Here is a 1,017,954-nt window from a genome sequence, read left to right as displayed (position 1 = left end):
TGGGATCAGACACTTGGCCTACGTTATCTCATTAAACCCTTAAAACTGCCATGTTAGGTGGTTAGTTAGGTGAAGAAACAGGTTCAAATAGGTGGAGGAAGTTAAACTAAACCAAATAGAAAAACCGCATTCTACTCATGCCTTTAAAACTCCAAAGCCATGCCTTATCCCACTGTAAGCCAGTTGATAAATATTTGCTGAGCTCTTATGGCAAAAAGAAAAGAAGAACTAAAGAGCCTCTTGATGAAAGAAAGAGGAGAGTGAAAAAGTTGGCTTAAAGCTCAATATTCAGAAAACTAAGATCATGGCAGCTAGTCCCACCACTTCGTGGCAAATAGATGGGGAAACAGTGGACAGACTATTTTTGGGGGCTCCAAAGTCACTGCAGATGGTGACTGCAGCCATGAAATTAGAAGACGCTTGCTCCTTGGAAGAAAAGCTATGACCAACCTAATCAGCATATTAAAAAGCAGAGACATTACTTTGCCAACAAAGGTCCATCTAGTCAAGGCTATGGTTTTTCCAGTAGTCATGTATGGATGTGAGATTTGGACTATAAAGAAAGTTGAGCACTGAAGAATTGATGCTTTCGAACTGTGGTGTTGGAGAAGATTCTTGAGAGTCCCTTGGACTGCAAGGAGATCCAACCAGTCCATCCTAAAGGAAATCAGCCCTGAATGTTCATTGGAAGGACTGATGTTGAAGCTGACACTCCAATACTTTGGCCATTTGATGCAAAGAACTGACTCATCTGAAAAGACCCTGGTGCTGGGAAAGATTAAAGGCAGGTGGAGAAGGGGATGACTGAGGATGAGATGGTTGGATGGCATCACTGAATCAAGGACATAGGTTTGGGTAAACTCCGGGAGTTTGTGATGGACAGGGAGGCCTGGCGTGCTGCGGTTGATGGGGTCGCAAAGAGTCAGACATGACTGAGCAACTGAACTGAACTATGTATACAGGCATTGTTCTCAGTGCTGGGGATACAACAGTAAAGAAAACAGACAAAAATTCTTGCCCTTGTGAGGTTTACATTAGGGAAACACAATAAGACGAGTAACTAATCAATATTGTTGTTGTTCAGTCACTTAGTCGTGTCTGACTCTTTGTGACCCCATGGACTGCAGCACAGCAAGCTTCCTGTCCTTCACCTGAAGCTTGCTCAAATTCATGTCCTCTGTCGTCCCCTTCCCCTCCTGCCTTCAGTCTTTCCCAGCTTCAGGGTATTTTCCAGTGAGTGAGCGCTTCACATCAGGTGACTAAAGTATTGGAGCTTCAGCTTCAGCATCAGTCCTTCCATTGAATATTCAGGGTTGATTTCCTTTAGGATTGACTGGTGATCTCCTTGCATTCAAGGGACTCTCAAGAGTCTTCTCCAGCACCACAATTTGAAAGTGTCAATTCTTTGGTGCTCAGCCTTCTTTTTGAGCACCCACATTCATACATGACTACTGGAAAAACCATAGGCTTTGACTATATGGACCTTTGTCAGCAAAATGATGTCTCTGGTTTTTAATATGCTATCTAGGTTTGTTATAATTTTCCTTCCAAAGAGGAAGCGTCTTTTAATTTCATGGCTGCAGTCACTATCTGCAGTAATTTTGGAGCCCAAGAAAATAAAATCTGTCACTGTTTCCATTGTTTCCCCATCTATTTGCCATGAAGTGATGGGACCAGATGCCATGATCTTAGTTTTCTGAATGTTGAGTTTTAAGCCAGCTTATTTCACTCTTTTATCTCACCTTCATCAAGAGGCTCTTTAGTTCCTCTTTGTTTTCTGCCATAAGGGTGGTGTCATCTATCTATCTGAGATTATTGATATTTCTCCCAGCAATTTTGATTCCAGCTTATGCTTCATCCAGCCCAGCATTTCGCATGATGTACTCTGCATAGAAGTTAAATAAGCAGGATGATAATATACAGCCTTGATGTTCTCCTTTCCCAGTTTTGAACCAGTCCTCCCCTTTCCCAGTTTTGAACCAGTCCATTGTTCCATGTCTGGTTCTGTTGCTTCTTGACCTGAATACAGGTTTCTTAGGAGGCAAATAAGGTGGTCTGGTATTCCCATCTCTTTAAGAATTTTCCACAGTTTGTTATGATCCACACAGTCAAAGACTTTACCACAGTCAATGAAGCAGAAGTAGATGTTTTTCTGGAATTCTCTTGCTTTTTCTATGATCCAACGGATGTTGGCAATTTGATCTCTGGTTCCTCTGCCTTTTCTAAATCCAGCTTGTACATCCGAAAACTGGTAAGAAAAATAAAATGGGGAAAGGGAATATAAAGTGGAGGGAAAATGTGAAATTTAGAAAGAGCGGCCAGGGAAGGCCTTAATGAGAGGGTGACTGAAGAGGAAGTGAGGGGAGAGCCTCGGAGATTGCTATGGAAGAAGAGTGAGGCCAAGGGAACGACAGTAAGTGCTAAGGCCTAAGGCCAGTGTGCCTGGCATGTTCTTTATTAGTGAATAAAAGGAACTGTTTTTCTCCTGCATTACTCAGGAAAAAATAAATAAAGAAAATTGCCTCAAGTCCCTGTTTGTCTGTGGAAAGTCAGTCTGAAGACTCCAAGAAGGAAAGCGTAGAAATCATCATTTAACTTGCTAAAACAAGGCAGCAGCGTTCACGAACAAATGAAAGTTGTCGGAATATTTCAGATTTAGATAAGGATTGCTCAGCTTCACTTAACTGTGAAAGCAGCATAATCTGTTTCTGCTTCCAACCGGAATCAAAATTAGGTATATGCTTTAATTATGCTAATAAACAGCTCACCAGAACTCCCAACTAAGTGCTCTAAGAAAGGGGTCCCCAAGCTTTTGGCATCAGGGGCCGGTTTCACGGAAGACGACATTTTCCCACGGAGTGGGGAGGGACGGTTTCTGGATGGTTTTCGTAAAGAGCGCGCCGCTCGGAGCCCTCGCACGCGCACTTGGCAGTAGGGTTCGCGCTCGTGTGAGACTCTGATGCTGCCACTGACCTGACGGGAATGCGAGCCGTGGGGAGCGGCTGTAAACGCAGAGGGAGCTTGGCTCCCGCACCCGCCGCTCGCCGCCCGCCGTGCCGTCCGGTTCCTAACAGGCCCAGGCCTGTATCATGTTGGGACCCCCGCTCTAAGAGAAAGGGCAGTGAAAGCCTCAGTTCGGAACCCAGTTCCTTTGGATAACGAAAGGGCATTTCTTGTCACTGAATACATACACTGCCATTTTTTACAGATAGAAAACTATTTTTAAGAGGGAGGGGATACATGTATACCTATGACTGATTCATGTGGATATTTGACAGAAAATTCTGTAAACCAATTAAACAATGTAAAAACAAAATTCTGTAAAGCAATTATCCTTCAATTAAAAAATAAATCAATTAAAAAAATTTTTTTTATTTTGTCCTTGCCATGCTAGTTGCTGCTATTAACTGAAACTACAGGCTTGTATTACTCTTTTTCTCAATTTTATATTTATTTGAAAAATAATTCTAATTAACAACTGTTAAACTTTCTTACCAGAAAGAGTTTGGGACAAAAAGAAAGCTCCGCTCAAATATATTATGTAACTTTTTTATTTGCAAGGAAGTGTTCCAAGAGGCAGCTTTACAAAGCATTTTCACAAGATCTGTTTTCTCTTTTCTAATTTAATGTTATAGTTAGTCTGGAACTAGCATGTTGCTTTTAAATTCAACCACTACCCTTTTTTATCATAGCAATCAAACTTTTATTTCATTATTTCACTTATTCCCCAATATTTTATCCATACTTGTCATATCAAATGTCTAGTGTCTGTTAACTATAAGCAACAACTCAAAATGACTTTTAAAACAAGGAGCCTAGAGATGGTGTTCCTAGGTTTGAGTAATTCTTTGATTTCCTTCTGTTTCCTGCCCTACGACGCACTGCAGGGTCTTCCTCAGGCCATCTCCTCCCCTCCCTCAAATAATGGCCACAGTAGTTCAGGCATCACATGGAGACTTGACAGTGTCCATCAACAGAAAGTTATTTCTTTCTGAATACCACTTTTAAGATGGTGGAAAAGTCTATCCTAAAAACCCTCCTGCAGGTTCTTCTTCATATCCTGTTAGCCAGAAGTATGCCACAGAACTATTTGTAAGAAATAAAATGGTGTCACAAAAACCTGTGTAGGGACTTTCCTGGTGGTCCAGTGGCTAAGGCACCACACTCCTAATGCAGAGGGCCCAGGTTCAATCCCTGTTCAAGGAACTAGATCCCACATGCTGCAGTTAAGACACAGTGTAGCCAAATAGATAAATACCTGTGTAGACCAATTGCAACTCACCCCATGGGGGTGGGCTTGGAGCTGAGTTTGGGACCAGCCTTCCCAGAAGCTTATGTCAAGGAGGAGCATGAAAGAACAAAATTGAGACTCTATGTTAACAAAGGACGGAGGAATCTGCTAATGATAAGTACCTAGAATGTGACAGTCACTGAATAAATGTTTGCTGAGTCGATGAATAGACTTCTACACAAAGAAAACATCAAGAATACTAGGAGATATAATTTATAAACTACATGTTAAGTGAAAGTGAGTGTGCCATTTATCATTTTATTTCCTCTGAGTTCCAAATTTATCCTTCATTGCCTGCTCTGCCTTTAAATATTTTTCTCTATCAGTGCATGCATGCTAAATCACTTCAGTCGTGTCTGACTCTTTGCAACCCTATGGACCATAGCCCGCCAGGCTCCTCTGTCCAAGGGATTCTCCAGCCAAGAATACTGGGGTGGGTTGCCGTGTCTCCTGCATTGGTAGAAAGGTTCTTTACCACTAGCACCACCTGGGAAGCCCTTTTCTTTATCAAGTAGTAAGACAAATCAAGCTTTGTCACTGGAGGACCATGGGGAGACATTACTAAAGAAGAGTTTTCCTTTCTGGTTGGTGTGTGTTCCGCTCCAGCATCAGAGTGGAGGAGGCACAGCTCCCCTGGGCCCCGCAGGACATGTCGTGTTTCCAACACTTGATTCCTGTTACTACATGGAGGCAACAGCACTAGGTACCCAAAAGTTTTCTCTCCATCGTAACTGCTCCCTCCCTGAAGTACTTCTGCAGAGTGCCACCAGCAAGACACCTCACTATGGCTTGTTTCTCCAGCAGCCTAAGATTTTCAGAAAATTCCAGAGGACAGATTTTCAGCAAGTTCCACTAGCATGGCACCAAAACAACTTCTCTGCCATTCTGTGAGGCACAGCTGTGCTCTCTCCAACAAGGTCTGCCTCTCAACCTGGGGGGCCTCTTCTTCATCGGGGGCTCCATCTCAGCCCCCAAAGTACTGCTCCTGATTACTGCTATTCCTACACTCTTCAGAGCTCTCTTTACTTCTTACTAGCCAATCCCTTGTTACTCCAATCCCCTCTTATAGTTAATAATTCTTTATATTACATGTTCTCTATTCAAATAACTGTGTGCTCTCTGTATAAGAGTTTCTGTATTGGGGTTTCTGTATAAGGTTGGGCCTTGACAGATACAGAGAATAATAGCAAAGATTCTCAGTCCCCACTGTAAACTCAGAAAAAAAAGATAAATAAGACTGATTCCATTTTCAGTCTAGCACATAATTCTCTATACAAGCAGTTCTCAGATTTTTTGGTCTCAGGCTCATTTTGTTCTCCACTCTTAAAAACTGTGGAGAACCTTAAACAGCCTTTGTTTATTGGCGTTACATCTATTGATATTAAGAACTTAAAACTGAGACATTTTTAAAACACATGGGTACACAAGTACACTTTCCATTAGCCATCAGAGCAATGACATCATCACATGTCATGTAGCATTCGAAAACTTCCACCACACACTCACAAGGGAATGAGAGTGAAAAAAGGCAAATAATATTTTTGTATTGTTTTTAAAATAGTTTGACTTTACTGACCCACTGAAAGTCTCTCAGCTACCCTCAAAGTTACCGAGATTACACTTTGAGACCTATCTATCTACAGTAACTTTATGTAAACACAATAAGTAGGACCTATAGAGGGGAAATAAGGAAGATACAGCCCTTGCTCTCCAAGAATATGGTTTGGTTGAAAATATAGAATATATAGTCATATGAGTAAAATAATGGCTCAACTGAGTGTATAATAAACTATCTAGTTTCTATCATTCAGAAAGGTGTGTAGTTCCAATTAATAAGGGCTGGAGCTCAGCAAAACAAAAATGCCTTCCATTTTACAAAACCCACCCTCCTTATACATCCACTATAAGGCGAAAATCAGCTTCTGTTATAACAAATATAAATTCCACAAGCTAAAGATCTCTCAAAAACACAGCAATGATGGAATAAGACACTACACATGGGGACAGAGTGAAGGAAAAGAAAGAGATCAACACAACCTGGTAAACTCCACAAATTAAACCCTTTCCATAGTCGACCTTTAGTTACATTAATATAAGGAACCTATTCTCAATGAACTAAGTCAGTGCTATGCTTTCACAATTTCTCTTTTTTTATTTTTGCTTTTTTAAATTTCTTTTTATTCCGGCCTATGGTTTCCAAATAATTTCTAATTTGCCTTGATCAAATGAAGGAAAAAGAAAACTTGTTTACTGACTTGTAGGCCAGGAAAGCTAGAAGACTCCTCCTACACAGATATGGAGCCGTGACAGCAGTAAACACTGCTGGGAAACCGGACGACGAGGCTCACACAGAATCTGTGATGAAACTGGGCCGCCCTGAAGCCAACCTTAGCCTGTGATACATTCCAAATCAAACTCAAATCTAGCTTCACAAAGTTGGAACGATGTCGGTTTTCAGGGACAGTCTCATGGATACGCCGAGGAAGGAATCACATGGCATATTAACAAAGCACAGCTTCCTAAAAACCTTTACCTGACTTTCTCCCTAAAGTTTCATGTTGTTGTTTAGTCCTGAAGTCATGTCTGACTCTTTAAAGGCCCCGTGGACTGTAGCCCACCAGGCTACTCTGTCCATGGGATTTTCCAGGCAACAGTGCAGGAGTGGATTGCTGTTTCCTACTCCAGGGGTTCTTCCTGACCCCGGGGTCAAAGCCACGTGTCTTGCATTGGAAGGCTGATTCTTTTCTATTGAGCCACCAGGGAAGCCCTAAGTCTGTTACACTCATTCACCCTTCCTCTCCTTCCTTTTGCTGTTACTCCAAGCTCTACCCTGCAGAGAATAATTTGACCCCTTTTCTTGATTCCATAGCTCTTCTAGTCAGCACACATAGTTCTGGGAGACAAAAAATGAAGGACCCTTCCCTTAAGGGGGCCAGGGAAGCAGGAGAGATAAAAACTGTGAACACTCAGACTTCAATATTTTTGTCCCTATCAAACATTCTTTCAATCAACATTTACTTATTAAGTCGCCGGGCACAGACAATGAGGTATGGCCCCCACCCATTTTCCCATTAAAAGTTTTACCTTGTTCCTTCTTTTGAATTTCTTTCCAAAGGGAATGATTCTCTTACAAGAGGTAATTTTTTGCTTAATGAAGTAATCATTTTACAATAATTACCCATGGAATACTTTTACATGGCTAATTTCCCTCAAGCGTTTAAACATGATTGCAATTTCAGTGTTCACTGAGAAAGAGGTTAAGATGACCATGGTTTTTATAATCTCATTTGGAATAAAGGTATTAGGAAATATTTTCCTAAGGGTACCTGGCTAATAAATCACTGCTGACAACAGTGGATTATCTCTTTATATTTAGCCACAAATGAAGTAGAGAAGAGTAAGAGAGAATCTTCTGAATACCACAGGTTTATACTTGGTAAACTGAAAATATCTTTTAAAATGTCATTCAGCAGTAAGAGCACTGAGGGACTCCTCTGGTGGTCCAGTGGTTAAAACTCTGCACTCCCAATGCAGGGGTCCTGGGTTTAATCCCTGGTCAGAGAACCCACATACCACAACCAAGATCGAGAGCAGCACAATTAATTAAAAAGAAAAAAGAATGAGAGCATTGAAAACATAGATAAACCAAACTTAAAAATTTCTGACTGTATTAGTTACCTATTGCTGCATAACAAATTACCCCATTATTATTTCATAGATTCTATATGAAAGGAATCCAGGGGCAGCTTAGCAGGACCCACCACCCTTCTGCCCAGGGTCTCTCAAAAGACTGTGATCAAGGTGTTGGCCAGGGTCACAGTCACCTCCAGATTTAATGTGTAAATTTAAAACAATCCCAGTGTTTTTTATGGGCTTCCCCAGTGGCTCAGTAGTAAAGAATCCATCTGCAATATGGAGGCACAAGAGACTTTGCTTCCACCCCTGGGTTCGAAGATCCCCTGGAGGAGGAAATGGCAACCTACTCCAGTATTCTTGCTTGGAAAATTCCATGGACAGAGAAGCCTGGAGGGCTGCTGTCCGTAGGGTTGCAAAGAGACGGACACGACTGACCCACTGAACACACAGCTTTTTTTAATCTTGAGATTTTTTTGATTGAATGAACTAACTCTGAAGTTCAAAGAGAAGAGAAAATACATGAAAAGAGCTCATAAACTTAGGGGGAGTGTGGGGAGAAGAACAATGAAGAAAGGTTTGCCCATGTAGATGGCAAAACATAGAATAAAGTTGTAGTAATTACAACAGCATGGTATTAATTCAGAAACAGCTAAATTAATATATGCGATGAATACTGAGCTTAGAACCATTTTTATATGGAAACGTTTATGATAAAGTGACATTTCACATCACAGAGGGAAGAATGAACTACTCAATAAATTGTATGAGCACAACTGACAATCTATTTGGAAAAATAAATAAATAAGGTTAAATCTCTATTGCTATACCCCTGTATCAGGCTTCTTTATATTGCAAGCATTTGAAGACCTAGCCGAAACTGCCTTATACAACAAAGGGTTCATTTAACTGGAAGACCCAGAAATAGAGCAGACTGTAGGGTTGCTTTGATTTAGTGGCTCAGTGACATGAAAGACACTGGGAGGTTTTGTTTAATTTGTTTTTCATCTTCTTTTTCCATCTCTGGGTTTTAACTTCTGCAATGTCAGCTTCATTCTAAGGCTAAATGACCGCCCAAGGTTCAAACTTCAAATCTGCGTACCAGACTGCCGTTTTTGGAAAAAGGAATGCCCTTTTTTGGAAGCTCTCTAAAAAGGAGAAACTTCCTTTTCCAAAGTGCTTCCACAACCTCCCTTCCTGTCTCGTTGGCTCAAGCTGTTAGCCTGGCCTATTTCCTAACGTGCAATGATTTGACTTATGCCTGAACAAATGATTGGCTTATCTGAATAAATCAGTGTGAGAAGATGGATGGGAACTCTCTGGTCTAAAATAGCAGAACTCTGTTTTAGAGCTATATGTGTTAGTCTCTCACTCATGTCCAACTCTTTGCAACCCCATAGACCGTAGCCCACCAGGCTCTTCTGTCCATGGAATTCTCCAGGCAAGAATACTGGAGTGGATTGCCATTTAGAGCTACAGATGGTGTCAATTTCCACTATGACCACCCTAAATGCAAGAAATGCCTATTACACAAAAGAGGAAAGAAAGACTCAGTATCCATTAGGATAGTGTATCAGAATAAATTTCAAATTCACCAAAGATCCAACTGGTTAAAAAAAGACAAACAGGATGCTCTACACCCCAGGAAGTAGGGCAGAACTCCTCACACTATAAGTACAAGCTGCACATAGCGGTTTGCCTCCGAAGACTACAGTGTTAAAGGGAAAAAAAGTAACTTCTCAGTAGGGGAACACAATCTCAGCCAGGTGGTCAAGGTTATCAACAGTGATCAGTCACATTGGTTGTATGTACTGTTGATATGACATGATGAGAAGGGCACATTACCTCTGTGGTCTTCCTCCCCGAAACACAAAATCCAAGTCGCATTGTAAGAAAAACATCAGACAAATCCCACCTGAGGTCCATTCTACAAAGCATCGGACCATTACTCCTCAAAACTGTCAAGACCATCATCAAAAACAAGTCTGAAAAATTGTCACAGACCAGACTAGGCTAAGGAGACATAAGGGCCAAATGTAATGAGATATGGGCATGCCAACCCACTCCAGTATTCTTGCCCGGAGAATCCCCATGGACAGAGAAGCCTGGTGGGCTACCGTCCATGCAGTCACAAAGAGTTGGACATGACTGAGCGACAAAGCACAAACAGCATCGCAAATACACTGGGAGTTCTGGAACAGAAAAAGAACATTAGGTAAACACTCGAAGACATTTCAGTGACGTATAGGCTTCAGTTAATAATGATATCACTATTGGCTCAATAATTGTGACAAATGTACCATGCTAACATGTTAATAGAAGGGGAGACTGGGTTTGGACTATATGAAAACTCCTTGTACTACCTTCACAACTTTTTTTGTAGATCTAAAACTATTCTAAAGTTAGAAGTTTTGGGACTTCCCTGGTGGTCCAGTGGTTAAGACTCCACACTTTCACTGCAGGAGGTATGGGTTCAATCTTTGGTTGGGGAACTACGACCCTGCATGCCCTAAGGCACAGCCAAATAAAATAACATAAGAAAATTGCTTTTAAAATAAATAAATAAAATTTGAGGTTTATTTTTAAATGTTTTAAACACATTAAAAACCTCTAAGATATGTTTTAGAAAAGAATATAAGAGAATATTTTAATAATCATGAGACAGAAAAAGATCTCACAAGCAAAATGCAAAATTCACAAAGCAGAAAGGAAAAACTGAATAGACATGACTATATAAGAACTAAAAACTTGCATAAGAAGAAAGACAATAACCAAAGTTAATAGATACCCAACAATGAAATGAAAGTATCTGCAACATATATATTAGATAAAGGACTGATATCTAGAATACAAAGAGAGAAAGAAACTTAATTAGAAAAAGATAGTCTAAGTAGACATATGGGTGAGGCATCTCAAGTGACAAAATCACAGAAGAAATTCAAAGGATAAGTAAACATGAAAGGATGCTCAACCTCGCCAATAATCAGAAAAATGCAAATAAAGCAACAGCAATGTTTTTAAGTCCTGGGGGAGGAAAGAAGAGGGGGGTTGGGGAAGGGAAGACAGCAGTAGGAAGAGTATATGATTGATACTCAGAGAAACTTGTGTTTATCACCTTTAGAAGTGTGAGGTTAAAAAAAATACATAGCTGCCCAAGTAGGAAGAAGATATGATTGATACTCAGAGAAACTTGTGTTTATCACCTTTACAAGTGTGAGGTTAAAAAAATACATAGTTGCTCAAGTAGGAAGAGTATATGATTGATATCAGAGAAACTTGTGTTTATCACCTTTTGAAGTGTGAGGTTAAAAAAATACATAGTTGCTCAAGACTTCCAGAAGCCCACAATAGACAAGCTGCAAACTGCAAAGCTGAGTACAAAACTTAGGGAGGTAGAATGAAAATAATCGCTACCTTTGTTTAGGAAAATATTTTGATAAACTTCTTTGGGCTGGGAAGGTGGCACCCAAAGGCTTGCTCTAAAATAAGGCAATATACAAAAAAAAGCTAGAATCAGAATTGGAAATACATGTAAATTCCAAATGTCTTTGGACTCTAGGAAGAGATTTAATAAAGCACTAAACAGAAACAGAATTAGATTTGACTGCCATATCACTGAAGGGTGTTCAGGAAGATACTAAATGGCCTCAAGGTTAGACATATTTTAAAATTTGCGTTAAATTTCATCTTTCCTTAAAAATAAGTGTTTGTATCAAGTGGCTAGTTAATATTCATTCTAAGCTTGAGGAATGGTTGTTTTTACAGAAAAAAAATACAGCTGTATACAGAAAATTTTAGGCTATAAGCCTTAGTTGTCCACAGCTGGAGAAATCCTAACTTTTGGCACACAGCCATGTCCAGGCTCCACCACTTACCTCAGGGCACCAAATTCTAGCATGGTGCCTAGGAGGAAATAAATAGCCTCATATGCTTTAACTTATATAAAGTCATGGCAAGCATCAAATATGGATAGGGCAATTAAACTTACTTAACAAATACAAAAATATTAGCTGGAAAGGGTGCCCCTTCAAGCTTTAAGAGGTAATGTTACTAAAAGAAAGTGCTAATGTTTTATAATAGGGACTCTAACAGGAATTCACGAATTCATGCAACCATACAAGTTGAAAATGCAAACAGATTTGAGAAGGATATTATAATCTTTATACTTATCTCTAATATTATCACAGACTATGGATCCATTATAAGCCTTTTTTTTTTAAGGAAAAGGAAATTCCAGGCATACTCCAAATATTTTTCAAGTGTCATAGTGAAGAATAATCACTTTTTTACCACAAAGCCCCATTTTACTCTTAAAGACTTCCTCTCCGTGATCATTACCATCATCCTTAACATCATCAACACTTACTGAAAATTCACTCGGTGCTAAGAGTTTTACATTAATTTGCTTTTTTAAGTGTGAGATCTTTTAAAAACGCAAGTAACTCTGGATGCTATTACCAATTTACACAGCAGCAGCAACTTTAAAGCAAGAGCCTTTGGGAATACAACACAGAATATAAACCCTGAGAATTGAAGGGAAGGTGGCATGAAAGATGAAAAACAAAAAACAAACTTTCTGTCCTTCATGATTTTGCTTAAAAAATAAGAACTGTATGTATGGAGAATAAATCAACCCTGAATATTCATTGGAAAGACATTTGGCCACCTGATGAGAGAAGCCAACTCATTGGAAAAGATTCTGATGCTGGGACAGATTGAAGGCAAAAGGAGAAGGGGGTGGCTGAGGATGAGATGGTTACGTAGCATCAGCGACTCAGCGGACCTGACTTTGAGCAAACCCCGGGAGACAGTGGAGGACAGAGAAGCCTGGTGCCCTGCAGTCCATGGGGGTCACGGAATCAGACTCAACAACAACAACGTATGGATAATGCTGTAATGACAGCAACAACAATGTACGGATAATGCAATAATGAAACCAAGATGTTTGCTATATTGTATTTTTAACTGACTCCTTTTTATAAAATGCTTCAAGGATAGTCAGCAGAGAACTGATTGACTACTTGGAAAGTGCAAAACACTTCCCTAAGTGCTATGATTAAAATTTTTAATTAAAAAGAGAACAGTCTTCAATCAAGAAAATGTGGGAAATACAAAAAGTAGAAAACTAAGTAATAGAAAGTAGTATCAACAAGTATGCCTCCAAAGCATAATTGTCTTGAATGTTTTGATTAAACTTTTAATTAGAACTTGTGATTTTCAAGTAACATTATATCATAAGCATTTTCCACATTACCAGAGTCTTTGTAATCATCATTGCAATTGCTGCAAGGAGATTTATAGTAACTTACTTGTGCCATTAAAAAAAAAATTTAGGTTTATCCAGCTTTTCACTATTATATCCACTGTTACAATGCATATATTTCCATAGAATTTGTGTTTTAGAATTATTTTCTAGGATAATGTCCATAAACAAAATTAATGGGAAAAGAAGTACGAGCAGCTCAAAGCTTTCAACATATTACTATCAAAATCTGTTTTCCAAAAGATATTAGAAATACAAAATATTGGATATACTCATTTGGAGCTATAAATTATTAAAGACTTTTTGGAGGACAATTTTATATACATATACATTCTAAACAAGCAATCCCACTTCTAGGAATGTTTTCAACGAAAATAGTTATACATATATTCAAATATGGATGTATAAGGTTTTGTTTTAACACTGTTTGAACTAGGAAGAAAACTAGAAATAGCGTGACTAAAGGAAAATAAATTGTATTTTGGTCATATCATGGGAAACATAAAGCTGTTAAGAAGAATTAATTGCCTCTATAATTTTGACATGAAAATTTCTCTTAGTTTAGTGGAGCAAGAGCTAATAGATGAATAATTAAATCAAAAGATTTCATTTATTAAAAAAAATAAGTAATTATATGTTTGAAGTGAAAGTCACTCAGTTGTGTCTGACTCTGCAACCCCATGGACTATACAGTCCATGGAATTCTCCAGGCCAGAATACTGGAGGGGGTAGCCTTTCCCTTCTCCAGGGGATCTTTCCAACCCAGGGATCAAACTGGGGTCTCCTGCATTGCAGGTAGATTCTTTAATACCTGAGCTATCAGAGAAGCCTAATATGTTTGAAGACACATCCAAAAATCAACCATCAATATTTTGATGCTTGCAAAAGATTATGAATGCATTTAATACCACTGAACTGTACACTTAAAAATCGTTAAGATGGTAAACTTTCAGTTCAGTTCAGTTCAGTTCAGTCGCTCAGTCGTGTCCGACTCTGCGACCCCATGAATCGCAGCACGCCAGGCCTCCCTGTCCATCACCAACTCCCAGAGTTTACTCAAACTCATGTCCATCGAGTCGGTGATGCCATTCAGCCATCTCGTCCTCTGTTGTCCCCTTCTCCTCCTGCCCACAATCCCTCCCAGCATCAGGGTCTTTTCCAATGAGTCAACTCTTTGCATGAGGTGGCCTAAGTATTGGAGTTTCAGCTTCAGCATCAGTCCTTCCAATGAACACCCAGGACTGATCCCCTTTAGGATGGAATGATTGGATCTCTTTGCAGTCCAAGGGACTCTCAAGAGTCTTCTCCAACACCACAGTTAAAAAGCATCCAGTTTTTCGGCACTCAGCTTTCTTCACAGTCCAACTCTCACATCCATACATGACCACTGGAAAAACCATAGCCTTGACTAGACGGACCTTTGTTGGCAATGTAATGTCTCTGCTTTTTAATATGCTATCTAGGTTAGTCATAACTTTCCTTCCAAGGAGTAAGCATCTTTTAATTTCATGGCTGCAGTCACCATCTGCAGTGATTTTGGAGCCCCCCAAAATAAAGTCTGACACTGTTTCCACTGTTTCCCCATCTATTTCCCATGAAGTGATGGGACCGGATGCCATGATCTTAGTTTTCTGAATGTTGAGCTTTAAGCCAAGTTTTTCACTCTCCTCTTTCACTTTCATCAAGAGGCTTTTTAGTTCCTCAGTTAGGTCATGTATTTTATCACACTTTTAAAAACAATTGATAGGGATGACACACCTGTAACTGAGACTGTTAGTTGTCCTGCCAAGTAATCCTCCGCATCTTTTATAGGAATAAAATACCAAATTTAGCTGGGCATATTTCCCAGCCTCTCTTGCAGTTAAAATTGGCCATGGACTAAAATTCTGGCCGATAATATAAGCAGAAGTGTTTGTGGCACCTCCTGAGATCTTCCTTAAGAAATAACTAAAATGTTTCATTGTCTAATTTTAGGTAACTTACAACAGCAATTACTGATTCTCATGCACCAGAAGGGCAGCTGTGCTCTGCATTCATTCACTGCATTCATTCACTCTGGGGCCCAGGATGAAGGGGCAACAAGTCAGGAGAAACTCTTTTCTTAGAGGTGGCAGGGGTGCCTGAGGGCAAGCAGAGGCCTAGGATTGGAACTGAAACATTGTTAGCCTACATGCTACTAACCAAACCAAGTCAGGGGTCCAAGCCCAAAGCCAAGAGGCAAGGAAGTATATTCTGTTCCGGATGAGGCCACGACAGGATGTGAATACGAAGGGGAGGTGAGGAAGGAGGACAATTAGGGTCTATGATACTTGCTTTACAAGAAATTAAGTTAATTGTCTGAGATTACATATACAGGGTGGATGACATAACCCTTATGGCAGGAAGCAAAGAACTAAAGAGCCTCTTGATGAAAGTGAAAGAGGAGAGTGAAAAACTTGGCTTAAAGCTCAACATCCAGAAAACTAAGATCATGGCATCCGGTCCTATCACTTCATGGCAAATAGATGGGGAAACAATGGAAACAGTGAGAGACTTTATTTTGGGGGGCTTCAAAATCACTGCAGATGGTGACTGCAGCCATGAAATTAGAAGACGCTTGCTCCTTGGAAGAAAAGCTATGACCAACCTAATCAGCATATTAAAAAGTAGAGATGTTACTTTGCCAACAAAGGTCCATCTAGTCAAAGCTATGGTTTTTCCAGTAGTCATGTATGGATGTGAGTTGGACTATAAAGAAAGCTGAGCACCAAAGAATTGATGCTTTTGAACTGTGGTGTTGGAGAAGACTCCTGAGAGTCCTTTGGACAGCAAGGAGATCCAACCAGTTCATCCTAAAGGAAATCAGTCCTGAATACTCATTGGAAGGACTGATGCTGAAGCTGAAACTCCAATACTTTGGCCACCTGATGCGAAGAACTGACTCATTTTAAAAGACCCTGGTGCTGGGAAAGATTGAAGGCGAGAGGAGAAGGGGATGGCAGAGTATGAGATGATTGGATGGCATCACCGACTCAATGGATGTGAGTTTGAGCAAACTCCGGGAGTTGGTGATGGACAGGGAAGCCTCACAAAGAGTTGGACATGACTGAGTGACTGAACTGAACTAACATATGTAGACTGTGTCAGAGTCAGGAATTCAAACCTAAGTTTACCGGATGCAAAGTCCATGTTCTTTTCTTGTCACCACTATGCATTTTTAAAAATTTTTATTCTGTTTTAATTTGGATAGGATAAATTTTTCCTCATTATTCAACTTTTTCATCTTCTTCTTTTCTGTTAAAGTGTTTATTATTCCAAATGAACTTTAGAATAATTTTGTCAAATCCTAGAAATCAAGTAAATAACAAACAGTTAAAAAATGGGCAGAAGATCAAAATAGACATTTTCCCAAAGAAGATATGTAGATATGAGGCCAAGGGATAAATGAAAAGGTGCTCAACATCATAGATCATCAGGGAAATGCAAATTGAAACCACAATGAGATAAGACATCACATCGATGAGAATGCCTGTTATCAAAAGGATAGTGAATAACAAGTATTGGGGAGGATGGAGAGAAAAGGGAACCCTTGTATGCCACTAGTGGGAAATGTAAATTGGTGCAACCACTATGAAAAACAGTATGGAAGATTCTCGAAAAATTAAAAACAGAACTACCCTGTGATCCAGCCATTCCACTTCTGGGCATTTACCTAAAGAAAATGAAAACACTAACTCAAAAAGATAAATGCAAACTCATGTTCATTGCAGCATTATTTACAATAGCCAAGACATGTAAGCAACCTAAGTGTCCATCAAGGCATGAATGGATAAAGAAGATGTAAGATATAGATACAAATAGAGATATAGATATGTGATGAAAGTTAGCTAGACTTATATGTTGTCATTTCACAACATATACATATATTCAATCATGAATATAGAATTATTATGTTGACATCTGAAACTGGCATAATACTGTCTGCCCTCCCCAACCCTTGGGCCATGGACCAGTACAGGCTTGTGGCCTGTTAGGAGTTGGGCCCCCACAGCAGGAGGTGAGTGGCGGATGAACAAGTAAAGCTTCATCCATATTTATAGCTGCTCCCCATCACTTTCATTACCACCTGAGCTCCGCCTCCTGTCAGATCAGCAGCAGCATTAGATTCTCATTGGAGCTCGAACCTACCATGAATCACACATGTGAGGGATTTAGGTTGCACACTCTTTGTAAGAATCATCTAAAGTGGAGCTGAGACAGCAATGCTAGCATCTGCAAATATAGATTACCATTAGCAGAGAGGCTTGACTGCACAGAGATCATAATAAATCAGTTGCCACAGACTCATATCAAAACCCTATCAGTGAGTGGCAAGTAACAATTAAGCTGCATCAGGCTTTGTAGTGGCAAGTGAGTGGATGTCCTTCAATTATATAGTTGCATCTGGTGGCAGGCTTTAAGTCAGGATGTGACACTTATTTTAGTCTGCGCATGGACCACCCATTATTTTATTTACCACTTCCGTCCATACTTCTTTCCTGCATTGCATGCTTGTCTCAGTCACGGTTTTGGTAAGCCAACCCTAACCAAAATGAGTGAAAAACAGAAGTTGCTGGAGAGCTTCTTTGAAAAGGGAAAAAGATCCAATGATGAGACAGCAGGAGACTAAAACTACCAACAAAAAGAGAACAGCATTTAAAAGAAAATACCTGCGAGAGTAGCACTGACATATATACGCCAGCATGTCTACAGTAGGTAACTAGTGGGAAGCTGCCGTGTAACACAGGGAGCCCAGCCCGGTGCGTTCTGACTACCTAGAGGGGTGGGGCTGGGGAGGGGTGGAGACACCAGAGGGAGGGGTATGCACATACTTAGGGCTGATTCTGAGTTGTTGTACAGCAGAAACCAACACAACTTTGTAAATCAATTATCCTTCAATTTTAAAAAATAAATAAATAAAAGAAAATACCAAGAGTCCTACTTAATTTAGGGGTTCGTTGCAACAGGTGATTCACATTCTCAGAGCCACTTCGTATAATATGTGGTGACAGGCTATCCAACAAAGCCACAAAAACCTTGAAAACTGCTTCAGCACATGGAAACCAAGTACTCTGCATGAAAAGACAAGCCTTTGGAGTTTTTCGAAAGATAAAAAAAAAAAAAAAAAAACACCAACACGGAGAATAGAAGCAATTATTGAAGGTCACCACTTCATCAAATGTGTCCTCATTAAGCATCATTCTTAGTGGCTAACTGCATTGCTAAAGCTAAGAAGCCCTTTACTATTGATAAAGAGTTGATCCTGCCTGCCTTAAGGACACTTGTCAATAACTCTTAGGAGACGCTGCAGTTCAAAAGGTGGCATGTGTTCCTCTTTCAGCTAGCATCATAACTAGACAAGTTGATGAAGTAGCAGAGGATATTGAGGCATGATTGTTAGAATTAATGAGTCACCATCCAGGTTGACAAGTCTACCAGTGTTGACAATGTTTGCTTTTTGTGCAATGTATTTTTCAGGAGGATGTGCACGGGGATATGTTAGTGCACTTTTGTTGCCGACCAACACCACAGCCGCACAACTATTCAAGTCTTTGAATGACTACATATCAGGAAAACTGAATTAGTCATTTTGTGTCAGAATATACACAGAGTGGCTGCTGTGACTGGACAGCTTTCTGGTTTCACTACTCAGGTCAAAGAGATCAGTTCTGAATGGGAGTCTACACACTGTATCATCCATAGAGAAATGCTGGCTGGTTGAAATATGTCACCTGAACTTAATGTCTTGCAGAGTGTGATTAAAATCATCACTCATATTAAAGTACACACCCTTAACTCACGTCTGCTTGGGCAGCTCTGTGAGGAGATGCACGCTGAGCACACAATCTCTTACACATAGAAGTGGGATGGCTTTCTAAAGGTAGACCACTGGCCAGGATTTTTGAGTTATGAGAGCTGCTCCCAAGATGTCTTTTAAAAAACAGTCACCACTGGCAGCACATTTCAGTGACACAGAATAGGTCGCAAAACTTGCTTACCTGTGTGATATATTCAACCTCCTCAACGAACTCAATCTGTCATTGCAGGAGAGAAGAACTGTGTTTAAGTCAGCAGATAAGGTGACTGCTTTCAAAGCCAAACTGGAATTATGGGGGTGATGAGTGAACACTGGGATTTTTGACATGTTTCCAATATTAGCAGAAATTTTGAGAGACTGAATCAGCAGGGCCTTCTTTATCCTAGTTACTGCATGATCACCTATCTCAGTTTTCAAAAGAGGTTGGGTAAAAGACTCCCCCCCGAACTGGGAAGGAATGGATCCGTGACCCATTTGTGAATAAGCCAGGTGAATTGAGTTTGTCCATGCTAGAAGAGGATCAACTAACTGCTCGAGATCACAAATGAGAGTGGCCTTAAAAGTATATTCTGAGACAACTTCAAATCTCCATACGTTCTGGATTAAAGTCCAGGCGGAATATCCTGAGATTGCCAAAAAAGCAATGAAAAGCCTGCTTCCGTTTTCAACATCCTATCTTTGGGAAGTGGGATTTTCTGCAGTGACAGTGACCAAAATGAGATGACTGAGTAGATGGGACATAAGTAACACACTTCAGGTGTCACTGAGTCCCATCACCTCCAGACAGGACTGTCTAGTTGCAGGAAAACACGCTCAGGACTCCCACTGATTCTGCAATGTGGGGAGTTGTATAATTGTTTTTTCTATGTCACAATGTAATAATGATAGAAATAAAGTGCACAATAAACGTAATATGCTTGAATCATCCAGAAACCATCCCCCAGCACCTGCTCCGGTCTGTGGAAAAATTGTTTTCCATGAAGCACTTTTGGTGTCAAAAAGGTCAGAGATCACTGTTGTATGCCAATTAGTCTCAATTAAAAAAAAAACACTAATAACAAATAACAAAATAAATTGGGAATAAACCTATAAATTAATTTGGGAAGTGTATGGTTAGTTTTGTCTAAAAGGAATATGATATGTCGATTTTATTCATGTAGGTCTATCCTGTTAATGTTATTCACAATCATATTGGACCTAGCTGTTGAATGACTTTATCTATAGTATTTATAATATTGTCACTTTCTATCATTTACAATTCTTATTTCTGTTTTCTACCTTCTTGTGTTGGATAAAATTTCCAGAAAAAAGTTATTGGGGATTTTCTCACCAGAAAATATGATGATAAGAGTTAAAAATATTTCTTTCAAATCATGGTAAAGAAGTGTTTTTCTTCTACTATATGTTTTGAATAGGTTTTTTCCTTAAAGAAATTAGTATTTAATTTTCAGATATCATTTAATAGTCATTAAGTGATCAAGTGATTTTTTTCCTTAAAATATTCTAATAACCTCCATAACATTGAAACTCTCTTAGATTCCTGAGACAAATACTACTTGTCAGTGTGGATTATTATTTTCGTGTGTAGTTACAATTGATCTACTAACATTGATTTAGAATTTTCAAATATAGGCTTTAAAATCTAGAAAAGATTTTTTCAGATGCCCATCACACGGCATGTGGGAGTAAACCCTTCCTTACAGCTTTAACAAATTCCCAGGGAGGTTTATCTTCCCGTGGACCCCTGAAACTTCAAGTTCCTGTTTTTGCTCAATTGGATCAGCTGATGGATGGACTTGGATGCTGTTTCTTGCCTCTCTGTTCTGGGCAGTTAACCTGAATGTGGAATTCAATGCTTTTCTTAGATTTTCACCAAAACACACTCATGTGTACATGTAGCATGCATGCATATGCGCTCAGTTGCTTCAGTCATGTCCGACTCCTTGCAACCCCATGGACCGCAGCCCGCAAGTCTCCTCTGTCCATGGGATTCTCCCAGCAAGAATACTGGAGTGGGTTGCCATGCCCTCCTCCAGGGCTCTTCCTGACCCAGGCATCAAACCTGCATCTCCTGCACTGCAGGCGGATTCTTTTACTACTGAGTCACATGTAGTATATTTAACTAAAACAGAAACAATATAAAATTCTTTGTTAGAGGCACCTGACCTAAAAGCTCTTTAACAATTCTTGGATTGCCATCATTTAGCTTCATTGTTTAGATGTCCACTTTCTCCATTTAATTTCCCTCGGCAATCCTTCCTCTACCAAATCAAAAAGCTTTCCCACTCTCTTATATAAGGAAGTTTAGATCCAAAACATCTAGCCAAACCCATCTAGGTGCTTGCCCCTCAAAAAAATGTATTTCATGTACATTAGTCAGATTTGCTACAATAACAAACTTGAAATCTTTATAGCTCCTCTTCCAAAACCAAACATTTATTTACTATTCATGGTATCTATCAGTGACTGCAACTCTATTCTATGGATCTTCTTATTCTGGGGACCAGGCTAAAGAAGTACCTTTTCCCATGGTATCAGGAAAAGCAAAGTAACATATGGTCACTTCCTCTCATCTGACATTGATCCAAGTCATCTGACAGACTCAGAAAATGGGCTGGGAAAGTAAACTTTATTTGCTCTGTTATAGAGAAGAGAATAGCTGGAAACATTAACACAATTTATCACAAGGTAAGCAGAGTCACCCTCCTTACAATTAACTGTAAGGACTTTCCAAGTGGTGCAGTGGCTAAGACTCTAAGCTCCCAAAGCAGGGTGCCCAGGTTTGATCCCTGGTCAGGGGACTAGATTCCACATGCTGCAACTAAGACCTGGTGCAACCAAATAAAGAAATATCAAAAAATTAAAAATAAAAGTAACTGTAGCTTTATCCCTCCCTTTATACTATAATCATGGTTAAGATGGGGGTTTGTAGTGGTTCTAGAGGTTATCAATTGTGAGTGTGGGAGGGTGCCTATCAGAAAATCTAAAGAGCTTTTTCTTTTTTTGGTCCCATATATAGTTATTTATGTGGCTGTGTCGGGTCTCAGCTGTGGCATGGGGATCTTATATTTGCACACACGGGCTTCTTTCTTGTTGTGGCATGCAGGCTTTGTTGTCCCATGGCCTGTGGGATCTTAACCCCTGATCAGGGATTGAACCCATGTCTCCTACATTGGAAGGCAAATTCTTGGCCACTGGACCTTTAGGGAAGTCCCTAAAGAGTTTTCTTAACAGGCGTGACCTCCCTCTTTCAACCTCAACTACCATCCTGACTTGTCCTCGGGGGTAAGGGCAAGTACATACATTTTGCAAAGAATCCTCAAGTGATTTTGATACTTCCTACCCCCAACCCTTTTGAGAATCACTGGAAAATGGTTTTAGGGGGAATGCTTTTGGCAGATTTCATCCACGACATTCCTGTCACTCTAAGTATGAGTCCTCCAATTCTCCATGTTGCAGTGAACACATAACAAACACGAAGAGGCAAAAACATCTGCCTCAGATATCTGGCCAGGACTCTCCTGCCAAGGCAAGGTTGTTGTTGTTGTTGTTTAATATTGAAAGGCTTACAGTGATTTGCTACTTTAAAGATACTATTGGTGAAATTTCTGCGAGAATATATTTTGAAAGCATTCAACCAAGAAGAGTAAAACATCATTTTAGATTGGGCTGAACTGGTCAATGTGGATGTACTTACCAGAAGTGCCACATGCAAAGGGCTGGCTCAAGCACTGGGTGTCTAACTGGGTCAAATAAGACAAATCAGGCTCCAACACTGGCCCTCATTAAAGAGAGCGAAGGTGCCAAAAACCGCTTGACATAAATACAGGAGGGAAATGAAAGACTGCTTGAGATAGGAATGCAGGTTTAGATCTATTGTGAGTGTTCTGCTTGTGTACCCCACAACTGTTGCCCCAAGAAGGACTGGAATTACTACTCCCTTCCTCAAGACCTTGAGATCTGCTCTGTTAAAAGAAATTTCAACATTTTTTTTTTTAATGCTTCACTCTGTTCTGAATGTTGGAAATTGCTGGTGGGAAATGTTGCAATTAAAATGTGTTCCATTGTTTCAACCAGGAAAGGAGAATCTTGGAATTGTAGACATGAGACAGCCTCCCTCAACAATCAGAGCCAAATTGTGCATGACCATTTGTGGGGGCTCCAAAATCACTGCAGATGGTGACTGCAGCCATGAAATTAAAAGATGCTTACTCCTTGAAAGGAAAGTTATGACCAACCTAGATAGCATATTAAAAAGCAGAGACATTACTTTGCCAACAAAGGTCCGTCTAGTCAAAGCTATGGTTTTTCCAGTGGTCATGTATGGATGTGAGAGTTGAACTGTGAAGAAAGCTGAGGGCTAAAGAATTGATGCTTTTCAACTGTGGTGTTCGAGAGGACTCTTGAGAGTCCCTTGGACTGCAAGGAGATCCAACCAGTCCATCCTAAAGGAGATCAGTCCTGGGCGTTCATTGGAAGGACTGATGCTGAAGCTGAAACTCCAGTACTTTGACCACCTCATGCGAAGAGTTGACTCATTGGAAAAGACCCTGATGCTGGGAGGGATTGTGGGCAGGAGAAGGGGACAACAGAGGACGAGATGGCTGAATGGCATCACCGACTCGATGGACATGAGTTTGAGTAAACTCTGGGAGTTGGTGATGGACAGGGAGGCCTGGCGTGCTGAGATTCATGGGGTTGCAAAGAGTCAGACACGACTGAGCAACTGAACTGAACTGATAACGTGCTGGAACATCAGCTTGGTAATCGACCATGCCTATGTGAGCAAGGCATCTCCACTAAAGTCTTACTTGATTTGTGCAATGAGAATACTGGAGATGTGTTGAATAATTGCCTGACCTGAGCTAATACAATAGAATCATGGCCTCAGCCAATTTCCAGAGCTGAATCCACAAATCTACAACATCTTGCTTAATGGGGAAACTAGGTACCATATGATGATAGCTAAAGTTCATTCTTTGACTATTCCTCCTGGATATTCTTAATGGCCATTTAGTAGGATAACTGTGTCTGGAATGAGAGAAATAATTAAAGTCTTTTGGGAAACATTTAGATACTTGCTTGAGCTAACAGTAATTTCTGGCACACAGAAATCCATTGAAACCTACCTGTCAGAATGGACATACCTGTGTCAGGAAAAAAATGAAATTTGATCCAGTCAGACTCTAAACCCTGTGGATTTTCGCACAGTTCTTGTGTTGAATAGAATATTCTCAACAACTGGTAAAAATTCCCAGACTTTTCCCCCTGACTATTATGATTAGAAGAACCAAATGGAAGACACTGGTTTCCCTCTCCTTTTTAAAATAAAAAATCAAAAGCAATGCTATAGCCCTGGGGGAATTTCAGATGTTAAGGCCACTGTTTGTGGCCTACCCAACAGCTGTTTTCACTCACTCAACACAATGTCTTTTTTATTTTAAAGTTGTAAGACAACTGTGTGTCTCAAGGAGACTGAACCCCTCCTAGGTACACGAGGGTGAATCTTAATTAGACGAAGTAAGTCCAAATTTAATTCCATTCTCCTTGAATTAATTGACTTAGGAATGGTAATATGATGCCATTCTGGCCAATGATATGTGAGGGAAAGCCTACTGGGGGGGAAGGCTGAAAGTTTCCCAAAACATTCTTGAAGAATGACAATAGACTACAGCTAGCATGATCACGTGGATTCTAGTTCCAAGTGCTATCAACATAGGTATGGGGCAAGATACTACCGCATAAAGTGCTAGTATATAGCTCTGGAGCTAGGAAATAGTCTTTTCTATTGATAGATTCTAATTAGGAAATAAACCAGAAGCACTCTGCTTTCATCTGACAAAAACCAGTACTGGTTGTAACAGGGCATCCTAGTGGCAATGGCTTGAGATTGTCAATTAGTTCCTTCTGGATCTCTGGACCTGCCTGAGTTCCTATCATTTCAGATGCTAGATTCTTAAGTTTCTGTTTGGATTCTGCGGCTACCCCCATAGCCCTCTGACAAATTCCTTTCTTTGCTTAGAGTTCATTTATGTTGCTTGCAAAGAGCCCTAACCGTTATGTGTATGTATGTGTTAGTCACTCAGTCGTGTCCAGCTCTTTGCGACCCCATGGACTGTAGTACGCCAGGCTCCTCTGTCCATGGGATTCTACAGGCAAGAATACTGGAGTGGGTTGCCATTCCCTTCTCCACCCAGCAGATACACGTTCCTATAAAAATAAAAAACATATTTCTTTCACAATTGCTTTTGTTTTGCAGTCAGTTCTATATTTATGAATGCTATCTTGTATGTTTATTTAGTTTGTTGTATGACAGCAGTTTTTTTCTGCTACTAATTCCCAATCTTTTAATGCTTTAGTTTCGATGAATTTCTCAATAAGATAGAGCCCATCTTTAATAAATTTTTCAGACAAGACATATAGATGGTCTAATTCTGAGATCTTTATACCTGAGAATGCCATTCTTTTGACATTACACATAAATGACAGCATTCCCACCCTCAAGTTTCTAGGGATATTGTTTTATTGTTCTATGGTATTTAGTACTGCATAGAGGTCTGGGGCCAATTTGATATTTTTCCACTGAAAATACCATATTTATATGCTTAAATACTTGTAAGTTTTCTCACGGTATAATTATTTCTGTATCTTTGTTGTTTTTATCATCTGAATTTCTACAAAGTCATCTAAATTCTTGAAGTTGCTTTGACAGGAAATCAATTTAAATTAGTTATATGGGTCAGAGTTCAGTTGTAGACAACTGAATTCACTCTAGCTGGTAAAAGCAGAGAGAGATTTCCCAAGCAGCCTTAGTTTACTACAAGGTGATTGAAAGACTTGTAGTAACAAGATGGACCTGAAACTACAACTGAAATCTCCCGCAGCAAAGGTTCTGCTGCAGCTACTGCACCACCTCTAACAAATAAAGACACGCTGGGACTAACCCTGGTGGTCTAGTGGTTTAAAATCTGCCTTCCAATGCAGGGGGAATGGGTTTGATCCCTAGTAGGGGAACTGAGATCTCACATGCCCCAGGGCCACTGAGCCCATGTGCCACAACTAGAGAAGCCCATGCACCACAATGAAGACCCAATACAGCCAAAAAAAAAAAAAAAGACCATGCTGCCTCTGCCATGGTCACTGGAGCAACCAGACCAGTGAGTTCCTGCCATCAACAATGACTGACTAGACATCAGGGCTTCTGCTGAAGCTGCTGCAAAAGCACCAAAATAGCTCTGCCGCTGTGCTGCTGGAATAGCCTCTCCATAGAGCTCATAACCGCCTTCCAGGTCTTGTTCAGATGCATCTACCTGGTGGATGCTACATCATATGCAGAAATCCTCACTGCAAAGGCACCTGGGTAATGCAGACTTTAGTTTTCCAGCCTCTGGTACACAGTCATGTTAATATGGGGCTGAACTTTTACCAACTGAGCCAATTTGCAATCATCTACCACACTAATGAACAGAATGGGGCTTCCCTGGTGGCTCAGTGGTAAAGAATCCATCTGTAATGCAGCAGAGATGAGAGACAGGGCTTTGATCCCTGGGTCAGGGTGATCCCCTGGAGGAGGAAATGGCAACCACTCCAGTTCTATTGCCTGGGAAATCCCATGGGTGATGAAGCCTGGTGGGCTACTCACAAAGAGTTGGACACGGCTGAGCAACTCTACACGCACTCACACAATGAACAGAATAAAGGGAATATATTGACTAATGTACTTGGGAAGTTGAGAGGTAGAGTTGACTCTAGACACGACAGGAACGAGGAGCTCAAACCATATCATCAGCCACTTCCCTCCCTCTCCCCCTATTCTTCAGTTCTGATTTTATTCATTCAACATTTATTGAGCACCTACTACGTGCCGGACACTGTTAACAGTGCTGGGGGCACCACAGTTAACAAAACACACACAGACCTTTGTCTTCTTTGGGGCTTACTTTCCTCTCTGTTAACTTTGTCCTCTGGCAAGTTCCCTGATAATGGCATCAAAAATGATCCCCAGAAGCTGCAATTTTATAGGCTTCTTGAGATTATGCAAGGAGAAAGGATTTTATCCACCCCAAAACCCAAATAAATTTCACCAAAAAAAATGATTCTAATTGGCTTTAATACATGACACACCTCAGACCAATCAGAGTGTGGAGGGACATATATCATATGCCCACCAGATGTCGGTCAGGCTGTTCCCAAACTGAAAAGGTATGTTCCATCCCTAAGCTACCCAGCATACTACACACATACACACACACACACAGACATACATACTCAATTTTATTTCTGTACATTCACTTTAAGGAGATCCTTCCTGTGACAATACAGATTCCTCTTCCACAAATGAAATACACATATCCTTCCCCCCACCAGAAGAGATGCCCAAACTCATGTAGTTACCACTTCATGCTTTAAAGTACAGGGTTTCAGGTCCAGATATGACTCATTATCTAGCAATCTATGGATAAATTATTAAAAGAAATACAACTACCTCCAACATACTCAAAATTTCAACACCTGCGGGGAAACAGAAAGCTACAACAAGAATTCTTCTTTGAAAAGCCTGTGGTCTAGAGCCCGGGAGCCACAACTCTTGAGCCCATGTGCACCAACTACGAAGCCCGCGGGCCCTAGAGTCTGTGCTCCACGAAGACAGAAGCCACTGCAATGAGAAGCCCTGTGCATTGCAAAGAAAAGCAGCCCCGCTTCGCTGCAGTTAGGGGACGCCTGCACAGCAACGGAGACCCAGCACAGTCAAAAGTACATACATTAATAAAAAATTTAAAAAAAAAAAGGAAATAGGAAACCAGTCTCTGACCAGGATAGGTTCCAGCAGGTACCTATCCTGCTGGAAGAAAAGCAAACTCTCAGCCCTGACAGCAGATTCGTCCACATCATCAGCTCTGTGGACGAGTAACCAAAGCCAGACACCTGGCAGGAAGGGCCTCTCTGCAAATCTATATGCTCTTCCCCTCCACTTGCTGCTTAGGCTAGAGGCTGTATTTTTCAACAACTTTATTGAGGTATTTCCATGCCATATTATTCACCCATTTAAAGTGTACAGATTAGTAGCTTTTAGTATCCTCAAACAGTTGTACATATATCACCATGATACATTTTAGAACATTTTTATTACCCACAAAAAGAAACCCCACTCCCTCACCTCCCAGGCTTCCCATCCCTCCAAGCTCCTGGAAACTACCAACCTACTTTCTGCCTCTATAGATTTCCTTTTTCTGGACATTTCATATACAAATGGAATCATACACTATGTGGTGTTTGTGACTGCCTTCTTTCACTTAGCATAATGTTTCCACAGTTCATCCATATTTGTAGCATGTATTAGTATTTAATTAATTCATTTTAGTGCTGAGTACTACTTCACTGTGGCACATACCACACTTTGTTTATCCATTCATCAGTTGATGAACTTTGGGGTTGTTTCCACCTCTTGGCTATTAAGAATAATGTTGCTATAAACATTCTTGTCCAATTTTTATGTGAACATATGTTTTCATTTCTTTTAGAGTATCTAGGAATGGAATTTTTGGAGCATATGCTAACTCTGTTTAACTGTTTGATGAAGCCTGTTTTTCTTGACATTATTAAAAACATCAAAGAGTCATTAACTCACTCCAATATCTTGACATTTTCAACAAGCCACTAAAGCACTCGTCGCAGGAGACATGTAGTCAGATTTCCAAAATACAAACAGGTGACAGTCTAATTTGTGTCTACCCTATAACCCAGATGTTCAGTGGGCAGGTGGGAACAGAATTCTTGTTACCACTTACCATAACTCACTTGAACAATTCTATATTTTAAGGCCTTGACACTTGTTATATTCCACCTCCAATAATTATCTTATGATTACAAGTGAACAAAAATTAGGTCTCACCTAATTGGGAGTTTGATTGTGAGATCTAACTTCAGACACAGCTGGATGCAATGGTTCAAAACTGTAAATCAGGGACTTCCCTGGTAGTCCAGTGGCTAAGACGCCACACTCCCAGTGCAGGGGGCCTGGGTTCGATCCCTGGTTGGGGAACTAGACCCCATGTGCTACAACTAAAGCTCCATCATGCCATAACTAAGACCTGGCACAGCCAAATAAATAAAGAAATAATTTTGCAAAAAACTAAATCAGGTGCCGTTTCTTTACTTTTCAGCAATCCTCTTCTACTTTAGCTTTATTCTCAGTATTAATTCTCTTAATACTCCACTTGATAGCAGAAGTGCTCCCAGAAGGTCAGGATTCAAGGTTCCAAAAGGGATCAGTCCCTTCATAAGAATGCTAATTGGCCTGGCCTGGTGAGAGACTGGAAGGGTGAGTTTTATTCTCGGTTCAGCTTCCAGATCCAAGGTTTATGGGTGGTTAGCCTGGATTACCTGTCCATTCCTATGGCAGGGATGATGGAATCAAATTATTGATATCCACACTAGGGGTGGGAAGAGATGTTTCCAGAAGAAAAAAGTTTACCCTGGAAGGCAGAAAAGAAACAGCTGTCCAGTATACCTTCTATATCTATTATGCTCAACTTCCTCATTTTCATTTTTATCTATCAATTTTCTCCACGTTCCATGAAATATTTTTCAAATTTGTACCATATGTAATTTATTTAGCTTTCTGAAAGGTTGTAATTAGCCTCCCACACTTTTTAGATGATCATTTATTTATTTTAAAAATATTTATTAGGATCGATGACGACACCCTCTCATGCATTCCTTGGAAAATCTGAACAAAATGAGTGAGAACTCACTAACGTCTCCTCATCGAAACTGAGGTCCAGCACGTTGAAAAAAAAAAAAAAAAGTTTATTCATGTATTTTATTTATTTGGCTGTGTGAGGTCCTAGTTGCAGCATGCAGGATCTTTAGTTGCAGTATGTGCAATCTAGGGCCCTAACCAGGAATCGAACCCAGGCCCCCAGCATTGGGAGAATGGAGTCTTAGCCACTGTACCACCAGGGAAGTTCCTATAATAACATCTATTTTAAAAAAATATTTACTATTGGTATAATCTACCCCAGATACCATGATCAGGTAAGGACCCTGTCTTCAAAAAGATACTGCCTAGTAGAGAAAGACACAAATAAACAGAAAATTATAATAAGTGATACTGTAAAATTGTAATAAGTGATGTGGTTAAGGTAATCACAGGCATCCAATCCAGCCCAGGGGGATTCAGAAATTTCCTAAAGGAGATGTTGACCTCTAAAGAAATGAGTGCTCAGAGGACAGGGGAATGGGGACCCAAAAAGGAAGGGAATTTCGGGTCAAGGCACAGTGTGTGGAAAGGCATGAAGATGTGAAAGGACACAAGAGGAGAGAGGAACCCTGATGAGTTCAGTGTGACCGGTACGGGTAGCGCAAGGTGAGCGGCAAGAATGTGACTGATGAGGCTCACAGGGGCCAGCTCAGAAATAAAGCTGCCGCTGTGTGCCGGGGAGTTGGACTTCATCCTGGGGGAAAGGTTCACCCAGGAGAGCGTCCTGATCAGGGTTACATTTTAGAAGATCAGTTCCAACAGTAATGTGGAGAGGGCCCTTCAAAACACCAGATTGTTCAAGAGGTGACTGCAGTCACAAGAGTGAAAGATGGTGAGGGTCACAATTAGGGACGAGTGGCAGGTGTGTGACCTTCACATGTTCATCTCCTTCTTGTGATTAAGACCAAAACTTAGCAGGTACCTGCACAGAGATTTTCTCAACCCTCCTGGGCAGTGATCTTCATATGCTTGAGTCCTCCCCATCTTTCTCAAAAAGGCTTTCACTGGCCGCCTTATCTAAGGAAGTTTTACCCCCAAACACAACACACATACCTACTCACATGTAACTTCCAAGAGGACCTCATCCGTCTTATTGATAGATTGCCCCATACCTAGTAGAAAGGTAAGGATGAGTATTGGGTAGATGACATGGAAATGACAAAAGCCATACTCATACCCAGGCAATGTGCAGAACGCCCTCAGGCTCAGGCCAGTGGGGAGAAAGGCTCTTGTTCTGAGGTCCTGGTGACAGGACAGAAGTCAGAGTCAGAGGGATCTTCAAGGACGACCTTTTTCTGGGCCCTTTATCTTGCCTTCTATCTTACTACTGCTCTACTGGCCTCAATTATATTCATTCATTGTTTCATTTAACCAACAATTAGCTCTGAAAGACACGAAAAGTTATCTTTAAAAGTATTTGTGTATTTTATTTTTGGCTGCACAGGGTCTTAGTTGCAGCATACAGGGTCTTTCACTGAGGCACAGTGGTCTACTTGTGGCGCCTGGGGTTACAGAGTGCATGGGGTTCAGTAGTTGAGGTATGTGGGCTCTAGAGCACGTGAGCTCTGTAGGATCTTAGTTCCTTCACCAGGTATTGAACCCCTGACCTTGGAATGAACCTACATTGGAAGGCAGATTCTTAACAGGACTACCAGCGAAATCCCTGAAAAGCTATTTTTATCAGAGACTCTCTTCCCCAGCCACACAAGAGAATCCATCTGCAGAATGAAGCAACATGAGGGGAAAGAAGAAGAGGAGGAAGGGGAAGAAAGAGAGGAAGAAGAAAAAGGCAAAGGCAAGAGATGGAAAGAGCAAGAGAGTAACAGGTAGCATCCAACAAAATCTCATCAGTCAGACTTTGCAGTTTTGTGAGCCTACAAGCCACCTTTGGTGCTAAGCTCATTTGTGTTGTTTTTATTGGAATTTCATCTCAAAGAATCCAACTGGCTGAATTCAACTGGCTCAGTTAATAATAAATCTAATTTCTCTGTCTCTATGTTTGCGTGCGTGCTAAGTCATTTCAGTCATGTCTGATTCTTTTCTGCCCTATGAATGGTAGCCTGCCAGGCTCCTCTGTCCACGGGATTGTCCAGGCAAGAATACTGGAGTGGGTGGCCATGCCATCCTCCAGGGGATCTTCCTGAACCATGGATTGAATCCGTGTCTCTTACTCTATGTTGTTGCTCAGTCACTCAGTTGTATCTGACTCTGCCTCTATACCTACCTATTAATATGCTCCTTGCTGTAAGGAAACAGTCCACAGATTCATTTATCCAATTATTTTTTTTTCTTTTTCCAGTATCCTTGGATTTCTCATGCTTTCCTACAGATTTTAAAAGAGCCAGAGGGTGGAAAAAACTCTGTAGGGGTGATTCTCACAGTTTATTTTTGCTGTGTTTCTCTCAAATCTCCATACATGTTTATGTTAGATGCTACTGTGGGTCTCATGTTATCTACAGAATCTTAAAAGGGATTATTAGCATAGTTGTGGCTTTCTCCCTTTAAAATAAACCCCATCTGACTTGGAATTTGTATTCCTCAAGGGAGCTTCTTTTTCCAGATACACAATACTAAATATTTTAATCAAATATGTGATCAAAAATATTTTCCATTTTACTTCTTTTATTTGTTTAATGGATTCATGTTACCCAAGCTTTTTGGAAGAGAATTAATTTGGAATAAAGGCTCAGCTTTTATATTCCAAAATATGTGAAAATAATTTCATGTCTCTGGGACATATAAAATGTCAGTCTAATTGTGCATTGTTTGGTATAGTCACGGGTAGTTCAAGAATGGATTTTAAATCATATACACTAATACTAAATTAAATTAATTGTTCTCTTTGGGAAATAACTGTCACAGTTAAGGGGTTGGGTATTAGGGAATGTCTTGAAAGGTTAAATGAATCCTTTTACAATTCTCTCACTATTTCAGTTTTCTTCTTTCATTCTCCAGTTTGGTGAGACAGTCCCATGTGTCTGAATCATTGAATCCCAAGGCACAAAGCTTACAGAGTGGTTTCTTCCTTCACCACAAGTACAGAAAAGCTCCTGGGTTGAAGCAGAAGTGACTTCATTACCAGGCATTCGGTTCTCTTCTCACTGCTGATCTTTGATCTTTCTGCCTGATCAGCTGCCAGTGCTTAGGGAGATAATCAAGTGGGGAAGCTCAGGCAGAGAATCGGGAACCAGAAAAAAAACACAAACTACCAAAACTAACTCAAGAAGAAGTAGGATGTTGGAATAGAACTATAACAAGTAAGGAATTTGAGTCAGCAATCAAATATAATGTCTATATATGTATATGTGCGTGGGCTAAGTCCCTTTGGTCATCTCCAATTCTCCGTGACCCTGTGGACCGTAGCATGCCAGGCTCCTCTGTCCGTTGGATTCTACAGATAAGAATACAGGAGTGGGTTGCCATGCCTTCCTACAGGGGATCTTCTCAACCCAGGAATTGAACCTGAATCTCCTGCATTTGAGGCAGATTCTTTACCATTAGCGTCACCTGGGAAGCCTATATATGTATATATGCTGCTGCTGCTGCTATGTCGCCTCAATCGTGTCCGACTCTGTGCGACCCCACAGATGGCAGCCCACCAGGCTCCCCGTCCCTGGGATTCTCCAGGCAAGAACACTGGAGTGGGTGGCCATTTCCTTCTCCAATTCATGAAAGTGAAAAGTGAAAGTGAAGTCACTCGGTCATGTCCGACTCTCAGCGACCGCACGGACTGCAGTCTACCAGCATCCTCCGTCCATGGGATTTTCCAGGCAAGAGTACTGGAGTGGGGTGCCATTGCCTTCTCCTATATATATATATACATATACATATATGCACACACACACACATATATACATATATATACACATATATACATATATATACATATACATACGTATATATCCACAAAGAAGAAACCAGGCCCAGATGACCTCCCCAAAGAATTCTACCAAACATCCAATGAAGACTAAATATCAATTCTTCACAAGCTCTCCCCAAAAAACAGAAGAGGTGAAAACACTTCCCAAATTATTCTATGAAGATAATTTTACCCAGATATAAAAATCAAATGACACATTACAGGAAAATCACAGAACAATATTTCTTATGAATATGGATAAAACTAGGCAACAAGAAGAAATAAAAAACATCCAGATTGGAAAGAAAAAAATAAAACTATATTCACAGATGACACAATCTTACACATAGAAAATCCTAAGGAATTCTCTTAAAAAACTGCTAGAATCAATAAATAAGTTCATTGAGGTTGCAGTGCACAGATCAATATATAAAAATCAATTATATTTCTATACTTGCAATGATCAATCCAAAAATGAAACTTAAAAAGCAATCAAATTATGATAACATCAAAAAGAATACTTAGAAATAAATTTAACAAAAGAAGTTTAAAACTAATACTCTGAGAACTATAAGTATTCTTGAAAGAAAGTGAAGAAGATCTAAATAAATAGAAAAACATTCCCACATTCATGGATCAGAAAACTTAGCACTGTTAAGATGTCAACAATCCCCAAACTGATCTATACATTTGATGTAGTTCCTTTCAGAATTCCAGATTACTTCTTTATACAAACTGACAAGCTGATTCTAAAATTCATATGGAATTTCAAGGGATTCGGGATAGCCAAAACAATCCCGAAAAGAAAAATTAAAGTAGGAGGACTCACATTCTCAATTTCCAAACTTATTAATACTACAAAGCAACATCCACACTCTGATGCCACATTGGGTGGTATGGGCTCAAATATAAGTAAATTTGAGAATCTGGAAGTCAATGTATATATCTACGGTCAACTGATTTTTGACAAGGATGTCAAGACCATTCAATGCGGAGAGAATAGTCTTTTCAACAAATAGTGCTGGGACAACTGGACAGCCACACGCAAAAGAGTAAAGCTGGACCCTTCACACCATACACAAAAATTAACTCAGGATGGATCAAAGACACAAATGTAAGAGCGAAAATTATGAACTCTTGAAAGAAATTTATGGGCATATCTTTATGGCCTCAAATTTGGACATAGTTTCTCAGATATGAAGCTGAAAAGCAAGAGTAACAACAAAAAATTGATAAGTTGCATGTTATCAAAATTAAAACTTTTATGCTAAGGGACTTGTATCTAGAACATATAAAGAACCCTTTAGTCAGTTCAGTCACTCAGTCGTGTCCAGCTCTTTATGACCCCATGGACTGCAGCACACCAGGCTTCCCTATCCATCACCAACTCCTGGAGCTTGCTCAAACTCATATCTATCAAGTCAGTGATGCCATTCAACCATCTCATCCTCTGTTGTCCCCTTCTCCTCCTACCTTCAATCTTTCCCAGCATCAGAACCCTTACATCTCAAAGATAAAAAATAAATTAAAATTGGGGAGAAGATCTGAGTATACAGTTATACAAAGAAGAGATACAAATGGCCAATAAGCACATGAACAGATACTTGAGAGTATTAGTTGTCAGGGGAGAACAGATTAAAACCACAAGGAGATACCACTTCACACCCACTAGGATGGCTACAATCAAAAAGTCAAATAATAAAAACTTTTGGCGAGGACATGGAAAACTTACACACTGCCAGAGGGAATATAAAATGATGCAGCCACTGAGCAATAATTCAACTCCTAAGTATGTGCCCAAGAGAAATGAAAACATATGGCAGAACAGAAACATGTACACAAATGTTTATAGCAGCATTACTCATAATAGGCAAAAGGTGGAGACAACCCAAATGCCCATGAACTGATGAGTGGATAACCTGTTGTTCAGTCGCTAAGTGGTGTTTGACTCCCACCTCATGGCCTGCAGCACGCCAGGCTTCCCTGTCCTTCACCATCTCCGAGTTTGCTCAAATTCGCAGAGTCACCATTCAACCATCTCACCTTCTGTTGCCCGCTTTTCCTCCTGCTCTCAGTCTTTCCCAGCATCAGGGACTTTTCCAATGAGTCGGCTCTTAATTCAAAAGCACCAATTCTTTGGCACTCAGCCTTCTTTACAGTCCAACTCTCACATCCATATATGACTACTGGAAAAACACATAGCTTTGATTAGATGGACCTTTGTCAACAAAGTAATGTCTCTGCTTTTTAATTTGCTATCTAGGTTTGTCATAGCTTTTCTTCCAAGGACCAAGTGTCTTTGGATTTCATGGTTGCAGTCACTGTTCACAGTGATTTTGGAGCCCAAGAAAATAGTCTGTCACTGTTTGCATTTTTTCCCCATTTATTTGCCATGAAGTGATGGGACCAGATGCTATGATCTTAATTTTTTGAGTGTTGAGTTTTAAGCCAGCCTTTTCACTCTCCTCTTTCACCCTCATCAAGAGGTTCTTTAGTGCCTCTTCATTGTCTGCCATTGGGCTAAGTTGCTTTAGTCTTTTCTGATTCTTTGCGACGCTGTAGACTGTAGCCCTCCAGGCTTCTCTGTCCATGGGATTAAAAAAGGCAAGAATACTGGAATGGGTTGCCATGCCCTTCTCCAGAGGATCTTCTGGACCCAAGGATTGAATCCGCATCTGTTAGGTCTCCTGCATTGGCAGGCAGGTTCTTTATCACTAGCACCACCTGGGAAGGGGCTAGAGTAGGACCATCTGCATATCTCATTTTTCTCCCAGCAATCTTGATTCCAGTTTGTGTTTCATCCAGTCCAGCATTTCACATTATGTACTCTGCATATAAGTTAAATAAGCAGGGTGACAATATACAGCCTTGACGTACTCCTTTCCCTATTTCGAACCAGTCTGTTGTTCTATGTCCAGTTCTAACTGTTGCTTCTTGACCTGTAGACAGGTTTCTCAGGAGGCAGGTCAGGTGGTCTAGTCTTCCCATCTCTTTAAGAATTTTCCACAGTTTGTTGTGATCCACACAGTCAAAGGCTTTAGTGTAGACAACAAAATAGAAGGAGATGTTTTCTGGAAATGCCTTGCCTTATCTATTATCCAACAAATGTTGGTTGGCAATTCGATCTCTAGTTCCTCTGGCTTTTTCTAAACCCAGCTTAAACATATGGAAGTTTTCAGTTCGTGTACTATTGAAGCCTCACTTGAAGGATTTTGAGTATTATCTTGCTAGCATGTGAAATGAGTGTAATTGTACAGAAGTTTGAACATTCTTTGGCATTGCCTTTCTTTGAGATCAGAAAGAAAAACTGACCTTTTCCAGCCCTGTGGCCACTGCTGAGCTTTCAAAATTTGCTGACAAACTGAGTGCAGCTCTTTAATAGCATCATCTTTTAGGATATGAAATAGCTCAGCTAGAATTCCATCATCTCCATAAGCTTTGATCATAGTAATGCTTTCTAAGGCCTACTTGACTTTACACTCCAGGATGTCTGGCTCTAGGTGAGTGACCACACCATTGTGGTTATCTGGGTCAATAAGACCTTTTTTGTACAGTTCTTGTGTTTATTCTTGCTACCTCTTCTTAATTTCTTCTGCTTCTGTTAGATCCTTTCATTTCTGTCCATTATTTTTTTTTTTCATTTCTGTCCATTATTGTGCCCATCTTTGCATGAATGTTCCCTGGAACCTGGAATGTTAGTTCCATGAATCAAGGTAAATTGGACATGGTCAAGCAGGAGATGGCAAAAGAGAACATTGTCATTTTAGGATTCCGTACTTGGGTGCAATCTCAAAAATGACAGAATGATCTTATTTCATCTCCAAGGTAAACCATTCAACATCACAGTAATCCAAGTCTATGCTCCAACCACTAATGCCAAAGAAGGTGAAGTTGAGCAAGTCTATGAAGACCTACAAGATCTTCTAGAATAAACATCAAGAAAAGATGTCCTTTTCATCAGAGGGGATTGGAATGCAAAAATAGAAAGTCAAGAGATACCTGGAGTAACAGGCAAGCTTGGCCTTAGAGTACAAAATGAAGCAGAGCAAAGGCTAACAGAGTTTTGCCAAGAGAATACACTGGTCATAGGAAACACCCTCTTCCAACAACACAAGAGAAGACTCTACATATGGACATCACCAGATGGTCAATACTGAAATCAGATTGATTATATTCTTTGTAGCTGAAGATGGTGAAGCTCTATACAGTCAGCAAAAGCAAGACCCAGAACTGACTGTGGCTCGGATCATGAGCTCCTTATTGCAAAATTCAGGCTTAAATTGAAGAAAGTAGGGAAATGACCTAAATCTAATCCCTTATGATTATACAGTGGAGGTGACAAATAGATTCAAAGGATCAGATCTGGTAGAGTGTACCTGAAGAACTATGGACAGAGGTTTGTAACATTGTACAGAAGGCAGTGACCAAAACCATCCCAAAGAAAAAGAAATGCAAGAAGGCAAAGTGGTTATCTGAGGAGGCCTTACAAATAGCTGAGAAAAGAAGAGAAGCAAAAGGCAAAGGAGAAAGGGAAAGACAGACCGAACTGAATACAGAGTTCCAGAGAATAGCAAGGAGAGATAAGAAAGCCTTCTCATGGGAACAATGAAAAGAAATAGAGAACAATAGAATGGGAAGGACTAGGAATAAACAAAATGTGGTATATCCGTGCAGTGAAATACTTTTTGGCAATAAATAGGAAGAAAATCCTGGCACTTTTCTATAACACAGCTGGACCTTAAAAACATTGCACTCAATGAAAGAAATCAGTCACAAAAAAACCACATACCATGTGACTTCACTTACATGAAGTCCAGAATAGATGAATCTATACACAAAAAGTCAAGTAATGGTTGCTTAAGGGCATGAGGTGGGGGTGAGGTGGAAGTGGGGTGAGGATGGAGAATTGGGGGGAGTATAGCCAAAAAACAGAGGTTTCTTCTTGAGGTGATGAAGATGTTCTAAAATTGACTGTGGTGATGGCTACATCTGTGAATGTACTAAAACCCACTAAACTTCACACTTTAAAGGGTGAATTGCATGATGTGTAAATTATATCTCAACAAAGCAGTTAAAGAAAACACACAAACAATAAGCCAAATCTGTTCAAGGGTTATATTTGATGACTTTTCAAAACATTAGAAAGCTTTGAATGTCTATCACAGATTCCTGAAGGTTTAGCTTCGTGTATCTGTTTATTTTGCAATTAATGTAGGTTAAAGAAGCATTCTGAAAAATTGTTACCTGGGAGCTTAGAATTTCTAGCTTTGACTCTTAAGCACAAATACAGCACCAGTCATGTCTTTCAAAGGAGGATTTATTTGTCTTATTAACAAATCAAGGGTACTGAGTTTCTATCAAAGAGAGCAGAATAAAGAAAAAAGGTTAGATGTTTTCTTTGCTCAGATTGTTTAGAAAAGTATGCTAGAGAATAATAGATGGGTTTAAACTTCTTTAAGAGTTACTAGCATTTCAAGTTCTTCAAAAAGGAATCATGCATTAAAGTCCATTTAAAACATGTAGAGTAACATCAATAACTATAAAATAGAGGCTGAATGAGTATTTCAAGTGAAAATTCATTACTAGACCAACTACTGGCTATTAGCAATGAAACTAAATACAGAGTAAAAGAGTTAGAGATAAAAGGAAAAAAATAAATAAAGCCTGAGGAAAGAGCTGTAACAATATCTGGATGAGAGGATGATAGAACTAATTAGGAGGCAAAGCTAAAGAGAACAGAAAAGAAAAACTTTGAAATACTTAAATGGGTGCTGAAAATATGATGATTTTGGTCAGATCATTTTTTACTAATTTTCTCACATGTTTGCCAGTGGCTGAATGTAGCACATGGACAATAATTTTTAATCACATAATAAAATAATTTTTAAAATAGTAAGGTAGATTATGGTGTTTTTTGTTTGTTTTTGTAGTGCTCTCTTCTACCTACTTCCTATGTTAACAAAGAAAAGCTGAAAATTGAGATTCTAGATGTAATCATTATTTACCCAGTCTAAAGTATTTAGTGGAAGGGAATCAAGACTATAAAAGGGAGATATCTACACATTAGTGGAAATGTGAATGAAAAATAGGATTACTGAGTATTTGTCAATTAGAGAAAAGCCAACTCAATTTCTGTTAGAAGAAATCATGCCAGCTAATCTGTAAAATTCTTTCAGGGGAAAAAAATAAACATGTGGGAAAAGAAGATATCGAGTGTATTTTATTCGTGGAAAAATCTTTGAAAATTTTTCACACCAATAGTTGTTTTTTAATTGACTTACCTTAGGATTAGACCGAGGGATTTATTATGGATAAAGAATTAGTATCAAGGTAATGGAAATAGTATTAAGTGGAAAAATGTAAACTGTGGAATTTCCCAAGGAATCAGTCCTAGGCCAATCTAATTTAATGGTTTATTATGTTTTGGAAAAGAGACTGCACAGTAAAATCTCTAAATTTGAAAATGATACTAAATTTTTACAGGGAATGATATGCCAAAATGACAGGAATAAACTATGCAAAGTAAAAACGACAGATGAATTTTGGCCTATGTATAAGTTAAAAAACACACATCAGTGGGAAAATAACCCAAGCTCTGGTTGTACATGGATTTGATTGTTAAGTCACAGCCGAGCACAGGGCATTGTTGAGGGTGCTCTTGAAAGATATCCTGATGTGCTGTTGAGGTTCAAAGGTCAATACAAGGTTATTGGAAACAAGTCAATTGATACTACCGATTATTTTACCCATGAGGAAACTGCTGTCCTGACCTTTTTAGCACACTTGGTTCTGAGACTCTGCAGCATGAATAGAAGGGTTTGGCCATGAAGATCGTGCTTTTCTACCCTGGGCAGTGATTATCATATGGCATGAAGATGCTTGCTTACCCATAAAGACAGAATGCCAGGTTAGTTGGAGTCATTGGTAAGAACCCAAATGGCATTTCTTGGGCTCTGTAAGATATCTGAAAATGGAAGGAGTGGGACTTCCCTAGTGGTCCAGTGGTTAAGAATTTGCCTTCCAATGCAGGAGACTCTGGTTCAATTCTTGGTTGGAGAAGTAAGATCCCACATGCCTCAGAGCAATAGCTTGTGTGCTGCAACTACTGAATCTGCATGCTACAACTAGAGAGCCTGAACCACGCGCTCTAGAGCCCACACACCACAGTGAAGACCCAGAGCCGCCAAAAAATGAAAAGAAAAAAATTTTAAAGACTGTCTAAAAAAAGAAAGAAAGAAAATGAAAAGAGTGACTCAGATGCTTGCTGAAAACTACAATGTGAGTTTCTTGTGCTAAGGAAGATACACAGATAAATTCCACAGGGTCCCTGCCTGTTTGAGCTCCAAGAATATCCAGAGAATTGAGGTCATTCCAATATAAAGGAGAGAGCAATTTGCCATATGAAAGGTATGGATGTGAGTGATCAGAAGGGGAAACCAAACACATTCATTTGTTATTCAATCAAGTAACATTTATTGAGTACTGCTCGTCATCCATGTATTACATCAGTACTTATTGACTGTTTTCTAGATGCTAGCTACCTTTCAAGGTGCTAAAAATACAGCAGTGAACAAGACAAGATCTTTTCCTCAGGGAGTTAAATCAGACTTTTTGTTTGTTTGTTTTAAAAGATTAAAATCAACCTGATAACATCAGATATTGCTATGAAAAAAACAAAACAAGGAATTCCCTGATGGTCCTGTGGTGAGGACTCACCTCTTTCACTGCTAAGGGCCTAAGTTCAACACCTGGTCAGGGAACTAAGATCATATAAGCCAAATGTGATGGAGTGACTGGAGGTTGGAGGCTTCTTTACATGAGATTTCAGAAAGAGTCTCTCTGGGACTTCTTCGTGGCACAGTAGACAAAGAATTTACCTGCCAATGCAAGGGACACGGGTCCAATCCCTGGACTGACAAGATCCCACATGCCACAGAGTAACTAAGCCCATATGCCACAGCTACTGAAGCCCATTCACTAAGAGCCTGTGCTCTGAAACAAGAGATGCCACCACGAGAAGCCCACACACCACAATGAAGAGTAGCCCCCCGCACTGAAACCAGAGAAAACCCACACACAGAAATGAAGACCCAGCACAGTCAAAACTAAATAAATAAAATCTCTCCTCTCACCAAGAGTAGGTTATATTTTTTATTTTTTTTAAAAGAAACCGTCTCTCAGAGACATGGCATCTGATGGACACTTGTTGATGAGAAGGAATTTGCCACGTGAAGATATACAGGAAGAACTCACTAGGCAGAAGGAACAGAAAGTGCAAAGGCCCTGAGGTGAGAAGGAGCTTGGTGTGCTCGAGAAGCAGAAAAAAGACCAGGGATAGTTGCTGAGTGAGCCCAGAGAAGTCAGAAAGACAAGGCTGGAGGAAGACCTAGTTCTTCCCTTTGAGAATCCCTCAGGCCCAATAGAAGAGAGCGAACACGTAGGCTCTCACAATAATGTGAGGCGTGCACAGATATGTGAAAGAAATTATTTTTTCTTTAAATGTGAAACAGGAGTTAAAGATGGTAGGTTTTGAATTATATTCGGTTGGCCAAGAAGATCTTTTGAGTTTTTCCATGAGTTGTTACAGAAAAACCAAACGACCTTTTTGGCCAACCCAGTATGTTCAGAACATGAACTTCCCAGGTGGCGCTAGTGGTAAAGAATCTGCCTGCCAATACAGGAGACGCAGGACACTCAAGTTCAATCCCTGGGTCAGGAAGATCCCATGGAGAAAGAAATAGCAACCCACTCCTGTATTCTTGCCTAGAGAATCCCATGGACAGGGAAGCCTGGTGGGCTACAGTCCACAGGGTCGCAAAGACTCGGACATGACTGAGCACATGCACACAATATTTTCAGAAAGGGCTAGGAAAATAAAGCTGAGGGAGAAGGACTATGGACAAGGATAGTCCAAAAACATGAAAGTCCAGACCTTGGGCTAAGATCAAGCTAAACTGCAGGGGTAGGAGCAGCGAAGGTGGGCGATGTATGACTGTCCACTGCTGGAAGGCTAACCTTCTGATACAGTGGGATTCGAGTGATTCCTGACACATCAGTCAACCCACCTTCTTTTCCACCAGAAACCTCTCAGGACTCACTGAAGTCTCAGAATTACATTCACTTAACCTAAGGGAAGCCGGTGGCTCACAGGTAAAGAATCTGCCTGCAGTGCAGGAGACACAAGAGATGTCGGCTTGATCCCTGATCTGGAAGATCCCCTGGAGAAGGAAATGGCAACCCACTCCAGTATTCTTGCTCGGAAAATCCCCTGGATGGAGGAACATGGTGGACTACAGTCCATAGGGTCGCAAAGAGTCGTACATGACTGAGCGACTAAACACAGGAAGCCTTTGCCCAATTAAAGTGCAAAGACATTTTATAACTAATTATCTTGCAGGGTATTATTAGTACTTAATTTATTTGGGCATTTCATCTTTAAGAAGTTGAAGAGGCAATGGTAACACCTTGGTATGAATTTGTGCAGATGATTATAACCCTTCTATCTTTATAATGAAGGAGGACATAGTAATGAGACACTTGCATCTTTTGGATCAAAACAAATTGATAGTTTGCGGAGACAGACTTGTGAACCCAAGTTCAAAGTCTATGGACTGTTTGCCTGTGGGACCTGAGGAAAATTACTTAATTATTTGGAGTCCTAGCTGCCCTATCTGAAAGAATGCCAGCCCAAGAGATTTAATTGGATATGTTAAGGAAAAGTGCCGGCTGGACTCAAATGTTTAATGGTCTATTCCACTCAAGCTTGTGACTGAAATTCAGGATCATGGCTGGGGGTTCAGGGAGGCCCAGCCTGGGTGGGTCACAGGGAATCCATAGACTTTGAGGAGAAAGCAGGGGTCAAAGTGGGGTCAGTAGGAGAATCTGTGCATAAGTGCTCAGTCACTTCAGTTGTGTCCAACTCTTTGTGACCCTCTACACTGTAGCCTGCCAGGCTCCTCTGTCCATGGGATTCTCCAGCAAGAATACTGCAGTGGGTTGCCATGTCCTCCTCCAGGGGATCTTCCCGACCCAGGGATCAAACCCATGTATCTTAAGTCTCTTGCATTGGCAGGTGGGTTCTTTACCACTAGCATCACCTGGGAAGCCCCAGGAGAATCCAGTACTTCTAGTACTATGCAAATGAGAGAAAATAGGCGAAAAAGGAAATTTAACTTTATGCCCAAAAGGATGCGAGGAGAAAAACTGTAGAATCCCTAGAGTTATAATTTTCTCCCTCCTTGATACAGGAAGCTAATACAGACATTGGTTTCAAGGATGTTAAAATATAATAGGGATAAAATAATTTATTGCCAGGATTTTGATAACAAAATCCAAGCATAAGAAACACTAACTCCACTTGCCAGGATTTAAACCAGGTTAACCTCAAATCAGTTCACAGTACATCCACAGGGAGAAAACATTTACATTGCCTGACATGGGATTCTAGCAAACAAACTTTTAACTGTGTAACTTCCTAGGCCTCTTTAATATCACATTAGTCTAGGTTCATATCAACTGTTTCTTGCCAGGAAAATAGTTTTTAAATGGGTTTCCATTTGGATACAGTTCAATACCAGACTGAACAAGGCTTTTTGGAGGCATTGGAATGCACAAATGTCACCAGATACAGTCAATGCAATTTCAGCTTATGAGATTTTATTTAATGCAATTATTTAAAGAAACAAAGACGGCTGAAATAAGAATACTGGTATCAGAGGGACTGCAAAATCCATTGAAATGGCATCTACTGAAGAGTAAATAACTTAGGTCAGGCTCTTAATTCTACTATTAAAACTAAATAAAGGACTTAACTGGATGAAGTGACTGATGTCTAATATTTTTCATTCTTACGTACACAGAAGAGGTTCAGACCAGCCTAGCATGGGTTCAGGTGCTCACCTTGGGAATGGCCAATTTAGTTTGAGGCAAGGAAGTGCTCCCAAACACCCCAGACTTCTTGGAAATAAGTGAAGTGGTATTGATGATGGCCAGAGCTGCCAAGGGTGTCAAATGCATTTAAAAGTGAGCAGAGCCCAGGCTCACTGTTCCTGGGGTGGGGCCGCACTTGGTTTCAGGTGGGCATGTTCCTTTTACTGCTGTGCACAGAATGTCCCCAGTGAAGGACCTCACCCCACAGCAAGCACATCAAAATAACATGAAGGATGCTGGAGCTGCAGCTCTTGTCTTTGTGAAAATAATGAGAGTGACGTCATTATTGGCAACATTTGCCTTCTCTTTTTGTTCTCTTCATTTAATTTCCTTTTAGGAGGGCCAGCCTCTCAGCCACATTCCTTGATTTTGAACACTGGCTCTACCACTTAAACAGGTGACACTGGGCAAGTCACCTAACCGCCCTGTGCTTCGGTTTCCCCATATAGATAATGGAGATAATAGTAACACCTATCTCAAAGATTTGCCTTGAGGAATTCATAAAATACAGACTGTTTAGAGTAGGCCTAGATTTTAATCAATAAGTAATCAATTAGCAACCGATAAGGTTAGCTATTATTATATTACTGTATGGGTGATTAGAACAAAGAAACATGCTTACTATGAAACAATTAGTACACAAAATTTTCTAAAGAATGAAAACCACCCATATTCCTACTCTATATGGGCAATCTAAAAATTTGGGGAGGGGAGTACAAGATACTTTATATGTCTAGAAGTGTACATATTCTATATTTCCATTTGAATGAGAGTTTTTCTTGTGTTAAAATCTACACATAATTTTCCCTCAGAATTTTGAAAGCATAACTCCATTTTCCCTGGCTTGCAATATCATCCTTATAACGAGTTCCAACACTAAGAAAACCTTATGTTAAAAGATGTGGAACATCCTGGGAAAATGTTATGTGATATCTATTAAAGCTGAAAAAAAAAGCATATTTCACAACTCAGTAATCCATCTAGTCTAGTATACATTCAACAGAATTGCATCAATATGTTCAGCTAAAAGTTCTATTCGTGTGTACAAGCTCAGTTGATACAGTCACATCCAACTCTTTGTGACTCCATGGACTGCAGCTCGCCAGGCTTCCCTGTCCATGGAATTCTCCAGGCAAGAATTCTGGAGTGGGTTGCCATTTCCTTCTCCAGGGAATCTTCCCGACCCAGGGATTGAACCTGCGTCTCTGCCGTCTCCTGCATTGGCACACAGTTTTTTTAACCACTAGCGTCACCTTGGAAGCAAAGTCCCATTTACAGCAACACTATTCATGTGGTAGTGGTGGTGGCTTAGTCACTAAGTTGTGTCCAACTCTTGCAACCCCGTGGATTGTAGCCCTCCAGGTTCCTCTGTCCATGGGATTTCCCAGGCAAGAATGCTGGGGTGGGTTACCATTTCCTTCTCCAGAGGATCTTCCCGACCCAGGGGTTGAACCTGGGTCTCCTGCATTGCAGGTGAATTCTTGGCCAACTGAGCCACCAGGGAAGCAATGCCTGTTAACAGTTGAATGGATAAATAGTAGGGTGGAATTCTACGCAGTGATGAGAATGGACAAACTGTAACTCAACAACATGAATGAATCTTATAATAATAATGCTGAGCAAAAGAAGTCAGACACTAATGAGTAAGCCCCAGATAATTTCGTTTATATAAAGAAGAAGAAACAGGTAAAATAACCGATGCTCTTAGAAATCAAGACAGAGGTTACTTTCGGAGGAATATAATGGCTTAGGGCAGGAAACATGGGGGAGGCTTCTGAGATGCTAGTAATTTTCTGTTTCATACTTTGGATGAGGGCTATAGTTTGTGGAAATTCATTGAAGCACATACTCACAATATGTCTACATTTCTGCATATATATTTTAATAGTTTTATTTTTAAATTATGAAGCTCTGGTGGTAAAATTCCAAGCATCAGCCATAAGATGAAGAGGATTGGTGAAACAGCAATTAAAGAAATATTAGGAGGTTGTTGCCTCACCTAGGGATGAGGTCAGTCCTGTACAGACAGGACTGAAGCTAATTTATGGAGAAAAAGCGTAACTAAGCAAATTTGTTGTGGAGGGTAGCCAGGAACTCAAGATGACAGTAGATATTTTTCCCTAAGGTGAAAAACATCTATATGAAGTCAAACTCCAATACTTTGGCCACCTGCAAAGAACGGACTCATATGTAAAGACCCTGATGCTGGAAATGATCAAAGGTGGGAAGAGAAGGGGACGACAGAGGATGAGATGGTTGGATGGCATCACCAACTCAATGAACATGAGTTTGAGTAAACTCTGGGAGTTGGTGATGGACAGGGAGGCCTGGTGTGCTGCAGTCCATGGGGTCGCGAAGAGTCAGACACGACTGAGCAACTGAACTGAACTGAACTGAACTGAGCCGTATAAATCCAGTAGAGACTCCCCATGCCCAATGCAGAGTAGCTAACATTTCATGAACCCCAAAGAAGGAATTTTATATATGTTACCTCTTTGAATCTTCACAAGCACCTTGGGAAGTAAACGTTCTGCCCTTCATTTTACAGGTGAGGAAATGGAGATGCTAAGGCCTATTTGATTCCCTGGAAATAGATGGGTATTATTGATTCAAGTCTGCTAACTTATTATTAAGTATTGTATTGTGCAGGACCCTGTTGGTTGCAAGATTCAAACCAACTTAAGGAAAAGGGGACTGTCTCTGGTTTCCATATCTGGGAAGTGCAGAGGTGTAGCTAGTTCCGAGAGTGGCTGAATCCAGGCTCTCATGCTCTTTTGAGATTCCTGCTCCAAACATTCTCCAGCATCCCCAGCTTAACATCCTACCAGTCTGGCAATCCAGCAAAAAGTAACAATCTTTCCCAATATCTCTAGCCCAATAGTCTGGAGAAGGCTCTGACTAACCCAAGTAGGGTTGTATATTCATCCCTGGACCAAATGACATGGCCAGAGAGGACAATTTTGTTCTCGCCTTCTGTGGTTAGAGGAGATAAGGTCATTTGCTAGCAAATCACATGAAAGGAATTTCCTACAGAGAAGGGTTCTGTTACCCAAAGAAAGGCCGGAATGAACAGACTCCCACTACAATGCCTAAGGAAGATTTCCTGGGAACCCCAAAATTGTTCACCAATGAGTGCTTAAATATCGCTATTTCCATGCAATATATGAATATCTTTTATTTGAGTAGAATTTCATATCAAAGAGATTTGAAATGAATGTTTTCATTAAATTCTTGCAACAAACACTAGGAGGAAAAATTATGTTCATTCCACAGATGAAGGAATGATCTATAAGGTTAATAATTTCTAAGGTTATCAGGTTAAACTTATAAAGTGGACCCAATTTAAAAACCAGGTCAGTCTTTCATCAGAGCTTGTGTTCCTTTTGCAAACCTCTTGACCTCCCAACATAAGCAATACTAAGTGGCCTTTCTGCGTCATAGTAGGTTTGGGGATTTTAAAGTTATTTTTATTGTTCTTTATGTATTTACTTTTGGCTGCACTGAGTCTTTGTTGCTGCATTCGGGCTTTCTCTAGTTGCGGGGAGCAGGGGCTACTCTCTAGTTGTGGTGCTCGGGCTTCTCATTGTGCTGGCTTCCCTTGATGTGGAGCACAGGCCCCAGGTTGCCTGGGCTCAGTAGCTGAGGCACATGGGCTTAGCTGCCCCATGGCATGTGGGACAGAGTCCCTTTTCCGTGCATTGGCAGGTGGATTCTAAACCACTGGACCATCAGGGAGGTTCATTTTTATTAGTTATTTTAAAGCATAGGCCATTGCTTAGGGATACTCCTTGATAAAGGCATACCACAGGCATTTAACATTACAGCAGACCAGTAGTGTTGGCTATAGAGTATCACTCTGTACATATTCATATTACCTCCCATCTTCATATTATCTTGCAATAAAGTGGAAAATCAAGGCCCCTAGTGACCATCATCTGGAACAGCTCACTGACTTTTCTGCAGTGCCCATAGCCTGCCCACAGAAGAATGCACAGAACTGCCCCAGACTGTTTCTGCTTCCTGGCCATACAGTCCCCAGCCTGGGGTGGTCAGAGGGTCTGCAGGCAACGTTGCCAGGGGGCAAGACCATGCGCCCCAATAGTTGTGTGTTGCAGCTGCTGCCTGCTCTATCTCTACCCTGTAGCTGTTAGGCCACACTGCTTAGATTTCTCAGGCATGCTGCTGATGGTACAGAAATTCCAAATGTTATGAAGTTCTCAAAGCGCTTACTGTTGAAAGACTGTTTGTGTCTAGTTTTTGAATTCCATCTATTTGGAAATCTGAAAACTGAATGTCTATTCTTCAGGGTCAGTAGCAGCCTTCCATCATTACATCACAGCCTTACGACAAACATTCACTGAAAGCCTTTTATGTCTGGGGCTGTGGGCAGCCACCTACATGGTGTGACTGGGTTTCCTCTAGAATCAGGCTCGCCCTGTGACCAACTTGATGCAGGTTACAAGGCCCACTCCCCCACCCCGGTGAAGAGAGACATTGACCCACGACTAATCAGCTTTTGACAAGGTGCTCCCCTGTGGGTGTAAGACGTGGGATTGCTAAATTCTGATGAAACAGAGGTAATCCAAGGCACAATATGCTCCCAAGTGGTGAGGCATTGCTGTAGGATGTACCTGAGGTGAGCAGGAACCTTGGAAAGAACCTATTGAATGTACACCACGTGTCACACATCCTGCAAACATTAACTACTGTAGATCAGTTTCCTCAGGAAACAGGCTAGGGGATGGAGGTACATTGGGAAGTGATGTCAACACCAACACCTGAGAGGGTTGAGGCAGCAGGACTGGACAGAGGGAGGAGTGGAGTGATGATGTAGTTGCTATGGCAACATCAGCCAGTCCTCCTATGGGAAGCCTCTGGAGCAGGGATGCTCCTTCAGAGTTGTCCTAAATTGAGGTAAAGGAGCTGGAGAGCTCATGCCCTCTCTCCACATTCAGTTGAGAAGTTATTGGATGCATGTTGATCCCTGAGGAGGGGGCAGAATTTCGAGTGACTGACTCCCTTCAGTTCAATTCAGTCACTCAGTTGATTCTTTGCAAACCCATGGACTGCATCACAGCAGCCTTCCCTGTCCATCACCAACTCCCGGAGTTTACTCAAACTCATGTCCGTTGAGTTGGTGATGCCATCCAACCATCTCATCCTCTGTCGTCCCTTTCTCCTCCTGCCTTCAATCTTTCCCAGCATCAGAGTCCTTTCCAATGAGTCAGTTCTTAACATCAGGTGGCCAAAGTATTGGAGTTTCAGCTTCAGCATCAGTCCTTCCAATGACTATTCAGGACTGATCTCCTTTAGGATGGACTGATTGGATCTCCTTGCTGTCCAAGGGACTCTCAAGAGTCTTCTCCAACACCACAGTTCAAAAGCATCAATTCTTCAGTGCTCAGCTTTACAGTCCAACTCTCACATCCATACATGACCACTGGAAAAACCATAGCTTTGACTAGATGGACCTTTGTTGGTAAAGTAATGTCTCTGCTTTTTAATATGACTGCCTTCAGCTAACGGCAATTACTGGAAGAGGCTCAGCTCTGAACAGTCAGCAGGCAAAGTCCCAGCAGCAGGGGAGGGAATTGAAGGGTGCCTTGGTCCCAGCAGTGATCTGGGTAGCACTTCATAGCATTCACTACAATATATTATTCAATTCACATGACAATTCTATGAACTAGTTATTATAATGAGCATTTTAAACTGAGGGAACTGAGGCTCGGAGAGGTTATCTAACCTGTCTAGGTGCACATAAGCAGGGTTTGAATTGAGGTCACACTGACTGAAAAATCCATAGACTTTCTTCCACCCACCTGGTCTCAGAAAGGAAGGAGAAGGAAAAGCAGGGAGGGGATGGAGGAACACTGGAGGTGACCCTAGCCAGGGCACAGTTTTGTCAGAATTAGAGTAGGAGAGGACGTCCCTGGTGGTCTGGTGGTTAAGTCTGCCTGCTAATACAGAAAACACGGGTTCCATCCCTGGCCCTGGAGGATCCCACTTGCTGAGGGGCAACTAAGCCCATGAGCCACAACTACTGAAGCCTGTGCACCGCAACAGGAGAGGCCACCACAACGAGAAGCTCAAACACCACGAGGAAGGGTAGCCCCGATCACCACAGCTAGAGAAAAAAGCCCGAGCTCAGCAATGAAGACCCAGAGCAGCCAAAGAGAGAGAAACGGAGTGGGAGACGCAGATGAAGTGTTTAAGAGCACGGTCTCCAGAGCTGTTCTGGCTGGCCTTGAGTCTCACCTGTGCTGCTCACCAATCTTGGGCAAGTGGTTAACTTCTCTGCTCCTCCGTGTCCTCATTTATAAAATGGGGATGATAAAAAATAACGTGTGCCTCAAGAGTTATTATAAAGTTTAAATGAAAGAATAAATGTAGTACCTGCCAGGGGCTCAGCACTGAGCCAGTGCTCTTGGAAGCACCTGGTAGATGTTATCCACTGTTATAACGTTCCCATTTATGGGAACTTTTTGGACAGTGCAGGAAATGTTTTCTTGAAGGTTCTGCTGAATCTAGCTACCATATTCAAAGAATGATATCTCACTCCGGGTACCATATTCATAGCCTTATCACCAATGAAGGCTCTGCATTGCTCTCAGGACCTGGATATATTAAGAATCCAGTTTTTAGATGATCAGGGTAACTTCAGAAATCTGGAAGGGAACCACGTGCCAACCACACCGAAGCCTTCAATGCATAATCCTGGAGGCAGAATAAATAAAAGGGAACTATTAAAATAGCTCTTTCTTGTCTGCCAAACAAAATAACCCCTTGTTGAAGTCAGCTTTTTAGAAATGCTGGACAGTGCATGAACGGGTAGGGGCTGTCGGACTCTCAAGGAGCCTCACCTGAGTTCTGGAGCCCGAGACCCACACCCCGGGGAGAGAGCGGCAACCTAACTGCTGCACCCTCACCACCCCTTCCCCCGGAGGGCCAAGCACGGCAATCTAAGCCCTCAGTGCTTGTTTCTCAGGAGAGTGGCCAGTGTTTTGTTAGCACATTATGCTCTGGAGCCACTCAATGACTCAAAGTGAGTTCTGCCCTCAGCTCCGTTCTGCCCACCTTGCAGCCAAACAGAAAAGGGACCCAGAAAGTTGAACCCATCAGTGTTTTTAAAAATCATTTTTAAGAGGAAAATTACTTATCCAAGGGTAGTCCCTGGCGGCTCAGCAGTGAAGAATCCACCTGCAATTCAGGAGGAGCAGGAGACAGGGGTTCGATCCCTGGGTCAGGAAGATCCCCTGGAGGAGGGCATGGTGACCCGTTCCTGTATTCTTGCCTGGAGGATCCCATGGACAGAGGAGCCTGGCGGGCTGCAGTCCATGGGGCTGCACAGAGTTGGACACGACTAAAGTGACTGGGCACAGCTCACAGTGGTTTCGATGGTGCCCTCTCCCCACCTCCACTCCCTCAGATGGTATGTCCTCCCGGAAGCTGTAAATGGGACTTGAGGTGGAAAAGGGGTTTCTGCAGATGTAATTAAGGATCCCAAGGTGAGACCATCCTGAACTACCTGGGTGGTCCTTAAACTCAACGACAGGTGTCCTTACAGGAGAGCAGTGGAGGGGGATTGGTGCCACGCGGAGGTCAGGTGAAGACAGACATACACACTGCAGTTGTGCAGTCTGCCTGCTGCCGGGGGAAGAAACGAGGCGGGAGTCTCCCCTAGAGTCTCCAGAGGGAATGTAGCCCGGCCAATACCTTGATTATGGGCTTCTGGCCTCTAGAACTATAAAAGAATAAAAATTCTGTTGTTTTAAGCCACCAAACTGGTGCAGTTTGTTACAGCACCCACAGGAAACCAATACACCAATTATTTCCTGGATAACCCATTGTTGTTGCTGTTTAGTTGCTCAGTCATGTCCGACTCTTTCGCGACCCCATGGACTGTAGCCCGCCAGGCTCCTCTGTCCATGGGATTCTCCAGGCAAAAATACTGGAGTGGGTTGCCATTTCCTTCTCCAGGAGATCTTCCGGACCCAGGGATTGTACCCACATTGGCAAGCAGATTCTTTACTGCTGAGTCACCAGGGAAATCCTATATAACCCATATCTTCACTATCCATGAAGAAGTTTATGATTTATTTCTATATTCAATACATAAATTAAGTTTAAATAAAATAGGATCCATTTAAAATAATGATCCAATTTGTACACATTACATGACAACTATGCATGGCTCAATGAATGTTTGGTCTACATTTACATACTTGTCAGAAAAAAATAAGATTTAAAAGGCTTTACACCCACATATGCGCTGTGGATATGCCATAGATTCTGTCTTCTTGTCCAGATTTGAAGAAGTCACTTCTGGGCCAGTCTTCCTCCATGATCTGGAAATATCTAGTTCTTTTCCCCCTCAGTAGCCCCAGAGCAGAGATCAAATATTCGTGGGGACGTTCATGGGCAGGAATGTTCTTCAGTGAAATGGGCTCCACAGAAGATCCCCAGGCATTTGGGGACAGTGGCAAAGTGAGAAGAGCATGCTTGTGTCACCCGAGAGCCTCAGCTCAGCTCCAGCTGATTGTTGTCACAATGGAGTCAGACTGAAAGTTATCAAATCTTCTGATTTTTCAAGAGACACTAGAAATTCAGGATTTTTACATAAAATCTGTTTTAGAAAAACTGATCTTTAAAAAATCCTATTTTTTAAAATGTGGGTTTCTAATTCAAATTCTCCTGAAACATCTTTTTTAGGCCAAATAAAACAGAAACTCAGGGCCCTAGGTTTCCATCTGTGATTCAGACCTTCATAAATAAAGGCCACCTGACTCTTCCCAGAGGGTACAAGAAATCTAGGCCTCAGAACACAGCGCCTAGGTTTCTTCCTGGGAAGAGATACTGAAAAATTCCTCTCATTCTTTGCTACATCAGCCTACATCCTTGAACACAGAAACAGTTAATGCTGTAATCAAGTTGTTCTACCACATGAAATTTTTCATAAATTGCCTTGCTAAGTAAGCAGTGTGCCAGGCATATGGTAAATGAACAATGAATACTGCGTATATGCAAAGTTACTTTAGTCATGTCAAGCTCTTTGCAACCCTATGGACTATAGCCTGCCAGGCTCCTCTGTCCATGAGATTCTCCAGGCAAGAATACTGAAGTGGGCTGCCTTTCCCTTCTCCAGGGGATCTTCCCAACCAAGGGATTGAACCCGCGTCTCTTGTGTCCTTCATTGGCAGGCAGGTTGTTTACCACTAGCGCCACCTGGGAAGCCCACCATGAATAGTAGCTACTATCGTCTTTTATATGATGGGTACAAATATTGCCCTCCTCCTCTGGAGAACAATTTTCTTCACCTCCACCCAAGAACAGAGATGGTGTTGGATAAGTGGTACCCGGAAAATGGAAGTGCGTCTATTCCTCAGGCCACCCCAGTTGCAGATACTTACAGCCCAGGCTTGCAGAGTCTGTTCAAAGGCAAGTGGTCCTATTCATTCCATTACCCTCACTGCCAAGCAGTCATAGGAAATGACCCTTGTGGCACAAAGGAAATAGCTTTCACTGGTGACTCTGGTCCCCAAACCTGCTTCTCTACATCCCCAGCAAAAGTCCTGTCCCCTCTGAAGCACATTTTGGGAGTAACTGGCCCCTTTCAATCCTAGGGATCCCTCTGTCTCTAGTACAACTCAGCTCTAATCCCTCTAGAAGCCTAAGGTTTGGAGGGTGGTGGGGGGAAGGGCTTTGAATCCCCCCCAGGAACCAAGGCAGGCCCACTCCCCAGGCTGCTTGCAGGAGTGGGTCAAGGACCAAGAGAGAGAAATTCCTCTCTTTTTTAGTTTTGCTGTGTTTTCTTACTGCAGGAAACAACAGAAATTAATCTCAGTGAATCAATAAACCATTTTATCATACTAGGGAGAAATGCTTCTAAAATTCTTAGCAAAGCCAACAAGCCAAATAGTGCCTAGAAAGGGCCAGAATAAACCAAGGACACAGACAGGAGAAACAGAGAGGCATTTAGCTTGGGAAGGACTACAGGAACACCCTCACCATGCCGGGCTGCTCAAAATTTTGGTCTCCAGGATCTAGAAGAAAGTCTCTTGGGCCAAAATATATAATTTCCAGACCTGGACGATGACCTCCTCCTAGAGCTCAGCCAGGTTCATTGCTCAATATCTCCAAGAAGCTGTGTGAATGAGAGAAACTCTTCACCTCTCTGTTTCAGCTTCTTGTCTAAACAGGACGGGAATCAGTGACCTTGTCTGCCACAGAGAATTGTTGTACAGACCAAAAGAAGAAAATACATATATTTTTTTTCAAACGTAGACAATGTGCTTGAAATTCTGCATTTTGAAGTTAGAAATGCCCTTGAGTCAACTGCCAAACTCCTCACAGAACAGATAAAGGAACTTTTATTCTGCCCGGAACGAAAAGATCCTGACTATTCCATTAAAACTCTAACATAGCCTTGTAGTGTTATCTAAGAATTTGTTATGCATTTCATAAACTTTGTTAGCTAGGATGACTCTGGTTAGATAGATAACCGTGATTTAGGATTGTGGCATTTACTCCAAAAGATTTTTGAAACAACATGCATTATCATATATTACCAGAGGTTCAAAGTAAATGGTTCTTTTAAGGTTTACATAGGCCCATAATTAAATACAAAAGGGCATTTTGATAACAAAGCAGTATTAGGTCAGGGCTTCCAAGGTGACACTAGAGGTAAAGAACTCACCTGCCAATGCAGGAGACATAAGAGATGTGGGTTCGATCACTGGGTTTGGAAGATCCCCTGGAGGAGGGCATGGCAACCCACTCCAGTACTCTTGCCTGGAAAATCCTATGGACAGAGGAGCCTGGCGGGCTACAGCCCATAGGGTCACAAAAAACTGGACACAACTGAAGTGACTTAGCATGCACGTGTGCGTGCACGCACGCGCACACACACACACACACACACATATTAGGTTGGCACTTACAGTGCAGTTACAATCTATCAACCATGGATCTGGAATTTAAAAATAATAGCCAGGCTGATATCCTCCATACTGTCTCTGTTCTAGCCCAGAAGATTGTACAGCCTGTTTTTCAAATTCTAGAGCTTAAGATGTTAAACCAATGTTCTCAACTATTTTTTCAGACTTTTCATTCTTAGGCTCACTTTTTAAAATTTAGTGATGATACTATGTTAATAAATCTAGTCATTCCACATTTTATGAAAAAATAACTTTAAAAGACTGTTTGGAATGACTGCTATGTGCTATTTTTTAAATGTTTTCAACACACTTCTAAGAAACAATACAGAAAAGAATTATAAAAAAAAAAAAAAAGAATTATAGAGGCTGAGGAGACCTAAGTGAACTGGTTGATTCTCTGATTTTATTTTATTTATTTATTTTTTTGATTCTCTGATTTTAGTGATGAAGAAACTGGGCTCAGAGATCTGGATGAACTGTCCTGTCCTTAATGGTGGTATTAAATCATCACCAAACCTATTGCAAAATGTCTATTGATAGAGAATTCTTTTAAGAAGATGGGTGTTATAAGTTAGTATACTTGTGTAAGCACACTCCTTCTCTACTGTCATAGGGTCTACATAATATAATTAAGGAACTTACACATTCTGAACCTATAATAGGTGAACTTGAAGGTCTGCTCCCTGAGTGTATGAAGTGGAACAAATTAATTAGGGTGGATCAATAGAGAAGATCAATTCCTAACAAATTTCCAGAAAGACCCTATCACAGCTGGTGATAGTTTTTTTTTTTTTTAAGTTGAGGGACTAGACGTTCCAATAGTTCACAGTGATCAAAGTTCATGAAAAAAGATAACGGAGACATCAAATTTCTGACTAAAGAAGATAATAATGAAGTCGATGACAGAAGCTTGTACAAAGAAGGCCAGTATTGGCTCAAAAAGGATGTTGGTGGGAAGATAGAAAGGCTTTTAATCATATGTTGGTATCGTCACCCTAATAATGAATGACTATCCAAAATACAAGTATGCTTTTTTGGCTGCAATGGGTACACACGTGTTACTAAAACGTGAATCCTAAAATGAGAAGCAGTTCCTGGGACCAGATTGAAATGAAGTCTGTTGAAAAAGAATAAAACTAATATATCTGAAGTGTTCCACTTTATAAAAAGAAACAACATGGAGATGCTTTTGTCTTGTTCAAATGAATACAAAAGGTTTCCCTTTGCTCTATTTATTTATTCAATTATTTAGTTATACCAGTATAGAATCATGAATTCCTATTTTATTCTATGGGGTATAATCCATTTCTATCATTATTTATTTTGATGCTCAAATTGTGTCATTTTGGCCACCAATTGTTGTTGTTCAGTCCCTAAGCTATGTCTGACCCTTTGCAACCCCATGGACTGCAGCATGCCAGGCTTCCCTGTCTTCCATCATCTCCCGGAGTTTGCTCAAACTCATGTCCTTTGAGTCAGTGATGCCATCCAACCATCTTATCCTTTGTCACCCCTTTATCCGCCTGCCTTCAATTTTTCCCAGAATCAGGGTCTTTTCCAGTGAGTTGGCTCTTTGTAACAGGTACTGGAGCTTCACCTTCAGTATCAATCCTTCCAATGAATATTCACTGGGAGTCCCTTCAAGTTCCTTCTGACATGTTCCTTTCATTTGCAAGGACTTCCTTTCTTTTTGGCACAACAGATGTTCCGGATTCAGCTTATATTTTCCCTCTCTCAATCCTGAATGAAGGGATTCTTTGATTTTAGAAACTTATGTTCTTCAGTTCTGACAGGTTTTCTTGAATTATTTTTTGATAATTTTTTTTCTTTCTTCTGCTCTTACTTTCTTAAATTCCTATTTGTCAGATATTTGGCTTTTATCTGATCCTGTAATTTTCTTTCTCAATAAAAAGTTTTATGATAGAAATTATAAAACTTAAAAAAAAAAAAAGCAGAACAGTCAAGCAAAATCTTATATGCTCATTACCCAGTACAATGATTAACATTTACCTTTTTGAAAAGGTATATTTTAGGGAATCCCCTGGTGATCCAGTGGTTAGGAATCAGTGCTTTCACCAAAGTTCAATCCTTGGTGGGGAAATGAAGATCCTGCAAACCACCTGGTATGACCAAAAAATAAAGTTACATTTTAAAATAAAGCAATGCCAGATATAATATCACTTTTCACCAATAAATAGTTCAGTATATACCTCAATATCTTCACCAGTGGCTCAGTGGTAAAGAATCTGCTGGTAATGCAGGAGGCTCAGGTTTGATCCCTGGGTCAGGAAGGTCCCCTGGAGAAGGGAATGGCAACCCACTCCAGTATTCTTGCCTGGGAAGTCTCATGGACACAGGAACCTAGCGGGCTACAGTCCATGGGGCTGCAAAGAGCCAAACACAACTGAGCAACAAAACAACAACAAATATATCTCAAATATATAGAAACTTTTAAAAACATAGCTACTATTATCATATTAACAATATTATTGTAATTTCTTAATATAATATATTACCTACTGCACATTCACATTTCTCTGGTTATTTTTTAAAGTGTCTTTTCACAACTGGCTTGAAGTTCAAGGCACGATTACATCAAGGCCAATGTTACATCTGGTTAACATATCCTCCACCACTCACCCCTTTCTATCTATGTCATTTATCTGTTGAAGAATATGAGCCACGGGAGATCCATCTGTTTTCTTATCTCTCTCCAATTTCTATCTCTATGTCTCTTTTCTTGATAAATTAATTTTTTATTTTTATTGAGATATAATTATAAGTTCCAGGTGCATGACATGACTCAATATCTATCTATGTATTGTAAAATGATTATCACAATAATTCTAGTTAACATCCATCTTCATACATTGTTATATTTTTTTTTCCTGTGATGAAAACTTTTAAGATCTACTCTCAGCAACTTTCAAATATACAATACAGTATTACTAGATATCATTCTTTGCCACTTATTCTACTTGCTGGAGATACCCTCAACTTATCTTCAGACCTTTCTATTGAATTTTTTTGGTAAAGAAATTTAAAACTTAAATTTTCTCAATGTTTGTTTACTATAGCAAACTGTTCTTTTTTCATGATATGCTGTCTTCTCTTATTTCTCCAAAGATACCATTTGTTAACTATTTTTCTACCTTTCTGCATTATCCCTACTTCCTCTGTGGTTTTTTTTCCCCCATTTATCTGCTTTAGTGTTAGCCTTTCTTGTTAAAGGCTTTCCTCAAATGTCTGGTGACCCTTGACTGTCCTTCATGTTTAGGAATGAGACTCTCAAAAGCATGGGTGGGGCACGTTGACTTGTGTGTTCACTGGAAAGTGAGTGGGCAGGAACCCAGCCTATTTGGTTGAGGGACCCTCAAATGTCAGTTGCTCGAGGACTTTTCTATCAAGCCACTGAATTTCCCCAGAGAGAAAAACTCTCCAATCTCCTATCTGCGATGCATAAGTTCAGCAGCCAGTGTTGCAAGCTGCCTAGTAGGCAGTTTGCACTATAGACTCTGTTTTCAGCACGCACCTCATCCCGCCATATCTGTGTCTGGCCTCCCTGGGACTAAGGCCTCTGGGCTGACCCCTCCATCAGGTGACCCTTCTACCTTCTATTGGATATTGGGAGGAAGAGGCTGAGCACTGGCTTCGACAGTGAGGGAGGCCATGTGCAGGTCTAAATTCTCTCTGACATAATTTCAGTCCCACTGTTTCCAGGCTCTCCTTGCCCTCTGCCTTTAGGCATGCAGTGTCTTCAATCCCTGAAATTTTCTGAAGTTCAGTGGGATGAATCTACTTGCTCCTTATTGACTTTCTTCCTTGCAACCACTTAGGTTCTCTCTTGTCCATCTATCTTCCAGTTTCAAAACTGTTATAGTCATTTATTGCCTTTATGATCTCATACTATTATATGTATGTGTGTATGTGTGTGTGTGTACTTTTAGATTTTGTCTTTTTTATTCCTTTATTATCCATTTAGTGGGATTTCAGAAGGAAGTAAAGGCAAATATGTATATTGAATGTGTGTTGTTTTACTAGAAATCCCTTGTATTTCTTTTTTAAAACTTTTTAATTTTGAAGTAATTATAGATTGACAGGAAATGGCAGAAATAGTAAAGAGGTTTCATATACACTTCACCAGCTTCCCTTAAAGGTAAAATCTTACTTAACTATAATACAGTATCAAAACCAGGAAATTGACAGTGGTTCAATCAACAAACCTCATTCAGATTTCACCAGTTTTATATGCAGTTACATGCATGCATAGGTATATAGTTCTAGGTAATTTTATCACATGTGCAGATTCATGGAACTACCACAGTCATGATACATGAGTTCTATTATCACAAATCCTTCATGCTACCCCTTTATAATCATTCCCATCACCCTCTCCTCACTGCGAAGCCCTGGAAATCACTAATCTGTTCTCTATGATTTTATCATTTTGAGAGTATTGTATAATTAGAATCATACAATATGTAATCTTTTTATATTGGCTTTTTTTCACTCAGGATAATGCTCTTGCGATACAACTAAGTTGCTAAATAGATCAATAAACCCATAATTTGTTCCTTTTATTGCAGGTTTATATTTCATGTTATGGATATCAATAGTTTGTCTAAACATTCACCCAATTGAAGGACATTTTAATTGTTTCCAATTTGGGGCATTACAAATAAATGCACTGCTTTTCTAACAACTAGAAAACCTAAAACATAAAATTCAAGGAAGCCCCACAAATTTTGAAGGAAACCCATCTTTACTCTTTTAAAAAAGGGAAAAGTTTGGCTTCATCGTTACTTGTCATGGTAGTTCTTGTTCCAAAGTTCCTTTACTCACCATTAAACATGAACCATGTCCATCTGTAATCCGAGCACGTCTGTACTGGGGCAGAGGCAGGCCTGGTTTGGTTCAGTGAATTAGCCAGTGATTTTACACCCTTGGCAAGATCGGGCTCTTGTATATTATGAGAAGTTTATGAAAGTCCCCAAGGCCATTCTCCATAATGATGTGGTCAGTTACAACTGAGTTACAGGGATTTGTCCAACACATTTCTCATTGTTAATAGGGCAGTTCAATTTTTGAGATTTATTTAAATCTCTTTTACAAAGCCATGCCCAACCACACAGGGAACTTGGTAGATGGTATTGCAGCATTCTCTGCAATTTTAGAAAAAAAACAATTTTTTTAAACAATGGTCCCCAGCATCACAAAAGTTTTCAAAAGGATTCATTCATTCATTGAGCACATTATATGTGCTAGATACTCTTTTAGATACCTAGAAAATAATGGTGAATGCCCCCAAAAGGACATGGTTACTCATGAAGATTATAGTCTAGTGGCAGAGACAAGTTAATCAAATTATCACAGATTAAAGTGAGATTATTTTGTTACAATATCACTTCAGTTTTATGTTTTGATTTGTTTGGCCACAAGGCATATGAGATCCTAATTCCCCTACCAGGCTTTGAACCTGCACCCCCCTGCGTTGGAAGGTAAAGTCTTAACCACTGGATCGCCAGGGAAGTCCCTCACTGCCATGTTTTAAAGAGACATAGATGTGATTCAAGGAAATCAGCCAGCAGGCCCACTTTCTTTCATCTCTCTCCCAACCTTGTCAGTAACACTTACCTAGCAAATACTTCAGGCTGTCAATCACCCTTTAGTATTAATTACATTTTTTTTATGAGTTTGCTTTCTTATTAAAAATTTTAAAATAATAGAATTAAGAATTTTGAATTCATAAAAGAAAAAGATCACGTGGTCATTTAGGAACGCAGGGAACTCCAGGAGAGAGCATGCCTGAGTGGGTATTTGCACGTAGAGGAACATGAAAACCCAGGCCTTCAAGGGCAAGGAGAGAGGCCATGAAAAGGACGTGAGTGGGAGTAAAAGCAACATTGTTTGCTTCTTAAATTGTCCTAGGCCAGGCCCTTTTTGCCCCTTTTTTCCTTAGGCCAGAGGCAGCTGCCATTTGGTTTTGGTGAAGTGTCACTGAAGTGTCATCAACCCTTTCTCTGAGCCTCACCTTATATAGAGTGTGGAAACAAGAAGAGAGCTGACTGCCTGCTGAGTCTGAAGGCATTTTCAGGACGGCCGAACTGGTTGTGCAGGGCAAACACAGTGTTCATGGGGGTCTCGGGATTTCTTACAGCTCCCTGGGCAGGTCTCTCTAAGGTAGCAGGTCTTCCATTAAACGGGTGTCTGTGAATTTGATGCTCCATTTTCTGTTTTCTAATTTGCTCCTGAAATCTCGCTTCTTAGACTTAGACTTGCTAAAGAGAAATTTTCCTTTTAAAGCCTTATTTTTAATGTAAACATTTTTAACGAAGAGTATTCTTCTTTCCTTTTATATGTAAGGTGAAAATTAGGCTACTTTAGTGTGAAAGGAAAAATCTTTTTGAAGCTTTCACTTTTCTTCCAGTGAAAGTTCTTGAGTTTTTGTGGCAATGTACAGATCAATTTTTCTTATTTTTGTAAGGAAGCAGCTAACTATCTGTCTGAAAATGCAGTGAGGTTTTGCAACCTTTTTTAACAGAGCTTTAATTTTGTTCTTAAAAGAAGTTACTTTGCTTTTAGAGAAGCACAGCAGGTTAAAATAAGCAAACATTTAATGTATAAAGCAATATTTACAGAAATGAGGTGTGTAATAAAGTAATGTTAACTTGAAAAAATAAAAAAAAAAAAATAAAGTGAGATTATAACTGGGAGAAGTTCTACATAGGAGAGGTACACAGTGCTATAAAATTGTGTAATGAGATTTTTGATCTAGTTGCTGTAGGTTGTGGAAGCAGAAGGGGAAGTCAGGGAAGGCTTCCCAAAGAAAGTGAAAGTTGAGCTGAGATTCAAAGGCTAGATGAGTAATATATCAGTCAGGGCTCAGATAAGAAAACAGCCCATGGTCAGGGGGAGGGAAAAATTAGGAGCTTGGGATTAACATACACACACCGCTGTAACCAACAAGGACCTACCGCTTAGCACTGGGAACTCTACTCAGTATTCTGTAATAACCTATATGGAAGAGGCATCTGAAAAAGAATAAATATATATGGATATGAACAATTTAATCACTTTGCTGCACACTGGAAACTAACATAATGTAACAAGTAAATCAACTACACACCAGTAAAATTTTTTTGAAAAAAGAACTCATATCAGGCAGTTCAACCGAGAGGATTTAATTTAGGAGTTGAGTTGAGTTACTAGGATGTGAAGAGCAAATAGGACAGGGATATTTTCAGAGATCATCAACAGCAGTAAGCTGTAGCCACCCCAGGGCTTGGGGTGACCTAGTATTGAGTCCAAGAACCAGAGCTCGTGGTGAGAGCTGGGGACACAGAGGAAGGGGTCATGTGCAGATGCTGAAGCCAGGACGGTGATACAGGTACTGCTGGGAGATGCTTTGCAAGTTGGGGGCGGTGGAGGCAGTTACCTGAGTTTCCACCTTCCCCTTGCCCTCTTAGTTTCCTGCCAGGGCTTTCCATTGGCCAAATAGAACTAGAAGTCAATTGGAAAGGAAGCATGGAAAATGGAGTTTGCATGGGTTGGTCCCTTACTATATCAAGCAGAAGGCAGGTGGAAATGTATCTGAGCAAATGACTGGGGCAAGGCGGTGGGGGACAGAGGTGAAGGGAGCAGGCCCGGGAAGGCACTCTAAGCAGAGGGGTGACATGTACAGAGGCCCAGAGGCTAGGGGGGGACACTGCCCAGCTGGAGAACATGACAGAAGACAGAGCAAGCTGAAGCTGAGAGGAGGTAGGATGGGACGGTGCAGGTACAACAAGCCATGTTAAATTTTGGATTTTAATTGAAAAGCAATGAGATGACCAAAAAAACAGTGTTTGAAGAAAGTAGTTATTGAGGGGGACTTCCCTGGTGGGTCCAGGGGTTAAGTCTGGACCAATGCAGGGAGGTGGGTTCATCTCTGGTCAGGGAACTAAGATCCCGTATGTGTGCTGTGCTTAGTCACTCAGTCATGTCCAACCCTTTGTGACCCCATGAACTGCAGCCCACCAGGCTCCTCTGTTCATGGGGATTTTCCAGGCAAGAATCCCGGAGTAGGTTGCTCTGCCCTTCTCCAGGGGATCTTCCCAACTCAGGGATCGAACCCAGGTCTCCTGCATTGCAGGCGGATTCCTTACCAGCTGAGCTACCAGGGAAGCCCATGCTCGGAAGCGAATAAGGCCATGAGCCACAAGTACTCAGCCCGAGTGCTCTTGAGCCATGTACCACAACTGGAGAATCCACGCATCACAACAAAGCAATCACACATTATGCAACGAAGATCCTGCATGATCCTTCATACCGCACTAAGACCCGACACCGCCAAACAAATAGGTAATTTTTTTTTAAAGAGAAAGTAGTTATCATAACTAACAACTGTACTTGAAATAAAAAATAATTATCAGCCATTCTGCAGAGCTGAGGATATCAAAAGGAAAATGCTGTGAACGCTAAGACAAAACAAAACTCCAGTGAACCCGCGCATCACCGTAGTGGGAAACCGAATCCAACCAGCATATGGACAGAGAGTGGGAAACACAGAATACCATTCTCCAGACCTAACTGAAGGCCTCTACGACAGTGGTTCTAGCACTTTCGAGCATCTACTATGTGCTATGGAAGGTGCTGAGGGAAAACAGAAGAAAAATATTTTTTTTAACACTTGCTTATGCTAAGTGATACTAGGAAACATACATGCACACATTTACACTCACATTGCCGTTTAAGTTTTACAAGGATTCTATGAGATGGGTATTATCACTGCTGGGTTACAGATGAGCAATCAGAGGCTCAGAAGTGTGGATTCCCATCCCAAGGTTACAGGTACGAGGCCCTGCATCAAGGTCACAGAAGTGGAGCCCAGAACCAAGGTCACCTTGGGAACTGACTGAGCCTCATTGTAACCATTGCCAAAAGCCCCCCAATCCTTACCGGCCAGCTTCCTGACCTCAGATGAGGAAAACTACCCACCCTAACCGGTCACCTAATGCCTCCCTTCCAGCAGGCATGTCCTTTGTCTCAGGGCTGTAAAAACTGGCTACTAACCCACAAGAGTGGTTGGCTCTCCTTTGAGTAGCCTGCGTTTCTTTTCTTTTTTTTTTTTAACAGTCCCACAGCATTTATTGTCATCTGGTAATAACATAAGGGTGAGCAGAACAACATGAATACAAGTTTTAGAACTACATCTCTAACAAGAGACACCTAAAAAACACAACGGTATTGCCAAACAATTTCTCACTTCATCTATCACTTCTAGTTGGAGACACTTTGAAGCAGAGTAATGTTATCTCCTTTTAGCATGATCGGACCCAGTTGTTTTCTTGACTTTGTTTTAGAATGAATCTCTTCTGCATCATCTAATACGAGGTTCATATACTCATCAAAACCAATGATACAGCCTTCTATCTGCATATTCACTTGCTCATAAAGCCACACCTGAATCCGCGATCTATTTTGCAAGTATCTGAAGATGAGATTGATGGGCTGCACCGTCACCTTCTGCACCTTCTGGCCCTGGCCCTGGTACACCATGCTGGACACTCACAAGCACCACACTACTCCACACTCAGTAGACTGCTTTTCTAACAGCTTCCGTCGACTCTCCCTGGTCTGTCAGGAGGTTGGCCCGCTGTGCTCACAGCGCCCACATTATCTCTGCTCTTTGTTCATAATAAACTCATTCTTTTCTGCAATACTCTGTACCTGGAAATTCTTTTGCAACCAGCACTTGGACTGCCACAACAAGGAGGAATGTTCTGTGTCATCAGCTCGGAAGCAAAGGAGACAGAATAAGAACTCTAGTCCTCCTGATTTTAAAGCCTGACTTTTTGCTGTGAATGGTAAACCCCAGACCCTTCTCAGACTTCTAGTTTCTTCATCAATCTGTCGGCAGCACAGAGGAACCGTCCTAATGGTATCCAGGTCGAGGTGATAAAAGTGAGGTTTTCTTCAGGGAAGCAGTGCTTCCTGCTATTCTGATTCCTTGTACTGTCCGCGTGGTGGGCAATAACAAGTGAGTGGCTGCCATTTCTTTATTTTAAATGGAACAATCACAAAAGTGATGGGGCTAAAACATTTGAAGGACTCAATGACTCAATTCTGGTAGAAGGTACATTCTCAAGGTACATTCTCCCAGTATGTAGTCACAGGGAGTTCTCTGGTGGTCCAGTGGGTAGAACTTGGCACTTTCACTAAGGGCTTGGGTTCCATCCCTAGTCAGGGAACTTAGGTTCCACAAGCTGCACAGTGTGGTAAAAGAATAAAAATGTAGTCCTAGAGATGAATTCAGGCAAGGAACAGTGAGCTGGGGTAGCTCCATTCTGGACAAAGGCACCAAGAAGAACACCATATTATGTAGGTCTGGACAAACCACAAAGCCAAGAAGTTACATGTTGTGGCTCAAGAGCCCTCCTCGGCTAGATGCCAGATAGTAGGAGACGAGAGGGCGTGGGGTAAGGTAGCCTCTAACAGGGCAAGAGAATTGAGACTCCATGTGCTGGGGGAGGGGCAGAGCAATGGCTGAATTTGGAAGCAGAGGTGGGTTTGAATTCTGGGCTGGTGGGCAAGGGCGAGTAGAGGGCATGGGGGATGGCAAAGGGTGGTCCCCAGTGCCTCCAGAGTTTGAGACTTGCTCTTCAGGCTAACAGGTGGGCTGACTTGATTTAGAGGGCAAGGGTTGGGCTGGATACTTCTAGTCTAAACCAGTAGTCTTCAAACTTTGTAAAGTCGTGAAACATTTTCTCCAAAAGAAATCTTAACTGGAAGTGTAAACAACCAAAACAAATAAAGTGTATCGCTCTAGTGGAAGCCAGTGGTGGGGATCCAAGTTCCTGCCAGGTTGGACCTGCTTTCCTCTCCTTAGGCCCCCTGATGGTCCCGCACCCAGATGCTGAAGCAAAGAGGTTTCACAAATGTAGTTATAATCATCTCTATAGAGAAGTCAGGTTGGAACTCCAGCTTTCAAGTATGCAAATTAACTAGAAAGTCTCAGGTCTCCGCGAGATGGAACTCAGAAAGAAAAACTTTGAATTAGCACACCAATAATCGTTTTCAGCCTGCTCTCCAAGCAGTCCCCTATGGCCCCTGTAATTTAGCTGGTTAAACCTTTTCCTCGGGGCCAAACAACTAAACTTGAGCCAGGTGGGCTTAAACGCATGAACCAATTCAGAGTTTACTGTCCAAAGATGAAAGAGAAAAGTCTGCCGACATCTTCTGCTCGTCCACAGAAGGTTCCCAAGAGCAGGACTCAGCCCTCACCCTCCCCTCCCCACACCCGCTGCAAATACACAGAGAGGCCAGCCCAATATAACTTCAAACAGAGCGGCCCTGCAGCCCCCTCAGACAAATTACACCAAAACCAGCCAGAGTGAACGCAACTGTCTTTACCAGTTTCATAAAGGAATTGCCTGGGAACCATTCCTTTTCAGACCTAATTATAAAGTCAGTTTTGAATTACAGAACAAGATGGTATGAAAGCCAGTGTTTAACAAGCAGAACAAACAAACACGCAAAGATAAAATGCAGTGGGCTTTTACCCGAGGGCTGCTGCCAGCAACGGCAGAAACGGCCTCTTTCACCAAGTCTGGGGTGCCCTGGAAAACTTCATACCTCTCCAGGGAGGCAGTTTCCAAACTTCCCCCAGCTCCTTTTACAAAGCAATCCGGTAATAAATAAATAAACTACATTTCCCAGAGTTCTCTTTGTGCAGGCATGGAGCTATATTTTAAACGACTCTGTAATTGTCAAAAAAAACACTTGAAATGTTTAAATGTGACAACGTTTTGATGTACAGAGTTGACTCAGCTCATTTTAGATCTCATCACTAGGGCCCTTGGGCATGTTTTCAAAGATAAAAATACCAAACTATTAGGCTCTGCCAGGACCAGCAAAACATAACAAAAACAACAGTTGAGTGCATTTTACACTCTGTATATATTATGCTTCATTCAAACATGAGCATGTGTCAGAATCACCTGAAGGGCTGATTAAAACACAGGTTGCCAGACCCCGCTCTCACAATCTCTGGGGGTCTAGCCGGTGGGGGTCCCCAGAGCAGCCATTTCTAACAGGTTCCCAGGTGCCGCCAATGTTGCGTGTCCCAGATCTCATCTTAAAGAGCCCCTGACTTAGATGATCTGCATGTGCCAAGTCTATGGGGAACACAGGCACACAGCTACTGATTTCTACGAGCTTTCAGCCAGCAGTATGTGGGTGTGAGGATGCTAGCCTTCCCTAGCAGGGTCAGGAAAGGTTAAGAGCAAAGCAATGAGTTCAGAAGGATCCAGAAACTGACACTACCTGGTCCAACACTTTCATCTTCCCAGTGAGGAAATTGAGGCTTAGAGAAAATCAGTTTGTGCAAAGTCTCCCAGCTAGTCTGTGGTTGTACCGGGACAAAGAACCCAGAGGTTGTGGCTCCCACTCCCACTGCCCCAGCCGCCACTGGAGTAAAATGGGACAAGAGGACCTGACAAAATACAGGGAAGCCAACCTGATTGATTCATACCGATTTTTCCCTCGGCTCTTTCCTCATCATCGTCTCTGCACTGGCAGAGGTGAAGTTCCTCTGCTCACATCCCCAGCCCAGAAGCTCCCTTCCTTTTTCATTTGGCTCGTCTGGGGCCCAAGACAAGCAGGCAGAATTGGGTAGGCAAATTGTCACAACAGTCTTCAGTTACAATATTTGGGGGATAAATGAATGAATATAGAGCCATTTATTTACTTTTCTATCTACTTTGTCTATGAGACAGCAAGTAATGATAGAATCTTCCCAAACAACCAACCAGAGCCTGTGTGTCAATCAGCTTACTCTGTTATTCTAAAGCAATTAGCCTTTAAGAAAAATAGTCTAGGTGCCCCAATCACTCCCATCAGCCACCAGGGTCACATAAATAGAAGTTTTCACTGGACCTTTCTAAGTCACCAACCTACCCTCTTCCTCCAAAGGCCTTAGTGCAACACATAATTCAGCAACTAGAATCCCTTGAAGAAGTAAAAACAAACACCTATAAAACTAGTCTTTTCCTCATTTCAGAGACATGAAACCCTTTAGGAGTCTAGGCCAGGGTTCACAATGATCCATTATCTAAAAGCATAGATATACAGATAAACCATTACTTTGGTAAAGATACATCTTCTAAACACCACTCATCCAGGCATTGTGTTTGTCCTTGAATTGAAGAATGATCACATTTTATTGTCTTAGCCTTGAGCATGGTTATCAATGCCAGACACTGAGAGGCTTAATTTGAAAGATGGCCACACTGTCCAACTGGCAAATGCCTTTTATTCAGTTTACAGGGATGACTGAAAGCTTATACACTGTTGCACAAGCAAAAAATCTGACTTCCTAACAGTTCTTAAAGGTGCCAGCTACGAGCCTCTTTGGGCTTCCCAGGTGGCGCGGTGGTAAAGAATCTGCCTGCCAATGCAGGAGATGTAAGAGATGTGGGTTCGATTCCTGGGTTGGGAAGATGCCCTGGAGGAGGAAACAGTAACCTGCTCCAGTATTCTTGCCTGGAAAATTCCATGGACAGAGGAGACCTGCAGGCTACAGTCCATGAGGTCACAAAGAGTCGAACACAACTGAGCGCAGACACACACACACACACACACACACACACACACACACACACACACACACACACACACACACACACACACACACACACACACACACACACACACACACACACACACACACACACACACACACACACACACACACACACACGAGTCTCTACAGGCTAGTCTGCCAGGGCTGGAGCTGCAACCACAGCTCCGTGCTGAGCCTTTTCAGCTCAGCCCCGCGCGGTGCAGCTGTTGTACTGGCCAAAAAAATCCCTGGCAGCCCCAGGAGAAACAGAGACTTAATTCACTTACAGGAACTTTCCTGAAAGAGTCCTTTAAAATGCATTTAAGGCAGACCAGGTGCACTTATTTTCTTTTTAAATCTCATTGCTTTGTCAGATATTCTCATTTATGGTCTGAATATTCTTTGTCTACAACATTAACCACGCTATGTTGCGTTACAAATTACAATAAGAATTTAGAATACATATTTAAGGATAATGATTTCTAGGTAGATTCCTTGAAATGCAGAACATCTGAATATCTGTGCTACAGCCCTCACGATAGACACATAGCCTGGGTTGCTATTTGGGTTGCCTGGAATTTTGTTAAAGATTTTGTAAATCATGCATATTTAAAAAAAAATAAAGCCATTTGTGTGTGTGTGTGTGTGTGTGTGTGTGTGTGTGTACACAGTGCTCAGATATAAACAGTAGTAAAAGCCAGTAGTAAAAGAAAGCTGATTCAATTCAATATGTCATGCTATTAAAAGACTTTCAGCTGTCAACTGCCTCCACGATAAACAGGAGATGGGAAGAATGGACTCCAAAGGCGAAAGAGGTTGCATAAAGATGAAACTTCATAATGTGAGAGACGGGGTGGGGATTGGATTCAAGATATCGTTTAGGTGAAAATTGCCAATAACCTGACTAATTCTAGGAAAGACCCTCTACAGTCCTTCACTACACTTTGAAAGCACTCAGCCCACAGACACTCCCATCCTAGCACGACAAAAAGCCTCCCTATGCCAGTAAGTAAAAATGAATGCCAGAGCCATCCTTAAAGGTAAATATTTGGGATAGGCAGCTGTTTGCATAATGTGATTTTAAGTGTGACAAGCATGCACCCCACCCAAAAAATAACTATGCTTACAGACCCGGGTCACGGATGCCTTGCAATTCTGCCATTAAGGAGTATTTCCATCCCAGTCAGAAACTTAGGAATCATCCTTGGCTCCTCTTTCTCCTTCTCTGACCCCATTCAATCAATCACAAGTTCCTCCTACAGAGCTCTTGACTCTGTGCCTTTATCTTCATTCCTCTGACAGTGCCATAGTTCAGGTCTCTGTCAGTCCCCGCCAGGGCAACCGCAGTTCCCTCCTGACTTATCTCTTCAGTCTGTTCTCCACACCACAACTAACGGGATCTTTCTAAGATGCAAATCTGATTCGGACAATCCCCAGCTTAAAATCATTAGCTGGTTCCTCAGGATGAAATCAACAGTGTTCTCAAAGCCCTCGTGGTCTGGCTATCGCTGACTGCTCAGTCCCGTCTCTTGCCACTGCCTCTCATCCCCACACTCACCTTTTGTTGGTTTCTCAGTCTTGCTTCCAGAGCTTGAACACATCATCCCCTTTGTTTAGAACACCCCCTCCCACTTTCTAACCTTTCCCCTCAAAGACTAAACTTAAATTTCAGTTCAGTTCAGTTGCTCAGTCGTGTCCGACTGTTTGTGACCCCATGGACTGCAGCACGCCAGGCTTCCCTGTCCATCACCAATGCCCGGAGCTTACTCAAACTCATGCCCATCGAGTCAGTGATGCCATCCGACCATCTCATCCTCTGTTGTCCCCTTCTCCTCCTTCCTTCAATCTATCCCAGCATCAGGGTCTTTTCCAATGAGCCAGTTCTTCGCATCAAGTGGCCAAAGTATTGGAGTCTCCAGCAGAGGTGTGGGTCAGTGGTGGCCTGCTGCAGGGTCGGGGTTACTGAGTGTAGCAGTGTATGCATGGGACCTTTTGAAGGAGGTCCCATTATCTTCATTACCTCCACCATAGTTTGGCCTCAGGTCAAACAACAGGGAGGGAACACAGCCCCACCCATCAACAGAAAATTGGATTAAAGATTTACTGAGCATCGCCCTGCCCATCAGAACAAGACCCAGTTTCCCCTTCAGTCAGTCTCTCCCATCAGGAAGCTTCCACAAGCCTCTTATCCTTAACAGAAGCAAAACCACAATCACAGAAAACTAACCAAACTGATCCCATGGCTTTGTCTAACTCAACGAAACTATGAGCCATGCCGTGTAGGGCCCCCCAAAATGGATGGGTCATGGTGGAGAGTTCTGACAAAATGTGGTCCACTGGAGAAGGGAATGGCAAGCCACTTTAGTATTCCTGCCTTGAGAACCCCATGAACAGCATGAAACTTAAATTTGTCCCTACTTTATTTATCATAATTATCATTATTTAATTTGTGTATTTATTATTTTTTTGGCTGCACCGGGTCTTCAGTGCTGCCTGTGGGCTTTCTCTGGTTGGGGCGAGTGGGGGCTACTCTTTGCTGCACTGCTCTGGCTTCTCTTTGTGGGGGCTTCTCTCATTGCAGCCAGAGTCTGGGCTCTAGGGCATGCAGGCTCCGTAGGCGTGGCGCACAGGCTTAGTTGTTCCAGGGCAAGTGGGATCTTACTGGACTAGGGATCCAACATGCAGGCGGGTTCTTAACCACTGGACCCCACGGAAGCCCAGTTTATCCCCACATTAGCACTTTCTTACTGTGTCAGCTTTAACCATTTGACTCTATAGTTGTTTTCCAATGGGGCCAGGTACTTCATGAACACCAGAAACTGTCACTTATCCACTACTGTATTTCCAGGACCTAGCACAACGCTTGTCACATGATAGTTCATACCTATTTGCCCACTCAATGAACAGAGGCGTTCTAGTAAAGACTTGAGCTGTATAAGCTCCTTCAGTCGAGTCCGACTCTTTGCAACCGCATGGACTGTAGCCCACTTGGCTCCTCTCTCCAGGGGATTCTCGAGGCAAGGATACTGGAGTGGGTTGCCATTTCCTTCTCCAGGGGATCTTCCAGACCCAGGGATCAAACCCGCATCTCTTTTGTCTCCTGCATTGGCAGATGGGTTCTTTACCGCTAGCTCCACCTGGGAAGCCCTAGTAATGGCCTTATGTTCTATTAACTGGTAATATTGGGAATTCACACTTTAGTATGATTTTCTTACCACAGCTCTCTGAGAATATGTTTGAGAGTGTTAATGAAATAAAGGCAGAACTGGCTCTGGAGAACCAGAGTAGAGCAGAGAGGCAAAGCTCAGCCAAGAGAGGAAGGCGCTGGGAAGGAAGGAAAGAATGAGCAGCCTTCACGGGTCCAAAGAAAATAACAACCAAGATTTGAGTTTCTCTCCTGTTCGCATCCCTGAGTCTACCACCAAGGAGAGGTCGGTTCTGAAGCCTGGGCTGAACTCGAGGTACCTGGACTTGGCTCAGTGGCTTCAGTCAGAGCTGGCCTGATGACTGTGTGCTAACCCCAGGCCTATGCTATGGAGAAGCTGCAAGGGCCAGGCGGAGGTCACAGGACAGACAGTTTCTTCCTGGCCATTTGGACTGAACTTGTGTAGATACAGAAGGTTATGGTTTTCTGCTTATCACAGCCTTTCAGAGAAGTATTAAAGCTCTACATCCCATTCTTCCTATATTTCCCGTTCTGTGTACATTCTTTTATCTATAATCAGGATAGAGGAAGGACAATATGGAAGACAAGTTTCTTTTATTTGTTTTACCACTGACCTCAGTGATGTTTCTGGGCAAAGGAAAAATGTCTTCTTCCTTCGATCCTATGATTAGGGCCTTCACCAAGGTTCAGCCATGAGTTCCTCTCCCATCTGGAGTCTTACCTGGGTGTGTGAACTAAATCTAATCTAAATCAATCTAAAAGTGTGGCTCTCACTTTTAGATCTGGGCACCATACTAAAGTGAAGTCGCTCAGTCGTGTCTGACTGTTTGCGAACCCATGGACTGTAGCCTACCACGCTCCTCCGTCCATGAGATTTTCCAGGCAAGAGTACTGGAGTGGGTTGCCATTTCCTTCTCCAGAGGATCTTCCTGACCCAGAGATCGAACCCAGGTCTCCTGCATTATAGGCGGATGCTTTACTGTGTGAGCCATCATACTAATGACGCCTAAATCTAAAATATCCACCCTGATCTTACCAGCATACTCCAGGCCCACATTTTTCATTGTCTGTAGGACATTTCCCTTTGAATATCTCACCAAGAATTCTACCTCAACAAGTCCAAAATAACTCATAATCTTGCCTATCTTGCTTCCTCCCCTTCAACATGACCCACAGTTGCGATGTCCTTACTTCTGCCAGTGGTACCATCATTCCTTCAGTCACATATCAGAATACTCCACTCTTCCCACTAGAACATAAACTGCCACCTTCTCAATGAGGCCCATCTTGATTACTCCATTTAAAATTGCTATACCAAGGCCCCAGCAGTCTTTATTTACGCCCTCACTTGCTCCACATGTTTCATAGGACTTATCACTTTCTAATACTAATTTGTTGTTGTTCCGTCACTAAGTCATGTCCAACCCTTTGTGACCCCATGGACTGCAGCACGCCAGGCTCGTCTGTCCTCCTCTGTCCTTATCTCCCAGAGTTTACTCAAACTCATGTCCGCTGAGTTGGTGATACTATCTGACCATCTCCTCCTCTGCCACCCGCTTCTCATTTTCCCTTCAATCTTTCCCAGCATCAGAATCTTTTCCAATGAGTCAGCTCTTCACATCAGGTGGCCAAAATACTGGAGCTTCAGCTTCAGCATCAGTCCCTCCAATGAATATTCAGGGTTGATTTCCTTTAGGATTTACTGGTTTGATCTCCTTGCAATCCAAGGGACTCTCAAGTGTCTTCTCTAGCACCATAATTTGAAAGAATCAGTTCTTCAGCACTTGGCCTTCTTTATGGTCCAGCTCTCACATCTGTACATGACTACTGGAAAAATCATAGCTTTGTCTACATGGACCTTTGTTGGCAAAGTAATGTCTCTGTTTTTTAATACAATATCTAGGTTTGTCATAGTACTCCCCCCAAGGAGCAAGCATCTTTTAATTTCACGGCTGCAGTCACCATCAACAGTGATTTTGAAGACTAAGAAAATAAAGTCTGTCACTGTTTCCATTGTTTCCCCATCTATTTGCCATGATGGGTATGGGACTGGATGCCATGATCTTAGTTTTTTGAATGTTGAGTTTTAAGCCAGTTTTTTCACTCTCCTCTTTCACCCTCATCAAGAGGCTCTTTATTTCCTCTTCACTTTCTGCCATTAGAGTGGTATCATCTGCTTATCTGAGGTTGTTGGTATTTCTCCCAGAAATCTTGATTCCAGCTTGTGATTCATCCAGCCTGGCATTTCACATGATGTACTCTGCATAGAATTTAAATAAGCCAGGTGACAATATGTAACATTGTCATACTCCTTTTCCAGTTTTGAACCAGTTATTTCATGTCTGGTTCTAACTGTTGCTTCTTGATCTGCATACGGGTTTCTCAGGAGACAGGTAAGGTGGTCTGGTATCCCCATCTCTTTAAGAATTTTCCACAGTTTTTTGTGATCCACAAAGTCTTTAGCATAGTCAATGAAGCAGAAGTAGATGTTTTTTCTGGAATTTTCTTGCTTTTTCGATGATCTAATGGATGTTGGCAGTTTGATCTCTGATTTCTCTGCCTTTTTTAAACCCAGCTTGTACACCTGGAAGTTCTCAGTTCAGCTGCTGAAGCTAACTTGAAGGATTTTGAGCATAACCTTACTAGCATGGGAAATGAACACAATTGTATGATAGTTTGCACATTCTTTGGCATTTCCCTTCTTTGGGATTGGAAAAAACTGGCCTTTTCCAGTCCTGTGGCCATTGCTGAGTTTTCCAAATTTGCTGACATATTGAGTGCAACACTTAAACGGCATTATCTTTTTAAAAAAATACTGATTTATTTATCTATTTACCATGGATCAGTCTCTCTGTGACTCCTACTAGAAGATAAAAAGCACTAAAGATAGGGATTTGTACCTGTTTTTAGTCACTGATGTCCTACCAGTGCCTACAGCAGTGCCTAACACACAGTAGTGTTCAATAAATATTTGTTGTATTAATTAATGCATTCCACAAATATATATAACAAAGCATATATTTTAAAATACATCTCTCCTCTAGCTAGAACTTAAGCTTCATGAAGAAGGGAAATTTGTTAATTGTTGTGCCTCCAGGAATTATAGGTATTCAATAAAATCTGTTGAATAAATGAATGGATGGATGGAAACTCACTGAGTACCATTTATTAATGTATTTATTTATGACCATGATGTGCAGCTTGAAGGATTTTAGTTCTCTGACTAGGGATCTAACCCATGCCCTGTGCAATGGAAACACAGATTCTAAGATAATTTAAACAACTAACTATAAAACAATGAGATGAAGAGATATGATAGAGGTAGAAATAAAATGCCGGGGAAGTTCAGGCATGACAGCACCGAAGGTAATTCTTTACACCTGGTCTTGAAGAAGACATAGATCTTTATCTATTTCACATGCCAGGCAAAGGTCCTAGGAAGAAAGTACACGGTGTAGGGGAATGCTTCTCAAATGTTACTTATATGTATATGAATCACCTGGGGAATCTTGCTAAAATGCAGACACTAGTTTAGGGACCTTTGCATGCTAAGTCACTTCAGTCATGTCTGACTCTTTGCAATTCTATGGACTCTATGTAGCCCTCCAGGCTCCTCTGTTCATGGGATTCACCAGGGGATCTTCCCGATCCAGGGATCAAACCCACGTCTCTTAGGTCTCCTGCATTGGCAGACCGGTTCTTTACCACCAGCGCCACCTGAAACCTGAAGTGAGCCCTAAGCATTTTTATTTTTAACAGGTCCCAGGTGATGTTGAGGCTACTAGTCCTCAGACCACACATTGAATTTCAAGTGTACTCAACTTAGCACCCTTTCCCTCTTATGTTCTTTTAGTAAACTGCAACTTTGCTCACGTATCTAATCTTCCCTTCCCCAACACTCAGTGGAAATGATCCTAGCCCCAGCCTCAAGGTTAGACTGGGATGGAGCTCAAAGCCAATGAGTATAAGGCATTCTTGCAGCTGATGAGAATGGGGACAGGAACTCAGGGTGTTTAGTCTATATTTGTAGGAAAGGTTTCTCTTTCCCTTCTACTGTCCTTCAACAGGAAGCCTGTGCCTTGATCACTGCAGGCAACCGTCCTGTAACCTGAGTAGCAGCACCTTAAGATGAAGCCAATGCCAGGGGTATTGAGTGAATAGAGGGAGAGAACCTGGGTCATTAGTGACATCACTTAGCTGTTGATTGTGCTGAGCCTGGAACTTACTCTGTCTCTGATCTAATAAATATCCTTATTCTTTAAGCCAGTTTGAAGTCAAAATTTCTCTTATTTGCAGCAGATATCATCCTAATAATTACATGACACCTTTTTTTTTTTTAGGGAATAAATATTTATTGAGTACCTACTATGTCCCAGGTAACTTCCTAAGGAAACTAGACAGTCATAATCCTTACCCTCACAAAATATATATTCTCTAAGATAAATTACTTTGAGCCCAAGTTAGTGACATTAACCAAAATTTCATTTTCTTTCTTTCTTGGATGGAGACTGCTTCTCCCTCCCTGACTCTGCCTCTGAAATGGTTCTTATTACTTACATGCTTCCCTGGTTCAGCCTCCCTAATCCTAAATCAGAGCTCTGTCTCCTCACACTTGAAAATTGCAGCAGTGCCCTGCTAGTTCTCTCAGATCCAGTCTACAAACTAGTACTCCATGGGTCTTCCTAAAGCGTCAAATTCACGGAGCAAAGCTTCCCGAGACACTCCTTGCCTATACCAGTGATCTTTAAACTTGTTTTTATTAAAATGAAGAACAGTTCTTCAAAGGCAAAAAATTTTTTACACGAAGTCCCAACAGGTAAAATAGGTAAGCCACTGTTGTGTTATGGATATAGAGAAGGGTGAGGGGCAGACGGAGTCTCACTCACCCCACCCCAGCCCACTCCCCACCCCTACTTCACCCTCCCAACAACCCGATCCCTGAGGAGTTATGAAGCTTTCATTCACACTATGTCACAAAATCAAACACTTCCACTTGTCATTCTTGTACTGCCCGCATTCTTGATTCCCTTAAATCAGTCTTCCCACAACCCTTCAAACACATGCATTCATTCTCAAGTCTTTGCTCAGGCTGTTTCTTGCATCAGGAATGTTGTGCGTCCACCTTTATGTAAAGCTGATCCACCTCCACAAGAAAAAACTAAATACAACACTCCCAGCACCCACAGAGCAGGCATTACCAGTCAATCCCAATCCATCATGTATTCTTCTCTTTGAGTCTTTTCCTTTGAGTTCATGTCCTTTTCTATGCATCACATAGTCAAGTACTATCAACCTCCCAAAAGTCAAAAAAAAAAGAGCAAAAACAATTATGTCTTTTTTATCCCTTGTAATAACGACTCTTATTCTGTCATTCTATAGACTCACATTATTTTTACTTAATTATAAAATATATTGATCTGTATGGTTTCTCAGACTCTAAATGACTGGAGAGTACAGTCTGTATTTTCTCTTTCCCCTCAGTTTCTGTAATAGCTCAGTTCTAGCCACTTAACAGGTGCTAAGTAAATGCACTGGGAAAAATATCCTGAACATGTTCAAAAACAAATATTCTGAATATTCTGAAACAAATATTATGAACATATTCTGAAATATACTGAACAAATATTCAGGTAATATTAATTTGTGTGATGCTGGGAAAGATTGAAGGCAGGAGGAGAAGGAGATGATAGAGGATGAGACGGTTGGATGGCATAACATACTTGATGGACATGCATGAGTTTGAACAAGCTCTGGGCTTTGGTGATGGACAGGGAAGCCTGGCATGCTGTGGTTCATGGGGTCCCAAAGAGTCAGACATGTCTGAGCAACTGAACTGAACTGAAAGCACACTTATATGATCTCCACCGAGTATCAAAACATGAGGCAGCACCTCATGAGGCCTCATGAGGCAGCTGAAAGAACCACCTTGGAAATCAAGGAACCTAAGCTCCCCTCCCACGAGCACTACTAATTACTAATAACTATGTGACTACTTTGTCTTCTAGGCCTTGGTATTTCTCACCTGTAAGAAGGGACTTGATTAAATTATTCCTGAGGGGGACTCTTTGAGTTCGCTTGGAGAAGCTGCACTCAGGTGACCAGGTGGCCCTGTGGGAGTAGGGTCCCTTGGGAGGATATAGGGCACCCTCCATTTCTGTTTCTGCATTCTGGGTTCCCTGACTTCTGTGGCCATGTGGAAAACTCTTGACGCAGAGCGTGACTGACCAGCTTTCTTTGTGTGAACTCCTCATCGGTTCATCCCTATCCAACAGACTCTGCTGGTCAGGCAGAGTTTCCCAGTCAACCCTGTCAAAGGCTGTTAACATCCCACAAATACAGCTTACACCTGATTGTCTCTGGGTCGGACACCAGTCCCTGGTTCAATCAGCTGCGACCAAGATATCAGTGTTGGTTTCACTCGGGGACCACTCTAGCAACTTTATGTAGGAAGAACTAGTTTTCAAAAGAGGGGGTTGCATGTATGGCGCAAACCTAGTGCTTCATGAACACTTCTCTCTCCTTTTCTAAAATGTTTTATGTTGTTGAACCAAATACATCCAGTCTTCACAGAAATATTAAGAAATGTGCATTATTATGTGTCATCTAATTCTCAGTTTTTCTAGAAAATAATTTTGTATGAGAACAGCCTATATGCTCTTTAACTGTCAGTTCAGTTCAGTCACCCAGTCATGTCCGACTCTGTGACCCCATGGACTGCAGCACGCCAGGCCTCCCTGTCCATCACCAATTCCCGGAGTTTACTCAAACTCAAGTCCATTGTGTCAGATGCCATCCAGCCATCTCATCCTCTGTCGTCCCCTTGTCCTCCCGCCTTCAATCTTTCCCAGCATCAGGGTCTTTTCCAATGAGTTGGTTCTTCACATCAGGTGGCCAAAGTATTGGAGTTTCAGCTTCAGCATCAGTCCTTCCAATGAATATTCAGGATTGAATCCACATCATTTCTCTCCTTTATTGTGCTCATCTTGGCAAGAAATGTTCCCGTGGTATCTTTAATTTTCTTGACGAGATCTCTAGTCTTTCCCATTCTATTGTTTTCCTATATTTCTTTGCATTGATCTTTGAGGAAGGCTTTCTTATCTTTCCTTGTTATTTTTTGGAACTCTGCATTCAAATGGTTATATCATTCCTTTTCTCCTTTGCCTTTAGCTTCTCTTCTTTTCTCAGCTGTTTGTAAGGCCTCATCATTGACTACGCCAAAGCCTTCGACTGTGTGGATCACAATAAACTGTGGAAAATTCTGACGGAGATGGGAATACCAGACCACCTGACCTGCTTCTTGAGAAACCTGTATGCAGGTCAGGAAGCAATAGTTAGAACTGGGCATGGAACAGCAGACTGGTTCCAAATAGGAAAAGGAGTGCATCAAGGCTGTATATTGTCACCCTGCTTATTTAACTTATATGCAGAGTACATCATGGGAAACGCTGGGCTGAAAGAAGCACAAGCTGGAATCAAGATTGCCAGGAGAAATATCAATAACCTCAGATATGCAGATGACACCACCCTTACGGCAGAGAGTGAAGAGGAACTAAACAGCCTCTTGATGAAAGTGAAAGAGGAGAGTGAAAAAGTTGGCTTATAGCTCAACATTCAGAAAACCAAGATCATGGCATCTGGTCCCATCACTTCATGGGAAATAGATGGGGAGACAGTGGAAACAGTGTCAGACGTTATTTTTTGGGGCTCCAAAATCACAGCAGATGGTGATTGCAGCCATTAAATTAAAAGACGCTTACTCCTTGGAAGGAAAGTTATGACCAACCTAGATAGCATATTAAAAAGCAGACACATTACTTTGACAACAAATGTCCATCTGGTCAAGGCTATTGTTTTTCCAGTGGTCATGTATGGATGTGAGAGTTGGACTGTGAAAAAAGCTGAGCACCGAAAAGTTGATTCTTTTGAACTGTGGTGTTGGAGAAGACTCTTGAGAGTCCCTTGGACTGCAAGGAGATCCAACCAGTCCATCCTAAAGGAGATCAGTCCTGGGTGTTCATTGGAAGGACTGATGCTAAAGCTAAAACTCCAATACTTTGGCCACCTCATGCAAAGAGTTGACTCATTGGAAAAGACCCTGATGCTGGGAGGGATTGGGGGCAGGAGGAGAAGGGGACGATAGAGGATGAGATGGCTGGATGGCATCACTGACTCAATGGACATGAGTTTGAGTAAACTCCGGGAGTTTGTGATGGACAGGGAGGCCTGGCGTGCTACGATTCATGGGGTCGCAAAGAGTTGGACACAACTGAGCGACTGAACTGAACTGATCAGATGACCGTTTTGCCTTTTTGCAGTTCTTTATCTTGGATATGGTCTTGATCACTGCCTCCTTTACAAGGTCATGAGTGTCCGTCCATAGTTCTTCAGGCACTCTGTCTATCAGATCTAATCCCTTGAATCTATTTGTCACTTCCACTGTATAATCATAAGGGATTTGATTTAGGTCATCAACGGTCTAGTGGTTTCCCCAACTTTCTTCAATTTAAGTCTGAATTTGGCAATAAGGAGTTCATGATCTGAGCCACAGTCAGCTCCTGGTCCTGTTTTTGCTCAATGTACAGATTTTCTCCATCTTTGGCTGCAAAGAATATAATCAATCTGATTTCTTTAACTATATTCACCAATAAATTCCATCTCCTCAGCTATTTGTCTTATCAGTCCTCTCTCTGTCTCTATGTATCTCATTGTGTTAGCATTTTGAATTTTCCTAATGCTTATTAATGTCTATCATCTTTCCATGTGTTTACCAACAATACACAGATCTTCTTTGTAAAGTGTTTGTTCAAATCTTTTATCCCTTCTATATTGTGTTTTTCATTTTCTTATTATTGGGTTTTGAGATATCTTTATATATTCCTGGCACAGGAGCTTTAACAGATACATGATTTTCTCCGAGTCTGTTTCTTGTCTTTTCATTCTTATATCCCTGTCTTTGGAGGTGCATAATTTTTTAAATTCTAATGATATGCTGTATTATAGGTATAATATCTTAGAAATCTTTGCCTAACTTCAGACATAAATTTTTTTTCCTATATTTTCTTCTGAAAGTTTTACAAATAGTATAAATGAATGTATTTTTATTTTTTCATTATGAATTTGCTGCATATCTTGAAAAGATAAAGGCAATATGTATTTGTCTAATATATAATTTGAATAATAAAAAAGAAATATGCATTATAATGAAAGCTTATATAAATACCGTATTCAATTAGCAGTGACTTAATCTTTCTGCCCAATAGAAAAGCATACAGGAAGTAGACCTAAAGAGAGGGAAACTACCCAAATGCAAAAAATTAGATTCTTCTAAAGACATTCTGGGACCCAAAAACCTTAAACATAATACAGTATTGCTTCAGTATTAAAAAAAAATTTTTTTTTAAAGAGGACACCAAATATGATAGGGTTTTATAAACTTCTAATGTGGAGCTAATTCAAGCACAGCATGCCTGGTACAGGCTCAGTCACAGCCAATGACAAAATCTGACCCCTGTGGGCCCTTCCCCTCTCCCTTGTCCTGGGGTCCGGCCCCGCCCACACACGAGGGCTTTCCGTGAGGGATTGGAACGAGCTTACTCACACATCTCACTTACACAGAGGGACCAGAGGTTGACCCGTGAGCCCAAGGCCTTTGGCAATGGACACATTTCATGAAAAATAAATAAAAGCACCACACAATATGTGACTTTGTCTCTCAACTTGTCATTTCAAAATAGGCTATAAAATCAGAGTGCCCTTTTTGTTGTTGTTTAAACAAGTTTAATGATTGGAATGCACAAATTTTTAAATACTTTAAATAAAAGTTTTAAAACCTGAAAAAAACAATAGCGCAGCTGAAAATGTTAGGATGGTAAACTGTCAGGCCTGGATGATGGGACAGAGGATGCTGTAGGATCATCTCGGCAATAGCTCGTGGGGGGAGGAGCCTGGCTTTGCTCTCATACAGCCTTAGGAGTGACTATCTATTTTTCCTGTGGTAGTTTGCTAAGCCTTTTGCAAGATGCTTCATATTAATAATAACTGTTCATCGAGTGCTTTATTTTGTGCCAAGGACATGATATACATAATCACATTTACTCCTCATAGGAACCCTGGAAGATGGAAATTATTGAGCCTCTGAGAGAGTAACTTTCCCAACCAGCCAGCTTCTAAGAGGGAGGCCGAGATACACAGCCAGACTGAAGTCTCTCTACTGCCTTGCTGTCTACCTTCTCTGACCCTTCATTTCCTCAGCTATAGAATCATCTCCCTTAGAGAATTATAAAGTGAAAGTGCTACTCACTCAGTCACGTCCGGCTCTTTGCGACCCCATGGACTGTGGCCTACCTGGCTCCTCTGTCCATGGGATTCTCCAGGCAAGAACACTAGAGTAGTTAGCCATTCCCTTCTCCAGAAGATCATCCTAACCCAGAAATCAAATTTGAGTCTACTGCATTGCAGGCAGATTTTTAACTGTCTGGGCCATCAGGAAAGCCCAGAGAATTAGAGGGAGACTTCAGTTTTGTTCCATTTGTAAATGTGTGTGGAATATAGTAATTGTTCAATAAATGTGAACTAGTAATATCACAAGTCTACACATGAAACACTGGAGTCCAGAGAGCTAAGTCACAAGGAAACCTGCCGGACAAGCCTGGTTTCCTTGTTTTTTTCCAATCTGGAATGCTTTTCCTTTTTTTGTATTTTAAAGAAATGTCAAATTTTAACATTATCCACAGTGCAAAATACATACAGAACATAAAACCACCCAAAATTCCATTATATACACACATAGTTTTTTGTATATTTTCTGCTTCTGTTTTCCCATGTGTTGTTTTTACATTGTTAGAGTTGTATATTCTGCTTTTTTCACTTAACATTGTCATAAATACTATGAATAAGTCATAAGTAGTATGAATACTATGCTACATACAATGTGTGCTGTTTACAAATAGATGGAACATTTATCTCTCACCCTTACCATCATGAGGGCTTTCCAGGTGGCACTAATGGTAAAGAACTTGCCTGCCAATGCAGGAGACGTAAGAGATGCAGGTTCAATCCCTGGGTCGGGAAGATCCCCTGGAGGAGGACATGGCAACCCACTCCAGTATACTTACCTGGAGAATCCCATGGACAGAGGAGCCTGGCAGGCTGCAGTCCACAGGGTCACACAGAGTTGGACACTATTGAAGCGACTTAGCAGGCAAGCTCGAACTGTCATGAGGGAGAGTAGCAAGGTGATGAAAAGTTTAGACTCCTTGTGAGCAAAACCTAGAGTACAATCCTCAGCTCTGCCATCTCTCACCATGCAACTTTAGGGAAGTTTCTGAACTTTCAAAGCCTCTGTTTATTTACCTGTAAAATGGGGATAACGATTCCTACCTCAAAGTATTGTTGTGAGGACTAAGGGAGATCATATATATAAACCCCCCAGGCTTTTGTTATTCATTAAGTGTCTATTGTTAACTATAACTACCTGTAGTGCTTCCCAAGTGGAGCTAGTGGTAAAGAACACATCTGCCAATGCAGGAGACATAAGAGACCTGAGTTTGACCCCTGGGTAGGGAAGATCCCCTGGAGGAGGGCATGGAAACCCGCTCCAGTATTCTTGCCTGGAGAATCCCATGAACAGAGGAGCCTGGCAGGCTACAGTCCATGGGGTCGCGGAGTCTGACACGACTGAAGCGACTTAGCACTCACAACTCTGTGTAACTCTAAGCTTCCTCTCCTTCTCCATCCATGCGGCATTACTTCACATTTTTAGTTCCTCAGTGGCTTTACAGAAATATGCTTAGAGATTACATAAGTTTAAGAGAGGAGGAGGAGAAAGGGAGAGAAAAGGAGAGGGGAAGAGACGGTTGGTGGGAGGCCCTGCCGTGCCCTCCTCTGCTGCACATCATGCCCTCCTCGGCCCATCCGGCGGCTCAGCAGGAGCAGCGGGGGTCCCCAGGCTGAAATTCCATTCCCAGGTAGCTCACAGGGCAGATCTGGCCGTGTGGGCTGTGCCCACCTGCTCCCTCCCCGCAGCCTCATTCCACTCCGGCTCCCTCGGGATGCCCGAAGCTGCTGAGGCCAGGGATGGAGGCAGCTGGGGCGAGCAGGGTAGCTTTAGGCGTTCTCAGAGAGCTTCTCAGTTGTCTGAAACCCTCAGCTTTTCAAAGGAGGGCTGATCCCTACAGAGAAATGTGAAACTGCTGTGAGGCAAATAAATCATTAATAGGCAAGCTGGGAAAGAATGGGCAATAAAGAGGACAAAGGGTCAGCCTTAGGCCTTCTCAAAAAGATTGACTTCACACGTGGGCTCCACTTCCTGGTTCCAGTCACCCTCCAACTTGGGGGATGATTTCTGCTCCTCCAAGGGAGAAGCGCCTGGGGCTAGGCCAGGAAAACTCCTGCGGCCTCCCACCCAGCTGAGCCCTCCCTGCTTCTTAAAACTCTCCTCTCTTGGCTTCCCTGACGTCATCCTCTCTCGGGCTTTCTCCTCCTCCATCTCACCCTCCTCTGTCAGCAGTTTCGCCTCTACTTGACCTCTAGGTATCACTTGGGACATTACGCTAAGCCTTGATCTCTTTTTGGGCTTTCCTTCTTCCTAGGTGACCTCATTCATTTGCATGATTTGGAATATCTACATCCTGCTGTGCTGTGCCTACTTAGTCACTCAGTTGTGTTCCACTCTTTGCGACCCCACGGACTTCAGCCCGCCTGGCTCCTCTGTCCATGGGGATTCTCCAGGCAGAACCCTGGAGTTTGGGTTGCCATGCCCTTCTTCAGGGATCTTCCCAACCCAGGGATCGAATCTAGTTCTCTGGCATTGCAGGTGGATTCTTTACCGTCTGGGCCACCAGGGAAGCCCACGTCCTGGGACTCCTACGTTTTTATTTCCAGTTCAGATCTCTTTTCTGAGCTCTATACCAATACATCCAATACACCGAACATACAAATCTTACATTTGGATGACTCAAAAATCTGTAGCTCAACAGGTCCAAAATATAACTCCCTCAAATTGTCCTCTCATCTAGCGTTTCTGTCTCAGTAACTCTCAGTCACTCCCATCTGCTCAGTAGTTCATCATCCCTGAGACCTAAGAGTCATCCCCGACTCCTGCCTCTTCCCTCATCAGCCCCATCCCAGTTTAACACAAACCCCTCTCAATTCCTCCCCTACAATATTTCTTGCATCCTCCCACTGTCGACATCCTTGTACAAGCCTTCTCTTCTGATAACCAGCTGGCTAATCCCCTGAGCCTTCCATATGGCAACGGGGGGATCATTTAAAAACATGATAAGTGGGATTGTGTCACTATCCTCCACAAAACACCTCAATGACTTCCCGCTGCATTTTAACTGCCAATGTATCAGAAACTGTGCAAAGAACCTTTCATATATTATCTCAACGAATCCTCACAACCTGGTAATTACTGCCCTGTTTAACAAATAAGGAAATTGAAGCTTGGAGAGATGAAGTAATTTGCCCACAATAATGGAACTAGAATGAAGTAGAATTAGGATTTGAACTCAGTCAGTCTGAACCCCAAACTTAGGCTCTTCAAATAGGCCTTTCACCTAGTCTAAAATCTCTAATTCATCTCACAGGCTCTGTGGAACCAAGACTCTATCCAGCTTTACGTTCATCATCTGCTTCATCTCCATTGCTCCTTGTTTCCTAGTTACAATATTCTTCTTTCAGTGACTCTAGAACCCTAAGCACTTTGCTGTCTCAGGGCATTTGCATATACGGTTTACTCTGTCAGTAACACTTTTCCGTATGTGTGGACTACTGTTCTAGATCCTTCAGGACTCAACTTTATTGTCACTTTCTCACCAAGAGAACTTTTCCAAATTGCTTATCTAAATTACTCTCCTTCCACCTTCCAAGACAGAAGATGCAAGTTCGATCTCTGGTCTGGGAAGATTCCTCATACCCTGGAGCAATGAAGCCTGGGAGCCACAACTACCGAGCCCATGTGCCTAGAGGCTGTGCTCCGTATCAAGAGAAGCCACCGTGACCAGAAGTCTGAGCACCAGAACTGGAGAAGGCCAGCGTTAGCAACAAGACCCAGTGCAGCCAAAGATAAATAAATAAGTAAAATTGTAAATAATTTTCTTGCACTACACTTTCTCACTTATCCATTCTTTTTTCTTTGTATCACTTAAGAAAATAAATTATATGAAGTTGTTCAATGTTTACCTCTCCCATAAACATAAGCTCCATGCAAGCAGAGACCATGACCACTTTTTTCATCACTGTATCCCCTGAGATTAAATTGTAGTTGGATGCTAAATTAATATTAGTTAAGTAAATAAATTTATCTTTATGGGATAGATAATACATGCACATTAATAAGAAGAACACTACATTCCCCAGTAGAGAGGTAAATGATACCAATAGACAATTAACAAAATTGGAATAAAATAAATAAAAAGGGGATGTTCTACCTTATTAATAGCCAGGTAAATTGAAAAAGAAATGAGATATACTTTTTTATTTATTTCAATAGCCAAAATGAAAAAAATAAATAAATAAAACCTCTTAATGTTGATGATGAAACTGATCCTTTAATGTTTTGATGGTGAAAGTGTCAGTGGGTTAAAAAAAATAAGAAAATCTTACCAAAAAATTTGACATGTATGAAGAATCTTAAAATATTTATATTCTTTATAATATTATTCTACAGGAACTCTATTGTAAGAAAATAATATTAAGACAGAAATTGCTTTTGTATAATTATTTATAATAGTAAAAAACAAGGTAGATAAAATGTCTTATATTCACAAAATTGTATGCAGCCTTTAAAATTATTTTTACTACAACTTCATAATAGCATGGAAAAATGGCTTGGCTGTGACTTTGAATACATTGAATGAAAATGTATAATCCCTTATATTATATATGCCTAGACATGGAGCAACTTCGAATATTAAACAATCCCAAAACATCCTATTGAAAAATTTAAAACAATTGACCTTTTAGGGGAAGGGGGCATGAAACTGGAATATGCAAACTTTTAGTGATGAAAATGAAACATTTATCTTCTTACAATATATGATTTGTTAATTTAGCTTAAAATACATATCCAGGGTCTTCCTTGGTGGTCCAGTGGCTAGGACTCCACGTTCCCAATGTAGGGGGCCCAGGTTTGATCCTTGGTCAGGGAAATAGATCCCACATGCCAAAACTAAGAGATCACATGCCACAGCTAAAGATCCCATGTGCCACAATTAAGACCTGGAGTAGCCAAAATAAAAAAAATAAATAAATAAAATACAAGGACTTCCCTGGTGGTCCAGTGGTTAAGAATCAGCCTTCCAATGCAGGGGACATGGATTTGATTCCTGGTTGGGGAACTAAGATACTACATGTTAAGGGCAACTAAGCCCATGTGAGGCAACTACTGAGCCTGAGTGCCATAGCTAGAGAGAAGCCCGTGTACCTAGAGAAGCCTGCACACTGCAGCGAAGATTTTGAGTGTTGCAACTAAGACCTGATGCAGCCATATAAATATAAACAATAAATATTTTTTAATAAAATACATATCCAAAATCACATGTATCAAAAATATATTGTTAAAATTTTTTTTCACTCTCACATTTCATGGAAAAATTTTATTCACACTCTTCAGGGGCATGTTTGACATGTGTCTTCATCATCTCTAAAGAGATACCTACCAATTTTTCAGGCCTTCACTTCTTTCTAAATTGTTTGCAGCAATTACATGTTCCTTAAAAAAAAAAAAAAAAATGCCATTACAGAAAGTTTTAAACATGAGCAGAAGTATACAGAAAACTCAATTATTATCAACTCATGGCCAATGTTTTGTTTCTACTTCCCCATCCCAGACATCACATCATTTTATCCAAAAATATTCCAATATGTATCTCCCTATGATAAAGGCCTTTGAAAAATACAACTGCAACACCATTATAGCACATTGAAAAGTTGATTATTCCCTTACATTATGAAATATTTAGTAAGTATTCAAATTTCCCCAGTTGTCTCATAAAGTTGTTTAAATCAGGACGCAGACTAAGTGCAGACATTTCATTTGGTCAATAGGTATTTTTATATGTATATAATTTATTTTTGGTTGTGCTGGGTCTTCTTTGCTGTGTGTGTTTTCTCTAGGTGTGGCGAGCAGAGACTGCCCTCCAGTTGTGGTGCAAGGGCTTCTCACTGTGGTGGCTTCTCTTGTTGCCGAGGACGGGCTCTAGGAGGCACAGGCTCAGAAGTTGTGGCACTCGAGCTTAGTTGCTCCGCAGCAGGTGGGATCGTCCCAGATCACGGGTGGAACCGGTGTCTCCTGCCACCAGCGGTGCCACCACTGGACCACTAGCGAAGCCTGAGGCTTTTTAATTCTTCTTAATCCAAAGGTGTCCTCCTTCCTCTCGCTCTGTCTTCCTTTTCATACAATGTATTCGTTGACGGGTCCCTTAGAGTTTCCCATACCCGGAACTTTGCTCATTCTATCCCTGCAATATCACCTGACCTGTTCCTCTGGTTCCTTCTATTTCTGGAAACTTGTAGTTAGCTCTAAAGACTTTATCACATTCACATTCTATTTGTTCAGTGGCAAGAATATTTCATGGATAGTACTGAGTACTTTTTAACAGATTTTTTAATATTCATTTTTATTTATTTATTTGGCTATGCCAGGTCTAAGTTAGGGTTCAATCAAGTTAGGACTGAACCCTAACTTCCTGTACTGGGAGCATGGAGTCTTAGCCACTGGGCCACCAGGGAAGTCCCCTGAGTATTTTCACTGCGAGGCACGTAATGCTTTGTTGTCTTTCTTTTTGCCATAATATAGCCATTGCATTGACCCACTATTGCATTAGGGGTGCAAAATGGTGATATTCTACCATTCCTTCTTCATTTATTAGCTGACACTTCTATAAGGACAAACTTTCTCCCATTAACTCTTGATTACCCTATGATACAATATGCAGGAGAAGCAGGATAAATGCTTGATTCTTTTTATTTGTTTTCAGAATAATGAGCTGATTTCCTGGCACTCATTAATAGTGACCCACAAGGTTTTATGTGTATCACTGAGTCTTTTTTAATCTTATCTATGACATCCACGCTTTTTATTCCATGTAGGCTTCTGGCTCTATAAATTGTATTGCAAGGTAAAATGAATTGTAAAATATTAGGACAGTGGAGTTGTTTTTCAGTGGGTATGCACGTGAGAGTGAAAGAGGAGAGTGAAAAAGCTGGCTCAAAGCTCAACATTAAAAAAACTAAGATCATGGCATCCAGTCCCATCACTTCATGGCAAATAGAAGGGAAAAAGTAGAAGCAGTGACAGGTTTTCTTTTCTTGGGCTCCAAAATCACTGCCGATGGTAACTGCAGCCATGAAATTAAAAGATGCTTGCTCCTTGAAAGGAAAGCTATGACAAATCTAGACAGTGTATTAAAAAGCAGAGACATCAGTTTGCCAACAAAAGTTCATTTGGTCAAAGTTATGATCTTTCCAGTAGTCTTATATGGACGTGAGAGATGGACCATGAAGAAACCTGAGGGCCAAAGAACTGATGCTTTCGACTTGTGGCACTGGAGAAGGCCCTTGAGAGTCCCTTGGACAGCAGAGATCAAACCAGTCAATCCTAAAGGAAACCAACCCTGAATATTCATTGAAAGGACTAATGCTGAAGCTGAAGCTGAAGCTCCAATACTTTGGCCTGATGTGAAGAGCCAACTCATTGGAAAAGACCCTGATGCTGGGAAAGATTGAAGGTAAAAGGAGAAGGGGGTGACAGAGGACGAGATGGTTTAGATAGCATCACTGACTCAATGGACATGGATTTGAGCAAACTCCAGGAGATAGTGAAGGACAAGGGAGCCTGCATGCTGCAGTCCACGGGTTTGCAAAGAGTCGGACACAACTTGGTGAATGAACAACAACAACAAAGTATATTTTATTGATAGATGATGTTGAATTATTCTTTGTTCACTTTATTTTCTTTTGACAGAGTCCTTGTAGCATGCAATTCCCCACTATGCAATCCAGTGTTTTTTAATATATTCACAACTGTAGAATATTTTCATCACCTCAAAGACAAATCCCACAGTCTTTAATCATCACCCCCTCTATGCCCCTACCCCATCCCCCAACTTCAAGCAACCACTAATCTACTTTCTGTTCTATGGATATTTGTGTTCTGGACTTTCATACAAATGGAACCATGTAATATGTGGTCCTTTGTGACTGGCATCTTTCACTTAGCATAATGGTTTCAAGACTCATCCATGCTATAGAATATATGAGTACTTTGTTTTTCTTTATGGTTGAAGAATATTCTACTATGTGGTTATACAGCATCTCATTTATCCACTCATTAGTTGATAGACATTTGGGTTGTCTCCACCTTTAGGCTATTATGAATTATGTTTCTATAGATATTCATGTACAGCTTTCTGTGTGGATGTATGTTTTCATTTTGCTTGGGTATATATCTAATTGTAGACTTGCTGGATCACATGGAAACTCAGTGTTCAATTGTTTGAGGAACTGTCAGCCCGTTTTACAGAGCAGCCATACTGTTGTACATTCCCATTAGCAGTGTATGAAGATTCCAACTTCTCCATGTCCTCACTAACAGTTGCTGTTATCTGACTGTTTTATTCCAGCAAATCTGATGAATGTGAAGTGATATCTCACTGTCTTTGATTTGCGTTTCCCTGGTGACTGATCATACTGAGCACCGTTTCTTGTGTTTTTTGGCCACTTGTATATCTTCCTTGGAAGATATCTTCATTGGAGGAATGTTCATTCAGATCCTTTGCCAATTTTAATTGGGTTATTTGCTTTTTATTGTTGAGTTTTAGGATAGTGGATTTAAGAAAAAAAAATTTATTTGCCTGTGCCAGGCCTTAGTTGTAGCATGTGGGACCTAGTTCCCTGCCGAGGGATCCAACTCAGGCCCCCAGCATTGTGGATGTGGAGTTCCAGGATAGCTGACCTTTAAAATACACCATGTAGAGGTATATTTGCAATATTCTTTAATATAACCACTTATGCTTTTTGAAAGTGACCTAGAAAAGGCTTACTTATAAACATAACCAGCACTTACAATTGTGTAGTTATGACTCAGTGTATTAGGGTTCTCCAGAGAAACAGAATCAATAGATATAAAAGGAGATTTATTATAAAGAATTAACTCACGTGACTATGGAGACTGAAAAATCCCACCATCTGTAAGCTGGAAACCCAAAAAAGTCAGTGATGTAATTTGGTCAAAAGTCAGAAGGCCTGGGTACCAGGGGAGCTCGATCCTGATTCTAGGGCAGGAGAAGAGTTGTCCACAAGGAGGTGAGTTGTCCCAATTCAGCAGAGTAGGGGGTGGTGGTGACAGGGCTGAGGTGGAAATTCTGTCTACCTCCACTTTTTGTTCTGTTCAGGTCCTCACCTCAACGGAATCGATGGTGCCCACTACGTTGGGGAGGGCAGTCTGCTTTTGAGTCCCCTGATTCCAACACCAATCTACTCCAGAAACATGCTCACAGACACACACAGAAACATTGCTTAATCCTGGCACCCCCATGGCCAGTCAGGTCACCATATAAAATCAGCCATCACACTCAAGAAAGAATTATTGACTCAGCATTAAATTTTTTAATTAATTTGTAAAGATTCCAGCAAGTGATCACAAGAAACATGGAAAAATGGAAAACTAGATGACTGCAGCTTCTTAAACTAAAATATCTTCCTGAGTAACATATTGTTATTCAAAACAAAGTAATCAACTTTCTATCATATGATAGACTTTATAAAGACTTGAACACATGGTGACTCTTCTGAGGAATTCTTTTCAGGAAACCTTGTCTTTCACTGGATATATGTAGCACAGGATTTACAACTGTGTTTTTAAATGACGTCCTATCCCCATGAGGCCAGCATTATTGGATGATTAATCATTAATCCCCCTCAGTTGCTGCAGGGTTGTAGGAGATAGCAATATTAAATGATATTACACAGGAAGTGATCCTGAAATCTGTGTTCTGCTTGTGAGGGTGTCCTCCTTTAACTCAGACTCCAGAGGAAATGAGTCTCTCCGCATCTTTAAGATGTCTTTCCCTTGGTTACAGTGGCCAAGAGAAAACTGTCTGGACAGGGAGAGCACAGGTGCAGAGCCTTCTGGGGAGAGCTTAGCAGCCAGCCAGCGCACTCAGCAAGGGAAGCAGAGAGCTGAAGAGCTGCAGAAGCAGGGACAAGAGAACGGTCACATCCCAGGGCTCGGGAAAGCCCCTGGAATGGGCTGCTGAGTAAGGGTCCTTCAAAAGTGAGCCATAGTAAAGTGGTTTTTGTTGCTCAGTTGCTCAGTCGTATCCGACTCTGTGCGACCCCATGGACTCCGCACAACAGGCTTCCCTGTCCTTCACCATCTCCCGGAGTTTGCGCAAACTCATGTCGATTGAGTCGGTGATACCATCCAACCATCTCATCCTCTGTCATCCCCTTCTCCTGCCTTCAATCTTTCCCAGCATCAGGGTCTTTTTCAATGACTTGGCTCTTCCCATCAGGTGCCAAAGTATTGGAACTTCAGCTTCAGCATCAGTCCTACCAATGAGTATTCAGGACTGATTTCCTTTAGGATGGACTGGTTGGATTTCCTTGCTGTCCAAGGGACTCTCAAGAGTCTTCTCCAACACCACTGTTCAAAGCATCAATTCTTCAGCACTCAGCCTTCTTTATGATTCAACTCTCACATCTGTACATGACTACTGGAAAGACCACAGCTTTGACTTTTGTCAGCAAAGTGATGTCTCCGCTTTTTAATATGCTGTCTAGGTTTGTTACCGCTTTTCTTCCAAGGAGCAAGTGTCTTTCACTTTTTTTTAGACAGATATACATTCCACAGGATGAATGCAATGGCTCTCAGAAGGTGAGAGCAGGCCCCAGAGTGTGGGGCTTTTAGTTTTTATGGACTGGGTTCCTAAAGAAGTGGGAATACCAGACCAACTTACCTGCCTCCAGAGAAACCTGTATGCAGGTCAAGAAACAACAGTTAGAACTGGACGTGGAACAATGGACTGGTTCAAACTTGGGAAAGAAGTATGTCAAGGCTGTATATTGTCACCCTGCTTATTTAATTTATATGCAGAGTATATCAAGCAAAATGCCGGGCTGGATGAAGCACAAGCTAAAATCAAGATTGCCAGGAGAAATATCAATAACCTCAGATATGCAGATTACACCAAACTTACAGCAGACAGTGAAGAGGAAATAAAGAACTTCTTGATGAAGGTGAAAGAGAAGACTGAAAAAGCTGGCTTAAAACTCAACATTCAAAAAACTAAGATCATGGCATCTGGTACCATCACTTCACGGCAAACAGATGGGGAAACAACGGAAACAGTGACAGATTTATTTTCGTGGGCTCCAAAATTACTGCAGATAGTGACTACAGCCATGAAATTAAAAGACCCTTGCTCCTTGGAAGGAAAATTATAACAAACCTCGACAGCATATTAAAAAGCAGAGATATCACTTTGCTCACAAAGGTACATACAGTCTAAGCCATGGGTTTTCCAGTAATCATGTATGGATGTGAGAGATGGACCATAAAGAAGGCTGAGCACTGAAGGATTGACACTTTCAAATTGTGGTGCTGGAGAAGACTCTTGAGAGTCCCCTGGCCTCCAAGGAGATCAAACCAGTCCATCCTAAAGGAAATCAATCCTGAATATTCATTGAAAGGACTGATGCTGAAGCTGAAGTTCCAATACTTTGGCCACCTGATGGGAAGAGCCAAGTCATTGGGAAAGACCCTGATGCTGGGAAAGATTGAAGACAGGAGGAGAAGGGTATGACTGAGGATGAGATGGTTGGCTAGCATCATTGACTCAATGGACCTGAGTTTGAGCAAACTCCAGAAGGAGTGAAGGACAGGGAAGCCTGCAGTCCATGGGGTCTCAAAGAGTCAGACACAACTGAGCTACTGAACAACAACAACAGCAATTTCATACTTACCAGGAACATTGTAACTTTGTAAAGGGACACTATTTTAGAGGATGGGAGGGGATTTCCAGGAATTGGGCCACTGCCCACCTCTGGACTTCTATGGTCAGCCTCAGAACTGTCATGGCGCTGGTGGGTGTGTCCCTTAGCATATGAGAAACTCTGGGCTGGAAGAAGAACAAGCTGGAACCAAGATTGCCGGGAGAAATATCAATAACCTCAGATATGCAGATGACACCACCCTTATGGCAGAAAGTGAAGAGGAACTAAACAGCCTCTTGATGAAAGTGAAAGAGGAGAGTGAAAAAGTTGGCTTAAAGCTCAACATTCAGAAAACTAAGATCATGGCATCTGGTCCCGTCACTTCATGAGAAATAGATGGGGAAACAGTGGAAACAGTGACAGACTTTATTTTTTTGGACTCCAAAAATCACTGCAGATGGTGATTGCAGCCATGAAATTAAAAGACACTTACTCCTTGGAAGGAAAGTTATGACCAACTTAGATAACATATTAAAAAGCAGAGACATTACTTTGCCAACAAAGGTCCGTCTAGTCAAGGCTATGGTTTTTCCAGTGGTCATGTATGGATGTGAGAGTTGGACTGTGAAGAAAGCTGAGCACCGAAAAATTGATGCTTTTGAACTGTGGTGTTGGAGAAGACTCTTGAGAGTTCCTTGGACTGCGAGGAGATCCAACCAGTCAATCCTGAAGGAAATCAGTCCTGGGTGTTCATTGGAGGATTGATGCTGAAGCTGAAACTCCAATAGTTTGGCCACCTCATGCGAAGAGTTGACTCATTGGAAAAGACCCTGATGCTTGGAGGGATTGGGGGCAGGAGGAGAAGGGGCTGACAGAGGATGAGATGGCTGGATGGGATCACCAACTTGATGGACATGAGTTTGAGTAAACTCCGGGAGTTGGTGATGGACAGGGAGGCTGGCGTGCTGAGATTCATGGGGTCGCAAAGAGTGGGACACGACTGAGCGACTGAACTGAACTGAATATATTATAATGAGCATATAGTGAGGCTCAAAGCCTGCTGGAAGTCGAATCTTCCACCATCTTGGGCCCTGTTGGTTCTAACCAGTTTTTGTCCATATCCTGTTTTTTTCAACATCTGCGTCCCCCTCTTCTTTCTTTTGACAATTGTGCCTTTTCCTCTTCCTGTTTCAGAAACATGACCAGCCTCCTGAAAATGCCCACACACAGCAAGGCAGCAAGCCACCAGCCGTGTTGCAGACTGCTGGAGGAAGAACACATCGGAGAAAGTTAGGACTCATTCTTCCTCAGGAAGAATGAGGAACTGGAGTTATATGACACCGTTCCATTTTGTGTAGCTTGTTGCGTATAATCTTGTAAGTACACTCCAATTCTCTTTACCAAGAGTGGGTTTGCAGAAACAGAGTTACAGAAAACAAACGTATGGTTCCCAGGGGGTAAGGGGGAATGGGTAAATTGAGAGACTGGTATTGATACATACACACTACTATATATAAACTAGATAAATAAGGACCTCCTGTACAACACAAGGAACTTTACTCAATACTCTATAAAGACTTCTTGGGAAAAGAATCTACAAAAGCGTGCACATGTAGAACTGACTCACTTTGCTGCACACTGGAAACTAACACAACATTGTAAATCAACTATATTCTAATGAAAAAAAATTTTTTTTTAAAGAGTGGAAAAAAATAATAATAATAATAAAGAAAATAAAAAAAGAGTGGGTTTAGGCCTTCTCAACAAATTATTTTGTTGTCATCCTGAAGTTCTAAGTTAAAGAAACTCTCCCTAAGTACAGACCCATGAGGTGCACTACAACTAATAGTTAGGTCAAAATTCTGCCCTTGGATATGATCAATAATATATATCAACAACATATCGCCTCCCTTACAAAATGACTAAGGCTGCTATAAGGGTATATTAATTACTCATAGAAAATATTCTTAAAGTAAATATACCAAAACATTGGTTTCAGTATATTTTGAGTGTTGGTCTTATAAGAGTATTTATCCTACTTTTTCACCTTTCCCAAATTATGTTCAAAAGGAATGTATTTTTTAAAGACATCATTTTTTTATGATTATTTTTATTTATGTATTTATTGGTTGGGCAGGCCTTAGTTGTGGCACATGGGATACTCAGCTGTGGCATGTGACAACTTAGTTGCAGCATGTGGGATCTAGTTCTCTGACCAGGGTTGGAACCTGGACCCCCTGCACTGGGAGCATGGAATCTTAACCACTTGATCACCAGGGAAGTCCCAAAGGGCCTGTATTTTTAAATGAAAACTAACAAAATAAAAAATGAAGATGCAGTTTAAACCTAAATGACTCATACTTCTTATAGTTTATTGCTGTGCTATCTAACCTGGAAATATTGACCAAAAAATTACTCCTAGTCCAAAAAGATGAGTTCTAAAAACATTAGTTAAGAATCTGCCTATATAACATCATATCTGTTGAGGTTTTAGATATAGTGAAAAGTGAAAGTGTAAGTTGCTCTGTCGTGTCTGACTCTCTGCGACCCCATGGACTGTGGCCTACCAGGCTCCTCTGCCCATGGGATTCTCCAGGCAAGAATACTGGAGTGGGTAGCCATTCTCTTCTCCAGGGGATCTTCCCCACCCAGGGATCGAACCCAGATCTCCCACATTGAGGGCAGATTCTTTACCACCTGAGCCACCAGGGAATATTTTAGAGAACTGAGCCCTGTTCTCCCTTCTGAGTTTAAAATGCAGAGACTGAGCGATAGACATGAGAGTTAGTTGAAGATCAGAACTTTTGTCTTGATCACTAGTAAGGCTGGATTCGAGAATGTGGCTTTACATCTGTGACAACAGTGGACTTACAGATTGCCCCCAAATTAAACTTACCTGCCTGGTAACAGGAAGGGCTGGAAAACCAAAGGCTGTTCTGAAAAGGATGGATGGTGCCCTGTGACTATACTACATGCAGAGCAGACCAGAGGATGTGCTCTGTGCAGATGGCTGGGCCAAGAGTATAGTGAAGTCCCAAAGGGCTGAGCCATGCAGGTCCAGTTCTCATGCCTAAACAAACCAAATGTAGAGGGCTAGAGAGAGCCCAGGAATGTTACTTTAAGGAAAGCCTTCTATATGGAACTATGAGACCATGGAAAAGAAGAATCCCAACCCACCCGTGACTTGACAAATGGTAAAAACTTCATTCAGATGACTAAGGCTATGTGAGACTAAGAAACAGTTTTGACTGTTTCCTAATCTAAATTAATAAAAATTTTGGTGTCAAGTCAATGCAAAAACACACAGAAACAAAAAGTCATTGAACAGAAGCAGCTCTTGTATTTTGAAAACAAATAAGAGCTTTCTTTTTCACACACGCAACAATAGGGATGTCCCTGGCAGTCCAGTTGGCACGAGTTCTATCCCTGCTAGGGGAACTAAGATCCCACAAGGAAAAAAATAAAATACATAACAGTATATGTAGTTGTCTTGTACTTCTTTCATATTCCACAAATGAAGTGTCTTGCCCATTAAAATTAGAAGAAACATTGCCATGCCTAATAGAATTCTTTCTCCGTTCCCTAAAGACTACTCAGCCAGACACAAAGACATAAAAACGTCCTAAAAAGAGAGTAGAGAAACTGTTGTTTGTTTTTAAAAAGTTAATCCAGTGTTAAAACTAGTAAGGAAAGCCCATCCTCTTAGCTGGAGTTGCACAACCTTCAATGAAGAGTCCCTGGAGAGTCATAACCAGGTATGTTGACTCAACACCCACACTTGCTGTGCAAGACTCCTGGCCTTCATCCAGGCTCCCTGGGACAAGGTGTCCATATGCATCTGAGTGCCGCCAAGGAAATACAGGGGAAGGAGCTTTTCACGTAGGGATTTCAGCATTCAAGCCCCTTGCTCCACATTTGCCCACTCAGGCATTAAACCAAATCCCTTTCCACACCACAGTGCGACTGAACCCGAGGAAAAGAGTTTCCACATCAGCCACAAACGAGTATCTCTGCTTAGGAGCACACAGAAGTCCAAGAACGAGAACAGAGTCCTCCACGGTCATCGCCGTTGGCAGCCACAGGCTGTTAGCTGGGGCCTCTCTTCACTGAAAGACCTTGAGTCTCTTTCAGTCTCTCCGTCCTTAGCTCAAAAATACTGAGGCTGGATTCATCAGGCTGGAACTGTGTTGAAATTCTATGATTCTTTTTTCTTTCTATCCAAATATTCTAATGAAAATCCAATAGATTAAGGTGAAAACTATGTCAGTGATAGATTGCTCTATTAACACAAATTCAAAAAAGTATGCTTGTAAGATAGGCGCTTCCTGGAGAAGGAAATCCACTGCAGTATTCTTGCCTGGAAAATCCCATGGATGGAGGAGCCTGGCGGGCTACAGTGCGGCTAAGAGTAGGACATGACTGAGAGACTAAAAGACACCCAAGATAGGCTTGTGTGTATGAGTGTGTATACACACACACACAGGAAGGAGCTTGAATTATTTCAACTGTTTGTTCACACAGGCCCAAATTACTCAACCTTGCACTTCGTGCTGCTGCCATTGACACGTTAATTGTACCAAGTTGTTTTTAGTTCTTTCAAACTGTCCTCATCTCTCTTTAACTGGAATGGATTTCTGAACATGGGTCCTCAAAACAGGATGTGTGAGCCAGCACTGCTCGCTCCGGGGCATGTAAGAGCTAAATGTACTGATACACTGAGTATGTGCCTGAAAGATGGATGTGTGGCACAGGACAATATAATGGTTGATTGAAGGGAAAAGTGCTGAAAAACTGAAGGCCCACACATCTTTCATTAAATAGAATCACATTTGTGTGTCGTAGGACCATTCCCTAGTCAGGACTACATTTTTAAAAGAACATTGGATTTAGGTCCCAATTTATTTCTGTCACTTACTGTCTAACTTTAGGCAAAGTCCTTAAGTCCCCTCAGTTTTAGTTTCTCCTCGGAATAGTGTGGATAAAACACCCATCTCAAAGGGGGGTTGTGAGCATTGAGTAAGAGACTGTATGTAAAAGTGCCTGACATATTATTTAATATGCTCAAAATTTATCTGGATATTAAAATAATTATTTTATCATTGGAGAAATTTTTTGAAATGCAAATAATAATCATCACTGACTCTGTGTGTGTATATAATTTTAAAAACTGAATCTTATTTTAAAATGTCCCCAGGTAGGATATATTCATCATTCCATCATATAGGGCAGAAAACAGCTGAGAGAAAACATCCCTCCCCACACACACATACATATACACATTCAGTTCTTCTCCAATGAGCAGTCCTCCCCCACTCCCAATGCCCTGATGATATCTCATACTGCCTTTTCCAGTGACAGAAATCAAGGATTATAGGGGCTATTTTACTCCTCCTTCTATTTTAGGATAGCTTTTCCAGAAACCATTTAAAGTAGAAGACATGGAATATTACTCAGCCGTTAAAAAAAATTCATTTGAATCAGTTCTAATGAGATGGATGAAACTGGAGCCCATTATACAGAGTGAAGTAAGCCAGAAAGATAAAGGGCATTACAGCATACTAACATATATATATGGAATTTAGAAAGATGGTAATGATAACCCTATATGCAAAACAGAAAAAGAGACACAGAAATACAGAACAGACTTTTGAACTCTGTGGGAGAAGGTGAGGGTGGGATGTTTCGAAAGAACAGCATGTATATTATCTAGGGTGAAACAGATCACCAGCCCAGGTTGGATGCATGAGACAAGTGCTCGGGCCTGGTGCACTGGGAAGACCCAGAGGAATCCGGTGGAGAGGGAGGTGGGAGGGGGGATCGGGATGGGGAATACATGTAACTCCATGGCTGACTCATGTCAATGTATGACAAAACCCACTGCAATGTTGTGAAGTAATTAGCCTACAACTAATAAAAATAAATGAAAAAAAAAATTAAAAAAATAAATAAAAGATAAAAAAAATAAAGTAGAAGACAATTCTTCCTGTTTCAAAGACCTACAAAGGAGCAGCCAATTCAACATCTCCTGCTAGAAGTTCCACAGAGTCTTCATTCGGTGTTTCAAATATACTATTTCCCTGCTGTGGCACCAGCCTGCACAAACTCCAGAGGGCAAGCTTCCCCCAGATAAGCAGCTTCCGGCCTCGAGCTGGACATATAGGGAAAGATGCAAAAAAACTTAAGGAGGAAATAGGGGGCAAGCAGCAGTTGTAGAGTCCGTCTCCATAACTGAGGCTGTTTCTGATTCTGTCATCATCAGTTCAGTCGCTCAGTCGTGTCTGACTCTTTGCAACCCCATGGATTGCAGCACGCCAGGCTTCTCTGTCCTTCACCAACTCCCGGAGCTTGCTTAAACTCTTGTCCTTCGAGTAGGTGATGCCATCCAACCATCTCATTCTGTACCGTAAGTATAATTGCCTTCCCTGCCTACTCCGGTTGTTGGGAGGACCACATGACTATGAGTGGCAGCTAAGCATTATCCAAATGGAATGACAATTATTAACTATCATGCATGTGACAAATATGCACTGGGATCACTGTCCTAGGCGCAGAGGATTCAGCGTTAAATCTGCTCCCAGGCCAGCTTCCTGTGTGCGTGCTAAGTCACTTCCATCATGTTCGACTCTTTGCGATCCTATGGACTATAGACCCACCAGGCAAGAATACTGGAGTGGGTTGCCATGCCCTCCTCCAGGGAATCTTTCTGATCCAGGGTTGGAACCGTATCTCTTGTGTCTCCTGCATTAGCAGGGGGGGTTCTTTACCACCAGTGCCACCTTCGAAGCCCAGCTTCCTCAGTAATTATAAAATAATTTCAGTTTGGGATTAGCGCTACGTGGGAAATAAACAGGGAAACGTAGTTAAAAAAAAAAAAAAGGAAAAAGAAAAAAGCAGAGGGGATATGGGAGTGGCTCTCTGAGGATGGAGATTTTGGAGCTGAGTGAAAGGAAGGAATCAGCCACAAGCAGATCTAGGAGAGGAACTTTCCAGGCTGAGAAGAGCATCTGCTGGGGTCCCGAGATGGACATGAGCTGCTGTGTCCGTGGGGTAGGAAGATGGCTAGTGCTGGACATACGGCTGTAGCTGCAACACAGGGAGCAGACCAGAAATGAACAGAAGACGAAGTCAGGAAACAGATGGCAGCCAGGGCATGGAGGTCATGGTCAGGATTATTACAGAGACCTGCCTAAATGCACACATTTCTGAGAACCTATTTCACTGCCTCAACACATAAAAAGGCCTTAGTAAATATTTATATTTATTGGATTTCCTGTGGGTATTGCCTTGAATACATCTGTGATTAACAGTCACCTAACTGACCAGGACTCTGAGCAACTGGCAGATGCACCAGCAAAGTCTTTTTTAAGAGAACAGCATGAAGATATCTTTCCAGGGAGCAGAATCCAGAGGTGGGCTCTTCATCCAGCTTGACAGAAGCCTCTCCTGTCTCGCTGTAGATCCCAGATCCCACTCGCCCCTTGCCAAATACCAGGAACTGAAGTCAAGTTTAGTGCCATGTCTTCTGAGTCCAAGGACTCAGAAGCCTTCCCCAGAGGAGTGGGGTAGAGGAAAGACCACCTACTTGAAGCCTCTTCTTTAGTCCTAACTAGCTAGGCAAACTTGAGTGAGTTAGTTACCTAATAACTATATAAGAAACATTTATAAGTGCTTTCTATGGGTCAGGCTCTGTTCTAAGGACCTTACCATATTAACTCATTTAATCTTCTGTTTCACCATCTGTAAAGAAAGGATAATTATAGTATTTAGATCATAGTCTGAGATGCCAGCTAGAACATTGAAATACAATAAATGGTGTTCCCTTCTTTTCCTCTACAAACTAAAATGGATTACTTCAAAAGCACTAGTAGAAAAGTATACAAAACAACTGGCCATAGTGAGTGCTCAAGGTGTTATAGCTATAATGATAGCAATGTCATGAATTCTCCCCACAGAAGCGAGCCCTAGTTCATCTGAAGGGCCAAAGTCCTGCTGAGTGACTTACAGAAGCCAGCTACTTTTGTACCTTTTACTATAACTTATTCTGGAAGCTGACTGAGAGCCTGACATGTAACAGATGGTCAGCAAATTTTCCTTCCTCTCTGCTGAGGCACGGTTTCACCATCAGACCAGGAACTATGTTAAAAGATAGCTATTGTACCTCAGAGAAAACAATATCAACTGTAGGAAAAAAAAGAAATCCAAATCTTTGTTTTGGTGGCATTCTCCAACGTTCAAATCCATCCCTCAGAAGTTTCAACTGGAGTGTGAGGAGGGTACTTGGTGCCTTTCTGCCACGTCAGGACCCGCCTCAGAGTAAGAGAGAGTAGCAGGGTTACAGCCAAATAGAAGAAAGGGTTAGGGGAGTTGGCTCTAACAGGTGTGCCCACAACAGTGAAACTAAACCCTAGTAATGATGGGAGGAAGTAGAGAGTGTTCATAAGCAAAGATGTGCCTGTGTATCAGTGTATAAAATCCTGTATTCCTCCACACACAACAGGCCCAAGAGAATGTGTGGTCTCTTCCAACCCAGCTGGCCACAAGACTTCACCTTGGAAGAAAGACCCTTTGGCTCTAATGTCTGTATCACCAAAGACCTCTGTGAAATGGCTAGACTTGACCCGAGAGCATCAACAAATTCATCCATTGGCACCAGCCAATGGATGAAGGTCTATTGTCTCAGCAGGTAAGCTGTCTCCTGTCTTAGGAAACAGAGAAGAGAGTTCACAGATAGGACGCAGATCAGAAAAATCTTTGTCAGTTCTAAAACAGGCCAAAAAAAAAAAAAAACCCACTAAGGTTTAAGAAAAAAAAAAATAGAACAGTGGTTGCCTGGGGGGATTGACTGGGAAGGTACACAAGGGAACTTTCTGGGAACCTGGAAATTCTATACTGTGATGGGCTATAAGTTACATGGGTGGTGTATCCATTTGTCAAACTTGTACAGCTAAGAGCAGTGCATTTCAATACATACAAAGTTTACTTTAAAAGCTGTGAAAAAAAACAAGAATGGAGTGGGGGCTGGGGGAGAGGAGAGGTATACATAAGCTAAAAATGGCAGCAGGTAAACCGGTACAGAAGCGTTCTTTATACTATTTGATTTCCTTTGTATATGTTTAAATTTTTCCTTAATAAAAAAAAAACAAAAAAACGCTTCTTTGTCAGAAGGGTTACAACCAGGGTCCAGAAAGGGGCTACATGGGATGAGAATCCACAGGGTCAAAGGGGAGCATGGGGAATGCACCAGAAGTGCCCAGCGAAGGAGAGCCCTTTGTCGCCTGAATGTTTCTTGTCAAATTTAATCCTCCATGTTGCATATTCTTTGTCTTATTGATCTGATCCTTTCCCTTGGAATGTTTCTAACTGTAGAAGAGAAAGTTAATACTATTTATGTATTTACAGAGGCCCCTGTCTTAATAGTCACAAGCACTCTAAGGGGAGGGTAGAAGGTATAAATGCTCTTTAAATGTGTCCCAGGCCAGCCCTGCTCAGACCCAGTAAGAGACTTCAGGGGAGAGGGGGCCACAAACCCAAATTGCTTGAGAAACCTCCACATGAAGATTGTATTCCCAGAAATGATTGTCATCAAACAAAACCTGGGGGGTAGGGACGGGTTAGTGAATAGCCTTCATGTATAAATGGATTTCTCCACCAGAGATGGGGCTGACAGACCAAGGCCTGCAAACTCATGGAAATTAGCAGTAATGAGACATAAACAGTCAAACCTCAAAATAACATCTCTGGCCTTTAGAATCAACACAGCTCTCCTGTCAGCCTGCACCTGGCCCGTCCGGCTGGGTCCGGGAGCCAGTGGGGTTTTAGGCCCCTTTTAACAGCTGCCAAGAGCACATTACTCATGGCCGGGATGTCGGCCTTTTATGTTGCCACAAGTGGCCCAGCCGTTGTTCGGGCCTGGCGAAGTCCATTGACGGTTTTTCCCAGGGCTGAGGCTTTGCTCTCTGATTTTTCCAGCAGCTCCAGTTTGTCCAAATGTCACCAGCGTACACCAAGCAAGCCCCCCGGACTCCTGTGCTGGCCCGCAGCCACGCTCACTGCCAGCCCACATCCTCAGGTCCGTGGAGAGACACGGCCAGAGGCTGCAGTTAACATAGCAAAGGGCAACGATTTCGCTCGACAAAACTGATCTGCCTTGTTAGTGCCTGGGTCCCTAAGACAGGGTCAATAGCTGGGAGATGCCAGTTGAATACAAACTGCCTGCAGCAAGCATACCTGTGAAATTGCAGAGAGGCCAGCTAGTAATTGTCCAGTAGTTTGAGCTTTCTTTGGCATTGCCGTTCTTTGGGATTGGAATGAAAACTGACCTTTTCCAGTCCTGTGGCCACTGCTGAGTTTTCCAAATTGGCTGGCATATTGAGTGCAGCACTTTCACAGCATCATCTTTTAGGATTTAAAATAGCTCAACTGGAATTCTATCACCTCCACTAGCTTTGTTCATGGTGATGCTTCATAAGGCCCACTTGACTTCGCATTCCAGGATGTCTGGCTCTAGGTCAGTGATCACACCATCGTGGTTATCTGGGTCATGAGGATCTTTTTTGTATAGTTCGTCTGTGTATTCTTGCCACCTCTTCTTAATATCTTCTGCTTCTGTTAGGTCCATACCATTTCTGTCCTTTATTGTGCCCATCTTTGCATGAACTGTTCCCTTGCTATCTCTAATTTTCTTGAAGAGATCTCTAGTCTTTCCCATTCTATTGTTTTCCTCTATTTCTTTGCATTGATCACAGAGGAAGGCTTTCTTATCTCTCCTTGCTCTTCTTTGAAACTCTGCATTCAAATGGTTATATCTTTCCTTTTCTCCTTTGCCTTTAGCTTCTCTTCTTTTCACAGCTATTTGTAAGGCCTCCTCAGACAACCATTTTGCCTTTTTGCATTTCTTTTTCTTGGGGATGGTCTCGATCACTGCCTCCTGTACAATGTCACAAATGTCCATCCATAGCTCTTCAGGCACTCTGTCTATCAGATCTAATCCCTTGAATCTATTTCTCACTTCCACTGTATAATCATATGGGCTTTGATTTAGGTCATACCTGAATGGTATAATGGTTTCCCCTATTTTCTTTAATTTAAGTCTGAATTTGGCAATAAGGAGTTCATGATCTAAGCCACAGTCAGCTCGTGTAAAGTAAAGCAGAGACATTACTTTGCCAACAAAGTTCCATCTAGTCAAAGCTATGGTTTTTCCAGTAGTCATGTATGGATGTGAGAGTTGGACTATAAGAAAAGCTGAGCACCGAAGAATTGATGCTTTTCAACTGTGGTTTTGGAGAAGACTCTTGAGAGTCCCTTGGACTGCAAAGAGGTCCAACCAGTCCATCCTAAAGGAAATCAGTCCTGAATATTCATTGGAAGGACTTATGCTGAAGCTGAAACTCCAATACTTTGGCTACCTGGTGCAGAGAACTGACTCATTGGAAAAGACCCTGACGCTGGGAAAGATTGAAGGCAGGAGAAGGGGATGACAGAGGATGATATGGTTGGATGGCATCACTGACTCAACGGACATGAGTTTGAGTAAGCTCCAGGAGTTGGTGATGGACACGGAAGCCTGGCGTGTTGCAGTCCGTGGGGTCACAAAGAGTTGGACACGACTGAGCAACTGAGCTGAACTGACTGTAATCCTTGTGTTTGAAGCACACTCTTGAAATGGGTCAGTGGCTTGAGTGGATGGGTGGCTGTATCAGATGAAAAGAAGTTGGTAAGGTCCTTCCTGGATCAGTGGGGCCTGGCAAGGTTGGATTTGGGGTTAAATCCTAATGGGGTCATTAGTAATTTTTAAAAATTATTTATTTGGCTGAGCTGGGTCTTAGTAGCAGTATGCAAGATCTTTCAGTTATGACATACAGACTCTTAGCTACGGCATGTAGGATCCAGTTCCTTGACCAGGGATTGAACCCAGGGCCTCTGTATTGGGAGTGAGGAGTCCTAGCCACTAGACCACCCGGAAAGTCCTGGGTCATTAGTGTCAGATGGCGATAAATTCATCATATCTATGCATCTATTCACAGAAGACAAATTCATCATCTATCTAGTTTATCATCTATTAACATTTTTCCTTCCATACTTTACGTTCTCCAAGGAATTGTGTCTGTCTTCACAGCTCTATCATCACGATCCAGCCCAGAGAAAATCCTCAGATAAATCTTTACTGAATGAAGGAATACATTGCATTTTGCCTCTTGAAGTTGCCACTTCATACAACCCCAGGTTCCTGCAGCAGTAGAGGGTGTTAGCTGGGGATCTGGGAGCCCTTCACAGCCAACCCACTTCTCCCTTTCTCTCTCCCACTATGGAGGTTGGGAGGTCTCCCTTCCAACTAGGGGTCTGGGCAGTGAAGGTGTAAGTGTGAGTCTGCTGGGGTACTTCTGGGACAAGATTTGCTTCCTGATTGAAAAAAAAAAGAAAAAAGACAACAGAAGAGAACTTGGAGAGTTTGCTGGTATTGCTCTTTCTCCTTTCTTTTTGCTCTGAAAAGCCAGACACTTCACTGAGTCACCAAATCAACCCTGGAATCACTGTTGTTGTTCAGCCATTCAGTTGTGTCCGACTCCACCTTCGCCATCTCCCGGAGTTTGCTCACGTTCATGTCCATTGAGTCGATGATGCCATCCAACCATCTCATCCTCTATCGCCCCTCTTCTCCTCCTGCCCTCAATGTTTCCCAGCATCAGGGTCTTTTCCAATGAATTCGCTCTTCACATTGGGTGGCCACAGTATTAGAGCTTCCTCTAACCTTCTTGTTAAGTGAGATGATATAAACATGTATAGTGTTTGCACTACAATTAGTCTATTTTCTATTCCCTATGATCAAACACTTTGTAACTGGTATTTTCTAATTTCCACTTTAGATAGATGGAGAGAGACTGTTATTTATTCATCTTGCTATTCCCAAGCACATAGTTCTGAACCTGGAACATAGTAAGAGCTCAAAAATTACTGAATGAATGAATGAGTGAACTAACAAATCAAAAAATGAATAAGAAGTGATTCAGGAATTCATTTACTGAGCTTCTACTATATATAAGGCATTCCTGGTTGATGAGTGAGATCTGTGGATAGAATGTATTATTCAGCTGAATATTTTAGAGGAATAGTATTTATAAAATCTTGGTTACAAACTATTGGGTTCTTGGTTCTCCCTCTTTGACTTATATAAATTATGGTTTAATAAAGTGCATGCTATTTGCCTATTTTCTTAATGCACACATACTCATTCGTTCTTAAAGTCTGAAGAAAAGTAACTGCTCCTCTATTATGGTTATTAGTAGAACTCTTTCTACGAAATATGGAAGCTATTTTTCATCTTAGAATTAGTGAAAATTGGTTCCGCTGAGGATTGACAAACTCTGGCTGTTTGCTGACATCATCTCATTTAGAGCACTAGGATCCGTACTATCCATGGGTTTTCAAAATGTTTGATGTTTGGAACTTTTAAATTAAAAAAAAATGTGGAGCCTTGATCAAATGGAAAGGTTTTAAATACATCTAATGCAAATTGTAATGAGGCAAAATTTATACTAGCTTACAATCAATGACCCATGTTAGAAGAAGGTCTAACATAACAAAAAGAACAGGGAAAATGCAAATTTTATGTTAATAAGTCTGGGGAGTAAGTTTGTGGGAATTATAATAAATTTTCTCTTCCTTTTATGCTGATCTTCAGCAGAGCCCAAGTGAAACAAGTGTAATGAATTGTGCATCAACAGGTGGCAACACTTGTATTGTTTGCTTTTTAGAGTGGGCCCTGATTACATTTCAGGACACTGAATGCACTGATAGCTAGACAAATAGGATTATTTTTAAAGCAACCACATCTAGAAATGACATCCTCATGCAAACACAAAGTGAGAACTGTGACAGAAGAAATCATAGAAACAAACAAATAAGTTTAAAGCCTAGCACACCTTACAAAAATGGCCCAGGAAACCCTTTACTCAAAGATTTATTCTCCGTGGGCTGAAACTATCTAGAGTTCCACGATAGGCGAATGAATGGTCCTGTAGCCTAAATCGGAACAAGATGGAATACCCTCCATTAAAAATTTTAAGTTTGGAGTATCAGCCAAGTCATGGAGATGCATATGTGGAATAAAAAAGTTAAGTGAAAAAAGCATAATGTGAAATTGTGTACATACACAGATCAAAGCTTTGCAACAACACGTGCGTGTGTTGACAGTGATGGAAGAGAATTGGGAAGCATGGTTAATGGTTTTATGTTGAGCTAACCAGTTCTTTTTCTTTACTTCTCTTTGGAAGCTGTTTAGATTCATGATATAAGAAAGAAAAACCCTAGCCCTAAAACCATCCATGGTACCCTGAAAGATCTGTCAGAACTTATGGGGTTCATGGAGATTGGAGGGCCCAAAGAGTTCGTGTCAAAACAAAAGGAAGCATGAAGACCAGGATGTTGGTTTGTTTTTTGGTTTTTTTTTTGGTCTGTACTGGGTCTTCATTGCTGGACGCAGGCTTTTTATCGTTGTGGTGCTTCTCGCTGTGGAGGCTTCCCTTTTTGCAGAGCAGGGGCTCTAGTGCACAGGGGCTTAAGTAGTTGTGGGGAGCAGGCTTAGTTGCCGCAGATGTGGAATCTTCCTGGGCCAGGGATTGAACCTGTGTCCCCCTGCATTGGCAGGTGAATTCTTAATCACTGGACCACCAGGGAGGTCCCAGAATGCTATTATTGCCCCTGAAAACTCCAGGGAGAGTGCGCCCCTCTCTCCGCAGGCCTCCTACCTCTTGCTTCCTCAGCAGGGAGAAGAACCCTTGTCTGTTTAATACGTGAGGGAACAAAGGCTGATTGCTTCCCTTGTCAATAAACAAACATTATCTGCTTCTGTTTCTCTGCTAAATTGAATTTTTGCTTACGCTATCTGGTTATATAAAGACTTCATGTACACAGGAAAAAGAAATGACAAGGTTGTGTAAGCAGGCAGCCCTGGGCAGAGTTGTGAAGTTAGTACAGTTTATTTCTTGGGGATCCTTGCTTTTCTTATGCATACTTTCTCCCCTTCCAAAAGCCCAGCTGGCTCGTGAAGCCACTATTTTCATCTTTCAACAACATATTCAGGAACCAATGGATTTCTTCTCAAGATTCTTTAAAAAGAAATAAGGGCTGGGTGGGGGCGGGGGCATGGTGGACAGACAAAGAACTGAATCACTGTAGACTGAATTTGGGGCATGGAGGGAGAGTTTCTACTGGGGAAAGAAAACGTTAAATCATATTTTGTAGGCAGCAGTCCTTGTAAAAGCCAGAACTGAGGGACAAAGAAAGTTTAAGTGACTGGCTCAGGGTCAAATGGTTGAAAAGAGGGAAGGTCAGGATTAGAAGTCAGGCCTGTAGAAAGCAGTAGGTGCAGTGAGCGGCTGTGAGAGTTCAAGAGAATGGGGGTGAACCCAGCTTTCTGTTCCCCCAGGGAAGTGGAATCTGGGAGAGTTGCTTTCAAAGGATGGGCCTTGGGGCCATAACATGGCCCAGGATTGTTGCTGATGGGTGATATGATGTGACACCTACCAGCAGGAAGAGGACAAACCCCTCTGGTCTTGAGAGTGAGGTCTGGTCTTGAGAGAGGGGTCAGTGGAGAGAGACAAGGGAAGCTACCAGGAGACGCACTGCTCATCAAAGTCTTCCAAAGCTCGAGTCCGCTGGTAGGTAGTCCTGCAATGAGAACCGTGTTGCCAGGGTGTCCAAACATTCCAAACCTTCTCCAGGGTGGCCACTAGAAGGTCAGATTGGCTGGAGAGAGCAGGTAATCTTCAAAGACGTACCATCCATCAGATTTTTTTTTTTTTTAATATTTATTTAGTTGACTGAAACTGGTCCTAGTTGTGGCACCCAGGATTTTTAGCTGAGGCTCCTAGTTGTGGCATGAAGGATCTATTTCCTTGACCAGGGATGGAACCTGTGTCCCCTGCATTGGGAGCGTCAAGGCTTAGTCAGGGGACCACCTGGGAAGTCCCCACTCTTCAGATTCTGATTGCCATCTCTCCCTATGGACCAGACTGCCATAGCTCTTCTGACAATCCCCAAGACAAAGCTTTTATCCATCTTCTGGCTCAATAATCCTAATTTTTCTGGCAGGCTTAAAGCTAGGAGTCATTTATCTTTCAGTTAATACAACAAAGTAAGGCATCCAGACCTGCAGTATCACAAGGCATTAGAAGACACATTGAAAATTTAAAGAGCAAAGTGTGAATATTCTGCAAAAAAATTCATTAGCTCTCGAGATCAATAAGCAGATTTGTAGCAGAACAGCACTGAATGCTTCACTCATTCATTTGTCTGAGAGACCCAGGTTTTGAAGAAATAGTGACATAAAATCCTTAGCACTTTATGCTGTGGAAGGCAGCCCCCATAGCATTCAATGTCAAAAATCTACACTCATTCCAATACCTCTAATTTTAAGGGCTTTTTTTTCAGTTCCCCTTTCCATCTGAAATTTGTATTGTTGTTGGCCCAGACACCACTTTTTGATTGCCCTGGGTGCTTGCTGAGAATGAAGTCTCTAAAGTACTCTGTTTAATCTTTGAATCAGCTCAGGAAGATGGAATTACCATCCCTGGAAAACTGCAGTTTCATTTCAAGGAACGCACTGCAGCTGCAACAATAAGATGGAAATGTGACTGGTCTGGAGGAGGCGAGGATTAAAGGTATGGGATTAAGAAAGCCTTGCTTGCCCCGGTGAATAGAATGATCACATAAATCACAGGCTAACCTTGGCTCCACTCAGCCCGTATTCAAGTATGTAGTGTCACAGATTCCCCATAATTGGGATTTGTCATCTTGAGCATCAGCATGGAGGCTGCAGATGCCAAAGAGGGGCCGGAGGGGGAACAGAGGATGAGGAGGAAGTGAATTATTTTGGTGACGGTGACTACTATTTTGATAGGAACCAGAATGTCTGTAATATTTCAAGAATCATGTATAAGGGCAAGAGCTGTTGGAAATGTGCCTTCCAACTTCAAAATGTGCCTGACCATAAGAAAGCTGATAAGCATTGGGGGGAGAGCAGCTGGAACTCCGCAGGCTGCTTGTGTTTCCTTTCTTGATATTTATTCTGAGACCACATTTGCAGCTGCTTTTATCTGCTCTTTAGAAGTTCTTGTATTTGGGGAATCATTAATTGTAAAATAAATACCTACTCGCTGACACGAAAATGCGATTTATTAGCGAGCTTCAGAACCGGTTGTCTGCTAATGCATGTATAGTGAATCTAGAACCTTCCACCCTACCCAAGATGCCATTTATGGAGACACAAGCTTATCACACCTCACATTTGCCCCCATATAAGTGCCCTAGGCTAAGGCGTTAAAAATGATGCTCTCTTCAAGAGAAAATTATTTTTCTCTTTGTTAAAAATTATGTTACCCAGTAAGATGGTTGGGGACATAAAAAGAGGTTTCTGAGTAAGAGCCAGAGCCCTGAAAGAAGAGAAGAGACAGAACTGCAAATACAGTTGTAAGAGCAAGGTCATTGAGAAATAAGGTGTAGCCTGATCTTGTTAAAATGGGGCCAACACATGTTGGGATTTGGGGCAACAAATAGGAAGAAATTCGGGGACAGAGGTGAAACCATGAGAAAACTGACCCAAGAATATCTAAGACACAATGTCTTAGACACAACACCTTAGCAAGCTGAGGTGTGCATGTGTGATAAGTCACTTCAATCGTGACTTCAAGACCACATGAACTGTAGCCCCCAGGCTCCTCTGTCCCTGGGATTCTCCAGGCAAGAATACGATCCAGGGGATCGAACCCACATCTCCTACATTCCTGCATTGGCAGGTGGGTTCTTTACTACTGGCACCACTTGGAAAGCCCAAACTGAGATGTGGTCAGTATCAGTTCTCTAGCTGGCTAATAAATTTCATGCCCATTCAGTGAATCCTGACCAAACCAGTAGTTAAGGCAAGGTGCCAAGGGATTTCAGGCAGCAACAGTGGGTAGTAGCGTGGGTGATCCACAGGAGTCACTGGACCAAAATCCAGACCAGGCTGTGTAAAGGCCATGGCCAAGCGAAATGCAGGTCACAGCGTATCCCATGTGTATTTAGGATCAGAAGTTCAAGGCTGGGTAACCAAGCTGCTATCCAGCCGGAATCAAAACATCCAGATGGGTCCTGTTCTGAGAGAGTAAGGGTGATGATGCTTCCACTTTGGGGCTACATTAAGGCCCCAGGCTCCATTAAGATTGAATGTAAGATCATGCTGGTAATTCAACTTCATTCCAAATCTCACTGGAGAGCAGGGCTGGGCCACCTGTTTCTTTTCTGTCCTGGTCAGGTCTGGACCAGGTGTTGGCCCTGGAGTGGACACATGCCATTTGTTTGCCCACCAGTCCTTCCTTGGAAATGACTTCTCCATGACACATTGTAATTTGGGTACTGCCCTCCCCAGGGCACAGGGGTGGGACTGTGACTCAGGTTGGCCAATCAGACTGCTTCATTTGCTCTCCCACACCGATTTCTCCAGAGATAGCAGATAAGATCAGCTTAGCCAGCTCTTCTATTGAAGGTCCTCTCCGAATACTGGCATTTATTAAGTACTTGCCATGTTCCAGGAACTGCTCTAAATACTTCAGATGCATTTAATCCTCACATCAATTCAAAAGGGTGATGCTATTATCTCCCCCTCACAGATAAAGGAGGGCTTCCCTGATAGCTCAGCTGGTAAAGAGTCCACCTGCAATGCAGGAGACCTGGGTTCGATCCCTGGGTTGGGAAGATCCCCTGGAGAAGGGAAAGGCTACCCACTCCGGTATTCTGGCCTGGAGAATTCCATGGACTGTATAGTACGTGGGGTCACAAAGAGTCAGACACGACTGAGCGACTTTCACTACAGATAAAGGAACTGAGATAGAGTAGTTTGTCTAAGACCACACAGCTAGGTGGTAGAGACACTGAAGAACTAGGCAGCTGAGTCCCAGAGCTTAGGCTACTGATGTGCAAGGAAAGACGCACTTGCTTCCTCTGGAACTGTAAACTACAAGGACTATGTAAAATGGAGATACAAGTGACCATCGTCCCGGGCCTCATCGTGGAAGTTGTCTGCAGTAGAGGAGAATGAGGCCTTACATTTGGAACAGGAGACAGAAACAGGGAAAGAGAGAGGTTGAAAGAGACTTTCATCATATGGCTTGAGTTCTTGGATCTAGGTGTGCCCAAAGCTGTTCAACCCATGAACTTTTCAGGAACTAGGGACTAACTTTTCAGTTACAGGGACTAGGAAACACCCTTTATTGCTTAAGCGAGTTAGAGTTGTGCTTTTGTCATTTGCAAATGAGTCCTGATTAATACAGGCTTGTCCTTGGGGTAACTCCATATGCACTGGTAGGACTGGAGAAGATGAGTCAGATGTTAAAAAACACATTGGCATCCTGTGCTTTGTACACATGACATGTATACAATTGCTGTGGCATTCCATGGCTCCGGTTGTCCTCACATCACCAGTGCGCCCTGCCTCAGGGATGCTCAGTAAACATACTGACTATTCCCCACCCCCCATTCCCAGATAGAGTCCACTGGCCCCTGGAGAGAGGTTTAAAGTTAAAGCAATACGGGGCTATCACCTCACGAGGAGGAACTGTTTGATCTGCCTTATCAATGCCTAGGTTTATAGCACACTGCAAGTAACCTGTAGAAATCTGGTTGAACACAAAGAGGCCACACCTGTGAAACTGTGAAAAGCAAGATAATCACAATGCTTGTGCTTTGCAACACACTTACATGCCCCTTTTTAAAAACTTAGGGGATTGGGGACTTGGCTGGTTGATCCTTCAGGAAGAGCTAGTAGATTTTATACTTGTCCACATTTGGCTAATCAAACGTGTCCTTTCTAGGTTCCTGGGCTCACAGAGAAGTGGGCCTTGGTGTGGTTTGGCCTTGGGGCTAACACAAGTGAAGCTCATACAACAGTGTCTGGCACGTAGTAACTGCTCATTAATCTTTGGTTTTCCAACAACTTCAATATCTGTTATTACTTTTCTATGAACAGATTCTATGATGGAATAGTGGGAAAGCATTTAACAGCTGGATGAACTATTGAAAGAAAGTCTCTAATCAATACTCTCCCCAACCCCCCCACGAAGGGCAAGTTTTAGAGCTGGAAAAGATTTTTAATTCAAAGATCAAAACTGGAGAAACTGAGGTGAAGTGAAAGCCCAGGTCACACAGCTGATGAGTAACAGCATGGCAATTAAAAGTTCAGGTTACTACAACTAAATTATGACAGCCTGTCAGTTTACATGGACAATGGTTTAGTCGCTAAGTCGTGTCTGACTCTAGCAACCCCATGGATTGTAGACTGCCAGGCTCCTCTGTCCATGGGATTCTCCACACAAGAATACTGGAATGGGTTGCTATTTCCTTCTCCAATGAGAACAATTAAATCCCTCTAGTTTTTGAGTGTGGTATAATCCAATCTTTAAAATCTGAATTATCACAATTTTCTGCCATCGAATGAACTAGTTTGGAAAGCAGAAACTGCTTGGTCAGCAAGAACCTATAGAACTTTATAGCTGAAAAAATCGAAATAGAAATGGGAAGATAGGGTTAAACAGATGTCTCTCCTATAGGACCTCTCAGAGCGTTGGCTGTGGTTTTGATTGTCCAGTAGGGAATCTAGTATACATCTTTTTCAAGTTTATTTGACCATAGAATCATTTTCCTCAGCAAAGTTATTGAAATTTTGAGGTGTTCTGAATACCACCTCTGAAAATGGGAGTGAATCTGGGGAGTCCCTGAGTAGGTGCACGTTCTATTCTATAAATCCTCATTATTTTGCTGCTGGCTGGGGCCCAGAGAGACAGAACCTTCATTTTCTGCTCAGTGCACCTCAATTCCCCTCACTACTGGGGTTTCTGCTGGGACCTCTAGATCCCTCCCATGCTTTCACATATGGGGGAGACGCCAGAAACTGCAGCTGCCGCCCCAGGCCCCCGAACCCCACTCCCCACCACAGCTTTGAATTCCCTCCGCGTGTAATTATAAAGTATGTGTTCAGTTATTTACTTTCCCTGTTCCATGCAGAGTGTTACTGAATAATACAGCTCACAAGTGAGCCCAGCTTTCCTGCTGCAAGGTCTGAATTAAAAAGATTACAACCCTGTATCATCCCAGTTTAAAAAGAAACCACTACTTATATAGCTTAAAAAAAAAATAGAAACAAAGGTTCTCTGTCCTCTCAGAAATGCCAGCAAAATTGTAAAATTAAGACTTTTACATGGATATTGTTGTTTCTGACGGCCCTAAATTGCCTCATTTAGAAAGGTAGAAAATAAAATGCCCATGTTTCTTGAATTTCCAGGAACCGAGTCTGGCAGCTGGTTCACTGTTGTCTTTTGGAGTTTGAAAGCAAGAAAAATTATAACCAAAGTGGTGTCAATTTGCTCTATTTATCTTGGGAATTAACTTTAAAGCTTAATTGTTGCAGACAGTGACCTCTATACTCAAGCAAATCCCCTGGGCATTACAAAAGCAGACTACTTGAGAGGAATGTGAATGCCTTTGCGGTGAACGGCCTACACAGCGCCTGAAGGAAGACGCTCACCCCACAAGGGAAGGAGTTGACCCCACAAGTTTGGTACTCACTTTCCAACACTCAGATCTGGTTCCTAACCCGCTGCTTCTGTCTGACCTGTGTTTCTGCCCCTGAGCTGGTCACAGAATTGCCCGTGGATGCTCCTCATCACAGAGAGACGTGTCTTGACATGAGCTAAGCTGGGGTTCACCAAGGGACTCCATTCAGCTTCCAAAGGCCCCTAGGGAAACAGCGCAGTGGCGGGGGCTGGGGGGTGGAAGCTCTGTTTACTTCAGAGGGCTCCTGGGAAGAGTTTTGGTCTGGAGACGTGCCCTTCATCTGGCAGAATTTGGAACAAATGTTTGGCTGAAACCATATACTATCAAATTAATAGAACAATTGTAGGATAGAGAACAATAAGTCAGAAAACAAAAATGCAAGTGTACAACTCATAAAGTCTACTTTATGGAAGTAGTACAACGCCGAAAGAGCACACATGGTACTTGGTGGAATAACCATCCCCACCCCCATCCCACCCCAGCCTGATCCATCTCTCACATGAAAGTTGCTCAGTTGTGTCTGACACTTTGCAACCCCATGGACAGTCCATGGAATTCTCCAGGCCAGAATACTGGAGTGGGTAGCTGTTCCCTTCTCCAGGGGATCTTCCCAACCCAGGGATTGAACCTAGGCCTCCCGCTTTGCAGGCAGACTCTACCAGTTGAGCCATCAGGGAAGCCCAAGAATACTGGAGTGGGTAACCTATCCCTTCTCCAGTGAATCTTCCTGACCCAGGAATCAAACCGGGGTCTCCTGCATTGCAGGCGGATTCTTTACCAGTTGAGCTACCAGGCACATATTTAACTTTAAAAAAAAAAAGAGAGACAGAGAGAGGAGGAGGAAGAGGAATAAATCATTTGAGCAAATAATACCCAGGCCTCTGCTGTGGTCAGTATGAGCCCAGATACTCAGCAGATATCACTGAGGTAAAGGTGAACAGTCACAAGAGGCAGTGGGTTTTTGGCAAACAGCCTTTTATAAATATAAAATGTGTTGTTGACTGTTTGCCTCTTAGGAGAGGAGCCCTTCAGAACAAAAACAATAACGCCGTACTAGATTACACTCTAGTATACACAACTGTCCCCTCTCCTGGCATCAGCCCACATTCAGAGCTGGGAGCCATGGGTAAGCGCTTTCTTTCACTCTGAAAAATAGAGCTCATTAACTGACGTTTAGCCTTGACTCACTCTGGAAATGTTCCCTCAGACCAAATCACAACCTCAGGAATGACGAGCTAGGTGGAGACTTGCGTTTAGCAAACCAGATTAGTCAAATCATTCCTGAGGATCCTCGGGACAGCAGACGAGGCAGCCCAGATCATTCCGATGACTGGATCTCAGAATGGTCCAAACAGGCCTCTAGGATTAACAGGGGGAAGTGGAAGAGGAAATTTGAGACTCCAAACAGTTTATCTTCTCAAATCAGGAGCAAGTGAGAAGCCGATGAAAGGGAAAGAAATAAGAGAGAAAATAGACAGTAGAAAAACAGCTTTTGTAATCTGACTTTTGTGTTTCTCTGAGGAAAAACAAGGTAGCAGGGAGAAATGCTTGCTGGTTTCCCATGTTTCCTTGGGCTTTCCTTGTGGCTCAGCTGGTAAAGAATCCGCCTGCAATGTGGGAGACCTGGATTCGCTCCCCTGGGAAGATCCCCTGGAGAAGGGAAAGGCTACCCACTCCAGTATTCTGGCCTGGAGAATTCCATGGACTGTATAGTCCACGGGGTTGCAAAGAGGTGGACATGACTGAGCGACTTTCACTCCCCAGGTTTCTCATTGTTGTTATTCAGTTTCGCAGTCGTGTCTGACTCTTTGTGACCCTGTAGACTGTAGCCCACCAGGCTTCTGTGTCCATGGGATTTCCCAGGTAAGAATACTGGATTGGGTTGTCATTTCCTTCTCCAAGGGATCTTCCTGACTCAGGGATCGAATCGGCATCTCCTGCATTGGCAAGCGGATTCTTTACCACTGAGCCACAAGGAAAGCCTTCCCAGGTTTACCTATTCTAAATTATTCCAACACAACATCTTAGGTCAATTGTTTCCAAACAGCCAATTTAAAGGACCCATGAAGGCTAGTCACAAGTGGACAGCTTGAAATATCTCAGTTTCCAAATCCACCTAGGAAGTCTAACGTCAGACCAGGGTTCTAAATGCCTTAGAGGAAAGTGATTAAACAGGTCCTTAAGGAAACCGTGGCAGTGGAGACACAAGCCTGGAGCATCTGTTGCTGAATTTAATCTACAGACAAATTACCTGGGGATCTAGTTAAAATGCAGATTCTTAATCAGTAGATCTGGCTTCTAACCAGCCCCCAGATCAGGCCAAAAGTGCTGGTCCTCCAACCACATTTTGAAAAGCTAACTCCTGGAGGAGGACTGATGCTGGATTTCTGGTGCTCAGAGGTTTGGTGTGGCACAACAGGCTGCTGGGATCAGCTTTTCCCGGAGGAAAATTCCAGCTGCAGACTAGAGATTGCGAGGTATGATAGAAAGAGCCCCCTTTGAAATCAGGAGTCCTGGTTCTGGGCTAGGGAAAAGTCAGCAGCTTGAGAAAATTACTTTCCTCCTAAGCCTCTGTGATCACGCAGGTAAAATGACAAGACTGAATTATGTTGTTTCTGGAATACTTTCTCATTCTAGGATCCTAAATCCTTTAACCCCAGAACATAGAATAGGCTCAAACCAACTTAGGTGGCCTTTTCTAACTCTGCAGGTTATTAGTTACTGTATTTTTAAAAAATCAACAAGAGTGTCATACATCCTTTTGGTATGTTTGCTGTAAAATGTGCATATCCTTCCTAGACATTGATTGTATACATTACTATTTAGACATGTAGTTACACCCTAAAGGGGGGAAATACATTTGTATGTGGAGGGTTGATAAAAGAAAATGCTATTGTATACAGACTGAAAAACATTATACTTTATTTTTAAAATATTGTAAGGGCTGGTATAAACAAGTCATCGCTTACAGATGTGTGTAAAAGCTGCACAAATTGTGCACATGTACTATTTGGAGGGGAAAAAAACCTGGTTTTAAAAATTGTTTGGACTGTATGTTCTTTTCCTTTTTAGCAGAGTGGGGAGCCAAAGGAATTGAATTACAGGGTAGAATATAAAATACCTCCTTCAAGGAAATAAATGTGTAATAGGAACTATCTAGCCAGTTCTCTCAGGCATGGGAATCCCCCGGGGCCTGTGTAAATGTGTATAAGTGTGTCCTCAGTGTCACTCCAGATGTTTCTGCAGGGGAGGAAGCCTCTTCCCTCTACACTGGCATTAACGCTGTGCGTGTCACCTCCATGCTCAGACTTGCCCCTGGCCAAGTAGCATCCTGAAGGAGGACCCCAGATGAAACTGGGGATCCACAGGCCCTTCGCACCCACCTCTTTCTATACCTAGAAAGTCACGTTTGTTGCAAGCATCCTCCTAGGCTAGGAGGGAAGAATAGAGCCTGTATTAACAGAGGATAAGGCTCAGAAGCTAAGTTAACCAGGCAGAGAGGTCAGGCCAGGACAACTTTACATGGTAATTAAGTCCCTCCACACTTATCTTTGGAGACTGTCCTTGGGCTCTAGCTGCGCAAGGCCTTCTCTGCTGTGTGGGGGTCTGCTGGTAGCTTTGATTCTGCCCCTCAGGGCAACCTGAGTTGCACATTTTTTGCTGCAGCCTTGGGCTGCCAAGGCAGATCCTGGCTTCTGCAGTTGCCCCCAACGCCTGTTTACACAGTGGCAGGGCTAGGAAGAATCCAGGACCTCCGCTTTTCCTTTAGTGTGTTCTGTCTCATGCCTCCTCTTATGTTGCAAGGGAAAAATGAAGTACTCCTGCAGAATGCCCACTCACATGGCCAGCCTATCACCCAGCGCCCATCCCACAAAGGGTGTTCCCCACGATCAATGGATCCACAGTCCCCTCCTGACACCTCTCATCTCACAACCTCACCCACCTTAGTTCTCACCTCCCCCGTCTGAGCAGAAAGTCACCACAGCAGCCACAAGTAGGAGTAAGTGGGCCAGGAGTCAAACCGGCATCCCCTACGTGGCAAGGTGGATTATTAATCACTGGACCACCAGGGAAATCCCGAAAGTCATTTCTTGAAGAGCTAGACACCACATTGACTCTGACTTGCCTATATTTATGTGACAGATAAGATAACTTCTTTGTGGCTTAAGCTCTCTTTATTTTGGATTTCCCGAAACTCACAGCTCAACTGTATTCTGATACAATCTCTTGCCCCTTAAGACTTCAGGAAATGTCAATGACATCTCAAAATTAATTGTATCATTGTTTCACTAATGAGTAACATCCAAAATAATAGCTTTGAAGCCTAAAAAAAAATCTATTCATCGTAGATCTACTCCATGAATTCTCTAATTGCAGAAAATATAACAGAATACCAAAAAATGTAATACACAGTACAGTATTCCTATTTTTTAGTATCAACAGTAAAACTAACCCTTGATAAAAGTCTTACTGTCAAGGCTGATGACTTTTTCTCTAGAAATACTTGTTGCAATGTCTTAATTCATATACAATTGACCACTAGATACCAGACACCAGGTTAAATTTCTTCTCTTCAGTTTTCTTTCCAAATTCTTGGAGGGGTGACAAGAATAATTTTGTGTTGAAGAGGTCAGTTTATGTTAATGGGTAAGAAAAAAGTCATAACTTTGCATTAATATGACTTCATATCATTTAACCCTCAGAATATTCTTAATTTGCAGATTCAGAACTGAGGCTCCAATCAGTGGCATGACTTGCCCAAGATAATAAACTATTAACTGGTACCTTTGGATCCAGGCTTTCTAATTTATTCTATATCATAATTGTCTATTGACTTGTTTGTCTCTCCACTAGACCATAGCTCCTTATACATTGTTGTATCCCCAGCGCTAACACAGGGCCAGCCATGCTAAACATCCTCAATAAATACATGCTAAATGAATTAACAAGTATAAAATCTCACTTTGCCATCGCTGCCTTGTTCTGCAAGGGTTCTACAAGCCAACGTTTTTAATATATTCCAGGTCACTCCCAGGCCATATGGCCTGTCAAGAGAATGTGGTCAAGGATGAGACAGAGGGGAGCAGGGCTGGTGAACACACCCGTATGACACACTCGTGTTCCCCTCCACGCTCTCCTGGGCCTGGGTGGGCCCACCACGTAGGGCATTTGGACGAGTGCCTCAGCCTGGGAGACGACTTGCACTGTGTGTACTTTTCCAGGGAAAGGAAAAGGCAACCGTGGTCTAACACGTTAGAAACGCTGCTGCCTGGTGTCCTGACATCATAGCATCCACCCAGCCTGATTCCTGGAGGCTGGCCCACTTGCCAGGCATGGGCCTGGGGGGGTGGGGTGGGGGGAGGTGAGGGGAGGCTGGCTGGGGTTGGGGGTGGTGTAGAGGAAGAGAATGTGGGAAAAGTGTTAAGCACCATAAAACGGAGCATGTGGCTAAGACATGCAGTGTGACCAAGTACCGCGACACTGTGCATGGAGTGAGGGTAGAAGGGTATGTTTGTCTCCTTTACATTGACACTATCTGTGTTTTGTGCTCAGAGGCAAAGGTAAAAGAGCACATCATTTCTTGTAAGACCTGGATTCCCCAAAGCCAACTGGATCTGAGCTGCTTCTGCTCCAACCTCTGAGGAACAGTGAGCATGGGGCCAACCTAACTGTCTGCCACTTATTTTCCCCCTCCCTCCAGCAAGAGTGCCAGAGGAAGACGGGTGTTTTTCTTTTCTGTGGCTCCTTACAGAGTCAGGAGGTGAAAACAAGCTTGAGTGAGCTATGGTCAACAATCATAAGGAATCTACAGCTAAATTATCACCTGGCATGGTGGAAATAACATTATTGTAAAATGCTGTCATGATACTAAGGTCTTCCAGTTGGAAAGCCAGAAGTTAAGCCTGTGCTGGCATTTGTTTTCCAATAAATGAGCTGGCTCAAACACTGACTTTCTCTCCTTGACTTGTAAAAGTGACCTAAAAATGTAAGAGAAAGTTCAATAAATGTTTTAAAGATCACTATTAAGTACAAATACTTTAACAATTTAACAAAACCAGAGGAAAGCAACCTTAAAGTTCCACCTTCCTTTCCCTTGCCCTCACCCCAAGTCAGGATGAAAGCTCAGGGTCTCAAACAATAACACAATTGTTTTGTACCTGGTATGCAGTAGACACTCAAATATATTTGGTGACAAGGAATTCTATGCGCCTTATGAGTTGGCACCTCCCAGGCTTTTCAGAGAGTTTGATGACTTGGCATAGATTCAAGAATAGTGTATTAATCTTCTGGGGAATATTCACAGGCAAACAGCTACAGGGATATACATTTTCCTTTGTTAAAACTTGTATCTGCATTCAGATGCTGGCCTTGGCATTTCCTAAGTGCTGGCTGCTTTGAATGTTACTATGTCAGACCATCTGCACTGGAAAGCAAAATCCTGTTAAGAAATATGATCACAGGTTGTAAAGAGATTATCATGTTCCACTAAAATAGCAACTCTTTGTCAAAGTGAAGCTGAGCACTTTTAGACAATTTATGACTAGGGCAATATGAAAATTCATTTTTGTTTGCGTGCATTTTCAGTGGCTTTCCTGTACAGGCGCACTCAAATCAAATTTTTTTTCTGACTGAAAAGAGACAAGAGGCTTCCAGATATTTAAGCAAACTGGCCACTGACTAAGGGGCAAAGTGCCTTCCACTGTTCTCACTGCCTAACAATGAGAAAATCTCAGTGGGTAGCAAATGGTCCAGGGGAAGCGGCTCTTTGCCTGACTGAGGACAGAAGTTCAAGTCAAGGTCCTGGAGAGAAGGGGCAAAGTGAAAGGGTAAGGGAGATTGATTTGGTATAAGAAAACCAGAACGTGAGAGTTTTATTTGGAATTACAGAAACTCTGTGAGGGGGAACAACAAAATTTTGTACTACCAAGTGACAGGTAAGGAGATTTGACGCAGTCCTAAGGTGAGAAATCTGCAGGTTGAGGATCACGATGTTAATATCTGGGTACTGCCCACCCCCGCCTCCCCCTGCCCCACCCCGGTTGGAAACTGGTCAGCTCAGGACAGCTGGATGTAAGATGGGAGCTAGTGCCCAAGGTCTATGAGCCAGCGTGTGTCAGTTTCAGTACCAAGATCTCCTTGTACGGCCTCAGGAAAATCCAAGGGCTCAGAGACTTTGAGCTGGGTCCAATCACGTTCCACCCAGCAACTGTGACACTGCCACAGCCCAGGTGCCAAGCACTCTGCCCCAGTGCAGAAGGCAGGTAAGACGCAGGCAGCATATGTCAAGGGGTGTGTAGAAGTGTATGCAGCAGACACAGAATCCCTAGTATGTGATGAAAACCAGAAAAAAATTAACCTCAACCTGGATAAAGAAGGGAGTCAGAAACTTAAAAACAGGGTGCATTGCTCCTGTTCAGTCCCTAATAGGGCTATTTCCGGAAGTCACATCAAATCTAAAGAATCTGCCTGCCGATGCGGGTTGGGGAAGATTCCCTAGAGAAGGAAATGGCAACCCACTCCAGTATTCTTGCCTAGAGAATCCCATGGACAGAGGAGCCAGGCGAGCTACAGTCCACGAGGTGGGAAAGAGTCGGACACCACTGAGAGACTGATTCTAATCCGTAGGGCTTTCCCTCCCTTGCTCTTCTGCAGGCAATCCGAGTCCCTGAAAGAAGTCCGCGCCTAGTTTACCTGGGGATCCTCTACAAATCTCCGAGCACTGGGGAGGGGCCTCTGAAAAAGTCAGATGAATGAGTGAGGGAATGAATGAAGGAAGGAATAAAGTAGTTGCCCTAAGAGAGAAAGGAAAGAAGGAAAGGAAGGAGAAAAAGGAAGGAGAGAAAGGAAAGGAAGGAGAAAAGAAAGAAGGAGGGAGGAAATTAGGGACAGAGAGAGAGCGCCTGAAAGATTAATCGCGCAGGTAGGCGATGGCCCCCCAAAGTGAATTCCATCTAGGTCAGCGATTCTTAAACTTCAGCGTGCATCAGCATCACCTGGAGAGCTTGTTCAAACGCAGATCGCCCGGCCGGCTCCTAGACTGTCAGGTCCAGAAAATCTGCTTTTCTAACCAGTGCCGGAGGTGGCTGATGCTGCTGGACCACACCTTAGACGGTAACCCTGGACCGATCCCAGAGTCCCAGAGAAACGGCCTCTGCAGCTAGAAATGTAAACTCCAAGGCAATCCCAGGCCCGGCATGTTAAAAACAGACCGCAGACAACAGCAGAACCGCTCAGCTCTGGCCAGCTCACTGCCGCGTTAAGGAGAGGGAGCGCATTTGGAAATCAAAATTTTCGTTAGAATGTTCCCAACGGTTAAGGATTCGCAAGTAGTCGTTTGTGTGTGGGTGTTTAAGCGAAAACCTAATAAAAATAGACTTGCAGACTGAGTCCTCGTCTTTTCTGAGGATGATCTTGCTCAGCGCGAGGGCTGGGCCAAGCCTACTTGGCCCAGAAGGGGCACATCTCCCTCCTGGGGAGGCGCCCTGGTCTTTTCCTCCCTCGGCTGCGTAAATCTCCTGTGAGCCGGGTCTTCCGAGTCAGCAACACCAATAGGCTTCGTTAGAAGAGCAGCTTGAACTGGAAGCTGCCCTTGGACACAGCCTCCTAGGGAGTCATCTGGCTGTCTCCAGCGAGGCGAATCGTGGGAGACCCGCTTCCCTGCGGCGCTGAAGGCAAAAATGCGTGGTACCCCCGCACGCCCCGGAAACCCGCTCCCAGCACGTGCCTGGGGACCGGGCTGGGACCTCCCGGGACTCCGGGCGTGGGGGAACAGCGCCGGGCCGCGCTTTCGCTCGCGAGGGGTGGACGGATCGCCGGGCGGCCTCGAGTTGGCCGGGCTACGGCGGCGCCCGACCACCTCCCACCGGAGAAACCAAACTCGGACGGACCCCGGGCTCGCGGGAGGGTCTGCCCAACCCCGGCGTGGCCACGGAGCTAAACCTCCCAGCCGGTGTTCCGCGTAGCTCCGCTTTCCTGGCGACTCGGTGAGGCGCCAGCTGGTGGGCTGGAAGGGCGCCCCCCGAGGCCTCAGGTGGAGCGCAGCTGAGCGAGGAGCGTGGGCACCAGCGCCCTCCGGCCTCCGAATCCCATCCCGGGAAAAGCCCTCGAGGTTCGGCCTTTCTCGGGCGCCTGAGGCTGTCCCGCCCGGCCGGATTCCCGAGGTGGTCGGGTGGGTCGGGGCTGGGACGGCCGGAGGCGGCGGGTGGTCCACAGGCCCCCAAGGCCCGGAAAGGCTCCCGCGCTATTCGTGCGCCTCGCTACGCGCATCGTTCAGCTCTCGGGCTTAGGGAGAGTACAGGCCGCCCAGGGATCGATTCCCGTTAGGGCTTCAAAAGCTGGGTGAAATGAGGGGTACGTCGCGGGGAGTGGGGAGCCTTTCCAAATGCAGTTCTGGGCAATCTCTCTTGCCTCTCCCCCTGGACCACGTCCGCGGCCTGGGAATCTGCTAGCATCTGAGCTGATCACCCGGTCGCCGCCAACTCCCCGAGCGAGGGGAGGGTGTCTTTCCCCTGCCCTGGGGAGGTCAGAGTCGCCCTGGGCAGCGACAAGAGTCCGTCTAGGGACAACCGGCCAGGAGGGCAGTCTGTGCGAGGCCACTGGGCGGGGATGCTCAGAAAAGCCCAGCGATGAGGGTAGAGCGGCTCTCCGGCCCTGACAACAGGCCAGGCCCTCTCCGCAGCGCCCATGCCGCGCACACGACTCTCCCCTCCCCATCCCCGCAGCCAAGGGCCCAGGACGAGGTGAAAGGAGGCCAGAGGCGGGCAAGACCGCCGGCCGCCAGGCATTCACCTCCTGAGCCGGCCCGCCCGGGTGACCGCCCCCTGCGCCCGCGACGCGTCGTGCTCGGCCCGCGCCTCCAGGGGGCGCTGCGGCTCTTCCCGCCGAGCTCCCGCCCGCGGCCGAGCTCTCCCAACCGTGGACCCTTTGTAGAGCGCGCTCGCGAAATCTTTTTTACAAGAGCAAACTCGCAAGTCTTCCCGCCTTCACAACCCTCAGTTCCTGAGCCCAGTGCCCGCGACCGTCCTCTAGCTTTCCTCACGACCCTGGGGCTGGAGGGCACGCTCCCAGAGAAGAGCCGGGCTCGATGGAGACTCCAGACTCCTGGCGAAAAGCGGCAAACAGTGCGGGAAGTTCAAGTGCAAAAGGTGCCTCCCTTTCCCCAACACCACCACCCGGCTCTGGAGAGGCAGGGAAGGCGGGAGAGAGAGAGGGGAGGCGAGTCCCCAGTCCTCGAAGATCATGGCACCTGGGATCCCTAGGAAAACACGCGGGTGTCCATAATTTGTTACATCAAGGGCCAAAGTCTTTTTTTAGGATGTCCGCAGCGCGCGGGTCAGAGGGAGAGGCTCAGCGTCGACCTCAGGGAAGTGTGTCTGACACCTGTTCGCGGGGTTTAACTGGCGGAGCCTCCTGGGTGGGCCGGTGGGGCGGGTAGGGAGAGGTTGGGGGAAAGGGGCCTACCGCTGGCGAACCCCCTCCTCCTCCCACTTGGCCGCCGCCGTCCTCTCCCCCGCCTGCGCCCGGGGAGGCTCGGGTTTGGGCTGCAAGTGTTCGCGCTCCCCTTGTCAGTCTGTTAGCCGTTTCCCTGGAAGCGTCCTTGGTTGGTGTCGAAAGCCCAAGAGACGCGAGGACAGCAGACGACCAGTCGGCGGAGACGTCGGAGGGAACCGCAGCTCAACTCCGGGAGGGCGAAGGCGGAGCCGGGACTCAGCCCCCGGGCGCGCACCCCCGGAGCCCCCAGCCCGCCGCCAACTCGCCGCGGGGCCCATCTTCCTTGCCAGGCGGGGTCGCCCGGGGAGTCCCGCCGAGGAGGCTGCTCCTGGGTGGGCCTCCACTGACCGTGCGCTCTCGACGCCGGCGGGGTCAGGGGGCTTTGCCCCGAGGCAGAGCGTGGAGCACCTGCAGGGCCCGGCCCTGGGTGGCCGCAGAGGTGGCCCGAGGCGACCCCCGCGAGCCGCCTCCAGTGGTTCTCCGCGTGGGGCGCGCAGCTGCGCGCGGCGATGGCTGGGCCTGCAGGCTGCAGACGCGCTGCCCCGCCACGAGGCTTCTACCCAAGCTCGACGACGCTTCCCTACCTTTCCAGCCGCCGCAGGGCTCTGGCCGGCGTGGCCCAGACCCCATTGTGGCACTGCGGAGCCAGGGGTGGGCGAGGTAAACACGGTTGTGGAAAAACCCGGGCTCAAGAGGTTTGCGGAAAAAGGGAGCCGCTCTGGTTGGAAATTGTTTACCTCCCGGGAAGAGCAGGCGGTGCGGCATACACACACACACACACACACACACACACACACACACATACACACACACGGTGGGAAGGTGTGAAGCCCACCCCTGGGGAGTTTACACATACTCACGCACCCACCCACCCACCCACACACACACCCACACACACGGTGGGAAGGTGTGAAGCCCACCCCTGGGGATTGGCCTCCACTTGCAGAAAAGGAAATATGAAGCGTAGGAACACTCTTCAGGTCACCACCCCGGGAGTTGTGTCCTGGGGGTCTGAAAGAAGAGAAAGTTCCCTCCTAATCTTCCAAATTGAGAAAAGCTGCGGAAGGAATGAAGCGGTTAGAGAGAGGGGACCGCAGGCACCCCCGTAGCTGGGGCTCAGGACTGAGCGCTAAAATGAAAGCACCCCTATAGAATCCGCTAGGGAAAACGTGTTTTTCTTTTTCTTTTTTAAGTCCTAAACTCAGGCGTTGCGTACTTCCACGCTGTGGGCAAGTCTACTTTGAAGCAGTTAAATGTTGAAGGATATTAAACACTCTTCATTCCAAGCTCACTTTTTAACCTTTGCAAATTTGAAATTGGAAAGGAAAAAAAAAAAGATCTGCTATCTCTGAATTATGTTTTACCAAAGGAACGAAAAAATCTACCCACCTCTGCATAAATAAAATGGAAGAGTTTTATATCCAAATAAAATAATAACCCGTAGCTTCTGCCTGGCTCCCCAATCACTGTTTGACCTTTTGACAGTTTTTAGTCTTCTGCTTATACGTGTTCACTTCCCCGCGCAATTGAGATTTGGGGCGGCACATTCAAAACCATATTTTGGCGGTACACCTTTGAATTGTACTGCCTCTTGGCTTGCAGATCTGTGCCCCTCAAAGCGCCGACTTGCAGGGGGCTGATGTAAATCGCCTCTGGCGAACTCGTCTGGGACGAAGGGCGTTTCGCTCAGTGTTGCTCAGCAGATCTCATCTGGAAAGAGGCTGTTTAAAATGAGAGTATGTCATCCCCTTTCTGTCACTCGGTCACCCTACTTCCAGAGTAGCTGAAGTGCGTTCTGCAATTACACTCACACAAGACCAAATCTTTAGAAGAACCTGAAAAAATGTATCACTACACTTCAAATTCGATTAAGTTTCCTGGCGACTGAACAATGAACTCTTGCCCCCGCCCCCCCCGGGAATGAAGATGTACATGTTTGAGACGCTGGAACTGTATTTTCCTAAATATTTTAAATGATTGGTCTTCACCCACTCCAGATGGATTCTTTATTGTTTGCCAATGGGTTGCAGATGCCCACCCCTTTAACCAAGTTGGTTAACTTCTTATGAAAGGTACACTGGCTGATTAAAGCTTAAATTTCGGAAGAAATTTCTCCTGGGATATTCCACATATGTCTTCAAAGTAATTACGAAATTGGTCAATTGTCACCTCTATAAACAAACTTCGTTTTGAAAACAGCAGGCGAAAGCAGACTAGCCATACAGTCATAATTGACCATAAGTATGTGCAAAACTGTATTTAAAATTGGGGGAAGGGTGATATATTCTGGAGAATACAATCTAAAAGTGACTGATTTTACCTATGAAGAAGGTAGTTATGTTAAACGTGTTAAGATGTGGAAATTAACGCTGCGAGCGCGCCAAGTAAAGCTACAAAAATGCCCTTTGGGTTTCTCGGCGGGGGTCTTCGGAAGGCAGAAAGCCAATTGTGCAGCTTCCAACATTATAAGGAAAAGTGGCACAGAGAAGGAAGGGGCCGGGCGTTGTGTTTGTGTGTGAGTTTTGAACCGCGTCGCCTTGGCTCTGCCTCTGTAACAGGGAAACCTCGAGCAAACCTGTGCCTTTAAGACTCAGTTGCTATCCAAACACAAGTAAACAGAGTGGACCATTAGCGGGCGCCGGGCGCGGAGGCGGAGCCTGGGCGCAGGGGGCCCCGCGCGGCGGCGGGACGCCCGCCCGAAGGGGAGGCGGGGCTGCTACTAAAGCCGGAGTCCGCGGGCCGCGAGCAGCCTGGGGAGGGACGCGGGCGGGGACAGAGCTCGGCGCGCTCGCTGCTGCTGGAGGGTGATGGCCCTGCGAGGCTGCAGGCTCCGACCTTACCCGGAGTCGGCGGCGAGAGGTTCGCGGGGGCGCGAGGTTCGGGGCGAGCGCTGAGCGCGGGCTTCTACCATCCCCGGGTCCTTGCACTTTCTACGTCCACAGACGAAGGCGAGGATCCGCTCTCGGTTTGGCTGCCCGTCGTCCTCCAGATCATGTCCGCGGCTCCCGGGACTCCGCGCGGAAAAAGCAGTTTGGCCGGAGTGGAACCAATGACCTTTCCAAGCTGTGCGCCTTACTGCCTGGACCAGGTCTGAGTGGCGCTGCCCAGGCGGACCTTTTTGCTGGAGGTGAGTGTCCACTCTGGGAAGGGGGCTGCAGCCGCCCTAAGGAAAGCAGGCTGCAGCCGGGGCGCTCCGAGTCTCGGCCCGGCGTGCCACAAGTTCCGGACTCGGGTAAAAGAAATCACATGGATGCGTTCCCTGGGCATTGTATTTTTCATTTTATGGGATCCCAGGCTCGCCACTCCCAGACAACACACAACACGCGCTTTCGCGTACTGTTTTTAGTTTTGTTTTGCAACACTGAATCGAAGCCCTCAGCAAAGCTTCTTCTAAAAGCTGATCTACATACGTTGAGATAAAACCCCACAACACCCCCCCCCTCTTTTTTTGCCCGTACCCTGACATAGTATTCCAGAGCAGGGGGCAGCCGTTCAGGGGCAGCCGCGGCAGCGCAGACGGGCCGGGACACACGGTGCGTGCCGAGCCAGAGCGTTTCAGGAGGAAAGTAATAGTTCAGTCCTAGATACTTCTCCAACCTTGTGCCGGCCTTTTGATTTTCTTCCCACCCTCCAGTTCTGGCGGAGGCGGGCAGAAGGCAAATCCCCCTGGGGTTTAAACGCTGGGATTCTCGAGAAATAGCAAAGAGAACGGTGTTGCGTCTGTAGAGTGAGGAGGGAGAAAAAAGTGTTTGTGGAGGGTGCGCTGGCTCTGTCTGCCTACCTGTTAGCAGGGGAACAAAAGAGGACTGGAGTTTCCCGGAGCGAAACGGTGCAGACAGCTACTTTCTCTGCTAAACAAACTGCAGTCCCGAGCAGAACAAGAAAATTACTCATGCAGAGGGAGCGAGGGAGCAGAGAGAAACAGAACCCAGATTATGCGGAAGGCATCTTAATTTAATTAACTCCTTGGGAAGGCAGAGGCGCAGCGAAGGGGCAGGAACTTCGCGGTGGTTTCTCTCTATTCACCTGACCCAGTCTGCCCATTTTTATTTTCTGTTTTTTAAAAAAATGATCTCTTAAATCTACTTGGAGTATAGCTCTCTGATTAACGTAAAATTTATTGTGGCTTGGGCTGAAATTCAGCGAGCCTATGGAGCCATCAGTCAATTCTCTCAGACACCAACCCACAGGTTTTAGCAGATGACCCCTGACTGTATATTATTTTTAGATAATTCAGTGTAATAACATATTACCAAAGAGCGAGACTCCTTATCAAATTACCATTTTTTTCTCCCTCCAATGTTTTGAATGCTTCACTGCACTGAAATTAGTATGTACACCTCTCACTTGTTGACAGCCAGTGAGCTAAATTTTACAAAACTTCTGTACATGTCTGGAAATTCTTGTGAAGAAGACTGATGAAAGAAAACAAGCCTCAATTCCACCGTAATATTTATGTCTTTTCGTTTGGTTTAAGTTTCTTTCCTTGCAAAATTAAAAGTAACCAATGTTCTGGAACAGGGTGGTGAAGAAGTGACAGCAGATGATGGCTGTTATTGCCTGAAACTGAGTGTGAGAACTCCACGCTCAGCTCTAGACAAAAACGAAAGTACTTTAGATCTCTGCATTGACTTAAAGTATCTTTTGATATTTAGGAGAGTGAAAACCTAAACTCCCTAATTACTTATGGGAAAAAAGTTTAATGAATATTTAGGGTGATTCTGTTTGTGAAGGACTTGCTTGTCGTCTTCTATGAGGAAACTATTTGTCCTGCAAATCAAAACGAACACATACTATGAAACAGCACTTTTGTGCCACCATGAAGCTGAATTATAACAGAGGTAATAATTTGGGTTATAAACCATTCAGTGAAAAGGGAAGGAAGATGGCTCTCAAGTTTCTGCTGGCAGATTTAACATATAACCTTTACGGCAGAGTTCACTTTATGCATTTGGAATCAAAGTCACAAGTCATGCTATTCCTTCCATCTGCAACACACCCCACACACATGCACATACTTACAAGGAGAATGTGGTGGGAATTGCACTTTGCCTCCTGTATTTATTTCTAAGAAATCCAGTCTGGGAATACACCCAAATAATAATTCGGGTTTCCTCTCTATGTGGGGAGGCCACTTTTTAATACTAGGGGAAAAATAATATTTTGAATCTCTAGAAAATCTTTCTTATGCAAAAGGAAGGAAATAGTGTAACTTCTTATTTTTAATGGAAGAGGAAAACAATCAGATAGATTACCAGAGATGTTAGTAGAATCCATTTCCCCCCCCCCCCACCTCTCTAGGAGAGGGCTTGAGGGTTGCCACTGAAGAAAAATGAATTGTGATTTGTGGTGGGAAAGTTTATTACTAATGGAGGTTTACAGTTTCGGTTGAATGGTCTGACTGAGACCCCCTGACTGTTACACACCTCTCATTAACTCCCGACCTCAACTCCCAGACCGCATACCACCAGGCAGAAGCGGTTCGTTAATAAATCGCTGTCTCCCAGCCGTTTCAAACAGAGGAGGAGGGAGGGAAGGTGTGGGCCCTCGCGGAGGCCGCCAGATTCTGCCTGGCCGGAGCGCTGTGTCATTAGCGCAGCCCCCTAAGCCTGTCCTCAGAAAGAGCCAACACTAGAGAAGGACATTTAGGCGCAGAAAGGGCTAGTGCGCAATGAAGTCTGGACAGACTCTCTCATCTTCCTGCTGGGTTCAAAAGCCCGGCGTAAAGGTTGATGGCTCAGACAGGCCAGCCTGCCCCTCTCCAGGGAAAGCGCTTAGCTTGTGACTCCCGCACCTGGGGAGCCGCCTTCAGAGGCTGGGCCGGGCCACCGAGCTGGCACCCCTGGCTGCTAAAAAGGGGGCTGGCGGTGGGAGAAGGTGGGCCTGCTCTGAAAGCAGGTGAGGTGCCGCGGGAAACGGGGTCTGAAACCAGACCTCCGCGTTGCCATTGGGGGTGCAGGGAGAGGCAAGCGCGTGCGCCCTGCTTAGGCCCAAGGCCGACGACCCGGGCGGGCTTCCCAGGGGCAGGAGCAGCGTCGCCCTCTACTGCAGGCCGATAAACAAGCTTCCGTCGGGTTGGCAGAGCGGCTCCCCTGCTGCTCCTTGCCTTTTCCTCCCCAGGGAACCCTGTCTCTTCTTTTCCTGGGGCCTCCCGGGTGTAGGAGCCGCTCGGGGGCCAGGTCGAGAGGCGCTCGGGCACTCCCGAGAGCTGGGCGCTGGGTCTGGGAGAACGGGCTCCGGCCTCAGCCACCCCCTCACCCTCCCCTGTCTGAGCCCGAACCATCTGGAAGGGATCTTGGTGGGGGGTGGGAGGGGACGGCCCCTGGGAAGGAGGAGGGGGCGATTCCAGGCCTCACTGGCCCCGAGGTGTCACTTTTCTTTCCTGTGGCCCGTCACCGCTGATAAATGGGACCAAGGCAGAGGAAGGAAAAAGAAAACCTCTGAGGTCAGCACCGGGCAAGGCGGCCCCTCCGAGGGCCAGGCAGCCCAGGACCGCAAAGCGTCCCCGGGCTGCGCACCCACACCTCCGGCGCGGTCCGGGGCAAGCGCTTAGGAACGGCGGCAGGGCCGCGGGCTCGGGCGCGGCGGTAGGAGCCGTTCCGGCTGAGCCGGGCCCTCAAGCCCGGGTCCGACCCACGACGCACCGTCTCCGGGGACCTCGGAGGCTCGGTGCGACCGAGGCTCGGCCGGGCCCGGCGGGCGCTGGAACAGCGGGGTGTCAGGGATGACCAAGCTTCGCCCCACCCGGTAGGGGGTGGGTGGGCTGGACTGGGTGCCTCCTGGAGCCCCCTGCCCGCCTTTCTTCCTCCCCGGCCCGGGTCTCCTGCTCCTGGAATCCGTGCGTGCCCGGAATCCGATCTTCCCACGGGCCACCCGCTCTCGCTCGGGACCACGCCTGAAACCCTGGCCCTCGGGACTGAGCTTGAGCTTGGTGTCAACTCGCCCGGCAGGCGCGCCAAGGTCCCGTCACCGCTCCTTCCGGGGGGGCCTTGGAGTGGGTGGGGAGGGGGTTTTGGAAGGTGTGGAAGCCCACGCGGCGCCAGGGGACAGACCAAGCGGGCTTGGATAATAGTCACGACTTTCCCCTCTCTCCCCCAGCCATCTTTAGGATTCTCTCCGCGTGCCGTAGTCCTGGGTTTTCGCCGGAGCCCCGCGCCCACCCGCCTCTGAGTCCTGGAAAAAAAGGGTGGCTACCTCCGCCCTGCAACATCCCGGAAAATGGGGAGCAAAGCCCTGCCGGCGCCCATTCCGCTCCACCCGTCGCTGCAGCTCACCAATTACTCCTTCCTGCAGGCCGTGAACACCTTCCCCGCCGCGGTGGACCACCTGCAGGGCCTGTACGGTCTCAGCGCCGTGCAGACCATGCACATGAACCACTGGACTCTGGGGTACCCCAACGTGCACGAGATCACCCGCTCCACCATCACCGAGATGGCGGCGGCGCAGGGCCTCGTGGATGCCCGCTTCCCCTTCCCGGCTCTGCCCTTTACCACCCACCTCTTCCACCCCAAGCAGGGAGCCATTGCCCACGTCCTCCCGGCCCTGCACAAGGACCGGCCCCGTTTTGACTTTGCCAACTTGGCCGTGGCCGCCACGCAAGAGGATCCCCCTAAGATAGGAGACCTGGGCAAGCTGAGCCCGGGCTTGGGGAGCCCCATCTCCAGCCTCAGTAAATTGACTCCGGACAGAAAGCCCTCCCGAGGGAGGTTGCCCTCCAAAACGAAAAAAGAGTTTATCTGCAAGTTTTGCGGCAGACACTTTACCAAATCCTACAACCTGCTCATCCACGAGAGGACCCACACCGACGAGAGGCCCTACACGTGTGACATCTGCCACAAGGCTTTCCGGAGGCAAGATCACTTGCGGGATCACAGGTAAGGTGGGGAAGGAGGGTGGCCTGGGGAGGGGAGGACAATTTATCCAGAATATCGAGTTTTGATAGACGTTCCAAGTGTCACTAAAATCCTCTCAGAACTAGACTATATTCCCCCCCAACGCCCTTCCCGTCCAGCTGTAACCAACCCCCAACCTTTACCTTTTTCCTCAGCAGGGACCCCTGCTGCAGTGTCATTTGGGATGAGGGAGGGTCCTCCCATCCTTAGGTAGTTAAAATATGCTGGGTTGCTCTTGGTTCCAGGAGCGGTTTTCCAGTTTCCACCAGGTGGACCTTAGGAGGTGGGGCAGGTAGAGCCCAGGAGCCTGGAAGACCTTCCTCTGGTGGTCCAGGTACCGCCTGCCCTGGGACCGGTTCTGTTAATCTACCGTGGCCACCACTCGGTTCCCTCCCTTCCCCGACTGGCCCCCAGGTGCACCCCAGAGCCTGCCATAGCAACCTTTCTTTTAAACTTATTTGTGGGGTTCTTGAGATTACAGAATTTAGGAACTGCTCCCCACACCCCCTCCACACTCTCAACTCTGCATTAATCAAAGGCAATTGAAGAAATACGATAATATCAGTGTTTTCCTCCGGGAAAAACTTCCCAGGAGTGGGGATGACCGTATCTGTTCCCTGGACTCTACTTGTTGTTGTTACCCCAAGGTAGGACTTCTGTAGGGAACCTCCGTGGCTTCCAAGGGGTTCGCTAAAATTGGTCCCCCTAAACTCAGCCTTGCCTTACGTCCTGATTTGACCAGTTTAAATCTCAGAGAGAAAAAAATAAAATAACAAATAAAATAAATAAATCTCAGAGAGAGCCGCAGAGGGCAGAAAGAGCTCATTCGGCAGGGCTTCAAGCTCCAGAATACACCAGAGAGGGCGATCAAGTGTAGATAAAGCCGGTCGGGTGAATGTTCTGAAGAGTCTGTTAGTTGAGGTTAACCATAAACAGAATTACACAGGTGGGGGGGGGGGGGCGATGTAAAAACAAAAATAATGGAAATCCTTTTTCTTTTTTTCCCCCTCACCACTTCATTTAAAGCAATTGTCAAAAGAAACTTCTCACCGTGGTGGTAAAGCCATTTCAATGAGACCTTATGTTGATTTTCAGGTATATCCATTCCAAAGAGAAGCCCTTCAAATGTCAGGAGTGCGGGAAAGGATTTTGTCAGTCTAGAACTCTAGCTGTTCACAAAACTTTACATATGCAGGTAAGTTTGTTTTCTTGTTTTAAAGCAGTGACTGGTTCTGTTTTATCATTTTTGCTCTACAAAAGGTGTTCAGTGGCAGGCTCTTTCTCATAAAAGGCTCTATTTAGATCAGCTATCTAGGTGGAGAAAGCAACACTCGATTTTTTTATACATGAAATTAATTTTATTTAACATGAAACGTGTATGTGTTTTTCTTATAGAAGAGGCCACTCTCATTGTTCTGAATCCTAATTTTAGAATTTTATTTCTTTTTTCACCTGATGTGCCCTGCATTTAAAGCTTTCGTGTTTGGGAGGAAATAAAGGTAATTTCGATAATGGAGGCATGGTGAAATCCCATATGCTCTCTCTCCCAGGAGCCTCATAATTTGTAGTTTTCAGAACATTGAGGAATAGTTTAATTTTGCACCAAAGAGGGGCCTTATTACCCGGGAGAATGTTGTTCCTTAAGAGAGGATTAGAGTTTTTCCCTCCCCCCTTTCCTGCCTATGACATGGTGATGAAATGTAAAGAGCTGGAAATCGCAAAGCCCACAGCAGTGGCCACCGGCGGTTATCAGGGTGATCAGGCCCCTGTGTGTGCCCCTGCCTGAGTTTTCGCGATTGGAGGATTAGGAGCGCAGCTTTGTTGCTGCAAGTCCCCTCTTTGTTGTCGTGCGCGTGTTCTGTTAACGCTTGTGATGCCGATAAGACAGAGTCTGTTGAGAAGGGTGCCGTGGTGGTGTGAAGGATTAATCCTTTGCTTGCTTCACATCTGAACAGGAATCTCCACACAAATGTCCCACATGTGGAAGAACCTTTAATCAGAGAAGTAATCTGAAAACTCACCTTCTCACCCATACAGACATCAAGCCCTACAGCTGCGAGCAGTGCGGCAAAGTGTTCAGGCGAAACTGTGATCTGCGGCGGCACAGCCTGACTCACACCCCGCGGCAGGACTTCTAGAGAAGCCCCGGATCTGTCCGGGCCGCCGCCGCCAGCCCCCACTCCCCAGACACCTCTCCAGCCTCCCACCCGTGGGGGTGGGGCGCCCCCAACCCTTCACTGACCCCAGCTCTTCCCCGGCTGCAGCCGCACCTGCAGCTTCAGGGGGTTAACTCTCCTTCCCCAGGACTGAGAACTGTAGAAAGCCACACAAGTACATCCTTTCACAAAGCGCATATGCTAGTTTCTTGTAGATATTCACAGCTCATTTTAGAGCTCTGTACATAATGTCGAGGGTCTCTGTTTTGTTGTTTTGTTTCGTCTGTTTTTGTACCTTGTTGGATGCACCTAGGTATGGGAAATGGAAGCCAAATTTATCTTTAAAGACTGTATTTTCAAAATAAAATGTTTTCTTGTTCGTTTCAACACTCCTGCAAAAGCGTCTTGCTATTTGACTTCTGTTTTTCCTCTGGATTCTGGAGGCGTGGCGTGTCTCTGAAATATTCCGTATTGAAGGGCATTCTTTATCCCGAGGTTTTTTTAAAATAAGACTTCTCACAATCCTCTTACGGAACCTTCATCTCTTCCCTTTTAGTGCTGTGGCATTTTGGAACTGGTCAACTGTGCTGTCATTCTGGCTTTCAAAGATATTAAAATTGATACCTCTGAGGTTTTTCTCCCTTTTTGTTTATTCTGATTCCTTGTGTATTATTCCTTTAGGTAAAAGCAGTATAATTATCGCTGTTAATAACCAGCAACTCCAATGACTGAACCCACTTGAAAGCACAAGTTGGGAAGAAGCATAAGGAAAAAGAAGGGAGTTTCTCACCACTTCACTTTTAGAAGTCCTTGACCTATTGTCATAGTTTATGATGGGCAACGTCTCTTACCATTAGACTTTGAACACTATGATTTGGCTCTTAGACAGACTTTACCCCGCCTTTGGGGGAGAAGTCTCAGATCCTCCTGCTGAAGAATGCAGGCAGGTACACGCTTCAGAAGATGGAGGACAAGACGAGAAAAGGGAAAACCACTTAGCTATATTTGCACAAAATATTTTTTCCCCAAGAGTGGAGATCTTTTCTTCTATAAGTTTCAGATTTATCTGCAAAGCAAACTGAGTGAGGTCACTAGCACGGTTTCCATCACTGGCTGGCCTTTTGTCCCTGGGAAGATGCCAGAAGTACAGGTTATTCTGTGTATAGAGCTCATGGCAAATATGTCATCACCTTCTGAGGCACTTCAGTTCTTTCCCAAATGGTTCCTGGGGAATATGACACTAGTATATGACACTAGGAATATGACAACCTCTTGTAGGACCTGAGTGGAAGGCTTTGGATACAGACAAAACGGTAGTACTACAGCAGAGACCGAAAGGGAAATAATTGCACCTAAAGAGGGAATATCAGAGGAATCTGGGCCCAGGGGCCCTATCCTCACAAACTTTAATACTGAGCAACAGGGTGAATTAAGTATCCTCAGTTTTTTTTTTTCACTTGTGTATTTGTGTGGGCATGACATGTTTCATCTTCAGGGAGATACCAGGCAAAATGCCCTAAGTTTCTACCTTAGAATCCTCCAGAAGATTAGGTAGGGATTTGAGGACCAGACTCAAAATTTCTCACCTACGCCTGTTCAAAACAACTTACAAGGAGGTCTCAAAAAGTGTTCCTGACTCACAGCTCACTTTGCAGGGGTGCCGGTCAGAAGTCCCTTCTGCTTATGGGAGATGAGTTCTCGCCCACAAAATGTCCACTTGCTAAGCCTGTGTGTCTAATGCTCACAGGAGTGCGTTTCCCAACAAGGGATGGGCCCAAAGGGCGTTTCGGAGGAGAAGGGGCGGGGATGGAGTGAGGGGGTGCATGTGTGTGTGGTATTCGGAGGAATGAAACTGTTTGTCTTCTTTTGTTTGTACAGAATTAACTCGATGACCTCCCTACCCCTACTCCCTCAAGATTCTGCCCACCTTGGCACAGAAGATTTGAATACTTTAGGGCAGGGTTACACATTGACTGTCCCTGGAGCTCCCCTAATCCAGCAGGCTTTTTCCATGTAGTCAGTCTTGCTGCCCCACCCACCCCAACTGACTCCCAGCAGCACCGTTCCACAGCACAGGGTTCAGTCGAATTATCAGAGGTTGACCCTTGCTCGATACCAAGCTCAGGCATATCCTTGAAGTCCCTGTCACAGGGAAATACAGACAGGTGCAACCAGAATGCTCTTCCTCTCCATTTACTTTTATTAAAAAAAAAAAAAAAAAGCTGGGGGGGGAGGTGGGAATCAATAGTGAATGAGGAAAAATAAAGCGGAGAAAGCAATTTCCATTTCCATATACACACTATCAAAATTCAGGTAAATTCATTTAAAATTTATTTATACAGTCATTTCCATAACAAGTTTATGATGTGCTTTTCATGTGCCAAGCCCTGTGCTATTAATAGTTTCCAATGACTTTTATGATCAGTTTCTGCCCTTCTATATCTAGTGGCTCATTCTTGGAATTCTTTTTTTTTTTAAAGATTTATTTATTTATTTATGTCTGTGCTGGGTCTTTATTGCTGTGAAGGCTTTTCTGTAGTTGGGCAGAATAGGGGGTATCCTTCCGTCGCGGTGCTCAGGCCTCTCACTGCAGTGGCTTCTCTTGTTGCTGAGCACAAGCTCTCGGGCGGAGGGGCTTCAGTAGTTGTGTGTGGGCCCTAGAGCACAGACTCAATAGTCGTGGTGTATGGGCTTTGTTGTTCCATGGCACGTGGGATCTTCCCAGATCAGGGATTGAACCCGTGTTCCTTGCATTGGCAGGTGGATTCTCAACCACTGGACCACCAAAGTCCTCATTTTTGGAATCTAGACTACTTAGATAATTTTTTAATATCTATAATGGGGCTTAAATGAATGGTTCTCCTCAATCTTACTCTTACATCCAGCATCCATCTAGATTCAGAAGAGAACAGCCTCAGTGTAGATTCTTCTCACATTCTGGATGATGACAGGTGAACTTTTGAACAGGGGGCCTCCCTGCATTTGGAGTTTTGTTTTCTTCTCCTTTGCACGTCCCGGTATGCAGGAAATGATTCTTAGATGAGACAAACTTATGAGACCTCATAGGGGAAGTGATACCGTGTAGCTTATGAAATTGATTTGCTGGGTATTTTTTTGTTTTGGAAAAGAGTCATTATTTGAGTTTTAGATTAGCCTGTGTTTTCCTTACACCCTCTACCATAGTCAACTCATGAATCAATACTCCTGGCCTCTGGCCAGGAGTGGGAAATGTCACGAGTCATAACCACAGTGCTGAAGAACTTTACAAACAACAGTGAAGTATTTGGTTGTGACTTTAGTCTCATTTTGTAATCTGTGCGTGGGATTTAAAATATAACTTCTATAAATGAATTCCATTGTAATCAGTTGTTATATTCTGAATGTGTGTTAGGTGCACTTATTGTTGCTAATATTGAAATGTAAGTCATTGTATTTATTACTAGTGCTTGATAAATGTAGTGATTAAAATTGTTATTTTGCACAGGCATATCCTCTCTTACATGAGGAACCTTTCCAAAATTTAGCTCTAAGACAACTAAATATTTAAGAAGTAAACAAATCTAAATTCTCAAGTTATAAATGGGCCCAACCACTACTGGTGATGAAACCAGAGGCAGTTACTGGAGGTTTCTTCTAATGTTCATTTGTCAGATATTAGCATTGACATCTGAACTTCTTCACTTAAATCATTTCAGTTGGGGACTCTTGCCTCAGTTTTGATTCTGGAGGTACAGCCAACCCCTGGAAGGCCCTTGGGATACATTAGGTTTTGAATATTGTCAATGGGAGAGACTAGATGCATTTAGATTAAACAGCGTAGAATCTACAGTAAATTTTAACCTGAGAAGGGAATTACCATAGCATAACAGGTTGACTTTCTTATGACCAAAGTAATTTTATTATAATAAAGAGAAAAAGTTCCTACAACCATGTAACACTACAAATAGAAATAGCTTTTGTATTTCAGAGGAGTATTTCTGTTCACCTTAATAGCATGTTATGTTGAGATTGTATTTCCCAATTTTTCCTTCTGAAATGTAACTTGCCACTGATAACCACTTCTGCTGACAGCAATGAGCAATGAAGGGAGTGGAGATTCAGTATGATTCAGCTTTGATGACCTGAGATATTTCAAGTTCATTCCTGTTTCTTTTCTTTATTGCTTGTTTTTTTTCCCCCCAACACAAATTACATTACTATCTAAGCTATGTAACATTTTTTTGCTTTGAAAAAACTGATAGTGAAAAACTGTAAGTAACACAAGTAGCCTAAAGAGGAAAATTGTTAGGAAATTATAATCCTGTATCTGTTAGGATGCTTTCTATTGCAAGAAACAGAAAACCCCACTTAAAGGGGCTTAAACTATAGGGGATTTATTTTCTGACCTAACAAGAAGTCTCAAGGTAGGGCCCAAGGATGTGTGATTAATTGGAGTGACAAGAGTTTCCAGAGCCCAGTTCTTTCTACTTCCCTCTTCTTCCACCTTCAGTGTGTAGCTGGCTCCCTTCATGGCCACAAGATGGCTGCAATAGCTCCAACTACCAGCTCCAGTGTTTCCTTCTCATACACAGTCCATAGGCAGAAAAGGGGGTTACCTTTTCCTTGTTATCACTTTTTAAGAACTAAGAATCTCTCCCATAAATCCAACCTCTGTACCTGCCCTTATGTTTTATTGGCTGAAATTAGGTCACTTGTTCCTTCCTCAGGCAACCAAGGAGAACAGAAGTACACCCTGATTGACTTAGACCAAATAAAATTCACATTCTGCCCACCAAATGGAACCAGCCTTCCCTAAAAGTCTTGACTGCCTGAAAAACCTAAGTTCTGTCAGTAAGGAAGAAAGGAGAACTGACTATTGTGAATAATAAGCAGATGCTAAAAATGAAGTTTCCATTAATAACCTTATGTTAGGAGATGCTTATGTAATAAAAGCAGGATATTTAATGACATATACAGATATCCCCTGCTTTTACTTTACTCCATTTTATTTTTCCAAAAACATCAGTACCTGTGTTCACTAACTAGAAACAAATACCAAGAGGATTTTTGCTTTTACATAAAAAGGTGAAAATAGCATTCAGCATTTGTTTTTCAGGAGCTGTTACAGAGACAGTGCCACACGCTGAGCAGAGAGTATGGCACCAACAAGGTTCTTCTCTGAGAACTAGACTCAGCATCTCACCACCAAGCCTCCATAGCTTTGAACTGTGTCTCTGAGCATCTGTGCTTTATCTCAATTTATTCTGTGTATCCATTAGCAAGATGTGTGTTAAGGTAATCGCTTCTTTGGTTTACACCATTTCTTATGAAAGGATTCTTGGGAGGCTCTACTTCTGGATAGTGGGGTAAACTATATAACCAAACAAAACTTTCCAGAAATTCAGCAGAAACAAAAGACTAGCAGAAGATACACAGAAATGTTAACGGGAGCTATTTGCAACCAACAAACTAAGAGTCCATTTTTCTTCTTTTCTTATATTTCAACTCTTCCACGATAAATACGTATTATTGCTATAAAGGAGAAAAATAATAAATGTTATTTTTAAAATCCAAGATAAAGCCTTCATTTCCTCAATATTTTTAGTTTTCATCTTGCTTTATTGCTTCCGATTAGTCACACCCACCTTCATGCTTCTTCTAAATTATTCCTTTAATTTAGTTACATCTTTTACTTTCCTTTTCTTTCTTCCTTGATTTCTATTCAAATCTCTCTTTCCTGTCTTTTCTCTTCTCTAGGTTTCTGTATCCTGATTCTTTGCTTTCTACCTTTTAGGAGTTCCAATAATTCTACCTCATTGTTCCTCCAGGTGTGGTCATTAGAATTATCCAGGGTACTTATTTCTGGTGCTAGTCATTCAGTTGTGTCCAACTCTTTGTGACCCCATGGACTGTAGCCTGCCAAACTCCTCTGTCCATGGGTTTCTCCAGGGAAGAACACTGGAGTGGGCAGCCATCCCCTCCTTCAGGGGGCTCTTCCTGACTCGGGGATCGAACCCAGATCTCCTGCATTTCAGGCAGATTCTTTACAATCTGAGCCACCAGGCACTCAGTACTCCACATTTTAAAGAAACACTTCTGGTAGTTCTTATGTGTATTAGAAACTGAGAACTGTATTAGCTTTGACATCATCATCCCCTTTATCTTATCCATCAGCCATTTACTATCTGCCTACCATAATAAATATAAAACAAATCTCAACTCATTAAAAAAAAACAACAACTCACTGTCCTTGAAGTTGTCATATTTTTCTCTGCCTTGATTCTTACTACTCAACCATGCTTTCTATTGCTGCTGTCCCCAAACTTGATTTTTCCTTTTTCACATTAATAGGTATGTTTGGCTTCCATGTTATATCTCTTTGCCGTTGTTTGCTTAATCTAGCCACTAATTTAAAGAGGAAGGAGAAAAAAGAGAGTGTGATAATTAAGATGAGAAAATCACAGAGAAGTAAAAATAATTCTTTTATCAACTGGCGTTATTAAATATTGTCACCAGATGACCCGTTCCTTCGGCTTCTGTATGAAGAACATTAATTTGCCATAAGTGATGCTTTAGGTATTGAGGTGTGGATGTATGCTGGTTTAAGATCAGAGCTAAATTACATTGTTTTTCTTTTTTTGTTGTTGTTGTTATTTATATTATCATTACACTAATATTTCAGTGTAGGAGGCAATTTTGTGATGGAAAGAGTCATGGACATGTAGTCAGAAGATTTAATTTTTTTTAGGCTCTGGAACTGTTTACAGACAAGACATTTAACCTCTCTGAGACTCAGTTTCTCACCTATAAAATGAGAATTTACTCTGTATAATAAGGCTTCTCTGGCTTGTGGGATGCATGGTTCTCACTGGGGTAAGCATAAATACATTGTTAAGTAACTATTGTTTACTTCACAATAGCTAGAAGATATTAAGAAATTCCTTCACTTCACTCCCATAAAATATTTCATTAATTCAGTAAAAATAAATATGGGTTTACAAATTAAGTTCTACTTGAAAATGTTGTATCATTTGTTTTCCTAAAGCTCTTGAGCTTTTAGAGACTCTTTAGAAGATTGTCCATTGAAAGTAATGTTTTTAAATTGAAAAATAAATGTATCTTAAATTTATTTTTTAGAGATAAAACTCACTTATTATAAAAAAAAATTCAAATAATATGTGTGTGTGTGCTTAGTCGCTCAGTCACGTCTGATTCTTTGCCACCCCGTGGACTGTAGCCTGCCAGGCTCCTCTGTCCTTGGGGATTCTCCAGGCAAGAATGCTGGAGTGAACTGCCATACCCTCCTCCAGGGGATCTTCCCAACTCAGGGATCTAACCCAGGTCTCCCGCATTGCAGGCAGATTCTTTACTATCTGAGCCACCAGGGAAGCAAAGTCTCTTATCTCTCCTTCCTTCAGTAATGAGGCTGTTAATTCCATTCCCCAAAGGTAGCCATTATTAATATTTTTGGTATGTTTTTCTAGACATTTTGCTGTGTATATGCAAATGTAAGAACATACTTAAAAATATACAACACAAATATGATCATGTTATGTTGTTTTGCAACCTATTTCCCCCTCCACCCCGACACATTTAACAATAAAAACAATCTATATTCTGTCTATTTTTCCATATCAGCATGAAAAGGGATTCTTCTAAGATAGCGGGGGGAAAAAAACCTCTAAGGATTTTTAAAGCTGAGGATTAATTCTTTCATTATAATTTAATATGGAGAAATAGGAAAAAGCATTTTGTTACTGAAGTTATCTGTAAGACGCCATCTTTAACTGACAACCTTTAGTCACATATCTTGATGACAAAAACTGAGAGAGTGCCTGAGGGTTTTGAAGATTCTTTAAGGTGTGTCATATTATGGTTCACATCAATGCACACTGATATACCTCCCTGGCAAGAACTGAAAGATACAGTTCTTAAATCCCCTGGTGACCCATTATCCATGGATCATTGACAAGATAGAATGTAATAGCTCCTGTCTTTTTACCAAGGTAAACTTCCCAGTGAAACTGTTCTGTTCATGCCCTACATCTTTTATCTAAACAAGAAAATTAATCTTTGAAAAAGAAACTGCATTAAGTAGATGATACAAATGCTCTTAAATTCTTTATTTTAATATTTATTGAATGAGGAAATATCTACTGAAATATAGTAGCTGTTTAACTGTATAGACAGACTGAAAACTTTTCCTATATCCTATGTTTCCACATAGATCATCTGAAATTCAAGGCAACATGAATTGCACAAGATTCAAAATTTGGAATGTCAAGTTAAACTAACATATTTTGCCTATTTAAGGACAGGGTTAAAACAGTGGTTCAGTTGGTATTATGGCTCAGAGTTGAACACTTCCCATTATTTTGCTATTTGGTCTGAAAAGTTGGTGCTTCTCTATCCTAAAAATTATTTCCTTATGAATTGGGTCATAGTCATATGCTTTCAGAGGGACTTTATTCATAGACCTCTGCAATATTTACCATGTGGCACTGTTTTTACAATATCACATATTGACAGTGCTGTGTTGTAAATATTATTATGTGATGACAGGACATGGCCATGTTTTTATGTGATTCTGATCTAGATACATCTGCATTTCCTTATTTTATGTTAATCTTCTTGACTTCTCTAAGGTTTCTGCCCTATTTCTGTCTGGTTAGAGGTAGAAAAGACTAGAAGTAAAAAGATGATGCTCTTGTCAACTTGATTAATACTTCCTTTCCTGCCCAGGTCAAAAGAAAAAATAAATAAAAAGAAAATAACTTGATCAACTATCTCCATAAAAATATAGGCAAGTGAATCAGATATTGTAGCTTAGATTAGTGAATTTGAAGATTATATCCGTTCAGTTGAGCGACTCCACCACAGAAACTTAAGCACATCTGTAGAAACAGACATGAGTGAGAATATTGTTTGAAATATTGTTTATAATAGAAAAAACTCAAAAGAACATAAATGTCTGCTAACAGGAAAATGGATAAATAAATAATGGAATAGAAATTAAAATGGATTAGCACTATGTATATCATGCGTATATACACATATATGTGTGGTACACATACACATAATGATACACATACACATATATGGAGCACATAATATGTGAAAAAATAAGCAAGTTGTGGATTGACAAGCATATGTCATTCATGTAAAGTTTGAAGACATGATATGTAGTTTATATAAATACAGTAAAGTATAAAACGTTCTTGGAAATAATAAATATAAAACTCTGGAAAATAGTTACCTCTGAGGAGAAAGAAGAAAGAAATTGGAAAATGGTATATGTGCAGGGGGATTCTAATTGTATTTATGATATTTGTTTCTTAAAAAAAAAAAAAAACCTGAAGCAAATGTAGATGTTGTTGACTTGACAAAACTGAGTGATGTGTGTAAGGGGTTTGTTGTATTAGTCTCTGTACTTTTCTATATGCTTGGAAATGTTCATAATAAACATTAAAAAAAAATAAAAGAATAAGATTTTAGAACTGAAGGGGACTTTAGGAATCATCTACCATGGGGTATTTAATAAGCAGCTACTCTGTGAAACTAGAGATACACTGATATACCAGAAAGACAAATTCTCTACACCCTTAAAGCTTATAGTCTACTGGAAAGAGGCCAAATTAAAAAAAAAATACACATGGAACTATACAAAAACAGGTATTATTAAGGACCACACAGAAGATTTTATTGATATTTCATTTTAGGATGAGGTAATTGAGGAAAAGAAAAGTAAAGTGATTTTCTTATGGTGCAAGCGAGTTCTAGAACCTTGCCTTCCCAAACACTTCTATTTTCCCCTCAGTCACCTACTAACTTATTCTAATTATTGATGGTGTTAGTCACAAACTCATTGACAATGGCTCCTTTGTTTTGCAGCCACATTCGACTGAAGATGTAAGGCAAAAGGGACAAATTTACAACACGCTAAAACTTAGCTAAATAAGCTTTAAAACTATTGAAATATTTCTAACACGACATTAAATTTGTACAACTTTCCTATCAGATCAGCATTATCTTCATTTAATGGAATAAGAAAGAGATAAGCTTGGGAGTGGCAGTGGGGTGAAGTAAATTGCCTAAAGCTCTGCGGGAAATATTAACAGGTTCTGGATCAGAATTCAGATCTCTGACTAGTTCAAAATCATGAGTACCTTTCTCTCTGATCTTTCCTTTCAGGTTAATGTGCCTCATTTCCACACATTCCTATAAAGTCAACACTACGCTTGGGAATTTTAAGAGGGCCCAGAACACTGATATTTTGTCAGACAAATTGAGCATTTTTTTCACCTCCAAAGATTCAAATTTATTGATGAAAATGTTCCATGTAAATTTTTGTGTCCATCTAAGTGTGCAAATCCTTCTCTCCAGATGGCTCAAAGAATGTTCAGGAAAATGATTCCCCAGACTGCAACTATTCTATTCAGAGCTTTGAAGACTGATTTTTATCCACCTTTAGCAAGTAAAGGGAGTGGAGGAACAGAATGATTATAGTGACCTATTCTACCTACGTGGTGTTAAAACATCCATTCTGCTTATAAAATTCCAGCAATATAATTTATATTATATTCCAGCAATATAGTTTTTATTAATTATCTTTCATTATTGAAATAATTGTTTCAATATTATGACAGCCAAAGGGAACTGTTTCAGCTTCTTCTTCCTATATTCATTTTTTAAAAAGCTGTCACTTAGACAAATTAAGTCTTTATGGGGAAAATTATTGAGCAGAATCAATATCCAGCATCATAAGGTAGTATGATCTAACTCTATTGCTTCCCAGGAATCTACCAGCAGACTTTAGCCCTGTCACTTACACAGTTCCCCTACAAAGCTGATTATAGGTTTATGCTGTAAGTGCTCAATATTGACTGGTACAGGAACACTCCAGAATTACTTATTATCTTAATTTTCCAATGAATTCTTTCTTCCCTTGGCTGATGTGTGAAGCTAGGCTTCTAAGGATTTCTTCAGTGTCCTTATTAAGAACATCTGTAAAGAAAATCAGAATGAAGTGTTGAATTTCACCCATTTGGATTTCATTAAAGTGTCTATAGTTGTCAAGCATTTAGAAAGTCAAGACACTAAGAGTTTGGGGTTTGACCCAAAGGAAATTGGTCCTCATTTTAAGGCTAAACAGGAGGGATCACTGAGCCAAAGTTTTTTAGGGAGATTTAGAAAAAAACCATTCCTTTCAGATACATGCCCCTAAAGAAGGAAAGCTTAAACAATCATACTTTCTAATGGTAAGTTTTCTACTTTGCCAAAGCAAAGTGTGGGTTTATTGCAGAGGTTCTTAACCCAGAGTTCATGGACTTCTGGTGGGTCCATAGGCAGACCTCAGAGAGTCCATGAACTGTAAAATTTAAGCAAAACTTCATGTGCATATACACACATGTGTTTTTTTCTAGGAAGAGGAAGCTGCAGTTTTCATCAAATTTTCAGAGACATCTGTGATTCAAAAGAAGTTTTAAAATGTTGGTTTATTTTTTTACATATTAGGTGTTTGAAAATTCTGTGTCTGAAAGAGCAAAGTTTTCAATTTCTTTTTTACTAAGAGTACATAAATGTACATAACTTTTAAAATGCTTCAAAAGGTCAACTAATTTTTAAATTAACAAATGACCAGAATTTTGGTAATTTTGAAATCTCAGTTATGACTAAATTCACCTACATATACACTCTGATTCAAACAGGTTTAACAAAAGTAACCTCACTGATTATTTGGAATATATAACATAAAAAGAACAATTGGTTGGAAAGTGAAAATATGTTGTATTGGTAGCACAAAGTGATTAAAATCTTAAAGAAGCTTGAAATTTTTTCATTATATTTAGTAATATAATATTTGTTAGATTAATTAATTATGCTATAATTAAAGTGGATGAATTAATTTATAATGTGACTGAAATCCACTTTGAGTAAAAACAGCAATTTCATTTCATAAGGAACAGTAAGTACAATAAATTCTGATGTGAAAAATCCACTGAGTATAAGTTGGTAACATTTAAACAGAAATCAAAATGATCTGATCATCATTACATTAATTATCACTACATATGTATTTGGAACAGTTGGTAAAATTAAGAGGTCACTTTAAGCTCAAATACAATATATCATTTCTTCTCTCCATGTGGTTCTTAAAAAGCATTGTTTTAACTGGATCCTATAATTACATTTGGCTTTTAAAATAGATTATTTAGTATATGGTAAACTAATGACATTTTTTTAAGTGTGATTTTCCTGGTGAATCATCTACTTTAGATTGGACTCAAAACACAGAATGCAGAAACACAAAATGAATCTTTAATTCATAGGCTATCTGCCTCTTGTCCTCATTTTATATTGCAAAAATATGTATGTTATTTTTATCCCTTGAGTTAAACTTCAGACATCAGTCTATTTTGATTTATCTTTGCTCCTTGTGCAGCAAGCTTTCTTTGGCCACCTTCTTGAATTACCAATCCTCTCAGATAGTTCTTAGCTTATTATATGTGAAGCTGGCTTATTTCCAAATTAACTTGGCTAGTCTCTTAATCTTTCCCATCCTCTCTCAAAACCCCTGATCAGTTCTCTAGATATTTACCAAACCAAACTTAGTTTCCAGACTTCATAACCCCCTCCCTCCCTGCACTCCCTTGATATATATACTTTATATCATCAACTTTTCCTTTCTTATGCTATTTTTCAGATGCCTCTATTCTCTCCTCAAACTCGTCTAACTTTGCCTCAAAATATTTTCTTCCTTTTAATCTGCCTTTAAAACATACTTAAATTTAAATATTAGTGAAACATGGAGTCTTAAAGAGTTGCTTATTTTTTTTTTGACAGTTAAGGCTTTTTCTGTTTTATCTCTTACTATTTAAGTAAGGTTAAGAATTAGTAAAGGTTATAGCATATGAATTTTACCTCAGTAAAGATACTAACAAAAAAAAAACAAAAAACAGTAAAGCAGAGAAAAAAACCCCAACAAAGTAAAGGAGTGTACAGTAAAGCATTTTAAAAGATAAAAACTGCAATGTGGACCCTAGATATTTATCATTATTGTAATTACTATTATATGCACTGAATTCTCTGATGCTTTCCTATGAACTAATAATCTAAACTCCTCTGCTAACTCATTGCCCTACAACTATTTATCCAAAGGCAAGCTATGTGAAAGCATCTAGCACAATGGTTTGCATATGATGTGTCCAATATGTCTTGAAAAACAAACGAACAAAAATTAAAGTACAATTGATAGAATAAAATCATATATATTAGTATAAAGACTAGAAGAATTTAACCTATGCCTAAAATAGTTTGGAGTCAATTTAAAGTTATGTTTAAAATCTTATTCTTTGATATTAGAAATAATATATGCTGTAATATATATATAGGGTTGGAAAACATCAGATTAAGAATGCATTTTTCAGGCCTTTCTTAGAAGACTGTTAGTAAATATTAGTTGAAAATTTATTTTATAGATGATTTCCAATATGATGATTGGGAATATGATGATTCCCAATCAACTTTCTTCTCATTATGGGGATCTCACAGTTCTGGTGAACAAAGAGTATTGATTCCAACAGGTTCCTCCTTTTGGAAAGAGAGAGCAACTTTTAAATTTTCTATTAAAATATGCAACAAGTTGTTTTACTTGCTCAGCAGGTGTCTTGTTTTTTTCAACCCCACCTCCCTTTCCAGCTCTCAGCACCAGTGAAGAAGGAAACATTATTTATCAAGAAAGTTAAGGACCAGAGCTGATGGGCACTAATTTGCTCCTCAGGACAGCTAGCCTATGTTCAAGTGGTGGTCTTCACTATGCTTCAAGAACTGAAATGTCTTTGAGTTGGAAGGTACTTTAGAAATGTCTTTGTCCATCCCTCACATAGTATTACTAATGGAAAGAGCACTCATTATTTAAAGAAGTTGCAGATTCCATTGTTAAATAAAATGGAATGAGAGAAAAGTCTTAGGCTCCCTTCAAAATTCACCTCCTTGCACCTTCCAATGATTGGCCTCAATCCTGTCCTCTACTTTCCCTAAGTGGTTAGAGAAGGAAGGGGAGGGTGAGAGGGAGGAAAATTTCTCTTATATAAACAGATGAGATGTTTGAGTTGTGCTTTGTAAAATGTTTAGAATTGTTAGGGAATTGGGTCAGCACACCACTAGGTCCTCAGAAAAATACATTGCTTATTCTTTTCTTTGCTTAGATTCTGGACTAAGAAGTTTTCATGTCCTTCATCCAAATGTGTCCGTGAATTTAGCAAATTTTCAGTCTTCCTGGGAGATCTGTCAACAATTACCAATGAATCAATGTTAGCACAACTTATGGGAGGAAGGAGAGGGAATTAGAAGCTTCATTGTTTTATTCCTTCTCTGGTGGTATGGTAGGAAGGAGGATTAACTGGTTAGAGCTGAAACCTTACTGGTAACAATCCTTTAAATCCTTGGCCCAGATTAACTGAATGATCCCAGCATTGAGCACACAGGTCATCTAGAGTACTTGTATCACACTCATTTGCCTAATAACGAAACTGTTTGCAACCACCTACACATTTAATGAGGAGATTCCATTGTCCTCCTGCAAGTTCTAACTTGCTATATTTCTACCTTGATTTAAAAGGGCCTGAATTGCATGATAGTAGCTCAAGCTGCCAAAGGCCACAGTTTCTTCATTTAAAATAAGGAAAGAGAAAAAAAAAAAAAGATATTAGAGATCAGACAGCAGAACTCAGAGTCTACACCTGGCTGGACCAGGTTTGGCTCTTCCTCATCTATTAATTCATCCAAATAATAACTTCCAAAAAAGTAAGAAAAAAATGAGTCACTCTGGTACCAACTTGAGATAATGTGTATCAGCTTTGATCACATGCTCGGAGGTTTGGGAAAACGAATTATTATAAACTGGGTGTCATCCTCAGCTCTTCCCTGGAAACACTTTTCTTAAATGTTGCTTTTGATCATATTTTTAAGATGTAATTAAGGATTCCTTTTCACTAGTCATGTTTTCTTTCTTGAGCTAAAAGCCTTATGGAAACAATCCAATGGAATTATACAGCTATGGTTCCACTCACAGGAGCTCTTGGTAATGATTAAGTGTGCCTGGACAAAAGAATACGGAAGAGGTGTTTGCCTAGTGGGTGTATCAACGGGGGTGTCCTTTTTATTTTGATAAAAACCTGAGATCCTATGAAATCCCTGAGATATATCTGTAACCAAGAAATCCCTCTGATTGAATTTATATTTCCTTCCAATACTTCCCATTCATTTGCTAGCCATTCAACAAATATTTGAGTATCTCCATGTGTCAGGCACCATATTCATCTAGTATGAGAGACAAATACAAGAAAAACATGAATAAATTAAATGTCACGACCCAAGTATATGTCGGTGTCTATGGCAGATATGTAGAACTTTCCCTAGTCAGTGAGAGAGAAAGGGAGAGGGGGACAATGGATACTCCCTGGAGAAAGTAAATGTGATTTCAATAAAGAGAGAGTGTTCAAGTGACTTTCTCCAATGGAAGAAGCTATCCCAGTAAAGATCAGATAGTTATGGCAAATAGTTTCCTTTAAAGCCTAATCCATGACACAAAAGTCTCTTTAGACTCTCTGAGACAAAAAAGAATTTTGTAGTCAAATACATCTGAAACTTCACAATGCACATTAACAGGTCTTGGGATTGACACAAATACACTGTTGATATTATGTATAAAACAGATAACTAGTAAGAACAGACTGTCCAGCACAGGGAACTCTACTTAATGCACTGTGGTGACGTGAATGGGAAGCAAGTCCAAAAGCGAAGGTATATATTGGGTTTGCCAAAAGGTTTGTTCGGGTTGAAAAACCTGAATGAACTTTTTGGCCAATCCAATATGTATATATATAGCTGATTCATTTTGCTGTAGAGTAGAAACTAACACAACATTGTAAGGCAACTATACTCGAATTAAAATGAATTAAAAAAAAAAGTTAAGGTCTCAAAGAAGCCCAGTAGTAAAGAGATCTGACTAACAAAGCATAACCCAGCATTTCCTACACTGCCCTGACAATAATGCTCTTCTTTTATTGCTGAGGGGAGACCTACTGTCATCACGACAGATTCCATTAAAAACTTTAACCTAAAGAGGATAATTTCCCATGAAAAATGGATGTTCTGGGTCAGTGAAATACATTTCAGCTTTTCTATGTTTCACAGGTAACTATTACCACAAAATGGTTAACGGAGATGGCTTTTAGAATGGGCAAATTGGGCCATTGCTTGGAGTCTCTTGCTGACCGAATTTCTGTGCTGATTACTCAAAAAGTCTGCATAGAATCCCTACCTTAGAGTAGAGGGAAACCGACTGGAGCCCTAGGGCAGACTATGTCTCCACATTCCTTGAAACAAGTGTGAAGAAACAAATAAAAGAACTGCCATTATGAATTGTACTAAAGCCATGATCAAAAGTCTCTATACTTTGAAATACCTAATCATATTATAGGATTAAAAGCACATGAGTGAACACTAACCAATAATTTATTCATTTATCTACTTACATCTTTTAATTTTGAAAACATAAATTTATGGTTCTTTCTCAATTATACTGAAACAACCTTTTCTCTTACTCTCAATCTGGTAGGTCCCTTTTGCTAAATGCTTGTAGTTGTACTTTGAATATAGTCAATTTCTGTATTCACATTCAATTTTCATAGTGTCTTTTGAGTAGGAAAAAGGTTTTGAAAGAATAAGAAGAGTTTGCAGAAGTCTCATCTTTTCTAGGAATTATGAAAAGGGTGTAACACTCGTATGCATGTTGTGCTTATTTGATTGTGTTCTAAGGCTCTACTGTTGAGGCCATAGTATAAGACCATACTCCTAGAGATAAATATGATCCTCTTTGAGGAAAGTGAGCATCCCCGTATCAATCATCTGGAAAGGGCATGTCCTCAGATCAATATCAAGATCTTAGAAGGTGGGTCTTGGACTTGGGCAAGAACCCCTGACTCCCTGTGGGATCACACTCTTGCTGGACTTTTAGATATAATGACTATTTGATGATGCTCCCTAGAGGTATGGAAAAATGGCTTCTCCCATTTTTCTAGGGAGAGGGCAGTTAAGCTGGAAGGCAGCTAGGCTTCTAGTCAATGGCCTGAGACCTTTATATACATTATTTCCCTGAATTCTTATGGCAACCCTAGTAGTTAGATATTATCGAACAGAAAAACTTAAGTTCTGAGAAGTTAAGTGATTTGACTAGAGTATGTTCAACCTCTGGAGTCAGATGAAACCTCGATTGAAATCCCACTCTCTGGTAGCTATGGGATGTGGGGAAATTTGTAATCTCTCTGAGTCTCGATTTCCTCATCCACGTAGGACACAAATTGAACCTACTTCTGAGGATTGGGCTGGGCAGAAAGACAACACCTTGTAGGGGATATTAAGATGAAGTGATACACTTTCAGATCATCAAGCTCTATGTTGCTCTCTGTGTTCATTCTCATCTAGTTATGTGCAAGTCTTTAGCAAAGCCTTATGAGAGTTTAGCCTGGTTCAGGTCTCAGTTGTACACTAAGGACCTTAGGTGAGAATCTGGAGTACATTTTCAGCTCAAGGAGCTAAAAAGAAGAAACAGTAACCTGTTAACATAGTTCGATGTGTTGTGTGTTAGTCGCTCAGTCATGTCGAACTCTATGCTACCCTGTGGACTGTGGCCCACCAGGCTCCTCTGTCCATGGGATTCTCCAGGTGAGAATCCTAGAGTGGGTTGCCATTTCCTTCTCCAGGGGATCTTACAGACCCAGGGATTGAACTCTGCATTACAGGCAGAGCCTTTGCCATCTGAGCCATGAGGGAAGCCTGGTTATTATGGTTATTAATAAGAATAAGAACTATCAGGTATCTGGTACCCACTCTGTGCCAAGCACTTTACATAGGCCATCTCATCTAATCTTCACAACAGTTCTCAGAAGTAGGTTCTATTTGTGTCCTATGTGGATGAGGAAATCAAGACTCAGAGAGATTACAAATTTGCACACATCCCATAGCTACCAGGGAGTGGGATTTCAATCGAGGTTTCATCTGACTCCAGAGGTTGAACATGCCCTAGTCAAATCACTTAACTTCTCAGAACTTAAGTTTTTCTGTTCGATAACATCCAACTTCTAGGGTTGCCATAAGAATTCAGGGAAATAATATATATAAAGGTTTCAGGCCATTGACTAGAAGCCAATAGGTGTCCCCCAAAATGGTGCTTCTGGCTTCCCTGGTGGCTCAGAGGGTAAATCGTCTGCCTGCAATGCAGGAGACCCAGGTTCAATCCCTGGGTCAGATCTTCTGGAGAAGGAAATGGCAACCCACTCCAGTACTCTTGCCTGGAAAATCCCATGGATGGAGAAGCCTGGTAGGCTACAGTCCATGGGGTTGCAAAGAGTCAGACGCAACTGGGCGATTTCACTTTCACTTTCAAAATGGTGCTTATCATTATGCTTTCCTTCTGTCTTTCTGGACAAACCTTCTTAATATCTTTCAAGGCTTCCTTTTCTGATGGCCTGTTAAATTCATGTCCCCTAAATTTGTTTTCTATCTAAGCATTCTCCTTAACACAGGGCCTTCAGTTACCATTTTTATGCTGGTGACCTCTAAGTCTTTACCTTTAGCCCTGATCACTGCTAACTCCAGACTCAGATATCCACTCATCTGACATCTCCACTTGTATGTCTCATAGACACATAAAATTCATTATGTCCCAAAGTGAACATGTCATCTCTCTGTTCTCATTCTGACTTCTCAGTAAGTGGCATCATCAATTTTCCAGGTATCTAACCTAGCCTGGGAATCTTTCTCTACTCCTCATTCTTACTCATCCCTCACAATTAGTCATCAAGTTCTCTCAGTCTCTTTTTATTATCTCTTGTATCAGTCCCTCCCTCTCTCCCTGATCTCCCTCAATTTTATTTCTACAGCCACCATCACTGTAGGCAGACTCTTACCACCTCTATCAGGCAATACTGCAATCATCTTCTAACTGGTTTCCCTACAATCTACTTAACCCCTCTTATGTGTCCTCAACATTACTGACAAAACGATCTTTCTAAAAAGAAAATTGTGTCATCTGTTTCCCACTTGAAATCTTTCAAGAGCTTCCCATAACTTTCAGGACAAAGTTCAAATTCAGCACATAAAGCCCTTCAAGATATAGCTTCTTCCTACTTCTTAAGCTGTAGTTCCCACTACTCCTTTATTTTTCATTTTACTCTTTGTATTTGCTTTAAAGAATTGCTTGAACCTCTCGTTTTGTTGCTGTTCAGTCCCTAAGTCATGTTTGACTCTTTGAGACCCCATGGACTGCAGCACACAAGGCTTCCCTATCCTTCATTTTCTCCCGGAATTTGCCCAAATTCATGTCCATTGAGTCAGAGATGCCATCCAACCACCTCATCCTCTGTCATCCCCTTCTCCTCCCCTCAATCTTCCCCAGCATCAAGGTCTTTACCAATGAGTTAGCTCTTCACATCTGGTGGCCAAAGTATTGGAGCTTCAGTTTCAGCATCAGTGCTTCCAATGAACCTCTCTAAAGGAAGCTATGTCTACCCTTGGGCCTTCAGGCATGTCCTCTGGATGCTCATCCTTCCCTCCATCCTCCCCCTCTGCTGCCCCCTTGCCCAACTGTCTCCTCTTCCAACTCTTTCCTTAACATTCAGCTTAAGGAGAACTTTTCTGGAGAGCTTTTTCTTGATCATGATTCTGGTATTTCTTAATACACCCATGTATTGCTATGTCAGAGTGCATTTCATACCACCTCTTGGTTTATGAAGGAATGAGTTTAGGAAGAGAGATTTCAACCCTTGGCTCTGTAAACCTAAGAAACTAGAGAAAGTTTTTTTTTTTTTTTTTTAAGATTTTACATTGCTGGAGATTCCTTAAATCTCATTTCTTTCTTCCCACCCAGTCGTTTTTCCATTATATTTATGGCCAGGTTCCACCACTCACCCTAGGAACATTAAGACAACAAACAGCTTTTAGAAACACTGGTGGCGCTAGTGGAAAAGAATCTGCCTGCCAATGGCGGAGTCATAAGAGACACGTGTTCGATTCCTAGGTTGGGAAGACCCTCTGGAGAAGGGAATGGCAACCCACTCCAGTATTCTTGCCTAGAGAATCCCATGGACAGAGGAGCCTGGCGGGCTACAGTCCACAGAGTTCCAAAGAGTTGGACATGACTGAAGGGACTTAGTATGCACATGGAACAAGCAATTAAGATGCAAAGTATTCCATTTGATGGCCTAGAGAGATGAGATAGTGTGATTAGGACACACTGAACCAACACACACTCTGTTCAAACTTGACCTTCAGTGCTCCTTTGTAAACCTGAACCAGAGGGTTAGTCATAAGCAGCTCTGTTTGGTTTTATTTTCACCCCCTAAATTAGGAAACTTCAAAAATTACTGTTATTACATTAATTGATCTCTTCACTTTCTTTCTCTTTCTGCATTTTTAAAAAACTTTTCTGAATGTTTTCCCTTTAAAAATTTTAAGCTATTTCTAACTTCTCTTTCTCTGAATGTAACAGAGATAAAAAGAAAATCAAAACCAACTAAATCAAGTGGTCACCAAGTTCTTTAAAAAACCTCTTAATGGGGGAGAGCCTCTGAGTTGGAAAAAGAGCATAGGAACCATATGGCTTACTCAACAGCTTTATCTACTAAACAGTGAAATGAAAGCAAAAAGGGAGTTAGTGACTTGCCCAAAGACACTTAACCAGTTGAGCACAAGAGCTGTATTGGGTCCTAAGTCCCCCAAATGCCAATCTTGGCAATCTCTTTTTACTCAAAAGATTCTCTACTTGTGCCCACAGCTAATGCATTTCTGTTTATGGAGAAGGAAATGACAACCTACTTCAGTATTCTTGCCTGGGAAATCCCATGGACAGAGGAGCCTGGCAGGCTACCGTCCATGGGATCACAAGAGTCAAACACCACTTAACTACTAAACAAGACCAGGCTAAAAATAGTTTCAAGAATAAAGGTTATTTTCTTACCTCCATTGTTGGTTTAAAAAATAAAAAAGCATTAAAAAAGATAAAGTTAGTATGCCCAAACATTGCAGGTAAAAGACAAAGTAACTAAAAGTTATCATATATCCAGGGCTTCTCTGGGAGAGAAACATCATGTATTGGTGTCTAATTTAAAATTGCTTTGAATTTTTAAGTTGTCTAATTTAAAATTGTTTTGATAAAATGATTTATCAAAAATCATTTGACTTTGGTTGGCCGTTTATAGTTTACCTCAAAGTTGATTTTCCTCAATTCTGTGATTTAGATATTTCCTGCATGGAGCAAGTAACAAATTTGAACTTACATAAAAAAAGAATATATACATACATATGTCATATATACATAGTTAACTATAGTTAACACACTGGGCAGAAAGAAGCCACGTGGTCAACCACGCTCAGAGTTCAGACAGGGCTCCCGATATGTTGCCCCCGGGAAAGTAAGAAAGGTCGCCAAGAGACTCCAGGCTCGCGGATACCAGCAGCCCGGAGCTGGACAGAGCCACTGTTCCTCTGAGGCTTTTCTTCAAAGAGTGAAATGATGCACAAAGGGAAAACCAGGGCCTTGCCTGCGCGGGGCAGCAGGGCCTTCTACGAAACCCGGAGGCACGCCCGTCTCTGGCGCCTGCCGAGAGTCAACTTCCAGGAACCGGTCGTTGGCAAGAGTCTTCTGAGAGGCGGCTTGGCCTGACCTTTGGGCGCCCGCTCTGAGCTTCGGGGCTGGGGCTGCGGCAGGGGGTCAGGGCGCTCCCACCGCCAGGATGCAGGCACCTGCCTGCGCGTCTGCCTCGAGGATGGGGCGTTTTAGGAGCCTGGACCCCCTGCCTCCAGTTTCTCACGGCCCCGCGCGACACCGGTTCTGTCCTTGAGTCTCCGGAGCCTGGGCAGAGTCCGGGTCAGAGACGGATGGTCTTGGGTTACAACAACGTCAAACCCTCGGGTTTCACTGATGGAGAACAGAACCTTCGACTTTACCGAAGGAGGAAAGCTCCTGCGCGTGGAGATCCATTTCCTCTTGAGAGTTATTTATAGATATTTAGTCAGCGCCCCTTGTATACCAGAAACTCTATTATGTACTGTAGTTTAAAAAAAAAAGATGAAATTAGTCTCATATCCGGGGAGAGTTTGCTTTTAGTAAACTTTTGGAAACATTAGCTTTTTAGATGGTGAGTGCCAAATAGAACCAAGTGAGGGGCGGACGCAGGCGAGAGGGGAAGTGGGGAAATAAGGTGGGGAGAGGAGAGAGTTTCAGGGGGTTAGAAGGAGAGGGGAAGAGAAAAGAGTGTTGGAGGGGAGGTGGGTGAGAGAGAGGGAGGGGAGATGGCGAAGGAAGAAAGACAGTGAAAACGGGAGGCAGGTAAGAGCGCGGGGTGGGGGAAGGACCTAGAGGAGCGCCTAGACGGACGGGCTCGAGGGGAGGTAGGCGGGGAGAGAGTGAGGCCTAATTTGTGGGCCTCTCCTCAGTGCCCTCTTCCTCTAGGAAAAGTGTCTCAACTTCCTAGAGATGCTCCCGGGATGCCTCCCCGTCTTGCCAAGCGCCGTCCGGCTGCGTGACTCCGCGCTCACTCCGCATCCAGCAGCGCGTCTGCCTCGCTCTCTCCAACCTACACGGAACAGGGGGCCCGACGGCTTCCGCCTTAGCCAAAGGGTCGCCCGCCTCGACGGCCGTCCTCCCGCGCGCAGACCGGAAGCCAGGTGAGGGCGGCCCGAGCGAGGCCCCGCGCGCCCAGACCGTCGGGCCGGGAGGGAGGCTCCCGGGGCGAGACCCAGGCGTGGGCCCAGCTCCCTGAGAAAAGACGGGAACCTGAGGACGCGCGCAGCCGGAGACTGGGGGGCCCTCGAGGGACTCTCCTCGGTTATCGCTTGTTTGTGCTACTGCTGCGCGTTTTACTCTCTGAGGGGCGCACGGGGGGGCCGTGAGAAGGGAACGCGCCCGGCCGGGCCCTCCGGGACAAGGCGGGAAAGGAGAAGAACGGAGACTCGGGCGAGGGTGGCGACTGCTAGCGCCCTACGCGGGGAGCAAGGGGCGGCCCGAGCCGCGGGCCCAGATGGAAGGCTGGCGCGCGGCCCAGTCAGGATGGGAGCGCGGGGCCGGCCGCGGACAGACCGACCCCTGTCCCGCGTCCGGGCCGTCCGGTGTGGTCCGCGTGGGGGCAGGCCCTGGGCGGCGGCCTGACGTGGGCGCGCAGTCGAGGCCGCCCCATCCTGGGGCCTCGCCCTAGACGGAGCGGAGGCCTGACGGGATCCCTGGGTCGCAGACCAGCGTTCAGGTCCCTGTTCCGTCTCCCGGTGGGCGCGCGTTTTCCCGCCTTCTGTGCGCCGCGGGGTCGGAGCGCTTGGGGCTGGCGGGCGGGAGGAGAGCGGCGGAGCCCGGGAGGCAGCCCGGCCCACGGCCTCCACCCCTGCGGCCCTTCACGGCCGGCAGGAGGCGCTGTGCGGACGACGTAGAATTCAAAGATTTTCCGGATGGCGTTTTCGCTTCTAGGACAGGACTCCTGTAGTTGAGGGACCCGTCCAGACCAGTTCCGCCTTCATCTTCTTCCTCTCCTTTTTAAAGTGTGTGTGTGTCTCTGTGTGTGTGTGTGTGTTGGGAGGGAGTTAGTCAGAAGGATGAAATGTCAGCGAAAGAAATCGTAAGTAGAAAATGTTAATATTTCAGATTCGCTGACGGTTTTAAAGGAAGATGTAAGGCAGAAATTCTGATTCTTGACTATTTGCAAAGGGCTCGCCTATCACTGTCATTTGTTAAAGATACTGACAAATGGATCTAACACTTTTATAAGACATACTCATTCGTAGGGTTTATTTCAAATTTTTTTCTGGAAATAGGGGTTTGTTCAAAACTAGTTTCGCTTATTGCTATCTGTAAGCTCACATATCAGTAACAGGAACAAGGAGAAGTAACTCTGATATATAATTGAAATTCCAATATGATTATAAAAATATTGTGTTTGGGATGGTCTTTTTCAAACTGTAAGAATCCTATTATTTGCAAATGTGTCATGGTCTGTGAATTATTAGTGAATCCACTGGACTGGAGCAGTTGTGCAAAAATGAAATGTGTTATTGAATTTATCATCATACTGAAGTGTAGGACCAAGTCATATCAGTGAATAATCTTTGGAAAACTCCCATCAGAAATAAAAGGAAATTCCTGAACTTGTTGAGTTGTGTATGGATGGTAGGGCCATGAAGAGATTGAATGGCACTGCCTTAATCTGTGTATATTTTCAGTCTCAGAGACATCTGCCTGTTGGTAGATACTGGCACTCCTGAACTTTGGCTTTTAAAGTGATTTTATGCTGTTTTGGAAATTATTCAGCAGTGATTATAAATACAAAATGACTAAAATGTGCAGACTATAAAGAGACATTTTATTCTGTTAATGACTAGTCTAATATATGGAAGAACTAATTTCCAAACAAAGCCTCTATTTAAAAAAAAACAACTATCATTTATTTTACATAGTGTGATCTGAAAGTGAACCTGTTCTAGTAACTATTTCAGGACCTCAGGATATTAGACTTAAAACCTGCATGGATTTTTGGGAAAAGAAAGAGTTTATGGTTTAAACAGATGATAATTGAACCTGACTAGAAGGAAGCCTTCTGGCTTCCCCGGTGGCTCAGTGGTAGAGAATCCACCTGCCACTCCAGGAGACACCGGTTAGATCCCTGGGTTGGGAAGATCCCCTGAAGAAGGAAATGGTGGCCCACTTCAGTATTCTTGTCTGGGAAAATCCCATGGTCAGAGGACCCTGGTGGGCTATAGTCCACGGGGTCACAAAAGAGTCAGACATGACTTAGTGACTAAACAACAAATCCTTCGAGGTTTTGCTTACAGTTTAGTTTCAACCTGATATGCAAGTTTCTGATAGTGTGATTCTATGTCTTCTTTGAATATGTATATAAAATAGTTAAATAGAATAGTTTATTTTTTATTTGATAAAGATTACATCAGATAAGTAGATAGTAAAATTACATGGGAAGTTACATATATATAATAACTACATTACTTTACCTTTGTGTAGTATTTTCTGTGTTATAAAGTGCTTTAAGTTATGTTTGTCTCATTTGATTTTCACAATAAGCCTTCTGAAGTAGATACCATTGTGTTGGTTCTGTCACTGGGGAATCAGGCAGACAGTGGTGACCTCAAGTTCACACAGCCAGTGTGTAGCAGAGGAAAGAGTCAAACTCCAGATATGGGTAGACATTTCTTTTATATATATATATTTGCTTTTTAAGTGGTACATTTTAAACATATGTTTTTAGACTTTTTAATCAAAGTTTCTTTCAAATTACTCAATTACTCTAGATTATTGGATGATCTATTTTACTCCAGTAAAGACAACACGGAGGTGCGAATGATTGAAATGTATCAAAAATTTTGCTTCCAACACTTGGGTTAACCAGCACTTAAATATGTTCTATGTTATATAGGCACAATTATGCAATATGCCTCCTGCTACTTTTGTGTTTCATTGGTTTTATATGTCAGAATATTATTTTTGTTTATTATTTAGGATATATATCCCACTGGACTACAGATTTCATTTGTGGAGGAAATGTATTTATCTATCTTGTTAATAGATGTATCCTTAGTACCTTACATGTGCTAGGAATATAGTGGATATAGTAAATACACCATAAATAGTGTATTTATGCAATCCTCCACCTCATCTCTTTGGAAATTCAGCCCATCCTTCAATTTCAGACAGGAAATTCAACCCGTCAGATGCTTCATCCTCTGTGAAGTTCTCTGATCACTCCCATCTGTAAATTCTCCTGGTGCTTTTTATTTCTCTCATTATTTACAGCTTTTATTTATTTCAGTTGCTTCTTGTTTGTGTACATTTTTTTAAATTTACCTCTTAGACTTTAAGCTTCTTGTGGGTAGAGACTTCTTACCTAGCATAATGTCTTGTAACATGTATTCCATTATTAACTAAATGAATAAAACCAAAACTGTATACATGTGCTATTCAGTATGAGCTTATGCAACTTGATTATAAGTTTTATGGTAAAATTTATAAGCAAATATATATTTGCCCTAACAAAATAAGTTGCATGCTCCGTATTGGTCATGATCATTTTTATTAGGGGTAGTTCCATCCTAAAGGAGATCAGTCCTGGGTGTTCATTGGAAGGACTGATGTTGAAGTTGAAACTCCAATACTTTGGCCACCTGATGCGAAGAGCTGACTCATTTGAAAAGACCCTGATGCTGGGAAAGATTGAGGGCAGGAGGAGAAGGGAACTACAGAGGATGAAATGCTTGGATGGCATCATTGACTCAATGGACATGAGTTTGGGTAGGCTCCAGGAGTTGGTGATGGACAGGGAGGCCTGGCGTGCTGCGGTTCATGGGGTTGCAAAGAGTTGAACACTACTGAGCGACTGAACTGAACTGAACTGAACAGTTTTTTTACCTCACGATATATTAATAGCATTATATTTACTGAAACTTTGGACGTTAACCTTATACTTAGAACCAAAGTTATAGGGATTTTCAGTATAGCTTTTTATGGCTAACAGAATTCATTTACCAAATTACATACTACTGCTTCTCCAGACTGTAAGATGTGTGATATAACAATACCCAATACCATTGCATATATTTTCCAGAGATGAAAGGCTGATTAACATTCTGTGTTACTACAATTTTCAAGTTTTTTTTTCAACACTAGGAAAAATTAGTACTTGAATGGCAAGTTTAAAAAAAAAACACCTGAATCATAAGCAACTATTTTTTATTTTTTTTTACTCCTAGAACATGATTTAAGGCAAAGGGAACTTCTTAAGTTCATTTATTCAGCATCCAAAATTATAAATGATTTTGTCTCAATGGCAGAATAGGATTGGATCTCAGTGGAAAATTCTTGCTCTTCACACCAGTAATTTCACATATGCAGTACTACCAGAAACATGCTAGGGATAGATATACTTACTGACTGAAATTTATGCCATACCCTTGCAGAATGAGCTGGCTCTTCCATAGTATGCTATAGTAAATTTGTTGGGACATTTAATTCTTACATCTAATTCAATTAATTCCCCCTTGCAACTTGAGTAATCAGCAACCAGTAATATCTTGATTTTCAAACTGCCTGGAAGACTTGGTATTCCTGAACCAAATGAATGGATTTTGAGCAGAGAATGCAGAAGCAAAGTTGTGACATGTGTAGTTTTGAAGCGGAAAGTTGGTGGGGGTGGGGAGGGGGTTGATGGTTTTTCTAGTCTAAGATTTAATATGTGAAAGTGAAAGTGAAATTACTTAGTCCAGTCTGACTCTTTGCGACCCTGTGGACTGTAGGCCACCAGGCTCCTCCATCCGTGGGATTTCCCAGGCAAGAATACTGGAGTGGGTTGCCATTTCCTTCTCCAGGGGAAGATTTAATATATAAAAGTACAAATTGAGAGTCCTTAAAAAACTGTAATATGATATATTTAGCTTCCCAGGTAGCACTAATGGTAAAGAACTTACCGGCCAATGCAGGAAACACAAGAGACGCGGGATCTGTCCGTGGGTCAGAAAGATCCCCCTGGAGGAGGGTGTGGCAACCCACTCCAGTGTTCTTGCCTGGAGAATCCCATGGACAGAGGAGCCTGGAGGGCTAGAGTCCACAGGGTTGCGAAGAGTTGTACACGACTGAAGTGACTTAGCACACATGTTTGTGGCTAAACTTGTCCTGCTTTTCAAAAAACTGAAGTATGGTTGATTTGAATGTTGTGTTAGTTTCAGGTCTACAGCAGAGTGATTCAGTTACACATATATATCTATTTCAGATTCTTTTCCCTTATAGGTTATTACAGAATATTGAGTATAGTAGGGCCTTGTTTGTTGGTACTTCTTTCTTTAAAAGGGGAAAAAAAACCCCTATGCAGCTCAAAATTTAAAATTGTAATCCTAAAATGTCTTTTATTTTGGTTAATTTAACTAAACGAAAGCAGCTTTTAGAAGTTTTTTCCTTAAACTTTGGAATGTAATATATTTTGGCCAGGTGATCTGAAATAGAAAACAGGTAAAGATGACCTAGTGGTTAGTGAAACACCAGTCTGAAGCAGACAGCTTGCTTTTTTCCCCCTCTCTTCATTTCCCCTGAACCAGCTGTTAATGTTTAACCTTCATTTACTACTTCAAGAGTCATATTTACACTTCTCCAGCAACTCTTTATCCATATGTTCCTTGGCCTTATACATTATATAAGGCTCTTTTAGGGCAACTTCCTAATCTCATTAAGAAAATGTCACACTTACCCCAAATAACCCTATAGAAGATGTCAGATGGTATCACTACTAAAATGACCCCATGGAAGATGTCATCTGATATCAGTTACAGGCTTCCTTTCATTTTTGCCAGTAACAGTCTGCCAGGTTGTTCTCCCCAAATTTAGACAGCTTGAATATTTCCTTTTCTTTATTCAATTGATAGAAAAAAAGCTTCTAACAATACTTCACGATTCACCTGATACCAGATAATGAATTCAGCTTCTTTAAGAGGATCATGATACAGAGATAATTTTTCTCTGTCAAATCAATTGTCTTTTTTGAAACAAGTGATCATTATTTGGTTTGTAAATTTCAAGCTGGAATGTTACTGCTTTAAGACTGTAGGGGATGTAACCAGAAAGAATGGAATGGACTTTACCTCTTATCTGATAACTTGCTTTTTCCTAGTTCTTCTTTATGTGCCAGATATTGAAAAAATTGACAAGTAAGTCTTGGGAAGTTTTTTTTTTATGAACAAATCATTTTTATTAGTTTGCCTTGGCCACTTAAAATGGTTATATATTGGAGAAGAAATTAGGTCAATAAATTTTCAAATGGTTCTGTCTAGATTTGGTTGTTGGTTATTAATAGTAATTAGCTCAGTGAAGTTGGACTAAGATTCTTATATTTAAAACTTTGCCAGGAGAAATATCAATAACCTCAGATACATAGATGATACCATCTTATGGCAGAAAGCAAAGAAGAACTACAGAGCCTCTTAATGAAAGTGAAAGAGGAGAGTGAAAAGTTTGGTTTAAAACTCAGCATTCGGAAAACTAAGATCATGGCATCTGGTCCCGTCACTTCATGGCAAATAGATGGGGAAACAATGGAAATAGTGAGAGACTTTATTTTTTTGGTCTCCAAAATCACTGCAGATGGTGACTGCAGCCATGAAATTAAAAGATGCTTGCTCCTTGGAAGAAAAGTTATGACCAACCTAGACAGCATATTAAAAAGCAGAGGCATTACTTTACCATCAAAGGTCCATCTAGTCAAAGCGAAGGTTTTTCCAGTAGTCACATGTGGATGTGAGAGTTAGACTATAAAGAAAGCTGAATGCTAAAGAATTGATGCTTTTGAACTGTGGTGTTGGAGAAGACTCTTGAGAGTCCCTTGGACTGCAAGGATATCAAACCAGTCAATCCTAAAGGAAGTCAACCCTGAATATTCTTTGGAAGGACTGATGCTGAAGCTGAAACTCCAATACTTTGGCCATGTGATGCAAAGAACTAACTCCTTGGAAAAGACCCTGATGCTGGGAAGGATTGAAGGCAGGAGGAGAAGGGGAGGACAGAGGAGGAGATGGTTGGATGGCATCACTGATGCGATGGACATGAATTTGAGTAAGCTCTTGGAGTTTGTGATGGACAGGGAGGCCTGCCGTGCTGCAGTCCATGGGGTCACAGGGAGTCGGACATGACAGCGAATGAACTGAACTGAACTGAATAATGTACTGATTATCTAATTGAACTTTAGCCCTTCAGTATCACTAGGCTCAAGGGTTTCATCTGTAAAATAGATACAATCATATTTGTCACCTTTGAGGGTTATTTAACATTTTGGTTTGAAAGATTCCAGATAAATTCTATCATAAAAATAAGTTTAATATATTACAACCAATATTAGATCACTGGTATCTTTGATATTGCTTAGAGATTTACAAATGTGTGATCTGAGTGAATGTGTCTCTTTCCTGTCTGATTTATTCTTGGCTCAAGAAACTACTAACTTTTACCAGAATCTACCACTCCTTTCAAAGTAGACCCAACTGATCAAAAAAAAGTTGAATTCAAACTTCATTTTGTCAAAAACAATTTCCTCTTTGCACAAGATTAGGCTGTCCTATCTAGGGGAGTTCTGTATAGTGATATGGTGCTGATTCTCCGTTTTACTCACCTTCATTTTTAAGTCTGTAGAGTCATCCCTATGATTGTCTACAACTGAAATCAGTGTGAATGAAACTTTGCCTGAAAATCCATATATCTAAAGCAAAAGTTACAGTGATTTTCTATCTAATCTTTTGTCACTAATAGGGTTCTCATACTAAATTACACGGTACTTCCTCTCCAGCCTGTAAATCATTATGCCGACTTTGAAACTTGAGAGATATTGACAGCCCTTGTTAAAATAAATTACAATCATCACATTTAAACTTACTACTCTCAATTTTGACATCCTTATTGGCCGAATCAGTAATTTTGGCACCAATTCCAAGCTTGCATTTTAACGTATGTTTTATGCTTTGTTCTCCTTGAGATTGTAATGCTTCTGAAGACAGGTTCTAGGTGTTATAAGATTTCTTTTTTAATGTTTCACAACACTTGAGTATAGTTTTGGCATGTGGTATGCACTCGATGAAGATTTCTTCAGATCAACATGAACTGTTTTTTTGAGCATTGTGTACTTTTCTAGAAATACAAAGAATTAAAACACGTGATTTCCACCTTTGTGATACCTACATTGGTACTAAGGGTCACATAGTTTATTAGATTACAGTCTTTTATATGTAATTCTGAAATCCCAGAAAACTTAAATTTTGTTATTTTCTGTATCATATTTGGCAGTAAAATCTAACTCAAGATTAACTCATTTGGTTAATGGTTAATTCAAGTCAGAAAACCTGACTTGAACTGATGTGAAGCTTTTTATATTCTTCATTTATTTCACATAAGAGGAATATTCATAAAAAGAGGAATATTCTTATGTTTAACTTCAGATATATTAATTATTTTAATTACAGTGGTTATGTTTTATATAATATATGTGCTGTATTTTTGAAATCTGAAAAATTCTGACTTCCAAAATGTATCTGACCTCAAGAGTTTTGGGAATTGCAGATCTGTGTAACATACAAAAAAGTGGAACTTCCCTGGCAGTCCAGTGGTTACCTCTTCACCTTCCAATGCCAGGGGTGTGGGTTCCATCCTTGTTTGGGTATGCTAAGATTCCACATGCCTTGAGGTAAAAAAAAAAACAAAGCATAAAATAAAAGCCCTATTGTAACAAACTCAATAAAGACTTTAAAAACATCAAAAAAAATTAAATACAAAAAGTTAAATGATAAAATATTTAAATAACAACTGACAAAATAATAGGAGAAATATCTCAAACTGTTACTTGGAAAGATGCCTCAAATTTGGTGTCTCTCTTGGGTGTCCCTGCAAATGGGCAGGTACTCAGTCTTGAATCCCATGGGCCAGAGGCAGATGATGTGGGAGTGATTTCCTGACATGTTCAGGCATAAGAAGAACCAGAGGATCTGTGCAAACCAAGTTCTTTAGAAATCAGTGAGGATCAGAACCAGGGAAACAGAGTTCAGTCATCAAGCGGGTAAGAGATAGCCTGAAAAAAGGAGCCAGAAAGCCACTGGACTAGCAGGAGGAATGAAGGGTAAGGTGAGAGCCCTGGACAGTTGAACAACCCAGGTGATAAAGCTGCAACTTTACACTGCGTAAGTGGATTGCTTTGTTAGAAAGTTGGAGTTGGGATGGTCTGGTACTGACAGTTGTTGCTTGGATCTGAAAGGGTCCTTCAAAGCTCGTTTACTCCTGTGCCCTCTCCCTATTTGATAAATCTGAAGCTGAATAATTATTTTTCAAACATCCAGTTAGTGGTTGAGCCACAACACAAAACCAGGCTTCATATTGCCTGTCTAGTTACTCTTCTTACTACCAAAGAGAGATAATATTTCAATCTGAAGTGGTCACGAATGATTCTTTGGAGGATATGAAATTTGAATTGAATTATTGTTGAGGTTTACTAAAACTTAATTCCCTGTAAATCTATGAATGTATTTTTGTGTATATTTTTATTTTTTAAAGTACCTTGATACCAAGGACTGTCTTAATTTTTTAAATCCTTAGATGACTTAGGAAGTATTTTGCACATAGTATAGAATTTTAAAAAAAATGTGAAGTGGAGGCAGACTGAAAGTAAGTGTGTGTTACAGAGGAAAGAATACTGCTGGGTACTCTAAGACCTGAGTCCTAGTTTAGCCCTGCACAGGTTATGTGCATAACCTCTCTGAGATCTCATTTTCCCCTTGAGAAAGTGTAAGATCAAGTGACCTTTACACTCTCTTATTCTGTAATTTAAGTCTGTGTCTGTATTTGCTAGGACAGAATAATTGCTATAACACATACTGGGTTTAATTGTTTAAGTATTGCAAAGGCATAGATCATATGGGTTTAGATTTTCTGGCTGGGGACTTTCAATGGAGAGAGATCTCTCAGTATATCTGAGACATCAATTCAGATGTTTTGGTAAAATGAAAGTATAAAATAAATATCAACAATGCATTCAACAGTAGTCATTTAGCATTCACTAAGTGTATGCAAAGCACTGAATAAGACGTGTTCTCTGACTTCAAGCTGTTTAGGATTTAGTCAGAGTTTACTTTAAATAAATTAAAAAAGTAAGTAAACATAACAAGCTCAGTGGAGCTCAGATATGTTTAGCTGGAGTGAATCAGCCTCTAGAAAGTGTGGTATGACTGGCCGGTCAACCTTTTGTTGGAACTGTTTAAATTACTTAGCGTTTCATAATGTAAATATTTTGATACCGTGCACTCCTTGATTAATATGAAAGTGGTTTACCATCTTTGAGGAAAACTTATAATTCTTAAAAATCAACTCAGAGTATAATGTTTCTGAGTATCATCAGGGATAATATAACTGTATCCCCTAACCCCCTCTTCTTAGTCCCAAGCATGTTAGAGAAGTATCATATTCATTTCATTTTATGTTGTATTAACTAATGGTAAAAATATTTGGTTGGAACTGCATAGCAGTGTGATTGACTGGAGAACATTTTAATAAAGGAGATCTAAATAAAGATAACATTTTTCAAAAGAAGGATATTGCTTGTGCTTGACTACCTCTTTGGTAAGACATTTATTCAGTCGTGTCAGTTTCTGTAGACTAGAACATTTGAAGTTACCAGCTCATGAACATCTTTATGGGATGAACTATTTTGTGAAACTTTCTTGCAGATATTTTCCTAAACAAAGGGTTTTTTTTTTTTTCCCCTCAAACTTTTCACAGTATGAAAAAATTTTACATAGTGATTCAGTGCACACATACATATGTATGTAACTGAAACAAAACTTTCATGAAACAATACTTACCTTACTATGTGCTGTATAGTGAGTTTTAAGATTCTGTTCTAATCATTTTGAAATAGTTGGTCTGAAACCCACTAAATTGATTCAGAACTCCTGAAAGGTCATAACCTGCAGTTTGAAAGGCTTGAGCTAATCTCTGTTTTGAGAGCAGTTACTCTGTTCTTTCTATTTAACTTTTATTCCCCAGTGCCTAGACATGTGCTCAGCATATAGATGGTACACAGTTTATTGAATGCTTTGTTCCCGATCTAGTTTCAGACATATTACTGTATCAGTGAGGTTTGTCTGTAACAGTTGCATGGAACTGTTGAAAGAGAAGAAAAGAATTAGTAATTAGAAGATGAAGGTAAAGCATATATGAGAAGAGGCAAAAGTCATCATTCACTTAAAAAAAAATACCACAATAACAATGTGTTAGTTCTCTTAGAAGTTATAGAATCAAGTCCTGACTTGTCTTTTTTTCATATGCCACTATCTTAAACTCAGTATTCATTCCGCAAATCTTGAAATTATTCTCACAGGCAGATAGTGACTTTCTCCTAACTGCTTTTATGTGTCTATCTGTGTGTGTGAGGTTTACCTTTGATTAGTTGTCTTATTTTTCTAAAAAATAAGATCAATATCTTGTAAATTTGTTTAACTTATTCTTTATTACCATTCTTCAAACAGTACTCTGAGCCAAATATTATTTGTGTGTACATCATGATTTTTTCTTTTTTTTGTCTTCTAATAGTACAAAGTTTTCCTTCCCCATGGTAATGTTTGCTTAAATTTATCTTGAGTATGGTCATTAATAATTGAAACTTTTCCATTCATACTCAATAATTTTTGAGGGGGGATTTTGACAAATATTTTGGTTTCTTATATGTTCAACTGAAATAACATTCTATTATAACATATTGTTAGAGCTAAAATTTCTGAAAAGATTGCCTGGTATATCATAGTTGTTAATTATTTTTCTTTGTAGCAATAATTTCTATATAGCGTTTCTGTTTAGCAAAAGAGAATTAGTACAATAAAATTTTCTGAGATCTGATTAATCCAAATAAATGAAAAATACATAATTTGTTACCAGATTTGAATAGGGTTAAATTACATCAATAGATTAGGTATTTTCACAGTTATTTTGCATTGAATGATATATTATTTTATAATTATTCTAAAGATTAATGTTCTTCTCAGCTATATATTAAATTCTTCAATGGAATCTTCTCTTCCTCTCTTTTTTCAACTTTCCCTCTCTTTTTCTATTTATTTTTATGTCACACAAATACTTCTATGTTTTATACAGTGTAGAAACTCAATGAATGTTTTTTGATTAACTTTAAGCTATTTCTTAAATCATTTGCATGCTGTCGCTTCAGTCGTGTCCAACTCTGTGCGACCCCATGGACGGCAGCCCACCAGGCTCGTCTGTCCCAGGATTCTCCAGGCAAGAATATTGGAGTGGGTTGCCATTTCCTTCTCCACTTAAATCATTTAGGAAGTCCTAAATCTAAGACTCTCTGATATAAATGTTATATAGTGGATAATGATTCAAGATTAGAAGGTAGACAACTACATCCTTAATTCTGTTTTTTACTGACTCAGTGATTTTAATCTTTATGTCCTTTTATTTTCTTATCTGTAATCTATTTAGAGCCAATAATTGCTTTTGCCTTTTGTCTAGTTCATAGCATAATGTGAAGATCATATAACAAAATTATAGAATGTTTTTTGAAAATTTAAAAGTACTCTATATGTGTAGATGGTTCATGAGGCCCTTCATGAAAGGTTTTGATTAAATGAAATGATGTAAAATGACCAGCACAGTGCTTAACACAGAGTAAGCACTTAATAATAACAGCTGCAGTTGATATTATTTAACTTGCATATGTTCTTTCTTTCTTTCTTTATTTTTTTGCATATGTTCTTTAAAATTTCAGTTATTTTATATTTCACAGTTTAAAATTTAATAAAGCCTAATAATAACTAATTTTTTGTAAGTCTAATTTTCATGCTTTTCATTTTCTGTGGTTCTTTTGACTGGAATCTTCTTCCCTCCCCAAATCCAGTCTATTATTTTTCATACCTGTTTGCCATTTTATAAATTTTACATATAAAATAATTAAAATTTATAACTGGATGCTTGAAAATAAAAACTCAAAGTAATTTGAATTGACAGCTAATTTATAAGATTGAATATTTTGAATTCTATATTTTGTCTTAGACAGTTTGAATTATTAGTATGTAATCATAATAATGGAACATTTGAGTAATGGCAGTTGCTTTGAATTATACAATTTTGGTTAATTATATTTTGCCCTGTAGCAGGTAAATAAAATTTATATTGCATTATTTTTTGTAAGTCATAGATATTTTACCCAAAAGAGTAAGTTTTAGCTAGTTGACGATAGGGAAGTATAAAAGCAATTTAAACTTAATAGTTTAGATCCCTTTCAGATGACTATATTTTGCTTATTTTTATTTAAAATATCCCCATAGATTCCTTCATTTAAAAAAAAAATTATCATTTTTTTTTTATTGTTTTCCTTACCAAAAAAGTGATTCCCTAATATGACTGGAGCCTTCTTTAAGTATTAAAGGTAATTCATGTTTTTTGCAATTCAAAGTTTTATAATGGTGAGTTATTCAAGTGTTTAACTCTTCCTAAAAAGGGAAAAAAGTGTGTTCCTGTGGGTATGTGAGTGAGAGATTTAATTAAATTGAGTCTAGTTTTTTTTCTTTCAGAAACCTTTCCCAAAATGTTAGAAGAGGGATAGAAAAACATTTACAGCTTTTGTTTCACTTGGTGAACGAGTCAGGAACTGTTTGCACACAATAATCCAACATCAGCTTAAGTTGGCTCTGTTTTTACAAGAGTGAGAAAAGATTTTGCTTCCAATTCATGCACATTATTTTTTGGGGGGAGGTGGTTGGATTTCCTTCAGCACCACTTTACTTTCATTCTTTTGGTCATTAATCTGTTCGTTTAGGAGAAATAAGTAATCGAAACAGTTTTGTAAAGTACTTGTGTGTGTGTATGTGTGTGTGATATTTTGTTGGAGCATCTACAAAAGCAATAAAAGTATTTATTCAAACCCTCAAGATACAGATGGTGTCATTAATGTTTTGAAGGCAGGAAACCATACAATCCTATTTTAAGAAATTGTATTTATTTTAAAGTCAAATAAAAAGTTTTCCCTTCTCTTTAAAGTACCTGACTGGCAAGAGAATTTTTATGGTATCCATTTACAGAAATAAAAGTTCTTCTAGTAGACTGAGGTTTAAATACCACATCTCTTGGGCATGTAGAGATCTGGGGCTTACTTTGGAGTTAACTAATGTTTTCATCTACTTACTTGCTGACTTCTTTAAAATGTGTTAATTTTTCATCTGTTTTTCTATTTCTTCGGTATAATTACATCATCTCCTTAACCAGGAGAATTCCTGTCTACTCTTCAGCTCTGTATCGTTCATGAAGATCTTTACCTGTGTGTTGGGTTTTCTTGGTGCAGGTTAGTACTTGACTTTTGATTTGCTCAGATTCATTATCAGGATTTTTCTGACTGTAACTATCAGTGCTTTATTTCTTTGTTTTTCATGTGGTAGTTTATTTCTTAAAATTTTTGTATTGTACTTTCTCATTTCTGTTCTCTAATTACTTTATCTTTCATAGGAGTTCTAATAAAACTGATCAACCAAACAAAACACAATACCCACAACTGTTCTGCTTCCTGAAAACCTTGACTGTCTCCCTTTTAAGTTTCCCTTTTATGCATCCCTCAGTTATTACTACTTTGAAAATTACTTGGAACCTCTTTTAATTCCACAAGTCCATGCTCTCTTTATTCCTAACATTTCTCAAATCTGTACCTTCTATATTAGCATCAATATAGTTTCTTGACTCTGGTCAAGAAAGTGATCTCTCTAAATCACAAACATGAACAGATTACTTCTCCTTAGGAAAACATTTAATAACTCCCCATCACCTACACGGAGAAGGAAATGGCAACCCACTCCAGCATTCTTGCCCAGGGAATCCTGTGGGCGGAGGAGCCTGGTGGGCTGCCGTCGGACACAACTGAAGTGACTTAGCAGCATCAGCGTCACCTACAGAAGAAAATTAATCTTAGCATTCAATACAGTAATCCATCCTATGCCTATCTCTGTGACACTTATTTTGGAAATAAAAGACTGCACATAATTCCTGGAATTTATTGTGATGCTTTCTTGCCTCTGTGCTTAGCTCATGGTTTTCTTTTGTGTAAACCTTTTTCTCTTTCTCACGCCTTGATTAGCTGGCTGGGAAGGAAGATTTTCATCTTTCAAGACTCTGCTTGGGTAACGTGACTTCCAGGAACTCTTACTGGCAGGTCTTGTGATACTTTCTTCTTTGATTTTCCATTGGAGTCCTTGTGCATCTCTCTGATAGCACTTATCTGTTCATCTGTTGCTTTCATTCATTAGCAAATGAGCTTGTTGAAGGCAGGGGCCATACTGTAGTTGATTTTTGTGGCTGAAAGCGTTGATAAAATAACTGTTGAACTTTTTCTCCACTCTGTGTAAAAGAAGTTTAATATACTGTGAAAGGTGCTGATAAAAGAGAAAACTATGCCAAACACAAAAACATATTATAGGTTTCTGATAGCTTTATTGATAGTAGCTTAACTGATTCAGTGGGGCTTCCCTGATAACTCAGCTGGTAAAGAATCCGCCTGCAGTGCAGGAGACCTGGGTTTGATCCCTGGGTTGGGAAGATCCGCTGGAGGAGGGCATGGCAACCCACTTCAATATGCTTGCCTGGATAATCCCCGTGGACAGAGGAGCCTGATGGCTGCTGTCCATGGGGTCGCAGAGAGTCTGACACAAGTGAGTGACCAAGCACAGCACAACTGATACAGTATCCTAGAATTCTAACTTTTTCCTGTTCTGAATCCATGCATGGTGAGACAGGGAGACACAGCGTTACATCCTGAAAGCTCTGGATCAAGGGAATTTTCTTTGCTTTGTGAAACTGTCTGACTTGGACTGTTTTTGGCAAGCATAATAAGCTCTTAGATAATTTTAGAAATGATGATCTCTGTGTAGCAAGGTGTCTTTCCCAGTGTAGGCTGACAACAGAAAGAAAAATACAGCTAACCGATTCCAGGTCCAAAACAGTCTCATCTGTAGCCATTCTCTGAAAGCCTTTGGCAGGAGTTATATTGGAATGCTCTGTCCACATTCTTGCAAAGATGGAAATAAGGAAAAAGTTGCTTTCATCAATACAGTTTTCTCCATGTCTGCAGCTCATGATATTTAACCTCTCAAGGAACTTTTAAAAGAAAATAGAATTTGGGACTTCCCTGGTGGACCAGTGGTTAAGACTCTGTGCTTCCACTGCAGGGAGCACAGGTTCCATCCCTGGTTGGGGAGTGAAGATTCTGCGTGCTCCACAGTATAGCTGAAAAAAATAATAAAAATTATATATAAATATAAAGGAAATAGAATTTTAAAACATTTAAGAAAGCATGTGTATGCTCAGTTGCTTCAGTTGTGCCTGACTTATTGTGACCCCATGGACTGTAGCCCACCAGGCTCCTCTGTCCATGGGATTTCCCAGGCAAGAATAAGGAGTGGGTGGCCACACCCACCTCTAGTGAATCTTTCTGACCCAGGGATTGAACCTGAGTCTCCACTGCAGGAGGATTCTTTACTGACTGAGCCACTGGGAAAATCTCTGTTTCCACCCATTCTCATAGAATTTGATTCATTCTTCCATTATTTCTGGAAGAAGAATTGCCGTAGAACTCATGGGAAATAAACTTTTAAAAACTGATCATATATATTTGAAAGGTACATGTGCACTTGTCAATTTATAACAGGAAGGATGAAAGTAAGAACTGTTTTATAGTTTATGTGAATTAAAACATTTCTCTTGCATTTTGGTTAAACTGTTCAATTAACACTTTTCTCAGCTACTTAATTAGGATTATATGATGTCATCTTATGACTGCTAAAAAGAAGTGATAATCACCTTTCTAGATAAAATTTGTTTATAACTGGCTGATAATTATACTGATTAGTGTCTGAGGCTATCTTTAATTTTTCTAGACCAGTGTTGTCCAATAAAGCTCCCTGCAATGATGTAGATGCTGTCTGTGCTGTCCAGGAGGGTAGCTAATAGCCACATGTAGCTACTGAGCATTTGAAATGTAGGTAGTGTGACTGAGGAACTGAATTTATAATTTAATTTTAATTAATTTTAATTCATGTGGTTAGTGGCTACCATGTTGGACAGGGCAGACCCAGGTTATATACAGTATTATCAGTAAAATTCCATCATTCACTGATCCATAATCTGTGAAAGTGTTAGTAACTCAGTCGTACCCAACTCTTTGCAATGCCATGGACTGTCCATGGGATTCTCCAGGCAAGAATACTGGAGTGGGTTGCTGTTTCCTTCTCCAGGGATCTTCCTGACCCAGGGATCGAACCCGGGTCTCCTGCATTGCAGGCATATTATTTAACATATGAGCTACCAGGGAATGCTGATTATACGTCTTCTTACTAGACAGATGCACATTCTTGTATCACAAATATCTTCATGGTCTGAAAAGCTCATTATATTTGGTATATTTAAGAGAACTAGGCATCTTATGTTAGGACTTTCCTGTAGCTCAAATGGTAAAGAGCCTGCCTGCGATGCAGGAGACCAAGGTTTGATCCCTGGGTTGGGAAGTTCCTCTGGAGAAGGGAATGGTAATCCACTCCAGTATTCTTGCCTGAAGAATTCCATGGACAGAGAAGCCTGGTGGGCTACAGTCCGTGGGGTCGCAAAGAATTGGACACGACTGAGTGACTTAACACACACACACAGACATCTTAAAAGGATACTTACTCTCTTGTTTCTTAAAGGATCTATAATTTTGGTATAGAAAAGACAGTGGTGCTGACTCTGTGTTAAGAATTTTAGTATAGGAATTTCCCTGGTGGCAACTGCAGGAGGTAAGGGTTCTATCCCTAGTCAAGGAACGAAAGATTCCACATACCGTGGTGCAGGGCCAAAAAGAAAAAAAAGAGAAAAAGAATTTTAGCGTAGACTAACAGGCACTTTTTTTTTTTCATTTATTTTTATTAGTTGGAGGCTAATTACTTCACAACATTGCAGTGGGTTTTGTCATACATTGACATGAATCAGCCATGGAGTTACATGTATTCCCCATCCTGATCCCCCCTCCCACCTCCCTCTCCACCCGATTCCTCTGGGTCTTCCCAGTGCACCAGGCCCGAGCACTTGTCTCATGCATCCAACCTGGGCTGGTGATCTGTTTCACCCTAGATAATATACATGCTGTTCTTTCGAAACATCCCACCCTCGCCTTCTCCCACAGAGTCCAAAAGTCTGTTCTGTACATCTGTGTCTATTTGTCTGTTTTGCATATAGGGTTATCATTACCATCTTTCTAAATTCCATATATATATGTGTTAGTATGCTGTAATGATCTTTATCTTTCTGGCTTACTTCACTCTGTATAATGGGCTCCAGTTTCATCCATCTCATTAGAACTGATTCAAATGAATTCTTTTTAATGGCTGAGTAATATTCCATGGTGTATATGTACCACAGCTTCCTTATCCATTTGTCTGCTGATGGGCATCTAGGTTGCTTCCATGTCCTGGCTATTATAAACAGTGCTGCGATGAACATTGGGGTGCACGTGTCTCTTTCAGATCTGGTTTCCTCGGTGTGTATGCCCAGGAGTGGTATTGTTGGGTCATATGGCAGTTCTATTTCCAGTTTTTTAAGAAATCTCCACACTGTTTTCCATAGTGGCTGTACTAGTTTGCATTCCCACCAACAGTGTAAGAGGGTTCCCTTTTCTCCACACCCTCTCCAGCATTTACTGCTTATAGACTTTTGGATAGCAGCCATCCTGACTGGCGTGTAATGGTACCTCATTGTGGTTTTGATTTGCGTTTCTCTGATAATGAGTGATGTTGAGCATCTTTTCATGTGTTTGTTAGCCATCTGTATGTCTTCTTTGGAGAAATGTCTGTTTAGTTCTTTGGCCCATTTTTTGATTGGGTCATTTATTTTTCTGGAAATGAGCTGCAGGAGTTGCTTGTATATTTTTGAGATTAATCCTTTGTCTTAACAGGCACTTTTTATAAGGTTCTTTCGTTGTATTTTCTGAGAACCTTTAAGACCTTCCCTCATGGCTCAAACAGTAGAGAATCTGCCTGTAATGCCTGAGACCTGGATTCAATTCCTGGGTTGGGAAGATCCTCCCAGAGAAGGGCATGGCAGCCCACCCCAGTATTCTTGCCTGGAGAATCCCATGGACTGAGGAGCTTGGCAGGCTACATATAATCCATGGGGTCTCAAAGAGTCGGACATGACTAAGTGACTAACACTTTAAGACATTTAACATCTTTAGAAAACTAAAAACCAGAAATTTTACATACTAATCACTATCCAAGAATTTCACCATTTTTATGAGGATGTAATCAAAACACTTTCGTTAATTGAAGTCTGTGCCTTGGAGTTCCTGGTAGAGGGAATTACCAAAAGAGGGAAGTTGAAAAACAAGGACAAAGGAAGGAATGAGGCAGAGAAGCCAATTTGGCCTAGGAACTCTGAACAGATCTAGAACATGTACACAGGTTTTTAACTCATCTCTGTTAAGATCCCCAGTTACTTCAGAATTCTGGGAGGATGGATATCATGAAAATGAGAAGACAAGGGAAAATTGCCTGGAAGATATTCTTGCTGAGTGGGAGGAGATGAGATTAATGGGTAGCCAGCCGCAGTCCAGAATACATCAGCCGTGCAGTCTAACTCCACTTATGCTTCTGTTACACTGGAATAAGATCATCTTTATTTCAACTGTTGTTTTTTATCCTATTTTCTAAAGATGAGTATCTTTAATTAAAGTATATGGTATATTTGCTATATAACATTTTAATGTTTCTTGGTTAGTGTCTAAAGAAATTTTGCTATGTGAAAAGCCATTATTATTCCTTATCATTTTCTTCTACAAGGAGTCAAATACAGAAATCAATTACAGTGCATTTTCCACCACCTATTGAGGTGATGGGCTTCTCTGGTGGCTTGGGCGATAAAGAATCTGCCTGCAATGCTGGAAACCTGGGTTCGATTCCTGGATTGGGACGATCCCCTGGAGGAGGGCATGGCAACCCACTCCAGTATCCTTGCCTGGAGAATCCCCATGGACAGAGGAACCTGGCGAGCTGTAGTCCATGGGGTCGCAAAGAGTTAGACATGACTGAGTGACTAAGCACATTGAGGTGATAGTTCCACCAATCTGAAACTAAGTTAGCCATTTAAAACAGTAAGAATGCATTATTGCAGAGTAAATAAAAACCAATTCAAGTCTTTACTCTAAATTAAAATGAATCTAAGATTTGATTAACTTTCTCTTGGAATCATATTAAATTTTGGTGATGTGCTTGTACCTCTGAGCAGGAAGGTTCTTGAAAATTTAGATTTTCAAGCAGAAAATCCGAATAAAATGTCTCAAGACATTCTTGGCACATTTAGAAGCATGAAGTGCCAAAAACTTTCATGAGAAAAAGACAACTTGTTTTCTCAAGATTTCTAGTCCAGCTTGGGAAATGCAACAAAGAGGAGATTAACTCCTAGAACTATCTTTAGCTTGTGGAAGAGAAACCAAAGACCAGAAGTTAAGTAACAGAAAGCAGAATAGTAAAAGGGTGTTGCCACCTGTGTCTGCTCGATAGTAGGGAAAGATAAAGGGTGTGCACGTGTGTGAGCAAAGGTATAAAGTGCAGGCCTACAGCGGCTCAAGGTCAGTGAAAATAATGAGTATTGAAGTTGATTTGCTTCCAGCTTTCAATTTGTTTCCAACTGTAAAAATGGTTTAATGAATGCAATGTGCTTGGAATCATAACCTCCTTTTTTCTCATCAGCATCTTTCTCATTTATCTTTTTTAAAAAACTACAGCAACACTTTATTAACTGGAAATACCAAGTCAAAAAAATCTGCAAATATTTTGAGTCCACATTTGATTTTTTTCGGTTTGACATTCTTTTTTTTTTTTTTTGGTTTTGTTTTCACATATTAATCTACTTATAAGCAAATTTTCATTCCTTTCAAGGCACATGCTCATGTATGGCTTTGGTTTCTTTCATTTCTCTTATTTCATTGTTAGATGTTATATCAGGACTTTTTACAAAAGTAACAATCTCTGAAGTGAAATTGGATTTTTCCTTAAGTTTTGTTTTTCTGTTGTCGTTCAGTCGCTAAGTTGTGTCCTACTCTTTGTGACTCCTTGGACTGCAGCAGCCAGGCTTCCTTGTCCTTCACTCACTGTCTCCTGGAGCTTGCTCAAACTCATGTCCATTGAGTCAGTGATGCCATCCAGCTATCTCATCCTCTGTCACCCCCTTCTCCTCCTGCCCTCAATCTTTCCCAGCATCAGAGCTTTCCAGTGAGTTGTCTCTTCATATCAAGCAGCCAAAGTATTAGAGCTTTATTCAGCTTCAGAAGCAATCCTTGTTTTTCTGTACATTCACTTATTGTTTTAATTTCCATTTCCTTTCTCCCATCTTTGCCTTTCCCCACTTTTTATTCCATTTCTTCAGAAGGAAATACACATTTATTGTGTGCCAACTGTTTGCCAAACTCTTTGCTTTTCACATTTACAGGGAAGAAGTTGTGTACCTCGCCTAAGGTCACAATGCTAAACAATGGATGAGTTGTTTTAAATCCATCATCTGCCTAACTCTAAAACCTCTGTCTCCAGTATGCCCTGTTTATCCCTTTGAAGTCATTCTTCAACTCTGTTCATTCTTCCCACTCTTCTTCCCGTCTCTTGTTTCTTCTTTGGCAACAGTTTTTCTCTATGAGTTTCCCTCCCAATATATGCTTTTCCAGCTTTCCGTCATGGTCTCTCAAATTCTTTACCTCTTCTCATTCGCAGAGTTGTTTTTCTTCCAGTGAGAAAGCAGCAGTGGCACCAAACAATGACTGTATTTTTTTAAGGAAAGGTTTATTTCCTTATGGCTGTGCTGGGTCTTTGTTGCTGTGCCCGAGGCCTTCTCCAGCGGCGGTAGTTGGAGTCACTCTCTAGTTGCGGTGCTCAGGTTTCTCCTGTAGTGGAGCTCGGGCTCTAGAGCCCTGGCTCTGTAGTTGTGGCGCCTGGGCTTAGCTGTCCCATGGCATGTGGGATCTTTCCAGACCAGATATTGAACCCGCGTCCCCTGCCTCGGCAGGTGGAGTCCTTATCACCGAGCCACCAGGGAAGCCCCTGATTGTATTTTTTGGATTAAATATCTTAAAATTGTTTATATTTCCTGGCCTTGTAATTCTACATTTAGTCTAAGGAAATCACAGAGATGTATGCAAAATGTATATACAAGGAAGAAAACCCAAGCATCATTTGTAGTTTTGAAAAATTAAAATAATTTTTTTTTTTAAAAAAAAAATTTTTTTATTAGTTGGAGGCTAATTACTTCACAACATTTCAGTGGGTTTTGTCATACATTGATATGAATCAGCCATAGATTTACACTAAAATAATTTTTTAACACCTAACACTGGGGTTAAATATGGGTTAAATAAACCCTGCTGCTGCTGCTAAGTTGCTTCAGTCGTGTCCGACTCTGTGCGACCCCATAGACAGCAGCCCACCAGGCTTCTACACCCCTGGGATTCTCCAGGCAAGAACACTGGAGTGGCTTGCCGTATCCTTTTCCATGCATGAAAGTGAAAAGTTAAAGTGAAGTCGCTCAGTTGTGTCCGACTCGTAGCGACCCCATTGACTGCAGCCCACCAGGCTCCTCCGTCCATGGGATTTTCCAGGCAAGAGTACTGGAGTGGGGTGCCATTGTTTTCTCTGTAAGTAAACCCTAGAAGACATATAATGTAATAATACTTAATGACATAGAAAAACGTTCATCATGTATTATTTTAAAAATTCATTGATTATGAAAACTTATTTATTAAGTTATCCTTCATACAAGAGAATTAAAATGTACATATTTAATTTGAAGAAAAAAATGAATACCTGTATCTAAGACACACTTATTAAAATGAACATTACTAATTTCTTTAAATCCCCCATAAGACACTGTATGATAAGTGTAAGAAGCAAAACAGCATCTTAGTATTTAAAAATAATAATAGTATGTTCAGTATAACTGAAGTTTAGTGAAAAAAGTGTGTGTAGTAGATATATATATATATATAAAATGTTAGCAGTTGTTACCTCAGGTTGTCATCATTGTAGGTGATTTAATTTTTTTAATTTCTAATTTTTTCATTTTTTTCAATGAACATTTATCAGACTTATAAGTGTAATAAAAATTCACAACAAATAAAATTTCACACAAAATATTTTATATATATATATATAAAACTTTATTATCATTATCTTTTTTGGTGAAAAGGGTAGATTGAAAAGTCAAGAAAATATTTTCTTCTTTTGAGGCTGGGAGGACAGTAATCAGAGACTGGAAAGTAAAATGATTGTTTATATTTCACCATTAAACACGAATGTTTTAAAATATCATTCTTTGTATAACAATATTAATTTCTTTGAGGCGCAAGTTCTATACTAGGTCACTTGAGTAAAAAAAGCATAAGTGTGTAAGTGCCTCAGGTATTTGGTATAGACGGAGAAGGAGTTCCTCCCCACTTGCTGTGGTCAAAGAGCTTATCAAGAAGGAAGACATTTTTTGGATTTTAAAGGGTACAGAAGATTTAGATCAGCATTGCCAAACTTTATAGTCTTGGGACTCCTTACTAATACTTTTCAAAATTATTGAGATATCACCCAGATACTGAAACCAAAGATATCACAAAAAAAGAAAATTACAGACCAGTATCACTGATGAACATAGATGCAAAAATCCTGAACAAAATACTAGCAAATAGAATTCAACAACACATTATAAAGATCATACACCATGATCAAGTGGGATTTATTTATCCCAGGGAAGCAAGAATTCTTCAACATATGCATATTAGTCAGTATGATATACCATATTAAAGTAAGGAATAAAACCCATATGATCATCTCAATAGACTCAGAAAAAGCTTTTGACAAAATTCGACAGCCATTTATGATAAAAACTCTCCAGAAAGTGAGCATAAAGGAAACCTCCCTCAATATATGAAGGCCATATACAACAAACCCACAGCAAACATCATTCTCAGTGGTGAAAAACTGAAAGCATTTCCTCTAAGATCAGGAATAAGACAAGTATGTCCACTCTTGCTACTATTATTCAGCATAGTATTGAAAGTCCTAACCACTGCAATCAGAGAAGAAAAAGAAATAAAAGGAATACAAAGTAGAAAAGAAGAAGTAAAACTGTCATTATTTGCAAATGACATGATATGATACATAGAAAATCTTAAAGATGCCACCAGAAAACTATTAGAACTAATCAATGAATTTGGTAAGGTTGCAGGATACAAAATTAATGCACAGAAATCTCTTGCATTCCTGTATACTATCAACAAAAATTGTTGAGGACATCAATGATATTTTGTTTACGTGAGTTATATCTATTAATATTTATCATGGTGGGGGTTTAGTCACTAATCTCTTTCTGAATCTTGTGACCCCCATGGACTGTAGCCTGCCAGGCTCCTTTGTCCATGGGATTTTCCAGGCAAGAATACTGGAGTAGGTTGCCATTTCTTTCTCCAGGGGATCTTCCCAACTCAGGCATTGAACCCTGGTCATATGCATTGCAGGCGATTTCCTGCATTGCAGGTGGATTCTTTACTGACTGAGCCACCAGGACTACATATTTATCATTATTAGAAATTAAATTCAAGAAAATTTAAAATATTTGTCACTGTTATTTAAAATAAATTACATGTTAAGGTAAATAATTTTATGAAAAATGTGTGTTTTCCAGAACAAAACCATTTAGTCAGAAAAATGGTTTTGTTTTACATTTTGCATTTTAAAAATTTATTTACACTTTGCATTTTATTTTTTCATTTTTATTTATTTATTTATTTATTTATTTGTCATACATTGATATGAATCAGCCATAGATTTACACGTATTCCCCATCCCGATCCCCCTTCCCACCTCCCTCTCCACCCGATTCCTCTGGGTCTTCCCAGTGCACCAGGCCCGAGCACTTGTCTCATGCATCCCACCTGGGCTGGTGATCTGTTTCACCATAGATAGTATACATGCTGTTCTTTTGAAATATCCCACCCTCACATTCTCCCACAGAGTTCAAAAGTCTGTTCTGTATTTCTGTGTCTCTTTTTCTGTTTTGCATATAGGGTTATCGTTACCATCTTTCTAAATTCCATATATATGTGTTAGTATGCTGTAATGTTCTTTATCTTTCTGGCTTACTTCACTCTGTATAAGGGGCTCCAGTTTCATCCATCTCATTAGGACTGATTCAAATGAATTCTTTTTAACAGCTGAGTAATATTCCATGGTGTATATGTACCACAGCTTCCTTATCCATTCATCTGCTGATGGGCATCTAGGTTGCTTCCATGTCCTGGCTATTATAAACAGTGCTGCGATGAACATTGGGGTGCACGTGTCTCTTTCAGATCTGGTTTCCTCAGTGTGTATGCCCAAAAGTGGGATTGCTGGGTCATATGGCAGTTCTATTTCCAGTTTTTTAAGAAATCTCCACACTGTTTTCCATAGCGGCTGTACTAGTTTGCATTCCCACCAACAGTGTAAGAGGGTTCCCTTTTCTCCACACCCTCTCCAGCATTTATTGCTTGTAGACTTTTGGATAGCAGCCATCCTGACTGGCGTGTAATGGTACCTCATTGTGGTTTTGATTTGCATTTCTCTAATAATGAGTGATGTTGAGCATCTTTTCATGTGTTTGTTAGCCATCTGTATGTCTTCTTTGGAGAAATGTCTGTTTAGTTCTTTGGCCCATTTTTTGATTGGGTCATTTATTTTTCTGGAATTGAGCTTCAGGAGTTGCTTGTATATTTTTGAGATTAATCCTTTGTCTGTTTCTTCATTTGCTATTATTTTCTCCCAATCTGAGGGCTGTCTTTTCACCTTACTTATAGTTTCCTTTGTAGTGCAAAAGCTTTTAAGTTTCATTAGGTCCCATTTGTTTAGTTTTGCTTTTATTTCCAATATTCTGGGAGGTGGGTCATAGAGGATCCTGCTGTGATTTATGTCTGAGAGTGTTTTGCCTATGTTCTCCTCTAGGAGTTTTATAGTTTCTGGTCTTACATTTAGATCTTTAATCCATTTTGAGTTTATTTTTGTGTATGGTGTTAGAAAGTGTTCTAGTTTCATTCTTTTACAAGTGGTTGACCAGTTATCCCAGCACCACTTGTTAAAGAGGTTGTCTTTTTTCCATTGTATATCCTTGCCTCCTTTGTCAAAGATAAGGTGTCCATAGGTCCGTGGATTTATCTCTGGGCTTTCTATTCTGTTCCATTGATCTATATTTCTGTCTTTGTGCCAGTACCATACTGTCTTGATGACTGTGGCTTTGTAGTAGAGTCTGAAGTCGGGCAGGTTGATTCCTCCAGTTCCATTCTTCTTTCTCAAGATTACTTTGGCTATTCGAGGTTTTTTGTATTTCCATACAAATTGTGAAATTCTTTGGTCTAGTTCTGTGAAAAATACCGTTGGTAACTTGATAGGGATTGCATTGAATCTATAGATTGCTTTGGGTAGAATAGCCATTTTGACAATATTGATTCTTCCAATCCATGAACATGGTATGTTTCTCCATCTGTTTGTGTCCTCTTTGATTTCTTTCATCAGTGTTTTATAGTTTTCTATGTATAGGTCTTTTGTTTCTTTAGGTAGATATACTCCTAAGTATTTTATTCTTTTTGTTGCAATGGTGAATGGTATTGTTTCTTTAATTTCTCTGTTTTTTCATTGTTAGTATAAAGGAATGCAAGGGATTTCTGTGTGTTAATTTTATATCCTGCAACTTTACTATATTCATTGATTAGCTCTAGTAATTTTCTGGTAGAGTCTTTAGGGTTTTCTATGTAGAGGATCATGTCATCTGCAAACAGTGAGAGTTTCACTTCTTCTTTTCCTATCTGGATTCCTTTTACTTCTTTTTCTGCTCTGATTGCTGTGGCCAAAACTTCCAACACTATGTTGAATAGTAGTGGTGAGAGTGGGCACCCTTGTCTTGTTCCTGATTTCAGGGGAAACGCTTTCAATTTTTCACCATTGAGGGTGATGCTTGCTGTGGGTTTGTCATATATAGCTTTTATTATGTTGAGGTATGTTCCTTCTATTCCTGCTTTCTGGAGAGTTTTAATCATAAATGAGTGTTGAATTTTGTCAAAGGCTTTCTCTGCATCTATTGAGATAATCATATGGTTTTTATCTTTCAATTTCTTAATGTGGTGTATTACATTGATTGATTTGCGGATATTAAAGAATCCTTGCATTCCTGGGATAAAGCCCACTTGGTCATGGTGTATGATTTTTTTAATATGTTGTTGGATTCTGTTTGCTAGAATTTTGTTAAGGATTTTTGCATCTATATTCATCAGTGATATTGGCCTGTAGTTTTCTTTTTTTGTGGCATCTTTGTCTGGTTTTGGAATTAGGGTGATGGTGGCCTCATAGAATGAGTTTGGAAGCTTACCTTCATCTGCAATTTTCTGGAAGAGTTTGAGTAAGATAGGTGTTAGCTCTTCTCTAAATTTTTGGTAGAATTCAGCTGTGAAGCCATCTGGTCCTGGGCTTTTGTTTGCTGGAAGATTTCTGATTACAGTTTCGATTTCCTTGCTTGTGATGGGTCTGTTAAGATCTTCTATTTCTTCCTGGTTCAGTTTTGGAAAGTTATACTTTTCTAAGAATTTGTCCATTTCATCCAAGTTGTCCATTTTATTGGCATAGAGCTGCTGGTAATAGTCTCTTATGATCCTTTGTATTTCAGTGTTGTCTGTTGTGATCTCTCCATTTTCATTTCTAATTTTGTTAATTTGGTTCTTGTCTGTTTCTTAATGAGTCTTGCTAATGGCTTGTCAATTTTGTTTATTTTTTCAAAAAACCAGCTTTTAGCTTTGTTGATTTTTGCTATGGTCTCTTTAGTTTCTTTTGCATTTATTTCTGCCCTGATTTTTAAGATTTCTTTCCTTCTGCTAACCCTGGGGTTCTTCATTTCTTCCTTCTCTAGTTGCTTTAGGTGTAGAGTTAGGTTATTTATTTGGTTTTTTTCTTGTTTCTTGATGTAAGCCTGTAATGCTATGAACCTTCCCCTTAGCACTGCTTTTACAGTGTCCCATAGGTTTTGGGTTGTTGTGTTTTCATTTTCATTCATTTCTATACATATTTTGATTTCTTTTTTGATTTCTTCTATGATTTGTTGGTTATTCAGAAGCGTGTTATTTAGCCTCCATATGTTTGAATTTTTAACAATTTTTTTCCTGTAATTGAGATCTAATCTTACTGCACTGTGGTCAGAAAAGATGACTGGAATGATTTCAATTTTTTTCAATTTTCCAAGACCAGATTTATGGCCCAGGATGTGATCTATTCTGGAGAAAGTTCTGTGTGCACTTGAGAAAAAGGTGAAGTTGATTGTTTTTGGGGTGAAATGTCCTATAGATATCAATTAGGTCTAGCTGGTCCATTGTGTCATTTAAGGTTTGTGTTTCCTTGTTAATTTTCTGTTTAGTTGATCTATCCATAGTTGTGAGTGGGGTATTAAAGTCTCCCACTATTATTGTGTTACTATTAATTTCCTCTTTCATACTCGTTAGTGTTTGCCGTACATATTGCGATGCTCCTATGTTGGGTGCATATATATTTATAATTCTTATATCTTCTTCTTGGATTGATCCTTTGATCATTATATAGTGGCCTTCTTTGTCTCTTTTCACATCCTTTATTTGAAAGTCTATTTTATCTAATATGAGTATTGCGACTCCTGCTTTCTTTTGGTCTCCGTTTGCATGCAATATTTTTTTCCAGCCCTTCACTTTTAGTCTGTATGTGTCTCTTGCTTTGAGGTGGGTCTCTTGTAGACAGCACATATAGGGGTCTTGTTTTTGTATCCATTCAGCCAATCTTTGTCTTTTGGTTGGGGCATTCAACCCATTTACATTTAGGGTAATTATTGACCATTAGGTGTGGTCCCGTTGCCATTTACTTTGTTGTTTTGGGTTCATGTTTATACAACCTTTCTGCATTTCCTGTCTAGAGAAGATCCTTTAGCATTTGTTGAAGAGCTGGTTTGGTGGTGCTGAATTCTCTCAGCTTTTGCTTATCTGTAAAGCTTTTGAATTCTCCTTCATATCTGAATGAGATCCTTGCTGGATACAGTAATCTAGGTTGTAGGTTATTCTCTTTCATTACTTTCAGTACGTCCTGCCATTCCCTTCTGGCCTGGAGGGTTTCTATTGATAGATCAGCTGTTATCCTTATGGAGATCCCTTTGTGTGTTATTTGTTGTTTCTCCCTTGCTGCTTTTAATATTTGTTCTTTGTGTTTGATCTTTGTTAATTTGATTAATATGTGTCTTGGGGTGTTTCGCCTTGGGTTTATCCTGTTTGGGACTCTCTGGGCTTCTTGGATTTGGGTGGCTATTTCCTTCCCCATTTTAGGGAAGTTTTCAGCTATTATCTCCTCGAGTATTTTCTCATGGCCTTTCTTTTTGTCTTCTTCTTCTGGAATTCCTATGATTCGAATGTTGGGGCGTTTCACATTGTCCCAGAGGTCCCTGAGGTTGTCCTCATTTCTTTTGATCCTTTTTTCTTTTTTCCTCTCTGCTTCATTTATTTCCACCATTTTATCTTCTATCTCACTCATCCTATCTTCTGCTTCCGTTAGTCTACTCTTGGTTCCCTCCAAAGTGTTTTTGATCTCATTCATTGCATTATTAATTTTTAATTGACTCTTTTTTATTTCTTCTAGGTCTTTATTAAACATTTCTTGTATGTTTTCAATCTTTGTCTGCAGGCTATTTATCTGTAACTCCATTTTGTTTTCAAGATTTTGGATCATTTTTATTATCATTATTCTAAATTCTTTTTCAGGTAGATTCCCTATCTCCTCCTCTTTTGTTTGACTTGGTGGGCATTTTTCATGTTCCTTTACCTGTTGGGTATTTCTTTGCCTCTTCATCTTGTTTAGATTGCTGTGTCTGGAGTGGGCTTTCTGTATTCTGGAGGTCTGTGGTTCCTTTTTATTGTGGAGGATTTACCCCTTGGGTGGGGTTAGACGATTGGCTTGTCAAGGTTTCCTGGTTAGGGAAGCTTGCGTCAGTGTTCTGGTGCGTGGAACTTGATTTCTTCTCTTTGGAGAGCAATGGAGTGCCCAGTAATGAGTTTTGAGATGGGTCTATGTGTTAGGTGTGTCCTTGGGCAGCCTGTATGTTGACGTTCACGGCTATGTTCCTGCGTTGCTGGAGAATTTGAGTGGTATGTCTTGCTCTAAAACTTATTGGCTCTTGGGTGGTGGTTGGTTTCAGTGTAGGTATGGAGGCTTTTGGACGGTCACTTATTGCTTAAAGTTTCATGTAGTCAGGAGTTTTCTGGTGTTCTCAGGTTTTGGGCTTAAGTCTCCTGCCTCTGGATTTTAGTTTTATTCTTCCTGTAGTCTCAGGACTTCTCCAACTATACATCACTGATAGGAAAACTTCTAGGTTAATGGCGAAAAGATTCTCCCCCGTTAGGGACACCCAGAGAGGTTCACAGAGTTACATGAAGAAGAGGAGAGGGAGGAGGGAGGGAGAGATGAGCAGGAGGAGAAAAAGGGGGACTCAAGAGGAGAGAGACAGATCTAGGCAGCTGTCTGTTCCCAGAGTGTTCTCCGTAGCCCAGTCACCTACAAAGATTCACAGAATTGGATTGGGAAGAGAAGGGGAAAGGAGGAAATAGAGGTGTTCTGAGGTAGAAAACAGAGAGTCAAGATTGGGAGAGAATAATCTTCGGTTTAAAAATAGGGCTTCTCTTTTTTTTTTTGTAAGGTTATAGTGTATTGAAAATGAAAATTAAGGAGTAGTAGAGGAGTACTAGAGGACTTTAAAAGAAATAAGAGAAAAAGAAAAATAAAAAATAGAAGAGAAAAATGAAAGAAAAAAAAGAAGAGGGAAAAAAAAATTTTTTTTTTTCCCCTAATTAAAAAAATCATAAAAATCTATGGAAATGAAAGTTAAGGAGTAATGGGGGAGTAATAGGGGATTTTAAAGGAAAATAAAAGAGAAAAAATAAAAAAGAAAAAAGAAAAAAAGAAAAAATAAAAAAGAAAAAATAAAAAAAGAAAAAAAAAAAAGAGAAAAAAGTAAAATTATATCTAGGAGTTTCTCTGGAGCTGTTGCGGTCAGTGTGGGTTCGGCTCAGTTTCAGATAGCTCCTCGTTCCAGCTTATACTTCTCGATATCTACAGGCCTCTTCCGGTGTAGTCGGTGTTTTCTAGAGGGATTTTAATCTGTTGCACCAGTCCCTTCTGAGGCGGTTCCCTTTGTTTATTTGGCTTCTGTTTGCCGGTCTCTTCAGAGCCTCATTTCCGCCCTGACACAGGCGGGCGGAGGTGGACTCTTATTCAGGTAGCTAGTTCCGTCGCTCTGCGAGGCAGGGAGGGGCTGGCGCTGCAGGGAGGGGCTTGCGCCGCGGGGTGGGCTGGCGCTGCCGGGAGGGGCTGACGCTGCTTTCTCCGTCTGCGCTGCTCAGGCTCCCGGCTGTTCTATATGGAGCGCGGCCCGCGCTGCGGGAGGTTCCAGCCCTCGGGTGTTCCACAAAAGCGCGGAGCGAAAAGCTGCGCCTGCTCTCTGTGCCTTCCCCGTCAGAGCGGTCCAGGCAGCCAGGGGCTTGGTGGGCGCACTCTCCCCAGGTGTGGCGCGCCCACTCCCTTCCGTGGACCCAGTCTCAGTTTCCGCTGGCGCCAGTCGGGTGCGCGCGCCTTCCGCCGTCCGCGTCCCCAGCCCCAGTCCCCGCCCGCGCCGGTCGGGTGCCTGCGCCCTGTGTCTCGCCGCGACCTTCCCCTCCCCCCTGCCTCCTGCCTCCGGCGGGGCTGGGCCGGTCCGCCGCCTGCGAGCTCTTCTCTGGATTTTCTCGGTCTCTTTGTTCTGCGAACGGCTGGCAGTGTGTTCGGGCCGGTTAATTTACTCTCTCTCCTTTGGTCTCCCACAGTTCAAGTTGGCAACTCACAGAAGCTCCCTCCGATTGCCCTCAGGGCACTCAGGCCCGGACCCTACTCCAAGCAATGCCGCCTAAGATTCCCTTCCCGGGAGGGATCTCCGTCCTTAGCTCTTTTGTCTCACTTTTAATCTTTTATATTTTGTCCTACCTCCTTTTGAAGACAATGGGCTGCTTTTCTGGGCGCCTGATGACCTCAGCTAGCGATCAGAAGTTGTTTTGCGAAGTTTGCTCTGCGTTCAGTTATTCTTTTGATGAATTTGTAGGAGAGAAAGTGGTCTGCCCGTCCTACTCCTCCGCCATCTTGGCTCCTCCTCCTACACTTTGCATTTTAATATTTGGCTTAACAGAAGACAGCTGGATTCTCTCATCTGCTCTGTTGGTATCACATATCTTATGGCTTCTGGAAAACTCCACTGTATACTTGTGAGAGAATGAGGTGGAAAAGTAAATGGCATCTTAGTACTATGAACATAGTGTTGATATCATGGCTTCCCCTGAGAACCATTTTGAAAATTACTAATTAAGATAGACTGAGGGCAAAATAGAGGAATGGCATCATCTCAGAGGTAAGAAAGCATAAAGCATTATCAGAGAGAGTGGACACACCAATTTGGTTGTTCTGAAGGATTCATATCGGGGGACATGCAAGAGATACAGTTAGAAATGTAGTTGTGAATATTATGTCAGTTAAAAAATACCAGTTTCCTTATTTAATACTGTAATTGCTAGCCTCTACTTTTGGCTTCAGAAAGCTTCAGGAAAAGGGTGGTAGAAGAGAAAAGTATTAGGTATGTGGCTGGCAGTATTCCTGTTGACTTACTGATTGCTTTTTTAAATTTAATTTGTTTAGGGTCTGCTACATTTCAAGCATCAAGACAAGAACTAGTGCTACAAAGATGATAATGACATAGTCCCTACCCTTTTAACAGCTCTCAATCAAGAGGGAGAGTCAGGCTATTAAATGGTAAGTGATTGATCCTTTAAACTGACTGACTTGGAAGTGTGATGAACGTGTTGTGAGATGGAAAGGAAGTCTTAAAGATTGAAGCCCAAAATACCAACAGCTAGTCATATTGAACCTTGGTGAAAAATACTAGAAGTATGGGGTTGACAAATACAGAGCTAGAATTAATAGAGCACATCTGTGGGAGATGGTCAGATGGTGGTATAGGAGACTTTCCTGAATATATCTTTTCTTTTGGAAAGTATAAAATCTCTTGTACAAATGTACAAAACCCTTTCTCCTAAATCTATACAGAATATTTCCACTGCCAGGCCTGGGAGACACCGTCAGTTATCTCAAAACCCTGCTTCTCTTCATCTGCATCACCTTTTTCAGTCTTTTTGTTCTCCTCTGTGACCCAGTAATTAGAGTGAAGAGGAGGAAGAAATTAAGATAATTACAACAGCTTTAAACCGGCACTGAGAACACCTTTGCTTGCCCATACAATTATGATTAAATAAGTAAATAAGTAAACTGTCTCCCAGCACCACCTGCAGGGGATGAAGAAGGCTGCAGCAGGATTTAGTACTCTGCCAGAGTATCTTCAAGCCAACATTCCTTTATTGAGCATCTATTAAGAGCCTGATTCTAGTAGCTGAGGAGAACGCAAAAAGCTCAGTAAGAGATCGTCCACCCACATTCGAAGGAACTTTATTAGAACTTGCAGATTTTTGTGGTGATTATCTTGGAAAGAACTAACTAATTTTAAGAGAATCAGGTTTCTTTTGTGCAAATCCGGTAGTAAAGCAACTACTGCATTGCCTTTTTTACACTCTCCAGTGACGGAGAGCAAGAAAAAAAGGTGATTTCAAGTTTTAAGTAGTGAAGTAATAAAGTCTGTTTTTTGAGTCCTCGTTGAGCTTGTAAACATGATGAGAAAGGCCTGTGTTGCACACTGTTTTATGCAGGCCAGTTAAGGTTGTCCATTTCTTAATTTAAGGCTATCCCCAGGCAGCTGTCTTATGGGATGGTTCTCTGCTGGTCCTAAGAGGAATTGGATAGAAGTAGATACTTGGCTTAATAGAAATTCATAAGTACCCATCTGAAATAAACTCAGAGTGTATACCAGTAAGAGCCTTTTACTTTCCTTATCAAATCATGTCCTAGAAGCTAGAAAGAATGAGGTTTCCCAACGTCCCTAGCCTTTGAGAATCTTACAAACAAGTACAGAATGTTTTCCTGATTTCTGGCATTTAAAATAGAAGCAGAATACATCACATACACAAGAGGCAATATAGATGAAACGAGTGTTCATTACACGTTTAGAGGAAAGAAAGACTTCTGCTGGGGGAGTGATCAGTTCAGTCAGTCCAGTCGCTCATTTGTATCCGACTCTGCAACCCTATGTACTGCAGCACTCCAGGCTTCCCTATCCATAACCAGATCCCAGAGCCTATAAAGTCCATTGAGTCGGTGATGTCATTCAATCATCTCATCCTCTGTTGTCCCCTTCTCCTCCTGCCTTCAATTTTTCCCAGCATCAGGATCTTTTCTAATGTCAGCTCTTCACATCAGGTAGCCAAAATACTGGCGCTTCATCATCAGTCCTTCCAATGAATGTTCAGGATTGATTTCCTTTAGGATGGATTGATTTCCTTTAGGAAGGACTCCCAAAGAGAGCCTTCCTTTGTATACAGACAGGATTTTTAGGGAGAGAAGCTGCAGCCAATCAGCTGTCACCTCTATGACCCACCCCACAGCCCTAGGAAAATGCGTACAGGATTTTGGGTAGTCATATTCTGGTGTTTTCAGCCTTTTTTTCTGACTAGGCATTTGAATGAGTGCTGATTAAGTCCTGAATCAACTCTCCCAATTATGCCGCTTTCTAAAATCACACCACGGTTTATAAAAGCAATGACATGGGCTGGTAAGTGAAGTAACTGTCAGAGGTAAGGGGAATCTTGGTATCATGCAGTCCAGTATTTCTCAGAGTGTGGGTCCTTTATCTGCGGAAGAATTACTTGCTCACAATGCAGATTTGGCCTCCACATCAGACCTAATCAATTTCATTCCTTAAGGGTGACATCCAAAAATCTGCATTTTTAACAAGCATCTAAAATTAATATGTGCGTTAAGGTTTGGGAAGCACTCTTCTAGTCAAACTGCATCGTATGACAGATGAAGAAATAATATCAGAGAAGTGAAGTGACTTAATGAAAGTGACACAGCCCGTCAAAGGCAGAAACTGGATTCAAACTCAAATCTTTTGATTACCATGTTAGAAGTTTTTCAGCTATTGATACAAGCAGTTTGTATTTACTTGTAAATTCTCAATAGTCCTCAGTGAAAACAGAATTTATTTGAGTTCTTTGTTCCTTGACACCCCCGAGTTTAATACCAATAATTTACCATTAGTGAGTTCCCAGTACCTGCTAAGTAAGCTGTTGCCTTGAAATTTTCAGAACATCAATTATAGAAGCTTGTGAACAAAAGTATTTTGTTATTAATGTCTTGTTACCATTCCATTCCCCATCACTATAATCAAGCAAGATAATTTATCAGCAAGAACGTATACTCATTTTTCTGAAATCACTGGAGACAACAATAAAAAGTAAAGGGAAAAACCTGCTACTAGTGTTAAACAAGAATATCCCACCCTCCGTAACAACATACCATATGGTATTTCCCTACCTTGTTCAGTATTTAACCTAACAATTTATTGCTAGGCGTCTTGGCAGCAAGCTGTGCAAGTTGAAGTGGAATCTGATTGAGGTGAGTTAATTAATGTGGTGGCAGCTTGGAATGTTGTCCAGCTGCCAGTGAGAATTATGTTTGTTTGCCTTTGGCCCAAGTGTGAAATGGCTGGCTGTTGATTTCAGAAGTGTGAGTGTACATTTTTATATCTCACACGAATGAATACATTTTTTGTATCCTACACATTTGGGGAAATGCTGAAATTTATTGGGTAATGTTATTTACCACTTGTGTGGCAGAAAGAGAAAGGTGGGATTTTGCCCCAGAGGTTGACTTTGCATCTGTAAAAAAAGCAAAAGCAGGTGGCAAATAAATCTATAAGCAGGTAAATAAGCCATCTGAAATTAACTCATCTGGGCTAATGTTTTCAGAAATTACTTTAAAAAGGAGGTAAGCAAGATTTGAACCAGAAAAGAATAGCTCTTTAATGATGAAAGGATTTTGAAAGCAGAAAACACAATGTTAAACTTTCCTTGAAAGAAATGGTTTTTGGATTTACTATTGAGTTACATTTAGACCTTTAATTTTCTCTTCACTGAACACAACCTCTGTTGAAGACATCATCTCTCTGTGCAATCTTTCTTCCTGTCAATAACTGATGATAATGATTCCTGTGAAGTGTTTTTGATGTTAAAGGTACTGTGTAGTTTTGACTGGTTGTTACTGATATGGGCAGGGGTTCTCCAGCTCAAGCAGTCAATAACTGACACTAAACCAACACAGTTCAAGATGCATTTGAAGGGGTGTCAGATAGGATTGTTTCCCTACCACTTTTTTATGTAAAAATACCATTAAGATAAAAGGCCTTGACAAAAGTTTACTTTAGTGGATTAAAGTAATGAATACTTAAAAATGTAATGTATACACACATTTCTGTCTTCTATTCCACCATTTGAAGAAATTTAAAATACACTAAAACTAAAGGTGATGGCAGGCAGGAAATGTAAGAGCAAATAATATGAAGAAAAGTTTGCAAACCTAACAAAGCAAGTAATACCAGAACTCCTTGTGATGATTTCCTTAAATTTTGATGTTGCCACAAGAATATTAATAGAACTTAAAAGTGTTCACACTTTCGAAGATGCTAAATGAAATTAGTTTGCAGATAAAAATCTAGCAAAAACAGAATTTTAAAAATAGAAATAGAAAAAACTACAATGCAGTTCTTACCTCCTAAAAGCTTTAACAAACTATGATAGCTTTCAAAACTTTTATTCAGATAGTTGAAATGTATTGGAGGTTTGGACTTCATTTTATTGGAAGCTGAAGGAAGGTAATTTATCTATGCTAAATAATAGAATATAATAATGTTTCCTCTTTCCCCAAGGGTATTTGATGTCACATTATGATGATTTTTTTCTATGCTGAACATTTTTAGTAATAGAAGAAGTTATAATTATGTATAAGGCTATAGTTATCCCCTTGTTACTTAATTTTTTTCTTTATTGATATGGAAATTTCATATATGAGAAAGACATGCCTATCTTTCAAAAAGTCAAAAAGAAAAGCTGGTAAGTATTATACTCTTCAGATTAGAGGGTTATCATATCCTTGACCTTTCAGGCTAAAGTAAGCCTCAGAGTCTTGTTTTAGATTATATTACTGTCAGAGTGAATAAGAAATCAAACATTTTAATCTAATGTACACCCTCTGGGCATCTCATAAGGTCAGACTTATCTCAGATAACTAGCCTGAGAATGAAATTTTATAAATTATTTAGTTGTTATTGAAAATTAAAAAAAAAAGTTTAGTTTGGCATAGATAAAATGTTTTTCCCTTAAGATTTTGTGATGTTTGTGTTATATTTACAAGTATGTAATGACTGTGAAAGATGCCCTTACACAAAATTTGATTTTTTTTCTTACATAAACTTTACATTGACATAGTTAATGTGTTAAATACTTTTGGTGAAATGCTACATTTTTTGAATGTGGGTTTTTAAATATTTTAAAAATTTCATTTAGTTATTTTTGTTATTTTTTAACATTACATTTTTATTTATTTACTTTTTGGCCATGCCATGCAGCATGCAAGATCTTAGTTCCCCGATGAGCAGGGATTAAACCCATGCCCCCTTGCAGTGGAAGTGTAGAGTCTGAACCTCTATACTGCCAGAGAAGTCCATAAAATGTGGGGTTTTTTTTAATCAGAATCATTTAATATTAATGAAATTTCCTCTAATAATTCTAACATCAGGAGATTAAAATAATACTACATTAAGTAAGTAAAGTTTTCAGTTGTGTCCGACTCTTTGTGACCACATGGACTGTAGCCTACCAGCCTCCTCAGTCCATGGAATTTTCCAGGCAAGAGTACTGGAGTGGGTTGCCATTTCCTTCTCCAGGGGATCTTCCCAACCCAGGGGTTGAACCTGGGTCTCCCGCATTCCAGGCAGACGCTTTACCATCTGAGCCACCAGGGAAGCCATTATGTGTTCTCAAAATACTACAGAAAAAAACATGCACCTTCTTTGTACAAAGTGATACATCAATGGGGGATGATATAAATTTAAACAAAATCTATTCTGTGGCATAGTGAGGTAATTTATAAGAAGCTTTCACTGTCTCTAGGTAATGAGTCCTACCTTTACTTCACACCACCTCATAAGTTCTATGTGTTAACATTTGAGTTATTATAATGAAATAGATTTTGGAAATTATTTTAGTGAACTTGTTTTCTTAAGCATTACAAAATCATTTGAATGCTTCTTCATTTTTCCAGGTGCTCTTTTCAGATATAACTGAATTAGTGCAGTAATAGAATCAGGGTTCTTAGAACGTTAGACTTTAAAGAGACTTCAAGTCCCTCAGTCTGTAAAATATAAGGTGAGCAAACTAACATCTAGAGATTTTAAGTGACTTAGCTGAAATCATGAAGCAAATCATGGGTAGAGGCTTGAGACTCAGACCTGTAAGTTCGATATGCTTCCATCTGCATTAATTATTGTCCTAAACAGGACAATAATAGGACAATAAGACTATAACTATATATCTATATATTTAAACATTTTTTATTGGAGTGTAATTGCTTTACAATATTGTGTTATTTTCTGCTGTACAACAATGTGAATCGCCTATACACATAAACTGTAGCCCTCCAGGCTCCTCTGTCTATAGAATTCTTCAGGCAAGAATACTGTAGTGGGTTGCCATTTCCGTCTCCAGGGGATCTTCCTGACCCAGGTATCGAATCCAGATCTCCCTCACTGGGGGCAGATTCTTTACCGTCTGATCCACATGGGAATATCCCCTCCCTTTGAACCTCAGTCCCACTGCCCACCCCCCACCAAACACCTCTAGGTTCCCACAGAGCACTAAGCTGAGCTCCCTGTGGTATACAGCTGCTTCCTGCTTTTTAAGAACAATTTTAAATTTATAAGAAAATTCTGAATATAGTTAAGAGAGTTCTCATACCCCATACCCAGGGTCTCCCTGTTATTAATATCATACATTAGTATGGTTATGTTTGTTACAATTAATGAACCCTTATCAGTCAATTATCATTAATTAAAGTCCATACATTTTCAGATTGCCTTACTTTTTACCTGATGTCCTGTTTCTGTTTCAGGATCCCATGCAGGATTCCACATTATGTTTGTTTGTCATGTCTCCTAATGCTTTTCTTGGCTGTGAGTTTCTGAGACGTTCCCTGTTTCAATGACCTTGACAGTTTTGAGGAGTATTGTCAGATATTGAGTAGCATGCTCCTCAATTGCAGAGTCTTTACCAGCTAAGCTACCAGGGAAGCCCTCCTCAATTGAGATTTGTCTGATATTTTCTCATGATTAGATTGGTTATGGAGTTTTGGAAGAAAGACCACAGAGATAAAGTGCCATTTTCATCGATCTTATCAAGGGTACTACTATCAACATAACCTATCACTATTGATATTGACCTTAACCAGAGCTAGTAGTCTTGTCAGATTTTTCCATCAGAGTTACTCTGCCCCACCCCTTTTCACCTTTTCATACTGTATTCTTTGAAAGTATACACTATGTTCAGTCCCTACTTAAAGAGTGAGAAGTTATACTCCATCTTCTTGGGTATATGCATAAATTGTTTGAAATTCTTCTGCAAATGAGATTTGTCTCCCTCATTAATTTATAAATTCATTCAGTTATTTCTTAAAATACCCTATGTTGAATGGGGTATTTATTTTATGCTTGAGATTACAATTCTACTATTGTATTTAGATTTTTGCTCAAATTGTTCCAGATTTGGCCATTAGGAGCCCTGTGTTCTTTTGACATACCCCAACACTCTGTATGGGCTTCCCAGGTGACTCTAGTGGTAAAGAATCTGCCTGTCAATGCAGGAGTTGCCAGAGATGCAGGTTCAATCCCTGGGTCAGGAAGATACCCTGGAGAAGGAAAAGACAACCCACTCCAGTATTTGTGCCTGGAAAATTCCACGGACGCGCCTGGCGGGCTACAGCCCGTGGGGTCTCGAAGAGTCGGGCACAACGGAGCGACTCAGCACACTTCACTCTGTGTGTCTGTGTTCTGTGTGTACCACTTCCTTACTCTCTGGCACCACAGGATGCTCCACACTCATCTTAAATATTTCCTGCCAGAGTCCTAAAATTAGCACATCTCCAAGGAGCTCTGGGTCCTTTTATTGGAGAATAGTTTTAGAGAACAGGAGGTAGGCACTGGGTATGAATGTTGCTACTCGTGTGTGCAGCTATACCCTCTCAACTGACAAGGCATGGAAATAACTGTGCATGTACATACACATATCTATAAATATTTACATAACCAACTGCATCTATGTTAGGCCAAACATGGGTTCATACCATATATTTTTAAAAGTTCTTTTTTTTTTGGTTTTTTAAAATTAATTTTTTTTAATTGAAGGATAATTGCTTTACAGAATTTTGCTGTTTTCTGTCAAACCTCAACATGAATTTTGTATTGTCAGTTCAGTTCAGTCACTCAGTTGTGTCCCACACTTTGCGACCCTATGGACTGCAGAACGCCAGACCTCTCTGTCCATCACCAACTCCTGGAGCTTGCTCAAACTCATATCCATTGAGTCGGTGATGCCATCCAACGATCACATCCTCTGTCATCCCCTTCTTCTCCTGTCTTCAATCTTTCCCAGCATCAGGGTCTTTTCCAATGAATCAGTTCTTCACATCAAGTGGTCAAAGTATTGGAGCTTCAACTTCAGCATCAGTCCTTCCAGTGAATATTCAGGACTGATTTCCTTTAGGATTAACTGGTTTGATCTCCTTGCAGTCCAAGGGACTCTCAAGAGTCTTCAACACACAGTTCAAAAGCATCAATTCTTTGGTGTTCAGCCTTCTTTATGGTCCAACTCTTACATCCATACATGACTACTGGAAAAACCATAGCTTAGATTAGACACACCTTTGTTGGCAAAGTAATGTCTTTGCTTTTTAATATGCTAGGTTGGTCATAGCTTTTCTTCCAAGGAGCAAGCATCTTTTAATTTCATGGCTGCAGTCACCATCTGCAGTGATTTGGAGCCCAGGAAAAAAAAGTCTGTCACTGTTTCCATTTATCTTGTAAATATACAGTATATTCTTTTTTGAGGTGAAAGTTATTAATACCTAGCATAAAATTAATAATTTTAAAGTGTACAATTTAGTGACAGTACGTTAATAGTCATGCAACCACCAACTCTATTCAGCAAGTTTTTCATTATCCTGAAAGAAAACCTCATACTCATTTAAGCAGTCACTTCTCATTCTTCTCGGTCTTAGCTCCTGGCAAGCTGTCTCTCTGGTACCCATCCTTAATATTTATTATAAACCAGACCATATAACATGTTATCTTTTGTGTTCTTTCACTTAGCATGTTTCTGAGGTCCATTCATGTTGTAGCTTGTATCAGAACATCGTTCTTTTTAATGACTGAATAATATTTCACTGTTTGTATATACCACATCTTATTTGTTCATATGTTGATGGGCATTTGGGTTGCTTCCATCTTTTAGCTATTGTGAGTAATACTCCTGTCAATGAGTGAGTGCTAAGTTGCTTCAGTCATATCCGACTCTTTGCAGCCCTGTGAACTGTAGCCTGCCGGTCTCCTTGAATGTATGTAGGTTACTAAAATGTGATGATAGACTTTTAGTTTTAATTTTTTAGCTCTAAAAATCTATGTAACCATTTTTTTTGGTAATTTGTACTATTAAACAGCATTTTTAAAACAGTAGTTTAAAATCAGAAACTGTTTCTTTAGTTGATATCAAAAGAAACCACTTGATCATGTAAAAAAAATTCTTAAATACTGCTTTAGCAAAAGAAGACAATTCAGTTGAAGCTTTTAAACATTTTCCATTTGAAAATCTGAAATAAATGGAAAGGGTCTTGGTCTTCCCATATTTGTTTATATGTTAAGACCCTCACTATTTTGTGAGTTAAGAATCTAGGCTGTCTTCTTAATCACATTTTTTAAAAATTAGTAATTTTGTTTTAGTCTCTAAGCATATCCAACTCTTATGATCCCATGGACTGTAGCCTGCCAGTCTCCGCTGTCCATAGGATTCTCCAGGCAAGAATAGTGGAGTGGGTTGCGGTGCCCTCCTCCAGGGGATCTTCCCGACCCAGGGAGCGGTTCTTTACCACTTGCGCCACCTGAGAATAAACGTATATGTTTCTGTTTGAATCTCTGTTTTAAATACTTTGGAAGTATCTACCCAGGGGTGAAATTGATGAGTCTTATGGTAATTCCATGTTCAATTTTCTGAAAAATTTACCATGTTGTTTCCCGCAGCAGCTGTACCAGTTTACGGTTCCAGTAGCAATGTACAAAGGTTTCTATTTTTCCATATCCTCATCAATACTTGTTATTTTTTCTTTTTAAAATTATAGAAAAAAATTAAAAAAATAAAATAAAATTATAGGTAAACTAGTTGATGTGAAGTTGTATCTTGTTATGTTTTTGATTTACATTTCCCTAATGACTAATGATGCTGAGTATCTTTTCATGTGCTTATTGGCCTTTCGTATATTTTCTTTGGAGAAATGTCTTTTCAAGTGCTTTGTGCATTTAAAAATTGGGCTGTTGGTCTTTCTGTTGGGTTCTAAGAGTTCTTTATATATTCTGGATTTTAAATCCTATCAGATATATTATTATTATTCTGTAGGTTTTCTTTTGACTCTCTTAATAGTGTTCTTTTACACACAAATGTTTGAAATTTTAATGGAGTTCCATTTATGTATTTTTTTCTCTTTTTTTACCTGTGCTTGCCAAAAGTGTCATTTAAGAAGCCAGTCAAATCCAAGGCTGTGTAGATTTGCCTCTGTACTTTCTTCTATGAGTTTTATAGTTTAGCTCTTAACTTTAAATCATTGATCCGTTTTGAGCTATGTTTGTATGTGGTGTGAGATAAGGGTCTAAGTCAAATTTGCACATGGGATATTCAGTTTTCTCAGCATCATTTGTTCAAGGGATTATTCTTTCCTCACTGAGTGGTCTTGGCATGCTTGTCAAAAATCAGTTAGCCATAGAGTTTATTTCTGTGCTCTCTGGTCTATATGTATGTCTTAATGCCAGTACCACGTTGTTTTGATTACTTGTAGCTTTGTAATATATTTTGAAATCAGGAAGTGAGAGACCTACAACTTTATTTTTAAAGATTATTTTGGCCATTTGGGGTACCTTGCAGTTTCTTACTACTTTTAGAATGGGCTTTTCATTTCTGCAAAAATGCCATTGTAATTTTGATAGTTATTACACTGAATCTGTTTATTGTTTTGGCTGGTATTGTTTTCCTAACAGTATTAATAATATTAGGTCTTCCCATTTGTGAACACCTGCTTTTGCTTTTTTACAGGATGAAATTATTCTGTCTTCTTAATCAGTTGACCCTTGTAGCAATATATAATGTTCATCTTTGTCTTTTATCACAATCTTTGACTTAAAGTCTATTGTGTCTAATGTTACTATAGACATCTGAGATCTCTTTTAGTTACCATTTGCATATAATATATTTTTCCAGTTTTTCATTTTCAGTCTATTTGTGTCTGTGGATCTAAACTGAGTTTCTTGTAGACAGCATATAGTTGGATCATGCTTTTCTTTTTAAAACTCAATCAGCCTATCTCTGTCTTTTAATTTGTGAATTTAATCTGTTTACATTTCAGGTAATAATGATAAGGATGGATTTATTTCTGTCATTTTGCTGTTCATTTCCTTTATGTTTTTTTTTCATTTCCTTTATGTTTTATATATATATATTTGTTCCTCAAAACACAAATACTGCCTTAATTTATGCTTAATTGATATTGAATTTTGCTGTCATATCTTTTAATTCCCTTTTTCCATATATTTCTTGGTTATTTTCATGCTAGTTATGTTGGAGCTTCCAGATAACACCTAAAGTTTATAACATATCTAGTTTCAGTTTATATCAACTTAGTTCATTAGGATAAAAAACTCTGCTACCATATAGCTTTGTCTCCCCATTTTATTTTGCTGTTGTCACAAATTGTATCATTGTACATTATTGCCTATTAACATATACTTAGAAGTAGTGTATAAACAAATGATTTTATGCATTTGTCTTTTAAATCACAAGAAACAAAAGAAGATTTACAAACCAAAAATATTATAATTCTGGCTTTTCCATTTACTTGTGTAGTTATCTCTGCTGGCATCCTTGCTTTGTTCATATGCCTTTCTGTGTTATTGTCTAATGACGTTTCATTTCTCTGACGTTAGACAATAACACAAAAAGTCATATGAAAAAAGCATATGAATAAGCATGCTTTATTTATTAATAGCATATGAATAAATAAACACAATAATACAAGTAGCATTTCTTTTTTTTTCCCAATTATTTTTATTAGTTGGAGGCTAATTACTTTACAATATTGTAGTGGTTTTTGCCATACATTGACATGAATCAGCCATGGATTTACATGTGTTCCCCATCCTGAACCCCCCCCTCCCACCTCCCTCCCCATCCCATACCTCTGGGTCATCCCAGTGCACCAGCCCCGAGCACTTGTCTCAGGAATCCAACCTGGACTGGCGATCTGTTTCACACTTGATAATATACATGTTTCGATGCTGTTCTCTCAGATCCTCCCACCCTCGCCTTCTCCCATAGAGTCCAAAACTCTGTTCTATACATCTGTGTCTCTTTTTCTGTCTTACATATAGGGTTATCGTTACCATCTTTCTAAATTCCATATATATGGGTTAGTATACTGTATTGGTGTTTTTCTTTCTGGCTTACTTCCCTCTGTATAATGGGCTCCAGTTTCATCCATCTCATTAGAACTGATTCAAATGAATTCTTTTTAATGGCTGAGTAATATTCCATGGTGTATATGTACCACAGCTTCCTTATCCATTCGTCTGTTGATGGGCATCTAGGTTGCTTCCATGTCCTGGCTATTATAAACAGTGCTGCGATGAACATTAGGGTGCACGTGTCTCTTTCAGATCTGGTTTCCTTGGTGTGTATGCCCAGGAGTGGTATTGCTGGGTCATATGGCAGTTCTATTTCCAGTTTTTTAAGGAATCTCCACACTGTTTTCCATAGCGGCTGTACTAGTTTGCATTCCCACCAACAGTGTAAGAGGGTTCCCTTTTCTCCACACCCTCTCCAGCGTTTATTGCTTGTAGACTTTTGGATAGCAGCCATCCTGACTGGTGTGTAATGGTACCTCATTGTGGTTTTGATTTGCATTTCTCTGATAATGAGTGATGTTGAGCATCTTTTCATGTGTTTGTTAGCCATCTGTATGTCTTCTTTGGAGAAATGTCTGTTTAGATCTTTGGCCCATTTTTTGATTGGGTCATTTATTTTTCTGGAATTGAGCTGCAGGAGTTGCTTGTATATTTTTGAAATTAATCCTTTGTTTCTTCATTTCAAGTAGCATTTCTTAAAGTGCTTGTTTATTGGCCATGAATTCCCTCATCTTTTGTTTGTCTAGAATGTCTTAATTCTCCCTTATTTTTTGAAGAATAGATTTGCCAGATATAAAATTTTAAGAATCACGGTTTTTTTTTTTCCTTTGAACATTTAAAATATGTTATCCCACTGCCTTCTGGCTGCCATGGTTTCTGATGAGAATAGGTTGTTAATCTTTTTAAGGAGGCTTTGTACATGTCACTTCTGCTGCTTGCTGGGTCTTTCAGCAATTTTTTGACAGTTTTATTATAATATGTCCTGGTGTGAATCTCTTTGACTTTGTCCTTTATCCTTTGTAGCTTGTAGAGCTTCTGCAATGTATAGATTCATGTTTTTCATTAAATTTGGGCAGTCCTTGGCCATTATTTCTTCAAATACTCTTTTCTATCCCTTTCTTTCCTGGGACTCCCACATAATGAAATAGTTAATGATGTCCCACAAGTTCCTTTGGTTCTTTTAATTTTTTTTTCATTCTGCTCCATAGATGGGATAATTTCAGTTGTCTTATCTTCAAGTTTGCTAATCTTTATTCTGCCTATTCAAGTCTGCTCTTAACCTTACCTCTAGTGAATTTCATTTTAGCTACTATACTTCTTAGCTCCAGAATTTCTATTTGGTTTCTTTTTATAATTTTTGACTCTCATTGATATTCTGTATTCATATATTGTTCTCTTGCTCTTGTTTAGTCCTTTGCCCACCGTTTCTTTTAACTTTTGAGTATATTTAAGATAGCTGACTTTAAGTTTCTGCCTTGTATGCCTAGGCTTCTTCCGTGAGTGTTTCTGTTAATTTCTTTCCAATGAATGGGCCATACTTTACTGTTCTGTATACCTTGTGTGTTTTTTTTTTTTTTTTTTGTCAAAAACTGAACATTTTGATATCGTAACTCTGGAAAACAAATTTACCCTCTTCCCCAGAGTTCACTCTTGCGGCTTGTTGAGGCTACAATCATCCACTAGTCTAGTGACTTTCCCATACTCTTTTTGGAAAGATTGTATTTCTTATTTGTATGTGGTTACTGAGTCTCTATTGCATTATCTTAGTGGTCAGTCAGTGACCTGAAAGAGATTTCCCTAAGTAGCTGGAGCCAAAAAGGGAAAAACACACACACACACACACACACACACACTCTCCTTATTTTTATAGACTAACTCTGAGCAGATTGACTGTAAGCAATCCCTCAATGCTTACACAGTTCACCTAATTCTGCCTTAGAGTTTTACTTTCTGCTTGTGTAGACCCCAAAAATCAGCCAGAGGTGCAAGCTTAGGGCTCACTCAGGTCTTTTCTGAGCAAGCATTGAGCTCTAGGCATGCATGGTGTTTATATTAGTACTTCTTTTATTACCTAGTAGTATAACTTTTATTGCAAAATAATACTCTGCTATATGGATATATCTTATTTTATTTATTTATCCACTGATTGATAGACATCTGGATTGTTTCCACCATTCACGTGTTATGAATAATGCTGCTATGACGTGGACTTCTTCTAGGCTAGCTAGGTATGTCTAACTTATTTATATTTAAAAAACAGACTTGTTAGATATCATTGATGTACAATACACTGCATATATTTAAAATTTATAATATGAATTCTAAAATAGGTATAAATCTATAAATTCATCACCGTAATTAAGAAAATAAACATTTTTATTTCACGTGCCCTTCTGTTGTTCTATGAAACTCCACAACCCTGTCTGTCTGCACCGACTGATCTAATTTCTGTCACTAAGCATTAGTTTACATTTTCTAGAATTTTATATTAGTGGAATAATCCAGCGTTGCACTTTTTGTCTGGGTTATTTCACTCAGCATAATTACTTCGATTTTTTTCCATGTTGTTGCATGTATTAATAGTTACTTAATGTAGTGTTGAGTAGTATTCCATAGTATGTCTGTATCACAATTTGCTTATCCATTACAATTGCAAATAATCATACAAACGATCTGAGATATTTCAGATGATTCTGTTTAAGCACTTTTGTACAAATCTTTTTGTAGACTAATTCTGTTATTTCTCTTTGGTAACTACTTAGAAGTAGAATGGCTGGGTTGTATCACTGTTGTTCAGTTGCTCAGTCATGTCCGACTCTTTGCATCCCCATGGACTGCAGCATGCTGGGCTTCCCTGTCCTTCATCATCGCCCAGAGTTTGCTGAAACTCACGTCCATTGAGTCGGTGATGCCATCCAACCATCTCATCCTCTGTTGTCCCCTTCTCCTCCTGCCTTCAGTCTTTCCCAGCACCAGGGTCTTTTCCAGTGAGTCAGTTCTTTGCATCAGGTGGCCAAAGCATTGGAGCTTCAGTATCAGTCCTTCCAATGAATATTCAGGTTGATTTCCTTTAGGATTAACTGATTTGATCTCCTTGCTTTCCAAGGGACTCTCAAGAGTCTTCTCCAACACCACAGTTCAAAAGCATAAATTCTTTGGTGCTCAGCTTTCTTTATAGTTCAACTCTCAAATCTGTACATGACTACTGGAAAAACCACAGCTTTGACTAGACGGACCTTTATCAGCAAAGTAACGTCTCTGCTTTTTAATACACTGTCTAGATTTGTCATAGCTTTTCTTCCAAGGAGCAAGTGTCTTTTAATTTCATGGCTGCAGTCACCATCTGCAATGATTTTGGAGCCCAAGAAAATAAAGTCTGTCTCTGTTTCCATTGTTTCCCCATCTGTTTGCTATGAAGTGATGGGACCAGATGCCATGAACTTAGTCTTTTGGATGTTGAGTTTTAAGTCTGCTTTTTCACTCTCCTCTTTCACCTTTATCAAGAGGCTGTTTAGTTCCTCTTCACTTTCTGCCATAAGGGTGATATCATCTGCATATCTGAGGCTATTGATATTTCTCCTGGCAGTCTTGAATCCAGCTTGTGTTTCATCCAACCTGGTATTTCGCATGATGTACTCTGCATGTAAGTTAAATAAGTAGGGTGACAATATACAGCCTTGACTTATTTGGAAGGTGTGTCAATGTTTTAATTGCCTGTTGTTGTGTAAGAAATTGCCCCCAAATCTAGCAGATTAAAATAATAAACATTTATTATCTCACTATTTCTGCTATGGTTTAGGAATTTGGGAGAGCCTAGCGTGGTCCTTCTTACTCAAGATCTCTCATGAAGTTGCAGTTAAGATGTCAGCAAGGGCTGTGATCTGAAGGCTGACTGTTGATGGAAAACCCGAGTTTCGCCCTTGCATTTGGCAGAAGGCCTCAGTTTCTCACCATGTGAATGTTTCCCTAGTGAAACCTGAGCATTCTCATGTCTTGGTAGCTGGCTTCTCCCAGAGCAAATAATGCAAAGAACAAGGAAGAAGTCACAATGCCTTTTTTGTTCTGACTTCAGAAATCACATATGTCCCTTCTGCCTACTCAAATGACTTAAAAGTGAGTCACTAAATACAACCCATACTCGAAGGGGAATTAGACTCCACCTTTAGAAGGGGGTACTATTAAAGAATTTGTGGACATTTTTAAAAACCAGTGCAACCAACAAGGAAGTTAGTACATAAAAAGATTTTAAGGATCTTTGATTTTGTTGATTTAGGAAAGAAAAGTGTTAAGCCCATAATCAGGTTTCTGGATATAGCTTTCCTTTAAAATCACCACACCATATATATTTCCCCTCAAGTTTGCTTCCTAACATATTGGAAGGAATGTTTCAATTATTTAATTATAAAATCCTGACATCATGGAGAGATACCCAGTCTTTCTCTGTGAAAGAGTCCCCATTGCCTTTCTGTCTTAAGTCTTTTGGCCTTTCAAGGTAAGAATTTTAACTTATGTTCTGCTGGCTCAGGGTTAATCTTCCTGTTCTATGAAGACTGCCTCCCCTGTCATCCTGACCTAGGGTATTAGTTTCCTGTGGTTGCTTTAACAAATTATTCAAACTGAGTGGTGTAAAACAACACAGTTTATTCTCTTGTAGTTCCAGAGGCACAAGTTAGATATCAAGGTGCCAGCAAGGTTGCAGTCTCTCTGGAGGCTGTAGGGGAAGAATCTGTTTCTACTTCTTTCATCTCTGGTGGTTCTTGGCATTCTTGACTCAGAGTTGTGTCACCCAGACTCTATAATCACATTGTCTTCTCCTTTTCTGTCTGTGTTATCTTCCTTTATCTCACTCTTATAAGGACACTTGTCACTGGATTTAAAACCCACCATAAAATCTGGGAGAAAGCTCTTCTACTCCAAATTCTTAATCACGTATTTTGCTATATAAGGTAATATTCAATTTTTTATACCGTACTATTAATATCAAGGTAATATTCACAGGTTCTGAGAATTAGGATGTGGTCATATCTTTTGTGGGGCCACCATGCAGCTCACTATCCCTATTATCACTATTAATTAGCCTGGCAAAATAGGATGTCCTTAAGATAGCCCCTAATATATGACTAAAACTTTTATTTCTTTAAAATTTAAATGATTAAGATAATCAATGTCTGAAGATATATAATTTCTTAGAGTAAGCTTTATGATTTTTGAAGATATGATACAAAGTTGAGAAATATTGGTCTGACTGATTAATATTTTATTATAAAATATTTTGTGCATATATAAAAATACAAGTGTTGTACTCAATATGCAAGCAAATTTGGAAAACTCAGCAATGGCCACAGGGCTGGAAAAGGTCAGTATTCACTTCCTTCTCAAAGAAGGGTAATTCCAAAGTATGTTCAAACTACCATACCACTGAACTCATTTCATATGCTAGCAAGGTAATGCTTGAAATCCTTCAAGCTAGTCTTCAACAGTATGTGAACTGAGAACTTCAATATGTAAAAGCTAGGTTTAGAAAAGATGGAAAAACCAGAGATCAAATGGCCAACATCCACTGGATCATAGGAAAAGCAAGAGAATTCCAGGAAAACATCTATTTCTGCTTCACGGACTACACTGAAACCTTTGACTGTGTGGATCACAACAAACTGGAAAATTCTTAAAGAGATGGGAATATCAGACCACCTCACTTACCTTCTGAGAAACCTTTATGCAGGTCAAGAAGCAACAGTTAAAACTGGACATGGAACAATGGACTGGTTCAAAATAGGGAAAGGAGTGTGTCAAGGTTGTATATTGTTATCCTGCCTATTTAACTTATATACAGAGTACACCTTGTGAAATCAAGATTGCTGGGAGAAATAACAACCTCAGATATGCAGATGACACCACCCTAATGGCAGAAAGGGAAGAGAAGCTAAAGAGCCTCTTGATGGAGGTGAAAGAGGAGATTGAAAAAGCTGGCTTAAAACTCAACATTTAAAAATCTAAGATCATGATATTAATCAGGCCCCATCACTTCATGGCAATTAGATGCAGAAAAATGGAAACAGTGGCAGATTTTACTTTCTTGGGCTCCAAAATCACTGCGGATGGTGACTGCAGCCACAAAACCGCCTGCTCCTTGGAAAAAAAGCTAGGACACACCTAGACAACGTACTAAAAAGCAGAGACATCACTTTGCTGACAAAGGTCCATATTGTCAAAGCTATGGTTTTTTCCAGTGGTCATGTACAGATGTAAGAGTTGGACCATAAAGAAGGCTGAGCATCAAAGAATGGATACTTTCGAACTGTGGTGTTGGAGAAGACTCTTGAGAGTCTCTTGAACTGCAAGGAGATCAAACCAGTCAATGCTAAAGGAAATCAACCCTGAATATTCATTGGAAGGACTGTGCTAAAACTGAAGCTCCAGTACTGTGGTCTCCTGATGTGACAAGCTGACTCATTGAAAAAGACCCTGATGCTGATTGAAGGCAGGAGAAGGGGGTGACAGAGGAAGAGATGGTTGGATGGCATCGCTGACTCAATGGACATGAGTTTAAGCAAACTCAGGGAGATAAATAGTGAAGGACAGGGAAGCCTATCATGCTGTAGTCCAGGGGGTTGCAAAGAGTTGGACACAACTTAGCAACTGAACAACAATAAGAAAAATACAAGAACGCCTATGTACTTACATCCTAACTCTCAAATATTAAATTTTGCATTATTAAAGAGAATTACCATGCATGAGACAAGTGCTCAGGGCTGGTGCACTGGGAAGACCCAGAGGGATCGGATGGGGATGGAGGCGGGAGGGGGGATCGGGATGGGGAACACATGTAAATCCATGGCTGATTCATGTCAGTGTATGGCAAAAACCACTACAATATTGTAAAGTAATCAGCCTCCAACTAATAAAAATAAATGAAAAAAAAAAAAAAGAATTATCAGTACAGTTGAAATACTTTGTATTCTCTTCCTCTGCTTTATTCTACCATCTCTTCTTCTTCAGAGATAATTACTATCCTTAATTTGGTGTTTCTCTGTGTCATGAAAATATTTAATACTATTTATAAATATTGGTGAATTGGGTTGGTGAAAAGATTCATTCAGTTTTTTTCATAAGATGGCTCTAGTAGTGCTTAGTTGTCTTTAACTTCATTCAAAACAATTTTGTTAGATTGTATTGTGAACAGCTATCATATCAGCATGTGTTTAAAAAAATCTTATCAAAATTGGTGAATTTTTGTGTAGCCATTTTAATGATGATGGAGTAAAATAAGAAACATTTTAGGGACTTTATGCTTTATTATTTCAAACAAATAATGCAACAGAAGCACACTAAAAAAGATTTGTGCAGTGTATAGAGAAGGTGCTATGATTGACTGAATATTTCAAAAGGCGTTTGTGGGCAGTGCAGTCAGTGGTCCCTCGGCTCTCTCTGGCTTCAACAGCGCTTGGACAGAATAGACCCAGGGACACCCCTTGTTCCAGCCTCTGACCACCTTCCAACCTTTTCTCTGGCTGCAATCTTTGGAATCAGCCACTCAGCTGTCTGCAAACATCAGGACCAGAAACACCATTTTTTGAGCTTAACTCCTTATTACTGATCAACCATGAACTCCAAGATTCATCAGAATTACTTCACTGAGGTGGAGGCAGCCATCAACTGCCTGGTCAAAATGCATCTGCGGGCCTGCTATACATACTTGTCTCTGGGCTTGTATTTCAACCAGGACAATGTGGCTCTGGAGGGCGTGGGCCACTTTTTCCATGAATTGGCCAAGGAGACGCAGAGGGCGCAGAGTGTTTCTTGAAAATGCAAAACCAGCACGATGGCCATGCCCTCTTCCTAGATGTGCAGAAGCATCTCAAGAAGAGTGGGGTAAAAGCCAGGACTCTACTGAAGCTGCCCTTCTCAAGAAGAACGTTAACCAGGCCCTTTTGGAACTGCATGGCTAGGATCTGCCCAAGCAGACCCCCACATCTGTGAATTTTTGGAGAGCTACTTCCTAAATGAGGACGTGAAATTCATCAAGAAGATGGGTGACCAGCTGACCAACCTCTGCAGTCTGGCTGGTTCCCAGGCTGGGTTGGACAATATCTCTTTGAAAGGCTCACCCTCAAGTATGACTCGGAACCTCTGGAGCCCAGTGACCTTTGAGGAGACCCCCTAATGTTAGGGCTTCTGCCTGAAGTCTGTCTTTGCTGACACTAGGCAGCTTTTTAACACTCTGGAGCCCTCTTCCAAGCCTTGGACCAAATGGAAACAATAAAGCTTTTAGCAGCAAAAAAAAAAAAAAAAAAGAAAAGTTTGTGAAGTTTTGTGCTGGAAATATCTAGCTGGAGGATGCTCCACAGTCAGGTAGACCATGTAGAATGGTTGAAATTGATAGCGATTGAGTCCAGACATTAATTGTGAACAATCAGTGTTACACCACACAGAGACATACTCAAATATTCAGATCAAGTGCACCAGCCTGGTTATGTTCATCACTTTGATTTTTGGGTTCCACATAAGTTAAATGAAAAGAACCTTCTTGATTATATTTCTGCATGTAGTTCTGTACTTAAGTGTAACAAAAATGTTCCATTTTTAAAACAAATTGTGACGGGTGATGATAAGTGGATACTGTACAATCACGTGGAATGGAAGAGATTGTGGGGCAAGCAAAATGAATTAGCACCAACCACACCAAAACCCCGACCTTCATTCAAAGAAGGTGATGTGTATATGGTGGGATTGGAAGGTTGTCCTCTATTAAGTGTCTGGAAATCCAAATGATTAATTCCAACAAGTACTACTCACAATTAGACCAACTGAAGGCAACACTTGACAAAAAGCGTCTGGAATTATTCTGCAGAAAACACATAATCTTCCATCAGAATACCCCAACAATGTATGTTTCTTTGATGACCAGGCAAAAAGTTGCCTGGGAAGTTCTGATTCATCCATTGTATTCACCAGACATTGCACCTTTAGATTTCCATTTTTTTCAGTTTTTACAAAATTCCTTTAATGGATAAAATTTCATTTCCCTGGAAGACTGCCAGAGGTATTGCCAAAAGAACAGTTTTTTTGTTCAAAAGGATAGAAAGTTTTGGGAAGATGTAATTATGAAGTTGCCTGAAAAATGGCAGATAGTGAAGCAAAACAGTACATTGTTCAATAAAGTTCATGGTGAAAATGAAAAATGTGTCTTTTATTTTTTTTTTTCATTTTTTTATTGAAGGATAATTGCTTTCTTTCATTTTTACTTAAAAACCAAAGAAACTTTTTGGCTAACTCAATATATATGTAGCTATCATAATATATAGCCATATACTTCTTGGAATGCCACATCTATGTATATGTATATATATTATATATGTGATATGCTATATTTGTTATTTTCTCTATGTTTTATTTTTCAGATATTGGTAAATATATAACTTTGTTCAGTTTTTTTTGGTAGACCAAGTTGCAAACCATGAGTAGGTCATATTAATTTGGTAGGTCATGAACTATTTTAGAAAAAAGAAACAGAATAACAGAAAATAGAATGCACCACATGTACTCAATTTTTAAGTATAGGTTTGTGAAAGTTCTCTTTCTTTTTATATATAAGCTGAGTCATAGTGTAAACTATATTTCTAACTGAATAAAACATTTTTTTGAATAAAACATTTGAAAGTCATAGCTCTATTTTCATCATTAATAATATTTGATTATATGAATATACATTTTTCCTGTTGATACTTCAGTTGTTTGCACTGTTTTACTACTACAAATGTTGTTGTAAAATACTGTCAAATCTTGTCTGTTTGTTCATATATGCAAGTCTTTCACTGCATTACTTATAAGTGGAAGTGCTAGAGTAAACGCATTTTCAACTCTGTGGGATATTGCTAAACTCCTCTTCGGTAAGGAGTTTTTACTAGTATACAACATCCATAGGAAGTACAAGAGTGAACCCTAATGTAAACTACAGATGTTGAGTTATAATGGTATGTCAATGTAGATTCATCAATGTCACCTGGTGGGGGATGTCAATAATGAAGAAGGTTTTATGTTGTGGGGGCAGAGATTATATGGGAACTCTGTATTTTCAGCTCAATTTTTTCATGAACATGTAATTGCTCTAAAATAAAATAAAGTTAATTAAAAAAGCAAAAAATTTCACCTCACCCTGGAGAACTACTGCCTATATAGCCATCCTGCCTCAAAGGCTTATTAAGACTTAAAAATATTTTTTTAGGGAGGGAATCTCTCTCAATAAAAAAACATAACAGTAGGAGATCTGGGAAGGGCTGTTTATTTGACAAAAAAACAGCAATTACGGAAACATATTAGTGAAAAGGAATGAAATGTATCTCCACTGCTTATAAAACAGGGCACAGCAGAACAGGTTGAAAACCACTATTTTTTGATTCTTAAAATCAAAGGAAAAAAATCAGTGCCTAAGTAATTTTTCCAAGGCAGGAATTTGGCAATTTTCTTTTGTTGGCTCCAAGAGAAAAATGGCCTAATAAAACAAAAAATGTTTAGTATTCCATGATCAGATATTATTTTTATACAGCACAGTAAAAATCTATTAAAAATATCTGGCTAATTTATCTTAATACAGGTCTTATTTGTTAAATTGCCACACAAATAAGACTATGCCCTTTTTCTTTCCTTAGAAAAATAAGAAGGCTTGGAGCTCCTGCTCTAGACCTACTAGGGGTTTCATACAATTAGTTGAACCATTTATATTAAAACTTCTGAGTCATGGCTTCAACCCGTTCACTTTTCAAGTGAAGCAGATAACTAAGATATTACTTGGATAATTTACTTGACTGATTTATTAGGCTTTAATAAGATCCAAGTTACTTGGGTTATTCGTTAGGGCTTTTTGTGCGAGGACAGTTGCTCTGACTTAGCCATTAGCTGCTTCCTTTTTCCCTTTCTTCAACCCCACTCCCCCTCCCCTGTTCTTTCTTTTTGAAACTTAGTTCCTTATTTTCATTAACAAAACAGGATCTAAACACCTTGGCACCCTCACTTGTGCCTCTTTCCTACTGCCGTTTCTGAAACTTTCAAGAAAACTTGACTTTCAGTAAAGAGTTTTTTAGGAAAGTATTTACAAAGTCTTTTCAATTAAATGCAACGACAACATGGGTGGATATTTTAATTACTTTATAAGGTTTAAGTCTGCTTTCAATATGCAGTGGTAGGTGTCTTCAGAAGTTACCAAAAGTAGTAAACACTGGTCAAAAATTAGGCAGCATGTCCTATGCTATCCCTTTAAGCCCAGTATTTGGCTGTTTACCAGGTGTTACGTGTTTGAGTTTGTTGCCTTTTTCAGCTTTCAAGGCACTAGAAGGAAAGGTAGTATTTTATACATTCATTTCAGCCCAATATAACCAGCACCGACTCTTTGAATTCATTCTCTCTCAGCTATTTCTTTTCGCTTTCTCTAAGTCTCATTTTCTTCCATAGTCTCATTTCTTCCTTCTGCTCTTCATACCCCTTTTTATGCAGTTGCAAGTATCAGGTGCAGTCCAATACACCGCCACGATTTTCTCTTTATTCTTCCCCCGCATAAATGTAAGCATAACCACTTCTTCGCTAAAGTATTAAAAAGTACGCGAAAGCTGGTCTACACCTTTGGTCAAAACGCTCTCCCCTACACCACACCTTAAGTCCTTCCATTTCTCCTTACCTCCGGCAAAAAAAAGCTTTCGATCTAAATTCACCCCCTTCCCACCAGCAAGCAGTCTTATTGCTACTGCTCTGCCTACCGAACCCAAGTTCTCGTCAGCCCTTCAGTTTCCAGAGAGAAACGAAAACCACTTGGATTTGGGGGCTTTCAAGACCACGACCGGATTTCCTCCTCATCGGACCTCTGGCCCTCTGCGCTTCCTCATTCGGAATCCATCTCCACCTAAGCGGCTGTCTTCCCGCAGCGCCACTTCCGGGTCTCCGGTGTCGCTACTTTACGGGTCCGCCCACCTCCCCCGCGCACTTCCTAGAGCTTGGTCCCAGCGACAGCGGGGTCGGAGTGGAGGCGTGGGCTGGCCGAGCGAGCGCGAGGGGTCCCCTGCCAGAAGACGCACTGCATGGGGTCTAGGGTCTGAGAACCCCGGTCCTGCCTCGGAGTCGAGTGCGGGCGGGGGAGGAACAGTTCTTTCCGCGCACCGAGCGCGGCGCACCCGGAAGTGGCGCGGTACGGGCGCTGCGCCGCCTCCGGAGGCGGGTGCCAGGTACCGGGAGGTGGAGGAGACGCCACGGTACTCTCCGGCGTGAGTGTCAGCCGAGGGCGCAAGACGGGTAGAGGCGGGAAGCCGGCCGGGTTCCGGGGGCCAAGGGCCTCCCAGGGTGGCTGGGCTGGCTAAAGGACTGCCGCGGCCGAAGGCGAGCCCGGTTCTCTTCAGTTCTCACTGCCGAGACGAGCTTTCTTCAGGTCACCACCGCCTCCTCCTCCCGCTGCTCGCCGGGCGGGTTGAGGGGAGTTGTTCTAATGAGGAAGGCGCTGCTGTAGAGCCCACTTGAGTTTTCTCTGCTTCTGGGAGAAGGCGAGCGGCCGCTGTGGTGGTGGAGGGGGAGTGGGGGGTGGGGCTCTTGCTTTTCGGCCTCTACAACCCGTCCTGAGAAATGCTTTTTTTTCCTCAGGAAATGCACCACAGACTTAATTCCCTCTCATATTTCTGTCTTTACAGCCTTTCAGCTTCTGACTTTGTGACTCCTGTGTACTTTAAAGGATGCTGGAGTCGTATGTGACTCCCATTTTAATGAGCTATGTGAATCGCTACATCAAGAACTTAAAGCCGTCAGATCTACAGCTTTCGCTATGGGGTGGAGATGTGGTTCTCAGCAAGCTGGAGTTAAAATTGGATGTGCTGGAGCAGGTAAGCGGTGCAGCTGTCACGGATTGGAAACATTTTCAGCCTATTTAGAAGTAATCTGGTCTTTCCTGCACTTTGATTTTATGCTTTAAAACCTTCGTTTTTCTGCTGATGTATTTAGAGCTATCTTGAAACTAGAGACTCTCCTTTTCAGAATTTTTTTCTTTTACGGTTTGCTGCTAGTGATGGATTGTTAGAATCGTAATCCCCCAAGTTGCCGTAACAGAAAAACAATTTCATTGTTCTTTTCAGAATTCGTCCCCCATTTTACTCAGTTCTTATACATTACCGAATATGCTAATTTACACTGCTAGGATTCTAAATGATGCTGGAAAATATTATATTCCCTTTTTCCCTTTTGGGGAATGAAGGGTCCTGAAGACAACAAGGTCAGATCTTGAGGAAAGTTCTCTTCTTAGGAAAGATGACAGTACCCACGGAATCCTCAGAATATTGAGTAGACAAAGATCGAAAATGCCAGCATAATTGAAAAGTTTTTTCTTAATCACTTTTTAAATTTTCTTTTTAACGTGAGAACGGTCTGATGTGAATTAACTTTAACTTCAAAGTTTATATATTTATTAGGTCACTTAGTACATTTATTATTAACATGTCAGGTAATTCTATTAGCCTTGAGAATACACAAGTTATCTCTGGAAACTTGAGGAGTCAGAGACCAACTGCTTTTTAGGAGATAAGGGAATTCACACCGATGGTGATGTTATTTATAATTTTTGGTTATATCCCACTGCTTTCTCTATTGTTGAATAATCTAGAGTTAACACTGAGAAATAATATTCTTGGTTTCCTCTTTGTCCTCTCCAAGATTGATTATCTGAATATTTTCATTGTTTTTTAATGAGCAGAAATCCTAAGCATAAGCTTACTTTTTGCATATTGGTGACACCTTTGTAACCACTGTCCAGATGGAAAAATAAAATATTTCCGGCACTCAAAAAAAACTCTCCTTGCTTCTTTGTAATTAGTAGCTCCGCCCCTAAGACAGGTGATTGCTGTTCTGATTTCTGTCAACACACACGTTTCTTGAACCTCTTCTTGAAACTTAAATAAATGGGAATCACTTGTGTTTGAATTCTTTTGTTAACATTGAGGCTAAAATTGACTCAGGTTGTTGCATGAAGGATAGTTTATTCTTTGTATTGCCTTGTTGTATTCCATTGTATAAAGATTCATTTTACCTGTTTTATGTATTTCCTTTTGATATACATTTGGATTTTTTTCTACTTTTGGCTTTTATGAAGAAAGCTCTTATGAACATACTTGTATTGGACATAGGTGTTTATTTCCCTTAGAAGACAGGCATATGTTTAACTTTAATGGATACTGCCAAATAGTTTTCTAGTGTGGTGGTGGTGGTGGTGGTTTACTTATACTAAGTTGCATCCCACTCTTGCAACACCATGGACTGTAGCCTGCCAGGCTCCTTTGTCCATGGGATTCTCCAGACAAGAATACTGGAGTGGGTTGTCATTTGCTTCTCCAGGGGATCTTCCCAACTTTACATTCTCACCAGTAGGGGATCTTCCCAACTTTACATTCTCACCAGTAATGTGTGGGAATTACAGTTACTTCACCTTTTTGCTGTTATACAATGAGTTTGTTATTTTTAGCCTTTCCATGTACTATGGACTGTTTGTATATCTTTTTTTTGCCAAATGTCTGTTCAAGTCCTTTGTTCATTTAAAATTTTTTTGTACTTGTTACTGAGTTGTAGGAATTATTTATATATTTTGGGTATCAGTCCCATATCAGATACAATTTGCAAGTATTATTGCCCACTGTGGGTTGACTTTTGACTCTATTGATAGTGTCCTTTGAAGAGCTAAAGTTTAAAATTTTTTTTTCTTTTTTTTCCCATTTTTTTAAATTAGTTGGAGGCGAATTACTTTACAGTATTTAGTGGTTTTTGCCATACATTAACATGAATCAGCCATGGATTTACATGTATTCCCCATCTTGATCCCCCTTCCCACCTCCCTCTCTACCCGATCCCTCTGGGTCTTCCCAGTGCACCAGGCCCTAGCACTTGTCTCATGCATCCAACCTGGGCTGGTGATCTCTTTCACCCTAGATAATATACATGTTTCGACGCTGTTCTCTCGAAACATCCCACCCTCGCCTTCCCCACAGAGTCCAAAAGTCTGTTCTGTACATCTGTCTCTCTTTTTCTGTTTTGCATATAGGGTTATCATTACCATCTTTCTAAATTCCGTATATATATGTGTTAGTATACTGTATTGGTCTTTATCTTTCTGGCTTACTTCACTCTGTATAATGGGCTCCAGTTTCATCCATCTCATTAGAACTGATTCAAATGAATTCTTTTTAATGGCTGAGTAATATTCCATGGTGTATATGTACCACAGCTTCCTTATCCATTCGTCTGCTAAAGTTTTAAATTTTGACAAAGTCCAACTTACAATTTTTTCTTTTGATGCCTGGGCTTTTGGTTTTATATCTAAGAAATCATTGCCAAATCCAGTGTCATGAAGCTTTCACCCTATGTTTTCTTCTAAGAGTTTTATAGTTTTAGCTCTCACGTTAGGTCTTTGATCACTTTGAGTTAATTTTTGCATATGATACAAGTATCCAAGTTTGTATGTTTCTGCATGTGGTTATTCATGGATTACTTAGAAGTATGTTGCTTAATTTTCAGACATTTAGGGAATAGCTGATTATCTTTCTGTTATTGATTTCTAATTTAATTCCAAGTGTTTAGTATATTCTCTGTGATTTTGATCCATTATAATTTGACTCAGTATGTGGTCATGAATTTTTATTTTTGGAAATATTTCATGTGTAATTGATGAGAGATATGTATCCTATAGTTGTCACCTTTTTCTTCTATAAATGTCAGTTGCTTCAAATTGGTTACTTGAGTTCTTCAAATCTTATAAATCCATTAAGATTTCCCTTGTCTGCTTGTTCTATTAATTACAAAGAGAGATACCTTAATGGTTAACACCTCCAACTATGATTGTGAATTTGTCTACTTCCCTTTTGTGAACATTCACTTTATATGTCTTGAAGTTACATTGTTAAGTACACACAGGTATAGTATTTTGATATCTTATTTTTCAGTTTAGTTCAGCTACTCAGTCGTGTCTGACTCTCTGCAACCGCATGGTCTGTAGCATGCCAGGCCTCCCTGTCCATCACCAACTCCCGGAGCTTACTCAAATTCAGTCCATCGAGTCGGTGATGCCGTCCAGCCATCTCATCCTTTGCTGTCCCCTTCTCCTCCCACCTTCAACCTTTCTCAGCATCAGGGTCTTTTCCAATGAGTCAGTTCTTTGTATCCAGTGGCCAAAGTATTGGAGTTTCAGCTTCAACACATCAGTTCTTCCAATGAATGCCCAGCACTGATCTCCTTTAGGATGGACTGGTTGGATCTCCTTGCAGTCCAAGGGACTCTCAAGAGTCTTCTCCAACACCACAGTTCAGAAGCATCAATTCTTCTGTGCTCAGCTTTCTTTACAGTCCAGCTCTCACATCTATACATGTCTGCTGGAAAAATCATAGCTTTAATTAGATGGACCTTTGTTGGCAAAGTAATGTCTCTGCTTTTTAATATGCTGTCTAGGTTGGTCATAGCTTTTCTTCCAAGGAGCAAGCGTCTTTTAATTTCATGGCTGCAGTCACCATCTGCAGTGACTTTGGAGCCCCCCAAAATCTGTCACCGCTTCTACTTTTTCCCCTTCTAGTTGCCATGGAGTGATGGGACCAGATGCCATGACCTTAGTTTCTTGAATGTTGAGTTTTAAGTCAGTTTTTTCACTCTTTTTTCACCTTCATCAAGAGGCTCCTTTAGTTCCTCTTCGCTTTCTGCCATTATGGTGGTATCATCTGCATTTGTGAGGTTGTTATTTCTCCCAGCAATATTGATTCCAGCTTGTGATTCATCCAGCCCGACGTTTCTCATGATGTACTCTGCATGTAAGTTAAATAAGCAGGGTGACGACACAGTGAGCTTGACGTACTCACGTCCCGATTTTGAGTCCGTCAGTTGTTTCGTGTGAGGTTCTAACTGTTGCTTCTTGACTCGCATGCAGGTTTCTCAGGAGAGAAGTAGTGTGGTCTGGCATTTCCGTCTCGTACAGAACTTTCCAGTTTGTTGTCATCCACACAGTCAGAGCCTTTCATGGTCAGTGCAGCAGAAGTAGATGTTTTTCTGGAATTCCCTTGCTTTCTCTGTGATCTAGTGAACACTGGCAATTTGATCTCTGGTTCCTCTGCCGTTCCTCTGTTGTTTTCGACATTGCACCCGTGTACTGCATTTCAGACTCTTTTGTTCAAGACTATGAAGACTACGTGATTTCTTCTAAGGGATTCTTTCCCACAGTAGTAGATATAATGGTCATCTGAATTAAATTCGCCCATTCCTATCCATTTTAGTTCATTGATTCTTAAGATGTTGATGTTTACTCTTGTCATCTTCTGTTTGACCGTGTCCAGTTTACCTTGATCCATGCAACTAACATTCCAGGTTCCTATGCAGTATTATTATTTTTTTTTTTTTCTGACACATTGTCTTATTTTATTCAAATAGCAGTCTGCTCACACATGGTCCAAGAACACTTGAATAATAAAGCAAATATAATCACATATTAAAAATTGGTCTTCAAACATCATAGCCAATGATGCCATGCTTGCCTATGATCTCGCCAACATAAAACCACATCCACACCTCAGTGGCCACCAAACCATTCAGTAGAGCTTCCTTAACAGTGAGCTGTTTGAAGCTACCGGTTTTAGCACTGTTGATAATTTTTTTCAAGCTCTGAATTGCTGTAGGGATCTCAGCAGGGGTTGAAGGAACCAGCTCAACCTTGGCGTAGTACCAAAACGTGGCCAATCGAGGCTTTGAGTAAGTCACAGCAGTGTTGACCAGCGCCGGGACCTCCTCCATGAGGTTACGGACAAACTGGGCCATAGTCCTAGGACGGAGAGCCTGTCGCCCCGACTGTGCAGTATAATTCTTTACAACTTCGGACATTAGTTTCACCACCAGACACTTCCACAACAAAGTGGTGTTTTTGTTTTGGCCGAGCTGCTTCATTCTTTCTGGAGCTACTAGTAATTATTCTCTGCCTTCCCCGGTAGTATAATGGACACCTTCCAACCTGCGGGGCTCATCTTCTGGTGTCATATCTTTTTGCCTTTTCATACTGTTTATGTGTTTATGGGGCTTTCCTGGTAGGTCATATGGTAAAGAATATGCCTGTATGCAGGAGACCCAGGTTCAATCCTTGCGTTGGGAAGATCCCCTGGAAAAGGGCATGGCAACCCACTCTAGTATATTTGCCTGGAATTTCCCATGGAGAGAGGAGCCTGGTGGGCTACAGTCCATTGGGTCACCAATAGTCAGACATGACTGAATGACTTTCACTCACGGAGTTCTCATGATCAGAATACTGGAGTGGTTTACCATTCCTTCAGCCAGTAGACCATGTTTTGTCAGAACTCTCCACTATGACCCGTCCGTCTTGGATGGCCCTGCATGGCATGGCTCATAGCTTCATTGAGTTATGCAAGCCGCTTTACCACAGCAAGACTGTGATCCATGAAGGGGATTAGTGTTGGATTATTTCTTTTTTCACTTTTTATATATTTTGGGCTTTATTTCTTTGCTCATATATGTTTTATATTTTCTGTTATAAATATTTATTGGTGTATAGTTTATTTACAATGTTGTATTAGTGTCAGGTATATAGCAAAGTGATTCAGTTATACATATATTCATTCTTTTTTACACTTTTTACCCATGTAAGTTATTACAGAATATTGGGTAGAGTTCCCTGTGCTATATAGTAGGTTCTTGTTGGTTATCTGTTTTATATATAATATTGTGTTTATTTTAATCCCAAACTCCTAATTTATCCCTACGCCCATGTTTCCCCTTCAGTAACTATAGTTTTTTTCCAAAATCTGTGAGTCTGTTTCTGTTTTGTAAATATTCTGTTTTGTATATACTTTCTTCTTGAATTGACCCTTGTATCATCATTAAATGTCCCATGTTATCTTTAGTAAGTTTTTTTTCTTAATATCAATTTTTTTCTGATAATAGTGTATTTGGGCTTCCCTGGTGGCTCAGTGGTAAAGAATCCACCTGCCAGTGCAGAAGATGCTGGTTTGATTCCTGGGTCAGGAAGAGCCCCTGGTGAAGGAAATGCAACCCACTCCAGTATTCTTGCCTGGGAAATCCCATAGATAGAGGAGCCTGGCACCACAGTCCATGGGATCGCAGAAGAGTCAGACATGTCTTAGAAACTAAAAAACAAAACAGTAGTGTAATTAATCTACCTGTCTTATGGTTACTGGTTGCATGAAGCATCTTTTGTTTTTCCCCCTTTGTACATTGCATTTTAAACTATCTTACCACTTACGCCTTGTGTTGTATTTCTTGAAGCCTGGTAACATACTTTTGAATGTTTTACTGGAATGTTATTTGGCTTCAAAAACTCTTTAAAATTTCATCTGCTTAATAGTATTTTCAACCTATGACTGAGATAAACTTATTTGTTTTTTTGGCCCAGTCCCAAAGCATGGAGAGTAAGTTTCCGGATCAAGGGTCAGGACTCACTTTCCCTGCAGTGGAAATGCAAAGTCTTAATCCCAGGGAAGTCTTGAGGGATGAACTGATTCTAATTGTTCCTAAAACTTACTTGCATTGGAGAACAGGGGATATGAAAACATATGGAGAACAGTCATATGAAAAACAGGGGAAAATGCTGCTGGAAATTAAGATAGTAGAAATTAAAATTCTCTATATGCTTAAAATATTTTCCCTAGATAGCCAGAAAATATGGTGATTTGATGTATTCAAGCAAGAAACTGGATCACATGGCTTCCTGGGATCTCGTTTATTATTATTTTTTTATTATGGTATAATAGACATGTAGTGCCAGGTGTACAATGTAATGATTTGTATGTGTTGCAAAATGGTCACCAAAGTAAGCCCAGGTAACATCTGTCACCATCCATAGTTTAAATTTTTTTTTTCTTGTGATGAGAACTATTGAAATTTACTCCTTGCACCTTTTGAATATGCTATACAGTGTTATTAACTCACTATGCTATACATTATATCCGAGGGCTTTTAAAATTTTGCAACTGGAAACTTGTGTCTTTTGACTACTTTTACCCATTTTGTTCACTTATCACCTTTTGCCTCTGGTAACCACCAATCTGTTGTCCTTATGTATATAGAAAAATGATACATTAAAATGAAAAACAAAATTTTTTGTCATTTACAGTCTATTTGTGTTTTCAAATCTAAAGTATGTTTCTTCTTGAGAGTATTTAGTTGAATCTTACTAGTTTTTAAAAACCCAGTCTGACAGCCTTTGCCTTTTGATTGAAATAATTTAATCCATTCTCTCTCTGTTCATGATTGGATTTGTTTCTACCATTTTGCTATTTTCTTTGTGTTTCATGTCTTTTTTGTTTCTCTCATAATCCTTTGCTACCTTCTTTAAGATTAATGCTCAGTTCAGTTCAGTTCAGTCGCTCAGTCGTGTCCAACTCTTTGCGACCCCATGAATCGCAGCGCGCCAGGCCTCCTGTCCATCGCCAACTCCCAGAGTTTATGCAAACTCATGTCCTTTGAGTCGGTGATGCCATCCAGCCATCTCATCCTCTGTTGTCCCCTTCTCCTCCTGCCCCCAATCCCTCCCAGCATGCTAATTTGAGATTAATGCTAATTTTATTCCATCAAAATAAAGAAATTTCTCCACTATAGCTTCATTTCTTCTCCCTCCTTTGTGGTGGTATTTCTACATATATTGCATCTCTATGTTATAAACCTAATATCAGTATTAAATTATTTTTTGTAATTGCTGTTTTTAAAACATTTTTTTGGCTACTCTGGGTCCTTGTTGCTGCACTTGGGCTCTCTCTAGTTACCAGGAGTGGAGGCTGTTCTTCGTTGTGGTGCACGGTCTTCTCACTGCAGTGGCTCCTCTTGTAGCAGCACAGGCTCTAGAGGTCTAGTTCCGGCTTCGGTAGTTGTAGCGTGCTATCTCAGTAGTTGCAGCACACAGGCTTAGTTGCCCTCGGTCATGTGGGATCATCCCAGATCAGGGATCAAACCCATGTCGCCTGCATTGACAGGCAGATTCTTAACTACTGTACCACCAGGGAAGCCTAGTAATTGCCTTTTTTTGGTTTGTTTAAAGGAAATGACTTGCATCGAGTCTTGTGGCACTTGGGCTATTCGTTGCTGTGCATGGGCTTCTCTAGTTGCGGTGTGTGGGTTTCTCCATTGTGGCACTAGGTCTTAATTGCGCCCTCCTCCCTGACCCCCAGCATGTGGGATCTTAGTTCCCTAACCAAGGATGGAATCCACATCCCCTGCATTGGTAGATGGAGTCTTAACCACTGGTCTGCTAGGGAAGTCCCTGTTACTGCCTTTTGAATCAGAGGAAAAATAATAATACATTTATGCTGTCTTTTAATAATCATCTATATAAATACTTTTATTAGTACTCTTTGCATGGCTTGGAGTTACATTACTTCCTTTTGACCTGAAGAACTTCTAGTATTCTGTTACAGAGAATTACCTGAAACTTGATTTGGGTATTCCTTCATTTTTGAAGGTTAGTTTTTGCTAGATAAAGGATTTTGGATTGAGAGTTAGTTTTCATTTGTTATTTAAATATGTCATGTATCTGCCTTTTTGCCTTTATTGTTTGTAATGAGAAGTTAGCTTTTAACCTAGATCCCTTATGATTGTACAATGGAAGTGAGAAATAGATTTAAGGGACTAGATCTGATAGACAGAGTGCCTGAAGAACTATGGATGGAAGTTTGTGACATTGTACAGGAGACAGGGACCAAGACCATCCCCAACAAAAGAAATTCAAAAAAGAAAAATGGCTGTCTGAGGAGGACTTACAAATAGCTGTGAAAAGAAGAGAAGTGAAAAGCAAAGGAGAAAAGGAAAGATATATCCATTTGAATGCAGTTTCAGAGAATAGCAAGGAGAGATAAGAAAGCTTTCCTCAGCCATCAATGCAAAGAAATAGAGGAAAACAACAGAATGGGAAAGACTGGAGATCTCTTCAAGAAAATTAGAGATACCAAGGGAACATTTCATGCAAAGATGGGCTCAGTAAAGGACAGAAATGGTGTGGACCTAACAGAAGCAGAAGATGTTTAGAAGAAGTGGCAAGAATACACAGAAGAACTGTACAAAAAAGATCTTCACGATCCAGATAATCACGATGGTGTGATCACTCACCTAGAGCCAGACATCCTGGCATGTGAAGTCAAATGAGCCTTAAGAAGCATCACTACGAACAAAGCTAGTGGAGGTGATGGAATTCCACTTGAGCTCTTTCAAATCCTAAAAGATGATGCTGTGAAAGTGCTGCACTCAATATGTCAGCAAATTTAAAAGATGATGCTGTGAAAGTGCTGCACTCAATATGTCAGCAAATTTGGAAAACTCAGCAGTGGCCACAAACTGGAAAAAGTCAGCTTTCATTCCAATCCCAAAGAAAGGCAATGCCAAAGAATGTTCAAACTATTTCACAATTGCATTCATCTCACATGCTAGTAAAGTAGTGCTCAAAATTCTCCAAGCCAGGCTTTTGCAGTGTGTGAACCGAGAACATGCAGATGTTCAAGCTGGTTTTAGAAAAGGCAGAGGAACCAGAGATCAAATTGCCAACATCCGCTGGATCATCGAAAAAGCAAGAAAGTTCCAGAAAAACATCTATTTCTGCTGTATTGACTATGCCAAAGCCTTTGACTGTGTGGATCACAATAAACTGTGGAAAATCCTGAAAGAGATGGGAATACCAGACCATCTGACCTGCCTCTTGAGAAACCTGTATGCAGGTCAGGAAGCAACAGTTAGAACTGGACATGGAACAACAGACTGGTTCCAGATAGGAGTACGTCAAGGCTGTATATTGTCACCCTGCTTATTTAACTTATATGCAGAGTACATCATGAGAAACGCTGGGCTGGAGGAAGCACAAGCTGGAATCAAGATTGCTGGGAGAAATATCAATAACCTCAGATATGCAGATGACACCACCCTTATGGCAGAAAGTGAAGAAGAACTAAAGAGCGTCTTGAAAGTGAAAGAGGAGAGTGAAAAAGTTGGCTTAAAGTTCAACATTCAGTAGACAAAGATCATGGCATCTGGTCCCATCACTCCATGGCAAATAGATGGGGAAACAGTGTCAGACTTTATTTTTTTGGGCTCCAAAATCACTGCAGATGGTGATTGCAGCCATGAAATGAAAAGACGCTTACTTCTTGGAAGGAAAGTTATGACCAGCCTAGACAGTATATTGAAAAACAGAGACATTACTTTGTCAACAAAGGTCCATCTAGTCAAGGCTGTGGTTTTTCCAGCGGTCATGTATGGATGTGAGAGTTGGACTATAAAGAAAGCTGAGCACTGAAGAATTGATGCTTTTAAACAGTGATGTTGGAGAAGACTCTTGAGAGTCTCTTGGACTGCAAGGAGATCCAACCAGTCCATCCTAAAGGAGATCAGTCCTGGGTGTTCATTGGAAGGACTGATGTTGAAGGTGAAACTTCAGTATTTTGGCCACCTGATGCAAAGAACTGACTCATTGGAAAAGACCCTGATGTTGGGAAAGATTGAGGGCAGGAGGAGAAGGGGACGGCAGAGGATGAGATGGTTGGATGTCATCACCGACTCAGTGGACATGAGTTTGGGTGAACTCCAGGAATTGGTGATAGGGAGGCGTGGCGTGCTGCGGTTCATGGGGTCGCAAAGAGTGGGACATGACTGAGCAACTGAACTGAACTTACGAAGAATTTTCTTGTATGTAACATGTTGATTTTCTGTTTCTACCTTTAAGGTTTTCTTTTTGTTCCAGACGTTCAAAATTTTTGTTTTGATATGTCTGGGTGTGAATTTGCTGATTCTTTTTCTGCCAGCTCAAATCTGATGTTGAACTCTCTCAGTGAATTTTTAAGTTCATTTATTGTACTTCTAAGAAATTTATTCATTTGGTTTTGTTGGTGAGGCACGTGGAATCTTTTGTTGCGGCACAAAGGTTCTATCATTGTGGTGTGGGGGCTCAGTAGTTGTGCATGGGCTTAGTTTCCCGACCAGGGATCGAACCTGAGTTCCTTGCATTGCAGGGTGGATTCTTAACCACTGAAGCACCAAGGAAGTCCCAATTTCGTTTATTGTTCTTTTCAACTCCAGAATTTCCATTCGCTTCTTTTTTGTAATTTATATCTCATTCTTGATATTTTCTATTCAATGAATCATTGTCATGTAATTCTTTAATTATTTAACATATTTATAATGAACATATTTATAATGTTTTAAGTACTGCATTTGAGCATCTTCAGAGATAGTTTCTATTAACTACTTTTGTAAACTTTTCATGTTTCACAATGTTTAGTTGAAAACTGAACATTTTGCATAGTATACTGTAGCAACTCTGTGTTCTAATTTCTTGCCTCTGGGGATATTTGTTGTTGTTGTTGGCTTGTTTGTTTAGTGACTTGCCTGGGCTAAGTTTGTGGTGTCTGTTTTCCCCTGCAGTATGTGATCTCTGATGACTGTGCTCAGTTTTCTTTTTTCTCTCTCCATTCTTTCTGTTTTTATGCTTGGTTTTCTAGGGATTACCCTTGGGTCACTGTAACTGAGTCATCTGCCAGTGATTGGCTAGAGGTGTTAAAACTTTTGAACCAATAAGGCTTCTACTCTTTGGTATGGGACATACACATGTACTAGATATGCTTTGAAAGGAGTTTACAGATCTGATCCATATTTTTACTTAACTTTGTTTTCAAGGCTTCTTGGTTAGCTGTGAATGAGTAGATTATTAAGGGTCTCTCCAGTGTTGCCCAAGTAAGCACAACCTGGCCCATACATACAGCTTTCCAGGTTACCAGGAATAATGGGGTCATAGCAAAGCCATCCTTGGCTTTCTTGTTCTCTGGATTACTCTGTTAATTTTCTGGCTGGTCTGCTGTTCTGTTTCTTGCACCAACTGGTATCATGACTTCAGGGTAGCCTTCCCTCATTGCCCCTGAGATTTCTGTTTTTTTTTAAAATTTATTTATTTTTAATAACTTTGCCCAGTTTTTCACTGCTTTTTGGGGAGAGAATTTGCCAGCCTTCTAACTTAGAATTCTTGAAGTCCTGTTTTAAATTTATTTTTATTTTGTGGTAAAAGTGGATATAGCATAAAATTTACCATCTTAACCATTTTTAAGTGAGCAGTCATGTTAACTATATATACATTATTGTTCAACAGATTTCTAGAACTTTCCATCTTCTAAAACTTAAGCTTTGTACCCACGAAACTACTGCTTCCCTTTTCTCTCTCTCCCTGGCCACCACTGTTCTACTTCTGTGTCTAAGAATTTAACTACTTTAGGTACCTTTCGTAAGTGAAGTTAGATAATATTTGTCTTTTTGTGACTAGCTTATTTAACTTAGCACGATGTCCTTGAGGTTCATTATATGTTGTAGGATATAACAATTTCCTTTTTAAAGACTAATACTTCATCATATGTATATCCCACATTTTCTTTATCCTTACCTTTCAGTGGACATCAGGTTGTAGTAACCTCTTGACTGTTGTGAATAATGCTGCAAAAACATGGTTGTAGAAGTATGTTTTCAAGATCCTGCTTTCGGTTTCTTTTTAGTGTGTACTGAGAACTGAGATTGCTGGATTATATGGTGACTCTGTTTTTCATTGTTTGAATAATCTGCATACTGTTCTCTATAGTGGTTGTACCATTTTACCTTTGCAGCAACAGCGCACAAGGGTTATACATTCTTTATATACTTACCACACGTTACTTTCTGTGGTGGTGGGTTTTGTTTTGGTTTGTTTTTGTTCTTGTGTTTTTGTTTTTTTTTTGATGGGGCCCTGCTATCAGACGTGAGATGATATGTCATTATGGTTTTTAATTGATTTCTGGCTGTGGTGGGTCTTGGTTGCTGAATGCTGCTTTCTCTAGTTGAGGCGGGAGCAGCGGAGGCTGCTCTGGCTGCAGCGTGGGCTCCTCACTGGGGTGGCTTTTCTCTTTGCAGCACACGCGCTCTGTAGTTGTGGTGCCTGGGCTTAGTTTCACTGCAGCACGTGGAGTCTTCTCGGACCAGGGATGAAACTCCTGTCTCCTGCATTGGCAGGCAGATTTTTAACCATTGGGCCACCAGGGAAATATGCCATTGTGGGTTTTTTTTTTTTAATAACTTTATTTATTTGTTTTATTTTTGCCTTTCCTGGGTCTTTGTTGCTCCGCAGGCTTTTCTCTAGTTGGGGCGAGTGGAGGCTACTCTCTAGTAGTGCACGGCCTTCTCATTGCAGTAGCTTTTCTTGTTGCAGAGCGCAGGGTTCAGGGCACATGGGCTTCAGTAGTTGTAGCACGTGGGTGTAGTTGCTCCTTGGTCTCTGACATCTTTCTAGACCAGGAATCAAACCCGTGTCTCCTGCATTGGCAGGCGGATTCTTTACCACTGAATTACCGGGGAAGCCCTGTCATTCTGGTTTTGATTTGTATTTGTCTGAGTAATGATGGTGAGCATTTTTTCCTCTATGTTGGCGTTTTGTATGTGTTCTTTTGGTATGTGTTCTTTTGAAAATTGCTATTCAAGTCAATATCCCATTTTTAAAATTTGATTTTTTGTTGTTGTTGAGTTGTTGTAGTTCTTTACATAGTCTGGATTTTAAACCCTTAGCAGATACATAGTTTCTGTTTCTCCCATGTGATTGTCTTTCTGTTTTGCTGAATGTTTTCTTTGCTTTCTGGAGGTGTTTAGGTTTGATATAGTCCTATTCATCTATTTTTGCTTTTGTGCCCTGTTAGATTCATTTTTAAAGTATCCCTTTTTTCCCTGTGAGGATATTTTGTAATAGCCTTTCTACAATGTGATTTATGAGAGCTATTCAATTCCTTTGTGCAGCCATATTCTGTTTTAGGGATGCACTGTTTTCCTGAGTAGTTCCAAGTAAATAAAATATTTTCAAGTTGTACAGTATATTTTAAGAATGAAAAAGAGTGAAAAGAAAATCATTTCTTTTGGCTACCTTAGGATGACCCACTTATTTTAACAGTCAGCATTTTCTTTTGCCTTTTATAAGGCATAAATGTTCCCATTTATTTATCACAGCAACTCTGAGATGAGGAAATGGAGATGATCTTGCTTATAGTGAGTTGATTAATAAGTGAACTTCAGTTGGATTACCAGCATGGGCCATGTGTTTCAAAATTCCATGTTTTAATATGGAATATTGTCCCTTGTGAATAGCATTCAGTTGATCATTCAGATAGGATTAGTAGTATTCTGGTGATAACAAGGTCTTGAGTTTGGTTTAGGTGTCTTTTAACTTCTAAGAAAATCCAGTTTTTCCCATAGATTGCAAGTTTTGGTAGCCATTTCACAAATGTATCGTTATACAGCTCAGGGGTAGAGATGGAAATGTCATTGAAACATTATCCAAATGAATGTATAACCAATGGAAATGTACTCATTGCTCGTAAAGGAAGTTAGATGTAGTGTAGTTTTGTTAAGAGCAAGGGTTCTAGCATAATAGTTTCCAGTTTTGAGTCATGGCTCTCTAAGATGAGTTATTTTTGAAAGTTATTTGACCTTTCTGTGCCTCAGATTTTGGAAATGTCATTGAAACATTATCCAAATGAATGTATAACCAATGGAAGTGTACTCGTTGCTCGTAAAGGAAGTTAGATGCAGTGTAGTTTTGTTAAGAGCAAGGGCTCTGGCATAATTTCCAGTTTTGAATCATGTCTCTCTAAGATGAGTTATTTTTGAAAGTTATTTGACCTTTCTGTGCCTCAGATTTTTTTTTAAGGCATAGAAAGATCAAATAACTTCCAAAAATAACTCATTTAAATCTATAAAGTGGGTGTAATAGTATTTACTTTTTGGGGTTCTTACAAAGATTAAATATTGCATGCGAGTAAAGTACTTAAAACAGTGCCTGGTACACAGTAAGTGCTCATTAACATGGTATTCATTTTAGACATTCATCAAAATATAATCTCTCCGATTGATCAATGCTTGAAGAAATTACCACATCTTTAAAACTAATGCAATATTGAGAACTGTTAAAAAAAATTGTGACGTTAGATTAGTAGAAATATCAATAGATTTTTAGTATTCTGCTCTTCAATAAGCTTGTTGAAGACATAAAAGAGGCTTATACATTTGTAGTAATAAATAGGTGGTGTCTTTATATTGATGGCCTTTGAGGAAGACAGTGTCCTAAGCACTTTATGTAAATTTATTGATTTAATCCCTAAACACACTGCTATTATCCAGTTTTACAGATAAAGAAACTGAGATGCAGAGATGTAGTATAAGTTGCCTCTTGTCATTGTGCTAGTAAGTAGCAGGGGTAGGATTAAATCCACTTGTGCTGGCTCCAGATTTATTGGTCTTAACCATTTTGCTGTACTGTCTGTATATGTATGTTTAGCTACATTGCTGTTGTGTTGCTAAACCAAGGTGGACACTTCTTGGATGAAGGAACAGCTTATTATTTATTTTAACTTCCACAAATAGAGTTACAGTGATGTGACTGAAATACAGTCTAAATGCAATTTATTATTACTTTTTTTTGTTGGTTTATAACATTTTATCTGAAGGTGAAACGATTTAGTTTAAAGTGGTTGTGGTAACCTTTGTGTTTTCATTTCTAACCTTTTAAATAATGAAACAGTTACAAAACATTTAAAATTTATGATCATATAGTTTCTAGGTATCTTTAGGTAAAGTTCAATACTTCTTTTTTCAAAGTTAATCAGTGTTTATTTTGTCAGGTCATTCTCCTGTCTTTAATTCTGTTTCCCTCTTTCATCTTGCCTTAAAATCCTGTTCTGTTACCATTTCCATTTAGCAAAATAAGAAACAGAGGCCTTGACAGGTTAAGTGCCTTATTAAATGTAACTTGCACAATAAGTTTTTGTGACTCGTCAGTAACTATATAATTTAGCAAGTTATTTGATGCTGCTTTTTTTTTTTTCCATTAATTTTCTTTTTTTTTTTCCATTTATTTTTATTAGTTGGAGGCTAATTACTTGACAATATTGTAGTGGTTTTTGCCATACATTGACATGAATCAGCCATGGATTTACATGTATTCCCCATCTCGATCCCCCCTCCCACCTCCCTCTCCACCTGACTCCTCTGGGTATTCCCAGTGCACCAGGCCCGAGCACTTGTCTCATGCATCCAACCTGGGCTGGTGATCTGTTTCACCCTAGATAATATACATGTTTCGATGCTGTTCTCTCGAAACATCCCACCCTCGCCTTCTCCCACAGAGTCCAAAAGTCTGTTCTGTACATCTGTGTCTCTTTTTCTGTTTTGCATATAGGGTTATCGTTACCATCTTTCTAAATTCCATATATATGTGTTAGTATACTGTATTGGTCTTTATCTTTCTGGCTTACTTCACTCTGTATAATGGGCTCCAGTTTCATCCATCTCATTAGAACTGATTCAAATGAATTCTTTTTAATGGCTGAGTAATATTCCATGGTGTATATGTACCACAGCTTCCTTATCCATTCATCTGCTGATGGGCATCTAGGTTGCTTCCATATCCTGGCTATTATAAACAGTGCTGCGATGAACATTGGGGTGCATGCGTCTCTTTCAGATCTGATTTCCTTGGTGTGTATGCCCAGAAGTGGGATTGCTGGGTCATATGGCAGTTCTATTTCCAGTTTTTTTTAAAGAAATCTCCACACTGTTCTCCATAGCGGCTGTACTAGTTTGCATTCCCACCAACAGTGTAGGAGGGTTCCCTTTTCTCCACACCCTCTCCAGCATTTATTGTTTGTAGACTTTTGGATAGCAGCCATCCTGACTGGTGTGTAGTGGTACCTTGTTGTGGTTTTGATTTGCATTTCTCTGATAATGAGTGATGTTGAGCTTGATGCTGCTTTTTGATGAACAGTAATTCCCCTAATTTTTTTTTTTGTTATATGATGAAATTTATTGCTTTTTATATTTTTTTAAATTGGAGGATAATTGCTTTATAATGTTGTATTGGTTTCTGCTGTACAACAGTGTAACCCACTCTTAAGTATATACCTATATCCTCTCTGTCTGGAGTTTCCCTGCCACCCCACCGCATCTTCCCCCACCCCACCCCTCTAGGTCATCACAGAGCGCCGAGCCTAGTTCCAGGCTCTGTACAGTTGCTCCCCACCCCACCCCTCTAGGTCATCACAGAGCGCCGAGCCTAGTTCGGGGTGCTGTAGAGTTGCTCCCCACTCGCTAGCTGTTTTACAGATGGTAGTATATGTATGTCACTGCTACTCTCTCAGTTCATCCCACCCTCCGTAGAATATTTTTGTGTTGGAAATTTTGTTTCTGTTTTCAGAAAGTATTTTGGATATTAGAAAAAAGAATATTAAGCTCTTACTAAATTTTATTTAATGTTTTGTGTTTTAAGGAATTGAAATTACCATTCACTTTTTTAAGTGGACATATTCATGAACTGAGGATCCATGTACCATGGACAAAACTGGGTTCAGAACCAGTGGTAATTACCATCAATACAATGGAATGCATTTTGAAACTTAAAGATGGAATACAGGTAAGAAATTATTGAACCTAGTTGTTTATGTTAACCAATTAAAATACTTTATTTTTGGGGGCTGTTCTGGGTCTTCATTGGTGTGAGTCAGCTTTCTCTAGTTGTGGCGAGCCGGGGCTACTCTCTAGTTGTGGTGAACAGGCTTCTCATCGTGGTGGGCTTCTCTTGTTGTGGAGCCCAGGCTCTAGGGTATGTGACCTCTAGTAGTTGCAGCTCCTGGGCTCTAGAGCTCAGGCTCAGTATTTGTGGTATGTGAGCTTAGTTGCTTAGCTGCCTGTGGGATCTTATTGGATCAGAGGTCGAAACTGTGTCTCCTGCGTTGGCAGGCAGATTCTTTACCACTGAGCCACCAGAGAAGCCCCGACCAATTTAATGTTCATTAGTAATTGTTATTTCTTTAACTTTTGGAATATGCCAGGTTTTACATAAGCAAATCTTAGCTTATACACTTAACTTTTTTGTTTTTTTGCTTCACTGGGTCTTTGTTGCAGGCTCAGTAGTTGTTCCACGTGGGCTTAGTTGTCCTGTGGCATGTGGGTCTTAGTTCCCCTATCAGGGATTGAACATACGTCCCCTGTACTGGAAGGCAGACTCAGTCACCAGGGAAGTTCCACATTTAATTTCTTTTTTTAACATACCTATGAAAGTAACATAATTAATTGCAAAGGGTTTTCTTAAATTTGGATAAAACATCCTAGCAGTTATTTTCATATTAATCTTACTTAATCTAGTCATAGCTTTAGTAGGGATTATGCTTATTGCTTATTACCTATAAGAAATGGGGCCTGATTGTGTTCAATTTTTAGGTGAAGGTTTTTGAAGTTTCAGAGGATCTGTATGATTTTTATTTCCTTACATGACATTTCTAAATGAGATGACAAGTTCTGAAGTTATATTTTGAGAAGATGAAGAAAATATATTGAATTTACCTTCATACCAAATTTCACTATATCTTTGAAATTTTGTCATTAGAAACTGATGTTTTGGACTTACTTCTTCTCTGACCCATGTTACATTTCATTTCAGTGTTTTTTTTTTTGTTGTTGTTAAGATATAATACTGATTTTGTTTGTATGAAAAATTTTCTAACTTAGGAAGCAAACAGGTCTGGACAGCAGCATGTTGTGATGGATTTTTCCACTTTTATTCTGCATAAAAGTAGTGTCTTAGTCTTTCATTTTTATTACTTACTCCTTAGCCCATATTTAATTTTCAGTTTTAAGCCTTTCTAGAAGCAAGTGAATTGATGAGTATTGTTGAATTTTAATCTCTGTGAAATGACTTAAGGCTATTTATAAATTGGTAAGATCATTTCCTACTTGAAGTAGATAACTTTGAGTGTCATATGAACTCACTGGGCTCAGACTTTTTTTCTTTCTGTGAAATCTCTAATTCTGAACCTTTATTTTCCAGTTTAACTTAACTAATGTAATTCTTGAAAATGAGTGTATCAGTGTTGTACTCTCATTAAAATTTATTTTGTGAACTTTAAATATATGAGATTGATTTGGGAATCTGTAGATAGTTATGGGCAACAAAGTTTTATTTTACATTTTATATTTAGTAATACTTAAATGGTTCTTAATCATCATGTTCTTGAAATTTAATTTTTTTAAGAAGTCTGGACTTGGTTATACCACCCCTGCAGTGTTCCAGTGGAAAAAAAATCCAGACACTTAAGTATTTTTTCAATGGGAAGGTGGAACTTTCAAGGCCAGATGTCCCATAAGAAACACATTTTAAAAGAGGCAAATTACAACTAATTATAGAGGTTTCAGTAAAAGATTTGTAACACATGACTTAGTGTAACCTAGAACTAATATTTGATATTGGACCATGCATATGGCTACTGCATGAATGATCAGATTTCCTGCTTGTGTGGTATTTGATACTTGAATTTTGTGGTGTGTACAGCAAAAGGTCAGGTGTCATGAGTGTAAACCACTCTCAAAACAAGTATTTTTTACAGATGTTTAAAATTTTGAGCTTGAAAGGAGTTTTGAAAATTGCAGTTGACATTTGAACAAATTATTCAGCAGTGTACACCCCTGGAGAGTTGTGCTTCAGTTTATGCTGGTGATTAGAATTATTATTATTATTATTTTTTTTACTGTGCCTTGAAGTATGCAGGATCTTAGTTTCCCAACCAGGGATCGAACTCCAGCCATCTGCAGTGGAAACACAAAGAGTCTTAACCACTGGACCACCAGGGAAGTCCCTGGTGTTAATTTTTTAGTGAAATTATTATAGAGGGAACATTTTAAAATAGTTTATTTTCCTATTTTAAGCTTTGATTAGTATAATAGGAAATTAAGTTAAAAAATCATATATGTACTAGTAAAATTGAGTAATCCCATATTTGATTTATATTATTTCTAATTATTACAAATGCATAATGAAGAGACTTACTTTCTAAATAAAATTAACATGGGATAGTAGGTAAAATGAAGGGGCCTTTTAGAGTTACAGATATGAATCTGTTGAAAATACTATTAATGTATGAGAAAGTAATAAAATAAAATTTGAAAGAAATCTAAGGTTTATTTAGAAATCATTATAAAAATATTGCTAAATTTCTTGATAAAAAGGCATGTGCAATTTGTAAAGTTCAATTAAATTCTAACATTTGTTGATTTTATTTTAACCTGTCAGTGCACTGAAAAGCATTGCAAGATATATAATCTATGCAAACTACTTAGGACAAAAATTTATAATTGTGACTCCAGTGATAGTTATACTGCCTTAACATGTCTCTGTGATCATTTTTAATAATAGAGTTTTTTTTTTTTGATGCGAAGTTGACTAAGTTGTGTGTTAGGTTAAGTCATCTTGATGTTCAGTCTGAATTATTTTAATATATTGATATTTCACTTAGAAAGCATTATTTGCCATTCATTCTGAGAGACAGGTCTGTGTTAGTTATACTCACCTTTAGATCCTGCAGATTTGAACTGTTCTTACTTTTCTTTTTTGGACTCAAGACACAGAATTTGATTCATGACACATCATCAGTAGTGATCCAGGTCTGATTTGTTTATTTAGCTATCTTTGTCCACTCTAGTCTAGTCTAAAAAATACTTATGGAACCAGCATACAGCTCAAGGTTGAAAACCTTAACCAGTAATTTACATTGAACTATATGCTCCTCTTCTTTTGCATATTCTTGTTTATCTTCTATGGACCTCATCTGTAAAATAGGACAAGACTTGCTACATAGTTGTTTTATTTAATTGTGTATGCTTTCTCTGTTCATTGTGTTTATAATAAAAAAAAAACCTCCTTCAATCTAAAGCAAGAAGTCTTTTTTTTTTTGAGTAGTCTATTTTTTTTTTTTTTTTGAGTAGTCTATTTTTAAAGTACTTCTTTATTCTGCTCTTTGTGCCACCTAGAAAGTAAAATATCAAAATCTTTTGACCTATTAAATGTAACCATTTGCAAGGCTGTTTATGTAAGTGATACTGGCTATTCCTAAAAGAAAAAAAAAAATCTTTTTAACCTAAATCAAAACTTTAAGATGCCATTTAAAACAAGATAAAGAACTAGGATTTTGGTTAATGTATGTGCTTTTAAATCCTGGTTAGTGCTTGGAATTACAGAGCAATCTTGCCTGTTCTCTTTACTTGAATGTTTTGATGCAGTGGAAATTGGTTATTGGCTTAGATAGTTGCTAAGAGAATAGAGGAGTATCATATCCTGTCCTTGAAGCCTGTGCACTATTAAGTAAGAGGAAGTTTTGGTAAGGCTATTAACAATATTTACATGTCTTTTTTTTTTCTTAACACTCTGATTCTCTTATCTGAAGCTAGATTAATCTGGTTGACTGCTGCTATGGTTTGAATGTCCCCTCAAAATTCATGTGTTGACATCCTAATCCCTAAAGACAGTGGTATATTAAGAGGTAGGGCCTTCGAAAATCATGAGTGGAGACCTCGTGAATTCAGTTAGTGCTTTTTAGGTTTTAGAGAGATCGCTACCCCTTCTGCCATATGAGGACACAGTGATAACCAGATAAAGGGCCCTCACCAGACCATGTTGGCACTTTGACCTTAGACTTCTAGCCTATGAGAAGTATGAGAAATAAATTTCTATTGTTTTTTAGCTACCCAGTCAGTGGTGTTTTGTTACAGCAGCCCAGATGTACTGCTACCTTTTCAGAAATTAAGGAAGGACTCAGAATTGCTGACTCAGGTTGTGGAGTTTACTGTGCTGTTATTGATTCCCTCACCTGCACTGCTACAGGTTAGTGGTGGTGATGTTGATAGCAGATAGTATAGTTTAGATTCTGTCTGTAGATTCTTTCTATGAAAAATGAGACAGAGTTCCCTATAAATGATGGGTAGCATCTTTACTTCCACTGGGAAATCCCTTTATGTTGGGTGTATAAATATTTACAAATGTTATATTTTCTTGTTGGATTGACCCCTTATCACTAGGTAATGCCCTTTTTCCTAATGACTGCCTTTATTTTAAAGTCTATTTTGTCTGATAAAAGCATAACTACACCCGCTTTCTTTTTGTTTCCATTTACATGGAATAGTTTTTTCCATCCCTTCACTTTCAGTCTGTGTGTGTCCTTACATTTGAAGTGAGTTTCTTGTAGGCAGCAGATCGTTAGGTCTTGTTTTTTATCCTTTCAACACTATTTCTTGTGATTGGAGAATTTAGTCCATTTACATTTGAATGCCATTTTGTTAGTTTTTTTTTCTGGCTGTTTTGTAGTTCTTTCCTTTTTTCTTTCTCTTCATTTGTGATTTGAAGATTTCCTTTATCCGCTATAGGTTTTTGCTTTGTGGTTACCATGGGTCTTATATACAGCAACATATGTTTATAATGGCCTGTTTTAAGTTGATAACAGCATGTGTTTGAATATGTTCTAAAGCTCTACCTTTTACCCACCCTCATGTTAATGTTTTTGATGTCACATTTTACATCTTTTTATCCTGTGTATCCCTCAACTTAATTATTGTAGTTGTAGTTTTTTTTTTTTTTTTAACTACTTTTGTCTTTTAACCTTCACACATTATAGCTTTATAGGTAGTTAATCCACCACATTTACTGTATTTGTACTGTACCATATTTGTAATGTACTATATTTACCAGTGAGATTTATACTTTCATATGTATTTTTTAATTTAATTATTTTTATTTGAACTATAACTAACTTGTAATATTAGTTTCAGATGGACAACACAGTGATCGGTATTTTTGTACGTTACAAAAAAAAAGCACAGGATGAGTCTCAACTATCTGTCACCGTACAGAGTTACAATATTACTGATTATATTTCCTATGCTATACATTATATCCCGTTGATTTATTTTATAACTAGAAATCTATATCTGTTAATCTCTCTCACCTTCATTCTTTCCCCCAAATCCCTCCCCTCTGGCAATCATCTGATCTTTGTATTTATGCATCTGTTTCAATTTTATTATATTTGTTAATTTGTTGTGTTTTTGGATTCCACATATAAGTGAAATCATATGGTGTTTATCTTTCTCTGATTTATCTCATTTAGCATAATGCCTTCTAGGTCTATCCATGTTACATTTGGCAAGATTTCATTTTTTTTTAAAATGGCTGAGTAATATTTCATTGTATGTGTATATGTGTGTATATATATATACTACATTTTCTATATCCATTCATTTTTTTGATGGACACTTAGGTTTCTTCCATATCTTGGCTATTGGAAATAATGTTGCAGTGAGCATAGGGGTGCATATATCATTTCAAATTAGTGTTTTGTTTTCTTTGAAAAACTATACTTCTTTGGAAGAGTGGAATTGCTGGATCATATGGTAGTTTAATTTTTTGAGGAACCTCCTTTTTGTTTTCTGTGATGGGTGTATCAGGTAACATTCACAACAACAGTCTATGAAGGTTCTCTTTTCTCCACATCCTCACTGACTCTTGTTACTTGTGTTTTTGATTATAACCATTCTGACAGGTGTGAGGTGATATCTCATTGTGGATTTGCTTATTTCATTCCCCTGATAATTAGTGATGTGGAGCATTCCTTCATGTGTCTTTTGGCAATCTATATCTTCTTTGAAAAATTTTCCAGGTCCTCTGCCTATTTTTTTTTTAAATTGGGTTGTTTGTTGTTTTTGATGTTAAGTTGTATAAGTTCTTTGTATATCTTGAGTATTAACCCTTTATTGGTTATGTTGTTTGCACATATCTTCTCCAGTTCGTTTGGCTGCCTTTTCATTTTTTTTTTTATTTTTTTTTTGCATTTATCACATGGGTAGTTTTGTGAAACTGCCACCACCATATTTGAGATACAAAAGTGTATCATCACAACAAAGCTTCTGTGTGCTACCTTCTTTTTACTGTACTATCTTTTTCTCTACCTATTGATCCCTAGCAACCACTAACCTTTCCTCATTTTGTGTAATTTTATTTCAAGAATAACAAATATAAATGGAATCATATAGTATGTAATATTCTGAGTGTAGATTTTTTCACTTAATATAAATCCCTTGAAGTTCAAAAGTAAGTTGTTGTGTATCAATGGCTTGTTCCTTTTTATTGCTGAGTAATATTTTGTATGGCTATACCACAGATTTACCATTTATCTATTGAACAGCAGTTTGGTATTTTCTAGTTTTTGTTATTAGAGATAAAGCTACTGTGAACATTTGTGTAGAAGTTTCTATGCCTACATAAGTTTTTATTTTTCTGGGATAGATACCCAAGGATGCTATTGTTGGGTCCTATAGTAATTTCATTTTTATTTTTAAAAATAATTGTTTAAACTGATTTCCAGTGTGATTATACCCGCTATTCATTCCTATGACCAGTGTTTAAGTGATCCTGTTTTTCTGTATCCTCACTAGCATTTGTTATTGTCACTGTTTTTTAGTCATTCTGATAAGTATGTAGTAATGATTTATTGTGTTTTAAATTTTTTTTTTATTTTTGGCTGCACTGGCTCTTCATTGCTACATGAGGGCTTTCTCTAGTTGTGGTTCACAGCCTTCTCATTGCAGTGGCTTCTTTTGTCACAGAGCACAGGCTTTAGGGCATGCAGGCTTCAATAGTTGTGACAAATGGGATTGGTAGTTGTGGCACATGGGCTTAGTTGCCCTGAGGCACTTGGGGGACCCAGGATTCAACTTCTGTTCCCTTCATTGACAGGCAGATTCTTAATCACTGGACAACCAGTGAAGTCCCTCATTGTGATTTTAATTGGCATTTTATATATGGATAATGATGTTGAACACCTTATCATATGCTTATTTGCCATATATATTAGTGAAATAGTTGTTCTTGTCTTATGCTTATTTTTTAATTTATTTTCTCAGTGTTTTGAGAGTTCTTTATATATTCTAGATAGAAGATTTGCCTGTGTCAGAGATGTGATTTGCAAGTAGTTTCTCTCAGTAATTTGTCTCTTCATGCTCTTAACAAGGTCTTTTGCAGAGTGAAAAGTTTGGTTTTGATTAGGTCCAATTTATTAATTTTTCCTTTTATGCACTTTGGTTTCAATGTCAGATCTAAGAATTCTTTCCCTAGTCCAGTATCCTAAAGTTCTTATGTGGTTTTTCCTAGAAATTTTATAGTTTTACTTTAAAATCAGTGATCCGTTTTCAGTTAATTTTAGTATAAAGTATGAAGTTTAGTTTGACATTCATCTTTTTGCCTGTGGATATTCACTGGTTTTAGTACCATGTCTGAAAAGATTGTACCTCCTCCATTGAATTGCTTTTACCATTTTGTCAAAAATCAGTTGGGTGTATTTGAGTCTGTTTCTAGGTTTCCTACACTGTCCGTATGATTAATATATGTATTCTTATGTCAGTAACATACTGTGTTGATTACTGTAGGATTAGCTTTGGTAAGAGTGAGTCCTCCTATGTTTGTTGTTGTTCAGATGCTAAGTTGTGTCTGACTCTTTGCAACCTCATAGACTGAAGCATGCCAGGCTTCCCTGTCCTTAACTATCTCCCCGAGTTTGCCCAGATTCATGTCCATTGAGTCACTGATGCTATCTAACCTCTGCTGCCCCATTCTCCTTTTGTCTGCAATCTTTCCCAGGATCAGGGTCTTTTCCAGTGAGTTGGCTCTTTGCATCAGGTGGCCAAAGTATTGAAGGTCAGCTTTGGTGTTAGTCCTTCCAATGAATACTCAGGGTTGATTTCCTTTAGGATTGACTGGTTTGATTTTGGAGTCTTCTCCAGCACCACAATTCAAAAGCATCAGTTCTTTGGTGTTTAGCCTTCTTTATGGTCTACCTCTCCCATTGGTACATGACTACTGAAATACCATAAATTTGAGTAGGTGGACCTTTGTTGGCAGAGTGATGTCTCTGCTTTTTAATATGCTGTCTAAATTTGTCATAGCTTTCCTACCAAGCAGCAAGTGTCTTTTAATTTCGTGGCTGCAGTCACCATCCACAGTGATTTTGGAGCCCAAGAACATAAAATCTGTCACTGTTTCCACTTTTCCCCCATCTGTTTGCCATGAAGTGATGGGACTGGATGCCATGATCTTTGTTTTTGAATATTGAATTTTAAGCCAGCTTTTTCACTCTTTCACCCTCATCAAGAGGCTTTTTAGTTCCTCTTCACTTTCTGCCATTAAAGTGGTACCATCTGCATATATGAGGTTGTTGATATGTCTCCCAGCAATCTTGATTCCAGCTTGTGATTCATCTAGCCTGGCATTTCACTTGATATACTCTGCATATATTCTTTTTCAAAATTGTTTCTGTCTATTAGAAATAGTCTTTTCTTTCCAAATTTTAAAATAGGCTTGTTATAGGTTTGGCAGAAATTGCCTTAAATGTGCAGAACAGTTTGGGAAGAATTGACATCTTTATCATGTTGTCTTCTAATCCATGAGCACAGTATGTTTCTTCAATTACTTAGATTTTCTTTGATTTCTTTCATCAGCATTGTTTTTCCAGCCTGTGGATCCTGTTTATGTTTTATTAGATTTATAGCTAAATATTTTATTTTCTTTGGAGTATTTATAAATATTATTGTGGTTTTTATTTTCATTTCCAGTTATTTGTTGTTATGTTATGCAGTTGATTTTTGTGTATTGATCTTGTGTTCTTCAACTTTCCTTCCTTTGTTAATTACAGGAGGGTTTTTTGGTAGATTTCTTGTAATTGCTTTCTAGACAATCATGTCAACTATTAATACAAATAGAGTTTTGTTTGTTTCCAATCTAGATGCTCTTCCATTCATTTTTAATTTATGACTTAATATTTATACCTCTTCACTGAATCTGCCTCCATGATGCCATTATAAACATTTTGGCAGAGGTCATTAATAACATCATTGTTGCAAAATCTTTGCTTTTTGGAAACTTCACTTTTGTGACTTTTGTGATTTTCTTCCTCTCTCTCTCTACCCTTTCTCTGGCTCTTCTTGTGGCTTCATTTCTGCTATCCATCCCAGAGTTTTAATTGGAGTTTCTTAGGCTTTCATTATTTTAGTCCTTGCCTCTCCTTGGATCATTTTATTCCCTAGTAGATTTAATTATTATATGCTGTTTATTCACAAAACGCTATTTTAGGGTCCAGTCTCTTCCCCCTGACCCCCGAGCTCCAACACCAAGAGCAAAATGGACCTTCACTTATATCTTCATAGAATGTTTCAAACTGAATTTTATTTTAAACCTCCCTTCTTCCTTATATATTTCCTATTTCAGTGAAAAATTCCACTTTTTACCTTTAATCCAAACTGGAAACCCTGAAGTCATGCTGAACTTTCTACATCCCTTATATCCAATTATTTGTCCTACTCTGGACTCTACTGTTACTTTATCTCTTTTGAATATAACTATTTTAGTCCTCATTGATACTTCTCTCTGGGCATGATATTTCTAAAATGTAAACTGAACTATATAAATAACTACTGTGCTTAAAATTTCTTAATGGCTCCCCTCCTTTTGTTTTCACAGTTCTTCTCAATCTTTTCAGTCTTCCAGCTTCAGGGGTCACTTTGTTTTCTCTCATATTTCAGCTTCCCTGAGTCATTTGTAGTTCTGCTGCTGCTGCTGCTAAGTTGCTTCAGTCGTGTCCGACTCTGTGCGACCCCATAGACAGCAGCCCACCAGGCTCCTCTGTCCCTGGGATTCTCCAGGCAAGAATATTGGAGTGGGTTGCCACATTCGTAATATCTTGATTACCATAGCATCTGTATAAATATGGTAAGCAGTACATTCATGGACATGAGTAATAGATGAGAATAGTTTTTTCTGAGCACTGTTTTCATTATCTTACCAATAAAGTCTTGATGCTCAATTTTCATTAATATATTGGTTAACCGGAATATTCTTTTTCAAACTTAGTGTAAGCAATGTTTTATTTATATTTTAAATTAATGTTTTAATTGGAGGATTATTGCTTTACAGTGTTCTCTTGGTTTCTGCCATACATCAACATGAATTAGCCATAGGTGCACACACATCCCCCTTGCCTCCTGAACCTCCTTCCCACCCCACCCCACCCCAAGCAGTATTTTAAAATGTCTTTTGTCCTTATGAAAATCCATAGAAGAATTCAGTTTTGATATTTATATAGTTATCCACTGGTGGATGAATTGCACAAAATTTTATGTCTTATCTCTGACTTTCTCATATTCTCTAGAGAACTTTGAATAAGCTTAATATTTGTATAAACAAATTTGTTGGTAGAGACACATCTACAAAAAATTACAGTTAAGGTAATCAGAAATTAAATGTAAATACTCTTAGTTTTCTATTGCATTTCAACACTGCTGTTCTCCTGCATTGGTACATAATCAAGAATTGTGTACGATAGATTGACATAATTTTTTCCGTGGTATTGGATTTTCCTTGTATTATGTATGCAAAGATAAAAAGTGAATAGTATATTTAACATATTTAATTTATGTGTAGAGTTGACATTTTTGCCTAAGTGAAGTAAACTGACATTTTTGCGTAGCTATAGCTAATATAATAAAAGGACATTTCATTTGTAAAGCAATAGCTATTTCTAAATGTTTATCCTGCTTAGTTAAAAAGATTTGTGTCATTAAATGCCACTGAAACTCTTGACATATGTATAAATTATCTAGCTTGACATCACCATACTTTTTTGTACTGCCTTCTAGCATACATAATTCCTATGATGCCAGGTACATCATAGGATTATAAAAAGGCAAATTCTACATTTAATTTGCTACTTCTTTCTTTCTGATGACAGTTAAATTTTCCTCTAATTGTTTTTTCTCAATAATCTCTCTGCCCAAACTGCAAAACTTTAAGGAAAATTTTTACTTTATTTACACATATTGGACCTTGAATAAATACTGAAATTTGAATTGTTTTCATTTTTACTTAGGAGTGGAAAGAAGACCAGTAATTGGATTTGTAGAGCTATAGTAAAGAAAAAGCAGAATAAATTACAAAGTCAGTGTTACTCTCAATAGATTACATATTATTACATATTATTTATTTCAGAGGATTATTTTTTATTCCCAGTTCACAATACCTCCAGGGGATCCTCCTAATCCAGGGATCCAACCTGTGTTCTAGAGCACAGACTCAATAGTTGTGGTGCTTGGGCTCAACTGCTCTGAGGCATGTGGGATCTTCCTGGATCATGGATTGAACCCATATTTCCCATGGCAGGTGGATTCTTTACCACTGAGCCACCAGGGAAGCCCTCTTGAAAGTTTTAAGGAAAAAATGTTATATCATGTGTAGCTTATGGTTTTAATGTTAGCATGGAAATACTGTCTGTAGTCTTAGAACAACCAGGTGGTAAAATACTTTGTTTTAAATTTAGATTTGTTTTTGAGGTGAAATAACTTGAATGATTTAACAACATTGAAAAGGAAATAAAAAACCAAAAGCCACGAAAATCCACAAATAACTTGTGGTCAATGAAATTGAAGATAAATATGTCTTAAACTGTATTCTGTGCCTTAAAAATTCAGAAATAGGAGAAATCATGGTTTCTTAAACTTCTACCTGTGTCTAAAGCTTCCTAATCAGAAGTAGTAGAAAGAGGACTCTTTTTAGTTAGCTGTTTGAAAAAAGAAAATAGCTATGTGTTATAAAGATCTAGTTCTTTATATATATGTATATATATGTATTTGTGTATATATGTGTGTGTGTATATAAAAATAATAAAAGTGAAAGTTTTAGTTGTTCAGTTGTGTCCGACTTTTTGCAAAACCAGGGACTGTATCCCAGGCTCCACTGTCCATGGGGTTCTCCAGGCAGAAATATTGGAGTGGGTAGCCATTCCCTTCTCCAGGGGATCTTCCCAATCCAGGGATCGAAGCTGGGTCTCCTGCATTGCAGGCGAATTCTTTACTGCCTGAGCCACGAGGGAAGGCCATATTTTATATACATATAGTAGAATTTTTTGTTACGTCATTTATAAGATTGAAATTTGTGCCGCATGAAAACCAGACTTGGTATAAGGTGGATTTTTGATTTGATGATTTTTTTAACATTAAGAAAGTTTCAATTCTTGTTTGCCACTTTAGGTGTTTTTTTGGGGGGGGTTCTGTTATATTTGTTTTATCCTTGGGAAGACTTTTATTTAATTTTTTCAGCTGTAGGAGCTGATCTCTTATAGCTCTTCTATGTTAAGAAGAAGAAAAATTGGGATTGAGATAAGAAAGGAAGGCTTTAGTTTTGTGAAGGACTTTCTAAGAATGTTATGAATGAATATATGGGGTTGTAATAGAAGTTCCAGTACAACCCTAATTATAGTGTTCAGTGCTGTGGACTCTATAATTTCTATGTCTGAATGCTGGGGGAAAAAAGAAGCTGGTATGAAACATTGCAGCTTGCTGGTGGTTGCAAGTTCTTTCTTCCCCTGTTGGCATTAAGCCGTCCCAATGTGTTAACTGGCATTAAAGATAATGAAGAACACAGACTGCAGCATCTAGTTTTTTATTTTGGTTTAGTTCACAAGGTCGTCTCTAGATTACCTTTTTATTCATAAAATGCATCAGTTCTCTGATTTTTGTTTTATTAATTAGATGCTGCTAATTTTCTTTTTTTTTGGATTGGTTCATTTTTGTTTTGATTGTCTTTTGGATACTTGTGTTATCATATCTTTAGAAACTGTACTGAGTCAATATATCTGAACTTAGTTTTCTATAGTTAGATTATAATTGAGTTTTACTAATCTGAATAACAATTTCTGCCTGTTAATTGTAGTGTGTTAGATTATTTACATTTTATGTAATTTTCTGTATGTTTAGGTTTGTCTTCTTATTATAATTTGTCCCATCTAATTTTTCTTCCTTTTCTCCTGCCTCTTTATGAATTGAGTATATATATATTAGCATTCCATTTTATCTTCATTATTGTTTTATTCACTATGCTCTTCATTTTCTTACTTAGTGGTTGTTCAAGGGTTGACAAATATGCACGCTTAACCTCTCATTGTCTGCTTTTGAATGCTAATATACTGCCTAATGGAAAATGTAAGCATTTTTTTTTAGTATTATTTACAACAGTATGATTCTCTTTATTCCCTGTCATCATTTATGCTAGTCTAGTTATAACTCTTATGTATATGTTACAGACCCCAGGACTGCATCGTCATCATCATCTTTATCATCATAGTTATGATTGCTTTGAGCAGTTAATTAATTTTTAAGAAATTAAAAACCAAAACGTGTCAGTTGTTTTTACCCACATAGTTACTTCTGACACTCTTCATTCCTTTATGTAGATTGAAGTTTTTAATCTAGCATCGTTTTAGTTCAGCTTAAAGAACTTTTAAAAATATTTTTTATAGTGCATTTCATCTTGCTACAAATTCTTTCACCCTTTGTTTGTTTGAAGAAGTCTACTTTCTCTGCTTAAAAATTCTTATTTCTGGATTTAACTTTTGGGATCATTTCTGTCTTATCTGCCTGTGGTTGAGCTTGTCTGATAGCAGCTGTGTCTGTTTTGTTTTCAGAAGAGGATAATAGCAAGAGTTGGAATGAGAGAAAGGTGGTCAACAGAAGTTGAAAAGATGTTAGTAGGAGCAATATAAATAGCTTCAAGTAATTGCTTTTTTTAATGAACTCTTTAAACACTTCGTTAACAAACTCTAATGTTATTTGTTGAAAATTTTGAACTTTGTTTTTCTCCTTTGTTAAATGGAAATAATATAGGATGTTTGTGATGATTATGAACAATGAATATAAAGCACTTGCATTGTTTATACCAGTAAATAATTAGTTACTCATAGTATTATTTTGCAGTTTAAGGATTATTTGATTTTAAAAATACTCCTTTATAAATAATATTCTGAAGATAAGGACTCTTATTTTTCCCACTGTTAACAACTTTTGCCTCTGGCTTTGCACTGTGCAGAGTATCTTGAATATAGCAGGTGCTTTTTTTTTTTAATCTTTTACCATCTTCATTCTACTTTATTATTTTCAGGCTCTAGAGCTAATAGTCTTTCCCTGTCTCAAGTTACTCAGCATCCACTCATTCATTAACTCACGTAGTATGGCTTCTTCCCTCACCACTATAAAGGAATTATTCTTTCAAAGTTCTGTGGTCATCTATTAGCAGTCATAGTAAATCTTAAGTTTTCGTTTTCTAGTTTGTGTGTGTGTGCTCCCAGTTGTGTCTGACTCTTTGCAACCCCATGGACTGTAGCCCACCAAGCTTCTCTGTCCGTGGAATTTTCCAGGCAGGGATACTGGAGTGGGTTGCCATTTCTTACTCCAGGGGATCTTCCCAGGGTTTGAACCATGTCTCTTTGGTTGGTAGGCAGATTCTTTACCACTGTGCCCCCTGGGAACCCAGAGACTGTCTAGTTTGAGATGATTGTTAATACTGTAGTATTCGGTTTGCTGTCTTATTGGTGAAGAATTAAATTTGCAACATTGTCCGGAAATGGAATAATTTTAGGGAATGAATTTCGTTTCCTCTTGATGGTTATTTGGTGTTGATGGTTATTTTGTACATTAGCCTACACAGAGGTCCTGATCTGCACTCCCTAGTTGTTGAACTTTTCCTGAAGGTTTGACTCACACCTCCAACATTGTTGCGCTGTTTAGCTCAGGCATGCTTTACTGTTTGCCTCAGCTTGGCTGATTAGATCGACTTAGATCTCAATCTCAAGTTTAGTTATCTTTTTTAGTAGAACCATTATTTATCTCTGATTTGCATTTGTGTTATAGGAATATAGAAAGTATCATTTTAACTGTAAGCAAAATGTTTCTAATATTTACAGTGTAAATGCAATGCCAAGAAAAAAGGGGAAAAATGTTATTTGGGATCCTATCACAGGCTAGCAAAGTTATGCTCAAAATTCTTTAAGCTAGGATTCAGCAGTACGTGAACCGAGAATTTACAGATGTACAAGCTGGGTTTCAAAGAAGCAGAGGAACCAGAGATCAAATTGCCCACATTCATTGGATCATGGAGAAAGCAAAAGAGTTCAGAAAAACATCCGTTTCTGCTTCATTGACTACTTGAAAGCCTTTGACTGTGTGGATCACAAAAAACTGTAGAAAATTCTCAATGAATTGGGAGTACTGGACCACCTTACCTGTCTTTTGAGAAACCTATATGCAGGTCAAGAAGCAACAGTTAGTATTGAACATGGAACAGTGGTTCAGAATTGGAAAGGAGTATGACATAAAATGTCACTCTGCTTATTTAACTTTTATGCAGAGTACATCATGCGAAATGCTGGGCTGGATGGATCCCAAGTTGGAATCAATATTGCTGGGAGAAATATCAACAACCGCAGTCATGCAGATGATATCATTCTAATGACAGAAAGTGAAGAGGAACTAAAGAACCTCTTGATAGGGGGAAAGAGGAGAGTGAAAATGCTGACTTGAAACTCAGCATTCAGAAAACCAAGATCATGGCATCTGGTCCCATTACTTCCTGGCAAACAGAAGGGGAAGAAATAGAAGCAGTGACAGATTTTATTTTCTTGGCTCCAAAGTCACTGCTGGTGGAGACTACAGCCATGATATTAAAAGATGCTTGCTCCTTGGAAGTAAAACTGTGGCACACCTATGCAGCATATTAAAAAGCAGAGATATCACTTTCCCAACAAAAGTCCATATAGTCAAAGCTGTGGTTTTTCCAGTAGTCATGTATGGATGTTAGAGCGCCAAAGAATTGATGCTTTTGAATTGTGGTGCTGCAGAAGACTCTTGGGCGTCTCTTGGAGTGTAAGGAGATCTAACAAGTCAATCCTAAAGGAAATCAAACCTGAATATTCATTGAAGGACTTATGCTGAAGTTCCAATACTTTGGCCACCTGATGGTAAAAGCCAGCTCATGCTTCAGAAACACTGAAGGCAAAAGAAAAAGGTGGCAGAGGATGAGATGATTGAATGGCATCATCTACTCAATGGGCATGAGTTTGAGCAAACTCCAGGAGGTAGTGAAGGACAGGAAGGCCTGGAGTGCTGCAGTTGATGGGGTCACAGAGTCAGACACAACTGAGCGACTAACAACAACAGTCTAATTATAATTAGCAGGATTTTCCTGTCCATCAAAGGAAAATCAATAAGAGATTGGATACGTGTTTAAGAAGCAAAATATTGTGATTCTTATTTTTCTAACCTGTTAAAGATTATGTTAGCTGAAAAATAAGATTATTTTATACATTAATTTTAAGTTCTTAATAGATAATATATTGTTGTCCTATAACAGTTAAAGTATTAAGATCTGGTCTTAACCATTGTTGAAGGTATCTGTGAGTATGAATGGACACTCATGTATAGAATAATCTTATGGGATTTCAAATACAAAATAAAAAATTGTCTCTTTAAACAGAGATATAGGAAACATTATGGCTCTTGAGGTTTTTTTCCTTTTTTTTTTTTTTTAAAGCAGCAGTACACTCATACTATAGCTCTACCAGAATCCCCTTCATAGCAAAAATGAAATGAAGCATTATCATCTGAGTACTTAGCTAGTATAAAATTTTAAAATTCTTATTATTATAGTGTATAATTTAAATCTTTTAACCTTTACTGCAATTATATAAAATCTTAATTGTCTTTACTAGTATTATTGAGATGTATTTATGTTATTATACTATTGAGAAAATTCTGTGTTTTACTGAAAATTTGTCTAAAAATGTATTCTTCTTAAGTACTCAATGCTCCCTGGGTTGGAAGATGTATCCAGTTTTGTTTCCCCACTCTTTTATCTCTTTTTCTCCAAGTTAGTTTTACATTTTACTTTCTTTGTGATGTTAGCCAAATTTTAACTTTTACTTTTGCATATGTTTAGAATGTGCTTTTTTGATGTATTATTTTCTTTAGGAATGTATTATTTTTCTTTTCCTTTGGGTCTGTAGAATTTTCTTCATGCTGTCTTCTTACTGAAAATTGCTTTTCTTTTTCTTAGTCAACATTTGTTGTTTTATTAGAAATTAGTTATAAAAGGGATAATGGTAGAAATGTCTTGTCTTCTTAGCAGCCAGGCAAAAAGTTTGTACTTTTCCCCCAGGATATTTTAAAGAGTCCCTCATTAGTTAGATATATTTGTAGTCTTTTTTTTTTTTGTCTTATATAATGAAAACACTGGATTCCAAAACAATTTCAGATTGAATTTTTGTTTATCGTGTATTTTTTATTAAGGCAAGTATTTTAAAGCAAGAGTAATTAAACTTTATGGCTCATAGGCCTACTGCCTGGTTTTATAAATAAGGATTTTTTGAAACACAGCTAAGTATTGTCTATGACTGCTTTATTTTCTTTTATTCATTTTTTAAATTGAAATATAGTTGACATACAACATTATGTTAGTGTCATAGTGATTTACAGTCGCTTACATTACAAAATGATCGTCAGTATAAATTTAGTAATGAACTGTATCCATATAAAGTTATTACATGACTACTGACCATATTCTTTATGCTGTATGTTACATTCCCAAGCCTTATTTATTTTATGACTAGGGGTTGGTACCTCTTAATCTCCTTCACTTATTTTGCCCAACCCCTCACCTTCCTCCTCTTTGGCAACCAGTCATTTGTTCTCAGTATCTACTAGTCTGGTTTGGTTTTTTTTGTTTTTAGATTCCACATGTAAGTGAGATCATATGGTATTTGTTTTTCTTTATCTGACTTATTTCACTTAGCATTATACTGTCTAGATCCACCCATGTTATTGCAGATGACAAGATTTAATTTTTTATGGCTGAGTAATAATCCACTCTGTGTGTGTATGTGTATGTGTGTCCCACATCTTTATCTATTCATCTTTCAGTAGACACTTAGGTTGCTTCTGTATCTTGGCTGTTATTAATAGTGATGTAGTGAATATTGGGGTGCATATATCTTTTCAAGTTAGTGCTTTTGTTTCCTTTAGGCAAATATCCCATATTGAAATTGCTAGATTATATGATAGTTTTGTTTTTAATTTTTTGAGCAACCTCCATAGTGTTTTCCGTTGTGAGTGGACCAGTTTACAATGCCATGGACAATGCACGAGGACTCCCTTTTTACCCCATCCTCACCAACACTTGTTATTTGTTGTCTTTTTGATGATAGTCATTTTGACAGGTGTGAGATGCTATCTCACTGTAGGTTTGATTGGTATTTCCCTGATGATTAGTGATGTTGAGCATCTTTTAATGTATCTGTTGGCCATTTGTATGTCTTCTTTAGAAAAGTATCTGCCCAGGTCCTTTATCTAATTTTTAATCTGATTATTTGTTTCTTCAATATTGAGTTTTGTGAATTCTTTGTATATTTTGGAAATTAACCCTTTCTTTATTACATGTATCTTTTGCAAGCATTTTCTCCCATGCAGTAGGTTGACTTTTCATTTTGTTGATGGTTTCCTTTGCTGTGTAAATGCTTTTTGGTTTGATGTCATCCCATTTGTTATTTTGCTTTTGTTTCTCTTTTCTGAGGAGACAAATTGAAAAAAAAAATATTGCCTATGTCTTATTCTAGGAATTTTATGGTTTCAGATCATGCATTTAAGTCTTTAACTCATTTTGAGTTTATTTTTATATCTGGTGTGAGAAAGCAGTCCTGTTTGACTCTTTTGCATGGAGCTGTCCAGTTTTCCCAATACTATTTATTAAAGAGACTGTTTTTCCCGATTTTATATTCTTGCCTCCTGGGTCATAGATTAATTGACCACATAAGAAGCATTGGTTTATTTTATGTTCTCTGTTCGATTGATGTATGTGTCTATCTTTGGTCCAGCACCATACTGTGTTGATTACTGAAGCTTTGCAGTGTAGCTTGAAACCAGCGAGTGTGATACCTCCAGCTTTGCTCTGTCTCAAGGCCTTTTTGGCTATTTGGTTTTTTTGTATGCTTTTTTTGTGTTTCCATACTAATTTTAGAGTTAGTTGTTCTAGTTCTGTGAGAAATGCAGTTGGTATTTTGAGAGGGATTGCACTGAAAGACAGCACACACAAAAAAACTTTTGTCCCAGTGTCACTGAATAACGTGGCTGCAAAATCCCCAACAAATATCAGGCAGCCAGATTCAACAATACTTCACATACACCATGACCAAGTGGGATTTATCTCAGGGATGGTTTGATATCCAGAAGTTCCATCAGTGTGACACATCACGTTAACAAATTGGAGAATAAAGACCATATGATCATGTCAATAAAAGCAGAAAAAAACTTTTGACAAAATGCAACATTTGTTAGTGATAAAAGCACTCAACAAAGTGGTTATGGAAAGTGCATACCTCAGTATAATAGAGGCCATATGTGGCATACCCACAGCCAACACCAGTGGTGAAAACCCATACCCAGTGGTAAAAAGTTGAAAGCTTTTCCTTTAAGATCAGGAGAAGACAAAGATTCAGTCTAGTTTTGGAAGTTCTAGTTACAGCAATCAGACAAGAAAAAGAAAAGGAATCCAAACTGGAAAGGAAGAAAGAAACCTGTCACTGTTTGCAGATGGCATGATATTATAGATAAAGAATTAAAGATGCCACCAGAGAATCACTAGAACTACTAAATAAATTCAGTAATGTTGCTGGTTACAAAATTGATATACAAAAACCTGATTTGCTTCTATAGACTAATGATGAACTTTCATAGACATGAAGAAAACCCATTTATAGTCACATCAAAAGGAATAAAATACCTAGGAGTAAATCTTACCAGGGATCTCTCTACTTGAAATTTTAAAAGCTCATTGTAGTCATTTTGCAGAATTATAACAGATATAACATCTTCCCAGGTGGTGCAGTGGTATAGAGTCTGCCTGCCAGTGCAGGAGAAACAGACACGGCTTTGATCCCTGAATTTGGAAGATGCCCTGGAGTAGGAAATGGCAACCCACTCCACTACTCTTACCTGGAAAATTCCATGGACAGAGGAGCCAGGCAGGCTACAGTCCATAGGGTGTCAAACAGCTGGACACTACTGAGTGACTGCACACAGAAGGAGTCTTAGGAGACTGAGAAAATAGTAGCTACGTTGACTTATTGAATTAGAATGTAAAGGACTGTGGTTTTTTTTTTTTTTTTTTTTTTTTTTTTTGAGGAATAGAGGTTAGGGGAAATAAAGTCTGTTGCAGAGTCCATGAGTTTTTAAAATGTTATTAGAATGCCTGACATTTTAAAAAAATAATTTTTGTTTATTTTTGGCTGTGCTAGATCTTGTTGCTGCATGAGCTTTTCTCTAGTTGTGGCAAGTGCGGGGGCTATTCTCTAGCTATGGTATGCGGTCTTCTCATTGCAGTGGCTTCTCTTACGGCAGAGCGTGAACTCTAGGGTTTGTGGGCCCAGTAATTGTGGCTACAGGGCTCTGGAGCATAGGCACAAAAGTTGTGGTGCAGGGGCTTATTTGCTCCAAGGCACCTGGGGTCTTTCAGGACCAGGGATTGAATCCATGTCTCCAGCATTGGCAGGTGGATTCTTCACCGCTGAGCCACCAGGGAGGCTCCACAAATTTTGTTTTACCATTGAGTTTGAAGTGCTAGCCTTTAAAAGAATTCTCATTGCTAATTTTCTGCATCATTTAATTTCTAAACTATTATAATGACCTATTGTTGCTGTTGTTCCGTTGTTCAGTCATGTCCGACTCTCTGCGACCCCATGGACTGCAGCATGCCAGGCTTCCCTGTGCATCACCATTTCCTGGAGCTTGTTCACAAACATGTCCATTGAGTCAGTGATGCCATCCAACTACCTCATCCTGTCGTCCCCTTCTCCTCCTGCCTTCATTCTTTCCCAGCATCAGGCTCTTTTTTAATGAGTCGACTCTTCGCATCAGTTGACCAAAGTGTTGGAGCTTCAGCTTCAGCATCAGTCCTTCCAGTGAATATTCAGTGTTGACTTCCTTTAGGATGGACTGGTGGGATCTCCTTGCTGTCCAAGGGACTCTCAAGAGTCTTCTCCAACACCACAGTTCAAAAGCATCAGTTCTTCAGCACTCAGCTTTTATAGTCCAACTCTCACATCCATACATGAGTACTGAAAAACCATAGCTTTGACTAGATGGACCTTTGTTGGCAAAGTAATGTCTGCTTTTTAATATGCTGTCTAGGATTGTCGTAGCTTTTCTGCTTTTCTTCCAAGGAATAAGCGTCTTTTAATTTCATGGCTGCAGTCACCATCTGCAGTACTTTTGGAGCCGAAGAAAATAAGGTCTGTCACTATTTCCATTGTTTCCCATCTATTTGCCATGAAGTGATGGGAATGGATGCCATGATCTTTGTTTTTTGTTTGTTGAGTTTTAAGCCAGCTTTTTCAGTCTCCTTTTTCACTTTCATCAAGAGACTCTTTAGTTCCTCTCTTTCTGCCATAAGGGTGGTGTCATCTGCATATTGTGTCATTTGAGGTTATTGATATTTCTCCTGGCAATCTTGATTCCAGCTTGTGCTTATCCAGCCCGGCAGTTCGCATGATGTACTCTGCATAGAAGTTAAATAAGCAGGGTGACAGTATACAGCCTTTAAGTACTCCTTTCCCAATTTGAAACCAGTTTGTTGTTCTGTATCCGGTTCTAACTGTTGCTTCTTGACCTGCAAACAAGTTTCTCAGGAGGCAGGTCAGGTGGTCTGGTATTCCCATCTCTTGAAGAATTTTCGATAGTTTGCTGTGATACACAGAGTCAGAGGCTTTGGTGTAGTCAATAAAGCAGAAGTAGATGTTTTTCTGGAATTCTCTTGCTTTTTCTGTGATTCAACAGATGTTGGCAATTCCTCTTCATTTTCTAAATACAGCTTGAAATCTGGAAATTCTCAGGTCATGTAGTATTGAAGCCTTGCTTGGAGAATTTTGAGCATTAGGCTGCTAGCATGTGAAATGAGTGCAGTTGTGCTGTAGTTTGAATATTCTTTGGCATTGCCTTTCTTTGGGGTTGGAATGAAAACTGACCTTTTCCAGTCCTGTGGCCATTGCTGAGTTTTCCAAATTTTCTGGCATATTTAGTGCAACACTTTCACAGCATCATCTTTTAGGATTTGAAGTAACTCAGCTGAAACTCCATGATCTCCATGAGCTTTGTTCGTAGTGATGCTTCCTAAGGCCCACTTGACTTCGCATTCCAGATGTCTGGCTCTAGGTGAGTGATCACACCATCATGGTTATCTGGGTCATGAAGATCTTTTTTGTATAGTTCTTTTGTGTATTCTTGCCACCTCTTCTTAATATCTTTTGCTTTAGTTAGGTCCTTGGTGTTTCTGTCCTTTATTGTGCTCATCTTTGCTTGAAATGTTCCATTGGTATCTCTAATTTTCTTGAAGAGTTCTCTAGTCTTTCCCATTTATTGTTTTCCTCTATTTCTTTGCATTGATCACTGAGGAAGGCTTTCTTATATCTCCTTGCTTTTCTTTGGAACTCTGCATTCACATGGGTATATCTTTCCTTTTCTCCTTTGCCTTTAGCTTCTCTTCTTTTCTCAGCTATTTGTAAGGCCTCCTCAGACAACCATTTTGCATTTTTGCATTTCTTTTTCTTGGGGATGGTTTTGATTACCACTTTGTGCATAGTGTTACAAACCTCCATCCATAGCTCTTCAGGCACTCTATCAGATCTATCTAATCCCTTTAATCTATTTGTCACTTCCCCATATAATTTTAAGGCATTTAATTTAGGACATACTTGAATGGCCAAGTGGTTTTCCCTAGTTTCTTTAAGTCTTAATTTTGCAATAAGCAGTTCATGATCTAAACCACAGTCAACTCCCCGTCTGATTAATAATAGCCTATTAATTTTTATTAATTGTTAGTATCTCTTCTTTTGTGTTTTGTCACGTTACCTGAAGATTCTTCTTCTGAATGAAGTACTTCTTCTTGTTAGTCTCCTACTCATAAGTTTCATTGGCTCCTCAGTATGTTGAATAAAGCTTATATTTCTTGAACTGATACTCATATAACCCATTGCTGCTGCTGTTGCTAAGTCGCTTCAGTTGTGTCCGACTGTGCGACCCCATAGATGGCAGCCCACCAGGCTACTCTGTCCACGGGATTCTCTAGGCAAGAGTACTGGAGTGGGTTGCCATTTCCTTCTCCAGTAACCCATTGAAAACGCCATAAATAGAAAGTTTTTTCCTGTGTCTTTTCTCCTCCCTCTCTGCCATTCTTTTTTCTTCCCTTTCTCTCTGTTTTCCTGTCTTTTATCAGTAGTAATGGAAGGGGCTTTCTATCAGACGTATCTGGACGTTCGTCCTAGCTGTTTTCCTTCGTGTCTTTTTGACCTTAGAACCTCTTAAGCCCCAATTTCCTCATCCTTAAAATACTGGAGGTCTGGCACATATAAATGCTCAGTAAATTTTACTGTTATTTTTGCGTTTGTGTATGTGAGACCTATGTAATAAATAGCTGATTAACTTGAATTGCTCTTAACCTTTTTATGCATATAAGTAAAGCTATCAGGATACCATCTATTTGTACTACCTGTTTTCTCTCAAAATGCCTAACAGATAGTTAAAAAAAAGTCAAGTGGTTCTTTTTGAGGGAAGTTATACATGTAAGAAGACAAAGTGCAGTTTTACTAATCGGCTCACTCACCCAATCTCTACTGAATTTTGGTAAATATTAGATGGTGGAATGTGGCTTAGGCTGGGATGCCTCTGTATGTACTTTTGTTCTCTCCTCCCTTAATTTCTGCCTATTTCACCTTCCAAATCTAAAGATGAGTCTAAGCACTTCAATTCCGTGATTTTTAAAAAGAGGGGAGGAGGAGTTGCTAATATGATACATACTGACTGATTCGAAGGAAAAAGGATGTCATAGGCGATAATAAAGGACAGATTTTTTTCTAACATGATGCTGTTAACCAGTATAGTTTGATTGTTCTCTGGCAGGGGCAGTATCCTGGGTTACATGGCTAAGAATGTGAAAGGAAGGCCAGAGGAGCGATGGCTAGTTATCACGTCATGTGGGGAACATGGCTGTCAGATAGACGAGTGGCTTCATCACACAGGTGTTCACAGTTAGGACAGTGATCTCTTTCTTTGTTAAAATGTAGCCTAATATATCTTAGTGTATGTTCAGCTTTGGCCTGTTAGGTTAGTTATCCCTCCTTTTGGGGAGGTTTCAGTAAAAGAATGCAGGGGAGCACCAGCTCTCTTTTCTTTCCCAGCCTGTCACACCCTTGATTGCAGAGAAGACGGAAGCAGCCTCTTGTGTGGGCTTAAGCTGATGTGTGAAGAGGTTGGGGGTATACATACCTCCTTTACTGAGGTGACTTGGCTTTTTTTTTTTTTTTAATGGCTAAAGTTTATTAATACTCCTGTTAGGGTAGAAGGGATCCAGACATTCCCAATTTTACCCCAGAAGGAAATATATATATATTTTTTCCTGGCTAGCTCTCATGTTCTACAAGTGTCCCTCTGCATTGCTGACTTGCCTTGGCTCTCTGACTCTCCAAAGTACAGGCTTACCTTTAGAGATTCTTTTTTTGCGTCTGTTGTCTTTGTACTTGCTTCTGGAGGGGTTAGAGGTGAACTTACCTACGGGCTTTGTAGCGGTTCACTTCTAAGGCCCTCACACTCTCTTCAGGAGCGACTAGAGCTGCCGGGTGAGCCTCTGTCCTCTGCTTGTCAAGTTTGGGGTCGCAAGGCTGAAGAATGCAATACACATCACTTCCTAGTTCTGTCTTTTGGTCTCTCCTTCTTCAACTCTTTCTTACTTTTAACCTATTTCTAAAACAAGGGCTTAGAATGATTCAGTCACCGGTTTTAAGTTTTATCCCCAATCTTACTCTACTGTTGTGAATCCGGGAGTTGATGGCTTTCCAGTTTTAATTGACTAGCCCTTCGAGGTCTAAGGTGAAAAGTATGCAACATGATCCCATGAGCTGTCAGTATGAAAGTAACGGATCTATTTAAATACAGGGTTTTGCCACATTTTCCCTCTGTTAGGAACTTTTGTAAGGAAATGACATTCTTGCTTGTTTCATGAGGAGCAAAGGGCAGTATTTTCAGAAATAGCTATGTGGTCCCCAGGAGACAACATTCTTTTGCCATGAAATATACTTAACTTGACATTTTGGAAAAATTGCAGCCTAAATAAGAAAGATATAACTGTAATGTGTTTGGGGTTAAAAATTATCTCAAAACATGTTAGCTAGTATTTTTGAGAACAGAGTTTCTTTTATTAGAAGTTAGAGTCTTTCAATGAATTAAAATATGTAATAGTCCAAAGTGATACATATTGGTTAAAAGCAGATGATGAATTCAAGCTAATGATGGAAATAATTCCAGTGTTAATAGTAAATATTATAATTGTTTTGCTTTATTTTTATTTAAGTTAGTTGGGACAGGATTTGAATGGAAGCTCGCTTATAATTGATGCAATTAAAATGTAATTGAAATGAAAACAAGTTGAAATTATCAAAAGGATTATTTTCTAATTATAATATATATGCACCCATAATTTCTTAAGCATAATTAAGAAAGAAGTGTTTACATATTTGGTAATGTTTGTTTCATAGTGTGTATTCCTATGGGTACCATGATTAATGCCCTTTTTTAAGGCACACTGAAATTTTAAGTTAATAAAATTTTTGTTTAAGTAAATAAAGTTAGTTTGTTTTCCTTTTAAATGATAAAAACGTGTAGTTTGTAGGGAAGCTTTATTCACTTTTTAAAAGACTGATTGAAAATTTATATTTAATCTATGCAGTTTACCCTTTTTTGCTGCTAATAACTTTTTTTTTTTTTTGCTGCTAATAACTTTTAAAAAATAAAATAAAATAACTTGTTCTTTCTTTTGCTTTAAGATATTTGTCATGTAGTGTATGCCAGATTTATTGGACTGCAGTAGTTTTAGTGCATTTTGGCTGGAATGTTTATTATGACATCACTGTAATCTATATACAGTATGTGATTTCAGATGGTTTCAGTGTTAAATATTTTCATAATTATGCTAGTTTTGGCAGTTCGCTTGGAACTTTTTCACATCTCTTTAATGAATATGTTTTACTTCTGGGCTTTTGAGACAACCATATGTTTCAAAAATTAATAGTGTGCTTTTAATGTTAACATTGTGCAGAAGTGTATGACTACAGACATTTTTAAGGATCTAAGTTGAACTAAAAGTAATTACAGTGAGGTTTTATTCACAGTAGTAGTCTTTTAGTATTTAGAGACTATAACATTCCCCAAAATAACAGAAGATGTCATTATAAAGATTGAATAGTGAAGTTGTTTCGTGGAATGAAATGCTGTGAAGTTTGTTTTGCATTAACTTAAAGTGAATATAAGTTCATGCAGAAATTTCTTTCATTGTTTATTATAGCAAATCTTTCAACTTGTTGCTTGTAACAAAGTTTCAGACAGAAATTTTTCCTTTTACTTAATGTATGACTAGCATCTGAAGTCATGCCATATTGTAAAAGATTCATTTTTATTATTATATAATCCTGTTAGTGGTTGTAGTGAAAAATATTTTTTGTATCCTAAAGGAGGGCCTATCATTGTTCTTATTTGCCTCTAGTATCCTATTAGAATGGTAAATTTAGTAGTTAACCTTTCTTTCAGTTCTTGAAATTTTCTCTTCAGATATATAAAAGAGAAAAACTAAATTTATCATCATTCTTTTAAGCATTATAAAATAGTTTTATTGTTGATTAATGAGTTAATGATGCACAGTACACCATCAGTTTGTTTCCATTTGTGTTGGAGAGGTGTTTGATCTCTGTTTCCTCATATGCATCTCTCAAGCAGAATGTGCTAGTTTAACCTCCCAAAAGGAATAAGGTGATGTCAGATGCTTTTATTTCGTATTACTACCCCATCTATTTCCTCCTTGTAATACCTGTTTTTTTGAAAGAGCAATCTGTGCTTATTTTTTCCATCTTAACTCGTTATTCACCCTTTGATCTGTCTTTTACTCCTCCCACTCCTGTCCCTCTACTGGATTACCAAACCTCCTCTTTTTTTTTTTTTTTTGGTTATTGGCACCCTCCTCCTAATTACCAAGTCTTGAGTGTCAAATAGAATGAAGGTTGAGAACATCTCTATAGTTCTTTACATGACTGCATTTTTATTGAACTAGACCCTGCCTTTAGCTTTTGGTATTGTTCTCCCATCTTAAATGTTTATATTGTGGCTTCTTTTTTTCTTTTGACTGATCATTATTCTTTGTATATGCTATTTTTAGTTTCCCCCATTTAGCCTCTGATATTAACCTAAAACATTCAGTCAGTTTTAATGATCTGATCTCTCTGGTTCTTCCAAATAGAATGACTCTCTGTGTTCCTATTACTTGAAAATAAACAAAAAACTACTCTTGTAGACTTATATGTGTTTTAAATAGACTCTGAAATCTTTGAGGACAGTTGCTTTTGTAAATCCAGCAATTAACACATAAAAACATTTTATAAATGTTGAATCAAGTCAGGAAAAGAGTACTCATTCACATTGTGTAAATTTCAAAGATATGTATATTTTAAAGTTTTTATGTTATCCACATTAGAAACTAGTTAAACCTCGTATCTAATCTGAATAATAATAATTCAGTGGACATTGTTAAATGGGTGCCAAGAATTCTTAAGATGATTAAGATTAATCCTTAAAGGTGGGCTGGCTCATTCATATTGATGTTGGTAAAAACCAATGCAATACTGTAAAGGAATTATCCTTCAATTAAAACAAAAAGCTTAAAAAAATAGACTTCAAAAAAACAAAAAATAAATTATTACCAAGAAAAAAAGATGGGCTTCCTCTGTGGCTCAGTGGAAAAGAATCTGCCTTCAATGCAAGAGACTGGATTCTATCCCTGGGTCCAGAAGATCTCTTGGAGAAGAGCAGTCTGCTCAGGTATTCTTGCCTGAGAAATCCACAGTGGAGCCCGGCGGGCTACAGTTGATGGGGTCCTAGGAGTTGGATACGACTTAGAAAGTAAAACAAATTAAGTTACTAATTAAAAAAAATTGATTAAGAAGATAGCTTGGATTCTCAACTCACAAAATAGTGAGGTTTTAGTATATAAACAAATATGTAAAAATTAAAATCCTTTCCATTTATTTCAGATTTTCAAATGGAAAACGTTTAAAAGCTTCAATTGAATTGTCTTCTTTTGCTAAAGCCATATTTGACATTATCAAGTGGTTTGTTTTGATATCAACTAAAGAAACAGTTTCTAATTTTAAACTACTACTTGTTTTAAAAATGCTGTTTAAGAGTGCAAAGTACAAAAATTTTGGTTACATAGGTTTTTATAGCTAAAAAAATAAAGCTGGAAGAGTCTAACATCAATTTTAGTAACCTACATACATTCAACAAAACTTTTTAAAATTTTTGAGTGGTGATTGATAACTTTGCTTTTCTTTCTTCCAAATAAAAACAGGATGACCATGAAAGCTGTGGTTCTAATTCTACCAACCGTAGTACTACTGAGAACACAAAAACATCAGCAAAACCCCGAAGAATTCAACAGGCTGCTCCCACAGATCCTGATTTGCCACCAGGTAACTTCTAAGGGGATTGATAAAACCAAAATTTTGATTGTTATTAATCATTGTTGTAACCCTTTGTAGAATATATATTTTCCATATTTTTTATTGACATAAAGTATTTAAAGTATATGTACATTTGCTGCATGATGTCAGAACAGATTGAAAGACATTTGTGAGAGCTCTGGATTCATTCAAGGTTTGGTGCTTGTTTGCTTGAGATTTTTCTTAAGTTTCTTTCTTACATCCTCTCCAAGCAGTGATTTGCCTCTGAGTAATACTTACAGTCTCTTCATTCCTCTTGCTTCTTGTTAAACAAAGGAATGACACTAAGTTCTCATTTTCTGGAAACTGTAAAATTCACTAACAGAATTACAGAGTTTTGTAACTGGGAGACCATGTCTCTTTTCAGTTCCTGAAATTATTATTTATCTGGAAGAGTAGTGGCTTTCAAATTAACAGTTTCTTGATAAATATTTAATGAAGGAAAATAACCCAAAAAACGGTGATTGTTACATGATGGCTCTATGGCCAAAGTGCATTGCTGCCTTTTTACAGTTAGCAGCTACCAGTCACATCTCTTTCAGTTTCATTTATGAGTTACTTTTTTTAATTTGAGGTATAGCTGACGTTGGTATACATTTGTTTTCTGCCCAAAGCTTTGTAAGCTTTCCACTGGATTCAAACCAGTTACTTTTTGACCATCTTCTGGCACCATCTACTTTACTTGTAAGAGGTTGGCATTAGTTGCATCATTTCATAGCCCTCCTGTCTCAAATGTAGGTTCTAAATTACATTTCAATTGAGCGTATTTAACTAGTGTTATTGTGATGTTATTACTGATGCTTTGTGTTCTTAGGAACTTTACCTAACAGGTCTCACTATTCCCTCTGGCTTTAGAATAAATAGATTAATTGCTATGGCTGGAGAAAGTGCTAAAAGAAGTTATTTTACTTCTGAATGTTTCTAATTCTTCTTAGAGTAGTGTGATGTTTACAGCACTTGATAAATTTTTTACTTAATTATTAACTCCTTGGGAGAAATCCCTGGTCAATTTAATTAAACTGTAAATTAAATTAAGCTATAGCTTATTCTTATTTGTTAAATGGGCAACCCCTATGTCCCTCCAAATTTCTGACTACATATCCCTGTAAAGCTTCTGAAGCCAACTCATTGTATAGAACTCTCCATCAGTATCCTGGCAAAGAATCAGTTTTAGGTTTAACTGTTGAGTCTCATGACATTTTTTTTCTTTTAGGAAAGAACTTGTTTAAGAAAAATTTAAAGCTTTTGTCAGTTGTTGATTTCACCAATAAAAATCTTTTACGGGCTTACGTACATGTACTCGAAACAGGTCCCTTACTTTTAATGATTCTTTAGAGTCTGTTGGAATTTACACTGATACTCAGGATGAGAACTGACCTATTTTTAGAAATATAAATAAAAACAAACGTAGCATAAAATGTCCTATTTTTAGTGTCAGAAAACAGAGCTGTTTTCTACTGAACTACTTGGGGTAGCTTTTGGGTTAATGTGCTTTTCTGCCTTACCTAATAGGAGGACTTGGTCCTTTTTCATGCTGACATAAATCACAGTTAAAGAAGTTGCTTTAGGAAGTAACTGAACTTGTTGGGTAGTTACTGGGAGGCAGAGCAGCTAAACTTAATATTGCCAAAGGAAAGAAAAGGGATAATTTGAGAATCCGGTTGGATAATGGTAAATCATTTTATTTAAAGATTAACTCATATGGTTATTTGTGGACTCATTTCTGTAATATTATCCTGCCTGGAAATTATATTAAAGTTCTTTCATGGTAGAAATGAATTCCTGTTCTCAGAATTTCTTGGGCAAAGTTATTCTTCCAGCATCTGTGGTTATAATTTTGGAATTCAAACATTTACGTAGATTCAGAATTGCTTTTTTGAGAAAAGTTTTGGTGTTGCTAATAATTGTTTTGTATCGTGAAGGATGGGCACCTCTCCAATAGGAAAGGAACAGCAAGTCGGTATCTCATTTTCTTTGCAATTTCTGATCTTGTTATCTGGAACAGTCTTTTTCAGATTATGCATCCTGACCAGTGAGTGTATTGTGAAAGCAGTTTAGTGGGTCATGGAAAGCATTTAAAATATATATAGCATAGACTAGAAAACCTCAGTGTGTGTGACATGTAGTAAAGGTTAATCATATTTCAAGAGACTTACACACATGTGTGCTTATTCTGGGTTATGATGTAATATTTCTTGCTGGGAGAGAGGTCAAAAGAGTTTGAATCTGACTGAGTTGAACCATTCACATTTACTTTCAGTTAATATATAGGCCGGAACCTTCAATAACTGCTAATAATAACAGGTTGAGTTGTGGGCCTAAGATATTCAGTAAGATATATTGACAGTTCCTATTTAGAGGAAAGTTTAAGGATGTTTCATTTCTTTCTTTCTTCCTTCATGCTTTCCTCAGTAGTCTCTGTGCTTTATCTAGCTTAGAAATAGGATCACTTTTAATTGATTCTGTAGTCCTCTGCTTTCTAAAGTGTACAGCCTTTGTATTTTTTGAAGGTCATTGTAAGAAGCCAGCCTTTTATGCACTGCCTCTACATTTTCTCTAAAATGGCTTTAATTTATTCAGGGCTTCTTAATTAACTGATGTGTTTTTTCTGATTAAATATTTTTTCATTAAATATTTTTTCTACTTATTTGGTCAAGAAGCTCAGATAAATTTTGTGTTCCAGTGCATAGTTCCTTTTTCTTTTGTCATATAATTGTCTCTTCCATTGTTTTCTCCTTACCTTTTTACTCAGAATATATATGTATATGTATGTATACACATGCAGCGTTTGATAGAAATATTTAGGGTATAGAGAAACTAAAAATCATGCCCACTGGGTCTGAAGTGACCTAGATGTCTTTGATATTCATCATCTATCATGGAGGTTAGCAAATATTTTCTGTGAAGACCCAGTTATTAAATATTTTAAGCTTTGCAAGCCATGTATTTTCTGTTACAGCTGTTCCACTTTTCTGATGTACTGGTGAAATCAGTCATAAACTGTAAATAAATTAATGTTTGTGATTGTGTTCCAATAAAACTATAAAAACAGATGGCACAGCCTCATTTGGTCAGCCCCTGATCTAATACAATGTCTGGTTCTTAATAGCCATTTATGTATTTATTGCATTGCACAAAAACTCAACTGCACAAAATCACACAGAGTTTTCAGACTCTGATAATCAGGGTCATAGTGTCCTTGAAATGTAGAAGGAGAAGCTACTTCAGACGTTTCTGTTTTAGCTGGCTGTCTTTTTTGGGATGTGGACCCTTGAAAATCTTTTGAAATAGTTATAGACCCATGTATGCACATTTAAAATTTGCATGTTACTTTAGGATATTCACATACTGCTGAAGTCTATCTGTAGGCCCCAGCTGAGCCTCTGATCTAGCTTTTGTTTTACGGATGAGAAAATGGCAACTTAGATATCTTGATGTAGATGATGAATACCTTATTATAATTTGTAATACCTGTGGTATACGGCTTCCCAGGTGGCTCAGTGGTAATCTGTCTGCTAATACAGGAGAAGCGGGTTTGATCTCCGGATCAGGAAGATCTCTTGGAGGAGGAAATGGCAACTCACTGTAGTATTCTTGCCTGGACGATCCCATGGACAGAGGAGCCTGGAGGGTTGCAGTCCATGGGGTTGCAGAGTCGGACATGATTTAGTGACTGAACATGCACACACCTGTGGTATACCTGAGGTGTACCTTGTTAAATTAGTAGTCATTTAATCAAGGTTTTGTCTTCTGCAGAAAATACTGAATATGAAATGGAAGCTGTGTTGCGTGTCTGTGTGTTTGCTTGCCTAATGCTTGTCACCTTAGGCTGGTTAGGGCTTGGTTTTTTGAAAACAATCTCTTGTAGGGAGTTTAATAATAGCTGGAGAATATATCATAGTTTAAGAATATTTGTAATGTATCAACTGTTCAAGAGCCTGAACCAAAAGTGGTGATGTATTATTCTAGAAGATAGCACAATCATTTCTTATCCACTTGCAGAAGCTCAGCAATTTAAACTCTCATCACTGTGCCTTTCTGGAACATTTAAGAATAGAGTACCTTGTTGTAAATGAAAAAGAAATGCATAGCTTATTTTACATTTTCTATTTTTATGCTTTTATTATTATAACATTTTTTATTAGCATTTTCAGGGAAAACTTAAAGAAGTGACCAATTGTGTAAGTTAAGTTAGTGTTAACTGGAGGACACATTAACATAAATTTCAGGGAATTAGCACGACAAAAATGTTATGTTTTCTTTATGTACCAGTTAAAGTCAGTGTTGTATCAGAAGCCCAGACTCCCTTTATCCAGAGGCTCTGCTGTTCCCTACCCAGGTTTTGAATTGTAGTTTTCAGCTTTTTCAAGAGGATGCTCTGAAGGAGACTTGTCCACTTCTTGCTACCCCCAGGTTGAAAGTGATGTATATTCTTCTCAAATTTCATTGAGGAAAATTATTTTTATTGATGTTATGTATGTTTTAGAGTCATATCGCAGTAACAGTTCTGTATTCTGAAAGGGGAAGCACAAATATTGATGGGTAGCTAGCCATTTCTGCCATACAGGTGTTCTTTCTCTTTAATATACTTGTTGCAGACAACCTGGAAACTAATCCCATCAGCATAAAACCCGAGACTGCCAGCCACGTAGCAGAGCTGTTCTCCTGGGTTCCCTACCCTCCTACTCTCTACCCGGGTGCCCTTTCCCAATAAAATCTCTTGATTTGTCAGCACATGTGTCTCCTCAGACAATTCATTTCCAAGTGTTAGACAAAAGTCCAGTTTTGGGCCCTGGAAGGGGGGGGGTCCCCCTTCCTGCAACATACTGACAAAGTACAGTATGATTTTGTCAATAGCCTTTAAGATACCTAACATTTATGTTCTGTTCATAACAGAAAAAAGTGATAACTAGAGAGTTTTTAACTTCATTCTGACTAGATTGAATTTCAAAATAGTGCTTAATGGAGGCAGGCTGTTAAGTTCCCTAAATCTGATGCTGAAGCAGCTAGTTGAAGGCTATCTTTGCCCTCAGAATTAATGGCTTTGTATAGGAGATATTGTAAACCACTAATTACAGTGCAAAACCAGAGCAAAGAGCTCCAAGGAAGCGCAATTAATGCTTTTGGGATATTAAAAGGAAGGAGCAATTATGTCCAGGTATGTGTGTCCTCTGACACACAAAGGTAAAATGGAGAGGTAAGAAAGATTGAAAGTGAAAGGATGGGAAATGGCATAGTAGACAAGTACTATCCAAAAATAAAATCAGCCAAAATGAAACTTTATGCAAGAACATTGATGGCCAGATGCTGAGTTATATTAAAAGGTACAGTTCTCGAAACAATATATGATGAATTTTTATGTACTTAACAACCTACCTTTGAAATGTGGTAGATCAAGCAGGACCCCCCCACCCCTCCCCCCACCAAAAAATCCCCAAACTGGATCTTTAAAAATTGACAGGATTATTTTATAGAAACATAAAACTCTGTTCCCAGCAGATAAGACAGTGTATATTTTTTTGATGTACACATTTGGTATCTATAGACACTGAAAAAGACTTGGTTTAAAAAGGTCTTGAAAAATTTCAGAGATTCATTATCATAAAGACCATCCTCTCTGGCCACAATACATAAATTAGAATAACTACTCATATGTTTGAGTCGATTGCTACAGTTTTATTATTTGTTTTTTCTTTGTAAGCTCTGATTTTCATTTTTCTATTTCCCCTCTCATGCTAATTGTTTACTTTTCAGTGTCCTGGAATAACTGCTCCATACTTTCTTTCTAGGTTTTGTGACTATTTTCAGTGAGAAAGAATGGAATATGCTTGCTTTTATGTTACTTAGGACTGGAACCTGTTAACATTTTAATGTACAACCTTTTGGAGACATTTTGTCTGTGTGTGTGCGCATGCATATACACATACACTTGTACATTTTCTTTTGTAATTTGCATTTTTTAATGTTAGGAACATGTTTCAAGGACATTAATTTTTTCATATTAAACAAAAAAATTTAGCTGCACCAGGTCTTAGTTGTGGCACAGAGGATCTCTTTCAGTTGTGGCATGCAGAATCTAGTTCCCAGACCAGGGACTGAACCCTGGTCTCCTGCACTGGGAGCATAGAGTTCTAGCCACTGGATCAGCAGGGAAGTTCCCTTTTTCACATTGTTATTTTAATCATTAGCATGTATTATATTGTGTTCCACAGTTTGTTTAATCAATTCCTTTTTGTTAGTTTTTTGGGTTATTTTTCATTTTCAGTTTTGTAAGATTCTCTGACAACATACTGGCATGTAAATCTTTGCACATACCTCTGTTTAGTCTATAGCATCAAAATTTGTGAATGATTTTAAAGTTTTGACATGTATGACCAAATTACTCCCTGTGAAAAATTTAACAGTTTTTTCTTACAAGCACATTTTTAGCCCAATGCTGTTTTTCACTATTGTATTTCTTTGAATCTTTTATAGGTGGAAAATGCTATTTTATTTTTTATTACTAAGTGGAATTATTAATTTTTTTACCATGTTATTCTCCTGTTGTTTTGTGATGTAGAAAAGCTAACTTTTGCATTTTGTTAGCTGATCGATATTCAGTATTTTTCAGTTATATCTTTTCGATTTTCTATATAAAAAACAGTCATCTTCATGTAATGATAATTTTGTGTTCTTCTTGTCAGTACTTACACTGATTTCTCTTTTGTACCCTAATTTAGTTGTTTATAACTTCTGTGACTATCTTAAATAATAATACTGATAAGTATCTTCAACTCATTGCTATTTTCCTTAGCTCCTACAGTAGCTGCCCTAAGTTATCTTTTAGTTACCAAAACTGATAGATTTTAAAAAATTATTATTGAACTTCTGTACTGCATTACCAATAGGAATTCTTAATCTTAACCTTCTAAAAATGTTTTTTTTTTTTTCATTTATTTTTATTAGTTGGAGGCTTATTACTTTACAGTATTGTAGTGGTTTTTGTCATACATTGACATAAATCAGCCTTGGATTTACATGTATTCCCCATCCTGATCCCCCTCCCACCTCCTTCTCTCCCTGATCCCTCTGGGTCTTCCTGGTGCACCGGGCCCGAGCACTTGTCTCATGCATCCAACCTGGGCTGGTGATCTGTTTCACCCTAGACAACATACATGTTTCAGTTCTGTTCTCTCAAAACATGCCACCCTCGCCTTCTCCCACAGAGTCCAAAAGTCTGTTCTGTACATCTGTGTCTCTTTTTCTGTTTTGCATATAGGGTTATCATTACCATCTTTCTAAATTCCATATATATGTGTTAGTATGCTGTAATGTTCTTTATCTTTCTGGCTTACTTCACTCTGTATAATGGGCTCCAGTTTCATCCATCTCATTAGAACTGATTCAAATGAATTCTTTTTAATGGCTGAGTAATATTCCATGGTGTATATGTATCACAGCTTCCTTATCCATTCGTCTGCTGATGGGCATCTAGGTTGCTTCCATTTCCTGGCTATTATAAACAGTGCTGCGATGAACATTGGGGTGCATGCGTCTCTTTCAGATCTGGTTTCCTCGGTGTGTATGCCCAGAGGTGGTATTGTTGGGTCATATGGCAGTTCTATTTCCAGTTTTTTAAGAAATCTCCACACTGTTCTCCATAGCGGCTGTACGAGTTTGCATTTCCACCAACAGTGTAAGAGGGTTCCCTTTTCTCCACACCCTCTCCAGCGTTTATTGCTTGTAGACTTTTGGATAGCAGCCATCCTGACTGGCGTGTAATGGTACCTCATTGTGGTTTTGATGTGCATTTCTCTAAAATGTTTTATTTTGAAATAATTTCAGCCTTCCAAAAAAGGCAAGAACATTATAGAGAACATACTTTTCCTTTAATTATTTGAGCATAAGTTGCTTATATCATGCTTCAGTAACCCCAGCTAAATTTTACACCAAAAACTTGATCAGGAAGTTTTTAGGTACTGTAACCAAGTCATCAACCATGGAATTTCTGTTTTTGAGCAACTTGGTTTCCTAGTGACCATGTTAGGGCAAATACTGTCTGTTTGTAAAGCAGGTTTGTAAAACAAGCTTTTTTTGTTTTTAGTCACTAAGTTGTGTCCGACTATATTGCAACCCTATGGACTGTAGTTCACCAGGCTCCTCTGTTCATGGAATTTTCCAGGCAAGAATACTGGAGTGGGTAGCAGCCATTCCCTTCTTCAGGGGATCTTCCTGATCCAGAGATCGAACCTGGGTCTCCACCATTGCAGGCGGGTTTTTTACTGTCTAAGCCATCAGGGAAGCTCTTTTTAAATACTTGATTATTTTACTGTGGTGAATTGGCTTATTCATCTCAGCTTGTATAATGGGCAACTGAGAGAAGGTATTGATATGTAGGTGAAAAATCCATCAGTTTTTCTATCAGTTACAATACATTTACAGTATTATGTTTCTGTCACTATTTTGCATTATATGTTTTCTGAGAGTCACTGCCCTTCTCCCGCTCCTTTTTCTTCCTCCCCCCACAATAAAAACTCATGAACTCTTAAGTGGTTTTTATGAATTCTTTATTCATGACAGGTTTTCAGAAATAGGAAAATCAGTATTAGTCATGCTTCTTGACTTCTCAGAAGCTGTTTATTTTTAACATCTGTGTTGAATAGTGATAGCATGAGGGAAGTATACATTTTAAGGGTGAGCATTTTGATACTTAAAGTTTATTTTTGAAGCTTAATTTATGTATCATTTTAGCATCTATCTTCCCTGGTACAATAATGTCTGAAACCTTAATCTTACTGATACTTCGTGTGTTAATTTTATAGCATATGATAATTGACACTTTAAAAGCTGCTAATATGAGAAAAACTTGAATTTAGTCATTGTACATTTCTTTTCTATTTGTATCCATTCGGAATGAGTGAAGGAATTGGTTTTTGCAAGCATGTTATGGTTGAATAACTTTTAAATAAATTTTCTTGGAGCAGGCTTCAGTGTAGGTGTTAACAATGTTAGCTGCTGACAGAAGTTGATTCTGTTTTGTCCAGTAAACTTGTGGTTTAAAGACTATAAGCAGATAGTTATTTAATTAAATAGCTATTTTTATATAGATTTTATAGTGGAAAATACATTTGAATAGTTTTTAATCTTTTTCTGTCTTTTAAAATGCTATTTATGCTTAGTTTTATTTATATTTCCTATTAAATTCCTCAGTAATATATCTGTATATACTTATTGTGTGAAAACCTTCTGATATTATGAGTTCCTGTTACGCTTTTATCTGTTCTCTTTCTTTCCCTACTTTTCTCTTTTGTCTTCATCTTTGTGCTCTTTTCCCTCTCTTTCTTTTAGTACTTTATGTATTTTCTTCCTCAGTCATATTCTCCCTTTCCCGTGTCACTGTTATACATTATTAAGTAGAAGTAGTCCCATTCATTGTGATGGTCATGTTTCTTTTATCTTCCTTTCTCGAGGCCTAGTTTTTGAGTATTTTAATGGCTATTTAAAAGTAGGGAGAGAAGATGGTAGCTGAAAAAATAACCTTAAAGAAGTTTATCTTCTTATATATTGTATAATCAGTATACAGTAACATTGTTTCATTTGAGAAAATGTTTATAAAATGGGCAGAAATCAAAGTACTTGTAGATTAGGATGGCCTTTGAATGAGATCTAGTATTATGTTAAGAAGGTGTGGCTTCTATGATTTCTCTAGTATGTGAAACTTCATGATGCAGAACTTCTTTGCAGCGATGTTTGTTGAGAAGGATTTGGTACTTATTAACTCTTTGGTCAGCTTATTTCCCTATCTGAATGTTGGTTTTGTCATTGCAGAAAATGCTAAATGATACTCATCGTTCATGTACATTAGGTTCAGTAACATTTTAAGAATAATTATTGATTTAGCATCTGATTGGAATATTTTTTCCCCTATTTTATAGGCTATGTACAGAGTCTGATCAGACGAGTTGTAAATAATGTAAATATTGTTATAAATAATCTGATACTAAAATATGTTGAAGATGATATTGTCCTTTCAGTCAACATCACATCTGCAGAATGCTATACAGTAGGTGAATTGTGGGATCGTGCATTCATGGATATTTCTGGTGAGTAAACATCAAGATTAGTATAGCTTTTTCTTCTGTTGAAACATTTATCTTGGATTCTAAACCTTTTTTGAGCCACCAGGCTCTTGGCTAGTCTACTGAAAGCTTTATATCTTCATCCTGAAAAAAATGCACATATATTAAATTTAGCATACAATTATAGGAGATTATTAGACTGTCAGATGAAGAAATCTGACTTATTTTCTAATACTGTTAATTTTTCTTATCTCATGCTTGTTTCAAATGTTAGTATCATATTTTACAGTACTGCGGGTTGAAGGAATACAAATTAAATAATAGTTAAAATTTTGAAAGTTTTTGAAAGAGGAAAGGGAATGTGTTGCTTTTACATAGTTCAGTAATGGCAAGATTGTGTATCTGACTCTATGTTTTAGATTTGTATGCTGCAGAGCATATTTGGGATTTTTGGCTAATCACAAAGCCTCCTTTATTATGTGCTGCATTTTCCTTATGCTTATATTAAAAGAACTATTAAATAATAATATATTTTTAATAACTACCAAATACTTATTATTTTATATATTATGTTCAACATGGAAGGTAGGCATGTTGTGAAAGCCTTGAAAATACAGCTGTGAAAAAAATAGTGTTGCTGCTCTGCTAGAGGACGTAATAGTTAAAAAAGTCAACACTTTTTTATACACTTTCTGATAGGGTAGGGAGTGGATAGTTTTGGAAAATATAGTAAGGAGACTATTGTGAATGCCTTTTATCTGTGATTTGCCATTGTACATAATTTGTAAAGTTGCTGGCACTAAAGTTAGATTACCTGAGTTTGAATCTTGACTCTCCCAACTTCATAGAGATGTATGATCTTGTGTGAGTTACTTTGCGGTTTCTTATTTTCCTCAAATACATACCATAGCATAAAAGTATTTGGTACATAGTAAGTGCTCAGAAAGTGAGCTGCTGTTATTATTATTTAAATTAATTTTCTCAGATTCTCTTTACAATTCCATAAAGTGATATCCTTTCTCATTGGTTTAGTTTTGTATTCATTTTTTTAAGTCCTAGTTACAAGAAAGCAAAGTGAAATTGAATCTCAAGGTTTCCTAACTCACCTTGTTAAGGCATACAAATAAGAACTAGAAGAACTGAAATACAGTTGTTTTGTGTGTTCTTTAAGGTTTGGCCTTCACATTTTAAAAATGAAAAATAATCCTGGTATTGCAGCTCGGTTGTAAGGTATAAATAAGAGCATGCAAAAACCCAAGCTTGTTTCTGAGATATTGTCAGTGCCTCTAAAAGGGGAAGCAGTATCTAATCTACTTCAGAAGTTAAAGGATTAAAACAAAACAGTTAAGAAAGAATGAAGTCTTCATATATGGTGAAACATGGATGAATCTTGAAAACATTATACATGCACGTAAGCATTTCTTTAAGACATACATAGTACTTAGGAGTGGGTTTGTTAGGAGGATATACAAATGTTCACATTTTCAAAATAATGCAGTGTCTTTTTCTACAGTGCTTGTTAGGTGAGCATAATTATTACCCTCATTTTATAGATTGGATTGTAGCACATTATCTGAAAATACCAGAAGAAGAATTCATTTTGTATGTTTTTAAGATAGTTCCTATTAGTGTTTAGGAAAGTATTTTTCAAAACTTAATCCTTTTCACTTTCACAGAAACATTTTCTAGAATATCCTTGAAATATGATCACTTTAGCATAAAGTGATTCTTATAGCTTAATGGAGAAGAACATGTGCTCTGGAGTAAGGTTTTCAGAGTTTGAATTATAGCTCTGCTCTTTATAAACTGTCTGAAAAGACAAATTATTTATCGTTATTGTGCCTTCATTCCACAGCTTTTAAACAGAGCCATATAGATATTATAAGAGAGAATGACTGCAAAAGATTTAGTGTACTGTCTAATAGCAAATACTCAGTGAATTATAATTAGTATAAAGAGAGGGAAAAGCATCTAGAGGGTTTCTTTCATTTCTTCTTATGATAATTTCTTTCCTATTTTGATAATTTCTTTAATTTGTGTACATGTATATAATAGTAACTAAATCATTTATGTACTGTATAACATGAAATAATGTGGTAAGTTTGTATTTTTTTCAGTTAAAAAATTTAAAATTCATTTCCTTAATAAAACCTTACTATTTTCATACATATACGTACTTATTACATGTCTTAAAAACTTAAATCCAAAAGAAGAAAACAAAATTAAATGCTGAATTAATTAGAGGTTGCCAGGATGTACTCAGAAATGGAATGGACTAAAATATAGTTTATTGTTTTGAAGATTGCCATGGCCATAGTGTATGGATAGTTGTTAACTTAAAATCACTGACTAGGTAGATTTGGGCCTGATATTTATCGAGGAATTATTGTTAGAAATAAATTTTCTAAAGGTTTTGTTCTCTAGTTTGATACTTTACCAGCAATTGTTTCCATTTTTATTCCTTGAAAAGGAACTTTATAACATTACTGGTAATTTGGTAATTTCTTCATTAGTCATTATTTAAAAACATGTTGGCCACTAGAATTTTCTGTGATGATGGAAATGTTTTACTTTTTACTGTCCAGTACCCTAGCCACTAGCTGTATGTGGCTTTTGAGTACATGCAATGTGGCTAATGCAGCCAAGGACCTGAAATTTTATTTTCGTATAATTTTAATTAATTCATAGGTAAGTTTAAATAACACTGTATTGATGGTGGCTACCATATTGAAGAGTGCAAGCTTTGAGAACAGCAGTAAGTTTTTCAGTGGAGAAATAAATGTTAAATAAGTGACTATTACTCAAATGTTTTTATAATGTGGTTTTTCAAGAATTTTATTGTTATTTAATATTCCGTTGCAGATAGTGAAATGTAGAAAAATTTTTATAAACTTTGTCTTAAATTTGTAGTTGGGAGTCAAGCAAATTGGGGACAAGCTGCTTCATTTCTTTGGCTTCTATTTGATTCTTCGTACATTAAATGGGGTTTATTGTGCCTATTTCATAATATTATTGGAAGCTTTCAGTGATATATTAAATGTGAAGTTCTGTTCATAGGTGCTGACAGTCCTATATTAAATGCTTTATTAATCTCATTTCTGCTATTATTATTTTTTTATTACTGTTACACTAATAAATAATTGCCTTTCTTTTCCTTCTAACTTTAATTTTTACTTAAAATGTTTTTCTTTTTTCTTTTAGCAACTGATCTGGTGTTGAGAAAGGTTATCAATTTTTCTGACTGTACAGTTTGTCTTGATAAACGAAATGCCAGTGGTAAAATAGAATTCTACCAGGATCCTTTATTGTACAAGTGTTCCTTCAGAACTCGTCTGCATTTTACATATGATAACCTAAATTCCAAGATGCCATCTGTTATAAAAGTAGGTGTTTCTTTTCCTAGTAGTCAAGTTGCATGTTTCTATTTTATTTATTGATTGTTATACATACTAATCATTGTTAAAAAGCAATGAGGAAATTAACCTCAAACATATAATGTAAAAAAGTTTGGTTTATATTATAACTTTTATGTTATTATGTATTATAACTTTTTTTCATTTTGTATTCTAATAGAGATATTTTGGGGACAACTTTTTTTTTCCTGTGACTGTAGATTCTGTTTTATAGTTTGTCCAGCTGATTGTTAGTGTTTTTCTCTTCAATTAGAGGAGATCATATCAAAGTAGTATGTATATACCCACGGTGGACTGAATATTAGTCTGTATTTCAATCCTTACAAATTTTTCATCTGATAATAGTTTCTGACCCTTGTTTTTCTTAGATAACTTTATAAGACTTAATTTGCTTATCTGTTAGTTTATTGGTTAAGAAATTTTAGTTGTCTATGGTTTCATAATGTGATTAAAATCTTAAGAATAGTGAATGTTTCAGTAATGTCTTTGATCCATGTGAAAATTTGTTCTCCAGGTATTGGCAAATATTTTTAGTGTGTATAGTTATTCTCTAAATATAAATTTTGTGTTGTTTTATTGCATAAAAATTTTCTATACCTCTTATCTATATTTGAAAAAGAATTCACACAGTGACTTGTGATCTTGTTAACTAAGTTTTCACATGGAATAAATTTTTATTATTGAATTATAAGCTTTTGTACTGTAATGAAAAAGCCAGTCCTAAGTCTGAACACTGATATTGATCACTGCTTGTTTTGGTGTGGCTATATAAATTATTTATTATTTTTACATTGTGCTTTTAAAACATAAGACATGTCATTTTATGTAACTTTGTATTTATACATGAATTCCACCCATTTTCTTTGGTAGTGCTCAGTCTTGAGTATCTTTTTTTCTTACCCTTTGTACAGGACACATTGTTTTCTTTAAATTCTGTTACTCTTTCCTTCTGTTTTTGAATTAGTTTCTTAGGCAAATGTAAGCATGGAATAGTGTTGATTCAATAGTAACTGTGTCCCTATCCCAGGACAATGGACTTAAACATCCCTTCTTTGATCTTGACTCTACCAGTGAAGTTGGGGAATGTTAAGAGTAAATTCAAGATACATTTTGAAAACAAGTAATGGATATAGGGAAACCTTACCATATAAAATTTTTTTATTGTTCTTTAATACAGATTTAATTGTACATTTTAGGATGTGGGTAAATTAGAGGAGAGTGGTACCATTTATGCGTAACTGAAATTAAATTTTCAGTTTTTTATTCATAGTATTGTGATATAAGATTTGGTGTTTTGAGTTAGAGCCATAATTTTTTCATTTCTTAGTCCTAGGAAATAAGTATTAAATGGACATGGTTAAGCTCATTGATCATCTCAAAGACAGGGAATTTCCAAAACTGTTTGAGACACTCTTAATTACTTGTCTAAGATTTTCATGTATGTTTCATTAAGTGACTTTTGAATTTATTTGTATTTGGGTAGACTTTTTGTAATTTTCTATCTTTTGTGAGTAATAAATGTCTTAGAGATTGTATCATCTACGAGATACAGAGCATACAGATATGTTATTTAACATTTCCCCTGTTAGTAAAAATTTACTTTTTCTTAACAGTTTTTCAGAGGAATGAAAGTCTACACATAAATCTTTGACCACATCTCTGATTGATTCCTTAGGAATGATTTCTGTAATTGCAAATATCTTATTAATGGATTTAAACTTTTAAGGCCTGTCATTTGAACTACAAAATTGCTTCCAGAAATGTTTAACCAGTGTATATGCTCATGAACATTAAGGGGAGTGCCTGTATTATACTCTGCTATCCTTAAATATGATCATACTTAAAAAAGCCAACTTGTTTAGCAAAAATAATGCAATTTAATATTAATTTGATTATTAGCGAACTTAGATATTTTAAAATATGTTCACTGGCCATTATTTTTTTGAAAAATTCATTCAGGTTCTTTGTCAGTTTTCCTGTTGTTGGTTAGCTTTATTGATTTTAAAGATATCTATATGTATACTGTATAAAACATCATATTTTAAAGGTATACATGTTTGTGTGTGTAAGATTGTAAGTGCACACGCATGTGCGTGCAGGCTGACGCTGGTTTTGCTAAGACAGCTGTCACTGGTGCTGTTGGTGCCCTACGGTGTTGAAAAGGATGTGGCAGAGAAATGTCAGATTTAAGAAGAGCTTTGCAGGCCTGCGTTGCACACCTGCACGACCCTTCCTTGATTTTCTTACCTCTTCATAGTCTATTTGGTGTATGATTTTTGTCAGTTTTTAAAACCTGTACTCATATTTGAATATGGTATTTTATACCTCCCTGTATAACTTGCTTCCCTTCAAGTACAGTTTTTTTGTGCTTTTATCCCTAAAGATATGCGGATGCCATTACTTTTTCATGTTTAATAGACACTCAAATACCAGTTGGTTAAAGTAAACCTTCCAAAAGACTTACTTTATGGCTTAATTGGTTTTATTCCATGTTTATGTAATAACAGGTAATTATTATATTGAGCTTGTCTTTATATTTTATTGATGTATTGTTCTTTAAGGAGAACTTTGATTGTTGACTTTGTGCCCTATTGATAGTAATTAGTCTTATTTCTTATAATTGATTCATGTTGTAAATTTTATACCATGTTTAATTCTTTTATTTAAAGTTTGTTTGAGAAATTTTCCTGGTCATATTTTCACTTTGTTTTCTATATCTGACAGTTATTTTACCGTGTGCATACTTCCATAGTTATAATGTCAGTAGTTTACTCACTTAACATGTTTTTAGAATATGTATGCATTCTTTTTGGTTAATAAAGCTGGAAAGGGTGGATTAATGACTTATAAAATGACGTCATGAAACTTTTATTCTTATGTGTGACAGAGATCTTTATGGTTTTTGTTGGAGTACTGTTATACTCTTAATATTATAGGATGGGTATTTTGTTAACAAAAAATTTTGGGAAAAGTTATCTTGAAATCCATTGTGACTGTATCTTCTCATGATCATTTCTATTTCCACTTAGATAGTTGGGATTAACATTGCTTCTGTCTAAAGTTACTGATCATCATAGGAAAATTTGTTTAAATTTTTAATATTTTAGAACTGTCATTTTGGCTTAAATATTAGAAACATTGAGACATTACTGTTTTTCCTACGGTACTCCATTTTAAGGCTTAACATTTCTGTACTTATGTTTAAATAGTATTCTCTTTGAATATACTTCTGTTGATGCTTTTGTTTTCTCCAAAATACAGATTCATACCTTAGTAGAGAGTTTGAAACTGTCTATCACTGATCAACAGTTGCCTATGTTTATCCGTATAATGCAGCTTGGGATTGCTCTTTACTATGGAGAAATAGGAAATTTTAAAGATGGAGAAACAGAAGATTCTACTTGTCACAATAAAGATATGTTGGGAAATGTTACAGGTAAATACAACAAAATTTTTATAACTATTGTTCTTACAAAAATGTTTTCACCATTGTGAAACTTGAAAAGCTACATTAGATTATGTTTTACAGTATTCTAATATGATGGGATGATTTGCTTAACATTGATTTTTTTCTTTTCTACATTTTGCATACTATTCTCACTTTCTTTTTTCTACATGCTAAAAATAACTTGACTATTTCTAGTAGGTATAAGTGTTCAGAATATACATTATATAAAAGGATATTCCAATCTCAAGATTTCTTAGTAAGTTATAATACAGTTGACCCTTGAACACATGGGTTTGAACTGTGCAAGATCCACTTACACACAAATTTTTTTCAGTAAAACTGCATGATCCATGGTTGGTTGAATCCTCAGATACAGAACTGTGAATATGATAGTGAGTTGACTATAAAGTTATACCTGGATTTTCATCTTGTACTCCTAACCACCTTGTTGTTCAGGGAGCAGCTATATTGATAACTTTTCTATAAAGTCTCACTGAGTTATTTTAACTAAGTTATTTATACTTAATTATCATATGTAATTATAATTAACTATGTGTGCTGTGCTTAGTCTCTCAGTCATGTCTGACTCTTTGTGACCCCATGGACTGCAGCCTGCTATGCTCCTCTGTCCATGGGGATTCTCCGGGCAACAGTACTGGAGTGGGTTGCCATGCCCTCCCAGGGATCTTCCTAACCCAGGGATCGAACCCAGGTCTCCTGCAATGCAGGTGGATTCTTTACCGACTGAGTTACCAGGATAGCCTATAATAAACCATAATTATATCTAATTAACTGTATGTTTTGGAGGATACCTAGTTAATTAATTGGAGTGTTACTCTTTGAAATATATACTTCATTGAAAGATACTTAGTGGGTTAATTTCCCTTATTCAATTCATGATACTTTTACTAAAGCCTATTTGTGTGTAAGACATTATTGGTCGGAATGTAGGAGAATGCAGAGGTTAATATACATTGGAGTGGACAGACATGTGAACAGTTAGTTAAGCACTTAAACAGTTAAGTATGATGGCAGATGTTTGACTTATTAACATTAGAGGTATTAACAATTAGAAGTAGAAAAATGGTGAAAGGAGTGATAGGGTTTGACTTGTGTTGGTCTGAGTCTCAGGAAAAATTTGGAGAGGGTGATGATTGACTTCCATAGTTAGAGCCTTTAGCTAAAAGGCATTTAAAACTTGGGAATAAATAACCCTATTAAAAAGTGGGCAAACGGCCTTTATAGACCTGTTTCCAGAAAGAATATCCAGGTGGCCAACAAGCATGTGAAAATATGCTCAGTATCATTAGTCATGAAGGGTAATACAAGTCAAAACCACAATGAGATAGTGCTTTATAGCTAGTAACCAATGTAGTTAAAAACGACTCATAGTAAGTGTTGGCAAGGATGTGGGAAAATTGGAACCCTTAAGCGTAGATGGTGGGAATGGTACACAGTCTGGTTTGTCAAAAAGTTGTACATAGAGTTAACATATAATCCAGCAGTTCTGTTCCTAGGGTTATATGACAGAACTGGTAGAACAAAAACTAGTTGAACAAAACCTAGCGTGTAGAAGCTGGTCAATTCATTTTTTTCCACCCTGCTATTATGGTAAATTTCAAATATTAATATATGGAAAATTGAAAGTATTATACAATCAACAGCCACTATGTGGTTGAGTAGATGTGTAGAATCTACTCATCATCTAGATTCTACAGTGAATATTTATCACATTTGCTTATCATGTATGTGTTCATCTAACACCACTTTCCCTCCATTGATTCAACCAGTTTTTGCTGCATTTCACAGTTAAGTTATGGACATCAGTATACTTCACTGCTAGATTTCAGCAGCATATCCCTAGCTAGAGTTTATGTTTATTGACGGTTCTTTTTCTTTTTTTTTTTAAAGGTTAAATTCATAAGGTGAAATGCATAAGTGTTAAATTAAGTATGCTATTTAAGAAGTTTTGAGAAATGTGTATGCCTGTGTGATACTGGACACTCATCAAAATATGTGTCATTAATATCTCAAAAAGTTATCTCATGCCACTATTCAGTCACTTCCCTTCCTCCAACTGCCTGCCCACCCGCCTTCCACTCAAGAAAACCCTGTTCTGAATCTCTAAAAAAGAAAGAAGCCATGCATTAGTTTTTGCTGATTCTGGAATTTCATGTAAATAGAAACATACAGTAGAAATTCTCCTGTAAAAGGATTCTTTCCTTAAGCATAATATTGTTTTTTTACTTTTCATTTTTAAGAACTTTTTAAGACTTAATTTTTTGAGCAATTTTAGGTTTGCAACAAAATTGAAGGGTAGGTACAGAGATTTCCCATATATCCCTGCTCTCATACATGCATAACCTCCCCCATTATCAGCATCCCTCTACTTATCACAACTGATGAACCTGTATCATTATCGCCCAGAGTCAGTAGTTTAGTTAAAGGTCACTGTTGCTGATGTATATTCTGTGGGTTGGACAAATGTATCCATCATTTTGGTATCCTTCATAGTATTTTCACTGCTCTGAAAGCATTGTATTTTGGGGATTCATCTGTGTTGTTATATATATCAGTGTTTGTTTCCTTTTTATTGCTAAGTACATTGAATGGCTATGCCATATGAATGTAACATAGTTTATTTAGACATTACCCTGTTGATGAATGCTTGAGGTATTTCCACTTTTGGTTATCAAAAGTGAAAATGATCTGGACATTCTTCTGCAAGTCTCTTGAAGACCTGTAGCTATTCTTTTTCTTGGTTTAATACCTAACAGAAGAATTACTATATACTTTTTTAAAAAAGAAATTACCAGGCTTTTTTTCCCCAAAGTAATTGTGCCATTTTACATTCCCATCAACAATGTATGCCAATTGCTTCACATCCTTGGCAACATTTGTTGTTTTCAGTCCTTTTTCACTTTTTGCTATTCTGATGTATATGTTGTGGTTGCTCATTGTGGTTTTAATTTGCACTTCCCTGATCAATTATTTTGAAATTTTTTGGTGTAATTTTTGACAATTAATATATCTGACTTTGTGCCATTTGATAAATATTTGCCTATTTTAAAAACTTCTTTGGGTTTCCTTACAGAATGGTGACTTTTTCCCTTAATCTTTTTTATTGAAGTATAGTTGATTTACAGTGTTAGGTTAGTTTTTGCTGTCCAGCGAAGTGAGTCAGCTATGTATAAAGGTGGTTCTTTATATATTTTGAATTAAAGAATGACAGTACATGTCAAATACCCTTAGGGAATGTTTTTTTGCTGGTGTCTGATTTGCCCAATTCATTTTTTAATAGGTGTTTCTTGAGCAGTTTTAAATTTTGATTGAATGCAATTTTTAAAATTTTATTTTATGACTATTACTTTATGTGTTCTAAGAAGATGATTAGGTTTGCTCCTTTTTTTTGTTGTTGTTGTTTAAAAAAAAAAAAAGGTTGCTTGCTTCCAAACACATTTGAATTTTTTTTTTTTCCCCAGCTGTCTAAAGCAGAAATTCTTAACCTTCTATTGTGCATGTTATGGATTCTTTTGACACACTGGTAAAGCCAATGAACCTTTTCTTGGAAAGTTTTAAGTGCCTTGATTTTAATTTCTTGATGTCCTTTCTTCATGTTATTTGTGCTTAGAGTACATTAAGGTTTTTGTATCTGTGAGTTTATAGTTTTCAGATATACTTAGAAAAATTGGGGGCATTATTTCAAGTACCTTTTTCAATTCCCCTTTCTCCTCCTTTGGGGACTCCAATAACATGTATATTGGGCTGCTTGAAGTTCCACAGAGCTCTCTGATGTTCTGTTCATCATGTTTTTCTTTTTCCTTTCATTTTCTGGTTTCACTTTTGATAGTTTGTATTTCTGTTCAAGATCACTCGTCTTCTGTAGCTAATCTGCTGTTAATCCCATCTACTTTATGTTTCATCTCAGATACTGTATTTTTCATCTCTAGAGGTTCAGTTGGGATTATTAAAAATAACCTTGGGCTCTTTTTGAATATCATTTTATTTAGATAGCTGTTTTAATGTTTTTGTTTACTAATGCTATAAAATATGTTATTACTAGGTCTTTTTTTGTGGACTAACTTTTATTTTTCCTCATTGTGATATCCTCCTGCTTCTTTGCACATCTGATAATTGGATGCTAGACATTGTGAATTTTATTTGTTGGGTGCTGGATAGTATTGTATTCTAGAAAACATTTAAGTTACTTGGAAGCAATTTAATTCAATTGTTTTGCCTTAAAGGTTTTTAGATGGGGTTTAAAACCTTTAGCAGCCATTAGTTTAAGCCCAGTTTTATTCCACTATTGAGATAATTACCCCTTTGCGTACTGTACCTGGTCTTCTGTGAATTAGAGCTTTTCTCTTTCTTGGTGGTAGGAACACAGACTATTCCCAGTTGTAAGTCTTGGGGGGTATTTTCTTTGCCCCTTTCTGGTGGTTCTTTTAAAGACCTTAGTTTCCTCGTATGAAACTGATGAATACTCAGGTGAAGACTGGAGTGGGGCCCTCTGCAGGTCCTTCTTGTTTGGTACTCTGTTCTGCAAACTCTAGGTACCTTAGTCTACCTACACTCAATACTCTGTTTTCTAATCTGTGAGTCCTCTGAGCTCTACTTGGATTCCCTCTTTCTTGTTGTAGCTTAGAAACTCATTCTAGATAGTAAAACTGGGCCAGTCAAACTCATTTCCCTTGTTTCTCTTCTCTCAGAACTTACTGTCCTTCATTGCCTGAAGTTCAGTGTCTGAAAACTGTTATTTCCTGTATTTTGTCTTTTTGTTGTTTTTTAATACGTGCTTCAGTATTAACATGTTGAAACAGTGAAGTATAGCAGAAAGTCTAATACCTATTATAGTTTCAAAGTACTGACGTGTGAAAGATATTTTGAGATAGCTTCACCACTGTTATTTGATATATTTATGATTTCTTTAGGTTTTAGAGTTGAAGGTACTAGTGGTGTAACTGATTTGTTACCTGCATTCGTAATTAGAAGAATGCTTCATTTTAGTTAAGTACTGAATATATATTTTTTTCATTGAAAGTTATGAAATCTGAATTCTGCCAAAGGGTCCCATGTTAAGATGCACCATTTCAAAGGCAAAGAATATTTTAAGAAATTCTGACCAGAGTTGAAAGAGATGCTTTTTTCTTCTTCAGGTCCTAATTCATTCTTTTGACAAAGGAGTAAGCAAGGATTTGGAACTTCAAAAGCATCTTTCATAAAAAACCTGTCTTCATTATTAATTAATAATAAGTGTAAATTATAATGACTGATTTCTTAGACTTCTCTGAGTGATGTTTCTTTTGCTTCAAAAGATCAAGCAGTGGGATACTCCTTCTGTTGAACGGCTTTGATAAGAGAGGTCCAGAGTTCAGCTCTGTGGACCCAGTCTGGTCTTGGGTTGAGCTGACCTGACTTTTTGTTTTATTACCAAGATGATATTCAGTGGTGATGCCCTATTTGAGATCTTATTAGGGACAGTTAATAATAAGCTTTATTTATTCCTCAGTATCAGAAATTTATGTGGTATTTATGGTTAAACAGCAAGATATGAAGATGATGTAAAACATTTTCTGGATTTTTAAGTTTTCTAATTTATGTTGAAGTAAAATGACTAAGGTCTCTTGGTACTGTATTTTAGGTACTCTAGTTATTATTTATCAAGTTTTGTCCCAGATGAAAGAGGTCAGTAGCCATGTGTTACGACTTAAAAGTCTATGATGTTCCAAAAATCTCCTGTCATGAGGATTAAAAAAGTTGTTTTTCTTGCCAGAAAACCTGGAAGTGAATCTGAATGAGGATGATGTTTAATTGAGTATGTGTATTTATAGATTTATAAGTGAAGAGTAGATATGAGTGAATCTGCTGGCAGCTGCTTATACCATGAATTTGTTTAAAAATAATTTCTCCCCTAAATTCCATGATGATCTGCCTCATTTGTATTGTTAGAATAATGTTAAAGGACCTTGATAGATTTTCTCTTTAAAAAGGTGGAATAAGTTACAGTAGTTGGAATTTAAAACTTTAGTTTGCCAATTTATAACCAAACAAAACTTCTTGGCTATGATTTTTTCATCTGTAGAATAAGAAAGATGTTATTCACTAATTCAGTTAGTTCAGTTGCTCAGTTGTGCCCAACTCTTTGTGACCCCATAGACTGCAGCGAAGCACCAGGTTTCCCTGTTCATCACCAACTCTCAGAGCTTGCTCAAACTCCTATCCATCGAGTCAGTGATGCCATCCAACCATCTTATTCTCTGTCACCCCCTTCTCCTGCCCTCAATCTTTCCCAGCATCAGAGTCTTTTTTTTTTAAAATATCTGTCAATTTATTAAAAAATGGAGCAAACTGAACAACAAACTATCTTACATCTTTAAGGAAGAAAAAACACTAAATTTGAAAAGACATCACCCACTGAATTTGGACACAACACCTCTACTCAATTAAGAGAAACATTTGTACAGTCCAGGTCTTTATTTTTACACCCTTCAGGCCATGAATTCATAGGGAATGGGTTCCAACAGTTCAGGTTCCTTTCCATTGGTCCTCACAAAGTGTGCTTCTTTGGGTGGAGCAGACTGGCGCTTCAGCTGAACCCAAGTCCCTTTCTCTTTGGCTTCCTTCTTTTTCTGATCATTTTCCTTCACACGTTTTAGGAAGCTATCTCGGCTCTTAGAGTGCTTAATATGCTCGATACCCACATTAATTCTCTTGGCAAGAATCTTGCCCTTAACTTGTTTGTTTACAATGATGCCAACAGCACCTAGCATCAGTCTTTTCCAACGAGTGGGTTCTTCACATCAGGTGGCCAAAGTATTGGAGCTTCAGTATCAGTCCTTCCAATGAATATTCGGGACTGATTTCCTTTAGGATGAACTGGTTGGACCTCTTTGCAGTCCAAGGGACTCTCAAGAGTCTTCTTCAGTAGCACAGTTCAAAAGCATCAATACTTTGGCATTCAGCCTTCTTTATGGTCCAGTTCTCACATTTAGGCATCACTAGTGGAAAAACCGTAGCTCTGAATACAGGGACCACTGTCAGCAAAGTAATGTCTCTGCTTTTTAATATCCTGTGTGGGTTGGTCATAGCTTTTCTTCCAAGGAGCAAGTATCTTTTAATTTCATGGCTGCAGTCACCATCTGCAGTGATTTAGGAGCCCCCCCCCCGCCCCAAATAAAATCTCTCACTGTTTCCCCATCTATTTGCCATGAAGTGATGGGACCAGATGCCGTGATCTTAGTTTTTTGAATGTTGTGTTTTAAACCAACTTTTCCACTCTCCTCTTTCACTTTCATCAAGGGCCTCTTTAGTTCCTGTTCACTTTCTGCCGTAATGGTGGTGTCATCTGCGTATCTAAGGTTATTGATATTTTTCCCGACAGTCTTGATTCCAGCTTGTGCTTCATCCAGCCCGGCATTTCATATGATGTATTCTGCATATAAGTTGAATAAGCAGGGTGAAAATATACAGCGTGACGTCCTCCTTTCCCGATTTGGAACCAGTCTGTTGTTCCATGTCCAGTTCTAACTGCAGCTTCTTGACCTGCAAACAGGTTTCTCAGGAGGCAGGTCAGATGGTCTGGTGTTCCCATCTCTTGAAGAATTTTCCACAGTTTGTTGTGATCCACACAAAGGCTTTGGCATAGTCAATAAAGCAGAAGTGGATGTTTTTCTGAACTCTCTTTTTCGATGATCCAGTGGATGTTAGCAGTTTTGTCTCTGGTTCCACTGCCTTTTCTGAATCCAGGTTGAACATCTGGAAGTTCACGGTTCACATCTGTTGACACCTGGTTTTAAGAATTTTGAGCATTAATTTGCTGGCATGTGAGATGAGTGCAATTGTGCGGTAGTTTGAACATTCATTGGCCTTGTCTTTCTTTGGGGTTGGAATGAAAACTGATGTTTTCCAGTCCTGTGGCCACTGCTGAGTTTTCCACATTTGCTGGCATATTGAGTGCAGCAGTTTCACAGCATCATCTTTTAGGATTTGAAATAGCTCAACTGGAATTCCATCATATCCACTAGCTTTGTTTGTAATGATGTTTCCTAAGGCCCACTTGACTTCACCTTCCAGGATGACTGGCTCTAGGTGTCTGTTATTCACTAATAAGAAAATCATTAACTATTATTTTTCTCAATATCATATTAAGAATAAATTAAGAATATAATATTATGTTATAATAATATAAGAATAATATAATATTAAGAATAATCATCATAACACTTACTTTCATCCTTGGGATAATCCTTTTTTTGGGAGAGGAGTACATTTTGCCTAGGAACACTTGGCATTCTCTTTCTCTTTTGGATGTATCAGGAAATCAAGAACTCTTCTTGGATTTTTGTGATGTTTCTGAAAAGCGTCATTTTTTCAGCAGCTTAGCTTTTTTTTTGGAGGTAAGTTTTATGTTGTTGTTTTTGTTTAAATTAGTGAATGAAGCCCTAAAGAGTGAATTTATTCTTTGTATTTATCAAAATTTATCAAAAGTATATAATAAACTACTCACCATATAATACTGTGTAGTACTAAAGGAGACTGATCCAGTATAATGTATAGAAACTTGAAAGTGGTAATGCTAAATTATTGGTTTCAAACAATAATAACCAGTATATGATTTGTTCATGCTTTATATATAGAAAGAATCACGTGTGAGAAACATTTGTATATAATTTAAATTCCTAATTATTCTTTTGTTTTAATTCTCTTGGTTTATTTAATACAACATTACTTTGATAGGTGCTGAAGATGAAACACGAATAGATATGCAGTATCCTGCTCAGTACAAAGGCCAAGAGCTGTATTCACAGCAAGAGGACGACCAGCCACAGGGATGGGTGTCATGGGCCTGGTCACTTGTCCCTGCCATTGTGAATTATGATGATGCTGAGGAAGACTACCTTGGGAATGATCCTACATCAACTACACATCAACAAAAAGCCCAGACTTTGAAGGATCCTATTGTTTCTATAGGGTTTTATTGTACAAAGGCAACTGTGACTTTCAAAGTAGGTTTTCTTTTTTTTTTTTAAATGTTTATCTCTCAACTTTAATGCTTAAACTTTCACTTCTAGTAAGAATCTAGCTTATTTTACATTTAGTAGATGTGAGATGGAGTCTAACTATCCTTACTTCATAAAGTTACACGTCCCCTCATCTGAAATCTCTGAACTTTGGTCTCTTTTTGTCTTAAGGCCTTCTCTACTTTCCTTTTTTAATAGCTTTATAGAAAGTTTTTCTTTCCCTACTGAATCTTTCATTTGGCATACAAAGATGTCATAGTGTTTCCATTAAAAAACAGATGCACATGAGAAAATCTCCCAATATTTTATGTATCCCTCCAGCTACTATTTCATCTCTGTGTTGTCTTTCATTACAATTTTTTTTCTTTTTTTACATTATTTGAGTTGTTGGAGTATAATTGCTTTACAATGTTATGTTTCTACTCTACAAAAAGGTGAAATCAGCTATATATATATATATATATATGCCCTCCCTCTTAAGTCTCCCTCCCCTCCTTTATTCCACCCCTCTACGTTAGCCCAAAGCATTGAGCTGAACTCACTGTGCTATATTGCAGCTTCCCACTAGCTGCCTGTTTTATGCACGTGTGTGTGTTAGTCGCTTAGTTGTGTTCGACTCTTTGCTACCCCATAGACTTGAGCCTACCAGCCTCCTCTGTTCATGGGATTCTACAGGCAAGAATATTGAAGTGGGTTGCCATTTCCTTCTCTAGGGAATCTTTCCAACCTAGGGATCGAACCCAGGTCTCCTGCATTGCTGCAGATTCTTTATCGTCTGAGCTTAGGGAAGTCCCTATGTATGTTTATATGTCAGTGCTACTCTGAATTTGTCCTACCCTTACATTCCTTGTCCCACCATGTCCACATCTGTTCTCCTTGTCTGCATCTCTATTTCTGCCCTGCAGATAGATTCATTTGTACCGTTTTTCTAGAAATGTATATAAAGAGTTGTTTATATAGTTTCTCTCTTTGCTCACCTCTCTTTTTCCCTTTAAGAGAGTCCTTTTTTTTTTTAATTCTCTAGATCTTGCTCTTTTTTTTAAAGCAGTATTTAAAATACTTTTGAGTACTTCCTCCATTAACAAATGCATGCAAGATCTCAAAAGATCACATAATAGGTATTTTCAAGTTAAACAATAAGGTGAACATCCTTTTATTTTAAGAAATATAATACTACTAGTACTTTGATACTGCCTATGTGTTCTTTGATCATATATTATCTTCTCTGCCTCTTAGCTATAACCCACTCTTGATTTTGGGTTATTTCTTGACCTTTTTAGTAGTTCAGTTCAGTTTAGTCGCTCAGTTGTGTCCGACTCTTTGCGACCCCAGGATCTGCAGCACGCCAGGCCTCCCTGTCCATCACCAACTCCTGGAGTTCATCCAAACTCATGTCCATTGAGTCGGTGATGCCATCAAACAATCTCATCCTCTGTCTTCCCCTTCTCCTCCTGCCCTCAATCTTTCCCAGCATCAGGGTCTTTTCAAATGAGTCAGCTCTTTGCATCAGGTGGCCAAAGTATTGGAGTTTCAGCTTCAACATCAGTCCTTGCAGTGAACACCCAGGACTGATGTCCTTTAGGATGGACTGGTTGGATCTCCTTGTAGTCCAAGGGACTCTCAAGAGTCTTCTCCAATACCACAGTTCAAAAGCATCAATTCTTTGGGACCTAGCTTTTTTATAGTCCAACTCTCACATCCATACATGACTGCTGGAAGAACCACAGCCTTGACTAGATGGACCTTTTTAGTAGTAGTATCACACGTATATGTTCCTGAAGAGTATCTAATTCATTCAACAAACTTACATTAATGCCATCTGTATACCATGCATTGTTTTGTCTCTGGAGATTCACAGTGGAGAGATCAGATGTAAATCCCTCTGCCTTAAAATGTAAATTGTTAGTAAAAACAAATAAAATATATATAATATACCCCTTGATGATAAGAGTTATGTAGGAAAAAATAGAAGGAAAGAGTAATAGTGAATGCTTCCACTAATTGTGTAGTTTAAAAGCAGGTGATCAGGTTTCATACTGAATGATGTAAGTCAGAAAGAACAATATCATGATATTGCTTATATGTGAACTCTTAAAAAATGGTACAAATGAACATATTTACAAAACAGAGATTGACTCAAAATGTACAAAACAAACTTAGGGTTACCAAGAGGGGAAGAGTAGGGAAGGGATAAATTGGGAAGTTGGGACTGACATAAACACTGTGTGCTTAGTCAGTCATGTCTGACTTCTTGTGACTCCGTGGACTGTAGTCCACCAGGCTCCTTGGTCCATGGGGATTCTCCAGGCAAGAGTGCTGGAGTGGGTAGCCATGCCCTCCCCCGGAGCATCTTCCCAACCCAGGGGTTGAACCCAGGTCTTCTGCATTGCAGGTGGATTTTTCACTGTCTGAGTCACCAGGGAAGCCCATGCACTATTATTTATAAAATATATAAACTAACGAGATCCTACTGTGTAGCACTAGAAACTTTTCAGGACTCTTAATGACCTATATGGGAATAACGTCTAAAAAGAATACATGCATGTATATGTGTAACTGACTCACTTTGCTCTACAGGAGAAACTAACACAACATTGTAAATCAACTATACTTCAGTAAGTAAATAGATAAATAGAGTGATCAGAGAAAGCTTTAATGGGATGTGGGTCTTTCAGTATAGACTTGCGAAAGAGGAAGTTTTGCAGACGCATGAGAATGAATATTCTAGGAATAGCAAATACAGAGGCCCCCAAATTTCAAGGAACAGCAAGGAGGCCAGTGGGCCCAAAGCACAGTGAGTTAACGTGTAAATAGTATAAAATCGTGTCAAAGAAGTTATGGCGTTGGGAGAGGCCCATAAATTGTCCAGCTATGTAGATCACTTTAGGGACTTTGTCATTAACCTTGGATGAGATAAGAAGGTTTTGGACAATTTTTAGCATAGTAGTTCTAGGCTGATCTGAATTACATCCCTGTGTTGAGAATGGGTTATAAGGGGGCAAAAGCAGCAGTAAGGCAATCAGAGAAGATTGCAATTTTCAAACAAGAGATGATGTTGATGATGCCTTGGACTAGGGTGGTAGCAGGTGGAAGTGTGAAAAGTAGTTGAATTTTGGATGTGTTTGGAAGGGCAAGAGTACAGGACTTCCTGTTAGATTTTATTGGCTGATGTAAAGGAAATAGAGTATCCAAGGATGACTCCTGAGCAACTGGAAGGGTTGAGTTCTGATTTCCTGACATGAAGAGTACTATGAGACGATTGGCTTCCCAGGTGGCTCAGGGGTAAAGAATCCACCTCCCAAACGCAGGAGACACAGGAGACATGAATTTGATCCCTGGGTTGGGAAGATCCCCTGGAGAAAGAAATGGCAACCCACTCCTGTATTCTTGCCTTTAAAATCCCATGGACAGCGGTGCTTGGTGGGTTCCAGTCCAGAGGGTCCCACACAGTTGCAAACCACTGAGCCTGTGCACATGAGAGGATTAGGCTTGTGATGAATTTCAAGAGTTTGGTTTTTGACAAGTCAGTGAGGGATACGGAAAATTAGTGACTAGTGATGTAGATGGAAAACGAATAGAGTGCCTGTCTGGAAGCTAAGTGACATAAATGTTTTATAATGGAATAAGTCATCTGTGAGAATGAATTCATTAGAATTGTCAATGTGGAAATTATTGGTGATTTTGACCAGAACAGTGATTTGACACTGGTGGAATCATAGTTGGAGTTATTTTAAAACAAATGGGAAGACAGGTGGGAATGTAACATGGTGCAGTCACTGTGGAAAACAGATAGTTCCTCAAAAGGTTAAATGAAGAATTATCAATGACCAAATAATTATACTCCTAGCTATATAGTAAAAAGAATTGAGTTCTTTTAAACTTTTGTCAATTTAGAAGATATGGAATAGTTTTAATAAAAAAAATCTTTGAACTCAAGTAGATGTACGTCAGTCTTCAAAAGCAGTGTTTACGATGGCAAGAAAGTTGAAACAACTTAAATGTCCATTAGACAGATGAAGGAATACTAGTCTTTTCAGAAAATAGTGGCTATTCTTTTTTGATAGTACATCAAACTTAGTAAGTAGTAACTTAAAAAAAAACTAGTTGTATCTCCAGCTCTTGAAAATTGTCTAGTTCATAGTCAGTAGCTGGTACATAGTCATCTTAGCAGCAGCAGCAGCAGCATCTATCCATCTAACTTAGCATTTTTCTAAATTTTTGGACCCTCTTTTAGATTATTTTCCTTTGATTTTATTTGTCCTTGTGGATTTATTTTTTCTATGGACGCAGTTTTCTGAAAAAGATAAACTCGTGTGTCCAGCCTGTAGAAGTAGTATTACATGTACTGTTCCAGGCAATTGTTAGATACTGGAAATGTAGCAATGAAAAATCAAGTTTCTGCTCTGGTGTTTTTAATTTACCTTAGATTGTTTAACTGCTTAAAATAAGCTTTTTCAATTAGTAGTAAAGCTGTATAATTTGTAACTCTAGCAGATGGTAGATTAAAAATATTTTAAAATAAGTAGTCTTTGAAGATTTTTCTAATGAAAACTATTCCATATTTTCTCATTTGACAAAGCTCAAAAATGTAGAGAATAAATTTCAACAAGTTTAGTCATGGCTTGATTAATTTAAAAGATGTTTGTTTGGAAGGGTGATAGTTTGGGAAAGAAATGATAAATAATGTAAACGTTACCTCTACTATTTTAACACCATTGTTTATTATTTCTGAATTTTATGAAACAAATTTTGCATCTGAAATTCACTGATTTAGCTCTGTTTAAAGTAAAGGGATATGGGCCAATCTGAAAAAAATAAAAATGATAGGACAAACTCTTTAAAAATATAACAAAAAACCAACTGTCGCAAATTGCTGCTAGATGTCTTGCCAGTTTCAGCTGATCCAAGTGCAGTTATTTTTATTTTATGAGTGAAGCCAAGGATTGCTAGTAAAGTACTATCTTTTCTGGTGACTTTTACATGTTTACTTTTAAATTTGGAATTATTCTGGTAATGTTTCTGTTAACTTCACTGATGAGAAGAATTGTATTATTGAGTCAGTCAGAATAGGCATTTTATATACAAAACTTTTATAGACATTTTGGGTATTATTTGTCATTAGTCAATATATCTTAAATTTAAAGCATTTTTGTTTCTCTAAGGGAAATATGTTGATATTTAGGAGGAAAACATTAGAATTCATTGTTCAGCTTGGGTTTGAAGAATGTATGGAATTAATTTGTGGTTCATAGTTTGGTCAGAAAATAAGGTCATGTTTCTGCATTAGCATTCTGAACAGTTGATATCAATCCAACAAAAATCATGCCAAATTAAACGTAGCATTTAAAAAATAATGTTGAAAATTGTTCTTGTAATGTTTGAGTCCTTTTAATCAATTAATTGCTTTTTTGCTACAATAATTGTAGACAGCTGAAGGGCAATCAACTAAAATACTCCATTTTACTTAAGCATTTTAGATTATAGAACTGTACTTTGAAACAGCAGCATTGTGTATACCAGTTCTAGGAGCATCCAAGAAATAAAGCCTTATATAAAAACTTACTGTTACAAAATTTGAGAATAATTTATTGATTCCTAAGGTTATCAAGAGGTTATCATGCTTAGAATTGTAGCTTTTCAGTTCAATAAGTTCGATATGACATAAAAGTAATTTTTTTAAATGTTATCTTTGATTTCACATTTAAGTTGGAAGAATATATCCATTTCATAAGAATAAAGGTGACTTTATTAGTCATTAGTAAGCATGAATTATTAGTAAACATGAGCAGAATACCTTTTTTTTGAAGTAACACCTTTATTTTGGAATAGTTTTAGATTTACAGGAAAATTCAAAGATGCTTAGTACGGAGAGTTCACATACATTTCTTACCCAGTTTTCCGTATTATTAATATCTTACACTATCACAGTACATTTGTCAAAACTGGGAAGCTGATGTTGGTGCATGATGGTTAAGTTACAGATTAATTTCATGACATTTTTTTGTAACATGATCCAAAGCAGAGTACCACATGGCATTTAGAAAAGTATAATTTTTGAGTATGTAGAAATAATATGCTGTGAGTTTCAGGGAAGTGAGCGCATACACATACATACATATACATATACACATAGTTTTGTTAGCATCTAGGTTAATCCTTGTTATGGAGCAGGCACTGAGTAAGTATTTGCATGCTTGAATGAGTGTGTGGAACGTACCATGAGATTATATACTTTGAAAGTAAAGCCCTTGGGTCTGTTTCCCTCCTAGAACTAAACAAGTTCTGTTGAATCTGTGTTTCTTCACAGCTTTCTTTAGAAGTGCAGATTGGTAGAAATCTTAGAAGTGATTGAACTAAAGCTGATTGAATAAATTAGTAAAAATAGTTCTGAGGTTAAAATATGGATATATTTTTCACAGAATATATGAACCATTTTATGAGTATGGAACTATTATAGCTACATAGCTTTTGCCTTTTTAAACAGTATTATTAACAAAAAGGAGTTAAATAAAAGTAAAGTATTTATATTCTGTGTATGATCTTACTAGACTAGCATATTCAACCTTTATACCATGGATAATCTGTTACAGCTGTTTTTGTTGCACCTGTTTTCCTGCTTAGTAATTAAATTTCCTGAATCTTAAAATTGGCCTTGTTTCCATCAATTCATCATAATAATGACAGGTTATTGCCATTTAATACTAATTTGACTTACTTAATATTTTTATATTGTTTCATAGCTTACTGAAATGCAAGCCGAGAGTAGTTATTACAGCCCTCAAAAAGTAAAATCTAAGGAAGTATTGTGTTGGGAACAAGAAGGAACTACAGTTGAGGTAATCCATCAACATTGGATGTACTTTCAGAAATCTTTAGAATGGTCTTTAAGGTTAATATTTAATAAATACAGGTTTTTAAAATTATAAATAGTATATTTAAAATTATATTTATAGCTTTGTATTTCTATTTTGGTGATCAGTAGTAGTGACTGAAAAAAATATTCTTTAATGAAGATTTTACTGGTATATGCAACATTAGTTTATTCTTTCATTTGACTTGTGTGCTCATATGTATTTGTGGATTAATGTTCTTCTTCAAGTGCCAGTCATTGAGGATACAAAATTGTCAGGATACAGAGACAAATTAGATGCTTCTTTTTTTATAGGGTTTGTAATCTGAGGAGAATAAATTTGGAAAGGTCATAACCCTAAACATGTCTCAGCTGATTTAGAAATTCTGCAAGGAAAGCCTGTAACATTTTTGTTGAAATTTAAGTTCATAATCCTTCTTTTCCTTTTATAGGCCCTTATGATGGGAGAGCCTTTCTTTGATTGCCAGATTGGTTTTGTAGGTTGCAGAGCCATGTGCCTTAAAGGAATTATGGGTGTTAAAGATTTTGAAGAGAATATGAATAGAAGTGAGACCGTAAGTCAAAATCTCCCCGTTTCTCTCTTTTTTTTTTTTGGATAGAATGCAGGGATAATGAGGTGCTTATTGAAGTGTTTAACTATACCAAAAAAATCTGTTAGACTGCTTATATCTTTGGCTTCAGAGGGGAACTTTACTGTTTTCCCCTGTAAGAAATTATAGAGCTCAGGGGGATTGAGAAAGTTGGTAGTACTTAACACCTGGACAGTAGTTCCAAATTCTTTCCAATTCATAAATGTTTCTTCTTTCTTGTTTATGGCAGCTACTTGGAGTTCCTCTTTGGTTTGTTAAAATGTTCTTTGCCAAAATAGGCAGTGAAAACGGAGACAGCATTCCTTGTCTTTTTACAGAACTTCTAGTTGTAATCGTTTCTGTTGACTACTGAATTGGTGTTACAAAACCAATGTTTTATTTTCTTTAACAATTTTCCTCCTGTCCAAAAATTTTGCATTTATTTTCAGGAAGCCTGTTTCTTTGTTTGTGGTGAAAATTTGAGTATAAAAGGTTTGACATACCTCACAAATTCATTGTTTGATTACCGAAGCCCCGAAAATAATGGTACTCGTGCAGAATTTATCTTGGATGCAGCTACTCATAAGGTCAGAGCATGTATTTTTGAGCTGAATTCTAGGTTGTGCTGGGGTGGAATACTTGAGCTTGCCATGTTTCTTTCCCAGTAATCTATTCTGAATGCTAGTTGTTTATTCAAAACATCTAGAATATTTTTATACAGCTTCTGTATCTATTAGTTTATTTATCCATTCCCTACTGTTAAAATAGTCATGGCAAAAAGATGTAGAATTATTTCTTTTCATTTCAGTTACTTTTGAAGTATGGGATTAATGAAAAGAAGTGAATAATTTCACATTTTACTCTATGTTTGTCTTAGTCTTATTTGAATTTTTCATATAAGATTATATTAATGTACTTTTTATGGAATAAAATTAAAATTCAAAAAATGTACTGAAAATTAGTGTAATAGGCTTAGTGATTTACACTGCTCCTACAGAGTTAATTTTATAGTTGAAATAAAGAATTTAATTTTGACCTGCATAATTAATATACATTTAAAGATATTTTAGTATTTTTTAGTGTTTGAACTGTTTCATATAAGTGTACTGAAATATTAATGATTGACTGTATTTGAGAGTTTATATTAGACAGTTTTGTGACGGTGATAAAGGTTAAGACCATACTGCCCTATTCCATTGTAGGTATTCATTAACCGACATTTTTGACAAAGTGGTGAAATTGTCTAGTAGAATTATAGATGTCCTTTTGTGTGGTCTATAGTAGAGATAATATTGCCTTTTTTAGAAGTAAATTCTTTGGGTAACCTCTGTTCTTCCTTCTGTTTTGGTAATCTTTTGAGTTGGTACATATTCTCCATAAGGATATATGTCTGATTCTTGACCTGTCAGGTTTTTAACCCGGGAGTCTGTTCTACACAATGTGTGTTCTGTTCACTTTGCTTTGTTGGCAGGAGACATATACTGAGATAGCTGGAATGCAAAGGTTTGGGGCATTTTATATGGATTACCTGTATACAATGGAGAACACCACTGGCAAAGGTACTGGTTTCTTTCCTTTATGTTTGGTTTTGCTTGAATAACAGAAATAGGACTTCTTTAGCATCAATTGGTCCTGGATTGATTGCATTCTGTAACATCAGAGTTATCTTTTGTTACTCTGGGGAATAATTTAATGTCATGTTAGAATTGTCTTAGATTCTTAACATTTTTAGTCCTTTCTTTGTGTAGCTGATTGAAAATACTATATTTTATATTCAGTTCAGTCACTCAGTCGTGTCCGACTCTTTGCAATCCCATGAATTGCAGCACGCCAGGCCTCCCTGACCATCACCAACTCCCGGAGTTTATCCAAACTCATGTCCATTGAGTCGGTGATGCCATCCAAACTAGAATTAGTTTGTAATATGTACCACATATTAAAAATTTTGATAGATAAAATTTCATGTTGTCAAAGAGTATGAACATTTCCTTTTCTGTATTTAAATACATTTTGGAGGTTATTTAGATCCTTTTATTACAAAAAGAGCTTGTCACTGTTTATAATAGCCAGGACATGGAAGCAACCTAGATGCCCATCAGCAGACGAATGGATAAGGAAGCTATGGTACATATATACACAATGGAATATTACTCAGCCATTAAAAAGAATTCATTTGAATCAGTTCTAATGAGATGGATGAAACTGGAGCCCATTATACAGAATGAAGTAAGCCAGAAAGATAAAGACCAATACAGTATACTAACACATAGATATGGAATTTAAAAAGATGGTAACGATAACCCTATATGCAAAACAGAAAAAGAGACACAGATGTACAGAACAGGCTTTTGGACTCTATGGGAGAAGGCGAGGGTGGGATGTTCTGAGAGAATAGCATTGAAACAAGTATACTATCAAGGGTGAAACAGATCACCAGCCTGGGTTGGATGCATGAGACAAGTGCTCAGGTCTGGTGCACTGGGAAGACCCAGAGGGATGGGATGGGGAGGGAGGCATGAGGGGGGATCGGGATGGGGAACACATGTAAATCCATGGCTGATTCATGTTAATGTATGGCAAAAACCACTACAATATTGTAAAGTAATTAGCCTCCAACTAATAAAAATAAATGGAAAAAAAAAAAAGAGCTTGTTGTTTTAAACAAAAAAGTAGAAATATATTTTTCTAGAAATTATGAATACAGTCTTATTATGTTTCATTCATTATATTAACAATCAAATGATTTCAGGAATTTAACTACACTGTGTTGTGCTTATCCTGATTCTTTTTCATATTGAAAACTTAGTCAAAATAGGGTCACCATGTTTTGTTAATTTTTCATATTTTAATACATGATCTGTTTGTGTTAGATGATGAATTAGATATTGTGAATGTAAAGAAGAGCAAGGCATTTCTCAAGAAAGCAATAAATAGTATTTATACACTTAAATAAGTGATTTGAATATAGCATGTTAGAGATAGTAATATAAACAGACAGCTAAAAGAGGTCCAGGTGAGAAAGGGATTACCTTGTCTGTGGTGTTGAAGACTTCATAGAGGAGTTGATCTTGAAGGATTGTTAAGGTTTGTTAGATGAAAACAGAAGGCAAGAGCGGTAATTTTCTGCTTCTTCATTTCAAAATGGATTTCTAAATGTCGGTGTTCTCAGTGGTCAAATCTTGATGGGTTTGGGTACCTTCTATATGTTGTTGAAGCCCATATTTGTATTTTTGGTCCATACTTTTTAAAATGTAGAATTAAATATATGCCATGCACAATTGACACTTTCACTTCTGTGTCTCATACGTATCTCAGAATCGAATGTGAAAATTGAATCGTTGATACCCTCATGTCCACAGTCAATGGGATCTTGAGTTGGACATGACTGAGTGACTAACATACACACACATATCCACCTTCTACTTTTCTCCTATTTTCATGATTCTGTTGCTCTTGTATGCTTAGTCGTGTCTGACTCTTTGTGACCCTATGGATTGTAGCCCTCCAGGCTCTGTCTGTGGAACTTTCCAGTCAATAATAGTGGAGTGGGTTGCCATTTCTTACTCTAGGAGATCATTCCAACCCAGGGATTGAACCCATATCTCTTGTGTCCCCTGCATTGGCAGGCAGATTCTTTACCAGTGTGCCACCTGGGAAACCCATTTTCATGGTTTTCTTGTTGGAATATTTACCTGCTCTCTTCTAGTTGTGCAAGCCAGAAATTTGAGAATCATCCATCACACTTTCTCTCCTAGCATCCAACCCTTCAGAACATTTCATCACATCTTATCTATAGACTCTCTCTTGAATCTATCTTTTCTTAAGGTCCACCATTGATGCTCTCATCCAGTCTTTTATCATCTCTAGATTCTAGTAGTTTTTTCACTGGCTTTCTCTTTCCACTCTTGCCCTCCTATGATCCATACTGCAATCAGACTGGTTTAATTCTGTGCTTAAAATCCTCACTGCCTTTGCATTGCTTTATTTAAAAATAAAATTCAAATAGTTGACCCAGTTTTGGTCTTGAGTTACTTGATAGATAGTGATAATCATTACAGAAGATAGAGACAAAAAAGGAAGATTTTTGGAGGAAAAGATGTGTTTTGAGGTACCCGTGGACACTGGTAGAGATATTTTAGGTTTCTCCTGAAACACTGGTATGGAACTGCTGGTAATCCGAAATGGTATAAAATGAGAAAGCAGTTACCTTAGTGCAGACCTTGTTAATAAATGCATGAAATAAATGAAGATAAACCTCAGATGTTCACAGACACTGTTCACAGCTAGGACAGCTTGACACTGAGATCCTGAATGTAGTTCCTGGGGAAGGAGCTGGCTGGAGCCCCCTCTCTATGCTGGGGCCGCATGTGAAATGCTTCACTGCAAGACAAATGGTGAATGCTGTTTTCACCTTTTTATGTAAAAGTAAAAATTCTCTTCACATTTCTTTTGATTAGGGGAACAGGTATTAATGTAGATTTTCTGTAAAAAAAAAAAATGGCCTAAAGCTAACTTTTGAAAAGCAAGGGAAAATTGTATATGAAAGTGCAATTCCAAAGTCTTTGTTCTGAGAGCTTTGCAAATTTTTATTGTGTTATAGTTGCCAAAAGTAAGCTGGTAGGTTTCTTCTTTTTTAGTATGGTGTCTTCTGCAGGTGCTGTCTCTTTGGTATTTTCTGAGGAGGCGAAGTTTGAAGTAGTCTGCCTTTCAAGTCAAAGAAACCTCACACTGAAAATTTTGTTTTTTGTATATATTTGTTTTTAAAATTTTTACAAGATTGACACATGATTTTATATTTAAATAGGGTGCATATTTATTTTCTGACTGACATGCTGGTAGTTTGTTAACTTTTGAATTTTTCATATACTTCATTGCTGTGAATAATATGCATTGTTGTATATCTTAATCTTTAACTTTTTAAACAAAATGTTAGATCATAACATACAAACAGGTTCTGTACATTTGTGTACAGAATAGCAAAGAAATATAAGCACCTTTGTGTTTCCCACATAAGTCGAATAATAGGATGATGTCAACATTGCTAGCCCCCTGTGTGTTCCTTTTCCATCAAGTCTCCTTCCCTCACTGTAGGAAACTGCTGTTTTGAGAATGGTGGTCACCGTTTTGGTTTACTCCTTACACAGATACTTTCTCAGGTGTGTGAGCAGATAATTTTTTTCAGAAAAATAATAAAAATCCACTGCTGATTTAACTTGTGAATGTCACATGTACATTAAAAATACGTTCTTTCATTCACCCAACAATCTGTTCATTTTTTCATTGCCTGCTTTTTGGTAGCTGCTTTCCTATGTTTTTTTTCCTCATTGTGAATCTATATTCATTTATAATATAGTGATGGTGATAATAATAGCTAGTATTTGTTGAATGGTTTTAAATGGAAGGCACTCTTCTAGGTGTTTTACATATATTAGCTTATTTAATCTTTTTATTAATCCTGTAAGGTAGATAATAATATTCCCATTTTCCAGATGAGGAAACGGCCAGTCCTATGCAGATTTCACAACTTGGCCAAGATCACACAGTGTATATGTGGGATTTGAACCCAGTTAGTTTAACTCTACAGCTTGCATTTGTCACTGCTCTGATCAGATTTTCTTCTTTCTTGGATTACTTGAAACAGGAAATTTGTGGAATTTTTAGTATTTAAAAACCTAAGGAAAATATTTTGAATTATCAAGAGGTTAATTTTGAATTCTTCAAAGAAATATTTTATCTAAAATTCTTGGTTTGTTGTGATTTGACATTTATTTGTTTCTGTAGTTCAAATTTGGCTTCCCTTGTGGCTCAGATGGTAAAGAATCTGCCTGCAATGCAGGAGACCTGGGTTCAATCCCTGGATTGAGAAGATCCCCTGGAGAAGGGAATGGTTACCCACTCCAGTATTCTGGCCTGGAGAATTCCATGGACTATATAGTCCACGGGGTCTCAGAGTTGGACACGACTAAGTGACTTTCACTTTCATCTCTGAAATGAGAAGATGGAATAGAAGGACGTGTGTTCATCTTCTCTTGCAAGAACTCCAGAATTACAACTCGCTGCTGAACAACCATCGAGGGAGAATGTTGGATCCCACCAAAGAAATACACCCCAAGTTCAAGGGCAAAGAAGCCTCAGCAAGATGGTTAAGTTAAGTCACTCAGTCGTGTCTGACTCTTTGTGACCCCGTGGGCTGTAGCCCACCAGGCTTCTCTGTCCGTGGGATTCTCCAGGCAAGAATACTGGAGTGGGTTGCCATTTCCTTCTCCAGGGGATCTTCCCGACCCAGGGATCGAAGTCAGGTCTCCCACATTGCAGGCAGATGCTTTAACCTCTGAGCCACTAGGGAAGCCCAGCAAGATGGTAGGAGAGGTGAACTCGCATTTAGAATCAAACCCCATACCCACCCGAGATGCTTGGAGTGCTCAAACAAAACCTTGTGTGCACTAGGAGACTCCACAGAGACTGAGCCAGACCTGCCTTTGAGTGTTTGACTGTCCCCTGTGGAGGAATGGGTCAGCAGTGGCCTGCCCCTGGGGCAGGAGCTCTGGGTGCAGCAGACCTGGGTATGGCATAAGCCCTCTTGGAGGAGGTCACCATTAACTCCACCATAGAGCCGCCAGAACTTACACAGGACTGGGGAAACAGACTCTTGGAGGACATAAACAAAACCTTGTGCACACCAGGACCCAGGAGAGAGGAGCGGTGACCCCAAAAGAGACTGACCCCGGCTTGCTCATGAGTGTCCAGGAGTCTCCAGCAGAGCCATGGGTTGGCCATGGCCTGGTGCAGATTCGGGGGCACTGAGTGTGGCAGTGATGCATGGGACCTTTTGAAGGAGGTCACCATTATCTTCCTTATCTCTACCGTAGTTTGGCCTCAGGTCAAACAACTGGGAGGGAACATAGCCTCTGCCCATCAACAGAAAATTGGATTAAAGATTTACTGAGCATGGCCCTGCCCATCAGAACAAGACCCAATTTCCCCCTCAGTCAGTCTCTTCCATCAGGAAGCTTCTATAAGCCTCTTATTCTTAACAGAATGAAAACCACAATCACAGAAAACTAATGAAATTGATCACATGGACCACAGCCTTGGCTAATTCAGTGAAGCCATGAGCCATGCTGTGTATGGCCACCCAAGGCTGCCGGGTCCTGGAAGAGTTCTGATAAAACGTGGTCCCATGGAGAAGGGAATGGCAAGCACTTCAGTATTCTTGCCTTGAGAACCCCATGAACAGTATGAAAAGGCAAAATGATACGACACTGAAAGTGAACTCCCCAGGTCGGTAGGTGCCCTAAATGCTACGGGAGATTGGTGGAGAAATAACTCCAGAGAAGAGATGGAGTCAAAGCAAAAACAATACCCAGTTGTGGATGTGACCAGTGATGGAAGTAAAGTCTGATGCTGTAAAGAACAATATTGCATAGGAACCTGGAATATTAGGTCTGTGAATCAATGCAAATTGGGAGTGGTCAAACAGGAGGTGGCAAGAGTGAACCATCGACATTTTCGGAATCAGTGAACTAAAATGGGCTGGAACGGGTGAATTTAACTACTGTGAGCAAGAATCCCTTAGAAGAATTGGAGTAGCCCTCAGAGTCAACAAGAGTCCAAAATACAGTACTTGGGTACAGTCTCAAAAACAACAGAATGATTTCTGTTCACTTCCAAGGCAAACTACTCAATATCCCAGTAATCCAGGTGTGTGCCTCATCCAGTAATGCTGAAGAAGCTGAAGGTGAATGTTTCTATGAAGACCTATAAGACCTCCTAGAACTAACACCCCAAAAAGGTGTCCTTTTCATTATAGGAGACTGGAATGCAAAAGTAGGAAGTCAAGAGATAGCTGGAGTAACAGGCAAATTTGGCCTTGGAGTACAGAATCAGTTCAGTTCAGTTCAGTTGCTCAGTCGTGTGTGACTCTTTGCCACCCCATGAATCGCAGCACACCAGGCCTCCCTGTCCATCACCAGCTCCCGGAGTTTACTCAAACTCATGTCCATCGAGTTGGTGATGCCATCCAGCCATCTCATCCTCTGTTGTCCCCTTCTCCTCCTGCCCCCAATCCATCCCAGCATCAGGGTCTTTTCCAATGAGTCAATTCTTCGCATGAGGTGGCCAAAGTATTGGAGTTTCAGCTTCAGCATCAGTCCTTCCAATGAACACTCAGGACTGATCTCCTTTAGGATGGACTGGTTGGATCTCCTTGCAGTCCAAGGGACTCTCAAGAGTCTTGCCTACCACCACAGTTGAAAAGCATCAATTCTTTGGCGCTCAGCTTTCTTCACAGTCCAACTCTCACATCCATACATGACCACTGGAAAAACCATAGCCTTGACTAGACAGACCTTTATTGGCAAAGTAATGTCTCTGCTTTTTAATATGCTATCTAGGTTGGTCATAACTTTCCTTCCAAGGAGTAAGCGTCTTTTAATTTCATGGCTGCAGTCACCATCTGCAGTGATTTTGGAGTCTGACACTGTTTCCACTGTTTCCCCATCTATTTCCCATGAGGTGATAGGACCAGATGCCATGATCTTCGTTTTGTGAATGTTAAGCTTTAAGCCAACTTTTTCACTCTCTTCTTTCACTTTCATCAAGAGGCTTTTTAGTTCCTCTTCACTTTCTGCCATAAGGGTGGTGTCATCTGCGTATCTGAGGTTGTTGATATTTCTCCTGGCAATCTTGATTCCAGCTTGTTGTTCTTCCAGCTCAGTGTTTCTCATGATGTACTCTGCATTTAAGTTAAATAAGCAGGGCGACAATATACAGCCTTGACGTACTCCTTTTCCTCTTTGGAACCAGTCTGTTGTTCCATGTCCAGTTCTAACTGTTGCTTCCTGACCTGCATACAGGTTTCTCAAGAAGTGGGTCAGGTGGTCTGGTATTCCCATCTCCTTCAGGATTTTCCACAGTTTATTGTGTTCCACACAGTCAAGGGCTTTAGCATAGTCAATAAAGCAGAAATAGATGTTTTTCTGGAACTCCCTTGCTTTTTCTATGATCCAGCAGATGTTGGCAATTTGATCTCTGGTTCCTCTGCCTTTTCTAAAACCAGCTTGAACATCTGGAAGTTCACGATTAAGGTATTGCTGAAGCCTCGCTTGGAGAATTTTGAGCATTACTTTACTACTGTGTGAGATGAGTGCAATTGTGAAATAGTTTGAACATTCTTTGGCATTGCCTTTCTTTGGGATTGGAATGAAAACTGACCTTTTCCAGTCCTGTGGCCATGGCTGAGTTTCCCAAATTTGCTGGCATATTCAGTGCAGCACCTTCACAGCATCATCTTTCAGGATTTGAAAGAGCTCAACTGGAATTGCATCACCTTCACTAGCTCTGCTCGTAGTGATGCTTCCTAAGGCCCACTTGACTTCACATTCCAGGATGTCTGGCTCTCGGTGAGTGATCACACCATCGTTATTAGCTGGGTCGTGAAGATATTTTTTGTACAGTCTTCCGTGTATTCTTGCCACCTCTTCTTAATATCTTCTGCTTCTGTTAGGTCTATACCATTTCTGTCCTTTATCGAACCCATCTTTGCATGAAATCTTCCTTTGATATCTCTAATTTTCTTGAAGGGATCTCTAGTGTTTCCCATTCTGTTGTTTTCCTCTATTTCTTAGCATTGATTGCTGAGGAAGGCTTTCTTATCTCTCCTTGCTGTTCTTTGGAACTCTGCATTCAAATGGATATATCTTTCCTTTTCTCCTTTGCTTTTCGGTTCTCTTCATTTCACAGCTATTTGTAAGGCCTCCTCAGACAACCATTTTACCTTTTTGCATTTCTTTTCCATGGTGATGGTCTTGATCCCTGTCTCCTGTACAATGTCAGGAACCTCCGTCCATAGTTCATCAGGCACTGTCTATCAGATCTAGTCCCTTAAATCTATTTCTCAGTTCCACTATATAGTTATAAGGGATTTGATTTAGGTCATACCTGAATGGTCTAGTGGTTTTCCCTACTTTCTTCAATTTATGTCTGAATTTGGCAATAAGGAGGTTGTGATCTGAGCCACAGTCAGGTTCTGGTCTTGTTTTTGCTGACTGTATAGAGCTTCTCCATCTTCCGATGCAAACTATAATCAATCTGATTTTGGTGTTGACCATCTGGTGATGTCCATGTGCAGAGTCTTCTCTTGTGTTGTTGGAAGAGGGTGTTTGCTATGACCAGTGTGTTCTCTGGGCGAAACTCTATTAGCCTTTGCCCTGCTTCATTCTGTTCTGCAAGGCCAAATTTTCCTGTTACTCCAGGTGTTTCTTGACTTCCTACTTTTGCATTCTAGTCCCCTATCATGAAAATGACATCTTTTTTGGGTGTTAGTACTAAAAGGTCTTGTAGGTCTTCAAGCATAGAAGACTTGGAGTACAGAATGGACCACAGGGCAAAGCCTAACAGAGTTTTGCCAAGAGGACGCACTGGTCAGAGCAAACACCCTCTTCCAACAAGACAAGAGAAGACTCTACACATGGATTTCATCAGATGGTCAATAGGGAAATCTGATTATATTCTTTGCAGCCAAAGATGGAGAAGCTCTATACAGTCAGGAAAAACAAGACTGGGAGCTGACTGTGACTCAGATCATGAACTCCTTATTACCACATTCAGACATAAATTGAGGTAAGTAGGGAAAACCACTAGGTCATTTAGGTAGGACTTAAATCCTTTACGTTTATACAGTGGAAGTGAGAAATAGATTCGAGGGATTAGATCTGATAGAGTGCCTGAAAAAGTATGGATGGAGGTTTGTGACATTGTACAGGAGGCAGTGATCAAGGCCATCCCCAAGAAACAGAAATGCAAAAAGGGAAAATGGCTGTCCAAGGAAGCCTTACAAATAGCTGAGAAAAGAAAAGTGAAAGGCAAACGAGAAATGGAAAGATACACACATCTGAATGCAGAGTTCCAAAGAATGTCAAGGAGAGATAAGAAAGCCTTCCTCAGTGATCAGTGCAAAGGAATAGAGGAAAACAACAGAATGGGAAAGACTGGAGATCTCTTCAAGAAAATTAGAGATACCAAGTGAACATTTCATGCAAAGATGGGTTTGATAAAGGACAGAAGTGGTATGGACGTAACAGAGCAGAAGATATTAAGGAAGAGTGGCAAGAATACACAGAACAACTATGCAAAAAAGATCTTCATGACCCAGATAACCACGATTGTGTGATAACTCACCTAGAGCCAGACCTCCTGGGATGCGAAGTCAAGTGGGCCTTAGGAATCATCACTACATACAAAGCTAGTGGAGGAGATGAAATTTAGTTGAGCTCTTTCAAACCATAAAAAATCATGCTGTTAAAAAAAAAAAATCATGCTGTTAAAGTAGTGCACTCAATATTCCAGCCAATTTGGAAAACTCAGCAGTGGCTACAGCACTGGAAAAGGTCAGTTTTCATTCCAGTCCCAAAGAAAGGCAATGCCAAAGAATGTTCAAACTATCTCACAATTGCATTCATCTCACACGCTAATAAAGTAATGCTCAAAATTCTCCAAACTAGCCTTCAACAGACGTGAACCGAGAACTTCCAGATGTTCAAGCTGGTTTTAGAAAAGGGAGAGGAACCAGAGACAAAATTGCCAACATTCGTTGGATCATTCAAAAAGCAAGAGAGTTCCCAGAAACATCTACTTCTGCTTTATTGAGTACACTAACACCTTTGACTGTGTGGATCACAACAAACTGAAAATTCTGAAAGAGATGGGAATACCAGACCATCTGACCTGCCTCCTGAGAAATCTCTATGCAGGTCAAGAAGCAACAGTTAGACCTGGACATGGAACAACAGACTGGTTCCAAATCAGGAAAGGAGGAAGTCAAGGCTGTCTATTTTTACCCTGCTTGTTTAACTTCTATGCAGAGTACATCATGCGAAATGCCGGGCTGGATGAAGCACAAGCTGGAATCAAGGTTTCCAGGAGAAATATCCTGAGATATTTCTGAGAAATAACCTCAGATATGCAGATGACACCACTATTATGGGAGAAAGCGAAGAAGAACTAAAGAGCCTCTTGATGAAAGTGAAAGAGAAGAGAGAAAAGGCTGGCTTAAAACTCAGCATTCAGAAAACTAAGATACTGGCATCCCGTCCCTTCACTTCATGGCAAATAGATGGAGACACAGTGGAAACGAAGGGGGACTTTACACTTCATGGCAAGTAGATGGAGAAGCAGTGGAAATGAAGGGAGACTTTATTTTTTGGGGGGCTCCAAAATTACTGCAGATGGTGACTGCAGCCATGAAATTAAAAGGTGTTTGCTACTTAGATGAAAAGCTATAACCAACCTAGACAGCCTATTAAAAAGCAGAGATATTACTTTGCCAACAAACATCTGTCCAGTTAAAGCTGCGATTTTTTTCAGTAGTCATGTGTGGATGTTAGAGATGGAATACAAAGAAAGCTGAGTGCTGAAGAATTGATGCTTTTGAACTGTGGTGCTGGAGAAAGCTCTTGAGAGTCCCTTGGACTGCAAGGAGATCCAAGCAGTCCATCCTAAAGGAAATCGGTCCTGAATATTCATTTGTTGGAAGGACTGATTGTGATGCTGAAACTCCCAATACTTTGGCAACCTGTGCGAATATCTGACTTATCGGAGAAGACCTGGATGCTTGGAAAATTGAAGGTGGGAGTAGAAGGGGACGAGAAAAGATGAGATGGTTGTATGGCATCACCAAGTCGATGGACATGAGTTTGAGTAAGCTCTGGGAGTTGGTGAAGGACGGGGAAGCCTGGTGTGCTGTATTCCATGGGGTCGCAAATCATCGAACATGATGGAGTGATTGAACTGATAGTCCAAATTATCAAAAAATGCTTGGAAAGATTGAAGGTGGGAGTAGAAGGGGATGACAGAGGACGAGATGGTTGGATGGCATCACCAACTCGATAGACATGGGTTTGAGTATGCTCTGCAAGTTGGTGAAGGACAGGGAAGCCTGGTGTGCTGCAGTCCATGGAGTCGCAATGCGTTGGATACAATGGAGTGATTGAACTAATAGTCCAAATTATCAAAAAATGCCCTGAATTTTATCTTAGGTATCTAAATGCATATTAAACTAATAATTTTACAAAGTTTGTAGTGGATTCTGAAACTTGGGAAAGCAGATTTGATTGGTGTACTCTAAGTTCATCATAGTAGTTACTTACTGTAAGCATTAGTAAATGCAGAGTAAGAAAAGGAGCTCGTATTATTTATTTTTGTGATGAATGATGTAGTAGTAGTTTACCCACAGTATAAAATGACATAAAAGAAAAATTCAGGTAATAAATTTTCCTTGTGCTACTGTTTGATATTAATAAGTATTCTGATAATTATTTTTTATGCTATGTGGAAGTACTCAGTGTTTTAGAAACTATTTCTTGTTAATTTACTTTAAATGCTTTTTTTCATAGTTTTAGTCTTTTTTTATTTAAGAAGTTATTCCAAATCTTTTTATGGACCTAAAGTAGATAGATGAAAATGTAGATTACAACAGGAATGTTTTAGAGACATACGGATAAAATTGATTCTAGTTATTGGATTATGGAAAATGATGAAAGAGAGGGATCGTGCTGCATTGCCCTTTAGAATCTGGGTGCCTTGGGAGAATGTTAATGTTAATTTGGGGGAATGTTGGAGTAGAAGGGTTCTTGTTTCCTAAATTATTCTATTTAAGGCTTAATTTTCTAGTTCCTTAATTTGCCTAGTTCCTGTGTTAAGAGCTACTATTTTCTTTAAAGTTATGGTTTTATACAGAGACTTAAGCTCGTAAGTTGTAAGTTAAATACAAGTAAACTTTATAGGGGACTAGTTGGAAAAGAAAGCAGGTTAATTTCTAGTGAAAGAAGTCATACTTAGAAAGAAGGGATATATATGTATATACTTCTTGAGAATGAAAGTGGAGTTCCTTGTGCAGTGGCTACTTTGGTAGCTTGCCAATTCCTCTTCTGATGGGAAGAGGAATAATTTTTCTCTTGATAGGTATAAATATATGGGCAACGTGGGCAGTGCAGGTTCTGTTGCCTTTGGCTGTCCTGGACAGACTGGCAAGTCCTTCATTATCCTTAGGCTAACTGGATATTATCTTTACTCTTAATAAGAATAGCCAAATATTCAGGGGGCTGGAGTTACCAAACATATCGAGGGTGGGCATGGGTAAAATACCTTGCTGAAAAGATGCAGCTAGAAGTCAGTCACAGTTTTACCTTTTAGATAAATGACTGGCATCTAAGTTTAAACTGCAATATAATCAAATTGCATTAACTGAAAAAAAAAATAGAATCCTCTAGACTTCATTGTTTTAGAGACAATCTGATGTCTAAAAGAAAGGTCGCCTTAGGAAGTGACATTTTTTAAAAGACGCCTAGTAGCTCCTGTAGGACTCAAAAGCAGGATATTTTCCTTGGTTTTGAATGTTTTGATTCGCAACAAGAGTCCTTCGGATTATCTTCTAGTTGCCTCATCTTGACAGGTAGCTCTAGAAATACCTAGTTTAGCTATGGAAAGTGATTTTTTTTTATGTTAATGATAATGTTATTTAAACCTAATATATAATGTGATTCAATATTATTTATGTGTATCATAAAATATATTTTAAGATTAACTTCGTATGTTTTATTTGTGACATTTATGTTTGTATATAGTCATCTTGTTAAGAATATATGAATAATAGATATAATTTTTTTTTGTCTGGTACTGAAACTAGAGATTGAACTGGACTCCTTTTTTCTGAAATGAAGGAAATATAGTTTTGAAAAAGTTATTAAAAAGTGTACGTGGATGAAGAATTTTTGTCTTTAACTAAAAATAGTAAAATACTAGAAAGTTTTGCTTACCTAATTTTGTTTGAATAAATATGAGTCAATTGAAATTTACTTTATGTTATCACTTAAAATAGTGAATTTATATATTAAAACCAAATATTTAATGTAGGTGTTGGACATACTGGATAAAAAGAAATACCTATAGGTAGAGCCAAGATTTTCTTTAGAAAATCTTGGTTCCTCTTATATATATGGGCAGATAAGGGATTGAGGAAGTTGGCTTTCACCCTTGGAGCATAACCATAGTGATTTTATTCTGGAAAAAGTTCAAAGTGGTTAATACCTGTTGTTAATTTCCATGGTAATTATAAAACTCTCAAGTCACCTTTTAACTTGTAGTCTTAAGTAATCAATTTTTCAGTGAAACTTCTAAGATAAAATAGTAAAAATGCAACTTCTTCCAGAGTCTGACTTCCCAGTCCACCTAATAGTATTGTGTACAGAATTAGTGGGTATAGGCCAATTAAATGTTAGAGAATAATTTCTCAAGAATGACCATTTTAGTTTTATAGCAGATATTATAACATTAAATAGATAACAAGAATAGTTTTTTAAAGTAACTGTTTTTTTTGTTAATAGCATCTCATCTGCATAAAGAAAAATAGATCAGCAGGGTTCCGTGTATCTACCTGATATAGAATTGTTCTTAAGGCATTAAGGTCTTAAGGTCTAAGCTGAAAAGATAAGAGTAATATTAAAATACATACTTGATGTATCTGATTGGTGCTTAGAATATTAATATGAATTTTCACTTCTCGTAGGTTCTGCAAATCAACAAGACTTTTCTTCAGGAAAGAGTGAAGATTTGGGAACAGTTCAGGAAAAGTCTACCAAAAGCCTTGTTATAGGTCCTCTTGATTTTCGCTTGGATAGCAGTGCAGTACACAGAATTTTAAAAATGGTGGTTTGTGCTTTGGAACATGAATACGAACCATACAGTAGACTAAAACCAGGTTTGTTTTCGCTTAATTTTGAGCCTCTTGCAAGTTGATTTGAATGATGCTTCCCTAGTAGCTCAGACGGTAAAGCATCTCACCTGCAATATAGGAGACCTGGGTTTGATCCCTGGGTCTGGATGATCCCCTGGAGAAGGAAATGGCAACCCACTCCAGTATTCTTGCCTGAAGAATTCCATGGACAGAGGAGCATGGTGGGCTATAGTCCATGGGGTCACAAAGAGTCGTACACGACTGAGTGACTCAGACACACACACACAAATACGAATGATGTATTTAAAACAAGAGCTGATCGGACCTACATCCAAAGGTTAGTGCCTGTGAAATCACGGAGCACCGTGCCATGAATGCCTGGTCTGTTCCTGAACTCATTTCTTGCAGCTCGTTTCAGTGTGTGTTCTGCCAGGCATTCTGCTGAGTGCTCGGATGGTAAACCGTTCAGTACCCCAGTCATCCAGGTCTGTGCCCAACCACAAGTCCTGAGGAAGCTGAAGTTGAACGGTTCTTTGAAGACCTACAAGACATTTTAGAACTAACACCAAAAAGATAGTCCTTTTCGTCATAGGAAACTGGAATGCAAAAGTAGGAAGTCAAGAGATACCGGGAGTAAAGGCAAGTTTGGGCTTGAAGTACAAAGTGAAGAGTTTTGCCAAGAGAATGAACTGATCATAGGAAACACCCTCTTCCAACAACGTAAGAGATGACTCTGCACATGGATTTCACCAGATGGTCAATACCGAAATCAGATTGATTATATTCTTTGCAGTGGAAGATGGAGAAGCTCTATACAGTCAGCAAATGCAAGACCTGGAGCTGATTGTGGCTCAGATCATGAACTCCTTATTGCCAAATTCCGACTTAAATTGAAGAAAGTCGGGAAAACCACTTGACCATTCAAGTATGACCTAAATCAAATGGTGAATGTACTGTAATTTGTACAGTACATTGTACCGTATGAAGTGACAAGGAGATTAAAGGGATTGGATCTGATAGAGTGCCTGAAGAACTGTGGATGGAGGTTCATAACATTGTACAGGAGGTGGTGCTCAGAACCATCCCCAAGAAAAATAAATCCAAAAAGGCAAACTGGTTGTCTGAGGAGGCCTTACAAATAACATAGAAAAGAAGAAAAGCCAAAGGCAAAGGAGAAATGGAAAGATACATGCATCTGAATGCAGAGTTCCAAAGAATGGCAAGGAGTAATAAGAAAAGCTTTCTAAGATTTGCATTTCAGTGCAAAGAAATAGAGGAAAACAATAGAATGGGAAAGACTAGAGATCTCTTCAAGAAATTCAGACACACCAAGAGAACATTTCATGCAGAGATGGGCACAATAAAGGACAGAAACAGGTGGGCCTAACAGAAGCAGAAGATATTAAGAAGAGGTAGCAGGAATACATAGAAGAACTATATGAAAATAGGTCTTAATGACCCAGATAAGCACGATGGTGTGATCACTCACCTAGATCCAGACACCTTTCAGTGTGAAGTCAAGTGGACTTTAGGAAGCATCACTACGTACAGAGCTAGTGGAGGTGATAGAGTTGCAGCTGAGCTATTTAAAATGCTAAAATATCATGCTGTTAAAGTGTTGCACTCCGTGTGCCAACACATTTGGAAAACTTGGTAGTGGCCACAGGACTGTTAAAGGTCAATTTTCATTCCAATCCCAGAGAAAGGCAGTGCCAAAGAGTGTTCAAACTATTGCACAATTGCACTCATCTCACACTCACAGTAATGCTCAACTGTGTTGAAGACTGGGCTTCAACAGTACATGCACAGAGAACTTCCAGATGTTCAAGCTGGAATTAGTAAAGGCAGAGGAACCAAAGATCAAATTGCCAACATCCGTTGGATTATAGAAAAGAGAACTCCAGGAAAGCATCTGCTTCATTGACTACACTGAAGCCTTTGACTGATTGGATCACAACAAATTGTGGAAAATTCTTCAAGAGATGGAAATACCAGACCACCTTACTTGCCCTTAATAAATCTGTATGCAGGTGAAGAAGCAACAGTTAGAATGGGACATGGAACAATGGACTGATTCCAAATTGGAAAGTGAGACTGTCTAGGCTGTATATTTTCCACCGTTTATTTAAGTTCTTTGCAGAGTACATCATGTGAAATTCCGGGCTGGGTGAAGCACAAGATGGAATCAAGATTGCTGGGAGTAATATCAATAACCTCAGTTATGCAGGTGACAGCGTCCTTAAGGAAGGAAGTGAAGAGGAGCTAAAGAAAGTGAGAGAAGAGTAAAAAGCTGGCTTAAAAGTCAACGTTCAAAAAATGAAGATCATGGCATCCGGTCCCATCACTTCGTGGCAAGTTGGTGGGGAAACCATGGAAACAGTGACAACTTTTATTTTTCTGGGCTCCAAAATCAGCTGCAGATGGTGACTGCAGCCATGAAATTAAAAGACACTTTCTCTTTGGAAGAAAACCTCTGATCAACCTAGACAGCATATTGCGAAGCAGAGACAGTACTTTGCTGACAGTGGTCCCTGTATTCAGAGCTATGGTTTTTTCACTACTGATGCCTGAATGTGAGAACTGGACCATAAAGAAGGCCGAAAGCGAAAGTATTGATGCTTTTGAACTGTAGTACTGAAGAAGACTCTTGAGAGTCCCTTGGACTTCAAAGAGATCCAACCAGTCCATCCTAAAGGAAATCAGTCCTGAATATTCATTGGAAGGATTGATGACGATGCTCCAATACTTTGACCACCTGATGGGGAGAGCTGACTTATAAGAAAAGACCCTGATCCTGGGAAAGATTGAAGGCAGGTGGAGAAGGGGATGACAGAGGATGAGATGGTTGGATGGCATCACTGTCTCTATGAACCTGAGTTTGAGCAAGCTCCGGTGCTGATTATGGACAGGGAAGCCTGGCATGCTGCAGTCCATGGGATCTCAAAGAGTTGGACACTACTTGAATGACTGAACTGAACTGAGGATAGTATGTACAGAAAACGGTGTCAGCACCACATTTTGTGGAGGATGTGAGGAAGGCTAGGTTACTGATTCGTTGCTGCTAAGAATGTGAAATGGTACAGCCACTTCTAAGAACGGTTTGACAGATTTTTTAAAAACACAATACAGCTGCCATGTAGCCAGCAACTGCATTCCTGGGCATTTATCCCAGAGAAATGAAAACTAATGTCCACACAAAAAACAGTATATAACTAATTTTTATCATGTTAAAGCCAACACTGGTACGTAATTTGGGAGACTAGGGTGACTCTGTTTCATGATGTTGTCTTAGACCCAGAATTCCTTCTATCTTGTTTTCCTGCCATCTGAGATACCTCATTTGCATGCTCAATGTTGACTCAGCATTACAATGTCTAGTTTTAGTCAGTAGCAGGTAGGGTAAGAGAAAATGGTAGGTATGTAGTTTCATTTGATGACATGGCACAGTCATTTTATTGACCCAAACTTAGTAGTGTATCCTTGTACCCAGCAGCCAGGTAGGCTGGAAAATATGTTCTCTAGAAGGAGTCCATACACTTGAGTTAAAATTCAGATTTTTTTTTTTTTTTGGTAAAAAAAAAAAAGCCATTTGAATTCTCTTCCACAGTTGGCTTATGCTACACACACACACACACGTGCATATACATGTTTATGTAAAATGCATTATTTGAAGCAGTTTATCATTTCAGAAATATGACGTATGTAAAGAAACTGCTGCTAAATGACTTTATACATGCAGTTCTTTTTCTGAGTAATTAGCAGTTCTCCTCCACTCTTTTTTTTTTAATTAGTTATTTCCTTGAAGTGTAATATATGTACTGGAAAGGACACAAAAATCTAAGGATAAAATTTTGTCAATGTTGTAAACCTAACCACATCTATATGATTAACTGTTCAGGATATGGAACCTTACCAGCACTCCAGAATATTCCTTCCTGCCCTCTTTTGATTATTACTCTGACCCCCAAGGGGTCAGACTCTTCATACTTATAACATCCTAGATTTAATGTGGCATATTTTATTAAAATTTTTTTTTTTATATTTTATGTATTTTTTACTGTAGTGGGTCCGTATTGCTGCACCTTGGCTTTCTCTGCTTGCGGCGAGCAGGGCTACTCTTCATTGTGGTGTGCAGGCATCTGACTGCAGTGGCCTCTGGTTTTGGAGCACAGGCTCTAGACGTACAGGCTTTAGTAGTTGCGGCACACTGGTTCAGTTTCTCCGTGTCGTGTGGGATCTTCCCAGATCAGAGACTGAACCCTTGCTCCCTGCGTTGGCAGGCAGGTTCTTAACCACTGGAGCCTGTATATCTTTTGGCATATTTTAGAACTCATGTAAATGTAAGCACACAGTGTATACTCATTTGTCATTGACTTTAGTTTACATTATGTTTATGGTATTCATTCTCCTTTCCTTTTAGTATCCCATTTTGTGAATATTCCATAACTTACTTATCCATTTTACTGATGATGAGGTTTTGTTTAGTTTCTAGTTTTTGGTTATTATGATAGTGATGCTGCCAACATTCTAGTACATCCCTTTTGATAAACATAAGTATTCATTTCTGTTGGGAATTTAAGAGTAGAATCACTTAGGTAAAGTGATTATGTATGTTACCTTTAGTATATATTTCCAAACTGATTTCCCAAGTGTATGTCTATCAGCACTGTAGAAGTTTAGTTGCCGTTGATCAGGGGTTTGGTCAGTTATGACTTACTTACTGCCTCTTTTTGCATAGCTCATCAGTTGATAATGGATTTTGCATTTCAAATATTGGAAAAATACAAATAAGGTTGATGTTTTGTGACACATGAAAACTATATGAAATCTAATTTTCATTTTTTATAGGTAAAATTTTATTGGAACATAGTCATCCTCATTCAGTTATGCTTTGTCTGTGGCTGCTTTTTTACTTCAGTGGCAGAAGTGAATAATTGTGACAAACTAACACACAAAACCTAAAGTATTTTCTTTGTGGCTCTTTATGGAAAAAGTTTGCTGGTGCATACTTACCAACTTTTGTATTCTTAATCTTTTTCATTTTAGCTTTTCCAGTGGATGTGTAGTGCTACCACATTGTTACATTATTTGTGGTTATCTGGTATCTTAATGATGTTAACTAGCTTTTGATGTAACTTTTGCATTTGAATATGTTATCTTTTGTTTGTTCAAGGCTTTTTTGCCCATTTTTCCATTGGATTATTCATTTACTTTTGATTTTTAGGTGGTTGTAAATTTTTTAGTACGTTGCAGGTACAAATCCTTTGTGGAGATACCGATGTCTGTCTATGTATCTGTCTGTGACAAGTATTTTCTCCTAGTCTGTTGGCTTGAATTGATATTAACTTCAGTGGTATTTTTATGAAAGGAAGCTATTATTCTTTTAATGACAGATTAAGAATTTCTTTAAAATATTTAACATATATTTAAAAATATAAAACATACATTCTTATATAGCAAAGGCATACATTTTCTAGAGCAAAGTAATTTATTCTCGTTAAAGGTAGCACTATTTTACAGCTGCTTCCTTGTTGAAAAAGAATTTGACCTTCAAATTTGGAGAACTAATTAATTTTTTAGTTAACTAAGAAAATTATTTAAAAATAATTTTTCATTGAATTTTTATTATTTCACTTTAGATATTAAAGATGAAAGTGAAACAATGCTGAATCCTGAGGAAGTGGCATCTTTGGAGGAATATATTCCTACTCGACATACAAGTGTTACTCTCCTCAAATGTACCTTCACAATTTTCATGGCTGAATTCAATTTGCTGGATCATTTGCTACCTGTTATTATGGGGGAAAAGGTATACTTTGATATTCACTACTTGTTTTCTCATATATGCGTATTGGTCCTATGATATTGTAAGAGTAAATTGTGTAAGAGTATCTTTTATATAGTTATCCATGATGATGTTAAGCAATGTAACTATGATTGTTAATTCTTAGAAAGTAAGATGAGATGGTTAGATAGCAGTGACTCAATGGACATGAATTTTAGCAAACTCCAGGAGATAGGAGGACAGGGAAGGACATGGAAGCCTGGCATGCTGCAGTCCATGAGGTCACAAAGAGTTGGACATGACTTAGAGACTGAACAACAACAACATATAAATAATTAAATGGGTTAACCTCAAGCCAAAGCTCTATGAAGAAATGTTGAAGTACATGGGCCTAGATAGCAGACCATGTATAAGCTACGACACCTTTCAGCACTTTGCTTTATATCTGATCTCTAAGCCTTATTTTCCTTTTCTGAGAAACAAAAGAAAATTCTAAGTTTTCATTTTGGCTGCTGGTCATCCAGTAAAGAAGCAAAAAGTCCCAGATAGATTAAGATAGTTAATTACTTGCATAGACAGCAAAAGCAAATCAGTAATCGTGTCAGCTTATCTTGTCCCTTTCAGGATAACCCTGAATCTAGGGCACCACCTGGCCTGCAGCACACATGGTAGGGTGCCCTGTTGACAGGGATTCGGCTCCATGCTGCAGCCAAGCAGTTATAGAGCCTTACGGTGTACTCTGAAAGATCGACAGCCCCCTGAATGAGGGATGCTACTGAGAAAATTGCCTGTAGCAGCATTTTTCAAGATGAGAAATTGAGCGAGAAATGATCTTCTAGCAGTTCTGTTTTCCTCTGTTTTGATAATATCACAGGATGCTCTGCCATTAGGTCTGTTGTGGTTTAAGCCTTACTTTGTGGTCTACATGGATTTTAAGATTGCCAGAGTGCTGGCATTTAACAGTTCCCCCAAAGTACTTAGCTCCTAGAATGATTTAGAATATTCAATGAGATAATGTGTCTAAACCATTTTTGCACATAGTAGGATCCCAATGATTATTACTGTGTTTGTTAACACTTATTAGATGCTTAATATTTTAGGTACATAACCAATGAATTGCTTTCTGAGTCTGCTATATACATATAAAGTATTATCTGTTATTTTTAATTTATTATTTTGGGGGATGTATTTCTTTTCATGGTGATATACTGATTACAGAAATAAAAATTGTCCTAACTTTAAATAAGAAGAGCTTGTGGAGGTATGGCAAAGAATTAAGATGCATTAATTTCATTTTGTGTATTTGGTCTCTATCAGCCACTGGTAATTTATTCATTGTGTTTCTGGGTAAAGAGATCATCTGGGAAAATTTTAGTGGAGAAAAATTAAGATATGTTAGTATAGACGAATTTTAAAGTAACTATGATTAATAAGTTGAAGAAAGAAACAAAAAACTAGAATTCTAAAGTTCAAAAGATTTCACTCTATTAAAAAAAGAACAAAGTGAAATTCTGGAACCGAGACCAGTAACACAATCTAGAAAAAAGAGGATGAAAAAAGACACACCATTTAATTGCTAATCAAAGGAAGGATAGAATGACTATTTTACACTTGATCTTAGCCAAAAGGCTGAGAAGCAATGAATGACTATTTTAGAATCAGAAAATGTAGAGCTTAAGACAAGAGTTATGAGTAGAGATAAAAATAGTCATTCCATATGATAAGTGTTGACTCAAAGGGTGAACAATAGATAATTATCAGATGATATGTTGAATGAAAGAAGTAGACATAAGTATATACTTATGTGTGATTCTGTTCAAGTGAAGTTGACAAACAGAACTAATCTGTGATGATCAAGGTGAGAATATTGGCCACCCCTGGTGGGGCCCTACTAGTGTGCTTGAAATGTGTGGTGATAACACACATGGAAATTTGTTGAGCTGTATGTTTAAAATTTCTATGCTTTACTGTATATTATATCTCAGTGAAAGTGAAGTGGCTCAGTCGTGTCCGACTCTCTGTGACCCCATGGACTGTAGCCTGTCAGGCTCCTCCGTCCATGGGATTCTCCAGGCAAGAATAGTGGAGTGGGTTGCCACTTCCTTCCCCAGGGGATCTTCCCGACCCAGGGATCAAACCCTGGTGTCCCACACTGCAGGCAGACTCTTTACTGTCTGAGCCACCAGGGGCTCCTGTATTTTAGTAATCCAAAATAAAGTCCTTTAATATAATAATTGCTCAATAAATGATGGTTTACAAATTATTAGTGAGTCAGAAAAGAAGAATTGTATGTCCAGCTTAGTTTTAGGCACAGTTCCTCAGTAATGGCTCTATTGACCTTTTGGGCTATAGAAGTGTCACATAGCACTTACTGTATTTAGCCAATGCCTGCTAAATGCCAATTGGTTCCCCTATTCTTGTGATGATGAAAGATGGACAAAACAGATTGCTCTTCCCAGATAATTTTCACATACTTTTTGCTGGAGGTTTATACTGTTCCTCATTGAGAGTTACAGGTATGGAAATAAGTTCAAGGACCAGAGTTGATGGCTTGCTAATCAATTTCATACCCTGGATGTGTGGAAGTTTATCTGTATTTACTCCGAAGCTTAGAAAGATTCTGTAACACTAAAAATACCAAGCCTACCTTGAGACTCTTAGGGCTTAATGAGCCTTTAGCGTGTTTACTATTAGTAGATATAATATGGACCAGAAATTTTTCTGTCCTACAAACTTTGCTTATTGTCAACATCTTTCAGATTGTCTAGAGTAGTCCACTTAGTCCTTTAGTCATCTAAATGTGATAAAAAGAAAGAAGATAAAGGCACTGCCATATCTGGGATTTGGGGGGAAATTATCAAGTTAAGAAAATACTTTTTTTTTTTTTCCCCGTTTATTTTTATTAGTTGGAGGCTAATTACTTTACAATATTGTAGTGGTTTTTGCCATACATTGACATGAATCAGCCATGGATTTACATGTATTCCCCATCCCGACACCCCCTCCCTCTCCATCCCATCCCTCTGGGTCTTCCCAGTGCACCAGTCCCGAGCACTTGTCTCATGCATCCAACCTGGTCTGGTGATCTGTTTCACCCTTGATAGTATACTTGTTTCAATGCTGTTCTCTCTGAACATCCCACCCTCGCCTTCTCCCACAGAGTCCCAAAGTCTGTTCTGTACATCTGTGTCTCTTTTTCTGTTTTGCATATAGGGTTATCGTTACATTATTTTTAAATTCCATATATATGCGTTAGTATACTGTATTGGTCAAGAAAATACTTTCAATGTACTGAGGCATTTAGTTTCAGTATTCTAGTTGACTAAAAAAATAAAAAGCTCTAGCTGAAAGGGCATTGATAATTCTGCAGTAAGTAGGACTTCTTTGAAATCTTTTTTTCTTTTTCTTAAATATTGGCGCAAATTGAGTACTTAAAAATAGGAGGTGTTTGGTTATGGTAAGAGAGTCCTACAGGAAGGCATCGTTTCTGGGATAATTTGATGTCACTACATTATGTGTCACCCTGAAGTGTCTCTAGAGGACATGACATAGCAGTTACCTCTCTGGAAATATAAAGTGATCATTATTATTTTCCAGAACTCAAGTAACTTCATGAATACTACAAACTTCCAGTCTCTTCGGCCTTTGCCTTCTGTTCAGATACTGGTGGATAAAATTAATCTGGAACATTCTGTGCCGATGTATGCTGAACAGTTGGTGCATGTGGTCAGCAGCCTTACTCAGCCTTCTGATAATCTGCTTCATTATTGCTATGCACATTGCTACCTTAAGGTATGAAAAGTGAATCTTCTTGTGTATTAATATGTGGTTTGCTTTGGGAGAATCAAATCTTTTTTTTTTTGGAGTTGTAATTTTACAGAATTAGTACCGTATTAGATGAGATTTAAATAAGATATACATATATATTCATTATTCAGTATAATTAACATAAAAATAAAGATGTCCCTGCATTAAAGATTTCTTCAATTATTTGGTGTTAATAGCTTGGTATTTATAAGATAATGGTAATTAAAACTTTCGAAGATTGTATTTATCATTGATTATAAGCAATGAGAGATTTTAAAACTAAGGATGTTTTAAAAAATTCATAATTTCTTTCAAGGGAATATTTATGTGAGACAGTGTTTTGCAAAGTGGGTATAACGGGTTTGTTTTTAGTCATTTTCCTCTTATTCAATCCATCTTAATTTTATGCAAAGAAAAAGTTTATTACTTTAAATCACATTGTGAAAGTCGCTCAGTCGTGTCTGACTCTTCGTGACCCCATGAACTGTATAGTCCATGGAATTCTCCAGGCCAGAATACTGGAGTGGGTAGCCATTCCCTTCTCCAGGGAATCTTCCCAAACCAGGGGTTGAATCCAGGTCTCCCACATTGCAGGCGGATTGTTTACCAGGTAAGCCACCAGGGAAGCCTAAGAATACTGCAGTGGATAGCCTATCCCTTCTCCAGTGGATCTTCCCGACCCAGGAATGAAACTGGGGTCTTCTGCATTGCAGGCGGATTCTTTACCGGCTGAAGTACGATGGAAGCCCCTTGCATCAAGTTATGTAAATTGTTGGAGACTTTGTTCAGCTTTTCCATCTCTCTCACTCTTTTATTTTTAAATAAATAAGTAATACATGCCAGTATCAAGTCAGTCAGTTCAGTTGCTCAGTTGTGTCCAACTCTTTGCGACCCCGTGAACCGCAGCACGCCAGGCCTCCCTGTCCATCACCAACTCCCCGAGTTTACCCAAACTCATGTCCATTGAGTTGATGATGCCATCTAACCATCTCATCCTCTGTCGTCCCCTTCTCCTCCCGCCTTCAATCTTTCCCAACAGCTGGGTCTTTTCAAATGAGTCAGCTCTCCACACCAGGTGGCCAAAGTACTGGAGTTTCAGCTTCAACATCAGTCCTTCCAATGAACACCCAGGACTGGTCTCCTTTAGGATGGACTGGTTGGATCTACTTGCAGTCCAAGGGACTCTAAAGAGTCTTCTCCAAAACCACAGTTCAAAAGCATCAATTCTTTGATGCTCAGCTTTCTTTATAGTCCAACTCTCACATCCATACATGACCACTGAAAAAACCATAACCTTTACTATACGGACCTTTGTTGGCAAAGTAATGTCTCTGCTTTTTAATATGCTGTCTAGGTTGGTCATAACTTTCCTTCCAAGGAGTAAGTGTCTTTTAATTTCGTGGCTGCCATCACCATCTGCAGTGATTTTGGAGCCCCCAAGAAATAAAGTCTGACACTGTTTCCACTGTTTCTCCATCTATTTGCCATGAAGTGATGAGACCAGATGCCATGATCTTAGTTTTCTGAATGTTGAGCTTTAAGCCAACTTTTTCACTCTCCTCTTTCACTTTCATCAAGAGGCTCTTTAGTTCTTCCTCACTTTCTGCCATAAGTGAGGTATCATCTGAATATCTGAGGTTATTGACATTTCTTCCAGCATTCTTGATTTCAGCTTGTGCTTCATCCCAGCGTTTCTCATGATGTACTCTGCATATAAGTTAAAAAAGCACAGTGACATTATACAGCCTTAATGTACTCCTTTTCCTATTTGGAACCAGTCTGTTGTTCCATGTCCAGTTCTAACTGTTGCTTCCTGACCTGCATATAGGTTTCTCAAGAGGCAGGTCAGGTGGTCTGGTATTCCCATCTCTTTCAGAATTTTCCTCAGTTTATTGTGATCCACACAGTCAAAGGCTTTAGCATAGTCAATAAAGCAGAAATAGATGTTTTTCTAGAACTCTCTTGCTTTTTTGATGATCCAGTGGATGTTGGCAATTTGATCTCTGGTTCCTCTGCCTTTTCTAAAACCAGCTTGAACATCTGGAAGTTCACGGTTCACGTGTTGTTGAAGTGTGGCTTGGAGAATTTTCAGTATTGCTTTAGTAGCGTGTGAGATGAATGCAACTGTGTGGTAGTTTGAGCATTCTTTGGGATTGCCTTTCTTTGGGATTGGAATGAAAGCTGACTTTTTCCAGTTTGTGGCCACTGCTGAGTTTTCCAAATTTGCTGACAGATAGAGTGTAGCACTTTTACAGCATAGGTACTTACAAATAGGTAAACTCAAATTTTGAGTAATAAGTGTTTTTACTAAGCAAACAGACATGTGTAATGTAAGTAGAGATAGCATATACCTAATTAATTTCTGTTTTATGGACTAAAGGAAACTTTGCCAAGTTTAATTCAAGAATAAGTACTAAAAATGCTCTATATTTTTTGTAAAGTATGAAGATTAGAGGACTGCAGTAATAGACTTCACTTTATTGGTTTATACTTGATAGTTTGATCTTTTAAAGTTCTTAAATATCTGTGTCTCTATAAAGAGAAACCAATTTAAAGATACTAGTTATATATCACCTACAGGCATATTTAAATTTAAGACATTAAAATTTGACTGTTTTCAAACCATGTATAATGGGAAAACATGTTTTTTAGATGTCTGTGGAAAGCTGATTTTTAAGATGATGGAGAAAGAAATTCTACTCCCTTGATGGAGTTGACAGTATTATGTTTCAAAGAGGTGTAAACACAGGATAGTATGATTCTTTAGGGCCCATTGTTGTAATGATCTGTTACAAATGTTTTATGTCATATGTAGAGTAGTAGAAAATATTTTTGAAAGTTATATACATAGAGAATATATTGCACTTGTACTTTTTCATTTATTCCCAAAATTAATACACTGAGGTGTATTGGGACAACTTGAATATCAGATTATTTTGTTAAGAATATCTGCCTGTTTTATCAAAGCAAGTGTAATTTTGGCAGTTCTTTCCAAGGTATTAAACTTACATGGGGTTCATTCATTTGGTAAATGCTGAGTTCTTTCTGTATTGCAGACACTTAGCATTAAAAATGAGTTAGGCATGCCCCATCCTCAAGGAAAATCATCTCCAAAGCTATTGGTCAACGGTATGATTGTCATTCATGCTGACATAAAAGTCATTGGTATTATATTAACTGCTCACTCGAACTTCCAGGAAACTGTAAAAGTTAAAGTGTAGTCCAGATAAAATTATGTTTTGGGAAAAGGTTTTCACTCCATTTGTATCTAGTTGTCGTTTATATTTTAGTTAAGTTTGACTCCAGCTCTAATGGATAAGTTAAATGTCCCAGGACGTTAGTATTGGGCGTAGTATATGTAGAAAAACTTTTCATTGGTGTTAAAAATTTTGAATACTCTAAAAAATAAAGCCTTGAATCTTGACAATTTGATTGCATTTAAAAAAATTTAATTGCATTTCTGCTGCTTCTTCAGTGACTTAGTATGTTTTAAAACTTTAAGGATTTGGTAGAGACTTTTAGTTTCATGACTGTTTGGAACTGGCTAAAAATACCAGTTTGTTATAAAGTTTATAGCAGTTCATGTTACTTTGGGATGATTACTGTAACCTTTGAGGAAGTTTTCAAAGGTTAATTTTCACTATTACAGTCTTAAAATACTACAGTGAAAGATTTAAATGTCTATTTCATGTGTTTGGCATTTTAAACTCTAATTTTCAATTAAATACTCGTGCTTAAGTTTTAATCTGTATATGTAAATGTGAGTGTATTGACTGTTTGACAAGATAGTATATTCTTCCCCCTTCATGTAATGACATTTATTAATTGAGAGAGTTGGCATGGAAGGAAACATACAGGTGGAACTTTCATATGTCTTATCAAGTCCTCTTTATTGAAATGCTAAACCCATCTTTGAATATGTGTGGAATCAAGTAGCTAAGACACTACAAGGCACCTGAGTTTTGAAGCATATAAAAAATAAATTAGTGAAAGCATTCTGTAAATTATAGAAAAATACATAAATTTAAGGCCTTTTTGCATAGGGTGGCAAAGAGTCGGACACGACTGAGTGACTAACACACACAGACACACAGGGCTTTGTTACTCATAAGGATCAGGTATGGCAGATGCTTCAGAGAGATCAAGAAACTTCTAGTAGGATCAAAACCCTTTGATTTTGTTGGATTTGGGAATATTTGACATCAAGTAAAGAACTTTCCCTGGAGATTTCAAGGAACTGTGCTTTCATATATGGTTGATAGATGTATGATTGGTATCATTTGGATTTTGCAGGATGTAATAAATTTGAAAACACACATCCATTCCAATTTTCAATATATATACTATAGTAGTGGCCAGCAGACTTTTCTTTGAAGGTTAAGATACTATTTTAGGCTTTGTGGGCTATGAGGCAAAATTTAGGATGCTGAATAGGTACTTAAATAATAAGAGAACAAATTTCCATTCATTTGAGTTGACAGAATTGAAAATGCAGGATAGGACTCTTTTTGTAATATAGTTTTACTGATGAGGAGAAGGAAATTCTTTTTCTTGGGATAGCATTTCACCTAATTGGAGTTTCAACTAACTTAATGTTCCCAATCATCAAATCAGTTGTAAATGTACATGTATAAAACTCATTCTTAGCTTGTAGGTAGTACAAAAACAGTGATTGGAATTTGACTTGTGTGCTGTAGTTAGTTGACCCTTGTCTTAGAGAAATTTTTGTGTATACAGATATGTACAAGTTGAAGTCTATAAAACCCACATGAATATTTTTCTGTAGCATAATTTTTGGTGGGAATATTAGGAAGCATAATAGAATGTATAATGTGATGCCATTTATGTAAATTAAGAAGGTAAAATAGTGCTAAAGATTGTTCAGATATAAAATGGCTTATAAATGTGTAACAAAAGAGCAGGATGCATTCTGAACTCCTGAAAAATCAAGGCATGATCAGGGGGAGGTGCAGTGAGACTAGTGTGAGGGTCATGGTTCATGTAAACTTTAGTTATGTAATAAGGTCTTTAATTTTTAAATACCTTTATTGAGGTAATTTGAATACCATAAAGTCACCTTTTTTAAAGAATAGAAATTAGTGATTTTAGTCTTTTCACAGAGTTAAAGCAACCATTACCACTGTCTAGTTCCAGAACATTTTTGTCACCTCCCAAAAAGAAAGCATTAGTATTTACTCTCCATTTACTCCTCATACCTTCTGTAAACACTGATCTGCTCTCTGTATGTGTTTGCCTAGTCTGGATATTTCATATAAATGGAATCGTACAACGTTCAGTCTTTTGTGACTGGCTTCTTTTCTCTTAGCATAATGTTTTTCAAAGTTCGTCCATGTTGTCACATGTATCAGTACTTTATTCCATTTTTATGAGAGAATAATACATTGTATGGATATGTGCTATATTTTGTTTATGCATTTATCCGATTGGTGGACATTGTGTTACTTCCAATATTTAGCTGTTCCGAATAAGATAGCTATGAATATTTCTGTATAGTTTGTGTGTAAACACAAGTTTTATTACTCTTGGGTATATACCTTGGTGTGGAGCTGTCTATTCTTCAACATTTTTAGGAACTGCCAAACTTTTTGTTCAGAGGGATTCTTGCATTGTTTTACTGTCCCAGTAGTAGTGGCTCAGGGTTCTTACATTTCCACATCCTCACTGACACTTGTTACTGTCTTTTTGATTTTAATCATCTTAATGATTGTGAACTGGTGTCTTCTTGTGGTTTTGATGCATTTCCCTAGTAACTAATGATGTTGAGCAGTTTTTTTTTTCTTGTGGTTCTTGGACATTTGTATATATTCTTTGGAAAATATTAAAATCTTTTGCCCATTTTAAAATGAAGTTCTTTTGTCTTTTTATTGTTGAGTTATAAGCATCCTTCTGTATTCTGAAGGCTTTTATTTCATTAATGCTATAGGTGACAGCATGACAATATTCATTTAAAAAATCTGGGTGATGAAAAAATTTATTATTTATTGTTTCCTCACTTAAATTTTGTTGGAAAAAAAATTAGGAGAAAATACTTAGTTTTTTTGCATAAGGTATCAGTTTCAGTCCAAAGTTCATTTTTGTTTCAATGAATACATGACTAGAAACTAGATTTAGAGGGCTTAAGGAATGAGTAGGCAATGAAAAAAATGTAGCATTTTACAGCCTACTCTTTTAAGACTTTTGCTGATGCCAAATGAGAAATAGAATTTCACTAATGGTTGGAGGGGAGAGGTAGTGATAAGATTGTTTTTTTCCTTTAAGAGTAAGTTGAGAATCAACCATATATTTTTGGATAGGGGAAGGAAGGGGTAGGGTGAGGAAGTAAGGCAGAGTGAAATTGTGTTCCAGCAATAGGTAATTCTGAAGAAGCCCTTTATGCTTTTTAGACTTCATTTTTCCCTTATTTAAGAAGAGGTGATTTAGTTCAATTGTTCTTTAATAGAATTTTTTAAGAGATGGCAGTACATGTTTAACTTTTCATTTAACATGGTATATAAGTCATCTTTCTCAAGTTGGTACTTCCTTCAGCTGAGACTTCTATTAGTAGTTGCACTTAATTGCTTCATACATTCTTTTTGCCTCAGCCTATTGGTTTGCAATGTTAAGTGCTTTTATTATATTTCCAAGTTTATGAACAGTCCTGTTGAAAACAACCTCAATTCATACAGTGCTGATTTCCCTTTTTCTGGATAAAGTATTTGTAATCTTGGCCAAGTGTTGTTGCCAGGTTATTTGGTTATGTAGCTATTGCAAATCTTCGCGTCTTATTGCTGTGATTGAAAAGAGTTGAAAATTGGTTATTTTGAAATAATTATTTTTGATATGGTAGATAGGCCCTTTTTCACTGTAGTTTATACTTGAATATTACCTGGAGTCCTCTCTGGGTAGTACGTAAATTTAGTAAAAGCTTAAAAAAATTACTGAATAATCTGCAGGACTTTCTCCAAAGTCCTTTGCAGTTCTGAAAACAACCAGCAGGGGATCTCCTCAACACCCATTTTTCATCTGAATACATTAATGATAGCATCTGTGCTTATACTGTTGGGACATTTATAGAATATTAGAAAGTAGCTTGAGAGAGTTCTTAGTTGAACACAGATAATCTAGTTTGAGAAAGTTTTACCATGATTTGTACTTTAGAAATATTTGGAAGTTGGGCGTTATTTTAATAATCATACTTTGTATCAAGTGGTATTGATAATTATAAATTAAAGAAACCTTTAAATACTGGGTCTTTCAGAGGAAATGTGAAATTCTGAAACTGTACAGTTCCTAGAAGTTCTTTGCATATATTGTTTCTTAGAGCAAGTCTTCAAAGAGTTTAAGTGTGGAATGACTTAATTTTTAAAGTTGATCAGTTAAATATTAGAAACATGGTTTTTTCTTGTCAATACTTTCTTGTATCGTGGTTAATAGTGGGATTTATAGGAATCAATAGGGATATCACTTTCATTTTTCTTGATAGCGATTAAGTAGGTCTTTTGAAATTCAGTTTGAAAATGTGAAATTCTCTTGCCTGTTTTCCAAAAAATTACTTTATTGCTAACTGACTTTACAGGAAAAGATTTGACATTATCAACTTGATGAATGATAGCACAATAGCTTTTTGAAACTGTTTGAAAGTAGTTTAATACTGCTTTCTAAGAAATTATTAGTTTATATTCATTAAATGAAAGTATTTTATTGAAAATTGGTTTTTGAGGTATTTTGAATATGTTTAACCGTAGATTTTAGGAGCTAATATTAATCCAAGAGGTAAGAAAGTTAGTGCTTGATAAACTGAAGGAATAAAAAATAGTAATGAAAGATAAAATCTGGGGTTAAACTGCTTTTGCATGTTGTTGTTCAAAACAGTAACTTCGTTTTGTATCTCTGTGTTTCCAGTTTGAAACGTTTACTTTATTGAAAATAGTGGAAGAAGAAATATCATATTCAGTTCTCTGCAGTGTTTCATGTAAAATGTGATATTACATGGATTCTTCCTATTAAGGCAATGTAGTGTTCAGGAATTTCAGGGAATGCTTATATTTTTTTGAGTGTGATCTACTTGTTTTAAGTATAAACATATAAAAAGTAATTCATGCCATTTACCAAATTTCCTGAGGTGAAAAACCTCACCCCATCATTTCACAAAAGAAAGGGAAAAGATGTAACATTTTTTAGGATATGTTTGGATATCCCTTCTGTGTGTGCACACTGTAAGGTGAAGGCAAGATACTTTTAAGGTTGTTTTGTTGTAGTTAATGTTCTTTGAGGCTAAACTGATATAACAGTAATTTATTAATGTTAATATCTGTGATGTGCACAATGTACTCAGTTGTCTTAACAGAATATGTACATTTTAGCAGACAGTAAAATGCTAAGTGAGAATTATGTATAGAGATAAAATATGAAACTTAAAATTGATCAAAAGAGCAATAATCTCTCAGGGGTATGAAAGAAACACTATGTATTTAAATTTCTTAATTCTGATTTAGTTCATGTCAAAGTGAATAAAATAAAGTGTTGATGTTTGGGAAGTGCAAAAAGACATTGGAACACATTTAGTGTGCAGCTGTTGTAGAGCAAATTGAAACTGACGTATTTCATCCTGTGCTTATTAAAACTTTGTCTCTGTGAACATTTGGGTCTTTTCTTTTTGTTGCAGATATTTGGTTTCCAGGCAGGACTGACATCTTTGGATTGTAGGGGATCTTACTGTTTACCTGTACCAATTGTTCCCTCTTTGAGCACTGCTCTTTATGGTAAACTTCTGAAACTGCCCACATGCTGGTGAGTATTATGTTAAAGTGTGGTTTATGATAATTTTCACTTATGTTAAAAGGGGAAAAAAACAATCATATCTGTCTTATGCCAATGTATTAGTTTTATACAAAACTTTAGAAAAATATGTGAAGTTAATACTTCATTTTTTTTTTAACTGTTATGTTAGAAATCTCTTTTAAATGTCTGAAATCTGTTAGTTTTTAGTACTTGTGGTAGAGATAACTGTTGTTGGGGTAATAACTGCCAATCCATGTTGCAGCTATAGTAAAGTGTTGCTGTTTCACATTGTATAGGAACTGCAAGGGCAAGCTTTTTTTGTTTTAAATGAGAGAATACAAAATTTTTTTTAAAATTTGCAAATTAATAACAAGACCAAGGTATTTCAACTAAATACCAATTTCATGTATATTCCTAACCACTGAGAAAAGTGGTTATGTCATTTATTCTTATGACATAAATCTAGTGTTTTTGATGTGTCTGTGTACAGTCACTGCATTTGGGCAGAAACTGATTTTAGCCCTTACTTTCATTTAGTACTGGATTCCTTTATTTGGAGGTCGTTCTTCCTGAATTAAAAGAGATTTATAGAAAGAGAGTCAGTAGTTACTAATCATACTTTTTTTCCTTTAATCGAAAGCAGTGCTTTTAATGTTAAAGAAATGATTGTTTAACTGTATGAAATAAGATGAAAATATATGAAATTATATTCTAGTGAAATATTTCTATATTTTAAAATTTGGATTACTTCAATTATTTGAAATCTGTTTTTGTTTTTTTATCCTAATTAGCAAGCTTATTATTGTAGGATTTTATTTTCATTAGTTATTTATGAAAAGCAACATACCTTTCAAAAAAGAGATTTGATTTCTTTATTTAAAGTACTTGATTTGTAAAAAATATATTTCCTTGAATAATACATAACTTTTAAAATGAAATTTGTAAAGTTAATGATAACATTTTCAAAGGAATTTGCCTATTGATTCAGAAAATTGAAAAGATATAGAACTTAAAGTTAACTGAGTCTTGGAGCCTGTTTTTCTATAAATTGAAACCAGTTAAATGATTTTATTCTTAATTTTTCTTGATTAGTTTTGTCCTTAGGCCTCATATTGCATATTATGCCTCATCCATATGCCTCATATGGCACTTATTATATTGTGAGAGATTGCACTTTTCAACTTTGTATTGGTGTTTATATGTTGCATTTGATCCAAGAAATATATATTCTGATCTATTACAAAATACCATGGGATATGTTCCAGTTGATAAGTTGATATTAACTTTAATAGATTCTTGTATCTGCTGATTTATTATCCATGACACTAAAATTTTATTAGATACAGTGCAGCATTTACTGTAGAAAATACTTGCTCTTAAAAATAAAGCAGCCAAAATTTCCAAAGTGAGTTATAGACTTTATATGAAAAAAGATGAATATTTAAATAGGTAAGGCTTATTTTAAGGATATGTACTGATTTTAAGGATTTTACTCTGAATATTGCCAAATTTGGTTTAAAATATATCTGCTGACATCTGAATGAAAATATTCCAATTAAATACTAAAAGCATGAGATCACAGAATGCTAATATTTATTTGGATGTGATTTGCTTTCGTGCAGTTAAGACCACTTCTCCATTATTTCAGTGCTATTTTTTGCTATGTTTTACAAAAGTATGTTGTTTTGAAATAGTTTCTTTAAGTTGTTTTCCTTAGCAAATACAAAATAAACTATAATTTTTAGGAGCTCTAAATGGAAAGTAATCAATACAAAAGTCAGTAAGTTGAGATATATCTTTTAGATAAATGAAGCATATAAAGTACCAGATAAAATGTATAATACTTCTATGAAATAGAAATCATAGGAGAACTGAGAATTTTGTTTAATGGTTGCAGGGAGTGAGGATTATGTCAAGTCTGTCCCCATTCACAGTCTCTCCCTTCCTCAGATAATGCAAGCTGTTTGGTTTTTTAAAATTCACATTCCAGAATTTCTTAAGGCATCTTTATGATGCTCTGTTTGTGTTTCATGCAGTAATGAGAAGAGCATATTCACTACAGGCCATAGCTTTTGAAACAAAGGCATTTTATAGTACACTGAAAAATTTTTACTTGGTATGTTAGTAATATAAATCTAGATTCTATTTAAGTCAGCAAAATAGTTTATACTTTTTAAAATATTTCTAAATTGAGATGTTAATTTTATATGACTCTTGAAACTAATAATATTTAATTAGGTTTGGTAATTTTAAAAATATGTGAATTAAATAACATTGAGAAAAGGTTATCTTCCAAATATTCATGATAAAATATTTTAATCTCAATGAGCAAGCTATTACAAAACTTTAGTTTGTTAGATTTTGTTTTTCCAAAATATTTTGGTTATATTGTATCTTTCATTCTATATTACATAGTTTTCAAACATATAAAAATAAGCTTTTCAGAAAAGCTTTTTTATTATTTCCTATCAGGTAAACTTTAGTTCTTTCAGTTTCTTGGAACAGGACTAAAATGTGTAGGATGTAGTGACAAAAACAGTGACCCAAGAATATTTAAGGGGGATAAATTTTGAGCAGTTAATTTAAATTTTCACTTGACTCTTTTTTCAGTTATGAGTTGTTTAAAAAACGGCAATAAGTGATTGATTAAAGGGCAATAAAGTATCAGCATTGTTATTGCTAGCAGAATTAAGCATTGGTCTACTGTTCATAATTATTTTTAAAATTTCTACAGTGATGACAATTTTAGGCTTTTAGATGTATTCTTAGCATTGCCATTTTTCTCAAAACAGAGAAATGATATACATTTCAACTCTTAAATGTTTTGACTGAAATATTAATATCTTATAGAAAAGTACACATATTACGGTGTTTCATAACTGAAGTGAGTGCTTGGTAACCAGCTCAAGAAACAAAATATCAGCATCCTGAAAGCTTCTCTCTTCCATCTTCCTCCAATATTAGCCATTATCCTGATTTTTAATAGCATATATTCTTGGATTTAATGTCAATGGAATCATGCAACATATATTCCTTTTTTGGTGGCTCTGTCACTTTAAATTTCTGAGATTCATCTATCCTGTGTAATGTAACTTTTAGACTATTTGCTTTTGTCAGTATGCAGTGTTATATTACATGAACATTGACAACCTACACATTATTGATCTGCAGTTTTAATTTAAAAATAAGTACTTGAAGTTTGTGTCAATTTCTTTTTTATTCCTTTGTCGTTTTTTTCCTTTCCTTTAAGACATTTCAGTTGTATTAGGGGACATTTGATGTCATTAAATATTTTTCTGTGTTTTGATAGGCAGTGTGCTAAGTGTTGGGATTGAGGAAACAATACAGTATATTATAGTGAAGTTGAAAGATATCTCCTCACCATAAACACTTTCAATCTAGTAGGGAAGGACACTAGACACATGTGAAAACAGTTGTCATTAAAGTACAAAATTGAGGCTTAAGCAGAATGTCTTATTTAAAGAAATTAGAGAATTTGTCTAAGACCTCAGAAATAACTTCAGAGAAGTGACAGTAGAATTGGGCTTTAATGGCTGAACCAGTTAGATATCCAATTCTTGAGAGGCTAGTTAGGGTGTAGAGGCGTCTAGGTGACAATGTTGTCCGAACAGTAAGGGTTATTAGTTCATTAAATTTGTAAATGAATACAGTGGGGGAAGAATTTGGAAAGTTACTTTAGGCTTGTACACAAATGAGGATGTCTACATTTTCCATATGAACACTTAAAAATAGTTAAGCAGTTAATCAAATATTCATTAGTCCCATTTCTTTTTGATCCAGCTTATTAAACTACAACCATAATACAGTTTTGAGTTCACTTTCTCCTATAATTGTGGGTTCAAAAATGATCTTACTCAAAAATAAGTTTTGTAAGTTCAGTGAAAAATTTCAATGGCTTAGAGAGTCATGGAGAAGGTAACTTTTAAGCAGGTTATTAAAGAATGGGTAGGAGTTGAAAGAGAATACTATACTTTTTTATAGAGTGTTAGGTAATTAGTTTAACATCGCTTTCCTAACAACCTTGTGAGGTTGATGTTCCCTCTTATAAAACGAAAGCTCAGAGAGGTTACATAACTTGTCAAAAGTCACACAGTACCTAGAACAAGGATTCTCACGGAGGGTTATTTAATTCCAAAGTCCTTGATCCCTACCTTACCTGAAAGGAGTGAAGGTTTACATTATCTTTTGTTAATTATCTTTAAAAGCTCAATATGCTTTCTTGCTTTATAGTTAATACAGATTTCCATGTGTAGAGAGGCTGGTTATGATAGTGTAGCTAATATGAATTTTCCTAGTAGCAATTAATAGTAAATAGATATTATTGTGCTGCTAATCTCAGAGAATTGGAGTTATTAGGGTTAGGTGAAATATTAGGTATTAGGTAAATTTCTGAGTCATATTTATGACATAGCTTTGATTTATGGTCATCTATGATTGAACATTTTATGCACAGGGAGTTAGCTACTTTCTGAGGCAGCCAAAGTCATTTTGGGCAGTTCTAAAGCTCTTTCTTATATTGAATTGAAATCTGTTTTCTTGTTTCTTCTTTCTTCGTAATTATTGCTTGCTGATTTATATCATGAGCCATTTTCATACTTGTAGTAATGGGCGAAAACACATATTTCCTTACAAGATTAGGGGTTCCTCCAAGTATCCATTCTTAACTTAGCCCAATGCCAGAGGTATCATGGTTTTGGCTAGTGAAGTTGTTGAGCAGTTTATTTGTGGGAGGAAGATACTTCTGTGGAATCTGTGTTCGAGTTCAGTGTTAAATAGGAAATACAGGATTTGGTGCTAGCAGGTTCATGGTATTGATGAGGAGAGGTGGGGCAGATCACTGATCATTTGCTTCCCTGAAATGGAAACTGAAGCAGCCATTTTTCTGCCGTATGAATAAGTGCTTTTAGCTTTAATGGAAGCTGGGCCCATCAAGTATAACAAAAATGCCTGTTACATTTATTAGTAAACAGAGTAAGTAACCCACCCCACAGGGCTCAAACACTGCGCAACTGCCCAGTTTGAAGCCACAGAAACATAAAAGTTGGGTGTTTTTAATGTTACTCGAGATAGATCTTTTTCGTTCCTTTGTTTCCAAAGCTGTATTTATTATAATCTATCTGCTTTTGTGATTAACATTGTCTGTGACAGAATGTAAGATGTAACTGGTAAGATGTAACTGAGATGTTAAGTCTCTTATTTCCATTTGAGTGGCAACAGCCTGATTTTCAGCTTTGGTTCTTCTGGTGTGGAATATTCTTTCATGAAATGTTTCTAACTGAAAAGAAACACCAACATCATCTATTACAATCTTCTTATTTCAAAAATGAAAAAACTGAATCCCAGCGAGGTCAAATTACTTAGTTAAGAGCACACAGTTAATATCAGTACCTCAACTTGATTTTCATTTTCTTGATTCAGGGTTCTTTCCGCTGTATCACAACACCTTAAAAAATCACTATTATTTTAATTTCTATCATGGTGAAATGTACCTAACATAGAGTTTACCATTTTATCTATTTTTAAGTGTGCAGTTCTGGGGCATTAAGTACGTTCATATCATTGTGCTGCTGTTAACCACCATTCGTATTATCACTCTCCAGAAGTGTTACATTCTGTACCCATTAAAACAGTAACTCCCATTACTCCCTTCAGCTCCTGGTAACTCCTGTTTTACTTTCTGTTCCTATGAATCTGACTATTTTAGATACCATATGTAAATGGAATCATTGAATATTTGTCCTTTTGTATTTGACATACTTCATTTAGCATAAAGTTTTCAAGGTTCATCCATGCTGTAGCCTATATTTCTTCCCCTCCCCTCTTTCTCCCTCCTTCCCTTCCTTCCTTCATTCTGTTTTTTCCCTCATAGCTCAGTTGGTAAAGAATCTGCCTGCAATGCAGGATACTGTGGTTCAGTTCCTGGGTGGGGAAGATCCCCTGGAGAAGGAAATGGCTACCAACTTCAGTATTCTTGCCTGGAGAATCCCATGGACAGAGGAGCATGGCAGGCTACAATCCATGGGGTCGCAAGAGTCGGACACGACTTACTGACTAGAGAGAGAGAGAGAGAGAGAGAGGGAGAGTGCATTTCACTGTATGTAAATGTCACATTTTGTTTATCTACTCATGCATCAATAGATATTTGAATTATTTCTACATTGTAGCTATTGTGAAAAATGCTGCTATGAACATGAGTGTGCAAATTATCTATTTCAGTCCATTCTTCCAGCTTTTTTGGGTATATACATAGGAGTAGAATTGTTGAATCATATGATAGTTCTATGTTTAATTTTTTGAGAAATTTGTATTCTGTTTTTCATAGTGACTGCACCATCATATCATTCTCATCAGCAATGCAGAAAGGTTCCAGTTTCTTTATTGTTACCAACTCTTGTTTTCCTTTTTTTATAATAGCCATCATATTGAATGTGAAATTATATCTTACTATGGTTTTGATTAGCATTTCTTTAATGATTAGAGATTTTTTTGAAGTAATTTTGCATGCAATATTATATTACTTTCAGGTGTGAAACATAGTGATTCAACATTTAAATTATGAAATGATCTTGATAAGTCTAGTAACCATCTGTTACCATATAAAGGTTTTACATTATTATTGATTGTATACCCTATACTGAATATACGTCTCCATGACTTACTTGTTTTATAACTGGAAGCTTGTACCTCTGAATCCCTGTTATCTGTTTCATGCAACCCCCTTACACCCCTGCATCTTTTCAGGTGCTTACTGGCCATTTATAATTGTCTTTGGAGAAATATATGTTTAAGTCCTTTGCCCATGTTTAAATTGGACAGTTTTTATTGTTGAGTTGTAGGTGTTCCTTGTATATTTTGTATATTAATCCCCTATTATATAGATGTGCTTTTGTAAAGTTTTTCTCCATTTCTGTGGGACTCTTGCTTTTTAATGTTAAGTCGTCTCTACCTTAATCTAACTCCAAAGGCAGAAGCTGAGTTTATATCTCTTATATCATTTGCTTTTTCTTTGAAATATTAACTTTCAGATTTGACATGTTTTCTTAAGAATTGGTATAGCTTAACAAGTAAAAGTGTTAATTGTGTTTCTTTAGAATAAGTCTACTTAGTTTGGGGAAGAGAAGAAAGAGCTGAATTTGTTAGGTTGTTTACAAGTTTTTTTGGATTGTTTACAAGTTTATCTTTACAGTATTTTTTGCTTTTACTGTTTGTGAGATTATTACTTATAACAGATTGTTTTTCTGCAGAATGATTTTATAACTTTCTGTGGTATAGGGAGATAGTTTTCTGTTTAATTTTCTCATTTTAAACATGTTTTAAAGAGATATATTTGTTAAGTCCTTCAAAAGGTAGATATAGTGCTTGCCATAGAATTTACAAATCTTTAGGTTATAGACAAGCTCAGTACTGCAAAATAGAATCAAAATTAAAACAGATGAACAGTCAATTAAATTAAATGACCATCAAGCTGATTACTTTCTTTCATTCAGAATAGTCTTTAGGGGGACATAGAAGTTTTTAAAAACAGTAAGAAGGTTGGGATCTCAGTGCCTGTTTTTAACATGAATTTATAAACACCTCATGGTCCCCATTCTGGGTTAGCATATACACATGTCGTATTTTGAAATCCATATACATATTTGTTTTGTCACCTTTTTGTTGTTAGGAATAGGACTTAACTAATTATGGAAACTTTTTAAAAATAGGTAATGGTGCAGGAATCCAAATTATTTTGCGGAGTATTATTCATTAAAAAAGTACTATCACAGGCCTATTTTTCATTGCTATTCAATTTGAAACTGAAGAGAATATTGAAATATAGCTCTTTGAGGTTTTATTAAATGGTAAGTTCAGCCAAGGCACTTATTCTGATTACAAGATTATTTCTTTAGTGATAGAGATTAATACTGAGTTTAACAATCTGATGCTAGAGAATTTGTTTTAACAAATCCAAGCAGATATGAACACTGAGATGTGTGTGGTCACATAGCTAAATATCTCAGGATAGACTGGGATTCATGTTAGACTCTGAAAAGATCCAGCAGTGTTTGCTTTGTAGCTCTGTCGCATCCTCTTGAAATGGACATACATTGCTGATAACAGGTTTTTAATTCAAAGTGTACTTTCTTCATCAAAGTAAGATTCACATTTATTGAAGTGTGTGAATGGCATCTGAAAGTGGTAGCTTATTCCAAATAGCTATACAGTTCTTAAAAAATTATGGATCTTTTGAAGAAGCTTAGGGAAGTTTGAGAGTAAGACATACAGCAATCTTCATTTGTCTTGGCTCAATTCATAGATTGATTTTGAGTGTGAACTTTGAATTTCCTTAGAAAATACTCTTTTTTTTGTCTACTTAAAATTTTAGACACACAAGAATGTTGTATTTTGTGAGACCCTAAGCAAGGAGTAAGTCCACGTTTTATAGGTTTGAAGGAAACAAAATATGCATGCTTTTTTTTTTTATCTCATTAGCCTACACATTAGAGATGGTTAAGCATGATCACAATGAAAATAGTCCATCTGATCAATTTCTCCATTACATCATATGGTAAATTTGATTTGGAAAGTTCATTGTACAAACCGTTTCCATTACAGTTTTTTTCTTTTGATTTGGATAACTTGCTGAATTTTTTTCTTTTTTCTTGTAATAACTTCCTTTGTAGCAAATGGTTAGGTCTTACTAGTACTGTGTACTGAGGTGCTGTATTTTTATATGAACTGTAGTCTCAGGTCAGGCATACAACAGTGGGCTCAGGCTGGATGCTCTGTGCATGATGTAACTTAATCTTCCATCTTATGGGAATCTGTGTTGTGTGACTTGCCCTGTTTTGTTAATGCAGTCATCTTTTTATTATAAATCAAGCATTTCTTTGCATATTTCTTAGAATCTTTTTTGTCTTGCTCATACTGTTTTTGTCTTCTACTAACTTTTAAAAAATGCTTATTTTTTCTTTTTTGTCTTTATTGAGTTGATTAAAGCAGGGAAGGCTGACCAGATTAGACAGGATGCATGTTTTCCTCAGTTTTTGAACAGTATTCCCCAGTCTGTTACAAGTTTTTAAAAACACCAATGAGGTTTTTCACTATGTTTACCTGCCTTTTTGCAAAGATTGTTTTTTCTTTTATTCATTCAGATCTATCCCACAGATAAAGTGATGAATGCCCACTGTGTGCCATATGCACTGCAGGGCCCTGGCTAGAGATACACTAATAAAATAGGCAGGATACTTATCTAATACAGCAGCAGAGAATACACAGTATGTTAAAGGAATCTTAAGGAGAGAAAAACTGCTTTAAGAGGCAGTTTATAGTGTCTTTTATATATATATTTTATATAACTAAAATCTAGTAATAAAAGTGTCCTTTTTGCTGTTTTGGGCCTTGGAAGGAGATGCATAATATTTTAAAATTATTCAGTATTTTTCTATTTAATTTTATATATGATTTATGTTTGAAATGAAAACCATCTAATTAGTAGTAAAGCAAATGGTGATTGGAACTGAAATACAGGTTCCTACAGATAAATGAAGACTAATTGAATTAATAAATTGAACCTATTTTTCCATTTTCCAGCTTTTGAAAACATTCTTCAGTTATTATTGAACGATTTGTAGAGTATGTTTGATAATTATAGACTTAATTTTAGCTTTTCTAAAAATTTGATTTCTCAGCAGTTATTTTATCATGTATGCAATCTCTTATTTATGGAGGTTAATTTATGTTAAGACCTTTAATACCTATTTATAAGTACAGATACTTAATTACATTCTTGCTTTATAGTCTTATTTCCACTTTTCTACATTATAATGTTTAATGTAAATCTGTAAGTCAGCAATCTGTAAAGTCTTTCTGATTAAAAGATTTTTTTATTATAAAGTATTAAAATGAATATGTTCATGTGAAGATACATTCTTTGATTACAAATTACTGAGGTTAATTTTTTGGGCAGGACTTTCAGAATATCATTACTTTATCATCACAGCTCATGCTAACAGTTACTTTCTATATTCATTGGGAAGTACTTGTATTTCTAATTTGTATCTAAGTTGTATTTGAAAAACTCACGTATGGAGTTATTTTTCAACTTATGTGTCTTTGAGAAATTTGTGAGAGAACTTTAATAACACAGACTTAACAATAGCATATGTGTGCTAGGAGCAGTGCTGAGTCTTATATGCACTCTCTCTTTAATCTTCATGTAACCTTCTGAGACAGATACTACTATACACGTTTTATACATATCTTTGCCTTAGCTTCTTAATGCTTATACATATAAATAGTGAAGCTAGAATTCAATTTTAGGTCTATTTGAATCAAGGCCCCAAATTAGCAGTCCTTCTACCAGTGATGAGTGTATTGCAAGTTGGTGTTAAGATTGTGTCCTTAAACCTCCTTTTACGGAAATAAGTTTGCAAACTTGTATTTAATTTATAAATTAAATAAAGTAAAACTTTACTGAGGTATACTTCATATAGCATAAAATTCACCCTTTTTCAGTGTACAGTTCAGTGATTTCTAGTAATTTTACTGAATGGTGCAACTGTTAACTTAAGTCAGTTTTAGAACATTTTCATCCCTCCAGTAAGATTCCTTATATCCATTTACATTTAATCCTGATCTCCAACCCTAGGCAATCACTAATCTACTTTCTTTCTCCATATATTTATCTTTACGGGTATGTAAATAGAATCATGCAAAATGTGGTATCCTATTTCTGGCTTCTTTTACTTACCATAATGTTTTTGAAGATCATCCTTGACACACAGCATGTGTTAGCAACTAACTTATCTCTTGTTCTACATCTCTGTGTGGCTTTCTTTACTTGAGTAAAATGTAGTCATTTAGTTTGCTTTAGGAGAGGATGATTGTTATATTAATGTGATTTAGGTTGCTCCAGTGTTTAGACTTGAACGCCATCTTCCTTGTTTCTTAAAGACCTAGGTATAAAAGAAAATGGAAAATTAAAAAAAAAGATGCAGTCAGACTTACAAATAACTATCCTTACTAGTGATACTCAATTCCAGAGTTGGATGAGGAGTTTCACAACCTTGTTAAAATTGCTGCTGTTAACTGTGATGTTCTAAGAGTGTCCTTTGTGTCATTAGCCTCTTCTTTGACCTTAAATAGCCATAAACATTTGCCATAATTTTTGGAAAATTATAAAGGTGGGGATGGTGTTTGGACTCCTTCTTGCTCTGTGATTATTAGTGTTAAAACTCACAAATATAGAATTTAATCTGTATAAGACTTGTCTGTCTCAGGGAGATGAATAGCTGGTAGTGGGTCATTTTCTTTGTTTTTTTTAAATTTTTAACTGGGGCTTCTCTGATAGCTCAGTTGGTAAAGAGACCCTGATTTGATTTCCTGGGTCAGAAAGATCCGCTGGAGAAGGCATAGGCTACCCGCTCTAGTATTCTTGGGCCTCCCTTTTTTTTTTTTTTTTAAATTAGATACCGGTAAGTTAACTCACTTTGGAAATGCCTGGTTTTGTCATTGTATATCATTTTTGCATCTTGACTGGTTTTGCTTTTCACATCTGCATTTATACCCCAAGAGCATATAGTTGACTTTTAATAAATGGTAATTAAAATGAGCCAAACTAGAATTAAATTAATTTTATAAATATTTTAAAATCAGTTGTCTTTTGAAGAGGATGGAATAAAAAACAGGTGTGTTCAGTCTTATTAATGTTTAAGGAAGAGAAAACAGGCAAACTACCTAAACTCAGTTTCATTTTTTGTTCATCTTTAATTTTTTTAATAAGTGAAGCTGTGATATTCTAAAGCAAAATTCTTTTAGAGTCTAGCATCTAAAGAGAAATATAAGTTAAATGTATCTTTCTTTAATATCTTCAATTTTTATTCACTCTGATAAATGCAAGCATTCAGATATGAGTACTCTTGGTGTTTCTCTCTTTAGATGTTAGTCTTTTTTTTTTTTTAAGTTTCATGATGTTCTTTCTTTTAACTGATTTTGGGAAGAATAGTGTTTGATAGTGAATGCTTAATTTTTAATACTTAATTTATTTCTCAAAGTATTCTTGTTTTATTCTCATAAACTTCCTGTGACTTAAAACGTTACAAAATACTTAGCGGTTGGTTACACCAAAAAATACTGTGTAACCATAGCAAGCTTTCATAGTAATTGAGAGCTATGTAGAATGTGATTGATAAACTTCTCTTTAATGGTTTATAGTATGAATTATACCAGTATTTTCAGTAACATTTTCTTTTTTCTTTTCTTTTTATTTTTTCATTTGTTTTTATTAGTTGGAGGCTAATTACTTTACAGTATTGAAGTGGGTTTTGTCATACATTGACATGAATCAGCCATGGAGTTACATGTATTCCCCATCCCGATCCCCCCTCCCACCTCCCTCTCCACCCGATTCCTCTGGGTCTTCCCAGTGCACCAGGCCCGAGCACTTGTCTCATGCATCCAACCTGGGTTGGTGATCTGTTTCACCCTAGATAATATACATGTTTCAGTGCTGTTCTCTCAAAACATCCCACCCTCGCTTTCTCCCACAGAGTCCAAAAGTCTGTTCTGTACATCTGTGTCTCTTTTTCTGTTTTGCATATAGGGTTATCATTACCATCTTTCTAAATTCCATATATATGTGTTAGTATGCTGTAATGTTCTTTATCTTTCTGGCTTACTTCACTCTGTATAATGGGCTCCAGTTTCATCCATCTCATTAGAACTGATTCAAATGAATTCTTTTTAATGGCTGAGTAATATTCCATGGTGTATATGTACCACAGCTTCCTTATCCATTCGTCTGCTGATGGGCATCTAGGTTGCTTCCATGTCCTGGCTATTATAAACAGTGCTGCGATGAACATTGGGGTGCATGCGTCTCTTTCAGATCTGGTTTCCTCAGTGTGTATGCCCAGGAGTGGGATTGCTGGGTCATATGGCAGTTCTATTTCCAGTTTTTTAAGAAATCTCCACACTGTTCTCCATAGCAGCTGTACGAGTTTGCATTCCCACCAACAGTGTAAGAGGGTTCCCTTTTCTCCACACCCTCTCCAGCATTTATTGCTTGTAGACTTTTGGATAGCAGCCATCCTGACTGGCATGTAATGGTACCTCATTGTGGTTTTGATTTGCATTTCTCTGATAATGAGTGATGTTGAGCATCTTTTCATGTGTTTGTTAGCCATCTGTATGTCTTCTTTGGAGAAATGTCTGTTTAATTCTTTGGCCCATTTTTTGATTGGGTCATTTATTTTTCTGGAATTGAGCTGCAGGAGTTGCTTGTATATTTTTGAGATTAATCCTTTGTCTGTTGCTTTGTTTGCTATTATTTTCTCCCATCCTGAGGGCTGTCTTTTCACCTTGCTTATAGTTTCCTTTGTTGTGCAAAAGCTTTTAAGTTTCATTAGGTCCCATTTGTTTATTTTTGCTTTTATTTCCAATATTCTGGGAGGTGGGTCATAGAGGATGTTGCTGTGATTTATGTCGGAGAGTGTTTCGCCCATGTTCTACTCTAGGAGTTTTATAGTTCTGTTCTTACATTTAGATCTTTAATCCATTTTGAGTTTATTTTTGTGTATGGTGTTAGAAAGTGTTCTAGTTTCATTCGTTTACAAGTGGTTGACCAGTTTTCCCAGCACCACTTGTTAAAGAGGTTGTCTTTTTTCCATTGTATATCCTTGCCTCCTTTGTCAAAGATAAGGTGCCCATAGGTTTGTGGATTTATCTCTGGGCTTTCTATTCTGTTCCATTGATCTATATTTCTGTCTTTGTGCCAGTACCATACCGTCTTGATGACTGTGGCTTTGTAGTATAGTCTGAAGTCAGTCAGGTTGATTCCTCCAGTTCCATTTTTCTTTCTCAAGATTACTTCATTTAAAAATTAGACTATAATTTAAATGCAACAAAGTTTAACAATTTTATATGACAACAGTTTAGTGATTTTCTACAAATATCTATAGTCATGTAGCCGCCATCAAATTCAAGTTATGGAACCTTTCTGTCACCCCCCAAAAATCTCTCTTCTGTTCAGTCCCTTTTTCTTCCCCTTGGAGTTTTTCAGTTTTTGATGCAGGCAGTTAGCTCACAGTAAAGGTAATGGCCTATTTAGATTCCCTTCTTGTAGGGGATGACTGGCTGGCAACCTGTTAGCATGCAGCCCATTGTTTCTTGCTTTGCTGTTCCATCCTTCACTCAAACCTATCAGGTTACTGGTTCTCTTCACTAGGGCTTCTGGGGTTTCTCTAGCTCAAAGGCTGCCAGAGACTGAGGCAAATAGCATCTTCAGTTACATAATAAAGGATTTTGTAGCTAGATTTTATATACACACTTTCATGTATCTCCATTTGATTTCATTAAGCATTTTTGGCTTAGGTTTATGTTTTAAAAAGATAGTTTACAAAGAGTAATAAAAATAGGAAGAGAGAAATGTGATTTTAATGTGAGATATCATAGGACTCTAATGTATTTTGTGACAACAAGCATAGTAGTTTAACTCTGAAAAAAGATTAACTTAAATTAAAAAAAATTGTTTTACTGTTGTTCTGCATATTTGACTTAGAGAAATGTATTTACAGCCTTATATTCAAGTTGAAATTTTTGCCTAAATTGCATTTGAAGTAACAGTTTGCTCATATCAGAAAGAATAGTGATACTATAAAGCCATACAAGTTTATTTTTATTTATATTTCTTTTGGGGAGTTGGAAAATAATAGAAGTGAATCTAGGCTTTATTTTGATTAAAGATGTTTTCCTCCCAAATAGGTCATTCATTCATCTGTAAATTTGTTTTGATTGAATGATTTTTAAATAACATTTATGTTTTAAATTTTTAAGTAATGTCTCAATTAGCTTTATATGGGTAATAGTCCAGAATCTTAAATTTAACAGTTAATATAATTGATTCTGAACATGTTTTCATCTGATGTTTTATTTGTATCTTTCTTAGTACTGTTACTAGGGGCTTCCCTGGTGGCTCAGATGGTAAAGAATCTGCAGTGTGGGAGACCTGGGTTCGATCCCTGGGTCTGGAAGATTCCCCTGGAGAAGGAAATGGCAACCTACTCCAGTATTCTTGCCTGGACAATCCCATGGACTGAGGAGCTTGGTGCAGGCTACAGTCCCTGGGGTCGCAAAGAGTCGGACATGACTGAGTGACTAACACTTCACCTTCTAGAACAGTTATTAACTTGTAAAATCTTTGTCTTGATTTGGGATTTAGTTTGGTTACTTTCAACACTCTGCCACGTTGTAGGTATAAAAGATTCAATTATGAAATTATAAATATTGTCAATCATTGTATTACTAATGCTTTTATATTTAGATGGTGGAATACATTTATTTACAATATTAATGCATTGTTTAAAAAAATATTTCTTGGAAAGACCAATTTTTATGTGTTAAGAGCCCTACCAATTTTTTGTCATATTTTGATTCTGATTTTATAATGTGTTTAAATAAATGACCAGTTGAAAAAGACTTACTTTTATAGTTTTTAAATGAGTGTGTATGAGGATGGAATTAAAAAGACATGAAAAACACAACTGTAGGTAAATATTATTTATCTTTGTACTAGTTAGGTTTTCCCCTTTGATCCTTTAAGCAGTGGCATGAAAAGCATGCAGCATATGTTAACAACCAGAAAGTGTTGGTCCAATGAGAACAGAAAGTTTCTTTTGATTCTGCTTTTGGAAAATCTGGTGTTCAACAGGCAATTTTATGATTAGTTGGGTATGAAGTTGTATAGGTAATTATGATCATCTCTTTCTCTTGTTAAATGTTTTAAACTGAGTAAAATTGTTAAGTGTAGCCAAGTGAACATTTATAATTCCTTCTTAGATTATTGTCTTTAAATTTGATCTTTCAGCATTGGAGAATGTTGCTTTAAGACTTATATCTCTTTCTATGAGAAGAATAATACAAGCCTTTTCTCAGTGTTCGATTTTATCTAGGTACAGAGTGGGAGACATTTTGTTCTGTCTCAGTGTCAGTGTATTCTATGACAGCATCTTACTCTAGTGACAGTATCTCTTAAATACATCTGTGTTTCATATTTATTTGGAACTGAAACTTGAGTATATTGAAAAGAATTCTAAGTTGTTAGTATACAGTGTCCTTATTAAAAGAGAAATGTCTTCGTTAGAAAGCACTACATTTAGTCTAAAGGTTTTTCTTTATTTCTTTCTTTCTTTTTTTTTTTTTTTAGTAATTGCCTCTAAATTACTTTCTTGTGTTTGGTGATTTAATCTCTTTTAATACACTAACTTCAAATATAGGAACAAATAATCATTGGAGGTCCCTGTGTTCAAAAGATCATACAATGCATAGTTTGTCATTGAAGAAAATCTCTTAAGAACAGCATCATAATACTCTTGTATATCATTTTGACTTAATCTCACTGCATACAGCGATTTCTTTGAATCTCACAACTGACATTTAAAATAAACAAGTCAGTTATTGTTACCACTTTTATAGATATGGAAATGGACAATTAGGAAAGATGATGTGGTGGATTGAGAGAGATGAAATCTGCCATATCTAGAAATCCACTTGTTCTAGATGTTCTAGAGGTCTAGTTTAGTGTTGGTGATGGAGCCGTTAATAGTAGTTGGTAATAATGAGTTTTTGATAATGGCTTTGATTGTGTTCTTCATTATAATTTATAACTTTAAAAATATTTCCAGTTTCCTAGATGAATCTGTTAATACTCAGCACTTTTTAAGTTTCAGCTGTTTTTTTTTTTTTTTTTTTTTAATTTTTTACTAATTTGGCTGTAATGAATCTTAGTTGCAGCATGTGTGGTCTAGTTTCTCAACCAGGGATTGAACCTGGGCCTGCCGCATTGAGCGCGCAGAGTCTTTGCCACTGGAGCACCAGGGAAGTCCCATTCAGTTGCTTTAAAAATAATTTTTTGGTACCTGTCAAGTGCGAACTGTTGTGTTGTAGGACTTTGAGTCCCAATATGAGTAAGATATGGGTCTTTGCATTTTCTTTTTTGAGTCTCTAAGTATTTAGAGAGGAGTTCTTAGTCCCTGGTGGCTCAGATGGTAAAGAATCCGCCTGCAGTGCAGGAGACCTGGGTTCAGTCCTTGGGTTGGGAAGATCCCCTAGAGAAGGAAACGGCTACCCACTTCAGTAATTCTTGCCTGGAGAATTCCGTGGACGGAGGAGTCCAGCAGGCTATAGTCCATGGGGTCACAAAAAGTCGGACATGACTGAGTGACCTTCACTCACTGTTAGTTACCAACTAATACATATATCTGAAGCCAAATTTGTGTAATTTGTTTTTGGAAGAAAGTTCTATTTATGTCCTTCTCCTGCGTAAAACACTTTGCTTCTCATAGCTTTTATTGTAAAGATTAGAACATTTAAATCTTTCAGTGATATCCTCTATTGTCTGGCCCCTTCTTAACTGTCTGGATTCATCTGAGTATCTTCCTCTCTATCCCTTCCTACCTTCTTGCCTTTTTCAGTATCTTTTTTTTTTTTTAAAGCCAAGTCTTTCACCATATTGTCTCAGTAGTCAGTAGCCTAAATAATAACTCACTCCTCAGATACTGACTCAACTGCTTTTAACAGATTATTTTTCCTGCTTTGCATTGTACTTTTCATAGGAGTGATTTTTACACTTTTTTTTTTTTTTGGTGATTATTTAATAGCTTTTTCCCTTTTTACATTAAGTTCAGTAAGGACCGTCTCTTTTTCTGTGGAGGCCATTAATCTTCAAAACCTTGAAACTATGGAAAATATAAGTAAATACTTATTGAACTGAAGTTGCTAATTTCTTCAACCATTTTAGTGGTTTTTGAGTTTTTGATCAAGATTTTAGTTTGTATGCTTTTTTTCTGATGACCAAATTTGTATCCTTTTTGCTTACATAATATACGTAAAATGTGCTCTTGGCCAGAGCAAAAACCAATGACTTTAATTACTGAAATTGAACTAAAATTTTAGTGATTTTTTTTTCTTATCAGAATTCTCAAAATAATATTTGAATGTTTTGAATAACATATATAAGATATATTGCATGTACACACTTCTCTTTTTTCCTAAGTAAACATTTTTGCTTAAGTAGGTGAACTGTCTATATTGAATTAACTTGTCTGAGAGAGAATGAGATTATTGAAGAAACAACATTTTGCTCTCTTGTATTTTGTTGGTTTTCTACCACCTGTAGTTCATTGTAAGATTTTGAACTTTATATGTTATAATAAGGCATTCATTAATTTTTAATTTTAGTGATAGACAACTTTTACTTCTCATTTTCTCTGTCCATTTGTCATCTAATATTTCAGTTCCAAATATCATTTCAAAAATTTGGAAAATGATAAAATGTTCTCATATCTCAACTGAATATAATTTGTATTTTGCAGCTATGCTCAAATGGTTGTAATTAAATAAATATAGCAGTTAATATTGTAGGGATATTGAGAAAGTGATATACTGGCTAATGAATGTAAATGTTGATTCAAACAACAGAATGTCAAGTATGCATTAAAAAGACCAATGTGGAAGAGTATGTAGTTATGTAGGAAGAGTTTCATCACTGAGATATGTTGCCTAGTCATAAAAAGCAGGCTGTAGACTTTTATATATATATATATCTTCATTAAAATTATAAATATGTCTATGAATCATAAAATCAAGAGACAGAGGCCTGTAGATCTGTTTGCTGAGTTCGTAAAAAGTGGTTATTGTGGGGAGTGGAGTTGGAAGGAGGAGGAAAGAGGAGCTTTAACCTTTCATTTTACCTACCATTTAGGTAAAAAAGTTTTTTCTCTTCCATGAGTGTTGATAATATTGTGTAAGTTAAAGAGTCATTGTGTGCAGAATGAAATACAAATTTCTTAGCTTTTTAAACTGCTTTCATTTCTCAGTTGAATTAGTGAGTTTTGTACTCATTTTATTTTGGAAAAAGTGATCTAATTTTATTTTACTGTACAGGATATGAGTAATAACAAAAATAAATTTTTGGAACCAGTTTGTAGGTTCAGACCTTGCATTTGGGGACTCTGTATAAATCTTTAGATCCAGCTGTTGCTGAGGATATTCTTTCAGTTGCCGTGAGGTGTGTTGATTTTAAAAGAATGGATGATTGTTCCTGAAGTGTACGTATGGCAAAAATTTTATAGTATTGCTATGAATGTGAATGGATTGTTTAATTCCTTTGCATGGAGTAGTTAAAGGCACTTCCATGTTTTTTATTTAAAATTTTGAAGGAAGAATGTTCTTTACAGAAATGTCAGATTGGTCCAAAAATTTTATCAGCTTTGTATTGTAATTTGTCAGCAAATGATACAGACAAAATCCTTTAAAGTGTTAATTAAGGTATATTCATTTTCAGTCTTTGCTACTGCACAATCAAGACCTACTTGTTTCTATTTCCTTAAATTTGTCCTGGAGTTTGTCCAAGTTGGTTTTAATGAGTTGTTTATCCCACTAGTTACATTAGGATTTATTTTTCCCTAGAGAGTAATGTTTGAATTGATAGTTTTTAAACCTATTCTGTAAAATGAACATATGTTCTGACTTGGACTTCTGGATATGTGAAATAGGCATTTGTTAAATAAATTATTTTATTTTCAGCAACTTAACTGTTAAAATGTAGGTTTAGTGATATTTCAAAAACGAAGTAAATCCAGAGTTGTTAGGTAATTTCAGTATAACTTTTATTGAGCTGTTTTATTTTAAGCAAAGTTTAAATAAATTTGTAGTGGTATAAATCACAAGGAAGATTATACTTTTATTGTTCATTTTCATTAACATTTTAATGAGCTCCCAAAGTAGCTTAAAGTTATATAAAATCTATTGATCTCTTTAAAAAAATAGTTGAAGCAAATACAGTATGATGGTATGGTTTGATGAATTGTGTTTGATGAAATGGATCCATGGATATTTCCTATTTTCTATATTAACCTGTTAGAAATATCTCAAAGTTGAAAAAAACAAAAGAGAAAAAAACCCTCTTCTTTGATATTGTTACACTAACAGGTACATCGTACCTACATTCTACCATCTGCCAAATCATTTATAAATGGTTTGATTTAGTTCAGATGATATTGGAGTATGTAGCAGAAGTAAATATAATGTACTTTTATTTGCAGTCAGTTACAGCTGGAAAATAAATCACAAAACATTCTCTACATGTATGCTGTAATTTACTTGTTTGTTATTGAATTTCGGCTTTTGTACAAAGTGAATTATTTCCTTTGATGTTAAATTAAGTTGAACCTGAAGGAGAGCATTACCTTCTACCCTTGGGCAGTATTAAAATGTAGAGTAAATTAATCTTTTTGAATTTGCATATGTTTAAGTTTTTATTCAAATCTGTGTTATCCTTTGGGGAAACATTTTATGTGACATATGATGGCCTGCAAGTTAGAGTACCATATACAGTAGCTAAATTTTTTATGAAATTGTAAAGGCCCACTTGTAAAAAGAATCCTGACTGTAACTTTGCCTTATAAATAATTACTGCTAGAATTATAAGACCATGGCTCTTGTTACACCATAGGACTTCCTAAATACCACAGAATATCGGGCTAAAGATAGATATTATTAAGTTAATTATGCATTTTTATATTGTAGGTTTCCAAATGTGTGTTCTGTTTACATAGTATCATTACTGGTAAACTGTTGTTTTTGTTTTTTTGTACAAGAATTTTGAACAGAAATTTGAGAACGTAGTGGAGAGAGAACCACCACTCAACTGTTATACCCGTAATAACAGAAAAGAAAGCGACTTAAATAATGGTCCCAATGTTAGAAAACCTAAAGAAACCAGTAAGAATAAATATAAATTTATGAATTAGATCCTATTTTTTTCTCCTCCCTCATTTGCTCTCTATTATGTTGCCTGTGAGGTTTAAGCAATGTTTATTTGGTACATTTTAAAATTATTAAATTTTTTGAAAACTTTTTGGCCCCATCACATGGCATGTGGAACCTTAGTTCTCTGACCAGATATTGAGCCTGCTCCCCTTGCAATGGAAGTGTGGACCCTTAACCACTGGACTGCCAGACCCTTCAGAGCATATCTGTCTCCATGTCTATTTATTACACTCCTTTCAGTTTTTGGCAAAATGTGACCAGGTTTGTCGAGTGAACGGCAAATCCAAGTAGAGTCACATATTACTATTATATATTTGAGAGTTGCATGGGCAGGACTGTAGATGTCTTAATGTTCAGTTGTTTATTTAAATTATGTGACATGCTAATGGAGACAAATACTTTAGGGAGTTTTTTAATTTAAATTGAGGTAAAATTCACATAACATAGATTTACTATTTTAATTATTTTAAACTGTTTGATTCACTGAATTTTAGTATATTCACATTGTTGTGCAGTCATCATCACCATCTAACTCCAGGGCATTTTCAAAACTTCAACAAAGAAATCCTGACTCTGATTCTGGATAGAGAATGCCACATACAATATGTGGCATTTTCTGTCAGTGGCACTAGTGGTAGAATCTGTCTGCCAATATAGGAGATGAAAGAGATGCGGGTTCCATCCCTGGGTAGGTAAGCTCCCCTGAAGAAGGAAATGGCAACTGACTCTAGTATTCTTGCCCGAAAAATTCCATTGACAGGAGCCTGGCGAACTACAGTCCATGGGGTTGCAAAGAGTTGAACATGACTAAATGACTGAGCTTTTCTTTTACTTACCATGTTTTCAGGGTCTCTCCATGTTGTGGCATGTATCAGTACTTCATTACTTTTTATGGCCAAATACTACTACTACTGTATAGGGATATTTTGTTTATTCATCAGTTGTAAGTTTGCATCTTTTCCACTTCTTGTGCTATGCTTAGTCTCTCAGTTGTGTCCAACTCTTTGTGACCCCATCAACTATAGCCGGCCAGGCTCCTCTGTCCATGGGGACTCTCCAGGCAAGAATACTGGAATGAATTGCCATGCCCTTCTCAGGGGATCTTCCTAATCCAAGGATCAAACTCAGGTCTTCTGCGTTGCAGGCAGATTCTTCAATGTCTGAGGCACCAGAAAAGCCCACTTGGCTAATAATAATGCTGCTATGAACATGCATGTATGAACTCTAAGATGAACAGATTTTCAATTCTGTTGACTATATACCTGACAATACAATTGCTGTTTTTACATTTTTGATAAACTGTCACGTTGTTATACACAGTGGTTGTACTATTGTATACATCCACTTCCAATGTCTGAGAGTTCCAATTCCCCCCCATCCTTGCCTACATTGGTTATTTTGTGTTTTTTTTTTTTTCCCTTCTGCTTTTATGTCCATCCTAGTGGGTGTGAAGTGGTATCTCTCTGTGGTTTTTTTTTTTTTTTTTGGTCTCGATGTGTGGCATGTAGGAACTTAGTTCCCTGCTGCTGCTGCTGCTGCTGCTGCTAAGTCGCTTCAGTCGTGTCCGACTCTGTGACCCTGTAGATGGCAGCCCACCAGGCGCCCCCGTCCCTGGGATTCTCCAGGCAAGAGCACTGGAGTGGGTTGCCATTTTCTTCTCCAATGCATGAAAGTGAAAAGTGAAAGTGAAGTCACTCAGTCGTATCCAACTCTTAGCGACCCCATGGACCTCAGCCCACCAGGTTCCTCCGTCCATGGGATTTTCCAGGCAATAGTACTGGCGTGGGGTGCTATTGCCTTCTCCTCTTAGTTCTCTGGCCAAGTATCAAGCCCGCACTCCCTGCAATGAAACTGCTTAACCACTGGACTTCTGGGAAGTCCCTCTGTGTGGTATTGATTTTCATTTCCCTAATGATGTTGAACATTTTTTAAGTGCTTATTGGCCATATGTGTAATTTCTTTAGAGAAATGACTGTCTGTTTTTAATTGGACTGTTTATCTTTTTTTGCTCTTGAGTTGTGGGAGTTCTTTGCACATTCCAGATACTAGACCTTCTTAGATATATGATTTGCAGATGTTTTCCCCCATTTTGTGTGTTGTGTTTTCAGGTTTTGGATATTTTCCTTTGATACACAAAATTTTGAAATTTGAAGTCCTCTTTATCTGTTTTTCCTTTTATTGCTTTCGCTTTTGGTATCGTATTTAAGAATTTGTTCTCTAATCTATGATTGTGATGAATTACACTTCTATAAGTTGTATGGTTTTAGCTTTTTGATCAATTTTGAGTTAGTTTTGGTATATGGTGGGAAGTAGGGGTCCAAATTCATTCTCTGATACTTTGTTACTTGGTTGTTCTAAAACTGTTTGTTAAAAAGACTATTCATTCCCCACTGATTGGTCTTGACCTTTTATCAGAAGTCCATTGATCATAAATGTATGGGTTTATTTGTAGACAGTCAGTGCTAGTGCACTGATTTATATGTATATGCATATTCGATTAGTGTACCTTGTAGTAAGTTTTGAAATGTCAGTCTTCCAACTTTCTTTTTCAGGATTGTTTTGGTTATACATGGTTCCTTGTAAACCCATATGAATTTTAGGATTAGTTTAACCATTTACTCAAAATAGATAGGATTTTGATAGGGATCATATGGAATCTATTGAGTAATTTGGAGAGTACAGTATTAAATTTTCCAGTCCATAAATGTGAAATGTCTTTCCATTTATTTAGATTTCTTCTTTAATTTACTCAACAATGCTTTGTAGTTTTCATTGTAAAAGACTTACACTTCTTTGGTAAAATACTTATTCTTAAGTATTTATTCTTTCTGTCACTGTTATATATGGAGTTAATTTCCTTTTCAGATTGTTCATTTTAAATGTGTTATTGTTGTTTAGTTGCTTGGTTGTGTTCTGACTCTTTGCGACCCCATGGACTATATAGCCTGCCAAGCTCCTCTATCCATGGAATTTCCCAGGCAAGAATACTGGAGTGGGTTGCCATTTTGTACTCCAGGGATTTTAAGTGTATATGGGTAGAAAACTTGATTTCTGTATTATAGTTACCTTGTACCTTGCAGTTTAGTTGAATTTGGTTTTAGCTCCAACAGTTGGTGTGTATGTGGATGGTTTTCAATGTATAAGATCATGTCACCTGTGATAGTTTTACTTTTATTTTTACAATCTGAATGCCTTTAAATATTTTTCTCGCTTAGTTTTGTGGCTGGAACCCTTACTGCAACATTGAATAGATAGAATGACAGGTGAAAAATACTTGACTTCTTCCTCATCTTGGCATGCAAGCTTTCGGACTTTCACCACTGTATGCTGTTAGTTGTGTGTTTTTCATAAATGTCCCATATCATGTAGAGGAGTTTCTCTTTAGTGTGTTGAATGTTTTATATTATGAAAAAGTGTTTGGTTTTGTCAGATACTTTTTTCCTGTGTCAGTTGTGATAGATGTGTTTTCGCCCCTCTTCTTTCTCTAAGTATGTATTGCATTGAGTTCTTGAGCCATTCTTTTATTTCTGGGATAAGTTTCAGTTGTCATGGCGTATAATGCTTTTAATATTTTTCCAAATTTCATTTACTGGTATTTTAGAGGTTTTTGTGTTTATGGTCACAAGGGATATTAGTGTAGTTTTCTTATCTTTGTCTGGCTGTGGTATCAGGTTATTATTGATATTATAGAAAAAATTGGGAAGGATTCTCTCCTATTTTTTTCCCCCCAAATTTGAAAAGGATAGATACTTTTTTCTTTACATGTTGGTATAATTCAGGAGTGAAGCCTTTGGTCCTGGATTTTCCTTGGGAGATTTCTACTTCATTTTGAAGGATAGTTAAGTCAGAAATATAATTATTAACTGGCAGTTTTTTCTTTCAGCAGTTTGAATATTTTGTCCCACTGCCCTGTGGCCTCCGTGGTTTCTTGTGAGGAATGCCTTCAGAGCTCAACCAGGCAGTTTTCAACCCTGCCACTTTGACTTGTTGTGCAGACCTTGAAAGTCAGCCAGAAGTGAGAGCTTAGGGCCGTCTCTTGTCTATCCTCTGTAGATGCACAGCCTGAGCATGTGTAGTGCAAGTCTCTCAGTCGTGTCCGACTCTTGGTGACCCCTTGGACTATACAGTCCATGGAATTCTCCAAGCCAGAATACTGGAGTGGGTAGACATTCCCTTTTCCAGGGGATCTTCCCAACCCAGGGATTGAACCTAGGTCTCCCACATTGCAGGCAGATTCTTTACCAGCTCAGCCACCAGGGAAGCCCAAGAATACTGGAGTGGGTAGCCATTCCCTTTTCCAGCAGATCTTCCCGACCCAGGAATTGAACCGGGTCTCCTGCATTGTGGGTGGATTCTTTACTAATTGAGCTATCAGGGAAGCCAGAGCATGTGTATGGCCTTCCTTATTCCCAGAAAGGTGCCTGAACTTGTTTCATTGTTTTTATTCCCAAAAGCATCATTTCCTTGGCTTGCTTTCTGAGATTTTGGCTAGTTTCTTTTTTTGCCTCTTCTGTTATCAATTATCCCAGGCATCAAGGACTAGTGCAGTACAGTTGCCTGTAAATGTTTTCTACAAATGCCCTTGGGTAGTTGTTTTAGTTTTGGGAGAGTTCTGAATTAAGAGAGAGAAAACAGGCTCTCTGCATTGATCCTCTAGGTAAGCTACCAGACAGGTCAGAACAATCAACCACAGTTTCTTGTATAAGATCTTTTTTTTGCTTTCTCTGTTGCCTGTTACTGGGAATAAGAACTATTTGGTATCACTGCTGAGCTGGGGACCAGAGGAGGTAACATAGGTAAATAAAAATAGCCCAGAACTTACTGTTCCTACTGAAATTGAGTTGTTTTCAATTTTTTTTGTTTAATATTTTTTTGATTATGTGATCCCCTGTTTGTTACAGGTTTTGTTAGTTTCTCGAGTTCTGAAAAAGTTGATTTTTGACGGCATTGCCAGCTTTTTTGTTGCTTCAGTTGGTAAATCATTTGCCTGAAATGCAGGAGACCCGGGTTTGATTCCTGGGTTAGGAAGATCCCCTGGAGAAGGAAATGGCTACCCACTCCAGTGCTTGCCTGGAGAACCCCATGGACAGAAGGGCCTCACAGGCTAGAGTCCACGGGATCGCAGGACTCAGACATAACTTAAGCTACACCAGATAAGCTACACCAAAAGTCTGGGGGCTAAACCACTACCCCCAGACTTTTGGTGTAGCTTACTCTACCAGTTTTGATGGTACCATTTCACTTTTGGAAGTTATTTTTTAAAATGAACTTTTCTCTCTCTCTCTTTTTTATTTAAAATGTTTTAAATTGAGATGTAGTTAATTTACACGGTTCAGGTGTACAGCACAGTGACTCAGTTGTGTGTGTACCTATGTGTATTCTTTTTTTCCATTATAGACTATTATAAGGTGTTGAATATAGTTCCCAGTGCTATACAATAGTTCCTTGTTGTTTATCTATTTTACATATAGAAGTATGTAACCCCAAATTCCCAATTTATCCCCCCTTCCCCTTTGGCAACCAAGAGTTTTTTTGTATGTCTGTGAGTCTGTTTCCATCTTGTAAATAAGTTTATATGCATCACTTTTTGAGATTTTGTGTGTTAAGTGATATCATATTTGTCTTTCTCTATCTGACTTAAAAGTGAAGTTTGTATCTGTGAGAAAGTAAGAAATTATCTGATAATTCAATGTCGAGTCACGGAGTGGAGATAGTTTGATACATTGGTAATGCTCATGTCTTACCCTCTCATTTTAAAAATGTTTAATGAAATTAATTCATTTTGATATAGTTTTTGATTTCCATAGTCCATTCTTGAAGTATTGCAGTTCGAATTTTTTGAAAAAATAATGATACATGTTTCTCAAAGAACCAAGCAAAAGAATAGATACTTACATAGGGGAAAAAAGGGAAAAGATCATGTAAAGTCATCCTCTTTTATCATCTCCCGGGAATGAACATTATCAATAGTTCTATTGAGAATTTTTTCTTTCAGCATATAAGCAAATGCAGACATATTTTTATGTGTGGGTAACCTGCCATTTCCTGCCATTACCTGGAACCATATTATAATGCAACTATGTATGCTTTTGCCATATTTCAGCATCTCCTTTCATTTCAGTAGTTTCATCTCTCTGTCTCTCTCTCTCTCTCTTTTTATTATCTGAGTATTTTTGTAACAATTAGTCTTGGCTGTGCTGGGTCGTCCGTTGCTGTGTGGGCTTTTCCCTAGTTGTGGCGAGTAGGGGCTACTCTGGTTGTGGCGCGCAGACTTCTCATTGCCATGGCTGCTCTTGTTGAGGAGCATAGGCTCTAGGTGCATGGTCTTCAGTAGTTGCGGCACTAGGGCTCAGCAGTTGCAGTTCCTGGGCTCTGGAGCACAGGCTCAATAATTGTGGCGTGTGGGCTTAGTTGCTCCGAGGCATGTGGGATCTACTCTGACCAGGGATTGAACCCATATCTCCTCCATTGGCAGATGGATTCTTTATACCACTGAGCCAGCAGCGAAACCCTCTCTGAATAGTTTTGCATCAAGTCATTGTATCAAAATTTGTTCAATGATGAGATTTTCTCAGATTGAGGCTACTGTAAATAAGCTGCTGACATTGTCATTGTGTAAATATTATTGCAGACTCATGTGAAAATTGTTTTCAGATAGATTCCTGAAAGATGAGTTAGAGGCTGGGAGGCCTTGTTAGTCTGATAGGTTAAAAGAATCATTTGTTGTTGGTTAGACGCTGGGTCGTATCTGAGTCTTTTGTGACCCATGGACTGTGGCCCAGCAAGCTCTTCTGTCCATGGCATTTTCCAGGCAGGAATACTGAAATGGATTGCCATTTCCTTCTCCAGAGGTTCTCTCCCCCCCACCCCCAACCCCTCCAGGGTCAAACCCATGTCTTCTGCATTGTAGGCAGATTCTTTACTGCTGAGCCAGGGAAGCCTGAAAGTCATAAGTTGTCTTAATTTGAATTTCCCTTTTTTACTAGTTAGGCTCAAGAATCTTTTCATGTTTATGGATCATTTTATTTTCACATTCTGTGAGTTTCTTGTTTATATCTTTGTATCATTTTTGAATTGAGGTATCTGTTTTCTTTAATTAATTTATAATTTTTTCTCTTGAAATTATTCATATTTATTCTTTAGGATTCAACTTAAATATAACAACTGCACTTTTCCCTCAGCCGTTTTGGTGTATCTCACAGGAACTTGTTTTCAGCATTGTTATAGCATTTGTTTTGTTAAATTCTCATTACTGGTTGATTGTCTCACAACTAGGTTCTGAATTCTTTGTGTAAAGATAGCGCCTGTGTCTTCAGTTTCCAGCAGAGAACGTTGTGTCTGTTAAGCTTACAAAGTTGCTCATGACTGAGGGACAGAGCACATAATTGATTTTAACTATAGTTTCTGTGATAGATTGGGCAGGGATGATTATGTTGTTTTCATTATGTAGTCACTAAGTCGTGTCCAACTCTTTGTGACCCCATGGACTGTAGCCTTCCAGGCTCCTCTGTCCTTAGGATTCTACCCAAATCATCTGCCTAAATCACTCTCCAGAAATACCCACACAGCTATCACTTAGCTCCTTCAAGTCTGCTGAAGTTTTGCTTGGAAGTAAACCTTTCCATTTAATAAGATCTACACTGTGTGTGTGAAAGTCGTTCAGTCATGTCCAACTCTTTGTAACCCCATGGACTATACAGTCCATGGAATTCTCCAGGCTAAAATACTGGAGTGGGTAGCCTTTTCCTTCTCCAGGGGATCTTCCCAACCCAGGGATCAAACCCAGGTCTCCTGCATTGCAGGTGAATTCTTTACCAGCTGAGCCACAACTACCCACTCTATATGAAATTGCTCCCTCTTCAGTAGTTCCTGTTCCATGATCTTCTTTTCCTGTTTCTGAGGACATTTGTCTTCTAACTTCCTTATATCATTTGTTTATTTTTATTGGTTGATTTTTTAAAATATGTTTCCTATCCCCAGTAAAGTGAGTACACTGGGATTTTATTTTATTGTTCTTTCTTTTGTTCATTGATGTTTTAAAATGGCTACTACTAACTTGCTTCAGTCATGTCCTACTCTTTGCGACCCCATGGACTGTAGCTTGACAGGCTCCTCTGTCAGTGTGATTCTCCAGGCCAGAATACTGGAGTGGGTTGCTTTGCTCTTCTTCAGGGGATCTTCCCAATCGAGGGATCGAACCTGCGTCTCTTATGGCTCCTGCATTGTAGGTGGGTTCTTTACCACTAGCACCACCTGGAATACTTCCTGAGTAGGTAGTGCCTGACTGCTGTACATAAGCATTTAATAAATATATGTTGTTTAATAAATATTTAAAATATTAAATAAATATATATAAATAAATAAAATCTATGTTTATAGATTTTTCTAGAGAACAGCTTTACCATGAAGTTTGAATACTAGCTAGGCTTAACGTGAGACCTAAACAGTCAAAGTCTTAGTAGCATTGTAGCTCTTTTTGTTTTTTTACAACCCTAGAAATGCAAAGTAAAAATCCAGTCTTGACTTTGAAGGATATTAGGTTTATTATTAATAGAAAGACGGTTCTTAGCTGCAATACCAATGGCTAGAAAAGGAGCCCATTGACTTTAAAGATGACTGAAATTAGAAGCATTTCTGGAAGAGTTCTTCTTTGGTGGTCTTGTGGTTAAGAATCTGTGCTTTCAATGCAAGTGAGATGGGTTCAATACCTGGTCGGGAAACCAAAATCCCATATGCTGCACAGTGCAGCTGAAAAACAAATAAAATAGTGTCTGCGGAGACTTAAAAAAAAAAAAAAAAAGAAAGAAAGAAAGCCTGCCTGGCAAATGTAAAAGTAACCGATTGATATGAGACTGTCAGTATCTCATCAGTATGGAGCATTGCTTGAAACCCGTTTATAGTCTTCTTATGGTTAAGTAGCCCCCATACACTGATTGTTTTTACTAGTCTGTAGTGGACAGGTTAGGGAATTTTGTAGAAGGGGAGTTCTGGAGAAGTCCTGGTCCCTCCATGTTACTTTATTAAAATGAATGGCCATAGCACTTTTTTCTCTATTTGTTCTTTTCTCCAGAAGTATCAATTATGTATATTTTAGGTTATCCTTTTCTGACAGTCATATCAATGTCCTTTTCTAAAATCATTATATACTTCTGCAAAAGTTGTGTATGACTTTCTCAATTTCATCTGTTCCTCAGTGTATTTTATGTTTTTAATATCTAAATATCTGAGGATTTTACAGATACTTTTATTTATAGTTTAATTCCAGTGTAATCTGCACATATGTTCTGTATGATTTCATTCCTTTTAATTTTATTTAATTTGGTTTAATAAACGTAAATTGGTGCAGCCTCTGTGGTAAACAGTGTGAAGATTTCTCAAAAAGCTAAAAACAGAACTATCATATGATCCAGCAGTTCAACTCCTGGGTAAATGTTTTAAAAAAAAATAGAAACACTAATTTGAAAAGATAATGTACTCTAGTGTTTGTAAGCAGCATTATTTGCAGTTGCCAAGATTTAGAAACAAGTGTCCATCTACAGAGGAATGGATAAAGAAAATGTGTGTGTATATACACACAGTGGGATACTACTCAGCTGTAGAAAAGAATGAAATGTTGCCATTTGCAACAATATGGATAAACTTGAAAGATATTATGCCAACTGAAATAAGTCAAAGGCAAATACTGTATGATATCATTTATATGTGGAATCTAAAATAAAATGCAACAAACTAGTGAATGTAATTTAAAAAAAAAAGAAAAAAGAAGCAGACACACAGATACAGAGAACAAAGTGGTGGGTACCAAGGGGAGACGGGGATGTAAAATAGGTTCAAGGATGTTTTGTGCAACATGAGGAATGTAGCCAATGCTTTGTAATAACTGTAAATGGAAAAGTAACCTTTCCAAATTGTGCAGAAAGTAAATTTAAGAAAAGAGAATAAGGCAGATCTACTAGTAAATCCTATTTTAAGTATTAATTAGTATTATTATTTATTTTTGATGATTGACTTGATTAAAGTATAATGCTTGAGCAGTATATATGTGTATGAATATGTGTGTGGACATTATTCTAGTTTGTATTTTTTATTACTGTTACAGGTTCTGAAATAAAGTTAGTGGAATTGCATTTCTCATTGATGGAACTCTAATTAAAATAATGTCCCTGGATACATTTTTTGTCTTGCATCTTATTTTATATGTTGTTTTTTATAAACGTTACTTAATATATTGTTTGTTATGCTTTCTGTTTTCTTATGCAGGACCAAAAGATCTCAGATTGCTATAACTGAAGGCATTTTTGAGCTTCCAAATCTCACAATTCAAGCTACAAGAGCTCAGACACTTCTGCTTCAAGCAATATATCAAAGTTGGTCTCATAGTGGAAATGTCAGCTCTGTAGCAGTTAATGAAGCTTTGATGAATGAAGTTTTCCAGACTGTTGGTAAGAACACCGTTTTCTTGACAAGTCTATGGAAAACTCTTATTCGAAGTAACTAATATTTTATCATTCAAATTCATTTGTATAGCATGATCAACTTAAATTGAAGTGTATTTCTGTGAAAGCAGGTATTTATAGTTCCTGTGGAAAATCCAAGATATGAGTTAAATCATTCAACTTTGTTCTCTGCCATCAACTTGTAGATATATTTTGTAGTTGTAAGAGATTATTTTTTTACCAAGTCCTTGTACAAATTCTGGGACAACTTTTGAGGGGATCAGTGTGTATATTTGAGATAATTAAAGTCAATTATAAATATAATATATTTGATTATGCTGGTAGAGTGGAATAAAATTCCTTTTTTAATTTTATTAAAAAAATTTTTTTAACTGACAGATAATTGCTTTACAGAATTGTGTTGGTTTCTGCCAAACATCAACATCAGTCACAGGTATACATATGTCCCCTCCCTCTTCAACCTCCCTCCCACCTTCCTCCTTATCCCACCCCTCTAGGTTGTTACATTAGGATATGTAAAATAGATAGCCAGTGGCCATTTGCTGTATGATTCAGGGAACTCAGACCAAGGTGCTGGAAAAAAATTCTTAATTGCAGTATTTTAGCATTTGGTAAACAAGTTATTTATTTTATATGAAAAACTTGAGTCTTACACCCTGAACGAATGAACTACTGAAAATTAAAAATTTACTTTGATGCCAGTATATTATCTTCATCTTATCACTCATTTTATACGTAAATAGGAAAACTTATAGAAGGCTTGCTTGTTTTATGTTGTATCAGCTCAAATAATGTTACTTTCATTGGCAACATAAAAGAAAGATGTATTTTTATTAAGTGTAATTATGCTTAAAATGTTATTTTTATTTCATACATTATTTATTTATTAAAATAAATTTGGTTTTGTTGTTGTTATACAATGCTTTTTAAGGTTTTAAGGTCAGACCTTACCATGGGGAGTGTTTTATAAATTCTTAAAAGATGCAGTTTAATAAGAGCCTTTTTAAATTTGATATAGCTGTTGCCTAATGGAAAGTTTTATGGTTGTTTTTTGTCAGGTTTTTAGGATTCTATAAGGAGATTATAGGACTGATGTTTCATTTGTTTAGAAGTTCTTAACTTAGCTTATGAAAGGGCTTTGAATTCTCTGAATCCCCTGAGATAGTGTGCAGATCTTCTTATGTGTATATACACCTATGCACATAACCATATTTATCTTCTCTTTTTGATTTGATTCTTTTATTAAATGTAGTGACTCTGTTTCTTAGTCTTTTAAATTATATCTATTTTTATCATATTAACATAGTTACTATTGTTTTTTCTTTGGTTGGTTTTTGCTATACTTCAATTTTCATTATTTTACTTCAAACCTATCTATATTTTTATGCTTTAGGTATATGTCTTGGAAATAGCATAGAACTAGATATTTTAGATCAAATTTTATAATCTGCCATTTTGCTAGTAAATTCAATTCATTTATACTTGATTGTATTTTTTTGTCTTTGTTTCTGTCATCTTACTGTTTCATTTCCTTTTATACTGTTTTAGTTACCCTACTTATTTTTAAAAAATGCTATTTTTCTCATTTAATTTTCCTCTGTATAATTGTTTGAAATTTGTATCCCCTTACTGAATTATTAACTTACAAAATAACTGATACTGCTTTGAAAAACAATGTGTTCTTCAAAATGTTACAGAGGTAATGTGTGTCCATGCTAAGTTGCTTCAGTCATGTCTGACTGCCCCCCTGGGCTGTAACCCACCAGGCTCCTCTGTCCATGGAGATTCTCCAGGCAAGAATACTGCGGTGGGTTGCCATACCCTCCTCCAGGGGATCTCCCGTCTCAGGGATTGAACTGGGTCTCTTAGGTCTCCTGCATTGGCAGACAGGTTCTTTATCTCTAGCACCACCTGGGATATAACCCAGCAGTTTTACTCCTATATATATATGTGTGTGTGTGTATATTGCCGAGAATTGAAAACATATATCTACATAACAATCTTATACATGAATTCATAGCATTATTTTCTTTTCCTTTTTTGCATGCAGAAGTGTTTACTGATTTGTTTTATTTTTATTTTTATTAAAAATTTAAAAAAGTATTTTTCTTCATGCTGCACAGTATGTGGAATCTTAGTTCCCCAACCAGGGATCGAACCCATGCCCCTTGAAGTGGAAGCATACAGTCTTAACCACTGGACCACTCAGGAAATCCTAAAAGTATTTATTTTTTAATAACAATTTTATACATTTAAGGTATGCAACATGATGTTTTGATATATTTAGTGAAATGATTACCAGTCAAGCTAATTAACATACCTTCTCACATAGGTACCATTTTTTTTCCTATGATGAGAGCACCTGAAATTTACTGTTAACAGATTTCCAGTATATGATATAGTATTATTAACTAAAATCATCATGCTGTACTTTATATTTCTAGATTTTACTCATTGTATAAAACTGCATCTTTGTATTCTTTTATCAATATCTCTCATTTTCCCCACTTCCCTGCTCCTGGTAAACAGTACTCTGCCCTCTGCTTCTATGAATATGAACTTCTAAAATTCCACATGTAATAGAGATCACATAGCATTATTCTTAACAGCCAAAAGGTGGAAACAGTACAAATGTCTCTTCCTGATGAATGGATAGGCAAAATATGTTACATCTTTACAATGAAATATTATTCAGACATAAATAGGAATGAGGTACTGATACTTCATTATCTTACGTGGATGGATCTTGAAAATAATAATGCTAATTAGAAGAAGGAAGATGCAAGAAGTCTCATATTTTGATTCTAGTTTTATGAAATGCTTAGAATAGGCAGATCCACAGAGAGAAGTAGTAGATTAATGGTTGCCAGAGCCTGGGGAAAGGAGGGATGGGGAATGACTTCATGAGTTTCTTTTGGATTGATGAAAATGTTCTTGAAGTAGATAGTGGTGATGTTTTCATTCTTGTGAATATGGTAAATTCCTCTTAATTGTACACTTTAAAAGGGTGAATTTTATGTTATATGAATTTTACCTTGTTCAAAAAATGTTTTAAATTGATGACTGTTCAACTGGATTGAATTATTTGTTGTGGTCTGAATGTTTGTGTCCCACCGAAATTCATATGTTGAAATTCTAATGCCCATTGTCATGGCATTAGGAAGTGGGGAACCTTTGGGGGTTGATTAGATCATAAGAGTGTAGTCATAAGTTCAATGTCCATTTAAAAGAGGCCAGAGAGTAGCTCCCTTAACCCTGCTATCATCTGAGGATGCACGAAGAAGTAGGTAGTCTGGAGCAGGAGGTGGTTCTCACCAGACCCTGACCATGCTGGCAGACTGATTTTGGACTTTCTGTATCCAGAACTGAGAGAAATAAATTTCTGATAGCAGCCCTAAGGGACTAAAACATTTTGTCATTGCCATTCATATGACCATTGTTTTATGTAGAGTTACTGTACAAAACTTTTCTTTCAGATTTTCCCCCGAATCATCTACAGTGAAGCCTTTCTTTGGCAGAAGCATTTATCACTGTTTGAAATTAGCTAATTCATTTTTTGTTGTTGTTTATCAAATTTCTATTTGACATTCCTTGCAGAGTTTTTTTGTTTGTATTGTTTTTTGGTTGGGTATCTCATAGTATATGTTGCTTGATGTTCAGTTGCTAAGTCGTGTCTGACTCTTGGGACCCGTGGACTGCTGCACGCCAGATTTCCCTTCCCTTCACTATCTCCTGGAGTTTGCTCAAATTCATGTTCATAAAGTTGGTGATGCTGCCTAAACCTCTTATCCTCGGCCATACTCTTTTCCTTTTGCCTTCAGTTTTTCCCAGGATCAGGGACTTTTCAGCATCAGTCCTTCCAGTGAATATTAAGAGTTGATTTCCTTTAGGATTGACTGGTTTGATCTCCTTACAGTCCAAGAAACTATCAAGAGTCTTCTCCAGCACCACAGTTTGAAAGCATCAATTCTTTGGTGCTCAGCCTTCTTTATGGTACAACTCTCACATCCGTACATGACTACATGAAAAAAACATGTTTGGACCTTTGTTGGCAAAGTGGTGCCTCTGCTTTTTAATATGCTCTCTAGGTTTGTCATAGCTTTTTAACAAGGAGCAAGCATCTTTTAATTTCATGACTGGAGTCACCTTCTGCAGTGATTTTGGAATCCAAAAAAATAAAGTCTGTCACTGTTGCCACTTTTTCCCCATCTATTTGCCTTGAAGTGATGGGACTGGATGCCATGATCTTATTTTTCAATGTTGAGTTTTAAGCCAGCTTTTTCACTCTCCTTTTTCACCTTCATCACAAGGCTCTTTAGTTGTTTCATTGTATTAATCTACCTTTATTTAAAAATTTTTGTTTTTGTTGCTTAGATAGCTTAAAAATTCATAATTTTTGATCATATTTACTTTATAACATTCACTCTGACAAATTAATTCCATATTTCCTTTTCTGAATTTATTGAATGGACTGTGCAATGTAAAAGCATCTTATTTAAACTTTCGTACTCTGAAAATATTCCATCCTGATAGGATGCTGCCATAGGTCTTAAAAAAATGGAATAGATAAGTAATCACAGGTTAAGTGGTTTGTAACCTGATAACCTGGGACTAATTTTTTGGAGATTAAGGGAGTTGAGGAATATGAAACGTGTTAGGACGTTTTTATCTCTTTTCCAAGATTTCTTATTTTTATCAAATGAAGCAGATATAAACTATCATTGAATTAATCAGCTAAAATATTTTTTAAAAGTCTGATTTCCAAGTGTCTAGTTTTATTTCTTTATTTTTTTTGCTCCTATCCCCCCATCCCAAATCTTACTCCGTTCGTTTTATTCTTAGTACAGTGCTTTCGCTGTTTGGTCACTCAGTTGTGTCCGACGCTTTGCAGCCCCATGGACTGCAGGACATCAGACCTCCCTGTCCTTCACTGTCTCCTGGAGTTTGCTCAAACTCATGTCCATTGAGTCGATGATGCCATCCAGTCATCTCATCCTCTGTTGCCCCCTTCTCCTCCTGCCCTCAATCTTCCCCAGCATCAGGGTCTTTTCAAATGAGTCAGTTCTTCACATCAGATGGCCAAAGTATTGGAGTTTCAGCTTCATGATCAGTCCTTCCCATGCATATTCAGGGTTGATTTCCTTTAGGATTGACTGGTTTGATCTCCTTGCTGTCCGATGGAGTCTCAGCACCATAATTCGATAGCATCAATTCTTTGGTGCTCAGCCTCCTTTATGTTCCAACTCTCACATCCAGACATGACTCCTGGAAAAGCCATAGCTTTGACTGTTTTGACCTTTGTTGATAAAGTAATGTCTCTGCGTTTTAACATGCTGTCTATGATTGTCATAGTTTTTCTTCCCAGGAACAAGTGTCTATTAATTTCATAGCCATTGTCACCATCTGCAGTGATTTTGGAGCCCAAGAAAATAAAGTCTGTCACTGTTTCCACTTTTCCCCATCTGTTTGCAGTGAAACGATGGGACTGGATGCCATGGTCTTAGTTTTTTGAATGTTGAGTTTTAAGCCAGCTTTTTCACTTTCCTCTTTCACTTTCATCAGAAGATTCTTTAGTTCATCTTTGCTTTCTGCCATTAGAGTGGTACCATCTGCATATCTTAGGTTGTCGATATTTCTCTCGGCAATCTTGATTCCAGCTTGAGCTTTATCCAGCCCGACTTTCACAAGATGTACTCTGCAGAGAATTTAAATAATTAGGAGGACAGTATACAGCCTTGATGTACTCCTTTCCCAATTTTGAACCAGTCCTTTGTTCCATGCCAGGTTCTAACTGTTGCTTCTTGACTTGCATACAAGTTTCTCAGGAGGCAGGTAAGGTAGTTTTGTATTCTTATCTCTTTATGAATTTTCGACAGTTTGTTGTAATCCACACAGTCAAAGGTTTCAGCGTAGTCAGTGAAGCAGAAGTAGCTCTTTTTCTGCAATTCTCTTGCTTTTTCTTTTACTCAGTGGATGTTGGCAATTTGATCTTTGGTTCTTCTTCTTTTTCTAAATCCATCTTCTACATCTGTAAGTTCTTGGTTCAGGTACTGCTGAAGCCTACCTTGAAGGATTTTGAGCATTACCTTTTAGCAGTAGAGCAATAATTGTACTTCCTATGCAGCATTTTTATATAAAGAAAACTAAGTACAGAATAATAATCCTTTATTCTTGGTTTAAAGGTACAGAGTTATTTTGCTATTTTATTAACCTCATTAGTTTCTTAAAAACAGCTGTTTAATCTTAATTAATATTTTTTCTTTTAATAACTGAAGGTATTAAACATGTCTGTATATGTAAAATCAAGTAACTTCAGGTTGATGGATTTCATTGGGTCATAGAATAAGCAACAACCTTGTGCACTTGTCTTTAAATGATAGGTAATAATGGTGCTTCAGAAATGAAACATCAACTTTGTTTCAAGTATCAAAACTGCAAATCCCTTTAAGGAAGAAAAGTCATTTTCTTTATAGCCTCTGTATCATTTATTTATTATTTTAATAGACTCTGTGTTCTCTTTAAGTGAACATCTATGTGAATATTGAATTATGCTACATGTTCTTAAAGCTACATTGGATTTTTCTGCTCTGCCTTTTGAAAAGAATAAAATTAACAGTTATCAAAATAAGTAGTAAAAATTTTCTGTGCTAATGCTTGTTAAGAGATATAATTTTGTGCATTCAGTTATATTAATCTTTCTGTTACATATGGATTCTGGTATAGTGAATGCCTTACTGTCTCTCTCAGTTAATAAGAGTATTTTTACTTTTCAGCTATTAAAATTTACTGAATTATAGCATGGTCATCTATTTATGTCTAAACAAAGGGCAGTTTGTTTCACTTTATTTCAGTTAATTTTTTTATTTAGAAAATGGTGATAATATTTGTTGATCTACTCATAGAGTATTTGTGAAATGCAGTATTGTTTGTGGAGTGCATTTGTTGTCTTGTCCTGGCTATAGGTTCCTGCTGGCATCATACACCTGGGGATATTGCCTGTGAAAGTGGTTGTAAGGTGTTAGGTTCTTGGAGACTGAGATAATGACTGTCAGAATTGGAGTCTCATTGGTCCAGTGTTTTAGCTGAGAAGGTAATAGGGAAAAGGTAAATTCAAAGAGTAAGGAAGAAAGTAAATAGGGTAACAAAGTAGTGAACTATATAAAAGAAGACCAAAATTCAAGATGTAGGTAAGGTCTTGCTTGAGCTTATTGAAGAGACTGCATTGTGCCTCTTTAATATAGTTGTTTACAAGAGGCTATATCAGGCTCTTGGTCACCCATTAAGAACCGTATATTCTCTCTTCTGCTGGAGATTCCAAAGGGGAGTGGAGCAACAGAATATTGAAGTGCAGTGGGATGCTAGAAGTATATGAAACCATGTCCTTTAATCTTCTTTTCACATACTATACAGTTGTCTACTATGCATTTTTCCTTTACTGAGCTGCATTTTGCAGGGACTGGATACCATAAGACTTACTTGAACAATCTGAATTGACTCACCTTTTTTAGGCTGATGTTTCTCATACATTAATTTCTCTTTATCTTCCTTGTAATACTGATGTTGGCAGGTTATGTATCCTCCGTTACACAGTGTGAAAATTTTTGCTTAGAACAATTAGGTGTATTTCTCATGTATCATCCCAGAGATATTCACGAAGTAAGCTAGTTTTTGAAGCCAGGGCTTTGGACCTTTCTGTTACTATTTATTTTTGTTAACATCAAACAAACTCTTTGGTGAATAAGACCAGAAAAAAAGTAAGATAATCAAAGTTTGCTATTCCATAGAAATCATGTAATGAAAGAATATAAAATACTGGGAGTTTAGTTAAAATAGTAAAAAATTATAGATAATAAAGCAGAGGTATTAAAGTTGGAATTAAGTATGTATTAGTAATTGAGATCTTGATTTACACATTTTTATTGTTTGTTTCTGATGGTCCTTATAGTATAGAGGTTATAAGCCTTGTCCTTTTGCTCAGTTAAATACAAAGTCACACATGGCTTTTGTTTGCTCAGGAAAACAAAGACTTGTTACTTCTTTTTCTTTATTCAGATAGTTCATTGTTTTGTAGACAGTCTAGTTCTGGTCTTTGTTGGGAAATTACTTACAGACTTTAAAATCTATGTGCAAGGTGATCAAATGGACATTTGAATCTGTTATTTAAGTGATGTCTTAATGTTAAAATAAAAATCTACTTTCCAGAATGTAACTGTAAAAGTATTTTATGCAAGATTTCATGTGGGATACCTTAATGGTTGAATAATAAATTTTACCTCATAAAAATGAAATTCAATAATACAGTAGCTTTCTCAGCTCAGTAGCATCTGGCCTATTCTCATGAGAGCCAATATTTTCCAACTCATTAGGATCATGTCGTTCTGTATGTCGTCAACATTGACTTAGCCAAGCTACCTTTACTTACATAACCGCCAAACTATTAAATAGGTCTCTTGTGGAGTGAAGTCAAATATTCCTCTTACTTTACTTCTGCCTTAGAAGAGGGGAAGAAAATGTACATACTGTAACATTTAAACATCTGGTCTGAAACCACATCAGTGTAACTCTGAGGAAAGTTACGGATTTGGTATTCTTCCCAGGTGTGCATATAAAAAGGGTTTTGGAGTTGTTGAACAGTTCTTTAACCATTTAGGAAAAAGATTGAGGTACAGTGATATGCCTTTTCTATCCCTCACTACTTCCCTCAACATGTATGTCCAGTGCGTTCTGAAATACATATTTTGAACTGTGATAAAATTTTCTTTCTAGATAGAAGTATTGACTTTTAATTTATCCTTGGCTATAAATAAAAATACTTGAGTTAAATTTGCATTAAAGTTACCTGTAAGACTTTTTGATGTTTAAATCAGAATAATAATTTAATAAAATAAATAGCGAAGACACAAATGGAAAAGATACTCATGCTCATGGATTGGAGGAATCAATATTGTTAAAATAGTCATGCAGCATAATGACTTGCCATTCACTTATTGGGAAATGATTACCGCAGTAAGTTTAGTTAATATCCATTGCCTTGTATATTTAGAATAAAAAAAGAAAAAGAAAATTTTTCCCCTTGTGATGAGAACTTACAGGATTTATTCTTTTAGCAACTTTCAAATATAACACACAGCAGTTAACTATAGTCATCATGTTGTATGTTACATTTCCAGTACTTATTTATTTTATATGCGTGTTTGTGTGTGTGTTAGTCACTTAGTCATGTCCGACTCTTTTGACCCCATGGAATGTAGCCCACTAGGCTCCTGTCCATGGGATTCTCCAGGCAGGAATACTGGAGTGGATTGCCATTTCCTTCTCCGGGGGATCTTACTGACTCAGGGATTGAACCCAGGTCTCCTACATTGCACACAGATTCTTTACTGTTTGTGCTATAGGGAAGTCCCTTATTTATTTTATAAGTGGAAGTATATACCTTTTGACTGTGCTGAGTCATTCAGTGGTTTCCAACTCTATTACCCCATGGACTATAGCCTGTCAGGCTCTTCTGTCCATGGGGATTCCCCAGGCAAGAACACTGGAGTGGGTTGTCATGCCCTCTTCCAGAGAATCTTCCCAATCCAGGGACCAAACCCAGGTCTCCCGCATTGCAGGTGGATTCTTTTCTGTCTGAGTCACCAGGGTAGCCCAGGAATATTGGAATGGGTTGCCATGCCCTCCTGTAGGGAATCTTCCCAACCCAGGCCTCGAACCCAGGTCTCCCACATTGCAGTCAGATTCTTTACCAGCTGAACCACAGGGAAGTCCAAGAATACTGGAGTGGGTAGCTTATCCCTTCTCCAGGGTAACTTCCTGATCCAGGAACTGAACCAGGGTCTCCTGCATTGCAGGTGGATTCTTTACCAGCTGAGCTACCTGGGGAGCCCACCTTTTGACTACTTTTATCCAGTTTCCTTACCCACCTTATGACTGCCTTTATCCAATTTCTCTACCCTCTCTACCCTGCCTGTTGTAATCACAAATCTGGTCTCTTTTTCTGTGAGGTCTTCTCTCCTCCTACTTTCAACATATATGTGAGATCAAACAGTATTTGTCTTTCTTGACTTATTTCACTTAGGATGGCCCTTAAGGGCCATCTTTTTGTGTGTGTGAGATGCCAGAATTTCCTTTGTTTTCTTGACTGAACAGTATTCCGTGGAATACTTTTGGAAAACTCAGCAGTGGCCACAGGACTGGAAAAGGTCTGCTTTCATTCCAATCCCAAAGAAAGGCAATGCCAAAGAATGTTCAAACTACCGCACAATTGTACTCATCTCACAGACCAAAGTAATGCTCAAAATTCTTCAAGTCAGGCTTCAACAGTATGTGAACCGTGAAATTCCAGATGTTCAAGCTGGATTAAAAAAAGGCAGAGGAACCAGAGATCAAATTGCCAACATCTGTTGAACCATCGAAAAAGCAAGAGAGTTACAGAAAAACATCTGCTTTATTGACTACACCAAAGCCTTTGACTGTGTGGATCACAACAATCTGTGGAAAATTCTAAAAGAGATGGGAATACCAGACCCCCTGACCTGCCTCTTGAGAAATCTGTATGCAGGTCCAGAAGCAATAGTAAGAACTGAACGTGGAACAGCAGACTGGCTCCAAATAGGGAAATGAGTACATCAAGGCTGAATATTGTCACCCTGCTTATTTAACCTGTATGCAGAGTACATCATGAGAAATGCTGGGCTGGATGAAGTAGAAGCTAGAATCAAGATTGCCAGGAGAAATATCAGTAACCTCAGATATGCAGATGACACCACCCTCATGGCAGAAGGCAAAGAAGAACTAAAGAGCCTCTTGATGAAAGTGAAAGAGGAGAGTGAAAAAGTTGTCTTAAAACTTAACATTCAGAAAACTATTATCATGGCATCTGGTCCCATCATTTCATGGCAAATAGATGGGGAAACAATGGAAACAGTGAGAGACTATTTTCTTGGGCTCCAGAATCACTGCTAATGGTGACTGCAGCCATGAAATTAAAAGACGCTTGCTCTTTGGGAGAAAGTTATGACCCACCTAGACAGCATATTAAAAACCAGATACTACTTTGCCAACAAAGATCCATCTAGTCAAAGCTATGGTTTTTCCAGCAGTCATGTATGGATGTGAGAGTTGGACTATAAAGAAAGCTGAAAGGTAAAGAATTGATTCTTTTGAACTTTGGTGTTAGAGAAGACTTTTGAGAGTCCCTTGGACTGCAATGAGATAAAACCAGTCCATCCTAAAGGAAATCAGTCCTGAATACTCATTGGAAGGACTGATGCTGAAGCTGAAACTCAAATACTTTGTTCATGTGATGCTAAGAGCTGATTCATTTGAAAAGACCTTGATGCTAGGAAAGATTTCAGGCAGGAGGAGAAGGGGGTGACAGAGGCTGAGATGGTTGGATGGCACCACCAACTCAATGGACATGAGTTTGAGTAACCTCCAGGAGTTGGTGATGGACAGGGAGGTCTGGCATGCTGCAGTCCATGGGGTCACAAAGAGTTGGACACGACTGTGCGACTGAACTGGAGTATTCCGTGTGTGTATGCAGCATATTTTCGTATTTTCTTTATCCATTCATCTGTTGATGGAGACTTTGATGGTTCTCATATCTTGGCTATGTAAATAATGCTGCAGTGATCATGAGAGTGCAGATATCTCTTTCACATATGATTTTATTTCTTTTGGACATAGACCCAGATGAAAACTTGCTGAGTCATATGATAGTTCTTTTTTAATTTTTTGAGTAATTGCATTGTGTTCTCCATTGTAGTCTCTCCAGTTTACAGTCCCACCAGCAATGCTCAAAGGTCCTCTTTCCTCCACATCCTGGCCAGCATTTGTTATTTTTTTCTCTCTTTTTTAGTGATATTTAGTCTAACAAGTATGAGGTGATACCTCCTTGTTGTTTTGATTTGCATTTCCCTAATGATTAGTGATGCTGAGGACATTTTTGTGTACCTGTTTGCTATTTGTATATTTTCTTTGGAAAAATGTCTACTCAGGTCCTTTACCCATTTTTATTTATTTTTTTTTCACCTTTACCCATTTTTAAATTGTATTTTTTTTTCTGCCATTGATGTATATGCACTCTCTCTATATATTGAATATTAGCCTCTTAGCAGATAGGTGATTTTGAATTATTTTCTCCCATTCTGTAGATTTCCTTTTCTTTTTTTGGATTTATTTTGCTGTGTGGAAGTCTTCTTTTTTGTTAGTTTTGATGTACTCATTTATTTTTGCTTCTGTTGCTTGTGTTTGTATTATATCCAAAAAGGTGTGAGATTGGGATCTAATTTTATTCTTTTAACATGTGAATATCCAGTTTTCTCAGCCATCATTTATTGAAGATTTTGAGTGTTCTTTACTCCCTTATCAAATGTTAGTATGCTTGGGTTCATTTCTGCCTTTTTGATTCTGTTCCATTGTTCCATACAGCTGTTTTTGTGCCTGTTCCATAGTTTTTTGATTCCTGTTGCTTTTTAATATAGTTTGAAACCAGAAAGTGGATGCTTCCAGCTTTGCTGTTCTTTCTCAAGTTTGCTTTGACTGTTGAGGTTTCTGTGATTTCATGTAAATTTTAGGGTTTTTTTCCTATGTTTGGGGGAAAAAAAAACTGATACTGGAATCTTGATAGAAATTATCTTGAATCTGTAGTTGGCTTGGGTAGCATAAACATTTTAACACTGTTGATTCTTTAACTCCATGAACATGGGCTATCTTTTCATTTATTTGGGTTTTCTTCAGTCTTTTTCATTATCAGTGTCTTAATAATTTTCACGGTAAAGATCTTTCACCGCCTTGATTAAATTTATTTGTAAAGGTTTCATTGTTTTTGATACTGTTGTAAGTGGAACCATTTTCTTTGTTTTTTTCCACATAATTTGTCATTCTTGCATAGGAAGTGCCACTGATTTTTGTATGTCAGTTTTGTTTCCTGCAACTTTGGTGAATTTGTTCATGAAATTAATAGTTTTTTAGTGATGTCTTTAGGATTTTCTCTCTAAAATAATGTTATCTGCAAATAGAGGTGATTTTAGTTCTTCCTTTCTAAATACGATTTTTGTGTCTTACCTGTTTGCTTTGGTTGGGCCTTCAGTGTTATGTTGAATCGGATTGGTAAGAGTGGGTACCCTTTTGTTGCTTCTGATCTTAGGCAAGTTTCCAGTTTTACCACTGAGGATGGTGTTAGCTGTTTGCTTTGCTTTTATGGCCTTTATTTTGTTGAGTATGTTCCTTCTCCACCTAGTTTTTTATGTGTATTTATCGTGAATGGAAGTTGGATTTTTCCAAATGCTTTTCCTTTTGTATGATTTTTTTATTAGTGTGATTGTGTTACATTTATTGATTTGCATATTTTGAACCATCCTTTCATTCCGCGCATGTGTTTAGTAGCCTTATCTGGCTACCAAAGTACCGCTGGCCTCACCCTTGCTGAACAATGCATCAAGAAAGCAAGAGTAACCTCATCAGTCCATTTCTTAAGAATTATCAGTGACTCACCATTGCTCTCAGGATAAACTTAAAACCCTTTAGGACCAGCATTCCATGTAGCCTCATATATCATCTCTGGTTGAATCAAATCCTGCATACCTTGCTCTTCAAATTCCTTGTCTTCATGCCCCACCACACCTCAAAAGAAGGGCTGATTTATTACCTCTTTTCTATTTTAAATATAACATTAATATTAATATTCGGTATTATTGTTTCCTCTGTCAATGCTTGGCAGAATTAATTATTTTTTCTTTTGTGGTATCATTGTGGTTAATATACAGTTAACTGTATATACAGTTAACTGTGGTTAAAAACAGTTAAACAGTTGTTTATTGTTACCCTAGTAACTGCTGGACTTGGACCCTGCTTCAAAGATGTGCCAGTGTACCAGGGAAATATAATATTTGATCTTGATTGCACACATTATTCTTTATTGTTATTTTTGTCATGAGATTTTCTGATGAAATCTAATATGCTGTAATAGATCATATTATTTAGATGATCATATGAATTATCTTTCAGTTATTACTTAATTTTAAGAACTGGATTATAAATTTATTGAAAATATTCAATTAATGTAAATTTAATAAGTCATTGGTTTTAAGTATCAATATAATAACATTTACCCCAGATTTTATTGTCAGAAGTAAATGATAGCCCTCTTACAAAAAATTTTATTAGTAAGTAACTAGATACAGATTTATTGTTTTATTGAAATTTAACTGATTATGAATAGAAAACATTATAGAATCTCATGTGTTAGATTAATATCATTGTAAATTGGAAAGCAGAACTTATCAGTAAAATAAGTGATAATTTTTTCCATTATCTGACTTGATCTGGTTTTGTTGATCTTTCCCCGTAAGTAGTAGTTACGTTTTGGTAATTCCTCATTTTTCTAAGAGCCTGCTTGATACTCTGCAACCACCTTACTTTTCTGTATAGCCACCTCCACTTGATCTCTGCTTGTTTTTTCATCTGTGCCTCACATCTGGGTTTGATTCTGTCGTTAATCTGGGAATGATTTAAGAAATATACATCCAGGTTGACTCAGGAGCATCTACTCAGCTGTGCAGTTAATCCTGCTCTGACTGTGTGCCTTAGCTCTGTTGATTGAACTTCTCCTTGAGTTGTCCAAGCCTCCATGTTAAACTGCCATTTCAGTTCCTAGATGTCTGTTCTGCTGGGCCATTCCTTGTTTCATCAAAGACTAAGGTCATAAATTTCCCTTTCCAGACTGCCATAGATTCTGGAGGCTTTTTCCTTAACTTCAGTCTTGTGGATGTGGTACTCTCCACTAAATGTTACCAGACTGCTTTTGAAGGATATACCTGCAGACAGCCAAATTTACCTTTTATTTAAAAAAAGGTAATTATCTTTTTAAAAAAAGATAATTATTGATCATGTTGCATATGCCTGCTGGAATGCTTACTGCCTTGCTTCTCATTGGCCAGATATCTGATCTGACCACTTGGCTCGACTTTTGCATATTCTCTGTGTTCTTTATCTAGATCAGGAGTTGGCAGCTCTAGCTCACTGCTTGTTTTTGTAAATAAAAACTTATTGGAAAATAACTGCCTTTTTCCTTTAAATATTATCTTTGGCGTTTTATGTCCTACAGTGGCAGTGCTGAGTAATTGCAGCTGCGATCATATGGCTCACAATTCGAAAATTCTTACTCTCTGGTCCTGTATCAGAACAGTTTGCTGACCATTGGTATAGGTTTGTTTGCTTTTCAGTTTTATTTTATTATTTATTTGGCTGAGCTGGGTCTTTGTGTCTGCACATAGGTCTTCTCTAGTTATGGTGAGCAGGGGCTGTTCTTTGTTGAGGTGCATGAACTTCTCATTGTGGTGGCATCTCTTGTTGTGGAGCACAGGCTCTAGGTGCATGGACTTCACGACTTGCAGTACTTCGGCCCCGTGGTTGTGGTGCCTGGCCTAGCTTCTCCATGGCGTGTGGAATCTTCCCGGAGCGTGAATCAAACCCAGGTCCTCTGCCTTGGCAGGCAGATTCCTATTCACAGCACCACCAGGGAAGTCCTGGTATGGTTTTATAACCTTGTACTCTTTATTTGGTGCCTTTTTAAAACCTTGTGTTTTTTATTTTGTAGAAATTTTGTGAGAAAATTAGTATATTTATTCATGAGACTTCTGTGTAATTTTTAAATTCATTTAATCACATATTAGGCAGACGATGTCCTATACTTTAGATAATCTTTGTTGCTAACTTTTTTCATTTTTAAGCACCATTTTGTTAAAGTGTTTCATGCTAAAAGAATTATGCCATTACAATAATTGATACTTTTTACCTGTTTAATCATATACCCATAGTAAATCAATCACCAAGGATTGTCAAATTTATTTTCTAGGTACATTTATAATACATGTATTTTGCTCCATTTTTACTTCTATTACTTTAGGGCAACTTCATCATTTCTTTTTCCTCTTCCAATCCATGGCTTACCATGTGCCTGAGTAAGCTTTGGAAAGTTCAAATTTGATTGTAGCACTCAACCTTCAATGATTTCCTATTAATAGTATGAAAACTCAAATCTGGTTCTATATTAACCTTTCAGTTTCTCAAAATAGCCATGCTTCTTTTTGTCTTAGGGCTTTGCTCAAGCTTTTTCGTCCTTCTGCAGTGTCCTTCTCCCTCTGTTTCACTTATTTATATCAACTTAACCTTCAGAGCCTGGCTCAGATGTCACGTGTTCAGAAGATTCTTGAAGCAGAAAACAGGCTCCACGAGGCCAGGTGCCGTGTTTCAGTTTGTTCTGCTGTATCTCCAGAGGCTACTGATTTCTGTTGAGAATGTGTAAAGATGTAAGTGTTCCTTTGCGTTTTTGAGTGAGCATTCAGAGTGTAAATAGTCTATAAATCCTACCCATTTTTAAGATCATCTTTCTTCCCTCCCCCCTTCTCTCTGCCCCCCAAATTATCTATATAATGTTGTAGTGTAGATAGAATAATGTGTAGTGTAGTGTAGATGGGAGCTCGAGATCTCTCTTTGCTAGTGAATGAGAAAAGTCAACCATTTAAAGAATGTGAAATGGAAAGTGTTAGTTACTCAGTTGTGTCTGACTCTTTGTGACCCCATGGACTGTTGCCCACCAGGAATTCTCTGTCCATGGAATTCTCCAGGCAAGAATGCTGGAGTGGTTTGCCATTTACTTCTCCAGTTTATCTTCCCAACATCGGGATTGAACCCGGGTCTCCTACATTGCAGGCAGACTCCACTGAATGAGCCACCAGGGAACATACTTATAATCATTGATAAGTTACGGAAGATAACTGTTAGCAAGAGAATACTATGATTTAAATTAACTATGAAAAATGATTAAAATAGAATTGAAATTCATACACAACCCTCCTTCTAAGCCCTCTACCTACTGTGAAGGTACACTTAAACTGCTTTTCTCTACCAACAAAATATACACCAACATATGCACTGTTTCTCTCAGGGAAGCCTGTTAGTGATTCAGTGACCCAGATTTTTACTGGGTTTGTTCATGCAAGCAACCTCTTATCTAGCACGTTACAAAATTCCAGACTCCCAGAAGGAAAGCAGGTGTTTTATATAATTTATTTATTTTTTTGTATAAAAGTCTTAAGTAGAACAAACCATACTGATAACAGAGAATAAAGGGAATAAAGGTTCCCAGATGCTGTCAGTCAAGGACCAGCTTCCCAGGTAGGCCTTGCTAAAGTTAGCAGCCTTAAACTTGCTACTGTTAAGTGTTTTCTGCACAGTTCTTAAAACAGTATTTATATTACCTGGCAACATCTGCTTTTTATTCAAGCTAGGGAGGTGAATATTGAGTATTTTTAGCTAGATATGTTCCTACCCTGAAAAAAGTTCGGGAATGAGTTTTAAGTAGACAACTATTTATGACTTTATTCTAAGTTTTTTTTTTCATGTTTCTTATAGGGAAAATTTGAATGCCTGATGGGGCAAATCATTTGCAACAGTTATCCTTATTCATTCTGTTTAAGTTGCATTGATCTTCATTCTGTTCTTCAGGTCTGTACTCTAAACCAAGGGACTGTCCCCAACCCCTGGGCCACTCTGACCGGTATAGGTTGGTGGCCTGTTAGGAACTGGGCAGCACAGTAGGAGGTAAGTGGTGGGTGAACCAGAGAAGCTTCATCTGTATTTACAGCTCCCCATCACTTGTATTACCACCTGAGCTCTGCCTGCTGTCAGATCAGTGGTGGCATTAGATTCTCATAGAAGCGTGAACTCCACATACGAGGGATCTAGGTTGAGAGCTCCTTATAGGAATAATCCTGAAACCATCATCTCCCCCACCCGACCCCCACTTCCATGGAAAAATTGTCTTCCGTGAAATTGGACCCTGGTGCCAAAAAGGTTGGGACCGCTGCTCTAAACTCTTCTTTTGATTCACGACTTTTTCCTTGTTGTTTTCTTTGCCTGTCATGTCTTTCCCATTTTTACTTAGCCTGACTTACCTTTGGTGTTTCAATTTAGACTTCATCTATCTGTATCTCTCTACCTTCTCCCTCAGATCTCTTAAAGGGAGCTCTCAGATCACTTTCTGATTGTATTAAGATTGTTTATTTGTCTTTCTCCATTTCCAGAGGAATATATTCTCATCTTAGCATATCACATTAATGAATGGATGAGTTTAAAATTTGGGCGGAGAAGGAAAGAGGAGTGCTGGAGAAAGAGGAGGAGGGAGAACGATTTAAATTTCTTTAACATTTTTGAGAATTACGATTTTAATGACTCAGAATTGTGATATCCAGTATGATAGCTGTTACCCATGTGGGACTAGTCTGAACTAAGATGGCTGTAAGTGTAAAATACTTACTGGGTCCAACTTTTAGTAAAACAAAAGTACGTAAAGATAACAGTTTTTTGCATTGTTTGAATATTAAATAATATCATCTTATACATTTTAGATAGTCTTAGACATATCTTAGATATATATATTAAGTGATAATAACTTAGATATTTTAAAATGTTATTAAAATTAATTTCACCTACTTTTACTTTTTTAATGTAGTTAACACAAATTTTAAATTATATATTGACCGAGGAAAAGTAACTAACTGAAAAATAGCATATAAGTGCTTCTTTTATATTGTGTTATAACTAGTCTGTGGGCAAAAGTGACACAAAATTTGCTGTTTACTTCAAAAAATGTTGAGTAAATGGTCAGAACAAGTGTAAGATATCAGTTGGCAGATTTATTAAAATGTAGTCTTTGTATACCCCTTCGAGTAATAAATTATAATAGTAATGGTGACTGTTCATAAGGGGTTACTGTCTGTACCTTTCTAAGTGCTTTATATGCATTAACCCATATATTACTTAGAAGCACTTTTCTTAGATAAACAGTTATTCTGTTTTTTCCAGATGAGGAAATTGGAATATAAAGACATTACATAACATGTTTAGGGATACAGTATGTTTGAATTTTAATTTCCATGTCTAGTAATGATAGTACCTCAGAAGGTGATTTGGATGATTAAATGAGGTAATATAATTTCTAATCTCTGGGTATGATTTACTACATACCAAGCATTTAATATTTTTTATTTGAATCAAATTAAGGCATAGTTTTTAGTTCAGACTCTTCAGATATGGTATATATGGGTCTTTTTGTGTCCTATAGTGTTATATCTCAGAATACAAAACAGCATAAATGTGAAGCTTATAACCTTACTATTGTAAAAGGCATATGAGTTGACTCCTTTTTCTGTGCAAGTCCTTCCAGGATAGAAATAGAGCTGGAAGAGTTATTATGCTTCCACTTCCTTCTGTCATATAGAAAAAGAAAACGACCAGCAGCTTGATCTGCTTTGGGGGAAGTCTGGTTGTACCCATTTGTTTACATATTGTCTATGGCTGCTTTAGCACTCAAGTGCTGGATCTGAGTAATTTTAATAGAGATCCTGTGATTCATAAAGGTTAAAACACTGTCTGTTCCTTTTCATAAAATGTTTTTTGCCTAATATAGGACCATATCAGTAAAATAAGAGAATCCAGGTCACTGGACCATAGTTAAAGTTGAACCCTAGATTTCCTATGGCTGGGCTGCTACCTGGATGGTATACAAGTTAGGCTTGCTTGGGACTGCATTCAGAGGAAAGTAAGGTACATGCTGCCTAGGAATGTTCAGAGTAGAATCCTGAAGCTTCAAATAAGTATATACCAGAGGTTGGTAAACTAAAGCCCTTGGATCAGTTCTGACTTGTGGCCTTTGATAAAAGAAGGCCTATAAACTGACAGTGGTTGTTTTGTTTTACAGTTTTTTAAAGGATTGGGGGTAAAAATAAATACTAATGTGACAGAGATCATATGTTGTTCAAAGTCTAAATAATTACTTTCTAGCCCTTTACATGGAGAATTTGCTGACCTCTGTTGTCTTTATAGTCCTCACTATTTTCTTCCTGATTATTACCCTGGAGATGGTCAAGAGGAGATGATCTTTGTGTTTGGACAGCTGCATTTGTTGACCGTATTACTTTACTGAATTTTGTGGACCTAGAGAAGGTGAAAGAGGTGGAGTCAGAAATCTTTCTTAGTTATCAGGAGGCCGTTCCAGTGCTCAACAATACTAGATGCCTGGGGATTAGGTAGGGACATGGAATGTTCATCAGATATTCCAACTTTTGACCTGTTGTGTGCCCTGTATAATAGAAGTCACACCATTGTTAGCTGGTAAATGGTCTTGAACATAGAACAGCTTAGTTTTGATGGCCACGTTGGTATGACTGCTGTTAGCTGATCACACTGAGAATTAGGGTTAGAAACTCTGATGTAGTGAATTTGCCAGGAGTAGGCTGGACAGGGATGGGATGGCAGCACCTTGGGCAGTGTGACCTCCCTCACGACATTGTAACCTGATTGACTTTGTGGTTATGAGTTGATCATTTTATGGTGACCTCTACATTAGGAACAGAATCTTTTACTTTATGCAAAAACCCATGATTGTGAATGGTTTGCCATGTCTGATATAATGATGGATTCAGGCAGCAGTGGTGGCAATCTGGATGGTGCACATTTATTCTAGTTGAGCTCATCAGTGAAAGAGTCTCTGCTGCAGGCATCAGTTTGAGTAACCCATATGATTTAATCATATGTGATTTTTTTCCTATGGATTTCTCTTCCATAGTTTCTTTTTTTCTATAGTTTGTGGTCTCTAACCTTTAGTATTTAATTCAACAGTCTCTAGTTTTCTGAGAGGCAGACCGATAGGTAGGCCATTGGCAAGAACCCAGGGGTCAGTAGTTGAATCCTGCTACTGAGCTAGTTTACACGTTGTTGGAGCTGAGATTGAACAGCGGCAGAAGCATAGCGCACACCGTTATGTTTCAGTTTCATTGAACCATCAATGAATCACATTGAAGCATTTTGGGGAACCCCATGTATCAAATGTGTTAGTGTTAGTCTCTCAGTCGTGTCCAGCTCTTTGCGACCCCATGGACTATAGCTCGCCAGGCTCTCCTGTCCATGGAATTCTCCAGGCAAGAGTCCTGGAGTGGGTTGTCATGCCCTCCTCCAGGGGATCTTCCCTACTGAGGAATCAAACCTGGGTCTCCAGCATTGCAGGCAGGTTCTTTACCCTCTGAGTCATCCCCATATAGCCTACAGCTTTTCTTGATTTGCAGGAGTGGAGGTTAAGGTTCCTAACAAGGGGTAATTGCCACTTTTTCATGTAAATCGAAATTGCTGGGAGGGCCAAGCCAGGTATCCTTTTTTTTAGAAAAAATTTTTATTGGCATATATTTGATTTACAATGTTATGTTAGTTTCAGGTCACAGCAAAGTGATTCAGTTATGCATTACATGCATTAATTTTTCTTTAATTTGTTTCCTATATAGGTTGTTAGAGAATATTGTGTAGAGTTTCCTCTGCTATACAGTAGGTCCTTGTTGATTATCTATTTTTTATATAGTAGTGTGTGTTTATTAATCTCTTAATTTATTCCCTTCCCTGTGTTTTCTCTTTGGTAACTGTAAGTTTGTTTTTGAAATCTGTGAGTCTGTTTCTGTTTTGTATATAAGCTCATGTATATCATTTTAAAATGTTTTTGATTTGCTCTTTTGATGTAGGGCTTGGCCACTTTACTGAGTCATTTAGGGTGCCTACTTGTTCAAAGTCCATGAGTTTCCAAGTCACACCAGTCAGAATCTTTTTTTCTGAGAGTTTGAACTTGAAACCAGAGTAAATGAGATTAGTTCTTTCTAGTGGTAGAAGACATAAAATGTAGGAATTGGGAGTTACTGTTTTTGTTAACTGCCTTGATGCTGAAACATCACTGCAGGAAGGTAAGGTGATCTAAAGAGATCCAGGAGACAGACTTCTGGAGTCATTTGCTACTGTGGTACCAGTTGTTTCTGGGGCCTTGTCTTTTCTTATCACCACTGGGTTTCAGCCCTTCTCTATGTCCTATAAACGATTAATCTCAGCTTTTGGGTTAAGCTAGTTTAAGTTGGATTTCTGTTTCTGACCAATATGAATCCTAACAAATACCTATTGTTGTCTAATGCAGAATATAAATACTGATGGCTTGGCATCTTTATCAGAGATATATTAATTGGAATTTCACCTAGACCTATTTCTACTTACTTATATTGATGATGTGGAAGAAGGAATGAAAAATATATGCACATTAAATAGGTATTATTTATAAGTTGATCAGAATTATTCATATAAAGTGAATCTCTAAGACTGGGAAGAAATATAAAAGGTTAAAATGTGCTTTGGATTAAAAGTAATAAAATTAATACTAATTTTGACAAATGTTTTGTAATAATGTAAGATGTTAATAATAGGAGAAATGGTATAGGGTATGTGAGAACTCTTTGTACTGTCTTTGAAGTTTTTCTGTAAATCTAAAACTGTTCTAAAATGTAAAACTTGTTAAAATAAAAATTAAAAAAACAAAAAATGTTATAAAATTAGATAGCAAAGATTTGACGGAAACAAGCAAGAAAAGTTATGGGCTATAATGGTTGCCTAAGGGAGTATGAAAGCTGTAGCTTGAACATAAATTAGTACAATGGTGAAAGAGCTAACATGATTTTGGGTTGATTCCAAATTAAAAAAATTCATGAGGAAGAACTGAGAAACTTCTTAATTTTATTCTTTAGTGATCAGAATTTTGAGTATTGCTCACTGTACATTAGAAAATATTTTTTAAAAATACTGAACAGGTTTAAATAAACTATTTTGAAGAGGAAGAAAAATGAAAAAAGTCTAACAAAAGAATAATGTTACAGGTTTTTTTAAAAAATCAGACTATTAACGACTATTCTGTAAAGAATAAATCTTTAAAACTTATTCTGTTATAGTGAAAACAAAACTTATATATCCAAATGACTTGCTTTTCTAAGTGATTCTTTTGGTCTGTACTTTCCAATCTGTAGACACTGTTAGGTTCACAGATCTTGAAAACCTCTTTGAAATTGTTTTAGTAGCTAGTGTAGCAGACGTTTGAGGGAATTAATACCTTAGTTTTAAATACACACTTCCTTTTATTTTAAAGACAGTGTCAGAGAAACAGAATGTCATCTTGAATACATATCTAGTACTATGCCTTGTGTTAGAAAATAAAAATTTGTTGAGATCCAGTGTCAGCCTTACTCACTGTTCTTCATGCTGACCTGTATTTCTTTCTTTCTTTTAGTATTCAGATTCATGCCTCAAATGAAAAAGATTTGTCATCATTGGGACAAGTCAGAAGGATGTTTTGAAGACCATAAATATAGTTGTAGATAAAGAGTTCCAGAAATGTTTTGATCAATGAAACATTGGTGTAGTTAGATTCTTGGCTCTCTGCTAGTTCAGTATAGCATGGTCAGGACCTGCAGTTTAAATTCTGATCTCACCCAGCTCCTCCTTACCTAGTTCCATGTACTAGTTGTGGAATCTTAGACATGTTGCTTTGATACTTAAAACTTTTAGTTTTTTCATTGTAAACTATGGGTAATAGTACATTTTCATGGTTTTGTTGTGATAAATTGCATTCATCAATGTGTCTGGTGTAATAATTGGTAGCTACTGTTATTAATTATTTGATAGTAATAATAAAATACATCTTGGGTTGTTTTCTGAAAGTTTCAGGGTTTCCTAATTCTGTAAATGAAAGAAATAAGCAAAAAACTTGGAGGAATTTACTTTCATGGAAGGAAGAACCAGTGGCATTTTAAATCTCTGAAACTGGAAGGGAACAGGATGATGAGACTTCATGAAACGGCATCGCATTGTTTACTTGTTTTCTAATTCTTTCCTACAGAAATCATTGTGTAATTTCGCTTATAATAGTTATCCGTGTACTGATCATATTATGTCAGTTATTTAAATATCTCTGTTTCCTTTGAATGGATTTTGCCCCTAAAGGCACAGTTTTTAATGTGTACTGCAAAAGATGGTCATTATTAGTTCAATATCACTGTTGGTATTAGAGATGGTTTTCAGTAGTATGTTGGAAGCTTTTTTTTTTTTTTAAGTTTTTTTAAATTTAAATTTATTTATTTTTAATTGGGGGATAATTGCTTTACAATATTGTGTTGGTTTCTGCCATATGTCAACATGAATCAGCCATAGGTATGTGTACGTCCCCTCCCTCTTGAACCTCCCCCCTACCTCTCACCCCTCTAGTAGGTTACCACAGAGCACTGGGTTTGCGCTCCTGGCTTCATAAAGCAAATTTCCACTGACTATCTAATTTTACATGTGGTAATGTATATGTTGGAATGGTAAAAATTATTTATTTTACTGCATATTAGGAAAAAATATATCCCCTATGTAAACTCATGATTTCAGATATTACTGCTTAAGATAAAAGTGGAAAAAGAGTTTGCTCATGAAATAAATTTACCATTAAGTACACATAAAAAACTGTGGGTAAATTGAAAAGAAGATATTAGCAACAGTGTTAGCTAGTTACTTATTTTGTGTTTACTGTGTGCCAGGCTCTCTTCTAAGAGCTTGTCATTTATTGAATCATTTAATTCTCAAAACAACTTTGAGAGGAAGGTACTGTTATTATTTTCATTGTGCATATGAGACACTGAAGCTCAGAGAGATTGTCTTGCCCGTGGTTATAGATCACATGAGTGGCAAAGCTTGAGTATCAGTCCATGTGTTCTGACCGTTTTCAAGCTTTTAGCCACTGTGCAATACTGCTTCTTTACTTTATACTAGTAGTATAAATGACACATGGATAGGGGAGCAGTGATATTGTTAGTATACAGATACATGAAACTCCATGATAGTAAAATATGAAAACTCCAGAAGGTAAAATATTTCTAATTTATAATGAATATATTTCCAGATATACATATATGGGATCAAATAGAGATGCTTTCAAGGTATCTATCAAGGTTATTCAAAGTAGTAAATGAAGCATTATCACTTTATCATTCCTTTAATAGAATGAAATAATGCTGTATTAAAAGGATCACAGTGTGGTGAGGTATAGTTTTTTTCACCACTTCTGCACCTGTTTCTGTGAAAAGGAAATATTCATAGTTTATAAGTGGGGAAAATGGTTTTTTTTAGGTCATTCACAACTGTATTCCAGAGTGTTTGATATTTTAGTTTTAGGATTTAACTTCCTAACAAAAGTCATCTGACATCAGCAGTGAGGTGCAGTGAAAGCTCTCTCAGGAATACTTGTAATAGAAAGGAAGACTTTGGGTCTGTGAGGTTGTGTGGGCTTGAATGTGATTTTTATTTGATATATGAGCTGTGACATAACTATTGCATGACTGAGATGTACTTGTAAGTGCCGTACTATGCAGATGGGTTTTTTCTGAAACAAAGCCAGAAACGAAATCTTGAATGTGTTCATTTAGTGAGAGAAAGAATACTTCATAAAAACATATGGAAACATTTCTAAGTTTTTTTCATTAAATGAGGCTTTTATTTCTAAGCATTTTTATGATTGTTTAAGTTAATATGTCATTTGCCTCATATTTTCCAAGTTTAGTGAGACATAGAAGTCTTATAGAACTGGGATGTTTTGAAACAACCAGATCACTTTTAGGAATGCACATTTTAGAATTAGATTAGATGATTATTAGAAAACTAGGATTGAATCATGGATATATTTTTCATTAAGTGATTAATCATAAAACTATCCATCCCTCATTAATTATTTTAGCATTATCATGGGATTTGGTGAGGAGATGTATAGAGTGTTATTCTCTTTTTTGCTCATTTTAAAATTGTAACAGCATAGAACAACATTAAAGGAAATCATAAAAAGAAAAATACCACAAGTAAAACCATGACTGTTTTTAATTTTCCATTTTCCCTTCAAACCCATGTCCCTGTATATAAAGTTTTACATGGTTCTGTTTATTATGTATATACCATTTTATGTTATGCATTTCTTTTATAACATTATATTAAATTTTTTTTCTTTTTGGTGTTCACTTACTTTTGTTTTTCCCATTGTGAAGGCATAGGAAGAAAATTTCCTTAGATTGTGAATCCCTCTCAACTTCTCATTTTATCTTCCTCTTCCTTTCACAGAGAAGTAGCTAAGAATGATATACATGTTGCCATTCCAGTCAGCTTTGATGCTGAATCCAGTGTATGTTTTGCAGTTTATATCTTGTTTTTACATATTTGACACACAGAACACTTTTTGATTTGTAGGCTTTTCTCTGTTGTCTTTCACCTTGACCTTGAGGAAGTAATTGGAGTAATGTTTTCCTACATAACTTCAGTTACTACCCATACACTGACGAGTGCTTTATTTAATTCTTTAGCCGAGAACTCTACCTTTTCTTATTCTTTTCCAATTCTTTCTCTCTATTGCAGTCTCAGTGATCTTTATAAATTAGAATTCTGACTATGTCCTTCGGTGAGTTTTCCATCTGTCTACATGATAAAATTGGAAATTGTTTGCATGTCAGTCCAAGATCATTTCATGATCTTTCAGACTCATCTCTGAAATCTTTCTTTAATTCTCTTCCTTTAGCCATTTTGAACTACGAGGTGCCCAAATACATGTTTCCCATACCTCCTTGGTGTAACAACTTTTTTACCCTCCTACCTATTTCTTCCTCTTATTTGCTTAACCAGTACTTTTCATTTCAGACTTAACTGAAGCTTCATAGCCTTCAGTTTGAGTTATGTATACTTCTTTTATATTCCCAGAGTAAGCTGTCTAACATGATGCCAGATACATAGTATATGCCTCAAAAATGTTTTTTTAATTGAATTTTGTTCCGTTGAGTCAATGTTTTGGGAATTTGTTAACACTTGAATACTCCAATATTTTTGCTGGAGAATCCCATGGACAGAGGAGCCTGGTGGGCTACAGTCCATGGGGTTGCAAGAGTTGGACATGACTTAGCGACTAAAAACCAAAAAAACAAAAAAGAACTAACACTTTAAATTTAAGTGATTAATTTATTAGATAAAGCATTTTGTATCTTTGCACATGTTAATATTTTTAAAGGTTGTTTTCCTGCAAATTATTCCAAGAAATATTGAATTAAAGGTTAGGACCCTTTATGACTCTTGGACATCATCTTTTGGGTAATGATTTTTAACATCAATCTTGTCCAAAATATGTGTTATAGAATGGGTATAGTGATTTTTAAAATCAAGAATATTGGTACTGGTAATATTTTCTTGGTTTAAACACTTTTTTTTTAAATCCTTACCCCAAAATTGACTTTAGTATATTTATTAATTTTGGCATTTAGTAAACATTTGTGGGCGCCATTGTGTGTCACTCTTTGTGCCAGTCATTGGGAACACAAATATAGTAAGATTCATTTTCACCCTAATTGTTTTCTTAATCAATAGATCAGTAGTGTGTGCTCAGTCATGTCCGACTCTTGCAAGCGCATGGACTGTAGCCCACCAAACACCTCTGTCCGTGGGATTTCCCAGGCAAGAATACTGGAGTGAGTTGCCATTTCCTCCTCCAGGGTATCTTCCAGACCCAGGGATTGAACCTGAGTCTCTTGCGTCTCCTGATTGGCAGGTGGTTTCTTTACCACTAGTGCCACCTGGGAAGCCCCAGTTCTTTTCTTGGTTAATTGCAAAATAGATTTCCTAAGAGTTTTGAACAGTAATTCATATGATATAATTCATGTACATTTATTCCACTAATTGGAACTGCCTGTTAAGAAGACAAATCAATGTTAAACTATTAATGCCATAAAAGTTTAACAATTTTTTTGTTATTTGTGTTTGAGAATGGCTTCATTACTTGTAAAACTGCCTTTTTTTATATTAACATGGTATTTTAATTTTTATCCATTATGTTAGAGGAAGGTTGTTTCAATTAGGGTCAGATTTTAATGACTAATAAAAATAAATTTTTTTGGTCAGAAAATATAATTAATAGATTGCTGAATGAATTTTTTCTATAACAAGTTGAACTAATAGTATTTATAGTATATTTTATCCGTGTTTATTTCTTTATTTAAACTATTGTTCTGGTATGTTACATATTTCAATATTAAAGTATAAGCAGATGGTTATAGTATTTCTTTGTACATGTTATCCACACAAGAACTCTTTGTACTGTTGGCGGTACTGTTACACAGTTCCTTACTATAGTAAGTAAATATATTACCTCAGCCCGTAATCAGCCTACCATTGCCACTGATGACCCAATGCTTAAGTTGTAACACTATGCTGCTGACCCAGACTCTGGGGGCTTATTTAATTTTATTTTTTTGATGCATTGCTGTAGGCAATTTTAAGGGTGTGGAACCAAGCCATTTTCTCCCTTGGACTCATTTCCACTTTTATTTCCTATGGGAGGCTTAGCCTTCCTTTAAAATACTAGCATTTTTAAATTGTTCACCTATTCTGTGATTACTGGGTAGATTAGTAATTCTGCTTGCTCATTTTAGCTTATGGAATTTAAAAAGAAAATTAGTGTGACTTAACCAGTGGTGTTAAACAACCCTCACAATGGAAACTTTCTCATTTATGAAGTGCTTTCCTGCTAGACTCTTGGTCCTTCTGTGTATGTCTGCATGCTTCACGGGTTAGTGTTTATGTGCATGTGCTCAGGGCGTTTGGCCTGACTTTATCTTGGGAGGCTGCAATTGAGAATTGATAGGTTATATGAAGTTGAAAAAAAATGAGTTATAAAAAAATCAGTGCTTCATTTTTCCTTGATAACTAATATATTATTTGTAAGGAAGTGTCCTAAAAAGTGCAGAATGAATAGACCTCTAAATTGCATAATACTTTTCAATTTTTAACAGTAACTGCCTGTTGAAAAACAGAGTGAACTTTAGTCACTAAGAAGAGTAAAGTTATTTTTAGAATGTATGGATGTTTGGGGCTTCAATATGCTGACCACAACAGCTTAAGCTTATAGATTAAACTTAAGTAAAAGTCATGCTCTTAGAGGTTTATCTTTTAAAATTACTCTTATTTTAGTTCATTTAGTTTATTTCCTGTCTTCATCAAGAAATTTATAGAACATTGTACTTGAACCAGGTGCATTATATGGCACTAGGTTAGTAAGATGAGGCAGGCACAGATTAAAAGAGCTTCAACCTTAATAGAGGAGCATACATAAATAAACAGATAATTGTAACACAGTATAGTAGGTACTGCTGTATGTTGAAAAGAGAGGCACGGAAAAAGGTCAGTTAATTGGTTTTGAAGTCTTCAAGAGGAGGTAGCATTTAACTAAGACATGTGTAAGGTAAGAATCTGCTAAATGGCATGTGGTTATGAGTGTGAACACTACTGCGGAATGAGGGTGGTGGGTAGTTATTTCATCAGATGGTTGATATTAAATGAATGTTTTGTGCACTGTTAAAAATGAACATTTTAATTTGTAGGCAGAAAGAAAGGATTTTTGAAATGGAAACAGTGCTTGCTGGATTCTCCAGGAAGCAGACCTTGAGATGGAATTAGGACTGCAAATTGTTTACTAGAGAGTAACACCTGTGAAAACAAAAGAATGGGAGCAGGAGTCGTCAAACCAGTCTTCACGTTCTGAAGCTGACTTGACCAAGTCTCTACTAATCCAGTCAGGAACCTTTGAAACAAAGTTGGAGGAGTCCTGCTGCATTGGGTGCAAAGTAATACTTGATCTGTGTGATGGTTGAGTCTGCAAATGTGGAACCCATTGACAGGGAGGGTCAATTGTAAGGGATTTGAACGTCTATGGATTTTGATATCTGTTGGGGCTGAGAGTTGGGGTACCAATGTTCCATTGATACCCAGGGAAGATTGTGCGTCCTTCATTGGAGAGCTGAGGCAGACTCTATAGAAGCCTAGCTGGAGGCTGTCGGCTAACCACACTGCCTACAGTGGGCAGTGTGTCTTTTGTTGGAGGGTAATCTAAGGTGAGATACGTGTCTGCCACAAAGATGGCGTGGGTCTTGGAATGATATTAATCATTCATTCATTCAGTAACTATCACTGGTGGCGGTGGTGGTTTAGTTGCTAAGTCGTGTCCGACTCTTGTGACCCCATGGACTGTAGTATGCCAGCCTCCTCTGTCCATGGGATTCTCTAGGCAAGAATACTGGAGTGGGTTGCCAGTTCCTTCTCCAGGGGATCTTCCCGACCCAGGAATCAAACCTGGGTCTCCTGCATTGCAGGCAGGTTCTTTACCAACTGAGCTATGAGGGAAGCCCCGACTATCATTGGACACATGTGCTGGGAGTAGTAGCCTGGTCAACAAAGCAGTTGTCACTGTTGTCATGTAGGGCAAAGATCTGGAAGAGCAGTATTCCAAACAAAAGGAACATTGGTTATAAAGCCCCTCTTAAGGGTAACAGTTTGGCACAGAAGACAGAAAGAAAGAAGGCCACTTTGGCTGCAAAGTTCTGAAAAATAGAGGGAGACAGGGAGGGACAGGAAAGGAAGGGAAATGAGGTCAGAGAGTTGGAAGGCCTTGCAAGCCACAGTAAGGACTTTGGATTTTGTTCTAATTGCAATGGGAGGTCATTGGAGGGTTTTAAGCAGAGGAATGACACAATTTGACTTAGGATTTGAAAGTTTACTTCTGCTTACCAGCTTCCACGTTTAATAGTAATGGTGCAAATATGTCTTGACTTTTGACTTTTGATACACCATGTGGTCAGTTGGAGGATTCTTTTACATTTACATTGGCAATGGCATAATGTAATATCTGCTGAAAAGGATACATACATACACACCCACATCCTTTAAAAACATTATTTCTATTATCAGGGTCTGTTTTTACCGTTTTATTTCTATAGTAACTCATTAATCAGCTCTTTTGTTTTTAAGTGACTATTTGATACTTGGTTACAAGTCATATTAATTATAGTTTTTAGCTATGTATATAGGAACCCTTAATTTTTCCTTTTCTTTTTGCCTATTCTTAGCTCTGGAAAAAAAGCAAATAAACTTCTTTGTTGGAATTTTATTTAGGCATTTGAAACTCTTTGTGAGAATGTGCTGTGAGTCTTTAAAGTTTAACTAGTCCCTTACTGAGTCCATACAGCTCTCTGGTGTAGTGCAGGACAGAATTTAAAGATCCCAGGTTTCTTGCATATAGCAGAGACCTGCACATTGCTGGCTTCCAGAGCTGCTCTTATTTTTCTTGCCGTCAGAAGTTTGCCCTCCTCCCAGAGGAATTTTTAGGACTCTTATCTCCACCCAAATTATTGACTTGTCCAATATAGAATGATTTTTAGTTATTTATGATTCTTACTTAAGGCTTATATTTTTTTTGCTGAAAATTGTTTCGTTTCTTTCTGAGAAGTATTTTCTCAGTGCTAAAGTTTGAACCTTGGCCCCACCATTTGTTAACCACATGACCTAGATAAGTCTCTTTACCTCTTTAAGACTCAGTTTCCTTCTCTGTAGAATGGGGAAGACCAGTAGTACCTGTTTTTATAGGCCTATGGTGAAAAGTAAGGGAAGTAATGCAAAATGTTTGGCATACCACCATCATTCTATAAGTGTAAATTGTTACTCTTTTCACTCTTACTTTATGCTCTAGTTTTTAGTTTATTAGGGATGTATAGAAGTACAGATTCAGTTTGGTATTCATCTAAAATCTGCTCTTTGGCTTTAGTTCTGGCCTCAGTCTTTGATAGATTGAATAGCAGAATAGCCACTTCAGTGTCATTTTTGGCATTCTTGAGTTTGTGTGTAAAAATTCTTACAGCCTAACAGCATCAGTTTAATAAATGAGGCATGTCACTTTGATTTATTATTAAGGTCTCAATTTTCACTTTCAATTAAACGTAAAACATTCTCTGTATAACTGAGAATGAGCATTTCCTCATTTGTTTTATGTGTCGAAACTCTGTCAGTGAGTTGAAGTATAAATATTTATTATAAGAGAAAAATACTATAAGTACCAATGGTTTTAAACACTGTTAATTTTATGTGTAACAGTATTGTTATTTTAAAAGTTCAATGAATAGGTATAGAGATTGATAGATAACATAAATATTAATATACCTTATTTAGGTAACTGTGAAGGTCTTTTCATTTTTCTAAGTTAAAAATGTTCTTAAAGATTAAATGAAAATAGAAGTTGGATTATACTGTTACTCTTTGTAGAATCTATAGATTTTTTAATGTGTTATCATTAATAAAACTTTAAAATTTTCTTAATATCTAGTTTAGCAACAAGTCTCTCAAGATATGATCCTGTTTGGGAATTCACATCATACAAGGTTGGATTAAACACAGAAATCAGAATGTTTGAGGAGGGATAACTCAAAATGGTGCTAACTCATATCTAAGAAAATTATCTTTGATTGTAATAGTGAAAAAAGATAATGAGTGTGAAAAGAAGAAGGTATCAGAGAACAGTAAGATATCCAGAACACATTCTGTTTTCCCAATCAAAATTATAGACTTTTACAGACATACTTTCTAGCCATTTCTGTGGAAGTTTAATTATTTTATGGATGTAAGAAAACTTAATAACCTGGTGAAAAAATCACCATCAACAGTGTTAGCCAAAGGAATCTTGTTCTCCCATCTATAATTGAGCATATATTTAGTACCGAGTATGTGCAGACTAGAGACTGCAGAAACAACCTAGCAGCTGATAGCAAATGAGAAATTGTATACTATGCTATTAAAAGTCATCTCTTAAAATGCTTAATAAAAATTTATAATGATAATTTTTACTGAAATAATTACTCATATTTCAGAAATTAATTCTGTTATGATGATATATGGCTTTGACTAGACCTGAGTAGTATGCTTTTTTTTTTAACAATAGAGGAAAGTAGTAAACTTTTTCTTTTTCTCCTTCTATGTGCCCAAAATATTAATCAGTTTACCAAGGGTATATAGAATATTGGGTAATTTTAGAAGAAAGAATTTATAACATCAAAATTTTGCATTTCCATTCTACAAATTTTCAGAGGCCAGATTCTATTTTAATTAATAATTTAGTAGATTGTATATTACACGTGGTCAATCATAACCATTGCCAGATGTTTTTCTTCTTATTACCTTACATCCACATTTTTAAAAAAGTAATTGAAGTACCTTCTAACATAACTTCCATGCAAAGAATATTATCATGAAAACATTTTCTGTGTATTATTTCATTTTCCCCTTACATCAATACTTATAATATCTGCTCTCAGTTCTTTGGTAAGATAGTTATTAAAGCACTAACTGAAATAGAGGAGGGTGATACATAAATAAATTTTGCTTTTTTGCTTTGGCTGCAGTGGAACATTCTGGTAACTGTTTACTGATTCCATTACCAATAGATGCAACAGAGAAGGTGGGGATGGAGCTTTTATAGTTTAAAAGCAATTGTGTTGTATCCAAATAAGTAATACAGGGCATATTTTAACAATACAGAAACTGGTTTAATTTAATTAACTGAGGTTTAATATGGTGTGCCTCCCACTTGTGGTAAGCCACAGTGGCATTTATATGCTGATGCTTCAAAAGCACTACTGTTTTATCTACCTTTATTGGTCAAGTGTACCATAGAGGCATTATCTAAAGCCCGGAAAACAGATCTCATGGATTTTGCTTTAATGATAAGTCCAATATATTAATTATATTAATTAACATATTAATATAATTCATTTGTTGATATCAATTTAGTGGAGTTTCTAAAATCTGTTCTTAATGACTTTTAAGTGTGAAACTGATGATTTTACCATGTTTCTTGAAGCAGAGAACAGATGAATTACAAGAATTTGTTTCTAACTCAGTAAGAAATTATCATAATGACCTATTACATTCACCCTATAAAATAATGTATATTGCTAAAAGAATGCAAGTAGAGAATGGAGAAAAAAGAATTGAAATTTTATGTGTAGAGTATTTTGGAAACCCTTACCATTTCATAATGCTGTGTCAACTGTCTTATACATAAAGCACTTATAAAAAATTCCAGTCCTATGGTTATTTTAATGTATATAGTAAATGAGATATATATATGTGTGTGTGTGTGCATATATATAATAAACTGCAAATATTTAGTGTTTGCTATTACAGATATTTTTTGGATTGGTTGATAAGAACTTTAAAATTTGCTATGAAGTTAGAAGTATAACTCTAAAATTCTGTCAATCATGATTATTTTTCAATATGTTGCCAATGCAAGGGTAGCAATTAAAGTCTTATATAAAATTGTAGGAGCAAGTAACCAGAATAATAGGCTTATTTTAGTTAACAGGAAACCAAGTCATAGAAATATATTGTCAGTAAGAAATGAATAAACACTAATAAAAAGTCAACGATTAAAGCAAAAACTGTAATGAATGTCTTTGGACAGTAGGGACACCTTGTAGGGATATAGCACTAAAGGTTGTCAGTTAGGGATGGCATTGTATAAATAATTTCAGCAACGGAATGCTCTTTCCTATTTCTCCATATTAAATTCTAATGAAAGAATTAATCCTTGGATTTAAAAATCCTTAGAGGTTTTTTTTTTTACCCCATTACCTTAGAAAAATACCTGTTTGTGGTGATATGTAAAAACAAACCCATTATAGATTGTATTTATTGTTAAATGGCGGAAACAGTTTGCAAACAAATACTATAATGTGATCATATTTGTGTGTGTATATTTTAAAGTATATTCTTATATTTGCATATCCATAGCAAAATGCCTAGAAAGATGTATCAAAAATATTAATAATGACTGCCTTTGGGGAATGGAATTAAGATTATTAGTGGAGGAGGGCAAAATAAGAGACTTTTACTTTATACCCTTCTGTAATATGGGACTTCCCAGGTGGCACTAGTAGTAAAGAACCTGCCTGCCAGTGCTAAAGATACAAGAGACACAGGTTTGATCCCTGGGTTGGAAAAATCCGTTGGAGGAGGAAATGGCAACCCACTCCAGTGTTCTTGCCTGGAGAATCCCATGGACAGAAGAGTCTAGTAGGCTACAGTTCATAGGCTTGCAGAGAGTTGGACTTTACTGAAGTGACTTAGCACACATGCACATAGGGATATGTAATTATTTTCTGTTACTTGATTACTACAATAATACAGTTTAGAGTGATTTTTTTTAACTTTAGGCATAGTCAGATTTCTTACAAAGCTCTTAATGGTCTTTCTTTCTCCAGCTTTCATCTCCTATCACTCTCAGCTCCACCCTCCAATAAGTTCCTCTCTAACTGAGCTTCAGTAGCTCTTGTAGACAGTACTAGATCTTTCCTCCGATTCCTGGCTAGTGCTTTTCCATTGCCTGGAGTACTCCAGTTCACTGTACCCTCATTACTTTTTTTCTGGTTTACTTGTCTTTATTTTTTAGTCATGTTTCTCTAGATCGGGTTAGGGGTCCCTTCCTATATAATTTAAAATTACCGTATACATTTCAAATTTGTGTTTTTATTTTTGTATAGATACATACCCAGGGATGGAATTACTATTTCATATGGTAGTTCTTAGCTTTTTGCAAATCCTCTGTAATGTTTTCCACAGTGGCTGCACCAGTATACATTCCCATTAATAGTATATGAGGGTTTGCTTGTCTTCCACATTCTAACCAACATTTGCTATTTGAGTTCTTTCTGGTGAAGTCCTTCTGACAGGTGTAAACGGTGATATTTCATTGTGGACTTGATTTGTATTTCCATGGTGATTGTCTGTGTTGAGCATCTTTTCATATGCCTCTTGACCATCTGCATTTCCTCCTTGGAAAGATATCTGTGCAAGTCTTTTGCCCACTTTTAAATTGAGTTGTTTGTTTGTTTTTATGTGATGTTGAGTTGTATTAGCTGTAAGTTTTGGATATGAACTTGTAGGTTATATCATTTGCAGATATTTTCTCCCATTTAGGTTGTCTTTTCATTTTGTGAGTGATTTTCTTTTCTGTGCAAAAGCTTTTAAGTTTAGTTAAATGTTTATTGTTTGCTTTTATTTATTTTTTTTGCTTTAGGGAATATATCCTAAAAGGTATTGCTGTGATTTATGTGAAAGAGTGTTCTGCCTATTTTTCCTCTAGGAGTTTTATTGTTTCTGGTCTTCCATTTAGATCTTTAGTTCATTTTGAGTTCATTTTTTGTATATGATGTTAGAGAATTATCTTACTTTATTCTTTACATGTAGCTATCTAGTTTTCCCAGCTTTACTTATTGAAGGCTGTCTTTTCTCTCTTGTATATATCTTGCCTCCTTTGTTATAAGGTAATTGACCAAAAGTACTAGATTTATTTCTGGCCTTTCTGTTCTGCGCCATTGAGACATGTGTCTTTTTGCCTCAGTACCATACTGTTTTGATTACTGTAGATTTTTAGTATTGTCTGAAAGCAGAATGACACCTCTAGCTCTATTTTTCTTTTTCAAGATTGTTTGGCTATTTTGAGGTCTTTGGCGTTTCCATGCTGATTTTAAAATTATTTGTTTTAGTTCTGTGTGAAATTCCATTAGTTCCAAAAGCTCCAGTTGAATGAATCCATCAGTTACCTTGGTTAGCATGGTCATTTTAATAATAATAATTTGTCTAGTCCAGGAACATGGTATATCTTTCCATCTATTTGTGTTGTCTTTAACTTTTTTCATCAGTTTTTGTAGTTTTCTGAGTACTGTCTTTTACCTCCTCATGTGTGTATGTGTGCACGTGTGTGCTCAATTTCTCAGTCATGTCCAACTTTCTGTGACCCCATGGACTGTAGCCTGCCAGGCTCCTCTGCCCATGGAATTTTCCAGGCAAGAATACTGGTGTGGTGCTATTTCCTACTCTAGGGTATAAGGAGGTTTATTCCTAAGTGTTTTCTTCTTTTTGATGCAGTGGTAAATGGGATTTTTTCCTTCATTTCTCTTTCTGATGGTTTGTTTTTTGTGTATAGGAATGCAACAAATTTCTGTATGTTTATTTTGTATCCTGCAACTTTATAGACTTTATTGATGAGCTCTAATAGTTTTCTGGTGATCTCCTTAGAATTTTCTATGTATGGAAACATGCCATCTGCAGACAGTGACAGTTTTACTTCTTCCTTTCCAACTTGAATTCCTTTTGTTTCTTTTTCTTGTCTGATTGCAGTGGTAAGACTTTCAATACAAGTTGAATGAAAGTGGTGAGAATGGACACTAATTTGAAAAGATACAAGCACCCCATGTTCACAGCAGCATTATTTACAGTTACAAAGATATGGAAGCAACCAAAGTGTCCAACAGATGAATGCATAAAGAGTATGTGCTGTGTGTATATATATATATACACACACACACGCACATATATGTGGCTTCCCAATAGCTCAGATGGTAAAGAATCTGTTTACAATGCAGGGAGACCTGGATTCAATTCCTGGGTCCGTAAGACTCCCTGGAGAAGGGCATGGCAACCCACTCCAGTATTCTTGCCTGGAGAATCTCGTGGACAGTGGAGCCTGGTGGGCTCTTGCCCATGGGATTGCAAAGAGTTGGGCACAACTGAGCGACTAACATAACAAATACACACAAACACACAATAGAATACTACTCAGTCATAAAAATAGAATAAAATTCTGCCATTTGCAGCAACGTGGATTTGGAAGGTACTATGTTAAATGAAATAAACCAGACAGAGAGAGACAAATACTTTATGGTATCACTTATTTGTGAAATCTAGAAAAAAGAACCAACTAGTGAATATAACAAAAAAAGAAACAGACTCAGATTTAGAGAACAAACTATGAGGAGATGGAAGGGGGCAGGGATGTATAAAATATGCTACTAGAATATATTGTATAACACAAGAATATAGCCAATATTTTAAAATAACTATAAGTGTAGTGTAACATTTAAAAATTTTGAGTCAGTATATTATACACCTGTAACTTAGATATTATACTCCAATATATATCAATAAAAATTAAATATGCCCTATATTTCTCCCATCATACTGTGTATCATATTTTATCATAATTCCTGGTCATGTCTGAGTTTTAGACAGTTTTTGTGGGAAAAGACAATGTCTGTGGTTAGCATGCATAAAATAAGAGTTTTAAATGAATGGATTCTGGTTCTCGTATTTATCAGTTTTTAAATTCAGGAAACATTTATTAAATACTTAAATATTACCTTACCTCTTTGTCCTGCCTGGTGAGAATGGGGGAGAACTAGTGGCCATGAGGCAATTAGGTGGAAAAACGTTGCCTGTGTTGAGCTTTGTACGATGGGTGAATCTGGATCTGGTAGCTAGTAAAATTAAATTTTATGATTTTTTAAAAAATATATTCTGAAACTATTTTAGTTGAATAAAAGAAAGTCAAGGGATACTTGCTTACAATAAGATTCATATTCAAATCAGAAAAAATAAAACTTTTATAAGAAATTAATTTCACATGAAAAATCTAAAAGAACAGTTCAGAATGTGCAAATTCTTCAGGTTAAGATTGACAGGTTTTGGCCAGTTTATCTTATTTCAGTTCATTTTAAAATGAAAATAATTAAAAACATAGTTTTAAGCCCTGAGATTAACTGCATATTAAAGAATGAATAGCATTATGTTAAAAACGCATAACATGTCTTATGGTGGTATTTTGCTGTTCTATGATTTATTTAGTCTAGTGAATGATAACAGTATGTTTTAGATATATCTTTTTGGATTTCCAGAAACATTCAGTGGGTACTAACCTTCCAGAATAAATTGTGTTATAAGCCTTTTTGTTTATTATTATTATTAGACTCTTTGGAAAAATTAGAATGAGCAATATTACTAGAAAAGTCTGAAATATTTAATAGTCTAAATAATAATTACATTTATTTACCTTGTACTTTGGTATTTCTGGCTTTCCACCAGTGACATATCCTGATAGTAAGTAAATCTTAATAATCTCTGGTAAACTGTCAGTTTGGTTTTTGAAAAATAGTCAATTAAAAAATGTTGCAATATAGCACTATGTTTTTCTAACTGACTTTGTAAAAGAATAAGTTTGTTTTTAATCTTGGTTATTCTTTGATTCTGTTTTTCTCATAAGAGAAAGCTTAGGCATTTATTTTTTTTAACCCTTAAATTTTTTATTAAGTGAAAATTAATACCAGGCCAATTCTTCGATGAATATAGATACAAACGTCCTTAGCAAGCTATGAGGAAACTGAGTCTAGCAATGTATAGAAAGGGTCGTGCACCGTGATCATGCTGAATCCATTCCAGTGACACAGGGATGGTTCAACACGTGCAAGTCAGTTTTTGTGAGACACCACATCAACAAAAGGAAAGACAAAAACCACATGATCGCCTCATGTGATGCAGAAAAAGCATTTGACAAAAGTAAGCATCCATTTATGATAAAAAGTCTCATGAAATGGGTATAGAGGGAACATACCTCAACATAACAAAAGCCATTTATGGCAAAGTGAAAGTGAAAGTTGCTCAGTTGTGTCCACCTCTCTGTAACCCATGAACTATACAGTCCATGGAATTCTCCAGGCCAGAATACTGGAGTGGGTAGCCTTTCCCTTTTCCAGGGGATTTTCCCAAGCCAGGTCTCCCGCATTGCAGGCGGATTCTTTACCAGCTGAGCCACAAGGAAGCACATTTATGGCAAACCCGCAACCAATATAATACTCAATTGTGAACTCAGAAAGCCTTCCTGCTAAATTCAGGAACAGTACAAGGATTCTTAGTCTCAGTACTTCTGTTCAGCATAGTATTGGAAGTCTTAGCCACAACAGTCAAACGAGAAAAAAATGTATCCAAATTGGAGAGGAGGAAGAGGTACAACTGTCAGTTTGTAGATACCATGACTATGTAGAGAGCCCTAGAGTCTACCCCAAACCTATTAGAACTAACAAATGAATTCAGCAAGATGCAAGATTAATATTCAGAAATCTGTTGCATTTCTTTCTACTAATAGCAAAATATCAGAAAGAGAACATAAAAAAAAATCCTGTTTAAAATCACATCCAAAAAATTAAATTCCTAAGAATAAATTTAACCAAGGAGATGAAAGACCTATATGCTGAAAACCATAAAACACAGGTAAAGGAAATAGAAGACGATTCAAAGCATTGGTAAGATGTTCCCTGCTCTTGGATTGGAAGAATTAATACTGTTAAAATGACAATGGTATCCAAAGCATCTACAGATACAAGGCAATCCTACAAATACCCATATTTCTCACAGTGCTAGAAAAAATAATTCTAAAATTTATATGGACTCACAGGAGATCTAGTATTGCCAAAGTAATCCTGAGGTAAAAGAACAAAGCTGAAGGCATAACCCTTCCAGGCTTCACACTATACTATAAAAACTATAGTAATAGAAACAGCATGGTACAGCCACAAAAATAGACAGATAGATCAGTGGAACAGAACAGATAACCCATAGTAAACGCACGTACCTGTGGTCAATTTATCTACGACAAAGGAGGCAGGAATATAAAATAGAGAAAAGGCAGTTTCTTCAACAAGTGGTGTTGGGAAAACTGGGCAGCTACATGTAAATCAATGAAATTAGAACACTCCCTCACACCATATGCAAGTAGAAACTCTTAATGGTTTAAAGACTTACATATATGACATAATGCATAACCATAAAACTTCTAGAGGAGAACAATGGTGAAATTATTTTTTCACATAAATCATAGCAATATTTTCTTAAATCGGTCTCCCAAGACAAATGAAATAAAAGCAAAAGTAAACAAATGGAACCTAATTAAGCTCACATGCTTTTTTACACAGCAAAAGAAACCATAAACAAAAAGACAGCATATGGAATGAGAGAAAATATTTGCAAATGGTGATTCTGACACGAGTTTATTATCCAAAATATGTGGACAGCTTATATAGCTCAGTATCAAGAAAAACCACAAACAACTCAATTAAATAATTGGCAGAAGACCTAAATAGATGTTTCTGCAAAGAAGACATACAAATGGCCAACAGGCATATGAAAAGATGCTTAGAAACACTATTTGAAAAATGTAAATCGAATCCACAATGAGGTATCACCTCACACAGGTCCGAGTAGCCATCCATCATCAAGAAGTCTACAAATATTAAACACTGGAAAGGGTGTGGAAAAACAAAACTGTCTGACACTGTCAGTGGGAATGTAAGTTGGTGCAGCTGTGGAAAATAGCATGGAGTTCCCTTAAAAACGAAAAACAGAGCTGCCATATTATCCAGCAATCCCAGTTCTGGGTATATTTCCAGTAAAAATGAAAAACCCAATTTGAAAAGATACATGCACTCCCTTTTTCATAGCAGCACTATTTATTACATCCAAGATGTGAGAACACCCCAAATGCTTATGAACAGAAAATTCGCTTAAGATGATGTGATATACATACAAATATATAAATATGCACACACACAATGAAGTCTCACTCAGCTATAAAAAAGAATGCAATATTGCCATTTGCAGCAACATGGCTGGATGTAGAGAATATTAGAGAAGTGCGATGTAGAAAGACAAATACCATGTGATAACATTAATATCAAGAATCTGAAAAGTAATGCAAATGAATAAATATACAAAATAGAAATAGAGTCACAGGAAGTAAACTTATAATTACCAAAGTGGAGAGAGAGGGAGGGATAAATTGGGAGCATGAAGAGAGAAAAAACACCACATTTGTAGGTTTGCACCGAGTATGTGTGTGTATTTTAGCAAAAGCATATTCTGTAACCTGCACTTTACACTTAATACCATATTATGGTTGTTTTTTCAGTATTATAGTAATATAACTTTTCTTTTATTAAATATATTCATACTGCTTTATAATACAGAACTACTATTATTTATTAAGTTGTTGCCCTCTTGATGAACATAAAGACTGTTGCCTCGTTTTTGCTACTAGTTGTATTGGTGTAGCATAACTTTGCATATATTGTGTGGATCACAACAAACTGGAAAATTCTTAAAGAGATGGAAATACTAGAGCACCATACCTGCCTCCTGACAAATCTGTATGCAGGTCAAGAAGCAACAGTTAGAACTGGACATGGAACAACAGACTGGTTCCAGAGTGGGAAAGGAGTACGTCAAGGCTGTATATTGTCACCCTGCTTGTTTAACTTCTATGCAGAGTACATCATGAGAAATGCCAGGCTGGATGAAGCACAAGCTGGAATCCAGATTGCCGAGAGAAATATCAATAACCTCAGATATGCAGATGACACCACCCTTATGGCAGAAAGCAAAGAGGAACTAAAGAGCCTGTTGATGAAGGTGAAAGAGGAGAGTGAAAAAGTTGGCTTAAAGCTCAACATTCAGAAAACTAAAATCATGGCATCCCGTCCCATCACTTCATGGCAAATAGATGGGGAAACAGTGGGAACAGTGAGAGACTTTATTTTTTGGGCTCCAAAATCACTGCAGATGGTGATTGCAGCCATGAAATTAAAAAACGCTTACTCCTTGAAAGAAAGTTATGACCGAGCCAGACAGCATATTAAAAAGCAGAGGCATTACTTTTCCAACAAAGGTCTATCTAGTCAAAGCTATGGTTTTTCCAGTAGTCATGTATGGATGTGAGAGTTTGACTATAAAGAAAGCTGAGCGCTGAAGAATTGATGCCTTTGAACTGTGGTGTTGGAGAAGACTCTTGAGAGTCCCTTGGTCTACAGGGAAATCAAACCAGTCAATCCTAAAGGAGATAAGTCCTGAATGTTCATTGGAAGGACTGATGTTGAAGCTGAAACTCCAATACTTTGGCCTCTAGATGCAAAGAACTGACTCCTTCGAAAAGACCCTGATGCTGGGAAAGATTGAGGGCAGGACTGATGCTGGGAAAGATTGAGGGCAGGAGAAGAAGGGGACGACAGAGGGTGAGATGGTTGGATGGCATCACCAACTCGATGGACATGAGTTTGAGCAAGCTCTGGGAGTTGGTGATGGATGGGGAAGCCTGGCATGCTGCAGTCCATGGGGTCTCAGAGTCGGACATGACTGTGTTATGGAACTGAATTTTGCAGTTTTGATTTTCTTGCTATGAGATGAATTTAAAATGTGAGATTGTAGGTCAAGAGAATGTGAATTTCAGCTTAATTTTCTTTTGAAGATATGTAACAGTTTACATTCCTCTTTTTTTTTTAAACAAAAATAAGTTATAGAATATAGGAATTACTATAAAACATGAAATATGGAAATTACTATAAAACATAAAATGAAAAGTTACCCATAAATCTGTGACCAAAATGTAATCAGTGTGATCGAATTACAGCATAATTTTCCAATTATTTTGTCTCATTATCTACTTTTTTCCAATTCATTGCATCAGTTGTGTTATAAGCAGCTAAAGTTTATTTTTACCTCTTGAGGGAGATTTTGTAGTTATTTTAAGTTCATAATTTATAGTATTTTTTTTTTAAGCCCTTCAGTTTTAAATGTAGGCTTGCCTTTGTTTTTCCTACTGCTTTTTCTTGGAGAGAACAGCTGAAAACTTCCAATAAAATTCATAATACAATCTGGAAATTACAGTTGTAAAAGGCAAGGAAAAATAGCTGTGAATTAAGACTGAAAAGGCTTAAATTCTGAATGTGGCTTCTACTTGATTAGTCATGGAATTTTGGTGAAGTTACTTGACCTCTGAGAACCTCAGTTTCTTCCACTGTCTCCAAGTGTGGAAAATGATGACTTAGTATTTTGAGAGTTATTTACTTGGAAGTGAAGAAAAAGAAGCAAAGATAACAAATGATTTGTTGATAAATGGTTTTGCTCTATGTTTTAGAACCAGAAATAATATCAAAATTTTTCAGGCTCAGTAATAAGGAGTTCGTTCCTTTATGTTCCCTTGCAAATCATTCCTGATCACCTCTAGAGGCAGTTCTTACTCAGATTTCTGTCACCATCGATTAGTTTTGCCTGTTTTTGAAGTTCATGTGAATGGATTCATATGGCATATAGTCTTTGGTATCTGATTTCTTTCTCTCAATGGCATGTTTGTAATTCATCCATGTTATAGCAGAGCACTATAAAGGTAAGCTATGTAATATGTAGTGCTTTTAACATTAGTCTTGTTTTAAAATATTTGGATAGGTTGATTGGTTCTAAGTAAAAAGTAATTTTCAGACCAATATGTATAGCACCATGCCACCTTTAAGAAACCGGTATGTGTACTTGCATTCATGGATGTGTATGTGTGTATTACTGATTGATGGATAATAAGTATATATGTAGGTGGTTGATAGTTTTTTGTGTGAAAAGTTTTCTTCATATGAAACAAGTGCCAGTTGTTACTTCCTGGGCAAGTGTAGGACATGGGTGAGATGGAGGATGCAGTATGTTAGGCCTGCTTCTTTATAAACTTAAAAAAGCTTTGTAATTATGGGAGAGTTTTGCCTTTCCATTTTTTTTTAAATTATTTTTTAAATGGGGAGAGGATAAAACATCACCCTACCGATTACATAGAAACTTGAACTATTCTCATTTCCCTTACTCTCCTCCTTATGTCATTCTGCTGTTTCCTGAGAATTCTAGTTTTGGGGGTAACATTTCCTTTAATTTAGCTCTTAGCAGTTTAAGAATTATTCTTAAACTCCCATAAAGAAGACTAGTATGCCCTTTGTGGTTTTTCTTGTGTGTTGTCTGTGTGTGTGTGTGTGTGTATGTGTTCATGTGTAGATTGCTGGCTATTTGTCTTTTATAATTAACCCTCTTTCCCGAGACCCATTTAAGGGCTCTGTTAAAAGTTCTAGTAATTATTTACTAAGTATAGTACTTTTAAACAAGTGAGATATGATCTGTTTAGCTTAATGGCAAACTTTTCAATAAAGATTGATCATTTTTTGTAACTGAGGAAAATTTCCAGTATTTATATTTGATTGTTGAAAAATATAAACTGAAGTACAATTAATTTTGGGTATAGATTAAACCTCTGTGGAGTCAGGGAAATCAGCTTGAAATAAATGTATATCATACCTTGCTGTCTCTTAGTCACTCTATTTCATAATCAAATCCATGCATATTAATATCATGTAATATCATAGTAAATAACAGAATAATTATAAAATATTAACCCTTTAGCAGATTGATTGCTAGCAAAAGAGGAATTATATTTTTTAAATTTAATTTTTATTTTATTTTGAAGTGTAGTTGATTTACAATGTTACGTTAATTTCAGGTGTACAGCAAAGTGATTCAGTTATACATGTAGCCATTGTTTTTCAGATTCTTTTAAAACGATTTTATAGCTATGCTGTGGTTGCCAGTCTCCAAAGATAGCCGTGAGCTATCCTTCTCAGTTTCATTCTGTAGGTTCATCCCCTTAAGTTCAGCCTAGCCCCGTGATGCCTTTAACCAGTTAATTGTGGCAAAAGTGGATACTGTAGACAGCTGAGGCTAAGTAATAAGCTCTGCATTTTATGCCTGCATCACTTAGAGTATTTGCTTTGGGTGAAGTCAGCTATTACATCAAAAGTCTGGTGTCCATGAGACTGTCATGTGAAGAAGTCCAAGGTAGCCAACTGGAGTCAGTAATGTAGGGAAAGACATGCCTGCCTCGTCCCCAGTTGTTTTAGTTGTTTTGACCGAGGTGTCTGACACACGAGTGATGAAACCATCTGCATCACTAGCTCAGTAGAGTCTTCAGATGATTCCAGTCCCAGCCGCCATATGACTCCAGCTGCATGAGAGCGACACAAGCGAGGTCCACCCAGATGAGTCCAGAGCATCCGCAGAAATGTATGAGATGAAAATAGATTGTTGGTTTAAGCCACTGAGTTTTGGAATAGTTCCATAGCCATAAATAACTGGAACAGATGCTGTTAACTGAAATTTGTTTTAAATGTATTTTATTGTGGACATTAAAGGCCAAGATATTTTACTCACTCTCATCATATGACACTTTTCTTGATGACAGTATTTTGGGCCAAGAGGTAGTGATGTAAATGTTTGAGATAGAATTGCTAAAAAAGAATTATTGTGTGGTTCAGAACCAAAATTCAGCTGGATCTAGCCTGGAGCATTTAAGGCTACTAGGAAGCTTTAAAGAGCTATGAATCACACCTCAGGGACCCATCAGTAATATTGGGATCCAGGTTGAATTCCAAGTATTTCCTATTTATAGTTTCAGAAAAGAATAAGACGTGAGATAATTTACTATAAAGCAATCTAATTAAATAATTAGAAACCTTTACACTTTCCCCACATTTGCTTTCTCTTTTCCTACTTTATTCATTTTTTAAAAAATACTACTTGTTAATATACTTGATATGTATATGTTTAAGGTGTACAGCATATTGAATTAATGTGTTTATGTATTGCAGTATGACTGCCATTGTGATGTTATCTAGTACCTGTGTCACCAGAACTCATAGAAACAGTAAAATGGTGGTTAGTTGGGAAGTGGGAGGGATGCCGTTTAAGGGTACAAACTTGAAACCAGTAGATTAATAAGTCCTGGAGAGCCAGTGTACAGGGTAGTGGCTCTAGACAACAATATTGTATTGCAAACATTGAACTTGCTAGGAGAGTAGATCTTATCAGGCACAGTGTTTTATATGTATATAGAAATACCCGCCAGCCTCAAGCCAGCCTGACTTATAAAACTGGGGCAGTTTTCAAGCCTTTGCTTTTATTTTTCCTTCCAGTTTTTTTGAGGTATAACTGACGTACAGCATAGTATGTTTAAGGTTTAGAGCATAATGATTTGACTTACATACATCATGATATGATTGCCACAGTAAGTTTACTGAACATCCATCGTCTCAAATAGATGCAAGATAAAGGGAAAGAGATTCTTTCATTGTGATGAGAACTCTTTAACTCTGTTCCTACATTAGATCCTATTTTTGTGGCTCAGCTAAACTAGGATAGTACTTAATAAAGTTAGGTTTCATGTTCAAGGGTTTAATTTGTATCAGACTAACGTAGTTTTTAACGTCCTGTTATACCTTACAGATATAAGAAAACGTGAGTTCCTTCATGTCAGAGACTGCCAGTGTTCCTTGATTACTAACTCTCTGACCTCAAGTTCACTGAAGATTAGTATATTAGGCATAATGCATTCAAGCTCATTTTCTAAGTTATCTTTCATGTTTTGTCAACTGCCAGGTGGACTTGGAGCAGTTTGGGGGAAATGTGGTTAAAGTAGTCATAATTATCAACTGCTTGAAGTGCTTACTTGGTATTTTAAAGAATATGAGTAAGGTCACATTTAATTTTGTTAGGAGCCTTCTCCTGATTGCAAAATGATCATGTTTTATATTTTCATTTATTTCCCCTGCCACCTGTAGGTTGATGTATTTTCATATCATATTTGAGAAGTAGATATTTGTTCACAGTCTAATATTAAAACAGCATGTAACTTTTGATAGTTAAATGTCAAATGTAATTTTAGACACAAATAACTTGCATTGGCAAATTCATCTTATATGCATATGAATTGAAAAGTAGAATTATAAGTATAAAAATATAGAACTGAGAAGTGTTTAAAGGTATAGTGATTATGATTTGTAAATATAATTTCCAGGGCATTCAATTGCATTAACTTCCAAAAACTGAAACGAACTTGAAAATATTTTCACATTTTGCACTTAATAGACCCATTTATAGATTATTGGTTATGTTTAAAACTAAAAAAAAAATTCCACTTTTCTGTAGCCTTTCTAAGAAAAACTTAATAAGTAGGTGTATCTTTAAAAATGACACAATCCACCAGTTATTTGGTAAGACTAGCATAATCATAAATTTCCTATCCATGCTTTTTCCAAAAATACTAACCCATATTGTTCTCCCTGGACCTGTTGTAGGGATGACTAATCCGACTGCTGAAGTTTCCCTTTATGTGTTTGATGGAACACTTGGCTTGCTGGCCTACAGCTGTGTGTTTATGCGCAGTGCACACCTGCAGGGGCCTGACAAATAGCTGTAGTGTGCAGAGGACACAAAATTACCCTGGCAGTGCTGCAAATAAGGAAGTTTCTGTTTTGAAGTCCATATGTGTGTGTGCTTGAGATGCCAGCTGGGGTATTTATGTTCCACGCACAGATGTAAAACTGCCAACTGATTTTATACTGAATAAAGTTTAATCTTTTTATACGTACTTTGTGTCAAAGTTATGAAGTGGGACATAAGAATGTTCTCACGACTTAAGTCTTTTAAAATAAAAGGTGCTATTAAAAATATGAACTCATGACATGATTAGGAAAGAGGATAGTGACATAGATTGTGTATCTTTGTGTAGAAGAATGTTACTATTGCTATATCATTATATATATAAATAAGGCTTGATTTATTATAATCATTGATTTGTGTCTTTTGTGGCTAGAGTCAGTCAGGTCTGTGTTTAATTCAATTTATGAATACTGAAATGTGATGGCCAAATTTATGCAGTTACTTGAAGTCTTTGGTCTTTCTATTTCTTCAGTATCCTTAAATTTTAACAAGTTGAAATGATTGTGTATTTTGGGTGGCATTCTGACCAGTGTATTTAAATTTTTTTCCGAAACAAACAAACAAACAAAACCAACAGTATTTACAGGGATTTCCAACCCTATGGAAATTTAAACTCCAATGTAAAAGTAGTGGAAAAGCCAGTTATTCAGAAGAATCTTTGAGAGAGGCTTTTTAAAGAACATGTCCCCTCTAACAAAATGAAGAAATCCATTTTATTTAATGTGTCCACCCTAAACAAGAATAATGATTTTATAGTTGGAAAATTGATCTTTAATATTTACAAATTAACATTCTTATATTTTTATTTAACTGCAGAATTATTTTAGATTTGAAATCATTTTAGATTAGTGTTTGCTGGAGTCATTTTCTCTAAGAACTTTCATAGCTTACCAGCTAATAAATTTTTTCAAAGTTTGGTTTCTAGTATTAATGGACTCTTATTTTTCTCAAATGAACAATTTTCAAATTATTGATTTTTACTATATTTAATTATGTCTATAAATTAAGAAGTTTTAGATGTTGCCCGAAAGCTGGTCATCTGAATGGTTATGTATGTTTTTGCTTTGCCTGTGATCTATGAATAGTTTTATCTTGAATGTGACCTGTACTGGCTTATAACTGTTTGCAAATGGAGGAAAGGAATTTAAATGCTTATCCAAAATCATATTAATTTTAATTAGACAAATGTGATGTGCTATAAAAATGTTAGCCCATAATCTTCTATCCAGCTTTGCATTTGAAACATACTAAATGTGTGTTTTACATTTGTACATTGAAGTATAGTGATACTAATTGATTCTTCATTAATTGGTATAGTTTATGTTTGTTCAGACTCTGTAGAACTGCCTATCAGACAGTGCCATATTTGATTATATTTGTGCTCATGTTTTGTATGTCTTTTTAATTATTCATTGTTATTGATATCATCAAACTCATTAATATTTAAAATAATGCCTTTTTATTTAAGTAACACCTTAGTAGGCATTATTTCTTTTTCTTCAGTAGTAGGCATAAGTTTGTCATAAAAGGACATGCATTTGCTATTTGTGGCATGATTTTACTTGAACTTTGGATTTCAGGAAATATGACAAGGGTCTGAGCTTTTTGCATTATCCCTTACTGTTAAAAGCATGAATTTTGATTGAATCAGGCTTCTGAATTCATGAAGACAGCATGATTTGGAAAAAGTTTTATATAATGAGACAGAAAGGTGAGAATAGAAATCACATCTACTAATGGCTAACCTGCGGGATAGAATGGTTCTGACAAAATGTACAATTAATCACACATCAGAAGTATATATCAGGAGACAGAAAGTCTGCCCCTCCACCCAAAAATTAAAAAGGCAAAACAGGAAGGCAGTATGGTATAGTTGATCAGGAGATAGACAGTCCCTAGCTTTGTTGCTCACAGTTATGTGACATGAGGCTGGTTTCCTGGAACTTTACTTTTTCTACCAGAGAAAGGGAATTCTGGTTTAATAAGGTTGATGTGAGTGTTAATAAGGTAATAGTTGTAAATCTCTTCCTATGCTTAGGGTGTGGAGCCTGTAGTAGGTATTCAATAAATGCTTGCCTTTTTTTTTTTTAGTAGCTATAGTAGTAGCAATTTGAAATAAGTAGGAAATAAGAGGTGTTTGTAAAATTAACTCAGAAAAGGATAGAAATGGGAAGGATTGATTGTTGCCTTATATGTTTTCTTAATATTTTAAAGGACCAAACCTCCAATTTGTATAGCTAAAAGACCAAACCTTTTATTACTCATTTGAGAGATTATGTTCCATACATCGCTTGGTTATTTAGTGCCAGGGCCAACTTCTTTTTAGTAGGGTATCACTTCAAACACGGTTGCCGCCACTGCAGGTTGCAAGCACATGATTGAAGGCTTCTAGTTCTCAGCTCATGCCCAGATGTCTTTCAATAACTATAACCAGTAATTTCTTCAAATTGCTCACTTTATCAGCAGCACATGTCATCAATCCTGAAGTGGTTGCTCAAGTCAAACTGCAGAATCTTTAGCCACAGACGCAGCTGCAAACAGGTGAACAGGCAGAAAGTAATTTGTGCAGCTTGGTGGCTGTCAGACGAAAGACAGACAATCTGTGTTTAAAACAGATTGCAGGCCCTGTATGGGCCAGACAAAAGGGAATTCTCCAACTGCAAATAATTCTAAGGTTAACATATTTTCCTTTCTGCCATTAGGTGATCTGTTAAAATTGGAAACAATGAACATTATAAATCTACACAGAAACTGGAGACAAGATGAAAGGGAAAATCAGATCACTAAATAGGTTTACATTTGTCTTTCCAAAGAAATACAACTGGCATTCATATAAGCTATTTTCTCACAAATTAAGCCACGTAATAAAATAATTCTTTGAAACTTACAAGATTATAAATGTTTCAAGTTGCATTAAGAATTACTGATATTAAAGAGTGAAATCTGAACCAGTATAGTTTTTATAATAAACATTTTGACTTCTCGAGATAGTTGTTAATTTGTGAATTTTAGAATTTGCTTTTTTAAGATATTAGTGTTTCCTTGAAACTTTCTTAATGTAGATTTTTAAAGTAGCGTATTCCAGATATATCACATTTTCAGCACACGAGGATCTATTTTGGTTACACAAGAAAAATTCTTATAGAGAAAAAAAATTCAAGGACTTAAATATTTAAAAAAGTTATCCTCACATTGAAGCTGAAGCTCCAATACTTTGGCTACCTGGTGCGAAATGCTGATTCATTGGAAAAGACTCTGATGCTGGTAAAAATTGAAGGCAAGAGGAAAAGGGGGTGACAGGATGAGGTGGTTGGCTGCCTTCACTGACTCGATGGGCATGAGTTTGAGCAAACTCAGGAAGATAGTGATGGACAGAAAAGCCTGGCATGCTGCAGTTCATGGGGTCAGAAAGAGTCAGACAATACTTACCAACTGAAGAACAATAACGACAATCCTTACATTTTCCTGGGAGTTACTAGAACATGACTATGAAAGATCTGAATGTGTCTGTAAGATAGCTGCGTTTTAGAAGATTGTTCCACAACAATATTAAGAGTATTCATCATTTTGGCCATGTGTCTCTAAATTGATAAACTGTGTTTGTGTGTGTGTGTGCGTGCATGCACTCAGTCATGTCCTACTCTGTGACCACATGGACTGTAGGCTGCCAGACGCCTCTGTCCATAGCACTCTCCAGGCAAGAATACTGGAGTGGGTAGCTATTCCCTTCTTCAGGAGATCTTCCTGACCCAGGAATTGAACCCACATCTACTGCATTGCAGGTGGATTCTTTTCTGTCTGAGCCACCAGGGAAGCCCTTCTCAATATTAGATCCTATGAGTGCTTGCTTAACAGGAAGAACTATATTACATTGGGTTAATGAGTAGTTCATCATGGAAAACTGATAAAGACACTATCACACAGTCATCTTTATGTATTTAAAACATACATGTGTGCCACGGTGTTTGTAGCACATAGGAAGTAAATGATTAGTTCTTTGTCATTATGTACCAGAACTCATGTTTGTGATATACAGAATAACTATAAATGAATGTGACTTATCTATTATTATTCTCCACGTTCTCTCATTTCACTGTGTTTTCTCTCATTTCACTATCCCTTTAGTGTTGTAAGTGTTTTTAATGGATGGTGAACATTTTTAACATAGTGTTTTAGAATGTAATCTTCACTGTCAAACTGGATTCAAGTCCCAGTTTGGTTATGTTATGTGACCTTGGACTAGTTACTTAGCCTCTTAAGTACTCAGTTTTTCAGTGATGATACTACTATTAGTCTAACTCATGTTCTTTTTGTATTATTTTAGAAAAAATAACATAAAGCATTGTGCATGTTGTCTTGCACATATTTAAAGGTTCAATAAAACTTAGCTATTTTCTGCTACATCTTCAGGAGAGGAAGACTGTTGGTTTGTTTGTTTGTTTTGAGTATTTGTCTTGCTGTTAGCTGCTTGCTAGGCATTTGCCACCTTTCCTTCAACACTAAGAACTCAATAGCTAATCAGAATGAATATATTATTAGTTCTGTAAGTTTCAATCTACTTTGCTGATTTTCTCTAGTGGTAACAGTCCTTCCTTGCCAAGTACCTTGACTTAGGAATTAGAACAATTTTGATTTATATTTTGAGTATGGACAAAATGAAGGGATATATGTATTTTAGTCTTTCTTATTTCTGTTTACCTAAAACTAGTAACTTTTTATTTATTTTTATTAAAGTATAATTGCACAATATTATATGTTACAGGTGTACAATGTAGTAATTCACAATTTAAAAAGATTATATTTCATATATAGTTACATTGGTGCTGTATCTCTCATGTTGTCAATATAGCCTTGTAGCTTATTTTATATATAACTTGATCATGGTTATTTTTTGAATATCTTTCATTTTTTTCAGCTTTATTGTGGTATGATTGACAAAATTGAAAGACTTGGTGTATTGCATATTTGAGAGTTGTGATGATTTGATATAAATATACATTGTAAAAGGATGAACATACATATCACGTTGCACATGTTTACACACATGCACACATGTAAGTATTTAATAAGGACATATATATTCTACTCTCTTAGCAAATTTCAGTTATTCAATAGTGTTATCAACTGTAGTTACTGGATTGTACATTAGATCCTGAGATTTTATTCATCTTGTAGCTGGAAGTTTGTACCCCTTTATAAACTTCTACATATTTTTCCCACTCTTCAGCCCCTGGCAGCCAATTTTTAGTCTATTAGTTTGGCTTTTTTTTTTTTTTTTAAGATTCCACATATAAGTGATAATACATAGTATTTCTCTTGGCCTATCTGGCTTATTTCTCTGAACATAATTCTTTCAAGGTCCATTCATGTTACTGCAAACATCAGGATTTCCTTTCTGATGGCTGAATGATAATTTCATTATACACACACACGCACCATACCTCTTTATCCATTCATCAGTTGATGGACACCTATTGTTTTAATGTCTTGATTATTGTGAATAATGCTTCAGTGGACATGGGAATGCAGAGGTCTCTTTGATTAAAACATACTGATTTTTAATGCCAGGTTATTTGTGAGTATAAGCCTCATGATCTCTATAGGCTGGCAGCCCCCGTTGTTCCTCTCTGTTCTTAGGTCAAAAATTGATGGGTACAAGAACACAGATCTTTCAGTCTTGCATGTTTCTCTTATCAAAACTTTGTCCCCAGAGCAGTAGCTGAAACTTCTAAAATAAACTGTTTTGCAGGCTGCACCAGACCTACTACTATGGAGTTCTCTGAGGTTGGAGTTAGATCTTGGTCATTAAAAAACAAAAACCTTTTTATGTCAATCTAATACAGATGGAAGGATCGGGAACAACTGCTCAGAACAGATATTGGCAAAGTATAACCCACAGGCCAAACCTAGCCCACTGCCTATTTTTCACTGGTACACATGGGGGTTGTTTAGTTCTTTTCTTAGTTTTTGTCTGTGGCTCTATCCTGCTACAATAACAAGTGTTGAATAAGTGCAACAGAGACCTTATTGCTCACAAAGGCTAAAATATTTACTATGTGGCCCTTTATAGAAAAAGTTTGCCAAATCTCGCTTCAGGTTTGAGCCTGATTATCACAGCTTTGCCAGTTTCCTAGACTTCATGTTACTTACTTGAGGTAATTGGTGAATTGGCCAGTTTTTTTAAATTATCTTTTCATTTCTTGCCTAATGGATTGTGAGCTATTGGAGGGTAGGTACCATATTTTATAGGCTTTGAATACCTCTACACTTACTATGGTTAATTTTGCATATTTGAGACTAAGTTAATGTTCTTTAATTGATGCTATTGGCCTTAGGTTATTGCATGAGTGTACCAGCAAGGGGCAGCGAGGAGCTTTTGCCTTGGACAGTTTCAATTCTTTATTTTTTACTTATTTATCTGTAATACTGCAACATGTTAAAACAGATTTGATAGTAGTTTACAATATTACCAAGCCATAATCTTACAATTATTGCACATTTCCGCTATTTTTCCATTTCTGTAATTCCCTTCAGTCTTCATTACTCTTTTTATCCATTGTACTTGAGTTTTAAATCTATCTCAGCTATAAAATGACTTCACCAGTGGCTCAGGGGTAAAGAATCCTATCTCTGGGTCTGGAAGACCCCTTGGAGAAGGAAATAGCAACCCACCCCAGTATTCTTGCCTGGGAAAGCCCATGGACAGAGGAGCCTGGTGGACTGCAGTTAATGGAGCTGCAAAAGAGTCAGATGCAATTTAGTGACTAAACAATAACAGCTACTAAATAGTATATGACATTTTTATCCTTGTTGCTCTTTTTAAAATTTGCATTCATTCATAGTCAGCAAATTTCGACAATGATTGGGATATGTATGTCTTGAAAATGCTTTGGGGTCTGGCAGATATGCAAGTGATTCAGTTTTAATAACAGTTTAGCCCTACTTCCAGGCCTTTAATGGGTCAAAATTAACTTAAGTTTTTAGTGTGGTTATAGTAATTTTAAAATTGTAGGTTGCTCATGGGAAAAAAAAAACCAGGAAGACATCCCATATAGGCTTCTGTTTTATTCCCCTGGATTGATGTATTCAACTAGTTTTCAGCTGTTACTTCACAAACTTTGTTCAAGTTTTGTGTCTCACCATTTGTATTCCAAATACAGTCAATTCACATACATGTGTTATGTATTTATTAAGAAAGTAAGATCACCATCTTAAAAAGATTTTTTCATTTGAGTTGTTGAATTAACTGAGTATGTTATTTAGGGCAGGGAAAAAAAAAAAAAAGCACTCAGGCAGGTTGCTGACTGCAGTCCAAATGGCTGATCAGAGAGTCTTTATATGCATTGGTAATGTGTTGTGCAATATAAGCTGAAATATATTCCACAAGGGAGGAAAACGGAATAGGTTACATACGCTGTTCCTAAGTGCAATGAATGTAAAACTCCATTACTCACTTTAGGCAGGTGCTTTTTATATGAGGCTTTAAAGAAATATAAAACTGCTGGTGAAATGATTGGTTTGTACAGACACCACTTAGCTTCTAGTGCTTTGACCAGATAAAGAGGCTCAAAGTATTCTTGCAAACATTTCTTGAATGAATCAGGGAGTGAAGGTTAATATTCTCTTGGTGTAATAACCTGTCAGAAGCATTACATAGTATGTGAAATTTTTCTCTGACTTGCTTATGAAAAATTACTTTCAGGGACACATTGGAATAGTTCTCTAGTTTTCCTTTTTATCTAGTTAATGATACAGAAATACCACTTAACAAACTTAGTTTTAAAGATAGGTGTATTTAAAAGTATTTTCAAAGAATTTCTTAAGTAATATTTCACTGTATTTTTAATGTTCCTTCTTTAAGAATTATAGACTTGTATATGCATTAAAATTTGATAAACCTTTGGAATGTAAAATAACTATTTTTAGGATAGCTCTACAACAAACTGATGAACATCATGAGTGATTAAAAAGTATATTGATTAGTCTGTAAAGATTTCTAGTGATCCCACCTACACATACAAATGCCTATGTTTCTGTTAACTTGTACTCTTAGAATAAGCACCTGTTAATAGTTTAAACACCGAACATTCTTCCACAAATGAATTTTCATAAACATGAAGTAAAAGGGAGATGGAAAAGATAATAAATAGGTATTTTTCAAACTTCCTTTTAATTTTAAATATGTGAGCCAGTGGGTTTTCTTTTTCTTTTGATTGACTTTTCTCTCCTCTCTTTCTCTGTATTACTGAAGTGAAATTCATATAATACACAATTAACAATTTTAAAGTATATAGTTCAGTGGTATTTAGTGTCTCTACAATGTGGTGACCCTTTTCATCACTCTCTCAAAACAATCACTTCACAGTCTCTGCTTTGCCTCATTCCATGATAATCTCTAATCTGCTTTCTGTTTCAATGAATTTGCCTATTACGGACATACCGTGAAAAAGGAATCATATAATATGTGATGTTTATCTATGTTGTTGTGTGTATAATTAGATAAGTCTTATTGCTGCATCATATTCCATGGTATGAGTTTATCACAGTTTGTTTTACCATTTATCTATTGAAGGACATACAAGTCATTTTCAGTTTTTTCCTTTCTCATCTGTACCTCTTATTTTTTTATCTTGTAATGCTCTAGATAGGACTTCTACCATTATATTGAAAGACAGCAGTGAAAGCTGACATCCTTGGCTTTGTGTGAAAGTGTTGAGTTTTGCACTATTAAGTAACTTTAGTTGTTTTTGTGGATGCTCTTTCTAATGTTAAGAAAGTTCTCTATTCCTGTTTCCTTGAAAGTGTTTATCATGAATGGGTGTTGAATTTTGTCAAATGTAATTTTTTACATCAGTAGATATTATTATGATTTTTATTGTTTAGCCAGTTACTATGGGGGATAATATTGATATTTCAATATTGAACTAAAAATCCATTCCTGGAATAAATTCCACTTGATTATTTATTTATATTTTTTATATTTATATATATATAATATATATATTTTATATATATAAAAACATATTTTTATATATATTTTCATGATTATTTATTTATATTTTTTATATATAGTTATATACCCACAAACTTATTGCTGAATTCCATTTTTAATGTTTTGTTGTGTATTTTCACATGTATATTAATGAGGAATAGTTGTATATAGTACTCCTTTTCTTTTTTTTGCAATGTCTTTGTTTAGGAAGCAGGGTAATTCTAACTTCATTAAGTGTTTCCTCCTGTTTTTTATTTTGGAAGAGATTGTTTCGAAGGGACATCAGTTCTTCGTCAAAGATTTGATATAACTTTCCATATGTCCCTGGATTTACCATTCGGTGTTTTTTGTATTTTTCTTGACTTATTGATCTGCATCATCAAAACTATCACATGCTGTATGCAAACTTGTTTGTAGTGTTTCTTCATTAACCTTTTGATGTTTGCAGTCTGTTGTGATACCTTGTTTCATTTCTGATATTGGCAGTTTGTGATCCCTTTTTCTTTTTTTTCCCTTTTGCTAATTTTTTCAATTTCAGTTTTTTAAAAAACAGTTATTTAAAAATCAACTTCATTGATTTCTGCTGTTTTTTTTTTTTATTATAGCCTTCCTCTGCTTTCAGCTTATCATTCTCTCCTTTTTCTATGTTTTGAGTGAGAGCCTAGATTGTTGACCTCAGACTTACTTTTTCCAGTGTGTACATTTGCTGCTATAAAATTTCCTTTCTGCACTGCTTTAGTTGTGTTTCATATATTTTGATATGTCTTATTTTTACTCAGTTCTGTGTATACATTTAATTTTTCCTGAGTGTTCCTCTTTGAATTGTGGAATATTTAGATCAGCTTAATTTCCAAGTAGTTGGAGATTTCCCTATTATTCTTATGATTTCTAATTTGAATCACTTGTGGTCAAAGAAGAAACTCTGACTTCAATTCTTTTAAATTTATTGAGCTTCTTTTATGGCTCAGAATATTACGGTCTATTGTACATATATTCTGTAGACACTTGAAAAGAATGCTTCTTCTTTTGTTCTGTAATATCACAGAGAGTTTATTGATTGGTAATATTTTTTTCCATCTTCTGTATCTTTGTTGATATTCTAGTTTTTTCTCTCTGTTGTTAAGGAACTGTTGAAGTGTTCAATTAGAAATGTGGATTTATTTCTCTTTATCAGCTGTGTGCTAAAGTTTTTCAGCTATGTTAGTTTCACATGCATTTAGGATTGCTGTGTATTTTTGGAGTATCTCCTATGTTTTTTTTTTTTTTCTCTCAAGTCTATTGTATCTGATGTTAAACATTCCTGCTGTTTTGTTTTTTTAAAAAAATTGAGATTAAATTCATACACATTAATTCATACACAGTATTTACCATTTAACCAGTTTAAAATTCACAACTTAGAGGTATTTATTCATAAAGTTGTGCAACCATCACCACTGTCTATTTTTAAAACATATTTTATCACCTGAAAAGAAATACATATCTTTTTATTGATAACTGCCCATTTCATTTAACTCCAGCCCCCAGCAGCCACTAATTTATGTGTCCTTATGGATTTAGCTATTCTCAGTATTTTCTATGAGTGGAATCATGCAATATGTTACCTTTTGTATCTGACTTCTTTCACTTAGTGTAATGTTTTCAAGGGTCATCCGTATCTTGGCATTTATTTTTGACTATTAAGAACAGTGCTGTTATGGGAACATCCTTTGGTAAGCTTTTGGTTGGATGTGTGTTTTCAGTTCTCTTGTGTGCCACCTTGGAGTGGCATTGCTGGACAGTATGTTATCTCTTTAACTTTCTGAGGAATTGCCAAATTGTTTTCCATAGCAGCTGCATCATTTTACATTCCCACCAGCAGTGCAAGTGTGTCAAAAATTTCTCCACTTCCTCACCAGTACTGTTTATTGTCTCTCTTTTTAGCCATCTAATTGTGTGAATTTATGTCTCACTATGTTCTGTTTTCTTTAGATTAATATTTTGTGATCTACCCTTTTCTATTCTTTTGCTTTCAACTTTCTTAACTCATCTTTGAAGTGAGATTTCGTAGATAGTATATGGTTGGATTGTGTTTAATCCAGTCAACCAATCTTGTCTTTTATTAGCTAGATTTAGACCTTTTACATTTAAGGTAGCTGTTGGTTGATAGGGCTTCTCTGGTGGCTCAGACGGTAAAGCGTCTGCCTGTAGTGTGGGAGACCTGGGTTCCATCCCTGGGTTGGGAAGATCCCCTGGAGAAGGAAATGGCAACCCACTCCAGTACTCTTGCCTGGAAAATTCCATGGACGGAGGAGCCTGGTAGGCCACAGCTAATGGGGTTGCAGAGTCGGACAGGAAACTGAGCAACTTCACAGGTCACAGGCATTGGTTGATTAGGCTTTAAGTCTGCCATTTCAGTTTTCAGGTTTCACTTTCTGTTTGATTACTCTGTTTCTAATGTCTTTGTTTTCCTGCCTTTTGTTACTTGAATGTTATTTAGAATGCAATTTTGATTTATATGTAGTCATTTTCAGTGTATCTTGTGAAGCGTTTTTGATGGTTGTTTTGGGTTTCCATTTCAACTATGTGACTTACTGTAGTCTACTGGAATTGTCATTTTTCTAGCTCAACTGATGTGTAGAAAGCATACTTACCTTTGTTTCTTAACCCTCTCCTGTTTATAATACAGTTGTCTTCAATATGTCCTCTTTGTATATTGAAAACCACATCAGATATGACTTTTGCTTCAACCTGAAACCTTTTAGAAATCTCAAGGAATGAATAAAAGTCTGTTAATATGTATCCTATTTTTATTTTATTCTGTTTTCCTAATACATCGCAGTTTCTGATTTTAAATCCTTTTTGCTTGGAGAACTTCGTTCTTTAGAAAAGGTCTACACGTTAAAAATTTTCCTACTTTCCCTTCATCTGAGAATGTCTCGTTTCCCCCTTCAATCCTGAAGTCTTTTTCAGCAGTTGAGAAATGTTGTGCCACTTCCCACTGTGGTTTCAATTAAAAAAAAAAAAAAAATTATTGTCATTTGAGTTGTTTTTCCCCTGTGAGTAAGGTGTCACTTCTCCTTTACTCCTGTTAAGATTTTTTTTTCTTTGTCTTTAGTTTTTAGTAGTTTATCTTTGTGCTTTGACTTCTTTGATTACTCCAGGGTTAGCTTAACTTCTTAATTTTCATGCTTACGTCTTTTGCTGAATTTGAGAAGTTTTTTGCTGTTATTTCTTCATGTACTTTTTCAGCCCCACCTTTCTCCTTTACTTCTGGTACCCTGGTGACATGAATGTTAGATCTTTTATTATGATCCTGTAGGTATTTGAGTTTCTGTTGTGTTTTTTTTTTCTTTCCTGTTTTCTGTATGATTCAGAATGGATCATTGCTATTGTGTTATCTCCCGTTTAATGAATTCTTTCCTTTAGCTTTTCCATTCTGATGTTGAACCCATTCATTGAGTTCTTTATTTCTGTTGCTGAATTTTCCAATTCTAAAATTTCTTCTTGAATCCTTTTTCATTACCATCCCTGCCTGCCTTCCTTTGGTAAATTATTTTCATTTGTTCATGCATGCTTATAATTGCTCATTGAAATACTTTTATGATGCCTTTTAAAAAGTGTTTGTTGGATTTAACATCTGTTGTCATCACTGTGGCATATATTAATTGTCTTTTTCATTCACTTTGTGAACTTGGGTTTTGGTATGACATTTGATTTTTGACTGAAAGGTAAAAATCTGGAAATTGTTTTTTGAGACCCTAGATCTTATTTAAACTTTCTAGTTTATACAGTTTCATCTGATAATGCTCCAACTGTGGAAGGGCACGTGCACCCTTGTTACTTACCGGTGGAGGTAGAAGTCCAGGTTTTCCATTTGACTTCCATTGGTATCTAAGGGCAGCGGAGTGGCTGGTAAATTCTGGCCCAGGGTGGGAATTCTAGCTCTTATGCAGAACTCCAGTTATAATTCTCTGGCTTGCAGTGGTTGGATCACAAGACGTCATTGCTATTGTGCGTGAGGTCTCTGCTGATACTGTGGCGGTGGTAGTAGAGTAGCTCATTATTGCTGGAGGTTGGTGAAAGTCTCTGCAAGGCCTTCTTTGATCCCATCCTGGAAAGTTGAGCAGTGTCTCCTTTATTGCTGGGTTGGGTTGGAAGTCCATGTTCCCTATTAAGTCTCCTGTACTACTCAAGTTGGGGCACTGGGTTTCCTTGTTAGAGCATTTGAAAATAGAAGTCTAGTAGACCTTTGTTAGTATGGTGGGAGTTGGGACAACAGTTCTTTCTGTGGTGTTTACCTGGAGTAGAGCAGTTATTGTCTGTGAGATTTTTGTCTTGCTGCTGATGCTTTTTATTCAGTTCCTTTGGCTAGGGAGAGTGGAATTTTGTTAACAATTTTTATGTCTGTACCTGTTGGCCTTCATGGGTTGCTGGCTTCTTCAGCTTCAAGTCTGGAATATGTGAGGCAAAATCAAAGCTTATGCACCTCACCACTGTGACTGTCTTTGGATCCTGAGGTCCCTAACTGATGGGCTGCCTTCTTTCCGTCTTTCAGAGTCTTATTTTTGTTTATATATGTAATAATGGGATTTTAGTTGTCCTTAGCATGAGAAGTAGGAGAAAATCTATTCTGTCTTCCTGGAAGTGGAACTAGTTTGTTTCTATAATGAACTGAGAAATACCTTCTAAAAATCTTGATTATGTTTCTTTTTGGGTAGAATAAGGGTGAATGTGACTATGAGTCGATGCTATTATTTCTTGGCCTAACCATACCTAACTATCTGACAGAATGTTTTACTCTGAATTTGGCAATGTTAATGTTTGTTCTTTAGGGATGTCGCCTGCACTGATTCATGAATAATTTAGAGCCCAATTTATGTATAGATTGGACTATCATTTCTGTTTCTCCTCCACTTGTGTATTTTTCATTTGTTTGTTTTTCATTAATAACACAGTGTGAAGTAACTCATCTCACTCCTTTTCTTTCTTATTATAGTTGACATATTAGTTTCAAGTGTACAACATAATGATTGAATATTTTTATAGATTATATACCATACTCGTGTATTTAAAAATGTTTTTCTTAGACTTTTGAGATCTTCAGTTACTTAATTTTTATTGTATTTGGGTTATTTATTGGAAAGCTTAGTGTTATTTGTAAATTTACATATTGACCTCTGTTTGTCATCTTTCCTTTAACTTGTAATTTTGGATATAAATGCCAGAATTAGTAAGGGGATTTTTTTGTCGTTGTCTTTGGAGTCTACCTACAGTTGTTGTAGAGTATGATTTGTTTGCAGTCTTTAATATGAACCCTTATTATATGAAGGTATTAAAGCTTTGAAACTGATTAGTAGGTCAATTTTTAGGTTATGTATGGAGTTTTATAAGATTTCCAATTTCTATTTTAATGCAAATTTCTATATAATTTCTAATATTTTTCCATGTGTCATTTTTCATTGTTGTAACCATGTTGTAGGCACTGTCTTATATTCTGTTATTGTTTAACATTTCTTATAGATACATTTTGCATACTTTCACATTAACATCAAGTAACATAGGTTTTTAAGATTAATAATGAGTTATTGTTGTTTCATAATATATTTAACTATTCTGACATTTAAAGTGTTTTCTGACTTTTGCTGCTGTAGTTAATATTGCTATAAAGCATTTTTCCTTCTTTTTAATTATTTCTTTGAGATAAATTCCCAGGACTGAATTACTTGGTTATGGATTATAAACTTTAAAAAGTAATGCATTGCTCTCTCAAATTATTCCATGAATACATAATGAAACTGGTAATGAAGGAAAATTGTTGTTTTAATAAAACCTCAACAACTTTAAATGCTGTTCTTCAAATTTTCAGTTTTCCTTTAACTCACTTTTCTTTAGTTACAGCAAAATTGGTCTTTTGTCCTATTTTTTTTTTATTGTTTATTTTTCCTGTTAGGTGAATTTTCTTTTGTATTCTTTACCATTCACTGGTTCGTGGATCTATTTATTCATTCAACTAGATTGTAGATTTCATGAGAGATGAGCCTGAATTGGTCTTGTTTACCCTTATAATCCTTGACCGTGCATGGTGTATAGTAGTGTTTAGTAAAACATAGTGAATCAGTGAGTGAATGAGACATGAGAGTTAGTGCTAGTGTATGCATGAAGAACCATTAGTAGATGATCATCCTTAGGTGATGCTGATGAAAGCTTGCATCCTCAAGCCTGAGTGATTGCTTTTCACAGTGAGAAACATCCAGAAGTATACGTGGTAGGCATTTGATTTTTTCCTTGGAGGTCAGTGATTGAAATAGCAAGAATGAATCTTGGTTGTATGCAGTCAGAGTTCCTACAGTAAAAGAATGCTTGTTAGAGTCAAGGTTTCATAGTGGTTGGATATTTGGCTGGGCACTTTTACTTGTAGAATTGACAATGCCTTAGGGCATAATTAAACTAAGGAAAGAAGAATGATCTTGTCCTGTGCAGATGGAATGAATTTTGTATTTATTTCCATATTGGTGTGCCCTTTATCAACTACCTTTACATACACACATGCATGGACAAACACACATGTTTCCTTAATTTAAAACAGTGAAAAAAATCTGCCTGAAATGCAGGAAGACCTGGGTTCGATCCCTGGGTCAGGAAGATCCCTTGGAGAAGGGAATGGCTTCCCACTCCAATATTCTTTCCTGGAGGATTCCATGGACAGAAGAGCCTGGTGGGCTACAGTCTTATAGGGTTGTAGAAAAGTGGACATGACTGAGTGACTAACACTTTTGCCCTTCACTGTGATGTCTTTTATTTTGCCAGCTAGTAATTTAGCATCCTTACCCACAGTTAAAAATTTTTTATTAAAAAAATCTTTATGACCTTTACGTAGTAGTCCTTCTTTAGATATTTCTACCAGTGGTTATTAATGAGAATTTATTTTCATGTATTTCCTTCTCATATGTGTTATGAAATACCTAATCCAAGAAGCAGATATTTTTTTTCTAGGCATTTTACTCTATTATCCTGTTATTTTTTTTTTTAAGTTCTTGTGTGGGTATAATACTGAATGATCATAACAGTAATTATTATTTTATTATTCAAACTAAGAACTTTTATGTATAGAATAACCAAATATAATAATGTACCACTTTATTATTTGTCTCATAAAGTAATAATTATTGTTCTTTATCTGACAATATAGCTCTAGAGGCTAAGGAGAAATAGAAAATGTTTCAAAAGTTATTCTTGTAATATCTATCTGTAAATTGTATATTTGAAAATTTTATTTTTCTCATCTTTCATTAAAGTTGCTGACGTTACCTAGTTCATAGTTTTTCTATCATATATATAGAAACATAACAGTTTCATTTAGTGTAATTTTTCTTTGCCTTTAAAAAATGCTGATGGTATACGACAGTATTGTTCCCTTCAAAGGCCACTTTTCCTTTCCAGGTCCTGTTATGCAGTCTTTTATCTCCTACACTTCAGCTAATCATTGGCTTTTAAAACTTAAAGAGAGCTTAGTTATAATCAAATACGACCATTCTTTTTTTTCAGATGAAGAAAAAGAATTGTAGAGACTTTAAATCCAAAATTATACAGCTATTTGATGGCAGAATTTATACTAGAATAAAAGTCTAGTGATTAATGTATCATTTATTAAACTCCCTTATTACTCCTTATGTTGGAGAAGGCAATGGCAACCCACTCCAGTGCTCTTGCCTGGAAAATCCCATGGATGGAGGAGCCTGGTAGGCTGCAGTCCATGGGGTCGCTGGGAGTCGGACATGACTGAGCGACTTTGCTTTCACTTTTCACTTTCATGCATTGGAGAAGGAAATGGCAGCCCACTCCAGTATTCTTGCCTGGAGAATCCCAAGGACGGGGGAGCCTGTTGGGTTTCCGTCTATGGGGTCGCACAGAGTCGGACACGACTGATGTGACTTAGCAGCAGCAGCTTTACTCCTTATGTATAAACTGAGCTTCCCCAATAAGCTTGTACTGTTGGTAGGGATAGTGACAGTGAAAATATACAGGCTAACATGTATTGAATCCTAACATGCCAGATACTCTGCTATCATTTCTGCAAGAACTCTTCTGTAAGGTAGCTATTATACCCATTTTATAATTATGAAAACAAAATAGTTAAACTAGTACATTTTGGGATTTATAATGTGTTTTATATCTCTGCGTAACCTCTAGTGTTTAACCTCAAAAACTACTTGTTGCTTCCTCATCTAGCATGGGTGCAATCCTAGGGAGGAGAATGTTCAATTATGATGTATGTTTACTTAAGAAACATATAGCATAGCGTGATGTGACTTCTATGCCTGGTAGCATGGTATGATAATTACCTGAAATCCTTTCCTCTACAAACACCCATGCTGGAAAATGTGTAACACATATAACTCTATTAGTAAGTGAACTGCTGAACCTGTGAGAAAGAAAGAAAAAAAAAAATCCCTAAACAAGGAGGAAATGGAAAACTAGAGTGGGAAACAGGTATTCATGCTTTGACTATCTTAATGGACTGTGGCAACTCAGTTACCAGTGGGCTTGGCTTTTAGTCGCCAGAAAGGGGTGGGGACCAGAAAGGAGGAATTGGAAAGTGATTTCCATTTCCCTGAGCTCATAACTTCTATGGACTAGTAGAAAGATGGACTGTTTTAAAAATCTGTCCCACTCCCGTTTTAACAAAGAAACTTATTTGTTTTGGCCTTGATGTGGAAGAGGGTGGGTGTTTTCCCTGAGACTTTGTAACCACAGTCCTGTCAGCACTCAGATCTTAATTTCTTCATCGTCTAGGAACCATCAAACCAACAAGTTTACCTAAAATGTGATCCTGGGTAGACTGGTTACATCTCTGGGTATTTAATAGTAAACACAATATTAATATTTGCTTTGGCATATACCCTTAACTCTGGCAATGTTTTTAAAAAAGAAAGCTTTTAGAAAGGTAAACCCGGAATCCCAAATTACCAAGAACTAGCTAGCTTTCTTGGTACACCTATTTGTCCTTGCCTGCCCAGTCACTCTTGTTGAGACTTGCACTTTCCTCTCATGTAATAAATCTCCCTCTCATCTTGCTTTCTCCTTTTATTCTTCCCCTGAAATGATAATGCTTAGTTTTTACTACACTATCAACCATTTAGAAGCTCTTCGCTATTGTAAAATGTTCTCTAATAACTTTGCTAAGATGACTATTCTTTCGATGAGTGTTTTAAAAGAATTTGCCTTTTCCCTCTACAGAAACTTTTACTGTTGGTTCACTATCTTGTGATTCTTTTTATTTTTGTGTGTCTGGAATGAGTCCTGCTTGCTTGAGTGACCTTTTGTTTTATTTTATTAAATTATCTTTTTTTAAAGCTTGTAACAAAAAGGACAGTTCTGTGGGTCCTCACAATCTCCACTGTTTTTTTTTTAGAGGCAATCATTTGTGCCTCATTCTTAGATATTTACCTCTAAATTTCTAAGTAAAATGCTTATATTGAAGTTTTCTTATCTTTCATGTTTAGTTAGATATTATAATGCTGTCTATACATGCTATCTATTACAATAACCCTAATGCCTTAAAACAGCATAAGTTTACTGCTTTATTACAGTTCTGTAGTTTAAAGTCTAAATGAGTCTTATACTAAAATCAAGGTGTCAGTAGAGTTGTGTTCTATGAAGCCTCTAGGAGAGAATCCATGTCCTTGCTTTTTCCACCTTGTATAGGCCACCAGCAGTCCTCATGCCCCATGTTCAAAGACAGCAAAATTGCATTTCTCTGATAGTGCCTGTGTTATGACATGTCTTTCTCTGACTCCTGTGTTCTGCTGCCTTCTTTAATAATATTTTGAAGAACCCTGATGGTTACATGTGTTCCACCTGGATAATGTGGGATACTCTCCACATTTCAAATTAGCTTATTAGTAATTTTAATTCTTTTTTTTTTAACTCAGTATTCCTTTGCCATGTAAGATAGCATGTTCTCAGATCCTGGGATTAGGATTTGGGCTTCTTGAGTGAAGGTGGGATGGTATTATCCAGTCTATCAAGAGGATTTAGCTTTTATGGGCAGTTCTTACTATAGGCTCTGTTCTTCTTTTGTCATCTAATTATATCACAGATTTTGCTTAAATATATATTCAGTGTTAATATGTTATAGGCGTGTATATATGAAATATACTGCCATTAAATTTTTTGTTATGTAACTTTTATCCTTGGGGTTAATAACTTAATAATATATTTATCATAATAAATATAAAATAATATAATTATATTACTTAAGTTTTCTGATCCCAGCGTCCATTTACCCGAAGTTCCTTTTCTGTTGATTTTTTTATCTCTACTTCTCATTTTAGTGATTTATGCCTAGTTTCTGATGATCCCTTATATTGTAGAATAAATTTTAAATAGCTAAAAATTGGAAAATAACTAAACTGGAAACCTGTTTGTGAGGTTGGAGCTTACTGAATGGCAGATGTCATTGTAGGAGAGTTGGACACTTATTCATGTTTTTGGAGGTGAGGGCACAATGAGTTATCAGTATCTGTGGTTTGCTTTTCTTGGACTGGTCAGTTTTCACAGACATCCTTCCGTACCCTTGCTGCAGGTTTTAACTCTGGCATTCAGGGTTCTTAGAGAGTGAAAGAAAAGATTTCATTATTCAGTACATCCATTTTATACTCATTTTTAGACAGTCTCCCATTTTTAGTATGCACCCCTTTCCTTGGTAGTGTCCCTTAGTTCATTGTCCTTCTGGTTCAACTTCTCCATTGTTGTTGGGATGAGAGTGGGATACTTGCATTGCTGCATGGATTAAGGCAAAGGATCTGTGGTCATTAGATAGACTTTCAGTAACTGCTCATCTTTTTAGCCTCATCTGCGTTCCTGCCCTCTGAACTGGCTGGCTTCTTTAATACTTAACCATTCCAGGACTTATTGCCAATAAACTTGCTTCTTAATATGGTAACTCACAGGCACTTTTCTCTAAGTGATCCTGTTGCTACCTGTTCATCAGTATCTATCTTCTGAAATTTTGATGACACTGCTTGCCTCTTTGAGAGTTGCATTTTTAGCTCTTATCTTTCCATTTTCATTTCTTTGTTGGTATTAGGCTCTAAAAATTAAGTCAGAAACAGAAATAAACTTATGTATTGCTTGATCCTTAATCTTTTACTTCCACTCAGATATACAGGTCATTCTCATTAGTTTATCTTTTAATTTATATGAATGATCATACTGAACACTGAGGGGCTAACATGTCTGTGAGGTTAGGAGAATTATGTTGGATAAGAAAGATATGGGCACTACTATTCAGCATAGTTTTGGAAGGTTAAGCCACAGCAATCAGAGAAGAAAAATAAAAGGAATCCAGATTGGAAAAGAAGAAGCAAAACTCTCAGTTTGCAGATGACATGATCCTCTACATAGAAAACCCTAAAGACACCACCAGAGAATTACTAGAGCTAATCAATGAATATAGTTAAGTTGCAGGATATAAAATTAACACACAGAAATACCTTGCGTTCCTATACACTAGCCATGAGAAAACAGAGAAATTAAGGAAACAATTCCATTCGCCGTTACAATGAAAAGAATAAAATACTTAGGAATAAATCTGCCTAAAGAAACAAAAGACCTGTATATAGAAAACTGTAAAACATTGATGAAGGAAATCAAAGATGATACAAATAGATGGAGAAATATACCATGTTCATGGATCAGAAGAATCAATATAGTGAAAATGAGTATATGACCCAAAGCAATCTATAGATTCAGTGCAGTCCCTATCAAGCTACTAATGGTATTTTTCAGAGAACTAGAACAAATAAGTTCACAATTTGTACGGAAATTAAGAAAACCTCGAATAGCCAAAGCAGTCTTGAGAAAGAAGAATGGAACAGGAGGAATCAACCTGCCTGACTTCAGGCTCTACTACAAAGCTACAGTTATCAAGACAGTATGGTACTGGCACAAAGACAGAGATATAGATCAATGGAACAAAATACAAAGCTCAGATAAATCCATGTACCTATGGATACCTTATCTTTGACAAAGGAGGAAGAATATACAATGTAGAAAAGACAACCTCTTTAACAAGTGGTGCTGGGAAAACTGGTCAACCACTTGTAAATGATTGAAACTAGAGCACTTTCTAACATCATACACAAAAATAAACTAAAAATGGATTAAAGATCTAAATGTAAGACCAGAAACTATAAAACTCCTAGAGGAAAACATAGGCAAAACACTCTCTGACATAAATCACAGCAGGATCCTCTATGACCCACCTCCCAGAGTAATGGAAATAAAGCAAAAATAAACAAATGGGACCTAATTCAACTTAAAAACCTTTGCACAATGAAAGAAACTATAAGCAAGGTGAAAAGACGGCCTTCAGAATGGGAGAAAATAAAAGCAAATGAAGCAACTGACAAAGAATCAATCTCAAAAATATACAAGCAGCTCATGCAACTCAATACCAGAAAAGTAAACGACCCAATCAAAAAATGGGCCAAAAAACTAAACAGACATTTCTCCAAAGAAGACATACAGTTGGCTAACAAAGGCATGAAAAGATGCTCAACATCACCCATTATCAGAGAAATGCAAATCAAAACCACAATGAGGTACCATCTCATGCTGGTCAGAATGGCTGCTATCAAAAAGTCTACAATAAATGCTGGATTGAGTGTGGAGAAAAGGAACCCTCTTACACTGTTGATAGTAATGCAAACTAGTACAGCCCTATGGAGAACAGTGTGAACATTGTTTAAAAAACTGGAAATGGAACTGCCATACGACCCAGCGATCCCACTGCTGGGCATGCACACCTGAGGAAACCAGATCTGAAAGAGACACGTGTACCCCAGTGTTCATCGCAGCACTGTTTACAATGGGTAGGACATGGAAACAACTTAGATGTCCATCAGCAGACGAATGGATAAGAAAGCTGTGGTACATATACACAATGGAATATTACTCGACTATTAAAAAGAATGCATTTGAATCATTCTAATGAGGTGGATGAAACTGGAGCCTATTATACAGAGTGAAGTAAGTCAGAAAGAAAAACACCAATACAATATATTAATGCATGTGTATTGAATTTAGAAAGATGGTAATGATGACCCTATATATGAGACAGCTAAAGAGACACAGAGATAAAGAACAGACTTTTGGACTCTGTAGGTGAAGGCGAGGGTGGGATGATTTGAGAAAATAGCTTTGAAACATGTATATTAGCATATGTGAAATAGATCGCCAGTTCAGGTTCGATGCACGAGATAGAGTGCTGGGGACTGGTGCACTGGGATGACCTTGAGGGATGGGATGGGGAGGGAGGTGGGAGAGGGTTTCAGGATGGGGGACACATGTACACTCATGACTGATTCATGTCAGTGTATGGCAAAAACATTACAATATTGTAATTAACTTCCAATTAAAATAATTAAATTAATTAAAAAAAGAGAAAGATGGTGGGAGGAGAATCTGAATTAATGGTGTACCACAGGACTGAGATTATGTGTTGGGTTAATATCATTCAGAAAAGCACTAAAAGGAGAAGAAATAACAGTGTATTATTTTATACTAAATTGTATTATGAAAATTCAGTATTTTCAGGTTATTCTATTGATAGTATGTACCATGTGAAATTGTATTTCAGTTGCAGTACCTTAGGGATTCCTTCCTGCCTTCCTCTAGTAGATTTTGACAGCAGTGTTTGAGTAAATGCACATGACAGTGCTTTCTGAAGTCATCGTATCAAATATAAGACACTGTCACTGTCTGTGGTTGTTCTGTCAGCTCATATCAGATGACTATACAACTTTTCAAAATTTTGCACCTCTTCCCTAAATTAAGTTCTGTATAAAATTCAGATTTCTCGGAGTTAAATACCTTGAACAATAACTGCAGTATTTTGGCCTCCACGTGAAACAGTAATTAATAGTGGCTTGCCTGAAGCCACAGAAATACTTAAAATACATAATACTACCTATATCTGAAGCCTTGATTTTTCTGTTTCAGAGTTTTTGGTCTTTTTGTTTCACCATTTCGTGTTCCTAACAAGAAGATTTTCTTTTTTAGGAAGCAGCATTCATGTAGCTTGAAAACAATGTGAGGGGTGCCGTGAGTTGTTCAATGCCAAGACTGTTCCTTTATTTCTTCCTAGTGTGTATGTTTGGGGTATTTTACAAATTTTGGTTTGATGGTAGAATGGAAAGAAGCCAAGTTTATTTTTAAATTATTTTTATGAATGCTATTTCTTGTTTAGAGCAATTTTAGGTTCACAGCAGAATTGAAGGGAAGGTCTGAAATTTTCAATATAGCTTCTGCTTCTGTTTCGGTTTACATAGCCTCCTCCAATGTTGACATCCCTCACCAGGGTGGTATATTTGTTACAACTGATGAACCATATTGACACGTCATATCACTCAAGGTTCATAATTTGTATCACTAAGGTTATTTTTTAATAGCAGCTTTTCTCCATTGTTGAAGTCTATCAGGAGATGACTATAATTATCTTTTAAAAAATCTGAGGTTGAGCAATTAAAAGAAAATTACTTTAGGTAAAAAATTTTCTTAAGGAGAAACTATGCAGGATTTTTTAGTTTTTAAAACATTTAAAAATATCTGAGAAATTTAATGATAAAGTGAAATAATTTCTTGATAATTATAATCTAAAATAAGATGCTTTTCACATATATGTTATTCTTATCAGAAGAGATTTCAGGCAACTTCTGTTTTTAAAGTTATTTTTTATTGAAATAGAGTTGATTTACAGTGTTTCAGGTATATAGCACAGTGATGCAGATATATATGTTATTCTTTTCCATTATAGATTATTATAATATCAAGTATAATTCTCTGTGCTATACATTACAGCTCTTCTGATAAGACTCTGAAGAGTCTTATCAATATGTACAGCACACAATAGGTATTAAGAGACTTAGATCTTTCATTTGAGATTCAAGGTAGAGTCCTAAACTTGGTGTAAACTTTGTAAAAGAAGCAGTTTATAAAGTAATTTTTTAAAAAGCCATGTTTGTCTATCCATGTATGTAGTTTTGCAGCCAACTGAACTATTTCAATTCTAACCCTAGAGAGAATCTTTCATTAGCTCTTGTCTCCTGATTACTATCTAGATTCTTCTTTTTTTTTTTTTTTCCTTTCAAAAAACTGGTGTAGAATGAGAGTCTGACTCTGGGTGCTTGAGTTAGAATAAAATATTCTAACTCATTTTGTATCCCTCTCATCACTTAACATAATGATTGGAGCAGGGTAAATTATCGCTGATTATAACTTATGCATTCACAGTAGATGTTAAATATGCGAAGGTAGCTCAGCTTCCTTTCTCATGAGGAGAAAAGTGATCCAAGCCTCCTCACTTTCTGACTTGAGCCTGGGCAAAATCCTTACTTCTCTAAACTTTGGTTTTCCTGAATATGAGGTAGAATAGTAATAGATAGCTCTTTTTTTTTTTTCCTTTTGATATGAATAAAAATAGCAAATTAGATGTAGTGCATGGCACTTACTTTAAGTGCTCAGTGTTAGGTGGTATAGTTAGTACTACTGCTACTGCTGCTGTTACTATTATTACTATTACTGCTATGTTTATAAAATAATGTAGGCATCGTTTAACTTTCTGAAATACAGCTTCTTAAGTTTGTTGGTTCATGGATTTTGAGAATTTGATAAAAGCTGATAAAATCATAGAAAAAATGTAAGTACACAGCATTTAGACTCCTGCTATGAGGAAAATAGGTTCAAGTGGTGAATATTGGGAAATAGCAACCAATTGTTCCATGTTCTTGTAACAGTCAAATAGAAATTAGCAGATTTAGAGGTTCTTCTGAAGCAAAGATTAGTATGTGAGAGATGTTTCTCAAGATGATGTCCTTTAATTAGTGGATAACCATGTAGTGTTTTAGTTAAATTGCAGGCTTCCTGGGCCACATCTCACAAAGAGTCTATAGGGCTTCTTGAACACCCCGGAGTTTGAAATCAAAGATTTTGGTATAATGTTTAATATATCTGTCATAAAAGTTCATAGTTTTCTTAATTCTTCATACTTAGTTCTCCTTCATAAAGTTTCACATATGAAGTATGATACATATTTGATTGGAATGTGGCATGCGGAAAAGAAAGCCTCTTTTCATGAGTATTGGTGAAATGAGTAATGAAGTTTTCTGTGATAAGATCAAATTGTGTTAAACACCTCAGCTCTTCCTCTGCTGTAGGACTGAGCAGAGAGAAAATTACTGAACTCCTCTAATCCATTGTATCCCAATTTGTAAAAATGAGAGAACAATAACATTTTTATTACCACCCTATTTTGAGGATAGAATAAAATGTGTGGATAGCACACAGTAAATCCTTTGGTATATGTTAATGGATTAGAGTTCTTCACATTATCATCATTTTTTGTGGTTTACAATAATGTTAGTGTAATGTTCTTAAGGTTTCTCTCCCTTTTGAATTCTTACCTAGCCTTCAGGGCCAAAATGAGTTTCTCCTCTTTGAATTATGTTTTCCCTACCAGTTATGTCATGGTAATTGTTTACCTCTGTGCTTTATGTCTTTCAGCAAGTAGCATACAGTAGAAAAGATAATGCTCACTTTTTTTTGTTAAATGATACAGAATCCCTTTGGTTTCTTTTAGCTACAGTTGTCATATCGATTTTGCTTATAAGCTGTTGTATTTTAACTTAGGAGCTGTTTTGAGCTATCTTGTTTCTCTCTTTGCATCCTACCTGACCAAGATATTTTGAGGAGTCTGTTTAAACAGGTAGTTTCATGCTTAAATTAATGCCTCTGCATAAGTGAAAGTCAGTTTATAAGTTAAATTTGTTTCAAATTGGAAATCTTACTCTGTATTCTAAAACCAAATGTGATTTTTTTTAGTATCCATATTTTTAAATAACTATTTGTTTAAAATTTGCATAAGTATAATTTTTAAGAGTTCAACCTGTTTATTTTAAAATTGCATCATTTTACCTCCTGAACACTAAACTGTGAAGCCTAACACAAATACTGTAAGAACATCTGAGGTAGATAATTAAAGTATAATTAAGTTTAAATGCCTCGGTGAAGGAGTATAAAAATTATTTAAATTCAATCGGCTAGTACATTTGCAGTTTTCTTTTATTAGGTGTGAAATCTAAGAATCCCCTGCCAACTCTTGAGGGCTCAATCCAGAATGTTGAATTGAAGTACTGCAGCACATCATTGGTCAAATGTGCCTCTGGGACCGTGGGATCAATAAAAATTTGTGCCAAAGCCCCAGGTATGTGCAGCTGGACCGTGTAAAACTTTATTGCCTGTATAGGAGAATTGGCCTTGCGTTTTACAAGGAGCGTTACTGAAACAAGAATTTACTCATTGTTCCTATGAATCAGAGGTTTTAAATTTTTTTATTTTACTTGAAAAAAAAATTGTTAATTGTGCCAGGGTGATACTTCTTGACATTAATAAATTAATTTTTACTTAAGAAGAAAAATATTGCATAGTTTTAAGAATGGTTATGAGGGAAGAGAAATTAAAGTTTATTCTTACATATTTTGGGGTGGAATAGGAGGTATAGACGTATATGACACTTAAAAATTAAATTAAAATGTTGCTAGTATAATGAAATTAAACAGAAACCCCAGCTGTTTTTCAACTTAAGGTTGAAATTGACTTTGCCTTCCTTCCAATACTTTATTTCATAGTATTTTCCTTAAACTATTTGTTATTTAATTTTTTCCAGTGTGGATTAAATGTCTAGATAAGTTTAAAGAGGTACAGATTCCCTTGAATATTTACAGTACAGTGTGTTCATGTTGTTTTATAAGCTTTTCTGAACATGTTCTACATTCATCAACTAAATACTAAAACATTTTAAGGGTTAAAAGTGCATTTAATTTTTATCAGTCATACTTTTTAAAATATAACTAAATGTACGGAAATTTTATATTATGTTGTTAGTATACTTTAAAATCAAGCATCCTCAGGCTACTTATATATATATATATATATATATATATATATATATATTTTTTTTTTTTATAATCTTTTTCATACATTTGTCTGTTCAGGTGACAGTGGAAAAGAGAAGTTGATTCCATTGCTTCAGGGTCCTTCTGACACTAAAGACCTTCACAGCAGCAAGTGGCTCAATGAGAGCAGAAAGCCAGAATCTCTCTTAGCTCCAGATTTGATAGCCTTCACAGTCCAGGTTCCACAATGTATGGAATACTGCCACAGTTCCGGTAAGTACACCATTATTCACTTGTTTTGAATTTTCTTTTCAAGCAAGACTTTTAAAAAGGCACTGTCTTTCTTTCCTTCTCTCCTTTGCTTACTTTCCTTCCCTCCCCTCACCCCTTGTTTTTGTCCATTCTTCCTCTTTTTTTCATTTGTGTCCATTGGGATACACCCTGCAGTTAATTCTCTTTGAAAATTCAAATGAAGTATTTTGTATCATGTTTGATAAATGATGTGTTTACAAACAGTAATGATTTTATTCTATTTTATTAAGAGATAATTCCTTTGTGTGTATAACAGTTAATCTTCAGGTTCACCTACTACTAGTACTAAATCCAACTGAGGTTTAAAATATATCTTGTAGTACATGGAAAAGAGTAAAAGAAATTTAAAACATTGCAAAGAGAAAATATTTTTCTTGGGATAGTAGCACTTTGTGACCCATATTTTGCCATGTTAAAATAGGGGTTTGCGCGTTCTGTGTATTTACAAGAGGGAAAAGATATTGATAGTATAACAAAGGAAAAAATGCAGAAGTCAGGTTCTTATTTCTTAGATTTAATTTTTTTTAGAAGCTCTTTGCCTAGAATCTATTTCATTTTATTCACCACCATAATAGCAGATCTACACTTCTCACGTTGAGAGGAGATATTAGAAGGATCAGTGAAGACCGGGGATAAGGAGAGCCTGATGTCAGCAGTGAGTTCAGTTAGTGTGTCGTTAGTAAAGCCAAGACAATGATGCTGGAAATAAGATAGCTAGATAGATATTCTTAAAGGGTCAGAGATTTGAATTTTTTTCTTTAGAATTAATTGACTAGTGAGGTGATTTCAAATAGCTGCGTAAGAGTAGAGCTCAATTAACAACAATATGTAACAAGTACTGTAGCTTATAGAAAATGCATTAAACATGAGTTCAAAGTAAGTTCACTTTAACTAAGTTCAAAGTAGAAACCATGAAAAGATTTGTAATTAGCCCTGATGCTGGGAAAGATTGAGGGCAGGAGGAGAAGGGGACAACAGAGGATGAGATGGTTGGATGGCATCACCGACTCAATGGACATGGGTTTGGGTGGACTCTGGGAGCTGGTGATGGATAGGGAGGCCTGGCATGCTGTGGTTCATGGGGTTGCAAAGAGTCGGACACGACTGAGCGACTGAACTGAACTGAACTGAGACAGAGATTATGTGGAGTGAATATTTGAAGCAGTGCACATATGCAGGGATGCAAAACCATTTGAAAGCAGAATTTGATATAGTAGCATTTGTAGCTGGAATGGCATCCACACTAGAAACTGGAAATTAGTATTTGAAAGGTGATTCTGAGAACCCCTGAATCAATATTCATTTGAAGAGAACTCCTCACAAAGACATTTTCATCTTGATGAAGATGAGTGTGGAACCCTAAGGAAAAAATATAAGGATGAGGCCACTACCCATCCCTTATGGGTAGAAGACTTTATAAACCAGTAGTTTAAGGTAGGGCTTGGTAAACATTTTACTAAACGTTTTATTAACATTTTGGGCTTTGTGGGTCATATAGGCTCTGCTTTCCATTCTGCTGTTTTAGCATACACAAAAAAGTTGTGAAAAAGTGAAAGTGTTAGTTGCTCAGTCCTTTCTGACTCTTCACAACCCCAAGGACTGCAGCGCTAGGCTTCTTTGTCCATGGGCTTTTCTAGACAAGAATACTAGAATACTAGAGTGGGTAGCCATTCCGTTCTCCAGCGGATCTTCTCAACCCGGAGACTAGACTTGGGTCTCCTGCACTGCAGGCAGATTCTTTTTACTGAGCCACCAGGGAAAGACAGAAATAGCCACAGGTAGATGAATGGGTGTGACTGTGTGTCAGTACAACTTCATTCACAAAAGAGGAGGTGGGCAAGATTTAGCCTATGTGGATCACCTACCCCTGCATCGGGAGAAACGATTGGTGGTTAAATCATGCTTTTTTTAAATGCCTATTTAATCATATTCTTTGAATATGCTATTGGAGAAATCTCCTTTTTATAATTGTCCAAATAGTAGTTTTTGGTAGGTTTTGTTTTCATATTATTAAATCATTAAAATGTTATAGAATGACCAGACCATATGGTTAGAATTTTGATACCAAAGAAGGGACTAAGCTTACTAGAATCTATTGCATATGCTTTTTTTTTTTTTTAAATAGTTTATAAAAATAAAAGTAAGTTATTTATTTGGGTGTGTGGATCTTAGTTGAGCCATGCGGGAACTTTGTTGAGTCATGTGGGATCTTTCGCTGTGGCTCATGGGCGCAGTGGCCCCATAGTATGTGAGATTGTAGTTCCCCAACCAGAGACTGAAGCTGCGTCTCCGGCATTGCAAGGTGGATTCTTAACCACCAGACCATCATGGAAGTCCCTACTGCATATTCCTACGTAGGACAGGGACTCTTCATTTTTTTGTTTTGCTGTATGTACCACTAGAATGAACTGAGTCAAGCCTATTTAGATAATACTCTGATCTTTCTCATAACAGTATTTGTATTATTCTTTGTAATCTAAATGCATATTCAGGATCTCAATATATATATTTGCATTTTGAACCTTTATATAAAAGTAGACATATGATATTTCTAAGATAAAGTTTTACAGTTTTTCTACTGTTAAGGAGATTCATCTAATCTTCAACATTATTTTTACGTGTAGTGATATATTTATGGATTTGCATGTAAAATTTTAATATCATGCATTTGGTTCTTTGAAAATATTCCTTGGGTGTGTTTTAATCCTCAAATGTAATGTGTTTTTACTTAAACTACATTCACATACTTTATTTAGGGTATTTTTAAATTTAAATTTTCCATCCATCTTGGGAACTGCCACCCACATTCATGGCTTAGATATTTATGATATGTTATTTATGATATGGTTATGAGAGAGCTCATAAGTATTATTTTTTAAAGCTAGTTTTAAAATAATCTTACGTTCCTGTAATAAAGTTTAGAGGGTGTGTGTTTATCTGTGTGTGTGTATATGACTGATGGTATAAACAAGTTGTAAATAAATTTTAGATGAAGAAGTAATTTATTAACAATCCTTTACCAAGTTTATTGAAATATAACCCTTTCAGCAAGTTTTTTCCTAGCTGTATATAAAAACTTTTTTCTCTCTTGTTTGCATATATGTGCGTACTCAGTGGTAAAGAATCTGCCTGCCAATGCAGGGGACGTGGGTTCCATCCCTGGGTTGGAAAGATCCCCTGGAGAAGGAAATGGCAACCTACTCCAGTATTCTTGCCTGAAACATCCCATGGACAGAGGAACATGGCGGACTGTAGTCCATCAGGTTGCAAAAGAACCTCACAGGACTTAGCGACTAAACACACATTCACACTAACACATTTTATTTACTTACTATTCTAAAGTTTTTCTTATCATACTCTGTCATATATGTTACTGATTTGTCTTGTTGAGTTATTTTTCCTGCTATTAGAATTTAATGTTTTATTATGGCTGGAATTTTTTATCTTTCTTGATCACAGATGTATTCCTAGTGTCTAGAGCAATATCCCACAAATAGTAGGCTATCAACAAATATTTACTGAATGAATGAGCAAATGATTATTGTATTTGCTTTTCTTTGGTTTTTGAGGCTGGAGCACCCATGCGTCATTACTAATGTTTGCTTCGAGGGGGGGAAAAAGATTCTGGATAGTTGAACTCTTCTAGATGAACAATTAAGGGAAGCACGGGTAAGCCCTGCTTTCTTTTTTAGAGACAGACCATCCAAAAGAGGTTGTTAATGTGCTCTCCCCGTTGATTTATTATAATTTGAATGAGAGGTTTTGAAATGTGGCAAATAGTGTATTTTAGAGGAGTTTGGTGATCATTCTTTTTGATTGGCTTTTGATTATCACAGCATCCTGTGTGGAAGACAACTGCTTTTGTGCATATGCTCCTAAATTGAAGGGGGTTATTGAATTTGGGGACCGGATAATGTTGTGAATATTATTGAATATATTAGGAAGTGAGTTTTAAGAGAAGCTCACTCAGGATAAAGAGGCAGAGTATTTCAACTGTGACTTCAGAATGTGAGAAAATTGACAACTTTTTAAATGGGATTAAATATAATTGACTGAAAGAAGTATTAACAGTATTAATGAAACTTATTATGGACACAGTATTTTGCAGTTTATAAATCACTTGCATATAAGCTTTTCAACTTTTTGCAAAACAAAGACTGTTTTCAGCACGACAAATTTATTTTGTGTAACAGAGGAGGAAATTGAGGCTCAGAAGTTGTCCAAATGTTTAATAAGTCAGACTTTGAATCTGAATATAGGTCTTCTAATTGTATAATATTTTTCCACTGTCTCAGGGTATTTATCATTGTGTCTTTTATTCTTAGCATCCATATTGTAAACGTTGTACCACCCAGCCTTATACATTCTCAACTTTGAGAATCTCCTTGTTTACTTCATATTTATTGTTGTTTAGTCACTCAGTTGTGTCCAGCTCCTTGTGGCCCCACGGACTGTAGCCTGCCAGGCTCCTCTGTCCATGGGATTTCCCAAGTAAGAATACTGGAGTGGGTTCCCATTTATTTGTGTAGGGGATCTTCCCAGCCCAGGGATTGAACCGCTGTATCCTTCATTGGTAGGTGGATTCTCTACATCTTAGTCACTCGGGAAGCACTGACTTCCTCTTAAATACTATCAAAAGAGCCACACTTCCATGATGTCACAGGAATGCTTTGTCTTTGAAGTCTTAGCAACTCCATTTGCTCTTTTTCTTCTTCCCCCTTGATCACTTTCTCTACTTGACTGGCGCTGATTCCAAAAAGCTCCTATGGGAGTTCAGTGCAGCCTACCTTCTGAATTCATTGCTACTTTTCACAGGAACCAGTTGGTGGCATTTCTCTTACTTACATTTGTATAGATAAATAGAGAGACTAGATTCTTCTTCACTTCCTTCAGAAGTAGAAGCGCATGGTGAGTGTAAGTCATGTATGTAAAATATTTTAAAATAGGTTCTCAACATTTTTTCTTTTCTTTTTTTAAATATAAACTTTAGCTCTTCTTTATATGCTATATTTTGCCTATGATTTATAGCAGTTTCTGCATGTTAAAAAGTTCTTTCTTAGTCTTTGTTAATCTGATACTAATGTATAAATAAATTTTCGAGTGCCTGCTATTTAGGAATATAAAATGATTACAAAATACTATCAGCTTAGGATCAAAGGGAACTTACAAGACCATCATTCCAATTTCTGAGTCAGTGTTAGTCAGTCTTTTTGATATGTCCGTCTTTTTCTCTGTGCTTCAGATCTCTTGGCCTTCTTTAAATTTCTCAGTGGTGATTATGATTTTGCATATTCTGTTTTTTTCTGTCTGGCATTCTTAGAATTGTCCTTACCCCCTTAACTTATACCTCTTCGAATTTCAGCTTAGTGTTGCAGTCTTAGCTCACCTACTGTATCTTCAGGTAAGCCCAAAGGCTGCTTTTTCCCTTCTCGCTTTCCCAGTTTGATTAAGTATTTGTGTTACATTCATTTTCATAATTCACTGTGCACTTCTTTCATAGCACGTAATGACAGTAGTATTTATGTATCTGTGTGACTTGAGTGCTGTCTGTCTTCACCTTTTGACAGTGAATTCTGAGAGGACACAGTTACTCACTGACTACTTACCATTTTATCTCCAGTACCTAAAATTTCCTGACATATAGGGAATTCTTAGAAAATCATTTATTGAGTGAATGAATAAATGGATGTTTATGACAGATATTCAAGGATACGAATGTATTTGACAGATAAATAGTAAATTCTTAATGTAATACGTGCTAACCATCTACCCTCTTCTCTCCCTGTTTCTTCCTCTTTCTCCTTCTCCAGACACACACCCACACACCCATACCCACACACGCACCCATTATCTTTCTTTGTTAAACCGATATGATTAGTATTAGGTCCTCAGTTTGTTGAACTGAAACTTCCATTTCTTAGTCTTATAAGTGACTTGAAAGAATGTATGTGTGTATGTATGTGCACGCACACGTGTGCTCAGTGGTGTCTGACTCTTTGCGACCCATTTGACTATAGCCTGCCTGACAGGTTCCTCTGTCCATGGAATTTTCCAGGCAAGAATACTGGAGCAGAGGAATCGGGTGGGGAGGGAGGTGGGAGGGGGGATCGGGATGGGGAATACATGTAAATCCATGGCTGATTCATGTCAATGTATGACAAAAACCACTACAATATTGTAAAGTAATTAGCCTCCAACTAATAAAAATAAATGAAAAAAATAAATAAATGAAAGTACCTTAAAAAAAAAAAAAAGAATACCAGAGCGGGTTGCCATTTGCTTCTTCAGGGGATCATCCCGACCCAGGTGTCAAACCTGTGTCTCTTGCATCTCTTGCATTGGCAGGCGGATTCTTTACCACTGAGCCACCTGGGAATCAACTCTAAATATATCTGACAAAACTTAATATGTTATGTTTCATTGGCATTTATGTATGATTGTACCTTTTCCATTGAAACCTTCATCTCTCTTGGCCCTCAGGAGCTATGTATAACACCTGATATCTTTTACTTTTTTTGTACATACTGTGAATGGTGACAATGACTCTCTTTATTCTGGACTAGCTTTTAAAGGATATTTGTATAGTGAACAGTATTGGGAGATAGATCCAGTGTCCCTCTGGAGCCAGTGGAGTGCCTGCTTACTGCCCATTATAAAAGATCTGGTTCCTCAACACAGGGTTCATTTCTCCTTTTTTTAATTTGAAGTACTGTTGATTTGCAGTGTTGAATTAGTTTCAGGTATAGAATTCATTTCTTATAATTCATTCCACTGCATGTGCAGTCATCAGCCTGGATACATCTTTGTTGTTTCTCTGTGAAACTTGAGGGCAAAAGGAACTGATATAAATACGTATGTTGATACTCATGCTGCTTGCTGGGCCATGAGTAATACAGTCCTTTGTCTGACTTAAGAGTCTCCTGTCTTCTACATCATTCATTAGAGCTCACAATTCTTGACACTAGCACAGTATAGTCTGTTGGTTCTCCTTATTGAGCCATCTTCATTTCCTTCCTCAAATGTGTTTCTTTCCTTTGTATCTTAAGTATATGTTGTTTCTGATAGTGTGACCAGTCCTCTTCTGTTTGTTTGATTTATTCAACAGTGTGTATGTATGTATGTATGTGTGTGTTTGTGTGTTTAGCAAGCAACCCTATGTGTATATCTCTGTGTCCATTTATTTTCTCTTGAGAGCCAAACTCCAAATTTTAACCACCTCTTGACCATTGCTCAGTGGATATTTTACTGTTGCCTAACATGTTTAAAGCAAAACTCAGTGTTTTGCTTTAAACTCAGTTTCCCTCATCCCACTTGATACGCCATCATTCAATTTCAGTTAATGGTACTGCTTACCTCTTAATGGTGAAAATTTTAGCACTAGGTTAATTGCACCTTCTTTCTCCCCTGTGTATGGTAGATGTTCCACAAAACTTTTTTTTTTTTTAAACTGAATAGTCCAGGATAAACAGAATAAATTTATTTTAGTCACTTCCCATGTGATTTGCCTTCATACATCCATGACATGTTTGAAAAAGTCTCTTTTAAAATTTAATACAATCCTTCACATAGCACAAATTATGGTGTATTTTCTAGATATATATAATGAACTTCTATTTAGTTACTATTTGTCTTGAGCTTTTGTGCCTCTGGAAATTAGAGTTTTTCACACAAGCTACTGTTAAGACACTGTTCTGTATTTTGTAGTCTTAATAAATTTATAAATTTACATGCAGAATGTTACATTTATTCCTAGAAAATTTCATCTAATTGATTTTGTTCACCGTTAAGGAAGATGATAATCTTAGACTGTAGTTACTTGTGCAAGTAAGATGAACATGCTGTATTTGCTTTTGACATATAAAACTCAAAACAACTATTTCTTTCTAATACTAGAAAAATAGAATTAAATATTTTTGAGGATATATAAAAATCATTTAAAACAACTGTACCTCTGAAAATATCATTTAATTTATAAGATGGTTTAAGCTGAACTTTCTGTTCCCTGGTTTTAATCAGTTTAAGAAATTGTTTTAACATTACTAGATTGGACTGTATTAAAAGTTATTTTATATTTTAACCATAAAATATGTACTTTTGATTGTAGTTTTTGGGAAGGACAGTCACAATTCTGTTCTCTGGAAACTCATATTTAAATTGGTAAGATAATTCTTTCCTGATTAAAATATACCAGCAACCACACACACTCTTCTTTCACCATTTTTAGTTGGTTGGTTAGGATATGGATTGTTAAGTAATCTTGAAAATGAAGACAATATATTTTGGATTATAAATTTTAATTTGGGGAAAATTTTTGTTGTTGTTCAAAAAAATTCTTCTTATAATGTAGAATTAGGTAAATTGCCTTGAAGTTATGTTTTTAGTATTTTTGACAGGATACATGAGTCAGAATGCTTATATATTGTAGCAATTAAAGACAATTCACATTTGCGGTTTGGGCATAAACGTGTAAAAATTATACCCATCTATCTTGTTACATTTCCTCTCTGCTCCCCAAGGACTATACTATGTACTTTATCTGTGATTGCTGCCAGTTTTCTATCATGTTCCCACTGGGCTTCTGGTGCAAAAAATCTTATCCTCTTGATGACAGAGCTTGCCTGAATGATTTCATGCTCCTAGCATTTTTGTTCACGGGAATTAGGGGCAAAATGTAACTACAGCTGAACAGAGCATCTATTTTTGTAATTTTGGAGTTTAGGCTCTGTTATTGGAACTAAATGAAGAGATGCAGGTGTTCTCCAGTCCAAGCCCTTTGGGAGTTTTGATGGTAGATGCTTGAAAAGAAAATGCATGTGTTTCCAGAGTCAAACAGCAGCTGTGAGACAAGGATTTATGTTTTTCTCAGAACTTTGGGATTTCAAAATGTTACATTTAATCACAAGCACAGAAAGGGGAGCAAATGTTAAAGATGTTACACATAAAAGTAAGTTTACTGATTTCTTTACCATATGAACTATTTGTGGGACTATAGGAGCACAGTGATTTTTAATCAGAATATAAACAATTTCTAAAGGATTGTGATAGTTACCAGGACATAGCCTTTTGAGAATGCTGCATTTGTAGCACAGAGAATTTTTTATCCTACTAAGGATTATGCTGTGGTTTTTTGTGTGTGTGTGTGTTTTTTTTTTTTTTTTCATTTAGACAGATACACACACATATACAATGAAAGATTTGGTAAAATTTTTGCCAAATGCGTTTTCATTATAACTTTTGGGGCAAAAGTTTAAAAAAACATTTTATATTAACACAGCCCAAGGTTTTTAAGTATAAGAAAAAAAATTATATCTAGCATAGTAATTAAGGGAATTTTGCACATATTTAAAGCATACGTTTATCTGTATTAAAGCAGATATACATTTAAAATGGTTTTTTTTTCTGTTTCAAATCATGAAGTTTGTCTTATGGTTGATTATCTTTAGTTAAGGAAAACTCTCCCATATTTCTTTGCTATTCTCATATTTTATGTTTTTTCTTAAGTAAAATTATTCACTCATTCAACAAAATTTTTGCAAGTTTTCTGTGTATAGAAATAAAATGGTACATCAAAATCTCTACTGTAAAGAAATTTTTGGTAAATTGAGAAGATAGGCATATAAACACCAAGACTAAATCAATGAATAAATGAATGAATGACTTACTAAAATAGCTTATATTTTGAGTGCAGCTTTACTCATTGTAAGCTATATTATTTTGAGCAAGTTAAACTCGAGTATTGGTTTCTCATCTGTAAAATGAGTGTATTTTTATCTGATTGTTTGGTATGTACATTAAATTAAACACTCTGTCTTCAAGTCCATTGTAATAGTAAAACATAATGCAAACTCTTAAGTATTAACTTTATTCTGACCAAAGTAGTAATCTTTGTTAATCATTATTTTTATTCAAGGCTCATGGTTTTTCTCTCGAATCCTTTTCTTTCCTATCATGTTCTTTGTATGTCAGCTGATCCCTGTCCACTTTAAATTTTCCTCTAAGTTAACTGTGTAAACCTGTGGTTCTGAAGCTACGAGCAAATCCTTTACCTAGTCCCAGGATTCTACCTTCTTCCAGTTTGAAATGTCTGCTGGATGGCATAATGGTAGGAGTCAGAAATAGTTCAGAAGCAACAGGAAATTACTTTGCTTGTTTCTTTGAAAGGTCCCATATTCTGGAAGAAAGCCAGTGCAAGGAATCTCTTGAGCCTTGTGGGTGACCAGTTGTTTTCCTTATTTATAGCACAAATTCAAAATTTTGTATTTTTTTTACTGCTGTGTAGTAAAAAGAAACTGGTATTCTGAGTAAGTGATAGCTTCATTTGTAAGTAGTAAATTATTATATAAGAAATATTTTACATTGTAATGAGCTTTAAGTGAACTTCAACATAAAATATATAATGTTCTGTGTATTTTCATATGGATCAAAAAGCTAACATTATTACTTCAGTGTATTTTTATATTTTAGATAACGATGTCTTCAAAACGAGATTTTATTTTTACATTTTCTGTTTAGATTTTGAAGTTAGTTGTCATATTGGTCAAATGAGATGTAGAAGCCTTAATGAGCCACTAGGAGTTGATTTATGAAACAGGAGTAAATTTCCCATCAGTTTTTGCTACTTGCTTCTTCCCTTAATTGTTGTATCCCTTCTAGAAGAAACTTGATTCCACAGATAGCTTTTGCATCTGTTCTGTCAGCACAATATTCACAGCAATCATCCTTACACAATTAATTCATTTCGTAAATAAATGATGAAAGTTAGTTGTCCATTAATGTGTAAGAATTTAAGCACTTTTCTAAGATTGTTTTATTTTAATTTCAGCTTCTTCTAACTTCTGTCCTTACTCCTCCTTCCCTTTCTTCTCTCTCTCTCCTCTCCCTTCCTAATTAATAACCCCTTTCTAAGCAGCACCAGGGCACTTTGACCATATCACAGGGCAAACAGTCATAACTCTTTGTAGGATTCTTTCCGCATGAAACTGGTCAGGATCGTAACAAGTACATGATAAATATTTGGTAAATAACAGGCCTGTCCTAAGGAAATGATTTTTGCCTTTTGATATAACCTTTTTGTCTACAGATCCACATCATTTTATTTCTAAATTGATCTGTGGGGGGAAAATGTAGTCTGGTTTCAGCCTGTTGGAGAATGTTTTTAAAAAGTGAAATCTTGCCTCTCATATATATATAGAGAGAGACATAAAATGGACAAATGTTAAAGATTATTATTTCATATAGGTATAAAATGAATGAATTTTAAAGATTATTAACATCATTGTCAATGAGAGAACCAGTCAGGTGTTACAACTAGATCAAAGGAGAGTTTTTTAAAAAGACATTTCTAGATCAGTAATACTGTAATAAATTTGGAAATGCACAGAAAACAGTCTCCTTCTGCAGTGAGGAAGGGAAGTCATTTGTATTTCTACCTGACAAAATTTATTTGCGTCTATAGTGAATAATTCTTTTGCATTGTTGTCAGTTATCTACCATTTAGAGATTTGTAAGAGAACTCAAAGGCAGTGATAGGTACAGAGTCCCTCTAGAATCAGACTCAGATAACCTCTGAAGGTGTACTCTGAACAATGCAGAGCTCTTCATTGAAACACAGTTTTTTCCCTATAAGCCCTATGGAATTCCAGATGGCTAGGCTATTTTTAGCTGAGATGGTTTAAATATAGAGGCAGGTCAGAGTAATTTTGTGAAGCAAATATTTGGTATATGGAAGAAAAATTAAAGGAAAATAATACCACCGGCAGAGGGCAGTGATGAAGTTAACAGTTTCCTCTCATCAAAAGATACATTGATTGTTGAAGAATTCTGGGCTAATTCTGTAGACCTTAATTTGAATTTAACTTTTGAAATCTTGTCATATTAAGTTCCCTTCAACCAGGTGCTTGGTTAGTATCTGCAATGAAAAAGGTCTTATGTTTATTTATTTTGTTAATATATAAGATATCCTGACCTGGTTTTAAAGTAAATAATGTGTTCTAACTTATTAAAAGGCTTTCCTGGTGAAAGTGTTCATCCAACAAAAATTTGAATACTTCTCTCTATCGCGTACTGCTTTAAGTATTGAGAAAGATGATTTCACACACACACACACACACACACACACACACACACACACACACACACACACACACACACACACACACAAACACACACACACACACACACACACACGAAAGAGGAGTTGTTGAACCTCACAGAAGTAACCTTTGCTTGATTATGACATTTTTATTTTAGCAGATAATTGTGTTTTTTCTTAGAGAATTAAATGTTTTATATAGTGTTATCTAAATTATAAGAAGCCTTTCTTCAAATGTGAAAATTACATCTTATCTGATATTTTCCACTGAAGAGATGGAATTCTGAAATACTGTGAAAGTATTTTTAAGAATATAGTAGACTTATGCAGAACTCAGTTATAGTTAAATAGCAATAAAGAAAAGAAAAAATGCATCACAGGAAGATGGCAAGTACTTAAATTAAAATGTGGTGGGACTATTAATTTGTGCAAAATTTCCAGAAATCAATTTAGCAAAACTTATTAAGGACTTTAAAAGTGGTTATCAGTCATAATTCTACTTTAAAGACTATATCATTAATGAGTAATCCCAGATGCACTTAAAGACTTGTATTTAAAAATGTAAGCGTAATCATATCAGCTTACTTATAATAATCACAAATTTTCCTTGCTATCCAATAGTAGGGAAATTATAAAGATAAATTTAAAGAAGAGCATCTTTGAAATCAAGCAATAGAAAATGTATATCATAGAAAAATGTTTATAATAAAAGCTTATGTGGAAAAATGTTAAACCTACATATAATAAAATTTGAGTTTTTAAAAATTTCTCTTAACATAATGTATGTACATATATATTTACATATATTAGATAAATTAATTTTTAATAATGATTATCAGTGTTTGATGGGATTGTGAGTCATTTCCCATTAATATTTATATTCATAGGAAGAGTGTTTAGTATTTTCTGCAAATGGTATGCTTAAATATTTCTTTTTTAAAATGCTTATTTTCAACTATTTTATGGATTATTATGGTTATCTTGCTCACAAATAAGCATTCTTGCACATTAATTCATATATAATCTTTTATATTTAAGTAGAATTTTACTTTGAAAACAACATGTGTGTCCTAAAATCCAGAGTTTACAGCTTAGTTTTTATAGATACTTCAGGGGGTGTTAGTGTATAGCTGAATAAAATAGCAGATTTTAAGAGGGCATAATTTCCATTTCTCCTTAAATAGTTTCAGTCTTATGATTAAAATGTTTAAAATGATTTTATTTTCCTGTAACTTGTTTTGTATTTATAAAGTGTCTTCCTGTTCAGCTATCTGGGATCATTATACACAAAAACGCTTCAGTGAAATTTGATTTAAATGTGCACTTATGACTTAGCTCTTTGAATATTTGAATGATTAGGATATTTGAATACACATGTGAATATTTGAATATATAAGATCAAAGAATTGTCATAGTTAAAATTCAAGGCCTACTCAATAAATTTCTTCTTAAACTCACAGTGAAGTTGAAATACTCTTTTAAGTTTTTAGTGAAAACTAGTAGAAATAAGTACTCTAAAAATAGTACTTTAATGGAGGAATAAATAAAAAAATCTTCATATCTATAATTGTTCTGTTTCAGGTAAAAGTAGACTTATGCAGATAGAATACTAAAAAGATACTTTTAGAGAGACAGTTAAAGATATTCACTGGCATTTCAAGGATATTAGAGGTTGATAACAATGTTTCTTTTTGTTGTTTTACTGTCATTTCCAAATAGTTTATGTTATTCTTCATTCAAGCATTATTTATGATTATTAGACATGATTAAGTTTACTTCTGGGCTTCCCAGGTGGCTCAGTGTTAAAAGAATTCACCTGCCACTGCAAGGAATGCAGAAGAGGTGGGTTTTAATCCCTGGGTCGAGAAGATTCTCTGGAATAGGAAATGGCAAACCACTCCACTATTCTTGCCTGGGAAATCCCATAGACAGAGGAGCCTGGTGAGCTACAGTCCATGGGGTTGCAGAGTCAGACACGACTGGTAATTTTCTGAAGTTATGAGTTCTAATTGATGAAAGGCAGATAGAGCTTGGTGAACTGTCTTTGGGGAAAAGGGGAATTGATGGGCCTGAAACTTTCTAGTATGGTAATAAGCAGTCACTGAATGGAGAGGAAAGAGGGAAGGAAGAGTAGACAACAGTAAACAAGCAGTTATTAGGTAAGAGTTTAAAAAAATTGATTTTATATTCTTAAATCATTAATTATCAGTTATCCTAAAATAAGATTTTGTTATAATCAGTAATGCAGGGTAGAAGAATACATTTTTTTAAAATACATTTTATTTTAAAAAATATATATATATTTTATGAAGTATAGTTGACTTACAGTGTTTGAGGTGCACAACAAGGTGATTCGGTTATACATAGATTATTTTTGAAATGATTTTCCGTCATAGTTTATTACAAGATACTGCCTGTTTATTACAAGTCATAGTTTATTACAAGATACCCTATGCTATAGAGTAAACCTTTGTTGCTTGTTGCATATCTGTTTTTTAATTTGAAATGTAGCATTCTATTTATACTAAATCAAGCAAGTGGGATCAAAATGTAATATTTTTTAGTTAGGCAAACATTTATAAGTTTTCTGAAATATACATATTATACATATTTATTTATAAGTTTTTGTACTACACTTGATAAAGGATTGAGAAAGAACAACAACAACAAAAAGAGATGGAGAAATTGGAGAACATAAGCTAAATGAAATGGGAGCACTGAAAATGAAATAGAAAAAGTGAAACAAACTAGATAAAAGATTTTTTTTTTTTTTAAACATGACTGCTCATTAGAAACATATCTGGAGCTCTGGAAGAGAAAAAAAAGCAATACCTGAGCATTTGTAGAAGAATACATATGTTTTAATGAGGAGAGATTTTCCAGGTAATTTCTAGTCCAGAAGAAAAGCATAAAGCAAGCCTGTCATGTAGATGGTCAGATGTCATCAGAGTCAAGCAGCTGGGGAGTGGAAGAGGCAAAGGTGACTCTTCTTGTCTGGTGTTCTCTTTATTATATAATTTAAATAATCAGGTATGCATGTACTTTGTGCACAAAACTTGGGATCCAAAGTTGAAAAAACTCTTTTACTTTTTATTGAGCTTATACTTCATGAGGGACACTTACAGGTAAGCAGTTAATTAAAAGGTGATTTAAACATTGCCATAAAAGAAGGCGTAGCAAGGGAAACCGTTTACCTATGCCTGGAGCTTAGGAAAGCTTTCATGGAATCAGTCATGTGCAAGGTGAGACATTAATTATGAGCTGGAGGAGAAAAAAAAATGGGTCAGGTTTGGGGAAACTGCAGTTAAGTTCTGTGTCAGCTTGAAATGGAAGGGGGAGCGTGATAAGAATTAATGCCTGTTGAGATCAGCAAGCTACCTCAGGTTATGAAAAACCTTGGAAGTCATTGTAAAGATTTTGGATTGAGGGCCATATGGAGCATTTGAAAGTTTTTATCATCATCTTTATGCTTTAGAAATCAACATAGGTAGTAGTATGGATGATGGTAAAAGACAGGAAGCAGGGACAGTAAGAGAATGTTGCAGTGAAAAAACTGATACTGTCAATAGAAAATCACAAATTTATGGGATTGTAATGTGTTGGAATCAGCAGGAGTTGATGGATCATTGAATATGATCGCCAAGGGAAAGGGTATAGTAGGCCAGTATCCCATGTCTGGTTTAAAAAGCTGGAGAGCTCGGTACATGGTACAGTGCCCGTTGCTAAGATGAGGTCCAAAGGAATGAGAATCAGATCTGTTTTTTGATGATAGAGACATTTGGTCTGCAGGACAGGAGATGTAAGAGACCCAGGTTCAATCCTTGGGTTGGGAAGATTGATCCCTGGGGTAGGAAATGGTAACCTACTCCAGTATTCTTGTCTGGAGAATTCCATGGACAGCAGAACCTGACAGACTACAGTCCTTGCATTCGCAAAGAGGCAGACACTACTGAGTGAATAACACGTGCGCACACCTGCGCGCACACACACACACAGACATTTGGTATTTATAGTAATATTTTTCTGGTTCTTCTCATGCACCAGGTATTTCAGTAAGCATTTTAAGTAGAACCAAAGCAGTCCATCTCTAGAACTCATACACTTACCCATTACACCAAGAGCAAAGAGTAGGGAAGAATGCAGATCCCCCAAAATTGATTAGTCAGCTCATTTCATTCTGCTTAATTTCATGTATTGGCTGATAGCTGCATGCATGAAACTGCTAAAGGGTGGTATAAAAATGTATTCAATACTAGTCCCCATTGAGTAATATACCCATATAGCTAATTCTAGAAAACAAGCTTAACAGATACTATAACTGATTGGGAGAAAACTACATCTGTCTGAAAATAGATGGCAGAGATTAATTTGAATGGGAAGGGAGGATTGGATGATAATAGGAAAGTTTTTTCAAGTAAGGATAGATACTGAAACCTGTAATAATAGAAGATTACATGTGAGTTGAAAATTCTTACTGTTTAAACATTGCAAATACTTTCAGTTTCTGACGTTGTTTTACTTTAAATGTTTGGTCATTATTATGAGTCGGCTTCCCCAGTGGCTCAGGGATAGAGAATCTGCCTGCCAATGTAGGAGATGTGGGTTTGATGCTTGGGTCGGGAAGATTCCCTGGAAAAGGTAATGGCAACCCACTCCAGTATTCTTGCCTAGAAAACCCTGTGGACAGAGGAGCCTGGCAGGCTACAGTTCATGGGGGTCACAAAAAGAGACGGACATGACTTAGTGATGGAACGACAATTTTTATGAGTGCAAGTCCATATTTTTATAAAGTATAAAAGTATATTTTTGTTAAAGTTTAATTATTTAAAAGTGTATGGTATATATTTATGGTAGTGGAGTTTTTCTTCTAAAGTGTTTCAGTATATTCAGATAACTATAATCAAAATTGTATTTAAGATTTTCAAATTTTACAGTGTGATTATACAACATAAAATATTTGTAATACTTGCTATTACTGCTTTTGTTTTCTAAGACACTTTTTAAAAATTGAATATTTGGATCATTAGATTGTATTTAGCTTATATGGCCTTGCTTGAAGTTAATTGTTAATATTAAGTAGAACTTGACTTTTAGTTTTGGAAAAAAAGTAGCAGAAGTTAATAAATATTTTAATTGTATGCATTGTTAACAAGCCATAGCATTAGTAAGCCTCAGTCAGCCTCTGAAAGGGATGACTTAACACAACTGTTGATGCATTTGGAGTGAAACATCTTTATCAAGTTAATACTAGAAGCAGTCATACCCTACTTGAATTACTCATTTATAATAGCTGAACAGCAGCCTGCATGTGGACTTTGAAATCCTGGGAAAATAAGATGCCTGCATATATCCAAATGTTGAAAGCTTAACTCTCAGCAGCTGGAAAATGTTGCGTTCCGTGGTCATCTGCTAGGTTTTTGGTTTTCAGGGAGATGTGATCAGTGTAGTTACTGACCAGCTTTATTTATTACTTTTAATGATGATAGCCTCTGATGTCAACCTCTGAAGTTTGTAACTTAAAAGATTGTGTTTAAATACAGTGTATTTAAAATTTACAGAAATCTAACACATAGATGATTTTACTTTGCTCAAGCTTATCACATATACTCCTATTACTAAGTATGTTAAATATTTTAGATGACATGATAGATATTACTTGTCTACTTTAAATGAAGCCTACAGTGTTTTTGTCTCCATGATTCACAAAATATGCTCAACGTATTGCTGTTCTGGTTAAGTTTTATATATTAGATCTATTCATGTGCAAAATTTTTATATTTCCTAAAATGCAGGTTGTGGTTCTATTTTAAATCAAACGACTTATAAACAAAGCAGCTAACTATTTGTACTTCTTATTTGTCATCTTTTTACTACCATCTGATGTCTAGTCAGGAAAAGAATTTTAGAAAACATGAAATGATAAAGGATAGGCTAAGACAAGTTTGTTTTATGAAGGAAGAAATGGATCTGTAACTTTGAAGCTGTTACTTGCATTTTAACTGTGGAACCATATCTTTGTATAAATCACATGATATCACTTTGATTGTGTCTTAATCCATTACGTGATTGCAACACCAGGCACTGAATAGTTTTCTGTGGATTGTCCACTATATAGAGACATCCCTTTAAAGAGGTCATCGTTCATGTCATAAACCAACTGTATTTGCTAATTAACATTATTTTTATTATTTATTTCAGGATTTTAGACAGAGGACAGTAAAATTATTATTCTTACAAACTTAGCATGTTATGACAGTATCAAACAGATGGAAGTAAAATTAAGGAAGGTACCATGTGACTGGCTAATAAGCTATAGATAATATTGATGTTGCCATGTTTGACAAGTTTCTTTTTTTAAGTTGGTCTGTTAAAAATATTTCTCGTGCTCGCTTCGGCAGCACATATACTAAGGTTGGAACGATACAGAGAAGATTAGCATGGCCCCTGCGCAAGGATGACACGCAAATTCGTGAAGCGTTCCATATTTTTAAAAAAAAAAAAAGAAAAAAAAAATATTTCTCACCCTTAAAAAGTGTTTATATAAGATATCATCCTCATTGACTAACAATTGATGAACCTATATTTACAGGTATTATGCCAGTGACATAATGAGAAAATTTTACACATACTCATAGTAAATATCATTATATTGATATTTTAAAAAAATCAATCTGTAGTTAACATGAGCTAAGTAGTTGGCTTTGCTTTTTTTATTTTAATTCATTAATTTTTGGCTGTGGTCATCGTTGCTGCAGGGTAGCTTTCTCTAGTCGTGGGGAGGAGGGCCTCCTATCTGTTGTGGTTAGCAGGTTTCTTATTGCTGTGACTTCTCTTGTTGCAGAGCACGGGCTCTAGAACTGCTTGGGCTTTAGTAGTTGCAGCCCACGAACTTAGTTGCTCCATGGCATGTGGGATATTCCCAGGCCAGGGATCTGAACCCATGTCCCTTGCATTGGCAGGCGGATTCTTAACCACTGGACCACCAGGGAGCTCTTGCTTTGCTCTGTTTTAAGACATGCTTCTGTAACTGTATCCTACTTGTCTGGAAGGAGCACATGCCTCAAAGAAAAGTTTCATCTACAAAATCAGTGTTGTATGTTTTCCTGAATCTTTGAATCTTCTTTTTAAACCTATCTTGATATCTTTCTCGGTGGCTGTTTTTTATTTAGAATCCTTTTAACCAATCTGTATTTGTGTGCATATGTGTGTTTAGCCAAAGGTGAGCAGTTATTTGTTTTTTGTGTGTGTGTATGTTTTTTGCTTTTGACACACTGCACAGCATGAGGGATCTTAGTTCCCTGACTAGGGATCAGACCTGTACTCCCTGCATTGGAAGTGCAGAATCTTAATCATTGGACCACCGGGAAAGTTCCAGGAGGGAGCAGTTTGGCAATGCTGCCCCCAGCATATCAGTTCATATACTATTGTTTGTTTCCTATGCCTTTCTCTTATCTCCAGTTCTGAAGTAGTTCTTGGGCTCTATCTTTGGTAATACTTAAGTGTATAACACATGCAGCATTAATTTGTTCTTTGATAAATAATAGGTTGCTTATTCTAAATAATTTTGTGTCAACATTTGAAAAATAACCTGTCAGTTTAGGAAAAAAAACTTCTAAGCAAAGTGTTGGCTGTAGAGTAAATACTGAAATAGTATGCAACTGGAGCATGGTAAGGTTGCTGTGTGGGTTGTCTTCTGTATTCTAAAAAACAAAACAAAAACACTCTTTGAAATCTATTTAGATCTTCCTTGACTCAATGAGTGGTAGCTTGAATTTGTTGCTATACCCCCTGATCGGTCTGTGACCAACTGTAATATTTGTTTGGCTAAGAATACAGTATAGGTTTCCAGATCATTATTGGTTTGTTTCTACCAGTCTTGTTAATTACAAAAGGGCTTTTGCTGGGAAATATGATGGAGTCTCTTCTGTGTTCTCTTACTTATATTCCTTTTACTTTACTTACCTATTTAAGAGAGATTGCCTGTGTTATTCTAGAGCTAGGTTCCAGTCTCAGCTGTGTCTTTATTGGGTGTTTATCACTCATGCAGGGCCTTCTAGATTTTTTTTCTACACTAAGACTGCTATCCAGTCATCATTTGGGGGTTTCAAGATAATGAATTTTCTGTCTATTACTAGACTCACTTGGCCATTACTTTATTCTCTACAGCTGGGTTACTAGGGCAGTCTCTAGTAATCTGTAGTAATCCATAGGACTTCAGATTATCATATCAATATTGATATTTTAATGCTGAATACCAGTAAAATATGCTAATTAACATTATCAAAAGGTCTGTCTTTGTTGTTTGAAACCAGTTGAGAAAGAGAAGACATAAAGCATCATTATTTTGCAAAATCGATGCTAGAGACCGTGGCCCCCAATTTCTAACAAGGTGCAGATTACCCCATAATTCATACTATGTTTTAACTTTATAACTACATGTTTTTTCCTATAGTGATGCCACCATTTGAGGTGGCATTAAGAATGAAGCCTGTTTCAGGTAAAGGCTAGTGCATTCCAGGATCAGTGAATCCAAAAGCGAAATTCCAGTAGTAGTAGGATTTCGAAGCAGCTGCAGAATTCTGTGCAGAGCTCCACATGCCATGGATCTTTAGAGTGCTCGTTTCTTGTTTGCGACCACTTTAGTGCTGGGTGTGTCTCAGTGCCTGAAAAGAAATTTATACTACAGATGTCTCACTAAAGAGAGCTGCTTTCCCATTTATACTCAAATCTACTTATTTGTGGTCTGCCTGTAATTCTCTACAGCTTCTGAATAAATTTTGATGTTTCCATGATCCTAATTTATTAATTTATGACAACATAAATGATAGATTGTATAGTAGTTAAAAGTGTGGGCTTTGAAATCAGACTGATTCCTGACCCTGTTGCATACCATCTCTGTGACTGTGAGCAAGTTTTTGGATTCTTCAGTAACTTTGTTTTCTCATTGGTAATATGGAGATGATAGTGGTGTCCGTGTTACAGGGGTATGACAAGATTAAGTGATTTCATGTGGCGAAACTACTTTAGAGTAAGATTTGTCACATACGAACCTCAGTAGTTATCATTGTCATGTAAAAATTTGTGACTAGAATTCCCCAAACAGAAATAAACTAGTATTTATTTCCTAGTTAATCAGAAATTACTTTCCTGTGAAGGCATATTTAGGTATAAGAAAGAAAATTTTAATTAAGTTCAGGTTTTTTTTTTTTTTTGTGGAATAAAACTTTATATCCTGTGCGTAAAATGAATTGATAGTATGTGTCTAGCATTAGATAATTCTAATCATATCTGTAAAGGTAACTCTTAAATTTATGCTGGTCCCTACTGTTTGGAGTACCAACATTTTCCCTGATCAGCAGATGAAGTTTTGGTTATCTGTGAAACATTTTCTCTTGAATAATTCACCAGCACATTATACTCAGCCCTTCCAAGTTAAATTCACCGTTTTACTCCAACTCTGCACCTTAACCAGTGAATGGTGGTATTACCAGTCCAGTCAGAAACCTAGTAATTGCCCTAAACTTTTCCCTTCCTTCCTTTCCCATGTTTCCTATTTGGGCAGTAATCAGTTTCTCAAGACTTTTCTATAAAACTTTTTTGTAAGACAGATCTGATCCTTTCCCTTCTTTTTAAAATACCCTTCAGTTGACTTTCTCCTATCTTTCTGGATAAAGGACAGACTTCTTAGCCAAACATACAAATTTGTTCTTAGGTAATGTTTTCACTACACTGTGTGGAGCTGTTTTGAATTCCATGAACATGCCATTCTCCCTTACTGTCTTCATTTGTGGGTACAGTTTTCAGGACATAGGAAGCTCCTTGGTTTGCTCCTCTTACTCTACAGTTAAAGCATTACTACCATTAAAAATCCATTCCCAGGTTTACCTTCCGAGACAAGTCAGGTGCCCTTTCACGTTTGCTTTCCTCCACCCCCACATTCTGTAACCCCTTATGAAATTTCGTTAAACTATTTATCAAAAATTATGATGATTAATTTTTGTCAGCATTTTCCATTGAATTATAATAGCTCAAATACAAGGACTGTTTCTTAATATCCGTGAATGCTTAATGCTTAGTTTTAGGCAAATGGTTAGTGGTCAATAAAAGTTTGTTGAATTAATAACTGAATTTGAGAATAAAGTCCTTGGTAATATTTACATGGTAAACCTGTCTTTAATGGAAGATAATGAGAATTAATTCCTAGTAATTATTCTCAGGAGGCAAAAATGGACTGAACTCCATGCTTTTGCCCGTTTGACATTAGTCATTCTGTTAGTTTCTTTGTCTTATTTATTTACCACTTTGGCCGTAACTATTTGGTGTTACCATTTTTCTTGTTAATACTAGTCACTCTGTCAAAAAGTATCTTTCATCTACTTATAATTCATAACTTTAATGTTTATTTTTGTTTTATTAGATGACCAGAAGTACACATTTCCCTGATAGTTTACTTATTTATTATCATAAATGTGAAGTGGGTTCACTGAGCCTTTGTCAGACTAAGGGAGTCTGACAAATTGGTTAGGAGGACTTGCCCTTGGAGGGCATGAAACATGGATCTGTTATTCACAGGATCAGAAGTCAGAGAACTGTGTGGCCAGGGTAAATTTATGTCAGTTAGGGAGTTTTTCCTGAGAGTGGATAAGAGACTAAGAATCTGCATGCACGGAGGTCAGCACTACGGGGATAGGAGGTAAAAGTGATAGCTCAAGTGCCAGAAAGGCCAACATGGTAGGGGTTTATGTGTCTTAATTATTATTTTGGGGTATCTGGCTTTTAAGTGCAAGAAGAATGCTGTTTGAAGGAGACTGGATGTGAGTAGCAGTGAATTCCCATTAGAAGTTGTAAAGCGTATAAATAATGGAGCACCTGGACTCTGAAAGTGGGATACCATTTATGTTTATTGTACTGACACTACTAGGTACAAAACTATATATTTTTGAGTATGAATATGAATAACCTAGTTCAGCCTGCCCTTAACGAAAAGCTAGAGACTAATGTTGATACCTGTTGAGTGAACAAATCTGAGTGGTTTTCTGTGCCCTTGGTGGAACAAATTAAACTTTCACTGGTTGAGTGCTTATACCCACACGGTGTAGTGTGGGAGGATTATCAGCTAGTTTGTCTTATTGGCTTTTTGGCAGCAGAAAACTGTTAAACTGAGTTTTCCCATGGAAGAGGTATCTTTCTTGAAATCCCACAACTTTTACTAAAAAAAATTTATGAAGTGGGATGACAGTAAATTATTGAAGAATCATCAAAGCAAGTATGTTATTAATTGTCAATTTATTGACTTCATCCACTGAGCCATTTTAAAGAAAAGGGAGGGTGGGTTAGATTTCAAGCTACACTTTGAATGCTGTGTGAGGTCTGTCTGAGATATTTTGGTTAGGCTGTGATTAATTAACTCAATTAAACAAGTACATGAGTCAAAGTACACTCTCTTAAGGATCTGTCAAGTTGGTAATAATGGGTTCAGTACTGATAAAATTGTGAATCTAAATCTGATTAGCATTGAAAGGCACACACAAATTCACCTGTCACTATTCTTCTGTGATAAAAAAAATGGCAATAATTTAGGGTTTCATGTATGTTTTCAGTATCTTTATATATGTATATACATACATATATATGTATCCTTATGTGTGTGTGTGTGTGTGTGTATGTTGTATATAGTAAAGAATCTGACTGTAATGCAAGAGACCCAGTTTTGATCCCTGGGTCGGGAAGATCCCCTGGAGAAGGGGGTGGCTACCCACTCTAGTATCTTGCCTGGAGAATCCCGTGGACAGAGGAACCTGGCTGGCTACAGTCTATGGGGTTGCGAAGAGTCGGACACGACTGAGTGACTTTCACATATGCTTATTCAACTTCAGACATAATGGGATTAAGCTCTAAACTTCCTTTTTAATTGTGTTTTAAAATATTAACTTTTCAGTTAGTTGTGTTCTTTTAAAAACTGTTACAGATCACTGTCCTTGGGTTTTGTAGCTTATGTAGTTAATATAATTTTACTGACAGGTGTAAAAACAAAGAGAGGTTTGAGACCTCCCTTCTTATTGTAAATACTCCTTCTCAAGAAAGAGGTGCTTTCAATATGATGATTGTTTTAAAATAGAAATGTTTTCCTTATCGTTAAAAAAAAGCTGCTTTCAGTTTGTGAAGAGGAAACTGTAATTCCCTAGCTAGAACTTTTTTTCTTCTTTGAAAAAAATCTCTGAATTTTGAGATAGTTCCTTTTGTTCTGTTTCCTAAGTATAATTTTGTTTTCATTAATTCTGAAAGCATCTGTGTGCTATCTCATTGATTATTAGTTTTGTGATTTTTCATAATTTAACATCTATGAAATTAGGAGTCCTTGTATAGTTAATGATAGCTGACAGTTGCTCATGGCCTGAGTTGAGGTCAAAGGCTGTCAGATAAATTATCTGCTTGCTTCTGCTGCCCATCTAAGGGCACTGCAACTTGTGAGAACCACAAGCTAAATTATCTGCTTGTGAATTTTCTGGACTTTCTTGATAGTGTGAGTCCATACTGCAAAATCTATGTGAATATCAGTTCATGGTTCAGATTCCCTAAGGTTTGTATTTGTCGGAGATCTTTTTGAAAATTGTCCCAGATCTGGCAGTTTACTAGTGCTGTACCTTGCAGGATTATTTAGTGAGCAGCCCTTGATCTGAAATTTAGTAAAAGGTCTAGAGAAGCTGGGCCATTCAATTATTATTTAACCAGTGGCATCCCATTCTTATTTTTGAGGTAAGAGATATTGGAGGATTTGTTTACTATTAATAAAGATTTGCAATAGGGCAAGAATTATTCAACTTATTCTTTTGAGTTTTGTCATGAATTTAGGTGTATGCACCAAAGTCCTCTCTCTAAAGTCCATAACTAGTAGAGGATGTCTGTTTCCTGTAGATTAATATATATTTCCAAACAACTATTTGTACTTTGTGTTAGAAACATAGGGGGTCCTTGGCAAACCTTAATTCACAGTTAACATTTTAAACCTTGACTTAAAAAAAAAATTCAAATAGTAAGCCAGTTCCATTGTATGCTTTCTCTAATTTACTACCTCTGCAAACTGAGCATTCTTTTTGTGAATTTTTATATTGGATGGGAGTAATATTTGCACCTCTATACTCAATAAAAATTTATTGTGAGTAGAAAGCATTTATACAGTGGTGGATTGATTTTCAGTTCATGATATACTGTATTGAATAGGAATACTGTGGAATTACCATTCTGTGAATAGTCAGTCTTTGAACACATACTGGGAAATATGGTAAATGAAAGAGGGAGACTGATAAACACATCCCACTAATAAAGTATAGCTGCTGTATGGTGCTGTTATTGAGCTATTCTTGTCCTACCCAGGTCTTACTTTAGAGCAGAGAAAATAGTAAGCATGTTTAAGTGATAGAATAAGGTATTTTAGTTCAATACAAGAAAACATTCTGCCATTGAGAATAACTTGTGTGAAAGTCTGCATGAGTAGAGGTGAATCTTATAATTAAGATGGTTTCAATTGTATTATTTTTAGGCCAAGGATATGGCAGCATAGTTAGCATCATTGTTAGGGGCAAAATGATAGTAGTGGTTCTCAGCACCGAAATCTCATGCTCCTTTTGATAACATGTATTTTCTGATGCCTCTTTACTATGTTGATATGAAATTCATAGTTAAGGTACATTTTTAAGCTGATAACTTATGGAGAAATCAATATAATGCCATAGTTGTAGGAATGGGAAAATAAGAGGAAAGTAATTTATTCAGTAGTTAAGAGTGTAACTAGACTAGAAAGCACGAAATGCTAAGGTTAAGACACTTAGCCTGCCACATGTGTTACATCAGCACAGTTATACACTTTGCTTGCCTGTATGTTGATAAATTGCTAGTGCAAATAGTCAATGGGATAGCCATGGGTGAAGTGACTTTTCTGAAATGGTAAACACTTCTTGGTCAAATTCTCAATGATTCATAATTTTTCTTCTGTATTCCTGATGGTTAAATTATTGGACCTTTCAGATTCATTAAAGTAGGTGTGAAAGCTACTGTATGTTTAAATGTAAAAGAGAGTCTAGGTTTAAATAATTATGACTAGATTTTTTCACTCACATGAATGTCAGGATACTTTAAAATTGTTATGGAATGTGAGATCATTCTTTGTTGTACAAGAGACTGTTTTGACTATTCAACAACTTTGATGTCTTGGTTGATGCCAAATGTCAGGTGGTGTCTCCTAATCATTGTGACAACCAGAAACATTAATTTCCAAAAATGCCCCTAGAGGATGTTTATTGTTGTTCAGTCACTAGGTGTGTCCAACTCTTTGTGACCCTGTGTGATATAGCATGCCAGGTCTCCCTGTCCTTCACCATCTCTGGGCATTTCCCCAAGTTCATGTCCATCGAATCCATGATGCCATCCAACCATCTCATCCTCTGTTGCCCTCTTCTCCTTCTGCCTTAATGTTTCCCAGCATCAGGCTCTTTTCCAATGATTTGGCTGTTAGCATCAGGTGGCCAAAGTATAAGAACTTCAGCTATCAGTCCTTCCAATAAATCTTCAGGGTTGATTTCCTTTAAGATTGACTGGTTTGATCTCCTTGCTGTCCAAGGGACTCTCCTCCAGCACCACAGTTCAGAAGCATCAATTCTTTGGCACTCTGCCTTCTTTATGGTCCAGCTCTCACATCTGTACATGAGTACTAGAAAAACCATAGCTTTGACTAGACAGACTTTCGTTGGCAAAGTGATGTCTTTGCTTTTTAATACACTGTCTGGGTTTGTCATAGCTTCCCTGCCAAGAAGCAAGCATCTTTTAATTTCATGACTGCAGTCACCTTCTGCAGTGATTTTAGAGCCCCAAAGGAAGAAATCTGTCACAACTTCCATCCTTTCCCCTTTTGTTTCCCTTGAAGTGGTGGGACTGGATTCTTTGATCTTAGTTTTTTTAATATTGAGTTTTTAGCTGGCTTTTTCACAACCCTCATAAAGAATCTACTGAATGTGGAACAAAGATCGTGGGTTACAGATGGGAGTCACAGCCTTGGATTTGATTCTGAATCCTTCTTCTTCTTCTGGACTTTGTTTTTTGGGCCAGTTAGTTAACCTCTCATAGTCTCAGATCCCTTTTTAAAATACCAGGAAGGTAATATCTTACAGAGATGTTAAGTGGATAAAACAATATATTTTAGGTACCTGACATGTGCTTCATGTGGGATGGAACTCTTTCCAATACTAGTCAGTCAGTTTAGTTGCTCTGTCATGTCCGACTCCTTGTTACCCCGTGGACTGCAGCACGCCAGGCTTCCCTGGCCATCACCAACTCCCAGAGCCTACTCAAACTCATGTCCATTGCATTGGTCATGCTATCCAACCATCTCATCCTCTGTCGTCCCTTTCTCTTCCCGCCTTCAATCTTTTCCAGCCTCAGGGTCTTTTCTAATGAGTCGGTTTTTCGCATCAGTTGGCCAAATATTGGAGTAATACCAATACTAGTAGGCATTTAATAAATGTTTGCTTACTCTTATTATTTAACTCTTATATGTCACACTGTATTCCAGTATTAAAAACATGGGAGGGAGGGGTGGCTTATAATAGGCATTAGGGCTATCATGTGTGTCTCTACTCTTGTGTTTTGGAACTTTGTGAATGTAAGTTGAGAATGCTTGCTCTTTGGATTATAGCCTCTGGTTTCCAAGAGAGTATTAAATTAGAAGTGCAGTGGTTTGCTTTCTGTTTGAAAGAGACCTATACGGTACATCTATCTCAGTAAGCACATTAATTTTCCAGAATACTAATGTTTTTCTTATTTATGTTGTTTTGCTAATGTCAAAGTGTTAGTGGGAGATGTGGTAAGAGGGTAAGGACTTTTGGCTTCTTGTAATCCTGATCTTTGTTACACAGATTCTTAAAATATAGCATCAATAATTTCCTTCCCATTTTTATCTTCTTTCTTCCTGTCATTATGGCCAATTGAAGTTTATACATTGTATTTTCTTAGTAAAATTTTTGTAACCTTGTCCAGTTATTTGATTTGTTTATCTTTCATCTGGGTCAGTTCAAACCATTTACTAACAAACTGCAATTGAATAGCTACTTCTGGCTATTTTAATGAGACTAATTACATTGAAAATGTCGTTAAGTGGGCGTCTGGACTACAGTTGCACCATCCCCACCATGACCCACACATCCCAGCCCTTTTTCACTGGTGCCCACAGCATGGTCCCACCAGCCTGTAAGATGCTCAAGGAGTAGCACGAGGTGGCCGCGCTGGAGGCTTCCCAGAGCCCGGTGCCTGCGATGACCAACCACATCTGATTGTTGATCCGATCCGATCAACATCTGCATTGAGGCCTCCATGCCCAACCACATCGTCTAATCCCTGTTCAACAGTCTTCATGAACTGGTGCTGCGTGGGCTTCATGGCATTCACCCACTCCGTGAAGTCTAGGGACTGGAAGATGGTGGGTGACATCACTGGGGCCTAGAGCTACGCCTTCACTGCCAAGTGCCTGAACGTCTGCACCCTGATCCTGGGCCTCCTCCTGATTATCGTCCACATTATCATTTTGTCCACTCGCTCCCTGATGATTATTCAAGCCTTTACAAGCTCATAAGGAACTATGGAGGCTACTAGTCCCTGCCCGCAGCCTGGGGCAGTCATCCCTTTTCCCTGCACCTTATACACGCGTCTGTTCACCATGAAATAAAATGAAGCATTTGTTTAAAAAAAAAAAAAGGAAAGAAAATGTTAGAAGGGACCCTTGTCTTCCTTTTAAAATTGCCATACAATTTATTTAAAAGAGGAAGCATTTAATTTGTAAATGCAGTTCTACACTTTATAAAATGGTGAACTTTATGAGTATTGAAGTTCTCCTTAATGATTGTTAAAATTTTAACTCCCCCAAATATATGATGATCATTATAAATATGAGTTTTTTAAACAGTCATCATGCTTTGATGTTTATAGCATGAAAAAAATAAAATTTTCTGTTTTCATTTTATTCCTTCAGGTCATCTTTGGGTCAGCACTGCTGATTCTGCAAATAAGCTTACCCTTGACCTTTAGTTACTCAGAATTTAAGTTTGGTTCTAAGCCAGTGAGTGCTTAAATCTTTAAAACTAAACAAATGTTTAGTATTTGTTGGTTTTAACCATTTGTCTTGAAACATTCAGTTACTTCCACACAAAGAGTAACTATTGCCAGTTCCAGATTCTACTATCAAATTCTAAGCATGGAGCATGCTTGTAAATTACTGAAAATGTATGTGATTAAATTCAGATTGGTTCAGATGGTTATAGGCTATTTTAAAATCTGAAGATTCTTTTAGGCACAATTTTACAACTCTGCTTAAATAGTTAAGGTATATAACGATATTGGGTAATGACCGTTTCTTTTTCCTGTAAAAAGTTTAAAAGTTGTTTACTTTGTTCTGTTATCACACTTAGATCAGATGAGCTTTTTATTCCTTTCTGGTGCTGTGTTGGATAATTTTTAAATTTGCATTTGAATAGCATTTATAGTTTCACTTTACTTCCAAATAACATTTTTTTTCTTAGTAAGTTTAATGGACCATTTATTTAAGTCCTGCCATACAAGGAATGTGATATGAGATATCCAACGGATTAAGACTTAGTCATAATAAATAACTTATTCAATCTCATTTCTATTTCTTTGAAACACGGGGTTTGTAGACTTCATAGGTATCTTTTATATATGCAAGAATGAAGGTGGGACTTTCATGTTCTTAGAGTTACTGATCAAATTATAAATTTCTAGGAAGGCTTTTTTTTTTTTTTTTGTCTTCTGTGACGCAATTGTTGTTGGAAGCCAAACAGGCTTTTCTCAGGTCTTAGGCCCTGGTTTTATTGTGGTCTCTATTTGCCTGTGTCTAAAGACTGTTTTCTCCTTTAGTTGTATCATTTTGATGAGATCCTCGATTTTTGGTTTTCTTGCTTTTGTTTTTGTGACTTTGTTCTTTTCTTAGAGCTCTTTGTTATTGAGTGGTTTTTACTAAGAGAGTGGAGCAGAAGAACCATTTTTTTCAGTGAGATACTTGATATCTCTACACCACTAAAATATATACGGCTCTATTAAAATGTATTCAGTTATTAGTAAGATTAAATTATTAGATATAGGGTTTTACTAGATCACTAATATTTTCTGGATAGCTCACCGACTCAGCGGACATGAGTTTGAGCAAACACAGGGAAGCCTGGTGTGCTGCAGTTCATGGGATCACAAAGAGTCAAACACAATTTAGCAGCTGCAACTGAACAAAAACAAGAATGTTTTCTGAGATTTGGGAAGCCCAAGATTATGCTGCCTCTCTTTATGTTGTATTAGATGTACAAACGTAAATTTGCATATTAAAAAATCTAAATCTTAAAAGAACATTAGAGGAAAATGGAAGTAAATGTTTAATTTGAGAATTGGTTTTGGTTTTTGATCGTTGAGTCTAATGTGAACAGTGATTATAGTGTTTAATTTGAGTTATTAATATTAACCAATTTTCTTTTAGATTTATTTTGCTTATGAGATTGAGAACATGAATGCTCATTTAACTTTTGAATTAAGAATTTGTTAGGAATGCGATCCACATGTCAGTGGCAAGGCTTTGTGTTTCTTTTATTGGAAGTGGAAAGCATAAATATGCAAAGATTTAGCTATTGCCAAGAGTCCTATGTTGGTTCCTATTCTGTTTTCTTATCTGCATTTACAAAGGGACTTGAAGAAATTGAAATAGATTCAAAGAAAAGAAATAATATTTATTATTAGGATAGTAATGAGAACATGTGAAAATCATGCAGTGATGGTTCTTAAATATTTTTGCCATAGTTCACTGATGTATGTTATCCTCTGCACCTTATACTCACAAAGGTCATTAGCATTATCATGTGAATAATTTTTATCTGTTAAGTATAGAACAGAATCAGTGTGTGAATTACTTTCCTTTGGGAAATTAGTGTTGGACAGTGTGAATTTTACCTGCTTTCATGTCAGTTCCCTAGACTATACAGGTATTCATTATATGATTTGAATATAATCATACTTCATCTTTTCCACTCATTTTCTGGGTAGAAACAGTTTCAGACCTGAAAAAGTGGTCATCCTTTTCAGATCCTGATGATAGTTCTGAGAAAGCTGTGATGCCTGGTAGTTAATAGTTGTCTAATAAATATTTAATGAGGGAGCTCTCAGGCAATTAATTTCAACCCAGAATAGAATGTAGGTTTCAGATTTCACTGGGATTAATTTCTGTCCATTTTGGCAGTCTCAAACTAAAGTCCAGTGTAGTCTGTAGCTTGGTCAACCAGAGAGTGTAAAGATTTATTTAAGCCTGGGCTGTTCTGCTTAAAGATACTTGCTTTGAAGGTTGATATCCAACATGGTTTAATATTATAATTGTCATGAGAGCTGAATACTAGCAATGACAAGGATCATCAGCTTAGAGGGTGGGTTCACAGGGTTAGCCAGTTTATATTCTCTCATTCCTGTTGAACGAAGGAGAAAAGAGTGTAGATGTATGTGTTTGTGGATGTATTTTCACTTACATGTTGCCTAAAAGTGTTCCTTTCACTTTCTTTTTCCCTTTCATACTTACTGTAACTTTCTTGACTCCATGACTGCACACACAGAGATAAGATCTCTTGGTTATGGTATCATCAGAGCTTGTAGAGAGCTTGAACACTAACTCTCACTTAAGTTGGCAATTTTCATCTCTACAGCAGATAGAGGGCAGGAAACTAACAAATATTGAACATTTACTATTATCACCATTATTAAACATGTTATTATGGCTATTATGCGCTATGCTTAGTGTTTTTATCTGACATTTTTTAAAATCAGAATAACTCAATGAAGAAAATTATTTTCTTCATGTTTACATGGAAAAAACAAGGTTTAAGGAGATAAGACACATAGTTAACAAGTGGCAGAACCAGGAATGGACCCATGTCTCCAGAACTCTCTACTGCATGTCAGACTTTCTGAAATCAGGTATCTGAATGATTGGAAATTGGTTATAATAGAGAGTCAAGTATATCTGTGTAATGATAAACAATTAAAAACTGAGGTTACCAATATGATTCAAGTACACTTAAATTAGTGTTCTACTCTCTTTTCCCTAAAGGTTTTAGTTCTAAATAATCAGCTTGTGTTCTGATTAGTCTTTATTGTACTCTGATGCAAATTTTACCTTTATTTGACTTGCAACCTGCTTTATAGAGTTAGTGATTTATTGAATATCTTGGAAGCAAGTGCTTGACAGGCAGTATTTTAAGGTGAAATTGCTGTGTGAGGATTTTGTTAACCTGACATTTTGTGGTTTCGCCTCATAAAACTAGCAAAGGACTCCCAGCGTGGAATGTTAATGGGGTGAAGTAATGAATGCAGGCTGGGACACAAGCAACTAGGCGTGAGCCCTCCTATAGTTCATAGCCCATGATTCTTGGGGGAGGTCTTTGGAGACGGTAGCTTTACTCAAAGATAAAAGCAGTAGGAGAGCTTTTTAACTCAGCAGTTGATCAAACTCTTTCTGAAATTTAGACTTAGAAGCCAAGCAGTGGAATGAACATGGGAAAGTAATTAAAGTTAAGCAAGTGCAATCTCTCATGATAATATTCACTTTCTCAAAGTATTGAAGTAAATAATTACTGAGTACTTATTTTCTCTAACCAAATATTAGCCTTTTTAGTCCATTCAGCTTTCAAGGACTGCTTATTTCACTTGTATATCTCAATCTGTCAATAAGATAACTAATTAATTTAATTTTAGTTTTGCGTAGATTTTATTCCACTGGACAAAGTGATATGTAGTGTTTTCTTTTCCATTTAATTTTATTTTAAAACTTGGACTCTGCAGAGTCCAAGATTTCTTAGAGTTGCCATTGGGTAAGGCTCTAGACCTGTATTTCTAGATTGTATAAAAGTAACTGATTTTTTTCTGATTAGTTTGTTGGACTACTATTTAAGATTTTGTTTGAGTAAAGGATTCTGATGCTAACAAAGTTTTAAAGACTCTTGTGTAGCTGCTGTAGGGAAAGAGCGCATTAGCCAGATGGTGTGGTCAGGTTCTCTTGCTCCACGTTTTGTGAATGATTATGTACTTATAATAATTCCCTGGGTTCGGAAGATCCCCTGGAGAAGGAAAAGGCTACCCACTCCAGTATTCTCGCCTGGAGAATTCAATGGAGTGACAGGCTGTAGGGGGTCACAAAGAGTCGGACAGGACTGAGTGACTTTCACGTGTACTTACAGCACTGCGCATGCACATCATAAGGTACTCGCTTGGCCACAGGCTACTTTAGTTATGTAAGCATATATAAGCTCCACCTGGAAAAGTCCTGAAGGAATGCTGTGTTGTGTTGTGTATGGCTGCATTATGGTGGTGAGGCTGCGTTAACGGCTGTGATAGCTGGGTTAACCACCAGAGGAAAAAATAGTGTCTGCTGCTACCGCTGCTGTGCCAGTCAGGAGAGAATAAATGTGTTTGCAGTTCCTACAGCCCCTTGAGTTTCTTCCAGCTTCCCCGCTCACCTTGCATACCCTGGGTTCAGCAAACAAGGTATTAATCTTAAAATGTATTTTCAAAATTTTTGTGATTGCACTTCAAGTAATAGAGCACTTGTTATATGCAGATTACCTTGAGTCATGTATTCTAAAGGAGAAATGATTGTTTAAAGGTTGAGGGGAACTTTTCAGATTTGTTACTTTAATCAGCTTTATAGGTTTATCTTTAGTTGCAGAGATTAGAAGGATTTTTAAAATACTTGTTTTTTATGTTTTAATACTTTTAATTGAAATGCCTTTTCCTCCCACTGGGTAAACTATTGGGGTATCTTTTAGGTAAAATCTGAGGTTTTAGTAACCATCCGTATTTTCATTTAGGTTCTGAATATGTAAACTGGTATTGTTACTCTCAAAAGCCTAATGACATTTTAATCTGTGCTTTTCTTTACTGTTTATTGCGTTAGTCAACAGGTCTTAAGGGTTTTTTTTCTTTAAGGTTCTTTCAACTTTACCTTGCTTTTTATTCTTATTTCCCATAATTTAAACTAGATTGGCAGTGTTAATCACAGAATAGGTTGGATAGTTTGTTTTCTTTCTAATTTTCTTCTTTTGTTCATTCTGCATTAATTGTCAACTGATTTTATCATTTGAAAACCCCACAGTGATTCCTTATTGACTATCTGGTGAAATCCGTTGTTTCAACCTTTTCAACTGCTCATGTATTATCTAACATAGTGAAAGAAGCCAGTTTAATTTTATGCCTCAGTTTTTCTTCAAAATATAACTCTCTAGGCTAAACGGTATTGACACTTCAGTCTACTTCTCAAAGGCAGTTTTGTAAAATTTATTGCTAAGAATAGTTATAGCTGAGTAATTCTAACCTGTTTATGTATGGTTTAGGTTAAAATCTCAATCAACATAAATCTGATATCTCAGGGGAAAGTTATGATCATGTTCTCTTAAGAGCATTATTTTACATGATTGACAAGGACCTTAGCTAAGATGTTAGTTCCTTGTAGAAAAAAGACCATTTTTGGTAGGACACGGTGTCTCAACTTTCAAGTTATCAGCCTGTTTTTCTGGGGTGGTCTTTATACAAGTGCCTATCGTTCTTATGGTACTTTCTATATTATCCCTTTGTGTCTACCTTCCAAATAGTTAATAGTTAAATAAATAGTTATTAAACTATTTAAAATATTAAATAGTTTAAACTATTTAAATAGTTAAATCGTTCTTATGGTACTTTCTATATTATCCCTTGTGTCTACCTTCCAAATAGTTACATTACACTTGTTTCAAGGTCTTTTCTATTTCAAAGAAAATAATCTTTTTTCTTTTGGATTTTTCCCCCTCATTAAATTATATGTTGCCCATAGGAAATGACTTTGGGGACTGTTCTCCATGTTCCTATAGTGTACTTTAATGATTGGGTTACTTATCTTTTCCACTAATTTTATTGAAAGAAAAAATATATCTTAATCATCATCTTTCCTTTTCATCTATTCTCTACTGGATTCCCTTCTGTGCATCTGTGTATCATACCTGGAAGTATTGAGAAGATAATGTCTCAAATAATTTTCTCTCTTTTATGGTTCAGATGAGAAACCCTGGTTAAAAACACTTACATGTTCCCTGACATATATACAACAGGTACTCAGTATATATATTGAGTGACTAAACTTGTGTTATTCACTTATAAGCTTTGAGATGTATAACCTGTTTTCAGTTTGCTTCTAAACTTCATGAGAGCAAAGACTGTGTCTTCTCTGATATGTGAATGTTTCCAGTTGTTGAGTAAATAAATAGTTTGTGAAAAGCTTAAATAATTAGGAATAAGGCAGAATTTCTTCCTACCCAGTTGGTTGAAAGCAGATTCGTCTGGCAAAGTGATTTTGCTTAAAATGAAAATTTCAATTTGATAAACCAAGGTATTACTTGTAAAAGTTGAAAACAAACTTGAAATTAAAATTCTCTAATATGAAATAGATTCTGATTAGAGAATATCTAGAAAATATAATACAGTTAAATTATATGCAAATAGATGCCTAAGGTTTCACTCTTCCTTGACCAGAATCTTATAGTTACAAAGAGAAGAACACGTAGGATAAAACTCAGCTGCTTTTAGCCATATATTAGTTCAAGATGGTTAAAAAGAAGACTCGAGTGAATGCATGTTAGAAATTCATCTATTTTCAAATGGTTGTTTTGCTGAAAATAGATGGTGAGAATGATTTCATCAGCAGCCAGATTTAAAACTACATGTTGCAGTAACTGAAAGTATTTCCATAGGCCCCCATGTTTGTAATTAAATTTCATGTATTTGTCTGTTACAAATGTATCATTTATCACATGTAATTTATACCAGAATTCATCAATTTTGAGTCCCCCCCCCCCCATTTTAGCATTTCTTAAAATTTTTAAGTGGTCTTTTATTATTACCCTTGTTCTCAGTTGAAGTCTAATTCCTATAGAGGGAGTTTGTTTTTGCATCTTCCAGTCATCTCAGATATCATCAACCTAAGACCACTTTATATTAGTTGTTTCTTAGGTGATGTTTGAACTTCGTTGTTAGTATGAACTCAGACTGCCTTCATAGTGTGAGTATTGTTTTGTGGTTTAAATTTTTTCCAGAGATTGTGTCCCCTACCGTTCACTCAGAGTAAAGGGTATTTCATGAGTTTTGTTGCTTTTTCTATAAACTAAGAGGGTTTATTTAAGTCTTACAAAGATGTACTTCTGGGGCGCTTCAGCTCTACGGATATATGAAAAAGTAGTATGTCATAATTGGTGGTGTTTGATAAGAAGAAATACAGTATTATAACCAACATAATTGGGTAAAAACAGTAGCAGTGTGAAATTGAGTCAGCCCAGTTCAGTTTGAATCAATGACTAAATAAAAATAGTTGGGATTTTTCTTTCAAGATGGAAATGGCATTGATGGATTATTTAGCCTTAATGTATTAACTATATCCATAGTTTTGAAAAGTATTATTTTCTCAAATTTGAAATGGCTCATACTTTGCAGACAGGTTTCTCTTTAGTAGCTTCAATACTTTTTTTTTTTAACAAAATTTTAATTCTTTTTAAATTCCAAGAACCATTACCTTGAATATAAGAAACTTTTGCTTGTTTAAATTAACATTATACTTGTACTAGATAGACAATCAGATACATTTTTACCCCCCTGTGGAATAAAAACCTCTTCTTTCATTCAATGTGATTGGGTTGACTTCAGCCACATGCCCACGTTTAAACCAGTAATTGCCATGGAATACCATGTGTTGATTAGCTTTAGTTCAGGTTCTTCAAAACCTGTACAGGGAGATGGGATGGCCATGATAAGCTTAGACCTAGAGTGGAGGTAGCATTCAATTCCAGGTTCTTGCATAAAGTTTGGGATTCTGTTCAGAAGGAAGAGAAGGGTGGCTGTTGGAGAGGAGCCAACAGCATCCTCTCTAGGGCATAATACCTATATAAGTCCTTTGTTTCACTCCCTTAAATATCTTGAATGAAATTACTCATTTTCAGATTGTATTAAAAGCTCTTAATTGGTATCAACTTCTTGTGTGTGTGTCCTGCTACAGCATAATATCAGTACTGAACTTCTCCTGTTTGATTTTGTCCATCTTATATATGTTAAGCTTCACATAAATCAAGAGGGAGTTGATATAAATAGGTTTTAAATATCAGCTCATAAATTATATCTTCTCTAATAGCAATAGATCCTTGGAAGAAATAAAAAAGAACCAAAACACCAAGCTTTTTTCAGATTTTCTAAATATGCAAGAACCATATTGAGCATCTTAAAAAAAAAAAACTTGGTGGTTAGACTTTTTTAAGTAGGGTCTTGCAGTGTGTAGTTGTCTTTTCTGAAAACATCAGGTTAACAAAATCCTTGCACACCTATTTACTTGTTCTAAATATTCAATAAATCATTGATTCTGTAAAGCAGGTTACAAGTCAAATAAAGGTAAAATATTGCATCAGAACACTATCAAGATTAATTAGAACACAAATAACAGGCAAAAGGCTAGATAGAGGTAAGTCAGTCAGCATGCATAGGTTAAAATGTAAGTGGGATAGTCCACACTGCTTGCATCCTATATCCTGTGGAATGCAACATTTATGTGTTTTCTCTCTCCCCAACCCTAACAGGTTGCTAATTTGCTACCTATATTTAACATATTCTGCAAATTCTGTTTCAGTAGCTTCTTGCTTCCTCACATATTTTATGAGTTCTACTTGTATCTCATAAGATATTTTAAAATTTACTATCCAAATGGTTAATGTTTCTTAGGAGTTTTACACATCTTATTTTCCTGGACTTATACTGTAATTTAATATTCTTGAGCAATATAAAGGGCACCTTGTAGAAATCCTCTGTTAGTCAAGGTTTAATCAGAGAAGCAGACCACTAGAAGATACACATTTGAGGGATTTATTATAAAGACTTCTCCATACTAAGTTTTGGGAGCTGTTTAAACAATTTGTGGGAGTTGGTCCTTCTGTATTTTGGTGCTGTTACCCAAAGTCATCAAGGCAGAAAGTAGAAGGGAATGTTGACATGAAGTAAAGGGAAGCAAGGATTACTGGAAACTGCCCTCTCACTATTTCCTAGTTTGATGAATATAGTTATCTTGTGAGAGAATATTACATCCTTCATCTCGTAGCTCACAATGAATAATGCTCCTAGCCCAGGAGTCAGAGAAGTTGGAAGAGAAGGTTTGGCAAAAGCTGGAGTTAAGGGACGGCTGCTGCCTGTGCCAAATAGATGAGCCAGCAGGTAAGCAACAACATGCATGGGTAACAGTATCACCTTCTGAGTGTGAAAGATACATGGCTGTGCTTCACTCCCAATTTTCAGATCCTGCTAAAAATATCAGTGTAGCCAACATTATCTTTGAGCTATCTAGAAGAGAATTTTAAGAATGGCTCACCTTTAATTAGGTATATAATTAGGAGGAAAAACCCTCCTTTGAGAAGTTTAGCTTGGGATGACTTCTACGTTTTCATTCAGTTTGACTGTTCTTAGTTAGGTTAGAGGACTTTTCTACGTGGGCAGTATTTTTTTTTTTCATTTATTTTTATTAGTTGGAGGCTAATTACTTTACAGTATTGTAGTGGTTTTTGCCATACCTTGACATGAATCAGCCATGGATTTACATGTGTTCCCCATCCCGATCCCGCCTCCCGCCTCCCTCCCCATCCCATCTCTCTGGGTCTTCCCAGTGCACCAGCCCTGAACACTTGTCTCATGCATCCAACCTGGGCTGGTAGTCTGTTTCACCCTTGATAGTATACTTGTTTCGATGCTCTCAGAACATCCCACCCTCGCCTTCTCCCACAGAGTCCAAAAGTCTGTTCTGTACATCTGTGTCTCTTTTTCTGTTTTGGATATTGGGTTATCGTTACCATCTTTTTAAATTCCATATATATGCGTTAGTATACTGTAATGTTCTTTATCTTTCTGGCTTACTTCACTCTGTATAATGGGCTCCAGTTTCATCCATCTCATTAGAACTGATTCAAATGAATTCTTTTTAATGGCTGAGTAATATTCCATTGTGTATATGTACGATAGCTTCCTTATCCATTCATCTGCTGATGGGCATCTAGGTTGCTTCCATGTCCTGGCTATTATAAACAGTGCTGCAATGAACATTGGGGTGCACGTGTCTCTTTCAGATCTGGTTTCCTCAGTGTGTACACCCAGAAGTGGGATTGCTGGGTCATATAGCAGTTCTATTTCCAGTTTTTTAAGAAATCTCCACACTGTTTTCCATAGTGGCTGTACTAGTTTGCATTCCCACCAACAGTGTAAGAGGGTTCCCTTTTCTCCACACCCTCTCCAGCATTTATTGCTTGTAGACTTTTGGATAGCAGCCATCCTGACTGGCGTGTAATAGTACCTCATTGTGGTTTTGATTTGCATTTCTCTGATAATGAGTGATGTTGAGCATCTTTTCATGTGTTTGTTAGCCATCTGTATGTCTTCTTTGGAGAAATGTCTGTTTAGTTCTTTGGTCCATTTTTTGATTGGGTCATTAATTTTTCTGGAATTGAGCTGCAGGAGTTGCTTGTATATTTTTGAGATTAATCCTTTGTCTGTTGCTTTGTTTGCTGTTATTTTCTCCCATCCTGAGGGCTGTCTTTTCACCTTGCTTATAGTTTCCTTTGTTGTGCAAAAGCTTTTAAGTTTCATTAGGTCCCATTTGTTTATTTTTGCTTTTATTTCCAATATTCTGGGAGGTGGGTCATAGAGGATCCTGCTGTGATTTATGTCGGAGAGTGTTTTGCCTATGTTCTCCTCCAGGAGTTTTATAGTTCCTGGTCTTACATTTAGATCTTTAATCCATTTTGAGTTTATTTTTGTGTATGGTGTTAGAAGGTGTTCTAGTTTCATTCTTTTACAAGTGGTTGACCAATTTTCCCAGCACCACTTGTTAAAGAGGTTGTCTTTTTTCCATTGTATATCTTTGCCTCCTTTGTCGAAGATAAGGTGTCCATAGGTACATGGATTTATCTCCGGGCTTTCTATTTTGTTCCATTGATCTATATTTCTGTCTTTGTGCCAGTACCATACTGTCTTGATGACTGTGGCTTTGTAGTAGAGCCTGAAGTCAGGCAGGTTGATTCCTCCAGTTCCATTCTTCTTTCTCAAGATTGCTTTGGCTATTTGAGGCTTTTTGTATTTCCATACAAACTGTGAAATTATTTGTTCTAGTTCTGTAAAGAATACCGTTGGTAGCTTGATAGGGATTGCATTGTGGGCAGTATTATCTTACCGGTTTTATGTCAAACATATTGAGTGAAAATTTCAATCTTTTGACATTTTTTGAGTATTCTAAACCCTATAATTTAGTTTGGGGCATATTGTTTTAAATATCATTCATTTTAATAAATACTACTTAAGCAGCTCCTGTAATTAGATTCTGTATTACTAGGAAAATGAATGACAAATTTTGAAAGGATATATTTTTAAGGAACAGTGTGATCTATATTTCTTGCTTGCTTGACAAAATCACCTTAGGGAATGCTGATCTAAATTTTATGTCTACATTTTTTGCTTTGATATCCAATGCATGTTGTTAGTGGTTCAAGGAAATCCATCTGCATTAAGGGGAAAAACCCTGTTAGTTCCAGATTATAAATAAAATTGATCTTTTTGCAGTGTTACTGCCAATTTAAGTTTTGAAGCCATATATTTCTTTTTGAGCCATCAGCTGTAGTGGATTATATTAAATTTGACCACTAAGTTTTCTCAGTGATCTTTAGCTTCCTGTTCTGTGCTATGACAATATTTCCTATGGGATTTCACTAAATAATGTCTCTCTTATCATTATGACTGATCTAATGACATACTGTAGCACAGAGATTCTATCAGTAAATAATTTACAAACCTTCGGTGTTCTTTTAGAGCAAAACAGTTTTTGGCAGTGGTTCTGTGGACATTTTGGACCAGGTGATTCTTTATTGCTGGGGACTGTCTCATGCAATTAAGTATGTTTTGCATCCCTAGTCTCTACCAGTCATACCTTCCAAATTGCGACAACCCAAAATATTTAAGAACCAGTGCTTCAGCATCTGTGTTTTATTTTGTAATTTATATTAACTTACTAGAGATGCCTATTTAAAAGTATTTCCATAGGATTTTAGAAAGGGGTTTAAAATATGGGCATATTATTTGGAATAGTTATATTGAGGCTACTGTTTCAGAATGTAACTGTGCTGGAGTTGTTTTTTAAAATTAAAAGTATCCCATATCAGAACCTTTTGATCACACATAATGCCAAACAGTGATAGTACTGTTTGCATTGTATTTTTATGGTCATACATAGGGAATATAAAGTACTGGTCAGGGCCCAGTGATGGAATTTGTGTGTGTTTAATTACTTATCTTATTTGAAGGATGGGACTTTGCAAGAGAAAGGAGAATTAGATCTTGGAAATTTATTATATATACAAGTGTATATGTGGAATTTTTTGCCTTCTCTGATTGAAAATCAGTATTTATTTGGTCCTCCTGTATGTGACCTCCATGAACACCAAAATTATCTATTTGCTTCACTGTTGTATCCCATAAAGGTACCCAGTAATTATTTGTTGAGTAAACTGTCCTATATGTTCTTTGCATTATCTCACTTAAGCCGCAAAACAACACTGGGTTGTCATATCCAGCTCTTTGCGGCCCCACGACTGTAACCCACCAGTTTCCTCTGCCATGGAAATTTCCAGGCAAGAATACTGGAGCAGGTTGCCATTTCCTACTCCAGGGGATCTTCCTGACCCAGGGATCGAACCCACGTCTCTTGCGCTTCCTGCACTGGCAGGCGGATTCTTCTACTGTGCCAGCTGGGAAGCCCAAAACACTCAGGGAAGTAGGTATTTTATTCATTTTACTGACACTCAGAAGGATCAAGCGCCTTTCCCAAAGTCTCAAGTACCGAGTAAACACTGGGAAACCCCAAACAACGCTGGGAAATAGGTATTATATTCATCTTACTGACACTCAGAAGGATCAAGTGGCTTTCCCAAAGTCTCAAGTACTGAGTAGACGGAATCGGAACAGGATTGTTTTTGTACTTATTTCATAGGTACACTGGGATCTTCTAGTTGCAACATACGGGATCTCTAGTTGCAGCATGTGCGATCTAGTTCCCTGACCAGGGATAAAACACGTCCCTGCTGCATTAGGAGCATGGAGTGTTAGCCACTGGACCATCAGAGAAGTCCTGGGATTGATCTTAGTGTCACTCGAGATCCTTATTTCTTCCCCCTTGGCACAAGCTCCTGCATGATTTCTCCTGTTGTCATCTCCTCTTTCTTCCCTTACTCTTATCCTCAGTCTGAATTAATTGTATTTCCTGAATGTTTTCTGCTTTATCCCTTCATTTTTAATATTCAAGTATTATCACCTGTATTTTGATTTTTAATTGTCTCCTAACATCTAAGTTGTTGGAAAATGGAGTGCTGTGTTGAAAAGTGAAGGAGTTAGAAGGAAATCATAGTGATACAAGCTGCTACCTTAACATTAATTATCCTAGTCATTGTCTCTAAACAGATCAGAAACCATCAATATTTTGTCTTTCAGTAGCTTTTAAGAGAAAATTTCAAAAGGAATTTCCAAGTTCCCATGGTAACTGACTAAAAACCAGTAGTCAGAAATTCCTTTTTTCTTCCCTTGCCTTCAGAAGCAATTTAGGAGTATTTTAGTCCTCTTTTGAATTATGTTATTAGATGAAGTTCAGTGTCTTAAAGAAAACTTATATTATTCCTGGTGAGAATTCTTCATTCACTTTTCTTTTTAAAGCATTAAAAATGCTTTCATTCAGTGTCTTTAATCATAGATAATGTTATTGTACATCTGTTGAACTTTCTTTAATTTTTTGTATCCTTTTCAGAGTAAGGATAGATAGTATGATTAAACTCATTTATCTGGCTTGAGACAGGAGATGATAAGGCTTACAGGAGAAAAATTAACTTTTAAGTGCAAAGTACTGACAGTTTACTTAGCTACTGTTTCTTTTATCATGGATTGGTCCTATAAAGTATTTAAAAAGCCTTATTTTGGGGATCCACATTGTTCATATTTTCCCCCTTTTTTGGAGAAATAGTTTATATCACTGTATAAGTCTGAGTACAGCATGATTGAGCATATGTTGTAAATGATTGCCACAATAGGATTTTAGCTGAGCCTATTTGTAATCAGCGTTGTAGCAGCTTAGCTACAGTATCAGTATCAGTATCAGTCTTAGCAGGGAAGCTAAGACTCCTTTGTAAGGAACTTCCTTGTTTTAATAGACTGTGATGTTCTCATAAGCATAAATGATACTAGTAGTTACACTGGAATAACTCGAGAGCATGCCCGTCAGTTTCACACCAGTCACCCGGGGAACTTCAGTGGACTTCCAAATGTGCCATCCACAGCTCCAGCACCCCCATTTCCAATGCAGATGTCCCACACAGGTCACCACTGTTGGGCATGTGGGAGTAAGTGCCAGTCAGAATCCCAGGGTATGCGATTTTTCCAAATGACACACTGGGTGATTCTGGATCCAGGCCTCCAGAGGCCCATACTGTATATACTTGGAAGTCATGGTTGCCAGGAATGTGTATTCCTCCTGATTTATGTCCTTAGTCTGGTATGTATCTTTGTCTCCCCTTAGCTGGCCTTGATGAGGTGGTCATGGTGAATGGCAGAAGGTATGATAATTTGGGGCACCCCACTGCTGATGAATCATATGGGCCATGACATTTCTACCTGGCTGTGCGGTTGGGCTATAGCCATAGATATATCTTACCCAGCTCAAGTCTCATGGTTGGCTCGGGTCACTCAGGTTTCCATATACAATCTTTTTGAGAGGATCAAGGATTGGTTCAGTCAGTTGTAAACAGTGTTTTTCTCTGGCAGGTCAGAATGGATGTACTCATTGGTCTCAGATTGGCATATGTTCCCCTTGGCTGATTGGCTGATGCCACATGATAATACTGCACACCTTAGGGCTTTCTACACCTGGGTCACTAATAGGCATTATTTTGTGGACTGACAAAGATGAGATCACATCATACATATACATTTTTAAAAATTTAGGTTTTCATGTTCCAGAAGAAGCTGTATTTGGACTTGAACTGAAATTTTATCGAACTTGTCTATATTTTATCTTACATTTATGTGAGTGAGTTTATGGTTGGTTGTCCCTTTTGTCATACCCTACGCATATAATTTTAGTATCTTTTATTTCTTATTTGTACTTTAATTCACTGTCTAGGCTTCCAGCATTGGAAGTGGTAGTCAGCATCTTCTTTTCATGATTTTTAAAAGAACCCTAATACTTTGCCATTTAGTGTGATAGGTGCTTAGTCATGTCCAATTCTTTGGAGCCCCATGGACTGTAGCCCTCGAGGCTCCTCTGGCCATGGAATTTTCCAGGCAAGAATACTGGAGTGAGTTGCCACTTCCTACTCCAGAGGATCTTCCTGACCCAGGGATCAAACCCACATCTCTTGTATCCCCTGCATTAGCAGGCGGATTCTTTACCACTAGCACCACCTGGGAATCCCTGAGTGTGATATATAACTGTATTAAATATGATGTGATGGAAATATATATATCTTGCCGATATCTTAATTAGGTAGTGAAATTTCCATTACTAAACTATATTTGCAGTCCTACAATAAACCCATCTTCGTCATGATTTATTTTTATTTTTACTAAATGATAATGTATGTCAAATTTTGTTAAAAGAGACAGCTAAGGCAGTACCTAGAAATGTATACATTCGAATAATTAAAATTTTAAAATTTGGTTTTTGGAAGATTTTGTAAAAGATTGGAATGACCTTTAAAAGTTTTGTGGAATTCTCCTTAGAACTCTTCAGTCCTGCCTCCCACTTTTCTTCTCATCCATCTTACCGATCCTCCCTTTTTCCTTGTGTTTTTTTTTCTTTGTGTTTTTGTCTTTCTACTGTTACACCTCTTTTCCCTACCCTTCCTCCTTCCCTTCTTCTTTTTCTCCTCCTCTTCTTTGTTCTTTAAAAATAATTTTAAACTACTGTTTCAATTCCTGTGGAAGGTTTGTATGTATATATGTTAGTCACTCAGTCGTGTCTGACTCTTTGTGGCCCCATGGACTGTAGTCTGCCAGACTGCTCTGTCCATGTAATTCGCTAGGCAAGAATACTGGAGTGGGTTGCCCTTTCCTTTTCCAGTGGATTTTCTGACCCAGGGATCGAACCCAGGTTTCCTGCATTGCAGGCAGATTCTTTACCATCTGAGCCACGAGGGAAACCTATAGAAGGTTTAGTATTCATATTTCCTACTTCCTGTTAAATTAGTTTTGGTAAGTTTATTTTTTCTAAGAAGTCACTTAGAAATTTTGCCCTGTTTAACTTATCATTATTTCAGACTTGAGTGGTAGTTTATATGGTTACAAAACTTTGCCTTGATCATTACTTTCTTTTTTCATTTGAGACGCTTGCTGTTAATCTGATCGTTACTCCTTTTTAGGTAATGTGTCTGTTCTTTGTACTTCATTTCCTATCTTTTGGTTACCGTTATTTTATGTAATCTAACCCCAGTTCATTTAGTTGTGGTTTTCATTTTATCTTACTTGGGAATCATTTTGCTTCTTGAATCTGAAATTTTGTCTTTCAGCAATGCTGGTAAATTCTCTGTTGTTATTTCCTTAAGTATTGCTTTTTCCTATTTTTCTCTTTCTGCAATTTTGATAAAACATATGCTGGATACTATTATTCTATCATTCTTGTCTCTATATCCCTCTTTTATACTTTTAATGTTTTGTGATTTGTGTCATGTTCTGAGTGATTTCTCTCGATAACTTTTCAGGGTACTATTTCTTTTTTATTCATATGATCTGCTGTTTAACTTATCCTCTGTGTTTTAATTTCAGTGAATTCAGTGTTTTAAAAATTCATTTTGAATTTCTTTCAGCTCTCTTTTTGATTATAATTGATTCTTAAGTTTTCCACTTCATCATTTTCTTTAATTCAAATGTTATTATACTGTCATCTGCAGTTAATAATGCTGTTATTTAAAGTTTTCTCAGATTTGTTTTTGTTGTTGTTTCCTCTTGTTCATAGATCATGATAGTTTATTTTCTCGTTTTTGTAATTTTGAATTATTGACCCATAGTTGATACTGAATTGTCTAAGGGGGGTGTTTTGTAACCTGTGTTGAGCATCTACATCTTTTAACAGATTTTATTTCTTAACAGATTTTATCAATCTTTTTTAATGTCTTTGTGCTTTTTTTGATTATGAAGATTATGGAAAACTGATCCTCTAATTCACTGAGCTTTTAAAAAATTATGCCAGATTTTATTTTGCAGTCTGTATTTAGTAATATGTGTTGGTGGATCTTTATAAGTTCCTTAATTTATAGGAATTTCCTTATATTTAAACATGCTAAAAGGGGTAATAATTTATTTTATAAGAATATCCATAAACCCTTCTTTTAGCTAATTCAGGGAAAAACTATAAATTTAGTTAAAGCTCCCTCTTTATTTTTCTCTTTCTCATTTCCCTTCTCCAGCCAAGAGTTGTCACTATCTTGAACCTTGCATTTAGTGTTATTGCACATATATTCATACTTTTGTTATGATTGTGTGTATGTGTGTGTCATTCAGCAGTACACAGAGTCTTCTTCTGTGTAAAATTGTATAAGTGATATTGTGATAAATTATAAAGCTTGATACAAATTTCTCTCATCCCTGTTGTTCTTGCAAGTTGTCGCATTGTAGATCCTTCCATAAAGTGTAACCTGTTTGTCATCTCTGTAATTTGGCTGGTGCATATGACTTGCTGTGGCTTAAAGGACGTTAGCAAACACGACAAAGAGATTTGAAAAATGCTTGCTTTTTGTTACATTTGGAACCCTGAGACCACCATGTGAAAAGTTTGAACAAGAATATGAGAGACCGTGTTGAGGAAAGATAAGGTGTTGGCAATCAGCCTCTTTCTAACTTGGCAACCGATCACAGATGTCAGAATCAGCCTCAACTGAGATCCATCAAGGCTTCCAGGTGGACTTTCCAGTTGGGGCCACCCTTAGTGGGTGACCTGCAGAATAAGAGACCAAATAAATGTTAATTGTTTTAACACTCTTCAGTTTTGGGGTAGCATGCTACTGAGCAAAAGTTAGCTGCCACACATATCATTCCATTTTTATTCTTTCTCCAGCTTCATTTTCTTACTCAACGTATGTATAACCATAGTTCATTCATTTTTTCTCTGATTATATTAATCCATTATATGAATGTGTACCACATTTTTTTCATTTTTTAGTAATTTTTTGTTGCCATTTAAAAATTATTACAAATCTTGCTCATGAATATTTTTGTGCATATTTCTTTATTTACATGTGCAAGACTTTCAATAATATTTTAAGTTTTAGGTCTGACTTTAGGTCTAACTTTATTTATTCTGTTAGAAAAAAATAACCCTCAATTTATGTTAGGAAATGTTGTTCGGATCATTATATAACTTGCCCCTGTTCATTTCGATAAGGTTGGATTGACTGAACTGGTGTTATTGCCTATGCCTTATCATTTTATTTTTATAATCTGATGAATGACTGTGGTCAAACTTGAACCAATAATACCTCTGAAGTATATGTCATAAGGTTTCTCCGTGTGGTGCTAAGATTCATTTTATAGTGTCCCCCACCCCCCAGCTTTTTTGAGGTATAATTAACAAATAAATGGTCTTATGTTTTAAAGTAGCTAACAAAGTAAACTCTATTTCTAGCCCATGTTTATCACATCACATTTCTGATGATAGAAGAAATCATGATTGCTAAATAAAGTGATTATGGAGATAACATTTTCAGATGACATGCAAAAGTTATTTGTTTTACCTCTGCAATGCTAAACACCATGGACATAATTAGATGATGCTAGTTCCTCTGTGGATCCATTTAAAACAACTCTATTCTAAATGTCAAGATGATTTTGATCAGAGAACTAGGCTTGGTACTAATATTTTGAAATTTGGTTTAAATGATGTAAGAATGGTCATATCATTTTATCTTCATAGAATAATAAAGTGCAGTCATCATGATGCATTACTTGTGAGGAAGCTTTTTTAAAAGTCTTTATTTTTCACTTATTCATAGAATGATTTGAATGTTTTATTTTTAGGTATAAATTATTTTTATTTATCCTGTAAATTTAATGATAAAGTGTGATATATAGTTTATATATTTGAAATACATACAAAGTTAAATTACAGTCTTTTCATACCATGAGAAGTTTCTGCCGAATGCCCATCTTTGAGTGTTGCTTTGAGAAAATTTGCAACACTCAGAAGACTTCCAGTTTTTCATACTTAAAATAGACCATTTCTGTCTCATGGAAAGGAAAATGGAAGTTTATTTTTAAGGAATGTAGAATGCTTTACATATTTGAAAATAACGTGCTTTTTTCTTCTTCTTCCTATTTAGTTTCATAGTTCCTTATTGGAGGTATAATCAGTACCTCTTATAAATATATATAGCAGAAACCCAAAATCTATAATGGAGAAAGCCAAATTCAAAATGATATGTATTACATGATTAAAGTTGTTAGGTAAATATAGGATGTCAAGTTTAATTTGAACTTCAGATAAGCAATAAATAATATTTGGTACATACTTGTGTGATAAAAAATTCATTGTTCATCTGAAATTTGAATTTAGCTGAGCAACCTATATTTCTGTTGGCTAAATTTGGCAAATCTAAATGTGATTCAGTTTTTATAAAAAGTATAATTTGTAGATATATACTTTACTATAATTCTTGAGAAAAGTCTTGGAAAATACAGAATAGAATAGTGATGGTTGTTATTTCTGGTGACGAGAGAGGAGAAGGAAAGATTTTGCATTCTTTCTGTATACTCTATATTGCTTTAATACACTGCAGCATGTGTATATTTTTTCATACTTAACAAATTTTGATAGAAATGGTAAAGATACTTTGGATTATAAAAAATGATAGGTACTGTCATAGAACTTATAAGTTGGAAGAAGAAATAATCACACAAGTAAATAGAAATTTGAAATTATAGTAGTCTCACAAAAGAAAGATTATGTTATGAGATTATACAATAGGAAAATTGACTTGGTTTGAAAAATTAGTGAAAGCTTTCTTGAAGTGAAGTTTGAATTTCAATGTGAAAGAGTTAGTGTGGGCATTCACTAGGTGGAGAGATCAGCCTTCTGACAGCATGATATGTGAGAAGTAACTTGGTGAGTGGGAGACACCGAAGGGGAGAGAGCAAGAGGGAGAACAGAGCAAAATGAAGTTGGAGAGAAAGGGGCTGCATTCTGCTGAGACCTATGTTCCCTGCTTCCCTCCTTAAAGCATTGTGAAGCCGCTGAAGGGCCTGATGGTGGTGATGCTCACAGGATCGGTTTGTGTTTTAAAAAGATCATTTTTGCTGCGATGTGGAGAACTGCTGTGATCGATGGGTGCTGCCATGAGAGAGGATGTTGGTAGACCAGTAGAGAGATGATAACGGTAGGAATTCTTAAGAGAGATAAGTAGGAGTTGATCTTGGTAGGGAGGCTGGAGATGGAGAGGAGTAGAAGAAGATTTGAGGATTATTTAGGAGGTTAATTTTTCAGTATTTAATGATGATGTATGGCTGTTATCAAGAGAGAAGTGGTTTTCAGGATAACATCTGGGTTTCTGACTTGCACAGTAAATGCAATTAAAAGTATTAGCAAAGCTAATGAAAATTTAAAAGAGTTCTCTAGAGAGGAAGGTTAGCAATTAAAATGAAATTATGTGGGGAAGTTTTGAAATTATATATGATGATAGGAGGTGCATGAATCTGCACCTTCATATGTAATATAAATGTTATTTCATATGTAATATGAAGGTATTTTAAAATACTACTTACCTTGAAATTAAGTTTGGTCATTCAGTAGTTTTAGTTCATGTTCATATACATGCAGTTAAAATTATTTTGAAATAATTTAATATTTCAGTGTTTGTGACAAAACAATTATGAGAATCATAATTATAAAATAAAAAGTAACAGTTCCTTTCTCAGCTTTTCCTAAGGGTATATTCAGTACTTAAAAAAAATCTATAGTTTTGTTAAGACAAAAACTGACAGTGTTGATATGAAGTTTACATTTAAACAAAAGCTTTCACAGAAACCTAACACATGGCTAAAAGTTACAGTGGGGTTCTCGATTCAGGTCTAGACAATGTCAGGAACTGATGGATCTCATGATTCAAGACACTGTTTTGGGTTAATTCTTATGATTAAATAATTCATTTTATTTTAAAGTGAACCACTGCCCCAGTAAGAAAATTAAATCTTCTCCTGAGACCAGGGCTTTTGAAATCGTTTGACTCTTGAACTTGTGCTGTCAGTGACTGAACCGTGCCCCCAATAGTTTCAAAGTTCAAAAACAGAGGCTCCAAGAGTTTTCCACCCTATGAACACCAGCCCTTGTCTTTGTCTACTCACATACCTCCTACACCACCCTTTTGAGCTTGTCCTTAGTCTCTCAGTCATGCCCGACTCTTTGCAACCTCATGAACTATAGCCCTCCATGCTGTCCATGGGATTTTCCAGGCAAGAATCCTATAGTGGGTTGCCATGCTGTCTTCCAGGGATCTTCCCAACCCGGGGATTGAACCAAGGACTCCTGCATTGCAGGTGGATTCTTTACTCTGAGCCACCAGGGAAGCCCATATCACCCTCTGCCCTTCCCCAGATAGTTCATCCAGTGGCTTGGATGGAGAAGTTAATATTTATAACTTTATAATTGGAAAAGACAGGGTCTTCTTGTCAATTTCAAGAATTAGCACCTCTAAGACAGAATGATCTGCCTGTGTTCAGAAGACTTTTCCTCCACAACCAGTTTCCATCCCCCAAGTGGCAGCTTTGGTAACTTCTTAACTGACTTCGTCCATTGCTGGAAACAGCATTAAGCTCAGGCAGGGAACACCGTGGCTTCTATGTTTCAGGCATTCGTAGTTTTTAAACAGTCTCTCACTGTCCTCATTCAGGTTGCCAATGACATTTTTTGAAAGGCTGCAGCACTGGACACAGAATCCAATCATCATTAGTGGTTCTTTCCTTTGTTTCACTGTTTTCCCAAATGTTAACAAAAATGATCCTAACCTATCTCCCTTCTTTTGCACCCCATCTGACCCACCCCAAATAGTACACCAGTAATAGCCAAAAACTGTACACATACTATGCTGTAAAAATTGCAGAGTTCACACTATTGGGAAGAAGGCTGTGGGTTGTGGATATGTTCTTCTAAGTGTCTCTATAGTGTTTCCTGCTCTCCCACATCCCATCCTGCAAGTTTTGTCCTTCATAGAAGGGCCTTTGCCCTCAGCAAAGTTCAGAATCAGTTGCCTTGAAACGTTGACCCCCCTTTTCCCTATGCTGGGATGGGTATGCAAACTGTATGGCATGGAACAGCTTTAAAGCACTTGGGCTATTGGAGAGCACAGAAACTATACTGACTTGTCAAAGGGCATCTTTTCAAGCCATCTTTATGGTGTCAAGACAAGTAGAACTCCTCCTTTCCCCCACTTGAAACCCACAGTCAGATGTGACAGGGGCTTAATTCTTGTCATTGTTTTTGTCATTATCCTCTGACGGGTAGGAATGCCACATCAGCTTTTTCTCATAGAAGTATATGACTATCTGTGGGTGCTTGACCTTGGCTTCCTTGGTAGGGACCAAGTCAGTGGCATCAGAGTTTTCCCACTTCATCTGAAGCATGCGTTCTCCACTGGGGTCTGTCGCTCCAGTAACCTGTTCTAGTTCCAAACCCCGGGCAAAGCCTCATGGGTTTTCTGACTCTTCTTTCTTCTTGTTTGGTTTGCTCTCTTCCACCTTATTTTCCGAATCCGAATTAGAATCAGCTTTGCGTTGCCTCCCTCTGGTTTATTTGTCCTGTGTGCTTTTTTCTGTAAATGCAGAAACTCGGCAATGAGGCCAGGGCATTCCAGGTTCTCTTCTGCTCCATGCATTGTTCTCTGAGAACCCCTTCCACTTCAGGAAGTGCTCCACTTTGATGTGTACTACTGGGCAGTCTAGAACTTTTTCCACCACACATTTTCTTCCTCTTCTTCTAGCACCTCCCTCCACTTTCATCTGGCTTTCTTTTTCCCCATAGTGCCCGCCAGCTTTCTGTTATAAAGGGTGACACTGCTCAGAGCAGTGCCCACAAGCATGAGAGGAATGGCTGCCGCTCTGCTGGCGAGTCTTGTCTGGCCAGCCAGGGGAGTGGCGATCAGAAAAGCAACAAGCCCAGTGACCTTAGTCGAACGCCCTTCCTGAAGACATACCTGGCCCAGGCCAACTGCCTTCCCCTCAGCTGAACAAAAGGACCTCGCACTCTTTCAGTACTTTCAATAATTTATTCTATTGGAAAATAGATTCTTGATTTGAAAATACCATTCTGAAATAAGGTGACTTGCCAACCATGAGTTCTTAAATGTATTCATGCTGTTACTGTTGCTAATGTTTATTCCATAGTATTTGTAGCCTTTTGTTAGGTTTCTCTGTCATTGGTTGATCAATCCCTTTCACTTATTTATCCATCTTCCCACAGAAGTTTTGATCAGTGACTCTTTTGCCTTACAACTTTCTATGGATCCTTATTGCCCACAGGATTTTAGTCTAAATTTAATTAACTTGAGTGATATCACCTATTTACTTTCACTCTCTTGATTGGCTTACATTCATTGCTTTTCTTGGTCCTGAACCATACGTGTGTGTATGTGTGTGTTTTAATACTCGGTATCTTATTTTATTATTATTATTATTTGGTCAGAGTGTGTGGCTTCTGGAATCTTAGTTCCCTGACCAGGGAGTCAACCTGGGCCCTAAGTAGCGAGAATGTGGAGTCCTGACCATTGAACCACCAGGGAATTTACTGAACTTATTAGATCCAGATCAGACATTATCTCCTTTAAAATGCAGCCACTCTCTGAGAAACTTAGTGGTTTCCTCCATCATATTTCTCTAAATTTGCATTGCATATTATTTGTATGTTTACTACATAATATCACTTGTACTTTAATTGTTCAAATATTTATTCACATTAAATGTGCATGTTCAAGAGAACTGGCATGTGATGGTCAATAAACTTTTGTTATGAGTCCTGTTACAATAGTAGTGATTGAAAAGTCTTCAACTATCCTAATATCCAGAGAGAAAAATACATGTCTTATTACAAATCACTGCAGTAGTATTATTCAGGATGAAGGTGTTCTTGGAAGAATGGTCAGTTCTGACTTGGGGATCAGTTCTTTTTTTATAGAGGAGCTCAGCTGCTCTTAACACATTTTAGTATGACGTTATAATCCATCATAATTATGTCAGATGGGTTTTTTAATTAAAAAATTTTTTTAAAATTAGAAATGAATTGCTTTACAATGTTGTGTTGGTTTCTGCTGTATAACAGTGCTAATCAGCCATAAGTATATATGTATCCCCTTCCTCTTGAACCTCTCCCCACGGCCCCCACCCCCGACCCCGGGTCATTACAGCACCAGGTAGAGTTCCGTGTGTTATATAGCAGCTTCTTGTTAGCTATCTGTTTTACACATGGTAGTGTATATATGTCAGTGCTATTTTCTCAATTTGTCCCACCCTCTTCTTCCCCCACTGTGTCCACAAGTCCATTCTCTAGGTCTGAGTCTCTATTCCTGCCCTGCAAATAGGTTCATCAGCACCGTTTTCTTAGATTCCACATTTATGTGTTAATATGATGTTTGTTTTCCCCTTTCTGACTTGTTTCACTCTGTATAACAGGGCAGGTGAATTTTTCTTTCCTGCCATTTTCATTGTGGATGCCATCTTAGCATTCTCAACCATTTAAAAATGAAACATGGTACAAGTAACTAAAATAGACCTACCTTTGTAGTTTAAAATATCTGGTTTCAAAGCTATCCCAGTAGATTATAGGCAGCCTTTCCCTTAAGTGATTTTATTTCCAGTAATTTCAGATGTTTAAGTGCTGACAGCTTATACCGTCCTGTCATTCCTGTGTTACTATTAGAAGCCAGGCCTCACACAAATAAAATTACCTCATCCAGTGTCTTGTGTCTTTTCTGAAGAGTTTCATCAACTTATTTTCAGCCTTAGTTTGTTTCTGCAGCCGTCCTACAGAAATAGGGACCTCTTGGTTTGCAAATAGCTTTTTAGAGTAATTAGAAAATATAGGGAGTTATAAGAAAGAAGCTAAATTTTAAAAAGATAAAAGAAAAATTATATATGACTGAGAAAACTTGACTTTGCTTTGGCTAACAAGTAAAAGAAAATAACTTTTTATGTAATTTGAAGAACAGATTTTTCTTTTAGGAAATTCTAAAAGGCAGATTCTAAAAATTTTCTGCAAAGGCTTCCGTGACAGTCTGGTGGTTAAGATTTCACCTTCCTATGCAGGGGGTGTGGGTTCCATCCCTGGTCAGGGAGCTAAGATCCGCATGCCTCATGGCCAAAAACCCAGAATGTAAATGACAGAAGCAATAATGTAACAAATTTAATTAAGACTTTAAAAATGGTCCACATTAAAAAAAAAAAACACTTTTATGCAGTGAGAGCATAATCTGATATATTTAGTTAAAAGCAAAAAACAAAAATACTTCTGTTCTTGATAGTCACACATATATCAGTACTGCAAAAAAACTGATGAAAAAGGAAAAACAGCCTTAATGACTATTCTAAGGAAAATTGAATGACAGAACCTTTTAAGAAAAGATTTAATCATATGAAGCTAGGAGAAATAGCCTTTAGTATTCTAGTTCTTTGACGTTATATAGCAGCATGTAATGAAGAAGTTAAAGGAAAATGATTAATTTTATGATAAATAAAGATTAGTTCATTAATTTTAAAGGCAGACCTGCCTACCTAAGACTTAAGTTGAAGAACTTGTTTTGAGGAGAGACAGTCTTAATATAGCAAACATCTTTCAAAACATCAGAATGCACAGTGCTCCTTTGCTAATGTTATCACTTATTAAGAAAAGATAGCACTAAAGGCATTCCTGTATCTGCTTCTTGTCATTCCATTTACTTGAGCCGAGTTTCCCCCAAAGTGTTCCTTTTGAAAGTGATTGAAAATATTTCCAAAAAAGTCCTGGACTCCATATCCTTGTGAAAGGCTCCTTAATGATTTGTGGCAGTTAAAACAACTATGAAGAACAAGAAAAGATCTTTGAAATGTACACTTTGAAATGTTATTGTATAATATTATGTTTGGTTTTATGTGATTTTTTTTTATTCTAAAAAGTTTTATGGTATATAGGTAATGCCACTTATAATTGATTAAATGATTATATTGATTTTGAAAATTATCAGTTTCATGATTAAGAAAATACCTGTTATTTTAACGTTGTTGTATGAGAAAAATAAGATCTGATTTAAGTCATTTCAGCCCACAGTTTAGTTTCCTAATGAAAATGCCATAACAATAAAGAATTTTTGTTTAGAGGAATAGATATAGCAACAAAGATTGCTTTCTAAGAATTAGTGTTAGGAAATGTTTGGTTAAGCTGAAAGATGAGTTTTAATTTTTACTGTTAGTAATTGAGAACTTACAATTTTGGGATAAAATCATTTTGTGAGCTTGCTACTTCTCTTCAATTTATATTTCAAAGTCTGTGCATTCTAAGCAATAGCAAAGAAATATCTTAGGATTCAAAGAAATGAAACAGACTAAAATTGGATATTTCATCAGATTCCAGAGAGTGGTTTTAATTTTCATAGATGTTTTTAGTGTGCTCATATGCTAGGAATTTGAATTTCATCTTTAAATATTTATTTTGAAACTGAATAAAAATTTGCCTGCATCCAGAAAGCATGTCAAAATTGAATTTTTTACATGAAAATTGCCTATTATAGTCTACATTATCTTTAGAGTTTTCTCATATAAGACAAATTAGAAATCTGTTTGTGGAGATGTCTTTTTAGTTTCCTCTGTCCAGAATCAGAACTTTATTAAAGTACCAAGAATGTTGAATTCAGGTAATTTCAGTGGTCTTTTGAGACAAAAATCCACTTCCGATGGAGTAGTATCCAAAGTGGACTTTTAGGCTAGGCGGAGGAAAAGCACAGAGCAAAGAAAGGAGAAAATGTCCAATCATGAGAGAAGGGCAGTTGAGAGCAACAGTGGAGAATGCTACCTACCTACACTGCCTACTCTAGTCCTCCTAGAGTAGATCCTCTGAAAGAGAGCAAACAGTTTCATCAGCATTTCTTCCCCACTGCTGCTGTTTGTTGGAGTGTGTCATTTTCTTCAGGTATTTGGGGTGGGGAGAAGGTTAAGAGCTCCTAGACTATTATAATTCTACTTGGTTTGTCTGCTTTCAAGTTTGTTCCACTGTATTCTTTATACACAATTGATATTTTTTTCCTCTTTAATATAAATAATTTCATGTTATTCTCCACCCTCTTTTATCATATTGATAATAGAAAATTCCAACTGCTTTTTCTAACTTAAAAATCCCCTACCTACCTCTCACTAAATCTGTGACTCTGCTGCTTTTTCACTATGTTTTAGCTATACTGCCTTTATATTTTAGGGCTGTTCTAGCTGTGCCTTCTGTTTGGAATGGTGGTCTTCCTGCTTTGCAGTTGGCTGCCTCTGTGTCAGCTTACAGGTCAGTTTCATAGAAAGGTATTCCATGACCACTCAGTGTTAAGGAGTCACCCATTTTCCCCCTATAACTTTATTATAGTTCTCTGAATTATACTTACCACTATACGATATTGTCCTGTTTTTATTTCTCTACTAACTGCTGTATCTCTCGTGTCTACAGTGGTGGTTGGCATTTAGATGACACCTAATACTTACTATTGTATGGAAGGCTGTATCAGTCACTGCTTTGGGGCTAGATACGCTATCCATGTAATACTAGTGTATTTTGTCCAAGTGGTACTGTTCATAATTTTTAGAAACTGGACTTGCTTGCACTATAAGTTTTATTGTAATGAAATTAGAAACCAAATGGCAACAGTATAATTGTATTTTCGGATTGAAGTCTGGAAAACTGAATCTTAGCATTTTCAGGTTTAATATAAATTAGGATTAGTCGCTATACTTCAGTGACTGTGTTCCTTCTTCTGTAGGGGTCTACTTCTCATGGGGTCTGAGGTTTAAATGAAATAGTATGTTTAGGAGTTTCTTATGAAGTACTACATTGATTATTTTAATAAATTCTCCCTTATCCTGTCGCTCCCACAAAGATATCAAATAACTTTACCTACTTTTAATGATAAAGTAATTTTAAAATATGAACTTTAGTTTTATAATTTTATTACATGTTTTGTATGAAGCTATGACTTAAAATTAAATACCTTAGAGAATCTCTAATGCACTTTTTGAGTATTTTATGAATGGCAAATTGGTTGACTTAATAAATAATTTCTTCCACATTTTCCCCATTAGTTCTTTCATTTCTGTCTCTCTTTCTTCCCTTTCTGTTCCAGTCAGTCAATTTTTATTTTGATTGGTTTTTCATATAATTTGTAATAGTGTTTTTTTTTAATGCTTTCTGATGTATTTATTATAGAATATGTTTCTAACTAGCTAGAAACATGGATATGTTATTCATCTCCAGACTTTGAGGACTATTTGAGGAAGAGTGAAGAAAACTAAGATCATGGCATCTGGTCCTATCACCTCATGGGAATTAGATGGGGAGACAGTGGAAACAGTGTCAGGCTTTATTTTTTGGGGCTCCAAAATCACTGTGGGTGGTGACTGCAGCCATGAAATTAAAAGACGCTTACTCCTTGGAAGGAAAGTTATGACCAACCTAGATAGCATATTAAAAAGCAGAGACATTACTTTGCCGACAGAGGTCTGTCTAGTCAAGGCTATGGTTTTTCCAGTGGTCATGTATGGATGTGAGAGTTGGACTGTGAAGAAAGCTAAGTGCCGAAAAATTGATGCTTTTGAACTGTGGTATTGGAGAAGACTCTTGAGAGTCCCTCGGACTGCAAGGAGATCCAACCAGTCCATCCTGAAGGAGATCAGTCCTGGGTGTTCATTGGACGGACTGATGCTAAAGCTGAAACTCCAGTACTTTGGCCACCTCATGCAAAGAGTTGACTCATTGGAAAAGACCCTGATGCTGGGAGGGATTGGGGGCAGGAGGAGAAGGGGATGACAGAGGATGAGACGGCTGGATGGCATCACCAACTTGATGGGCATGAGTTTGAGTAAACTCTGGGAGTTGGTGATGGACAGGGAGGCCTGGTGTACTGCGATTCATGGGGTCGCAAAGAGTCTGACACGACTGAGCAACTGAACTGAACTGAACTGAAGCGCATTCAGCTTTTCTCTGTTGACATTTTCTATGCAAAATACTACTCCTGAATACAGTTTTCACTTTCCTGTGTCCACACTTTTGCTTATATATTAAAATGCTTAGTATGTCCTTTATTCCTCCTTCTCACCTGTCCAAACCTCTCTGTCTATATAGAATCAGGTAAAATCTACCTTTTCTCTAGTGACTGTCCCTAGTCTGCTGTATCTGAAGTGATTACTGTTTTTAAAAAACTTCATGTCAGCTATTGTTTGTAATTAATCATAGTTTACCCTTTCAGATATCTAATATTGTTATTTTAGTCATTTTAGTTTTCTTTAGTCATTGGTAATTAACCAGTTTACTTTTTTACTATCTTATTTTGTGGGTTTTAAGTGTTATTATGTTTTTCAAGCTAATGGATTGTATGTTCCTATTGTAGTTTCATGCTCTTCGATGACCCTGTCCATAGGGTCTATTGTAGCATTGTTTTTTTTTTTTTTTATTCATTTTATGTGCTTAATAAAAGTTTTTTTTTTCTTTTACTCCTCATTAAATAGCCATTTATTTTATTCCCAAAGGAAATAGTTTGGTATTTTATGAGTGGCAATATTGTGAAGTGGTTAAGTGGCAGACTTATTGTAGCCATATTGCTTAGATTCCAGTCCTAGCTTTACAATTTAATAGTGGTAGGACCTTGGGAAAGTCACTCAACCTCTCAGTGCTGTAGTTTTCTAATCTGTAATGAAGAAAATAATAATACCTTTTAGGATTGTTGTGTGGCTTAACTGAGAAGCATAAAATGCTTAACACATTGCTTGGCACATAGTTGCTACTTTGTGTACACTAGCTATCCTCATCGAAATTAGCGTGATTATTTTATGGAATAATGAAGAAGAGTCTTTGAAGTCTGATAGTCCTTTTATGATCTTGGACAGCTTTCTTTTCTAAAACCCATTTGGACAGTGGGCATTATTTCACTTCAGTTCGGTCCAGTCACTCAGTTGTGTTCGACTCTTTGCTACCCAGTGGACTGCGCAGACCAGGCCTCCCTGTCCATCACCAACTCCTGGAGCTTACTGAAACGCATGTCCATTGAGGCGGTGATGCCATCCCACCATCTCATTCTCTGTCATCCCCTTCTCCTCCCGCCTTCAATCTTCCCCAGCATCAGGGTCTTTTCCAGTGAGTCAGTTCTTCGCATCAGGGGTCCAAAGTATTGGAGTTTCAGCTTCAGCATCAGTCCTTCCAATGAATATTCAGGACTGATTTCCTTTAGGATGGACTGGTTGGATCTTCTTGCAGTCCAAGGGACTCTTAAGAATCTTCTCCAACACCACAGTTCAAAGGCATTCATTCTTTGCCGCTCAGCTTTCTTCACAGTCCAACTCTCACATCCATACATGACTACTGGAAAAACCATAGCTTTGACTAGATGGACCTTTGTTGGCAAAGTAATATCTCTGCTTTTTAATATGCTGTCTAGGTTGGTCATAGCTTTTCTTCCAAGGAGCAAGTGTCTTTTAATTTCATGACAGTAATCACCATTTGCAGTGATTTTGGAGCCCAAGAAAATAAAGTCTCTCACTGTTTATTTATTTTGTATATATAAAGCTTCATATACCTGCCCAGTATAGCATATATATATATACATATACATATATATATATATATATATATTTATTTATTTTATGTGAACTCTCTCTAGCAAACTCTCTTTCTCTATTCGGAATTGCAGTTGTATTTCTGGAGCCAGCCTGCTGCTTGCCTCCCTTTCTTTCACCCTTCCGTCTCTTTTCCTTCCCTCCGTCGCTCCTTCTACCCTTCCTTTCATCCTCCCTTCCATCTTGCCATCCATCTGTGTGTTTGTCTGACTAAAGGCAATTCAAGGAAGGAAGACTTTAGCAGTTGGTTTAGTGTTTTTAGAACATACATTGTGGGAAACTGTTTTTCTAAGAGTTCCATTACATTAAGATGAGTATGTATACAGAAATGAGGGGAAGTGTTAATTTGGGAAACAGATTTTGGCAATTATGAATATGGTTTTTAAGATACTGAACTGTTTTGTTGTCACTTGTGCTGGTGTCCCACCTAAGAAACTTACTGATAAAGAAAACTTTATCTATACTAATTGATAAAAAAAGTACTAATTTTATCTGATAGCAGTGTAAAATCAATGCATGCTTTGGGGCTTCCCTTGTGGCTCAGCGGTCAGAATCTGCAAGCCAGTGCAGGAGATCCAGGCTCAATCCCTGGGTCAGGAAGATCCCCTGGAGAAGGAAATGGCTACCGACGTCAGTCTCCTTGCCTGGAAACTCCCATGGACAAAGGGCCCTGGCAGCCTACAATTTGTGGGGTCAAAAAGAGTAAGATACAACATAGTGACTGAACAGCAATTGAAAAGGTAGTTGCTCATAGAGTTACATTTTTTTCATGTAATATATTGTAACTAAATGGGAAAAATTTGTAGATGTTAAGTCTAGAGGATTATAAATTCAATTTTTTTTTTCTACAACAAATGATAAAAACCACCTGAATTGTTAATGGTTTGCTTTTTCTCTTAGGCCAGAGAATGTTGTGGTTGGGTAATGGGTTGCAGAGCATCACCTTAGCCCACATCTGGAGACTGGCAGCCAGTTACGAGAGGATGTTAGCGCCACCTTGTGGGGCTTGCTGTGCTCTGCCATTGCCTATCAGTGCCCTGGCGTTACACGCACATCAGGAGAGGATAGCGAGGAAGACGGCAGTTTGGCAGTTATCTTTCCAAAGCAAATACACATCCTCATCTTGGATACTTGCTATTGAACCTTTAGCATCCCAATAAAGTTTTTAGTTTGAGATCTTTCCAGCTGTGGTAATAATAGATTGAAGTGCTTCAAATTCTTGGCCATATGTAATAAAATAGTTGTTATAGTATGTAGTAATAATATTTGAGGTTAATCTTGTAGATATTACTTTTTCTCTAAATTATTTAATATTATTATGAAATAAGTCATATCTTTAGAATTAAGTATTTAAGTATGGTGTATTTGTTGAATTTTGTCTTGATTACTTTTGTAACATGTAGAATATAAACTCACTTTAAAAATATAGTTCTTTGCAAATTAAAATATTTTTGCTGTTTCTTGAATGAAATTATATAATCATGAAATAACACGGACTTTTTAAAACAACATATTCTTAAAAGTTAGAATATTTTCTCCCAATGATTTATTTTATACTTTTTTTATTTTGAACAACTGGATCCTTAATGTTTTTCTCTATTAAAAATATATATAGGTTTTTCTGATTTGGCTGTAATGTGAAATATATCAGTTACATTCAGTGTAATTCCTTAAAAAAAAAAGGCGTGCTAATGATGATGGATAAATATAAAGGATAAGAAGCATAAGAACATGGGTATCATAATGAAGATATACTAGATATACTGAGTCCTATGGGTAATTTTAAAATGTATGCTTGCTTTTAAATGTGAATTACCAAAGTTGACTGTTGCTCAACAGTGAGTATTTGTAATATAAGTAAAAAATAAGTATAGAGTGAAATAGAATGTATCTAGTTTAATATATGGGTTAACCACTTAGCAGTGTGCTCATTCTAATTCAAAAGCTGGGCTACTTGGTTATGAATCAGTGTGCAGTCAAAGTCACACATTAGTATTACTTGCCTACAAGGAAAAACCACTGTTTTATTCTTTCAAAACATTATTTTGTAAACTTGAAGATATTATAACTAAGACAATGAAGACTTCTTACTATAACTTTATATTGCTTTCTTTTTTTTTTTGATGCCAAGTTTCTTAACTTTTTCAAATAAGAAAAAAATTTTAAGTTACTATTTAAAGTCTCCTTTGTTCAGAAATAAAAATGTGAAAATGTTAATATTTTAAGAATTAGGAAGGGTATTATTTGAGAATAAAGATATATATTCTTTTCCGATAATCTTTTTCTTTTAGATTTATGACTACTTGGGTATGATCTAGTGGTAAGAGCTAAAGGTGGTATAAGTAGTCTATTATATTACTTAGAAAATTGACAGGATTGTGGTACCACTGACAGAAAGAAGGAAACAAACAGTGGGAGCCAATTTTGTTTGTTCTCTCAAAAGGTTTCATTGGTTATTGTCCCTTCCTCTCAGGGACATTGGTTTTGTTTTCCATAGAGTATTCATTATTTCATCATTTTCCGCAGCATTGTGGAAAATTATTTTGTTTTGAGGCAGATCATTACTTCCAGTTTTGTTTTGTTTTTTTTTTTTTCACTCTCTGTACTCTTATTTCAGGCAGTTGTTTATGCCTACAGGCAATAATACTAGGATTGATTTACTGTTTATAGTTAACTTGAACAAGTTACCACCACTCATACTGATCATCTGGTTTCCTCATTCATATAACGAAAATGATAATACCTGGCATATAGTAGTAAATGCTTGGCAAATGATGGCTATTACCTGGTATTATTATTAGAAATGGACTTCAGAGTGATCTTACTAACAGGCTTACTTTGAAATCCATTGGATGCTCACTGCGTTATAAGAAATGATAGGCATTCAGTGCCTCTCAGTGTTGCGGTTCAGAGTCATACCTCTCATGCATTGTCTCACATCAGGGGTTGACAAACTCTTTACAAAAGGCCACGTAATAAACATTTTAGATTTTGCAGACCCTAGGTCTCTGTTTCAGTTAGTTGACTTTGCTGTTGTAACAGAAAAGCAGCTGGAGACAGTATGTAAATGAATGAATGTGGCTGTGTTCCTTTCAAACTCTATTATAGACACCAAAATTTGAATTTAATGTAATTTTCATACAATATCATTCTTCTGAACTTTTTCAACTTTTAAAAAAATGTAAAAGTCTTTCTTAGTTTATGTGTACAAAAGCAGATACACTGCATTTGGCTTGCAGACTGTATTTGCTGACCCCTTCTTAGAATAGAAACACAGGGTGGGGAGGGGCAGGATTGCAGGCAGTTTTATAGCAGAATATCAGAAAAGCATCTCCCATGAAGGAGGGATATCAGAGTTGTACTTCTGGTGCAAGTGTTAACCCATGCTGATCCTAATTAAGACAATTTTTGGAGAATAATATCCAGGATTGTCAGTCTTTTGCATCCTCGGCTTATTAGATAAATGAGGTTTGTGCCCCCTGGTTTCCTAACGTGCAGAATTGTCCTACTCAGATTTTATCAGTTGGGGACAGAGTAATTCTCTATCAACTATCCTGAAGACATACATTGAATACAACTGGATGAGAAGGTGTGCTATTGATACGGCTGCTTTTGAAAGTGAAAGTGTTAGTCGCTCAGTCGTGTCCGACTCTTTGCAACCGCATGGACTGTAGCCCACCAGGATCCTCTGTCCATGGAATTCTCCAGACAAGAATACTGTAGTGGGTTGCCATTTCCTACACCAGGAAATCTTCCCAACCCAGGAATCAAACCCAGGTCTCCTGAATTGCAGGCAGATTCTTTACTGTCTGAGCCACCAGGGAAGCTGCCTTTGGGCATATATAGATATTGGTGTCCTCCAGGCCCTCCTACAAAGGCTGGTTTGATTAAGGAACTCCTCACTATTTGTAATTTTGATTCTACAGGATTTTCATTTCTTGAATATACCTATCAGAGAGCACTGTACCCCACCCCACCCCCTAAGATGCTTAGTTTTTCTTCCTGTACATCTCTTTCTTGGAAGCCCATTTTGTAGGATTTGTTACCCTAACCTGGTAATTCAAGAAGCTTTTGTTGCTGGTAAATGACATGTCTAGGTCTGCAAAATTTAAAGACAGAACTGTTTTTAGTTCTTTATCTCATTTCATCCCTAAGCTGTGGAATTGATGATGGTGATGATAATGATTGCAGTAACTATCACTTTTTGGTTTCTGTGTACCAGTCATTTTATAAACAGTCTTCAGGACAGTCTTCAGAACAGCTCTATACATTATGTGGTGTTAATCTCATTTTGCATTAAGAAAATATATGCAGTGAAATGATAAGATCAGGAACTTATAGTTGGTGTCAATGTCTGATTCAGTCCTGCACCTTTGACTTCAAAGCTTTCTGCACCTCTTTGTTCTCAGTAAACTTTGTATGTCTTGGGCATTGCTCTTCTTACTTGTTTACTCTAGTTTCTCTACTAAACATTGGTTAGGGCAGTGATTCTGTTTTAAATATGTCTTTGTAACTTCAGCTCCTATTGTAATGCCTGATGAATGTTGCTTGAATTGGTGATTGAAGACAGTTATTCGGTCTAATGGTAAAATAAGGGAAGAATGGTCACATGTAAATTAGGAAGTCCCTGTTAATCATGTAGGATGAGTAAACAGGGTCATTTAATGTAGAGTGAGTCTTTCCTAAGAACCATTTGATGGTTCTAGTGCCATTATATATGGTTATTGTCTGTTAAGACTATCTCTGTTATCTAATCATTAGATATATAAAGTTATCATTTTAGGTGACTTTTTTTGTATCGTATCCTCTTGAAATACTAACTCATGGTCAGGCCTAGAACAGTGATAGATACATAGTAAGTGTCTGCTGTCTTTCTCTCCCTATCACCTTCCCCTTTCTTACTCTTTTTTTTCTCTCTCTGCATTTGCATATATACATGTCATACACATATGCATATATGCATATATGCATATGTGTATATATAAGATTACAAGTAATTCAGAGTTAATAGATCATGATTATTGAAATGGGAAATAAATTGAAAATTTATGAGAGGATCCTGCAAACAGTATCACACATTTACATTTGCGTGTGCGTGTATATGTGTATGATTGTAAAGGCATTCTACAGCAGAAACATTTCAGTCATAATGCCATACACTCATTCCTAAGGAAATCTTCCATTTGGCATATGCATTTAAAAGGGCTTTTAGGGAAAATTGGAGTAGCAGCAGTTACATACACGTGCATATGTGTATGTACATGTATATAGAACTTTATAACCAGAGTACTAAGACAAGCTAAAAGTTTTGGTGAGAATACCGTAGTTAAGTCTCCTCTGGCGTCATTGTAATCAGTGTCATTGTCAAAGTAGCCTTAAATTTTGGGTCTCACGATTTGTTTGAGATGTAAACTTTTGAGAAAATTTGCTTTTAAGAGTGACCATTCTCCTCAAAATGAAAACCTCTGAATCAGTATATAGACTTTTATATTTTTTTATGCTTAGGATAAATATCTTAGCATCTTTATCTGTAGTCCCATATTCAGATAGCTTAACATATGGAAGATCTAGTGATCAGGAAGACTCTGAATCAGTCAGTGTCTGTGTGGGAGAAAAGCTCTTCCATGGGATTATCAGCCTTTTCACATCATATGTTGCTAAAGCTTTGTCATTCATGGTGAGAAAGCTGATAACCTTGAAATGTGCTGAGAAAAGTTGTGTATGAGTAAATATAACCTTTTGGTTATGTATGCTGATCTCATTACCCTATTTACCAATCACAGTTTAGTTGAGTAGCTTTAAAGAAACATAAATTATAGTTTAACAGACGGTTTATATATAAGGCTTTTAGCTCAAAATAGATACAGACTTATACTTTGACTCCAAAATAGGATGTCTTTTCACTACTGTTTAAAAATATTTACTATAATTAGTAAAAATCTAGTCACAGCCTATTGCATAGCACTAGAAAATGGAAAATAATGTGAACAAACATACAGTTAAAAAAGACAGAAGCTAGAGGAGGTTCCAGTAAAATTTAAGTGTACGTGGAAGAAATAATAAGACTTAAAATTTAAGTTTTATGGGGAGAATAGGGTATTTAATTGAATTATATATTTTATAAAAGACCCATTAGTGGATACTTGGAAGAGATGACTTCTTTGAGAAGTATTATAGATCCGAGGTTATAATTGTGTCGCTGTATAGTCAGACAGACCTGGTTTTAAATCCTATCTTCTGAGCTTAATTGCTTCTATGTTCTTCAACATGTTATTTTTCTAGGACTCAATTTTAACATGTATAAAATGAGTTTATTGTATCACTTATTATTTGCTTGGGTTGTTGTTAAAATTAATGAGGTAAAGCCTTAAAAGTTTTTAGAGTAATGCCTGGTACATGAAAAGTGCTATTATTTTTATTTTGCCACCTGAAAGTTAAGAACCACAACTTACCCCTTTTACATTTATATATTGTTGGGGTCCTTTAATGGACCGGAACCTGATGGTACGGAGTCGACGATAAGAAAGTAAAAGAGAGAGAGAGAAAAAAAGACCCGGGGACCTAAGCTCTGATGGAGCAAAGGTGCTTTAATGATTTTTCTATGAGTATATATAGGCTGTGGTACAAGAAACTTCTTTCGGGGATGATAGAGATCAGAAAACCGAACGTACAGCAACTGTTACCAAGGGAACAAGAGGTAATGTTAGTCACAAGGTCAGGAGACAATCCATATCTCAAGAAAGGGGAACAAGACTAAGCAGTTTTGTCCTAAAGTGAATGTTTACTAAAGGAGACCCAAGCCTGCCTCACACAATGACCTCAGTCCCTGGGAGCAGTGTGCTGTTCCGCTTGAAGAAGGACAAAGGACTCATGAGAGGCAGCACGTTGGAATCCTCCCGTCAAACATTCCCTGACAATATATAATGAAAACAATAGCCATTTAAAGTGAGATTTTTTTGTTTGTTTGTTCCAGGTAATTCCAAATTTTCGTTGAAATCAGAAAAATACATAGTTATGTTGACTATCTTACTGTAATTTTGTGACCACTATACTATCCTAAAAGCGGGCTTCCCAGGAGTCTCAGTGGTAAAGAGTCTGCCTGCCCGGCAGGAGACCCAGGTTCAGTCCTTGGGTGGGGAAGATCTCCTGGAGAAGGAAATAGCTACCTGCTCTAGTACTCTTGCCTGGGAAATCCCATGGATAGAGGAGCCTGGAGGGCTGCAGTCCATGGGGTCGCAAAGAGTTGCCCATGACTCTGACTAAACAGCAGCAGCATCCTAAAAGCAGGATCTTACTACTTCTTTGTAATCATTCCTTTTCCCCCCACTAGTCTGTTTATCCTGTGCTCTCCTATTCTTGCTTATATTAGCATCATATGGGGGCTTGTTAGAACTGCACCATCTCAGGCTACACACTAGATCCATAGAATCATAATCTGCATGTTAATACGGTTCCCCAGGTGATTCTTAAGCACGTTCAAATTTGAGAAGCACTGTCCTTAAACCACTGTTTCTCATTTTATCCTGTCCTCAAACCTTTCTCCATCTGTGACACTCAGCTCCTTGAAATCCCTTTCATGGATGATGCTTCCTGCTTCTCTAAAAAAAAAAAAAGTGAAGCTATGAGAAGAAGCTCTCATACACACACTCAGGTGCACAACCATTTTAACTTACCTTGCAGTATCTTTATAGTACTGTGCTTTCAAGTTACTATAGATGAAATAACCATGCTGCTATCTAACGGTGAGTCACTAGATACCATTTCTTCTCCCTATTCAAGAATATCACTCCAGTAAATCTGTACTCATTCACTTGCATCATTCACTTTTTCCCTCTCTGCTGGATCATTCTTCCCAGGCTGTAAACATGCTATCTCTTGTCTTAGGAAAAAAACAAACAAACAAAACTTTCCTTGGATCCCCCTTTCTCCTCAACAGCTATCACTGTATTTATTTGCCCTCTGCAATAAATTTTCTCAAAAGAATTGTCTAACACCTATCATCTCCATTTCTTGTCTTCCTGTTTCTGAATTCATTTCATTCAGTCTTTTGGTCCCCCTACTCTGTTGAAACTGAGCTTGTCCAAATTACTGGTAACCTAAATATTGTCATTCAGCTGGCAGTTCACAGTCCTTAGTTTTTTTAACTTGGCAGCAATAATTTAAAAGTTGATCACTATTCCTTGAAATACTTTATTCCATGTGCTGCTTCTCTTGGTTTCTCTTTTTTCTCTGTTTCTTGTTCTTATTGTCTGGTTCCTCTTCATTTCCCACTTGAATTATGTGACCTGTTTCACCTGGCTTCTTACACTTAGCATATTTTCAAGATCCATCCACATTACAGCATATGTACATGTGTGTGCTCAGTTTTGTCCGGCTCTTTGCAACCCCATGAACTGCAGCCCACCAGACTCCTCTCACCGTAGAATTTTCCAGACAAGAATACTGGAGTAGGTTGCCGTTCCTTTCTCCAGATTACAGCATGTCAGTACTTTCTTCCTTTTTTTGTGGTCAAATAATGTTCCATTGTGTGTATACATTATTATTTGTTTATCCATCCTTTATAGACTTCTGAATTGTTTCCACATTTTGGCAATTATGAATATGTGCTGCTATGAACATATGTATATATATTTAGAATATATGACTACATATATTGGTTTGAATATTTGGTTTTGCTTATTTTTTGAATATATCTAGGAGTAGAACTGCTGGATCATATGATAAGTCTATGTGTATATTATTGAGGAACCTCCAGACTGTTGTCACATTAGCTGAACCATTTTTATTTCCACCAGCAATGTACTAAATGATTCCTATTTTTCCACATCCTTGTCAACATTTGTTATTTTCAATTTTTTTTTTTTAAGCATTGTCTTCCTAGTGGGTTTATGATGTTGAACAGCTTTTAATGTGATTATGGGGCATTTGCATATCCATTCCTCTTTCTTCTTTCTGTTGAATTCTTGAGAAGATCCTTTGAAGCTCTGTGGAGTTGTCTTTCCATGCAGCTCTCTCTGTCTTCTTTGGTACGCTTTCCTGAGAACTCTAGGCACTCTGATCTCTGTGTATTCTCAGCTCTGTTTCTTCTTAGAGAGAGTGCCAAGCTTTGCTTGGTTGCTCTCTGCACTAGATCCTGAACGTTCTCTCAAGGCAGTAAGCTGGGATAATTTGCAGTGTTCCCCTTGTTTTTTGTGTGGTAGGGTCCACAGTCCTCTATTGCCTGATTTCCTGTGTCTTGCATACCTTCACTTCATATATTTCCCCAGCAATATATTGATTGTTTCACACAAGAGGATAAATCTGGTCCCATAACTTAGACTGATGTGAAATCCTTTCATCTTTAAAATGGAGAAAATAAGACTCAAGAGTATGCCAAATTCATATTAACTCTGCTGAGATTCCTGTGAAGAATTCATGTCATCTTTCCATGTACCCTCACTATCTCGGATGTCAAACATTTGTGCTTTGGCAATCTACTGGCTGAACTTGGCAGGCTTTTGTAGGGGTGCAGTGTATAATCAATTGGTTTACTTTGTCAGGGGTTGTAGACATTGATTATTATTCACCTGGGAGTGGAGAACTTTCTAAATGAAATTTGAATCTTTTCTATGACTACTGGCAAGAACTGAAAAATTCTCAGTAATGAAAATCATATGTTTTAAAAGAAATGGACTGAGGAATACTTACTTTGTTTTAGTGATGTTGCATTTTCTCTTTATTTGTAATGGAAATATCATTTCTTTCCAGGAATATTAAGAGACTTTGTGACACAGACCTCTTTTTTTGCTGTTGTTAAATTAAGGAGCTTTCAGTACTAGGAAAGATTTAAAAATTTTCACAATATTTATTCAAAAATGCAACATTTATGTAAGAACATGTCCTTGTCCTTAATAAATACACACTGCCATAATTAGAGGTATATGGGCACCATGTATCCAGTATAAACTAAAATTGATCATAAAGGGTTTTATACGTATACTTAGACACACATATGCAGATGTGTGTTGGTATATGTGAGTCCAAATTTAGAAAATTGGAGGATTTGCTTGAAAGATATTTAGAAGTTCCTTGTACTATTCTTGTAGCACTGAAGCTTGGAATTATATTAAAGCTACCACATTTTTAAAAAAAAACTACAATATGATGATCACTTCTAGGTGTGAAGTGTGACATTTCCTTTATTTTTGCCTTTTCAGCATTCATTTCCTCCTTGTCTGATATTTGCAAGGTATCTAGCTCAAGGGGGATTGATCTCACAGGGTAGTTCCACAGTTGAACGTGTGACCTCTGCCTCAAAATCCAGTTCTGTTACTTTTTTGAAGTGATTGGTTCAGGGATGATCATATGAGCCAAGCCAACGCAGGGAGATTCATTTCTAAGATTTCTGTTGACATTATTGTGTAGAGAAACTACCATCATGTTTCCAAGTGAGTAGGTTATAATCTTGAACCTAATTGTAGTCACTTGCCATTATTTATAACAATTTACCTGAGAACAGTGAAACCAATTGAGAAGAAAGAGAACCGGCAAGCTTCAGTAAGAAAACTGTTGTTTTATACACACACAAAAATTAAGCTTGATTTAATTAGCGTTTTGGTGCTTTGGACCATTCCCTTGGAAATACTGAAGAAAAAGAGAGATGTATAATAACTTGGTTTTTTTTTTTTTGTATTATGATTCCATCTTTCTAACCATTCTTTAATTTTCTTTTTTCATTTCTCCATAAACATCTCATTTCTTGATGAACCTAAACTTGAGGTTATTTTTTTTCTTCTGACTACTATGGTTTTAGCTGTGTTTATTTATATATATATGTATATATATATAATATTTATATAGAATACATTTTAATATGTAATGACTATACTATTTATATGTGTGCATTACTTTCATTGTTTATTATGTTTTATCATATTTAAATTCGTGTCTATTTTTATTTTACCTTACGGTTGTTAATTTAATATAACTCCTCGTTTCCATGCTTACACATTTAGTGCCAGGAATAAAATTCACTTTTCTCTTCAAACCTCTTTTTTATTTTAATCCATTTAATCAATAATTGTATTTTCTCAGTGACTCAGCACAATTCTATCATATAGTCCCACTAAACTGTATGTGATTTCAGGGGAGGGACTGAGATAATTCCCCAAAGGGAACTTGAGTGCTTCACTAGAAGAGACAAAAGATTTGTAGGGGTTTCTCAGAAAGGAAAGTCTAAGAGAAAGGCTTATGTAGTACTATTATTATGGATTATGGTGGAAGGATTAACATTATGAGTCAGCAGAGGGAGACCTATATGGGTGTATAATTTAATTAGTCACAAGTTCCTAGAACAGTTCTTCTTCGGAGACTTTTTATCCCACTTGCTTACATACTCTATTGTTCAAGGTTCTACTCCTCAGGACACTGACTTTGCTGCTCATCTAGTTTCTATGTATATATATGGGCACCAGGTGAAGAGATGTACCGCTCCATATTACAGGAGTACACTGCGAGCTCTAAATTCAGAGGCAAGAGACATATTAGATGGACACGGGCTCTGTCAGTTTTTCCTGTGTGGAGTTGGTTAGGAAGCTGTGTAGAGCTGTTTACCACTGCAACTGCTAGAATGATTTAGGGTGAAGTGGAGAATTAGAGGTATCTGAGACAAGGGAAAGGAATGCTAAAGAGTAAAAGACAATAATAAAAAGGAAAATGTGCACCATAAAGCATGTATTTTTTTAAGCATCATAAAACATAAAAATGTATTATAGAATGTGATGTCTGTTATATCTTTAAGGAATATATTTGTTTCCGGATACCAGCTTCATGTGGCTGCAGTGTAGACATAGATGTTGAAAAGCTGGGAGTTAAATCTTCAAATATTAGGAGTCTTATCTATAACCAGATGTTAATATTGATTAAAAATATTTTCTTCCTGGTTTTGTGGACTGTCACAAATCTCCACATAGTCTATATTATTTATATAATTAGGTTAAAGGCTTAATACAACATACATGAAAGTGTATCACATTGGAATATTGGAAAACAGGCTGGAGAACTATTATCAGTAATGAAAGTGTGTCTTATACTAAGTAATATTTGGAGTATTCTTTGATTTGAAGCACATTTTAAAATAATTACTTCTGGATGAAATGAAGTTGTGAATGCATGATCAGTCACTCAGTTATGTCTAACTTTCGTGATCCAGTGGACTAGCCCCTCCAGGGCCCTCTGTCCATGGGATCTTTCAGGTTAGAATACTGGGGTGGGTCACCATTTCCTCCTCCAGAAATGAAGCTATACTTAGTAATAAAGTATTCGAAAGATTAAAAGTAAATATAAAATTTTATTTACATATTCATCCATTAAATGCAGTATTTTTTAAGTGTGAAACTTTTGCTTGACATTGGTCATATGTGAATGGTGGAGATAGTCACTGATCTGATGAGCTTATATTGTATCTGAGGAGGTTGACAGTGAGTAAGGATAAAATTATATGATCACAAATATTAAACAGAGGTATTTGATGAAAACTTAATTTGCTAGAGTGCTTAGAGACAGGCCTCTGTGAAGGATATGAGAGGTGACTGAACGAGTAGCAAAGAATTTGGCGTGTTCAAGGGTAGTTGGAGTATAGTCACCAGGGGAGAGTGTCAGAGATGAGATTTCAGAGAGATGTGAGTCATCTGGCGTGGCTTCATAGGCTATGATTAGAAGTTTACATTTAATGCAAAGGGAATTGGGAAGACAGTGTTTAAGCAGAGGAATAGCAGAGTCTGATTTATCATCTAAACACATGAAGTCTTTATATGTTTACATACATTGTTTTAGGTTTTATGATGAAAGTAATTATATCTCTAGTAAATAAAATTTGGAAAGTTAGAAAATCCAGGAAGCAGAAAAAAAAATTAACTCATCAATCAGTCACCAGCCGTTGAAATTTCTTTTACATATGTCCTGCTAGAGTTCCCCCTGCTATTTATTTACCTTGTATTGAATTTGAATTTGAATGGCTTACAGAGTGAAAGTCACTCATTCCTGTCCAACTCTTTGCAACCCCATGGATAGTCCATGGAATTCTCCAGGCCAGAGTACTGGACTGGGTAGCCTTACCCTCCTCCAGGGGATCTTCGCAAGTCAGGGATTGAACCCAGGTCTCCCACACTGCAGGCAGTTTCTTTACCAGCTGAGCCACCAGGGAAGCCCTACTTTGTTTTATATTGTATTTAAAATTTTCCTTTATGTCCTAAGAATTTCTTCTTTATTGCATAGTCTTTGAAACCATCATTTTAATGATCATGTACTAGTTTGTCATTTGAGTACATCAGTTTGCTTAATCAGCCCTCCTTTTTGGAAATTTAGATTATTTCAAATATTTTCTATTGTATGTAACTATAAGTGAAATTCCTAATATAAATTCCTGCATTTCATTAGCATAGATTTATGGAAATTTAATTAGTTAAAAGGTGTTAACTTTTTGTTACCAAATTCATATGCAGAACTGTTATGGTTATGGTAAACCCCTACCATCAGTGTGTTAACAGGGATTAGCAGATTTTTTCTTAGGGAGTCATATACTACAAATTTTAGACTTGTAGGTTGTATAATCTCTCTAGCAGCTACTCAGTTTTGCTGTTTAGTACAGAATTGACCATAGACTATTGGTAAACAAATGGGTGTGACTGTGTTCCAAATTAAAATAATTTTAGCAAAATATCTCAAATCCTGTGGACTGCAGTCTGTATTACACTATCAGTTACACCATACCTTGCTAGTATTATTCTAAACTTTGAAAATTGTGTGTCTCAAGAGTTTTGGAATTACATTTGACAAACTTATTGAAAATAGTTTTAAATCCCATGTCACTCAAGCTTCATTGTTACTTTTTAGAGTAATAAGGTAATATGATGTTAATATACTTTTTAATTGTGAATTGTGGTTGGTTTTAATAGCTGCAACTATTCCTTGTGTCCTGTGTTTTATATGTGTGTGCCTAGTCGCTTCAGCTGGGTCTGACTTTTTGAGATCCTGTGGACTGTATACACTTGCTCCGTATTAACCTTTGATGTTACAAAAGACTCTAATCCAATTTAAACTCCAGGAATATTAATGACTTCTAAATTGTTTTAATGGTTGGCAGCCATGAATTTGATTTAATACTGTAATGCTGTGCAGAAGTCAGAAGTATGAATTTTAAAGCTTCTAATTTTGTCAACTAACCCTCACTCCTACGTAAGGTTTGTAACCTTAGTTAGTTCTTGAGAATGCTGTGTAAAGCTAAAGTTGCCTTCTCTTCAAATTTATGTGTATCTTGTAGTGTTTTATGTCTGAGTTATAGAGGAAGATGTCAAAACTGGAACCTTTGTCAGATAGAATAAAACATTGGCATGTTTCAGAGACTTGCTGTTCTTTTTATTATGGTGGTCTATATGGTATAAACAGAGTAAAATTCCAGATAACCATCAAGTACTCTATTAAATATTTTTCGAAAATAGAAGTAGGATAGATTAAACATGCAGGTATTTTTTTTTTCAGCTATCAATTGTTTCCCCCAGAAACAAGCCATTTTGGGGGAAAAATCATTTTAGTTTCAGGTTGCTTGGTGAAAAAAATAAATACTGGAATTTGTGTTGATACATGTGAATAAGCAATTTTCTAAAAAAAAGTTTTTTTTTACTGATGTTTGCAAAGTGGCAACCTTAAGATTCTTATATTTTAAAAAAGCACCCTTAATTTCTGAAAAAACTAAGAGAAATAACTTGTCTACGGAAGGATGACTTATGGAATGGGGGCAGTGGCCTGGACTTAGAAATGCTAGAAGTCTATCCTATGATTTATGCCATGCAATTTTAGATGAAATGAGAAGTAATGGTATTCAGTATCAGAAAATACATGCTTATCTGGTTTCAGTCAGAACAACATTGCTTTTAGTTTCCAAGTTAAACTTTATTATTATTATTAATAAATACTTAATATTTAAAGCTTTCTTAATTAAATCAAAATGTATAGTGTGTCTCCTAGTTTGCTGAATATTTTCATAATTTTAAAAGAGACCTTTCCAACCACAGCTGGTGCATGGAATTTGAAAACTATAGACATGGTCTAATGTGGATGACTTTGAAGATCCTTCTTCCAGTTGATTTTAAGTTGTAATAAAAAAATATTGTTTTCTGCTAGTATCTATTAAAAGAGATACATGCTTATTATCCTTAATTCTGTGTGTTTAAAGTTTAAGCCAGATGTAGCTTCATAGAGTCAGTGATTGAAATGCTAAGTCAGTTCATGATTAATTATTTTGAATTAAACATGATCTGAGATTATCAGTATTGGCTTTAAAAAACTTAAACTGAATACTGCTTTGTACCTTAATTCATATTTTATGTCTCATTACTTCAAAAGGTAATTGTTTGCCGTATGTTTGCAGTGCTTATAGCCTTAGGTTATTTAATATATGCAGATATGATTAAGACAGTTCTGGGCCTATATGTAAAAGAGATACAGAAATATTTGAAATGAAAAAACTGTCATAATATTAGCAATAGAGAAGATTTTAATGATGTGTATGAGTTAATGATAATGCATTTTATAATGATTATGTGTTAATTTATAATATATATTTTGATTATATTTTCCTGTAAAAGAAAATCCAGTTTTGTTTATTTAGTGGATTTAATTTTACTGAGTATAGTTGATTTACAGTGTTAATTAGATAGAGATCTCTTCAAGAAAATTAGAGATAACAAGGGAACATTTCATGCAAAAATGGGCTCGGTAAAGGACAGAAATGGTATGGACATAACAGAAGCAAAAGATGTTAAGAAGAGGTGGCAAGAATACACAGAAAAACTGTACAAAAGAGATCTTCATGACCCAGGTAATCATGATGGTGTGATCACTCACGTTCTGGAATGTGAAGTCAAGTGGGCCTTAGGAAGCATCACTACAAACAGAGCTAGTGGAGGTGATGGAGTTCCAGTTGAACTCTTTCAAATCCTAAAAGATAATGCTGTGAAAGTGCTGCACTCAATATGCCAGAAAATTTGGAAAACTCAGCAGTGGCCACAGGACTGGAAAAGGTCCGTTTTCATTCCAGTCCCTCAGAAAGGCAATCCCAAAGAGTGCTCAAACTACCACACAATTGCACTCATCTCACACGCTAGTAAAGTAATGCTCAAAATTCTCCAAGCCAGGCTTCAGCAATATGTGAACCCTGAATTTCCAGATGTTCAAGCTGGTTTTAGAAAAGGCAGAGGAACCAGAGATCAAATTGCCAACATCCGCTGGATCATCGAAAAGCAAGATAGTTCCAGAAAAACATGTATTTCTGCTTTATTGACTATGTCAAAGCCTTTGACTGTGTGGATCACAATAAACTGTGGAAAATTTTGAAAGAGATGGGAATACCAGACCATCTGACCTGCCTCTTGAGAAACCTGTATGCAGGTCAGGAAGCAACAGTTAGAACTGGACATGGAACAACAGACTGGTTCCAAATAGGAAAAGGAGTACATCAAGCTGTATATTGTCACCCTGCTTATTTTAACTTATATGCAGAGTACATCATGGGAAACGCTGGGCTGGATGAAGCACAAGCTGGAATCAAGATTGTTGGGAGAAATATCAATAACCTCAGATATGCAGATGACACCACCTTTATGGCAGAAAGTGAAGAAGAGCTAAAGAGCCTCTTGATGAAAGTGAAAGAGGAGAGTGAAAAAGTTGGCTTAAAGCTCAACATTCAGAAAACTAAGATCATGGCATCTGGTCCCATCATGTCATGGGAAGTAGATGGAGAAACAGTGGAAACAGTGGCAGACTTTATTGTTTTGGGCTCCAAGTCTGTGCAGATGGTGACTGCAGCCATGAAATTAAAAGACGCTTACTCCTTGGAAGGAAAGTTATGACCAACCTAGACAGCATCTTAAAAAGCAGAGGCATTACTTTGCCAACAATGTCCGTCTAGTCAAGGCTATGGTTTTTCCATTAGTCATGTATGTGTGTGACAGTTGGAGTATAAAGAAACCTGAGTGCAGAAGAATTGATGCTTTTGAACTGTGGTGTTGGAGAAGACTGTTGAGAGTCCCTTGGACTGCAAGGAGATCCAACCAGTCCATCCTAAAGGAAATCAGGTCTGAATGTTCATCAGATGGACTGGTGTTGAAGCTGAAACTCCAGTAATTTGGCCATCTGATGCGAAGAGCTGACTCATTTGAAAAGACTCCCTGATGTTGGGAAAGATTGAAGGCGGGAGGAGAATGGGGTGACAGAGGATGAGATGGTTGGATGGCATCACTGACTCAGTGGACATGAGTTCATTAAACTCCACGAGTTGGTGATGGACAGGAAGGCTTGGCATGCTGCAGTACATGGAGTCGTAAAGAGTTGGACACGACTGAGCTACTGAACTGAACAGTGTTAATTACTGCTCTACAACCAAGTTATTCTGTTATACACATATATACATTTTAAAATATATTCTTTTCCATTATAGTTTATCCTAGGGCATTGAATATAATTCTGTTTGCTATACAGTGGAAACTTGTTTACCCATTCTATGTATTATAGGTTACCTCTGCTAACCCCAATCTTCTAACCCATTCCTTTCCCAAGCCCCTCCCCCAAGGGACCACCGGTCTCTTCTCAATATCCGTCGTTCTTCTTCTGTTCCATAGATAGGTTCAGTTGTGTCCTTTTTTATTTTATTTTTTAATAATTTATTTATTTATTTTCATTTTTGGTTGTGCTGGGTCTTTGTTGCTTCCTGCAGGCTTTGTCTAGTTATAGAGGCATGGTCTGCTCTTCGTTGCGGTACGTGGATTTCTCATTGTTGCCATGGTGCAGAGAAGTGGTGAAGTGGCTTCTCTTGTTGAAAAGCACAGGCTCTAGGCCCACGGGCTCTAGGTGCATAGGCTTCAGCAGTTCCAGGAAGTAGGCTCAGTAGTTCTGGCTTGTAGGCCCTAGAGCGTGCAGGCCTCGGTAACTGAGGCTCAGTGGCTCTCGAGGGCAGGCTTAGTAGTTGTGGCACATGCACTTAGGTATTCTGTGGCTTGTGGAATCTTTCTGACCAGGGATTGAACCCATGTTGTATGCATTGTCAGGCAGACTCCTGGCCACTGTACCAGCAAGAAAGTCCTGTGTCAGATTCCACGTATATGATGTTACATGGTATTCATCTTTCTGACTTACTTCACTTATTAATAGTATGATAATCTGTACTTGCATCTGCATTGTTGCATATGGCATTGTTTCGTTCTTTTTTATGGTTGTGTCTTATTTCTCTGTGTGTCTATGTGTATGTGTGTGTGTGTACCACAAGTCGTTTATCCGCTCATCTGTTGATAAATGTTTAGGTTGCTTCCGTGTCTTGACTGTCGTAAACATAGAGATGTGTGTATCTTTTTGAATTACAGTTTAGTTGTGATACATGCCCAGGAGTGGGATTGGGGGATTATATAGTCGTTCTGTAAAATCCAGTTTAAAATGAATAATTGGTTTAAAACATTTTATTTTTTTAGTTCTAGAATCCTGTGTTTTATATTGATTCGGTGCACGATACTGGGATGGGTTTCTGAACAATGAAAATCCAGAATAAAGAATAATGACACACGGAAGATAAATAAAAGAGAGATTCTTATGAGACCTGTTAATTTTCAAAATGGTAGTTACTTGTTATCAATCAAGTTTATGCTTTTTTGCCTTATATGAACCAAAGTTATCATTGAAATTCAAAACTTCGATCAGGAAAAATGCAGATATAGTTTCCTAGTTTTAAACTATAAGTAATATATTATTTTATAACATGAAATATGTTTGTTCTACCTTGGTTTATATATAGCTTGATTCATATACTTGCAGATCTGTTTTTTTAATAATGTATCACATATATTCACCTACAAACACCTTGACATATCACTATTTTATACTTAAATATTATATATAATATATAAACATGTTTATATATAAACATATGTTTATATATAATATTTGTGTATAATGCCTGGAATATCTAAGCTTAGGGAGGAATCTCTCTTAGCTTCTCTTTTCTTCTCCTCACCCTGATTGGTTTTTAAATTAATTTTTGTTGGAGTATAGTTGCTTTGCAGTGTTGTGTTAGTTTCAGCTGTAGAGCGAGATGAATCAGTTATACACCTATCTATCCTTTCTTAGATTGTTTTTCCATATAAGTCATTACAGAGTTTTGAATTGAGTTCTCTATGCTATATATTAGGTCTCATTAATTGTCTGCTTTATAGTTATAGAGTACATATGTTAATCTTAGTTTCCCATTCATCTCACTCCTCTTTCCCCCTTGGTTATTTGTACAGGTTTCTTTCTACCTTTGTGTCTTATTCTGCTTTGCAAATAAATTTATCTGTATCATTTTTTTAGATTCCACATTTAGGTGGTGCTATTCAATATTTGTTTTTGTCTTTCTGACTTCACTCTGTTTAACAGTCTCTAGGAGCATCCACATCTCTGCAAATAGCGTTATTTCATTCTTTTTTTATGTTTGAGTAATACTCCATTGTATCTATATTCCCGGGCTTCCTATGTGGCACTAGTGGTAAAGAATCCGCCTGCCAGTGCAGGAGATGTGAGAGATTTGGGTTCAACTCCTGGGTCGGGAACATCCCCTGAAGAAGGGCATGGCAACCCACTCCAGTATTCTTGCCTGGAGAATCCCATGGGCAGTGGAGCCTGGTGGGCTGTAGTCCACAGGACTGCACAGAGTCGGACATGACTGAAGTGATTCAGCACACTTTCATGTATCTCTGTACCACATCTTCCTTATTCTTTCCTCCGTTGATGGGCATTTAGGTTGCTTCCCTGCCCTGGTTATTGTAAATAGTGCTGCAGTGAACATTGGAATGCATGTATCTTTTGGAATCACGATTGTCTCTGGGTACCCAGAAATACAAATGCTGTGTCATGCGGTGGTTCTATTTTTAGAGTTTTAAGGAGCCTCCATACTGTTCTCGATAGTGACTATATCAATTTACATTCTCACCAACAGCGTAAAAGGGTCCCCTTTTCTCCACACCTTCTTCAGCATTTATTGTTTGTAGATTTTTTGATGATAGCCATTCTGAGCAGTGTGAGGTGATACCTCATTGTAGTTTTGATTAGCATTACTCTAATAATTAGTGATGTTGAACATCTTTTCATGTACCTCTTGGCATTCTGTATGTCTTCTTGGAGAGATGTCTATTTGTTTATTTTTATTGCTCTAGGAGTTGGATCCAAAAAGATCTTGCTGTGATTTATGTCGCACAGTGTTCTATGTTTTCTTCTAAAAGGTTTATAGTATCCAGCCTTACATATAGGTCTGTTATGTCATTCATTTTGAGTTTATTTTTGTGTGTATTGTTAGGGAGTGTTATACTTTCATTCTTTCGTATGTAGCTGTCCAGATTTCTCAGCACCACTTGTTGAAGAGACTGTCTTTTTTCCATTGTATATTCTTGCCTTCTTTGTTATACATTGTGACCATAGGTGCATAGGTTTATCTCTGGACTTTCTATCCAATTCCATTGATCTATCTTTTTGTTTTTGTGTCAGTACCATTGTTTTGTGGCATAGTCTGATATCAGGGAGCCTGCTCTGTTTTTCTATCTCAAGATTGCTTTGGCTGTTTGGGGTGTTTTGTGTTTCTAGACAACTTGTAGAATTTTTTGTTCTAATTCTGTGAAAAATGCCATTGGTAATTTTATAGAGATTGCAATGAATTTGTAGATTACTTTGATTAGTGTATCTGTTTTCACAATACTGATTCCTCCAATCCAAGAACATCGTATATCTCTCCATCTGTTTGTGTTGTCTTTGATTTCTTTTTTTTTTTTCATTTATTTTTATTAGTTGGAGGCTAATTACTTTACAGTATTGTAGTGGTTTTTGTCATACATTGACATGAATCAGCCATGGACTTACATGTGTTCCCCATCCTGATCCCCCTTCCCACCTCCCTCTCCACCCGATCCCTCTGGGTATTCCCAGTGCACCAGGCCCGAGCACTTGTCTCATGCATCCATCCTGGGCTGGTGATCTGTTTCACCCTAGATAATATACATGTTTCGATGCTGTTCTTTCATCAGTATCTTCTAGTTTTCTGAGTATAGGTCTTTTGCCTCATAAGGTAGGTTTATTCCTAGATATTTTATTGTTTTGTTGCAATGATAAATGGAATTGTTCCTTTAATTTCTCTTTCTGATCTTTCATTGTTAGTATATAGGAATGAAAGAGATTTTTGTGCATTAATTTTGTATCCTGCAACTTAACCAAATTCATCAGTGAACTCTTGTTTTCTGGTGGTATTTTTAGAATTTTTCACATATAGTTTCATGTTATCTGCAAACATGACAGTTTTACTTCTTTCCCAATTTGGATTCTTTTTATTTATTTATTTTTTTCTTCTCTGATTGCCATGTCAAGACTTCCAAAACTATGTTGAATAATAGTAGGAAGAGTGGACATCCTTGCCTTGTTCCTGTTCTTAGAAGAAATGCTTTCAGTTTTTTTACCATTGAAAATGATGTTTGTTGTGGGTCTTACATGGCATTTGTTATGTTGAGATAGGTTCCCTCTATACTTACTTTCTGGAGAGTTTTTATCATAATCACTGTTGAATTCTATCAAAAGTTTTTTCTGCTTCTATTGAAATGATCATATGGTTTTTATTCTTCAGTTTGTTAATGTGTATCTTATTGATTGATTTATATATATTGAAGAATCCTTGCATCCTTGGGATAAATCCAGCTTGATCATGGTGTATGATCTTTTTAATGTGTTGGATTCTAGTATTTGCTAGTATTTTGTTGAGGACTTTTGCATCTATATTCATCAGTGATACTGGTCTGTAATTTTCTTTTATTGTGATATCTTTGTCTTGTTTTGGTATCAAAGTGATGGTGGACTTGTAGTGTGACCTTGAGAGTTCCTCTCTTTGCAATTTTCTTAAAGAGTTTGAGAAGTATATGTGTTAGCTCTTCTCTACATGTTTGATAGACTTCACCTGTGAAGTCATCTGGTCTTACTTAGACTTTTGTTTGTTGGAAGATTTTTAGTCACAGTTTCAATTTCAGTACTGTGATTGGCCTGTTCATATTTTCTATTTCTTTTTAGTTTAGTTTTGGAACGTTGTTGCTTTCAAAGAATTTGTCCATTTCTTCCAAGTTGTTCATTTTATCGCCATACAGTTACCTGTAATAGTCTCCTATGATCTTTTGGATTTCTGTGGTATCAGTTATAACTTCTCCCTTTTCATTTGTAATTTATTGATTTGAGTCCTCTTCCTTTTTTTCTTGATGAGTCTAGGTAAAGGTTTATGAATTTTGTTTATCTTCCCAAAGAACAGCTTTTAATTTCATTGATTTTTGCTGCTGTTTGCTTCCTTTCTTCTTTTCTGTTTCATTTATTTCTGTTCTGATCTTCATGATTTCTTTCTTTCTACTAATTGTGAGGTTTTTGTTCTTTCTCTAGTTGCTCTAGATGTAAGGATGTAAAGATATCCTTACAACAGATGTAAGGATAGGTTGTTTATTTGTGATTTTTCTTGTTTCTTGAGGTGAGAGTTGTATTGGTATAAACTTCCTTCTTATAACTACTTTTGTGTTATCCCATAGGTTTTGGGTCATTCTGCTTTCATTGTCATTTGTTTCTCGTGGTTTTTTTTTTTTCTTTTTTTGAAATTTCTCCTTTGATTTCTTCAGTGATCTGTTGGTTATTTAGTAGCACATTCAGCCTCCATGTCTTTTTGTTTTTTACATTTTTTTTCTTGAATTGATTTTTAATCTCATAGTATTGTGATCAGAAAAGATGTTAGATACAATTTCAGTTTTATTAAATTTACCTAGGCTTGATTTGTGACCCAATATGTGATCTCTCCTGAAAAATGTTCCTTGTGCACTTTAGAGGAAATGTATTTTATTGCTTTCAGATAGAATGTCCTGTAAATGTCAATTAAATCTCTCTAGTCAAATGTGTTATTTAAGGGTTGTGTTTCCTTATAAATTTTCTGTCTGGATGATCTGTCCATTGGTGTTAGTGGGGAGGTAGTCCTGTACTTTTATTGTGTTACTGTTGATTTCTCCTTTTATGGCTTTTAGCATTTGCCTTATGTATTGAGGTGCTCCTATGTTAGGTACATAAATATTTACAGTTGTTATCTTCTTTTTGGGTTGATCCCTTGATCATTATGTGGTGTTCTTCCTTGTCTCTTATCATAGCCTTTATTTTAAAGTCTATTTTGTCTGATATGAGTATTGCTACTCCAGTTTTCTATGAATTTCCATTGGCGTGGAGTATCTTTTTCCATCCTCGCATTTTCAGCCTGCCTGTGTTTTGAGGTCTAAAGTGGGTCTCTTGTAGATAGCATATATCCAGGTCTTGTTTTTGTATCCATTTAGTCAGTCAGTCTCTTTTGGTTGGTGCATTTAATCCATTTACATTTAAGGTAATTATTGGTATGTATGTTACTGTTACCATTTTCTTAGTTGTTTTGGGTTTGTTTTTGTAGGTTGTTTTCTTCTCATGTGTTTCCCACCTAGAGAAGTTCCTTTAACATTTGTTGTAAAGTTGGTTTGGTGATGATGAAGTCCCTCAGCTTGTCTGTAAAGCTTTTGATTTCTCCATTGAATCTGAATGAGATCCTCACTGGGTAGAGTAATAATGGTTGTAGTTTCTTCCCTTTTATCACTTAAAAAAAATTCCTGCTATTCTGTTCTGGCCTACAAAGTTTCTGTTGAAAAATCATCTGATAACCTTACAGAGATTTCGTCTTATGTTATTTGTTGCTTTTCCCTTGCTGCTTTTAATATTTTTTGCGTGTGTTTAATTTTTGTTAGTTTGATAATATGTGTTTTGGTGTCTTTTTCCTTTGTTTTATCTTATCTGGGACTCTCTTGTGTTTCTTGGACTTAGATAACTATTTCTTTTCCCATTTTAGGCGAGGTTGTGACTAGCAACAACAGCAGCAGTGACTATAATCTCTTCATATATTTTCTCAGACCTTTTCTTTTGTTCACCTTCTTCTTCTGGGTCACCTGTAATTTGAATATTGGTGGATTTAATTTGTCCCAGAAATCCCTGAGAGTGTCCTTATTTCTTTTCAGTCCTTTGTTCTTTGTTCTACTCCATAGACGTTATTTGTACCATTCTATCTTCCAGGTCATTTTTCTGTTCTTCTGCCTCAGTTATTCTGCTATTGATTCCCTTTTGTACTTTTCGTTTGTGATTGTGTTAGTCATCACTGTTCATTTGTTTTTTAGTTCTTTTGTGTTGTTATTAAACATTTCTTATATCTTCTTGATGCATACATTCTATTTCCAAGATCTTGGATCTTTACTGTCATTACTGTGAATTTTTTTTCAGGTAGATTGCCTGTGTATATGTGTGCTAAGTTGCTTCAGTCGTGTCCAACTCTTTCCCCATGGACTATAGGCGGCCAGGCTTCTCTGTCTGTCGACTTTTCCAAGCAAGAATACTGGAGTGGATTGCCCTGCCATTCTGCAGGGAATCTTCCCAACCCAGGGATCAAACCCATGTCTTTTATGTCTCCTGCATTGGCAGGTGGGTTCCTTACCACTAATACCACCTAGGAAGCCCGTGCAGAGTGCCTGCTCCCGCTGTTTCTTTTCTCTTGTGTGTTTGTATCTTGCTCCTTCTACAGAGACGTACTTCTCTTTTGCCACATAGTGTCTTAATTTTCTCCTTTCCAGAGACTGCAAGGCCATATCCTTGTGCTTCTGCTGTCTGCTGCCTGGTGGGTGAGGTTTGTCCTGGGGCTTGTGTTGACTTTGTGGTGGGTAGGGACTGGTGCCTGCTCTCAAAGGTTGGCCAGAGGGTCCTCTCCTCTTCCAAATATTCTCTTTAAAGGCAGCATTCATGTTACCAAATGCAAGCCTGAGAAATCCCTGTTGGGAGGTATTTTCATTTCTTCTAGCACAGATTGCCCTGCTTGGTTCTCCCTGAAATATATAGAGTGACTGGAATATTTCTCTGTTTTCCTTCTTTGCCCTGACTTCCTCAGGCTCCATGCATCTGAATTGAATCTCTGTGGGATCTTTCTCGTCTCTCCAGTTCCGTCCCCTGTTTTTCTTATTAGCATTTGATGGAGGCTTATTGAAAAAGGGTGGCATTTGGATAGATGACTCTTGTTTCTGTGGTTCTCATTAATCCTAAAGTGTCAGTCTGTCTCCAGCTAGCTCTTTATGTATTTGTTAAAAGTTCAGTTGTTTCCTTCTTTTCTTCTCCTCCTATTGGCTTTCTCAAGTATAAAAGCCATTATTCATTTCTTTTGCCCTTATGAGGGGGGCCTTTCACTTTTATGATTTCTGTTCATAAAAATCTGTCTAGTGAATGTTGAAAAGCTTTGATAGGTTACCTAGCTTCCTCTTATTGTTACAATGAGATAGAATTCTCTTGTGATTTTTGTATCCTATGAGAAAGGGAAATAATTATTAAGTAACATGAGCTGCCATACACACACCTAAAAAATCTTATGATTCATTTACACTAAATTTGACTGTTATCGTGGATAAGGGTTCCAGTAGTTGGCAGCTCATCCCTGCTTTGTTGTTTTTTAGTGTCTGATTCTCTCTTACCTTTATTCCCCACACTTGTTTTTGAAGTATTTATTCTTCCCTTATTGTTTACTTAATTATGTAGTCAAAAGTTTTGAAATTATTCTTAGAAATCAGGGTAACAATTTCTTAAGAGCCGTATTAATCTGAAATGTTCTTTATTGTTGTTGTTCAGTTTCTAAGTCATGTCTGACTTTGCGACCCCATGAACTGCAGCATGCCAGTCTCCCCTGTCCTTCACTATCTCCCAGAGTTTGCTCAAATTCATGTCCACTGAGTCAGTGATGAGTTGCATGAGAAAAAAATAGTAAGTTTTAGCTACTTAAACTTAGATGAAGATTAATATGTCTGTGTTTTTGTCTCATTCATTGGTTCATGATAAATGTAAAGTACTTTTTCCTGTTAATAACTTGGTATTTTGCAAGACAGTCTCATTGGTTGGCAAGGTTTCTGTTACTGATAAGCATGTATGTTTAATTTCATGCTCTGCAACTTTGGTCTCTAACCCTTATTTCAGTTCTCATTTTTAGCTTAGGGTGTAACTGAAAATGACAGTGGTGCCTTGGTTTAACTAATTGGTGAAGCCTGAATGGAATGTGTACAAGTGAGCCATTTGGGCAGTGAACAGAGGAGTAAAGCACACTTTTCTCATTAGTTGTCTCCCAGGCTAAAATTAAACAGAATAATATATTGCCAAGCTTTAGTGATGTATGGGGCATCTGTTCTGAGTCAACTCAGTATCAGACTAATTGTCTGCACACTTATATGCAAAACTTGTGTGTTATTTTTAGAGGTCTTGTCTCATAAATTGAATATAATATAAAAATATCCCTTTAAATGCAAAAGAATGTTATCTCTAAGTTATAATTTCAGCTAAATTGTTGTTAAATTAATAGGTTGTTCTCTTTTATTACATGTTTAGCTTTCATGAAGTTGAAGCCTGGCTCTTTGTCATTTAGTCATTTTTGGTATAATGCAGTTGTGTAACATGGATATTTATTGGTAAAGTATTTAATTTTTTCATTATAATAAAGTAAGACTTTCAAAATTAATTGTCCATGTGAAAATATTTATCTATTTTCATTTGTTTTCCTTTCCCTTTGTCTACCATTCCCATTTTAAAGATGTGCTAATAACTTACTGGGAAAGTTTTTAAAAATTTACTCAACCTGTTCAGTTTTTTGAGCATATGAAAAGACTATTAAAATAACTTGTCTCATAAGGAGAATTATATAATTCCTTAATTTACTTTTGTCTTCTGAAGTTTGTATACTTTTAAATTTATAACTGCTTTGTTTATATAGATTTTTCCCTGTATTTTCATCATAATTTTGAAAAAGTTTGTACGTTGCTTGTACTTGAGGTATATAGTATTTTGTTGTTCTTTGGTTGCTCAGTCGTGTCTGATTCTTTGCAGCCCCCATGAACTGCAGCACACTAGACTTCCCTGTCCTTCACTGTCTCCTGAAGTTTGCTCTAACTCATGTCCATTGAGTTGATGATGCCATCCATCCATCTAATCCTCTGTTGTCCCGTTCTCCTCCTACCCTCAGTCTTTCCCAGCATCAGGGTCTTTTTCAATTAATTGCTCTTTGCATCAGGTGGTGAAAGTATGATATTAGAACAAAACTTTCCTGAGTCCTTTTCTGGTTAGTGGCCCGAGGTGACCTCTACAAATAGTATGCTATTCACTCAACCCAGAAAACCGCCCTAAATCATGCAAATCAAGAGGTTCAAATCTTCATGTTCCCTTTAAGAACACTCGTGAAGCTACCCAGAGCATTAAGGGTATGCGTGTCTGAGGGGCCACCAAGTATCTGAAGGATGTCACTTTAAAGAAGCCGTGTGTGCCTTTCCGTTTGTTGCCTCTTCTCTTTCCTTGGTTCATGTCTCTGGGATTTAATTACGCATATGAGTGTTGTCCTTACTCCGTTCTCTTAACACCATTTTGATTGTTTTATTTTTCTATTTCAGATACATTCTAAATTATCTTACTGTATTTCTTCTGTTTTATTAATTTTCTCTTCACCTACCTGCTACTTGACCTGTCCAGTGAGTTTTTCTTAAAGTTGCTAGGTGTGCACAGGCTAAACAGTGGGTCTGGATACAGGGTTGGTGACCCCAAAAGAGTACTGAATTTTTACCACCTGTGCTTAAAAATTCAGAAAAAAGATGAAATTCTTTAAGATCAAAGATCCTGATCTTAAAGGCTTAAATGTAGATTCTCTGGTCCTTGAGCACGTCCAGGTGAACAAAGCCCCAAAGATGCAGCACAGGACTTAGAGAGCTCATGGTCAGATCAGCCCATAAATGACCTCTCCCTTCCACATTGAGGTGATCCTTACTGAGAAAGATCAGATTGTTTCTAAACCAGAAGAGAAGGTTTCATAGAAGAAAAAATCATCCCAGAAGAAACTGAAGAAACGAAAACTTATGGCCCAGAAATAAATGCTGCAAAAAATAAATGCAATGAAAGCAAAAACAAAAATTGACTTATTTACTTCTAAAAATCCATTTATTCTTTTTCTTCTTTATCATCTTTTATTTGTAACACTTTGTATGCATGAAGTTGTTTTGAAGTAATGTATAATAAATATCATTGAATATTTGCTGAGAAGTTGAGTCAGTTTATTTGATTTTTTACACCTTGGGAGATTATTAAGGATTCTTTTCTGATTTTCTTTTTTCTTTAGTATTTTGTTTCTTCTTTGTTTGTTTCATGTAGGTTTATTTTTAATTATCCAGTCTGGGTTCATTGGACTTCTTAGGTGTGAGGTATAATATATTGTGGCAATTATGTAAGATTCTCAGTAATTAATTTTTATCAGCATTGGCTATTCTCATTCCTTGGTTACTCTCTTTGGAATTTAATTAGATATATGTTTGTTCTTCTTACTCAGTTCTCTTATCTCTTAATATCATTTTGTTTCCTTTTATTTTTCTATTTCTGATACATTATAAATTATTGTATTTCTTCTATTATATCAATTTTCTTTTCACATATCTAATCTGCTATTTAACCTGTTCAATGAGTTTTGGGAGCCTTTCTTGTAGATCAGCTGGGAGACCTTTTTTCACTTCCTGGGTTGGGGAGATTCCCTAGAGAAGGGAAAGGCTACCCACTCCGTTATTCTTGGGCTTCCCTGGTGGCTCAGCTGATAAAGAATCTGCCTGCAGTGCAGGAGACCTGAGTTCAATCCCTGGGTTGGGTAGATCCCCTGGAGAAGGGAACAGCTACCCACTGCAGTATTCTGGCCTGGAGAATTCCATGGAGTTTTGGGGGGCTTCCCTGGTGGCTCAGTGGTAAAGAATCCATCTGCCATTGCAGGAGATGAAGATTCAATTCCTCGTGTGGGAAAATAGAAAAAATGGCAACCCATTCTAGTATTCTTGCCAGGAGACTTCCATGGACAGAGGAGCCTGGGGGCTGCAATCCATGAGGTTGCAAAGAGTTGGACAGGATTTAGTGACTAAACACCAAAACCAACAATAACGAGTAATTTACTTCAACAACTAAATCTGTCATTTCTCTGCTTTCCATTTTTCTTTAAAATATGTTCTCTGCTAATACTTTCTCATAGTTCTTAATCATGATTCCATATTTTAGTATTTTAAACATTTTCAACATAATTTTTTCAACATGGGCTTTTTTCAACTAACCTATCTATCTACCATTTATTGTGATTTCTTCAGCTCCTACCATGAGACAGGTACTTTTTTTAGATGCTGGAGATACAGTTGAGGGCAAAACTGACTAATATTATTTCCTTCATATTCTGTTCATCCTAAGGGAGTTAATACTATTTTTATAAAAAATACGTATAGAAATTTACTATGTTATTTACAGATATACATGACGTGCCCCACATATATTAAGAATGGGACATTCTGGTTTAGTTAAGTTTATGTGAGCTACTTGTATTAGAAAAGGATAAAAATGTTTTAGTTAGTATGATGGAATAGAAACTTGTTACACTGCAGCTTTGTGTTTTATGTGAGAATGTTAGCCTGCATTTCATCTAGACAGCTCTCTCTCTTTGCTTCTGAACATTTAAAGCTGTAATTTATAGTGATTTATTAAGTGGTTATAATAATGCTTCCTTTAGTTCTATAATATAAACAAAAAAGGGAGATAATATTCCATTCTCATGGCCAATATAGACACTGCTGTTTATCTAGAATATAGTTTATAATTTTATAATAAAAAACTGTAATAAAGTAGTTTATTATATTTTTAATGACAGATACACAGTTAATAAGCTATAATTCACATTCCATAAAGTACATTATTTTAAAGTACATAATTTAGTGGGTTTTAGTATATTTGCAAGTTGTCGCAGCAATCACCATTTTCTGATTAGAATGTTTTAATCACTCCCCAGGGAACCACCTGTCTATTAGCATGTGTTTCCCTTTGTTTTCTCCCAGCCCTGGTGTGCATTGATCTCCTTCTTCCTTTATGGCTTTCCCTGTTGTGGTCATTTCATGTAAGCGCAGTTGTGTAATATGTGACTTTTTGTAACTGACTTATTTCACTTAGCATGTTTTCAGGGCTTATTCATGTTATAACATGTATCAGTACTTCATTCCATTTTGTGGTAAAATAGTTTTCCATTCTCTGGTTCTACTACACTTTGTTTATCCATTCAGCAATTCTTGGACATTCATGTTTTCCCATTTTTTGGCTGTTGTGAATAATGCAGCTATGAAAATTTGTGGACAGGTTTTTCATGGATATTTGATTAGTTCTGTTGATATATGTAGAAATATGATTGTTGGGTCGTATTGTAACTTTATGGGCTTCTCTGGGTGGATTAGATTTTAAAGAATATGCCTGCAATGCAAAGACCCAGGTTCTATCCCTGGCTTGGGAGGATTCCCTGGAGAAGGGAATGGCAACCCACTCCAGTATTCTTGCCTGGAGAATTCCATGGACAGAGGAGCCTGGTGGGCTATAGTCCATGTGGTCACAAAGAGTTAGACTGGATGGAGCGACTATCTCTCACACACACACACACACACACACACACACACACACACTGTAACTACAGTCCATGTGGTCACAAAGAGTTAGACTGGATGGAGCGACTATCACACACACACACACACACATTGTAACTGTTTATTTTGCTTTTTGAGGAAATACCAATCTGTTTTCCAAATTGTCTGCACTATTTTTTGTTCCCACCAACTATGTATGAAGGTTTAATTCATCCACACCCTTTGCAACATGTATTGTTGTTTGTCTTTTTATCATGGCTATCTGCAATAGGTGTAAAATGATATCAAGCTTATTTTTTTAGGAGGAATATAATAATTTAAAAATCTTGCTTTTTAGGTGCCGTACTCCTTTGTAATGTCCAAGGACTAGCAGTTAATATTGACCCTGTCTTATACACCTGGCTCATTTATCAACCTCAGAAGCGAAGCAGTAAACATATGCAGCAGGTGAGAAGTTTTTATAATTCTCTAAATACCTTTTTCTTATTTAATAGAGTTATATATTTATTAGCTTGATTTTGTTTATGGAGGTACCAGAATTCTTCTGTCCCCTACTCTACCTGTTTCAAGCAACTTGGCTCTTTAATTTCTATATAAGAAACTACAGCTCAAAATAGACTTGCTTGATTGTTAAAGGGACTTGCTACATAATTGCTTGTAAAGGAGATACTTTAGAGAGAGTAAGTTAAGTAGGCTTGTTTTACTGACTTACTTTCCCTCATAGTGCCTACGTATTTTTTCTCAGAGTATATATTTGTTCTCTGGTACATAAGAATTGTTCAGGAAGTATTAGCTTTCATTTTCATTGTCTCTGCATTTCTTTCTTCATCTGTAGATTTTTTTTTCAACAAACATGCATTGAGTGTGCTTGACTCTGGTGTTGGGATGGTTGGTGTGAAAGACTTGCAGTATGAGTTTATTTAGAGGTGTCTAAATTACAAAGTTGGGCTTCCTTGGTGGCTCAGATGGCAAAGAATCTGCCTGCAGTGCAGGAGACCCAAGTTCAATCCCTGGATTGGGAGGGGCCAATTATGGTCCCCAGAATACTTAAATTTAACTCTGTATGTTATATTAAGTATAATTCTGACAGGTGGGTTTTAGCATTCCCATTTTAAAGATGAAAAAACTGTTGCTTATTATTGAGATTAATTTGTCTATTTTCACACGTCTAGTATATCACCGAACTAAGAATTTTTGAGGCCAAATTTATGTGGTATTGAATTGTATTTTCCCATTGACTTATTTGAAGTTTTGTAATACTCTACTTGGAGTAGCTTTGTATTTTTTTCTGAAGAAACTTAAAGCTAGTTGATAGGAGAAAATGTATAATTTCATATTTACATAAGAGTGTAAAAGCTGAACTAAAAAAGTGCAATCTATGTCTCAAGGAGCATCTTTTTAAGTTTTTTTTTCTTTTCATTTTGTCCTAATTTCATTTGAAACTTCTATCATCCCTTTCCCATTTCATACTTCCTTTTATCAAAGTGAAAAGTGAAGGTGTTAGTACTCAGTCGTATCCACCTCTTTGTGACTCCATGGACTGTAGCTGACCAGGCTCCTCTGTCCGTGGGATTCTCCTGGTAAGAAAAATGGAGTGGGTAGCCATTCGCTTCTCCAGAGCTCTTTCCAACTCAAGGATCAAACCCTGGTCTCCTGCATTGCAGGCAGATTCTTTACCACTGAGCCACCAGAGAAGCCCCTCCTTTTATCAGATAGTTACAGAATTCAATCCAGTATACTGGCTACTGGGGCTACAGAAATGAAACTCAGGGCTGAGAATATTCCTTCCTCTAGAGGTATTTAGTGTATTTAAGAATGTGAAGAAGTGTAGCAGTAACCCCATTCTTAGTTCGTCCCTTGTATCCATAGAGGATTGGCCCTGGTCCTCCCTCCCCTACAGATATAAAAATCCAGGATACATATGTCCCTTGGTATAATAGGTAGCCCTTTGTAGTCTCAGGTTCCAGAGCCACACAAAGTGCTGAGTATAATTGCTGTGTTAGATGTATTTACTGGAGAATATGAAAAATAAAAGGAAGCATTCTCATATCAGGTGAGGGTGGGTGTTAAAAGAGGGAATTGACAATTGAAATGAGTATCATAAGAGTAAGCCAGAAAAAGAAGGTCATTATCAACTAAAGTTTACCAGCAGAGGCAAAGAACATGGAGTAACTTGGCAAGAAAGGAGCCTTCAGTGTTTGCAGGCATGAGCCAGGTGTTCTTATAGAGAGTAGCAGAAATTGAAAGCCAATTCATAAAATATTTTAATAGTAAACCAGACATTTAAATGTTTTATTTGTAATGGTAAAACTTTATCCTGAAGTGTACAGAGGAAGTATAGGAAACTAATATAGGCTTGGATTTTAGAAAGTTTAACAAAAAGTATGGGTAATGGAGAAATTAAGAATAATGACAGGGATTATTTGAGAAAAATTTGTAAAAGTTTTTCTTCAGTTGAGTTCAGTCGCTCAGTCGTGTCTGACTCTTTGTGATCCCATGAATCGCAGCACACCAGGCCTCCCTGTCCATCACCAACTCCCAGATTTTACTCAATCTCATGCCTATTGAGTCAGTGATGTCATGCAGCCATCTCATCTTCTGTTGTCCCCTTCTCCTCCTGCCCCCAATCTCTCCCAGCATCAGGGTCTTTTCCAATGAGTCAACTCTTCCCATGAGGTGGCCAAAGTACTGGAGTTTCAGCATCAGTCCTTCTCTTACTGAGGTATAATTGACATATAACATTATATTAATTTCAGATAGCAACATCATTCATTATTTGTATGTATTACAAAATGATCACCACTGTGAGTCTAGTTAACATCCATTACCATACATAGTTAAAATTTTTTTGCCTTGTGATGAGAAGATTTACTCTCTTAGTAATATACAATATATAATATACAATAAAATTTGCATACAATACAATATGCAGATATACAATGCATATCATTAACTCTCTGGAGAAGGAAATGGCAACCCACTCCAGTATTCTTGCCTGGAGAATTCCATGGACATTGGAGCCTAGAGAGCTGCAGTCCGTGGGGTTGCAAAGAGGTGACATGAATGAGTGACTAACACACACACACATTAACTGTAGTCCTCATATTGTTCATTATGTTTTATAACTGAAAGTTAGTACTTTGGACTGCCTTTACTCATTATACCACCTTCTCCCCAACTCCCCTGTCTCTGGCAACCACCTTCTCTTCTCTGTATGTATGAGTTTGATACTTTGGGGGTTGTTTTGTTTTGTTTTGTTTAGATTCCACATATTAATGTGGTATTTGTCTTTCTTTATCTGACTTAGCAAAATGGCCTCAGTCCATCCCTCTTGTCACAAATAGCAAGACTTTCTTCTCTTTTAGGGTCTGAGTAATATTTGATTGTATTATAAGTTTTTCATTGGTTATCTTATAACTGATGTGATTATCTCCAGCTCACCATATTTGCCAGGTATTGTTCCAGCAGCTTAAGTAAACTAGTGTTTGTTTGATTGATAGCAAGCACCTTCAAAGAGTTTTATTTTATTTTTATTACTTATTTTATAAGTAGATTTTAGTTAAATATTCCCTGGTGGCTCAGTCGGTAAAGAATTTGCCTGCAATTTTTTGAGACCTGGATTTGATCCCTGGGTTGGGAAGATCCCCTGGAGAAGGGAACGGATACCTGCTCCAGTATTCTTGCCTGGAGAATTCCATGGACGGAGGAGCCTGGTAGGTGACAGTCTATGGCGTCGCAAAGAGTTGGATATGACTGAGCAACTTTCACTCACTTATAAATATACATATATATTTTTTAATTTCCATGCTATTTCATTTCGTTTAAAACTACAAATATCCAATCCTCATTCACAGATGCAAATAATATTGAGATAAACATTTCTATATTTGCATTTTTCTTTAATTATTCACCTAGAATATATTTTTAGAAGTGTAGTAGTTTCAGGCATGTGGTTTAGCACATTTTAATGCCTTTGTTTTACTGCCAGTTTGATTCCAGAATTGGTGTACGATCTATTTTCATCAGCACTTCATAGTACTACTATCTTGCTACAGTTCAGCATGTCTCAAAAATATACTTTAAAAAATGCTTTTAATCTAGTATTTTAGTCTTACATTTTCTTTCACATGGAGAATTGAGAGAATAGTACAGTTGAACCCTGCGACCTTATTGTTCAGTTTCAATAACTATCAACCCATGACTATTTATTTTTACTTTTAAAATGTGTTGTGTGAAAAAATGCTAATATTCAGAACTAGTGAAAATGTAGAAAATGGATGAACTCATTTGCTATTCTTGTGAGTGAAAATTAATAAATCTAGCAGTATCTAATACCATGACTATACCCTATAACCGCCAAATTCCACTTTTTGTTAGAGCTATGTTCTTACAGTGACATTTATATGAGCCTATGAAGTCATGTATAAGCCTCTTACTGCATGATTGTTTGCAATGGTGTAAAACTGGAGACAACCTAAATGACTCTCTCTAACAAAGTAGGTAAATAAAGCATGGCACGTTCACATAATGTATTATTTTATTGTTAAAATTTATTTAATAGCTTTTAGTATGGAAGTATCAAAATTACATTTAATATAAAAATCAACTTCCCAAGGACATATGCAAAATGAAAGTACTTATATTTGTCCCAATCTACCCTGCATATATTCTATATTTTGTATATAATCTGTATTACATATAATACAGCTTGTGTGTAAGTAAGTAAATAGAGGTGTTAAAAACTTAAAGGATCGTGTCAGTATCGTAATAGTGATTGACTCTGGGAGGAATGGGCTGTCAGTTAACAATTAGGGATTTTAGCTTTATCTGTATTATTAGATTTTTTCTCCTTAAGAAAAAGAAATATGATAAATTGTTAATTGCTAGTAATTTCTGTTTATAATGAAAATATGAATGTTCTTTTATTCTTTTTAGTTTCCTATATTTATTTTTGCATTTATTAAATTAGTAATAAAGGAAAATTTTATAGAAAGAGGATCAAAAGGCTTTGTAGGTGTTTTGGGATTCTAGGATATTGACGGGACAAGAATAGGACAGAGCTGGGGCTGGGCACAGTGGAAGTCTGGAGGAATATCCCGTACCAGAAGGCAGAAGAATATAAGCAGAGCAACAGGAGGTTGCTAAAAATAAATGCTGCCTCATATGGTATTTTTGGCTAGGGTAGCTGTATTTCCAAAAAGTGGTAGAAATCACTAATCATACTCTTTATATAGTATCTTTTCATGCCTGATATGTAGCACCTATGTTAGCAGTCATTCAGCAGATATTTATGGAGGACATGGAACATCAGACTGGTTCCAAATAGGAAAAGGAGTACGTCAAGGCTGTATATTGTCTCCCTGCTTATTTAACTACTATGCAGAGTACATCATGACAAACACTGGGCTGGATGAAGCACAAGCTAGAATCAAGATTGCCGGGAGAAATACCAGTAACCTCAGATATGCAGATGACACCACCCTTATCGCAGAAAGTGAAGAACTGAAGAGCCTCTGATGAAGATGAAAGAGGATAGTGAAAAAGTTGGCTTAAAGCTCAACATTCAGAAAACTAAGATCATGGCATCCGGTCCCATCACTTCTTGGCAAATAGATAGGGAAACAGTGGCTGAGTTTATTTTGGGGGGCTCCAAAATCACTGCAGATGGTGACTGCAGCCATGAAAGTAAAAGACGCTTACTCCTTGGAAGGAAAGTTATGACCAACCTAGACAACGTATTAAAAAGCAGAGACATTACTTTGCCGACAGAGGTCTATCTAGTCAAGGCTATGGTTTTTCCAGTGGTCATGTATGGATGTGAAAGTTGGACTGTAAAGAAAGCTGAGCGCCGAAGAATTGATGCTTTTGAACTGTGGTTTTGGAGAAGACTCTTGAGAGTCCCTTGGACTGCAAGGAGATCCAACCAGTCCATCCTGAAGGAGATCAGTCCTGGGTGTTCACTTGGAAGGACTGATGTTGAAGCTGAAACTCCAATACTTTGGCCACCTGATGTGAAGAACTGACTCATTTGAAAAGACCCTCATGTTGGGAAAGATTGAAGGCAGGAGGAGAAGGGGACGACAAAGGATGAGATGGTTGGATGGCATCATCGACTCGGTGGACATGAGTTTGAGGAAACTCTGGGAGTTGGTGACGGACAGGGAGGCCTGGCATGCTGCGGTTCATGGGGTCGCAAAGCGTCAGACACGGCTGAGTAACTGAACTGAAATGAATGGAGGATTTGTGTTTGACATTGCTAATCGCTATAGATATTAATTTTACAGCTGCGTGTAAGACATGTAAATGCCTTACCCTCTTGTTCGAAAGGGTTTTTATTTGGCCTTTTCCTGTGTTTTTGTTGTTGTTGTGTCTGACTCTTTTGCGACCTCAGACTCTCTTGTGTCCTCATGGACTGGGGCCCTCAAGGTTCATCTGTCCGTGGGAATTCCCAGGCAAGAACACCGAAGTGGGTTGCTATTTCCTTCTTCAGGAAATCTTCTGGCCTGGGGATCGAACCCTTGTCTCCCGCGTTGGCAGGCAAATTCTTTACCACTGAGCCATCAGCGAAGCTTGCACCCACAGTCGCAACCACGAACATAAAGATTTTCTTTGTTGTTGTTTTGGTTAGTTACAATACCATAGCTTCCATTAGTCTTATCTTCGACTATTATGCATGAGTTAAGTATCACACATAATTTTTCTCTATTTATTATATATTAATTTTGATTCTAAACTTGATTGTAACTTCTTAGAGTGCTTCATCATGTTCCATGCTTATAAATGATGGCTAGGAAATTCAAAGGATTATGAAATCACTAAATGTTAGAGCATAAAGAGATTTTCTAGTAGACATCTCCACCCCCTTATTTTATAGATGAATAAGTTTAAATTAGACTCACTATTTCTCATCTAGGTGTTAAATACTATCTCCTATTTAGATTTGTATAAATATTATCAGTTTGACTAAATACTTAACATGAAAGTAGATATTCTATGTTGTGATGTTTCCCACAATGACTATAATTTGTTCATTTTCTGTTTATCAATTTTCTTGTCGTTTTAATCAGAGTCATAGTTTGTAACATGATTTGGCTTTTTCCCATTATATCATGTGGTTACATAATGTGCATATGTTCTCATTGAAATATTAATTAATAATTTAAGCAATATTAAATAAGCATCAAATTGGTGAAGCTTGAAATTGGATTTGTAAAAGTGTGGATGTTGTAGTATCGTTGAGCATAACATTAGATCACACTGCTGCCTAACAGCCCCCTCCAGATTCATCATCTGATGCAGCTGTATCACAGTTATCATCTGTTGTTTCCCAAACTGCAATTTCCTTCTCAATTTGTGGCTGAAACCCAACATTTGATGATTGTTTTCCACTCAGTTCAACATTGATCTTTGATCCTACAGCAAACTTAAAAATACCTTTTTTTTTTTTTTGCCAAAAATCTGACAAGATTGTATTGGGCGTCATCAGCAGTAACATCAGACTTTATTTCAGTGAATAAAGATGAAACAGCTGCTTTGTTGTCGAGATCAGCACTCAGGCATTCAGCATAAGATCATAATGTTTTCCAGCTTTCTCTAACTATAGATGTTTCTCTGTGCTTCCTAAATATGCTGTGGATGTCACTTTGTCAGACAAAATAGATTTTTAGCAATTCTCCCAAAGTTGGGCTGTCTTTATTAATAATGTACATAATCAGTTTATATAAATATTTCCCTGAATATGATTTTATAAGGATAACTTTTCATTTTCTAGTGATCATAATTTTCAAAGTTAATTTTAGTTTCAGTTTGCTTCTACCATGTTATCTTTATATAACTTACTAAAATTTGTGTTAAATTTTAATTATTTCCAAGCGCTCTTGTTTTTTGTGCAGAATTCCGATTGAGAATTGAAATTGTTAAGTGTCCCTGTGGGAATGTGTGAGAGACAGTGATGCAAAGGGAGGGCAAGAGAGGTTGATTGATTTAAAATAATCAAGCCCCATGTATATAGCATGGAGTATGTAGTCAGTTATGTCACAGTATCTTTGTATGGTGACAGATGATAACTAGACATAATCACGGTGATCATTTTGTAGTATACAGAAATATCAACTCACTGTCTTGTGCACATCAAGTAACGTAAAGATGTACTTCAGTTATACTTCAGTTGAAAACAAAATATGTGGACACACAGGGGAAAATGCTAAGGATGGTTATCTCTGAAGGTGGAGATTAAGGGTGGTTATTAAGTAAAAAAAAATAGTAAAGCATCGACCCCAGCATGTGAAAGCCTTTCTTCAGTGATGCTATGTTTACACTTAAGAAATAGTAAATAATTCAGTTTTTCATTTGACTCTCTCCAGCAGCCTGTGATCGCTGTTCCTCTTGTTGTGCCAGTTAGCAGAAGGAAGGAGGATGAGGTGTCTGTTGGAAGCGCACCCTTGGCAAAGCAGCAGTCATGTCAGGCATCTGAATATGCCAGCAGCCCTGTAAAAACAAAAACCATAACAGGTATGCGTCAAAACCAAAAAGGGTCTGTGATTTCACCCTCCCTCTTAGCCAAGGAGTTATCTAGGCCATAATTTCATGAATGCTGACCAAAGACACAGGACTCCTGGAATAGAGACAAAGGACTTTATTATCTATAGCATTAGCAGTTTTACCAAAGTATTAACATGTTTGTGTGTGTGTGTGTGTCCCTGCCCTAAGCCTTATTTCCTACAGGGTGGCACAAAGAGGGCTAAATGATACCTGTATATAGTGGATTATGTTACAGGAGAGAAACCTCAAGCTTTAAATCAGTAGAAGCTATGCCTGCATTTTCTCTGGGGGAGGAAGGCTCTGTATGCATCTTGCAAGACTGTAAGGAAATCTGCTGTTTGCTCAGGTGAAAGACAATATGTTTGTTTTATGAGGCTGTACACTGTACAGATACCCTTGAAATTACCATTGGGAACAAGGGTACTCTCTGCTTGTACTTACAAGACAGGCAAAAACAAAAGAGACCCTTGGAGAATCATCTCCCAGTAGTATGTTTCTTCTTAAAGTGAATCCTTGAAGTCCACCCTACATCTCAATCTTCTTTCCTCCCACTTAGCTTACTTTGTTAGCTAGATGAGCTATGCAAATATAAAGCATAAATATTCTTCCATAAAACTATCTTTTATTTCCTTTTATGCAGCTTAAAAAACCCACTTGGTGATTTCAAGTAGTGTTTTAAATTTCTCATATTATCCCTTAGATATTCAGCTTTATTCCATATAACTCATAAATCCCCAACCATATTAAAAAAGATTTTATATTTTAAATAATCAAAAGACACTTATTAAGTATTTATAATGGGCCAGACTCTTTTGTAAGTGATTTGAGGGTAGAAATATTAATAAGACGTGATTGCTCCCCTTGAGGAATTTAAAATATGATCATATACACAAGAAGGTTCATGGTAGTATTTGTTTACAGGAAGAGTTCGTTTCCTTACCATATTTAAAAACAACAACAGTAAAAATGCTAACATACATTTTTGTGGAGTTTTATTCATATCTATTATTTTGTGTTCTGTTATGTTTTTTAAAGTAGGATGTTATGTTTATTTTATGGAATCATTCAACTTCCACCTGTCAGTATTCACAAGCCTTTTGCTCTGTTGAGATTTTCTTTACCAATTGATAAAAAATGACTATGCTTATTTTTTGTATCATAGGAAGATGGTCTTTAACTTCAATTGATTTTTTAGTATAAAATTAGACATTTCCTTTAGATGGCATGCTAAGTTTGATATGTAAATCTCTTGATCTGGTAATTTACATAATGGTTTATAAGTATCAGCTTCCATTAAGTATCAGTTGATAAGTTTAATTTTATATGCACATTAACCTCCTGCTTTACTATGTTTAGTCCAGTTCTTTAAACCACATAATAATGAAAGTAATTGTTAAGGATGAGTAAAGATGATAGAAAATACTTATTTAAATGAAATTACATGACATAGAACTATATAGAAAATATGATCCTAGATTTTAGAATGAACTTAACTATGCATGGAGAAGTTTTATAGATAAATTCACATTTCATCAGATAAATTCACAGTTCATCAATTCATGAATGATATTAATATCTGAGGTTTATTTTGCTCTCTTGTGGGTGCTAAGCTGCTTTAGTTGTGTCCAACTTTCGCCACCCTATGGACTGTAGCCCACCAGGCTCCTCTGTCCATGGAATTCTCCAGTCAAGATTACTGGAGTGGGTTGCCATGCCCTTCTCCAGGCGGTCTTTCCCAACACAGGGATTGAACCTGTGTCTCTTAAGTCCTCTGCATTTGGCAGGCATGTTCTTTTACCACTGGCACCACCTGGGAAGGCCCAATTTTGCTTTCTTACACTTTCCCATTTAGTTATAAGAAATTAATATTTTAAGAGAAACCTCAAACATAATCTCTCATCAGTAATTATTAGTTTTTAGAATCTGAAAACATAAATAGCACATTATTCTTTTAAAAATTTTTTTAAGTAGTTATTTTAAAATTTTTATTGAAGCATAACTGATTTACAGTGTTAGTTTCAGATGTACCAAAGAGTGATTCAGTTATACGTATACATATAATCCTTCTTTTTCGGACTCTTACCATACGAGTTATTTACAGAATACTGATTACAGTTCCATGTGCTATATATGGTAGGTCGTGTGGGTGTCTATTTTATATGTAGCAGTGTATGTGTGTTAATCCCAGACTCCTGGTTTATCCTCTTCCCACATGTTGCCCTTTTGTGGGGGCATAAACTTGTTTTCAAAATCTGTGAGTCTGTTTCTGTTTTATAAACCTATTTATCTCAGTAAAAAAATTATATTCCATTCCACATATGAGTAATATCATACAATTTTTGTCTTTCTCTGTCTTATTTCACACTAATGATGATAATCTCCAGGTCCATCTGCATTGCTGCAAATGGCATTATTTTCTTCTTTCTTATGGCTAATATCCCATTATAAGTATGTACTACATCTTCTTTATCCATTTCTCTGTCAGTCATTGGACGTTTAGATTGCTCTCATGTCTTGGCTATTGTATATATACTGCAGTGAACATTGGGGTGCATTATCTTTTTGAATTATGCTCTGGATATATGCTGAAGAGTAGGATTGCTGGATCATAAGATATTACCTCACACTGGTCAGATTCGCCACCTTGAAAAAGTCTACAAAACAGTACATGATGAGGAGGGTGTGGAGAAAAGGGATCCCTCCTGCACTGTTGGTGGGAATGTAAATTGTTGCAACCACTATGGAGAACAGTATGAGGGTCCTTAAAAAGCTAAAAATAAAACTACCATGTGATCAAGCAAATACAGTATTCTTTATTTCAAATTTTAAATGTTAGATTTTGCATTTGAGTTGTGGTTCTTTGCATTTGAGTTGTAGATATGGATATATGCATTTCCTGTCTTTAGTGTTCCCTCATCTCTGGAACCCTTATTTTACATATCCTGTAGATATTCTCATTATAGTTAATGATGTCTGTATTTCCAGCTACTCAGACTAGCATAAAAATTGTTTGTGTGCATATGAGTGCTTAGTCATATCTGACTCTCTGACATCACGGACTGTAGCCCACTAGGTTTCTCTGTCCATGAAATTTTTTCTAGGCAGGAATACCAGAGCAGGTTACTTACTGCAGGTATTCTTCCTGACCCAGGGATCGAACCCAACATCTCTTGCATTGGCAGGCAGATTCTTTTCCACTGTGCCACCTGGGAAACCATACAATTAGCAGTTATCAAACTAATGCCTGTGCTTGCCTTGTTGACGGTCTATGGGCATGTATAGATGGTAAAAAGCTCTGGATATAACATTTCTATCTTATGACCAATGTATCGTGCTCTTTGGATGCCCACCATTTTCAGTTCTCTGGAAACCTTGTTGGTATTCTCTTTTTTGTTGAGAATGCTCTGTGTTAATCATTTTCTTTGCTTAGAATTATGTTTCAGAATTTTCTGTTTTCCAGAAAAAGACTCATAGACTTAGAGAATGAACTTATGTTTGCTGTGGGAAGGGTTGGCAGAATGGATATGTATGGAGTTTGGAATGGACATGGGCACACTGCTATGTAAAATGGATAACCAACAAGGCCCTAGGATATAGCACATGGCATTCTGCTCAGTATTATGTAGCAGCCTGGATGGGGGAGTGTAGGGGAGATTGGATACATATATATGTATTTCTGAGTCCCTTTGCTGTTCACTTGTAACTATCAGAACATTTTTAATTGACTATATCCCAATACAAAATAAAAATAATAATAATTTTCTATTTTATTTTTAATTAGAGTAGACAATTCCTATATTGCTTTTAATTTAAAAATTGAGTCCTTTAAATATGTACCTACTTCTAAATGTAGTTACCATGATTTTAATTATTTACATTGTATCATAAACTATAGTGAATTTGTTAAGTTTTTCATATGCTTTTACAAATCTGTTTTCTTACTGTTTTTGTTTTACTATTATGATCTTAATTTTAACCTTTTTAAATGTACAGTTCAGTTGTGTTAAGTACGGAGACTGTACCCTACTCACAATAGTTTTTGACTTAAGGTTTTTCAACTTTATGATAGTGTGAAGCCACATGCATTCCACAGAAGCTGTCCTTTGAATCTGAATTTTGATCTTTTTCGAGACTAGCAATATGAGGTAGAATTCTATGGTAATGCTGGGCAGGGGTAGTGAGCCACACCTTTCAGTCAGCCCTCTAACAGACCAGAGTAAAGGACCAATAGACTCACAGCCATACAACTATTTTGGTTTTTACTCTCAGTACACTATTTAATAAGTACATGAGATATTCAACAGTTTAGAAAAAATAGGCTTTGCGTTAGATAACTTTTCCTCAGTCAGTCAGTCAGTTCAGTCGCTCAGTCATGTCCGACTCTTCACGACCCCATGAATCGCAGCACGCCAGGCCTCCCTATCCATCACCAACTCCCAGAGTTTACTGAAACTCAGGTCCATCGAGTCCATGATTCCATCCAGCCGTCTCATCCTCTGTCATCCCCTTCTCCTCCTGCCCCCGATCCCTCCCAGCATCAGGGTCTTTTCCAATGAGTCAGCTCTTCGCATGAGGTGGCCAAAGTATTGGAGTTTCAGCTTCAGCATCAGTCCTTCCAATGAACACCCAGGACTGATCTCCTCTCCTAACTGTAGGCTAATACAAGTCTTTTGGGCACATTTAAGATAGGCTAGACTAAGCTCTGAAGTTTAGTAGGTTAGGTATATTGAATGCATTTTCAACTTAAGATGTTTCACTCTATGATGGGTTTATCAGGACATAACCCTGTCATGTGTTGAGGCTGTGTATTCACAGTGTTGGGAAATGCACATTTTAATTATTTAACTGTATTTTACAAATAGCTCTGTCAATTTATGCCTAAATTCTTATTAAAATAATCTTTTTGTTTTTGTATTCACAACCTAAGGTCCAAAGTTGGTCTTAAGTTCATCCCCAAGTTATGAGGGCTTCCTAGGTAGCACTAGTGGTAAAGAACCCACCTGCCAGCACAGGAGACGTAAGAAATGTGGGTTCGATTCTTGGGTCAGGAAGATCCCCTGGAGAAGGAAATGACAACCCACTCCTGTATCTTTGCCTGGAGAATCCCATGGACAGAGGAGCCTGGCAGGCTACAGTCCATTTGGTCACAAGGAGTCAGACATGACTGAAGTGACTTAGCACACACACAGTACACACATTATGTAACAGTTCTGGCACGTGAACACCAAGGTTTGGTGATACTACACTGGGTTTGATTTTGCTTTTTAATTATTTATCAAGAAGCACACATCCTCTTCCAATTTCAATGGACTTGACTTAAGTAGCTGGCTACAGGGGGAACATGTACTTGATGTTTGGAAATGTGTTGACAGCAGAACAGCTCTATTGCAGTGATATAGGCACGTAGGACAGGCCAAGTCAAAATAAAAGCATGTTTCACATGAAGATAATATCACAGAATTCTAAATAATCTTCTAGAGAATCTATATATCCTTCAAGACAAGGAAACCATTCAAAGTTATGACATCTGTCTATCCTATATTTGGGAACGTTATGAACATTAATTTGGAATTCCTGATGAAATTGTCTGATGTCTGTGATGGAGATGAAAACTTTAAAAAACACAGTATCCTTCATAAATGATAGCTCTTTAAAAAATACTAGCCATTTTCATCTTACATGTTTCTGTACCTCTAATGTCTAAAGTACTGTAAGTACACAGTTAAAATAATAGAAAGACTTTTAATTTGACTTCTTAAATACTTCCAAGAACAATGAAGGTGAAAAACTAATTGGCCAATGTCTGTTGGCCAGAGGCGCTTTAGTTTTTAGCGAATGGATGAGAATTGAATGTGTAGAGACAGCCTCTGTATACTACTCTTTCGAGAAAATTGTACTGAAACTTGGATATGTCAATATTATAGTGAGGCAAATGGGAGAGAAGAAAAAATTAGAACTACAGTAAAGCTTATAATAATTTATACAGTGAGATTACAGATAAAGTAGAATATAAGATCTTATAAGCAGGTATAAGATTTAGCAGAGAATTGCCACTTACTCTGAGGAAGAGGTAAGAAGACAAAGTATATATCATTATATGTCAGTTTAGTTAACTATCTCTCTGCAAATAAGTATTGATGCAGGATAAGTAGTGGTTTCCTTGCATTGCTTCAGAGAATGTAAGAGATTAGTAAATGTACAATTTTTTCAAGGCAAGCTCCTTGGTTTTCATATACAAGGAATATGCTCCTTATAAGAAAATAGAACATGATATTACAATTGCCAAATTTTTTTATTAGTTTATCAGTTTAACATTTTACTCCAAGCTTGAAATTCCTTCATCTAAAAAATCATTCTGTCCAAGGCAGTATAACTAGTAGGATGGTTTTAAGGAGGGACATTTCTAATTTTTCTAATACTAGTTGCTCCTGAAGGTGCTGATATATTTTGGATTCTAATTTTGTAATAATTTTTGATTGTCAGTAAAATGGGGTGGACCAATATAGTAATTCATCTAAATCTGTTTAAGTCATCCTTAATATGATTAAGCTTGAATGTTGAGCAGATATGTTCCTAATTATAGTGTGGAATTAGTATTCATGTACAAGAAATATATTTTTGTGGATTTATGTATGTTAGAAGTTTCTCACTTTAATCATGTAATTTAGCGTAAAATTCCATTCCTTTGGGATTAATTAGATATTTAGTTTCATAGGAAAATATTAAAGCGTGAGAATAACACACTAATGCATAATGTGTAATTGATTTTATTTTCTCGGGTAAAATTTGGTTCTCAAAAATTTTCCCCTTATGGAATAGAGAAAGGTTTAAAATAAAATAAAGTTTATCTAATGAAGTATGTTTAACATAAATTTAAAATATTAATCAGAAAGTAATCAGAACTTAATGAAATAAAGATTTATTAAATTGCTCTTTTCCCTTTTTTACTTTGCAAGAGAATTTATTTGTAAACCTAGAATTTGTGGGAAAAACCATTAGCAGTCTGTAGATTTAAAAATTCTACTTAATAGTCACATTAACTTATACGTTGTTTCTGTGCTACCTTGGGTAATAAATTATTCTGTGCTGTTCTGGGCAGTAATTTATAATGAGACAATTTGTAAGCTTACTTTCCTAAAGGATTCCAATAGTTGCCAGATGATCATATGATATTTTAGCCATCGTCCAGATGGCTCTAAATATAGACTAGTTTTTTAACATTTGATTTTTATGTTTCATGAACATCCCTTGATCACTTGCTGATGATCTTTTATGGACATGTCTGATAATTGCACTACTCACTTGGCACAACTGCAGACCTGAATTTCTGGCATTGCTAGTCTTCATATGAGGAGTCTTCCAGTAAATCATAGGCTCCATTAAAAAATGTAATTTATACTTTTTTTAGTGTGGCCTACTGTGTCCAGAAGAATGCTTCTAATGTTTGCTGATTCATTTCGAGAATGAGTTAAGTTTGTTAAGCAAACTAGGTTTATTAATTTTTATATATAAATGTACTATGGTTTGTATAGCACGCTCATAATGTCTTTTCTTCTTGAAACCTCAATTCTCAAGAATTAGACCAGTCATTATTTCATACTTAATTAAAAAAAAAATACTTGTTTCCATACCTCCTTGGCTTTTTTTTTTTTAATTTTTCTGAGACAGTAAGAGGAAATTTATATATGGTTTCTTTTAATATGTCCAAGTTTAACTCTCATTTTTACTTTGAAAGTAGAATATAGACTTCACTGAATTTTGTCAGAGGAGATAGCTTTTAAAAATTTATTTTTAATTGGAGGATAATCCTTTACAATGTTGTATTAGTTTCTGCTATACAACAGTGTGAATCAGCCATAAATATACATATATCCCCCTTACCGTTGACCTTCCCTTCTGCCCTCCACGCCTCATCCCTCTGGGTTGTCACAGAGGACCTGGTTGAGCTTCCTGTGTTATATAGTAAGTTCCCACTAGATACCTATTTCATACATTGCATTATATATATTTCAGTGCTGCTTTCCAGAGAAGATAAAAGGTAAATTATTTAAATATTGAGAAGTTACTTTTACATTCTACATCATACTGGAGTTAGTTTACTCACTAACTCACTAATTGTTGTCCTCGATACCTTACTCCTTTGCTTTTAAATGTCCCAACCCAAGTGTGGAACAAAGTTGAGAAGTGTTCTGTTATATATAGTTTTGAAAATACAGTTCTACCTTGCAGAATTTATTAATTTTGAAACTGTTTCATTATAAACAGTTTTTAAGCAGATTCATTAATTCAGATTATCATAACACAGTTTAAAATTTGTCAGTTAATTTTGAAGTTCTTTGAGAATATATGGTGATATTAAGTACATGGAAAGGTTTTCAAATGTATGGTCTTCTTTGGAAATGAGTTATTCTAATATTTTATACAAACTGGCCAGAATTCAGCAAAAGTTCAACCAAATTGTTTTGTATGCAGTCTTTTTTCCCTTATTTTGCAGTCAGAACAAGATTATAGTTTCCAGATGAAATTCTGAATGTCACATAGTGATGACATATATTTTCCTGGTTGGCTCGGCATGAGATGCAATTTTGCATGCCATGTCACGCTGACTTGCAGAATCCAAAAGCCATTATTTCCCAAGGGGCTTTCAGGAGTGATAGTATCAAATGTAGTTTATATTTTAATGAAAAGTCTCAGGCAACATTGCAGTTCTTACGGCAAGTTGCTTAAAGGTTTATATATTATCCAAACTCCAGAAATTTTAAAATAACATTATTATGTAAATGTCACTTTTTCTTCAGGTTATTTAATGTTATATTGCCAAATAGTGAGTGAGTGAATGTTGTTTAGTCATGTCCAACTCTTTGCGACCTCATGGACTATATAGTCCATGAAATTCTCCAGGCCAGAATACTGGAGTTGGTAGCCTTTCCCTTCTGCAGATAGTCTTCCCAACCCAGGGATTGAACCCAGGTCTTCCACAGTGCAGGTGGATTCTTTGCCAGCTGAGCCACCAGGGAAGCCCATGAATACTGGAGTGGGTAGCCTGTCCCTTCTCTAGCATGTCTTCCCAACCCAGGAATTGAACTGGGGTCTTCTTCATTGCATGCAGATTCTTTACCAGCTGAACCACCAAGGAACCCCAGTGCCAAATAGAGTTGCCAAAAACCATGATCAGTGTGAAATATAGATCAAGAATTAGGAAGGTATAGTAGGAAAACCAGTAGATTAGTGACACAAACAAGCGGTTTTAACCCAGTTCCCATCCCATGTTAAGCTAATTTCAGATAGCCATAACTTATTCATTTATATTATGGTAATAAGTGTACCCGACTTTCTCACAGTTTTAAGTCTTGTTATAAGACTAAAAGTAAGATACGTGAAAGTTCTGTATATATGTATGGTAAAATGCAATTCAGATAAAACATACGATCACATCTTTTATGTTTGCATTTTAAGAGGAAAGCTATAGACTTCAAGCAAAGTGAAGCTTATTTTATTTATTAGGTTTTGATACTGCAGTGTAATTTTATTTTCTCTTGTTTATTTGATTGTAATCATTCTAAAGCTGACTTAAAACCCATTGTTTCCATTTTTATATAGTAACATTTATTTCATACTGATGATCTTTCTATTTTACATTTGTTTTAACTAACTTGCTTTATTGGTTCTTTTCTTCTATTTTCTTCTTCTTCTTTTCTTTTTTTTAAGGTGTTCCATGTTCAGTTCCCTGGACAGCTCTGTTTGGGTATCTTACAGGTGCTTAAAGCCAAACTTATATCAAATCTGTATAACTCTGTACCTCCCCTTACCACTATTGACAGTGTTGCTCAAGGCTGAAACCCAGGACTCATCTTTAGTATCTCCTTGCCTGTTTGTTCTGCCTCCAAGTTATTCTTTAGTCTTTTGTTTCAGTCTGTTTGTATGTTGCTTTCCTAGTCAGAACTGTATAATTCTTATATAGAATAATGTAAGGGTATCATGATTAGTCTCCCTAGGGTCATTTCCAGATTATTTTATCATTTGTTGTCTAAATAACAGCAGGAGTCATTTTATTAAAAATCTAAATTGGATCATTTTATTCCCTACTTGAAATGCTTTTGTGACTTCCTGTTGTACTTAATGTAGAATCCAAACTTCTTACCGAGGCTGACAGAGTTTGACCTGATCCTCTCTCTGTAGGCTTCTTTCATTTCATCTTTTGTTATTTTGTGTTACATTGATCATCTTTCACTTCTTCAAACACTGCACGCTTTTTCTTGACTGGGATCTTTTGCATGTTCTGTTTCTGTTGCTTCTGTTGCCATTTTCATAACTATTAAGTTTTTATTTAAATGTTATCCTTTCAGTAAAGAAACTTTTCCCTTTCAGTCTTTCTAAAATAGGTCTGTGCCATTCTTCCAGGCTTCCCTACCTTAGTACCTCTTTTCTATTCCTCATAATGCTTATCATACTCTATCTGAGTCACATTTGTATTCCCAGAATCTAACAGCTACTTCTGGCATTAAGCAAATTGAGTAAATAATTGCTTCATGAATGAATAAATCCTATTTCTTTAATTATTTTATTTAGGGACTTAATAATCACATTCCTTAGCCTTATTTTCTGCCATCCTTTATTGATTTAAATTGATATCCTGCAACTTTTCAGATTTGTTCCCACATTACCCAGGGATATTTATTAAATATTTGGGAGAGGTAACAGGTTGTATTTTTCTTACCTTTTGCAAGAAGTATATTTCTTTCCAGTGACATCAGAGTCATTATGAGGATTATGAGTGAGTTAACAACTTCTTTTCTGTAGCTATGCGTTTGTGGTGCAAGCTCAGTCACTAAGTCGTGTCTGACTCTTGACCCCATGAAGTGTAGCCCACCAAGCTCCTGTCCATGGAATTCTCCAAGTAAGAATACTGGAGTGGGTTGCCATTTCCTTCTCCACATAATTATAAAATTTTCTAAAATAGGTCTGTGCTACCTATCCGTTTAGTAAGTTTGTTATTCATTCATTTCTGTCTTTCCAGTGTAAGCTCCTCAAAGACATAATCCCCATCTTATGCTTCTTTGTTTCTGAAGATCCTAGCAAAACTAGGCACTCAGTAATGCTTATTGAATTGAACTAAGCAATTTTCCATATTTCATAAGTTTTGGAAGGGGATCGCATTTTCCTTTATCGCATTTTCAAGTGTTTTCTAGGCCACACCAATGGAATGGAAGAATAGCAATATAAGAAGATACACACGTCTGCTTTTTTTTCTGTTGTGTTGTGATTCCCTAAATCCTTGTGAGATCTCCTTCAGATTAAGGAATTGGGGGATTGAGAGACAGGTGGTGTGATTCCTCTTCTGCTGTGTTCTTCAATAGCATTTTTTCCAGTAGTCTTGCCTTCAAGAAATAGCAAGGAGTACAATCTGACTGAAGCAGAAAGTCCTGGGAAGAGGGATGGAAGGGGAAGTCAAAAGGATAGTGGGGATCCTGATCCTGTAGGAATTTATGAGCCATTTTAAGGACTTTGGCCAGTAAAATTAAGAGTAAATACATGACTGAACAACTTGATTTCCCAATAACATAAAGGAGGAACTAAAGATTGACACAGTTTTTTTCTTGGTGATCATTTAAAACTTTAAATAAAAATAAAACTATAAATCATAAATATGTACCTTACACAAAGGTGTGTTTTAAAAACAATGTCAGTACACTATTAGGGAAAGATTTATTTAAAGAAGATACTCATATGATTTTTTCCTCTTTTTAAGATATTAATGATTGATTTCAACTAATGCTTACTGAGCAAGGCACTCTTGTTATTTCATGGCACTACATGAAATAAATATAGGAAACATGGATTGTCCTTTCAGTGGAATGAATACTGTCTTGGTTTTAGCACTACCAAAACTGAATTGCATTTTACTGACTAAAGTACATAATTATATAAATTGGTGGTTAGAAGTCTTATGTTTAAAGGAAAAATTGCTATAGGAATTTTTTTTCTTAATTTCCCATTAGGAGTCATCCTTCCTTATCGAACAAATACCAAAGTTGGCCAACTTTTGTTACAGCACCTCTCTGAGACTCTTATGCAACAGATAATAGAAGTTTGGAATAGAAACAGCTTAATTCTGAGAAACACTTACTCTGAGAACTGAATTCTACCATCACTGAACAAATGTTTTTTGATTCCTTGGTATCATTAAGTAACCTTGTTATGATGAGAATCTTGAACTTCAGGAACATAAACCATTTGGTATCAAATGTCGTTATTTGGTGCCATTGTTCTAGACATACTGTAGGATACTCAGTTACCATTTAACCATTGACACCATTACTTAAATCCTCAAAATAAGAAGAGAGGTTTTTGACATATTGACTTTAAATAATTGTTACCAGGTTCTAGGTCAGCCATGAGAAGGTTAAAGAATGTTTTGATGTAAATCATTGACTGACATATAGAGGCAAAAAATATAGACATTTACTTCTGTGGCTTGGCGTTTCAAGCTTTATGCTTTTTCAGCCAGTTTTATCTAGCTGGTGTTAGATTAATAAATATATACATAAAGATCATTTCTCATTGAAAGAGTCAGATTAGTGGGGGGAGGGGCAGCAGCATCTAGAATGTATCTTTGAAGTCCCACTAGTAACGACTGCATTGATTGCTGTATAGTATTACTGTGCTCTTCTGCTTCCTTTGGAGAAACAAATATTCAAATGTCCTCATTATACCATGAAGAATTAAATATATTATACAGAATTATGTCAGAATTCTATGAGATTATAGAGGAAGGGCAAAATCTAATTTGGGGAATTCAGTGACCATTTCTCAGGAAATGATGTTTAAGGTAGAACTAAAACAATAGGTTTGTTGTGATTAAAAAAGGAAAGTCACTTTGTTTCAGATCTGGTAATCTTCAAGTTTTTTCTGTATCTTCTGTGTCTTGTCTTATTAATTTTTAATCATTATTCTCTATATTTACAGTAACTTAATGAACTTTTTATTACACATTGCAACATTTAACATGAATAGTATTCTTGACTTTAGATGTACTTATAATTAACTTCTGACATTAGATTAGTCCCCAACATGTAGTTGATGTTACAGACATTTTGGTTAAATAAAGTGTGGTTCAAAATTGGCAGTTTTTTCTAGAGTATACCTGTGCTTGCTGTAAAATGTACATAATTACAAAAAAATTATCTTTTGAAAAGACAAGCTTGTCTTCCTATTCTGTTGTCTTTTAGATAATATGAATATGATGGATTGAAAATTAGTGTATCTAAAATAGGTGCTTTTACACTTATAATAGCCAGATCATTCTACTTAGCGAGATTTTTAAACTGATTATGTTTTTCATAGCTCTTTGGAAAACACTTTTAAGCCATATAGAGATTTCAACACCTCATATAACTTCTTAAATCACAACATCAGCAAATACAGCTTTTGGTGTTTAGTGACTTTAAATATCACTTAACAGTCAGGTAATGGTGTCCAATCTGCTTGATAATATTACCATTTATTAGATGGTCTTATTTTTTAATTGTAATAACATTATTTATACAACATTAATATTCTCTATCAGTAGATTTTTAAAATTTGACCATAAGCAGCTTTTGTGGAAACCTGTGGTATCCATGATTTCAAGGAGTTTTAAAATTTGGCCTGCATTTTAAAAATTTATTTATATTTCTAGAATTTATTTTCTTAGAGCAATTTTAGGCTCACATTTAAATTGAGGGGAAGGTTCAGAGATTTCTCATGTATCCACTGCCCCGCACGTGTGTAGTCTCCCTCATTATCAAAAACCCCACCAAAGTGGTATGTTGTTAACACTTGATGAATTTATATTGATCCATAATTATCATCCAAAGTCCATATTTCTCAATAGGGATCATTCATGGTGTAATATATTCTTCTGTTTGAACAAATGTATAACAACATATACCCTCCAATATAGTGATATACAGAGTAGTTTCAATGTAGTTACGAAGCAGAGTAGTTTCTTTGCTCTGCCTGTTGATCTTTTCTCCTTAACTTCTGTGCTAATCTTTTTATAATCTCCATATTTATGCTTTTTCCAGATTGTCACATAGTTGGAAGCATTCAGTACGTAGCCTTTTCAGATGGGCTTCTTTCACTTATAAATATGTATTTAAATTTATTCCATGTGTTTTTATGGCTCATTTCTATTAATTAATAATTATCCATTTTCTAAGTGTACCACAGTTTATCTAGCAGCTCACCTTCTAAAGGACATCTTGGTTGCTTCCAGGTTTTGATAGTTATGAATAAAGCTTCTGTAAACATCTGTGTGCATGCTTGGATGTGGTTGGTCTACATTTAATTTAGTTATTTAAATTGGCAGAGTTCTACAATAAGTTTATGTCACTGTAGTCTTCTCATACCTGCTAAGATATAAAAGAATAACTGTAAGGTCTGAGGTGAGTGGAAAGTAAATTAAGGTGTGTTTAATTTTAAAATAGGGCTTCTCTGGTAACTCAGGTGCTGAAGAATCCACTTGCAATGTGGGAAGACCTCGGTTTAATCCCTGGGTCGGGAAGATCCCCTGGGGAAGGGTTAGGTTACCCACTCTAGCATTCTTGGGCTTCCTTTGTGGCTCAGATGGTAAAGAATCCACCTGCAATGTGGGAGACCTCGGTTCTGACCCTGGGTTGGGAAGATCCCCTGGAGGAGGGCATGGCAACCCACTCCAGTATTCTTCCCTGGAGAATCCCATGAACAGAGGAACCTGGCAGGCTATAGTCCATGGGGTCACAAAGAGTCGGACATGACTTACTGCTGTAAAACATTAATTCTGAAATATACAGTAAAAAGTTAAAAACCTCCTCCCCTCTTACCCCTCATCAATTCCATTTTATTGTATTCAAAGGTAACTTCTGTCAAGGGTTTATATTTTACCTCACTATAACTCTGTGTTTATGAGATAGATAAACACACGCTCAACCTCACATACTGTTTTAAAAACATATGTGGAATGTACTACGGAAATACATATACTTTCACCTCACAGTGTATCGAAAATATGATTTCTGTCATATGTTGAACTGTTCCTCATTTTTAAATGATTGAATTATAATCCTTATCACAAGTATTCCAAAGTTAATTTAACCATATCTTTTTTGATGAATAGATAAATTGCTTAGCATTTTCTTCCTCTCCTTTCTCCTCCTTCCTTCTCTCCCATTTTTTCGCTGTTTCAAATAATACTGCTGATACGAAACATTTTTCAAATTGTTGGTATGAATCTCACAAGTCATATGTTTTAGTATTTCTGTAGTACAGGTTTTTAGAAATGGAATTACTTTGTAGAAAAACTTGCATGTTTAAATATCCTGTCTTGTAATTTCACTCCACAAGCTATCCTTATAGTCCCAGTATATGAAACATTCTAACAAAGGGCTTCAACAATGTCAGATGTTTTCAAAAATACAAGTTAACAGTTTAAAATGTTTGCCAACATGACAGTTGAAAAGAATATTTGATTGTTGCCTTAATTTTTATTGTATTATTAGGAAAGTTGAGCATATCTTAGTAAGTTTTTTGGCCAAATTATATTTTGTATGAATTATTTGTTCATATTTTTCCCATTTTTTTGTTGTTTATCCATATGACACTTTGATATCTTCATTTGAACCTGCAATAGAAATCTTCCCCTGATAGGTCTAGAACTATATTTCCTTTTCCTCTCCCCTCTAGTGCCATTCTTCCAGTTGATCAAATATAAAACCTTGGAGTTACCCTTGCTTTACTTTTCTCTCTTATTGTAATTTTAATCCATCAGTAAATTGTGTTGGCTGTATCTTTGAAAATAATACAGAAATTCACCATTCTTGTTACCTCTATTGCTACTACCACCTGTCACAACTTGTCTTCTTGTTTTAATATTTATGTAGACCGTTTTCTACACAGTAGCCAGAGAAATTCTCTCAAAATATGTCCGTTAATTTCAAGATTGTGTTTAGAGTCATATCCTGTCTCCCTCAAAATAAAACCCAACCTCCTTACCATGGCCTGTGTAAGCCCTGTATGATTTGGTCCCTATTGGTACCTCTGCCCTCGTCTCTTGCTTCTGTCATTCTTACTCTGTTCCAACCATCCTTGCTTTTATATGGTTTCTTGAAAATCCTAAGTACACTCCCATCTTGGTGTTTTGCAGTGTTGTTCCCATCTGCCTAGAATGCTCCAACTGCATGGATCTCTCTCCAACTGTTTTTTTTTTTTTTTAACAACATTTTTTGAATGTTTCTAATATGGATAATGTGGTAGGCTGTGGTATTATTAGTATGAGAATAAAAGGTTTATGTTCCATGCCCTTAAGGTACTTTAAATCTGCTATAAGTGCAAATATGTGAACCAAATAGAGGGAAAGGGAAAGTATGAGTAGGTAATAGCACTTGTCATTCTCATAGTGATGATGTGGTAGCACTTACTTTGCAGACTGTCCAATGATTATCAAATTTAGCTTAGTAAAAGTCTTGAAAACCAAGATCTGAGTCATTTATTTTATGGTATTTAAAATAACACCCTATCAATTACATGTATGCAGTAACATAAAAATGTAATGTATATATAGACATGTCCACATATATTGTTATAAATTATTATTTGACTTCTGAAATTTTCATTATAAAAATTATTGAAGTTCTCTAAGTTCTTTGTTTTAGATGAAGAAAATTCGTGTAACATCTACCTGGCTTTTATGTGATCAGTTTTTTTGAAAGTTAAAATGAAAGTGTCATTTGCTCAGTTCAGTTCAGTTCAGTTGCTCAGTCATGTCTAAATCTTTGTGACCCCATGGACTACAGCCCATCAGGCTCCTCTCTCCGTGGAATTCTCCAGACAAGAATACTGTAGTAGGGTAGCCATTCCATTCTCCTGGGAATCTTCCCAACTCAGGGATCGAACCTGGGCCTCATGCATTGCAGGCAGATTCTTTACTGTCTGAGCCACTGAAGAAGCCCAGTGCTTCTTTTGCTTACTATCAAAACCAGTGTTATAAGTTGAGAGATACTGTGAGTAAGGTTTTATTCTCAGGAAAATTCACATTTGGGAAGACACATTTTCTATTAATTTTGGATGAAGGAAGTTCAGTTTTCTTTTTCGATAAGATTTTTATTCATGTTTTAACTGCATACTGAGAAATGAACAGATTGTTAAGTTATAATTAAGTAAATTTTCACAATGTAAACACATCCATGTATTCAAAAAATAGAGCATTACTGTTACTCCACAAACCGACATTCCAGTCATCAGTCTCTGAAAAAGAGTCATCTTCACTGTCTTAACTATTAACAGATTGGTTTTTTTTTTTTTATTTGGAATAATTGTAAAAATCAGTAATTCTTTCAGTTAATATGATCTAATATATTTTTAAATTTTAAACAAGGGAAGAAGTAATAGTGGAAATATTTTCTGTATATTTATGTGAAACTACATGGTACGTTTCTATTAAATCATCCTGCCTGTTCTTATTCTTAGAATCCAGACCATTGTCAATTCCTGTGAAAGCTGTGCTGAATATAACTGAAGGCTGTAGAAGTCCTGAAGAAAGAATGAAAGAGTTTATTGGAGTAGTATGGAATGCAGTTAAGAGTCTAACACTGCAGGTAAAGTGAAAGTTAGAAATACCATGGTTTAATTTCTCGGTTGCTTTTTTCTTTTTAATTTTCAGTCTTTAAGGTCAATAAAAATTTTCTCACTGGTGACACTCATGTATACAACCTCACTTTCACAATTTAAATGAAAACTATTGGTGCTCTTTGCAGATTAATAATAAAATGATGTGAAACACATATGCTCTTCCTGATAAGTTACAAAATTATGCAAATATTGAAATGTTATTTGAATTTTAAAAATTCACTTTTTGTTTCTATAAGCATTATTTGAAATATTTTAAATGGTCAATATACCAATAGCAGCATACTTATTTTAGTACTGAAATAAAAGCTTAAATTGAATTAAAAGGATTACCTAATTATTTTTTCCTACCTAATTACATATTAAATATGAAAATATTAATTATAACTATTGTTACTAAATTTTCTTCTCACTTTAAAATACATAATTTAATCTTACTGAATTACACGTCTTCCAGATCATGTTTTAACTGATGAAAATACACAATTAAATGCTTATCTCCATTTAATAGGAACTGGGTAAGGGTACCACAACCTTTTTTAAGTTTTCATAAAGACTCTTTTGTCTTGAAATAAGATATGACAGACTGATAACAGAGGCATCTTTATAGAATTTTATGTGTACCAGATAGTAATATCTAAGTATTGGGACCTTCCACTTCTGTTCAAGATGTCGACAATTGCAGAAGAATATTGCTCCCACCTTATGAACAAGAAAGAGCAAGGTAGATGATCTGCAAAATTATATCAGGATGCTTCACCCACATAAACTGCAAGATAATACGTATGTGCTGTTCTTAGCTGCTAGGTTTGTGGTAATTTGTTAGGCTGTGTAGAAAGGTGATCCAAATATCTATGCCTAGCTATAATACAATCTGATAAGTATAATGAAAACTTTAAAAATCACTTTTTAGAAATAACATTTAAAAACATCTCCAATTCCATGGTATCAGTATGTGAATATGATTAACTCACACGGTGACCCTAAATAGCATGTGTTTGAATAGTACAGGTCCATTTATACATGAATTTTTTTTGTTTTGATACTTCAGTACGTTGTGATCTGTGGTTGGTTAAACCCATGGGTTCAGAACAGTGAATACAAAGGGTAGACTGTAAAGTTGTATATGGATTTTCTGCTGCGAGGGGTCAGTGCTATTCTAGGGTCTACTGTATTTAAAGTACTATTTAATACAACAGCTGGTAACCTGGGTTTTGGCGATCTTTTACAGGCTCTCTTTTTTGAGCATGATGCTTATATAAAATTATGAGAAGAGGGGGAAAGAGAAAGTATGTTTTGTTATTCTTTTGTTGTTGTTTTAACTCTCAGCTTGCAGGTATCAGCTGTGTCCTACAACCTCTGCCAGTATGAGGCCTTATGTTATTAATATTATCCTAGTAACTCCTTTTGTTGACTGACTTCTTTTCCTCTCTAGTGGTTCCTTTGATGCATTGATGGCATCAGATGAGACAGGAAGGTGAGACTCCATGAATGCAGGAAATATTTAGTGCCTTTACATTGACTTCCCTGGTGACTCAGATGGTAAAGCGTCTGCCTACAATGCAGGACACTAGGGTTCAATGCCTGGGTTGCGAAAGAAGTGGCACCCCACTCCAGTACCCTTGCCTGGAAAATCCCATGGACAGAGAAGCCTGGTATGCTGCAGTCCATGGGGTTGCAAAGAGTCGGACACGACTGAGTGACTTCACTTCACTTACATTGATTGAGATTGATTATAGAAGCAGAAAATAGACAGTACTCCTAAGATGTTGCTGAATATTTATAGTCAATGTTACTTTCTTTAGTCTATAGTAAAAGGCTGTATCCTTATGTTCTCTTCCATTGTATATAACCCAGTCCTTGTATAAACATTTAACCATGGCACATGATAGAGCAAACTAGACTAGGTGTGGTTTTGCTTCTGATGACTATATTTATTCACTTGACTATATATGCAGCTTTTCTTATGATAAAATCTTTAATCTCAGGGGAGATATGTTGCTGATGGGAATGAGGGTGATACCTGGGCAATTATATCTCACTTTTATTCTTTTTTTTTTTTCCAGTTTTATTCTTTTTCTGAAGTTGGTCAACCTCAATCTGTATTCTTAGCTTACTCTGGTCTGTGGTCACAAGAAAATAAACCTAAGAAGTTTTCTTTATTTCTTCTGTTTCTGTATAATGCCTTACTAACCATTCTGTGCTCCTCTAATTTTACTGATTGATTTAACACATTATTTCTACTATTTAAATGACCAGTAATATATACGTGTTTTTTCTCTGATGAGTAATACCCATCATCTTGTTATGTGTTATTTTGTAATCTTCTGAAAAGAGTAATCTATGGTATATTTTGTTGTTGAGTTGCTCAGTTGTATACAGCTCTTCGTGACTCCATGGACTGCAGCATGCCAGGATTCCCTTTCACTGTCCCTTGGAGTTTGCTCAAACTCCAGTCCATTGAGTCAGTGATGCCATCCACCATCGCATCCTCTGTCTTGCCCTCCTCCTCTTGCCTTTAATCTTTCCCATTGGGCTCTTTTCCAATGAGTTGGGTCTTTTCCAATGAGTCGGCTCTTTGCGACAGGTGGCCAGAGTATTGGGACTTCAGCTTCAGCATCAGTCCTTCCAATTCAGGGTTAAGTTCTTTAGGATTGACTAGTTTGATCTTACTGTCTAAGGGACTGCAAGAGTCTTTAGCACCAGAATTCGAAAGCATCAGTTTTTCGGTATTCAGCCTTCTTTATGGTCCAAATCTCACATCTGTACATGACTACTGGGAAAAAACATAGCTTTGACTACTATGGACCTTTGTTAGCAAATTGATGTCTCTGCCTTTTAATATGCTGTCTAGGTTTGTCATAGCTTTTCTTCTAAGGAGTAAGTGTCATTTAATTTCATGTCTGCAGTCATCGGTGACTGATTTTGGAGCCCAAGAAAATAAAATCTGTCACTGTTTCCACTTTTTCTCCATCTATTTGCCCTGAAGTAATGGGACCAGATGCCATAATCTTAGTTTTTTGAATGTTGAGTTTCAGGCAAGTTTTTTTACTCTCCTCTTTCACCTTCATCAAAAGGCTGGTAAGATCCTCTTCACTATCTGCTATTAGGTGGTATCATCTGCATATCTGAGGTTGTTGATACTTTTCCCAGCAATCTTGATTCCAGCCTTGCATTCACATGTTGTACTTTGAATATAAGTTAAATAAGCAGGGTGACAGTATATAGGCTTGACATACTCCCTTCCTAATTTTTGAATGAGTCTGTTCCATGACTGGTTCTAACTGTTGCTTCTTGGGCTGCATATAGGTTTCTCAGAAGACAGATAAGGTGGTCTGTTACTGCCATCTCTTTAAGAATTTTCCACAGTTTATTGTGTGGTAGTCAATAAATATGAATACTGAAGTGATTAGTAAGTTAAGATGAGTAACTAATTTGAGCACACATATTTCTACTATAATTATTTTATAAATAACAGTGAACTTATCTATTTATAGTTCCATCTGAGGTTCTAAATTATAGTATGGCACAATACTTCATGTAAAAAAGGAATAATCCTAATATTATTAGATCTCTTTCTAGCATTTTATCTTACATATCATGTTTTTCTTTAGCACCGTACCTTAAGTCATTTGTACTCAGGAGTTAGTTGTATTTTGATTTCATTAAACTGGGACTAAAAACTGTGGTTGGAAAGGTATGTTTTCATAGTTTCTTTTCTGAGACTCAGTGTTTAATAGGTTTTCATGGCCATCTCTTAATATTTTTCTTCATTAAAAAAATTTTTTTTTAATAATGAAAGTATAAGAACATACTGATAGGAGACTTGGAAAATACAGAACAAGATTACATACAGTACCACTATATATTAAAATTGTTTTAGTAGATAAATTAAGACTATTTGAAATTTCAATATCAAACTGTCAAAAATTAATAGGATGAATATTCAGAGAAGTAGAAGGATATAGTAGACCTGAAAAGCTCTGTGATACAATTCAAAATAATTAAGATTTACATAATTTTAACACCATAGTAAGACATAAATTCTATTCAAGTTCCCATAGACTGTAAATTAGGAGACACTGGAAACATATCCAGGGACATAACAAGGTGCAAAAATTTCGTAGTCTAAAGGTTTTTATTTTTATTTTTGTTTTTTGTTTTTTTTTTGTGGGCAAAGGATTTTCTTTTCTTTTTTTTTTTTTTTTTAATTTTTTATTAGTTGGAGGCTAATTACTTCACAACATTTCAGTGGGTTTTGTCATACATTGATATGAATCAGCCATAGATTTACACGTATTCCCCATCCTGATCCCCCCTCCCACCTCCCTCTCCACCCGATTCCTCTGGGTCTTCCCAGTGCACCAGGCCCGAGCATTTGTCTCATGCATCCCACCTGGGCTGGGGATCTGTTTCACCATAGATAGTATACATGCTGTTCTTTTGAAATATCCCACCCTCACCTTCTCCCACAGAGTTCAATAGTCTGTTCTGTATTTCTGTGTCTCTTTTTCCATTTTGCATATAGGGTTATCGTTACCATCTTTCTAAATTCCATATATATGCGTTAGTATGCTGTAATGTTCTTTATCTTTCTGGCTTACTTCACTCTGTATAAGGGGCTCCAGTTTCATCCATCTCATTAGAACTGATTCAAATGAATTCTTTTTAACGGCTGAGTAATATTCCATGGTGTATATGTACCACAGCTTCCTTATCCATTCATCTGCTGATGGGCATCTAGGTTGCTTCCTAGCAACCTGGCTATTATAAACAGTGCTGCAATGAACATTGGGGTGCATGTGTCTCTTTCAGATCTGGTTTCCTCAGTGTGTATGCCCAGAAGTGGGATTGCTGGGTCATATGGCAGTTCTATTTCCAATTTTTAAGAAATCTCCACACTGTTTTCCATAGCGGCTGTACTAGCTTGCATTCCCACCAACAGTGTAAGAGGGTTCCCTTTTCTCCACACCCTCTCCAGCATTTATTGCTTGTAGACTTTTGGATAGCAGCCATCCTGACTGGCGTGTAATGGTACCTCATTGTGGTTTTGATTTGCATTTCTCTAATAATGAGTGATGTTGAGCATCTTTTCATGTGTTTGTTAGCCATCTGTATGTCTTCTTTGGAGAAATGTCTGTTTAGTTCTTTGGCCCATTTTTGAATTGGGTCATTTATTTTTCTGGAATTGAGCTTCAGGAGTTGCTTGTATATTTTTGAGATTAATCCTTTGTCTGTTTCTTCATTTGCTATTATTTTCTCCCAATCTGAGGGCTGTCTTTTCACCTTACTTATAGTTTCCTTTGTAGTGCAAAAGCTTTTAAGTTTCATTAGGTCCCATTTGTTTAGTTTTGCTTTTATTTCCAATATTCTGGGAGGTGGGTCATAGAGGATCTTGCTGTGATTTATGTCGGAGAGTGTTTTGCCTATGTTCTCCTCTAGGAGTTTTATAGTTTCTGGTCTTACATTTAGATCTTTAATCCATTTTGAGTTTATTTTTGTGTATGGTGTTAGAAAGTGTTCTAGTTTCATTCTTTTACAAGTGGTTGACCAGTTTTCCCAGCACCACTTGTTAAAGAGGTTGTCTTTTTTCCATTGTATATCCTTGCCTCCTTTGTCAAAGATAAGGTGTCCATAGGTTCGTGGATTTATCTCTGGGCTTTCTATTCTGTTCCATTGATCTATATTTCTGTCTTTGTGCCAGTACCATACTGTCTTGATGACTGTGGCTTTGTAGTAGAGTCTGAAGTCAGGCAGGTTGATTCCTCCAGTTCCATTCTTCTTTCTCAGGATTACTTTGGCTATTCGAGGTTTTTTGTATTTCCATACAAATTGTGAAATTATTTGTTCTAGTTCTGTGAAAAATACAATTGGCAGCTTGATAGGGATTGCATTGAATGTATAGATTGCTTTGGGTAGAATAGCCATTTTGACAATATTGATTCTTCCAATCCATGAACACGGTATGTTTCTCCATCTGTTTGTGTCCTCTTTGATTTCTTTCATCAGTGTTTTATAGTTTTCTATGTATAGGTCTTTTGTTTCTTTAGGTAGATATACTCCTAAGTATTTTATTCTTTTTGTTGCAATGGTGAATGGTATTGTTTCCTTAATTTCTCTTTCTGTTTTTTCATTGTTAGTATATAGGAATGCAAGGGATTTCTGTGCGTTAATTTTATATCCTGCAACTTTACTATATTCGTTGATTAGCTCTAGAATTTTTCTGGTAGAGTCTTTAGGGTTTTCTATGTAGAGGATCATGTCATCTGCAAACAGTGAGAGTTTCACTTCTTCTTTTCCTATCTGGATTCCTTTTACTTCTTTTTCTGCTCTGATTGCTGTGGCCAAAACTTCCAACACTATGTTGAATAGTAGTGGTGAGAGTGGGCACCCTTGTCTTGTTCCTGATTTCAGGGGAAATGCTTTCAATTTTTCACCATTGAGGGTGATGCTTGCTGTGGGTTTGTCATATATAGCTTTTATTATGTTGAGGTATGTTCCTTCTATTCCTGCTTTTTGGAGAGTTTTAATCATAAATGAGTGTTGAATTTTGTCAAAGGCTTTCTCTGCATCTATTGAGATAATCATATGGTTTTTATCTTTCAATTTGTTAATGTGGTGTATTACATTGATTGATTTGCAGATATTAAAGAATCCTTGCATTCCTGGGATAAAGCCCACTTGGTCGTGGTGTATGATCTTTTTAATATGTTGTTGGATTCTGTTTGCTAGAATTTTGTTAAGGATTTTTGCATCTATGTTCATCAGTGATATTGGTCTGTAGTTTTCTTTTTTTGTGGCATCTTTGTCTGGTTTTGGAATTAGGGTGATGGTGGCCTCATAGAATGAGTTTGGAAGCTTACCTTCATCTGCAATTTTCTGGAAGAGTTTGAGTAAGATAGGTGTTAGCTCTTCTCTAAATTTTTGGTAGAATTCAGCTGTGAAGCCATCTGGTCCTGGGCTTTTGTTTGCTGGAAGATTTTTGATTACAGTTTCGATTTCCTTGCTTGTGATGGGTCTGTTAAGATCTTCTATTTCTTCCTGGTTCAGTTTTGGAAGGTTATACTTTTCTAAGAATTTGTCCATTTCATCCAAGTTGTCCATTTTATTGGCATAGAGCTGCTGGTAGTAGTCTCTTATGATCCTTTGGATTTCAGTGTTGTCTGTTGTGATCTCTCCATTTTCATTTCTAATTTTGTTAATTTGGTTCTTCTCTCTTTGCTTCTTAATGAGTCTTGCTAATGGTTTGTCAATTTTGTTTATTTTTTCAAAAAACCAGCTTTTAGCTTTGTTGATTTTTGCTATGGTCTCTTTAGTTTCTTTTGCGTTTATTTCTGCCCTGATTTTTAAGATTTCTTTCCTTCTGCTAACCCTGGGGTTCTTCATTTCTTCCTTCTCTAATTGCTTTAGGTGTAGAGTTAGGTTATTTATTTGGCTTTTTTCTTGTTTCTTGATGTAAGCCTGTAATGCTATGAACCTTCCCCTAAGCACTGCTTTTACAGTGTCCCATAGGTTTTGGGTTGTTGTGTTTTCATTTTCATTCATTTCTATACATATTTTGATTTCTTTTTTGATTTCTTCTATGATTTGTTGGTTATTCAGAAGCGTGTTATTTAGCCTCCATATGTTTGAATTTTTAACAATTTTTTTCCTGTAATTGAGATCTAATCTTACTGCACTGTGGTCAGAAAAGATGACTGGAATGATTTCAATTTTTTTGAATTTTCCAAGACCAGATTTATAGCCCAGGATGTGATCCATTCTGGAGAAGGTTCCGTGTGCACTTGAGAAAAAGGTGAAGTTGATTGTTTTGGGGTGAAATGTCCTATAGATATCAATTAGGTCTAGCTGGTCCATTGTGTCATTCAAGGTTTGTGTTTCCTTGTTAATTTTCTGTTTAGTTGATCTATCCATAGTTGTGAGTGGGGTATTAAAGTCTCCCACTATTATTGTGTTACTATTAATTTCCTCTTTCATACTCGTTAGTGTTTGCCGTACATATTGCGGTGCTCCTATGTTGGGTGCATATATATTTATAATTGTTATATCTTCTTCTTGGATTGATCCTTTGATCATTATGTAGTGTCCTTCTTTGTCTCTTTTCACATCCTTTATTTGAAAGTCTATTTTATCTGATATGAGTATTGCGACTCCTGCTTTCTTTTGGTCTCCGTTTGCATGAAATATTTTTTTCCAGCCCTTCACTTTCAGTCTGTATGTGTCCCTTGTTTTGAGGTGGGTCTCTTGTAGACAGCATATATAGGGGTCTTGTTTTTGTATCCATTCAGCCAATCTTTGTCTTTTGGTTGGGGCATTCAACCCATTTACATTTAGGGTAATTATTGATAGGTGTGGTCCCGTTGCCATTTACTTTGTTGTTTTGGGTTCACGTTTATACAACCTTTCTGCATTTCCTGTCTAGAGAAGATCCTTTAGCATTTGTTGAAGAGCTGGTTTGGTGGTGCTGAATTCTCTCAGCTTTTGCTTATCTGTAAAGCTTTTAAATTCTCCTTCATATCTGAATGAGATCCTTGCTGGATACAGTAATCTAGGTTGTAGGTTATTCTCTTTCATTACTTTCAGTACGTCCTGCCATTCCCTTCTGGCCTGGAGGGTTTCTATCGATAGATCAGCTGTTATCCTTATGGGAATCCCTTTGTGTGTTATTTGTTGTTTCTCCCTTGCTGCTTTTAATATTTGTTCTTTGTGTTTGATCTTTGTTAATTTGATTAATATGTGTCTTGGGGTGTTTCGCCTTGGGTTTATCCTGTTTGGGACTCTCTGGGTTTCTTAGACTTGGGTGGCTATTTCCTTCCCCATTTTAGGGAAGTTTTCAGCTATTATCTCCTCGAGTATTTTCTCATGGCCTTTCTTTTTGTCTTCTTCTTCTGGGACTCCTATGATTCGAATGTTGGGGCGTTTCACATTGTCCCAGAGGTCCCTGAGGTTGTCCTCATTTCTTTTGATCCTTTTTTCTTTTTTCCTCTCTGCTTCATTTATTTCCACCATTTTATCTTCTACCTCACTTATCCTATCTTCTGCCTCCGTTATTCTACTCTTGGTTCCCTCCAAAGTGTTTTTGATCTCATTCATTGCATTATTCATTTTTAATTGACTCTTTTTTATTTCTTCTAGGTCTTTATTAAACATTTCTTGTATCTTTTCAATTTTTGTTTCCAGGCTATTTATCTGTAACTCCATTTTGTTTTCAAGATTTTGGGTCATTTTTATTATCATTATTCTAAATTCTTTTTCAGGTAGATTCCCTATCTCCTCCTCTTTTGTTTGACTTGGTGGGCATTTTTCATGTTCCTTTACCTGTTGGGTATTTCTCTGCCTTTTCATCTTGTTTAGATTGCTGTGTCTGGAGTGGGCTTTCTGTATTCTGGAGGTCTGTGGTTCCTTTTTATTGTGGAAGATTTACCCCTTGGGTGGGGTTAGACGATTGGCTTGTCAAGGTTTCCTGGTTAGGGAAGCTTGCGTCAGTGTTCTGGTGCGTGGAACTTGATTTCTTCTCTTTGGAGAGCAATGGAGTGCCCAGTAATGAGTTTTGAGATGGGTCTATGTGTTAGGTGTGACCTTGGGCAGCCTGTATGTTGACGTTCAGGGCTATGTTCCTGCGTTGCTGGAGAATTTGCGTGGTATGTCTTGCTCTATAACTTATTGGCTCTTGGGTGGTGGTTGGTTTCAGTGTAGGTATGGAGGCTTTTGGACGGTCACTTATTACTTAAAGTTCCATGTAGTCAGGAGTTTTCTGGTGTTCTCAGGTTTTGGGCTTAAGTCTCCTGCCTCTGGATTTCAGTTTTATTCTTCCTGTAGTCTCAGGACTTCTCCAACTATACAGCACTGATAGGAAAACTTCTAGGTTAATGGTGAAAAGATTCTCCCCTGTTAGGCATACCCAGAGAGGTTCACAGAGTTACATGAAGAAGAGGAGAGGGAGGAGGGAGATAGAGATGAGCAGGAGGAGAAAAAGGGGGACTCAAGAGGAGAGAGACAGATCTAGGCAGCTGTCTGTTCCCAGAGTGTTCTCCATAGCCCAGTCACCTACAAAGATTCACAGAATTGGATTGGGAAGAGAAGGGGAAAGGAGGAAATAGAGGTGTTCTGAGGTAGAAAACAGAGAGTCAAGATTGGGAGAGAATAATCTTCAGTTTAAAAATAGGGCTTCTCTTCTTTTTTTTTTTTTTTTTGTAAGGTTATAGTGTGTTGAAAATGAAAATTAAGGAGTAGTAGAGGAGTACTAGAGGACTTTAAAAGAAATGAGGAAAAGAAAAATAGAAAATAGAAGAGAAAAAGGAAAGAAAAAGAAAAAAAAAAGAAAAAAGAAAAAAAAAGAAAAAAAAATTTTTTTTTCCCCCTAATTAAAAAAATCGTAAAAATCTATGGAAATGAAAGTTAAGGAGTAATGGGGGAGTAATAGGGGATTTTAAAGGAAAATAAAAGAGAAAAAATAAAAAAAAGAAAAAAAAGAAAAAAAAAAGAGAAAAAAGTAAAATTATATCTAGGAGTTTCTCTGGAGCTGTTGCGGTCAGTGTGGGTTCGGCTGTTTCAGATAGCTCCTCGTTCCAGGTTACACTTCTCGGTATCTACAGGCCCCTTACGGTGTAGTCGGTGTTTTCTAGAGGGATTTTAATCTGTTGCACCAGTCCCTTCTGAGGCGGTTCCCTTTGTTTATTTGACTTCTGCTTGCCGGTCTCTTCAGAGCCTCATTTCCGCCCTGACACAGGCGGGCGGAGGTGGACTCTTATTCAGGTAGCTAGTTCCGTCGCTCTGCGGGGAGGGGCTGGCGCTGTGGGGACGGGCTGGCGCTGCCGGGAGGGGTTGACGCCGCTTTCTCCGTCTGCGCTGCTCAGGTTCCCGGCTGTTCTATATGGAGCGCGCCCCGCGCTGCGCGAGGTTCCAGCCCTCGGGTGTTCCACAAAAGCGCAGAGCCAAAAGCTGCGCCTGCTCTCTGTGCCTTCCCCGTCAGAGCGGTCCAGGCAGCCAGGGGCTTGGTGGGCGCACTCTCCCCAGGTGTGGCGCGCCTACTCCCTTCCGCGGACCCAGTCTCAGTTTCCGCTGGTGCCAGTCAGGTGCGCGCGCCTTCCGCCCTCCGCGTCCCCAGCCCCAGTCCCCACCCGCGCCGGTCGGGTGCCTGCGCCCTGTGTCTCGCCGCGACCTTCCCCTCCCCCCTGCCTCCTGCCTCCGGCGGGGCTGGGCCGGTCCGCAGCCTGCGAGCTCTTCTCTGGACTTTCTCGGTCTCTTTGTTCTGCGAACGGCCGGCAGTGTGTTCGGGCCGGTTAATGTACTCTCTCTCTTTTGGTCTCCCACAGTTCAAGTTGGCAACTCACAGAAGCTCCCTCCGATTGTCCTCAGGGCACTCAGGCCCAGACCCTACCCCAAGCAATGCCGCCCAAGACTCCCTTCCCGGGACGAGTCTCCGTCCTCAGCTCTTTTCTCTCACTTTTTATCTTTTATATTTTGTCCTACCTCCTTTCGAAGACAATGGGCTGCTTTTCTGGGCGCCTGATGACCTCAGCTAGCGATCAGAAGTTGTTCTGTGAAGTTTGCTCTGCGTTCAGTTATTCTTTCGATGAATTTGTAGGAGAGAAAGTGGTCTCCCCGTCCTACTCCTCCGCCATCTTGGCTCCTCCCCCTAAAGGTTTTTAAATTACACAGTCTGTTCTGTTATCACTATCAGATTATCTTAGAAATCAATACAAACATATTTTAAAATAACCCATGTATTTTCTAGTGCAATTTGACATTTACCGAGAGATTTTTGACTTAGCCATCGAAACCCTCAATAAAGTTAGACTGAAAAAAACACATAGGGTGATTGCAGAGAAGTTCAGTTCAGTTCAGTTCAGTCGCTCAGTCATGTCCAACTCTTTGCGAACCCATGAACTGCAGCACACCAGGCCTCCCTGTCCATCAGCAATTCCCGGAGTCCACCCAAACCCATGTCCATCGAGTCGGTAATGCCATCCAACCATCTCATCCTTTGTCATCCCCTTCTCCTCTTGCCCTCAATCTTTCCTAGCATCAGGGTGTTTTCCAATGAGTCAGCTCTTCGCATCAGGTGGACAAAGTATTGGAGTTTCAGCTTCAACATCAGTCCTTCCAAAGAACACCCAGGAGTGATCTCCATTAGGATGGACTGGTTGGATCTCCTTCAAGTCCAAGGGACTCTGAAGAGTCTTCTCCAACACCACAGTTCACAAGCATCAATTCTTTGGCACTTAGCTTTCTTTTTAGTCCAACTCTCATATCCATACATGACCACTGGAAAAACCATAGCCTTGACTAGATGGACCTTTGTTGGCAAAGTAATGTCTCTGCTTTTTAATATGCTATCTAGGTTTGTCATAACTTTCCTTCCAAGGAGTAAGCGTCTTTTAATTTCATGGCTGCAGTCACCATCTGCAGTGATTTTGGAGCCCTGAAAATAAAGTCAGCCACTGTTTCCACTGTTTCCCCATCTATTTCCCATGAAGTGATGGGAACTAAGATACCCAACTAAGATATCATGATCTTAGTTTTCTGAATGTTGAGCTTTAAGCCAACCTTTTCACTCTTCTCTTTCACTTTCATCAAGAGGCTCTTTAGTTCTTCTTCACTTTCTACCATAAGGGTGGTGTCATCTGCATATCTGAGGTTATTGATATTTCTCCCGGCAATCTTGATTCCAGCTTGTTCTTCCTCCAGCCCAGCGATTCTCATGATGTACTCTGCATAGAGGTTAAATAAGCAGGATGACAATATGCAGCCTTGACGTACTCCTTTTCCTATTTGGAACCAGTCTGTTGTTCCATGTCCAGTTCTAACTGTTGCTTCCTGACCTGCATACAGGTTTCTCAAGAGGCAGGTCAGGTGGTCTGGTATTTCCATCTCTTTCAGAGTTTTCCACAGTTTGTGGTTATCCACACAGTCAAAAGCTTTGGCATAGTCAATAAAGCAGAAATAGATGTTTTACTAGAACTCTCTTGCTTTTTCGATGATCCAGCGGATGTTGGCAATTTGATCTCTAGTTCCTCTGCCTTTTCTAAAACCAACTTGAACATCTGGAAGTTCATGGTTCACGTGTTGCTGAAGCCTGGCTTGGAGAATTTTAAGCATTACTTTACTAGCCTGTGAGATGAGTGCAACTGTGCGGTAGTTTGAGTAGAGAAGAAAGATACAGTATTATTAAGTAAAGTACAGAGTTTATTAAAATTTCATAAAATTTTGGGCTGGTGTCCACTTTATTTGTTTTCATACCTTATTCTAAACTCCATATTGTGTTTAATTGCATCAAGCAACTTCAGCTGCATGCAACAAATTCTGGTAAATTCTCTTTTCATTTCTATTATGACATATTTTCTAATACTCCTTGTTATGCCCTCTTAGGTACACCCATCATTTAAAATTGGATACTTAATTTCCAAAAACATGGGATTTTGTTTAAAGTATCTTTAATATTGATTTCTCATTTTGATACTAATTTCTCTTAACTTTTGATCTATCCTAACACAAAAAATTGGTTCCATTTTGACTCTTACCTACAACTTTCTCTTCCTGGCAACATAACTCCTGTCTTTTTTTGCTCAGTTTTCCTTCTCTATTCTAGTGAAAATGCTTTGATACCAAAATAAGCTTATATAGTAATCATTTCATATGTATTAAATATACATATGCAATATGTTTGTATGTAAGTAAAAGTTAATGTAATGGGACTGTAGCAGGTTTCTTTTTAAAATTAGTTACTTTGTACTTTTCTCAGAAATGGCATTAGAGTTGATAAAGAGGTATAATATAACTTGAGGATTGGCTCCAAGGCCCTATTGCTCTTTAATATGTCCTCCTTTACTTTTTGAGAAAAAAAGTACATAGTTACAAAAAGTACATATATAGTTTCTGATAAACATTGTATTTCTAAAAATCTCCTGTTTCATATAAGTATTTATTTAACATTCAGAGGCATGTTAACATTTTAGTACCCCAGTATAAACTTGTTTTTTTTTTTTAAAATAGTTAGTTAAAAAAAAAAAAAAACCAGCTAGTTGCCTAGTAATACATTATGGAATGTTCTCTTTCCCTCCATTTATTATTCTTTCATTCATTATCACATTCAGCACTCAATTTTATTATATATTATGGTAGATACTGAGTAGACAAAAGAAATATAGTAGTTCTCTTGGTCTAGCAGGAAAAAGACAAATATCTGTTGTTTTGAAGCATCTTGCGGGGAGTGTCTCTTAGATCCCTTATAAAACTCTTGCCATCCAAAAGAGATATGGAGTTATCAGTGTAAATGTCATGTATTGAAAAGATATCTAGGGCATGCTCTGCCAGGTTTGTGATGAATTTGGATACTATCTCAGATTAATATTTATTGATTTTTGGAATTAGATGACATAAAAGCATTCTCCATATTATAATAGTGATAAAAATGTATCGCTGTTTGAAGTTTAATTTGGTCCTAAATATTATTTCATGATGATGTCAGTAATTGTATTAAAAAAAACTCATTCTCTTTTATCCACTCCACTGGAAAACTGGTGGCTTCTCTGGTGGCTCAGATAGTAAAGAATCTGCCTGCAATGCAGGAGGCCCGGGTTCATCCCGGGTTGGGAAGGTCCCCTGGAGAAGGGAGTGGCAGCCCAGTCCAGTGTTCGTGCCTAGAGAAATCCGTGGACGGGGAACCTGGCCCGCTGTGGTCCGTGGGCTCACAAAGAGTAGGTCACATCTAGCGATTCAGGTGCTGTAGAAAGGGGGTCTAGTTTAGCGTATCCTTTTTTGATCCCATTTTGAGAAGTCATTGTAATGGGGGCTAAGAAAGATAGTATTAGGGTTACTTGATTATTTGATGGCTCTAAGAAAATCTTCCAGTTAAAATTCCAAGTGTAAGAAATCTTTATAATATTTGTAAGCCATTAAGTAGATACATGGACATGAACTTGGGTGAGTTTCGGGAGATGGTGAGGGACAGGGAGGCCTGGTGTGTTGCAGTCCATGGGGTCGAAAAGCGTCATCCAAGACTGGGCGATTGAATGACAAAAAGTAGATACATGCATGCTCCATAATGTAAGATATTCTGGAAAACATACTCCTCTTCCCAGGATGAAGTTACAGGAACTGGATTTATTTTGCAGTTTGAAACAACCAAAAAGAAATGGACAAATTACATTGAACAGTGGTTTCAAAACCCTAGGCAATAAGAAAAGTTAGACAGCAAACCCTGAGAGACTTAAGGTAAAAATCACCAGGAACCAGTGACTTATGCATTTGGGGAATAAAAGGAGGGAGTCTAATTGGTGTTCCAGGTTCTGCTTTGGGTGGATAGCAATGCGATTATGTGATAGGAGCAGCCTCCTTTCAGGGTTAGTGGCAAATTGAGAGTTTGACCTTACATGTTTATTTGAAATGTGTATGAGATATCGTTATCTCTTTTGCTGAATATTCATAATTGAGTTTAAGGAAGAGGTGCACCATATAAATATAATTTTAGAAATCATCTACAGATGGTTAAAACTAGGAAAATTCAAAAAAGTGTGTTAAGTTGAAAGAGCAGTGGGCCAAGTGAATACCATTTCTAAAGTAGTCAGTAGAAGAGAAAGTCTCCTTGAAGAAAACCCTAAAGGAAAGATCAGAAATGTTGGAGGAAATGTCAGAGTTCAAGGAGCCATTGTCAACAGTATCAGATTCTTAAATGTTAGCTATGGGTTCAGTTTGCATATTTGCAGTAGGAAATGGTTGAGTTAAGTACTGTTTAAGGTGCGCACTATCCTTATGTTCTCACATGATTCTCCGAGTTCTTTGGCTTGTTTTGTGATGATGCAGTGCCTTCATTAGCTTTACAAACAATGACCAGAATCTGGTATGTCATTCTGGATTAGTTACAAGTAAAGATACTGATGATTCTCTTTTCTTCTTGTGTTGTTTTTGATTTTGGCTAAATACACGTATAACATTTACCTTCTTAACCATGTTTAAGTGTACAGTTTAATCTGATCTTCCTTCTTGACTAAGCTTTTTGTGTATAAATTAACATTTAATTAAAGGAGTACTAAATGATTTACGTTTGTGTAGATTATTTTGAAAATGATCAAGGCACCTTTCTTACCTCACTCCTAGTCCCAGTCCTGTCTTTTTTTTTTTTTTCATTTATTTTTATTAGTTGGAGGCTATTACTTCACAACATTGCAGTGGGTTTTGTCATACATTGACATGAATCAGCCATGGACCAGTCCTGTCTTATACATACCATATACTTAGACATTTTCAACTGCTTGTATATTCTGAAAAACTTCAGAACAAAACTAGATTCTGATTCAGTTATCAAAATCTAGGCCTTAAAATTGAGTTTTTAAAAGAGTTGTGTCCACTCTCCAAGACGTTTTATGAGCCAAATATAAAAAAGAAAACCCTGAAGTTGTCATCAGATTAAACAAAACATCATAACTTAAAGTCATCAAAGGATTATTCTTTTAATGGAAGTTTGAACAAGTAAATGTGCTTGGAATCAGATTTTCTGGAAAGTTGATTTTGGAGCCAAAGTTGGTATTTGCTAAGTTCATGTACTTTATTATTTTAGAAAGATGTACGTTGCATTAAGACACCAACAATATTTGTGATAACCTATTTATTTTTCAGTGGGAAAAAGAATTTCATACTTCATTATAATTAGGTGGTTTTACAGTACTAAATGTAGTCTTGAGCAGTTTTTAAAATGAACTTGGATTGGAGGGCCTTTTCACCATAGATTAGCATAAACTCACTGATTTTTGTAGTTTTCCTCTGTTCACTTATCAGCAAAGTTTCTGTCTGTTACGTTTTTGTTCCAGAGCGACATAATTGGCAATGGCATGCGGCTGACAAAATAGAAGTACTCTGGCCTACGATTCACTAATAAAGGAGAACATTACCATGGTTTTTGCCAAAATCAGTCTTCTTGACTTTTAAATTGAAGGTTGTGTTGCTGTCCTATGGCATTTCCTGGGTGTTTTGGCTAGTTTCTGACAATGAACAGCATAGTGTCATGGACACTTTATTTTCCATTTGAAAGATCCTTCTTTTGCTAATAATCTTTTATTCCTGTTAGGAGACAATTTCCCACATTCTGGGAGAGTTTTGGTATGAGTGTCAAAGTCAGATAAGCTAGAACAATTGAATTTTTTTCTCTCAGAAAGTTATATATGTATAACGAGATGTAGTAATCATGTCACATGATACATCTAATGTTCTCAAGTCCAGTGAACTTCCTGCCTTATCTGCAGGATTAAGTAAGAGTAGATGTTAGACATAACAGTTGTCAGTCACATTAATGTTAAAAGTAATGAATTACATTTAATGCTTAAAATTTTGCGTAGAAGGCTATAGTTTTATTTATAGACATTGAGAAAGTGACATCAGGTGCGTGATAGTTTGTTAGAAAGAGGAAGTCCTTATTACAGTCTAGGAATTTTTTTCTTGTCTTCCCTTGACAGGTATTTTTGAGAAAAGTATGGAGATTTATAACATTTCACTGTGGAAAAGAAGATAACCAAGGTGTACTTTTGAGGTCTTTAGCTAATGTCCTGAACTGTGTATATTTAAATTTGTACTAAATAGGAGGTTATTCCAAATATGGTCATAATGTATTGTGAATTTATAGAATAGGAAATAGTTTGGGCAATAGTTTATTTATGTTGCATAGTGCAAATATAATACTACTTATTTTGGTGGCCTTTATATGCATAAATAGCTAAACCATAAGCCAGTAGCATTTTAAAATAGAAGGATTGTGAGCGTCTTTTACAAATCCTTGAGAATTAATATATAGATCTGGCATATAGGAGATATTTAGTGTATGTTCATTGACTTTATTTAGCAAACATTTTGGTGACAGTTAATATGTTAACCTTTATTTCAAAGCTGATTTCCCCCCATTTACAGATGGGGAAGCTGAAGTCATGAAAAGATTAAATAGCTTGTCAAAGGTTCCACAGCTAGAGTTGAACCCATCTGGCTGACAACTCAGTTTTTTTAATCACTCTACTAGGTGTCTGTGAAATGAAATGATGAACAACATGCATTAAACAGCTTTTAATTAACATCATTATCTGGTGCTAATAAAAATAATTGTGTTCCTTCCTTTAACAATTATTTAGTACCTCTTTCATACTAGGTACAGTACTGTGTACTGAGACTGTAGCGTGAACAGAATAGGCACATTATCTGACATTATAGATTGTATGCTCTAGTGAAAATTATGTAAGGCTATTACTATTTAAAAATCCTCCTGTTTCAAGTTTGTTAAATGCTGGAACTATGTCCTTTCTCTGTAGTCCTGACTTCGAGCTCAGTTAATAGTGACTGTTAAAGAAGGCATGAATAAGAGAAAGAAAAAGTGAATGAAAATACAAAGTGCATTGTTTCTTCATTCTTATTTTTTATTTGAAACTGTGTCCTGAGTAGTAAATACATTCATACAGAGAACATTTTATTCCATATAAATTTTCTAAATACAATTATCACTAGATTTTCAAGTTTTGAAGAAAGGAAAACATTTGGGAAATAGCATTATTTTAAAGGGCAGAAAATATGGTATAACATTGTAAAGCATTTATATAAAGTTAGTGGTATATGATGGACAGTTTGCTAATTAAAATGCTTATTAGGTTAATACATAAATGAAACCTGTCTTAGTTTCTTCTTTTTAACTGAGTTGTGATCACAGTTGTAGAGTGCACAAATTAGAAAAATCAAAGGTTACCAAACTGTACTTATAGAGGATGGGGGGTACACAATGGCATATATCTTTTTAAGCAGCACTTGAAATTTCAGGAAAAAACAGAGCTTGGAACTTTAGAAAAATTGCATGATAATCATTTCAGTTATTGAAATAATACCAAATAATTTTTACTTTAGTGGTTTATCCTCAGGATATGATACTTAGCTATGTAGCCCTTGACCTAATAGGAATCAAAATAGAGGTGGTTCTACTTCAAGAATTTGTAATAATCCCTTCACTTTAACACATGAATGTGTTCAATATTGGCAAAAGAACATGTTGCTACCAAAACTGAAATAAGATCCTTGAAACAGAAAGGATGTTGCCATGGAAAAATGAAGTAACACTCAGTGCAGCTGTGATGCATTAATGAATAGGATATTTTTTTAAAAGATCATTTGTGTTTGGTGTGGCTCAGAGGGTCCCAACCAGATGGTTTCCATGAACATGATCTGACCCCCGGTTTGAGGACTTCTTACTGGCAGATTACTTCATTTTCTTTCCCTTGGATTGTCAGATCCTTACATTAATGCAAAATTTACTGCTGCAGATTTATATTCACTTACATAAATCATTCAACATTTTACATTAAAACCAAAATTTTAGACATACAGTTTAATAGTTATTTTAAAAGTGTAAAAAGATTTATGTGTTAGCTTTAGTATATATAATAGATGTAACATTATAACAGGTTTGAGCACTTTGGATTATATGTTTTAGTTCTTATCATTAAAAGAATCCCTGCAACATACATCATTTTTTGGAAATTTTATTTTTTAATGTTGTTTTGTGTATCAGGTTAATATACTGTTGATTTTGTTTGTATTGCTCAGGTTGTTTTGATTTGATTAATTTATTTCTGAATTAGCACAATGTAAATTTGTTTCTCAAGACATCTATGTATAAATTTGTATACAGTGACATATTAAACTTATTACCTCACATTGTTGACAGCATTTGTCAACATAGCTTCAGTATCTAAAATAAAATGTTAAATACTGACCCGTCATTATTCGAGCTTATAACCATAGTTAACATAGGAGAATATGCTGTCAGTGCGCCACTCTAACTTGTGCAGTTTAGCGTCACTAATGAATTATGTTATACATTTGAAACAAAATGTAACATATTTGAGACAGTATGCACTTCTATTTCAGAAGTTAGAAATGTTGTGATCTTAAGTCAGTGAAGAACTACTTAACATATATATTTTTAAATCATCTAATCTACAAGATTAAATTCTAGAACTAAAAATTTTCATACTAGTATGAACCAATGTACTTATTTTTGTAAATTTTTACTTATATTTTTCTTCACTGAATTCATTGGTTTATCCATGCACAGAAATACTGAAGGAAAAATGAGTAAGTGCACATATAAGACTGGCAAATTATTTATCATACCAAGGAATTCCAGACTTGTTACATACCATGCTCTCACTAAGGAATATATTAACCCCAAGAGTACATATATGACTGCAGTCTTAGTTATCTTTTGTAAAATATGGTTTCTTTGTTATTTTAACTTGCTAGACTATCTAAACATTTATCAAGCAAACAAATTTTGGTTTTTATTAGATAATAAATTCAGGTAATAGCTTTGTATGCCAGTTATTTTATAAAATATTAGCAGGTTATATTTTGTATTTTATTAAAACTAATTCAAGTATGCCAGGCATTTTGGGCAGTTTACTAGCCAGGTACAGAATATTACCTTGTAATAGAGTCAGCTTAGACTAATAGGCTTTAACTTAAATACAGCTTTTGAATTAGGTACTCATGATGTATTCAGTTTTTTATTTGGTCTTGCTTAGTCTTACTTTAACTCTGTTATGGGCTGGCAACCTAAGTATGTACACTGGGGATAAGGAAGCATAAATATTTTACATGAAATCACAATTTAGGTAATAAATCAACATATGATAAAAGTAAGGACTAGCGCTCTGATTTTTAAGTCTCCTGAATTTTCTTCATTACTATATGTTACTAACGTGTTGTCCTTTAATGTTTATCTAGAGATAGAATCTGAGCATTTTAAGTATTTTTTCTTAAATTTCTGTCTGTAAAATAAAAGACAAAGGGACAAATTCACATAGAAGTAGACATATGTGGTTTTTTTATTTTTTAAAGTAAGAGCAATAAAATGCTAGTCAACTCTAAGGCCTTAGCTGGTGTTAACAAAATGTAATGAACTGCAAAAAAAGGAGGATTTTCTCACTTTTTTTTGCCAGCACATTTTCTAACTCAATCATGTTTCTTGGAAAGAACTGTGGAAAAGCAGCTATGTTTTCATTTCATGTCGCTGTGCTCTTTTGATCAAATTTATAGCAAGAAACAATACCTTTTCCAGTGTTTGTTGTATTCTTTAGTAAAATAAACTCATAAAGACATAAGTATGGGACATTTTCTTTTTTGGGCTTGCCTGTGTATTCTGTTAAAGATATTAGGTGATTGAGATTTGTTTATTCTCAAATTTAATCTGATCCAAATATTTTGGTTCTGTTTTTCTTTTCTAGCTTGAAATACAGTCTTGTTGTGTGTTTATCCCAAATGATAGTTTGCCTTCTCCTAGTACAATTGTATCTGGTGACATTCCTGGAACAGTAAGAAGTTGGTACCATGGACAAACCAGCATGCCAGGAACGCTTGTCCTCTGTTTGCCTCAAATAAAGATTGTTAGTGCTGGCCACAAGTATATGGACCCTCTCCAGGAGATTCCGTTTGTCATCCCACGACCCATCCTTGAAGAAGGTACATTTTTATGTTAAAGTCTTCCTATGGTTATTATATTTTATACTGATATTTTTAGTTTTCACCATTGTTTTTTTTTTTTAATTATGCCAGTGCATCTCTAAATCAGCCTTCTCATTGAAAGAACTTAATGGAAATGAACTAAGTGATATACAAAGTAGTTCTAAAAAGACAGTTGTACAAAGTAAATGAACTAAGTGATGTTGTTTTTTCATAGCCACACCTTTTATTATATATAGATGAAGACTACATACATATATATATAGACAGAGACTATCTGCCAAAGATTATATGGCATACAGTATAATCACTGAAATGCTAAGCACAGATAAAATTAACTTGAGAAGAAAGTTGGTTTCGGATGTTTGCATTAAGCTGAACTAAGAATTATAAGTAGGTTGGTTTTAATTTAAGCCACTTGACTTAATTATCATATTTATGTACCATAAATACATGAATCGTTTATGTATTTATGATTTACACCATTTACATCAAGCTTGATATATTTCTATATCACTCATTTATTTAAATAAAGTAGATAATTGTGTGATGATTGGAGCCATGGCTCTTTAATAAAGACTTGATTGCTGATGTTGGAGTGTTTTCAGTTGCAGGTTCATACCCTTTTGAACTTGGATGCATTCATTTCGAACTATGTGAATCTGGAAAAGTTTTGAGTCACAAAGTCAATACTGTGAATCTATATTTTAATAACAAGCCTCAAATTTTTGACAGTGCTAAATAGGTCAACACCTTGTTCATATTATTAGGATGTAAGTGTCTGAATCCTGATATTGTTCAGATTACCACACATACTGTTATTGAAAAGTTAGTAAAGTCTTCAAGTTTTTTACTTTGACTTAATGTTGATTTCTGTCTCCCTTTCTCTGTTGTGATTTCCAGTGAAATATAGTTTTGTTAGGTTTATGTAAGCATGATTTTATCCAGAAATTAAGGTTGGTACTTAATGACATGAATACTATTATTATAAAATCATAGAATTCTAGTAGTTAGAAGGAACTTAAGAATTCTTCTAAAGTGCTCTTTGTCTTGATTCTTTCTCTAGCATATTGGGATAGCTGTTATTTGCTATTCATTTTTAGTTACAGGAAATTCCTTATTATCACAATAGGTGTTATATGCTAGCCTCATAAAGTAAGCTGGGGAGTGCGTCCTCTTTTAAAAAAAAAAATTAACTCTGGAATGATTTTTTTTTCTTTAATATTTTTATTAGTTGGAGGCTAATTACTTTACAATATTGTGGAATGATTTTTAAAAAATTGATTTGTACCTTGATTTTTGTTCAAACTCATTGCTAAAATTTACATATTGTAAAATTCCTCCTTTTAAAGTATATAATTAGATGATTTTTAGTGTATTTACCGTTCTTATGCAACCATCACCATCTAGTTTTAGAATAGTCTTATCACTATAAAAATAATTCGTACATCATTAGCACTTAGTCCTCTACTCCCATCCCCCAAGTCCCCTAGGAACTGTCTTTCTATGAATTTGCTTGTTTCAGACATTTTGTGATTGGAGTAAAAAAAACTTGTGGTCTTTTCTGACTGGCTTTTTTGACTTACCATAAATTTCAAGGTTGATTCCTATTGTAGTATGTAAGTCTTCATTCCTTTTTATAGCTGAATAAAAGTTCATTTTATGAATATACGACATTAATTCATTGATTATTTGATGGACATTTGTGTTGTTTCTGCTTTTTAGTGATTATACATAATACTGCTATGATCATTCTTGTACATGTTTTGCATGGACATACGTTTTAAATTTCTATTCAGTTCAGTCGCTAAGTTGTGTCCAGCTGTTTGCAACCCCATGGACTGCAGCACGCCATGCTTTCCTATCCATTACCAACTCCCGGAGCTTGCTCAAACTCATGTCCATCAAGTCCATGATGGCATCCAACCGTCTTATCCTCTGTCATCCCCTTCTCCTCCTGCCTTCAATCTTTCCCAGCATCAGGGTCTTTTCCAGTGAGTCAGTTCTTTGCATCAATTGGCCACGGTATTGGAGTTTCAGCTTCAGCATCATTTCTTTTAGCTGCATGTAGTAGAATTGTTGGGTCATTTGGTAACTCTGTCCTTATCTTTGAAGCTGACAGGCTATTTATCAAACTGTCTGTTCCATTTTGCAATCCCACGTCAGAGAATGGAGGTTCTAATTTTTTATATTGAAGTACAGTTGATATATAACATTAGTTTATCCATATCTGTGTCACCACTTATTACTGTTCTGTTGTTACTGTCTTGTTGATTCTAGCCATCCCAGTTGCTGTGAAGTGCTATCTTGTAGTTTTTATTTCCTTGTCCCTAATGTCTGATGATGTTGAGTATCTTTTCATGTGCTTATTGGCCATTTGTAGATCTTGTTTTGTATTTTCTTCTTATATTCAAATTCTTTGCCAACTTTTTAGTTGAGTTATTTTTCTCTTTATTGTTGAGTTATAAGAGTTCTTTATATATTCTGATATCAGACCCTTAATAGATATGTGACTTGCAAATATTTTCTCCCATCCTCCCAGTCTTTTCATTATCTTAATTAATTGTTTGAATTTAATTATGTAAATAAAAATTTGTTTCCTTTATACTATTATATACATTAATTGTAATTCCTTTATCCCCTGCTGTATTGGAAATTATCCCTTAACTATTCTTTTTCTTTTTTTATATATTAGAAATTAGCACTCTTTGATTAAAGTCAACTCAAGGTCTAGAAATCTTAAGTTGCATATTTAATTTATTAAATTATGCATTAAATCAAGCTATTTACTGTGCTCCTGAACATCACACAGGTCTGAAAATGCTTTAATTCATTCATCCTATCTGGATTAATAGGCTATCACGTAAAGAATAGTTGCTTGTATTTATTGTGAGTATATAATCAGGACAGGGTTTGGAACATTTATTTAGTGAAGAAAAGTGTTAGTCGCTCAGTTGTGTCCGATTCTCTGCAACCCCTTGGACTGTAACCACCCAGTCTCCTCTGTTCATGGAATTCTCCAGGCAAGAATACTGGAGTGGATAGCCATTCCGTTCTCTGGGGCATTTTCCCGACCCAGGGGTTGAACCTGGGCTTTCTGCATTGCAGGCAGGTTCTTTACTGTCTGCACCACCAGGGAATCATTTATTAAAGAGCCAGATAGTAAATGTTTTCAACTTTATCTGTTTATTGGTCTTGTTGCCACTTCTGAACCCTCCTTTGGCCATAGACAATAAGTCAATGAATTGACATAACTCTGTATCTGTGAAGCTTTATTTACAAAATCTGATGGTCAGATTCGGTCATGGGCCATGTTTGCTGACTCTTACACTAGTGCCTTTCTAGATGGTCCTTCTTACAGTTCAGTCCTGTATCCTATCGCAGGTCGTTTTCCTTTTGCCTTTTTGTGATGATATGTGGTTAGCAAACTGAATTTTATTTGTTTGAATATTTTTTTATTTCACTAGATATATAATTTATATATCCAGATATATTGCTAGGTATATAATTTCTTGTTATTTTAGTTTGGCCTATTAAAGATAGAGTCTTTGCTTGTAGCTCAGTTGGTAAAGAATCTGCCTGCAGTGCAGGAGACCCGGGTTCGATTCCTGAGTCAGGAAGATTTCCTGGAGAAGGAAATGGCAACCCACTCCAGTGTTCTTGCCGGGAGAATCCCATGGACAGAGTAGCCTGGCGGGCTACTGTCCATGGGGTTGCAAGAGTCGGACACGACTTAGAAACTAAACCACCACCAATTAAAAATATACTGTTGTGCTGATTCTTTTGCTTTTCATTGTCCTATTGAGAGATCCACTTGCAGTTTATATTTCTTTGAAGATATTTTGTCCTTCCTCTCTGGCAACGTTAAGAATTTTAAAAATCTTTGTGTTTTAAAGTTTTTATATCAGTGTCTTTTTTCTCCAAGTTTTCTGGCATGATCTCTTCAGATATTACCTGTGTCTTCTTTTTTCTCAAATATATTTTAGAATTTTCACTTTTTATTACTGCATCATTCTTGTCTCTTTTTTGTACTTCTATGTTTTTTCTCTTTGACTTGATGACCTGCATTCTCAGTAATTTCTTTAGTCTGATCCTTCATTTTATTAATTTTTCAAAGTTGTGTCTGATATGCTGTTAAAGTTGTTCATTGAATTTTAATAAGCTTTTCTAGAATTGAAATGTATCATATAGAAAACTGTACAATTCTTAGTACACAGCTTGGTACATTTTATACTAAAGCTACTCATGTTGCCTACATCTGAATCAAGATAAAAATATTACCAATGATCTTCTCTAGTCCCCTGAGAACCTCTTTTTCTTCAGATTTAACCTATATTTTGATACCTAAAATCATAAATTAATGGGAAAAATGGGACAGTTTCATTTATGGTTTAGCCTAACATTATCATCATAGCCATTTGCATGCAAGCCTTGTGTCCTGTTAAGTTCTACACTGCAAATTGGTCTAGGGCTTTGTCTTTAATCTGCCTTAGTGTGAATGTTCAAATTTTACCTGTTTAGAAATGCCTCAGGCTATTTGTTTTGCTTATCTCTTAATTTCTGGCTTGTTCTATTTCCAGGCCTTAATAATCTTTACTATTGGGAGAAGCTTATTAATGATTTTATGGAGTGTGTGTGCTGGTGTGTGTTTGTGTGTTAACAGATATAAGTTTTAATCATGGTATGTGTTGCATAGAAACATTTTATAAATACATTGATTTTCATTTGTTTTTAGTGCAAAAGTCATTCAGGGCACTAAATCTGCCATTGGTTCTGGAAATAGAATCCCCCAGCAATTTAAAGATGTTATGACAATATTATAGCCACCCCCCACCCAATGGATTTTATGAATGGAGTAATATATATACACTACCGTATTATTTGGTATCTCTTCAATACTCATTTAATATTCTTCTTATTTCTATAACACTCCTGCCAACTTCAACTGTTTGTCCTTTTTATTTGATAAATTGTTTTATTCTTATCTTGTTTTTCCAACATATTATGAATGAGTTAAGAACTACAGAAATCTCCCTTTTTAAAACATATGATGTTTTTATATTCTGTAATTTTTTTTTCTCGAATCTTAGTTTATTTTCAACTTAAAAAAAAATCATTTACCAAATGGAGAGAACTAGAATCAAATAGAAACTTCTAAAGTCTATTTTTCATACTCCCTAGGAGACTACAGAGTGACTACATAATCAACATTGAAACCTAAAGTAGAAACAATTTTTTAACCACCTGGTTATTGCATTGGCCAAACCTACCCTGAAGAAAGGAGATTATTTCAAGATATTTGAAACTTTTTCAGACATTAGAAAATTATAGATACTAACTTCTTATGAAAGACCACAGATATGTTCTTTTCATTTTAAAAGTTGTCTGTAAAATATTTGCACAGAACCCTTTGATGCATATGTATAAAGAGTACTTTACTTTGTATCTTTGTATCTGTGCATAGATTTAGAAAGAATCTGGAGGTCTGTTCATTTTCAGCTTTCAACTAGTCCTGGTTTCAGTGTCACTTTGCATTGTCTTTCTTCCAACATATTTAAATATTGGAACCTGTTGAATGAATGATGGATGTCATGAGTCAGATTTAACCTTTATAGTTTATTTCTCTGTGCCTCAGTCACTTGCTATATTTACAAGTTTAAAAAAATATCGATGTTGCACATCTGCTGTTTTGCCTTCTGTTCTCATCTTCATTTTGATTTATAATGCTTTTTTCCCCTTTCACTGTCATTTTCCTGGTTTCAGAATGTAGATAAATATTTTCAGTCATTCATGTTCAACCACATACGGAATGTGTCTAAATCTACATACCACCCTCCAAATATATTCCTTTCTAGCCTCCTTCTCTGTTACTGTTGTTTTATGTTCATTTTTGTTCGGGCTTCCCGGGTGGCTCAGACGGTAAAGTATCCGCCTGTGATGAGGGAGACCTGGGTTCCATCCCTGGGTCGGGAAGAGCCCCTGAAGAAGGGCACGGCAGCCCACTCTGGTATAGCCTGGAGAATCCCCATGGACAGCGGAGCCTGGCAGGCTACAGCCCATGGGGTCGCAAAGAGTCGGACACAACTGAGCGACTGACTATAGCATTTTTGTTTAGTAAATGTTTTTTTGATAAATGTAGGCAGTGGGTTTGGTGAGTGAGGGTCTGGGGATTCCCTGGCAGCTCAGGAGGTAAAGAATCCGCCTGCAATGTGGTAGACATGGTTTGATCCCTGGGGTGGGAAGATCCCCTGGAGGAAGACCTGGCAACCCACTCCAGTATTCTTGCCTGGAGAATTCCAGTCTTCTTTTTCCTTTTCAGTCCTTTTTAGTGTTCTCCCCCTTTTTCTATATGGATTATACATTTGTCTCTATATAAGTGACTTCAGGTGATCACATCTTTTTTCATCATTCTCCCTGCTATCACATTATACATCTCTAACAATGATTCCTCTTTTGAGCTCTAGACCTAAATATGCAATGGCTTATTAGATAAATTTACTTGAATGTCCCACAAACACTCACAGTATGTGCCAAGCGAAATTCATCATTCCCATCTTCCACACCCCAAACTAAATCTTTTTATTTGTAATCATAGTATTAACCATAGAAACTTCTACATAGATATCCAGGCTAAGAACCATGGAGTCATTCTACATACTTAACTTCTCTTTCACTATCTATAATTAATACAGTCACAAAGTTTAGCCAATTTTTTGTTGATCTCAAATATGTCTCTATTCTTTCCCATTTTATCCATTCCTAGCACCACCATTCTGGTTTAGACAGTCATGTTTTTATACAACTATCATAGCTAGCTGCAGTATCTAATCTCCTTGCCCCCAGTTTTCTTATCTTCCCCTGCAAGTCAGGTGATAGTGCCCTAAGGACTAAATAGAAAGTGAAAAACCATTAGAACAAATTTATAGTGTCTTTTAAAAAATATTTGAGAGAGAGAGAGAAGGTTTATGTATACCTTGATATTCTTTGGTTGTAAACAACAGAAACCAAATCAGGATAATTTAAGCAAAAATGAAACATTGATTCATTGCCTATATCCCACTGTAGAAAGCAACTTTGGATATTTAGTTAAAATTTCGATATTTCATCACCATTTGACTAATGGTTATGAAGACCATGGTCTCATAAGTTCATCATTAAGAAGAACTTTCATTTCTTAATCTTTTTTTTTTAACTTGTAACTCCTGCAAAGTTATTGTTCTCTTGCTCTTTGTCTTTAGTGTTCCTTGGTTATCATTCTGGAGTGCTAAATTTCCGTTAAAAATTTGATTTTTGAAACTAGTGTTTAGATTAAAAAAAAAAAAAGAAACTAATGTTTAGATTCAAAATACAGTGATCTAGTCATTAATGATAGACTAGATCATGCAAACATAATGATCATATGAACATAATGAAAAAAAATCCTTTAGCTTTACAGTAAAAGATGATCAATAGAATGAACAAAAGTGTTGTCATTATATAGATCTGAGCCTTCTTCTGAACTGAACTTAGATTTCTAAAGTTCAGAATGAGGAACTGTTTGTTGAAATGTGTCATCTGATTTCAATTGCCATGGAAGGGAGAGATGACTGCTAATATAGCCAGATCCAATCTGTGTATGGTGTTTGGGTCAAAATCAACATCTTGGGTTTCATTAGAGAGCATTTGCAGTGAGGCTTGCAGATGTAATTTGCTACATCCAGCTCACACCTCTGAGCAGATGGGTTTCTACCCTGTGCCTAGCAGAAGTTTGTGTTTCCTTCTTTGAAAGAGTTGCCTGTGACTTTAATAAAATATTTTGACAGACTTGGAATATTGAGATCATTTATAAATTAAAACTCTGCATTGTTGAATTTAGTGAGTTTTAATAAAAACTGAGAAGAAAATTGTTGAACAACCATGGAAAACATGAGAGCTATTTTTCTGTGTAATTCTGGTCACCTCAGTGGTTCGTACATATTGTTACAATATAGGTTTTTTAAAAATATCATAGTTTATTATAATTTTACTTATTCTGAAAGATGGTGATATACCATTGCAATAGTTTTTTAATTCTTAAACCTTACGTAAGTGAGATGGTCTGGGGAAAAGAGAAAGCCCAGAAAAGAGCTATAGATTTGTTCTTGAGGATGTTGTTTTTAAATAAATTTCTTGGAAGGCATCCTATAGGTATAACAAACAAAGTTAAGCTGTTGACTGCCTAAACATATTTAATATAATTGCTACAGACATTGTTCTCTTCTCAGTAGCTCACATTCATCAATAACTCACATTCATCCTGTGCAATCATTTGTTAACCTGTGGATTCTGTGACTTTTAAAGGCCAGACAAGAAACCTTACTTTATTTGCTGTTAATCAATTTTGCATTCCACCCGCACAAATATTTATTTTAAAAACTAAAGCCAGTGTGGCAGATCTAATATCCTGCTCACCTTTTAAAAATAAACTGTATAATTTACAGCCTTCAGTTGAGTTCAGTTCAGTCACTCAGTAGTGTCCGACTCTTTGTGACCCCATGAATCGCAGCACACCAGGCCTCCCTGTCCATCACCAGCTCCCGGAGTTTACTCAAACTCATGTCCATCGAGTTGGTGATGCCATCCAGCCATCTCATCTTCTGTCATCCCCTTCTCTTCCTGCCGCCAATCCCTCCCAGCATCAGGGTCTTTTCCAGAGTCAACTGTTTGCATGAGGTGGCCAAAGTACTAAGGTTTCAGCTTCAACATCAGTCCTTCCAATGAACACCCAGGACTGATCTCCTTTAGGATGAACGAGTTGGATCTCCTTGCATTCGGAGGGACTCTCAAGGGTCTTCTCCAACACCATAGTTCAAAAGCATCAATTTCTTCAGCGCTCAGTTTTCTTCACAGTCCAACTCTCACATCCATACATGACCACTGGAAAAACCATAGCCTTGATTAGATGGCCTTTGTTGGCAGAGTAATGTCTCTGCTTTTTAATATGCTGTCTAGGTTGGTCATAACTTTCCTTCCAAGGAGTAAGCATCTTTTAATTTCATGGCTGCAGTCACCATCTGCAGTGATTTTGGAGTCCCAAAAAATAAAATCTGACACTGTTTCCACTCTTTCCCCATCTAAAACTCAATATTTAAAAAAAATAAAAACACACTAAGATCATAGCATCCAGTCCCATCACTTCATTGAAAATAGAAGGGGAAAAGGTGGAAACAGTGACAGATTTCCTCTTCTTGGATTCTAAAATCACTGCAGATGGTGACTGCAGCTATGAAATTAGAATATGATTGCTTCTTCACAGGAAAGCTATGACAAACCTACACAGTATGTTAAAAAGAGAAGATGTCACTTTGCCAACAAAGGTCCAGATAGTCAAGGCTATAATTTTTCCAGTAGTCATGTATGGATGTGAGAGCTGGACCATCAAGAAGGCAGAGTGCCGAAGAATTGATGCTTTCGAACTCTGGTGCTTAAGAAAAGTCTTGAGATACCCTTGAACAGTAAGATGATCAAACCAGTCAATCTTAAAGGAAAATCCTGAATGCTAATTGGAAGGACTAATGCTTAAGCTTATGCTCCAATAGTTTGGCTACCTGATAAGAACAGACAACTCATTGGAAGAGGCTTTGATGCTTAGGAAGTCTGAAGGAAGAAGGAGAAGAGGGTGACAGCGGATGAGATGGTTGGATGGCATCACAGATTCAGTGGACATGAACTTGGGCAAACTCCGGGAGATGGTGAAGAAGAGGGAAGACAAGTACTACAGTCTATGGGGTCACAAAGAGTTAGACGTGACTTGGCGATTGAACAAACAAACAATTATTATATTTATTATACAATTCAGATAATAATGCCTGAGAAAAATATTCAGTCATGTTTTTTCTTTTACTGTTTTATCATGAGCATTATGTATGAACTTAACATTTTTAATCTATTAAAAGTAAGAGAGTTTAGACTTTAGACTTTCACCATTAAGTACAATGGTAGCTGTGAATCTTTTAAGATGATTTATTTATTTATTTGGTTACTCCAGGGATTAGTTGCGGCACGCAGTATCTTCAGTCTTTCTTGAGGCACATGGGATCTATAGTTGTGGCATATGGCATCTAGTTCCTTGACCGGGGATCGAACCTGGACCCCTGCATTGGGAGCTCTGAGTCTCAGCAACCACTGGGCTGCCAGGAAAGTCTCTAGCTGTGGATTTCATAGATGCCCTTCCTTAGGTTGAGAAGAATCATTTTCTTCTCAGTTTATTGAGACTTTATCATGAGGTAGTTCAAGTTTTATCAAATATTTTTATGAATCTAGTGAGATGATGTGTCTTTTGCCCCCACTTTATGCTATAATGTGATATATTTCATTAATCAGTTTTACATAACTAATTGATTAAACTAATCTTGTATTTCAGAATATAGACCATGGGGTTATGGTGTGTCATCTCTTCATATGATGCCAAACATAGTTTGCCTTTTAATTTTTTTTTTTATCTATAGTCACAAAGGATTTTAGTCTACAATACACAAAGGATTTCTATCAGTGTCTTTGGTTTTTATATCAGGGTAATACTGGTCTCATTGACACACAGTGAAATGAAAGTCACTCAGTTGTGTCTGACTCTTTGCCACCCCATGGACTGTATAGTCCATGGATTTCTCCAGACCAGAATACTGGAGTGGGTAGCCTTTCCCTTCTCCAGGGGATTTTCCCAACCCAGGGATTGAACCCAGGTCTCCCGCATCTCAGGCAGATTCTTTACCGGTTGAGAGACAGTAAAGCGTCTGCCTACAATGCAGGAGACCCAGGTTCGATCCCTGGGTTGGGAAGATCCCCTGGAGAAGGGAATGGCAACCCACTCCAGTACTCTTCCTTGCCTGGAAAATCCCATGGATGGAGGAGCCTGGTGGGCTACAGTCCATGGGGTCGCAAAGAGTCGGACACGAGTGAGCAACCTCACTTCACTAATACTGGTCTCATAGAATTAGCTGGGAAGTTGTTTCTCTGCCTATGTGTCTGAAATTTATTTTCTTTGAGGAGGATTGGCACCATTTTTTTTAAATATTTGTGATGCCATGTAGAATTGGTGAACGATTTTTTTAGTCAAAAAACTTTTAATTTTTGAATGCAGTGTGTTTTCCTTTTAAATAGAATTTAGTTAGATTTTGATTTTTTGTGCAGTCTGACAATCTCTTATTTTTAAATGGGATGGTTTGACCATCTATATTTCATGTAATGATGTATTTTAATTAAGTTGGTCATTTGCTGTTTGTTAATCATTTCTCTTGTATTTTTTTCCTCTGTTTGTTTTTTATACCTTCTTTGTTTGAAATGTATTCAGTTCAGTTCAGTTCAGTCCCCCAGTCGTGTCCGACTCTTTGCGACCCCATGAATAGCAGCACGCCAGGCCTCCCTGTCCATCACCAACTCCCGGAGTGTACCCAAACCGTATTACAGTATACCATTTCATTTCCTCCATTGATTTTTTTTTATTATGTGTTAGATAATGATGGATATAAGAATTATTCTGTGCATTTGAATTTATCACACTCAACCTCAGATATATTTTAACTTAATTCTGCTCAATTATAAGATAATTATTTGAACATAGTTCTGTTCTTTGTTCCTTTCTGTTCATATATATATTATGTCTCTATGTGTCGTAACCCAGTCGTATAGTTTTATATTCATTGTTCTGTAATTAACTGCTGTTCTTTGCCAGTCTCCAGTTTGTTTTCAGTTAGAGCTGCTCCACGTGTAGATGTTTTTTTGATGTTTGTTGGGGAAGGTGAGTTCAGTGTCCTTCACTCTTCCATCCTGTTTGATAGCCTCCTCGAATATCACGTTTTCTTTATTCATCTAATGATAGACAGTGAGCTTTCTTCTATATATTGGATATTGTGAATAATGCTCCTCTGAACATTGTGGTACACATACCATTTTCTAGTGGTCTTATTGTTTTCATTGGATCAATACCCTGAAGTGGAATAGCTAAATGGTGTGGTAGTTCCGTTTTTAATTTTTTGAGAAGCTTTCATACTTTTTTCCATAATGTTTGTACCAATTTACGTTCTCATCAACAGTGCACAAAGGGTGCCCTTTTGTCTGCATCCTCCCCAACACTTGTTATTTATCGTCTTTTGATAACAGCCGTTCTGACAGGTGTGAGATGTCATCTCATTGTGGTTTTGATTTGCGTTTCCCTAGTGGTTAGTTTTGTTGAGCATCTTTTCCTGTGTCTGTTGGCCATCTGTATGTCTCCTTTGGAAAAACGTCTGTGCAGGTACTCTGCCCATTTTTTTAATCAGATTGTTTTTATGATAGAGTTGAGTTGTTCATGTATTTTGGATGCTGTGGATTCTCAGTTTCTTGGAAGGAATGTAGCCTTGGATTGTTCCAGCTGTTTGACATTTGAGCTTCTTTACTGAAGTTCTTGACAGTGTGTTTGGTGTTTGGTGTCATCTTTTTTTTTGATGACTTCTAGCCCTCATTGATAACTTTGTAAACTTTTAATGATTCCTTTAATGCCTTTCCACTCCCTATAAAAGCTGTTGGAGACCACTTTCCCTCCTGGCTCAGATGTTAAAAGAGTCTGCTTGCAATGCCAGAGACCTGGGCTCAATCCCTGGATTGGGAAGATCCCCTGGAGAAGGGCAAGGCAACCCACTCCAGTATTTTTGCCTGGAGAATTCCACGGACAGAGTAGCCTGGCGGGCTACAGTCTATGGGGTCACAGAGAGTCCAACAAGACTGAGTTCCTAACACTTTCACTTTCATGCTTTTCTCAAGGTTATCTGATTATTTTCCCTACCCAGTATACAGCCTCTTCATTACTTTAATGAAAGCATTGGCCACTTCCCATCCAAATAGTTTCCTGATGCAGGACCTTTATACTTAGTATTCACCTTCTGGAATATTTTTTTTCCTAAGTAACTTCATGCCTTTTGTCTCTGTGGAATGTCATTTTATCTGAGTGGCTTTTCTGGACTATCCTATCTTAAAGTGGCAGCACTCTGTTCTATTTTCCTGCTTAATTGTTTTCAGAACATCTACAACTATCAAAATACTGTATTTCATTAAATTATTATTTTATTATCCTTCTTTCCACAGCTACAGTGCAAACTCCATGGGAATAGTGAGGCTGTATTGTTCACTGCCCTCTCCCTTGGTCCTTGAATAACATCTAATTTTACATTTAAAGTTGATTAGCCATTTCCGACTCTTTGAGACCCCACAGACTATACAGTCCATGGAATTCTCCAGGCCAGAATACTGGAGTGGGTAGCCTTTCCCTTCTCCAGGGGATCTTCCCAACCCAGGGATCAAACCCAGGTCTCCTGCATTGCAGGCAGATTCTTTACCAGCTGAGCCATAAGGGAAGCCCAAGAATACTGGAGTGGTTAGCCTATTCCTTCTCCAGTGGATCTTCCTGACCCAGGAATCGAACTGGGGTCTCCTGAATAACATCTAGTATATATTTATGTCAGTAAATAACTTGTTTAACAAGTAAATCTACCTTACCTGAAATAAGTCTTTAGTCTGCTCGTTGCTTAGGACCAACCCATTTTTATTCATTTATCCATCTCTGTCCATCCTTCCCTCCCTTTCTCCTTTCTTTCCTAGCTTCTTTCCCTCCTTCCTTCATAGAGTAAATATTTATTGAGTGCATACTATATTCTATGCACTATGTTTTTAAGTAACTTGCTTCATAAATTATAACTTTCTTATTTAAATGCTTGTCATATAAAAATGCTAACATTTCTTTCAGCTTACTCAGTTAACAGAATAAACCTGTTACATGGAAATCCAGTGGAAAACTTTTAACCCTTGATATTCGTTGATTGGTTTTTGAAATTCTTTCTTAACTTCAGGAATAACCACTTGCCTTGATTCATTTTCTGTGAATAATGGCAGCTTTTTTTGAATATCTTTTTTGGGCTCTTTTCTCTATATACTTTCTTCTTCACATGTATAGCTTTACTAGATATTCTCGTCTAGTCTATACTTAACCTATCACCTTTTCACTGTTGGTTTACAAATCTGTAAGATTTTCACCTATCTGACTTCTTTGTTTCTTTTTTTATGTCCTTAGGTATCTATTTGACCTAGATTGTCCATCAGCTGGCAGTGAAAACATTATAGAATATTGTGTTAAAGAGTAACAACCATTTTCAGTACCAAAAATTGCTCTATTCATTAATTTCACAGCTAAGTCCCTGATCACACCTGTCAGCTTTAGCATGTTTTTAAAGGGGTACACCTGAGCGCCAGAGAATGGAGCCATATTTGAGGTGCCAAGTTATGGATAAACATGATCTCTAGGACTCAGATTTTCCTCCATACTGTTCCCTTCATTTCGAGATTTTCACAGAGTCATTGCTTCAAACTCTTCATTTAGAATTTGTAATAGTTTCTTGAACTGAAGGAGTATGTCATCCGTGAACTTCCTACCTTTCAAAAAAATTCTTTAAATAGTAATACTAAATTATAAAAGAAGTGAAATTTATCAAGGCTTTACTTTTTATATTTTTACAAAATACTTTTTTCCCTTTGCTTGTTACTCTTTTGTCTTTGCTTTTGTCACTAAGTGCATTCTTTTACTATATTCCTGTGAACAGAAAAGGCATGGGTTGGCTTAGCACTTCATGTGGAAATAGGAAAGGATTTAGGAATTAGAATTTCTCCTCTAACAAGAAGGGGTAGTTAGAGCCCTCATTCTTACTGAAGTCTCTGATGTGAAATCCAGCTCATTCTTCTGTGCAGGTGGTTATTGTCGTGTTTTTTGGCACTCAAGAAACCAAGTTAAGTGAATTGATATGCCTACTCTTAAGTCAGTAATGTAAAATGAACACATACATGTGTATCTTTTGTTTCTAACAAATGCTTATTTATTAGGAAAGATAACATAGCAAAGCTTTTATATATTAGTCTCTTGGTTTTCATCTAACAGCAGTAAACAATTCTTGTGTAGAAGTCTTCGGAAGATACTAGATTTAGCTCAAATTGACTAAAATGACTACATGTATTATGTGTTGTGTTAAGGAAAATGATAAATGTATTCATTAATTAGAATGTCTGTTGTAAATCTTTAAGTATTTTTTTTATTGTTGTAAATATAATGTATGTATCTGAAAATGTTTTGGAAAATGAATCATGTCTTAAGCATGTCTTAAGTTTGAGACTACAGTGTTGGTAAAATACGTATTCAATTAAATAGCTTAATATAGTATAATTGACTATTCAGTTATTTAAGAAAAAGCTAACATAGAAAATAACCAGCTAACCATAGAAAACAATACCCAATATTTATTTTTAAGTTATAATCCATATATCACTGAGTCTTGAGACCCAAGAAATATTTTATGATAATATTTCCTTAATTATGTAGGTGTCTTTGTATAATAATAAGTGAGGTGAGGCTTGCCATTAGTTAGTGGTAAATCGCTTTAGAAAATAATGTAGAATTGTAATATCTCTTGACAACCTGCAGAAACTGAGGATATATCTTGTTAGTTGACCATATGACCTAAATAAACAGAGCATTGCTATAATTTTAACATTTCTTTTAAAACTGTTAAGTAGTTAATTGCTGGAAGGACAGTGTGAGGCTTTGAGATTGTTTTAGTTTTTTAAAAGCAATAATTTTTCTGGTTTTGCATTGTTTATAATTGCAATCATAGGTTTTAAAGATTTAAAAAAACAAGTATTATATGTCTTTATGTAGTAATGAAATGTTGATGGTTAATTTATTATTAAATCAGTAATAATTTTCAGAAATGAATAGTACGTAGCATTGAATACTTGAGTTTCTAGAGGTAAAGAAAGGAAAATATCTCTCAAATTTGAAATGAATTATCTATTTTTTTCATTATTTAATAATCATGAGGTTTTAAATATAAATTTTATTAGTTTATACATGCAATACATTTTACATTTTCTAATACAAAGCAATATTTTCTTCTAAATGTAGAAATTTGGTTACAGAGCAGATAAAATTATAATTGCTCTTTTTCATTTCCTTTTCTTCCAGGCATTTCAGCAGTTCCCTTCTGCCAGGGGAATTGATTAGGTTTTCTATTTTTTAAATGCCTTCATTACTCAAACATTCCAAGTGTTTAAGTTAACATCATGTAGAGTTAAAGAAAGTCTTTTATCTCAACTGTCTTTAAATCAATTTAGTGCTAAGTGGTTTGGGGAAACAGTGTCAGCAGTTTTGGCTTATTTATGTTTGTATAAAACAGTGAATCTGTTTCCAAATTGTGAACCTTTGCAATTAGCAATAGTATATTCCTGATTCCACTAATCATATTTGAAATAAAAATCTACCTGAGTCATACTGTATTGTTGGATATGGGGATAAGACTTAAGGAGTAGAGGAAGGCACTTTTGTTTTGGTTTCTAAAGATACTTGATGAAGGTTATGAGAGGAAAGCAAACTGAGAGAGTCTCTAATATTAACCAACTTTCTTCATTTTCCATATTGATGTTTATAAGATTATTTACCTAGGCACAAAGTTATATACACTTTTTCCTGTAGGAAAGTACAGCATCTTTAGAAAGGGAAAGATTGATTATCTTTGCAGAATAGCGATCCCTGCCCACCAATACTGAAGGTTGTAAATTAGATGTATATGATCAGTCTGTATAACTAGTCACTGTTCAGTGACACCAACATTGATAATGTGATTGTCGAAATGTGCATTCATACGTTGTTGTTTTTATTTTTGTTTTGCTCTCGATAGTGATTTCTTTTGTTATCTAAATCGGTCCTTTATTTCTGCTTTGTGTTGTGCAAAGTCAGCAACATGTGATCCTGTGCGAGGAAATCCATACCATGTAATTTTTATAATTTCATTTAGTTTTAAGTTACTATTATCTACTCAAGTCCCCCTTCCCAGTTGTTGACATGTATCACATAGTCTCAGATTGAATTTTATTTATTCATTTTGTCCCAAAGCTTTGTCATATTCACTTTCTTTTACATTATTTTGTACAAAGTACTTCAGTATTTGATTATCATTTTTCTGAGAATTAATTTATCACTAGTCTTTTCTCTGTTGATAATATATACGTTTTACAAATTCACACAGAAATGGAATTTTCTGCTTTCTTTCTTTTTCTTGTTCTTTAGACAATTTGTTTGACATTTTCTGAATTCTGCCAGCAATAAATAATTTTTCTGAAATAACCTTGGAGGTCTCAGAATAGTATATGGTCCTGGTCTGTCGTGGTCTGTCATATTTTAACAACTCCTCCGAACAGTATATTGCCAGTGTTGTAAATAGATGAGGTGCTTTTATTTTTTTTATTGTGCATGCGTGTGTGTGTGTGTGTGTGTGTGTGTTTAAAAGGAATGGTTGTGCAATAATGATGTGTTACGTTTTGGTGATTTTTTTCATAGTGATTAATTGTGGAGATGTTTGTCATTGCACATTAAGATCTTATCTTTTAGATACAGTGTGCTTTTTAAAATAGATGATCTGCTTGCTAAATAAATGAATGTAAAGTATTACCTTAAAAGGTTCTGTTTAAGACTTAGAAAATGGTATACCAAATTTCAACTTATGATCTGATTCCAAAGAAGACACACATATCTAAGATAGTACCAGTGTCATTTGGAATTCTTTTTTTCAATTTCATGAATTTAAATGTGGTGTTTTTTAATCCAACATAATCATCATTTAGCATTTCTTGGATAACATGAAATTTGAAAGACTATATATAGCTCTCTACCAATTTTAAAATATGTAGCCTGAAATCATTCCAAAATATTTTAAGACAAATTTGGCAAGGCCTTTATTTTGTAAGTAGCATGGAACCTTGTGTAGATTTTAAAATAATTTGAGAATTAGTTACAGATGATTTAAAGTTGGTCATTCTTCTTGGGGGCAAAATATTTTAAGTCTTAAGACAGGCAGAGTACCACAGTACTGACCACATATTATTATGCAGTTTTCTTTGTTTCCAGTCAAATTATTGTGGACTGCTGTGTGGCTATGATTATATTATTATTCAAGTCTCAACTTGAAAGTTTTTAAGTTTAATATTTTTAGCTTCTTGATTAAGACATTTTGAATGTTCAAACCTACGAGAATCTATCTTGTAGTACCCCTTCAATATCACCATTCACAATTCAAATGCATATTTATATTTTATATATATATATATATATATATATATATATATATATATATATATATACAGCATGATCTACTTAGTTATTTACTTGATCTTTTCTTTTTCCTTACCAAAAAAGTAACGTGAGCCCAAAAGTACAATGTGATCCTAGTTTCAACTCTGTGTACACATGGCCAACACTATAAGGGAGAAAAAAAAGGAAATAGAACAATGGTAATAGGAGGTGAATTATGACTGGTTTTGATTTTTTTTCTTTATGTATTTTCTAAGTTATTTTCAGTGAGGTACTGCTGCTGCTGCTAAGTCGCTTCAGTCGTGTGTGACTCTGTGCGACACCATAGACGGCAGCCCACCAGGCTCCCCCGTCCCTGGGATTCTCCAGGCAAGAACACTGGAGTGGGCTGCCATTTCCTTCTCCAATGCGTGAAAGTGAAATGTGAAAGTGAAGTCTCTCAGTTGTGCCCGACTCTTAGCAACCCTATGGACTGCAGCCTACCAGGCTCCTCCATCCATGGGATTTTCCAAGCAAGAGTACTGGAGTGTGTTGCCATTGCCTTCTCTGAGTGAGGTGCTAGTACCTCTCTAATTAGAAGATAAATATTTTTAATTTGTTTTAAAACAATCCAGATACTTAAAGTCTGTATTATCCTATCTCTGTTGACAAGTCTTGTTTGACTATGCTAAAGCCTTTGACTGTGTGGATCACAGGAAACTGTGGGAAGTTCTTAAAGAGATGGGAATACCAGCCCAGCTTACCTGTCCTCTGAGAAGCCTGTATGCAGATCAAGAAGCAACAGTTAGAACCGGACATGGAACAACGGACAGGTTCAAAATTGGGAAAGGAGTACATCAAGGCTGTTTACCGTCACCCTGCTTATTTAACTTATATACAGAGTACATCATGAGAAATGCCAGGTTGGATGAAGCACAAGCTGGAATCTAGATTGCCAGGAGAAATATCAACATCCTCAGATAGGCACATGATACCACTCTAATGGCAGAAAATGAAGAGGAACTGAAGAGCCTCTTGATGAGAGTGAAAGAGGAGAGTGAAAAAGCTGGCTTAAAACTCAGCTTTCAAAAAACTAAGATCATGGCATCTGGTCCCGTCACTTCATGACAAATAGAAGGGGAAAATGTGGAAACAGTGACAGACTTTATTTTCTTGGGCCCCAGTATCACTGTGAGTGGTGACTGCAGCAATGAAATTAAAAGATGCTTACTCCTTGGAAGGAAAGCTATGACTAAAATCGGAGACATCACTTTTGCTGACAAACATCTGTATAGTCAAAGCTGTGGTTTTTTCAGTAGTCATGTACAGATGTGAAAGTTGGAGCATAAAAAAGGCTGAGTGCCAGAGAATTGATGCTTTCGAACTGTGGTACTGGAGAAGACTCTTTAGAGTCCCTCTGACAGCAAGGAGATCAAATCAGTCAATCCTGAATATTCATTGGAAGGACTGATGATGAAACTGAAACTCTTAATACTTTGGCTACCTGTTGCCACCTGACTCAATGGAAAATACCCTGATTCTTGGAAAGATTGAGAGCAGGAGCAGAAGCAGGCAACAGAGAATGAGATGGTCAAATAGCATCACTGACTCAATGGACATGAGTTTCAGCAAGCTCCAGGAGATAGTGAAGGACAGATGAGCCTGGGAGGCTACAGTTCATGCGGTCACAAAGAGTCTGACATAACTTGGCAACTCAGCAACAACAACAACATTCTAACAAGTGCTAGTAGTTTTTCAGAGTCAAAAAGACAAGTCATATGAACATATTTTCCATCAAATTGGCATCCTAGTATTGAATGTATATAAATATTCTAATACAAGTACACTTTTAAATTCTATTTCATGAAGCATTTTACCAGTAGCCACAAGTTAAAAAAAGAAAAGTTTTATCTCATTAATTTATACTGATAGTTGTTTTCTTTGGTAAATTTATAAAAGGAAAAAGTTTTAAACAACAAAATTTTGCTCTTAACCTTGAAATGTATGAGTACTTATTTTTTAAAATCAAATATATGTGTGTGAGTGTGTGTCACACGTATATATCCTTTTATACATATGTAAGGTTATCCACTTGAAGATGTGGATATACATCCTGAGTTTGAACGTGCAGAGATTTCTGATTAAGTAGGTCTGAAGTAGAAACCAGGAATCTGTGTTTTATATCAGCATCTGCATGATTCTGATGCAGACATTCCAACAGACCATAAGAAACTGTTTATTTATTTATTTATTTTCATTATTCTGCAGTCAGATCCTGGGCCACATTTAGTCCTTTTCTTAATTTAATACATTTTTTATGGTTTCCAAGGTACATACATCCCAGGAGTTGCACTGTGCAACCTACTAGTAGACCAGTGAGGGAATACAAAGTTAAAACTTGTATTTATATTTTTATCTTATTCCTTAATTTCTGTTTTTTCTTTTATAATGTAACTTAATTATTGATATAGCAGTATGTATAATAAATACAAATATTAAGAAGTAACCCTTCTATAGCATGTGAACTATTTAACATGTTGGTCTATGATACAATGTGTGTTTTTTATGATGCCATAGTGTTTTCTATTTCCAATATTGATAGTAGACACCTTAATATCAAGTGACAGTTAACTATATTTTTGTATGTCTGCCTCCCTAACCACTTTTGTCCCTTTTATCAGGTGATGCTTTTCCTTGGACAATCAACTTGCATCATTTCAGCATCTATACCCTTTTTGGAAAACAAGTGACACTTTGCCTAGTGGAACCTATGGGTTGTACCTCTACACTAGCTGTTACATCCCCAAAATTGCTCGCTACAGGACCTGATATGAGGCATTCATTTGTTGTCTGTCTGCATGTTGACTTAGAGTCACTTGAGATAAAATGCTCAAACCCCCAGGTAGGTACATTTGATTTATGAAAGGAAATTTAAAACAACATGATTTAAGAACAATTGTTACCCATTTTGTTGAAGGGTTTCTTTTCTGTTAAGTGTCCTAAATTATTTTTAACAAGGCCATCAAGATCAGAATGGTTAGATTAAGTATTGCTTTGAAGTTCTCTCAAGTTTTGTAATTTAAACTCTTCTGAAAATATAATGGTGGCAGCATAAATGCATTTTTTGGCTGATGGAATGAAATAAGTTGCAGATGTAAGGTTTTTAAACAGTGAAGAACTACTTTATTGTCAGACTGAAAGAGTCTATTGAAGTGATCAAGTGTAATTTCTAATCAGATTCTCACTCAGAGCTTCATTTGCTCAACATGTAGTATTTTTTTGAAATCACTGTTGACTGTTTAAAAAAGGCATTTTGTTAATCATTTAACATTCCAGTTGGAATAGGCCAAACACATATATTTGACAGTTTTATAATTTAGTATGAATTCAGGTCTCCTGGGTTTATACAAATTATTAATTGCATACAATTTAATACTTGTTTCTTTGACCCTAAGCAAACTCTAGTATGAATAATATTTGTAATTACATTTTTAAAACAATAGTTTTAAAATTTTTATTGGATTTGACAGGTCAGTGTTGATAAATCTTTGTTTATCCCAGCATTAGTAGTTACAAGCCAGTTTTAAAAGTGTCTTTTAAAGTGGTTTCAACTATTCTTCTGTATTTTATAGAGCCTCATTACTGATACCATTCTCCTTCTTTCTCCTCTTCTCTTTGCCTCACTCCAGATACTGTATATTAAACAGTTTGGCTTAATTTTTATATATATTTGTGCATTTTGACAAGATCAGACCTGCTAGTATCTTGGTGATGGCTTTATTATAAAAATGCAAATAGTTAGAATTATGATAAAGCAGTTATATTAAACTAATAGCTTATCCACTATTGCAGAAGTAATTTCTTTTATAATCAGTAATAAATTTCTTTCGGCATTAGTAAATACTCCAGTTTAATAACCATTTGCCATTTTATTATGACCCATAGTGGAATAAAAGGGAATAATTATAAAATGACTTACACTCTCAAATTATTCTTTGAATGCTGCTTCTGAATGTTTTTGAAACTCATTTCCTAGCAGAAGAAAAACTGTTCTTGGTTGAGTTTTGTCCCCCATAAAATATATGTTGAATTTCTGACATCTAGTATCTCATTATGTGACCTTATCTGTTAATTGGATAGAGATAATCAAGTTAAAATGAAGTCCTTAGGGTGAGCCCTCATCCACTGTGATTGATATCCTTATAAAAAGGGGGAAATTAGAATTAGATACACAGAGGAAGTTGATGTGAAGATATAGAGGGAGAGTGCCTTGTGAATGCAGATATTGGACTGATCCAGCTGCAAGCCAAAGAATAGCAGAATTGCTGGCTACCATTAGAAGGAGAATAAGAGGCATGAAAGTCCCAGATCATGGCCCTGCTGATACCTTGTGTAGGGACTCTCTATATCTCCAGAACCATGAAACTATCAATTTCTGTTACTTTAAGCCACCCATTTTATGATATTTTCATATGCCAGCTCTAGCAAGCAGATTGTAGAGAGACAGGTTCACTTTTGTTAGATCCTTTATCACAAAAGGTGTTAAATGGGGAAAAATAGATTTAGTTTAGTTCTACCATAGTAACAGAAGCCCACCTTGGCCTGTCTATCCCATTAATTATTTCTGTATATTCCAGAGGAATAAAAAGCAAAAACTAACAATATAAATTGATGTTGCCAATTTGTTTTTTAAATAATTGAACTGCAAAAAGGGCTTAAAAACAGCTATTGAAATTTTCTTCATGAGGTATAAAGGAAAGGAACACTGAATGAAAAAGGTAAGAATTAATAATGGGGAAATAAAGTATAAAAACAAATAGGATTTGAGAATTGAAAATACAATATATGAAAAAAAAATACTGTCAGAGGTTACAGGTGGTCTGCATGTGACAGAAGAATCACTGAACTTGAACATAGAGCATAGAAAGTATTGAATTTGAAAAACAGAAGAAAAAAAAAGATACTTTAAAAAAGATCAAAGCTTAGTGACTGTGGGACAAAACGTTCAAATATATATGTAATTGGAATTCCAGAAAGTAAGGAGAAAAAGCTGGAGCCAGAAAAATATTAATAAATAATTGTCCAAAATTTCAGAAAGAGGTAGGCTTTTACATACTCAGGAACTTCACCTAGTCTCAAGTTTATCTTTGAGGATAAACTCAAAGGAAAACCTGTTTGGAGACATTGTGATTAAAATACTGAACCAAGAAAGATAAACTAAAAAAAACCTTGAAAGCAGCTATAAGAAGATACGTTATATATACTTTAACAATGATTTGAATGACTGCAGATTTCTCATGAACAGTAATAGACAACAGAAGACATTGGATCAATATATTTAAAATGCATACAGAAAAGCACTCTCAAGCCAGTGTGTGTATCCACAGAAACAGAAGTGCAATAAAGACACTGTAGATGAAGGAAAACTAAGAAAATCTGTTACCAGTGGCTCTGCTTTACAAGAAATACTGAAGGAAGCTCTACATGAAGGGAATGATACTAGATGAAAACTTGAATCTTCAGAAATAAAACCATCAGAAATGATAAATAGCTGGTAAATGTTTTTTCAAAGCTGCTTTAAAAAAATATGTATGGCTGTTGAAGGCAAACGTGTAACACTGACTGCTAGAGCTTCCAATGTATATAGATATAATGTACAAGAAAATGTCATCATTAAGGGAACTTTAGTGGTTTTTAGATTTCTAAATATCTCATGAAGTGTTACAGTGTAACTTTAGGCTGTGAAAGTTTTTCTGTATATATTTTAGTTTCTTAGTGAAGTGAAAGTTGCTCAGTAGTGTCTGACTCTTTGCAACCCCATGGACTATACAGTCGATGGAATTCTCCAGGCCAGAATATTGGAGTGGGTAGCTTTTCCCTTCTGCAGGGGATCTTCCCAACTCGGGGATCAAATCCAGGTCTCCCACATTGCAGGTGGATTCTTTACCAGCTGAGCCTAAGAAAAAGTAAGAATACAAAGAGATATAGCCAAACACCAATAGATAAATTAAAATGAAATACTAAAAAAAATTCAAATAATCTAAAGAAATGAAGCCATGATAACAAGAGTTACATAACACAGGTTAGAAATAGAAAATGAAAAAATAAAATTACAGGGCTGAGCCTGGTTTAACAAGTATTACGTTAAAGGTTATGATCTTAACAGGTGGAATTTTAGACCAGGATTCAGCAGATTAAGGCCTGCAGGCAAATTAGACTACACCCACATTTTTACATAGTGTCCAAGATTGCCATCATAAGGTGCGTGCATACTAAGTTGCTTCAGTGGTGTCTGACTCTTTGCGATCCTTTGGATCATAACCCACCAGGCTCCTCTGCATGGGATTCTCCACACCAACAGTACTAAAATAGGTTGCCATGTCCTCCTGCAGGGGATCTTTTGGATCCAGGAATTGAACCCAAGTCTCTTACATCTCCTACGTTGGCAGGTGGGACGACTACAGCCACAGAATTAAGTAACAGCAAGGGAGAACACTATGGCTTAAGAAGTATAGAATGTTTACTATTTGACCATTTCCAGAAAATTTGCTGATCCCTGGTCCAGCTGCTCATAATAGAGTAGTAAAAAAGCAGCACTCTACTATACATTGCATAACAGAGAAACACTTGAAGTATAAAGAAACAGGATAAAATACATGCATGGGAAAACATACAAACAGCATAAGAAAGATGGATTTGTTTATTTTAATGTCAAATAAAATAGACATAAAGAAGTATTCTCAGAGATAAAGGAAATGAAAGAAAAATGGACAGAATTAAAGGAAAAAATAGGCATTTCTATTCAGTCATATTAGGAAATTATTATCCCATCTCTCTCAGTGATTGTTAAATAGTTAGATGAAAAATAAATAATTGGAGATACAGAAGATATGAAAAATACTTGTGAACCCACTTTCATCTGATTGACATTTATAGAACACTATATTCAACAACCATGGAATGCACATTATTTTCAGATATACATGGTCTCATTGTATGAAGAGAATTAAAATCAGTATATTAACCATAGTCGTATTATATGAGACATCAATAATTAACTAGGAAAACTGTAAATATCTGGGCAGTAAACAGTAACTCATAAAAGAAATATATGAGAAACCACATGCCACACTTAATTGCAAAATATTGAATTGTTTTCCACTAAAATCAAGAAAAACACAGGATGCCTTCTTACATCACCTCTATGTCATACTGACCATCTTAGCCATTCCAATTAAAAAGAAATAAATAACCAAGCAAAAGAAATAAAGGACTAAAGATAAAAGAACTAAAACTCTCCCTATTTTCATATGATCAAATTAGTTATAGAAATTCCCTGAGGAATTAAGCTATTACTAGAACTAATAAACATTCTGGTTGTAGAAGACAAGATTAATGTCTAAAAACCAACTGTATTTTTCTGTACTAGCAGCCAAAAATTGGAAAATGGAATAATGAATCAGTTCCTTTCACATTGATGCCAACAAATATACACAAATGAATTTAACATCACATGTCCAAGATCTCTACCTTGAAAACCAAAACATTGCTGAGAGAACTTGAACATCTAACTGGAGAGAGAGACCTGTTCATAGATTAGGAGACAATATTGTTTATGGCAGCTATCCCCAAATTGATCTAGATATTGGGTATAATCAGGTTTAAAAACATTTTCTCCTTGAAAGTATCATTAAGATAGCAGAAATCCAAACACTTGGAAGAAGTATAGCAACACCTTTATCAAACTGTTCCCAGAAATTTAAGGAATCCTTTCTAATCGATAACATGAAGACAGAGCAATAAATAAAATATCAGTACACATAATGGGGAAAAGATTAGTATCACACAAGATGTATGACTGGTCAATAAACACATGAAAAGATGCTCATCATTATTCATCAGGGAAAAATAAAACAAGAAGACGTAACACTATACGCCTATTAGATTGGCTAAAGTTTAAAAGATGAAGCATTGTGAACCAACTGTAACTTGTTGTGTGCTAATAATGGGAATTATGTAACAGCTTTGGAAACAACTTGAAAGTTCCTGGAAAAAAAAACAAAAAACTTTACAACCAACCCAGTCATTCCTCCCTAAGTATTTCTTCAGAGAAATAATAATGTACATGCATGCAGAGACTTTTCAGTTCAGTTCAGTTGCTCAGTCGTGTCTGACTCTTTGCAACCCCATGAATGGCAGCACGCCAGGCCTCCCTGTCCATCACCAACTCCCGGAGTTGACCCAAACTTTGAGTAAGCTCAAACTCATCGAGTCGGTGATGCCATCAAACCGTCTCATCCTCTGTCGTCCCCTTCTCCTCCTGCCCCCAATCCCTACCAGCATCAGGGTCTTTTCCAATGAGTCAGCTCTTCGAATGAGGAGGTCAAAGTATTGAAGTTTCAGCTTTAGCATCAGTCCTTCCAAAGAACACCCAGGACTGATCTCCTTTAGGATGAACGAGTTGGATCTCCTTGCAGTCGGAGGGACTCTCAAGAATCTTCTCCAACACCACAGTTCAAAAGCATCAATTCTTCGGTGCTCAGCTTTCTTCACAGTCCAACTCTTGCATCCATACATGACCACTGGAAAAACCATAGCCTTGACTAGATGGACCTTTGTTGGCAGTGTAATGTGTCTGCTTTTTAATACGCTATCTAGGTTGGTCATAACTTTCCTTCCATGGAGTAAGTGTCTTTTAATTTCATTGCCGCAGTCACAATCTGCAGTGATTTTGGAGCCCAAAAAAATAAAGTCTCACACTGTTTCTACTTTTTCCCCATCTATTTCCCATGAAGTGATGGGACCAGACGCCATGATCTTAGTTTTCTGAATGTTGAGCTTTAAGCTAACTTTTTCACTCTCCTCTTTCACTTTCATCAAGAAGCTGTTTAGTTCCTCTTCACTCTCTGCCATAAGGGTGGTGTCATCTGCATATCTGAGGTTGTTGGTATTTCTCCCGGCGATCTTGATTTCAGCTTGTGCTTCTTCCAGCCCATCGTTTCTCATGATGTACTGTGCATATAAGTTAAACAAGCAGGGTGACAATATACAGCCTTGACATATTCTTTTTCCTATTTAGAACCAGTCTGTTGTTCCATGTCCAGTTCTAACTGTTGCTTCCTAACCTGCATATTTTACATTGGTGTATTAAACAGCTTTATTTGTATAGCCCAAACTAAACATCACCCAAATGTTCATCAGTAAGTGAATTAACCAAATTATATCCTATCCATACAATGTAATACTATTCAGCCATAAAAAAGACAAGCTACTGATAAAATGTAAAATCATCGATGAATATTACAAGCATTACACTGAGTGAAGGAGCCCAGACCAAAAAAAGAGTCCTTACTGTATAATTCCACTTACATATAATGTTATGATAGTGAACATTGTGGCAGAAAGTAAGTTCCTTGTTGCCTGGAGCTAGGGCAGGAGTAGGGAAGGAGGAGGGAGTGACAGGAGGGGTCGATCATAAAGGGGTATGAAGAAGCTTGGCAGTAGTAAGACAGTTTTTTATTCAGAGTTTATATTTAGTAGCAGCTCAGTGAAAGTCTCTTAGTCATGTCCGACTCTTTGCGACCCAGTGGACTGTAGTCCATGCAATTCTCGAGGCCAGAATACCTGAGTGGGTAGCCTTTCCCTTCTCCAGAGGATCTTCCCAACCCAGGGATCAAACCCAGGTCTCCCACACTGCAGGTAGATTCTTTACCAGCTGAGCCACAAGGGAAGCCCATTAGTAACTCAATCCCTACATAATAGACATATATATATATATATATATATATATATGTGTGTGTGTGTATATATACATATATGTATATATAATCCAGAAAAATAGTAGTGATGAATGTATTTGCAGGGATGGAATGATGACACAGACATAGAGTACACACTTGCGGACATAGCAGAGGAAACGGGGTGGGATGAGCTGAGAAATTAGCGTTGATATATGTACTCTATCATATGTGAAATTGACAGCTATCGGGAAGCTGCTCTATAACACAGGGAGCACAGCCGGATGCTTGGTGATGACCAGGAGAGGTGGGATGGGAGGTAGGAGGGAGGCTAAAGAGGAAGGGGATATATACATATATATATATATATATATATAAAATTATGACTGATTCATGTTGTTGTATGGCAGAAACCAATACAGCATTGTAAAGCAGTTACCCTCCCATTAAAAGCTAAAAAAAAAAAAAAGCTTACTGCTATTTGGAGTTACCTACCAGAGACTTTATATTTTGAGGACTTATTTTAGTATTCATTGTAGCCTTGGAAGGATTGTCCTATTGCACATAATCTCGTTACCCATATCTATCCCTTCTAAGGATGAATTCTGCTCCTGTTAGTGTTTTAGCCTGGGACTCTAAAAGACCCTGATGCTGGGAAAGGTGGAAGGCAAAAGGAGTAGGTGCCAGTGGAGGATGAGATGGTTAGATAGCATCACCAGCTCAATGGAAATGAATTTGAGCAAACTCTGGGAGATAATGGAGGATCGAGGAGCCTGGCATGCTACAGTCCATGGAGTTCTAAAGAGTCAGATATGACTTAGTGACTCAACAACAGCAACTCCTATTATTATTCTTAATTTTTTTATTTTACTTTGATATATATACTCATATATATATATATATATATATATATATATATATATATACACTGATATATATCAAAGTAAAGAAAAAAAAAATTAAGATTAGTTGGGTTTCCCTTATAGCTCAGTTGGTAAAGTATTTGCCTGCAATGCAGGAGACTTTTGTTTAATTCCTGGGTCGGAAGATCCACTGGAGAAAAGATAGGCTACCAACTCCAGTATTCTTGGGCTTCCTTGTGGCTCAGCTGGTAAAGAATCCGCCTGCAATGTGGGAGACCTGGGTTTGATCCCTGGGTTGGGAAGACCCCTTGGAGAAGGGAAAGGCTACCTACTCCAGTATTCTGGCTTGGAGAATTCCATGGACTGTATAGTCCATGGGGTCACAATGGGTCGGACACAACTGAGTGACTTTCACTTTCACTTCACTTTCATACGGAATAGTATTGTGATTTCTGTGAGTCTTATTAAAGGTAAGACTGTGGCTCAAAACTAGAGCTCTGCAATATCTCCTTTAGATATTCACCTTGTTTAGAATTAAGCTCATGTTTTATTGTTTTTGTTTAAATATAAAGCAGTTCTAAGTCAAGTCATCACATAAATAATTTATTTTTGGCCTGGTATTCCCTTATTATGTCTGCCCTTTCCTTTCTACATTTCCTCAATCACTTGATTTCTAGGGGCTCCTTGCTGTTGCTCCCCAAACACCAAAGACTGTTTTTTTTTTTTTTCTTTTTGAGAAATGAAGGCTGAAAGAACCTCATGCCCTGAGAATCCCTTTGTACCCAAAATGTAATGAATTTTATCTATGCATTTAATTCTACTTTTCTTTCTTGATGCGTCCTAATAAACCAACTTTTGTTAAACTGCTACCAATTGCTATATCCAAACTTGATCACAAGGTTGTTGGGAACTTTGAGTGAGATATTTATGAAAATAACTTTGCAAGTTCTGAAATGCTGTATAAATGTCATTTTGATAGTTCAGATTGACTCTGATAAAAACCTTGAGATCTATGTAATGGATTTGAGAGTTGGACTGTGAAGAAAGCTGCTGCTGCTGCGAAGTCGCGTAAGTCGTGTCTGACTCTGTGTGACCCCATAGACGGCAGCCCACCAGGCTCCTCCATCCCTGGGATTCTCCAGGCAAGAATACTGGAGTGGGTTGCCATTTCCTTCTCCAATGCATGCATGCATGCTAAGTCGCTTCAGTCGTGTCCAACTCTATGCAGCCCTATGGACAGCAGCGCACCAGGCTCCGGTATTCACAGGATTCTCTGGGGAAGAGTACTGGAGTGGGTTGCTGAGCGCCGAAGAATTGATGCTTTTGAACTGTGGTGTTGGAGAAGACTCTTGAGAGTCCTTTGGACTGCAAGGAGATCCAACCAGTCCATCCTAAAGGAGATCAGTCCTGGGTGTTCTTTGGAAGGACTGGTGCTGAAGCTGAAACTCCAGTACTTTGGCCACTTCATGCGAAGAGTTGACTCATTGGAAAAGACCCTGATGCTGGGAGGGATTGGGGGCAAGAGGAGAAGGGGACAACAGAAGATGAGATGGCTGGATGGCATCACCGACTCGATGGACATGAGTTTGGGTAAACTCCGGGAGATGGACAGGGAGGCCTGGTGTGCTGCGATTTATGGGTCGCAAAGAGTCAGACACGACTGAGCAACTGAACTGAACTGATGTAAATTACCATGAATATCCCTGGTGTAATGTGGCAGTATTCCTGAAGGAACTGGAAGCTACAAAACCGTACAGCACTTTGAATAATCAAGTACTCAAAGATTTGTTGTTGATTGTTGTAGTTTGGTTGCTAAGTCCTATCTGACTTTTTTGTGACCCCATAGACTGTAGCCCACAAGGCTCTTCTGTCCATGGAGTTTCCCAGGCAATAATAGTGGAGTGGATTGCCATTTCCTTCTCCAGGGGATCTTCCTGACCCAGGAATCCAAGTTGTGTTTCCTGCTTGGCAGGCGGATTCTACCACTCAGCCACTGAAGAAGCCCGATTAAACAGATATCTGCATAATAAATAGATAAGGGAGGTTGTTTTTGTTTTTGTTTTTTTTCCAATTTTAACAAGTCTTTGACTTAAAATTTTAAACCACACTATCAAACATGTATTGAGAGGATAAAGCAATATAACACTGGTTAATACACTGAATCAATGGTACAAGTTTGAATTTGAGACTTTACATGTAGCTTTATCCATATAGCCCATTACATCTCCACACCTCTGAAAATTGCTTCATTAGGAATCTATGAAGGCAAACACATCATGTCTAATCGCTGAAGGATTTACTTGAAAACTCTTTTCAGAAATGGGCTTCCCTGGTGGCTCAGATAGTAAAGAATCTGGCTGCAATGCAGGAGACCTGGGTTTGATCCCTGGGTTGGGAAGAGCCCCCGGAGAAGGGAATGGCCACATGCACAAGTATTCTTGCCTGGAGAATCCCATGGACAGAGGATCTTGGTGGGCTGTAGTCAGTAGGCTTCCAAAGAGTTGGACACTACTGAGCCACTAACAGTTTCAGTTTTCAGAAATAAATATGTTAAGGAAATGTAATTTTATTAACAATTGTTTATCTTATTATTTTATAAATATCAAAATCTTTGAAAATACTATTTGATATCCTTATGTGCCAGATTAACCTAAATTTTAATGGTAAAACATGAGACTCCAAGTAAACCTCTTTTTGTGAGTGATTGCTTTAGCCTGTGTTCCAGGCTCCCTCTGGATTCTGTCAAAATTACAGATGATGACTTGATTTTTTTTTTCCCTTTAGCAGTTCATTGAGCATTTAGTAGATATTTATTGAGTGCTACATATAGGCCAGAAATGAGGGGGGAAAGATTAGTGAGAAACCCACAAAGAAGGCCATGCATATGCACATCATAATCCAACTGTTGACAGCCACAGATAAAGAACATATCTTGAAGGTATGGAAAAAGAGAAAAAATGACACATTACATGCAAGAGGACTGAATTTTTATTGTTCGCTTACTTCTCATAGGAAAGTGTAGGGATCAAAAGATAAACACCATTAAATTATGAAAAATTTTTAAAAAGCCCCTCAACACAAAATTCTAAATAAAAAATATGTAACATTTATGAATGAAGACAAAATAAAGGCAGTTCTTGTATGAAAGAATCTATCACCAGTAGAACTACACTGTAAGAAATCCTAAAGGAAATCCTTCATACTGAAGAGAAATAAACCAGATGTTTGAGCAACTTTTCAAATGTTTATTGGCCATTGAGTTTGCTTTTTTATAAATTGACAGTTCCTTTTGTTTACATTAATTTGTATGTTCCTAATGGGGGCTTCCCTGGTGGCTCAGAGGTTAAAGCGTCTACCTCCAATGCGGGAGACCTGGGTTTGATCCCTGGGTCTGGAAGATCCCCTGGAGAAGGAAATGGCAACCCACTCCAGTATTCTTGCCTGCAGAATCCTATGGACGGAGGAGCCTGGTAGGCTACAGTCCACGGGGTCGCAGAGTCAGACACGACTGAGAGACTTCACTCACTTTGATTATTAACGTAGATGGACAGCTTTTCAGTGTTTGTTGGCCACTTAATTTGCTCTTTTATGAGTTATTTCATATCATTTACTTAATTTTTCTGTTAAATTTCTTAGCAGTTTGAAGAGCCTCCTTGTATTCTATAAATGCAGACCCTGTAGTACAGTTATTTGCTTTAAAGTTTATGGCGTTTTTGGCCAAAAATCTTTCATCTTTCTTAGTGAAGTATACCTATATATCTTTTTTTTGGAGGGGTGGGGTCCTTGCTTATAAAGTGTTGCAGACCATAAAATACAAACACCCATAATACATGTAAGATCCCTAAAATTTCTTTTACTGTTTTTATTTTAAGATTAATGACCCTAAATAAACATCTTTCTTATGAGAGGTTTCTTACTAGCTAATCTGGGTTTTTTTGTTTATTTGTTTCCCATTTATGTTTTTTTTGAAGTACTTCTTATCTTTTTTTTGTGCTATGGACTTCTTTGAGAATGTTATAAAAGCCTTTCCCCCAGAACAATGTATATGTCTACTAAATTTTACATACACTGTCAGAAACTTTGTGGACTTTGGATCATAGCCCAGTGTATACGCTTCTTGATTCTATTCAATTCCTACTTCCATACCATTTTTTTATTTGTTAGAATGACATCATAAGTGTTTGCACATACACATTAATTACTTTGGCTCATTATTGCTTAGAGCTCTCAAGAAGTATATATACTTTACAATATAGTGCAATCTCTATATGTAGGGCAGACTTAAAACAGATTTATTGTCATGTCTGAATTTGTTGTAGATCCTTATATCAGCTGCAGAGACCTAAACTACTGTGTTAGTTCCTAGAACTTATTCATTGCCAGTCAAAGCCTTGGACACTATAAATCTTTAACCTGGTTGAATCAAAGTATTTGTTTGTAGGAGTGATTTCCATCAACCTTGCCTTTCATCTTAAATATTTTACCAGTTACCCCATTTCCTTTAATGTCTTTAGGAACTAGTCTCTCAAACCTTAAAAGCTGTGTTTATTCAAAAATTAAATGAATTCTCTTTAATGTAGAATCTTCTTTAGCATAATAAAATTTAAGTTTTCTCTCTACCAATAATTAAGTATGGGAAACAAAAAAGAATAGATTTTATATTCCTTTCCTATCCATTTAATCAGTTTTTGTTGCTGTAAGTTCAGTTTTCACCACGATATTGGAATTTGGCATTACTGTCTAAGAACACAATCATTGAGTTCAGACAAAACTGGATTTGTATTCTTGTACCAGTAACTCATTTTTAAATCCTCTATGCTTCTGATTTTCAGTTTTATTTTGTAAACAAATAGTGTGACTAAATGTAATGCTCTGTATGAACAGGGTGTTTCTTGTTTGTTTTTTTTTTTTTTTTCTTGTTTGTTTTTTGAAACAAACTTTCTTTTGAAACAAGAAAACTTTCTTTTGAAACTGAATTTTAATGTTTAGTAACAGTCCGTATGCTAAACAACATAGCCTTTCTAAATATTCACTTCGAGCTCTTTCTTGTTCAACATGGACCAGACATTGATTGCTAGAGTTCCATTCCTGCTTGGTTTCCATTGACATTGTTTATCCATGAATTTTCTTTTTCCTGTTTGCCTTTCTGTTTACTCTGCTATCTGACCCTCCTAATATGCTTCAGAACTTCTCATGGCCTCTACATCATGTCTTTTTTATTTTCTGCACTTGACTTTTGCTCTTGCTATTTTTGTGACTGGAATGATTCTTTGCAGCCACTGAAATCCTGTCTATCCTTCAAGAGTATATTTTCTTGAGCCTTGTCTTTGCCTCTCCAGCCCAGTTAAGTCTCATTTTTGATTGGTTATAAGATTAAATGAAAAATATATGTGCAGTTAATTTTTAAACAATATAATGTTCCATTTTATAGTTAATATCTTGCATATATGCAAAATATTACTGATATTTAATCACCTTCATACATACCCAATATATAGTTGCCTCCTGTGTTGCTCATTTTTTAGAGAATTTTGAAAATGTTTTTTTGGGATTTACATAAATACAGGGCTTCCCTTGTGACTCAGTGGTAAAGAATCCACCTGCCAATGCAGGAGATGTGGGTTCAATCCCTGTGTGGGGAATATCTGCTGGAGACAGAAATGACAACCCATTCCAGTATTTTTGCCCAGGAAATCCCATGCACAGAGATAACCTGGCCGGCTACAGCCCATGGGGTTGCAAAAGACGTGACTGAAGCAACTAAACTACAACAGCATAAATACAATAAGTTGCACATGCTTAGGTTATCAATTTGATAACATTTGGCTAGTGTACCTACGAAATCAGCTTCACAGTGGAGATAATGCATCATCTTCAAGTTTCCTGTGCTCCTTTGTTATTCTCCCTTTTACTCCTCCCCTTGTCCCAGATAATCACTGATACTGTTACTGATTAATTTTCATTTGCTAGGATTCTGTATAAATGGAATCATACAGTTGTGTTCTCTTGCTCTCTCTTGCCTAGCTTCCTTGATTCGGCATTGTGATTTTGAGATTAATTCATGTTTTTGCATGAATCTATAATTTATTTCTTTTTATTGCTAAGTATTCTATTGTACTGTTGGTTAACTTACTAGTTAAAATTTGAGTTTTTTTTCTAGGTTTAGACTCTTAGAAATAAAACTGCTATAAATAGTTTTTTATATATGTCTTTGTGTGGACATAGATTTTCATTTTTCTTGGGGAAACACTTAGGAAATGGTTCATTCATATAGTAGGTATGTCTTTTTCAAAAACTGACAAACTGTATTCTAAATTTTGTTTTTTGTCAGAGTAAATGAGAGTTTTAGCTGCTCTACGTCTTCATCGATACTTGGTCTGGTTATACTTTTTAATTTCAGATGTCTTAATAGGTCGGTAGTAGTAGCTTATTGTGACTTTTGTGGGTATGTTTTTCAGTACAGCTTGAAGAATATGAGTTGAACATTTATCTTCAGAATTTTTGCCTTATTTTTTTAAACCTCTGAATTGAGGAAGCCTGGATTCTGTGATAGTAACTTCCCTCATTGAAAATAATGATACTTTTCAAGTTTATGTCATTGCTTATTTGGCATGCTGAATACACTGTATACTTGATGACATTCATATACAGTTATTTAATGGCTAGAGTTAAAGGAAATCAGAAGTAGTGACAATAAAGGCAGCATCAGTTCTCCTAAGTGAATAAACTTTATGCCCTGAAAAGTATTTGAAACTGTTTATACTTTCTTTATGTGTCAGTTCTAATCATTTAAGAAAAGGTAAAATAATCTTTTAAAAAATTTGGTTTGGAACAAAATGAATTCTTTTTAGAGAGTACTAATGATTATGAAAGCCAAAAGGAATTAAACTAAAAATTCTCTAACAGCTTTTTTCTAGAAACACTAGCCATTAGATTTTTTTTTTTTAAACAAAAAGAGCTATAATCTGAGATTTGAGACTTCATCACACAAAAAGCAAGAAAAAACTGTAACCCGTGTACTGTTTTATATCAAATAAGGATTGACAACACTGTTTTTAGGCATCTGTTCTGCCCACATAAGAAGCCAGCTTTATCATCTGGATGTGTCCTGGGGCTGAAACTTCTTATAAATATGAGAATTTCTTTCTTTCTTTCTTTTTTTAATGGCAAGCAGAATATGGTATCCAGCTGTGGATTTGCTTATATATTGTGTTTGCATTTTTCCCCCTAGGCTTCTTTTATACAGTATATGGCAATATGTTGTCATACAAATTCCATGATTAATGCTTATTTATGAAATCTTATGTAAATATCTTAGAACTTAGTCAAACAACGTGCAAGTTAAACAGTTTTTTTTCTGGATATTGGAATGGCAAATCTGAGGGGAATACTGGATTGGATAGTTTATGTTCTTTATCTATAGAAAAGTCTCATGTAACATTTTCCTTTTACTACTCTATGTTATATCTTTTCTTTTTACTGTATTTTGCTGGGTAAGAAATCCACTTTCAGATTTATTCTTCAGAAAATAGAGAAAATTTAAATTGTAAATAATTCAAAATAAGAATGGCAATTATATATTACTAAATAGTCATATATACTAGGATATGTTTGATCTCTAATTTTTGATCCTGAGGGCTCTGTTTAAGAGGCATTTATTTGTGGTGATTCTTTTAGTCATATATTAAAAGAAATCTGTCTCATCATAAGCTGTTGTATTAGCGTTTTATTTTATTAACATTATTTTATTTGTATGATTTTCCCACAAAAATGCTAACTTGCTGTAAAATATCAAGTTATAAATATAGGACCAATTTTAAGTATGATTAAATTTATTATATCTGTCTCAAATTCAATTCATGATTAAGTGTTTAATATTATATATTTGAATTATTTTTCTCTATATCATCAGAATGATGATATCATGATAAAATATTCATGGTCGTATATAATAATTACAGTATATATAATATATAATAATTATATATCATATAGATCATGATATAGTACTATGATCAATGATTTATTGATAGATTTTTTTTTCATGTATTCTTGTTTCTGTGGACTTAGTTTTAGGTTTCTCTCATTGAGTATTTTAGTCAGTTTTGACCAGAAGTTGAAAGATTTCTTTTTGCTTTTTATTTTTTTCCTTCTGCTCAGGTGCAGCTCTTATATGAGTTAACAGGTATCATGAATAAAGTCTGGAATAAGATTCAGAAGAGAGGCAATCTCAGTTCTTCTTCAGCTTACCCAGAATCCGTGGTGGGGCCTTTCCCTAGCTCTCCAGTTAGAAGCAGTATAGGCACAGCTCCTCCAGATAACAGCACATGTAGCCCATCTGCTGACATTGGAACTACTACTGAGGTAAGTGTTTCTGAAAAATTGTGTTAGTAAATGAAGGGTGATATATATATACCACAGAGTTCTATGTCAGGATTGAGAATGAAGATGACCTCACCTCTGTGGAAGCTGATGAGTTTAGAAGGCTCATGAGGTGCTATGGTAGCTATGGCTGTATGTTACTGTTTCTCTTAGGTTCAAGTATTTTTATCCCTTTCAGCAGTTAGTGGGATAGTTCAGGAAAGTAGAGGTTCTGTGAAATGACAAAAACTAAGGCACAGTAAATGTATGGTTTCTCAGAAGTATGAAAACTTAGAAGCTGACTGCAAAAGAGGCTCAGAACCAGAGTGTCTTTATTATCTTTAGATTGTGATTTTCAATCTTAACCAAAGCAAAGTTCTCTCCTTCTGATCATAGAAACCTTCCTTTTCATTTTTCACATTGTGACCTCACCCAATATGTCTATGCCCTTTTTATAACAAATATTTTCAAAGCCGCTCCTTTACTGTTGTAAAATGAAAATAATCATAACCTGCATATGCATATGTTTTCAAAAATAGTATCCTGAATAAAATATAAAGAATTAAAGGAAAGTAATTTAAAGTATAGTAAATTATTATTGTAATATGTAAATGCTCAGGCATGGTTACATTAGAAGTTGTAATGCTGTTGCCCAGTACATATAATTACTGTGAATGTATCTGATGCAAACATACTTTTACAGGTCTGTATTAAATGCTGCAAGTGGGACCATTGTTGGTGTGATTTTCTGAAATAATGAAAACTTGATAAAGTTTCAAAGAAAAGAAATTTCTTGTTCTTTTCAGTAGTTGCATTTCTGGAGCTCCTAATATATACTGAGTGTCAGTCACTTAGTCTTGTCCAACTCTTTGCGACCCCATGGACCGTAGCCTACCAGACTCCTCTAGTCCATGGGATTCTCCAGGCAATAATACTGGAGTGGGTTGCCATTTCCTTCTTCAGTATATACTAAAATCATGCATAAATACCAAAAATATTGTTTTTAGATTTAAAACAATTTAATGCTCAAATATTTACTTATAAACAGGATTTTCGCCTACTTCAATTACTGTCAGATAATATTCTCCATTTTGGCTGATTTTGGTATTGACCATCTGGTGATGTCCCTGTGTAGATTTGTCTCTTGAGTTGTTGGAAAAGGGTGTTTGCTATGACCAATGTGTTCTCTTGACAAAATTCTGTTGGCCTTTGCCCTGCTTCATTTTGTACTCCAGAGCCAAAGTTGCTTGTTATTCCAGGTATCTCTTAACTTCCTACTTTTGCATTCTGATCCCCTATGATGAAAAGGACATGTTTTTGGTGTTAGTTTTAGGTCTTGTTAGGTCTTCATAGAACAAATCAACTTCAACTTCTTAGGCATCAGTGGTTGGGGCAGACTTGGATTCCTATGATGTTGAACAATTTCCCTTGGAAATGAACTGAGACCATTCTGCCATTTCTGAGATTGTACCCAAGTACTGCATGTTGGAGTAGATCTATTGACATTTGACCCCTGCATAAGCAACTTCTCTATCCTCTATTCCTGCTCATTCCAAATCTTAAGAATCACAGTGATCTAAGTGATAGAAGTACTTTTTTTCTCCCCAAATGAAAAATCTAAAACTGTTCGGGATATGGAGTCAACGGGACATACCCTTTTTGGGTAAAAACATCGACTTCCTTCTAGAAATTGCAGGGCATGTTCATCAGTGTTAGATCTCATAATCAGGGTTACCATGTCCTTCTGTTTAGCTTGGACACAGCACAGTTCTAGAAAGTACCATTTAAGTTGTACTTTGTATGAATGGCAGGTCCTAGATGTATGACCAACAGGTGTCCATTCCAGATGAGCCCTGTCTTTTCTAAACTTGCGATGGTTTTAAAATATTTCTTTCTAAAAGACTGCTCCCAAAATACGTACGTCCTCACGCTCATCTTGACATTGTTTAATGTAGTACTTAGTAAACAGCTGTTTAGTGGGGCACTCTCCTTTCTACCAGTGGAATGCCCAGAGTATTTAACTTCTTTTATCAGTTTCACTTGTATTATCCTTATCTATCAACGTATCACTGCAAGCTTTTCATTACCAAAGTTTTTCACAAAGTATTTTGTGCAGTGTCAACATACTGGCTGTGAAAAAAGGAGTCTTTGGCTAAATAAGTTTGGAAAATACTACATTAAAAAAAGTTGAAGTTCTTCATTTTTCAAAACCATATGATATCTTTGTCTGACTAACTTAATATAGTAATCTGTCTCAAGAGCTTTTGCATTGTAAGAACACTATGCATTGTGAACTTTACTGCAAGAGCTTTTGGTATCTATTATATGTGGAATCTAAAAAATGATAGAAATGAACTTATTTACAAAACAGAAATAGACTCACAGACATAGAAAACAAACTGCTTACCAGAAGGGATAGTGTGTGGGGGTGGATAAAAATTAGGGAGTTTGGGGTTAACATATACCACTACTATATCTAAAATAGTAAACGAACCTGCTGTATATCATAGGGAACTATATTCAGTATTTTATAGTAATATATAATGGGAAAGAATCTGAAAAATATATTTGTGTGTGTGAAAATATATATATATGTGTATATATATACACATATATAAAACTGAATCACTATGCTGTATACCGGAAACTAACACAACGTTATAATTAACTATAAAAATATATACATAGTATATGTTTTGTGGTTAGTTACAGTAGTGCTTCCCTACCATTTTCATGTCATTACATGTATAGAAGATGATGTTTGCATCTAGAGTAATTTCAGAAGAATCTCTCAGTCATTGAAAGCTCCATTCAGTGTAGGCTGTACTCCAAAACCCTGAGGGCCAAGAGATCATGTCCCAGCAAAGTTTTGACGCATCCTGTAGTGTCTCTTAGTAAACTCTGAGTAATAGTATTACTTTGATAAATGTATTTTTAATATTTTTATTATTGCCTCAGTAAAAGAGTGTTGATGTTGATGAATTTAAATATAATTGTCACATTGAAATTATTCTATAGTTATATTCTGTCCCTTCCCCATTGTAATAAAATCATTTTATAACAGCTTAGTGCTACTGTGGTATGCCATTTAATTAGTTTAACAAAGTCTTCTTCATGTAGTCAGCGCTAAGAAGAAAATGTAAAGTTTTGTGTGTTCCTAGAGGTGTTTCCCTGGTGGCTCAGTTGGTAAAGCATCTGCCTACAATGCAGGAGACCTGGGTTCCATCCGTAGGTTGGGAAGATCCTCTGGAGAAGGAAATGGCAACCCACTCCGGTATTCTTGCCTGGAAAATCCCATGGATGGAAGGAGCCTGGTAGGCTACAGTCCATGGGGTCGCAGAGTCGGACACGACTGAGCAACTTCACTCACTCACTCAGAGGTGGCATGTTAAATATTTAGAAGAGTTCTGTGGGTAGAGCTGGCATGAGCTGGCATGGCTGGCCCCACCTCATGCTGGTGTCTCTGCCCTTTGCCCTAATATGGCTCTGATGGAGGTGTTCTTGCCAGCTGGGGCACATAAGAGAGAAGGCAACTGCCCACAGCTCAGTGACCATGCGGTAGCCCGGAAGCAAGTACCATCTTCAAGCAGAGGTCACAATCTTTTGCAGTAGAGAGCCAGACAGTAAATGCTGTCTTTGCATGCCCTGCTATCTCTGCTGTAATCATTCAACTCTGAGCACTTTGCAAGCATTGTTTCTATTAATTCTGAAACCTATACTATGAGTTGGGTAGTAGTATTTCCCTTTTACAATGAAGAATTTGTAACTACAGAGGCTAAGTGACTTGGTTGAAATAATATAGGTAAGTGGCAAAGCTGAAATGAAAACTTCTGCCTTCTAACTCCAGGGTCCCTAATGTGTGTTATCATATGAATTCTAGAACTTGATTCATTGATAAATTTTGCTTTTAAAAGTAAATTGTTGCCACCAAGTGTAGGTGTGTTCTCCTTTATCCTGCTCAACACTTGAGGTTTTGTGGAATATTTTTATTCAGTTCTAAAAAATTCTCAGACAACAACAGGAAAATTCTTCTACATTCCCATCAGTCTTATTTTCTAGAACTTCCCATGTTCTCTCTCTTTGTCTGTGAACCACTATTTGTTAGTTGATTTTTATTTGTTTTCTTTTTTTCTCTACTGTCATTAGTGCTTTGTTTTCATTCCAAGGCATTTTCTCAATTCCTTTTTTAATGCCACTTTACCAAGTATCCCTTTAACTATATCTAATCCACCTAGTTTCAGTCACTGTTACAAGTAGGGCTTTGGGAGGTGAGAGAAGAGAGAGGTTGGTGTTTTTCTTTCTTGTTCCTCTCCACTTTGGTGCCCCATATGGAAAACATTCATGACACTTCTATAGTTTAGTGAAGCCTCATGTGAATTGTCTGTTTTACTGAAAAAGCAGCTGGTCTTTGGTCCCAGGCTTTGTGCAAACGGCTCCAACTTAGACTCCAGTTTGCCCTCAGTGAGAATTAACATGGCATTGCTCAAACCTCTAGACCCTTACATGAGTTTGATACCTCCATTTACCATCACAAACTCAGTTCCCATTCGTTACCCAGATTTTGTGTTTCCTCTTCATTTCTGACATATTGAGATTTTCTTTTATTTGTTTCAAGTTTCACTATTTTATTAGTCAGAGGAAAGTGACATTCTCGTAAGGACAAGAAAGGGAAGGGAAACCACCGGAGATAGTATAGTACCTGGAGCTAGTAACACTAGGATGTTGTTGCTATAAGTAGGTTTAAAAGCATGGAAAACAGGGACTAATACTCTGACTTCATATTTTTTTCCTCCTTCCTGTCTCCTGCTGCTGTTCCACAGAACAGCTAGAAACCAGAGGACAGAATCTTCGTATATATTGTTCACATAGGTTAGCCTCCCAGATAAACAGTGTATTAATGATTGAGGAAGAATAGATGAAAGAAAAGGCAAAATTCTTTTGTTTTATCTAGAATTTCAGTGCTTTCGTGGTAGAAAAGGAAAACATGCATTTCAACTTGATATGCCATGTTACTTGAATTTAAATTTCTTTAACATCTTTGAGTACTGAGAACTGGTCTTTGGAATCTTTGTTTTCCTCATTCTGTCTTGTGTGTATTAGATTCTCAAAATCAATGGTTAACTTTCTTTTGCTGAATATTTTTATTGTGGGTAAAATATAAGTAACATTATTTACCATTTTCACCATTTTTTATAGTTACAATTCATAACAACTATCCATCTTCAAAACTACCTCATCATTTCAAACAGAAAGTCTCCTCCCATGAAACAGTGACTCCCTGCTTTCTCACTGCCATCCTTGATAACCACTATTAATACTTTCTGTCTCTGTGAATTCACCTATTCTGGGAACCTCATATAAGAGAAATCGTAAGATTTGTTTAGCTTATTTTACGTAGTGTAATGTTTTAGAGATTTATTCACATAGTAACATGTATAAGAATTTCATTCCCTTCTTCTGTGGCTAATATTCCATTTGCTTATATAGCATATTTTATATATCCATTGATCTGTTGATGGACATCTGGGTTATTTCCACCTTTTAGCTATTATGAATAATGCTCTATGAATACTGATATATAAAGGTTGATTAATTCTTAATCAAGTTATTTTGTCATGAAGATATTGTATGCATTTTATATGACCTGTGCCTGACAAACCATTTCAAAACTAATACTAGAAATGCGATTTTAATTTTTCTTTACCTACTGAGATATGTTGATAACTGAGTTATTTATTACCTAAGTTAAGGAGTAAAGTGAATGTAGAATTATTCAATATACTTTATTTAGTACTGATTTCGTACTCAGAAGAGCACATTTCTGTCGTTTTAATGATTTGCTTACTACCAATATGGATGGTATAGAATTAAGACAGCACTTAATATTATCCCTAAATGAATTCAAGCATATTTCAAATTTTTCCCAAAAATGTAGTACCAAAGAGAAAAAAGTGAAAATTAGAAGTCATTTACTTAGTTTCCATAGTAACTTTGCAAACATAAAAATAGAATGTTGGTAATTTATTTTCTCTAAGGTGTTTTTTTTTCCTCCTGAGGAAAACTAGCTAAATTGTGTCTGCTACTTCCCCACTTTTTGTCATAGACTCTACTTTGTCAGCTTTAAGGATTGCCTCCCTCTAATTTGGTATAATAATTTTGTAGAGCTTGACAAGTGAACAAAGATATTTCTCTTAATTCCATCAGTTTATAGCTATTCTATTGAAACGGATTGTTGGAAATCTCATTTACTAGAAAATTAAAATGCAGTGAATTTAGGCTAGTGTCACAGAAACTAGGGACTGGGCTGAACCATCTGAGTGTGATTCTAAGTTAATGGAATCTATAGAAAACACTTTGAAATCAGAGAACTTGAGTTTTTATCTCTGAAGTTTATGATTACATTGTGCTTAGTCACTTCAGTTGTGTCCAACTCTGTGCACCCCATGGACTGTACCCCGCCAGGCTCCTCTGTCCATGGGATTCTCCAGGCAAGAATATTGGAGTGGGTTGCCATGCCTTCCTCCAAGGGATCTTCCTGACCCAGGGATCAAACCTGCATCTCCTGAATTGCAGGCAGATTCTTTACCACTGAGTCACCTGGGAAGCCCTATGATCACATTATTTAACCTCTGTTCTTTAGTTACATTATCTCTAAAAGTGGAGATAATATTAATATTCATCTCAGTATGTTAGTACAAATATTAACTGAGTATCTATGAATATGATACATTGCTCTATTTGTATTTTCCTTAATTTCAGTAAGATTTTGGTTTTCTTTTTAGAAATCTTTCCCATTTTATTATAGAAGTATTCTTTGGTATTTGGAACTTTTGTTCAATGGATATGATTATATACTAGTTTCTTCCTCTTCCTTTAAGGTGACTAGTAACTTAGGTTGATTGTCTTTCTTTTTAAAAAATTTTTATTTATTTTTGGCTGTGCTGGATCTTCATTGCTCTGCAGGCTTTTCTCTAGTTGTGGTGAATGGGGGCTACTCTCAAAATGTGGGTCTCAGGCTTCTCATTGTAGTGGCTTCTCTTTGTGGAGCACGGGCTCTTGGGCACACAGGCTTCAGTAGTCACAGCAAATGGGCTCAATAGTTGTGGCTCCCGGGCTCTAGAGCGCAGGCTCAATAGTTGTTGCACAGGCTTAGTTGCTCTGCAGTATGTGGGATCTTCCTGGATCAGGGATCAAACCCATGAATCCTGCATTGGCAGACAGATTCTTTACCACTGAACCGCCAGGGAAGCACCTGATTTTGAAGTATTAAGCTGATCTTGCATCTGGAACAAACCCAAGTTGGCTGTGGTATAGTTTCTTTTTTATATCTTGCTGGATTGTGTTTGTTAATATTTATTTAGGGTTTTGGTTTGTGTAATCATCAGTTATACTGACCTTTAACTTTTCTTTTACATAATAACTTTGTTGTATTTTGGTGTCATGAGTGTGCTGTCTTCATAAAATGATGTGGGAAGTGTTCCCTCTTGTTTTACTTATTTACAGAAAATTTGTTTTGTGTAGAAATTCCACAGTCATTGTATGATAATCAACAAGGTAGTCAACAAGGTAATCCTAGTTGAAAAGGCACTTGGGTACAACTCATCCCTTATCTAAACTGGGTCTTAGTTTAGGCATTATTTGCATATAGAAGAAGTTTTGGCTTAGAAGACTATTAGGAAAGAGGTGAGGACTGGATAGACAAAAGACACTAATGTTATCATCCTTAAAGGGAGTGAAAGTGAAAGTCACTCAGTCCTGTCTGACTGTCTGTGACCCCATGGACTATACAGTCCTTGGAATTCTCCAGGCCAGAATACTGATTTGGATAGCCTTTCTCTTCTCCAGGGGATCTTCCCAACCCAAGGATCAAACCCAAGTCTCCCACATTGCAGGTGGATTCTTACCAGCTAAGCCACAAGGGAAACCCAAGAATACTGGCATGAGTAGCCTATCTCTTCTACAGCGGATCTTCTTAACCTAGGAATCAAACCAGGGTCTCCTGCATTGCAGGCAGATTCTTTACCAGCTGAGCTATCAGGGAAGCCTTAAAGGGAGTATAGGTACACATCTTGTTCCAGGTTTCGAACTCCAACAATGATACTACTGTATTCATAGAATATTAATTTTAGTTTGCTCATTGATAAAGTAATATTTAATGATCAAATATTTTTTATGCCACTCTAGTAACCCAGTCTGTATAAAATAAAACTAGTGAACATATGTTCTACAAATGCTAAACAAATACACTGGTTTTTTTTGATACTATGAGATTATGATTTTACATCCCAGTTAAGATTTTTATATCAAACTTTTTCTCTGGTAAAATATATGATGCAAAATTACCTTTTAAATCTTTTTTAAGTGTACTATTGTATGACATTGAGTACATTCAGGTGGTTGTGCAACCATCACCACCAACCGTATCCAAAACTTAAAAATTTTCCAACTGCAATGTGGTACCTATCAAACAACAACTTTACATTTTAACACTAAGTCTTCTGATTGATGAACATGGGACATTCATATGTGTATGTTTTTTTTCTCTTTTTAATTTTTTTTTAGCAATACTTTGTAGTCTTTCACTTCCTGGTTTATTCCCAAGGATTTTACTCTTTTTGATGCTATTATAAATAGAATTGTTTTATTCCTTTTCTGATCGCTCATTGTTATTGTACAAAAACACAGCTGACTTTTATGTTTGAGTTTGTATCTTGATGAGTTTATTAGTTTTAACAGTTTTTGTGGAATTTTTAGAATTTTATACATATAAGGTCATGTTGTTAATCAACAGAGATAATTCTGCTATTTCCTATCCAATTTTGTTGCCTTTTATTTCTTTTTCATGCCTAATTACTCTGGCTAGGATTTTCAGTAATATGTTGAATAAATATTTCACATAACTTTTTCAATATCGGGTAATTTTTTTAAGTTGAACATAATTTTCCCTTTTGATAATAATTTTGTGTGAAGGAAAACTTCTAGTAGGCTTCAGCTCTAACAAATTTTGTTCAAATAGCAAGAGATGTAATGAAAATTTGACACTGTTGTTTTTTCTATTTCTGTGTTGTGCTTTTTATGCTATTTTTTTCATCTGAAATAAATGTTAAAGTCAAACATTATGAGTTAGAGGTAATTTACCTCTCGTTGAGAGGCTTACATTAACTGAGAAGAAACAATGTTAAATGATGATTATATTGTTTCAATATCATCCATACTTGATGTGGAATATAAACTTTCCACTATCACCCCATAACCTATTATCTTTGTTATCATAGCATAACCCTAATTTAAACAACCACTACCAACTTTGTACCCATGGTATACAGTAGCTTTTAAACTACTTAAAAGCTGCTTAAAAGGTTCTTTAATATGTGGATGTTAAATGATTTAGAAAATCAACTCATTTTTACTAAATGAAATCTGATTTATTATGATACAGGGCATAGAGATGTGTATATGCCTTGTCACTATAAATATATTTTATATAAATTCATAAAACAATATGAATTCATTTTTTCAATGTTTTTCTGTCTTTTGTTTTAAACATAATTCTTTTATTGGTTCAGTTCATTAGCTCAGTCATGTCTGACTCTTTGCGATGCCATGGACTCCAGCACACCAGGCTTCCCTGTCCATCACCAACTCCTGGAATTTACTCAGACTCATGTCCATCTAGTCAGTGATGCCATCCAGCCATCTTATCCTCTGTCGTCCCATTCTCCTCCTGCCTTCAATCTTTCCCAGCATAAGGGCCTTTTCAAATGAGTCAGTTCTTTGCATCAGGGGACCAAAGTATTGAAGTTTCAGCTTCAGCATCAGTCCTTCCAGTGAATATTCAGGACTGGTTTCATTTAGGATGGACTAGTTGGATCTCCATGCTGTCCAAGGGTCTCTCAAGAGTCTTCTCCAATACTGCAATTCAAAAGCATCAATTCTTCGGTGCTCAGCTTTCTTTATAGTCCAATTCTCACATGCATACAAGACTACTGGAAAAAACATAGCTTTGACTAGACAGACCTTTGATGGGAAAGTAATGCTCTGCTTTTTAATATGCTGTCTAGGCTGGTCATAGATTTTCTTCCAAGGAGCAAGCGTCTTTTAATTTCATGGCTGCAGTCACCATCTGCATTGATTTGGGAACCCCCAAAAATAGTCTGTTTCCACTGTTTCCTTATCTATTTGCCATGAAATGATGGGACCAGATGCCATGATCTTAGTTTTCTGAATGTTGAGTTTTAAGCCAGGTTTTTCACTCTCCTCTTTCACTTTCGTCAAAGGCTCTTTAGTTCTTCTTTGCTTTCTGCCATAAGGGTGGTGTCATCTGGATGTCTGAGGTTATTGATATTTCTCCCAGCAATCTTGATCCCAGCTTGTGCTTCATCCAGTCCAGCATTTCTCATGATGTACTTTGCATATAAATTAAATAAGCAGGGTGACAACATACAGCCTTGATATACTTGTTTCCTGATTTGGAACCAGTCTGTTGTTCCATGTGCAGTAAAATTCTTTTATATTATTTATCAAGTCTGTTATCTGAATCTTGAGAGTTTAATCATGCTGTTATATTCGTAACTCTTCCTCTTAGTAGACTGTTTCTCTATGTGTTACATGCTCTTCTATTCGGAGTTCTTCCACTAGTGGGACTTCATGAGACTCTTTCATAGTATTTGAGGGCCTGTTCCCCAATAGGGATTTCATGTATTTCCTTCTCAGAGGGACTCCAAAGGCCATCACTAACCTGGGACCCTTTAACTATTAATTTCTTAGCTGGATGTTTTTTGAAACTTTTTTGTGGTATGAAGTAAAGCTCTCAAACCTATATGTAACCCAGAGTTGTGTTTAAACAGTCCCAAGGGTAACTTTTTTTCTACTACTTAGGCTAAGACAGATACTGCTTTTGGCGGGGGGTTTATTCTGTTGTTTTTTCTAATTTCTTAAATTGGGTACTTAGCTTAATTTGCTGTTCTTTAGTTGCTAGGTCGTGTCCATCTCTTTGTGACTCACGGACTATAGCTTGCCATCCTTCTCTATCCATGGAATTTTCCAGGGTAGAATACCGGAGTGGGTTGCATTTCCTTTTCCATAAGATCTTCGCGACCCAGAGATCAAACTCATGTCTCCTGTATTGTCAGATGGACTCTACCACTGAGCCACCAGGGAAGCCTGAAAGCATGCATTGACCTTTACTATCAAATGAAATTAGTACTTTATCAATTAGTAGTGATAATTTTTTTTTTAATCATCAGGGTTCTTATGTGGCACACTGGTACAAGTAATAATGAAACAGTCTGGTTTTTGAAACTCATATTCATAATTGCCAGAGTTCATTTCCCAGATTAGCACTTTCACTCATTTCTTTATACTTACTCATTTTCTTAATGTTATGGACTCAGGAAAACATGGTTTCTCACAATTCAGGTTCTAAAAATACTAGAGAAGCTGCTAAAGTCTTTCTTCCTTGAGTTGCCTTTTGTCAGAGACACATGCAGATGGCAAGATGGACTGGAGGAAGGAAGGATGAAAGGAATGGTGGGGGGGAATGAGGGAAGGAAAAGAGACGGAGGGTGGGAGAAAGGAAAGCAACAGGCTGACTCCAGATATACAGCTGCAGTTCAGAATAGAGAAAGAGAGTTGCTTGAGAGAATTCACATAACATAAATATACAGCTATAATGGACATGCATATGAAGTTTTATATATACAAAATAAATAATGCCCACTGTCCAAACTGGTTTTAGAAAAGTTGCCCAAGGTCATAAAAGGTCTATCATACTTCAAAACCTTTTTTTTCATTATTCCATAAAATAATCATGCTAATATAGATGCAGATACTTAATAATGTTCAGCATTTTAAAAAACTTAAGCCTTTAAGACTCAAGTCATTTATCCTTAAAGAACTTTATAATATTGAATATTAAAATTGGAGGATGAATATGTACATGCTCATATGTATGGGCTTCCCTGGTGGCTCAGAGGTTAAAGCATCTGCCTGCAATGCTGGAGACCTGGGTTCGATCCCTGGGTCGGGAAGATCCCCTAGAGAAGGAAATGGTAACCCACTCCAGTATTCTTCCCTGGAGAATCCCATGGACAGAGAAGCCTGGTGGGCTACCATCCATCGGGTCTCAAAGAGTCAGACACGACTGAGTGACTTCACTTCACTTCATTTCATAATACATAGGTGGATTGGAAATTTAGTCCATAACTTCATTGCTGCTTCCCAGAGAAAATTCCTTATTACACAGAAGGGAAAGCCAATATTTGCTATATATCAAGATGTCCCTGGGACAGTAATTGTTATCATGGTCCCAAAGTAAGACTTTACTTGTGCACTGGAAGAACATACTTCAGTGTATTTCAGCTGTTTTAGGTTGTCGAAAATTTGTCTTCAGGAAGATGTTCAGGAAAGTGAAAGACTATATAATCATCTTCTTTGAAATGTTTATGCCATTTAGCTTGTAAGATCAGTTCAGTTCACTCAGTCATGTCAGACTCTTTGCAGCCCTATGGACTGCAACACGCCAGGCTTCCCTGCCCATCACCAACACCCGGAGCTTGCTCAAACTCATGTCCATTGAGTCAGTGATGTCATCCAACCATCTCATCCTCTGTCATTCTCTTCTCCTCCTGCCTTCAGTCTTTCCCAGCATTAGGGTCTTTTCCAATGAGTCAGTTATTCACATCAGGTGGCCAAAGTATTGGAGTTTCAGCTTCAGCATCAGTCTTACCAATGAATATTCAGGACTGATTTCTTTTAGGATTGACTGGTTTGATCTCCTTGCAGTCCATGGGATTCTCAAGAGACTTCTCCAACACCCCAACAATAAAAAGTACCTTTAAAAGTACTACAGGCCAATATCACTGATGAACATAGATGCAAAAATCCTTAACAAAATTCTAGCAAACAGAATCCAACAACATATTAAAAAGATCATACATCATGACCAAGTGGGCTTTATCCCAGGAATGCAAGGATTCTTTAATATCTGCAAATCAATCAATGTAATACACCACATTAACAAATTGAAAGATAAAAGCCATATGATTATCTCAATAGATGCAGAAAAAGCCTTTGACAAAATTCAACATCCATTTATGATAAAAACTCCAGAAAGCAGGAATAGAAGGAACATACCTCAACATAATAAAAGCTATATATGACAAACCCACAGCAAACATTATCCTTAATGGTGAAAAATTGAAAGCATTTCCCCTAAAATCAGGAACAAGACAAGGATGCCCACTCTCACCACTGCTATTCAACATAGTTTTGGAAGTTTTGGCCACAGCAATCAGAGCAGAAAAAGAAATAAAAGGAATCCAGATAGGAAAAAAAGAAGTGAAACTCACATTGTTTGCAGATGACATGATCCGCTACATAGAAAACCCTAGAGACTCTACCAGAAAATTACTAGAGCTAATCAATGAATATAGTAAAGTTGCAGGATATAAAATCAGCACACAGAAATCCCTTGCATTCCTATACACTAACAATGAGAAAACAGAAAGAGAAATTAAGGAAACAATACCATTCACCATTGCAACAAAAAAGAATAAAATACTTAGGAGTATATCTACCTAAAGAAACAAAAGACCTATACATAGAAAACTATAAAACCCTGATGAAAGAAATCAAAGAGGACACAAATAGATGGAGAAATATACCGTGTTCATGGATTGGAAAAATCAATATTGTGAAAATGAGTATACTACCCAAGGCAATCTATAGATTCAATGCAGTCCCTATCAAGCTACCAACGGTATTCTTCACAGAACTAGAACAAATAATTTCACAATTTGTATGGAAATACAAAAAACCTCAAATAGCCAAAGCAGTCTTGAGAAAGAAGAATGGAACTGGAGGAATCAACCCGCCTAACTTCAGGCTCTACTACAAAGCCACAGTCATCAAGACAGTATGGTACTGGCACAAAGACAGAAATATAGATCAATGGAACAGAATAGAAAGCCCAGAGATAAATCCACGAACCTATGGACACCTTATCTTTGACAAAGGAGGCAAGGATATACAATGGGAAAAAGACAACCTCTTTATCAAGTGGTGCTGGGAAAACTGGTCAACCACTTGTAAAAGAATGAAACTAGAACACTTTCTAACACCATACACAAAAATAAACTCAAAATGGATTAAAGATCTAAATGTAAGACCAGAAACTATAAAACTCCTAGAGGAGAACATAGGCAAAGCACTCTCCGACATAAATCACAGCAGGATCCTCTATGACCCACCTCCCAGAATATTGGAAATAAAAGCAAAAATAAACAAATGGGACCTAATGAAAGTTAAAAGCTTTTGCACTACAAAGGAAACTATAAGCAAGGTGAAAAGACAGCCTTCAGAATGGGAGAAAATAATAGCAAATGAAGAAACAGACAAAGGATTAATCTCAAAAATATACAAGCAACTCCTGCAGCTCAATTCCAGAAAAATTAATGACCCAATCAAAAAATGGACCAAAGAACTAAACAGACATTTCTCCAAAGAAGACATACAGATGGCTAACAAACACATGAAAAGATGCTCAACATCACTCATTATCAGAGAAATGCAAATCAAAACCACAATGAGGTACCATTACACGCCAGTCAGGATGGCTGCTATCCAAAAGTCTACAAGCAATAAATGCTGGAGAGGGTGTGGAGAAAAGGGAACCCTCTTACACTGTTGGTGGGAATACAAACTAATACAGCCACTATGGAGAACAGTGTGGAGATTTCTTAAAAAACTGGAAATAGAACTGCCATATGACCCAGCCATCCCACTCCTGGGCATACACACCAAGGAAACCAGATCTGAAAGAGACACATGTACCCCAATGTTCATCGCAGCACTGTTTACAATAGCCAGGACATGGAAGCAACCTAGATGCCCATCAGCAGATGAATGGATAAGGAAGCTGTGGTACATATACACTATGGAATATTACTCAGCCATTAAAAAGAATTCATTTGAATCAGTTCTAATGAGATGGATGAAACTGGAGCCCATTATACAGAGTGAAGTAAGCCAGAAAGATAAAGACCAATACAGTATACTAACACATATATATATAATTTAAAAAGATCGTAACGGTAACCCTATATGCAAGACAGAAAAAGAGACACAGATGTACAAACAGACTTTTGGACTCTGTGGGAGAAGGCGAGAGTGGGATGTTCAGAGAGAACAGCATTAAAACAAGTATACTATCAAGGGTGAAACAGATCACCAGCCCAGGCTGGATGCATGAGACAGGTGCTCAGGGCTAGTGCACTGGGAAGACCCAGAGGGATGGGATGGAGAAGGGAGTTGGTTGGGGGGGGGCGGATTGGGATGGGGAACACATGTAATTCCATGGCTGGTTCATGTCAGTGTAAGGCAAAAACCACTACAATATTGTAAAGTAATTAGCCTCCAACTAATAAAAATAAATGGGAAAAAAAAGGCAATGAAAAAAATTATAATAAAAGTGCTAGTATTTTGATAATTTGTTTTTAATGACAACCAGGTGGCACTGTGGTAAAGAATCCGCTTGCTAACATCTCCAGGAGACACAGGACATGTGGGTTCGAAAGATCTTCTGAGGAAGGAAATGGCAACCCACTCCAGTATTCCTGCCTGGAAAATCCCATGGGCAGAAAAGACTGGTGGCCTACAGTCCATTGGACCACAGAGTTGGGCTCTACTGAGCGCACACACACACAAAGCAAAAGTACATGCAGTACACAAATATATACATATTCACATATTTCCCTTATAGCGTAAATACAGAAACCATAATGGAAGCTGTCCTAAATATATAAAATGTTAATTTTGAATCTGGATTTTCAGTTTTTTCCATGAAAGTGTAATAGGATAGACAGCTATTATGAATAGGTATAGTTGGGAAGATCTTCTAGAGAAGGAAATGGCAACCCACTCCAGTATTCTTGCCTGGAAATCCCATGGACAGAGGCACCTGACAGGCTTAGTCCATCAAGTCACAGAAGAGTGGAAGGTAACTTAGCAACTAAACAACAACAAACATTGTGTTGATGAAATTAAATCTCTCCAGTTAAGTTGTGATTTTAGGCAAACCAGTAACCATTTTTTTCATTTTAACTTTCTCGTATTTATGTATAATATCTTTGAAATGTCATCTTTATCCACAGCATTTTAAAGAAACAGTTTTGAAACTTTAGAAAAATATGGAAAGCTGAATAAATGCTAGAATATTGATTTTAGAGTTCAACAAAGGTAAAACTTGACAGATTAACCACTAATGTTGAAATCTTAGCGTCATATAACATATTGGCTATATTTTATAATAGCTTTAAATGGAGTATAATCTATAAAATATTGAATCACTATATTGTACACCTGAAATTAATATAGTATTATAAATCAGCTGTACTTCAGTTATAAATATATATATTTCCAGAAAAAAATCCATCATGAAGTGATTAATAGACTCAAGTAATTATTCAAAATCCATTTATTGTCAGTTAAATTCAAAGTGAAAATTTGGGCTTAGGGTACAAAATGATTGATGGTGGTCTAAAGGTACAAATATCCAGTTATAAAATAAATAAGCTATAGTGATGTACACTATGGTAATTATATTTAATAATACTGTATTGAATATTTGAAAGTTATAGATCTTACAAGTTCTCATCACAAGAAAAATAATTTATGACTATGTGAAAATGGATGATAACAAGATTTACTATAGTCATTTCACAACATATATAAATATAGAATCATTATGTTTTATACCTAGAACTATTATATTATTATATGTCAGTGTATCTCCAAAAAACAAAAAGAGAAGTTGTTGGGTATCAACTAATATAGCAAAACTATTGCTAGTTTTTCAGTTATTTAAGTGCAGGCAACCTAAGCAGTAATCTACCTCCAGCTACTGTTTTTGACAAACTTTGAGAAAGGAAATTTATTTTGAACTTTTTTACTCAATTACTGTTTTAAGAATGTCTTGCCTTCTCCCACTGTGGAAGAAGGTGAGGGTGGGATGTTTTGAGAGAACAACATGTATATTATCTATGGTGAAACAGACCACCGGCCCAGGTGGGATGCATGAGACAGGTGCTCGGGCCTGGTGCACTGGGAGGACCCAGGGGAATCGGGTGGAGAGGGAGGTGGGAGGGGGGATCGGGATGGGGAATACATGTAACTCCATGGCTGATTCATGTCAATGTATGACAAAACCCACTGCAATGTTGTGAAGTAATTAGCCTCCAACTAATAAAAATAATTTTTAAAAAAATAGGAAAAAAAAAAAAGAATGTCTCATAGTAGTTTTAAATTTCTTCCTCAAAATAAATTTATTTCATTAAATGTTTGTCTTTAAATGATTTTATCTTTAACATTTAGGATGAAAATGTTATTTTAACTGTAGAAATTCTAGCATTTAAAATATCATCTAATTAATTGAATAGCTATTGAAAAAACCAAGGTAATACATATTTCAGGTTATTGTTTAACCTTCACATATAAAGCAGCACAATATTTTGTTGTTAATGCTTTTGTCGTTTCAAAATAATCATGCCAGAAGATTTCTCTAGCTCCTGCTATCCTGTCTGACTCTTTGTGACACAATAGACTGTGTAGCCTGCAAGGCTCCTCCGTCCATTGGATTTTCTAGGCAAGAATATTGGAATGGGTTGCCATTTCCTCCTCCAGGGATCTTCCTGACCTGGGGTTCGAAGCCATATCTTCTGCATTACAGGTCGATTCTGAGTCACTGGGGAAGTCCTAGAAGATGTCTCTAAGTTTTCAATTGTTGGCTTATTTTTTTAATTCAAATAGTTTTATTATATAAATATAACCTATTAATCTGAGGTCACCTTACATTTGTTGTGCTTATTTATAATATATATCTGTATATTTACATGTCTAATTAATTATTTGCATTCCAAAAATGTATAAAATTTAAAAACACTAAGGTATTTCTTTCTAAGTAGGGTCAAAACTACTATTATTTTTAAATTACTTTGACTATAAAGAATTCACTATAAATGAATCTGGTTTAAAAAAGCTCACTCCAAACAATTGTTTGTATTAAGTAGAAGAGAAGTATTTGATTGTATGACCCTGTGATGACTTATACTTTAAACACTGTGCCGTTCTTTTTATGTTGACAGGTTGATAAAGAGCAGCATACTTTTCAGTGGATATAGTCCTAGCCTCCTGAACACTGATCTGAGTGGTGGTAGAGGGACAAATATGAGTGACAGGCTTAAGTACTGGGCTTAAAAACGGTTAATTTTTCCCACCTTTCACATTGGAATGATGAGAGCATAGGTAGTGGAAACCACAGCAGGCCACTTGGTGCCGTTGACTTAAGTACAAACAGCAGTGGAAGTGTTTAGCCCTTTGGGAAGTTTTGTGACTGAACAAGAATGCTGGAGTTATTTTGATAATGGAGCAGCAGTGTAGCCAGAAGTCTGATCATCCCTGAGCTCTGAGACAGGCCAAGGATGAAGAGCTGAAGCGTTTGCTCTTCCAGATGAACAAAGATAAATTCAGCTAGCAAAATAAACTCAGTATTTTGGTCAGTTTGCAACGAAATGGTGAAAGAATTGAACTGTGTATTTTAAACCTTGGCATAAAGACCTGTGGGAAAATAGTTCAGCATCTCCAATTCTGGCTCAATTTTTGCTGTAAATTTAGAAATTGAGCAGAAAATGAATACACAGACATATTTAACAATTCCACACGATATGTTGTAAATCCAAAATGAAAACTGAAACTACATGAAGAAGGAGACCAAAACTCTCTCTTAGGAGTGCTTGCTTATTAAATTTGAAGCCACAGTTTTCTTAGCATTCCTGCTCAATATACTTAGTAGTGTTAAAAATTAAGGTCTTGTTGATTTGAGATGTTTTTTCCCCCCTGTAATTTCCATTCTTGAGGTTATAGTGTTCTTCTAAGTGTTCGAGGGAGAATTTAATCTATGAGTTCTTCTGCTCAAAGAACCAATTCATAGAGAAAGACATACTGACTACATTATGTAGTCTTTTACTGAATTTGACTTTGTAAAATGTATCTTTCTCTGGGATTAGTTTGTGCTTTTCATTAGACGTTTTGTTACTGTAGACAGCTAACAAAAAATCTGCATTGGTATATAGCTTCTCAAATTGTAGAAATTTCAATTTTAGTAGATTTAGGACCACTAATTTTGGGAAAAACATTTAGATGAAAGTATCACCAACAATGAGCAGTTTGCTTTTCTTGGTGTAATTGAACAAATAATGGTTATACTGTATTCAGATATTAAGACTATAATTTTCTGTCACACTAAATCACAAGACACTATTGCTTTGCTGTGTTTGGTGCCTAGTAAACATTTGCCTGTTGTTTTGTGAAAATTTTCTCTATTTGATTTTCTTTCGGAGATTCAAGGAAATTGAATTTTCTTCTGACTGAAAGTTGTTGTAGAACTGAGGTCAAGGGAAAAATTTTGTATACGATGTCACTATACCTGCATAGAGGTCATGTCTGTGGTAACGAACATAGGGTCATTGGTTTTGTAAGAAGTTTTACTTGTCTCTTCTCTTAGGGGCTGTCTCATGCCTTGGCTAAGAGATTAGTGGCTTCTACTCCAAAAAACTACCCATAAAAAGGAGTATTCTGTATTGTCTTCTGTTAAACGTTAAGGGATGTTTGTGCTGATAGTTCATTACTGGTCATGAGTCCTTAGCGTTGGAAGTGGATATTTTTTTGAGACACTTGAAGCATCAACTAAGTGTTACAGATTGAATGTTTATGGCAAAGGAAATGTGCTGAAGTTATAAATATGACAGAATGAGAAGGGCAAGAAGGTATAGCATACCAAATTCTGTAGGATTGTATCAGTTTCTAAAGTAGTCCACTTGATGGTGATAATTGTACATGCTATTTATGAATTATGCATTATATGTAACCACTTTTCTTTCATGTTCTTATTTAATCTTAACTCTGAGAGATAAATATCATTCTAATAACCATTTTGAAGCAGGGGGTAACAAGTTCTGAGAGGTCAAATTACATGACTAGTGTCCGAAGTCCTTATCCTAGTACATCATGTTGCCTGCCAAACTAAGCTTAAGTGCATGTAACTAGTATTTAAATATATATACATCTTTAAGCAAGCATGCTATGGTGTATTTGATCAGTTCACAGAGAATGGATTTAGGCTGTCAAGTTGTTTTGAATGTTTTCACTGGACAGCAAGGTTGGGATTTAAAAAAACCTAAATCCTTAATTAGGTAATCCATGAGTGATCACTATCTCAGGCACCAGTCTCTTCCTACCTTTGAGACTGAAGCTGTTTATCTTCAGATCAGGATTTATTTTCAGCTGTTGAAAAGATTAAAAGAAAAAAAAAAACACACAACAGACATTTTTCAGAAAGTTTGTTAGTACCAAATTTAGGACCTTATACATAACTGGAATTCATTATGTACTTGTTGAATTGAATAAGCTTATGTTCTCTACCTCTAATTAAGAGACTTCTAACCACATAAGTCATTTAAAAAATCTGGCACTGAATCTGCTAACTCTAAAGTCCTTTTACTATTAAACCATGTGAGGCATGATATATGCTTTGCTGTTTTTTAAATCATGCTAATTATGCCATATTTTTCTATGGTTATTGTAGATTCATACATAAATGCGCCTTAGTAAGGGTAGGCAGACATTTAATGGTGAGATAGTGAATATTGTAGGCTTTGGATCACAGCATCTCTAAAGCAACTTCATGTCTCTGCTAAACAGTAGTCATAGGCAGTAGAGAAATGAGTGATGTGACTGTGAGGTAGTTAACTTTTATTTCCAAAAATAGAGCCAGATTTTGCCCTTGGCTATAGCTATTCTATAAGAAAATATTCATTAGTATGATCCTAACTTGTTTAGAGGAAACTGGAATGGCATGCATGTACACTGAAACTATGAAAATGATATGATTAGTCTATGTTTATATTATTGGCATTATATATAAGCACTTAGGTGATTGCATTATCATATATAAATTATAAGGAATATTGCAGATGGTAAATTTTTACTTATATATATTTGTATAAATATTTTATAAATATAAATATTTAATATTATGTAAATATTATTTATTTATCTTTATATTTACTTAAATGGTAAATTTTTACTTATATTTATTCAATTTAACAACTATTGTTGTTGTTATTTCTTATCCCAGGGAGATTCTGTACAAGCCGTTGATGATTCACCATTCTCAGATTCTGTTACCTTGGAACAGACTACAAGTAACATTGGTGGATCCAGTGGTCGTGTTAGTCTGTGGATGCAGTGGGTGCTCCCCAAAATTACTGTAAAGCTCTTTGCTCCAGATCCTGACAATAAAGGCATAGGTATAGGGTTACTTTTCTACTCTACAGATAAAATATTAAACACTGTTTTTAGAAGAAATTGGAAACCTTGTTTTATTTAATCATTGTCATTTAAATCAAACATCATTAGATCTAATTCAGGTGATTTCTATTAGCACTACTAACGTGGTGCCTGCTACTGCTGCTATTACCTCAGTTCTTTCTTGTTTGTGTTAAAATTCACTTCAAAAGCCATGAGGTAATTTCTTTTTTTTTTTATTGTGGTAAAAGTCACCAATATAAAACATATTATTTTAACTGTATTTGTACTTTATTCAGTGATCATATCACTGAAAATATTGCAGAGATTGTTGCCTGATACTATAAGTATCCTATCTTAATTTTGATGCATATATTAATATTAATTTTGCTGGTTATTGTGGACTTTTATGTGGTTAATGAACGGAAACTCAGTCCCTCTGTACATGTCAAGGATATATATGGCAACAATAAATGTAAAATTGAAAGTTTTTATGTTGATTGTGAGCCCTATACTAATTTAGTATTTGCTTCCTTTTGCAGAACTTTGTATGGTCAGCGAACTAGAAGATCTCAGTGCTTCAATAGATGTCCAGGATGTGTACACTAAAGTGAAATGTAAAATAGAAAGTTTCAATATTGATCACTATAGAAGCAAGTAAGTAATGAATAATGAATATGGAAAAAACTATTTTCTTTGACCAAAGTCTATAAAATAATTTTTATATTTTAATTTGATTAGTTATTTTAAAGAATATTGTAGATATTCCCAAAGATGGTTCTTAACACATATATTAGTTAATTTTACTTAGTATCATTCACATATGGAATATAACAAAGTTTTACTTTATAAAAGGGCAAATCTGTTCATAAATATCTACCTTGTCACATTAAATGAAATAAGTTGCTTTTACTTACCATTTCACAGTTTGTTGTGCATGTTGTATATTTGCGAAGATGCCTGGGAAACAGCTCATGGCTTTGATTTTTGCTGTGTACTTCTCATCCACTCCCTATACCATTATAGAAGTGGAACAGCTCATATTCCTTATAGTTTTGAGGACTTCTTAAGTCACAGAGGCCTAATGTACCTGTGGCATTAATAGATGTTCCTATAACCATATTTTTCCTTCCTAAGAAATTTCTACCGAAAGGAGATTATAAATAAGTATGATTTGCTTATAATAATGAATGATGGTAGTAAAAAAATAAAATTTTAGATACTTTCATAAAGATATATATAACAATTTATCATCAGTTTTTCCCAAATAAAAATACAGATGCCTTTTGGGTTTTTTTGCTCTATAACGCTACCCTGGAATGTTTTTTTAATAATTGAAATATGATTCATATACTGTAAAACTCACATATAGTTTTTAAAAACTGTTTTCTAAACAGCATCATATTTTCATTTTCACAGTATTTTGGCAAAGAAACAGCCTTAAAGTCCTTTTTTTTCCTGGATTCATATTTATTCATCAACAATTAAGTGACTTCAGAAGTACACATGTTTCTGTACCTTTATTGATGCACTATATACTCTAAAAACCAAAGTCTTTTTAAAGAGATTTCTAATTCTATATTAAAAGCCTTTGAGTTTTCATTCTTTATTATATATATCATTCATGTAAATAACTCTCAACTTTGTCAAAGCCAAAAATTGTGTCAAAATTGTGATGGTCAAAATATTTTGCTGGGTATATATTAAGACCTGTTATAATAGTATTATTTTACCAAGTATATGATAATTGCTTTTGTTGGGATAACAGTGAATCAGTGATCGATTTTTGATAATGGGGTGGTTTAGTTCCTTTTAAATGGTATATCTCCGCATCAAAAATGATCCTAGCAAATATATGTGAATTTTATTTTATTGCTGAAATAATTTCTTGATTATGTGAATATTACAGTTTATGTTCTAGATCATCAATGATTTTGCTGTTAATTTTATGTAAGTTTTAAATATTTAGTTTATTCATTCTTTTAATCAAAATGTTTATTAAGTGTATATTATATTCCAAGCACTATACTAAGCACTAGGGATATAGTGTTCAACAGAAATAAACACACACCACACCCTCATGGACCTTAGAGTCGCATGTGCTCGAGCGTAGTTGCTCAGTCACGTCTGACTCTCTGCGACACCGTGACCTGTAGTCCGCCAGACTCCTCTGTCCGTGGGGTTCTCCAGGCAAGAATACTGGAGTCTAAGCCACCAGGGGAGCCCAGAGTCACATGAATGAGATAGAAAAATAACCTTGGTAAATACATAATATACTACTAAGACAGATGCTCTCTGCAGAACTACCAGGGTGTGGTGCTAATGTGAATTGTTCTATTGATTGCTTTGTCAGTTTCACGTTTTAGTTCAGTGTAGTACTGCTTACATCATAACTATTTGAAATAGTTATATATGCTCAATTTCTTAACTCAGAAAAATTGAAGAGAACAGATAAGGTGAACTTATGTTTTCCAGGCCAGGGGAAGGTTGGCAGTCAGGACATTTTGAAGGAGTATTTCTACAGTGCAAAGAAAAACCTGTGGTGAGACTCATTTAGTAATTATGACTTTTAAAACATATATTATAAACTGTTTATCTTTGTTCTTTCATGCAGTGGGACTAATGGTTACAAGAATTAGAGATCAGCAAATTGTTTTTGACCTATTCTTCCAAAATTACATAACAAAGTAAAACTATTCCTTTAAGTTGCTTGTGTTTTGTAACCATTTTCCTGTTATACCAGTTAAGTAAATTTTTAATAAGATCAAGGTAGGATTGCTTTTATTAATATACTATGTCATTAATGTATTAGTATGTTGACCATCTAGAAGTTTTTCCTATTCATAAATAAGTTCATGTTGGATTGTCCTTTATTGTAAATTAAAAGTAGTCATTTACACTAAAGGCAACAATAGTTTGTTTACTTCCATTAACAATGCTTTTGCAGAAGATGGTGCAGACAGAGGCCATACCTAGCAGTGGCTCAAACCTAAACCTTTGCAGACTTGAGCAAAATTAAAACTGTCCAGATTTTTTTTTTTTTTTTTTGCTTATGGCTTTTATTGCTTTTTGTCTTTTCACCTTCTTTGCTCCTGTCCATCACCTCAAGCCTTGGGGAAGAGTGTTGGTCTCTGGGGCAATGTGGAGGTGTCTTCCTTTCCTGTACTGACAAGCTGAACAGACGCACCTTGTTGGTTCGACCCATCAGCAAGCAGGACCCTTTCAGTAATTGCTCTGGCTTCTTTCCTTCTGTAAGAAATCATTTTAAAATTATGCTACAGAACTCCCATTAACAGGAACCCAGAGAAGGAATGGAACTATCCATAGAGTCAACTCTTGATTTTTATCTTCCTCTGTATCATTCACTTTGTAAATGAACTATTCAGTTCAGTCGCTATTATGTATTCTTAAATCATAGGCTGTTTTCACTGTAATCCAGTTTGTTTCTGGGGTACTTGAATATGCTGTTTGTCATTCTGGTTTACTGAATATAAGCTAATTTTATCATCATCATTGGAAAATCAAAGTGGGATGTTATGTACATTTGTTAAATTGTACACATACTGACTGATCAAGAGTTGACCATACTGCTTTCGTCATTCCTTTTATGATTCTTCCTTGCACTGCTTTTTCCCCCTATTATTATGCCGTTTCCTTCTCAGAACTAACTCCAAGTGCCTTATTTATTTGGTGCCTCTTAAATCTGGACAAGGTTGTACATCTGTCAATTACTAAATGAAAGAAGAACACTAGCCTGTATACCAGTGGGTTTTAGAAGTTTAGAACTTTTTTTTCCCCTGGTGGTACAAAATATCTGAATATGTCATTAAACTAGTTATTTTAAATGGTATTTTTAAGTCAATAAAAATACATGTAAATTTTAAATATTAAGAGTAGATTTTCACAATGGTAATAGAAATCCTCTTACGAAACTATTAAATAAGTGCAAATGTTATTAAGTATTTTCTCAGCATCTGAAAACTAGTATTTATTTCCCCTTTTTTTGTAACTTAGAAGGAATTAAGACATATACCTTTAAAAATAAAGTTAAAAATTAGCCAAATATTTTAAATAATTGTGTTCTTAGATTTAATGTTTAACACTGTAATTGCATAGCAAATACTAGTTTCTGATTTGATTTTTGAATTTTTTCTAGACTAGTCTGGATAAAAATTATCCCTAAATGTGGCCTTTGTATTAATGGACGTTATGTTTAGATTTATTTTCTTCTCTTTAAATGTTCATTAGCATCCATGAGAAACTTTCTTAACAATTTTAACATGTATTCATGAAAGAAAACCAAAATTATTGTTAGTGTGTTTTAGAATTTTATCAATTTTTCTAAATTTTGAATTTTCTTAACATTTTAATAACTATCGTTGGTCTTTCATTTTAAGTAGTATAAAATGTTATTATTACTGTATGAAAAGTAATACTTAAATTGTCTCAATTCCAGCTAGTATTCATTCATTCTTTAAGTTTTTTCCTTCATCTTAATAGCGCAGTTAGGAACGTAGCACTTCAACACACTTTCTCTCAAGGGTATTTACCTTTTAAGAATACCTATAGTCAACATGTTTCAAAATATCTTTACCAAATCAAAACATTTATACTTTCAAACACCTTTTATACTGTTTCCAGGATTCAAATGTTGCCATTAATTAAGATTTGAGGTGGGTTATCTAGATTAGTGGTTGGTTCTACCCCTCCACACCCTAATTCCCAGTTGAGACACCTAGAGACAGTGTTGCTGTGGCCTCTTCCGTTGTGGCCAACAACAGCATCCTTGTCCATCTACAGCTGCCTGCAGCTCAGCATCATAGTGATAAGATTGCAATCACTTTTTCTTGTTTTACTGTACTTCCTTTTGAGTGTAGAAAGCCAAAAGAGAGGGAAATAAGATAAAATGCAGTGAGAAAGTTGGACAAAGTTAAAAAATGTTCTGAGGGCAGGACAGTTATATGAAAAGTGATTATATTGCATATCTATTTAATGCTTACTTTCCCAGCTTTTTTTAATGGTCAAATAATTGATTTTGAGATATTTTTGTAAAGGTAAATTTTATCTTGCCTTTCTTCACTATAAAATCCAAATTTAAAACAAAATTAACAGAGCACTGAGTTTCATACTATTTTCTTCTCATTGTGTGATAGGCAACAAAATGAGAGGCAGAAAATAGAAGTAGGAGAGGTTTACTGATGGTGGAATGTGTAGGCTCTAACACATTGTTGCTTTGCTCGTTCTCATCACTTTTTTCTTGTTTATGTGAATCTATTTCCTTCTTTTTCATTCTTCCTCTGTTCACTTCCTCTCTTAACATCACTCTTTGAACTATAGTAACTAAACATCTTCATCAAGCCTTGGGAAGAGGGGTTGTATTTTGAGTAATTATATTTTGATTAATTTGCAAAATAGAATTTTATGGACATTAATTGGTTTAGGAAAACTTTTCTCAAAAATATCCTTTTCATATGTTGAGAAAATCAAATTACATGTTTTACTTTACCCTTAAAAGTATGGTCTTTTACTATAAGTTTATAGTGTTCAATTTGAATATAAGTTTATTGGAAAAGTTTTGTCAAAAGTACTGAAGTTGTTTTGATATAGTTTTCAGTCTCAATCAGATGTTTATATGTCTTAATATGGTATTAAACCCAGGGAATATGAGTTGAAAGAGAGTTGTTAGGTAGATTTTATAAACAATATGATAGTCCCCGAAAATGGGCAAGTTCTAAAAGAAAGATATTTTTGTCTTGTGATACAATTTTCTCTTTATATGCATTAAATGGTTAATTCAGTTTTCAAAGTGTGATATCAGTGATGCTCTTCTTATGGGCTCTTCCTATATATTAGTGAGATTACAGAGAAAAAACTTTATTTTTATAAATGTTAAGTCAAGTGAAGTCAATCAGCTTTTCAGGTTGATCACAAATGAAAACACAAACATGGTTATTTCAATTTTGCTTTCATAAATAAACCCTGTCTGACCCAAATTATGACAGCATATTGCTACTCTTAATGAAAAATTATCAAGAATGAAAAGATAAATTTATATATGATCTGTTCCAAATTCTGAATATTGTAGAAAATGTAGAAATTATAGAAACAGACACAAAGAGGTTAATTACCTCTCTCAAGATCTAGAACTACGACCCAGGATTCCTAACCTGAGTTCAGTCATTCTGAGTCTTAGAGGCTTTTGTCTTGTCTATAGAATTGATCAGTAATGTGCTCGTCAAGAAGTGTGTTTTTATTTTTTTATTTATATTAAACATCTGATCAATCATGGGAAAAAAATATGGACATAACAAAAGATTATAGTACCAACCTAGATTGTTTTCTGCTTTCAAATTCTTTTTTTTTTCTTTTTGAATAAAATATGTATTGTGATTTCCTCTTTCTGGAACAGACAACTGCAAAGCTTCTAGATGGCTCTCATCAGCAGCATGGATTTCTGTCTTTAACATACACAAAAGCTGTAACAAAAAATGTTCGCCACAAGTTAACATCAAGAAATGAGCGAAGAAGTTTTCATAAGTTATCTGAAGGTTTAACAGATGGTTCCCCTCATTTTCTTCATGAAATACTTCTTTCAGCACAAGCCTTTGATATTGTCCTTTGTTTTCCTTTACTTAATGCGATTGCAAGTATATTTCAAGCAAAACTGCCAAGGACCCAAAAAGAGAAAAGAAAATCTCCTGGTCAGCCCATGAGGACCCATACATTGACTTCACGCAGTTTACCTTTGATTTACATCAACACAAGTGTAATCAGAATTTTTGTTCCGAAAACAGAAGAAATGCAGCCAAGTATTGAAGGTATTCTCTTCAGAATTTTTTTTTCCAGTCTTACTTTAAATAACTTTTAAATACTGTGTATGTTTCTGACTCTGCTGATTACTAGAGTAAGAGATGTTTTTCTTTATGTCTTTTGCTGATAAAGCTTATACATTCTGTCATTTCTTTTGTTGAACTCCAATATTGTGTTCTATATACCTAAGATAACTAAAAATTGCTTTAAAAAATTATCCAACACTCCACATATTGCATTAATGGCATAAATTATATTGGCAATCTTGTGCAGCCATTCCCACTTCTTATCTCCAAAATGTTTTCATCACCCCAAACGCTAACTCTGTACCTTACAGACTGAAGAATAACTCCCTCTTGCTTACTTTCTGTCTCTCTGAATTTGCCTGTTGTAGGTATTTCATATGAGTTGAATCAGAGAATATTTGTCCTTTTGTGTCTGGCTTATTTCACTTAGCATAATGTTTTCAGGGTCCATTTGTGTTGTATAGCATGTATCATAATTTCATTTATTTTTATGGCAGAATAGTATCTATTGTATGGATATACCCCATTTTTTTAATCCATTCATCTCTCAGACATTTGGATTGTTCCTACTATTGGGTTGGATATTGTGAGTAATGCTGCTATATACAACTGTCTGTTCAAGCTCATATTTGATTCTTTTGGATATGTACCTCAAGGTTCAATTGCTGGCTTATATGGCAGTTCTTTGTTGAGGATTCTGTGGTCTTGATTAACCACCAATCTGCTTTGAAGCTCTTTTGACGAGGGCCGGATTTGTAGTATTTTCTGATTGATAGTATTGTGCACGCATAGTTGAGTCAACAGTAAGCGCGAAGGGAGTTCCCTCTTAGTAAAGGTGGTAGTACCTGTGTGCTGAGCACCTTCACAATAGACAGAGGTCAGGAGTTTCATTGGTTGACCCTAGCCTCATTTTTCTGTCACACTCAGTGGTGGTTTATCAAAACAGGTTCTGTGTTTCATTGATTTGTATAGATGTCCAAAAGGATACTCATCTGGCTGTTTGAGAAAAGGGAGGGAAAGGAAAAGCTTTATATCTCCTTTGTGTGTATGTTTGTTTTGTTTGTTGGCTTATTGTTTTATGAACATTTAGTTAAGTTTTATAATGAATACTGTATATCACACAGTTTTGTTGATACTGCTTTAAATTTCCCATTTCCTTGCTATAACTTGGAAAATCTTCAATTGGTTGTAATTATAGAATATTTCTAGACTCTTCCTAGTTTATTTTTCAAGCTCCTTTGTTCTTTCTTGGTGCTGCTTGTGGTGGGATTTTTAAGGTATGATTTCAAAATTCTGACCCTGAAGTACCTGCTAAGCATGTAACCTTGAATAAGAGCATATGAGGTGGAAGTTAGGGATGGGATCTTGTTGTTACAGCCATCTTTGGAAAATACTGTCTGCCACATTTCTCTGTGGACTTTTGGTTAATTTTGATCCTTTGCTTCTATGAACACTTTGTGTAATAAACACCTTTTGCTGGTATTTTTCATGACTTGGGTGAGTATATATAGAATAAATTTCTAGCAAAAAGATTGCTAGATCAAAGGGTATCTACCTTAAAAATATTAAGGGATGTCAAAATGCCCTTCTATAAATTGCCTGACCAGTTTATACTATTTCCTTGCTGTCCTTGTAATAGAGATCTGTCACACTTTTTGGTCTTTTGTCAGTCTCATTAATGAAAAGTATACTTTTTTCCTAAAGAGTTGCTCATCTGTTCTTAGTCATTTATTAAGAACTCTGTGTATGAAACCTGTTGTTTGACCTGCATTGTATTGCACATCTTTTCTTTTTTTTTTTTTGCCATTTGCCTCTGTGTGTCTGTGTGTGTCTGTGTGTACACCTATATTTTTATCAGCATGTATATCTTTGCTTATACCTGTTCTCATATCTGTATCTGAGATACTATGAATTGCCAAAACATGTGCCTATCCACTATATATATATAGTGGATATATATATAAATGTTTGTCAAAAATTCCATTGTCTTGACATATAATATTAGATTTTTGGGGCACTTTATCTTTCTTTATTACTACTCTCAAATGATCATAATATTTTTAATCAGATTAATTAAACTGAATGTAAATTATGTCTTATTGAGTATGATAGCATACTGAAATGTTGCTATTTCATACTTCTTAGCAGAAACTATAAAACTATCTTCCAAGCAGTTTGTGTCTGTCTGTCAGAGATTATTGGCAAACTGGATGCAACTGTATTTCCCATTAATGTACATAATCACTGGGTTATATATTATTGAACCTTCTTTGTGTCTTCAGCTGAAGATATGGCAAAAACTAATAGTACCTTTTGTTGATAGCTTTATGTGAGGTTGTCATTATGGTTGTGGCTTTATAAAAGTTTAACATTGCAGTGGCAAGTTGAAATACCTTTGAGACTTTAGATGTTTTATTATATAGAGTTTATACTGAGAATCTTACAGGAAAATTGAAGTCTCTAAAATGTTTCTATTTCATATTGAATTGAAAAATCTTAGTTATGAAAAACAGTCTGATATTGTCTGACAATTTCATGAAAATTCTGCTCTTTTAAGCTTTTGGTTACTTAATCAAGCTCATAATTTCAGATTTGTTCTTAGCCTTTTCATTTTCAATACATACTCTCTTGCCTCCAGAAAAGATAAAATCTTTCAGATATATGTTTCATTTTACATGAAATGTACAAGTTTCTAATAGTTCATCTGTAAAATTCAGTTAATAATAAGAAAAATATATTTAACATTCTAATATTTAAAGAAGTTATATTAAAGTCTGGTTTTCTACTTGAATACTGCTTGCTTTATGTGCAATTATTATTAAGATTCTGAATCTACAGGTGTTTGACTTCCAGCTTAAGCTATTTTTTTCATAACAGAGGGCTGTTTTTTGGATCTGGTATGAGTCTTCTAGAGTGAGTAGTTCCTCATGAGGCTAAATTTTTAAACATACAGTTAAAGCAAAGAAGGAAGGCATTCATTTTCATGTTGAAAATGCTTCTAGAGGGAACATTTCCTCATTTGGTCTGACTATTAAATACAGGTGAAATAAACCGAAAAAGGGAAGCTTGTTTTGTTTTGTTTTTTTCCCCCAGCTATCAAATAACTAAAGATATGACTCAAGGCACTTTCTTATATAAATACCTATTTTTACTAGTTTTTCTTATATCTCCAGATACATTTGATAAGCTGAATACTTTCTGTAATAAAATTGATTATTTTAATTTAGTTCATGAATGATATGCATTAAATGCTTTTTATTATTACTATGTAACTTCATAGTCAGTTTAATCTAATGAGAATACTTTTGGCTCTAACAGAAACAGAATTCTGTTCTTGGATCTGGCTTTGTATGTAACACCAAGGACGTCATTTTTCTTCCATATGTACCTCATTTACCGCAGTGTTTCGATTACATTTTAGACTTTCATACGGTGGGTAGTATCTGTAGCCTGGAAGAACACTTAGCAAGAACACTAATCGCACTTTTGTGGTATGGTCTATTCTCCAGGCTTACTATTTATTGATTTAATTGATGCCTTCTGCTTAATCAGAGGTTTTACCCACATGAAACTATTTGATAAGCCTGACATAAAATGTAGGATCTGTGAAATGTAAACAGTTTTCATAGTATAAGGACCTATAATCAAGCCAGACCTCTAGTCATTTGAAAATAGTGCAGCTTCATGAGAAGTAGTTTTCAATTTGATCTTTTTTGCTGTGGACATTTTAAAATATCATCTGTGTTGTAGCTTTCACATGCTGATATTTATTATGCTAGACCATCTCTTTCTTCCCCCTTTGCTGTCTTTCCCCATCCCCTGCCATTTTGCCTCTCCCTTGTATACATCTTATTCTGGTTCCTTCTTTTCCTTGCTGAATATCTTTCTTCTTATTTTTTCTGATTTTCCTAATTCTGACTTTCTTTTTTAGACTAATCTAAGTCAGACCATACCAAGTGTTTTGTCGAAGCAGCTGGAAATAATCTCTTAGCTTTTGCATTCTTTGGGCACCACAGTTTGGGAAATATGGATTGTATGCTTTTGTAGGCATGTTCTGTTCAGGATATTCCTGAGGTCTTGCAGCCAGTCCTTTTCTGTTCCATTGTGGCAGATGATAGTTCTTTGAAAGAAATTATGAATTTTACTATATGTTTTCTTCAAAACCCAGAAAATTGTATGTTGTTAACAATTTTTAAACAATTTTGAACAGCTACTGCGGTAGACTCATCTGTGGGGAAAGAGGAAATAAAATTTAATGTAAATTAATTAGGGCATCCAAAAACGCTCTTTACTCCAAGTAATTTTTTAAAAAGACATTGAATTAGCCAATGGCTTATAGAATTGTTTAGCTTTGTAACATGAGAACATGTGATAAATTTTTTTAAATTCAGTTTAAAGAATCAGAATTAATATACCCTTTTACCTTTTCTTGTTTTCTGAAAATGCTTACCTTAGTTTTAGGTTCCATTAGGAAATAAGACTTTTATTCTTATAAAAGTGTGTGTGAAATTACTATTTCTCAAGCATTTCCACAGTAGAAATCATTAACATAAAAAATGCCTAGAATAGCAAGTTGAAATGTCCTTATATATTAATAAGTTACTTGGTTTTTTCTTTCTTTACTGTTGCAGCCATTCAGCTGACATGTTACAGCTTAAAGTGCTCTTGTGTGTTTGTATGTATATGTGTGTTGTATTAGTACAATTATGTAAATTCAAACAACTTTGAGAATTTGTTACTGACTTTCTGATATCCTTTAATGTATTTGTAAACAACAGTACAGTGTTGAAAACCCAGGGTTGAAAATCACTTGGGAGAAAAATGTAGTAGTATCACATCATGAAATTAGATAAATATACTACTTCAGTATTACTTACATATAATTAATATCACATGTTTTTATGTTGGGTGAATTTTTTTATTGCCATTTTCAATTGTGCAGAGAACTACTTACTGGGATATAAACAAAACAGTGGACAGAGCATTAAATATTCTTATTTTAAGCAAATTTTTTCATGTCCTCATTTATGGTCTTAATGTGTGTCTATCCCATTCTTCAAAAATTTCTCCTTTATACATGAAGTTGCACAGAGATCTACTGTTTCCTCATGAATCTGTTTTTTTCGTTACAGTTAATCAGACAGCAAAGGAAGATACCATGGTTCTGAAGATTGGCTCTGTCGCTATGGCTCCCCAGGCTGACAATCCCCTTGGCAGATCTGTCCTCAGGAAAGATATTTACCAGTAAGTTTATTTTCTTATGTCCAATTTTGCAACAGTTTCATACTGCAAAGAAATACACTGATCAATAAAACTTGCTTAGTGTGGCCTGCAGAAATACTTTTCATTCAGGATCTTTTGATATTTAAAACCAGGTTTTTCTGATTTTCTTCAGTTGTGGGTTTTTAAATTCATTCAGACAAATCAAGTATTTCTGTGAAGTGTTGATGAATAACAGAATGTAAGTACCAAGTCACCATAAAACTGAAGAAGCGCAGTTTGGAAAATCTTAGCAGACTTTAAATTTGACCAAATCTCTAATCACATGAGAAAATGAGGTCTTCTCTAGAACTACCACATCTTAGTGTAGTCATATTGTATCACACTGAAGCATTTTCTTAATTTAATTATAAGCCATTATTTGAAATTTAGGACTGTGCATGTCATATGGATCAAAGCTGTAAAGAAAAGCAAACTTCTAAGGAGAAATTTCACAGTAAACACTTTCTGTGAAAATGCCATGCTCTGGATTTTGTCACTGAGTATTTGCAAACCACACCAAGCATATACGGACAACTAAACTGGTGAACACATGTAATCAGCATGATAAAAATAATATATCATCATACTGAAGTTGGCACAGCTGCCAGACACAAAAGTACAGTTGCAAATAATACCAAGTGAGAAAAGTCACAGAAATACAGATGAACAAGTGTCTTATTTTTCCTGCCGGTCTGTTTTTCAGATGTTATATTCTCTTACTCTTACAAGAAATACATTTCTACGGTTCTCCAGTAAATGTTACTGCTAGGAAAGATTGTAATTTTTATAATGCATTTACCACCCTAGAGGGTGACAGCTATTTTTACTTTAAGTGGACCTATGGATTTTGTTTTCTCAATTTTTTCTGTTATTAAGGTTTGTTTTTTTTTTTTTTTTTTGCGTTTGAATTCTGTATCTTGCTTACTTTCTTGTCTTACTTTTTTTCTGGTAGCTTATAGTAGGCTTTAGGAATCATCTAATCTAGTTTCCTTTTTTATAGATTAGGAAACTGAGGAGCCAAAAGAATCATTGTCCCTAGTCAGTAATGACAGAGCCAAGATCACCACTCATGCTATGACTTCCTCACTATCTAGAGAAAGGATTACAGTAGAATCCTTTGTGGGTGAAAGCAATTTAATTTTCTAACATTTGGAAATGCTATCAGGTATAGTTATCTTTTCTTTTCCACTTCAGAAGTAAGGGGTCCTCAAAGAGTTTTCTACTTTACTTTTGGTGAAAGAAATATGTTTCTTATTAAAAGACCCTGTCACCATCAATAAAGTGAGCCACTCAAGGTATTATACTTCCTCTCCTCCTCTACCCATTCTCCTTTCTGGCTCTCCAGCCGTCATTTATGAAGATGTGACTCTCCTCTTCCTGATTCATCGTTTCCTCCCCTTTGTCCTTCTTGAACATTTTTTCCCTTCAGTCTCTCTCCTTACTTCTTGATTTTCTTTTTCAGACCTAACCTTTCATTCCCTTTCTGTATTTTTCTTCATTCTTTACCTGTTTTCTCTTTTCACATATTTTCTTTCTTTTCTTTACTTTCTGCCTTTGTTCCGTATCTCTCACTGCCTTCCCTGTGCACTATGTTAATAGTCTGACTTATTTTATAGGATATAGAATTATAATGCTAAAAAGTAAATAAGTTTAAAATGTACATTATCTCTTTAGATCTTCAGTGCCTCACATCCTGCCTCACAGAAAGTATGTAAAAATATGTACACAGAAAGTATATAATAGCTATTTTATGTTTCTAGAATAAATGCCCTTATTTTCTTTTTCTAATTGACAAAACCAAGGCACACAGAATTTTTATGTATTTTTCCAAAAGCATATGCTTCAGTGGCAGAGCATTTCAGAATCTTATCTTAGAATCCTCTTCAGTTATTTTTAAATTCATCGTTTAGCCCCTCCCCTGATTATGTGATTTAGCAATTTCATTCTCCTGCTCCCTTCCCATATGTTTTTACTTCCTCTTTCTTTTAATCTGCCTTTTGTGTTTCTTCTTTCTGTCTTGTTTTTTCTAACTTCCTTAATGTGATAAATGGCTTCTGTAAAAAACCCCACAGCTAATACAGTTCATAATAAAAACCTGGGTGCTCTCCCCTTAATATCAGGAGCAAGACATCACTTCTATGTAGCATTGTATTAGAGGTTGAAGCCAGGGAAGTTAGGCAGGAAAATGAAATAAAAAGCATCCAGATGGTAAGAAAGAAAAAAACTGTATCTTTTTGTGATGACATGAGCTTATATATGGAAAATCCTAAGGCAGTCTCTGGGAAACTTTTGGGCAAATAAACTAGTTCAATAAAGTTGCAAGATTTAAAAAAAAAAAAATCAGTATATAGTTAACCCTTGAGCAATAGGTTCAAAATATGTGGGTTTTTTCTAGTAGTAAATACATTACCACACAGCTCATGGTTGGTTGAATCTGAGATACAGAACCATGGATGTGGAGGGCTGACTAATGGATTTGGATGTCTCTGGATTTTGGTATTCCCAGCGGGTCTTAAAATCAGTCCTGAACACCAAGGAACAACTGTGTAAATATCAGGTCACAATAGCAATAAGCAAAGAACTATCCAAAAGTGAAAGTAAGAAAACAATGCCCTTCATAATATCATCAAAAAGAATTAAATCCTTACAAATAAATTTACCAGAAGAATCAGCAAACTTATACTCTGAAAACTACAGAACATTATTGAAAGAAACTAGAGAAGATCTAAATATACAGAATTAGAGCCCAAGTACATTGATCTAAACACTTAATATTGTTAGATGTCAATACTTCTCAAACTGATCTGCAGATTCAATATGATCCACATCAAAATTCCAGCTAGCTTCTTTGTAGAAATTGGCAAAGTTTCTGAAATCTATAAGGAAATTATTCATATGGAACCAGGGGACTCCAAATAGCCAAAACAGTCTTCGAAAACAACCAAGTTGAAGGACTCTCACTGCTAGACTTCAAAACTTATGACAAAACAACAGTAATCAAACTAGTGAAGTACTGGTATAAAAGTAGGATATCTAGACCAATGAACAGAGCTGAGAGTCAAGAAATAAACCATCCACCACATTTACTGTCAGTTGGTTTTTGATAAAGGAGCCAAGACAACTCAGTGGTAAAGAATACTTTTTTCAACAAATGGTACTTAGATATCTGAATATCCACATGAAGTTTGATTCTTACCTGACACTGTGTACAAAAATTAAGCCAAAAGGATCAGAAATGTAAAATTGAGCTAAAATTCTGAAACTTACAAATGGAAGGGTAAGAGTAAATCTTTGTGACCTTTGATTAGATAATAGTTTCTTTAAAATGACATCAAAAGCATAAGGGAAAAAAGAAAAAAGATAAAATGAACTCTACCAAAATTATAAATTTCCATGGTTCAAAGGACTCTGTCAAGAATGTGATAATCCACAGAATGGGAGAGAATATATAAAGAACTCTTAGAATGGAGAAGGCGAGGGTGGGATATTCTGAGAGAACAGCATTGAAACAAGTATACTATCAAGGGTGAAACACATCACCAGCCCAGGTTGGATGCATGAGACAAGTGCTCAGGGCTGGTGCACTGGGAAGACCCAGAGGGATGGGATGGGGAGGGAGGCGGAGGGGGGGATCGGGATGAGGAACACATGTAAATCCATGGCTGATTCATGTCAATGTATGGCAAAAACCACTACAATATTGTAAAGTAACTAGCCTCCAACTAATAAAAACAAATGGAAAAATAGATTAAAAAAAAAAGAACTCTTAGAGCTCAATAATTGAAGGATAGTACAATTTAAAAATCAGCAGTGTACTTGAATATATATCCAAAGAATATATAAACATATAAGCACATCTAAAGATGTTCAGCCTATTTAGTTGTAAGGGAAATGCAAGTCAAAATGACATCCACTAGCATGGTTAAATCAAAAAGGCAACACAGGTGGAGAAATTGGAACCCTGGTATATTTCTAGGGGAAATGTAAAATGGTGCAGTTACTGTGAAAAACTGTTTGGCAGTTCCTTATAAGGTTAAACATAGAGTTACCATGTGATGCAGGAATTTAACTCCTGTGTAGGTACTGAAGAGAATTGAGATATACGTCCATCACAAAAGCACCCACACCAGTTTCATAGCAGCACTATTCATAATAACTAAAACATCAGGACTACCCAAAGGTTCATCAGCTGATGAATGGCTAAACATAGTGTGTTATGCCCATAAAATAGAATATTATTTTGCCATGGAAAAGGGTGAAGTACATGCTATATCATGGATCAATCTTCGCAACATGCAAAATGAAGAAGCCAAGCATCTAAGAGTCACATATTTTATGATTCCATCTATATGAAATTTCTAGAGTAGACAAATACATACAGATCAAAATTTAGAATAGTGTTAGCTAGGAGGGGAAAAAGAATAACAGCTAATGGGTATAGGACTTTTTGGGGGGGGGGGAGATGATAGCAATGTTCTAGTATCAGTTAGTAGTGATGTACAGTGAGTGATATATAATGAGTAAAAGAGTATGCAAACTAAAACACTGAATTGTACACTTCAAAAAAGATAAAATTTATGGGATGCCAATTATATCTTAATAAAACTAATTTAAGAAAAAAAAATTGATGTCACAGAAAGGTCCAGAGGACTTACATTTCAGAGAGAGAAACACCTTTTCTAGGTGAGTGGACACTGGGTGCTCTTTTCAGCTCTGAAATTATTTGCCTTGTCTGGCTATGAGCAGAGAGATTTTGTTGTGGGAAGGAGAAATGAAGGGACATTTATCAGTCATATAGACTAAAGTGATGTATTGGAATCTGGAGGAGCCTCAAACATACAGAAAGTTCTCTATGGTGCTTTTTATGTGTGTCAAATGCAGAAGGGGAGCTGGCAAGAAGAAATTGACTTTCTCAAAGTTTCACATTCCTTAAAAGTCAGAGCCATGCTAGAGATGCACTGTTCAATACAGTAGCCACTGACTACATGTGGCTATTCTGCTTTTGAAATGTGGTAATCCAAATTGAAATATTCTATAAGTATACAAAATACAGAAGATTTTGATGAATTAATATAAACTAAAATATCTCAGTAATAATCTTTATATCAAGTATATATATTGCAATGATCATATTTTAGATATATTGAGTTAAATATATTATTTCAACTATTTCCACTGTTTTTTTAAATCCTTTTTTCAGTGTGACCGCCAGCATTTTTTAATTTAGATTGGCAGCTCCGATTGTGGTTTGCATTGTATTTCTATTGAACAGTGCAACACTATAGGGAGGTCCATAAGAAATACAGGACATGTCACCCTTGAGACATTTGAAATGGAAGGTGAATTGAGTTTAGTTGGAGTTGCAAACCAACCCCAAAGACTGGACAGAAATGATCCGTTCCTTATCCATGCTGCCTTATGGGAAAAGATATGCCTTCTCTGGGCGAAAATAATGTTGTTCTCTGGGTGAAAATAATGTTGACTTCTGTTTCCATAGTCTTTATATGTGGTATCTGATATGTTTTTAAAAAAAGAAAAAAGATACCAAAAAAGCAGGAAGATTTGACCCATTATTAGGAGAAAATTTAGCTAGTAGAAAAAGACCCACAAATGACTGAGATTTGAAGTAAGTAGAAGTTTGAAATAATTCTTATTAATACTATAAAGAAATATGTTGAAAAGATGGAAGATTTCATAGACATGAGCTCTATTTAAAGTAAATTCCAAAACTGAATAATATAGTATCTGAATTAAAGAACTCCTTGGATAGCCATAATACCAGATGGACAAAGTAAAAGAAAGGATTAGTAAACTTGGAGATAGTTTCAGACAAATTATCCAAATTGAAGCACAGAGAGAGAGGAGGGGAGGAATAGAAAAGAAAAAAAGAACATGAAAGAGAATAAAAGGAAAACCATGTGGAGTAGTCAGATGGTCTAAGATATGTGTAAAGAGAGTACAAGAAGTAAAAGAAAGTAGAAGAAAGATTGAATGGAATAAAAGGAAGAATTAAGGAGATAGACCTTGTGACTCCTCCAAATTTATCAAGAATTGTTAACCAGCAGACCCAAGAAGGCTATCCTCAATCCAAGCAAAAATAAATGCAAAGAAAACTATACTTAGAAGCATGTTCAAATGACTGAAAATCAGAGAGACTAGATAAAGAAACCCTCCGTGATGGACTGAGACAGGATGATGAGCAAGAAGAGAGAGAATGCAAGATGTCTTTCTCTCCCAACAGATTTCAAGGCCTAACACAGATCGCAGGAGAGATGAGATGCCTTTGCCTTTTGTGAAGTTTGGGAAAATCTTAAATTCAGCCAGTAAAATATATATACATAGATAAAAGGACATGTTACCTTTGAAGGAAACAGTAATACTGAAGATCTTAAATTTGAAGATGAGAAAACCCGTAGTGGCCATGGTGTCAGGCTTCAAATACTTGGCCTATTTGTGTCATTCCTTCTGAAGCTAAGAACAGAGCTAGAATGATTAAATCAGTTGATATGATAATGACACTAACTGCAGCTCAATGTTATTAAGATCTTTCAAATTATATAAGTCTAATAATGAATGGGACTTCCCTGGTGACTAACACAGTATAGAATCTGCCTGCAATGCAGGAGACCCGGGGACTATTTGTTCACAAGCCATTAGCAACCCACTCCAGTACTCTTGCCTAGAAAATCCCATGAACAGGGGAGCCTGGTAGGCTACAGTCCATGGGGTCACAAAGAGTCAGACACGACTGAGCGACTAAACTTTCACTTTCACTTTTCATTATCTAGTAAATGTTTTATTAGGAGCCTACTGTGCATCAGGCACTATTCTAAGTATTGAGTATAAATCAGTGTGGAAGACAAAGAAAACTCCCTGCTACTAAATTTAATGAAGGAGAGAGACAGTTGTTTGGTTGCTAAGTCATGTGTGACTGTTGTGCCACCAGGGAAGCCCAGAGAGACAGTTAAAAATAAATAAATATTCAGGTATATTAACTATAAGAAGTGCTTATTGAGGCAATCTAACAAGGAAGAAGATAGGAAGTAGGAAACTAGAGGTGGACAGCATGGCCTAATCAGAGGACATCTCACTGAGAAAGCACGGGACCCTGACATAGTAGTAGTGTACTGGAGAAGCCAGTGGCAGCTCTAGCAGTATGTGCTTGGGGACATGCTAGGCTGTGAGGTGAGAGACATATGGGGGAGCCTCCTAGGCCATTGTGAGGGCTTTGGCTATTACGTTGAGTGAGAGGTAGTTGTGGGGGGAAATAGTTCACACATGCACAGTTTTTAAATACTTACTTTTATTGTTTTCCAAGTATCAGCCTACTAAAAGAAATGAAGAGCTCACCAGCAGGGAATAAAGATATACAAAAGAGGTGAAATCTGTATTCAAAAACAGAGTCAAGTTCAAAAAAGCCAATGGGAGTTTGATATTTGAAGTTATGTTAAGGATTATTTCTATTATTTGAGTCAAATATATTTATGTGTGATATGGAGTTCTTTTGATTATTAAGGAGTTGATTTTTTCATCAAATGAGAAACCCTCAGAGGGTTTGAGCAAAGAAGCGGTGTGATTCAGTTTATATTTAGACACATAATTCAGGCCAACATGCGAAGATTAGACTGTAGCCAGGGAAGGGCAAGATTCTGTGACTATTGCAGTAATCTTGGCAGGACATTATGGTGGTTTGGCCCACGGTTGTGGCTGTGGAGGTGGTGCATAGTGGTCAGATTTTGGAAATATTTTATTTAGAGGTAGAGCCAAAAGAATTTGCAAATGGATTACACATGGGGTTTGAGACAGAAGATAAGGATAATTCAGTTGTATGGCGTAAGCAACTAGATGGATAAAATTAACCAAGGGAAGGAAAACTGAGGGAGAATTTACTTTGGGAGGCTGGGCGGGTAGAGATCAAGAATTTATTTTTGAAAATGTTAACTGTCTCAGAGTGTTCTAAGCTACCCAATTGCTGACATAGTGAAGACTGATCAACTACGTGAAAGGTTTAGAGGGAGTTATGATTTATGTTGAGTTAGACCAGTGCTTCTTAAATTTAATGTCCATATAGATTACCTGGAGATCTTGTTAAAATGTGGGTTTTGACTTGAGAGGTATTGAATGAGGCTTGAAATTTGACATTTCTATCACGAGTGATTGGGGAAGACACTGATACTGCCTCATGCTAATGTGCTGCTTCAAGGGCCACACCTTGTGGTCCAACAATTTCCGAAAGTTTTTAACAAAGAGGATTTTTTAAAAAAATACAGATTTAATAAATGTTAATCATTTTAATGCTAAAAATTCAAACATTATGAAAGGTGATACCACAAAAGCTGAGCATCCTTCACTCCATGCTTTCCTACCCATTCCCTAACAGAATCACTCAGTGGAGTCTATTTGAAATTTCATAATTTATATACACTTTCAGTTATAGTGTAAAATAAAACTTCTATTAAGTTACTAACACCCTATATGAATTCATACTTTATTATTCTTCTTAAAAGCATCTGATCCACTAGAAAACAGCAGAACATATATGTTATTTATTTAGTGTTCAAGCCGAACTGTGTATAGTCTTGAGCCCCTTTCTGAACTGTCTATGCTCTTTACCTGCTTCCTCCTAGCCTACCGATCTACCTAGCTTGCAACTGCTTGTTCCTGGACAAGCGAATCTCCCAGTTTCCTTTCAACTCAGTCTAAGATTTTCTTTCTTTCTTTCTTTTTAATTGAAGGATAATGCTCCACAGCACTGTATTGGTTTTTGCCGCACATCAGCGTGCATCGGCCATAGGTATGCATGTGTCCCCTCCCTCCTGAGCCTCGCTCCCACTTGCCACCCCATCCCGCCCCTCTAGGTTGTTACTGAGCCCTGGTTTGAGTTCCCAGAGTCACAGAGCAGATTCCCATGGGCTGTCTCTTTTACATAAGGCGGTGTACATGTTTCCACATTATCCTCTACTTTGCCGCAACCCCCATGTCCACAGGCTATTGTCTATGTCTGCATCTCCATTGCTGCCCTTCCAATAGGTTTATCAGTACCAATGAGATTTTCTCATTCTGTGTGATGTTCAGCCATTTCCCTGACTTAACACAGAAGTTCTGAGTCACAGACAATCTGGCCTAACGTTTTTCCCTTTATCTTGCCCAGCGTCTTTTCCCGAGACTAAAGTTCTTGTCTCAGGCTAAAAGAGAAACAGAGGAACAATTAAGGATGAGATTATAAAGGCAGACTTAAAAAAAATTTACCTGTGCTGGCAGTGTTCCTTCATAGACTGACTTAAGGAAATTAAAATAAAATAGAGATTATAAAGAAGTATAATTAAAATGTCTAAATGTTTTGTAACTTTAGGTATATTAAGAATTAATAATAAAGATTTTAAAAGAATAAATTTGCTTACTCTTGTATAAATGGTTTATGTATATATTTTTAGAAACTTTTTGTTCTACAAATGCTGGTATATCATCTACAGCTCATTAATTATAGTGATTTTGGTTGTTTATTAAAAAAATGGAAATAGGTCTCAGTCAGAATCTTAAGCCATTTTATAGTATAACTGCTATTAAAAAATTACATTGGATTTATATTATTCTCTTCCTAAGACTTTTCTAAAAATTTGACTGTGATCCTGAATACTTTGTAAGTAGCTGATGTGATTTTTGTTTTAAATAATTTTTCAAAAATAGCTTTCTGTATCAGAAGTAGAATAAACAGCTCTATACAAGTCATTAGTACAATAGGGATCCTTGAGACGTTTATGCCATTTCGTTACATGACTGCATACATTAATTCAGTAATTAGTTCATTTATTTATTAAATATACATTGATTAATTCAGTTATTTAACAGATATTTATTGAGTGCCGACAGTGTATTTGACTCCAGTGATAAATATATATTTTTGAGTAGAGCTATGGTGCCTCCCTCCATGAAGCTTAAAACCTCAACCCTGTCGTTTGAGTCAGTGAAATTACATTGTAAAGCTCTGATAGATTTGATAACATTAATAATTTATACTTTTTCTGTAACACTTCCCACAATGCCTAAATTGATGAAATAAGCAATATCAGAAGTTATGAATTTGTGCCCTGAACTTTTTTTCATGATCCCATTTTTATCGTAGGGGTCCTTACGTGTTCTGTCCTGTGACTTCTGAAAATTACTGTGTGCGGAAAGAATGATTCCAGAAGTTCCATCTAGTTTTGCAGTTTTCATAGGAAAGAATAGAGAATAGTGTTCTTCAATTCTATTCAGATATTTTTTTTTTAAAGTAGCCAAGAGAATAGAAACTGTAAAGATAATTATTCATGAGGCCCTGTAAGTAAAATATGTGTCTTCAGTACATTCTAAGTATCTTTAAAAACTTTATATTCCTAGTTTTAAAAAAATTGTTTACAATTTAGCTTATCATTGGTCATCTTGTTATCAAATTAAAATAAGAAGTTAATATATTATTAAAAATATTTTATAAGTCAACTGGTAGGATGACTTTTTAATAATATCAAATCTACCTTTATTTTAATCTATTAATAAACTAGTACTAGTAAGTTTTTAAAATAAAAGTGTAATAGTGTTTATGTTTTCAAAATAAATAATACCAAAGTGTGTGCATAGAAAATGGAATTCCAAGGCTTATTCTGACTGCTCCTTTACTCTGTTGCCATTGTTAAAGGTTAGGCCGAGACCTTTTTAGGCCGTTTGTGTGTCTGTGCTATGTGTGTGTGTGACTGTCTCTGTCTTAAAGAATGGGTCTGTACTCTGCAGTTTGTTATGCAACTTGCTTGTGGGTATCCTTTAGTGTCATCGTATTCAGAAACACGTTTGTGTTTCTGAACTAACTGTTTTAGATGACATAGATCAAAAGACTCTAAGATTTAAAGACTACTTTTTTGTCTCTAACCAACACAATATTCTCCATAATTAAAAAGCTCCATAAAAACTTAAGTTTTGTAGAACATATTGTGACCAAGACTTCCCAGACTTCAAAACCTTATTATACCTGAGAAAATGTGAAAGGAAAACTGTTTTTTCCTTCAGTGAAATAGCTGCTAGGGTGGTCCTTGAAGAACAAATCAGTACCAGAAGGAAACTGAAATTAGTATAGCCTAAGTATTCTCTGTTACCATTTGAATTGCAAAGGCCAAGTGATTCACAGTTCGGCACTACTGTGTAAATTAAAATGTTGTAGGCTTTTTTGGCTTTAGCATACCACTTTGAAACATTATTTGACTACAGCAGCTCTGTTAACATGTGTCAACAGTGCTCAATTTTGAACATGACAGAATCCCTATTAACCCAATATGCATCTTCTTTGGTGATCCGACCTCAGCCTAGACTTCAAATCTTACCACTAATTGCTTTCTTACATAAGACACTTGTTCAAGTTAAATATTTTATTTGTCCCAGTAATGCTTATTGTATTCTTTTCTATAGTCCTTGTTTATGTATGAATTTTCAACTTTGTGGAAATAAAGCTTTCTTGCAGCTTAGCCTTTCAAAGAGTTTTTGTTATGAAACTTTACATTGGTGAGGTTATAGATACTTTAAAAATCTTTTTTCTCTGTTCAGCATTGTTAATTTTTTTTTTTTTTTTTAAGAATCACATCTGTCTTTTCATGTGTCATTTAAATCCTGCTCTCTTTTTTAAACATTTCATGTTCGCTTTACTTAGAAGTAAACTGTATCTGACCTACCTAGAAGTAACCAGTATCTGACCTACCTTCTATAATTGTAGCGTAATAGTAACAACAGTAGCGGAAGTAGTAGTGGTAGCAGCAGTAATAGCTAACCATGATGTATGTTTTTTTTGTGTCGAAGATTCTGCTTGGTGCATTCCGTGCAGTGCTTATGCATCACAGTAACCTTAAGAGTCAAGTATTAGGACTGTCTGTATTTTAAAGACAAAAAACTGAGTCTGTAGATGTTAAATAATTTATCTTGAGCCACACATAAAGTAAAGACCACAACCAGTTCCCATTCCCATTGTATATTAACAATATACATCTTGCTGCCTGTAACTGAGTTTAAGACTGGCTTTGATTTAACTAACTCTAGTTTCCCAGTGTAAGTTTGAGGGTTGATTTTTTTTTTGAACTTTCACATTCATATTCCAGTAAATTTTATTGCTGTTTACATGGTGGAGTTTCTTTTTCCTGACATCATTTTTGTTAATGGTGAATAAACTGAAAAAAACTATTAGGTACCAAGTTGAACTTTTAGTGCATTTTCCTTAGGTTCTGTAAAATATTCCAAATTGGGATGAATTTGATATTATAGATACTTGAGCCATAATTTATGGTGAAAACTCTTATAACCCTAGTGTTTTGAGGTCTTCAGTCTTGAGGATACTTGGAAATTAACAGAATTCTCATTAGGTTGTACTTAATACTCATTTGCTCTACAGAAAATAGCTCCCAGTAGCATATATAGCTAATGATTTTGATCATTAGTTTTTTCTCACATCAGTTATAAGCTCTGAAGTAAACCATAACCAGATACAAATATTAACATAGATTTGCTGAATAAGAAACGTAATGTATTTTCATGATTTTTATTTCATAAGAGATATCTTTCTCTTTTTGCCTCAGTATAGTTTAGTGATTACTCTGGTTCTATCCCAAAGTTATGAAAGAAAAAGAGATAAGTTAAAACTATTTTTCTTTGTTTTAATTCTCTCTTCTACCCAGAGTATTCTTGCACATTAGTATTTTTCTCTTAATTATGTTGAAGAAAATACTAATTATATTATTTTAAAGAAACTACATATTGTGTGTTCACAGGTATTTTTCATTCACCAAAATTATATCAGAGTTGAATAAGTATGTCATGGGGTTTCTCAAAATTGGGCATTTTCTCTCTAACCCTATACAATTGAGAAATATAGTGTTTAAGCTGAAAATAGGGATTATAGAATTCGATATATAAATTTGGAAGCCTTTTAAGATTATATGTTGTCTCCCTTATTACTGCTCTGTCACACTGTCAAAAGTTCAGTCTTTTAATACCTATGCTAAAAGACTTAAAAAATAAACTTGTGCTTTTAACAAATAATTTAGTTTATGCTTTTTTTCCAAAATATTCTGTACATTAAAAGAATTTTAAAATGCAAAAAAGCAGAACTCTTTGCTTTTGTAGTATTTTTAATTACAAAGTTTCTAAACTTTCATGTTTTACTTGAGGGACTATATCCTTCTTTTAATTGGACGTTTGTGAACTTCTGCGTACAGCTTTTGGTTCATGCCATAAATATTTGTGGGTCTTCTGATGTCCCTTATGGGATTTTATCTGTGACTAATTTATCCCATAGCTCTTTATAAACTTTGTCAGTTGTTGGATTTTTCAACCATTTCTTTTTTGTAGGCATTTGCTAATCCTTTTTAGTGCTTTCAGTGCTTAATAGATTTGAATCTAGTATTGGGTTTCAGCTTTTCTCCACAGAGAATTTCATTCTCTTAAAAATTGCCCACAGCCATCATTATATGAAAAATCCATGGTGATTTTGGCAAATGTTTTAAAGACACCTTTTATAAATGAATCTTCTGACAGGTGTACGCTGGGTGTAGCTGTTTAATTCATGGAATTTTACCTTCAAAGAAATATAAAGGTTAGGAGATCTGATTCATTTTTACTCTTAGAAGAGTTGTATTAGTAGAGTTCTTCCAGCATTATATACACATTTGTTTTCTGTGTCTTTATTGCTTTTTTTATGGGCAACTTGCACAACAGTGGTTGATCTCCATTTCTCACTGTGAACCTGATTTGATGCAACCAACACGGAAAGAATGAAAAAACATGCTTTCTTCTTACCTAGTTGATGGGAAAAGCTTACTTTCTTTATAAAAACTAACTTTATGACTAATATTTCAGAAGTATAAACATTCAACGCAAAAAAATGCATATTTCCTAAATAGAAGCTTTACTAGAAACTTGTTAAAACTAAGCAGATTGTTTTTTAACTACTACAAATTGTCTTCTGATTTTTTATTGACTTTGATGTATAATCACTATACTAAGATTTTTTAAAATCATAATTTACTAAAACTCAGGAATTAAGTACTTTGTTAAACATTTTAAATAAATAGACCTGACGCAATTCAAAATGTAGATTTGCAAGTCACGCAATTCCTTCATACAAAACTTTGACAATATTGTTTGTAATTGTTAATCTTCTTATGGGTGTCTTGATTTCTCAAAGAGTTAATATTCCCAAAATGAACTAACATTAAATTGATAGAACCAGTGAAATTCATGATTGAGATTGACTTAGTTTTTAAATTTTGTTTTCCAAGTGTACTTCAACAATTTATATAGGTCTGGACAATTGATAATTGAAGCATATGACCTACAGAAATTCATATGTGACATTAAGATTCTTCACATGAGCTTAACATCATTAACAGTTGTACATTATGCTTTGAAAAATTATCTTTATTTCAAAACAGAAAAATTGTGCTTTTCTGGAAATATTAATAATTGCCCTTTTTTCCTGATGAATGTGCAGTTTAGGATGAGATATTGCTCTACTACATGCTTTTACAATTTCTCTTAAAACCTGTCTTATCATCTACTTTAACAGTGAACTATAGTTCCAAATACATTGCAGAGATTAAATTCTACAAAACCACACCCTTCCCCAATGATTAATTTCTTCCTAATTTTCTTTCTATATAAATGTTCTCAAAATTACCATTGTGTTGGCTTTTGGCAAGGTATGTTTCGTATCTCATGATGTTAGGTTCCTAATCCTATAATGCATAGTGTTGGTTTCAAGTAACTCCCTTTTAGCAAATCAGAGAGATTGGGATAGTAGGTATTTAGATGGGCTTGCCTGAAAGCTTTGTTTGAAAGTACTGTTGGCAGACTTTTAGTCCCTGTCATGTTCTTTAGCTGATCCAGTGTGAAGGCTTTGGATTTGGATTTGGATTTGGCCTTCACCAAAGTAACTGCGTCTTTTGTGGCTTCCTGTAGCAGGATGTAGGTTTCTATGAATGTGTTTCTGTTTGCTGCCAAAAGCTACCTCAATAACAGTGTTGAAAATGACTGTAAGTTCTACTGTCATACATTTCAGAATGTTATATTAAATGTATTTAACCCTTTTTATTGATATTTTTGATGCTTTCCTCTAGAAATTCATGTTGAAAAAAATGCTACAGAATAGAATTTGTTTGGGTTAACATCATAATTTTTCATTGTGAACTTAGAAAATCTATCTTATACTTATTTTAAATAAATTCTGGTTATATAAGGTACACTGGATATGTAATATCTTATGTACGTTCCTGATTATGTGTTTTAATTGAGGCACTAACATCATCATGTGAAATTATTACTTAAACACTTCTCGGCTTAAAGACAGGTGAGTTTCTGGGATATGATGAATGTTCACCAGAACCACTGACATATAAGATAGCTCTTTAAAAAACAGTAAAACATTGTGCTAAGTGTTATTGTAACTAAAAAGTAATCTGAATGTTTATTTATTTATTTTTGTATTGGAATGTGGCCGCTTAGCAATGTTGTGATAGTTTCAGGTTAACAGCAAAGGAATTTAGGCATACATATACATGTATCCATTCTCCCCCAGACTCCCCTCCCATCCAGGCTACCATATAATGTTGAGCAGAATTCCATATGCTATACACTAGGTCCTTGTTGGCTGTCCACTTTAAATATAGCCGTAAGTACAGGTCCATCCCAAACTTCCTAACTATCCTGTCCTCCCATCCTTTCTCCCCAGAAACCATCACATGCTTATTATAGTTATTCAAGTATACCCTGCTCAACATCCTAAATGGATTAAACAGGAGAGCTAAGATGATTGATTGATTGATTGATAAAAGTCTTGGCTCAGCTTTGAGTTTAAGAATATTGTAAATGGTACTGCAATGTTGGCTTTGTAACTGCAATTTGAGGAAGACCCATTTTACCCTTTCATGACTAGTGTCTGTTTTCAGCCAATAGCTTCCAATCCCCTTCACAAATATAGAAGCTAATTAGAAAGCAGGGTAGGAAGCAAGCATCTATGCATTCATTTAATATGTAGAACTAATAATAAATTACACATTGTATAAGAGAACTTGCTAACCACTCATGAGATGCTACTGCCACAAAACGCTTGTCATTTTTACATGAGAACAAAGAAGCTATTATTTTCTAAAGTGCCAATTTAAACAGTAGCTATTAATACATGCATTTATCTTTATATCTTTTATTCTGTGTCTACTAGGTCACTGCCCTGGAGTAAACTATAATTTTAACTGTTTTGTATGCTAGAAATACTTGTCTTTTTGGAAACTCTGCATCCTCTGTTGGGAAGAAAGGTATTTCTTCAGTCTGAAATACTTTTCTTGCACGTCATTTCTCACATTGAGCTGTGAACAAAAACTTACTTGAAAAATCATTCCACATTGACAAGGGTCATGAAAAATACAAATGTTGATTATGAAAATAGATCCAAAATAAACCAGTGCAAAGCTATTTTTTTCTGGTTTGAACTTTTTTCCATATCTTTTTATTTTTTATTAAGTTACAACTTATAGTCAGGAAAGTACATTAGTTATTTGTATACAGCATGATGAACTTTTGCATTTGTGTGTAGCCATGTTACAGCTACCCAACGCCCTAGAAACTCTCCTCTTCCTGGCCTATCCAGTATCCTGCACTCCAAGATAACCACTGTTCTTACCTCTGTAGCCATAGAACAGTTCTGATGTAACTAAATGTTAAAATGAATTAAGTTGTAAAAAAGACTTTCTCAGCATAGTTTATCATATGTAAATCTACTTCACATAGTCAAGTCAGTGTCAAATCACAGTTCAAAATACATGATTTTGATCAGAATTAAAAAACAATTTTTAACTTCAGTTTGTTGTATCTTAATGTCAGGTTATATATTCATCCACTATGATATTTTCCATGTAAGACACTAATGAATATAAGAAAAAAATAAAACTGTCGGGTGTGAATATTAAAATTTTTTATTAATACGCACCTATATTCATCAGACAAATTCCAAGGATATAGCTTAATAACTGGTTATAATTGAGGTTTTGAACCAATTTCTATGAATTTTATTTATTGCAACAGTTATTTAGTACGGATTGTCATATACATTATACATGTACATTAAAGAGTATATTGCTTCTCAAAAAGAAATAACTGTTTGTATCCCAGGACTTTATTGTCCTCTAACTGAATTGAATGTCATCCACGTATGGGTTTGATAAACTGACACAACAGTGAAAAGAGTCCCTGTCCCATGTCAGCTTATCAAACACACTGTGGAGAGCTTGTCTTTGGCACTGAAAAGATTTCCAGTCATTTAAGTTCTGGATAGAAGTCACGGAGCTCATGTCCAGTGAAACACAACCTCAGTATTTCCAGGTGATTTTAAATAACACCTGATAAAACTGAGGTATAGTCCCACTAAACTTTAAGAATTATCCAAAAACTAGGGAAAAGAATAATATGCATAGTTACGAATTACAGTGTCATTGGTTTAAGTAGCTGACAGAATGGATGTTGATGAAATTTACAGTAATTACTTAATACCCTGTCATTCTATTAAACAGCGTTTTGTTATGCTATAAACATATTTATGCTGTAGAAAAATAAAAAAATTAAATGCTTTTTTTCCTATCCTAGTTCTTATCACAACAGATATCCTTGTGGGAAAGTTATCCTTCAATCTGAATTGGACACTAGTTTTTTCCAACTTCATATAATTATTTTATTTGAAACTATTCATTCTCAGAAACTTAGCCATCATTTTGTATAGTGTAACTGAATCATTTGTACATTTTCCAGTTAAGTGTAGGCACCTTAATATATTCTTTTAAAATTTATTCTTAGAATGGTAACTATATTCTGGTAAAAATCTCTAATTTATAAGGTGATGTAGTTCAAAACATGTTTTCTTGTATATTATTTAATTTTATTTACATATATCTATAACAAAATAGTTCAAGCTGTAACATTTATGGGTCAACTTGCCTGATACTATATCATATAAAACGTGAAAAAATATTTTTCCAAGTTTATCTTCTATGCTTCTAACCCTTGGAATAAATTAGATTACGCAGTTACAGTACCTCATCAGTGGCGCTCCATCTCTGTGCTGCAGGTAGAAGCTTAGGGCATCAGTGCTGAGCAGAAGTTGCTCTTCCCTTTGGAGAAAATTGCAGTATCCAAGAGCTCTCTTAACAAGGGACCACTTTTAAATGTGTATGGTCACCTCAAAGGATATGTAGAGCATTTCCTGCCAGCAGGATTAGAGGAAGGAAGCGCCAGGCCAAAATGTTTGATGTGTGATGTACTGTAATTCCTTTCATGTGTTTGGTGGCTTTTATATGTTGATCAATGTTCTGCTACCAATTGTGACCTTGGTGTGGTCCAGGTCATTAAAATTTGACCTTCCTTAGTGTATGGGGTCATTAACTATACCTAGCAGCATTATTATAATTAAGGATGCCATTTTCTTTTAAATAACCACCTCTCATTTTCATTAAAATATTTATTTTCATAATTGGATAATCTTCCTAGAGACTGATTTTCATGAAAGAGATGATTCAGTGTTTGAGACTGCCAGTACTAACAAAATGTAGCTGAATGCTTGTTAGGGTTCCTTACCTTATCTTGTATACCTGCTGTTTAAATCAGCATTTTCTTCCCATAGTTTCCTATGAGCATGTAAAGTTCACGATGGGGACTTTTTTTTTTTAATTTTAAAAATTAATTTTTTCTTCCAGTTTTATTGAGATATAATTTACATAAAGCTTTGTGTAAGTTTAAAGTGTACAGCATAATGATTTGACTTACACACATCATGAAGTGATTACACAAAAATTTTAGTGAACATCCATCATTTCATACAGACACAAAAGGAAGAGAAAAAATTTTTTCCTTGTGATGAGAATTCAGGATTTATTTAGAAAACTTTCATATATAACATACAGCAGTATTAGTTTTATTAATCATGTCGTGCATTACATCTAGTTTTATAGTATAGTTTTCCTGGGAGTGTGAGTCTTACAAGCAATAAATATTGACAAAATCACTGTCAGCAGTATTGCATACTCCTAATAAAACAAAATTGACAATTACCCATGTTCTTTACTTTTCTAAGATTACATGTTCAAAAGCAGTTGAGTGCTAATCAGCTGTAGATTTAGGCTATGTTTTCAACATAAGTAAACATAAATGAGCAATGGGCTAATTAATACGGTGTAATGGCAAATGCTCACTGTAGAGGATTGGTTAATAGGATAATAATATACTCATGCAGGGAAATTAGCCTGAATGGTTACACACCAAATTGTCAGAGGTCACCTGTGATTACTAGTATATGAAAAAAAATTTTTTTTTGTATTTTCCAGATTTTTAGACTAATTTAAACTGTGATTAATTACCGTCTTAAAAATGGCAGTTTTATACTCATTGTGCCTTTAAATCTTAAAGTACTCTTTTACGTTTTTAGGGTTTTTTCTATTCACTCAATGTAAACTATATGAAAATAGGTGTTTTATTCTTTCATATTCATCCTCTCTATAGCCTTTATATTTGCTTTTTGGGTGTTTTGAACTTTATTTTTAGTATACTATATAGTCCATGGACTTGTAAAGAGTCCGACACGACTGAGCGACTTTCACTTTCACTATTAGCTTACCCATTCGTCATTGACCACTTGACCACAGTGCTTCTAAAGAAATACATGCTTTATTCTGTATTGAGGGTTATTTTGTTTATTTATTTGAGGAACTAGTTTAATCTTTTCCCCACATATGACCATCCAAGTATTTTCTGTATTTGCCTTTTCTCTCCCAGTGCTGGTGCTGGATGCATCATTAGTACACAGTCTACTAGGTGCCAAAGAGGCTGTTTCTAAAACATAGAAATGATAAAGCTGTTGTTTTTCCTTACATAATAAATCAGTTTTATTATGTCATTTATTTTCTCAAAAATGTTTCTGAGTGCTTACCATTTACTAGACAGTTCCTAGATGTTGGGCTATACTACTTCTAAAAAGTAATAATAAAATATCCACAGTCTTTACTTCATGGAACATAGTTTAACCATCTTTATAATTATGCTTAAAGTGTATCAGCTGACTGATTTTTTTTAATCATCTTTTTTTTGATAAATGGTACATTTACAATATAAAGGAAGAACTCAGTTAATTTTTTAATATTCTTAGTATATATTACTGTAGCATCTTCATTATTTTATCTTGTAAGAAATGCTTCACTAGTTTTGAAATTTAAAGTCTTAATTGTAACTTAACTCACTTTCAGGCCATGGCTTATGATGTTAATATTCAAAATCAAAATAATCATGGTTAAATTTTAAGTGTAATAGTGTACAAAATTTTAAAAATTAAATAAGAACTTTCACCAATAATTTGTGAACAGTTACTCAGTTGACCTTTTAAAGAAAGGTGCAGTAATTTGCTGCACATTCTTTTGTGTTTTTCTCAATATGTTAAGATAATGATATAAAACATGTATAATTCAAAAATATATTAATGTTGAATGAGAATTCTGTATTTTAATATCACTGTGAGTTTATGCACACACAATATGAATAGCAGATTTTGTGAATACTTGGGAAATGAAGTATTTATACATAGTAAAATAAAGCTGATGTGAATGTGTCATAGGTAATTGTTAGGTAAATTGTTGATAGAAAAGATGCTTAGAAGTAAGTATAATAATGTCTCCTTTTTTTTGGAAGCAGCTACTCTGAGAGTAGGTATATTCTTTCTTCTTTTTGATACCCTAAATATATTTTAGGTATACAGAAAATATATTCTGTATAAGCAGTTATATATAAACAGTTGCATATTAAAGGAATACTTTACAGTGTATGTAAGAAAAGAGATTTAAAACTCATCACCAGATATGTTGGGAGTCATTTTTGTAGCATCTCTTTAACAGCTGTTTGACCTCATAATTTCTTAGTTCATAAATTTTAGTTTGAATGCTTGTGTCTCAAAACACATGCTAAGGTGTGAAAAACATCCTTTTTTCCCACCTCTTTCATGTCTCAATTTTATTGGTAATTTTCTTGCTCTTCCCCTACTTCTGACCATGACTTTTTCAAAAGTGAAATTTTGAATTTGAATTCACAGGTAAAAAGAATTTTATCTTACTTACATCAGTTTCTTTTGTATTCCCTTAGAAAGATACAAAATTATTTTGTTTTTACATTTATTTTTTAACCAAAATCTAAAAGTTTCATGATTGTTCTCTGAATTTTTACTGTGGTTTTGAGCCCCTATTTTGAGTAACTGTACTTTCATGTTTTAAACGTTTGTTTTTGGTATTGCTCAATATTTTCTATTACAAGGCTGTTTTCTTAAAATATCATGGTATAGAAGCAAAATTTCTAAAGGTTAAATCTTTTTGTGGTCATTATTCTGTTTATAAAAAATTGCCAAATGTACATTATTAGAGTGTTCGTATGTTGCCTTAATTCTCCCTTTTCCTTTTCTGTTTTAATTATAGCTTCGAATATGTCTAAGGGCAATATATTTAAAAACTGTTCTGTAAAGTAATATTATTTATCATATTTTAAGATCATAAAAGAAAATTGTTCTCTGGTATCAATTAAAGCTTATATAAAATATATTCTTATTCAGTATAATTTACATATTTTCATCAAATAGCTCATATTTTGTTGGCTAAAGTCAACACTGCATGTTATGACATGATACTTAATCAACAAAAATCAATCCGTTTTTAAATTTCTTCCCATGTTAAGAAATTTGTGCTCAAAGTGAATAAAAATATCTCTGGAGGATAAGATAGGGCAGAATATTTTTTTGTTATTTTCCTGAAGAAAACAAGTTTTCATATTAGTAATGGCATGATAGTGTTTCCCTTCCTGAGTGAAATAGATAGTGATTTATTTTCAGATTCATTATACTGACTTCAGGGATAAAATACTTTATGTGGTATACTAGTAGTATATAATGTTTTAAATTCTTAAATTATTTTCTTTTTAAATCTAGGTAGTGTTCAATCATTAGAAAAATTAACTCAATCTAGAGTTAATAGAAATCTTTCTAAAATCTCATTTCATGAGATTAAGTTTCTATAGGGAAATTTTTTCAGAAGAAGAAAATTCTAATCCCAAACCTTGAAAAGCTGCTACCACATGCCTTGACAGTTTATCCATTTATTGCTAATAGGAATGTCTTCAGAATTTCCTTGCTGTGGCATTGCTGTTTTACTGTCACGTCGTATCCTAATCAGATTGGTGTAATTAATCACATTTTCATTATAGATGGTAAGTTAGGGAAATTTTCTCATAGGGAAACCTTGTGGTGCTATGATAACCAGAGGGAATCTCCATGGAACTGTTTGAACTAGGTGAGACACCCTTGAAGGGTGTGTTGAATTGCAGCAAATATATCAGGTAGAAGGAAAAAAGGCGTCAAAGAAGAGAGATGGAGGTACATTCAGATACCTAAGCAGGCTTCTCTCGGTATCCAAGGATTGGTTTTAGGGGCATAACGAGAGAGAGGTGGGGAGAAGCAATTGAGCTCAGACTGTAGAAGCTTTGAATTTCAAGTTAAAGATTGTGCTTCACTGCCTGGGTGAACTGGGGAGGTCCTGAGTATTTCAGTCAGATTTGTACTATATTTGGAGGATCAAACACAGTGCTAAGGACATAGTAGGTTCTTAAAGAGCACAGATTATGATACCAGACTGCCTGGATTCAACTCTGAGCTTTTCCACTCACTTGCCAACTGTCCTTGGCCAGCGTAAGGTACTTAGATGCCTCAATTTCCTTTCTATAACGTAGGGCTGATGCTACTTACCTGTTAGGTTGTTGTGAAAGTGAAGTCGCTCAGCCGTGTCCGACTCTTTGCGACCCCATGGACTGTAGCCCACCAGGCTCCTCTGTCCATGGGATTTTCCAGGCAAGAGGACTGGAGTGGGTTGCCATTTCCTTCTCCAGGAGATTTTCCCGACCCAGGGAACGAACCTGGGTCTCCTGCATTGCAGGGAGACGCTTTACTGTCTGAGCCACCAGGGAGGGGTTGTTGTGAGGATTATATAAATTAATGCATGCAAAGCATGTAGAATTTGACTGGCATATACTAAGTATTCAAAAATATTTGCTGAATACTTATTTGTATTAGTTGTCATAAGTTTTCTGATGGAATATTTTTGAAATAATTACTTAATCTGGCCATACTGTACTGATTAAATTGTGAAACGATTCCATCTCTAGCCCTTGCTTATGCAAGATGAAATAAATATCCCTGACAAACTAAGGAATTGTAATTTTTTATGTGCCACGTAAAAACACATCCCACCTTAATCCTACCTACTCAAGGGATTTGTGTCAGTTTGAAATTCCCAGATAATTTTCACTTTGTAGTTTTATGCCCTACTTAATACTAGCTATTTTTTCCATAGCATTTTATAGTTTACAGAGTACCTTCACATACTCTACCTCCTTTGCTTTTCACTGCAGCCCTCAGCACTGGTTAGCACTGTGATTGCATTTTGCAGTGGAGAGAAGCCAAGCTCAGGCTTGCCCACGCTCACACGGCCAGCTTGAGCTCTTAACCCCACTACTTTGTAATGCTTCTTGGCCTTGATTTTGAAAACAACTACATCAGGATAATATAGAGGGTGAGAAAATGGATTCTATACCTACCACCTACCTCTGTTCTATAACTTGCTTTTTTCACTGTGCCTTATATATATTAGAATCATCACTTAGATATTCATAATCTCAATCATAGATTTTGATTGTTATTTAGTAGTCCATTGCATGAATATTTCAGATTGTTAATCTTTCCTTCTACTAATGGACATTAACGTTTAAAATTATTCTCTATCACATATAGTGTTAAAATGAATATTCTTCAGTCTTCTCATAGAGGATGTGGTTTCTCTAGAGGAATGTCTTCCCTCAGTGGTGGAAGTGTTTTGTATCTGCCCTATCCAATACAGTAGCCACTGGACAGATGGGCTGTTGCGTACCTAAATGTGACTATTGTGACTAAGGAACTAAATTTTAAAAGTGGTATTGAATGTTAGCTAACTTAGTTTTCAGTAAATACATGCAGCTAGTGGCTGTTGTACTGGACAACATGTGTCTAAATTATATAGATAGGAGTGGAATCAAGTCACAGGTGAAGCACAGCTTCAGCGTTGCCATATTGTTTTTCAAAGTGATTTTATCAGATTTAAATTCCCAGGGGCTGAGGTGAGAGCTGCCGTTGCTCTACATTCTGGCAGACATTTGCCATTAATACTGTTATATTAGACACTACAAACAGGACTGTCTTGGGACTGGATGTAAGTGGAAGACTCTTAGAGAAGAATATTTGCTCTCTACAACTGGAAGCAATGCTGTAATTTCCTAATAAGATTAGATACAGATATGTCCCCTTTAATGTATGGTGATAGAAGGGCACTACCCTACCATGCAACAGGGATTTATACCAGATTTTTAAGTCAAATATGAGACATACTTACTGCTGACTAGAAGACTCTTGATTGCTACCTCTTCCTAAAACACTTTTATTCTGATTATTTTGCATGTTGAGATATTCATGGTTTGATGTCACATATTAAGATATTTTCTGAACTATTGCTGCATTTTTAAAAACTACTAATTTTGCTTTACAAATATCAGAGTTGCTTAATGATTATTGTATATAAATCTGAGAATCTCCAGTTCTTGTCCCTATTTTTCTTTGACCAATTCTGTAACGTTTGTGGTCTGAAGCAACTCAGTGCATCATAAACTATATAAAAGAATGTGGCAACATGTTTTTAAAGAAGTTGCTTTGTTATACATCAAATCTAAACTTTCCTTATCCACCCCTACCCCCAAAACTCTTTCTGTCTACTCTAATCAGTTGTCTTGGAAATATTAAGTTTATTTTGGCATCTCAATTGTTTACCCAACTATATCACACATATATACACAAATACATACATATGATGCTGTTTTAATGAAGTATAATCTTATGCTTTATTTTGAAAACCTGTAAGTATAGAAAGAAGGTAAGAGAGAGGACTGAATTTGTAGTCAGAAGGTGTGGTTTCCAGTATAGACTCTGCTGTCTAGTCTCCTTAGCTAAGTCATCAGCATCTTTAAAATGGAGTCTACCTGTCACACCATGTGGTTGGTAATTTACTTGAGATGATATTGAAAAGCCCTTTGCAAACCATTTAACTGTATATAAACTTTAAAGTGTTATTAATCTTACCATATAATGTGTATATTTTTATATTTTGCATGATGAAACACTTTATAGTTTGGTAAGAAGATGGGAATAACGTAGAGTAATAAGCATGAAATTAAAAGAAGGTTTAAATGATAGAATAAGAAGCATACTAATAAAAATGAATTTGATAAGAGATAAAGAAAGATATCTTTGTTAACATTTTTTCTTAGAGATTTCCCACACAATTTAGAATTAGGAAATCTTGTGATCCAAATAATTCACCTACAGTGTGCTTTATACAAATGCTTCTTAGAGTTATAGGATTGTTTTCTTATTCTAGAAGATTTAGAAAATTAAAAGAACTTGTTTGCTATTTAATAATACATATGAATATTTCTCTATGTAATTAAATAGTCTTTCAAAACCTCATTTCTAATTACTCACCAGTGTCTTTAAATATCATTATTATTGCTGACAGCCTTTAGCTGAGATTTTGAATAAAGGGGAACCAGTTCTAAATCTTGATTTAAATGGTGATTTTTTGAAAGGAAGTATTCTTTGTAAGAATAATTTAGGAGTAGGAGATGTTGGGAAATGATTGATTAGTAGAGATAGAGGGAATGTTATACATGAGACTTGCATAGAAATTTTCAAAGAATTTCAAATTGGATTTGGAAATCAATCTGAATTTGGTTAACTACGAAAACCAATTGTTCTAAGTAAATGAAATGAAAAAAAAAATGGAATAAGATGGGAAGAAAATATCGGAATGAGGAAGGGTGGTAACACAGTTGGATAAAGCCTGGGTGGTTCATGATTTATATAATAGGAGTTGACTTGCAGAAGATTTAATGGAAGAATCCTAAATCAGGAGTGTTGCCAAAGATGTGTCACAGAAACATTAGAAGCAAGTAGGAGGTCTGACTATCTTTTAATGAGGATACATTATAAATGTGTTCTATTTTATTACCATGTTTAGAAACCTAAAGCATTGAAATCTGAGGAAACTTATGCAGAGGCTTTACTAAATTTACAGTTAGCCTTTCAAAGTCACCTATGTGGGAATTGCATTAAACTTCATTGCTCAGTAAGACCCTTCTGAGCTCTTAATATACAAAAGAAGTTAACTTTTATGCCAAGAACTTGCACGTTTTAGACGTCCTTGAAGATTTTATGTAAACACACCTGTAATATATTATTATAACATTCTGGAAAAAGCTTTCTGATTTCATATTGTCAATGAATGATTATGTATTATTACTCGAAATGAAGTGATGCAAATAAAAATTCATTTTAAAGATTTAATGTTTGAATATTAATGAAAAATAGCATTTTAAGAATTGCATTATTTTATTAGTATAAGAAGGAAGAGATTGCCTAATCCCTGTGAAGTTTTATAGTATGTGTGTGGTGTATGTTAGGTTGTAAAAATTAAAAGGCTAGAATGACATTTGACGATGCTTTTGTTCCTTTTTTTTTCTTTCTCATAAACCAGCCTAACTTTTCTAGGCTTTCTTTTGTTGTTGTCCTTTATTTTCTAAAGTGTTGTCAAGCCCTTCATGTCTTGTACATATAGAAACTGGCTAATTGAGCCGGTATGTAGAGTTTTGCATTTATTCCTTTAAATTCCGTCTGATTAGTTTGACTCTGTTCCAGTATTTTGAGATGTTTTAGAACCTTGATTCTCTCACTCACTGTGTTAGCTCTACTTCCCAACTTTGTCATCTGAAAATTTGATAAGACAGATTTATATGAATTCATTAAAATTAATGAAGGATAAAAGTTATTGAGCCAAATCCTCTGGCATGTTACTAGAGACATGACTCCAAATAGATATTATTTGGATCAGTTATTAAACCAGCTTTAAATCCATTTTATTACATTGTCGTCAAGTCCATATTTCTTTCTTACATTCAAAAATTATCTTAACTTAGTTACACATCTTCATAGCATCAAGTTCCATAATACTTAGGCTTATTTCTCACTTACCATGTATGGTATTATGGAAGTAGGTTTGGTTTGGCTTGATTTATTCTTACTTAATTCATATAACTTCTAATATATACCACTTTCTATTCCAAGTGCTCAAAACCCTTCTGATGAATGAATAATCAATTTTGTTAAAGATCAACATCACAGTCAAATTATTTTGTAAAGCTGAAGTAGCATTTCCATTTCTATATTCCAGTAAGTCTCCTTGTTAGTCTTTTCTCTGAGGTGTTACATTGTTTCTTTGATCACATCAACAAATTTTTCAGTGCGGTGCATGTTCATTTAATGCATTTCTGTAGAACATATTTCTAATGAGATGAGAATTATTTGTTATAATTTGATATACTTTTCACATCTGTCATACACTGTATATCTTACAACTTTTTAAATCATCTTATAAATGTACCCCATGTATAACATGAGTGAACAAATGAGGACTGATCAGTACAAATCTGTAACTGAAAAAAAACTTCAAAGCTCGTGTTTCCCTGAAGATAGATTATGAAAATCAAGTTTCTCATTTGCTTATCCATGAGAATATTTTGAGGCTCATCAAGAGAAAGATAAATATTTCTTATTCTAATGAAGTTGCATATTAATATAGCCCATCAAAAGGAAAATAATTGGTAAAGACTGCTATGTCGTTTTTACTTTATACTTGTATATTATGTTGTATATTATTATGTTGTATATTACTCCATTAGAAAATGTGAAATTGATTGTTTATTTAAAAGTTTACTTGAAAATTAATTTTAGTTTCTGAAAGGTATGAAATTCTTAGAAAATGATTTAGTAACTGAATTACTCTGTTTTTGCTCATTTACTTTTATAACCCCCTTCTTTTAAGAATATGAAATACATGATTAATTTATCATTTAGATTAGGAATATAAAGACACTATTTTCTTGCCTAATATTTTGTCTCAGTTCAAGGAATTATTTTAGGGCCAATTTGCTTAAGTTGAAGTCTCTGCATCTTGAGTGTACTTTTGGATTTTATAATACAGAATAAGTGAGACCGATGAATTCAGTCCAAAGTCAGGCCAGCCAGCTTCTTTCTTCTCCACTGTAGTGATAACAATAACCAGGTGTCATTTATAATATACTGAGCATGTTACAGTTATGCATTTACTCCCAAAGGAAGCCTGTGTAGCTAGGAATGATTATCTCCTTATAGAGGAATCTGATATTCACTGACTTAGTTTACTTCTCCAAGGATAAATGTATAGCCTGTAAGTGGTAGAAATGTATAGCCTGTAAGTTGTGACATTAAAATGCATGCTTTAAATACAGTATCATTATACTGCATTTTCTTTGACCATGAACGCTAATGGTAGCCAGCTGCCTTACAGATGTATACCAGTCATCATAGAATGGACTGGACCAGAAGATATAAAGGGAATCCTGAGAAACCTATCTCCTTCTTTGGAGATACAATTGAGAAGTACATGTGATGTCATTTGTGAGTCAGTTGTGCTACTGAATGCATATAAAGCATAAAATAAAACTGAAGATAGCATCCTAGTGATTACTAATGTTTGAAGGGGCAAGCAGAAGAAAAGAATCTAGTAAAGGCGACTAAGGAAGGACAGTTGAGGGAGTATGAAACCATAGAAGCTCATGGAGAGAAATTTCAAGAATAAGCAAGACTGTATGAATAGCTTTGTGTAGATTAGTTCTTTGGTAGCTCAGCTGGTAAAAAATATCTGCCTGCCAGTGCAGGAGGCGGAAGAGACATGGGTTAGATCCCTGAGTCGGGAAGATTCCCTGGAGAAGGAAATGGCAATATTTTTGCCTGGAAAATTCCATGGACAGAGGAGCCTGGCTGGCTACAGTCCATGCAGTTGCCAAGAGTCAGACACGACTGACTAACTCATTTGACTCCTCAATGACTTCACTTTTCAGATGAATTAGATGAAGCACTGAAACTTTAATTTACCCAAAGGCATCCAGTGGTTGGTGGCAGAGCTGGAATTAGGAATCCAAGCATGCTAACTGTGCTATCTGCTTTTCACCAGCCCGCTGTACTGCCATTTTGAATGGTCAAATGCCACGAAAGGTTAGGTAAGCTAATGACCGAAAATCATTCACTGGCTCTGGTAATTAGAAAATCTAAAAGTTGAGGATCTTTTCCGGGAAAATTTCAAAGGAAAAATAAGGATGGCACCTGATTGCTCTTGGTTAGAGGAGAAACTAAATAGGGCAGCTACTGTAGGAGCTAAGGAAATTTATATTTAAAATGGAATGTGACAAGGTGGTAGCCAGAGCGGGTATACAGGGTCTTAGGGAGAGAGTTTCTCTCTTACAAGGAGAAAGACTTGAATATATTTTAGCTTGAATGGTAAAGTTGCAGGTGAGAAAAAGAAAAAAAAAGATTGAGTAAAGTCTTCAAGGGAAGTGAAGGGAGTAAAGAAGAGTATTTGTTATTTATTCAACTTTAATATATAAAAAGCCTACCATGTACCAAGTCGTATGGCTGAGTACCAGCTGCTGCGAAAACAGACACTGACTTCAAGAGTGAAGTGAACCAACAGAGATCTTGGCCTCGAAGAGAAGAGATGCTTCTCCTGAACAGTTCGGTGAAAGAGGCAGTACAAATACAAATTTCTCTGTTCGGTAAGTAAAGTAGCCTCAGATTTACTGGTCCTTGTCCTTGCTCCTTTCAGTTAAAGGAGCAGAGGTAGGCTGTTCCAAGAGATATGATGCTGTAAGTATCAGAAAGTGGTTTTTGGAATCAATAAGGATGCTGGTTTAGGTTGTTTAAAAAAAAAAAAAAGAAAAAAAGACTAAGGGTGCAGGCATATTCCTCAGCCCTAGTCCAGACCTGCTGAATCAAAATTTCTGTAAATTTGGAAACTTAACTTTTTAACAAACTCCGGGTTATTCTTTTGCACTCTGGAGATGAGAACCCCTGCCCGAAGTCATTGGTCGTGGAAATCAGCAATTGGTCTCAGCTTGATGGTCAGCCATTTATACCCCCTGCCTTATATGCTCTTAAGATTACTGTCACTTATGAAGACTTGATGATAAAAATGTAAGCATTTATTTTAATCAAGACGTATAAATGTTACTTCTTTTTACATTCCTATTTTCTGGCTTGTTTAACATTTTGTAGATCTCAACTGAACTGTAAGTAATGAATTTTGCTTCTTTACAGTGAGTTCCCAAGATATGCCTATTCAGCAGTAAGCAGTAAATGGTTCAACATGAGCTGTTTCTTATGTAAACATACAAAAGGCCTGACCCAGACTAAATCAATTTAAAAAGGAAAACATTAAAGCTATGTTTCCTGTTATATACTTAAAGTCTTCTTTGGTTCCTTATGATTATACCATTGACCAACTATTTCAGACTTGAGTTTATCCTCCTACACCACCTGCTGAATGGTTCAAAATGGTATGGGAGATGAGTTTCGGAAGGGCAAAGCAATTACAATTATAACTCCTACATTTTAGCTAATAAAGCAGCTTTTTGTGTTAGGGTAAGGAAGTTATGGGCATCTTGACTCACTCCCTTTCCTGATTTGAATTGCTAAAAGGTTTTAAAGACTACAATAAGGAGAAAGAGCAAAGTTCATAGAGCTTTTAGAGGGATGTGAAGTTGAGACAAGAAAATTTGGTTCCTGTTTATGTCAAATATTTTTAGGAAGAAGTTGGTTAGGAAATAATATGAAGCTTTTCTTATCAAGAATTGTGACTGTATTTTTTAAGGCAAATATTGTTAATGTTAAGCATTCTGGTCCTCACCAAAGCCATAAAGTTCTTGTCCTATGATTACTTCCCCAGTAAAGTAGCATTCTATTAGAATTCTTAAATAATTTTGCAACTGTTTCTTGTGCTGTGAAAATGTGGTACAATAAATTAAAGCTCTGTTGAATAAAATATACTTTAATTTTTGGCTTTGCAGTCAAACTGTTTTTCACTTTTAGGCTATTTTTAGTTATAAAGTCCTCACTTAGGGAAAATAGCATTTTAAAAGCTGTACAATGATTTCCAGCCTTTGAAAAAAATTAAATTATTTCAAATCTTATGTCTGTAACTATTTATATATTTATATTTAAATATCTAGTGTACCGTGAGATGTGAAATGTATCTTTTCTAAGACATCTTGTTCTAATATTGCCTGATAAAAGTGCATGATATTTAAATGAAAACATTTTGAGTATGTTTTCTTAATTTAGTACTGAAAAACAGTACTTTGAATATTCTATATTTTAATTACTGGAATTGATTTTTAAGTATGCATACAACAAAGTGGGCATATCTTATACTTTAAAGAATAAAAATTAGTGATTATTTCAAATTAAGGAAAAAATAAAATGCTTTTTGGATAATGAAGTAAATCAATGCACCTCTGTATGTTTTCTGACTATCAAGAATTAAAAATAATATGGATCATGTAATAAGAAAGAAAAATTACATTTTATTATCTAAATTTGAAATGGTTATCCTTTATTTTTATCAGAGCGAAATCAAATCAAACTTCTACAGTTTGTAAATATTAGCTATTGCTTTGAAATATATTTAATCTTTATATTAAACTAATAAGTCAAATGGCCTACCTTTATTATTTATAATAATAATTTAGATTTTTATACTTGGAAAACTGTCTGCAGAGGAGATACATTATTTACTGGGTTTGATCTCTCAGGAGGCTAAAAATTTGTTGGGGAAATGATTTTTTTTTTAAAGATACAACTGTATTTTTAACTGGCCTAGATTTTCCCTGATAAAATGTTTTTTGTCTTAAGGAGTTTATTACATACTGATGAGCATGCTATTAATGTTAAAATATTCTCTGATTGATGAAATAGATTAAATGTGGGTAGAATTTATTCAGTTGGATTAATTAAATTCTGGCTCCATGGCGCTCTGTTTGCTCAGGAATTTGTTTTTCAGAATCCTAATATGTGCTTTGTCTGGGACAAATCTCTTGCGCTCACTTTCCAGGCAATTCATTTCTATTTGACATGTTTTGTAAAGCCTTAGGAGAGAATAAGAGTGGATGATTTTTTCCCTAATACTTACTGAGGTTTCTGTGGTGTGTCTAGTTTTTTGCTAGGCTCTCTGTATATTATCCCATTTTATAATTAAGACAGAAGCTCACTTTCTCTGCTCTTGACTACTCTGCTACTGCATAATTTCTATAAGCTTTTTGACAGAGGAGAAAATTCCATTTTGTTAGGCAAGCCTAACCTGTGGGCCATCCCTAATATGTGCTTTGTCTGGGACAAATCTCTTGCTCTCACTTACCAGGCAATTCATTCATTTCTATTCAACATGTTTTGTAAAGGCTTAGAAGAGAATAAGAGTGGATGGTTTTTTCCCGAATACTTACTGAGGTTTCGGTGGTGTGTCTGGTTTTGTGGGCCATCCCCAAAGCAGGGTCTGCCACAGGCCACTCACACTTTGTGAAGAATGGCCTGTCTTTGGCTTAAAGCCTCTCCAGCCTTATGGCTTTACTTCCTTCCATGCTGTCTCTACTCCAGCCATTCAGAGCCTTTCAAGGTTTCTGGATGGACTGTTCTCTCACAACTTTGAACCTGTCGTTTCTGCTGCCTAAGTACTTTCTTCCTTGTGGTAAATGAGATTGGGCTCTTTTTGACCTCCTTTTAACACTGTTTCCTCATTTCTAGGCTCCTCAGATCTGGGTCAGGTGTCCCTCCTGTGTGTTTCCAATTGCACTCTACCTAACCTTGTTTGACACTGACAATTTCGTAATTGCCTCTGTCTATTTGAGAGTAGAGACTCAGTATCCTCAGGCCCTGTCAGAGGACCTAGCAGGCAGCCCACTAAATAGTCCTTAAATGAACGAATGCAACTTAGCTCATTGGAGACAGGGCTATTTAGGTAGGAGGATATACTTTTGACAGTCTTGACTGAGACCAAAAAAAAAAAGTGGGGGGGAAAGACCTTGGTTGTTTTTCACCAGTTACTGTATTGCCAGTAGTTTTATACTATCAGGATATAGATTTTAAATGATCATTTTTGTCTAGAAAAAGAGCTATATTAGAAATAACATTATATTTGGTGGAAGAAATGAGAAGACAGTGTTTATGTTTATCCCATTGGGGAAAGGGATAAGAAATTGCCTTCCAGGGACAGTGATAAGTAGGATAGATTTTTTTTCCAAAACAAATTGTAAAATCTTTATTGCTTCAAATCTTCCTAATCTCTTATTATCTGTTTAATCTCCGGAACATCATAGTTATGTTTCCTTTTTTATTGCAAGTATAATTTATTGGACTTCATTCTTTATCTCTTTTTTCTTCCCCCTTGATGCTAAATTTGTCTCTTTTTTGCTCTGTTGATTTTCTCTGCCTTTTTTATTTCATTTATTTCTGCTCTTTTTTTCCTCCCTCCCCCCATTTTAGTTTATTTTGCCTTTTTATATTTGACTCATTAATTTTGAGCCTTTCTTTTTTTGCTAAAACATCTTAGACAATAAATTTCCCTCAAAGTGCCACTTTAACTGCATCCCACAAGCTTTAATGCACGTTTTGTTTTTATTTTGTTTTTAAGCATTTCTTTTTTTGGGGTCCAGAGATTGACTTAACATAGAAGTGTGTTTTTAAATCTAAAACTACAGTCAATTTTCCAGATCCTTTCTTTAAAATAAAATGTCTGACTTAATTGTTTTATGCCCAGAGGATTTAGTCTGCATGATACTAACCTGCTGAAATGTGCTGAGGCTAGTTTTATTACCTCCCAGGTACTTGGTTTCAAAAAATGTTCCTATGGCTTTGACAAAAATTGTTATTCTACATTTGTTGGATACAGTGTTATATAAATGTCCGTTTCATCAGATTTATTTAATTGTATTTTTAAAATTTTCTGTATTTGACTTTTTTCATAATGTGCTTAGTCAATTCATTACTGAGAGAGGTAGGTTAAAATTTTCCACCATGGATGGATACATTTGTCAATTTCTCTTAGCGGATGTGTCCATTTTTCTTTTATATGTGTCAAGTTTATATCATTCCAAACAAATTTAAAAAGTGTCTTAACTTCAAGCATTGGATCTTTTAAATTCAGGTAACAAGCCTATCATAATTTTTTTTCCCTTAAATTTTTTGTTGTCAGATGTCAATATAACTACTCCATCTTTCTTTTGGCCTCCATATATTTTTTCCATTTATTGACTCTTAATTTTCCTGTGCACTTAACTTTGAGGTATATTTCATTAAAAACAGAATAAAACTGTGGTTTGTTAAAACCAGTCTGAAGTTTTATCTTTTAATTGGACAGCTTAAATCATTTATATTTACTCTGACAGTAGTTATTTTTGGATTTATTCTTATTATGAGCTATTTGTCCAACTTTTTCTGCTCTTTTTCTTTTCTTACATTCTAATCTCTACCCCACTTATTTTAAAGTTATGTGTTCCATGTCTATTATTTTCGTTATTACTATGGCTATTTTAGCAGGTGTGCTTAACAAAGTCTGGCTATTTTAGCCAGTGTGCTTAACAAAGTCTGAAGTTAAATATCTTTGTCTTCATCCCCCGTCCTCTCAAATACAAGGAATTTAGAATACTTTACCTCAAATTAAAGAGTCTGCCTGCCAGTGCAGGAGATACAAGAGACACAGGTTCCATCCCTGGGTTAGGAGGACCCTCCTGAAGTAAGAAATGTCAGCCTGCTCCAGTGTTTTTGCCTAGAAAACTCTATGGACAGAGGAGTCTGGCAGACTACAGTCCATGGGGTCACAAAGAGTGGGACACAACTGAGCACATACATGCACACGTATCTTAAATTACCTGATCCCCTAGTTTATACACTATCATTGTCCAGAGTCTTATTTTTAGCTTGATTTTGCCTCATAATTTGGACATTATTTAATATTTTAAAGATACTGTGTTTAGTTTTACCCATATATTTACCAGTTTCTTTCTTATTCTTGAGCTTCCCTGGGCTGCTTCTTTTAAGGTTTGGTGTTTTTCAACAATTGTAGAAGAATGTTATCTCTGCAAGTAGTACCTCCGTGAGTGGGAATTCACTGTGTTATCTCCCTGTGGGCTCAGTTGTATCCAACTCTTTGCCACCCCGTGGACTATAGCTTGCCAGGCTCCTCTGTCCATGGAATTTTCCAGGCCATAATACTGGGGTAGGTTGCCATTTCCTATTCCAGTTGATCTTCCTGATCTAGGAATCAAACCTGCATTATCTTGTGTCTCCTGCTCTGGCAGACAGGTTCTTTGCCACTAGCACTACCATGTAGGTGTGGACACATTTATGATAAGACATGCGTCCATCATTATAGCATCACATAGACTGTTTTCACTGCCCTCAAAGTCCTCCCACTGACCAACCCCTTTCAGCAATTGTTTTTTCATTGTCACCATAGTTTTACTTTTTCCAAAATGACATATACTTGAAATTATACAGTATATAGCCTTTTTTTTTTTTTTTTCTTGAATCCAGATCTGCATTGCAGGTGGATTCTTTTTTTTTTTTTTTTTTTCATTTATTTTTATTAGTTGGAGGCTAATCACTTTATAATACCGTAAATCCATGGCTGATTCATATCAAAGTATATAGCCTTTTCAGATTAACTTATTTCACTTTATGTCTTTAATGTTCTTTATGTTGTTTTTTTCTTGGCTTGATAGCTCATTTCCTTTTTGTGTTGAATAATTAGATTTACCACAATTTATTTACACATCCCTGTATTAAAGAACATCTTTTGTGATATACCTCAGTCGTGTCTGACTCTTTGCGACTGCATGGACAGTGGCCCACCAGGCTCCTCTGTCCATGGAATTTTCCAGGCAAGAATACTGGAGTGGATTGTCATTTCTTACTCCAGAGGATCTTCCCGACCCAGGGATCAAAACTGGGTCTCCTGCACTGCAAACAGATTCTTTACCGTCTGAGCCACCAGTGTGTTAGTTGCTCAGTTGCATCTGACTCTTTGAGGCCCCCTAGGCTGTAGCCTACCAGACTCCTCTGTCCATGAGATTCTCTAGGCAAGAATACTGGAGTGGATTGTCATGTCCTTCTCCAAAAGGACATCTTGGTTGCTTCCAATTTTGACAATTACAGATAAAACTGCTGTAAACATTGATGTGCACCTGTATGTGTATAGACATGTTTTCAACTCCTTTGCCTAGAGACCAAGGAGTCCAATTATTGGGTCATATGGTGAGAGTATATTTAGTTTTGTAAGAAACTGCCAAACTATCTTCCAAAGTGGCTATACCATTTTGCATGCCTGCCAAGAGTGTGTGAGATTTCTAGTTGCTTCACGTCCTCACCAGCATCTGATGTTGTCAGTCTTTTGGATTTTGGCCATTCTAATAGGTGTGTAATTGTATCTCTTTGTTTTAATTTGCTTCTTCCTGATGACATATGGCATGGAGCATCTTTTCATTATGCTTATTTGCCATCTGTATATCTTGAGCCTGCTCATAGTTTGAAAACCATTTTTCTTCTTTATAAACAGTTATATTTCATGTCTACTAATCCAGTTCTTGAAGTCTTCAAATGTCTGTTTCTCTAGCCCAGTTAGTATCTCATTTCACTTGGAACAAATCTGTGAAAATTCTTTGAGTTGAGATTGAGTTCATCTTAAGAGAATTTGCTTTTACCTGTCATCTGGTAGCACTGTCTACCTGGGACAGGCTTCTCCAAATTAAAATTTTTTCATGCCACATTAGCAGCTCAAACCACAAGGTGCTGTCTTTGATGGCAAAGTCTTACAGGGAATTTTTTTTTACCTCTTCACCTTGTGCTAACGCTAAGGTCAAGATGGGTAACTTGATAAAGTTACCTTGTCTTTTTTTAACATGGACCCTAGCAGGGCTTTTTTCTATGTTTTAAATTTTTTTAAGATGTAAATACTTACAGATTTCCACCAAGTTGTAAATACATACTCCGTGTCCCCTTTAACGAGTTCCCTTCAGTGTAAACTTTTCCCCATGATGATTGACAAATAAAATTGTTAGATATTTGAAATGTACACTTTATGACTTGATATATGTATACATTGTGAAAGGACTCCCTCATTGAGTTAGCATATCCATCACCTGGCATACTTACCCTTTTGTGTCTGTAGAACATTTAAGTCCTACTCTCTTAGCAAATTCCAGTTTTACAATTGTCTTGTCCACTGTAGTCACCATGATGTGATACATTAGATCCTCAGACCTTATTCATTTTAAAACTGAAAATTTGTGCCCCTTTACCAACCTCTTCCTATTTCCCCAACCCTTTAGCCCATGGCAACCACTTTTCTGTTCTCTGTTTCTATGAATTTGACTTTTTAAAAATTTCCACTTGTTAAGTGATACTATTCAATATTTGTTTTTCTCTGGCTTATTTCACTCAGCATAATATAAATAAGATGTAGATAAAAACATAGATATTCACAAATGACAGGAATTTTTAAGGCTGAATAAAAATTCATTGTATGTACTGTTGACCCATCAACACTGTGTCATGGATCCACTCATATACTCTTTTTTTCAATAGTAAATACTGTGAATGTAGAACCACTGATAAAGAGGAACTGTGGCTATAGAAAAGAGAGTTGGTGCCACTAAACCCCAAATTGTTCAAGGGTCAACTGCATATGCTATCTTTTCTTGATCTGTTTATTAATTCATTGAGGGACAGTTAAGTTGCTTCCATTCAAGGTATGGAAGAGGCTTTTGAGGAATGCTGCCATGAACGGGGAAGTACAGATGTCTCCTTGAGATTAATGATTTCTTTTGGATATATACCCAGAAACGAGATTGCGGGGCCGTATGCTGATTCTGCTTTTAATTTCTTGAGGAACCTCTGTTCTCTTTTACATAGGGGTTGTTTGAGTTTACATTCCAAATAACAATGTACAAGGGTTTCCTTTTTTCCATATCCTTCCCACATTTATTACACCTTGTCTTATTGCTAATGGATATCCTAACAGGTATGAGGTGAAAATCTCATTATGGTTTGGATTTGCATTTTCCTGATGACTAGTGAGCACCTTTTCATGTACCTTTTAGCCAATTACATCTCTTTGGGAAAATATCTGTTTAGATCCTTTGCCAATTTTTTAATTGGATGTTTTTGTTTTCTTTTTTTTCTCTATGGAGTTATATGAATCCCTCCTATATTTTGGATATAACCCCTTATCAGACATTTAATTTGGAAATATTTTCATTCTGGAGGTTGACTTTTCATTTTGTTGACCGTTTTCTTTGCTGAGTAGATTTTTAGTTTCATGTAATCACACTTGTTTATTTTTGCTTTTGTTATCTTTTTCATGTCAAATCCAAAAAATCATTGCCAAGACCAATGTCATAGAGCATACACCCCTTTGTTTACTTCTAGGAGTTTTATGGTTTTAGATCTTGCATGACTTCTTGCATAACTATAGTAATAGTGCATGCATGCTCAGTTGTGTCTAACTCTTTGCAACCCCATGAGTTGTCCATGGAATTCTCCAGGCAAGAATACTGGTGTGTGTTGCCATTTCCTACACTAGGGGATATTCCTGACCCAGGGATCGAACCTATATCTCCTGCATTGACAGATGGATTCTTTACCACTACATGCCACCTAGAAAGAATTGTATATAGTACAATATCAAAACCAGGATATTGAATCAGTACAATCCACAGTTGTATTCAGATTTCACCAGCTTTTTTTTTTTTTCTGTTTTTTGTTTGTTTGTTTGTTCTTTGGATTTTTGGCCGTACACTTTGGATTTTTGGCCGTAACAGACGGCGTGTGGGATGCAATCCCCAACCAGGAGTCAAACCCATGCTCCCTGTATTGGGAGCTCAGAGTCTTAATCACTGGACCACCAGGGAATTCCCTCACCAGTTGTATTTTTAATCATTTGTATCTATATGTCTATATGTATGAGTATAGTTTAGTGCTGTTTTATCACATATGTACATTCATGTAACCACCATCACAAGACGCAGAACTGTTCTGTCTCAGGTCATCCTAGGAGAGCTGTTTTTAAATCACCGTTTCAAGACCTTCATAACCCCAGCTTTCTATGCAGTCTTCTATTTGGGCTTCCCTGGTGCCTCAGAGGTTAAAGTGTCTGCCTCCAATGCGGGAGACCCGGGTTCAATCCCTAGGTTGGGAAGATCCCCTGGAGAAGGAAATGGTAATCCACTCCAGTATTCTTGCCTGGAGAATCCCATGGACTGAGGAGCCTGGTAGGCTACAGTCCACGGAGTTGCAAAGAGTCGGACACGACTGAGCAACTTCACTTTATCCATCTCCTTAGGTGGGCCTTGAGCTTTATCTCCTCCTATGCACTTAGCAGAAAATCACTGTAGGATTCAGCAGAAATCCTAAGAGGAAAAGCTGGTTTTGGCTGGTGCTCATTTTTTAGTGTTCCTGTTCTCACATTTTTTGTGATGACTTTGCACCTTCTATTCTCTAGCCAGCTCTGAAATGTATTTTAAAAGATGCTTTAAATTGTCTTCAAGCATTTTAGTTACTTCAGTCAGAAGATTCACTCAGATTTTCTAATATGCCATATTTTGGTTACAGGTAGCCATAGAAATATTAAAGAGCATTTATCTTTATAGTTCTCATTAATAGTTCTTTTGTAATTAGAAAAGTTGACTTTGTTTTCTCTTGGTGCCTGTGCATCTATGATTAGTTGGTAGTTGGGTTGAATTATTCATTCAGAACCATATAAGATAATGTACTCCAGGAATGGTCATAAAATTTATAATGGACCTCTTTATGAATGGTTTGGGCTTGCCTGGTGGCTCAGATGGTAAAGAATCTGCAATGCAGGAGACCCTGGTTTGATTCCTTGGTCGGGAAGATTCCCTGGAGGAAGGGATAGACTACCCACTCCAGTATTCATGGGCTTCCCTGGTGGCTCAGACAGTAAAGAATCTGCCTGGAATGCAAGAGACCTGGGTACAATCCCTGAGTTGGGAAGATCCCCCAAAGGAGCGTGTGGCAACCCACTCCAATGTTCTTGCCTAGAGAGAATCTCTATGGACAGAGGAACCCGTCGGGCTAGAGTCTATGCAGTCACAAAGAGTCAGACATGGCTGAGTGACTAAACACATGAATGGTTTAATTTTCAGTCATACATTTTATTTATTTCTATAATAGTTTTAACATTGACATAATTAAAACAGAGAAGTAAAATAATTTCTCCAAGCTCATGATCATTGGAAAATTTGAGACTAGAGTTCATGAGTCGTTTGCTTATCCTATTTTCTACAACTCATATTTAAGTGGTTCTGCAATTAACTTTTAAGTTGGATTTACATACCCAAATATTGTACATTTCTGTGAACTTTCAAATCAAGTTAAAATGACATATATTTTAATTTTAAAAGAAAACAAATAGAGAAAATGTAAGATCTCAAATCCTGATTTTTAAAAATTTTGAAATTGGCATGTTAAAAGTGTTAAGCTATTGCTCAATATACAATCCATTTTTGTGTTGAGAAGATGAACCAGTGGAAAGTCATATTTTCCACAGATAGATGATAAGAAGAAAATAGCTTGATTTAAGGTCAACGCTAAATATGGGACATTTTAAGCATAGGTGAAAACTTTAATGAAATTCAGTGTTTTTCTGTTTTTTATCTCATAATTTTGCAGTTTCTCCATGTGCCAAGAGAAATAGAAAGGCCGATGTTAATGCTGAGCTAGGTTGTTTTGGTTATCTTTTAATATAGCACTGATTTTATTTCCAAACACACCTTCTCTTTCTAAAAAGGGATTCTTAAAAGTATTTTGGTTTTCTTTAAAAGTAGACTTAGGGAATTTATGTAAAATGTAGAAAGCATGGGGTCTTCCCTGATGGCTCAGTGGTAAAGAATCTGCCTGCCAATGCAGGAGACACGAGTTTGATCCCTGGGTCTGAAAGATCCCCTGGAAAAGGAAATGACAACCCACTCTAGTATCCTTGCCTGGAAAATTCCATGGACAGAGGAGCCTGGCGAGCTGCAGTCTGTGGGGTCGCAAGAGTCAGGCACGACTGAGCAACTAAGCAACAACAGAAAGCACTGGCTAGTTTGAGTAATTGTAATTTTTATATGGGAATAATAATCTAGGAAAATAAGCTAGGCTACCAAGTGCCGAAGACAGTTGCTCCATGTCAGAGTCTATGTGGCCCTACAGCAGAGGTTTACTGTGTAAAGACTGGGTGTTCTTGTTGCTGTAGACATATCCTGTGTCCAATTGAGATTTGCAAAGATTTGTTCAGTTCAAATCAGTGACTTGAAACAGCATTTACTAATCGATTAATAGGAAATGTAGTTTCTAACTTCAAGAAATTTACACAGAAAGCTGTGGTACATATACACCATGGAATATTACTCAGCCATTAAAAAGAATTCATTTGAATCAGTTCTAATGAGGTGGATGAAACTGGAGCCCATTATACAGAATGAAGTAAGCCAGAAAGAAAAACACCAATACAGTATACCAATGCATATATATGGAATTTAGAAAGATGGTAACGATAACCCTATATGCAAGACAGAAAAAGAGACACAGATGTATAGAACAGACTTTTCGACTCTAAGGGAGAAGGCGAGGGTGGGATGATCTGAGAGAACAGCATCGAAACATGTATATTATCAAGTGTGAAACAGATCGCCAGTCCAGGTTGGATGCATGAGACAAATGCTCAGGGCTGGTGCACTGGGATGACCCAGAGGGATGGGATGGGGAGGGAGGTGGGAGGGAGGGGTTCAGGATGGGGAACACATGTAAATCCATGGCTGATTCATGTCAATGTATGGCAAAAACCACTACAATATTGTAAAGTAATTAGCCTCCAACTAATAAAAATAATTGGAGGGGGGGGGAGAAATTTACACTATTTTGAGAAAGACTGACATGTGATTGTGATGTTCTCGTACTTCTAAGTTTAGAAAGACTGTAAGAGCACAGATTTGGGGGAAAGGGAGTTTGAAGAAAGGGTGGTCAGGAAAGGCTTCTTAGAAAGTGAAGTTTGAGGGACTGACTTAGTGGTCCTGTGGTTAAGAGTCCACCTACCATTCAAGGGACACGAGTTCGGTCTTGGTCCAGGAAGACCCCACGTGCTGTGGGGCAGCTAAGCCCAAGAGCCACAGCTGCTTAAGCCCATGTGCTCTGGAGCCCTTGCTCTGCAACAAGAGAAGCCCACAATGATTGAGAGGCACATGGACCACCACTGAGGAGATGCCTCAGCTCTCTGCAGCTAGAGAAAGCCAGCGTGTAGCAACGAAGACCCAAAAATAGATAAATACAATTTTTAAAATAGTGAAGTTTGAAATGGGTCTTTAGAATTAACAAAATTACACCAGTATCCAAATGAATGAACATTCTGCCAAAATAGGGGTATTCACAAGGTTACTCCTCACCCCCCACCTGCACCTGCATTCACTCTCGTTTTCTTTACCTTCATTAAGGCAAAATGAAAATGTTCACGACCCATTTTTTGGGTTCATGTAAAACTTTAGGCCTCCTTTCCTTGTGTGCTCTTTCCTAGATAGAGCTTTTCTAAGTTAGAAAAAAGAAAATGAAAATTAGATTCAACACTCTCCTTCGGAATACTGAGACTCCATCCATCTGTTTCTCTGCCTCCCACTATGACTTCTTGACCAACACCTGTTTCTTTCCTGTTTCCTTATTGCAACACGGTGTGATATTAATATTTCCATACCTGAGCTATCTCATCATTCATTTGCAGTCCCCTCCCTCCTCTTCTCTTCATTTGAATTCATTAGTCTCAGCCGTCACCTTGCCTGGCCTCATGCATGCCATCTCCATTCCTATGTGTCTGGGGACACCTGCTGTCTTGAGTCTCAGTAGTCATCCACCTTCCATCAGTATTTGACCAACTTCCTGACATGGTCTGACCCTCACTGTTTACTTAGCCAAGACATAGTCTTGATCACATTCATACTGTCTGTCTCTCTATAATTTTCACACTAGGACTCAAGTGATTTCTTCCCTCTCCCTCCACTAATTTGTTTTATTAGTGTTCAATTGGTACAACTAATTGTATTTTTTTCTAATCACTGCAATTGTGTCTGTATTAGTAACAACTATTTTTATCCTCAATGTAATTTCAGTTTTTTATTGATTGAAACTTTCATGGAGGAAAAATGTTACTTTCCTTTTGGTTACTCATTTTAAAGAGTTTATGAACCAATATAACTGAAAAATTCCCAATTTTTAAAAGTTCACACAAACTTAAACTTACCTGGACTGCAAATCCCAAACCCTATTCTTCTTATCCTACCACACTGCCTTGCTATTTCATTCTAAAACCTTCATGAAAAATTTAACCATTCACTTTCTCTAATCTAGCTTTAAGCTGCTGATAATTTTATTCATTTGCTTAGCCTTGGGGCCAATAAGATGAAAGGTCCAACTCTATAAGGGCCAGTAATCCATACTGTATTTCTACATAAGTAAGCAGTGAAGTCTTGTCAGTAATTTAGTCTGCGTCACAGTGGGTTATATAAAGGACTAAAGGCAAAGGGTAGGGGAATTAAATAAATTCACAAAGCTTCAACTCTTTTCCTAACAAGACATCAAAGTACTGAGGAAAAAAATTAGACGTTTAACATTGGAAAGAAGACAGGGTTTTGAAGCAAAACCTGGATTTAACTTGCAGTTTTGGCCACATACTAACTCAGTTAACTTTGGCTAAGTCTTTCAACCACTCTGTATTATTTTCTCTTTAGTAAAAAAGGAGGTAGTAGTACAACCTCACAACAGCTCAAGGATTTAAATCATATTTGTAACTGTATTTATTTAGAAAAATAACAGTGCTGAGGATATGTAAGAACTTATTATAGAGTAGATACACTGAGTGCTAACTTTTTGATACATTTTTAAATCATTAGTATGTGTAAGTTTATAATACCTGCTTCATAGATTTCATTAATCTGGTAATCCAAAGGGTAGGGGGGGTTGATAATAGCAAGATGTTAGAGAGCAAAATAAGCGTAAAAGACTTATTTTATCTGATTACTTTTCTTCACTGTCTTTACAGAAGAGCCTTGAATTTAGGAATTCTTCGAGACCCTGGGTCAGAGATTGAAGATCGACAATACCAAATAGATCTGCAGTCTATCAATATTGGTACTGCTCAGTGGGATCAACTGAAGCCAGAAAAGGAAAATGGCACAGGAGGGGTGCTCACAGAGACGGAAAGAAACTCTCAGAATCCAGCTCTCGAGTGGAATATGGCCAGCAGGTAGGAAATGGTGGAGAAACTTTTTCCACATTCTAATATTTCATTGCCAGAAGAATAGTTAATATGCTCTTTAGCATGCCAAACCTAAGTGTTTCAGTATTGTTTCTTCATTTCATAAAATATATTTTGTAATTGTAGCTGATGCTGTTGTTTGGACTTCTATGAGTCCTACCACTGTTACACTGCAATTATTACAAATTTATGGTCAATGTCAGAATTTTTTTTTAAAGCTTGTTATTTGATGAAAAATTCCACTTCAGGATTTCCCTTAAAATCCATTATATTCCAAGTAAAAAAAATATTAACTCTTTCCTTATCAGATTCTTGTGCTTATTGCCTTTGTAGATCTTCTTTTAAAAAATGTTTAAGTCTCTTGCCTATTTTTAAATTGAGAGGTCTTTTTGTTGATGATTTGTAGGAGTTCTTTTTTTATTTAATTTTTTGAATTTTAAAAATTTTTATTGAAGTATAGTTGAATCACAGTTTTGTGTTAGTTTCTGGTGTACAACAGAGTGATTCAATTACACATGTACATACATATTCTTTTTCATATTCTTTTCCATTAGAATTTATTGCAAGATACTGAGTTTAGTTCCCTGTGCTATACAGTAGAACCTTGTTTGTTTTAAATGTAGTAGCTCGTATCTGCTCATCCTGCTTTATCTTTCCCCTTCCCCACTTCCCCTTTGGTAACCATAAGTTTGTTTTCTCTGTATGTTAGTTGATTTCTGTTTAGTAAATAAGTTAATTCGTATATATTTTTAGATTCCACATATAAGTGATATTATATGGTGTTTGTCTTAGTCTGAGTTACCTCACTTAATATGGCAATCTCTCCGTCCATCCATGTTGCTGCAAATGGCATTATTTCATTCTTTTTAATGGCTGGGTGATTTTCCATTTTATGTATGTACCACATTTTCTTTATCCATTGATCTGGTCGATGGATATTTAGGTTGCTTCATAATTGCATTGTAACTAGTGCTGCTGTGAACATGGAGGGGTGGGTGCATGTGTCTTTCTGAATTAGTTTTGTCCAGATATATGCTTAGGAGTGGGATTGCTGAATCATACGGCAACTGTTTTATTAGTTTTTTAAAGAACCTCCATACTGTTTTACATAGTGGCTGCACCAATTTACATTCCCACCAACCATGTAGCAGGTTTCCCTTTTCTCAACACCTACTTCAGCATTTATTATTTGTAGACTTTTTTGAGGGCAGGAGGTGCCAGTTATTTTATTCTTTTCATATAGAACAAACTTACAAGAATTTATACAGTTTAGAAATAGATTCCAATTGCATCATTACTCCTAGTAAAACATATAACTAATAAGACAACCAATCAATTTCACTTTTCTTTTGAAAGTCGTAATAACAAAACATGGCAATACTTTGTAAGTCTTAGAGTCTTGTGAGGGGCTTTGTTCAAATCATACTTTCACGTACAGATTTACTTTATTAATAATAGATAAGTTAGCAATAGATGTAAATTTTCATACAAGTTTTCCTGTGACACAAGAAAATAAAAAGATTGCTGTGAAAAGTCTCAGATTTTATCAAATCAGATTCTCTGTACTAAATTTAGGATGCAAAACATCATTTCTCCCTAGACAGCTGTGGGAAAAAAAGAGATATCTTCTTTACTCCTTTTTTGTATAGACTTTTTAATTATTGCCATTGTGACAAGTGTGAAGTGATACCTCATTGTAGTTTTGATTTGCAGTTCTCTGATAGTTAGCAATGTTGAGTGTCTTTTCATGTGCCTGTTTTCCTTCCATATGTCTTATTTGGAGTAATGTCTATTTATGTCTTCTGCCCAATATTTGATTAGGTTGTTTGTTCTGTTAATTTGTTGTGTGAGCTGTTTGTGTTATTTTTTAAATTAAGCCCTGTTGGTTACATCATTTGTAAATATTTTCTACCATTCTTTAGGTTATCTTTTCATTTTGTTTATGCTTTCCTTTACTTTCATTGAGTCCCATTTACCTTTATTTTTGCCTTTATTTCTATTGCCTTGGGAGATCAACCTAAGAACATATTGAAACATTAGTACAATCTGTGTCAGAGAATGTTTTGCCTGTGTTTGCTTCTAGGTGTTTTATTGTGTCATGTTTTATATTTAAGTCTCTGAGCCATTTTGAGTTTATTTTTGTGTACGGTGTGAGGGGGTATTCTACTCATTGATTTACATGCGTCTGTCCAACTTTTACAACACCTCTTGCTGAAGAGACTTTCTTTTCTCCGTTGTGTATTCTTGCCTCTGTCAAAGATTAATTGGCCATAGATGTGTGGGTTTCTTTCTGTGCTTTCTGTTCTGTTCTGCTGATCCATATATCTAGTTTTTGTGCTGGTACCGCACTGTTTTCATTGCTGTAGCTTTGTAGTATTGTCTGAAGTTTGGGAGGGTTATGCCTCTGCTGTGTTCTTTTCCCTCAATATTGGTTTGACAGTGCTGGGACTTAGCGTATAAATCTTTCACCTCCTTGGTGAGGTTTATTTCTAAGTTTTTTAATGCAGTCTTAAAAGTGATTATTTTCTGCTTTCCTTCTCTGATATATCATTGTTAGCATACAGAAATGTGTCCAATTTCTATATGTTATATTGTGTATTTCTACCTTGCTGAATTTATCAGTACTATCTGTTTTGTGTAGTCTTTACAGTTTTCTCTCTATATTGTATTATGTCATCTGTATATAATGACAGTTTTACCTCTTCCCTTCCAATTTGGCTAACTTTTATTTCTTTTTCTTCTCTGATTGCTGCGGCTAGGACTCCAATACTATGTTAAATACAAGGGGTAGCAGTGGGCATCCTTCTCTTGTTCCAGATTTTACTGGGAAGATTTTCAGCTTTTCGCCATTAAGCATTATGTTGTTTTCACCCTATTATGTGGGTTTGTCACAAGTAGCTTTTTTTTTTTTTTAGTTTTTTGAATACTGAGTTGTTGTTTTGGTTTTTTTTTTTTATTTTATTTATTTTTTTTTTCCAGTGGGTTTTGTCATACATTGAAATGAATCAGCCATGGATTTACATGTATTCCCAATCCCGATCCCCCCTCCCACCTCCCTCTCCACCCGATTCCTCTGGGTCTTCCCAGTGCACCAGGCCGGAGCACTTGTCTCATGCATCCCACCTGGGCTGGTGATCTGTTTCACCATAGATAGTATACATGCTGTTCTTTTGAAATATCCCACCCTCACATTCTCCCACAAAGTTCAAAAGTCTGTTCTGTATTTCTGTGTCTCTTTTTCTGTTTTGCATATAGGGTTATCGTTATCACCTTTCTAAATTCCATATATATGTGTTAGTATGCTGTAATGTTCTTTATCTTTCTGGCTTACTTCACTCTGTATAATGGGCTCCAGCTTCATCCATCTCATTAGGACTGGTTCAAATGAATTCTTTTTAATGGCTGAATAATATTCCATGGTGTATATGTACCACAGCTTCCTTATCCATTCATCTGCTGATGGGCATCTAGGTTGCTTCCATGTCCTGGCTATTATAAACAGTGTTGCTATGAACATTGGGGTGCACGTGTCTCTTTCAGATCTGGTTTCCTCAGTGTGTATGCCCAGAAGTGGGATTGCTGGGTCATATGGCAGTTCTATTTCCAGTTTTTTAAGAAATCTCCACACTGTTCTCCATAGCGGCTGTACTAGTTTGCATTCCCACCAACAGTGTAAGAGGGTTCCCTTTTCTCCACACCCTCTCCAGCATTTATTGCTTGTAGACTTTTGGATAGCAGCCATCCTGACTGGCGTGTAATGATACCTCATTGTGGTTTTGATTTGCATTTCTCTAATAACGAGTGATGTTGAGCATCTTTTCATGTGTTTGTTAGCCATCTGTATGTCTTCTTTGGAGAAATGTCTGTTTAGTTCTTTGGCCCATTTTTTGATTGGGTCATTTATTTTTCTGGAATTGAGCTGCAGGAGTTGCTTGTATATTTTTGAGATTAATCCTTTGTCTGTTGCTTCATTTGCTATTATTTTCTCCCAATCTGAGGGCTGTCTTTTCACCTTGCTTATAGTTTCCTTTGTAGTGCAAAAGCTTTTAAGTTTCATTAGGTCCCATTTGTTTAGTTTTGCTTTTATTTCCAATATTCTGGGAGGTGGGTCATAGAGGATCTTGCTGTGATTTATGTCGGAGAGTGTTTTGCCTATGTTCTCCTCTAGGAGTTTTATAGTTTCTGGTCTTAGTGTTGGAAGTTCTGGCCACAGCAATCAGAGCAGAAAAAGAAGTAAAAGGAATCCAGATAGGAAAAGAAGAAGTAAAACTCTCACTGTTTGCAGATGACATGATCCTCTATATAGAAAACCCTAAAGACTCTACCAGAAAATTACTAGAGCTAATCAACGAATATAGTAAAGTTGCAGGATATAAAATTAACACACAGAAATCCCTTGCATTCCTATATACTAACAATGAAAAAACAGAAAGAGAAATTAAGGAAACAATACCATTCACCATTGCAACAAAAAGAATAAAATACTTAGGAGTATATCTACCTAAAGAAACAAAGGACCTATACATAGAAAACTATAAAACACTGATGAAAGAAATCAAAGAGGACACAAACAGATGGAGAAACATACCGTGTTCATGGATTGGAAGAATCAATATTGTCAAAATGGCTATACTACCCAAGGCAATCTATAGATTCAATGCAGTCCCTATCAAGCTACCAACGGTATTCTTCACAGAACTAGAACAAATAATTTCACAATTTGTATGGAAATACAAAAAACCTCAAATAGCCAAAGCAGTCTTGAGAAAGAAGAATGGAACTGGAGGAATCAACCCGCCTAACTTCAGGCTCTACTACAAAGCCACAGTCATCAAGACAGTATGGTACTGGCACAAAGACAGAAATATAGATCAATGGAACAGAATAGAAAGCCCAGAGATAAATCCACGAACCTATGGACACCTTATCTTTGACAAAGGAGGCAAGGATATACAATGGAAAAAAGACAACCTCTTTAACAAGTGGTGCTGGGAAAACTGGTCAACCACTTGTAAAAGAATGAAACTAGAACACTTTCTAACACCATACACAAAAATAAACTCAAAATGGATTAAAGATCTAAATGTAAGACAAGTAGCTTTTATTATGTTGAAATATGTTCCCTCTGTACCCACTTTGATAAGAGTTTTTATCATGAGTGGGTGTTGAATTTTGTCAAATACTGTTCCTGAATCTATTAAGGTGATCATGTGGTTTTCATCTTTTCTTTATTTGCTTATATTGATTGACTTGCATATGATAAACTATCCTTGTGACCCTGGGATGAATCCAACCTAATCATAGTGTAGGATCTTTGTTATATATTGTTGCATTCAGTTTGCTAATGTTTTGTTGAGGATTTTTGCATCTATATTCATCAAAGGTATTTGCTTGTAATTTTCTTTTTTGGTAGTGTCTTTTTCTGGTTTTGGTATCAGGGTGATGTTGGCTTGATAGAATGACTTTAGAAGAGTTTTCTCTTCTTCAGTCTTTTGGAAAAATTTGATGAATGGCGTAAGTTCTTCTTTATATGTTTGGTAGAATTTCTCAGTGAAAACATCTGGTTCTGGACTTTCATTTGCAAGGATGTTTTTTATTATTAGTATTATTACAGATTCTATTTCACTTCTATTGATCAATCTGTTCAAATTATGTCTTTCTTATGTGATTCAGGTTTGGTGGGCTATAAGTATCTACAAATCTGTCCCATTTCTCCTAGGTTGTCCAACTTACTGGCTTGTAATTGTTCATAGTATTATCTTAGGGTTGTTTGTATTTCTGTGGTATAGGTTATTATCTCTCCTCTTTCATTTCTTATTTTGTTTATTTGGGTCTTCTCTTCTTGATGAGTCTGGCCAGGGCTCTGTTAATTTTTTTTACACTTTCAGATAACCAGGTTTTGGTTTCATTCATAATTTTTTTTCTATTTTTTAAAATCTCCATTATATTTATTTCCTCCCTGATATTTATTATTTCTTCCCTTTTGCTGACTTTAGGTTTTGTTTGTCCTTTTTTAAATTGTTTTAGGTGATAGGTTAGGTTAATTATTTGAGATGTTCTTGTTTTTGAAGAAGGCACATATGAGCTTTCCTTTTAGAACTGTTCTTGCTGCATCCCATAGATTTTGATGGGCTTCCCAGGTGGCATAAGTGGTAAAGAATCTGCCTGCCAATGCAGGAGACATAAGAGATGTGGGTTTGATCCTTGGGTTGGGAAGGTCCCTTGTAGGAGGGCATGGCACCCCACTCCAGTTTTCTTGCCTGGAGAATCCCATGGACAGAGGAGCCTGGCTTGCTATGGTTCATAGGGTTGCACAGAGTTGGACACAACTGAAGCAGCTTAGCAAGCAAGCAAGCAAGCATAGATTTTGAATGGTTATGTTTTCATTGTCATTTGTCATTATTTTAAAAAGTTTCCTTTTTGTTTTCATCACTGACCATTAGTTTTTTAGTAGTGTGTTGTTTAGTCTCCTTGTAGTCATTTCTTTCTTGTTTCTCTTTCCCTGGTTGATGTCTAGTTTCACACCCGTGTGGACAGAAAAGATAGTTGAAATAGTTTTATGTGCCCTTTAATTTGTGTCCTACTATGTGGTCCATCCTACAGAATGTTTCATGTGCACCTGAAAATAATGTATATTCTGAGGTTTTTTGGATGTAATTTCCTGAAAATATCAATTAAGTCTATCTGTTCTGTTGTGTCATTTATAACCTCTGTTGCCTTATTGATTTTTGTGTCTGGAAGATCTGTCCATTAATGTCAGTGGGATGTTAAATTCTCCTATTACTGTATTCTTATTGATTTCTTTTTTATGTCTATTAATGCTTGTTTTATGTATTTAGGTGCTCCTTTATTGGATGTGTGTATGTTACAAGTATGTATCCACTTATATCGATTCTTTTATCATTGTGTGCTGTCATTTTTTTGTCTTTCTCTATGGCCTTTGTTTTAAAATCTATTTGGTCTAATACGAGTATTGCTACCCTTGTTTTCTTGTGATTTCCACTTTTGTGAAACTTCTTTTTTTATCCCATCACTTCACTCTGTGTGTGTCTTTCACCTTAAATTGGGTCTCTTTTAGGTGGCATGTTTAGGCTCTTGTTTCATTATCCAGTCTGACACTCTGTGTCTTTTGATTGAAGCATTTAGTCCATTGACATTTGAGGTAATTATTGATAGATATGTATTTATGGCATGTTTAACCTTGTTTTCTAGCTGATATTATATTTCTTCTTTGTTTCTTTCTTTTTGTTTTTCCTCTTGTAGTTTGATGATTTTCTTTTGAGCTATGCTTACGTTCTCTTCCTTTTGGTTTTTCTGAATCAATTGTATGTTTTTGGTTTGTGATTTCCCAGTTTTTCAGGTATGTTAAACTATTATTATAACTTTATAGTATATAGTTTGCTTTAGACTGATACTCATAGACTCAAACACATTCTGAAAAAAAATCTACAGTTTCCTACTCTCTTCCCCCACATTTTATGATTTTGGTATTGTCTTTTACATCTTCATGTTTATCCTTTTGCTGTTCATTGTAGTTGTCACTTGCTCAAGTTTGTTTTGTTTTGTTTTTCAAATCTGTGTATTGGCTTATTTAAGTGATTTACTTTCCAATTGTGATTTTCTCTGTCCTATAGATTATTGTTTCTTTTGTATTTAGAGAAAACCTTTCAGTATTTCTTTTAGGATAGGTTTAATATTGCTGTATTATTTTAGCTTTTGCTTATCTGAGAAATTCTTCCTCTCTCCTATTCTAAATGATAATTTTGCTGGGTGAAGTATTCTTGGTTGTAAGTTTCTTCCTTTCAGAAGTTTGAATACATCTTGTGACTCCCTCCCAGCCTGCAACATTTCTGTAGGAAATTAGCTGATAGTCTTCTCTTTTTGGAACTCCTATTATGCATGAATTGGCACACTTTATATTACCTCATAGAATTTGCATGTTGCTTTCATATTTTCTTGCCTTGCCTTTCTATCTGCAGTTCTGATTGAGTGATTTGCATTATTCTGTCTCTTCCAGATAACTTAATCATTTTTCTGTGTCATTTAGTTTGCTATTCATCGCTTGTAGATTGGGTTTTATCCCCAGCCACTAGAGTGCTATTAATCTTCTTGTGTGTAGTGCAGGCATTGCACTCTCAAAGCCACCAGTGGAGTAAATCCCCTGAAATAATGCAGCCCCTGGGAATCAGCTCAGATTTAAGACCTGCCTCCATGTGTGGGCCACCCCTGGCACTTTCCTGCTCCCAGGGCTTACAGAGGCATAGCTATGCCTTCTGTGAGCATTCCAAGAATGAGGGTGCTATGATGGGGCCCTGCCCTCTCTTTGGAGAGAGCTTTAGCAATGACAGACCTAGGATGCTGCACCTTCGACCACACTCCAGCCCCTCAGGCTGTCTCTGTCCAGCCAACCCCAATCTTTTCTCCAGTCTGTCTTCTGAAGCTAGAGTTTCAGCACCCTAGTCCCCACACACACCAGCAGGCACACATCTGAGGCTTAGGAGCAGATCAAGGTAGCCATGACCATCTGTGCTGGTCTCTTTCTGTGGTACCTGTGGCATTCTGGCTGCTGCACTCTCCTCTGAGCCTCTTAGGCTCCCTTTCTGTCCTAGCTGATTCCTAGACAATGGAGGAGGTTCCCATGGTGATCAGAAATTTCCTCTTTCACAGCTCCCTTCCAGGAGTGCAGGTCCTGTCCTGATTCCTTTATTTTTCCTTTGTGCTTCCTGGTTACGTAGTGATCTTTCCTGCAGCTTTTGCTTTTGCTAGCATTCATTAGGTATTCTGTGAGAGTTGTTTCTCATGTAGAAGTACTGTTGATGTATTTGTGAGGAGAGGTGAGCTCTACATCCTTCTATTCTGCTATCTTGATCTGGGCCAGGTCATGAAGATTTATGCCTATATTATACTAGGAGTTTTATGGGTTTAATGCTTATAATTGGGTTATTGAGTTATTTTAGTGTTTTTTTTTTTTAATAGAGTATAGCATAGAGTTATTCCTTTGCATGTTGGATATCCAGTTGTTCCAGCACCATTTGTTGAGGAGATTGTTCTTTCCCCAGTGAATGGTCTTTGCACCTTTGTCAGAAATTAGAGATTTTAATATCAAATATACACCAAATATACACTAAAGATACAAAGTAAAATAACTTATGATATGTGTCCATCCCTTACAGAGCTCATCTCCCAATCAAAACGACAGACTGGTTAATTAAATATTCAAGTACAGTGTGGAAACCACTCTGATAGTCATAAATAAAGGATACTTAGGATTAAAGTAAGGCACATAAAAATTGAGATAAACACATTTCATGCACATAAAACATCTTAGGCAGATAGATGTGACATAACACATAAACAGAATGATAAATTACTATTAAATTGATGTAGGTACAAATAGAAAATTAAAAGAAAGAAACTCTGTGTGGGTTTTCAGGGAAGGTTTCACAATGTGTATGACTTGAACTTTTTCCCACAAAGTATGAGTGGCAGGAGAGGGAAGGGAGCAGTTTGAACTAAGAAAGATACTCCAATTTAAAAACCCGCCCTGTTTTCTTCACTTCTAAATACCAGTCACAGATTATCATGCTTGGCACATAATAGGAAGTTAGTGAAGATTTGAGTGAACTGAGAAATTGAATGACAAGATGATTAAGTAGAGCTAGCAAATCAAGTGACTGAATGTGAGTGGTTTTGAGAGATACTCATTCAAATAAAGACAAGAAATATCTGATGTTGTTTAGTTCTGCTGATTAATCTTGACAGAAATATAAAACAGAGCTTTAATATCATTACATTTTTTGTTTTTCATTCAGTATTACCAGTAGAATTCAAAAGATGCACGGTAAAGAATAATTTACTCACCCCACCCATTATTAACTGACAGTCTTTATAATGGTTTATTCCTCCCGACTCGGGATTCCTCCTGACATGTTACTCACGTTTTGTCTTTAATCATAATGTGTTTCTGTGTGTATGATGGGGAGAAAGAAGCAGGGAAGTTAAGCATGAATAATCATCAGATTTTAAAATTTGTAGATCTTTTGCTCTTAAAACCTTAATTTTTTAACTGACAGAATATATCAGGGTTCAATCAGGTCAGAACAACAGCTGTAAGTGTTGTAACAGAGGGGATTTATTTTAGGAATAAGAACTTACCCATTTGTAGAAGAAGCTCGGTAACCTGGATTAAAAATTTGTTGCATTCCAGGAAACCTGGGAAGCCATCCTTGTCTAGTGGCTAGAGGGACCATGAAGGCTGGTAGACAAGTCTGTCGGAGGCTGTTACTCGTGCTTCTGGAGTTCAGCCTGCAGTTGCTATTGTCCAGCAGAGCCAGAAGTCAGGAAAAGGTCATGAAGGTGGAAAGAGTGAGGACAGGCTGGAATCTGTTGGCACTTCTGCATCATGTTTTCTCTACTATTTAAAACAGTATAACTGTCAGAGAATATCGTCCATTATCTATTTCTCTTCCACATTCCAGCTCTCATGCAAATTTCTTTCTAAACTCTGAACTACTCTTAGCACATTATAGAACAAAAGCACTACAGAAAACTAAGTTTGAGGAGATTCTTCACTTGTCCAATGTCACTTAAAATACAGTTAAGCATGGAACCCTGATTTGCTTCCTCTTAGCCAACTACTTTTCTTGTATTCAATTCTCTGACCCCTTACTCTTATGCTAAAGTTCATTGTTAGTAAATTGCTTTTTTTCTTTTTTTTTTTAGCAACCATTTTTACTACATCTGGGCTTATTTTATAATCTGAGAAAATGAAGTGCTGAGAACTAAAATAGCCCATACTGAGGTTTGCCATGTGCAGGTTACACATTAAAATCACTAGTGTTGTTCTACATGATAATTAGAACTTTGAGGGTGTCTGGAGTGGGGGTGGAGTGAGGGTAGTGGGATGGTATAGAAAGTTTATCTTATAATTTCCTGAAAATGTCAGTAAACCTAAATCCTCCAAGTGAATCTGATTTTCTTGTTTATAATACTTAAAGATATAGTTTGAACAGACTTGAAAGCTGCAATTAAAAAAAATAAATCATTTATACCGAATGCTTTTATTTGGCCTTCTCACTGTGTTTTATTTCCTTTAGTAATTTATCTTTCTGACTTTATTGTGAAGAAATAGAACATATTTATTTGTTTTAGTATTTTGATAAACATGTATCAAATTACACATATTGCCCTTTGGACTATTTCCCCCACACATTGGATTTAAAAAAAATTTTTTTTAAATTCTTAGCAGGCTGAATTTGAATTTGACACATTCTTAAACTCAGTCTGTGATTCTCAAGATTAGTAGCATTGACTGTGTGGAAGTGTAGCTTTGTGTTGATGTTAAAGTACCTGAAGCATAAATTATTGGCCTTAATTCTGAGAGATCATGACTGTTTTGTCTGTATTTTGATCTCTTACATTTTTATTTTTTAAAAGTGATTACCCACATGTTCATAGGAGCCTTTGTGTATTTTGATTTATGATTGATCAAACAGATTTTTTTTCCAAAATTGTTCCTGTGAAATTATAAACAGGAATGTGGAAAGAAAGCATTTTCTTTGATTTTACTCTTCACCTTGAAAGCCGTCACTTGTGTCTTTATTTGTGAGGATGTCAATCTAATGCCTAAACAAATTTATAGACTAGAAGTTAGTCTAATTCCCATAGTCTATAGGTTAATGCCTGGGATCACCTAAACCTTCTTGAATTGTGTGATTTTATAATAATCCCGTTAAACTGTTTCATGACTATATGTGAGAGAATGTTTTCTCCTGCTACTTAAAGTACCTGGGAACTAATGTGAAGGAAAAAGGGTTCCTGGTGCAGCAGGAAGAAGCAGCCGGTTTATACTTCCCAACAGCCAGCAAATATTTCTTACCTGAAGATATCCTTGGCAACTTGAAAAGGTGGCACAGAGATTAAAGGACATAGATCTGTCTTGTTCAGCCTGACTCTTCTGTAGTTACTGATACCAACTTGCCCTGCAGGTCCAGTTGCGGAACCTTTGTTCCAACTGAATGGCCTTAGCCCAGTCCCTGAAACTCGTGTCCTCATAGGTAATTTGGGGCTAATAAAAATGGTCCTTACTTCACATACAGGGTTGCTGTGAAGAATTCAGTATCTGAGTCACAAAAGGCATTTCACAAACTGTAAAGGTCGTCATAGATGGTAAAGAATGGTGGCCGTCATAGGTGGCTCAGTGGTAAAGAATCCATCTGCCAGTACAGGAAATGGAAGAGATGTGGGTTTGATTTCTGGGTCAGGAAGATCCCCTAGAGTAGAAAATGGAAACTCACTCCAGTATTTGCCTGGAAAATTCCATGGACAGAGGAGCCTAGCAGGTTGCAGTCCATGAGGTCACAACGAGTTGGACACAACTGAGCAACTGAGCATACACACAAGCATAGCTACTAACAGGCAGTAGGTACTCAAAAAATCAGAAAATATTTAAGTTGAATATAATCATCATGGTAATATATCATATAATTTTAACTGCATTAGAAATTCAACAGAAAATGTTACTATTGGAAGGAAAAAAAAAAACACCACACACACTAAAATGGACTTCAACTCTTAACTAGTGTTTATCAAATGACTTATCCTTGTGACTCCCTGAAAACGAGAGGAATCTGTATAAATAGGTACAGTTAATCAAATTATAATGAATAATTTCTCCAAAGGTATGTTATATATATTTATTGTTTATAATGTGTGTGAATATTACTGTTTTTCATATTCAGGAATATCTACTGAAGTGGATTATCTCTATTGATTGCCACAAGTCTTAAGTATTTTCTGGTCTATCTTTCTCAGTAGTATTTCTAGTTTACTAATTTGTAAAGTTATATCTAAAATTCTATTTATCCATCTATTATATATTTAACCTTAGTAACTATATTTTTATTTCTGAATGTTCTATTTGGTTGTTTTTCAAATCTGTTTTGCCTTTATGGTATTAATACTTTGGTTTTTTTTCCTCATGTGTTTCATTCCATCCTATATGTCTTTAGTGATTTTAAAGAAATTTATTATATTGTAGACATGTGGAAATTCCATTATCAGAAGTTCTTGATCATGAAGTTTATAATGGGGTTGAATTCTCGCTAATAAAAAAATGATTTTGAAGTATATATGAAATCTGTATTTAGGAGTTTATCTTCAGTGGTCTTTGTTCTTTAGAATCCTTTTTGTCAGTTTGAAAGCATGTTTTCCAAGGAGACTTGTTTCTATTTCTGACTGATGCCCTGGGGTTATCAAAGGTCTGATGCCACTTTTATATAAATAACTTAATATTGGTATTCCTGGACCAACACATATAATATAAATTACAGCTTCCAAACACACATGGGATATTTCCCATTATTTTTCATTTTTCAATTATTTTTATTTTAAAGTTGAAAAAAGAGAAAGATCTCTGTTTTTTTCAATAAGCTCTCTTGCCAAAACAGGCAGACTTCCTTGTTCTTTTCTATTTCTGATTGGAAGTTATTTTTCTGGCCTTTTAAGGGCCCCAGATCTAAGTTGACATCTCATCTCAAAATTCTTGCCTGTCAGGGATGTAAGGATTACTCTGTTTCTCCATATGGCCGTTAAAAATCTATTCCTGAGGTTGGGGGTGGAGTGGAATCTATTCCCTTGGCTTACTGAGAGTAGCTAAGACCCTAAAGTCGTTAACAATATCAGATAATACTTTGAGTTTTACTTTCCTCTTGTTATTTTAAACCCTCGACTATTGTCTAGTAAAGTATTGGCAGAATTTAATTCTTGTTGCAGTTATTTCTGCAGTGTTTATTTTTTCCTTCTTTTGAATTCATCCTTGAAAATATTTGAATCTATAAAAAAAGTTTTATGATTTAAAAATATATATCCTTAACTCAAATATTTACCAGAGATAATACAAAAGAAAAGTTAGTACTCTATATACCAGTAAAGTTCTAGTTTTATGACCATTGACTTATTAAACTTTTTTTTTAAATTTCTAACATCATGGGTCTTTCATATGTTGTGTTACTGATTTAATTCACACGATGGGAAATAATTAGAATGTGAAGAAGTACTTTTTTCTCCCCCCATCAGTGCTTCAGTTAAAGTTTGCTTTCCTTTGGTTCCCTGCCACCTTTTCCATTTTAAGGTATTTTTAATATGTCATATATTTTAGCATTCCCCTAAGAGGGCACATCAGATGTTACATGTTTCTCACACTGGTCATTTTATGGAATTTGAGCTATTAAGCTCTAATTGTGGTGTCTCTCAGGGTCTCAACTCTTCCTCTGTATTCAGATTTTAATACTTCTTCCTGTTACCCTCTGTTAACCAGATCTCTTCATTCTTTAAAATTGACTTGCTTGAAATCCAATACTTATGTGTCACAGAACCAGATGATCTGATTTGCTTTTTTGGCAAAGAGCATATAAAGCTCTGCCCATTGCCCAGTTCAACAAAAGATGCTAGTTCTCTCTAGAGTACTTTGGTAGAAAAAGATGTAGACAGACTTGAGTTTTATCTGTGCTTTTTTGTGAGATTACTTATGCCAATTCTCTGATCTTACCTTGGTTATTTTATAATAATAGAGACTAATGGGGACATATTTATAAGGAATATAAAATTAATGGTTCCAGTAACTTTTGAGGTATAACTTGATAGTAAAGCATGGAACTATTTTATCTCATAAAATGATAACTAAGAATATAAATAAATAACTTGAAAAAACTTCAGTAAACTTGAAGGTCTGTACTAGCACAGGTTTTGATTTCTTAATAATATTTAAAATTATTAGCAATTAGCAATTTTTAATGTAGTATAGAAATAGTGTGCTAGATAACTGTTCAAAAGATAATGTATAAAGAAAAATTAAGATAGCAGTCAAATGCTGCTCTGGTATCAACTTGCCCTGCAGACCTATAATTGTAGAACCTTTGTTCCAGTAGATGATGTGGAGCTAATTGTGGTCCTTACTTCACATCCAGGGTTGCTATGAGGAAGAATTCAGTATCAAAGTCACAAAAGGCACTTCACAAACTGTAAAGGCATTCATAGGGCTTCCCAGATGATGCAATGAGAAAGAATCTGCCTGCCAGTGCAGGAGACAGAAGATGTGTTCGATCCCTGAGTCAGGAAGCTCCCCTAGAGTAGGAAATGGCAACCCACTCCAGTGTTCTTGCCTGGAAAATTCCATGGACGGAGGAGCCTGGTGAGCTGCAGTCTATGGGGTTGCAAAGAGTTGGACACATCTGAGCATACACACACACACACACACACACACACAGAGGAAGTTATAATCTATGAGCTCAGATGGTTCTTAGAGTTTAAAAAAGAAAAGAGAGGTCAAAGATTAAGTGAACATGCTTGTGAAACTATAGAAATTGAGAAGAAGGCAGCTGTCAAGTAGAATGTCAGAAATATCAAAACTAGAAAATTAAAAATGATCACAAAAGAGTAAGATATTTTTTTTTAACAAAAGAGATACTAAACTATTTGTAGAAACCAAAGGAGTTAAAAATAGAAAAAGCAGTTGATTGAAAGGTCCTAGAATACTGCTGGGTTTCCTGCCTACCGGTGCAGGAGACATAGGAGACAGAGGTGCAGTCCCTGTGTCAGGAAGATCTCCTGGAGGAGGGCATGGCAACCCACTCCAGTGTCCTTGCCTGCATAATCCCATGGACAGAGAAACCTGGCAGGCTACAGTCCATGGGGTTGCAAAGAGCTGGAGACAGCTGAAGCAACTTGGCATGCACATGCACAGCATAGTACTAATGTGAAATTGATTAATTACATCTGAATTTCTTGATTAGTGTTTTTCCTTTCATGACTCTGAAGTTAGGAATTGACTTTACAAAACTATGACTATGAAATACACAAATAGACACAGTCAAAATAATGAAATTTTGGCATACATGTTTTTAGTGCAGAAACTTGTACAAATTTAATGAAAATTATCCTTAAAAATGAAATGGCTAATTATTTTTTACTTTATCTTTTAGCATACGGCGGCATCAAGAAAGAAGAGCAATTTTGACTCCCATTTTAACAGATTTTTCTGTACGAATAACTGGAGCACCTGCCATCATTTTCACCAAAATAATTTCTCCGGAAAATATGCACACTGAGGTTAGAACGTAATTTAGGTCTTATTTTAGTCTGAATAATGGAGCAGCTTTTCTTTGTGTGTTTGGAGTTTTCATAGTTTCCGTGCACAGGATATCAAATTATCTTATTATTAATGTTATTATTGTGTCTAATAATTACTGAACATTTTTTGTACTCTTTAGAGCTTCCCTGATAACTCACTTGGTAAAGAATCCACCTGCAATGCAGGAGACCCTGGTTAGATTCCTGGGTCGGGAAGATCCCCTGGAGAAGGGATAGGCTACCTGCTCCGGTATTCTTGGACTTCTCTTATGGCTCAGCTGGTAAAGAATCTGCCTGTGATGCAGGAGACCTGGGTTCATTCCCTGTGTTGGGAAGATCCCCTGGAGAAGGGAGAGGCTACCCACTCTAGTATCCTGGCCTAGAGAATTCCACGGACTGTATAGCCCATGGGATCAAAGAGTCAGACACAACTGAGTGACTTTCACTTTATAGTACTGTTTGTGTATTACTTTTCGTGTAATATTTGGACTTCTCTGGTGGCTCAGATGGTAAAGAGTCTGCCTACAATGCAGGAGACCAGGGTCCTATCCCTGAGTCAGGAAGATCCCCTGGAGAAGGAAGTGGCTACCCACTCCAGTATTCTTGCCTGGAGAATTCCATAGAGAGAGAAGCCTGGAGGCCTACAGTCCAGGTGTCGCAGAGTCTGCACATGACTGAGCAATTTCAACTTTTATTTTCTTTTTTCATGTAATAACTCATTTAGCTGTCATAGTAATCCTATTAGCATCTCTTACTGTCCTCATTTTGCAGATGAGGACACTAAAGCATGGAGAGTTAAGCTGTCTAAATTTTCACAAGTGGTTAGAAGCAGAACGTGGTGTGCACCGACTGGTCTGGTTCCCAGCCACATGCTCTTGATCTGCACAACCTCTTTCTAATAAAAGTAGCAATAATACTGACAGATTACTTAGCATTCTCACATGGGTTACCTTACAAGGAGAGCTCTACATGAATTACCTTATTTACTCTTCTCCGCATCCATGAGATAGATATTATGAGTATACATATTTTATAGATGAGGAAACAGATCAAAAGAAATTAAGTAATTTGACCAACATTACTAGCCAGTTACTAATGGATCCAGGCTTGAAGTCTAATCACTATGCTATATTTTGCCTCTATGCCTAGAATAGAAATGTAATAATAATGGGATCCTTTATGTTATGTTATGTTTGTTGTGTTAATTTATAATGTTATTTATGTTATGCTAAAAACTATAAACTTTGGATCATTCATAGAGTTATAAGCAGTTATGAAAACTTTGGAAATATTATGTTCAAATTAAATGTATTATTATTTTAAGGTGACAAAAGTTTATATCCTTCTCTGAGTTTTTAAAGAACAGTATTTTGTGTTCTCTTATTTGATCTTTGTAATAACCCTAATAAGGGAAACCGGTGGCTCAGAGTTGGAGAATCCTCCTGTAATGCAGGAGACGCAAGAGATACTGGCTCCATCCCTGGGTCTGGAGGATCCCCTGGAGAAGGGAATATAATCCACTCCAGTATTCTTGATGGGAAAATCCCATGGAGTAGGCGCCTAGTGGGCTCCAAAGTCCATAGGGTCACAAAGAGCTGGACACGACTGAGCCTACTAGGGAAAGTTAGGTTAGACAGGGTATCTTTATATCCACAAAAACTGTATAAAAATTAAGTCTACTAGTATCTTTCAGTTACTTAGTAACACAATTTGTTTAAAATACACAAGTGTATTGCTTTCATCATTACTTAAGGAATAAAATAAGAATTCTAACTATAATGAATAAAATCTGGAGACTTTTGGGGAGAAAGTTTATTTAACTAAAAAAAAAAAAAAAAAAGATCATTTCCGACATGCTGTTCTTTATGGCTTTATTAAAAGCTGCTCTAAGCTGTGTAGTTTGTATTTGGACCCATCATAAGTCTCCTTAAATCCATTCTCTTGGATGACACTAATAACGAGAAGGTTTGTTGGACATTTCCAAGCATTTGAACATTGTCCACATGCACTTCATGACAAGAGGCAGGGCTTCTGCTTATTAAGTGAAATTCTGAATTGGTTTTCATTTCTGTTTTCCTTTGCTGAATGGTTTTCCAACAGTGGATGTTCAAGTGACTCTGTTATGCAGAACAGCATCAGTTAAGTAGTGGACATCTACCTAATACTGCCAAGATTTTAGCAGTTTAAAGAAGTAAAATTAATTAGTCTAGCTGTGTTTGGCTTCAGCACTCCATTTTGTTATGAATCATTTGGAGTGGATCCTTTGGAGAATACTCAGACCATACCACCTGTGACTGTAATTGCTACCTATAATTGCCTGTCTGCCCACCTAGATTGTAATCTTCTCAAAGGCAGATTGCCCTTCAAGACTAGTCTCACTCTCTGTGATGTTCCTAGCACTCTCCTATGCTGCGTGGTGCTTATGAAATGCTAAGTATCTGTCCGTTTTAGAGGGTGAACAAGATTATGCTAAAGAATTACATACATCACTGCCTACATATTGAAACAATGATAGGAGGTTGAGGTGTGAAAAGCCAAATGCATATGAAATGTTGAAAAATCCTTATTATAGTGGGTTTCCCTGTAACTAGCACATGGCCTGGCACACAGCAGGCCCTCATAAATGTTTATTAATTTAATCCACTGGACTGTGTCAAGTAACCATGCCCACTATATCTGCTATTCTCATTAACATATGAACTTGAGTCTCAGGAGAATTCACCAACATTCATAAAGCTCAGATAAGTAGAAATGATAAATTATCATATAATGCTATCATGCTTCTTTATCTATATTCAACGTTTTTTTCCTTCAGGAGATTTTAGTGTGTGGCCATTCCTTGGAAGTGAATATAACCACAAACCTGGACTTCTTCCTAAGTGTGGCTCAAGTTCAACTCTTAAGTCAGTTAATAGTAGCAAATATGACTGGACTGGAACCATCAAACAAAGCCACAGAGGTAACTCTTACCTGATTTTGATTAGGCTTACTGCATTTGTGCCAACTTTACATTGATAATAGAAAAACTATAATTAAATGCTTTTGGCTAATTATTCTATATTTAAGTTTATTCAAAATATGTATATAAATCATTTTGGATTGGTGTTCTTTATTTTTGAAATTTGCTTGGCCTCTTTTCCCATAATTCATCATGCACCTTTGCAAAATTGCTGTGGCCCAGGCCCAGAAAAGTCACTGTTAAAAGCATGATTTTATTACCCTGCTGCAGTTTTTAAAGTACAGTGCACAAAACCTGGTGTAGCTTTCACTTACTCAGATCCATTACAGGGACGGGGCCCCTTTTGGAAATGAACTTTGTAAGAGTACAATGGGAATGGCTTCAAAAAATAGCTTCTAAAGCATTTGTTTCCCATGCTCAGTGAAGAATGGACATAATCAAAAAACTTGAATGCCTGCCTAGAATTTTAATTTTGATCCAGTGTTCATTGGAAGCCTGCATTGTAACCACAAAGCATGTCAACATGAAACAAAGAAAGCTGCTTGTTAGATGCTTCTCAAGATGTTGTTTCTTTGCTTTTTGTTTCCCTACTGTTACAATCACATCTGTACTTACAGTAATTAATTATTTTATAAAATCTGTAATGAAGAACCTGTTTATCCATGAAAATGTCATTACTTATATTTTTGTCATGAGTTAGACGCAGAAGTCTCTTAAGTGTTGTTTACTAAGGAAGGGAAGGAGGAGGTGTTCCCTGAGAGCCTCTTGATACTAAGCAGGTGTGCCAGGTATTTTCATGTAAGTTGACTCGTGTATCTTCAAGCATGTCATTAACAACCGCTCTGTGAGCCAGATGTGAGCATTATCACCAGGCTCGGAGATGGTAAGGGACCTGCCTGAGAGCATACACACATCACTAAAAAATGGTGAATCAGAGTATTTAAATCTCGAAGCAACTTAGGTTGGAAACAAACTCCTATATTATTTGTGCCAATTTTATGAACCTGTCATGTGACAGAATCTGTCATGTGAAATCTAACTCATGGATTTCTGATGTGTTTTAGGAATTTACAGAACTTAGCAATTGGTTGCTAACTATTTACCTACCTATTTCTAATATCTATTGATAGGATCTGGTTTCAGTAAATAAGGCCCGCTTAGAGTTAGATTACTAACAACTCTTTCCTGAATGTCACGTCTTTTCTCACAGTTCCATAAACAAGCTAGGATTGGTTTTGCTGTTTTAAAAATATGTCTGTATCCCTTTATTGCTTCTTGGAGATGACATTAAAAGTACAGACAGTATACTGAGATATAGTACAAGCAGTACACTGCAAAATGATTAGTATGGTAAAATTCATTTTATGTATGTTCTACCACGATTGGAAAAAAAACAAGTACAAAGTCCAATGAGGGAAGACAGTTCGTTCCTTTCCACCGCCTCAATAAGGTATGTCTGTGAAATTTCAGTATTAAAAAAAAAAGATCTTCCATGAACTAGAATATTTTCTATTCATAAATGAGTAACATAATTCATATCTGATACATAAAGATATTGTAAAGAATTGGTATAATTTCTTCCTTAAATGTCTGATAGAATTCACCAGTGACCCATCTAGATCTGAAGCTTTCTGTTTTTGAAGTTGATTAATTATTGATTCAACTTCTTTAATACTTGTAGGCCTATTCAGATCCTCTTTTGCTTCTTATGTGAGTTTTGATAGGGTCTGTCTTTCAAGGAGTTGGTTTGTTTTCTTCAAATTGTATGGGCTCGGACATAGTATTTCTTTTATTCTTTCAGTTTACGTAGGAGCTGTAGTTATGTCCCCTCTTGCATTTCTGATGTTAGTAATTTGATTCCTCTCTTTGGGTTTTTTGTTTGTTTTTTAGATTTTGGTTTTTTGGTTAGCCTGGCTTAGAGGGTTGTCAACATTACTGATCTTTTTAAAGAATCAACTCTTGGTTTTATTTCTTTTTTGGATTTACTGTTTTCAATATCATTGATTTCTGCTCTAATTATTATTTCATTTTCCCTGCTTGCTTTTAACGGTGATAATATTTTCAAAAAATGTTTTACAAGATTTCATTTAAAACATTGTTTTAAAAACTATTCAGGACATTACAGCATACTAACACATATATATGGAATTTAGAAAGATGGTAACGATAACCCTATATGCAAAACAGAAAAAGAGACACAGAAATACAGAACAGACTTTTGAACTCTGTGGGAGAAGGTGAGGGTGGGATGTTTCAAAAGAACAGCATGTATACTATCTATGGTGAAACAGATCACCAGCCCAGGTGGGATGCATGAGACAAGTGCTCGGGCCTGGTACACTGGGAAGACCCAGAGGAATCGGGTGGAGAGGGAGGTGGGAGGGGGGGATCGGGATGGGGAATAAGTGTAGATCTATGGCTGATTCATATCAATGTATGACAAAACCCACTGAAATGTTGTGAAGTGATTAGCCTCCAACTAATTAAAAAAAAAAAAAAAAAACTATTCAGGAGCATAAAAAGGAGATTTTGTTACTAGAGGAAACATATCTACAGTATAACAAAGAGGAAGAAAGATGGATAAGTCTGAAAATCAAAAAGAAAACAGTGAACCAATCTAAGGATTATTGCTAGAACCAAGATTTAATATTATTTTTACTTATATAGACAACTAACATATAATAAAACTTTCAAGTATATAGCTAAAAGAGACCCTTTCAGGTAATAAAATGACCAGCTGATTACAATCCAATATTTTTGCTCTAAAAATGTACTCACTGCCTAGTGATCAGTGTATATTTGTACACTTTCGTTTTCAGTGTTTCCTTCAAGTGTTATGACTTCCATGATTTCTGGTTCCCAGAATATGCAGTTTCTTCATTGTAAATTAACCTTTTCTTATTTTTCTATGCATATATGACAGGTTGAGAAAATACATAAGAAAAATAAACATGTAGTAATCAAAAGTGAAAGTCATTTAGTTGTGTCCAACTCTTTGTGACCCCATGGACTAAACAGTCTTTCCCTTCTCCAGGGGATCTTCCCAACCCAGGGATCGAACCCAGGTCTTCTGCAGGCAGATTCTTTACCAGCTGAGCCACAAGGGAAGCCCAAGAATACTGGAGTGGTTGGCCTATGCTTTCTCCAGCAGATCTTCCCAACCCAGGAGTTGAACCGGGGTCTCCTGTGTTGCAGGGGGATACTTTACTAATTGAGCTATCAGGGAAGCCATTATTCAAAAAGCCACAATTAATTCCATATTACAAAGTACATGTCCTATATTCAGTAGTTCGTGTCTCTGTGATAACGTCTGGCTCTATAGCACTAGTACAAGAGGAATGTTATTTGGTGTCTTATATCTTAGTTCACTGTCATTCACATGAGGTTAGAAGTTCACCTCCGAGATAACTTCATAATCAAATCTAAATGTACGGTTCTAATTTTTCTCCAAAAATAGAGCTCTACTACTCATCCATGGTTTCTTTTCTAATGTTTTAGCAGGGCAAAATTGGTTTACTCTTTAGAAGATTCTTTACCTTTTTATAAGGTGGTCTAGGTCCCATAAAGGTCCAATTGTATAAAAGTGGTTATTAGTAATATAATCATAACATTCATGAAAGAAGAATTAACAAGGGAGCTACTTTAACTACTTGTACCAGTAAATGTCAGGAAACTTTTGAAGGAGATAATGACTAAACAAAGAGTTAACTTTAATTTGTGCAGGTCTGTTTATGGGCTAGTAATACAGAACATTTTTATATGATAATAAAAGGAAACTAAACATCATCTTAAGTATTCCTAAAGCTGTTGATATTCAGGACATTATAAGGCATTGATAAAAAATAAAACAAAAAAATCGACTTTTTTAAAGGGCTTCCCTGGTGGCTTAGCAATTAAAGAATCCGCCTGCAATGCAGGAGACCTTGGTTTGATTCCTGGGTCGTGAAGACCCTCTGGAGAAAGGATAGGCTACCCACTCCAGTATTCTTGGGCTTCCCTAGTGGCTCAGCTGGTAAAGAATCTGCTGCAATACAGGAGACCTGGGTTTGGTCCTGGGTTGGGAAGATCCACTGGAGAAGGGAAAGGCTACCAACTCCAGTATTCTGGCCTGGAGAATACTTTTTAAACATTTTATTCCAGTTGCAGTCACACATACACACACAAAAATACACAATGATTTGTACAGAATTTCAAAGTATTACAGTGATTTAAACTGAGATGAAAGCTGAATAATCTATCTGAAGTCTATAGAATTATAAACAGTATAGATAAGATACTAAAACTAGCCTATTTACTTGAAATGGTTAATTTTTTAATGTAATGCTAATTTTTTCTCAAAGTAGTGCATGAATTTTAACAACCAAGTGTTGCTAAACTAAATATATCATGATAGTGTCAGTATGTTAACATCCCCTTAGTCATTTTTAACTCTGTAAGCTTTTTCTTCTGGTATTTATCTCCATTTTTCTGAATAAAATCAATAGACTAACATCTCTTGGGCTTTCCTCATAGCTCAGTCAGGAAAGAATCTGCCTGCAATGCAGGAGACCTGGGTTCTATTCCTGGGTTGGGAAGATCCCCTGGAGAAGGAAATGGCAATCCACTCCAGTATTCTTGCCTGGAGAATCCCATGAACAGAGGAGCCTGGTGGACTACAGTCCATGGGATTGCAAGAGTTGGACATGACTTAGCAACAAAACCACCTTAATTTAAAAAACATCTCTTAATTTACTATTAATTTTCTTTTACTGTAGGTGAAGATTCCATTTCTTTTACACTTCTCTTCCACTCCTACATTTTCCCAATATTCTTATATTATGTTTTTAAAATCAGTATGAATTGTTTTTGTTATAAAGACTATAATGTGATTATATTTCCTCTCCCTATATTCTTCTCTTTTCCCTAAAGTTAATCATTTCCGCATTCTTTATATTTGCTCAGGCGTTTTTTATTGTTGCTAAATCTCTGTGTCTTCTTTCTCTCTACCCCGATCCCAGCTCTCACCAATACATAATACCTGATATATAATTTAATTTTTTACACTTTGTGACTTATAATGTCATCTCTGCTTTTCCTTTAAAACAGTTTTTCCTAAAGTTTTACTTCTGCCTTCTTCTTGGACCAGTAGTCCTCTCAACTTGCTGCGGACTTGACACAACTGATTCAGATTAGAGAAGGTTGTGATTTTTTAGGGTAATGGTAGAATGTTGGGAAATTATTGGTAATCAAATAAGTAATGTTTTTTTCTGGGAATATAAATGATTAAAATTGCCAGTATCTTTATCCCACCATTCTAAAATGTTAAATATTTTGAGTCCTCTATAGAAATAATGATAGTATAGAAAAATATTGTTATATGACTCATTACACATGCCTAAATAATATAGTTTACTTGGGTGTTTTTACAGTTTGCTATAAAATAGGATGTAATAGGTTGGACTTTTTTGAGCAGTGGTTGAGTATATACCCTAGGAGTGGTGACAGAGGTTGTTTTTTGGTATTATTATTATTGTTTTAGCTTGCAAATCATCTGCTTTAGAGTTGATTCATTTTAGGAATGGAAATTCTGAATTTTTTAGTCAACGGTGTAAAATTCTTAGAAGACACACTTGACTAACCTAAGGATTGCTGGAGGCCGTTGGAACTTGGAACTTAGAAGTAAAGAAGAGGAGAACGGACTTTGAGTGGTGGTGTAGTAGCCGGTGTTTTCTGGAGTAGAACTTTAGGCAAGATGAGCAAAACAGAGGCAAATGTACCTTGAGAACACATTGAGTGGAGGTAGGGTTTGAAAGCAGGAACTAAGGCTGGTTTGGGAGAGGATGTTGATGTTCTGGGTCTGTCTCAGTGCTTCCTGTCTTGAGGTAGACATGAATGGGAGAGGCCATTTCAGAGTTCACGTATTTCTATAACCTTTCTCTTTAGAAAAGAACAGAGGGGTTTTAGATAACATGCTTGTGGTGTCTTTCCATTAGCATTACTATGCTGAGTGTTTGTTTCCCTTCAGAGGCATCTGGATGGACCACTTGTAACCAGGCAATAAACCCAAGCCCCATAAAATATGAATTCAAGCAGAGCCTTAAATGGACATGAGGGCCTGGGAGGAAATACCTTGAATTTCTTCAACCATAGACCTGGAAATGATATTAAATATATTGCTACCTATTCTCTCCAAGGGAAGGACTTCTTAGGTACACTGAGCTATCACACCTGTTTCAGTAAGGTAGACCTTGTCAGTGTTAAAAATAGTATAATTCTCTCTGATAAACAAGCTTATTCTTAGAAAGAAACATGCCGTAGTTACTTCAGGGTAGATCATAAACATCAAGAAAGCAAGGAAAAATTTAATTTTCCAGCCATTCTGCTATTTATCCCATATAGATTTCCTGACCAGAAAGAAGTCCAGTGAATGTACCAAGTTTTCCTGAGGCACTATTGAACTCTTGTCCTAGTCTTTTTCAGCAGTATTCATTGAGGGCTTACTCTATACCAGACACACTGGCTACAAACAGATAGAGGTATGAAAAATAAACATACTGTGGCCCCTGCCCTCTAGGATTTTATAATATGCATGTAAAATAAAGCATAAATTTGTAACTAAGAACTCAGAGCAGTAAACTAGAAATGTCAGATAAGCTCTATTTAAAACTAGTGCTGTAATAACTACTCAGAATAAGGAGAAAACTAGGTGGTCAGAGATCTGGCTTCATAGAGAAGTTGGGTTTAAATAGAGAAGAGTGACCTGCCCTATGTACTCAGTAAATATTGAACCCTTCCTATGTGTCAAATACTGTTATGGGAACTAGGGTAACAGCATTAAACAAAAGAGGTAAAGTTTCTGATTTCATGTTCTGGTGCTCATATATTCAGAGGTGAAGATAGATAATAATAAATAATTGGAACTAGATCAATATATATTGGTACCTATGTAACTAGTAATATATGACTATATATAAACATACGTATATACATGCATGTATACATATGTACAAACTCATCCATGCACATAACTAGTTGCATTCATTACTTACCATTTGCCCAGAATTAGTCATGTGCTCACACCTGGCTGCAAGAGAGGCTGGAAATGTAGTCTTTCTAATACAAGACCATATGCCCTGCTAAAAAGCATTTTATCATCAAAGAAGAAGATAATGAATATTGGGGTACACCTGACAACCTAAGCCACAGAGACTTCAGGGTCACCTGGTATTCAAAGCTAGGATAGTCCTTAGAAAGCAACCTTTGCTCTCCTCAATACTTTGAACATATCCTAAAAAGTTCTACACCGTATAATTTTGCAGATCGTTCAGTGCTGTTATAGGGACAAGTATTGTCTTTACTCAGCATTTCTAACTCTCATCTGCTAATAGAACTCCCCTTCCTTTGGCTAAACAACATTCTCCTAGTAATACTTCATGTGGTTTTGGTAGGGATTCCCATTTCAGGGTAGACATGAGACAAAGGCTTGGTTAGTTATTGTATCAATCTCTCTGACCCAGTTATTGGTCCAGATATGGGCAGTTTACTCCGGCGAGTGCAGTGTTGCATATGAAGACACTATTAAGAATAAGTCGTCTCTGCTAGGGATCGCTAAGTTCGGATGTTGTCATACTGGAGCTTTCTTTGACCGCTGCCGCATTCTTCTTCTCTACTGTCGCATGAAGAAAACCTGTGTCAGAAAAGAGGTGATGAAACTTACAGAAATGAGCAAAACTGAGAGAAAGAGAAAATCTTTGACATCATCTGACTGCCTTGACATAGTTCTAGTCAGTGAGTTATAGAGAGAAGTATTCTACTTATTTCTAGGAAAGTCTCCATGTTCTTTTTACTCCTTGAAATAACAGCAGTGGAAGTGACATGTTACTTGTTACCACGTGGTGACAAACATGGGGACAAAAACCACACAATGAGGTTAGCACAGTGGGTAGTGTAATCCTAAAATTTAAGTGACATCATGGAGCCACTGCAACCAGCCCTCGACTTTGTTTTATGTTAAAAAACAGTTTATGTAAACGTAAAAAATAGTTTATGTAAACGTAAACTATTAAGCCACTAATATTTGGCTTTTTGTTACATAAGGCCAAACCCAGTACTCACTGATGGAGACAATATTGCAGTGTTCTGAGGTGGAGATAATAAAACCCAGAGAAAGTACTGACAACAGAATAGAATTTGATACTGAATAAATGCTTGTAGTATGAATTAGTAAATGAATTCCTTAATTCACAGGAAGTCCTATTTCTGTTCATAGAAATAGCAAAGATAAGAGGTATGCCTCATACAGGACTTCCCAGGTGGTGCTAGTAGTAAAGAACCTGCCTGTCAATGCAGGAGATGAAACAGACACGGGTTTGATCCCTGGGTTAGGAAGATCCCCTGGAGGAGGGCATGGCAGTTCACTCCAGTGTTCTTGCCTGGCGAATCCCATGAACAGAGGAGCCTGGTGGGCTACAGCCCATGGGGTCACATAGTTGGACATGAGTGAAGGGACTTAGCACAGAACATGACACATATATATCAAAAAAACTAGAAATTGATGATTAACTGTATGTTTGATTGAGACAGGTTGGGTATATATTGAAAGCTTTGAATACTAGACTGTAGTGTTTTAAGTAATTTAGGCAGTAGAGAGTAATTGAAAATAGCTAAGCTAGAGAGTAACTCTTAACAGATGTGCTTTGAAGCTCAGATCCATCTTAGACTGAACCTATCAACTGTACTCACACACTGATAGGAGGTATGGGATCTTCAAACACAAATATTATAGTTACATTTTCTTTTATTCTAACATAATAGAATATACTATATTCTATTACAGTATCAGTTTATTTCAATTAGGATTTGAAATTGCTGTAGCATTTCAAATATCACCTATTGTTTCCAGAAGCTACAATTCTTATATATATATATATATATAAAATTTAAAAAAAATTTTAAAAAGAACACACTTTTAAAATGGACTAAATAGAAGGGTGAGAGGGCTAAGATTGCCCTGGGTTGTGTTCATAGGGCTGCAGTAATTACTCCGTTATTCCTCAATAGCAAGTAATCATCTTATTAAGCCTACTTACAGAGGGAGTGTATGTAAGGAGTAACACATGCTCATTTTCAAATCAGTGTTTTAGAGTAAATAAAACTTTTGTAGCAAAATAAAAACCATATTTTTAGGGGTAAAGAATGGAACCACATCATTGGGGATCTGAAGGTGGAGGTTCTTTGATCCACACACTGCAGATCCTGGCGAGGAGCATAGACAGCTTCTAAAACTAATTGAGCATTTCTTCCTTTGCCTTCTTGCCTTCCTCCTCTTCCTCCTCCACTTAACCACTTGGTTTTAGGCACTTCCTTAGCTCTCCTTTCTTTTCAGTCTCCGGCAATGACTCACTTAGTAACCTGTTCCATGCCTGCTTCAGTACCTTTTCTTATACTCTGACAGCTCTAAAAAAAAATTTTTTTAAGGAAAATATTATTTACCCAAAAAGTTAACTTTAGTGATCATAAAATAAACAGTACTTAGTCCATATTTCTTCAGATTTCTAAAATAATGGCTATTTCCACCAAAATAAGGTTACTGTGCACCAAGAAATTTGCTCTTATTTGTTGTATTTGACTCTTCCACACCTATTTAAAGAATTAAAAACCCCATAAAGCAGTGTATCCAGCTGTCCATGAAGCATGATAAAATTACAGTAAAAAAAAAAGTTAAAATCAAACTGGTCAGATAAGATGAAGGTCCCTTAGCTACAGCTCCATCTAAAGACTTCTGTTCCCTCTTCTGTGCTGCTCCCTAGGCCTCCTTGTCTGTTCTCTGTTTGTATTTCTTCCTGTCTGTGCTAGGTTATATGCCTTGTTTCTGATCTTGAAATCTCTCTCTCTTATATATCTCTCTTAAATTTTCAGCACTGTCTTTTAATACCTTATTCCGCATGGTACTCATCTGTAAGGTGAAAGAAAGCTCTAGGAAAATAGGTTATAGCTAATTATTATCTCGTCTGAGTCAAAATATAATAAGAAAGAGCTAGCTGTTCAAAATAACTGAGAGTTAGTGATTTGCTTGGTTTCATATCTGACAGTCTGTACTTTTCTAACAAGCAGACTTTTGGACTTTCAATTACTTTTACATGGAAGAATCGACTTTAAAAAAAAAATATTAACATCAGAGCCATGGGAATGTATATAATTCTCATCTAAGATTTCATACGTTTTAAAATTGCTTATTTCTAGACCTTTGGCTTTTCATCAAAGGTTTTCTGTAGAAAATGACTAAAAACCCTCTCACAGAGTATAGAGATATATAAAATAAACATCAAGACCTAAATCAAATAATCTTCCTTCTACCCTTTTTTAAGATTCCTGGACTTCAGCAAATGTGCCATAGGTGCCTTTATACCTTTCTTTATAAAAATTGGCCTGTTCAGTAATGCACCATTGGACGACACAGAAGTGCACTGGGAAGACTGAAGTATTCTGTGTATTGATTGTGGCAGTCGTTACACAACTGTAGACACACATCAAAGACCATTAACTGTATGTTTTAAAAAGTGAATTTATTACCAACAAATCACATGCCAGTAAACCTGACTTAAGAACGTTTGACCGCTTAGTAACACAGCTTTGGAAGACACAAAAATCCACTCGCAACAGTGATCCCCGTTAGTGTCAGTGTCTGTTACTGAAGTTCTGAAGTGACTGCTCAGTGTCTGTAATACCAGCTAACACTGGGTGCTCACCACGTGCCAGGTGGTCTAAGTATTATAGGTAGTTTAACTCCTTTAGTCCTTACAGTAACCCTGTGAGTTTGGGACTCTTTCTTAAACTGTACTGGTGTGGAAACTGAGTGTCAAGAAAGCCTTGTAATTTGCACCAGATTGTATAACTAATAAGTATCAGAACCAAACTATTCCCGCTATCCCCCGCTTGAGAACATATTGGTTAAAAGTGCTGTTAGTTCAGTGACCTAACTGGTATGAATATGAGTGTTTTAACAGTGAGAATTAAGCAAAAACTTGTTTATACAGGCCCTATTTGTTCTTATATAAAATTTACCTTTTAGGGGTACTCTTTTGCCCCCTTCTGATGCCTATGTCAGAAGCTTTCTCTCTCTCCTTTATACTTTAATAAAACTTTATTACACAAAAGCTCTGAGCGATCCAGCCTCATCTCTGGCCCCGGATTGAATTCGTCTCCTCCGGAGTCCAAAAATCCCGCGTCTTATCGTTCAGCAACAACCTTTCATTCCCTTTTTCTTTGCCCTCTTCCAAAATATCAACAGTGCTTTCTTTCCTACAAGGCTAAACTTGGTCATTTTTTGTACAGTAGGATAAAACCCCTGGACCTCTTGGTTTCAAAGTTTCCTTCCAGCTCCAATATTCAGATCTTCTCTTTGGTCCTTAGGTTTGGAATTCTTTCATCTAATTAAGGTCTGTTAGTCACTACACCAAGTTTGCTTATCAATGGGTAATAAAATTACCCATATGAGTTAATTCATCTAGAACTCCTAGAAAAGTGCCTAGCATCTGTTAAGGGCTCTGCCACTGTTGCAGGAAGGGGGACTCCTTCCAGGACCCAAGAGTCGGCTCTTGTCTAACACTTGGAAATGAGGTGTCCAATGAGACACATGAGCTGACAAAGCAAAAGACTTTGCTTGGAAGGGGTGTCTGATGGGATCATATGATTAACTGCTTAATAGTGGGTATAAGAAACTTATAGTAAAGCCGGTTAATTATGAAAAGGTCAAAGAGGTCCAACAGGGACAGGATGAAAATCCTGCACTCTTCCAAAGGAGATTAGTGGAGACTTTTAGGAAGTATATAAGCATGGATCCTTCCTCCCCTGAGGGAATGGCCCTTTTGGCCATGCATTTCATAGCCCAGTCTGACCCAGACATCAGGTGCAAAATTCAGAAAGCAACTGCTGGGCCTAAAAAATAAATAAATAAATAAAAAATTTAAAAAAATTTACCTTTTATCGTATTATACTAGTAAGCCCCTGAAGGATCTAAAACAAGAGCATGACATCATCAGAGTATACTTGGGAGGTGGATTGACTGGGAGACCAGTGGCAGCTCCAGACGATGAGAATCCAAAACTGAAGCACTGATTTAGGGAAGAGGAGGAAGGCCACTATTGGGCTAACTCTGCATTTGCTTGAAAGGATGTATAGAAGGAGGAAAGTCCTAGGAATATAGGTTCTCACTAATTCAGTATTATTCTTTGAGAATGAAACTATGATAAATGGGCTGGTTTATCACAGCACATGTTTTAGAGGAAAGATAGGGCTCTAGATCATTCTTTCCCCAGCTCTTCTAAATTGCATGACAGAAGGCAGTGGCTCTCCTGCTAACGTTTGCTTCTAGGTGTCAGCTCTACTTGAGGTCAAAGACCACAATTTGAAATCTCCCTGCACTTTGCACCTCCTTGAACTCTTAAATACTCAGCTCACTATTTCATATATGCCCCTAAATAAAAATGTTGAACTGTTGTCATTTTAGAAGTTCAAGAGAGGGTTATTATTTGTGCTTTTTGGTTCTATTTTTAAGTATGGAAAAGACAAGTATGTTTAAATGTCAGTGAGAAAGATTCAGTTGGAAGAAAGGTTGAAATATGTTGTGATTAGAAGGGAAAATCAATAGTGTAACATTCCTAAAATAACAAGAAAATAATATCTCATGAGAAAAAGGTAGAGGAGTTGACACCTCTTCTAATGTAGCAGAAGGAAAGATAGAATGGATGGTCACATATGTAAGAAGATTTAAAAGTTTAATAATATGGATTTGGAAGTTGAGGAGGTGCTCATTTCATATTTTACTCCATGAAATAGAATGTAAGGACATCTGTTGGGGCTTCCCTGGTGGTTCAGTGATAAAGAATTCTCCTGCCAAGCAGGAGACATAGATTCGATCCCTGGATCAGGAAGATCCCCTGGAGAAAGAAATGGCAACCCACTCCACTATTCTTGCCTGGGAAGTCCTCAGAGGAGCCTGGTGGGCTGCAGTCTGTGGGGTTGCAAAGAGTCAGATTCAACTGAAAGACCGAACAGCATCAATAAAAGGACATCTAAGGAATGGTGCAGAATTCAGAAATTTGAGATGGGGGCCTGGAAGCTATGTATTCTTTTGAAACTTAATTTTTTACCGAGCAAATGTAAATCAGGATCCTTAAAAATGCATACAAATAATAGTGAAATATAAAGATTTCTTGAAGTAAGACCAGAGAAACAGAAACATAGCATAAATTTGAGCCACAAGGACTGAACCTCGGATTGGGCTCTTAATTTCCTGGCAGCCAGAACAAAAAAAAAAAAAAATCAGATACTAATAAATTGCTTAAAAGTTTTACTGACTTTTGGAATGTATAGATCTTTAGAAATAATTTTTATATTTTAAAATAGTTTTAGATGTACAGAAAACTTGCAAATATAGAGAGTTTCCGTATACCCTGCACTCAGTTTCTCTATTTTCAACAAAAATGTCCCCAGTATGGACATTTGTCACAGCTTATAAACCAGTATTTAAACATAATTATTAACTAAAGTCTATTCTTTACTCAGATTTCCTTATTTTTCACTAAGAAGATTTTACTAATGTCTTGTTTCTGTTCCTGGCATCCATCAAGGATACCACAGTACATTTAGTTATGTGTCCAAAGACTCCTTAGACTATGACAGTTTATCATATTTTCCTTGTTTTTGATGACCTGTCTTGAGCAGTAGTCAGGAGTAGAATGTCCTTTAATTTGGATTTGTCTAATGTTGATGAGGGTATATCCACATAAATCATTTGGGAATTCTTTTGTACTGGAGATTGTCTATTCACCCACTGAAAAGTTGGAAAAATCAATTAAATAGTATAGATTGCAACTGTAGTTAATCCCTTATAGGCCAGCATTTCTTTATTCTTTTCGAGCTTTGGTATCTCCATCTACAGAATGAGAGGTTTAGACTATGCGACTGACCTTCACCTCCCTTCCTTGTCTTTCATTGATGTCTTTGTTGACCTGAGGAAAAGCCCAAGGCTGACCTCCAGTGGTTACCCATACTGCTCTGTAAGAAGTAAATGCCTGTTAATTGAGATGAGTTGGAACAGATAAAGCAACACTCACAAGCAAGACAGTTTCTAGTTTTTTTCCTTCACTTATTAGTAGTTGATTGCAAGTCTCAATTTCTCTATGATATGACTAATTTCTGTCTAAAAGTGACCCAGAAATGTCTTTTTCTGTTCTTTTGAAATTTCAGCCATTTGGAAAGAAATGAGTCTGAACTCTTTTTGTCAACATATAGGTAACTCTGATTCTGTATATAATCACTTCAAAACATCACTTCTGCTGTAAGATTTTTCTTGCAATAATTTAGTAGTTTTTTCAGTCATTCATTTAGTTTTCCTAAGCTGTTTTCTGAAGTTAACTTTCCTTCTTTTTCATTTTTTTCCCCACATAGCTTCTCTCTTCTCATGGAACACATATTCACATGAACTCTAGTTTCCCCTTTCCCCAAATAATCTTAGCATATATTGTGAACCTGTGGAATTTGAAAGTATTTCTAATGGGGAAGTTCCTCTAATATTATCTTTAACATTCTTCAAGGGGAGGATATAGGTTTGTGGGGATCTGAATTTGGCCCTTTTTAGAAAGAACAAATTACCAATATAAAATTAGGTTTAATGTCTTATGCAGGCAAAAGTACTTGAAGCTGAAACTTTCTATTAACTTTATGCTAAATCTCTCTCAACCAATTGTGGATGAGAAATGACATTACCACTGTATTAGTTTTCTGTTGCTCCTATAACACATTACCATACATTAAATAAGCTTAGAACAAGACAAATTTATTATCTTTTTCTTCTGTTTGTCAGAAGTCTGACACAAGTGTTTCACTGCACTAAAATCAAGGTGTCAGCAGGACTCTAGTTGTTTCTGCAGGTTATAGAGAAGAATCCACTTTCTTGCCTTTTCTAGCTTCTAGAACCTGCCATTTACAGCATGGTCTCTTCCTTCCATCTTCAGTGCCAACCATGGCAAGTCAGGTTCTTCTTAAACCATATCTCTATAACCTTTATTCTGTCATTGCATCTCTCTAGCCATAGCAAGGAAAATCCTCAGCTCTTAGGAACTCATGTGGTTTGATTGGGGCCACCCAAATAACCCTGAATAATCTCCCCATTTCAAGATCTGTAACCTGAATTACTTTTCCAAATCCCCTTTGCCATGTCAAGTTCACAGGTTCTGGGATTAGGACATGGACATGTTAAGTGGGCCATTATTCTCCCTAACATAACCACATTGGAGAGAGGTCTCTTTCCACTTGATGATCATGACCAATGACATATTCTTACCGATTTGAAAAAGCATCAGGAAACTATGAAATTCAGACAAACCTAGGCATCTTGTCCAGAATCAAGCAACATATCAAAAATCCTAATTGTAACTTTTGAAGGAAGACATGGTATAGAGCAAGTGTTAGAGATTGCTTATTGTGTATACAATTTGTATTTGGAAGTTAGTGTTAACAGTGTTTTAGCAATTTGCCCCTGACTTAAAATAGCGATCTTAATGACATAATTATATTTTCCAAAACAAAAATGATTATTGGCATTGTCATATTGTTTATTGTAAATCTCTTCAATGCATGGCTTAAGGGAAGACAGGTTGATTCTCATATCTGCTTCTGTATTCAGTCTATTGGAATATTTGTTTTCATTAATGTATAGGAAGGAAAATCCACCCTCACAAAGATATGTAGTCAGATATGTATTAAAGAGTACTTTAATAACCTTTAAGGTAATTGTGGGTATTCTTCTTTGGTACACAGTAAAATGTGAGATATGGCAATTTCTTTCTTATCTGTTTTATTGACTATGTTTTTAACAGTTTTTTAAAAGATATAATCCACATACCTTACAATTAAGTCATTAAAACATGCAATTCTTTGACTCTTAGTATATTCAGAATTGTGCAAACATCAGAATTATAAATTGTGATCAAAAATAAATTTTAGAGCATTTTCATAGCCCCAAAAATAAGCCCGATACCCCTTAATCATCACCTCCCAGTTCTCCTGACCCCTTCAGCCCCAGGTAACCACTAATCTGCTTTGTTCTCTACAGATTAGTCAATTCTGGACATATCATATAAATAGAATCATATTACTATTGTGACCCTTGATGGGTGGCTCATTTTGCATAATGTTTTTATCATTCATCTATGTTTTTGCCTATATAGTTGGTTCGTTTCTTTCTATTGCTAAGTGATGTTCCATTGTATAGATATATGTATCACGTTCTTAATGCGTTATTCACTTGGTGGACCTTTGGCTTTCTCCACTTTGGGGCTATTGTGAATAATGCTGCTCTGAGCATCCATGTGCATGTTTCTGTGTGGATATATGTTTTCATTTGTCTTGAGAACATACGTATTAGGGACATTGCTGGATCATATGATAACTCAGTGTTTAACCACTGTCATTTTTTAACAGGTTAGTTACAATATGGAATTTGAAACCATAGCAATGAACTTTTCTTATTTCATTATGTTACAATTCATTGGTTTGTCTTACCTTCTAGTGAATCTTTTATCCATGCATGATTTTGTAACATCATGTATTGCTCATTGGAAAATATTTACTTAGTTATGCAGATCTTCCTAAAGTGGACACATTTTATTCAGTTCAGTTCGGTTCAGTCACTCAGTCATGTCCAACTCTTTGCGACCCCATGAACCACAGCACGCCAAGCTTCCCTGTCCATCACCAACTCCTGGGGTTTACGCAAACTCACGTCCATTGAGTCAGTGATGCCATCTAACCATCTCATCCTCTGTCATCCCCTTCTCCTCCTGCCTTCAATCTTTCCCAATATCAGGGTCTTTTCAAATGAGTCAGCTCTTCGCATCAGGTAGCCAAAATATTAGAGTTTCAGCTTCAACATCATTCCTTCCAATGAACACCCAGGACTGATCTCCTTTAGGATGGACTGGTTGGATCTCCTTGCAGTCCAAGGGACTCTCAAGAGTCTTCTCCAACACCACAGTTCAAAGCATCAATTCTTCAGCGCTCAGCTTTCTTTATAGTCCAACTCTCACATCCATACATGACCACTGGAAAAACCGAGTCCTTGACTAGAAGGACCTTTGTTGGCAAGTAATGTCTCTGCTTTTTAATATGCTGTCTAGGTTGGTCATAACTTTTCTTCCAAGGAGTAAGCGTCTTTTAATTTCATGGCTGCAGTCACCATCTGCAGTGATTTTGGAGCCCAGAAAAATAAAGTCAGCCACTGTTTCCCCATCTATTTCCCATGAAGTGATGGGACCAGATGCCATGATCTTAGTTTTCTGAATGTTGAGCTATAAGCCAACTTTTTCACTCTCCTCTTTCACTTTCATCAAGAGGCTTTTTAGTTCCTCTTCACTTTCTGCCATAAGGGTGGTGTCATCTGCATATCTAAGGTTATTGATATTTCTTCCGGCAATCTTGATTCCAGCTTGTGCTTCATCCAGCCCAGCATTTCTCATGATGTACTCTGCATTATAAGTTAAATAAGCAGGGTGACAATATACAGCCTTGATGTACTCCTTTTCCTGTTTGAAACCAGTCTGTTTTTCCATGTCCAGATCTAACTGTTGCTTCCTGACCTGCATGCAGGTTTCTCAAGAGGCAGGTCAGGTGGTCTGATATTCCCGTCTCCTTCAGAATTTTCCACAGTTTAATGTGATCCATTCAGTCAAAGGCTTTGGAATAGTCAATAAAGCAGAAATAGATGTTTTTCATTTTATTATATAACATCAAAATGCATATTTTTGTTATGGTTAATTAGTAACAGTCTCCAAAAAGAGACTCAATTTCAGAAGTTAAAGGAACATCATCATCATCACTATTAAAGTTATTGTTATTTTGTTCACCATTGATTTCCCCACTCCTGGCAATAGCATGCCTGGTACTTAGTAGGTTCTCAGTAAGTATTATTGGTAGATGGGAGGATGGATGAAGTGCTAGTGTCTCCAAGAGTGTTGATCTCTTACCTGTCCGGTTCATGTGGCCTCAGGTACCCACACAGGTAGACCAGGCTCCACACAAGCTTCTAAGTTAAATAAAAGACTTGATGTAGTTCTTCTTGCCAAAGCCCTAGAGTGAAATGGTAATGTAAAAATTACATAAATTCTCAGGAAGAGGTCTTAATGTTTTATGTGTTCAAAAGTGGTCCTGTCTGGGATAAAATATAGCAAATGAACAGCTGTTTGTTTCTCACCTGCCTTACCTACTCTCTAGCACCTGGGTGTAAAATTTTATATGTGAGCTGACTTCAGGAAGGAGATCCTCTCTGACTCTAAGCCAGATAAAAGATCTGATGCCTGGCATATCTCTGGCATGATCTTCTAACCCATCATAAGTCGATCCACTAGATTACATAGTGATTCTCATGGTATCCCTCAAGACAGAGCTCACTGGGTAGTCCCTGGGACATCTTCTAGAAGCATTGTAGGAGCCCGTGTGCATGCACTGTATGCACACTGTTCATTCGCTCATTTGTGTCCAACTCTTTGCCACCCCATGGATGTGCAGCACGCCAGGCTTCCCTGTCCTTCACTGTCTGTTGGAATTTGCTCAGACTCATGTCCCCTGAGTTGGTGATGCCATATAGAATAACTTGAGCCCTAAAATGCTTATTTTTAAATGTTACTACTGATCTCATTAGAAAAGTCTAAATGTTGGGAAGCTACCAGTTCATGACAGCAAATACAGGTTTTTCAAACTGCTAATTTTTCTTGAAAGTTTAAATTTCCTTATTGGCAATTAATTCTTTCTGTTGTTTCCTTTAAGGAACAATGTATTTTAGAGAAAATATTTGTGAAATACCCAGTTCTTAATAACCGTAGCTCTGTCAATCACTCTTTCAAATAAAAATTTTATGGAGAAAAAAAATTTTATGGAGAAATCAGCTAGTAAAACATGCAGTTCAGCTGTGTATCTGCTTTCCTTCAAGACAGCTAGCATTCTTTTGTATGTAGCACAGGTGCTTTGTGGACAATTCCCATTTCATCATACTGCGTATTAAACAGGTATCTATTCACTGGTCAAGATTACATAAAGTGAATAATTTTTGCTGTTTCATCAAGAACATTCTTAAGTGGAACTGTTACTTGGTTCATTTTTTACTCTGTAACTGTATGGCAGAGCACTACTGCCTGTAGTTGTATTCCTGCTAAAGTACCCCGTTACCTTTACACTATCAGTGAATTGTCAACATGTGAAAAAGACAAGTTATGTCTTAGCCTTATTGCAGTGTTAGTGTTGACTTTAAGGTCACACTGGTAGGTACCTGTTTCACTGATAGGGTCTCTAGGAACTCAAGGAGTCCATAGCCCATGCTTTGAGAAATACTGTTCAGACACTAAGCTTTGTTTCTCCTTCTTAAAAAATTATATTTCCCAGAAGTTTAATGAAAAGCCATATGCCATTTTTATGGAAACAAATACGTTTTGTTATTTTGGAGTATACTTTTTAAAATCTTATTTCTTCTATCTGCACTGCTTTTGGTAGTTCCATAATCTAAAGTTATTTCGAAAGTAAACAATGTCCACCATTTGAAAACGAAAAATAGTGGAAATCAACCTTTATTTGTCTCAGGTTAACTGACTAACTTGCTGTACATTTTAAGTTGCAACCCAAGCCTTCGGATTCTTAACTATAGTACTGTAGTTTCTTATAGGCTGTTTCACTAGAAAATCTATGTAAAATATCATGATGTCTTAAAAGGAAAAAAGCAAAAATCCAAAGTGTATGCTTAATTTGCCTGTTACATTTAATAATCTTCAAATAATCATTTTTCAAGCTACAAAAGCAATGATATTCTTTTAGAAAGGAGTTGAGGGGGGTGGGTGGTGGTGGTCAAAGGATTTAAACTTCTAGTCATAAGGTAAACAAGTTCTGGAGATCTGATATGCTGTAGTTAACATTGTATACTTGAAAGTTACCAAGAGAGTAAATTTTAGATGTCCTCAACTACACACACAGAAGTTGTTAAGTATGTGAGAGGAAGGATATGCTAGCCACTCTTACTGATGGTAGTTGTTTCACTCTGTGTGTGTGTGTGTGTGTATAAAATCATCATGTTGTACAGGATCAGGAATCCTGATTGTTAGACTAATGCAAATGCAGGACATACAGTCTGGATTGCAATATTGGCTTTGTCACTTATCGATTATATGATCCTATAACTTAAAAAAACCCCATGCTTCAGGTTTGTCCCTTTGAAAAATAGGAGTAATAATAGAATTTGTATTTTATGGGCTTCAGAAAGAACTGAGATAATGCTCATATGGTACTTACCATACCTAGCTAACAATAAGTATACAATAAATACCTGTTGCTGTGGTCATCATCCTTATCAATTTTGTGTCAATTTTATCTTCTTAAAGTTGTAAAAAATACTCTTGGATTAGAAACTGATTATGAACTATGCTGACATTCTGACACTCTCACGGTGAATTCCCCTGTATACTGTTCTCTGGAAAATGAAACTATTTAAACAAATTAAAGAAATATTTTTTAAATCAAATATGTCTTTAGTTGTAAAACTTCTTATTGCTAGAGATATACATAAGACTTTTGCAATAAACTGAATGAATTAGGTATATAGAAATCTACAAATTAACTTTCTATATAAACTATAATAAACATCAAATAAATTAAGTATAGATATTTTATTAACTGATTGATTTTTGTTAGTACTTTATTTGTGATACAGTTTTAGCAGCAATCATATAATTGAGAAGACATTTAAAATGAATGTTTATCTTAAAATCCTCAAGAATCAGATGTTCCCAGTAGTGATGCTGATGATGGCAGTAGATAATAGGCATTAACTGCTTACCATGTGGCAGGTACTATCCTGTGTTATTACATTCATTATCTCATTTAATTCTTAAATAGCTAAGTTAGAAAGTTACTCATATCACTAAGAATTAAGACACAAAAGAACAAACAAAAACAAGGCTTTGGGTTCAGTAATCGGTGACATGTATTTATTTGTCATAGGAATAATTTCACTAACCTAAAACAACTTGGTAAGCAGTCTTCCAAGCAGTCTTCTATTTCTGAGCAAGAATTGTTTTGTGGTGGATGTTTTGTCTAGTTTTGTTTCTGAGTCATTTTCTTAGCATAATCTGACTTTAGTTTCTATTCTTTAACACTAGTAAAATGGATTCAAAGGTCTCCTAGTCATTCTGTAAGTTAAAAAAGAATATTTCCAGAAACAGTGTTCTTACAGAATAGGTTTGATTGAATTTTTTCATAAAAAAATACAGATCGAGGAAGGATACCAGGTACTGTATAAGAATTCTAGGAGTTCATACCTAAGGACTCAAAATGATATTGATGATGACCGCAGCAACAGGCGTTTATTGTATACTTATTGCTAGCTAGGTATGATAAGTACCATATGAGCATTATCTCAGTTCTTTCTAAAGCCCATAAAATACAAATTCTATTATTATTCATATTTTTCAAAGGGACAAACCTGAAGCATGGGGGTTGTTTTAAGTTATTTTCCCAGGATCATGTAATCGATAAGTGACAAAGCCAAGATTGGAATCCAGATTGTATATCCTGCATTTGCATTAGTCTAACAATCAGGATTCCTGATCCTGGCATTTCCACCTGTTAATCATGTCCTTGGACTTATTTCTTCTTTACACTTCAATGTACTTATGTAACAAATGGGAGTAAGAGTATTGGTTCTTTGCTTTTCATAACTTTTTTAGGGTCACGCAAGGTTTGGGAGGCTTTTTGAGGCTTGTGAGGATAAATGAGAAAGTAGAGCACTCAGCACATTTCTTGGTACACAAAAGTGCTCAGTAGATGAAAATGTCTATGGCAGTGAAATAATGAAATAAAGTTTCTCTTGCTGAGTGCCTCATTTCCACCCACATGGCTCTTAGCACTGTCTATCAGTATTCTCCTACCTTACTTTACTTCTATCTAAATTTAAACCAGTCCAATAGACATAGCAGCCAGGGGCAATTATCCAAAAGCTTATTTAGGGCCATATCACTCCTTTGTTCAAAACTTTCAATGCTTTTTCTTTGGCTAGTGAATTAAGTAAGAACTATGGCTGATACTGAGGATTCCAACTTCTCTCTCCTACACAGAAACTTGAATAGTCCTCGTTAGGGATGGGAATAGAGTTGCTTGGAAGTATCTTAGGTTGTCGAAGTTACCGTGGAGCCACAACCTGAGTGTTAAGGTGAGGAATGCTCCAAGTCCTCTCGTGAGTGTGACAGTCTCACACAGATGGTCCCACCCAAGTGTGGGGAGTACATTTCTTCTTCCTCCTGCTCTTCCTACATACTCCCTGTTTCCCTATCATTGTTCCTTTATCCTGCTGTTTATTTGAATTTGTCTACCTCTCCTAAATCCATGGCTGTTGTCACTTAACCCTTAGCTTAACTCTGTTATATTCCCAGACCCCTCCACTTCATACCCTGAACCACCCTTGCACGTCTTAAATGTTTACTTCTTGAGGCTCTTTACTCTTCACACTGGTCTGGATTTTTTTTTTTTAATTGAAGAAGATATTTCACTACCCTGCATTCTTTTTGAAGATAGGCTCAAAGTCTGATTGATCTTTGAGTGTCCCAAGATGTATAGCAGAGGTGTTACACCTTGCAAATATTTCTGAAGAGTAGAGACCCTATTTTAAATATTGGTTCTGTCACTTAAAGGTTCATAAATTTTCTCCTGTATAAATGAGGACATAATTCTACTACTTATCACCCAGAATTCTTGTGAAGTTGATACATGATAATATGTTTAAAGCACTTGAAATGGTTCCAGCAATAAGCACTCAGTCATTGTTAGCTTCTGCGATTTCTATTGTTGTTCCTGTTGTTTACTCAGGATTCTAAGGGCCGTGATTAGACTAGAGATGGCAAGAAAAGAGAAGAATAATACAGAATAGATTTTCAAGGACTTGGTGGTATCTTAAATATATGAGGGTTGATAGATATAGATGAATCCAAAAAGATTACCAGATTTTTTAATTTGAGTGACTAGATACACATTCCAGTCATTCAAAAATATTTCATAAGCAAAGCATATTAGCTCATGTTTTTAGTGTTGCATAGAATCACAGCTATACACCTATCACTGTTTCAGAGAAAAATTCATTAGACTAATTTAAGTATTAGAACCACTCTTAAATTACTGTTATTCTTAAAATCTTAGAACTGAAAGAGCTCTTAAATATTATTTAACAATGCTCTCTTTATAGGTGAAGACATTGACACTTAGAGAGATTACAAATTATTACAGCTACTGAGTGAAAGATGCAAAACTGGATTCTAGAGGTTCTGAGTCCAACCAGCACTTTTCTCTAAGCAAAAAGAACCTAACATTAGAAAAATAGACAAATAATATGATCAACGGTTAATAATAATCTTCATGGATTATTCGTATAACTGTAAATATCTACCATGATCCCAATGGATAAACAGACAAAAGATATGCAAAAGCAAGAGGAGTAAAAATAAGTGAAATCACACAGTATTCCTTTTCCTGACTGATTTCATTAGCATACTATTCTCTAGGTCCATCATGTTGTTGGGATTGGCAAGATTTCATTCTTCTTATGGCTGAGTAATATTCCATTGTATATATATATACAATATCTTCTTTACCTATTCATCTACTGATGGACAGTTAGGTTGCTTCCCTAGGCAAAAGCTTTTTAGTTTGATGTGCTCACACTTGTTCTTGCTTTTGCTTCCCTTGCCTGAGGAGACAGACCCCAAAAAATGCTATGGAGACCAATCTCAAAGAGCATATGCCTAGGTTTCTTTTCGTCTCCTCCAGCAAAGCTTCAAATCAGAAACTAAAGGATCCAACTCTTTTCAAGTAATGCATCTTAGAGCAGACATTTAAAGGGATATTTAAAGAAAATACAGCTATTTAAGGGAGTGTAAAAGTACCTTGATTCAGACAAAGTGGAATTCATGATGTCTGGCATCCAGTAAAAACTGGAAAGAAAAGAAGCAAGAAAACATGACCCACAATAGGGAGAAAAATTAGTCAATACAAAGAGACCCAGAAATGGCAAAGATGATAGAATTATTAGACAGGGTCATTAGAACAGTTATTATAAATCATGTCCTCTGTACAAGACAGTAAAGCATGAACATATTGAGAAAAAACTTGAAAGATATTTTAAAATTGAACTTCTATAAAAGTACAGTATCTGAGATTAAAAAACAATTGAGTGGAATTCACAGCAGATTTGACAGTTATCAGTGATCTTTGCTGCTGCTGCTGCTAAGTCACATCAGTTGTGTCCAACTCTGTGTGACCCCATAGACGGCAGCCTTCCAGGCTCCCCCGTCCCTGGGATTCTCCAGGCAAGAATACTGGAGTGGGTTGCCATTTCCTTCTCCAATGAATGAAAGTGAAAAGTGAAAGTGAAGTCGCTCAGTAATGTCCGACTCTTAGCGACCCCATGGACTGTAGCCTACCAGGCTCCTCTGTCCATGGGATTCTCCAGGCAAGAGTCCTGGAGTGGGTTGCCATTGCCTTCTCCGGTCAGTGATCTTTAAGACATAGCAATAGAAACTGGTCAAAATAAAACATACAGAAGAAAATATGGGAGGATAAAAGGAGCAGAGAGCATCAGTAAGCTGTTGAGAGAGACTTCAGTCAGCCTAGTGGATGTGTAGTTGTGGCACCAAAAGGAGACGAGAGGCAGAGACAGGAAAACTTGTTTGAAAAAATAATGGCTGAACAGTTTTCAAAGTTGATGAAAACTATAAACCTCAGAGATCCAAGAAGAACCCTGAGCACCAGACACAGGAAGAAAATTGTACCAATGCTGAGTTGTTTACAGCCACTTTTGATAAAGACACAATCTTAACAGTAATCAGAGGAAAAAAAGACACAAAGATAAATTAACTGCAGCTGACCTCTTGTTGAACATGCAAGCAAAAGAGAGTGAAGCATCATCTTTGAGGTACAGAACAACAGAACATCTCAACCTAGAATTCTATATCCAAACAAAAACTGAGGCAAAGTAATGATTTTTTTTTTTCAGACAAAATTGAAATAATCCATCACCAGTAGACCTACATTGCAAAGAATATTAAGTGAAGTGCTTTAGAAAGATGGAAAATGATACCAGATAAAAATCTGTCTCTATCCAAAAGAAGAAAATCACTGAGGATGATAATTATGTGGGTAACTGTAAAGGAGCCCCCCACCCCACTTTTTAAATCTCTCCCAAAGACTATTGATTGTACAAACTAAAATAATAACTGTAACTGGGCCTTTATAACCTATGTGAAAATGTAATATATGATAGTACTAATACAAAAGCTAAGAGAAGAGGAATTGGAGTAAACTGCAAAGTGGTAAAATAGTGTTTGAAGGCAAATTATGATGTTAAACTTTAAAAAATTATTTTAACACAGATATGCACAAACAACCCTTGAAGAGTCATAACATTTGGTAACTCAGATAAGTTAAATCAATTTGGATTTAAGAATTACATCTCTCCTATATCTCAAAAGTAATTCTTTACATGTTTGTTAGATCTCATTTAAAACTGAAAACAGAAGTTGATGGTATAAGATATTTACAAATAACAGTGTTTTGAGTAGTAGGCCCTAGATTTTTTGTTTAACACATAAAAATAGATATTGTCCAACTCTGCTTTGATACAGTTGGGTGTAACTCTTATTAAAAACAAGGACAGTATGAGCCTGGACTTAGACATCCATCACACTGAAAGATTTATAAACAACTTTCTACTCTCATTTCTTCTAGGCTTTGTTGTTTTAAGAAGGCAAAGTAAATAAATAGTGCTGGTCCCAGCTCAGGGAAAACTGTCATGCAGAAGAAATATGTTTTCCTTTCTCTCTCCTCTGCCATTTTTGTTTGTTACGAACTTTATACTCAGCCCTGGCAGCTGATAGTCTCTCAGCTGTTATTGTTGTTCAGTTGTTAAGTCATGTCCTACTCTTTGAGACCCCATGGACTGCAGCATGCTAAGCTTCCCTGTCCTTCAATGTCTTCCAGAGTTTGCTCAAACTCATGTCCATTGGGTTACCCCCTCCTAAGGGAAATCTAATTTTTCACAAAACCTTCCTTCCATTTGTCCACTGAGAAGGTGGTGCCATCTAGCTGTCATATCCTCTGTCACCTACTTCTCTTCCCCTCAATATTTCCCATCATCTGGGTCTTTCCCAATGAGTCAGTTCTTTGCCTCAGATGGCCAAAGTATTGGAGCTTCAGCTTCAGTGTTAGTCCTTCCAATGAATATTAAGGGATGACTTCCTTTAAGATGGACTGGTTGGATCTCCTTGCAGTCCAAGGGACTCTCAAGAGTCTTCTCCAACACCAAAGTTTGAAAGTATCAATTCTTCAGCACTCAGCCTTCTTTTCTGATACTTTGTTCTCCCCAAAATGTCCCCATCTTGGTAAGCTGCCCTTTGCTTTCCAGTGCAGTAAATAGTAACAGTGATGTTAATGACCTAACTCCTTGGGGGACTGCAGTTGTTCCATGAGCATCAACCATCTGGGAAAGAGAAGAGGAAAAGGGCAAATAATCTACGTCTTCCTCTACATGACATTTTGGTGATTTTCTTAGCATGATTTCTAATTTGATAGTGACTGATAAAAAGCCCTATACTAATGAGCAATAGCTAACATACTATATATTTCCTTAATAATAATGTCTCATGTTTGTATTTCACAAATAGTCTATCAGTAGCTCCTGAGAGTAATCCTAGGACTTTTCTGCTTGGAAATGGAATCCTAGAAAACAATGATAAGAGTAGTTGATGGGAGTCTGAATCAGAACCTAGCTCTGCAGACGCCTAGTTATTGCCGTGTCAAAAGTGGAAGGAAGAGTTTGGGGGCTGGGCGACAACATGGTTGCCTGTGGGGACGAGAACTCACCTAGACTTTTTAAAGCTTGGCTAGAATCCATTCCTGTGTGATCTTTTATGGAAATATAAATACCGTTCTTCACAGAAGGCCTCAGGGTTCTGTGTGTGAACAGTCTCAGGAAGCTACTGCTACTGTTGCTGAACCCACCCTGGGAATGAAATTCCATAGCATACCTGCCATTCGCTGCAGCCTCTTCCCTCATGAATAAATCCCATCCACTGTGTTCTCTTTTAGCAATTACATTTTTCTTTAAAGTATTTTTGGGAGTGGTTTCCCCATCAGCTCTGAGGTCTATAGCTAGAAATACTATAACAAAAAACCCAAAGCATATTTTACAGTAAGGAAATGTAGTGCCTCCTACAACCTGAACTCCACAAGTAGGAGAGACTTAAGAGTTATTTCAGTCTAATCGTTTCTTTTCTGTTGACTCCCACTGCATTGTTCTCGTTAATATGTTGGCTCCATCCTGAGATTGCTTTCCTCATGGTGGCACCATGACTGTCATAGTTCCTTGCTCCATGTCTGCACTTCATGGCATCCAGTTGTTTCCCAAAGCTACCTTCTAGGGGTGAGGAAGCTTTTCCCCAGAAGCCCTGAGAGAACTTTTTTTCCTGTGAATTGGTAAACCAACTTAGGTTACATGCTCATTCTTGAAGCAAACCCTAAGATTTAGGCAGTTCCCTATCTCATTGGATTAGGACTGAATTTCTGAACCAGTCAAAGGAAAGAGACCCACATCCCTAGAAACTGGGGGGTATGCTTAACTATCTTGGAGACATTGAGGGTAGGGAGGAGGATTTTGTGAAAAATTAATTTCCCTTAGGATGAGGGGAAATTAAAGTGAGTGATGAGCAGGTAGCCAGTAATGCCTCCTTCAATTGTTTGGTTTTTCCCCTCCTTTTGTCTTTTAGGATCAGAATAGAATATTAAAGAGTGTGAGGTTTAGTATAAGTCTAGCTTCCAGAGACCTGCTCTGGGACTTGGCCAAGTTTCTTAATCCTCTAAACTATAGTTTCCCTGTAGGAATTTTCTAAGGATTAAAAGTAATGTAGGCAAGGCACACAAAGATGCAGTAAAAACTATGGTTGTTATTAACAGTTTTGTTGATTTCTTAAATCATAGACAATAAGTCAAATTAAAATACCTTTTATTATGAGACCCATTTCATCCCTAGATAGGTATTGAAACAAGTAAATAAGAAAATGTTCACTAGAGAATCTAGGTGGTAAGTGTAGAGATGCTTACTATAAAATACTTTCACCTTTTTGTGCATTTGAATATTTTCGTGATGGCTTGTTGAAAAAAAAAATGAATTTCCTAGAATGATGGTGTGAAATAAAAATCACTGCAGGTCAGAAAACAACAGTTAGAACTGGACATGGAACAACAGACTGATTTCAAATAGGAAAAGGAGTACGTCAAGCCTGTATATTGTCACCCTGCTTATTTAACTTATATGCACAGTACATCATGAGAAACTCTGGGCTGGATGAAGTAGAAGCTAGAATCAAGATTGCCAGGAGAAATATCAATAACGTCAGATATGCAGATGACACCACCCTTATGGCAGAAAGTGAAGAGGAACTAAAAAGCCTCTTGATGAAAGTGAAAGAGGAGAGTGAAAAAGTTGGCTTATAGCTCAACATTCAGAAAACTAAGATCATGGCCTCTGGTCCCATCACTTCATGGGAAATAGATGGGGAAACAGTGGAAACAGTGTCAGACTTTATTTTTCTGGGCTCCAAAATCACTGCAGATGGTGACTGCAGCCATGAAATTAAAAGACATTTACTCCTTGGAAGGAAAGTTATGACCAACCTAGATGGCATATTAAAAAGCAGAGACATTACATTGCCAACAAAGGTCCATCTAGTCAAGGCTATGGTTTTTCCAGTGGTCATGTATGGATGTGAGAGTTGGACTGTGAAGAAAGCTGAGTGCTGAAGAATTGATGCTTTTGAACTGTCGTGTTGGAGAAGACTCTTGAAAGTCCCTTGGACTGCAAGGAGATCCAACCAGTCCATCCTGAAGGAGATCAGTCCTGGGTGTTCATTGGAAGGACAGATGCTGAAGCTGAAACTCCAATACTTTGGCTACCTCATGCAAAGAGTTGACTCATCGGAAAAGACCCTAATGCTGGGAGGAATTGGGAGCAGGAGGAGAAGGGGACGACAGAGGATGAGATGGCTGGATGGCATCACCGACTCGATGGACGTGAGTTTGAGTAAACTCCGGGAGTTGGTGATGGACAGGGAGTCCTGGCATGCTGCGATTCATGGGGTCACAAAGAGTTGGACTCGACTGAGCGACTGAACTGAACTGAACTGAGCTGAGCTGAGCTGAACTGAACTGAAAGGTGACTCAAGATCTAGAAGCTGAAATTATTCTTCTCAAGATATCACTAGTGTATCCTAGATGATGATTTAGATGAATTGCTGAAATAATATTGTCCCCTTATGTTGCAAGCATTCCACTTGTGAGAAAATGCATGGTCTGAAATTCTGGGTTTCCTGCCTTGAAATTGCTTCTCCTGAACTGTTTTATGTGAGCAGCTTTTGACACAAAAGGATAATGAAGTATATATGAGAGTTCACTGATAGAGCTCTGGCGTTAGCAATTCGGAAATAGAAGATTGAGGAGGGAAAGCAGTATGCAGAAGGGGAATCAAGAAAGTGACTTTTATTGACTTTCTGTTATGTTTGTGCCAGAGGCTCTGTTTTACAAGGATGGATAAAATATCTTCCCACCCTTGAGGGAACTCATACCTTGTGTCAGTAGACATCCCCATCAGTAAATAATTATGTTACCCAAACCCAATAATAGAAGTGCCTTAATAAAATTGAGTGTGAGAACATGGTGGAGAAAGAATTACTAAAGAATCCTCCTGGGTCTTCCAAACTCCTTCAGTCAGTTAGGGGAAAGCTGTTAAAGCTTGACATTATTTCCCACAGGGTTTTGTTGTTTATTTATTGGTTTGCTTAAGAACATAGGACCCTGTCTGTTCTAATGCTAATTCACTAAGATTCATAAGAAACCTAGATTCCTCCTCTAAAAACCGGGCACTTACCTTCCTTTGTCAATAGAATTCCCAGTCTCTCTGCATATAGTGATATAGTTGAGAAAGATTACCTGCATGCCTTCACTTCCTCAAATAATAGGAATGGAGGGCCTCAAGGGCAGGCCGAGGTTCTTACACACTAACCTGGCAGTAGTTAGTGCCAAGCCCTTGATAGTTAATCTCCACTGCCATCTCGTTTTCCTCTCTTGCCTCATGTCATCTTCTATAGATTACGTCTGAAGAGTCTGCTCAGTTCCTGCCCCAGCACTTTGGAACAGTCCAGTAGACTTTTCCATTAATGTGTAATAACATGGCCCACTTTTCATTGCTGTTTCTGCTTTACCGTGCTGCTTCCTATTACCTTACCAGGGTTTTTTTGTCCTTTCAGTTTAGTAATGTTTCCTTGCAGAATTCATTGTAATGGAATCAGACCTATGTAAGACAAGTCATTTTTGTAACCATTGTTTAGGCAACTCTTTGAAGGGTGTGAGATGAAAATGGTGAAGAAACCCCCTAAGAGTTTCTCAGAAGTCTTCCACCAGTTTAAGAGAAAATTTGAAGAACTTTATCTACATTCATTCATTTTTATAAAATGATGGGATGCATGAATGAATAAATGAACAACTAAAGGCAGTAGAAAAGCTATGGCAAGCTATGGACAATAATATTAATAGCTTCTAACATTAGTATAACTCTTTAATATATACTTATATATTAGTATATATTATATATAGTATACTATATGTGTACAGTATATAGTATATATATATTTAGTATATTCTTCTATATTATATAGTATATACTTCTATATTGCTAAAGTAATGCTATTACTTTAGTAATAGCTTTAACATTAGTATAACATGAAACTTCTTCACTTACATCATTTAATATCACACCATCCTTGTAAAGTAGATGTTTTATCCATTTTATGTTGTCATCGATCAATCTAAAGATGTTAAGGTCCCATCATAGATAAGTGGAAGAGCCAATATTTGACCTACAGTGAGTGAAATGTTGGCTTTGATGGATAAAAGTTATTTTTTGTAAGGTCTTCAACATAGTTCTAGTACCTGAAGCTATCTAGTACATAGCTCAAATACCTAAAGAATAAAAAGCCAAAGATTTATTGTTTATCTACAAATAAGTATATGCTAAGGAGAATGAACTGGGGTTGTAAAGTGAGGATTATGGCATTTCATTCTATAAGGTTAACATCTTCAAAATGGAACTCCTGATCTTTCCTTCCTCTACACATACTCCACCCATCATCTTTTTTCATATCAGTCATTGACAGCTCCCATTTTTCCAGTTGCTGAAGCCAGAATTTATGAAGTCATACTCACCTCCTCTTTTTCTATTACACATCATATCTTATCTGTCAGGAAGCCCTGTTGGCTCTGCCTTTAAAATATATCCAGAATTCAGCTTCTTTTCACCACCTTCCCTGTCCTGCCCAGTCCAGGCCACCATCATCTCTCAGCTAAATCACTAGGGAGGCTCCTGACTCATCTGCTTTTTCCATCCTATTCTCTTTATTTCATATTCTCAACACACCAGCAAGAATGACCCTTTTAAAAACCTAAGCTAAATGATTCTGTTGACCCTCAAAGCTCGTGTTTCTCTCAGAGAGAAGTCCAAGTGTTCACAGTGAACACAGTAAACTGGCTGCCAAGGCTTTCTATGCTGTGGCCCCTGCCTTACCATCTGATGTGCTCTGTTACTCCACTGCAGTCACAGGGGCCTCCTTGCTGTTCCTTGAAATGCCCAGCAGGATTTCTGCCACCAGGCATTTACAGGGATTCTTTCCTAGGGGCTCCTCAAGTCCTTACTGAGATGTCTCCTCCTTAATGAGACCTGCCATGACCACGCCATTCACAATTGCAGTCCTTTCTCAGAACTTCTGTTCTCCTTTACGCTGTTCTTGTTTTTCTCATACCACACTTAACTAACATACTGTGTAATTTACTTTCTTGTTACATTTTTTTTTCCTTCTCTTCCTCTTCAGGCTATAGGCCCCACAAGGACAGATTTGGGAATTGGTTTTGGCTTAATTTTTTTTGTTCACTGATGTAGCCCCAGTGCCTAAAATTACTGGGCACATAGTAGGAGTTCAGTATGAGTTTGTTAAATGCATAAACGATGGTTGTATTTAATGAGTGCCTCTGAGCAAAGAGTGTACAGTTGCTGAGGAGGTAATACTATGTTGGCTCCAAAAGCAGTTAACCGATATAAAGCCCCACGTGTTAATACTACTGATAGAGGTAACAGAAGTAAGAGAGATCTGTAAGGCTGAGCAGTTAGTCTAATTACAAAGCTCCTCAAATCAAGAGTAGCAGTCTTTTGCTTTTAAAGGGGAAAGGGAATGTATAATGAAATTGCCTGTGGCTTCCTAAATATTACTTTTAACACTTGACGTGGTATGGTTGGTATGGTTTTCCCAGATCTGCAAGATATCAGATATTCTTTATTCATTCATTCAAACAAGTGTTTTTTCAATATAAGTAACTATTATGTGCCAGGCACAAGGTAACTAGTTTCAAATTGAAACTTGCAGCAACTGCAAGGTGTATGTTTTAGCGTATCTGTATTTAGTATAGAAAAATGAAAATTTCACTGGTTTGTGAGATTGGCTTGCCAGCATTGCTTGTATGCTTCCCTTCAACTTTTTGAAAATTAGATGCTCTGCGCATACAGAGACAATGCTAGTTACCTGTCATCAGTAGGCCATGTACTTGGTTTTGAAATTGTTTTTTATAATGATAATGTGAATAGTGGCTCACATTTGTAAAAGTATTAGCCAGAACTAGTAGTATAGGCTATGTCTGTGAAACACAATTTTTTTCCCCGTTTGAATATAAGTTAACTAATCCAATACTAAATGAACTAAAGCTTTCCTAGACAGTCCATTATGAGGTCTCATGAGATAAAGAGAATGGAACAGAGAATGGAAAAGGTCACTAATGGGTATGTCTGTCATTTGGTGGCCAGTGGAAGTTTGATCCTAGCAGTGTTTTTCTGATGTTCTGGCCAGCCTGGTTCTCTTGGGTTAAAGTACTATTTCTCTTTTCATGCAGTAAGCACCTTTTTCCCCATAAAAGAGGCCATTCCTTGGAACGGAAACAGCACTGGGTCTTTGCAACTTGGGTCGTTTTTTAGCACTAGATTGTTTAGTTTGTGAAAATATTTGATTTAGACTGAGCTTGTGGCCCTATGATGTTTAGAAGAGTGCCAAAGTGTAACTCATAGGAGATGCCAGTAAAAACCGTAGCTGGAAGAGGTGAATAATGGTTGCGTCATTTTCCTGGTAGGTGTAACCAGGCCTGAAAATTCATCACTGCAATTTTTAAATGTGTTCCTAAGAATAAAGTCAACTGGTATTCTGTGAACTACATTAGGTCTCAAAATAAATGTCTGACAGTGCTTTGAGTCACTGTCCCACTGTCTTTACATTGTTCAGGAAGCTTTGTTTCATCATTGTGTTTTATTGCCAAAAACAGCAGTAATATTTTTCTCTTACTTTTAATGAGCATTTTTGATCCACTGAAAACCCTGAACATACCAGATTTTTCATTGTGATTTAACTTTGATATCAAGCAAATTCTTATTAACAAACAAGTGAAACTTAAAAGCTTTTGCACTACAAAAGAAACTATAAGTAAGGTGAAAAGACAGCCGTCAGATTGGGAGAAAATAATAGCAAATGAAGAAACAGACAAAGGATTAATCTCAAAAATATACAAGCAACTCCTGCAGCTCAATTCCAGAAAAATAAATGACCCAATCAAAAAATGGGCCAAAGGACTAAACAGACATTTCTCCAAAGAAGACATACAGATGGCTAACAAACACATGAAAAGATGCTCAACATCACTCATTATTAGAGAAATGCAAATCAAAACCACAATGAGGTACCATTACACACCAGTCAGGATGGCTGCTATCCAAAAGTCTACAAGCAATAAATGCTGGAGAGGCTGTGGAGAAAAGGGAACCCTCTTACACTGTTGGTGGGAATGCAAACTAGTACAGCCACTATGGAAAACAGTGTGGAGATTCCTTAAAAAACTGGAAATAGAACTGCCATATGACCCAGCAATCCCACTTCTGGGCATACACACTGAGGAAACCAGATCTGAAAGAGACACATGCACCCCAATGTTCATCGCAGCACTGTTTATAATAGCCAGGACATGGAAGCAACCTAGATGCCCATCAGCAGATGAGTGGATAAGGAAGCTGTGGTACATATACACCATGGAATTTTACTCAGCCGTCAAAAAGAATTCATTTGAACCAGTCCTGATGAGATGGATGAAACTGGAGCCCCTTATACAGAGTGAAGTAAGCCAGAAAGATAAAGAACATTACAGCATACTAACACATATATATGGAATTTAGAAAGATGGTAACGATAACCCTATATGCAAAACAGAAAAAGAGACACAGAAATACAGAACAGACTTTTGAACTCTGTGGGAGAAGGTGAGGGTGGGATGTTTCAAAAGAACAGCATGTATACTATCTATGGTGAAACAGATCACCAGCCCAGGTGGGATGCATGAGACAAGTGCTCCGGCCTGGTGCACTGGGAAGACCCAGATGAATCGGGTGGAGAGGGAGATGGGAGGGGGGATCGGGATGGGGAATAAGTGTAAATCTATGGCTGATTCATATCAATGTATGACAAAACCCACTGAAATGTTGTGAAGTAATTAGCCTACAACTAATAAAAAAAAAACAAAAACTGAAGTTCCTAAAATATCCTCTCTTAAAAACCAGTTTAGCTGAGGCAAGAAAGCACATTGGGTTAAAATAAAATGAAATTTTGTAAGTAACATGGAGTCGTCAGGCCAACAGAGCAGATCTGATTTCTGGATTAATAAACTACAAAGAAATAATTTTAGGATTCAAACAACATATATTAAAATGTGTTAGTGCACAGTGCTTCTATAAATGGTGAAAGTACAATTGCCTGACTTCTGTTGTAAATGAACTATACCCAGTAATTGATAAAATGCCTTCAACTGTGTTAGTAGGAAATCCGCGATGCTGAGGTAGATAGAATCACAGAACCATCTTCTGCTCCTTTGAGAGCTCTTCCTTAATGGGAGATGACCCAGTACAGTGACACCTTCTGAAAGGGAAGTGATATCCCTTCCTTGAAAGACAGGTTCCAGGTTGAAGGTGCTTAAGAAAACGCAGGGATCACACTACTCTGTTTCACCACCTGCCTCCCACACCATAATCAGTATACCCACATCTATCAGATGTCAAGAATTTATTTCCATTCTATCTGTCCATTCCCACCCTGCCTTGGACCCACACTCTCCCATTAAGGAAGGGCGTGTACACAGGCATAGCTGGAGAATAGAGTACAGGGCCTGGCTCCATGGGAAAGTCAGGCTGCTTTATCCACAGCAGTCCTTGGGAATATTTCCCTGTGACCTTAACCACAGTTTATACTTGTTTATAAAAGAATAAAAAGAACAGAGTAAGAGAGAGAGACAAGTGAAGACTAAACTCTTTTACTTTTTTTCTTTCTTAGTTGGCAAGCATTCTCAAAAGCCTTTTTTTTTTTAAATTCCTGCTGATCTGACTGCAAGTGTGTTTCTTTGATCAGATGTTTATATTGTCCTTATTTTAATTTCTTACTTTATTTTATGCCTGAGTTGAGGGCTACAAGGAACACTCAAACAGATAGGGGCTAGAAGGAAGTTAGAACCTGGAGGAAGTTCAGTTTCAGACCAGAGTTCATGGTAGAGTGACTGTATAACTTGCCATCTGATCAGGAAAATTTTGAAAATTGCAGTGGACACTATTAATAAAAAAGATAACAGGTGTGAAATAGTACTGGCTTGGGCCATCCGTGGTGTGTGATCATTTGAATAAAGGGATGGGTAGGAAGCTACTGTTCATTCAGCCCAAACTCTTCCCTCTCTATAAGGTTTCTGTAAAATAACAAGGGGAGTTTGGAAAAAAAATAGACAAAATCAACAGAACCAAAACTTCTTTGAAAATAATAAAATTGACAAACGCTTAGCTAGTCTGACCAAGAAAAAGGCAACTCAGGTTACTAAAATATGAAATGAAAGGAAGGAAATTAATACTGACCTTGTAGCATGATATACAAAAATTAACATAAAATGGATCAAGACCTAGACAAAAGGGCTGAAACAAAGAAACTCTTAGAAGAAGACATAGGAACAAGTTTTTGTAATCTTATATTAGACAGTGATTTCTTAGATATGACACAAAAAGCACAAGCAACCAAATTAATTAATTAATAGGAGTTCATCAAAATTAAGACAGTGAAAAGATAACCCACAGAACAGGTGAAAATATTTTCAAATTGTGTATCTGGTAAGGGACTTTTTTTTTTAATTGGAGGCTATTTACTTTACAATATTATGGTGTTTTTTGCCATACATGACATGAATCAGCCATGGATTTACATGTGTTCCCCATTCTGACCCTCCCTCCCACCTCCCTCCCCATCCCATCCCTGAGGGTCATCCCAGTGCACCAGCCCTGAGCACCCTGTCTCATGCATCAAACCTGGACTGGCGATCTATTTCACATATGATAATATACATGTTTCAGTGCTATTCTCTCAAATCATCCCACCCTCACCTACTCCCACAGAGTCCAACAGTCTGTTCTTTACATCTGTGTCTCTTTCGCTGTCTCGCATATAGGGTCATCGTTACCATCTTTCTAAATTCCATATATATGCGTTAATATACTGTATTGGTGTTTTCTTTCTTACTTTGCTCTGTATAATAGGCTCCAGTTTCATCCACCTCATTAGAACTGATTCAAATGCATTCTTTTTAATAGCTGAGTGATATTCCATTGTGTATATGTACCACAGTTTTCTTATCCATTCATCTGCTGATGGACATCTAGGTTGCTTCCATGTCCTGGCTATTGTAAACAGTGCTGCGATGAACATTGGGGTACACATGTGTCTTTCAGTTCTGGTTTTCTTGGTGTGTATGCCCAGCAGTGGGATTGCTGGGTCATGTGGCAGTTCTATTTCCAGTTTTTTAAGGCATCTCCACCCTGTTCTCCATAGTGGCTGTACTAGTTTGCATTCCCACAATAGTGTAAGAGGGTTCCTTTTTGGTAAGAGACTTTTATCTAGACTTTATTAAAAAAAAAAAGCCTTCCATGTTAATAATAAAAAGGCAGCCAATTTAAAAATGGACAAAGTATTGGAGTAGTCATTTCTCCAAAGAAAATTTACAAACAGTGAGTCATGAAAAAACTATCAAGTATCATTAGCCATCAGTGAAATGCACATCAACCCCACCATGAGGTACCCCTTCACACTCAGTAGGATGGCTACATTGATAAAGATAATAACAAGTATTGTTGAAGATGTGGAGAAACTGGAACCTTCATATGTTTGGTGGGACTATATTAATAAAATGTTGAAGCTGTTTTGGAAGATTGGCAATTCTTCAAAAGATTAAACATACAGTTACTGTATGTATAACCCAGCAATTCCACTCCTAGTTATATAACCAAGAGAAATGAAAACATATGTCAACACAAAAACTTGATTATTATATTAAGCTGATATAGCTTAATTCATACTACCTAGAAAGTAGAAGCAACCCATGTCCATCAACTAATGAATGAAGAAGTAAAAGGTACTGATTCTGTGCAGTGAACTATTACTTAGCCGTGTAAAGGAATGCAGTACTGACACATACCACATCAGGGTTGAAACCTTGTAAACATGGTGCAAAGTGAAAGAAGCCAGTCACGAAAGACCACACACATATTGCAGGATTCCATTTATATGTAGTGTTTAGAACAGGACAGTCTGTAGAGACAGAAAACAGATTAGCAGTTCCCAGGCGCTGGTGGGGGAGAAATGAGGTTATGAAGAAAAGTGACCGCTAATGGGTACGGGGTTTCTTTTGAGAGTGACAAAAATGTCAAAAAACGAATTGTAGTGTTTCACAGCTACACATATATCAAAAAACATAGTGTACTTTACATAGATTCATTATGTAGAATGTGAACTGTTATCACAGTAAAGCATATATTTAAAAATTACATCAAGGGGTAGTTGACCTGTAGCAGATTGGAGCTTTGTGGTCCTCAGATCACATGTACATTCATGACACCACCATCCTGGGCAGCTTTGCTGTTATCTGTTTTACATATTGTGCATCCATCCTCCCCTACCTGCCTTTCACTGCCCCATTGCCCTGTAAGATTTTCTTTGGACTATGCCTAAAAGTAGCTTGAAGAGCTCTGGAAACAATGAGCTCCAGAACCTTTTCCAGCTCTAAGAAGCCATTATTCCAATGCACCAAACTGAGAATTTGAATTTGGCCTAGGTTACCCCATTTTAGCTCCATGTCAACAAATGGAAAGTTGTGAACAAAGACAGTTTTCCCCCACATAGCTGCACACAGGTGTGACTTAGTGGAAACTGTGGAACTCAGCCAGGTCTTCAGTTCCCTAGTGTAGTGCTCTATCTCTGAGCTCTGCTTCCTGTTCTTGAATACAGTGATTTGCTAAAATAGAGGCACCTGGTCCCAGCACCTTGCAAGATGGATTTTTTTTTCTTTCAACCTTTCAGAATATATTTATATATTGATGAAGGCTTTCTCTGGGAAGCCATCTGTCTGAAATCTACAGCAATAAAAAAAACTTCTCTAGACCTTATATATTCACAGTGGTATCTGTTGCTTCACTCCTCTAAAGCTTTCTCCTCCTCCTTCCTTATTTTTTCATTCATTCATTTATTTATTTACAAAGCATGTATTTATGAAGCATCTGCTCTGGACCCAGCAATAGGTACTCAGCACTGAATAAAATGAACTCATCCCTACCATTATAGATCTTGCCATCGACTAGAGAGAAATATATTTGCAACATAAAAAGTTTTAAAATTTCATTATTGGAAGGTCTGTGAAAGAAAGGAAGGAAGTTCTGGGATCGAGACTATGTAGGTTATCATTTTAAAAGGAGCTCTGGAATCATATTGCCAATATTCGTGTTCAAATACCAGCTTCACCATTTACTAGCTATGTGATTTTGAGCAAGTTAAGTTGCCTGGGCCTTAGTGTCTTTATCTTAAAAAAGAGATAATAATAGTACCTAGAGTTCTGAGGACTAAGTGAGTTGATATAGAATAGTGCCTAATATATACTAAGTGCACATAGGAACGTGCCTGACACATTCTAAGCATCTGTTAAGTGTTATCTGTGTTTTGGTAGTGTTGCCTTACACAACATTCGGTCATCAACTAGTTAGGTTATCACCACTGCTATATTAACTACCTTCATCGCTGTCATCTACATATACTTATCTCATCATATATACATGCTCTGTGCACAGAATTTACAAAAATGGAATGTGGTGTTCTTCTGAAATCAAGAATCCTACAATCTAGTTAAGAGAGCGTAAGAATTAAGAGAAAATAGTAACAGAAAATAGCAAATGCTAAGTACCAGATAAAAGATCAAGTATATCCTGTAGGACTGAAGGAGAGAGAACAGTCATTAGGGGTTCATAAAGGAAAGGGCTTCGTGAAGGAAATTGACCCTTAAGAAAAAGGGGATTCCAGGCTGGCATGAGTGAAGATGTGGAGGCAAGAAGGTGAATGTGAAGTTCCAGAATGGAGAATTTGCATAGAGGAGTAATAAGGGGTGGCTTAAGAGAAGAGGCCTCAGAATATTGGTTAAATTATTCAGTAGGCAGTGGTTGCCATGACCACATTTTGAGCTAGAGTGTTCAAATAAAACTTCTCTCCTTTGTTTCCTGAGACCCACTTCATGTGTTACTTTCTTTCACATCCATATCATCATCATCTAGTCAGTTGCTTTCTGATTGGTGGTGCTACCTACAATCTCTCTGCCCTCCAATCTGCTACTCCCACTGCACATTTCAGTGACATTAATTTTTCTCAAGCTTCCTTTTGTTACTTATTTGCTTAGAATGTTTTTAGTTTCCCATTTGTCTATAGCAGTTTCTCAACTGTTAGTGTGCATAAAATTACTGGGATTTTATCACAAGTGCAATTCACCTATCACCTTCAGGTAGGATACTTCTGGAATGGGGCCTGAGAATCTGTTCAAACCCTAGGGGATTCCGATTCAGATGATCAAGTGGCTCTGCTTTGAGGAAGACTGGTGTAAAACTAGGAGTCCAGGTTTGTTAACCTGCCACCTAGAATCTTGTTTTATCCAGCCTCATTTTTCTCTGTTCTCATTAGGACATCTTTAGTTTCAGCAGAAGGAGACATTTCCTTTTCTCTACACTTATCCATAACCTATTTTTGTCTTCTCTGTCTTTTTTTGTTTATGTGGTTTCCTTAGCCTCAGTATCCTTACTGCCATTTCAACAAGTCCAAATTGTGGCTTCTTTCCATCTTGGTTCAGATGTGTCCTAAAAACATCTTTAAGTATCTTTAACCTAGAAGGCAGAGTTCAAGTTTAACTGATTTTATATCTACTCCCCCATGCAGGGGCCTAAACAAGCACTTCTCAAACGATTCAGTTCATTTATTCCTTCCTTAATTTGTTCATGAAATATTTATTGAATGCTTACTATGTATTAAGTGCTAGTGATAAAGTAGAAAAATAAACACCCTGTAAGTCTCTGTTTTCATGGACCTTTCCTTCTAGTGGGTCAAATGTTTTTAAGTAAATATTGAAGGTATTTTGAGAAGAGTTGTCTATCAGTGCTATATGGAAAATTTTAGGAAAGAGACCAGTGAAAGAAACTAATTAAGGAACTCTGGTAATTGGCCAGTGGAGAGTGGGAAGGGTCAGTGAGAACAGAGGATACAAAGGAGATAGCAAGGTTAATTAATGAAATGAAGGAATGACTTGGTGGGGGCCAGGAAGGCATATTTAATATTTATTTGAGCCTTTTGAGAAAGAACAAATAAGTAAAAAGTTAAGATGTAGAGGTAGTATTTAGGGATGGGGTATTTTTAAATGTTATGGTGATCTTTTAGATGTGTGATGTTAATAATGGGACATCCGATTAGAAATGCTCAGTAGCAACTACAAATATGGGGATCTTCAAAGAGCCCAATCCTTTCTCCTTTTTCCCTTCTTCAGCTCAACTCTTGAATGTTTTCTTCAATCCTAGCTGTTCCAAAATCCATCCAAGCGATAGTCTGTGTCTCATTCATTTGATTTTCTAAAGATGTGACATGGTTCCATGTGTTGGCCACATTTCCCTGTTCTCCAAGTGTCTGTCTAGAATGATGCCTCAGCCCAACTCCAAAAGTCCATCTCTAATCGTGCCCTTTCTTGAAATGGTTCTTAACTGATGGGGGACTTAGCTTGCTGGAGGAACTTCAAAGACATAGTAGTTGAAGCAGAGAGTCTTTTAAAATTGGGTAACTACTTTACAGAATTTAGCTTTTTTCTGTCAAACCTCAACAAAAATCCTTCAATAAAAAATAAATTGAAAAAAAAAATTGGGTATGGTGGTGTATCATCATCTCCCTATGTGACAGTAACGGCAGTCATTTATGGTTTTTGGGAAAACAGGCTAAGTTTGGATAGGCAGATTTTTAATCATTGGCATAACAAGTAAACTGATTGGGAAGCTGCCTGCATAGCCTGAAAAATCATCTTTCTGAATTCTTGTAGTTGACTGGCCAAAAAACAAATCATTTTAGACTCCTGCCTTTCTCTCATAATACACAACATCCTGTCCATCAGCAAACATGGGTTGTAAGTGTGTGTGGTATCATATAAATTTTTACTACCTGACTTCCCACTAGAATGTAAACTCTATGAAGGTAAGGACTTCATTTCTGCTATATCCCCAGCCAGTGCCCAGAACATAGTAGATATTTGGTAAGAATTTAAGTGAATCAATAATGTGAAATAAAATTATTATTCCACGTTTTGCTTGGTAATTTTAACATTGGCTCTGTGTTGAAGAAACACAAGAAATATTTTATCCCAATGAAATTTTTATAGCTAAAGTCCAAACATTAACGATACTTGACTGAATAATGTTAACCTTTAAAATACAGTTGACCCTTGAACAGTACAAGGGTTAATCTGTGTATTACTTACGGTGGACCCTCTGTATCCAAGCTTCCTCTGTATCCATGGGTTCAACAAACTACAGACCATGTAGTACTGTAGTATTTACCATTGAAAAATATTTGCATATAAGAAGACCCGTATAGTTTAAACTCATTGAAGAGTTAAACATAATATTTTTAATAGAAATTTTATTCCTTAGCTAGTTTAGAGAGATGTAAGTTTTTTCCAGAGTTGGTTACTACTTGAATGTTTGTAGAGATGATTCCTGATATTTGGGAGGGAGTAATGTAACATTTTCTAACCTTTATTTAAGCAGTCCCACATGACTGGGAATCTCATTAAGGTTGAATTACTTTCATTAACGTATAGGAAGTTTTTCTTTTAGAACTGCAAGAATTACAAGTAAAGTATCAGCATTTGAAAATTAGCCAGTGTTGTAGGCCTAGCTGACCAGAGCTGAAGTTAGGAATATTTACCTGATTTAGAGAATACTTCACATTTCTAAGGTTTGAAGTGAGAAGTTGATATGATTAAAGCAGTTTGTGTGGAAGGTCCTTTTGGCCTAGTGATGATTTTTATGGAGTAGCAGAGAAGAACAAAGTTGTTCTAATGGAAAAGAAGAAATGGCTGCAGGGCATAAACAAATGTTTCTGTCTAACATCTTGACTGTTGCATCTCGCATCTGTTGCATCATTAAGCTATTGATAACATATGACACAGAAAATCAATATGTAGCTTTAGTTCAATTTAGATTTAATCTGCCATCGTGAAGTTTAAGGGTAGCCAATAAAAATTGGTAAATGACCCTGTATTCTATAATGTCTTGATGTGCTTCAATAAAATCAGATACAGTGTAGAGAATACTAATATTCAGGTTTACTTTGACGAAAATCTGCAGTTACCTAAACCAGGTTTGTTCAGATCTAGTAAATAAAATATATAATAATAAAAATCAGCTTAATATTTTTGTTAAATAACTATATTCTGTTTGGCAATGAAAATCAGCTACTGGTTATTAAAGTCAATTATGGATGTACTTAAACCATTTCCATTATTTTTCTACTGGTACTGAATGTTAGAGGGAACTGTTAACGCATGCTTTTGCTTCGTTTCCATAATCTCTGCATAGTTTCTTTAAAAGGGCATATGTGATTTGAGGGATAAAATAGTCAAGGATTCGTATAGCTTTTTATCGATGGAAATTTCTCCAAGGTCAACTCTAGTTTCCTTATCAGAAAAATCAGGTTCATAATTGCAAGGCAAAAGCCTACTCAAATAGTTAATAAGCATATTCTCCTTCTGCATTGCTGCAGAAACAAAATGCAAGCTTCTCTGTGACTGAATCTTACAGAGAAAGCCTAGGCTGGGTAAACTTGCATCTGCTTCAGGGTCAGGGCTGATTCAATCTTACTGCAAGTTTATGAGAGTGGCTGATGTGATACAGTTGTTTCTAGTAAAATTGGACTAGCTCTAAGGAACCAATCTAAGTCAGTCTCTAAGTAAAATTCTATGAGAAACAGACTCCAACTCAGACACAATTGTAAACCCTGATATAATGAGGACTTGCAGCTGATTTAATCCTATTGAAAATCTTTAAGCAGCCATGGGACAAAATGGTTTCCACATTGACATCTGTGGAATGAACCTTGGATTTCATTGGTATGAAGAGTTGTTACTGTGTACACGTAGTAGCCACTTTTTAAGAGTTAACATCATGGCCATTTCAAAGCAGGTTGTTGTTTCTGATGTAGAGGCACCTACTTAGATTAAGATCCAGGTTCCCAGAATGTGTCAGGTTTTATTGTTAAAAAACAAAACTAAATTCACTATAAAAAGCAGACAAATCAAACTAAGGAGTTAGAATAAATCAATTAGATCTAGTTTTCTTGAACAAAAATGACCAACCCATTCCAATTATATATGTGGGAGATGTAGAGAAAGAGAGGGAGAGAGAATCAGAACTGTTTCTGAGTTAAGAAGTCATATGTGAAGTCTTGCCTGGAACTGATTTTTTCTTTTCATGAATTTAAAAGCCCCTGAAAATAAGCATATGCTGTGAAATCATATATGTTTGAATGGGCAGACAGGCACAAAAGGCTTCAGGGTCAGCTGTGTTGATGAAATCTCAGTAAGTAAGATTTGAACTTGCGTGGATAGGTTGGTGTGTAAATTTTTTTTTTTTTTTGGTCGTTTGGCTTATTGTATTGAAATGGACACTGATAATGATCTAGGTATTCTAGTCAGCTTAGCACAATAATTGGTCCCTTTTCATAATTTACAACCTAAATTAAGACAATAGACCAAACACAATTACAGTAAAACACAACCTTGCCTGAACTATCTCCATGCTTCTTTTCTTGCAGTTAGCAGTGGTTTGAAATGTGAATATTTGAAATGATACTTAGCAGGCAGTAGTGGCCTCATACTGTTACTTCAAAGAGCCGGAAAAGTAACTCCATGAAAGGGAGAACTTGAAACTACAGTACTCTTTACCATTTTATCTGTTAAGCAGTGATGGGTGTCATTAGTTCTGCTCTTTTGCATAATTACTGCAGTATTGTGAAAAGTTTTTGTCATCCAACTGGGAACAATTATATCCTATGGGCTCTTGTATAACATTTGGCTTAGAGAAATAAAATATAAAAAACACCCTTGTTTCTAGCACTCTGTAGTACCCAAGTGCATAGGGTTTGTTCAAGTTTTATAAGTAAAAAGTAACATGGATTGGTAACATTGAAGGAGGCATTTCATATCAATTTATTCTTTATAATGTTTTTTAATTTAATGGGCTTAGATAAATTTTATCTGGTCCATCACTGAGTTGCGATGGTATTTTGTCTGTAAAATGATAAAAGTTCGTGAAGTGCAGTGTTGATATCGCTGAAAATGTAAGACTTAAAAATATACTTTTATTGTTCACTTGACTAAATTAATCAAGTTGAAATGAAGTATCTCTGGCACAACGATTTTGCTGTTTGTCTAAAGCTCTGTGTTAAAGGCATACAACAGCCTTTCCCAGCAGAACCATTCTATCCTATCCTTGAAACCTTCTTGATACAACTAGAAGGGTATATTTGCAAATATTTAGACAACGAGGCACATAATTCTGTTAAGTTTCTTAAAGTTCTCCTTTGTAATTCCAGTATGTGAAACCATTAAAATACTGTAACCAAGTTTTGTAGGGTTTTTTTTTTTTTTCTGTATCATAGGCAGCACGTTTACTTCTTTGAAAATGTGACTACATTTTTTGCAAGGGCAACAAAAATATAATAAATGTCACAGTGATATGAAGAAGTAACTGTCACTTGGTTTTGTGGTTTCACACTTGACTCTATCATAATTTATAAGATGTGAAAAGTGAGCTCATGACTGGCAAAAGATATTTGATCAAGCTTAAAGTGTAACTGCTGCTGATATATAACCATAATTTTGATGAGAAGGTGGAAAATATGTGGATATGTTTGTTTTTGGTGTATAAAGATTCCTTAAAAAGACAAGTTAAAAGAAATAGTGTGAGTTAAAATATAGGAATAGGTGCTGAATTATCCTTTCTTGGCAGCCATAGAAACAGAAATTATATTTGTTTTAGTCTTTGTTAATTCTCAAAGTTGATTTCCACATATTTTTGTTTAAATTTTTAAATATCCACTTATGTGCAGCATTCTTATTAATATGGCTACTTCCAAATATGCCTGTGAAAATGTTCATATGGCCAAACAAGAAGTTTCGGTCCATCAAGCTTATCTTTCTTCACTCCAGAGTTCTACTGCAGAACATCTAATTAATATCATTTGAAATTATTTTAATGCATTTTTTGGTATTGTTGCCTACTCAAGTGTGATTTTAGCCACTACTCCTGAGATACTGTGGCTCTTACCAGACTCCAGGGTAAGCGAGTAAACTTACCTATCTCACTCCATCAAACGGAGGAATTAGCTTCAGTTCCGCTCGCTACTAGTCAGCTTTCAGCACCTTTTCCATGGTGGCTAATAACTGTACCACGTATAGCTGTGAAAGGATGGGGAGATGCGCTGAAATGATCTAATAAGTAAACTCTCAACTTGACATGTTTCCCTAGCTATTGAAAACCTTCTCATATTGAAACCCATTGATAGTGAAACGAGAATTCCTCTGATTTAAGTACCATCTGGTTGTGCTCAAGGCTTTAAAGTTGTTATCTCTGCATAAAATTTCAGAGTCCTATATTTTTTTCTTCACCAAACTATCCATTTTTAAGCCACAAATATTTTTCCAGCTCTTTCAGATTTTATCTGAAAGTATATTTTAACAGTATTTAAATAGTTCTTAAACAATAACAATTTATCTTGATAGATGGCATGCTGTGTTTTTTCATTTTATTTTAATTAGCCATTGTGGAACCAAATTCCCTTTTGTTTTAGTCTTTTGAATATTGTTTAATTATAGTTATCATGCCAGATATCTTAAAGGTTATTTTACCAATAGAGTTTCATTTAACATAACCCATATGGAATCAATAGCCCAGTTTCCTAAAGTGAATGCTTGGAAAATCTTACATTCATATGTTAAGAGTACACATCCTTTCCTCATTAGTTGGAAAGTACAGGGATTTTGGCACAGGTTCTGTGTGGAAGCATTGTGCAGCTTTTATATGGATTTTGTTTTTAGCCTTTGATGACACTGTTTAGAATAGGAAGTATCTAATAAGTAAAGCATTTTGTCTCAAGTGCTGCCAGTGTGTTTAATATATGCCTGGAGGTCTGAAACATTATCTTCTTCTCTGCAGTAATATGCATTTAATTCTCTGAAAGCAGAAGGTCGAACTTTTAAAAGGGACGCAAAGTACATTTTCAAACAAAATAATTCAAAACATATGGAAGAGGGGACCAGAGTAATGTACAGTTGGTTTTTATGGTTTAATCATGATCATGTTAATGCACACCAGTAGCTAATTAAAGAAAACTTTTATTGTTCATTTTAAATGAGTTAGGTAAAGAGTGGGAGAGCTGATGTAATAGCACTGCCCAGAGATACATGTTTTATGCTGCACTCACTAACAGCAAGCAGATATTGCTATTTTTGACAACTTAAATTATTACTCCCCTTGGACAATAATAAAGGAAAAGTTATTTTCAGAGTTATTACATTGTGAAGTTTTCTTTCTCCACAAAGGAATAGTAAATTGATGCCCAAGTTTTGAGCTGAGCGCACATAATTAATTATAAAACTTCCTTGATAGGCCAGATGGTCTTCAATATAATAGATAAATCTGCAGTGGACTGGTGACAAACCTATGGATTTTTAAATATGTCTCAAAATCATCAGCTTATTTATTTCAGCTCTACATAATAGTGCAGAAACTTAGACAAATGAAAGAAATCTTGGCTTTTAACCCATTTTTAAGAATTTAGTCTTCTAATACTGGGAAAGTTGTGCTTTTTTTTCCTTCCAGTGAGAGTCAGAGTCTTTCATCTCTGGGTCATTGGTTCAAATTCCATTCTACTCAGTAGTGACTAGAATTAGTTACCATCTGACTTCTGTTCAGTAACCCCTGTGACCTGAGCTGATAGCTGCCATCCTGCCCCTGCTGGTTATTTATATTGCCAGATTATGCCAGTTGACATTCGCTAGAGTCTTAACGTGGCAGTCTCAACAGGTAATAGGGCTGGACACTACATTTATTTACCTTTACCTGTAAGTGGCTTGTTTTATCATGTTAACATTGATAGGGAACACTTTAAAGAAAGAGAAGCTAGATTTTTAAATGCAAATCTGTACATCAGGAGAAGAAAATACAAGGCTCTGTGCATAGAAGGTATAGACTCATGTAGTTGATTCTGATTGCCTTTCCTGATTGAGAGAATAAAAACAGTTGAGTGCTTGATTTGAGTTTCTTTATGCAACTTAGAGGATTTTTTAAAATTATGCTGTGCACAGATATATTTAGTTTGCACAGTAAATCCTAGATTACGTATGTAAATGATTTTATTATCGTTTCACATATTATTTGAGAACTCCTAGCTCATACTAGATTTGGAGGTATATTTGAAATTTTTGTAATAGGTAATTAAAACCTTTACAATTTAATTATCCCTTTGATAATTGTTGTATTTTTATTTTACTGAATTTTAAAATTAAATATGTTCATTAATTTGTTTGGTCAGCACACACTTCTTGAACTTTAACGTTGTTTAAAGCAATGTGGTGTGTGCTACAAATACTAATGGTGTTCTCTTCTCATTGCCTACTAGCTGTCTGACCTTGGACCAATTGATTAATCTCTTTCAGCCTCAGTTTCCTCAGCTGTAAAATGGTGGTAACAGTACCCCCTTAAAGGGTTGTAACAGTAAAGAAAATGTATGTAATATGCTGCCAGTGTTTGGTGTGGCATGGCGTGTGCATGCTCAGTCATGTCTGACTCTTTAAGACCCCATGGACTGTAGTCTACCAGGCTCCTCTGTCCATGGAATTTTCCAGGCAAGAAATACTGGAGCAGGTTGCCATGTCCTCCTCCAGGGGATCTTCCCAACCGGGGGATCTAACTTGTGTCTGCCTGCATCTCTTACATTGCAGGCAGATTCTTTGCCCACTGAGCCACCTGGGAAGCCCTAGGAAACATACTCAGTGGTGTCTGATTTCTTATCTTCCATTGCTCCCAATCTCTGAGACAAACCAGTGTTTGAAAAGTGCTATGAAAACGTTAGCTATGAAAGCATAGAAGCTGAAAATGCAAGCACCATCTAGAAAGGTTGAGAAAGTCTTCATAAGGAAGGTGGCTTCTTTTTTTTAACTTACCCTTTATTGAGTGCCTACTACATGTGGTCAGTACATTAGTTCATGTAATCCTGCAGCAACTTTGTCGGTTGGGTGTTAGTGTCCCCAGTGTGATGACGAGCATCTGGCAGAGACAGAGGACTGCTTGAAGTGTGACCAGCGCACAGCATGGAGGATGCCAATAAGGAAAGTTCAGGAATGTATCTGGACAGACTTTAAAGAGTACAGTGTACACATATATTTACATATTAACAATTAAATATTTCTTGTCTGCAGAGCAATTTTTTTCATTTAATATTGTATCAGAAACTGACATCTCATCGCACTTCTATGGATCCTCTCTTCAGTGTGCTAGTCACTGATGAGACCGTCCTCGGTGATAGAAACAAAACAATATGGCATCAGTCCTTCACTGGTAAAGAAGACCAAAACATAACCGCTGCTCGTTGGTGGGTTATTTACTATATGCCAGGCACTGCACTGACCTCTTCAGGCACATTAACTCATTGAATCCTCATGCAAACCCCTTGAGGTTGGGTTTATTATTCCCATTTTACAGATGAGATTATGTAGCCTTAGAGAGGATTGTAATTTATCAAGTAGCACACAATCAGAAAGTGCTGCACTTAACCCTGCTTCTGTCTGACTCCAAGACCTTTAGATTGTTTTAATACTATCTGAATCTGCCACCACAGAATATTCTAGACTATTCTAGTAGAAATATTTCTACTAGAATATATTCTAGACTATTCTAAGATAAAATAATAGATCTAGTAGAAAATAATAAATCCTAAAGTGAAGGAATGGGAAGCTGCTTGTGCTGCAGTCCATGGAGTTGCAGAGAGTCAGACACAACTGAGCGACTGAACAGCAACAAAAATAGAAGTATGAGTTAAGTACTAGGAACACCAAGAAGGAAAAGAGTTGAAAGCGCAAATCCCAGACAGGTGTCATTGTTCTGAGTCTTCATGGAGAGCTAGGTGTTGGCATGCTACAGCAGTTTCAGAAGGGGCTCCAGGCAGAGAAGCAACATGGCATACGGAGAAGGATTTAAAAGAATGAGGTATCTTCAGAGAAAAGGGATTAGCTATTTTTGTTTCAAATACTATATTTTTTTTATAACATTGTGCCCTCCTCCACAAAATTAAAATAAATTAACAAAAAATTACTTGAAAGTTTTTAATGACAGTTACATCATTGTCTTGAATTAACTGTCCTTTAACATTTTCATAAGCAACTTATAATGTGGAAAAATGATACTATATTGACCAAATTAAGGGAGAGCCTAAAAAATGAAGCTCATTGCCTAGTACTGTGGGGAATATTTTTTCACTGCTGATGGGAATACAGATTAGTGCACCCTCTTTGGAAAGGTGCTGGCAACATTTAATAAGCTTAAACTTTTTCATACCATTTACCTAGTAATTCTTCTAGGATCCTGTCTTAAGAAAATCTTATTTAGATGTTTGTCATAGATGTTTGTTGGCAAAAATTGAATACCTAATTGTCCAGCTATATGGGAATAGTTGAACAATTGCTCCTAAGACTGAATGAAATATTATGCAGCTTTTTAAAAATGACATTTATGTAGAGTATATTAATATGTTAAAAAACTGCATTACCAATTTATCTCTCCAGTATTATTATAACCCTAAAGGGTAGGGTTGAGGAGAACCTATGCACAAGTAGGGACAAAAGACAAAAGGAAATACACTAAAAGATTACTATTGGTCGTGTTTGGTAGTAAGAAGGGGCTTCCCTTGTGGCTCAGCTGGTAAAGAATCCGCCTGCAATGCAAGAGACCTGGGTTAGATCCCTGGGGAAGGGAGAGGCTGCCCACTCCAGTAAAACAGACTTCCCTGGCGGCTCAAACAGTAGAGCATCTGGGAGTAAGAAGGGAGTTGGGAGGATTTTCTTTTTCCCTCAGATTTTCCATGAGTTCTTCAGTCAGTAGTGAAAGTCACGCAGTGGTGTCCAGCTCTTTGCAACCCCATGGACTATACAGTCCATGGAATTCTCCAGGCCAGCATACTGGAATGGGAAGCCTTTCCTTTCTCCAGGGGATCTTCCCAACCCAGGGATCAAACCCAGGTCTCCTGCATTGCAGGTGGATTCTTTACCAGCTGAGCCACAAGGGAAGTCTGAGTTCTTTAATGAGTTCTTTAATGAATCTGAATTACTTCAGTGAAGAAGCGAGTGAGTATCTAGGTCTCAATAGTATGTTAGAAACGAATTAATGGTTGGGAGACTAAGAAAAGGGAACCACAGAGTCAAACTGGAGGTCTTGCAGTTGTGCTGACAAAACAGTCATGCTGCTGCTTCCACCACACTGTTCTTTGTTCTCTACGCAGACGGTTGTTGGTGGGAGTATTTGAGAAAGTATGGATACATTTAGTGCACAAAGGGACAATCCACCTTCAAGGGTTTTAATTACTTACATTTTGCTTGATCACTTACATTTATCCTTGTTTTAAGTCTTATTGTAGTAAAGGAAAATAAACATCATTTTGAATGGCACACATTTATTTTAGTTTACTTTTCTTTGTCATTCATAATTGAGGACTACTAACTTTTCCCTCTCCTACTATCCAAAATCCTGTAAATCAGTTTTTTTTTCCCCCAAGAAAATAGCTTTTATTTTTTTATTTTTTTTTTCAGGATTTTTTCCCCCAGCATTTTATTATTTTTTTTCATTTATCTTTTATTAGTTGGAGACTTATTACTTTACAATATTGTAGTGGGTTTTGTCATACATTGACCTGAATCAGCCATGGTTTTACATGTATTCCCCATCCTGATCCCCTCTCCCACCTCCCTCTCTACCCGCTCCCTCTGGGTCTTGTAAATCAGTTTTACAATGATAGCATAAACAGTATAAACTACTCCTGCCTAAAATGAATTTCAACCAATAGTAATCATGATTCAGAAACAGTTTTTTATACTACTTGGAAAAACACCATAAAGGATACTAACTGAGGCATTATATATATATATATGTATGTATATGTATACATATATACACACACACACTACTTTGTGTTAGTCCAAAGAAAGTAAAGTCTGACATTGAAAAGTATATTTTATTTTATTTTATTTTTTTGGCTGAGCCACGTGGCTCTTGGGATCTTCGTTCCCCAACCAGGGATTGAACCCTCACGCCCTCACCCTTGGCAGTGAAAGCACCAAGTTCTGACCACTGACCTACCAGAGAATTCCCCTGAAAAGTATCTTTTAATGATAGAAATGCACGTGATGTTTTTCTCAAGGATTGCCTTGGCATTCTAATATGCATAATTTCTTGAAAGGACACCTACTTTATTTTTATGATTACTTTTATACTAGACCCAGTTTTAATGTTTCTATAACATTTACATAGTAACACTTGGAATATAATTAGTTTAAAATATTTTATTATTTTTCCTTGCAGATCACTAAGCAAGAACAGAAAAAAATGGATACATATGATGGAAGCATGGCTGATAGCTCATCTCGGTACAGTGGTGCCCAGGATAGTGGAATTGGCAGTGACAGCGTTAAAATCAGAATAGTACAGATAGAGCAGCACAGTGGTACCAGCCAGCACCGCATCGCCCGTCCCTCACGCCAGTCGTCAATTGTAAAAAATCTAAATTTTATTCCTTTTGACATATTTATTACTGCAAGTAGAATCTCACTAATGACCTATTCCTGTACGGCCTTACCCAAATCGAAATCGCAAGAACAAAAGGATAATGAAAAAACAGGCAAGAGTTCATTAAACCTGCCAGAAGTCAATTCAGATGTCGCAAAGCCCAGCCAGGCATGTATTTCCATGGTAACAGCAGAAGATCTCTTAAGCAGCAACATATCTTTTCCTTCAGGGAAAAAAGTAGGGGTCATCTCTCTCGAAAGTCTGCATGCATCCACAAGGTCATCTGCTAGACAAGCGCTCGGCATAACTATCGTTCGGCAGCCTGGAAGAAGAGGAATTGGTGACTTGCAACTAGAACCTTTCTTGTACTTTATTGTATCCCAACCTTCTTTGCTTCTGAGTTGTCACCACAGGAAGCAACGAGTGGAAATATCCATTTTTGATGCTGTGCTTAAAGGGGTTGCCTCTGATTACAAATGTACAGGTAAGAGCCTTCAGATTTACTCGGGTGCTGATAACCACTAGTACATATTAAGTTTTATTCCCAAAGTTTTAAGATTGATCAAACAGGAAACAGCTGGCAAACCAGACAAAACTTCTTTTCTCTACTGAATATGTAAATACGTAAATTTCATGTCCCACAGCTGAATCACGTTTAAGTAAATGTTTGAAAAGGAACAAGATTTAGTCTTGGTGTTCTTACTGTGCCTCTGAATTTTTTTCCAGGAGCTGAATGAAACAGGGGCTCTTTCTGGGCTATTGAAATGCTTAACAATTTCCAGTGATTAGGAAGCAAAGTTTTTTTTCATATTAATAGCCCTTAGGTTTGCTTTCCATGTCAGTGCTGCTGCTAAGGTTAAAAAAAGAAAAACTTTAGAAAATGAAGTTTATTGTTTTGGTATTCTTTTGCCATAATCATCTTGGTGTAACAGCTTGTTATTAAATGTATTTGAGGCGGTTTATTAGCAAAGTAAGATTACAACGATTTTACACATCTACAACAAGCACGTTTATTAAGTGGGTGTTGGCCAGCTGCCTCTTGTTGCCCCATCCAGGCCTGCCTATAACCAGAGAGCGCCATATATTTTAATAATTATATGGAACGTGTGAAGCTTGTTGCATGTTGAGACTAGGAAAGTGATCAGGGATTCAGATTTAAGACATATGTACTGTTAAGTAATAAGAGCTAATGAAAACAGGGCCAGACCAGATACAGAGACGTTTTCCCAGAGTTAATGCAGAATTAGAGATTTGTCAGGAAAGATTTCCCAGAAAGGGTAGCGGGATCATCTAAGATCTGGTATTGGAAGAGGGCCCTCACAAGCTCAGGTATAACTCAGGCATTTTATTGTTCTCAGGTGGTAGCATCTAGCAGATGAACGTCAGCAGTAAGGCATTTGGAGAATTTGTCCATTCTGGAAGTCAGACTGGTTCATTCTTGGCGCTAAGGAGAGTCGTTTTATACAGCAGGCTCCTGAAGAGTAGATAGGAGCCCCAGTAAGTCAGTCAGAGAAGAGCTGGGCTCTTGCTGAGATATAGTTCAAGTCCTTGACTTTAGAAAGTTGTAACTGACCCGTTGCTAAGAAGGAATAGCCTAGGGTTACCTTCTAGACTGCCTCCTAGCTATCTCTCCATTAGTGCTTGTGCTGGCTCCTACTGGCTCAGAAGAGCTAATTGTTAAATTTTTAGGAACTTTGAAAGACGGTTGTTAAACCACTGCTAGTTTAAATCACCATAGTGAGAGTATTTACAAACAGATATTGGCAAATGCTGTCAATTAGCTCTCCTACTCTGAGAGCCAGTGTTAAACATTTATCAGCAACCACTGCCTCCCTTCTTCAAACACACTTTCATTTACTGAGCACCTGTAATACAATGGGTACTTCTGTTCAGTGGAGATGAGAGAGGTGCTGAGGTAGTTTATGTTATATTATTCAAGGACTCATGCCTACAGACCTGATACCTGTTTGGGTGTCTGCTTAGCATTGGCAAAAACTAGGTGTAGGACTGAGAGAACAGAAGCTCATTCCACATCCCTCCCTAACTGCTTTCAGCCGCAGTTGCTTTATGGGTGGCTGGCTTCAGCAGCTTCTGCTAAAAGATATTGATAACTGAGTTCAGCAGAGTTATCAGGGCTCATAGCAAAGGTGTACATTGGAATTATAACAGGTTCCTAGGTTGAAATGATAAAGTATCTTTAAAAAAAATTTTTTTTGTGCATAGACCAATGTAGAAACCAGTTTCAGCAGATGAAGTTTAGAAGGTTATATACCAGATTGAGTATAGGGTATTTACATGTGGGAGGAAATAGTCTTACCTACCTCCTAAGGAGCCTTCTTCACATAATATTCTTGTGAATGGCTTGCTTTACACAAAAAGCATCTCCTTGGACATTTACAGTGTCCAAATAGAGTCATCAATATAAGTCATCGTATGTCCTTAAAATGAATTTAGTGAAATTTGTCAGAAACAAATAGTTAAACATAACAGCTGAAAAAAATGACTAGCAATTATTGTGTACTCAGTCTGTGCCAGGCATTGTAATAACTACTTTAAATGCATTATCTCATTTAATCCTCCTAACAGCTCTGTGGGAAATATGTTGCCATCTTATATGTAAAGAAACTGAAGTTTGGAGAAATAACTTCTCCAAGATGACAAATAAACAGAGCTAAAATACAAAACCAAGATATTCTGGACTTTCTGAGTCTGGTCTCTCAACCTGTATGGATCCTTAGAGTGGAAAGAAAAATATGAATCTCAGTTTTCAGTCAACCTCCATTGTTCTTCTCCAGACCATGCAAATGGGTCCCTTTCTTTGTTTTAACTGGTGAATTTGTATATATGTATCCATATGACTACAGAGTACAGCCTCTCTTGGTACTATGACATCCTGAGCTGAAATTCTAACTCTCACTTAGGAGACGTGTACCCATCCATCTCATAGGGCGATTATGAAATTGAAAAGAGATCATTAATGAAAGTACTTTGCAGCCTATGCAAGTACTGCACCCTCACAAATGTTTGCTGCCACTGTTTTAGTTATTAATATATAGTAGAAAGATTACTGGGATTCCCAGGTGGCTCAGTGGTAAAGAATTCAGAGACCTGGGTTCGATCCCAGGGTTGGGAAGATCCCCTGGAGAAGGAAATTACGAAGCAGAAAGCCTGGAATTTAATTGGCCCTGCTATTTATTAACAGAGTGATCTTAGCCCAGCATTTCACTTCTTTGGGTTTCTGTTTCTTTTTGTATAAAACGTAATGATTACAATAGATACCAACAAGGTTCATTCCAGGTGTAGAGTTTTCTCATTCTGTAATTTGGAATTCGTCTCCCCACACTTACCTTTCTAAAAATATTTAAACTAGCTTTGGCCTCAGAAAGTTGACATTCGTAAGCCACTACTGTATCAGATTACAGTATATTTCAATTTGTTTTAAAGATGCATACTTATATGCATATTTGATATCTTAGTGGACCATTCATTAGTTTATTCAATACTTAAATACATAAATATTTTAAATGTTAATGAAGTTATTTTTCAAAAACTGATGTGAGGAATTTCTGTTTTAAATTGGCCCACTTGAATGAACTATCCAAGTCCCATTACCAATTTAGCTATCCAGAAACACTTCATGTAGCACTATTTATCCTGAAGAAAGCAGTGTTCCATGCTCAGGATTCTTTTGAAGCCTTGAAATAGTAACCATGTGGTAAGAAAACAGAGAAAATATGAATAACCATAACGTTAACATTCATGGGGAAGAGAAGCAGTAAGTGACCAGTTGCATTCCTGGATTCTGAAGTGAAGGACTATTTACAAAAATGTCTTAATTGGAGGGACAAAAAAGGGTGTCACCAGTCATCTTTCTAAGAAATTAGGTCAAGGAAAAGTTAAAGGCAACATAAGTTAAAAATTAAAGAAGTAATGTATTATGTCTTTCTGTAGTGTTCATGCTTTCTCTCTTAATACTAAAATTAATCCTTTTTAATAAGGTAACTCAAGTGGCAGCCAACCCTTAGCAGTTTTAGCATATATGTGAATTTCAGTGATTGCCCAATTTTAGCATTTCAGAAATGCCTGAAGTTGTTATGGATATAGTTGTTTTCTTCTTTAAGAAGACAAAAACATTTGATTTTAAAAAATTTATAGCACAACAACTTGTAATTATTTACTGTTTTATGTGAAAGTCATAAACCATTGTTACATGTGCTAATGTTCCTTTGTATGGAAATCATATGGAATTTAAAGTAAACAAAGAATTTTGTTTCACTCTTTAAAAGCATATCATGTTCAGAGGATAATTTTTCAAAAAATCATAATTCTTATATAAATATAAACTGAACATGTCAGAGATTTTACTTAGTTCACTAATTAATGAGGGAACCAATAAGAATGTTACCAAAAAATTCATTTACAGGAGACCTGTAAGGCCCTGATCCTCTCAGATTTTGATTCTCTTATTCAGTAGGGTCATAAAAATGATGAGTCACTTGATCATTGACTTGGGATTCCTCAAGAAAAGCCCCTGTGATCTTGGGAAGCCCCAAGGAAAGCTTAGTATCATTTGAATGGGATGATTTAAGGAAAACTGCTTGAATTTTGAAGAATGAAATAAGAATACTCATTTTTTTTTTCATAGTAGTAGATTTTTCTCTGAGTTTCCCTGGTGGATCAGTGGTAAACAATCCACCCAGCAATGCAGGAGATGCAAGTTGTATTGCTGGATCAGGAAGATCCCCTGGAGAAGGAAATAGTAACCCACTCCAGTATTCTTGCCTGGGATATTTCATGGGCAGAGGAGCCTGGCAGGCTACAGTCTGTGGGCTCACAAAAGAGTTGGACACCACAACTGAGTGACTAAACAAAAACAACACCAAGATTTCTCTCTAGCTACAATTCAGAATAATTTTTAGTATTCTGTTTAATTTATGTACCTGCTGCTTGTCTGTGTTTCTTTGTAATGTTTGTGGTTGCTCTGAGGTTTCCAGTGTACATACTTAATCTTTCACAGTCAATCTTTTGCTCAGTTTTCAATCTCTTAAGTCATCTCTAACTCTTTGTGACCCCATTGATTGCAGCTTGCCAGGCTTCCCTGTCCTTTACTATATCCTGGAATTTGCTCAAACTCATGTCCATTGAGTTGATGATGCCATCCAACCTTCTCATTCTCTGTATCCCCCTCCTCCTGCCTTCAATCTTTCCCAGCATCAGAGTCTTTTACAGTGAATCAGACTTTGCATCAGGTGGCCAAAGTATTGGAGCTTCAGCTTCAGCAGCAGTCCTTCCAATGAATATTCAGCGTTGATTCTTTCAGGATTGACTGGTTTGATCTCCTTACTGTCCAAGGGGCTCTCAAGAGTCTTTTCCAGCACCACAGTTCAAAAGTATCAATTCTTCAGTGCTCAGCTTTCTTTATGGTCCAACTCTCATATCTGTATGTGACTACTGGAAAAACCATAGCTTTGACTATATAGACCTTTGCTGGCAAAGTGATGTCTCTGCTTTTTAATACACTGTCTAATTTTGTCATAGTTTTTCATCCAAGAAGTTAGCATCTTTTCATACTTAATCTTTCACAGTCTATTTAGTAGTAATATTTTATCACTTCAAGAAAAAATAGAAACGTTTTAATCATAAAGGTCCCTTTCCCCATCCCCATTTATGTTTTAGTTGTCATATATATTACTTTTGCACTTACTGAAAATCTTACCAGATATGATTTTGACCTTTGTGTCAGTAATCTTACATACTTTAAAGAACTAAAGAGGAAAAAACTAGTATAATTTATAGATATTTCCCAGGTATTTACCATGTCCAGAGATCTTCCTTTATTCCTAAAGTTCTGAGTTTTTCTCTGGTGCATTTTCCTTCAACATTAAGAACTTCTTTAGCAGTTCTTTGAGAGCAGACCTGCTAGCAACAAATTCTGTGAGTTTTCTGTTATCTGGGAGTATTTGTGTCCTCTCATTCCTGAAGGATATTTTTGCTGGATATAGAATTCTAGGTTGATATTTCTTTCTGTACTCCAGAGATATTGTTCCACTGTTTTCTATCCTCTCTGCTTTCTTATGAGAAATGCATGATAATTCCAACCCTTGCTTCCATAAATATAGTGTGTTGGTTTTCTCTAGCTGTCTTTAAGATTTTTTTTGTGTTGTTTTGTTTACCTTTAATTTCCTGAGTTTTATTACATGACGTTTCTGGTCTAGATTTCTTTAAATTTATCCTGTTTGAGGTTCTCTGAATTTCCTGACTGTAAATATTTTTAAATTAAACTTAGGAACTTTTTAGCTATTACTTCTTTCTGTACTAATCTTTCTCCTCTCCTTTTAGGACTCCATGGTTAAACTTTTTTATATTATTCTTCAGATTCCTGAGACTCCATTCATGGTTCATTTTTTCCCCCTCTCTGTTCTTTGTATTAAATAATTTATATTGGATTTTTCTGTTGTAATATTTCCATTTGATTATTTTTTATAGTTTCTTCTTCACTTCTGAGAACCTCTGTATTTCCATTCATTTCAAGCATGTTTACCTGTATCTCATGAAACATAGTACCTCCATAAAATCTTAAATGCTTGTGTCACTGGCTCCATAGCACAGCCACTGCACTACTTCACACACTCACACACACACACCCTACCCTAGGGGAAAAACCAGAAGAGAAAAAAAGGGAAATAAAAAGCAGCTGGTTTCCCTAGCAGTCTTGAAAACCACATGGGCCTTATCTGCCTGACGAGGTTTCTGTTGGACTTTTGGCTGTTCCTGCCATTACTGTGCACCACAACTTAGAACTCACTCTCAAATCAGAGTTACAAGGAAAAAGACAAGAAACAAATGGAAAATTCACCGCTGTTGGATCATATCTGAAAATTTGACTCCCCTCCCCAGTCTGTATTGTTCTTGTTTACTTTTCAGAGTTGTCGGGTATTTGTGTTTTGTCCTTTTTCTTGAGTTAATTTAAGCAGCATGGGGATTGGACTGTAGTAAGCTTATTCCAGTTTTGGCTGGCACCAGAAATCCGGCAATTTTAAGATAATGAAAATATTTTCTGGTCCATTAGCAGAGGCATGGTTTTCTGAGAAACTTAATACAGGATTTCCTCTAAAAGTGATACTTTAATATCTTTACATCTATGAGCACAGATCAGTGCAATATATTATAGTGAATAATAACTGCTCCCAGGGAGTTGTCAGCATTAACTTGATCCTGCCCATGTCACCATTAAGCAAAGAACATACCGCAATACTCAAAGGGTGGTAATAGTGTGCTCTCAATGTGTTTCTTAGGGATATTCTTTCGTATATTATAAAATCAAGTTAAAAGAGGAAATGCTGTAAAACTCATTGTTCCTTATGTCAATCTGCCGTCTCAGCAGATGTGGCTGTGTATATACACATATGTATGTATCATATATATATTATGCACATATATATTTAAAAACCTAATTATATATGAGATGCCAGCCAGAATAAAATGGAATCTACATGTATACCTGTATGTGCATTTGTTTGAGAAAACTGAAGTGAAATAACAGTGATGAGAATTACTTATGATTTTGAAAGTGTCATTAATAAAATATAATCCCCATTCTGCATAATTTAGTAACCTTGAATAGCAGGCATGCTAAGTTGCTTCAGTCATGTCCATCTCTTTTGACCCTATGGACTGAAGACTGCCAGGTTTTAAATTATGCCATTTATACCTGAAAGTATACATATAGTGCTTTGTGTTATTCTCCATAATTTTTAAAAAATGGAAAATTATTTGAAGTATAAATTATCAACTTAAATTTCTTTTATAAATATTGGTACTAATAATCTACAAATGATTGCCTATCTAGTCCAAGTAGATAGTACCTCTGCAAGTCAACAGGTTTCTTTTTAAAATATTAAAATATGGCCTTTCTCCATGCCCGTCTAGCTTAGAGCAACCTCTAACAGAAATAAGATCTTCTGCCAGCACCTTTACATGTAGCAGCTGTATTATTGGCAATTCTCATTTAAATAAAGATGTATGTAGTTGTTTTAACATAATCATATTAGTTGTGTTTATAAATATTTAAAAGTTGGTATTTGTTTTGTTTAAGGTAATGGAGTCCAGATTGGAAATTGCCTCATATCTTGACTATGCAGCCCAAGGCAGCCTCAAAAAGTCATTTTTCTTCTTGTTTGTTTGGGTCTTTTTGTTTGTTTTTTAAGAAATGACTCTGCCATCTGGTCAATTGTGAAGGACTTGAACCATTCTGAGGAAACTTCACTATTCCTGCCCCACCCCCACTATACTTCCTCAGTATGCAGTCATTCTAGGATCTTATTACTCATTTATGAGTGCTAGAAACTAACATAGTAGTTTGAAAACATTACTTTCGCCCTCTTGCAACCTTTTTATCTTACATAATTTTTTAGGCATTAGCCAAACTAAAATACAGAAATTACAGTTAACTAGAACTTATCTTGGGGCTTCCCAGGTGGCTCAGAATCTGCCTGCCAAGCAGGAGACATGGGTTTGATCACTTGGTCAAAAAGATCCACTGGAGGAGGAAATGGCAACCCACTCCAAGTGTTCTTGCCTAGGAAATCCCATGGTCAGAGGAGCCTAGTGGGCTACAGTTGAGGGATATCACGAGGAATTGGACATAACTTAGAGACTAAACAACAACAACAAAGGACTTATCCTACTGAAAAAGCAGGTTATAACACAACTCTTCTGTAAAATCCATAGTGTAAAATCCTCTAGTAATGGGCCCTTTCTTCCTTGTAAGGTTTTATAACATTACAGATATGATTTTAGGTTCAGTTAAGAGGGAGACATCGAATAGTTTATTAAGCAGTCAAGATTTGGAGTTCGTTCTGAGTTCTGATCCCAGCTCTGCTGCATACAACTGTGTAACCTTGGGCAAGTCACTTAACCTCTCTAAACTTCAGTTTCTTATCTTTAATGTGGGGATATACTGGTAGCAACCTCCTGGGTTTGCTGTAAGGATTAAACGATATATATGAAGCTTTTAGCTATGTGTGTAGCACAGAACTCAATGAATGTTAATGTTAAGGTTGTTGCTTTTTTCATCACTGCTAGTCTCTTTAAGCTGATTTTAAAACAGTGGTTGTAATCGGCTAAAAAAACTTCACATCATTTCAGTTCAATTATAGCTATTGTATAGTCTGAAGATTTTCAGTTATAATAATTGGCTTTTTTACTCTTTCATGGGTAGGTCTGCAGAAAATGTGCCAAAGACATTTGAGTAAACCAACAGTTAGAAAATCATAAACTGGCTTGTAACACCTCATAAATCATATCTTGATTTCATTTAGTTCTTGTGAGTTTAAGAGAAGGCTTGAATTACATGTCTCTTTAGAATTAACAGTGTTACTAATATCCCTGGAAAAGCTTAGAATTAACCTGTGACTTTAATGTCATAATGATCACAACTTGAACATTTATCTGAAAATTTAGCTGCTAGGAAAATTTCTCTCTGGCCAGTAATGTGAAATGAAATTATTGCTTTGACAGGACTCAACAAGTAAGTTGGTCTTTTAAATGGGAGGCACTCTTGTATATCACTCAGGGAGAGTTGTGGTGAGAAAGTTAAGAAGTGACCCAGCTAGTTCGAGGATTTATGTATGGTGAAGAGTTTGGGAATGGAAATTAGAAGCTTAGACTTTTAGTCATGGCTCTAATGCCAAAGCTCTTTTATGCAGATAACTGAGCTTCTTGGTGCTTTAATTTCCTTTTCTCTAAGATAGGTACAGGTATACCTCAGAGATATTGTAACTTTGGTTCTAGAACGATTGCAATAAAGCAAATATTGCTGTAAAACAAGTCACAAGAACTTTTTGGTTTCCCAGTGCATATAAAAATTATGTTCACACTGTAGTATAGTCCCTTAAGTGTGCAATAGTGATATATCTCAAACACAATGAACATGCCTTACTTTAAAAATACTTCATTGCTAAAAATGCTAACCATCATCAGAACCCTCAGTGGGTCCTAATCTTCTTGCAGGTGTAGTGTCTTGCCTCTTTGTTGTTCAGGATGGTGATTACTGAAGGTTTGGGTGGCTGTGGCAGCATCTTAAAATAACATAACAGTGAAGTTTGGCATGTCGATTGACTCTTTGTTTCATGAGTGATTTCTCCGTAGCATGCAGTGCTGCTTGATAGCATTTTACCCAGGTAGAACTTCTTCCAAAACTGGAGTTAATCCTCTCAAAACCTGCTGCTACCTTATAGCTAAGTTTATGTAATATTCTAAGCCCTTTGTTGTCATTTCAACAATATTCATGGCATCTCCATCTCAAGAAATCACTTTTTTGTTCATCTATAAGAAAAAAATCCCTCATCCGTTAAAGCTTTATCATGAGATTGCATCAATTTAGTCACATGTTCAGGTTTCGCTTCTAATTCTTATTCTCTTGCTGTTTCCACCACATCTGCAGTTACTTTCTGCACTGAAGTCTTGAATCCCTGAGTCATCCATGAGAGTTGGGATCAGCTTCTTCCCATTGTTGATATTTTGACCTCTTCCCACGAATCACAAATGTTCTTAATGGCATCTAGAATGGTGTACCCTTTCCAGGAGGTTTTAATTTACTTTACCAGATTCATCAGAGAAATCACTATCTATGGCAGTTATAGCTTCACAGAATGTATTTTTTTAATAGTAAAGCTTGAAAGTTGAAATTACTCCTTGATCTATGGGCTGCAGAATGGATGTTGTGTTAGCAGACATGAAAACAACATTGATCTCGTTGTACATCTCCATCACAACTTCTGGGTAACCAAATACCTTATCAATGTGCAGTAATGTTTTGAAAGGAATCTTTTCTTCCCTAAACAATAGATCTCAACAGTGGGCTTAAAATATCCAGGAAACCGTGTTGTAAACAGATGCACTGTCATCCAGGTTTTGTTCCATTTATAGAGCACAGACAGAGTAGGTTTAGCTTAATTCCTAAAGTCCCTAGAATTTTCAGATTGGTAAATGAGCATTGGCTTCAAGTCACCAGCTGCACTGACGCCTAATAAGAGAATCAGCCTTTGAAGCTTTGAAGCCAGAAATTGACTTCTCCTCTTTAGCTATGAGAGTCCTAGATGGCATCTTCTTCCAATATAAGGCTGTTTTGACTACATTGAAAAATCTGTTGTTTTGTGTAGCCACCTTCATTAATTATCTTAGCTTCTGGGTCTTGATATCAAATCTTCTAGATAATTTGCTACAGCTTCTAAATTAGCATTTGCTGCTTCACCTTGTACTTTTATGTTATAGAGTTGAACTCTTTCCTTAAATCTGATGAACTAACCTCTGGTAGCTTCACTCTTTTCTTCCGCAGCTTCCTTAATCTCCTTCAGCCTTTATAGAATTGAAGAGAATTAAGACCTTTCTCTGGATTAGGCTTTGGCTTAAGAAAGTGTTGTGACTAATTTGGTCATCTATCCAGACCACTAAAACTTTCTCCTATCAGCAATAAAGCTGTTTTATTTTCTTATTATTTATGTGTTCACTGAAGTAGCACTTTTAATTTCCCTCAAGAACTTTTCCTTTGCGTTCACAACTGGGCTACCTGGTCCAAGAAGCCTAGCTTTCGGCCTGTCTGGGCTTTCAGTGTGCCTTCCTCACTAAGCTTTATCATTTCTAGTTTTTGCTTTAAAGCGAGAGATGGACAACACTCCCTTTCATTTGAATATTCAGAGTCCACTGTAGGGTTATTAATTGGTCTAATTTCTATATTGTTGTATCTCAGGGAATGGGGCTTCTCCAATGGCTTAGCAGTTAAAAGCCATGTCTCATGGCTTTTAAAAGCCATGTCTCGTTGCAAAGTGATTGGTCTCCAACTGGTGAAAATAATTGGAAAAAAAAAAAAAAAGCCATGTCTCATGCAATGCATAAGACACATGAGATGTGGTTTCTATCCTTCGGTCAGGAAGATCCCCTGGAGAAAGAAATGGCAATCCACTCCAGTATTCTTGCCTGGAAAATCCCATGGACAGAGGAGCCTGGTGGGCTACAGTCCATGAGGTCACAAGAGTCATACATGACTTAGTGACTAAACCACCATCACCAGTATTCTTGCCTGAGACATTTCATGGACAAAGGAGCCTGGCAGTCTACCTCCATGGGGTCACAAAGAGTTGGACGAGATAGTAGCGACTGAGCACAGAAAATAGGGGGGCCAGAGGAAAGAGAGAGAGATAGGGGAATGACCAGTCAGTGGTACAGTCAGAACACATACAACACTTTATTATCTTACATGGGCATGTTTTGTGGCGCCCTAAAACAATTGCTGAGCCCACATGCTCTACTATTAGAATAGTAACATCAGAGATCACTGATCACAGATCACCATAACAAATGTAATAGTGAAAAAAATTGAAATATCGGAAACTTAGCAACATGTGGTGACACAAAGACACAAAATGAGATAATGTCTTTTTCTGCCCCCTTCTGATGCCTATGTCAGAAGCTTTCTCTATCTCCTTTATACTTTAATAAAACTTTATTACACACACAAAAAAATGCTTTTGGAAAAATGGCACCAATCAACTTGCTCGACAGAGTTGCCACAAACCTTCAATTTCTGAAAGAATCAATATCTACAAAGTGCGATAAAACAAGGTATACCTTTATAATAATATGTGTTTTTTGTAGTTTGATGGTTTAATCTGACCTCCAAATGAGATAATATTTGTAAAATACCTTGAAATTATGAAATATTCAACTATAAATTGGGACTTCTGTAGTTATTAGTGTTAGAAAGGAGAGCTTAATGGTAATAAGACTTTCCTTTTTGGACATGATAAAAAAGATTAGTGTTCTGGCCCTTTTTAACACCAATTGTAATCATCAGCATATACTCATAGTGAAGAAAAAATGAGGAGGATCATTTATAGTCACTGGATTTGCCTTCAGTGTTATAGAACCCAAACTTAGAGCGGAGCTGAGGCTTACAGTTCAGATGAATTTGATCTTCCATGAATTTATATGACTACATTTTTTTACTAAACAGCTTCCTCTGTGTCCTTGCTCTGAATTTTAGTCAGATGTCATATAAAGTATCTGAAACCAACATTAGAATTCATTTATTTATTTTTGGCTTCTCTGGGTCTTCGTTGCTGCCTACAAGCTTATTTTATTTGTGGCAAGCAGAGGTTATTCTTTAATTGTGGTGCACAGACTTCTCCTTGTAGCTTCCCTTGTTGCAGACCATGAGCCCTAGGGTGCATGGGCTTCAGTAGTTGCAGCGTATGGACTCAGCAGTTGTGGCTCATGAACTCTTGAGTACAGGCTCAGTAGTTGCGACTTAGTTGCCCCAAGGCATGTGGAATCTTCCCATACCCGGGATCCAACACTGTCCCCTGCATTGGCAGGCAAATTCTTAACCATGGGCCACCAGGAAGTTACCAACATTAGAATTCAACTTTAAAATAACAGAAAAATAGTAAAAGGATCAAGCACGATACGAAGCAGTGTAGAAAATTAAAGGAATTAATTGAGATGATGCTTCACATATTATCTGCTGATTAGCATCACTAAGTGGAAAGAATGCAGTTTCTTCTAGCAAGGTATGGAAAGTTTGGTTCAAAAAATAAGAACCAGTAGACCCTGGTGATCACACAAGCCAACAGCCATTTTAGTTTTTTCCTCTTCCTTCCTATGGGCTCCAGGTTTGGAATTTCAAACCTGGAAATCTCCTTTTCCCCTTCCTGTCACATCTTATGAGGTGAAAAAAAGGCTTAGAGTTAGTCAAAATGGTTAGAGTTAGTCAAATGCCTAAATATTGACGAGGAAATGGTCAATGTCTATAGCAATATAGAATTGACTTTTTGGTTGACTTTGCTGTTTTGTCATTGAATTGTTACTGTGTTTTATGGATCTAGGTCCCTTCATGATTTAGTTTTCAGGTATTGTAGAAGCCTCGTGGACTGGATTTGCTTCTGTGGCTACATTTAAAAAAAGAAAAATAATAAAATAACCTTTAAGGAGCAAAAAATAAATATAGAAAAATATAAGCAACCTAGTAAACCTATAGCTTTGCCTTTTGCATATCCAGTGGTTGGAAGGTGACTATTCTGATGGAAACCACTGGTTGAAAGGAGTTACAATTCCAATCATTTTTGAGCATACCAAAACTAAGTATAACCATGGTTTCTGAAGGAGGCCCTTGAGAGCTGTAACGATATGAATTTCATAGAGGCAAATTGGTCACATACAATAGATCCTCCCAAAATGCTTTCCTTGACATTTTATTCAGTTTATATTAAGGGGACTTTTGTGTATTTTTGACTGGTAATAAAAGGATTCCACTAAAGAACCATCTAGGAACATCTAGTCGATAAAGCTAGAGGAGAGGAAAGGAGAGTAGGGACTCTCTAAGCCCTTGCCTGTTACCCTGAGTCCTCTTTAGGTATTTCTTCCCACCCTCCCTCCTCTGGCTAGTTATGAACTGTTCTTGATCTTCCTTAAAAATAAAGCCCTGTGAAATTGAAATCCTGATGGACTCACTATATTTACTTATAAATTATTTTAAAGTGTCATTTCAGTCTCCTTTGTATAAAGGTTGATGTACCCAACCACCTTTGTAAAAGGAGTCTCTAACTTCTAGTTTAAAAAACAAAAAGGAATCAACTTTGGCTTGCAAATTGCACATCCTTGACTCACTTGTAGGCCAGGCATTTCGAAAGGATGAGAAAGAAGCTGAGAATACAATTTTGATAACTATCACAACCAAAATGCAAAGAAATTGTCAGGTCTATAATTTATCCTTAGCAAAGATTATTTTATATGGAAGTAAAATATGTTGACTCGTATTTCAGACTTCAATAATTATTATTTGAAAAGTTAAATATTAAGAAGTTTAGTAGCTTTTAAGGTTAAAATTGGGCATATGAAATGAAGTGACAGTCTCTCAGTCATGTCTGACTCTTTGCTGTCCCATGGACTATAGCCCACCAGTCTTCTCTGTCTATGGTATTCTCCAGGGAAGAATACTGGAGTGGGTTGCTGTTCCCTTCTCCAGGGAATCCTCCTGACCCAGGGATCAAACCTGGCTCTCCCGCATTGCAGGCAGATTCTTTACCATCTGAGCCACAGGGGAAGCCCAAAATTGAGTATAATTTCCACTTTTTTTTACCTTTTACATTATATTCCTCTTATTTTATATAAGCAGTAAAGATTTTTCAAAATTAAACAAAAGACTAAGAAGAATGGATACTTGAAAGATATTACACACACATACTCCTATTTTGTTTAGAGTTTGTGTTTAAGAAACAAAATAGTGACTGTTTATTGAACGTCTACCATAACATGTCCATACAAACCACAGTACATATATTATCTAATATAATATTCTCAACATCCCCATAATTTAGTTTATTATCCCCATTTTGAAAGCAATCTGAGACTCAGGGAAGTTAAATTTACCCAGTTTGAGGAGTCAGGATTTATATCCAGATCTGTGTACCTCCAGAGCTTCCCAGGTGGCTCAGCTGGTAAAGAATCTGCTTGCAATGTGGGAGATCCGGGTTCAATCCCTGGGTTGGGAAGGTCCCCTGGAGCCTCGAGGGCATGGCAATCCACTCCAGTATTCTTCCCTGGAGAATTCCATGGACAGAGGAGTCTGGGAGACTACAATCCAAGGAGTCGCAAAGAGTCAGACACAACTGAGCAACTAACACTTTGACTTCACTATGTACCTCCAGCGTTCGTGTTCTTTCATTATTCTACACATTTTTTTTTCCTGTTACAAACTGAGTCCCTGATGGTGTCCTGGGCCCAGTGACCTTCTTGGGCTTCCCTGGTGACTCAGCTGGTAAAGAATCCATCGACAATATGGGAGATGTGGGTTCGATCCCTGGGGTGAGAAGAGAAAGGCTACCCACTCCAGTATTCTGGCCTGGAGGATTTCATGGACTGTATAGTCCACAGGGTTGCAAAGAATCAGACACGACTGATCAGCTTTCACTTCAAACTGATATAAACTCTTCTTTAAGAAAATGTTAGAAAGCTCCATGAAAGAAAGGCTGTTTTCAGTAAGTCCTGGGTCAATGATAAACTATTTAACAAACCTCTTTCATGTGACAATATCTTATCAGTTGTCCATTGAGAGTTCATCAAAAGTCACATACATGCTCTTTCATAAACATGAGATTCCCCTCATAGCTCAGTTTGTAAAGAATCTGCCTGCAATGCAGGAGACTTCTGTTCGATTCCTGAGTCAGGAAGATCTGCTGGAGAAGGGACAGGCTACCCATCCAGTATTCTTGGGCTTCCCTTGTGGCCCAGCTGGTAAAGAATCTGTCTGCAATGCAAGACACCTGGGTTTGATCCCTGGGTTGGGAAGATCCCCTGGAGATGGGAAAGGCTACTCACGTCAGTGTTCTGGCCTGGAGAGTTCCGTGGACTGTATAGGCCACGGGGTCACAAAGAGTTGGAAACAATTGGGCAACTTTCACTTCACTTCACTTCACTCCATAAACATGATGGCTCTAGATACCTCAGGCCAAAGAGAACTAGTCTCCCTAAGCAGTCATTGATGCCACTTTGGTTCTGTGGCATCCTGGGATAGGCCTGGGTTCAGTACCTATAGCAGACTTCAGCATGCTTATGACATAATAACAGGTGGCTTTAAAGTGAATAAAAATATATATAATCTGTTTTTCCTTTTTAAAAATCAAATAGATATTTCAAGACTTTCTAGAATTAGTAAAATGGAGACAAGTAAAATCTTGAGGCTATTTGCAGTGCTACATCATACAAGTATTCGTTTTGTGCCACTGAGAAATTTGTGATATTTTCATGATGATCGGAAAATTCAGAGTGGGCGGGAGAAAGGAAAGAAAACTCAGTGCAATATGAAATCAAAGCCAAAAGTTGCTGAAATTTTAATCTACAGTAATAGTTTAGGGAACACATTAATTTTAATTATATATCATCAGTAAGCATCAGTAGGATTGAAAATTAAAGCATGATATAATTTCAAAAGTTTTTGATAATACTGAGCAAGATTTTGTTAGGATTGCAAACATCAACAGGATTACATTAGTACAGCAGGAAGCTAATATAGAAATAAGATGAGAGATTATTTGCTTACTGAAGAAAACATAAGCATGTTTAGTGAGGCACACTAAAACCCAATTAATCATATTTATTTCTCAAGATTTATCCCCCAAATTTCAATTAATAATATTTTTTCTGGTAACATAAATTTAGAGGAACTCTATCATGGGAAAATTTGATTACCTTGACCTTGCTCCATATTTAACTTAGCATTCATTTTCCATAGAATGTAAAAGACAAGGGTATCATGAGAAAATTGAATCAAAGAGTCAAAAACATTATGGTGACTGTAGTCACTTGCATCTTCCTCCATGAAAACTTTGCCTGGAACTTTCAGGGAAAGTAACTGATGGACTAATTTCTCTTTCTGCCCTTCTTTAACCAGTTCACTTGTGAGAGGTGTTCTTGAGCACAAATGTAGGCAAGATAAAGCAGAAATAGACATGGATTATCAACTCCATTGTAAACCTGTGATTGGTAAAAGTAACTGTAACAGAAGAGGGGGGGAAAGAGGAAGAAAACAATGTTGGTCTGGAGTCTCACTCTGGTTCTCTTTCTTTATAATCAGTATGTAGCTTTGAAATAAAGAGATTCTTATGACACAAAGCTTTTTAAAATTCAAAGTTTTTACTCATGGCAAAAAAAAAAAAAAAAAGCAGTTCTTGTCTCTGCGAAATATCTGGTATAAAAGTAAATGGGCTTCATTACATATTCAGTATTATATCAATCTTAAAATGAGGAAATCCTCACTGAAATCTGTGGGAAAATGTCTCCTCATTGGGACCTTACTGAAAATTCGGCTTAGTTATGAAAAAGAAATATCCTGCCACATAGTATTAATAAAAGAAAACCAAATAACTATGAAACTTACAAAGTCTGCAGCACTCAGCTGTTCTATATGAGCTTAGAAAATAAATTTACTAATTTATTTACTACTTCTACTTACAAAAGTAGAAGATTGAAAAGAAAATAAATTCATTTCTAAAGTTTCACTGTGAGCTGAACACATGAGTCATGTTATATTTTATGTAATTCAAATGTTAAGCAAAGACATTTAAGTCTGTGAATATCTACTAAGGGTCAAAAAATAACAATAATGAGCAGCACTAGAAAGATGATAAAAACTTTATCAGGTCAGAGAAAAACCTCCTAAGCAGTTAACTGAAATGAAGGTTTTGTGAAGAAGACAAAGTAATCTATAAGCACAAAGAATATAATCTGAATCAAGTCTCTGTAAAAGCCAACAATACCTTGGTCCATCTGGGAGTGGACTTTAAGCTCTGAATCTTCCCTTTGGTGTTCTTTGTGACATGATATATGAAGTATTTTGTTTTGAAGTCCAGGTCAACCCAGAAGAAAAACAAATATTATAACTTTGTCAATACCAATGTCTCATGGAAGTGAATGCTAACTGACTTTGAACAAGATTTATGGCTTGAGCAGTTTATCATGTGTTCCTAACCCATTCCCACAGTCTGTTACTCATAATAAGATATGGCTGTCTCCTGTTTCTTTGGCCTAGGGACAACAGTGTAAATGTAAACATGTTCATTAACATCAGCAGGGGCTTATTCTTTTTGAGAGCTTCCTATACTTAAATAAATAGGTCTTTGCTGAGTATGAAGAAGAAAGCTGGCAAAGTTAACACAGCTTCCAGTATGATAAAGTCATCCCTATTTGTCACTCTGTTTGTATCATATTCACAGGCTCCTTTAATCTTGGTTTTTCTGGTGCTTTTCCAGCTATATTAACCCCAAGGAATGTGTAATATGAATCCTATTTTCTAGACCTGATGATGTAATTAAGGAGAAGCTAAATTGAAGACGGTTCAGGAAGTCTAGAAGTCATGCCCCACATCATCTAGCCACGAGAGCCAGAGGGACTAAATAGTGATTTCCACACCTGAGCTATCTATCCTCTGGGATTCTCATACACCTTTCTGCTACTGCTGCTGCTTCATCTCACCACAGTGACTACAGGCATATCCAGAGTAGAGGTTTTAGCCAAAACTTGGGGAGTAGCCACCAGCCCTGTCATACATTCAGTATTCATCAACCATGAACCTATGTTTTCCTGAATGTTCTTAATTTCAGTTATTCTGTTCCTACATCAGCCATCTGAATGCAGCTATACATTTTAAACGGGGGATGTAGTATGTGGCTTCCCAGGTGGCGCTAGGAGAAAAGAATCAATCTGCCAATGCCAGAGATGTAAGAGAGGGGGATTCAATCCCTGGATCGGGAAAATCCGTGAAGGGCATGGCAACCCATTCCAGTGTTCTTGCCTGGGAAATCCCACGGACGGAGGAGCCTAACTGGCTACAGTCCATGGGGTCATAAGAGTTGAACATGACTGAGCAACTAATGCTTCCACTTTTCACACACACTTACCTATCATACATGGTAGAATCCATTTTTCTTCCTCCCCCACACAAGATATTACACATCAAGTTTTTGTTTATCTATCAAGTGAAAAAAAATTGTTTCTTGTTTTAAATAAGCTTAATTAATAGTGGACATGAGTTTGGGTAGGCTCTGGAAGTTGGTAATGGACAGGAGGCCTGGCATGCTGCTGTTCATGGGGTCACAACTGAGTGACTGAACTGAACTGAATTAATAGACTGAGGAGTTTTTTTCCTTTTTCATAAACAAGTGTTCTCCAGAAGGATTAAATAGCTAAAGGTAAATCAGTTCTTAGAAATGCTTCAATAGACTATGGGAAAATATATACTCAACCTAGGGATAAATCCGTAAGATATGTTAATAATTTTTTACCTCATCTATTCAAAAGTGTGCATGTAAAAAGCATCAGGATATAACTATATGGCAACTAACATACCAAGAAATAACATTTGCTACACATGGCAAACAAATCGTTAACACCCATAATATATAAGGAGTTTCTACAAATCAGTAAGAAAAAGAACCCAATAGAAAAATGAGTATTTATTTTTAGAAGAAGAATCCTAAATGGCCAAAAAATGAAAAAAAAAAAATTCAACCTTTGTTATTTACTACTAGCATAAAATGTTTGTCTTACTATGTCAATACATATAAATCTTGATTCTTTTAAACACTGTATGGGTTGTTGGTTTTTATTTAAATGTTAATCCGTTGATGGATGTCTAAGTTCTTTTCTACTTTTTGCTATGATAAACAATTCTACAATGAATTTGTATGTATGTGTGTTACGTTTGTTCAGTTGCTAAGTCACGTCCAGCTCTTTGGGACCCCAGGGACCGCTGCACTCCAGGCTTACCTGTCCTTCACTATCTCCCAGAGTTTGCTCAAACTCGTGTCTGTTGAGTCGATGATGCCATCCAACCATCTCATCCTCTGTCATCCCCTTCTCCTCCTGCCCTCAATCTTTCCCAGCATCAGTGTCTTTTCCATTGAGTTGGCTCGTCACTTCAGGTGGCGAAAGTGTTGGAGCCTGAGCTCTAGCATCAGTCCTTCCAATGAATATTCAGGGTTGATATACTTTAGGATTGACTGGTTTGATCTCCTTATTGTCCAAGGTAGTCTCTAGAGTCTTCTCAAGCACCACATTTCTAAAGCATCAATTCTTTGGTGCTCAGCCTTCTATATGGTCCAACTCTCACATCTGTACATGACTACTGGAAAAATCATAATTTTGACTATGTGGACCTTTGTTGGCAAAGTAATGTTTCTGCTCTTTAATTTAATATGCTGTCTAGGTTTGTCATAGCTTTTCTTTCAAGGAGCAAGCGTCTTTTGATTTCATGACTGCAGTCACCGTCCACAGTGATTTTGGAGCCCAAGAAAATAAAATCTGTCACTGTTTCCTTTTCACCCCATCTGTTTCATGAAGTAATGGGACCGGATGCCATAGATCTTAGTTTTTTGAATGCTGAGTTTTAAGCCAGCTTTTTCACTCTCCTCTTGCATAGACATTATCAGTTTTTTTAGTCTTGGTAGGTAGAAAACTCTACTTATTTTAAAAAGGTTTTTTTTTTTCCTTTAATTATTTCTAAGATGTAGTATCTCTTAATGTTTATATATTAACTGCTTTATGCCATTTGTTTTTCTTCATTTATTACTTGTTTATTTTCTTCATAAATAAGTGCTTTTTCTACCCTTTACCCGTTTTTCTTTTAGTGTCTGTATTGATTATACGAACTCTTTATGTAGTCATGATATCCCTTTTCTGCCATACAAGTTTAAATATGTGAGTTTTATACCTTGTTATACTTATCATCCTAATTTTTACTTGCCAGCTTTTTACACATCATATTAATATTTCTACATCAGTTTAATTCATGTCTGTTCATTATTTATTCAGCTACATCATTTATATCTGTTTTTTCCATTAGATCATTGTTTTCTTTCTAGATTGTATCATCTGCAAAATCAAGAATTATGTCTCCTCATATAGGTCTGGCACAATATCACTTATTTGATAATAATGATTTCTGCTTAATGATGGCTACATAGGTGAGACCTAGAAATAGATGCGCAGGAACTGACAGGCTACGTAGAGCCTACAGACTGATTATAGATCCTACCAGCAATAGACTTTTGCCATCCTTTCACCAGACTTCACCGTTACATTTGAACAACAGAATAGTGTAGTGTTACTGTGTAATGGATCTACTATGCATATTCTCACTGCTTTAAATTCTCTGATCATATAAAAAGAGAAGAATGCACTAGTTTAGTGTTTGATCTTTACCACATAGATCTAATGTCACGATCAGTTGCTTTCAGTATTTTCTTTGAAATCACATAAAGGTTCATATGTGCCAGGTTTCATAAGCATCACATGATAGGGTCAAGAAATACAAATTCCAAGGCAGAATTTATATGCCCAGTTCACATATGACAGTAATACTGTATAACCATATGTTGAATATAATACACAGTATGTAAATGCTCTTCTTGAATGCAATCCAGTCAATAAAACCTAAAATAAATAACACTTTAATAACACATTTCAAATCAACTGAAAATGGAATAGATGGACTCTATGGCAAGAACATCCCTATAAAATTGACATTGAAAGGCCATTAAAACACAGAGAGTAAAACAATCTTGAAACTAAAGAAAAACTGTGAATATTTAGAAGTTTTTAAAAAGCCTACTACATTGCCTGCCAAGATATAGCAGTCGTTTTTATTTAAAGAGCTATTTCAATAAAAACTGGATTGCCAAGCATTAAAAGGTAAATTCCATTTGCCATCACCAATAACTGAAAGAAACTTTAAAAAAAAATATACAATATTAACCTTAAAAAAGCTTAAAATGCACAATATTTAATAGAAAAAACTGAAAAAATCCACTGTTAGTCATAATTGGAACTGGAAAGATTGACCTATTTTATCATTAAAAAAGGTTATGGGAAAGCTACTGAAGTTAACTTCAAAAGCCTAGCAGTAAAAGTGATTGTAATGTCAATAAAACTGAAACAGATCGAATAACCCCTAAGTAGTACTAATCCACTGCATCTTTGAACATGTATATGCCTCTTTTTAAGCTGGAAAGGTTGCCCTTTTTTTTTCCTTAACTTGTTTCCAACATCCCTTTAAAAAACAAATCTATCTATTCAACTATTAACAGTCAGCAGCTCAGTACAGAAGCTACCTTTACTCAATGGTGATATGAGCTAAGATTTGAAATATTTTTTCCTCTTTGGCCTGGTTCTGGAAAACATAGTTTCCTCAGTCTACCTTGTACAGAGAGGGCTTCTCTTTAAGTATTTATGCACTGTATGTATACAAGCAAATGCATTAATGAAGGTGACATACAATATTTTAACTGTTTTTTCTCTTGCTTATCAGCTCAGACTCTTAGACCAGAATTGATGTTTGTGTTGTAATTGACATTTTCAGCTTTAATTTTGTCTCTTCAGATCCTGGGAAGACTTTGCCTGAAGCCCTTGATTATTGTACAGTTTGGCTGCAGACAGTACCTGGAGAAATAGACAGCAAAAGTGGTATTCCACCTTCACTTGTAACATTACAAATTAAAGATTTTCTTAATGGACCAGGTAAGAAAGTCATAATTCAAACTATTTTTTTTCCTGTGAGTCTCTTAATGTGTACATGGAGTCTGCTAGCAATCTTGATGTTCTTTGCCAACCATGAGTAATTGATTTGTTTTTCAGACGTGTACCCTTCTCAGGCTACCTGTTCTAGAGATTAAAAGGCAAATATTAATATGCATTAAAATTTACCATTAGTTTGACAAAAAGTAGTTATCAATTAAAAAAATAGTTGTCATTTTATTTCTACCTTTTCTACTAATTAACTATGGGACCTTAGGCCTTTGTCTAATCTCCTGTGCCTCAGTTTCCTTACCTGTAAATGAAGAGATAAAATAGGTAATGGATGGATAGATGGGTGGGAGCATGAATGGATAGATAGGTGGATAGGATACATGACATACATAGACAAGATAATATACATAGGTAGATTGGATTAGATAAATAGACATTTCAAATGCTTAGCAAAGTGCTTGGGATATATTAACACTCAATTTTAAATAGATATAGATATCAAAAAGTATTAAGTGCTTATTATGTCCCAGGTACTAGGTGCTTTATATACTTGTTTAAAGCCAAGGTATAGGCTCTATAATTAATCCCATTTTACAAATAAAGAAGCTAAGACTTAGAAAAATGAAGTCAATTGCCTGAGATCATGTAGCAAAGGAGCCATTCAAACTCAGGTCTTTATGACTCCAAAGACCTAGGTCACTTCTATACTGCACTAATTTTAGTATAACTAAAGGTTTTTTCTTTCTTGTCTATCTCCTCCTCCACGCTGTTTGTTTTTGCTGCTCTATTTCTTCCTCCTTCATCTCATGTTTTTTTAATTAATTTTTTTATTTTTAATTGGAGGATAATTCCTCTTCTTTTCTTTGTTACTCTTACATCACCTCTTTGAGATCTGAGTTGTTTATTTAACAGAAATTACTACAGCTGAGTTTTCCTTTTGTTATACTCACAGTGCTGCAGAACATGTTAGTCATTCAAAGAATACCAGTTTCTTCATTAGGAGTTTAAAACTGTGGCGTTATACTGTCTTGAGATCTCTAGCAGTGTATTGCAAGGCATGAATTTTGGTGATTGAAAGCTATCCCTATGTGGACCTGATTAAGTTTGTGTGCCACAACCGGTAAATTATGACTCGTGACTACAAATAGAGAAAGTGGCCCACCATCAGGACTAGAGTAGAAAGAGCCTGAAACCAACTCAGTTGGCCCTTTCACTGGGGCTCAGTTCTTATACATGTTTATCTGATGCTGGGATTTAAAACATACAGATATATGAAGAATTAGTTCTAATTTTTAGTATCTAGATTTACTATATAGGTGTGGTTTTAAAGACTTGAAGGAAGGGAAGAAGCTGATGATGAAGTCTAAAGGATTCATTTAAGATGGAAGCATCCTTTGGAACGCTGGATGGTTGAAAAAGAGTGTGAGTCCTCAGTGAGTGTGAAGTACCATATTTCATTGAATTCAAGCAACCATCAATGTAGGAAAAAAACATTTTATATACTAAGAAAAAAAGAAAAAAATGCCTGCTGTTTAGGCTATTTATATATATATATATATATTCATATATAATATATATGTATATGATGTTTCCCTGGTGGTAAAGAATCCACCTGCAACCTAGAGAAGGAAATGGCAACCCACTCCAGTATTTTCGCCTAAGAAATCCCATGGACAGAGGAGCCTGGCAGACTACAGTCCATAGGGTAGCAGAGAGTCGGTAGCTTTCTTCAATTGCAGGACAAAAGACTGAACATGCCAGAATGAATGAATTAGGGTAAGAACATGACTATTTCATGGAGAAGTGATAGGGAAATGCGTTTACTTCCTTTTTCTCTCTTTTAGTTTCAGATTTCTTTTGCTTTTAGGCACAATCTTTCACCTTTTGGCTAGAAAGTTCCCTTCGAGTTTACATTTGATTGATTTGTTTCTAAAAGGGATGGGATCTTCAAGTCAGCAGTAAATTGTGTACCATATTTTTGTGGCTCCCATATAATTTGAATTTTGAGAAATATAAATGAGCAAATGAAAACTTACATTTTTATCATTCTGTCATTCTATTTGACTATGTATGACTTTTACAACAGTTGTACTTTGTGTTTCTTATATTTTTTAAAATTGAAAACTGCATATCTGCCACTTCTAATTTTATGCCCATTCAGTAATAAAGATTGTCTATCTGGGGTTCGAACTTTTAAATTAATGAATTGAAATAGTTATTTTACAGCAGTGGTTCCCAAACTGCAGTGTGCATTTGAACATTTCTGGAATTCTGGTTAAGTGCAAATGTGGTTTAATAGGGATGAAATTCTATGTTTCCAACAAGCTCACAGGTAAAATGAATACTGTGGATCTGGAAACATTTTTTGTACCAAGATTTTATGTGACTCATATATTAATAATATATGTTTATATATGATTTTCTTAAGACCATCAATACAATTATTGAGACTCAAACTGCAGATATTTTGGGGCATAGGAGAGTGGGAAATGATACAAAGAATGACTGTTTTTAAATTTTATTTATTTATTTTGGCTATTCTGGGTCTTCATTGCTGTGTGCTGGCTTCTCTAATTGCAGGGTGTAGGCCCACCAGGGAGGCCCTGAGTGGTTTTTTTTTTAATGATTTTTTATTATGAGAAATCAAATACAATATCCAGTATAAAATGGTTTAAGTTCTTCAAAGCCTAAAACATTTTTTAACCAAGAGTATTTTTCTATCATGAATTATTTGAGGGGAGATTAGTTTGAATGATATGTCAGTTCTGTGCGATTCCACTAGAACATTAAACTAACAGCCTGGAACTACTCCAGTATTTGCCACCTTGGAGAGAATTTCCTTGCTATAAACAGTTTGTCATGTCAAGTATGTTTAGGGACTTCCCTGGTGGCTCAGACGGTAAACCATCTGCCTACAATGTGGGAGACCCGGGTTCGATCCGTGGGTTGGGAAGATCCTTTGGAGAAGGAAATGACAACCCACTCCAGTGTTCTTCCCTGAAAAATCCCATGGACAGAGGAGCCTAATAGGCTACAGTCCATGGGGTTGCATGAGAGTCAGACACGACTGAGAACATTAAGCTAACAGTCTTGAACCACTCCAGAATTTGCCACCTCAGAGAAAGTCTCCTTGCTATAAACAGTTTGTCATGTAAAGTATATACATAGGTATTATTAAATAAAAATTGTTATCTCTCTGTAAATAGCTACTCTATATTAATTTAGAGATCAATAGGAATAGTGGGACATAATAAAGCATTTTTTGCTGTTCAGTTCAGTTGCTCAGTCATCTCCGACTCTTTGCAACCCCATGAACCACATCACACCAGGCCTCCCTGTTCATGACCAACTCCCGGAGTTCACCCAAACTAATGTCCATTGAGTCAGTGATGCCATCCAACCATCTCATCTTCTGTTATCCCTTTTTCCTCCTGCCTTCAATCTTTCCCAACATCAGGGTCTTTTCAAATGAATCAGCTCTTCGCATCAGGTGGCCAAGGTATTGGAGTTTCAGGTTCAGCATCAGTCCTTCCAATGAACACCCAGGACTGATCTCCTTTAGGATGGACTGGTTGGATCTCCTTGCAGTCCAAGGGACTTTCAAGAGTCTTCTCCAACACCACAGTTCAAAAGCATCAATTCTTCGGTGCTCAGCTTTCTTTATAGTCCAACTCTCACATGCATACATGATTACTGGAAAGACCATAGCCTTAACTAGATAGACCTTTGTTGGCAAAGTAATGTCTCCGCTTTTTGATATGCTATCTAGGTTGGTCATAACTTTCCTTCCAAGGAGTAAATGTCTTTTAATTTCATGGCTGAAATCATCATCTGCAGTGAATTTGGAGCCCAAAAAAATAAAGTCAGCCACTGTTTCCACTCTTCCCCCATCTATTTGCCATAAAGTGATGGGACTGGATGCCATGATCTTAGTTTTCTGAATGTTGAGCTTTAAGCCAACTTTTTCACTCTTCTCTTTCACTTTGATCTAGAGGTTCTTTTGTTGTTCTTTGCTTTTTTGTCATAAGGTTGGTGTCATCTGCATATCTGAGGTTATTGATATTTCTCTCGGCAATCTTGATTCCAGCTTGTGCTTCTTCCAGCCCAGCATTTCTTATGATGTACTCTGCATATAACTTAAACAAGCAGGGTGACAATATACAGCCTTGACATACTCCTTTTCCTGTTTGGAACCAGTCTGTTGTTCCATGTCCAGTTCTAACTGTTGCTTCCTGACCTGCATATAGGTTTCTCAAGAGGCAGGTCAGGTGGTCTGGTATTCCCATCTCTTTCAGAATTTTCCACAGTTTATTGTGATCCGCATAGTCAAGAAAGCAGAAATAGATGTTTTTCTGGAACTCTTGCTTTTTCGATGATCTAGCGGACGTTGGCAATTTGATCTCTGGTTCCTCTGCCTTTTCTAAAACCAGCTGGAACATCTGGAAGTTCACAGTTCACGTATTGCTGAAGCCTGGCTTAGAGAATTTTGAGCATTACTTTACTAGCACTACTTTACTAGCACTACTGAGATGAGTGCAGTTGTGCAGTAGTTTGAACATTCTTTGGGATTGGAATGAAAACTGACCTTTTCCAGTCCTGTGGCCACTGCTGAGTTTTCCAAATTTGCTGGCATATTGAGTGCAGCACTTTCACAGCATCATCTTTTAGGATTTGAAATAGCTTAACTGGAATTCCATCACCTCCACTAGCTTTGTTCATAGTGATGCTTCCTAAGGCCCACTTGAGTTCACATTCCAAGATGTCTGGCTCTAGGTTATATATTATTTTATAGATTTTTGGCAACTCAAGAAAAAAAAATATTTTCCCAGATTTTAAGAGAAATATTATTTATGCTAAGACTGGAGGAACAAAATTCAGCTTTCTTGTATTCCCCAGTACCATTCTCTTCCCTTAAAAAATGAAAAGCCCTTTTTTTTTAGTGTTGCAAATAATGCTTCTAGTATTATGCAGTATTATCATTTAATAATCTTTTGATACCATTAGTTTAATCTGTATGCACATCTATTTAAGTATCATTCCCAAAGAATGCTTTATGCTACAACTCTAAAATAGTGTATTTTCATTTATTCCTTTGTTGCTCTTGAATTAAAGTTTCAGTAGCAATAAAAGTTATGACCCCGAAGAGTAGAGGAAATACCGACTGTAACTACCTACCCTTAAATTTTCTTCCTAAGGTGCAAACTTAACAGCTTTTGAATTCAGCCTTTCAGATTTTTTTCAAGGATTATTTTATCTGAACAAGGTGATGCATATGCTACTCCCTAGCATTTGTTTTTGGGAAAATAATTCAGTGTTCTTGAGTATTCCCTGATTTCCTCTGTTCACTTAATAGTACCTTAGCACAATTGGTAGGTCCCAACTTGTACATCAAAAACCCCTTCAAAGCTCTCTCAACCCCCACCTCCTTCCTTCAGAGGCAACAATTGTACCCATTAGCAAGGTCAGTGGCTTGGAGAAACCTGGAAAACAGCAGCTACCAGAAACCCACTAGAATAATATCTCCAGCAGGTGATAGATTAGTTGGAACAAATTGGAACCATTGCAGTTCAGCAATCCTGGTTTCTTTCAAGCTGTTTTTAAAATGTCGTCATTTTAATACACAATCTAAGCCCCGCGGAACAGTCCACAGCAGGTTAATTTGAATCATATGATGTGTCACTGCCCTCAGCTGACATGAGCTCTATTCCATGTGTGAAGCCATAATAAATCCATTCCCAACCGAGGAAAATTCCCCGTGAGAAGGTGAACTAATCCAGGCCTCACACTGGCATGCTAGCCCTCTGTAATTGAAAGCAGGGCCACCTGTTCCCATCACAGTTAGCCTATAGAGAAATTACTGTTAGATACTTCTTATATTGAAAACTCATTCATACTTTTTGCAAATTCAAATTCAACTGTGAACTGCTTCATATGACATCATACAGAAACTTAGGAATGTGCCCCCTTGATCCCAGTTTAAAAGTTTGTTAACTATAGGATTTCTTAACTTTGAAATGAAATTTTTTTTTTTAATTTAATGAGAGCTGACACGTGAGAAGAAGAAATGGGAAGGGTGCAGACTTTTCTAATTAACTTAAGGTCATTTACAGAAATATTTGAACTCCCTGATATTGTTTTCATTGTTTCTTTGTGGACATATATTTAAATACTGTCACTGTAGCCACTAAATGACACTTAAAGGACAGCAAAGAAAAACTTATGCCAAACTGGGAGAACATTCCCACATTTATGTTTTATTATAAATAATTAGCATATCACAATTTTCATATAATTTTAGGCAACATAGTTATATCAAAGTTATGACTATAATTTCGTATTTCTTTTATTAATATGCTTGGTGTCACTTGTTGAAACACATAGCCAGTGATAGTTTTTCTCATAATAAAATCACTTATTTACTCTCCTTAACTAACCTGTTAATTCATTTATCTATGTCATTTTCAGTTTTCCTGATTTCATTCCAGCTTTGGATTGGTTTTATTTAATTTTTATTTTAAAATATTATTTGATTTTTAATTTTTTCTAGTCCATTTTTTATAAATTTACTGTTTTATAGGTTGAGAGGATTTTAATTTTCACTTAAAAAAAATTCCTAACCATTCTAGAATTTCCCATCTCCACAAGCCTCTTTGATTTGAATGAAAATACATACTGGAATAATGTGAAATACTACTTTAAAAACTTCTCAGATATAGTAACACACCATTCAAATAGGTTTGTTTATAATGAATATAAAGTAGAAATGCTAAGTTACTGCCAATTTTGTGTATTTTTAAAATGTTTTTACTTTTCATGATGATATCTGCTTTTATGTTTTGTTATTACAGAATTCATTGCTATTGGGAATTAATCCAGACATAGGTAGAAGATGACTGACTGAGGGAAATTAAGATAACCTGAAAAAACACAAATAGCCTCCTGACATTTTCTGGAGTAGAAAATGAAGAATAAGTAATATGATTTTTATATACAAAAAGATGCAAAGTGAAAGAAAGCACATTTTAAAGCTAATTTTAATTAATTTAGTCTACTTATTGTAACCCTGATAGTTAACTCCTTGTTCTTTTCTCTTTCCAGAAATAGGGCCAAGGTCCACACCTTGATCACTGGAGTCCTATCTCTATTTTAGTTTTACAACTATACTAGCAAGCTATCTTCTACATTTAAGAAATGTAAACTAGTTAATAAAACTGTGAGAACCTTTACTTTTACATTTCCTAGGTGTTACGGATTTCAGTTTGCAGTGTCAGCATTGTACTATCATAGTTTATTTTCCCTATGATTTATCAAAATAAAACAATAAACGAAGTCAGGATGTCAAATAGAGAGTAGACCAAGGATTTTATTTTATTGCTTAATTTTTTTAATTGAAGTAGAGTTGATTTACAATATAGTGTTAATTTTAGGTATACAGCATAGTGATTCAGCATTTTTTTAGCAGACCATTGTCAGTTATTGTATTTCCTGTGCTACACACTATATCCTTGTCGCTTATCCATTTTATGTATAGTAGTTTGTGTCTGTTAACCCCATACTTCTAATCTGCATGGACTCTGTAGTCGTGGCACATGGGCTCCAGAGCATGCAGTCCTCAGTTGTTGTGTCAGAAAGGGCTCTCTGGTTGTGGCACACAGGCTTAGTTGCTCATCAGCATGTGTGATATTAGTTCTCTGACCAGGGATTGAACCTGTGTCCCCTGCATTTCAAGGCGAATTCTGAACCACGAGGAAAGTCCCTGTTTGTGTATTTTAGATATTAACCCTTAATTAGTTAACATTGTTTGCAAATATTTTCTCCCGTTCCATAGGTTGTCTTTTCATTTTATTCCTTTGCTGTGAAAAAGCTTTTAAGTTTGATTGGGTCCCATTTGTTTATTTTTTTTTTGCTCTCCTTTATTTTGCCTTGGAAAACTGATTTAAGAAATAGTATACAACCAAATAGTACAGAAAGTAATTGCAGTTTTGTACTATGAATATTAAGTCATTATCACTAGGCTGAAACACATGTTTGTTAATCAAAATAGGAACCATTACAATCAAGATATTTTTGCCAATGAGAAGTAGTTTGTTTATTCCTGTAGTGTAAAAATCCATGCTTCAGGATTCAACAAACTCTTGGAGAGCATTTTCTGCCTCCCTCTGATTGTGGAAGCATTTTTCCCGCAAAAAGTTGTCAAGATACTGGAAGAAGAGATAGTCCGTTGATGAGAGATCAGATGAATATGGCAGATGAGGCAAAACTTCCTAGCCCAACTCGTTCAACTTTTGAAGCTTTGGTTGTGCAATGGGCAGTCAGGGGTTGTGGTAGAGAATTGGGCCCTTTCTGTTGGTCACTGCTGGCTGTAGGCATTGCAGTTTTTGGTGCATCTCATTGATTTGCTGAGCATACTTCTCAGATGTAATGGTCTCATGAGAATTCAGAAAGCTGTAGTGGATCAGAAGGGCAGCAGACCACCAAACAGTGTCTGTGACCATATTTTAGTGCAAGTTTGATTTTGGGGAGTGCTTTGGAGCTTCTTCTCAGTCCAACCATTGAGCTGAAAGTGAAAAGTGAAAGTCCCTCAGTCAGGTCCCAACTCTTTGCGACCCCATACTGTCCATGGAATTCTCCAGGCCAGAATACTGGAGTGGGTAGCCTTTCCCTTCTCTAGGGGAACTTCCCAACCCAGGGATCGAACCCAGGTCTCTCCCATTGCTTAAGGAAACCTAAGATTACTGGAGTGGGTAACTTTTCCCTTCTCCAGCAAATCTTCTCAACTCAGGAATTGAACCAGGGTCTCCTGCATTGCGAAGCAACAGTTAGAACTGGACATGGAACAACAGACTGGTTCCAAACAGGAAAAGGAGTACGTCAAGGCTGTATATTGTCACCCTGCTTATTTAACTTATATGCAGTGTACATGATGAGAAACGCTGGGCTGGAGGAAGCACAAGCTGGAATCAAGATTGCCGAGAGAAATATCAATAACCTCAGATATGCAGATGATACCGCCCTTATGGCAGAGAGTGAAGAAGAACTAAAAAGCTTCTTGATGAAAGTGAAAGAGGAGAGTAAAAAAGTTGGCTTAAAGCTTAACATTCAGAAAACTAAAATCATGGCATCTGGTCCCATCACCTCATGGGAAATAGATGGGGAGACAGTGGAAACAGTGTCAGACTTCATTTTTGGGAGCTCCAAATTCACTGCAGATGGTGATTGCAGCCATGAAGTTAAAAGACACTCCTTGGAAGGAAAGTTATGACCAACCTAGAGAGCATATTAAAAAGCAGAGACATTACTTTGCCAACAAAGGTCCGTCTGGTCAAGGCTATGGTTTTTCCAGTGGTCATGTATGGATGTGAGAGTTGGACTGTGAAGAAAGCTGAGCGCCGAAGAATTGATGTTTTTGAACTGTGGTGTTGGAGAAGACTCTTGAGAGTCCCTTGGACTGCAAGGAGATCCAACCAGTCCATCCTAAAAGAGATCAGTCCTGGGTGTTCATTGGAAGGACTGATGCTGAAGCTGAAACTCCAATACCTTGGCCACCTGATGCGAAGAGCTGACTCATTTGAAAAGACCCTGATGTTGGGAAAGATTGAAGGCAGGAGGAAAAAGGGATAACAGAAGATGAGATGGTTGGATGGCATCACTGACTCGATGGGCATGAATTTGAGTAAACTCTGGGAGTTGGTGATGGACAGGGAGGCCTGGTGTGCTGCGATTCATGGGTCACAAAGAGTCAGACACGACTGAGCAACTGAACTGAACTCCTGCATTGCAGGTGGATTCTTTACCAACTGAGCTATCAGGAAAGCCCAGCCATTGAGCTGCTGCTGCTGCTACTGCTAAGTTGCTTCAGTCATGTCCGACTCTGTGCAGCCCCGTAGATGGCAGCCCATTGAGCTAGTCAGGTGTAAAATCCACGTTTTGTTGCACGTCACAATCTCATTGAAAAATGGTTCATTGTTTCATAAAATAAGAGAAGACAGTGCTTCAAAACAATTTTTTTGATTTTCAGTCAGCTCAGAAGGCACCAACTTGTCAAATTTTTTCACCTTTCCAATTTGCTTCAAATACCAAATGACCATAGAATGGTCAATGTTGAGTTCTTCAGCAGCTTCTCGTGCAGTCATAAGAGGATCAGCTTTGATGATGGCTCTTAATTGGTCGTTGTCAACTTCTGATGGTCAGCCACCACATTCTTCATCTTCAAGGCTCTTATCTCCTTTGCAAAACTTCTTGAATTACCAGTGCAGTGTACGTTCATTAGCATTTCCTAGGCCAACTGTATCATTGATGTTGCAAGTTGTCTCTGCTGCTTTACAACCCATTTTGAACTCAAATTTTAAAATCTCTCATTTGCTTTTTGTCTGACATCATTTCTATAGTCTAAAATAAATATAAAATAAACAGCAAGTAATGTCATTAGCCAAAAAAACATAGTGAGAAATGTACATTAGAATGATGTGTAACATAACCACATTTGTTTAAGAATGTATTCTAATATCAATTGTCAAAGTTAAATAATGCAAAGCTGCAATTAACTTTTGCACCAACCTAATATGATTTATGTCAAAAAATGTCTGTGTTCTCTTCTAGGAGTTTTATGGTGTTATATCCTATATTCAGGTTTTTGAAACATTTTGAGTTTATTTTTGTATATAGTATGAGGGAATGTTCTAATTTCATTGTTTTACATGAAGCTGACCACCTTTCCCAGAAACGCTGTTGAAGAGACTTTCTGCATTGTATATTCTTGCTTCTTTTGTCATCAATTAGTCGACTGTAGATGTGTGGGTTTATTTCTGGGCCCTCTATTCCATTACATTGATCTCTGTGTCTATTTTTGTTCCAATACCATGTTATTCGATTGCTATAGGTTTGTAGTATAATCTGAAGTCTAGAAGGGTTATACTTCCAGCTCTATTCTTTTTTCTCAGGATAGTTTTGGAAATTCTGAGTCTTTTGTGGCTCCAAATAAATTTTATGATTATTTATTTTAGTTCTTTGAAAAATGTCATGGGTGATATTTATAAGGATGGCATTATGTCTGTAGATTGCTTTGGGTAGTGTGGCCATCTTAACAATATCAGTTTTTCCAATCCAAGAGCATGAGATGTCTTCCCATTTCTTGGAATCATCTTTAATTTGCTTCATCAGTGTTTTATAGTTTTCAGTGTATGGGTCTTTAACCTCCTTGGTTAAGTTTATTCCTGGGTAATCAGGCTGTTTGTTTGTTGGGGGAAGGAGGATGCGGTTTTAAATAGGATTTTTTTTTTTTACTTTATCTTTCTGATGTTTCATTATGACCATATAGGTTTTTTAATATCTATCTTGTATCCTACAACCTTGCTGAATTCATTTACTAGTTCTAACAGTTTTTGAGTGGAGACTTTAAGGTTCTCTATACAGAGAGCATCATGTCATCTGCAGATAGTGACAGTTTTACCTCCTCCCTTCCACTTTGAATACCTCTTTTTCTTTTCTTATTGCTTTGGCTAGGACTTCCAATACTATGTTAAATAGAAGCAATGAGAATGGACTCCCTTGTCGTCTTCTAGAATTTAGCAGGATGACTTTCAACTTTCCACCATTGAGTATTATGTTGACTGTGGGTTTGTCATGCATGCATGAGTGCTAAGTTGCTTCAGTCATGTCTGACTCTTTGCGACCCTGTGGACTGTAGTCTACCATGCTGCTCTGTCCATGGAAAACTCCAGGCAAGAATACTGGTGTGGGTTGCCACGCCCTCCTCCAGGGGATCTTCCTGACCCAGGGATCAAACTGACGTCTCCTGTGTCTCCTGCATTGCAGGTGGATTCTTTACCACTGAGCCACTGGGGAAGTCCTGTTGGTTTGTCATAAATGTACTTTATTATGTTGAGATGTGTTCCCTTTATACCCGCTTTGAGTGTTTTTATCATGACGTTGTTGAATTTTGTCTTCAGTGTTCTGTTCTTTGTACAGACAATAACCTCAGCTATCTCTTCTATGCCTACAACCTCCAATTGCCTATTTCTAATTTTGATTCATTATCCACCTTCAGGACTATTTCTTCATCCGCCTGTGAGATGTGTTTAGTTGTTTAAAATTTAACTTATTCACATTAAGTCAAAATTTTTTTCTTTTTCTTATTCACTCCTTCTCTTAGTTCAGTCTTCAGATTTCTTTATATTTGCTAGTGATGGCAGCATTGTTCCATTCATGTCTTCTCACAGTTTTACACTCACCTTCAATTCATCCTTTTTTCATTCAGGCCTTTTAAGTTTTTCCTTTGAAATGGTTCTCCATTATACCTGCCACCTACCTGTGCCCTCATTACTTCTTCAGTCTATTTACTGGTGACCCTCATTTCAGATTTTTCTTTTACTCAATCATTTTCTCTCTTTTGCAAGCTCATATGAATCTTGACCACCCACCTCCCTCAGTTAATCAAATCATAACTGTCCTCAGACCTCAGGAATCTAACCTGGTGTCATCTGGACAATCCAGGCTTACTGCCACTAAGAAAGTAATTCTAAGTGAGATCATTTGTCTTCTCTGAACCCTAGTATTTTCTTCTGTATCATAAGAGAGTTGTCCTAAGATCCCTTCAAATTCTAAAATGATATCTGTAATCCCCAATGGAACTCTTCATTTATTTTTCACAACAAGTGTTTATGAGCAATTATAATGTTCCAAGTAATCTTCTAAGCCTTGGAATTGCAGTGGTAAGCAAAGGATACACAGTCATTTCTCTCAAGAAATGCATACCATCTAGTAGAAGGAACAGGATTTGATTAGCAAGTAGTCACCCAGAGTATTATATAATTATAAGCTAATGTAAGTGTCATAAACTTTTATGGATTTGTAAAAGAGTAGAGATTTAGGGAAGCTTCTCTGAGCTGAGTTCAGACACTTGAATAAAAGGGAATTAACCAAAGACATGGAGGGAACGGCAATCCTCTCACAGAATGTATGCAGAAGACCCTGTGAGGAAGGGGATCGTTGCACACTGAAGGAAGTGAAAACAAGTCAGAGAAGGAACAGCCGGAGGAGGTGAGGCTATAGAGAGAGGTAGAGGCCAGGCCTTCTAGGCCACGATAAAGGATCTGGGGATTTTTATCTTTATAGTGCTGGGAAACCACTGAAGAATTTTAAGCAGGACATATTTGTGATGGGGAGAGAGGAGGTATGAGTGTTTACTGATATGATTATATTCGCATTTTGAAAAAAAAATTATTCTAGTTGCAAGATTAAGAATAGATAAGAAGAGCTAGAGTAGAGGCAAGCAACCAGTTAGCAGAATATTGCAGCAGTACTGGTGAGAGATAATGAGTTGGGATGGTAATAAAAATGGAGAAAAGTGAAAGATTTGGTAGGTGACTATGGAGGGAATCCATAGACTGGTACAGGAGTAGACGGGATGTTGTGTAAGAGAGGTTCAAGGATGACTTAAGGGCTCCTGACTGATATAACTGAAGGAGTATCATGTTGTGGACCGAATTGTGTCCCCACAAAATTCACATGTTGAAGCTCTAGTCCCCACTATGCTGTGCCTTTAGGAGGTAATTAGATTTAGATGAGGTAATGAGGGTCAGGCCCTCATGGTGGGATTAGTACACCAGACAACTTGCTGTCATTCTGTCTCTCCCTGCCATGTGAGGACACAGTAATAACACAGCCATGCAAGCCCAGAAGACAGCCTTCACCAGAAACCAGCCTCCGCTCACTCCCTGATCTCAGAATTCCAGCTCTCAAACTGAGAAAACAAGTTTCTGTTGTCTAATCTCACAGTTTGTGGTATTTTAGTATGGCATCCCAAACTGGTGTCCTGTTGACTGATATGTTATAGAAAATGGTTGAGAAAAGGTATGTTTTGTTTGTTATGTTTGTGTATGAGAGTAAGGAGAGATCATGAGTTCTGTGTTGGTAATTATGCATACATATCTGCTGCTCACACATAAATCTGACTAGTGTAAAGGATTAAATGTTTTGAAAGTTTGGGGGGGAATATGGGCGCTGATTCAAGCCACAGACCTGGATGAGATTATTACTCAGGAGGCAAAAGAGGAAGAAGGAAAAGAGAGGAAGTAGGAAAAAAGAGCCTACGACTTCATACTGAAGAAGTCCAATCAGTAATTACTGGCCAGGAGGAAAAGGAGGAGCCTTAAAAAAAAGCAGAACGAAGAGGAAAATCTGGAGAGTGTTATGTCAAAGAAGCCAAGAGAAAAAAGTGAAGTACTGGACAGTGTCAGGTAGTGATACAAGCTACAGAAAAATGAGAAAGTGAAAATAGCTAATGGATTTGTAGACATCATGGCTAAAAACATTACCACCTCACCCCATTGGATTAACCTGGATTGACTGTAGTCTACAATGCATTGAGGAGTAAGCAGGAGGAAAATAAATGGAAGCAGAGAGTATAACTCTTCCAAGAAGTTTGTTTGTGAAGAAGAAAAAGAATATGAAGGGGCATTTTGTTTTTGGTTTTTCCTTTCATTTTTTTAAATTGAAGTATAGTTGATACACAATATTATATAAGTTACAGATGGACAGGGAGGCCTGGCGTTCTGCAATTCATGGGGTTGCAAAGAGTTGGACACGACTGAGCGACTGAACTGACTGACAGATGTACAATATAGTGGCAATATAGTGATTCACAGTTTTTAAAGGTTGTACTCCATTTATAGTTATTATAAATGAAAGAGCATTTTGTATTGTGGTTTTAGGCTTTATTTTTGTGATGAAAGAGACCTAGATTTTCTCATGTTTAAATATCAGACAGAAGAATACAGTTGAGAGAAGAACTGGATAAACTAAAAAAAGAAAAAATAAAGGTGGGTTCCTTAGAAAGAGTGAAGGAGAAGAATCCAACATACATGTGAAAGAACCAGTGTTACCTTAACAAATTAAGGAAGCAAAGGAAAATGGCATATGGAAGTATTTTTTCAGTTTGGTAGTAGGACACCAAGAGAAATTTAATGACTTTCTCTTTCTCCTTGAAACTGGAAACAGAGTCAGTGACCCTGAAGAGAGGAGTTTGGAGGCACATGGTTTGAAATGATCCTCCATTATGCCTTCTTCTTATGCTGTACTCATTCTCATCTCTATGCCTTTTAAAAACTATTTATTATGGAAAATATCATGTACAAATACAGCCTGGATGGGAGGGAGTTTGGGGGAAAATGGATACATATGTATGTATGACTGAGTCCCTTTACTGTTCACCTAAAACTGTCAAAACATTGTTAATCAGCTGTACTCCAATACAAAATGTAAAACTTGAAAAATAAAAAAAATTTTAAAGTAGACTGAATAGAATATAGAAACTCTTGCCTAAACAGTTGTCAACTTATGACCAATATATTGTTTCTTATATAACCCTATCCATTTCCTTACCTTCTGTATTATTTTGAAGCAAATCCCATGCATCATATTATATCACCTATAGTATTTCAATTTGTATCTATAAAGATAAGATCTTTTAAAAACATAACCACAGTATCATTATTAAACCTAGAGAGAATAATTCTTCAGTATCATCTATCATCTAATATGTAGTCAGTGTTCAAGTTTCTGATTGTCTCATGAATGTCATAGTGTGTTGGTGTTTGTCGTCGTGTATGGTTATTGTTTGTTTGTTTAACCGAGAGCCAGATAAGATCTACTCATCACTACTGGTTATGCCTTTCAAGTTTATTTTGTAAAAAAGAAATTTCTTTCAAAATCAATATGTTTCCCCCTCTTTTTTTTCATTTCTTGCAATTTATTTTTTATTGAAGTATAGTTGATATACAGTGATTCAGATATACAGCAAAGTGATTCAGCTCTCTATATATTTTTAATATATTCTTTTTGAGATTTTTTTCCATTGTAGGTTATTACAAGATACTGAATACAGTACCCTGTGCTATACAATATGTCCTTGTTTATTTATTTTATTTTTATGGGCCTCCCTGGTGGCTCAGACGGTAAAGCGTCTGTCTGCAATGGAGGAGAGCCGGGTTTGGTCCCTGGGTTGGGAAGATCCCCTGGAGAAGGAAATGGCAGCCCACTCCAGTATTCTTGCTTGGAAAATCCCATGGACAGTGGAGCCTGGTAGGCTACCGACCATGGGGTCGCAAAGAGTCAGACACGACTGAGCGACTTCACTTTCACTTTCTATCTATTTTATATAGTGTGTGTAGTATGTATCATTTAAACCAAATTACCCATTTATCCCCCAACTAATTTCCTGTTTGGTAAGTAAGCTTGTTTTCTATGTCTGTGACTCTATTTCGGTTTTGTAAATCAATTCATTTGCATCATTTTTTTAGATTCCACATGTAAGTGATATCATGGTATTTGTCTGACTTCACTTAGTATGATCATCTCTAGGTCTATCCATGTTGCTGCTAATAGCATTATTTCATTCTTTTTATGGTTGAATAATATTCCACTGTGTACATATACCACATCTTCTTTATCCATCAGTTAATGGACATATAGGTTGCTTTCATGTCATGGTTATTGTAAATAGTGCTGCTATGAACACTTGGGTGCATACTGGAGATCAGTGGAGAAATAACTCCAGAGAGAAAGAAGGGCTGGAGCCAAAGCAAAAACAATACCCAGTTGTGCATGTGACTGGTGACAGAAGCAAGGTCTGATGCTGTAAAGAGCAATATTGCATAGGAACCTGGAATGTTAGGTCCATGAATCAAGGCAAATTGGAAGTGGTCAAATAGGAGATGGCAAGAGTTAATGCCAACATTCTAGGAGTCAGCGAACTAAAATGGACAGGAATGGGTGAATTTAAATCAGATGACCATTATATCTACTACTGTGGGCAGGAATCCCTTAGAAGAATGGAGTAGCCATCATGGTCAACAAAAGAGTCCGAAATGCAATACTTGGATGCAATCTCAAAAATGACAGAATGATCTCTGTTCATTTCCAAGGCAAACAATTCAGTATCATGGTAATCCAAGTCTGAGCCCCAACCAGTTAATGCTGAAGAAGCTGGAGCTGAACAGTTCTATGAAGACCTACAACCTTTTAGAACTAACACCCCAAAAAGATGTCCTTTTCATTATAGGGGACTGGAATGCAAAAGTAGGAAGTCAAGAAACAGCTGGAGTAATAGGCAAATTTGGCCTTGGAGTATGGAATGAAGCAGGGCAAAGGCTAATAGAGTTTTGCCAAGAGAACACACTGGTCATAGCAAACACCCTCTTCAAACAACACAAGAGAAGACTCTACACATGGACATCACCAGATGGTCAATACTGAAATCAGATTGATTATATTCTTTGCAGCCAAAGATGGAGAAGCTCTATACAGTCAGCAAAAACAAAACCGGGAGCTGACTGTAGCTCAGATCATGAACTCCTTATTGCCAAATTCAGACTTAAATTGAAGAAAGTAGGGAAAACCACTAGACCATTCAGGTATGACCAAAATCAAATCCCTTGTGACTATACAGTGGAAGTGAGCAATAGATTTAAGGGACTAGATCTGATAGACAGAGTGCCTGATGAACCATGAACAGAGATTTGTGACATTGTACAGGAGATAGGGATCAAGACCATCCCCATGGAAAAGAAATGCAAAAAGGCAAAATGGGTGTCTGAAGAGGCCTTACAAATAGCTGTGAAAAGAAGAGAAGCTAAAAACAAAGGAGAAAAGGAAAAATATTCCCATTTGAAATCAGAGTTCCAAAGAATAGCCAGGAGAGATAAGAAAGCCTTCCTCAGTGATCAATGCAAAGAAATAGAGGATACCAACAGAATGGGAAAGACTAGAGCTCTCTTCAAGAAAATTAGAGATACCAAGGGAACATTCCATGCAAAGATAGGTTCAATAAAGGACAGAAATTGTATGGACCTAACAGAAGCAGAAGATATTAAGAAGAGATGGCAAGAATACACAGAAGAACTGTACAAAAGAGATCTTCATGACCCAGATAATCACGATGGTGTGATCACTCACCTAGAGCCAACATCCTGGAATGTGAAGTCAAGTGGGCCTTAGGAAGCATCATTACGAACAAAGCTAGTGGAGGTGATGGAATTCCAGTTGAGCTATATCAAATCCTGAAAGATGATGCTGTGAAAGTGCTGCACTCAATATGCCAGCAAATTTGGAAACCTCAGCAGAGGCCATAGGGCTGGAAAAGGTCAGTTTTCATTCCAATCCCAAAGAAAGGCAATGCCAAAGAATGCTCAAAATACCACACAATTGCACTCATCTCACACGCTAGTAAAGTAATGCTCAAAATTCTCCAAGCCAGGCTTCAGCAATACATGGACCATGAACTTCCAGATGTTCCAGCTGGTTTTAGAAAAGGCAGAGGAACCAGAGATCAAATTGCCAACATCCGCTGGATCATCGAAAAAGCAAGAGTTCCAGAAAAACATCTATTTCTGCTTTCTTGACTATGCCAAAGCCTTCGACTGTGTGGATCACAATAAACTGTGGAAAATTTTGAAAGAGATGGGAATACCAGACCACCTGACCTGCCTCTTGAGAAACCTGTATGCAGGTCAGGAAGCAACAGTTAGATCTGGACATGGAACAACAGGCTGGTTCCAGATAGGAAAAGGAGTATGTCAAGGCTGTATATTGTCACCCTGCTTGTTTAACTTATATGTAGAGTACATCATGAGAAATGCTGGGCTGGAAGAAGCACAAGTTGGAATCAAGATTGCTGGGAGAAATGTCAATAACCTCAGCTATGCAGATGACACATCCTTATGGCAGAGAGCGAAGAAGAACTAAAAAGCCTCTTGATGAAAGTGAAAGAGGAGAGTGAAAAAGTTGGCTTAAAGCTTAACATTCAGAAAACTAAGATCATGGCATCTGGTCCCATCACTTCATGGGAAGTAGATGGGGAAACAGTGGAAACAGTGGCTGACTTTATTTTGGGGGGCTCCAAATTCACTGCAGATGGTGATTGCAGCCATGAAATTAAAAGATGTTTACTCCTTGGAAGGAAAGTTATGACCAACCTAGACAGCATATTAAAAAGCAGAGACATTACTTTGTCAACAAAAGTCCATCTGGTCAAGGCTATGGTTTTTCCAGTGGTTATGCATGGATGTGAGAGTTGGACTGTGAAGAAAGCTGAGCGCCAAAGAATTGATGCTTTTGAACTGTGGTGTTGGAGAAGACTCTTGAGAGTCCCTTGGACTGCAAGGAGATCCAACCAGTCCATCCTAAAGGAGATCAGTCCTGGGTATTCATTGGAAGGACTGATGCTCAAGCTGAAACTCCAGTACTTTGACCACCTCATGCGAAGAGTTGACTCATTGGAAAAGACCCTGATGCTGGGAGGAATTGGGAACAGGAGGAGAAGGGGATTTCAGAGGATGAGATGGCTGGATGGCATCACCGACTCGATGGAAATGAGTTTGAGTAAACTCTGGGAGCTGGTGATGGACAGGGAGGCCTGGCATGCTGAGATTCATGGGGTCACAAAGAGTCAGACACCACTGAGTGACTGAACTGACCTTTTTGAATTAGAGTCTTCATCTTTTCCAGATATGGGAATGCTGGATCATATGGTAACTCTGTTTTTAGTTTTTTAAGGCATCTCCATCGCCTTCTGCATAGTGTCTACACCAGTTTACCTTCCTACCAACAATGTCAGAAGGTCCCCCTTTCTCCACACCCTCTCTAGACTTTTTGGTGATGAATATACTGAGTGGTGTGAGATGGTGTCTGTTGTAGTTTTAATTTACATTTCTCTAATAATTAGCAATATTGAGCATCTTTTCATGTACTTATCAGCCATCTGTATGTCTTCTTTGGAGAACTGTCTATTTAGGTATTCCTATTTTTTGATTGGGTGGCTTGTTTTTTCAACATGAGTTGTATGAGCAGTTTGTATGTTTTGGAAGTTAAACCCTTATTGATTGCATCATTTGCAAACATTGCTCCCATTCGTAGGTTGTTTTGTTTTGTTTATCCTTTCCTTTGATGTGCAAAAGCTTTTAAGTTTAACTAGATACCATTTGTTTATTTTTGCCTTTGTTTCTGTTTTTCTTGGAAACAGATCAAACAAAATATTGCTATGATTTATGTAAAAGTATATTCTGGCTATGTTTCCCTCTAAGAGTTTTATAGTGCCCAGTCTCATATTTAGGTCTTTAATCCATTTTGAGTTTATTTTTATATATGGTGTTAGAGAGTGTTCTAACTTCTTTCTTTTACATAGCTGTGCACTTTTCCCAGACTGTCTTTTCTCCATTGTATATATTCTTACCACCTCTATCTTAGATTGTCCATAAATGCCTAGGTTTACTTCTGAGCTTTCTAGCCTGTTCCGTTGATCTATGTGTCTCTTTTCGGGTCGTTACTATACTGTTTTGATTATTGTAGCTTTGTATTATAGTCTGAAGTCAGGGAGCATGATTCAGATATATTAAAGAAACCAGGTAAGTTATCATGTAAATTTTACACAGTTTGAATTTTGTCTGTCCCTATTCAGTGTATTTCCTACATATAAACTTTAAATGGCTCAATCTGATTCAGGTTGTTTATTTATTTATTTTTAGCAAGACTGTTTTATAAAAGGTTTTATATTATTCCATCAAGAGACACATAATGTCTAAAGGTTTCTTCTTAAGATGTTAATAGCTATTGATGCCAAATGTGTAAAGTCATTGGGGGTTGCAAACAGTAACATTTTAATTTGATTGCTTAGTAAAATTGTTTACCTAAGAAAGGTAGGATAAATGCTTACTTCTTTCCCTTTATTTACTCATTAAAAAAAAAAAATTTGGTTTTCCAGATTGGGGGGGAGCTTTTTTGCTGTGTAGTATATATCAGTCATCATAGTGTACAGTTTAAATAGCTTACAATTTTATTTGTCAATCATATATCAATAAAACTAGGGAGAAATGAGTTAATTTTCTAAATATTCCCTTGTTGGCCATTTATCAGTAGTTGTTATTTGCTGTTACTCTGAATTCATTATTTTTAATAATGCTCAAATTGTCTCATCATTGGCAGTTGTAGTCTCTATAAATTGGCTTCTCTATGTTTTTAATCTTTCCTCAGTCTGGAATCCTTGCTTCCTTGTCTCAAAACATTTGGCTGTTCCTAAAAATCAGATATGCTGTCTCAAAGGATGAGTCTATGCCATCATTGAGAATAGGAACAAAAACACTGCCACAATTATTAGAGTAATGGAATGTACTTAGTCTTCTATGATAGCTACTTAGAGGGAGAGAAGCCCATTTAGATGAGCTCAGTTTGATAAATTTATTTTAGAAAACCCATTCATTTACCGTTTAATCAGAACTTTGTGTTGTGATTTTTGGGGGTAGGACAGTATAGTCAAAAAAAAGTCAATGCTTGATGATAAGAATATGCACATGAGCAATTATGCTAATAATAATGATGCCCAGTCCCCAGTGATAAACGCAATGAACTGCTGCTGGCTGACCCAAGGGCATGTGTCAGTCATGTCTCTGAGCCTCCTCAGCAGTGCATGGGTCAGCCTACAACCAGTTCCATTTGGTGTACCACTGTTAACTGACACACTTATGTCTGCCTCCACTGAGATCTTTACACTTCACACCTTCAATCAAAACATGTTGATCTCATTGTCAAGGGCAGCTTTCCAAGTTTTCTAGCTCTCACACCTGTGAATACTCAGTCTCCACTGTCCATTATCATCATGAGTACCTTTACTTGAACACTGTAACAAAAATCTGAATTTGAATTGCTGAATAAGAAAAAGAAGTGTACTATGAACCATGACCTAATAATACAAAATATTTTATTTAGAGTTACAAAACACATGAAGTCAAGTTTGATTAAATACTTGATCTTTGATTTGTATTTACTGTGGTGGAGGGGGGCAGTCATTCCTGTGTCTGTACATAGCCACCATGGCCACTGACTTGTTTTCCTAACAAGCCCAACTTGTCTTTTAAAAAAAAAGTTATCTTTTACAAATAAAATTCCAAAGGAAGAAACACTTAACAAAGAATTTTTTTCTTTCACAAATGTTATGATTTAGGTATAACAAGCCATATTGAATCCATTGGGTTTTGGGTAATAGATTTCAAAATACATCATAAATGTAAGTAATATGATGACTAATAGGTCAAGTAAAGTTGGAACATTTTAAATGAGAAAATAGCTGGAACAGTTTTCAGGAAACTTTTCCAGTTGATGTTTGGTCCCCCACAAGGTGTGCGTTAACATAAACTTAGGGGAATCACCTCTGGGGCTTGAATTCCCTCTCTGATTTCATTATTACAATATGATTCTTTTCCTTTCCCTATTAAGTCATCTCCTAGGGTGTTGGAAGCATAAAATAAGTGTAATTTATTTGTATTTGTCTAATCTCCTTTTAACTCAATAATCATTCCATCATTCTGTTTCCTGGTAGCTTTAGGAAAGTTTTGAAGGGTAATAAGAGTCTAATAATTGACAGGCATGGGTTTACTTGGTAACTTAAAGATATAGAATGTGTTCTGGAGATGGTGAGAAATTAGATCTGGCAGAGAAATGTATGACTCAGCTGGGAAATTCACTATTACTACACATTCTTAAAATCTAAACATTAAAATAATCCATTTATTAAAGTTCATTGAGGATTACAAAAAAAAAAATTCTAAACCCTTTAAAATAAGAATCTGATAATAATTGGATAAATGTGGAATAAAATTCACATTAACAATCTATGCCTGGTTCTTTATCCAGTTATATTTCTAGTTCCTGTAGATCATCATTTTATATAGTTCCAACTGTGTCTGTTGAATAAAACTTTTATAGTCCATTTCTTTAATGTTTTCATCTTAATAGTGAAGTTAATGTTTTTCATCATTTTTTAAAAGTATAAAAGAAGATGAGAAAATCATTGCTCAATTTTTTGTTTAAAATACCAGATTTTTTTTGCATAGTTTTCCCATTTGTAAAAATAAGTTTTCCTACCATTATGAAACTACAAATATTCATAATAATGACAGTTATTTTCTACCCCAAAAAGTACCTGACTAGTTAAAGGATGTCAGAGTCTGATTTTATACTAGGAAATAGAAGTAACAGTACACATTTGTCTAATTATCAGATGTGACAGTGACCTTGTGATTTTAGTTGAAGGAGTCAACACATGTTGATGGACTTTACAAGCAATAAAGAGTGCTGTTGCATTTGTGGTGTTTCTCATTCTGGTACATGCTACAGATCTCTTCGTGGACCTGGTACTTTGAAAGGAATAGCCTCATTGTAAGCTCTGTTTTTTGGGCTCTTGACCTGCAGTGTTGTCTGACTTGTCCAATGGGACTGCCCTAGTCCCTCTGTTTATACATAGAACAAGCCGTGTTTTGCAGAGAATGTGGCTCAACACTCCAGCTCTAGGGGGCTGATAGTGGGGGTCTTTGTGGGCCAGCGGAGGGGAACCATACACAAAGGTTGCACTGTATGCAGACATATAGAAATCATCTGAAATGGAAATTATTTAAACGTTTTAAATGTCTAGTCGTTTCTTACAAAAGTTAGCTAACAAAACACTTGTGCTTTGTGAGTAGCTTGTGCTTTGAGTGTAGCTTCTCCACTGGCTCAGTGATAAAGAGTCCGCCTGCAGGGCAGAAGATGCAGGAGACAGCGCAACAAGTTTAACCCATTTTGAGCTGTTATTGATGTTGCTTTGGGAAGTTGATCTTTCTGATTTTTAAACTTTTTAAAGTTCATATTTGGTAGAATAAGGTTGATAATGTAACTCAAATAGATTCATAGTTGAAATTCACAAATATGATTAGATTGTAATGCACATTTCTTTTTCTGAATTATCAGCATTTGACTTCTACTGATAAAAAAGAACCTTCTTTTTTTTTTTTTTCCAGTGGGTTTTGTCATACATTGATATGAATCATCCATAGAGTTACACGTATTCCCCATCCCGATCCCCCCTCCCACCTCCCTCTCCACCTGATTCCTCTGGGTTTTCCCAGTGCACCAGGCCCGAGCACTTGTCTCATGCATCCCATTGAAACTTATTTTGTAATATGAGCCAAGATCTAGGAATGACTATATTCTCTTTCCTAATTAAACTACTTGAGATGGTGCTAAACTGACCTGTGCTTTTCGGTTTTACTGGTTTAACTGATTCTAGTCTAACTGTTCAGTTAAAGCCTCTAATTTTCATGTGCCACAGTGTTTGGTGTCAGTAAGATCAGAAGTTATCCTATGGCTTCTGTAACATTTAGGAGTAGCATTCTATCTTTTTCACCTTCTGCAGAAAGGGCACCCTGATCTCACCATTAAAGGTACTAGTGTAAGTGTTCTACTACACTGTTGGAAGGGCCATGGAGAATGGAAAGTAAACCTGAAAAACTGGCCCAGTACAGAGTTGGTTAACACTTAGGTGTTAGGTGGGCTTCCCCTAAACTTAAGGGCACAGTCCAGCCCTTTACATGTAAGGGTAAAAAGTAAAGGGGGTGGAAAAAACTGTCCTGTCATGCATATGACAAAGTCATTGAAAGAATTTTCTTTTTTTTTAATAAAAGAGAAAAAAATTAAAATGTCCTTCATTGGTACATAGTTCTGTGAATTCTAATACATAAATAGATTCATGTAACCACTATCACGGTCAAGATACAGAACAGTTCTGCCTTAAATTCTCATGGTAGTCCTTTGTAATCACACTTGCCCCTAAGCCCTAACCTCTGATAATTATTGCTCTCCATCACTTTAGGATTTTTTTTTTGTCTTGTCTTTTTGAGAATGTCATACAAATCTAATCATGTAGCATGTAACCTTTTCAGACTAGCTTCTTTAACTCACATGCTACCCTTGAGATTCAGTGCAGTCCAGCTTCTTTAACTCATATGCCATCCTTGAGATTTGTTGCATCTGACAGTAGTACGTTCCTTTTCATCGCTGAGTAGTGTTCCATCTTATAGATGTGCCATGTAAGAATTCTTCCATTGAAGGGCATATAAATTGTTTCCAGTTTTGGTGATTATGAATAGAGCTACTTTAAACATTTGTGTACTTGTGTACAAGTAGTTATGTGACTATAAGTTTCATTCCTCTATGATAAATACCTAGGTGTGGAATTGGTGGGTCATATAAGTCATAAGAAGGGGCTTCTCTGGTGGCTCAGACAGCAAAGAATCTGCCTGCAATACAGAAGACCTGGGTTTGATCCCAGGGTTGGGAAGATTACCTGGAGAGGGGAATAGCTACCCACTCCAGTATTCTTGCCTGGAGAATTCCATGGACAGAGGAGCTTGGCAGGCTGCTATCCATGGGGGTCACAAAAAGGTGGAAACAACTGAATGACTAACACACACACAAACACACATAAGAAACTACTAAAATGTTTCCAAATTGCCTGTATCATTTGACATTACACCAGCAATGTGTGGGGCTCCCACCAATTCCATATCATCTCCAGCAGCTTATAATGTCAGTGTTTTGTTTTTTTTTAAATTTTAGCCATTCTAACGGATATCTCATTGTCATTTTTATTTGTACTTTTCTGATTCCTAATGATGATGTATGTGGACTGTTCTAGCTCAGACAGTAAAGCGTCTGCCTACAATGTGGGAGACCCAGGTTCGATCCCTGGGTCGGGAAGATCCCCTGGAGAAGGAAATGGCAACCCACTCCAGTCTTCTTGCCTGGAAAATCCCATGGACTGAGGATCCTTGTAGGCTACAGTCCCTGGGATCGCGAAGAGTCTGACACAACTGAGCGACTTCATTTTCACTTTCATACTAGTCTGTAGTTGTCTTTTATTATCTTTGTCTGGTTTTTATATCAGTAATGATGGTTTCATAAAATGGACTTAAGTATATTGTCTCCTATTTTCTGTGGTACAAAAATAAGGAAAAGATGAGGGATCTTCATAGTCCCTATGGGCATTAGGAATTCCCTTCCCATTACTGAAGCCAGAAATAGAGGCTTTTTCTGACTACACCCTCTATCCACACCTGATGCCCACCTTCAGGTTTTTGGCTGCCCCAGACTATAGAATATTGCCAGAAAAAATGAAAAATTCACTACCATTTTGGTAGTATTTTGAAATTTAGTCATCTTCCCCAATCTACCTGTTACCATTTACTTTTCAGAGTCTTCAAATAGCTGCTCTTTGTAGATTCTTGTTTTTTTTTTAAGCTGTAATATCTCCAGATGTTATAGTTCCATCTTTCCTGGAACCCTGAAATAATATTTAAAGAAAGAGAGTTGGCAAGTAACACGGAGAAAAAGCAAAGTATGTTAGAATTTTTTGCTTTGGAAGGAAAAGGTAAAAGAAGCTAGGGCAAACATTCCTAGGCCTTGAAACTTTATTTATAATCACATTAGAAACTGGAAATACTCCACATTGGCGTATGGAATTTGTATTGGTTTTCTATTGATGAACTACAAATTACCACAAATATAGTGGCTTATAGCAATGCAAATTTATTGTCTCAATCCTCTAGGTCAGAAGTCCAGTTGGATTTAGCTGTGTTCTCTGCTCAGAATCTCACAAAACCAAAATCAAGATGTCAGTTGAGCTGGGCTCTAATCTAGAAGCTCTGTGGAAGATTTCACTTCCAAACTCATTCCATCTGTTGCATAATCCACTTCCTGTGGTTGTAGGACTCAGGTCCCTAATTCCTTGTTAGTGATTGCCCAGTGCCTCCATCCATCACCTCTAGGGCACCCTTTCCTTCTCACATGATCCCTACCATCCTCAAAGTAGCAATGACAGATCATAGACCCATTTCAAATCTCTCTTGACTTCCCTTTTTGCCTCTTCCTTGTACTTTGTAAAAGGCTCGAGTAATAGATCAGCCCACCAGGTAATCTTGGGCTTAAATTCAATTTACCTGGAATTTTTATCACACCTATAAAACCCCTTCCAGCACAGCAGTACCTGGCTTAGTGTTTGAGTCAATAACCAAGGGACAGGAATCTTGGGAGAAGGGGGTCATCTTCAGAATTCTGCCTCCCACAGAACCAGATTAGAGAGTTCTGGGCTGCTCCAACATGAAGTGACCAAATAAGTGCTTCATGCTGAGTTTCAGGCCCAACACTAGGTATTAAAGATGAAAAATGTATATTCAAGGATCTTCTCTATTGGTGGGAGACATAATCTCACAAAAGATCCTTATGCAGGACCAGCTTTGTGGAACTACTTCTTGGAGAAAATGTTGCACATTTTCCTGGAGATTAGGCATTAGGCAAAGAAAGGGTACATTAGACCAAGGAGCAACGTGATCAAAGACCTAATGGTTTGACGTCACACGGGCTGGGGGATGTGGGCTCTGTAAACTCTTTGATATTTCTGGAGCTTTAATATTTGAGGCAGGCAATGGCTGTGGATAAGAAAAGGCAGGATCTTTTTTTTCCATTCTAAGAAGCTTCATCTTCTATCCCATAGACAAAAGCCATTACACAGTTTTAAGCAATAGTGAACCAGTCAGGATCACATTTGAAACAAATCATTTGGAAATTACTCTGGAGCCTGGATTAACAGGAATTGGTCTAGTCAGAGAAACCTTTTAGGAGGCTTTATATTAGCTGAAGAATATCAAAGGCATGAACGGGAAAAAATGGGGAGTGGTTGGAATGCTGGAGAGAAAGAGATTGGATTCAGGCAATTATTTTGGAAATAAAATTGACAGAACTTAATCATTGAGTAGATTTGGACCAGGAAAAGAGGGAATGAAATGAGTCAAAAAGTCAGATTTTTTTATTTGAGCCAGTTGTTAGATTAGAGTTATTAACTGACACAGAGAACATAGCATGTGTGAGAGGAAATCCCATGGACAGAGGAGCCTGGCGGGCTGTCGTCCACTGGGTCACAAAGAGTTGGACACAATTTATCGACTAAACAACAACCAGAACCAACAATGAGAGGAGGTAACGGATTGTTCTCGATGAATTGACTTGATGAGCCTGTGGGAGTTCAGTAGGAAGAAAGAATCCATTCCTTTTTTTTTTTTCCCCTTAATTACATCATTAAATATCCATTTTGTACTTGTGCATTCGTGTTAAGTCACTTCAGTCATGTCCAATTCTATGTGACCCCCTGGAGCCTGCTAGGCTCCTCTGTCCTTGGGATTTTCCAGGCAAGAATACTGGAGTGGGTTGCTGTGTGCCCTCCTCCAGGGGATCTTCCCTACCCAGGGATTGAACCTGCATCTTTTACATCTCCTGCACTGGCAGGTGGGTTCTTTATCACTAGCACCACCTCTGCACTCAGAATATTAAGATGGAGAACAGTCCTTATTTTTCAGGAGCTCATAGTTATCTGGACTCTAAACAGTAACTATAAAAATAATATAAATAGATACCTGATGATGACACAATACACAGGATATTCTGAAAGCAATGAATGAGAGGCACTTCAGTCAGCCACAGTGATCAAGAAAGGTTTTTCAGGAAGAAATGACCCAAAGAGTCTCAAAGGACAAGTTAGGCAAATAACCAAAGATAAATAGTTTGGGTTTTTTTGTTTTTTCTTGTGCCCCTGGGACCACCATATCTGAGATACAAGAATCCGTATTGAAATAGCACTCAGCAGCTCTCATGCATACCATTCTATGGATGTTTTGCCAATCTACAGTCAGGGAAAGTGGATCCCTTAGGCTCAGCAGTTGGTATAGGTAGATATTTGGGCAAATTCCTGAGTAGGTCAGTAGATTGTTTTTATGGCTACTTCTGACCCTTAGTTTAAATCTCATGAATCCAGGCAAAAGCAGATAGCTCCTGGCCCCGTATCTGAGTCTTCTTCCCACTTTAGCTTTGTTCAGTTTTTCTGTTGTTGCTATCATCTGTTAAGATTGCTCATTTTTTTCATTGTGGTAAAAGGTGGTATTATTTTCTGTGAGGTCACAAAATTTAGAAGCCCACATAAAAGAATTTGCAGGCAGAGCAGGATGATGTATGAGTCATTGGAATCATGCAGTACCCTAAAATATTTTGCCCACCAACCTGTTCTGCAGGTCAAAAATAATGCCTTTCAAAAATGATGCTGGTGTAACTGGATTTCCCTATGCAAAAAAAAAAATTTTAAGTTGAACCCCTACCTCACACAAAAGTTAATTTGAGAGGAATTATAGACCTAAATGTAAGAGGTAAAACTCTACAACTTGTAAAAGAAAGCGTAGCTGTGAATCTTTATCACCTTGGATAAAGCAATGATTTTTTGATGTCACCAAAAGCTCAAACAGAATAATCTCTTGGACTTAACAAAAATTAAAATCTTTTGTGCTGCAAATGACACAATCACAGAAACTGAAAAGACAGTTCACAGAATGGGAGAAAATATTTGCAAATCTTTTATCTGATAGGGACTTGTATATGGAATATATCAATGTAAAAAACTCATACTATTTAATAAGAAGAAGACAAAAAACCCAATTTAAAAATGAACAAAGGTAATAGACATTTTTCTAAGAATATATACACATCACCAATAAGCATATGAAAAAATGCTCAACATCATTAATCATTAGAAAGTACAAATCAAAATCACACTGGGATACCACTTCACACCCACTAGGATTGCTGTAATCAAATATAACCCAGAAATTTCACTTCTAGGTAGATACCTTAAAGAATTGAAAACATATTCATATAAAAATTTGCATATTAATGTTCATAGTAGTATTATCCGTGCATGCTAAGTCACTTCAGTCGTGTCTGACTCTGTGTGACCCGATGGACTGGAGCCCACCAGGCTCCTCTGTCCATTGGATTCTCCACTGGAGTGGGTTCCTGTGCCCTGCTCCAGGGGATCTTCTCCACCCAGGGATCGAACCTGTGTCTCTTACGTCTGTCTACCTGCATTGGCAGGTGGGTTCTTTACCACTAGCACCACTTGGGAAGCCCCAGCAATATGGTTCATTAATAACCAAAAAGTAGAAACAACCCACGTGTCCACAAACTGATAATGAATAAGCAGTATACTACAGTATATCCACCCGATGGAGTATTAGTCAGTCATAAAAAAGAAATGCTATACTGATGACATATGATTCAACACTAATGAACCTTAAAAATTTTTATTATGTTAACTGAAGGAAACCAGATGCAAAAAGCAGGATTTTATGTGATTCAGTTTATATGAAATGTCCAGAATAGGCAATCTATAGAGATAGAAATTAGCTTATTGGTTGCCTGAGAGTTGGAAGTGGGGAATGAGTAGGGACTGCTAAATGGCATGGGAATTTCTTCCCCCAGTGGTGGTGATAATGTTCTGGAATTAGATAGTGGTGATTAGTACACAATCTTATGAGTATAATAAGAACTATTGAATTGTATACTTTAAATAGGTAAATTATATGGATATGTGAGTTAATATGTCAATAAAGATGTTAAAAAATAAATTCTTTAAATTAGGGTGTTTTTTCCTGCCCAAATAAATATAGGGAACAGAGAATATTTTAATATTGCAGAAGGTTGACTCAACTGTCTGACCCTTTCCAGTGGACAATTAGCTAGAAGCAGTACTCTCAGAATTTTGCTTAGTCTGATTAAAGAAACCCAAGGAAAGACACACAAGAGGAATGTACCCAGAGCAAGCCTGGGTAGCCAGGAGGAAACCCTAAGGTGCTGAAATCTGAAGATGAGCAGAGGTCCTCCTGTTGAAAACAGAATATGAATTTTGTTTGCTTGATAACTTTGCTATTCCTAGCTTCATCTATGATTATGTCTTGTACTGTATCAGGCTCCAGTGAAAAGAATACTTAATTAGGTTCACTTAAACTCAACCATTTACTGAACACATATATATGAGAAACACACTCTGCCAGGCACTGGGTATAAAGATGAGTGCCATACTCTGCTTTCACGACCCTCATAGTCTTACATCTTATTGATGACAAAAACGGAAGTGAGAACGCAAAAACAGAAATGTCTTAGTGTCAGGTGATTAAGTGACAAGCACAGCATCTGGTGTGTGATACATGTGAAGTGGAGTTTAAGAGATCTCAGTCTACCCGTGTTTCATTGGATGAGATATTTGAAACGTGTTCAACACAGAATACAGGGAACGATGTAGGGACTTTCCTGGGTTTTAGCGGGTCGCAGAGGAGAAACAAACGTTTTGTGTATATACTTTATCAGACAGTGGTGGGGAGGCTACTTCAGTTAATCATTTGGACAGATTATTTATTAATACCAGTGTTTGTGTCAAACATTGTGCTGGTTACTAAGAGAGGTCCTTTTAACCCCAGAAGGAAGAATGTCCGTTCAATAACAAATTGGAAAGACTGCTCAACTTTGCCTCCGAGTAGAGGGTAGAGGGTAGATGTCCATGTGTGGGCTTCCGTCTGTCAGGAACAGACAGACAGTCACATGCGTTGGGACAGGAATGTAGACAAGAGGGTAGTGTAGGAAAAGTGTTCCTTCAAGTAACTACATGGAAAGAATAGGTGGTAAGTAAAAGAATTATAACATCTGGCATCATAATGAGTCCACAGAACAGGTGTTGGGAAACTGAGATAGGAGTTTGACAGGGAAGTAAAGGCTTATTTGCAATAAGAGAGCTTCAGTAATTTTCTTACCCTTTTCACTTCTACAGCAGACATCAACTTGGATATATCAAAGCCTTTGAAAGCAAACCTGAGTTTTACCAAGTTGTATCAAATAAACCACTTTTTGAAGAAGATAAAAAATGTACACAGCAAAGTGTCCTCAGCCCCGTCGGACACCGTGCTGAATAAGGATGCGCTTCCAGCCTCCAAATGTTGCCGTGGAAAGTTATCGAAGCTTAAAGTACATGGTGATGGAGCACAAAAGATTCCATTTCAAGAAAACATATGGAGAACGATTTCCTGCTTTCAAAAAATTTCTGTTCATACTACTCAGATTGTGGTCTCCATGGAAACTGTCCCCCATCCTAATAAACCATGCCTCTTGGCATCTTTATCCACCCTCAATGGAAGCCTTAATGTCAAAGCAGCGCAGAAAGTACCTGGTAAGTCACAGTAAAGGGGCAAGAGAGATGCCAATGACTTGTTAACATCTAAAACTGCGTAATGTTGAAGCTTTGTATTATGTAGAGGCAAAAAGTTTCAAAACCATTAGAGATGGGCACATTTCTGGTTTGTTGCCTTATTTTAAAGAAAGTGTTACAACAAATTATTTAAGCCTAAGTATTTTATGCCCTAAAGTGTTCCTGTCTACCTCTTCAGGCGTGTTCCTACAGACGTCTTTATAACTGTTTATTCCTAAATTTCTTTTTACCTAACATAGTTTTAGGGGAAAGACAGAGTAAGCATCAGGTTTTGCAAGCCATCCGAGTAGTAGCTTTCCAAATGTAGTCTCGGAACCAGCAGCATCTGGGAACTTGTTAGAAACACAAATTCTGACTGCACTCCTAACCTACTGAATCAGAAACTCTGGGCATGGTGCCCAGAAAAACGTCTTCCAGTAAACCCTACAGGTGATTCCGATGTGCTCCATTAAGTCACTGGTAACAATATATTTTTTTAAAAAAATTGCTCTGGTGGCAGAAATGCTACACCAAAAGTAATAGAAGGCGAGGTTCAACTTTGCAGAGACAGTGCCACTGAGGATTCTCAGACAGCAGCACCTGCAAGGAGAGGCCCTGCGTCAGTGCCTAGCTGAGCAAAGGGGCCTGGACCTGGCAACTGAGTGTCCTTGATGAGTGGAGAGGTGAGAAATTAATGGGCAGTGACATCTATGTTTTCCTCTTTTGTTACCATGTCTAAATTGTTCTTTGCTTTTTCACACTGAATCAAAAAGAGTAGGTAGAAGGAATGTGAGGAGGAGAAGAGGAAAAACAAGGTACAAGTGGGGAATGACCATTTTCAATCACAGAAACTGCTACTGTTAACGTTCAGTGCACTGAAGCCAGAAACTGCTCTGAAAGGAAATGTAGCAAAAGGAAAACATTTTTTCCACTTTAATTTGGAGGGAAGAAGTGGGGCTAGAGGGGTAATACAGGGATAAAGTAAATCCTAAAAGTGTATGCAACTCAGTTGCTTACTAAAAAGTGGCAGCTGGGGACTAATTGTATAGTCAGTTTGGACACAGGAGTTGACGAGATAAAGAAGGAGTTTTGTAGTTGAGAAGTATGAATTTTAGGCCAAAAAATAAATGATTTATTTCTTTCTCACCGGAAATATTTGTGACCAAGCCGACTTAAAAGCACTATATTTTTTTTATTGTCTTAAAAGTTAGAAATGAAAAATGTAAGGTCCATGGTACATAAAAGACTATGAAGCACTGAAGGCTGTAATGTCTGATTTATCCACAAATAAATTACAACCCAGACCACACTGGGACCATTCCCACGCCTTTCCAGTTGTACCTGAATCATTGCAAGAAAAGGTTAGGACTGAAGTAGAATGAGAGCATTTAATATGTACTGTGCTCAGTCATCCTCATTTCTTGTTTCATTCATTTGCTAGTGTCTGTTCTCAGGAGGTTTCTCTAAAATATAATTAAAATCTTCTCACTGACCTTTTTGAAGTAGTAGACGCGTTCTGGTTGTGTAACTTGTTTTTCCCTTTAGTACCCCATTCTTTTTATAGTTATAACTCTTAAATCTGGTTAAATGCAGTAGAAACTATAGCCTTGACTAAGAAATACTTTATACAACTATAATGTGTAGTGTCCAGCAAATGTTCTTAAGTAGTTATTCACATCAACAAATCAAATCAGATTGAAGTTAGCCATTTAATTAAATGGATAGAAATAGTTTCATTGTGAGTGTAACACCAAATCTGTTTTATCTGCATTTCTGCTTGATGTGATGGCATGCTTAAAAAAAAAAAAGAAAAGAAAATTGGCAAAATAATAATAAATTATGATTAACTGAAGTGAGATTGAAAGCTCTAGTTATTGCTGTAGGTTTATTTCTAGGAAATTATAATTAAGAGATTACTATATATTTTTCAGACATTGATTTTCTACCAAGGAAAATTTTTAAGAAGTAAAATATAATTTAAGCTCTGAACATTCATTTTATTGTATATTTACATATCTTAAAAATTCATGCTTTGCAACTTGGATGAAATATATGCAAATATATATTTAAGGTTTATTTTTGGTAAGTCATAAAAAGTATTTCCAAGCCAAAAAAAAAAAAATGTCCTACCAGTAGTTGTATTTCTTTTTGTATTTTCCAGTGACATCGTTCTGTACGCAATCAAAAGTTTTTATAGTGTATCTTTGAGCCCAATGGAGTTAATGTCAGATTTTTATAGTTTGAATCTAATACAGAAATACTTAACTGTGTCTTTGATTTTGCAGTTTATATAACTATTGTGACCATCTGCAGCAGCTGCACTTTTCAAATTATTTGCTGAACCAAATTGAGCACAGTGACAAAAGTAGTCATCTCAGATGTACTATTAAACAGAGAAAGAAAAAGGAGCATTGCCTTGGTACAGCGTAGCCATCTGCTGTACAGATGTTATTGTATAGAATGACTTAAGATAAAATAATTGTAGAAAATTTTCATTAAAACCTCAACAATTCGCACTTGTTTATGCGAATCTGCATAACTCCCCAATGAGACAACACACTTGGGGTTTCTTTGGTTCTCACTCACTTTCTCTTTGATCCTTTTTGATGTGCTGACTTTAATAAACACAGTCAAAAACACTGTGCAAAAACATCATGGAAAAAACTACAAAGGAACAATTATAGCAGCAGAAACTACTCTAATCCCTAACTTACGCAAGCTATTTTTAGTGAAATATTTTTTTTAACACTCTTTATGTGACAATGTTATATAAACAAGGGTAGAACAGTCCTTTCCAGATGAGTTTTAATTTAGGAGCTGAAATAGATTTGTAATGCTAGAGGAATCTTACATTCTAAGTAATATTTAGAGAAACACAATTAGGAATGTGTCGTAGGCATGTTTCTTCACTTGTGAAAAGTACAAAAAATATTTGAGTTTGCCTAATGATTATGTATTTTTTTATCATCTAAACCGTCATAAGCTTATGGGAAGTGTGTGCAGAAAGGAAATAATAAAAGAATGAGAGAGAAAAGTTAATGTTCTCCCCCACGACATTCTCAGCACATTTAAATCTGAAATGCTTTTATGTTCATTTACTGGTTTTCACAACAAAATATGTACAGATTATTCACTGAAATGCTTTCATCATTTGAAACAGAATGAAATGGTTAAATATTTTCCACTTTAAAACAAAGTCTGAGTTCTTCTTAGCCTTCTGTACTATTCCATGGCCCTAAACTATCAGAGTTTCAAGGGACGTGGGTTTTTTTTTAATTCCATTCTACAGATGCTAGTGTAGCAGTGACTTATAATAACCCAACTCATATTTCTGCTAGAATACTTACGTTCTCCCATGTGTCTTTGGTAAAATGGCCCTAAAGTTCTGATTTTAGAACTTTACATACAAGATGTAATGCTTATATTTTTTTAAATTGGTGTATAATCCCCAAAATTTCTATGATTGTATATAATGCTGCAGAATTTTCTATGATTATGTTATTGATAATGAAATTAATCTTGTTTTAAATTTCTATCTTATTTTCTGAAACATTCTAAGGCAGGCGTTTCTTTTACTGTCCATTAAATCTGGCCCATTCTGTAGTGTGTTCTTCTTAAAAAACATGACACCCCCCACCACCATACACACACACACATCACGTCTTTTCTGCCGTTTGAAGTATGGCGTTTTGGAGAAACCTTAAGTGTGTAGCTATAAATTCTGAGCCAGCAGTGTAGCACTTTGCACAGGCAGGGTGGAGAGTGAGCTGCAGACTAGCTTTCCTTGTCAGAGTAAATTATGGCTCTATTAGGGCGGCACTTCTTAGATTTCGGCAAACAAGGGTACACAATTCAGGCTGTGAAATAGCTGGGCTTTAAGCTGCCTTGCTCTTTCTTAGGGGCACGTCTATTAGCAAGCTCCCTGTAGATGAGGAAAAGGGAGAAGAGGGTATAGACAAGTTAGGTGGCACAGAGCATTGGGGAAGAGCCTGAGTGAGGCCATCTTGGCTGGCATGTTAGTCCAAATCAAGGAAAAATTGCAAGAATCCCCTTTCCATAGGGACTTAGGGGACTTTCATCCAATGCAGAAAGCAGTAAGTTGAATTCCTAGTCAAAGAGTTGTGGTTTAAATAACTTTCACTACCCCAGCCTCTGTCATCCATATGTACTTATCTTTGTGTATAAACAAAAAGTAGAAAGCAAGCAAGCATAACCACATTATTCTTCACGGATACAAATGCCTCTTCTCATGTTCACTGCATTCAGGACCAATAAAAATGTAAAGAACTAAAGTTCCTTTTCATGTCCTGAAAAGTGAAACTAGCTCATTAATTGATACAGAGCGGAGCTCCAGCTCTTCATTCCAGAGTCACTGACTCTCCTGAGGACAATCTCCTAAGGCGTTGTCATAGCCAGTGGATGCTGCAGAAATGCAAGTAAGCCTGCGGGGAAATAAAACATTAAATTAAATATGACTACCTAAAATAATATATTGCAATAACAAGCCATTTACAACACCCAAAGATTTTTGTTACTTTTAGAAAGAAATAGCGTCTTTTCCCAATGCCTGAACAATAGGAAATGAATTCTTCAACAATTAAAGCCAGAGGACACACTTCACTTTTAAACAGCCACCGAGAATTGAAGTGGAAGCACAGCTTGTAGACAGCTATACAAATCACTAACAACCCGTAACGAATATTGGGTGTGGGCATCAAGGGTCCTGTCACATTTGACACCGTGTCTCAAGCAGCCTAAACCCAACACTCAAGGAAAGGTGGAGACCTCATTGGGTCTGTAACATCTGGGGTTTTATTTGTCATTTAGGCATACCCAGCAAGCGCAAAAGAAAGAGTAAAAGGGGATTATCTTGACAATGAAATGAGTTACTGAATCTTGTGATAATGAAAAGCAGAAGAATTCTAATGCCTCTCTATAGTCCCTGAGGTAGAGGTACGTTTATAGTTTTGCAGAAGTAAAATGTAGGCAGGCAGAACAGATGGCCTAGAGTCTATGAAACCTGACACCTCTCATCCCAGCACTGAGGACCACTATTAATCCTGGTCAGATTCCCTCCTATTACTTTATAACAAGGTTCAAAGTTGCTACTGATGAACTGGCCTATCCTCCTTTTTTTGCTCTTAAATTACCTGTGGATTACTGAATTTTTTTCAGTGATGATATTTTTTTGTGCATAATGGTGAACTGCTGAGACATTCACAAACCATAGGATGTTCTAAAAATTGAATGGGAAATAGGTGGAAAAAGTAAAGTTCTCATAACTTTTTTTTCCCCAAATAATGTTCCATTATTTTTTCCTCTAATACAATGGGAAATAAAAAAGGTAAATGCCTAAGTCTCTTGGTGAGTAATTTTCTTGTCCTCTCTTAGAAATATATGCAATGGAAAAGAAATCCAAACGTACAGATTTTATTCTCTTGGCTGTAATTGTCATCGGTAATATGTGATTAGATAGAATTTTGGACAATAATAAATAATGTTAGTACTGCTATCTTAGAAATTATCTTTTTTCACCCCCTCAAAATCAGAGGCAAAAAATTAATGTTTGATTTTTTTTTTTTAAACTCACTAGTAGATATATGAGGTTCAGGCATATTTCTATGGTCATATTTTTTAATTTTGTTTAACCAAATTAAGTCTTGACATCTTTCCTTGGAATATTTAAAATTTTTGTGCTAAAGGGTTTATGTATTGGCTTTTTTTTTTATTGTCACGTGATTTTTGTTATTCATGTACATTTTTTTGTGCTGTGAGGTTACTAAGTTTACTGCTTTGGATTTTAATGGGACGCCTCTTCAGATAGTAACTTCAGAAATTTAGAAGAAAACCACTGGGCGAGATTTCTGATGTGTTCATTTCCAGGCTGCCTGAAAAGTAAAATTTGTCCCGTAAGCAGCCATCTTCAGATGTCAGAGCACGCTCATGGGCTGTGGCGCAGTGAACATCATGTACCTGCCCAGCCTTTCGTAGACAGAGATGAGCTCATCTCAGAAAGATAACCATCTCCGACTTTTTCTTCTGATTAATCACCGACCTGAACTCCATTTGAACCTTGTTAGACAAAAAAAACAAGCAGAATTCCTGGCCCAAACTATAAAATATAATTAAGCCCTTTTGAAATGATGTGTAAAAGAACATTGCTATACCCCCACTTATAACCACTACCACCACCACAACCAATAAAGTTAAATCAAGCACTGCCTGTAATGGATTAAAATAATAAATGTTCCTGGATTTCCGTGTTTGAAGTACTTGAAGAAAACAGGCTCCCAGCAGCCCGGGTAGCTGAATGCAGGAGAGACATTTATTAATGACGAGTTCAAGGATTTGGCCTGTTTAAGATCATTACTTTGTGTTTACCATGGGTTACACATCTCTTATATTTTTACACAGCCCACATGTGTCCGCATGCAATAAGGAAAGCTTTTTTTTTTTTCCAACAAAAGAATTGTTAATTGTGTAAATATGGTTTTCTTGGGGAATGTGAAGTCTTCGTAAAGCTCTGCTCCCTTCTAATGAGAAATCTGGCATAGTTGTTATACTCTTCCAAGTAGGTTCACCTTCAAATCTTGTCTCCAGGTAGTAGTCTTCCTCCCTATTGTTTTTAGTTATCAAATCCCAAACTTAATCTAGATTGCTAGAAAACTGTTGGCCTCGGGTTATGTATTTTAGAAATGTGTCCCATCGCACTAAACTTCATGCGTCTTATGTACTATGGGGAAAAAAAATGCTTTTTAAAAAAACACTGCTTTTTATTTCTTCTCCTAGCTTTAACAAAGATATGATAAAGAACCATTCTTCTAGCTTTAGATATATTTGAGGGAATAAAGGGGACAACTAATAAAAATTTCTCATAAACTCATATTAAAACAGTGTTTCTTGGACAGGAGGGAAAAGGGTGTTTGAGACAACAAAAATGCTGTTAATTAACAGGACGATATCTCACTGTGCAAATGCTATTGGAAAAGAAAGTTTCCAGTCCTAGCAATTAAGTAGCAGACATCTCTTTCTTAATAGTGTCTCCTTTGCATCCTAACAGTGGCACCTTATAAGTTAGTATTAGGTGAAATGGACCAGAATTATTGTCACCCGTAGCACTGAAACTGTGGGAAAAGAAGAGGGTTAGAAGTTACTCTTCTCCCACTCCACTGAATTTGTGACAGTATTTAGTTTTGCCTGCGGTCACAGCAAATCGTCTTCTCGTCCACATAAGCCAGAAAGCTGTTTGCTAGGAAAGTTTTTGGCAAAGCTACCCTGCCAGCTATGAGTGACTAAAGACACATCTTAGATGTTCTTTTGCCCTCTGGCTGGGCCCCTGGACCTGTAGGCTATGTTGGCCTAAGGTACCGAGACCGAGCAAGACGGAGGGGCCACGAAAAAGCATTTATTCCCAACCCTGTTACCAACTGGGAAAATGAAATTACTAAGAGCTAACTAACAGCAGTAGTTTTTATAAAGCAACGTGGTGCTGGAAAGACGCAGACAGTCTTAATCCCAGCCCTGCTACTTGCTGGCAGTTGATTGTGGTAAAAGTTACAACACAGCTTATTTCCAAAATAAAGGCACAAACACTTAAATCCACAGGGCTGTTGAGCGGATTAAGTGAAATAATGTATACACAGTACTCCACACATTCCTTGGCACAAATTTATTAAATTCCTCAATAAATAATAGTGTTTTTGTATCTTCCTCCCCTTCACTGTCCCATCTCAGTCATACCCCATGAATGCTGAGGTTGTAGAGCATTTGATTTTAGAGCTGAAAACTGTCTCAGAGATCATCCTCTCCTTTATCAGGAACGCTTTTTATCCAACTCCATCATCCACACACGCTGTATTTAGCATAAAATAGCTAGCTTGACTGTACCAACTTGATATGACTGTGACCAAAAAACTTCGTATATCTCAGCCCTGTCTCCAAAAAATTCATTCAAGTTTCTTTCAGGATTTTTGAAATACTGAACATACCTCATGGACCAGCATTACTATATGGGATTCCCTGCGTATCAGAGAACCCTAGATTGAGGCCAATTGAGCTAGTCCCTTACTTAAGGATGCCGAGATTAAGTGATCTGTCCAGGGGTACTCCAGGGTGCAGGGAGGGCAATAACACATGTCTCCTAGCATCTGGTCTTTCTATTAAACCAGTCTTTAAAAACCTGGATCACATAGATGAATACCAGTCTCTAAGCCATTGCAGTGAATCAAATAGGAAGCCATTTTGTTTGCAACATTGCTTTGATACCAGTTCTTCTATTCTTGTGACTGACTGTAAAAAAAAATTAACCCACCAGCAGTTTCCCCATTAAGTTAACCAGCTACTGTGTTCATCTAAGAAACTTTCAAAGTATGTATTTACAGTTATTCTTTCCTCTATAAACAGGTTGTTACACACTTTCCAGTATGCACAGATTTCTTAGTCTGCTTTTTTTAAATATAGCTACATGATCCAGTCAAGTTTTATTTTCCTAATAAACTGACACAACTGTAAAAACAGTAAGCATGGTGGCAGATTGGAGGGGAAGAAAGAGGCAAAGCATATCCACCATCTCCCTTTGGTATGTTCGGTTTAGTTTTTCTAGTATCCAAGAGTTCTAAAACATTTCTCAAAAAAATACCTTTTCCAGACAAGTGAAGGTCAAAGTCATGTTCGATTCTTTGCGACCCCATGGACTATAAAGTCCGTGGAACTCTCCAGGCCAGAATCCTAGAGTGGGTAGCCTTTCCCTTCTCCAGGCCAAGTATAAATAGCCTTTCTGCCTTTCTTTATGTGAGAAAAAATAAAATCTTTTTCTGCTGCTTATCATTTTCTCATGTCCAGAGAATGAGTTTGGATGAAACTAGAAGTCCCAGCTTTTACTTATCAATGAGGCCTAGATGAGAGTTCCTGGGAATCTCACCAATGGGAAGTCATCAGGCGCTTCAGAGAAAGGATATGTGTTAGCAGGTCGACTACCCAACCAGACTCTCATTTTGAGAGCTAGACTTTTTAGTAACTTTGTTGGGAAGAGCAAGCATCCCTTTCAGCTTAAACAGTGGTGTCCATGTAGTTCTCTGACAGTTTTGTTATATTTTGTTTCATACCTTAATCTTACCCTGTATTACAACTTACTGTAACAACAGATACAGATATAGGCATATTACAAAATAGGATGTAATTAAATAAGATCTGAACCACTTACATATTCTGATCAAGAGGGGAAAACCAGCTATTTTCGTGGTTAGAATACCCAAGTGCAAGAATTTCCCTGGCAGTCCAGTGGTTAAGGTTTTGTACTTCCATTGCAGGGTGCACAGGTTTGATCCCTGGTTAGGGAACTAAGATGTCGCATGGTGCAGCCAAAAAAAAAAAAAAAATACTCAAGTGCCCGTTTTGTTTTTTTTTTTAATGCTTCAACATAATTAGTTGAAGGAACTGGAAACAAAAAGATTTCTAATCATCTCTTTCATGGACCAGACTTACAGAATTTTTTTTCTAGTCATCTAATCACTTACAGTCATCTCTTTACATAGCATACTTAAAAAAATTTTCCTTTCTCACTTTCTGAGTAATCCTCGTGCTTCACTATTATGCAAATTGACTTCTGGATGTATCTAACACATGCTTGCTGATTTTCTAGTAACTGTAGATTATTTCCAGCTGGTTAAAAATACCTGGATATGCTTTGCTAGCACATGTCATCACTGAGCACTCTTTCTGTTGATGTACAGAAGCCTGATGTAGACCGCACTTTGCACAGTCAGCATGGAGATAGTAGGCGCCTTGCTAAAGATCTAGCAAGAGATTGACAAGGTAGGGCTGGCAGCATTTTGTAAACATTCTCCAAAACAAGTGGTTTGCATTTATTAGTCTTCTGAAGAAGTATTTTAAAGGTCAGGGAACTATTTGTTCCTTGAACTGAATTTTTACACTCAATGAAAAGTATGTCAGTATGCAAACAAACCAAGATTATTTCTGTTTATCACACCAGTTGTTTCTCAAATTAACTTCTCCATGTTGATACACCTCATTTACTTTAATTAAGTATCTGCCATTAATTTGCTACAACTGAAATTAAATATATAAATACGGATCTTTGGACGAGGCCAGTGGAAGAGTCAGGCAGAGAAGTATTCTATTGAATGGAAGGAGGCAGAGAGAAGAGGGGATGTTTGGTCAAAAGTGACCTGATCCCACAGTTGCAGAAAGCAAGCCAGGATCCTGGGTTGTATCCTGGGACAAGAAAAGGACATGAAGGGAGAAACTGGTAAAATTTATATAAGGTTTATTAGTAGTTTGTATCAGTATTAATTTTCTGGCTCTTGAGAACAATACTATAGTTTATATGAATTGTTAACAGTAAGGGAAACTAAATGAAAGACATCAATTTTGCTGAAAGCCTGAAATTATTTCAAAATTAAATTTTATAAAATGACCTGATCAGTGATTGCATAAATAGCTTTAATAATATCCATGTTTTTTTTAAATATTCATGCTTTTAAATTTTGTGATCATTCTAAATCTTATAATTTTACAGCATATTTCTTTATTTTCTTTTCTCATTATTTTTGGAAATTTAGGGGAAAATTAAAAGTATGGAAAATGTAAAGATAACACATCAAATGCCTATATACTCTTGAACTAGAACAAATGTAAGCATCTTGTCATATTTGCTATATGTGAACACATACACAGGTGCAGGGGAGTGGTAAAACTTCAAAATTTATTCAACTTTTTCCAGTGTTTCAATGCTAAGAAGTTTCGTGGGGGATTTTTTTGTTTGTTTATTTGTTTGTTTAGTATTTTTACTTGTAGTCATTTTGTCCCACCTTGCATTAGTCCATTAGGAAGAAGATTAACACATGTCTTTAACTCACTTTCTGTTGCCATTTATTACAGATTTTGAATGGAGAAGTATCCATCTTAAATGAACTCTGAGTATTCTCTGTGGCTTTGGTTTTATATGTGTGGTGATATATAAAATAAGATTCATTTCATCCCAAGGAAGATATTTAGTATGTTTCCTGATGGAAAAAATCAAAGAAAACAAAAAGGAAGGGATGATGTCCCATAGGCCAGCTTCTCACAGAGTAAAAAAAGGGGAAAGGAGAATTAATAACCCTGTCTTGAGTCCCAGGGATTATTTTCATATTTTGTGGTAAAAGTGTGAACTTTGGTTTACCATTTATAAATGACTCTGTGAAATTTATCACCACTCTTTCTTATGAAGTGATCACCATAATCTCTTATTACTGGTCATTTACACTAAGATTAAAACCACTTGAACTAACATATTTTTTCTTATTTTATTGTAGCTTTTTAAAAATGTAGCAGGAACTGTTCAGAAGGAAATGGAGGCTCTATTTTAAACTTAAAAACTGGTACTTGTGGGTTAACCTTTCTGTGATCCCACAAGTAACTGGATCTCCTCATCGAGGAGCAAAGCGACAGCTTTGGTGTATGTAGCAGGTGTAGTGGACAGGTAGGCACGTGGGGATAAGTTAAATTACTTGCTTAAGTCTCAAGAGTAAACCACACCTAATTTCCTTGTAGATGTAAGACATGAAAGAGAAGAAAGGAGACAGAAGGGACCAGGCAGGGCACATTTATGTCTACAGGTCATGTGTTTGCATAATGCCTTTAGGCGGTGCCTGTTCCTACATCCTCACTGTCAGCATTAGCTTCTTTTTTTTTTTTTAAGGTCTGCTTTTATTTTTTATTTTTATTTTTTCATTTATTTTTATTAGTTAGAGGCTAATTACTTTACAATATTGTAGTGGGTTTTGTCATACATTGACATGAATCAGCCATGGAGTTACATGTATTCCCCATCCCGATTCCCCCTCCCACCTCCCTCTCTACCCGATCCCTCTGGGTCTTCCCCGTGCACCAGGCCCGAGCATTTGTCTCATGCATCCAACCTGGGCTGGTGATCTGTTTCACCCTAGATAATATACATGTTTCGATGCTGTTCTCTCGAAACATCCCACCCTCGCCTTCTCCCACAGAGTCCAAAAGTCTGTACTGTACATCTGTGTCTCTTTTTCTGTTTTGCATATAGGGTTATCATTACCATCTTTCTAAATTCCATATATATGTGTTAGTATGCTGTAATGTTCTTTATCTTTCTGGCTTACTTCATTCTGTATAATGGGCTCCAGTTTCATCCATCTCATTAGAACTGATTCAAATGAATTCTTTTTTTAACGGCTGAGTAATATTCCATGGTGTATATGTACCACAGTTTCCTTATCCGTTCATCTGCTGATGGGCATCTAGGTTGCTTCCATGTCCTGGCTATTATAAACAGTGCTGTGATGAACATTGGGGTGCATGCATCTCTTTCAGATCTGGTTTCCTCGGTGTGTATGCCCAGAAGTGGTATTGCTGGGTCATATGGCAGTTCTATTTCCAGTTTTTTAAGAAATCTCCACACTGTTTTCCATAGTGGCTGTACTAGTTTGCATTCCCACCAACAGTGTAAGAGGGTTCCCTTTTCTCCACACCCTCTCCAGCATTTATTGCTTGTAGACTTGGATAGCAGCCATCCTGACTGGCGTGTAATGGTACCTCATTGTGGTTTTGATTTGCATTTCTCTGATAATGAGTGATGTTGAGCATCTTTTCATGTGTTTGTTAGCCATCTGTATGTCTTCTTTGGAGAAATGTCTGTTTAGTTCTTTGGTCCATTTTTTGATTGGGTCATTTATTTTTCTGGAATTGAGCTGCAGGTGTTGCTTGTATATTTTTGAGGTTAACCCTTTGTTGCTTCGTTTGCTATTATTTTCTCCCATTCTGAAGGCTGTCTTTTCACCTTGCTTATAGTTTCCTTTGTTGTGCAAAAGCTTTTAAGTTTCATTAGGTCCCATTTGTTTATTTTTGCTTTTATTTCCAATATTCTGGGAAGTGTGTCATAGAGGATCCTGCTGTGATTTATGTCGGAGAGTGTTTTGCCTATGTTCTCCTCCAGGAGTTTTATAGTTTCTGGTCTTACATTTAGATCTTTAATCCATTTTGAGTTTATTTTTGTGTATGGTGTTAGAAGGTATTCTAGTTTCATTCTTTTACAAGTGGTTGACCAGTTTTCCCAGCACCACTTGATAAAGAGGTTGTCTTTTTTCCATTGTATATCCTTGCCTCCTTTGTTGAAGATAAGGTGTCCATAGGTTCGTGGATTTATCTCTGGGCTTTCTATTCTGTTCCATTGATCTATATTTCTGTCTTTGTGCCAGTACCATACTGTCTTGATGACTGTGGCTTTGTAGTATAGTCTGAAGTCAGGCAGGTTGATTCCTCCGGTTCCATTCTTCTTTCTCAAGATTACTTTGGCTATTCGAGGTTTTTTGTATTTCCATACAAATTGTGAAATTCTTTGGTCTAGTTCTGTGAAAAATACCGTTGGTAGCTTGATAGGGATTGCATTGAATCTATAGATTGCTTTGGGTAGTATAGCCATTTTGACAATATTGATTTTTTCAATCCATGAACATGGTATGTTTCTCCATCTATTTGTGTCCTCTTTGATTTCTTTCATCAGTGTTTTATAGTTTTCTATGTATAGGTCTTTTGTTTCTTTAGGTAGATATACTCCTAAGTATTTTATTCTTTTTGTTGCAATGGTGAATGGTATTGTTTCCTTAATTTCTCTTTCTGTTTTCTCATTGTTAGTGTATAGGAATGCAAGGGATTTCTGTGTGTTAATTTTATATCCTGCAACTTTACTATATTCATTGATTAGCTCTAGTAATTTTCTGGTAGAGTCTTTAGGGTTTTCTGTGTAGAGGATCATGTCATCTGCAAACAGTGAGAGTTTCACTTCTTCTTTTCCTATCTGGATTCCTTTTACTTCTTTTTCTGCTCTGATTGCTGTGGCCAAAACTTCCAACACTATGTTGAATAGTAGTGGTGAGAGTGGGCACCCTTGTCTTGTTCCTTATTTTGGGGGACATGCTTTCAATTTTTCACCATTGAGGGTGATGCTTGCTGTGGGTTTGTCATATATAGCTTTTATTATGTTGAGGTATGTTCCTTCTATTCCTGCTTTCTGGAATGTTTTAATCATAAATGGGTGTTGAATTTTGTCAAAGACTTCTCTGCATCTATTGAGATAATCATATGGTTTTTATCTTTCAATTTGTTAATGTGGTGTATTACATTGATTGATTTGCAGATATTAAAGAATCCTTGCATTCCTGGGATAAAGCCCACTTGGTCATGGTGTATGATTTTTTTAATATGTTGTAACATTAGCTTCTTAATTCTCAGTATCCTCTGTGAGTTCAAACTCATGATCAATGCTGGTAGACTTGAAAAATAGGCTGGAGGGGCTTCTCAGGCTGTGCTTCTGGTAAATAACCCACCTGCCAATGCAGGAGAATTAGGAGATACAGGTTCAGTCCCTCAGTCAGGAAGATCCCCTGGAGGAGGACATGGCAACCCACTTAAGTATTCTTGCCTGGTGAATCCCATGGACAGAGGAGCCTAGCAGGCTGCAGTCCATAGGGTAGCAAAGAGTCGGGCATGACTGAAATGACCTAGTACATATGTATGTACAGACTGTAAAGGATTAGAAAAAGTAAGAATAGAGGGAGGGGTAGGCTGTTGGGGAAATGAAGAGGGAAAGAAAATAACAGAGCCTTACAGAAAAGGTATTCAATTACATATTTACATATTTGATTTAGAGTGAAAGAATAGATAGTAGGTAAAATGAATAAAAAGCAAAAACAAAGTATTTGTATGATAATAGGGAAGTATTTGTGTTTTTCAACAGTTCCCTTGCTTAACAGAGTCAATATTATACATGTTGTTGGTTGTCTTTTTTTTTCCCTCTCATGATTAATGATATCTTAGAACTTGAAGCTGAGAAGTTGAGGCTAGAGGCTAACAAAAGGCAAAATCTTGTGTTGTAAAAGAGAATGGCAAATCATTCACTTTATCTTTGTGTATACCCCACTGTATGGTAGATAACCAGTAAATTTTGGTTCAATGATGAATACATGCCTGCATAAATATCAAGTTAGAAGTTTTCCAGGATATCCAAATTCTCTATAGACAAGTTAGAAGCGTGGGAGTAGCACTTATTTAAGAAATGAGGCATAGTTATGGATAATGTCCTAAGAAATTATCCTTAAAGCCATGATAGTACAGAAGTTCACTGAAATATTCTGCACAAGGTGGCTGCCAGCAGCCTTCATTTTCTTGACTTCAAAACCGGAAAGCAAGAGGAACAGTTTCTTTCCCCAAAGTATTATTATACCTCACTCTGTGTGTGTGTGTGTGTGTGTGTGTGTGTGTGTACACACACGCACAACTAGTCCCTCAACTGGAGTGGGTTGCCATGCCTCCTCCAGGGGATCTTCCCAACCCAGGGATTGAACCCACACCTCCCGTGTCTGCTGTGTTGCAGGCAGATTCTTTACCAGCTGTGCCTCACTGGTTTTCATTAAATCTCATGTTCACTCTTGAACCAGATCAAACTCCAGTGAGAATCAAAGCTGAAAATCTAGAAAGTTCAGCAGGTTCCTAGCCCTACGAGTCTACTTTGTAGAAAGTCAGTTATCAAATCCTGCCATTGCTGAAATATAGCTGTGGCTGGGTCAGCACCTGCCTCAACTACAAGGTCTCTTGTATTTCAATCATGGTGTGTCTCTTCCTGCCTTCCTCAGTGCTCGCCCTGAGTCTCAACCCCCTTTCTTCCTGATGTTTGCCTTACCATTAGTTCACTGTATCTGCGCCATTTTCCCAAGGTCTCAGTCCCTGCCTTTATCTTTACTTGCCCAGGAATTCTAGGTGTTGTTGTTCTCTCTACCTGAGCAAAAAAGAATAGAACTTGTATGACAGTAGGAAAATGTTCATGTGTCTAGCAGCATACACAGTAACACAAAGGCTGTCAACATTTTGATTTTTTTTTTTATGTAAAAATGCAAGTCTAGAATTTTTTCTTACATCCCGTCCTCACTCTACCAATAAATACTTCTAGTTGTGTAATGTTAGGGAGTTAAGAAAAACCTTCCACCAACACTGTGTTCTGAGAAGAGGTAGGCACTTTCTGAGGAATACATAGTAAGTTTTGTCATTTCAGTTCTACTTTTCTTTTTTAAGGCAAAACCACAGAAACTAATTTAGACAGTACAGTATCAGTATTTTGAGGTCATTGCTGCATATTAGAAATAACTAATAAGGTTCAAATTCTGTATGTATGTATGAAGTTACTTCTACAAAGAAAATTTTGTGTACTTACAAATATCTTTGTATAAATGAAAAGTGCTATAGAGTGAGTGAGAAAGGTAATATTCATCTGTATGCTCCAGACAAAATGTTGTCAAGCCCATTCTTAGTGAGACTTTCAGGGATAAATATCAGCCCTTCCTTTTGATAGTCTTTTTTTTTTTTTTTTTTTGGTAGATGATTACCTTTGCTTTAATAAAGTTGTCCTTTATGTCTGTCTTAGTTCTTTTGCTTTAATATTGACCACTCTTTCCAAGTGATGTTTTGGAGATGATTAGAAATCAGTACATCTGAAGGAGTACTTTGCAAGTTTCTCACTATCATAGGAAGAGATTACAAATAATGAAAAGGGACTAGGCATTTAAAGTGGATAACCAACAAGGATGTACGAATAGCACAGGACCTCTGCTCAATTTTATGTAGCAACCTGGGTGTTTGAGGGAAAATGGATACAGGTATATGTATGACTGAGTCCCTTCACTGTTCACCTGAAACCATCACAACATTGTTAACTAACTACACCCTAATACAAAATAAAGAGTTTAAAAAAAGATAAGAGAATAGGCTAGAAACCAAATTCTGAGGTTTTGGATTAGCACTAGAGGTATCAATATGAATTCATTTAATGTATTTACTGATACAGAAATATTGATGTGTGTGTTTACATGTTCAGTAAACATACATATACTTCTTAGCCCACTCTGCTGAGAGGCTCTAGGAACAGTGACTCCCTAGCAGCAATGAGCATACCTACCACCCAGATTTTGGTTTCTAGCTACTGTTCTTTAGCAAAAGAAATCAAAGCTCTGCAGAAATGACTAATGCTAGAGATGGGATAGGGAAAAAAATACTATAGATCCTGAAACATCTTGTGGCCAGAAAATAAAGAAGTTACCAAAAAATGATAGGGATATATCAGAATGACACGGGAGTCAACTTGAAGGGATTCCCAATGGCCAAAAATTGAAGCAACAAGGTAAAATTATGAAAGTATTAGATTAGTGCTCATAAAGTTAATATCTATGAGTCCATACTGGTATAAATAAATAATTGAACTAATAAAGAGGGTAGAAGGGACAGCTCTTTTTACTGTAGAATATTAGCTAATAAATGTAGAAGAATAAGAGATATTGAAGATTAACATTACCAGACACCACAGTGATAACTATTGCAAGCAAGAACCATGATGAATGCTACTAACTTAGTGACTGAAAGTTTGATGTAAAATAGGATACATGGATAATCTCCAGATACCTCTCCACAAGATAATTATTATTTACATATGGAAAAATAACAGTGGTGAAACCTGATAGACACCACTTTAGCTATGTTATGAAGATTAATATTACCAGCAAATAGTAAAACGTCAGTATCACTCCACTATGATGCACTGAGAAAGATATCACTTCTCTTGTATTCTTGCCAAAAATGCATAACCTCATTCTAATGAGAAAACACCAGATAAATCCAAATTAAGAGAGACTCTGCAAGGTAATGGTTTGGACTGTTTAAGAGAATCAAGGTCATGAAAGACAAAAAAAAAAAAAAAAGACCTAGAGGATCTGTTACTAATTAAAGGAAACTAAGGATTCTAGATTGGATCCTGGATCAGAAGGACTTTAGTGAGGAAAATGGCAAAATTTAAATAAGATCTGTAGATTACTTAATAGTGTTATGCCATTGTGAATTTCCTGATATCAGTATTTGTATTATAGTTACATAGCTGGGTGAAAGATATATGAGGACTCTGTATATTTTTGAAATTTTTTAGTAGGTCTCACATTATTTCAAAAGAAAAAGGGTTTTGTGTGATTTTTTTTTTTTTTAAAGGAAGGGACTTGGAAAGATGGTTTCTAAGGTCTCTTCCGCCCAGCCTTACTATTCTATGATATAATTAATGCAAAAGGAAGAATGGCAGAACGTTAAGCACTTTTCTTTCTTGTCTGTCAATTAAATACATTGCGGCAGCTGAAAAGAAGATCAGATTCTAAACTGTCAATGTAGTACAGTGGGATCTGTCCTGAATAACTGTCATGGTACCCAGTCCTGTACTGCAGGAGATGGTCCTTGCCTCTGGGATGCTCAGAGGCTACTGGTAAAGTAGATGTGGTCTTTCCTTTTAATCTTAGATTACTAAGGTCTCTCTTTGGTGTTTTAAAAGAATAGAGTTAGATAGAATGATATGGAAATTGATAAGTGTTAGAAACATATCTAAGAGTTAGCCCTCAAAGTGGGCCCCAGATTTATCTACTCTGGGTGCCTGATGAGAATGATAAACACTAAATAAGATATAAAAACCTAGAAGACTTTTAACACTTCCTGTGTGAGGGACGAATAGGGCATTCATATTAAGATTGTTGTTGTTAGTTGCTCAGTTGCATCCAACTCTTTGTGACGACCCCCTGGACTGTAGTCTGCCAGGCTCCTCTGTCCATGGAATTCTCCAGCAGATAATGGGGTATTTCATTGTAGGGTAGTATGAAGATGCATGAATTCATATTTGAGAATAGTGGGTATTGTAATTCTGACATTCCCTTAATGCTCATTTGCTAGATGATTGTACTCAGTTAAGCCCTACCTTTATAATCCCGTTATGACAAATTTCTGAATAAGGAATTGATATGTTTCATTTAGCAAGTACTTACTGTTAAGAATTAAACATTTTAGGAAATATAATGCAGGTAAGTCAGAAGTCATTCTATCTCTCCATTAATAAAGATGAGTGTTGATTCTTGGGTATTTGAGGGCCTGTTCTGAATTTTTTAATTTACTGTTCTATTTTTTTTTTAAGCGAAGTGCAACTTTGAATCAATAAAATTATGTAAGTGAAACTGAAGCCTTATTGCCACAATACATTTGATGAACAAATTTAAGAAATTGATTTCCACCGTCATGATTTTTAACAAAATGTTAGGGTTAACTAACATTCTTATGAACGTGATTGTCTTCCATGGAAGATTAGAAGTTGCATGGTGTGTCTTATTTCTAAAGTAGGAATATACAACATATATGCAGTTTTCAAGTCTCTACAGAATTTAAAAAGCATTGTACTTTGAAACATGTATACTGTGGGTCTAAGGTGTTTTTTAATCTTTAATCTCTTTTAAAGATCAAATATCATTAGAAAAATAAGCCATGGACATTACAAATGTGGTCTGTTGAAATTCAATATTCACAATGACAATTCAGAATATGAACTCCTTAGGGGAAAGTTAACCCACCACTCTGACTTTTCATCCAAATATCTTAAAGTGTGCCATTGGTTTTATGAAAAGGTTTTGATCTACACTCCTAGTTTAAGTTCAAAAGAAAAGCTACATTTTAAAGTGTATTCCTTTTCTGGATATATTTACTTTGAACTATAGCATATAGTTTTTCCCATAAATCTAACCTGCCACTATCTGTTTTTAAAACTTTGTAAACTTCAAGTGGTTATGATGTGTGAAGTTTGGATTAAACTAAATTTTTTAGAAAACACATGTTATATATTTTGATTGTTTTGAATTTTAACATGGGCCAGTCAAAAACTTGAGTGTCTAGCAAAGTAATATACTGTACTCTGTTACTCTAAGAAATCACAGAAAATTGCCCTCTCCCATCATGTTAACAATAGACAAATGAAGCAGCTGTTCTCATTCTTAATGTAGTTGTTTGAAAAACTTGCACAGTTTAATGAGAATGTCTCTACTCATAAAACTTAAAATGCTCACACATGGAAAAAGTCATAATGTTTTGGCAAATATTGCTTTGTTAGGAATGTGAACGAGGTATACCTGCTTCATAGCTAGAATTCTATGTAAACGGCGTGAAACCGTGGGGGAGTGCCAGCTGAGAAGAAAGCTCTGACAAAGGGTGAATTGACACTCTTAGAAACTGCAGATAATTCTTGCCCAGTCACACTTTTTTTCTTGACATGAAAGACTTAGAGTATCTACCTCTCTCCATCTCTTCTTTTTTTTCCCCCTAGGTGTAATTCTCGGGTCATCCTTTCTACTCAGCGTAAATGATTTTCTCCTTAAAACAAGTCTCAAAGAAAGAAGTCGGATTCTAATAGGACCATGTTGTGCTACTGCCAATCTGGAAGCTAAATGGTGTAAACACAGTGGCGATCCAGGCCCAGAACAGTCCATACCAAAAATATCCATTGATTTAAGAGGAGGTCTGCTACAGGTCTGTGGGGATTGGCCCCATTTTTTCCCCACACTTTTTAAACTAGCCTTTGTTCATTTTTTTGAACTGTTTTCATTAAATTTTAAACTTTGGTGAGAAAGGGTATTGTCGGATTGGTGTCTTACTAAACTTTTTTGACAGCTTTATTGAAGCATAATTCACAAACCATACAATTCACCTAATTAAAGTATACCATTCATTGACTTTTTTAATGTATTCACAGAGTCATATGGTCATCACAACAATCCATTTTAAAATATGGATTTAAAATGGATTTAAAATATGGATTAAATACACGCCTACCTCCAAAACCCTTTAACCATTCACACTCCCCATCATCCTCTGATCCCCTCCCCCGAACTAGGAGACCACTATTTTCTGTCTCTGACTCTTCTGGACATTTCATATAGTTGGAATCATGAAATGCAGTCTTTCGTGAATAGCTTCTTTCACTTAGCATAATGTTTTCAAGGTTCATTCCTGTTTCTGCAGGTGCCAGTACTTTATTCCTTTTTACAACCAAATAATACTCCACTGTATTGATGGTACCTCATTTTATTTATCCATTCAGCAGTTGATGGATGTTTAGATTCCATCCACTTTTAGCTATTATGAATAATGCTGCTATGAATGTTTGCACATAAGTATTGTGAGGACATGTTTGGAATTGCTGAATCAATAAACTTTTTCCTAATGTGTAGACTTTTGTACTATAGTCAGCCTGTCTCAGACAGTGTCATTAGTAATATATGAGCCATTTCCTAAAGACATGTTGTTTAGCTGTTATGCTGTCTGATGACTAACGTGACATACAACTTCACACTGCAATGTTTTATGCATTTGATTTGCAGCCAAGTGTGGAATGTGTGAGGGTATCCAATTTATTTCTTGATAATTTTCTATTTGGATAGAATTTGAAGGTTTTTTTCGTATGATTTGATGTCCCCCAAATGTGACACAGATCTAAAAAGCTTGAGAAATTCAGAGTTATAGAAAATGAAAATGACTAATTTGTTAATAGTTGAGGCATAGTAAATATGAGTTTCTTATTTTCACCTAAAAGCTGTCTTCCCTCCACTGTTTCACCAGTTTTCTTACTGACACAGAGCTCGATGTGGGCAGAGCCTAATGACTTACTGCTTTATATTCTGGAGATTTTTAATATATGTTATAAATCTTCATATATTTACTAAGCTTGTGATTATGTGTTGTTTTGTCAAGAATACTAATTGCATTACCATTTTTCCAACGAAGCAAAGGAACTCCACATTAAAAACAAGAATAAAAGCAAAACAAAGTATATAATCTCTACATTATAAAGCCTTTTGGCATTTTAAAAGCTGGAGCCATGGTGTTTGACTCGCCAACTTGACTTTGCACCTATCACTATTTTTTTTCAGATTCAATACAAATAAGATTGATGATGAAAAAAATAGACTTAGTATCATATCTCTTACCTTCATTTCTGAGATGCCTTAATTCCAGAGGCAGGACTTATACTTATGGTTTAAAACTTGCCCACAAAGCATAGGCTTATTCTTTTCTACCTTTGTATATTCTTTTCTTCTTTTCTGTATTACCTGGTTCTCTTGGAAATTGGGTGAAATGCTTTTACCCAAAATATTCAGAGAAATTCAATTTTATTAAATGTTTAAGTCCTCTGACATTAATCATCATTCCCTACTGGTCATCCTTCTGTTATAGGCTAATAGTTTTCACCTGCAGAGAAAGGGGAGGCGCTCGCTCCTCTCTGTTAGATGAAGTAGCAAGAGTTTGTTCTGAAACTCTACTGTAGCTCCTGTGCAGTTGGTTCTCAAGGGCTGTGTTGGTTGGTACTTTCTCACTAAACACTGAAGTTGGGAGCCTTTTGAGTTCAGGCTCATTGAGCATCTTCCTTCTCTTTTTCTCTGAAGAGTGAAAGTACAAAGAAAGGAACCCTAATAGCAGGATGTGTTCATGTAATCTCATGACAAAATAGAAGCTATTCTACAAACCTATTATTACTATTAATATTTTGACCTGAAAGGATCTTCATTGCTTCTCTCATACTGTATTCAATGTTCTTTTCCTGCTTAACTAAGTTAATTCATAAACATTACCTCTCATCTACATTATTTTACTATCAATTCACCATTTAAAATTGATAGCTACCCACACATTATAGGATTTGCTTGATTTTCTTGTTTCTATGTATTTGCCCAAGAATTTCATCCCAAAGGTCAATTGCTTCTTAAAAATTACAGGTTGGTTATTATCAGTAATTAAAATAAATGTAATTATAGTCTTGAACTAATTCAAATCTGATTGTACCTAATTATCCTCATGAAATATTTGTATTTAAACCCAGTAAAATTTTTCATATGATTTTAAAGGTTTTCTGGGGTCAAGAACATTTGAATTGCTTAGTTCTTCTACATGAATTACTCAACGGATACCTTAACGAGGAGGGAAATTTTGAAGTGCAAGTTTCTGAAGCAGTTCCACAAATGCCATCTCCTTTGGAAAAAAATCAGATATTTAAAAGTGAACAAAGTTCAGATGACCTACGGACAGGTCTATTTCAATATATACGGGATGCTGGTAAGTAGCAATAGCCTCACTATGATTGTGTGTTTACCTCCATATTAGGGAAATGATAACAGTTCAACATCACTTGAAAACTAAGTGCATAGAATACCTGCCATACCAAAACAGTACCTTGCCTTTCAGTCTCTCTCAAGGGAAGATTCTTGATTTGTTCCTATCCTAAACCGTATAAACATGATCAGACAGCTTCTTTATATTCTTTTCTTTTATATTCATAATTTTTTCTTGCTGTAATAAACCAGCATGTCCCACTTCAGAAGCATACAATTAATTATACTTTCATTTAACAGAACCTTTGAAAATGCCTGGTGTCTATGAAGTCTTGTTTTACAATGAAACCGAAGATAGCCCAGGGATGATGCTATGGAGATACCCAGAACCTAGAGTGCTCACCCTGGTACGCATAACTCCCGTGCCCTTCAACACCACCGAAGATCCAGACATTAGCACAGCAGACCTTGGTGACATGCTGCAGGTATGGAATGACTCTTCTTTTCAAAATAAAAACACCTTGGGAAGGTGCTGATTAGATAATAGGAAAAATATTGGGAGCATACCTATCTTTTCCGCCAGTTGTCTCAGAAATATACATGTATGTGCACATACAAACATACATATGTACACATACACACACACAAGACGCATGCACACTAGAAATTTTAAAATAAGGGAGTGAAGTCCTTCAGACTCACGGTACACAGCAATTTTGAGAGTTCTTGATTCTCCTCTTTGACCTGTAGCTTGCATGGTCTCCAGCTGTAATGGGACAGGCAGTGTCACTGAGTTCACCAGACAGTTTCTTTTTCTTTTATTTTAAGATTTATTCATTTATGGCTGTGGTGGATCTTCCCTGCGGCGCAGGCTTTTCTCTAGTTGTGGTGCGTGGGGGCTACTCTTCATTGCAGTGTGCAGGCTTCTCATTGCGGTGGCTTTTCTTGTTGCAGAGCACATATAGAGCCCAGGGGCTAAGAAGTTGTGGTTCCCAGGCTCTAGAGCACTGACTCAGTAGTTGTAGCACTCAGGTTTAGTTGCCTCATGGCATGTGGGATTTTCCCAGATCGAGGATCAAACCCATGTCCCCTGCATTGGAAGTCAGATTCTTTACCACTGATCCACCAGGGAAGCCCCCACCACACATCTTCTGAATAACCTACCATGTGTTCACACCCTTCAGCATTTTTAGAACTGTTCTAGGAAATAAGATATGTCCCCATAAGGCCGGAAGGGGTGACTTAATTTTCATTTCATTTCCAGAGTTGAAAATGGTCTTGGACCGGTGGTAGGCTGATAGGAAAGCCATCTAATGAGTGATTATATTCCGTAAGATTTTATGCAAAGTTTGTTGTCCATCATTTCCTTGAGTGCTGATATCACTGTATTATTATTCTACTTATTAATTCTACAGATCTGAATTCCTCCTAAAATTTTCTTTTCTCCTAGTCTTCCACCTATTGCTTGATCACACAATCATTCACTTGAAGGCATTCCTGATTGCTGTTTTTCTCTAACTCCCCACATCTAATTTATCAACATGTCCTGTCAGCTCTGCCTCCAAATATGTCCCTATTCCATCTACTTCTCGCTGTTTCTACTGGTACAATAGAGTACAGAGTCCAAGCCACCATCTTCTGTTCCCTACTACAATAGCTTCCTAATTGGTCTCTGTGAATCCATCCTTGACTCCCCACAGTGGGCTTTGCAAACAGCAACCAAAGTGATCCTTTAAAAATGTAGTTGAGATTACCTCACTCCCCTAACTTTTGAAACCTTCCTCTGATACTGAGAACAGAATTCAGTATCTTACTCTAGCCCACAAGGACCTATGGTCTCTGCACTGCCCACTTGTCTGGTATGTCTTGATTGCTTATCTCCAGCCCCTCATAAATAAATATAAGCCAGGTTTTTTTTTTTAAATGACTGATCTATATTTAAGTCAGAATAAAATTGATGCTTTTAAACTGTGGTGTTGGAGAAGACTCTTGAGAGTCCCTTGGACTGCAAGGAGATCCAACCAGTCCATCCTAAAGGAGAGTCCTGGGTGTTCATTGGAAGGACTGATGCTGAAGCTGAAACTCCAATACTTTGGCCACCTCATGCGAAGAGTTGACTCATTGGAAAAGACCCTGATGCTGGGAGGGATTGGAGGCGGGAAGAGAAAGGGACGACAGAGGATAAGATGGCTGGATGGCATCACCGACTCATTGGACATGAGTTTGAGTAAACTCCGGGAACTGGTGATGGACAGGGAGGCCTGGTGTGCTGCAGTTCATGGGGTCACAAAGAGTCGGACATGACTGAGCAACTGAACTGAACTGAATAATACAAATTAGAGGAGTCCACACTACCTGTTAACATAGGTATTATTATAGGCTTATTTAATTCTTATTTAGATTTTTGATTATAATATAGTCAGATGTTCACCTTCTGAATTGATAACAATGAAATGTGTCATTTTGTCAAATAAACTAGAGTGTGCAGAACTATCCAATTTGCCACAATGTCAACTGTCTCTACTTTCATTTTTTTTCCTTGTGATGAAGACTTCTAAGATCTATCCTTGTAGCAACTCTACTTTGATTTTTAAATGTTCACATTTGCTTCCCCGCCTGTCAAAGTCATATTCATGATTATCTTCTCTACCAATATTCTTGGATTATTTTTGCTGTCTTTGAATTCTACTGTCTTGTTAGACTAGCCTAAATGCAGAACATCTGTTGTATTTTCAGTCACAATGAAAATACTCATATATCAACATTTCAGCGTCATGTGAAGGGCTTTTTCTGTAACTGATTCTAGGGTTCAGATTTATAGTTAAAAATTATCCTAAGCCTGATAACCATTGGTAGCAGTATTACACCAGTTGTATTAAACAGAGGATTTAAGTTAGAAAGTACATTCACTAATGACATGTTCTTCATCTTCTCACTGCCACTGGAGAGGCAAGAGAGCAGAGTGGTTATAGGAATGAACTATAGCCAGAATGCCTGGGCTCAGATTCTGGCTCTTCTCTTTGCAAACTGTGTCACCTTAGACAAGTAAAGTAATCTCTCGACCGCAGGTTTTGCTTTTCTTTCATCAATAAAATGAGGCTATTAATAATGTAATGCCTATAGGAATGAATATTTATAAGACACATAGAACAATGCCTGGCACATAGTAAATGCTATGTAAGTATGAGTGCTACCAGTACTATTACAATGATTATCACCAAAAGTCTTTTCATCACGTGGAAGCATAGGCTAGACCAAAAAGAGCTGGGGTCTAATGACTCTCCAGACCAGCGGAAGTAGTCTAGGCGATCTGGGACAGTCCAGGGGCCTTTACAGTAGACTTGGCGCATAAGCATCGCATGAGGTAAGCCTGGCGGGTTTCAACAAGACGAGAGTTGGTGTCAGAGAGGTCCTGCTGTATTTCATATCTTCTTGGAGTGAGAGGAACTGATGTGTGGCAGAATTCAAAGACAAGGCTGCTGGTCTAAGAAGCACGACAGGGTTGTACCTGTAAGATGAAGGGGAAGGCTAGATCCCAATGCTAAGCAAGAACACCCAGAGCTCACACGTGAGATGGAAGAACGGAGAAGACTGGCAGAAAGTCACCATGCTACTGAGCTCCTGGCCTAGCCTCATATTCCCCTGGTGAGGAGCAAAATTCATCCCAGTGGTTGGGGTGACCTCATCTGTGGAAACATGACAGCTTTTTTCTTGAGCCCTGGCAGTTCCAGACCCTGGGCATGCTCCTGAGGGCTCAGAGATGGATGAGATACTGTCCAGTCATTAGAAGCTATCTGTGCGGCAGGCAGGTTTCTGTGGTGGTTTGGGGCAGAAGAATTTCCGTAATTTTAGCATTCAGCGTTAAACCTCTGTGTTGTCAGAATCCTTCTCCCAGTCTATGTAAGTATCTCTAGGTCTGTACCAGAGACACAGCTAAAATATTGAACTCCCAATCCTTAATAGCAGAGAACCTGTGAAAAGAAGTCTGTTTATCAACCTGGTCTAGTGTAGGTAACCTGGACATTAAAGTCTCAGCTGCTGACTCTTGTCCCCTTTGTATTTTACTTAGGCAAATTGTATTTGACCTTAGGCAAACTGCTCACCTCTTGGAGCCTTAATTTCCTCAACTGAACACCTGAGTTAACACTGTTTACCTTTTAGAGTTTTTTCCACGAGATTTAAGTGAAATACTAAAGCTAAAACAAATGCCTTACACAAAGTGAGCTCTTTTTTTTTTTTTTTTTTGCATTTATTTTTATTAGTTGGAGGCTAATTCTTTACGATATTGTAATGGTTTTTGCCATACTTTGACATGAATCAGCCATGGATTTACATGTGTTCCCCATCCCGATCCCCCCTCCTGCCTCCCTCTCCATCCCATCCCTCTGGGTCTTCCCAGTGCACCAGCCCTGAGCACTTGTCTCATGCATCCAGCCTGGGCTGGTAGTCTGTTTCACCCTTGATAGTATACTTGTTTCAATGCTCTCAGAACATCCCACCCTCGCCTTCTCCCATAGAGTCCAAAAGTCTGTTCTGTACACCTGTGTCTCTTTTTCTGTTTTGCATATAGGGTGAATCGTTGCCATCTTTTTAAATTCCATATACATGCGTTAGTATACTGTATTGGTCTTTATCTTTCTGGCTTACTTCACTCTGTATAATGGGCTCCAGTTTCATCCATCTCATTAGAACTGATTCAAATGAATTCTTTTTAATGGCTGAGTAATATTCCATTGTGTATATGTACCATAGCTTCCTTATCCATTCATCTGCTGATGGGCATCTAGGTTGCTTCCATGTCCTGGCAATTATAAACAGTGCTGCAGTGCACCCCAATGTTCATCGCAGCACTGTTTATAAAAGTGAGCTCTCAGTAAATGTTAATTTCCTTCCCTCCACTTCTCCTTCATATTCAGATGCCTGGACCATGATAAAACCTCCTAAGTAGAATTTCAGCCTTCAATCTCTTCTCCTTCCAACCTGCCTTACTGAGTTCTTAAAGGAACAGGTGGATTGTGTCATTCCCTGAGGAAAACTTTCAGTGGTTCTGTCACTCTGCTAGACTGACCTTGAAGTAGTGAGTGAAGTCACTCAGTCATGTCCGACTCTGCAACCCCATGAACTGTAGCCTCCCAGGCTCCTCTGTCCATGGAATTTTCCAGGCAAGAGTACTGGAGTGGGTTGCCATTTCCTTCTCCAGGAGGAAAACCTTCAGTGGGCCTGTCACTCTGCTAGACCGGCCTTGAGGGCCCTGCTAAACCTCCAGGCCCAGCTTTGCCTTTCCTTCCCTTACACACGATCTCTGCTCTGGTCAAAGGGGCCTATGCGGCATTCCCGCCAGTGGCCTCCCACGTTGGGACTGCTCCCTATGCCTGGACATCTCTCCCTTCTTTGCTGAAATACAGCCCACGCTTCCAGACAGCTCCAGTGCCAGCTATTCCATGAGGCCTCTCCTGGACACCCTCTCCACCCATGATACTGCGTTTCTCTGACGTCCTGTAACACCTCGTGGCATCATGTTTATGCTGTTTCTCACCTAGTCTTCACGTTTTACTCATCTATGTCTTGTCTCCCACCTAGGTTGTAGGTTTCCAAAGGAAATGGTCACATCTGATTTGTCATTATGTTCCTTATAGTACTCACTGCTGTGGAGATGCTCAGTATATTGAATGGGTGGATATCTACCCATTCATGGATAGATACATGGATATCTATGTTCCTATTCTGTGTAATCCAGACATATTCCATTGTTTGCCATTATTTTATGGGGCTATTGAATGCATTTGGTTTTACAAACTGAATTATGTCAGGATGCATTGTGTTTTATGCTTCAGTGGTATTACCTACTATAAACACACAGTCTAATGTCATTACGTTACATGGGCTCTTGGTGAGATCATTGACTGCTCTGCCAAGCCCACTGCCCCCTAGGCAGGGGCTAGTTCTTAAGTACAAAAATAAGTTAATCTCCTTGGTTTTAGTCCTAAAAACAAAATCGAGTTTGGGTTTTTTTTTTCCTTCAGTACTATTTGGTTCATAAAAAAACTGACCTTACATAGACTCCTTAAATGTATTTGTTTATATGTCTTTCCATGATTAATATTGGGATTTATAAACCAGGCTTCTCATATGACTTTATGGAATTTATTTTGTGATTGTACTGAAAAATATGGAAAAATGGTTCTATAATGTTAAACTAGCCATAGGTTCAGAATAAAGACCCTGAAATTAATGTTCACAAAAAGCAAAAGGAGCATATTTTGCATTCAGTTTTATCACGTTAAATTTTAAGTGTTAGTAATGTGTTTGTGCTCGGTTGCTCAGTCGTGTCTGACTCTTTGCGACCCCATGGACTGTAACCCCCAGGCTGCTCTGTCCATGGGATTTCCCAGGCAGAAATACTGGAGTGAGTTGCCATTTCCTACTCCAGGGGATCTTGCCAACCCAGGGATCAAACCTGCCTCTTGAATCTCCTGTGTTGGTGGGCAGGTTCTTTACCACTAGCGCCACCTTAAGGTAGAGTAATACCATCAGCCTAGAATAGATGTGCTATTGAAGTGAGCTGAAATATAAGAAATTTCTGGCACTGTGTCTGGCACATACTGTAGGTTTTCCTCTCTCCTCATTCTGTTGTGTATACTGCTTACTGAGGTTTCCATTTTGGAAATACCCATATTATCAGATTGTAAAATTTTAATTCATACTTTGTAGTGGAATTGGTAATGGGGATTTTAATCCTCACATAGATCAGTCATGGTGCTTGTTCTTGTTCTCTCAGTACTGTATTACTCTGGTTTTTATATTTATTTTAATTTATATATTGTACTAAATGTTTAGATATCTTCATTAGGTATGTGACAGTAGCCCAAACTAAATAATCATCTTTCCCCAAGGATCTCAAGAGTATAAAGCTTGAACATTACAATTCAAGATAAACATTCAGTATTGGTCTGGGATCACTGGAGCAATTTAAGCAGATGTGAAGTAAAGTTAAAGAAGTAAAATAAAGGATAACATACTGTATGGATTAAAAGTAAAGACATAAGAGCTAAAGTCAGAAGTTTCTCTTAATGTAGGAAATATCTAGGGTGTACATAAGATTACTGGTGTTAAAGTCAGATAAAAGGGAAAAAAAATGTTTAAGTAATTTAGAGAAAAAACACAGGTTCACAAAACCTTACATTAGAAAAATGAAATAGACATTTAAATTCAGATCTATACCTTCAGAAAATGTGAATATAATTAACAAATGAGAAGACAAACATATATATCTGTTACTTTTATTTCCACATTGTAGCATTTATCATCAATAAATAATTGTTGAATACCTTTTGAATATAGCATATGATGACAATGAAGATATGAAAAGACAGAAGATCTGCCCCTACTCTTGCAGGGATTATAATCTAATTGAAAAGAGAGGCCATAATTACATATGCAATTGCAGGAGATAGAATAGATGAATATGTATTAGGATAGACACGTTTATATAGGAGAAAATCATGTAATTTGAGGAATTATGACATTTATTTAGAAGAGAAAATTGAATTAATTGGCAAAAAAAAAGAATAAGTTTGTTACTAAAGCTCTATAATTTCATAGCACTTTCATAGTTAAGAAGGCATTTTCAAGCTTCAGAATTAGGTGCAAATGTCTTACATGAAAAAGAAATGACCAGTGTTCACAAAAGATATCTTCTCTAGGATAACAGGAAGAAAAGACAAAAAGCAGACTGTGTCATTTGTTTATTTCTAGTGGAGAAAGAGAATGGTAAGCCAAAGAAATCAATGTTCTCATGCCCAGTTAATTTTTATTTATCCAACTCAAAAGTCAGGGCGATTAGTTTTTAAAGTAACACTAATATGATTATAAAAATCAAAGTGAAACCACATTGGGAGAATAACAAACAAAACAATGCATAGTTGGACGCCAAGGAGAATCTAAATGGTTGAGATCTATGTTATTTTTGCTCCGAAGTGTTATGATCGTCTTTGTTTTTTATACCCAGCTCTGTCAGGTGTTTAGAATACATAACCTCATCAAATCTCATTTTTGCTGTGGGTAGTGAGCTGCTGCTGCTGCTAAGTCACATCAGTCGTGTCCGACTCTGTGCGACTCCATAGATGGCAGCCCACCAGGCTCGCTTCCCTGGGATTCTCCAGGCAAGAATACTGGAGTGGGTTGCTATTTCCTTCTCCAATGCATGAAAGTGAAAAGTGAAGTGAAGTCACCCAGTTGTGTCTGACTCTCCACGACCTCCTGGACAGTATCCCCATTTTATAAGTGGGGAAACTGAGGCCATGAGAAATTAACTGGTCTTGAATTATTAAACTTAAAAATGGAAGAGCCAGAATTTCATCCCAGGTCTTTCTGACTCCAAAACTTATGTTCTTTACCGTATTTGTAAAACAATACAGTATTTATATTATAAGTGACATGTATGAGTAATAGTTCGGGACTCTGTTGAGAAATATGGAAAGAAAATAAAATTATTCTTTTGCTTCATACTGTTCAATCATGAAATAATGAATCAGACCAAAATGCAAAATAACCTTAAATAAATAAAAGGACTTCCAGACACAGAAGGCAGTTTGGGTATTACGACATCTAAATAAAGAACCTTTCCTTCAGAAGGAGAACTGGTCAGTTCTAGAAGCCTAGGATGGTCATGAAAGCATTTGTTGGAAGAAGCCCTCTTGGCAGCATCCAGAGAGGTTCTGGGTCACCCGGTAGCTTAAATCACCTTTATGGAGATGAATGTAGTCGCTGTCAGATCTCTGTGTCTAACATCCAGATCATCTAACCACCCAAACATCTTGCTAATAGTTTGACTCCTGATGCAGTCTGTCCGTAGAGAGTTTCATATACTTCTCAGGCCAGCATCAGTATCCAGGCTGCTTGGCAGTGATATATCTCATGGTAAATTAATAACTTGGCATCTGGTTTATATATCAAGTCTCTAGTGAACTTGGTTACATGATTCAGCATTCCTAAATCTAGCCAGTGCTGGGACGCCATGGGCATTTTTTGAGACTGCAAGACCCATAGCCAGCTCGTAAATCATGATGAATTTGTCATGCTAAGTACCCTCCTGCGGCACGTGCCTTCCCAGCACACTGGCCTCTCCCAGATGACGTCTCTATTGTGCAGTGTGTCACAAACCTTTCCAAACAAAACCCCACTCTCAACCTTGAAGAGTTGGGAGAAGGAAAGACAATGTATGTTAGGCACCAGGCACGGCTTCCCTGATAGCTCAGTTGGTAAAGAATCCGCCTGCAATGCGGGAGACCCCGGTTCAACCCCTGGGTCAGGAAGATCCACTGGAGAAGAGATAGGATACCCGCTCCAGTATTCTGGCCTGGAGAATTCCATGGACGTATAGTCCATGGGGTCACAAAGAGTCAGACACGACTGAGCGACTTTCACTCACTCACTATGATGTCATACACAATTAAAGGCTCAGTAAGTTGTTACGGCACTCAGTAACTGCTGTCATTATCACATCGTCATCCTCATCCCTATCCCCTCGACTGATCAGAGACCCTCCGCTCTACTGGGACAGACCAAGAAAGCCCTATTTTCTGAGAAAGACACTTTTCTGGTTGTAGTCTGTCACAGTACTTACTGAGAACATGGCCCTGCATGTGATCAGTGAAACGCTCTCACTGAGAATGGCTGTTAGACCAGGTGCCCCCTTCCCCCAGCTACACCATCAGTGCCTGCAAGGTAGCAGGTCAGCGGATCGCAGAAGCCCCCTGAAGCTGGCCTGGTGAAAAAGAGAGCTGACAGCTTGTGTTAAGAGACAGTGGGGGAGTCCTAGAGGCCAAGGGCAAGATGCATCTGGGCCTTTAGTAAAGGACAGGGCCGAGAATGGAAGACAGTAATCCAGGGGAGTATTTACCCGCTGTTTCTTCTCTCTGCTTCTTTCCTCATGTTTGCTTTACTCTTTTTCAGCAGACTAGCTTCTTTTCTGCCCTGTTTCTCAGGCCACCTGGTGGTCTCCCCACAAGTCCCAGGGCTCTCAAGAGTCACACCTACAAGTCCAACCTCTGGTCCAGTTCCACATTCTTGATGGGCCTCACTTGGCGTCAGGAGCTCTTGGCCTGTTCAGCTAAGGCCATGGGATGGAATCAAATGCCCCAACATGGCTGTGAATTAGGGGTCATTTGTGAGCTTTGCAGATACCCGCAGAGGGAGTCATCCTATGCCATAGCTCTTACTGCTCTCATTCGCCACCCTGGCTAGCCTGGTCCAGCTCATGGTCAGTACTGGCCTCTTGCTGTCGGTTGCTTCTCTCCTGTCTGACCACCTCTGAAGATCTTCACAGTGTATTCTGCTCTTGCAAGAGGGAACCCTTTTATATGTGCCCTGTAGTGTTGGAGAAGAGTCGCCACTGCCAGCAGGGTCTCAAGAAAGACTGCCTCACCAGCTTTTCCTTTTGCAAATATCTGGCAAAGCTGTTTCTCTCTACACATCACAAGCTATCCACCTGGAGATAAACCTCATCAGTTTTTTAAATCTTCTCATTTTCCTCCCCAGGTGTCTTCCCAAAAGATAGATTAAGCAAGTTTCTATGTCTTACAGATACATAAGAGATATTTTCTTTTCCCCAAGTATCTATCTTGGTCAGTGCTTCCTTTTTAAATGCAGTGACTGTAACACATTAGCAACTTCACAGATTCTATAAATACTTTCTCAGTTCTAGCCATATATGAGAGCTTTACCTATAAAATAATTTTCTGTTTGAAATTGAGTTTACAATGTGATGCTTAATGTCTGTAGCTTGGTGATTTGTTTGGTTTTTCTAAGGACATCTTACTTACTTATTTACAGCTTGAACTGAAGCTTCCTTAAACCTTATAGTTGTGTGGATTTTATTCTTTTTTTGTAATTACATGCAAAAATTTTCCAAGTCAGAGAGTAATACTCAGTATTACCCAATAAATTAAAAACTAGACTTTTGCTGCTTTAAACTTGACTTTACAAGCTTCCTATGATTCTAAAGCACATGGACCTGATAGGCAAAGGTTATGATATTAGCACATGGTGACACCAGGGGAAAAGAATCCTTCTGAGAGTTACTTGCAATCTAATATGATTTGCCTCTTCCACGCACAACTTAAAAAGAATAAAAGGAAGTGTTCTTGGGTGTTTCTTTTCAACTGTGTTGGGCGGTTCACTTATAGCTGCACATATGTTCCCAGAATCCCGAGCCTTTTTATTTTATAAGCACCTCCTGCCCACTGGCAGCTGTGCTAATGTGTCCCAGAAGGCCTTGCTCCTATCCATCATCTTTAGGAGGGGTGCTCAAAGCCAGATACGAGATTCATTGTTGCTGAAATACAGAAAAGAAAAAGAAGCCTTGCGGGCTTTGAGGAAGTAAGAGGCAGAGCCAGACTCTTAGAAAATAAAGGAAAGGAAAAAGTCCTGCATACTAAGTGGACACAAAAATAACTGGTTTTGAATGATGGGTAACAGTGCTGGATCGACTACTAAGTGCTCTGCATCCAGAAGCCATTGCCTCCTTTTATGGACAATGAAGGGGAACCTAAAATAGAGTATTCCCTGGATATGCTTTTAATCATCCTGTCTTCATGGTGTTGTAAAAGTATTTTTTTTTTAAAAAAAAAGGATCTAGGAATACATTAAAAAGAGCTCCGCCTGAGAATTTTGAGGTTTAATTCAGTAAATACAGATAAAAAGATCTGGGCCATTAAATACACAGAGGAGGAGAGAGCTCTAGTTCTGCTGTCAAGGCACCTCTTGTCTTCAGGAGGAATAACAAGTACACAGAATAAGGCAAGACCAAACTGTGATTTGATATGGGAGACACCTGGAGAACATGCCTTTAAAGCAAGGAGAGTTTATATCTGACTGGCAACACCAGGAAAAGCCTCCACGGAGGAGATGGCAATTGGGAGGATCCTTGAAGGCCAAATAGGATTTCAACATATAAAATGAGGGGAAAGGGTATAGGAAGAAAAGATGAGCCTGAGCAGAATTTCAAAATTGAGTAAAAGAAGACAGAATTTATGCTTGGGGGCTTACAAATAATCTGGTTTGACCAGCACAAATTAAGAAAGTAACAGATTAGTGAATAAGCTTTAGACTTGGGTTTTTAGTCTACGACCATTCCATGCAGAGAAAGAAAGTAACACATTTACTGAGCATCTGGTATGTACCAGGCACCAAACGTGTCCTTTTACATGTCATATCTCTTGTATCCTCTCTGTAACCCTGTGCAGTTGGTCCTGTTATCTCTAGAGCTAGGGTTACTTAGGTTCTGAGAAGTTACCTAGTCTTTCCAAGATCATAAAGCAAGTAAGGAGGTAAAACAGAGACTCAAATCTAGGTTTTTATGAATCATAAGTTCTTCTGTTTTGTACAGCTTGACTACTTTTAGAATATGGAGTTTGTATTTTGTTTGATGGGCATTGGAAAACCATTGGCGGTCCAGGACCTTAGGTAAATTAATCTGATAGCCTGGTAGAGAGTGGAATGGAGTGAGAAGAGACCAAAAATGAGAAGACCTGGGAATTCTCTGGTAATCCAGTGATTAGGACTTGGTGCTTTCACTGCCAGGGCCTTTTTACTGCAGAGTTCAATTCCTGGTGGGGGAACTAAGATCCCACAAGCTACGTGGCATAACCACACACACAAAAAGAAATTAATTTTAAAAAAAGTAGAAGACCTGTTAGGGGTCTCAGAGAAGAGATGGCAAAAGCTATAACTGGAGGGGTAGGGTGTGAGGAGATGAAGGATAATAACTGGTATGGAGAAAAAGAAATGAATGCAGGAGACATTGTAGAAAAATAATCTATGTTCTTGACAACCAGTATCGCAATTTAATGAGAGTGAATAAGAGAAGTCATATCATAGATGTCAGTTAGACTTCAGCTTCATAGGAAATACGATAAGACTGTTTACAAAATTTGGGAAATAAGAGAAGTACCTCTCATGCTAGGCACTGTTCACCAAGCTACTCACTGTATGCAGTTTATATCTGCTCCTGAAGTCAACTGCAGAAATGAGCGGTGTTCTCCCCTTCTTACAGAAAAGAAAATTGAGGATCTGAAAAGTTAAGTGAGTTGCTGTGGGCCTCTTCTTCGTGAAAAGTGCATGAATGCACACACGACTTCACATACAGTTTCAAAAAGTTTATGGATGCCTGTAAAATGTATGAATCTTCAATGATGAATCCCGAGAAATCCTGCCTGAGCTACTGGACCTCTGTGCCCATTAGGATTAGGTTCAGATGTGAATGATAGAAGGTACAGAACAATAGCAGCTTAGGCAAAACCAGCTTCTTTTCCTGTCATACATGAGAATAACCTGAAGGCAGATGGTCTAGGGCTATACGTGTCTACAAAGTCGTGAGGGCCCAGATGTCTTCTTGCTTCCTGCTGATCTGCTGTCCCCAGCACTTGCTCTTCCTTCATGGTCCAAGATGGCTGCACGAGTGTCAAGCCTTTTGTCCCCAGTCCAGTCAGAGGAAGAGGAGGGAACCAAAGAGCAGAGAAAAGGCTGTTCCCAGGAACCCACACCCTGCACGCTGTGCTGCCAGCATCCCGGAGTCCAGAACTGTATCACGCGGCTGCTCTTAGGTAACGGGCCGACTGGGACTCGTTTGCTGAGGAGGAAGGGAGGGAGAGTTCTCGGGAGACACCGGAAGTGCCTGCTGGCGTCGCAGCTGTGACCCCCGGGAGACACCGGAAGTGCCTGCTGGCGTCGCAGCTGTGACCCCCGGGGTCTAGGTCCCTGCTGTCTGCTGTGCTAGCCAGCCTGTGACCCGCTTCTGCCTCTGGCCTGCTTGTGAAACTCATTCATCTCTCAGTCTGCGGTGCAGTAAGAGAACTCACTTTCTAGTCCATGAGTGAATGGTTTGCCAAGGCAGAATTTGTGGAGAAAACTTAAAAAGCAAATGAGATTTTTGAAATAAAATATATAAATAAGTAGTTGAAATGCTAGCATTCCTTGCGCTTCAAAAGAATAAGAGGTGGAGAAGGAATCTGTCAGTAAGACGTGCTTTTAAAGCAAATGGAAAACATTTGCAAACTGCAAGAATACTGAAGTCATTTTTGTCCTGTCACTTTATTTGGTGGTAGAAATTTTATTAGTCTATTTCTCTTTTCCTATTAAATACTCCTGCATTTAAAAAGGAGGGAGGGGAAGTTTTTTATTTTTTCCTGGAAGCGAAGAACGATGCCTAGAAATCAGCATGTTTGATGTTTATTGGTCAGTATTAAAAAATGTTTGAGGTATAAAAAAAGGAAAGGACAGTAAATATGAGCTGATGGTCTATGATCATCTTTTTATGAATTATTCTCCCCCAAATAGAAGTATTTCTCCCTATGAGAGTCATAGTAAAAATCATTGTTTAAAAAGTTTGAGTTGTTTCCTGAAAGCTACATTGTTGAGACAGTAACAAACAGAAAGAGAAAAGTAAGGTCCAAAGAAGTAATATAGCCTAGTTAAGAACAAAGAGTCTGGGAATTCTCTAATGGTCCAATGGTTAGGGGGCTTCCCAGGTGTCTCAGTGGTAGAGAATCCATCTGCCAGTGCAGGGGATGCAGGTTTGATCCCTGGTTTGGGAAGATACCCTGGAGAAGAAAACGGCAACCCCCTCCAATAGCCTTGCCAGGGAAATCCCATGGACAGAGGAGCCTGGTGGGCCACAGTTCATGGGGTTGCAAAGAGTCAGACACAGCTTAGTGACTGAGCATGCACACACGCAGTTGCATGCATTTGTTTGTATACACATGCACACATATAATAAAACAAGGGTAAAAGGAAGGATATAGTAACTTCTATAAGATCCGCTGGAGGGGGCTTAATTGCTCTGCATCAGGTGGAATCCTCCCAGATGAGGGATCGAACTTGTATCTCCTGCTTTGGCAGGTAGATTCTTTACTACTGAGCCACCAGGGAAGCCCCTGTAGCAACACTTTAAATGCAACATCAAAGTCAAGAATTTTGATTCTCTTAAACTGTTAGCACTTTTTTTACAACTTGTTTGAGATGCAATTATTAAACCATGCAATTCATGCATTTAATGGGTATAGTTCAATGGTTCTTAGTATTTTCATCAGTTTAGTCGCTTAGTCCTGTCTGACTCTTTGTGACCCCATGGACTGCAGCACGCCAGGCTTCCCTGTCTATCACCAACACCTGGAGTTTACTCACACTTATGTCCATCGCGTCAGTGATGCCATCTAACCATCTCACCCTCTGTCCCCTTCTCCTCCTGCCTTCATTCTTTCCCAACATCAGGGTCTTTTCCAGTGAGTTGGTTCTTCACATCAAGTGGCCAAAGTATTGGAGTTTCAGCTTCAGCATCAGTCCTTCCAATGAATATTCAGGATGATTTCCTTTAGGATGGACTGGTTGGAACTCCTTGCAGTCCAAGGGACTCTCAAGAGTCTTCTCCAACACCACAGTACAAAAGCATCAATTCTTTGGTGCTCAGCTTTCTTCACAGCCCAACTCTCACATCCATACATGACTACTGGAAAAACTACTTTGCCAACAAAGGTCCATCTAGTCAAAGCTATAATGTCTCTGCTTTTTAATATGCTCTCTAGGTTGGTCATAGCTTTTCTTCCAAGGAGCAAGCGTCTTTTAATTTCATGGCTGCAGTCACCATCTGCAGTGATTTTGGAGCCCCCCAAAATAAAGTCTTTTACTGTTTCCATTATTTCCCCATCTATTTGCCATGAAGTTATGGGACCAGATGCCATGATCTTCGTTTTCTGAGTGTTGAGCTTTAAGCCAACTTTTTCACTCTCCTCTTTCACTTTCATCAAGAGGCTCTTTAGTTCTTCTTTGCTTTCTGCCAGAAGGATGGTGTCATGTGCGTATCTGAGTTTATTGATATTTCTCCCAGCAATCTTGATTCCACTGTTCTTGACCTGCATACATGTTTCTCAGGAGGCAGATCAGGTGGTCTGGTATTCCCATCCCTTTAAGAATTTTTCAGTTTGTTGTGATCCACACAGTCAAAGGCATAGTCAGTAAAGCAAAAGTAGATGATTTTATGGAACTCTCTTGCTTTTTCAATGATCCAGCAGATGTTAGCAGTTTTCATGGAGTTGTACAGTTATCTCCACAGTCTATTTCAGAATATTTTCATCATCTTGAAAGGAAACCTAGTACCCTTCAGCTATCATTCTCCAGTCTTCCCTCTCTTCCAGCCCTTGAGTGAAATCACTCAGTCCTATCCAACTCTTTTCGACCCCATGGACTATAGCTTACCACACTCCTCTGTCCATGGGATTTTCCAGGCAAGAGTACTGGAGTGGGTTGCCATTTCCTTCTCCAGAGTATCTTCCCAACCCAGGGATCGAACCCGGGTCTCCTGCATTGTAGGCAGACGCTTACCGTCTGAGCCACCAGGGAAGTCCTTACCAACCACTAATTTGCTTTCTGTCTCTGTATATTTACCTGTTCTGGACATTGCAGGTGAATGGAATCATATAATTTGTGGCTTTTTGTGTGTGACTGGTTTCTATCATTTAGTATATTGTTTTCATAGTCCACCCATTTAAATCATGAATCAGTGTTTCATTACTTTTTGTTACCAAATAGTCATACGTTTTTTGGATTTACCATATTTTCCTTACTTACCATTCATCAGTTGTTGAACATTTGGATATTAGCACTTTTTTTTAAACCAAAAAACTCTTTATTGCAGAGGTACAGAAAGGTAAAAGGCAGAGATAGACAGCAATAAAGTAGGTGTAGTCAGGAGGGGATGAGCAGATGTGGGCCACACGTCAACAAGAATAGTGGCCACGACATAGGGTCTCTTGTCGATAATTTATACTGTAATAAAAGTGGGGTATTTTGAATTCTTATTCACTTAGTCTCTGTACTGTCCAGTGGACTTGAGGGAAAGGACCAAAAGGTAGTGACAATGATGAATACTGTTTACAGGATGTTCTTATAAGCATTATCTCCAGGACTGTACAATCCAAGCTTCATGAAACAAACACATAGGCAACTATCACCCAGTGTTATACACTAAGTGTTAATGGATGTACAGGGAAGGAAGTTCATATAGTAGTTGATGAGCTTGAAAAGTAGGCTTAAAGCCAGGTAGTAGAGGATTTTAAAGGCTATGCTGAGACATTTGGGCTTATTCCACAAGCACTTTGTTCTGTGAGGGTAGTTATTAAGGTTATCAAGCTGAGCAGCAACCATGGCTGATTACAGAGGGAAAGGCAAGTTAGAGGATACTACAGATACACCTTGTTTTTATTGTGCGTCACTTTATTGCTTATCACAGGTCTGCAGTTTTTATAAATTGAAGGTTTATAGCAATCCTGCTTCAAGCAAGTTTATCAGCACCACTTTTCCAACAGCATTTGCTGACTTTTGGTCTCTGTGTCACTGTTTGGTAATTCTCACAGTATTGCAGACTTTTTCATTATGATTATATTTGTTATGGTAATCTGTGGTCTTTGATGTTACTATTGTAAAAAGATTACAACTTGTTAAAGGCTTAGATTATGGTTAGCAATTTTAGCAATAAAGTATTTTATAAATAAAGGACTCTTGAGAGCCCCTTGGACAGCAAGGAGATCCAACCAGTCAATCCTAAAGGAAGTCAACCCTGAATATTCATTGGAAGGACTGATGCTGAAGCTAAAGCTAATGCAAAAAGCTGATTCATTAGACAAGACCCTGATGCTGGGAAAGAGTGAAGGCAGTAGGAGAGGAGGGTGACAGAGGATGAGATGGTTGGATGCCATCACTGACTCAATGGACATGAGTTTGAGTAAACTCCGGGGGTTGGTGATGGACAGGGAGGCCTGGCATGCTGTGGGTCATGGGATCGCAAAGAGTCAGACACGACTGAGCAACTGAATTGAACTGAACTGAATTCTATGGAGGAAGCTATTCGTCAGAGGACTTAGAGGTAGAGAGTCTTTGAGCGATAAGTTTCATTCCTTGGAGACAGAAGAAATTAGAGGCAAGATGTCAGTTTTTCAAGGTTGTAAGATGAAAACGACAAGGCATAAATGAAGGTTTGGTCAGTATCCATATGCTCTTGTGTACTAGCAAACAATCCATGATAAATACTATTTATCAAAATAAATATATATCAGTTGATTTAAGTATCAATGTTTGTAGTATTCCAAGGACTAAAAACAAACTTGGCAAAAGACCCTATGGTTTCAAGATTGGAAAAGGTAGTTTTTTACTTTTTTTCCTCTCATTCATTATTTATTGTTTTCTTATTTAGCACCAGCCATTGCTAAGAGCATTATATGATTGTTGTTGTTTAGTCAGTTGTGGCCAACTCTTTGCAACCCCATGGACTAGCCCCCCAGGCTACATCCTGTCCTTGTGATTTTCCCAGCAGGAATACGGAAATGGGTTGCCAATTCCTTCTCCAGGGGATCCTCCCTCGCTGCCTCGCAGGCAATTTCTTTACCCCTGAGCCATCTGGGAAGCCCACCTCACCTAACTCTCACAGCAGTACAAAAGCTATTATTCATATTTTACTAAGGAAGCTACAGCTCAGACAGCCATAACTTACTGAAGATAATCTACTGAAAGATGCCCTTTGTGAAACATACTTTTACATGAGATCATTGTTTCTTAAATTTTGGCATCCATGGGATGGTCCAAAGCAGCCTCCTTCAAACACAGACTCTTGAAATTAACTCTTACTTTGTAACCAAATTCTATATTCCACTCTACAGTGCATTTTTATTAGTTTTACCATTATTATAAAAGGATATTGTCTGTTTCATTACCTGTACAACTAGTTACTGAGAGAGATCCTCTTATATTTTACAAAACTGAAACCAAAGTACATGTCAGACAGTTTTCTCTATCTTGGTGTCACAGTGTTTTAAAAGCATGAGACAAGTGCTCAGGCCTGGTGCACTGGGATGACCCAGGAGGGAGGTGGGAGGGGAGATCGGGATGGGGAACACATGTAAATCCATGGCTGATTCATGTCAATGTATGGTAAAAACCACTACAATATTGTAAAGTAATTAGCCTCCAGCTAATAAAAATAAAGGAAAAAAAAAAGTCTAGACTTAAATAAATCACTGCATATGGCAATTCTTTTTTCACTGCTTTATCAGCCATATAATAATGAATCACTGAGGGGGATGCTCAGAATGTTTAAGTAATATTTCAGTTTTAGGCTTCTATTACAAGGAATTTTGATAAGTGTTTTTTTCTTGATAATAGTTCTTATATCATATATTGGACTGGAGTGGTTGCTTTTCCAGTGTGCAAGGGGACAGCCTCTAAATAATACTCATCAAAGGCCTTTTTCAGTGAAGAGACAACAACATAGTTGTTCTTTACTTTTGTGGGTCTTGCTATTTTTAAACTAAACCAGGATTCTCAAAGGACTCATTTTCACTACAACCAGTTTTCTTAACACAACTCTCAAAACTTCATTTCAGTGCAATGATCTTGAAATATAAAGTTGGATTCACAGTTTTATCTTACATTTGTTGATTGGAAAATATTTAGCCTTAGAAATGTTATTTTCTGTATAAGCCAACTTTGAACCATTCTTTGAAAGTTAACAATGATTTCATTAATCTTACCCATATTTTTACTGCCCTATTGTGACATCTCTTTTTTACTCCATGAGGAAAAGTCATTTCCAAACATTTACCAATATCTTTTTTTCTTTAGCTACATATGTGTGAAGTAGCAAGCTTTCAGATTTCAGCAAGCTTCATATGTCATTAAAAATTTGTCTTAAAAAAATGAGTCCTCTGATTATTGAATTTTTTATCATTTGAAAAATGCTCTGTTGAGCACCTTAAGAAAATCCAAAGCTTAACTTTGATGTAAGGTAATCTCAGTGATTATTGTAGTGTATTTTAGTATATTAAGAATTTTAAAGTGATCTTGAAGAATTAGGTTTCTTATAATTTTCTACTGTATATTTGGCTCCACAACCCTACTTTTTTTCCACAAGCATTACCTTGATCTCTTTAAAATTTATATACTATGTTGAAAATCTCCACTAGATACTTTACCATCAAGTATAAAGTAGACCTTCATAAAATACCATATCATTGATATAGCCAGCGTAGACTAATGAAATAGCCAAATCACTAAAGTCAGTTCTATCATTTAGTGGTAGGATAAAGAACCTCAGTTGATCAGGCAATTTCTCAAGTATGTATTGCATACACTAAAATTTATCATTTGATAGTATCTATTGATGATGGCATTTTTTAAATTGAGGTATAATTTATAGATAACATTAGTTTCAGGTATACAACATAATGCGGTTTCCCAGATGGCTCAGTGGTAAAGAATCTACCTGTCAGTGCAGGAGATACAGGTTTGATACGCGGGTTTGATCCCTAGGTCAGGAAGATCCCCTGGAGGAGGAAATGGAAACCTAGTCCGGTATTCTTGCCTGGAAAATCCCATGAACAGAGGAGCTTGGCAGGTTGCAGTCCATGGGGTCGCAAAGAATCAGACATAACTGAGCACGCAGGCACGCATGCAACATAATGATTAGATACTTATATATATTTTGCAAAATGTTCCCCAAAATGTCTGGTCGACATCTGTCACCATACATAGTTATAAAATTTTTTTTCTTGTGATGAGAACAAGATCTCCTCTCAGCAACTTTCAACTATACAATTCAGTATCATAGTCCCCTGCTATACATTACATCCATTTGACTTATTTTGTAACTGGAAGTTTGTAACTTTTGACCCCTTTCACTCATTTTCCCCACCCCTCCGCCCCTGCCTCTGACAGCCGCCAGTCTATTCTCTGTATCTGTGATTTTGGTTTTGTTTTTTGGATTTTGGATTTTTGGATTTCACATAAAAGTGAGGTCTTACAGTGTTTATATTTCTCTGTCCAACTTATTTCATTTAGCACCAGGGATACCCATGTTGTCACAAATGGCAAGGTTTCCTTCTTAGGTAAAGCTGAATAATATTCAACTGTGTATGTATACGCCACATTTTCTTTATCTTTTCATCTATCGATGGACACTTGTTTCCATTTCTTGGCTATTATAAATATTTTTGCAGTGAATGTGGGGGTGCATAAATCTTTTTGTTAGTCTTTTCATTTTCTTCAGATAAAATACTTAGAAATAGAATTGCTGAATCATATGGTAGTTTCTGTTTTTAATTTTTTAAGGAACCTCCACACTATTTTCCATAGTGGCTAGACCGATTTGCCTTCCCACCAGCAGTGCCCAGGGGTTCTATTTTCTTACCAACACTTGCTGTTTCTTATCTTTTTTATAATAACTCTTCTAACAAAGGCATGTGGCAGTATCTCACTGTGGTCTTGATTTGCTTTTCCCTGATGATTAGTGATGTTGAGTACCTCATCATTTGTCTATTGGCCCTCTGTTTGCCTGCTTTGGAAAAAAATGCCTACTTAGATCTTCTGCCCACTTTTTAATCAGATTTTTTTTTTTTTTTTTGCTATTAAGTGGTATGAGTTTTTTATATATTGTATTTTAGGTATTACCCTCTTGTCAGATACATAATTTGCAAATATCTTTTCTGACGATGGCACTTTTTTAACTCTTTTTCTCCCCTTTTTTTTCTTTTTTTGGATTGAGTACAAATATGGCCTTTTCTGAGATATTGTACATGGTTTCATCAGAATTACTTGTTTTATGAGCTCTGCCTTCTAAAATGATTCTTAAACTGATTTTGAAGGAAGTTTCAAGCAATATGTAAATCTTTTCTTCATTGATATTATATTATTCCTAACAAAGACATCTATTATTACGTAAGTTTTAAGTGAGGGGAAAAAAGTCTGATGATTTCCCTTAGGAAAAGTTCTGAGTTTTCATCATGAAAAATTTACATATACACAAGTAAAGAGACTAGTGTAGCAGGCTCTGTGTGCCTTTCACACCTCCTCAGTAACTACTGATGTCCTGTTGTCCTTGTTACATCTGCTCCTCTCACCACTTTTTGTTATTCCTCATTGTTTTTCTCGAGTATTTCAAAGGAAGTCCCAGACATCCTTTTATTTCACCCATTAATAGTTCAGTAAACATTGCTATGGCTTCCCCAGTGGCTCAGGGGTAAAGATCCACCTGCAGTGCAGGAGACTTAGAGACGTGGGTTCAATTCCTGGATCTGGAGGATCCCCTGGAGGAAGAAGTGGCAACCCACTCCATTATTCTTGCAGGGAAAATACCATGGACAGAGGAGCATGGCGGACTACAGTCAATAGGGTTGCAAAGAGTTGGACTTGACTGAGTGACTGAATACACACACATATGTACAAGCATTGCCAACAAGTAAATATTTTTAAATGTATGTTTAATATCTTTATCACAGCCAACAAAATGAACGAAAATTCCTTAATATCATATAATAGTCTATATTTAATTCTTCCTATTGGCTCAAAACTACTCTTTTAGAGTTGGTTTGTTTGAATCAAGAGCCCACTGAGGTCCACACATACACTTGATTAATACGGTTCTTAACTCTCTTTTAGTCTGTAACAGTCCCCTCTCTCCTTTTTCTCCCCTATGTCATTTATCTGATGAAGAAATTAGATCATTTGACCTATAGAATTTCCTATATTCTGGCTCACTTTATCCTTATAATGTTGTTTAACATTACCCTCTATCCTCCATATTATCTGTAATCTAATAAGTAGTTGTTATTGAAGCTTGATTAGATTTTAGTTGCTTTTTTCTTTCTTGTAAAGAATGCTTCGAAAGTGACACAGTATTCTTCCTGTTACATCACAGTGGGAGGCACGTGACATCTGCTTATTTCACTTCGAGCAGTATTTACATGGATCAGGTCATTATCATCAAGTTCCCCTTTTACACATTGGTTTTAGCATTCACTTATTTGTACAGTTTGTCAGCAAGGTCCTCAATGCACAGAAATTAAATTCAGTGATTTATTTTTCACTAAGAGGGAAAGGCCGCTTTCATTTACTGAGCAGTTTCTGTGTGCCAGAAATTTGGCTTGGCAGTTTACCTATGTTCTTTCATTTGTCCTTCCCCAAATTTTGTGCATTCTGTTATCATCATTCTAGTTTAATAGATAAGTGTTGTGTTAGTTGCTCCATTGTATCCAATTCTTTGTGGCCCCATAGACTATATCCTACCAGTCTCCTCTGTCCATGGAATTCTCCAGGCAAGAAATACTGAGTGAGTTGTCATTCCTTCTCCAGGGGATCTTCTTGATCCAGGGATTGAACCTGAGTCTCCCACTTTACAGGCAGATTATTTACCATCTAATCTACTGCAAATAGAGAAGTCATATAGCTAATAAATGATCTAGTTGAACTGGTTTTAGGAAGAATTTTTACAGAAAAAGTTAATTCTTATATATATTAAGAAAATATTAATTCTTATTTACATTAAGAAATAGATAAGATAGATTAGGGCTTCCCTGGTGGCTCAGATGTTAAAGAATCCGCCTGCAATGTGGAAGACCTGGATTCAATCCTTGGGTCAGGAAGATCGCCTGGAGGAGGTCATGACAACCCACTCCAGTATTCTTGCCTGGAGAATCCACATGGACAGAGGAAACTACTGGGCTATAGTCCATGATGTTGCACAGAGTCGGACATGACTGAAGCGACTAAGCAGCAGCAAGATAGATTAAATATAAAGACCAAATTGAATGAGAATGAAAACATCTATAGCATTTGTATTACTATCAGTAAATGATATCAGTGTCATATAAGCTAGGTACCTCCTTTGTCCCAGTTATGGTCCATTGGAGTCCAACAAATAATTTATTTCAGTCTTAAATATCCCTTTAATGGACTAAAAATGTAAGCTATATGGTACTTCATTTTATAGAAAGTCCTGCTGTCTGCCAAGTTACATTTTTATAAAATGAAAACTATATCATAAAACATTTTCTAATAGTAAAGCATGCAAAAACACTGCAGTGTTGATGAGAGAAATCTTGAAATTTCTTCTACAAGTCTTTAAACATCATTTGTCTTCCTAGTTTGGAGTTAGTCTTGTCCAGAGCAAGTTGATGTCTGTATGACCTCCCAAAGTCCTTTCTAGTCCTGTGATTCTCACACTAATGAATTCAAACAGAGAAGGATTGTTGGGCCAAAACTCAGAGTATCTTCAGAGCCAGCATGTAGGAAAAGTTACAAAATACAGATGTCTGTCAGGGATGAGGTCCAAAGGGAGAAAGAAGCAGGCCAAGAGTCAGAAATAGATATGTTGTTGTAGCCCCCCCCCCCAAAAAAAAAAGTTTTGAATTTGGCCTTTAGCCAAAAGAATTTTTTTTGATACTTAAATCAAACTATTAAGCCATAATACTCAGTTGAGGTACAATACAGTCCTGTGGTTGAGGATATGTAGTTGGGAAAAAATTATAGTTCATTCCATTCAAGGAAATGCAGACCAACTCTCAGTTCCTCAGACCTGTGCCAGATTGTACTTTTTAAAGAATCTGTAATCCTGTGTTTTTCCTTCAGGAGTAGAATCATTCTGATGGTCTTTGGAATTAGCAGTATTTGCACATCGAGAGTTGCAAATGAAAATCAAAGTCTTTAAAATATTGTTTAACTATATAACATACGACAGAAATGTTTACGCTCTTTAACCCTGCAAGTAAGCTGTTCTTTGTCTTATATGGAAACGTTTCTAAAATTACTACCATTTATTTTAATTGCTTACTGAATTTTTAAGAAGTGGTTGTATTGGGGAATATAAAAGAATTTGTTCTTTGTGGTTTTTTACTTTTTTGAGAGTGACGTGTTCCAAAAATACTTTTTTCCCTTGGGCAGCAGGGTCAGAGGAAGAGGATCCTGTAGGGAACACCCAAGAAGGTGCTTGGTCATTCTGTGTGGATAGAAAAACTGTTCTATGGGCACAGCTTGTTGCTGGGTTGTTGTTGTTTTTCTTTTTAATCCCACCCATACTATTTGTTCATTTTCTATTTTACATTGTTTTCTTTCCATGAATCTCAAGAGAAAAATTTGTCCCATAAAGTCTGTGATGTACCCCTAAGCAACAAATTAGGTGTCTGTGGCTCTTATTCTAGTCTATGATGTGTTATGAATGTAACTAAATTGTCTAAAAAGCATTCCCCAAACTCATCTTTTCCACATTACATTCTTTCTACATGATGATTCGCTTAACAGGACATAGGTCACCACCAAATAATGGTGGTCAGTACAGCCAGAAATTCTATCTGCAGATTTATGAAGAAAGAGCCAGTCATTCCAGCCCAGGAAATTTGCCTCTCTGTAGATTTTCTGAGATGATTTTGCAAGACTTAGAAAATTATAGATAACTATGAGAGCCTTCTTTGTTCCCTTAGCCACCTGAAACCTGAAAACAAACCAGCTGAACAGAGCTGTGGTTTGATATGTTCAGTTGTTATGTAAATAGACATATTTTCTAACACCCTGTGGCTGTTCTTAATGGTAAATCGGAAAAGTATAAGGTTAAGAGTGATTGGCACTGAACTACTGCAAGTCGTCATTTCAGGCAAATTTGACATGACATGAAATAAGGAAAGAATCACAGTCAGTGTCAAAGCCATTCTTGTTTCCTTGTAAGGATATAATCACCTGTGTGCCTGATTGCTTTCCTTCTGCATAGATGTCACTTTGGGACTGTAGTTTTGAGGTGGCTATTTGCGAGCATGATTGCCCCAGGAAGCTATATAGTTTGCTCATGTTTGCTGCATCAGACTGGAACATATATTTGAGATTCCAGAGTCTTAAGTGTTGTGAGCAAAATTTAGCTGTATACCTAATGATAAAAAAAGAATTAATGCTTGCTGATTTTCAAGTTTATAGTCAAATCTTATCCATTTTTTAAAAATTATTTATTAAAAAAAATTTTTTTAATGATTTCTGCCAATGACCTGTCATCTCTTATCAACTAGATTTTATGTGTTTGAAATATAACAGTTCACATTTTGTTTAATTATATGTGTTTTGTATTCAGTCGTAATATAATATTTCCAAGGTAGAGAAGACTTTAAATGGAATCCTGAAAAGATGAAATACATCTTGTATACATGTGAATTTTTATTATTTTTATATTTCTAGTGAGCTTTTATACATTGTTCATTTCTTGACCTCCAGGGGGTATCCTCTATCTCCACCCAGGATGGGAAAGTTGCCCTTCTTTAGGACACCTTGGGCCTGTTTTTATTACTGACTCCTTCCTTCACATTGGACTTCTTGAGGGCATTTATATGATGTTTATCTTTGCTCTCCAGTGCCTGACGTAGTACTTAGTAAAAGTTGATTGTGACTGAGTGAAAGCTTAAAATGAAATAGAGTAAGCTTAGCTTCCCTGGTGGCTCAGAGGTTAAACCATCTGCCTGCAGTGCAGGAGACCCGGATTCAATCCCTGAGTCAGGAAGATCCCCTGGATAAGGAAATGGCAACCCACTCCAGTATTCTTGCCTGGAGAATCCCATGGATGGAGGAGCCTGGTAGGCTACAGTCCATGGGGTCGCAAAGAGTCGGACACGACTGAGTGACTTAACTCTAGCTTAATGTGTTGAGACTGTCTCCTAAAGATAGTTGCCAAAGTAAGGTCCTGCCTGCATATTTGTTGTAGTCTGGGCTCTATATGCTGTTGTCATGATTGGTTTGGTAGATCTGTGAAGCCTCCTGAATGAACAGGCTGAAGACAAGGAGACCCTTGTAATATTTCTGCTAAGAGGATTAAACAGAGTATAGAGGCTGGTGAAAGTGTTAGTCACTCATTCATGTCCGACTCTCTGCTACCCCATGGACTGTAGCCTGCCAGGCTGTTCTGTCCATGGAATTCTCCAGACAAGAATACGGGAGTGGGTAGCCTATCCCTTCTCCAGGGGATTTTCTGAACCCAGGGATCGAACCCAGGTCTCCCAAATTGGCAGCAGATTCTTCACCGTCTGAGCCTGCACAGAAGAGTCAGGGATTTACCTAGGTGCTCAGGCTGGGGTTGTACACACACAGGCACACACAGATAAATACAAGAAAAGGTAGTGTTGTTAAGTGCCAGTAAGAAGAGTTTAAGCCGTATGTCTTTGGGGAATTCTGAAGAAAAATCACTTCTAACTTTGATTATTAGAGAAGAGTTTTTTGTTTGTTTTGTTTCTCTAGAAAAAAGACGAGAAAAGTTTTGAAAGATGAATTAGATTTCAAGAAGCACTGATGGAGACAAACTAATGACAGCTAAGTTGATAGGTAGTATAAAAGTAGGAGATTAGGTTGAGGAGATAGGAAAGGGCCAGAACTGGAGCATAATTCTTTAGGAATGTTAATGGAATTTGCGCAGAGTTTCATTTTTACCACATTGAGATTTGTTTCCTTAGGACATTTAATCCAGAATACCAGAGCTCAACCAAGGTTACCGTTTCGAAAACTGTATTGTACAGCCTGCCCTTTATTCAGGGCTTGATTGTGTACAGGCTTGACTTTTTTAATTCTTCATACTTTTTCTTCTTTTTTCTTCCTGCTCTCTGCCTACAAATAAGTCTTCTTCCCATCCTACCTCCATGCAGAGTTAAAATCACGAGTCACTCTTGAATACTTATTAGCAGTTCTATCAAAGATCTGGTGAAAAGATAGCATGGAGGTATGGACTTATGCTTTGAGAAGATAAACTCTCCCACTGATACATAGTTAAACCACATTAATTTAGACTGTAAAGATAGATTAAAATTTACCAGGGAAGTGTGGAGTAATTCTGTGAAAACTTTTTTTCTTAATCATACTTTAAATCATTTCTGGCAATACCAGGTACTTAACTATTTATCTATTACTTGTTTGTAAGTTCCGTGAAGTCACGAACCACATCTCTCTCTCTCTTTCTGGCTGTTTGATCCCTGGCTTGCCCTTAACATAGAAACAATACATGTTTGGTGAATAAATTAAGAATCAGTCAGTTCAGTTCAGTCACTTAGTCGTGTCCGACTCTTTGCGACCCCATGAACTGCAGCACACCAGGCCTCCCTGTCCATCACCAACTCCCAGAGTTTACCCAAACCCATGTCCATTGTGTCGATGATGCCATCCAACCATCTCATCCTCTGTCGTCCCGTTCTCCTCCTGCCCTCAATCTTTCCCAGCATCAGGGTCTTTTGCAGTGAGTCAGCTTTCCGCATGAGGTGGCCAAAGATTTGGAGTTTCAGCTTCAAAATCAGTCCCTCCAGTGAACACCCAAGACTGATCTCCTTTAGGATGGACTGGTTGGATCTCCTTGCAGTCCAAGGGACTCTCAAGAGTCTTCTCCAACACCACAGTTCAAAAGCATCAATTCTTTGGCTCTCAGCTTTCTTTACAGTCCAACTCTCACATCCATACATGACTAATGGGAAAAACATAGCCTTGACTAGATGGACCTTTGTTGACAAAGGTACTTTGTTGACAAAGTAATGCTTAGTAATGCTTTTTAATATGCTGTCTAGATTGGCCATAACTTTCCTTCCAAGGAGCAAGCGTCTTTTAATTTCATGACTGCAGTCACCATCCACAGTGATTTTGGAGCCCAGAAGAATAAAGTCAGCTACTGTTTCCACTGTTTCCCCATCTATTTGCCATGAAGTGATGGGACCGGGTGCCATAATCTTAGTTTTCTGAATGTTGAGCTTTAAGCCAACATTTTCACTCTCCTCTTTCACTTTCATCAAGAGGCTCTTTAGTTCTTCTTCACTTCCTGTGATAAGGGTGGTGTCATCTGTATATCTGAGGTTATTGATATTTCTCCCAGCAGTCTTGATTCCAGCTTGTGCTTCCTCCAGCCCAGCGTTTCTCATGATGTACTCTGCATATACGTTAAATAAGCAGCGTGACAATATACAACCTTGACGTACTCCTTTTCCTATTTGGAACCAGTCTGTTGTTCCATGTCCAGTTCTAGCTGTTGCTTCCTGACCTGCATACAGGTTTCTCAAGAGGCAGGTCAGGTGGTCTGGTATTCCTATCTCTCCAGAATTTTCCAGTTTATTGTGATCCACACAGTCAAAGGCTTTGGCATAGGTAATAAAGCAGAAATAGATATTTTTCTGGAACTCTCTTGCTTTTTCGATGATCCAGTGGATGCTGGCAATTTGATCTCTGGTTCCTCTGCCTTTTCTAAAATTAAGAATACTTATAAGCTAAAATGGAGTAGGAAATGGCAACCCACTCCAATATTCTTGCCTGGAAATTCCCATGGACAGAGGAACCTGGTGGGCTGCAGTCCCTGGGGTTGCAAAGAGTTGGACACAACTGAGCATGCACATACAAAACAGACTCACAGACATAGAGAACAGACTTGGGATTGCCAAGGAGAAGAGGGAAAGAGGAGGGATGGACTGGGAGTTTGGGGTTAGTAGATGCAAACTATTACATTTAGCATGGATAAACAAGGTCCAACTTTATAGCACAGGGAACTATATTCAATATCCTGTAATAAACCACGACTGAAAAGAATATGAAAAAGAATATATACATGTATGTATACCTGAATCACTTAGCTATGCAGAAATTAACACAATATTGTAAATCAATTATACTTCAATAAAATTAAAAAACAAAAGAAAAAAATACTTATAAGCTAATTAATCTCACTTTTACACATTTAAATAAATATGTGATCTATGTGTTACATATGAAATTGTATACTAAATAAAGTATGTGAGCGAGTGAGTGAAAGTTGTTCAGTCCTGTGAAAGTCTTTGAAAGTCGCAAAAAGTCACTGACTCTTTGGGACTCCATGGACTGTAGCCTACCACGCTCCTCTGTCCATGGAATTCTTGAGGCCAGAATACTGGAGTGGGTAGCTGTTTCCTTCTCCAGGAGATCGTCCCAACCCAGGGATCGAACACAGGTCTCCCACATTACAGGCAGATTCTTTACTGTCTGAGCCAAAAATACTGGAGTGGGTAGCCAATCCCTTCTCTAGGGGATCTTCTCGACCCAGGAATTGAACCAGGATCCCCTGTATTGCAGGTGGATTCTTTACCAGCTGAGCTACCAGGGAAGCCCTAAATAAACTATAAATATAGTCAAAAGTTGTGAAGGGTTTGAGCTCTACCCCATTTGCAAGTTAAGGTGGTCTGTTATTCCCATTTCTTTAAGAATTTTCCACAGTTTGTTGTGATCCACCTGCTGCAATAGGCAGTCAAGTAGTTGCAACACAGAGTGTATAACGCAGAAAGTCTCCAGTGTTTGCCATCATTTGTTTAGCCTTTTATAGAGCAGTTTTGTTGACCTCTTGATCTAAACATTTAACTTTATGACAAGCCTTCATAAGACATTACAGGCTTGCTTTTGGTTCTAAAATATTTGCATTTTTTTTCAGTTATTCTGTAATCCCAATTGACTTCTTCCCAGTTATTAAAGATTACTGTCTCTGTTGGAAAAGGAAATGGCAACCCACTCCAGTATTCTTGCTGAGAAAATCCCATGCACAAAGGAGCCTGGTGGCCTATAGTTCATGAGGTTGCAGAGAGTCAGACATGACTGAGTGAGCACACTCTGTACTATAGTTTTTCTTATTACAAAGGGCTGTTAAGAACAATTATCAATAATTACTATATTCTTAACTCTTTTAGTTTTAAAAACAGTCTATAGCAGAGTATCACTGTACAAGTATTTGGTTTATAAGCATTGCTTATTTGTCAAGTTGCATACTTTCGAACCTCTGCCACAACCAGGTAACTAACATGTGGGAGTCAGTGTAAAGAAGTGAATGAGCTCCCCGGGTTCTAGAATCCTACACTCGCAGCTCTGTAGCTTTTGATTGAGAACCTTAGCAAGTTGCTCAACCCTTCATTTTCCTCATCTGTAAAATGGGTATACCCTTCTAATTTAATTACCATTCTAATTGAATAAAATAATGAAAATCTTGGCACACAGTGTGCACTTTAAAATATAAACTCTCTTCCTGAAATATAAACTCTCTTCCTAAAATATAAACTCTCTACCTAAAATATAAAGTAAAAAATCAAGTCCTATATTTATATATCACTTTAGAATTTTAAAGAGCTAGAGTAGTTTTATTCCTTGTTCCTCCTTATTCCAAATCTTCCGAATTTGTTACCAGTAAGAGTATTGAGGCTCAGATTAGTTATGTGACTTCAACTCAAGGTGACAAAACTAGTTTGCAACCAAATTTAGGTTAGAATTAAGTCCCCCTGAACCTAGCTAGTCTGTTTCTTGGTTCTCTGTTCTTTGCAGCCAATTAAGCCAACTGTGCTCTTTTCCCCATGGGGGCCCAGTGTGCAATGGCTGCAAATAGGAGCCTCCTTAATAGTGTATGCAATCTGTTGCCTGTATAGGTTGCCCTAAGGGACCTTGGAGACAACTCTTTCTAATGGGCATTCATGACTACCTGCTGTCCCCAGTCTATCCCTGGGTTGGGAAGATCTTCTGGAGAAGGAAATGGCAACCCACTCCAGTACCCTTGCCTGGAAAATCTCATGGACAAAGGAGCCTGATAGGCTACAGTCCATGGGATCGCAAAGAGTCAGATAGACTGAGAAACTTCACTTTCAGAAGGTCAGAGTCCCAATTAATGTTCTTTACAATAGACCATGTACATTTGACTATTCTATACAATGAGTGAAATACCTGAACAATTAGAGCTGAGACTAGAACACAATAGTGAGTTTAGGGTTTGTAGTCTCATTAAAAGAAAACCATAAAATAGTAAAATTGCCCTTGGTCCAAGTTAGTTTTGACTCAGAAATTCTTAATATATTTTTATTATTTGTCTTTGTGGAAAATATTATATTCAAAGATGTCATATTGCACACCTGCATTTGCTTATAACTTGGTAGCGTGATAAATTGATAAGATAACTGGGTCATGTGTTAAGTTTTTTGAAAAACCAACCCAAACATAGATCCTAATAAAAGAATGTTACACATTTCCTTTTAAAGGCTAAATAAGTATTTCTCAGGACTCTTAAATTACCATATTCTGATACCAAGGGAAAATAAAATCTGGACTTAGAGTCTTGTTTGTACTTAGAGGGTTTTCCGGACAGGAAGGCAGTCTTGATGCAATGCAGTAAGCCAGAATACCAGTGGGGCATTACAGGTGAAAATCTGCAGCTGTACCCCTTCACCACAATGTATTACAACTGTACGCTGGAATATTTCCTGTACAGAAATGGGGTTTGGTTAACTTTGTTTCCCAAGAGTAGATCACATTAAAATGTTATAAAATCATGATTTCCTGCATTTGAATACTTGTGGTTTCTCAACTGGTTCCAATATTTTAAGGTTTTCTTTCTTTCTTTTTTTTTTTTTTGGTATGACTTCTATTAGTTGAAGATGTATAGAAGCTTTTCTTTTCCTTCTTCAAAATCAACTAAATAGCAGATACATATAAAAACTGGTATTATAAGCTAAAAAATTTTTATATTACATATGTATTTGTATTTTATGTCATTATTAAATGGTAGGTTTATACATTGAAGTAGAAGCACAAAAAACTGACATACCATTATCAGGATACATTTTATTTTTAATTAACATTTTATTACATTTTATTTTTAATGCAATTTTATTTTAACTATTGAAAAGTATCCCTACTCAAGTGCTTTTGTGTAATGAATATGTTTCTCTTCTTATGAATAATTGATCGTAGAAATGTTCTTCATGTTTAAAAGGACAGTTAAGTCCAGTAATAATCATAAATAGAAACCACTTCTGTATTTATAGATGCAAAGCTGGTTTTTTAGCTTGCTACGGTTTTAATGTTTATATTGTTATTTATTTATCTTAATTTCTATAATAATATGTAGATGTCTATTTATCCTAATTTCTATAATATACAAAAATTATTCTAATTTATGTAATAATACAGTGTATTATACATTGTCTCTTTCAATCATCCATCAATCCACTATTTTTTTTCTTTTTCTCTTTTTTTTGGTTGTGGTTCAATCCACTGTTTTATACTCTGACCTCACATTCTATATTTTAACTATCCACTTACCTACTCTTTAGTCATTAATTTAAAACTCTTTAATCTATCTGCCTCTAATTTTTCTAGTGCATTCCACACTGGGGAATATGTTTGGTCTTATCACCAAATATATTGACCTTGTGATAAATGTAGTGTATCCTTTTACTTGCTTAATGAGATAAGTTTCTGTTAACAAAATAAGGGTTTCACAACAATTAAATGTTTCAAAAGTTATGAACTAGGAATCTTGCAGTTTGAAAAGCCCTTTCCCCACCCAGGGGTGTAGGTCAGAGAGAATTAGAGGACACTGATGCTTGAGGCAGTAGGTAACAGAAAACTTGTAAGCTCAGCAAAAGGCTCAGCAGGAGGAACTAGGGGATGATATGTCTACACAGACTTCAACAAGTTCCAGCGGATTCCTGGGAAACTAGGAGGATGTGTCCAAGCCCAGGTCTATGCACTTAACCCAAGCTCTGCACATGCCAAGAATGACCTCAGAAGGCCTGTGCTCTCACCTCTGGCTGACCTTAAGGCTCTGTATAAGCAGGAAGGGAAGGTCAAGGCAGAGCTGAAGGCATGCCTTAACAGGCACACAGAGCCACTTGGAAGAGACTAGATATGCTTGTTTCCAGGCCTTTAAGGAAGTCTCTGTCTAGTCATTAACTGATCATTAAGCTCACCAAGTAGAGATTTCAGTGGCCACATGACAGACATTTTAGAATTAATTCATAAATGTTAGTAACAACAACAACAACAAAATGAGAACAAATAGTGACAAACTCTGGAGGAAGAGAATCTGATTTCCACAGTTGCCATTATTTATTAATAATATGATAATAGTAACATAATTAATAATATTCATTGATATAATAAAATTTTCTATCATTTAAAATGTCCAGTTTCCAACAAAGAAGTATGCACTCTGCAAAGAAACAAGAAAGTATGGCACATATACAGAGGAAGAAAGCAGTCAGTAGTAACTGTCCCTCAGATGCCCAGATGTCATCCTTACTGGATGAAGACTTGAACTGTCTATTTTAAGCATGTTCAAAAAAGCCCAAAGAAAGCCTTGTATAAAGGACTAAAGAGAAATATGAGAATGATGTCTCCCCAAATAGAGAGTATCAATTTTAAAAGAAAAGATAGAAATTGTAAAGAAAAAATGAAATCCCAGAAATACGAGAATGATGTCTCCCCAAATAGAGAGTATCAATTTTAAAAGAAAAGATAGAAGTTGTAAAGAAAAAATGAAATCCCAGAAATACGAGAATGATGTCTCCCCAAATAGAGAGTATCAATTTTAAAAGAAAAGATAGAAGTTGTAAAGAAAAAAATGAAATCCCAGAGTTGAAAAGTGTAAGTGAAATGAAAAATTTGCTGGAGGGGCTCAATAACAGATTTGAACAGACAGAAGAAAGAAGCAGTAGGTTTAAAGATAAGTCCACTGAGATGATTGAGTGTCGAGAACAGAAAGAAAAAAAGGATGAAAACAAGTGACCAGAGCCTTAGAGACTGTGGAATACCATCAAGTTTACCAATATGTGCATGCTGGGAGGCCTGGAAGGACAGGAGAGAAAGGAGAATAAAGACTGAAAATCTAACGACCAAACACTTCCCAAATTTAATTTAAGACATTAGTTACACATCCAGGAAGTTTAGTGAACTTAGACAAAACTCAATGATTTCTGTACCAAACAGTCAAACTACAAAAAACCTTGACTGCAGCTGGAGATAAGTGACTTAGCACATGTAAGCAATCTCACTAAGATTAACAGCTGATTTCTCATCAGCAACCATGGAGAGCAGGGGAAGAGAGATGACATATTCAAAGTGCTGAAAGTAAAAGACTGCTGAAGAGAAAATGATTGCCAAATTAAGTAACTATAAACAACTGGGATAAATTGTAAGGGTCAAAATGTATTCTGCATTCAGATTTCTAAGAATCCATTGTAAAGAAACTGCAACTGGATATTGTAAATGATTCATTACGGGGCTGTTTTTCTCCTTTAACCTAAAGGTTAAAGAGCAAAGGATTTATAGGCAAAAGGTCTGCCACTTACTAAGTGTGTAACCTTGAACATATTACCTAACTTCTCTAGCCACAGTTCACTTATCTGTAAAATGGGAATAATGTGTTCCTTGCTAAGATAATATACAAAAAGAAAAAACTTTGTAAATTGTAAAAGGTTATTTTTCTACCACAGCTTCCATCAGTATTTTTATTACTGGGGCTTCCCTGGTAGCTCAGACAGTAAAGAATCTGCCCACAATGTGGGAGACCTAAGTTTGATCCCTGGGTTGGGAAGATCCCCTGGAGAAGGAAATGGCAACCTACTCCAGTATTCTTACCTGGAAAATTCCATGGACGGAGGAGCCTGGAGGGCTGCAGTCCATGGCATCACAGAGTTGGATGTGACTGAGCGACTAATATACTACGAAAATCATTAGTAATGATGGGAAAAGCAAACTGTATAGCCCTATTATGCTTACCTGTTAATTGGTATCTGTTAATTGGTATCCCAGGAAATCTGGGTATGTGGTGGAAGGAATGATAAAGATGGTATCCTCTGTTGTAACCAAGCCTTAATAACTTACTCCTGAATGGCAGCTCCAGCGTTGTACTCACTGACCAGCCCTACACAGTCAGCTAAGCTCTCTATCTTGTCATAAGATAATGGAAAGGACAGTTGAATCAGATTGATAGATTATTTCACTTGCTAATACTACCATCTCTTTAATACATAATTACAGGGAATGCACTTCCTTTGTATCCTTTTCTTAGGTTGATTGGTGGCACTGAGTGGGCAAAGGGGCAATGAATGGTCCAACTTTACCAACCCCTGGACAAAGAATTCAGAACTGTTTATCTATGAGGAGAGATGGGCAGTTGCTACCCTACTAATAGTCTTGGCAGTACTATTAAGTAATAAAAAACAAATTAAGTGCCAAAATATTCTTTGTACCAAAAATATTTTTAAATGGCCAACACACATGCAAATCTTCCCAAGTAAGCCATCAAATGGAAACAAATTGTGGAATCATATTTTAAATGCAAGAATACATGTGCTTTTACCAACTGGCAGATATACAACCTAAAATATATTTCTATGCAAAGACCACATATGCTTAGAGTACAGTTTATTATGTATGGCTGGCTAATTTTTTAGGTCCTGTCAAATAATGGATAGGAAAACAAAATGTAATAAAAATATATATAATCTTGACAGTCATTTGAAATGTACCATGTGTTACATGTGGAATGTTTTCCAGTGAAACCAATTTACTTGTTCCCACTTCCCATGACTCAGTACTAGATACTTAGGCTCTCTAAACTATTTTTTGGCAATCAGACGTTCTTGAAATAGTCATCTTTCCTTCAAGTTATTCAGTGCAAGCATTAATAATAAATCCTCAGTTTTGATATGTAACTAAAGATCATTGACATCATCTCTTTCAAAGCTAAAAGCACAAAATAAAGCTATTTTTAAATAGGTCACACAAAATAGACCACAGATTTATTCCTGAGAATAATTGTTGTTTAGTCACTAAGTTGTGTCCTACTCTTTTGCAACCCTATGGACTGTACACCCTTCCAGGCTCCTCTGTCCATGGGATTTTCCAGCCAAGAATACAAGAGTGGGTTGCCATTTCCTTCTCCAGGAGATCTTCTCAGTCCAGGGATCGAACCTGCACTTCCTGCATTGGAAGGCAGATTCTTTACCCCTGAGCCACCAGGGAATAATTGCTGCCATATGAAGCACAGTGTGACCACATTAGATTTTTAGTTCAATTATGTTGCTTCTAACCTGGAGATTAGTAACATCTACTTCCAACTGAATGGTAAAGGAAGATTAGTGAGCAAATGAAAAGTTTGGTAAAATTGGGTGTGATCACAAAATAATTTGAAAGGAAAGCACAATATATAAAACAAGACCTTTTTTAGAGTAGAAAACTGTAAACAAAAAAAGATTGTTTTTTCAGCACCTATCTTCATTGGTAAATTTTTAAATTATTTTTTGCGCATATACATGTGTAGACTCTGTGCCATGAGTTTATTGGAGAAATAGCTAGAATTCATTAAGAACACACAGAATGCAACCAGGCCTCAGGAAGGAGCAACAGGTTACTCCTAAAGTCATAACCATTGTCCCTACCTCCTAAATGAGATCTCAATTCCAACACATGCCTCACTTCTCTCTTTCCTACTCACTCCCTGAACTGAGATTTCTCCCCCGCTTGTCTGGATTCTTGTCTTGTCAAGAATCACTTAGAAGAAATAGAGTAGCCATCACAGTCAATGAAAGAGTCTGAAATGCGGTACTTGGATGCAGTCTCAAAAACGACAGGATGATCTCTGTTCTTTTCCAAGGCGAACCATTCAATATTACAGTAATCCAAGTCTACACCCCAAGCAGTAATGCTGAAGAAGCTGAAGTTAAACGGTTCTATGAAGACCTACAAGACCTTCTAGAATTAACGCCCAAAAAAGATGTCCTTTTTGTTATATGGGACTGAAATGCATAAGTAGGAAGTGAAGAAATACATGGAGTAACAGGCAAATTTTGCCTTGGAGTACAGAATGAAGCAGGGCAAAGGCTAATAGAGTTCTGCTAAGAGAACACACTGGTCATAGCAAACACTCTCTTCCAAAAATACAAGAGAAGACTCTACACATGGACATCACCAGATGGCCAACAGTGAAATCAGATTGATTATATTCTTTGCAGCCAAAGATGGAGAAGCTCTATACAGTCAGCAAAAACAAGACTGGGAGCTGACTGTGGCTCAGATCATGAACTCCTTATTGCCAAATTCAGACTTAAATTGAAGAAAGTAGGGAAAACCACTAGACCATTCAGGTGTGACCTAAATCAAATTCCTAACAATTATACAGTGGAAATGAGAAATAGATTTAAGGGACTAGATCTGATAGACAGAGGGCCTGATGAACTATGGACAGAGGTTCGTGACACTCTACAGGAGACAGGGAGCAAGACCATCCCCAAGAAAAAGAAATGCAAAAAACCAAAATAGCTGTCTGAGGAGGCCTTACAAATCGTTGCGAAGAGAAGCAAAAAGCAAAGGAGAAATGGAACGATATACCCATTTGAATGCAGAGTTCCAAAGAATAGCCAGGAGAGATAAGAAAGCCTTCCTCAGTGATCAATGCAAAAAAAATAGAGGAAACAATTGAATGGGAAAGACTAGAGATCTCTTCAAGAAAATTAGAGATACCAAGGGAATATTTCATTAAAAGATTGGCTCAATAAAGGACAGAAATGGTATGGACCTAACAGAAGCAGAAGATATTAAGAAGAGGTGGCAAGAATACACAGAAGAACTGTACAAAAGAGATCTTTACGACCCAGATAATCATGATGGTGTGATCACTCACCTAGAGCCAGCATCCTGGAATGTGAAGTCAAGTGGGCCTTAGGAAGCATCACTATGAACAAAGCTAGTGGAGGTGATGGAATTCCACTTGACCTCTTTCAAATCCTAAAAGATGATGCTGTGAAAGTGCTGCACTCAATATGTCAGCAAATTTGGAAACCTCAACAGTGGCCACAGGACTGGAAAACGTCAGTTTTCATTCCACTCCCAAAGAAAGGCAATGCCAAAGAATGTTCAAACTACTGCACAATTGCACTCATCTCACATGCTAGTAAAGTAATGCTCAAAATTCTCCAAGCCCGGCTTCAACAATACCTGAACCGTGAACTTCCAGACTTTCAAGCTGGATTTAGAAAAGGCAGAGGAACCAGAGATCAAATTGCCAACATCCGCTGGATCATCAAAAAACCAATAGAGTTCTAGAAAAACGTCTACTTCTGCTTTATTGACTATGCCAAAGCCTTTGACTGTGTGGATCACAATAAACTGCGGAAAATTTTGAAAGAGATGGGAATACCAGACCACCTGACCTGCCTCTTGAGAAACCTGTATGCAGGTCAGGAAGCAACAGCTAGAACTGGACGTGGAACAACAGACTGGTTCCAAGTAAGAAAAGGAGTACGTAAAGGCTGTATATTGTCACGCTGTTTATTTAACGTATATGCAGAGTACATCATGAGAAACGCTGGGCTGGAGGAAGCACAAGCTGGAGTCAAGACTGGTGGGAGAAGTATGAATAACCTCAGATATGCAGATGACACCACCCTTATGACAGAAAGTAAAGAAGAACTAAAGAGCCTCTTGATGAAAGTGAAAGCGGAGAGTGAAAATGTTGGCTTAAAGCTCAGCATTCAGGAAACTAAGATCATGGCATCTGGTCCCATCACTTCATGGCAAATAGAGAAACAGTGGAAACAGTAGCTGACTTTATTCTTCTGGGCTCCAAAATCACTGCAGATGGTGATTGCAGCGAAATAAAAAGATACTTACTCCTTGGAAGAAAAATTATGACCAACCTAGACAGCATATTAAAAAGCAGAGACATTACTTTGCCAACAAAGGTCCTTCTAGTCAAGGCTATGGTTTTTCCCTTAGTCATGTATGGATGTGAGAGTTGGACTATAAAGAAAGCTGAGTGCTGAAGAATTGACACTTTTGAACTGTGGTGTTGGAGAAGACTCTTGAGAGTCCCTGGGAGTGCAAGGAGATCCAACCAGTCCATCCTAAAGGAGATCAGTCCTGGGTGTTCATTGGAAGGACTGATGTTGAAGCTGAAACTCCAATACTTTGGCCACCTGATGCAAAGAGCTGACTCATTTGAAAAGACCCTGATGTTGGGAAAGATTGAAGGCGAGACGAGAAGGGGACGACAGAGGATGAGATGGTTGGATGGCATCACCGACTCAATAGACATGAGTTTGAGTAAACTCCAGGAGTTGGTGATGGACAGGGAGGCCTGGCGTGCTGCAGTCCGTGGGGTTGCGAAGAGTCGGAACGACTGAGCAACTGAACTGAACTGACTGTCTGGAGACTGATTTGTATCCCATTTTTCCTGCTCTTCCCAAACCTCCTTCCTCCTCTGCTTTCCAGACTTTTCCATTGAGCCCTTTGGAAAACTTGCTCAATGACTAGTGAACTTTCAAAAACCTCAGCCTCCTCTTCAAGAATTTCCTCTCCTCTTTCTTCGTAAATGAAATTCTGCTGTCCCCTGGGATTCTGTGCACCACTGTAACCCCCTGAGGTGTGAGTGGTTTGTTCTCCCACATCACTTTTGCCTCGGGCTCAGGAAATAAAATGATCTGCTGTTCACCTGTGCCACTTGCCTGCACTCTTCTCCCCTCCTGTAAAAACCTCCTGCTTCCTGGAGTCTTGTTGCACCCGATTGTATCCTCCTCACCCCTCTCTGTTGTTGCCACCTGCTGACTATTTGGTCATTCTCCCTCATCCTCAGAAGTCTTCAGCCCATGGCGTCTGGCCTTTCTCTTCACAGCCATCAGCATCCATGTAAAAGAGCCAGCCAGGACCCCAGCTTGAGCGCCTCACTCTAGTGCTCTCCTCCTCTGCTCCATCTAAGTGCTCACTCCCACGTGCCAGCCCTGGAACGTGTCAACATCCCAAACTGCCCCTACTCCTAAATCATTCATTCCAGCATCCTAATCTTACTAGCAATCTTTCCATCTCTCCAGTGTGCTCACTCGGCAAGCCCCACTACCATCATTCATTAAACTTTTATGCATAGAAACTAAACAGTTCTCTGCTTTCTCGCTATCCATCAGCTTACTCTGTTCTCATATCCCTTTCTAAACAGTTTATATTCTTAATTCATCATTTAAAACACCTTCTTGAGAATAAGTACTATAAGCTTCTTTGCTGTCTTTCCATTGCACTCTCTTGATGAAAGGTTAAGGCTGGTTGAATCTACAGCTATGTATCAACACAGTTAACTCCCTCTCCCACATTCTAGAAGAGCCAACTCCCTTCTCAGGATTTCCACTTAGATGGCTCATTGGTGCCTCCAACTCAGCTTGTCCAAAAGTGAACTTAGATTCTCCCCTCCTCCACCCAGTACATACCACAAACCTATTCCCCAACAGGATACATCAGTCTTACTCATACCAGTAAATGACATCAGTACCAATACAGTTGCTTGGTCCAGAAACCTGGGAGTCATCCTTAACTCTTCCCTCTCCAATATCTAATCAGTCAACAAATTTTTATGTCTCAAGAATCTCTCACATACCACCAACCATACCATAAGCCATCTAGTTTGTAGCATAGACCACTGTCCTAACTTCTTAATTATCTGTTCATATTCTTGCTCATCTCATTCTCTTCTAACATATTCTCTACACAGTATTCAGAAGCTTTTAAAAATATAAATTTGACTTTAAGCATTGCTCCTTTGCTTAAAGCCCTTCAAAGATATCTCATAGACACTAAGATAAAGTCTAGAATCCTTATCATGGACTAAAATAATTTTGTTTTTATTACTCACTTTTCACCAATGAGGAGACTAAGACTCAGAGTCATTAAATAAGGTGCTCAAGGTCTCAGAGTGGTGGTTAAGGGTCATGGCCAGAATTGTATCCAATGAAATACCAACAAGATCTTTTTCTTTTTATGATGAAGACATTTTAAAAATAAAGATTATATGGTTTATAAATTTGTGGCTCAATATGTATTTTAGTAAACAGTTGACTAAAATTACCTTTAAAGTGTTTAATTGTACTGAGTATTTTTGTCAGCTTTTCTTTTGAGGTTTTCAAGACAAAAATGTTCTTAAAATGGTGGAAAGGATTCATATATGACTTTTGTAAATACACTTATAGGCACACAATTTTAAATTTTTTCAACAGTTTCATTTGGAAGCTTCATTTATTGATACCCCTTTATTAACCGAGGAAAATAGGGGTTATAAAGGAAAATCTGACAAACACACAACACATATTTTAGGGTGTATGTCTATAGTAGTTCTCTACTGTTTTCTAATTTTGAGAGTAGCCTGGAATGTTGAGATTGAAGTATATAACCACAGAGCTGGCCTCACACAAAATTGTGAACAAAATAAAATTTTTCTTTGGCTTTCTTCCAAGTCTCTCTTTTTGAACTTTCAGTTTCTCCTTCCCTAAGCCCCAGTGTTGGTACAGTTCACTTTCATTCCCCTTAATGGCTTCCCACAATGGTTCCCAGCTTGTTTTGCCTGTTATTATGGATCTATTCCAACTCCCTCCTATACATCAAAACTTAGTAGTGCTTTTCTCTTAAGGTCTCACTCTGCTTTCCAATGTGACAGCCAATTTTCATAAGCTATTACACATTAATTTTAATGGGGAACTTCTGGAGACAATACCAGAAACAAGTCTTTTTTTCATTCCATTTGGTACGTAACCTTACTATAAAGATGATTTTTGAACTTTATGTTCTGTTAATTTACCACTAATAAAAAAACAATAAATGTGTTAAATATGTTTTTTCCAAACTCATTTGCCCTCTCCCATGAGATTCTTATGTGTCTCACCTCACTTCCCACATCTTATCCATAACTGATAAAGGACTGACTTACTGGCAGTCTAGAAAGGAGTTCAGCAAGGAGATATTCCTTTATCTCTCAAATAAGAGCCATCATTCAGGAACACATCTTAATAGATATACAGCAGAAAACCATATTGAACTATGATTAAAAACTTCCTGAACATCCAGATTCAAGGTTTATTCTTTCACAAGTCCAACCCATTGTTGAGAAATCTAACAAGCAGGACTCTTATTCACAACCTACCTGATTCTTTTAACAATGCCCAAGGGTCTAAGTTTTGATGTATAGGAGAGAGTTGGAATAGATCCATAATAAAAGAAGTGTTCTCTGCGCATGAGAAGGATAAATACTTAGTAACTAACATTTCTTAAGCTTTTATTGTGTGCTATTAAGTAAAATGTTTGTCTCTTTTAATCCTCACAACAATTCATGAGCCAGTTCTGTTGTTATGCTCTTTTTAGGGATATGAATACTAATGTTAGGAAAATTAATTTGCCCAAGAACCCATAGCTAATGGAGCTAAGAATTTAGGAATTGAATCCCATTAGATGTAACTCCAGAGTTTGTGCTTTAATCTTCTATACTTCTCTTTGGGGAATTTTTAGTGTGCCAGAGATGGACTGAATCACTCAGAATGTGTTTATTTGTTCATTCATTCATGAATTATTCATTCATTTATTCAGCAACTTTTTTTGAACATTCACTGTATACAGTTTGGCAGGTGCTGTGAAAATCCAAAGCTTAGCCAAATAGAAATCATTCCCTCAAAGAATGTGTCTATCAGGGAAAATGTCATGTATAGAAATAACTATAACATGATGTGTATAGTGATAACAGCTATGAAACAGATCCCCATTTTAAAAAACTATTGCAGTTTAGAAAAGGGAAAGCATTTCTCCATCTGGGAGGTGAAAGGGCTCAAAGAAAGGTGGTATTTCATTTGGACCTTGATAAATGGAAAAGATTTAAACATTAGACAATGAGAAACCAAAGATGCTATAGGTATTTAAGACTGAGAGATAATATAGGAACAAAGACCCAGCAAGAAGAAAGTTAGAAAAATGTGTGTGTCTTGGAAAGCAAGAAGGAGAATTTCAAGAAATGGTGACTGTAGATTTTATTGACATGTCACTTGTCCTTATCACCAACCAAAACATGCTGCATTTCATCACTCTGTTAGCCTCTTAGACATATCCATTTTGTGCCCCTTTCTTACATTTAGCTCCTCTCCATACATGGATGCTCAAGTCACTGTTTAAGGAAAAGAAACAATTATAGATGGAGGTAAAATTTATTCCCATTTAAAGATTAAGAATTGCTTTCTTTAAGAAAGAAAGATTAAGGAGAAGTCTGTTCATTCAGAAAGCATCTACTAAATATACTGTTATGTCCCCCAAACTGCTAGATGCTCATATGTTTTAAAAGAATATGCAATTTTTGCTTCAAGGATCACAGGGTCAGCTAAAGGAGACAAACACGAATAAAGAATTGCAAAGTATAATGACCTCTGTGGTTGAGGAGTGTGGTAGATATGGAAGTGACAGAAGAAGGGTAGTGATCAGCTCTGAGAATGGTCATAATTAGGAAATTCCTTGTTCATTTTAATGATTGTACAGATTCCATTCTATAGATCTACATGTTATATTGAATCTCATATTGACAGATATTTTAATATTGCCACTTTCTCATTCATATAGTACTGAAGTAAATCCACACACATACACAAATCCTTGCATTGGAATATCTGTAAAACAAATCCTTAGATGTGTCCTTCCAAGAGTTTAGTATATATTGCCAAATTATTCTCCAAAGATACTGGGTAGAAATGCTTTTTTCCCCCCACACCTGTACAGAAATTAGAACTGTCAGTCTTTTCAAACTGCCACATTAATAAATAAAAATATTACATTATTGCTTTAATTTGAATTTCTTTAAGTATTAATGAAGTTGAGTATCTTTTCATGTTTACTGACTGGTTATATCTTTTCTTCTGTGAATTAATTGCTGTCCAAATCTGGAATTTTACCTTATGCAGACGAATAGCCTATTGATGTTTTATGAATGCTTACAGAAGATATTAGACTTTGGTCAGAAACAAAGAATATCATTGCTTGTGGCACAGCAGACAGCATGAACATCATCTTTGTATTGGTTCCTCTTGCCCCCAAGTCCCAGAGGGGTATGCAGAAAGGCCCCCAGGGTTTTCTTGGCATGCAGTAGATAAATGGCACAGCATGGAACATGGAGCTTGTCAAATCCACCCATTTTAGAGCAAGTCTGCTCTTTGTCCTGGAAAGAAACTTTACCTCATCGCTCAAGGATGCTTCCTACAAACACAATCTGAGAAATGGCCCCAGTTAATAGCTTTCAGGGCCTTGCATCTTTTGCATACCTGGCAAGAATATGCAGGGACATTCAGGGCCTCTTCCAACAACTGTCTTTGCTTACTTTTCTATATGCTTACTTATCACTTTCTCATTGATTTATAAGAGTTCTCTGCTATCACAACAGGGACCCTAGATCTGTCATTAAATATTACCTGTTTTTATCCTAGCTTGCTTTTTATTAATTTTGATGTTACCAGTTGTGAAGTTTGTTTGTCTTACCATCCTTGGGTTTCATGCCACCCACAGAAAAGTTTACCCTATTATGATATAAATATTAACTGATTTTTTTCCCTTATGCTCTCAGTTTTTAGCCTTTAAAGTCTTAACATTTTGATCCTTTTGAAATTTACTTTGTTAAAGGAATCATGTAGGGACCCACTTTGTTTTACCAGGCTAACCAGTCCTTGCAACCTCATTTCCTGTCTCTCTCCTACTTGTTTGAAATAGTACCTTCATTATATACTAAGATTTATCTGTACTTATATTTTATTATTCTTATTTCTGTTCTTCTATTTGTATGTTACTACTCCAACCTTATCTTTAGCTTTAATGAGTATAGCTTTGTAACACATTTAACATCCGGTAGAATTAATTCCCCATTCTTTCTCCTTTATTTAAAAACTTTCTTGACTGTTTTCACATATTATTCTTGAGTGGGCCTTTTAAAATAAAGTAGGTAAACAGGATGAATATAACTATGAAAATAAATCCTAAATTACTGTCCTTTATACTTATTTCCCCTTTTAAGTTGTAACTTTTATGAAGATTTGGTTTGCATGTCAACAAATACAAAAGCATAGTTTCTCTTTGCAACTTCTAAAATCTTCTTTCTTTTAATATAGATTCCTTGTAGTTTGGAATACTGGGATGAACTCCAGAAGGTTTTTGTTGCATTTCGAGAATTTAGTCTGTCTGAAAGCAAAGTTTGTGAACTGCAATTGCCAGATATCAATCTTGTGAACGACCAGAAGAAACTGGTATCCTCGGATCTTTGGAGAATTGTCTTGAACAGCAGCCAAAATGGAGCTGATGACCAAAGGTAACTGAGAAAAGTGAAAAATGAAATAATGGCGTTGTATTAGGAAATCATAGTCAAATCATCTTGTCTAGTGGCCCCTCATTTAGCTATAGCTCAGCTCTCTAGCAGCTGCATCTGTCGGAACTACGCATGAAAACCAGGAAGCGAGGTAGAAGCTGATGTTTCAAAGCCTGTGTATTAAAATTCCTGTGTTTTACTGTGAGCTCTCCCAGAGTGCTTGTTCCTTCGATATAAAAGGAAAAGAGAGCAAAAGGCAAACTACAAAGATCCAGTTATCCTGAACTAAAAACCTTAGAGGAAAAGAGCCATACACACTTCAGTAGACTCTTAATGACAGTCATCAGTATATGTAAATGCTTAACCATGGGGCATTAAAAGAGAGTTTAAGTAAATAGTTGTCTCCTTCTGAAAAGATAAATTTTGGAAATATTTCCTTCCTACGTGGTTTTAAAAGAAAAACCTTTAAAAGACAGACCTCCAGACATTAGGAAAACTTGGCTAACCAAAATAATTTATACTCAAAGGATTTCAGATAGCCAAAGCTTTATCCAGCTCTTGAATCTGTCTGTCTGTAATGTATCTTGAGAGCTATAGACTTCAGGTATTCTGAATCAGGTCCCTAGAACTTCCTATTCCACACCTCCTGCAGTATATCTGTTTAGTGACAAAACAGACAAATTGTTCCCACTTGCAGTGTTTGCTTGCTTAATACAGCCACTAAATTAGAGAAAAAATGGCTTCAGCCATATGTTCTTTAGCACTCCTTCAGGATTACATACCTGTTACGTCTTTCTGTTCATGCTCTCATAATGACAAGAGAAAGATGCTGAGTCACCGTAAGTGGAACAGTTCCTTGCCCGTGTGATCTGTGTGCTGTGGGCCCATATGCTCTTGCTGCCCCTCACTCTCAGCGTCCTACCTTTGAATTCTGACGGATTTGCTTTAGCGTCATCTTAGTCCTTATGTATAATCCCTCCCTCCCTCCCTTTCTTTCCCAAGCACCATTTTGACACTAACAGAGAGGGAAACAAACAAACAAAATCCACCATTCCAACACCTTGCACTGAACTGTTTTCTCTTTTTTTCACCTATATTTTTGCCATCATTGTATGCCTTTACAGAGTCATAATCATAGCATACCATTTTGTATTCTGATTCCTGTTTTATATTATAGATAGTTGTGAATACTTTCTCTTTCGTAATTAGTAATAATATGTGTTCCTTGAAGAACATTTGGGAAATAAAGAAAATAATACCACTACCCATCATCATATCACACAATACAAACCTCTGTTCACATTTCACTCTGTAGCCTCACAGTCTTTTTTTCATTGATTACTTTGTTTGCTTAATAATAATATGTCTTATACTTTATTTATACTCTATTTCTATTTTTATACTGTATTTCTAGGTCATTTGGGCTCTTTAAAAATAATTACTTTCCTGGTATATTACCTACTAAAGTACGACTGGTAAAAATACGTTAGAGGAGTGGGGTGTTGATTTTACATGTATGAAATGCAGCTGTGAAAAGAACACCCATCCTGTGAGGAGTTAGCAGGTGGATAGAAAGATTGCCTCTTCTAAGCATAAATTACCTAGTCAGAAACCAGGAAGTCTCAGAAAACAGAGCTATTGGTAATGAAATTGATTTAAAAACAACAACTGTTTTATTATTAGTATCATTAGACATCATTTCTTGATTCTAATAATGAAAGAATACATTTTCATCAATTGAACAGGTTAATTCCTTTGAATCTGAAACATTCATAAAAATCTAGCAGTGCAAAAATGTGGAATCTTTAGGGAACGGAAATTTATGCAGTCAAATTTAGGCAATTTTTCACCACGCTTTTGACATTGTAATCACAGGTCTTTTGTCCTCACCTGGGATTTTTCATCTTGCCTAATATTTCATAATTGATCTTACTTTAAATTGTTTGACATAAATTTTTCAGGTAGAAATTGCTATTAGTGAAATGAAATTTCAAGAGCTGGTTTAAAAGTCAACATAATAAAACACCAACATTAAGACATTTTTCAAAAAGGACAGTAAATAAATTTCATCCAGTTTCTTGAAGGAAAACATCAGTGCTTTGATAATATTCAACATCTTAATGTAGAGATAAAACTGCTATAATTAGATCCAATATATTCTATCATGAGAAATCAAAAACTGAGCAAAAACCTGACACTTTCATGATTAGAATTTGTCTTATTTTAAATAATATTTATAGTTTGAGGTGGATATGCATCAGACCATTGTACATTACTAGAAGAAAGTTCATAAAAATAACTCCCATGAAGCTTAATCTAAAAAAAAAAAAAAAAGCATCCTGCCCACAATTGTCAAAAAGTTCCAACAGTATAGGACACTTAGTGATGGTGGCATCACTGTGTGTATGTAAATAGAAGCACTGTTCATTAGAGAGTTCGAAGTCAGGAGACCTGGGTTTAAGTCCTGGCTCCATCCCCAACTAGCTATTTGGCCCCAAGAACCTGATTTCTGAGCTGAAGGCTTAGGAAGGGGTAGGAGCTAACCAGTCTGAAGGGTGGCAGATAGCCTTCAGTACATAGGACTGGAGACAAAAATTCAGTCTCTTAAACCTTGGTCTGTGTATCTCATATAGGCATATATTCTTTAATTCAGTCCCCATGTATTTATAATACTTATTTTCTACTGTCTTTAATTAATGGTTTGCTTGATCATATGAAAATGATGAATAATGGTTAGTCTTAGTTTCCACAATACTATTGACCTTTATGAGACTTCTGTTTGTGGTGCACTGGACTGAAACAGGAGATACAGTCTTTAAGGCCTGACCTGGAGGGTACCTGGTGGCTCAGATGGTAAAGAACCTTCCTGCCATGCAGGGTTCAATCCCTGGGTCGGGAAGATCCCCTGGAGGAGGGCATGGAAATCCACTCCAGTATTCTTGCCTGTAAAATCCTATGGACAGAGGAACCTGGCGGGCTATAGTCCATGCAGTCACAGCTGAGCGACTAACACTTTCACTTTCAGGATAGCCATTTTAGCTATTTATTTTGAATCTCATCATGTATGTATTTGCCCATCCCTATTACCCACTGCTGAAGTTTAAATAAACCCCTTTTACCAGTTAGGCCCTGACAGGAAACAGCCAGCACACTCAAACAGATTACCTGAGGAGAGTTTAATGTAAGGACTGTTTCCAAAGTGTTGGCAAGGTTAAGGGATAGAACAGTACCCTGAGGCTAGAAACCCTGGGGAACCATCCCATTCTTGGTCCTAGAAGAGCCAGGTGATACAGCCATTACTGAAACTAACCCAGAACACGTGATTGTAGCTGTTTTTGGTGGAGGGACCAGCAATGTGAGGAAATGTGACTAAGAAGGAGCCAGGAGAATGGAGGCCGTCCCCCAAGTCTCTTACCATCTTCTGATCTCCCGTGGGCACCTTCCACTGGCTGAACCAAAAGACACGTTGAGAATAAAGTGGCTCGTTGATACAGTCAGGGGCAGAGAATAGGACAGGGAAGGGTAGAAAGTGGATCTTGAGAGCAAACATGATGGCCAGCAAGCACATGCTGTATTTGGAATTTATGATTTCTTACCCAGTGATGGACCTGGGAGGAAAGATGAGAAATGAACTGGTGGACCCAGGTCTCAGGCTTTGGGCTATTCTGCCAGGTTCCCTGAGTTTGGTATCAACCAGATGTCTTCGGATAGACCAAAACAACTTTCTGCTTGGTTTCACCCTCCTACTTTTCACCCCACATGGCTAATTCTGGAAGTATATGACTATGTAAAGTCACAAGTTTCAGACAATTGTTGTGTTACACAACAATAACTGTGAAGATCTTGGTATATATATCCAGTTAATTTTATAACAAGCTGTTTGATGATAATGCTAAACTCTGTACTAGACCACCTTACCTGCCTCCTGGAAACCTGTATGGAGGTTAAGAAGCAACAGTTAGATCTGAATATGAAACAGCAGACTGGTTCAGAATCAGGAAAGGAGTACATCAAGGCTGTATATTGTCACCCTGCTTATTTGACTTATATGCAGAGTACATCACGTGAAATACCAGACTGGAATCAATCACAAGCTGGAATCAAGATTGCAGGGAGAAATATCAGTAACCTCAGATATGCAGATGACACCACCCTTATGGCAGAAAGCAAAGAGGAACTAAAGAGCCCCTTGATGAAGATGAAAGAGGAGAGTGTAAAAGCTGGCTTAAAGCTCAGTGTTCAGAAAACTAAGATCATGGCCTCCAGTCCCATACCTTCGTGGTGTATAAATGGGTAAACAGTGGAAACAGTGAGACTTTATTTTCTTGAGCTCCAAAATCACAGTGGATGGTGACTGCAGCCATGAAATTAAAAGATGCTTGCTCCTTGGAAGAAAAGCTATGTCAAACCTAGACAGCACATTAAAAAGCAGAGACATTACTTTGTGAACAAAGGTCCGTCTAGTCAAAGCTATGGTTTTTTCCAGTAGCCATGTATAAATGTGTGATTTGGGCCATAAAGAAGGCTGAGCACCAAAGAATTGATGCTTTCGAACTGTGGTGCTCGAGGAGACTCTTGAGTGTCCCTTAGACAGCAAGGAGATCAAAGCAGTCAATCCTAAAGGAAATCAACCCTGAATGTTTATTGGAAGGACTGATGCTGAAGTAGAAGCTCCAATACTTTGGCCAATACAAAGAGCCGACTTATTGGAAAAGACCCTGATGCTGGGGAAAGAAAGAAGGCAGGAGGAGAAGGGGACGACAGAGGAGATGATTGGATGGCATCACTGACTCAATGGACATGAGTTTGAGCAAGCTCTGGGAGATGGTGAAGGACAGGGAAGCCTGGCATGCTGCAGTCCATGGAGTCGCAAAGAGTCAGACACAATTGAGCGACTGAACAACAACAACAAAAACTCTGTTCACCTGTGCCGAGTCTTTGGTGTTTCTTTCCATGTTACACGGTCACTTTCTCACAGTGTTAAAACATGTGGGAGTAGATTGCTGACAAGGACTTTTTATCCCCACCCCAAAATTGCAGGTTCATAGAGGAAGGCATCCTGGAAAGAGAAGCGGCTTAAAGAGTGTGTGATTCTATCTATATGCAATGAACATCAAAACTCTATTGAGTTTTTTAGAGTACAAATAATAATAATATTTTTCTCCCACTCCCTAAGATCTTGTAAAAGAAGCCACTGTCAGCTCATATTCAGTGTACTTTGAGACAGTGTTCCATAACTCTGTGTGTGTGTGTGAAGGAGAGATGCTCTTCATTTCCCCAGCCTTCTTTCTTGCATGTAGAGGTAGTCCAGGAATCAGAGAAAGAGCGTTGTGATGGCACAGTCCCTGGATCATTTCCTTTCTTCTCGCTGTTTGACTTTCCACGAGAAGATCACTGTGGTCACTGGATACCATTCCCCTCCATTTGGCTACTTAGAGCTGTACTTTTAGATGTACCTAAATTTGCTAGGTGGAGAAGGAAATGGCCACCCACTCCAGTATTCTTGCCTGGAGAATCCCATGGACAGAGGAGCCTGGCAGGCTACAGCCCATAGGATTGCAAAGAGTCAGTCACAACTGAGTGTCTGGGCATAAATTTCCAGGGTACCGTTTTTTTAACCATTTGACTTCCATAAACCATTCAGACAATAATCATGGTTGGAACTGCTTTGCCACTCATTTCTGCTCCCACAGTGATGTAATCCAGGATATACAGAAAGTTCTTTCCGAGGGCTAAGTGTGAGTTTTTGTCTTCTGCCCCTTGCGTAAGGAATGCTTGTATTCTTCCCCAATTATCTTTTTTAATCCTTTTACTGTTTCCTTTTAGTTGGTAATGAAACTCGATGTAACAACTCCTTACCCCTCCGCCAGGGAGTTGGGAGTTGGACTTCGCCAGGCAGTCCTTCTTCTCATCTTTTTAAAACTACATATGTAGTTTTAATCCATCAGTGGGTCATGGAATCAACATAGCAGGTTGCAGCTGAAATTTTTTAACCATTTCTTAAAAATTGAAGTATAGTTAATTCATAGTGTTGTATCAGTTTCAGATGTGCAGCCAGACACTTCAGATATATTCTTTCTCAGATTCTTTTCCGTCATAGTTGGTAACAAGCTATTGATTAGTTCTCTGTGCTGTACAGTAGGTCCTTATTTATCCATTTTATATATAGTAGTTTGTATCAGCTAATCCCAAACTCCGAATTTATCCCTTTCTCATGACACTCCCCCCACTATCTCTTTTGGTAACCCTAAGTTTGTTTTCTGTTTCTGTCAATCTGTTTCTATTTTATAAGTTAAATTCATTTATATCACTTTTTTAGATTCCACATATAAGCAATATCATACAGTATTTGTCTGACTTCTTTCACTTAATATGATAATCTCTAGCTCCATCCATGTTGTATAGACTCTCAGTTTGGGAAGATGAAAAAACTCTGAAGATGGATGCTGTTGATAATTGCACAACAATATGAACGTACTTAATGCCACTAAACTGTAAACTGTTAAATGGTTAAAACAGTGAATTTCACATTATGTATGCTTCACCACAACTTAAGAAAATCAGAGAATATCATATTTTGAGTAATCCCCCCTCCGATTTTATGTGTTTACTAGGTTACAATAGAAGTGTATTTCTTACTTTGGGTCTGAATTAGGACATTCTCCCCCAGAAAGACAGTTCTGAGGAATAGAGAGAGCATGGTGTAGCAGGCACTCACATTGCTCCGTGCCTTCTCTCATCCGTTCAGTGCTCTCCCAGAATGGACAGGGCAGTGTGTTTGCAGTAGGCAGGAGAGAGTTTAGGTGAACCAGTGAGAAACAGTGCTGCACTGGCGGGAATGACAGCATGATATCATGAGTTCTCTCGAGACGGGGTAGGCTGCCCACTCCAGTATGCTGGCCTGGAGAGTTCCATGGGCTACATAGTCCAAGGGGTCATAGAGCTGGACAGGACTGAGCGACTTTCACTTTCACTTGGAAACTGAGGGTAATCACCAGCAATTAACATTAAACTAAGTAGCCAGTATGGTACCCTGTTTGCCAATCAGGAAAAGAGGGATAGGTGTTTGTTTTTTTTTTTTTCCTATTATGGAGTGATAGACCTTATGCCAAGCAATTTGTATGTAGTGCTTCCTTTAATACTCAAAAAGCAAGTCCAGTTACTCACTTTACAGACAAGAAAACTGAGATTTAGCAAGGTGAAATTATTTGCCCACGATTACAATATAAGTGGTGGGGCTTCCTTGGTGACTCAGATGGTAAAGAATCTGTATGCAATGTGGGAGTCCCAGGAAGATCCCCTGGAGAAAGGAATGACAACCCACTCCAGTGTTCTTGCCTGGAGAATTACATGGACAGAGGAGCCTGGTGATCTAGAGCCGATGGGGTCACAGAGGGTCCTACATGACTGAGCAACTAACACTTTCACAGTATAAGTGTAGCAGTTCAAGCATTTTCATCTAGGTTTTCTTACATCAGTCATTCTCTGCTTAATCTCTATGCTGTGTTCTAAAACTCTTAATACCTCAGAGGGATCCAGAGAAAAGCTCAAGGCTTTTCCAGTCAAGTCAGATCATTGTTGGATACCTGCAGAGCTATTGTTGTTGGATACCTGGAGTGATATCCAGGAGTGAATTTTTAAGGATTATGCTTGGGTCCCTGCAGCGCCTATGAATCAATCAAGATTCAGACTTACTAAAACACTCCTTGTTTAAAGGAATTGATTCCCGTCTATGGGTCACCTAGGACAGCCTATAAGTTTCTTTGGCTCAAATGAAGGTATGGATATGTAAAACTCCTGCCGTACTTTCTACTTTTAGAATATTTCCTTTGTTTTAAAAATTAGAATTTCCATTAGGAACTTACTGATTATTTGGACTATCGAATCTTGAGTTCTGTGTATTACTGTTTGAGAGGTTTTGCTCCTTAGGGCCATTTTTGCTTTTCTATTTCTGATTATTACACATCTCATAAGTTATGTTTTTCCTTTTGATATCTGGATCAGATCAAAGTCCATCATACTTAATTAAGGAAATGAGGCTGCTATAAGTGTCGCTAGCACCATCACTGTTCTCATCTTTGACTATTTAGCTCTATTATACAGATATTTTTAATCCTTATGTAAGAGGTAAACATACAGATGCTACTTTTATAGTGTATGTGCTTTCATGTATGCTAAGTTGCTTCAGTCATGTCTGATTCTGTGTGACCCCATGGACTGCAGCCCACCAGGCTCCTGTGTCCATGGGGATTCTCCAGGCAAGAATACTGGAGTGGGTTGCCGTTTCCTTCTCCAGGGGATCTTCTTGACCCTGACCCTGATCAAACCTGGATCTCTTATGTCTCTTGCATTGGCAGGCCTGTTCTTTATCACTAGTGCCACCTGGGAAGCCCTTTATAGTGTATAGTGATGATCAAATTAAGGTGAACATCAAAAAACTTTAAATTTATTGATTCAAAATATAAAGCATATTCATATTGCATGTGCCATATTAATTTTATGTTTAAGACATTTTAATTTTGTTATAACTCAAGTTTTAAATATAGATTAATCTAGTAACATTTTAGATAGGATTTCAAGAGTGAAAGAGTACTGACTGCTTGAATATATATGTTAGGAGTTGCTATAAGACCTAAAAATATTTTTTTAACCATTGATTTGTACATTTAATTTAGGAAAAGCAAGAAGTCAATCAATTTGTTATAAATAAAGATTGTGATACCTTAGCAACTTTTTCAACTTGTTACAGTATTTGCTACTCTCAAGAGAGAGAAAAGTAAATTTTGGAAAATATCAAAAGTGTCAAAAATGGCAGTTGGTAAAAAAAAAAATTGTTCAGATAAACACCTCAAATTGTGTGCTTACAGTTTTAGAACTGATCTCAAAGTACTCTCACCTGGATTTTTAATAATATTTTGACTAACACTATACCCTATTTTTAACAACTTCTTAAGGGAGAGAGTTCATATGTGTAAAACACATGTATTAATACAGCTAATACAGTTTGGCCTTTTTGAATAAATATAAATTTTAATTTTACCTTGCCAATGAGATCTTTTTTACCTGTGATTTTTTTTTTAAGTGAACTGGTTGATTTACAATGTTATGTTAGTTTCTGGTATATAGGAAAGTGAGTCAGTTACATATGTATAATATGTATTATATATATGTTTTCATATTCTTTTCTGTTATAGGTAATTACAAGATATTGAATATAGTTCCCTGTGCTATATACAGTGGGGCCTTGTTGTTTATTTTAAATGAGATTTTTATTTATAACTGCACAAATAAATTCCTAGAAAGCTGTTTGGATTAGTACGCCCATTTATAGAAGTATTAAGACTGTACCTAGCTGCATTTTCATGCATAACATTTCATCAGGAACATATTGGCCCAGAGTTGTGTTTCCTTTGTATACAGTGGATTTTTGCATACAGAGTCATAACATTGCAGTAAATACCACCACGCTGTAAACTCCTTGAAGTTAAACACTCACTAAACCTAGCTTTCTTTTCACCACTTCTTTCAAAACCCAGCTGAAGATTCACACTCTTGAGAACCCCACGTGATCCACCCCATGCCATTCTGAGTTCCTCTTTGGTCTCTGCTCTGGCCGCACTTCCAACTCTCCTAATCCTCGGTGGTTGTTCCATTTTATACTGTTTGTAAATGTCGACATATTTTATACCACCAGTTAGACTGTGACTTCATTGAAAACCTAGGATTTATTTCTTTAGTTTTTCCTGTCATAGCTCTCCTGAGGACACTATAAGCCAGTGCTTCTTCTCTAAGCTCCTCATGGATGTGGGAGCCAGGCTCCACCACAGCTAAAAGCAAATTTCAGATTTGGCAAGAAGAGGGTGGAAGACGGTGAGGGGGACTAGGGCTGCATCAATTCTGGGAGCCACAATTACCAGAATGCACCCTGGCATCTCCCAGTCCCCAGCTCCATGTTTCTATGAGCAAACTGAGGTGAGGTAACGAGGCTGCATGTTCCCCATGCACAGCGGCAGCCACTCTGAAAAAATTTATTCCCTCCTACAGATGCCTTCACTATTTATTTTAATCGAATTTTTCTGGTATAGAATGTGTTAGGGGGATGGACAAATAGAGGACCCAATACATATATTGAGTATATGTGTACTCAATATACATGCAGTATAGTTGTCCATGAGACCTTGGTTCTTCTGAACATGGTCGTAACTTTTATGGCACCTAGTACAGTATTCAGTGGATATTCAATAAATAGTATTGACTAACTTATATGGGAATATGGATATGGACAATCTGGAGAAGTAAAAGATTTATGATGCTGAAAACATTTGGTCTTTTGAACAGCAGTCATACTCTGAATTGTGTTGGTCTTTAATATGAGAACAAGTTGTCCATAAGTCATGTGAAAATTGGGTTGGCAGTCAATATGGTCTGGGGTTTCAGTAATCCTATGAAACTTTTCTGCTAATAGCTCATAGATAATAATCAATAAGATCTTAATTTTTAAAAGAAACTAATTTATGTGAACAAATATGGAAGATTTGATAATATACTGACAATAGGATTATGGGAGCTAGCTTTCAAAACCCTTATAAAGGTGTTTCATTTATATGATGTTGGAAAATTTAGGTTACTGAACTTTTATTAATTATTTCCCACAGCTCTGCAAGTGAATCTGGTTCTCAAAGCACTTGTGACCAACTTGTAACTCCAACAGCCCTGGCTGCCTGTACCAGAGTTGACTCCTGTTTTACCCCGTGGTTTGTCCCATCTCTTTGCATTTCCTTCCAGTTTGCTCACCTGGAGTTCCATCTTTGTCATCACCTTGATCAGCTTGGCACAGGTACTCTTTATTTTAGCATCAGAATAACATCCACTTAATACTTACTGTTTTGTCCCTACACAAAACTCCTTCCCAAATGACCACCACTCACATGGGGAAAGAGGACATTTTTAGAAGCAGTGTTTATTTCCTTCAACAATGAGTACCAGCAAAGTTATTCTGAAGTTTTTTATTTCATGTAATAATTGTCCCCCTTATGTTTGAACCATCTCATGCACCTATTATATAGGTTACCAGTTACATTGAATTGCCATGATTTAATGTGCTTCCTAATGAGAATTTTCAAGGAAGTTACAAAGATTGCAGGTTTTTACTATTACTCCAATTATGAATTTTTTGAAAGAAGTACATCTGTTTTTGTTTTATATTCTGAGCCATTACATTAGTGGCAAATAGTTTCCAAAAGTACTTGATATTACTTTATCTCAAAAAGTATAAATACCTTCCACCAAAAATGGACAAATTCTCCAATATTTTAAAGGACTAGCGTTTTTACAAGTTTATAAGGTAGAAGAGTAAGTTTTTCCACATATCAAAAGTGACCTTTTACAAATTTGCTCATGTTCATGAATAATTATTCCTAAAAGTCTGTACCAAATCTTTTCTACTTAATACATTTTGATTCTGGTCCTAGGTTTTCAACCTACATGTAATGGAAAAAGGGAAAAAAAACCAGATTAAAACTAAACACAGCTGCTGTTAAGCATCTTGCCTTTTCAGCAAAAATGGAGCTTAACCTGTATTTTCTAATTCTGGGTCATGTTTTTGGTTTTCAGATTTGGTGGGTAGATACAGAGCACTTCTGTGAAACACGCCTTAAATATTTACCTCCTCTTCATTTTATTTTTATCTGCAACTGTAACTTTGGAAAGAGACCTGCTGTTTGAACAATACAGTTTTTTGTCAGTTTTGTTTGTTTGTTACCTTATTTTTGTTGGTTTGTTTTGCCTTTTTTTAAAATTTTTTTTTGTTTTGTCTTTTTGAACAAAAGTGTTGTTTACAGATACTAAATGGTAATTCAAATGTTATATTATCTTCAAGAGAATGTTTGAATTTATTAACCAGCAACTATTGCATTCAATAACCAAGAAGTGAGTAATTTAAATGTCATCTCTCTATTTCTGTAAAGTCTTGGCTCATCTCAACTGCTGTATTTCTTGTTTGTTTTCCTCAACAGCTCCACCAAAATACCTACAGCCATTTATTTCTGATAAAAATGTGCCATCTGAACTAGAATACATGATTATTTCCTTCAAAGAACCACACATGTATCTTCGACAGTGGAACAATAGTTCTGTCTGTCAGGAGATCCAGTTCTCAGCTCAAGCAGACTGTAAACTTCTAGAGTGCAGAAATGTGACAATGCAAAGCTTGGTGAAACCCTTCAGCATCTTTGGACAGACTGCAGTTTCCAGCAATGCAGTAGAAAAGCTGATTGATTGCTCCATCATCATTGACTCAGTATTTGTAAACTTTGGGCAACATGTAGTTCATTCTCTCAACACTGCAATACAAGCTTGGCAACAGGTATGCACATTCTAGAACAGTTTACAGTTTGTCCATGTGTGACCTTTTACTAGACACTTTGTGTTATCACTTCTAACAATAAATTAAGCACAAACAAAAATGTGAGAGAATGAAGAATCTGACGGGCATCATTATATTTGGGGCTTCTTCTGTTTTGGCAAAGCGATGCATGTTATTTTTAAAACCTTTGGAGAATATGGGTTCTCTACACATGCATCAGAGATCATGCCCACATTTTTGTGACTAATGTACCACATCTGTGTGGAAAGTAACATATTCCCAGAAATTTTTTCCAAGTATTATGGCTTTAGTTTGCCAAAGCTTCAACTTGGCATGTATCAAATTGTCTAAGCAGCCATTGCAGAAATGAAGAACCTGTGTGAGCCTTTCTGATAAAAGCATTTCATCTTTCAAAGCAAAAAGGCAGTGAGAAGAAATATGTGAGCCTGATATAATCTTAGCTTTTCTCCCATTATTATTCTGCCATTTTGATTCACTAAAAAAGCACTCAGTATTAGATTTTTTAACCAGCCAAAGACTCTTGATGAGTAATTTTTTACTTTTATCTGTTGTCAGAAATTAGCCATTTTAGAAAAGAGATAGAATATAAGTCTGTTTCGAATGATGTATTTAAAATGGGGAACCTGTCCATGTTCACTATCATGAATATAATTTCACAAAATATTTGGATCATAGTATGCTCAGTGATTTAATAACAAATCACTTCTGCTTCCCTTACTGATTTTCAGTATAACATTGCATTTTCATAAAGCCCGTCTTATTATTTAACCTGAGACATTTCCTCACATTTTGTATGTTACACGCATTTGTGCAGACTAACTCCCCAAGAGAAATGGTCCTTCACTACACCCTGACCTCATGTGGGGATGGGACAGTGGGGTTGCGGGGAGGCTGAGTTCTCCAACTTAAGAATTTTTATGGGAATGAACTCTTTTCTTTATATGCATGAAGACCTATACAAGACTAAGGAATTAATTACCTAACATGGCACTACAATAGCAAAGGGAAAGAAGATAACACATCTGTTTCATATTTTAAAATTCTTTTTTAAGGGCATTCCATGGTTTTCTTGTTGCAGAGGACATGCGTAAAATAAGAGCTAGTGTGATCTAAATCTTTGCAGCTGGTTCGAATAGCGATGTGAAAAAAACCTCCATGGCTCCAATTTCTGTTTTTTGTCATATTTTGAACAATGCATTTAATAAAAAACAAACCTAGAGACTATAAGAGAGTCATTGATAGAGCATTTAAACCCAGGATATTTTTGTCTTGGTATCAGGACCATTATAAAAGGACTCGATGTGTAGCAACTACTGCAAAATGGCCCTCAGAAATATCAGTTTCCTCCCAGGGTAAAAATATTCTCTTAGACAAAGCTATACATATAAATAAAACACGGTACATAAATATTTAAATGTTTTAAACCACATCAGAGTGTGAATGACTGACTGGCTAACATAGTGCCTTGAAGGAATATTCTGAGTTTTTTTAAAAAATGAAATTGTATATTTGATTAAGTAGAGCCATATGTCACGTAGCATATTGCTGACAGGTACATTCTATGAATAGTTGGTTCTGATTTATACAGGGATTTGACAATGTTAACATGAGCCACAAGAGGATATACTTCTGTAATTGTTGCTGTAATTTTCTTGTTTCCTCCCATGTCAAGGGTCCTTGCCACCAAGTTTTAATGTGGTAGGCATCTAGCCCTGTGTGTTCTAAAGTAAACACAAAAATGCACTGCTTTGAAATTATAGGACATTTGACATTGAAATGGTCTTATAGAGGGGTTATTAAGTTCATTGTTTCTAAGATGTTCTGAATGTGGCTTATCCCCTTTAGAAGGGAAGCTTAGCTTCCCAAGCTTGGATTTTATTATGTATATAATGCTCATATACAGTGTAATTATTGCCAATGAGAAATGTGAATTTAATAAGCAGGATATGTTATTTGAGTTCTCCATATACTTTATCAGATTTGTATCGGAGACAAGTCATTTGTATCCAGTGTGGATGAACCAGACAGTTGAAGCATGAAACAATTTGACCTTTCACCTTTAGGTCACAAGTTCAAGATTAACAGAAGCCTTCATCAGTGTCTGATTTCTCCGGCTGTAGATTTTTTTTTCTCTTTTGTGAATGATTAATGTTTTGTGAAACCAGATTAAGGACCCAAAATGCCACTTGCAGTTTGCTTTATATTTCTATGTCACATTCCCACATTTGGACCAAATAGCATTATAAAGGAGATTTTTATTTAAAAGTTAAGATTATGCTCATGTGTCTTATCTTAGACCATAAGGATATCCCTCTTTAAATGCTTAACACTCCAGCACAAATCTTAAATGTAAATAAGCCATCTTTTAATTACAAAAGCATTCTGAGGTTTTGCTTTTATATGATGTCATATACAATATGTACCAATTTTTTATAATAGACTAGAATTTAAACATTCCAAGAAATGCTTAAACTTATTACAGTTATAATGAACCCCACAGATGAACAAGCAGTAGAGAAACAGTTCCCTCAGGACTTTGAATATTCTTTAGAAAAATGTAAACAACCCCCTTGTGTTCTTTCATTTACATTTTTTCCTAAAACCTTCATCATTTATTAAAGGTCAGTTTTTAGAGATGAGGAAAGTAATATGACTTTTTTTCCTACTCAGTCCCCATCTGGTAACTTAACCTTGGTCTAACCAGCAGATTGATCCCAATTCATTAAGAAAATTGAATTTCAGTCTCAGATTGACTATCTTAAGTGGGACATTGGAATCATATCCCTTTCTTCATGTTTGTATTCTTGGACCTAAAGGAGAGAAAAATGTTTACAAGGAGAGCAGTTTATGTTGATTATATAATGCTAAATGGAAAAATCTCATCAAAACTAATTATACACTATGACTCCAGTTTAATTAAAGGTTTACAAACCTTTAAATATATAAGATATATAAGATAGGATTGGTCTGTTTTACATATAACCATTTCCTTAGCATCCTCTTAGCAACCCTTTTCTGGGCAATGGGACTCCAGTTGGTCTTTTGAGTCTTGAGTTTCATCAGTAAAGCTGTATATTTTCACTGTTCAAAAAAGATACATAAGATAGGATTGGATAGGATAGATCAGAATGGGAACAAGCAGGACATCAGAAGTGAAAAATTGCTGGAAAAAAATTCTCCAGAATGTTAACAGCAGTTATCTCTGAGTCTAAAATTAGAGACTTTTTATAAAAAGAAATTCAGTGCTTCCTGTGTTGTCTTTCTACTGGAACCTGTATTACATCTATAATTTTAAATTTGCTCTCTTATTTGTTTCATAAGTGTTTGTTGAGTACTTACATGTCACTCATGATACTGAGAACAGATGAAGTTGTAAATAACACCGAACTGGATCCTGCCCTTATGCAGCATAGAGTCTAACGATGGAGACAACAGTGACCTAAAATCATGCAAGTAATTACTCAGTCATGGTGGCTCAGACAGTAAAGAATCTGACTACAATGCTGGAGACCTGGGTTCAATACCTGGATCAGGGAGATCCCCTGGAGGAGGGCATGGCAACCCACTCCAGTATTCTTGCCTGGAGAATCCCAAGGACTGAGGAGACTGGCAGGCTACAGTCCATAGAGTCACAGAGTCAGACACAACTAAACTACTAAGCACAGCTCAGGGATCAGTACGGTTAAGGCGAAATATACAGAGTTGTGTAAGCATAAAATAGGTGGACCTGAGGTGATCTGGGAGGATCTCAGGAGGCTGCTTACTCTGAGAGCATGACCTGAAGACAGGAACCTGAAAACTGAGTTGGAAAAAGTTAGTTGAGCGAGGAGGAAAAGAGGTCCAAGCGAAAGAACGGCACTGAAGCAGGAAGGGGTTTGACGTGTTGGATTAATTGAGAGGAGGCCTGTGGTGTTGGAGGAGCTGAAAGGGGCTCCAGAGGTGGAGCTGGGGTCTAGAGGAGAGTGGTTCAAGATGCAGCGGGGGCCAGACCAGGCAGAATGCCTGAAACCCTCGGGCAGTCCAGTTTTGAAATCACGGCTCATGATTAAAAGCCACAGCAAAAAGGAGTATGGTAGACAGCAGGTAATTATTGGTTATAACTGCTTCAGTCTCACTTACCCAGAGATGCTTTATGATTAGTGTGGTTGTCAGGCAAGGTTCCACTCCATGAGAACAGAGGGTTGGTGAGAATAGACAGATGATAGAGTGAGCGCTTAGAAGTCCCTCAAGGATCTCTCTAGAAGAATGAGATATTTCAAGGCCTCTTCACTCACTGCAGCCATGGAGCTCTGCCTGCACACCTGGGGGGCCTTCTGGTTGATGAGGAGGGGCTTGTGCCTTCCAGGATAACTGTTCTCATAGGGTTCTAGATCAGGTCTTGGTCCAGACTGGATTCCAGTACATCCATCCATAGACTCCTAGGCTTCAGGCCACGTAGTCACTTAAATCTCAATGCTCATGATGATACAGCCCTTTTTACTCTCCCTCCCCTTAATAAAATGGCAAATGATGGAGTGTGGCTTTGTTACATTACTTAGAGCCACAACCAGGAAATAAGAGGCCAATTGGAGAAACTGGCCCAGGGGTCAAACCCATGTCTCCTGCATTGCAGGAAGATTCTTTACCATCTGAGCCACAGGGAAGCCCTATCAGTGACATACTAACTCCCATTACCTGAAAAGTCATTGGCTAATTAAGATTTTTTTTCTTGCATTCTCAAGTTAGCCATTTATTTAGCAATTCTGTTTACCAAAGGTATGTTGATTGTTTTTAAGCCATAACCTAGTCAGCGTGATAAAAAGAGTAAACACAGAAATGCTCTATGGCTCAGTCAGTGCTTTGATGTAACAGCAACCAGTGGAGAAGGAGGTATCCACACATTAGGAGCATATTACTAATTTGCTGAGCCTCAGATTAATGAAAGACATTTGCTGATTGATTATTAGCTGAAATAGACACCAGCAACTGTTTTTCAACTAACATTTTCTCTCTTGAAAACTGCAGCTTGGCTTACACAGACTCTGAAGTTGATCTGTTTTGTGTGTTCAGCCTGTTAACAATAGAGGGAAAGTTATGGTTTTATTTAAATCTCTCCCTGAGCAGATTTACACAGACACACACACACACAGACACACGCACACGCACACACACCACCCTCCCCCTTAAGGGAGCTGGGGATGTATTACCTACATGATCCTTACTTTCTGTAGGGTACAAACTGTGGCTTTGGTAATTGGTCTTGATTGTCAAGTTTAGAAGGCCAGGAATATGGTAATTCTAGCCTCTGGTACTATGCTCAAAAACGTGCAGTACCCAGTACGGCATTCTCTGTAGCATGTTAATTCATTTTAAAACATTAAACGTTTGAGGGATCTCATTGTTCTTTTTCCTCTTCTGTGTGTATGATTTATTTTGCAGGAATATAAATCAAAACATATTCTTGGAACATTTAAGATCTCTTTAAGGTATTTTTTGGTGCTTATCCTGGAAGTATAGAATACTTTGTATACCAGAGCTAATGACAACAGATCTTTGAGTATTTCTGTGTTGTAACAGTCGCCACTGGGCAGACAGCTGCCAAACATCTTGCAGTTAATCTGATGCACGTTGGCTTTCGCACTCTTTCTCTTTCAGAACAAACGCCCCGAGGTGGAGGAGCTGGTCTTCAGCCACTTTGTGATCTGTAACGACACGCAGGAGACGCTGCGGTTCGGCCAGGTGGACACTGACGAGAACATCCTGCTGGCCAGTCTCCACAGGCACCAGTACACCTGGCGCTCTCACAGGTCCCCACAGGTATCTGAGAGACAGCCTGGCCTGGCAGACGCAGCGGCTGCTAAGGCCGGGGGTGCCTTTCTTCTGCAGTTGTGTGCCTGTGTCCAGCTATTTCCCTTTTTAATTCTCCCAAGGGGCCACATAGTATATAGAGCTCCATCCGACAGAAACCCAGAAATGTTTAGAGATGGGAGTGCAGCATGCCCAGGCTCCTCTTGGAGTGGACATTCTCGTGTTCACGTGGGCCGCATGGAGGGTAGTGTGGTAACCATGATGTTGAACTCCAGAGCCAGGGTACAGAGACTTGGCTCCTGGCTCTGGTTTACCTGTCTTCGCTTTCATGCTTCAGTTTTCTTCTGTGTAGTTTGGGGATAATAATAGTACCTAATTCATAGGATCGTGAGGTCTGAATACGTTAATACATAAAAGGTGCTAAAAGAGTGCTTAATGTACTGTAAACATTGTATATCGGGAGTTATTTTCCATTTGTGTATTCGGATTCTTACTATGTGTATAGTTCGTGCCAGTCATGTACAGGCACTGGAGATTCAAAGGTAAAAAACTCTTAGTCTTCGCCCTCCAAGGACAGCTCACGGTCTGCGACAGACCACAGTGACAGACTGTACCCAAGGGGACACTGAGAAAAGATATACCAAAGGATGTCTGTTTTCCAAGGAGTGTAATTCCACTTTCCTGTCACTTTAGATGGGAATAATTAGAGGGATGTGCCCTGAAGGGGTAACTGAGGACGAATTAAATACAAAGATGTGGTCTTAAATGAGTAAAAGAAATCCTAGGAAGTACTCTCAAGAATAATGTATTTCTAAAACCCTGGGTAATAAGGAAACTACTGTCTGCTTATGATTAAAAGAAAGTCATTAGATTAGAGAACAAGTTTTCCCATCTGGTCTATATACCAGCTTTAGAATATGTTATATCCTCAGGCTCCCTCTTGCTGGTTTTTTTTTTTTTCCAGTAGCTAGATTATGATTTCTTACTTGCTTTTTTTTAAATCATATTGCCACACTATTAGTATAAAATTTGGCAAAGTAGATACAGTGCAATTCTTCTTAAGTCTATGTATTTAATTCTGGTTAATCTAACAGGATGGTAAAACACCATATATCCTTTTTTAATAAGAGTTCTTTCAGAAAAGTGTATGGTATGATATTGCACTTTTATTTTTAGAATGAATGACATGCCCTTCTTTTTCTAATTCTTCTTTTGAGAAATGTCCATGTTAGAGTTTTTAAGTTGTTTGCTCCTTGTAACATCATTAAAGGACACTTGGTCAGTTGATTCATTTAAAAATTAAGTAGTTATTTTTTCCTATTAATTGCAAAAGTAAGAATATAGACCAGATATATAAACCAAAAGAGAGAGAGAGAAGAGACAAGCTATAACTCCAGCCATCCAGAGACAATCCATGTTAAGACTTGTTTAGCCATGTAGACCTTCAAAAGGCTTCTATGACCATTGAATTCCCAGAAATGAACTGGTAGTGACAGGAAAGAAACCTCTGAGAAGGTGCGTTAATGTGCGGTCATACATTGTGCCTGTAGCCACTTCACCCATTCATACATGCAAGCTGCAGGCCTCAGCCAATAGAAAGCAGCAGAGAAAGCTCATTTCCCTTCAAAGTCATTTTAAGCTGCATAGACTATCATGGCCCTCCCTGACTCAAGATTCTCTGGACACTGGAGCCAGGATGGGAAGGATGATACTAAGAACAGTGGGCTCAGGGGTGTGGAGGAACAGGTGTCTTCATGTTGTAGATGTACAGTTTCTGAATGGATAGGACATGAACAGGAAAGAAGAATGGCTGACCGCTGCCATACTATACCTTTCATATTTAAACTCTTCTGTACTTTTTCAAGGTCTTTTTGTATTTATTACTAGTCTTATTTTCATAGTATCCCTGTGTGATTTGTATTTTTGTTATGCACATTTTATAGATAAGGAGACAGAAATGTTAAGCTAAGATAGTGGTAGAGTTGGGACTGAATCCCATGTCTTTTCATTCTCAATATACTGTTATTTCCACAACATTGTTAAACTCTCCTAGGTTTTGGCAGCAGGATTTGTCTGCTAGAAGAGCCAAACTGTGAGGTTTTAAGAGAAGGGCTGAGAAATCACTGCTATAATACTCCACATTTAAAGCTAGAGTAACATGGCATTCTTAGTACAAGTATGAACCCTTGCAGAGCTTTAAGAACAAAAAACAATAAGAACCTTTTAGTGACAAACTGGAAACATAAGACAGGTATCTATTAAACTTTTTTTTTTCTCTTTTTAATTTGTAACTGCATCTTCTGGATACAAATGTTAAGATGAGCTACAGTCATCATAATCTTTAGACTGAAACTTAGATCATATTCATAAAAGGTGTCCCTTTTAGTATAGCTACGTATGCTGAAGGAAGTGTGTTTTAGGACCCTTTGAAGCCAGCGAGGTCTTAATGGGCCCAGGGGTCTTCATGGAATTCCTTACATCCATAGTTACAGAGTCTGCTGTGTTCTAATGAGAGGTTACATCTGAGGATCAGAAAAACTAGCCACTTAGCTTCAGACTGCACCTGGAGGTAGTCACAGACGCACAAGTAAGCAAACTGTTCCCTTTTTCCAGACTCCAAGTCATATCCTGCACTGCCCAGCAGGCTTGGTTTTAGGAACATTTGTGTCTGCATGTTTATGCTACCTTGGGTGTTAGTCAATTCATAGTCTCAGGGAGGATTTCTAAAGTTCAGAGGACTTAACTCCACTAAACAATGTAGCTTATATTGCAGATCAAGAAAGTAGCAGTGACACCTGGAAAGGTTTCACAGAGGTCAGCGTGTCTTAGAGCCACACAGGAGGTTGCTAACAACAGTAAGTCCCAACAGGGTGGGGAAAACATGGACACAACCAATTCCAGAAATCCAAGGCTGAAAAACCTTTTTAGAGTTGAAAAGTTGTAAACTCTCCCTATAGTTTCTAACACACGCTCTGAGGCAGAATCACTTGAAAATGCTGGCTATCCTACAACATTTGCTTGCCTAAACAAACAAAGGAAGAACAGAACAATTTCCTAGGGGATAATTGAACATATTCAGCTGCACAGCCGTGTATGCCACCTCAAAGGGCCCTTAAATATTCCCACTCCAGCAGACTTTACTTCAGTTGGACAAGAACAGTAACCAGCGAAGGAATGGTCTTCAGAGAAGTGCTTCACAGTATATGGAATTGAATCTAAGGACTCCATGTGTGAGTTTATGGAATCTTTCACCAGAATATGGACAGTCTGTGCAGCTCAGAGTCAAGGGAAGCTTTGTTTAATTTAACCAAACTGGATATAGTGACACGTCCATAGTAGTAGGATTTTTGTGTAGGCTGTTCAAGTTAACTTCCTGTTCTGGTTTAAGAGAGAGCACTGTTGGCTAATTAAACTGCTTGAAACAGGAATGCCTCTAGCTTGTATGTAAAGAATTACATTTGCTTTACCCTTAAAACATGCACAATTTTTAGATTGTGCTTTTTTTTTTTCTTTAGGTTTGCAGAATTTCAACTACCAATGACTTAATTTGGTAACCAAACCATCAGTCAAGGTGAAAACAGGCTCCAGACAGAGCTATAGAAAATAAAAGATTGCTCCAAATGGATGTAGTAGGGAGTTTTATCAGCTTGTGAAAATAGCAGATAGTTAAAAATGAGAAAGGCAACAAGAGTCAATTTGGAAGAGCGGCAGAGCATCTGGGAAATACTCATCAAGCTAATCAGGAAACATAGGAAAGAAAACATAAATCAGACATTAGTTTCAGGCAGAGTTTGGCAGACCTTTTTGAGTAGGGCCAGACAGTGACTCTTTTAGGCTTTCAAGGCCTTAGAGCTTCTCTCAAAGCCATTCAGCTTTGCACAAAAGCAGCCGTAACAAATGAGTGTGACTGTGTGCCAATAAAACTTTTATTTATAGAAAAGAAAATTTGAATTCCAATAATTTGAATATATCACAAAGTAGTATTTTTCTTCTTTTTTTTTCAATTATCTGAAAATGTTAAAGACACTCCTGACTCACTGGCACCAAAATGACCCAGAAGTCATGGCTAGTTTGTCAACGCCTGCTTTCACGTCTCTCAGTTGACAAAATTCAGTAGACTAAAGATTTGACAGAAAATTGTCTTTGCTCTGCTCTAAATGATATTCCCATCACTTGAAAACTTGGTAACATGTTTCAGAAATTATGAAGTGACAGGTAATAGATTAAATCTAACACATAAAATCAGCCTGTGCTTACCACATAACAGTGCTGTTGTTGTTGTTGAGTCCCTAAGTCGTGCCCAACTCTGAGACCCCATGGACTGCCGTATGCCACATAATAGTAAAACATTTGTATTGTTCCTGTTCTCGCCCATATAGACAGAAAGTTCTGCTGTTCTTTTTTCAGATGTGAAAATATTTAAAAGTGAGATCTGATCATTTTTTCCTCTTGTCTAAAGAAAAAGTAATGGGTCTTTGAGTTTCTGGCTGTCTTATAGTAATTTCAGTCAGTTGTCAGTTTTATTAGATTGTAATTTCTTATTCAGTTACCACTGTCTCCATATCTCTTTATATAATGTATGTGTATACCTATATATAAAGAATGAGCACATTCTTGTTGCAACTGTCACAATTTTAAAAATTTAAAATCAGACTTAGGGAGGCTGGGAAAGGTTGAGGGCAGGAGGAGAAAGGGGTGACAGAAGATGAGATGGCTGGATGGCATCGCCGACTCGATGGACATGAGTTTGAGCAAGCTCCGGCAGTTGGTGATGGACAGGGAGGCCTGGTGTGCTGCAGTCCATGGGGTTTGCAAGGAGTTGGACGTGACTGAACAACTGAACTAGGGAGGCAGGTGAATATTCTACGTTGGCAAACTGTTCTCACTGATAAATTTTCAAGTGTTGGCCTCTGCTATCATTGGCACATGGTATGCATATGAGAGTTTGTTAGAAAGGGCAAATGAAAAAGACATTTTACACCCAGAAGGTACTGATATTTCCTTTCTAGAAATGGAACTGATATTTCCTTTCTAGAAAGCAATTTGATAAAGAAGCATCATAGCTATTAAAATGATTGTAGCCTTTGACCTAGTAATTCTAGGTCAAAGAATGGAACTGATATTTCCTTTGTAGAAAGCAATTTGATAAGAAGCATCGTAGCTATTAAAATGATCGTAGCCTTTGACCTAGTAATTCTCTTACTAGTGATCAACTCTCAGGGAGCAGTCCAAATTAATACAAAGGTGTATACACAAAAATGTTTATCATAATTTTGTTCATACTATCAAATTTTAAAAATCAAAATATTCAGTTTTAAAGAAATAGGTAAGAAAAATCTGGCAAACCTATGAGATGAACTATTATGGGACCTTTACATTCTTACATATGAAGGCAAAGTGCTACCATATCATTGTTCAGCCGCTCAGCCATGTCGATGACTCTTTGCGACCCCATGGACTGCAGCACAGCAGGCTTCCCTGTCCTTCACTATCTCCTGGAGCTTGCTCAAACTCATGTCCATTGAGTCAGTGATGCCATCCACCCATCTAGTCTTTTGTCATCCTCTTCTCCTCCCGCCCTCAATCTTTGCCAGCATCAGGGTCTTTTCCTGTGGGGCGACTCTTCACATCAGGTGGTCAAAGTATTGGAGCTTATCATATTATATCAGTCAGAAAAGCAAAATATAAAATTCTATACATACAATATGATCTTAACCATTTAAGTATAAATACATAGAAAAATACTGAAGTGAGATATGTCAAAATGTTCCCTATGAATGGTATATTTTTTAAGGTGGTATTTTTTCCAATGTATTACATTTTTATATACTTCTCAACTTTTTAAAATAAAGAATATATCGCTTCTCGGCCTTTTGGCTAAGATCAAGTGTGAAATAAAGAATACAGATTATTAAGTCAGAAAGAAGTAAAAACTCTGAAAGTATTTATATATAGACAAAGAGGAATTTCAAAAGCTAATTAGAACAGTGGCAAGTATAATACTATATCAAGAATGGTTCTCTGTGAACTATTGCAATAGTTTTTTTCGATTATTTCATTAGTTACATCCTTTCCCCACTTCAGTCTACTTTGCAAACTACAATTCAAGTAAGTTTCCTAAATGATGTTTTGATACTTTCTTGTCCAAAAATCTTCACAACCATCATCTGTTAAATATACCCAAATTATCTGGCATCTAAGAGCTGACTCATTATTTCCGTCTAGATGCTTATTTGGTCTCCGTCCATCCCATTGATTTTTAATCAACAAATAATAATGTCTTATGACCTGTTGTATGTTTGTAAATGTGTATGTTCTTCTAAGAAACATGTTGTCTGATGAGGGAGTCAGAAAGTAAACAAATTAGAGACATGATCGTTATCTATGAGGATATTGTGGCAGTAGTTGCAGACAGGGAGACGTGATGGGTAACTGAGTTAAAGCACCAGCCGTAGGGAAGAAAAGCAAGAGGACCAGGAAGTAAAATCACCTGCCTCTGAACATGGACAAGGTCTTAATGGGGACTCAAAGGAAATGTTTCCTAACATGAGGAGGGAAATCTGCCAAGGCTTCCTGGTAGAAGTCATATTTATATTGAGTTTTCATGTTTAAGTAAGTGCTAGGTCAGTGAAGTGGGGTGGGACAGGGGCATTCCCAGGTAAAGGAACAAACGTGTGAAAGCCACAGAGGCAAGAAAGAACATGGCATGGTAGCACTTGACTGATTTGACTACAGTGTAGAGTACATGTGTGGAATTGCAAGACTGTAAAGTCAGTGAAGGCCATGAGGGCCCTTATATGTTGTGCACATGAGACAGAACCAGGGGACAGACAGACAGGCAGGCAGCCTGTCAGGTTCAAGGGAATTCAGATTTTGTTGAGAATAAACTCAGGCCTTAAAACTGCAGGTCTTGCTGAGGAGATGTGGGCTAGGAAACTGGCTTTTTGATGGTGATGGGAAAACTAATTTGTAGGGTTGGCCAACTTTCATGGTACAAGGACTCCCACCACAGCTGATTGATTTTAAGCTACCAATGATTTCACAACCAGCTCACTAGATTCCTGAATATTTACCAATACTTTCTCACAAACAAGTAGGAGCCACCTCCAGAACAATGCTGTTTAGAGGAGTCATGTTCTGAAGAGCATTTTGAGGAAATATACCTGTATGAGACAGGCAGCTTTTATCTACTGAAGGGTTTTAAGTAGAGTCATCACAGGGTCACGGTTGTGTTTGGAAAGGTTCCTGTCATGCAGTTGTGCAGGCAGTCTAGAGGAGGTTGAGAATGCATGCAGAGGATTGTGTGGACACCACTGCATAGCTCAGGAGTGAGAGACTGCAGTAACTGAGCCAAGACAGAGCAGAAGTCAGACACTGGTACAGATACCTAACAGACTGATCTTCCTGTGAGTGACAGCTATAAATTCTGAGCAAAACACAAAACATCTACCTCTAGAGATGAACAGAGGCAGACAGATTTTGGAGGGGAATAGGATCTTTGAGCCAGTAATCTGCACAGTGATTCACCCATTTGTTGTGGCTTTGGTTTGAGGGCAACTGCAGTTGTAGCCATGCAAGGGGGGCTCACCATCTTTCTGGCCCAAGGTACCAGGTGAAAGAACTCAGGCAACCAAGGTCACTAGAGGGTGAAAAGAAAATCTTGGGAAAGGAAAATCCAGAGAATAGGGAAATATGTTTAAATGTGGCCCACCTATCTGCTTCCTGCTGAAGCATGCATGCGTGGGGCAGACTGAAAGCAGATTGTGCCCAAGCCTTAAAGAACTGAATTCATCTGCACTGCCACTCACCCAGGCTTAAGAGTTTTTGTGCTCTGCTAAGTCGCATCAGTCATGTCCAATTCTGTGCAGCCCTATGGACTGCAGCCTGCCGGGCTCCTCTGTCCATGGGATTCTCCAGGCGATAGTACTGGAGTGGATTCTCATGCCCTCCTCCAGGGGATTTTCCCGATGCAGGGATCAAACCTGTGTCTGTTACGTCTAACCTGCATTAAACAGGCAGGCGGGTTCTTTACCACTAGTTTGAGTCTAAACTAGTTAATTACCTATTAGAAATATTAACACTCTGGAAGAATTATGAGAGAATCCAGAGTCTTCACCACATAGCATTTATAGTGTCCATACTATGACCGAAAATTACTTGACAGATCTCAAAAATCTAAAAAAAAAAAAAAAAAGAATGACTCAATTTCAAGGGAGAGGTGATTAACAGATGCCAACGCCAAGATGACTCAGAGGGGTTGAAATTATCATGCATATACTTTAAAGCCTCTATGGCAACAGAAAAGGGATTTTACAGGTATAATTAATTCCTAAATTAGTTTGATTTTTTAACATTCTTTTTTTAATTGAAGTAAATAGTTGATTTACAATATATTAGTTTCAGGCATACAACCTAGTGATTCAAAATTTCTATAGATTATACTTCAGGTTATTATAAAATATTGAATTGATTATATTTCCTATGCTGTACAGTATATCCTTGTTGCTTATTTATTTTATACACAGTAGTTTGTACTTCGTAACGCCCTACTCCTATTGAGTCCTTTCCCCCTTCCCTTTCCCCACTGGTGATCACTAGTTCTCTATATCTGTTAGTTGTCTTTTAGTTAATCAAAACAGGGCGATTTTGGATGGCCTGATTTAATCAGGTAAAAGCCCCAAAGGAGGGACTGGACCCTTTGTCAGGAGAGAGAGATAGATAACATACATTCCTGCTGTCCTGAAAGAAGCAAATTATCATGTTATAGCTGCCTATGAAGAGGGTCATGGAGCAGGGAGGTGTGGGAAGCCGCTAAGATGTGCAGGTGGCTGCCAGTGCTAGTCATTAAAAAGTCAGAACCCTCCTCACATAGACAGGCGTGCTAAGTCACTTCAGTCATGTCTGACTCTATGCGACCCTGTGGACCTCTGTACTGCCAGGGTCCTCTGTCCATGGGATTCTCCAGGCAAGAATACTGAAGTGGGTTGCCATGCCCTCCTCCAGGGGAAGTCTTCCAACCCAGGGATCAAACTTAGGTCTCTTACATCTCCTGCATTAGCAGGCGGGTTCTTGACCACTAGCGCCACCTAGGAAGCCCCCTCATATAGGCTGCTGACTGCTTCAGTCCTGTCCAACTCTGTGCGACCCCATAGACAGCAGCCCACCAGGCTCGCCCGCCCCTGGGATTCTCCAGGCAAGAACACTGGAGTGGGTTGCCATTTCCTTCTCCAATGCATGAAAGTGAAAAGTGAAAGTGAAATCGCTCAGTCGTGTCTGACTCTTAGCGACCCCATGGACTGCAGCCTACCAGGCTCCTCCGTCCAGGGGATTTTTCAGGCAAGAGTATTGGAGTGGGTTGCCAAGCACCAGGGAATAAATTCTGCCAGCTATCCAAGTGAGCTTGGAAGAGGTTTCTTCCCAAGTCAAGCCTCTAGATAAGAATGCAGCCCTTGTTGTGTGGCAGAAACCAACACGACATTATAAAGCAATTATCCTCCAATTAAAAACAAATTAAAAAAAAAAAGAATTCAGCCTAGCTGACACCTCAGTTGAAGGTGGATCAGTAGAAATCCATCCAGTCAAAAGGTCTAATATATGAGTAACTGTAATCAAAGAATGACAGGAGAGAGAGAGAATAGGGCTCCCCCCATTAAGAAATAATCTCAGAAAATGTCCCATACTTTGTGAAAGACAGAAATTTACAGACCGAGGAAGCTCAGAGAACTCCAAACAGGCATTTGAAAGAAATCCACACCCAGACACTAATACTTTCAAGTTCTTCTGGTTTCTGCCCACTTACTTGCTCCAAAGCACTCCCCCCCCAAACACACACATCATAGGCTTCTGTTATAATAGCACCCGACATACACATACCATACTCTATATTATTGCAGATGGCTATTTAACAATTAGCCCACAACTTAAGTAAATAAAACATTATCTCAGTTTCATTAGCCAAAAATTTTGGGAGTAGTTTACCTGGGTGATTCTAGCTCAGATTTCCTGACAAGTCAAGATTCTTATAGTCAAAACATTAGCTGGAACCATGGTCATCACAAGTCCCTGCAGTTCTGTTCATTTTGTTTGAATCTTTTTCTTCCCCCCCTCTCTTCTTCAGATTGCCCTAAGGAGATTGAGTGAAGCAATAACTGAAGAGACCACTGTATGGGCAATGGAGAGTTCACTGATAGCCCAAGGAAAGCGTTTTTCTGTGGCTAGATAGGAATAGAAATCAGATTGAGTGGGTTGAAAAATGAATGGGAGGTGAAAAAGTGGGGAAAATGAGCCTGATTTAAAAAAAAAAAAAATCCTGATTGGGTGTTAGCTCAAGAAAACTGAAGGGTCAGGCAAGGATTTTAAAGTAGCTTAGGCATGTTCATATATGAAAAGGAGTAAATAGCAGATAGGCTGATGATGCAGAAGACAGAAAGAGTGATTAATGGCATAAGGTCCCAGAAGAAGAGAAGAAGAAGGTATCCAGATTACAGGTAGAAGGATGGACCCAGGATGGAATTATCCCAGTTATCCACTGCTATTTACAAACCACCCCAAAACTTCTATTTCAAAGTTTATTAGTTCATAAGTGTGTTGGTCAGAAATCTAGGTGCACTTAGTTAAGAGGTTTTTCTCCTGGTCTCAGCTGGGCTCACTCATGAGCCTGCAGTCACCTGGTCGGCCAACTGGGGCTGAGTGGTCCATAATGGTCCTGCCCACACATTTGGTACTTGGCAGACCACTGGCCAGGGTTCTTGTCAATGTGATCCTTCCAGCAGTCTAGCCCAGACAGGAGAACGAGAGCAAAGACTGCAAAACCTATTGAGCCTAAGCTCAGAACTCTCATAGAATCTGCTGCCACATTCTGCAAGGTGGAGCAGGTCACAAGGTGAGGCCAGATCCAGAGGATAAGGTGCAGGATTGTCACCTCTTGGTGTGAGCTGCTGAGAGAATTGGGGACCATTTTTAACTTAGCACAAAAGCCTCCTGCTTTGAGACAGGAGAGAGACCTGAGGCTGATTGTAAGTGTAGAGGTGGTTGTAGTGGGTATTTGTTTAAAGTGAAAAGAGGGAAAGAAAGTAGGAGGCTTTTTAAAACATGATTTTCCACAATATCTAATCCTGTATCCTGCTTGTAATTGGCATCTGATAAGTGTACACTGAGTAAATAAGTGTTGAGATTTCTCATAACATCTGACATTTCTCAAGAACATAGATTTAAAAGCTTATTTTAACAATATGAACACTGTAAACAGTATGGGTCATATTGGATGCTTTTATGTATGTTGTACAGGCACACAGAAAGAGGTCCTCTGAGCTCAAAATACATGCTTTTGTATGCTGTCTGTGCAATTGGACTCATACTTAAGAGTAGCTCCTCGTCTCCGCCACCTCTGCCCCCTTGGCCTCCGAGTGGCCTCTGATGGAAACTGTTATGAAATAGAGAAATGCTGCAGGAGAAGACTAGCCGTATACTTCAAAGGAGACCAATTTTCAGGTCCACATGCATGTCCGACTCTGCCTGCTTTTGTTTAACTCTGAAAAAATTGTATTATTTATCATAAGCTGAAAATATGTTGTACAATTACAAAATAGTACTGATTTAAAGTAGACATTATTTCAGGTTAAATTTGCCTTATATTTTCTCCTTCTCTAATCATGGGAATAGATTCCCAGAAACTACATTATCGCCCTCACTATTGCGTAGCGCACAGCTGTCCACAACTAGCAGTTCCGTTTGGAGAGGAAGGACTGTATGCCTTTGCTCCCCAGTGGCAATAACAAGCTTCTTTTTATTGTTGCTGACATTAAGATAGCTAAAATCAACAGTGAGGTAAACAGTTCTTGGGACCATCTGGCAAGGATTTCAATCCAAAATAGTCTGTAAACACGAACTCCATTTGAGTACCCGGGACCTACTATCCAGTCACTATCAACTGCTTTTTTATTTTAGTTCTAAGCAGTCACTGAAACAGCAAAATAGTAAGACTTGTAGATTCCATCTCTTCACCTTTCTCTCGTCAAATATTTTCGGTTTCCTGAGAGGTTCCAAGAAACTTACGTTCTCTGAGGAAGGTTATAGTGCCTTGTTGAAGGCACCAGTAGATGGGGCCCTGGCAGTTTTGGTCATTAAGTATCCAGTGGATAGAGATATTTGGAATTTCTTCATTTCCTGTTGGTAAATACATTTACTCTATTTAAATGAGAGGCAGAAGTTTGGGGTTGAGTTTTGTTTTTTTGTTTTTTCTTTTTCCTGTTTATTTCAAAGTCGCTATGTAAAAATGGTTTGTAGGGTGACCTTGTTAAGACTTGTGAAGTCTCCCACAAGAAAGTAGCAAAGATAGTTTGTGATAAGACCCTTTATCCAGTCCCAGGACTGATTTCTAGAGTTTTCTACAAGCCTGCACAAAAGGGCACAGCTGGGGATTATTTCAACTGTGAAGCACCCAGAGGAGTGACTGCTGGTGCTGCTAATGGTCTCACCATCTCTTCTCTGGCAATGAATTTTCGATATTGAAATACAGCTTTGGAGAAAAATGTACTGAGGATTCCTTAAGCTTTTTACAAGACACTCAAAGGCTTTTCACAAGCTAGTGCTTTGCAAATGTGAATTCTTGATGTCTAAACATAAAGGTCCTTGACTGAACTAATTTTAAATGTGAATTTTAATACAGAGTGCTTGGAGAAGGGGAATGCAGCTGGGCCATTAAAGCATGGTATTTTGCCATTTGTAAGTAATGGGAAATACTGATTAAGAATGTTATAAAGATTTCAGCATTCAGAATGCGATTGCGTTTAATCATAACCTATTACCACAAGCCTGTGTAACAAAAGCATTAACTCTGTTAAAGACAATGGCATACCTATTATACTGTGGCACTTTTTAATTATTTCCATGCTGAGCAGGATATTGAAGAGCTTATTATCTAAAGGTCAGAATAATGCCCAAGACATGGCCAAGCCCAATGAGTGTCAGATGCAATGGAATGTTGGATGACTTCATAGTTATGAAATTATTTCATTTCTCATGATAATTCCTGACTTGCCAAGTTAGTGAATTTTAAGAACTCTGAGAGCAGATTTTAAGATAAATGTGAAATAATCCATACTTTTGGAGTCAGGGACTTCCCTTCAGGCATTAGTTCATATTTGACTTGCTTGACTTACACTTGGGGATAAAATGAGTTAGGACAAGGTCTTAGATACCACATTCCCTTACTGGGAAAGAAAACCAACTTGCACAACTTTGGCTGGCTCATGTTTCTTGTTATACAGGCACTAAGAAGCAGCGGTTGCCATGAAATACTTTATTTAACCTTTACAAAAATGTTTTCTTAGTATGGCAAGGCAGTTTAGTTAAATGAAAATAAATAACTAAAAATTTTGGATGTCTTTTATATCCCATCTGTTGACTTCTTTTTTTTCTAATTAAAAATTAGGCATAACAATTTTAATTGTCTAAATGGCCATGAGGACTGAAAATAAGTTACAGATTGCATAGGACTACCTGATCTTTTCTTAGGACACATGTTGGCATGTCTTCTATTTTACATTCAATTAAATTTTGCTAAATGATGAATGAACATTTTAAAAGAAAATGTAAAAGAACAATTTTATTCAAATGTTTGTTAGATTTCCTCTATGGTTTATATTTATGTTTAGTCAAATTGGTTTTCAAACAAACAAGAACTGACAGTCTGGCTCATAAGCTCAGAACATTTATCCAAGTCTGAATGACTATCAAACAGTGTCTCCAGTTTACCTTATTGGCTTCCATTTCTCAGCTTACCTAAAGTATTCTTTTATTATTTCCATCTAACTTACCCTTATCTCTTCCACTGAGGAGCTGGGTTCAACCATGAGCATGACAACCATTCACTATCATTTTGTCAAGAGAGTGTGTCTACCCAGCACCAAAATCTTCTGATTGTTCGTGTCACTCAATTAAGCAATCACTATTTGTATTTATTTTATTTAATTATTTTTTAAAAGTGTGAATTATTTCATATTTTATAGACAGACCATCCTTTTCTGTATAGACAAATAAGCATACATGTAAAATTTCTCTGAATTTTACTTTTCAGCCCCTTATGGTAGCATTGAGGTTGAACAGCCTCAAAGACTATCACACAGTTCTGGACTTAAGGCAGCTATTAGAGTCACAGCTCCTGTTTTTTCAGTCATATGTCGTTTAAATATAGGGAAGCCCATACCCTTTAGAAACATGAAAACAATAGATATGTGTAATGTTGAAATGACCTTTTAAAAACAAGCCTATATATCATTTCATGCATTTTTTTTTTTTACTGTGTGTACATTTATATCTGATTTCATGATTAGTATGTTCCCCAAAAGTTATACATAGCATTGTATTTTAACTAATGAGAAAATTTGCTCCTTAAATCTTTTTGAAAAAAAAAAGTTGTGAAGTGAATTATTTTTCTCTAATTTAGATAATTTCTATTTAGGTAGCTTTTTAGCAAGGAATACTCATTAGACATCACAGTTTTGTAGATAATGTATAAAAGTGCCACTACTCTTCACCTGACTTTTTCTTTTTTATTTTTCTCTCCAGTATGTAAATGTCAGTCATAGACTGAAAAGAGACTGATGTCCTCCTATATTGCAGGAATAAATTCTGCAATATAGATTATTTTGTAGTTATTTATGAAAAGTCTTTTTTAATTTTTAAAAAGATTCCATGATTTATTGTTGGTACATTGAAACACTGATAAAGCCTCAATGTTTGCTAGATGTGTGACATTTGATGTGCTGTTTACTCATGGAAATTCAAATGACTTATAAACTGTATGATGAAATAATAAAACATGCTGTTTTAAAACTATGAAGATGAATAGATTTAAGATATGAATAGCATTATTAATCTCTTCATATTAATTATATGTATGTTGTTTTTCTTTCATACTTACGGTGTTTTCTCCCATATTTCTTCATCTGTCTGTCTTTTTGCTGTTCACAATTATAAAGATTTTAAGGTTTTTTCTTTCATAGTATTTATATTTGCCCTACTTGTATCAGTGTGGATTGTTATTCTGCAAATGCATTTTTTTGTTTCTTTGCATTTATTCCTTATCTAATTCTCTTTTTATATCATCTAGTTTGCTTTAGCCTCAGGCTGTTTTCTGTTTATACCATTTCCTACAGTTTTATAAAAATCGTGCATTATTGCATTCTTTAGAGAAAACCAAAATTTTCCTGATTTCTTTTCCCTGAATTCTGCAACTGGGTGTTTTTTTTTAGCTAGTCTTTTTGAGATCCTGTGAACTTTAGCCCACCAGGCTTCTCCATCCATGGGATTTCCCAGGCAAGAATACTGGAATGGGTTGCTATTTCCATCTCCAGGGGATCTTCCCCACCCAGGGATCGAACTCATGTCTCCTCCTTTGACAGGCAGGTTCTTTACCAGTGAGCTACCTGAGAAGCCCTGAATTCTGAAACTGGGTGTTTTTATTAACTTTAGTCTCTTTCCCCTTATTTTTTCAGAGGCTACGCTTTTTCCTTTGCTTTGCAGTATTGTTTCAGAGGTCTCATGGCTTTTTTTTTTTTTTTTTTTTGGTCTCATGGCTTATTTTGTGTCCTTTTTGCTATTTATTAATGATTATATCAAATTATGGATTGCCCTTTGTTATACTATATTATTTGAGGAATGATGATTTTTATTCTCCAGCTTTAGGCCAGATAATAAAGTCAACTCCTGTTCTACTTCGCATTTTCCAGCTGGCATTTTCTAATATTCTCAACTATACAGAGGTGAAAGTTTCTACATCCTTCCACGCTTCCTTGTTATTGTGAATTGTCAGAAGTCAGGCAAAGCTAGTTTCCTTCGTTCACGCAACTTTTTTTGTTTATTTTTTCCTGACTCTTCCTTCATCAGCATTTGCCTTGTGATAACCATTCATAAAAGTAAACAGTGGGGTGCTGCTAGAATCTGTTGTTTCCTGGGAGCTACTATTTCTGAATATATATAGAAAGACCAGCCAGATAGTGAATAGCATTCTTTCAAACAGCCCAATGACTCTCAGTTACTATGTTTCAGTGCCTTTAATGCTTCACTCTCTGGTGTTTATTGATGACTGGTGCTCTGAAAATAAGTGGCAGTTCCTGACCTAAGAGTTCACTGCCTCTTTAGCCTCCCTTTCTGTATCATCCTCTCTCAGGCAGGTCCTCTCCCTAACTCTCAGCTCTCCTCATCCCCAAGAATCTATACACATCGCTGCTTTGAGAGCAAGATCTGACCTGAAACAGTGATTTTTGTTCCAGTTTGACTCTTTCCTTTCCAGGATCAAAGTCCCATGAGTTATGGGATCTATCTGGGTTATGGTCAAAGCTATTAGAAGAATGTAAGCCAATTTCATAATATAAAGTTAATTTTCCACATGATACTGACAGTAAGTTGTTTGCGCAAAGATTTAAAGCTATAGTTTGCTACTTTTATGACTTGTTTGTAATGCAATCAGTGTGGGTTTTTTAGACATGAATTTTGTACAGGAAAAACCAAGTTAGGCTGTCACCTGCTTTTATGAGAAATAACAAAAATATCTTTTCTTCTATTTCAACATCTTTTTTCATGTTATTTCCTTGGATAAGTGAAACATATCAATCTCTGGTCACTCATTTAACTTCTCCAGGCATAATAAGGCTTCCCAGGTGGCGCTAGTAGTAAAGAACCCACCAGCCAATGCGAGAGACATGAGTCAAGAGTTTGATCCCTGGGTGGGGAAGGTCCCCTGGAGGAGGGTGTGGCAACCCACTCCTGTATTCTTGCCTGGAGAATCCCGTGGACAGAGGAGCCTGACAGGCTACATGACTGAAGCAGCTTAGCACACACACCAGCATGATACCTCTAGAGTCCTACAACATTTTCTTCCTCTCATAAATTTTTACACTATACTTTTCCTTGTTAAACCTCTCTCCCACTATACTGTGAGAATTCTCATTTGTCTCTGTCTCCACCATGTTCGCTTCCCTGGTGGCTCAGTGGTAAAGAATCCGCCTGCCAATGCGGGAGACATGGGTTCCGTCCCTGAGTCAGGAAGATTCCCTGGAGAAGGAAATGGCAAGTCCCTCCAGTACTCTTGCCTGGGAAATCCCATGGACAGAGGAGCCTAGCAGGCTACAGTCCATGGGGTCGCAAAAGAGGCAGACACGACTTAGCAACTAAACAACCACCACCACGACCACCATGTGTAGTACAGTTAGTTGGCTTATGGTGAACATTTAGTAGATATGAATCCTAAAAATATTTGCTAAATTGGGGGGGAAAACCTCTTGCCTTAGGGGGGAAAAAATCCCCAAATAATTGCATTAAATTGCCCCAGGAATCATATGAGTAAGTAATACAGCAAGCCAGACCTTGTGTGAAGAGCAGTGATGGAGGCCTCAGAAATGAACTGAGGCTTCTGTCATCCTTCCAGCAAAATGCCAACAGAGCAAATGGTAAATCTGTGACGCTAACTAGGACAGGTGGGGAGACTTCATGCAGGAAGCTGAATTTGAGTTTTTAAAGTAGAAATGTCTAATTTCTTTTTACTTAAAGGCTCTGTATGCTTTCTGTTGAACTTTTTTCATTTTAACAACATTAATTTTTATCTGATTGCAAAGTAATACATATTTATAGTGTGAAATTTGGAAATTACATAAAAGCACACAAAACACACACATAAAAAGGGAAGTTAAAGCCCGCATCCCCAAGATAACCACTGTTAGCATTCTGGTATATTTTCTAGCCATTTTTCTCCCTTTAGGAATAGACATGTATACTTTTTGTTCATTTTATAAAAATGGAGTATATATTGCACATATCTTTTTGTACTGTGATTTTTTTCTGGTTAATCTTTGGCTAAGTAAAATTGTTCATGCTTTTTTCATGCTGTGATTTTTTTTTCAATAGTTTCAGAGGATTCTATAGTGTAAGTATGATTAAGAAAAGAGATTCTTAGTAAGCACACTTCAGTTCAAGTCTTAGACCTTGCCCTCTTGAGCACTGTGGCCTCTCTGTAGCTCAGCTTGCTTTTTCATTCATAAAATAAAAGTATCTCCCACCTAAGATTATTTTAAGGAATAAAGAAGAACATATGTAAAAAGCACTTAGCCCACTGCTTGACACATGAAAGTGAAAGAAAAAGTGAGTGTTGGTTGCTCAGTCATCACTCTGACTCTTTGCAACCCCACGGATTGTAGCCCGCCAGGCTTCTCTGTCCAAGGAATTCTCCAGGCAAGAATACTGGAGTGAGTTGCCATTCCCTTCTCCAGGGGATCTTCTGACCCAGGATTCGAACCCAGGTCTCCTGCATTGCAGGCAGATTCTTTACCATTTGAGCCACCAGGAAAGCCCAAAGTATGTGTCTAATAACTGATAGCTATTACTGTTTTTGCTATATTTTATTTGACTAATGTCCTAGTAATGCCATATTTTCATTATTAAAACAGTGCTGGAATAAGCATACATCTAGGTAAATCTTTGCACATGTCTATAATTATTATATCAAGATAAATTCCTGTTTAGAATTGATGAGTCCAATGAGTATCTGAAGCTTAGATTTTTGATAGAAAGATTACTCTCCAGGTAAATTTTCATTCTAACCATTTTTTGAGTATGCCAGAATTCCCTTCTCCTATAAGAGGTTGCTTTACATGATTGCACAGAATTTGTAGCTTTCATGTAATTCAAACAATCTTGAGAGCAAACCTACATGTAAGCCCTCATCTTTTGTGTCATTGATATTTGTGTGATGACAGTGACCATTATATCACCCCCTGAAAGGCTGAATTGGAAATCTTTTTCTTTCTCCTCTTTCTTCCAAAATACACTGCCTCAAAGAATCCAAGTTGTCCACTAGAAAATAATTCAAATGGATTTATTTCTACTTTTTCATTCTTTTAGGTTGTGCTTTATAAATATAAAAAGGAGATATAGAGTCCTAAGAGTTCTAATATTGAATCAGAGTGACACCAAGGATTAGCAATTATCTAGATATTTTCTACCTAGTTTTTAGCATTATTTCAGATACTCTGAACATCCTGAAATTCAACTGCCTTAAAAAAGCAATAATGAGGCTAGTGTCAGGTATGGTGAACTACAACCTAACAGTGTGTTCAAAAAAGCAATAATGAGCAACATATTTCATTTTGTTTTCATGTTAGTTTACTGATGTGAAATGTACTGTCAGTTCCACTTATGCATTCTAAACAAGCAATCTAGCTTTGATCTATTTAATTTGATCTGTAGCTTTTTAGATGTTATTTTGGATAGACAAGAATTTGTTTGTATTTTAACTTAATTTTCATTTGTCATGCTCACCTAGTATATATCATTTAGGGTCTACTTTATGCTTTAGTATCATATTGCAGTGTCTGAATTATAGATTTTAGGGATTTAATTGATGTGTGGCTTAATCTAGTATTGTTATCCAAGTAAAGTAAATCTCCTGTATTGAAAGGTCACTCAAAATAGGAATTGTTTCTGAATATTTTTATTTCATTCTCATTTTATGATATTTTATGCCCAAATATCACCACTAAAATTTTTTGATGTCTACTTTGGGTTATTTTGGTTATTTTTCAAAAATCCCGATTTTTTATTCAACAGATATTTTATTCAGTGCCTACTGTGCACTAGGCTCTTGGGATATAGATATGAGCTTAAAAGTTTAAAAAACAAATATGATGCTTAAGCGTTTGTATATATTAATATACATTATATACTATATATTTACTACAAGCATATATTCAGTAGTTTCTTTCACTTGCATTTCACATAACTTTTTCAGAACTAAAATTTCTGTCAAGAATAAAATATAATGGGGAAGTATGTTTACATTATTTAGATTTTCAGTTTCTTTTTGGAACATTGCATATTACTGTACAATAAATTACTATAAAGTACAAAAGTATGCAAATGACTCTGAAGACAAATTTTCAATTTCTGACTAGGTAGAAAGCATCTTGATAACAATTTTTAAATGAATAGTGAAATAAAGTTCACAGAAGAGTATCTAGTACTTTCATTTATATTTCAGATATCATTTAAAGTTATTTCTTAACATGCCCCCTCCCCACCCCCCCCCACCCCCACCCCCCCACCCCCCCGCTTTCTCTTCCTTGGTGTACCCTGTTATCCTAGATTTCATTTTGTTTTTCTTTCCTCTGTAATCTGTTGAGTCAGGAATTCTCCCTTTGGATGTGACTGTGGGTGGTCCTGAGAGCTGATCCCCAAGCCCCTGATCAGTAATTCAGTTTTAGGTTTTATTTTTTATTGAAAAAAAATGAGTGGAAACTTCTATGCTCCCATTTGAGGTCTTCAGTGGAATTTGATCTTGCTGCCAGTGTGGCCCTGGAATAGGGCAGTCTGCTAGAAAAAAATGTCAGTGTAGCCCCTTGAGGCCTTCCATTGAGTGTGGCTACTGTACAACCTGCCTTATACTTCTTTCATTTCCCACTGAAAAGTTCAAACAAGAGTGGTTCCTATTTGACTGTTTTTCCTCCCAATGGAAAAAATTAGACACTAGCTAAGTAGGCCACAGAGAGTGAAAAGCCTGAATGGAAAAGAAAGATGGTGAAGGAAGTGAATCTGAAAGGGAAACTTAATGGAAACAAGGGGAAAGAAAATTTCCAAATTGTTGAAAGAACATTAAAGACACCTTGGGCTCTAGGCAGAATGGACAGTGATATTTTGCTAAGCCCGTTCCTTCCTCTCTCCTGTTTCTGGCCCACATTGCTTTCATTCTATTGTGGTTGTCCAGACCCCTCCACACTCTGCTCTCACTATCCTTTCAGCACATCGCTTATCTGTACTCAAGGCTAATTCCTGAATAAAGCACAAATTCCTTAGCTCAGCAAATCACCAGGGCTAGCCACCATCTAGATCTGCTTCTCAGACCTTATCCTCACTCTTTTTTTGACATGTTTCTTCTTCTCCAACCAATTGAGACTATGAACTTTGCCCCAAGCAAACCTTCTGACTTCACCTCTCAGATTGTCCCCCTTGGCCAGTGACTGCCATCTTTACCAGTTGAAGTCCTACCCAAACTCTCAAGCCCAAATGCTTTAGAAAGCTCTCGTAATCACAGCAACCTGAACAAGCCCTCTCTCCTTCAGGCTCCTGTATCAGTGTGTACCTCCCTTAATGCCTCTTGTGGGTTAGTTATACAGGCCTTACTTTTCCTGTAAAATCTTAAGCTCCTTATGGGATAAAGACCAAAGCTCTTTTTTATGTCCTCCATAGTCTTTCACATATTGCCTTCCTTATAGTATCTGACTAATAAAAATGTATTGGATGAATAATAGAAACAAGTCTCATTAGGATTAGGCAATCTAATACAAATTTCACATTTTTATGCCTGATTTTATAGTTCCTTTGGTATAGAAATAAAAATAGACATATGGGTATTTGTTATTAAATGGAGACTTCTCAGTACATATAACAGTGAAATTTAGTGAGTCAGTCCAACAAGTACAGGATTTTCCACCCTCATTTGATGTCTAGGGGTACCTGAGCATCCTGCCTAGTGCCCATGGGAAGGAAAGCTGAAGTACTGCTAGGCCTCCTGAATTCCTTTTTGTAGATTTTTCTCTCCAAGGAATGTCATTCCTTCCCTATTAAATTATATATACATGTCATTGCCAATGATATTTAAATGCTTTTTAACTGTAGGCCAGACATTACAAATATTCTGTTGGTCATACAGTTGGGGAGAAACGTCATGTTTTTCTCCCACTTAACTTTTCTGTGTGCACTGACTCCAAACATATCTGAATTTTCATAATTCAAAGACAATATATGTGATATATGTGCCAACGTTTTGAGAACAAATAGCTGCCAAGCAAAATCTGATAGCATATTCCTTGGTGACATTCTGTCATTAAAAGCTGTGCACACAGAGTGAACAGCTACCTAAGATTGAGCTCATATGCAAATTTGAACACTCCTCAATTAAAATTACACTGTGTACATTAAGACTTTCTTTAGAGGCTATGGAATTTTCAAGAAAAATACAGCTGAGCTTGACCTTAAGTACCTTGCCTCATTATTTTTTGTCATTTCCAGCTACTAGTCTCTCCAAAGAAAACAACTTTCTTTGTTTCCTTTAGTTTTGTGTGTACCCTGAGCTTTATTCCCAGTTGCTGCTACAAAAAACTGAAGTGGTTCCAAACACCACTATTGTTTTTCTTTTTTTTCCCCTGTAACTAATATTTAAACATCAAAGATACTCTGGTACTTTTATGTTGAAGACTGTATATAAAACCAAATTTTCCCTAAAGGTATTTTATTTGCTGTCCAGGATTTTTTTTTTTTTTTTTTTGCTGTTAGACTTCTTTTTTTAGAAATCATCTGACTGGTAGCCTTTTGATTTCACAAGATCACTGGCAGTTGTATGGAGGAAGAACTGAGTGGGGCCATATTAAAAGCAGGGAGATGAGTTACGAGATTTTTTAAAATATTTTAAGATATTTAAAAACAAAACAAAAAAATCCCTCTCTGAATTTTCCACCAAACATTACATTATGATGAACAGTGACCTTGGGAAATTTTCAAGTTTAAGCACTTTATAAGGGTTCCTCTTAATGCTAAAACTAAAAAATAATGTTACTATCAAAAGACTTTATTATTATGGCAATTGCCATGAAGTCCTTAATGTATTTAAGAACCCATTATGCTAGCTCTTATATAATATTTTCAAAGTTTTATTTATTCTGTTAATTGGAAAATGTTTCATGTGATTAACCTTTGGTTAGCTCTTTTAAAAATTATTTATGATATGAAGGGAAATATTGTTTGTATATTATCTACACCTTTTTCCTAAAATGTCAGTTCTATTTCTGTATGGCATCATTGACTCAATGGACATAAGTCTGAGCAAACTCTGGGAGATAGTGAAGGACAGGGAAGCCTGCCATGCTGCAGTCCGTGGGGTCGCAAAGTGTCGGACACGACTTAGTGACTGACCAGCAAGAACATTGTTTATTTTCATTTAAACATGTATCCTAAAGAAACAGTCATTGTTGTTTTGGAATATTTTTCCAGTTAGTGGACTTAAGTTTGGAATACCTAATTGCAGTTAATAGGTAGCAATAGGAATAGAAAGTATTTGATGTCCATGAAAGAAATCTAAGTATTACTAAAAGTAGTAATACTATGTGAATAAACGTGAATGTGGATCAGGGACTCAACTGGTAAAAATTACAATAAATACATACTAAGAAAAAGCATAGAACAGACATTCAAAATGTTAAAGGTATTTCTTATATGATATATGTGATCTCATAAGGAGAATGAATATATTAAATGAATTGCATTCTCAAATTGCTATTTTGTTCTTTATCAAAAGGAAAAATAAAGAATGGCAATTTAGGGTCAAAAATAATGCTACAAACCAAATTTAGCTTTAATTGCTGTCTAGCCAGAGGAAGGAATAAACTGTCAGCCAAGACCATGATTCTTTGATCTCACATTTCAGCCTTCTTGTCCTCCAGATGAATGAAACAGTCTTTCCTCAAATGTTCAACAGGCCCTTTTACCATTTGATAGGACAATTATTTTTAAGAAGGTTTAAAATGTGATCTGGAAAACCACAGTGACTCTATGTGGCATATTTGCTATTCTTAGCCTGGTTGAATAAGCTGGAAGTGGATGAATAATGCAGGTTAGAAAGAAAACAGATGCTAAGTATTACAAATAGGAAGGTTTTCCAGCAATGAGACTTTCATTTTAGGACTAGATTTTTGTTGGCATTTCTGGCATTATGACAACTATTGTTTCTCTCTCCAGCTGTTACACATCTGTATTGAAGGTTGGGGCAATTGGCGTTGGTCAGAGCCCTTCAGTGTGGACCACGTGGGGACATTTATTAGAACTATTCAGTACAAGGGTCGAACTGCTTCACTCATCATCAAGGCTCAGCAAGTCAGCGGCGTGCAAAAACAGGTAAGTTCTTGTGTGTCCATGGCCCAGACGACTCTGAACCATTGGATGTTATAATGGAAGGGAAACGTAAAGAGATGAAAATAATAATCGTGAAAAAATCACAGAGCTCTTCCTAGCTGTGCCTACCCCAGCCATGCACACGCACACTTACTAAGTGCTTGTTGTTGATCCTGATGATGCTGATGGCTTCGTACCCTTGTCCCAGGTCTTTTACAAGAGCTGCTAACGAGCAGTAAAATTTACTGATTTTCATTTCACCTCTTCTCCCTGTCACCACCTACCTTCTGGTGGAGGTGCTAATGAGCTGTGAAATGGCCAAAGGGTCTTTATTGAGAAGGAAAAGAAGCCAAGGATGGTGGGACTCTGGATAATCCAGCAGTGGATAACCAGGAGTTGATTCTCAGGCACGCAAGAGTAACCTGCAAGAAAGTGTCGAAGTTCTCTCCCATGGCAGAGTGGGCCTGGGTCTCCAGCAAGCGTTCTTTTCCTAGGAGTTAATATTAACTGCAGTAAAAATTCACTGCAGTCTAACTCTTGGCTTATAAAACCTCAGCTCTCAGCACATATTTTTACGTATTTTATAAAACTTCCTTTTGGCTGTTTTTGAAGTTCTAAGACTGCAAAGGGGGAAAAAATTATCTGACACTTTTTTGTGTTCTTAAGATGTGAAAATGTGGTTTTTAAAAGATGTTTTTCAAGCATGGAGCACATGACAAGAGTAGAAAGAAAAAAAAGGAAGTATTAAAATTTGAAAACTGGCTTCACTGCACACATAATAACTGGATTTGTCATAAGAGTTTTAACATATACATCTGCATCTGGATTGTAACAGTCTATCCAAAGCTTATGTGAACTGAGGACGTGATAGACACAGCACCCGTCCCTGGAAAAGGAAAAAGGGAGCTTTCTGTATTGCGCACCTGGGGCCCCTTCACTGCTGTGTGCCAGGGGGCAAGCAGGAGGCAACCAGTAAGGTGAACAGTAGGACCCGTGCCATGTGCATTCTTGTTCTGCACCTAATCAGGGAGCTGGACTTCGTGCTCTCATTATTGAGAGCAACAAGTGAGAAGAGTACGGTAGCAGTAGAGTCTCAGAAAAGAAGCGTGAATGAGTGTTCACCGTCAACTGACCATTCCCCAAGTATTTGTTGATTGCCTCCTGTAGGACAGGGTAAAACGGAAGTATGTGACACAACCTTTGCTCTCAAAGTGTAGATTTACATAAATTTATGTAAACCCAACAATGTGTATGGCTGACAGTAAGTGTGAAGGGAATTTAGAGGTTTCACTAAGAAGATTGACCTGAACTGGGCTTTACAAAGCATGTCCAATTGAGATTAAGAGAAGGCAAGCCCACTCAGCAGTATAGGATAAACAAAGATACAAAAATGGGACAAATGGATCTTACCCACAGACTCAGGAGGAGACCAGCATGGCTAGTGTGGGCTTTGAGCTGGAAAGTCTTAAAAACAAGAATCGTTTCTCCCGTCTGCCCTCAGAACTTGCTTATATGGATGTGCTCTCAACAAACATCTGCTCAGCACCCACTGGTTTTCTGATTCTGTCACTCACGATGTCTCAAGAATGCCTTGTCTACTTTCCCATTCATCGGCGTGCCTGAGAAATGGTCATACAGCATTTGTTTGAATGCTGTGAATGATGAGAGTCTCATTCTCTCACATGGCTGCTCTTTCCGTTGTCAGTTACTTCCAGCTATTAATGAAATAAGAAATTCTTTCCTAATTTTGAGCCAAGATCTGTTACCATTTAGCCAGTTTTTACCATTCCTCAGAACTTGAGAGCCATACACAGAAAGCACGCAGCTTGTTGCCTCTCCTCTATTTTAAGCCTTCCAAAAACATGAGGAATTAGCATATTTCCCTTAGTTTCTCTCCCTCTAAGCTAGTGGTTTTCAAACTTGAGTATGTGTCTGAATCCCTTGGAGGGTTTGTTGAATGAAGCACACAGCTTGTTGGATTCCCACCCCTAGAGTTCCAGGTTTAGTAGTTCTTGGGTATAGCATGAGAATTTGTATTTCTAAGAAGTTCTCAGATGCTTTGACTACCATAGCTTTGATCTGAAGTTTTCCAATTCATTCAGCTCTGTGTTCAGAGTTCAGAGGACATTTACCAATCAGTGGAGTGGCAGGGTCCTTCTGTGGAGAAATGTTTTAAAGATATGTCCTGGTGGTTAAAATCACAGGCACACTTGCTAGCTGCTATTTACCGTTGTGGATCACTTTTCTCATCTGTGAAATGGGAAGAGTAATAGTGCCTTCCTCGTGAAGTAGGTGTGAGAATTAAATAAGTTTGTATATGTATAGTGCTTATACTAGTGCCTGGCCCACTGTCATAACCCAATGAACTTTAGTTATTATTACAATAATGAAATATTTCCAGGCATGACCAACACTGGTTGGACTATTTTGTGTTGCTACATACATACACCTCATTCTTGCCATAGATACTACTACTTTCAAGAACTGATATTAAATTTCAGGATAAACTAGTATATACACTGTACCTGAGTAAGATACTATTGCAACAGTATATACCATAAGTCAAAAAAATTTGTCATGAAAAATACATTTTTTTAATTCTCACAAAATTTTACCTACCTTTTTTCTGATTGTAAAAGATCTCTCAGCCCTTGTACTTATTACCTATATGACCTTAAGCAAATTTCTTAACTGTTTTATGCTTCATATTCCTTTTAGAATAGAAAACACCCAATAAATACTAGTTCACACTGTTATTTTTATGTTAACTATTATAAAATATATCTGGAAATACAGAAAAGCCTCATGAAGAAAATTAAACTTACTCTTAAATCTACCAACCAAAAAATATATTCTATTATTACTTTGGTGTATTTTCTTCTGCTTTTTTTCTTTGAAACAACTCGAAATCTGACTGTGTGTACTTAGTCACTCAGTTATGTCCAACTCTTTGCAACCCTGTAGACTGTAGCCCACCAGACTCTTCTGTCCATGGGGATCTCCAGGCAAGAATACTGGAGTGGGTTGCCATGTACTCCTCCAGGGGATCTTCCCAACCTAGGGGTAAAACCTAGGTCCTCCCACATTGCAGGCAGATTCCTTACCATCTGAGTGAAATTGAACTGTAATCACAATTTTTCAACTTGTTTCTTCTTTTAACTTTATGTAATGTTTATTTTCTCCTGTTATTTAAAATTCCTGAAGTTATCCTTTGAATGGTTGCCTAGTGATTTGCCATATGGTATATCGCAACACACATAGACATTTCCTTGTTGTTGAATATTCAGTTAATGTCCAGTTGGTCACTGTAATAGATCCTGCAATAAATATCTTTTTGTATAAATATATGTCCACATTTCTGTATCTGTCCTTAAAATAATTGCTATAAAATTTAAATTACCTGCCCAAAGGATATGAATATTTTTGTAATGCTTGATGCATATTTCCAAATTAAGAAGATGTACTTTATTTCTTAGACAAAATTCACTGTTTTGACTTACCAGAGTCTTATTGCTACTAAGCTAATCTTTTAAATAACCAAATATATATTTTTCCTAAAACTTCTGCCGACTTCATGAGTTTTTCAAACTATTAGCATTTTTTAAACCTTAAATATTTATGAAGGGTTCAAATCAGAACTAAAAAAATTTTCCATGCATTGAGAGTTTAAGGAATTCTTTTAATCACTCTCTCTGTTAGTGCCAAATATAGATTTTAAGGCATCTGGTGCCAAATCACATTTCAGGACTTTGCCAAATGTTATTTGTACTGTTAAATGTTAATAATCCTTTTCTGGGGCTGGGGGGAGAATGCCTTTCACACTTTTCTCTGCTTCTACCCCATTTATAATAAATACTCTTAAAAAAAAAAAGGTCAAGTCTAGCCAGACAGGAAAGGGATATGTAGAAAGAAATAATGGAAGCATAAGCAGCCCTTACATGGCATTTACCTGTTTGAGAAGAGGTGTCTTCTTCTCTCACAGGAGCTGGGAAAATCCATTTTACATTCCCACTATCATGGGAGGCCTTACACACATAACTTATTTTGAGTTTTAACATTTCTTGTCATCATCATATGAGACTGTGCTCTATAGTAGAGTCATTTTTAAAAACTCAGCAGAGCAGGGGAGAATGAAACACAAAAGCAACAATTCTTTAACCTAAAATTGAAGCAAATAGAAAGTGGTTTATACTGAACCTGGGTAATACGAGGTTCGGCAGACCACCATGGCAACCTCAGACCTACTGCTGCATGTATCAGAGTTGTAAAAAAAACCTTTCCAGTCATTGTTTTTCAGTGTTTCTTCTCTTTCTCTCTCTTTCTCCCCACTTCTCTGTCTGTCTGTCCCTGTCTCTCTCTGTCTGTTCCTGTCTGTCTGTCTGTCTCTCTCTCCCTCTCCCCTCCACACCGCCCACCCCCCCGCCCAACACACACAAAGTATTACTTCCTTTTAAATTGGATTTTTTTTTCCTATGGTCAGTGTAGATTGACTGACATTCAGGTTAGCTCTAGTCAAAGTACACCAGAGACACAGGATTCCTCAGGTGGCCAGGTTAAGAAGGAAGATAGGAACCAAACTTCCAGAAGAGGGTGGTGGACCCCTGCCTCCTTCACATCTTGGCTTCTTTCCTTCTATCCCACCTGGGCCTGGAAAGTTACAATAAACCGCAGCTGCCTAATTACCACACCCCATTTGGGGAGGTGAGTGTGTGCAGCTCCCTGATGTACCTTAACCGTGTTACCATGCCTCTGGACAATGGAGAATTGGCTAAAGCTTGTTGGAACAATGACGTTTAGTTGCCTGTACCTTGCCTTTCCAAGACCCTTCTCATTTCTCCAATTCAATAAAAATTGACCACACATAAAATTTCCCAGGAACTTTGCATTATACAACTGCTTATGTACATGTATTTGCTTCTATGTTTTCCATCTCTTCATTGAGGAAAGCTTTACCGCTCTAAAAATTTCAATGTACATATATGAATGTATGTATATATATTTGTATCTTTATGCATACACTTTTAATCATGGCTAAGATATCATTTTCCAGTGCATCTGGTGCTCTGGAATTATTCTTTTAATATTGCTATTCTTCTTGGCACTGATCTAATAAGAGTTCTGAAACCTGCTAAGTAAAATCATATGTAGAAATCTTCAATACGCATCTTTGTGGCTTTGGAGAAAAAGGGGAAGTGGTGTGAAACCTGGAAATGTGTACTGAAGAGAAACCCTACATTACAAAAATTAAGTAGCTGTCTTCAACTGATAAATTAATCTTGAAATTCTAACCATAATTTTCAAAATATCAGCACCGTAAGTGTTGCCACTTTGAAGGAAAGCAGACACGGCTGTCGCTGAACCCTGTGAGGGAGCAGCCATGTAGAGCTCAGTTCCAAGGGGCGGCCATTTTGGATTTCCTTTCATCTTAGTAGCCTTTCCTCCCTGGCCACTTTTAAGGATTTTCTTTTTATCAAATTTGAAGCCTATTTAACAGGCTTTTTGGTTGAAAATGAAACTATAAAAACCCACCAAGAGGATCTTTGTCTTTAAACAAAGTGAGTCCCAGATGGTTGCAGAGATTCTGTGGTTTCTGTGAGAGACAGCCAAATTCTCTCCTAAGTCTCATGGGGCCCAAAGGTTCTGAAGCGAGAGCACTGAACGCACATCGCCAGGCCTGGACACATCCAGAAGAGGAACAGAGTTAAATACTGCCTCAGAGCTTCCAAATGTTTATTCAAAATTAGACAATGCTATGGCATCATAAGGCTTATCATAAGTATCTAGTAGCCCCTACATGTGCTAAAGAAAATCTTGTGTGCTCATTTAGGACTCATAGTTCAGTTGACTTGTGTGTGTTTTGTTATTTTGAAAATACTGTTTTAAAAGATTATAATGGCCAGAGTATCTAGGGGGAATATAACAGTTAAGCATAGCCTGGTTTTTGCAGACGTGTTCCCTCTAAAGAAGATTCTAAGGAATAGACTGTTGGAAAATAAATGTTCAAGAAATTGCTAAACCTCTCTATTCAAATAATGCAAGTTGAAGCAACAGTGACTTTAATTTTTGGTCTGTCAATCTAGCAGATTTGTCTGGGATAAATAATAGTTCATAAATAATTGTTAATATATTTATTCTTATAAGTAAGAGTTTTTTTAAAAAATGGTGGTTACAAAGTGCTCCTAATGACATAGGAAAATATATCAATTAGGATGCTTTCACCATGACGTTACAAAAATAGGCTTTTTAATCTTCATAGCAAGTTAATGAAGCAGATATTATTGTTCCTATTTTACGGCAGGTTCAGTGTTGGTTAGTTAATTAGGTGCTCAGTACTGTATCTGCTTCTCTGCTGTCATCTTGAATTTGCCTTCCTGGCCTCAAGATAGCTGCAAAATCTATATCCTCTCCTATTATCTTCCATGGCAGAAAAAAAGGAGGGTTTTCTCTTCTCAAATTGTTTCCCTTATTATCAAAGAGTAAAATCTTTCCCAGAGACTTTTAGCAGTCTTCCTTTTTGTATTATTTGCCAAAACAGAGCCCCATGTTCAGCACTAATCATTGGCAATGAGGGAATGGAGTTACCAGGATTGGCATGTACCAACTGTGATATAGCCTTTAGGGGTCTTGAGAGGTGTCCACTTTCCCTGAGGACTGGACTGCTTTTTGAGGCCTAAACCAAATCAGTGATTTTGACAGCAAAGGAAAAGGAAAGACTAACAAAGAAAAAGGAGTTATTTGGAATGAAACCACTGGTTTCTGCTATAATACATTTACCTTATGATGAGCAGCCTTTATTCTCTTTATATTGTTTCTGTTTTCTTCATAGGTAGGTATTGATTTTATGAGATACAGACTATCAGGGTAGTGATCAGCACAGACTCTGGACCAGACAGTTGGGGTAACATCAGCCCAGTTATTCAACATCTCTCTGCCTCTGTTTTTTTCCTTGTTAATATGAGGACTCATTATAGCACCTGTTTTATGTGGTGGTTGTGAAAATAAGAGATAATTTATGAAAATACTTAGTAGGTTCTCCAAAAAGGAAAAAAACAGAACAAATAAGGTGTGTCTATGTGTGTACACACACACATATACTTGTAAGTATGTATGTACATATACACATAGAGAAGGGGAAAGAGAGGTTTACTGTAAATTGGCTCGCACAATTATGGAGGCTGAGAAGTCCTAAGATTCGCCATCTGCAAGTTGGAAGACCAGAAGAGCTGCTGTGTAGTTCCAGTCTGAAAGTCAGCAGGCTCGCGTACCAAGAAGAGCTGATGTTTCAGTTGTTTCCAAAGGCTGGAACAGACCGGTGTCCAGCTCAGGCATGAGGCAGGAGGAGTCGCCTCTTAACCCAGGCTCTCCGTTCTTCCAGGTCTTCAGCTGCTAGGATGAGGCCCACCAGTTAGGGAGGGCAATCCCCTTTAGTCAGTCTACCAATTCGAATATTAATCTCATCTAGAAACACCTTCACACACACAGACCCAATGTAATGTGTGACCGAAATATCTGTGTACCCCATGGCCCATTCAAGTTGACACATAAAATTAGGCCTTAGAGCTAGATCATATTCTTAGACCTTTAAATATGCCATATATGTATTACTTATTATATATTTTATAACCTGGAAAAATATTATAAATAAGGAAAACTGTATTTGAAAGTCCTGTCTTGCTCAACCATGGTGAAAACTCATATTACACAGGGATTTGCTTTATAAAAGTATCTACTGCATCAGTTTCCACCAAAAGAGATATTAATAATTCTTAATGCCTGCCCTGAATTATACACTTAACTGGATGAAAAGTTAAATAATTCTTGGGATTAATGGATAATTCTGTGTGTTTTATAAAGATAAATGCTTCTACACTATAGGAAAAATGTGAATAAGATAAAATATAATTTAGCATATGAGTTAAGAGTTGTTTGTATTATCAGTTTATACAGAGATCTTGTATTGCATAAGAGTACAATTTATTGCCCTCTTATTAAGATAATTGCTTTATTGTGGGTGGTCTGAAACCAAACTTACAATATCTCCCAAGTTTGCTCTATTGCCAGTTCATGGAGTCTGAATTAATGGAAGTCTTATTGATTGAGGGATTGATTGATTGTTTTTTTGTTTTTGTTTTTAGATTATCATCTGTGGAAGACAGATCATCTGTAGTTACTTGTCTCAAAGCATAGAATTAAAAGTGGTTCAGCATTACATTGGTCAAGATGGACAAGCTGTGGTTCGAGAACATTTTGACTGCCTCACAGCCAAACAGAAATTGCCTTCGTACATACTAGAAAACAATGAACTGACTGAGTTGTGTGTGAGGGCCAAAGGAGATGAAGACTGGTCGAGAGACGTGTGCCTGGAATCCAAGGCCCCTGAGTACAGCGTTGTCATTCAGGTGTGAGAAGTAGCACAGTCCAGAACAGAGCAACTTTAAAATTTTAAAGTTCTCATTATGTTCTTTATTCAGTGTAGCACTTAATTTATTAATAAATGATAGGTACAAAAGAGGGGAGGCCTGAAATAGTATGAGGAGACTTTGAATATTGCTTCTCAAACTTTTTCCTCCCCATCCCACGACAACACGTTTGTATCAGTTCCAGTAGTTCCTGTAGCCAAGACTCTACCCTTCCAGATGGAGATGAGTTGTATCTTGAAAAAGATTCTGATGCTCTAGGGCTTTCAAGGGATAGGAGGGAAAAAAGCGTGTCCTCCCCGCTTTAGAAGCTTTATGATGACCTGCTACTTTTTTTATCTCTTTCTCAATCTCCACCATCATCACTTTCATTCCCACGAAGCACAAATCTCTCTTTCGTTCTCCCACTCACTCTTATATCAGTCACTCCACATACAAATCCCTTCATCTTTATGGAAATAATTGGCCCCATTGATGCACCGCACGTTCACTTTATGCCATAGTGAAGTCTGTTTTTGCTTAGGTATTCTTTTTTTTTTAATGGCTTTTTTCAATAACTTTAAATTTTTTTAATAGTCAAACTGATATTATATCTCTGCCTTATTTTGATTAATTAGTAAACTGTTTAGTGTTTAATAGAACTCTTCTCTCTCATGTGCAGGTGCCATCTTCAAACAGTTCCATTATTTATGTCTGGTGCACAGTTTTGACTTTGGAGCCCAGCTCTCAAGTGCAGCAGCGAATGGTGAGTGCTTTCAGATCCTAAAATACGGCATACGACCTTGACCTTTCCTGTTCTGAAATAAATTAAGGTCAGAGTGACCCAGGGAAGAGATTTATTACAAGTTTGTCTCAGCATCAAACAGCTGGAATACTGCAACAAAGCAAATATGAAAGTTGTTCTGTCCTTTTATTTTTATAGATTGTGTTCAGCCCTCTTTTTATCATGAGGAGTCATCTTCCAGACCCCATTATCATACATTTGGAGAAAAGGAGTCTGGGATTGAGTGAAACACAAATTATTCCAGGAAAAGGACAGGAAAAACCACTGCAAAACATAGAACCTGACCTTGTACATCACCTAACATTTCAAGCAAGGTACTGGGAAAGTCCTTAACTTTTTCCTCAGATTCAGAAGAAAAAGTACCTTGTCCTGTCAAGGGGGGCAAGAGAGGATAGAGTTTTTTGTGTGATTTCTTATGAGAATGTTATTTTTAAACTGCCTTGCCTAGTGTTCTGTTCTCTTCTGTAGTTGAAGATAAAATTCAGCTGCGTTAGAAATGAAAAAGAGGGATGATCAGAAAATCTAATTGACAACATAATTTCTGTAGAGGAACGAGAGAGCTCCACCCAAGCAGTGGGGAGGAAAGTCCCAGATCATTCCCCAAACTGTGTCATCATCCCTAAAGCACCGAAAATTGACTCACTCTCACACACACACACAAAAAACCACATTGGTTTATAATACATCTGATAATCATTCTTGTTTTTCCTTTCCATTTCCTAGAGAAGAGGATGACCCTTCACACTGTGCTGTTCCCATCTCAACATCCCTCATTAAGCAGATAGCCACTAAGATACACCCTGGAGGCACAGTTACTCAGATCCTTGATGAGTTCTATGGGCCAGAGAAGTTCCTTCAACCCACATGGCCCTATAATAAAAAGGACTCTGACAGGTAAGGTGCTTCCCTGATAGCTCAGTTGGTAAAGAATCTACCTACAATGCAGGAGACCCCCTGGTTCAATTCCTGGGTCGGGAAGATCCCCTGGAGAAGGGATAGGCTACCCACTCCAGTATTCTTGGGCTTCTCTTGTGGCTCAGCTGGTAAAGAATCTGCCTGCAATGCAGGAAACCTGGATTCAATCCCTGGGTTGGCAAGATCCCCTGGAGAAGGGAAAGGCTACCCACTCCAATATTGTGGCCTGGAGAATGCCATGAACTGTATAGTCCATGGGGTCACAAAGAGTCAGACACGACTGAGCAATTTTCACTTTCACTTTTCACTTTCTGACAGGTAATGTTTTCCAGCAGTGTTTTTCTATGAACATTTCTCAATATTAAATGAATGAATGTTCACAAAAATGTTAGATGCCAATAAAAAACATTTTAAAAAACAAGATGTTTGCAAGTATCTGTCACATTCTGACCTTTTATCTCCTAGTAGATGTATTCTGTAAATTGCTTCGTTCTTAATCTAGAACATAATTGCATGAAAAGTTTCTTCCTCCTGGATGCAAATTTGGCATTGCATGACTCTGATGTGAAGAGGTACCATACAGGAGCGTTGTGTGTCTGGAATTCTTAAAACACATTTCATGAGTCCTGAAGTCAGCATGTTTAATTGAGTCTGTTGGATGTGGTATTTGGCACAGGAATGAGCAACTGAGCCAGTGGGACAGCCCAATGAGAGTGAAGCTGTCAGCCTGGAAGCCATATGTGAGGACCTTATTGATAGAATTGCTACCCTGGGCCCTGCTTATCAATCAGTCCAAGTGGGACCTCTGGCTGTTTGAGGGAGAGAAGATTGTTCTACAGGTTCCTGCTGGCAAAATTATTATCCCTCCTAATTTTCAGGTACTATAACTCTTTTTTTAAACTAATAGAAATTCTTTTCTTTCGACAACCATCTTTTATTCTGAGGTTGCATTTATGTTCTTAACAGACTCAATCAGTTGTGGAAAACTGTCCTCCTAGATGCATGTGTAAGGGGTATGGAATGTTCTTTGATATTCAAAGACATCTCAGATGTTTTTTTTTCCCCACCCATCAGCAGTATTCACGCTTGAGTTATCATTAAATTCGATAACTTGTACTAGTTGCATTCTCATTTCCATTCCTCAACAGGATGTTTGACAAGTATTAGGACTGGTCTCTCAGGATATGTTAAGAATATAGAGCTGTATGCTGTGCTAATCTACCCTCTAGAACATTTCTCAATATTAAATGAATGAATGTTCACAAAAATGTTAGATGCCAATAAAAAACATTTTAAAAAACAAGATGTTTGCAAGTATCTGTCACATTCTGACCTTTTATCTCCTAGTAGATGTATTCTGTAAATTGCTTCGTTCTTAATCTAGAACATAATTGCATGAAAAGTTTCTTCCTCCTGGATGCAAATTTGGCATCTAGATGTTTTTGTAGTTTTTATAGAAACTCTCACAGATTTTCAAGATGAATCAGAAGATTTCTGGACAGCTATTTTTGTCAGGCCCCTTTTCCTTTATAAGTGGACTTGCCTGTCCATAATCATGGATGCCCACCTGTTATTGATAACAACATAGAATCATTACTAACAAGGGGGAAAAAAATCTGGTTGTAAAACAGAACTTCATAGGAAGATTTTGTATTTCATCACAAGAGAACTTTCTTGATAAGGCTAGCCCAGTTCCAAGAAAGCATATAAATCTGTAAGAGAATAGGGTACATGGAATTCCTAAATAAAATGTTTTTCTGATATGGAACAATTTGAGGGTTCTTTTCTTTTAGCTCCAGTTTATAAACATCTTTATTCAATTGCATTTTTTCTTTTTTTTTAAAAAAATAATCATATGATGTTACCTTATGGAATTGGAATGTTGACCTGCAGTACCTAATATTGCACATTATTCTTTTATCAAATAAAATGAAACCTTCAGTTTCTAGGCCTTTGGTATTTATAGGGTAGTCCCAGTTTGGGTTGATGTTTTTTCCCTCCTTCCATAAATACAAATTTCACTGTGATTCAAAGAAGGCACTGGGAAGTGAAATAAAAGGTATGTTGCCATTACAAAAAAAAAAAAAGTAAAAGGATGTGGTTGCCTAGGTAGACCTATAATAGAAAAAATTCCTGTGAATTGAGGTAAAAATATCAAAGTTAAGAAAACAGTTTTATAATTGAGGCATTATTTTTCCAGGAAGCTTTTCAAATTGGAATATACTGGGCAAATACAAACACGGTGCACAAGTCAGTAGCTATTAAACTGGTCCATAACCTGACATCTCCAAAGTGGAAAGATGGAGGTAATGGTGAAGTTGTGTCTTTGGACGAAGAAGGGTTTGTTGATGCTGAAATAAGACTTGGTGCTTTCCCAGGACATCAGAAGGTAGGGTCAAAATCTCTCAAAGTCTGCTTGGCTCTTGGCTGGGACGGGGAGTAGTGGGGGGTCGGGGTGGAGCTGGGAATAGCATGCCATCCCCTCAACTTGTTTAAAATGAGCCTTCCCTTTTCTTTCCTAATCCCTTTTTAGTATTATATGTTCCAAACAGTTTATAATAGTGCAACACATGATTTCTTAGACCTGTCTGTTTTACAGTGGTTTTTTCCTTTCCTTTACCAGTGATAGAAGCTGTGTCACATAATTTATCCAATAACCACTCTATTTCAGAACACTCAGCAGTCACTTGATTTATTGTATGTGAAGGAAAAAAAGAACTTATTCCAAAATATCCACAAATTGTACTTGGCCTCCTCATTTTAGAGCAGGAAGTAGAGTTGCTAACATTCTGGGTTTTGAGTGAAAGGCCAGAGGCTCCTGCAAGAAAGGTTATAGTCCTAGAAAGGGCATCCTGAGTGAAAGGATGTAGGTCGAATCTGATTCTCCCACAGAACCAATGTTTTAAGAGGGAGTTGATTCTTTACATATGTATGTGTATATATATATAAAGGCGCTGATGCTGGAAAAGACTGAAGGCAGAAGGAGAAGGGAGCAGTAGAGGATGAGATGTTTAGATGGCATCACTGACTCAATGGACCTGAACTTAAGCAAAGTCTGGGAGATAGTAGAGGACAGAGGAGCCTGATGTGCTGCAGTGCATGGAGTCACAAAGAGTCAAAAATGATTTGGTGACTGTACAACAAGAATTTGTTTATTTTTGGATGTCCTAGGTGTTCGTTGCCGAGCGAGGTTTTCTCTAGTTGCAGCTAGCCGGGCTACTCTCCAGTTGTGGTGAATGTGCTCCTCATTGTGTGGCTTCTCTTGGTGAGGAGCACGGGTTCTGGGGTGCTCAGGCTTCAGGAGTTGCCGCACATGGGCTCAGTAGTTGTGGCTCCCGGGCTCCGGAGCACAGGCTCAACAGTTGTTAGGCACAAGCCTAGTTGCTCTGAGGCATGTGGGATCTTCCCAGACCAGGGATCAAACCAGTGTCTCTTGCGTTGGCAGACAGATTCTTTACCACGGAACCACCAGAAAAGCTCTGGAAGTGGTGTTCTTGGACAGGGTCTGGTACCCACGTTTATGAAGATAAACGCAAAAAAACAAAATACAGAAATCAGTTATTTAAATATGTGCTTTCAACATGAATCTTTTCTAAGTAGCATATGAAGGCCAGGTAAGCTGAATAACAGACTAACGCCTCCCATTAAACTATGTACGAAGTGCAGCACCACAGTGTACCACCTAGAAACCTCACGCTGTGCTTCATGGTATCTTCATCATTGTGGCTGTCCCAAGTCAGAAAAAGAAAGGGCACTTCATCAGAGTTGTGTAATTCAGAGTGCTCTTTCTCTGAGGAGAAGTCAGATTTTGACAGGCATCTTTGAAGAGCCTCTTTAAAAAGGTTAGGGTCATTTGGTGACTTCTTAAAAATAAATTTCTCTGATACAAAGAAGTTGATCTTCAGTATTCAAGGCTGGTATCCATTTCCTCAAAGTTGTCTGGGCAACACATGTTTATCCTCTGCCGGCCAAAATACTGTAACATGGGTGTGAATGGCAAAGGGCTGTAAGCGTGAATCACCCAAAGTTGAATAGCTGTAAGTTGAGAACTACCATCAAAACCTGGAAAGTTATGATCCACAGTCAAACACCCAGTACCTCCAGCACCTCACAGAGTGACCACATAAATACAAATAAATGTTAGTGAATGAATGAATGAATGAATGAGCTGTTGGAAAATATAATATCATTATATTTATATCTCATTTTTCTTCAGTAGTGATTCTCAAGCTTTCTAGTCTCTGGACCCCTTTATACTCTTAAAAAATACTGAGGACCTCCAAAACCCTTTTGTTTGTGTGGATTATATCTATTTGATTTTTGTCAAATTAGAAATTAAAATATAAAAAATTTTAAGCATGAGAATTCACAAATAAACATTTCTTTAGCCATAAGAATGATGACATCATCTTATGATGACATATCTATGATGATGTCATAGAACCTCTGGAAAACTCCACTGTATGCTTATGTGAAACAGTGAAAAAGACAAATAGCATCTTAGTATTATTTTTAAATTAGTTTTGGCCTTGGGGCCTCCTGGAAGGTCAAAGACCATGCCCCTAAGGGTTCCCAGACCATACTCTGAGAACATTACCACTTATTAGATGGATATCTTAAGTCAAGTAATGTCTTCTCTGAGCATCAGTTCCTCATACAATGTGGTGGGACAGTGAGATGAGACCCGCAGTGTCTAAGGGCAGCACCAGGGAACCAGTGTACATGGCTTCTAATTCCAACCCCTAGACCCTCTTTATCTTTGTGACCTAGGGCAAGTTGCTTACCTTTGTGTCTCATTCTTTCTCTTCTGCAAAATGAGAATAATAGTAGCTACCCCATAGAGGTGTAGTAAGGATTCTGTGAGTTAATATGCATAAAATACTCTAAACAGGTGGAGCACAAGAATGCAATATATGAGGGGAGTTGTTACTGTTTCCTTCATCATTGCCATCGTCATTAAAGTGCTCAGAACTCCCCTGGGACAGCCAAGATGATGAAGTGGCCACATAAATATATATTTTTTAAAAAAGAAGTTTTTATATACCATATGATATTTAAAGAATTACTCTTTCCTCAATTGTTCTGCAGTTATGCCAGTTCTGCATTTCCTCCATGGTACAGCAAGGCATACAGATTGTTCAGATTGAAGACAAGACTACAATAGTCAATAACACACCGTATCACATATTTTATAAGCCACAGTTAACTGTCACCAAACCCCACTCTGGAAAGGAGGTAAGCCGTGCAAACATGAATTTTTTTAATCTATAAGTTTTCTTAAATCAGTAATGGTAAGGATCAGCTTTTTTTTTAACCCAGGACAGATCAAAAGCTAACACCGAATGTAGGTGAAGGATTCATTTCTTTGTACTTTCACTAAAACTGTGGTGTCATGATGAGCGTTTCCAAGGTCATTAACGAGGAGACAGGCTCCCAAGCAGCAAATCCGAATGCCCGGGCAGCTTCAGGCTGCCAGCGCATCTGCCAGCGCTCCTAACGCCCTGGCCGGAAGCTGGCCTGAGGGCTGGCTGCAAGGCTACAGAAAAGAACATCTGCCTTGCAGAAAAGCCATGTGTGCAGAAGGCTCAGCCCCAGCAGAGCCCCAGGTCTGGGAGCGCTGAGTTCTGTGTCCAGGAGGAGAGGAAATGTGAAAATGTACCAGCTCATTTATGTTAACATCTCTGTGGCAGAATATGTGGAAAATGAATCCAAGAAGGACTTTATTTTTCTTTTTACTCCGTGCTTTATACAGTTCAGATGAACAGTTTTATTTTAAGAGAGTAAGGAGATATTTTAAAAAGATTTACAAACAGAATATGCTAAGTGGTATGCTATTGTTTTATGCTGTTGAAACCGTCATGCAGAAAAGTATTATTTTTCTTTACTTTTATCCGCATTTATTGTTAGCCCGTACTTGCAGCTCCTAAAAATTACATTAGAACAATACCCTAGGATGAAAGTCTTACTCTTCTAAGCCTGCAGTGCATTATAGGATTTATAAAAATGGCAGATTAATAGAATTTCATCTTGGTTCATTGAAGTATTGATTAAAAATACATAGGTGACCAGAAGCCCCATGTTGGGAAATAGAGGTCAACAGTAATTGCATGGTAGGCGAGGATTTGAGGGAAAAAACCAGTGTGTGTCCTGAAAATTTTCCCAGTTCTCCCCACCCTAAGGGCTTCCCAAAGCACTGGGTCAGAGCCCTCCACACTGGCACCGCCTCATCTGAAAAGCAGCATAATTTTGCATTCCTTGTGGGGTCTGAGTGAAGGTTCAGTGAGATAATCTGAGAAAAAAAGGCCGGGCACTCAGGAAAAGAGAGCTGCCGGCAGCCATCTCCACACCAGCATCCCAGTGGGTTCCTCGTGAGAAGGGCAGGGCCCTCATTCTTTCTGCAGCCCAGGGGGCCCCATTTTTCAGCCCTGACCCAGCTTCGGGCAGGTGTGGGAACTGTTTGAGACAGGGTCATCCCTCCCCTCTCAGGGAGACGGTCTGGAACAGTGGGAGACACAGCAGAGAGGAAAGGAGGAGGCCTGGCTTCCTGCCAGGCTCTGCCACACACTTCACACACTAGCTCTGTGATGCCGGGCGCCATCATCCGCTCTCTGGGAAGCAGCTTCCTCAGCTGTAAACAAGGAGCTTCAGATAAATTATCCCTTCAGGTCCTTTTTAAGTCCTAAGTCCTGAGACTCTCTCATGTGCCAGAAAGCATGTGGAACTCCAGTTGAGGGCGGGAGGTCAGGGTCTCCTACTCCTTCAGGATGAGCCTTCAGAAACATTTGTCTTCCAAGCTCCCGGTTTCCCCTTGTTCATCTCATTCCGATCGCTTCTGCCACGGTCCCCCCGGAGTGCCACCCTTTCAGTCCAGCCGTACCCTCTCCACGACGACTCCCTTCCCAACACACAGCATTTCTGCCCTGTGGCATCTGGCTTTTTTGTAGTACCTGGGAGAGATGGAGAACTTGGCACCCCTCACCCCTTCAGATCACATCAGCTTTATCATTTTCCTTATGCCTAGAGAAGTAGACCCTGCTATTGCTGCTTGTAATTGTCTCATTCAGGCTTCCTCATAGGAACATGACATCTAATATTCCCATGTTCCCCCCCCTCCTGAGAATATGTGTCACAGTTTCTTAGAAGCTGTGCTTTAGAGAAGCTTAGCTTCTATGTTGGACTGTATAACTGTGCTCTCTCCACCTTGTCTTGTCTTTCTTCAGTATTTTCAAGTTCCAGACAGCTCTACTTTCAGCATTTGCCCGGGTGGCCAGCAGCCTGCCGTGAGATCCAGCTCCCTTCCTTGCTGGGACCTAATGCCCGACCTCGGCCAGTCAGCCCTGGACGCGTCCCTGCTGCAGAAGCAGGTCTTGCTGGCCTTTTCTCCCACCGCGGTTGCCGACAGCTCCCAGTGCTGGAGCCTGCCAGCTCCAGTTAGGCAGGAGTTTCCCAGACAGAGCGTGGCAGTGCCCTTGGGGAACGACAGGGAAAATGGATTCTGTACCAGGTATTTTACGTTTCTGTGAATGCCCTTCTTTGCTTCATCCCTGTGCTAGGAGAGACGAGAGAATAGTTAGCAATGCTCACCACATGTAAACTTAACTTTTGCTTTTATTTTTCATGGCTTCTGTATTTTGCATACAACTGGACAGATGTGAGGATCACACATGGGTTTTCCCAGTGAACTACTGATGAGATTTTTCCCTTATGCGGCTTTTATTAGGGGGAGATGGTGTTCGTACCATAGAGTAGCCACAGTCTATCATAATGAAAAGATGCTCTTCTCCTATGGCTTCCCAGCCTCTGTTAGGTGATAAGAAATAAGGGTTAAAATATGAGAGAGTCAAGCTGGAAAACCTTTTTCTTTTCCCATATTTTACTTCTATTTCAAAATGGAATTTTTCTCAAGTCGTTAAGAGAGGTAACTTAGATAAACACAAGTCACAGAAGACTGTTCTGTGGTTGTTCCTGCATGCAAGTTACTCCAGTTACCAATTACCAATTATGCAAATAACAACCACAGAATCAAGCCAGAGACATGTAATAGTTCCTTCATACTGGACTTTTATTTTGTGGTCATTTTGCATGCAGTACATCCTTTCTGTAGCTGTCAGGAATAGCCTACTTAAAGTATATATTTAAAAAGTACAAAAGAAAGCATATTGTAACCTTATGAGAGGTACCTTTTTTGTGATTATGAATTTATAGACTAAGATTTTAGCCATCTTAACTTTGATGTATATAGAGATTTCTAGTAGTAATATTTTAAAAGATAACTTCCTAACTCCAGTTGTCCTTGATAGTTAAGGCTCTGTTCCCTACACACATCCCTTTTTTCACAACATTCACAAACATCCATGATTTTATAATCACTTTCCATACCCAACTCAAGAGGAGTGATTGTCCTTGTATCCTGATTGGAGAAGTATGGTAAGTTGTTGTTGTTACTAAAACAAATTTATTGTTATCAAAGGGGAAAGAGAGGTGGGGGGGGATAAATTAGGAGGCCAGGGTTAACATATACACTTGTGTGTATAAAATAGATAGTCAACAAGAACCTACTGTATAGCATAGGGAATTATACTCAGTACCCTGTAATAACCTATTAGGGAAAAGAATCTGAAAAAAAATATATGTATATAAAGAATATATATATTAAAAGAATTTATATAACTGAATCACTGGGTTATATACTTACACAGTATTGTAAATCAATTTAAAAAATGTTTTCTAAGTGTTACTTTTAGATAATCTTAAGAGTCACATGCAGTTATAGGAAGTAATTCAGAGAGGTCCCCTGTATCCCTTACTCAGTTCCCCTAGTTGAAACATCTTACAAAACATCTTACAAACCTAGTATCACATCTAGGATGCTGGTGTTGATACAATTAGTGTATAGAGCATTTCCATGGTAAGTTTCAGAAAGTATTTTTGAAAGCAATGTGAACCTATGTATAGAAAACAAACTTATTTTTAAAACTAAAACTAAAACACAAAATTTATAATAAACACTTAGAATTTATGTTTAAAATTCTAATATTTTGTTAATTTCATGTAAATGTTTGTCTATTGTAATGTAAATGTAAATAACTATTGAGCTAGTTATTAGATTGAAAGTGACAAGTGAAAGCATTAGTCACTCAGTCTTGTCTGACCCTTTGTGGCCCCATGGACTGTTGCCTGCCAGGCTCCTCTGTCCATGGAATTTTCCAGGCAAGAATACTGGAGTGGGTCATCATTTCCTTCTCTAGGGGATCTTCCCGACCCAGGGATTGAACCTGGGTCTCCTGCATTGCAGGCAGATTCTTCACCGTCTGAGCTACTATGGAAGCCCAGTTATGATATTAGAAGTACCATATTTTAGTTCTGACCTCAGCTCTCTTGGTTATCAATAAGACATTCTCTGTGGTCAGCTTGCCTGGCTCTTCCAGAATTAGGCTGGGAGAAGATCCGAAGACTATACTGTGAAAGTGTTTCGTCTCCTTCCCTCGCTCCTCCCCTCAATCCTACAGTGCACATATGATGGTGTTATTAATGTGATTTTCCCAAATACTAATCAACAATTCTCCTTGGCATTTCAGACAAATGCAATCTTTGGGAGGAACTCACACTAGCAAACAGAATAGATAGTGAATGGGAAACTCTTTAGTGTGTTACTGACCATTTATAATCAGTATAAACTGAGGGCCACATTTGGCAAATAATCTGATTTCTTTGATTAATTTGAACAACCAGTCCATGTAATTTAAACTTCAGAGAGACTTTTTTTCCTGATTTGATATGAAATATTTTTTGATAGTCTCTCAGTCTAAATTGGAGCCTTCTCTCTGTCCATTGTAGAGAGCAGCCTATGCCCACACAGCAGTTTCTCTGAGGCCAAATAGAAAATACAGCTTTGCTCTTGGTAGCCAAAATGGAGAGCCTATAAAGTACGGTGATTTGTGAAAATTGACAGCAAACATACTGAACCTGCCTACCTTTAGAATTAAAAATAGCAAGCACACAGATTCTCCAGTCATCCTTCTAGAAACATATCGGCTCCTCCTTTCCTAAAACTTATCAAGCACTTTTGAGGAGGAAAGCACCCCATCTCTAGAGATTAAGGCACATGTACATAGAGGAAAAGAGAACAGAAGGAAAAGCTAGCACAAGAATATCTGTGATTCTCTCTGAGTACTACAAGTTATGTTGTTTTTTTTTTTAATTTAATTTTATGTTTTTAATTCTTTTTATATTGGAGCATAGTTGATTAACAGTATTGTGTTAGTTTCAGGTATATGGCAAAGTGAATCAGTTATACATACATATGTAGCTATTCTTTTTCAAATTCTTTTCCCTTTTAGGTTGTTTATGGAACATTGAGCAGAGTTCACTGTGCTATACAGTAGTTTACACATTTTTTGAATATTTTATGATAACGTTACTGCTGTCAGAAAAAAAAAATTAGTAAACCTATCATTAGTGTCTGGCAGGTAATAGAGGAGCAGATGGCCTCCACTGTCTGGAAAACATTTTCTCTGATGTGTAAGAGGGAGGGTGTTATAGAGGTTCTGAATATTGTAAATCTAAATAAATATGTACCAGGAGAAAAAGCATGCATTTTTTTTCTAAGCCGTTTCTGTCATTTGATCTGATTCTATTCTAGGGCAATAGCACTAACATATCAAGAACACCTTGGAGTGACTTATTTAACCCTCTCAGAAGACCCTAGTCCTCGAATAATTTTCCACAACAGATGTCCAGTGACAATACTTATAAAGGAAAATACTAAAGGTATATGTTATAGTATTGAATTTAAATAATATAAAACCTATATTCTTTCTGGAGGTTTTTGACTTAGTATTTGCCTGTGATCCTTAAGTAAAAGTGAACTTATTTGAGAAGTTTCTCTTGCCACGTTACATTTAATATCCCCAAGTCTTTGTCTTCAAAGCCTAAGTCTAAATATGCTTTTTTTTTTTTAATTTTAGATATTCCAAAGTTTGAGGTTTATTGCAGAAAAATTCCTCCTGAGTGCTCGATTCATCATGAGCTATATCATCAGATTTCCAGTTATCCAGACTGCAAGACCAGAGACCTCCTTCCTAGCCTCCTGTTGAGAGTGGACTCGCTGGAGGAAATGATGACCGAGTGGAGTGACGCCATCGACATCAACAATCAGGGGACACAGGTCAGCGCCCACACGTTCCTGCCCAGGCCTGCAGGAAAGGCCCCTTTTCTGAGGCTTGGTGATCGTCTGAGTCCAGACGCTGACTGTCTTGCCTCTGGGTGAGGGCTCAGACGTACCTGCTTTTACGCCCTCATCGGGCTATAACTTCTCAAACACAAGAGTGTATCCCCAAAGTATGCCGCTGCTGCTCAGTCGCTTCAGTCGCGTCCGACCTCTTTGCGGCCGCATGGAGTGTAGCCCGTCAGGCTCCTCTGTCCACGGGATTCTCCAGACAAGAATACTGGAATGGGTTGCCGTGCTGCCCTCCAGGGGATCTTCCCAACCCAAGAATCTAACCTGCATCTCTTAGGTCTCCTGCATTGGCAGGCGGGTTCTTTACCACTAGCACCGCCTGGGAAGTGCATCCCCGAAGTATACTATACAACTATTTATGAAAGGGGAACACTTGGTAAAACAAGCCCATCTTGGGTCTAAACCCAGGTCAAAAATGAAATAGAAGTGTTAATCTTCTTCATGTAAAAGGTAATCCAGCTGTCCAGATTTTAAGACAATCATAATGTCAACCCTGGATTCATTACCTCTTTTGAAAATTTACTAATTTTGAAATATTATTCCTAGCAATACACAAAACTTTGCAAAAAATAAGTAAAGTTTTAAAACCCTGAACAGATCAGATGTCCTGATTTGTCCCTGTCTTACTCTAGATGTTAGTGATAATATTTTTGTTGAAAATGGCACAGGGACCTAGCATTCCTTTTCTGCTCTACTTAAAATTTACCATTTTTCAGTACAATCCAGTGGCATTAAACACATTCACAATGTTGTAAAACCATAACCCCCATCCATTTCCAGAAATGTTTCATCATTCTGAACAGATACTATAAACCCATAACTCCTCACTCTCCCCTCTCCTCAGCCCATGGCAACCTCTTCTGTGCTTTCTGAGTCTATCTACTGCAGGCATCTCATATAAGGAGAAGCATACAACACTCGTCCTTTTGTGTCTGGCCTGTTTCCCTTAGCATGATATCTTTAAGGTTCACCCATGTTGTAGCATGTGTCAGAACATCATTCCTTTTTATGGCTGAATAATACTGTGCTGTACTTTTTAGAAGTCCCTTCACATCTGTTAGTTCATTTGATCTTCACAACTCACTTATGAAATAGGTCCTATTTTAATGGTAACAAAACACATATTAAAATTAAAAATGTGTTTACAGTAATAATAATGGTTATCATTTAATAAGCACTTACTATATGTCAGGCATTGTGCTAAGCACTTTATATTCATTCATTCATTCATTATATTTATATTCATTCTTCTCTAACCCGTGCAACAGGCAGACAAGATAGGGACCATCATTTCCATGTTACAGAAGTGAAAACTTGAGCTCTCCGAAGAAACGTGGTCGAATTCCCACATGTTACGAGGGAAGGGACGAGAGTTTTATCCAGACCTACCTGACTCCACGGCATGTGCTCTGAACGGCTGTGCTCTGAATGCTACTTCCTTACCTGAAGTTCCTTAGCTCCCCCACTTCCCCAGTCCTGCTGGCACATTTTTCTCATCTCTCAAAAGGTTCTCTCCCTACACCCCTGTGAAGTCCCTACCCATCCCAGGGCCCTCTGCATACTCATATAATATTTTTAACATTTAATTGCATTCACTTCTGTAAATGATTTCCTAACAAGTCAAGATTCCTGGCAGTCAGACCCCTGCCTTATTCATGCACAGCCTGTGGCAGAATGCCTGCCAACACAGTGAGATCTGAAGACATATCAAACGAATGAATGGATGAAAGAGATGAGGCTACCAAGAGAGGTCTTGTAAAGGAGAAGAAGAGGGTGCCAGGCCTGACTTTGGGAAACTCTGTGAGTGTGAGCGTGATGTAGCCTCACACTGAGAAGGAGCTGGAGAGTGGCAGGAGGAGGGGCTGGGCGGGGCGGAAACAGGAAAGCTTCTGAGAGAGAGAGTTTCCAGGATGGAAGATGGTGGGCAGAGGGCAGGCGAGATCACATTGGAAGTTACAAGTCCAGAGGGAGTGCAAGGACAGGGGAGAAGTGGTGTTTTTTTTCAAGAAGCAAATGAGATCTCTGGAGAGGAAGCCTTTTATATGCTGCAGGAGAGGAGTCAGTGGAGGAGATGTGAAAACATGCGCAAAGAATCGCCAGAGAGACAAGTTCAAAGCACAGGGAGTATAATTCTCCTTGAACAGGAGGGCCACGCCCTCTTCTCTGATGGTAGAAAAGAGGTGGGGATGGGCACAGGGGTAGGTAGAGATCTCTGGAGGGCTCGGGGTGGGAAATGGAGTGAAATGATACCCAGTGGCCCTAAATTTATCAGGGAACGTAGAGCGAAACATCTGCTGAGAGAGAGGGGGAAAGGGGTGGGGGCCTGGGGAGAGTGCAGCTGTGGAAACAGTGAAGGACATGGCCGTGGACAGGTGCAGGAGGGGCCCCGCTCACCTGGGAGACCTGCACTTGTGGTGCCCCAAACTGCAGAGAGGTGTGATGTCCACCCCACAGCGCTCATGTGATGAACAGAGAAAATCCGCAGGGGTGGCATGACCTCTGGAGACGTTCCCAGTCTCCGTCCTTTACAGAATAAGCATCACCAGCTTCTCGAAGTCCCCTGAACTGCCCTGCATCCGTGCGAAGGTGTCTGAAGCCTTGCTTATGTATGTCTAGGGAATGCTTTACAATAGGCAATCTGCCTGCCAAACCTTATTTTGGGAGTTCCCGTTCACTCTAAATTTCCTCAAAACCTTTGTAGTCAGGGATACTTCAAAGCTGAGAGGAGGTAGTCTTTCCAACACCCATATCACCCCCGGTCTGAGGACCCGGCAGAGTCTCGTGTTCCCATTAATCTTGGAGGAGCTGTGAGCCATATGTCCCGCAGACCACGGCTCACTTCCTATTCTGGAGGAAGATTCATTTCAGACCCTCGCTGACGTCTCCCCGGGAACACACCGGGGCGTATAAATCACTGGGTCGGGGGGGGGGGGGTGGGTGGGGAAGGCGTGGGGAGCCGTGTCCTCTGATGAAAGGAAGCAGCCCTTCTGTAGGAGGAAGCTTGTCTTCCAGGAGCCTTGCCTCAGCCCTGAGTGTCATGCTCATGATGTGGATTTCAAAGCTGACCTAACAAAAGCAGAATTAAAGCACCAAAAAGTCTCCATTATGCCCCAGGGAAGAAAACTCCTCTAGCTTTTGTCCATCACAGAGATGCCTCTCGGTGCCTCCCTGGTGTTTTAAATAAGACCACTTCATGTTGTATAATTTTGAGGTGGAATATGAGAGGAAATGTGCAGAGAATAACTTTATAGCTACACAAAGAAGTGTTCTTTGGATCAAGAGTTAACTGAGAAAACCTAAGAACTCTGATGGGTGCGAGTTTTCTGGGGCTGTGTCCCTGGCTCACGCCTGGGTGGGGACAGAGGCCCCGCAGTGGCAGCTGGAGCTCTTATCCATGATGACAGTGCGGGGAGCCTGGCAACAGGGGAGGGAAATCTTTAAGTAAAGTGCTAGTCACTCACCGACTCTTTTGTGACCCCATGGACTGTAGCCTGCCAGGCTCCTCTGTCTGTGGACTTCTTTAGGCAAGAATACTGGAATGAGTAGCCATTCCCTTCTCCAGGGGATCTTCTTGACCCAGGGATCGAACCTGGGTCTCCTGCATTGCGGTCAGATTCTTTACTGTTTCAGCTACTATGTTGATCATTTTAAGTCATAATTTTGATCCTGTGAGGGAAATACTTTAGAATCCTGTCATAGTGTACGGGCTTTCAATTGCTGACAGTCCAAAACCTTATTTTTGTCAAAGCTAGGCAACATTCTTTTGAAAAACTCAAGACAGAAAAGGTATGTGGAAAACACAGTATTTACCATTTAACTAATATAAACACAGTGAAGTATGCTTCTGTCGTTCAATCAACAAATACTTACGGAGTGTCTAATATGTGCCACTCACTATATTATAACCTGGAGCTGGGACTACGTAAAATACAGTGAACAAAAATGGAACACGGCCCTTTCCCTCAAGGAGATTTGCTGTGGAGGAGGTAGATGATAAGCAATCCCAGGTGGTTGTGCTGTTATGAACTCTGATCACAGTTTTGAAGGAGAGGCAGGTACAGGTGTGCTGTGACACAGCGGACGATTAACAGTTTGAGAGGCTGTGTCCCTGCGTAAGAGCCCTGACATCTTAGCCTTAAAGAGGCACAGGCAATAAGTAGGCAAGAGACCGGGAGACTTTCTCAGCAGACAGAGCAGGTTGAAAGTTTTGGTGCTCAGAGAGGGAGCTCAGAGGGATCGCTTCCAGCAATCTAAATGCCAGTGTGGCCAGAGGAGGGAAGAGGGGCCGGGGAGGAGGCTAGTGAGGTGGTTCAAGGCCCAACCTGGCAGGATCCTGTAGCTCCAACAAGGGTTTGGGTTTTTAAGAACCACAGCAAGCAGTTGAATTGTTTATGAAAAGCAATTTCTGAGCCAAAGAATAGCAGTTTAAACCACAAAAGGCTGGTTAAAATTATCCCTTTGCAGGTAAATTCTACAAAGGTCCAGTAAATTCTCATGATCTTTGAGTCTTAACAGAAGTGTTTAGTGGGGCCAGCATCATCGCCATTTTCTTCCCCGATGAACTCCATACCACTTACAAAGTGCTTTGCTTTGCCCTCCAGTCTTTAGTCTTCCATCCATTTAACCAGCAAACTTTTACTGAGGACCTATCCAGGGCCAAACCCTGTGCCCTGAGTATGTTGTAATTCCCACGTTCAAGGCACCTGGGTAACTAAATGAATGCAGTCAAGTGTACTAAGTCCTAAGATAGAGCCTTTGATCACTGCAAAAGCTCTAAGGTAGTCAGGGCAGTAATTTTGATGTTTATGTTACTGATGAGAAGATTCAGGCTTAAAGAGTAATCCGCTAGGTGGTTTATAATTAAACAGCATCAGGCTGGAACCTGGGTCTGCTCACATGTGGCCTAGTCATTTTTGCTCTACCAAGCTAGGGTCACTGTCTGTCATTTGGAGTCCAAACCTGGCTACAAACATTGTCACCTGAAAGTCGGTGAAAGCACAGGCGGGAAGAGGTTTTCAAATTCCCGCTTTTACCTAGAGCAAGAGTCCCTTCTGTGGCATCCCACCCTAGAAAACTACCAGTGTCACTGTTGGTCAGTCGCTCAGTCATGTCCAACTCTTTGTGACCCCGTGGACACCCGGCTTCTCTGTCCTTCACCATCTCTTGGAGTTTGCTTAAATTCATGTCCACTGAGTCGATGATGCCATCCAACCATCTCATCCTCTGTTGTCCGCTTCTCCTCCTGCCTTCAATCTTTCCCAGCATTAGGGTCTTTTCCAGTGACTCAGCTCTTTGCATCAGGTAATCAAAGTATTGGAGCTTCAGCATCAGTTGTTCCAATGAATATTCAGAGTTGACTTCATAGTCGTGGCTTATTCCAGCAGTGATTATGAGAAAGTCTTGGCTTGCGTCAAGCTACACTCTGTCCCTCTGTAGCATCCATTCACCCACCCTTGTTTAACCCCTGAGGCATCACAGAGTATTTACTTCCCCTCTAATACAGCAACACTACAATTATCTGAAGGCAGCCTCAGTGTCTTCTCTAACTGTTCCCTTATCCAGGCCAAACGTTTCTGATTCCTTGAATCATTCCTTCAGTAAATGTGATTTCCAGACCCATCGCCACAGTTACCCTGGTCTGAACACACTCGTGTGTTGTGTTCCTTTTTAAAAATCTGGCAGCCAGAGTTACACATACTATTCCAAATGTGGTCTAACCAGCTATTACCTCCCTATGCTTCCATTAATAAAGTAGAAGATTGAGTTAACTTTTTATTAATGAGTTCAGACTGTTTGTTATTATTGAACTCGTGGTCAACCACATCCTCCAGGTCTTTATCATATGACTTGCTGTGCAGTTGACTTTTTGAACCGGGTGACAGGACTTTACATTTATCCCCAATAAATTAAATCTTGTTGCTATTGGCCTAGTCCACTTGTTGAAATCACTTTTAAAAAATTGTGATGCTGTCATCCACCCTATTAAGTATCCCTAGTAGCTTTAGGTCATCTATAGATGTGGTGAACCTGCATTCTATGTGTTCATCCAAGTTATTAATAAATATGTTGAACGGGACAAGTCCAAGGTCTGTGTGCTGTGGTGAATCATGAGACACTTCCCTAATGCGTGGGTTCAGTCAGCCAGTAACACTCCAAACTGTACTGTCATCTAGCCCATATTTCTTCAATAAGAAAATGCATCTATAAAAGCACTTTCAAACTATACTGTATAAGATATTTCTTATCTTGCTTACAAGAATATCATGAGACACTTTGGTAAATGCCCTGATGAGCCAGGACTCAAATGTGTGATCAGCCCATTTGGTGCCAATCTGACATGGGGTAATCCTGAGCACTAATGCTCAAAGAGCGTGTGGTCATCTTCAGAGACTTCATTAGCCTCCAGCCCCAACTTTTTGCATAGAGAAGTAGTTGTTGATGCAAGGGACTATCTGACTTATAAAATGTGTGGGGCAGATGTTTTGGCTTCATGCTTGCTTCTGTCACCTTCCCCATCCCCCCTGCATTATCAGGGCCAGAAGAGATATCAGCAGATTGGCATCCACTTCTGACATCTGCCAGGTATCCTGGTCAAGAGTCTTCCATGTGTTTACAGTTTGTTCTAGTTGAGACACCATTTCTTCTGAAGATTCTCGGTAGAAGGGATATCTCTAAAGTTTTTTTTAGTAATACAGAAAGAAATCAAACCAGTCAATCTTAAAGGAAATCAACCCTGAATACTCACTGGAAGGACTGATGCTGAAGCTCCAGTACTTTGACCACCTGATGCGAAGTGCAAACCCATTGGAAAAGACCCTAATGCTGAGAAAGATTGAAAGCAAAAAGAGAGGAGGGCAACAGAGGATGAGATGGTTGGATAGCATTACTGACTCATTTGTCCACTAACTTGGACAAACTCCAGGAGATAGTGAGGGACGGGAAGGCCTGGTGTGCTGGCAGCCCATGGGGTCACAAAGAGTTGGACACAACTTAGCAACTGAACAACAACATATAGAAGGAAGACTTCAGTCAGTCAGTTCAGTTGCTCAGTCGTGTCTGACTCTGCGACCTCATGGACTGCAGCACGCCAGGCCTCCCTGTCCATCACCAACTCCTAGAGCTTATTCAAACTCATGTCCATTGCATTGGTGATGCCATCCAACCATCTCCTCCTTTGCTGTCCCCTTCTCCTCTTGCCCTCAATCTCTCCCAGCATTAGATCAGGATCTTTTCCAGTGAGTCAGTTCTTTGCATCAGGTGGCCAAAGTATTAGAGCTTCAGCTTCAGCATCAGTCCTTCCAATGAATATTCAGGACTGATTTCCTGTAGGATGGATTGGTTGGATCTCCTTGCAGTCCCAGGGACTCTCAAGAGTCTTCTCCAACACCACAGTTCAAAAGCATCAATTCTTCAGCGCTCAGCTTTCTTTATAGTCCAACTCGCACATCCACACATGACTACTGGAAAAACCATAGCTTTGACTAGACAGAACTTTTTGGACTAGACTTACACTCAGAATATCTGTTATTTCCTTCTTCTCCTCCTCCAGTCTTTCCTACCTTGATTATCTTGGAAACTCTTCCCCCTTCTTTTCCTCTCTCGGAGAGCTAATTTGTCTCCAAACTTTAGCTCCCATCATCCAATCACTCCCAAATATCTTATCTCTGGCCACCTCATCACTCCCAAGCTCCAACTCTGTGTATCTAGCTACCCACCAGACATCTCTGCCCAAAAGACCTACAGACACTTCAGATCACTGTCATCATCTTAAACCAGAGCGCTCATTTTCTGTTCCCTCAAACCAGCTTCTCCTGGAGTCTCTGCTTTAATTAATATCACCCCCATTTTTTCAGTGTTAAAACCTTCAGTAACATTGATATGAACTTGTATCAAATGCCTGCTTTATGTCACGCATTCTACACAAATACTGTCATTAGTCTGCCCAGGTAGATGGTACTCGAAACTCAGAGAGGTTAGCTTGCACAGAGCATGTGGGCCTGGGATTCTGTCCCAGGACTGTCTGGCTTCCAAGCCTGTCTTTTCCTGCAGCAGCCTGGTACTTTCCTATCCCTTTCTTCCCCCACAAGTTCTGGCAGAAATCCCTAAGAAGGGTCTCTGTATCTTCCCCTTCTTTTTGTGACCAGGGTCTACTTCAAGTCTTTTATTCGTCATCCCTTGGTCAGATTTTAGCAGCAGCCCCTTAAAGAGTCTCTCCATTGTCAGGCTTTCTGCCCTCAAACCTGTCTCCACAGCTGCCACCACAGTGGTGAGTAAAACAATCCAGCCAGAAAAGTCTGTCCAGGCCACTTGGCTGCTAAAGACAAATCACTGCCTGCCACCAAGTAGACCACATCTCCCCTCCTTATTCCCTCTGCAGGTTAGCGTTCAATCCCATAGCACATATGGAAATCTCTTCTTCCCTTTCAAGTCTTGAATTCTTCTATTCCAAGGTTTTCCTTCTTATGATTCTCTTTGACAAACTATTTGATCTGGGTAGTGGTGGTTTAGTTGCTAAGTCGTGTCCAACTCTTGGCGACCGCATGGACTATAGCCTGCCAGGCTCCTCTGTCCCTGGAATTCTCCAGGCAGGAATACTGAAGTGGGTTGCCATTTCCTTCTCCAGGGGATTTTCCTGACCCAGGAATCAAACCTGGGTCTCCTGCATTGCAGGCAGATTCTTTACCAGCTGAGCTACAAGGAACGCCTTTTATTAATTTTAGTTTAATTTTATAAAATTAGTATATTTTATATTCATTTCTTCCCAAAATAGAGGGTGAAATGTCTTAGGAATTTTTGCCAAGGATCAGCAGAACAAATACAATGCCTCATTTATCACATCTTCAGATCATTTCATGCTAAGACATCCCCCAATCTGCAATAGACGAGCCAGAGACCCAGGAGAACCATGGTGTAGATTCCAGTCCGAGGGCAGGAGAAGATGCAATGAAATATCCCAGCTCTAGCACTAAGGCAGGAAAGAGGGGACAAGTTCCTTCTTCCTCCACCATTTCTTTGGTTCAGACCCTCAGTGGACTGGATGATGCCCACCCACACTCAGGAAGGGAGTCTGCAGGGTCCACTGAGTCAAATGCTAATCTCATCTGGAAACACCCTCACTGACACATCCAGAAATAATGTTTTCATCTGGGTACCCAGTGGTCAATCAAGCTGACACAAAGTTGACCATCCAAAAAGAAGTGAACATGTGAGGTGGGGGCAAAATTAATCAGGTAAAAGAAAGAGGATTGAAGAGGGATGAAGTGCAGCACTTGTACCATGATGGTGACTGGAGCCCAGTGACAGAATTAGTACAAATCAGAGGAGCGGGTGGCTTAAGGACTTTCAGTAACAGGAATGCCTGTTATTTAACTGAACTGAAGTGCTGGGATGCCATGTAACTCCCCGTTGACTATCCCTGGTTTATTGCACATGTCCTGTCAGGAGAAAAAAAGAGAGAGAGAATGAGAGAGAAAGGACAAGAGACAGACTTCCAAGAATACTTTCAGTTATTTCCCAGGTGTCATCTTATAACCTAATTACTCAGTAAAGTAAAAATTAAAATGTTTGTTGGATATAAATATAGTCAGATTAGATACAATGGTCATCTGAGTTAAATTCACCCATTCCAGTCCTAAATTTTCGTTCGCTGATTCCTAAAATGTCGATGTTCACTCTTGCCATCTCCTGTTTGACCACTTCCAATTTGCCTTAATTCATGGACCTACCTAACATTCCAGGTTCCTATGCAATATTGCTCTTTACAGCATCGGACCTTGCTTCTGTCACCAGTCGCATCCACAACTGGGTGTTGTTTTTGCTTTGGCTCCGTCTCTTCATCCTTTCTGGAGTTATTTCTCCACTGATCTCTAGTAGCAGTATAGTAAATAAATTTAATAATATTTATAAAAGTAACTGAATATATAAAAAGCATAAGTTATATTACACTGTTCCTTACTTATAATTGTAGGAAAAGATAATGTACAAAGTAGGTGGCAGCTGGCTTTTTCATACCCACACTATGTAAGAGAAAGTCATACTGATCTGGGTGCACTGACAGAAACAGGAGGGACAGAACACAGACCATTCCCCAAATGTTTCGTGGTTAAAGCAGCAATTCGCTAACTATTTGTTGCCTATAACCTTCCACGCACACCCCCACACTACCAGTGTGAGGTGAAGAAAGTGAAAAATAACTGAATGACAGCACTGAATAGGACTCACTAGCTGCTTCTGCAATAATAACTAAATTTAAAAAATCCCCTTTGCCATCAATAACGTATTCTCCACCACTACGCCACCTCCATCCTAAAGGAAATCAGTCCTGAATATTCATTGGAAGGACTGATGCTGAAGCTGAAACTCCAGTACTTTGTCCACCTGATGCAAAGACCTGACTCATTGGGAAAGACCCTGATGCTGGGAAAGATTGAAGGCAGGAGGAGAAGGGGATGACAGAGGATGAGATGGTTGGATGGCATCACCAACTCTATGGACATGAGTTTGAGTAAACTCCGGGAGTTGGTGATGGCCAGGGAGGCCTGGCGTGCTGTAGTCCATGGGGTCGCAGAGTCAGACATGACTGAGCGACTGAACTGAACTGAACCCCACCTCCAACCTCTGCCCAGATTAACACTCCTCCCTAGGTTGCTAACCAGTCTTCAAACCCCAGTGGAAATCCAGTATTTCTCAGTGATGCTCTCTTAGTGTGTATATGGCTCCTTTTCATCTGGAGACCCATAAGCTCACTGGCTCCCCTCACCCTGCCAAAGTGTAACACAGAAAATAGTAAGAACTCCTCCAGATTGGAAAGAGGAAGAATGAGACACGTGCACGTGCTCTCACCCATAACAGTTCCAAAATTGTTTTAAGCACATATTTTGGGGTTTTAATCTCAGAAGTAAGGAATAATCTCTTAAATTGTGTCTCTGCTAATAGAAGAGCTCTTTTACCAGCATCCTTCTCGTCCCTGGGTCCACACTCAGAGACCCTCCTTGGCTACATCTGAAGTTGTACCAAGTCTCGAATAATCAATCACAGGCTCTTTTAGTCTAGGTTCGTGAGTTTATTAGGCAGTAGTAATTTCTCAGAAACTCAGTGGACTTCTCACCTGTTTGATTCCAGAGAATCCCATGTGCTAATAACCACATCCTTCGTCCTTTTAATGACATATTTCTGTACTATTTTGCTTCCTTACCTCTCTCTGGATTTAAGGGAGCCTCTGTGGCAATGGTAAACAGTTGATCTAAAAATTTTTTCTGAGTAACTTTAACAATTAAAAAGTTTCAACAGTGAGCTCTGATGCCTATGCGTAGCCCTAAGTCTAAGATGAATCTTGCCTTCATGTTCAAAGATTAAATTTTATCTCTTACTATTTGGGGTTTAAAAGCATTACCACCTTTGTGAAGCTCTGAATTTCTGGAGTCTCTTTATTCTCTTTAATTTCTTTTTGCAAACCGGCCAGTTCTTTCCTGAGCTCATCTCTTCTTCATAGTACATTGCCAGGTGCAGTCAGCAGCAGCCAACACACACTGCTAATGTTTTGTTTTCAAACCTCATCTTCTAGAGCTACAAATCTATTAGGTTTATAATCTGCCTCCCAAGTCATCTTAGACCGCAGTTTCACTCAGTGTCCTGCCACTCACAACATAAATTCCCATTTTTGTAGCTTTCAATATCAATTTCTACTGCTACCGTTAAGCCAGAATTCCCTGGTGGCTCAGCGGTAAAGAATTCACCTGCAGTGCAGGAGACTCAGGCAGCTCGTGTTCGACCCCTGAATGGAGAAGATCCCCTGGAAGAGGGCATGGCAACCCACTCCAGTGTTCTTGCCTGGAGAATTCCATGACAGAGGAGCCTGGCAGGCTACAGTCCCTAGAGTCGCAAAGAGTCAGACATGACTAAAGTCAGACTGAACACGTACACAGCATTAGGCTGACTCCTGTTTTAGGTTTTTGCTGGAACCCTACTTGAATTACTGATATGTCTCTCCGTTAGTTTAGGGTACATTATGCTGTCTATCACAGTCTTACCATTGACTTTTTGCTCATGCTGTATCCCGGTGTTTGTCATCAGGGGCTTTGTCCTCATGGTCACTCAGGGACCCAGGTTGACAGAGGCTTCATTATCTTCTGGCTGCCCCATTGTAACAACCAGCCCAGAGCCTAGAGGGTTGAAACAGCGGTGATCTGGAGGGTTTGGCTGGATGGTGTTTTTGCAGGATAAGCCCATGCAGCTGCATTTGGGTGGAGAGCTGGCAGGGGAGGAGTTCATCCAGGAAGCCTGGGTGTCTCTCTTACCACGCGGTCTTTCCTCCACAGGAAGGCTAAGCCAGGGTTCCTCACATGGTTGGCAAGGGGGAAAATCCCCCAAAGCAAGCTTTTATTCATGCTTCTCGCCTCATGCTTGTGGACATCCCATTATCTGAAGAAAATCACAAAGCCAAGCTTCATATCAGTATAGGAAGGGATTAAACAAAGGCATAGACCCTGGGATGTGCAATTCCTTGATGGAGGATAATCTACCATAACCACCACCTGGAGCAGGAATCAAGAGGCTTTTTCTTTGAGGTCTAAATAGTAAATATTTTAGGCTTTCAAAGCCATGTAGTCTCTGTCAACAAGTTTTCAACTCTGTTGTTAGACGGAGTCAATATGTAAATAAGTTCCAGTAAAACTGTATTTAAAAGAACAGGCATGTACATACTCTTGTATTTAAAATGGATAACCAACAAGGACCTACTGTATACACAGGTAATTCTGCTCAATGTCGTGTGGCAGGCTGGGTGGGAGGGGAGTTTGAGGGAGATTGGATGCATGTATATGTATGGCCAAGCCCCTTTGCCGTCCACCTAAAACTGTCCCAGCCTTGTTAATTGGCTGCGCCCCAATACAAGATAAAGTTTACCGAAAAACAGGCATCCGATTGGATATGGCCCACCACTGATGTGGAACATAAAGCTTTTGTTCAGCCTCTGCAGCTCGGGGAAAAGTCTGGCCCTTTCACCCTTTGGCTCGAAGCTAACACCGGTCAATACTGCCTTTCGCTTGTTGGCCAGAGCTGGCCTCATTGCCTGGTCTCATTGCAAGGGGCTAACGGGTATAAGCCTGCGCTGCACCTGGAAGGAGAGGGCGGCTGGGTGTGGGTGAACACTAGACGTCTCTACCACAAAAACCACCTTGAGCTGATGCCCATTCAGATCTTTACTGAGTACGGGTTGTAAATCTTGAAGAAAATGGACACAAAAGTGTTGCCCTCATGAACTTACAGAGACCATGATAATGCTCTAAGAGAAATATATACTGCTGTCCTGGAACTTTTGGCTCTTATCTCATTATCTGTGTACTTGGCCTTTTCACCAGCCAAGCTGGGAGCAACCCAAGGGCGTGATTTTATCTTCTCAGTGCCTACTGCAGTGAGGAGCTCTTTGTGGGTTCACCTTAAATATCTGATCATTGATTTAATTAATGATTAAATGATCAAACCACCAGACCAAGACAAGGATTTGTTTTAATTTCTAGGGTGTAGGTGCCTAATTCTTCTGGCACTGAAGTTCCTAACTCTCTGGCCCCTAGAACTCACTTTGTACCAAATGCTTGATGTTGAGAGTGGTTTCTCTCCATGTGAAAGGAGGCAAGAGTAGGCTCCAAGAATTAAAGTCTGCATTCCTTCCATTCTAGTGATGACTAAAAGGGACACCCAGCAGAATTTCTCTCCCAAGTCCAAGGTTTGGCCAGAAGAAATACCTTAAAGGTTTAGGTTAATCTGCTTGCTTTCAGAGTCTCCTGGGAAGTTAATGGAAACCCTCAGCTGCTTTATCTTTACTATCTTATGAAGTAAACGAATCCTCATTTCATAAGGCCTGCAGACTGCTTTGAGAATGAGCTGAACAATAAGTATTTTCCTCTTCTGGTCCCCTCCTTCCCTACTTTGAGCGGTGGTAGTTCTAGTTTTTAACACTCTCTGCTAAAACCCTAAGGTATCCTCTGAAGTTAGGATAGTCCTTGAGAGGAAGGAATGGAGATGGGAGCATTAAGACCTTTAAAAGGTTTGTGTCAAATGAATAATCCCATGTCTGTAAACCTAGTAACAAAGCAGTTGACTTACTCTACATAACATATAAAATAATAGCTTTTATAAATGTGACTGGCTCTCAAAGAATATCTGTTTTGTTTTAGATTCGTGAGCTGAGCCATTTTTTAGGTTGGCTGCCTTCCACATTTTATCATTTTATCATAGTCAAGTTCAGTTCTTATCTTGGAACAGAAAAGGCAAATTCAGGATACAGCCTTTTGAAACAGATGTTTTTGCAAAATGATCCATTTGGGAAACATGTCCATAGAGAATACAAACTGACTCCATTCCTGCCCTCAAAAAGTTGACAATCTAGTGATTGAGTCTCTGATAAAAACCAGTGACAGTAATACAAACAATAAGATTAGTGATGAAACAGAAATATAGTTAATGTGCTTTTGGAATGTAGCTATAGGTATCAATCTGAAGAAAAGAACAGATAAAATAGAGAATATCTTCCTTGAGTAGGGTGTCCCTGGTAAGGGTGAAAGAGGAGGGTGAAAAAGCTGGCTTGAAACTCAACATTAAAAACTAAGATCATGGCATCCAGTCCTACTGTGAAAAGTGAAAGTGTTAGTTGCTCAGTCATATCTGACTCTTTGGACTATAGCTTGCCAGGCTCCTCTGTCCATGGAATTCTCCAGACAAGAATACTGGAGTGGGTAGCCATTCTCTTCTCCAGGGGATCTTCCCAACCCAGGGATCAAACCTGAGTCTCCCACATTGCAGGTGGTCCCATTACTTCATGCCAAATAGAAAGAAGAAATGTGGACGCAGTGACAGATTTTATTTTCTTGGTCTCCAAAATCACTGCAGACAATGAACAACTGCAGCCATGAAATTAAAAGACACTTGCTCCTTGGAAGGAGCTGTGATAAACATAGACAGTATATTAAAAAGTAGAGATATCACTTTGCTGACGATAGTTTTTCCAGTATAGCTTTTCAAAGCTATAGTTTTTCTAGTAGTCATATATGGATGTGAGAGTTGGCCCATAAAGAAGGCTGAGAGCCACAGAACTGATGCTTTCAAACTGTGGTGCTGGAGAAGACTCTTGAGAGTCCCTTGGACTGCAAGGAGATTGAACAAGTCCATCCTAAAGGAAATCAACCCTGAATATTCATTGGAAGGATTGATGCTGAAGCTGAAGCCCCAATCCTTTGGTCATCTGATGCGTAAAGGTGACTCACTGGGAAAGACGCTAATGCTAAGAAAGATTGAAGGCAGGAGGAGAAGGGGGCTGCAGAGGAGGAGATGGTGAGATAGAATCACCTACTCAATGAACGTGAATCTGAGCAAACTCCAGGAGATAGTGGAGAACAGAGGAGCCTGGCTTGCTACAGTCCATGGGGTCACAAAGAGTGTTGGATTCAACTTAGTGACTGAGCAACAACACCCTGTGTGTGCAAAGATACACAGGATTTGGAAAGGATTTGCATAGAGGGACAGTGCTTTCTCTGCACAGATGGTGCTGAGGGGCAGACAAGGGCCTGAGCTAGAGTAGTAGCCGTAGAAGGAGAAAAGGCTATTGCAGGAGTCGGCAGAGCAGGAGATGAAAACAGGGAGGAGGCAGAGAAGACCTCCAGATGCCCTGGATACCGAAGACGGTCAGGATTTCTGAAGGAGGAGCCATAGTATAAGAAAGAAGCCCAGTGACCTTGAAGTCACATCCAAGGGTGAGAATCACAGACTGTTGTGGTTCTGTGTACATTCTTTCGGGTACCTCTTCATTTGGTCAAAATTAGAACACATTCATTCCATGCCAAGCAGACACCTAGCTTTGTTCCTTCATCCAGGAATTTTCAGTCCTTCTTTTTATTTGCTGTTGTAATAAGAAAAAGGGCCCAGGCGTGGACTGAATTGATAATACACGTCATCAGCATCAACATTCCCAAACACGAGGAGCTTCTTGCCCTTACCTTCAGGTAATGCTGGCTGTGAACATGATGTTCTTGGAGTTGTTTTTCAAATAGTTCTGTTTTCAAATATTTATCCATTTAAGCAACATCAGTATTTAATGCTGAAAGGACATCTGTTCTGCTAGCCTGGCACCTGACTTCTGAGATAGAACTTTTTTTTTAGGTCTAAGTCCACCTCCTCATGGAAGAAAAATCAATTTTTACTCTAAGCAAATGAAGTTACCTGACATTCTTGTTCCAACTTATGTAAGGGACCTTGAGGAGATTATAGCGTGACTTGTTGGTGGGTTTTCAGGTATGATTTTGTGTCCCCAGCACAGAAGGGCATCATTATGGTAGTTAAGTCAAAACTCAAAAGCCTGAAAGGTTTTTGCACATCGCATTTCAATTCAGGGATTTTTTTCCCCACAGAGATTCATATGCACACATAAGGCTGGTCCATGGCTAGTCTCCAGCCCATGCAGAGTTATTTGCCAATTCCAGAGAAGGAGAGGATGAAGACACATGCCCTGTCATCCATCATTTTTTTCCTATGAAACTTACAGCTGGATATTGAAAAATCTGGACTTGATATTTTTTTCAAGTCAGCAGAATAGCCTGTACACATGGATATAAAGAAATATAACCAGCAAGTGTTTGTGGTATTGAATCAGAACTGAAGACATTTGAAGCCTTTTCAGTAGTGTTTTGTATTGCTTTCCAACCTGATGTTGAATATTCTTTTCACAGGTTGTGTTCCTGACTGGCTTTGGCTGTGTGTACGTGGACACCGTCCATCAGTGTGGCACAGTCTTCATCACTGTGGCCCCAGAAGGAAAAGCTGGACCTCTTTTAACTAATACCAACAGGTAGGCTTAACTAGTATCCAAGTAGCAGCAGGTAAGTGTCACATTATAAAGTTGTAAACCTACTGTTCACCATTTTTTGTTATCCATATATGTGTGTGTGTGTGTGTGTGTGTGTGTGTGTGTGTGTGTAAAGCTTTTGGTTAATTATTCTGTAATCCATAAGGATATGGTTATTAGCACTTAATTACACCCATAAGAAGAAACAATATATCATCTTCCATGGGTATGCCTTCCAGTTCTTCTCTGGTAAGTTTAGCAAACTGATTCACAGACCGATACACACATCTTAACTTGCCGTTAGCTTGAAATACAGATTAATGCCTCTCTATCCACATGACCACCTAGTAATCAGTAATTAGACTTGGCAATTAGAACTACAGCAAAATTAAAGTCGCCTCTCAGAGCCACATTTCCCCTGCTTCAACCTGAATGTTGCCATCAGGTTTTATAAATATGAACCAGAGTTAATAGCCTTAATTTAAAAGAATTCATATAATTCAGTAGGATTATTATTATTAATTATTAATAATCATTTATTAATTATTTAATAATAATCATCCCTCTTTCCAAAAATTAAATAAGGGTAAAAAACACAAACGGAAAATTCTGGGAAGTGGAAACTCAAGTAACCAAAGAAATGCAAAGTTTAAATAAGATATTACATATTGAATTAACAATGATGTTCCATTATATACCTGGGAAAGGGAATGGCAACTCACTTCAGTATTCTTGCCTGGAGAATTCCATGGACAGAGGAGCCTGGTGGGCTACAGTCCATGGGGTTGCAAAGAGTTGGACATGACTGAGTGACTAAAACACACACATCCATCATATACAGTCCTACTAAAAGTGTAAATTGTTAGTATTTTCTGGAAAGCACTTTAGTAATATGTATTAAGAGCTTTAAAATCCCTCTGGCTTGGAAATTCTACTTTTAAGAGTTTTAAGAGCTAAAGAGTTAAAGCAGTAATTAGAGAAGTAGGCAAAGATATACAGAGAGATTTTATCACATTGCTAATTATAATGGCAAAATATTCAGAGTACAGATCCTGTCAGCAGGGAAATAGATGATACACAGATGTACAAAAAAATGGTATATCTACAGAATATACCATTATAGGATTTTAGTGGAATAGAAAAATACATGTGATGAATCTAAAATAAAGCAAACAGAATATAAAGTTGAATATACAAATATATCCTAGTTATGTACACACACACATAGGCACACTTAAGTACATATGTGCACACACATTCTCATACATACAGAAAACATTCCTAGAAATAACACTGGAAAGAAAAGAATCAAAGTTGTTAATAGATGTGCAGTTATAAGCGATTATTTAATAATTTTCTATAAGAACATATTTTATAATCAGAAAGTTAGTTTGTTATTTAAATTTAATTTAAAACATAAAATAGTGTCATTAACTTTTATACATTTGTTTAAACCCTTTTTTAAAAAAATTCCTTGCTTTTCATACATGGTTAAGAACTCATTAATTTGGACCTTGCCATATTATGGTTAATTTGAATTTATAATATTTCAAATAGGTTGAGTAGACGGTTTCCTTTGCCCAGAACAGTTTGTAAAAAAAATTAATAGTGTAATAGAACTGAGACTGAATTTTGAATTGCATAAGCCAGGATTTCAGGCCCACACAACAACTTCAGGAATGTTTTATATAGGGCATTAGTAGGGCATTGTTTATGACAGTAGCAACAACCTATGCATTCATTGGTAGAAATAAGAAAGACCTAAGTATTTACTTGTATTTCCTTAATTCATTTGTTCAGCAAGTATTTCTCAAGTGCTTGCTGGATGCCAGTGCTATTCTTACCTGTGACCTAACAGCGCCAAGTCCCTGCTCCCAAGGAGATCACATTCTCATAGGTGTGCAATGGGAGGACAGAATAAACTTTAAAAAAAAAGGAAATTTTATGGTTTAGTGGAAGGTTGGAGTTCTGCAGCGATAAAAACAGAGCCTGGTCAGGACCAGGAATTCCCTGGGCATAGGGACAGAGAGAGGACAGTTTTGAAAAACTGGTATAGGTAAGCCTCACCAAGAAGTTGACATTTAAGCAAAGACTTGAAAGCAGCCAGGGGGTTAATAATATGATTATCTGGGGAGAACTCTGCAGACAAAGGGTACAGCCAGTTCAGAAGTCGGAAACGGTGCACCTGGCGTATTGGAGGAGCAGGGAATAGGCCAGTGCGGGCCAAGTGCAGCGGGTGAACTAGAAGGAACCAGGGCCCGGGGTCAGGCAGGGGATGGCTGGAAGGAGGGGACATGTTGTGCAGGGCTTCGTTTTCTTCTGGTGAAACGGGGAAGTCATTGGATCTGTTTGAACGGAGAAGTTACCTGATTTGACATTAATTTTTAGAAGACCATGGCTCCTTTTCTTTTGTTTTAATTTTATTGAAGTATAGTTTATATATATATATATATATTTCACATATATTCTTTTTCACATTGTTTTCCGTTATGGTTTGTCACAGAATATTGAATATAGCTCCCCATGCTTTTGAAGTAAACTATAGAGAAGCAAAGGAGGAAGCAAGGAGACTGGTTAGGTGGCTGTTACAGTTACTCACACTAGAGGTGCGGATGGCTTAGGCCACACTATCAGGCAAAGTGGTAAGAAATGGTCAGATTCGCCATGCAGTTTAAGAAGAAACCAGTGGAATTTTCTCTGATGCATTGGATATGGGTTGAAAATCACGAACTCTAATAAAAGTTTTGATCTGAGAAACTGGTAGGATGTAGTCGTCATAAACTAAGAGGAGAGCAACTGTTATGTGGGTTTGGGGGTGAGATCACGAGTGTGACTATGCACATGACCACCCTGATATGTCTGAGACTTGCAAGTGACTCCTGTGTGGATGGGCAGTTAGAAATGCAAGATCCGAGCTCACAGGGAGTTCTAGGCTGAATGTGTGACTGTGGAAGTCATCAGCGTATAGATGCCAAACCGTGGGCCCAGATGAAGACCTCCAAGGGGAGCGAGTGGAGGTGGGGAGAGAAGAGGACCAAGGGCTGAAGCTTGGGCACCTTACCTTGAAGAGGAGGGCGTCCCATAGGTGATGAGTGACGAGACGTACAAGAGCTGAGAGCAGACAGGCAAAGAAAGTATTTCCAGAAGGAGGGAGTCATCCACTCAAATGCCACAGTGGGGTGCGTGAGTCACAGACTTCAAGCCCATTGTTCAATTTAGCAACAAGGAAGTCCCTTGGGATCCCTGATGGGAGTTGCTCTGGTAGAGGAGGCAGGACAGAGCCTGTGTGGAGCAAGGCTAAGAGAAAATGGAAAGTGAGGACCAGGAGACAAGGTTTATGTGCTTTGGGGTGTTTATGTGAAGGGGATGGGGAAAAGGGTAGCTAGAGGAGGAGTTAGTTAATAAGAGGGATTTTTTAAGATAAGAGAAATAATAGCATGTTTATAAGCTGCTGGTAAGGAAGAAGAAATGGTGTAGGAGGGAGTGGATTGCTGGAGCGATGACTTTGAAGAGGGTGAGAGCACGGTGGCTTAGCTCAGGACAGAGGGGTTCGTGGAGACGGAGCACAGGCTGCTCCGGGAGAGCAGAGCACGCGCCCGAGACGCTGGTCGCTGGGCTGTGCCGGGGGGTTCACGGGAAGTTTTCTCTTGCTTGCTCTTATTTTTCCCACTATAAGGCATCTTGATTATTTTATTACGACCTTTCGCCTCATGATGATCACAACAGAGACTTAGTGCACAAAGAACTCAAAGGATTTGGGAATAAAAATCTGGTGTTGATAAGGGAAACACGATAGGGCAACATGACAAGAACTTGTAATAGTCCCTTTGGGAACATCTCCCGGTGCTGTTGGAGCGTGCCCGGCTCTGTCCAGACACGATGTACTGAAAGTTGAGTTCTTAATTTGTTTCTTATGAGAATCTGATGGGACATCAGGAGGTATCTAAGACGGCTCCATCATTGAAAATCTACTAAGACATTAAGGAAGGAAGGGAGGGAGAAGAAAAGTGGAGGAGAGATGCTCATGTTCTCTTCCCTTTCTCCTTCAGAACTCTGGAGAAGATCATGACATTTAAAATGTTCGTCACTCAGTTGAGCCTGGCAGTGTTTGATGACCTCACCCACCACAGAGCGTCATCCGAGCTTCTGAGACTCACATTGGACCACGTTTTCCTCCAGATGGCCCCCCTGGCTGGTCACCTCCCTGGGGAAGAGATGGCCGCCGCCCCCTTTCACGTCTACTCTGTGGAGGTCTACTGCGGAGACCTGCAGCTGGACAACCAGCTCTACAACAAGTCCAATTTCCACTTCGCTGTCTTGGTCTGCCAGGGGGAGAAAACAGAATCTCCTCAGTGCTCCAAGATGCAGAGTCTTCTCGTATCCAGCGAAGCTTTGGAAGAATTCAAGAAAAACTGCTTTATCAAACTCTGCCTCACCTTAACCGAGGGCAAGGACATCCTGTTTGATGTGAACGAGTTCAGTTTTGAATTGAAACCTGCCCGGTTATATGTGGAAGACACATTTGTCTACTACATCAAAACCCTGTTTGAGACCTACCTGCCCAGCAGCAGCCCAGGTGCTCAGCCCACGGCCCTTGCAGGCGGCAGACAGCTGCTGCCCATGCAGGTGAGGCAGCACGCCAGGGCCTTGGTGCACCCCGTGAAGCTGCGGAAGCTGGTGATACAGCCCGTGAACCTCCTCGTCAGCATCCACGCGTCCCTCAAGCTGTACATCGCCTCCGACCACACTCCGCTCTCCTTCTCAGTGTTCGAAAGAGGCCCCATCTTCACCACGGCCAGGCAGCTCGTCCACGCCCTGGCCATGCACTACGCCGCGGGGGCCCTCTTCAGAGCAGGTGAGGACACAGCAGAGGGAGCCTGAGCGAGAAAGAAAGGCTTCAGGGGGTCCTGACTCCAAGACGCGGGGAAACAGCATGGGAGGGTGAGGAGCAGTTAGACAGCAGTGGATTGGAATCCAGACCCTGCTGCTGCTGGCTGCGAGGCGGGGGGTAAGTTATTGAACCTCCCACGTCTCAGTTTCCTCACCTATAAAATGGGTTTTAAGATTTCTGACAAGAAAAGAATGAAAGTATGTGAAGTACCCTGAATTTAGGGTGGCGCTTAATGAACCCTTAAGCAGTAGCAGCCGTTAAATTTGCTGTTATGTAACAGAATTTTGATTCCCGTTTAGCAAGCGCCCTTTCGGCTCCTTGCAGGCACAAGGCTCTATATCAGGAGCTAGTGCAGCTAGGAGAACCCGCCCAGGCCCTCTCAGCCCCTGGGCCTAAAAGAAATGTAGTTCTGGGCTGTTAACTTTCTTCATTACGGCCCATGAATAGCTCTAGGTGAGAAATTCAGAGGATTTGTGTGCTCGTCAGATGCATAAAGAGCCTTCTACCTCCCCAGTGCAGCCTTGCCTGTCTAGACAGACGGCAAAGAGAAGGCTGTAGGTGTCTCAGCCTCTCCACAGACCTGAGCGGGAAGAGTCCGCGGCGGGTGTTTGGCTATGTGTACAGTGTGGTGTGGGGAGTACTGTGAGCGGAAGGTTGTTTTGGAGACCAGGTTGTCTCCGGATTCCCTGTGGTAGTTGGCATCAGAGCTCGCCTTCCTGATCTAAATTCACTCTTAAACGGTTTCAGTCTGATAATCAGGCTCCTCACGTTGCTAGGAACTCGAGGTGACCAACACCAATCAACCGGAGTTGGTCTCGCAGCCCCTTCTGGTAAAGCGCAGGGAGGTCTTACTTTCTAAAACTAACACAGGACAGAATGTGCCAACGTTGTCCTTGGTGAGTGCATTCCCAGATAAGACAGCATTGTAGCAGTGACTGACCCATGTTGTTGCCATACTGGTAAGATTACTTTTTCTCCCTAAGGAAATCCATAGCATTAGAGTGCTACCCAGAACTCTCAATGGCCAGATCAGGGGAGGTCCCTGCCCTGAAACTGTTGTTCTCGTAGCCTGTACAACAAGGAAGAAAAGATTTCCCTTTTGCTAAGAAATTATTTTAAAACAAGCAGCTACCATTTCAAATTTAATAGTCAGGTGTATGAAAAACTTTACTCTTTCAGGCAGTTTTTGCTTTTCCCATGAGAAGCAGGCAGGTAGCTTACTGAGCTCTGGTCTGGAGCCTGAGAAGGAGTAAGCTTCCCTTCCACCTGGTCATCACCTTGGGCAAAGGCGTGGGAGCACCCGTCAGCGTAGTGAGCTGGCAGGGAAACTGCAACTGTGACCACTACCAGCGAGCCATGTCCCGCAGCCTCTGTGCTAAAAGTGACCTCTTTGTTTTATTTTTTGTGAGCTTTCACAGGAATATTCTGTTTGCATTTTTTTGGTAATCTACCTAAAAGTTCTCCAAGTTGTTGTCCCCATCTCATTATATGCTGAAACAAGAAATTCTACACTAGAGAGCCAAATTTTTAGGCCGGTTGGGAGTTCTGTCACTAAAGGCCTTACAGACAGTCTGAAGATTATCTGGAGGAAAACAGTGATTTTGAAAGAGTTGGAAATGGGAAGAGGGTAGGAGGTTACCCCCGGGTAGAAGCATCTCAGAGAGAATGTGCTGGCCTTCTTGGGAAAGGAAGGGCTGGCCTGGGAGTGGGCAAGTTGCCTTCACTTAGGTCAGGATTCACCCACTGGACTTGATTAAATGGCTGAAATACCCTGACCTCATTTCTAGGGAAGTACTTATAGAGGTTTTAATAATACAGTGATTAGAAATGAGTGACCACTGACCCTATTTGAAGGAGAGACTATGTGGACTTTCTAATTTCCCGGGCTCCCTCTCTATTTCCAAGGCTCGGCTCGATGGGCAGCCAAGCAGGTACCTTTTTTCAGCAAAATCTCCAAACCCAGTAAGCAAAGCGATATGTTTGCTTTTGGAGAGAAATAATTAAAGGCAGAATGCCCTCAGGTGCTTTGGTCCTTTTCTGGCCGTCTCGGGGGCTTTGAGAAGTAGCTCTGGTCTGTACCTAGCCTCCCCATCCGCAGTGGCCTGACCCAGGACTGTCCGCCTCACCTTCCTGTGGCCGGGCTGTGGGCTGGAAGGTGGGGCTGGCTGCCTGCTGTGTGCCCTGTGCCCCGCTGTGCCGGCCTGACCAGGCCCATCAGACAGTGCGTGCTCCCTGCTTGGCAGGAGCTGCCCTCCCTTCTTCATCTCTATATGGAAGCTTTGGAGAGAAGGGCAGTTGTCTCACGTCCAATCTCTTGCTTCCAAGTGAACCTTCCAGCTCTTCCAGGCTAAAGGAAATCTGTTGTTTCTTTACATCCAAAGAAGGCCCTCCAAGGAAGAATATTCTACAGCCTTCCATGGTAGCCTGCCTACTCAGTAAGGCCTGGGCTCGCAGGAAGAGGGAGGGTGGGCTTTGGAACCGGGTAAGCCTGGCCTTGAAGCCCTCCCATGTGTCTAAGCAGCGGGGAGATGGGGAGAGCCAAGCTGCAGTCCCCTCCTGGTCCTGCCTGCCCTCAAGACGGTGGAGACAGGGCGACACCACGTCACACGAGGCTCTGTCCCCTGAGCCTGGCACGGTCCCTTCATCCAGGGAGAGGCTCAGTCCTTAGCTAATCTGAATTTACATGAAGGCAGATACTAACACTTGCAGAGTGGCTGGGTGAAGTAAGTGAGGTGAATGCCCAGAGACCCCTCCATTTATAATTCTCATCTTCTGGGAATAATTCCCTCTTTTCACCTAAACCCTTACGTTGTCTTCTAATGTTCCAGAGGAGAGAAGGGGGCTCAAGATTGAAGGATGTTCCTCTCCAAAGGGCTGGGCCTGGGGACCCTTCAGGGCTGTGGTTTGGCTCTTGCCCCCCCACACAGTCACAACCCTCTGGGGTTGATGACTTGACTGGGGGTCTCTGTCCCAGGCCTGGCCTCCCGGGACCTGCCGTGGGAGACATGGGATCAGCTCCCACTTGGTTCCTGTCCCCCCACCAAGAGCCTCCCCTTGAAGCCCTCTCAACCCCAGGCTGGGGAGCTCAGCATGTTCCCCAAAGACATTGTCTGTTTGGAATCGTCCTCTCCTAAGGCCCAGCCTTTGCCTGCACCTCACGTCCTCTGAGTGAGAGCCCCGAGCCCCAACCCGGGAGCCAAGGCGGGAAGCCGCTCCGGGGTCCACACAGCCATTCCCATGGGGCCGAGCACTCCACAGTCAGGCCGCTAAACTGGCCGGCTCCTGGCAAGCCCCAGCTCAAATAGGAAACCAGATCCCAAGCTCCCCGCCTGGGACCCTCGCAGGGAACAAGCCCCTCTCGCTAAGCTAATCAGTACGTCCCTATCACCAGAGTTTACACAACTGAAGCCGGGGTGGAAGGGGAGACGTTTCTCTGGCTCCAGCTCCACTCCAAAGGGAAGCACTCAGCTTGGTAGGATTGGGAAAGATTAAAAATAACTCCTCCGTCCCTGTCAGAGCTGCGCGTCCCCTTTGCAGCACCCCATTTAGCATCTGGCCTCCTCCCGAGACCAGGCATCTGCTCCTCTGCGTCCCAGCCCCTCGCTGCCCCAGGGAGCTTTAAGGAGAACCCCCCAGCCTGCGGACACCTGCCGCCCCAGGGGCCTCTTGGCTGGGAGGGGGTGGAACGTCATGCCCCTGCACACGGGTCCCTTTTAGCAGGAATACAGGAGGCAGGGAAGTCATATTAAAGCTATTTGTGAGGCTGCCAAAAGGATCACTTTGATTTATAAAGTATGAAAGTTTGCCATTTATGAATTCACAGTGAATGAGTTATTTCCCATATTTTGCTCCAAAGGAGCTTATTACATTCTCAATTCTAGTGTGAAAAATGAATTGCAGGGAAAATGGGTCACTTTTCCCAAATGTTGAAAGTGCTGCATTTAAGATTTCAGTCACCCCTTCCCTCCGGTCTCCCTCGCAGGCTGGGTGGTTGGATCCCTGGAAATCCTTGGCAGCCCTGCAAGTCTGGTGCGAAGTATCGGGAACGGCATCGCGGACTTCTTCAGGCTTCCGTACGAGGGGCTGACCCGAGGCCCGGGAGCCTTCGTCAGCGGGGTTTCCAGAGGAACTACATCGTTTGTGAAGCACATTTCCAAAGGTAGCTCTTCGGGTTCCTGGTAATGAGGCCTGATTTTCATTCCTTCCCTGTCTTACTTTTTAAAGAACGTGTTAAAGGTTCTCGGTGAATTAATATTGCCTCTAGCTTTGTTTGGCTTGTTAGCTGGCAGTGAGACGCTGGATTTGTAACAAAGCTCATATATAACGTTTTATGTTTTAAACAGATCACTGCTTGCCTGTAGTTGTGTGAAAATGTTTCAGAAACGTCAGAATTTGAAACCTCCCATTGGGAAAACAAGGATTGGCTCAACTGTTATTCCATGTGATAAATGCAGAAATATTAAAGGTGTTCAGGACTTCTGCTAAACATCAGAAATCCTACACTGTGTTGCCTCATCATATTTTTTTTTTAATGTAGATACAGTTGTCATAACTTTTGTAAGGAGCAGGATACATTTTGACGTGGAAGCCGGTGGGGAGGTGAGTGGGCCTGCTTTCCCCCCGGCTCGCCACGTACACAGCGCCACCTTGTGGCCCGGACGCGTCATCGGGCGCAGGAGCCAAACTGCAGTCGGCCACCCCCACCCCCACCTCGGGAAGGAGCGTGCTTCCCTTTCATCCGTGTTTGTTTGCCCATATTTTGGTCAAGTTGGCAGTGACTCGGGAACTAACAAGAGCCATCTGAGTCCCCGATTCTTCTCAGCGGGAGGCAGGGGAAACAGGGCAAAGGCCTTCTTCCCCCGCCCGGTAAAAGGCCTTTTACAGTCAACAGTACTGCAACTCTCTTATGAGTAGGCAGGTTATAGAAGTCTCTAGAAGGCCTCAAACAAGACTTGAGCTTGAAATACGAGAACCCATGGCCCACAGAGGGGGGACTGGCAAGAGAACAGCGAGAGCAATAAACCAAATTCCATGGACAGTGACAGGGCCACTCCCTCCGGGGCCCCCGGTCATCCGGGAGGCCTGTGAGCTGAGCCGCGGGAACCCAAGGGCGAGTCACTGTGGATTTCTCACTCCTGACACTTGAATCTTTGTGGTTCTGTTGTTTTTATTTTAAAATAAGACAACCAACACCTGCTAAATCGAACTCCGGTAATTTTAGTGTGGTGACTCACTGAATGTTTTTTACACTTGTTCTTTCCTCTTAGCAAAATCTGTTTGGTTTGTCTGTGTGTGTGTGTGTGTGTGTGTGTGTGTGTGTGTACATGGATTTTTTTTTCTTTTCAGATGACTGGTAAAGATGCAGCTGCAAAAACAACATCTTCCATTTCTTCTTGATCCTAGACATCCAATAACAGATGAACTAATTCGTTAGCTTCAGGATATGTCCGTTGATGTCTTTCAGTTTTGCTCACTGAGACCTATGCAGACTTGCTGGAGGGGATTATGACTGTCTTGAGCAAGACTCAGAAATAGCCTTTCTTGGGAAAACCAGACAGAATCCTGGCTTTCACGTGCCTTACTCTTTATTGGCTTCACTTTTCTTTTTTTTCCAGCTAACACCCTGAATATCAAAATCGCACATATTCTCTGTGGCATAATAATTATTTCCTGACTGTCAAATGATAAACTTGAGTGTCTTCCTTTACTGTGACTGGAGTAATGGGGAAGAATAGATCTTACTCCTAAAGTGGAAACATTCCTTTACAATCTGTTTAAAATTCAGCAATATAACCTTACCCTTTCAAATGAGAGCCAGCAAATTGCAACCTTCAAAAAACGGGGCCTCCCTAAGGACTTCAAAACTAACTGTTGTAGCCAAGCCCTGACAGTCAGATGAGTGCATGATAGCTCTGTGTGATATTGCAGGCATTTCTCTGGTGAGGAAGGGTCTAACCCTATCGGCTGTGAGGACTGAGTGTATCACCTTTCCTCAGCAAATGTTCACCTTCACCTCATTTTCCGAATGCCATGGCCTCACCCTGCCCAAGGGGAAGGCCGCCCTCACTGTCCAAGGGCAAGTCCAGAAGGCCACTGTGGACTCCGCTCGCCTGCAGTGCTCCAGGGACCCCTCCCCTGGGACCAGCATCCATGCGACCAGGACCCCTAACCCACGTGCCTCTGTTTCCTCAGGTACCCTCACGTCCATCACCAACCTGGCCACGAGCCTGGCCCGGAACATGGACCGGCTGTCGCTGGACGAGGAGCACTACAACCGGCAGGAGGAGTGGCGGCGGCAGCTCCCGGAGAGCCTGGGCGAGGGTCTCCGGCAGGGCCTGTCCCGGCTGGGCCTCAGCCTGCTCGGTAAGGGGCCGGGGAGGGGGCGGGGCGCGTTCAGGCATCTGCCCGCGGCCCTGCTGGGGCCAGGTACCCCCGGGCCGGAACCGGGGGTGGTGTGGCCCTTCCGTCTTCCTGCAGACGAAGCTGAGGCGGAGACGAGGCCGGCAGCCTGGTCCCCACGCCGATCCCGGTGTGGCTGGCAGGGCCATCCTGGGGCCGGGGCCCCGCCTTCCCGCGCGCTAGTACGAGTAGCCTCTCCGGCCTCCTCCTCTCTGCCCCCTCGTGGCATCCCTAAGGAGTCATTCACCCGGGAAGGTCCCGTTCCGGCGTCAACTGGAGAATGTCAGCCCACAGCCACCTGCTTGCCTGAGGGAGTAACAGGCCAGCCTCCTGAAGCCTTACCCCCTCTCCGCCTCAGATATGGCAATCAGCAATTGAAGTGCCTGCTTTTGTTTGAGAAGCACTTGAGCCATGTGCAAATGTCATGTAAACTTCAGTGAGGAGCCCACTCTTTCCTTTTATTTTTCCGAGTAATTGCTGTTTGTCCAGCAGCCAGATGGTACAGAGAGAGGGGAAGACTGCTCTGGGTATTTCCAAATATTACAAACGTTTGAAAAACAAGTGCTCTGGAAAAAAAAAATCTATAAAAAAAGGAAACTTCAGAGCTGAAATTTTGCAGAGCAGGATTTTCAAGGGTATCTTCTGTTTATTTGTTTGGAAAGGAATTTAAAACTGTGTTGCTTGGCCGCCTGCCCGCGGAGCATCTGAAGGAGTTTGCATCTCTGGGAGATCAAAGGGGCCCAAAGCAGGGAGAGCAAAGGTCAGAAACGATGAGCTTGAAAGGACCTGTCCTCTCTCCAGGCTGCAGTTCTGTACACAAGCCCTCCTCTTACAGCGGCCGGCTGAGTGAGGCTCTGACAGGGAGCAGTGAGATGTTTCAAGCTCAGGTGCAGTTACCAGAAATTGTTTAAGTCCTAAGGAACCTGCAGGGATGTGGGGCATGGCCGGGTGATAACGTGTGGGAATGGGGATCTGGGGTGGAGCAGCTGCTTACGGAGCAAACCCCTCGCGGGTGGCGTGGCTGCTCTGGTGTAGGTGGTGGGGAGGGGGGGGACGGTCCTCGGGAGTCAGCAAACCCCAGGCTCCGGTTCCAGGTCCCTATCTTTATGACCTCAGGGCTTCACTTTTGTAAATTCGGGCTGGAAATGACTCTGCCATTACTAGAAGTAGTGGTGGTCGTTGCACGCCAGACACAGCATCCCTGTGTGGTCAGCAGCACCTTCATTATATTATGGTAGCAAGGAAACGAAAAGGGCTGTCTGGTTTCAGCGAGTGTCCCAGCAAAGAGAGCCATCTGACCAGTGGCAGGGGCGTCTTGGCTTTAACTTTAGTCCAGGTGCTGTAACCATAGGAAGTGACGGTGAGGTTATCGTGGAGGCCTTGGGTCACTACCTGGCAACCGTGGGACTTCTTTCTGCTAAGAATTGTGGCCTTGCATGCCCTCTGCTGTGGGCAGGAGCACTTCCTCCCCACTGTTCAGGATCTTCTTGGACAGAGGCACTCAGCAGAGGAGACCTGAGCTGGCTGGCATGTGGCTGTTTCCATCTTGGCTGATCTGGGCTCTTCCCACCCAGGGAAGCCCACCTCTACCCCCATTTTCCACTGTCTGAGACTGTACCCGGTGGTAGAAATCACTTACGTGGGGCGCTGTGATTCTGCCTTTGAGACGTCACCCTTCGGAGCACGGCTCCCGTTGTTAACCAGGATAGACAATCCCAAACCTTTGAACTTTGCTATAATCATCATGTTTTGTATACACTCATCCATGCAAGGGAATCATTTAGGCTGTCTATGGAAATTGCAATAGGCTCACAGAGTCTTTCAGAATCTAAAGTTAATTTCCACAAACCTAGGAGTTCTGGGAATGATGTGAATCTGATGGCACCTGCCAGGAGTGGCCTGACCCTGGGCCCCCAGGAGCTCCGCTCCCAGCAGCACACCATGAGCAGGATGTCCATTTCTGTGCTCCTCAGACTAAGGTTGACCCAACCAGCTTCCTTTCTTGGAAGAGTTCAATAACCACATCCCACATGATCACTGGGTCATCTCAAAACGCCTGCTTCTTGATGTATGGCAGGAAGAAAAAAGGGAGGGTAGAACCAATCTATACTTTTCTCCCCTGGGAAAGTATGGATTTGCCGCCACATAATATCCCCAGAAATGGTGTGTAAAACTGCCACATGCCAGTAAGTGCCCGACTGAAGTTAGAGCTGTTTATATATAATAGCCATGCTTAGTGAAATCTAAAAGCTAGTTACTCAGTTTCTTCTTTGTAAGACATAAACATAAATGACCTAGTTAGTAGAAATATATTTAAATAACACTTCAGGGTTGTCAGAGCACTTCCACATGAGTCATCTTGTCTGGTCTTCAAACCCTAGATGTGGATGAGGTTAGGTGACTTGCCCAGGTCATGCGTCCAGGCAGGACAAGAGCCTGGGTCTTCCCACATGTCACCCACCCTGAAGGGCTCCATGCCTGGAAACAATCAGGATGTGGGGAGACTGAACAATTGAAAGTTGCAGAGTAGGAAAAACACATTTCCCCCAAATATTTATGAGTTTGATGGACCTTCTTGACTCAGCTCGGCCCTCATGAGGACACTGTGGAGTGTTATGAGGCTCTTGAAAAATCCAAGGACATCTATGGCTGCCTGGCCAGGCCCATTGCCCCGGGTCAGTGAGGAAGTGATGGCCCAGAGAGGGATGCCACCGAGGCTCCTGGAGGAGGTCCACAACTGTTTTCAGAAAGCAATGGCTTTTGGAAGAACTCTGTCCAGCCTGCAGAGTTGGCATCAGGCTTGCCCGCACTTACCAGCTCTGTTCCCCAGACAGCCCCACTTTCTACTACAGCCTGGAGCCTGCTGAGAGGGGATGTGAGCTCCATGTGGCCCTTACTGGGCACGTTCCCTCTCAGATGGGACTTGCTCTCATGAATACCAAAGGCAGGCTGTCAGAACTCCCTTCTCTGACTTAAGAAGAGTTAGTTGCTGGATTTCCCTGCAGCCACGCCCCGTCTCCACGGCCGCTCTCGGGATGACATTCAGAATCCCGGCCACAAGGCCTCCGCCAGGTGAGTCAGGATGTGGGTGCCCAGAAGGTGCTGGCCCGTGGTCCCTCTGGTGCCACCCTCAGCCATCGGCACCCTGCGTTCCAATTAGAAGAGAGTTTTGGAACAACAAGCATGCTTCCTTCTCGGTTTGCTTATCTGTTCTGGTCAAAAACAAGAGAGCCTCAGCTGGGATGCCCAATACACTCCATGGGGCTTGTTTGTCCCTGGAAGGGTGAGCTTTGGAGCGGTGTCGCAGCCTGTGCCTCCACCATCGTGATTAAAAACAAAAAAGCCCAAAATAAAATTACAGCATGTACCATGGCAGCACTGGAACAGCCACACGGGCAGAACATTGACAAATTAGAAACCAGCCCAACGCTGAGCGAGTCACAGAAGAGGTGAAGAGAGCCTTCTTGTTGCCTTGCTTCACAGAGCAAGCCCCATCTTGCAGCGAAGGAAGGGCAGGAAAGGAAGCACATCGGGGACTTCCTTGGTGTTCCGGTGGATAGGCCTCTGCACGTCCTTCCCACGTGAGGGCATGAGTTCGATCCTTGATTGCGGAACTAAGATCCCACAGGCCACGTGGCATGGCAATTAGAAAAAGGAGAAAGTGAAGCCGGACCGTCCCTGGAAGCCCCCTCCCCTCCCTGCTTCACCTCGTCACATCACAGCCAGCTCCTCTTGGCTGCTCTTCGTGGCCTGATGCCAATGGACAAGTTTGGGGATCCATTTCCACTACCTAAAGCCTCAGAGCAGAGTTGGAGTATACGGCAGTAAATAATTTACCAGCGGTGGGATTTAGCTGGATTAGGCTTACCAAGAGAGCCCTCAGCCCTGAGAGCTGCTTCGCAGACAGGGCTGGGGTCTCAGGCATCCGGGCCCCGTGTGTGCGTCAGGCCGGCCTCCTGCCCAGGGCCCCGGGCCCCCACAGCTCCTCCTCTGCCTCTTAGGATCTAACACCTTGTCACAGCATTCAGGCTTCCCACTTTGGGGGCTGCCGGAAGAGTTTTATCTATCAAAGCCCTGGTAACCAAGCCTTCACTGCAGCCGGTGGCTGGAGAAAGTGGAGGATCAAAGGGGAGCCTCACTGCGGTTCCTATCTGCACTTAGGCAGATGGGGGTCAGAGCCCGGGGTGGGTGCTGCCCCAGGCTCCTTGCCTCTCAGGCCTGGCACATTAAAGGAAAATGGGAGATTTTCACCTGCCCCCCTCCTAACTCAGTGTTAATAGTCTTAATGGAAATCTGCACCTGAGAAAAGACATTTCTACCAGAAAAATGCAGAGAGGCAATTCATTTATTGGTGAATTTGTTGTTATTTACCCCACCTTTTCTGCTCTCAGCATGGGCATCTTTCAAAGAAATCAGGAAGTGACATCGCAAAGGCTGTATTCTTTGATATGATGCTTTTCGCTTTGAACTGCCTGCTGTGAGATGATTTGAAGAGAAGACCCTAGGGTTCTTGCCCCTCCCAGTGCAGCCGGTTCCATTAATACTTCCCAGCTGCCCTGACTCCTGACCTCATAGATGGAGAACAGAACCTCAGATTCCTCAGACTGAAGACGCGAGGCGAGCTCCCAGCCCAGGCCCCAAGACTGGGTGTCACAGGGTGCCTGAGACCACCGTGGCCCATGGTCGCTGACCGCCAGGGTGGCCCAGGCCAACCATGAGCAGCCGCCTCTGCTTCCAGCATCGTTTGTATAAGAGGTTTGGGAAGCCGTGGTCTAGGCTGAGAAACAGACCCTTCGCCTCAGGTCACTGTTAATCTGTCAGTACATAAACTTAAATGGCGCTGTCAAAATTTAGAAGAGTGGAATCCATGAAGAACGTTCCCTTTATAACTGACCCAAAGGACCTGCCCTTTTTGTTTTACTGGATTTTGTTCAATGGAATATGACTTGAAATTAGCAGGTCATTAACTGAGACCTGGAAATCTCCCTTTACCCAGGAGACTTTGAATTAGTGGCATTTGGAATAATGGGATTTGACATGAGCTAAAATTTCTACCCGGGGATGGTGCATTTTCATTAATCCTAGCAGGTTTGAGTTGAAAACAGAATTCCGTCAAGAACTGTAATGAAATTTTTACCTCTTGCTGGGTTAGGGAACGCCTCACTCCATTGTGGCAGAAAAATCTAGACTTCTGAGGCCTTTACTCGAGCTCACCCCGGTCCCTCAGAGTGAGAGGAGCAAGGAGGGGACCCACAGAAGCCGAGGGATTCACGCCTGGCCCGGCTGCCCCCTGGGAAAGTTGTTAGAGCAGACAGCGTGAGCTCTGGGCTTCTAGCTGTTCTCAAGCAAAGAGTTAAGTGGCCAAACCTCAGTTGAAGTGAGAGAAAAGGAGATTTTTCCAAGACTGGTCAAGGAGAGAAGCTTGTTTTATAAACAGGATCAGTGACTAGCTTGGTGGTTAAGAATGAGGCTGTGACTCTTGACTCCCTAGACTCAAATCCTGGCGCAAGCACGGGACAGCTGTGTGACCTTGGGAAAACTCCTTAACCTCCCTGTGCCTCGGCAGCCTTGTCTAGGAGCAGGATAAAAACCATGACTCCTAAGGAGTGTGAGAATTAATGATCTCCTGCAAGTAAGCCCTTAGCATATAGTAAACCCTTGAGACAGATTTACTGTAATAGAAATAATTATTATTATATCAATAATTACTCTTATATAATTCTTAATATATTAATGTTATATTAAACAATTGCTCTTATTCTTACTAAAAGAGAGAACAAGAAAGAGGCTCGCCCTTTTCAGTTTTTTCATCCCCAGATTCAGTGAAAATATATTTGGCTCACTCTCCTAAGGAATCATTCACACTTTTCTCTAAACTGTGTTGCTTGATTTCTGGAGAAAGGTGTGTGAGTGCCACTTGGAAGTAGTCTGGCATGTTTATTAAATTCTAAACTGAACTTCATAGATCCTGGCTGTGTTGGGTCAAACCTAGTTAGAACATCATGTTTTGATGAAGACACTGCAATAATAAATGTCTAAAATAGCCTCAGTGTACTTAGATAAATGGTAAATGAATGCATAGTAGAGAGCTGTATAATGAGGGTGGGGTTTCAATCCAAACAAAACTGTTCCAGATTGAAAGTATGCACTTTCTTAGGATTTCATGCCTCAGTCCTTACCCAGGCTTTTGTTATTTTTCAGGTGCAATTGCTGGTATAGTTGATCAGCCAATGCAGAACTTCCAGAAAACATCGGAGGCGCAAGCTTCAGCAGGACACAAGGCCAAGGGTGTTATCTCCGGCGTGGGGAAAGGAATCATGGGGGTATTCACGAAGCCCATCGGGGGCGCTGCTGAGCTGGTGTCACAGACTGGCTATGGTGAGTCCTGGAGAACTGGCCAACTCAGACATCACCGGCTAATTTGCATTACTATACCAAGGTTTCTCTAAGATAGTCTAGGCTCTCACATGACCAAGGAGTGAAAAATAAAATAGATAAAGCTATAAATAATAGTTCTTTTTCTCATCTCCTTATGCTTATTTACACAAAAGAGTAGAATTGGACTACTACTAATAAATTATGATAATACAATTATAGAGGTAGGAAATCAATTAGTAATTTCAGTGTATATATGTCATGGAGTCTTTTTATAGTCTTTTAACAAAGCAGACTTTAATGAAATGTAACCAGTTAGAGGTTGAGGACAGAAAGTCAGATATATTGAAGCAGAGAGTAGACTTACTTTTTCTGGTGAGCAATTTGAAAGAAAAAAATAAGTTCTAAAGCAGGAAGGCTATCTTTAAAAAAACAATGCCTGTGAGTCTGGAGAAAGAAAGAGGAGCACGCGTGTGTTGGTGGGTGCATGCACAGTGCCCGTGCAGCTTGGCATCAGGCATGGATTTCTCGCCATCAGACTCTGTTGCTCTGGCAGCCAGGCCCAGTCTCCTGGCCAAGGTCAGCAAAGGTGCATCATCTGCCACTGAAAACCATTCCCAGAGCACGCTGGTGTGGAGGACCCGGGCTCGCCTTAGGATGGTGCCAGAGCTCTCCACAAACCCAGGCGCACACAGTGGGTGTGTGGGAAAGGAAGCGCTTCTTCCTCTGCTAATTTTCTGTATTCTGGGCAGAGCACATTAAGTGACTTTACATAAATAGTTGTTCTGTCACTAAGTCATGTCTGACTCCTTGCAACCCCATGGACTGCAGCACGCCAGGCTCCTCTGTCCTCCACTATCTCCGGAAGTTTGATCAAATTCATGTCCATTGAGTCGGTGATGCTATCTAACCATCCAATATAAAAAAAGGTCTTTTAAAAATGAAGTAAATGCATAGATACTACAATATATATGGTACTTTACCTTGAAGACAGTTTGACATTTGCTTGTGGAAATGAGTATCAGCAGGTCTGCAGTGTGAGTTACTGCAAAGTGGTGACAGTCAGTCAGTTCAGTCGCTTGGTCGTGTCTGACTCTTTGCGACCCCAGTGACTGCAGCACGCCAGGCCTCCCTGTCCATCACCAACTCCCGGAGTTTACTCAGACTCATGTCCATTAAGTCGGTGATGCCATCCAGCCATCTCATCCTCTGTCATCCCCTTCTCCTCAAATAGGTAACTGGAATTACTTTTTTTTTTTGGCCTCACCACAAGGCTTATAGAATCTTCCTTAGTTCCCCGACCAGGGGTTGAACACTTGCCCTTGCAGTGAAAGCACAGAGTCCTGACAGCCGGACGTCCTGCCTGGGACTCAGGAATTGTTACCTTTGTACCTAAAATCGGTATCATTTTGGGCATGAAGTGGTGGCCGGCACCACAGACGACAGGCAGGCACTCTGCGTGCGTAGCTGCACCTGGCCGTGAAGCCCGCAGGGTGCGTTTGACCGCGGCTCTGCGCCTCGCTAGATCTGACAAGAGGCAGCCAGATGAGGGCATAAAGCCCGTGTCTGAGAGGAAGAGAGCGGGAAGAATGCCCGGGCTCAGGCAGCCAGCCGGAGAGGCTCCTTTAGAAGACCACACAGACAGGAACATGTGTTCTCCCCCTCCCCCTCGCCCCCTCCCCCTCACGTCTGCCTCTCTCCCCTTCCGTGAATGACACCTTCACTCACCGGGAAACTGACAAAAAGTACTGCCACAACTCACAACTGGACAAAGTTAAACGCTCCCTTATCAAATTCTTACACATTCATAGAAACAGTATTCCTTTTGCCATGGACGGCAGCAAGATAAAGTCAACTTAGACTTCATAAATTCCTCTGGTCTTGAAAGCGCTCTTGTCCCTCACTGCGCGTGTCCCGGGGCTGTGGGGTTTCTCCCTTAGTAAGAGCATCTCGGAGCAGAGCTTCACATGGCCTCATTGGTTTCCATCATTCTTGTAAAACTTTTATTACCGCTCTGAAGGTTTTACAAACCACTAACTCTTGGTCTAATGACTGTGCCTCGTTTATAAACATTTACGGGCCCTCAGAAAGCACACAGGCTGTACCATCTCTGGTTCCGGAGCGTCTCTGGAGGACTGCGTGGCTGCCGCTGGGTGCCCTCGTTTGGTGCTGGCACCAGGGAGAGCGTGTAATAAACCAGAGGCCCCACGAGCGCTCATAAATGTATACGTATTCATGTCTAACAGCTGGACTAAGTCATTTAAATACTGTATCTAGGCAAACCATGCGCCTTTGTGTGCATCTCTGTGTGTTGTGTTTTTTATTTGACCAGCCACACCGCAGATACAGACGTAATGTAATATTAAGCAAGGAAGTCAACTAAGTCTTGACTTTGTGTCACATCAGCTGTAAATGATGTGTAAGCTATTGCTCAGGCCTGACTACTCCCAGGAGCATTATGCTTCCTCTAAGTGCCCTCCTGTACTTGGACTGTAGCTCATTCATATTTCAGCTTGCAGCTAATATAAGATCACCCGGGTTAAGAGCACTACAATGTTTAATGATTATCTATACACTTACTTCCAGAGATGTGACATCATTTTGGATCTGTAGCGTTTTATAGATGGCTCTAAGCAGATGACATCACTGTAGCATGAAACTGTTTTCCAGAAAACAACTAGTAAAACCCCCTTACTTCTCTTACGACAGGTATTTTACATGGAGCTGGACTTTCTCAGCTTCCCAAACAGCGCTATCAGCCAAGTGATCTGCACGCTGACCAGGCTCCAAACAGCCACGTCAAATACGTCTGGTAAGATGATCTGGACGCTGGTTTAGGTGTACACGTGCGCTGTCTGTTAACAGGGCCTGGCTCCCTCCAAGCTAACGGGCCACCCTTCCAGGGGAGCCCACGAGGAGCAGCTGTTTTCAGGGCAAGGCTGCCGGTCCACAGCTCTGGGCTGGCAGCAGAACACCCCCCCCCCACGTCCCGCGCAGGGCAAGATGCCCATTGGCAGAGGTGCCAGGGCCCACGAGAGGGCCTGAGGTCGTGTGTGTCCTAACTAGGGGTGACATTTCTAACAGGGGGAAGAGGAATCACCAAACCAAGGGGTGTCTTTGTCTTCAGGAGGAGCTGGGTTCGATTGACCAGAATCAGAATTAGAGTGACAGTTACACATTTCAAGATGAAATGAATCATCAGATTAGTGAGGGAGGGCCCTGGCTTTGGTTCAAACTGTGAGCCCGGAGAGGCGAGCATGCCTCCCAAGCTGACTTTGGCCTCACCTTTCTCCTGACGCAGGAAGATGCTCCAGTCTCTGGGCAGACCAGAAGTGCACATGGCCCTGGAGGTGGTTCTGGTGAGGGGCTCGGGCCAGGAGCACGATGGCTGCCTGCTGCTGACGTCAGAAGTGCTCTTCGTGGTGAGCGTCAGTGAGGACACCCAGCAGCAGGCCTTCCCGGTCACGGAGATCGACTGCGCGCAGGACAGCGAGCAGAGCGGCCTGCTCGTCGTGCAGCTCAAGCAGCCCAGAGTGGCCTGTGACGTGGAGGTACCTTTCAACAAACGGGGTGCCCGGGGTTAGCTGCTGGCAGCGTTGAGACCCGGGGTGACTGTGAGCCGGGAGCCTCTGCGGTGGGTGCTGGAGACCGGGAGGGCTGCCGGGGGCAGGGGTGGCAAGGAGGCCGGTGGACTCGCCACTTGGGGCCCAGCCACCTGAGAATCCAAGGTTGGTCGCTGTGGGGCTGGGGTGCAGGAGCTCCAGAGCGAGCGGGTCTGAAGAAGACGGGCTAGGACCGGGGCGGCAATTCCACGCAATCCTCCACAGAGCAGGCAGGCCTCCAGGTCTGAAGTCCACAGGGCAGGCCCGAGTCTGCGCGTGGCCTGGGAGTGATGCAGCTGGTCCCTCCAGCAGGCACGAGAGAGGAAGGACCAGCCAGGAGCGAGGGGTGTCACGAGTGGAGCAAGGCACAGACGCCGCCTCCCTTGTTCCCAGTTCCTGAGAGCTCGGGGTCAAACTCTGTCTCCCGCTCTCCCAGCCGCTGCCCCGTCTTCCGTGCGGCTGTGTGTCCCCTTCCCCAAAGGGCATTTCCTGCCCCCGAGCACTCCACGGTACCTCCTGGGGACGCTGCGCAGGCTCCCTGGCCACATGACAGCCGAGGGGGGGTGGCATTCTGGGTGTCGGGGCTCAGAGGTGATCACCGGCTTCCTGCCGTCCAGACCAGGGTGAGCATACGCGCCCACTGGAGCCCTGCCCTGCCCCTGTCCCTGCTGACGGCCTGATCCTTGGGGCCCCGAGAGTTGACCTCGGAAACAGACATCTTTTCCCACACAGCTGGATTGGTGTTGGATCAGAGGTTAAGTGGAACCTGCCTGTCCTAACTTAGGGTCTGAGTAGCTCCTGGAAAGGACAACAAACCTTTCCTCTGGCAGGTCCTGCCTGATTCCTTCTTTCATCGTGTTCTTCCTGGTATGGGAGCCTGCCTCCCCCTCACACCACTGTTTGGGTAAAATTATCTGAGAAGGTGGAAAGCAGCCAACCACAACAACTCTGAGATTTCTCTAGTTTCTTGGATCATAATCAGTCAGGCTTTAAGCTGGGGCTTGGCACTACGACTACACTGCTGGTTCGAGTTGATGACTTTCTGGGAATAAACAGAGGTCAGATGTCCAGCCTGACTTTATTAGCTCTGCCAGAATCTTCTGATCCAGTTGACAATAAAGCAGCAATGATCTGGCTACAGGCCTTGGCAGGGGATAGTATCATTATCTTCAAGTCCCTGGTCCTTAACGAGAAGCTTCCAAAGCCCTGAGGAGTATCTGTGACCATCGTTATTCCTCAGTTGCTTGGGAAATATTTCAGATCTTAAACTATTGAGACTAGAGAATCAGCAGCTGCTGTTAAACTGTCTTCAACTGTGATCCTTCTTTGGCTTTTCTGCTTGAGGAGGGTACTGTGGGGAATTGTAGCTGGAGGGGAACACACCTCAGCTTCCCCGGGGGTTACTGAGGTGGTGGGTGGAGTCACCACCCGAGAAGTTGCCCAGCCTGAGACCATGGGATCACTGACATTTTGGACAGCATGCTCACCACTCGTTTCCCAGGGTGCTCAGGATGAAGGGGTCAGGGTGAAGGGGTGGCTGCAACAGAGGCAGGAAGGGATGGCTGGGAGCAGAACACTGCGGGCAGCTCACACAGCATGAGGCACTGGGCAGCCCAGTAGACGTGCAGCCCTTCAGCTTCTAAATTCCACGCTCTCACCCTTCACCTCTATCCCCAACTCCTCATTAACAAACCAAAAAGTAACTTCCCCGTTAATCCTGTGTCCAAACCCTCCCCTCCCCCACTCACTCCAGTGGAGACCCAGGCTGCAAAACAAAAAAGCAAAAAAAAAAATTTTTTCGAGACCGTAGATGCTTCCTTAATAGTGCTCTAATCCAGTCTTTTCAAAATGGGAGTGGGGGTCACTCAGCAGTGCTGGCGTGCCTTTCCCTCAGTGGCCACGCCCAACCTAAGCCCCGGGCCTAAAGCTGGGCTGGGAAGCCTACCCACTGTCTTCCAGTGAAAACTAGAGAGTGTCTTAAAACCTTTACATGAAATGGCTTTTCTGGGATTTTGCTCTAGATGCTAGGAAACATAGCTCCTTTGAATTTTGGAAGGAATTAATTTGTAGATGACATCATTCAGTATATTCAAATAACAGCAGGATTTTTTTTTTTTAAAGCAGCATTTGCTTTTCTTAGTTAAATGCAGCCATTTTTAGGGTAATAATTGCTTAATATGCCTGGCACGTTATTGAAATCCCTTATGAGAGGCTCAAAATGAGTCAGAAGGTCAGTTTATTCCTTGGCCGTGTTCCTTTCACAACATGGGTTTTCCTGTGCTGCTGCTCAGGAGGAGCAATTACGACTCTTGTGTGTGCGAAGCTTCCCAGCTGAATCCTGACCCATCAAGTGATATCATCAGAGTGCTGGCTTTTGCCTGGTGGTGCACAGCTTTCATCTGTCAGTGAATCTTTGGGGGCCTTTCTTTCCCAAATTTAAAAATATGAGACTGAACTCTAATGGATGCCCTACTTATTTTTCTGGCAGGCAGACCTCTCTTTACCATCCCACTGGCTTTCTGCTGCTTTTAAGACATCCTTGGCTGCACTGTCTCTGTGCCCTACACAGAAATATATAAATTCTTTACTACTATTTCAAGAACTAAAATGTCCTCATTAAAATGTTTATAAGTCTTCCAGAGTAGTCTTGCCAACATTTGGTAGGTAAAGACCATGGAGAGGTCAGTGGCTACCTGATTCCCAGAGACCAGTGGCTTACACTGAAAAGGTCCCACTCCACTTGATTTACACAGTAAACAGCTACAGAATTTCAGGATGGGGGGAATTTATAGCTCCACTTGCCTTTGATGGGTGCTTTCTGAGAAAATCTCTCTTAAGAATTTAGGTAGTATACCAGTTCTTCTATTTGAGTTCCACTGAAGATGAGCCAGACTTTTATGAACCATAAATGTACTTTGCATCCTCCCTCTTTTCCATAAAAATTTCCCCTTCCTCTGCCCATTTTTTTTTTTTTTTTAAATTTTCTCTGGCTTTAAATCCTCATATTTATAAAAGTAAAAAATGTTACAGTTCAAAAGGTATTTCTTTTTTTAATGCTCTGTCCAAAGCCACTGGTTTGAAAGAGGTACTGTCTGGAGAGGTTTCCAGAGACAAGCAGAGCTTTTATCTCAGGATTTAATGTTGATTAGATTGAAGCAAAGGAAAGATACTTTTCTTCTTTGTTCCTGGACTAGGCTAGCAGAGAGCAGTGACAGATGTTTTTAAGAGTGAGAGTTAAATAATCCCAAATCATCTTCAAACATGGGACTTTTACACAACAGCAAACGCTTATTCAGTGGCTTTATTAGATAACCTAAAAGGCACAACATCCAGTGTATCAAGGCGAGAGAAGGAATAATCTTGTTATGGAAGTGTCCTTAAGAGGGTTGGCAACTGAAAACTTTTTTTGGGTCGCAGGTGGATGGAGCTCGAGAGAGACTGTCAGAGCAGCAGTACAACAGACTCGTGGACTACATCACGAAGACCTCGCGCCACCTGGCCCCCAGCTGCTCCTCCGTGCCCACACCATGGCCTGCCGTGGCCGTGGAACCGCTCCCCTCCACTGTGAAAACGTACCATTATATGGTTGATCCACATTTTGCCCAAGTTTTCATTAGTAAATTTACCATGGTGAAAAATAAAGCCCTGAGGAAAGGGTTCCCTTGAGTCCCCTCCACGGTGTTGACTGCTGCTTGTGCAATTTATTTTTGAAAAAGAAACCTAAGGAGCTTTTAACATCTATTGTGGAAACAAAACCACTGTTCTATAGTTACAGTAACTTTCTTCTAAAACTAATTCAAATTCTTCCTTTTTCCTACAACTAAGATACTTCAAAATTGAGTGATTAAAAAACTTAGTCCTTTCCTGTTGGGGGACAGTACAGAGAATCCTATTTTTAATCTTATCATGTATTGAAAATACATTCCTTTTTGCTCTTTTTGCTAAAATTTTGACTTTAATTAAGATCATCAACTCTGTAGTCAGGCGTTGGAAACAGATGTAAACTTCATCCCCTGTTGCATCTCTTTTTAGAATGAGACACCATCTTTGCCTAACACCCTCGTCTGCAGAAGTTTAGCATTAAATGAAATTCAATGCTTAGGATCTTACTGTTTAACTTGTTAAATCTGTTATTTAAACATCATGCTATTTTAAGTGAAAGCTGCCATGTACATTCCTACTGTAAACTTTTACTGAAATTTTACTGATGACTTCTGCAGCTACATTTTGGAAAAATGTCTAATTTGTTTTGTAAGGCAAGGAAATCTTTCTTGTCTACTGCTAAAAACAGGCCCAGGAGCTCAGGTGAGTTTCTTTAGTTCCATAAGCAAAACACTACTGGGGAACTCCCACTACTGGGTGCTTTTATGGAAGGACTCACCCTAACGCCTTAGCCAAGTCAAGGACCCCAACATTAACCTTAACAATAGTCCATTTTGATGACTTAGCTTGATCCAGCATAAAGATATTCCCGTGATTTTCTTTTGTCTTTAAAAGATGGATTTGGCTCAAGATCCTGGGTCACCACATATATACCCTTAGCATTCAGTAAGAATTTGATACTCCAACTAAAACACATTTTTACTCATTACATCCAAACTTGGACCTACAACCTGATACCTACAATTATGAGATGCTAAGGAATTTCAATTTCAAATGTCCACTTTAACTTAAGCCTCACATATTATTGGGCATAAGAGATCACTGCATAGTTGTTTACTGTTAATGGACAATTTCGGCTGAATGTGAAAAAAATGGCTCCCCCATTACTTTGCTGTATCATACTCATTTAGGAAAGTGACAGTTTTGTCAACAAGAGTAACTATTTTTAAGCTTGTAAATATGTATTAAGTCTTGTATCTTTTATGATAATTTTGCATACTACTACTAATTGTTATATGAAATTGTTTAAAATAAAACAAACTCTTGAATTACTGATCATACATAAACGTGGGTTCTTAAAATGCAGGTTTTCACTGATAACCTGGGTTCATTACAGCTTACATTATTGGAACTCAAGAACTCTGCACAAGTTAAGAAAATTTGTTAACCTAATAAAAGAACTGGGGATTCAGTTAGTTAGTTTTCGCTAAAGTAACACTTAATTCTTAAAGCTCTTTTGATCACAACAAAAACAATTACTAAAGGAGAGAAAGGTCCTAAGTCCTCCTCTGAAAAATGTTACCACACTCCAAATTAGTAGACATTACTCAACCTCAGTTCCAATTAAATAACTTTTTCTGTGTATCCCATATTGTACATACATATAGGCATTCAATAAAGTGATACTGAATAAAGAACCTTAAATTTACCTATTACATCTGTCCAATGGCTGGATCCAGTAGGGTAATCCGATAACAATGAAGTCCAAACACATTTTATTGGAAAGACAGCCTCTGTTCCTTTTAAGAACCCACAGTATAGTAGTCATGTAGGTTCATGCAGACCCTTTAAACCCATGGCCCAGGGAGTATCTCAGTGAAATGGACAAAATGTGAGAAGAGTCAAAAATGTCCTAAAACAGTAAAAATTTTAATCAGTATTTAAAGTTACCTTCATAAGATTCATAAAGTTAAAAATCCCTGACCAATTCTAATCCAAGTACCCCAAACTCTACACGTCGGTAAGAATAACTGAACAAAGACAGTGTCCACAGTATTTGTTAATTGTTTATTTATTGAGAGACTATTTCTCACCCCAGATAGTCATAGTTTCATAGTTCAGGAACACAGGAAAGTGACAAACTTCCATGGAACTCAATCCAAGAAATTCTGCAGAGAAAAACAGAGTGACCAAGTTAATGACAATCACTCTCTTAATACCTCGCCACCCTGGATCCCCTGAGCGCTACTGCCACCAATGCGGGCCACGTTTTGCTCATTCACCCTTAGTCCAGGAGCAGCCCCACTCAGGCTGCCTGGGCTCCAGGTCCATTCTCCCCCATGTTCCCTAACCTTCCTGTCCAACCTCTTTTCCATTTGGGGCATTCGCATCTTTTTATGGGGTTTCTGGCTTTCCTTTACCAAGTTCTACCTTTTTTTCTTCAAGCCCACCCTGTCCGTTCCCTTCTCATAGCCATACTGTTTTTAAAAAGCAGCAGCCCATCTGTTCTAAACATTTCTATTCTTGTCTCCAAATCTGTTCCTCTTTTTATTGTTTCTTAAGCAATCAACTTCTTATAAGTAAAAGGTAAAAAAACATGTATTTAAAAAATCAGCCTGTTAACATCTGATTATGAAAAGCATACACACTGTGAAAGTTTTGAAAATTTCAAAGGTACAAGAAAACAGCAGTGTTAAGATTCCACACACAAAAAAACTAGTATTTTCTTCATCTTTTTACCTTCAGCCTTTTTTCTTATGCACTTTTAACACAGATCACCCTTTCCATAAAACATTCCTGGTTTTCTATTTTAGTAATTCCTGTTAGTTTGTAATTATCAATTCTAGTGGACATAACAGTCCATGATGGAAGTTACAATTCCCATCAGTTTTCCAACCACTGGGAATAAACTTGTTTTTCTACTATTATGTATTACATATATTAAATTGTGGCTACTTTAATACATGTATCTATCTGTGATTCAGATACTTCCTTAATATAAGCAACTACAGAAATGGAATGTAACAGAATTGAATCTAACACTAGGCAAAAGTTATTTATATTCAAAATTATCCTTGAATTTTAGACACAGAATCTTAACTCATACTGTCCATGAGGCAGTGGACCTTGACCACCCAAACCAGAATCTCTGGAAAGCCACTAAGTCACCTATGGACATCCAAATAACAAACCATAAAAGGTTTCAAACACTTCAGGGGAGAAGGAAAAGAACAGACCTTGCACACAATGTTCTGGGTTGTTTGAGGGCTTCCCAAGGGACTATTTCTATCTTTATCTCAGAATACTGATGACAATGATGACTGCATTTAAGGGACTTATGAGACACCATCAAAAAAACCAACATTGGTATTATGGAAGTGCATGAAGGGACAGAGAATTTATGTGAAGAAAGAATGGCCAAAAACTTTACAAATCTGAGGAAAGAAATGTATATACAAATATATTACTTGGAAGTAAGATGAACCCAAAGTCTCCCAACATCAAGACACATTATATAATCCAACTGGCAAAAACCAAAGACAATGAATCCTGAAAGCAATAAGAAAAAATTGATTCACTGTCTGTAATGAAGCTTCTGTAAGGTTATCAATGGACTTCTCAGGAAAAACCAGGAAAATGTCCTTCGAAAATCAGGAAGAAATTAAGACACTCCCAGATAAACAAAAGCTAAAGGATAAGGAGTTCATTACTACTAGATTTGCAAGGAGAATTGTTCAATTTGAAAATTACAATAGTAACTCAAAGCCATACTGAAATATAAAGTTCCCTGGCAAAGGTAAATAGTTGAATAAATATAAAAGCCAGTGTTAATCATGTTTCGTATCCCCACTTTTAACTTTGTAGTATTTAAAAGACAAAAGCACTAAAAAAAAAAAAAAAGACATCTGTGTTAATGGGCACAATATCCAAAAATACACAGTATCTAAAAATGCCATCTGTGACAATTGTAACAAAGTAGGGGTGCAGGGTTGTAAAAGAAATATTTTATGTGATTACATTTTTGTATGTGTGTTATCAGCAATTCAAAACAGATTATAACAACAGGTTGGTTTAAACGTCCCCATCAAAAGTCATAGATTGAGGTCCAACTATGAGATATCTACGAAAGATTCACTTTAGATCCAAAGATACACACAGTTGTGAAATTAAGGATGAAAAGAGATTCCATACAGACAGCAATCTAAAGAGCAAGAGTGGCTATACTGTTAGCAGACAAAATAGACTAAGGCAAAAAATGCTATAAACACAAAGGACATTTTAAAATGGCAGGGTCAGTTCACCAAGAAGGCAGATTATATATACACAAACATAAGAGCCTGGAAATATATGAAGCAAACACTAACAGAATTGAAGGGAGAAATAGACAGCTCTACGTAATAGTAGGCAACTTAGAATATTAAACTGGCCAAAACGTTCGTTCAGGTTTCTTCGTAAAATCTTACAGAAAACCTAAACAAACTCTTTGGCAAACCCAATACTTTCAATAATGGCTGTAACTGAAATGACCAGACAGAAGATCATTAAGAAAATAAGAGGACTTGAACACTACAGGCCAATCAGATCTAAGAGACAGATACAGATCATTCTACCCAACATCAGAATACATATACTTTTTCTTAAGCATAACTGGATTAATTTCCATATTAGGGCACAGAACAACAGATTTTTAAGACTAAAATCACATGAAGTATCTTTGCTGGTCACAATGGATGAAACTAGAAATCCTAACAGAAGGAACAGAGATACCAAGGGAACATTTCATGCAAAGATGGGGTCAATAAAGGAAAGAAATGGTATGGAGCTAACAGAAGCAGAAGATATTGAGATGGCAAGAATACACAGAAGAACTATACAAAAAAGATCTTAACAACTCAGATAATCAAAATGGTGTGATCAGTCACCTAGAGCCAGACATCCTGGAATGTGAAGTCAAGTGGGCCTTAGGAAGCATTACTACAAACAAAGCTAGTGGAGGTGATGGAATTCCAGTTGAGCTCTTTCAAATCCTAAATGATGATTCTGTGAAGTGCTGTACTCAATATGCCAGCAAATCTGGAAACCTCAGCTGTGGCCAGAGGACTGGAAAAGGTCAGTTTTCATTCGAATCCCAAAGAAAGGCAATGCCAAAGAATGCTCAAACTACCACACAATTGCACTCATCTCACATGCTAGTAAAGTAATGCTCAAAATTCTCCAAGCCAGGCTTCAAAAATACATGAACCGTGAACTTCCATATGTTCAAGCTGGATTTAGAAAAGGCAGAGGAACCAGAGATCAAATTGCCAACATCCGTCGGATCATCGAAAAAGCAAGAGAGTTCCAGAAAAACATCTATTTCTGTTTTACTGACTATGCCAATGCCTTTGACTGCATGGATCACAACAAACTGTGGAAAATTCTGAAAGAGATGGGAATACCAGACCACCTGACCTGCCTGTTGAGAAATCTGTATGCAGGTCAGGAAGCATACAGTTACAACTGGACATGCAACAGCAAACTGGTTCCAAATAGGAAAAGGAGTACGTCAAGGCTTTATACTATCACCCTTATTTAACTTATATGCAGAGTACATCATGAGAAATACTGGGCTGAATGAAGCCCAAGCTGGAATCAAAGATCGCCAAGAGAAGCATCAATAACCTCACATATGCAGATGATACCACCCTTATGGCAGAAAGCGAAGAACTACTAAAGAGCCTGTTGATGAAAGAGGAGTGAAAAAGTTGGCTTAAAGCTCAACATGCAGAAAACTAAGATCATAGCATCTGGTCCCATCACTTCATGGGAAATAGATGGGGAAACAGTGACAAGACTTTATTTTTGGGGGCTCCAAAAATCACTGCAGATGGTGACTGCAGCCATGAAATTAAAAGATGGTTACTCCTTGGAAGGAAAGTTATGACCAACCTAGACAGCATATTAAAAAGCAGAGACTTGACTTTACCAACAAAGGTCCATCTAGTCAACGCTATGGTTTTTCCAGTAGTCATGTATGGATGAGAGTTGGACTATTAAAGAAAGCTGAGCACTGAAGAATTGATGCTTTTGAACTGTGGTGTTGAAGAAGTCTTTGAGAGTCCCTTGGACTGCAAGGAGGTCCAACCAGTCCATCCTAAAGGAAATCAGTCCTGAATATTCATTGGACGGACTGATGCTGAAGCTGAAAGTCCAATACTTTGGCCACCTGATGCGAAGAACTGACTCACTGGAAAAGACCCTGATGCTGGAAAAGATTGAAGGCAGGAAAAGGGGGCGACAGAGGATGAGATGGCTGGATGGCATCACCGACTCGATGGACATGAGTTTGAGTAAACTCCAGGAGCTGGTGATGGACAGGGAGGCCTGGCATGCTGCAGTCCATGGGGTCACAGTCGGACACAACTGAGCGACTGAACTGAACTGCAGGAAAACAGAAAATTCACAAATAAGTTGAGATTAAACAACATACTCTCCAACCACCAATGAGTCAAAGTAGGTTTAAGAAGAGAAGTTTAAAAGATCAAATCAAATAACAACCTAAGTTTACACCTTAAAAGGTTGAAAAGGAAAGCAAACTAAACCAAAGCCCATAGGAAATAGATTACTATAAACACACCAAGAAATAAATAGATAATTTTAACAGACTTTAAGTAAGATTAAATCCACAATCAAAAACCACTCAACAAAGAAAAGGCTGGGATAAGATGGCTTCACAGGTAAATTCTACCAAACATTTAAAAAACAGTTAACCCCAATCCTCCTCAAGCTCTTCCACAAAACTGGAGAGGGGAACACTTTCAAATTCACTCTATGTATTTTTTAACTTTCTATATATTAAAGACATCTTAAACATGTGTATGGGGGAGAGACTGCCCTTCATGTTTTCCTGTGTCTCTCATATTCACGGCCACATCTGACTTACCATCTTATTTAAAAATACAAAACATTTGGGGCTTCCCTGGTGGCTCAGTGGCAAAGAATCCACCTGCCAGTGAAGAGACACAGGTCTAATCCCTAATCCGGGAGGATCCCACATGCTGCAAAGCAACTACGCCCGCGCACTGCAGCCACTGGGCCTGTGCTCTGGAGCCTGGGAGCCGCGAGGACTGAGTCCACGGCCACAACTACTGAGGCCTGTGCGCTGCCAGCAAGAGGCGCCCCTGCCAAGAGAAGCCCCCGCTCAGAGCAGCAAGAGAGAAGCCCACTTAGCAACAAAGACCTAGCACAGCCAAAAATAAAATAATTTAAAAAAACACATTCTGTGAGACCATCAAATATATTAAAAACAGACAAATACTAGAAAGCTACAGAGCAATATCCCAAATATAGATGCAAAAATCCCTCATAAAATACTAGCCAACAATTCAGCAGTTCATTAAAAGGATTACACACCATGGCCAAGGATGATTCAACATATGAAAAATATAACACACCGCAGGACAAAAAAGTCACATAATCATCTCAACTGATTCAAGAAAGCATTTAAAAAATGTAATAGCTTTCCATGATTTAAAAAAAAAATTCAAAGAATAGGAAGAAAAACTACCTCAGCAGAATAAAGGTGATATATGAGAAACCCACAGCTAATATACTCAATGGTAAAAGACTTAAAAGTTTCTCCTCTAAGGTCAGGGCAAAAAAAAACAAGGATGTGCATTTTTGCCACTTCTCTTCAACACAGTACTGGAAATCCTAGCCAGGGAAATTAGGGAAGAAAAGAAATGACATCCAAATTGGAAAGGGAGAAGTAAAGCTATCTGCAGATTATCTAATCTTATATGCAGAAAACCCTCAAAGATTGATCCATGGATCTCTCATCCCCCCCCCCCCCCCCACAGAAACAAAACTGTTAGAATAAACTAAGCAAAGCTGCAGGATATGTAATCACACAAAATCAGTTGTGTTTCTTCTATTCACTAACAATGAATAATCAGAAAAACAAATTAATAAAACAACCTTAATTATATTAGCATTAAACTACAATTCTTAGGAATAAACTTCAACAAGGAGGCAAAAGACTTATATACTGAAAAATATATAACATTGCTGAAATTAAAGACACAAATAAATGGAAACACATCTTGTGTTCATGACCTAGAATACTTGTAACTATCAAGATGTTCACACTACCCAAAGTGGTCTATAAATATAATGTAATTCCTATCAAAATCCCAACAGCACTGAGAAATAGGAAAATCCATCCTAAAATTCATGTGAATTATCAATGAGACCATGAACAGCCAAAACAATCTTGAAAAGGACAGCAACACTGGAGGACTAACACTTCCTGATTTCAAAACCTACTATAATAAGGTATTGTAATCATGAGTGTAGTATCGGCATAAAGATGGAAATATAAACTAATGCAATTGCATACGGCACCAAAATAAACCCTCGCATATAGAGAAAAACACCAAAGGTACTAAAATTAATGGGAAAAGAAAAGTTTTCTCAACAGATGGTGTTCGGAAAACTGGATATTCACATGCAAAAGAATGAAGCAAACCATTTCCTTAACATCATATCCAAAAATTAACTCAAAATACATCAAAGACCTAAAGGTAAGAGCTAATAAAACTATAAAACTTTAGATAAAAAATAATGCTTTATGACAGCGAATTTGTCAATGATTTCTTAAATATGACAGCAAAAGTACAGACAACAAAAGAAAAATTATATAAATCAGACTCAGAATTTCAAATGTCTGTGCATCAAAAGACATAATTAACAGACTGAGAAGGCAATTACAGAATGGGAGAAAATATTTAAATCATATCAGATAGGGGCTTTTAAGTAACTCCTACAACTCAACAAAAAACTATCCGATTAAAAATGGGCAAAAGACGTGCGTAGACATTTCTCCAAAGATACACAAACAGCTAACAAGCATGGGAAAAGATGCTCAACATCATTAACCATTAGGGAAATACAAATGAAGACCAAAAGAAAACAGTACCTAACACTTATCAGGATGGCTACTATCAAAAATCCAGAAAATAAGTGTTGGCAAGGACGTGGAGTAACTGCGACCCTTGCACACAAAAAGCTGGTGACGTGTAAAATAGTGCAGCCGCTATTTAAGAGTATGGTGGTTCCTTAAAAATTTTAAACCAGAACATTTAGCAACTCCACTTCTGAGTATACACTCAAAATAGTATTAAAAGCAGGGTATCAGAGAGAGATGCACACACAGCAGCAGCATTACTCACGAGAGCCAAAAGGCATGTAAGGAATCCAAGCTCATTAACAGATGAGTGATTAAACAAATGTGGTACACAGATATGGACTACTCAGCCTTAACAAGGAAGAAAATTCTCACACAGCTGTAATGAATAAACCTTGAGGACATTACATTAAATGAAATAAGCCATTATTCCACTTCACACGAGGTACCTAGACAGAAAGAAGAGTGGTGACTGCCAGGGGAAGGGGGAAATACTCAATGGGTACAGAATGGATACCCATTTGCAAGATGAAGAGTTCTTAAGACTAGCTGTGCAACAGTGTAAAGGTACTTGACAATACGGAACTGTACATAATTAAGACTGTATATTTTATGTATATTGCCACAACTGAAAATTTTTAAACAGTAACTTCAAATAACCATATTACCTTTATATTCCAAATCACTTTGCACTCTGAAAAATACCAGCCTTCCTCATCTCCTCAAAATCTTTCATGGAATCATAATTTCTGTAGAAATCTGCATATGCCTTCTTTCTTCGTTCAGCCACAGCAAACTAAAAGGTAACAATCACATTCAGGGTTTAATTTTTAGATTATGAGAAACAATATCTAAAGACAACATAAATCACCAAGTCTGCATTCACCTTGAATCCTATTATTTTATTAAGGCCCTTAAAGAAGTAATTAGGGCTTTCCTAGTGGCTCCGTGGTAAAGAATTCACCAGGGTTCAATCCCTGAGCCCGGAAGATCCCCTGGAGAAGGAAAGAGCAATGCATTCCAGTATTCCTGCCTGGGAAATCCCACGGACAGAGGAGCCTGGCAGGGTCACATAAGTTGCATGTGACATAGCAACTAAACAACAAAGAAGTAACTAAGTTAAAATGAACTTTTTAGGATGGATCCTAATCTAATATGACGAGCATCCTTATAGGAGGAGAAAATTCAGACAGAAACATATTATCACATACAGGACTATGTGATGAGGGAGAAGACAGTCATCTACAAAGACAAGCAGAAAGGCAGCAGAAGAAATCAACCACACAGTTTTTTTTCTTTTTTTTGGCCACACTTGTGGCAGGTGGGATCTTAGTTCCCCAACCAGGAATAGAACCCATGCCCCCTGCACTGGAAGCTTGGGGGCTGTTTAAGACTGGAAGTCTTAAACACTGGATGGTCAGGGAAGTAAGTCCCCCACAGCCATCTTGATCTTGGATTTTTAGCCTCAAAACATTTTTTCTATTGTAGAAGCCACCCACTTTGTGGTATTTTGTTATGGCAGTCCTACCAAATTAAGCTCATTTAAAGATGAAAGACAAGCTATCTGGGGAATAAGAGATACTGTCCCCATCACACTGAGGTGGGTGGAGAAAGGTAAAAAGAAGGGAGCACCCTAAAGAGGGAATTTCTTTAAAAGATTCAATGAACTATCTATGAAAATAAAATACATTTTCAAATTTAAAACATTTCTGGACCGTGAGCACAAAGTAAAAATAAAACATACATACCTTATAGAAAGTTGCAAACCCCAGAGAGACCATGAATGCTCCAACAATATGAAATCGCAGACGTTTGGCCAAGAGGCCACGCATCTGAGGTTTTGCCAAAGCAGTGGACATGGTAGTTCTCCTTCTCGGCGGCTAGAATTATAAGAAACAGCTCTTAGAACTCTTCTGCATAATACATTTTAGTACCTAGAGGGACACAAGCAGAATACTGGACCAACTCCTCTACCCAAAGCTAAGATCTTTACGGGTTTAGTGACTTCATCTTTTTCCCTTTCACACACTGAACGACCACCCCCCCACCCCCAAACAAGCAAGCCGACTGCGGCCCAACAGTAACCGGAGAACAAGAACGACACAGACCTCTCCGAATTACAGGAAAAATCAGCACTGGCTCTAGACTGATAGCACAAGTGCAAACAACCCTACCACCAACTCATTTAATCCCGTGAGACAAGTGTTTTCCCGTTTTACTGAGAAAACCCGGACGCACGAAGGTTAAGGAACCATTTTAAAGTCACGCAGTCAGGACTAACACCCGGGCGGGACCCCAGCAGGTCCTCCGGGCCCTCGGCAAGCGCTGCCCGCGCGGGGTGGGAAGGCCGTGCGCGCGCGAAGGGGCTGCGGGAGGCCCGACCCCGCCCTCGAGCCACGGGCCCCCCCTCCAGCTTCCCAACCCCAACCACAAACGTGATCACAAAGCCGACAGAGACTCCTGGGGCCCGGATGAGGAGGAAACCACTCCCTTCCTGCAGGTGAAAACACCGGGATCGGACAGGTCAAAGGACGCCGCCAAGGTCACGCTTGCCGCGGTAAGATACGCAGCGGTCCCCGGGGCCGGGCCGGCTGCCTCAGAAGCCTGGCGGCTCCTCAAGTCCCCTCTCACGCCCCTCAGCACAGCCGGGGTCCCCGAGAGACCCTCCCCGAAGAGGCCGCAACGCCGGGAAGCTGGGGTCGACACAGGCCAGAGTTCCGAGGTTTCCCGACCCTAGAGATGCAGAGTAACGGCTAGAGAGGCAGACCGGCAGCGGGAGGCAGCAGGCGAGGCATCCAAACAAGGGAGGCAGTAGGCACACGACTCACCTCAACCGCAACGTCCTTCCAGGCTGATGGAGAAATGGACGGCGCTCCCGCAGCGCGCAGGCGCATAAATAAAGGTAGCGGAGAGAAGACCCGGTTACGGTGGCCGAAAGAGTCCAAAAGGCCTCCGGCGCGCCTCCCGCCGGTCACAGCTGATATTAACCAGGGTGTTCAGTCTCTTCCCTGGGTAACCTTGGATTTATTTAAGCTTTGACCTTCTGCGTCAGTTTCCTTAGTAAATTGGAGCTACTCATCTTACTCATACACAGAGTTGATATGAACTGATTAGGGAATTCAAAGATTTAAAATGTGTGAATTTAAATAAATATATACCCTACAAATAGAGCACAAATCTTCCTGGACATGGATTGCTCCGACTATGTGCACAAACCAGCATTTTCATTATGACTATCCTTATGCATATAGCCACTTGTTTGGGTAAAGAGTGAACCAGACAGCCAAGTTCCAGAAGCTCACAGCCCAGTAAATGAGACAGGCATAAACAGAGTAATATCATGAATCCCAACCAATGGATGCTATAGTAGACAGCTGATCTAGCTGTTGCAGAAGCAATTACCTGCTTGACAGAGTTGAACAAAATTTTTTTTTAAATCATATTTGGGGTTTTCTTTGTGCTTCTTAAAACTTTTTATTTTGTACTGGGGTACAGTTGATTAGCAAACAATGTTGTGATGGTTTCAGGTGAACAGCTAAGGGATTCAGAGTTGAACAAATTTTGATGGAAGTACTTGTGTGGACTTTTAGTAAGAGACGGGCGTTTTTAAAGGAAGACATCTGGAAGTTTATGGAAAGTAGTCTGTAAAGGTAAGACTCTTGTGCCTTAGGGGTGTCAGACTTGGTTTTTATTGAAATAACCTGAATTGGTACTGCATTATTGAAGTCAACTCAGCAAGTACTGTGAAGGATTTATAGGCTACATGATATTGATTCAACATATATGGATTGAGCAATTACTAGGTACCAGGCTCTGCTATTAGTCAGGCAGATCAAGCAGGTCATGGAGTCTTTGTCCTCAGAGACTTGTTAACAGATGGTTCTGGAGAGTGAAACCTTTCAGTCATAAATGGTGGTAACTGAAGGTCAAAGTGGATTTGTACCTCAGCAACATTTTTCAGGCTACTTACTGTTGTCCCAAGACACCGACTAAACAAACTGAAATGTCAGAGTTTAGAGCAGAGAAAGGTTTACAGGCTTCCCAGGTGGCGCAGTGGTATGGAATCCGTCTGCCAGTGCAGGAGATGCTGGAGACACGGCTTTGATCCCTGCATCAAGAAGATCCTCTGAAGTAGGAAATGGCAACCCACTCCAGTATTCTTGCCTGGAGAACTCCATGGACAGAAGAGCCTGGCAGGCTACAGTCCATGGTGTAGCAAAGAGTTGGACACGACCGAGCGACTGAGCACACACACAAGCAGGGAGACCAGGCCACCCAAGCTCAAAGGACCTGAATTCCCTGGTGGTTTGAGGGGAAGAGTTTTTAAGCACAAACTTTACGATGAGGGCTGGAGATTGTGTGACTTGCTTGTAATCGGCTGGTGGTCAAGAAACGTGGTGTTCCGGGACTCGCGCTCAGCCTCATGTTACCGTCTTCAACCTGGGGGGTGAGGGCCTTGTTCCTGCAGAACTCAAAGACATACTGTTATACATCTAGGAGTTGAGTAATCTGGGAGGTGAGTCTTAGAGAGTAAATACAGACCTTAATTAACAGAACTAGAATTTAATAGCCATTGAAATATAACCTATTCTCTCTAAAATTATCCTCACTTTTACATACAACTAAATTGAGACTAATCTGCTTATAAATAAGTCCAGTTAACTGATTACATAGGGTTTTTTACACTGGCTGAATTGGAACTTTTCATAAGTTCTTTTTCAGAACTTTTCAAAAGTTCTGAGACTGAACTTTTAATAGGCCTCTCAAGGCCAGGAAAGCCATGCCAAGGGCTGGATGAATTTCTTTCTTCTAGAGGTCCCCCAGATTCCTGCACTTGCCAGGAGGCAGCCTTTCTTGTTTGCCTGATAAGGCTGTTCAGAACGTAAGAGCTTCTGATTTCTGGATGAATCAGGTAGACAGAAAGGATAAGTGTTTCAACTCTACTCATAGAGGTGTAATTTACCAAATTGCTTTTAAATCATAATTAGCATGAGGGGAAGGGTTTCCTTATATCTGGAAAACACAGATCAAAATCAATAATATTCCAGACAAAAAAGCATGAAATTTAATATAACTGTATTTACCAGTTCACTCAGCAAGAAATTCTTTTGTTAATAGTTTTATGATGCCATCAGATTTTCCATTAGGAATCTTTCATTTCTTACCAAATTCAGCAGTATAATCTGAAAGTTATCAGAAACATGTACTTGTCCCAAAGTCCTACTATGAATCTTCTGGAAGATGAAGCACTTTTGCAAAAGCATCAGAATACAATAATAACCGTCTATACATGACAAAGGACTTTAAAATGCACAGTTAAATACCTGAGTATGATGTAAGTGACAAAGAACATTTTTTACTGTTGTGACACACAATATTTTAAGATAAATAACTAAACTAACGACTGATAATATTAGCAGATAGGGTAAGGGATCCCAGGAATAAAAAAAAGAATCAGCTATAGCTTTTCTTTTCAGTTATTATTATTTTTAAATTATGTATTTATTATTTTGCCTGCATCAGCCCTTAGTTGCAGCATGCGTGATCTTTTGTTCTGGTACAGGGGCTCCTGGCTGCAGCACACAGGCTTTTCTCTAGTTCAGGCATGTGGGCCCAGCAGTTGCGGTATGTAGGCCCAGTTGCCTGAGGCATGTGGGATCCTAGTTCTCCAATTATGGGAACACATACTGGCTATTTATGAAATTAAGAAATTATTGTAAAATCTCTTCTTTGGAGTGAAAGTGGCCTTATGGTTTAGAAGTACATACTGAAATATTTCTCAGTCAAATGGCTTGATGATCATTATTTCCTTCAATATAATACAAGTGGGGCTGGCAGGCAGGTAGAGAAATGTAGTGGGGGTGTTGATTAGGGGAGAAATAATCAGAGGTTAGCAAATGGTTTCTATGAAGAGCCAGGTAGTGGCTGTGGGCCAGCGTCTTTGTTGACAGTATCCAACTATCCTGTTGCAATGTGAATGCAGCCACAGGCAAAATACCAATATAAAGGAATGAATTTGACTGTGTTCCAATAAAACTTTATTTATAAAAACAACTAGTGGGCTGGGCTTGGCCCTTAGGCCAGAACTTGCTGACCCCCCAGTCAAATAGGCATTATTGTGGCTGGATCATGGTCACACAGTATTTCATCATACTATTCAGTCTACTTTTGCACATGTTTGATGTTTTTCCTCAATAAAATATTTGCAACAAATGAATATCTGTAGCATTATTTACAAGCTTCAGACCACTCTTCAGCCTTCTTGGTATTATTCTTGGAGGTGATTCATACCTTTCATTTTCCCTTTTGTATATAGGCTTTTAAATGCCAACCTCATCTGAGAGCCATTTGGCCTTCATTTTCTGCCATGTTGAGATTATCCATAACTACATTTTAATTTTTAAATTTAATTTTCAATTTCTTGTCCTCTCATTCCTCTTAAGTAATTTTTTTTTTTTTTGGCTGTGCTGGGTCTCACTGCTGTGTGGTCGTCTCTCCAGTTGCAGAGAGTGGAGGCTACTCTTCATTCCGGCAGGCAGGCTTCTCATTGCCGTGGCTCCTCTTGTTGCAGAGCACCGGCTCTGGATGCACGGGCTTCAGCAGTTGCGGCTCCAGGCTCGAGAGCACAGCTCCGTAGCTGTGGTGCTCGGGCTTAGTCGCTCTGCAGCACGTGGGATCTTCCTGAACCAGGGATCGAACCTGTGTCTCCTGCATTGGCAGGCGGGTTCTTTACCACTGAGCCAGCAGGGAAGCCCAAGCCATCCTATTTTATGTGGAATCAGACCACAACTTGCATTTCCCTAAATAAATTAAGAAATATAAAAATTCTACTCCCTCTCAGTCTAAGGGACTTATTTTATAAACATGTACTGAGGTTACTCTGGGCCATACTTCACAGCAGTTTTCGTGGAAGCAAAGGTGACCATGACTCAGTCTCAAACTTTGGGGGAGCTCCCAGAGTCCTACTTCCTCATTCTAAACTCCAAGACACTGCCTTCTAAGCTCCCCATCTCTTTCATATCACCAGCTATTCTCATTATTGATAGAATTAACCTCATGTATCAATTTTCTATGCTTTTCTCTTTGCCTTCTAGAGAGACAGAGAGACTCAGGACAAGTAAAGGTGAATGCAGCCCCAGGAGACAGCATCTTAGCGTGTCTGCAGCTTAACCCAAAGCTTCCAAGCTTTGCTTACCTGCACACCCCTATACTATTACTCATTAACATTCTTCCTTAAATTGACTTGTTTTTAAAAAAAACAGTGTAGCTATAAGTATTTAGAGATGCTAACCTGGGCTTTCCCATTGTCCATACCGCCACCATTCACCTGGGAGGAATAACGTCCTACATGCTCCCTAGGAAAAACACACTACCTAAGGGTAGTCAGGTAGCACAGTGGTAAAGAATCCGCCTGCCAGTGCAGGAGAGGCAAGAGACACTGGTTTGATCCCTGGGTCAGGAAGATCTCCTGGAGGAGGAAATGGCCACCCACTCCAGTATTCTTGCTGCAGTCCGTGGGGTCGCAAAGAGCTGGACACGACTGAGAGACTGAACTGACTGACTGACACATGTAAGTAGAATCATATGGTGTTTCATTCATATTGTAGAATTCCCTTTCTCTTTAAGGCCACTGTACGTATATACCACATGGGTTGTTTATATACTCATGGGTGCATCAATGTCACGGACATTGAGGTTGTTTTCACCTTTGGCTATTGTATATAACGCTGCTATGAACATGGGTTATAGATATCAGTTTGAGACCCTAATTTCAATTCTTTTGTTTTATGGGATCTCTCTCTCTCTCTCTAATTTTAACTCTCAGCTATAGATATATCTGAGGATACTCATTCTAAAGTTGTTTTCCTCCATGAATCAACTCCTAGGGAGTGATTTTTATTCATTTATTTTTAATAGGAGGATAACTGCTTTACAATATTGTGTTTGTTTCTGCCGTACATCAACATGCATCGGCCATAGGTACACATGTGCCCCCTCCCTCTTGAACCTCCTTTCCACCTCCCACTCCATCCCACCCCTCGAGGTTTGAGTTGAGCTCCCTGTGACACACAGCAGCTTCCTCTTTCCCACATGGTGAGGTGGGTGTTCCAATGCTCCTCTCTCCGTCTGTCCCACCCTCTCTTCCTCACTGTGTCCACAAGTCTGTCTTCTATGTCTTCGTCTCCATTGCTGCCCTAGGGAGTCATTTTTGCTTTGTATTTCTTTAATGTTGCATGTTTCTATCTCTGAAGATTTTTGGTTGCCCATGCACACTTAAGAATAAGGCAGTATAAAAGCTCATCTCCAGCTCTGCGTCCATGGCAGGGTCTGCTGACCAGCAGGTGTCACTTTAGGTGAAGAGACAGGGAGCAACCACTGAGGTTTTAGACCTCATAGAGCCTCTGGCTCAGTGGTGAAGAATCCGCTTTTACCATTACAGTATAGGAGACGCGGGTTTGATCCCTGGCTTGGGGAGATCCTTTGGAGAAGGAAATGGCAAACCACTTCAGTATGCTTGCCTGGGAAATCCTGTGGACAGAGGAGCCTGACGGGCTACAGCCCATGAGGTTGCAAAGGATTTGGACGTGACTTAGTGACTAAACAACAACAACAAAAACAAAATGAGGAGGCACATGTGCTGATCAAGACACCAACTCACATGTTCACTGACCAATCTCTCACCAGACAATTCATTTCTTTTGTTTTATTGGTATTTGGTTTCAGGTCTTATGAATTTGCTTAAAATTTCTTTCCCCTCAACCTTATTGATTGACAAAAATTGTATAAATTTAGGTTATGCAACACAATTTTTTTGTTCTCATTAAAGTATGCAATGTGATGCTTTAATGTATGTGTACACTGAGAGTATATACGATGGAATATTATTCAGCCATAAAGAAAGAAATCCTCACATTTGCAACAACGTGGATAAAGCTGCAGGGCATTATGCTAGGTGAAATAAGCCAGACACAGAAAGACAAATATTGTATGATCTCATTCCTATGTGAAAAAAAAAGTCAAACTCATAGAATCAGAGGGAAGATTGGTGGTTGCCAGGGGCTGAGGGGTGGAGAAATGGGGTTGCTGTTGTTGAGTTGCCAAGCCATGTCTGACTCTTTATGACTTCATGGACTGTAGCCTGTCAGGGTTTACTGTCCATGGGAGATACTATCTAATGGTTACAAACTTCCAGTTTGTACCAAGAGGAATCAGTTCTGAGGATGTAATGTACAGCAGGGCAACTATAGTTAACAATACTGTATTATATTCTTGAAATTTACTAAGAGACTGGATCTTAAGTGTTTTCAGCACACATATAAAAGAAACAAATGGTATCTTTCTATTTCTTTTATTTATTTATTTTTCTTCCCTATTAGTTTATTTTATTTTTTTTTTACTTTATTTATTTTTTTTTATTAGTTGGAGGCTAATTACTTCACAACATTTCAGTGGGTTTTGTCATACATTGATGTGAATCAGCCATAGATTTACATGTAATCCCCATCCCGATCCCCCCTCCCACCTCCCTCTCCACCCGATTCCTCTGGGTCTTCCCAGTGCACCAGGCCCGAGCACTTGTCTCATGCATCCCACCTGGGCTGGTGATCTGTTTCACCATAGATAGTATACATGCTGTTCTTTTGAAATATCCCACCCTCACCTTCTCCCACAGAGTTCAAAAGTCTGTTCTGTACATCTGTGTCTATTTGTCTGTTTTGTATATAGGGTTATCATTACCATCTTTCTAAATTCCATATATATGTGTTAGTATGCTGTAATGTTTTTTATCTTTCTGGCTTACTTCACTCTGTATAAGGGGCTCCAGTTTCATCCATCTCATTAGGACTGATTCAAATGAATTCTTTTTAACAGCTGAGTAATATTCCATGGTGTATATGTACCACAGCTTCCTTATCCATTCATCTGCTGATGGGCATCTAGGTTGCTTCCATGTCCTGGCTATTATAAACAGTGCTGCAATGAACATTGGGGTGCACGTGTCTCTTTCAGATCTGGTTTCCTCAGTGTGTATGCCCAGAAGTGGGATTGCTGGGTCATATGGCAGTTCTATTTCCAGTTTTTTAAGAAATCTCCACACTGTTTTCCATAGTGGCTGTACTAGTTTGCATTCCCACCAACAGTGTAAGAGGGTTCCCTTTTCTCCACACCCTCTCCAGCATTTATTGCTTGTAGACTTTTGGATAGCAGCCATCCTGAAATTTAGAGAAGAGCTAACACCTATCTTACTCAAACTCTTCCAGAAAATTGCAGATGAAGGTAAGCTTCCAAACTCATTCTATGAGGCCACCATCACCCTAATTCCAAAACCAGACAAAGATGCCACAAAAAAAGAAAACTACAGGCCAATATCACTGATGAACATAGATGCAAAAATCCTTAACAAAATTCTAGCAAACAGAATCCAACAACATATTAAAAAAGTCATACACCATGACCAAGTGGGCTTTATCCCAGGAATGCAAGGATTCTTTAATATCCGCAAATCAATCAATGTAATACACCACATTAACAAATTGAAAGATAAAAACCATATGATTATCTCAATAGATGCAGAGAAAGCCTTTGACAAAATTCAACACTCATTTATGATTCAAACTCTTCAAAAAGCAGGAATAGAAGGAACATACCTCAACATAATAAAAGCTATATATGACAAACCCATAGCAAGCATCACCCTCAATGGTGAAAAATTGAAAGCATTTCCCCTGAAATCAGGAACAAGACAAGGGTGCCCACTCTCACCACTACTATTCAACATAGTATTGGAAGTTTTGGCCACAGCAATCAGAGCAGAAAAAGAAGTTTCCATTTCTTTTAAAATGAAATCAGTCTTTCCCTCTCACCCTTGCTTTCTCTGCCTATCTTTCTCTGCTTGGGGAGAATGGGACATTCTTTTTTTTTTTTTTTTTAATTTTTTACTAGTTGGAGGCTAATTACTTCACAACATTTCAGTGGGTTTTGTCATACATTGATATGAATCAGCCATAGATTTACACTTATTCCCCATCCCAATCCCCCCTCCCATCTCCCTCTCCACCCGATTCCTCTGGGTCTTCCCAGTGTACCAGGCCCGAGCACTTGTCTCATGCATCCCACCTGGGCTGGTGATCTGTTTCACCATAGATAGTATACATGCTGTTCTTTTGAAACATCCCACCCTCACCTTCTCCCACAGAGTTCAAAAGTCTGTTCTGTATTTCTGTGTCTCTTTTTCTGTTTTGCATATAGGGTTATCGTTACCATCTTTCTAAATTCCATATATATGTGTTAGTATGCTGTAATGTTCTTTATCTTTCTGGCTTACTTCACTCTGTATAAGGGGCTCCAGTTTCATCCATCTCATTAGGACTGGTTCAAATGAATTCTTTTTGACGGCTGAGTAAAATTCCATGGTGTATATGTACCACAGCTTCCTTATCCAGAATGGGACATTCTTTACAGAGATATGTGTCTATTAATTTTGCCTACAAACTTTCTAGTAACTCCTCTATTTTAAGCCTATTTTGCTGTCTCAGAAGACCTGGCACATCTGAGTGCCCAGACTCTCCAGGTTTATGGGATGTGGTTGAGAGACTCAACTCCTAGGCAGGTTGATAAGAAGTCCGGGTCCCCCAAGAAGGAGAAAGGGGTCTAGAGCTCTGGAGGAGGAGATAGGGCTCTGGAGTTCTCAAGGAGGAAAAAAAGAACAAACGATTTTTTCTATATTGCTTTGTCTTAGTCAATATAGCAATGTGTCCTGCTTAAGGACATGTTTCTCCTTCTTGAGAACCTTCTGGCTAATCCTGTTATCTTAAAATATATATTGTGGGAGTGGCTCTGATAAGACCTTTACAACCTTGAGACATTCTTTTGATTTACTGCAATAACTAATTGAAAAAGTATATAGCTCCCTTGCTAAGACTAGCAAGGGCGGTGCACTCTCCGCCCGCCTCTGATGTCTATGTCAGAACCTTTCTGTGTCCCTTTTCACTGTAATAAAACTTCTGCCACATAAGAGCCCTGAGTGGTCAAGCCTGGGCTCTGGTCTCGAAGCTAATCTTTGGAGATCATGAATCCGACGTGTTCACATAAACTATCATAGTTGTACCATCTGCTCAACTACAGTGGTCCACCCTGCATTCTTCCAAGTGCAGTTTCTTCCTCCATGCCTCACTAAGTACTCACCCCATCACCCACCTTCAGTCTTCAGAAATTTATTGAAGCCTCTGATCAGCTGAAGCCCTCTCTTTATTTTTGCAGGTTTATAACTATATCCTTTACAGTAATTTTTAGGGGTTTGGAGTAAGAGGAGCTAAGCACATGTGCTTAATCCGCTATACAGAATTACAAGCCTGAAGGTGTAGTTTAGAAATACTACTATTTCCAGTGCTTTTCTCCGTTCCTGCAAATGCAGGCTCTCATTTGGGATCATTTCTATTCAGCCCTGGGAACTTCGTATTTCCTGTACTGCAGGTCTAGTGCCAATAAATTTCCATAGCTTTTGTTTTTCTGAAAATGTCTATATTTAGCCATCATTTTCCTATTTTTAAATTTTTACTTTAAGCTTATGGAAAATTGCAAGAATAATACAAAGAACTCCCAAGTACTGTTCTTAACTGGTAACATTTAATTTTTAACATTTTGCCCCATTTGCTTAGTTATTCTGTCTTCCTGACTCTCTCTGTCCCTATGTCTCTGTATATGTATATATACAAATCCTGAAAGATGATGCTGTGAAAGTGCTGCACTCAATATGCCAACAAATTTGGAAAACTCAGCAGTGGCCACAGGACTGGAAAAGGTCAGTTTTCATTCCGATCCCAAAGAATGCTCAAACTACCACACAATTGCACTCATCTCACACGCTAGTAAAGTAATGCTCAAAATTCTCCAAGCCAGGCTTCAGCAATGCGTGAACCGTGAACTTCCAGATGTTCAAGCTGGTTTTAGAAAAGGCAGAGGAACCAGAGATCAAATTGCCAACATCTGCTGAATCATCGAAAAAGCAAGAGAGTTCCAGAAAAACATCTACTTCTGCTTTCCTGACTATGCCAAAGCCTTTGACTGTATGGATCACAATAAACTGTGGAAAATTCTGAAAGAGATGGGAATACCAGACCACCTAACCTGCCTCTTGAGAAACCTATATGCAGGTCAGAAAGCAACATGGACTGGACGTGGAACAACAGACTGGTTCCAAACAGGAAAAGGAGTACGTCAAGGCTGTATATTGTCACCCTGTTTGTTTAACTTATATGCAAAGTACATCATGAGAAACACTGGGGGCTGGATGAAGCACAAGTTGGAATCAAGATTGCTGGGAGAAATATCAATAACCTCAGATATGCAGATGACACTATCCTTATGGCAGAAAGTGAAGAGGAACTAAAAAGCCTCCTGTTGAAAGTGAAAGAGGAGAGTGAAAAAGTTGGCTTAAAGCTCAACATTCAGAAAACTAAGATCATGGCATCTGGTCCCATCACTTCCTGGGAAATAGATGTGGAAAACAGTGGAAACAGTGTCAGACTTTATTTTTGGGGGCTCCAAAATCACTGCAGATGGTGATTGCAGCCATGAAATTAAAAGACGCTTACTCCTTGGAAGGAAAGTTATGACCAACCTAGATAGCATATTAAAAAGCAGAGACATTACTTTGCCAACAAAGGTCCATCTAGTCAAGTCTATGGTTTTTCCAGTGGTCATGTATGGATGTGAGAGTTGGACTGTGAAGAAAGCTGAGTGCTGAAGAATTGATGCTTTTGTACTGTGGTGTTGGAGAAGACTCTTGAGAGTCCCTTGGACTGCAAGGAGATCCAACCAGTCCATCCTAAAGGAGGTCAGTCCTGGGTGTTCATTGGAAGGACTGATGCTGAAGCTGAAACTCCAATACTTTGGCCACCTCATGCGAAGAGTTGACTCATTGGAGAAGACCCTGATGCTGGGAGGGATTGGGGGCAGGAGGAGAAGGGGATGACAGAGGATGAGATGGCTGGATGGTATCACTGACTCGATGGGCATGAGTTTGAGTAAACTCCAGGAGTTGGTGATGGACAGGGAGGCCTGGCATGCTGCGATTCATGGGGTCCACAAAGAGTCAGACACAACTGAGCGACTGAACTGAATCGAACCGAACTGATACATATATATGTATATACTTATACTTAACTTTTGATATTTATACATAATTTTTAACCATTTGAAAGTAAGCTGTAGATATAACGAATGACCCAGGTTTGGGGAGTTAACACTGAAACAATACTACCATCTAATCCACAGATCTCACTCAAATTTCACTGACTGTCCTGACAATGTTCTTCACAAGTCTACAACCCAATCTAGGATCACATATCACATTTAGTTATCATGTCCCTTGAATTTCCTTCAATCTGGAAGATTGCCTCTTTTTGTCTTTCATGCCCTTGACATTTTTTTTAGGAAAGTATATGCCAATTGTTTTGAAAAACGTCACTAAGTTTGAGTTTGTTTGATATATTCTCATTTCTCCAGTTGGGCAGGAATAACACAGAAGTGATACTACTTAGCACACGCGTCCTTTCGGGAAGCATACAATGTCAGCTGTCCTCATTCCTTGTAATGTTAACATTTTACAACTTGGTTAAGGTGGTGTGTGTCTGTAAATAGCCAAACAAACTTGAAAAAGAAGGACAAAGTTGGAAGACTCACACTTCCCAATTACAAAAAATGTGGTACTTGCATAAAAACAAACATAGATCAATGCAATGGACTAGAGACCCCCACCCCCATCCACCCCAAACCCCTTACATATACAGTGAAATGACTTTCCATAAGGATGTCAAGGCCATTCAATTTTAAGGGACAATCTTTTCAATAAATGGTGTTGGGAAACATGTGGATGAATGAATTTGGACCCTTTCTCTACACATTGTATATAAAAACTAACTCAAATTGAATCAAAGAGCTAAAGGTAAGAGCTAAAACTGTAAGACTCATAAGAAAACACAAGAGAAGCTTCATGACATTGGATTTTGCAATGATTTCTTAGATATTACATCAAAAACACAAGGAACAAAAGATAAATTAGATGAAGTAAACTATACCAAAATTTAAAACTTTTGTGCATCAAAAGAATCAGAGTATAAAGGCAACCTACAGAACAAGAGAAAATATCTGCAAATCCTATGTCTGGTAAGTAGTTAGTATTCAGAATACATACAGAACTCCTACAACTTAACAACAACAACAAAAACAAACTCAAAAATGGGCATTGGACTTGAATAGACATTTCTCCAAGAAGATATTGAAATGGTCAACTACATGTTCAATATCACTAATCATTAGTGAAACTCGAATCAAAACTTACAATGAGATACCATCTCATACCCATCGAGATGGATATTATTTTTTTTTAATAGAAAATAACTAGCATTGGCAAGGATGTGGAAAATTCGGAACTCTTATGCCCTGTCGGTAAGTATATAAAATGTTGTAGCCACTATGGAAAACAATCTGATATTTCTTTGAAAAAATTAAACAGAATTACCATATGATACAGCAATTCTACTTCTAGGTTAATACCTAAAAGAATTTAAAGCAAGATATCAAAGAGATATTTATACATCCATGTTCATAACTGTGTTATTCCCAGTATCTAAAACATGGAAGGATCCCAAGTGTCTATTGATAAATAAACTGATATATATAAAATTACATTATAATATATAATTATATTAATTACAGGTGATTAATATTACTCAGCTTTAAAAAGAAAATAAATTCTGACACATGCTTCTGCATTGATGAACCTTGAAGACATCATGCTAAGTGAAACAAGCCAGGCATAAAAAGACAAATACTGTATGATTCCACTCATAGGAGATACCCAGAATTATAGAAAGTGGCATGGTGATTTCCTGGAGCTGTAGCATGGCAGGGGGAGGGGTGATGAAGGGGGTGTTATTCTTTAGTGGGGGCAGCCTTTCACTCTGAGAAGATGAAAAGCTTCTGGAAGTAGACAGTTGTGATAGTTGCACAAAAATGTGAATAGACTCTTGGGTTTACATGACATACTTAAAGGAAGCACCAAAGATAACTAGACCTGCACATTATCTGGTGAGTTAAAGATTTCCCAGAATTGAAGCTGATGACACCTTGATGAGACAGCTTTTCCAAGATAGCTGATAAGGCTTGAAACCTTTGATAATGACAAAACACTTCAGATGATCTCCAGTGTCTGGGATCTTGATAATAGGACTTTAGATAAAAAGTGCCTGAGAGTCCTCCCTCCAACCTCTTCTTGCTACTCAAATATGATCTCAATAGGTTTCCAATCTGTGAACTTTCCCTCTGATGTGAGACACTAAACCCAGGAAAGGTCTTTCCTGACAATGAGGGATGAGAAGCCAGTGAAACTGAAAATCTGACTGCTGATCAGTGATGTTTTCAGAGAAAGATCTTGGTTAAACGGGGGAAATGTATGTGAACCAAGAACTTTCAGATGTACAAGCTGGATTTTAAAAAGGCAGAGGAACCAGAAATCAAATCTCCAACATCCATTGGATCATAGAAAAAGCAAGAGAATTCCAGAAAAACATCTAATTCTGCTCCACTGACTACACCAAAGCCTTTGACTGTGTGGTTCACAACAAACTGGAAAATTCTTAAAGAGATGGGATATCGGACCACCTTACCTGCCTCCTGAGAAACCTGTATGCAGATCAAGAAGCAACAGTTAGAACTAGACATGGAACAAGAGGTTGGTTCAAAATTGGGAAAGGAGCTAATTAAGGGTGTATATTGTCACCCTGCTTATTTAACTTGTATGCAGAGTACATCACAGTGAAATACTGGGCTGGATGAAGCTCAAGCTGGAATCAAGACTGCCAGGAGAAATAGCAACAATTGCAGGTATGCAGATGACACCATCCTAATGGCAGAAAGCGAAGAGGATCTAAAGAGCCTCTTGATGAAGGTGAAAAAGGAGAGTGAAAAAGCTGGCTTAAAACTCAACATTCAAAAAGCTAAGATCATGGCACCTGGTCCCATCACTTCATGGCAAATAGATGGGGAAAAATTGGAAACATTGACAGATTTTATTTTCTTGGGCTCCAAAATCACTGTGGATGGTGACTGAATCCATGAAATTAAAAGATGCTTGCTCCTTGGAAGAAAAGCTATGACAGACCTAGACAGTGTATTAAAAAGCAGAGACATCACTTTGCCAACAAAGGACCATATAGTCAAAGCTACGGTTTTTCCAGTAGTCATGTATGGACTGAGCAAATGGATGTAAGTTGGACCATAAAGAAGGCTGAGAGTCAAAGTGAACTGTGATGCTGGAGAAGGCTCTTGAGAGTCCCTTGGACTGCAAGATCAAACCAGTCAATCCTAAAGGAAACAACCTTGAATATTCATTGGAAGGACTGATGTTGAAGCTCAAGCTCCAATAACTTTGGCCACTTGATGCGAAGAACTGACTCATTGGAAAAGACCCTGATTCTGGGAAAGACTGAGGGTAGGAGGAGACGGGAGTGACAGAGGATAAGATGGTTGGATGGCATCATCGACTCAATGGAGATGAGTTTGAGCAAACTCCAGGAGATAGTGAAGGACAGGGAAGCCTGGTGTGCTGCAGTTCAAGGGGTCTCAAAGAGTCAGACACGACCAAGTGATAACAATAACAACAAATCAACAAAACCCTCAATTAAATAAGACCAAGAGGCCAGAAGGGGGAGCTCTCACACACTGTGACAATAGCAGAGACCAATGGGAAGAAGAAAGACTCCTTCTGTGGCAGTAACTCAGCTAGTGAGAAGTCATAGACTGCTTACTATAGCCCTTCCAACCTCCTTTTCCCTCTATAAAGGAATTCCCCTTCCCCTACTGTGCAGGAACTTGCACGTGGCTTGTCATGATTGCAGACCCCAAATTGTAATTCTCTGCTGATCCTGAACACAACTATCCCCCACCACCGCACCCCCCCCCCCTTTTTTTTTTCTGGAGAAACAACCGGCAGTCTATTTGTTTAGGTCAAAAGATTAATCATTGTTTATGACAAAAGGGGAGGTCTGATACTAGTTACTTCATCATGTCCAGTGCCAGAAGTTCAGAAATATTTCTTAAGTTTTCATACATTAATCTTATATTTCTACAATAAGAAATTAAAGGTAAGTAAACCTATATTGTGTGATTTTCAGTTCTGTACAGGCTAAGAGACATGGGCAATCCTTATCTGTGTACTTCCTATGACTTTAGTCATATCAGCTTGCACTGAGGACCCAGAAAGGATGATTTACAAATTCATTAAAACATCAAGAATCCACCTAAGTCTTACCAGAGTACCATTCAGTGTTTTTATTTTAAGTCACTTAGATTTCAGGGTTTGCTATAATAGTAAGGCCTGGTCTAGCTTGGCCAGTGTTCTGATCAAAAAAATATCATAAACTATTTTTAATAAATTAAAGGAAGTCATACAGCATCCATATTGTTATCACCCATGAACAATAGCATCGTGAGCATATGCATTAGTATTTAGATGAAAACTTATACCCATACACACACACACATAAACATTTAAGTTGCCACGCCATAAAGTACATCTCAGAGATCATTCAACAAGTAACTTCCACATTTTTTGGGAAAAAAAAATATTTTCTCACTTCATCTGTTGAGAGTTCAAGTGATTAATCAATTCTTATATGACCAAGAATGCAAAAGTACAGTCTAAGAATTGTACTATCAAAATACATTGTATCAATGTCAGTATCTTTAGGTCATGTATTAGA

General features: G+C 37.7%; 5 protein-coding genes, 4 non-coding genes and 3 pseudogenes across 22 annotated transcripts; 7 read left to right on the top strand and 5 right to left on the bottom strand.

The window, feature by feature from the left end:
• The first annotated feature begins 29,712 nt into the window (after window positions 1-29,712).
• LOC122679696 lies at window positions 29,713-29,805 on the top strand. The gene has a single exon (XR_006336489.1). It is a non-coding gene; the product is annotated as a small nucleolar RNA SNORD116 (small nucleolar RNA).
• A 34,813-nt stretch (window positions 29,806-64,618) lies between these two features.
• Window positions 64,619-65,044, bottom strand: LOC122679359 (small nuclear ribonucleoprotein E-like). The gene has a single exon (XM_043879994.1). The coding sequence runs from the start codon at window positions 65,042-65,044 to the stop codon at window positions 64,766-64,768; it is 279 nt and encodes a 92-aa protein (XP_043735929.1). The 3' UTR covers window positions 64,619-64,765.
• Window positions 65,045-133,387: 68,343 nt separating this feature from the next.
• On the top strand, window positions 133,388-136,723 carry OSR2 (odd-skipped related transciption factor 2). Of its 2 annotated transcripts, none has more exons than XM_043880311.1 (3): window positions 133,388-134,162; window positions 135,276-135,375; window positions 136,218-136,723. In XM_043880311.1, exons 1-3 carry the CDS (start codon window positions 133,507-133,509, stop codon window positions 136,290-136,292), a joined length of 831 nt encoding a protein of 276 aa, XP_043736246.1. In that variant the 5' UTR covers window positions 133,388-133,506; the 3' UTR covers window positions 136,293-136,723. The 2 variants fall into 2 exon arrangements, with proteins under 2 accessions (XP_043736246.1, XP_043736245.1); XM_043880310.1 differs by having other exon boundaries at window positions 136,136-136,723.
• A 60,157-nt stretch (window positions 136,724-196,880) lies between these two features.
• On the bottom strand, window positions 196,881-196,952 carry TRNAS-GGA. The gene has a single exon. It is a non-coding gene; the product is annotated as a tRNA-Ser (tRNA).
• A 14,313-nt stretch (window positions 196,953-211,265) lies between these two features.
• Window positions 211,266-211,850, top strand: LOC122679118 (annotated as a pseudogene).
• A 3,804-nt stretch (window positions 211,851-215,654) lies between these two features.
• On the top strand, window positions 215,655-991,586 carry VPS13B (vacuolar protein sorting 13 homolog B). 13 transcript variants are annotated; one of them, XM_043880234.1, is made up of 62 exons: window positions 215,658-215,874; window positions 216,376-216,556; window positions 234,016-234,159; window positions 262,870-262,990; window positions 272,935-273,102; window positions 276,280-276,461; window positions 279,753-279,927; window positions 288,676-288,944; window positions 295,700-295,795; window positions 296,262-296,384; window positions 296,849-296,986; window positions 297,871-297,958; window positions 311,962-312,153; window positions 317,769-317,938; window positions 321,512-321,706; window positions 330,387-330,511; window positions 361,592-361,773; window positions 435,591-435,725; window positions 436,516-436,689; window positions 527,684-527,793; window positions 535,710-535,857; window positions 553,372-553,499; window positions 574,782-575,016; window positions 595,795-596,015; window positions 611,874-612,077; window positions 633,265-633,436; window positions 633,977-634,091; window positions 636,544-636,685; window positions 639,844-640,252; window positions 645,403-645,514; window positions 689,686-689,889; window positions 705,882-706,008; window positions 708,845-708,988; window positions 761,181-761,868; window positions 784,314-784,451; window positions 815,962-816,357; window positions 836,570-836,772; window positions 839,145-839,352; window positions 839,649-839,833; window positions 884,888-885,084; window positions 895,737-895,918; window positions 897,096-897,445; window positions 903,101-903,262; window positions 927,035-927,190; window positions 935,323-935,586; window positions 936,266-936,349; window positions 936,527-936,702; window positions 937,112-937,282; window positions 937,980-938,181; window positions 939,504-939,692; window positions 942,392-942,538; window positions 944,524-944,807; window positions 947,946-948,073; window positions 948,271-948,470; window positions 965,261-965,379; window positions 969,426-970,231; window positions 974,250-974,426; window positions 976,460-976,630; window positions 982,868-983,044; window positions 985,751-985,853; window positions 986,343-986,592; window positions 990,061-991,586. In XM_043880234.1, the coding sequence occupies exons 2-62, from the start codon at window positions 216,410-216,412 to the stop codon at window positions 990,307-990,309; spliced, it is 12,057 nt and encodes a 4,018-aa protein (XP_043736169.1). In that variant the 5' UTR covers window positions 215,658-215,874; window positions 216,376-216,409; the 3' UTR covers window positions 990,310-991,586. The 13 variants fall into 13 exon arrangements, 12 of the variants coding, with proteins under 12 accessions (XP_043736175.1, XP_043736176.1, XP_043736179.1 ...); XM_043880237.1 differs by having other exon boundaries at window positions 215,658-215,950; window positions 535,713-535,857; XM_043880236.1 differs by having other exon boundaries at window positions 215,658-215,950; window positions 815,965-816,357.
• LOC122679494 (ATP synthase subunit g, mitochondrial-like) lies at window positions 221,081-221,507 on the bottom strand. The gene has a single exon (XM_043880246.1). It carries the CDS (start codon window positions 221,505-221,507, stop codon window positions 221,196-221,198), a length of 312 nt encoding a protein of 103 aa, XP_043736181.1. The 3' UTR covers window positions 221,081-221,195.
• LOC122679739 lies at window positions 455,202-455,308 on the top strand. Its single transcript, XR_006336524.1, has one exon. It is a non-coding gene; the product is annotated as a U6 spliceosomal RNA (small nuclear RNA).
• LOC122679492 lies at window positions 464,261-467,085 on the top strand (annotated as a pseudogene).
• LOC122679491 lies at window positions 488,423-488,979 on the bottom strand (annotated as a pseudogene).
• LOC122679699 lies at window positions 870,489-870,623 on the top strand. Its single transcript, XR_006336492.1, has one exon. It is a non-coding gene; the product is annotated as a small nucleolar RNA SNORA70 (small nucleolar RNA).
• A 713-nt stretch (window positions 991,587-992,299) lies between the features above and the next one.
• On the bottom strand, window positions 992,300-1,002,169 carry LOC122679493 (cytochrome c oxidase subunit 6C). Its single transcript, XM_043880245.1, has 4 exons — window positions 1,002,019-1,002,169; window positions 1,000,939-1,001,070; window positions 999,859-999,986; window positions 992,300-992,414 (listed from the first exon to the last, which is right to left on the bottom strand). The coding sequence occupies exons 1-3, from the start codon at window positions 1,002,082-1,002,084 to the stop codon at window positions 999,873-999,875; spliced, it is 312 nt and encodes a 103-aa protein (XP_043736180.1). The 5' UTR covers window positions 1,002,085-1,002,169; the 3' UTR covers window positions 992,300-992,414; window positions 999,859-999,872.
• Window positions 1,002,170-1,017,954: the final 15,785 nt, after the last annotated feature.

Source organism: Cervus elaphus, chromosome 21 (assembly GCF_910594005.1).
Source record: "Cervus elaphus chromosome 21, mCerEla1.1, whole genome shotgun sequence".
NCBI classification, from domain to species: domain Eukaryota; kingdom Metazoa; phylum Chordata; class Mammalia; order Artiodactyla; family Cervidae; genus Cervus; species Cervus elaphus.
Note: the sequence above shows the minus strand (reverse complement) of the source record. Positions and strands in the feature narration are given on the sequence as shown.

Excerpts from the sequence above, each read along its gene's own strand:
- LOC122679494 (XM_043880246.1), bottom strand. The coding sequence starts at position 221,507 with ATGGCCCAGTTTGTCCGTAACCTCATGGAGGAGGTCCCGGCGCTGGTC.
- VPS13B (XM_043880234.1), top strand. The coding sequence starts at position 216,410 with ATGCTGGAGTCGTATGTGACTCCCATTTTAATGAGCTATGTGAATCGC. Across the intron at positions 784,452-815,961 it reads AGATTTTCTTAATGGACCAG|CAGACATCAACTTGGATATA; the intron begins GTAAGAAAGTCA and ends TCACTTCTACAG. Across the intron at positions 938,182-939,503 it reads TTATCCCTCCTAATTTTCAG|GAAGCTTTTCAAATTGGAAT; the intron begins GTACTATAACTC and ends TTATTTTTCCAG.
- LOC122679359 (XM_043879994.1), bottom strand. The coding sequence starts at position 65,044 with ATGGTGTACCAGGGCCAGGGCCAGAAGGTGCAGAAGGTGACGGTGCAG.
- LOC122679493 (XM_043880245.1), bottom strand. The coding sequence starts at position 1,002,084 with ATGCGCCTGCGCGCTGCGGGAGCGCCGTCCATTTCTCCATCAGCCTGG. Across the intron at positions 1,001,071-1,002,018 it reads GGAAGGACGTTGCGGTTGAG|CCGCCGAGAAGGAGAACTAC; the intron begins GTGAGTCGTGTG and ends TTATAATTCTAG. Across the intron at positions 999,987-1,000,938 it reads GGTTTGCAACTTTCTATAAG|TTTGCTGTGGCTGAACGAAG; the intron begins GTATGTATGTTT and ends GTTACCTTTTAG.
- OSR2 (XM_043880310.1), top strand. The coding sequence starts at position 133,507 with ATGGGGAGCAAAGCCCTGCCGGCGCCCATTCCGCTCCACCCGTCGCTG. Across the intron at positions 134,163-135,275 it reads GATCACTTGCGGGATCACAG|GTATATCCATTCCAAAGAGA; the intron begins GTAAGGTGGGGA and ends GTTGATTTTCAG. Across the intron at positions 135,376-136,135 it reads ACAAAACTTTACATATGCAG|GAATCTCCACACAAATGTCC; the intron begins GTAAGTTTGTTT and ends ACATCTGAACAG.